General features: G+C 33.5%; 446 non-coding genes across 446 annotated transcripts; all 446 read left to right on the top strand.

The window, feature by feature from the left end:
- Nucleotides 1-644: 644 nt before the first annotated feature.
- TRNAI-AAU (transfer RNA isoleucine (anticodon AAU)) lies at nucleotides 645-718 on the top strand. The gene has a single exon. It is a non-coding gene; the product is annotated as a tRNA-Ile (tRNA).
- A 1586-nt stretch (nucleotides 719-2304) lies between these two features.
- Nucleotides 2305-2378, top strand: TRNAI-AAU (transfer RNA isoleucine (anticodon AAU)). Its single transcript has one exon. It is a non-coding gene; the product is annotated as a tRNA-Ile (tRNA).
- Nucleotides 2379-3965: 1587 nt separating this feature from the next.
- TRNAI-AAU (transfer RNA isoleucine (anticodon AAU)) lies at nucleotides 3966-4039 on the top strand. Its single transcript has one exon. It is a non-coding gene; the product is annotated as a tRNA-Ile (tRNA).
- Nucleotides 4040-5627: 1588 nt separating this feature from the next.
- On the top strand, nucleotides 5628-5701 carry TRNAI-AAU (transfer RNA isoleucine (anticodon AAU)). Its single transcript has one exon. It is a non-coding gene; the product is annotated as a tRNA-Ile (tRNA).
- A 1592-nt stretch (nucleotides 5702-7293) lies between these two features.
- TRNAI-AAU (transfer RNA isoleucine (anticodon AAU)) lies at nucleotides 7294-7367 on the top strand. Its single transcript has one exon. It is a non-coding gene; the product is annotated as a tRNA-Ile (tRNA).
- A 1588-nt stretch (nucleotides 7368-8955) lies between these two features.
- Nucleotides 8956-9029, top strand: TRNAI-AAU (transfer RNA isoleucine (anticodon AAU)). The gene has a single exon. It is a non-coding gene; the product is annotated as a tRNA-Ile (tRNA).
- A 1588-nt stretch (nucleotides 9030-10617) lies between these two features.
- On the top strand, nucleotides 10618-10691 carry TRNAI-AAU (transfer RNA isoleucine (anticodon AAU)). Its single transcript has one exon. It is a non-coding gene; the product is annotated as a tRNA-Ile (tRNA).
- A 1588-nt stretch (nucleotides 10692-12279) lies between these two features.
- On the top strand, nucleotides 12280-12353 carry TRNAI-AAU (transfer RNA isoleucine (anticodon AAU)). Its single transcript has one exon. It is a non-coding gene; the product is annotated as a tRNA-Ile (tRNA).
- Nucleotides 12354-13940: 1587 nt separating this feature from the next.
- TRNAI-AAU (transfer RNA isoleucine (anticodon AAU)) lies at nucleotides 13941-14014 on the top strand. Its single transcript has one exon. It is a non-coding gene; the product is annotated as a tRNA-Ile (tRNA).
- Nucleotides 14015-15599: 1585 nt separating this feature from the next.
- TRNAI-AAU (transfer RNA isoleucine (anticodon AAU)) lies at nucleotides 15600-15673 on the top strand. The gene has a single exon. It is a non-coding gene; the product is annotated as a tRNA-Ile (tRNA).
- A 1588-nt stretch (nucleotides 15674-17261) lies between these two features.
- Nucleotides 17262-17335, top strand: TRNAI-AAU (transfer RNA isoleucine (anticodon AAU)). The gene has a single exon. It is a non-coding gene; the product is annotated as a tRNA-Ile (tRNA).
- Nucleotides 17336-18922: 1587 nt separating this feature from the next.
- TRNAI-AAU (transfer RNA isoleucine (anticodon AAU)) lies at nucleotides 18923-18996 on the top strand. The gene has a single exon. It is a non-coding gene; the product is annotated as a tRNA-Ile (tRNA).
- Nucleotides 18997-20585: 1589 nt separating this feature from the next.
- Nucleotides 20586-20659, top strand: TRNAI-AAU (transfer RNA isoleucine (anticodon AAU)). The gene has a single exon. It is a non-coding gene; the product is annotated as a tRNA-Ile (tRNA).
- Nucleotides 20660-22246: 1587 nt separating this feature from the next.
- Nucleotides 22247-22320, top strand: TRNAI-AAU (transfer RNA isoleucine (anticodon AAU)). The gene has a single exon. It is a non-coding gene; the product is annotated as a tRNA-Ile (tRNA).
- A 1587-nt stretch (nucleotides 22321-23907) lies between these two features.
- On the top strand, nucleotides 23908-23981 carry TRNAI-AAU (transfer RNA isoleucine (anticodon AAU)). Its single transcript has one exon. It is a non-coding gene; the product is annotated as a tRNA-Ile (tRNA).
- A 1589-nt stretch (nucleotides 23982-25570) lies between these two features.
- TRNAI-AAU (transfer RNA isoleucine (anticodon AAU)) lies at nucleotides 25571-25644 on the top strand. Its single transcript has one exon. It is a non-coding gene; the product is annotated as a tRNA-Ile (tRNA).
- Nucleotides 25645-27232: 1588 nt separating this feature from the next.
- Nucleotides 27233-27306, top strand: TRNAI-AAU (transfer RNA isoleucine (anticodon AAU)). The gene has a single exon. It is a non-coding gene; the product is annotated as a tRNA-Ile (tRNA).
- A 1587-nt stretch (nucleotides 27307-28893) lies between these two features.
- TRNAI-AAU (transfer RNA isoleucine (anticodon AAU)) lies at nucleotides 28894-28967 on the top strand. Its single transcript has one exon. It is a non-coding gene; the product is annotated as a tRNA-Ile (tRNA).
- A 1587-nt stretch (nucleotides 28968-30554) lies between these two features.
- Nucleotides 30555-30628, top strand: TRNAI-AAU (transfer RNA isoleucine (anticodon AAU)). The gene has a single exon. It is a non-coding gene; the product is annotated as a tRNA-Ile (tRNA).
- Nucleotides 30629-32216: 1588 nt separating this feature from the next.
- On the top strand, nucleotides 32217-32290 carry TRNAI-AAU (transfer RNA isoleucine (anticodon AAU)). Its single transcript has one exon. It is a non-coding gene; the product is annotated as a tRNA-Ile (tRNA).
- A 1589-nt stretch (nucleotides 32291-33879) lies between these two features.
- TRNAI-AAU (transfer RNA isoleucine (anticodon AAU)) lies at nucleotides 33880-33953 on the top strand. Its single transcript has one exon. It is a non-coding gene; the product is annotated as a tRNA-Ile (tRNA).
- Nucleotides 33954-35541: 1588 nt separating this feature from the next.
- Nucleotides 35542-35615, top strand: TRNAI-AAU (transfer RNA isoleucine (anticodon AAU)). The gene has a single exon. It is a non-coding gene; the product is annotated as a tRNA-Ile (tRNA).
- Nucleotides 35616-37204: 1589 nt separating this feature from the next.
- On the top strand, nucleotides 37205-37278 carry TRNAI-AAU (transfer RNA isoleucine (anticodon AAU)). Its single transcript has one exon. It is a non-coding gene; the product is annotated as a tRNA-Ile (tRNA).
- Nucleotides 37279-38865: 1587 nt separating this feature from the next.
- Nucleotides 38866-38939, top strand: TRNAI-AAU (transfer RNA isoleucine (anticodon AAU)). The gene has a single exon. It is a non-coding gene; the product is annotated as a tRNA-Ile (tRNA).
- A 1588-nt stretch (nucleotides 38940-40527) lies between these two features.
- Nucleotides 40528-40601, top strand: TRNAI-AAU (transfer RNA isoleucine (anticodon AAU)). The gene has a single exon. It is a non-coding gene; the product is annotated as a tRNA-Ile (tRNA).
- Nucleotides 40602-42190: 1589 nt separating this feature from the next.
- Nucleotides 42191-42264, top strand: TRNAI-AAU (transfer RNA isoleucine (anticodon AAU)). The gene has a single exon. It is a non-coding gene; the product is annotated as a tRNA-Ile (tRNA).
- A 1586-nt stretch (nucleotides 42265-43850) lies between these two features.
- On the top strand, nucleotides 43851-43924 carry TRNAI-AAU (transfer RNA isoleucine (anticodon AAU)). The gene has a single exon. It is a non-coding gene; the product is annotated as a tRNA-Ile (tRNA).
- A 1586-nt stretch (nucleotides 43925-45510) lies between these two features.
- TRNAI-AAU (transfer RNA isoleucine (anticodon AAU)) lies at nucleotides 45511-45584 on the top strand. Its single transcript has one exon. It is a non-coding gene; the product is annotated as a tRNA-Ile (tRNA).
- Nucleotides 45585-47172: 1588 nt separating this feature from the next.
- Nucleotides 47173-47246, top strand: TRNAI-AAU (transfer RNA isoleucine (anticodon AAU)). Its single transcript has one exon. It is a non-coding gene; the product is annotated as a tRNA-Ile (tRNA).
- A 1591-nt stretch (nucleotides 47247-48837) lies between these two features.
- Nucleotides 48838-48911, top strand: TRNAI-AAU (transfer RNA isoleucine (anticodon AAU)). Its single transcript has one exon. It is a non-coding gene; the product is annotated as a tRNA-Ile (tRNA).
- Nucleotides 48912-50496: 1585 nt separating this feature from the next.
- Nucleotides 50497-50570, top strand: TRNAI-AAU (transfer RNA isoleucine (anticodon AAU)). Its single transcript has one exon. It is a non-coding gene; the product is annotated as a tRNA-Ile (tRNA).
- A 1588-nt stretch (nucleotides 50571-52158) lies between these two features.
- TRNAI-AAU (transfer RNA isoleucine (anticodon AAU)) lies at nucleotides 52159-52232 on the top strand. Its single transcript has one exon. It is a non-coding gene; the product is annotated as a tRNA-Ile (tRNA).
- A 7658-nt stretch (nucleotides 52233-59890) lies between these two features.
- Nucleotides 59891-59964, top strand: TRNAI-AAU (transfer RNA isoleucine (anticodon AAU)). Its single transcript has one exon. It is a non-coding gene; the product is annotated as a tRNA-Ile (tRNA).
- Nucleotides 59965-61552: 1588 nt separating this feature from the next.
- On the top strand, nucleotides 61553-61626 carry TRNAI-AAU (transfer RNA isoleucine (anticodon AAU)). Its single transcript has one exon. It is a non-coding gene; the product is annotated as a tRNA-Ile (tRNA).
- Nucleotides 61627-63213: 1587 nt separating this feature from the next.
- On the top strand, nucleotides 63214-63287 carry TRNAI-AAU (transfer RNA isoleucine (anticodon AAU)). The gene has a single exon. It is a non-coding gene; the product is annotated as a tRNA-Ile (tRNA).
- Nucleotides 63288-64875: 1588 nt separating this feature from the next.
- Nucleotides 64876-64949, top strand: TRNAI-AAU (transfer RNA isoleucine (anticodon AAU)). Its single transcript has one exon. It is a non-coding gene; the product is annotated as a tRNA-Ile (tRNA).
- A 3249-nt stretch (nucleotides 64950-68198) lies between these two features.
- Nucleotides 68199-68272, top strand: TRNAI-AAU (transfer RNA isoleucine (anticodon AAU)). Its single transcript has one exon. It is a non-coding gene; the product is annotated as a tRNA-Ile (tRNA).
- Nucleotides 68273-71521: 3249 nt separating this feature from the next.
- Nucleotides 71522-71595, top strand: TRNAI-AAU (transfer RNA isoleucine (anticodon AAU)). Its single transcript has one exon. It is a non-coding gene; the product is annotated as a tRNA-Ile (tRNA).
- A 1588-nt stretch (nucleotides 71596-73183) lies between these two features.
- TRNAI-AAU (transfer RNA isoleucine (anticodon AAU)) lies at nucleotides 73184-73257 on the top strand. Its single transcript has one exon. It is a non-coding gene; the product is annotated as a tRNA-Ile (tRNA).
- Nucleotides 73258-74845: 1588 nt separating this feature from the next.
- On the top strand, nucleotides 74846-74919 carry TRNAI-AAU (transfer RNA isoleucine (anticodon AAU)). The gene has a single exon. It is a non-coding gene; the product is annotated as a tRNA-Ile (tRNA).
- A 35175-nt stretch (nucleotides 74920-110094) lies between these two features.
- TRNAI-AAU (transfer RNA isoleucine (anticodon AAU)) lies at nucleotides 110095-110168 on the top strand. Its single transcript has one exon. It is a non-coding gene; the product is annotated as a tRNA-Ile (tRNA).
- A 1588-nt stretch (nucleotides 110169-111756) lies between these two features.
- On the top strand, nucleotides 111757-111830 carry TRNAI-AAU (transfer RNA isoleucine (anticodon AAU)). Its single transcript has one exon. It is a non-coding gene; the product is annotated as a tRNA-Ile (tRNA).
- Nucleotides 111831-113421: 1591 nt separating this feature from the next.
- On the top strand, nucleotides 113422-113495 carry TRNAI-AAU (transfer RNA isoleucine (anticodon AAU)). Its single transcript has one exon. It is a non-coding gene; the product is annotated as a tRNA-Ile (tRNA).
- Nucleotides 113496-115083: 1588 nt separating this feature from the next.
- Nucleotides 115084-115157, top strand: TRNAI-AAU (transfer RNA isoleucine (anticodon AAU)). Its single transcript has one exon. It is a non-coding gene; the product is annotated as a tRNA-Ile (tRNA).
- Nucleotides 115158-116745: 1588 nt separating this feature from the next.
- On the top strand, nucleotides 116746-116819 carry TRNAI-AAU (transfer RNA isoleucine (anticodon AAU)). Its single transcript has one exon. It is a non-coding gene; the product is annotated as a tRNA-Ile (tRNA).
- A 1586-nt stretch (nucleotides 116820-118405) lies between these two features.
- On the top strand, nucleotides 118406-118479 carry TRNAI-AAU (transfer RNA isoleucine (anticodon AAU)). The gene has a single exon. It is a non-coding gene; the product is annotated as a tRNA-Ile (tRNA).
- Nucleotides 118480-120075: 1596 nt separating this feature from the next.
- On the top strand, nucleotides 120076-120149 carry TRNAI-AAU (transfer RNA isoleucine (anticodon AAU)). The gene has a single exon. It is a non-coding gene; the product is annotated as a tRNA-Ile (tRNA).
- Nucleotides 120150-121737: 1588 nt separating this feature from the next.
- On the top strand, nucleotides 121738-121811 carry TRNAI-AAU (transfer RNA isoleucine (anticodon AAU)). The gene has a single exon. It is a non-coding gene; the product is annotated as a tRNA-Ile (tRNA).
- A 1584-nt stretch (nucleotides 121812-123395) lies between these two features.
- Nucleotides 123396-123469, top strand: TRNAI-AAU (transfer RNA isoleucine (anticodon AAU)). The gene has a single exon. It is a non-coding gene; the product is annotated as a tRNA-Ile (tRNA).
- A 1592-nt stretch (nucleotides 123470-125061) lies between these two features.
- Nucleotides 125062-125135, top strand: TRNAI-AAU (transfer RNA isoleucine (anticodon AAU)). Its single transcript has one exon. It is a non-coding gene; the product is annotated as a tRNA-Ile (tRNA).
- A 1588-nt stretch (nucleotides 125136-126723) lies between these two features.
- On the top strand, nucleotides 126724-126797 carry TRNAI-AAU (transfer RNA isoleucine (anticodon AAU)). The gene has a single exon. It is a non-coding gene; the product is annotated as a tRNA-Ile (tRNA).
- A 1587-nt stretch (nucleotides 126798-128384) lies between these two features.
- Nucleotides 128385-128458, top strand: TRNAI-AAU (transfer RNA isoleucine (anticodon AAU)). The gene has a single exon. It is a non-coding gene; the product is annotated as a tRNA-Ile (tRNA).
- A 1588-nt stretch (nucleotides 128459-130046) lies between these two features.
- On the top strand, nucleotides 130047-130120 carry TRNAI-AAU (transfer RNA isoleucine (anticodon AAU)). Its single transcript has one exon. It is a non-coding gene; the product is annotated as a tRNA-Ile (tRNA).
- Nucleotides 130121-131706: 1586 nt separating this feature from the next.
- On the top strand, nucleotides 131707-131780 carry TRNAI-AAU (transfer RNA isoleucine (anticodon AAU)). Its single transcript has one exon. It is a non-coding gene; the product is annotated as a tRNA-Ile (tRNA).
- A 1587-nt stretch (nucleotides 131781-133367) lies between these two features.
- TRNAI-AAU (transfer RNA isoleucine (anticodon AAU)) lies at nucleotides 133368-133441 on the top strand. Its single transcript has one exon. It is a non-coding gene; the product is annotated as a tRNA-Ile (tRNA).
- A 1585-nt stretch (nucleotides 133442-135026) lies between these two features.
- Nucleotides 135027-135100, top strand: TRNAI-AAU (transfer RNA isoleucine (anticodon AAU)). The gene has a single exon. It is a non-coding gene; the product is annotated as a tRNA-Ile (tRNA).
- Nucleotides 135101-136685: 1585 nt separating this feature from the next.
- On the top strand, nucleotides 136686-136759 carry TRNAI-AAU (transfer RNA isoleucine (anticodon AAU)). The gene has a single exon. It is a non-coding gene; the product is annotated as a tRNA-Ile (tRNA).
- A 1588-nt stretch (nucleotides 136760-138347) lies between these two features.
- On the top strand, nucleotides 138348-138421 carry TRNAI-AAU (transfer RNA isoleucine (anticodon AAU)). The gene has a single exon. It is a non-coding gene; the product is annotated as a tRNA-Ile (tRNA).
- A 1586-nt stretch (nucleotides 138422-140007) lies between these two features.
- On the top strand, nucleotides 140008-140081 carry TRNAI-AAU (transfer RNA isoleucine (anticodon AAU)). The gene has a single exon. It is a non-coding gene; the product is annotated as a tRNA-Ile (tRNA).
- A 1592-nt stretch (nucleotides 140082-141673) lies between these two features.
- Nucleotides 141674-141747, top strand: TRNAI-AAU (transfer RNA isoleucine (anticodon AAU)). The gene has a single exon. It is a non-coding gene; the product is annotated as a tRNA-Ile (tRNA).
- Nucleotides 141748-143335: 1588 nt separating this feature from the next.
- TRNAI-AAU (transfer RNA isoleucine (anticodon AAU)) lies at nucleotides 143336-143409 on the top strand. Its single transcript has one exon. It is a non-coding gene; the product is annotated as a tRNA-Ile (tRNA).
- A 1592-nt stretch (nucleotides 143410-145001) lies between these two features.
- Nucleotides 145002-145075, top strand: TRNAI-AAU (transfer RNA isoleucine (anticodon AAU)). Its single transcript has one exon. It is a non-coding gene; the product is annotated as a tRNA-Ile (tRNA).
- Nucleotides 145076-146662: 1587 nt separating this feature from the next.
- On the top strand, nucleotides 146663-146736 carry TRNAI-AAU (transfer RNA isoleucine (anticodon AAU)). The gene has a single exon. It is a non-coding gene; the product is annotated as a tRNA-Ile (tRNA).
- A 1591-nt stretch (nucleotides 146737-148327) lies between these two features.
- Nucleotides 148328-148401, top strand: TRNAI-AAU (transfer RNA isoleucine (anticodon AAU)). The gene has a single exon. It is a non-coding gene; the product is annotated as a tRNA-Ile (tRNA).
- A 1592-nt stretch (nucleotides 148402-149993) lies between these two features.
- Nucleotides 149994-150067, top strand: TRNAI-AAU (transfer RNA isoleucine (anticodon AAU)). Its single transcript has one exon. It is a non-coding gene; the product is annotated as a tRNA-Ile (tRNA).
- Nucleotides 150068-151655: 1588 nt separating this feature from the next.
- Nucleotides 151656-151729, top strand: TRNAI-AAU (transfer RNA isoleucine (anticodon AAU)). Its single transcript has one exon. It is a non-coding gene; the product is annotated as a tRNA-Ile (tRNA).
- A 1589-nt stretch (nucleotides 151730-153318) lies between these two features.
- Nucleotides 153319-153392, top strand: TRNAI-AAU (transfer RNA isoleucine (anticodon AAU)). Its single transcript has one exon. It is a non-coding gene; the product is annotated as a tRNA-Ile (tRNA).
- Nucleotides 153393-154979: 1587 nt separating this feature from the next.
- Nucleotides 154980-155053, top strand: TRNAI-AAU (transfer RNA isoleucine (anticodon AAU)). Its single transcript has one exon. It is a non-coding gene; the product is annotated as a tRNA-Ile (tRNA).
- Nucleotides 155054-156646: 1593 nt separating this feature from the next.
- TRNAI-AAU (transfer RNA isoleucine (anticodon AAU)) lies at nucleotides 156647-156720 on the top strand. The gene has a single exon. It is a non-coding gene; the product is annotated as a tRNA-Ile (tRNA).
- A 1587-nt stretch (nucleotides 156721-158307) lies between these two features.
- Nucleotides 158308-158381, top strand: TRNAI-AAU (transfer RNA isoleucine (anticodon AAU)). Its single transcript has one exon. It is a non-coding gene; the product is annotated as a tRNA-Ile (tRNA).
- Nucleotides 158382-159970: 1589 nt separating this feature from the next.
- TRNAI-AAU (transfer RNA isoleucine (anticodon AAU)) lies at nucleotides 159971-160044 on the top strand. The gene has a single exon. It is a non-coding gene; the product is annotated as a tRNA-Ile (tRNA).
- Nucleotides 160045-161633: 1589 nt separating this feature from the next.
- On the top strand, nucleotides 161634-161707 carry TRNAI-AAU (transfer RNA isoleucine (anticodon AAU)). Its single transcript has one exon. It is a non-coding gene; the product is annotated as a tRNA-Ile (tRNA).
- Nucleotides 161708-163295: 1588 nt separating this feature from the next.
- On the top strand, nucleotides 163296-163369 carry TRNAI-AAU (transfer RNA isoleucine (anticodon AAU)). The gene has a single exon. It is a non-coding gene; the product is annotated as a tRNA-Ile (tRNA).
- A 1589-nt stretch (nucleotides 163370-164958) lies between these two features.
- Nucleotides 164959-165032, top strand: TRNAI-AAU (transfer RNA isoleucine (anticodon AAU)). Its single transcript has one exon. It is a non-coding gene; the product is annotated as a tRNA-Ile (tRNA).
- A 1589-nt stretch (nucleotides 165033-166621) lies between these two features.
- On the top strand, nucleotides 166622-166695 carry TRNAI-AAU (transfer RNA isoleucine (anticodon AAU)). Its single transcript has one exon. It is a non-coding gene; the product is annotated as a tRNA-Ile (tRNA).
- A 1587-nt stretch (nucleotides 166696-168282) lies between these two features.
- Nucleotides 168283-168356, top strand: TRNAI-AAU (transfer RNA isoleucine (anticodon AAU)). The gene has a single exon. It is a non-coding gene; the product is annotated as a tRNA-Ile (tRNA).
- A 1588-nt stretch (nucleotides 168357-169944) lies between these two features.
- TRNAI-AAU (transfer RNA isoleucine (anticodon AAU)) lies at nucleotides 169945-170018 on the top strand. Its single transcript has one exon. It is a non-coding gene; the product is annotated as a tRNA-Ile (tRNA).
- A 1574-nt stretch (nucleotides 170019-171592) lies between these two features.
- Nucleotides 171593-171666, top strand: TRNAI-AAU (transfer RNA isoleucine (anticodon AAU)). The gene has a single exon. It is a non-coding gene; the product is annotated as a tRNA-Ile (tRNA).
- A 1588-nt stretch (nucleotides 171667-173254) lies between these two features.
- On the top strand, nucleotides 173255-173328 carry TRNAI-AAU (transfer RNA isoleucine (anticodon AAU)). The gene has a single exon. It is a non-coding gene; the product is annotated as a tRNA-Ile (tRNA).
- Nucleotides 173329-174901: 1573 nt separating this feature from the next.
- TRNAI-AAU (transfer RNA isoleucine (anticodon AAU)) lies at nucleotides 174902-174975 on the top strand. Its single transcript has one exon. It is a non-coding gene; the product is annotated as a tRNA-Ile (tRNA).
- A 1589-nt stretch (nucleotides 174976-176564) lies between these two features.
- TRNAI-AAU (transfer RNA isoleucine (anticodon AAU)) lies at nucleotides 176565-176638 on the top strand. Its single transcript has one exon. It is a non-coding gene; the product is annotated as a tRNA-Ile (tRNA).
- A 1588-nt stretch (nucleotides 176639-178226) lies between these two features.
- TRNAI-AAU (transfer RNA isoleucine (anticodon AAU)) lies at nucleotides 178227-178300 on the top strand. Its single transcript has one exon. It is a non-coding gene; the product is annotated as a tRNA-Ile (tRNA).
- A 1588-nt stretch (nucleotides 178301-179888) lies between these two features.
- On the top strand, nucleotides 179889-179962 carry TRNAI-AAU (transfer RNA isoleucine (anticodon AAU)). The gene has a single exon. It is a non-coding gene; the product is annotated as a tRNA-Ile (tRNA).
- Nucleotides 179963-181554: 1592 nt separating this feature from the next.
- TRNAI-AAU (transfer RNA isoleucine (anticodon AAU)) lies at nucleotides 181555-181628 on the top strand. Its single transcript has one exon. It is a non-coding gene; the product is annotated as a tRNA-Ile (tRNA).
- A 1588-nt stretch (nucleotides 181629-183216) lies between these two features.
- TRNAI-AAU (transfer RNA isoleucine (anticodon AAU)) lies at nucleotides 183217-183290 on the top strand. Its single transcript has one exon. It is a non-coding gene; the product is annotated as a tRNA-Ile (tRNA).
- A 1594-nt stretch (nucleotides 183291-184884) lies between these two features.
- TRNAI-AAU (transfer RNA isoleucine (anticodon AAU)) lies at nucleotides 184885-184958 on the top strand. The gene has a single exon. It is a non-coding gene; the product is annotated as a tRNA-Ile (tRNA).
- Nucleotides 184959-186545: 1587 nt separating this feature from the next.
- Nucleotides 186546-186619, top strand: TRNAI-AAU (transfer RNA isoleucine (anticodon AAU)). The gene has a single exon. It is a non-coding gene; the product is annotated as a tRNA-Ile (tRNA).
- Nucleotides 186620-188217: 1598 nt separating this feature from the next.
- TRNAI-AAU (transfer RNA isoleucine (anticodon AAU)) lies at nucleotides 188218-188291 on the top strand. The gene has a single exon. It is a non-coding gene; the product is annotated as a tRNA-Ile (tRNA).
- A 1587-nt stretch (nucleotides 188292-189878) lies between these two features.
- TRNAI-AAU (transfer RNA isoleucine (anticodon AAU)) lies at nucleotides 189879-189952 on the top strand. The gene has a single exon. It is a non-coding gene; the product is annotated as a tRNA-Ile (tRNA).
- A 1592-nt stretch (nucleotides 189953-191544) lies between these two features.
- TRNAI-AAU (transfer RNA isoleucine (anticodon AAU)) lies at nucleotides 191545-191618 on the top strand. Its single transcript has one exon. It is a non-coding gene; the product is annotated as a tRNA-Ile (tRNA).
- A 1602-nt stretch (nucleotides 191619-193220) lies between these two features.
- TRNAI-AAU (transfer RNA isoleucine (anticodon AAU)) lies at nucleotides 193221-193290 on the top strand. The gene has a single exon. It is a non-coding gene; the product is annotated as a tRNA-Ile (tRNA).
- A 1589-nt stretch (nucleotides 193291-194879) lies between these two features.
- TRNAI-AAU (transfer RNA isoleucine (anticodon AAU)) lies at nucleotides 194880-194953 on the top strand. Its single transcript has one exon. It is a non-coding gene; the product is annotated as a tRNA-Ile (tRNA).
- Nucleotides 194954-196545: 1592 nt separating this feature from the next.
- Nucleotides 196546-196619, top strand: TRNAI-AAU (transfer RNA isoleucine (anticodon AAU)). The gene has a single exon. It is a non-coding gene; the product is annotated as a tRNA-Ile (tRNA).
- A 1588-nt stretch (nucleotides 196620-198207) lies between these two features.
- On the top strand, nucleotides 198208-198281 carry TRNAI-AAU (transfer RNA isoleucine (anticodon AAU)). Its single transcript has one exon. It is a non-coding gene; the product is annotated as a tRNA-Ile (tRNA).
- A 1592-nt stretch (nucleotides 198282-199873) lies between these two features.
- On the top strand, nucleotides 199874-199947 carry TRNAI-AAU (transfer RNA isoleucine (anticodon AAU)). Its single transcript has one exon. It is a non-coding gene; the product is annotated as a tRNA-Ile (tRNA).
- Nucleotides 199948-201528: 1581 nt separating this feature from the next.
- TRNAI-AAU (transfer RNA isoleucine (anticodon AAU)) lies at nucleotides 201529-201602 on the top strand. Its single transcript has one exon. It is a non-coding gene; the product is annotated as a tRNA-Ile (tRNA).
- Nucleotides 201603-203189: 1587 nt separating this feature from the next.
- Nucleotides 203190-203263, top strand: TRNAI-AAU (transfer RNA isoleucine (anticodon AAU)). The gene has a single exon. It is a non-coding gene; the product is annotated as a tRNA-Ile (tRNA).
- Nucleotides 203264-204852: 1589 nt separating this feature from the next.
- Nucleotides 204853-204926, top strand: TRNAI-AAU (transfer RNA isoleucine (anticodon AAU)). Its single transcript has one exon. It is a non-coding gene; the product is annotated as a tRNA-Ile (tRNA).
- Nucleotides 204927-206529: 1603 nt separating this feature from the next.
- TRNAI-AAU (transfer RNA isoleucine (anticodon AAU)) lies at nucleotides 206530-206603 on the top strand. Its single transcript has one exon. It is a non-coding gene; the product is annotated as a tRNA-Ile (tRNA).
- Nucleotides 206604-208184: 1581 nt separating this feature from the next.
- Nucleotides 208185-208258, top strand: TRNAI-AAU (transfer RNA isoleucine (anticodon AAU)). The gene has a single exon. It is a non-coding gene; the product is annotated as a tRNA-Ile (tRNA).
- A 1586-nt stretch (nucleotides 208259-209844) lies between these two features.
- TRNAI-AAU (transfer RNA isoleucine (anticodon AAU)) lies at nucleotides 209845-209918 on the top strand. Its single transcript has one exon. It is a non-coding gene; the product is annotated as a tRNA-Ile (tRNA).
- Nucleotides 209919-211521: 1603 nt separating this feature from the next.
- TRNAI-AAU (transfer RNA isoleucine (anticodon AAU)) lies at nucleotides 211522-211595 on the top strand. The gene has a single exon. It is a non-coding gene; the product is annotated as a tRNA-Ile (tRNA).
- Nucleotides 211596-213176: 1581 nt separating this feature from the next.
- On the top strand, nucleotides 213177-213250 carry TRNAI-AAU (transfer RNA isoleucine (anticodon AAU)). Its single transcript has one exon. It is a non-coding gene; the product is annotated as a tRNA-Ile (tRNA).
- Nucleotides 213251-214837: 1587 nt separating this feature from the next.
- Nucleotides 214838-214911, top strand: TRNAI-AAU (transfer RNA isoleucine (anticodon AAU)). The gene has a single exon. It is a non-coding gene; the product is annotated as a tRNA-Ile (tRNA).
- A 1590-nt stretch (nucleotides 214912-216501) lies between these two features.
- On the top strand, nucleotides 216502-216575 carry TRNAI-AAU (transfer RNA isoleucine (anticodon AAU)). Its single transcript has one exon. It is a non-coding gene; the product is annotated as a tRNA-Ile (tRNA).
- Nucleotides 216576-218163: 1588 nt separating this feature from the next.
- Nucleotides 218164-218237, top strand: TRNAI-AAU (transfer RNA isoleucine (anticodon AAU)). The gene has a single exon. It is a non-coding gene; the product is annotated as a tRNA-Ile (tRNA).
- A 1590-nt stretch (nucleotides 218238-219827) lies between these two features.
- TRNAI-AAU (transfer RNA isoleucine (anticodon AAU)) lies at nucleotides 219828-219901 on the top strand. The gene has a single exon. It is a non-coding gene; the product is annotated as a tRNA-Ile (tRNA).
- Nucleotides 219902-221490: 1589 nt separating this feature from the next.
- Nucleotides 221491-221564, top strand: TRNAI-AAU (transfer RNA isoleucine (anticodon AAU)). Its single transcript has one exon. It is a non-coding gene; the product is annotated as a tRNA-Ile (tRNA).
- A 1590-nt stretch (nucleotides 221565-223154) lies between these two features.
- Nucleotides 223155-223228, top strand: TRNAI-AAU (transfer RNA isoleucine (anticodon AAU)). Its single transcript has one exon. It is a non-coding gene; the product is annotated as a tRNA-Ile (tRNA).
- A 1590-nt stretch (nucleotides 223229-224818) lies between these two features.
- On the top strand, nucleotides 224819-224892 carry TRNAI-AAU (transfer RNA isoleucine (anticodon AAU)). Its single transcript has one exon. It is a non-coding gene; the product is annotated as a tRNA-Ile (tRNA).
- A 1589-nt stretch (nucleotides 224893-226481) lies between these two features.
- TRNAI-AAU (transfer RNA isoleucine (anticodon AAU)) lies at nucleotides 226482-226555 on the top strand. Its single transcript has one exon. It is a non-coding gene; the product is annotated as a tRNA-Ile (tRNA).
- A 1591-nt stretch (nucleotides 226556-228146) lies between these two features.
- Nucleotides 228147-228220, top strand: TRNAI-AAU (transfer RNA isoleucine (anticodon AAU)). Its single transcript has one exon. It is a non-coding gene; the product is annotated as a tRNA-Ile (tRNA).
- Nucleotides 228221-229809: 1589 nt separating this feature from the next.
- TRNAI-AAU (transfer RNA isoleucine (anticodon AAU)) lies at nucleotides 229810-229883 on the top strand. The gene has a single exon. It is a non-coding gene; the product is annotated as a tRNA-Ile (tRNA).
- Nucleotides 229884-231472: 1589 nt separating this feature from the next.
- On the top strand, nucleotides 231473-231546 carry TRNAI-AAU (transfer RNA isoleucine (anticodon AAU)). Its single transcript has one exon. It is a non-coding gene; the product is annotated as a tRNA-Ile (tRNA).
- A 1581-nt stretch (nucleotides 231547-233127) lies between these two features.
- Nucleotides 233128-233201, top strand: TRNAI-AAU (transfer RNA isoleucine (anticodon AAU)). The gene has a single exon. It is a non-coding gene; the product is annotated as a tRNA-Ile (tRNA).
- A 1580-nt stretch (nucleotides 233202-234781) lies between these two features.
- Nucleotides 234782-234855, top strand: TRNAI-AAU (transfer RNA isoleucine (anticodon AAU)). Its single transcript has one exon. It is a non-coding gene; the product is annotated as a tRNA-Ile (tRNA).
- Nucleotides 234856-236434: 1579 nt separating this feature from the next.
- Nucleotides 236435-236508, top strand: TRNAI-AAU (transfer RNA isoleucine (anticodon AAU)). The gene has a single exon. It is a non-coding gene; the product is annotated as a tRNA-Ile (tRNA).
- A 1587-nt stretch (nucleotides 236509-238095) lies between these two features.
- TRNAI-AAU (transfer RNA isoleucine (anticodon AAU)) lies at nucleotides 238096-238169 on the top strand. The gene has a single exon. It is a non-coding gene; the product is annotated as a tRNA-Ile (tRNA).
- Nucleotides 238170-239736: 1567 nt separating this feature from the next.
- TRNAI-AAU (transfer RNA isoleucine (anticodon AAU)) lies at nucleotides 239737-239810 on the top strand. Its single transcript has one exon. It is a non-coding gene; the product is annotated as a tRNA-Ile (tRNA).
- Nucleotides 239811-241399: 1589 nt separating this feature from the next.
- On the top strand, nucleotides 241400-241473 carry TRNAI-AAU (transfer RNA isoleucine (anticodon AAU)). Its single transcript has one exon. It is a non-coding gene; the product is annotated as a tRNA-Ile (tRNA).
- Nucleotides 241474-243055: 1582 nt separating this feature from the next.
- Nucleotides 243056-243136, top strand: TRNAI-AAU (transfer RNA isoleucine (anticodon AAU)). Its single transcript has one exon. It is a non-coding gene; the product is annotated as a tRNA-Ile (tRNA).
- Nucleotides 243137-244713: 1577 nt separating this feature from the next.
- TRNAI-AAU (transfer RNA isoleucine (anticodon AAU)) lies at nucleotides 244714-244787 on the top strand. Its single transcript has one exon. It is a non-coding gene; the product is annotated as a tRNA-Ile (tRNA).
- Nucleotides 244788-246376: 1589 nt separating this feature from the next.
- On the top strand, nucleotides 246377-246450 carry TRNAI-AAU (transfer RNA isoleucine (anticodon AAU)). The gene has a single exon. It is a non-coding gene; the product is annotated as a tRNA-Ile (tRNA).
- A 1589-nt stretch (nucleotides 246451-248039) lies between these two features.
- Nucleotides 248040-248113, top strand: TRNAI-AAU (transfer RNA isoleucine (anticodon AAU)). Its single transcript has one exon. It is a non-coding gene; the product is annotated as a tRNA-Ile (tRNA).
- Nucleotides 248114-249694: 1581 nt separating this feature from the next.
- TRNAI-AAU (transfer RNA isoleucine (anticodon AAU)) lies at nucleotides 249695-249768 on the top strand. Its single transcript has one exon. It is a non-coding gene; the product is annotated as a tRNA-Ile (tRNA).
- Nucleotides 249769-251348: 1580 nt separating this feature from the next.
- Nucleotides 251349-251422, top strand: TRNAI-AAU (transfer RNA isoleucine (anticodon AAU)). Its single transcript has one exon. It is a non-coding gene; the product is annotated as a tRNA-Ile (tRNA).
- Nucleotides 251423-253001: 1579 nt separating this feature from the next.
- On the top strand, nucleotides 253002-253075 carry TRNAI-AAU (transfer RNA isoleucine (anticodon AAU)). The gene has a single exon. It is a non-coding gene; the product is annotated as a tRNA-Ile (tRNA).
- Nucleotides 253076-254662: 1587 nt separating this feature from the next.
- On the top strand, nucleotides 254663-254736 carry TRNAI-AAU (transfer RNA isoleucine (anticodon AAU)). Its single transcript has one exon. It is a non-coding gene; the product is annotated as a tRNA-Ile (tRNA).
- Nucleotides 254737-256316: 1580 nt separating this feature from the next.
- TRNAI-AAU (transfer RNA isoleucine (anticodon AAU)) lies at nucleotides 256317-256390 on the top strand. The gene has a single exon. It is a non-coding gene; the product is annotated as a tRNA-Ile (tRNA).
- A 1588-nt stretch (nucleotides 256391-257978) lies between these two features.
- Nucleotides 257979-258052, top strand: TRNAI-AAU (transfer RNA isoleucine (anticodon AAU)). The gene has a single exon. It is a non-coding gene; the product is annotated as a tRNA-Ile (tRNA).
- Nucleotides 258053-259633: 1581 nt separating this feature from the next.
- On the top strand, nucleotides 259634-259714 carry TRNAI-AAU (transfer RNA isoleucine (anticodon AAU)). The gene has a single exon. It is a non-coding gene; the product is annotated as a tRNA-Ile (tRNA).
- Nucleotides 259715-261289: 1575 nt separating this feature from the next.
- TRNAI-AAU (transfer RNA isoleucine (anticodon AAU)) lies at nucleotides 261290-261363 on the top strand. Its single transcript has one exon. It is a non-coding gene; the product is annotated as a tRNA-Ile (tRNA).
- Nucleotides 261364-262948: 1585 nt separating this feature from the next.
- TRNAI-AAU (transfer RNA isoleucine (anticodon AAU)) lies at nucleotides 262949-263022 on the top strand. Its single transcript has one exon. It is a non-coding gene; the product is annotated as a tRNA-Ile (tRNA).
- A 1589-nt stretch (nucleotides 263023-264611) lies between these two features.
- TRNAI-AAU (transfer RNA isoleucine (anticodon AAU)) lies at nucleotides 264612-264685 on the top strand. Its single transcript has one exon. It is a non-coding gene; the product is annotated as a tRNA-Ile (tRNA).
- A 1591-nt stretch (nucleotides 264686-266276) lies between these two features.
- TRNAI-AAU (transfer RNA isoleucine (anticodon AAU)) lies at nucleotides 266277-266350 on the top strand. Its single transcript has one exon. It is a non-coding gene; the product is annotated as a tRNA-Ile (tRNA).
- Nucleotides 266351-267932: 1582 nt separating this feature from the next.
- TRNAI-AAU (transfer RNA isoleucine (anticodon AAU)) lies at nucleotides 267933-268006 on the top strand. Its single transcript has one exon. It is a non-coding gene; the product is annotated as a tRNA-Ile (tRNA).
- Nucleotides 268007-269595: 1589 nt separating this feature from the next.
- TRNAI-AAU (transfer RNA isoleucine (anticodon AAU)) lies at nucleotides 269596-269669 on the top strand. The gene has a single exon. It is a non-coding gene; the product is annotated as a tRNA-Ile (tRNA).
- A 1587-nt stretch (nucleotides 269670-271256) lies between these two features.
- Nucleotides 271257-271330, top strand: TRNAI-AAU (transfer RNA isoleucine (anticodon AAU)). Its single transcript has one exon. It is a non-coding gene; the product is annotated as a tRNA-Ile (tRNA).
- Nucleotides 271331-272912: 1582 nt separating this feature from the next.
- TRNAI-AAU (transfer RNA isoleucine (anticodon AAU)) lies at nucleotides 272913-272986 on the top strand. Its single transcript has one exon. It is a non-coding gene; the product is annotated as a tRNA-Ile (tRNA).
- A 1589-nt stretch (nucleotides 272987-274575) lies between these two features.
- On the top strand, nucleotides 274576-274649 carry TRNAI-AAU (transfer RNA isoleucine (anticodon AAU)). Its single transcript has one exon. It is a non-coding gene; the product is annotated as a tRNA-Ile (tRNA).
- Nucleotides 274650-276233: 1584 nt separating this feature from the next.
- On the top strand, nucleotides 276234-276307 carry TRNAI-AAU (transfer RNA isoleucine (anticodon AAU)). Its single transcript has one exon. It is a non-coding gene; the product is annotated as a tRNA-Ile (tRNA).
- Nucleotides 276308-277892: 1585 nt separating this feature from the next.
- Nucleotides 277893-277966, top strand: TRNAI-AAU (transfer RNA isoleucine (anticodon AAU)). The gene has a single exon. It is a non-coding gene; the product is annotated as a tRNA-Ile (tRNA).
- Nucleotides 277967-279552: 1586 nt separating this feature from the next.
- On the top strand, nucleotides 279553-279626 carry TRNAI-AAU (transfer RNA isoleucine (anticodon AAU)). The gene has a single exon. It is a non-coding gene; the product is annotated as a tRNA-Ile (tRNA).
- A 1591-nt stretch (nucleotides 279627-281217) lies between these two features.
- TRNAI-AAU (transfer RNA isoleucine (anticodon AAU)) lies at nucleotides 281218-281291 on the top strand. Its single transcript has one exon. It is a non-coding gene; the product is annotated as a tRNA-Ile (tRNA).
- Nucleotides 281292-282877: 1586 nt separating this feature from the next.
- TRNAI-AAU (transfer RNA isoleucine (anticodon AAU)) lies at nucleotides 282878-282951 on the top strand. The gene has a single exon. It is a non-coding gene; the product is annotated as a tRNA-Ile (tRNA).
- A 1586-nt stretch (nucleotides 282952-284537) lies between these two features.
- On the top strand, nucleotides 284538-284611 carry TRNAI-AAU (transfer RNA isoleucine (anticodon AAU)). Its single transcript has one exon. It is a non-coding gene; the product is annotated as a tRNA-Ile (tRNA).
- Nucleotides 284612-286197: 1586 nt separating this feature from the next.
- Nucleotides 286198-286271, top strand: TRNAI-AAU (transfer RNA isoleucine (anticodon AAU)). Its single transcript has one exon. It is a non-coding gene; the product is annotated as a tRNA-Ile (tRNA).
- A 1589-nt stretch (nucleotides 286272-287860) lies between these two features.
- TRNAI-AAU (transfer RNA isoleucine (anticodon AAU)) lies at nucleotides 287861-287934 on the top strand. The gene has a single exon. It is a non-coding gene; the product is annotated as a tRNA-Ile (tRNA).
- A 1590-nt stretch (nucleotides 287935-289524) lies between these two features.
- On the top strand, nucleotides 289525-289598 carry TRNAI-AAU (transfer RNA isoleucine (anticodon AAU)). Its single transcript has one exon. It is a non-coding gene; the product is annotated as a tRNA-Ile (tRNA).
- Nucleotides 289599-291186: 1588 nt separating this feature from the next.
- TRNAI-AAU (transfer RNA isoleucine (anticodon AAU)) lies at nucleotides 291187-291260 on the top strand. The gene has a single exon. It is a non-coding gene; the product is annotated as a tRNA-Ile (tRNA).
- Nucleotides 291261-292848: 1588 nt separating this feature from the next.
- On the top strand, nucleotides 292849-292922 carry TRNAI-AAU (transfer RNA isoleucine (anticodon AAU)). Its single transcript has one exon. It is a non-coding gene; the product is annotated as a tRNA-Ile (tRNA).
- Nucleotides 292923-294509: 1587 nt separating this feature from the next.
- On the top strand, nucleotides 294510-294583 carry TRNAI-AAU (transfer RNA isoleucine (anticodon AAU)). Its single transcript has one exon. It is a non-coding gene; the product is annotated as a tRNA-Ile (tRNA).
- Nucleotides 294584-296169: 1586 nt separating this feature from the next.
- On the top strand, nucleotides 296170-296243 carry TRNAI-AAU (transfer RNA isoleucine (anticodon AAU)). Its single transcript has one exon. It is a non-coding gene; the product is annotated as a tRNA-Ile (tRNA).
- Nucleotides 296244-297831: 1588 nt separating this feature from the next.
- TRNAI-AAU (transfer RNA isoleucine (anticodon AAU)) lies at nucleotides 297832-297905 on the top strand. The gene has a single exon. It is a non-coding gene; the product is annotated as a tRNA-Ile (tRNA).
- Nucleotides 297906-299493: 1588 nt separating this feature from the next.
- Nucleotides 299494-299567, top strand: TRNAI-AAU (transfer RNA isoleucine (anticodon AAU)). The gene has a single exon. It is a non-coding gene; the product is annotated as a tRNA-Ile (tRNA).
- Nucleotides 299568-301158: 1591 nt separating this feature from the next.
- On the top strand, nucleotides 301159-301232 carry TRNAI-AAU (transfer RNA isoleucine (anticodon AAU)). Its single transcript has one exon. It is a non-coding gene; the product is annotated as a tRNA-Ile (tRNA).
- A 1588-nt stretch (nucleotides 301233-302820) lies between these two features.
- Nucleotides 302821-302894, top strand: TRNAI-AAU (transfer RNA isoleucine (anticodon AAU)). Its single transcript has one exon. It is a non-coding gene; the product is annotated as a tRNA-Ile (tRNA).
- Nucleotides 302895-304485: 1591 nt separating this feature from the next.
- On the top strand, nucleotides 304486-304559 carry TRNAI-AAU (transfer RNA isoleucine (anticodon AAU)). The gene has a single exon. It is a non-coding gene; the product is annotated as a tRNA-Ile (tRNA).
- A 4710-nt stretch (nucleotides 304560-309269) lies between these two features.
- TRNAI-AAU (transfer RNA isoleucine (anticodon AAU)) lies at nucleotides 309270-309343 on the top strand. Its single transcript has one exon. It is a non-coding gene; the product is annotated as a tRNA-Ile (tRNA).
- Nucleotides 309344-310929: 1586 nt separating this feature from the next.
- On the top strand, nucleotides 310930-311003 carry TRNAI-AAU (transfer RNA isoleucine (anticodon AAU)). Its single transcript has one exon. It is a non-coding gene; the product is annotated as a tRNA-Ile (tRNA).
- Nucleotides 311004-314052: 3049 nt separating this feature from the next.
- On the top strand, nucleotides 314053-314126 carry TRNAI-AAU (transfer RNA isoleucine (anticodon AAU)). The gene has a single exon. It is a non-coding gene; the product is annotated as a tRNA-Ile (tRNA).
- Nucleotides 314127-315716: 1590 nt separating this feature from the next.
- On the top strand, nucleotides 315717-315790 carry TRNAI-AAU (transfer RNA isoleucine (anticodon AAU)). Its single transcript has one exon. It is a non-coding gene; the product is annotated as a tRNA-Ile (tRNA).
- Nucleotides 315791-317378: 1588 nt separating this feature from the next.
- TRNAI-AAU (transfer RNA isoleucine (anticodon AAU)) lies at nucleotides 317379-317452 on the top strand. Its single transcript has one exon. It is a non-coding gene; the product is annotated as a tRNA-Ile (tRNA).
- Nucleotides 317453-319042: 1590 nt separating this feature from the next.
- On the top strand, nucleotides 319043-319116 carry TRNAI-AAU (transfer RNA isoleucine (anticodon AAU)). Its single transcript has one exon. It is a non-coding gene; the product is annotated as a tRNA-Ile (tRNA).
- A 1591-nt stretch (nucleotides 319117-320707) lies between these two features.
- Nucleotides 320708-320781, top strand: TRNAI-AAU (transfer RNA isoleucine (anticodon AAU)). Its single transcript has one exon. It is a non-coding gene; the product is annotated as a tRNA-Ile (tRNA).
- A 1581-nt stretch (nucleotides 320782-322362) lies between these two features.
- TRNAI-AAU (transfer RNA isoleucine (anticodon AAU)) lies at nucleotides 322363-322436 on the top strand. The gene has a single exon. It is a non-coding gene; the product is annotated as a tRNA-Ile (tRNA).
- A 1588-nt stretch (nucleotides 322437-324024) lies between these two features.
- TRNAI-AAU (transfer RNA isoleucine (anticodon AAU)) lies at nucleotides 324025-324098 on the top strand. Its single transcript has one exon. It is a non-coding gene; the product is annotated as a tRNA-Ile (tRNA).
- Nucleotides 324099-325689: 1591 nt separating this feature from the next.
- TRNAI-AAU (transfer RNA isoleucine (anticodon AAU)) lies at nucleotides 325690-325763 on the top strand. The gene has a single exon. It is a non-coding gene; the product is annotated as a tRNA-Ile (tRNA).
- Nucleotides 325764-330473: 4710 nt separating this feature from the next.
- Nucleotides 330474-330547, top strand: TRNAI-AAU (transfer RNA isoleucine (anticodon AAU)). The gene has a single exon. It is a non-coding gene; the product is annotated as a tRNA-Ile (tRNA).
- Nucleotides 330548-332133: 1586 nt separating this feature from the next.
- On the top strand, nucleotides 332134-332207 carry TRNAI-AAU (transfer RNA isoleucine (anticodon AAU)). The gene has a single exon. It is a non-coding gene; the product is annotated as a tRNA-Ile (tRNA).
- Nucleotides 332208-335256: 3049 nt separating this feature from the next.
- TRNAI-AAU (transfer RNA isoleucine (anticodon AAU)) lies at nucleotides 335257-335330 on the top strand. Its single transcript has one exon. It is a non-coding gene; the product is annotated as a tRNA-Ile (tRNA).
- Nucleotides 335331-336920: 1590 nt separating this feature from the next.
- TRNAI-AAU (transfer RNA isoleucine (anticodon AAU)) lies at nucleotides 336921-336994 on the top strand. The gene has a single exon. It is a non-coding gene; the product is annotated as a tRNA-Ile (tRNA).
- A 1590-nt stretch (nucleotides 336995-338584) lies between these two features.
- TRNAI-AAU (transfer RNA isoleucine (anticodon AAU)) lies at nucleotides 338585-338658 on the top strand. Its single transcript has one exon. It is a non-coding gene; the product is annotated as a tRNA-Ile (tRNA).
- A 1588-nt stretch (nucleotides 338659-340246) lies between these two features.
- On the top strand, nucleotides 340247-340320 carry TRNAI-AAU (transfer RNA isoleucine (anticodon AAU)). Its single transcript has one exon. It is a non-coding gene; the product is annotated as a tRNA-Ile (tRNA).
- Nucleotides 340321-341908: 1588 nt separating this feature from the next.
- On the top strand, nucleotides 341909-341982 carry TRNAI-AAU (transfer RNA isoleucine (anticodon AAU)). The gene has a single exon. It is a non-coding gene; the product is annotated as a tRNA-Ile (tRNA).
- A 1591-nt stretch (nucleotides 341983-343573) lies between these two features.
- On the top strand, nucleotides 343574-343647 carry TRNAI-AAU (transfer RNA isoleucine (anticodon AAU)). Its single transcript has one exon. It is a non-coding gene; the product is annotated as a tRNA-Ile (tRNA).
- A 1582-nt stretch (nucleotides 343648-345229) lies between these two features.
- On the top strand, nucleotides 345230-345303 carry TRNAI-AAU (transfer RNA isoleucine (anticodon AAU)). The gene has a single exon. It is a non-coding gene; the product is annotated as a tRNA-Ile (tRNA).
- A 1588-nt stretch (nucleotides 345304-346891) lies between these two features.
- On the top strand, nucleotides 346892-346965 carry TRNAI-AAU (transfer RNA isoleucine (anticodon AAU)). Its single transcript has one exon. It is a non-coding gene; the product is annotated as a tRNA-Ile (tRNA).
- Nucleotides 346966-348551: 1586 nt separating this feature from the next.
- On the top strand, nucleotides 348552-348625 carry TRNAI-AAU (transfer RNA isoleucine (anticodon AAU)). Its single transcript has one exon. It is a non-coding gene; the product is annotated as a tRNA-Ile (tRNA).
- Nucleotides 348626-354802: 6177 nt separating this feature from the next.
- On the top strand, nucleotides 354803-354876 carry TRNAI-AAU (transfer RNA isoleucine (anticodon AAU)). The gene has a single exon. It is a non-coding gene; the product is annotated as a tRNA-Ile (tRNA).
- Nucleotides 354877-361065: 6189 nt separating this feature from the next.
- TRNAI-AAU (transfer RNA isoleucine (anticodon AAU)) lies at nucleotides 361066-361139 on the top strand. The gene has a single exon. It is a non-coding gene; the product is annotated as a tRNA-Ile (tRNA).
- A 1591-nt stretch (nucleotides 361140-362730) lies between these two features.
- Nucleotides 362731-362804, top strand: TRNAI-AAU (transfer RNA isoleucine (anticodon AAU)). The gene has a single exon. It is a non-coding gene; the product is annotated as a tRNA-Ile (tRNA).
- A 1591-nt stretch (nucleotides 362805-364395) lies between these two features.
- Nucleotides 364396-364469, top strand: TRNAI-AAU (transfer RNA isoleucine (anticodon AAU)). Its single transcript has one exon. It is a non-coding gene; the product is annotated as a tRNA-Ile (tRNA).
- A 1588-nt stretch (nucleotides 364470-366057) lies between these two features.
- Nucleotides 366058-366131, top strand: TRNAI-AAU (transfer RNA isoleucine (anticodon AAU)). Its single transcript has one exon. It is a non-coding gene; the product is annotated as a tRNA-Ile (tRNA).
- Nucleotides 366132-367731: 1600 nt separating this feature from the next.
- TRNAI-AAU (transfer RNA isoleucine (anticodon AAU)) lies at nucleotides 367732-367805 on the top strand. Its single transcript has one exon. It is a non-coding gene; the product is annotated as a tRNA-Ile (tRNA).
- Nucleotides 367806-369391: 1586 nt separating this feature from the next.
- TRNAI-AAU (transfer RNA isoleucine (anticodon AAU)) lies at nucleotides 369392-369465 on the top strand. Its single transcript has one exon. It is a non-coding gene; the product is annotated as a tRNA-Ile (tRNA).
- A 1586-nt stretch (nucleotides 369466-371051) lies between these two features.
- TRNAI-AAU (transfer RNA isoleucine (anticodon AAU)) lies at nucleotides 371052-371124 on the top strand. Its single transcript has one exon. It is a non-coding gene; the product is annotated as a tRNA-Ile (tRNA).
- A 1586-nt stretch (nucleotides 371125-372710) lies between these two features.
- Nucleotides 372711-372783, top strand: TRNAI-AAU (transfer RNA isoleucine (anticodon AAU)). Its single transcript has one exon. It is a non-coding gene; the product is annotated as a tRNA-Ile (tRNA).
- Nucleotides 372784-383620: 10837 nt separating this feature from the next.
- Nucleotides 383621-383694, top strand: TRNAI-AAU (transfer RNA isoleucine (anticodon AAU)). The gene has a single exon. It is a non-coding gene; the product is annotated as a tRNA-Ile (tRNA).
- Nucleotides 383695-385279: 1585 nt separating this feature from the next.
- TRNAI-AAU (transfer RNA isoleucine (anticodon AAU)) lies at nucleotides 385280-385352 on the top strand. Its single transcript has one exon. It is a non-coding gene; the product is annotated as a tRNA-Ile (tRNA).
- Nucleotides 385353-386939: 1587 nt separating this feature from the next.
- Nucleotides 386940-387013, top strand: TRNAI-AAU (transfer RNA isoleucine (anticodon AAU)). Its single transcript has one exon. It is a non-coding gene; the product is annotated as a tRNA-Ile (tRNA).
- Nucleotides 387014-388604: 1591 nt separating this feature from the next.
- On the top strand, nucleotides 388605-388678 carry TRNAI-AAU (transfer RNA isoleucine (anticodon AAU)). Its single transcript has one exon. It is a non-coding gene; the product is annotated as a tRNA-Ile (tRNA).
- Nucleotides 388679-390269: 1591 nt separating this feature from the next.
- TRNAI-AAU (transfer RNA isoleucine (anticodon AAU)) lies at nucleotides 390270-390343 on the top strand. Its single transcript has one exon. It is a non-coding gene; the product is annotated as a tRNA-Ile (tRNA).
- A 1588-nt stretch (nucleotides 390344-391931) lies between these two features.
- On the top strand, nucleotides 391932-392005 carry TRNAI-AAU (transfer RNA isoleucine (anticodon AAU)). The gene has a single exon. It is a non-coding gene; the product is annotated as a tRNA-Ile (tRNA).
- Nucleotides 392006-393596: 1591 nt separating this feature from the next.
- Nucleotides 393597-393670, top strand: TRNAI-AAU (transfer RNA isoleucine (anticodon AAU)). The gene has a single exon. It is a non-coding gene; the product is annotated as a tRNA-Ile (tRNA).
- Nucleotides 393671-395256: 1586 nt separating this feature from the next.
- Nucleotides 395257-395330, top strand: TRNAI-AAU (transfer RNA isoleucine (anticodon AAU)). Its single transcript has one exon. It is a non-coding gene; the product is annotated as a tRNA-Ile (tRNA).
- Nucleotides 395331-396915: 1585 nt separating this feature from the next.
- Nucleotides 396916-396988, top strand: TRNAI-AAU (transfer RNA isoleucine (anticodon AAU)). The gene has a single exon. It is a non-coding gene; the product is annotated as a tRNA-Ile (tRNA).
- A 1587-nt stretch (nucleotides 396989-398575) lies between these two features.
- TRNAI-AAU (transfer RNA isoleucine (anticodon AAU)) lies at nucleotides 398576-398649 on the top strand. The gene has a single exon. It is a non-coding gene; the product is annotated as a tRNA-Ile (tRNA).
- A 1589-nt stretch (nucleotides 398650-400238) lies between these two features.
- Nucleotides 400239-400311, top strand: TRNAI-AAU (transfer RNA isoleucine (anticodon AAU)). The gene has a single exon. It is a non-coding gene; the product is annotated as a tRNA-Ile (tRNA).
- A 1587-nt stretch (nucleotides 400312-401898) lies between these two features.
- On the top strand, nucleotides 401899-401972 carry TRNAI-AAU (transfer RNA isoleucine (anticodon AAU)). The gene has a single exon. It is a non-coding gene; the product is annotated as a tRNA-Ile (tRNA).
- A 1591-nt stretch (nucleotides 401973-403563) lies between these two features.
- On the top strand, nucleotides 403564-403637 carry TRNAI-AAU (transfer RNA isoleucine (anticodon AAU)). Its single transcript has one exon. It is a non-coding gene; the product is annotated as a tRNA-Ile (tRNA).
- A 1591-nt stretch (nucleotides 403638-405228) lies between these two features.
- On the top strand, nucleotides 405229-405302 carry TRNAI-AAU (transfer RNA isoleucine (anticodon AAU)). The gene has a single exon. It is a non-coding gene; the product is annotated as a tRNA-Ile (tRNA).
- Nucleotides 405303-406890: 1588 nt separating this feature from the next.
- On the top strand, nucleotides 406891-406964 carry TRNAI-AAU (transfer RNA isoleucine (anticodon AAU)). The gene has a single exon. It is a non-coding gene; the product is annotated as a tRNA-Ile (tRNA).
- Nucleotides 406965-408552: 1588 nt separating this feature from the next.
- TRNAI-AAU (transfer RNA isoleucine (anticodon AAU)) lies at nucleotides 408553-408626 on the top strand. The gene has a single exon. It is a non-coding gene; the product is annotated as a tRNA-Ile (tRNA).
- Nucleotides 408627-410217: 1591 nt separating this feature from the next.
- On the top strand, nucleotides 410218-410291 carry TRNAI-AAU (transfer RNA isoleucine (anticodon AAU)). Its single transcript has one exon. It is a non-coding gene; the product is annotated as a tRNA-Ile (tRNA).
- A 1588-nt stretch (nucleotides 410292-411879) lies between these two features.
- Nucleotides 411880-411952, top strand: TRNAI-AAU (transfer RNA isoleucine (anticodon AAU)). Its single transcript has one exon. It is a non-coding gene; the product is annotated as a tRNA-Ile (tRNA).
- A 1588-nt stretch (nucleotides 411953-413540) lies between these two features.
- TRNAI-AAU (transfer RNA isoleucine (anticodon AAU)) lies at nucleotides 413541-413613 on the top strand. The gene has a single exon. It is a non-coding gene; the product is annotated as a tRNA-Ile (tRNA).
- Nucleotides 413614-415201: 1588 nt separating this feature from the next.
- On the top strand, nucleotides 415202-415275 carry TRNAI-AAU (transfer RNA isoleucine (anticodon AAU)). The gene has a single exon. It is a non-coding gene; the product is annotated as a tRNA-Ile (tRNA).
- Nucleotides 415276-416863: 1588 nt separating this feature from the next.
- On the top strand, nucleotides 416864-416937 carry TRNAI-AAU (transfer RNA isoleucine (anticodon AAU)). Its single transcript has one exon. It is a non-coding gene; the product is annotated as a tRNA-Ile (tRNA).
- Nucleotides 416938-418528: 1591 nt separating this feature from the next.
- TRNAI-AAU (transfer RNA isoleucine (anticodon AAU)) lies at nucleotides 418529-418602 on the top strand. Its single transcript has one exon. It is a non-coding gene; the product is annotated as a tRNA-Ile (tRNA).
- A 1591-nt stretch (nucleotides 418603-420193) lies between these two features.
- TRNAI-AAU (transfer RNA isoleucine (anticodon AAU)) lies at nucleotides 420194-420267 on the top strand. Its single transcript has one exon. It is a non-coding gene; the product is annotated as a tRNA-Ile (tRNA).
- Nucleotides 420268-421855: 1588 nt separating this feature from the next.
- On the top strand, nucleotides 421856-421929 carry TRNAI-AAU (transfer RNA isoleucine (anticodon AAU)). Its single transcript has one exon. It is a non-coding gene; the product is annotated as a tRNA-Ile (tRNA).
- A 1588-nt stretch (nucleotides 421930-423517) lies between these two features.
- Nucleotides 423518-423591, top strand: TRNAI-AAU (transfer RNA isoleucine (anticodon AAU)). Its single transcript has one exon. It is a non-coding gene; the product is annotated as a tRNA-Ile (tRNA).
- Nucleotides 423592-425182: 1591 nt separating this feature from the next.
- TRNAI-AAU (transfer RNA isoleucine (anticodon AAU)) lies at nucleotides 425183-425256 on the top strand. Its single transcript has one exon. It is a non-coding gene; the product is annotated as a tRNA-Ile (tRNA).
- Nucleotides 425257-426844: 1588 nt separating this feature from the next.
- TRNAI-AAU (transfer RNA isoleucine (anticodon AAU)) lies at nucleotides 426845-426917 on the top strand. Its single transcript has one exon. It is a non-coding gene; the product is annotated as a tRNA-Ile (tRNA).
- A 1588-nt stretch (nucleotides 426918-428505) lies between these two features.
- Nucleotides 428506-428578, top strand: TRNAI-AAU (transfer RNA isoleucine (anticodon AAU)). Its single transcript has one exon. It is a non-coding gene; the product is annotated as a tRNA-Ile (tRNA).
- A 1588-nt stretch (nucleotides 428579-430166) lies between these two features.
- On the top strand, nucleotides 430167-430240 carry TRNAI-AAU (transfer RNA isoleucine (anticodon AAU)). Its single transcript has one exon. It is a non-coding gene; the product is annotated as a tRNA-Ile (tRNA).
- Nucleotides 430241-431831: 1591 nt separating this feature from the next.
- TRNAI-AAU (transfer RNA isoleucine (anticodon AAU)) lies at nucleotides 431832-431905 on the top strand. Its single transcript has one exon. It is a non-coding gene; the product is annotated as a tRNA-Ile (tRNA).
- A 1588-nt stretch (nucleotides 431906-433493) lies between these two features.
- Nucleotides 433494-433567, top strand: TRNAI-AAU (transfer RNA isoleucine (anticodon AAU)). The gene has a single exon. It is a non-coding gene; the product is annotated as a tRNA-Ile (tRNA).
- A 1588-nt stretch (nucleotides 433568-435155) lies between these two features.
- On the top strand, nucleotides 435156-435229 carry TRNAI-AAU (transfer RNA isoleucine (anticodon AAU)). Its single transcript has one exon. It is a non-coding gene; the product is annotated as a tRNA-Ile (tRNA).
- Nucleotides 435230-436820: 1591 nt separating this feature from the next.
- Nucleotides 436821-436894, top strand: TRNAI-AAU (transfer RNA isoleucine (anticodon AAU)). Its single transcript has one exon. It is a non-coding gene; the product is annotated as a tRNA-Ile (tRNA).
- Nucleotides 436895-438482: 1588 nt separating this feature from the next.
- TRNAI-AAU (transfer RNA isoleucine (anticodon AAU)) lies at nucleotides 438483-438555 on the top strand. Its single transcript has one exon. It is a non-coding gene; the product is annotated as a tRNA-Ile (tRNA).
- Nucleotides 438556-440143: 1588 nt separating this feature from the next.
- Nucleotides 440144-440216, top strand: TRNAI-AAU (transfer RNA isoleucine (anticodon AAU)). Its single transcript has one exon. It is a non-coding gene; the product is annotated as a tRNA-Ile (tRNA).
- A 1587-nt stretch (nucleotides 440217-441803) lies between these two features.
- On the top strand, nucleotides 441804-441877 carry TRNAI-AAU (transfer RNA isoleucine (anticodon AAU)). Its single transcript has one exon. It is a non-coding gene; the product is annotated as a tRNA-Ile (tRNA).
- Nucleotides 441878-443468: 1591 nt separating this feature from the next.
- TRNAI-AAU (transfer RNA isoleucine (anticodon AAU)) lies at nucleotides 443469-443542 on the top strand. Its single transcript has one exon. It is a non-coding gene; the product is annotated as a tRNA-Ile (tRNA).
- Nucleotides 443543-445133: 1591 nt separating this feature from the next.
- TRNAI-AAU (transfer RNA isoleucine (anticodon AAU)) lies at nucleotides 445134-445207 on the top strand. The gene has a single exon. It is a non-coding gene; the product is annotated as a tRNA-Ile (tRNA).
- A 1588-nt stretch (nucleotides 445208-446795) lies between these two features.
- On the top strand, nucleotides 446796-446869 carry TRNAI-AAU (transfer RNA isoleucine (anticodon AAU)). The gene has a single exon. It is a non-coding gene; the product is annotated as a tRNA-Ile (tRNA).
- A 1585-nt stretch (nucleotides 446870-448454) lies between these two features.
- On the top strand, nucleotides 448455-448528 carry TRNAI-AAU (transfer RNA isoleucine (anticodon AAU)). Its single transcript has one exon. It is a non-coding gene; the product is annotated as a tRNA-Ile (tRNA).
- A 3257-nt stretch (nucleotides 448529-451785) lies between these two features.
- TRNAI-AAU (transfer RNA isoleucine (anticodon AAU)) lies at nucleotides 451786-451859 on the top strand. The gene has a single exon. It is a non-coding gene; the product is annotated as a tRNA-Ile (tRNA).
- A 1594-nt stretch (nucleotides 451860-453453) lies between these two features.
- On the top strand, nucleotides 453454-453527 carry TRNAI-AAU (transfer RNA isoleucine (anticodon AAU)). The gene has a single exon. It is a non-coding gene; the product is annotated as a tRNA-Ile (tRNA).
- Nucleotides 453528-455115: 1588 nt separating this feature from the next.
- Nucleotides 455116-455189, top strand: TRNAI-AAU (transfer RNA isoleucine (anticodon AAU)). The gene has a single exon. It is a non-coding gene; the product is annotated as a tRNA-Ile (tRNA).
- Nucleotides 455190-456783: 1594 nt separating this feature from the next.
- On the top strand, nucleotides 456784-456857 carry TRNAI-AAU (transfer RNA isoleucine (anticodon AAU)). The gene has a single exon. It is a non-coding gene; the product is annotated as a tRNA-Ile (tRNA).
- A 1588-nt stretch (nucleotides 456858-458445) lies between these two features.
- On the top strand, nucleotides 458446-458519 carry TRNAI-AAU (transfer RNA isoleucine (anticodon AAU)). Its single transcript has one exon. It is a non-coding gene; the product is annotated as a tRNA-Ile (tRNA).
- Nucleotides 458520-460106: 1587 nt separating this feature from the next.
- On the top strand, nucleotides 460107-460180 carry TRNAI-AAU (transfer RNA isoleucine (anticodon AAU)). Its single transcript has one exon. It is a non-coding gene; the product is annotated as a tRNA-Ile (tRNA).
- A 1588-nt stretch (nucleotides 460181-461768) lies between these two features.
- TRNAI-AAU (transfer RNA isoleucine (anticodon AAU)) lies at nucleotides 461769-461842 on the top strand. Its single transcript has one exon. It is a non-coding gene; the product is annotated as a tRNA-Ile (tRNA).
- Nucleotides 461843-463429: 1587 nt separating this feature from the next.
- On the top strand, nucleotides 463430-463503 carry TRNAI-AAU (transfer RNA isoleucine (anticodon AAU)). Its single transcript has one exon. It is a non-coding gene; the product is annotated as a tRNA-Ile (tRNA).
- A 1586-nt stretch (nucleotides 463504-465089) lies between these two features.
- On the top strand, nucleotides 465090-465163 carry TRNAI-AAU (transfer RNA isoleucine (anticodon AAU)). The gene has a single exon. It is a non-coding gene; the product is annotated as a tRNA-Ile (tRNA).
- Nucleotides 465164-466746: 1583 nt separating this feature from the next.
- TRNAI-AAU (transfer RNA isoleucine (anticodon AAU)) lies at nucleotides 466747-466820 on the top strand. The gene has a single exon. It is a non-coding gene; the product is annotated as a tRNA-Ile (tRNA).
- Nucleotides 466821-468405: 1585 nt separating this feature from the next.
- TRNAI-AAU (transfer RNA isoleucine (anticodon AAU)) lies at nucleotides 468406-468479 on the top strand. Its single transcript has one exon. It is a non-coding gene; the product is annotated as a tRNA-Ile (tRNA).
- Nucleotides 468480-470050: 1571 nt separating this feature from the next.
- Nucleotides 470051-470124, top strand: TRNAI-AAU (transfer RNA isoleucine (anticodon AAU)). The gene has a single exon. It is a non-coding gene; the product is annotated as a tRNA-Ile (tRNA).
- A 1590-nt stretch (nucleotides 470125-471714) lies between these two features.
- TRNAI-AAU (transfer RNA isoleucine (anticodon AAU)) lies at nucleotides 471715-471788 on the top strand. Its single transcript has one exon. It is a non-coding gene; the product is annotated as a tRNA-Ile (tRNA).
- Nucleotides 471789-473374: 1586 nt separating this feature from the next.
- TRNAI-AAU (transfer RNA isoleucine (anticodon AAU)) lies at nucleotides 473375-473448 on the top strand. The gene has a single exon. It is a non-coding gene; the product is annotated as a tRNA-Ile (tRNA).
- Nucleotides 473449-475039: 1591 nt separating this feature from the next.
- TRNAI-AAU (transfer RNA isoleucine (anticodon AAU)) lies at nucleotides 475040-475113 on the top strand. Its single transcript has one exon. It is a non-coding gene; the product is annotated as a tRNA-Ile (tRNA).
- A 1592-nt stretch (nucleotides 475114-476705) lies between these two features.
- Nucleotides 476706-476779, top strand: TRNAI-AAU (transfer RNA isoleucine (anticodon AAU)). The gene has a single exon. It is a non-coding gene; the product is annotated as a tRNA-Ile (tRNA).
- Nucleotides 476780-478364: 1585 nt separating this feature from the next.
- TRNAI-AAU (transfer RNA isoleucine (anticodon AAU)) lies at nucleotides 478365-478438 on the top strand. Its single transcript has one exon. It is a non-coding gene; the product is annotated as a tRNA-Ile (tRNA).
- Nucleotides 478439-480022: 1584 nt separating this feature from the next.
- On the top strand, nucleotides 480023-480096 carry TRNAI-AAU (transfer RNA isoleucine (anticodon AAU)). Its single transcript has one exon. It is a non-coding gene; the product is annotated as a tRNA-Ile (tRNA).
- A 1596-nt stretch (nucleotides 480097-481692) lies between these two features.
- Nucleotides 481693-481766, top strand: TRNAI-AAU (transfer RNA isoleucine (anticodon AAU)). Its single transcript has one exon. It is a non-coding gene; the product is annotated as a tRNA-Ile (tRNA).
- Nucleotides 481767-483355: 1589 nt separating this feature from the next.
- TRNAI-AAU (transfer RNA isoleucine (anticodon AAU)) lies at nucleotides 483356-483429 on the top strand. The gene has a single exon. It is a non-coding gene; the product is annotated as a tRNA-Ile (tRNA).
- A 1592-nt stretch (nucleotides 483430-485021) lies between these two features.
- Nucleotides 485022-485095, top strand: TRNAI-AAU (transfer RNA isoleucine (anticodon AAU)). Its single transcript has one exon. It is a non-coding gene; the product is annotated as a tRNA-Ile (tRNA).
- A 1588-nt stretch (nucleotides 485096-486683) lies between these two features.
- TRNAI-AAU (transfer RNA isoleucine (anticodon AAU)) lies at nucleotides 486684-486757 on the top strand. The gene has a single exon. It is a non-coding gene; the product is annotated as a tRNA-Ile (tRNA).
- A 1582-nt stretch (nucleotides 486758-488339) lies between these two features.
- Nucleotides 488340-488413, top strand: TRNAI-AAU (transfer RNA isoleucine (anticodon AAU)). The gene has a single exon. It is a non-coding gene; the product is annotated as a tRNA-Ile (tRNA).
- A 1589-nt stretch (nucleotides 488414-490002) lies between these two features.
- On the top strand, nucleotides 490003-490076 carry TRNAI-AAU (transfer RNA isoleucine (anticodon AAU)). Its single transcript has one exon. It is a non-coding gene; the product is annotated as a tRNA-Ile (tRNA).
- A 1754-nt stretch (nucleotides 490077-491830) lies between these two features.
- Nucleotides 491831-491904, top strand: TRNAI-AAU (transfer RNA isoleucine (anticodon AAU)). Its single transcript has one exon. It is a non-coding gene; the product is annotated as a tRNA-Ile (tRNA).
- Nucleotides 491905-493496: 1592 nt separating this feature from the next.
- Nucleotides 493497-493570, top strand: TRNAI-AAU (transfer RNA isoleucine (anticodon AAU)). The gene has a single exon. It is a non-coding gene; the product is annotated as a tRNA-Ile (tRNA).
- A 1755-nt stretch (nucleotides 493571-495325) lies between these two features.
- TRNAI-AAU (transfer RNA isoleucine (anticodon AAU)) lies at nucleotides 495326-495399 on the top strand. Its single transcript has one exon. It is a non-coding gene; the product is annotated as a tRNA-Ile (tRNA).
- A 1589-nt stretch (nucleotides 495400-496988) lies between these two features.
- On the top strand, nucleotides 496989-497062 carry TRNAI-AAU (transfer RNA isoleucine (anticodon AAU)). The gene has a single exon. It is a non-coding gene; the product is annotated as a tRNA-Ile (tRNA).
- A 1754-nt stretch (nucleotides 497063-498816) lies between these two features.
- TRNAI-AAU (transfer RNA isoleucine (anticodon AAU)) lies at nucleotides 498817-498890 on the top strand. Its single transcript has one exon. It is a non-coding gene; the product is annotated as a tRNA-Ile (tRNA).
- A 4665-nt stretch (nucleotides 498891-503555) lies between these two features.
- TRNAI-AAU (transfer RNA isoleucine (anticodon AAU)) lies at nucleotides 503556-503629 on the top strand. Its single transcript has one exon. It is a non-coding gene; the product is annotated as a tRNA-Ile (tRNA).
- A 1754-nt stretch (nucleotides 503630-505383) lies between these two features.
- Nucleotides 505384-505457, top strand: TRNAI-AAU (transfer RNA isoleucine (anticodon AAU)). Its single transcript has one exon. It is a non-coding gene; the product is annotated as a tRNA-Ile (tRNA).
- Nucleotides 505458-510122: 4665 nt separating this feature from the next.
- Nucleotides 510123-510196, top strand: TRNAI-AAU (transfer RNA isoleucine (anticodon AAU)). Its single transcript has one exon. It is a non-coding gene; the product is annotated as a tRNA-Ile (tRNA).
- Nucleotides 510197-511776: 1580 nt separating this feature from the next.
- On the top strand, nucleotides 511777-511850 carry TRNAI-AAU (transfer RNA isoleucine (anticodon AAU)). Its single transcript has one exon. It is a non-coding gene; the product is annotated as a tRNA-Ile (tRNA).
- A 1584-nt stretch (nucleotides 511851-513434) lies between these two features.
- TRNAI-AAU (transfer RNA isoleucine (anticodon AAU)) lies at nucleotides 513435-513508 on the top strand. The gene has a single exon. It is a non-coding gene; the product is annotated as a tRNA-Ile (tRNA).
- A 1585-nt stretch (nucleotides 513509-515093) lies between these two features.
- TRNAI-AAU (transfer RNA isoleucine (anticodon AAU)) lies at nucleotides 515094-515167 on the top strand. The gene has a single exon. It is a non-coding gene; the product is annotated as a tRNA-Ile (tRNA).
- Nucleotides 515168-516749: 1582 nt separating this feature from the next.
- TRNAI-AAU (transfer RNA isoleucine (anticodon AAU)) lies at nucleotides 516750-516823 on the top strand. Its single transcript has one exon. It is a non-coding gene; the product is annotated as a tRNA-Ile (tRNA).
- Nucleotides 516824-518405: 1582 nt separating this feature from the next.
- On the top strand, nucleotides 518406-518479 carry TRNAI-AAU (transfer RNA isoleucine (anticodon AAU)). The gene has a single exon. It is a non-coding gene; the product is annotated as a tRNA-Ile (tRNA).
- A 1584-nt stretch (nucleotides 518480-520063) lies between these two features.
- Nucleotides 520064-520137, top strand: TRNAI-AAU (transfer RNA isoleucine (anticodon AAU)). Its single transcript has one exon. It is a non-coding gene; the product is annotated as a tRNA-Ile (tRNA).
- Nucleotides 520138-521719: 1582 nt separating this feature from the next.
- On the top strand, nucleotides 521720-521793 carry TRNAI-AAU (transfer RNA isoleucine (anticodon AAU)). The gene has a single exon. It is a non-coding gene; the product is annotated as a tRNA-Ile (tRNA).
- A 1582-nt stretch (nucleotides 521794-523375) lies between these two features.
- TRNAI-AAU (transfer RNA isoleucine (anticodon AAU)) lies at nucleotides 523376-523449 on the top strand. The gene has a single exon. It is a non-coding gene; the product is annotated as a tRNA-Ile (tRNA).
- Nucleotides 523450-525034: 1585 nt separating this feature from the next.
- Nucleotides 525035-525108, top strand: TRNAI-AAU (transfer RNA isoleucine (anticodon AAU)). Its single transcript has one exon. It is a non-coding gene; the product is annotated as a tRNA-Ile (tRNA).
- Nucleotides 525109-526690: 1582 nt separating this feature from the next.
- TRNAI-AAU (transfer RNA isoleucine (anticodon AAU)) lies at nucleotides 526691-526764 on the top strand. Its single transcript has one exon. It is a non-coding gene; the product is annotated as a tRNA-Ile (tRNA).
- A 1585-nt stretch (nucleotides 526765-528349) lies between these two features.
- On the top strand, nucleotides 528350-528423 carry TRNAI-AAU (transfer RNA isoleucine (anticodon AAU)). Its single transcript has one exon. It is a non-coding gene; the product is annotated as a tRNA-Ile (tRNA).
- A 1582-nt stretch (nucleotides 528424-530005) lies between these two features.
- TRNAI-AAU (transfer RNA isoleucine (anticodon AAU)) lies at nucleotides 530006-530079 on the top strand. The gene has a single exon. It is a non-coding gene; the product is annotated as a tRNA-Ile (tRNA).
- Nucleotides 530080-531647: 1568 nt separating this feature from the next.
- TRNAI-AAU (transfer RNA isoleucine (anticodon AAU)) lies at nucleotides 531648-531721 on the top strand. Its single transcript has one exon. It is a non-coding gene; the product is annotated as a tRNA-Ile (tRNA).
- Nucleotides 531722-533306: 1585 nt separating this feature from the next.
- TRNAI-AAU (transfer RNA isoleucine (anticodon AAU)) lies at nucleotides 533307-533380 on the top strand. Its single transcript has one exon. It is a non-coding gene; the product is annotated as a tRNA-Ile (tRNA).
- A 1585-nt stretch (nucleotides 533381-534965) lies between these two features.
- Nucleotides 534966-535039, top strand: TRNAI-AAU (transfer RNA isoleucine (anticodon AAU)). Its single transcript has one exon. It is a non-coding gene; the product is annotated as a tRNA-Ile (tRNA).
- A 1579-nt stretch (nucleotides 535040-536618) lies between these two features.
- Nucleotides 536619-536692, top strand: TRNAI-AAU (transfer RNA isoleucine (anticodon AAU)). Its single transcript has one exon. It is a non-coding gene; the product is annotated as a tRNA-Ile (tRNA).
- Nucleotides 536693-538260: 1568 nt separating this feature from the next.
- On the top strand, nucleotides 538261-538334 carry TRNAI-AAU (transfer RNA isoleucine (anticodon AAU)). Its single transcript has one exon. It is a non-coding gene; the product is annotated as a tRNA-Ile (tRNA).
- A 1591-nt stretch (nucleotides 538335-539925) lies between these two features.
- On the top strand, nucleotides 539926-539999 carry TRNAI-AAU (transfer RNA isoleucine (anticodon AAU)). Its single transcript has one exon. It is a non-coding gene; the product is annotated as a tRNA-Ile (tRNA).
- A 1590-nt stretch (nucleotides 540000-541589) lies between these two features.
- TRNAI-AAU (transfer RNA isoleucine (anticodon AAU)) lies at nucleotides 541590-541663 on the top strand. Its single transcript has one exon. It is a non-coding gene; the product is annotated as a tRNA-Ile (tRNA).
- Nucleotides 541664-544901: 3238 nt separating this feature from the next.
- TRNAI-AAU (transfer RNA isoleucine (anticodon AAU)) lies at nucleotides 544902-544975 on the top strand. The gene has a single exon. It is a non-coding gene; the product is annotated as a tRNA-Ile (tRNA).
- Nucleotides 544976-546548: 1573 nt separating this feature from the next.
- Nucleotides 546549-546622, top strand: TRNAI-AAU (transfer RNA isoleucine (anticodon AAU)). The gene has a single exon. It is a non-coding gene; the product is annotated as a tRNA-Ile (tRNA).
- A 3246-nt stretch (nucleotides 546623-549868) lies between these two features.
- TRNAI-AAU (transfer RNA isoleucine (anticodon AAU)) lies at nucleotides 549869-549942 on the top strand. Its single transcript has one exon. It is a non-coding gene; the product is annotated as a tRNA-Ile (tRNA).
- Nucleotides 549943-553174: 3232 nt separating this feature from the next.
- Nucleotides 553175-553248, top strand: TRNAI-AAU (transfer RNA isoleucine (anticodon AAU)). The gene has a single exon. It is a non-coding gene; the product is annotated as a tRNA-Ile (tRNA).
- A 7237-nt stretch (nucleotides 553249-560485) lies between these two features.
- Nucleotides 560486-560559, top strand: TRNAI-AAU (transfer RNA isoleucine (anticodon AAU)). The gene has a single exon. It is a non-coding gene; the product is annotated as a tRNA-Ile (tRNA).
- Nucleotides 560560-563791: 3232 nt separating this feature from the next.
- Nucleotides 563792-563865, top strand: TRNAI-AAU (transfer RNA isoleucine (anticodon AAU)). The gene has a single exon. It is a non-coding gene; the product is annotated as a tRNA-Ile (tRNA).
- Nucleotides 563866-567108: 3243 nt separating this feature from the next.
- TRNAI-AAU (transfer RNA isoleucine (anticodon AAU)) lies at nucleotides 567109-567182 on the top strand. The gene has a single exon. It is a non-coding gene; the product is annotated as a tRNA-Ile (tRNA).
- Nucleotides 567183-568767: 1585 nt separating this feature from the next.
- TRNAI-AAU (transfer RNA isoleucine (anticodon AAU)) lies at nucleotides 568768-568841 on the top strand. The gene has a single exon. It is a non-coding gene; the product is annotated as a tRNA-Ile (tRNA).
- A 1566-nt stretch (nucleotides 568842-570407) lies between these two features.
- Nucleotides 570408-570481, top strand: TRNAI-AAU (transfer RNA isoleucine (anticodon AAU)). Its single transcript has one exon. It is a non-coding gene; the product is annotated as a tRNA-Ile (tRNA).
- Nucleotides 570482-572070: 1589 nt separating this feature from the next.
- On the top strand, nucleotides 572071-572144 carry TRNAI-AAU (transfer RNA isoleucine (anticodon AAU)). The gene has a single exon. It is a non-coding gene; the product is annotated as a tRNA-Ile (tRNA).
- Nucleotides 572145-573734: 1590 nt separating this feature from the next.
- TRNAI-AAU (transfer RNA isoleucine (anticodon AAU)) lies at nucleotides 573735-573808 on the top strand. Its single transcript has one exon. It is a non-coding gene; the product is annotated as a tRNA-Ile (tRNA).
- Nucleotides 573809-575392: 1584 nt separating this feature from the next.
- On the top strand, nucleotides 575393-575466 carry TRNAI-AAU (transfer RNA isoleucine (anticodon AAU)). Its single transcript has one exon. It is a non-coding gene; the product is annotated as a tRNA-Ile (tRNA).
- A 1589-nt stretch (nucleotides 575467-577055) lies between these two features.
- On the top strand, nucleotides 577056-577129 carry TRNAI-AAU (transfer RNA isoleucine (anticodon AAU)). Its single transcript has one exon. It is a non-coding gene; the product is annotated as a tRNA-Ile (tRNA).
- A 1586-nt stretch (nucleotides 577130-578715) lies between these two features.
- TRNAI-AAU (transfer RNA isoleucine (anticodon AAU)) lies at nucleotides 578716-578789 on the top strand. The gene has a single exon. It is a non-coding gene; the product is annotated as a tRNA-Ile (tRNA).
- A 1588-nt stretch (nucleotides 578790-580377) lies between these two features.
- TRNAI-AAU (transfer RNA isoleucine (anticodon AAU)) lies at nucleotides 580378-580451 on the top strand. The gene has a single exon. It is a non-coding gene; the product is annotated as a tRNA-Ile (tRNA).
- Nucleotides 580452-582040: 1589 nt separating this feature from the next.
- Nucleotides 582041-582114, top strand: TRNAI-AAU (transfer RNA isoleucine (anticodon AAU)). The gene has a single exon. It is a non-coding gene; the product is annotated as a tRNA-Ile (tRNA).
- Nucleotides 582115-583702: 1588 nt separating this feature from the next.
- TRNAI-AAU (transfer RNA isoleucine (anticodon AAU)) lies at nucleotides 583703-583776 on the top strand. The gene has a single exon. It is a non-coding gene; the product is annotated as a tRNA-Ile (tRNA).
- Nucleotides 583777-587025: 3249 nt separating this feature from the next.
- TRNAI-AAU (transfer RNA isoleucine (anticodon AAU)) lies at nucleotides 587026-587099 on the top strand. Its single transcript has one exon. It is a non-coding gene; the product is annotated as a tRNA-Ile (tRNA).
- A 1589-nt stretch (nucleotides 587100-588688) lies between these two features.
- Nucleotides 588689-588762, top strand: TRNAI-AAU (transfer RNA isoleucine (anticodon AAU)). Its single transcript has one exon. It is a non-coding gene; the product is annotated as a tRNA-Ile (tRNA).
- Nucleotides 588763-592011: 3249 nt separating this feature from the next.
- Nucleotides 592012-592085, top strand: TRNAI-AAU (transfer RNA isoleucine (anticodon AAU)). The gene has a single exon. It is a non-coding gene; the product is annotated as a tRNA-Ile (tRNA).
- A 1591-nt stretch (nucleotides 592086-593676) lies between these two features.
- Nucleotides 593677-593750, top strand: TRNAI-AAU (transfer RNA isoleucine (anticodon AAU)). The gene has a single exon. It is a non-coding gene; the product is annotated as a tRNA-Ile (tRNA).
- A 3249-nt stretch (nucleotides 593751-596999) lies between these two features.
- TRNAI-AAU (transfer RNA isoleucine (anticodon AAU)) lies at nucleotides 597000-597073 on the top strand. Its single transcript has one exon. It is a non-coding gene; the product is annotated as a tRNA-Ile (tRNA).
- Nucleotides 597074-598662: 1589 nt separating this feature from the next.
- On the top strand, nucleotides 598663-598736 carry TRNAI-AAU (transfer RNA isoleucine (anticodon AAU)). Its single transcript has one exon. It is a non-coding gene; the product is annotated as a tRNA-Ile (tRNA).
- A 1589-nt stretch (nucleotides 598737-600325) lies between these two features.
- On the top strand, nucleotides 600326-600399 carry TRNAI-GAU (transfer RNA isoleucine (anticodon GAU)). Its single transcript has one exon. It is a non-coding gene; the product is annotated as a tRNA-Ile (tRNA).
- Nucleotides 600400-601984: 1585 nt separating this feature from the next.
- On the top strand, nucleotides 601985-602058 carry TRNAI-AAU (transfer RNA isoleucine (anticodon AAU)). The gene has a single exon. It is a non-coding gene; the product is annotated as a tRNA-Ile (tRNA).
- A 1585-nt stretch (nucleotides 602059-603643) lies between these two features.
- On the top strand, nucleotides 603644-603717 carry TRNAI-AAU (transfer RNA isoleucine (anticodon AAU)). Its single transcript has one exon. It is a non-coding gene; the product is annotated as a tRNA-Ile (tRNA).
- A 1584-nt stretch (nucleotides 603718-605301) lies between these two features.
- TRNAI-AAU (transfer RNA isoleucine (anticodon AAU)) lies at nucleotides 605302-605375 on the top strand. Its single transcript has one exon. It is a non-coding gene; the product is annotated as a tRNA-Ile (tRNA).
- Nucleotides 605376-606964: 1589 nt separating this feature from the next.
- TRNAI-AAU (transfer RNA isoleucine (anticodon AAU)) lies at nucleotides 606965-607038 on the top strand. Its single transcript has one exon. It is a non-coding gene; the product is annotated as a tRNA-Ile (tRNA).
- A 1589-nt stretch (nucleotides 607039-608627) lies between these two features.
- On the top strand, nucleotides 608628-608701 carry TRNAI-AAU (transfer RNA isoleucine (anticodon AAU)). Its single transcript has one exon. It is a non-coding gene; the product is annotated as a tRNA-Ile (tRNA).
- Nucleotides 608702-610289: 1588 nt separating this feature from the next.
- On the top strand, nucleotides 610290-610363 carry TRNAI-AAU (transfer RNA isoleucine (anticodon AAU)). Its single transcript has one exon. It is a non-coding gene; the product is annotated as a tRNA-Ile (tRNA).
- A 1584-nt stretch (nucleotides 610364-611947) lies between these two features.
- TRNAI-AAU (transfer RNA isoleucine (anticodon AAU)) lies at nucleotides 611948-612021 on the top strand. The gene has a single exon. It is a non-coding gene; the product is annotated as a tRNA-Ile (tRNA).
- Nucleotides 612022-613610: 1589 nt separating this feature from the next.
- On the top strand, nucleotides 613611-613684 carry TRNAI-AAU (transfer RNA isoleucine (anticodon AAU)). Its single transcript has one exon. It is a non-coding gene; the product is annotated as a tRNA-Ile (tRNA).
- Nucleotides 613685-615273: 1589 nt separating this feature from the next.
- TRNAI-AAU (transfer RNA isoleucine (anticodon AAU)) lies at nucleotides 615274-615347 on the top strand. Its single transcript has one exon. It is a non-coding gene; the product is annotated as a tRNA-Ile (tRNA).
- A 1586-nt stretch (nucleotides 615348-616933) lies between these two features.
- Nucleotides 616934-617007, top strand: TRNAI-AAU (transfer RNA isoleucine (anticodon AAU)). Its single transcript has one exon. It is a non-coding gene; the product is annotated as a tRNA-Ile (tRNA).
- Nucleotides 617008-618596: 1589 nt separating this feature from the next.
- Nucleotides 618597-618670, top strand: TRNAI-AAU (transfer RNA isoleucine (anticodon AAU)). Its single transcript has one exon. It is a non-coding gene; the product is annotated as a tRNA-Ile (tRNA).
- Nucleotides 618671-620259: 1589 nt separating this feature from the next.
- Nucleotides 620260-620333, top strand: TRNAI-AAU (transfer RNA isoleucine (anticodon AAU)). The gene has a single exon. It is a non-coding gene; the product is annotated as a tRNA-Ile (tRNA).
- A 1591-nt stretch (nucleotides 620334-621924) lies between these two features.
- TRNAI-AAU (transfer RNA isoleucine (anticodon AAU)) lies at nucleotides 621925-621998 on the top strand. The gene has a single exon. It is a non-coding gene; the product is annotated as a tRNA-Ile (tRNA).
- Nucleotides 621999-623586: 1588 nt separating this feature from the next.
- On the top strand, nucleotides 623587-623660 carry TRNAI-AAU (transfer RNA isoleucine (anticodon AAU)). Its single transcript has one exon. It is a non-coding gene; the product is annotated as a tRNA-Ile (tRNA).
- Nucleotides 623661-625248: 1588 nt separating this feature from the next.
- Nucleotides 625249-625322, top strand: TRNAI-AAU (transfer RNA isoleucine (anticodon AAU)). Its single transcript has one exon. It is a non-coding gene; the product is annotated as a tRNA-Ile (tRNA).
- Nucleotides 625323-626917: 1595 nt separating this feature from the next.
- On the top strand, nucleotides 626918-626991 carry TRNAI-AAU (transfer RNA isoleucine (anticodon AAU)). Its single transcript has one exon. It is a non-coding gene; the product is annotated as a tRNA-Ile (tRNA).
- A 1589-nt stretch (nucleotides 626992-628580) lies between these two features.
- Nucleotides 628581-628654, top strand: TRNAI-AAU (transfer RNA isoleucine (anticodon AAU)). Its single transcript has one exon. It is a non-coding gene; the product is annotated as a tRNA-Ile (tRNA).
- A 1587-nt stretch (nucleotides 628655-630241) lies between these two features.
- On the top strand, nucleotides 630242-630315 carry TRNAI-AAU (transfer RNA isoleucine (anticodon AAU)). The gene has a single exon. It is a non-coding gene; the product is annotated as a tRNA-Ile (tRNA).
- A 1590-nt stretch (nucleotides 630316-631905) lies between these two features.
- Nucleotides 631906-631979, top strand: TRNAI-AAU (transfer RNA isoleucine (anticodon AAU)). Its single transcript has one exon. It is a non-coding gene; the product is annotated as a tRNA-Ile (tRNA).
- Nucleotides 631980-633568: 1589 nt separating this feature from the next.
- Nucleotides 633569-633642, top strand: TRNAI-AAU (transfer RNA isoleucine (anticodon AAU)). Its single transcript has one exon. It is a non-coding gene; the product is annotated as a tRNA-Ile (tRNA).
- Nucleotides 633643-635231: 1589 nt separating this feature from the next.
- On the top strand, nucleotides 635232-635305 carry TRNAI-AAU (transfer RNA isoleucine (anticodon AAU)). The gene has a single exon. It is a non-coding gene; the product is annotated as a tRNA-Ile (tRNA).
- A 1587-nt stretch (nucleotides 635306-636892) lies between these two features.
- TRNAI-AAU (transfer RNA isoleucine (anticodon AAU)) lies at nucleotides 636893-636966 on the top strand. The gene has a single exon. It is a non-coding gene; the product is annotated as a tRNA-Ile (tRNA).
- Nucleotides 636967-638555: 1589 nt separating this feature from the next.
- On the top strand, nucleotides 638556-638629 carry TRNAI-AAU (transfer RNA isoleucine (anticodon AAU)). The gene has a single exon. It is a non-coding gene; the product is annotated as a tRNA-Ile (tRNA).
- Nucleotides 638630-640218: 1589 nt separating this feature from the next.
- TRNAI-AAU (transfer RNA isoleucine (anticodon AAU)) lies at nucleotides 640219-640292 on the top strand. The gene has a single exon. It is a non-coding gene; the product is annotated as a tRNA-Ile (tRNA).
- A 1588-nt stretch (nucleotides 640293-641880) lies between these two features.
- On the top strand, nucleotides 641881-641954 carry TRNAI-AAU (transfer RNA isoleucine (anticodon AAU)). The gene has a single exon. It is a non-coding gene; the product is annotated as a tRNA-Ile (tRNA).
- Nucleotides 641955-643543: 1589 nt separating this feature from the next.
- TRNAI-AAU (transfer RNA isoleucine (anticodon AAU)) lies at nucleotides 643544-643617 on the top strand. Its single transcript has one exon. It is a non-coding gene; the product is annotated as a tRNA-Ile (tRNA).
- Nucleotides 643618-645206: 1589 nt separating this feature from the next.
- Nucleotides 645207-645280, top strand: TRNAI-AAU (transfer RNA isoleucine (anticodon AAU)). Its single transcript has one exon. It is a non-coding gene; the product is annotated as a tRNA-Ile (tRNA).
- Nucleotides 645281-646867: 1587 nt separating this feature from the next.
- Nucleotides 646868-646941, top strand: TRNAI-AAU (transfer RNA isoleucine (anticodon AAU)). The gene has a single exon. It is a non-coding gene; the product is annotated as a tRNA-Ile (tRNA).
- A 1589-nt stretch (nucleotides 646942-648530) lies between these two features.
- TRNAI-AAU (transfer RNA isoleucine (anticodon AAU)) lies at nucleotides 648531-648604 on the top strand. The gene has a single exon. It is a non-coding gene; the product is annotated as a tRNA-Ile (tRNA).
- Nucleotides 648605-650194: 1590 nt separating this feature from the next.
- Nucleotides 650195-650268, top strand: TRNAI-AAU (transfer RNA isoleucine (anticodon AAU)). The gene has a single exon. It is a non-coding gene; the product is annotated as a tRNA-Ile (tRNA).
- Nucleotides 650269-651856: 1588 nt separating this feature from the next.
- On the top strand, nucleotides 651857-651930 carry TRNAI-AAU (transfer RNA isoleucine (anticodon AAU)). The gene has a single exon. It is a non-coding gene; the product is annotated as a tRNA-Ile (tRNA).
- Nucleotides 651931-653519: 1589 nt separating this feature from the next.
- Nucleotides 653520-653593, top strand: TRNAI-AAU (transfer RNA isoleucine (anticodon AAU)). Its single transcript has one exon. It is a non-coding gene; the product is annotated as a tRNA-Ile (tRNA).
- A 1589-nt stretch (nucleotides 653594-655182) lies between these two features.
- TRNAI-AAU (transfer RNA isoleucine (anticodon AAU)) lies at nucleotides 655183-655256 on the top strand. The gene has a single exon. It is a non-coding gene; the product is annotated as a tRNA-Ile (tRNA).
- A 1587-nt stretch (nucleotides 655257-656843) lies between these two features.
- On the top strand, nucleotides 656844-656917 carry TRNAI-AAU (transfer RNA isoleucine (anticodon AAU)). Its single transcript has one exon. It is a non-coding gene; the product is annotated as a tRNA-Ile (tRNA).
- Nucleotides 656918-658506: 1589 nt separating this feature from the next.
- Nucleotides 658507-658580, top strand: TRNAI-AAU (transfer RNA isoleucine (anticodon AAU)). Its single transcript has one exon. It is a non-coding gene; the product is annotated as a tRNA-Ile (tRNA).
- Nucleotides 658581-660168: 1588 nt separating this feature from the next.
- On the top strand, nucleotides 660169-660242 carry TRNAI-AAU (transfer RNA isoleucine (anticodon AAU)). The gene has a single exon. It is a non-coding gene; the product is annotated as a tRNA-Ile (tRNA).
- Nucleotides 660243-661832: 1590 nt separating this feature from the next.
- Nucleotides 661833-661906, top strand: TRNAI-AAU (transfer RNA isoleucine (anticodon AAU)). Its single transcript has one exon. It is a non-coding gene; the product is annotated as a tRNA-Ile (tRNA).
- Nucleotides 661907-663493: 1587 nt separating this feature from the next.
- TRNAI-AAU (transfer RNA isoleucine (anticodon AAU)) lies at nucleotides 663494-663567 on the top strand. Its single transcript has one exon. It is a non-coding gene; the product is annotated as a tRNA-Ile (tRNA).
- A 1589-nt stretch (nucleotides 663568-665156) lies between these two features.
- On the top strand, nucleotides 665157-665230 carry TRNAI-AAU (transfer RNA isoleucine (anticodon AAU)). The gene has a single exon. It is a non-coding gene; the product is annotated as a tRNA-Ile (tRNA).
- Nucleotides 665231-666819: 1589 nt separating this feature from the next.
- On the top strand, nucleotides 666820-666893 carry TRNAI-AAU (transfer RNA isoleucine (anticodon AAU)). The gene has a single exon. It is a non-coding gene; the product is annotated as a tRNA-Ile (tRNA).
- A 1588-nt stretch (nucleotides 666894-668481) lies between these two features.
- Nucleotides 668482-668555, top strand: TRNAI-AAU (transfer RNA isoleucine (anticodon AAU)). The gene has a single exon. It is a non-coding gene; the product is annotated as a tRNA-Ile (tRNA).
- Nucleotides 668556-670144: 1589 nt separating this feature from the next.
- TRNAI-AAU (transfer RNA isoleucine (anticodon AAU)) lies at nucleotides 670145-670218 on the top strand. The gene has a single exon. It is a non-coding gene; the product is annotated as a tRNA-Ile (tRNA).
- Nucleotides 670219-671807: 1589 nt separating this feature from the next.
- Nucleotides 671808-671881, top strand: TRNAI-AAU (transfer RNA isoleucine (anticodon AAU)). The gene has a single exon. It is a non-coding gene; the product is annotated as a tRNA-Ile (tRNA).
- A 1587-nt stretch (nucleotides 671882-673468) lies between these two features.
- On the top strand, nucleotides 673469-673542 carry TRNAI-AAU (transfer RNA isoleucine (anticodon AAU)). The gene has a single exon. It is a non-coding gene; the product is annotated as a tRNA-Ile (tRNA).
- A 1590-nt stretch (nucleotides 673543-675132) lies between these two features.
- Nucleotides 675133-675206, top strand: TRNAI-AAU (transfer RNA isoleucine (anticodon AAU)). The gene has a single exon. It is a non-coding gene; the product is annotated as a tRNA-Ile (tRNA).
- A 1587-nt stretch (nucleotides 675207-676793) lies between these two features.
- Nucleotides 676794-676867, top strand: TRNAI-AAU (transfer RNA isoleucine (anticodon AAU)). Its single transcript has one exon. It is a non-coding gene; the product is annotated as a tRNA-Ile (tRNA).
- A 1590-nt stretch (nucleotides 676868-678457) lies between these two features.
- On the top strand, nucleotides 678458-678531 carry TRNAI-AAU (transfer RNA isoleucine (anticodon AAU)). Its single transcript has one exon. It is a non-coding gene; the product is annotated as a tRNA-Ile (tRNA).
- Nucleotides 678532-680118: 1587 nt separating this feature from the next.
- TRNAI-AAU (transfer RNA isoleucine (anticodon AAU)) lies at nucleotides 680119-680192 on the top strand. Its single transcript has one exon. It is a non-coding gene; the product is annotated as a tRNA-Ile (tRNA).
- Nucleotides 680193-681782: 1590 nt separating this feature from the next.
- On the top strand, nucleotides 681783-681856 carry TRNAI-AAU (transfer RNA isoleucine (anticodon AAU)). Its single transcript has one exon. It is a non-coding gene; the product is annotated as a tRNA-Ile (tRNA).
- A 1587-nt stretch (nucleotides 681857-683443) lies between these two features.
- TRNAI-AAU (transfer RNA isoleucine (anticodon AAU)) lies at nucleotides 683444-683517 on the top strand. Its single transcript has one exon. It is a non-coding gene; the product is annotated as a tRNA-Ile (tRNA).
- A 1589-nt stretch (nucleotides 683518-685106) lies between these two features.
- On the top strand, nucleotides 685107-685180 carry TRNAI-AAU (transfer RNA isoleucine (anticodon AAU)). Its single transcript has one exon. It is a non-coding gene; the product is annotated as a tRNA-Ile (tRNA).
- A 1588-nt stretch (nucleotides 685181-686768) lies between these two features.
- Nucleotides 686769-686842, top strand: TRNAI-AAU (transfer RNA isoleucine (anticodon AAU)). Its single transcript has one exon. It is a non-coding gene; the product is annotated as a tRNA-Ile (tRNA).
- A 1588-nt stretch (nucleotides 686843-688430) lies between these two features.
- On the top strand, nucleotides 688431-688504 carry TRNAI-AAU (transfer RNA isoleucine (anticodon AAU)). The gene has a single exon. It is a non-coding gene; the product is annotated as a tRNA-Ile (tRNA).
- Nucleotides 688505-690093: 1589 nt separating this feature from the next.
- Nucleotides 690094-690167, top strand: TRNAI-AAU (transfer RNA isoleucine (anticodon AAU)). The gene has a single exon. It is a non-coding gene; the product is annotated as a tRNA-Ile (tRNA).
- Nucleotides 690168-691754: 1587 nt separating this feature from the next.
- On the top strand, nucleotides 691755-691828 carry TRNAI-AAU (transfer RNA isoleucine (anticodon AAU)). Its single transcript has one exon. It is a non-coding gene; the product is annotated as a tRNA-Ile (tRNA).
- Nucleotides 691829-693413: 1585 nt separating this feature from the next.
- Nucleotides 693414-693487, top strand: TRNAI-AAU (transfer RNA isoleucine (anticodon AAU)). The gene has a single exon. It is a non-coding gene; the product is annotated as a tRNA-Ile (tRNA).
- A 1590-nt stretch (nucleotides 693488-695077) lies between these two features.
- On the top strand, nucleotides 695078-695151 carry TRNAI-AAU (transfer RNA isoleucine (anticodon AAU)). Its single transcript has one exon. It is a non-coding gene; the product is annotated as a tRNA-Ile (tRNA).
- Nucleotides 695152-696749: 1598 nt separating this feature from the next.
- TRNAI-AAU (transfer RNA isoleucine (anticodon AAU)) lies at nucleotides 696750-696819 on the top strand. Its single transcript has one exon. It is a non-coding gene; the product is annotated as a tRNA-Ile (tRNA).
- A 1586-nt stretch (nucleotides 696820-698405) lies between these two features.
- Nucleotides 698406-698479, top strand: TRNAI-AAU (transfer RNA isoleucine (anticodon AAU)). The gene has a single exon. It is a non-coding gene; the product is annotated as a tRNA-Ile (tRNA).
- Nucleotides 698480-700068: 1589 nt separating this feature from the next.
- On the top strand, nucleotides 700069-700142 carry TRNAI-AAU (transfer RNA isoleucine (anticodon AAU)). Its single transcript has one exon. It is a non-coding gene; the product is annotated as a tRNA-Ile (tRNA).
- A 1590-nt stretch (nucleotides 700143-701732) lies between these two features.
- Nucleotides 701733-701806, top strand: TRNAI-AAU (transfer RNA isoleucine (anticodon AAU)). The gene has a single exon. It is a non-coding gene; the product is annotated as a tRNA-Ile (tRNA).
- Nucleotides 701807-703391: 1585 nt separating this feature from the next.
- On the top strand, nucleotides 703392-703465 carry TRNAI-AAU (transfer RNA isoleucine (anticodon AAU)). Its single transcript has one exon. It is a non-coding gene; the product is annotated as a tRNA-Ile (tRNA).
- Nucleotides 703466-705052: 1587 nt separating this feature from the next.
- TRNAI-AAU (transfer RNA isoleucine (anticodon AAU)) lies at nucleotides 705053-705126 on the top strand. The gene has a single exon. It is a non-coding gene; the product is annotated as a tRNA-Ile (tRNA).
- Nucleotides 705127-706713: 1587 nt separating this feature from the next.
- On the top strand, nucleotides 706714-706787 carry TRNAI-AAU (transfer RNA isoleucine (anticodon AAU)). Its single transcript has one exon. It is a non-coding gene; the product is annotated as a tRNA-Ile (tRNA).
- A 1589-nt stretch (nucleotides 706788-708376) lies between these two features.
- On the top strand, nucleotides 708377-708450 carry TRNAI-AAU (transfer RNA isoleucine (anticodon AAU)). Its single transcript has one exon. It is a non-coding gene; the product is annotated as a tRNA-Ile (tRNA).
- A 1587-nt stretch (nucleotides 708451-710037) lies between these two features.
- Nucleotides 710038-710111, top strand: TRNAT-AGU (transfer RNA threonine (anticodon AGU)). Its single transcript has one exon. It is a non-coding gene; the product is annotated as a tRNA-Thr (tRNA).
- Nucleotides 710112-712733: 2622 nt separating this feature from the next.
- Nucleotides 712734-712807, top strand: TRNAI-AAU (transfer RNA isoleucine (anticodon AAU)). The gene has a single exon. It is a non-coding gene; the product is annotated as a tRNA-Ile (tRNA).
- Nucleotides 712808-716048: 3241 nt separating this feature from the next.
- TRNAI-AAU (transfer RNA isoleucine (anticodon AAU)) lies at nucleotides 716049-716122 on the top strand. The gene has a single exon. It is a non-coding gene; the product is annotated as a tRNA-Ile (tRNA).
- A 1587-nt stretch (nucleotides 716123-717709) lies between these two features.
- Nucleotides 717710-717783, top strand: TRNAI-AAU (transfer RNA isoleucine (anticodon AAU)). The gene has a single exon. It is a non-coding gene; the product is annotated as a tRNA-Ile (tRNA).
- A 3064-nt stretch (nucleotides 717784-720847) lies between these two features.
- TRNAI-AAU (transfer RNA isoleucine (anticodon AAU)) lies at nucleotides 720848-720921 on the top strand. The gene has a single exon. It is a non-coding gene; the product is annotated as a tRNA-Ile (tRNA).
- Nucleotides 720922-730246: 9325 nt separating this feature from the next.
- On the top strand, nucleotides 730247-730320 carry TRNAI-AAU (transfer RNA isoleucine (anticodon AAU)). Its single transcript has one exon. It is a non-coding gene; the product is annotated as a tRNA-Ile (tRNA).
- A 1588-nt stretch (nucleotides 730321-731908) lies between these two features.
- On the top strand, nucleotides 731909-731982 carry TRNAI-AAU (transfer RNA isoleucine (anticodon AAU)). Its single transcript has one exon. It is a non-coding gene; the product is annotated as a tRNA-Ile (tRNA).
- A 4719-nt stretch (nucleotides 731983-736701) lies between these two features.
- Nucleotides 736702-736775, top strand: TRNAI-AAU (transfer RNA isoleucine (anticodon AAU)). The gene has a single exon. It is a non-coding gene; the product is annotated as a tRNA-Ile (tRNA).
- Nucleotides 736776-740025: 3250 nt separating this feature from the next.
- Nucleotides 740026-740099, top strand: TRNAI-AAU (transfer RNA isoleucine (anticodon AAU)). Its single transcript has one exon. It is a non-coding gene; the product is annotated as a tRNA-Ile (tRNA).
- Nucleotides 740100-743152: 3053 nt separating this feature from the next.
- TRNAI-AAU (transfer RNA isoleucine (anticodon AAU)) lies at nucleotides 743153-743226 on the top strand. Its single transcript has one exon. It is a non-coding gene; the product is annotated as a tRNA-Ile (tRNA).
- A 3250-nt stretch (nucleotides 743227-746476) lies between these two features.
- On the top strand, nucleotides 746477-746550 carry TRNAI-AAU (transfer RNA isoleucine (anticodon AAU)). Its single transcript has one exon. It is a non-coding gene; the product is annotated as a tRNA-Ile (tRNA).
- A 1587-nt stretch (nucleotides 746551-748137) lies between these two features.
- TRNAI-AAU (transfer RNA isoleucine (anticodon AAU)) lies at nucleotides 748138-748211 on the top strand. Its single transcript has one exon. It is a non-coding gene; the product is annotated as a tRNA-Ile (tRNA).
- A 1601-nt stretch (nucleotides 748212-749812) lies between these two features.
- Nucleotides 749813-749886, top strand: TRNAI-AAU (transfer RNA isoleucine (anticodon AAU)). The gene has a single exon. It is a non-coding gene; the product is annotated as a tRNA-Ile (tRNA).
- A 3249-nt stretch (nucleotides 749887-753135) lies between these two features.
- Nucleotides 753136-753209, top strand: TRNAI-AAU (transfer RNA isoleucine (anticodon AAU)). Its single transcript has one exon. It is a non-coding gene; the product is annotated as a tRNA-Ile (tRNA).
- A 1583-nt stretch (nucleotides 753210-754792) lies between these two features.
- Nucleotides 754793-754866, top strand: TRNAI-AAU (transfer RNA isoleucine (anticodon AAU)). Its single transcript has one exon. It is a non-coding gene; the product is annotated as a tRNA-Ile (tRNA).
- A 1596-nt stretch (nucleotides 754867-756462) lies between these two features.
- Nucleotides 756463-756536, top strand: TRNAI-AAU (transfer RNA isoleucine (anticodon AAU)). The gene has a single exon. It is a non-coding gene; the product is annotated as a tRNA-Ile (tRNA).
- Nucleotides 756537-758126: 1590 nt separating this feature from the next.
- On the top strand, nucleotides 758127-758200 carry TRNAI-AAU (transfer RNA isoleucine (anticodon AAU)). The gene has a single exon. It is a non-coding gene; the product is annotated as a tRNA-Ile (tRNA).
- A 1594-nt stretch (nucleotides 758201-759794) lies between these two features.
- TRNAI-AAU (transfer RNA isoleucine (anticodon AAU)) lies at nucleotides 759795-759868 on the top strand. Its single transcript has one exon. It is a non-coding gene; the product is annotated as a tRNA-Ile (tRNA).
- Nucleotides 759869-761456: 1588 nt separating this feature from the next.
- Nucleotides 761457-761530, top strand: TRNAI-AAU (transfer RNA isoleucine (anticodon AAU)). Its single transcript has one exon. It is a non-coding gene; the product is annotated as a tRNA-Ile (tRNA).
- A 1753-nt stretch (nucleotides 761531-763283) lies between these two features.
- TRNAI-AAU (transfer RNA isoleucine (anticodon AAU)) lies at nucleotides 763284-763357 on the top strand. Its single transcript has one exon. It is a non-coding gene; the product is annotated as a tRNA-Ile (tRNA).
- A 1584-nt stretch (nucleotides 763358-764941) lies between these two features.
- TRNAI-AAU (transfer RNA isoleucine (anticodon AAU)) lies at nucleotides 764942-765015 on the top strand. The gene has a single exon. It is a non-coding gene; the product is annotated as a tRNA-Ile (tRNA).
- Nucleotides 765016-766605: 1590 nt separating this feature from the next.
- TRNAI-AAU (transfer RNA isoleucine (anticodon AAU)) lies at nucleotides 766606-766679 on the top strand. The gene has a single exon. It is a non-coding gene; the product is annotated as a tRNA-Ile (tRNA).
- A 1587-nt stretch (nucleotides 766680-768266) lies between these two features.
- TRNAI-AAU (transfer RNA isoleucine (anticodon AAU)) lies at nucleotides 768267-768340 on the top strand. The gene has a single exon. It is a non-coding gene; the product is annotated as a tRNA-Ile (tRNA).
- Nucleotides 768341-771588: 3248 nt separating this feature from the next.
- TRNAI-AAU (transfer RNA isoleucine (anticodon AAU)) lies at nucleotides 771589-771662 on the top strand. The gene has a single exon. It is a non-coding gene; the product is annotated as a tRNA-Ile (tRNA).
- Nucleotides 771663-773264: 1602 nt separating this feature from the next.
- TRNAI-AAU (transfer RNA isoleucine (anticodon AAU)) lies at nucleotides 773265-773338 on the top strand. Its single transcript has one exon. It is a non-coding gene; the product is annotated as a tRNA-Ile (tRNA).
- Nucleotides 773339-774927: 1589 nt separating this feature from the next.
- On the top strand, nucleotides 774928-775001 carry TRNAI-AAU (transfer RNA isoleucine (anticodon AAU)). The gene has a single exon. It is a non-coding gene; the product is annotated as a tRNA-Ile (tRNA).
- Nucleotides 775002-776587: 1586 nt separating this feature from the next.
- On the top strand, nucleotides 776588-776661 carry TRNAI-AAU (transfer RNA isoleucine (anticodon AAU)). The gene has a single exon. It is a non-coding gene; the product is annotated as a tRNA-Ile (tRNA).
- A 1593-nt stretch (nucleotides 776662-778254) lies between these two features.
- On the top strand, nucleotides 778255-778328 carry TRNAI-AAU (transfer RNA isoleucine (anticodon AAU)). Its single transcript has one exon. It is a non-coding gene; the product is annotated as a tRNA-Ile (tRNA).
- A 1585-nt stretch (nucleotides 778329-779913) lies between these two features.
- On the top strand, nucleotides 779914-779987 carry TRNAI-AAU (transfer RNA isoleucine (anticodon AAU)). The gene has a single exon. It is a non-coding gene; the product is annotated as a tRNA-Ile (tRNA).
- Nucleotides 779988-781575: 1588 nt separating this feature from the next.
- On the top strand, nucleotides 781576-781649 carry TRNAI-AAU (transfer RNA isoleucine (anticodon AAU)). The gene has a single exon. It is a non-coding gene; the product is annotated as a tRNA-Ile (tRNA).
- A 1596-nt stretch (nucleotides 781650-783245) lies between these two features.
- TRNAI-AAU (transfer RNA isoleucine (anticodon AAU)) lies at nucleotides 783246-783319 on the top strand. The gene has a single exon. It is a non-coding gene; the product is annotated as a tRNA-Ile (tRNA).
- Nucleotides 783320-784905: 1586 nt separating this feature from the next.
- Nucleotides 784906-784979, top strand: TRNAI-AAU (transfer RNA isoleucine (anticodon AAU)). Its single transcript has one exon. It is a non-coding gene; the product is annotated as a tRNA-Ile (tRNA).
- A 1587-nt stretch (nucleotides 784980-786566) lies between these two features.
- Nucleotides 786567-786640, top strand: TRNAI-AAU (transfer RNA isoleucine (anticodon AAU)). The gene has a single exon. It is a non-coding gene; the product is annotated as a tRNA-Ile (tRNA).
- Nucleotides 786641-788231: 1591 nt separating this feature from the next.
- Nucleotides 788232-788305, top strand: TRNAI-AAU (transfer RNA isoleucine (anticodon AAU)). Its single transcript has one exon. It is a non-coding gene; the product is annotated as a tRNA-Ile (tRNA).
- A 1587-nt stretch (nucleotides 788306-789892) lies between these two features.
- TRNAI-AAU (transfer RNA isoleucine (anticodon AAU)) lies at nucleotides 789893-789966 on the top strand. Its single transcript has one exon. It is a non-coding gene; the product is annotated as a tRNA-Ile (tRNA).
- A 1589-nt stretch (nucleotides 789967-791555) lies between these two features.
- On the top strand, nucleotides 791556-791629 carry TRNAI-AAU (transfer RNA isoleucine (anticodon AAU)). Its single transcript has one exon. It is a non-coding gene; the product is annotated as a tRNA-Ile (tRNA).
- A 1588-nt stretch (nucleotides 791630-793217) lies between these two features.
- TRNAI-AAU (transfer RNA isoleucine (anticodon AAU)) lies at nucleotides 793218-793291 on the top strand. The gene has a single exon. It is a non-coding gene; the product is annotated as a tRNA-Ile (tRNA).
- Nucleotides 793292-794876: 1585 nt separating this feature from the next.
- On the top strand, nucleotides 794877-794950 carry TRNAI-AAU (transfer RNA isoleucine (anticodon AAU)). The gene has a single exon. It is a non-coding gene; the product is annotated as a tRNA-Ile (tRNA).
- A 1589-nt stretch (nucleotides 794951-796539) lies between these two features.
- TRNAI-AAU (transfer RNA isoleucine (anticodon AAU)) lies at nucleotides 796540-796613 on the top strand. Its single transcript has one exon. It is a non-coding gene; the product is annotated as a tRNA-Ile (tRNA).
- Nucleotides 796614-798205: 1592 nt separating this feature from the next.
- On the top strand, nucleotides 798206-798279 carry TRNAI-AAU (transfer RNA isoleucine (anticodon AAU)). Its single transcript has one exon. It is a non-coding gene; the product is annotated as a tRNA-Ile (tRNA).
- Nucleotides 798280-799873: 1594 nt separating this feature from the next.
- TRNAI-AAU (transfer RNA isoleucine (anticodon AAU)) lies at nucleotides 799874-799947 on the top strand. The gene has a single exon. It is a non-coding gene; the product is annotated as a tRNA-Ile (tRNA).
- A 1588-nt stretch (nucleotides 799948-801535) lies between these two features.
- Nucleotides 801536-801609, top strand: TRNAI-AAU (transfer RNA isoleucine (anticodon AAU)). Its single transcript has one exon. It is a non-coding gene; the product is annotated as a tRNA-Ile (tRNA).
- A 1585-nt stretch (nucleotides 801610-803194) lies between these two features.
- Nucleotides 803195-803268, top strand: TRNAI-AAU (transfer RNA isoleucine (anticodon AAU)). The gene has a single exon. It is a non-coding gene; the product is annotated as a tRNA-Ile (tRNA).
- A 1585-nt stretch (nucleotides 803269-804853) lies between these two features.
- Nucleotides 804854-804927, top strand: TRNAI-AAU (transfer RNA isoleucine (anticodon AAU)). Its single transcript has one exon. It is a non-coding gene; the product is annotated as a tRNA-Ile (tRNA).
- A 1588-nt stretch (nucleotides 804928-806515) lies between these two features.
- On the top strand, nucleotides 806516-806589 carry TRNAI-AAU (transfer RNA isoleucine (anticodon AAU)). Its single transcript has one exon. It is a non-coding gene; the product is annotated as a tRNA-Ile (tRNA).
- A 1589-nt stretch (nucleotides 806590-808178) lies between these two features.
- Nucleotides 808179-808255, top strand: TRNAI-AAU (transfer RNA isoleucine (anticodon AAU)). The gene has a single exon. It is a non-coding gene; the product is annotated as a tRNA-Ile (tRNA).
- Nucleotides 808256-809843: 1588 nt separating this feature from the next.
- On the top strand, nucleotides 809844-809917 carry TRNAI-AAU (transfer RNA isoleucine (anticodon AAU)). The gene has a single exon. It is a non-coding gene; the product is annotated as a tRNA-Ile (tRNA).
- A 1588-nt stretch (nucleotides 809918-811505) lies between these two features.
- TRNAI-AAU (transfer RNA isoleucine (anticodon AAU)) lies at nucleotides 811506-811579 on the top strand. The gene has a single exon. It is a non-coding gene; the product is annotated as a tRNA-Ile (tRNA).
- Nucleotides 811580-813170: 1591 nt separating this feature from the next.
- On the top strand, nucleotides 813171-813244 carry TRNAI-AAU (transfer RNA isoleucine (anticodon AAU)). Its single transcript has one exon. It is a non-coding gene; the product is annotated as a tRNA-Ile (tRNA).
- Nucleotides 813245-814836: 1592 nt separating this feature from the next.
- Nucleotides 814837-814910, top strand: TRNAI-AAU (transfer RNA isoleucine (anticodon AAU)). The gene has a single exon. It is a non-coding gene; the product is annotated as a tRNA-Ile (tRNA).
- A 1594-nt stretch (nucleotides 814911-816504) lies between these two features.
- TRNAI-AAU (transfer RNA isoleucine (anticodon AAU)) lies at nucleotides 816505-816578 on the top strand. Its single transcript has one exon. It is a non-coding gene; the product is annotated as a tRNA-Ile (tRNA).
- Nucleotides 816579-818163: 1585 nt separating this feature from the next.
- On the top strand, nucleotides 818164-818237 carry TRNAI-AAU (transfer RNA isoleucine (anticodon AAU)). The gene has a single exon. It is a non-coding gene; the product is annotated as a tRNA-Ile (tRNA).
- Nucleotides 818238-819822: 1585 nt separating this feature from the next.
- TRNAI-AAU (transfer RNA isoleucine (anticodon AAU)) lies at nucleotides 819823-819896 on the top strand. Its single transcript has one exon. It is a non-coding gene; the product is annotated as a tRNA-Ile (tRNA).
- Nucleotides 819897-821484: 1588 nt separating this feature from the next.
- On the top strand, nucleotides 821485-821558 carry TRNAI-AAU (transfer RNA isoleucine (anticodon AAU)). Its single transcript has one exon. It is a non-coding gene; the product is annotated as a tRNA-Ile (tRNA).
- A 1589-nt stretch (nucleotides 821559-823147) lies between these two features.
- Nucleotides 823148-823224, top strand: TRNAI-AAU (transfer RNA isoleucine (anticodon AAU)). The gene has a single exon. It is a non-coding gene; the product is annotated as a tRNA-Ile (tRNA).
- Nucleotides 823225-824812: 1588 nt separating this feature from the next.
- TRNAI-AAU (transfer RNA isoleucine (anticodon AAU)) lies at nucleotides 824813-824886 on the top strand. The gene has a single exon. It is a non-coding gene; the product is annotated as a tRNA-Ile (tRNA).
- Nucleotides 824887-826474: 1588 nt separating this feature from the next.
- On the top strand, nucleotides 826475-826548 carry TRNAI-AAU (transfer RNA isoleucine (anticodon AAU)). The gene has a single exon. It is a non-coding gene; the product is annotated as a tRNA-Ile (tRNA).
- A 1591-nt stretch (nucleotides 826549-828139) lies between these two features.
- On the top strand, nucleotides 828140-828213 carry TRNAI-AAU (transfer RNA isoleucine (anticodon AAU)). Its single transcript has one exon. It is a non-coding gene; the product is annotated as a tRNA-Ile (tRNA).
- A 1593-nt stretch (nucleotides 828214-829806) lies between these two features.
- TRNAI-AAU (transfer RNA isoleucine (anticodon AAU)) lies at nucleotides 829807-829880 on the top strand. The gene has a single exon. It is a non-coding gene; the product is annotated as a tRNA-Ile (tRNA).
- Nucleotides 829881-831468: 1588 nt separating this feature from the next.
- Nucleotides 831469-831542, top strand: TRNAI-AAU (transfer RNA isoleucine (anticodon AAU)). Its single transcript has one exon. It is a non-coding gene; the product is annotated as a tRNA-Ile (tRNA).
- A 1591-nt stretch (nucleotides 831543-833133) lies between these two features.
- TRNAI-AAU (transfer RNA isoleucine (anticodon AAU)) lies at nucleotides 833134-833207 on the top strand. Its single transcript has one exon. It is a non-coding gene; the product is annotated as a tRNA-Ile (tRNA).
- Nucleotides 833208-834792: 1585 nt separating this feature from the next.
- On the top strand, nucleotides 834793-834866 carry TRNAI-AAU (transfer RNA isoleucine (anticodon AAU)). The gene has a single exon. It is a non-coding gene; the product is annotated as a tRNA-Ile (tRNA).
- A 1585-nt stretch (nucleotides 834867-836451) lies between these two features.
- On the top strand, nucleotides 836452-836525 carry TRNAI-AAU (transfer RNA isoleucine (anticodon AAU)). The gene has a single exon. It is a non-coding gene; the product is annotated as a tRNA-Ile (tRNA).
- A 1591-nt stretch (nucleotides 836526-838116) lies between these two features.
- Nucleotides 838117-838190, top strand: TRNAI-AAU (transfer RNA isoleucine (anticodon AAU)). Its single transcript has one exon. It is a non-coding gene; the product is annotated as a tRNA-Ile (tRNA).
- A 1585-nt stretch (nucleotides 838191-839775) lies between these two features.
- On the top strand, nucleotides 839776-839849 carry TRNAI-AAU (transfer RNA isoleucine (anticodon AAU)). The gene has a single exon. It is a non-coding gene; the product is annotated as a tRNA-Ile (tRNA).
- A 1587-nt stretch (nucleotides 839850-841436) lies between these two features.
- Nucleotides 841437-841510, top strand: TRNAI-AAU (transfer RNA isoleucine (anticodon AAU)). The gene has a single exon. It is a non-coding gene; the product is annotated as a tRNA-Ile (tRNA).
- Nucleotides 841511-843105: 1595 nt separating this feature from the next.
- Nucleotides 843106-843179, top strand: TRNAI-AAU (transfer RNA isoleucine (anticodon AAU)). Its single transcript has one exon. It is a non-coding gene; the product is annotated as a tRNA-Ile (tRNA).
- Nucleotides 843180-844767: 1588 nt separating this feature from the next.
- Nucleotides 844768-844841, top strand: TRNAI-AAU (transfer RNA isoleucine (anticodon AAU)). Its single transcript has one exon. It is a non-coding gene; the product is annotated as a tRNA-Ile (tRNA).
- Nucleotides 844842-846465: 1624 nt separating this feature from the next.
- Nucleotides 846466-846539, top strand: TRNAI-AAU (transfer RNA isoleucine (anticodon AAU)). Its single transcript has one exon. It is a non-coding gene; the product is annotated as a tRNA-Ile (tRNA).
- Nucleotides 846540-848123: 1584 nt separating this feature from the next.
- On the top strand, nucleotides 848124-848197 carry TRNAI-AAU (transfer RNA isoleucine (anticodon AAU)). The gene has a single exon. It is a non-coding gene; the product is annotated as a tRNA-Ile (tRNA).
- A 1584-nt stretch (nucleotides 848198-849781) lies between these two features.
- On the top strand, nucleotides 849782-849855 carry TRNAI-AAU (transfer RNA isoleucine (anticodon AAU)). Its single transcript has one exon. It is a non-coding gene; the product is annotated as a tRNA-Ile (tRNA).
- Nucleotides 849856-851439: 1584 nt separating this feature from the next.
- Nucleotides 851440-851513, top strand: TRNAI-AAU (transfer RNA isoleucine (anticodon AAU)). Its single transcript has one exon. It is a non-coding gene; the product is annotated as a tRNA-Ile (tRNA).
- Nucleotides 851514-853097: 1584 nt separating this feature from the next.
- TRNAI-AAU (transfer RNA isoleucine (anticodon AAU)) lies at nucleotides 853098-853171 on the top strand. The gene has a single exon. It is a non-coding gene; the product is annotated as a tRNA-Ile (tRNA).
- Nucleotides 853172-854765: 1594 nt separating this feature from the next.
- TRNAI-AAU (transfer RNA isoleucine (anticodon AAU)) lies at nucleotides 854766-854839 on the top strand. The gene has a single exon. It is a non-coding gene; the product is annotated as a tRNA-Ile (tRNA).
- Nucleotides 854840-856426: 1587 nt separating this feature from the next.
- On the top strand, nucleotides 856427-856500 carry TRNAI-AAU (transfer RNA isoleucine (anticodon AAU)). Its single transcript has one exon. It is a non-coding gene; the product is annotated as a tRNA-Ile (tRNA).
- Nucleotides 856501-858091: 1591 nt separating this feature from the next.
- Nucleotides 858092-858165, top strand: TRNAI-AAU (transfer RNA isoleucine (anticodon AAU)). Its single transcript has one exon. It is a non-coding gene; the product is annotated as a tRNA-Ile (tRNA).
- A 3251-nt stretch (nucleotides 858166-861416) lies between these two features.
- TRNAI-AAU (transfer RNA isoleucine (anticodon AAU)) lies at nucleotides 861417-861490 on the top strand. Its single transcript has one exon. It is a non-coding gene; the product is annotated as a tRNA-Ile (tRNA).
- Nucleotides 861491-863095: 1605 nt separating this feature from the next.
- On the top strand, nucleotides 863096-863169 carry TRNAI-AAU (transfer RNA isoleucine (anticodon AAU)). Its single transcript has one exon. It is a non-coding gene; the product is annotated as a tRNA-Ile (tRNA).
- Nucleotides 863170-878198: the final 15029 nt, after the last annotated feature.

The following is an 878198-nucleotide window of genomic DNA, read 5'->3' as shown; positions in this document are numbered from 1 at the left end:
CTTTATAACAGAGGACTGCCTTTTTTATAGACCAAGGATGAACGTCTCTTGTGAGTTAAGTCTGATAATGACATCACAATTTGTAAATTAAGCTATAGTATGATTACAGAGTGTAGACTGAATAAAAAGTGCTTTCCTATGGACTGAAGTTTGTATTTTCTTAAGCTTTGCATTCCAAAATGGGCTAGCATTCTTTATTTCCAATGGGCACATTAAGCTACTTCCCCAATATATATTTTTTTGTGTTAAAAGTTATTCATACACAACTTGGTAAAACATACTAAATTTAATACATAATGGATTACATCCTGGGATTATCTTTTTCAACAATCTGTAAATTTACAATTAAAAATTGTGTATTAGATTTTTTAGATTGATTTTGCTTAGATTTGCATTTACTCCTAGTCTAAATTGTCTATTTTTATACTATTACTAGATGCCTTAATCTTTGTTATTATCCTATCTAATATTTATTTTTATTTTGTAATGTGGAAAGAAACTGGAGCATTTTTATGATACCCATGCTTCAAGTGACTCTATGGCTTAAGCTTTTTTTTTGAAAAATGAAATGCTATAAAAACAAAATATGATCTGTGCTTTGAGGTACATTTGCCAGTTTTGTGTTTGCTGGCAGTAATATCTGTGGCCTGTTAGCTCAGTTGGTTAGAGCGTGGTGCTAATAACGCCAAGGTCGCGGGTTCGATCCCCGTATGGGCCATTTGCTTTTCTTGAAGGACAAGAATGGAATAAGCTCATCGTGGAGTGCATGAATACTTGAAAACATCATAGACACATATATCACAAAATCTTTTCAAATACATATCAGAAGCCAGTGGGAGTGTCATCCTTTGGCTGATGAAGATTTTTCTCTACATGGCTCAGTGACTTTTGTCTCAAATCAAGCAATATGACATAACTAAGATATGCAAGGGCAAATTAATCAGTTATTATATTGCTGCTCAAACATAGAGGGCACTAGGTGTTACTAGAAGAAGAAGAAGATATGTGCTCCCCTCTCATTAGTGCACACTGAAGTAAAAAAAAATGGAGAATTTCTAAAGACCAGAGCACAAGTAATGGATCTCTGCATTCTTATTGCATCTTTTCTTATTTCCAAATATTTGACATACTTCTGATTTGATAAGTTTAAAAATGAGTTTAAACAAAGGACACCACTGAAGATGATGGAATTTATATGAATTTTAAATGAAGATTTGCAATACTCATACATTGAATGAAAATGGAGCTTTGAACAAAAGGAAAATAAACAATGTTAGCTCCCACGAGATATGAACTCAGATTACTAGATTCAAAGTCCAGGGTGCTAACAATTACACCATGGAACCCTCACCTGAGCAATGGCATCTACTGAAGTGCGCTCATCTTTTAAATGCAAAGAAAAGAAATTCAATACTTTATATATATTATTTCATGTTTCTAATAAGCTCAGGGATGCAATAGGTATTATGTAGAATATTTGTCCAAACCCAATGATAATATATAAAAAGTAACCTATTTTTTAAAGGAGAAGATAGATACTAGAAACCTAAATGCCTAGGACCAATTTCAGTTGGAGCATCACCCCTTATTTTATCCTAGCATTGAATTGACAGTTTTTCTGTATTTCCATATTTGCATATCAGCCACTTACAATTGTTTCAAGCTTTATAACAGAGGACTGCCTTTTTTATAGACCAAGGATGAAAGTCTCTTGTGAGTTAAGTCTGATAATGACATCACAATTTGTAAATTAAGCTATAGTATGATTACAGAGTGTAGACTGAATAAAAATTGCTTTCCTATGGATTGAAGTTTGTATTTTCTTAAGCTTTGCATTCCAAAATGGGCTAGCATTCTTTATTTCCAATGGGCACATTAAGCTACTTCCCAATATATATTTTTTTGTGTTAAAAGTTATTCATACACAACTTGGTAAAACATACTAAATTTAATACATAATGGATTACATCCTGGGATTATCTTTTTCAACAATCTGTAAATTTACAATTAAAAATTGTGTATTAGATTTTTTAGATTGATTTTGCTTAGATTTGCATATACTCCTTGTCTAAATTGTCTATTTTTATACTATTAGTAGATGCCTTAATCTTTGTTATTATCCTATCTAATATTTATTTTTATTTTGTAATGTGGAAAGAAACTGGAGCATTTTTATGATACCCGTGCTTCAAGTGACTCTATGGCTTAAGCTTTATTTGAAAAATGAAATACTATAAAAACAAAATATGATCTGTGCTTTGAGGTACATTTGCCAGTTTTGTGTTTGCTTGCAGTAACATCTGTGGCCGGTTAGCTCAGTTGGTTAGAGCATGGTGCTAATAACGCCAAGGTCACGGGTTCGATCCCCGTATGGGCCATTTGCTTTTCTTGAAGGACAAGAATGGAATAAGCTCATCGTGGAGCGCATGAATACTTGAAAACATCATAGACACATATATCACAAAATCTTTTCAAATACATATCAGAAGCCAGTGGGAGTGTCATCCTTTGGCTGATGAAGATTTTTCTCTACATGGCTCAGTGACTTTTGTCTCAAATCAAGCAATATGACATAACTAAGATATGCAAGGGCAAATTAATCAGTTATTATATTGCTGCTCAAACATAGAGGGCACTAGGTGTTACTAGAAGAAGAAGAAGATATGTGCTCCCCTCTCATTAGTGCACACTGAAGTAAAAAAAATGGAGAATTTCTAAAGACCAGAGCACAAGTAATGGATCTCTGCATTCTTATTGCATCTTTTCTTATTTCCAAATATTTGACATACTTCTGATTTTATAAGTTTAAAAATGAGTTTAAACAAAGGACACCACTGAAGATGATGGAATTTATATGAATTTTAAATGAAGATTTGCAATACTCATACATTGAATGAAAATGGAGCTTTGAATAAAAGGAAAATAAACAATGTTAGCTCCCACGAGATATGAACTCAGATTACTAGATTCAAAGTCCAGGGTGCTAACAATTACACCATGGAACCCTCACCTGAGCAATGGCATCTACTGAAGTGCGCTCATCTTTTAAATGCAAAGAAAAGAAATTCAATACTTTATATATATTATTTCAAGTTTCTAATAAGCTCAGGGATGCAATAGGTATTATGTAGAATATTTGTCCAAACCCAATGATAATATATAAAAAGTAACCTATTTTTTAAAGGAGAAGATAGATACTAGAAACCTAAATGCCTAGGACCAATTTCAGTTGGAGCATCACCCCTTATGTTATCCTAGCATTGAATTGACAGTTTTTCTGTATTTCCATATTTGCATATCAGCCACTTATAATTGTTTCAAGCTTTATAACAGAGGACTGCCTTTTTTATAGACCAAGGATGAACGTCTCTTGTGAGTTAAGTCTGATAATGACATCACAATTTGTAAATTAAGCTATAGTATGATTACAGAGTGTAGACTGAATAAAAAGTGCTTTCCTATGGACTGAAGTTTGTATTTTCTTAAGCTTTGCATTCCAAAATGGGCTAGCATTCTTTATTTCCAATGGGCACATTAAGCTACTTCCCCAATATATATTTTTTTGTGTTAAAAGTTATTCATACACAACTTGGTAAAACATACTAAATTTAATACATAATGGATTACATCCTGGGATTATCTTTTTCAACAATCTGTAAATTTACAATTAAAAATTGTGTATTAGATTTTTTAGATTGATTTTGCTTAGATTTGCATTTACTCCTAGTCTAAATTGTCTATTTTTATACTATTAGTAGATGCCTTAATCTTTGTTATTATCCTATCTAATATTTATTTTTATTTTGTAATGTGGAAAGAAACTGGAGCATTTTTATGATACCCATGCTTCAAGTGACTCTATGGCTTAAGCTTTTTTTTGAAAAATGAAATGCTATAAAAACAAAATATGATCTGTGCTTTGAGGTACATTTGCCAGTTTTGTGTTTGCTGGCAGTAATATCTGTGGTCTGTTAGCTCAGTTGGTTAGAGCGTGGTGCTAATAACGCCAAGGTCACGGGTTCGATCCCCGTATGGGCCATTTGCTTTTCTTGAAGGACAAGAATGGAATAAGCTCATCGTGGAGTGCATGAATACTTGAAAACATCATAGACACATATATCACAAAATCTTTTCAAATACATATCAGAAGCCAGTGGGAGTGTCATCCTTTGGCTGATGAAGATTTTTCTCTACATGGCTCAGTGACTTTTGTCTCAAATCAAGCAATATGACATAACTAAGATATGCAAGGGCAAATTAATCAGTTATTATATTGCTGCTCAAACATAGAGGGCACTAGGTGTTACTAGAAGAAGAAGAAGATATGTGCTCCCCTCTCATTAGTGCACACTGAAGTAAAAAAAAATGGAGAATTTCTAAAGACCAGAGCACAAGTAATGGATCTCTGCATTCTTATTGCATCTTTTCTTATTTCCAAATATTTGACATACTTCTGATTTGATAAGTTTAAAAATGAGTTTAAACAAAGGACACCACTGAAGATGATGGAATTTATATGAATTTTAAATGAAGATTTGCAATACTCATACATTGAATGAAAATGGAGCTTTGAACAAAAGGAAAATAAACAATGTTAGCTCCCACGAGATATGAACTCAGATTACTAGATTCAAAGTCCAGGGTGCTAACAATTACACCATGGAACCCTCACCTGAGCAATGGCATCTACTGAAGTGCGCTCATCTTTTAAATGCAAAGAAAAGAAATTCAATACTTTATATATATTATTTCAAGTTTCTAATAAGCTCAGGGATGCAATAGGTATTATGTAGAATATTTGTCCAAACCCAATGATAATATATAAAAAGTAACCTATTTTTTAAAGGAGAAGATAGATACTAGAAACCTAAATGCCTAGGACCAATTTCAGTTGGAGCATCACCCCTTATGTTATCCTAGCATTGAATTGACAGTTTTTCTGTATTTCCATATTTGCATATCAGCCACTTATAATTGTTTCAAGCTTTATAACAGAGGACTGCCTTTTTTATAGACCAAGGATGAACGTCTCTTGTGAGTTAAGTCTGATAATGACATCACAATTTGTAAATTAAGCTATAGTATGATTACAGAGTGTAGACTGAATAAAAAGTGCTTTCCTATGGATTGAAGTTTGTATTTTCTTAAGCTTTGCATTCCAAAATGGGCTAGCATTCTTTATTTCCAATGGGCACATTAAGCTACTTCCCCAATATATATTTTTTTGTGTTAAAAGTTATTCATACACAACTTGGTAAAACATACTAAATTTAATACATAATGGATTACATCCTGGGATTATCTTTTTCAACAATCTGTAAATTTACAATTAAAAATTGTGTATTAGATTTTTTAGATTGATTTTGCTTAGATTTGCATTTACTCCTAGTCTAAATTGTCTATTTTTATACTATTACTAGATGCCTTAATCTTTGTTATTATCCTATCTAATATTTATTTTTATTTTGTAATGTGGAAAGAAACTGGAGCATTTTTATGATACCCATGCTTCAAGTGACTCTATGGCTTAAGCTTTTTTTTAAAAAATGAAATGCTATAAAAACAAAATATGATCTGTGCTTTGAGGTACATTTGCCAGTTTTGTGTTTGCTGGCAATGATATCTGTGGCTTGTTAGCTCAGTTGGTTAGAGCGTGGTGCTAATAATGCCAAGGTCACGGGTTCGATCCCCGTATGGGCCATTTGCTTTTCTTGAAGGACAAGAATGGAATAAGCTCATCGTGGAGTGCATGAATACTTGAAAACATCATAGACACATATATCACAAAATCTTTTCAAATACATATCAGAAGCCAGTGGGAGTGTCATCCTTTGGCTGATGAAGATTTTTCTCTACATGGCTCAGTGACTTTTGTCTCAAATCAAGCAATATGACATAACTAAGATATGCAAGGGCAAATTAATCAGTTATTATATTGCTGCTCAAACATAGAGGGCACTAGGTGTTACTAGAAGAAGAAGAAGATATGTGCTCCCCTCTCATTAGTGCACACTGAAGTAAAAAAAATGGAGAATTTCTAAAGACCAGAGCACAAGTAATGGATCTCTGCATTCTTATTGCATCTTTTCTTATTTCCAAATATTTGACATACTTCTGATTTTATAAGTGTAAAAATGAGTTTAAACAAAGGACACCACTGAAGATGATGGAATTTATATGAATTTTAAATGAAGATTTGCAATACTCATACATTGAATGAAAATGGAGCTTTGAACAAAAGGAAAATAAACAATGTTAGCTCCCACGAGATATGAACTCAGATTACTAGATTCAAAGTCCAGGGTGCTAGCAATTACACCATGGAACCCTCACCTGAGCAATGGCATCTACTGAAGTGCGCTCATCTTTTAAATGCAAAGAAAAGAAATTCAATACTTTATATATATTATTTCAAGTTTCTAATAAGCTCAGGGATGCAATACGTATTATGTAGAATATTTGTCCAAACCCAATGATAATATATAAAAAGTAACCTATTTTATTTTTTAAAGGAGAAGATAGATACTAGAAACCTAAATGCCTAGGACCAATTTCAGTTGGAGCATCACCCCTTATGTTATCCTAGCATTGAATTGACAGTTTTTCTGTATTTCCATATTTGCATATCAGCCACTTACAATTGTTTCAAGCTTTATAACAGAGGACTGCCTTTTTTATAGACCAAGGATGAAAGTCTCTTGTGAGTTAAGTCTGATAATGACATCACAATTTGTAAATTAAGCTATAGTATGATTACAGAGTGTAGACTGAATAAAAAGTGCTTTCCTATGGATTGAAGTTTGTATTTTCTTAAGCTTTGCATTCCAAAATGGGCTAGCATTCTTTATTTCCAATGGGCACATTAAGCTACTTCCCCAATATATATTTTTTTGTGTTAAAAGTTATTCATACACAACTTGGTAAAACATACTAAATTTAATACATAATGGATTACATCCTGGGATTATCTTTTTCAACAATCTGTAAATTTACAATTAAAAATTGTGTATTAGATTTTTTAGATTGATTTTGCTTAGATTTGCATATACTCCTTGTCTAAATTGTCTATTTTTATACTATTAGTAGATGCCTTAATCTTTGTTATTATCCTATCTAATATTTATTTTTATTTTGTAATGTGGAAAGAAACTGGAGCATTTTTATGATACCCATGCTTCAAGTGACTCTATGGCTTAAGCTTTTTTTTGAAAAATGAAATGCTATAAAAACAAAATATGATCTGTGCTTTGAGGTACATTTGCCAGTTTTGTGTTTGCTTGCAGTAACATCTGTGGCCGGTTAGCTCAGTTGGTTAGAGCATGGTGCTAATAACGCCAAGGTCACGGGTTCGATCCCCGTATGGGCCATTTGCTTTTCTTGAAGGACAAGAATGGAATAAGCTCATCGTGGAGTGCATGAATACTTGAAAACATCATAGACACATATATCACAAAATCTTTTCAAATACATATCAGAAGCCAGTGGGAGTGTCATCCTTTGGCTGATGAAGATTTTTCTCTACATGGCTCAGTGACTTTTGTCTCAAATCAAGCAATATGACATAACTAAGATATGCAAGGGCAAATTAATCAGTTATTATATTGCTGCTCAAACATAGAGGGCACTAGGTGTTACTAGAAGAAGAAGAAGATATGTGCTCCCCTCTCATTAGTGCACACTGAAGTAAAAAAAAATGGAGAATTTCTAAAGACCAGAGCACAAGTAATGGATCTCTGCATTCTTATTGCATCTTTTCTTATTTCCAAATATTTGACATACTTCTGATTTTATAAGTTTAAAAATGAGTTTAAACAAAGGACACCACTGAAGATGATGGAATTTATATGAATTTTAAATGAAGATTTGCAATACTCATACATTGAATGAAAATGGAGCTTTGAACAAAAGGAAAATAAACAATGTTAGCTCCCACGAGATATGAACTCAGATTACTAGATTCAAAGTCCAGGGTGCTAACAATTACACCATGGAACCCTCACCTGAGCAATGGCATCTACTGAAGTGCGCTCATCTTTTAAATGCAAAGAAAAGAAATTCAATACTTTATATATATTATTTCAAGTTTCTAATAAGCTCAGGGATGCAATAGGTATTATGTAGAATATTTGTCCAAACCCAATGATAATATATAAAAAGTAACCTATTTTTTAAAGGAGAAGATAGATACTAGAAACCTAAATGCCTAGGACCAATTTCAGTTGGAGCATCACCCCTTATGTTATCCTAGCATTGAATTGACAGTTTTTCTGTATTTCCATATTTGCATATCAGCCACTTATAATTGTTTCAAGCTTTATAACAGAGGACTGCCTTTTTTATAGACCAAGGATGAACGTCTTTTGTGAGTTAAGTCTGATAATGACATCACAATTTGTAAATTAAGCTATAGTATGATTACAGAGTGTAGACTGAATAAAAAGTGCTTTCCTATGGATTGAAGTTTGTATTTTCTTAAGCTTTGCATTCCAAAATGGGCTAGCATTCTTTATTTCCAATGGGCACATTAAGCTACTTCCCCAATATATATTTTTTTGTGTTAAAAGTTATTCATACACAACTTGGTAAAACATACTAAATTTAATACATAATGGATTACATCCTGGGATTATCTTTTTCAACAATCTGTAAATTTACAATTAAAAATTGTGTATTAGATTTTTTAGATTGATTTTGCTTAGATTTGCATTTACTCCTAGTCTAAATTGTCTATTTTTATACTATTACTAGATGCCTTAATCTTTGTTATTATCCTATCTAATATTTATTTTTATTTTGTAATGTGGAAAGAAACTGGAGCATTTTTATGATACCCATGCTTCAAGTGACTCTATGGCTTAAGCTTTTTTTTGAAAAATGAAATGCTATAAAAGCAAAATATGATCTGTGCTTTGAGGTACATTTGCCAGTTTTGTGTTTGCTGGCAGTAATATCTGTGGTCTGTTAGCTCAGTTGGTTAGAGCGTGGTGCTAATAACGCCAAGGTCACGGGTTCGATCCCCGTATGGGCCATTTGCTTTTCTTGAAGGACAAGAATGGAATAAGCTCATCGTGGAGTGCATGAATACTTGAAAACATCATAGACACATATATCACAAAATCTTTTCAAATACATATCAGAAGCCAGTGGGAGTGTCATCCTTTGGCTGATGAAGATTTTTCTCTACATGGCTCAGTGACTTTTGTCTCAAATCAAGCAATATGACATAACTAAGATATGCAAGGGCAAATTAATCAGTTATTATATTGCTGCTCAAACATAGAGGGCACTAGGTGTTACTAGAAGAAGAAGAAGATATGTGCTCCCCTCTCATTAGTGCACACTGAAGTAAAAAAAAATGGAGAATTTCTAAAGACCAGAGCACAAGTAATGGATCTCTGCATTCTTATTGCATCTTTTCTTATTTCCAAATATTTGACATACTTCTGATTTGATAAGTTTAAAAATGAGTTTAAACAAAGGACACCACTGAAGATGATGGAATTTATATGAATTTTAAATGAAGATTTGCAATACTCATACATTGAATGAAAATGGAGCTTTGAACAAAAGGAAAATAAACAATGTTAGCTCCCACGAGATATGAACTCAGATTACTAGATTCAAAGTCCAGGGTGCTAACAATTACACCATGGAACCCTCACCTGAGCAATGGCATCTACTGAAGTGCGCTCATCTTTTAAATGCAAAGAAAAGAAATTCAATACTTTATATATATTATTTCAAGTTTCTAATAAGCTCAGGGATGCAATAGGTATTATGTAGAATATTTGTCCAAACCCAATGATAATATATAAAAAGTAACCTATTTTTTAAAGGAGAAGATAGATACTAGAAACCTAAATGCCTAGGACCAATTTCAGTTGGAGCATCACCCCTTATGTTATCCTAGCATTGAATTGACAGTTTTTCTGTATTTCCATATTTGCATATCAGCCACTTATAATTGTTTCAAGCTTTATAACAGAGGACTGCCTTTTTTATAGACCAAGGATGAACGTCTCTTGTGAGTTAAGTCTGATAATGACATCACAATTTGTAAATTAAGCTATAGTATGATTACAGAGTGTAGACTGAATAAAAAGTGCTTTCCTATGGATTGAAGTTTGTATTTTCTTAAGCTTTGCATTCCAAAATGGGCTAGCATTCTTTATTTCCAATGGGCACATTAAGCTACTTCCCCAATATATATTTTTTTGTGTTAAAAGTTATTCATACACAACTTGGTAAAACATACTAAATTTAATACATAATGGATTACATCCTGGGATTATCTTTTTCAACAATCTGTAAATTTACAATTAAAAATTGTGTATTAGATTTTTTAGATTGATTTTGCTTAGATTTGCATATACTCCTTGTCTAAATTGTCTATTTTTATACTATTAGTAGATGCCTTAATCTTTGTTATTATCCTATCTAATATTTATTTTTATTTTGTAATGTGGAAAGAAACTGGAGCATTTTTATGATACCCATGCTTCAAGTGACTCTATGGCTTAAGCTTTTTTTTGAAAAATGAAATGCTATAAAAACAAAATATGATCTGTGCTTTGAGGTACATTTGCCAGTTTTGTGTTTGCTTGCAGTAACATCTGTGGCCGGTTAGCTCAGTTGGTTAGAGCATGGTGCTAATAACACCAAGGTCACGGGTTCGATCCCCGTATGGGCCATTTGCTTTTCTTGAAGGACAAGAATGGAATAAGCTCATCGTGGAGTGCATGAATACTTGAAAACATCATAGACACATATATCACAAAATCTTTTCAAATACATATCAGAAGCCAGTGGGAGTGTCATCCTTTGGCTGATGAAGATTTTTCTCTACATGGCTCAGTGACTTTTGTCTCAAATCAAGCAATATGACATAACTAAGATATGCAAGGGCAAATTAATCAGTTATTATATTGCTGCTCAAACATAGAGGGCACTAGGTGTTACTAGAAGAAGAAGAAGATATGTGCTCCCCTCGCATTAGTGCACACTGAAGTAAAAAAAAATGGAGAATTTCTAAAGACCAGAGCACAAGTAATGGATCTCTGCATTCTTATTGCATCTTTTCTTATTTCCAAATATTTGACATACTTCTGATTTGATAAGTTTAAAAATGAGTTTAAACAAAGGACACCACTGAAGATGATGGAATTTATATGAATTTTAAATGAAGATTTGCAATACTCATACATTGAATGAAAATGGAGCTTTGAACAAAAGGAAAATAAACAATGTTAGCTCCCACGAGATATGAACTCAGATTACTAGATTCAAAGTCCAGGGTGCTAACAATTACACCATGGAACCCTCACCTGAGCAATGGCATCTACTGAAGTGCGCTCATCTTTTAAATGCAAAGAAAAGAAATTCAATACTTTATATATATTATTTCAAGTTTCTAATAAGCTCAGGGATGCAATAGGTATTATGTAGAATATTTGTCCAAACCCAATGATAATATATAAAAAGTAACCTATTTTTTAAAGGAGAAGATAGATACTAGAAACCTAAATGCCTAGGACCAATTTCAGTTGGAGCATCACCCCTTATGTTATCCTAGCATTGAATTGACAGTTTTTCTGTATTTCCATATTTGCATATCAGCCACTTATAATTGTTTCAAGCTTTATAACAGAGGACTGCCTTTTTTATAGACCAAGGATAAACGTCTCTTGTGAGTTAAGTCTGATAATGACATCACAATTTGTAAATTAAGCTATAGTATGATTACAGAGTGTAGACTGAATAAAAAGTGCTTTCCTATGGATTGAAGTTTGTATTTTCTTAAGCTTTGCATTCCAAAATGGGCTAGCATTCTTTATTTCCAATGGGCACATTAAGCTACTTCCCCAATATATATTTTTTTGTGTTAAAAGTTATTCATACACAACTTGGTAAAACATACTAAATTTAATACATAATGGATTACATCCTGGGATTATCTTTTTCAACAATCTGTAAATTTACAATTAAAAATTGTGTATTAGATTTTTTAGATTGATTTTGCTTAGATTTGCATTTACTCCTAGTCTAAATTGTCTATTTTTATACTATTACTAGATGCCTTAATCTTTGTTATTATCCTATCTAATATTTATTTTTATTTTGTAATGTGGAAAGAAACTGGAGCATTTTTATGATACCCATGCTTCAAGTGACTCTATGGCTTAAGCTTTTTTTTGAAAAATGAAATGCTATAAAAACAAAATATGATCTGTGCTTTGAGGTACATTTGCCAGTTTTGTGTTTGCTGGCAGTAATATCTGTGGCCTGTTAGCTCAGTTGGTTAGAGCGTGGTGCTAATAACACCAAGGTCACGGGTTCGATCCCCGTATGGGCCATTTGCTTTTTTGAAGGACAAGAATGGAATAAGCTCATCGTGGAGTGCATGAATACTTGAAAACATCATAGACACATATATCACAAAATCTTTTCAAATACATATCAGAAGCCAGTGGGAGTGTCATCCTTTGGCTGATGAAGATTTTTCTCTACATGGCCCAGTGACTTTTGTCTCAAATCAAGCAATATGGCATAACTAAGATATGCAAGGGCAAATTAATCAGTTATTATATTGCTGCTCAAACATAGAGGGCACTAGGTGTTACTAGAAGAAGAAGAAGATATGAGCTCCCCTCTCATTAGTGCACACTGAAGTAAAAAAAATGGAGAATTTCTAAAGACCAGAGCACAAGTAATGGATCTCTGCATTCTTATTGCATCTTTTCTTATTTCCAAATATTTGACATACTTCTGATTTGATAAGTTTAAAAATGAGTTTAAACAAAGGACACCACTGAAGATGATGGAATTTATATGAATTTTAAATGAAGATTTGCAATACTCATACATTGAATGAAAATGGAGCTTTGAACAAAAGGAAAATAAACAATGTTAGCTCCCACGAGATATGAACTCAGATTACTAGATTCAAAGTCCAGGGTGCTAACAATTACACCATGGAACCCTCACCTGAGCAATGGCATCTACTGAAGTGCACTCATCTTTTAAATGCAAAGAAAAGAAATTCAATACTTTATATATATTATTTCAAGTTTCTAATAAGCTCAGGGATGCAATAGGTATTATGTAGAATATTTGTCCAAACCCAATGATAATATATAAAAAGTAACCTATTTTTTTAAAGGAGAAGATAGATACTAGAAACCTAAATGCCTAGGACCAATTTCAGTTGGAGCATCACCCCTTATGTTATCCTAGCATTGAATTGACAGTTTTTCTGTATTTCCATATTTGCATATCAGCCACTTACAATTGTTTCAAGCTTTATAACAGAGGACTGCCTTTTTTATAGACCAAGGATGAAAGTCTCTTGTGAGTTAAGTCTGATAATGACATCACAATTTGTAAATTAAGCTATAGTATGATTACAGAGTGTAGACTGAATAAAAAGTGCTTTCCTATGGATTGAAGTTTGTATTTTCTTAAGCTTTGCATTCCAAAATGGGCTAGCATTCTTTATTTCCAATGGGCACATTAAGCTACTTCCCCAATATATATTTTTTTGTGTTAAAAGTTATTCATACACAACTTGGTAAAACATACTAAATTTAATACATAATGGATTACATCCTGGGATTATCTTTTTCAACAATCTGTAAATTTACAATTAAAAATTGTGTATTAGATTTTTTAGATTGATTTTGCTTAGATTTGCATATACTCCTTGTCTAAATTGTCTATTTTTATACTATTAGTAGATGCCTTAATCTTTGTTATTATCCTATCTAATATTTATTTTTATTTTGTAATGTGGAAAGAAACTGGAGCATTTTTATGATACCCATGCTTCAAGTGACTCTATGGCTTAAGCTTTTTTTTGAAAAATGAAATGCTATAAAAACAAAATATGATCTGTGCTTTGAGGTACATTTGCCAGTTTTGTGTTTGCTGGCAGTAATATGTGTGGCCTGTTAGCTCAGTTGTTTAGAGCGTGGTGCTAATAACGCCAAGGTCATGGGTTCGATCCCCGTATGGGCCATTTGTTTTTCTTGAAGGACAAGAATGGAATAAGCTCATCGTGGAGTGCATGAATACTTGAAAACATCATAGACACATATATCACAAAATCTTTTCAAATACATATCAGAAGCCAGTGGGAGTGTCATCCTTTGGCTGATGAAGATTTTTCTCTACATGGCTCAGTGACTTTTGTCTCAAATCAAGCAATATGACATAACTAAGATATGCAAGGGCAAATTAATCAGTTATTATATTGCTGCTCAAACATAGAGGGCACTAGGTGTTACTAGAAGAAGAAGATATGTGCTCCCCTCTCATTAGTGCACACTGAAGTAAAAAAAAATGGAGAATTTCTAAAGACCAGAGCACAAGTAATGGATCTCTGCATTCTTATTGCATCTTTTCTTATTTCCAAATATTTGACATACTTCTGATTTGATAAGTTTAAAAATGAGTTTAAACAAAGGACACCACTGAAGATGATGGAATTTATATGAATTTTAAATGAAGATTTGCAATACTCATACATTGAATGAAAATGGAGCTTTGAACAAAAGGAAAATAAACAATGTTAGCTCCCACGAGATATGAACTCAGATTACTAGATTCAAAGTCCAGGGTGCTAGCAATTACACCATGGAACCCTCACCTGAGCAATGGCATCTACTGAAGTGCGCTCATCTTTTAAATGCAAAGAAAAGAAATTCAATACTTTATATATATTATTTCAAGTTTCTAATAAGCTCAGGGATGCAATAGGTATTATGTAGAATATTTGTCCAAACCCAATGATAATATATAAAAAGTAACCTATTTTTTAAAGGAGAAGATAGATACTAGAAACCTAAATGCCTAGGACCAATTTCAGTTGGAGCATCACCCCTTATGTTATCCTAGCATTGAATTGACAGTTTTTCTGTATTTCCATATTTGCATATCAGCCACTTACAATTGTTTCAAGCTTTATAACAGAGGACTGCCTTTTTTATAGACCAAGGATGAAAGTCTCTTGTGAGTTAAGTCTGATAATGACATCACAATTTGTAAATTAAGCTATAGTATGATTACAGAGTGTAGACTGAATAAAAAGTGCTTTCCTATGGATTGAAGTTTGTATTTTCTTAAGCTTTGCATTCCAAAATGGGCTAGCATTCTTTATTTCCAATGGGCACATTAAGCTACTTCCCCAATATATATTTTTTTGTGTTAAAAGTTATTCATACACAACTTGGTAAAACATACTAAATTTAATACATAATGGATTACATCCTGGGATTATCTTTTTCAACAATCTGTAAATTTACAATTAAAAATTGTGTATTAGATTTTTTAGATTGATTTTGCTTAGATTTGCATATACTCCTTGTCTAAATTGTCTATTTTTATACTATTACTAGATGCCTTAATCTTTGTTATTATCCTATCTAATATTTATTTTTATTTTGTAATGTGGAAAGAAACTGGAGCATTTTTATGATACCCATGCTTCAAGTGACTCTATGGCTTAAGCTTTTTTTTGAAAAATGAAATGCTATAAAAACAAAATATGATCTGTGCTTTGAGGTACATTTGCCAGTTTTGTGTTTGCTGGCAGTAATATCTGTGGCCTGTTAGCTCAGTTGGTTAGAGCGTGGTGCTAATAACGCCAAGGTCACGGGTTCGATCCCCGTATGGGCCATTTGCTTTTCTTGAAGGACAAGAATGGAATAAGCTCATCGTGGAGTGCATGAATACTTGAAAACATCATAGACACATATATCACAAAATCTTTTCAAATACATATCAGAAGCCAGTGGGAGTGTCATCCTTTGGCTGATGAAGATTTTTCTCTACATGGCCCAGTGACTTTTGTCTCAAATCAAGCAATATGGCATAACTAAGATATGCAAGGGCAAATTAATCAGTTATTATATTGCTGCTCAAACATAGAGGGCACTAGGTGTTACTAGAAGAAGAAGAAGATATGAGCTCCCCTCTCATTAGTGCACACTGAAGTAAAAAAAATGGAGAATTTCTAAAGACCAGAGCACAAGTAATGGATCTCTGCATTCTTATTGCATCTTTTCTTATTTCCAAATATTTGACATACTTCTGATTTGATAAGTTTAAAAATGAGTTTAAACAAAGGACACCACTGAAGATGATGGAATTTATATGAATTTTAAATGAAGATTTGCAATACTCATACATTGAATGAAAATGGAGCTTTGAACAAAAGGAAAATAAACAATGTTAGCTCCCACGAGATATGAACTCAGATTACTAGATTCAAAGTCCAGGGTGCTAACAATTACACCATGGAACCCTCACCTGAGCAATGGCATCTACTGAAGTGCGCTCATCTTTTAAATGCAAAGAAAAGAAATTCAATACTTTATATATATTATTTCAAGTTTCTAATAAGCTCAGGGATGCAATAGGTATTATGTAGAATATTTGTCCAAACCCAATGATAATATATAAAAAGTAACCTATTTTTTAAAGGAGAAGATAGATACTAGAAACCTAAATGCCTAGGACCAATTTCAGTTGGAGCATCACCCCTTATGTTATCCTAGCATTGAATTGACAGTTTTTCTGTATTTCCATATTTGCATATCAGCCACTTACAATTGTTTCAAGCTTTATAACAGAGGACTGCCTTTTTTATAGACCAAGGATGAAAGTCTCTTGTGAGTTAAGTCTGATAATGACATCACAATTTGTAAATTAAGCTATAGTATGATTACAGAGTGTAGACTGAATAAAAAGTGCTTTCCTATGGATTGAAGTTTGTATTTTCTTAAGCTTTGCATTCCAAAATGGGCTAGCATTCTTTATTTCCAATGGGCACATTAAGCTACTTCCCCAATATATATTTTTTTGTGTTAAAAGTTATTCATACACAACTTGGTAAAACATACTAAATTTAATACATAATGGATTACATCCTGGGATTATCTTTTTCAACAATCTGTAAATTTACAATTAAAAATTGTGTATTAGATTTTTTAGATTGATTTTGCTTAGATTTGCATATACTCCTTGTCTAAATTGTCTATTTTTATACTATTAGTAGATGCCTTAATCTTTGTTATTATCCTATCTAATATTTATTTTTATTTTGTAATGTGGAAAGAAACTGGAGCATTTTTATGATACCCATGCTTCAAGTGACTCTATGGCTTAAGCTTTTTTTTTGAAAAATGAAATGCTATAAAAACAAAATATGATCTGTGCTTTGAGGTACATTTGCCAGTTTTGTGTTTGCTAGCAGTAATATCTGTGGCCTGTTAGCTCAGTTGGTTAGAGCGTGGTGCTAATAACGCCAAGGTCACGGGTTCGATTCACGTATGGGCTATTTGCTTTTCTTGATGGACAAGAATGGAATAAGCTCATCGTGGAGTGCATGAATACTTGAAAACATCATAGACACATATATCACAAAATCTCTTCAAATACATATCAGAAGCCAGTGGGAGTGTCAACCTTTGGCTGATGAAGATTTTTCTCTACATGGCTCAGTGACTTTTGTTTCAAATCAAGTAATATGGCATAACTAAGATATGCAAGGGCAAATTAATCAGTTATTTTAATGCTGCTCAAACATAGAGGGCACTAGGTATTACTAGAAGAAGTAGAAGATATGTGCTCCCCTCTCATTAGTGCACACTGAAGTAAAAAAAATGGAGAATTTCTAAAGACCAGAGCACAAGTAATGGATCTCTGCATTCTTATTGCATCTTTTCTTATTTCCAAATATTTGACATACTTCTGATTTTATAAGTTTAAAAATGAGTTTAAACAAAGGACACCACTGAAGATGATGGAATTTATATGAATTTTAAATGAAGATTTGCAATACTCATACATTGAATGAAAATGGAGCTTTGAACAAAAGGAAAATAAACAATGTTAGCTCCCACGAGATATGAACTCAGATTACTAGATTCAAAGTCCAGGGTGCTAACAATTACACCATGGAACCCTCACCTGAGCAATGGCATCTACTGAAGTGCGCTCATCTTTTAAATGCAAAGAAAAGAAATTCAATACTTTATATATATTATTTCAAGTTTCTAATAAGCTCAGGGATGCAATAGGTATTATGTAGAATATTTGTCCAAACCCAATGATAATATATAAAAAGTAACCTATTTTTTAAAGGAGAAGATAGATACTAGAAACCTAAATGCCTAGGACCAATTTCAGTTGGAGCATCACCCCTTATGTTATCCTAGCATTGAATTGACAGTTTTTCTGTATTTCCATATTTGCATATCAGCCACTTACAATTGTTTCAAGCTTTATAACAGAGGACTGCCTTTTTTATAGACCAAGGATGAAAGTCTCTTGTGAGTTAAGTCTGATAATGACATCACAATTTGTAAATTAAGCTATACTATGATTACAGAGTGTAGACTGAATAAAAAGTGCTTTCCTATGGATTGAAGTTTGTATTTTCTTAAGCTTTGCATTCCAAAATGGGCTAGCATTCTTTATTTCCAATGGGCACATTAAGCTACTTCCCCAATATATATTTTTTTGTGTTAAAAGTTATTCATACACAACTTGGTAAAACATACTAAATTTAATACATAATGGATTACATCCTGGGATTATCTTTTTCAACAATCTGTAAATTTACAATTAAAAATTGTGTATTAGATTTTTTAGATTGATTTTGCTTAGATTTGCATATACTCCTTGTCTAAATTGTCTATTTTTATACTATTAGTAGATGCCTTAATCTTTGTTATTATCCTATCTAATATTTATTTTTATTTTGTAATGTGGAAAGAAACTGGAGCATTTTTATGATACCCATGCTTCAAGTGACTCTATGGCTTAAGCTTTTTTTTGAAAAATGAAATGCTATAAAAACAAAATATGATCTGTGCTTTGAGGTACATTTGCCAGTTTTGTGTATGCTTGCAGTAACATCTGTGGCCTGTTAGCTCAGTTGGTTAGAGCATGGTGCTAATAACGCCAAGGTCACGGGTTCGATCCCCGTATGGGCCATTTGCTTTTCTTGATGGACAAGAATGGAATAAGCTCATCGGTGGAGTGCATGAATACTTGAAAACATCATAGACACATATATCACAAAATCTCTTCAAATACATATCAGAAGCCAGTGGGAGTGTCATCCTTTGGCTGATGAAGATTTTTCTCTACATGGCTCAGTGACTTTTGTTTCAAATCAAGTAATATGGCATAACTAAGATATGCAAGGGCAAATTAATCAGTTATTTTAATGCTGCTCAAACATAGAGGGCACTAGGTGTTACTAGAAGAAGTAGAAGATATGTGCTCCCCTCTCATTAGTGCACACTGAAGTAAAAAAAATGGAGAATTTCTAAAGACCAGAGCACAAGTAATGGATCTCTGCATTCTTATTGCATCTTTTCTTATTTCCAAATATTTGACATACTTCTGATTTTATAAGTTTAAAAATGAGTTTAAACAAAGGACACCACTGAAGATGATGGAATTTATATGAATTTTAAATGAAGATTTGCAATACTCATACATTGAATGAAAATGGAGCTTTGAACAAAAGGAAAATAAACAATGTTAGCTCCCACGAAATATGAACTCAGATTACTAGATTCAAAGTCCAGGGTGCTAACAATTACACCATGGAACCCTCACCTGAGCAATGGCATCTACTGAAGTGCGCTCATCTTTTAAATGCAAAGAAAAGAAATTCAATACTTTATATATATTATTTCAAGTTTCTAATAAGCTCAGGGATGCAATAGGTATTATGTAGAGTATTTGTCCAAACCCAATGATAATATATAAAAAGTAACCTATTTTTTAAAGGAGAAGATAGATACTAGAAACCTAAATGCCTAGGACCAATTTCAGTTGGAGCATCACCCCTTATGTTATCCTAGCATTGAATTGACAGTTTTTCTGTATTTCCATATTTGCATATCAGCCACTTACAATTGTTTCAAGCTTTATAACAGAGGACTGCCTTTTTTATAGACCAAGGATGAAAGTCTCTTGTGAGTTAAGTCTGATAATGACATCACAATTTGTAAATTAAGCTATAGTATGATTACAGAGTGTAGACTGAATAAAAAGTGCTTTCCTATGGATTGAAGTTTGTATTTTCTTAAGCTTTGCATTCCAAAATGGGCTAGCATTCTTTATTTCCAATGGGCACATTAAGCTACTTCCCCAATATATATTTTTTTGTGTTAAAAGTTATTCATACACAACTTGGTAAAACATACTAAATTTAATACATAATGGATTACATCCTGGGATTATCTTTTTCAACAATCTGTAAATTTACAATTAAAAATTGTGTATTAGATTTTTTAGATTGATTTTGCTTAGATTTGCATATACTCCTTGTCTAAATTGTCTATTTTTATACTATTAGTAGATGCCTTAATCTTTGTTATTATCCTATCTAATATTTATTTTTATTTTGTAATGTGGAAAGAAACTGGAGCATTTTTATGATACCCATGCTTCAAGTGACTCTATGGCTTAAGCTTTTTTTTTGAAAAATGAAATGCTATAAAAACAAAATATGATCTGTGCTTTGAGGTACATTTGCCAGTTTTGTGTTTGCTAGCAGTAATATCTGTGGCCTGTTAGCTCAGTTGGTTAGAGCGTGGTGCTAATAACGCCAAGGTCACGGGTTCGATTCACGTATGGGCTATTTGCTTTTCTTGATGGACAAGAATGGAATAAGCTCATCGTGGAGTGCATGAATACTTGAAAACATCATAGACACATATATCACAAAATCTCTTCAAATACATATCAGAAGCCAGTGGGAGTGTCATCCTTTGGCTGATGAAGATTTTTCTCTACATGGCTCAGTGACTTTTGTTTCAAATCAAGTAATATGGCATAACTAAGATATGCAAGGGCAAATTAATCAGTTATTTTAATGCTGCTCAAACATAGAGGGCACTAGGTATTACTAGAAGAAGTAGAAGATATGTGCTCCCCTCTCATTAGTGCACACTGAAGTAAAAAAAATGGAGAATTTCTAAAGACCAGAGCACAAGTAATGGATCTCTGCATTCTTATTGCATCTTTTCTTATTTCCAAATATTTGACATACTTCTGATTTTATAAGTTTAAAAATGAGTTTAAACAAAGGACACCACTGAAGATGATGGAATTTATATGAATTTTAAATGAAGATTTGCAATACTCATACATTGAATGAAAATGGAGCTTTGAACAAAAGGAAAATAAACAATGTTAGCTCCCACGAGATATGAACTCAGATTACTAGATTCAAAGTCCAGGGTGCTAACAATTACACCATGGAACCCTCACCTGAGCAATGGCATCTACTGAAGTGCGCTCATCTTTTAAATGCAAAGAAAAGAAATTCAATACTTTATATATATTATTTCAAGTTTCTAATAAGCTCAGGGATGCAATAGGTATTATGTAGAATATTTGTCCAAACCCAATGATAATATATAAAAAGTAACCTATTTTTTAAAGGAGAAGATAGATACTAGAAACCTAAATGCCTAGGACCAATTTCAGTTGGAGCATCACCCCTTATGTTATCCTAGCATTGAATTGACAGTTTTTCTGTATTTCCATATTTGCATATCAGCCACTTACAATTGTTTCAAGCTTTATAACAGAGGACTGCCTTTTTTATAGACCAAGGATGAAAGTCTCTTGTGAGTTAAGTCTGATAATGACATCACAATTTGTAAATTAAGCTATACTATGATTACAGAGTGTAGACTGAATAAAAAGTGCTTTCCTATGGATTGAAGTTTGTATTTTCTTAAGCTTTGCATTCCAAAATGGGCTAGCATTCTTTATTTCCAATGGGCACATTAAGCTACTTCCCCAATATATATTTTTTTGTGTTAAAAGTTATTCATACACAACTTGGTAAAACATACTAAATTTAATACATAATGGATTACATCCTGGGATTATCTTTTACAACAATCTGTAAATTTACAATTAAAAATTGTGTATTAGATTTTTTAGATTGATTTTGCTTAGATTTGCATATACTCCTTGTCTAAATTGTCTATTTTTATACTATTAGTAGATGCCTTAATCTTTGTTATTATCCTATCTAATATTTATTTTTATTTTGTAATGTGGAAAGAAACTGGAGCATTTTTATGATACCCATGCTTCAAGTGACTCTATGGCTTAAGCTTTTTTTTGAAAAATGAAATGCTATAAAAACAAAATATGATCTGTGCTTTGAGGTACATTTGCCAGTTTTGTGTATGCTTGCAGTAACATCTGTGGCCTGTTAGCTCAGTTGGTTAGAGCATGGTGCTAATAACGCCAAGGTCACGGGTTCGATCCCCGTATGGGCCATTTGCTTTTCTTGATGGACAAGAATGGAATAAGCTCATCGGTGGAGTGCATGAATACTTGAAAACATCATAGACACATATATCACAAAATCTCTTCAAATACATATCAGAAGCCAGTGGGAGTGTCATCCTTTGGCTGATGAAGATTTTTCTCTACATGGCTCAGTGACTTTTGTTTCAAATCAAGTAATATGGCATAACTAAGATATGCAAGGGCAAATTAATCAGTTATTTTAATGCTGCTCAAACATAGAGGGCACTAGGTGTTACTAGAAGAAGTAGAAGATATGTGCTCCCCTCTCATTAGTGCACACTGAAGTAAAAAAAATGGAGAATTTCTAAAGACCAGAGCACAAGTAATGGATCTCTGCATTCTTATTGCATCTTTTCTTATTTCCAAATATTTGACATACTTCTGATTTTATAAGTTTAAAAATGAGTTTAAACAAAGGACACCACTGAAGATGATGGAATTTATATGAATTTTAAATGAAGATTTGCAATACTCATACATTGAATGAAAATGGAGCTTTGAACAAAAGGAAAATAAACAATGTTAGCTCCCACGAAATATGAACTCAGATTACTAGATTCAAAGTCCAGGGTGCTAACAATTACACCATGGAACCCTCACCTGAGCAATGGCATCTACTGAAGTGCGCTCATCTTTTAAATGCAAAGAAAAGAAATTCAATACTTTATATATATTATTTCAAGTTTCTAATAAGCTCAGGGATGCAATAGGTATTATGTAGAGTATTTGTCCAAACCCAATGATAATATATAAAAAGTAACCTATTTTTTAAAGGAGAAGATAGATACTAGAAACCTAAATGCCTAGGACCAATTTCAGTTGGAGCATCACCCCTTATGTTATCCTAGCATTGAATTGACAGTTTTTCTGTATTTCCATATTTGCATATCAGCCACTTACAATTGTTTCAAGCTTTATAACAGAGGACTGCCTTTTTTATAGACCAAGGATGAAAGTCTCTTGTGAGTTAAGTCTGATAATGACATCACAATTTGTAAATTAAGCTATAGTATGATTACAGAGTGTAGACTGAATAAAAAGTGCTTTCCTATGGATTGAAGTTTGTATTTTCTTAAGCTTTGCATTCCAAAATGGGCTAGCATTCTTTATTTCCAATGGGCACATTAAGCTACTTCCCCAATATATATTTTTTTGTGTTAAAAGTTATTCATACACAACTTGGTAAAACATACTAAATTTAATACATAATGGATTACATCCTGGGATTATCTTTTTCAACAATCTGTAAATTTACAATTAAAAATTGTGTATTAGATTTTTTAGATTGATTTTGCTTAGATTTGCATATACTCCTTGTCTAAATTGTCTATTTTTATACTATTAGTAGATGCCTTAATCTTTGTTATTATCCTATCTAATATTTATTTTTATTTTGTAATGTGGAAAGAAACTGGAGCATTTTTATGATACCCATGCTTCAAGTGACTCTATGGCTTAAGCTTTTTTTTGAAAAATGAAATGCTATAAAAACAAAATATGATCTGTGCTTTGAGGTACATTTGCCAGTTTGTGTTTGCTTGCAGTAACATCTGTGGCCTGTTAGCTCAGTTGGTTAGAGCATGGTGCTAATAACGCCAAGGTCACGGGTTCGATCCCCGTATGGGCCATTTGCTTTTCTTGATGGACAAGAATGGAATAAGCTCATCGGTGGAGTGCATGAATACTTGAAAACATCATAGACACATATATCACAAAATCTCTTCAAATACATATCAGAAGCCAGTGGGAGTGTCATCCTTTGGCTGATGAAGATTTTTCTCTACATGGCCCAGTGACTTTTGTCTCAAATCAAGCAATATGGCATAACTAAGATATGCAAGGGCAAATTAATCAGTTATTATATTGCTGCTCAAACATAGAGGGCACTAGGTGTTACTAGAAGAAGAAGAAGATATGAGCTCCCCTCTCATTAGTGCACACTGAAGTAAAAAAAATGGAGAATTTCTAAAGACCAGAGCACAAGTAATGGATCTCTGCATTCTTATTGCATCTTTTCTTATTTCCAAATATTTGACATACTTCTGATTTGATAAGTTTAAAAATGAGTTTAAACAAAGGACACCACTGAAGATGATGGAATTTATATGAATTTTAAATGAAGATTTGCAATACTCATACATTGAATGAAAATGGAGCTTTGAACAAAAGGAAAATAAACAATGTTAGCTCCCACGAGATATGAACTCAGATTACTAGATTCAAAGTCCAGGGTGCTAACAATTACACCATGGAACCCTCACCTGAGCAATGGCATCTACTGAAGTGCACTCATCTTTTAAATGCAAAGAAAAGAAATTCAATACTTTATATATATTATTTCAAGTTTCTAATAAGCTCAGGGATGCAATAGGTATTATGTAGAATATTTGTCCAAACCCAATGATAATATATTAAAAGTAACCTATTTTTTTAAAGGAGAAGATAGATACTAGAAACCTAAATGCCTAGGACCAATTTCAGTTGGAGCATCACCCCTTATGTTATCCTAGCATTGAATTGACAGTTTTTCTGTATTTCCATATTTGCATATCAGCCACTTACAATTGTTTCAAGCTTTATAACAGAGGACTGCCTTTTTTATAGACCAAGGATGAAAGTCTCTTGTGAGTTAAGTCTGATAATGACATCACAATTTGTAAATTAAGCTATAGTATGATTACAGAGTGTAGACTGAATAAAAAGTGCTTTCCTATGGATTGAAGTTTGTATTTTCTTAAGCTTTGCATTCCAAAATGGGCTAGCATTCTTTATTTCCAATGGGCACATTAAGCTACTTCCCCAATATATATTTTTTTGTGTTAAAAGTTATTCATACACAACTTGGTAAAACATACTAAATTTAATACATAATGGATTACATCCTGGGATTATCTTTTTCAACAATCTGTAAATTTACAATTAAAAATTGTGTATTAGATTTTTTAGATTGATTTTGCTTAGATTTGCATATACTCCTTGTCTAAATTGTCTATTTTTATACTATTAGTAGATGCCTTAATCTTTGTTATTATCCTATCTAATATTTATTTTTATTTTGTAATGTGGAAAGAAACTGGAGCATTTTTATGATACCCATGCTTCAAGTGACTCTATGGCTTAAGCTTTTATTTGAAAAATGAAATGCTATAAAAACAAAATATGATCTGTGCTTTGAGGTACATTTGCCAGTTTTGTGTTTGATGGCAGTAGTATCTGTGGCCTGTTAGCTCAGTTGGTTAGAGCGTGGTGCTAATAACGCCAAGGTCAAGGGTTCGATTCACGTATGGGCTATTTGCTTTTCTTGATGGACAAGAATGGAATAAGCTCATCGTGGAGTGCATGAATACTTGAAAACATCATAGACACATATATCACAAAATCTCTTCAAATACATATCAGAAGCCAGTGGGAGTGTCATCCTTTGGCTGATGAAGATTTTTCTCTACATGGCTCAGTGACTTTTGTTTCAAATCAAGTAATATGGCATAACTAAGATATGCAAGGGCAAATTAATCAGTTATTTTAATGCTGCTCAAACATAGAGGGCACTAGGTGTTACTAGAAGAAGTAGAAGATATGTGCTCCCCTCTCATTAGTGCACACTGAAGTAAAAAAAAATGGAGAATTTCTAAAGACCAGAGCACAAGTAATGGATCTCTGCATTCTTATTGCATCTTTTCTTATTTCCAAATATTTGACATACTTCTGATTTTATAAGTTTAAAAATGAGTTTAAACAAAGGACACCACTGAAGATGATGGAATTTATATGAATTTTAAATGAAGATTTGCAATACTCATACATTGAATGAAAATGGAGCTTTGAACAAAAGGAAAATAAACAATGTTAGCTCCCACGAGATATGAACTCAGATTACTAGATTCAAAGTCCAGGGTGCTAACAATTACACCATGGAACCCTCACCTGAGCAATGGCATCTACTGAAGTGCGCTCATCTTTTAAATGCAAAGAAAAGAAATTCAATACTTTATATATATTATTTCAAGTTTCTAATAAGCTCAGGGATGCAATAGGTATTATGTAGAATATTTGTCCAAACCCAATGATAATATATAAAAAGTAACCTATTTTTTAAAGGAGAAGATAGATACTAGAAACCTAAATGCCTAGGACCAATTTCAGTTGGAGCATCACCCCTTATGTTATCCTAGCATTGAATTGACAGTTTTTCTGTATTTCCATATTTGCATATCAGCCACTTACAATTGTTTCAAGCTTTATAACAGAGGACTGCCTTTTTTATAGACCAAGGATAAAAGTCTCTTGTGAGTTAAGTCTGATAATGACATCACAATTTGTAAATTAAGCTATAGTATGATTACAGAGTGTAGACTGAATAAAAAGTGCTTTCCTATGGATTGAAGTTTGTATTTTCTTAAGCTTTGCATTCCAAAATGGGCTAGCATTCTTTATTTCCAATGGGCACATTAAGCTACTTCCCCAATATATATTTTTTTGTGTTAAAAGTTATTCATACACAACTTGGTAAAACATACTAAATTTAATACATAATGGATTACATCCTGGGATTATCTTTTTCAACAATCTGTAAATTTACAATTAAAAATTGTGTATTAGATTTTTTAGATTGATTTTGCTTAGATTTGCATATACTCCTTGTCTAAATTGTCTATTTTTATACTATTAGTAGATGCCTTAATCTTTGTTATTATCCTATCTAATATTTATTTTTATTTTGTAATGTGGAAAGAAACTGGAGCATTTTTATGATACCCATGCTTCAAGTGACTCTATGGCTTAAGCTTTTTTTTGAAAAATGAAATGCTATAAAAACAAAATATGATCTGTGCTTTGAGGTACATTTGCCAGTTTTGTGTTTGCTTGCAGTAACATCTGTGGCCTGTTAGCTCAGTTGGTTAGAGCATGGTGCTAATAACGCCAAGGTCACGGGTTCGATCCCCGTATGGGCCATTTGCTTTTCTTGATGGACAAGAATGGAATAAGCTCATCGGTGGAGTGCATGAATACTTGAAAACATCATAGACACATATATCACAAAATCTCTTCAAATACATATCAGAAGCCAGTGGGAGTGTCATCCTTTGGCTGATGAAGATTTTTCTCTACATGGCTCAGTGACTTTTGTTTCAAATCAAGTAATATGGCATAACTAAGATATGCAAGGGCAAATTAATCAGTTATTTTAATGCTGCTCAAACATAGAGGGCACTAGGTGTTACTAGAAGAAGTAGAAGATATGTGCTCCCCTCTCATTAGTGCACACTGAAGTAAAAAAATGGAGAATTTCTAAAGACCAGAGCACAAGTAATGGATCTCTGCATTCTTATTGCATCTTTTCTTATTTCCAAATATTTGACATACTTCTGATTTTATAAGTTTAAAAATGAGTTTAAACAAAGGACACCACTGAAGATGATGGAATTTATATGAATTTTAAATGAAGATTTGCAATACTCATACATTGAATGAAAATGGAGCTTTGAACAAAAGGAAAATAAACAATGTTAGCTCCCACGAGATATGAACTCAGATTACTAGATTCAAAGTCCAGGGTGCTAACAATTACACCATGGAACCCTCACCTGAGCAATGGCATCTACTGAAGTGCGCTCATCTTTTAAATGCAAAGAAAAGAAATTCAATACTTTATATATATTATTTCAAGTTTCTAATAAGCTCAGGGATGCAATAGGTATTATGTAGAATATTTGTCCAAACCCAATGATAATATATAAAAAGTAACCTATTTTTTAAAGGAGAAGATAGATACTAGAAACCTAAATGCCTAGGACCAATTTCAGTTGGAGCATCACCCCTTATGTTATCCTAGCATTGAATTGACAGTTTTTCTGTATTTCCATATTTGCATATCAGCCACTTACAATTGTTTCAAGCTTTATAACAGAGGACTGCCTTTTTTATAGACCAAGGATGAAAGTCTCTTGTGAGTTAAGTCTGATAATGACATCACAATTTGTAAATTAAGCTATAGTATGATTACAGAGTGTAGACTGAATAAAAAGTGCTTTCCTATGGATTGAAGTTTGTATTTTCTTAAGCTTTGCATTCCAAAATGGGCTAGCATTCTTTATTTCCAATGGGCACATTAAGCTACTTCCCCAATATATATTTTTTTGTGTTAAAAGTTATTCATACACAACTTGGTAAAACATACTAAATTTAATACATAATGGATTACATCCTGGGATTATCTTTTTCAACAATCTGTAAATTTACAATTAAAAATTGTGTATTAGATTTTTTAGATTGATTTTGCTTAGATTTGCATATACTCCTTGTCTAAATTGTCTATTTTTATACTATTAGTAGATGCCTTAATCTTTGTTATTATCCTATCTAATATTTATTTTTATTTTGTAATGTGGAAAGAAACTGGAGCATTTTTATGATACCCATGCTTCAAGTGACTCTATGGCTTAAGCTTTTTTTTGAAAAATGAAATGCTATAAAAACAAAATATGATCTGTGCTTTGAGGTACATTTGCCAGTTTTGTGTTTGCTTGCAGTAACATCTGTGGCCTGTTAGCTCAGTTGGTTAGAGCATGGTGCTAATAACGCCAAGGTCACGGGTTCGATCCCCGTATGGGCCATTTGCTTTTCTTGATGGACAAGAATGGAATAAGCTCATCGGTGGAGTGCATGAATACTTGAAAACATCATAGACACATATATCACAAAATCTCTTCAAATACATATCAGAAGCCAGTGGGAGTGTCATCCTTTGGCTGATGAAGATTTTTCTCTACATGGCTCAGTGACTTTTGTTTCAAATCAAGTAATATGGCATAACTAAGATATGCAAGGGCAAATTAATCAGTTATTTTAATGCTGCTCAAACATAGAGGGCACTAGGTGTTACTAGAAGAAGTAGAAGATATGTGCTCCCCTCTCATTAGTGCACACTGAAGTAAAAAAATGGAGAATTTCTAAAGACCAGAGCACAAGTAATGGATCTCTGCATTCTTATTGCATCTTTTCTTATTTCCAAATATTTGACATACTTCTGATTTTATAAGTTTAAAAATGAGTTTAAACAAAGGACACCACTGAAGATGATGGAATTTATATGAATTTTAAATGAAGATTTGCAATACTCATACATTGAATGAAAATGGAGCTTTGAACAAAAGGAAAATAAACAATGTTAGCTCCCACGAGATATGAACTCAGATTACTAGATTCAAAGTCCAGGGTGCTAACAATTACACCATGGAACCCTCACCTGAGCAATGGCATCTACTGAAGTGCGCTCATCTTTTAAATGCAAAGAAAAGAAATTCAATACTTTATATATATTATTTCAAGTTTCTAATAAGCTCAGGGATGCAATAGGTATTATGTAGAGTATTTGTCAAAACCCAATGATAATATATAAAAAGTAACCTATTTTTTAAAGGAGAAGATAGATACTAGAAACCTAAATGCCTAGGACCAATTTCAGTTGGAGCATCACCCCTTATGTTATCCTAGCATTGAATTGACAGTTTTTCTGTATTTCCATATTTGCATATCAGCCACTTACAATTGTTTCAAGCTTTATAACAGAGGACTGCCTTTTTTATAGACCAAGGATGAAAGTCTCTTGTGAGTTAAGTCTGATAATGACATCACAATTTGTAAATTAAGCTATAGTATGATTACAGAGTGTAGACTGAATAAAAAGTGCTTTCCTATGGATTGAAGTTTGTATTTTCTTAAGCTTTGCATTCCAAAATGGGCTAGCATTCTTTATTTCCAATGGGCACATTAAGCTACTTCCCCAATATATATTTTTTTGTGTTAAAAGTTATTCATACACAACTTGGTAAAACATACTAAATTTAATACATAATGGATTACATCCTGGGATTATCTTTTTCAACAATCTGTAAATTTACAATTAAAAATTGTGTATTAGATTTTTTAGATTGATTTTGCTTAGATTTGCATATACTCCTTGTCTAAATTGTCTATTTTTATACTATTAGTAGATGCCTTAATCTTTGTTATTATCCTATCTAATATTTATTTTTATTTTGTAATGTGGAAAGAAACTGGAGCATTTTTATGATACCCATGCTTCAAGTGACTCTATGGCTTAAGCTTTTTTTTGAAAAATGAAATGCTATAAAAACAAAATATGATCTGTGCTTTGAGGTACATTTGCCAGTTTTGTGTTTGCTTGCAGTAACATCTGTGGCCTGTTAGCTCAGTTGGTTAGAGCATGGTGCTAATAACGCCAAGGTCACGGGTTCGATCCCCGTATGGGCCATTTGCTTTTCTTGATGGACAAGAATGGAATAAGCTCATCGTGGAGTGCATGAATACTTGAAAACATCATAGACACATATATCACAAAATCTCTTCAAATACATATCAGAAGCCAGTGGGAGTGTCATCCTTTGGCTGATGAAGATTTTTCTCTACATGGCTCAGTGACTTTTGTTTCAAATCAAGTAATATGGCATAACTAAGATATGCAAGGGCAAATTAATCAGTTATTTTAATGCTGCTCAAACATAGAGGGCACTAGGTGTTACTAGAAGAAGTAGAAGATATGTGCTCCCCTCTCATTAGTGCACACTGAAGTAAAAAAAAATGGAGAATTTCTAAAGACCAGAGCACAAGTAATGGATCTCTGCATTCTTATTGCATCTTTTCTTATTTCCAAATATTTGACATACTTCTGATTTTATAAGTTTAAAAATGAGTTTAAACAAAGGACACCACTGAAGATGATGGAATTTATATGAATTTTAAATGAAGATTTGCAATACTCATACATTGAATGAAAATGGAGCTTTGAACAAAAGGAAAATAAACAATGTTAGCTCCCACGAGATATGAACTCAGATTACTAGATTCAAAGTCCAGGGTGCTAACAATTACACCATGGAACCCTCACCTGAGCAATGGCATCTACTGAAGTGCGCTCATCTTTTAAATGCAAAGAAAAGAAATTCAATACTTTATATATATTATTTCAAGTTTCTAATAAGCTCAGGGATGCAATAGGTATTATGTAGAATATTTGTCCAAACCCAATGATAATATATAAAAAGTAACCTATTTTTTAAAGGAGAAGATAGATACTAGAAACCTAAATGCCTAGGACCAATTTCAGTTGGAGCATCACCCCTTATGTTATCCTAGCATTGAATTGACAGTTTTTCTGTATTTCCATATTTGCATATCAGCCACTTACAATTGTTTCAAGCTTTATAACAGAGGACTGCCTTTTTTATAGACCAAGGATGAAAGTCTCTTGTGAGTTAAGTCTGATAATGACATCACAATTTGTAAATTAAGCTATAGTATGATTACAGAGTGTAGACTGAATAAAAAGTGCTTTCCTATGGATTGAAGTTTGTATTTTCTTAAGCTTTGCATTCCAAAATGGGCTAGCATTCTTTATTTCCAATGGGCACATTAAGCTACTTCCCCAATATATATTTTTTTGTGTTAAAAGTTATTCATACACAACTTGGTAAAACATACTAAATTTAATACATAATGGATTACATCCTGGGATTATCTTTTTCAACAATCTGTAAATTTACAATTAAAAATTGTGTATTAGATTTTTTAGATTGATTTTGCTTAGATTTGCATATACTCCTTGTCTAAATTGTCTATTTTTATACTATTAGTAGATGCCTTAATCTTTGTTATTATCCTATCTAATATTTATTTTTATTTTGTAATGTGGAAAGAAACTGGAGCATTTTTATGATACCCATGCTTCAAGTGACTCTATGGCTTAAGCTTTTTTTTGAAAAATGAAATGCTATAAAAACAAAATATGATCTGTGCTTTGAGGTACATTTGCCAGTTTTGTGTTTGCTTGCAGTAACATCTGTGGCCTGTTAGCTCAGTTGGTTAGAGCATGGTGCTAATAACGCCAAGGTCACGGGTTCGATCCCCGTATGGGCCATTTGCTTTTCTTGATGGACAAGAATGGAATAAGCTCATCGGTGGAGTGCATGAATACTTGAAAACATCATAGACACATATATCACAAAATCTCTTCAAATACATATCAGAAGCCAGTGGGAGTGTCATCCTTTGGCTGATGAAGATTTTTCTCTACATGGCCCAGTGACTTTTGTCTCAAATCAAGCAATATGGCATAACTAAGATATGCAAGGGCAAATTAATCAGTTATTATATTGCTGCTCAAACATAGAGGGCACTAGGTGTTACTAGAAGAAGAAGAAGATATGAGCTCCCCTCTCATTAGTGCACACTGAAGTAAAAAAAATGGAGAATTTCTAAAGACCAGAGCACAAGTAATGGATCTCTGCATTCTTATTGCATCTTTTCTTATTTCCAAATATTTGACATACTTCTGATTTGATAAGTTTAAAAATGAGTTTAAACAAAGGACACCACTGAAGATGATGGAATTTATATGAATTTTAAATGAAGATTTGCAATACTCATACATTGAATGAAAATGGAGCTTTGAACAAAAGGAAAATAAACAATGTTAGCTCCCACGAGATATGAACTCAGATTACTAGATTCAAAGTCCAGGGTGCTAACAATTACACCATGGAACCCTCACCTGAGCAAAGGCATCTACTGAAGTGCACTCATCTTTTAAATGCAAAGAAAAGAAATTCAATACTTTATATATATTATTTCAAGTTTCTAATAAGCTGAGGGATGCAATAGGTATTATGTAGAATATTTGTCCAAACCCAATGATAATATATAAAAAGTAACCTATTTTTTTAAAGGAGAAGATAGATACTAGAAACCTAAATGCCTAGGACCAATTTCAGTTGGAGCATCACCCCTTATGTTATCCTAGCATTGAATTGACAGTTTTTCTGTATTTCCATATTTGCATATCAGCCACTTACAATTGTTTCAAGCTTTATAACAGAGGACTGCCTTTTTTATAGACCAAGGATGAAAGTCTCTTGTGAGTTAAGTCTGATAATGACATCACAATTTGTAAATTAAGCTATAGTATGATTACAGAGTGTAGACTGAATAAAAAGTGCTTTCCTATGGATTGAAGTTTGTATTTTCTTAAGCTTTGCATTCCAAAATGGGCTAGCATTCTTTATTTCCAATGGGCACATTAAGCTACTTCCCCAATATATATTTTTTTGTGTTAAAAGTTATTCATACACAACTTGGTAAAACATACTAAATTTAATACATAATGGATTACATCCTGGGATTATCTTTTTCAACAATCTGTAAATTTACAATTAAAAATTGTGTATTAGATTTTTTAGATTGATTTTGCTTAGATTTGCATATACTCCTTGTCTAAATTGTCTATTTTTATACTATTAGTAGATGCCTTAATCTTTGTTATTATCCTATCTAATATTTATTTTTATTTTGTAATGTGGAAAGAAACTGGAGCATTTTTATGATACCCATGCTTCAAGTGACTCTATGGCTTAAGCTTTTTTTTGAAAAATGAAATGCTATAAAAACAAAATATGATCTGTGCTTTGAGGTACATTTGCCAGTTTTGTGTTTGCTGGCAGTAATATCTGTGGCCTGTTAGCTCAGTTGGTTAGAGCGTGGTGCTAATAACGCCAAGGTCACGGGTTCGATTCACGTATGGGCTGTTTGCTTTTCTTGATGGACAAGAATGGAATAAGCTCATCGTGGAGTGCATGAATACTTGAAAACATCATAGACACATATATCACAAAATCTCTTCAAATACATATCAGAAGCCAGTGGGAGTGTCATCCTTTGGCTGATGAAGATTTTTCTCTACATGGCTCAGTGACTTTTGTTTCAAATCAAGTAATATGGCATAACTAAGATATGCAAGGGCAAATTAATCAGTTATTTTAATGCTGCTCAAACATAGAGGGCACTAGGTGTTACTAGAAGAAGTAGAAGATATGTGCTCCCCTCTCATTAGTGCACACTGAAGTAAAAAAAATGGAGAATTTCTAAAGACCAGAGCACAAGTAATGGATCTCTGCATTCTTATTGCATCTTTTCTAATTTCCAAATATTTGACATACTTCTGATTTTATAAGTTTAAAAATGAGTTTAAACAAAGGACACCACTGAAGATGATGGAATTTATATGAATTTTAAATGAAGATTTGCAATACTCATACATTGAATGAAAATGGAGCTTTGAACAAAAGGAAAATAAACAATGTTAGCTCCCACGAGATATGAACTCAGATTACTAGATTCAAAGTCCAGGGTGCTAACAATTACACCATGGAACCCTCACCTGAGCAATGGCATCTACTGAAGTGCGCTCATCTTTTAAATGCAAAGAAAAGAAATTCAATACTTTATATATATTATTTCAAGTTTCTAATAAGCTCAGGGATGCAATAGGTATTATGTAGAATATTTGTCCAAACCCAATGATAATATATAAAAAGTAACCTATTTTTTAAAGGAGAAGATAGATACTAGAAACCTAAATGCCTAGGACCAATTTCAGTTGGAGCATCACCCCTTATGTTATCCTAGCATTGAATTGACAGTTTTTCTGTATTTCCATATTTGCATATCAGCCACTTACAATTGTTTCAAGCTTTATAACAGAGGACTGCCTTTTTTATAGACCAAGGATGAAAGTCTCTTGTGAGTTAAGTCTGATAATGACATCACAATTTGTAAATTAAGCTATAGTATGATTACAGAGTGTAGACTGAATAAAAAGTGCTTTCCTATGGATTGAAGTTTGTATTTTCTTAAGCTTTGCATTCCAAAATGGGCTAGCATTCTTTATTTCCAATGGGCACATTAAGCTACTTCCCCAATATATATTTTTTTGTGTTAAAAGTTATTCATACACAACTTGGTAAAACATACTAAATTTAATACATAATGGATTACATCCTGGGATTATCTTTTTCCACAATCTGTAAATTTACAATTAAAAATTGTGTATTAGATTTTTTAGATTGATTTTGCTTAGATTTGCATATACTCCTTGTCTAAATTGTCTATTTTTATACTATTAGTAGATGCCTTAATCTTTGTTATTATCCTATCTAATATTTATTTTTATTTTGTAATGTGGAAAGAAACTGGAGCATTTTTATGATACCCATGCTTCAAGTGACTCTATGGCTTAAGCTTTTTTTTTGAAAAATGAAATGCTATAAAAACAAAATATGATCTGTGCTTTGAGGTACATTTGCCAGTTTTGTGTTTGCTTGCAGTAACATCTGTGGCCTGTTAGCTCAGTTGGTTAGAGCATGGTGCTAATAACGCCAAGGTCACGGGTTCGATCCCCGTATGGGCCATTTGCTTTTCTTGATGGACAAGAATGGAATAAGCTCATCGGTGGAGTGCATGAATACTTGAAAACATCATAGACACATATATCACAAAATCTCTTCAAATACATATCAGAAGCCAGTGGGAGTGTCATCCTTTGGCTGATGAAGATTTTTCTCTACATGGCCCAGTGACTTTTGTCTCAAATCAAGCAATATGGCATAACTAAGATATGCAAGGGCAAATTAATCAGTTATTATATTGCTGCTCAAACATAGAGGGCACTAGGTGTTACTAGAAGAAGAAGAAGATATGAGCTCCCCTCTCATTAGTGCACACTGAAGTAAAAAAAATGGAGAATTTCTAAAGACCAGAGCACAAGTAATGGATCTCTGCATTCTTATTGCATCTTTTCTTATTTCCAAATATTTGACATACTTCTGATTTGATAAGTTTAAAAATGAGTTTAAACAAAGGACACCACTGAAGATGATGGAATTTATATGAATTTTAAATGAAGATTTGCAATACTCATACATTGAATGAAAATGGAGCTTTGAACAAAAGGAAAATAAACAATGTTAGCTCCCACGAGATATGAACTCAGATTACTAGATTCAAAGTCCAGGGTGCTAACAATTACACCATGGAACCCTCACCAGAGCAATGGCATCTACTGAAGTGCACTCATCTTTTAAATGCAAAGAAAAGAAATTCAATACTTTATATATATTATTTCAAGTTTCTAATAAGCTCAGGGATGCAATAGGTATTATGTAGAATATTTGTCCAAATACAATGATAATATATAAAAAGTAACCTATTTTTTTAAAGGAGAAGATAGATACTAGAAACCTAAATGCCTAGGACCAATTTCAGTTGGAGCATCACCCCTTATGTTATCCTAGCATTGAATTGACAGTTTTTCTGTATTTCCATATTTGCATATCAGCCACTTACAATTGTTTCAAGCTTTATAACAGAGGACTGCCTTTTTTATAGACCAAGGATGAAAGTCTCTTGTGAGTTAAGTCTGATAATGACATCACAATTTGTAAATTAAGCTATAGTATGATTACAGAGTGTAGACTGAATAAAAAGTGCTTTCCTATGGATTGAAGTTTGTATTTTCTTAAGCTTTGCATTCCAAAATGGGCTAGCATTCTTTATTTCCAATGGGCACATTAAGCTACTTCCCCAATATATATTTTTTTGTGTTAAAAGTTATTCATACACAACTTGGTAAAACATACTAAATTTAATACATAATGGATTACATCCTGGGATTATCTTTTTCAACAATCTGTAAATTTACAATTAAAAATTGTGTATTAGATTTTTTAGATTGATTTTGCTTAGATTTGCATATACTCCTTGTCTAAATTGTCTATTTTTATACTATTAGTAGATGCCTTAATCTTTGTTATTATCCTATCTAATATTTATTTTTATTTTGTAATGTGGAAAGAAACTGGAGCATTTTTATGATACCCATGCTTCAAGTTACTCTATGGCTTAAGCTTTTTTTTGAAAAATGAAATGCTATAAAAACAAAATATGATCTGTGCTTTGAGGTACATTTGCCAGTTTTGTGTTTGCTGGCAGTAATATCTGTGGCCTGTTAGCTCAGTTGGTTAGAGCGTGGTGCTAATAACGCCAAGGTCACGGGTTCGATCCACGTATGGACTATTTGCTTTTCTTGATGGACAAGAATGGAATAAGCTCATCGTGGAGTGCATGAATACTTGAAAACATCATAGACACATATATCACAAAATCTCTTCAAATACATATCAGAAGCCAGTGGGAGTGTAATCCTTTGGCTGATGAAGATTTTACTCTACATGGCTCAGTGACTTTTGTTTCAAATCAAGTAATATGGCATAACTAAGATATGCAAGGGCAAATTAATCAGTTATTTTAATGCTGCTCAAACATAGAGGGCACTAGGTGTTACTAGAAGAAGTAGAAGATATGTGCTCCCCTCTCATTAGTGCACACTGAAGTAAAAAAAATGGAGAATTTCTAAAGACCAGAGCACAAGTAATGGATCTCTGCATTCTTATTGCATCTTTTCTTATTTCCAAATATTTGACATACTTCTGATTTTATAAGTTTAAAAATGAGTTTAAACAAAGGACACCACTGAAGATGATGGAATTTATATGAATTTTAAATGAAGATTTGCAATACTCATACATTGAATGAAAATGGAGCTTTGAACAAAAGGAAAATAAACAATGTTAGCTCCCACGAGATATGAACTCAGATTACTAGATTCAAAGTCCAGGGTGCTAACAATTACACCATGGAACCCTCACCTGAGCAATAGCATCTACTGAAGTGCGCTCATCTTTTAAATGCAAAGAAAAGAAATTCAATACTTTATATATATTATTTCAAGTTTCTAATAAGCTCAGGGATGCAATAGGTATTATGTAGAATATTTGTCCAAACCCAATGATAATATATAAAAAGTAACCTATTTTTTAAAGGAGAAGATAGATACTAGAAACCTAAATGCCTAGGACCAATTTCAGTTGGAGCATCACCCCTTATGTTATCCTAGCATTGAATTGACAGTTTTTCTGTATTTCCATATTTGCATATCAGCCACTTATAATTGTTTCAAGCTTTATAACAGAGGACTGCCTTTTTTATAGACCAAGGATGAACGTCTCTTGTGAGTTAAGTCTGATAATGACATCACAATTTGTAAATTAAGCTATAGTATGATTACAGAGTGTAGACTGAATAAAAAGTGCTTTCCTATGGATTGAAGTTTGTATTTTCTTAAGCTTTGCATTCCAAAATGGGCTAGCATTCTTTATTTCCAATGGGCACATTAAGCTACTTCCCCAATATATATTTTTTTGTGTTAAAAGTTATTCATACACAACTTGGTAAAACATACTAAATTTAATACATAATGGATTACATCCTGGGATTATCTTTTTCAACAATCTGTAAATTTACAATTAAAAATTGTGTATTAGATTTTTTAGATTGATTTTGCTTAGATTTGCATTTACTCCTAGTCTAAATTGTCTATTTTTATACTATTACTAGATGCCTTAATCTTTGTTATTATCCTATCTAATATTTATTTTTATTTTGTAATGTGGAAAGAAACTGGAGCATTTTTATGATACCCATGCTTCAAGTGACTCTATGGCTTAAGCTTTTTTTTGAAAAATGAAATGCTATAAAAACAAAATATGATCTGTGCTTTGAGGTACATTTGCCAGTTTTGTGTTTGCTGGCAGTAATATGTGTGCCCTGTTAGCTCAGTTGTTTAGAGCGTGGTGCTAATAACGCCAAGGTCACGGGTTCGATCCCCGTATGGGCCATTTGCTTTTCTTGAAGGACAAGAATGGAATAAGCTCATCGTGGAGTGCATGAATACTTGAAAACATCATAGACACATATATCACAAAATCTTTTCAAATACATATCAGAAGCCAGTGGGAGTGTCATCCTTTGGCTGATGAAGATTTTTCTCTACATGGCTCAGTGACTTTTGTCTCAAATCAAGCAATATGACATAACTAAGATATGCAAGGGCAAATTAATCAGTTATTATATTGCTGCTCAAACATAGAGGGCACTAGGTGTTACTAGAAGAAGAAGAAGATATGTGCTCCCCTCTCATTAGTGCACACTGAAGTAAAAAAAAATGGAGAATTTCTAAAGACCAGAGCACAAGTAATGGATCTCTGCATTCTTATTGCATCTTTTCTTATTTCCAAATATTTGACATACTTCTGATTTGATAAGTTTAAAAATGAGTTTAAACAAAGGACACCACTGAAGATGATGGAATTTATATGAATTTTAAATGAAGATTTGCAATACTCATACATTGAATGAAAATGGAGCTTTGAACAAAAGGAAAATAAACAAAGTTAGCTCCCACGAGATATGAACTCAGATTACTAGATTCAAAGTCCAGGGTGCTAGCAATTACACCATGGAACCCTCACCTGAGCAATGGCATCTACTGAAGTGCGCTCATCTTTTAAATGCAAAGAAAAGAAATTCAATACTTTATATATATTATTTCAAGTTTCTAATAAGCTCAGGGATGCAATAGGTATTATGTAGAATATTTGTCCAAACCCAATGATAATATATAAAAAGTAACCTATTTTTTAAAGGAGAAGATAGATACTAGAAACCTAAATGCCTAGGACCAATTTCAGTTGGAGCATCACCCCTTATGTTATCCTAGCATTGAATTGACAGTTTTTCTGTATTTCCATATTTGCATATCAGCCACTTACAATTGTTTCAAGCTTTATAACAGAGGACTGCCTTTTTTATAGACCAAGGATGAAAGTCTCTTGTGAGTTAAGTCTGATAATGACATCACAATTTGTAAATTAAGTTATAGTATGATTACAGAGTGTAGACTGAATAAAAAGTGCTTTCCTATGGATTGAAGTTTGTATTTTCTTAAGCTTTGCATTCCAAAATGGGCTAGCATTCTTTATTTCCAATGGGCACATTAAGCTACTTCCCCAATATATATTTTTTTGTGTTAAAAGTTATTCATACACAACTTGGTAAAACATACTAAATTTAATACATAATGGATTACATCCTGGGATTATCTTTTTCAACAATCTGTAAATTTACAATTAAAAATTGTGTATTAGATTTTTTAGATTGATTTTGCTTAGATTTGCATATACTCCTTGTCTAAATTGTCTATTTTTATACTATTACTAGATGCCTTAATCTTTGTTATTATCCTATCTAATATTTATTTTTATTTTGTAATGTGGAAAGAAACTGGAGCATTTTTATGATACCCATGCTTCAAGTGACTCTATGGCTTAAGCTTTTTTTTGAAAAATGAAATGCTATAAAAACAAAATATGATCTGTGCTTTGAGGTACATTTGCCAGTTTTGTGTTTGCTTGCAGTAACATCTGTGGCCGGTTAGCTCAGTTGGTTAGAGCATGGTGCTAATAACGCAAAGGTCACGGGTTCGATCCCCGTATGGGCCATTTGCTTTTCTTGATGGACAAGAATGGAATAAGCTCATCGGTGGAGTGCATGAATACTTGAAAACATCATAGACACATATATCACAAAATCTCTTCAAATACATATCAGAAGCCAGTGGGAGTGTCATCCTTTGGCTGATGAAGATTTTTCTCTACATGGCCCAGTGACTTTTGTCTCAAATCAAGCAATATGGCATAACTAAGATATGCAAGGGCAAATTAATCAGTTATTATATTGCTGCTCAAACATAGAGGGCACTAGGTGTTACTAGAAGAAGAAGAAGATATGAGCTCCCCTCTCATTAGTGCACACTGAAGTAAAAAAAAATGGAGAATTTCTAAAGACCAGAGCACAAGTAATGGATCTCTGCATTCTTATTGCATCTTTTCTTATTTCCAAATATTTGACATACTTCTGATTTTATAAGTTTAAAAATGAGTTTAAACAAAGGACACCACTGAAGATGATGGAATTTATATGAATTTTAAATGAAGATTTGCAATACTCATACATTGAATGAAAATGGAGCTTTGAACAAAAGGAAAATAAACAAAGTTAGCTCCCACGAGATATGAACTCAGATTACTAGATTCAAAGTCCAGGGTGCTAACAATTACACCATGGAACCCTCACCTGAGCAATGGCATCTACTGAAGTGCGCTCATCTTTTAAATGCAAAGAAAAGAAATTCAATACTTTATATATATTATTTCAAGTTTCTAATAAGCTCAGGGATGCAATAGGTATTATGTAGAATATTTGTCCAAACCCAATGATAATATATAAAAAGTAACCTATTTTTTAAAGGAGAAGATAGATACTAGAAACCTAAATGCCTAGGACCAATTTCAGTTGGAGCATCACCCCTTATGTTATCCTAGAATTGAATTGACAGTTTTTCTGTATTTCCATATTTGCATATCAGCCACTTATAATTGTTTCAAGCTTTATAACAGAGGACTGCCTTTTTTATAGACCAAGGATGAACGTCTCTTGTGAGTTAAGTCTGATAATGACATCACAATTTGTAAATTAAGCTATAGTATGATTACAGAGTGTAGACTGAATAAAAAGTGCTTTCCTATGGATTGAAGTTTGTATTTTCTTAAGCTTTGCATTCCAAAATGGGCTAGCATTCTTTATTTCCAATGGGCACATTAAGCTACTTCCCCAATATATATTTTTTTGTGTTAAAAGTTATTCATACACAACTTGGTAAAACATACTAAATTTAATACTTAATGGATTACGTCCTGGGATTATCTTTTTCAACAATCTGTAAATTTACAATTAAAAATTGTGTATTCGATTTTTTAGATTGATTTTGCTTAGATTTGCATTTACTCCTAGTCTAAATTGTCTATTTTTATACTATTAGTAGATGCCTTAATCTTTGTTATTATCCTATCTAATATTTATTTTTATTTTGTAATGTGGAAAGAAACTGGAGCATTTTTATGATACCCATGCTTCAAGTGACTCTATGGCTTAAGCTTTTTTTTGAAAAATGAAATGCTATAAAAACAAAATATGATCTGTGCTTTGAGGTACATTTGCCAGTTTTGTGTTTGCTGGCAGTAATATGTGTGGCTTGTTAGCTCAGTTGTTTAGAGCGTGGTGCTAATAACGCCAAGGTCACGGGTTCGATCCCCGTATGGGCCATTTGCTTTTCTTGAAGGACAAGAATGGAATAAGCTCATCGTGGAGTGCATGAATACTTGAAAACATCATAGACACATATATCACAAAATCTTTTCAAATACATATCAGAAGCCAGTGGGAGTGTCATCCTTTGGCTGATGAAGATTTTTCTCTACATGGCTCAGTGACTTTTGTCTCAAATCAAGCAATATGACATAACTAAGATATGCAAGGGCAAATTAATCAGTTATTATATTGCTGCTCAAACATAGAGGGCACTAGGTGTTACTAGAAGAAGAAGAAGATATGTGCTCCCCTCTCATTAGTGCACACTGAAGTAAAAAAATGGAGAATTTCTAAAGACCAGAGCACAAGTAATGGATCTCTGCATTCTTATTGCATCTTTTCTTATTTCCAAATATTTGACATACTTCTGATTTGATAAGTTTAAAAATGAGTTTAAACAAAGGACACCACTGAAGATGATGGAATTTATATGAATTTTAAATGAAGATTTGCAATACTCATACATTGAATGAAAATGGAGCTTTGAACAAAAGGAAAATAAACAAAGTTAGCTCCCACGAGATATGAACTCAGATTACTAGATTCAAAGTCCAGGGTGCTAACAATTACACCATGGAACCCTCACCTGAGCAATGGCATCTACTGAAGTGCGCTCATCTTTTAAATGCAAAGAAAAGAAATTCAATACTTTATATATATTATTTCAAGTTTCTAATAAGCTCAGGGATGCAATAGGTATTATGTAGAATATTTGTCCAAACCCAATGATAATATATAAAAAGTAACCTATTTTTTAAAGGAGAAGATAGATACTAGAAACCTAAATGCCTAGGACCAATTTCAGTTGGAGCATCACCCCTTATGTTATCCTAGCATTGAATTGACAGTTTTTCTGTATTTCCATATTTGCATATCAGCCACTTATAATTGTTTCAAGCTTTATAACAGAGGACTGCCTTTTTTATAGACCAAGGATGAACGTCTCTTGTGAGTTAAGTCTGATAATGACATCACAATTTGTAAATTAAGCTATAGTATGATTACAGAGTGTAGACTGAATAAAAAGTGCTTTCCTATGGATTGAAGTTTGTATTTTCTTAAGCTTTGCATTCCAAAATGGGCTAGCATTCTTTATTTCCAATGGGCACATTAAGCTACTTCCCCAATATATATTTTTTTGTGTTAAAAGTTATTCATACACAACTTGGTAAAACATACTAAATTTAATACATAATGGATTACATCCTGGGATTATCTTTTTCAACAATCTGTAAATTTACAATTAAAAATTGTGTATTAGATTTTTTAGATTGATTTTGCTTAGATTTGCATTTACTCCTAGTCTAAATTGTCTATTTTTATACTATTACTAGATGCCTTAATCTTTGTTATTATCCTATCTAATATTTATTTTTATTTTGTAATGTGGAAAGAAACTGGAGCATTTTTATGATACCCATGCTTCAAGTGACTCTATGGCTTAAGCTTTTTTTTGAAAAATGAAATGCTATAAAAACAAAATATGATCTGTGCTTTGAGGTACATTTGCCAGTTTTGTGTTTGCTGGCAGTAATATGTGTGCCCTGTTAGCTCAGTTGTTTAGAGCGTGGTGCTAATAACGCCAAGGTCACGGGTTCGATCCCCGTATGGGCCATTCGCTTTTCTTGAAGGACAAGAATGGAATAAGCTCATCGTGGAGTGCATGAATACTTGAAAACATCATAGACACATATATCACAAAATCTTTTCAAATACATATCAGAAGCCAGTGGGAGTGTCATCCTTTGGCTGATGAAGATTTTTCTCTACATGGCTCAGTGACTTTTGTCTCAAATCAAGCAATATGACATAACTAAGATATGCAAGGGCAAATTAATCAGTTATTATATTGCTGCTCAAACATAGAGGGCACTAGGTGTTACTAGAAGAAGAAGATATGTGCTCCCCTCTCATTAGTGCACACTGAAGTAAAAAAAAAATGGAGAATTTCTAAAGACCAGAGCACAAGTAATGGATCTCTGCATTCTTATTGCATCTTTTCTTATTTCCAAATATTTGACATACTTCTGATTTGATAAGTTTAAAAATGAGTTTAAACAAAGGACACCACTGAAGATGATGGAATTTATATGAATTTTAAATGAAGATTTGCAATACTCATACATTGAATGAAAATGGAGCTTTGAACAAAAGGAAAATAAACAATGTTAGCTCCCACGAGATATGAACTCAGATTACTAGATTCAAAGTCCAGGGTGCTAGCAATTACACCATGGAACCCTCACCTGAGCAATGGCATCTACTGAAGTGCGCTCATCTTTTAAATGCAAAGAAAAGAAATTCAATACTTTATATATATTATTTCAAGTTTCTAATAAGCTCAGGGATGCAATAGGTATTATGTAGAATATTTGTCCAAACCCAATGATAATATATAAAAAGTAACCTATTTTTTAAAGGAGAAGATAGATACTAGAAACCTAAATGCCTAGGACCAATTTCAGTTGGAGCATCACCCCTTATGTTATCCTAGCATTGAATTGACAGTTTTTCTGTATTTCCATATTTGCATATCAGCCACTTACAATTGTTTCAAGCTTTATAACAGAGGACTGCCTTTTTTATAGACCAAGGATGAAAGTCTCTTGTGAGTTAAGTCTGATAATGACATCACAATTTGTAAATTAAGCTATAGTATGATTACAGAGTGTAGACTGAATAAAAAGTGCTTTCCTATGGATTGAAGTTTGTATTTTCTTAAGCTTTGCATTCCAAAATGGGCTAGCATTCTTTATTTCCAATGGGCACATTAAGCTACTTCCCCAATATATATTTTTTTGTGTTAAAAGTTATTCATACACAACTTGGTAAAACATACTAAATTTAATACATAATGGATTACATCCTGGGATTATCTTTTTCAACAATCTGTAAATTTACAATTAAAAATTGTGTATTAGATTTTTTAGATTGATTTTGCTTAGATTTGCATATACTCCTTGTCTAAATTGTCTATTTTTATACTATTACTAGATGCCTTAATCTTTGTTATTATCCTATCTAATATTTATTTTTATTTTGTAATGTGGAAAGAAACTGGAGCATTTTTATGATACCCATGCTTCAAGTGACTCTATGGCTTAAGCTTTTTTTTGAAAAATGAAATGCTATAAAAACAAAATATGATCTGTGCTTTGAGGTACATTTGCCAGTTTTGTGTTTGCTTGCAGTAACATCTGTGGCCGGTTAGCTCAGTTGGTTAGAGCATGGTGCTAATAACGCAAAGGTCACGGGTTCGATCCCCGTATGGGCCATTTGCTTTTCTTGATGGACAAGAATGGAATAAGCTCATCGGTGGAGTGCATGAATACTTGAAAACATCATAGACACATATATCACAAAATCTCTTCAAATACATATCAGAAGCCAGTGGGAGTGTCATCCTTTGGATGATGAAGATTTTTCTCTACATGGCCCAGTGACTTTTGTCTCAAATCAAGCAATATGGCATAACTAAGATATGCAAGGGCAAATTAATCAGTTATTATATTGCTGCTCAAACATAGAGGGCACTAGGTGTTACTAGAAGAAGAAGAAGATATGAGCTCCCCTCTCATTAGTGCACACTGAAGTAAAAAAAATGGAGAATTTCTAAAGACCAGAGCACAAGTAATGGATCTCTGCATTCTTATTGCATCTTTTCTTATTTCCAAATATTTGACATACTTCTGATTTGATAAGTATAAAAATGAGTTTAAACAAAGGACACCACTGAAGATGATGGAATTTATATGAATTTTAAATGAAGATTTGCAATACTCATACATTGAATGAAAATGGAGCTTTGAACAAAAGGAAAATAAACAATGTTAGCTCCCACGAGATATGAACTCAGATTACTAGATTCAAAGTCCAGGGTGCTAACAATTACACCATGGAACCCTCACCTGAGCAATGGCATCTACTGAAGTGCACTCATCTTTTAAATGCAAAGAAAAGAAATTCAATACTTTATATATATTATTTCAAGTTTCTAATAAGCTCAGGGATGCAATAGGTATTATGTAGAATATTTGTCCAAACCCAATGATAATATATAAAAAGTAACCTATTTTTTAAAGGAGAAGATAGATACTAGAAACCTAAATGCCTAGGACCAATTTCAGTTGGAGCATCACCCCTTATGTTATCCTAGCATTGAATTGACAGTTTTTCTGTATTTCCATATTTGCATATCAGCCACTTACAATTGTTTCAAGCTTTATAACAGAGGACTGCCTTTTTTATAGACCAAGGATGAAAGTCTCTTGTGAGTTAAGTCTGATAATGACATCACAATTTGTAAATTAAGCTATAGTATGATTACAGAGTGTAGACTGAATAAAAAGTGCTTTCCTATGGATTGAAGTTTGTATTTTCTTAAGCTTTGCATTCCAAAATGGGCTAGCATTCTTTATTTCCAATGGGCACATTAAGCTACTTCCCCAATATATATTTTTTTGTGTTAAAAGTTATTCATACACAACTTGGTAAAACATACTAAATTTAATACATAATGGATTACATCCTGGGATTATCTTTTTCAACAATCTGTAAATTTACAATTAAAAATTGTGTATTAGATTTTTTAGATTGATTTTGCTTAGATTTGCATATACTCCTTGTCTAAATTGTCTATTTTTATACTATTACTAGATGCCTTAATCTTTGTTATTATCCTATCTAATATTTATTTTTATTTTGTAATGTGGAAAGAAACTGGAGCATTTTTATGATACCCATGCTTCAAGTGACTCTATGGCTTAAGCTTTTTTTTGAAAAATGAAATGCTATAAAAACAAAATATGATCTGTGCTTTGAGGTACATTTGCCAGTTTTGTGTTTGCTGGCAGTAATATGTGTGGCTTGTTAGCTCAGTTGTTTAGAACGTGGTGCTAATAACGCCAAGGTCACGGGTTCGATCCCCGTATGGGCCATTTGCTTTTCTTGAAGGACAAGAATGGAATAAGCTCATCGTGGAGTGCATGAATACTTGAAAACATCATAGACACATATATCACAAAATCTTTTCAAATACATATCAGAAGCCAGTGGGAGTGTCATCCTTTGGCTGATGAAGATTTTTCTCTACATGGCTCAGTGACTTTTGTCTCAAATCAAGCAATATGACATAACTAAGATATGCAAGGGCAAATTAATCAGTTATTATATTGCTGCTCAAACATAGAGGGCACTAGGTGTTACTAGAAGAAGAAGAAGAAGATATGTGCTCCCCTCTCATTAGTGCACACTGAAGTAAAAAAAAGTGGAGAATTTCTAAAGACCAGAGCACAAGTAATGGATCTCTGCATTCTTATTGCATCTTTTCTTATTTCCAAATATTTGACATACTTCTGATTTGATAAGTTTAAAAATGAGTTTAAACAAAGGACACCACTGAAGATGATGGAATTTATATGAATTTTAAATGAAGATTTGCAATACTCATACATTGAATGAAAATGGAGCTTTGAACAAAAGGAAAATAAACAAAGTTAGCTCCCACGAGATATGAACTCAGATTACTAGATTCAAAGTCCAGGGTGCTAACAATTACACCATGGAACCCTCACCTGAGCAATGGCATCTACTGAAGTGCGCTCATCTTTTAAATGCAAAGAAAAGAAATTCAATACTTTATATATATTATTTCAAGTTTCTAATAAGCTCAGGGATGCAATAGGTATTATGTAGAATATTTGTCCAAACCCAATGATAATATATAAAAAGTAACCTATTTTTTAAAGGAGAAGATAGATACTAGAAACCTAAATGCCTAGGACCAATTTCAGTTGGAGCATCACCCCTTATGTTATCCTAGCATTGAATTGACAGTTTTTCTGTATTTCCATATTTGCATATCAGCCACTTATAATTGTTTCAAGCTTTATAACAGAGGACTGCCTTTTTTATAGACCAAGGATGAACGTCTCTTGTGAGTTAAGTCTGATAATGACATCACAATTTGTAAATTAAGCTATAGTATGATTACAGAGTGTAGACTGAATAAAAAGTGCTTTCCTATGGATTGAAGTTTGTATTTTCTTAAGCTTTGCATTCCAAAATGGGCTAGCATTCTTTATTTCCAATGGGCACATTAAGCTACTTCCCCAATATATATTTTTTTGTGTTAAAAGTTATTCATACACAACTTGGTAAAACATACTAAATTTAATACATAATGGATTACATCCTGGGATTATCTTTTTCAACAATCTGTAAATTTACAATTAAAAATTGTGTATTATATTTTTTAGATTGATTTTGCTTAGATTTGCATTTACTCCTAGTCTAAATTGTCTATTTTTATACTATTACTAGATGCCTTAATCTTTGTTATTATCCTATCTAATATTTATTTTTATTTTGTAATGTGGAAAGAAACTGGAGCATTTTTATGATACCCATGCTTCAAGTGACTCTATGGCTTAAGCTTTTTTTTGAAAAATGAAATGCTATAAAAACAAAATATGATCTGTGCTTTGAGGTACATTTGCCAGTTTTGTGTTTGCTGGCAGTAATATGTGTGCCCTGTTAGCTCAGTTGTTTAGAGCGTGGTGCTAATAACACCAAGGTCACGGGTTCGATCCCCGTATGGGCCATTTGCTTTTCTTGAAGGACAAGAATGGAATAAGCTCATCGTGGAGTGCATGAATACTTGAAAACATCATAGACACATATATCACAAAATCTTTTCAAATACATATCAGAAGCCAGTGGGAGTGTCATCCTTTGGCTGATGAAGATTTTTCTCTACATGGCTCAGTGACTTTTGTCTCAAATCAAGCAATATGACATAACTAAGATATGCAAGGGCAAATTAATCAGTTATTATATTGCTGCTCAAACATAGAGGGCACTAGGTGTTACTAGAAGAAGAAGATATGTGCTCCCCTCTCATTAGTGCACACTGAAGTAAAAAAAAATGGAGAATTTCTAAAGACCAGAGCACAAGTAATGGATCTCTGCATTCTTATTGCATCTTTTCTTATTTCCAAATATTTGACATACTTCTGATTTGATAAGTTTAAAAATGAGTTTAAACAAAGGACACCACTGAAGATGATGGAATTTATATGAATTTTAAATGAAGATTTGCAATACTCATACATTGAATGAAAATGGAGCTTTGAACAAAAGGAAAATAAACAATGTTAGCTCCCACGAGATATGAACTCAGATTACTAGATTCAAAGTCCAGGGTGCTAGCAATTACACCATGGAACCCTCACCTGAGCAATGGCATCTACTGAAGTGCGCTCATCTTTTAAATGCAAAGAAAAGAAATTCAATACTTTATATATATTATTTCAAGTTTCTAATAAGCTCAGGGATGCAATAGGTATTATGTAGAATATTTGTCCAAACCCAATGATAATATATAAAAAGTAACCTATTTTTTAAAGGAGAAGATAGATACTAGAAACCTAAATGCCTAGGACCAATTTCAGTTGGAGCATCACCCCTTATGTTATCCTAGCATTGAATTGACAGTTTTTCTGTAATTCCATATTTGCATATCAGCCACTTACAATTGTTTCAAGCTTTATAACAGAGGACTGCCTTTTTTATAGACCAAGGATGAAAGTCTCTTGTGAGTTAAGTCTGATAATGACATCACAATTTGTAAATTAAGCTATAGTATGATTACAGAGTGTAGACTGAATAAAAAGTGCTTTCCTATGGATTGAAGTTTGTATTTTCTTAAGCTTTGCATTCCAAAATGGGCTAGCATTCTTTATTTCCAATGGGCACATTAAGCTACTTCCCCAATATATATTTTTTTGTGTTAAAAGTTATTCATACACAACTTGGTAAAACATACTAAATTTAATACATAATGGATTACATCCTGGGATTATCTTTTTCAACAATCTGTAAATTTACAATTAAAAATTGTGTATTAGATTTTTTAGATTGATTTTGCTTAGATTTGCATATACTCCTTGTCTAAATTGTCTATTTTTATACTATTACTAGATGCCTTAATCTTTGTTATTATCCTATCTAATATTTATTTTTATTTTGTAATGTGGAAAGAAACTGGAGCATTTTTATGATACCCATGCTTCAAGTGACTCTATGGCTTAAGCTTTTTTTTGAAAAATGAAATGCTATAAAAACAAAATATGATCTGTGCTTTGAGGTACATTTGCCAGTTTTGTGTTTGCTTGCAGTAACATCTGTGGCCGGTTAGCTCAGTTGGTTAGAGCATGGTGCTAATAACGCAAAGGTCACGGGTTCGATCCCCGTATGGGCCATTTGCTTTTCTTGATGGACAAGAATGGAATAAGCTCATCGGTGGAGTGCATGAATACTTGAAAACATCATAGACACATATATCACAAAATCTCTTCAAATACATATCAGAAGCCAGTGGGAGTGTCATCCTTTGGATGATGAAGATTTTTCTCTACATGGCCCAGTGACTTTTGTCTCAAATCAAGCAATATGGCATAACTAAGATATGCAAGGGCAAATTAATCAGTTATTATATTGCTGCTCAAACATAGAGGGCACTAGGTGTTACTAGAAGAAGAAGAAGATATGAGCTCCCCTCTCATTAGTGCACACTGAAGTAAAAAAAATGGAGAATTTCTAAAGACCAGAGCACAAGTAATGGATCTCTGCATTCTTATTGCATCTTTTCTTATTTCCAAATATTTGACATACTTCTGATTTGATAAGTATAAAAATGAGTTTAAACAAAGGACACCACTGAAGATGATGGAATTTATATGAATTTTAAATGAAGATTTGCAATACTCATACATTGAATGAAAATGGAGCTTTGAACAAAAGGAAAATAAACAATGTTAGCTCCCACGAGATATGAACTCAGATTACTAGATTCAAAGTCCAGGGTGCTAACAATTACACCATGGAACCCTCACCTGAGCAATGGCATCTACTGAAGTGCACTCATCTTTTAAATGCAAAGAAAAGAAATTCAATACTTTATATATATTATTTCAAGTTTCTAATAAGCTCAGGGATGCAATAGGTATTATGTAGAATATTTGTCCAAACCCAATGATAATATATAAAAAGTAACCTATTTTTTAAAGGAGAAGATAGATACTAGAAACCTAAATGCCTAGGACCAATTTCAGTTGGAGCATCACCCCTTATGTTATCCTAGCATTGAATTGACAGTTTTTCTGTATTTCCATATTTGCATATCAGCCACTTACAATTGTTTCAAGCTTTATAACAGAGGACTGCCTTTTTTATAGACCAAGGATGAAAGTCTCTTGTGAGTTAAGTCTGATAATGACATCACAATTTGTAAATTAAGCTATAGTATGATTACAGAGTGTAGACTGAATAAAAAGTGCTTTCCTATGGATTGAAGTTTGTATTTTCTTAAGCTTTGCATTCCAAAATGGGCTAGCATTCTTTATTTCCAATGGGCACATTAAGCTACTTCCCCAATATATATTTTTTTGTGTTAAAAGTTATTCATACACAACTTGGTAAAACATACTAAATTTAATACATAATGGATTACATCCTGGGATTATCTTTTTCAACAATCTGTAAATTTACAATTAAAAATTGTGTATTATATTTTTTAGATTGATTTTGCTTAGATTTGCATATACTCCTTGTCTAAATTGTCTATTTTTATACTATTAGTAGATGCCTTAATCTTTGTTATTATCCTATCTAATATTTATTTTTATTTTGTAATGTGGAAAGAAACTGGAGCATTTTTATGATACCCATGCTTCAAGTGACTCTATGGCTTAGGCTTTTTTTTGAAAAATGAAATGCTATAAAAACAAAATATGATCTGTGCTTTGAGGTACATTTGCCAGTTTTGTGTTTGCTGGCAGTAATATCTGTGGCCTGTTAGCTCAGTTGGTTAGAGCGTGGTGCTAATAACGCCAAGGTCACGGGTTTGATCCACGTATGGGCTTTTTGCTTTTCTTGATGGACAAGAATGGAATAAGCTCATCGTGGAGTGCATGAATACTTGAAAACATCATAGACACATATATCACAAAATCTCTTCAAATACATATCAGAAGCCAGTGGGAGTGTCATCCTTTGGCTGATGAAGATTTTTCTCTACATGGCTCAGTGACTTTTGTTTCAAATCAAGTAATATGGCATAACTAAGATATGCAAGGGCAAATTAATCAGTTATTTTAATGCTGCTCAAACATAGAGGGCACTAGGTGTTACTAGAAGAAGTAGAAGATATGTGCTCCCCTCTCATTAGTGCACACTGAAGTAAAAAAAAATGGAGAATTTCTAAAGACCAGAGCACAAGTAATGGATCTCTGCATTCTTATTGCATCTTTTCTTATTTCCAAATATTTGACATACTTCTGATTTTAGAAGTTTAAAAATGAGTTTAAACAAAGGACACCACTGAAGATGATGGAATTTATATGAATTTTAAATGAAGATTTGCAATACTCATACATTGAATGAAAATGGAGCTTTGAACAAAAGGAAAATAAACAATGTTAGCTCCCACGAGATATGAACTCAGATTACTAGATTCAAAGTCCAGGGTGCTAACAATTACACCATGGAACCCTCACCTAAACAATGGCATCTACTGAAGTGCGCTCATCTTTTAAATGCAAAGAAAAGAAATTCAATACTTTATATATATTATTTCAAGTTTCTAATAAGCTCAGGGATGCAATAGGTATTATGTAGAATATTTGTCCAAACCCAATGATAATATATAAAAAGTAACCTATTTTTTAAAGGAGAAGATAGATACTAGAAACCTAAATGCCTAGGACCAATTTCAGTTGGAGCATCACCCCTTATGTTATCCTAGCATTGAATTGACAGTTTTTCTGTATTTCCATATTTGCATATCAGCCACTTATAATTGTTTCAAGCTTTATAACTGTTAGGGTCTCCTGCCCTGTGCTGCCACGTCGTCATGGCAACCGGGAGACAAGTGCTAGTGGAGTAACCTGAGCGCAGCTGATACTCCGGTTCGGGTCTTTTGCTGTGCAGTGGTTATAGGCTCTGTGCACGGCAGGGGATCCGGTGCTGGTTTTTGTGCTCACAGTCTGTGAGGTCTGAGTGGGGTGTGGACAGCACCTGCTTTATAAGGCCTCTTTTCAGGGTAAGCAGATGCTGCTGAATCTCTGTTGGTTAGTCAGTTCATGAAAGTTAGCCAGTACTGTGTAGCTTTGTATTTGTTTGTTGCTTACTGCAAATAGGCCTGGGGATTTGGTATTACACTCTGCCAATCCAGACCTAGCAGTAAGACTGGAGTCAGTCGTTTAGCTTGCTGGGGTTCTGTTATTACTCTGTGAACTTAGCAAGTTTGCGGCTGTATTCTAACACTTGACTGTCTAATCCTGTCTCACTGTGCTAGGTGTCAGGGGTCAGTTTAGTGGCAGTAAGCTTAAACCTGTGCACTGCAAGTGAGAATCAGGATTGTGGAGGCTCTCCTTGTGTCTATCATTCCATCTCTGACCAAGGAGTTTACTGCCACACCCGTTGGTAACCCTTTAGGGTTTTGCTGTTGCCCTTAGCAACAGCATTTCGGGTTCTCTACGTATTAAAACACAACATCTTGCTTTTTACATCTGAGCAGTTCTAATACAAGGGAGATACCCAGTTCCTTAGCCTCTGGGCTTCTCTGTTCACTGTGTGTGTATTTTGTTACCCTATCACCTTCTGTGTACGTTATGTCATATTCCCCAGTTTGTCTGTGAGTCCATTTGTTTTGCATAACAGTTCAAACACCAGTACATTCCTGCAGACACTGGAGTGCATAACAGTTCTGACACTAGTACTTTCCTGCAGGCACTGGTGTGCATAACATATTCAGCAGCCTAATACTCCTGTTGAAATTTTGTGGGAATATGGAGCATACCCCTCAAAATACGTTGCAACAGGTGGTCGATCAGGTGCAGGTCCTGACTCGGCAATTTAATGATTTGTCCATTAAAATGCATACCTCCCAGGCTGCTGGCGGAGCTCCCGCAGCAGCAGCACCTGCAGGGGTTAAGGAGCCGAAAGTAAATCTCCCGGATCGTTTTTCTGGAGATCGCTCGCAGTTCTTTTGTTTCAAGGAGAGCTGCAAGCTATACTTCCGGCTTAGGCCTCAGTCTTCTGGGTCGGAGATTCAGCGGGTGGGCATAGTGATTTCCTTGCTACAAGGAGACCCACAGGTCTGGGCATAAGGGTTGCAGCCTGACTGTCCGTCGCTTAAAAGTGTTGATGCTTTTTTTACGGCACTGGGCATGTTGTATGATGACCCTGACAAGACGGCCTCAGCCGAGGCTCAGATTTCGATCCTTAAGCAAGGGCGAAGGCCAGTTGAGGTTTACTGTACGGAGTTTCGGAGGTTGGCCCATGATACCCAGTGGAATGACCCAGCCCTGAGACACCAGTACCGAAGAGGTCTTTCTAACCAGATAAAGGACCAACTGGTACAATATCCCTTGCCTGATAGCTTGGATCAGCTCATGCAGTTATCCATCCGGGTGGATAGACGGCTGAGAGAGCGTAGGCTTGAAAGGGAGACTGAGATTTCCTTCCTTCCCAAGGGAACCTCAGACTCTGAGGAATTTTCTGAGGAGCCTATGCAGATTGGGGCTACCCGCCTCTCCTCGCGTGAGAAGACGCGGAGGAGACAGCAGGGGTTGTGTTTGTACTGTGGGAATAAAGGTCATGTGGTAGTATCATGCCCAGAAAAGCCGGAAAACTTCAGGGCCTGAGGGTGATGGGAAATATCCTGTCAGGCCAGAAGTCAGAATTTCCCAAGAAGACTTTTATCATTCCGGTGACCTTGAAGATCCTCGGTCAAACTGTCAAGACTGAGGCCTTTGTGGACAGTGGGGCCGACGGGGTTTTTATGGACCGCCAATTCGCCCTAAAACACTCTGTTCCCTTAGTACCCTTGGCATCGGAAATTGAGATTTGTGGGTTAAACGGGGAACCATTATCCCAAGGTAAAATTACCTCTTGCACTAGCCAGATTTCTTTGTTTATTGGAGCCACACACTCTGAAAAATTGTCCTTTTATGTGACTGTCTGTACTTTTGCCCCATTGGTGTTGGGGTTACCCTGGTTAAGGGCCCACAATCCTCAATTTGACTGGGTCTCTGGGGAGATTCTTAGTTGGGGTACTGATTGTTTCAGGAGTTGCTTGAGCCTTCCAGTCAGGCTCTCGCAGCTAGGTTTGCCAGGATTGCCAGGGTGTTATGCAGATTTTGCGGACGTGTTCTCCAAAAAAGTTGCAGAGGTACTACCTCCCCATCGCCCCTATGACTGTGCCATTGATTTGTTGCCAAATGCTAAGCTTCCCAAGAGCAGGTTGTACTCCCTGTCACGTCCTGAGACTCAGGCTATGGCAGAGTACATTCAGGAGAACTTGGCTAAGGGATTTATCAGACCTTCACAGTCTCCAGTTGGGTCGGGGTTCTTCTTCGTGGGTAAAAAGGACGGTTCGTTGCGACCCTGCATCGACTTCAGGGAATTGAACCGTATCACGATTAAAAACTCATACCCACTGCCTCTCATTTCGGTCTTGTTTGACCAGCTTCGTACTGCCACCATTTTTTCTAAGATTGACCTACGCGGTGCGTACAATCTAATCCGAATAAGAGAGGGGGATGAATGGAAGACTGCCTTTAATACCCACTCAGGGCATTATGAATATTTGGTGATGCCTTTTGGGCTCTGTAATGCCCCGGCAGTCTTCCAGGATTTCATGAATGATGTGCTCAGGGAATATTTGGATAGATTCTTAGTTGTATACTTAGATGACATCCTAATCTTCTCCCATTCCCTGGAGGAACATCGGAAGCATGTACGCTTAGTCCTCCAGAAACTCAGAGACCACCGGCTTGGGGCGAAGCTGGAGAAGTGCGAATTTGAAGTTCAGCAAATCGCATTTCTAGGATATATTATCTCCCCAGAAGGTTTCCAAATGGAGGGTTCCAAGGTACAGGCAGTCCTGGATTGGGTGCAGCCCACTAGTTTGAAGGCGCTTCAGCGTTTCCTGGGCTTTGCGAATTTTTATAGACGATTTATCGCTGGATTTTCGTCTATAGTGGCGCCCTTGGTGGCACTCACTAAGAAAGGGGCGGATGTTGCTCACTGGTCTTGTGAGGCTAAAGCGGCTTTTGCCCGTCTCAAAAGGGCATTTGTTTCGGCCAAGGTGCTGCGACACCCAGATCCAGAGCGTCCTTTTGTGGTGGAGGTGGATGCCTCTGAGATGGGTATTGGGGCAGTGCTTTCTCAGATGGGAGTGTCTGATAATCGCCTTCATCCCTGTGCTTACTTTTCCCGTAAATTTTCGCCTGCCGAGATGAATTATGACGTGGGTAACCGGGAATTGTTGGCTATTAAGGATGCACTCGAGGAGTGGAGACACTGGCTTGAGGGGGCTAAGTTTGTGGTCTCAATTCTCACTGACCATAAGAATCTGGCATATTTAGAGTCAGCGAAGCGTCTCAATGCCAGGCAGGCACGATGGGCTTTGTTTTTTGCTCGCTTTAATTTTTTGATAACATATCGCCCTGGGTCAAAAAACATCAAGGCTGATGCGCTCTCGCGGAGTTTTGCTCCAATCCAGGAGACCACCGAGGAGCCGTTGCCCATTGTTTCCCCATCATGTATTAAAGTGGGCATTACCCAGGACCTCTTATCATTAGTCCTTAGAGCACAGGAGCAGGCTCCTCCAGACCTTCCGGTAGGTCTTTTGTTTGTGCCTCCTAAGTTAAGACAGCGAGTGTTCCTGGAATTCCATGCCAAGAAGTCGGCAGGTCACCCGGGTATTGCCAGAACTCGGGAGTTGCTATCTAGGGCGGTGTGGTGGCCCTCGGTGGCTAAGGATGTGGATCAGTGGGTTCGGGCATGTGACATCTGTGCCCGAAATAAGACTCCTAGAGGGGTTCCTGTTGGCCCATTACATCCACTCTCTATCCCATCTAAGCCATGGACCCACATTTCAATGGATTTTGTGGTGGACTTGCCCAAATCCTCGGGGATGACAGCCATCTGGGTTGTCGTTGACAGGTTTTCGAAGATGGCGCACTTCGTTCCACTGGTTGGGCTGCCATCAGCCAGACGCCTGTCTGAATTATTTATGCTGCATGTTGTGCGTCTCCACGGGTTGCCACTTGATGTGGTCTCTGACCGCGGATCCCAGTTTGTGGCCAAATTCTGGAGGGCATTTTGTTCCGATCTCCAGATTTCTGTCAGCTTGTCGTCAGGCTACCATCCGCAGTCTAATGGGCAGACTGAAAGGGTGAACCAGTCCTTGGAGCAGTTCCTCAGGTGTTATGTCTCCAAGTGTCAGACTGACTGGGTTGCTCATCTGTCCATGGCGGAGTTTGCCTATAACAACGCGGCTCACTCTGCTACAGGGATCTCTCCCTTCCTTTGTGTGTATGGGCATCATCCTAAGGCCAATTCTTTTGACCCCCTGGACTCCACGCCTGGTGGTTCCTCTGTGGTTTCGGTCCTTAGAGGTATTTGGCGGAAAGTGAAGAAAGCCCTTGTATCTGTGTCATTAGTGACCAAAAGGGTTTTTGACAAGCGGAAAAGACCCTGCAGCTTCAAATTAGGAGACTTCGTCTGGTTGTCTACCAAGAATTTGAAGTTGAGACAGCCATCTCATAAGTTAGGGCCCCGGTTCATCGGCCCTTATAAGATCACCAGGGTTATCAATCCGGTGGCATTTCAGTTAGATCTGCCCCGTTCTTTGGGTATCAATAAAACATTTCATTGTTCCCTTTTAAAACGGGCGATTAGTAATCCTTCTTCCAGTGGAAGACCTTCCCCTCTTCTGATACGTGGCCAGAGGGAGTTTGTTGTTGAAAGGATTCTTGACTCCAAGGTGGTTCGGGGTCGGCTGTCATTTTTGGTGCACTGGAAGGGGTATGGCCCGGAGGAGCGGTCGTGGGTGCGCAGTTGTGATCTTCATGCCCCCAGACTGATACGCTCTTTCTTCTCGCAGTTCCCCGATAAACCCGGTGGTAGGGGTTCTTTGACCCCTCGTCAGAGGGGGGGTACTGTTAGGGTCTCCTGCCCTGTGCTGCCACGTCGTCATGGCAACCGGGAGACAAGTGCTAGTGGAGTAACCTGAGCGCAGCTGATACTCCGGTTCGGGTCTTTTGCTGTGCAGTGGTTATAGGCTCTGTGCACGGCAGGGGATCCGGTGCTGGTTTTTGTGCTCACAGTCTGTGAGGTCTGAGTGGGGCGTGGACAGCACCTGCTTTATAAGGCCTCTATTCAGGGTAAGCAGATGCTGCTGAATCTCTGTTGGTTAGTCAGTTCATGAAAGTTAGCCAGTACTGTGTAGCTTTGTATTTGTTTGTTGCTTACTGCAAATAGGCCTGGGGATTTGGTATTACACTCTGCCAATCCAGACCTAGCAGTAAGACTGGAGTCAGTCGTTTAGCTTGCTGGGGTTCTGTTATTACTCTGTGAACTTAGCAAGTTTGCGGCTGTATTCTAACACTTGCCTGTCTAATCCTGTCTCACTGTGCTAGGTGTCAGGGGTCAGTTTAGTGGCAGTAAGCTTAAACCTGTGCACTGCAAGTGAGAATCAGGATTGTGGAGGCTCTCCTTGTGTCTATCATTCCATCTCTGACCAAGGAGTTTACTGCCACACCCGTTGGTAACCCTTTAGGGTTTTGCTGTTGCCCTTAGCAACAGCATTTCGGGTTCTCTACGTATTAAAACACAACATCTTGCTTTTTACATCTGAGCAGTTCTAATACAAGGGAGATACCCAGTTCCTTAGCCTCTGGGCTTCTCTGTTCACTGTGTGTGTATTTTGTTACCCTATCACCTTCTGTGTACGTTATGTCATATTCCCCAGTTTGTCTGTGAGTCCATTTGTTTTGCATAACAGTTCAAACACCAGTACATTCCTGCAGACACTGGAGTGCATAACAGTTCTGACACTAGTACTTTCCTGCAGGCACTGGTGTGCATAACAATAACAGAGGACTGCCTTTTTTATAGACCAAGGATGAACGTCTCTTGTGAGTTAAGTCTGATAATGACATCACAATTTGTAAATTAAGCTATAGTATGATTACAGAGTGTAGACTGAATAAAAAGTGCTTTCCTATGGATTGAAGTTTGTATTTTCTTAAGCTTTGCATTCCAAAATGGGCTAGCATTCTTTATTTCCAATGGGCACATTAAGCTACTTCCCCAATATATATTTTTTTGTGTTAAAAGTTATTCATACACAACTTGGTAAAACATACTAAATTTAATACATAATGGATTACATCCTGGGATTATCTTTTTCAACAATCTGTAAATTTACAATTAAAAATTGTGTATTAGATTTTTTAGATTGATTTTGCTTAGATTTGCATTTACTCCTAGTCTAAATTGTCTATTTTTATACTATTAGTAGATGCCTTAATCTTTGTTATTATCCTATCTAATATTTATTTTTATTTTGTAATGTGGAAAGAAACTGGAGCATTTTTATGATACCCATGCTTCAAGTGACTCTATGGCTTAAGCTTTTTTTTGAAAAATGAAATGCTATAAAAACAAAATATGATCTGTGCTTTAAGGTACATTTGCCAGTTTTGTGTTTGCTTGTAGTAATATCTGTGGCCTGTTAGCTCAGTTGGTTAGAGCGTGGTGCTAATAACGCCAAGGTCACGGGTTCGATCCACGTGTGGGCTATTTGCTTTTCTTGATGGACAAGAATGGAATAAGCTCATCGTGGAGTGCATGAATACTTGAAAACATCATAGACACATATATCACAAAATCTCTTCAAATACATATCAGAAGCCAGTGGGAGTGTCATCCTTTGGCTGATGAAGATTTTTCTCTACATGGCTCAGTGACTTTTGTTTCAAATCAAGTAATATGGCATAACTAAGATATGCAAGGGCAAATTAATCAGTTATTTTAATGCTGCTCAAACATAGAGGGTACTAGGTGTTACTAGAAGAAGTAGAAGATATGTGCTCCCCTCTCATTAGTGCACACTGAAGTAAAAAAAATGGAGAATTTCTAAAGACCAGAGCACAAGTAATGGATCTCTGCATTCTTATTGCATCTTTTCTTATTTCCAAATATTTGACATACTTCTGATTTGATAAGTTTAAAAATGAGTTTAAACAAAGGACACCACTGAAGATGATGGAATTTATATGAATTTTAAATGAAGATTTGCAATACTCATACATTGAATGAAAATGGAGCTTTGAACAAAAGGAAAATAAACAATGTTAGCTCCCACGAGATATGAACTCAGATTACTAGATTCAAAGTCCAGGGTGCTAACAATTACACCATGGAACCCTCACCTGAGCAATGGCATCTACTGAAGTGCACTCATCTTTTAAATGCAAAGAAAAGAAATTCAATACTTTATATATATTATTTCAAGTTTCTAATAAGCTCAGGGATGCAATAGGTATTATGTAGAATATTTGTCCAAACCCAATGATAATATATAAAAAGTAACCTATTTTTTTAAAGGAGAAGATAGATACTAGAAACCTAAATGCCTAGGACCAATTTCAGTTGGAGCATCACCCCTTATGTTATCCTAGCATTGAATTGACAGTTTTTCTGTATTTCCATATTTGCATATCAGCCACTTACAATTGTTTCAAGCTTTATAACAGAGGACTGCCTTTTTTATAGACCAAGGATGAAAGTCTCTTGTGAGTTAAGTCTGATAATGACATCACAATTTGTAAATTAAGCTATAGTATGATTACAGAGTGTAGACTGAATAAAAAGTGCTTTCCTATGGATTGAAGTTTGTATTTTCTTAAGCTTTGCATTCCAAAATGGGCTAGCATTCTTTATTTCCAATGGGCACATTAAGCTACTTCCCCAATATATATTTTTTTGTGTTAAAAGTTATTCATACACAACTTGGTAAAACATACTAAATTTAATACATAATGGATTACATCCTGGGATTATCTTTTTCAACAATCTGTAAATTTACAATTAAAAATTGTGTATTAGATTTTTTAGATTGATTTTGCTTAGATTTGCATATACTCCTTGTCTAAATTGTCTATTTTTATACTATTAGTAGATGCCTTAATCTTTGTTATTATCCTATCTAATATTTATTTTTATTTTGTAATGTGGAAAGAAACTGGAGCATTTTTATGATACCCATGCTTCAAGTGACTCTATGGCTTAAGCTTTTTTTTGAAAAATGAAATGCTATAAAAACAAAATATGATCTGTGCTTTGAGGTACATTTGCCAGTTTTGTGTTTGCTGGCAGTAATATCTGTGGCCTTTTAGCTCAGTTGGTTAGAGCGTGGTGCTAATAACGCCAAGGTCACGGGTTCGATCCACGTATGGGCTATTTGCTTTTCTTGATGGACAAGAATGGAATAAGCTCATCGTGGAGTGCATGAATACTTGAAAACATCATAGACACATATATCACAAAATCTCTTCAAATACATATCAGAAGCCAGTGGGAGTGTCATCCTTTGGCTGATGAAGATTTTTCTCTACATGGCTCAGTGACTTTTGTTTCAAATCAAGTAATATGGCATAACTAAGATATGCAAGGGCAAATTAATCAGTTATTTTAATGCTGCTCAAACATAGAGGGCACTAGGTGTTACTAGAAGAAGTAGAAGATATGTGCTCCCCTCTCATTAGTGCACACTGAAGTAAAAAAAATGGAGAATTTCTAAAGACCAGAGCACAAGTAATGGATCTCTGCATTCTTATTGCATCTTTTCTTATTTCCAAATATTTGACATACTTCTGATTTTATAAGTTTAAAAATGAGTTTAAACAAAGGACACCACTGAAGATGATGGAATTTATATGAATTTTAAATGAAGATTTGCAATACTCATACATTGAATGAAAATGGACCTTTGAACAAAAGGAAAATAAACAATGTTAGCTCCCACGAGATATGAACTCAGATTACTAGATTCAAAGTCCAGGGTGCTAACAATTACACCATGGAACCCTCACTTGAGCAATAGCATCTACTGAAGTGCGCTCATCTTTTAAATGCAAAGAAAAGAAATTCAATACTTTATATATATTATTTCAAGTTTCTAATAAGCTCAGGGATGCAATAGGTATTATGTAGAATATTTGTCCAAACCCAATGATAATATATAAAAAGTAACCTATTTTTTAAAGGAGAAGATAGATACTAGAAACCTAAATGCCTAGGACCAATTTCAGTTGGAGCATCACCCCTTATGTTATCCTTGCATTGAATTGACAGTTTTTCTGTATTTCCATATTTGCATATCAGCCACTTATAATTGTTTCAAGCTTTATAACAGAGGACTGCCTTTTTTATAGACCAAGGATGAACGTCTCTTGTGAGTTAAGTCTGATAATGACATCACAATTTGTAAATTAAGCTATAGTATGATTACAGAGTGTAGACTGAATAAAAAGTGCTTTCCTATGGATTGAAGTTTGTATTTTCTTAAGCTTTGCATTCCAAAATGGGCTAGCATTCTTTATTTCCAATGGGCACATTAAGCTACTTCCCCAATATATATTTTTTTGTGTTAAAAGTTATTCATACACAACTTGGTAAAACATACTAAATTTAATACATAATGGATTACATCCTGGGATTATCTTTTTCAACAATCTGTAAATTTACAATTAAAAATTGTGTATTAGATTTTTTAGATTGATTTTGCTTAGATTTGCATTTACTCCTTGTCTAAATTGTCTATTTTTATACTATTACTAGATGCCTTAATCTTTGTTATTATCCTATCTAATATTTATTTTTATTTTGTAATGTGGAAAGAAACTGGAGCATTTTTATGATACCCATGCTTCAAGTGACTCTATGGCTTAAGCTTTTTTTTGAAAAATTAAATGCTATAAAAACAAAATATGATCTGTGCTTTGAGGTACATTTGCCAGTTTTGTGTTTGCTGGCAGTAATATGTGTGCCCTGTTAGCTCAGTTGTTTAGAGCGTGGTGCTAATAACGCCAAGGTCACGGGTTCGATCCCCGTATGGGCCATTTGCTTTTCTTGAAGGACAAGAATGGAATAAGCTCATCGTGGAGTGCATGAATACTTGAAAACATCATAGACACATATATCACAAAATCTTTTCAAATACATATCAGAAGCCAGTGGGAGTGTCATCCTTTGGCTGATGAAGATTTTTCTCTACATGGCTCAGTGACTTTTGTCTCAAATCAAGCAATATGACATAACTAAGATATGCAAGGGCAAATTAATCAGTTATTATATTGCTGCTCAAACATAGAGGGCACTAGGTGTTACTAGAAGAAGAAGAAGATATGTGCTCCCCTCTCATTAGTGCACACTGAAGTAAAAAAAAATGGAGAATTTCTAAAGACCAGAGCACAAGTAATGGATCTCTGCATTCTTATTGCATCTTTTCTTATTTCCAAATATTTGACATACTTCTGATTTGATAAGTTTAAAAATGAGTTTAAACAAAGGACACCACTGAAGATGATGGAATTTATATGAATTTTAAATGAAGATTTGCAATACTCATACATTGAATGAAAATGGAGCTTTGAACAAAAGGAAAATAAACAATGTTAGCTCCCACGAGATATGAACTCAGATTACTAGATTCAAAGTCCAGGGTGCTAGCAATTACACCATGGAACCCTCACCTGAGCAATGGCATCTACTGAAGTGCGCTCATCTTTTAAATGCAAAGAAAAGAAATTCAATACTTTATATATATTATTTCAAGTTTCTAATAAGCTCAGGGATGCAATAGGTATTATGTAGAATATTTGTCCAAACCCAATGATAATATATAAAAAGTAACCTATTTTTTAAAGGAGAAGATAGATACTAGAAACCTAAATGCCTAGGACCAATTTCAGTTGGAGCATCACCCCTTATGTTATCCTAGCATTGAATTGACAGTTTTTCTGTATTTCCATATTTGCATATCAGCCACTTACAATTGTTTCAAGCTTTATAACAGAGGACTGCCTTTTTTATAGACCAAGGATGAAAGTCTCTTGTGAGTTAAGTCTGATAATGACATCACAATTTGTAAATTAAGCTATAGTATGATTACAGAGTGTAGACTGAATAAAAAGTGCTTTCCTATGGATTGAAGTTTGTATTTTCTTAAGCTTTGCATTCCAAAATGGGCTAGCATTCTTTATTTCCAATGGGCACATTAAGCTACTTCCCCAATATATATTTTTTTGTGTTAAAAGTTATTCATACACAACTTGGTAAAACATACTAAATTTAATACATAATGGATTACATCCTGGGATTATCTTTTTCAACAATCTGTAAATTTACAATTAAAAATTGTGTATTAGATTTTTTAGATTGATTTTGCTTAGATTTGCATATACTCCTTGTCTAAATTGTCTATTTTTATACTATTACTAGATGCCTTAATCTTTGTTATTATCCTATCTAATATTTATTTTTATTTTGTAATGTGGAAAGAAACTGGAGCATTTTTATGATACCCATGCTTCAAGTGACTCTATGGCTTAAGCTTTTTTTTGAAAAATGAAATGCTATAAAAACAAAATATGATCTGTGCTTTGAGGTACATTTGCCAGTTTTGTGTTTGCTTGCAGTAACATCTGTGGCCGGTTAGCTCAGTTGGTTAGAGCATGGTGCTAATAACGCAAAGGTCACGGGTTCGATCCCCGTATGGGCCATTTGCTTTTCTTGATGGACAAGAATGGAATAAGCTCATCGGTGGAGTGCATGAATACTTGAAAACATCATAGACACATATATCACAAAATCTCTTCAAATACATATCAGAAGCCAGTGGGAGTGTCATCCTTTGGATGATGAAGATTTTTCTCTACATGGCCCAGTGACTTTTGTCTCAAATCAAGCAATATGGCATAACTAAGATATGCAAGGGCAAATTAATCAGTTATTATATTGCTGCTCAAACATAGAGGACACTAGGTGTTACTAGAAGAAGAAGAAGATATGAGCTCCCCTCTCATTAGTGCACACTGAAGTAAAAAAAATGGAGAATTTCTAAAGACCAGAGCACAAGTAATGGATCTCTGCATTCTTATTGCATCTTTTCTTATTTCCAAATATTTGACATACTTCTGATTTGATAAGTTTAAAAATGAGTTTAAACAAAGGACACCACTGAAGATGATGGAATTTATATGAATTTTAAATGAAGATTTGCAATACTCATACATTGAATGAAAATGGAGCTTTGAACAAAAGGAAAATAAACAATGTTAGCTCCCACGAGATATGAACTCAGATTACTAGATTCAAAGTCCAGGGTGCTAACAATTACACCATGGAACCCTCACCTGAGCAATGGCATCTACTGAAGTGCACTCATCTTTTAAATGCAAAGAAAAGAAATTCAATACTTTATATATATTATTTCAAGTTTCTAATAAGCTCAGGGATGCAATAGGTATTATGTAGAATATTTGTCCAAACCCAATGATAATATATAAAAAGTAACCTATTTTTTAAAGGAGAAGATAGATACTAGAAACCTAAATGCCTAGGACCAATTTCAGTTGGAGCATCACCCCTTATGTTATCCTAGCATTGAATTGACAGTTTTTCTGTATTTCCATATTTGCATATCAGCCACTTACAATTGTTTCAAGCTTTATAACAGAGGACTGCCTTTTTTATAGACAAAGGATGAAAGTCTCTTGTGAGTTAAGCCTGATAATGACATCACAATTTGTAAATTAAGCTATAGTATGATTACAGAGTGTAGACTGAATAAAAAGTGCTTTCCTATGGATTGAAGTTTGTATTTTCTTAAGCTTTGCATTCCAAAATGGGCTAGCATTCTTTATTTCCAATGGGCACATTAAGCTACTTCCCCAATATATATTTTTTTGTGTTAAAAGTTATTCATACACAACTTGGTAAAACATACTAAATTTAATACATAATGGATTACATCCTGGGATTATCTTTTTCAACAATCTGTAAATTTACAATTAAAAATTGTGTATTAGATTTTTTAGATTGATTTTGCTTAGATTTGCATATACTCCTTGTCTAAATTGTCTATTTTTATACTATTAGTAGATGCCTTAATCTTTGTTATTATCCTATCTAATATTTATTTTTATTTTGTAATGTGGAAAGAAACTGGAGCATTTTTATGATACCCATGCTTCAAGTGACTCTATGGCTTAGGCTTTTTTTTGAAAAATGAAATGCTATAAAAACAAAATATGATCTGTGCTTTGAGGTACATTTGCCAGTTTTGTGTTTGCTGGCAGTAATATCTGTGGCCTGTCAGCTCAGTTGGTTAGAGCGTGGTGCTAATAACGCCAAGGTCACAGGTTTGATCCACGTATGGGCTATTTGCTTTTCTTGATGGACAAGAATGGAATAAGCTCATCGTGGAGTGCATGAATACTTGAAAACATCATAGACACATATATCACAAAATCTCTTCAAATACATATCAGAAGCCAGTGGGAGTGTCATCCTTTGGCTGATGAAGATTTTTCTCTACATGGCTCAGTGACTTTTGTTTCAAATCAAGTAATATGGCATAACTAAGATATGCAAGGGCAAATTAATCAGTTATTTTAATGCTGCTCAAACATAGAGGGAACTAGGTGTTACTAGAAGAAGTAGAAGATATGTGCTCCCCTCTCATTAGTGCACACTGAAGTAAAAAAAATGGAGAATTTCTAAAGACCAGAGCACAAGTAATGGATCTCTGCATTCTTATTGCATCTTTTCTTATTTCCAAATATTTGACATACTTCTGATTTGATAAGTTTAAAAATGAGTTTAAACAAAGGACACCACTGAAGATGATGGAATTTATATGAATTTTAAATGAAGATTTGCAAAACTCATACATTGAATGAAAATGGAGCTTTGAACAAAAGGAAAATAAACAATGTTAGCTCCCACGAGATATGAACTCAGATTACTAGATTCAAAGTCCAGGGTGCTAACAATTACACCATGGAACCCTCACCTAAACAATGGCATCTACTGAAGTGCGCTCATCTTTTAAATGCAAAGAAAAGAAATTCAATACTTTATATATATTTTTTCAAGTTTCTAATAAGCTCAGGGATGCAATAGGTATTATGTAGAATATTTGTCCAAACCCAATGATAATATATAAAAAGTAACCTATTTTTTAAAGGAGAAGATAGATACTAGAAACCTAAATGCCTAGGACCAATTTCAGTTGGAGCATCACCCCTTATGTTATCCTAGCATTGAATTGACAGTTTTTCTGTATTTCCATATTTGCATATCAGCCACTTACAATTGTTTCAAGCTTTATAACAGAGGACTGCCTTTTTTATAGACCAAGGATGAAAGTCTCTTGTGAGTTAAGTCTGATAATGACATCACAATTTGTAAATTAAGCTATAGTATGATTACAGAGTGTAGACTGAATAAAAAGTGCTTTCCTATGGATTGAAGTTTGTATTTTCTTAAGCTTTGCATTCCAAAATGGGCTAGCATTCTTTATTTCCAATGGGCACATTAAGCTACTTCCCCAATATATATTTTTTTGTGTTAAAAGTTATTCATACACAACTTGGTAAAACATACTAAATTTAATACATAATGGATTACATCCTGGGATTATCTTTTTCAACAATCTGTAAATTTACAATTAAAAATTGTGTATTAGATTTTTTAGATTGATTTTGCTTAGATTTGCATATACTCCTTGTCTAAATTGTCTATTTTTATACTATTACTAGATGCCTTAATCTTTGTTATTATCCTATCTAATATTTATTTTTATTTTGTAATGTGGAAAGAAACTGGAGCATTTTTATGATACCCATGCTTCAAGTGACTCTATGGCTTAAGCTTTTTTTTGAAAAATGAAATGCTATAAAAACAAAATATGATCTGTGCTTTGAGGTACATTTGCCAGTTTTGTGTTTGCTTGCAGTAACATCTGTGGCCAGTTAGCTCAGTTGGTTAGAGCATGGTGCTAATAACGCAAAGGTCACGGGTTCGATCCCCGTATGGGCCATTTGCTTTTCTTGATGGACAAGAATGGAATAAGCTCATCGGTGGAGTGCATGAATACTTGAAAACATCATAGACACATATATCACAAAATCTCTTCAAATACATATCAGAAGCCAGTGGGAGTGTCATCCTTTGGATGATGAAGATTTTTCTCTACATGGCCGAGTGACTTTTGTCTCAAATCAAGCAATATGGCATAACTAAGATATGCAAGGGCAAATTAATCAGTTATTATATTGCTGCTCAAACATAGAGGACACTAGGTGTTACTAGAAGAAGAAGAAGATATGAGCTCCCCTCTCATTAGTGCACACTGAAGTAAAAAAAATGGAGAATTTCTAAAGACCAGAGCACAAGTAATGGATCTCTGCATTCTTATTGCATCTTTTCTTATTTCCAAATATTTGACATACTTCTGATTTGATAAGTTTAAAAATGAGTTTAAACAAAGGACACCACTGAAGATGATGGAATTTATATGAATTTTAAATGAAGATTTGCAATACTCATACATTGAATGAAAATGGAGCTTTGAACAAAAGGAAAATAAACAATGTTAGCTCCCACGAGATATGAACTCAGATTACTAGATTCAAAGTCCAGGGTGCTAACAATTACACCATGGAACCCTCACCTGAGCAATGGCATCTACTGAAGTGCACTCATCTTTTAAATGCAAAGAAAAGAAATTCAATACTTTATATATATTATTTCAAGTTTCTAATAAGCTCAGGGATGCAATAGGTATTATGTAGAATATTTGTCCAAACCCAATGATAATATATAAAAAGTAACCTATTTTTTAAAGGAGAAGATAGATACTAGAAACCTAAATGCCTAGGACCAATTTCAGTTGGAGCATCACCCCTTATGTTATCCTAGCATTGAATTGACAGTTTTTCTGTATTTCCATATTTGCATATCAGCCACTTACAATTGTTTCAAGCTTTATAACAGAGGACTGCCTTTTTTATAGACAAAGGATGAAAGTCTCTTGTGAGTTAAGCCTGATAATGACATCACAATTTGTAAATTAAGCTATAGTATGATTACAGAGTGTAGACTGAATAAAAAGTGCTTTCCTATGGATTGAAGTTTGTATTTTCTTAAGCTTTGCATTCCAAAATGGGCTAGCATTCTTTATTTCCAATGGGCACATTAAGCTACTTCCCCAATATATATTTTTTTGTGTTAAAAGTTATTCATACACAACTTGGTAAAACATACTAAATTTAATACATAATGGATTACATCCTGGGATTATCTTTTTCAACAATCTGTAAATTTACAATTAAAAATTGTGTATTAGATTTTTTAGATTGATTTTGCTTAGATTTGCATATACTCCTTGTCTAAATTGTCTATTTTTATACTATTAGTAGATGCCTTAATCTTTGTTATTATCCTATCTAATATTTATTTTTATTTTGTAATATGGAAAGAAACTGGAGCATTTTTATGATACCCATGCTTCAAGTGACTCTATGGCTTAGGCTTTTTTTTGAAAAATGAAATGCTATAAAAACAAAATATGATCTGTGCTTTGAGGTACATTTGCCAGTTTTGTGTTTGCTGGCAGTAATATCTGTGGCCTGTCAGCTCAGTTGGTTAGAGCGTGGTGCTAATAACGCCAAGGTCACAGGTTTGATCCACGTATGGGCTATTTGCTTTTCTTGATGGACAAGAATGGAATAAGCTCATCGTGGAGTGCATGAATACTTGAAAACATCATAGACACATATATCACAAAATCTCTTCAAATACATATCAGAAGCCAGTGGGAGTGTCATCCTTTGGCTGATGAAGATTTTTCTCTACATGGCTCAGTGACTTTTGTTTCAAATCAAGTAATATGGCATAACTAAGATATGCAAGGGCAAATTAATCAGTTATTTTAATGCTGCTCAAACATAGAGGGCACTAGGTGTTACTAGAAGAAGTAGAAGATATGTGCTCCCCTCTCATTAGTGCACACTGAAGTAAAATAAATGGAGAATTTCTAAAGACCAGAGCACAAGTAATGGATCTCTGCATTCTTATTGCATCTTTTCTTATTTCCAAATATTTGACATACTTCTGATTTGATAAGTTTAAAAATGAGTTTAAACAAAGGACACCACTGAAGATGATGGAATTTATATGAATTTTAAATGAAGATTTGCAAAACTCATACATTGAATGAAAATGGAGCTTTGAACAAAAGGAAAATAAACAATGTTAGCTCCCACGAGATATGAACTCAGATTACTAGATTCAAAGTCCAGGGTGCTAACAATTACACCATGGAACCCTCACCTAAACAATGGCATCTACTGAAGTGCGCTCATCTTTTAAATGCAAAGAAAAGAAATTCAATACTTTATATATATTATTTCAAGTTTCTAATAAGCTCAGGGATGCAATAGGTATTATGTAGAATATTTGTCCAAACCCAATGATAATATATAAAAAGTAACCTATTTTTTAAAGGAGAAGATAGATACTAGAAACCTAAATGCCTAGGACCAATTTCAGTTGGAGCATCACCCCTTATGTTATCCTAGCATTGAATTGACAGTTTTTCTGTATTTCCATATTTGCATATCAGCCACTTATAATTGTTTCAAGCTTTATAACAGAGGACTGCCTTTTTTATAGACCAAGGATGAACGTCTCTTGTGAGTTAAGTCTGATAATGACATCACAATTTGTAAATTAAGCTATAGTATGATTACAGAGTGTAGACTGAATAAAAAGTGCTTTCCTATGGATTGAAGTTTGTATTTTCTTAAGCTTTGCATTCCAAAATGGGCTAGCATTCTTTATTTCCAATGGGCACATTAAGCTACTTCCCCAATATATATTTTTTTGTGTTAAAAGTTATTCATACACAACTTGGTAAAACATACTAAATTTAATACATAATGGATTACATCCTGGGATTATCTTTTTCAACAATCTGTAAATTTACAATTAAAAATTGTGTATTAGATTTTTTAGATTGATTTTGCTTAGATTTGCATTTACTCCTAGTCTAAATTGTCTATTTTTATACTATTAGTAGATGCCTTAATCTTTGTTATTATCCTATCTAATATTTATTTTTATTTTGTAATGTGGAAAGAAACTGGAGCATTTTTATGATACCCATGCTTCAAGTGACTCTATGGCTTAAGCTTTTTTTTGAAAAATGAAATGCTATAAAAACAAAATATGATCTGTGCTTTGAGGTACATTTGCCAGTTTTGTGTTTGCTGGCAGTAATATGTGTGGCCTGTTAGCTCAGTTGTTTAGAGCGTGGTGCTAATAACGCCAAGGTCACGGGTTCGATCCCCGTATGGGCCATTTGCTTTTCTTGAAGGACAAGCATGGAATAAGCTCATCGTGGAGTGCATGAATACTTGAAAACATCATAGACACATATATCACAAAATCTTTTCAAATACATATCAGAAGCCAGTGGGAGTGTCATCCTTTGGCTGATGAAGATTTTTCTCTACATGGCTCAGTGACTTTTGTCTCAAATCAAGCAATATGACATAACTAAGATATGCAAGGGCAAATTAATCAGTTATTATATTGCTGCTCAAACATAGAGGGCACTAGGTGTTACTAGAAGAAGAAGAAGATATGTGCTCCCCTCTCATTAGTGCACACTGAAGTAAAAAAAAATGGAGAATTTCTAAAGACCAGAGCACAAGTAATGGATCTCTGCATTCTTATTGCATCTTTTCTTATTTCCAAATATTTGACATACTTCTGATTTGATAAGTTTAAAAATGAGTTTAAACAAAGGACACCACTGAAGATGATGGAATTTATATGAATTTTAAATGAAGATTTGCAATACTCATACATTGAATGAAAATGGAGCTTTGAACAAAAGGAAAATAAACAATGTTAGCTCCCACGAGATATGAACTCAGATTACTAGATTCAAAGTCCAGGGTGCTAGCAATTACACCATGGAACCCTCACCTGAGCAATGGCATCTACTGAAGTGCGCTCATCTTTTAAATGCAAAGAAAAGAAATTCAATACTTTATATATATTATTTCAAGTTTCTAATAAGCTCAGGGATGCAATAGGTATTATGTAGAATATTTGTCCAAACCCAATGATAATATATAAAAAGTAACCTATTTTTTAAAGGAGAAGATAGATACTAGAAACCTAAATGCCTAGGACCAATTTCAGTTGGAGCATCACCCCTTATGTTATCCTAGCATTGAATTGACAGTTTTTCTGTATTTCCATATTTGCATATCAGCCACTTACAATTGTTTCAAGCTTTATAACAGAGGACTGCCTTTTTTATAGACCAAGGATGAAAGTCTCTTGTGAGTTAAGTCTGATAATGACATCACAATTTGTAAATTAAGCTATAGTATGATTACAGAGTGTAGACTGAATAAAAAGTGCTTTCCTATGGATCGAAGTTTGTATTTTCTTAAGCTTTGCATTCCAAAATGGGCTAGCATTCTTTATTTCCAATGGGCACATTAAGCTACTTCCCCAATATATATTTTTTTGTGTTAAAAGTTATTCATACACAACTTGGTAAAACATACTAAATTTAATACATAATGGATTACATCCTGGGATTATCTTTTTCAACAATCTGTAAATTTACAATTAAAAATTGTGTATTAGATTTTTTAGATTGATTTTGCTTAGATTTGCATATACTCCTTGTCTAAATTGTCTATTTTTATACTATTAGTAGATGCCTTAATCTTTGTTATTATCCTATCTAATATTTATTTTTATTTTGTAATGTGGAAAGAAACTGGAGCATTTTTATGATACCCATGCTTCAAGTGACTCTATGGCTTAAGCTTTTTTTTGAAAAATGAAATGCTATAAAAACAAAATATGATCTGTGCTTTGAGGTACATTTGCCAGTTTTGTGTTTGCTTGCAGTAACATCTGTGGCCGGTTAGCTCAGTTGGTTAGAGCGTGGTGCTAATAACGCCAAGGTCACGGGTTAGATCCCTGTATGGGCCATTTGCTTTTCTTGATGGACAAGAATGGAATAAGCTCATCGGTGGAGTGCATGAATACTTGAAAACATCATAGACACATATATCACAAAATCTCTTCAAATACATATCAGAAGCCAGTGGGAGTGTCATCCTTTGGCTGATGAAGATTTTTCTCTACATGGCCCAGTGATTTTTGTCTCAAATCAAGCAATATGGCATAACTAAGATATGCAAGGGCAAATTAATCAGTTATTATATTGCTGCTCAAACATAGAGGGCACTAGGTGTTACTAGAAGAAGAAGAAGATATGAGCTCCCCTCTCATTAGTGCACACTGAAGTAAAAAAAATGGAGAATTTCTAAAGACCAGAGCACAAGTAATGGATCTCTGCATTCTTATTGCATCTTTTCTTATTTCCAAATATTTGACATACTTCTGATTTGATAAGTTTAAAAATGAGTTTAAACAAAGGACACCACTGAAGATGATGGAATTTATATGAATTTTAAATGAAGATTTGCAATACTCATACATTGAATGAAAATGGAGCTTTGAACAAAAGGAAAATAAACAATGTTAGCTCCCACGACATATGAACTCAGATTACTAGATTCAAAGTCCAGGGTGCTAACAATTACACCATGGAACCCTCACCTGAGCAATGGCATCTACTGAAGTGCACTCATCTTTTAAATGCAAAGAAAAGAAATTCAATACTTTATATATATTATTTCAAGTTTCTAATAAGCTCAGGGATGCAATAGGTATTATGTAGAATATTTGTCCAAACCCAATGATAATATATAAAAAGTAACCTATTTTTTAAAGGAGAAGATAGATACTAGAAACCTAAATGCCTAGGACCAATTTCAGTTGGAGCATCACCCCTTATGTTATCCTAGCATTGAATTGACAGTTTTTCTGTATTTCCATATTTGCATATCAGCCACTTACAATTGTTTCAAGCTTTATAACAGAGGACTGCCTTTTTTATAGACCAAGGATGAAAGTCTCTTGTGAGTTAAGTCTGATAATGACATCACAATTTGTAAATTAAGCTATAGTATGATTACAGAGTGTAGACTGAATAAAAAGTGCTTTCCTATGGATTGAAGTTTGTATTTTCTTAAGCTTTGCATTCCAAAATGGGCTAGCATTCTTTATTTCCAATGGGCACATTAAGCTACTTCCCCAATATATATTTTTTTGTGTTAAAAGTTATTCATACACAACTTGGTAAAACATACTAAATTTAATACATAATGGATTACATCCTGGGATTATCTTTTTCAACAATCTGTAAATTTACAATTAAAAATTGTGTATTAGATTTTTTAGATTGATTTTGCTTAGATTTGCATATACTCCTTCTCTAAATTGTCTATTTTTATACTATTAGTAGATGCCTTAATCTTTGTTATTATCCTGTCTAATATTTATTTTTATTTTGTAATGTGGAAAGAAACTGGAGCATTTTTATGATACCCATGCTTCAAGTGACTCTATGGCTTAAGCTTTTTTTTGAAAAATGAAATGCTATAAAAACAAAATATGATCTGTGCTTTGAGGTACATTTGCCAGTTTTGTGTTTGCTTGCAGTAACATCTGTGGCCGGTTAGCTCAGTTGGTTAGAGCGTGGTGCTAATAACGCCAAGGTCACGGGTTCGATCCCCGTATGGGCCATTTGCTTTTGGACAAGAATGGAATAAGCTCATCGGTGGAGTGCATGAATACTTGAAAACATCATAGACGCATATATCACAAAATCTCTTCAAATACATATCAGAAGCCAGTGGGAGTGTCATCCTTTGGCTGATGAAGATTTTTCTCTACATGGCTCAGTGACTTTTGTCTCAAATCAAGCAATATGGCATAACTAAGATATGCAAGGGCAAATTAATCAGTTATTATATTGCTGCTCAAACATAGAGGGCACTAGGTGTTACTAGAAGAAGAAGAAGATATGAGCTCCCCTCTCATTAGTGCACACTGAAGTAAAAAAAAATGGAGAATTTCTAAAGACCAGAGCACAAGTAATGGATCTCTGCATTCTTATTGCATCTTTTCTTATTTCCAAATATTTGACATACTTCTGAATTGATAAGTTTAAAAATGAGTTTAAACAAAGGACACCACTGAAGATGATGGAATTTATATGAATTTTAAATGAAGATTTGCAATACTCATACATTGAATGAAAATGGAGCTTTGAACAAAAGGAAAATAAACAATGTTAGCTCCCACGAGATATGAACTCAGATTACTAGATTCAAAGTCCAGGGTGCTAACAATTACAAATGGGTTTAGTATCTGCACACTCAATACAATATCCAGATTTTATGGATGTGTGAGAATCACCACCATACATCCATTAAGAATGAGCCCCTCTTTCCAAATAATAAATAATATCCTATATTTGCAGGGGGTGCTGTCAACTACAGTATATGTTCATTAGGGTTTGGGGAGAAAAAGAAACAGAGGAATCTGTAATGTTGACGCACTAACTAGAAGTATAGTTAAAACATAACCTTTATTAGATATGTATTAAATTGTATTATGAATCATTGATCCAGACTACAGTGAAACATAGAGTTAAAAACTTGACAATACTAACATATATGTGAATTAAAGAGATGAAAAAATGTGAATAAAGATTTTTAAAAAAATGTGTCCACGTGTGTTTAAGTATTAGCTCTTATTTAATAACCGTATGGGCATACTGGTGCCAGAATCTATGATCTTTATTGTCCCAAATGGTCTATCCCCACTGAATCCGTATTCCTAGGTCATAAGTCACTGACCTACTATTAAGGAATATATTGGTTCTATTTTTACACACATATATATATCAATAGTAAGGATCCTGAAATTGGAATGGTGTTTCTTCACTCTGAGCTGTTGGGAATATGGCAATTCCCGTTTTCAAATTTCGCAGCCCACAATTATAACTGTGCTTGACTAGTATTCAATTATGCTGGGAATATCCGCATTATAGATTGCTTTCCTTAGAGGTATGCCAACCCCAATTATATTGGAAAGCCAGCTATCTATTAATACAAAACATTACTTACATAGCCCACACTGTTAAAGGGAGTAACCCTTATTTTTTACAGTGTAATTGGGCTGCCCCGTAGGGATATAGTGATCCAACTTCTAAAAATATGTGTGTATATATAGTGATATTGATCTTGGTTCAGTGGTTAATAGTATGGATAGAATCAATCATTGAATGGCAGCGTATGCCCTCCCACTTATATAGATGAGAAAGATTTAATTTAATTTATAATGCCAGGTAATTCAAATCTACACACATTAAATATAAAAGTGTGTGAAGAAATAGATCTAACCTATCAGAAAGGATTTGTTATTATGGATGGAAACAGAACACAACACAGGGTCTTCAATTTTAGACTTTGTTGTGACACATAGATTAAACTATGCTGTCTCACTGACAGTAAGTGTAAATTTTTCAGCTGCTAGCTGGCTTGTAAACGTTGCCAGTAAACTTGCTACAATGTGCTGAGTTAAGTATAGCTGTGGGATATGTTGCAATTCTCTTGTTCTCATATATTATCAGTCGTGTTTGTTACAAAGTATGGCATTCCACTTAGAACAGGAAACTGCTCACATCACACTGATTAAATGGTGCAGATATTATGGTTTGCACAGATACTTAAATGGCTGGTGCTGTTCCAGTGTGTTATACCATGTATAGTACTTAACATATATGGCACTTAGCAGCTGTCTATCCTGCCATTTGCATATAGCATATTATATCCAAAGCTGTCAGGACATACTTATACACTTATTTATTTATTAAATTAAACTATGCTGTCTCACTGGCAGTTAGTGTAATTTAACAGCTGCTAGCTGGCTTGTAAATGTTGCCAGTGAACTTGCTACAATGTGCTGAGTTAAGTATAGCTGTGGGATATGTTGCAATTCTCTTGTTCTCATATATTATCAGCCGTGTTTGTTACAAAGTATGGCATTCCACTTAGAACAGGAGACTGCTCACATCACACTGATTAAATGGTGCAGATATTATGGTTTGCACAAATACTTAAGTGGCTGGTGCTGTTCCAATGTGTTATACCGTGTCATACTCTGTTAGATCAATCCGGTCTGAGTAGACTCATATAGATATCTCTTCCTCCTGTGTCAGTGGGTATATGATGCTACTCTCTCCGCTATCCACTGGCACTATTGGCATGCACTGATCATTGTATGCCTACTCGTGCCTTCACTAATAAAGCCTGGTCTTTCTCATAAGCTTATGCTAAGTACTATACACGGTATAACACATTGGAACAGCACCAGCCACTTAAGTATTTGTGCAAACCATAATATCTGCACCATTTAATCAGTGTGATGTGAGCAGTCTCCTGTTCTAAGTGGAATGCCATACTTTGTAACAAACACGGCTGATAATATATGAGAACAAGAGAATTGCAACATATCCCACAGCTATACTTAACTCAGCACATTGTAGCAAGTTTACTGGCAACGTTTACAAGCCAGCTAGCAGCTGAAAAATTTACACTTACTGTCAGTGAGACAGCATAGTTTAATCTATGTGTCACAACAAAGTCTAAAATTGAAGACCCTGTGTTGTGTTCTGTTTCCATCCATAATAACAAATCCTTTCTGATAGGTTAGATCTATTTCTTCACACACTTTTATATTTAATGTGTGTAGATTTGAATTACCTGGCATTATAAATTAAATTAAATCTTTCTCATCTATATAAGTGGGAGGGCATACGCTGCCATTCAATGAATGATTCTATCCATACTATTAACCACTGAACCAAGATCAATATCACTATATATACACACATATTTTTAGAAGTTGGATCACTATATCCCTACGGGGCAGCCCAATTACACTGTAAAAAATAAGGGTTACTCCCTTTAACAGTGTGGGCTATGTAAGTAATGTTTTGTATTAATAGATAGCTGGCTTTCCAATATAATTGGGGTTGGCATACCTCTAAGGAAAGCAATCTATAATGCGGATATTCCCAGCATAATTGAATACTAGTCAAGCACAGTTATAATTGTGGGCTGCGAAATTTGAAAACGGGAATTGCCATATTCCCACCAGCTCAGAGTGAAGAAACACCATTCCAATTTCAGGATCCTTACTATTGATATATATATGTGTGTAAAAATAGAACCAATATATTCCTTAATAGTAGGTCAGTGACTTATGACCTAGGAATACGGATTCAGTGGGGATAGACCATTTGGGACAATAAAGATCATAGATTCTGGCACCAGTATGCCCATACGGTTATTAAATAAGAGCTAATACTTAAACACACGTGGACACATTTTTTTAAAAATCTTTATTCACATTTTTTCATCTCTTTAATTCACATATATGTTAGTATTGTCAAGTTTTTAACTCTATGTTTCACTGTAGTCTGGATCAATGATTCATAATACAATTTAATACATATCTAATAAAGGTTATGTTTTAACTATACTTCTAGTTAGTGCGTCAACATTACAGATTCCTCTGTTTCTTTTTCTCCCCAAACCCTGCTAACAATTACACCATGGAACCCTCACCTGAGCAATGGCATCTACTGAAGTGCACTCATATTTTAAATGCAAAGAAAAGAAATTCAATACTTTATATATATTATTTCAAGTTTCTAATAAGCTCAGGGATGCAATAGGTATTATGTAGAATATTTGTCCAAACCCAATGATAATATATAAAAAGTAACCTATTTTTTAAAGGTGTTATGATTCCAGTACTCCTGACCAGAGGAGATCCTATGACAATGGCCAGAGTACTGGAAGGAAATGCTGGTTATGGGAGCAGGAAGACTAGTTGCCCCTGGCGCCCTAACTCTATTGTCTCACCCGTGCTATCGGAAATCCCTTGCGAGACTATGGTTTCTTGAGCCCCTGGCAGCCACGTTTGAAAGGCGGATTATGTCTGCCCAACTCCGGTGCCCCCCGGTCTTAGTGAGAGACAAAGGGAAATCCGAGGCAGGATGATGACAAGAGGACCTCTGACTAACAACAGGCCAAGGGCAACAGAGGTGTGGTGAAGAAGAAGATGGCGCTATTGGGTCTGGGTGAGGAAATAGGTGAATAAGGGAAAATACTTATCCTATGGGTATGTCTCTATCATCCCACTTTAGGTCTTCTTTGGTAGATGCTCTCAAGTTGAGGTTGTATATGAAAAATAAACACAAGATGGAATCATGTGTAGAAACTACCTGATTCAATAGTTCTACAAATTTTGGTGTTCTGAATAATTCTGCAGATATTTGAAGAATCAGGTACTAATACATTCAACAGTAATGGTCTATTACAAGAGTACCTATATTAAACTTTTTGTCTGCATATTTATGACAAAAAAATGAAGAATCTCCTTACAAAGACAAAATGTAGGTTAAATGATAACCACTAGTCAGGTGATAGTGTGAAGCGCTCCTTAGCGTACCTCACTTACTCAGTGAGATGATGTTAAACACATATCATGGTATCTTTATCATATGGTGCAGAGGTATGGCATACCGTTACTCACGGTGTAAAAGCTTGTATCCCTCTCATCAAGGTTTCTTTTCATCAGCCAGACGAAAGTGATTAATTAAAAAATCACAGGAATTTATTGATACATAAAATAGTAGTAAAAACAAAGGCTGACTTCTATCAGCATTAATTCATGGAGGTGTGTGATCCTAGGGAAGGGGACCCCTCTGGGGAGCAAGGTTCCGGTTCAATGCTCCACAAACGAATTTGTAATAAAATTGATAAATAGAAAGCGGGGTCTTACCTTACCAGGATCACACAGCAAATCCAGAGCCAATGCCTCCTTAGAGCCAACGCGTTTCGAGCCTTCTAGGACTCTTTTTCAAGGCATAAGGGTACATGCTGCCTGGTCCCATTTTTATACCAAAACGGGTTCCAGGTAGTGACATCACTTCCGGTTCCGGTTACCGGAAACGGGAGCGTGTTTGGTGAATTCTGTTTTGTTTAGAGAAACATTCTGTGTTTTTAGACACAGATGTTTCAACTAAGGAGATAGGCAATATAGTCTCTGTTTTTAACAGTCTCCGAGATGGCCGAAAGTTGTTTTCACGGAAGCATTCGCGACCGGAAGTGATCTCAGTTCCGATTTGCATGATGGGAAATGTAGTTTTCTTTCCTATGGGGATCGCTGTACCGGAAATCCGTGACCGGAAGTAGTTCTTAGTTACTGTGTGTGACGGATGTTGTAGTTTTCGGCTTGATTTTTGCAATGCAGATGTCCACAAGTTATTTCCAAGTACTTATAATTGGAAAAATAACGTCCGTGACCGGAAGTGACATCTGTTTTGGTGTATAAGAGTTGCATAAAGATTCTAATAAAAAATAAATATTTTATTTGTCCATGAATGATGGTGTTATTCCTGAACTTGATTGTAAACTTGCCAAGTCCTGAAAATAAAAGTATATATAATTAACAACCCCTCTATTTTGATATAGTTACATATTCTGAAAATAGAAAGAGGTGAAGTGAGTGAACTGAGGGAGGTATTTTACTGCTAATGTGTCTATTAGAGGAACCATTTAAGTTCAAAGTCTTGATTCAAACCGGAAGGACTCAAAGTTTTCAATGAAAAATGATCTTCATCTCTGTTTTCGCCAGATTGAATTCCAGATTTTTGTCTCTCCATGTAGATTTTATATGTTTCAGACCTACAAATTTGCTGATGTCTTGGGTAGAGCAGTTATGTTGTTTTTTGAAATGATTTGATAAATGGTGTGTGTCCAATCCTTTTTTAATGTTCCTTAGATGTTCTGCAATTCTTACTTTGAGGGGTCTTGATGTCCGGCCTATATAGCAAAGACCACATTTACATTCAACCAGATATATGACGTTTGAAGTATGACATGTTATAAAATCTTTAATCTTGAAATTAATGCCATTAACTGTTACATTCACGTGTTTGCTGGTCATATCTTTTATGTTTCTACATCCTATGCAGAGACCACATCTGTGAAAACCTTTCGTGCGTACAAGATTTTTGGTAGGCATAGGTAGAGTACTTCGGACTAGATGATTTTTCAAGTTCTTTGATCTTCGGTAGATGAAGCTTGGTTCGGTTGGGATAATATCACGAAGTATAGGATCTCTAGTCAGTAGGTGCCAATTCTTCTTAAAGATTCTCTCAACCTGTCGGTATTGAGTATCGTATTGTGTAATCAGTGCCCATTTGGTTTTATCATTTTCCTTTCGATTATTCTTTGGTTTTGATTGAAGAAGATCTTTTCTATTTATTGATTCGGTCATGTGAATAGCTTCATTGAGGTTCTCTTCTTTGTAACCTTTTTCCAGAAAGTTCTCTTTCATTTGGTTCATTATTGTTTTGGAAACAAGTTCGTTACTGCAATTTCTTTTCACTCTTATAAATTGGCTTTTTGGTACTCCTTGTAGCCATAAAGAGTGGTGTTGGCTATCAACCAGAATATAGGTATTTGCATCGGTGGGTTTCTGATAGACTTTGGTATTGAGTTTTTGGTTTTCTGCATAGATGGTTAGGTCCAGAAATTGGATTTCTTCATAACTACTTGATAAAGTAAACTGAATGTTCATATCGTTGTTATTGAGTTTTGAAAAGAAGATGGCAAGTTCTTCTTTTGTTGATGTCCAGAATAGGAGGACGTCATCAATATACCTATACCAATTGATCAATTTACTTCCCCATGCTGCATCGTTGTATATTTCTTTTTCCTCCCAGTAGCTCATAAATAAGTTGGCATAGCTAGGGGCAAATTTTGTCCCCATAGCTGTGCCGGTTTTTTGCATGAAGAATTCTCCATTAAAGAAGAAGAAGTTGTTCTCTAGAATAAATTTGATAGCTTCTAGTATGAATGTTTTTCTTTCTGGTTCATGTGTTGTTCTGTTCAGGAACCAGGTTACTGCCTGAAGACCTTGTTCGTGTCGAATACATGTATACAGGGAGGTGACATCAGCCGAGGCCATGCACATCCCTTCTTTCCAATTGATGTCTTCTAATTTCAGGATCGCATCTCTTTTATCTTTTAAATAGGCCTTATTGGATATGACCAATGGTTGTAAAAACCAGTCAATCAGAGAGGATAGATTTGATGTTAAGCTATTGGTCCCTGCTATAATGGGTCTCCCTGGGGGATTGGTGACACTTTTATGAACTTTTGGAAGAACGTAAATGGTCGGAGTGATAGGGTATTCTATATTAATGTAATCGTATTCTTCCTTCGTCAATCCACCTGATGATAGATGTTTATCGATGAGTTTCATGAACTGTTCTTTTATTTTATCAGAGGGATCATTTTTCAATTTGTGTTAGGTGATAGTGTCTGAGAGTTGCTTATGAGTTTCCTTTACATAGTCATCCCTGTTTAAGATGGCTATTCCTCCCCCTTTGTCACAGGGTTTAATGACTATTTCTTGATCATTACTGAGATCCTGAATTATCTTTTGTTCTTTCTTGGTGAGATTGAATTTAACTTTAGGTTTTTTCAGATGATTAATTTCTTCTGTTACTACTTTGGTGAAGGATTCAATAAAGTTCCCTTTTACATGTGTTGGGTAAAATGTAGATTTCTTCTTTTTCTTTCTTTTTTCTTCTTGGTTTTCAAGCTGTTCTGTCGGTTGATTACTCTCCGTAGGGTTTCTTTCTTTTTCTTTGTCTTGGATGGCAAAAAATTTCCTCAGGGTAATTTTCCTGATGAACTTCTGGACATCCACAAATTTTCCAAATTCATCCATATGTGTAGTGGGAGCATATTTCAAACCTTTGTTGAGTATTAGCAGTTCTTGTTCATCCAATATTCGTTTACTGAGATTATAGATGTGTTTAAAATCTCTAATGGGTGGAGATGAAGGGATTTCTAGATTATTATTCTTTTTTACTTTTCTTTTTCTTCTTCTCCCCCCTCTACATCCTCTTCTTTTGAATGTTGTCTTATTTAGTCAGTGTTGTCTGGGTTTTTTGTTTCTTTCGTCTTTTGATCGAGATGTTATCTGAGAGGATCCTCTATCCAAATTTCCCTCTTTATTCTCTACGTGTCTGTTATGGTTACGATCTTTAGGGGTTAATGCTTCAAATCTCCTTCTTGTGGGAATTCTTCCTTCTTGTTCCAAAGGTGTTCTTCTTTTGGAGCGTCTTGCCGATTCTTGTCTGTGCCTCCTTTTTTCAGAATGCCATCTTGGTTTATTATTACGATATCCATTTCTCCTTGAGTTGGATTCCCATCTATGAGTATTGGCTTGATGTTCATTTTTTCTCCAATTTTCTCTGTATGGATAGGATTTATCCCGTCTTCCTCTTATTGGTGTTCTTTCTGTATATCTGTTTCTTATTTCATGGTGACACTGATAGTCTCTCCTCGGTTCATATCGGTTCCATTCTTTCCTACGATTGAAAAAATATTGATTCCTTCCTCTTTGTGTCTCTTGCGGGCCATATTGATGATAAGGTGTTTTTTCTCTATATCTCTCTTCTCTGTCCCTTTTGTGTTTCTCAGAGGTTTCTTCTTTCCTTTGTTGAAATTGATCTTTATTTTTAGGTTTTTTAATGATTCCAAATTTATAAAAGTCATAGTCCCTCTGCAGTTTCCCCTGTTTTTTCTTAATGAGGAACTCAGTGTTTTTGGCAATTTTGTCAGAGATCTCTTTCTCCAGGGACACAAAGGTGGGTAATGTGCTGTAAGGTTGTATCAACACTTTAAGGATATCTATCCTTTCATGTACTCCTTTAAGTTTTTCTTTTCTTTCTTTGATGATCAAAGACATCAGAGAGAAGGAGCAGGTTTCTAAGATGTTTTCCCATCTGGACATGAATTCTTCTGTGCCATCTTGAAATGTGGGTGGTTTATTCATTCTGAGACCTTTAGGAATAATATGCTCCTTGGAGTATTTTTCCAGGGTGGCGATCTCCCACCAAAGACGGTTCTCTTTCAAGAGCCATTCCCCCATGCGGTCCATGGCGGTTTCTAAGTTATCATCCATCATTTCTATTTCTTCTTCCGAAAAGTTGATCTTGAATACTTCTTCTGTTTTGGATGTTCTTTCCTCACGATGGTGAAACATGATGCTGCCTGTAAACTCCACCGGGATGAAAAAATACTGAAAAAAGGGTATGTTTGGGGTTTACTGGGCGCTTCAAAAGACTCTGTGGCAGCCTCGTTACTTCTAAAGGACTTATCCCAGACAGTCCAAATGCTTGTAAGAGAGGTGTGGTGAAGAAGAAGATGGCGCTATTGGGTCTGGGTGAGGAAATAGGTGAATAAGGGAAAATACTTATCCTATGGGTATGTCTCTATCATCCCACTTTAGGTCTTCTTTGGTAGATGCTCTCAAGTTGAGGTTGTATATGAAAAATAAACACAAGATGGAATCATGTGTAGAAACTACCTGATTCAATAGTTCTACAAATTTTGGTGTTCTGAATAATTCTGCAGATATTTGAAGAATCAGGTACTAATACATTCAACAGTAATGGTCTATTACAAGAGTACCTATATTAAACTTTTTGTCTGCATATTTATGACAAAAAAATGAAGAATCTCCTTACAAAGACAAAATGTAGGTTAAATGATAACCACTAGTCAGGTGATAGTGTGAAGCGCTCCTTAGCGTACCTCACTTACTCAGTGAGATGATGTTAAACACATATCATGGTATCTTTATCATATGGTGCAGAGGTATGGCATACCGTTACTCACGGTGTAAAAGCTTGTATCCCTCTCATCAAGGTTTCTTTTCATCAGCCAGACGAAAGTGATTAATTAAAAAATCACAGGAATTTATTGATACATAAAATAGTAGTAAAAACAAAGGCTGACTTCTATCAGCATTAATTCATGGAGGTGTGTGATCCTAGGGAAGGGGACCCCTCTGGGGAGCAAGGTTCCGGTTCAATGCTCCACAAACGAATTTGTAATAAAATTGATAAATAGAAAGCGGGGTCTTACCTTACCAGGATCACACAGCAAATCCAGAGCCAATGCCTCCTTAGAGCCAACGCGTTTCGAGCCTTCTAGGACTCTTTTTCAAGGCATAAGGGTACATGCTGCCTGGTCCCATTTTTATACCAAAACGGGTTCCAGGTAGTGACATCACTTCCGGTTCCGGTTACCGGAAACGGGAGCGTGTTTGGTGAATTCTGTTTTGTTTAGAGAAACATTCTGTGTTTTTAGACACAGATGTTTCAACTAAGGAGATAGGCAATATAGTCTCTGTTTTTAACAGTCTCCGAGATGGCCGAAAGTTGTTTTCACGGAAGCATTCGCGACCGGAAGTGATCTCAGTTCCGATTTGCATGATGGGAAATGTAGTTTTCTTTCCTATGGGGATCGCTGTACCGGAAATCCGTGACCGGAAGTAGTTCTTAGTTACTGTGTGTGACGGATGTTGTAGTTTTCGGCTTGATTTTTGCAATGCAGATGTCCACAAGTTATTTCCAAGTACTTATAATTGGAAAAATAACGTCCGTGACCGGAAGTGACATCTGTTTTGGTGTATAAGAGTTGCATAAAGATTCTAATAAAAAATAAATATTTTATTTGTCCATGAATGATGGTGTTATTCCTGAACTTGATTGTAAACTTGCCAAGTCCTGAAAATAAAAGTATATATAATTAACAACCCCTCTATTTTGATATAGTTACATATTCTGAAAATAGAAAGAGGTGAAGTGAGTGAACTGAGGGAGGTATTTTACTGCTAATGTGTCTATTAGAGGAACCATTTAAGTTCAAAGTCTTGATTCAAACCGGAAGGACTCAAAGTTTTCAATGAAAAAATGATCTTCATCTCTGTTTTCGCCAGATTGAATTCCAGATTTTTGTCTCTCCATGTAGATTTTATATGTTTCAGACCTACAAATTTGCTGATGTCTTGGGTAGAGCAGTTATGTTGTTTTTTGAAATGATTTGATAAATGGTGTGTGTCCAATCCTTTTTTAATGTTCCTTAGATGTTCTGCAATTCTTACTTTGAGGGGTCTTGATGTCCGGCCTATATAGCAAAGACCACATTTACATTCAACCAGATATATGACGTTTGAAGTATGACATGTTATAAAATCTTTAATCTTGAAATTAATGCCATTAACTGTTACATTCACGTGTTTGCTGGTCATATCTTTTATGTTTCTACATCCTATGCAGAGACCACATCTGTGAAAACCTTTCGTGCGTACAAGATTTTTGGTAGGCATAGTTAGAGTACTTCGGACTAGATGATTTTTCAAGTTCTTTGATCTTCGGTAGATGAAGCTTGGTTCGGTTGGGATAATATCACGAAGTATAGGATCTCTAGTCAGTAGGTGCCAATTCTTCTTAAAGATTCTCTCAACCTGTCGGTATTGAGTATCGTATTGTGTAATCAGTGCCCATTTGGTTTTATCATTTTCCTTTCGATTATTCTTTGGTTTTGATTGAAGAAGATCTTTTCTATTTATTGATTCGGTCATGTGAATAGCTTCATTGAGGTTCTCTTCTTTGTAACCTTTTTCCAGAAAGTTCTCTTTCATTTGGTTCATTATTGTTTTGGAAACAAGTTCGTTACTGCAATTTCTTTTCACTCTTATAAATTGGCTTTTTGGTACTCCTTGTAGCCATAAAGAGTGGTGTTGGCTATCAACCGGAATATAGGTATTTGCATCGGTGGGTTTCTGATAGACTTTGGTATTGAGTTTTTGGTTTTCTGCATAGATGGTTAGGTCCAGAAATTGGATTTCTTCATAACTACTTGATAAAGTAAACTGAATGTTCATATCGTTGTTATTGAGTTTTGAAAAGAAGATGGCAAGTTCTTCTTTTGTTGATGTCCAGAATAGGAGGACGTCATCAATATACCTATACCAATTGATCAATTTACTTCCCCATGCTGCATCGTTGTATATTTCTTTTTCCTCCCAGTAGCTCATAAATAAGTTGGCATAGCTAGGGGCAAATTTTGTCCCCATAGCTGTGCCGGTTTTTTGCATGAAGAATTCTCCATTAAAGAAGAAGTTGTTCTCTAGAATAAATTTGATAGCTTCTAGTATGAATGTTTTTCTTTCTGGTTCATGTGTTGTTCTGTTCAGGAACCAGGTTACTGCCTGAAGACCTTGTTCGTGTCGAATACATGTATACAGGGAGGTGACATCAGCCGAGGCCATGCACATCCCTTCTTTCCAATTGATGTCTTCTAATTTCAGGATCGCATCTCTTTTATCTTTTAAATAGGCCTTATTGGATATGACCAATGGTTGTAAAAACCAGTCAATCAGAGAGGATAGATTTGATGTTAAGCTATTGGTCCCTGCTATAATGGGTCTCCCTGGGGGATTGGTGACACTTTTATGAACTTTTGGAAGAACGTAAATGGTCGGAGTGATAGGGTATTCTATATTAATGTAATCGTATTCTTCCTTCGTCAATCCACCTGATGATAGATGTTTATCGATGAGTTTCATGAACTGTTCTTTTATTTTATCAGAGGGATCATTTTTCAATTTGTGTTAGGTGATAGTGTCTGAGAGTTGCTTATGAGTTTCCTTTACATAGTCATCCCTGTTTAAGATGGCTATTCCTCCCCCTTTGTCACAGGGTTTAATGACTATTTCTTGATCATTACTGAGATCCTGAATTATCTTTTGTTCTTTCTTGGTGAGATTGAATTTAACTTTAGGTTTTTTCAGATGATTAATTTCTTCTGTTACTACTTTGGTGAAGGATTCAATAAAGTTCCCTTTTACATGTGTTGGGTAAAATGTAGATTTCTTCTTTTTCTTTCTTTTTTCTTCTTGGTTTTCAAGCTGTTCTGTCGGTTGATTACTCTCCGTAGGGTTTCTTTCTTTTTCTTTGTCTTGGATGCAAAAAATTTCCTCAGGGTAATTTTCCTGATGAACTTCTGGACATCCACAAATTTTCCAAATTCATCCATATGTGTAGTGGGAGCATATTTCAAACCTTTGTTGAGTATTAGCAGTTCTTGTTCATCCAATATTCGTTTACTGAGATTATAGATGTGTTTAAAATCTCTAATGGGTGGAGATGAAGGGATTTCTAGATTATTATTCTTTTTTACTTTTCTTTTTCTTCTTCTCCCCCCTCTACATCCTCTTCTTTTGAATGTTGTCTTATTTAGTCAGTGTTGTCTGGGTTTTTTGTTTCTTTCGTCTTTTGATCGAGATGTTATCTGAGAGGATCCTCTATCCAAATTTCCCTCTTTATTCTCTACGTGTCTGTTATGGTTACGATCTTTAGGGGTTAATGCTTCAAATCTCCTTCTTGTGGGAATTCTTCCTTCTTGTTCCAAAGGTGTTCTTCTTTTGGAGCGTCTTGCCGATTCTTGTCTGTGCCTCCTTTTTTCAGAATGCCATCTTGGTTTATTATTACGATATCCATTTCTCCTTGAGTTGGATTCCCATCTATGAGTATTGGCTTGATGTTCATTTTTTCTCCAATTTTCTCTGTATGGATAGGATTTATCCCGTCTTCCTCTTATTGGTGTTCTTTCTGTATATCTGTTTCTTATTTCATGGTGACACTGATAGTCTCTCCTCGGTTCATATCGGTTCCATTCTTTCCTACGATTGAAAAAATATTGATTCCTTCCTCTTTGTGTCTCTTGCGGGCCATATTGATGATAAGGTGTTTTTTCTCTATATCTCTCTTCTCTGTCCCTTTTGTGTTTCTCAGAGGTTTCTTCTTTCCTTTGTTGAAATTGATCTTTATTTTTAGGTTTTTTAATGATTCCAAATTTATAAAAGTCATAGTCCCTCTGCAGTTTCCCCTGTTTTTTCTTAATGAGGAACTCAGTGTTTTTGGCAATTTTGTCAGAGATCTCTTTCTCCAGGGACACAAAGGTGGGTAATGTGCTGTAAGGTTGTATCAACACTTTAAGGATATCTATCCTTTCATTTACTCCTTTAAGTTTTTCTTTTCTTTCTTTGATGATCAAAGACATCAGAGAGAAGGAGCAGGTTTCTAAGATGTTTTCCCATCTGGACATGAATTCTTCTGTGCCATCTTGAAATGTGGGTGGTTTATTCATTCTGAGACCTTTAGGAATAATATGCTCCTTGGAGTATTTTTCCAGGGTGGCGATCTCCCACCAAAGACGGTTCTCTTTCAAGAGCCATTCCCCCATGCGGTCCATGGCGGTTTCTAAGTTATCATCCATCATTTCTATTTCTTCTTCCGAAAAGTTGATCTTGAATACTTCTTCTGTTTTGGATGTTCTTTCCTCACGATGGTAAAACATGATGCTGCCTGTAAACTCCACCGGGATGAAAAAATACTGAAAAAAGGGTATGTTTGGGGTTTACTGGGCGCTTCAAAAGACTCTGTGGCAGCCTCGTTACTTCTAAAGGACTTATCCCAGACAGTCCAAATGCTTGTAAGAGAGGTGTGGTGAAGAAGAAGATGGCGCTATTGGGTCTGGGTGAGGAAATAGGTGAATAAGGGAAAATACTTATCCTATGGGTATGTCTCTATCATCCCACTTTAGGTCTTCTTTGGTAGATGCTCTCAAGTTGAGGTTGTATATGAAAAATAAACACAAGATGGAATCATGTGTAGAAACTACCTGATTCAATAGTTCTACAAATTTTGGTGTTCTGAATAATTCTGCAGATATTTGAAGAATCAGGTACTAATACATTCAACAGTAATGGTCTATTACAAGAGTACCTATATTAAACTTTTTGTCTGCATATTTATGACAAAAAAATGAAGAATCTCCTTACAAAGACAAAATGTAGGTTAAATGATAACCACTAGTCAGGTGATAGTGTGAAGCGCTCCTTAGCGTACCTCACTTACTCAGTGAGATGATGTTAAACACATATCATGGTATCTTTATCATATGGTGCAGAGGTATGGCATACCGTTACTCACGGTGTAAAAGCTTGTATCCCTCTCATCAAGGTTTCTTTTCATCAGCCAGACGAAAGTGATTAATTAAAAAATCACAGGAATTTATTGATACATAAAATAGTAGTAAAAACAAAGGCTGACTTCTATCAGCATTAATTCATGGAGGTGTGTGATCCTAGGGAAGGGGACCCCTCTGGGGAGCAAGGTTCCGGTTCAATGCTCCACAAACGAATTTGTAATAAAATTGATAAATAGAAAGCGGGGTCTTACCTTACCAGGATCACACAGCAAATCCAGAGCCAATGCCTCCTTAGAGCCAACGCGTTTCGAGCCTTCTAGGACTCTTTTTCAAGGCATAAGGGTACATGCTGCCTGGTCCCATTTTTATACCAAAACGGGTTCCAGGTAGTGACATCACTTCCGGTTCCGGTTACCGGAAACGGGAGCATGTTTGGTGAATTCTGTTTTGTTTAGAGAAACATTCTGTGTTTTTAGACACAGATGTTTCAACTAAGGAGATAGGCAATATAGTCTCTGTTTTTAACAGTCTCCGAGATGGCCGAAAGTTGTTTTCACGGAAGCATTCGCGACCGGAAGTGATCTCAGTTCCGATTTGCATGATGGGAAATGTAGTTTTCTTTCCTATGGGGATCGCTGTACCGGAAATCCGTGACCGGAAGTAGTTCTTAGTTACTGTGTGTGACGGATGTTGTAGTTTTCGGCTTGATTTTTGCAATGCAGATGTCCACAAGTTATTTCCAAGTACTTATAATTGGAAAAATAACGTCCGTGACCGGAAGTGACATCTGTTTTGGTGTATAAGAGTTGCATAAAGATTCTAATAAAAAATAAATATTTTATTTGTCCATGAATGATGGTGTTATTCCTGAACTTGATTGTAAACTTGCCAAGTCCTGAAAATAAAAGTATATATAATTAACAACCCCTCTATTTTGATATAGTTACATATTCTGAAAATAGAAAGAGGTGAAGTGAGTGAACTGAGGGAGGTATTTTACTGCTAATGTGTCTATTAGAGGAACCATTTAAGTTCAAAGTCTTGATTCAAACCGGAAGGACTCAAAGTTTTCAATGAAAAAATGATCTTCATCTCTGTTTTCGCCAGATTGAATTCCAGATTTTTGTCTCTCCATGTAGATTTTATATGTTTCAGACCTACAAATTTGCTGATGTCTTGGGTAGAGCAGTTATGTTGTTTTTTGAAATGATTTGATAAATGGTGTGTGTCCAATCCTTTTTTAATGTTCCTTAGATGTTCTGCAATTCTTACTTTGAGGGGTCTTGATGTCCGGCCTATATAGCAAAGACCACATTTACATTCAACCAGATATATGACGTTTGAAGTATGACATGTTATAAAATCTTTAATCTTGAAATTAATGCCATTAACTGTTACATTCACATGTTTGCTGGTCATATCTTTTATGTTTCTACATCCTATGCAGAGACCACATCTGTGAAAACCTTTCGTGCGTACAAGATTTTTGGTAGGCATAGGTAGAGTACTTCGGACTAGATGATTTTTCAAGTTCTTTGATCTTCGGTAGATGAAGCTTGGTTCGGTTGGGATAATATCACGAAGTATAGGATCTCTAGTCAGTAGGTGCCAATTCTTCTTAAAGATTCTCTCAACCTGTCGGTATTGAGTATCGTATTGTGTAATCAGTGCCCATTTGGTTTTATCATTTTCCTTTCGATTATTCTTTGGTTTTGATTGAAGAAGATCTTTTCTATTTATTGATTCGGTCATGTGAATAGCTTCATTGAGGTTCTCTTCTTTGTAACCTTTTTCCAGAAAGTTCTCTTTCATTTGGTTCATTATTGTTTTGGAAACAAGTTCGTTACTGCAATTTCTTTTCACTCTTATAAATTGGCTTTTTGGTACTCCTTGTAGCCATAAAGAGTGGTGTTGGCTATCAACCGGAATATAGGTATTTGCATCGGTGGGTTTCTGATAGACTTTGGTATTGAGTTTTTGGTTTTCTGCATAGATGGTTAGGTCCAGAAATTGGATTTCTTCATAACTACTTGATAAAGTAAACTGAATGTTCATATCGTTGTTATTGAGTTTTGAAAAGAAGATGGCAAGTTCTTCTTTTGTTGATGTCCAGAATAGGAGGACGTCATCAATATACCTATACCAATTGATCAATTTACTTCCCCATGCTGCATCGTTGTATATTTCTTTTTCCTCCCAGTAGCTCATAAATAAGTTGGCATAGCTAGGGGCAAATTTTGTCCCCATAGCTGTGCCGGTTTTTTGCATGAAGAATTCTCCATTAAAGAAGAAGTTGTTCTCTAGAATAAATTTGATAGCTTCTAGTATGAATGTTTTTCTTTCTGGTTCATGTGTTGTTCTGTTCAGGAACCAGGTTACTGCCTGAAGACCTTGTTCGTGTCGAATACATGTATACAGGGAGGTGACATCAGCCGAGGCCATGCACATCCCTTCTTTCCAATTGATGTCTTCTAATTTCAGGATCGCATCTCTTGTATCTTTTAAATAGGCCTTATTGGATATGACCAATGGTTGTAAAAACCAGCCAATCAGAGAGGATAGATTTGATGTTAAGCTATTGGTCCCTGCTATAATGGGTCTCCCTGGGGGATTGGTGACACTTTTATGAACTTTTGGAAGAACGTAAATGGTCGGAGTGATAGGGTATTCTATATTAATGTAATCGTATTCTTCCTTCGTCAATCCACCTGATGATAGATGTTTATCGATGAGTTTCATGAACTGTTCTTTTATTTTATCAGAGGGATCATTTTTCAATTTGTGGTAGGTGATAGTGTCTGAGAGTTGCTTATGAATTTCCTTTACATAGTCATCCCTGTTTAAGATGGCTATTCCTCCCCCTTTGTCACAGGGTTTAATTACTATTTCTTGATCATTACTGAGATCCTGAATTATCTTTTGTTCTTTCTTGGTGAGATTGAATTTAACTTTAGGTTTTTTCAGATGATTAATTTCTTCTGTTACTACTTTGGTGAAGGATTCAATAAAGTTCCCTTTTACATGTGTTGGGTAAAATGTAGATTTCTTCTTTTTCTTTCTTTTTTCTTCTTGGTTTTCAAGCTGTTCTGTCGGTTGATTACTCTCCGTAGGGTTTCTTTCTTTTTCTTTGTCTTGGATGGCAAAAAATTTCCTCAGGGTAATTTTCCTGATGAACTTCTGGACATCCACAAATTTTCCAAATTCATCCATATGTGTAGTGGGAGCATATTTCAAACCTTTGTTGAGTATTAGCAGTTCTTGTTCATCCAATATTCGTTTACTGAGATTATAGATGTGTTTAAAATCTCTAGTGGGTGGAGATGAAGGGATTTCTAGATTATTATTCTTTTTTACTTTTCTTTTTCTTCTTCTCCCCCCTCTACATCCTCTTCTTTTGAATGTTGTCTTATTTAGTCAGTGTTGTCTGGGTTTTTTGTTTCTTTCGTCTTTTGATCGAGATGTTATCTGAGAGGATCCTCTATCCAAATTTCCCTCTTTATTCTCTACGTGTCTGTTATGGTTACGATCTTTAGGGGTTAATGCTTCAAATCTCCTTCTTGTGGGAATTCTTCCTTCTTGTTCCAAAGGTGTTCTTCTTTTGGAGCGTCTTGACGATTCTTGTCTGTGCCTCCTTTTTTCAGAATGCCATCTTGGTTTATTATTACGATATCCATTTCTCCTTGAGTTGGATTCCCATCTATGAGTATTGGCTTGATGTTCATTTTTTTCTCCAATTTTCTCTGTATGGATAGGATTTATCCCGTCTTCCTCTTATTGGTGTTCTTTCTGTATATCTGTTTCTTATTTCATGGTGACACTGATAGTCTCTCCTCGGTTCATATTGGTTCCATTCTTTCCTACGATTGAAAAAATATTGATTCCTTCCTCTTTGTGTCTCTTGCGGGCCATATTGATGATAAGGTGTTTTTTCTCTATATCTCTCTTCTCTGTCCCTTTTGTGTTTCTCAGAGGTTTCTTCTTTCCTTTGTTGAAATTGATCTTTATTTTTAGGTTTTTTAATGATTCCAAATTTATAAAAGTCATAGTCCCTCTGCAGTTTCCCCTGTTTTTTCTTAATGAGGAACTCAGTGTTTTTGGCAATTTTGTCAGAGATCTCTTTCTCCAGGGACACAAAGGTGGGTAATGTGCTGTAAGGTTGTATCAACACTTTAAGGATATCTATCCTTTCATTTACTCCTTTAAGTTTTTCTTTTCTTTCTTTGATGATCAAAGACATCAGAGAGAAGGAGCAGGTTTCTAAGATGTTTTCCCATCTGGACATGAATTCTTCTGTGCCATCTTGAAATGTGGGTGGTTTATTCATTCTGAGACCTTTAGGAATAATATGCTCCTTGGAGTATTTTTCCAGGGTGGCGATCTCCCACCAAAGACGGTTCTCTTTCAAGAGCCATTCCCCCATGCGGTCCATGGCGGTTTCTAAGTTATCATCCGTCATTTCTATTTCTTCTTCCGAAAAGTTGATCTTGAATACTTCTTCTGTTTTGGATGTTCTTTCCTCACGATGGTGAAACATGATGCTGCCTGTAAACTCCACCGGGATGAAAAAATACTGAAAAAAGGGTATGTTTGGGGTTTACTGGGCGCTTCAAAAGACTCTGTGGCAGCCTCGTTACTTCTAAAGGACTTATCCCAGACAGTCCAAATGCTTGTAAGAGAGGTGTGGTGAAGAAGAAGATGGCGCTATTGGGTCTGGGTGAGGAAATAGGTGAATAAGGGAAAATACTTATCCTATGGGTATGTCTCTATCATCCCACTTTAGGTCTTCTTTGGTAGATGCTCTCAAGTTGAGGTTGTATATGAAAAATAAACACAAGATGGAATCATGTGTAGAAACTACCTGATTAAATAGTTCTACAAATTTTGGTGTTCTGAATAATTCTGCAGATATTTGAAGAATCAGGTACTAATACATTCAACAGTAATGGTCTATTACAAGAGTACCTATATTAAACTTTTTGTCTGCATATTTATGACAAAAAAATGAAGAATCTCCTTACAAAGACAAAATGTAGGTTAAATGATAACCACTAGTCAGGTGATAGTGTGAAGCGCTCCTTAGCGTACCTCACTTACTCAGTGAGATGATGTTAAACACATATCATGGTATCTTTATCATATGGTGCAGAGGTATGGCATACCGTTACTCACGGTGTAAAAGCTTGTATCCCTCTCATCAAGGTTTCTTTTCATCAGCCAGACGAAAGTGATTAATTAAAAAATCACAGGAATTTATTGATACATAAAATAGTAGTAAAAACAAAGGCTGACTTCTATCAGCATTAATTCATGGAGGTGTGTGATCCTAGGGAAGGGGACCCCTCTGGGGAGCAAGGTTCCGGTTCAATGCTCCACAAACGAATTGGTAATAAAATTGATAAATAGAAAGCGGGGTCTTACCTTACCAGGATCACACAGCAAATCCAGAGCCAATGCCTCCTTAGAGCCAACGCGTTTCGAGCCTTCTAGGACTCTTTTTCAAGGCATAAGGGTACATGCTGCCTGGTCCCATTTTTATACCAAAACGGGTTCCAGGTAGTGACATCACTTCCGGTTCCGGTTACCGGAAACGGGAGCGTGTTTGGTGAATTCTGTTTTGTTTAGAGAAACATTCTGTGTTTTTAGACACAGATGTTTCAACTAAGGAGATAGGCAATAGAGTCTCTGTTTTTAACAGTCTCCGAGATGGCCGAAAGTTGTTTTCACGGAAGCATTCGCGACCGGAAGTGATCTCAGTTCCGATTTGCATGATGGGAAATGTAGTTTTCTTTCCTATGGGGATCGCTGTACCGGAAATCCGTGACCGGAAGTAGTTCTTAGTTACTGTGTGTGACGAATGTTGTTGTTTTCGGCTTGATTTTTGCAATGCAGATGTCCACAAGTTATTTCCAAGTACTTATAATTGGAAAAATAACGTCCGTGACCGGAAGTGACATCTGTTTTGGTGTATAAGAGTTGCATAAAGATTCTAATAAAAAATAAATATTTTATTTGTCCATGAATGATGGTGTTATTCCTGAACTTGATTGTAAACTTGCCAAGTCCTGAAAATAAAAGTATATATAATTAACAACCCCTCTATTTTGATATAGTTTGAAAAGATATGACCAGCAAACACGTGAATGTAACAGTTAATGGCATTAATTTCAAGATTAAAGATTTTATAACATGTCATACTTCAAACGTCATATATCTGGTTGAATGTAAATGTAGTCTTTGCTATATAGGCCGGACATCAAGACCCCTCAAAGTAAGAATTGCAGAACATCTAAGGAACATTAAAAAAGGATTGGACGCACACCATTTATCAAATCATTTCAAAAAACAACATAACTGCTCTACCCAAGACATCAGCAAATTTGTAGGTCTGAAACATATAAAATCTACATGGAGAGACAAAAATCTGGAATTCAATCTGGCGAAAACAGAGATGAAGATCATTTTTTCATTGAAAACTTTGAGTCCTTCCGGTTTGAATCAAGACTTTGAACTTAAATGGTTCCTCTAATAGACACATTAGCAGTAAAATACCTCCCTCAGTTCACTCACTTCACCTCTTTCTATTTTCAGAATATGTAACTATATCAAAATAGAGGGGTTGTTAATTATATATACTTTTATTTTCAGGACTTGGCAAGTTTACAATCAAGTTCAGGAATAACACCATCATTCATGGACAAATAAAATATTTATTTTTTATTAGAATCTTTATGCAACTCTTATACACCAAAACAGATGTCACTTCCGGTCACGGACGTTATTTTTCCAATTATAAGTACTTGGAAATAACTTGTGGACATCTGCATTGCAAAAATCAAGCCGAAAACTACAACATCCGTCACACACAGTAACTAAGAACTACTTCCGGTCACGGATTTCCGGTACAGCGATCCCCATAGGAAAGAAAACTACATTTCCCATCATGCAAATCGGAACTGAGATCACTTCCGGTCGCGAATGCTTCCGTGAAAACAACTTTCGGCCATCTCGGAGACTGTTAAAAACAGAGACTCTATTGCCTATCTCCTTAGTTGAAACATCTGTGTCTAAAAACACAGAATGTTTCTCTAAACAAAACAGAATTCACCAAACACGCTCCCGTTTCCGGTAACCGGAACCGGAAGTGATGTCACTACCTGGAACCCGTTTTGGTATAAAAATGGGACCAGGCAGCATGTACCCTTATGCCTTGAAAAAGAGTCCTAGAAGGCTCGAAACGCGTTGGTCTAAGGAGGCATTGGCTCTGGATTTGCTGTGCGATCCTGGTAAGGTAAGACCCCGCTTTCTATTTATCAATTTTATTACCAATTCGTTTGTGGAGCATTGAACCGGAACCTTGCTCCCCAGAGGGGTCCCCTTCCCTAGGATCACACACCTCCATGAATTAATGCTGATAGAAGTCAGCCTTTGTTTTTACTACTATTTTATGTATCAATAAATTCCTGTGATTTTTTAATTAATCACTTTCATCTGGCTGATGAAAAGAAACCTTGATGAGAGGGATACAAGCTTTTACACCATGAGTAACGGTATGCCATACCTCTGCACCATATGATAAAGATACCATGATATGTGTTTAACATCATCTCACTGAGTAAGTGAGGTACGCTAAGGAGCGCTTCACACTATCACCTGACTAGTGGTTATCATTTAACCTACATTTTGTCTTTGTAAGGAGATTCTTCATTTTTTTGTCATAAATATGCAGACAAAAAGTTTAATATAGGTACTCTTGTAATAGACCATTACTGTTGAATGTATTAGTACCTGATTCTTCAAATATCTGCAGAATTATTCAGAACACCAAAATTTGTAGAACTATTTAATCAGGTAGTTTCTACACATGATTCCATCTTGTGTTTATTTTTCATATACAACCTCAACTTGAGAGCATCTACCAAAGAAGACCTAAAGTGGGATGATAGAGACATACCCATAGGATAAGTATTTTCCCTTATTCACCTATTTCCTCACCCAGACCCAATAGCGCCATCTTCTTCTTCACCACACCTCTCTTACAAGCATTTGGACTGTCTGGGATAAGTCCTTTAGAAGTAACGAGGCTGCCACAGAGTCTTTTGAAGCGCCCAGTAAACCCCAAACATACCCTTTTTTCAGTATTTTTTCATCCCGGTGGAGTTTACAGGCAGCATCATGTTTCACCATCGTGAGGAAAGAACATCCAAAACAGAAGAAGTATTCAAGATCAACTTTTCGGAAGAAGAAATAGAAATGACGGATGATAACTTAGAAACCGCCATGGACCGCATGGGGGAATGGCTCTTGAAAGAGAACCGTCTTTGGTGGGAGATTGCCACCCTGGAAAAATACTCCAAGGAGCATATTATTCCTAAAGGTCTCAGAATGAATAAACCTCCCACATTTCAAGATGGCACAGAAGAATTCATGTCCAGATGGGAAAACATCTTAGAAACCTGCTCCTTCTCTCTGATGTCTTTGATCATCAAAGAAAAAAAAGAAAAACTTAAAGGAGTAAATGAAAGGATAGATATCCTTAAAGTGTTGATACAACCTTACAGCACATTACCCACCTTTGTGTCCCTGGAGAAAGAGATCTCTGACAAAATTGCCAAAAACACTGAGTTCCTCATTAAGAAAAAACAGGGGAAACTGCAGAGGGACTATGACTTTTATAAATTTGGAATCATTAAAAAACCTAAAAATAAAGATCAATTTCAACAAAGGAAAGAAGAAACCTCTGAGAAACACAAAAGGGACAGAGAAGAGAGATATAGAGAAAAAACACCTTATCATCAATATGGCCCGCAAGAGACACAAAGAGGAAGGAATCAATATTTTTTCAATCGTAGGAAAGAATGGAACCGATATGAACCGAGGAGAGACTATCAGTGTCACCATGAAATAAGAAACAGATATACAGAAAGAACACCAATAAGAGGAAGACGGGATAAATCCTATCCATACAGAGAAAATTGGAGAAAAAATGAACATCAAGCCAATACTCATAGATGGGAATCCAACTCAAGGAGAAATGGATATCGTAATAATAAACCAAGATGGCATTCTGAAAAAAGGAGGCACAGACAAGAATCGGCAAGACGCTCCAAAAGAAGAACACCTTTGGAACAAGAAGGAAGAATTCCCACAAGAAGGAGATTTGAAGCATTAACCCCTAAAGATCGTAACCATAACAGACACGTAGAGAATAAAGAGGGAAATTTGGATAGAGGATCCTCTCAGATAACATCTCGATCAAAAGACGAAAGAAACAAAAAACCCAGACAATACTGACTAAATAAGACAACATTCAAAAGAAGAGGATGTAGAGGGGGGAGAAGAAGAAAAAGAAAAGTAAAAAAGAATAATAATCTAGAAATCCCTTCATCTCCACCCATTAGAGATTTTAAACACATCTATAATCTCAGTAAATGAATATTGGATGAACAAGAACTGCTAATACTCAACAAAGGTTTGAAATATGCTCCCACTACACATATGGATGAATTTGGAAAATTTGTGGATGTCCAGAAGTTCATCAGGAAAATTACCCTGAGGAAATTTTTTGCCATCCAAGACAAAGAAAAAGAAAGAAACCCTACGGAGAGTAATCAACCGACAGAACAGCTTGAAAACCAAGAAGAAAAAAGAAAGAAAAAGAAGAAATCTACATTTTACCCAACACATGTAAAAGGGAACTTTATTGAATCCTTCACCAAAGTAGTAACAGAAGAAATTAATCATCTGAAAAAACCTAAAGTTAAATTCAATCTCACCAAGAAAGAACAAAAGATAATTCAGGATCTCAGTAATGATCAAGAAATAGTCATTAAACCCTGTGACAAAGGGGAGGAATAGCCATCTTAAACAGGGATGACTATGTAAAGGAAATTCATAAGCAACTCTCAGACACTATCACCTAACACAAATTGAAAAATGATCCCTCTGATAAAATAAAAGAACAGTTCATGAAACTCATCGATAAACATCTATCATCAGGTGGATTGACGAAGGAAGAATACGATTACATTAATATAGAATACCCTATCACTCCGACCATTTACATTCTTCCAAAAGTTCATAAAAGTGTCACCAATCCCCCAGGGAGACCCATTATAGCAGGGACCAATAGCTTAACATCAAATATATCCTCTCTGATTGACTTGTTTTTACAACCATTGGTCATATCCAATAAGGCCTATTTAAAAGATACAAGAGATGCGATCCTGAAATTAGAAGACATCAATTGGAAAGAAGGGATGTGCATGGCCTCGGCTGATGTCACCTCCCTGTATACATGTATTCGACACGAACAAGGTCTTCAGGCAGTAACCTGGTTCCTGAACAGAACAACACATGAACCAGAAAGAAAAACATTCATACTAGAAGCTATCAAATTTATTCTAGAAAACAACTTCTTCTTCTTTAATGGAGAATTCTTCATGCAAAAAACCGGCACAGCTATGGGGACAAAATTTGCCCCTAGCTATGCCAACTTATTTATGAGCTACTGGGAGGAAAAAGAAATATACAACGATGCAGCATGGGGAAGTAAATTGATCAATTGGTATAGGTATATTGATGACGTCCTCCTATTCTGGACATCAACAAAAGAAGAACTTGCCATCTTCTTTTCAAAACTCAATAACAACGATATGAACATTCAGTTTACTTTATCAAGTAGTTATGAAGAAATCCAATTTCTGGACCTAACCATCTATGCAGAAAACCAAAAACTCAATACCAAAGTCTATCAGAAACCCACCGATGCAAATACCTATATTCTGGTTGATAGCCAACACCACTCTTTATGGCTACAAGGAGTACCAAAAAGCCAATTTATAAGAGTGAAAAGAAATTGCAGTAACGAACTTGTTTCCAAAACAATAATGAACCAAATGAAAGAGAACTTTCTGGAAAAAGGTTACAAAGAAGAGAACCTCAATGAAGCTATTCACATGACCGAATCAATAAATAGAAAAGATCTTCTTCAATCAAAACCAAAGAATAATCGAAAGGAAAATGATAAAACCAAATGGGCACTGATTACACAATACGATACTCAATACCGACAGGTTGAGAGAATCTTTAAGAAGAATTGGCACCTACTGACTAGAGATCCTATACTTCGTGATATTATCCCAACCGAACCAAGCTTCATCTACCGAAGATCAAAGAACTTGAAAAATCATCTAGTCCGAAGTACTCTACCTATGCCTACCAAAAATCTTGTACGCACGAAAGGTTTTCACAGATGTGGTCTCTGCATAGGATGTAGAAACATAAAAGATATGACCAGCAAACACGTGAATGTAACAGTTAATGGCATTAATTTCAAGATTAAAGATTTTATAACATGTCATACTTCAAACGTCATATATCTGGTTGAATGTAAATGTGGTCTTTGCTATATAGGCCGGACATCAAGACCCCTCAAAGTAAGAATTGCAGAACATCTAAGGAACATTAAAAAAGGATTGGACACACACCATTTATCAAATCATTTCAAAAAACAACATAACTGCTCTACCCAAGACATCAGCAAATTTGTAGGTCTGAAACATATAAAATCTACATGGAGAGACAAAAATCTGGAATTCAATCTGGCGAAAACAGAGATGAAGATCATTTTTTCATTGAAAACTTTGAGTCCTTCCGGTTTGAATCAAGACTTTGAACTTAAATGGTTCCTCTAATAGACACATTAGCAGTAAAATACCTCCCTCAGTTCACTCACTTCACCTCTTTCTATTTTCAGAATATGTAACTATATCAAAATAGAGGGGTTGTTAATTATATATACTTTTATTTTCAGGACTTGGCAAGTTTACAATCAAGTTCAGGAATAACACCATCATTCATGGACAAATAAAATATTTATTTTTTATTAGAATCTTTATGCAACTCTTATACACCAAAACAGATGTCACTTCCGGTCACGGACGTTATTTTTCCAATTATAAGTACTTGGAAATAACTTGTGGACATCTGCATTGCAAAAATCAAGCCGAAAACTACAACATCCGTCACACACAGTAACTAAGAACTACTTCCGGTCACGGATTTCCAGGTACAGCGATCCCCATAGGAAAGAAAACTACATTTCCCATCATGCAAATCGGAACTGAGATCACTTCCGGTCGCGAATGCTTCCGTGAAAACACCTTTCGGCCATCTCGGAGACTGTTAAAAACAGAGACTCTATTGCCTATCTCCTTAGTTGAAACATCTGTGTCTAAAAACACAGAATGTTTCTCTAAACAAAACAGAATTCACCAAACACGCTCCCGTTTCCGGTAACCGGAACCGGAAGTGATGTCACTACCTGGAACCCGTTTTGGTATAAAAATGGGACCAGGCAGCATGTACCCTTATGCCTTGAAAAAGAGTCCTAGAAGGCTCGAAACGCGTTGGCTCTAAGGAGGCATTGGCTCTGGATTTGCTGTGTGATCCTGGTAAGGTAAGACCCCGCTTTCTATTTATCAATTTTATTACCAATTCGTTTGTGGAGCATTGAACCGGAACCTTGCTCCCCAGAGGGGTCCCCTTCCCTAGGATCACACACCTCCATGAATTAATGCTGATAGAAGTCAGCCTTTGTTTTTACTACTATTTTATGTATCAATAAATTCCTGTGATTTTTTAATTAATCACTTTCGTCTGGCTGATGAAAAGAAACCTTGATGAGAGGGATACAAGCTTTTACACCGTGAGTAACGGTATGCCATACCTCTGCACCATATGATAAAGATACCATGATATGTGTTTAACATCATCTCACTGAGTAAGTGAGGTACGCTAAGGAGCGCTTCACACTATCACCTGACTAGTGGTTATCATTTAACCTACATTTTGTCTTTGTAAGGAGATTCTTCATTTTTTTGTCATAAATATGCAGACAAAAAGTTTAATATAGGTACTCTTGTAATAGACCATTACTGTTGAATGTATTAGTACCTGATTCTTCAAATATCTGCAGAATTATTCAGAACACCAAAATTTGTAGAACTATTGAATCAGGTAGTTTCTACACATGATTCCATCTTGTGTTTATTTTTCATATACAACCTCAACTTGAGAGCATCTACCAAAGAAGACCTAAAGTGGGATGATAGAGACATACCCATAGGATAAGTATTTTCCCTTATTCACCTATTTCCTCACCCAGACCCAATAGCGCCATCTTCTTCTTCACCACACCTCTCTTACAAGCATTTGGACTGTCTGGGATAAGTCCTTTAGAAGTAACGAGGCTGCCACAGAGTCTTTTGAAGCGCCCAGTAAACCCCAAACATACCCTTTTTTCAGGCCAAGGGCAACAAGCTAACTAACCAAACTTGAAGTATGTGCGGAAAAACCGCCAGATAAAAGGACAACCAAAATCCACTAGTCCATTACTCCTACCCAGCACCGCTGGATACCAGAGTGGATCTGTGGGAGCGGAATCCTCCGCAAAAGCTCCGAAACACAAATAATAAATAATAATAAGTAATAAAGCAGCCAAGCCGTAACACACGGCTACGCCGCGACTCACGAACACCACTGATGTTTAACGGTGCTCAGTCAGGACTCCAGGAACAAGATGACGACTTCCGAGTGCAGGACAACTGAGGACAGGAATGACCGGATACAACAGGACTGGAAACACTCTCAGCAAACAGATACAGCATGCAGGAAGCTATTACCGGCGTCTGTGTGAGGCACTGCAAGAGCATATAAACTGAAGCCCTCCAATCAACTGCTGCCAGGGCTGATTGCATGAATTCCGTGCAGCTGCCTTGCTGCACGGCCAGGAAACAGGTGCCTTTACTAATTTAAATGGACCCAGCAACGGGGAACGCGGTCCGCCAGTGGCGTCCCCGTTGCTAGGGTCCGTGCGGCTCCGTGCGCCCGGCGTCTAGCGTTGCCAGGGAGCCGGCGGCTGTACGCGCACGGCGTCCCTGGTTGCTAGGCGCCGGGCCGCACCGACGAGCGGACCCCGGCGCCTAACAGTACCCCCCCCTTGAGGAGGGGTCAAGGAACCCCTAAAGCCAGGTTTCCGTGGAAATTCCCGAAAAAATGCCCTCTTGAGCCTCGGGGCGTGGAGATCCTTATCCAGGACCCAAGACCTTTCCTCTGGACCATAGCCTCTCCAGTGCACCAGAAAATAAAGCCGACCCCGGGACAATTTGGAATCGAGAACCTTCTCCACCAAGAACTCCTGTTGTCCCTGTACATCTACTGGTGATTTCCCCTGAGAGATCTTCCGAGGAAATCTACTGGAAGAAACGTATGGTTTCAACAGGGAGTATTTCCGATCCGGAGAGCTCTTGGTAAACGTAACCGGAAAGCAACTGGGTTGATTTTTTTAATAATATGCAATGGTCCAATAAATTTGGGGCCCAATCTAGCTGAGGTTTGTCGAGGTCTAATGTTACGAGTCGACAACCATACCCTGTCTCCCACCTTAAAAGTGCAAGGACGTCGGAGCCTGTCAGAAAATTTTTTCTCTCGAAAGGCCGCTTTTCTGAGAGCAAGGTGCACTTTTTTCCAAATGACTCTGAGATGAGAGGTTAAGGTTAGCGAGGAAACTGAAGAATGTTGAAAAAAAGAATTAGCTCTGGGGTGAAAACCAAAAACTGAAAAGAATGGAGACACATTAGTGGAGGAATGACAAGAATTATTGTAAGCAAACTCCGCCAAAGGAAGAAACTCGGACCAATCATTCAGGAGTTTGGCTGAGTACAAACGCAAATACTGTTTTAATGATTGATTAACTCGCTCGGTCTGCCCGTTGGATTGGGGATGGTAGCCGGATGTTAAAGACAATTTCATCTTAAATGAAGCACAAAAAGACTTCCAGAATTGTGCAATGAATTGTGGACCCCGATCAGAAACAATATCAGTGGGCAACCCATGAAGTCTGAAAACATGGCGGAGAAACAAAACAACCAATCCCTGGGCAGATGGCAGTCGGGGAAGAGCAATGAAATGAGCCATCTTGCTAAAACGGTCCACTACCACCCATATGACTCGGAATCCGGCTGACAGAGGGAGGTCTACCACAAAATCCATGGAAATATGAGACCATGGCCTGAGAGGAACATTTAAGGGCATAAGTTGCCCGATAGGCAAGGAACGGGGAACCTTATGCTGTGCACAGACCTGACAAGAAAAAACAAACTCCTTAATGTCTTTAGAAAGACCAGGCCACCATACTGAGCGGGAGACTAATTCCAAAGTCTTAGAGATCCCCGGATGCCCGGCAACTTTGCTATCATGAAACTCAGTCAAAACAGTAGCTCTCAGGAACTCAGGGTCGTAAAGACGACCAGCAGGAGTATTTCCAGGAGCTTGATGTTGAAGCTGTTTTAACTGGGTAAATAAATCTTGTGTGAGGCCTGCCCAAATGACTGAAGACGGAAGTATGGGAGTAACAGGACTGTTATTATGAACTGGAAGAAAACTGCGTGACAGGGCATCCGCCTTGGTATTCTTGGAACCTGGCCTAAAAGTGATAATAAACTTGAAACGAGTAAAAAATAAAGCCCAACGAGCCTGCCGGGCATTCAACCGCTTAGCTGATTCGATGTACTGGAGATTTTTGTGATCAGTCAATACTGAAATGGTATGTGTTGCTCCCTCAAGCCAATGCCTCCACTCCTCGAAAGCCCATTTAAAAGCCAGTAACTCCCGGTTACCAACATCGTAGTTGGATTCAGCGGATGAGAATTTCCTGGACATAAAGGCACAAGGATGTAGTTCCAGAGACTCCGGATCCTTTTGAGATAGGATAGCCCCCACTCCAACCTCCGAGGCATCAACCTCAACAATGAAGGGCAATTCTGGGTTGGGATGTCTGAGGACTGGAGCTGAGACAAAAGCTTGTTTCAAGGCCTGAAAGGATAACTCAGCTTCACGTGACCAGTTGGTAGGATCCGCTCCCTTCTTAGTTAGTGCCACAATGGGAGCAACCAGGTCGGAGAAAGAATGAATAAATCTTCTATAATAATTTGCAAACCCTAAAAAGCGCTGAATTGCTTTTAAATTGGTGGGTTGCGCCCAACTAAGGATGGCTTGGAGCTTCTTAGGTTCCATGCAGAATCCCTGAGGGGAAATAATGTACCCTAAAAAGGATACCTCCGTGACATGAAACTCACACTTCTCCAGCTTGGCATATAGATGATTTTCACGTAATTTTTGAAGAACCTGACGCACCTGGGTAACATGTTGTTCAATTGAGTCAGAATAGATCAGGATGTCGTCTAAGTAAACGACCACGAATCTACCTAGAAAGTCACGGAGCACATAGTTAATGAGATCCTGGAAAACTGCCGGAGCGTTAGACAAGCCGAACGGCATCACCAGATACTCGTAGTGACCCGACTGAGTACTGAAAGCCGTCTTCCACTCATCTCCAGACTTGATTCGGATGAGGTTATACGCTCCCCTCAGGTCAATTTTAGAAAAAATCACAGCCGAACGCAGCTGATCAAAGAGGACAGAAATCAGCGGCAGAGGATAAGTATTTTTAACTGAGATCTTATTCAGGGCTCTAAAGTCAATGCAAGGTCTGAGTGATCCATCTTTTTTCTCCACAAAGAAGAAGCCTGCACTTAAAGGGGATTTAGATGGCCTGATAAATCCTTTCCCTAGGCTCTCCTTAACATACTCATTCATGGCCGCAGTTTCTGGCCCGGATAAAGCATATAACCTTCCCTTTGGCAATGTGGCACCAGGAATTAGCTCAATAGCACAATCATAAGGCCGATGTGGAGGCAGAATGTCCGCATTGCCCTTGGAAAACACATCAACAAAGTCCTGGTATTCCACGGGAATGGGTTCGGGAATGGCAGCAGCTATTCTGACGGGAAACGTAATACATTCCTTATTACAGATGGTACCCCATTGTGAAATCTCCCCCGACCGCCAATCAATGGTGGGATTATGAAAGGCCAGCCAAGGGTGACCCAGAACCACTGGAACTGCTGGGCAATGGGTAAGGAAGAACTCGATCTTTTCGGAATGAAGAGCTCCTACCGTAAGTAGTACAGGGGGTGTACCGAGGGAAATAACCCCATTGGACAAGGGACTCCCATCTAAACCATGCATGGTGATACACCTACCCAAGGCTAACTGAGGAATGCCTAAGGCCTTGGCCCAAGTTAAGTCCATAAAGTTCCCTGCAGCTCCACTATCAACAAAAGCCAACACCGAAGAACTGAGGCTGCCAAAGGAAACTTTAGCTGGGACTAAAAGGGAGTTATTCGAGGAGATAAGCTGCAGACCAAAGTGAACCCCTCACAATTCACTTGGTCGAGGCGTTTCCCGACTTGTTCGGACAATTACGGGCAAAATGTCCCTTACCCCCACAGTACAAACAAAGACCAGGGTTTTGCCTTCTGGCTCTTTCTTCTGGAGACAGCCGGGAGAGACCCATCTGCATGGGCTCCTCTACGTCCTCAGGAATGGAAAATACACATGGAGTAGACCTGACAGGTGCTCCTTTTTCATCCCTCCGCTCTCTGAGACGACGATCAATCTTAATAGAAAGCTCCATGAGTTTATCGAGAGTCTCAGGAGCGGGATACTGAAGGAGACTGTCTTTTATAGACTCTGATAAGCCGAGGCGAAACTGACTGCGCAGGGCTGGGTCATTCCAGCCACAGTCGTTCGACCAACGGCGAAACTCTGTACAAAAAACCTCTGCAGGATTTCTACCCTGTCTGAGAGCGCGTAACTGACTCTCAGTGGATGCCTCTCTATCAGGGTCATCATACAAAAGCCCTAAAGACCCAAAAAAGGCGTCTACTGACAACAACGCCGGATCCTCTGCTTTTAAACCGAATGCCCAGGTCTGAGGATCCCCCTGGAGCAAAGAAATAATAATTCCGACCCGCTGAGATTCAGTACCTGAGGAGATCGGTCTTAAACGAAAATAAAGTTTACAGGATTCTTTAAAATTAAAAAAACTCCTTCCTATCACCAGAAAAACGGTCAGGCAAGTGCATTTTTGGTTCAGGGACTACCCTCGGGGAAGTTCGTAAAAGATCTTCCTGCGACTTCACCCGAAGGGAAAGATCCTGAACCATCTGAGTAAGTTCTTGAATCTGGCTGACTAGGAGCTGACCAGGATTTGGCCCTAAACCTGTGGGATTCATGAGGCCGATAACTCTTACAAAACTGAATAAGGAAAAAATTAAACCCTGTTTAATTTTAAGTTTTGGTTTGGCCGGTAATAATGTTATGATTCCAGTACTCCTGACCGGAGGAGATCTTATGACAATGGCCAGAGTACTGGAAGGAAATGCTGGTTATGGGAGCAGGAAGACTAGTTGCCCCTGGCGCCCTAACTCTATTGTCTCACCCGTGCTATCGGAAATCCCTTGCGAGACTATGGTTCCTTGAGCCCCTGACAGCCACGTTTGAAAGGCGGATTATGTCTGCCCAACTCCGGTGCCCCCCGGTCTTAGTGAGAGACAAAGGGAAATCCGAGGCAGGATGATGACAAGAGGACCTCTGACTAACAACAGGCCAAGGGCAACAAGCTAACTAACCAAACTTGAAGTATGTGCGGAAAAAACGCCAGATAAAAGGACAACCAAAATTCACTAGTCCATTACTCCTACCCAGCACCGCTGGATACCAGAGTGGATCTGTGGGAGCGGAATCCTCCGCAAAAGCTCCGAAACACAAATAATAAATAATAATAAGTAATAAAGCGGCCAAGCCGCAACACACGGCTACGCCGCGACTCACGAACACCACTGGATGTTTAACAGTGCTCAGTCAGGACTCCAGGAACAAGATGACGACTTCCGAGTGCAGGACAACTGAGGACAGGAATGACCGGATACAACAGGACTGGAAACACTCTCAGCAAACAGATACAGCATGCAGGAAGCTATTACCGGCGTCTGTGTGAGGCACTGCAAGAGCATATAAACTGAAGCCCTCCAATCAACTGCTGCCAGGGCTGATTGCATGAATGCCGTGCAGCTGCCTTGCTGCACGGCCAGGAAACAGGTGCCTTTACTAATTTAAATGGACCCAGCAACGGGGAACGCGGTCCGCCAGTGGCGTCCCCGTTGCTAGGGTCCGTGCGGCTCCGTGCGCCCGGCGTCTAGCGTTGCCAGGGAGCCGGCGGCTGTACGCGCACGGCGTCCCTGGTTGCTAGGCGCCGGGCTGCACCGACGAGCGGACCCCGGCGCCTAACAAAAGGAGAAGATAGATACTAGAAACCTAAATGCCTAGGACCAATTTCAGTTGGAGCATCACCCCTTATGTTATCCTAGCATTGAATTGACAGTTTTTCTGTATTTCAATATTTGCATATCAGCCACTTGCAATTGTTTCAAGCTTTATAACAGAGGACTGCCTTTTTTATAGACCAAGGATGAAAGTCTCTTGTGAGTTAAGTCTGATAATGACATCACAATTTGTAAATTAAGCTATAGTATGATTACAGAGTGTAGACTGAATAAAAAGTGCTTTCCTATGGATTGAAGTTTGTATTTTCTTAAGCTTTGCATTCCAAAATGGGCTAGCATTCTTTATTTCCAATGGGCACATTAAGTTACTTCCCCAATATATATTTTTTTGTGTTAAAAGTTATTCATACACAACTTGGTAAAACATACTAAATTTAATACATAATGGATTACATCCTGGGATTATCTTTTTCAACAATCTGTAAATTTACAATTAAAAATTGTGTATTAGATTTTTTAGATTGATTTTGCTTAGATTTGCATATACTCCTTGTCTAAATTGTCTATTTTTATACTATTAGTAGATGCCTTAATCTTTGTTATTATCCTATCTAATATTTATTTTTATTTTGTAATGTGGAAAGAAACTGGAGCATTTTTATGATACCCATGCTTCAAGTGACTCTATGGCTTAAGCTTTTTTTTGAAAAATGAAATGCTATAAAAACAAAATATGATCTGTGCTTTGAGGTACATTTGCCAGTTTTGTGTTTGCTAGCAGTAATATGTGTGGCCTGTTAGCTCAGTTGGTTAGAGCGTGGTGCCAATAACGCCAAGGTCACGGGTTCGATCCCCATATGGGCCATTTACTTTTCTTGAAGGACAAGAATGGAATAAGCTCATCGTGGAGTGCATGAATACTTGAAAACATCATAGACACATATATCACAAAATCTTTTCAAATACATATCAGAAGCCAGTGGGAGTGTCATCCTTTGGCTGATGAAGATTTTTCTCTACATGGCTCAGTGACTTTTGTCTCAAATCAAGCAATATTACATAACTAAGATATGCAAGGGCAAATTAATCAGTTATTATATTGCTGCTCAAACATAGAGGGCACTAGGTGTTACTAGAAGAAGAAGAAGATATGTGCTCCCCTCTCATTAGTGCACACTGAAGTAAAAAAAAATGGAGAATTTCTAAAGACCAGAGCACAAGTAATAGATCTCTGCATTCTTATTGCATCTTTTCTTATTTCCAAATATTTGACATGCTTCTGATTTGATAAGTTTAAAAATGAGTTTAAACAAAGGACACCACTGAAGATGATGGAATTTATACGAATTTTAAATGAAGATTTGCAATACTCATACATTGAATGAAAATGGAGCTTTGAACAAAAGGAAAATAAACAATGTTAGCTCCCACGAGATATGAACTCAGATTACTAGATTCAAAGTCCAGGGTGCTAACAATTACACCATGGAACCCTCACCTGAGCAATGGCATCTACTGAAGTGCGCTCATCTTTTAAATGCAAAGAAAAGAAATTCAATACTTTATATATATTATTTCAAGTTTCTAATAAGCTCAGGGATGCAATAGGTATTATGTAGAATATTTGTCCAAACCCAATGATAATATATAAAAAGTAACCTATTTTTTAAAGGAGAAGATAGATACTAGAAACCTAAATGCCTAGGACCAATTTCAGTTGGAGCATCACCCCTTATGTTATCCTAGCATTGAATTGACAGTTTTTCTGTATTTCCATATTTGCATATCAGCCACTTACAATTGTTTCAAGCTTTATAACAGAGGACTGCCTTTTTTATAGACCAAGGATGAAAGTCTCTTGTGAGTTAAGTCTGATAATGACATCACAATTTGTAAATTAAGCTATAGTATGATTACAGAGTGTAGACTGAATAAAAAGTGCTTTCCTATGGATTGAAGTTTGTATTTTCTTAAGCTTTGCATTCCAAAATGGGCTAGCATTCTTTATTTCCAATGGGCACATTAAGCTGCTTCCCCAATATATATTTTTTTGTGTTAAAAGTTATTCATACACAACTTGGTAAAACATACTAAATTTAATACATAATGGATTACATCCTGGGATTATCTTTTTCAACAATCTGTAAATTTACAATTAAAAATTGTGTATTAGATTGTTTAGATTGATTATGCTTAGATTTGCATATACTCCTTGTCTAAATTGTCTATTTTTATACTATTAGTAGATGCCTTAATCTTTGTTATTATCCTATCTAATATTTATTTTTATTTTGTAATGTGGAAAGAAACTGGAGCATTTTTATTATACCCATGCTTCAAGTGACTCTATGGCTTAAGCTTTTTTTTGAAAAATGAAATGCTATAAAAACAAAATATGATCTGTGCTTTGAGGTACATTTGCCAGTTTTGTGTTTGCTTGCAGTAACATCTGTGGCCGGTTAGCTCAGTTGGTTAGAGCGCGGTACTAATAAAGCCAAGGTCACGGGTTCGATCCCCGTATGGGCCATTTGCTTTTCTTGATGGACAAGAATGGAATAAGCTCATCGGTGGAGGGCATGAATACTTGAAAACATCATAGACACATGTATCACAAAATCTCTTCAAATAGATATCAGAAGCCAGTGGGAGTGTCATCCTTTGGCTGATGAAGATTTTTCTCTACATTGCTCAGTGACTTTTGTCTCAAATCAAGCAATATGGCATAACTAAGATATGCAAGGGCAAATTAATCAGTTATTATATTGCTGCTCAAACATAGAGGGCACTAGGTGTTACTAGAAGAAGAAGAAGAAGATATGAGCACCCCTCTCATTAGTGCACACTGAAGTAAAAAAAATGGAGAATTTCTAAAGACCAGAGCACAAGTAATAGATCTCTGCATTCTTATTGCATCTTTTCTTATTTCCAAATATTTGACATACTTCTGATTTGATAAGTTTAAAAATGAGTTTAAACAAAGGACACCACTGAAGATGATGGAATTTATACGAATTTTAAATGAAGATTTGCAATACTCATACATTGAATGAAAATGGAGCTTTGAACAAAAGGAAAATAAACAATGTTAGCTCCCACGAGATATGAACTCAGATTACTAGATTCAAAGTCAAGGGTGCTAACAATTACACCATGGAACCCTCACCTGAGCAATGGCATCTACTGAAGTGCGCTCATCTTTTAAATGCAAAGAAAAGAAATTCAGTACTTTATATATATTATTTCAAGTTTCTAATAAGCTCAGGGATGCAATAGGTATTATGTAGAATATTTGTCCAAACCCAATGATAATATATAAAAAGTAACCTATTTTTTAAAGGAGAAGATAGATACTAGAAACCTAAATGCCTAGGACCAATTTCAGTTGGAGCATCACCCCTTATGTTATCCTAGCATTGAATTGACAGTTTTTCTGTATTTCCATATTTGCATATCAGCCACTTACAATTGTTTCAAGCTTTATAACAGAGGACTGCCTTTTTTATAGACCAAGGATGAAAGTCTCTTGTGAGTTAAGTCTGATAATGACATCACAATTTGTAAATTAAGCTATAGTATGATTACAGAGTGTAGACTGAATAAAAAGTGCTTTCCTATGGATTGAAGTTTGTATTTTCTTAAGCTTTGCATTCCAAAATGGGCTAGCATTCTTTATTTCCAATGGGCACATTAAGTTACTTCCCCAGTATATATTTTTTTGTGTTAAAAGTTATTCATACACAACTTGGTAAAACATACTAAATTTAATACATAATGGATTACATCCTGGGATTATCTATTTCAACAATCTGTAAATTTACAATTAAAAATTGTGTATTAGATTTTTTAGATTGCTTTTGCTTAGATTTGCATATACTCCTTGTCTAAATTGTCTATTTTTATACTATTAGTAGATGCCTTAATCTTTGTTATTATCCTATCTAATATTTATTTTTATTTTGTAATGTGGAAAGAAACTGGAGCATTTTTATGATACCCATGCTTCAGATCACTCTATGGCTTAAGCTTTTTTTTTAAAAATGAAATGCTATAAAAACAAAATATGATCTGTGCTTTGAGGTACATTTGCCAGTTTTGTGTTTGCTTGCTGTAACATCTGTGGCCGGTTAGCTCAGTTGGTTAGAGCGTGGTGCTAATAACGCCAAGGTCACGGGTTTGATCCCAGTATGGGCCATTTGCTTTTCTTGATGGACAAGAATGGAATAAGCTCATCGGTGGAGTGCATGAATACTTGAAAACATCATAGACACATATATCACAAAATCTCTTCAAATACGTATCAGAAGCCAGTGGGAGTGTCATCCTTTGGCTGATGAAGATTTTTCTCTACATGGCTCAGTGACTTTTGTCTCAAATCAAGCAATATGGCATAACTAAGATATGCAAGGGCAAATTAATCAGTTATTATATTGCTGCTCAAACATAGAGGGCACTAGGTGTTACTAGAAGAAGAAGAAGATATGTGCTCCCCTCTCATTAGTGCACACTGAAGTAAAAAAAAATGGAGAATTTCTAAAGACCAGAGCACAAGTAATGGATCTCTGCATTCTTATTGCATCTTTTCTTATTTCCAAATATTTGACATACTTCTGATTTGATAAGTTTAAAAATGAGTTTAAACAAAGGACACCACTGAAGATGATGGAATTTATATGAATTTTAAATGAAGATTTGCAATACTCATACATTGAATGAAAATGGAGCTTTGAACAAAAGGAAAATAAACAATGTTAGCTCCCACGAGATATGAACTCAGATTACTAGATTCAAAGTCCAGGGTGCTAACAATTACACCATGGAACCCTCACCTGAGCAATGGCATCTACTGAAGTGCGCTCATCTTTTAAATGCAAAGAAAAGAAATTCAATACTTTATATATATTATTTCAAGTTTCTAATAAGCTCAGGGATGCAATAGGTATTATGTAGAATATTTGTCCAAACCCAATGATAATATATAAAAAGTAACCTATTTTTTAAAGGAGAAGATAGATACTAGAAACCTAAATGCCTAGGACCAATTTCAGTTGGAGCATCACCCCTTATGTTATCCTAGCATTGAATTGACAGTTTTTCTGTATTTCCATATTTGCATATCAGCCACTTACAATTGTTTCAAGCTTTATAACAGAGGACTGCCTTTTTTATAGACCAAGGATGAAAGTCTCTTGTGAGTTAAGTCTGATAATGACATCACAATTTGTAAATTAAGCTATAGTATGATTACAGAGTGTAGACTGAATAAAAAGTGCTTTCCTATGGATTGAAGTTTGTATTTTCTTAAGCTTTGCATTCCAAAATGGGCTAGCATTCTTTATTTCCAATGGGCACATTAAGCTACTTCCCCAATATATATTTTTTTGTGCTAAAAGTTATTCATACACAACTTGGTAAAACATACTAAATTTAATACATAATGGATTACATCCTGGATTATCTTTTTCAACAATCTGTAAATTTACAATTAAAAATTGTGTATTAGATTTTTTAGATTGATTTTGCTTAGATTTGCATATACTCCTTGTCTAAATTGTCTATTTTTATACTATTAGTAGATGCCTTAATCTTTGTTATTATCCTATCTAATATTTATTTTTATTTTGTAATGTGGAAAGAAACTGGAGCATTTTTATGATACCCATGCTTCAAGTGACTCTATGGCTTAAGCTTTTTTTTGAAAAATGAAATGCTATAAAAACAAAATATGATCTGTGCTTTGAGGTACATTTGCAAGTTCTGTGTTTGCTTGCAGTGATATCTGTGGGCGGTTAGCTCAGTTGGTTAGAGCGTGGTGCTAATAATGCCAAGGTCACGGGTTCCATCCCCGTATGGGCCATTTGCTTTTCTTGATGGACAAGAATGGAATAAGCTCATCGGTGGAGTGCATGAATACTTGAAAACATCATAGACACATATATCACAAAATCTCTTCAAATACATATCAGAAGCCAGTGGGAGTGTCATCCTTTGGCTGATGAAGATTTTTCTCTACATGGCTCAGTGACTTTTGTCTCAAATCAAGCAATATGGCATAACTAAGATATGCAAGGGCAAATTAATTAGTTATTATATTGCTGCTCAAACATAGAGGGCACTAGGTGTTAATAGGAGAAGAAGAAGATATGTGCTCCCCTCTCATTAGTGCACACTGAAGTAAAAACAATGGAGAATTTCTAAAGTCCAGAGCACAAGTAATGGATCTCTGCATTCTTATTGCATCTTTTCTTATTTCCAAATATTTGACATACTTCTGATTTGATAAGTTTAAAAATGAGTTTAAACAAAGGACACCACTGAAGATGATGGAATTTATATGAATTTTAAATGAAGATTTGCAATACTCATACATTGAATGAAAATGGAGCTTTGAACAAAAGGAAAATTAACAATGTTAGCTCCCACGAGATATGAACTCAGATTACTAGATTCAAAGTCCAGGGTGCTAACAATTACACCATGGAACCCTCACCTGAGCAATGGCATCTACTGAAGTGCGCTCATCTTTTAAATGCAAAGAAAAGAAATTCAATACTTTATATATATTATTTCAAGTTTCTAATAAGCTCAGGGATGCAATATGTATTATGTAGAATATTTGTAGAAACCCAATGATAATATATAAAAAGTAACCTATTTTTTAAAGGAGAAGATAGATACTAGAAACCTAAATGCCTAGGACCAATTTTAGTTGGAGCATCACCCCTTATGTTATCCTAGCATTGAATTGACAGTTTTTCTGTATTTCCATATTTGCATATCAGCCACTTACAATTGTTTCAAGATTTATAACAGAGGACTGCCTTTTTTATAGACCAAGGATGAAAGTCTCTTGTGAGTTAAGTCTGATAATGACATCACAATTTGTAAATTAAGCTATAGTATGATTACAGAGTGTAGACTGAATAAAAAGTGCTTTCCTATGGATTGAAGTTTGTATTTTCTTAAGCTTTGCATTCCAAAATGGGCTAGCATTCTTTATTTCCAATGGGCACATTAAGCTACTTCCTTAATATATATTTTTTTGTGTTAAAAGTTATTCATACACAACTTGGTAAAACATACTAAATTTAATACATAATGGATTACATCCTGGGATTATCTTTTTCAACAATCTGTAAATTTACAATTAAAAATTGTGTATTAGATTTTTTAGATTGATTTTGCTTAGATTTGCATATACTCCTAGTCTAAATTGTCTATTTTTATACTATTACTAGATGCCTTAATCTTTGTTATTATCCTATCTAATATTTATTTTTATTTTGTAATGTAGAAAGAAACTGGAGCATTTTTATGATACCCATGCTTCAAGTGACTCTATGGCTTAAGCTTTTTTTTGAAAAATGAAATGCTATAAAAACAAAATATGATCTGTGCTTTGAGGTACATTTGCCAGTTTTGTGTTTGCTAGCAGTAATATATGTGGCCTGTTAGCTCAGTTGGTTAGAGCGTGGTGCTAATAACGCCAAGGTCACGGGTTCGATCCCCGTATGGGCCATTTGTTTTTCTTGAAGGACAAGAATGGAATAAGCTCATCGTGGAGTGCATGAATACTTGAAAATATCATAGACACATATATCACAAAATCTTTTCAAATACATATCAGAAGCCAGTGGGAGTGTCATCCTTTGGCTGATGAAGATTTTTCTCTACATGGCTCAGTGACTTTTGTCTCAAATCAAGCAATATGACATAACTAAGATATGCAAGGGCAAATTAATCAGTTATTATATTGCTGCTCAAACATAGAGGGCACTAGGTGTTACTAGAAGAAGAAGAAGATATGTGCTCCCCTCTCATTAGTGCACACTGAAGTAAAAAAAATGGAGAATTTCTAAAGACCAGAGCACAAGTAATGGATCTCTGCATTCTTATTGCATCTTTTCTTATTTCCAAATATTTGACATACTTCTGATTTGATAAGTTTAAAAATGAGTTTAAACAAAGGACACCACTGAAGATGATGGAATTTATATGAATTTTAAATGAAGATTAGCAATACTCATACATTGAATGAAAATGGAGCTTTGAACAAAAGGAAAATAAACAATGTTAGCTCCCACGAGATATGAACTCAGATTACTAGATTCAAAGTCCAGGGTGCTAACAATTACACCATGGAACCCTCACCTGAGCAATGGCATCTACTGAAGTGCGCTCATCTTTTAAATGCAAAGAAAAGAATTTCAATACTTTATATATATTATTTCAAGTTTCTAATAAGCTCAGGGATGCAATAGGTATTATGTAGAATATTTGTCCAAACCCAATGATAATATATAAAAAGTAACCTATTTTTTAAAGGAGAAGATAGATACTAGAAACCTAAATGCCTAGGACCAATTTCAGTTGGAGTATCACCCCTTATGTTATCCTAGCATTGAATTGACAGTTTTTCTGTATTTCCATATTTGCATATCAGCCACTTACAATTGTTTCAAGCTTTATAACAGACGACTGCCTTTTTTATAGACCAAGGATGAAAGTCTCTTGTGAGTTAAGTCTGATAATGACATCACAATTTGTAAATTAAGCTATAGTATGATTACAGAGTGTAGACTGAATAAAAAGTGCTTTCCTATGGATTGAAGTTTGTATTTTCTTAAGCTTTGCATTCCAAAATGGGCTAGCATTCTTTATTTCCAATGGGCACATTAAGCTACTTCCCCAATATATATTTTTTTGTGTTAAAAGTTATTCATACACAACTTGGTAAAACATACTAAATTTAATACATAATGGATTACATCCTGGATTATCTTTTTCAACAATCTGTAAATTTACAATTAAAAATTGTGTATTAGATTTTTTAGATTGACTTTGCTTAGATTTGCATATACTCCTTGTCTAAATTGTCTATTTTTATACTATTAGTAGATGCCTTAATCTTTGTTATTACCCTATCTAATATTTATTTTTATTTTGTAATGTGGAAAGAAACTGGAGCATTTTTATGATACCCATGCTTCAAGTGACTCTATGGCTTAAGCTTTTTTTTGAAAAATGAAATGCTATAAAAACAAAATATGATCTGTGCTTTGAGGTACATTTGCCAGTTTTGTGTTTGCTTGCAGTGATATCTGTGGCCGGTTAGCTCAGTTGGTTAGAGCGTGGTGCTAATAACGCCAAGGTCACGGGTTTGATCCCCGTATGGGCCATTTGCTTTTCTTGATGGACAAGAATGGAATAAGCTCATCGGTGGAGTGCATAAATACTTGAAAACATCATAGACACATATATCACAAAATCTCTTCAAATACATATCAGAAGCCAGTGGGAGTGTCATCCTTTGGCTGATGAAGATTTTTCTCTACATGGCTCAGTGACTTTTGTCTCAAATCAAGCAATATGGCATAACTAAGATATGCAAGGGCAAATTAATCAGTTATTATATTGCTGCTCAAACATAGAGGGCACTAGGTGTTACTAGAAGAAGAAGAAGAAGAAGATATGTGCTCCCCTCTCATTAGTGCACACTGAAGTAAAAAAAAATGGAGAATTTCTAAAGACCAGAGCACAAGTAATGGATCTTTGCATTCTTATTGCATCTTTTCTTATTTCCAAATATTTGACATACTTCTGATTTGATAAGTTTAAAAATGAGTTTAAACAAAGGACACCACTGAAGATGATGGAATTTATATGAATTTTAAATGAAGATTTGCAATACTCATACATTGAATGAAAATGGAGCTTTGAACAAAAGGAAAATAAACAATGTAAGCTCCCACGAGATATGAATTCAAATTACTAGATTCAAAGTCCAGGGTGCTAACAATTACACCATGGAACCCTCACCTGAGCAATGGCATCTACTGAAGTGCGCTCATCTTTTAAATGCAAAGAAAAGAAATTCATTACTTTATATATATTATTTCAAGTTTCTAATAAGCTCAGGGATGCAATAGGTATTATGTAGAATATTTGTCCAAACCCAATGATAATATATAAAAAGTAACCTATTTTTTAAAGGAGAAGATAGATACTAGAAACCTAAATGCCTAGGACCAATTTCAGTTGGAGCATCACCCCTTATGTTATCCTAGCATTGAATTGACAGTTTTTCAGTATTTCCATATTTGCATATCAGCCACTTACAATTGTTTCATGCTTTATAACAGAGGACTGCCTTTTTTATAGACCAAGGATGAAAGTCTCTTGTGAGTTAAGTCTGATAATGACATCACAATTTGTAAATTAAGCTATAGTATGATTACAGAGTGTAGACTGAATAAAAAGTGCTTTCCTATGGATTGAAGTTTGTATTTTCTTAAGCTTTGCATTCCAAAATGGGCTAGCATTCTTTATTTCCAATGGGCACATTAAGTTACTTCCCCAATATATATTTTTTTGTGTTAAAAGTTATTCATACACAACTTGGTAAAACATACTAAATTTAATACATAATGGATTACATCCTGGGATTATCTTTTTCAACAATCTGTAAATTTACAATTAAAAATTGTGTATTAGATTTTTTAGATTGATTTTGCTTAGATTTGCATATACTCCTTGAATAAATTGTCTATTTTTATACTATTAGTAGATGCCTTAATCTTTGTTATTATCCTATCTAATATTTATTTTTATTTTGTAATGTGGAAAGAAACTGGAGCATTTTTATGATACCCATGCTTCAAGTGACTCTATGGCTTAAGCTTTTTTTTGAAAAATGAAATGCTATAAAAACAAAACATGATCTGTGAATTTGAGGTACATTTGCCAGTTTTGTGTTTGCTTGCAGTAACATCTGTGGCCGGTTAGCTCAGTTGGTTAGAGCGTGGTGCTAATAACGCCAAGGTCACGGGTTCGATCCCCGTATGGGCCATTTGCTTTTCTTGATGGACAAGAATGGAATAAGCTCATCGGTGGAGTGCATGAATACTTGAAAACATCATAGACACATATATCACAAAATCTCTTCAAATACATATCAGAAGCCAGTGGGAGTGTCATCCTTTGGCTGATAAAGATTTTTCTCTACATGGCTCAGTGACTTTTGTCTCAAATCAAGCAATATGGCATAACTAAGATATGCAAGGGCAAATTAATCAGTTATTATATTGCTGCTCAAACATAGAGGGCACTAGGTGTTACTAGAAGAAGAAGAAGATATGTGCTCCCCTCTCATTAGTGCACACTGAAGTAAAAAAAATGGAGAATTTCTAAAGACCAGAGCACAAATAATGGATCTCTGCATTCTTATTGCATCTTTTCTTATTTCCAAATATTTGACATACTTCTGATTTGATAAGTTTAAAAATGAGTTTAAACAAAGGACACCACTGAAGATGATGGAATTTATATGAATTTTAAATGAAGATTTGCAATACTCATACATTGAATGAAAATGGAGCTTTGAACAAAAGGAAAATAAACAATGTTAGCTCCCACGAGATATGAACTCAGATTACTAGATTCAAAGTCCAGGGTGCTAACAATTACACCATGGAACCCTCACCTGAGCAATGGCATCTACTGAAGTGCACTCATCTTTTAAATGCAAAGAAAAGAAATTCAATACTTTATATATATTATTTCAAGTTTCTAATAAGCTCAGGGATGCAATAGGTATTATGTAGAATATTTGTCCAAACCCAATGATAATATATAAAAAGTAACCTATTTTTTAAAGGAGAAGATAGATACTAGAAACCTAAATGCCTAGGACCAATTTCAGTTGGAGCATCACCCCTTATGTTATCCTAGCATTGAATTGACAGTTTTTCTGTATTTCCATATTTGCATATCAGCCACTTACAATTGTTTCAAGCTTTATAACAGAGGACTGCCTTTTTTATAGACCAAGGATGAAAGTCTCTTGTGAGTTAAGTCTGATAATGACATCACAATTTGTAAATTAAGCTATAGTATGATTACAGAGTGTAGACTGAATAAAAAGTGCTTTCCTATGGATTGAAGTTTGTATTTTCTTAAGCTTTGCATTCCAAAATGGGCTAGCATTCTTTATTTCCAATGGGCACATTAAGTTACTTTCCCAATATATATTTTTTTGTGTTAAAAGTTATTCATACACAACTTGGTAAAACATACTAAATTTAATACATAATGGAATACATCCTGGATTATCTTTTTCAACAATCTGTAAATTTACAATTAAAAATTGTGTATTAGATTTTTTAGATTGATTTTGCTTAGATTTGCATATACTCCTTGAATAAATTGTCTATTTTTATGCTATTAGTAGATGCCTTAATCTTTGTTATTATCCTATCTAATATTTATTTTTATTTTGTAATGTGGAAAGAAACTGGAGCATTTTTATGATACCCATGCTTCAAGTGACTCTATGGCTTAAGCTTTTTTTTGAAAAATGAAATGCTATAAAAACAAAATATGATCTGTGAATTTGAGGTACATTTGCCAGTTTTGTGTTTGCTTGCAATAACATCTGTGGCCGGTTAGCTCAGTTGGTTAGAGCGTGGTGCTAATAACGCCAAGGTCACGGGTTCGATCCCCGTATGGGCCATTTGCTTTTCTTGATGGACAAGAATGGAATAAACTCATCGGTGGAGTGTATGAATACTTGAAAACATCATAGACACATATATCACAAAATCTCTTCAAATACATATCAGAAGCCAATGGGAGTGTCATCCTTTGGCTGATAAAGATTTTTCTCTACATGGCTCAGTGACTTTTGTCTCAAATCAAGCAATATGGCATAACTAAGATATGCAAGGGCAAATTAATCAGTTATTATATTGCTGCTCAAACATAGAGGGCACTAGGTGTTACTAGAAGAAGAAGATATGTGCTCCCCTCTCATTAGTGCACACTGAAGTAAAAAAAATGGAGAATTTCTAAAGACCAGAGCACAAATAATGGATCTCTGCATTCTTATTGCATCTTTTCTTATTTCCAAATATTTGACATACTTCTGATTTGATAAGTTTAAAAATGAGTTTAAACAAAGGACACCACTGAAGATGATGGAATTTATATGAATTTTAAATGAAGATTTGCAATACTCATACATTGAATGAAAATGGAGCTTTGAACAAAAGGAAAATAAACAATGTTAGCTCCCACGAGATATGAACTCAGATTACTAGATTCAAAGTCCAGGGTGCTAACAATTACACCATGGAACCCTCACCTGAGCAATGGCATCTACTGAAGTGCACTCATCTTTTAAATGCAAAGAAAAGAAATTCAATACTTTATATATATTATTTCAAGTTTCTAATAAGCTCAGGGATGCAATAGGTATTATGTAGAATATTTGTCCAAACCCAATGATAATATATAAAAAGTAACCTATTTTTTAAAGGAGAAGATAGATACTAGAAACCTAAATGCCTAGGACCAATTTCAGTTGGAGCATCACCCCTTATGTTATCCTAGCATTGAATTGACAGTTTTTCTGTATTTCCATATTTGCATATCAGCCACTTACAATTGTTTCAAGCTTTATAACAGAGGACTGCCTTTTTTATAGACCAAGGATGAAAGTCTCTTGTGAGTTAAGTCTGATAATGACATCACAATTTGTAAATTAAGCTATAGTATGATTACAGAGTGTAGACTGAATAAAAAGTGCTTTCCTATGGATTGAAGTTTGTATTTTCTTAAGCTTTGCATTCCAAAATGGGCTAGCATTCTTTATTTCCAATGGGCACATTAAGTTACTTTCCCAATATATATTTTTTTGTGTTAAAAGTTATTCATACACAACTTGGTAAAACATACTAAATTTAATACATAATGGATTACATCCTGGATTATCTTTTTCAACAATCTGTAAATTTACAATTAAAAATTGTGTATTAGATTTTTTAGATTGATTTTGCTTAGATTTGCATATACTCCTTGTCTAAATTGTCTATTTTTATACTATTAGTAGATGCCTTAATCTTTGTTATTATCCTATCTAATATTTATTTTTATTTTGTAATGTGGAAAGAAACTGGAGCATTTTTATGATACCCATGCTTCAAGTGACTCTATGGCTTAAGCTTTTTTTTGAAAAATGAAATGCTATAAAAACAAAATATGATCTGTGCTTTGAGGTACATTTGCCAGTTTTGTGTTTGCTTGCAGTGATATCTGTGGCCGGTTAGCTCAGTTGGTTAGAGCGTGGTGCTAATAACGCCAAGGTCACGGGTTTGATCCCCGTATGGGCCATTTGCTTTTCTTGATGGACAAGAATGGAATAAGCTCATCGGTGGAGTGCATAAATACTTGAAAACATCATAGACACATATATCACAAAATTTCTTCAAATACATATCAGAAGCCAGTGGGAGTGTCATCCTTTGGCTGATGAAGATTTTTCTCTTCATGGCTCAGTGACTTTTGTCTCAAATCAAGCAATATGGCATAACTAAGATATGCAAGGGCAAATTAATCAGTTATTATATTGCTGCTCAAACATAGAGGGCACTAGGTGTTACTAGAAGAAGAAGAAGAAGATATGTGCTCCCCTCTCATTAGTGCACACTGAAGTAAAAAAAAATGGAGAATTTCTAAAGACCAGAGCACAAGTAATGGATCTTGGCATTCTTATTGCATCTTTTCTTATTTCCAAATATTTGACATACTTCTGATTTGATAAGTTTAAAAATGAGTTTAAACAAAGGACACCACTGAAGATGATGGAATTTATATGAATTTTAAATGAAGATTTGCAATACTCATACATTGAATGAAAATGGAGCTTTGAACAAAAGGAAAATAAACAATGTAAGCTCCCACGAGATATGAATTCAAATTACTAGATTCAAAGTCCAGGGTGCTAACAATTACACCATGGAACCCTCACCTGAGCAATGGCATCTACTGAAGTGCGCTCATCTTTTAAATGCAAAGAAAAGAAATTCAATACTTTATATATATTATTTCAAGTTTCTAATAAGCTCAGGGATGCAATAGGTATTATGTAGAATATTTGTCCAAACCCAATGATAATATATAAAAAGTAACCTATTTTTTAAAGGAGAAGATAGATACTAGAAACCTAAATGCCTAGGACCAATTTCAGTTGCAGCATCACCCCTTATGTTATCCTAGCATTGAATTGACAGTTTTTCTGTATTTCCATATTTGCATATCAGCCACTTACAATTGTTTCAAGCTTTATAACAGAGGACTGCCTTTTTTATAGACCAAGGATGAAAGTCTCTTGTGAGTTAAGTCTGATAATGACATCACAATTTGTAAATTAAGCTATAGTATGATTACAGAGTGTAGACTGAATAAAAAGTGCTTTCCTATGGATTGAAGTTTGTATTTTCTTAAGCTTTGCATTCCAAAATTGGCTAGCATTCTTTATTTCCAATGGGCACATTAAGTTACTTTCCCAATATATATTTTTTTGTGTTAAAAGTTATTCATACACAACTTGGTAAAACATACTAAATTTAATACATAATGGATTACATCCTGGATTATTTTTTTCAACAATCTGTAAATTTACAATTAAAAATTGTGTATTAGATTTTTTAGATTGATTTTGCTTAGATTTGCATATACTCCTTGAATAAATTGTCTATTTTTATGCTATTAGTAGATGCCTTAATCTTTGTTATTATCCTATCTAATATTTATTTTTATTTTGTAATGTGGAAAGAAACTGGAGCATTTTTATGATACCCATGCTTCAAGTGACTCTATGGCTTAAGCTTTTTTTTGAAAAATGAAATGCTATAAAAACAAAATATGATCTGTGAATTTGAGGTACATTTGCCAGTTTTGTGTTTGCTTGCAATAACATCTGTGGCCGGTTAGCTCAGTTGGTTAGAGCGTGGTGCTAATAACGCCAAGGTCACGGGTTCGATCCCCGTATGGGCCATTTGCTTTTCTTGATGGACAAGAATGGAATAAACTCATCGGTGGAGTGCATGAATACTTGAAAACATCATAGACACATATATCACAAAATCTCTTCAAATACATATCAGAAGCCAGTGGGAGTGTCATCCTTTGGCTGATAAAGATTTTTCTCTACATGGCTCAGTGACTTTTGTCTCAAATCAAGCAATATGGCATAACTAAGATATGCAAGGGCAAATTAATCAGTTATTATATTGCTGCTCAAACATAGAGGGCACTAGGTGTTACTAGAAGAAGAAGAAGATATGTGCTCCCCTCTCATTAGTGCACACTGAAGTAAAAAAAATGGAGAATTTCTAAAGACCAGAGCACAAATAATGGATCTCTGCATTCTTATTGCATCTTTTCTTATTTCCAAATATTTGACATACTTCTGATTTGATAAGTTTAAAAATGAGTTTAAACAAAGGACACCACTGAAGATGATGGAATTTATATGAATTTTAAATGAAGATTTGCAATACTCATACATTGAATGAAAATGGAGCTTTGAACAAAAGGAAAATAAACAATGTTAGCTCCCACGAGATATGAACTCAGATTACTAGTTTCAAAGTCCAGGGTGCTAACAATTACACCATGGAACCCTCACCTGAGCAATGGCATCTACTGAAGTGCACTCATCTTTTAAATGCAAAGAAAAGAAATTCAATACTTTATATATATTATTTCAAGTTTCTAATAAGCTCAGGGATGCAATAGGTATTATGTAGAATATTTGTCCAAACCCAATGATAATATATAAAAAGTAACCTATTTTTTAAAGGAGAAGATAGATACTAGAAACCTAAATGCCTAGGACCAATTTCAGTTGGAGCATCACCCCTTATGTTATCCTAGCATTGAATTGACAGTTTTTCTGTATTTCCATATTTGCATATCAGCCACTTACAATTGTTTCAAGCTTTATAACAGAGGACTGCCTTTTTTATAGACCAAGGATGAAAGTCTCTTGTGAGTTAAGTCTGATAATGACATCACAATTTGTAAATTAAGCTATAGTATGATTACAGAGTGTAGACTGAATAAAAAGTGCTTTCCTATGGATTGAAGTTTGTATTTTCTTAAGCTTTGCATTCCAAAATGGGCTAGCATTCTTTATTTCCAATGGGCACATTAAGCTACTTCCTTAATATATATTTTTTTGTGTTAAAAGTTATTCATACACAACTTGGTAAAACATACTAAATTTAATACATAATGGATTACATCCTGGGATTATCTTTTTCAACAATCTGTAAATTTACAATTAAAAATTGTGTATTAGATTTTTTAGATTGATTTTGCTTAGATTTGCATATACTCCTAGTCTAAATTGTCTATTTTTATACTATTACTAGATGCCTTAATCTTTGTTATTATCCTATCTAATATTTATTTTTATTTTGTAATGTAGAAAGAAACTGGAGCATTTTTATGATACCCATGCTTCAAGTGACTCTATGGCTTAAGCTTTTTTTTGAAAAATGAAATGCTATAAAAACAAAATATGATCTGTGCTTTGAGGTACATTTGCCACTTTTGTGTTTGCTAGCAGTAATATGTGTGGCCTGTTAGCTCAGTTGGTTAGAGCGTGGTGCTAATAACGCCAAGGTCACGGGTTTGATCCCCGTATGGGCCATTTGCTTTTCTTGATGGACAAGAATGGAATAAGCTCATCGGTGGAGAGCATGAATACTTGAAAACATCATAGACACATATATCACAAAATTTCTTCAAATACATATCAGAAGCCAGTGGGAGTGTCATCCTTTGGCTGATGAAGATTTTTCTCTACATGGCTCAGTGACTTTTGTCTCAAATCAAGCAATATGGCATAACTAAGATATGCAAGGGCAAATTAATCAGTTATTATATTGCTGCTCAAACATAGAGGGCACTAGGTGTTACTAGAAGAAGAAGATATGTGCTCCCCTCTCATTAGTGCACACTGAAGTAAAAAAAAATGGAGAATTTCTAAAGACCAGAGCACAAGTAATGGATCTTTGCATTCTTATTGCATCTTTTCTTATTTCCAAATATTTGACATACTTCTGATTTGATAAGTTTAAAAATGAGTTTAAACAAAGGACACCACTGAAGATGATGGAATTTATATGAATTTTAAATGAAGATTTGCAATACTCATACATTGAATGAAAATGGAGCTTTGAACAAAAGGAAAATAAACAATGTTAGCTCCCACGAGATATGAATTCAAATTACTAGATTCAAAGTCCAGGGTGCTAACAATTACACCATGGAACCCTCACCTGAGCAATGGCATCTACTGAAGTGCGCTCATCTTTTAAATGCAAAGAAAAGAAATTCAATACTTTATAGATATTATTTCAATTTTCTAATAAGCTCAGGGATGCAATAGGTATTATGTAGAATATTTGTCCAAACCCAATGATAATATATAAAAAGTAACCTATTTTTTAAAGGAGAAGATAGATACTAGAAACCTAAATGCCTAGGACCAATTTCAGTTGGAGCATCACCCCTTATGTTATCCTAGCATTGAATTGACAGTTTTTCAGTATTTCCATATTTGCATATCAGCCACTTACAATTGTTTCAAGCTTTATAACAGAGGACTGCCTTTTTTATAGACCAAGGATGAAAGTCTCTTGTGAGTTAAGTCTGATAATGACATCACAATTTGTAAATTAAGCTATAGTATGATTACAGAGTGTAGACTGAATAAAAAGTGCTTTCCTATGGATTGAAGTTTGTATTTTCTTAAGCTTTGCATTCCAAAATGGGCTAGCATTCTTTATTTCCAATGGGCACATTAAGCTACTTCCTTAATATATATTTTTTTGTGTTAAAAGTTATTCATACACAACTTGGTAAAACATACTAAATTTAATACATAATGGATTACATCCTGGGATTATCTTTTTCAACAATCTGTAAATTTACAATTAAAAATTGTGTATTAGATTTTTTAGATTGATTTTGCTTAGATTTGCATATACTCCTTGAATAAATTGTCTATTTTTATGCTATTAGTAGATGCCTTAATCTTTGTTATTATCCTATCTAATATTTATTTTTATTTTGTAATGTGGAAAGAAACTGGAGCATTTTTATGATACCCATGCTTCAAGTGACTCTATGGCTTAAGCTTTTTTTTGAAAAATGAAATGCTATAAAAACAAAATATGATCTGTGAATTTGAGGTACATTTGCCAGTTTTGTGTTTGCTTGCAATAACATCTGTGGCCGGTTAGCTCAGTTGGTTAGAGCGTGGTGCTAATAACGCCAAGGTCACGGGTTCGATCCCCGTATGGGCCATTTGCTTTTCTTGATGGACAAGAATGGAATAAACTCATCGGTGGAGTGCATGAATACTTGAAAACATCATAGACACATATATCACAAAATCTCTTCAAATACATATCAGAAGCCAGTGGGAGTGTCATCCTTTGGCTGATAAAGATTTTTCTCTACATGGCTCAGTGACTTTTGTCTCAAATCAAGCAATATGGCATAACTAAGATATGCAAGGGCAAATTAATCAGTTATTATATTGCTGCTCAAACATAGAGGGCACTAGGTGTTACTAGAAGAAGAAGAAGATATGTGCTCCCCTCTCATTAGTGCACACTGAAGTAAAAAAAATGGAGAATTTCTAAAGACCAGAGCACAAATAATGGATCTCTGCATTCTTATTGCATCTTTTCTTATTTCCAAATATTTGACATACTTCTGATTTGATAAGTTTAAAAATGAGTTTAAACAAAGGACACCACTGAAGATGATGGAATTTATATGAATTTTAAATGAAGATTTGCAATACTCATACATTGAATGAAAATGGAGCTTTGAACAAAAGGAAAATAAACAATGTTAGCTCCCACGAGATATGAACTCAGATTACTAGTTTCAAAGTCCAGGGTGCTAACAATTACACCATGGAACCCTCACCTGAGCAATGGCATCTACTGAAGTGCACTCATCTTTTAAATGCAAAGAAAAGAAATTCAATACTTTATATATATTATTTCAAGTTTCTAATAAGCTCAGGGATGCAATAGGTATTATGTAGAATATTTGTCCAAACCCAATGATAATATATAAAAAGTAACCTATTTTTTAAAGGAGAAGATAGATACTAGAAACCTAAATGCCTAGGACCAATTTCAGTTGGAGCATCACCCCTTATGTTATCCTAGCATTGAATTGACAGTTTTTCTGTATTTCCATATTTGCATATCAGCCACTTACAATTGTTTCAAGCTTTATAACAGAGGACTGCCTTTTTTATAGACCAAGGATGAAAGTCTCTTGTGAGTTAAGTCTGATAATGACATCACAATTTGTAAATTAAGCTATAGTATGATTACAGAGTGTAGACTGAATAAAAAGTGCTTTCCTATGGATTGAAGTTTGTATTTTCTTAAGCTTTGCATTCCAAAATGGGCTAGCATTCTTTATTTCCAATGGGCACATTAAGCTACTTCCTTAATATATATTTTTTTGTGTTAAAAGTTATTCATACACAACTTGGTAAAACATACTAAATTTAATACATAATGGATTACATCCTGGGATTATCTTTTTCAACAATCTGTAAATTTACAATTAAAAATTGTGTATTAGATTTTTTAGATTGATTTTGCTTAGATTTGCATATACTCCTAGTCTAAATTGTCTATTTTTATACTATTACTAGATGCCTTAATCTTTGTTATTATCCTATCTAATATTTATTTTTATTTTGTAATGTAGAAAGAAACTGGAGCATTTTTATGATACCCATGCTTCAAGTGACTCTATGGCTTAAGCTTTTTTTTGAAAAATGAAATGCTATAAAAACAAAATATGATCTGTGCTTTGAGGTACATTTGCCACTTTTGTGTTTGCTAGCAGTAATATGTGTGGCCTGTTAGCTCAGTTGGTTAGAGCGTGGTGCTAATAACGCCAAGGTCACGGGTTTGATCCCCGTATGGGCCATTTGCTTTTCTTGATGGACAAGAATGGAATAAGCTCATCGGTGGAGAGCATGAATACTTGAAAACATCATAGACACATATATCACAAAATTTCTTCAAATACATATCAGAAGCCAGTGGGAGTGTCATCCTTTGGCTGATGAAGATTTTTCTCTACATGGCTCAGTGACTTTTGTCTCAAATCAAGCAATATGGCATAACTAAGATATGCAAGGGCAAATTAATCAGTTATTATATTGCTGCTCAAACATAGAGGGCACTAGGTGTTACTAGAAGAAGAAGATATGTGCTCCCCTCTCATTAGTGCACACTGAAGTAAAAAAAAATGGAGAATTTCTAAAGACCAGAGCACAAGTAATGGATCTTTGCATTCTTATTGCATCTTTTCTTATTTCCAAATATTTGACATACTTCTGATTTGATAAGTTTAAAAATGAGTTTAAACAAAGGACACCACTGAAGATGATGGAATTTATATGAATTTTAAATGAAGATTTGCAATACTCATACATTGAATGAAAATGGAGCTTTGAACAAAAGGAAAATAAACAATGTTAGCTCCCACGAGATATGAATTCAAATTACTAGATTCAAAGTCCAGGGTGCTAACAATTACACCATGGAACCCTCACCTGAGCAATGGCATCTACTGAAGTGCGCTCATCTTTTAAATGCAAAGAAAAGAAATTCAATACTTTATAGATATTATTTCAATTTTCTAATAAGCTCAGGGATGCAATAGGTATTATGTAGAATATTTGTCCAAACCCAATGATAATATATAAAAAGTAACCTATTTTTTAAAGGAGAAGATAGATACTAGAAACCTAAATGCCTAGGACCAATTTCAGTTGGAGCATCACCCCTTATGTTATCCTAGCATTGAATTGACAGTTTTTCAGTATTTCCATATTTGCATATCAGCCACTTACAATTGTTTCAAGCTTTATAACAGAGGACTGCCTTTTTTATAGACCAAGGATGAAAGTCTCTTGTGAGTTAAGTCTGATAATGACATCACAATTTGTAAATTAAGCTATAGTATGATTACAGAGTGTAGACTGAATAAAAAGTGCTTTCCTATGGATTGAAGTTTGTATTTTCTTAAGCTTTGCATTCCAAAATGGGCTAGCATTCTTTATTTCCAATGGGCACATTAAGCTACTTCCTTAATATATATTTTTTTGTGTTAAAAGTTATTCATACACAACTTGGTAAAACATACTAAATTTAATACATAATGGATTACATCCTGGGATTATCTTTTTCAACAATCTGTAAATTTACAATTAAAAATTGTGTATTAGATTTTTTAGATTGATTTTGCTTAGATTTGCATATACTCCTAGTCTAAATTGTCTATTTTTATACTATTACTAGATGCCTTAATCTTTGTTATTATCCTATCTAATATTTATTTTTATTTTGTAATGTAGAAAGAAACTGGAGCATTTTTATGATACCCATGCTTCAAGTGACTCTATGGCTTAAGCTTTTTTTTGAAAAATGAAATGCTATAAAAACAAAATATGATCTGTGCTTTGAGGTACATTTGCCACTTTTGTGTTTGCAAGCAGTAATATGTGTGGCCTGTTAGCTCAGTTGGTTAGAGCGTGGTGCTAATAACGCCAAGGTCACGGGTTCGATCCCCGTATGGGCCATTTGTTTTTCTTGACGGACAAGAATGGAATAAGCTCATCGTGGAGTGCATGAATACTTGAAAACATCATAGACACATATATCACAAAATCTTTTCAAATACATATCAGAAGCCAGTGGGAGTGTCATCCTTTGGCTGATGAAGATTTTTCTCTACATGGCTCAGTGACTTTTGTCTCAAATCAAGCAATATGACATAACTAAGATATGCAAGGGCAAATTAATCAGTTATTATATTGCTGCTCAAACATAGAGGGCACTAGGTGTTACTAGAAGAAGAAGAAGATATGTGCTACCCTCTCATTAGTGCACACTGAAGTAAAAAAAAATGGAGAATTTCTAAAGACCAGAGCACAAGTAATGGATCTCTGCATTCTTATTGCATCTTTTCTTATTTCCAAATATTTGACATACTTCTGATTTGATAAGTTTAAAAATGAGTTTAAACAAAGGACACCACTGAAGATGATGGAATTTATATGAATTTTAAATGAAGATTTGCAATACTCATACATTGAATGAAAATGGAGCTTTGAACAAAAGGAAAATAAACAATGTTAGCTCCCACGAGATATGAACTCAGATTACTAGATTCAAAGTCCAGGGTGCTAGCAATTACACCATGGAACCCTCACCTGAGCAATGGCATCTACTGAAGTGCGCTCATCTTTTAAATGCAAAGAAAAGAAATTCAATACTTTATATATATTATTTCAAGTTTCTAATAAGCTCAGGGATGCAATAGGTATTATGTAGAATATTTGTCCAAACCCAATGATAATATATAAAAAGTAACCTATTTTTTAAAGGAGAAGATAGATACTAGAAACCTAAATGCCTAGGACCAATTTCAGTTGGAGCATCACCCCTTATGTTATCCTAGCATTGAATTGACAGTTTTTCTGTATTTCCATATTTGCATATCAGCCACTTACAATTGTTTCAAGCTTTATAACAGACGACTGCCTTTTTTATAGACCAAGGATGAAAGTCTCTTGTGAGTTAAGTCTGATAATGACATCACAATTTGTAAATTAAGCTATAGTATGATTACAGAGTGTAGACTGAATAAAAAGTGCTTTCCTATGGATTGAAGTTTGTATTTTCTTAAGCTTTGCATTCCAAAATGGGCTAGCATTCTTTATTTCCAATGGGCACATTAAGCTATTTCCCCAATATATATTTTTTTGTGTTAAAAGTTATTCATACACAACTTGGTAAAACATACTAAATTTAATACATAATGGATTACATCCTGGATTATCTTTTTCAACAATCTGTAAATTTACAATTAAAAATTGTGTATTAGATTTTTTAGATTGACTTTGCTTAGATTTGCATATACTCCTTGTCTAAATTGTCTATTTTTATACTATTAGTAGATGCCTTAATCTTTGTTATTATCCTATCTAATATTTATTTTTATTTTGTAATGTGGAAAGAAACTGGAGCATTTTTATGATACCCATGCTTCAAGTGACTCTATGGCTTAAGCTTTTTTTTGAAAAATGAAATGCTATAAAAACAAAATATGATCTGTGCTTTGAGGTACATTTGCCAGTTTTGTGTTTGCTTGCAGTGATATCTGTGGCCGGTTAGCTCAGTTGGTTAGAGCGTGGTGCTAATAATGCCAAGGTCACGGGTTTGATCCCCGTATGGGCCATTTGCTTTTCTTGATGGACAAGAATGGAATAAGCTCATCGGTGGAGTGCATGAATACTTGAAAACATCATAGACACATATATCACAAAATTTCTTCAAATACATATCAGAAGCCAGTGGGAGTGTCATCCTTTGGCTGATGAAGATTTTTCTCTACATGGCTCAGTGACTTTTGTCTCAAATCAAGCAATATGGCATAACTAAGATATGCAAGGGCAAATTAATCAGTTATTATATTGCTGCTCAAACATAGAGGGCACTAGGTGTTACTAGAAGAAGAAGATATGTGCTCCCCTCTCATTAGTGCACACTGAAGTAAAAAAAAATGGAGAATTTCTAAAGACCAGAGCACAAGTAATGGATCTTTGCATTCTTATTGCATCTTTTCTTATTTCCAAATATTTGACATACTTCTGATTTGATAAGTTTAAAAATGAGTTTAAACAAAGGACACCACTGAAGATGATGGAATTTATATGAATTTTAAATGAAGATTTGCAATACTCATACATTGAATGAAAATGGAGCTTTGAACAAAAGGAAAATAAACAATGTTAGCTCCCACGAGATATGAATTCAAATTACTAGATTCAAAGTCCAGGGTGCTAACAATTACACCATGGAACCCTCACCTGAGCAATGGCATCTACTGAAGTGCGCTCATCTTTTAAATGCAAAGAAAAGAAATTCAATACTTTATATATATTATTTCAATTTTCTAATAAGCTCAGGGATGCAATAGGTATTATGTAGAATATTTGTCCAAACCCAATGATAATATATAAAAAGTAACCTATTTTTTAAAGGAGAAGATAGATACTAGAAACCTAAATGCCTAGGACCAATTTCAGTTGGAGCATCACCCCTTATGTTATCCTAGCATTGAATTGACAGTTTTTCAGTATTTCCATATTTGCATATCAGCCACTTACAATTGTTTCAAGCTTTATAACAGAGGACTGCCTTTTTTATAGACCAAGGATGAAAGTCTCTTGTGAGTTAAGTCTGATAATGACATCACAATTTGTAAATTAAGCTATAGTATGATTACAGAGTGTAGACTGAATAAAAAGTGCTTTCCTATGGATTGAAGTTTGTATTTTCTTAAGCTTTGCATTCCAAAATGGGCTAGCATTCTTTATTTCCAATGGGCACATTAAGTTACTTTCCCAATATATATTTTTTTGTGTTAAAAGTTATTCATACACAACTTGGTAAAACTTACTAAATTTAATACATAATGGATTACATCCTGGATTATCTTTTTCAACAATCTGTAAATTTACAATTAAAAATTGTGTATTAGATTTTTTAGATTGATTTTGCTTAGATTTGCATATACTCCTTGAATAAATTGTCTATTTTTATACTATTAGTAGATGCCTTAATCTTTGTTATTATCCTATCTAATATTTATTTTTATTTTGTAATGTGGAAAGAAACTGGAGCATTTTTATGATACCCATGCTTCAAGTGACTCTATGGCTTAAGCTTTTTTTTGAAAAATGAAATGCTATAAAAACAAAATATGATCTGTGCTTTGAGGTACATTTGCCAGTTTTGTGTTTGCTTGCAGTGATATCTGTGGCCGGTTAGCTCAGTTGGTTAGAGCGTGGTGCTAATAATGCCAAGGTCACGGGTTTGATCCCCGTATGGGCCATTTGCTTTTCTTGATGGACAAGAATGGAATAAGCTCATCGGTGGAGTGCATGAATACTTGAAAACATCATAGACACATATATCACAAAATTTCTTCAAATACATATCAGAAGCCAGTGGGAGTGTCATCCTTTGGCTGATGAAGATTTTTCTCTACATGGCTCAGTGACTTTTGTCTCAAATCAAGCAATATGGCATAACTAAGATATGCAAGGGCAAATTAATCAGTTATTATATTGCTGCTCAAACATAGAGGGCACTAGGTGTTACTAGAAGAAGAAGATATGTGCTCCCCTCTCATTAGTGCACACTGAAGTAAAAAAAAATGGAGAATTTCTAAAGACCAGAGCACAAGTAATGGATCTTTGCATTCTTATTGCATCTTTTCTTATTTCCAAATATTTGACATACTTCTGATTTGATAAGTTTAAAAATGAGTTTAAACAAAGGACACCACTGAAGATGATGGAATTTATATGAATTTTAAATGAAGATTTGCAATACTCATACATTGAATGAAAATGGAGCTTTGAACAAAAGGAAAATAAACAATGTTAGCTCCCACGAGATATGAATTCAAATTACTAGATTCAAAGTCCAGGGTGCTAACAATTACACCATGGAACCCTCACCTGAGCAATGGCATCTACTGAAGTGCGCTCATCTTTTAAATGCAAAGAAAAGAAATTCAATACTTTATATATATTATTTCAATTTTCTAATAAGCTCAGGGATGCAATAGGTATTATGTAGAATATTTGTCCAAACCCAATGATAATATATAAAAAGTAACCTATTTTTTAAAGGAGAAGATAGATACTAGAAACCTAAATGCCTAGGACCAATTTCAGTTGGAGCATCACCCCTTATGTTATCCTAGCATTGAATTGACAGTTTTTCAGTATTTCCATATTTGCATATCAGCCACTTACAATTGTTTCAAGCTTTATAACAGAGGACTGCCTTTTTTATAGACCAAGGATGAAAGTCTCTTGTGAGTTAAGTCTGATAATGACATCACAATTTGTAAATTAAGCTATAGTATGATTACAGAGTGTAGACTGAATAAAAAGTGCTTTCCTATGGATTGAAGTTTGTATTTTCTTAAGCTTTGCATTCCAAAATGGGCTAGCATTCTTTATTTCCAATGGGCACATTAAGTTACTTTCCCAATATATATTTTTTTGTGTTAAAAGTTATTCATACACAACTTGGTAAAACTTACTAAATTTAATACATAATGGATTACATCCTGGATTATCTTTTTCAACAATCTGTAAATTTACAATTAAAAATTGTGTATTAGATTTTTTAGATTGATTTTGCTTAGATTTGCATATACTCCTTGTCTAAATTGTCTATTTTTATACTATTAGTAGATGCCTTAATCTTTGTTATTATCCTATCTAATATTTATTTTTATTTTGTAATGTGGAAAGAAACTGGAGCATTTTTATGATACCCATGCTTCAAGTGACTCTATGGCTTAAGCTTTTTTTTGAAAAATGAAATGCTATAAAAACAAAATATGATCTGTGCTTTGAGGTACATTTGCCAGTTCTGTGTTTGCTTGCAGTGATATCTGTGGGCGGTTAGCTCAGTTGGTTAGAGTGTGGTGCTAATAATGCCAAGGTCACGGGTTCGATCCCCATATGGGCCATTTGCTTTTCTTGATGGACAAGAATGGAATAAGCTCATCGGTGGAGTGCATGAATACTTGAAAACATCATAGACACATATATCACAAAATCTCTTCAAATACATATCAGAAGCCAGTGGGAGTGTCATCCTTTGGCTGATGAAGATTTTTCTCTACATGGCTCAGTGACTTTTGTCTCAAATCAAGCAATATGGCATAACTAAGATATGCAAGGGCAAATTAATTAGTTATTATATTGCTGCTCAAACATAGAGGGCACTAGGTGTTAATAGAAGAAGAAGAAGATATGTGCTCCCCTCTCATTAGTGCACACTGAAGTAAAAACAATGGAGAATTTCTAAAGACCAGAGCACAAGTAATGAATTTCTGCATTCTTATTGCATCTTTTCTTATTTCCAAATATTTGACATACTTCTGATTTGATAAGTTTAAAAATGAGTTTAAACAAAGGACACCACTGAAGACGATGGAATTTATATGAATTTTAAATGAAGATTTGCAATACTCATACATTGAATGAAAATGGAGCTTTGAACAAAAGGAAAATAAACAATGTTAGCTCCCACGAGATATGAACTCAGATTACTAGATTCAAAGTCCAGGGTGCTAACAATTACACCATGGAACCCTCACCTGAGCAATGGCATCTACTGAAGTGCGCTCATCTTTTAAATGCAAAGAAAAGAAATTCAATACTTTATATATATTATTTCAAGTTTCTAATAAGCTCAGGGATGCAATAGGTATTATGTAGAATATTTGTCCAAACCCAATGATAATATATAAAAAGTAACCTATTTTTTAAAGGAGAAGATAGATACTAGAAACCTAAATGCCTAGGACCAATTTCAGTTGGAGCATCACCCCTTATGTTATCCTAGCATTGAATTGACAGTTTTTCTGTATTTCCATATTTGCATATCAGCCACTTACAATTGTTTCAAGCTTTATAACAGAGGACTGCCTTTTTTATAGACCAAGGATGAAAGTCTCTTGTGAGTTAAGTCTGATAATGACATCACAATTTGTAAATTAAGCTATAGTATGATTACAGAGTGTAGACTGAATAAAAAGTGCTTTCCTATGGATTGAAGTTTGTATTTTCTTAAGCTTTGCATTCCAAAATGGGCTAGCATTCTTTATTTCCAATGGGCACATTAAGCTACTTCCTTAATATATATTTTTTTGTGTTAAAAGTTATTCATACACAACTTGGTAAAACATACTAAATTTAATACATAATGGATTACATCCTGGGATTATCTTTTTCAACAATCTGTAAATTTACAATTAAAAATTGTGTATTAGATTTTTTAGATTGATTTTGCTTAGATTTGCATATACTCCTAGTCTAAATTGTCTATTTTTATACTATTACTAGATGCCTTAATCTTTGTTTTTATCCTATCTAATATTTATTTTTATTTTGTAATGTAGAAAGAAACTGGAGCATTTTTATGATACCCATGCTTCAAGTGACTCTATGGCTTAAGCTTTTTTTTGAAAAATGAAATGCTATAAAAACAAAATATGATCTGTGCTTTGAGGTACATTTGCCAGTTTTGTGTTTGCTAGCAGTAATATGTGTGGCCTGTTAGCTCAGTTGGTTAGAGCGTGGTGCTAATAATGCCAAGGTCACGGGTTCGATCCCCGTATGGGCAATTTGTTTTTCTTGAAGGACAAGAATGGAATAAGCTCATCGTGGAGTGCATGAATACTTGAAAACATCATAGACACATATATCACAAAATCTTTTCAAATACATATCAGAAGCCAGTGGGAGTGTCATCCTTTGGCTGATGAAGATTTTTCTCTACATGGCTCAGTGACTTTTGTCTCAAATCAAGCAATATGACATAACTAAGATATGCAAGGGCAAATTAATCAGTTATTATATTGCTGCTCAAACATAGAGGGCACTAGGTGTTACTAGAAGAAGAAGAAGATATGTGCTCCCCTCTCATTAGTGCACACTGAAGTAAAAAAAATGGAGAATTTCTAAAGACCAGAGCACAAGTAATGGATCTCTGCATTCTTATTGCATCTTTTCTTATTTCCAAATATTTGACATACTTCTGATTTGATAAGTTTAAAAATGAGTTTAAACAAAGGACACCACTGAAGATGATGGAATTTATATGAATTTTAAATGAAGATTTGCAATACTCATACATTGAATGAAAATGGAGCTTTGAACAAAAGGAAAATAAACAATGTTAGCTCCCACGAGATATGAACTCAGATTACTAGATTCAAAGTCCAGGGTGCTAGCAATTACACCATGGAACCCTCACCTGAGCAATGGCATCTACTGAAGTGCGCTCATCTTTTAAATGCAAAGAAAAGAAATTCAATACTTTATATATATTATTTCAAGTTTCTAATAAGCTCAGGGATGCAATAGGTATTATGTAGAATATTTGTCCAAACCCAATGATAATATATAAAAAGTAACCTATTTTTTAAAGGAGAAGATAGATACTAGAAACCTAAATGCCTAGGACCAATTTCAGTTGGAGCATCACCCCTTATGTTATCCTAGCATTGAATTGACAGTTTTTCTGTATTTCCATATTTGCATATCAGCCACTTACAATTGTTTCAAGCTTTATAACAGACGACTGCCTTTTTTATAGACCAAGGATGAAAGTCTCTTGTGAGTTAAGTCTGATAATGACATCACAATTTGTAAATTAAGCTATAGTATGATTACAGAGTGTAGACTGAATAAAAAGTGCTTTCCTATGGATTGAAGTTTGTATTTTCTTAAGCTTTGCATTCCAAAATGGGCTAGCATTCTTTATTTCCAATGGGCACATTAAGCTACTTCCCCAATATATATTTTTTTGTGTTAAAAGTTATTCATACACAACTTGGTAAAACATACTAAATTTAATACATAATGGATTACATCCTGGATTATCTTTTTCAACAATCTGTAAATTTACAATTAAAAATTGTGTATTAGATTTTTTAGATTGACTTTGCTTAGATTTGCATATACTCCTTGTCTAAATTGTCTATTTTTATACTATTAGTAGATGCCTTAATCTTTGTTATTATCCTATCTAATATTTATTTTTATTTTGTAATGTGGAAAGAAACTGGAGCATTTTTATGATACCCATGCTTCAAGTGACTCTATGGCTTAAGCTTTTTTTTGAAAAATGAAATGCTATAAAAACAAAATATGATCTGTGCTTTGAGGTACATTTGCCAGTTTTGTGTTTGCTTGCAGTGATATCTGTGGCCGGTTAGCTCAGTTGGTTAGAGCGTGGTGCTAATAACGCCAAGGTCACGGGTTTGATCCCCGTATGGGCCATTTGCTTTTCTTGATGGACAAGAATGGAATAAGCTCATCGGTGGAGTGCATGAATACTTGAAAACATCATAGACACATATATCACAAAATCTCTTCAAATACATATCAGAAGCCAGTGGGAGTGTCATCCTTTGGCTGATGAAGATTTTTCTCTACATGGCTCAGTGACTTTTGTCTCAAATCAAGCAATATGGCATAACTAAGATATGCAAGGGCAAATTAATCAGTTATTATATTGCTGCTCAAACATAGAGGGCACTAGGTGTTACTAGAAGAAGAAGAAGAAGATATGTGCTCCCCTCTCATTAGTGCACACTGAAGTAAAAAAAATGGAGAATTTCTAAAGACCAGAGCACAAGTAATGGATCTTTGCATTCTTATTGCATCTTTTCTTATTTCCAAATATTTGACATACTTCTGATTTGATAAGTTTAAAAATGAGTTTAAACAAAGGACACCACTGAAGATGATGGAATTTATATGAATTTTAAATGAAGATTTGCAATACTCATACATTGAATGAAAATGGAGCTTTGAACAAAAGGAAAATAAACAATGTTAGCTCCCACGAGATATGAATTCAAATTACTAGATTCAAAGTCCATGGTGCTAACAATTACACCATGGAACCCTCACCTGAGCAATGGCATCTACTGAAGTGCGCTCATCTTTTAAATGCAAAGAAAAGAAATTCAATACTTTATATATATTATTTCAAGTTTCTAATAAGCTCAGGGATGCAATAGGTATTATGTAGAATATTTGTCCAAACCCAATGATAATATATAAAAAGTAACCTATTTTTTAAAGGAGAAGATAGATACTAGAAACCTAAATGCCTAGGACCAATTTCAGTTGGAGCATCACCCCTTATGTTATCCTAGCATTGAATTGACAGTTTTTCAGTATTTCCATATTTGCATATCAGCCACTTACAATTGTTTCAAGCTTTATGACAGAGGACTGCCTTTTTTATAGACCAAGGATGAAAGTCTCTTGTGTGTTAAGTCTGATAATGACATCACAATTTGTAAATTAAGCTATAGTATGATTACAGAGTGTAGACTGAATAAAAAGTGCTTTCCTATGGATTGAAGTTTGTATTTTCTTAAGCTTTGCATTCCAAAATGGGCTAGCATTCTTTATTTCCAATGGGCACATTAAGTTACTTCCCCAATATATATTTTTTTGTGTTAAAAGTTATTCATACACAACTTGGTAAAACATACTAAATTTAATACATAATGGATTACATCCTGGGATTATCTTTTTCAACAATCTGTAAATTTACAATTAAAAATTGTGTATTAGATTTTTTAGATTGATTTTGCTTAGATTTGCATATACTCCTTGAATAAATTGTCTATTTTTATGCTATTAGTAGATGCCTTAATCTTTGTTATTATCCTATCTAATATTTATTTTTATTTTGTAATGTGGAAAGAAACTGGAGCATTTTTATGATACCCATGCTTCAAGTGACTCTATGGCTTAAGCTTTTTTTTGAAAAATGAAATGCTATAAAAACAAAATATGATCTGTGAATTTGAGGTACATTTGCCAGTTTTGTGTTTGCTTGCAGTAACATCTGTGGCCGGTTAGCTCAGTTGGTTAGAGCGTGGTGCTAATAACGCCAAGGTCACGGGTTCGATCCCCGTATGGGCCATTTGCTTTTCTTGATGGACAAGAATGGAATAAGCTCATCGGTGGAGTGCATGAATACTTGAAAACATCATAGACACATATATCACAAAATCTCTTCAAATACATATCAGAAGCCAGTGGGAGTGTCATCCTTTGGCTGATAAAGATTTTTCTCTACATGGCTCAGTGACTTTTGTCTCAAATCAAGCAATATGGCATAACTAAGATATGCAAGGGCAAATTAATCAGTTATTATATTGCTGCTCAAACATAGAGGGCACTAGGTGTTACTAGAAGAAGAAGAAGATATGTGCTCCCCTCTCATTAGTGCACACTGAAGTAAAAAAAAATGGAGAATTTCTAAAGACCAGAGCACAAATAATGGATCTCTGCATTCTTATTGCATCTTTTCTTATTTCCAAATATTTGACATACTTCTGATTTGATAAGTTTAAAAATGAGTTTAAACAAAGGACACCACTGAAGATGATGGAATTTATATGAATTTTAAATGAAGATTTGCAATACTCATACATTGAATGAAAATGGAGCTTTGAACAAAAGGAAAATAAACAATGTTAGCTCCCACGAGATATGAACTCAGATTACTAGATTCAAAGTCCAGGGTGCTAACAATTACACCATGGAACCCTCACCTGAGCAATGGCATCTACTGAAGTGCACTCATCTTTTAAATGCAAAGAAAAGAAATTCAATACTTTATATATATTATTTCAAGTTTCTAATAAGCTCAGGGATGCAATAGGTATTATGTAGAATATTTGTCCAAACCCAATGATAATATATAAAAAGTAACCTATTTTTTAAAGGAGAAGATAGATACTAGAAACCTAAATGCCTAGGACCAATTTCAGTTGGAGCATCACCCCTTATGTTATCCTAGCATTGAATTGACAGTTTTTCTGTATTTCCATATTTGCATATCAGCCACTTACAATTGTTTCAAGCTTTATAACAGACGACTGCCTTTTTTATAGACCAAGGATGAAAGTCTCTTGTGAGTTAAGTCTGATAATGACATCACAATTTGTAAATTAAGCTATAGTATGATTACAGAGTGTAGACTGAATAAAAAGTGCTTTCCTATGGATTGAAGTTTGTATTTTCTTAAGCTTTGCATTCCAAAATGGGCTAGCATTCTTTATTTCCAATGGGCACATTAAGCTACTTCCCCAATATATATTTTTTTGTGTTAAAAGTTATTCATACACAACTTGGTAAAACATACTAAATTTAATACATAATGGATTACATCCTGGATTATCTTTTTCAACAATCTGTAAATTTACAATTAAAAATTGTGTATTAGATTTTTTAGATTGACTTTGCTTAGATTTGCATATACTCCTTGTCTAAATTGTCTATTTTTATACTATTAGTAGATGCCTTAATCTTTGTTATTATCCTATCTAATATTTATTTTTATTTTGTAATGTGGAAAGAAACTGGAGCATTTTTATGATACCCATGCTTCAAGTGACTCTATGGCTTAAGCTTTTTTTTGAAAAATGAAATGCTATAAAAACAAAATATGATCTGTGCTTTGAGGTACATTTGCCAGTTTTGTGTTTGCTTGCAGTGATATCTGTGGCCGGTTAGCTCAGTTGGTTAGAGCGTGGTGCTAATAACGCCAAGGTCACGGGTTTGATCCCCGTATGGGCCATTTGCTTTTCTTGATGGACAAGAATGGAATAAGCTCATCGGTGGAGTGCATGAATACTTGAAAACATCATAGACACATATATCACAAAATCTCTTCAAATAGATATCAGAAGCCAGTGGGAGTGTCATCCTTTGGCTGATGAAGATTTTTCTCTACATGGCTCAGTGACTTTTGTCTCAAATCAAGCAATATGGCATAACTAAGATATGCAAGGGCAAATTAATCAGTTATTATATTGCTGCTCAAACATAGAGGGCACTAGGTGTTACTAGAAGAAGAAGAAGAAGATATGTGCTCCCCTCTCATTAGTGCACACTGAAGTAAAAAAAATGGAGAATTTCTAAAGACCAGAGCACAAGTAATGGATCTTTGCATTCTTATTGCATCTTTTCTTATTTCCAAATATTTGACATACTTCTGATTTGATAAGTTTAAAAATGAGTTTAAACAAAGGACACCACTGAAGATGATGGAATTTATATGAATTTTAAATGAAGATTTGCAATACTCATACATTGAATGAAAATGGAGCTTTGAACAAAAGGAAAATAAACAATGTTAGCTCCCACGAGATATGAATTCAAATTACTAGATTCAAAGTCCATGGTGCTAACAATTACACCATGGAACCCTCACCTGAGCAATGGCATCTACTGAAGTGCGCTCATCTTTTAAATGCAAAGAAAAGAAATTCAATACTTTATATATATTATTTCAAGTTTCTAATAAGCTCAGGGATGCAATAGGTATTATGTAGAATATTTGTCCAAACCCAATGATAATATATAAAAAGTAACCTATTTTTTAAAGGAGAAGATAGATACTAGAAACCTAAATGCCTAGGACCAATTTCAGTTGGAGCATCACCCCTTTTGTTATCCTAGCATTGAATTGACAGTTTTTCAGTATTTCCATATTTGCATATCAGCCACTTACAATTGTTTCAAGCTTTATGACAGAGGACTGCCTTTTTTATAGACCAAGGATGAAAGTCTCTTGTGTGTTAAGTCTGATAATGACATCACAATTTGTAAATTAAGCTATAGTATGATTACAGAGTGTAGACTGAATAAAAAGTGCTTTCCTATGGATTGAAGTTTGTATTTTCTTAAGCTTTGCATTCCAAAATGGGCTAGCATTCTTTATTTCCAATGGGCACATTAAGTTACTTCCCCAATATATATTTTTTTGTGTTAAAAGTTATTCATACACAACTTGGTAAAACATACTAAATTTAATACATAATGGATTACATCCTGGGATTATCTTTTTCAACAATCTGTAAATTTACAATTAAAAATTGTGTATTAGATTTTTTAGATTGATTTTGCTTAGATTTGCATATACTCCTTGAATAAATTGTCTATTTTTATGCTATTAGTAGATGCCTTAATCTTTGTTATTATCCTATCTAATATTTATTTTTATTTTGTAATGTGGAAAGAAACTGGAGCATTTTTATGATACCCATGCTTCAAGTGACTCTATGGCTTAAGCTTTTTTTTGAAAAATGAAATGCTATAAAAACAAAATATGATCTGTGAATTTGAGGTACATTTGCCAGTTTTGTGTTTGCTTGCAGTAACATCTGTGGCCGGTTAGCTCAGTTGGTTAGAGCGTGGTGCTAATAACGCCAAGGTCACGGGTTCGATCCCCGTATGGGCCATTTGCTTTTCTTGATGGACAAGAATGGAATAAGCTCATCGGTGGAGTGCATGAATACTTGAAAACATCATAGACACATATATCACAAAATCTCTTCAAATACATATCAGAAGCCAGTGGGAGTGTCATCCTTTGGCTGATAAAGATTTTTCTCTACATGGCTCAGTGACTTTTGTCTCAAATCAAGCAATATGGCATAACTAAGATATGCAAGGGCAAATTAATCAGTTATTATATTGCTGCTCAAACATAGAGGGCACTAGGTGTTACTAGAAGAAGAAGATATGTGCTCCCCTCTCATTAGTGCACACTGAAGTAAAAAAAAATGGAGAATTTCTAAAGACCAGAGCACAAATAATGGATCTCTGCATTCTTATTGCATCTTTTCTTATTTCCAAATATTTGACATACTTCTGATTTGATAAGTTTAAAAATGAGTTTAAACAAAGGACACCACTGAAGATGATGGAATTTATATGAATTTTAAATGAAGATTTGCAATACTCATACATTGAATGAAAATGGAGCTTTGAACAAAAGGAAAATAAACAATGTTAGCTCCCACGAGATATGAACTCAGATTACTAGATTCAAAGTCCAGGGTGCTAACAATTACACCATGGAACCCTCACCTGAGCAATGGCATCTACTGAAGTGCACTCATCTTTTAAATGCAAAGAAAAGAAATTCAATACTTTATATATATTATTTCAAGTTTCTAATAAGCTCAGGGATGCAATAGGTATTATGTAGAATATTTGTCCAAACCCAATGATAATATATAAAAAGTAACCTATTTTTTAAAGGAGAAGATAGATACTAGAAACCTAAATGCCTAGGACCAATTTCAGTTGGAGCATCACCCCTTATGTTATCCTAGCATTGAATTGACAGTTTTTCTGTATTTCCATATTTGCATATCAGCCACTTACAATTGTTTCAAGCTTTATAACAGAGGACTGCCTTTTTTATAGACCAAGCATGAAAGTCTCTTGTGAGTTAAGTCTGATAATGACATCACAATTTGTAAATTAAGCTATAGTATGATTACAGAGTGTAGACTGAATAAAAAGTGCTTTCCTATGGATTGAAGTTTGTATTTTCTTAAGCTTTGCATTCCAAAATGGGCTAGCATTCTTTATTTCCAATGGGCACATTAAGTTACTTTCCCAATATATATTTTTTTGTGTTAAAAGTTATTCATACACAACTTGGTAAAACATACTAAATTTAATACATAATGGATTACATCCTGGGATTATCTTTTTCAACAATCTGTAAATTTACAATTAAAAATTGTGTATTAGATTTTTTAGATTGATTTTGCTTAGATTTGCATATACTCCTTGAATAAATTGTCTATTTTTATGCTATTAGTAGATGCCTTAATCTTTGTTATTATCCTATCTAATATTTATTTTTATTTTGTAATGTGGAAAGAAACTGGAGCATTTTTATGATACCCATGCTTCAAGTGACTCTATGGCTTAAGCTTTTTTTTGAAAAATTAAATGCTATAAAAACAAAATATGATCTGTGAATTTGAGGTACATTTGCCAGTTTTGTGTTTGCTTGCAGTAACATCTGTGGCCGGTTAGCTCAGTTGGTTAGAGCGTGGTGCTAATAACGCCAAGGTCACGGGTTCGATCCCCGTATGGGCCATTTGCTTTTCTTGATGGACAAGAATGGAATAAGCTCATCGGTGGAGTGCATGAATACTTGAAAACATCATAGACACATATATCACAAAATCTCTTCAAATACATATCAGAAGCCAGTGGGAGTGTCATCCTTTGGCTGATAAAGATTTTTCTCTACATGGCTCAGTGACTTTTGTCTCAAATCAAGCAATATGGCATAACTAAGATATGCAAGGGCAAATTAATCAGTTATTATATTGCTGCTCAAACATAGAGGGCACTAGGTGTTACTAGAAGAAGAAGAAGATATGTGCTCCCCTCTCATTAGTGCACACTGAAGTAAAAAAAAATGGAGAATTTCTAAAGACCAGAGCACAAATAATGGATCTCTGCATTCTTATTGCATCTTTTCTTATTTCCAAATATTTGACATACTTCTGATTTGATAAGTTTAAAAATGAGTTTAAACAAAGGACACCACTGAAGATGATGGAATTTATATGAATTTTAAATGAAGATTTGCAATACTCATACATTGAATGAAAATGGAGCTTTGAACAAAAGGAAAATAAACAATGTTAGCTCCCACGAGATATGAACTCAGATTACTAGATTCAAAGTCCAGGGTGCTAACAATTACACCATGGAACCCTCACCTGAGCAATGGCATCTACTGAAGTGCACTCATCTTTTAAATGCAAAGAAAAGAAATTCAATACTTTATATATATTATTTCAAGTTTCTAATAAGCTCAGGGATGCAATAGGTATTATGTAGAATATTTGTCCAAACCCAATGATAATATATAAAAAGTAACCTATTTTTTTAAAGGAGAAGATAGATACTAGAAACCTAAATGCCTAGGACCAATTTCAGTTGGAGCATCACCCCTTATGTTATCCTAGCATTGAATTGACAGTTTTTCTGTATTTCCATATTTGCATATCAGCCACTTACAATTGTTTCAAGCTTTATAACAGAGGACTGCCTTTTTTATAGACCAAGGATGAAAGTCTCTTGTGAGTTAAGTCTGATAATGACATCACAATTTGTAAATTAAGCTATAGTATGATTACAGAGTGTAGACTGAATAAAAAGTGCTTTCCTATGGATTGAAGTTTGTATTTTCTTAAGCTTTGCATTCCAAAATGGGCTAGCATTCTTTATTTCCAATGGGCACATTAAGTTACTTTCCCAATATATATTTTTTTGTGTTAAAAGTTATTCATACACAACTTGGTAAAACATACTAAATTTAATACATAATGGATTACATCCTTGATTATCTTTTTCAACAATCTGTAAATTTACAATTAAAAATTGTGTATTAGATTTTTTAGATTGATTTTGCTTAGATTTGCATATACTCCTTGAATAAATTGTCTATTTTTATGCTATTAGTAGATGCCTTAATCTTTGTTATTATCCTATCTAATATTTATTTTTATTTTGTAATGTGGAAAGAAACTGGAGCATTTTTATGATACCCATGCTTCAAGTGACTCTATGGCTTAAGCTTTTTTTTTGAAAAATGAAATGCTATAAAAACAAAATATGATCTGTGAATTTGAGGTACATTTGCCAGTTTTGTGTTTGCTTGGAGTAACATCTGTGGCCGGTTAGCTCAGTTGGTTAGAGCGTGGTGCTAATAACGCCAAGGTCACGGGTTCGATCCCCGTATGGGCCATTTGCTTTTCTTGATGGACAAGAATGGAATAAGCTCATCGGTGGAGTGCATGAATACTTGAAAACATCATAGACACATATATCACAAAATCTCTTCAAATACATATCAGAAGCCAGTGGGAGTGTCATCCTTTGGCTGATAAAGATTTTTCTCTACATGGCTCAGTGACTTTTGTCTCAAATCAAGCAATATGGCATAACTAAGATATGCAAGGGCAAATTAATCAGTTATTATATTGCTGCTCAAACATAGAGGGCACTAGGTGATACTAGAGGAAGAAGAAGATATGTGCTCCCCTCTCATTAGTGCACACTGAAGTAAAAAAAAATGGAGAATTTCTAAAGACCAGAGCACAAATAATGGATCTCTGCATTCTTATTGCATCTTTTCTTATTTCCAAATATTTGACATACTTCTGATTTGATAAGTTTAAAAATGAGTTTAAACAAAGGACACCACTGAAGATGATGGAATTTATATGAATTTTAAATGAAGATTTGCAATACTCATACATTGAATGAAAATGGAGCTTTGAACAAAAGGAAAATAAACAATGTTAGCTCCCACGAGATATGAACTCAGATTACTAGATTCAAAGTCCAGGGTGCTAACAATTACACCATGGAACCCTCACCTGAGCAATGGCATCTACTGAAGTGCACTCATCTTTTAAATGCAAAGAAAAGAAATTCAATACTTTATATATATTATTTCAAGTTTCTAATAAGCTCAGGGATGCAATAGGTATTATGTAGAATATTTGTCCAAACCCAATGATAATATATAAAAAGTAACCTATTTTTTAAAGGAGAAGATAGATACTAGAAACCTAAATGCCTAGGACCAATTTCAGTTGGAGCATCACCCCTTATGTTATCCTAGCATTGAATTGACAGTTTTTCTGTATTTCCATATTTGCATATCAGCCACTTACAATTGTTTCAAGCTTTATAACAGAGGACTGCCTTTTTTATAGACCAAGGATGAAAGTCTCTTGTGAGTTAAGTCTGATAATGACATCACAATTTGTAAATTAAGCTATAGTATGATTACAGAGTGTAGACTGAATAAAAAGTGCTTTCCTATGGATTGAAGTTTGTATTTTCTTAAGCTTTGCATTCCAAAATGGGCTAGCATTCTTTATTTCCAATGGGCACATTAAGTTACTTTCCCAATATATATTTTTTTTGTGTTAAAAGTTATTCATACACAACTTGGTAAAACATACTAAATTTAATACATAATGGATTACATCCTTGATTATCTTTTTCAACAATCTGTAAATTTACAATTAAAAATTGTGTATTAGATTTTTTAGATTGATTTTGCTTAGATTTGCATATACTCCTTGAATAAATTGTCTATTTTTATGCTATTAGTAGATGCCTTAATCTTTGTTATTATCCTATCTAATATTTATTTTTATTTTGTAATGTGGAAAGAAACTGGAGCATTTTTATGATACCCATGCTTCAAGTGACTCTATGGCTTAAGCTTTTTTTTTTGAAAAATGAAATGCTATAAAAACAAAATATGATCTGTGAATTTGAGGTACATTTGCCAGTTTTGTGTTTGCTTGGAGTAACATCTGTGGCCGGTTAGCTCAGTTGGTTAGAGCGTGGTGCTAATAACGCCAAGGTCATGGGTTCGATCCCCGTATGGGCCATTTGCTTTTCTTGATGGACAAGAATGGAATAAGCTCATCGGTGGAGTGCATGAATACTTGAAAACATCATAGACACATATATCACAAAATCTCTTCAAATACATATCAGAAGCCAGTGGGAGTGTCATCCTTTGGCTGATAAAGATTTTTCTCTACATGGCTCAGTGACTTTTGTCTCAAATCAAGCAATATGGCATAACTAAGATATGCAAGGGCAAATTAATCAGTTATTATATTGCTGCTCAAACATAGAGGGCACTAGGTGATACTAGAGGAAGAAGAAGATATGTGCTCCCCTCTCATTAGTGCACACTGAAGTAAAAAAAATGGAGAATTTCTAAAGACCAGAGCACAAATAATGGATCTCTGCATTCTTATTGCATCTTTTCTTATTTCCAAATATTTGACATACTTCTGATTTGATAAGTTTAAAAATGAGTTTAAACAAAGGACACCACTGAAGATGATGGAATTTATATGAATTTTAAATGAAGATTTGCAATACTCATACATTGAATGAAAATGGAGCTTTGAACAAAAGGAAAATAAACAATGTTAGCTCCCACGAGATATGAACTCAGATTACTAGATTCAAAGTCCAGGGTGCTAACAATTACACCATGGAACCCTCACCTGAGCAATGGCATCTACTGAAGTGCACTCATCTTTTAAATGCAAAGAAAAGAAATTCAATACTTTATATATATTATTTCAAGTTTCTAATAAGCTCAGGGATGCAATAGGTATTATGTAGAATATTTGTCCAAACCCAATGATAATATATAAAAAGTAACCTATTTTTTAAAGGAGAAGATAGATACTAGAAACCTAAATGCCTAGGACCAATTTCAGTTGGAGCATCACCCCTTATGTTATCCTAGCATTGAATTGACAGTTTTTCTGTATTTCCATATTTGCATATCAGCTACTTACAATTGTTTCAAGCTTTATAACAGAGGACTGCCTTTTTTATAGACCAAGGATGAAAGTCTCTTGTGAGTTAAGTCTGATAATGACATCACAATTTATAAATTAAGCTATAGTATGATTACAGAGTGTAGACTGAATAAAAAGTGCTTTCCTATGGATTGAAGTTTGTATTTTCTTAAGCTTTGCATTCCAAAATGGGCTAGCATTCTTTATTTCCAATGGGCACATTAAGTTACTTTCCCAATATATATTTTTTTGTGTTAAAAGTTATTCATACACAACTTGGTAAAACATACTAAATTTAATACATAATGGATTACATCCTGGATTATCTTTTTCAACAATCTGTAAATTTACAATTAAAAATTGTGTATTAGATTTTTTAGATTGATTTTGCTTAGATTTGCATATACTCCTTGTCTAAATTGTCTATTTTTATACTATTAGTAGATGCCTTAATCTTTGTTATTATCCTATCTAATATTTATTTTTATTTTGTAATGTGGAAAGAAACTGGAGCATTTTTATGATACCCATGCTTCAAGTGACTCTATGGCTTAAGCTTTTTTTTTGAAAAATGAAATGCTATAAAAACAAAATATGATCTGTGCTTTGAGGTACATTTGCCAGTTCTGTGTTTGCTTGCAGTGATATCTGTGGGCGGTTAGCTCAGTTGGTTAGAGTGTGGTGCTAATAATGCCAAGGTCACGGGTTCGATCCCCGTATGGGCCATTTGCTTTTCTTGATGGACAAGAATGGAATAAGCTCATCGGTGGAGTGCATGAATACTTGAAAACATCATAGACACATATATCACAAAATCTCTTCAAATACATATCAGAAGCCAGTGGGAGTGTCATCCTTTGGCTGATGAAGATTTTTCTCTACATGGCTCAGTGACTTTTGTCTCAAATCAAGCAATATGACATAACTAAGATATGCAAGGGCAAATTAATCAGTTATTATATTGCTGCTCAAACATAGAGGGCACTAGGTGTTACTAGAAGAAGAAGAAGATATGTGCTCCCCTCTCATTAGTGCACACTGAAGTAAAAAAAAATGGAGAATTTCTAAAGACCAGAGCACAAGTAATGGATCTCTGCATTCTTATTGCATATTTTCTTATTTCCAAATATTTGACATACTTCTGATTTGATAAGTTTAAAAATGAGTTTAAACAAAGGACACCACTGAAGATGATGGAATTTATATGAATTTTAAATGAAGATTTGCAATACTCAAACATTGAATGAAAATGGAGCTTTGAACAAAAGGAAAATAAACAATGTTAGCTCCCACGAGATATGAACTCAGATTACTAGATTCAAAGTCCAGGGTGCTAACAATTACACCATGGAACCCTCACCTGAGCAATGGCATCTACTGAAGTGCGCTCATCTTTTAAATGCAAAGAAAAGAAATTCAATACTTTATATATATTATTTCAAGTTTCTAATAAGCTCAGGGATGCAATAGGTATTATGTAGAATATTTGTCCAAACCCAATGATAATATATAAAAAGTAACCTATTTTTTAAAGGAGAAGATAGATACTAGAAACCTAAATGCCTAGGACCAATTTCAGTTGGAGCATCACCCCTTATGTTATCCTAGCATTGAATTGACAGTTTTTCTGTATTTCCATATTTGCATATCAGCCACTTACAATTGTTTCAAGCTTTATAACAGACGACTGCCTTTTTTATAGACCAAGGATGAAAGTCTCTTGTGAGTTAAGTCTGATAATGACATCACAATTTGTAAATTAAGCTATAGTATGATTACAGAGTGTAGACTGAATAAAAAGTGCTTTCCTATGGATTGAAGTTTGTATTTTCTTAAGCTTTGCATTCCAAAATGGGCTAGCATTCTTTATTTCCAATGGGCACATTAAGCTACTTCCTTAATATATATTTTTTTGTGTTAAAAGTTATTCATACACAACTTGGTAAAACATACTAAATTTAATACATAATGGATTACATCCTGGGATTATCTTTTTCAACAATCTGTAAATTTACAATTAAAAATTGTGTATTAGATTTTTTAGATTGATTTTGCTTAGATTTGCATATACTCCTAGTCTAAATTGTCTATTTTTATACTATTACTAGATGCCTTAATCTTTGTTTTTATCCTATCTAATATTTATTTTTATTTTGTAATGTAGAAAGAAACTGGAGCATTTTTATGATACCCATGCTTCAAGTGACTCTATGGCTTAAGCTTTTTTTTGAAAAATGAAATGCTATAAAAACAAAATATGATCTGTGCTTTGAGGTACATTTGCCAGTTTTGTGTTTGCTAGCAGTAATATGTGTGGCCTGTTAGCTCAGTTGGTTAGAGCGTGGTGCTAATAACGCCAAGGTCACGGGTTCGGTCCCCGTATGGGCCATTTGTTTTTCTTGAAGGACAAGAATGGAATAAGCTCATCGTGGAGTGCATGAATACTTGAAAACATCATAGACACATATATCACAAAATCTTTTCAAATACATATCAGAAGCCAGTGGGAGTGTCATCCTTTGGCTGATGAAGATTTTTCTCTACATGGCTCAGTGACTTTTGTCTCAAATCAAGCAATATGACATAACTAAGATATGCAAGGGCAAATTAATCAGTTATTATATTGCTGCTCAAACATAGAGGGCACTAGGTGTTACTAGAAGAAGAAGAAGATATGTGCTCCCCTCTCATTAGTGCACACTGAAGTAAAAAAAAATGGAGAATTTCTAAATACCAGAGCACAAGTAATGGATCTCTGCATTCTTATTGCATATTTTCTTATTTCCAAATATTTGACATACTTCTTATTTGATAAGTTTAAAAATGAGTTTAAACAAAGGACACCACTGAAGATGATGGAATTTATATGAATTTTAAATGAAGATTTGCAATACTCATACATTGAATGAAAATGGAGCTTTGAACAAAAGGAAAATAAACAATGTTAGCTCCCACGAGATATGAACTCAGATTACTAGATTCAAAGTCCAGGGTGCTAGCAATTACACCATGGAACCCTCACCTGAGCAATGGCATCTACTGAAGTGCACTCATCTTTTAAATGCAAAGAAAAGAAATTCAATACTTTATATATATTATTTCAAGTTTCTAATAAGCTCAGGGATGCAATAGGTATTATGTAGAATATTTGTCCAAACCCAATGATAATATATAAAAAGTAACCTATTTTTTAAAGGAGAAGATAGATACTAGAAACCTAAATGCCTAGGACCAATTTCAGTTGGAGCATCACCCCTTATGTTATCCTAGCATTGAATTGACAGTTTTTCTGTATTTCCATATTTGCATATCAGCCACTTACAATTGTTTCAAGCTTTATAACAGACGACTGCCTTTTTTATAGACCAAGGATGAAAGTCTCTTGTGAGTTAAGTTTGATAATGACATCACAATTTGTAAATTAAGCTATAGTATGATTACAGAGTGTAGACTGAATAAAAAGTGCTTTCCTATGGATTGAAGTTTGTATTTTCTTAAGCTTTGCATTCCAAAATGGGCTAGCATTCTTTATTTCCAATGGGCACATTAAGCTACTTCCCCAATATATATTTTTTTGTGTTAAAAGTTATTCATACACAACTTGGTAAAACATACTAAATTTAATACATAATGGATTACATCCTGGATTATCTTTTTCAACAATCTGTAAATTTACAATTAAAAATTGTGTATTAGATTTTTTAGATTGACTTTGCTTAGATTTGCATATACTCCTTGTCTAAATTGTCTATTTTTATACTATTAGTAGATGCCTTAATCTTTGTTATTATCCTATCTAATATTTATTTTTATTTTGTAATGTGGAATGAAACTGGAGCATTTTTATGATACCCATGCTTCAAGTGACTCTATGGCTTAAGCTTTTTTTTGAAAAATGAAATGCTATAAAAACAAAATATGATCTGTGCTTTGAGGTACATTTGCCAGTTTTGTGTTTGCTTGCAGTGATATCTGTGGCCGGTTAGCTCAGTTGGTTAGAGCGTGGTGCTAATAACGCCAAGGTCACGGGTTTGATCCCCGTATGGGCCATTTGCTTTTCTTGATGGACAAGAATGGAATAAGCTCATCGGTGGAGTGCATGAATACTTGAAAACATCATAGACACATATATCACAAAATCTCTTCAAATACATATCAGAAGCCAGTGGGAGTGTCATCCTTTGGCTGATGAAGATTTTTCTCTACATGGCTCAGTGACTTTTGTCTCAAATCAAGCAATATGGCATAACTAAGATATGCAAGGGCAAATTAATCAGTTATTATATTGCTGCTCAAACATAGAGGGCACTAGGTGTTACTAGAAGAAGAAGAAGAAGATATGTGCTCCCCTCTCATTAGTGCACACTGAAGTTAAAAAAAATGGAGAATTTCTAAAGACCAGAGCACAAGTAATGGATCTTTGCATTCTTATTGCATCTTTTCTTATTTCCAAATATTTGACATACTTCTGATTTGATAAGTTTAAAAATGAGTTTAAACAAAGGACACCACTGAAGATGATGGAATTTATATGAATTTTAAATGAAGATTTGCAATACTCATACATTGAATGAAAATGGAGCTTTGAACAAAAGGAAAATAAACAATGTTAGCTCCCACGAGATATGAATTCAAATTACTAGATTCAAAGTCCAGGGTGCTAACAATTACACCATGGAACCCTCACCTGAGCAATGGCATCTACTGAAGTGCACTCATCTTTTAAATGCAAAGAAAAGAAATTCAATACTTTATATATATTATTTCAAGTTTCTAATAAGCTCAGGGATGCAATAGGTATTATGTAGAATATTTGTCCAAACCCAATGATAATATATAAAAAGTAACCTATTTTTTAAAGGAGAAGATAGATACTAGAAACCTAAATGCCTAGGACCAATTTCAGTTGGAGCATCACCCCTTATGTTATCCTAGCATTGAATTGACAGTTTTTCTGTATTTCCATATTTGCATATCAGCCACTTACAATTGTTTCAAGCTTTATAACAGAGGACTGCCTTTTTTATAGACCAAGGATGAAAGTCTCTTGTGAGTTAAGTCTGATAATGACATCACAATTTGTAAATTAAGCTATAGTATGATTACAGAGTGTAGACTGAATAAAAAGTGCTTTCCTATGGATTGAAGTTTGTATTTTCTTAAGCTTTGCATTCCAAAATGGGCTAGCATTCTTTATTTCCAATGGGCACATTAAGTTACTTTCCCAATATATATTTTTTTGTGTTAAAAGTTATTCATACACAACTTGGTAAAACATACTAAATTTAATACATAATGGATTACATCCTTGATTATCTTTTTCAACAATCTGTAAATTTACAATTAAAAATTGTGTATTAGATTTTTTAGATTGATTTTGCTTAGATTTGCATATACTCCTTGAATAAATTGTCTATTTTTATGCTATTAGTAGATGCCTTAATCTTTGTTATTATCCTATCTAATATTTATTTTTATTTTGTAATGTGGAAAGAAACTGGAGCATTTTTATGATACCCATGCTTCAAGTGACTCTATGGCTTAAGCTTTTTTTTTGAAAAATGAAATGCTATAAAAACAAAATATGATCTGTGAATTTGAGGTACATTTGCCAGTTTTGTGTTTGCTTGGAGTAACATCTGTGGCGGGTTAGCTCAGTTGGTTCGAGCGTGGTGCTAATAACGCCAAGGTCACGGGTTCGATCCCCGTATGGGCCATTTGCTTTTCTTGATGGACAAGAATGGAATAAGCTCATCGGTGGAGTGCATGAATACTTGAAAACATCATAGACACATATATCACAAAATCTCTTCAAATACATATCAGAAGCCAGTGGGAGTGTCATCCTTTGGCTGATAAAGATTTTTCTCTACATGGCTCAGTGACTTTTGTCTCAAATCAAGCAATATGGCATAACTAAGATATGCAAGGGCAAATTAATCAGTTATTATATTGCTGCTCAAACATAGAGGGCACTAGGTGTTACTAGAAGAAGAAGAAGATATGTGCTCCCCTCTCATTAGTGCACACTGAAGTAAAAAAAATGGAGAATTTCTAAAGACCAGAGCACAAATAATGGATCTCTGCATTCTTATTGCATCTTTTCTTATTTCCAAATATTTGACATACTTCTGATTTGATAAGTTTAAAAATGAGTTTAAACAAAGGACACCACTGAAGATGATGGAATTTATATGAATTTTAAATGAAGATTTGCAATACTCATACATTGAATGAAAATGGAGCTTTGAACAAAAGGAAAATAAACAATGTTAGCTCCCACGAGATATGAACTCAGATTACTAGATTCAAAGTCCAGGGTGCTAACAATTACACCATGGAACCCTCACCTGAGCAATGGCATCTACTGAAGTGCACTCATCTTTTAAATGCAAAGAAAAGAAATTCAATACTTTATATATATTATTTCAAGTTTCTAATAAGCTCAGGGATGCAATAGGTATTATGTAGAATATTTGTCCAAACCCAATGATAATATATAAAAAGTAACCTATTTTTTAAAGGAGAAGATAGATACTAGAAACCTAAATGCCTAGGACCAATTTCAGTTGGAGCATCACCCCTTATGTTATCCTAGCATTGAATTGACAGTTTTTCTGTATTTCCATATTTGCATATCAGCCACTTACAATTGTTTCAAGCTTTATAACAGAGGACTGCCTTTTTTATAGACCAAGGATGAAAGTCTCTTGTGAGTTAAGTCTGATAATGACATCACAATTTGTAAATTAAGCTATAGTATGATTACAGAGTGTAGACTGAATAAAAAGTGCTTTCCTATGGATTGAAGTTTGTATTTTCTTAAGCTTTGCATTCCAAAATGGGCTAGCATTCTTTATTTCCAATGGGCACATTAAGTTACTTTCCCAATATATATTTTTTTGTGTTAAAAGTTATTCATACACAACTTGGTAAAACATACTAAATTTAATACATAATGGATTACATCCTGGATTATCTTTTTCAACAATCTGTAAATTTACAATTAAAAATTGTGTATTAGATTTTTTAGATTGATTTTGCTTAGATTTGCATATACTCCTTGTCTAAATTGTCTATTTTTATACTATTAGTAGATGCCTTAATCTTTGTTATTATCCTATCTAATATTTATTTTTATTTTGTAATGTGGAAAGAAACTGGAGCATTTTTATGATACCCATGCTTCAAGTGACTCTATGGCTTAAGCTTTTTTTTGAAAAATGAAATGCTATAAAAACAAAATATGATCTGTGCTTTGAGGTACATTTGCCAGTTCTGTGTTTGCTTGCAGTGATATCTGTGGGCGGTTAGCTCAGTTGGTTAGAGTGTGGTGCTAATAATGCCAAGGTCACGGGTTCGATCCCCGTATGGGCCATTTGCTTTTCTTGATGGACAAGAATGGAATAAGCTCATCGGTGGAGTGCATGAATACTTGAAAACATCATAGACACATATATCACAAAATCTCTTCAAATACATATCAGAAGCCAGTGGGAGTGTCATCCTTTGGCTGATGAAGATTTTTCTCTACATGGCTCAGTGACTTTTGTCTCAAATCAAGCAATATGGCATAACTAAGATATGCAAGGGCAAATTAATTAGTTATTATATTGCTGCTCAAACATAGAGGGCACTAGGTGTTAATAGAAGAAGAAGAAGATATGTGCTCCCCTCTCATTAGTGCACACTGAAGTAAAAACAATGGAGAATTTCTAAAGACCAGAGCACAAGTAATGAATTTCTGCATTCTTATTGCATCTTTTCTTATTTCCAAATATTTGACATACTTCTGATTTGATAAGTTTAAAAATGAGTTTAAACAAAGGACACCACTGAAGATGATGGAATTTATATGAATTTTAAATGAAGATTTGCAATACTCATACATTGAATGAAAATGGAGCTTTGAACAAAAGGAAAATAAACAATGTTAGCTCCCACGAGATATGAACTCAGATTACTAGATTCAAAGTCCAGGGTGCTAACAATTACACCATGGAACCCTCACCTGAGCAATGGCATCTACTGAAGTGCGCTCATCTTTTAAATGCAAAGAAAAGAAATTCAATACTTTATATATATTATTTCAAGTTTCTAATAAGCTCAGGGATGCAATAGGTATTATGTAGAATATTTGTCCAAACCTAATGATAATATATAAAAAGTAACCTATTTTTTAAAGGAGAAGATAGATACTAGAAACCTAAATGCCTAGGACCAATTTCAGTTGGAGCATCACCCCTTATGTTATCCTAGCATTGAATTGACAGTTTTTCTGTATTTCCATATTTGCATATCAGCCACTTACAATTGTTTCAAGCTTTATAACAGAGGACTGCCTTTTTTATAGACCAAGGATGAAAGTCTCTTGTGAGTTAAGTCTGATAATGACATCACAATTTGTAAATTAAGCTATAGTATGATTACAGAGTGTAGACTGAATAAAAAGTGCTTTCCTATGGATTGAAGTTTGTATTTTCTTAAGCTTTGCATTCCAAAATGGGCTAGCATTCTTTATTTCCAATGGGCACATTAAGTTACTTCCCCAATATATATTTTTTTGTGTTAAAAGTTATTCATACACAACTTGGTAAAACATACTAAATTTAATACATAATGGATTACATCCTGGATTATCTTTTTCAACAATCTGTAAATTTACAATTAAAAATTGTGTATTAGATTTTTTAGATTGATTTTGCTTAGATTTGCATATACTCCTTGTCTAAATTGTCTATTTTTATACTATTAGTAGATGCCTTAATCTTTGTTATTATCCTATCTAATATTTATTTTTATTTTGTAATGTGGAAAGAAACTGGAGCATTTTTATGATACCCATGCTTCAAGTGACTCTATGGCTTAAGCTTTTTTTTTTGAAAAATGAAATGCTATAAAAACAAAATATGATCTGTGCTTTGAGGTACATTTGCCAGTTCTGTGTTTGCTTGCAGTGATATCTGTGGGCGTTTAGCTCAGTTGGTTAGAGCGTGGTGCTAATAATGCCAAGGTCACGGGTTCGATCCCCGTATGGGCCATTTGCTTTTCTTGATGGACAAGAATGGAATAAGCTCATCGGTGGAGTGCATGAATACTTGAAAACATCATAGACACATATATCACAAAATCTCTTCAAATACATATCAGAAGCCAGTGGGAGTGTCATCCTTTGGCTGATGAAGATTTTTCTCTACATGGCTCAGTGACTTTTGTCTCAAATCAAGCAATATGACATAACTAAGATATGCAAGGGCAAATTAATCAGTTATTATATTGCTGCTCAAACATAGAGGGCACTAGGTGTTACTAGAAGAAGAAGAAGATATGTGCTCCCCTCTCATTAGTGCACACTGAAGTAAAAAAAAATGGAGAATTTCTAAAGACCAGAGCACAAGTAATGGATCTCTGCATTCTTATTGCATATTTTCTTATTTCCAAATATTTGACATACTTCTGATTTGATAAGTTTAAAAATGAGTTTAAACAAAGGACACCACTAAAGATGATGGAATTTATATGAATTTTAAATGAAGATTTGCAATACTCAAACATTGAATGAAAATGGAGCTTTGAACAAAAGGAAAATAAACAATGTTAGCTCCCACGAGATATGAACTCAGATTACTAGATTCAAAGTCCAGGGTGCTAACAATTACACCATGGAACCCTCACCTGAGCAATGGCATCTACTGAAGTGCGCTCATCTTTTAAATGCAAAGAAAAGAAATTCAATACTTTATATATATTATTTCAAGTTTCTAATAAGCTCAGGGATGCAATAGGTATTATGTAGAATATTTGTCCAAACCCAATGATAATATATAAAAAGTAACCTATTTTTTAATGGAGAAGATAGATACTAGAAACCTAAATGCCTAGGACCAATTTCAGTTGGAGCATCACCCCTTATGTTATCCTAGCATTGAATTGACAGTTTTTCTGTATTTCCATATTTGCATATCAGCCACTTACAATTGTTTCAAGCTTTATAACAGACGACTGCCTTTTTTATAGACCAAGGATGAAAGTCTCTTGTGAGTTAAGTCTGATAATGACATCACAATTTGTAAATTAAGCTATAGTATGATTACAGAGTGTAGACTGAATAAAAAGTGCTTTCCTATGGATTGAAGTTTGTATTTTCTTAAGCTTTGCATTCCAAAATGGGCTAGCATTCTTTATTTCCAATAGGCACATTAAGCTACTTCCTTAATATATATTTTTTTGTGTTAAAAGTTATTCATACACAACTTGGTAAAACATACTAAATTTAATACATAATGGATTACATCCTGGGATTATCTTTTTCAACAATCTGTAAATTTACAATTAAAAATTGTGTATTAGATTTTTTAGATTGATTTTGCTTAGATTTGCATATACTCCTAGTCTAAATTGTCTATTTTTATACTATTACTAGATGCCTTAATCTTTGTTTTTATCCTATCTAATATTTATTTTTATTTTGTAATGTAGAAAGAAACTGGAGCATTTTTATGATACCCATGCTTCAAGTGACTCTATGGCTTAAGCTTTTTTTTGAAAAATGAAATGCTATAAAAACAAAATATGATCTGTGCTTTGAGGTACATTTGCCAGTTTTGTGTTTGCTAGCAGTAATATGTGTGGCCTGTTAGCTCAGTTGGTTAGAGCGTGGTGCTAATAACGCCAAGGTCACGGGTTCGATCCCCGTATGGGCCATTTGTTTTTCTTGAAGGACAAGAATGGAATAAGCTCATCGTGGAGTGCATGAATACTTGAAAACATCATAGACACATATATCACAAAATCTTTTCAAATACATATCAGAAGCCAGTGGGAGTGTCATCCTTTGGCTGATGAAGATTTTTCTCTACATGGCTCAGTGACTTTTGTCTCAAATCAAGCAATATGACATAACTAAGATATGCAAGGGCAAATTAATCAGTTATTATATTGCTGCTCAAACATAGAGGGCACTAGGTGTTACTAGAAGAAGAAGAAGATATGTGCTCCCCTCTCATTAGTGCACACTGAAGTTAAAAAAAATGGAGAATTTCTAAAGACCAGAGCACAAGTAATGGATCTCTGCATTCTTATTGCATATTTTCTTATTTCCAAATATTTTACATACTTCTGATTTGATAAGTTTAAAAATGAGTTTAAACAAAGGACACCACTGAAGATGATGGAATTTATATGAATTTTAAATGAAGATTTGCAATACTCATACATTGAATGAAAATGGAGCTTTGAACAAAAGGAAAATAAACAATGTTAGCTCCCACTAGATATGAACTCAGATTACTAGATTCAATGTCCAGGGTGCTAACAATTACACCATGGAACCCTCACCTGAGCAATGGCATCTACTGAAGTGCGCTCATCTTTTAAATGCAAAGAAAAGAAATTCAATACTTTATATATATTATTTCAAGTTTCTAATAAGCTCAGGGATGCAATAGGTATTATGTAGAATATTTGTCCAAACCCAATGATAATATATAAAAAGTAACCTATTTTTTAAAGGAGAAGATAGATACTAGAAACCTAAATGCCTAGGACCAATTTCAGTTGGAGCATCACCCCTTATGTTATCCTAGCATTGAATTGACAGTTTTTCTGTATTTCCATATTTGCATATCAGCCACTTACAATTGTTTCAAGCTTTATAACAGAGGACTGCCTTTTTTTATAGACCAAGGATGAAAGTCTCTTGTGAGTTAAGTCTGATAATGACATCACAATTTGTAAATTAAGCTATAGTATGATTACAGAGTGTAGACTGAATAAAAAGTGCTTTCCTATGGATTGAAGTTTGTATTTTCTTAAGCTTTGCATTCCAAAATGGGCTAGCATTCTTTATTTCCAATGGGCACATTAAGCTACTTCCCCAATATATATTTTTTTGTGTTAAAAGTTATTCATACACAACTTGGTAAAACATACTAAATTTAATACATAATGGATTACATCCTGGATTATCTTTTTCAACAATCTGTAAATTTACAATTAAAAATTGTGTATTAGATTTTTTAGATTGACTTTGCTTAGATTTGCATATACTCCTTGTCTAAATTGTCTATTTTTATACTATTAGTAGATGCCTTAATCTTTGTTATTATCCTATCTAATATTTATTTTTATTTTGTAATGTGGAAAGAAACTGGAGCATTTTTATGATACCCATGCTTCAAGTGACTCTATGGCTTAAGCTTTTTTTTGAAAAATGAAATGCTATAAAAACAAAATATGATCTGTGCTTTGAGGTACATTTGCCAGTTTTGTGTTTGCTTGCACTGATATATGTGGCCGGTTAGCTCAGTTGGTTAGAGCGTGGTGCTAATAACGCCAAGGTCACGGGTTTGATCCCCGTATGGGCAATTTGCTTTTCTTGATGGACAAGAATGGAATAAGCTCATCGGTGGAGTGCATGAATACTTGAAAACATCATAGACACATATATCACAAAATCTCTTCAAATACATATCAGAAGCCAGTGGGAGTGTCATCCTTTGGCTGATGAAGATTTTTCTCTACATGGCTCAGTGACTTTTGTCTCAAATCAAGCAATATGGCATAACTAAGATATGCAAGGGCAAATTTATCAGTTATTATATTGCTGCTCAAACATAGAGGGCACTAGGTGTTACTAGAAGAAGAAGAAGATATGTGCTCCCCTCTCATTAGTGCACACTGAAGTAAAAAAAAATGGAGAATTTCTAAAGACCAGAGCACAAGTAATGGATCTTTGCATTCTTATTGCATCTTTTCTTATTTCCAAATATTTGACATACTTCTGATTTGATAAGTTTAAAAATGAGTTTAAACAAAGGACACCACTGAAGATGATGGAATTTATATGAATTTTAAATGAAGATTTGCAATACTCATACATTGAATGAAAATGGAGCTTTGAACAAAAGGAAAATAAACAATGTTAGCTTCCACGAGATATGAATTCAAATTACTAGATTCAAAGTCCAGGGTGCTAACAATTGCACCATGGAACCCTCACCTGAGCAATGGCATCTACTGAAGTGCGCTCATCTTTTAAATGCAAAGAAAAGAAATTCAATACTTTATATATATTATTTCAAGTTTCTAATAAGCTCAGGGATGCAATAGGTATTATGTAGAATATTTGTCCAAAACCAATGATAATATATAAAAAGTAACCTATTTTTTAAAGGAGAAGATAGATACTAGAAACCTAAATGCCTAGGACCAATTTCAGTTGGAGCATCACCCCTTATGTTATCCTAGCATTGAATTGACAGTTTTTCAGTATTTCCATATTTGCATATCAGCCACTTACAATTGTTTCAAGCTTTATAACAGAGGACTGCCTTTTTATAGACCAAGGATGAAAGTCTCTTGTGAGTTAAGTCTGATAATGACATCACAATTTGTAAATTAAGCTATAGTATGTTTACAGAGTGTAGACTGAATAAAAAGTGCTTTCCTATGGATTGAAGTTTGTATTTTCTTAAGCTTTGCATTCCAAAATGGGCTAGCATTCTTTATTTCCAATGGGCACATTAAGTTACTTCCCCAATATATATTTTTTTGTGTTAAAAGTTATTCATACACAACTTGGTAAAACATACTAAATTTAATACATAATGGATTACATCCTGGGATTATCTTTTTCAACAATCTGTAAATTTACAATTAAAAATTGTGTATTAGATTTTTTAGATTGATTTTGCTTAGATTTGCATATACTCCTTGAATAAATTGTCTATTTTTATACTATTAGTAGATGCCTTAATCTTTGTTATTATCCTATCTAATATTTATTTTTATTTTGTAATGTGGAAAGAAACTGGAGCATTTTTATGATACCCATGCTTCAAGTGACTCTATGGCTTAAGCTTTTTTTTGAAAAATGAAATGCTATAAAAACAAAATATGATCTGTGAATTTGAGGTACATTTGCCAGTTTTGTGTTTGCTTGCAGTAACATCTGTGGCCGGTTAGCTCAGTTGGTTAGAGCGTGGTGCTAATAACGCCAAGGTCACGGGTTCGATCCCCGTATGGGCCATTTGCTTTTCTTGATGGACAAGAATGGAATAAGCTCATCGGTGGAGTGCATGAATACTTGAAAACATCATAGACACATATATCACAAAATCTCTTCAAATACATATCAGAAGCCAGTGGGAGTGTCATCCTTTGGCTGATAAAGATTTTTCTCTACATGGCTCAGTGACTTTTGTCTCAAATCAAGCAATATGGCATAACTAAGATATGCAAGGGCAAATTAATCAGTTATTATATTGCTGCTCAAACATAGAGGGCACTAGGTGTTACTAGAAGAAGAAGAAGATATGTGCTCCCCTCTCATTAGTGCACACTGAAGTAAAAAAAATGGAGAATTTCTAAAGACCAGAGCACAAGTAATGGATCTCTGCATTCTTATTGCATCTTTTCTTATTTCCAAATATTTGACATACTTCTGATTTGATAAGTTTAAAAATGAGTTTAAACAAAGGACACCACTGAAGATGATGGAATTTATATGAATTTTAAATGAAGATTTGCAATACTCATACATTGAATGAAAATGGAGCTTTGAACAAAAGGAAAATAAACAATGTTAGCTCCCACGAGATATGAACTCAGATTACTAGATTCAAAGTCCAGGGTGCTAACAATTACACCATGGAACCCTCACCTGAGCAATGGCATCTACTGAAGTGCACTCATCTTTTAAATGCAAAGAAAAGAAATTCAATACTTTATATATATTATTTCAAGTTTCTAATAAGCTCAGGGATGCAATAGGTATTATGTAGAATATTTGTCCAAACCCAATGATAATATATAAAAAGTAACCTATTTTTTAAAGGAGAAGATAGATACTAGAAACCTAAATGCCTAGGACCAATTTCAGTTGGAGCATCACCCCTTATGTTATCCTAGCATTGAATTGACAGTTTTTCTGTATTTCCATATTTGCATATCAGCCACTTACAATTGTTTCAAGCTTTATAACAGAGGACTGCCTTTTTTATAGACCAAGGATGAAAGTCTCTTGTGAGTTAAGTCTGATAATGACATCACAATTTGTAAATTAAGCTATAGTATGATTACAGAGTGTAGACTGAATAAAAAGTGCTTTCCTATGGATTGAAGTTTGTATTTTCTTAAGCTTTGCATTCCAAAATGGGCTAGCATTCTTTATTTCCAATAGGCACATTAAGCTACTTCCCCAATATTTATTTTTTTGTGTTAAAAGTTATTCATACACAACTTGGTAAAACATACTAAATTTAATACATAATGGATTACATCCTGGGATTATCTTTTTCAACAATCTGTAAATTTACAATTAAAAATTGTGTATTAGATTTTTTAGATTGATTTTGCTTAGATTTGCATATACTCCTTGAATAAATTGTCTATTTTTATACTATTAGTAGATGCCTTAATCTTTGTTATTATCCTATCTAATATTTATTTTTATTTTGTAATGTGGAAAGAAACTGGAGCATTTTTATGATACCCATGCTTCAAGTGACTCTATGGCTTAAGCTTTTTTTTGAAAAATGAAATGCTATAAAAACAAAATATGATCTGTGAATTTGAGGTACATTTGCCAGTTTTGTGTTTGCTTGCAGTAACATCTGTGGCCGGTTAGCTCAGTTGGTTAGAGCGTGGTGCTAATAACGACAAGGTCACGGGTTCGATCCCCGTATGGGCCATTTGCTTTTCTTGATGGACAAGAATGGAATAAGCTCATCGGTGGAGTGCATGAATACTTGAAAACATCATAGACACATATATCACAAAATCTCTTCAAATACATATCAGAAGCCAGTGGGAGTGTCATCCTTTGGCTGATAAAGATTTTTCTCTACATGGCTCAGTGACTTTTGTCTCAAATCAAGCAATATGGCATAACTAAGATATGCAAGGGCAAATTAATCAGTTATTATATTGCTGCTCAAACATAGAGGGCACTAGGTGTTACTAGAAGAAGAAGAAGATATGTGCTCCCCTCTCATTAGTGCACACTGAAGTAAAAAAAATGGAGAATTTCTAAAGACCAGAGCACAAATAATGGATCTCTGCATTCTTATTGCATCTTTTCTTATTTCCAAATATTTGACATACTTCTGATTTGATAAGTTTAAAAATGAGTTTAAACAAAGGACACCACTGAAGATGATGGAATTTATATGAATTTTAAATGAAGATTTGCAATACTCATACATTGAATGAAAATGGAGCTTTGAACAAAAGGAAAATAAACAATGTTAGCTCCCACGAGATATGAACTCAGATTACTAGATTCAAAGTCCAGGGTGCTAACAATTACACCATGGAACCCTCACCTGAGCAATGGCATCTACTGAAGTGCACTCATCTTTTAAATGCAAAGAAAAGAAATTCAATACTTTATATATATTATTTCAAGTTTCTAATAAGCTCAGCGATGCAATAGGTATTATGTAGAATATTTGTCCAAACCCAATGATAATATATAAAAAGTAACCTATTTTTTAAAGGAGAAGATAGATACTAGAAACCTAAATGCCTAGGACCAATTTCAGTTGGAGCATCACCCCTTATGTTATCCTAGCATTGAATTGACAGTTTTTCTGTATTTCCATATTTGCATATCAGCCACTTACAATTGTTTCAAGCTTTATAACAGAGGACTGCCTTTTTTATAGACCAAGGATGAAAGTCTCTTGTGAGTTAAGTCTGATAATGACATCACAATTTGTAAATTAAGCTATAGTATGATTACAGAGTGTAGACGGAATAAAAAGTGCTTTCCTATGGATTGAAGTTTGTATTTTCTTAAGCTTTGCATTCCAAAATGGGCTAGCATTCTTTATTTCCAATAGGCACATTAAGCTACTTCCCCAATATTTATTTTTTTGTGTTAAAAGTTATTCATACACAACTTGGTAAAACATACTAAATTTAATACATAATGGATTACATCCTGGATTATCTTTTTCAACAATCTGTAAATTTACAATTAAAAATTGTGTATTAGATTTTTTAGATTGATTTTGCTTAGATTTGCATATACTCCTTGTCTAAATTGTCTATTTTTATACTATTAGTAGATGCCTTAATCTTTGTTATTATCCTATCTAATATTATTTTTTATTTTGTAATGTGGAAAGAAACTGGAGCATTTTTATGATACCCATGCTTCAAGTGACTCTATGGCTTAAGCTTTTTTTTGAAAAATGAAATGCTATAAAAACAAAATATGATCTGTGCTTTGAGGTACATTTGCCAGTTTTGTGTTTGCTTGCAGTGATATCTGTGGCCGGTTAGCGCAGTTGGTTAGAGCGTGGTGCTAATAACGCCAAGGTCAAGGGTTCGATCCCCGTATGGGCCATTTGCTTTTCTTGATGGACAAGAATGGAATAAGCTCATCGGTGGAGTGCATGAATACTTAAAAACATCATAGACACATATATCACAAAATCTCTTCAAATATATATCAGAAGCCAGTGGGAGTGTCATCCTTTGACTGATGAAGATTTTTCTCTACATGGCTCAGTGACTTTTGTCTCAAATCCAGCAATATGGCATAACTAAGATATGCAAGGGCAAATTAATTAGTTATTATATTGCTGCTCAAACATAGAGGGCACTAGGTGTTACTAGAAGAAGAAGAAGATATGTGCTCCCCTCTCATTAGTGCACACTGAAGTAAAAAAAAATGGAGAATTTCTAAAGACCAGAGCACAAGTAATGGATCTCTGCATTCTTATTGCATCTTTTCTTATTTCCAAATATTTGACATACTTCTGATTTGATAAGTTTAAAAATGAGTTTAAACAAAGGACACCACTGAAGATGATGGAATTTATATGAATTTTAAATGAAGATTTGCAATACTCATACATTGAATGAAAATGGAGCTTTGAACAATAGGAAAATAAACAATGTTAGCTCCCACGAGATATGAATTCAGATTACTAGATTCAAAGTCAAGGGTGCTAACAATTACACCATGGAACCCTCACCTGAGCAATGGCATCTACTGAAGTGCGCTCATCTTTTAAATGCAAAGAAAAGAAATTCAATACTTTATATATATTATTTCAAGTTTCTAATAAGCTCAGGGATGCAATAGGTATTATGTAGAATATTTGTCCAAACCCAATGATAATATATAAAAAGTAACCTATTTTTTAAAGGAGAAGATAGATACTAGAAACCTAAATGCCTAGGACCAATTTCAGTTGGAGCATCACCCCTTATGTTATCCTAGCATTGAATTGACAGTTTTTCTGTATTTCCATATTTGCATATCAGCCACTTACAATTGTTTCAAGCTTTATAACAGAGGACTGCCTTTTTTATAGTCCAAGGATGAAAGTCTCTTGTGAGTTAAGTCTGATAATGACATCACAATTTGTAAATTAAGCTATAGTATGATTACAGAGTGTAGACTGAATAAAAAGTGCTTTCCTATGGATTGAAGTTTGTATTTTCTTAAGCTTTGCATTCCAAAATGGGCTAGCATTCTTTATTTCCAATGGGCACATTAAGCTACTTCCCCAATATATATTTTTTTGTGTTAAAAGTTATTCATACACAACTTGGTAAAACATACTAAATTTAATACATAATGGATTACATCCTGGATTATCTTTTTCAACAATCTGTAAATTTACAATTAAAAATTGTGTATTAGATTTTTTAGATTGATTTTGCTTAGATTTGCATATACTCCTTGTCTAAATTGTCTATTTTTATACTATTAGTAGATGCCTTAATCTTTGTTATTATCCTATCTAATATTTATTTTTATTTTGTAATGTGGAAAGAAACTGGAGCATTTTTATGATACCCATGCTTCAAGTGACTCTATGGCTTAAGCTTTTTTTTGAAAAATGAAATGCTATAAAAACAAAATATGATCTGTGCTTTGAGGTACATTTGCCAGTTTTGTGTTTGCTTGCAGTGATATCTGTGGCCGGTTAGCTCAGTTGGTTAGAGCGTGGTGCTAATAACGCCAAGGTCACGGGTTCGATCCCCGTATGGGCCATTTGCTTTTCTTGATGGACAAGAATGGAATAAGCTCATCAGTGGAGTGCATGAATACTTGACACATATATCACAAAATCTCTTCAAATACATATCAGAAGCCAGTGGGAGTGTCATCCTTTGGCTGATGAAGATTTTTCTCTACATGGCTCAGTGACTTTTGTCTCAAATCAAGCAATATGGCATAACTAAGATATGCAAGGGCAAATTAATTAGTTATTATATTGCTGCTCAAACATAGAGGGCACTAGGTGTTACTAGAAGAAGAAGAAGATATGTGCTCCCCTCTCATTAGTGCACACTGAAGTAAAAAAAATTGAGAATTTCTAAAGACCAGAGCACAAGTAATGGATCTCTGCATTCTTATTGCATCTTTTCTTATTTCCAAATATTTGACATACTTCTGATTTGATAAGTTTAAAAATGAGTTTAAACAAAGGACACCACTGAAGATGATGGAATTTATATGAATTTTAAATGAAGATTTGCAATACTCATACATTGAATGAAAATGGAGCTTTGAACAAAAGGAAAATAAACAATGTTAGCTCCCACGAGATACGAACTCAGATTACTAGATTCAAAGTCCAGGGTGCTAACAATTACACCATGGAACCCTCACCTGAGCAATGGCATCTACTGAAGTGCGCTCATCTTTTAAATGCAAAGAAAAGAAATTCAATACTTTATATATATTATTTCAAGTTTCTAATAAGCTCAGGGATGCAATAGGTATTATGTAGAATATTTGTCCAAACCCAATGATAATATATAAAAAGTAACCTATTTTTTAAAGGAGAAGATAGATACTAGAAACCTAAATGCCTAGGACCAATTTCAGTTGGAGCATCACCCCTTATGTTATCCTAGCATTGAATTGACAGTTTTTCTGTATTTCCATATTTGCATATCAGCCACTTACAATTGTTTCAAGCTTTATAACAGAGGACTGCCTTTTTTATAGACCAAGGATGAAAGTCTCTTGTGAGTTAAGTCTGATAATGACATCACAATTTGTAAATTAAGCAATAGTATGATTACAGAGTGTAGACTGAATAAAAAGTGCTTTCCTATGGATTGAAGTTTGTATTTTCTTAAGCTTTGCATTCCAAAATGGGCTAGCATTCTTTATTTCCAATGGGCACATTAAGCTACTTCCCCAATATATATTTTTTTGTGTTAAAAGTTATTCATACACAACTTGGTAAAACATACTAAATTTAATACATAATGGATTACATCCTGGATTATCTTTTTCAACAATTTGTAAATTTACAATTAAAAATTGTGTATTAGATTTTTTAGATTGATTTTGCTTAGATTTGCATATACTCCTTGTCTAAATTGTCTATTTTTATACTATTGGTAGATGCCTTAATCTTTGTTATTATCCTATCTAATATTTATTTTTATTTTGTAATGTGGAAAGAAACTGGAGCATTTTTATGATACCCATGCTTCAGATCACTCTATGGCTTAATCTTTTTTTTAAAAATGAAATGCTATAAAAACAAAATATGATCTGTGCTTTGAGGTACATTTGCCAGTTTTGTGTTTGCTTGCAGTAACATCTGTGGCCGGTTAGCTCAGTTGGTTAGAGCGTGGTGCTAATAACGCCAAGGTCACGGGTTCGATCCCCGTATGGGCCATTTGCTTTTCTTGATGGACAAGAATGGAATAAGCTCATCGGTGGAGTGCATGAATACTTGAAAACATCATAGACACATATATAACAAAATCTCTTCAAATACATATCAGAAGCCAGTGGGAGTGTCATCCTTTGGCTGATGAAGATTTTTCTCTACATGGCTCAGTGACTTTTGTCTCAAATCAAGCAATATGGCATAACTAAGATATGCAACGGCAAATTAATCAGTTATTATATTGCTGCTCAAACATAGAGGGCACTAGGTGTTACTAGAAGAAGAAGAAGATATGTGCTCCCCTCTCATTAGTGCACACTGAAGTAAAAAAAAATGGAGAATTTCTAAAGACCAGAGCACAAGTAATGGATCTCTGCATTCTTATTGCATCTTTTCTTATTTCCAAATATTTGACATACTTCTGATTTGATAAGTTTAAAAATGAGTTTAAACAAAGGACACCACTGAAGATGATGGAATTTATATGAATTTTAAATGAAGATTTGCAATACTCATACATTGAATGAAAATGGAGCTTTGAACAAAAGGAAAATAAACAATGTTAGCTCCCACGAGATATAAATTCAAATTACTAGATTCAAAGTCCAGGGTGCTAACAATTACACCATGGAACCCTCACCTGAGCAATGGCATCTACTGAAGTGCGCTCATCTTTTAAATGCAAAGAAAAGAAATTCAATACTTTATATATATTATTTCAAGTTTCTAATAAGCTCAGGGATGCAATAGGTATTATGTAGAATATTTGTCCAAACCCAATGATAATATATAAAAAGTAACCTATTTTTTAAAGGAGAAGATAGATACTAGAAACCTAAATGCCTAGGACCAATTTCAGTTGGAGCATCACCCCTTATGTTATCCTAGCATTGAATTGACAGTTTTTCTGTATTTCCATATTTGCATATCAGCCACTTACAATTGTTTCAAGCTTTATAACAGAGGACTGCCTTTTTTATAGACCAAGGATGAAAGTCTCTTGTGAGTTAAGTCTGATAATGACATCACAATTTGTAAATTAAGCTATAGTATGATTACAGAGTGTAGACTAAATAAAAAGTGCTTTCCTATGGATTGAAGTTTGTATTTTCTTAAGCTTTGCATTCCAAAATGGGCTAGCATTCTTTATTTCCAATGGGCACATTAAGCTACTTCCCCAATATATCTTTTTTTGTGTTAAAAGTTATTCATACACAACTTGGTAAAACATACTAAATTTAATACATAATGGATTATATCCTGGATTATCTTTTTCAACAATCTGTAAATTTACAATTAAAAATTGTGTATTAGATTTTTTAGATTGATTTTGCTTAGATTTGCATATACTCCTTGTCTAAATTGTCTATTTTTATACTATTAGTAGATGCCTTAATCTTTGTTATTATCCTATCTAATATTTATTTTTATTTTGTAATGTGGAAAGAAACTGGAGCATTTTTATGATACCCATGCTTCAAGTGACTCTATGGCTTAAGCTTTTTTTTGAAAAATGAAATGCTATAAAAACAAAATATGATCTGTGCTTTGAGGTACATTTGCCAGTTTTGTGTTTGCTTGAAGTGATATCTGTGGCCGGTTAGCTCAGTTGGTTAGAGCGTGGTGCTAATAACGCCAAGGTCACGGGTTCGATCCCCGTATGGGCCATTTGCTTTTCTTGATGGACAAGAATGGAATAAGCTCATCAGTGGAGTGCATGAATACTTGACACATATATCACAAAATCTCTTCAAATACATATCAGAAGCCAGTGGGAGTGTCATCCTTTGGCTGATGAAGATTTTTCTCTACATGGCTCAGTGACTTTTGTCTCAAATCAAGCAATATGGCATAACTAAGATATGCAAGGGCAAATTAATTAGTTATTATATTGCTGCTCAAACATAGAGGGCACTAGGTGTTACTAGAAGAAGAAGAAGATATGTGCTCCCCTCTCATTAGTGCACACTGAAGTAAAAAAAATTGAGAATTTCTAAAGACCAGAGCACAAGTAATGGATCTCTGCATTCTTATTGCATCTTTTCTTATTTCCAAATATTTGACATACTTCTGATTTGATAAGTTTAAATATGAGTTTAAACAAAGGACACCACTGAAGATGATGGAATTTATATGAATTTTAAATGAAGATTTGCAATACTCATACATTGAATGAAAATGGAGCTTTGAACAAAAGGAAAATAAACAATGTTAGCTCCCACGAGATACGAACTCAGATTACTAGATTCAAAGTCCAGGGTGCTAACAATTACACCATGGAACCCTCACCTGAGCAATGGCATCTACTGAAGTGCGCTCATCTTTTAAATGCAAAGAAAAGAAATTCAATACTTTATATATATTATTTCAAGTTTCTAATAAGCTCAGGGATGCAATAGGTATTATGTAGAATATTTGTCCAAACCCAATGATAATATATAAAAAGTAACCTATTTTTTAAAGGAGAAGATAGATACTAGAAACCTAAATGCCTAGGACCAATTTCAGTTGGAGCATCACCCCTTATGTTATCCTAGCATTGAATTGACAGTTTTTCTGTATTTCCATATTTGCATATCAGCCACTTACAATTGTTTCAAGCTTTATAACAGAGGACTGCCTTTTTTATAGACCAAGGATGAAAGTCTCTTGTGAGTTAAGTCTGATAATGACATCACAATTTGTAAATTAAGCTATAGTATGATTACAGAGTGTAGACTGAATAAAAAGTGCTTTCCTATGGATTGAAGTTTGTATTTTCTTAAGCTTTGCATTCCAAAATGGGCTAGCATTCTTTATTTCCAATGGGCACATTAAGCTACTTCCCCAATATATATTTTTTTGTGTTAAAAGTTATTCATACACAACTTGGTAAAACATACTAAATTTAATACATAATGGATTACATCCTGGATTATCTTTTTCAACAATTTGTAAATTTACAATTAAAAATTGTGTATTAGATTTTTTAGATTGATTTTGCTTAGATTTGCATATACTCCTTGTCTAAATTGTCTATTTTTATACTATTAGTAGATGCCTTAATCTTTGTTATTATCCTATCTAATATTTATTTTTATTTTGTAATGTGGAAAGAAACTGGAGCATTTTATGATACCCATGCTTCAGATCACTCTATGGCTTAATCTTTTTTTTAAAAATGAAATGCTATAAAAACAAAATATGATCTGTGCTTTGAGGTACATTTGCCAGTTTTGTGTTTGCTTGCAGTAACATCTGTGGCCGGTTAGCTCAGTTGGTTAGAGCGTGGTGCTAATAACGCCAAGGTCACGGGTTCGATCCCCGTATGGGCCATTTGCTTTTCTTGATGGACAAGAATGGAATAAGATCATCGGTGGAGTGCATGAATACTTGAAAACATCATAGACACATATATAACAAAATCTCTTCAAATACATATCAGAAGCCAGTGGGAGTGTCATCCTTTGGCTGATGAAGATTTTTCTCTACATGGCTCAGTGACTTTTGTCTCAAATCAAGCAATATGGCATAACTAAGATATGCAACGGCAAATTAATCAGTTATTATATTGCTGCTCAAACATAGAGGGCACTAGGTGTTACTAGAAGAAGAAGAAGATATGTGCTCCCCTCTCATTAGTGCACACTGAAGTAAAAAAAAATGGAGAATTTCTAAAGACCAGAGCACAAGTAATGGATCTCTGCATTCTTATTGCATCTTTTCTTATTTCCAAATATTTGACATACTTCTGATTTGATAAGTTTAAAAATGAGTTTAAACAAAGGACACCACTGAAGATGATGGAATTTATATGAATTTTAAATGAAGATTTGCAATACTCATACATTGAATGAAAATGGAGCTTTGAACAAAAGGAAAATAAACAATGTTAGCTCCCACGAGATATAAATTCAAATTACTAGATTCAAAGTCCAGGGTGCTAACAATTACACCATGGAACCCTCACCTGAGCAATGGCATCTACTGAAGTGCGCTCATCTTTTAAATGCAAAGAAAAGAAATTCAATACTTTATATATATTATTTCAAGTTTCTAATAAGCTCAGGGATGCAATAGGTATTATGTAGAATATTTGTCCAAACCCAATGATAATATATAAAAAGTAACCTATTTTTTAAAGGAGAAGATAGATACTAGAAACCTAAATGCCTAGGACCAATTTCAGTTGGAGCATCACCCCCTATGTTATCCTAGCATTGAATTGACAGTTTTTCAGTATTTCCATATTTGCATATCAGCCACTTACAATTGTTTCAAGCTTTATAACAGAGGACTGCCTTTTTTATAGACCAAGGATGAAAGTCTCTTGTGAGTTAAGTCTGATAATGACATCACAATTTGTAAATTAAGCTATAGTATGATTACAGAGTGTAGACTGAATAAAAAGTGCTTTCCTATGGATTGAAGTTTGTATTTTCTTAAGCTTTGCATTCCAAAATGGGCTAGCATTCTTTATTTCCAATGGGCACATTAAGTTACTTCCCCAATATATATTTTTTTGTGTTAAAAGTTATTCATACACAACTTGGTAAAACATACTAAATTTAATACATAATGGATTACATCCTGGGATTATCTTTTTCAACAATCTGTAAATTTACAATTAAAAATTGTGTATTAGATTTTTTAGATTGATTTTGCTTAGATTTGCATATACTCCTTGAATAAATTGTCTATTTTTATACTATTAGTAGATGCCTTAATCTTTGTTATTATCCTATCTAATATTTATTTTTATTTTGTAATGTGGAAAGAAACTGGAGCATTTTTATGATACCCATGCTTCAAGTGACTCTATGGCTTAAGCTTTTTTTTTAAAAATGAAATGCTATAAAAACAAAATATGATCTGTGCTTTGAGGTACATTTGCCAGTTTTGTGTTTGCTTGCAGTAACATCTGTGGCCGGTTAGCTCAGTTGGTTAGAGCGTGGTGCTAATAACGCCAAGGTCACGGGTTTGATCCCCGTATGGGCCATTTGCTTTTCTTGATGGACAAGAATGGAATAAGATCATCGGTGGAGTGCATGAATACTTGAAAACATCATAGACACATATATCACAAAATCTCTTCAAATACATATCAGAAGCCAGTGGGAGTGTCATCCTTTGGCTGATGAAGATTTTTCTCTACATGGCTCAGTGACTTTTGTCTCAAATCAAGCAATATGGCATAACTAAGATATGCAAGGGCAAATTAATCAGTTATTATATTGCTGCTCAAACATAGAGGGCACTAGGTGTTACTAGAAGAAGAAGAAGATATGTGCTCCCCTCTCATTAGTGCACACTGAAGTAAAAAAAATGGAGAATTTCTAAAGACCAGAGCACAAGTAATGGATCTCTGCATTCTTATTGCATCTTTTCTTATTTCCAAATATTTGACATACTTCTGATTTGATAAGTTTAAAAATGAGTTTAAACAAAGGACACCACTGAAGATGATGGAATTTATATGAATTTTAAATGAAGATTTGCAATACTCATACATTGAATGAAAATGGAGCTTTGAACAAAAGGAAAATAAACAATGTTAGCTCCCACGAGATATGAACTCAGATTACTAGATTCAAAGTCCAGGGTGCTAACAATTACACCATGGAACCCTCACCTGAGCAATGGCATCTACTGAAGTGCACTCATCTTTTAAATGCAAAGAAAAGAAATTCAATACTTTATATATATTATTTCAAGTTTCTAATAAGCTCAGGGATGCAATAGGTATTATGTAGAATATTTGTCCAAACCCAATGATAATATATAAAAAGTAACCTATTTTTTAAAGGAGAAGATAGATACTAGAAACCTAAATGCCTAGGACCAATTTCAGTTGGAGCATCACCCCTTATGTTATCCTAGCATTGAATTGACAGTTTTTCTGTATTTCCATATTTGCATATCAGCCACTTACAATTGTTTCAAGCTTTATAACAGAGGACTGCCTTTTTTATAGACCAAGGATGAAAGTCTCTTGTGAGTTAAGTCTGATAATGACATCACAATTTGTAAATTAAGCTATAGTATGATTACAGAGTGTAGACTGAATAAAAAGTGCTTTCCTATGGATTGAAGTTTGTATTTTCTTAAGCTTTGCATTCCAAAATGGGCTAGCATTCTTTATTTCCAATAGGCACATTAAGCTACTTCCCCAATATTTATTTTTTTGTGTTAAAAGTTATTCATACACAACTTGGTAAAACATACTAAATTTAATACATAATGGATTACATCCTGGATTATCTTTTTCAACAATCTGTAAATTTACAATTAAAAATTGTGTATTAGATTTTTTAGATTGATTTTGCTTAGATTTGCATATACTCCTTGTCTAAATTGTCTATTTTTATACTATTAGTAGATGCCTTAATCTTTGTTATTATCCTATCTAATATTTATTTTTATTTTGTAATGTGGAAAGAAACTGGAGCATTTTTATGATACCCATGCTTCAAGTGACTCTATGGCTTAAGCTTTTTTTTTGAAAAATGAAATGCTATAAAAACAAAATATGATCTGTGCTTTGAGATATATTTGCCAGTTTTGTGTTTGCTTGCAGTAATATCTGTGGCCAGTTAGCGCAGTTGGTTAGAGCGTGGTGCTAATAATGCCAAGGTCACGGGTTCGATCCCCGTATGGGTCATTTGCTTTTCTTGATGGACAAGAATGGAATAAGCTCATCGGTGGAGTGCATGAATACTTGAAAACATCATAGACACATATATCACAAAATCTCTTCAAATACATATCAGAAGCCAGTGGGAGTGTCATCCTTTGGCTGATGAAGATTTTTCTCTACATGGCTCAGTGACTTTTGTCTCAAATCAAGCAATATGGCATAACTAAGATATGCAAGGGCAAATTAATCAGTTATTATATTGCTGCTCAAACATAGAGGGCACTAGGTGTTACTAGAAGAAGAAGAAGATATGTGCTCCCCTCTCCTTAGTGCACACTGAAGTAAAAAAAAATGGAGAATTTCTAAAGACCAGAGCACAAGTAATGGATCTCTGCATTCTTATTGCATCTTTTCTTATTTCCAAATATTTGACATACTTCTAATTTGATAAGTTTAAAAATGAGTTTAAACAAAGGACACCACTGAAGATGATGGAATTTATATGAATTTTAAATGAAGATTTGCAATACTCATACATTGAATGAAAATGGAGCTTTGAACAAAAGGAAAATAAACAATGTTAGCTCCCACGAGATATGAACTCAGATTACTAGATTCAAAGTCCAGGGTGCTAACAATTACACCATGGAACCCTCACCTGAGCAATGGCATCTACTGAAGTGCGCTCATCTTTTAAATGCAAAGAAAAGAAATTCAATACTTTATATATATTATTTCAAGTTTCTAATAAGCTCAGGGATGCAATAGGTATTATGTAGAATATTTGTCCAAACCCAATGATAATATATAAAAAGTAACCTATTTTTTAAAGGAGAAGATAGATACTAGAAACCTAAATGCCTAGGACCAATTTCAGTTGGAGCATCACCCCTTATGTTATCCTAGCATTGAATTGACAGTTTTTCTGTATTTCCATATTTGCATATCAGCCACTTACAATTGTTTCAAGCTTTATAACAGAGGACTGCCTTTTTTATAGACCAAGGATGAAAGTCTCTTGTGAGTTAAGTCTGATAATGACATCACAATTTGTAAATTAAGCTATAGTATGATTACAGAGTGTAGACTGAATAAAAAGTGCTTTCCTATGGATTGAAGTTTGTATTTTCTTAAGCTTTGCATTCCAAAATGGGCTAGCATTCTTTATTTCCAATGGGCACATTAAGCTACTTCCCCAATATATATTTTTTTGTGTTAAAAGTTATTCATACACAACTTGGTAAAACATACTAAATTTAATACATAATGGATTACATCCTGGATTATCTTTTTCAACAATTTGTAAATTTACAATTAAAAATTGTGTATTAGATTTTTTAGATTGATTTTGCTTAGATTTGCATATACTCCTTGAATAAATTGTCTATTTTTATACTATTAGTAGATGCCTTAATCTTTGTTATTATCCTATCTAATATTTATTTTTATTTTGTAATGTGGAAAGAAACTGGAGCATTTTTAGGATACCCATGCTTCAGATCACTCTATGGCTTAATCTTTTTTTTGAAAAATGAAATGCTATAAAAACAAAATATGATCTGTGCTTTGAGGTACATTTGCCAGTTTTGTGTTTGCTTGCAGTAACATCTGTGGCCGGTTAGCTCAGTTGGTTAGAGCGTGGTGCTAATAACGCCAAGGTCACGGGTTAGATCCCAGTATGGGCCATTTGCTTTTCTTGATGGACAAGAATGGAATAAGCTCATCGGTGGAGTGCATGAATACTTGAAAACATCATAGAGACATATATCACAAAATCTCTTCAAATACATATCAGAAGCCAGTGGGAGTGTCATCCTTTGGCTGATGAAGATTTTTCTCTACATGGCTCAGTGACTTTTGTCTCAAATCAAGCAATATGGCATAACTAAGATATGCAAGGGCAAATTAATCAGTTATTATATTGCTGCTCAAACATAGAGGGCACTAGGTGTTACTAGAAGAAGAAGAAGAAGATATGTGCTCCCCTCTCATTAGTGCACACTGAAGTAAAAAAAAATGGAGAATTTCTAAAGACCAGAGCACAAGTAATGGATCTCTGCATTCTTATTGCATCTTTTCTTATTTCCAAATATTTGACATACTTCTGATTTGATAAGTTTAAAAATGAGTTTAAACAAAGGACACCACTGAAGATGATGGAATTTATATGAATTTTAAATGAAGATTTGCAATACTCATACATTGAATGAAAATGGAGCTTTGAACAAAAGGAAAATAAACAATGTTAGCTCCCACGAGATATAAATTCAAATTACTAGATTCAAAGTCCAGGGTGCTAACAATTACACCATGGAACCCTCACCTGAGCAATGGCATCTACTGAAGTGCGCTCATCTTTTAAATGCAAAGAAAAGAAATTCAATACTTTATATATATTATTTCAAGTTTCTAATAAGCTCAGGGATGCAATAGGTATTATGTAGAATATTTGTCCAAACCCAATGATAATATATAAAAAGTAACCTATTTTTTAAAGGAGAAGATAGATACTAGAAACCTAAATGCCTAGGACCAATTTCAGTTGGAGCATCACCCCCTATGTTATCCTAGCATTGATATGACAGTTTTTCAGTATTTCCATATTTGCATATCAGCCACTTACAATTGTTTCAAGCTTTATAACAGAGGACTGCCTTTTTTATAGACCAAGGATGAAAGTCTCTTGTGAGTTAAGTCTGATAATGACATCACAATTTGTAAATTAAGCTATAGTATGATTACAGAGTGTAGACTGAATAAAAAGTGCTTTCCTATGGATTGAAGTTTGTATTTTCTTAAGCTTTGCATTCCAAAATGGGCTAGCATTCTTTATTTCCAATGGGCACATTAAGTTACTTCCCCAATATATATTTTTTTGTGTTAAAAGTTATTCATACACAACTTGGTAAAACATACTAAATTTAATACATAATGGATTACATCCTGGGATTATCTTTTTCAACAATCTGTAAATTTACAATTAAAAATTGTGTATTAGATTTTTTAGATTGATTTTGCTTAGATTTGCATATACTCCTTGAATAAATTGTCTATTTTTATACTATTAGTAGATGCCTTAATCTTTGTTATTATCCTATCTAATATTTATTTTTATTTTGTAATGTGGAAAGAAACTGGAGCATTTTTATGATACCCATGCTTCAAGTGACTCTATGGCTTAAGCTTTTTTTTGAAAAATGAAATGCTATAAAAACAAAATATGATCTGTGCTTTGAGGTACATTTGCCAGTTTTGTGTTTGCTTGCAGTAACATCTGTGGCCGGTTAGCTCAGTTGGTTAGAGCGTGGTGCTAATAACGCCAAGGTCACGGGTTTGATCCCCGTATGGGCCATTTGCTTTTCTTGATGGACAAGAATGGAATAAGATCATCGGTGGAGTGCATGAATACTTGAAAACATCATAGACACATATATCTCAAAATCTCTTCAAATACATATCAGAAGCCAGTGGGAGTGTCATCCTTTGGCTGATGAAGATTTTTCTCTACATGGCTCAGTGACTTTTGTCTCAAATCAAGCAATATGGCATAACTAAGATATGCAAGGGCAAATTAATCAGTTATTATATTGCTGCTCAAACATAGAGGGCACTAGGTGTTACTAGAAGAAGAAGAAGATATGTGCTCCCCTCTCATTAGTGCACACTGAAGTAAAAAAAATGGAGAATTTCTAAAGACCAGAGCACAAGTAATGGATCTCTGCATTCTTATTGCATCTTTTCTTATTTCCAAATATTTGACATACTTCTGATTTGATAAGTTTAAAAATGAGTTTAAACAAAGGACACCACTGAAGATGATGGAATTTATATGAATTTTAAATGAAGATTTGCAATACTCATACATTGAATGAAAATGGAGCTTTGAACAAAAGGAAAAAAAACAATGTTAGCTCCCACGAGATATGAACTCAGATTACTAGATTCAAAGTCCAGGGTGCTAACAATTACACCATGGAACCCTCACCTGAGCAATGGCATCTACTGAAGTGCACTAATCTTTTAAATGCAAAGAAAAGAAATTCAATACTTTATATATATTATTTCAAGTTTCTAATAAGCTCAGGGATGCAATAGGTATTATGTAGAATATTTGTCCAAACCCAATGATAATATATAAAAAGTAACCTATTTTTTAAAGGAGAAGATAGATACTAGAAACCTAAATGCCTAGGACTAATTTCAGTTGGAGCATCACCCCTTATGTTATCCTAGCATTGAATTGACAGTTTTTCTGTATTTCCATATTTGCATATCAGCCACTTACAATTGTTTCAAGCTTTATAACAGAGGACTGCCTTTTTTATAGACCAAGGATGAAAGTCTCTTGTGAGTTAAGTCTGATAATGACATCACAATTTGTAAATTAAGCTATAGTATGATTACAGAGTGTAGACTGAATAAAAAGTGCTTTCCTATGGATTGAAGTTTGTATTTTCTTAAGCTTTGCATTCCAAAATGGGCTAGCATTCTTTATTTCCAATAGGCACATTAAGCTACTTCCCCAATATTTATTTTTTTTGTGTTAAAAGTTATTCATACACAACTTGGTAAAACATACTAAATTTAATACATAATGGATTACATCCTGGATTATCTTTTTCAACAATCTGTAAATTTACAATTAAAAATTGTGTATTAGATTTTTTAGATTGATTTTGCTTAGATTTGCATATACTCCTTGTCTAAATTGTCTATTTTTATACTATTAGTAGATGCCTTAATCTTTGTTATTATCCTATCTAATATTATTTTTTATTTTGTAATGTGGAAAGAAACTGGAGCATTTTTATGATACCCATGCTTCAAGTGACTCTATGGCTTAAGCTTTTTTTTGAAAAATGAAATGCTATAAAAACAAAATATGATCTGTGCTTTGAGATATATTTGCCAGTTTTGTGTTTGTTTGCAGTAATATCTGTGGCCAGTTAGCGCAGTTGGTTAGAGCGTGGTGCTAATAATGCCAAGGTCACGGGTTCGATCCCCGTATGGGCCATTTGCTTTTCTTGATGGACAAGAATGGAATAAGCTCATCGGTGGAGTGCATGAATACTTGAAAACATCATAGACACATATATCACAAAATCTCTTCAAATACATATCAGAAGCCAGTGGGAGTGTCATCCTTTGGCTGATGAAGATTTTTCTCTACATGGCTCAGTGACTTTTGTCTCAAATCAAGCAATATGGCATAACTAAGATATGCAAGGGCAAATTAATCAGTTATTATATTGCTGCTCAAACATAGAGGGCACTAGGTGTTACTAGAAGAAGAAGAAGAAGAAGATATGTGCTCCCCTCTCATTAGTGCACACTGAAGTAAAAAAAATGGAGAATTTCTAAAGACCAGAGCACAAGTAATGGATCTCTGCATTCTTATTGCATCTTTTCTTATTTCCAAATATTTGACATACTTCTGATTTGATAAGTTTAAAAATGAGTTTAAACAAAGGACACCACTGAAGATGATGGAATTTATATGAATTTTAAATGAAGATTTGCAATACTCATACATTGAATGAAAATGGAGCTTTGAACAAAAGGAAAATAAACAATGTTAGCTCCCACGAGATATAAATTCAAATTACTAGATTCAAAGTCCAGGGTGCTAACAATTACACCATGGAACCCTCACCTGAGCAATGGCATCTACTGAAGTGCGCTCATCTTTTAAATGCAAAGAAAAGAAATTCAATACTTTATATATATTATTTCAAGTTTCTAATAAGCTCAGGGATGCAATAGGTATTATGTAGAATATTTGTCCAAACCCAATGATAATATATAAAAAGTAACCTATTTTTTAAAGGAGAAGATAGATACTAGAAACCTAAATGCCTAGGACCAATTTCAGTTGGAGCATCACCCCCTATGTTATCCTAGCATTGAATTGACAGTTTTTCAGTATTTCCATATTTGCATATCAGCCACTTACAATTGTTTCAAGCTTTATAACAGAGGACTGCCTTTTTTATAGACCAAGGATGAAAGTCTCTTGTGAGTTAAGTCTGATAATGACATCACAATTTGTAAATTAAGCTATAGTATGATTACAGAGTGTAGACTGAATAAAAAGTGCTTTCCTATGGATTGAAGTTTGTATTTTCTTAAGCTTTGCATTCCAAAATGGGCTAGCATTCTTTATTTCCAATGGGCACATTAAGTTACTTCCCCAATATATATTTTTTTGTGTTAAAAGTTATTCATACACAACTTGGTAAAACATACTAAATTTAATACATAATGGATTACATCCTGGGATTATCTTTTTCAACAATCTGTAAATTTACAATTAAAAATTGTGTATTAGATTTTTTAGATTGATTTTGCTTAGATTTGCATATACTCCTTGAATAAATTGTCTATTTTTATACTATTAGTAGATGCCTTAATCTTTGTTATTATCCTATCTAATATTTATTTTTATTTTGTAATGTGGAAAGAAACTGGAGCATTTTTATGATACCCATGCTTCAAGTGACTCTATGGCTTAAGCTTTTTTTTGAAAAATGAAATGCTATAAAAACAAAATATGATCTGTGCTTTGAGGTACATTTGCCAGTTTTGTGTTTGCTTGCAGTAACATCTGTGGCCGGTTAGCTCAGTTGGTTAGAGCGTGGTGCTAATAACGCCAAGGTCACGGGTTTGATCCCCGTATGGGCCATTTGCTTTTCTTGATGGACAAGAATGGAATAAGATCATCGGTGGAGTGCATGAATACTTGAAAACATCATAGACACATATATCTCAAAATCTCTTCAAATACATATCAGAAGCCAGTGGGAGTGTCATCCTTTGGCTGATGAAGATTTTTCTCTACATGGCTCAGTGACTTTTGTCTCAAATCAAGCAATATGGCATAACTAAGATATGCAAGGGCAAATTAATCAGTTATTATATTGCTGCTCAAACATAGAGGGCACTAGGTGTTACTAGAAGAAGAAGAAGATATGTGCTCCCCTCTCATTAGTGCACACTGAAGTAAAAAAAATGGAGAATTTCTAAAGACCAGAGCACAAGTAATGGATCTCTGCATTCTTATTGCATCTTTTCTTATTTCCAAATATTTGACATACTTCTGATTTGATAAGTTTAAAAATGAGTTTAAACAAAGGACACCACTGAAGATGATGGAATTTATATGAATTTTAAATGAAGATTTGCAATACTCATACATTGAATGAAAATGGAGCTTTGAACAAAAGGAAAAAAAACAATGTTAGCTCCCACGAGATATGAACTCAGATTACTAGATTCAAAGTCCAGGGTGCTAACAATTACACCATGGAACCCTCACCTGAGCAATGGCATCTACTGAAGTGCACTAATCTTTTAAATGCAAAGAAAAGAAATTCAATACTTTATATATATTATTTCAAGTTTCTAATAAGCTCAGGGATGCAATAGGTATTATGTAGAATATTTGTCCAAACCCAATGATAATATATAAAAAGTAACCTATTTTTTAAAGGAGAAGATAGATACTAGAAACCTAAATGCCTAGGACTAATTTCAGTTGGAGCATCACCCCTTATGTTATCCTAGCATTGAATTGACAGTTTTTCTGTATTTCCATATTTGCATATCAGCCACTTACAATTGTTTCAAGCTTTATAACAGAGGACTGCCTTTTTTATAGACCAAGGATGAAAGTCTCTTGTGAGTTAAGTCTGATAATGACATCACAATTTGTAAATTAAGCTATAGTATGATTACAGAGTGTAGACTGAATAAAAAGTGCTTTCCTATGGATTGAAGTTTGTATTTTCTTAAGCTTTGCATTCCAAAATGGGCTAGCATTCTTTATTTCCAATAGGCACATTAAGCTACTTCCCCAATATTTATTTTTTTGTGTTAAAAGTTATTCATACACAACTTGGTAAAACATACTAAATTTAATACATAATGGATTACATCCTGGATTATCTTTTTCAACAATCTGTAAATTTACAATAAAAAATTGTGTATTAGATTTTTTAGATTGATTTTGCTTAGATTTGCATATACTCCTTGTCTAAATTGTCTATTTTTATACTATTAGTAGATGCCTTAATCTTTGTTATTATCCTATCTAATATTATTTTTTATTTTGTAATGTGGAAAGAAACTGGAGCATTTTTATGATACCCATGCTTCAAGTGACTCTATGGCTTAAGCTTTTTTTTGAAAAATGAAATGCTATAAAAACAAAATATGATCTGTGCTTTGAGATATATTTGCCAGTTTTGTGTTTGCTTGCAGTAATATCTGTGGCCAGTTAGCGCAGTTGGTTAGAGCGTGGTGCTAATAATGCCAAGGTCACGGGTTCGATCCCCGTATGGGCCATTTGCTTTTCTTGATGGACAAGAATGGAATAAGCTCATCGGTGGAGTGCATGAATACTTGAAAACATCATAGACACATATATCACAAAATCTCTTCAAATACATATCAGAAGCCAGTGGGAGTGTCATCCTTTGGCTGATGAAGATTTTTCTCTACATGGCTCAGTGACTTTTGTCTCAAATCAAGCAATATGGCATAACTAAGATATGCAAGGGCAAATTAATCAGTTATTATATTGCTGCTCAAACATAGAGGGCACTAGGTGTTACTAGAAGAAGAAGAAGAAGAAGAAGATATGTGCTCCCCTCTCATTAGTGCACACTGAAGTAAAAAAAAATGGAGAATTTCTAAAGACCAGAGCACAAGTAATGGATCTCTGCATTCTTATTGCATCTTTTCTTATTTCCAAATATTTGACATACTTCTGATTTGATAAGTTTAAAAATGAGTTTAAACAAAGGACACCACTGAAGATGATGGAATTTATATGAATTTTAAATGAAGATTTGCAATACTCATACATTGAATGAAAATGGAGCTTTGAACAAAAGGAAAAAAAACAATGTTAGCTCCCACGAGATGTGAACTCAGATTACTAGATTCAAAGTCCAGGGTGCTAACAATTACACCATGGAACCTTCACCTGAGCAATGGCATCTACTGAAGTGCACTCATCTTTTAAATGCAAAGAAAAGAAATTCAATACTTTATATATATTATTTCAAGTTTCTAATAAGCTCAGGGATGCAATAGGTATTATGTAGAATATTTGTCCAAACCCAATGATAATATATAAAAAGTAACCTATTTTTTAAAGGAGAAGATAGATACTAGAAACCTAAATGCCTAGGACCAATTTCAGTTGGAGCATCACCCCTTATGTTATCCTAGCATTGAATTGACAGTTTTTCTGTATTTCCATATTTGCATATCAGCCACTTACAATTGTTTCAAGCTTTATAACAGAGGACTGCCTTTTTTATAGACCAAGGATGAAAGTCTCTTGTGAGTTAAGTCTGATAATGACATCACAATTTGTAAATTAAGCTATAGTATGATTACAGAGTGTAGACTGAATAAAAAGTGCTTTCCTATGGATTGAAGTTTGTATTTTCTTAAGCTTTGCATTCCAAAATGGGCTAGCATTCTTTATTTCCAATGGGCACATTAAGTTACTTCCCCAATATATATTTTTTTGTGTTAAAAGTTATTCATACACAACTTGGTAAAACATACTAAATTTAATACATAATGGATTACATCCTGGGATTATCTTTTTCAACAATCTGTAAATTTACAATTAAAAATTGTGTATTATATTTTTTAGATTGATTTTGCTTAGATTTGCATATACTCCTTGAATAAATTGTCTATTTTTATACTATTAGTAGATGCCTTAATCTTTGTTATTATCCTATCTAATATTTATTTTTATTTTGTAATGTGGAAAGAAACTGGAGCATTTTTATGATACCCATGCTTCAAGTGACTCTATGGCTTAAGCTTTTTTTTGAAAAATGAAATGCTATAAAAACAAAATATGATCTGTGCTTTGAGGTACATTTGCCAGTTTTGTGTTTGCTTGCAGTAACATCTGTGGCCGGTTAGCTCAGTTGGTTAGAGCGTGGTGCTAATAACGCCAAGGTCACGGGTTTGATCCCCGTATGGGCCATTTGCTTTTCTTGATGGACAAGAATGGAATAAGATCATCGGTGGAGTGCATGAATACTTGAAAACATCATAGACACATATATCACAAAATCTCTTCAAATACATATCAGAAGCCAGTGGGAGTGTCATCCTTTGGCTGATGAAGATTTTTCTCTACATGGCTCAGTGACTTTTGTCTCAAATCAAGCAATATGGCATAACTAAGATATGCAAGGGCAAATTAATCAGTTATTATATTGCTGCTCAAACATAGAGGGCACTAGGTGTTACTAGAAGAAGAAGAAGATATGTGCTCCCCTCTCATTAGTGCACACTGAAGTAAAAAAAATGGAGAATTTCTAAAGACCAGAGCACAAGTAATGGATCTCTGCATTCTTATTGCATCTTTTCTTATTTCCAAATATTTGACATACTTCTGATTTGATAAGTTTAAAAATGAGTTTAAACAAAGGACACCACTGAAGATGATGGAATTTATATGAATTTTAAATGAAGATTTGCAATACTCATACATTGAATGAAAATGGAGCTTTGAACAAAAGGAAAAAAAACAATGTTAGCTCCCACGAGATATGAACTCAGATTACTAGATTCAAAGTCCAGGGTGCTAACAATTACACCATGGAACCCTCACCTGAGCAATGGCATCTACTGAAGTGCACTCATCTTTTAAATGCAAAGAAAAGAAATTCAATACTTTATATATATTATTTCAAGTTTCTAATAAGCTCAGGGATGCAATAGGTATTATGTAGAATATTTGTCCAAACCCAATGATAATATATAAAAAGTAACCTATTTTTTAAAGGAGAAGATAGATACTAGAAACCTAAATGCCTAGGACCAATTTCAGTTGGAGCATCACCCCTTATGTTATCCTAGCATTGAATTGACAGTTTTTCTGTATTTCCATATTTGCATATCAGCCACTTACAATTGTTTCAAGCTTTATAACAGAGGACTGCCTTTTTTATAGACCAAGGATGAAAGTCTCTTGTGAGTTAAGTCTGATAATGACATCACAATTTGTAAATTAAGCTATAGTATGATTACAGAGTGTAGACTGAATAAAAAGTGCTTTCCTATGGATTGAAGTTTGTATTTTCTTAAGCTTTGCATTCCAAAATGGGCTAGCATTCTTTATTTCCAATAGGCACATTAAGCTACTTCCCCAATATTTATTTTTTTGTGTTAAAAGTTATTCATACACAACTTGGTAAAACATACTAAATTTAATACATAATGGATTACATCCTGGATTATCTTTTTCAACAATCTGTAAATTTACAATTAAAAATTGTGTATTAGATTTTTTAGATTGATTTTGCTTAGATTTGCATATACTCATTGTCTAAATTGTCTATTTTTATACTATTAGTAGATGCCTTAATCTTTGTTATTATCCTATCTAATATTATTTTTTATTTTGTAATGTGGAAAGAAACTGGAGCATTTTTATGATACCCATGCTTCAAGTGACTCTATGGCTTAAGCTTTTTTTTGAAAAATGAAATGCTATAAAAACAAAATATGATCTGTGCTTTGAGATATATTTGCCAGTTTTGTGTTTGCTTGCAGTAATATCTGTGGCCAGTTAGCGCAGTTGGTTAGAGCGTGGTGCTAATAATGCCAAGGTCACGGGTTCGATCCCCGTATGGGCCATTTGCTTTTCTTGATGGACAAGAATGGAATAAGCTCATCGGTGGAGTGCATGAATACTTGAAAACATCATAGACACATATATCACAAAATCTCTTCAAATACATATCAGAAGCCAGTGGGAGTGTCATCCTTTGGCTGATGAAGATTTTTCTCTACATGGCTCAGTGACTTTTGTCTCAAATCAAGCAATATGGCATAACTAAGATATGCAAGGGCAAATTAATCAGTTATTATATTGCTGCTCAAACATAGAGGGCACTAGGTGTTACTAGAAGAAGAAGAAGAAGATATGTGCTCCCCTCTCATTAGTGCACACTGAAGTAAAAAAAAATGGAGAATTTCTAAAGACCAGAGCACAAGTAATGGATCTCTGCATTCTTATTGCATCTTTTCTTATTTCCAAATATTTGACATACTTCTGATTTGATAAGTTTAAAAATGAGTTTAAACAAAGGACACCACTGAAGATGATGGAATTTATATGAATTTTAAATGAAGATTTGCAATACTCATACATTGAATGAAAATGGAGCTTTGAACAAAAGGAAAATAAACAATGTTAGCTCCCACGAGATATAAATTCAAATTACTAGATTCAAAGTCCAGGGTGCTAACAATTACACCATGGAACCCTCACCTGAGCAATGGCATCTACTGAAGTGCGCTCATCTTTTAAATGCAAAGAAAAGAAATTCAATACTTTATATATATTATTTCAAGTTTCTAATAAGCTCAGGGATGCAATAGGTATTATGTAGAATATTTGTCCAAACCCAATGATAATATATAAAAAGTAACCTATTTTTTAAAGGAGAAGATAGATACTAGAAACCTAAATGCCTAGGACCAATTTCAGTTGGAGCATCACCCCCTATGTTATCCTAGCATTGAATTGACAGTTTTTCAGTATTTCCATATTTGCATATCAGCCACTTACAATTGTTTCAAGCTTTATAACAGAGGACTGCCTTTTTTATAGACCAAGGATGAAAGTCTCTTGTGAGTTAAGTCTGATAATGACATCACAATTTGTAAATTAAGCTATAGTATGATTACAGAGTGTAGACTGAATAAAAAGTGCTTTCCTATGGATTGAAGTTTGTATTTTCTTAAGCTTTGCATTCCAAAATGGGCTAGCATTCTTTATTTCCAATGGGCACATTAAGTTACTTCCCCAATATATATTTTTTTGTGTTAAAAGTTATTCATACACAACTTGGTAAAACATACTAAATTTAATACATAATGGATTGCATCCTGGGATTATCTTTTTCAACAATCTGTAAATTTACAATTAAAAATTGAGTATTAGATTTTTTAGATTGATTTTGCTTAGATTTGCATATACTCCTTGAATAAATTGTCTATTTTTATACTATTAGTAGATGCCTTAATCTTTGTTATTATCCTATCTAATATTTATTTTTATTTTGTAATGTGGAAAGAAACTGGAGCATTTTTATGATACCCATGCTTCAAGTGACTCTATGGCTTAAGCTTTTTTTTGAAAAATGAAATGCTATAAAAACAAAATATGATCTGTGCTTTGAGGTACATTTGCCAGTTTTGTGTTTGCTTGCAGTAACATCTGTGGCCGGTTAGCTCAGTTGGTTAGAGCGTGGTGCTAATAACACCAAGGTCACGGGTTTGATCCCCGTATGGGCCATTTGCTTTTCTTGATGGACAAGAATGGAATAAGATCATCGGTGGAGTGCATGAATACTTGAAAACATCATAGACACATATATCACAAAATCTCTTCAAATACATATCAGAAGCCAGTGGGAGTGTCATCCTTTGGCTGATGAAGATTTTTCTCTACATGGCTCAGTGACTTTTGTCTCAAATCAAGCAATATGGCATAACTAAGATATGCAAGGGCAAATTAATCAGTTATTATATTGCTGCTCAAACATAGAGGGCACTAGGTGTTACTAGAAGAAGAAGAAGAAGAAGAAGATATGTGCTCCCCTCTCATTAGTGCACACTGAAGTAAAAAAAAATGGAGAATTTCCAAAGACCAGAGCACAAGTAATGGATCTCTGCATTCTTATTGCATCTTTTCTTATTTCCAAATATTTGACATACTTCTGATTTGATAAGTTTAAAAATGAGTTTAAACAAAGGACACCACTGAAGATGATGGAATTTATATGAATTTTAAATGAAGATTTGCAATACTCATACATTGAATGAAAATGGAGCTTTGAACAAAAGGAAAATAAACAATGTTAGCTCCCACGAGATATGAACTCAGATTACTAGATTCAAAGACCAGGGTGCTAACAATTACACCATGGAACCCTCACCTGAGCAATGGCATCTACTGAAGTGCACTCATCTTTTAAATGCAAAGAAAAGAAATTCAATACTTTATATATATTATTTCAAGTTTCTAATAAGCTCAGGGATGCAATAGGTATTATGTAGAATATTTGTCCAAACCCAATGATAATATATAAAAAGTAACCTATTTTTTAAAGGAGAAGATAGATACTAGAAACCTAAATGCCTAGGACCAATTTCAGTTGGAGCATCACCCCTTATATTATCCTAGCATTGAATTGACAGTTTTTCTGTATTTCCATATTTGCATATCAGCCACTTACAATTGTTTCAAGCTTTATAACAGAGGACTGCCTTTTTTATAGACCAAGGATGAAAGTCTCTTGTGAGTTAAGTCTGATAATGACATCACAATTTGTAAATTAAGCTATAGTATGATTACAGAGTGTAGACTGAATAAAAAGTGCTTTCCTATGGATTGAAGTTTGTATTTTCTTAAGCTTTGCATTCCAAAATGGGCTAGCATTCTTTATTTCCAATGGGCACATTAAGCTTCTTCCCCAATATATATTTTTTTGTGTTAAAAGTTATTCATACACAACTTGGTAAAACATACTAAATTTAATACATAATGGATTACATCCTGGGATTATCTTTTTCAACAATCTGTAAATTTACAATTAAAAACTGTGTATTAGATTTTTTAGATTGATTTTGCTTAGATTTGCATATACTCCTTGTCTAAATTGTATATTTTTATACTATTACTAGATGCCTTAATCTTTGTTATTATCCTATCTAATATTTATTTTTATTTTGTAATGTGGAAAGAAACTGGAGCATTTTTATGATACCCATGCTTCAAGTGACTCTATGGCTTAAGCTTTTTTTTGAAAAATGAAATGCTATAAAAACAAAATATGATCTGTGCTTTGAGGTACATTTGCCAGTTTTGTGTTTGCTTGCAGTAGTATCTGTAGACGGTTAGCTCAGTTGGTTAGAGCGTGGTGCTAATAACGCCAAGGTCACGGGTTTGATCCCCGTAAGGGCCATTTGCTTTTCTTGATGGACAAGAATGGAATAAGCTCATCGGTGGAGTGCATGAATACTTGAAAACATCATAGACACATATATCACAAAATCTCTTCAAATACATATCAGAAGCCAGTGGGAGTGTCATCCTTTGGCTGATGAAGATTTTTCTCTACATGGCTCAGTGACTTTTGTCTCAAATCAAGCAATATGGCATAACTAAGATATGCAAGGGCATATTAATCAGTTATTATATTGCTGCTCAAACATAGAGGGCACTAGGTGTTACTAGAAGAAGAAGAAGATATGTGCTCTCCTCTCATTAGTGCACACTGAAGTAAAAAAAATGGAGAATTTCTAAAGACCAGAGCACAAGTAATGGATCTCTGCATTCTTATTGCATCTTTTCTTATTTCCAAATATTTGACATACTTCTGATTTGATAAGTTTAAAAATGAGTTTAAACAAAGGACACCACTGAAGATGATGGAATTTATATGAATTTTAAATGAAGATTTGCAATACTCATAAATTGAATGAAAATGGAGCTTTGAACAAAAGGAAAATAAACAATGTTAGCTCCCACGAGATATGAACTCAGATTACTAGATTCAAAGTCCAGGGTGCTAACAATTACACCATGGAACCCTCACCTGAGCAATGGCATCTACTGAAGTGCGCTCATCTTTTAAATGCAAAGAAAAGAAATTCAATACTTTATATATATTATTTCAAGTTTCTAATAAGCTCAGGGATGCAATAGGTATTATGTAGAATATTTGTCCAAACCCAATGATAATATATAAAAAGTAACCTATTTTTTAAAGGAGAAGATAGATACTAGAAACCTAAATGCCTAGGACCAATTTCAGTTGGAGCATCACCCCTTATGTTATCCTAGCATTGAATTGACAGTTTTTCTGTATTTCCATATTTGCATATCAGCCACTTACAATTGTTTCAAGCTTTATAACAGAGGACTGCCTTTTTTATAGACAAAGGATGAAAGTCTCTTGTGAGTTAAGTCTGATAATGACATCACAATTTGTAAATTAAGCTATAGTATGATTACAGAGTGTAGACTGAATAAAAAGTGCTTTCCTATGGATTGAAGTTTGTATTTTCTTAAGCTTTGCATTCCAAAATGGGCTAGCATTCTTTATTTCCAATGGGCACATTAAGCTACTAGCCCCAATATATATTTTTTTGTGTTAAAAGTTATTCATACACAACTTGGTAAAACATACTAAATTTAATACATAATGGATTACATCCTGGGATTATCTTTTTCAACAATCTGTAAATTTACAATTAAAAATTGTGTATTAGATTTTTTAGATTGATTTTGCTTAGATTTGCATATACTCCTAGTCTAAATTGTCTATTTTTATACTATTACTAGATGCCTTAATCTTTGTTATTATCCTATCTAATATTATTTTTTATTTTGTAATGTGGAAAGAAACTGGAGCATTTTTATGATACCCATGCTTCAAGTGACTCTATGGCTTCAGCTTTTTTTTGAAAAATGAAATGCTATAAAAACAAAATATGATCTGTGCTTTGAGGTACATTTGCCAGTTTTGTGTTTGCTTGCAGTAATATCTGTGGCCGGTTAGCTCAGTTGGTTAGAGCGTGGCGCTAATAACGCCAAGGTCACGGGTTCAATCCCCGTATGGGCCATTTGCCTTTCTTGATGGACAAGAATGGAATAAGCTCATCGGTGGAGTGCATGAATACTTGAAAACATCATAGACACATATATCACAAAATCTCTTCAAATACATATAAGAAACCAGTGGTATTGTAATCCTTTGGCTGATGAAGATTTTTCTCTACATGGCTCAGTGACATTTGTCTCAAATCAAGCAATATGGCATAACTAAGATATTCAAGGGAAAAAATTAATTAGTTATTATACTGCTGCTCAAACATAGAGGGCACTAGGTGTTACTAGAAGAAGAAGAAGAATATATGTGCTCCCCTCTCATTAGTGCACACTGAAGTAAAAAAAATGGAGAATTTCTAAAGACCAGAGCACAAGTAATGGATCTCTGCATTCTTATTGCATCTTTTCTTATTTCCAAATATTTGACATACTTCTGATTTGATAAGTTTAAAAATGAGTTTAAACAAAGGACACCACTGAAGATGATGGAATTTATATGAATTTTAAATGAAGATTTGCAATACTCATACATTGAATGAAAATGGAGCTTTGAACAAAAGGAAAATAAACAATGTTAGCTCCCACGAGATATGAACTCAGATGACTAGATTGAAACTCCAGGGTGCTAACAATTACACCATGGAACCCTTACCTGAGCAATGGCATCTACTGAAGTGCGCTCATCTTTTAAATGCAAAGAAAAGAAATTCAATACTTTATATATATTATTTCAAGTTTCTAATAAACTCAGGGATGCAATAGGTATTATGTAGAATATTTGTCCAAACCCAATGATAATATATAAAAAGTAACCTATTTTTTAAAGGAGAAGATAGATACTAGAAACCTAAATGCCTAGGACCAATTTCAGTTGGAGCATCACCCCTTATGTTATCCTAGCATTGAATTGACAGTTTTTCTGTATTTCCATATTTGCATATCAGCCACTTATAATTGTTTCAAGCTTTATAACAGAGGACTGCCTTTTTTATAGACCAAGGATGAACGTCTCTTGTGAGTTAAGTCTGATAATGACATCACAATTTGTAAATTAAGCTATAGTATGATTACAGAGTGTAGACTGAATAAAAAGTGCTTTCCTATGGATTGAAGTTTGTATTTTCTTAAGCTTTGCATTCCAAAATGGGCTAGCATTCTTTATTTCCAATAGGCACATTAAGCTACTTCCCCAATATTTATTTTTTTGTGTTAAAAGTTATTCATACACAACTTGGTAAAACATACTAAATTTAATACATAATGGATTACATCCTGGATTATCTTTTTCAACAATCTGTAAATTTACAATTAAAAATTGTGTATTAGATTTTTTAGATTGATTTTGCTTAGATTTGCATATACTCCTTGTCTAAATTGTCTATTTTTATACTATTAGTAGATGCCTTAATCTTTGTTATTATCCTATCTAATATTATTTTTTATTTTGTAATGTGGAAAGAAACTGGAGCATTTTTATGATACCCATGCTTCAAGTGACTCTATGGCTTAAGCTTTTTTTTGAAAAATGAAATGCTATAAAAACAAAATATGATCTGTGCTTTGAGATATATTTGCCAGTTTTGTGTTTGCTTGCAGTAATATCTGTGGCCAGTTAGCGCAGTTGGTTAGAGCGTGGTGCTAATAATGCCAAGGTCACGGGTTCGATCCCCGTATGGGCCATTTGCTTTTCTTGATGGACAAGAATGGAATAAGCTCATCGGTGGAGTGCATGAATACTTGAAAACATCATAGACACATATATCACAAAATCTCTTCAAATACATATCAGAAGCCAGTGGGAGTGTCATCCTTTGGCTGATGAAGATTTTTCTCTACATGGCTCAGTGACTTTTGTCTCAAATCAAGCAATATGGCATAACTAAGATATGCAAGGGCAAATTAATCAGTTATTATATTGCTGCTCAAACATAGAGGGCACTAGGTGTTACTAGAAGAAGAAGAAGATATGTGCTCCCCTCTCATTAGTGCACACTGAAGTAAAAAAAATTGAGAATTTCTAAAGACCAGAGCACAAGTAATGGATCCTCTGCATTCTTATTGCATCTTTTCTTATTTCCAAATATTTGACATACTTCTGATTTGATAAGTTTAAAAATTAGTTTAAACAAAGGACACCACTGAAGATGATGGAATTTATATGAATTTTAAATGAAGATTTGCAATACTCATACATTGAATGAAAATGGAGCTTTGAACAAAAGGGAAAAAAACAATGTTAGCTCCCACGAGATATGAACTCAGATTACTAGATTAAAAGTCCAGGGTGCTAACAATTACACCATGGAACCCTCACCTGAGCAATGGCATCTACTGAAGTGCACTCATCTTTTAAATGCAAAGAAAAGAAATTCAATACTTTATATATATTATTTCAAGTTTCTAATAAGCTCAGGGATGCAATAGGTATTATGTAGAATATTTGTCCAAACCCAATGATAATATATAAAAAGTAACCTATTTTTTAAAGGAGAAGATAGATACTAGAAACCTAAATGCCTAGGACCAATTTCAGTTGGAGCATCACCCCTTATGTTATCCTAGCATTGAATTGACAGTTTTTCTGTATTTCCATATTTGCATATCAGCCACTTACAATTGTTTCAAGCTTTATAACAGAGGACTGCCTTTTTTATAGACCAAGGATGAAAGTCTCTTGTGAGTTAAGTCTGATAATGACATCACAATTTGTAAATTAAGCTATAGTATGATTACAGAGTGTAGACTGAATAAAAAGTGCTTTCCTATGGATTGAAGTTTGTATTTTCTTAAGCTTTGCATTCCAAAATGGGCTAGCATTCTTTATTTCCAATAGGCACATTAAGCTACTTCCCCAATATTTATTTTTTTGTGTTAAAAGTTATTCATACACAACTTGGTAAAACATACTAAATTTAATACATAATGGATTACATCCTGGATTATCTTTTTCAACAATCTGTAAATTTACAATTAAAAATTGTGTATTAGATTTTTTAGATTGATTTTGCTTAGATTTGCATATACTCCTTGTCTAAATTGTATATTTTTATACTATTAGTAGATGCCTTAATCTTTGTTATTATCCTATCTAATATTATTTTTTATTTTGTAATGTGGAAAGAAACTGGAGCATTTTTATGATACCCATGCTTCAAGTGACTCTATGGCTTAAGCTTTTTTTTGAAAAATGAAATGCTATAAAAACAAAATATGATCTGTGCTTTGAGATATATTTGCCAGTTTTGTGTTTGCTTGCAGTAATATCTGTGGCCAGTTAGCGCAGTTGGTTAGAGCGTGGTGCTAATAATGCCAAGGTCACGGGTTCGATCCCCGTATGGGCCATTTGCTTTTCTTGATGGACAAGAATGGAATAAGCTCATCGATGGAGTGCATGAATACTTGAAAACATCATAGACACATATATCACAAAATCTCTTCAAATACATATCAGAAGCCAGTGGGAGTGTCATCCTTTGGCTGATGAAGATTTTTCTCTACATGGCTCAGTGACTTTTGTCTCAAATCAAGCAATATGGCATAACTAAGATATGCAAGGGCAAATTAATCAGTTATTATATTGCTGCTCAAACATAGAGGGCACTAGGTGTTACTAGAAGAAGAAGAAGAAGATATGTGCTCCCCTCTCATTAGTGCACACTGAAGTAAAAAAAAATGGAGAATTTCTAAAGACCAGAGCACAAGTAATGGATCTCTGCATTCTTATTGCATCTTTTCTTATTTCCAAATATTTGACATACTTCTGATTTGATAAGTTTAAAAATGAGTTTAAACAAAGGACACCACTGAAGATGATGGAATTTATATGAATTTTAAATGAAGATTTGCAATACTCATACATTGAATGAAAATGGAGCTTTGAACAAAAGGAAAATAAACAATGTTAGCTCCCACGAGATATAAATTCAAATTACTAGATTCAAAGTCCAGGGTGCTAACAATTACACCATGGAACCCTCACCTGAGCAATGGCATCTACTGAAGTGCGCTCATCTTTTAAATGCAAAGAAAAGAAATTCAATACTTTATATATATTATTTCAAGTTTCTAATAAGCTCAGGGATGCAATAGGTATTATGTAGAATATTTGTCCAAACCCAATGATAATATATAAAAAGTAACCTATTTTTTAAAGGAGAAGATAGATACTAGAAACCTAAATGCCTAGGACCAATTTCAGTTGGAGCATCACCCCCTATGTTATCCTAGCATTGAATTGACAGTTTTTCAGTATTTCCATATTTGCATATCAGCCACTTACAATTGTTTCAAGCTTTATAACAGAGGACTGCCTTTTTTATAGACCAAGGATGAAAGTCTCTTGTGAGTTAAGTCTGATAATGACATCACAATTTGTAAATTAAGCTATAGTATGATTACAGAGTGTAGACTGAATAAAAAGTGCTTTCCTATGGATTGAAGTTTTTATTTTCTTAAGCTTTGCATTCCAAAATGGGCTAGCATTCTTTATTTCCAATGGGCACATTAAGTTACTTCCCCAATATATATTTTTTTGTGTTAAAAGTTATTCATACACAACTTGGTAAAACATACTAAATTTAATACATAATGGATTACATCCTGGGATTATCTTTTTCAACAATCTGTAAATTTACAATTAAAAATTGTGTATTAGATTTTTTAGATTGATTTTGCTTAGATTTGCATATACTCCTTGAATAAATTGTCTATTTTTATACTATTAGTAGATGCCTTAATCTTTGTTATTATCCTATCTAATATTTATTTTTATTTTGTAATGTGGAAAGAAACTGGAGCATTTTTATGATACCCATGCTTCAAGTGACTCTATGGCTTAAGCTTTTTTTTGAAAAATGAAATGCTATAAAAACAAAATATGATCTGTGCTTTGAGGTACATTTGCCAGTTTTGTGTTTGCTTGCAGTAATATCTGTGGCATGTTAGCTCAGTTGGTTAGAGCGAGGTGCTAATAACGCCAAGGTCACGGGTTCGATCCCCGTATAGGCCATTTGCTTTTCTTGATGGACAAGAATGGAATAAGCTCATCGTGGAGTGCAGGAATACTTGAAAACATCATAGACACATATATCACAAAATCTTTTCAAATACATATCAGAAGCCAGTGGGAGTGTCATCCTTTGGCTGATGAAGATTTTTCTCTACATGGCTCAGTGACTTTTGTCTCAAATCAAGCAATATGACATAACTAAGATATGCAAGGGCAAATTAATCAGTTATTATATTGCTGCTCAAACATAGAGGGCACTAGGTGTTACTAGAAGAAGATATGTGCTCCCCTCTCATTAGTGCACACTGAAGTAAAAAAAAATGGAGAATTTCTAAAGACCAGAGCACAAGTAATGGATCTCTGCATTCTTATTGCATCTTTTCTTATTTCCAAATATTTGACATACTTCTGATTTAATAAGTTTAAAAATGAGTTTAAACAAAGGACACCACTGAAGATGATGGAATTTATATGAATTTTAAATGAAGATTTGCAATACTCATACATTGAATGAAAATGGAGCTTTGAACAAAAGGAAAATAAACAATGTTAGCTCCCACGAGATATGAACTCAGATTACTAGATTCAAAGTCCAGGGTGCTAACAATTACACCATGGAACCCTCACCTGAGCAATGGCATCTACTGAAGTGCGCTCATCTTTTAAATGCAAAGAAAAGAAATTCAATACTTTATATATATTATTTCAAGTTTCTAATAAGCTCAGGGATGCAATAGGTATTATGTAGAATATTTGTCCAAACCCAATGATAATATATAAAAAGTAACCGATTTTTTAAAGGAGAAGATAGATACTAGAAACCTAAATGCCTAGGACCAATTTCAGTTGGAGCATCACCCCTTATGTTATCCTAGCATTGAATTGACAGTTTTTCTGTATTTCCATATTTGCATATCAGCCACTTACAATTGTTTCAAGCTTTATAACAGAGGACTGCCTTTTTTATAGACCAAGGATGAAAGTCTCTTGTGAGTTAAGTCTGATAATGACATCACAATTTGTAAATGAAGCTATAGTATGATTACAGAGTGTAGACTGAATAAAAAGTGCTTTCCTATGGATTGAAGTTTGTATTTTCTTAAGCTTTGCATTCCAAAATGGGCTAGCATTCTTTATTTCCAATGGGCACATTAAGCTACTTCCCCAATATGTATTTTTTTGTGTTAAAAGTTATTCATACACAACTTGGTAAAACATACTAACTTTAATACATAATGGATTACATCCTGGGATTATCTTTTTCAACAATCTGTAAATTTACAATTAAAAATTGTGTATTAGATTTTTTAGATTGATTTTGCTTAGATTTGCATATACTCCTTGTCTAAATTGTCTATTTTTATACTATTAGTAGATGCCTTAATCTTTGTTATTATCCTATCTAATATTTATTTTTATTTTGTAATGTGGAAAGAAACTGGAGCATTTTTATGATACCCATGCTTCAAGTGACTCTATGGCTTAAGCTTTTTTTGAAAAATGAAATGCTATAAAAACAAAATATGATCTGTGCTTTGAGGTACATTTGCCAGTTTTGTGTTTGCTTGCAGTAACATCTGTGGCCGGTTAGCTCAGTTGGTTAGAGCGTGGTGCTAATAACGCCAAGGTCACGGGTTCGATCCCCGTATGGGCCATTTGCTTTTCTTGATGGACAAGAATGGAATAAGATCATCGGTGGAGTGCATGAATACTTGAAAACATCATAGACACATATATCACAAAATCTCTTCAAATACATATCAGAAGCCAGTGGGAGTGTCATCCTTTGGCTGATGAAGATTTTTTCTCTACATGGCTCAGTGACTTTTGTCTCAAATCAAGCAATATGGCATAACTAAGATATGCAAGGGCAAATTAATCAGTTATTATATTGCTGCTCAAACATAGAGGGCACTAGGTGTTACTAGAAGAAGAAGATATGTGCTCCCCTCTTATTAGTGCACACTGAAGTAAAAAAAAATGGAGAATTTCTAAAGACCAGAGCACAAGTAATGGATCTCTGCATTCTTATTGCATCTTTTCTTATTTCCAAATATTTGACATACTTCTGATTTGCTAAATTTAAAAATGAGTTTAAACAAAGGACACCACTGAAGATGATGGAATTTATATGAATTTTAAATGAAGATTTGCAATACTCATACATTGAATGAAAATGGAGCTTTGAACAATAGGAAAATAAACAATGTTAGCTCCCACGAGATATGAATTCAGATTACTAGATTCAAAGTCAAGGGTGCTAACAATTACACCATGGAACCCTCACCTGAGCAATGGCATCTACTGAAGTGCGCTCATCTTTTAAATGCAAAGAAAAGAAATTCAATACTTTATATATATTATTTCAAGTTTCTAATAAGCTCAGGGATGCAATAGGTATTATGTAGAATATTTGTCCAAACCCAATGATAATATATAAAAAGTAACCTATTTTTTAAAGGAGAAGATAGATACTAGAAACCTAAATGCCTAGGACCAATTTCAGTTGGAGCATCACCCCTTATGTTATCCTAGCATTGAATTGACAGTTTTTCTGTATTTCCATATTTGCATATCAGCCACTTACAATTGTTTCAAGCTTTATAACAGAGGACTGCCTTTTTTATAGACCAAGGATGAAAGTCTCTTGTGAGTTAAGTCTGATAGTGACATCACAATTTGTAAATTAAGCTATAGTATGATTACAGAGTGTAGACTGAATAAAAAGTGCTTTCCTATGGATTGAAGTTTGTATTTTCTTAAGCTTTGCATTCCAAAATGGGCTAGCATTCTTTATTTCCAATGGGCACATTAAGTTACTTCCCCAATATATATTTTTTTGTGTTAAAAGTTATTCATACACAACTTGGTAAAACATACTAAATTTAATACATAATGGATTACATCCTGGGATTATCTTTTTCAACAATCTGTAAATTTACAATTAAAAATTGTGTATTAGATTTTTTAGATTGATTTTGCTTAGATTTGCATATACTCCTTGTCTAAATTGTCTATTTTTATACTATTAGTAGATGCCTTAATCTTTGTTATTATCCTATCTAATATTTATTTTTATTTTGTAATGTGGAAAGAAACTGGAGCATTTTTATGATACCCATGCTTCAAGTGACTCTATGGCTTAAGCTTTTTTTTGAAAAATGAAATGCTATAAAAACAAAATATGATCTGTGCTTTGAGGTACATTTGCCAGTTTTGTGTTTGCTTGCAGTAATATCTGTGGCCGGTTAGCTCAGTTGGTTAGAGCGTGGTGCTAATAACGCCAAGGTCACGGGTTCGATCCCCGTATGGGCCATTTGCTTTTCTTGATGGACAAGAATGGAATAAGCTCATCGGTGGAGTGCATGAATACTTGAAAACATCATAGACACATATATCACAAAATCTCTTCAAATACATATCAGAAGCCAGTGGAAGTGTCATCCTTTGGCTGATGAAGATTTTTCTCTACATGGCTCAGTGACTTTTGTCTCAAATCAAGCAATATGGCATAACTAAGATATGCAAGGGCATATTAATCAGTTATTATATTGCTGCTCAAACATAGAGGGCACTAGGTGTTACTAGAAGAAGAAGAAGATATGTGCTCCCCTCTCATTAGTGCACACTGAAGTAAAAAAAATTGAGAATTTCTAAAGACCAGAGCACAAGTAATGGATCTCTGCATTCTTATTGCATCTTTTCTTATTTCCAAATATTTGACATACTTCTGATTTGATAAGTTTAAAAATGAGTTTAAACAAAGGACACCACTGAAGATGATGGAATTTATATGAATTTTAAATGAAGATTTGCAATACTCATACATTGAATGAAAATGGAGCTTTGAACAAAAGGAAAATAAACAATGTTAGCTCCCACGAGATATGAACTCAGATTACTAGATTCAAAGTCCAGGGTGCTAACAATTACACCATGGAACCCTCACCTGAGCAATGGCATCTACTGAAGTGCGCTCATCTTTTAAATGCAAAGAAAAGAAATTCAATACTTTATATATATTATTTCAAGTTTCTAATAAGCTCAGGGATGCAATAGGTATTATGTAGAATATTTGTCCAAACCCAATGATAATATATAAAAAGTAACCTATTTTTTAAAGGAGAAGATAGATACTAGAAACCTAAATGCCTAGGACCAATTTCAGTTGGAGCATCACCCCTTATGTTATCCTAGCATTGAATTGACAGTTTTTCTGTATTTCCATATTTGCATATCAGCCATTTACAATTGTTTCAAGCTTTATAACAGAGGACTGCCTTTTTTATAGACCAAGGATGAAAGTCTCTTGTGAGTTAAGTCTGATAATGACATCACAATTTGTAAATTAAGCTATAGTATGATTACAGAGTGTAGACTGAATAAAAAGTGCTTTCCTATGGATTGAAGTTTGTATTTTCTTAAGCTTTGCATTCCAAAATGGGCTAGCATTCTTTATTTCCAATGGGCACATTAAGCTACTAGCCCCAATATATATTTTTTTGTGTTAAAAGTTATTCATACACAACTTGGTAAAACATACTAAATTTAATACATAATGGATTACATCCTGGGATTATCTTTTTCAACAATCTGTAAATTTACAATTAAAAATTGTGTATTAGATTTTTTAGATTGATTTTGCTTAGATTTGCATATACTCCTAGTCTAAATTGTCTATTTTTATACTATTACTAGATGCCTTAATCTTTGTTATTATCCTATCTAATATTTATTTTTATTTTGTAATGTGGAAAGAAACTGGAGCATTTTTATGATACCCATGCTTCAAGTGACTCTATGGCTTCAGCTTTTTTTTGAAAAATGAAATGCTATAAAAACAAAATATGATCTGTGCTTTGAGGTACATTTGCCAGTTTTGTGTTTGCTGGCAGTAATATCTGTGGCCTGTTAGCTCGGTTGGTTAGAGTGTGGTGCTAATAACGCCAAGGTCACGGGTTCGATCCCCGTATGGGCCATTTGCTTTTCTTGATGGACAAGAATGGAATAAGCTCATCGGTGGAGTGCATGAATACTTGAAAACATCATAGACACATATATCACAAAATCTCTTCAAATACATATAAGAAACCAGTGGGAGTGTCATCCTTTGGCTGATGAAGATTTTTCTCTACATGGCTCAGTGACATTTGTCTCAAATCAAGCAATATGGCATAACTAAGATATTCAAGGGAAAATTAATCAGTTATTATACTGCTGCTCAAACATAGAGGGCACTAGGTGTTACTAGAAGAAGAAGAAGAAGAAGAAGAAGAATATATGTGCTCCCCTCTCATTAGTGCACACTGAAGTAAAAAAAATGGAGAATTTCTAAAGACCAGAGCACAAGTAATGGATCTCTGCATTCTTATTGCATCTTTTCTTATTTCCAAATATTTGACATACTTCTGATTTGATAAGTTTAAAGATGAGTTTAAACAAAGGACACCACTGAAGATGATGGAATTTATATGAATTTTAAATGAAGATTTGCAATACTCATACATTGAATGAAAATGGAGCTTTGAACAAAAGGAAAATAAACAATGTTAGCTCCCACGAGATATGAACTCAGATGACTAGATTCAAAGTCCAGGGTGCTAACAATTACACCATGGAACCCTTACCTGAGCAATGGCATCTACTGAAGTGCGCTCATCTTTTAAATGCAAAGAAAAGAAATTCAATACTTTATATATATTATTTCAAGTTTCTAATAAACTCTGGGATGCAATAGGTATTATGTAGAATATTTGTCCTAAACCAATGATAATATATAAAAAGTAACCTATTTTTTAAAGGAGAAGATAGATACTAGAAACCTAAATGCCTAGGACCAATTTCAGTTGGAGCATCACCCCTTATGTTATCCTAGCATTGAATTGACAGTTTTTCTGTATTTCCATATTTGCATATCAGCCACTTACAATTGTTTCAAGCTTTATAACAGAGGACTGCCTTTTTTATAGACCAAGGATGAAAGTCTCTTGTGAGTTAAGTCTGATAATGACATCACAATTTGTAAATTAAGCTATAGTATGATTACAGAGTGTAGACTGAACAAAAAGTGCTTTCCTATGGATTGAAGTTTGTATTTTCTTAAGCTTTGCATTCCAAAATGGGCTAGCATTCTTTATTTCCAATGGGCACATTAAGCTACTTCCCCAATATATATTTTTTTGTGTTAAAAGTTATTCATACACAACTTGGTAAAACATACTAAATTTAATACATAATGGATTACATCCTGGGATTATCTTTTTCAACAATCTGTAAATTTACAATTAAAAATTGTGTATTAGATTTTTTAGATTGATTTTGCTTAGATTTGCATATACCTCTTGTCTAAATTGTCTATTTTTATACTATTAGTAGATGCCTTAATCTTTGTTATTATCCTATCTAATATTTATTTTTATTTTGTAATGTGGAAAGAAACTGGAGCATTTTTATGATACCCATGCTTCAAGTGACTCTATGGCTTAAGCTTTTTTTTGAAAAATGAAATGCTATAAAAACAAAATATGATCTGTGCTTTGAGGTACATTTGCCAGTTTTGTGTTTGCTTGCAGTAATATCTGTGGCATGTTAGCTCAGTTGGTTAGAGCGTGGTGCTAATAATGCCAAGGTCACGGGTTCGATCCCCGTAAGGGCCATTTGCTTTTCTTGATGGACAAGAATGGAATAAGCTCATCGTGGAGTGCAGGAATACTTGAAAACATCATAGACACATATATCACAAAATCTTTTCAAATACATATCAGAAGCCAGTGGGAGTGTCATCCTTTGGCTGATGAAGATTTTTCTCTACATGGCTCAGTGACTTTTGTCTCAAATCAAGCAATATGACATAACTAAGATATGCAAGGGCAAATTAATCAGTTATTATATTGCTGCTCAAACATAGAGGGCACTAGGTGTTACTAGAAGAAGATATGTGCTCCCCTCTCATTAGTGCACACTAAAGTAAAAAAAAATGGAGAATTTCTAAAGACCAGAGCACAAGTAATGGATCTCTGCATTCTTATTGCATCTTTTCTTATTTCCAAATATTTGACATACTTCTGATTTGATAAGTTTAAAAATGAGTTTAAACAAAGGACACCACTGAAGATGATGGAATTTATATGAATTTTAAATGAAGATTTGCAATACTCATACATTGAATGAAAATGGAGCTTTGAACAAAAGGAAAATAAACAATGTTAGCTCCCACGAGATATGAACTCAGATTACTAGATTCAAAGTCCAGGGTGCTAACAATTACACCATGGAACCCTCACCTGAGCAATGGCATCTACTGAAGTGCGCTCATCTTTTAAATGCAAAGAAAAGAAATTCAATACTTTATATATATTATTTCAAGTTTCTAATAAGCTCAGGGATGCAATAGGTATTATGTAGAATATTTGTCCAAACCCAATGATAATATATAAAAAGTAACCTATTTTTTAAAGGAGAAGATAGATACTAGAAACCTAAATGCCTAGGACCAATTTCAGTTGGAGCATCACCCCTTATGTTATCCTAGCATTGAATTGACAGTTTTTCTGTATTTCCATATTTGCATATCAGCCACTTACAATTGTTTCAAGCTTTATAACAGAGGACTGCCTTTTTTATAGACCAAGGATGAAAGTCTCTTGTGAGTTAAGTCTGATAATGACATCACAATTTGTAAATGAAGCTATAGTATGATTACAGAGTGTAGACTGAATAAAAAGTGCTTTCCTATGGATTGAAGTTTGTATTTTCTTAAGCTTTGCATTCCAAAATGGGCTAGCATTCTTTATTTCCAATGGGCACATTAAGCTACTTCCCCAATATATATTTTTTTGTGTTAAAAGTTATTCATACACAACTTAGTAAAACATACTAACTTTAATACATAATGGATTACATCCTGGGATTATCTTTTTCAACAATCTGTAAATTTACAATTAAAAATTGTGTATTAGATTTTTTAGATTGATTTTGCTTAGATTTGCATATACTCCTTGTCTAAATTGTCTATTTTTATACTATTAGTAGATGCCTTAATCTTTGTTATTATCCTATCTAATATTTATTTTTATTTTGTAATGTGGAAAGAAACTGGAGCATTTTTATGATACCCATGCTTCAAGTGACTCTATGGCTTAAGCTTTTTTTGAAAAATGAAATGCTATAAAAACAAAATATGATCTGTGCTTTGAGGTACATTTGCCAGTTTTGTGTTTGATTGCAGTAATATCTGTGGCCGGTTAGCTCAGTTGGTTAGAGCGTGGTGCTAATAACGCCAAGGTCACGGGTTCGATCCCCGTATGGGCCATTTGCTTTTCTTGATGGACAAGAATGGAATAAGATCATCGGTGGAGTGCATGAATACTTGAAAACATCATAGACACATATATCACAAAATCTCTTCAAATACATATCAGAAGCCAGTGGGAGTGTCATCCTTTGGCTGATGAAGATTTTTCTCTACATTGCTCAGTGACTTTTGTCTCAAATCAAGCAATATGGCATAACTAAGATATGCAAGGGCAAATTAATCAGTTATTATATTGCTGCTCAAACATAGAGGGCACTAGGTGTTACTAGAAGAAGAAGATATGTGCTCCCCTCTCATTAGTGCACACTGAAGTAAAAAAAATTGAGAATTTCTAAAGACCAGAGCACAAGTAATGGATCTCTGCATTCTTATTGCATCTTTTCTTATTTCCAAATATTTGACATACTTCTGATTTGATAAGTTTAAAAATGAGTTTAAACAAAGGACACCACTGAAGATGATGGAATTTATATGAATTTTAAATGAAGATTTGCAATACTCATACATTGAATGAAAATGGAGCTTTGAACAAAAGGAAAATAAACAATGTTAGCTCCCACGAGATATGAACTCAGATTACTAGATTCAAAGTCCAGGGTGCTAACAATTACACCATGGAACCCTCACCAGAGCAATGGCATCTACTGAAGTGCGCTCATCTTTTAAATGCAAAGAAAAGAAATTCAATACTTTATATATATTCTTTCAAGTTTCTAATAAGCTCAGGGATGCAATAGGTATTATGTAGAATATTTGTCCAAACCCAATGATAATATATAAAAAGTAACCTATTTTTTAAAGGAGAAGATAGATACTAGAAACCTAAATGCCTTGGACCAATTTCAGTTGGAGCATCACCCCTTATGTTATCCTAGCATTGAATTGACAGTTTTTCTGTATTTCCATATTTGCATATCAGCCACTTACAATTGTTTCAAGCTTTATAACAGAGGACTGCCTTTTTTATAGACCAAGGATGAAAGTCTCTTGTGAGTTAAGTCTGATAATGACATCACAATTTGTAAATTAAGCTATAGTATGATTACAGAGTGTAGACTGAATAAAAAGTGCTTTCCTATGGATTGAAGTTTGTATTTTCTTAAGCTTTGCATTCCAAAATGGGCTAGCATTCTTTATTTCCAATGGGCACATTAAGCTACTAGCCCCAATATATATTTTTTTGTGTTAAAAGTTATTCATACACAACTTGGTAAAACATACTAAATTTAATACATAATGGATTACATCCTGGGATTATCTTTTTCAACAATCTGTAAATTTACAATTAAAAATTGTGTATTAGATTTTTTAGATTGATTTTGCTTAGATTTGCATATACTCCTAGTCTAAATTGTCTATTTTTATACTATTACTAGATGCCTTAATCTTTGTTATTATCCTATCTAATATTTATTTTTATTTTGTAATGTGGAAAGAAACTGGAGCATTTTTATGATACCCATGCTTCAAGTGACTCTATGGCTTCAGCTTTTTTTTGAAAAATGAAATGCTATAAAAACAAAATATGATCTGTGCTTTGAGGTACATTTGCCAGTTTTGTGTTTGCTGGCAGTAATATCTGTGGCCTGTTAGCTCGGTTGGTTAGAGTGTGGTGCTAATAATGCCAAGGTCACGGGTTCGATCCCCGTATGGGCCATTTGCTTTTCTTGATGGACAAGAATGGAATAAGCTCATCGGTGGAGTGCATAAATACTTGAAAACATCATAGACACATATATCACAAAATCTCTTCAAATACATATAAGAAACCAGTGGGAGTGTCATCCTTTGGCTGATGAAGATTTTTCTCTACATGGCTCAGTGACATTTGTCTCAAATCAAGCAATATGGCATAACTAAGATATTCAAGGGAAAATTAATCAGTTATTATACTGCTGCTCAAACATAGAGGGCACTAGGTGTTACTAGAAGAAGAAGAAGAAGAAGAAGAAGAAGAAGAAGAAGAATATATGTGCTCCCCTCTCATTAGTGCACACTGAAGTAAAAAAAAATGGAGAATTTCTAAAGACCAGAGCACAAGTAATGGATCTCTGCATTCTTATTGCATCTTTTCTTATTTCCAAATATTTGACATACTTCTGATTTGATAAGTTTAAAAATGAGTTTAAACAAAGGACACCACTGAAGATGATGGAATTTATATGAATTTTAAATGAAGATTTGCAATACTCATACATTGAATGAAAATGGAGCTTTGAACAAAAGGAAAATAAACAATGTTAGCTCCCACGAGATATGAACTCAGATGACTAGATTCAAAGTCCAGGGTGCTAACAATTACACCATGGAACCCTTACCTGAGCAATGGCATCTACTGAAGTGCGCTCATCTTTTAAATGCAAAGAAAAGAAATTCAATACTTTATATATATTATTTCAAGTTTCTAATAAACTCTGGGATGCAATAGGTATTATGTAGAATATTTGTCCTAAACCAATGATAATATATAAAAAGTAACCTATTTTTTAAAGGAGAAGATAGATACTAGAAACCTAAATGCCTAGGACCAATTTCAGTTGGAGCATCACCCCTTATGTTATCCTAGCATTGAATTGACAGTTTTTCTGTATTTCCATATTTGCATATCAGCCACTTACAATTGTTTCAAGCATTATAACAGAGGGCTGCCTTTTTTATAGACCAAGGATGAAAGTCTCTTGTGAGTTAAGTCTGATAATGACATCACAATTTGTAAATTAAGCTATAGTATGATTACAGAGTGTAGTGCTTTCCTATGGATTGAAGTTTGTATTTTCTTAAGCTTTGCATTCCAAAATGGGCTAGCATTCTTTATTTCCAATGGGCACATTAAGCTACTTCCCCAATATATATTTTTTTGTGTTAAAAGTTATTCATACACAACTTGGTAAAACATACTAAATTTAATACATAATGGATTACATCCTGGGATTATCTTTTTCAACAATCTGTAAATTTACAATTAAAAATTGTGTATTAGATTTTTTAGATTGATTTTGCTTAGATTTGCATATACTCCTTGTCTAAATTGTCTATTTTTATACTATTAGTAGATGCCTTAATCTTTGTTATTATCCTATCTAATATTTATTTTTATTTTGTAATGTGGAAAGAAACTGGAGCATTTTTATGATACCCATGCTTCAAGTGACTCTATGGCTTAAGCTTTTTTTTGAAAAATGAAATGCTATAAAAGCAAAATATGATCTGTGCTTTGAGGTACATTTGCCAGTTTTGTGTTTGCTTGCAGTAATATTTGTGGCATGTTAGCTCAGTTGGTTAGAGCGTGGTGCTAATAATGCCAAGGTCACGGGTTCGATCCCCGTATGGGCCATTTGCTTTTCTTGATGGACAAGAATGGAATAAGCTCATCGTGGAGTGCAGGAATACTTGAAAACATCATAGACACATATATCACAAAATCTTTTCAAATACATATCAGAAGCCAGTGGGAGTGTCATCCTTTGGCTAATGAAGATTTTTCTCTACATGGCTCAGTGACTTTTGTCTCAAATCAAGCAATATGACATAACTAAGATATGCAAGGGCAAATTAATCAGTTATTATATTGCTGCTCAAACATAGAGGGCACTAGGTGTTACTAGAAGAAGATATGTGCTCCCCTCTCATTAGTGCACACTGAAGTAAAAAAAAATGGAGAATTTCTAAAGACCAGAGCACAAGTAATGGATCTCTGCATTCTTATTGCATCTTTTCTTATTTCCAAATATTTGACATACTTCTGATTTGATAAGTTTAAAAATGAGTTTAAACAAAGGACACCACTGAAGATGATGGAATTTATATGAATTTTAAATGAAGATTTGCAATACTCATACATTGAATGAAAATGGAGCTTTGAACAAAAGGAAAATAAACAATGTTAGCTCCCACGTGATATGAACTCAGATTACTAGATTCAAAGTCCAGGGTGCTAACAATTACACCATGGAACCCTCACCTGAGCAATGGCATCTACTGAAGTGCGCTCATCTTTTAAATGCAAAGAAAAGAAATTCAATACTTTATATATATTATTTCAAGTTTCTAATAAGCTCAGGGATGCAATAGGTATTATGTAGCATATTTGTCCAAACCCAATGATAATATATAAAAAGTAACCTATTTTTTAAAGGAGAAGATAGATACTAGAAACCTAAATGCCTAGGACCAATTTCAGTTGGAGCATCACCCCTTATGTTATCCTAGCATTGAATTGACAGTTTTTCTGTATTTCCATATTTGCATATCAGCCACTTACAATTGTTTCAAGCTTTATAACAGAGGACTGCCTTTTTTATAGACCAAGGATGAAAGTCTCTTGTGAGTTAAGTCTGATAATGACATCACAATTTGTAAATGAAGCTATAGTATGATTACAGAGTGTAGACTGAATAAAAAGTGCTTTCCTATGGATTGAAGTTTGTATTTTCTTAAGCTTTGCATTCCAAAATGGGCTAGCATTCTTTATTTCCAATGGGCACATTAAGCTACTTCCCCAATATATATTTTTTTGTGTTAAAAGTTATTCATACACAACTTGGTAAAACATACTAAATTTAATACATAATGGATTACATCCTGGGATTATCTTTTTCAACAATCTGTAAATTTACAATTAAAAATTGTGTATTAGATTTTTTAGATTGATTTTGCTTAGATTTGCATATACTCCTTGTCTAAATTGTCTATTTTTATACTATTAGTAGATGCCTTAATCTTTGTTATTATCCTATCTAATATTTATTTTTATTTTGTAATGTGGAAAGAAACTGGAGCATTTTTATGATACCCATGCTTCAAGTGACTCTATGGCTTAAGCTTATTTTGAAAAATGAAATGCTATAAAAACAAAATATGATCTGTGCTTTGAGGTACATTTGCCAGTTTTGTGTTTGCTTGCAGTAACATCTGTGGCCGGTTAGCTCAGTTGGTTAGAGCGTGGTGCTAATAACGCCAAGGTCACGGGTTCGATCCCCGTATGGGCCATTTGCTTTTCTTGATGGACAAGAATGGAATAAGATCATCGGTGGAGTGCATGAATACTTGAAAACATCATAGACACATATATCACAAAATCTCTTCAAATACATATCAGAAGCCAGTGGGAGTGTCATCCTTTGGCTGATGAAGATTTTTCTCTACATGGCTCAGTGACTTTTGTCTCAAATCAAGCAATATGGCATAACTAAGATATGCAAGGGCAAATTAATCAGTTATTATATTGCTGCTCAAACATAGAGGGCACTAGGTGTTACTAGAAGAAGAAGATATGTGCTCCCCTCTCATTAGTGCACACTGAAGTAAAAAAAAAATGGAGAATTTCTAAAGACCAGAGCACAAGTAATGGATCTCTGCATTCTTATTGCATCTTTTCTTATTTCCAAATATTTGACATACTTCTGATTTGCTAAGTTTAAAAATGAGTTTAAACAAAGGACACCACTGAAGATGATGGGATTTATATGAATTTTAAATGAAGATTTGCAATACTCATACATTGAATGAAAATGGAGCTTTGAACAATAGGAAAATAAACAATGTTAGCTCCCACGAGATATGAATTCAGATTACTAGATTCAAAGTCAAGGGTGCTAACAATTACACCATGGAACCCTCACCTGAGCAATGGCATCTACTGAAGTGCGCTCATCTTTTAAATGCAAAGAAAAGAAATTCAATACTTTATATATATTATTTCAAGTTTCTAATAAGCTCAGGGATGCAATAGGTATTATGTAGAATATTTGTCCAAACCCAATGATAATATATAAAAAGTAACCTATTTTTTAAAGGAGAAGATAGATACTAGAAACCTAAATGCCTAGGACCAATTTCAGTTGGAGCATCACCCCTTATGTTATCCTAGCATTGAATTGACAGTTTTTCTGTATTTCCATATTTGCATATCAGCCACTTACAATTGTTTCAAGCTTTATAACAGAGGACTGCCTTTTTTATAGACCAAGGATGAAAATCTCTTGTGAGTTAAGTCTGATAATGACATCACAATTTGGAAATTAAGCTATAGTATGATTACAGAGTGTAGACTGAATAAAAAGTGCTTTCCTATGGATTGAAGTTTGTATTTTCTTAAGCTTTGCATTCCAAAATGGGCTAGCATTCTTTATTTCCAATGGGCACATTAAGTTACTTCCCCAATATATATTTTTTTGTGTTAAAAGTTATTCATACACAACTTGGTAAAACATACTAAATTTAATACATAATGGATTACATCCTGGGATTATCTTTTTCAACAATCTGTAAATTTACAATTAAAAATTGTGTATTAGATTTTTTAGATTGCTTTTGCTTAGATTTGCATATACTCCTTGTCTAAATTGTCTATTTTTATACTATTAGTAGATGCCTTAATCTTTGTTATTATCCTATCTAATATTTATTTTTATTTTGTAATGTGGAAAGAAACTGGAGCATTTTTATGATACCCGTGCTTCAAGTGACTCTATGGCTTAAGCTTTTTTTTGAAAAATGAAATGCTATAAAAACAAAATATGATCTGTGCTTTGAGGTACATTTGCCAGTTTTGTGTTTGCTTGCAGTAATATCTGTGGCCGGTTAGCTCAGTTGGTTAGAGCGTGGTGCTAATAACGCCAAGGTCACGGGTTCGATCCCTGTATGGGCCATTTGCCTTTCTTGATGGACAAGAATGGAATAAGCTCATCGGTGGAGTGCATGAATACTTGAAAACATCATAGACACATATATCAAAAACTCTCTTCAAATACATATCAGAAGCCAGTGGGAGTGTCATCCTTTGGCTGATGAAGATTTTTCTCTACATGGCTCAGTGACTTTTGTCTCAAATCAAGCAATATGGCATAACTAAGATATGCAAGGGCAAATTAATCAGTTATTATATTGCTGCTCAAACATAGAGGGCACTAGGTGTTACTAGAAGAAGAAGAAGATATGTGCTCCCCTCTCATTAGTGCACACTGAAGTAAAAAAAATGGAGAATTTCTAAAGACCAGAGCACAAGTAATGGATCTCTGTATTCTTATTGCATCTTTTCTTATTTCCAAATATTTGACATACTTCTGATTTGATAAGTTTAAAAATGAGTTTAAACAAAGGACACCACTGAAGATGATGGAATTTATATGAATTTTAAATGAAGATTTGCAATACTCATACATTGAATGAAAATGGAGCTTTGAACAATAGGAAAATAAACAATGTTAGCTCCCACGAGATATGAATTCAGATTACTAGATTCAAAGTCAAGGGTGCTAACAATTACACCATGGAACCCTCACCTGAGCAATGGCATCTACTGAAGTGCGCTCATCTTTTAAATGCAAAGAAAAGAAATTCAATACTTTATATATATTATTTCAAGTTTCTAATAAGCTCAGGGATGCAATAGGTATTATGTAGAATATTTGTCCAAACCCAATGATAATATATAAAAAGTAACCTATTTTTTAAAGGAGAAGATAGATACTAGAAACCTAAATGCCTAGGACCAATTTCAGTTGGAGCATCACCCCTTATGTTATCCTAGCATTGAATTGACAGTTTTTCTGTATTTCCATATTTGCATATCAGCCACTTACAATTGTTTCAAGCTTTATAACAGAGGACTGCCTTTTTTATAGACCAAGGATGAAAGTCTCTTGTGAGTTAAGTCTGATAATGACATCACAATTTGTAAATTAAGCTATAGTATGATTACAGAGTGTAGACTGAATAAAAAGTGCTTTCCTATCGATTGAAGTTTGTATTTTCTTAAGCTTTGCATTCCAAAATGGGCTAGCATTCTTTATTTCCAATGGGCACATTAAGCTACTAGCCCCAATATATATTTTTTTGTGTTAAAAGTTATTCATACACAACTTGGTAAAACATACTAAATTTAATACATAATGGATTACATCCTGGGATTATCTTTTTCAACAATCTGTAAATTTACAATTAAAAATTGTGTCTTAGATTTTTAAGATTGATTTTGCTTAGATTTGCATATACTCCTAGTCTAAATTATCTATTTTTATACTATTACTAGACGCCTTAATCTTTGTTATTATCCTATCTAATATTTATTTTTATTTTGTAATGTGGAAAGAAACTGGAGCATTTTTATGATACCCATGCTTCAAGTGACTCTATGGCTTAAGCTTTTTTTTTGAAAAATGAAATGCTATAAAAACAAAATATGATCTGTGCTTTGAGGTACATTTGCCAGTTTTGTGTTTGCTTGCAGTAATATCTGTGGCCGGTTAGCTCAGTTGGTTAGAGCGTGGTGCTAATAACGCCAAGGTCACGGGTTCGATCCCTGTATGGGCCATTTGCCTTTCTTGATGGACAAGAATGGAATAAGCTCATCGGTGGAGTGCATGAATACTTGAAAACATCATAGACACATATATCAAAAACTCTCTTCAAATACATATCAGAAGCCAGTGGGAGTGTCATCCTTTGGCTGATGAAGATTTTTCTCTACATGGCTCAGTGACTTTTGTCTCAAATCAAGCAATATGGCATAACTAAGATATGCAAGGGCAAATTAATCAGTTATTATATTGCTGCTCAAACATAGAGGGCACTAGGTGTTACTAGAAGAAGAAGAAGATATGTGCTCCCCTCTCATTAGTGCACACTGAAGTAAAAAAAATGGAGAATTTCTAAAGACCAGAGCACAAGTAATGGATCTCTGTATTCTTATTGCATCTTTTCTTATTTCCAAATATTTGACATACTTCTGATTTGATAAGTTTAAAAATGAGTTTAAACAAAGGACACCACTGAAGATGATGGAATTTATATGAATTTTAAATGAAGATTTGCAATACTCATACATTGAATGAAAATGGAGCTTTGAACAATAGGAAAATAAACAATGTTAGCTCCCACGAGATATGAATTCAGATTACTAGATTCAAAGTCAAGGGTGCTAACAATTACACCATGGAACCCTCACCTGAGCAATGGCATCTACTGAAGTGCGCTCATCTTTTAAATGCAAAGAAAAGAAATTCAATACTTTATATATATTATTTCAAGTTTCTAATAAGCTCAGGGATGCAATAGGTATTATGTAGAATATTTGTCCAAACCCAATGATAATATATAAAAAGTAACCTATTTTTTAAAGGAGAAGATAGATACTAGAAACCTAAATGCCTAGGACCAATTTCAGTTGGAGCATCACCCCTTATGTTATCCTAGCATTGAATTGACAGTTTTTCTGTATTTCCATATTTGCATATCAGCCACTTACAATTGTTTCAAGCTTTATAACAGAGGACTGCCTTTTTTATAGACCAAGGATGAAAATCTCTTGTGAGTTAAGTCTGATAATGACATCACAATTTGGAAATTAAGCTATAGTATGATTACAGAGTGTAGACTGAATAAAAAGTGCTTTCCTATGGATTGAAGTTTGTATTTTCTTAAGCTTTGCATTCCAAAATGGGCTAGCATTCTTTATTTCCAATGGGCACATTAAGTTACTTCCCCAATATATATTTTTTTGTGTTAAAAGTTATTCATACACAACTTGGTAAAACATACTAAATTTAATACATAATGGATTACATCCTGGGATTATCTTTTTCAACAATCTGTAAATTTACAATTAAAAATTGTGTATTAGATTTTTTAGATTGCTTTTGCTTAGATTTGCATATACTCCTTGTCTAAATTGTCTATTTTTATACTATTAGTAGATGCCTTAATCTTTGTTATTATCCTATCTAATATTTATTTTTATTTTGTAATGTGGAAAGAAACTGGAGCATTTTTATGATACCCGTGCTTCAAGTGACTCTATGGCTTAAGCTTTTTTTTGAAAAATGAAATGCTATAAAAACAAAATATGATCTGTGCTTTGAGGTACATTTGCCAGTTTTGTGTTTGCTTGCAGTAATATCTGTGGCCGGTTAGCTCAGTTGGTTAGAGCGTAGTGCTAATAATGCCAAGGTCACGGGTTCGATCCCCGTATGGGCCATTTGCTTTTCTTGATGGACAAGAATGGAATAAGCTCATCGGTGGAGTGCATGAATACTTGAAAACATCATAGACACATATATCACAAAATCTCTTCAAATATATATCAGAAGCCAGTGGGAGTGTCATCCTTTGGCTGATGAAGATTTTTCTCTACATGGCTCAGTGACTTTTGTCTCAAATCAAGCAATATGGCATAACTAAGATATGCAAGGGCATATTAATCAGTTATTATATTGCTGCTCAAACATAGAGGGCACTAGGTGTTACTAGAAGAAGAAGAAGATATGTGCTCCCCTCTCATTAGTGCACACTGAAGTAAAAAAAATGGAGAATTTCTAAAGACCAGAGCACAAGTAATGGATCTCTGCATTCTTATTGCATCTTTTCTTATTTCCAAATATTTGACATACTTCTGATTTGATAAGTTTAAAAATGAGCTTAAACAAAGGACACCACTGAAGATGATGGAATTTATATGAATTTTAAATGAAGATTTGCAATACTCATACATTGAATGAAAATGGAGCTTTGAACAATAGGAAAATAAACAATGTTAGCTCCCACGAGATATGAATTCAGATTACTAGATTCAAAGTCAAGGGTGCTAACAATTACACCATGGAACCCTCACCTGAGCAATGGCATCTACTGAAGTGCGCTCATCTTTTAAATGCAAAGAAAAGAAATTCAATACTTTATATATATTATTTCAAGTTTCTAATAAGCTCAGGGATGCAATAGGTATTATGTAGAATATTTGTCCAAACCCAATGATAATATATAAAAAGTAACCTATTTTTTAAAGGAGAAGATAGATACTAGAAACCTAAATGCCTAGGACCAATTTCAGTTGGAGCATCACCCCTTATGTTATCCTAGCATTGAATTGACAGTTTTTCTGTATTTCCATATTTGCATATCAGCCACTTACAATTGTTTCAAGCTTTATAACAGAGGACTGCCTTTTTTATAGACCAAGGATGAAAGTCTCTTGTGAGTTAAGTCTGATAATGACATCACAATTTGTAAATTAAGCTATAGTATGATTACAGAGTGTAGACTGAATAAAAAGTGCTTTCCTATGGATTGAAGTTTGTATTTTCTTAAGCTTTGCATTCCAAAATGGGCTAGCATTCTTTATTTCCAATGGGCACATTAAGCTACTAGCCCCAATATATATTTTTTTGTGTTAAAAGTTATTCATACACAACTTGGTAAAACATACTAAATTTAATACATAATGGATTACATCCTGGGATTATCTTTTTCAACAATCTGTAAATTTACAATTAAAAATTGTGTCTTAGATTTTTAAGATTGATTTTGCTTAGATTTGCATATACTCCTAGTCTAAATTATCTATTTTTATACTATTACTAGACGCCTTAATCTTTGTTATTATCCTATCTAATATTTATTTTTATTTTGTAATGTGGAAAGAAACTGGAGCATTTTTATGATACCCATGCTTCAAGTGACTCTATGGCTTAAGCTTTTTTTTTGAAAAATGAAATGCTATAAAAACAAAATATGATCTGTGCTTTGAGGTACATTTGCCAGTTTTGTGTTTGCTTGCAGTAATATCTGTGGCCGGTTAGCTCAGTTGGTTAGAGCGTGGTGCTAATAACGCCAAGGTCACGGGTTCGATCCCTGTATGGGCCATTTGCCTTTCTTGATGGACAAGAATGGAATAAGCTCATCGGTGGAGTGCATGAATACTTGAAAACATCATAGACACATATATCAAAAACTCTCTTCAAATACATATCAGAAGCCAGTGGGAGTGTCATCCTTTGGCTGATGAAGATTTTTCTCTACATGGCTCAGTGACTTTTGTCTCAAATCAAGCAATATGGCATAACTAAGATATGCAAGGGCAAATTAATCAGTTATTATATTGCTGCTCAAACATAGAGGGCACTAGGTGTTACTAGAAGAAGAAGAAGATATGTGCTCCCCTCTCATTAGTGCACACTGAAGTAAAAAAAATGGAGAATTTCTAAAGACCAGAGCACAAGTAATGGATCTCTGTATTCTTATTGCATCTTTTCTTATTTCCAAATATTTGACATACTTCTGATTTGATAAGTTTAAAAATGAGTTTAAACAAAGGACACCACTGAAGATGATGGAATTTATATGAATTTTAAATGAAGATTTGCAATACTCATACATTGAATGAAAATGGAGCTTTGAACAAAAGGAAAATAAACAATGTTAGCTCCCACGAGATATGAACTCAGATTACTAGATTCAAAGTCCAGGGTGCTAACAATTACACCATGGAACCCTCACCTGAGCAATGGCATCTACTGAAGTGCGCTCATCTTTTAAATGCAAAGAAAAGAAATTCAATACTTTATATATATTATTTCAAGTTTCTAATAAGCTCAGGGATGCAATAGGTATTATGTAGAATATTTGTCCAAACCCAATGATAATATATAAAAAGTAACCTATTTTTTAAAGGAGAAGATAGATACTAGAAACCTAAATACCTAGGACCAATTTCAGTTGGAGCATCACCCCTTATGTTATCCTAGCATTGAATTGACAGTTTTTCTGTATTTCCATATTTGCATATCAGCCACTTACAATTGTTTCAAGCTTTATAACAGAGAACTGCCTTTTTTATAGACCAAGGATGAAAGTCTCTTGTGAGTTAAGTCTGATAATGACATCACAATTTGTAAATTAAGCTATAGTATGATTACAGAGTGTAGACTGAATAAAAAGTGCTTTCCTATGGATTGAAGTTTGTATTTTCTTAAGCTTTGCATTCCAAAATGGGCTAGCATTCTTTATTTCCAATGGACACATTAAGCTACTAGCCCCAATATATATTTTTTTGTGTTAAAAGTTATTCATACACAACTTGGTAAAACATACTAAATTTAATACATAATGGATTACATCCTGGGATTATCTTTTTCAACAATCTGTAAATTTACAATTAAAAATTGTGTCTTAGATTTTTAAGATTGATTTTGCTTAGATTTGCATATACTCCTAGTCTAAATTATCTATTTTTATACTATTACTAGACGCCTTAATCTTTGTTATTATCCTATCTAATATTTATTTTTATTTTGTAATGTTGAAAGAAACTGGAGCATTTTTATGATACCCATGGTTCAAGTGACTCTATGGCTTAAGCTTTTTTTTGAAAAATGAAATGCTATAAAAACAAAATATGATCTGTGCTTTGAGGTACATTTGCCAGTTTTGTGTTTGCTTGCAGTGATATCTGTGGCCGGTTAGCTCAGTTGGTTAGAGCGTGGTGCTAATAACGCCAAGGTCACGGGTTCGATCCCCGTATGGGCCATTTGCTTTTCTTGATGGACAAGAATGGAATAAGCTCATCGGTGGAGTGCATGAATACTTGAAAACATCATAGACACATATATCACAAAATCTCTTCAAATACATATCAGAAGCCAGTGGGAGTGTCATCCTTTGGCTGATGAAGATTTTTCTCTACATGGCTCAGTGACTTTTGTCTCAAATCAAGCAATATGGCATAACTAAGATATGCAAGGGCAAATTAATTAGTTATTATATTGCTGCTCAAACATAGAGGGCACTAGGTGTTACTAGTAGAAGAAGAAGATATGTGCTCCCCTCTCATTAGTGCACACTGAAGTTAAAAAAAATGGAGAATTTCTAAAGACCAGAGCACAAGTAATGGATCTCTGCATTCTTATTGCATCTTTTCTTATTTCCAAATATTTGACATACTTCTGATTTGATAAGTTTAAAAATGAGTTTAAACAAAGGACACCACTGAAGATGATGGAATTTATATGAATTTTAAATGAAGATTTGCAATACTCATACATTGAATGAAAATGGAGCTTTGAACAATAGGAAAATAAACAATGTTAGCTCCCACGAGATATGAATTCAGATTACTAGATTCAAAGTCAAGGGTGCTAACAATTACACCATGGAACCCTCACCTGAGCAATGGCATCTACTGAAGTGCGCTCATCTTTTAAATGCAAAGAAAAGAAATTCAATACTTTATATATATTATTTCAAGTTTCTAATAAGCTCAGGGATGCAATAGGTATTATGTAGAATATTTGTCCAAACCCAATGATAATATATAAAAAGTAACCTATTTTTTAAAGGAGAAGATAGATACTAGAAACCTAAATGCTTAGGACCAATTTCAGTTGGAGCATCACCCCTTATGTTATCCTAGCATTGAATTGACAGTTTTTCTGTATTTCCATATTTGCATATCAGCCACTTACAATTGTTTCAAGCTTTATAACAGAGGACTGCCTTTTTTATAGACCAAGGATGAAAGTCTCTTGTGAGTTAAGTCTGATAATGACATCACAATTTGTAAATTAAGCTATAGTATGATTACAGAGTGTAGACTGAATAAAAAGTGCTTTCCTATGGATTGAAGTTTGTATTTTCTTAAGCTTTGCATTCCTAAATGGGCTAGCATTCTTTATTTCCAATGGACACATTAAGCTACTAGCCCCAATATATATTTTTTTGTGTTAAAAGTTATTCATACACAACTTGGTAAAACATACTAAATTTAATACACAATGGATTACATCCTGGGATTATCTTTTTCAACAATCTGTAAATTTACAATTAAAAATTGTGTCTTAGATTTTTAAGATTGATTTTGCTTAGATTTGCATATACTCCTAGTCTAAATTATCTATTTTTATACTATTACTAGACGCCTTAATCTTTGTTATTATCCTATCTAATATTTATTTTTATTTTGTAATGTGGAAAGAAACTGGAGCATTTTTATGATACCCATGCTTCAAGTGACTCTATGGCTTAAGCTTTTTTTTGAAAAATGAAATGCTATAAAAACAAAATATGATCTGTGCTTTGAGGTACATTTGCCAGTTTTGTGTTTGCTTGCAGTGATATCTGTGGCCGGTTAGCTCAGTTGGTTAGAGCGTGGTGCTAATAACGCCAAGGTCACGGGTTCGATCCCCGTATGGGCCATTTGCTTTTCTTGATGGACAAGAATGGAATAAGCTCATCGGTGGAGTGCATGAATACTTGAAAACATCATAGACACATATATCACAAAATTTCTTCAAATACATATCAGAAGCCAGTGGGAGTGTCATCCTTTGGCTGATGAAGATTTTTCTCTACATGGCTCAGTGACTTTTGTCTCAAATCAAGCAATATGGCATAACTAAGATATGCAAGGGAAAATTAATTAGTTATTATATTGCTGCTCAAACATAGAGGGCACTAGGTGTTACTAGAAGAAGAAGAAGATATGTGCTCCCCTCTCATTAGTGCACACTGAAGTAAAAAAAAATGGAGAATTTCTAAAGACCAGAGCACAAGTAATGGATCTCTGCATTCTTATTGCATCTTTTTTTATTTCCAAATATTTGACATACTTCTGATTTGCTAAGTTTAAAAATGAGTTTAAACAAAGGACACCACTGAAGATGATGGAATTTATATGAATTTTAAATGAAGATTTGCAATACTCATACATTGAATGAAAATGGAGCTTTGAACAATAGGAAAATAAACAATGTTAGCTCCCACGAGATATGAATTCAGATTACTAGATTCAAAGTCAAGGGTGCTAACAATTACACCATGGAACCCTCACCTGAGCAATGGCATCTACTGAAGTGCGCTCATCTTTTAAATGCAAAGAAAAGAAATTCAATACTTTATATATATTATTTCAAGTTTCTAATAAGCTCAGGGATGCAATAGGTATTATGTAGAATATTTGTCCAAACCCAATGATAATATATAAAAAGTAACCTATTTTTTAAAGGAGAAGATAGATACTAGAAACCTAAATGCCTAGGACCAATTTCAGTTGGAGCATCACCCCTTATGTTATCCTAGCATTGAATTGACAGTTTTTCTGTATTTCCATATTTGCATATCAGCCACTTACAATTGTTTCAAGCTTTATAACAGAGGACTGCCTTTTTTATAGACCAAGGATGAAAGTCTCTTGTGAGTTAAGTCTGATAATGACATCACAATTTGTAAATTAAGCTATAGTATGATTACAGAGTGTAGACTGAATAAAAAGTGCTTTCCTATGGATTGAAGTTTGTATTTTCTTAAGCTTTGCATTCCAAAATGGGCTAGCATTCTTTATTTCCAATGGACACATTAAGCTACTAGCCCCAATATATATTTTTTTGTGTTAAAAGTTATTCATACACAACTTGGTAAAACATACTAAATTTAATACATAATGGATTACATCCTGGGATTATCTTTTTCAACAATCTGTAAATTTACAATTAAAAATTGTGTCTTAGATTTTTAAGATTGATTTTGCTTAGATTTGCATATACTCCTAGTCTAAATTATCTATTTTTATACTATTACTAGACGCCTTAATCTTTGTTATTATCCTATCTAATATTTATTTTTATTTTGTAATGTGGAAAGAAACTGGAGCATTTTTATGATACCCATGCTTCAAGTGACTCTATGGCTTAAGCTTTTTTTTGAAAAATGAAATGCTATAAAAACAAAATATGATCTGTGCTTTGAGGTACATTTGCCAGTTTTGTGTTTGCTTGCAGTGATATCTGTGGCCGGTTAGCTCAGTTGGTTAGAGCGTGGTGCTAATAACGCCAAGGTCACGGGTTCGATCCCCGTATGGGCCATTTGCTTTTCTTGATGGACAAGAATGGAATAAGCTCATCGGTGGAGTGCATGAATACTTGAAAACATCATAGACACATATATCACAAAATTTCTTCAAATACATATCAGAAGCCAGTGGGAGTGTCATCCTTTGGCTGATGAAGATTTTTCTCTACATGGCTCAGTGACTTTTGTCTCAAATCAAGCAATATGGCATAACTAAGATATGCAAGGGAAAATTAATTAGTTATTATATTGCTGCTCAAACATAGAGGGCACTAGGTGTTACTAGAAGAAGAAGAAGATATGTGCTCCCCTCTCATTAGTGCACACTGAAGTAAAAAAAATGGAGAATTTCTAAAGACCAGAGCACAAGTAATGGATCTCTGCATTCTTATTGCATCTTTTCTTATTTCCAAATATTTGACATACTTCTGATTTGCTAAGTTTAAAAATGAGTTTAAACAAAGGACACCACTGAAGATGATGGAATTTATATGAATTTTAAATGAAGATTTGCAATACTCATACATTGAATGAAAATGGAGCTTTGAACAATAGGAAAATAAACAATGTTAGCTCCCACGAGATATGAATTCAGATTACTAGATTCAAAGTCAAGGGTGCTAACAATTACACCATGGAACCCTCACCTGAGCAATGGCATCTACTGAAGTGCGCTCATCTTTTAAATGCAAAGAAAAGAAATTCAATACTTTATATATATTATTTCAAGTTTCTAATAAGCTCAGGGATGCAATAGGTATTATGTAGAATATTTGTCCAAACCCAATGATAATATATAAAAAGTAACCTATTTTTTAAAGGAGAAGATAGATACTAGAAACCTAAATGCCTAGGACCAATTTCAGTTGGAGCATCACCCCTTATGTTATCCTAGCATTGAATTGACAGTTTTTCTGTATTTCCATATTTGCATATCAGCCACTTACAATTGTTTCAAGCTTTATAACAGAGGACTGCCTTTTTTATAGACCAAGGATGAAAGTCTCTTGTGAGTTAAGTCTGATAATGACATCACAATTTGTAAATTAAGCTATAGTATGATTACAGAGTGTAGACTGAATAAAAAGTGCTTTCCTATGGATTGAAGTTTGTATTTTCTTAAGCTTTGCATTCCAAAATGGGCTAGCATTCTTTATTTCCAATGGACACATTAAGCTACTAGCCCCAATATATATTTTTTTGTGTTAAAAGTTATTCATACACAACTTGGTAAAACATACTAAATTTAATACATAATGGATTACATCCTGGGATTATCTTTTTCAACAATCTGTAAATTTACAATTAAAAATTGTGTCTTAGATTTTTAAGATTGATTTTGCTTAGATTTGCATATACTCCTAGTCTAAATTATCTATTTTTATACTATTACTAGACGCCTTAATCTTTGTTATTATCCTATCTAATATTTATTTTTATTTTGTAATGTGGAAAGAAACTGGAGCATTTTTATGATACCCATGCTTCAAGTGACTCTATGGCTTAAGCTTTTTTTTGAAAAATGAAATGCTATAAAAACAAAATATGATCTGTGCTTTGAGGTACATTTGCCAGTTTTGTGTTTGCTTGCAGTGATATCTGTGGCCGGTTAGCTCAGTTGGTTAGAGCGTGGTGCTAATAACGCCAAGGTCACGGGTTCGATCCCCGTATGGGCCATTTGCTTTTCTTGATGGACAAGAATGGAATAAGCTCATCGGTGGAGTGCATGAATACTTGAAAACATCATAGACACATATATCACAAAATTTCTTCAAATACATATCAGAAGCCAGTGGGAGTGTCATCCTTTGGCTGATGAAGATTTTTCTCTACATGGCTCAGTGACTTTTGTCTCAAATCAAGCAATATGGCATAACTAAGATATGCAAGGGAAAATTAATTAGTTATTATATTGCTGCTCAAACATAGAGGGCACTAGGTGTTACTAGAAGAAGAAGAAGATATGTGCTCCCCTCTCATTAGTGCACACTGAAGTAAAAAAAAATGGAGAATTTCTAAAGACCAGAGCACAAGTAATGGATCTCTGCATTCTTATTGCATCTTTTCTTATTTCCAAATATTTGACATACTTCTGATTTGCTAAGTTTAAAAATGAGTTTAAACAAAGGACACCACTGAAGATGATGGAATTTATATGAATTTTAAATGAAGATTTGCAATACTCATACATTGAATGAAAATGGAGCTTTGAACAATAGGAAAATAAACAATGTTAGCTCCCACGAGATATGAATTCAGATTACTAGATTCAAAGTCAAGGGTGCTAACAATTACACCATGGAACCCTCACCTGAGCAATGGCATCTACTGAAGTGCGCTCATCTTTTAAATGCAAAGAAAAGAAATTCAATACTTTATATATATTATTTCAAGTTTCTAATAAGCTCAGGGATGCAATAGGTATTATGTAGAATATTTGTCCAAACCCAATGATAATATATAAAAAGTAACCTATTTTTTAAAGGAGAAGATAGATACTAGAAACCTAAATGCCTAGGACCAATTTCAGTTGGAGCATCACCCCTTATGTTATCCTAGCATTGAATTGACAGTTTTTCTGTATTTCCATATTTGCATATCAGCCACTTACAATTGTTTCAAGCTTTATAACAGAGGACTGCCTTTTTTATAGACCAAGGATGAAAGTCTCTTGTGAGTTAAGTCTGATAATGACATCACAATTTGTAAATTAAGCTATAGTATGATTACAGAGTGTAGACTGAATAAAAAGTGCTTTCCTATGGATTGAAGTTTGTATTTTCTTAAGCTTTGCATTCCAAAATGGGCTAGCATTCTTTATTTCCAATGGGCACATTAAGCTACTAGCCCCAATATATATTTTTTTGTGTTAAAAGTTATTCATACACTACTTGGTAAAACATACTAAATTTAATACATAATGGATTACATCCTGGGATTATCTTTTTCAACAATCTGTAAATTTACAATTAAAAATTGTGTATTAGATTTTTTAGATTGCTTTTGCTTAGATTTGCATATACTCCTTGTCTAAATTGTCTATTTTTATACTATTAGTAGATGCCTTAATCTTTGTTATTATCCTATCTAATATTTATTTTTATTTTGTAATGTGGAAAGAAACTGGAGCATTTTTATGATACCCATGCTTCAAGTGACTCTATGGCTTAAGCTTTTTTTTTGAAAAATGAAATGCTATAAAAACAAAATATGATCTGTGCTTTGAGGTACATTTGCCAGTTTTGTTTTTGCTTGCAGTAATATCTGTGGCCGGTTAGCTCAGTTGGTTAGAGCATGGTGCTAATAACGCCAAGGTCATGGGTTCGATCCCCGTATGGGCCATTTGCTTTTCTTGATGGACAAGAATGGAATAAGCTCATCGGTGGAGTGCATGAATACTTGAAAACATCATAGACACATATATCACAAAATCTCTTCAAATACATATCAGAAGCCAGTGGGAGTGTCATCCTTTGGCTGATGAAGATTTTTCTCTACATGGCTCAGTGACTTTTGTCTCAAATCAAGCAATATGGCATAACTAAGATATGCAAGGGCATATTAATCAGTTATTATATTGCTGCTCAAACATAGAGGGCACTAGGTGTTACTAGAAGAAGAAGAAGATATGTGCTCCCCTCTCATTAGTGCACACTGAAGTAAAAAAAATGGAGAATTTCTAAAGACCAGAGCACAAGTAATGGATCTCTGCATTCTTATTGCATCTTTTCTTATTTCCAAATATTTGACATACTTCTGATTTGATAAGTTTAAAAATGAGTTTAAACAAAGGACACCACTGAAGATGATGGAATTTATATGAATTTTAAATGAAGATTTGCAATACTCATACATTGAATGAAAATGGAGCTTTGAACAAAAGGAAAATAAACAATGTTAGCTCCCACGAGATATGAACTCAGATTACTAGATTCAAAGTCCAGGGTGCTAACAATTACACCATGGAACCCTCACCTGAGCAATGGCATCTACTGAAGTGCGCTCATCTTTTAAATGCAAAGAAAAGAAATTCAATACTTTATATATATTATTTCAAGTTTCTAATAAGCTCAGGGATGCAATAGGTATTATGTAGAATATTTGTCCAAACCCAATGATAATATATAAAAAGTAACCTATTTTTTAAAGGAGAAGATAGATACTAGAAACCTAAATGCCTAGGACCAATTTCAGTTGGAGCATCACCCCTTATGTTATCCTAGCATTGAATTGACAGTTTTTCTGTATTTCCATATTTGCATATCAGCCACTTACAATTGTTTCAAGCTTTATAACAGAGGACTGCCTTTTTTATAGACCAAGGATGAAAGTCTCTTGTGAGTTAAGTCTGATAATGACATCACAATTTGTAAATGAAGCTATAGTATGATTACAGAGTGTAGACTGAATAAAAAGTGCTTTCCTATGGATTGAAGTTTGTATTTTCTTAAGCTTTGCATTCCAAAATGGGCTAGCATTCTTTATTTCCAATGGGCACATTAAGCTACTAGCCCCAATATATATTTTTTTGTGTTAAAAGTTATTCATACACAACTTGGTAAAACATACTAAATTTAATACATAATGGATTACATCCTGGGATTATCTTTTTCAACATTCTGTAAATTTACAATTAAAAATTGTGTCTTAGATTTTTAAGATTGATTTTGCTTAGATTTGCATATACTCCTAGTCTAAATTATCTATTTTTATACTATTACTAGACGCCTTAATCTTTGTTATTATCCTATCTAATATTTATTTTTATTTTGTAATGTGAAAAGAAACTGGAGCATTTTTATGATACCCATGCTTCAAGTGACTCTATGGCTTAAGCTTTTTTTTGAAAAATGAAATGCTATAAAAACAAAATATGATCTGTGCTTTGAGGTACATTTGCCAGTTTTGTGTTTGCCTGCAGTGATATCTGTGGCCGGTTAGCTCAGTTGGTTAGAGCGTGGTGCTAATAACGCCAAGGTCACGGGTTCGATCCCCGTATGGGCCATTTGCTTTTCTTGATGGACAAGAATGGAATAAGCTCATCGGTGGAGTGCATGAATACTTGAAAACATCATAGACACATATATCACAAAATCTCTTCAAATACATATCAGAAGCCAGTGGGAGTGTCATCCTTTGGCTGATGAAGATTTTTCTCTACATGGCTCAGTGACTTTTGTCTCAAATCAAGCAATATGGCATAACTAAGATATGCAAGGGCAAATTAATTAGTTATTATATTGCTGCTCAAACATAGAGGGCACTAGGTGTTACTAGAAGAAGAAGAAGATATGTGCTCCCCTCTCATTAGTGCACACTGAAGTAAAAAAAATGGAGAATTTCTAAAGACCAGAGCACAAGTAATGGATCTCTGCATTCTTATTGCATCTTTTCTTATTTCCAAATATTTGACATACTTCTGATTTGATAAGTTTAAAAATGAGTTTAAACAAAGGACACCACTGAAGATGATGGAATTTATATGAATTTTAAATGAAGATTTGCAATACTCATACATTGAATGAAAATGGAGCTTTGAACAATAGGAAAATAAACAATGTTAGCTCCCACGAGATATGAATTCAGATTACTAGATTCAAAGTCAAGGGTGCTAACAATTACACCATGGAACCCTCACCTGAGCAATGGCATCTACTGAAGTGCGCTCATCTTTTAAATGCAAAGAAAAGAAATTCAATACTTTATATATATTATTTCAAGTTTCTAATAAGCTCAGGGATGCAATAGGTATTATGTAGAATATTTGTCCAAACCCAATGATAATATATAAAAAGTAACCTATTTTTTAAAGGAGAAGATAGATACTAGAAACCTAAATGCCTAGGACCAATTTCAGTTGGAGCATCACCCCTTATGTTATCCTAGCATTGAATTGACAGTTTTTCTGTATTTCCATATTTGCATATCAGCCACTTACAATTGTTTCAAGCTTTATAACAGAGGACTGCCTTTTTTATAGACCAAGGATGAAAGTCTCTTGTGAGTTAAGTCTGATAATGACATCACAATTTGTAAATTAAGCTATAGTATGATTACAGAGTGTAGACTGAATAAAAAGTGCTTTCCTATGGATTGAAGTTTGTATTTTCTTAAGCTTTGCATTCCAAAATGGGCTAGCATTCTTTATTTCCAATGGGCACATTAAGCTACTAGCCCCAATATATATTTTTTTGTGTTAAAAGTTATTCATACACAACTTGGTAAAACATACTAAATTTAATACATAATGGATTACATCCTGGGATTATCTTTTTCAACAATCTGTAAATTTACAATTAAAAATTGTGTTTTAGATTTTTTAGATTGATTTTGCTTAGATTTGCATATACTCCTAGTCTAAATTGTCTATTTTTATACTATTACTAGATGCCTTAATCTTTGTTATTATCCTATCTAATATTTATTTTTATTTTGTAATGTGGAAAGAAACTGGAGCATTTTTATGATACCCATGCTTCAAGTGACTCTATGGCTTCATCTTTTTTTTGAAAAATGAAATGCTATAAAAACAAAATATGATCTGTGCTTTGAGGTACATTTGCCAGTTTTGTGTTTGCTGGCTGTAATATCTGTGGCCTGTTAGCTCGGTTGGTTAGAGTGTGGTGCTAATAACGCCAAGGTCACGGGTTCGAACCCCGTATGGGCCATTTGCTTTTCTTGATGGACAAGAATGGAATAAGCTCATCGGTGGAGTGCATGAATACTTGAAAACATCATAGACACATATATCACAAAATCTCTTCAAATACATATCAGAAGCCAGTGGGAGTGTCATCCTTTGGCTGATGAAGATTTTTCTCTACATGGCTCAGTGACTTTTGTCTCAAATCAAGCAATATGGCATAACTAAGATATGCAAGGGCAAATTAATTAGTTATTATATTGCTGCTCAAACATAGAGGGCACTAGGTGTTACTAGAAGAAGAAGAAGAAGAATATATGTGCTCCCCTCTCATTAGTGCACACTGAAGTAAAAAAAATGGAGAATTTCTAAAGACCAGAGCACAAGTAATGGATCTCTGCATTCTTATTGCATCTTTTCTTATTTCCAAATATTTGACATACTTCTGATTTGATAAGTTTAAAAATGAGTTTAAACAAAGGACACCACTGAAGATGATGGAATTTATATGAATTTTAAATGAAGATTTGCAATACTCATACATTGAATGAAAATGGAGCTTTGAACAAAAGGAAAATAAACAATGTTAGCTCCCACGAGATATGAACTCAAATGACTAGATTCAAAGTCCAGGGTGCTAACAATTACACCATGGAACCCTTACCTGAGCAATGGCATCTACTGAAGTGCGCTCATCTTTTAAATGCAAAGAAAAGAAATTCAATACTTTATATATATTATTTCAAGTTTCTAATAAACTCAGGGATGCAATAGGTATTATGTAGAATATTTGTCCAAAACCAATGATAATATATAAAAAGTAACCTATTTTTTAAAGGAGAAGATAGATACTAGAAACCTAAATGCCTAGGACCAATTTCAGTTGGAGCATCACCCCTTATGTTATCCTAGCATTGAATTGACAGTTTTTCTGTATTTCCATATTTGCATATCAGCCACTTACAATTGTTTCAAGCTTTATAACAGAGGGCTGCCTTTTTTATAGACCAAGGATGAAAGTCTCTTGTGAGTTAAGTCTGATAATGACATCACAATTTGTAAATTAAGCTATAGTATGATTACAGAGTGTAGTGCTTTCCTATGGATTGAAGTTTGTATTTTCTTAAGCTTTGCATTCCAAAATGGGCTAGCATTCTTTATTTCCAATGGGCACATTAAGCTACTTCCCCAATATATATTTTTTTGTGTTAAAAGTTATTCATACACAACTTGGTAAAACATACTAAATTTAATACATAATGGATTACATCCTGGGATTATCTTTTTCAACAATCTGTAAATTTACAATTAAAAATTGTGTATTAGATTTTTTAGATTGATTTTGCTTAGATTTGCATATACCTCTTGTCTAAATTGTCTATTTTTATACTATTAGTAGATGCCTTAATCTTTGTTATTATCCTATCTAATATTTATTTTTATTTTGTAATGTGGAAAGAAACTGGAGCATTTTTATGATACCCATGCTTCAAGTGACTCTATGGCTTAAGCTTTTTTTTGAAAAATGAAATGCTATAAAAACAAAATATGATCTGTGCTTTGAGGTACATTTGCCAGTTTTGTGTTTGCTTGCAGTAATATCTGTGGCATGTTAGCTCAGTTGGTTAGAGCGTGGTGCTAATAATGCCAAGGTCACGGGTTCGATCCCCGTATGGGCCATTTGCTTTTCTTGATGGACAAGAATGGAATAAGCTCATCGTGGAGTGCAGGAATACTTGAAAACATCATAGACACATATATCACAAAATCTTTTCAAATACATATCAGAAGCCAGTGGGAGTGTCATCCTTTGGCTGATGAAGATTTTTCTCTACATGGCTCAGTGACTTTTGTCTCAAATCAAGCAATATGACATAACTAAGATATGCAAGGGCAAATGAATCAGTTATTATATTGCTGCTCAAACATAGAGGGCACTAGGTGTTACTAGAAGAAGATATGTGCTCCCCTCTCATTAGTGCACACTGAAGTAAAAAAAATGGAGAATTTCTAAAGACCAGAGCACAAGTAATGGATCTCTGCATTCTTATTGCATCTTTTCTTATTTCCAAATATTTGACATACTTCTGATCTGATAAGTTTAAAAATGAGTTTAAACAAAGGACACCACTGAAGATGATGGAATTTATATGAATTTTAAATGAAGATTTGCAATACTCATACATTGAATGAAAATGGAGCTTTGAACAAAAGGAAAATAAACAATGTTAGCTCCCACGAGATATGAACTCAGATTACTAGATTCAAAGTCCAGGGTGCTAACAATTACACCATGGAACCCTCACCTGAGCAATGGCATCTACTGAAGTGCGCTCATCTTTTAAATGCAAAGAAAAGAAATTCAATACTTTATATATATTATTTCAAGTTTCTAATAAGCTCAGGGATGCAATAGGTATTATGTAGAATATTTGTCCAAACCCAATGATAATATATAAAAAGTAACCTATTTTTTAAAGGAGAAGATAGATACTAGAAACCTAAATGCCTAGGACCAATTTCAGTTGGAGCATCACCCCTTATGTTATCCTAGCATTGAATTGACAGTTTTTCTGTATTTCCATATTTGCATATCAGCCACTTACAATTGTTTCAAGCTTTATAACAGAGGACTGCCTTTTTTATAGACCAAGGATGAAAGTCTCTTGTGAGTTAAGTCTGATAATGACATCACAATTTGTAAATGAAGCTATAGTATGATTACAGAGTGTAGACTGAATAAAAAGTGCTTTCCTATGGATTGAAGTTTGTATTTTCTTAAGCTTTGCATTCCAAAATGGGCTAGCATTCTTTATTTCCAATGGGCACATTAAGCTACTTCCCCAATATATATTTTTTTGTGTTAAAAGTTATTCATACACAACTTGGTAAAACATACTAAATTTAATACATAATGGATTACATCCTGGGATTATCTTTTTCAACAATCTGTACATTTACAATTAAAAATTGTGTATTAGATTTTTTAGATTGATTTTGCTTAGATTTGCATATACTCCTTGTCTAAATTGTCTATTTTTATACTATTAGTAGATGCCTTAATCTTTGTTATTATCCTATCTAATATTTATTTTTATTTTGTAATGTGGAAAGAAACTGGAGCATTTTTATGATACCCATGCTTCAAGTGACTCTATGGCTTAAGCTTTTTTTGAAAAATGAAATGCTATAAAAACAAAATATGATCTGTGCTTTGAGGTACATTTGCCAGTTTTGTGTTTGCTTGCACTAACATCTGTGGCCGGTTAGCTCAGTTGGTTAGAGCGTGGTGCTAATAACGCCAAGGTCACGGGTTCGATCCCCGTATGGGCCATTTGCTTTTCTTGATGGACAAGAATGGAATAAGATCATCGGTGGAGTGCATGAATACTTGAAAACATCATAGACACATATATCACAAAATCTCTTCAAATACATATCAGAAGCCAGTGGGAGTGTCATCCTTTGGCTGATGAAGATTTTTCTCTACATGGCTCAGTGACTTTTGTCTCAAATCAAGCAATATGGCATAACTAAGATATGCAAGGGCAAATTAATCAGTTATTATATTGCTGCTCAAACATAGAGGGCACTAGGTGTTACTAGAAGAAGAAGATATGTGCTCCCCTCTCATTAGTGCACACTGAAGTAAAAAAAAATGGAGAATTTCTAAAGACCAGAGCACAAGTAATGGATCTCTGCATTCTTATTGCATCTTTTCTTATTTCCAAATATTTGACATACTTCTGATTTGATAAGTTTAAAAATGAGTTTAAACAAAGGACACCACTGAAGATGATGGAATTTATATGAATTTTAAATGAAGATTTGCAATACTCATACATTGAATGAAAATGGAGCTTTGAACAAAAGGAAAATAAACAATGTTAGCTCCCACGAGATATGAACTCAGATTACTAGATTCAAAGTCCAGGGTGCTAACAATTACACCATGGAACCCTCACCTGAGCAATGGCATCTACTGAAGTGCGCTCATCTTTTAAATGCAAAGAAAAGAAATTCAATACTTTATATATATTATTTCAAGTTTCTAATAAGCTCAGGGATGCAATAGGTATTATGTAGAATATTTGTCCAAACCCAATGATAATATATAAAAAGTAACCTATTTTTTAAAGGAGAAGATAGATACTAGAAACCTAAATGCCTAGGACCAATTTCAGTTGGAGCATCACCCCTTATGTTATCCTAGCATTGAATTGACAGTTTTTCTGTATTTCCATATTTGCATATCAGCCACTTACAATTGTTTCAAGCTTTATAACAGAGGACTGCCTTTTTTATAGACCAAGGATGAAAGTGAGTTAAGTCTGATAATGACATCACAATTTGTAAATTAAGCTATAGTATGATTACAGAGTGTAGACTGAATAAAAAGTGCTTTCCTATGGATTGAAGTTTGTATTTTCTTAAGCTTTGCATTCCAAAATGGGCTAGCATTCTTTATTTCCAATGGGCACATTAAGTTACTTCCCCAATATATATTTTTTTGTGTTAAAAGTTATTCATACACAACTTGGTAAAACATACTAAATTTAATACATAATGGATTACATCCTGGGATTATCTTTTTCCACAATCTGTAAATTTACAATTAAAAATTGTGTATTAGATTTTTTAGATTGCTTTTGCTTAGATTTGCATATACTCCTTGTCTAAATTGTCTATTTTTATACTATTAGTAGATGCCTTAATCTTTGTTATTATCCTATCTAATATTTATTTTTATTTTGTAATGTGGAAAGAAACTGGAGCATTTTTATGATACCCATGCTTCAAGTGACTCTATGGCTTAAGCTTTTTTTTGAAAAATGAAATGCTATAAAAACAAAATATGATCTGTGCTTTGAGGTACATTTGCCAGTTTTGTGTTTGCTTGCAGTAATATCTGTGGCCGGTTAGCTCAGTTGGTTAGAGTGTGGTGCTAATAACGCCAAGGTCACGGGTTCGATCCCCGTATGGGCCATTTGCTTTTCTTGATGGACAAGAATGGAATAAGCTCATCGGTGGAGTGCATGAATACTTGAAAACATCATAGACACATATATCACAAAATCTCTTCAAATACATATAAGAAACCAGTGGGAGTGTCATCCTTTGGCTGATGAAGATTTTTCTCTACATGGCTCAGTGACATTTGTCTCAAATCAAGCAATATGGCATAACTAAGATATTCAAGGGAAAATTAATCAGTTATTATACTGCTGCTCAAACATAGAGGGCACTAGGTGTTACTAGAAGAAGAAGAAGAAGAAGAAGAATATATGTGCTCCCCTCTCATTAGTTCTCACTGAAGTAAAAAAAATGGAGAATTTCTAAAGACCAGAGCACAAGTAGTGGATCTCTGCATTCTTATTGCATCTTTTCTTATTTCCAAATATTTGACATACTTCTGATTTGATAAGTTTAAAAATGAGTTTAAACAAAGGACACCACTGAAGATGATGGAATTTATATGAATTTTAAATGAAGATTTGCAATACTCATACATTGAATGAAAATGGAGCTTTGAACAAAAGGAAAATAAACAATGTTAGCTCCCACGAGATATGAACTCAGATGACTAGATTCAAAGTCCAGGGTGCTAACAATTACACCATGGAACCCTCACCTGAGCAATGGCATCTACTGAAGTGCGCTCATCTTTTAAATGCAAAGAAAAGAAATTCAATACTTTATATATATTATTTCAAGTTTCTAATAAACTCAGGGATGCAATAGGTATTATGTAGAATATTTGTCCTAAACCAATGATAATATATAAAAAGTAACCTATTTTTTAAAGGAGAAGATAGATACTAGAAACCTAAATGCCTAGGACCAATTTCAGTTGGAGCATCACCCCTTATGTTATCCTAGCATTGAATTGACAGTTTTTCTGTATTTCCATATTTGCATATCAGCCACTTACAATTGTTTCAAGCTTTATAACAGAGGGCTGCCTTTTTTATAGACCAAGGATGAAAGTCTCTTGTGAGTTAAGTCTGATAATGACATCACAATTTGTAAATTAAGCTATAGTATGATTACAGAGTGTAGTGCTTTCCTATGGATTGAAGTTTGTATTTTCTTAAGCTTTGCATTCCAAAATGGGCTAGCATTCTTTATTTCCAAAGGGCACATTAAGCTACTTCCCCAATATATATTTTTTTGTGTTAAAAGTTATTCATACACAACTTGGTAAAACATACTAAATTTAATACATAATTGATTACATCCTGGGATTATCTTTTTCAACAATCTGTAAATTTACAATTAAAAATTGTGTATTAGATTTTTTAGATTGATTTTGCTTAGATTTGCATATACCTCTTGTCTAAATTGTCTATTTTTATACTATTAGTAGATGCCTTAATCTTTGTTATTATCCTATCTAATATTTATTTTTATTTTGTAATGTGGAAAGAAACTGGAGCATTTTTATGATACCCATGCTTCAAGTGACTCTATGGCTTAAGCTTTTTTTTGAAAAATGAAATGCTATAAAAACAAAATATGATCTGTGCTTTGAGGTACATTTGCCAGTTTTGTGTTTGCTTGCAGTAATATCTGTGGCATGTTAGCTCAGTTGGTTAGAGCGTGGTGCTAATAACGCCAAGGTCACGGGTTCGATCCCCGTATGGGCCATTTGCTTTTCTTGATGGACAAGAATGGAATAAGCTCATCGTGGAGTGCAGGAATACTTGAAAACATCATAGACACATATATCACAAAATCTTTTCAAATACATATCAGAAGCCAGTGGGAGTGTCATCCTTTGGCTGATGAAGATTTTTCTCTACATGGCTCAGTGACTTTTGTCTCAAATCAAGCAATATGACATAACTAAGATATGCAAGGGCAAATTAATCAGTTATTATATTGCTGCTCAAACATAGAGGGCACTAGGTGTTACTAGAAGAAGATATGTGCTCCCCTCTCATTAGTGCACACTGAAGTAAAAAAAATGGAGAATTTCTAAAGACCAGAGCACAAGTAATGGATCTCTGCATTCTTATTGCATCTTTTCTTATTTCCAAATATTTGACATACTTCTGATTTGATAAGTTTAAAAATGAGTTTAAACAAAGGACACCACTGAAGATGATGGAATTTATATGAATTTTAAATGAAGATTTGCAATACTCATACATTGAATGAAAATGGAGCTTTGAACAAAAGGAAAATAAACAATGTTAGCTCCCACGAGATATGAACTCAGATTACTAGATTCAAAGTCCAGGGTGCTAACAATTACACCATGGAACCCTCACCTGAGCAATGGCATCTACTGAAGTGCGCTCATCTTTTAAATGCAAAGAAAAGAAATTCAATACTTTATATATATTATTTCAAGTTTCTAATAAGCTCAGGGATGCAATAGGTATTATGTAGAATATTTGTCCAAACCCAATGATAATATATAAAAAGTAACCTATTTTTTAAAGGAGAAGATAGATACTAGAAACCTAAATGCCTAGGACCAATTTCAGTTGGAGCATCACCCCTTATGTTATCCTAGCATTGAATTGACAGTTTTTCTGTATTTCCATATTTGCATATCAGCCACTTACAATTGTTTCAAGCTTTATAACAGAGGACTGCCTTTTTTATAGACAAAGGATGAAAGTCTCTTGTGAGTTAAGTCTGATAATGACATCACAATTTGTAAATGAAGCTATAGTATGATTACAGAGTGTAGACTGAATAAAAAGTGCTTTCCTATGGATTGAAGTTTGTATTTTCTTAAGCTTTGCATTCCAAAATGGGCTAGCATTCTTTATTTCCAATGGGCACATTAAGCTACTTCCCCAATATATATTTTTTTGTGTTAAAAGTTATTCATACACAACTTGGTAAAACATACTAATGGATTACATCCTGGGATTATCTTTTTCAACAATCTGTAAATTTACAATTAAAAATTGTGTATTAGATTTTTTAGATTGATTTTGCTTAGATTTGCATATACTCCTTGTCTAAATTGTCTATTTTTATACTATTAGTAGATGCCTTAATCTTTGTTATTATCCTATCTAATATTTATTTTTATTTTGTAATGTGGAAAGAAACTGGAGCATTTTTATGATACCCATGCTTCAAGTGACTCTATGGCTTAAGCTTTTTTTGAAAAATGAAATGCTATAAAAACAAAATATGATCTGTGCTTTGAGGTACATTTGCCAGTTTTGTGTTTGCTTGCACTAACATCTGTGGACGGTTAGCTCAGTTGGTTAGAGCGTGGTGCTAATAACGCCAAGGTCACGGGTTCGATCCCCGTATGGGCCATTTGCTTTTCTTGATGGACAAGAATGGAATAAGATCATCGGTGGAGTGCATGAATACTTGAAAACATCATAGACACATATATCACAAAATCTCTTCAAATACATATCAGAAGCCAGTGGGAGTGTCATCCTTTGGCTGATGAAGATTTTTCTCTACATGGCTCAGTGACTTTTGTCTCAAATCAAGCAATATGGCATAACTAAGATATGCAAGGGCAAATTAATCAGTTATTATATTGCTGCTCAAACATAGAGGGCACTAGGTGTTACTAGAAGAAGAAGAAGATATGAGCTCCCCTCTCATTAGTGCACACTGAAGTAAAAAAAAATGGAGAATTTCTAAAGACCAGAGCACAAGTAATGGATCTCTGCATTCTTATTGCATCTTTTCTTATTTCCAAATATTTGACATACTTCTGATTTGCTAAGTTTAAAAATGAGTTTAAACAAAGGACACCACTGAAGATGATGGAATTTATATGAATTTTAAATGAAGATTTGCAATACTCATACATTGAATGAAAATGGAGCTTTGAACAATAGGAAAATAAACAATGTTAGCTCCCACGAGATATGAATTCAGATTACTAGATTCAAAGTCAAGGGTGCTAACAATTACACCATGGAACCCTCACCTGAGCAATGGCATCTACTGAAGTGCGCTCATCTTTTAAATGCAAAGAAAAGAAATTCAATACTTTATATATATTATTTCAAGTTTCTAATAAGCTCAGGGATGCAATAGGTATTATGTAGAATATTTGTCCAAACCCAATGATAATATATAAAAAGTAACCTATTTTTTAAAGGAGAAGATAGATACTAGAAACCTAAATGCCTAGGACCAATTTCAGTTGGAGCATCACCCCTTATGTTATCCTAGCATTGAATTGACAGTTTTTCTGTATTTCCATATTTGCATATCAGCCACTTACAATTGTTTCAAGCTTTATAACAGAGGACTGCCTTTTTTATAGACCAAGGATGAAAGTCTCTTGTGAGTTAAGTCTGATAATGACATCACAATTTGTAAATTAAGCTATAGTATGATTACAGAGTGTAGACTGAATAAAAAGTGCTTTCCTATGGATTGAAGTTTGTATTTTCTTAAGCTTTGCATTCCAAAATGGGCTAGCATTCTTTATTTCCAATGGGCACATTAAGTTACTTCCCCAATATATATTTTTTTGTGTTAAAAGTTATTCATACACAACTTGGTAAAACATACTAAATTTAATACATAATGGATTACATCCTGGGATTATCTTTTTCAACAATCTGTAAATTTACAATTAAAAATTGTGTATTAGATTTTTTAGATTGCTTTTGCTTAGATTTGCATATACTCCTTGTCTAAATTGTCTATTTTTATACTATTAGTAGATGCCTTAATCTTTGTTATTATCCTATCTAATATTTATTTTTATTTTGTAATGTGGAAAGAAACTGGAGCATTTTTATGATACCCATGCTTCAAGTGACTCTATGGCTTAAGCTTTTTTTTGAAAAATGAAATGCTATAAAAACAAAATATGATCTGTGCTTTGAGGTACATTTGCCAGTTTTGTGTTTGCTTGCAGTAATATCTGTGGCATGTTAGCTCAGTTGGTTAGAGCGTGGTGTTAATAACGCCAAGGTCACGGGTTCGATCCCCGTATGGGCCATTTGCTTTTCTTGATGGACAAGAATGGAATAAGCTCATCGTGGAGTGCAGGAATTCTTGAAAACATCATAGACACATATATCACAAAATCTTTTCAAATACATATCAGAAGCCAGTGGGAGTGTCATCCTTTGGCTGATGAAGATTTTTCTCTACATGGCTCAGTGACTTTTGTCTCAAATCAAGCAATATGACATAACTAAGATATGCAAGGGCAAATTAATCAGTTATTATATTGCTGCTCAAACATAGAGGGCACTAGGTGTTACTAGAAGAAGATATGTGCTCCCCTCTCATTAGTGCACACTGAAGTAAAAAAAAATGGAGAATTTCTAAAGACCAGAGCACAAGTAATGGATCTCTGCATTCTTATTGCATCTTTTCTTATTTCCAAATATTTGACATACTTCTGATTTGATAAGTTTAAAAATGAGTTTAAACAAAGGACACCACTGAAGATGATGGAATTTATATGAATTTTAAATGAAGATTTGCAATACTCATACATTGAATGAAAATGGAGCTTTGAACAAAAGGAAAATAAACAATGTTAGCTCCCACGAGATATGAACTCAGATTACTAGATTCAAAGTCCAGGGTGCTAACAATTACACCATGGAACCCTCACCTGAGCAATGGCATCTACTGAAGTGCGCTCATCTTTTAAATGCAAAGAAAAGAAATTCAATACTTTATATATATTATTTCAAGTTTCTAATAAGCTCAGGGATGCAATAGGTATTATGTAGAATATTTGTCCAAACCCAATGATAATATATAAAAAGTAACCTATTTTTTAAAGGAGAAGATAGATACTAGAAACCTAAATGCCTAGGACCAATTTCAGTTGGAGCATCACCCCTTATGTTATCCTAGCATTGAATTGACAGTTTTTCTGTATTTCCATATTTGCATATCAGCCACTTACAATTGTTTCAAGCTTTATAACAGAGGACTGCCTTTTTTATAGACCAAGGATGAAAGTCTCTTGTGAGTTAAGTCTGATAATGACATCACAATTTGTAAATGAAGCTATAGTATGATTACAGAGTGTAGACTGAATAAAAAGTGCTTTCCTATGGATTGAAGTTTGTATTTTCTTAAGCTTTGCATTCCAAAATGGGCTAGCATTCTTTATTTCCAATGGGCACATTAAGCTACTTCCCCAATATATATTTTTTTGTGTTAAAAGTTATTCATACACAACTTGGTAAAACATACTAAATTTAATACATAATGGATTACATCCTGGGATTATCTTTTTCAACAATCTGTAAATTTACAATTAAAAATTGTGTATTAGATTTTTTAGATTGCTTTTGCTTAGATTTGCATATACTCCTTGTCTAAATTGTCTATTTTTATACTATTAGTAGATGCCTTAATCTTTGTTATTATCCTATCTAATATTTATTTTTATTTTGTAATGTGGAAAGAAACTGGAGCATTTTTATGATACCCATGCTTCAAGTGACTCTATGGCTTAAGCTTTTTTTTGAAAAATGAAATGCTATAAAAACAAAATATGATCTGTGCTTTGAGGTACATTTGCCAGTTTTGTGTTTGCTTGCAGTATTATCTGTGGCATGTTAGCTCAGTTGGTTAGAGCGTGGTGCTAATAACGCCAAGGTCACGGGTTCGATCCCCGTATGGGCAATTTGCTTTTCTTGATGGACAAGAATGGATTAAGCTCATCGTGGAGTGCAGGAATACTTGAAAACATCATAGACACATATATCACAAAATCTTTTCAAATACATATCAGAAGCAAGTGGGAGTGTCATCCTTTGGCTGATGAAGATTTTTCTCTACATAGCTCAGTGACTTTTGTCTCAAATCAAGCAATATGACATAACTAAGATATGCAAGGGCAAATTAATCAGTTATTATATTGCTGCTCAAACATAGAGGGCACTAGGTGTTACTAAAAGAAGATATGTGCTCCCCTCTCATTAGTGCACACTGAAGTAAAAAAAAATGGAGAATTTCTAAAGACCAGAGCACAAGTAATGGATCTCTGCATTCTTATTGCATCTTTTCTTATTTCCAAATATTTGACATACTTCTGATTTGATAAGTTTAAAAATGAGTTTAAACAAAGGACACCACTGAAGATGATGGAATTTATATGAATTTTAAATGAAGATTTGCAATACTCATACATTGAATGAAAATGGAGCTTTGAACAAAAGGAAAATAAACAATGTTAGCTCCCACGAGATATGAACTCAGATTACTAGATTCAAAGTCCAGGGTGCTAACAATTACACCATGGAACCCTCACCTGAGCAATGGCATCTACTGAAGTGCGCTCATCTTTTAAATGCAAAGAAAAGAAATTCAATACTTTATATATATTATTTCAAGTTTCTAATAAGCTCAGGGATGCAATAGGTATTATGTAGAATATTTGTCCAAACCCAATGATAATATATAAAAAGTAACCTATTTTTTAAAGGAGAAGATAGATACTAGAAACCTAAATGCCTAGGACCAATTTCAGTTGGAGCATCACCCCTTATGTTATCCTAGCATTGAATTGACAGTTTTTCTGTATTTCCATATTTGCATATCAGCCACTTACAATTGTTTCAAGCTTTATAACAGAGGACTGCCTTTTTTATAGACCAAGGATGAAAGTCTCTTGTGAGTTAAGTCTGATAATGACATCACAATTTGTAAATGAAGCTATAGTATGATTACAGAGTGTAGACTGAATAAAAAGTGCTTTCCTATGGATTGAAGTTTGTATTTTCTTAAGCTTTGCATTCCAAAATGGGCTAGCATTCTTTATTTCCAATGGGCACATTAAGCTACTAGCCCCAATATATATTTTTTTGTGTTAAAAGTTATTCATACACTACTTGGTAAAACATACTAAATTTAATACATAATGGATTACATCCTGGGATTATCTTTTTCAACAATCTGTAAATTTACAATTAAAAATTGTGTATTAGATTTTTTAGATTGCTTTTGCTTAGATTTGCATATACTCCTTGTCTAAATTGTCTATTTTTATACTATTAGTAGATGCCTTAATCTTTGTTATTATCCTATCTAATATTTATTTTTATTTTGTAATGTGGAAAGAAACTGGAGCATTTTTATGATACCCATGCTTCAAGTGACTCTATGGCTTAAGCTTTTTTTTTGAAAAATGAAATGCTATAAAAACAAAATATGATCTGTGCTTTGAGGTACATTTGCCAGTTTTGTTTTTGCTTGCAGTAATATCTGTGGCCGGTTAGCTCAGTTGGTTAGAGCATGGTGCTAATAACGCCAAGGTCATGGGTTCGATCCCCGTATGGGCCATTTGCTTTTCTTGATGGACAAGAATGGAATAAGCTCATCGGTGGAGTGCATGAATACTTGAAAACATCATAGACACATATATCACAAAATCTCTTCAAATACATATCAGAAGCCAGTGGGAGTGTCATCCTTTGGCTGATGAAGATTTTTCTCTACATGGCTCAGTGACTTTTGTCTCAAATCAAGCAATATGGCATAACTAAGATATGCAAGGGCATATTAATCAGTTATTATATTGCTGCTCAAACATAGAGGGCACTAGGTGTTACTAGAAGAAGAAGAAGATATGTGCTCCCCTCTCATTAGTGCACACTGAAGTAAAAAAAATGGAGAATTTCTAAAGACCAGAGCACAAGTAATGGATCTCTGCATTCTTATTGCATCTTTTCTTATTTCCAAATATTTGACATACTTCTGATTTGATAAGTTTAAAAATGAGTTTAAACAAAGGACACCACTGAAGATGATGGAATTTATATGAATTTTAAATGAAGATTTGCAATACTCATACATTGAATGAAAATGGAGCTTTGAACAAAAGGAAAATAAACAATGTTAGCTCCCACGAGATATGAACTCAGATTACTAGATTCAAAGTCCAGGGTGCTAACAATTACACCATGGAACCCTCACCTGAGCAATGGCATCTACTGAAGTGCGCTCATCTTTTAAATGCAAAGAAAAGAAATTCAATACTTTATATATATTATTTCAAGTTTCTAATAAGCTCAGGGATGCAATAGGTATTATGTAGAATATTTGTCCAAACCCAATGATAATATATAAAAAGTAACCTATTTTTTAAAGGAGAAGATAGATACTAGAAACCTAAATGCCTAGGACCAATTTCAGTTGGAGCATCACCCCTTATGTTATCCTAGCATTGAATTGACAGTTTTTCTGTATTTCCATATTTGCATATCAGCCACTTACAATTGTTTCAAGCTTTATAACAGAGGACTGCCTTTTTTATAGACCAAGGATGAAAGTCTCTTGTGAGTTAAGTCTGATAATGACATCACAATTTGTAAATGAAGCTATAGTATGATTACAGAGTGTAGACTGAATAAAAAGTGCTTTCCTATGGATTGAAGTTTGTATTTTCTTAAGCTTTGCATTCCAAAATGGGCTAGCATTCTTTATTTCCAATGGGCACATTAAGCTACTAGCCCCAATATATATTTTTTTGTGTTAAAAGTTATTCATACACAACTTGGTAAAACATACTAAATTTAATACATAATGGATTACATCCTGGGATTATCTTTTTCAACATTCTGTAAATTTACAATTAAAAATTGTGTCTTAGATTTTTAAGATTGATTTTGCTTAGATTTGCATATACTCCTAGTCTAAATTATCTATTTTTATACTATTACTAGACGCCTTAATCTTTGTTATTATCCTATCTAATATTTATTTTTATTTTGTAATGTGAAAAGAAACTGGAGCATTTTTATGATACCCATGCTTCAAGTGACTCTATGGCTTAAGCTTTTTTTTGAAAAATGAAATGCTATAAAAACAAAATATGATCTGTGCTTTGAGGTACATTTGCCAGTTTTGTGTTTGCCTGCAGTGATATCTGTGGCCGGTTAGCTCAGTTGGTTAGAGCGTGGTGCTAATAACGCCAAGGTCACGGGTTCGATCCCCGTATGGGCCATTTGCTTTTCTTGATGGACAAGAATGGAATAAGCTCATCGGTGGAGTGCATGAATACTTGAAAACATCATAGACACATATATCACAAAATCTCTTCAAATACATATCAGAAGCCAGTGGGAGTGTCATCCTTTGGCTGATGAAGATTTTTCTCTACATGGCTCAGTGACTTTTGTCTCAAATCAAGCAATATGGCATAACTAAGATATGCAAGGGCAAATTAATTAGTTATTATATTGCTGCTCAAACATAGAGGGCACTAGGTGTTACTAGAAGAAGAAGAAGATATGTGCTCCCCTCTCATTAGTGCACACTGAAGTAAAAAAAATGGAGAATTTCTAAAGACCAGAGCACAAGTAATGGATCTCTGCATTCTTATTGCATCTTTTCTTATTTCCAAATATTTGACATACTTCTGATTTGATAAGTTTAAAAATGAGTTTAAACAAAGGACACCACTGAAGATGATGGAATTTATATGAATTTTAAATGAAGATTTGCAATACTCATACATTGAATGAAAATGGAGCTTTGAACAATAGGAAAATAAACAATGTTAGCTCCCACGAGATATGAATTCAGATTACTAGATTCAAAGTCAAGGGTGCTAACAATTACACCATGGAACCCTCACCTGAGCAATGGCATCTACTGAAGTGCGCTCATCTTTTAAATGCAAAGAAAAGAAATTCAATACTTTATATATATTATTTCAAGTTTCTAATAAGCTCAGGGATGCAATAGGTATTATGTAGAATATTTGTCCAAACCCAATGATAATATATAAAAAGTAACCTATTTTTTAAAGGAGAAGATAGATACTAGAAACCTAAATGCCTAGGACCAATTTCAGTTGGAGCATCACCCCTTATGTTATCCTAGCATTGAATTGACAGTTTTTCTGTATTTCCATATTTGCATATCAGCCACTTACAATTGTTTCAAGCTTTATAACAGAGGACTGCCTTTTTTATAGACCAAGGATGAAAGTCTCTTGTGAGTTAAGTCTGATAATGACATCACAATTTGTAAATTAAGCTATAGTATGATTACAGAGTGTAGACTGAATAAAAAGTGCTTTCCTATGGATTGAAGTTTGTATTTTCTTAAGCTTTGCATTCCAAAATGGGCTAGCATTCTTTATTTCCAATGGGCACATTAAGCTACTAGCCCCAATATATATTTTTTTGTGTTAAAAGTTATTCATACACAACTTGGTAAAACATACTAAATTTAATACATAATGGATTACATCCTGGGATTATCTTTTTCAACAATCTGTAAATTTACAATTAAAAATTGTGTATTAGATTTTTTAGATTGATTTTGCTTAGATTTGCATATACTCCTAGTCTAAATTGTCTATTTTTATACTATTACTAGATGCCTTAATCTTTGTTATTATCCTATCTAATATTTATTTTTATTTTGTAATGTGGAAAGAAACTGGAGCATTTTTATGATACCCATGCTTCAAGTGACTCTATGGCTTCATCTTTTTTTTGAAAAATGAAATGCTATAAAAACAAAATATGATCTGTGCTTTGAGGTACATTTGCCAGTTTTGTGTTTGCTGGCAGTAATATCTGTGGCCTGTTAGCTCGGTTGGTTAGAGTGTGGTGCTAATAACGCCAAGGTCACGGGTTCGATCCCCGTATGGGCCATTTGCTTTTCTTGATGGACAAGAATGGAATAAGCTCATCGGTGGAGTGCATGAATACTTGAAAACATCATAGACACATATATCACAAAATCTCTTCAAATACATATCAGAAGCCAGTGGGAGTGTCATCCTTTGGCTGATGAAGATTTTTCTCTACATGGCTCAGTGACTTTTGTCTCAAATCAAGCAATATGGCATAACTAAGATATGCAAGGGCAAATTAATTAGTTATTATATTGCTGCTCAAACATAGAGGGCACTAGGTGTTACTAGAAGAAGAAGAAGAAGAATATATGTGCTCCCCTCTCATTAGTGCACACTGAAGTAAAAAAAATGGAGAATTTCTAAAGACCAGAGCACAAGTAATGGATCTCTGCATTCTTATTGCATCTTTTCTTATTTCCAAATATTTGACATACTTCTGATTTGATAAGTTTAAAAATGAGTTTAAACAAAGGACACCACTGAAGATGATGGAATTTATATGAATTTTAAATAAAGATTTGCAATACTCATACATTGAATGAAAATGGAGCTTTGAACAAAAGGAAAATAAACAATGTTAGCTCCCACGAGATATGAACTCAGATGACTAGATTCAAAGTCCAGGGTGCTAACAATTACACCATGGAACCCTTACCTGAGCAATGGCATCTACTGAAGTGCGCTCATCTTTTAAATGCAAAGAAAAGAAATTCAATACTTTATATATATTATTTCAAGTTTCTAATAAACTCAGGGATGCAATAGGTATTATGTAGAATATTTGTCCAAAACCAATGATAATATATAAAAAGTAACCTATTTTTTAAAGGAGAAGATAGATACTAGAAACCTAAATGCCTAGGACCAATTTCAGTTGGAGCATCACCCCTTATGTTATCCTAGCATTGAATTGACAGTTTTTCTGTATTTCCATATTTGCATATCAGCCACTTACAATTGTTTCAAGCTTTATAACAGAGGGCTGCCTTTTTTATAGACCAAGGATGAAAGTCTCTTGTGAGTTAAGTCTGATAATGACATCACAATTTGTAAATTAAGCTATAGTATGATTACAGAGTGTAGTGCTTTCCTATGGATTGAAGTTTGTATTTTCTTAAGCTTTGCATTCCAAAATGGGCTAGCATTCTTTATTTCCAATGGGCACATTAAGCTACTTCCCCAATATATATTTTTTTGTGTTAAAAGTTATTCATACACAACTTGGTAAAACATACTAAATTTAATACATAATGGATTACATCCTGGGATTATCTTTTTCAACAATCTGTAAATTTACAATTAAAAATTGTGTATTAGATTTTTTAGATTGATTTTGCTTAGATTTGCATATACCTCTTGTCTAAATTGTCTATTTTTATACTATTAGTAGATGCCTTAATCTTTGTTATTATCCTATCTAATATTTATTTTTATTTTGTAATGTGGAAAGAAACTGGAGCATTTTTATGATACCCATGCTTCAAGTGACTCTATGGCTTAAGCTTTTTTTTGAAAAATGAAATGCTATAAAAACAAAATATGATCTGTGCTTTGAGGTACATTTGCCAGTTTTGTGTTTGCTTGCAGTAATATCTGTGGCATGTTAGCTCAGTTGGTTAGAGCGTGGTGCTAATAATGCCAAGGTCACGGGTTCGATCCCCGTATGGGCCATTTGCTTTTCTTGATGGACAAGAATGGAATAAGCTCATCGTGGAGTGCAGGAATACTTGAAAACATCATAGACACATATATCACAAAATCTTTTCAAATACATATCAGAAGCCAGTGGGAGTGTCATCCTTTGGCTGATGAAGATTTTTCTCTACATGGCTCAGTGACTTTTGTCTCAAATCAAGCAATATGACATAACTAAGATATGCAAGGGCAAATTAATCAGTTATTATATTGCTGCTCAAACATAGAGGGCACTAGGTGTTACTAGAAGAAGATATGTGCTCCCCTCTCATTAGTGCACACTGAAGTAAAAAAAATGGAGAATTTCTAAAGACCAGAGCACAAGTAATGGATCTCTGCATTCTTATTGCATCTTTTCTTATTTCCAAATATTTGACATACTTCTGATCTGATAAGTTTAAAAATGAGTTTAAACAAAGGACACCACTGAAGATGATGGAATTTATATGAATTTTAAATGAAGATTTGCAATACTCATACATTGAATGAAAATGGAGCTTTGAACAAAAGGAAAATAAACAATGTTAGCTCCCACGAGATATGAACTCAGATTACTAGATTCAAAGTCCAGGGTGCTAACAATTACACCATGGAACCCTCACCTGAGCAATGGCATCTACTGAAGTGCGCTCATCTTTTAAATGCAAAGAAAAGAAATTCAATACTTTATATATATTATTTCAAGTTTCTAATAAGCTCAGGGATGCAATAGGTATTATGTAGAATATTTGTCCAAACCCAATGATAATATATAAAAAGTAACCTATTTTTTAAAGGAGAAGATAGATACTAGAAACCTAAATGCCTAGGACCAATTTCAGTTGGAGCATCACCCCTTATGTTATCCTAGCATTGAATTGACAGTTTTTCTGTATTTCCATATTTGCATATCAGCCACTTACAATTGTTTCAAGCTTTATAACAGAGGACTGCCTTTTTTATAGACCAAGGATGAAAGTCTCTTGTGAGTTAAGTCTGATAATGACATCACAATTTGTAAATGAAGCTATAGTATGATTACAGAGTGTAGACTGAATAAAAAGTGCTTTCCTATGGATTGAAGTTTGTATTTTCTTAAGCTTTGCATTCCAAAATGGGCTAGCATTCTTTATTTCCAATGGGCACATTAAGCTACTTCCCCAATATATATTTTTTTGTGTTAAAAGTTATTCATACACAACTTGGTAAAACATACTAAATTTAATACATAATGGATTACATCCTGGGATTATCTTTTTCAACAATCTGTACATTTACAATTAAAAATTGTGTATTAGATTTTTTAGATTGATTTTGCTTAGATTTGCATATACTCCTTGTCTAAATTGTCTATTTTTATACTATTAGTAGATGCCTTAATCTTTGTTATTATCCTATCTAATATTTATTTTTATTTTGTAATGTGGAAAGAAACTGGAGCATTTTTATGATACCCATGCTTCAAGTGACTCTATGGCTTAAGCTTTTTTTGAAAAATGAAATGCTATAAAAACAAAATATGATCTGTGCTTTGAGGTACATTTGCCAGTTTTGTGTTTGCTTGCACTAACATCTGTGGCCGGTTAGCTCAGTTGGTTAGAGCGTGGTGCTAATAACGCCAAGGTCACGGGTTCGATCCCCGTATGGGCCATTTGCTTTTCTTGATGGACAAGAATGGAATAAGATCATCGGTGGAGTGCATGAATACTTGAAAACATCATAGACACATATATCACAAAATCTCTTCAAATACATATCAGAAGCCAGTGGGAGTGTCATCCTTTGGCTGATGAAGATTTTTCTCTACATGGCTCAGTGACTTTTGTCTCAAATCAAGCAATATGGCATAACTAAGATATGCAAGGGCAAATTAATCAGTTATTATATTGCTGCTCAAACATAGAGGGCACTAGGTGTTACTAGAAGAAGAAGATATGTGCTCCCCTCTCATTAGTGCACACTGAAGTAAAAAAAAATGGAGAATTTCTAAAGACCAGAGCACAAGTAATGGATCTCTGCATTCTTATTGCATCTTTTCTTATTTCCAAATATTTGACATACTTCTGATTTGATAAGTTTAAAAATGAGTTTAAACAAAGGACACCACTGAAGATGATGGAATTTATATGAATTTTAAATGAAGATTTGCAATACTCATACATTGAATGAAAATGGAGCTTTGAACAAAAGGAAAATAAACAATGTTAGCTCCCACGAGATATGAACTCAGATTACTAGATTCAAAGTCCAGGGTGCTAACAATTACACCATGGAACCCTCACCTGAGCAATGGCATCTACTGAAGTGCGCTCATCTTTTAAATGCAAAGAAAAGAAATTCAATACTTTATATATATTATTTCAAGTTTCTAATAAGCTCAGGGATGCAATAGGTATTATGTAGAATATTTGTCCAAACCCAATGATAATATATAAAAAGTAACCTATTTTTTAAAGGAGAAGATAGATACTAGAAACCTAAATGCCTAGGACCAATTTCAGTTGGAGCATCACCCCTTATGTTATCCTAGCATTGAATTGACAGTTTTTCTGTATTTCCATATTTGCATATCAGCCACTTACAATTGTTTCAAGCTTTATAACAGAGGACTGCCTTTTTTATAGACCAAGGATGAAAGTGAGTTAAGTCTGATAATGACATCACAATTTGTAAATTAAGCTATAGTATGATTACAGAGTGTAGACTGAATAAAAAGTGCTTTCCTATGGATTGAAGTTTGTATTTTCTTAAGCTTTGCATTCCAAAATGGGCTAGCATTCTTTATTTCCAATGGGCACATTAAGTTACTTCCCCAATATATATTTTTTTGTGTTAAAAGTTATTCATACACAACTTGGTAAAACATACTAAATTTAATACATAATGGATTACATCCTGGGATTATCTTTTTCAACAATCTGTAAATTTACAATTAAAAATTGTGTATTAGATTTTTTAGATTGCTTTTGCTTAGATTTGCATATACTCCTTGTCTAAATTGTCTATTTTTATACTATTAGTAGATGCCTTAATCTTTGTTATTATCCTATCTAATATTTATTTTTATTTTGTAATGTGGAAAGAAACTGGAGCATTTTTATGATACCCATGCTTCAAGTGACTCTATGGCTTAAGCTTTTTTTTGAAAAATGAAATGCTATAAAAACAAAATATGATCTGTGCTTTGAGGTACATTTGCCAGTTTTGTGTTTGCTTGCAGTAATATCTGTGGCCGGTTAGCTCAGTTGGTTAGAGCGTGGTGCTAATAACGCCAAGGTCACGGGTTCGATCCCCGTATGGGCCATTTGCTTTTCTTGATGGACAAGAATGGAATAAGCTCATCGGTGGAGTGCATGAATACTTGAAAACATCATAGACACATATATCACAAAATCTCTTCAAATACATATAAGAAACCAGTGGGAGTGTCATCCTTTGGCTGATGAAGATTTTTCTCTACATGGCTCAGTGACATTTGTCTCAAATCAAGCAATATGGCATAACTAAGATATTCAAGGGAAAATTAATCAGTTATTATACTGCTGCTCAAACATAGAGGGCACTAGGTGTTACTAGAAGAAGAAGAAGAAGAAGAAGAATATATGTGCTCCCCTCTCATTAGTTCTCACTGAAGTAAAAAAAATGGAGAATTTCTAAAGACCAGAGCACAAGTAGTGGATCTCTGCATTCTTATTGCATCTTTTCTTATTTCCAAATATTTGACATACTTCTGATTTGATAAGTTTAAAAATGAGTTTAAACAAAGGACACCACTGAAGATGATGGAATTTATATGAATTTTAAATGAAGATTTGCAATACTCATACATTGAATGAAAATGGAGCTTTGAACAAAAGGAAAATAAACAATGTTAGCTCCCACGAGATATGAACTCAGATGACTAGATTCAAAGTCCAGGGTGCTAACAATTACACCATGGAACCCTCACCTGAGCAATGGCATCTACTGAAGTGCGCTCATCTTTTAAATGCAAAGAAAAGAAATTCAATACTTTATATATATTATTTCAAGTTTCTAATAAACTCAGGGATGCAATAGGTATTATGTAGAATATTTGTCCTAAACCAATGATAATATATAAAAAGTAACCTATTTTTTAAAGGAGAAGATAGATACTAGAAACCTAAATGCCTAGGACCAATTTCAGTTGGAGCATCACCCCTTATGTTATCCTAGCATTGAATTGACAGTTTTTCTGTATTTCCATATTTGCATATCAGCCACTTACAATTGTTTCAAGCTTTATAACAGAGGGCTGCCTTTTTTATAGACCAAGGATGAAAGTCTCTTGTGAGTTAAGTCTGATAATGACATCACAATTTGTAAATTAAGCTATAGTATGATTACAGAGTGTAGTGCTTTCCTATGGATTGAAGTTTGTATTTTCTTAAGCTTTGCATTCCAAAATGGGCTAGCATTCTTTATTTCCAAAGGGCACATTAAGCTACTTCCCCAATATATATTTTTTTGTGTTAAAAGTTATTCATACACAACTTGGTAAAACATACTAAATTTAATACATAATTGATTACATCCTGGGATTATCTTTTTCAACAATCTGTAAATTTACAATTAAAAATTGTGTATTAGATTTTTTAGATTGATTTTGCTTAGATTTGCATATACCTCTTGTCTAAATTGTCTATTTTTATACTATTAGTAGATGCCTTAATCTTTGTTATTATCCTATCTAATATTTATTTTTATTTTGTAATGTGGAAAGAAACTGGAGCATTTTTATGATACCCATGCTTCAAGTGACTCTATGGCTTAAGCTTTTTTTTGAAAAATGAAATGCTATAAAAACAAAATATGATCTGTGCTTTGAGGTACATTTGCCAGTTTTGTGTTTGCTTGCAGTAATATCTGTGGCATGTTAGCTCAGTTGGTTAGAGCGTGGTGCTAATAACGCCAAGGTCACGGGTTCGATCCCCGTATGGGCTATTTGCTTTTCTTGATGGACAAGAATGGAATAAGCTCATCGTGGAGTGCAGGAATACTTGAAAACATCATAGACACATATATCACAAAATCTTTTCAAATACATATCAGAAGCCAGTGGGAGTGTCATCCTTTGGCTGATGAAGATTTTTCTCTACATGGCTCAGTGACTTTTGTCTCAAATCAAGCAATATGACATAACTAAGATATGCAAGGGCAAATTAATCAGTTATTATATTGCTGCTCAAACATAGAGGGCACTAGGTGTTACTAGAAGAAGATATGTGCTCCCCTCTCATTAGTGCACACTGAAGTAAAAAAAATGGAGAATTTCTAAAGACCAGAGCACAAGTAATGGATCTCTGCATTCTTATTGCATCTTTTCTTATTTCCAAATATTTGACATACTTCTGATTTGATAAGTTTAAAAATGAGTTTAAACAAAGGACACCACTGAAGATGATGGAATTTATATGAATTTTAAATGAAGATTTGCAATACTCATACATTGAATGAAAATGGAGCTTTGAACAAAAGGAAAATAAACAATGTTAGCTCCCACGAGATATGAACTCAGATTACTAGATTCAAAGTCCAGGGTGCTAACAATTACACCATGGAACCCTCACCTGAGCAATGGCATCTACTGAAGTGCGCTCATCTTTTAAATGCAAAGAAAAGAAATTCAATACTTTATATATATTATTTCAAGTTTCTAATAAGCTCAGGGATGCAATAGGTATTATGTAGAATATTTGTCCAAACCCAATGATAATATATAAAAAGTAACCTATTTTTTAAAGGAGAAGATAGATACTAGAAACCTAAATGCCTAGGACCAATTTCAGTTGGAGCATCACCCCTTATGTTATCCTAGCATTGAATTGACAGTTTTTCTGTATTTCCATATTTGCATATCAGCCACTTACAATTGTTTCAAGCTTTATAACAGAGGACTGCCTTTTTTATAGACAAAGGATGAAAGTCTCTTGTGAGTTAAGTCTGATAATGACATCACAATTTGTAAATGAAGCTATAGTATGATTACAGAGTGTAGACTGAATAAAAAGTGCTTTCCTATGGATTGAAGTTTGTATTTTCTTAAGCTTTGCATTCCAAAATGGGCTAGCATTCTTTATTTCCAATGGGCACATTAAGCTACTTCCCCAATATATATTTTTTTGTGTTAAAAGTTATTCATACACAACTTGGTAAAACATACTAAATTTAATACATAATGGATTACATCCTGGGATTATCTTTTTCAACAATCTGTAAATTTACAATTAAAAATTGTGTATTAGATTTTTTAGATTGATTTTGCTTAGATTTGCATATACTCCTTGTCTAAATTGTCTATTTTTATACTATTAGTAGATGCCTTAATCTTTGTTATTATCCTATCTAATATTTATTTTTATTTTGTAATGTGGAAAGAAACTGGAGCATTTTTATGATACCCATGCTTCAAGTGACTCTATGGCTTAAGCTTTTTTTGAAAAATGAAATGCTATAAAAACAAAATATGATCTGTGCTTTGAGGTACATTTGCCAGTTTTGTGTTTGCTTGCACTAACATCTGTGGACGGTTAGCTCAGTTGGTTAGAGCGTGGTGCTAATAACGCCAACGTCACGGGTTCGATCCCCGTATGGGCCATTTGCTTTTCTTGATGGACAAGAATGGAATAAGATCATCGGTGGAGTGCATGAATACTTGAAAACATCATAGACACATATATCACAAAATCTCTTCAAATACATATCAGAAGCCAGTGGGAGTGTCATCCTTTGGCTGATGAAGATTTTTCTCTACATGGCTCAGTGACTTTTGTCTCAAATCAAGCAATATGGCATAACTAAGATATGCAAGGGCAAATTAATCAGTTATTATATTGCTGCTCAAACATAGAGGGCACTAGGTGTTACTAGAAGAAGAAGAAGATATGAGCTCCCCTCTCATTAGTGCACACTGAAGTAAAAAAAATGGAGAATTTCTAAAGACCAGAGCACAAGTAATGGATCTCTGCATTCTTATTGCATCTTTTCTTATTTCCAAATATTTGACATACTTCTGAATTGATAAGTTTAAAAATGAGTTTAAACAAAGGACACCACTGAAGATGATGGAATTTATATGAATTTTAAATGAAGATTTGCAATACTCATACATTGAATGAAAATGGAGCTTTGAACAATAGGAAAATAAACAATGTTAGCTCCCACGAGATATGAATTCAGATTACTAGATTCAAAGTCAAGGGTGCTAACAATTACACCATGGAACCCTCACCTGAGCAATGGCATCTACTGAAGTGCGCTCATCTTTTAAATGCAAAGAAAAGAAATTCAATACTTTATATATATTATTTCAAGTTTCTAATAAGCTCAGGGATGCAATAGGTATTATGTAGAATATTTGTCCAAACCCAATGATAATATATAAAAAGTAACCTATTTTTTAAAGGAGAAGATAGATACTAGAAACCTAAATGCCTAGGACCAATTTCAGTTGGAGCATCACCCCTTATGTTATCCTAGCATTGAATTGACAGTTTTTCTGTATTTCCATATTTGCATATCAGCCACTTACAATTGTTTCAAGCTTTATAACAGAGGACTGCCTTTTTTATAGACCAAGGATGAAAGTCTCTTGTGAGTTAAGTCTGATAATGACATCACAATTTGTAAATTAAGCTATAGTATGATTACAGAGTGTAGACTGAATAAAAAGTGCTTTCCTATGGATTGAAGTTTGTATTTTCTTAAGCTTTGCATTCCAAAATGGGCTAGCATTCTTTATTTCCAATGGGCACATTAAGTTACTTCCCCAATATATATTTTTTTGCGTTAAAAGTTATTCATACACAACTTGGTAAAACATACTAAATTTAATACATAATGGATTACATCCTGGGATTATCTTTTTCAACAATCTGTAAATTTACAATTAAAAATTGTGTATTAGATTTTTTAGATTGCTTTTGCTTAGATTTGCATATACTCCTTGTCTAAATTGTCTATTTTTATACTATTAGTAGATGCCTTAATCTTTGTTATTATCCTATCTAATATTTATTTTTATTTTGTAATGTGGAAAGAAACTGGAGCATTTTTATGATACCCATGCTTCAAGTGACTCTATGGCTTAAGCTTTTTTTTGAAAAATGAAATGCTATAAAAACAAAATATGATCTGTGCTTTGAGGTACATTTGCCAGTTTTGTGTTTGCTTGCAGTAATATCTGTGGCATGTTAGCTCAGTTGGTTAGAGCGTGGTGCTAATAACGCCAAGGTCACGGGTTCGATCCCCGTATGGGCCATTTGCTTTTCTTGATGGACAAGAATGGAATAAGCTCATCGTGGAGTGCAGGAATACTTGAAAACATCATAGACACATATATCACAAAATCTTTTCAAATACATATCAGAAGCCAGTGGGAGTGTCATCCTTTGGCTGATGAAGATTTTTCTCTACATGGCTCAGTGACTTTTGTCTCAAATCAAGCAATATGACATAACTAAGATATGCAAGGGCAAATTAATCAGTTATTATATTGCTGCTCAAACATAGAGGGCACTAGGTGTTACTAGAAGAAGATATGTGCTCCCCTCTCTTTAGTGCACACTGAAGTAAAAAAAATGGAGAATTTCTAAAGACCAGAGCACAAGTAATGGATCTCTGCATTCTTATTGCATCTTTTCTTATTTCCAAATATTTGACATACTTCTGATTTGATAAGTTTAAAAATGAGTTTAAACAAAGGACACCACTGAAGATGATGGAATTTATATGAATTTTAAATGAAGATTTGCAATACTCATACATTGAATGAAAATGGAGCTTTGAACAAAAGGAAAATAAACAATGTTAGCTCCCACGAGATATGAACTCAGATTACTAGATTCAAAGTCCAGGGTGCTAACAATTACACCATGGAACCCTCACCTGAGCAATGGCATCTACTGAAGTGCGCTCATCTTTTAAATGCAAAGAAAAGAAATTCAATACTTTATATATATTATTTCAAGTTTCTAATAAGCTCAGGGATGCAATAGGTATTATGTAGAATATTTGTCCAAACCCAATGATAATATATAAAAAGTAACCTATTTTTTAAAGGAGAAGATAGATACTAGAAACCTAAATGCCTAGGACCAATTTCAGTTGGAGCATCACCCCTTATGTTATCCTAGCATTGAATTGACAGTTTTTCTGTATTTCCATATTTGCATATCAGCCACTTACAATTGTTTCAAGCTTTATAACAGAGGACTGCCTTTTTTATAGACCAAGGATGAAAGTCTCTTGTGAGTTAAGTCTGATAATGACATCACAATTTGTAAATGAAGCTATAGTATGATTACAGAGTGTAGACTGAATAAAAAGTGCTTTCCTATGGATTGAAGTTTGTATTTTCTTAAGCTTTGCATTCCAAAATGGGCTAGCATTCTTTATTTCCAATGGGCACATTATGCTACTTCCCCAATATATATTTTTTTGTGTTAAAAGTTATTCATACACAACTTGGTAAAACATACTAAATTTAATACATAATGGATTACATCCTGGGATTATCTTTTTCAACAATCTGTAAATTTACAATTAAAAATTGTGTATTAGATTTTTTAGATTGCTTTTGCTTAGATTTGCATATACTCCTTGTCTAAATTGTCTATTTTTATACTATTAGTAGATGCCTTAATCTTTGTTATTATCCTATCTAATATTTATTTTTATTTTGTAATGTGGAAAGAAACTGGAGCATTTTTATGATACCCATGCTTCAAGTGACTCTATGGCTTAAGCTTTTTTTTGAAAAATGAAATGCTATAAAAACAAAATATGATCTGTGCTTTGAGGTACATTTGCCAGTTTTGTGTTTGCTTGCAGTATTATCTGTGGCATGTTAGCTCAGTTGGTTAGAGCGTGGTGCTAATAACGCCAAGGTCACGGGTTCGATCCCCGTATGGGCAATTTGCTTTTCTTGATGGACAAGAATGGATTAAGCTCATCGTGGAGTGCAGGAATACTTGAAAACATCATAGACACATATATCACAAAATCTTTTCAAATACATATCAGAAGCAAGTGGGAGTGTCATCCTTTGGCTGATGAAGATTTTTCTCTACATAGCTCAGTGACTTTTGTCTCAAATCAAGCAATATGACATAACTAAGATATGCAAGGGCAAATTAATCAGTTATTATATTGCTGCTCAAACATAGAGGGCACTAGGTGTTACTAAAAGAAGATATGTGCTCCCCTCTCATTAGTGCACACTGAAGTAAAAAAAAATGGAGAATTTCTAAAGACCAGAGCACAAGTAATGGATCTCTGCATTCTTATTGCATCTTTTCTTATTTCCAAATATTTGACATACTTCTGATTTGATAAGTTTAAAAATGAGTTTAAACAAAGGACACCACTGAAGATGATGGAATTTATATGAATTTTAAATGAAGATTTGCAATACTCATACATTGAATGAAAATGGAGCTTTGAACAAAAGGAAAATAAACAATGTTAGCTCCCACGAGATATGAACTCAGATTACTAGATTCAAAGTCCAGGGTGCTAACAATTACACCATGGAACCCTCACCTGAGCAATGGCATCTACTGAAGTGCGCTCATCTTTTAAATGCAAAGAAAAGAAATTCAATACTTTATATATATTATTTCAAGTTTCTAATAAGCTCAGGGATGCAATAGGTATTATGTAGAATATTTGTCCAAACCCAATGATAATATATAAAAAGTAACCTATTTTTTAAAGGAGAAGATAGATACTAGAAACCTAAATGCCTAGGACCAATTTCAGTTGGAGCATCACCCCTTATGTTATCCTAGCATTGAATTGACAGTTTTTCTGTATTTCCATATTTGCATATCAGCCACTTACAATTGTTTCAAGCTTTATAACAGAGGACTGCCTTTTTTATAGACCAAGGATGAAAGTCTCTTGTGAGTTAAGTCTGATAATGACATCACAATTTGTAAATGAAGCTATAGTATGATTACAGAGTGTAGACTGAATAAAAAGTGCTTTCCTATGGATTGAAGTTTGTATTTTCTTAAGCTTTGCATTCCAAAATGGGCTAGCATTCTTTATTTCCAATGGGCACATTAAGCTACTTCCCCAATATATATTTTTTTGTGTTAAAAGTTATTCATACACAACTTGGTAAAACATACTAAATTTAATACATAATGGATTACATCCTGGGATTATCTTTTTCAACAATCTGTAAATTTACAATTAAAAATTGTGTATTAGATTTTTTAGATTGCTTTTGCTTAGATTTGCATATACTCCTTGTCTAAATTGTCTATTTTTATACTATTAGTAGATGCCTTAATCTTTGTTATTATCCTATCTAATATTTATTTTTATTTTGTAATGTGGAAAGAAACTGGAGCATTTTTATGATACCCATGCTTCAAGTGACTCTATGGCTTAAGCTTTTTTTTGAAAAATGAAATGCTATAAAAACAAAATATGATCTGTGCTTTGAGGTACATTTGCCAGTTTTGTGTTTGCTTACAGTAATATCTGTGGCATGTTAGCTCAGTTGGTTAGAGCGTGGTGCTAATAACGCCAAGGTCACGGGTTCGATCCCCGTATGGGCCATTTGCTTTTCTTGATGGACAAGAATGGAATAAGCTCATCGTGGAGTGCAGGAATACTTGAAAACATCATAGACACATATATCACAAAATCTTTTCAAATACATATCAGAAGCCAGTGGGAGTGTCATCCTTTGGCTGATGAAGATTTTTCTCTACATGGCTCAGTGACTTTTGTCTCAAATCAAGCAATATGGCATAACTAAGATATGCAAGGGCAAATTAATCAGTTATTATATTGCTGCTCAAACATAGAGGGCACTAGGTGTTACTAGAAGAAGAAGATATGTGCTCCCCTCTCATTAGTGCACACTGAAGTAAAAAAAAATGGAGAATTTCTAAAGACCAGAGCACAAGTAATGGATCTCTGCATTCTTATTGCATCTTTTCTTATTTCCAAATATTTGACATACTTCTGATTTGCTAAGTTTAAAAGTGAGTTTAAACAAAGGACACCACTGAAGATGATGGAATTTATATGAATTTTAAATGAAGATTTGCAATACTCATACATTGAATGAAAATGGAGCTTTGAACAATAGGAAAATAAACAATGTTAGCTCCCACGAGATATGAATTCAGATTACTAGATTCAAAGTCAAGGGTGCTAACAATTACACCATGGAACCCTCACCTGAGCAATGGCATCTACTGAAGTGCGCTCATCTTTTAAATGCAAAGAAAAGAAATTCAATACTTTATATATATTATTTCAAGTTTCTAATAAGCTCAGGGATGCAATAGGTATTATGTAGAATATTTGTCCAAACCCAATGATAATATATAAAAAGTAACCTATTTTTTAAAGGAGAAGATAGATACTAGAAACCTAAATGCCTAGGACCAATTTCAGTTGGAGCATCACCCCTTATGTTATCCTAGCATTGAATTGACAGTTTTTCTGTATTTCCATATTTGCATATCAGCCACTTACAATTGTTTCAAGCTTTATAACAGAGGACTGCCTTTTTTATAGACCAAGGATGAAAGTCTCTTGTGAGTTAAGTCTGATAATGACATCACAATTTGTAAATTAAGCTATAGTATGATTACAGAGTGTAGACTGAATAAAAAGTGCTTTCCTATGGATTGAAGTTTGTATTTTCTTAAGCTTTGCATTCCAAAATGGGCTAGCATTCTTTATTTCCAATGGGCACATTAAGTTACTTCCCCAATATATATTTTTTTGTGTTAAAAGTTATTCATACACAACTTGGTAAAACATACTAAATTTAATACATAATGGATTACATCCTGGGATTATCTTTTTCAACAATCTGTAAATTTACAATTAAAAATTGTGTATTAGATTTTTTAGATTGCTTTTGCTTAGATTTGCATATACTCCTTGTCTAAATTGTCTATTTTTATACTATTAGTAGATGCCTTAATCTTTGTTATTATCCTATCTAATATTTATTTTTATTTTGTAATGTGGAAAGAAACTGGAGCATTTTTATGATACCCATGCTTCAAGTGACTCTATGGCTTAAGCTTTTTTTTGAAAAATGAAATGCTATAAAAACAAAATATGATCTGTGCTTTGAGGTACTTTTGCCAGTTTTGTGTTTGCTTGCAGTAATATCTGTGGCCGGTTAGCTCAGATGGTTAGAGCGTGGTGCTAATAACGCCAAGGTCACGGGTTCGATCCCCGTATGGGCCATTTGCTTTTCTTGATGGACAAGAATGGAATAAGCTCATCGGTGGAGTGCATGAATACTTGAAAACATCATAGACACATATATCACAAAATCTCTTCAAATACATATCAGAAGCCAGTGGGAGTGTCATCCTTTGGCTGATGAAGCTTTTTCTCTACATGGCTCAGTGACTTTTGTCTCAAATCAAGCAATATGGCATAACTAAGATATGCAAGGGCATATTAATCAGTTATTATATTGCTGCTCAAACATAGAGGGCACTAGGTGTTACTAGAAGAAGAAGAAGATATGTGCTCCCCTCTCATTAGTGCACACTGAAGTAAAAAAAATGGAGAATTTCTAAAGACCAGAGCACAAGTAATGGATCTCTGCATTCTTATTGCATCTTTTCTTATTTCCAAATATTTGACATACTTCTGATTTGATAAGTTTAAAAATGAGTTTAAACAAAGGACACCACTGAAGATGATGGAATTTATATGAATTTTAAATGAAGATTTGCAATACTCATACATTGAATGAAAATGGAGCTTTGAACAAAAGGAAAATAAACAATGTTAGCTCCCACGAGATATGAACTCAGATTACTAGATTCAAAGTCCAGGGTGCTAACAATTACACCATGGAACCCTCACCTGAGCAATGGCATCTACTGAAGTGCGCTCATCTTTTAAATGCAAAGAAAAGAAATTCAATACTTTATATATATTATTTCAAGTTTCTAATAAGCTCAGGGATGCAATAGGTATTATGTAGAATATTTGTCCAAACCCAATGATAATATATAAAAAGTAACCTATTTTTTAAAGGAGAAGATAGATACTAGAAACCTAAATGCCTAGGACCAATTTCAGTTGGAGCATCACCCCTTATGTTATCCTAGCATTGAATTGACAGTTTTTCTGTATTTCCATATTTGCATATCAGCCACTTACAATTGTTTCAAGCTTTATAACAGAGGACTGCCTTTTTTATAGACCAAGGATGAAAGTCTCTTGTGAGTTAAGTCTGATAATGACATCACAATTTGTAAATTAAGCTATAGTATGATTACAGAGTGTAGACTGAATAAAAAGTGCTTTCCTATGGATTGAAGTTTGTATTTTCTTAAGCTTTGCATTCCAAAATGGGCTAGCATTCTTTATTTCCAATGGGCACATTAAGCTACTAGCCCCAATATATATTTTTTTGTGTTAAAAGTTATTCATACACAACTTGGTAAAACATACTAAATTTAATACATAATGGATTACATCCTGGGATTATCTTTTTCAACAATCTGTAAATTTACAATTAAAAATTGTGTATTAGATTTTTTAGATTGATTTTGCTTAGATTTGCATATACTCCTAGTCTAAATTGTCTATTTTTATACTATTACTAGATGCCTTAATCTTTGTTATTATCCTATCTAATATTTATTTTTATTTTGTAATGTGGAAAGAAACTGGAGCATTTTTATGATACCCATGCTTCAAGTGACTCTATGGCTTCAGCTTTTTTTTTAAAAATGAAATGCTATAAAAACAAAATATGATCTGTGCTTTGAGGTGCATTTGCCAGTTTTGTGTTTGCTGGCAGTAATATCTGTGGCCTGTTAGCTCGGTTGGTTAGAGTGTGGTGCTAATAACGCCAAGGTCACGGGTTCGATCCCCGTATGGGCCATTTGCTTTTCTTGATGGACAAGAATGGAATAAGCTCATCGGTGGAGTGCATGAATACTTGAAAACATCATAGACACATATATCACAAAATCTCTTCAAATACATATAAGAAACCAGTGGGAGTGTCATCCTTTGGCTGATGAAGATTTTTCTCTACATGGCTCAGTGACATTTGTCTCAAATCAAGCAATATGGCATAACTAAGATATTCAAGGGAAAATTAATCAGTTATTATACTGCTGCTCAAACATAGAGGGCACTAGGTGTTACTAGAAGAAGAAGAAGAAGAAGAAGAAGAATATATGTGCTCCCCTCTCATTAGTGCACACTGAAGTAAAAAAAATGGAGAATTTCTAAAGACCAGAGCACAAGTAATGGATCTCTGCATTCTTATTGCATCTTTTCTTATTTCCAAATATTTGACATACTTCTGATTTGATAAGTTTAAAAATGAGTTTAAACAAAGGACACCACTGAAGATGATGGAATTTATATGAATTTTAAATGAAGATTTGCAATACTCATACATTGAATGAAAATGGAGCTTTGAACAAAAGGAAAATAAACAATGTTAGCTCCCACGAGATATGAACTCAGATGACTAGATTCAAAGTCCAGGGTGCTAACAATTACACCATGGAACCCTTACCTGAGCAATGGCATCTACTGAAGTGCGCTCATCTTTTAAATGCAAAGAAAAGAAATTCAATACTTTATATATATTATTTCAAGTTTCTAATAAACTCAGGGATGCAATAGGTATTATGTAGAATATTTGTCCTAAACCAATGATAATATATAAAAAGTAACCTATTTTTTAAAGGAGAAGATAGATACTAGAAACCTAAATGCCTAGGACCAATTTCAGTTGGAGCATCACCCCTTATGTTATCCTAGCATTGAATTGACAGTTTTTCTGTATTTCCATATTTGCATATCAGCCACTTACAATTGTTTCAAGCTTTATAACAGAGGGCTGCCTTTTTTATAGACCAAGGATGAAAGTCTCTTGTGAGTTAAGTCTATTAATGACATCACAATTTGTAAATTAAGCTATAGTATGATTACAGAGTGTAGTGCTTTCCTATGGATTGAAGTTTGTATTTTCTTAAGCTTTGCATTCCAAAATGGGCTAGCATTCTTTATTTCCAATGGGCACATTAAGCTACTTCCCCAATATATATTTTTTTGTGTTAAAAGTTATTCATACACAACTTGGTAAAACATACTAAATTTAATACATAATGGATTACATCCTGGGATTATCTTTTTCAACAATCTGTAAATTTACAATTAAAAATTGTGTATTAGATTTTTTAGATTGATTTTGCTTAGATTTGCATATACCTCTTGTCTAAATTGTCTATTTTTATACTATTAGTAGATGCCTTAATCTTTGTTATTATCCTATCTAATATTTATTTTTATTTTGTAATGTGGAAAGAAACTGGAGCATTTTTATGATACCCATGCTTCAAGTGACTCTATGGCTTAAGCTTTTTTTTTGAAAAATGAAATGCTATAAAAACAAAATATGATCGGTGCTTTGAGGTACATTTGCCAGTTTTGTGTTTGCTTGCAGTAATATCTGTGGCATGTTAGCTCAGTTGGTTAGAGCGTGGTGCTAATAACGCCAAGGTCACGGGTTCGATCCCCGTATGGGCCATTTGCTTTTCTTGATGGACAAGAATGGAATAAGCTCATCGTGGAGTGCAGAAATACTTGAAAACATCATAGACACATATATCACAAAATCTTTTCAAATACATATCAGAAGCCAGTGGGAGTGTCATCCTTTGGCTGATGAAGATTTTTCTCTACATGGCTCAGTGACTTTTGTCTCAAATCAAGCAATATGACATAACTAAGATATGCAAGGGCAAATTAATCAGTTATTATATTGCTGCTCAAACATAGAGGGCACTAGGTGTTACTAGAAGAAGATATGTGCTCCCCTCTCATTAGTGCACACTGAAGTAAAAAAAAATGGAGAATTTCTAAAGACCAGAGCACAAGTAATGGATCTCTGCATTCTTATTGCATCTTTTCTTATTTCCAAATATTTGACATACTTCTGATTTGATAAGTTTAAAAATTAGTTTAATCAAAGGACACCACTGAAGATGATGGAATTTATATGAATTTTAAATGAAGATTTGCAATACTCATGCATTGAATGAAAATGGAGCTTTGAACAAAAGGAAAATAAACAATGTTAGCTCCCACGAGATATGAACTCAGATTACTAGATTCAAAGTCCAGGGTGCTAACAATTACACCATGGAACCCTCACCTGAGCAATGGCATCTACTGAAGTGCGCTCATCTTTTAAATGCAAAGAAAAGAAATTCAATACTTTATATATATTATTTCAAGTTTCTAATAAGCTCAGGGATGCAATAGGTATTATGTAGAATATTTGTCCAAACCCAATGATAATATATAAAAAGTAACCTATTTTTTAAAGGAGAAGATAGATACTAGAAACCTAAATGCCAAGGACCAATTTCAGTTGGAGCATCACCCCTTATGTTATCCTAGCATTGAATTGACAGTTTTTCTGTATTTCCATATTTGCATATCAGCCACTTACAATTGTTTCAAGCTTTATAACAGAGGACTGCCTTTTTTATAGACCAAGGATGAAAGTCTCTTGTGAGTTAAGTCTGATAATGACATCACAATTTGTAAATGAAGCTATAGTATGATTACAGAGTGTAGACTGAATAAAAAGTGCTTTCCTATTGATTGAAGTTTGTATTTTCTTAAGCTTTGCATTCCAAAATGGGCTAGCATTCTTTATTTCCAATGGGCACATTAAGCTACTTCCCCAATATATATTTTTTTGTGTTAAAAGTTATTCATACACAACTTGGTAAAACATACTAAATTTAATACATAATGGATTACATCCTGGGATTATCTTTTTCAACAATCTGTAAATTTACAATTAAAAATTGTGTATTAGATTTTTTAGATTGCTTTTGCTTAGATTTGCATATACTCCTTGTCTAAATTGTCTATTTTTATACTATTAGTAGATGCCTTAATCTTTGTTATTATCCTATCTAATATTTATTTTTATTTTGTAATGTGGAAAGAAACTGGAGCATTTTTATGATACCCATGCTTCAAGTGACTCTATGGCTTAAGCTTTTTTTTGAAAAATGAAATGCTATAAAAACAAAATATGATCTGTGCTTTGAGGTACATTTGCCAGTTTTGTGTTTGCTTGCAGTAATATCTGTGGCCGGTTAGCTCAGTTGGTTAGAGCGTGGTGCTAATAACGCCAAGGTCACGGGTTTGATCCCCGTATGGGCCATTTGCTTTTCTTGATGGACAAGAATGGAATAAGTTCATCGGTGGAGTGCATGAATACTTGAAAACATCATAGACACATATATCACAAAATCTCTTCAAATACATATCAGAAGCCAGTGGGACTGTCATCCTTTGGCTGATGAAGATTTTTCTCTACATGGCTCAGTGACTTTTGTCTCAAATCAAGCAATATGGCATAACTAAGATATGCAAGGGCATATTAATCAGTTATTATATTGCTGCTCAAACATAGAGGGCACTAGGTGTTACTAGAAGAAGAAGAAGATATGTGCTCCCCTCTCATTAGTCCACACTGAAGTAAAAAAAATGGAGAATTTCTAAAAACCAGAGCACAAGTAATGGATCTCTGCATTCTTATTGCATCTTTTCTTATTTCCAAATATTTGACATACTTCTGATTTGATAAGTTTAAAAATGAGTTTAAACAAAGGACACCACTGAAGATGATGGAATTTATATGAATTTTAAATGAAGATTTGCAATACTCATACATTGAATGAAAATGGAGCTTTGAACAAAAGGAAAATAAACAATGTTAGCTCCCACGAGATATGAACTCAGATGACTAGATTCAAAGTCCAGGGTGCTAAAAATTACACCATGGAACCCTCACCTGAGCAATGGCATCTACTGAAGTGCGCTCATCTTTTAAATGCAAAGAAAAGAAATTCAATACTTTATATATATTATTTCAAGTTTCTAATAAGCTCAGGGATGCAATAGGTATTATGTAGAATATTTGTCCAAACCCAATGATAATATATAAAAAGTAACCTATTTTTTAAAGGAGAAGATAGATACTAGAAACCTAAATGCCTAGGACCAATTTCAGTTGGAGCATCACCCCTTATGTTATCCTAGCATTGAATTGACAGTTTTTCTGTATTTCCATATTTGCATATCAGCCACTTGCAATTGTTTCAAGCTTTATAACAGAGGACTGCCTTTTTTATAGACCAAGGATGAAAGTCTCTTGTGAGTTAAGTCTGATAATGACATCACAATTTGTAAATTAAGCTATAGTATGATTACAGAGTGTAGACTGAATAAAAAGTGCTTTCCTATGGATTGAAGTTTGTATTTTCTTAAGCTTTGCATTCCAAAATGGGCTAGCATTCTTTATTTCCAATGGGCACATTAAGCTACTAGCCCCAATATATATTTTTTTGTGTTAAAAGTTATTCATACACAACTTGGTAAAACATACTAAATTTAATACATAATGGATTACATCCTGGGATTATCTTTTTCAACAATCTGTAAATTTACAATTAAAAATTGTGTATTAGATTTTTTAGATTGATTTTGCTTAGATTTGCATATACTCCTAGTCTAAATTGTCTATTTTTATACTATTACTAGATGCCTTAATCTTTGTTATTATCCTATCTAATATTTATTTTTATTTTGTAATGTGGAAAGAAACTGGAGCATTTTTATGATACCCATGCTTCAAGTGACTCTATGGCTTCAGCTTTTTTTTGAAAAATGAAATGCTATAAAAACAAAATATGATCTGTGCTTTGAGGTACATTTGCCAGTTTTGTGTTTGCTGGCAGTAATATCTGTGGCCTGTTAGCTCGGTTGGTTAGAGTGTGGTGCTAATAACGCCAAGGTCACGGGTTCGATCCCCGTATGGGCCATTTGCTTTTCTTGATGGACAAGAATGGAATAAGCTCATCGGTGGAGTGCATGAATACTTGAAAACATCATAGACACATATATCACAAAATCTCTTCAAATACATATAAGAAACCAGTGGGAGTGTCATCCTTTGGCTGATGAAGATTTTTCTCTACATGGCTCAGTGACATTTGTCTCAAATCAAGCAATATGGCATAACTAAGATATTCAAGGGAAAATTAATCAGTTATTATACTGCTGCTCAAACATAGAGGGCACTAGGTGTTACTAGAAGAAGAAGAAGAAGAAGAAGAATATATGTGCTCCCCTCTCATTAGTGCACACTGAAGTAAAAAAAATGGAGAATTTCTAAAGACCAGAGCACAAGTAATGGATCTCTGCATTCTTATTGCATCTTTTCTTATTTCCAAATATTTGACATACTTCTGATTTGATAAGTTTAAAAATGAGTTTAAACAAAGGACACCACTGAAGATGATGGAATTTATATGAATTTTAAATGAAGATTTGCAATACTCATACATTGAATGAAAATGGAGCTTTGAACAAAAGGAAAATAAACAATGTTAGCTCCCACGAGATATGAACTCAGATGACTAGATTCAAAGTCCAGGGTGCTAACAATTACACCATGGAACCCTTACCTGAGCAATGGCATCTACTGAAGTGCGCTCATCTTTTAAATGCAAAGAAAAGAAATTCAATACTTTATATATATTATTTCAAGTTTCTAATAAACTCAGGGATGCAATAGGTATTATGTAGAATATTTGTCCTAAACCAATGATAATATATAAAAAGTAACCTATTTTTTAAAGGAGAAGATAGATACTAGAAACCTAAATGCCTAGGACCAATTTCAGTTGGAGCATCACCCCTTATGTTATCCTAGCATTGAATTGACAGTTTTTCTGTATTTCCATATTTGCATATCAGCCACTTACAATTGTTTCAAGCTTTATAACAGAGGGCTGCCTTTTTTATAGACCAAGGATGAAAGTCTCTTGTGAGTTAAGTCTGATAATGACATCACAATTTGTAAATTAAGCTATAGTATGATTACAGAGTGTAGTGCTTTCCTATGGATTGAAGTTTGTATTTTCTTAAGCTTTGCATTCCAAAATGGGCTAGCATTCTTTATTTCCAATGGGCACATTAAGCTACTTCCCCAATATATATTTTTTTGTGTTAAAAGTTATTCATACACAACTTGGTAAAACATACTAAATTTAATACATAATGGATTACATCCTGGGATTATCTTTTTCAACAATCTGTAAATTTACAATTAAAAATTGTGTATTAGATTTTTTAGATTGATTTTGCTTAGATTTGCATATACCTCTTGTCTAAATTGTCTATTTTTATACTATTAGTAGATGCCTTAATCTTTGTTATTATCCTATCTAATATTTATTTTTATTTTGTAATGTGGAAAGAAACTGGAGCATTTTTATGATACCCATGCTTCAAGTGACTCTATGGCTTAAGCTTTTTTTTGAAAAATGAAATGCTATAAAAACAAAATATGATCTGTGCTTTGAGGTACATTTGCCAGTTTTGTGTTTGCTTGCAGTAATATCTGTGGCATGTTAGCTCAGTTGGTTAGAGCGTGGTGCTAATAACGCCAAGGTCACGGGTTCGATCCCCGTATGGGCCATTTGCTTTTCTTGATGGACAAGAATGGAATAAGCTCATCGTGGAGTGCAGGAATACATGAAAACATCATAGACACATATATCACAAAATCTTTTCAAATACATGTCAGAAGCCAGTGGGAGTGTCATCCTTTGGCTGATGAAGATTTTTCTCTACATGGCTCAGTGACTTTTGTCTCAAATCAAGCAATATGACATAACTAAGATATGCAAGGGCAAATTAATCAGTTATTATATTGCTGCTCAAACATAGAGGGCACTAGGTGTTACTAGAAGAAGATATGTGCTCCCCTCTCATTAGTGCACACTGAAGTAAAAAAAAAATGGAGAATTTCTAAAGACCAGAGCACAAGTAATGGATCTCTGCATTCTTATTGCATCTTTTCTTATTTCCAAATATTTGACATACTTCTGATTTTATAAGTTTAAAAATGAGTTTAAACAAAGGACACCACTGAAGATGATGGAATTTATATGAATTTTAAATGAAGATTTGCAATACTCATACATTGAATGAAAATGGAGCTTTGAACAAAAGGAAAATAAACAATGTTAGCTCCCACGAGATATGAACTCAGATTACTAGATTCAAAGTCCAGGGTGCTAACAATTACACCATGGAACCCTCACCTGAGCAATGGCATCTACTGAAGTGCGCTCATCTTTTAAATGCAAAGAAAAGAAATTCAATACTTTATATATATTATTTCAAGTTTCTAATAAGCTCAGGGATGCAATAGGTATTATGTAGAATATTTGTCCAAACCCAATGATAATATATAAAAAGTAACCTATTTTTTAAAGGAGAAGATAGATACTAGAAACCTAAATGCCTAGGACCAATTTCAGTTGGAGCATCACCCCTTATGTTATCCTAGCATTGAATTGACAGTTTTTCTGTATTTCCATATTTGCATATCAGCCACTTACATTTGTTTCAAGCTTTATAACAGAGGACTGCCTTTTTTATAGACAAAGGATGAAAGTCTCTTGTGAGTTAAGTCTGATAATGACATCACAATTTGTAAATGAAGCTATAGTATGATTACAGAGTGTAGACTGAATAAAAAGTGCTTTCCTATGGATTGAAGTTTGTATTTTCTTAAGCTTTGCATTTCAAAATGGGCTAGCATTCTTTATTTCCAATGGGCACATTAAGCTACTTCCCCAATATATATTTTTTTGTGTTAAAAGTTATTCATACACAACTTGGTAAAACATACTAAATTTAATACATAATGGATTACATCCTGGGATTATCTTTTTCAACAATCTGTAAATTTACAATTAAAAATTGTGTATTAGATTTTTTAGATTGATTTTGCTTAGATTTGCATATACTCCTTGTCTAAATTGTCTATTTTTATACTATTAGTAGATGCCTTAATCTTTGTTAGTATCCTATCTAATATTTATTTTTATTTTGTAATGTGGAAAGAAACTGGAGCATTTTTATGATACCCATGCTTCAAGTGACTCTATGGCTTAAGCTTTTTTTGAAAAATGAAATGCTATAAAAACAAAATATGATCTGTGCTTTGAGGTACATTTGCCAGTTTTGTGTTTGCTTGCAGTAACATCTGTGGCCGGTTAGCTCAGTTGGTTAGAGCGTGGTGCTAATAACGCCAAGGTCACGGGTTCGATCCCCGTATGGGCCATTTGCTTTTCTTGATGGACAAGAATGGAATAAGATCATTGGTGGAGTGCATGAATACTTGAAAACATCAAAGACACATATATCACAAAATCTCTTCAAATACATATCAGAAGCCAGTGGGAGTGTCATCCTTTGGCTGATGAAGATTTTTCTCTACATGGCTCAGTGACTTTTGTCTCAAATCAAGCAATATGGCATAACTAAGATATGCAAGGGCAAATTAATCAGTTATTATATTGCTGCTCAAACATAGAGGGCACTAGGTGTTACTAGAAGAAGAAGATATGTGCTCCCCTCTCATTAGTGCACACTGAAGTAAAAAAAATGGAGAATTTCTAAAGACCAGAGCACAAGTAATGGATCTCTGCATTCTTATTGCATCTTTTCTTATTTCCAAATATTTGACATACTTCTGATTTGCTAAGTTTAAAAATGAGTTTAAACAAAGGACACCACTGAAGATGATGGAATTTATATGAATTTTAAATGAAGATTTGCAATACTCATACATTGAATGAAAATGGAGCTTTGAACAATAGGAAAATAAACAATGTTAGCTCCCACGAGATATGAATTCAGATTACTAGATTCAAAGTCAAGGGTGCTAACAATTACACCATGGAACCCTCACCTGAGCAATGGCATCTACTGAAGTGCGCTCATCTTTTAAATGCAAAGAAAAGAAATTCAATACTTTATATATATTATTTCAAGTTTCTAATAAGCTCAGGGATGCAATAGGTATTATGTAGAATATTTGTCCAAACCCAATGATAATATATAAAAAGTAACCTATTTTTTAAAGGAGAAGATAGATACTAGAAACCTAAATGCCTAGGACCAATTTCAGTTGGAGCATCACCCCTTATGTTATCCTAGCATTGAATTGACAGTTTTTCTGTATTTCCATATTTGCATATCAGCCACTTACAATTGTTTCAAGCTTTATAACAGAGGACTGCCTTTTTTATAGACCAAGGATGAAAGTCTCTTGTGAGTTAAGTCTGATAATGACATCACAATTTGTAAATTAAGCTATAGTATGATTACAGAGTGTAGACTGAATAAAAAGTGCTTTCCTATGGATTGAAGTTTGTATTTTCTTAAGCTTTGCATTCCAAAATGGGCTAGCATTCTTTATTTCCAATGGGCACATTAAGCTACTTCCCCAATATATATTTTTTTGTGTTAAAAGTTATTCATACACAACTTGGTAAAACATACTAAATTTAATACATAATGGATTACATCCTGGGATTATCTTTTTCAACAATCTGTAAATTTACAATTAAAAATTGTGTATTAGATTTTTTAGATTGATTTTGCTTAGATTTGCATATACTCCTAGTCTAAATTGTCTATTTTTATACTATTACTAGATGCCTTAATCTTTGTTAGTATCCTACTGTATCTAATATTTATTTTTATTTTGTAATGTGGAAAGAAACTGGAGCATTTTTATGATACCCATGCTTCAAGTGACTCTATGGCTTAAGCTTTTTTTGAAAAATGAAATGCTATAAAAACAAAATATGATCTGTGCTTTGAGGTACATTTGCCAGTTTTGTGTTTGCTTGCAGTAACATCTGTGGCCGGTTAGCTCAGTTGGTTAGAGCGTGGTGCTAATAACGCCAAGGTCACGGGTTCGATCCCCGTATGGGCCATTTGCTTTTCTTGATGGACAAGAATGGAATAAGATCATCGGTGGAGTGCATGAATACTTGAAAACATCATCGACACATATATCACAAAATCTCTTCAAATACATATCAGAAGCCAGTGGGAGTGTCATCCTTTGGATGATGAAGATTTTTCTCTACATGGCTCAGTGACTTTTGTCTCAAATCAAGCAATATGGCATAACTAAGATATGCAAGGGCAAATTAATCAGTTATTATATTGCTGCTCAAACATAGAGGGCACTAGGTGTTACTAGAAGAAGAAGATATGTGCTCCCCTCTCATTAGTGCACACTGAAGTAAAAAAAATGGAGAATTTCTAAAGACCAGAGCACAAGTAATGGATCTCTGCATTCTTATTGCATCTTTTCTTATTTCCAAATATTTGACATACTTCTGATTTGCTAAGTTTAAAAATGAGTTTAAACAAAGGACACCACTGAAGATGATGGAATTTATATGAATTTTAAATGAAGATTTGCAATACTCATACATTGAATGAAAATGGAGCTTTGAACAATAGGAAAATAAACAATGTTAGCTCCCACGAGATATGAATTCAGATTACTAGATTCAAAGTCAAGGGTGCTAACAATTACACCATGGAACCCTCACCTGAGCAATGGCATCTACTGAAGTGCGCTCATCTTTTAAATGCAAAGAAAAGAAATTCAATACTTTATATATATTATTTCAAGTTTCTAATAAGCTCAGGGATGCAATAGGTATTATGTAGAATATTTGTCCAAACCCAATGATAATATATAAAAAGTAACCTATTTTTTAAAGGAGAAGATAGATACTAGAAACCTAAATGCCTAGGACCAATTTCAGTTGGAGCATCACCCCTTATGTTATCCTAGCATTGAATTGACAGTTTTTCTGTATTTCCATATTTGCATATCAGCCACTTACAATTGTTTCAAGCTTTATAACAGAGGACTGCCTTTTTTATAGACCAAGGATGAAAGTCTCTTGTGAGTTAAGTCTGATAATGACATCACAATTTGTAAATTAAGCTATAGTATGATTACAGAGTGTAGACTGAATAAAAAGTGCTTTCCTATGGATTGAAGTTTGTATTTTCTTAAGCTTTGCATTCCAAAATGGGCTAGCATTCTTTATTTCCAATGGGCACATTAAGTTACTTCCCCAATATATATTTTTTTGTGTTAAAAGTTATTCATACACAACTTGGTAAAACATACTAAATTTAATACATAATGGATTACATCCTGGGATTATCTTTTTCAACAATCTGTAAATTTACAATTAAAAATTGTGTATTAGATTTTTTAGATTGCTTTTGCTTAGATTTGCATATACTCCTTGTCTAAATTGTCTATTTTTATACTATTAGTAGATGCCTTAATCTTTGTTATTATCCTATCTAATATTTATTTTTATTTTGTAATGTGGAAAGAAACTGGAGCATTTTTATGATACCCATGCTTCAAGTGACTCTATGGCTTAAGCTTTTTTTGAAAAATGAAATGCTATAAAAACAAAATATGATCTGTGCTTTGAGGTACATTTGCCAGTTTTGTGTTTGCTTGCAGTAACATCTGTGGCCGGTTAGCTCAGTTGGTTAGAGCATGGTGCTAATAACGCCAAGGTCACGGGTTCGATCCCCGTATGGGCCATTTGCTTTTCTTGATGGACAAGAATGGAATAAGATCATCGGTGGAGTGCATGAATACTTGAAAACATCATTGACACATATATCACAAAATCTCTTCAAATACATATCAGAAGCCAGTGGGAGTGTCATCCTTTGGATGATGAAGATTTTTCTCTACATGGCTCAGTGACTTTTGTCTCAAATCAAGCAATATGGCATAACTAAGATATGCAAGGGCAAATTAATCAGTTATTATATTGCTGCTCAAACATAGAGGGCACTAGGTGTTACTAGAAGAAGAAGATATGTGCTCCCCTCTCATTAGTGCACACTGAAGTAAAAAAAAATGGAGAATTTCTAAAGACCAGAGCACAAGTAATGGATCTCTGCATTCTTATTGCATCTTTTCTTATTTCCAAATATTTGACATACTTCTGATTTGATAAGTTTAAAAATGAGTTTAAACAAAGGACACCACTGAAGATGATGGAATTTATATGAATTTTAAATGAAGATTTGCAATACTCATACATTGAATGAAAATGGAGCTTTGAACAATAGGAAAATAAACAATGTTAGCTCCCACGAGATATGAATTCAGATTACTAGATTCAAAGTCAAGGGTGCTAACAATTACACCATGGAACCCTCACCTGAGCAATGGCATCTACTGAAGTGCGCTCATCTTTTAAATGCAAAGAAAAGAAATTCAATACTTTATATATATTATTTCAAGTTTCTAATAAGCTCAGGGATGCAATAGGTATTATGTAGAATATTTGTCCAAACCCAATGATAATATATAAAAAGTAACCTATTTTTTAAAGGAGAAGATAGATACTAGAAACCTAAATGCCTAGGACCAATTTCAGTTGGAGCATCACCCCTTATGTTATCCTAGCATTGAATTGACAGTTTTTCTGTATTTCCATATTTGCATATCAGCCACTTACAATTGTTTCAAGCTTTATAACAGAGGACTGCCTTTTTTATAGACCAAGGATGAAAGTCTCTTGTGAGTTAAGTCTGATAATGACATCACAATTTGTAAATTAAGCTATAGTATGATTACAGAGTGTAGACTGAATAAAAAGTGCTTTCCTATGGATTGAAGTTTGTATTTTCTTAAGCTTTGCATTCCAAAATGGGCTAGCATTCTTTATTTCCAATGGGCACATTAAGCTACTTCCCCAATATATATTTTTTTGTGTTAAAAGTTATTCATACACAACTTGGTAAAACATACTAAATTTAATACATAATGGATTACATCCTGGATTATCTTTTTCAACAATCTGTAAATTTACAATTAAAAATTGTGTATTAGATTTTTTAGATTGATTTTGCTTAGATTTGCATATAATCCTTGTCTAAATTGTCTATTTTTATACTATTAGTAGATGCCTTAATCTTTGTTATTATCCTATCTAATATTTATTTTTATTTTGTAATTTGGAAAGAAACTGGAGCATTTTTATGATACCCATGCTTCAAGTGACTCTATGGCTTAAGCTTTTTTTTGAAAAATGAAATGCTATAAAAACAAAATATGATCTGTGCTTTGAGGTACATTTGCCAGTTTTGTGTTTGCTTGCAGTAACATCTGTGGCCGGTTAGCTCAGTTGGTTAGAGCGTGGTGCTAATAACGCCAAGTTCACGGGTTCGATCCCCGTATGGGCCATTTGCTTTTCTTGATGGACAAGAATGGAATAAGCTCATCGGTGGAGTGCATGAATACTTGAAAACATCATAGACACATATATCACAAAATCTCTTCAAATACATATCAGAAGCCAGTGGGAGTGTCATCCTTTGGCTGATGTGATTTTTCTCTACATGGCTCAGTGACATTTGTCTCAAATCAAGCAATATGGCATAACTAAGATATGCAAGGGCAAATTAATCAGTTATTATATTGCAGCTCAAACATAGAGGGCACTAGGTGTTACTAGAAGAAGAAGAAGATATGTGCTCCCCTCTCATTAGTGCACACTGAAGTAAAAAAAATGGAGAATTTCTAAAGACCAGAGCACAAGTAATGGATCTCTGCATTCTTATTGCATCTTTTCTTATTTCCAAATATTTGACATACTTCTGATTTGATAAATTTAAAAATGAGTTTAAACAAAGGACACCACTGAAGATGATGGAATTTATATGAATTTTAAATGAAGATTTGCAATACTCATACATTGAATGAAAATGGAGCTTTGAACAAAAGGAAAATAAACAATGTTAGATCCCACGAGATATGAACTCAAATTACTAGATTCAAAGTCCAGGGTGCTAACAATTACACCATGGAACCCTCACCTGAGCAATGGCATCTACTGAAGTGCGCTCATCTTTTAAATGCAAAGAAAAGAAATTCAATACTTTATATATATTATTTCAAGTTTCTAATAAGCTCAGGGATGCAATAGGTATTATGTAGAATATTTGTCCAAACCCAATGATAATATATAAAAAGTAACCTATTTTTTAAAGGAGAAGATAGATACTAGAAACCTAAATGCCTAGGACCAATTTCAGTTGGAGCATCACCCCTTATGTTATCCTAGCATTGAATTGACAGTTTTTCTGTATTTCCATATTTGCATATCAGCCACTTACAATTGTTTCAAGCTTTATAACAGAGGACTGCCTTTTTTATAGACCAAGGATGAAAGTCTCTTGTGAGTTAAGTCTGATAATGACATCACAATTTGTAAATTAAGCTATAGTATGATTACAGAGTGTAGACTGAATAAAAAGTGCTTTCCTATGGATTGAAGTTTGTATTTTCTTAAGCTTTGCATTCCAAAATGGGCTAGCATTCTTTATTTCCAATGGGCACATTAAGCTACTTCCCCAATATATATTTTTTTGTGTTAAAAGTTATTCATACACAACTTGGTAAAACATACTAAATTTAATACATAATGGATTACATCCTGGATTATCTTTTTCAACAATCTGTAAATTTACAATTAAAAATTGTGTATTAGATTTTTTAGATTGATTTTGCTTAGATTTGCATATAATCCTTGTCTAAATTGTCTATTTTTATACTATTAGTAGATGCCTTAATCTTTGTTATTATCCTATCTAATATTTATTTTTATTTTGTAATTTGGAAAGAAACTGGAGCATTTTTATGATACCCATGCTTCAAGTGACTCTATGGCTTAAGCTTTTTTTTGAAAAATGAAATGCTATAAAAACAAAATATGATCTGTGCTTTGAGGTACATTTGCCAGTTTTGTGTTTGCTTGCAGTAACATCTGTGGCCGGTTAGCTCAGTTGGTTAGAGCGTGGTGCTAATAACGCCAAGTTCACGGGTTCGATCCCCGTATGGGCCATTTGCTTTTCTTGATGGACAAGAATGGAATAAGCTCATCGGTGGAGTGCATGAATACTTGAAAACATCATAGACACATATATCACAAAATCTCTTCAAATACATATCAGAAGCCAGTGGGAGTGTCATCCTTTGGCTGATGTGATTTTTCTCTACATGGCTCAGTGACATTTGTCTCAAATCAAGCAATATGGCATAACTAAGATATGCAAGGGCAAATTAATCAGTTATTATATTGCAGCTCAAACATAGAGGGCACTAGGTGTTACTAGAAGAAGAAGAAGATATGTGCTCCCCTCTCATTAGTGCACACTGAAGTAAAAAAAATGGAGAATTTCTAAAGACCAGAGCACAAGTAATGGATCTCTGCATTCTTATTGCATCTTTTCTTATTTCCAAATATTTGACATACTTCTGATTTGATAAATTTAAAAATGAGTTTAAACAAAGGACACCACTGAAGATGATGGAATTTATATGAATTTTAAATGAAGATTTGCAATACTCATACATTGAATGAAAATGGAGCTTTGAACAAAAGGAAAATAAACAATGTTAGATCCCACGAGATATGAACTCAAATTACTAGATTCAAAGTCCAGGGTGCTAACAATTACACCATGGAACCCTCACCTGAGCAATGGCATCTACTGAAGTGCGCTCATCTTTTAAATGCAAAGAAAAGAAATTCAATACTTTATATATATTATTTCAAGTTTCTAATAAGCTCAGGGATGCAATAGGTATTATGTAGAATATTTGTCCAAACCCAATGATAATATATAAAAAGTAACCTATTTTTTAAAGGAGAAGATAGATACTAGAAACCTAAATGCCTAGGACCAATTTCAGTTGGAGCATCACCCCTTATGTTATCCTAGCATTGAATTGACAGTTTTTCTGTATTTCCATATTTGCATATCAGCCACTTACAATTGTTTCAAGCTTTATAACAGAGGACTGCCTTTTTTATAGACCAAGGATGAAAGTCTCTTGTGAGTTAAGTCTGATAATGACATCACAATTTGTAAATTAAGCTATAGTATGATTACAGAGTGTAGACTGAATAAAAAGTGCTTTCCTATGGATTGAAGTTTGTATTTTCTTAAGCTTTGCATTCCAAAATGGGCTAGCATTCTTTATTTCCAATGGGCACATTAAGCTACTTCCCCAATATATATTTTTTTGTGTTAAAAGTTATTCATACACAACTTGGTAAAACATACTAAATTTAATACATAATGGATTACATCCTGGGATTATCTTTTTCAACAATCTGTAAATTTACAATTAAAAATTGTGTATTAGATTTTTTAGATTGATTTTGCTTAGATTTGCATATACTCCTAGTCTAAATTGTCTATTTTTATACTATTACTAGATGCCTTAATCTTTGTTAGTATCCTACTGTATCTAATATTTATTTTTATTTTGTAATGTGGAAAGAAACTGGAGCATTTTTATGATACCCATGCTTCAAGTGACTCTATGGCTTAAGCTTTTTTTGAAAAATGAAATGCTATAAAAACAAAATATGATCTGTGCTTTGAGGTACATTTGCCAGTTTTGTGTTTGCTTGCAGTAACATCTGTGGCCGGTTAGCTCAGTTGGTTAGAGCGTGGTGCTAATAACGCCAAGGTCACGGGTTCGATCCCCGTATGGGCCATTTGCTTTTCTTGATGGACAAGAATGGAATAAGATCATCGGTGGAGTGCATGAATACTTGAAAACATCATCGACACATATATCACAAAATCTCTTCAAATACATATCAGAAGCCAGTGGGAGTGTCATCCTTTGGATGATGAAGATTTTTCTCTACATGGCTCAGTGACTTTTGTCTCAAATCAAGCAATATGGCATAACTAAGATATGCAAGGGCAAATTAATCAGTTATTATATTGCTGCTCAAACATAGAGGGCACTAGGTGTTACTAGAAGAAGAAGATATGTGCTCCCCTCTCATTAGTGCACACTGAAGTAAAAAAAAATGGAGAATTTCTAAAGACCAGAGCACAAGTAATGGATCTCTGCATTCTTATTGCATCTTTTCTTATTTCCAAATATTTGACATACTTCTGATTTGCTAAGTTTAAAAATGAGTTTAAACAAAGGACACCACTGAAGATGATGGAATTTATATGAATTTTAAATGAAGATTTGCAATACTCATACATTGAATGAAAATGGAGCTTTGAACAATAGGAAAATAAACAATGTTAGCTCCCACGAGATATGAATTCAGATTACTAGATTCAAAGTCAAGGGTGCTAACAATTACACCATGGAACCCTCACCTGAGCAATGGCATCTACTGAAGTGCGCTCATCTTTTAAATGCAAAGAAAAGAAATTCAATACTTTATATATATTATTTCAAGTTTCTAATAAGCTCAGGGATGCAATAGGTATTATGTAGAATATTTGTCCAAACCCAATGATAATATATAAAAAGTAACCTATTTTTTAAAGGAGAAGATAGATACTAGAAACCTAAATGCCTAGGACCAATTTCAGTTGGAGCATCACCCCTTATGTTATCCTAGCATTGAATTGACAGTTTTTCTGTATTTCCATATTTGCATATCAGCCACTTACAATTGTTTCAAGCTTTATAACAGAGGACTGCCTTTTTTATAGACCAAGGATGAAAGTCTCTTGTGAGTTAAGTCTGATAATGACATCACAATTTGTAAATTAAGCTATAGTATGATTACGGAGTGTAGACTGAATAAAAAGTGCTTTCCTATGGATTGAAGTTTGTATTTTCTTAAGCTTTGCATTCCAAAATAGGCTAGCATTCTTTATTTCCAATGGGCACATTAAGTTACTTCCCCAATATATATTTTTTTGTGTTAAAAGTTATTCATACACAACTTGGTAAAACATACTAAATTTAATACATAATGGATTACATCCTGGGATTATCTTTTTCAACAATCTGTAAATTTACAATTAAAAATTGTGTATTAGATTTTTTAGATTGCTTTTGCTTAGATTTGCATATACTCCTTGTCTAAATTGTCTATTTTTATACTATTAGTAGATGCCTTAATCTTTGTTATTATCCTATCTAATATTTATTTTTATTTTGTAATGTGGAAAGAAACTGGAGCATTTTTATGATACCCATGCTTCAAGTGACTCTATGGCTTAAGCTTTTTTTTGAAAAATGAAATGCTATAAAAACAAAATATGATCTGTGCTTTGAAGTACATTTGCCAGTTTTGTGTTTGCTTGCAGTAATATCTGTGGCCGGTTAGCTCAGTTGGTTAGAGCGTGGTGCTAATAACACCAAGGTCACGGGTTCGATCCCCGTATGGGCCATTTGCTTTTCTTGATGGACAAGAATGGAATAAGCTCATCGGTGGAGTGCATGAATACTTGAAAACATCATAGACACATATATCACAAAATCTCTTCAAATACATATCAGAAGCCAGTGGGAGTGTCATCCTTTGGCTGATGAAGATTTTTCTCTACATGGCTCAGTGATTTTTGTCTCAAATCAAGCAATATGGCATAACTAAGATATGCAAGGGCAAATTAATCAGTTATTATATTGCTGCTCAAACATAGAGGGCACTAGGTGTTACTAGAAGAAGAAGAAGATATGTGCTCCCCTCTCATTAGTGCACACTGAAGTAAAAAAATGGAGAATTTCTAAAGACCAGAGCACAAGTAATGGATCTCTGCATTCTTATTGCATCTTTTCTTATTTCCAAATATTTGACATACTTCTGATTTGATAAGTTTAAAAATGAGTTTAAACAAAGGACACCACTGAAGATGATGGAATTTATATGAATTTTAAATGAAGATTTGCAATACTCATACATTGAATGAAAATGAAGCTTTGAACAAAAGGAAAATAAACAATGTTAGCTCCCACGAGATATGAACTCAGATTACTAGATTCAAAGTCCAGGGTGCTAACAATTACACCATGGAACCCTCACCTGAGCAATGGCATCTACTGAACTGCGCTCATCTTTTAAATGCAAAGAAAAGAAATTCAATACTTTATATATATTATTTCAAGTTTCTAATAAGCTCAGGGATGCAATAGGTATTATGTAGAATATTTGTCCAAACCCAATGATAATATATAAAAAGTAACCTATTTTTTAAAGGAGAAGATAGATACTAGAAACCTAAATGCCTAGGACCAATTTCAGTTGGAGCATCACCCCTTATGTTATCCTAGCATTGAATTGACAGTTTTTCTGTATTTCCATATTTGCATATCAGCCTCTTACAATTGTTTCAAGCTTTATAACAGAGGACTGCCTTTTTTATAGACCAAGGATGAAAGTCTCTTGTGAGTTAAGTCTGATAATGACATCACAATTTGTAAATTAAGCTATAGTATGATTACAGAGTGTAGACTGAATAAAAAGTGCTTTCCTATGGATTGAAGTTTGTATTTTCTTAAGCTTTGCATTCCAAAATGGGCTAGCATTCTTTATTTCCAATGGGCACATTAAGCTACTTCCCCAATATATATTTTTTTGTGTTAAAAGTTATTCATACACAACTTGGTAAAACATACTAAATTTAATACATAATGGATTACATCCTGGATTATCTTTTTCAACAATCTGTAAATTTACAATTAAAAATTGTGTATTAGATTTTTTAGATTGATTTTGCTTAGATTTGCATATAATCCTTGTCTAAATTGTCTATTTTTATACTATTAGTAGATGCCTTAATCTTTGTTATTATCCTATCTAATATTTATTTTTATTTTGTAATTTGGAAAGAAACTGGAGCATTTTTATGATACCCATGCTTCAAGTGACTCTATGGCTTAAGCTTTTTTTTGAAAAATGAAATGCTATAAAAACAAAATATGATCTGTGCTTTGAGGTACATTTGCCAGTTTTGTGTTTGCTTGCAGTAACATCTGTGGCCGGTTAGCTCAGTTGGTTAGAGCGTGGTGCTAATAACGCCAAGTTCATGGGTTCGATCCCCGTATGGGCCATTTGCTTTTCTTGATGGACAAGAATGGAATAAGCTCATCGGTGGAGTGCATGAATACTTGAAAACATCATAGACACATATATCACAAAATCTCTTCAAATACATATCAGAAGCCAGTGGGAGTGTCATCCTTTGGCTGATGTGATTTTTCTCTACATGGCTCAGTGACATTTGTCTCAAATCAAGCAATATGGCATAACTAAGATATGCAAGGGCAAATTAATCAGTTATTATATTGCAGCTCAAACATAGAGGGCACTAGGTGTTACTAGAAGAAGAAGAAGATATGTGCTCCCCTCTCATTAGTGCACACTGAAGTAAAAAAAATGGAGAATTTCTAAAGACCAGAGCACAAGTAATGGATCTCTGCATTCTTATTGCATCTTTTCTTATTTCCAAATATTTGACATACTTCTGATTTGATAAATTTAAAAATGAGTTTAAACAAAGGACACCACTGAAGATGATGGAATTTATATGAATTTTAAATGAAGATTTGCAATACTCATACATTGAATGAAAATGGAGCTTTGAACAAAAGGAAAATAAACAATGTTAGCTCCCATGAGATATGAACTCAGATGACTAGATTCAAAGTCCAGGGTGCTAACAATTACACCATGGAACCCTCACCTGAACAATGGCATCTACTGAAGTGCGCTCATCTTTTAAATGCAAAGAAAAGAAATTCAATACTTTATATATATTATTTCAAGTTTCTAATAAGCTCAGGGATGCAATAGGTATTATGTAGAATATTTGTCCAAACCCAATGATAATATATAAAAAGTAACCTATTTTTTAAAGGAGAAGATAGATACTAGAAACCTAAATGCCTAGGACCAATTTCAGTTGGAGCATCACCCCTTATGTTATCCTAGCATTGAATTGACAGTTTTTCTGTATTTCCATATTTGCATATCAGCCACTTACAATTGTTTCAAGCTTTATAACAGAGGACTGCCTTTTTTATAGACCAAGGATGAAAGTCTCTTGTGAGTTAAGTCTGATAATGACATCACAATTTGTAAATTAAGCTATAGTATGATTACAGAGTGTAGACTGAATAAAAAGTGCTTTCCTATGGATTAAAGTTTGTATTTTCTTAAGATTTGCATTCCAAAATGGGCTAGCATTCTTTATTTCCAATGGGCACATTAAGCTACTTCCCCAATATATATTTTTATGTGTTAAAAGTTATTCATACACAACTTGGTAAAACATACTAAATTTAATACATAATGGATTACATCCTGGATTATCTTTTTCAACAATCTGTAAATTTACAATTAAAAATTGTGTATTAGATTTTTTAGATTGATTTTGCTTAGATTTGCATATACTCCGTGTCTAAATTGTCTATTTTTATACTATTAGTAGATGCCTTAATCTTTGTTATTATCCTATCTAATATTATTTTTTATTTTGTAATGTGGAAAGAAACTGGAGCATTTTTATGATACCCATGCTTCAAGTGACTCTATGGCTTAAGCTTTTTTTTGAAAAATGAAATGCTATAAAAACAAAATATGATCTGTGCTTTGAGGTACATTTGCCAGTTTTGTGTTTGCTTGCAGTGATATCTGTGGCTGGTTAGCTCGGTTGGTTAGAGCGTGGTGCTAATAACGCCAAGGTCACGGGTTCGATCCCCGTATGGGCCATTTGCTTTTCTTGATGGACAAGAATGGAATAAGCTCATCGGTGGAGTGCATGAATACTTGAAAACATCATAGACACATATATCACAAAATCTCTTCAAATACATATCAGAAGCCAGTGGGAGTGTCATCCTTTGGCTGATGAAGATTTTTCTCTACATGGCTCAGTGACATTTGTCTCAAATCAAGCAATATGGCATAACTAAGATATGCAAGGGCAAATTAATTAGTTATTATATTGCTGCTCAAACATAGAGGGCACTAGGTGTTACTAGAAGAAGAAGAAGATATGTGCTCCCCTCTCATTAGTGCACACTGAAGTAAAAAAAAATAGAGAATTTCTAAAGACCAGAGCACAAGTAATGGATCTCTGCATTCTTATTGCATCTTTTCTTATTTCCAAATATTTGACATACTTCTGATTTGATAAGTTTAAAAATGAGTTTAAACAAAGGACACCACTGAAGATGATGGAATTTATATGAATTTTAAATGAAGATTTGCAATACTCATACATTGAATGAAAATGGAGCTTTGAACAAAAGGAAAATAAACAATGTTAGCTCCCACGAGATATGAACTCAGATTACTAGATTCAAAGTCCAGGGTGCTAACAATTACACCATGGAACCCTCACCTGAGCAATGGCATCTACTGAAGTGCACTTATCTTTTAAATGCAAAGAAAAGAAATTCAATACTTTATATATATTATTTCAAGTTTCTAATAAGCTCAGGGATGCAATAGGTATTATGTAGAATATTTGTCCAAACCCAATGATAATATATAAAAAGTAACCTATTTTTAAAAGGAGTAGATAGATACTAGAAACCTAAATGCCTAGGACCAATTTCAGTTGGAGCATCACCCCTTATGTTATCCTAGCATTGAATTGACAGTTTTTCTGTATTTCCATATTTGCATATCAGCCACTTACAATTGTTTCAAGCTTTATAACAGAGGACTGCCTTTTTTATAGACCAAGGATGAAAGTCTCTTGTGAGTTAAGTCTGATAATGACATCACAATTTGTAAATTAAGCTATAGTATGATTACAGAGTGTAGACTGAATAAAAAGTGCTTTCCTATGGATTGAAGTTTGTATTTTCTTAAGCTTTGCATTCCAAAATGGGCTAGCATTCTTTATTTCCAATGGGCACATTAAGCTACTTCCCCAATATATATTTTTTTGTGTTAAAAGTTATTCATACACAACTTGGTAAAACATACTAAATTTAATACATAATGGATTACATCCTGGGATTATCTTTTTCAACAATCTGTAAATTTACAATTAAAAATTGTGTATTAGATTTTTTAGATTGATTTTGCTTAGATTTGCATATACTCCTTGTCTAAATTGTCTATTTTTATACTATTACTAGATGCCTTAATCTTTGTTATTATCCTATCTAATATTTACTTTTATTTTGTAATGTGGAAAGAAACTGGAGCATTTTTATGATACCCATGCTTTAAGTGACTCTATGGCTTAAGCTTTTTTTTGAAAAATGAAATGCTATAAAAACAAAATATGATCTGTGCTTTGAGGTACATTTACCAGTTTTGTGTTTGCTTGCAGTAATATCTGTGGCCGGTTAGCTCAGTTGGTTAGAGCGTGGTGCTAATAACGCCAAGGTCACGGGTTTGATCCCCGTATGGGCCATTTGCTTTTCTTGATGGACAAGAATGGAATAAGCTCATCGGTGGAGTGCATGAATACTTGAAAACATCATAGACACATATATCACAAAATCTCTTCAAATACATATCAGAAGCCAGTGGGAGTGTCATCCTTTGGCTGATGAAGATTTTTCTCTACATGGCTCAGTGACTTTTGTCTCAAATCAAGCAATATGGCATAACTAAGATATGCAAGGGCAAATTAATCAGTTATTATATTGCTGCTCAAACATAGAGGGCACTTGGTGTTACTAGAAGAAGAAGAAGATATGTGCTCCCCTCTCATTAGTGCACACTGAAGTAAAAAAAAATGGAGAATTTCCAAAGACCAGAGCACAAGTAATGGATCTCTGCATTCTTATTGCATCTTTTCTTATTTCCAAATATTTGACATACTTCTGATTTGCTAAGTTTAAAAATGAGTTTAAACAAAGGACACCACTGAAGATGATGGAATTTATATGAATTTTAAATGAAGAATTGCAATACTCATACATTGAATGAAAATGGAGCTTTGAACAAAAGGAAAATAAACAATGTTAGCTCCCACGAGATATGAACTCAGATGACTAGATTCAAAGTCCAGGGTGCTAACAATTACACCATGGAACCCTCACCTGAGCAATGGCATCTACTGAAGTGCGCTCATCTTTTAAATGCAAAGAAAAGAAATTCAATACTTTATATATATTATTTCAAGTTTCTAATAAGCTCAGGGATGCAATAGGTATTATGTAGAATATTTGTCCAAACCCAATGATAATATATAAAAAGTAACCTATTTTTTAAAGGAGAAGATAGATACTAGAAACCTAAATGCCTAGGACCAATTTCAGTTGGAGCATCACCCCTTATGTTATCCTAGCATTGAATTGACAGTTTTTCTGTATTTCCATATATGCATATCAGCCACTTACAATTGTTTCAAGCTTTATAACAGAGGACTGCCTTTTTTATAGACCAAGGATGAAAGTCTCTTGTGAGTTAAGTCTGATAATGACATCATAATTTGTAAAAAAAGCTATAGTATGATTACAGAGTGTAGACTGAATAAAAAGTGCTTTCCTATGGATTGAAGTTTGTATTTTCTTAAGCTTTGCATTCCAAAATGGGCTAGCATTCTTTATTTCCAATGGGCACATTAAGCTACTTCCCCAATATATATTTTTTTGTGTTAAAAGTTATTCATACACAACTTGGTAAAACATAGTAAATTTAATACATAATGGATTACATCCTGGGATTATCTTTTTCTACAATCTGTAAATTTACAATTAAAAATTGTGTATTAGATTTTTTAGATTGATTTTGCTTAGATTTGCATATACTCCTTGTCTAAATTGTCTATTTTTATACTATTACTAGATGCCTTAATCTTTGTTATTATCCTATCTAATATTTATTTTTATTTTGTAATGTGGAAAGAAACTGGAGCATTTTTATGATACCCATGCTTCAAGTGACTCTATGGCTTAAGCTTTTTTTTTGAAAAATGAAATGCTATAAAAACAAAATATGATCTGTGCTTTGAGGTACATTTGCCAGTTTTGTGTTTGCTTGCAGTAACATCTGTGGCCGGTTAGCTCAGTTGGTTAGAGCGTGGTGCTAATAACGCCAAGGTCACGGGTTCGATCCCTGTATGGGCCATTTGCTTTTCTTGATGGACAAGAATGGAATAAGCTCATTGGTGGAGTGAATGAATACTTGAAAACATCATAGACACATATATCACAAAATCTCTTCAAATACATATCAGAAGCCAGTGGGAGTGTCATCCTTTGGCTGATGAAGATTTTTCTCTACATGGCTCAGTGACTTTTGTCTCAAATCAAGCAATATGGCATAACTAAGATATGCAAGGGCAAATTAATCAGTTATTATATTGCTGCTCAAACATAGAGGGCACTTGGTGTTACTAGAAGAAGAAGAAGATATGTGCTCCCCTCTCATTAGTGCACACTGAAGTAAAAAAAAATGGAGAATTTCCAAAGACCAGAGCACAAGTAATGGATCTCTGCATTCTTATTGCATCTTTTCTTATTTCCAAATATTTGACATACTTCTGATTTGCTAAGTTTAAAAATGAGTTGAAACAAAGGACACCACTGAAGATGATGGAATTTATATGAATTTTAAATGAAGAATTACAATACTCATACATTGAATGAAAATGGAGCTTTGAACAAAAGGAAAATAAACAATGTTAGCTCCCACGAGATATGAACTCAGATTACTAGATTCAAAGTCCAAGGTGCTAACAATTACACCATGGAACCCTCACCTGAGCAATGGCATCTACTGAAGTGCGCTCATCTTTTAAATGCAAAGAAAAGAAATTCAATACTTTATATATATTATTTCAAGTTTCTAATAAGCTCAGGGATGCAATAGGTATTATGTAGAATATTTGTCCAAACCCAATGATAATATATAAAAAGTAACCTATTTTTTAAAGGAGAAGATAGATACTAGAAACCTAAATGCCTAGGACCAATTTCAGTTGGAGCATCACCCCTTATGTTATCCTAGCATTGAATTGACAGTTTTTCTGTATTTCCATATTTGCATATCAGCCACTTACAATTGTTTCAAGCGTTATAACAGAGGACTGCCTTTTTTATAGACCAAGGATGAAAGTCTCTTGTGAGTTAAGTCTGATAATGACATCACAATTTGTAAATTAAGCTATAGTATGATTACAGAGTGTAGACTGAATAAAAAGTGCTTTCCTATGGATTGAAGTTTGTATTTTCTTAAGCTTTGCATTCCAAAATGGGCTAGCATTCTTTATTTCCAATAGGCACATTAAGCTACTTCCCCAATATTTAATTTTTTGTGTTAAAAGTTATTCATACACAACTTGGTAAAACATACTAAATTTAATACATAATGGATTACATCCTGGATTATCTTTTTCAACAATCTGTACATTTACAATTAAAAATTGTGTATTAGATTTTTTAGATTGATTTTGCTTAGATTTGCATATACTCCGTGTCTAAATTGTCTATTTTTATACTATTAGTAGATGCCTTAATCTTTGTTATTATCCTATCTAATATTATTTTTTATTTTGTAATGTGGAAAGAAACTGGAGCATTTTTATGATACCCATGCTTCAAGTGACTCTATGGCTTAAGCTTTTTTTTGAAAAATGAAATGCTATAAAAACAAAATATGATCTGTGCTTTGAGGTACATTTGCCAGTTTTGTGTTTGCTTGCAGTGATATCTGTGGCTGGTTAGCTCGGTTGGTTAGAGCGTGGTGCTAATAACGCCAAGGTCACGGGTTCGATCCCCGTATGGGCCATTTGCTTTTCTTGATGGACAAGAATGGAATAAGCTCATCGGTGGAGTGCATGAATACTTGAAAACATCATAGACACATATATCACAAAATCTCTTCAAATACATATCAGAAGCCAGTGGGAGTGTCATCCTTTGGCTGATGAAGATTTTTCTCTACATGGCTCAGTGACATTTGTCTCAAATCAAGCAATATGGCATAACTAAGATATGCAAGGGCAAATTAATTAGTTATTATATTGCTGCTCAAACATAGAGGGCACTAGGTGTTACTAGAAGAAGAAGAAGATATGTGCTCCCCTCTCATTAGTGCACACTGAAGTAAAAAAAAATAGAGAATTTCTAAAGACCAGAGCACAAGTAATGGATCTCTGCATTCTTATTGCATCTTTTCTTATTTCCAAATATTTGACATACTTCTGATTTGATAAGTTTAAAAATGAGTTTAAACAAAGGACACCACTGAAGATGATGGAATTTATATGAATTTTAAATGAAGATTTGCAATACTCATACATTGAATGAAAATGGAGCTTTGAACAAAAGGAAAATAAACAATGTTAGCTCCCACGAGATATGAACTCAGATTACTAGATTCAAAGTCCAGGGTGCTAACAATTACACCATGGAACCCTCACCTGAGCAATGGCATCTACTGAAGTGCACTCATCTTTTAAATGCAAAGAAAAGAAATTCAATACTTTATATATATTATTTCAAGTTTCTAATAAGCTCAGGGATGCAATAGGTATTATGTAGAATATTTGTCCAAACCCAATGATAATATATAAAAAGTAACCTATTTTTAAAAGGAGAAGATAGATACTAGAAACCTAAATGCCTAGGACCAATTTCAGTTGGAGCATCACCCCTTATGTTATCCTAGCATTGAATTGACAGTTTTTCTGTATTTCCATATTTGCATATCAGCCACTTACAATTGTTTCAAGCTTTATAACAGAGGACTGCCTTTTTTATAGACCAAGGATGAAAGTCTCTTGTGAGTTAAGTCTGATAATGACATCACAATTTGTAAATTAAGCTATAGTATGATTACAGAGTGTAGACTGAATAAAAAGTGCTTTCCTATGGATTGAAGTTTGTATTTTCTTAAGCTTTGCATTCCAAAATGGGCTAGCATTCTTTATTTCCAATGGGCACATTAAGCTACTTCCCCAATATATATGTTTTAGTGTTAAAAGTTATTCATACACAACTTGGTAAAACATACTAAATTTAATACATAATGGATTACATCCTGGATTATCTTTTTCAACAATCTGTAAATTTACAATTAAAAATTGTGTATTAAATTTTTTAGATTGATTTTGCTTAGATTTGCATATACTCCTTGTCTAAATTGTCTATTTTTATACTATTAGTAGATGCCTTAATCTTTGTTATTATCCTATCTAATATTTATTTTTATTTTGTAATGTGGAAAGAAACTGGAGCATTTTTATGATACCCATGCTTCAAGTGACTCTATGGCTTAAGCTTTTTTTTGAAAAATGAAATGCTATAAAAACAAAATATGATCTGTGCTTTGAGGTACATTTGCCAGTTTTGTGTTTGCTTGCAGTGATATCTGTGGCTGGTTAGCTCGGTTGGTTAGAGCGTGGTGCTAATAACGCCAAGGTCACGGGTTCGATCCCCGTATGGGCCATTTGCTTTTCTTGATGGACAAGAATGGAATAAGCTCATCGGTGGAGTGCATGAATACTTGAAAACATCATAGACACATATATCACAAAATCTCTACAAATACATATCAGAAGCCAGTGGGAGTGTCATCCTTTGGCTGATGAAGATTTTTCTCTACATGGCTCAGCGACTTTTGTCTCAAATCAAGCAATATGGCATAACTAAGATATGCAAGGGCAAATTAATTAGTTATTATATTGCTGCTCAAACATAGAGGGCACTAGGTGTTACTAGAAGAAGAAGAAGATATGTGCTCCCCTCTCATTAGTGCACACTGAAGTAAAAAAAAATGGAGAATTTCTAAAGACCAGAGCACAAGTAATGGATCTCTGCATTCTTATTGCATCTTTTCTTATTTCCAAATATTTGACATACTTCTGATTTGATAAGTTTAAAAATGAGTTTAAACAAAGGACACCACTGAAGATGATGGAATTTATATGAATTTTAAATGAAGATTTGCAATACTCATACATTGAATGAAAATGGAGCTTTGAACAATAGGAAAATAAACAATGTTAGCTCCGACGAGATATGAATTCAGATTACTAGATTCAAAGTCAAGGGTGCTAACAATTACACCATGGAACCCTCACCTCAGCAATGGCATCTACTGAAGTGCGCTCATCTTTTAAATGCAAAGAAAAGAAATTCAATACTTTATATATATTATTTCAAGTTTCTAATAAGCTCAGGGATGCAATAGGTATTATGTAGAATATTTGTCCAAACCCAATGATAATATATAAAAAGTAACCTATTTTTTAAAGGAGAAGATAGATACTAGAAACCTAAATGCCTAGGACCAATTTCAGTTGGAGCATCACCCCTTATGTTATCCTAGCATTGAATTGACAGTTTTTCTGTATTTCCATATTTGCATATCAGCCACTTACAATTGTTTCAAGCTTTATAACAGAGGACTGCCTTTTTTATAGACCAAGGATGAAAGTCTCTTGTGAGTTAAGTCTGATAATGACATCACAATTTGTAAATTAAGCTATAGTATGATTACAGAGTGTAGACTGAATAAAAAGTGCTTTCCTATGGATTGAAGTTTGTATTTTCTTAAGCTTTGCATTCCAAAATGGGCTAGCATTCTTTATTTCCAATGGGCACATTAAGCTACTTCCCCAATATATATTTTTTTGTGTTAAAAGTTATTCATACACAACTTGGTAAAACATACTAAATTTAATACATAATGGATTACATCCTGGATTATCTTTTTCAACAATCTGTAAATTTACAATTAAAAATTGTGTATTAGATTTTTTAGATTGATTTTGCTTAGATTTGCATATACTCCTTGTCTAAATTGTCTATTTTTATACTATTAGTAGATGCCTTAATCTTTGTTATTATCCTATCTAATATTTATTTTTATTTTGTAATGTGGAAAGAAACTGGAGCATTTTTATGATACCCATGCTTCAAGTGACTCTATGGCTTAAGCTTTTTTTGAAAAATGAAATGCTATAAAAACAAAATATGATCTGTGCTTTGAGGTACATTTGCCAGTTTTGTGTTTGCTTGCAGTGATATCTGTGGCTGGTTAGCTCGGTTGGTTAGAGCGTGGTGCTAATAACGCCAAGGTCACGGGTTCGATCCCCGTATGGGCCATTTGCTTTTCTTGATGGACAAGAATGGAATAAGCTCATCGGTGGAGTGCATGAATACTTGTAAACATCATAGACACATATATCACAAAATCTCTTCAAATACATATCAGAAGCCAGTGGGAGTGTCATCCTTTGGCTGATGAAGATTTTTCTCTACATGGCTCAGTGACTTTTGTCTCAAATCAAGCAATATGGCATAACTAAGATATGCAAGGGCAAATTAATTAGTTATTATATTGCTGCTCAAACATAGAGGGCACTAGGTGTTACTAGAAGAAGAAGAAGATATGTGCTCCCCTCTCATTAGTGCACACTGAAGTAAAAAAAATTGAGAATTTCTAAAGACCAGAGCACAAGTAATGGATCTCTGCATTCTTATTGCATCTTTTCTTATTTCCAAATATTTGACATACTTCTGATTTGATAAGTTTAAAAATTAGTTTAAACAAAAGACACCACTGAAAATGATGGACTTTATATGAATTTTAAATGAAGATTTGCAATACTCATACATTGAATGAAAATGGAGCTTTGAACAAAAGGAAAATAAACAATGTTAGCTCCCACGAGATATGAACTCAGATTACTAGATTCAAAGTCCAGGGTGCTAACAATTACACCATGGAACCCTCACCTGAGCAATGGCATCTACTGAAGTGCGCTCATCTTTTAAATGCAAAGAAAAGAAATTCAATACTTTATATATTATTTCAAGTTTCTAATAAGCTCAGGGATGCAATAGGTATTATGTAGAATATTTGTCCAAACCCAATGATAATATATAAAAAGTAACCTATTTTTTAAAGGAGAAGATAGATACTAGAAACCTAAATGCCTAGGACCAATTTCAGTTGGAGCATCACCCCTTATGTTATCCTAGCATTGAATTGACAGTTTTTCTGTATTTCCATATTTGCATATCAGCCACTTACAATTGTTTCAAGCTTTATAACAGAGGACTGCCTTTTTTATAGACCAAGGATGAAAGTCTCTTGTGAGTTAAGTCTGATAATGACATCACAATTTGTAAATTAAGATATAGTATGATTACAGAGTGTAGACTGAATAAAAAGTGCTTTCCTATGGATTGAAGTTTGTATTTTCTTAAGCTTTGCATTCCAAAATGGGCTAGCATTCTTTATTTCCAATGGGCACATTAAGCTACTTCCCCAATATATATTTTTTTGTGTTAAAAGTTATTCATACACAACTTGGTAAAACATACTAAATTTAATACATAATGGATTACATCCTGGGATTATCTTTTTCAACAATCTGTAAATTTACAATTAAAAATTGTGTATTAGATTTTTTAGATTGATTTTGCTTAGATTTGCATATACTCCTTGTCTAAATTGTCTATTTTTATACTATTAGTAGATGCCTTAATCTTTGTTATTATCCTATCTAATATTTATTTTTATTTTGTAATGTGGAAAGAAACTGGAGCATTTTTATGATACCCATGCTTCAAGTGACTCTATGGCTTAAGCTTTTTTTTGAAAAATGAAATGCTATAAAAACAAAATATGATCTGTGCTTTGAGGTACATTTGCCAGTTTTGTGTTTGCTTGCAGTAATATCTGTGGCCGGTTAGCTCAGTTGGTTAGAGCGTGGTGCTAATAACGCCAAGGTCACGGGTTTGATCCCCGTATGGGCCATTTGCTTTTCTTGATGGACAAGAATGGAATAAGCTCATCGGTGGAGTGCATGAATACTTGAAAACATCATAGACACATATATCACAAAATCTCTTCAAATACATATCAGAAGCCAGTGGGAGTGTCATCCTTTGGCTGATGAAGATTTTTCTCTACATGGCTCAGTGACTTTTGTCTCAAATCAAGCAATATGGCATAACTAAGACATGCAAGGGCAAATTAATCAGTTATTATATTGCTGCTCAAACATAGAGGGCACTAGGTGTTACTAGAAGAAGAAGAAGATATGTGCTCCCCTCTCATTAGTGCACACTGAAGTAAAAAAAAATGGAGAATTTCCAAAGACCAGAGCACAAGTAATGGATCTCTGCATTCTTATTGCATCTTTTCTTATTTCCAAATATTTGACATACTTCTGATTTGCTAAGTTTAAAAATGAGTTTAAACAAAGGACACCACTGAAGAAGATGGAATTTATATGAATTTTAAATGAAGATTTGCAATACTCATACATTGAATGAAAATGGAGCTTTGAACAAAAGGAAAATAAACAATGTTAGCTCCCACGAGATATGAACTCAAATTACTAGATTCAAAGTCCAGGGTGCTAACAATTACACCATGGAACCCTCACCTGAGCAATGGCATCTACTGAAGTGCGCTCATCTTTTAAATGCAAAGAAAAGAAATTCAATACTTTATATATATTATTTCAAGTTTCTAATAAGCTCAGGGATGCAATAGGTATTATGTAGAATATTTGTCCAAACCCAATGATAATATATAAAAAGTAACCTATTTTTTAAAGGAGAAGATAGATACTAGAAACCTAAATGCCTAGGACCAATTTCAGTTGGAGCATCACCCCTTATGTTATCCTAGCATTGAATTGACAGTTTTTCTGTATTTCCATATTTGCATATCAGCCACTTACAATTGTTTCAAGCTTTATAACAGAGGACTGCCTTTTTTATAGACCAAGGATGAAAGTCTCTTGTGAGTTAAGTCTGATAATGACATCACAATTTGTAAATTAAGCTATAGTATGATTACAGAGTGTAGACTGAATAAAAAGTGCTTTCCTATGGATTGAAGTTTGTATTTTCTTAAGCTTTGCATTCCAAAATGGGCTAGCATTCTTTATTTCCAATGGGCACATTAAGCTACTTCCCCAATATATATTTTTTTGTGTTAAAAGTTATTCATACACAACTTGGTAAAACATACTAAATTTAATACATAATGGATTACATCCTGGATTATCTTTTTCAACAATCTGTAAATTTACAATTAAAAATTGTGTATTAGATTTTTTAGATTGATTTTGCTTAGATTTGCATATACTCCTTGTCTAAATTGTCTATTTTTATACTATTAGTAGATGCCTTAATCTTTGTTATTATCCTATCTAATATTTATTTTTATTTTGTAATGTGGAAAGAAACTGGAGCATTTTTATGATACCCATGCTTCAAGTGACTCTATTGCTTAAGCTTTTTTTTAAAAAATGAAATGCTATAAAAACAAAATATGATCTGTGCTTTGAGGTACATTTGCCAGTTTTGTGTTTGCTTGCAGTGATATTTGTGGCCGGTTAGCTCAGTTGGTTAGAGCGTGGTGCTAATAATGCCAAGGTCACGGGTTCGATCCCCGTATGGGCCATTTGCTTTTCTTGATGGACAAGAATGGAATAAGCTCATCGGTGGAGTGCATGAATACTTGAAAACATCATAGACACATATATCAAAAAATCTCTTCAAATACATATAAGAAGCCAGTGGGAGTGTCATCCTTTGGCTGATGAAGATTTTTCTCTACATGGCTCAGTGACTTTTGTCTCAAATCAAGCAATATGGCATAACTAAGATATGCAAGGGCAAATTAATTAGTTATTATATTGCTGCTCAAACATAGAGGGCACTAGGTGTTACTAGAAGAAGAAGAAGATATGTGCTCCCCTCTCATTAGTGCACACTGAAGTAAAAAAAAATGGAGAATTTCTAAAGACCAGAGCACAAGTAATGGATCTCTGCATTCTTATTGCATCTTTTCTTATTTCCAAATATTTGACATACTTCTGATTTGATAAGTTTAAAAATGAGTTTAAACAAAGGACACCACTGAAGATGATGGAATTTATATGAATTTTAAATGAAGATTTGCAATACTCATACATTGAATGAAAATGGAGCTTTGAACAATAGGAAAATAAACAATGTTAGCTCCCACGAGATATGAATTCAGATTACTAGATTCAAAGTCAAGGGTGCTAACAATTACACCATGGAACCCTCACCTGAGCAATGGCATCTACTGAAGTGCGCTCATCTTTTAAATGCAAAGAAAAGAAATTCAATACTTTATATATATTATTTCAAGTTTCTAATAAGCTCAGGGATGCAATAGGTATTATGTAGAATATTTGTCCAAACCCAATGATAATATATAAAAAGTAACCTATTTTTTAAAGGAGAAGATAGATACTAGAAACCTAAATGCCTAGGACCAATTTCAGTTGGAGCATCACCCCTTATGTTATCCTAGCATTGAATTGACAGTTTTTCTGTATTTCCATATTTGCATATCAGCCACTTACAATTGTTTCAAGCTTTATAACAGAGGACTGCCTTTTTTATAGACCAAGGATGAAAGTCTCTTGTGAGTTAAGTCTGATAATGACATCACAATTTGTAAATTAAGCTATAGTATGATTACAGAGTGTAGACTGAATAAAAAGTGCTTTCCTATTGATTGAAGTTTGTATTTTCTTAAGCTTTGCATTCCAAAATGGGCTAGCATTCTTTATTTCCAATGGGCACATTAAGCTACTTCCCCAATATATATTTTTTTGTGTTAAAAGTTATTCATACACAACTTGGTAAAACATACTAAATTTAATACATAATGGATTACATCCTGGATTATCTTTTTCAACAATCTGTAAATTTACAATTAAAAATTGTGTATTAGATTTTTTAGATTGATTTTGCTTAGATTTGCATATACTCCTTGTCTAAATTGTCTATTTTTATACTATTAGTAGATGCCTTAATCTTTGTTATTATCCTATCTAATATTTATTTTTATTTTGTAATGTGGAAAGAAACTGGAGCATTTTTATGATACCCATGCTTCAAGTGACTCTATGGCTTAAGATTTTTTTTGAAAAATGAAATGCTATAAAAACAAAATATGATCTGTGCTTTGAGGTACATTTGCCAGTTTTGTGTTTGCTTGCAGTGATATCTGTGGCTGGTTAGCTCGGTTGATTAGAGCGTGGTGCTAATAACGCCAAGGTCACGGGTTCGATCCCCGTATGGGCCATTTGCTTTTCTTGATGGACAAGAATGGAATAAGCTCATCGGTGGAGTGCATGAATACTTGAAAACATCATAGACACATATATCACAAAATCTTTTCAAATACATATCAGAAGCCAGTGGGAGTGTCATGCTTTGGCTGATGAAGATTTTTCTCTACATGGCTCAGTGACTTTTGTCTCAAATCAAGCAATATGGCATAACTAAGATATGCAAGGGCAAATTAATTAGTTATTATATTGCTGCTCAAACATAGAGGGCACTAGGTGTTACTAGAAGAAGAAGAAGATATGTGCTCCCCTCTCATTAGTGCACACTGAAGTAAAAAAAAAAAATTGAGAATTTCTAAAGACCAGAGCACAAGTAATGGATCTCTGCATTCTTATTGCATCTTTTCTTATTTCCAAATATTTGACATACTTCTGATTTGATAAGTTTAAAAATGAGTTTAAACAAAGGACACCACTGAAGATGATGGAATTTATATGAATTTTAAATGAAGATTTGCAATACTCATACATTGAATGAAAATGGAGCTTTGAACAATAGGAAAATAAACAATGTTCGCTCCCACGAGATATGAATTCAGATTACTAGATTCAAAGTCCAGGGTGCTAACAATTACACCATGGAACCCTCACCTGAGCAATGGCATCTACTGAAGTGCGCTCATCTTTTAAATGCAAAGAAAAGAAATTCAATACTTTATATATATTATTTCAAGTTTCTAATAAGCTCAGGGATGCAATAGGTATTATGTAGAATATTTGTCCAAACCCAATGATAATATATAAAAAGTAACCTATTTTTTAAAGGAGAAGATAGATACTAGAAACCTAAATGCCTAGGACCAATTTCAGTTGGAGCATCACCCCTTATGTTATCCTAGCATTGAATTGACAGTTTTTCTGTATTTCCATATTTGCATATCAGCCACTTACAATTGTTTCAAGCTTTATAACAGAGGACTGCCTTTTTTATAGACCAAGGATGAAAGTCTCTTGTGAGTTAAGTCTGATAATGACATCACAATTTGTAAATTAAGCTATAGTATGATTACAGAGTGTAGACTGAATAAAAAGTGCTTTCCTATGGATTGAAGTTTGTATTTTCTTAAGCTTTGCATTCCAAAATGGGCTAGCATTCTTTATTTCCAATGGGCACATTAAGCTACTTCCCCAATATATATTTTTTTGTGTTAAAAGTTATTCATACACAACTTGGTAAAACATACTAAATTTAATACATAATGGATTACATCCTGGATTATCTTTTTCAACAATCTGTAAATTTACAATTAAAAATTGTGTATTAGATTTTTTAGATTGATTTTGCTTAGATTTGCATATACTCCTTGTCTAAATTGTCTATTTTTATACTATTAGTAGATGCCTTAATCTTTGTTATTATCCTATCTAATATTTATTTTTATTTTGTAATGTGGAAAGAAACTGGAGCATTTTTATGATACCCATGCTTCAAGTGACTCTATTGCTTAAGCTTTTTTTTAAAAAATGAAATGCTATAAAAACAAAATATGATCTGTGCTTTGAGGTACATTTGCCAGTTTTGTGTTTGCTTGCAGTGATATCTGTGGCCGGTTAGCTCAGTTGGTTAGAGCGTGGTGCTAATAACGCCAAGGTCACGGGTTCGATCCCCGTATGGGCCATTTGCTTTTCTTGATGGACAAGAATGGAATAAGCTCATCGGTGGAGTGCATGAATACTTGAAAACATCATAGACACATATATCACAAAATCTCTTCAAATACATATAAGAAGCCAGTGGGAGTGTCATCCTTTGGCTGATGAAGATTTTTTTCTACATGGCTCAGTGACTTTTGTCTCAAATCAAGCAATATGGCATAACTAAGATATGCAAGGGCAAATTAATTAGTTATTATATTGCTGCTCAAACATAGAGGGCACTAGGTGTTACTAGAAGAAGAAGAAGATATGTGCTCCCCTCTCATTAGTGCACACTGAAGTAAAAAAAAATGGAGAATTTCTAAAGACCAGAGCACAAGTAATGGATCTCTGCATTCTTATTGCATCTTTTCTTATTTCCAAATATTTGACATACTTCTGATTTGATAAGTTTAAAAATGAGTTTAAACAAAGGACACCACTGAAGATGATGGAATTTATATGAATTTTAAATGAAGATTTGCAATACTCATACATTGAATGAAAATGGAGCTTTGAACAATAGGAAAATAAACAATGTTAGCTCCCACGAGATATGAATTCAGATTACTAGATTCAAAGTCAAGGGTGCTAACAATTACACCATGGAACCCTCACCTGAGCAATGGCATCTACTGAAGTGCGCTCATCTTTTAAATGCAAAGAAAAGAAATTCAATACTTTATATATATTATTTCAAGTTTCTAATAAGCTCAGGGATGCAATAGGTATTATGTAGAATATTTGTCCAAACCCAATGATAATATATAAAAAGTAACCTATTTTTTAAAGGAGAAGATAGATACTAGAAACCTAAATGCCTAGGACCAATTTCAGTTGGAGCATCACCCCTTATGTTATCCTAGCATTGAATTGACAGTTTTTCTGTATTTCCATATTTGCATATCAGCCACTTACAATTGTTTCAAGCTTTATAACAGAGGACTGCCTTTTTTATAGACCAAGGATGAAAGTCTCTTGTGAGTTAAGTCTGATAATGACATCACAATTTGTAAATTAAGCTATAGTATGATTACAGAGTGTAGACTGAATAAAAAGTGCTTTCCTATGGATTGAAGTTTGTATTTTCTTAAGCTTTGCATTCCAAAATGGGCTAGCATTCTTTATTTCCAATGGGCACATTAAGCTACTTCCCCAATATATATTTTTTTGTGTTAAAAGTTATTCATACACAACTTGGTAAAACATACTAAATTTAATACATAATGGATTACATCCTGGATTATCTTTTTCAACAATCTGTAAATTTACAATTAAAAATTGTGTATTAGATTTTTTAGATTTATTTTGCTTAGATTTGCATATACTCCTTGTCTAAATTGTCTATTTTTATACTATTAGTAGATGCCTTAATCTTTGTTATTATCCTATCTAATATTTATTTTTATTTTGTAATGTGGAAAGAAACTGGAGCATTTTTATGATACCCATGCTTCAAGTGACTCTATGGCTTAAGATTTTTTTTGAAAAATGAAATGCTATAAAAACAAAATATGATCTGTGCTTTGAGGTACATTTGCCAGTTTTGTGTTTGCTTGCAGTGATATCTGTGGCTGGTTAGCTCGGTTGATTAGAGCGTGGTGCTAATAATGCCAAGGTCACGGGTTCGATCCCCGTATGGGCCATTTGCTTTTCTTGATGGACAAGAATGGAATAAGCTCATCGGTGGAGTGCATGAATACTTGAAAACATCATAGACACATATATCACAAAATCTTTTCAAATACATATTAGAAGCCAGTGGGAGTGTCATGCTTTGGCTGATGAAGATTTTTCTCTACATGGCTCAGTGACTTTTGTCTCAAATCAAGCAATATGGCATAACTAAGATATGCAAGGGCAAATTAATTAGTTATTATATTGCTGCTCAAACATAGAGGGCACTAGGTGTTACTAGAAGAAGAAGAAGATATGTGCTCCCCTCTCATTAGTGCACACTGAAGTAAAAAAAAAAATGGAGAATTTCTAAAGACCAGAGCACAAGTAATGGATCTCTGCATTCTTATTGCATCTTTTCTTATTTCCAAATATTTGACATACTTCTGATTTGATAAGTTTAAAAATGAGTTTAAACAAAGGACACCACTGAAGATGATGGAATTTATATGAATTTTAAATGAAGATTTGCAATACTCATACATTGAATGAAAATGGAGCTTTGAACAATAGGAAAATAAACAATGTTCGCTCCCACGAGATATGAATTCAGATTACTAGATTCAAAGTCAAGGGTGCTAACAATTACACCATGGAACCCTCACCTGAGCAATGGCATCTACTGAAGTGCGCTCATCTTTTAAATGCAAAGAAAAGAAATTCAATACTTTATATATATTATTTCAAGTTTCTAATAAGCTCAGGGATGCAATAGGTATTATGTAGAATATTTGTCCAAACCCAATGATAATATATAAAAAGTAACCTATTTTTTAAAGGAGAAGATAGATACTAGAAACCTAAATGCCTAGGACCAATTTCAGTTGGAGCATCACCCCTTATGTTATCCTAGCATTGAATTGACAGTTTTTCAGTATTTCCATATTTGCATATCAGCCACTTACAATTGTTTCAAGCTTTATAACAGAGGACTGCCTTTTTTATAGACAAAGGATGAAAGTCTCTTGTGAGTTAAGTCTGATAATGACATCACAATTTGTAAATTAAGCTATAGTATGATTACAGAGTGTAGACTGAATAAAAAGTGCTTTCCTATGGATTGAAGTTTGTATTTTCTTAAGCTTTGCATTCCAAAATGGGCTAGCATTCTTTATTTCCAATGGGCACATTAAGTTACTTCCCCAATATATATTTTTTTGTGTTAAAAGTTATTCAAACACAACTTGGTAAAACATACTAAATTTAATACATAATGGATTACATCCTGGGATTATCTTTTTCAACAATCTGTAAATTTACAATTAAAAATTGTGTATTAGATTTTTTAGATTGATTTTGCTTAGATTTGCATATACTCCTTGAATAAATTGTCTATTTTTATACTATTAGTAGATGCCTTAATCTTTGTTATTATCCTATCTAATATTTATTTTTATTTTGTAATGTGGAAAGAAACTGGAGCATTTTTATGATACCCATGCTTCAAGTGACTCTATGGCTTAAGCTTTTTTTTGAAAAATGAAATGCTATAAAAACAAAATCAGATCTGTGCTTTGAGGTACATTTGCCAGTTTTGTGTTTGCTTGCAGTAACATCTGTGGCTGGTTAGCTCAGTTGGTTAGAGCGTGGTGCTAATAACGCCAAGGTCACGGGTTCGATCCCCGTATGGGCCATTTGCTTTTCTTGATGGACAAGAATGGAATAAGCTCATCGGTGGAGTGCATGAATACTTGAAAACATCATAGACACATATATCACAAAATCTCTTCAAATACATATCAGAAGCCAGTGGGAGTGTCATCCTTTGGCTGATGAAGATTTTTCTCTACATTGCTCAGTGACTTTTGTCTCAAATCAAGCAATATGGCATAACTAAGATATGCAAGGGCAAATTAATCAGTTATTATATTGCTGCTCAAACATAGAGGGCACTAGGTGTTACTAGAAGAAGAAGAAGATATGTGCTCCCCTCTCATTAGTGCACACTGAAGTAAAAAAAATGGAGAATTTCTAAAGACCAGAGCACAAGTAATGGATTCTTATTGCATCTTTTCTTATTTCCAAATATTTGACATACTTCTGATTTGATAAGTTTAAAAATGAGTTTAAACAAAGGACACCACTGAAGATGATGGAATTTATATGAATTTTAAATGAAGATTTGCAATACTCATACATTGAATGAAAATGGAGCTTTGAACAAAAGGAAAATAAACAATGTTAGCTCCCACGAGATATGAACTCAGATTACTAGATTCAAAGTCCAGGTTGCTAACAATTACACCATGGAACCCTCACCTGAGCAATGGCATCTACTGAAGTGCGCTCATCTTTTAAATGCAAAGAAAAGAAATTCAATACTTTATATATATTATTTCAAGTTTCTAATAAGCTCAGGGATGCAATAGGTATTATGTAGAATATTTGTCCAAACCCAATGATAATATATAAAAAGTAACCTATTTTTTAAATGAGAAGATAGATACTAGAAACCTAAATGCCTAGGACCAATTTCAGTTGGAGCATCACCCTTTATGTTATCCTAGCATTGAATTGACAGTTTTTCTGTATTTCCATATTTGCATATCAGCCACTTACAATTGTTTCAAGCTTTATAACAGAGGATTGCCTTTTTTATAGAACAAGGATGAAAGTCTCTTGTGAGTTAAGTCTGATAATGACATCACAATTTGTAAATTAAGCTATAGTATGATTACAGAGTGTAGACTGAATAAAAAGTGCTTTCCTATGGATTGAAGTTTGTATTTTCTTAAGCTTTGCATTCCAAAATGGGCTAGCATTATTTATTTCCAATGGGCACATTAAGCTTCTTCCCCAATATATATTTTTTTGTGTTAAAAGTTATTCATACACAACTTGGTAAAACATACTAAATTTAATACATAATGGATTACATCCTGGGATTATCTTTTTCAACAATCTGTAAATTTACAATTAAAAATTGTGTATTAGATTTTTTTAGATTGATTTTGCTTAGATTTGCATATACTCCTAGTCTAAATTGTCTATTTTTATACTATTACTAGATGCCTTAATCTTTGTAATTATCCTATCTAATATTTATTTTTATTTTGTAATGTGGAAAGAAACTGGAGCATTTTTATGATACCCATGCTTCAAGTGACTCTATGGCTTAAGCTTTTTTTTGAAAAATGAAATGCTATAAAAACAAAATATGATCTGTGCTTTGAGATATATTTGCCAGTTTTGTGTTTGCTTGCAGTAATATCTGTGGTCGGTTAGCGCAGTTGGTTAGAGCATGGTGCTAATAACGCCAAGGTCACGGGTTCGATCCCAGTATGGGCCATTTGCTTTTCTTGATGGACAAGAATGGAATAAGCTCATCGGTGGAGTGCATGAATACTTGAAAACATCATAGACACATATATCACAAAATCTCTTCAAATACATATCAGAAGCCAGTGGGAGTGTCATCCTTTGGCTGATGAAGATTTTTCTCTACGTGGCTCAGTGACTTTTGTCTCAAATCAAGCAATATGGCATAACTAAGATATGCAAGCGCAAATTAATCAGTTATTATATTGCTGCTCAAACATAAAGGGCACTAGGTGTTACTAGAAGAAGAAGAAGATATGTGCTCCCCTCTCATTGGTGCACACTGAAGTAAAAAAAATGGAGAATTTCTAAAGACCAGAGCACAAGTAATGGATCTCTGCATTCTTATTGCATCTTTTCTTATTTCCAAATATTTGACATACTTCTGATTTGATAAGTTTAAAAATGAGTTTAAACAAAGAACACCACTGAAGATGATGGAATTTATATGAATTTTAAATGAAGATTTGCAATACTCATACATTGAATGAAAATGGAGCTTTGAACAAAAGGAAAATAAACAATGTTAGCTCCCATGAGATATGAACTCAGATTACTAGATTCAAAGTCCAGGGTGCTAACAATTACACCATGGAACCCTCACCTGAGCAATGACATCCACTGAAGTGCGCTCATCTTTTAAATGCAAAGAAAAGAAATTCAATACTTTATATATATTATTTCAAGTTTCTAATAAGCTCAGGGATGCAATAGGTATTATGTAGAATATTTGTCCAAAACCAATGATAATATATAAAAAGTAACCTATTTTTTAAAGGAGAAGATAGATACTAGAAGCCTAAATGCCTAGGACCAATTTCCGTTGGAGCATCACCCCTTATGTTATCCTAGCATTGAATTGACAGTTTTTCTGTATTTCCATTTTTGCATATCAGCCACTTACAATTGTTTCAAGCTTTATAACAGAGGACTGCCTTTTTATAGACCAAGGATGAAAGTCTCTTGTGAGTTAAGTCTGATAATGACATCACAATTTGTAAATTAAGCTATAGTATGATTACAGAGTGTAGACTGAATAAAAAGTGCTTTCCTATGGATTGAAGTTTGTATTTTCTTAAGCTTTGCATTCCAAAATGGGCTAGCATTCTTTATTTCCAATAGGCACATTAAGCTACTTCCCCAATATTTATTTTTTTGTGTTAAAAGTTATTCATACACAACTTGGTAAAACATACTAAATTTAATACATAATGGATTACATCCTGGATTATCTTTTTCAACAATCTGTAAATTTACAATTAAAAATTGTGTATTAGATTTTTTAGATTGATTTTGCTTAGATTTGCATATACTCCTTGTCTAAATTGTCTATTTTTATACTATTAGTAGATGCCTTAATCTTTGTTATTATCCTATCTAATATTATTTTTTATTTTGTAATGTGGAAAGAAACTGGAGCATTTTTATGATACCCATGCTTCAAGTGACTCTATGGCTTAAGCTTTTTTTTTGAAAAATGAAATGCTATAAAAACAAAATATGATCTGTGCTTTGAGGTACATTTGCCAGTTTTGTGTTTGCTTGCAGTGATATCTGTGGCCGGTTAGCTCAGTTGGTTAGAGCGATTTTTCTCTACATGGCTCAGTGACTTTTGTCTCAAATCAAGCAATATGGCATAAGTAAGATATGCAAGGGCAAATTAAACAGTTATATTGCTGCTCAAACATAGAGGGCACTAGGTGTTACTAGAAGAAGAAGAAGATATGTGCTCCCCTCTCATTAGTGCACACTGAAGTAAAAGAAAATGGAGAATTTCTAAAGAGCAGAGCACAAGTAATGGATCTCTGCATTCTTATTGCATCTTTTCTTATTTCCAAATATTTGACATACTTCTGATTTGATAAGTTTAAAAATGAGTTTAAACAAAGGACACCACTGAAGATGATGGAATTTATATGAATTTTAAATGAAGATTTGCAATACTCATACATTGAATGAAAATGGAGCTTTGAACAAAAGGAAAATAAACAATGTTAGCTCCCACGAGATATGAACTCAGATTACTAGATTCAAAGTCCAGGGTGCTAACAATTACACCATGGAACCCTCACCTGAGCAATGGCATCTACTGAAGTGCGCTCATCTTTTAAATGCAAAGAAAAGAAATTCAATACTTTATATATATTATTTCAAGTTTCTAATACGCTCAGGGATGCAATAGGTATTATGTAGAATATTTGTCCAAACCCAATGATAATATATAAAAAGTAACCTATTTTTTAAAGGAGAAGATAGATACTAGAAACCTAAATGCCTAGGACCAATTTCAGTTGGAGCATCACCCCTTATGTTATCCTAGCATTGAATTGACAGTTTTTCTGTATTTCCATATTTGCATATCAGCCACTTACAATTGTTTCAAGCTTTATAACAGAGGACTGCCTTTTTTATAGACCAAGGATGAAAGTCTCTTGTGAGTTAAGTCTGATAATGACATCACAATTTGTAAATTAAGCTATAGTATGATTACAGAGTGTAGACTGAATAAAAAGTGCTTCCCTATGGATTGAAGTTTGTATTTTCTTAAGCTTTGCATTCCAAAATGGGCTAGCATTCTTTATTTCCAATGGGCACATTAAGCTACTTCCCCAATATATATTTTTTTGTGTTAAAAGTTATTTATACACAACTTGGTAAAACATACTAAATTTAATACATAATGGATTACATCCTGGATTATCTTTTTCAACAATCTGTAAATTTACAATTAAAAATTGTGTATTAGATTTTTTAGATTGATTTTGCTTAGATTTGCATATACTCCTTGTCTAAATTGTCTATTTTTATACTATTAGTAGATGCCTTAATCTTTGTTATTATCCTATCTAATATTTATTTTTATTTTGTAATGTGGAAAGAAACTGGAGCATTTTTATGATACCCATGCTTCAAGTGACTCTATGGCTTAAGATTTTTTTTGAAAAATGAAATGCTATAAAAACAAAATATGATCTTTGCTTTGAGGTACATTTGCCAGTTTTGTGTTTGCTTGCAGTGATATCTGTGGCCGGTTAGCTCAGTTGGTTAGAGCGTGGTGCTAATAACGCCAAGGTCACGGGTTCGATCCCCGTATGGGCCATTTGCTTTTCTTGATGGACAAGAATGGAATAAGCTCATCGGTGGAGTGCATGAATACTTGAAAACATCATAGACACATATATCACAAAATCTCTTCAAATACATATCAGAAGCCAGTGGGAGTGTCATCCTTTGGCTGATGAAGATTTTTCTCTACATGGCTCAGTGACTTTTGTCTCAAATCAAGCAATATGGCATAACTAAGATATGCAAGGGCAAATTAATTAGTTATTATATTGCTGCTCAAACATAGAGGGCACTAGGTGTTACTAGAAGAAGAAGATATGTGCTCCCCTCTCATTAGTGCACACTGAAGTAAAAAAAAATGGAGAATTTCTAAAGACCAGAGCACAAGTAATGGATCTCTGCATTCTTATTGCATCTTTTCTTATTTCCAAATATTTGACATACTTCTGATTTGATAAGTTTAAAAATGAGTTTAAACAAAGGACACCACTGAACATGATGGAATTTGTATGAATTTTAAATGAAGATTTGCAATACTCATACATTGAATGAAAATGGAGCTTTGAACAATAGGAAAATAAACAATGTTAGCTCCCACGAGATATGAATTCAGATTACTAGATTCAAAGTCCAGGGTGCTAACAATTACACCATGGAACCCTCACCTGAGCAATGGCATCTACTGAAGTGCGCTCATCTTTTAAATGCAAAGAAAAGAAATTCAATACTTTATATATATTATTTCAAGTTTCTAATAAGCTCAGGGATGCAATAGGTATTATGTAGAATATTTGTCCAAACCCAATGATAATATATAAAAAGTAACCTATTTTTTAAAGGAGAAGATAGATACTAGAAACCTTAATGCCTAGGACCAATTTCAGTTGGAGCATCACCCCTTATGTTATCCTAGCATTGAATTGACAGTTTTTCAGTATTTCCATATTTGCATATCAGCCACTTACAATTGTTTCAAGCTTTATAACAGAGGACTGCCTTTTTTATAGACCAAGGATGAAAGTCTCTTGTGAGTTAAGTCTGATAATGACATCACAATTTGTAAATTAAGCTATAGTATGATTACAGAGTGTAGACTGAATAAAAAGTGCTTTCCTATGGATTGAAGTTTGTATTTTCTTAAGCTTTGTATTCCAAAATGGGCTAGCATTCTTTATTTCCAATGGGCACATTAAGTTACTTCCCCAATATATATTTTTTTGTGTTAAAAGTTATTCAAACACAACTTGGTAAAACATACTAAATTTAATACATAATGGATTACATCCTGGGATTATCTTTTTCAACAATCTGTAAATTTACAATTAAAAATTGTGTATTAGATTTTTTAGATTGATTTTGCTTAGATTTGCATGTACTCCTTGAATAAATTGTCTATTTTTATACTATTAGTAGATGCCTTAATCTTTGTTATTATCCTATCTAATATTTATTTTTATTTTGTAATGTGGAAAGAAACTGGAGCATTTTTATGATACCCATGCTTCAAGTGACTCTATGGCTTAAGCTTTTTTTTGAAAAATGAAATGCTATAAAAACAAAATATGATCTGTGCTTTGAGGTACATTTGCCAGTTTTGTGTTTGCTTGCAGTAACATCTGTGGCCGATTAGCTCAGTTGGTTGGAGCGTGGTGCTAATAACGCCAAGGTCACGGGTTCGATCCCTGTATGGGCCATTTACTTTTCTTGATGGACAAGAATGGAATAAGCTCATCGGTGGAGTGCATGAATACTTGAAAACATCATAGACACATATATCACAAAATCTCTTCAAATACATATCAGAAGCCAGTGGGAGTGTCATCCTTTGGCTGATGAAGATTTTTCTCTACATGGCTCAGTGACTTTTGTCTCAAATCAAGCAATATGGCATAACTACGATATGCAAGGGCAAATTAATCAGTTATTATATTGCTGCTCAAACATAGAGGGCACTAGGTGTTACTAGAAGAAGAAGAAGATATGTGCTCCCCTCTCATTAGTGCACACTGAAGTAAAAAAAATGGAGAATTTCTAAAGACCAGAGCACAAGTAATGGATTCTTATTGCATCTTTTCTTATTTCCAAATATTTGACATACTTCTGATTTGATAAGTTTAAAAATGAGTTTAAACAAAGGACACCACTGAAGATGATGGAATTTATATGAATTTTAAATGAAGATTTGCAATACTCATACATTGAATGAAAATGGAGCTTTGAACAAAAGGAAAATAAACAATGTTAGCTCCCACGAGATATGAACTCAGATTACTAGATTCAAAGTCCAGGGTGCTAACAATTACACCATGGAACCCTCACCTGAGCAATGGCATCTACTGAAGTGCGCTCATCTTTTAAATGCAAAAAAAAGAAATTCAATACTTTATATATATTATTTCAAGTTTCTAATAAGCTCAGGGATGCAATAGGTATTATGTAGAATATTTGTCCAAACCCAATGATAATATATAAAAAGTAACCTATTTTTTAAAGGAGAAGATAGATACTAGAAACCTAAATGCCTAGGACCAATTTCAGTTGGAGCATCACCCCTTATGTTATCCTAGCATTGAATTGACAGTTTTTCTGTATTTCCATATTTGCATATCAGCCACTTACAATTGTTTCAAGCTTTATAACAGAGGACTGCCTTTTTTATAGACCAAGGATGAAAGTTTCTTGTGAGTTAAGTCTGATAATGACATCACAATTTGTAAATTAAGCTATAGTATGATTACAGAGTGTAGACTGAATAAAAAGTGCTTTCCTATGGATTGAAGTTTGTATTTTCTTAAGCTTTGCATTCCAAAATGGGCTAGCATTCTTTATTTCCAATAGGCACATTAAGCTACTTCCCCAATATTTATTTTTTTGTGTTAAAAGTTATTCATACACAACTTGGTAAAACATACTAAATTTAATACATAATGGATTACATCCTGGATTATCTTTTTCAACAATCTGTAAATTTACAATTAAAAATTGTGTATTAGATTTTTTAGATTGATTTTGCTTAGATTTGCATATACTCCTTGTCTAAATTGTCTATTTTTATACTATTAGTAGATGCCTTAATCTTTGTTATTATCCTATCTAATATTATTTTTTATTTTGTAATGTGGAAAGAAACTGGAGCATTTTTATGATACCCATGCTTCAAGTGACTCTATGGCTTAAGCTTTGTTTTTGAAAAATGAAATGCTATAAAAACAAAATATGATCTGTGCTTTGAGGTACATTTGCCAGTTTTGTGTTTGCTTGCAGTGATATCTGTGGCCGGTTAGCTCAGTTGGTTAGAGCGATTTTTCTCTACATGGCTCAGTGACTTTTGTCTCAAATCAAGCAATATGGCATAAGTAAGATATGCAAGGGCAAATTAAACAGTTATATTGCTGCTCAAACATAGAGGGCACTAGGTGTTACTAGAAGAAGAAGAAGATATGTGCTCCCCTCTCATTAGTGCACACTGAAGTAAAAAAAAATGGAGAATTTCTAAAGACCAGAGCACAAGTAATGGATCTCTGCATTCTTATTGCATATTTTCTTATTTCCAAATATTTGACATACTTCTGATTTGATAAGTTTAAAAATGAGTTTAAACAAAGGACACCACTGAAGATGATGGAATTTATATGAATTTTAAATGAAGATTTGCAATACTCATACATTGAATGAAAATGGAGCTATGAACAAAAGGAAAATAAACAATGTTAGATCCCACGAGATATGAACTCAGATTACTAGATTCAAAGTCCAGGGTGCTAACAATTACACCATGGAACCCTCACCTGAGCAATGGCATCTACTGAAGTGCGCTCATCTTTTAAATGCAAAGAAAAGAAATTCAATACTTTATATATATTATTTCAAGTTTCTAATAAGCTCAGGGATGCAATAGGTATTATGTAGAATATTTGTCCAAACCCAATGATAATATATAAAAAGTAACCTATTTTTTAAAGGAGAAGATAGATACTAGAAACCTAAATGCCTAGGACCAATTTCAGTTGGAGCATCACCCCTTATGTTATCCTAGCATTGAATTGACAGTTTTTCTGTATTTCCATATTTGCATATCAGCCACTTACAATTGTTTCAAGCTTTATAACAGAGGACTGCCTTTTTTATAGACCAAGGATGAAAGTCTCTTGTGAGTTAAGTCTGATAATGACATCACAATTTGTAAATTAAGCTATAGTATGATTACAGAGTGTAGACTGAATAAAAAGTGCTTTCCTATGGATTGAAGTTTGTATTTTCTTAAGCTTTGCATTCCAAAATGGGCTAGCATTCTTTATTTCCAATGGGCACATTAAGCTACTTCCCCAATATATATTTTTTTGTGTTAAAAGTTATTCATACACAACTTGGTAAAACATACTAAATTTAATACATAATGGATTACATCCTGGGATTATCTTTTTCAACAATCTGTAAATTTACAATTAAAAATTGTGTATTAGATTTTTTAGATTGATTTTGCTTAGATTTGCATATACTCCTTGTCTAAATTGTCTATTTTTATACTATTACTAGATGCCTTAATCTTTGTTATTATCCTATCTAATATTTATTTTTATTTTGTAATGTGGAAAGAAACTGGAGCATTTTTATGATACCCATGCTTCAAGTGACTCTATGGCTTAAGCTTTTTTTTGAAAAATGAAATGCTATAAAAACAAAATATGATCTGTGCTTTGAGGTACATTTGCCAGTTTTGTGTTTGCTTGCAGTGATATCTGTGGCTGGTTAGCTCGGTTGGTTAGAGCGTGGTGCTAATAACGCCAAGGTCACGGGTTCGGTCCCCGTATGGGCCATTTGCTTTTCTTGATGGACAAGAATGGAATAAGCTCATCGGTGGAGTGCATGAATACTTGAAAACATCATAGACACATATACCACAAAATCTCTTCAAATACATATCAGAAGCCAGTGGGAGTGTCATCCTTTGGCTGATGAAGATTTTTCTCTACATGGCTCAGTGACTTTTGTCTCAAATCAAGCAATATGGCATAACTAAGATATGCAAGGGCAAATTAATTAGTTATTATATTGCTGCTCAAACATAGAGGGCACTAGGTGTTACTAGAAGAAGAAGAAGATATGTGCTCCCCTCTCATTAGTGCACACTGAAGTAAAAAAAATTGAGAATTTCTAAAGACCAGAGCACAAGTAATGGATCTCTGCATTCTTATTGCATCTTTTCTGATTTCCAAATATTTGACATACTTCTGATTTGATAAGTTTAAAAATTAGTTTAAACAAAAGACACCACTGAAAATGATGGACTTTATATGAATTTTAAATGAAGATTTGCAATACTCATACATTGAATGAAAATGGAGCTTTGAACAAAAGGAAAATAAACAATGTTAGCTCCCACGAGATATGAACTCAGATTACTAGATTCAAAGTCAAGGGTGCTAACAATTACACCATGGAACCCTCACCAGAGCAATGGCATCTACTGAAGTGCGCTCATCTTTTAAATGCAAAGAAAAGAAATTCAATACTTTATATATATATTATTTCAAGTTTCTAATAAGCTCAGGGATGCAATAGGTATTATGTAGAATATTTGTCCAAACCCAATGATAATATATAAAAAGTAACCTATTTTTTAAAGGAGAAGATAGATACTAGAAACCTAAATGCCTAGGACCAATTTCAGTTGGAGCATCACCCCTTATGTTATCCTAGCATTGAATTGACAGTTTTTCTGTATTTCCATATTTGCATATCAGCCACTTACAATTGTTTCAAGCTTTATAACAGAGGACTGCCTTTTTTATAGACCAAGGATGAAAGTCTCTTGTGAGTTAAGTCTGATAATGACATCACAATTTGTAAATTAAGATATAGTATGATTACAGAGTGTAGACTGAATAAAAAGTGCTTTCCTATGGATTGAAGTTTGTATTTTCTTAAGCTTTGCATTCCAAAATGGGCTAGCATTCTTTATTTCCAATGGGCACATTAAGCTACTTCCCCAATATATATTTTTTTGTGTTAAAAGTTATTCATACACAACTTGGTAAAACATACTAAATTTAATACATAATGGATTACATCCTGGGATTATCTTTTTCAACAATCTGTAAATTTACAATTAAAAATTGTGTATTAGATTTTTTAGATTGATTTTGCTTAGATTTGCATATACTCCTTGTCTAAATTGTCTATTTTTATACTATTAGTAGATGCCTTAATCTTTGTTATTATCCTATCTAATATTTATTTTTATTTTGTAATGTGGAAAGAAACTGGAGCATTTTTATGATACCCATGCTTCAAGTGACTCTATGGCTTAAGCTTTTTTTTGAAAAATGAAATGCTATAAAAACAAAATATGATCTGTGCTTTGAGGTACATTTGCCAGTTTTGTGTTTGCTTGCAGTGATATCTGTTGCCGGTTAGCTCAGCTGGTTAGAGCGTGGTGCTAATAACGCCAAGGTCACGGGTTTGATCCCCGTATGGGCCATTTGCTTTTCTTGATGGACAAGAATGGAATAAGCTCATCGGTGGAGTGCATGAATACTTGAAAACATCATAGACACATATATCACAAAATCTCTTCAAATACATATCAGAAGCCAGTGGGAGTGTCATCCTTTGGCTGATGAAGATTTTTCTCTACATGGCTCAGTGACTTTTGTCTCAAATCAAGCAATATGGCATAACTAAGACATGCAAGGGCAAATTAATCAGTTATTATATTGCTGCTCAAACATAGAGGGCACTAGGTGTTACTAGAAGAAGAAGAAGATATGTGCTCCCCTCTCATTAGTGCACACTGAAGTAAAAAAAAATGGAGAATTTCCAAAGACCAGAGCACAAGTAATGGATCTCTGCATTCTTATTGCATCTTTTCTTATTTCCAAATATTTGACATACTTCTGATTTGCTAAGTTTAAAAATGAGTTTAAACAAAGGACACCACTGAAGAAGATGGAATTTATATGAATTTTAAATGAAGATTTGCAATACTCATACATTGAATGAAAATGGAGCTTTGAACAAAAGGAAAATAAACAATGTTAGCTCCCACGAGATATGAACTCAGATTACTAGATTCAAAGTCCAGGGTGCTAACAATTACACCATGGAACCCTCACCTGAGCAATGGCATCTACTGAAGTGCGCTCATCTTTTAAATGCAAAGAAAAGAAATTCAATACTTTATATATATTATTTCAAGTTTCTAATAAGCTCAGGGATGCAATAGGTATTATGTAGAATATTTGTCCAAACCCAATGATAATATATAAAAAGTAACCTATTTTTTAAAGGAGAAGATAGATACTAGAAACCTAAATGCCTAGGACCAATTTCAGTTGGAGCATCACCCCTTATGTTATCCTAGCATTGAATTGACAGTTTTTCTGTATTTCCATATTTGCATATCAGCCACTTACAATTGTTTCAAGCTTTATAACAGAGGACTGCCTTTTTTATAGACCAAGGATGAAAGTCTCTTGTGAGTTAAGTCTGATAATGACATCACAATTTGTAAATTAAGCTATAGTATGATTACAGAGTGTAGACTGAATAAAAAGTGCTTTCCTATGGATTGAAGTTTGTATTTTCTTAAGCTTTGCATTCCAAAATGGGCTAGCATTCTTTATTTCCAATGGGCACATTAAGCTACTTCCCCAATATATATTTTTTTGTGTTAAAAGTTATTCATACACAACTTGGTAAAACATACTAAATTTAATACATAATGGATTACATCCTGGATTATCTTTTTCAACAATCTGTAAATTTACAATTAAAAATTGTGTATTAGATTTTTTAGATTGATTTTGCTTAGATTTGCATATACTCCTTGTCTAAATTGTCTATTTTTATACTATTAGTAGATGCCTTAATCTTTGTTATTATCCTATCTAATATTTATTTTTATTTTGTAATGTGGAAAGAAACTGGAGCATTTTTATGATACCCATGCTTCAAGTGACTCTATTGCTTAAGCTTTTTTTAAAAAAATGAAATGCTATAAAAACAAAATATGATCTGTGCTTTGAGGTACATTTGCCAGTTTTGTGTTTGCTTGCAGTGATATCTGTGGCCGGTTAGCTCAGTTGGTTAGAGCGTGGTGCTAATAACGCCAAGGACACGGGTTCGATCCCCGTATGGGCCATTTGCTTTTCTTGATGGACAAGAATGGAATAAGCTCATCGGTGGAGTTCATGAATACTTGCAAAACATCATAGACACATATATCACAAAATCTCTTCAAATACATATAAGAAGCCAGTGGGAGTGTCATCCTTTGGCTGATGAAGATTTTTCTCTACATGGCTCAGTGACTTTTGTCTCAAATCAAGCAATATGGCATAACTAAGATATGCAAGGGCAAATTAATTAGTTATTATATTGCTGCTCAAACATAGAGGGCACTAGGTGTTACTAGAAGAAGAAGAAGATATGTGCTCCCCTCTCATTAGTGCACACTGAAGTAAAAAAAAAATGGAGAATTTCTAAAGACCAGAGCACAAGTAATGGATCTCTGCATTCTTATTGCATCTTTTCTTATTTCCAAATATTTGACATACTTCTGATTTGATAAGTTTAAAAATGAGTTTAAACAAAGGACACCACTGAAGATGATGGAATTTCTATGAATTTTAAATGAAGATTTGCAATACTCATACATTGAATGAAAATGGAGCTTTGAACAATAGGAAAATAAACAATGTTAGCTCCCACGAGATATGAATTCAGATTACTAGATTCAAAGTCAAGGGTGCTAACAATTACACCATGGAACCCTCACCTGAGCAATGGCATCTACTGAAGTGCGCTCATCTTTTAAATGCAAAGAAAAGAAATTCAATACTTTATATATATTATTTCAAGTTTCTAATAAGCTCAGGGATGCAATAGGTATTATGTAGAATATTTGTCCAAACCCAATGATAATATATAAAAAGTAACCTATTTTTTAAAGGAGAAGATAGATACTAGAAACCTAAATGCCTAGGACCAATTTCAGTTGGAGCATCACCCCTTATGTTATCCTAGCATTGAATTGACAGTTTTTCTGTATTTCCATATTTGCATATCAGCCACTTACAATTGTTTCAAGCTTTATAACAGAGGACTGCCTTTTTTATAGACCAAGGATGAAAGTCTCTTGTGAGTTAAGTCTGATAATGACATCACAATTTGTAAATTAAGCTATAGTATGATTACAGAGTGTAGACTGAATAAAAAGTGCTTTCCTATGGATTGAAGTTTGTATTTTCTTAAGCTTTGCATTCCAAAATGGGCTAGCATTCTTTATTTCCAATGGGCACATTAAGCTACTTCCCCAATATATATTTTTTTGTGTTAAAAGTTATTCATACACAACTTGGTAAAACATACTAAATTTAATACATAATGGATTACATCCTGGATTATCTTTTTCAACAATCTGTAAATTTACAATTAAAAATTGTGTATTAGATTTTTTAGATTGATTTTGCTTAGATTTGCATATACTCCTTGTCTAAATTGTCTATTTTTATACTATTAGTAGATGCCTTAATCTTTGTTATTATCCTATCTAATATTTATTTTTATTTTGTAATGTGGAAAGAAACTGGAGCATTTTTATGATACCCATGCTTCAAGTGACTCTATGGCTTAAGATTTTTTTTGAAAAATGAAATGGTATAAAAACAAAATATGATCTGTGCTTTGAGGTACATTTGCCAGTTTTGTGTTTGCTTGCAGTGATATCTGTGGCTGGTTAGCTCGGTTGATTAGAGCGTGGTGCTAATAACGCCAAGGTCACGGGTTCGATCCCCGTATGGGCCATTTGCTTTTCTTGATGGACAAGAATGGAATAAGCTCATCGGTGGAGTGCATGAATACTTGAAAACATCATAGACACATATATCACAAAATCTTTTCAAATACATATCAGAAGCCAGTGGGAGTGTCATGCTTTGGCTGATGAAGATTTTTCTCTACATGGCTCAGTGACTTTTGTCTCAAATCAAGCAATATGGCATAGCTAAGATATGCAAGGGCAAATTAATTAGTTATTATATTGCTGCTCAAACATAGAGGGCACTAGGTGTTACTAGAAGAAGAAGAAGATATGTGCTCCCCTCTCATTAGTGCACACTGAAGTAAAAAAAAAAATGGAGAATTTCTAAAGACCAGAGCACAAGTAATGGATCTCGGCATTCTTATTGCATCTTTTCTTATTTCCAAATATTTGACATACTTCTGATTTGATAAGTTTAAAAATGAGTTTAAACAAAGGACACCACTGAAGATGATGGAATTTATATGAATTTTAAATGAAGATTTGCAATACTCATACATTGAATGAAAATGGAGCTTTGAACAATAGGAAAATAAACAATGTTCGCTCCCACGAGATATGAATTCAGATTACTAGATTCAAAGTCAAGGGTGCTAACAATTACACCATGGAACCCTCACCTGAGCAATGGCATCTACTGAAGTGCGCTCATCTTTTAAATGCAAAGAAAAGAAATTCAATACTTTATATATATTATTTCAAGTTTTTAATAAGCTCAGGGATGCAATAGGTATTATGTAGAATATTTGTCCAAACCCAATGATAATATATAAAAAGTAACCTATTTTTTAAAGGAGAAGATAGATACTAGAAACCTAAATGCCTAGGACCAATTTCAGTTGGAGCATCACCCCTTATGTTATCCTAGCATTGAATTGACAGTTTTTCAGTATTTCCATATTTGCATATCAGCCACTTACAATTGTTTCAAGCTTTATAACAGAGGACTGCCTTTTTTATAGACCAAGGATGAAAGTCTCTTGTGAGTTAAGTCTGATAATGACATCACAATTTGTAAATTAAGCTATAGTATGATTACAGAGTGTAGACTGAATAAAAAGTGCTTTCCTATGGATTGAAGTTTGTATTTTCTTAAGCTTTGCATTCCAAAATGGGCTAGCATTCTTTATTTCCAATGGGCACATTAAGTTACTTCCCCAATATATATTTTTTTGTGTTAAAAGTTATTCAAACACAACTTGGTAAAACATACTAAATTTAATACATAATGGATTACATCCTGGGATTATCTTTTTCAACAATCTGTAAATTTACAATTAAAAATTGTGTATTAGATTTTTTAGATTGATTTTGCTTAGATTTGCATATACTCCTTGAATAAATAGTCTATTTTTATACTATTAGTAGATGCCTTAATCTTTGTTATTATCCTATCTAATATTTATTTTTATTTTGTAATGTGGAAAGAAACTGGAGCATTTTTATGATACCCATGCTTCAAGTGACTCTATGGCTTAAGCTTTTTTTTGAAAAATGAAATGCTATAAAAACAAAATCAGATCTGTGCTTTGAGGTACATTTGCCAGTTTTGTGTTTGCTTGCAGTAACATCTGTGGCCGGTTAGCTCAGTTGGTTAGAGCGTGGTGCTAATAACGCCAAGGTCACGGGTTCGATCCCCGTATGGGCCATTTGCTTTTCTTGATGGACAAGAATGGAATAAGCTCATCGGTGGAGTGCATGAATACTTGAAAACATCATAGACACATATATCACAAAATCTCTTCAAATACATATCAGAAGCCAGTGGGAGTGTCATCCTTTGGCTGATGAAGATTTTTCTCTACATTGCTCAGTGACTTTTGTCTCAAATCAAGCAATATGGCATAACTAAGATATGCAAGGGCAAATTAATCAGTTATTATATTGCTGCTCAAACATAGAGGGCACTAGGTGTTACTAGAAGAAGAAGAAGATATGTGCTCCCCTCTCATTAGTGCACACTGAAGTAAAAAAAATGGAGAATTTCTAAAGACCAGAGCACAAGTAATGGATTCTTATTGCATCTTTTCTTATTTCCAAATATTTGACATACTTCTGATTTGATAAGTTTAAAAATGAGTTTAAACAAAGGACACCACTGAAGATGATGGAATTTATATGAATTTTAAATGAAGATTTGCAATACTCATACATTGAATGAAAATGGAGCTTTGAACAAAAGGATAATAAACAATGTTAGCTCCCACGAGATATGAACTCAGATTACTAGATTCAAAGTCCAGGTTGCTAACAATTACACCATGGAACCCTCACCTGAGCAATGGCATCTACTGAAGTGCGCTCATCTTTTAAATGCAAAGAAAAGAAATTCAATACTTTATATATATATTATTTCAAGTTTCTAATAAGCTCAGGGATGCAATAGGTATTATGTAGAATATTTGTCCAAACCCAATGATAATATATAAAAAGTAACCTATTTTTTAAAGGAGAAGATAGATACTAGAAACCTAAATGCCTAGGACCAATTTCAGTTGGAGCATCACCCCTTATGTTATCCTAGCATTGAATTGACAGTTTTTCTGTATTTCCATATTTGCATATCAGCCACTTACAATTGTTTCAAGCTTTATAACAGAGGACTGCCTTTTTTATAGACCAAGGATGAAAGTCTCTTGTGAGTTAAGTCTGATAATGACATCACAATTTGTAAATTAAGCTATAGTATGATTACAGAGTGTAGACTGAATAAAAAGTGCTTTCCTATGGATTGAAGTTTGTATTTTCTTAAGCTTTGCATTCCAAAATGGGCTAGCATTCTTTATTTCCAATGGGCACATTAAGCTACTTCCCCAATATATATTTTTTTGTGTTAAAAGTTATTCATACACAACTTGGTAAAACATACTAAATTTAATACATAATGGATTACATCCTGGATTATCTTTTTCAACAATCTGTAAATTTACAATTAAAAATTGTGTATTAGATTTTTTAGATTGATTTTGCTTAGATTTGCATATACTCCTTGTCTAAATTGTCTATTTTTATACTATTAGTAGATGCCTTAATCTTTGTTATTATCCTATCTAATATTTATTTTTATTTTGTAATGTGGAAAGAAACTGGAGCATTTTTATGATACCCATGCTTCAAGTGACTCTATTGCTTAAGCTTTTTTTTAAAAAATGAAATGCTATAAAAACAAAATATGATCTGTGCTTTGAGGTACATTTGCCAGTTTTGTGTTTGCTTGCAGTGATATCTGTGGCCGGTTAGCTCAGTTGGTTAGAGCGTGGTGCTAATAACGCCAAGGTCACGGGTTCGATCCCCGTATGGGCCATTTGCTTTTCTTGATGGACAAGAATGGAATAAGCTCATCGGTGGAGTGCATGAATACTTGAAAACATCATAGACACATATATCACAAAATCTCTTCAAATACATATAAGAAGCCAGTGGGAGTGTCATCCTTTGGCTGATGAAGATTTTTCTCTACATGGCTCAGTGACTTTTGTCTCAAATCAAGCAATATGGCATAACTAAGATATGCAAGGGCAAATTAATTAGTTATTATATTGCTGCTCAAACATAGAGGGCACTAGGTGTTACTAGAAGAAGAAGAAGATATGTGCTCCCCTCTCATTAGTGCACACTGAAGTAAAAAAAAATGGAGAATTTCTAAAGACCAGAGCACAAGTAATGGATCTCTGCATTCTTATTGCATCTTTTCTTATTTCCAAATATTTGACATACTTCTGATTTGATAAGTTTAAAAATGAGTTTAAACAAAGGACACCACTGAAGATGATGGAATTTATATGAATTTTAAATGAAGATTTGCAATACTCATACATTGAATGAAAATGGAGCTTTGAACAATAGGAAAATAAACAATGTTAGCTCCCACGAGATATGAATTCAGATTACTAGATTCAAAGTCAAGGGTGCTAACAATTACACCATGGAACCCTCACCTGAGCAATGGCATCTACTGAAGTGCGCTCATCTTTTAAATGCAAAGAAAAGAAATTCAATACTTTATATATATTATTTCAAGTTTCTAATAAGCTCAGGGATGCAATAGGTATTATGTAGAATATTTGTCCAAACCCAATGATAATATATAAAAAGTAACCTATTTTTTAAAGGAGAAGATAGATACTAGAAACCTAAATGCCTAGGACCAATTTCAGTTGGAGCATCACCCCTTATGTTATCCTAGCATTGAATTGACAGTTTTTCTGTATTTCCATATTTGCATATCAGCCACTTACAATTGTTTCAAGCTTTATAACAGAGGACTGCCTTTTTTATAGACCAAGGATGAAAGTCTCTTGTGAGTTAAGTCTGATAATGACATCACAATTTGTAAATTAAGCTATAGTATGATTACAGAGTGTAGACTGAATAAAAAGTGCTTTCCTATGGATTGAAGTTTGTATTTTCTTAAGCTTTGCATTCCAAAATGGGCTAGCATTCTTTATTTCCAATGGGCACATTAAGCTACTTCCCCAATATATATTTTTTTGTGTTAAAAGTTATTCATACACAACTTGGTAAAACATACTAAATTTAATACATAATGGATTACATCCTGGATTATCTTTTTCAACAATCTGTAAATTTACAATTAAAAATTGTGTATTAGATTTTTTAGATTTATTTTGCTTAGATTTGCATATACTCCTTGTCTAAATTGTCTATTTTTATACTATTAGTAGATGCCTTAATCTTTGTTATTATCCTATCTAATATTTATTTTTATTTTGTAATGTGGAAAGAAACTGGAGCATTTTTATGATACCCATGCTTCAAGTGACTCTATGGCTTAAGATTTTTTTTGAAAAATGAAATGCTATAAAAACAAAATATGATCTGTGCTTTGAGGTACATTTGCCAGTTTTGTGTTTGCTTGCAGTGATATCTGTGGCTGGTTAGCTCGGTTGATTAGAGCGTGGTGCTAATAATGCCAAGGTCACGGGTTCGATCCCCGTATGGGCCATTTGCTTTTCTTGATGGACAAGAATGGAATAAGCTCATCGGTGGAGTGCATGAATACTTGAAAACATCATAGACACATATATCACAAAATCTTTTCAAATACATATTAGAAGCCAGTGGGAGTGTCATGCTTTGGCTGATGAAGATTTTTCTCTACATGGCTCAGTGACTTTTGTCTCAAATCAAGCAATATGGCATAACTAAGATATGCAAGGGCAAATTAATTAGTTATTATATTGCTGCTCAAACATAGAGGGCACTAGGTGTTACTAGAAGAAGAAGAAGATATGTGCTCCCCTCTCATTAGTGCACACTGAAGTAAAAAAAAAAATGGAGAATTTCTAAAGACCAGAGCACAAGTAATGGATCTCTGCATTCTTATTGCATCTTTTCTTATTTCCAAATATTTGACATACTTCTGATTTGATAAGTTTAAAAATGAGTTTAAACAAAGGACACCACTGAAGATGATGGAATTTATATGAATTTTAAATGAAGATTTGCAATACTCATACATTGAATGAAAATGGAGCTTTGAACAATAGGAAAATAAACAATGTTCGCTCCCACGAGATATGAATTCAGATTACTAGATTCAAAGTCAAGGGTGCTAACAATTACACCATGGAACCCTCACCTGAGCAATGGCATCTACTGAAGTGCGCTCATCTTTTAAATGCAAAGAAAAGAAATTCAATACTTTATATATATTATTTCAAGTTTTTAATAAGCTCAGGGATGCAATAGGTATTATGTAGAATATTTGTCCAAACCCAATGATAATATATAAAAAGTAACCTATTTTTTAAAGGAGAAGATAGATACTAGAAACCTAAATGCCTAGGACCAATTTCAGTTGGAGCATCACCCCTTATGTTATCCTAGCATTGAATTGACAGTTTTTCAGTATTTCCATATTTGCATATCAGCCACTTACAATTGTTTCAAGCTTTATAACAGAGGACTGCCTTTTTTATAGACCAAGGATGAAAGTCTCTTGTGAGTTAAGTCTGATAATGACATCACAATTTGTAAATTAAGCTATAGTATGATTACAGAGTGTAGACTGAATAAAAAGTGCTTTCCTATGGATTGAAGTTTGTATTTTCTTAAGCTTTGCATTCCAAAATGGGCTAGCATTCTTTATTTCCAATGGGCACATTAAGTTACTTCCCCAATATATATTTTTTTGTGTTAAAAGTTATTCAAACACAACTTGGTAAAACATACTAAATTTAATACATAATGGATTACATCCTGGGATTATCTTTTTCAACAATCTGTAAATTTACAATTAAAAATTGTGTATTAGATTTTTTAGATTGATTTTGCTTAGATTTGCATATACTCCTTGAATAAATTGTCTATTTTTATACTATTAGTAGATGCCTTAATCTTTGTTATTATCCTATCTAATATTTATTTTTATTTTGTAATGTGGAAAGAAACTGGAGCATTTTTATGATACCCATGCTTCAAGTGACTCTATGGCTTAAGCTTTTTTTTGAAAAATGAAATGCTATAAAAACAAAATCAGATCTGTGCTTTGAGGTACATTTGCCAGTTTTGTGTTTGCTTGCAGTAACATCTGTGGCCGGTTAGCTCAGTTGGTTAGAGCGTGGTGCTAATAACGCCAAGGTCACGGGTTCGATCCCCGTATGGGCCATTTGCTTTTCTTGATGGACAAGAATGGAATAAGCTCATCGGTGGAGTGCATGAATACTTGAAAACATCATAGACACATATATCACAAAATCTCTTCAAATACATATCAGAAGCCAGTGGGAGTGTCATCCTTTGGCTGATGAAGATTTTTCTCTACATTGCTCAGTGACTTTTGTCTCAAATCAAGCAATATGGCATAACTAAGATATGCAAGGGCAAATTAATCAGTTATTATATTGCTGCTCAAACATAGAGGGCACTAGGTGTTACTAGAAGAAGAAGAAGATATGTGCTCCCCTCTCATTAGTGCACACTGAAGTAAAAAAAATGGAGAATTTCTAAAGACCAGAGCACAAGTAATGGATTCTTATTGCATCTTTTCTTATTTCCAAATATTTGACATACTTCTGATTTGATAAGTTTAAAAATGAGTTTAAACAAAGGACACCACTGAAGATGATGGAATTTATATGAATTTTAAATGAAGATTTGCAATACTCATACATTGAATGAAAATGGAGCTTTGAACAAAAGGAAAATAAACAATGTTAGCTCCCACGAGATATGAACTCAGATTACTAGATTCAAAGTCCAGGTTGCTAACAATTACACCATGGAACCCTCACCTGAGCAATGGCATCTACTGAAGTGCGCTCATCTTTTAAATGCAAAGAAAAGAAATTCAATACTTTATATATATTATTTCAAGTTTCTAATAAGCTCAGGGATGCAATAGGTATTATGTAGAATATTTGTCCAAACCCAATGATAATATATAAAAAGTAACCTATTTTTTAAATGAGAAGATAGATACTAGAAACCTAAATGCCTAGGACCAATTTCAGTTGGAGCATCACCCTTTATGTTATCCTAGCATTGAATTGACAGTTTTTCTGTATTTCCATATTTGCATATCAGCCACTTACAATTGTTTCAAGCTTTATAACAGAGGATTGCCTTTTTTATAGAACAAGGATGAAAGTCTCTTGTGAGTTAAGTCTGATAATGACATCACAATTTGTAAATTAAGCTATAGTATGATTACAGAGTGTAGACTGAATAAAAAGTGCTTTCCTATGGATTGAAGTTTGTATTTTCTTAAGCTTTGCATTCCAAAATGGGCTAGCATTATTTATTTCCAATGGGCACATTAAGCTTCTTCCCCAATATATATTTTTTTGTGTTAAAAGTTATTCATACACAACTTGGTAAAACATACTAAATTTAATACATAATGGATTACATCCTGGGATTATCTTTTTCAACAATCTGTAAATTTACAATTAAAAATTGTGTATTAGATTTTTTTAGATTGATTTTGCTTAGATTTGCATATACTCCTAGTCTAAATTGTCTATTTTTATACTATTACTAGATGCCTTAATCTTTGTAATTATCCTATCTAATATTTATTTTTATTTTGTAATGTGGAAAGAAACTGGAGCATTTTTATGATACCCATGCTTCAAGTGACTCTATGGCTTAAGCTTTTTTTTGAAAAATGAAATGCTATAAAAACAAAATATGATCTGTGCTTTGAGATATATTTGCCAGTTTTGTGTTTGCTTGCAGTAATATCTGTGGTCGGTTAGCGCAGTTGGTTAGAACATGGTGCTAATAATGCCAAGGTCACGGGTTCGATCCCAGTATGGGCCATTTGCTTTTCTTGATGGACAAGAATGGAATAAGCTCATCGGTGGAGTGCATGAATACTTGAAAACATCATAGACACATATATCACAAAATCTCTTCAAATACATATCAGAAGCCAGTGGGAGTGTCATCCTTTGGCTGATGAAGATTTTTCTCTACGTGGCTCAGTGACTTTTGTCTCAAATCAAGCAATATGGCATAACTAAGATATGCAAGCGCAAATTAATCAGTTATTATATTGCTGCTCAAACATAAAGGGCACTAGGTGTTACTAGAAGAAGAAGAAGATATGTGCTCCCCTCTCATTGGTGCACACTGAAGTAAAAAAAATGGAGAATTTCTAAAGACCAGAGCACAAGTAATGGATCTCTGCATTCTTATTGCATCTTTTCTTATTTCCAAATATTTGACATACTTCTGATTTGATAAGTTTAAAAATGAGTTTAAACAAAGAACACCACTGAAGATGATGGAATTTATATGAATTTTAAATGAAGATTTGCAATACTCATACATTGAATGAAAATGGAGCTTTGAACAAAAGGAAAATAAACAATGTTAGCTCCCATGAGATATGAACTCAGATTACTAGATTCAAAGTCCAGGGTGCTAACAATTACACCATGGAACCCTCACCTGAGCAATGACATCCACTGAAGTGCGCTCATCTTTTAAATGCAAAGAAAAGAAATTCAATACTTTATATATATTATTTCAAGTTTCTAATAAGCTCAGGGATGCAATAGGTATTATGTAGAATATTTGTCCAAAACCAATGATAATATATAAAAAGTAACCTATTTTTTAAAGGAGAAGATAGATACTAGAAGCCTAAATGCCTAGGACCAATTTCCGTTGGAGCATCACCCCTTATGTTATCCTAGCATTGAATTGACAGTTTTTCTGTATTTCCATTTTTGCATATCAGCCACTTACAATTGTTTCAAGCTTTATAACAGAGGACTGCCTTTTTATAGACCAAGGATGAAAGTCTCTTGTGAGTTAAGTCTGATAATGACATCACAATTTGTAAATTAAGCTATAGTATGATTACAGAGTGTAGACTGAATAAAAAGTGCTTTCCTATGGATTGAAGTTTGTATTTTCTTAAGCTTTGCATTCCAAAATGGGCTAGCATTCTTTATTTCCAATAGGCACATTAAGCTACTTCCCCAATATTTATTTTTTTGTGTTAAAAGTTATTCATACACAACTTGGTAAAACATACTAAATTTAATACATAATGGATTACATCCTGGATTATCTTTTTCAACAATCTGTAAATTTACAATTAAAAATTGTGTATTAGATTTTTTAGATTGATTTTGCTTAGATTTGCATATACTCCTTGTCTAAATTGTCTATTTTTATACTATTAGTAGATGCCTTAATCTTTGTTATTATCCTATCTAATATTATTTTTTATTTTGTAATGTGGAAAGAAACTGGAGCATTTTTATGATACCCATGCTTCAAGTGACTCTATGGCTTAAGCTTTTTTTTTGAAAAATGAAATGCTATAAAAACAAAATATGATCTGTGCTTTGAGGTACATTTGCCAGTTTTGTGTTTGCTTGCAGTGATATCTGTGGCCGGTTAGCTCAGTTGGTTAGAGCGATTTTTCTCTACATGGCTCAGTGACTTTTGTCTCAAATCAAGCAATATGGCATAAGTAAGATATGCAAGGGCAAATTAAACAGTTATATTGCTGCTCAAACATAGAGGGCACTAGGTGTTACTAGAAGAAGAAGAAGATATGTGCTCCCCTCTCATTAGTGCACACTGAAGTAAAAGAAAATGGAGAATTTCTAAAGAGCAGAGCACAAGTAATGGATCTCTGCATTCTTATTGCATCTTTTCTTATTTCCAAATATTTGACATACTTCTGATTTGATAAGTTTAAAAATGAGTTTAAACAAAGGACACCACTGAAGATGATGGAATTTATATGAATTTTAAATGAAGATTTGCAATACTCATACATTGAATGAAAATGGAGCTTTGAACAAAAGGAAAATAAACAATGTTAGCTCCCACGAGATATGAACTCAGATTACTAGATTCAAAGTCCAGGGTGCTAACAATTACACCATGGAACCCTCACCTGAGCAATGGCATCTACTGAAGTGCGCTCATCTTTTAAATGCAAAGAAAAGAAATTCAATACTTTATATATATTATTTCAAGTTTCTAATACGCTCAGGGATGCAATAGGTATTATGTAGAATATTTGTCCAAACCCAATGATAATATATAAAAAGTAACCTATTTTTTAAAGGAGAAGATAGATACTAGAAACCTAAATGCCTAGGACCAATTTCAGTTGGAGCATCACCCCTTATGTTATCCTAGCATTGAATTGACAGTTTTTCTGTATTTCCATATTTGCATATCAGCCACTTACAATTGTTTCAAGCTTTATAACAGAGGACTGCCTTTTTTATAGACCAAGGATGAAAGTCTCTTGTGAGTTAAGTCTGATAATGACATCACAATTTGTAAATTAAGCTATAGTATGATTACAGAGTGTAGACTGAATAAAAAGTGCTTCCCTATGGATTGAAGTTTGTATTTTCTTAAGCTTTGCATTCCAAAATGGGCTAGCATTCTTTATTTCCAATGGGCACATTAAGCTACTTCCCCAATATATATTTTTTTGTGTTAAAAGTTATTTATACACAACTTGGTAAAACATACTAAATTTAATACATAATGGATTACATCCTGGATTATCTTTTTCAACAATCTGTAAATTTACAATTAAAAATTGTGTATTAGATTTTTTAGATTGATTTTGCTTAGATTTGCATATACTCCTTGTCTAAATTGTCTATTTTTATACTATTAGTAGATGCCTTAATCTTTGTTATTATCCTATCTAATATTTATTTTTATTTTGTAATGTGGAAAGAAACTGGAGCATTTTTATGATACCCATGCTTCAAGTGACTCTATGGCTTAAGATTTTTTTTGAAAAATGAAATGCTATAAAAACAAAATATGATCTTTGCTTTGAGGTACATTTGCCAGTTTTGTGTTTGCTTGCAGTGATATCTGTGGCCGGTTAGCTCAGTTGGTTAGAGCGTGGTGCTAATAACGCCAAGGTCACGGGTTCGATCCCCGTATGAGCCATTTGCTTTTCTTGATGGACAAGAATGGAATAAGCTCATCGGTGGAGTGCATGAATACTTGAAAACATCATAGACACATATATCACAAAATCTCTTCAAATACATATCAGAAGCCAGTGGGAGTGTCATCCTTTGGCTGATGAAGATTTTTCTCTACATGGCTCAGTGACTTTTGTCTCAAATCAAGCAATATGGCATAACTAAGATATGCAAGGGCAAATTAATTAGTTATTATATTGCTGCTCAAACATAGAGGGCACTAGGTGTTACTAGAAGAAGAAGATATGTGCTCCCCTCTCATTAGTGCACACTGAAGTAAAAAAAAATGGAGAATTTCTAAAGACCAGAGCACAAGTAATGGATCTCTGCATTCTTATTGCATCTTTTCTTATTTCCAAATATTTGACATACTTCTGATTTGATAAGTTTAAAAATGAGTTTAAACAAAGGACACCACTGAACATGATGGAATTTGTATGAATTTTAAATGAAGATTTGCAATACTCATACATTGAATGAAAATGGAGCTTTGAACAATAGGAAAATAAACAATGTTAGCTCCCACGAGATATGAATTCAGATTACTAGATTCAAAGTCCAGGGTGCTAACAATTACACCATGGAACCCTCACCTGAGCAATGGCATCTACTGAAGTGCGCTCATCTTTTAAATGCAAAGAAAAGAAATTCAATACTTTATATATATTATTTCAAGTTTCTAATAAGCTCAGGGATGCAATAGGTATTATGTAGAATATTTGTCCAAACCCAATGATAATATATAAAAAGTAACCTATTTTTTAAAGGAGAAGATAGATACTAGAAACCTTAATGCCTAGGACCAATTTCAGTTGGAGCATCACCCCTTATGTTATCCTAGCATTGAATTGACAGTTTTTCAGTATTTCCATATTTGCATATCAGCCACTTACAATTGTTTCAAGCTTTATAACAGAGGACTGCCTTTTTTATAGACCAAGGATGAAAGTCTCTTGTGAGTTAAGTCTGATAATGACATCACAATTTGTAAATTAAGCTATAGTATGATTACAGAGTGTAGACTGAATAAAAAGTGCTTTCCTATGGATTGAAGTTTGTATTTTCTTAAGCTTTGCATTCCAAAATGGGCTAGCATTCTTTATTTCCAATGGGCACATTAAGCTACTTCCCCAATATATATTTTTTTGTGTTAAAAGTTATTCAAACACAACTTGGTAAAACATACTAAATTTAATACATAATGGATTACATCCTGGGATTATCTTTTTTAACAATCTGTAAATTTACAATTAAAAATTGTGTATTAGATTTTTTAGATTGATTTTGCTTAGATTTGCATGTACTCCTTGAATAAATTGTCTATTTTTATACTATTAGTAGATGCCTTAATCTTTGTTATTATCCTATCTAATATTTATTTTTATTTTGTAATGTGGAAAGAAACTGGAGCATTTTTATGATACCCATGCTTCAAGTGACTCTATGGCTTAAGCTTTTTTTTGAAAAATGAAATGCTATAAAAACAAAATATGATCTGTGCTTTGAGGTACATTTGCCAGTTTTGTGTTTGCTTGCAGTAACATCTGTGGCCGATTAGCTCAGTTGGTTGGAGCGTGGTGCTAATAACGCCAAGGTCACGGGTTCGATCCCTGTATGGGCCATTTACTTTTCTTGATGGACAAGAATGGAATAAGCTCATCGGTGGAGTGCATGAATACTTGAAAACATCATAGACACATATATCACAAAATCTCTTCAAATACATATCAGAAGCCAGTGGGAGTGTCATCCTTTGGCTGATGAAGATTTTTCTCTACATGGCTCAGTGACTTTTGTCTCAAATCAAGCAATATGGCATAACTACGATATGCAAGGGCAAATTAATCAGTTATTATATTGCTGCTCAAACATAGAGGGCACTAGGTGTTACTAGAAGAAGAAGAAGATATGTGCTCCCCTCTCATTAGTGCACACTGAAGTAAAAAAAATGGAGAATTTCTAAAGACCAGAGCACAAGTAATGGATTCTTATTGCATCTTTTCTTATTTCCAAATATTTGACATACTTCTGATTTGATAAGTTTAAAAATGAGTTTAAACAAAGGACACCACTGAAGATGATGGAATTTATATGAATTTTAAATGAAGATTTGCAATACTCATACATTGAATGAAAATGGAGCTTTGAACAAAAGGAAAATAAACAATGTTAGCTCCCACGAGATATGAACTCAGATTACTAGATTCAAAGTCCAGGGTGCTAACAATTACACCATGGAACCCTCACCTGAGCAATGGCATCTACTGAAGTGCGCTCATCTTTTAAATGCAAAAAAAAGAAATTCAATACTTTATATATATTATTTCAAGTTTCTAATAAGCTCAGGGATGCAATAGGTATTATGTAGAATATTTGTCCAAACCCAATGATAATATATAAAAAGTAACCTATTTTTTAAAGGAGAAGATAGATACTAGAAACCTAAATGCCTAGGACCAATTTCAGTTGGAGCATCACCCCTTATGTTATCCTAGCATTGAATTGACAGTTTTTCTGTATTTCCATATTTGCATATCAGCCACTTACAATTGTTTCAAGCTTTATAACAGAGGACTGCCTTTTTTATAGACCAAGGATGAAAGTTTCTTGTGAGTTAAGTCTGATAATGACATCACAATTTGTAAATTAAGCTATAGTATGATTACAGAGTGTAGACTGAATAAAAAGTGCTTTCCTATGGATTGAAGTTTGTATTTTCTTAAGCTTTGCATTCCAAAATGGGCTAGCATTCTTTATTTCCAATAGGCACATTAAGCTACTTCCCCAATATTTATTTTTTTGTGTTAAAAGTTATTCATACACAACTTGGTAAAACATACTAAATTTAATACATAATGGATTACATCCTGGATTATCTTTTTCAACAATCTGTAAATTTACAATTAAAAATTGTGTATTAGATTTTTTAGATTGATTTTGCTTAGATTTGCATATACTCCTTGTCTAAATTGTCTATTTTTATACTATTAGTAGATGCCTTAATCTTTGTTATTATCCTATCTAATATTATTTTTTATTTTGTAATGTGGAAAGAAACTGGAGCATTTTTATGATACCCATGCTTCAAGTGACTCTATGGCTTAAGCTTTGTTTTTGAAAAATGAAATGCTATAAAAACAAAATATGATCTGTGCTTTGAGGTACATTTGCCAGTTTTGTGTTTGCTTGCAGTGATATCTGTGGCCGGTTAGCTCAGTTGGTTAGAGCGATTTTTCTCTACATGGCTCAGTGACTTTTGTCTCAAATCAAGCAATATGGCATAAGTAAGATATGCAAGGGCAAATTAAACAGTTATATTGCTGCTCAAACATAGAGGGCACTAGGTGTTACTAGAAGAAGAAGAAGATATGTGCTCCCCTCTCATTAGTGCACACTGAAGTAAAAAAAAATGGAGAATTTCTAAAGACCAGAGCACAAGTAATGGATCTCTGCATTCTTATTGCATATTTTCTTATTTCCAAATATTTGACATACTTCTGATTTGATAAGTTTAAAAATGAGTTTAAACAAAGGACACCACTGAAGATGATGGAATTTATATGAATTTTAAATGAAGATTTGCAATACTCATACATTGAATGAAAATGGAGCTATGAACAAAAGGAAAATAAACAATGTTAGATCCCACGAGATATGAACTCAGATTACTAGATTCAAAGTCCAGGGTGCTAACAATTACACCATGGAACCCTCACCTGAGCAATGGCATCTACTGAAGTGCGCTCATCTTTTAAATGCAAAGAAAAGAAATTCAATACTTTATATATATTATTTCAAGTTTCTAATAAGCTCAGGGATGCAATAGGTATTATGTAGAATATTTGTCCAAACCCAATGATAATATATAAAAAGTAACCTATTTTTTAAAGGAGAAGATAGATACTAGAAACCTAAATGCCTAGGACCAATTTCAGTTGGAGCATCACCCCTTATGTTATCCTAGCATTGAATTGACAGTTTTTCTGTATTTCCATATTTGCATATCAGCCACTTACAATTGTTTCAAGCTTTATAACAGAGGACTGCCTTTTTTATAGACCAAGGATGAAAGTCTCTTGTGAGTTAAGTCTGATAATGACATCACAATTTGTAAATTAAGCTATAGTATGATTACAGAGTGTAGACTGAATAAAAAGTGCTTTCCTATGGATTGAAGTTTGTATTTTCTTAAGCTTTGCATTCCAAAATGGGCTAGCATTCTTTATTTCCAATGGGCACATTAAGCTACTTCCCCAATATATATTTTTTTGTGTTAAAAGTTATTCATACACAACTTGGTAAAACATACTAAATTTAATACATAATGGATTACATCCTGGGATTATCTTTTTCAACAATCTGTAAATTTACAATTAAAAATTGTGTATTAGATTTTTTAGATTGATTTTGCTTAGATTTGCATATACTCCTTGTCTAAATTGTCTATTTTTATACTATTACTAGATGCCTTAATCTTTGTTATTATCCTATCTAATATTTATTTTTATTTTGTAATGTGGAAAGAAACTGGAGCATTTTTATGATACCCATGCTTCAAGTGACTCTATGGCTTAAGCTTTTTTTTGAAAAATGAAATGCTATAAAAACAAAATATGATCTGTGCTTTGAGGTACATTTGCCAGTTTTGTGTTTGCTAGCAGTAATATCTGTGGCCGGTTAGCTCAGTTGGTTAGAGCGTGGTGATAATTACGCCAAGATCACGGGTTTGATCCCCGTATGGGCCATTTGCTTTTCTTGATGGACAAGAATGGAATAAGCTCATCGGTGGAGTGCATGAATACTTGAAAACATCATAGACACATATATCACAAAATCTCTTCAAATACATATCAGAAGCCAGTGGGAGTGTCATCCTTTGGCTGATGAAGATTTTTCTCTACATGGCTCAGTGACTTTTGTCTCAAATCAAGCAATATGGCATAACTAAGATATGCAAGGGCAAATTAATCAGTTATTATATTGCTGCTCAAACATAGAGGGCACTAGGTGTTACTAGAAGAAGAAGAAGATATGTGCTCCCCTCTCATTAGTGCACACTGAAGTAAAAAAAAATGGAGAATTTCCAAAGACCAGAGCACAAGTAATGGATCTCTGCATTCTTATTGCATCTTTTCTTATTTCCAAATATTTGACATACTTCTGATTTGCTAAGTTTAAAAATGAGTTTAAACAAAGGACACCACTGAAGATGATGGAATTTATATGAATTTTAAATGAAGATTTGCAATACTCATACATTGAATGAAAATGGAGCTTTGAACAATAGGAAAATAAACAATGTTAGCTCCCACAAGATATGAATTCAGATTACTAGATTCAAAGTCAAGGGTGCTAACAATTACACCATGGAACCCTCACCAGAGCAATGGCATCTACTGAAGTGCGCTCATCTTTTAAATGCAAAGAAAAGAAATTCAATACTTTATATATATATTATTTCAAGTTTCTAATAAGCTCAGGGATGCAATAGGTATTATGTAGAATATTTGTCCAAACCCAATGATAATATATAAAAAGTAACCTATTTTTTAAAGGAGAAGATAGATACTAGAAACCTAAATGCCTAGGACCAATTTCAGTTGGAGCATCACCCCTTATGTTATCCTAGCATTGAATTGACAGTTTTTCTGTATTTCCATATTTGCATATCAGCCACTTACAATTGTTTCAAGCTTTATAACAGAGGACTGCCTTTTTTATAGACCAAGGATGAAAGTCTCTTGTGAGTTAAGTCTGATAATGACATCACAATTTGTAAATTAAGCTATAGAATGATTACAGAGTGTAGACTGAATAAAAAGTGCTTTCCTATGGATTGAAGTTTGTATTTTCTTAAGCTTTGCATTCCAAAATGGGCTAGCATTCTTTATTTCCAATGGGCACATTAAGCTACTTCCCCAATATATATTTTTTTGTGTTAAAAGTTATTCATACACAACTTGGTAAAACATACTAAATTTAATACATAATGGATTACATCCTGGATTATCTTTTTCAACAATCTGTAAATTTACAATTAAAAATTGTGTATTAGATTTTTTAGATTGATTTTGCTTAGATTTGCATATACTCCTTGTCTAAATTGTCTATTTTTATACTATTAGTAGATGCCTTAATCTTTGTTATTATCCTATCTAATATTTATTTTTATTTTGTAATGTGGAAAGAAACTGGAGCATTTTTATGATACCCATGCTTCAAGTGACTCTATGGCTTAAGCTTTTTTTTGAAAAATGAAATGCTATAAAAACAAAATATGATCTGTGCTTTGAGGTACATTTGCCAGTTTTGTGTTTGCTTGCAGTGATATCTGTGGCTGGTTAGCTCGGTTGGTTAGAGCGTGGTGCTAATAACGCCAAGGTCACGGGTTCGATCCCCGTATGGGCCATTTGCTTTTCTTGATGGACAAGAATGGAATAAGCTCATCGGTGGAGTGCATGAATACTTGAAAACATCATAGACACATATACCACAAAATCTCTTCAAATACATATCAGAAGCCAGTGGGAGTGTCATCCTTTGGCTGATGAAGATTTTTCTCTACATGGCTCAGTGACTTTTGTCTCAAATCAAGCAATATGGCATAACTAAGATATGCAAGGGCAAATTAATTAGTTATTATATTGCTGCTCAAACATAGAGGGCACTAGGTGTTACTAGAAGAAGAAGAAGATATGTGCTCCCCTCTCATTAGTGCACACTGAAGTAAAAAAAATTGAGAATTTCTAAAGACCAGAGCACAAGTAATGGATCTCTGCATTCTTATTGCATCTTTTCTGATTTCCAAATATTTGACATACTTCTGATTTGATAAGTTTAAAAATTAGTTTAAACAAAAGACACCACTGAAAATGATGGACTTTATATGAATTTTAAATGAAGATTTGCAATACTCATACATTGAATGAAAATGGAGCTTTGAACAAAAGGAAAATAAACAATGTTAGCTCCCACGAGATATGAACTCAGATTACTAGATTCAAAGTCAAGGGTGCTAACAATTACACCATGGAACCCTCACCAGAGCAATGGCATCTACTGAAGTGCGCTCATCTTTTAAATGCAAAGAAAAGAAATTCAATACTTTATATATATATTATTTCAAGTTTCTAATAAGCTCAGGGATGCAATAGGTATTATGTAGAATATTTGTCCAAACCCAATGATAATATATAAAAAGTAACCTATTTTTTAAAGGAGAAGATAGATACTAGAAACCTAAATGCCTAGGACCAATTTCAGTTGGAGCATCACCCCTTATGTTATCCTAGCATTGAATTGACAGTTTTTCTGTATTTCCATATTTGCATATCAGCCACTTACAATTGTTTCAAGCTTTATAACAGAGGACTGCCTTTTTTATAGACCAAGGATGAAAGTCTCTTGTGAGTTAAGTCTGATAATGACATCACAATTTGTAAATTAAGATATAGTATGATTACAGAGTGTAGACTGAATAAAAAGTGCTTTCCTATGGATTGAAGTTTGTATTTTCTTAAGCTTTGCATTCCAAAATGGGCTAGCATTCTTTATTTCCAATGGGCACATTAAGCTACTTCCCCAATATATATTTTTTTGTGTTAAAAGTTATTCATACACAACTTGGTAAAACATACTAAATTTAATACATAATGGATTACATCCTGGGATTATCTTTTTCAACAATCTGTAAATTTACAATTAAAAATTGTGTATTAGATTTTTTAGATTGATTTTGCTTAGATTTGCATATACTCCTTGTCTAAATTGTCTATTTTTATACTATTAGTAGATGCCTTAATCTTTGTTATTATCCTATCTAATATTTATTTTTATTTTGTAATGTGGAAAGAAACTGGAGCATTTTTATGATACCCATGCTTCAAGTGACTCTATGGCTTAAGCTTTTTTTTGAAAAATGAAATGCTATAAAAACAAAATATGATCTGTGCTTTGAGGTACATTTGCCAGTTTTGTGTTTGCTTGCAGTAATATCTGTTGCCGGTTAGCTCAGCTGGTTAGAGCGTGGTGCTAATAACGCCAAGGTCACGGGTTTGATCCCCGTATGGGCCATTTGCTTTTCTTGATGGACAAGAATGGAATAAGCTCATCGGTGGAGTGCATGAATACTTGAAAACATCATAGACACATATATCACAAAATCTCTTCAAATACATATCAGAAGCCAGTGGGAGTGTCATCCTTTGGCTGATGAAGATTTTTCTCTACATGGCTCAGTGACTTTTGTCTCAAATCAAGCAATATGGCATAACTAAGACATGCAAGGGCAAATTAATCAGTTATTATATTGCTGCTCAAACATAGAGGGCACTAGGTGTTACTAGAAGAAGAAGAAGATATGTGCTCCCCTCTCATTAGTGCACACTGAAGTAAAAAAAAATGGAGAATTTCCAAAGACCAGAGCACAAGTAATGGATCTCTGCATTCTTATTGCATCTTTTCTTATTTCCAAATATTTGACATACTTCTGATTTGCTAAGTTTAAAAATGAGTTTAAACAAAGGACACCACTGAAGAAGATGGAATTTATATGAATTTTAAATGAAGATTTGCAATACTCATACATTGAATGAAAATGGAGCTTTGAACAAAAGGAAAATAAACAATGTTAGCTCCCACGAGATATGAACTCAGATTACTAGATTCAAAGTCCAGGGTGCTAACAATTACACCATGGAACCCTCACCTGAGCAATGGCATCTACTGAAGTGCGCTCATCTTTTAAATGCAAAGAAAAGAAATTCAATACTTTATATATATTATTTCAAGTTTCTAATAAGCTCAGGGATGCAATAGGTATTATGTAGAATATTTGTCCAAACCCAATGATAATATATAAAAAGTAACCTATTTTTTAAAGGAGAAGATAGATACTAGAAACCTAAATGCCTAGGACCAATTTCAGTTGGAGCATCACCCCTTATGTTATCCTAGCATTGAATTGACAGTTTTTCTGTATTTCCATATTTGCATATCAGCCACTTACAATTGTTTCAAGCTTTATAACAGAGGACTGCCTTTTTTATAGACCAAGGATGAAAGTCTCTTGTGAGTTAAGTCTGATAATGACATCACAATTTGTAAATTAAGCTATAGTATGATTACAGAGTGTAGACTGAATAAAAAGTGCTTTCCTATGGATTGAAGTTTGTATTTTCTTAAGCTTTGCATTCCAAAATGGGCTAGCATTCTTTATTTCCAATGGGCACATTAAGCTACTTCCCCAATATATATTTTTTTGTGTTAAAAGTTATTCATACACAACTTGGTAAAACATACTAAATTTAATACATAATGGATTACATCCTGGATTATCTTTTTCAACAATCTGTAAATTTACAATTAAAAATTGTGTATTAGATTTTTTAGATTGATTTTGCTTAGATTTGCATATACTCCTTGTCTAAATTGTCTATTTTTATACTATTAGTAGATGCCTTAATCTTTGTTATTATCCTATCTAATATTTATTTTTATTTTGTAATGTGGAAAGAAACTGGAGCATTTTTATGATACCCATGCTTCAAGTGACTCTATTGCTTAAGCTTTTTTTAAAAAAATGAAATGCTATAAAAACAAAATATGATCTGTGCTTTGAGGTACATTTGCCAGTTTTGTGTTTGCTTGCAGTGATATCTGTGGCCGGTTAGCTCAGTTGGTTAGAGCGTGGTGCTAATAACGCCAAGGTCACGGGTTCGATCCCCGTATGGGCCATTTGCTTTTCTTGATGGACAAGAATGGAATAAGCTCATCGGTGGAGTTCATGAATACTTGAAAACATCATAGACACATATATCACAAAATCTCTTCAAATACATATAAGAAGCCAGTGGGAGTGTCATCCTTTGGCTGATGAAGATTTTTCTCTACATGGCTCAGTGACTTTTGTCTCAAATCAAGCAATATGGCATAACTAAGATATGCAAGGGCAAATTAATTAGTTATTATATTGCTGCTCAAACATAGAGGGCACTAGGTGTTACTAGAAGAAGAAGAAGATATGTGCTCCCCTCTCATTAGTGCACACTGAAGTAAAAAAAAATGGAGAATTTCTAAAGACCAGAGCACAAGTAATGGATCTCTGCATTCTTATTGCATCTTTTCTTATTTCCAAATATTTGACATACTTCTGATTTGATAAGTTTAAAAATGAGTTTAAACAAAGGACACCACTGAAGATGATGGAATTTCTATGAATTTTAAATGAAGATTTGCAATACTCATACATTGAATGAAAATGGAGCTTTGAACAATAGGAAAATAAACAATGTTAGCTCCCACGAGATATGAATTCAGATTACTAGATTCAAAGTCAAGGGTGCTAACAATTACACCATGGAACCCTCACCTGAGCAATGGCATCTACTGAAGTGCGCTCATCTTTTAAATGCAAAGAAAAGAAATTCAATACTTTATATATATTATTTCAAGTTTCTAATAAGCTCAGGGATGCAATAGGTATTATGTAGAATATTTGTCCAAACCCAATGATAATATATAAAAAGTAACCTATTTTTTAAAGGAGAAGATAGATACTAGAAACCTAAATGCCTAGGACCAATTTCAGTTGGAGCATCACCCCTTATGTTATCCTAGCATTGAATTGACAGTTTTTCTGTATTTCCATATTTGCATATCAGCCACTTACAATTGTTTCAAGCTTTATAACAGAGGACTGCCTTTTTTATAGACCAAGGATGAAAGTCTCTTGTGAGTTAAGTCTGATAATGACATCACAATTTGTAAATTAAGCTATAGTATGATTACAGAGTGTAGACTGAATAAAAAGTGCTTTCCTATGGATTGAAGTTTGTATTTTCTTAAGCTTTGCATTCCAAAATGGGCTAGCATTCTTTATTTCCAATGGGCACATTAAGCTACTTCCCCAATATATATTTTTTTGTGTTAAAAGTTATTCATACACAACTTGGTAAAACATACTAAATTTAATACATAATGGATTACATCCTGGATTATCTTTTTCAACAATCTGTAAATTTACAATTAAAAATTGTGTATTAGATTTTTTAGATTGATTTTGCTTAGATTTGCATATACTCCTTGTCTAAATTGTCTATTTTTATACTATTAGTAGATGCCTTAATCTTTGTTATTATCCTATCTAATATTTATTTTTATTTTGTAATGTGGAAAGAAACTGGAGCATTTTTATGATACCCATGCTTCAAGTGACTCTATGGCTTAAGATTTTTTTTGAAAAATGAAATGGTATAAAAACAAAATATGATCTGTGCTTTGAGGTACATTTGCCAGTTTTGTGTTTGCTTGCAGTGATATCTGTGGCTGGTTAGCTCGGTTGATTAGAGCGTGGTGCTAATAACGCCAAGGTCACGGGTTCGATCCCCGTATGGGCCATTTGCTTTTCTTGATGGACAAGAATGGAATAAGCTCATCGGTGGAGTGCATGAATACTTGAAAACATCATAGACACATATATCACAAAATCTTTTCAAATACATATCAGAAGCCAGTGGGAGTGTCATGCTTTGGCTGATGAAGATTTTTCTCTACATGGCTCAGTGACTTTTGTCTCAAATCAAGCAATATGGCATAGCTAAGATATGCAAGGGCAAATTAATTAGTTATTATATTGCTGCTCAAACATAGAGGGCACTAGGTGTTACTAGAAGAAGAAGAAGATATGTGCTCCCCTCTCATTAGTGCACACTGAAGTAAAAAAAAAAATGGAGAATTTCTAAAGACCAGAGCACAAGTAATGGATCTCGGCATTCTTATTGCATCTTTTCTTATTTCCAAATATTTGACATACTTCTGATTTGATAAGTTTAAAAATGAGTTTAAACAAAGGACACCACTGAAGATGATGGAATTTATATGAATTTTAAATGAAGATTTGCAATACTCATACATTGAATGAAAATGGAGCTTTGAACAATAGGAAAATAAACAATGTTCGCTCCCACGAGATATGAATTCAGATTACTAGATTCAAAGTCAAGGGTGCTAACAATTACACCATGGAACCCTCACCTGAGCAATGGCATCTACTGAAGTGCGCTCATCTTTTAAATGCAAAGAAAAGAAATTCAATACTTTATATATATTATTTCAAGTTTTTAATAAGCTCAGGGATGCAATAGGTATTATGTAGAATATTTGTCCAAACCCAATGATAATATATAAAAAGTAACCTATTTTTTAAAGGAGAAGATAGATACTAGAAACCTAAATGCCTAGGACCAATTTCAGTTGGAGCATCACCCCTTATGTTATCCTAGCATTGAATTGACAGTTTTTCAGTATTTCCATATTTGCATATCAGCCACTTACAATTGTTTCAAGCTTTATAACAGAGGACTGCCTTTTTTATAGACCAAGGATGAAAGTCTCTTGTGAGTTAAGTCTGATAATGACATCACAATTTGTAAATTAAGCTATAGTATGATTACAGAGTGTAGACTGAATAAAAAGTGCTTTCCTATGGATTGAAGTTTGTATTTTCTTAAGCTTTGCATTCCAAAATGGGCTAGCATTCTTTATTTCCAATGGGCACATTAAGTTACTTCCCCAATATATATTTTTTTGTGTTAAAAGTTATTCAAACACAACTTGGTAAAACATACTAAATTTAATACATAATGGATTACATCCTGGGATTATCTTTTTCAACAATCTGTAAATTTACAATTAAAAATTGTGTATTAGATTTTTTAGATTGATTTTGCTTAGATTTGCATATACTCCTTGAATAAATAGTCTATTTTTATACTATTAGTAGATGCCTTAATCTTTGTTATTATCCTATCTAATATTTATTTTTATTTTGTAATGTGGAAAGAAACTGGAGCATTTTTATGATACCCATGCTTCAAGTGACTCTATGGCTTAAGCTTTTTTTTGAAAAATGAAATGCTATAAAAACAAAATCAGATCTGTGCTTTGAGGTACATTTGCCAGTTTTGTGTTTGCTTGCAGTAACATCTGTGGCCGGTTAGCTCAGTTGGTTAGAGCGTGGTGCTAATAACGCCAAGGTCACGGGTTCGATCCCCGTATGGGCAATTTGCTTTTCTTGATGGACAAGAATGGAATAAGCTCATCGGTGGAGTGCATGAATACTTGAAAACATCATAGACACATATATCACAAAATCTCTTCAAATACATATCAGAAGCCAGTGGGAGTGTCATCCTTTGGCTGATGAAGATTTTTCTCTACATTGCTCAGTGACTTTTGTCTCAAATCAAGCAATATGGCATAACTAAGATATGCAAGGGCAAATTAATCAGTTATTATATTGCTGCTCAAACATAGAGGGCACTAGGTGTTACTAGAAGAAGAAGAAGAAGATATGTGCTCCCCTCTCATTAGTGCACACTGAAGTAAAAAAAATGGAGAATTTCTAAAGACCAGAGCACAAGTAATGGATTCTTATTGCATCTTTTCTTATTTCCAAATATTTGACATACTTCTGATTTGATAAGTTTAAAAATGAGTTTAAACAAAGGACACCACTGAAGATGATGGAATTTATATGAATTTTAAATGAAGATTTGCAATACTCATACATTGAATGAAAATGGAGCTTTGAACAAAAGGATAATAAACAATGTTAGCTCCCACGAGATATGAACTCAGATTACTAGATTCAAAGTCCAGGTTGCTAACAATTACACCATGGAACCCTCACCTGAGCAATGGCATCTACTGAAGTGCGCTCATCTTTTAAATGCAAAGAAAAGAAATTCAATACTTTATATATATTATTTCAAGTTTCTAATAAGCTCAGGGATGCAATAGGTATTATGTAGAATATTTGTCCAAACCCAATGATAATATATAAAAAGTAACCTATTTTTTAAATGAGAAGATAGATACTAGAAACCTAAATGCCTAGGACCAATTTCAGTTGGAGCATCACCCTTTATGTTATCCTAGCATTGAATTGACAGTTTTTCTGTATTTCCATATTTGCATATCAGCCACTTACAATTGTTTCAAGCTTTATAACAGAGGATTGCCTTTTTTATAGAACAAGGATGAAAGTCTCTTGTGAGTTAAGTCTGATAATGACATCACAATTTGTAAATTAAGCTATAGTATGATTACAGAGTGTAGACTGAATAAAAAGTGCTTTCCTATGGATTGAAGTTTGTATTTTCTTAAGCTTTGCATTCCAAAATGGGCTAGCATTATTTATTTCCAATGGGCACATTAAGCTTCTTCCCCAATATATATTTTTTTGTGTTAAAAGTTATTCATAAACAACTTGGTAAAACATACTAAATTTAATACATAATGGATTACATCCTGGGATTATCTTTTTCAACAATCTGTAAATTTACAATTAAAAATTGTGTATTAGATTTTTTAGATTGATTTTGCTTAGATTTGCATATACTCCTAGTCTAAATTGTCTATTTTTATACTATTACTAGATGCCTTAATCTTTGTAATTATCCTATCTAATATTTATTTTTATTTTGTAATGTGGAAAGAAACTGGAGCATTTTTATGATACCCATGCTTCAAGTGACTCTATGGCTTAAGCTTTTTTTGAAAAATGAAATGCTATAAAAACAAAATATGATCTGTGCTTTGAGATATATTTGCCAGTTTTGTGTTTGCTTGCAGTAATATCTGTGGCCGGTTAGCGCAGTTGGTTAGAGCATGGTGCTAATAACGCCAAGGTCACGGGTTCGATCCCCGTATGGGCCATTTGCTTTTCTTGATGGACAAGAATGGAATAAGCTCATCGGTGGAGTGCATGAATACTTGAAAACATCATAGACACATATATCACAAAATCTCTTCAAATACATATCAGAAGCCAGTGGGAGTGTCATCCTTTGGCTGATGAAGATTTTTCTCTACGTGGCTCAGTGACTTTTGTCTCAAATCAAGCAATATGGCATAACTAAGATATGCAAGGGCAAATTAATCAGTTATTATATTGCTGCTCAAACATAGAGGGCACTAGGTGTTACTAGAAGAAGAAGAAGATATGTGCTCCCCTCTCATTGGTGCACACTGAAGTAAAAAAAAATGGAGAATTTCTAAAGACCAGAGCACAAGTAATGGATCTCTGCATTCTTATTGCATCTTTTCTTATTTCCAAATATTTGACATACTTCTGATTTGATAAGTTTAAAAATGAGTTTAAACAAAGAACACCACTGAAGATGATGGAATTTATATGAATTTTAAATGAAGATTTGCAATACTCATACATTGAATGAAAATGGAGCTTTGAACAAAAGGAAAATAAACAATGTTAGCTCCCACGAGATATGAACTCAGATTACTAGATTCAAAGTCCAGGGTGCTAACAATTACACCATGGAACCCTCACCTGAGCAATGGCATCTACTGAAGTGCGCTCATCTTTTAAATGCAAAGAAAAGAAATTCAATACTTTATATATATTATTTCAAGTTTCTAATACGCTCAGGGATGCAATAGGTATTATGTAGAATATTTGTCCAAACCCAATGATAATATATAAAAAGTAACCTATTTTTTAAAGGAGAAGATAGATACTAGAAACCTAAATGCCTAGGACCAATTTCAGTTGGAGCATCACCCCTTATGTTATCCTAGCATTGAATTGACAGTTTTTCTGTATTTCCATATTTGCATATCAGCCACTTACAATTGTTTCAAGCTTTATAACAGAGGACTGCCTTTTTTATAGACCAAGGATGAAAGTCTCTTGTGAGTTAAGTCTGATAATGACATCACAATTTGTAAATTAAGCTATAGTATGATTACAGAGTGTAGACTGAATAAAAAGTGCTTTCCTATGGATTGAAGTTTGTATTTTCTTAAGCTTTGCATTCCAAAATGGGCTAGCATTCTTTATTTCCAATGGGCACATTAAGCTATTTCCCCAATATATATTTTTTTGTGTTAAAAGTTATTTATACACAACTTGGTAAAACATACTAAATTTAATACATAATGGATTACATCCTGGATTATCTTTTTCAACAATCTGTAAATTTACAATTAAAAATTGTGTATTAGATTTTTTAGATTGATTTTGCTTAGATTTGCATATACTCCTTGTCTAAATTGTCTATTTTTATACTATTAGTAGATGCCTTAATCTTTGTTATTATCCTATCTAATATTTATTTTTATTTTGTAATGTGGAAAGAAACTGGAGCATTTTTATGATACCCATGCTTCAAGTGACTCTATGGCTTAAGATTTTTTTTGAAAAATGAAATGCTATAAAAACAAAATATGATCTGTGCTTTGAGGTACATTTGCCAGTTTTGTGTTTGCTTGCAGTGATATCTGTGGCCGGTTAGCTCAGTTGGTTAGAGCGTGGTGCTAATAACGCCAAGGTCACGGGTTCGATCCCCGTATGGGCCATTTGCTTTTCTTGATGGACAAGAATGGAATAAGCTCATCGGTGGAGTGCATGAATACTTGAAAACATCATAGACACATATATCACAAAATCTCTTCAAATACATATCAGAAGCCAGTGGGAGTGTCATCCTTTGGCTGATGAAGATTTTTCTCTACATGGCTCAGTGACTTTTGTCTCAAATCAAGCAATATGGCATAACTAAGATATGCAAGGGCAAATTAATTAGTTATTATATTGCTGCTCAAACATAGAGGGCACTAGGTGTTACTAGAAGAAGAAGATATGTGCTCCCCTCTCATTAGTGCACACTGAAGTAAAAAAAAATGGAGAATTTCTAAAGACCAGAGCACAAGTAATGGATCTCTGCATTCTTATTGCATCTTTTCTTATTTCCAAATATTTGACATACTTCTGATTTGATAAGTTTAAAAATGAGTTTAAACAAAGGACACCACTGAACATGATGGAATTTGTATGAATTTTAAATGAAGATTTGCAATACTCATACATTGAATGAAAATGGAGCTTTGAACAATAGGAAAATAAACAATGTTAGCTCCCACGAGATATGAATTCAGATTACTAGATTCAAAGTCAAGGGTGCTAACAATTACACCATGGAACCCTCACCTGAGCAATGGCATCTACTGAAGTGCGCTCATCTTTTAAATGCAAAGAAAAGAAATTCAATACTTTATATATATTATTTCAAGTTTCTAATAAGCTCAGGGATGCAATAGGTATTATGTAGAATATTTGTCCAAACCCAATGATAATATATAAAAAGTAACCTATTTTTTAAAGGAGAAGATAGATACTAGAAACCTTAATGCCTAGGACCAATTTCAGTTGGAGCATCACCCCTTATGTTATCCTAGCATTGAATTGACAGTTTTTTAGTATTTCCATATTTGCATATCAGCCACTTACAATTGTTTCAAGCTTTATAACAGAGGACTGCCTTTTTTATAGACCAAGGATGAAAGTCTCTTGTGAGTTAAGTCTGATAATGACATCACAATTTGTAAATTAAGCTATAGTATGATTACAGAGTGTAGACTGAATAAAAAGTGCTTTCCTATGGATTGAAGTTTGTATTTTCTTAAGCTTTGTATTCCAAAATGGGCTAGCATTCTTTATTTCCAATGGGCACATTAAGTTACTTCCCCAATATATATTTTTTTGTGTTAAAAGTTATTCAAACACAACTTGGTAAAACATACTAAATTTAATACATAATGGATTACATCCTGGGATTATCTTTTTCAACAATCTGTAAATTTACAATTAAAAATTGTGTATTAGATTTTTTAGATTGATTTTGCTTAGATTTGCATATACTCCTTGAATAAATTGTCTATTTTTATACTATTAGTAGATGCCTTAATCTTTGTTATTATCCTATCTAATATTTATTTTTATTTTGTAATGTGGAAAGAAACTGGAGCATTTTTATGATACCCATGCTTCAAGTGACTCTATGGCTTAAGCTTTTTTTTGAAAAATGAAATGCTATAAAAACAAAATATGATCTGTGCTTTGAGATATATTTGCCAGTTTTGTGTTTGTTTGCAGTAATATCTGTGGCCGGTTAGCGCAGTTGGTTAGAGCGTGGTGCTAATAACGCCAAGGTCACGGGTACGATCCCCGTATGGGCCATTTGCTTTTCTTGATGGACAAGAATGGAATAAGCTCATCGGTGGAGTGCATGAATACTTGAAAACATCATAGACACATATATCACAAAATCTCTTCAAATACATATCAGAAGCCAGTGGGAGTGTCATCCTTTGGCTGATGAAGATTTTTCTCTACGTGGCTCAGTGACTTTTGTCTCAAATCAAGCAATATGGCATAACTAAGATATGCAAGGGCAAATTAATCAGTTATTATATTGCTGCTCAAACATAGAGGGCACTAGGTGTTACTAGAAGAAGAAGAAGATATGTGCTCCCCTCTCATTAGTGCACACTGAAGTAAAAAAAATGGAGAATTTCTAAAGACCAGAGCACAAGTAATGGATTCTTATTGCATCTTTTCTTATTTCCAAATATTTGACATACTTCTGATTTGATAAGTTTAAAAATGAGTTTAAACAAAGGACACCACTGAAGATGATGGAATTTATATGAATTTTAAATGAAGATTTGCAATACTCATACATTGAATGAAAATGGAGCTTTGAACAAAAGGAAAATAAACAATGTTAGCTCCCACGAGATATGAACTCAGATTACTAGATTCAAAGTCCAGGGTGCTAACAATTACACCATGGAACCCTCACCTGAGCAATGGCATCTACTGAAGTGCGCTCATCTTTTAAATGCAAAAAAAAGAAATTCAATACTTTATATATATTATTTCAAGTTTCTAATAAGCTCAGGGATGCAATAGGTATTATGTAGAATATTTGTCCAAACCCAATGATAATATATAAAAAGTAACCTATTTTTTAAAGGAGAAGATAGATACTAGAAACCTAAATGCCTAGGACCAATTTCAGTTGGAGCATCACCCCTTATGTTATCCTAGCATTGAATTGACAGTTTTTCTGTATTTCCATATTTGCATATCAGCCACTTACAATTGTTTCAAGCTTTATAACAGAGTACTGCCTTTTTTATAGACCAAGGATGAAAGTCTCTTGTGAGTTAAGTCTGATAATGACATCACAATTTGTAAATTAAGCTATAGTATGATTACAGAGTGTAGACTGAATAAAAAGTGCTTTCCTATGGATTGAAGTTTGTATTTTCTTAAGCTTTGCATTCCAAAATGGGCTAGCATTCTTTATTTCCAATAGGCACATTAAGCTACTTCCCCAATATTTATTTTTTTGTGTTAAAAGTTATTCATACACAACTTGGTAAAACATACTAAATTTAATACATAATGGATTACATCCTGGATTATCTTTTTCAACAATCTGTAAATTTACAATTAAAAATTGTGTATTAGATTTTTTAGATTGATTTTGCTTAGATTTGCATATACTCCTTGTCTAAATTGTCTATTTTTATACTATTAGTAGATGCCTTAATCTTTGTTATTATCCTATCTAATATTATTTTTTATTTTGTAATGTGGAAAGAAACTGGAGCATTTTTATGATACCCATGCTTCAAGTGACTCTATGGCTTAAGCTTTTTTTTTGAAAAATGAAATGCTATAAAAACAAAATATGATCTGTGCTTTGAGGTACATTTGCCAGTTTTGTGTTTGCTTGCAGTGATATCTGTGGCCGGTTAGCTCAGTTGGTTAGAGCGATTTTTCTCTACATGGCTCAGTGACTTTTGTCTCAAATCAAGCAATATGGCATAAGTAAGATATGCAAGGGCAAATTAAACAGTTATATTGCTGCTCAAACATAGAGGGCACTAGGTGTTACTAGAAGAAGAAGAAGATATGTGCTCCCCTCTCATTAGTGCACACTGAAGTAAAAAAAATGGAGAATTTCTAAAGAGCAGAGCACAAGTAATGGATCTCTGCATTCTTATTGCATCTTTTCTTATTTCCAAATATTTGACATACTTCTGATTTGATAAGTTTAAAAATGAGTTTAAACAAAGGACACCACTGAAGATGATGGAATTTATATGAATTTTAAATGAAGATTTGCAATACTCATACATTGAATGAAAATGGAGCTTTGAACAAAAGGAAAATAAACAATGTTAGCTCCCACGAGATATGAACTCAGATTACTAGATTCAAAGTCCAGGTTGCTAACAATTACACCATGGAACCCTCACCTGAGCAATGGCATCTACTGAAGTGCGCTCATCTTTTAAATGCAAAGAAAAGAAATTCAATACTTTATATATATTATTTCAAGTTTCTAATAAGCTCAGGGATGCAATAGGTATTATGTAGAATATTTGTCCAAACCCAATGATAATATATAAAAAGTAACCTATTTTTTAAATGAGAAGATAGATACTAGAAACCTAAATGCCTAGGACCAATTTCAGTTGGAGCATCACCCCTTATGTTATCCTAGCATTGAATTGACAGTTTTTCTGTATTTCCATATTTGCATATCAGCCACTTACAATTGTTTCAAGCTTTATAACAGAGGATTGCCTTTTTTATAGACCAAGGATGAAAGTCTCTTGTGAGTTAAGTCTGATAATGACATCACAGTTTGTAAATTAAGCTATAGTATGATTACAGAGTGTAGACTGAATAAAAAGTGCTTTCCTATGGATTGAAGTTTGTATTTTCTTAAGCTTTGCATTCCAAAATGGGCTAGCATTATTTATTTCCAATGGGTACATTAAGCTTCTTCCCCAATATATATTTTTTGTGTTAAAAGTTATTCATACACAGCTTGGTTAAACATACTAAATTTAATACATAATGGATTACAACCTGGGATTATCTTTTTCAACAATCTGTAAATTTACAATTAAAAATTGTGTATTAGATTTTTTTGATTGATTTTGCTTAGATTTGCATATACTCCTAGTCTAAATTGTCTATTTTTATACTATTACTAGATGCCTTAATCTTTGTAATTATCCTATCTAATATTTATTTTTATTTTGTAATGTGGAAAGAAACTGGAGCATTTTTATGATACCCATGCTTCAAGTGACTCTATGGCTTAAGCTTTTTTTTGAAAAATGAAATGCTATAAAAACAAAATATGATCTGTGCTTTGAGATATATTTGCCAGTTTTGTGTTTGCGTGCAGTAATATCTGTGGCCGGTTAGCGCAGTTGGTTAGAGCGTGGTGCTATTAACGCCAAGGTCACAGGTTCGATCCCCGTATGGGCCATTTGCTTTTCTTGATGGACAAGAATGGAATAAGCTCATCGGTGGAGTGCATGAATACTTGAAAACATCATAGACACATATATCACAAAATCTCTTCAAATACATATCAGAAGCCAGTGGGAGTGTCATCCTTTGGCTGATGAAGATTTTTCTCTACGTGGCTCAGTGACTTTTGTCTCAAATCAAGCAATATGGCATAACTAAGATATGCAAGGGCAAATTAATCAGTTATTATATTGCTGCTCAAACATAGAGGGCACTAGGTGTTACTAGAAGAAGAAGAAGATATGTGCTCCCCTCTCATTAGTGCACACTGAAGTAAAAAAAATTGAGAATTTCTAAAGACCAGAGCACAAGTAATGGATCTCTGCATTCTTATTGCATCTTTTCTTATTTCCAAATATTTGACATACTTCTGATTTGATAAGTTTAAAAATGAGTTTAAACAAAGGACACCACTGAAGATGATGGAATTTATATGAATTTTAAATGAAGATTTGCAATACTCATACATTGAATGAAAATGGAGCTTTGAACAAAAGGAAAATAAACAATGTTAGCTCCCATGAGATATGAACTCAGATTACTAGATTCAAAGTCCAGGGTGCTAACAATTACACCATGGAACCCTCACCTGAGCAATGACATCCACTGAAGTGCGCTCATCTTTTAAATGCAAAGAAAAGAAATTCAATACTTTATATATATTATTTCAAGTTTCTAATAAGCTCAGGGATGCAATAGGTATTATGTAGAATATTTGTCCAAAACCAATGATAATATATAAAAAGTAACCTATTTTTTAAAGGAGAAGATAGATACTGGAAACCTAAATGCCTAGGACCAATTTCAGTTGGAGCATCACCCCTTATGTTATCCTAGCATTGAATTGACAGTTTTTCTGTATTTCCATATTTGCATATCAGCCACTTACAATTGTTTCAAGCTTTATAACAGAGGATTGCCTTTTTTATAGACCAAGGATGAAAGTCTCTTGTGAGTTAAGTCTGATAATGACATCACAATTTGTAAATTAAGCTATAGTATGATTACAGAGTGTAGACTGAATAAAAAGTGCTTTCCTATGGATTGAAGTTTGTATTTTCTTAAGCTTTGCATTCCAAAATGGACTAGCATTCTTTATTTCCAATAGGCACATTAAGCTACTTCCCCAATATTTATTTTTTTGTGTTAAAAGTTATTCATACACAACTTGGTAAAACATACTAAATTTAATACATAATGGATTACATCCTGGATTATCTTTTTCAACAATCTGTAAATTTACAATTAAAAATTGTGTATTAGATTTTTTAGATTGATTTTGCTTAGATTTGCATATACTCCTTGTCTAAATTGTCTATTTTTATACTATTAGTAGATGCCTTAATCTTTGTTATTATCCTACCTAATATTATTTTTTATTTTGTAATGTGGAAAGAAACTGGAGCATTTTTATGATACCCATGCTTCAAGTGACTCTATGGCTTAAGCTTTTTTTTGAAAAATGAAATGCTATAAAAACAAAATATGATCTGTGCTTTGAGGTACATTTGCCAGTTTTGTGTTTGCTTGCAGTGATATCTGTGGCCGGTTAGCTCAGTTGGTTAGAGCGATTTTTCTCTACATGGCTCAGTGACTTTTGTCTCAAATCAAGCAATATGGCATAAGTAAGATATGCAAGGGCAAATTAAACAGTTATATTGCTGCTCAAACATAGAGGGCACTAGGTGTTACTAGAAGAAGAAGAAGATATGTGCTCCCCTCTCATTAGTGCACACTGAAGTAAAAGAAAATGGAGAATTTCTAAAGAGCAGAGCACAAGTAATGGATCTCTGCATTCTTATTGCATCTTTTCTTATTTCCAAATATTTGACATACTTCTGATTTGATAAGTTTAAAAATGAGTTTAAACAAAGGACACCACTGAAGATGATGGAATTTATATGAATTTTAAATGAAGATTTGCAATACTCATACATTGAATGAAAATGGAGCTTTGAACAAAAGGAAAATAAACAATGTTAGCTCCCACGAGATATGAACTCAGATTACTAGATTCAAAGTCCAGGTTGCTAACAATTACACCATGGAACCCTCACCTGAGCAATGGCATCTACTGAAGTGCGCTCATCTTTTAAATGCAAAGAAAAGAAATTCAATACTTTATATATATTATTTCAAGTTTCTAATAAGCTCAGGGATGCAATAGGTATTATGTAGAATATTTGTCCAAACCCAATGATAATATATAAAAAGTAACCTATTTTTTAAAGGAGAAGATAGATACTAGAAACCTAAATGCCTAGGACCAATTTCAGTTGGAGCATCACCCCTTATGTTATCCTAGCATTGAATTGACAGTTTTTCTGTATTTCCATATTTGCATATCAGCCACTTACAATTGTTTCAAGCTTTATAACAGAGGATTGCCTTTTTTATAGACCAAGGATGAAAGTCTCTTGTGAGTTAAGTCTGATAATGACATCACAATTTGTAAATTAAGCTATAGTATGATTACAGAGTGTAGACTGAATAAAAAGTGCTTTCCTATGGATTGAAGTTTGTATTTTCTTAAGCTTTGCATTCCAAAATGGGCTAGCATTATTTATTTCCAATGGGCACATTAAGCTTCTTCCCCAATATATATTTTTTTGTGTTAAAAGTTATTCATACACAACTTGGTAAAACATACTAAATTTAATACATAATGGATTACATCCTGGGATTATCTTTTTCAACAATCTGTAAATTTACAATTAAAAATTGTGTATTAGATTTTTTAGATTGATTTTGCTTAGATTTGCATATACTCCTAGTCTAAATTGTCTATTTTTATACTATTACTAGATGCCTTAATCTTTGTAATTATCCTATCTAATATTTATTTTTATTTTGTAATGTGGAAAGAAACTGGAGCATTTTTATGATACCCATGCTTCAAGTGACTCTATGGCTTAAGCTTTTTTTTGAAAAATGAAATGCTATAAAAACAAAATATGATCTGTGCTTTGAGATATATTTGCCAGTTTTGTGTTTGCTTGCAGTAATATCTGTGGCCGGTTAGCGCAGTTGGTTAGAGTGTGGTGCTAATAACGCCAAGGTCACGGGTTCGATCCCCGTATGGGCCATTTGCCTTTCTTGATGGACAAGAATGGAATAAGCTCATCTGTGGAGTGCATGAATACTTGAAAACATCATAGACACATATATCACAAAATCTCTTCAAATACATATCAGAAGCCAGTGGGCGTGTCATCCTTTGGCTGATGAAGATTTTTCTCTACGTGGCTCAGTGACTTTTGTCTCAAATCAAGCAATATGGCATAACTAAGATATGCAAGGGCAAATTAATCAGTTATTATATTGCTGCTCAAACATAGAGGGCACTAGGTGTTACTAGAAGAAGAAGAAGAAGATATGTGCTCCCCTCTCATTAGTGCACACTGAAGTAAAAAAAATGGAGAATTTCTAAAGACCAGAGCACAAGTAATGGATCTCTGCATTCTTATTGCATCTTTTCTTATTTCCAAATATTTGACATACTTCTGATTTGATAAGTTTAAAAATGAGTTTAAACAAAGGACACCACTGAAGATGATGGAATTTGTATGAATTTTAAATGAAGATTTGCAATACTCATACATTGAATGAAAATTGAGCTTTGAACAAAAGGAAAATAAACAATGTTAGCTCCCATGAGATATGAACTCAGATTACTAGATTCAAAGTCCAGGGTGCTAACAATTACACCATGGAACCCTCACCTGAGCAATGACATCCACTGAAGTGCGCTCATCTTTTAAATGCAAAGAAAAGAAATTCAATACTTTATATATATTATTTCAAGTTTCTAATAAGCTCAGGGATGCAATAGGTATTATGTAGAATATTTGACCAAACCCAATGATAATATATAAAAAGTAACCTATTTTTTAAAGGAGAATATAGATACTAGAAACCTAAATGCCTAGGACCAATTTCAGTTGGAGCATCACCCCTTATATTATCCTAGCATTGAATTGACAGTTTTTCTGTATTTCCATATTTGCATATCAGCCACTTACAATTGTTTCAAGCTTTATAACAGAGGACTGCCTTTTTTATAGACCAAGGATGAAAGTCTCTTGTGAGTTAAGTCTGATAATGACATCACAATTTGTAAATTAAGCTATAGTATGATTACAGAGTGTAGACTGAATAAAAAGTGCTTTCCTATGGATTGAAGTTTGTATTTTCTTAAGCTTTGCATTCCAAAATGGGCTAGCATTCTTTATTTCCAATGGGCACATTAAGCTTCTTCCCCAATATATATTTTTTTGTGTTAAAAGTTATTCATACACAACTTGGTAAAACATACTAAATTTAATACATAATGGATTACATCCTGGGATTATCTTTTTCAACAATCTGTAAATTTACAATTAAAAATTGTGTATTAGATTTTTTTGATTGATTTTGCTTAGATTTGCATATACTCCTTGTCTAAATTGTCTATTTTTATACTATTACTAGATGCCTTAATCTTTGTTATTATCCTATCTAATATTTATTTTTATTTTGTAATGTGGAAAGAAACTGGAGCATTTTTATGATACCCATGCTTCAAGTGACTCTATGGCTTAAGCTTTTTTTTTGAAAAATGAAATGCTATAAAAACAAAATATGATCTGTGCTTTGAGGTACATTTGCCAGTTTTGTGTTTGCTTGCAGTGATATCTGTGGCCGGTTAGCTCAGTTGGTTAGAGCGATTTTTCTCTACATGGCTCAGTGACTTTTGTCTCAAATCAAGCAATATGGCATAAGTAAGATATGCAAGGGCAAATTAAACAGTTATATTGCTGCTCAAACATAGAGGGCACTAGGTGTTACTAGAAGAAGAAGAAGATATGTGCTCCCCTCTCATTAGTGCACACTGAAGTAAAAAAAATGGAGAATTTCTAAAGAGCAGAGCACAAGTAATGGATCTCTGCATTCTTATTGCATCTTTTCTTATTTCCAAATATTTGACATACTTCTGATTTGATAAGTTTAAAAATGAGTTTAAACAAAGGACACCACTGAAGATGATGGAATTTATATGAATTTTAAATGAAGATTTGCAATACTCATACATTGAATGAAAATGGAGCTTTGAACAAAAGGAAAATAAACAATGTTAGCTCCCACGAGATATGAACTCAGATTACTAGATTCAAAGTCCAGGTTGCTAACAATTACACCATGGAACCCTCACCTGAGCAATGGCATCTACTGAAGTGCGCTCATCTTTTAAATGCAAAGAAAAGAAATTCAATACTTTATATATATTATTTCAAGTTTCTAATAAGCTCAGGGATGCAATAGGTATTATGTAGAATATTTGTCCAAACCCAATGATAATATATAAAAAGTAACCTATTTTTTAAATGAGAAGATAGATACTAGAAACCTAAATGCCTAGGACCAATTTCAGTTGGAGCATCACCCCTTATGTTATCCTAGCATTGAATTGACAGTTTTTCTGTATTTCCATATTTGCATATCAGCCACTTACAATTGTTTCAAGCTTTATAACAGAGGATTGCCTTTTTTATAGACCAAGGATGAAAGTCTCTTGTGAGTTAAGTCTGATAATGACATCACAGTTTGTAAATTAAGCTATAGTATGATTACAGAGTGTAGACTGAATAAAAAGTGCTTTCCTATGGATTGAAGTTTGTATTTTCTTAAGCTTTGCATTCCAAAATGGGCTAGCATTATTTATTTCCAATGGGTACATTAAGCTTCTTCCCCAATATATATTTTTTGTGTTAAAAGTTATTCATACACAGCTTGGTTAAACATACTAAATTTAATACATAATGGATTACAACCTGGGATTATCTTTTTCAACAATCTGTAAATTTACAATTAAAAATTGTGTATTAGATTTTTTTGATTGATTTTGCTTAGATTTGCATATACTCCTAGTCTAAATTGTCTATTTTTATACTATTACTAGATGCCTTAATCTTTGTAATTATCCTATCTAATATTTATTTTTATTTTGTAATGTGGAAAGAAACTGGAGCATTTTTATGATACCCATGCTTCAAGTGACTCTATGGCTTAAGCTTTTTTTTGAAAAATGAAATGCTATAAAAACAAAATATGATCTGTGCTTTGAGATATATTTGCCAGTTTTGTGTTTGCGTGCAGTAATATCTGTGGCCGGTTAGCGCAGTTGGTTAGAGCGTGGTGCTATTAACGCCAAGGTCACAGGTTCGATCCCCGTATGGGCCATTTGCTTTTCTTGATGGACAAGAATGGAATAAGCTCATCGGTGGAGTGCATGAATACTTGAAAACATCATAGACACATATATCACAAAATCTCTTCAAATACATATCAGAAGCCAGTGGGAGTGTCATCCTTTGGCTGATGAAGATTTTTCTCTACGTGGCTCAGTGACTTTTGTCTCAAATCAAGCAATATGGCATAACTAAGATATGCAAGGGCAAATTAATCAGTTATTATATTGCTGCTCAAACATAGAGGGCACTAGGTGTTACTAGAAGAAGAAGAAGATATGTGCTCCCCTCTCATTAGTGCACACTGAAGTAAAAAAAATTGAGAATTTCTAAAGACCAGAGCACAAGTAATGGATCTCTGCATTCTTATTGCATCTTTTCTTATTTCCAAATATTTGACATACTTCTGATTTGATAAGTTTAAAAATGAGTTTAAACAAAGGACACCACTGAAGATGATGGAATTTATATGAATTTTAAATGAAGATTTGCAATACTCATACATTGAATGAAAATGGAGCTTTGAACAAAAGGAAAATAAACAATGTTAGCTCCCATGAGATATGAACTCAGATTACTAGATTCAAAGTCCAGGGTGCTAACAATTACACCATGGAACCCTCACCTGAGCAATGACATCCACTGAAGTGCGCTCATCTTTTAAATGCAAAGAAAAGAAATTCAATACTTTATATATATTATTTCAAGTTTCTAATAAGCTCAGGGATGCAATAGGTATTATGTAGAATATTTGTCCAAAACCAATGATAATATATAAAAAGTAACCTATTTTTTAAAGGAGAAGATAGATACTGGAAACCTAAATGCCTAGGACCAATTTCAGTTGGAGCATCACCCCTTATGTTATCCTAGCATTGAATTGACAGTTTTTCTGTATTTCCATATTTGCATATCAGCCACTTACAATTGTTTCAAGCTTTATAACAGAGGATTGCCTTTTTTATAGACCAAGGATGAAAGTCTCTTGTGAGTTAAGTCTGATAATGACATCACAATTTGTAAATTAAGCTATAGTATGATTACAGAGTGTAGACTGAATAAAAAGTGCTTTCCTATGGATTGAAGTTTGTATTTTCTTAAGCTTTGCATTCCAAAATGGACTAGCATTCTTTATTTCCAATAGGCACATTAAGCTACTTCCCCAATATTTATTTTTTTGTGTTAAAAGTTATTCATACACAACTTGGTAAAACATACTAAATTTAATACATAATGGATTACATCCTGGATTATCTTTTTCAACAATCTGTAAATTTACAATTAAAAATTGTGTATTAGATTTTTTAGATTGATTTTGCTTAGATTTGCATATACTCCTTGTCTAAATTGTCTATTTTTATACTATTAGTAGATGCCTTAATCTTTGTTATTATCCTACCTAATATTATTTTTTATTTTGTAATGTGGAAAGAAACTGGAGCATTTTTATGATACCCATGCTTCAAGTGACTCTATGGCTTAAGCTTTTTTTTGAAAAATGAAATGCTATAAAAACAAAATATGATCTGTGCTTTGAGGTACATTTGCCAGTTTTGTGTTTGCTTGCAGTGATATCTGTGGCCGGTTAGCTCAGTTGGTTAGAGCGATTTTTCTCTACATGGCTCAGTGACTTTTGTCTCAAATCAAGCAATATGGCATAAGTAAGATATGCAAGGGCAAATTAAACAGTTATATTGCTGCTCAAACATAGAGGGCACTAGGTGTTACTAGAAGAAGAAGAAGATATGTGCTCCCCTCTCATTAGTGCACACTGAAGTAAAAGAAAATGGAGAATTTCTAAAGAGCAGAGCACAAGTAATGGATCTCTGCATTCTTATTGCATCTTTTCTTATTTCCAAATATTTGACATACTTCTGATTTGATAAGTTTAAAAATGAGTTTAAACAAAGGACACCACTGAAGATGATGGAATTTATATGAATTTTAAATGAAGATTTGCAATACTCATACATTGAATGAAAATGGAGCTTTGAACAAAAGGAAAATAAACAATGTTAGCTCCCACGAGATATGAACTCAGATTACTAGATTCAAAGTCCAGGTTGCTAACAATTACACCATGGAACCCTCACCTGAGCAATGGCATCTACTGAAGTGCGCTCATCTTTTAAATGCAAAGAAAAGAAATTCAATACTTTATATATATTATTTCAAGTTTCTAATAAGCTCAGGGATGCAATAGGTATTATGTAGAATATTTGTCCAAACCCAATGATAATATATAAAAAGTAACCTATTTTTTAAAGGAGAAGATAGATACTAGAAACCTAAATGCCTAGGACCAATTTCAGTTGGAGCATCACCCCTTATGTTATCCTAGCATTGAATTGACAGTTTTTCTGTATTTCCATATTTGCATATCAGCCACTTACAATTGTTTCAAGCTTTATAACAGAGGATTGCCTTTTTTATAGACCAAGGATGAAAGTCTCTTGTGAGTTAAGTCTGATAATGACATCACAATTTGTAAATTAAGCTATAGTATGATTACAGAGTGTAGACTGAATAAAAAGTGCTTTCCTATGGATTGAAGTTTGTATTTTCTTAAGCTTTGCATTCCAAAATGGGCTAGCATTATTTATTTCCAATGGGCACATTAAGCTTCTTCCCCAATATATATTTTTTTGTGTTAAAAGTTATTCATACACAACTTGGTAAAACATACTAAATTTAATACATAATGGATTACATCCTGGGATTATCTTTTTCAACAATCTGTAAATTTACAATTAAAAATTGTGTATTAGATTTTTTAGATTGATTTTGCTTAGATTTGCATATACTCCTAGTCTAAATTGTCTATTTTTATACTATTACTAGATGCCTTAATCTTTGTAATTATCCTATCTAATATTTATTTTTATTTTGTAATGTGGAAAGAAACTGGAGCATTTTTATGATACCCATGCTTCAAGTGACTCTATGGCTTAAGCTTTTTTTTGAAAAATGAAATGCTATAAAAACAAAATATGATCTGTGCTTTGAGATATATTTGCCAGTTTTGTGTTTGCTTGCAGTAATATCTGTGGCCGGTTAGCGCAGTTGGTTAGAGTGTGGTGCTAATAACGCCAAGGTCACGGGTTCGATCCCCGTATGGGCCATTTGCCTTTCTTGATGGACAAGAATGGAATAAGCTCATCTGTGGAGTGCATGAATACTTGAAAACATCATAGACACATATATCACAAAATCTCTTCAAATACATATCAGAAGCCAGTGGGCGTGTCATCCTTTGGCTGATGAAGATTTTTCTCTACGTGGCTCAGTGACTTTTGTCTCAAATCAAGCAATATGGCATAACTAAGATATGCAAGGGCAAATTAATCAGTTATTATATTGCTGCTCAAACATAGAGGGCACTAGGTGTTACTAGAAGAAGAAGAAGAAGATATGTGCTCCCCTCTCATTAGTGCACACTGAAGTAAAAAAAATGGAGAATTTCTAAAGACCAGAGCACAAGTAATGGATCTCTGCATTCTTATTGCATCTTTTCTTATTTCCAAATATTTGACATACTTCTGATTTGATAAGTTTAAAAATGAGTTTAAACAAAGGACACCACTGAAGATGATGGAATTTGTATGAATTTTAAATGAAGATTTGCAATACTCATACATTGAATGAAAATTGAGCTTTGAACAAAAGGAAAATAAACAATGTTAGCTCCCATGAGATATGAACTCAGATTACTAGATTCAAAGTCCAGGGTGCTAACAATTACACCATGGAACCCTCACCTGAGCAATGACATCCACTGAAGTGCGCTCATCTTTTAAATGCAAAGAAAAGAAATTCAATACTTTATATATATTATTTCAAGTTTCTAATAAGCTCAGGGATGCAATAGGTATTATGTAGAATATTTGACCAAACCCAATGATAATATATAAAAAGTAACCTATTTTTTAAAGGAGAATATAGATACTAGAAACCTAAATGCCTAGGACCAATTTCAGTTGGAGCATCACCCCTTATATTATCCTAGCATTGAATTGACAGTTTTTCTGTATTTCCATATTTGCATATCAGCCACTTACAATTGTTTCAAGCTTTATAACAGAGGACTGCCTTTTTTATAGACCAAGGATGAAAGTCTCTTGTGAGTTAAGTCTGATAATGACATCACAATTTGTAAATTAAGCTATAGTATGATTACAGAGTGTAGACTGAATAAAAAGTGCTTTCCTATGGATTGAAGTTTGTATTTTCTTAAGCTTTGCATTCCAAAATGGGCTAGCATTCTTTATTTCCAATGGGCACATTAAGCTTCTTCCCCAATATATATTTTTTTGTGTTAAAAGTTATTCATACACAACTTGGTAAAACATACTAAATTTAATACATAATGGATTACATCCTGGGATTATCTTTTTCAACAATCTGTAAATTTACAATTAAAAATTGTGTATTAGATTTTTTTGATTGATTTTGCTTAGATTTGCATATACTCCTTGTCTAAATTGTCTATTTTTATACTATTACTAGATGCCTTAATCTTTGTTATTATCCTATCTAATATTTATTTTTATTTTGTAATGTGGAAAGAAACTGGAGCATTTTTATGATACCCATGCTTCAAGTGACTCTATGGCTTAAGCTTTTTTTTGAAAAATGAAATGCTATAAAAACAAAATATGATCTGTGCTTTGAGATATATTTGCCAGTTTTGTGTTTGCTTGCAGTAATATCTGTGGCTGGTTAGCTCAGTTGGTTAGAGCGTGGTGCTAATAACGCCAAGGTCATGGGTTTGATCCCCGTATGGGCCATTTGCTTTTCTTGATGGACAAGAATGGAATAAGCTCATCGGTGGAGTGCATGAATACTTGAAAACATCATAGACACATATATCACAAAATCTCTTCAAATACATATCAGAAGCCAGTGGGAGTGTCATCCTTTGGCTGATGAAGATTTTTCTCTACATGGCTCAGTGACTTTTGTCTCAAATCAAGCAATATGGCATAACTAAGATATGCAAGGGCAAATTAATCAGTTATTATATTGCTGCTCAAACATAGAGGGCACTAGGTGTTACTAGAAGAAGAAGAAGATATGTGCTCCCCTCTCATTAGTGCACACTGAAGTAAAAAAAAAATGGAGAATTTCCAAAGACCAGAGCACAAGTAATGGATCTCTGCATTCTTATTGCATCTTTTCTTATTTCCAAATATTTGACATACTTCTGATTTGATAAGTTTAAAAATGAGTTTAAACAAAGGACACCACTGAAGATGATGGAATTTATATGAATTTTAAATGAAGATTTGCAATACTCATACATTGAATGAAAATGGAGCTTTGAACAAAAGGAAAATAAACAATGTTAGCTCCCACGAGATATGAACTCAGATTACTAGATTCAAAGTCCAGGGTGCTAACAATTACACCATGGAACCCTCACCTGAGCAATGGCATCTACTGAAGTGCGCTCATCTTTTAAATGCAAAGAAAAGAAATTCAATACTTTATATATATTATTTCAAGTTTCTAATAAGCTCAGGGATGCAATAGGTATTATGTAGAATATTTGTCCAAACCCAATGATAATATATAAAAAGTAACCTATTTTTTTAAAGGAGAAGATAGATACTAGAAACCTAAATGCCTAGGACCAATTTCAGTTGGAGCATCACCCCTTATGTTATCCTCGCATTGAATTGACAGTTTTTCTGTATTTCCATATTTGTATATCAGCCACTTACAATTGTTTCAAGCTTTATAACAGAGGACTGCCTTTTTTATAGACCAAGGATGAAAGTCTCTTGTGAGTTAAGTCTGATAATGACATCATAATTTGTAAATTAAGCTATAGTATGATTACAGAGTGTAGACTGAATAAAAAGTGCTTTCCTATGGATTGAAATTTGTATTTTCTTAAGCTCTGCATTCCAAAATGGGCTAGCATTATTTATTTCCAATAGGCACATTAAGCTTCTTCCCCAATATATATTTTTTTGTGTTAAAAGTTATTCATACACAACTTGGTAAAACATACTAAATTTAATACATAATGGATTACATCCTGGGATTATCTTTTTCAACAATCTGTAAATTTACAATTAAAAATTGTGTATTAGATTTTTTAGATTGATTTTGCTTAGAATTGCATATACTCCTAGTCTAAATTGTCTATTTTTATACTATTACTAGATGCCTTAATCTTTGTAATTATCCTATCTAATATTTATTTTTATTTTGTAATGTGGAAAGAAACTGGAGCATTTTTATGATACCCATGCTTCAAGTGACTCTATGGCTTAAGCTTTTTTTTGAAAAATGAAATGCTATAAAAACAAAATATGATCTGTGCTTTGAGGTACATTTGCCAGTTTTGTGTTTGCTTGCAGTAATATCTGTGGCCGGTTAGCTCAGTTGGTTAGAGCGTGGTGCTAATAACGCCAAGGTCACGGGTTCGATCCCCATATGGGCCATTTGCTTTTCTTGATGGACAAGAATGGAATAAGCTCATCGGTGGAGTGCATGAATACTTGAAAATATCATAGACACATATATCACAAAATCTCTTCAAATACATATCAGAAGCCAGTGGGAGTGTCATCCTTTGGCTGATGAAGATTTTTCTCTACATGGCTCAGTGACTTTTGTCTCAAATCAAGCAATATGGCATAACTAAGATATGCAAGGGCAAATTAATCAGTTATTATATTGCTGCTCAAACATAGAGGGCACTAGGTGTTACTAGAAGAAGAAGAAGATATGTGCTCCCCTCTCATTAGTGCACACTGAAGTAAAAAAAATGGAGAATTTCTAAAGACCAGAGCACAAGTAATGGATCTCTGCATTCTTATTGCATCTTTTCTTATTTCCAAATATTTGACATACTTCTGATTTGATAAGTTCAAAAATTAGTTTAAACAAAGGACACCACTGAAGATGATGGAATTTATATGAATTTTAAATGAAGATTTGCAATACTCATACATTGAATGAAAATGGAGCTTTGAACAAAAGGAAAATAAACAATGTTAGCTCCCACGAGATATGAACTCAGATTACTAGATTCAAAGTCCAGGGTGCTAACAATTACACCATGGAACCCTCACCTGAGCAATGGCATCTACTGAAGTGCGCTCATCTTTTAAATGCAAAGAAAAGAAATCCAATACTTTATATATATTATTTCAAGTTTCTAATAAGCTCAGGGATGCAATAGGTATTATGTAGAATATTTGTCCAAACCCAATGATAATATATAAAAAGTAACCTATTTTTTAAAGGAGAAGATAGATACTAGAAACCTAAATGCCTAGGACCAATTTCAGTTGGAGCATCACCCCTTATGTTATCCTAGCATTGAATTGACAGTTTTTCTGTATTTCCATATTTGCATATCAGCCACTTACAATTGTTTCAAGCTTTATAACAAAGGACTGCCTTTTTATAGACCAAGGATGACAGTCTCTTGTGAGTTAAGTCTGATAATGACATCACAATTTGTAAATTAAGCTATAGTATGATTACAGAGTGTAGACTGAATAAAAAGTGCTTTCCTATGGATTGAAGTTTGTATTTTCTTAAGCTTTGCATTCCAAAATGGGCTAGCATTCTTTATTTCCAATGGGCACATTAAGCTTCTAGCCCCAATATATATTTTTTTGTGTTAAAAGTTATTCATACACAACTTGGTAAAACATACTAAATTTAATACATAATGAATTACATCCTGGGATTATCTTTTTCAACAATCTGTAAATTTACAATTAAAAATTGTGTATTAGATTTTTTAGATTGATTTTGCTTAGATTTGCATATACTCCTAGTCTAAATTGTCTATTTTTATACTATTACTAGATGCCTTAATCTTTGTTATTATCCTATCTAATATTTATTTTTATTTTGTAATGTGGAAAGAAACTGGAGCATTTTTATGATACCCATGCTTCAAGTGACTCTATGGCTTAAGCTTTTTTTTGAAAAATGAAATGCTATAAAAACAAAATATGATCTGTGCTTTGAGGTACATTTGCCAGTTTTGTGTATGCTGGCAGCAATATCTGTGGCCTGTTAGCTCGGTTGGTTAGAGTGTGGTGCTAATAACGCCAAGGTCACGGGTTCGATCCCCGTATGGGCTATTTGCTTTTCTTGATGGACAAGAATGGAATAAGCTCATCGGTGGAGTGCATGAATACTTGAAAACATCATAGACACATATATCACAAAATCTCTTCAAATACATATAAGAAACCAGTGGGAGTGTCATCCTTTGGCTGATGAAGATTTTTCTCTACATGGCTCAGTGACATTTGTCTCAAATCAAGCAATATGGCATAACTAAGATATTCAAGGGAAAATTAATCAGTTATTATACTGCTGCTCAAACATAGAGGGCACTAGGTGTTACTAGAAGAAGAAGAAGAAGAAGAAGAATATATGTGCTCCCCTCTCATTAGTGCACACTGAAGTAAAAAAAATGGAGAATTTCTAAAGACCAGAGCACAAGTAATGGATCTCTGCATTCTTATTGCATCTTTTCTTATTTCCAAATATTTGACATACTTCTGATTTGATAAGTTTAAAAATTAGTTTAAACAAAGGACACCACTGAAGATGATGGAATTTATATGAATTTTAAATGAAGATTTGCAATACTCATACATTGAATGAAAATGGAGCTTTGAACAAAAGGAAAATAAACAATGTTAGCTCCCACGAGATATGAACTCAGATGACTAGATTCAAAGTCCAGGGTGCTAACAATTACACCATGGAACCTTCACCTAAGCAATAGCATCTACTGAAGTGCACTCATCTTTTAAATGCAAAGAAAAGAAATTCAATACTTTATATATATTATTTCAAGTTTCTAATAAGCTCAGGGATGCAATAGGTATTATGTAGAATATTTGTCCAAAACCAATGATAATATATAAAAAGTAACCTATTTTTTAAAGGAGAAGATAGATACTAGAAACCTAAATGCCTAGGACTAATTTCACTTGGAGCATCACCCCTTATGTTATCCTAGCATTGAATTGACAGTTTTTCTGTATTTCCATATTTGCATATCAGCCACTTACAATTGTTTCAAGCTTTATAACAGAGGACTGCCTTTTTTATAGACCAATGATGAAAGTCTCTTGTGAGTTAAGTCTGATAATGACATCACAATTTGTAAATTAAGCTATAGTATGATTACAGAGTGTAGACTAAATAAAAAGTGCTTTCCTATGGATTGAAGTTTGTATTTTCTTAAGCTTTGCATTCCAAAATGGGCTAGCATTCTTTATTTCCAATGGGCACATTAAGCTACTTCCCCAATATATATTTTTTTGTGTTAAAAGTTATTCATACACAACTTGGTAAAACATACTAAATTTAATACATAATGGATTACATCCTGGGATTATCTTTTTCAACAATCTGTAAATTTACAATTAAAAATTGTGTATTAGATTTTTTAGATTGATTTTGCTTAGATTTGCAAATACTCCTTGTCTAAATTGTCTATTTTTATCCTATTAGTAGATGCCTTAATCTTTGTTATTATCCTATCTAATATTTATTTTTATTTTGTAATGTGGAAAGAAACTGGAGCGTTTTTATGATACCCATGCTTCAAGTGACTCTATGGCTTAAGCTTTTTTTTGAAAAATGAAATGCTATAAAAACAAAATATGATCTGTGCTTTGAGGTACATTTGCCAGTTTTGTGTTTGCAGGCAGTAATATTTGTGGCCTGTTAGCTCAGTTGGTTAGAGCGTGGTGCTAATAACGCCAAGGTCACGGGTTTGATCCCCGTATGGGCCATTTGCTTTTCTTGATGCACAAGAATGGAATAAGCTCCTCGTGGAGTGCATGAATACTTGAAAACATCATAGACACATATATCACAAAATCTCTTCAAATACATATCAGAAGCCAGTGGGAGTGTCATCCTTTGGCTGATGAAGATTTTTCTCTACATGGCTCAGTGACTTTTGTCTCAAATCAAGCAATATGGCATAAGTAAGATATGCAAGGGCAAATTAATCAGTTATTATAATGCTGCTCAAACATAGAGGGCACTAGGTGTTACTAGAAGAAGAAGAAGATATGTGCTCCCCTCTCATTAGTGCACACTGAAGTAAAAAAAATGGAGAATTTCTAAAGACCAGAGCACAAGTAATGGATCTCTGCATTCTTATTGCATCTTTTCTTATTTCCAAATATTTGACATACTTCTGATTTGATAAGTTTAAAAATGAGTTTAAACAAAGGACACCACTGAAGATGATGGAATTTATATGAATTTTAAATGAAGATTTGCAATACTCATACATTGAATGAAAATGGAGCTTTGAACAAAAGGAAAATAAACAATGTTAGCTCCCACGAGATATGAACTCAGATTACTAGATTCAAAGTCCAGGGTGCTAACAATTACACCATGGAACCCTCACCTGAGCAATGGCATCTACTGAAGTGCGCTCATCTTTTAAATGCAAAGAAAAGAAATTCAATACTTTATATATATTATTTCAAGTTTCTAATAAGCTCAGGGATGCAATAGGTATTATGTAGAATATTTGTCCAAACCCAATGATAATATATAAAAAGTAACCTATTTTTTAAAGGAGAAGATAGATACTAGAAACCTAAATGCCTAGGACCAATTTCAGTTGGAGCATCACCCCTTATGTTATCCTAGCATTGAATTGACAGTTTTTCTGTATTTCCATATTTGCATATCAGCCACTTACAATTGTTTCAAGCTTTATAACAGAGTACTGCCTTTTTTATAGACCAAGGATGAAAGTCTCTTGCGAGTTAAGTCTGATAATGACATCACAATTTGTAAATTAAGCTATAGTATGATTACAGAGTGTAGACTGAATAAAAAGTGCTTTCCTATGGATTGAAGTTTGTATTTTCTTAAGCTTTGCATTCCAAAATGGGCTAGCATTCTTTATTTCCAATGGGCACATTAAGCTACTTCCCCAATATATATTTTTTTGTGTTAAAAGTTATTCATACACAACTTGGTAAAACATACTAAATTTAATACATAATGGATTACATCCTGGGATTATCTTTTTCAACAATCTGTAAATTTACAATTAAAAATTGTGTATTAGATTTTTTAGATTGATTTTGCTTAGATTTGCATATACTCCTTGTCTAAATTGTCTATTTTTATACTATTAGTAGATGCCTTAATCTTTGTTATTATCCTATCTAATATTTATTTTTATTTTGTAATGTGGAAAGAAACTGGAGCATTTTTATGATACCCATGCTTCAAGTGACTCTATGGCTTAAGCTTTTTTTTGAAAAATGAAATGTTATAAAAAAAAATATGATCTGTGCTTTGAGGTACATTTGCCAGTTTTGTGTTTGCTTGCAGTGATATCTGTGGCCGGTTAGCTCAGTTGGTTAGAGCATGGTGCTAATAACGCCAAGGTCACGGGTTCGATCCCCGTATGGGCCATTTACTTTTCTTGATGGACAAGAATGGAATAAGCTCATCGGTGGAGTGCATGAATACTTGAAAACATCATAGACACAAATATCACAAAATCTCTTCAAATACATATCAGAAGCCAGTGGGAGTGTCATCCTTTGGCTGATGAAGATTTTTCTCTACATGGCTCAGTGACTTTTGTCTCAAATCAAGCAATATGGCATAACTAAGATATGCAAGGGCAAATTAATCAGTTATATTGCTGCTCAAACATAGAGGGCACTAGGTGTTACTAGAAGAAGAAGAAGATATGTGCTCCCCTCTCATTAGTGCACACTGAAGTAAAAAAAATGGAGAATTTCTAAAGACCAGAGCACAAGTAATGGATCTCTGCATTCTTATTGCATCTTTTCTTATTTCCAAATATTTGACATACTTCTGATTTGCTAAGTTTAAAAATGAGTTTAAACAAAGGACACCACTGAAGATGATGGAATTTATATGAATTTTAAATGAAGATTTGCAATACTCATACATTGAATGAAAATGGAGCTTTGAACAAAAGGAAAATAAACAATGTTAGCTCCCACGAGATATGAACTCAGTTTACTAGATTCAAAGTCCAGGGTGCTAACAATTACACCATGGAACCCTCACCTGAGCAATGGCATCTACTGAAGTGCGCTCATCTTTTTAATGCAAAGAAAAGAAATTCAATACTTTATATATATTATTTCAAGTTTCTAATAAGCTCAGGGATGCAATAGGTATTATGTAGAATATTTGTCCAAACCCAATGATAATATATAAAAAGTAACCTATTTTTTAAAGGAGAAGATAGATACTAGAAACCTAAATGCCTAGGACCAATTGCAGTTGGAGCATCGCCCCTTATGTTATCCTAGCATTGAATTGACAGTTTTTCTGTATTTCCATATTTGCATATCAGCCACTTACAATTGTTTCAAGCTTTATAACAGAGGAATGCCTTTTTTATAGACCAAGGATGAAAGTCTCTTGTGAGTTAAGTCTGATAATGACATCACAATTTGTAAATTAAGCTATAGTATGATTACAGAGTGTAGACTGAATAAAAAGTGCTTTCCTATGGATTGAAGTTTGTATTTTCTTAAGCTTTGCATTCCAAAATGGGCTAGCATTCTTTATTTCCAATGGGCACATTAAGCTACTAGCCCCAATATATTTTTTTTTGTGTTAAAAGTTATTCATACACAACTTGGTAAAACATACTAAATTTAATACATAATGGATTACATCCTGGGATTATCTTTTTCAACAATCTGTAAATTTACAATTAAAAATTGTGTATTAGATTTTTTAGATTGATTTTGCTTAGATTTGCATATACTCCTTGTCTAAATTGTCTATTTTTATACTATTAGTAGATGCCTTAATCTTTGTTATTATCCTATCTAATATTTATTTTTATTTTGTAATGTGGAAAGAAACTGGAGCATTTTTATGATACCCATGCTTCAAGTGACTCTATGGCTTAAGCTTTTTTTTGAAAAATGAAAAGCTATAAAAACAAAATATGATCTGTGCTTTGAGGTACATTTGCCAGTTTTGTGTTTGCTTGTAGTAACATCTGTGGCCGGTTAGCTCAGTTGGTTAGAGTGTGGTGCTAATAACGCCAAGGTCACGGGTTCGATCCCGTATGGGCCATTTGCTTTTCTTGATGGACAAGAATGGAATAAGCTCATCGGTGGAGTGCATGAATACTTGAAAACATCATAGACACATATATCACAAAATCTCTTCAAATACATATCAGAAGCCAGTGGGAGTGTCATCCTTTGGCTGATGAAGATTTTTCTCTACATGGCTCAGTGACTTTTGTCTCAAATCAAGCAATATGGCATAACTAAGATATGCAAGGGCAAATTAATCAGTTATATTGCTGCTCAAACATAGAGGGCACTAGGTGTTACTAGAAGAAGAAGAAGATATGTGCTCCCCTCTCATTAGTGCACACTGAAGTAAAAAAAATGGAGAATTTCTAAAGACCAGAGCACAAGTAATGGATCTCTGCATTCTTATTGCATCTTTTCTTATTTCCAAATATTTGACATACTTCTGATTTGATAAGTTTAAAAATGAGTTTAAACAAAGGACACCACTGAAGATGATGGAATTTATATGAATTTTAAATGAAGATTTGCAATACTCATACATTGAATGAAAATGGAGCTTTGAACAAAAGGAAAATAAACAATGTTAGCTCCCACGAGATATGAACTCAGTTTACTAGATTCAAAGTCCAGGGTGCTAACAATTACACCATGGAACCCTCACCTGAGCAATGGCATCTACTGAAGTGCGCTCATCTTTTAAATGCAAAGAAAAGAAATTCAATACTTTATATATATTATTTCAAGTTTCTAATAAGCTCAGGGATGCAATAGGTATTATGTAGAATATTTGTCCAAACCCAATGATAATATATAAAAAGTAACCTATTTTTTAAAGGAGAAGATAGATACTAGAAACCTAAATGCCTAGGACCAATTTCAGTTGGAGCATCGCCCCTTATGTTATCCTAGCATTGAATTGACAGTTTTTCTGTATTTCCATATTTGCATATCAGCCACTTACAATTGTTTCAAGCTTTATAACAGAGGACTGCCTTTTTTATAGACCAAGGATGAAAGTCTCTTGTGAGTTAAGTCTGATAATGACATCACAATTTGTAAATTAAGCTATAGTATGATTACAGAGTGTAGACTGAATAAAAAGTGCTTTCCTATGGATTGAAGTTTGTATTTTCTTAAGCTTTGCATTCCAAAATGGGCTAGCATTCTTTATTTCCAATGGGCACATTAAGCTACTAGCCCCAATATATATTTTTTTGTGTTAAAAGTTATTCATACACAACTTGGTAAAACATACTAAATTTAATACATAATGGATTACATCCTGGGAATATCTTTTTCAACAATCTGTAAATTTACAATTAAAAATTGTGTATTAGATTTTTTAGATTGATTTTGCTTAGATTTGCATATACTCCTTGTCTAAATTGTCTATTTTTATACTATTAGTAGATGCCTTAATCTTTGTTATTATCCTATCTAATATTTATTTTTATTTTGTAATGTGGAAAGAAACTGGAGCATTTTTATGATACCCATGCTTCAAGTGACTCTATGGCTTAAGCTTTTTTTTGAAAAATGAAAAGCTATAAAAACAAAATATGATCTGTGCTTTGAGGTACATTTGCCAGTTTTGTGTTTGCTTGTAGTAACATCTGTGGCTGGTTAGCTCAGTTGGTTAGAGTGTGGTGCTAATAACGCCAAGGTCACGGGTTCGATCCCGTATGGGCCATTTGCTTTTCTTGATGGACAAGAATGGAATAAGCTCATCGGTGGAGTGCATGAATACTTGAAAACATCATAGACACATATATCACAAAATCTCTTCAAATACATATCAGAAGCCAGTGGGAGTGTCATCCTTTGGCTGATGAAGATTTTTCTCTACATGGCTCAGTGACTTTTGTCTCAAATCAAGCAATATGGCATAACTAAGATATGCAAGGGCAAATTAATCAGTTATTATATTGCTGCTCAAACATAGAGGGCACTAGGTGTTACTAGAATAAGAAGAAGATATGAGCTCCCCTCTCATTAGTGCACACTGAAGTAAAAAAAATGGAGCATTTCTAAAGACCAGAGCACAAGTAATGGATCTCTGCATTCTTATTGCATCTTTTCTTATTTCCAAATATTTGACATACAGATGTAGCCAACTTTATCTTGACTGTTTCTCCGCCGAGACGGGCGTCTAGCCACGCTAATGCGATAGCTGAGTTTCATCACAGGCAGGCGCGTTGAGACGATCTAGATACTCATCATGCATTACACATCTCCACCACTGTGTCGCTAATGCTCCACTAATCCAGTACTTTCGATCGTACAGTATAGCGGCGGATTGATCTACAGCTCTGGCAATACTGTAGGCGTAACGGGAGGCGGTGGAAAAAGTATGGAGTATTGTACAGTACAGTATGTGTATGGAGACGCAACTACAGTAATTGTGTAAAAGGAAGAATGTACAGTACAATGCATAAACACCGTGCTTTTAAAATATATGAGCGTCTGAGTTCGCTAATGCATAATGGGAATGGAGGACTAGCAGGAGGCGGAGGAAACACCGTGCTTTACAAATGCGAGCGTCCGAGTCCTCTAAGGCATAAACCAACAGCAATGGGGCGGGGGCCGGGCGCTGTTTGCAGTACTTTCACACATGAAATTGGAAATCTCTCATGAGGCGTCGTGGGCTAGGGGTGAAGGCTCCCACCTCCCTCGCTGGGAGTCCAGGGTTCGAGACCTGATGTGCTTTCTTTCTTTTTTTTTTTTTTTTCTGTAATAATGCACTGTATTATTTTATTTACATTGTAAGACAGTCAATGGAAGGATGCACACAGGTTTCACATAAATCAAAGTACATCTGCAGGAGCGATTCTTTACGCTAAATGCACCTAAACAGCGGGAATGAAATGAGTGTATTCTGACGCTACCAACTGAGCAAAACAGTACTGTAGATCTTCAGCGTTTGTGTATTGCACAGGACCTGAATTTCCTCCCTGTGCAGGCCCCCAGGGGGGAAGGGCGATGGGGGTAGGGGGGAGACGATGGAAAATACTGTGCCTTTGAAATGCAATTACAGTACATGAGCGTCCGAGTACACTACGGCATACTGTAAACCAACACCAATGGGAAGGAAGTGCCAACCTTATTTTTAATGTGTTCCCGTGACATTCACTTTAAAAAAAAAAAAATTCTCTCCAATACAGTACATCCAATGGAAGGATGCACACAGGTTTCACATAAATCAAAGTACATCTGCAGGAGCGATTCTTTACGCTAAATGCAACCTACAGTACGGTACTGTAAGTGAGCAAAATAGTACTACAGTGGGCGTTTGTGTATTGCACATGACCTGCATTCCCTCCCTGTCTACTGCATGATCTGTGCAGGCTCCCATGGGGGAAGGGCAACAGGCTAGCAGGAGGCGGAGGAAAACACCGTGCTTTACAAATGCGAGCGTCCGAGTCCTCTAAGGCATAAACCAACAGCAATGGGGCGGGGGCCGGGCGCTGTTTGCAGTACTTTCACACATGAAATTGGAAATCTCTCATGAGGCGTCGTGGGCTAGGGGTGAAGGCTCCCACCTCCCTCGCTGGGAGTCCAGGGTTCGAGACCTGATGTGCTTTCTTTCTTTTTTTTTTTTTTTTCTGTAATAATGCACTGTATTATTTTATTTACATTGTAAGACAGTCAATGGAAGGATGCACACAGGTTTCACATAAATCAAAGTACATCTGCAGGAGCGATTCTTTACGCTAAATGCACCTAAACAGCGGGAATGAAATGAGTGTATTCTGACGCTACCAACTGAGCAAAACAGTACTGTAGATCTTCAGCGTTTGTGTATTGCACAGGACCTGAATTTCCTCCCTGTGCAGGCCCCCAGGGGGGAAGGGCGATGGGGGTAGGGGGGAGATGATGGAAAATACTGTGCCTTTGAAATGCAATTACAGTACATGAGCGTCCGAGTACACTACGGCATACTGTAAACCAACACCAATGGGAAGGAAGTGCCAACCTTATTTTTAATGTGTTCCCGTGACATTCACTTTAAAAAAAAAAAAATTCTCTCCAATACAGTACATCCAATGGAAGGATGCACACAGGTTTCACATAAATCAAAGTACATCTGCAGGAGCGATTCTTTACGCTAAATGCAACCTACAGTACGGTACTGTAAGTGAGCAAAATAGTACTACAGTGGGCGTTTGTGTATTGCACATGACCTGCATTCCCTCCCTGTCTACTGCATGATCTGTGCAGGCTCCCATGGGGGAAGGGCAACAGGCTAGCAGGAGGCGGAGGAAAACACCGTGCTTTACAAATGCGAGCGTCCGAGTCCTCTAAGGCATAAACCAACAGACCTTTCAGAAATCTCCTGATAATTTGCTCTCCGTTTCTGCCTTCGAAAACTTCTTCACAGGCCATACTGTTCCAGCTCATTGACACAGTTTCGTCATACAGTATTTGACCGGTAATTCTTTCATTTACGGTTTACAATTATTTATATACAGTACTGTACTGTACGTAAATGATGAATGTCCCTGTGCATTGCTCCATGGCCTGTACAACTTATCCCGGTGTATTTTAAAATGTATACCATCTCTCACTACATATCCGAGCGCTGCCACGTGCTGGGAGTTCACGGTCGGCGGCCATGTTGTCAGGTTGCTAAGCGATCCAGCTCGGTATACCGTAATGTGCATAGACCTCGCTTATCCCAATGTAATTGAGCTAGGGGATTGTGACGCTCCTTCAGCATTGCCCCCTGAACTGTGAAATGTATGCCATATTGTATCTCACTACATATCCGAGCGCTGCCACGTGCTGGGAGTTCACGGTCGGCGGCCATTTTGTCAGGTTGCTAAGCGATCCAGCTCGGTATACCGTAATGTGCATACAGTAGACCTCGCTTATCCCAATGTAATTGAGCTAGGGGATTGTGACGCTCCTTCAGCATTGCCCCCTGAACTGTGAAATGTATGCCATATTGTATCTCACTACATATCCGAGCGCTGCCACGTGCTGGGAGTTCACGGTCGGCGGCCATGTTGTCAGGTTGCTAAGCGATCCAGCTCGGTATACCGTAATGTGCATAGACCTCGCTTATCCCAATGTAATTGAGCTAGGGGATTGTGACGCTCCTTCAGCATTGCCCCCTGAACTGTGAAATGTATGCCATATTGTATCTCACTACATATCCGAGCGCTGCCACGTGCTGGGAGTTCACGGTCGGCGGCCATTTTGTCAGGTTGCTAAGCGATCCAGCTCGGTATACCGTAATGTGCATACAGTAGACCTCGCTTATCCCAATGTAATTGAGCTAGGGGATTGTGACGCTCCTTCAGCATTGCCCCCTGAACTGTGAAATGTATGCCATACTGTATCTCACTACATATCCGAGCGCTGCCACGTGCTGGGGGTTCACGGTCGGTGGCCATTTTTTGTGTGCATAGAACTCGCTTATCCACATAGGCCCCTGTGTTTTTAACTACTATATTGAGATGCACATTTCTAGGCCTACAGTATTTAATATACAGTAAGCAGCATTGTTGTTAGGCAATAATTGAAGAATTTACATACAGTACTGACATGTACTGTATGTAATGCTTGTACATCATGTCAGTCGACCCTTATGCTGTACACTACTGTAAGTCTCACAGGGCCCATGCACTTCCAAGGAGGGTTATTTACTGTACTGTATCTGTTTCATACAGGAAACTAATTGCAGTCCATAACACTGAAGTTGTATTTTCAGTACTGTACAGTATACAATACTTAAATTTGAACATCAGGTACTGGATAGTAAACATGTACAGTATTAACTTCTATCATAAAACTCTTATGCATTTTCAGATGTGTAAATTTTAGACTACAGTATTCACAAATGTTTTCTCTCCATACAGGAATTATAGTTGGACAACATGCCAGTAACTATCAACAAAACGATGAGCAAGATAATCGCCAACATGAAAAAAGAAAATAAAACCATCAAAGAGATCCATGCATGGCTCAAGGAAAGTGGCATTATAGTCACTTTAGAAACGGTGCGCTATCATGCATTCGAGAGAACAACGCCCAGATTTGTATTTCCTACAAAATGCACATGGTACGTACTGTACACTACTGTAATGTTTAAATGACTTGCTTTATACCATAAACAATTTTTTTGAAATAAAATTAAAACTTCATCAATTGTAACTGTGATTGTGCTGTTCATGAATTCATATTTTTCATACTGTATTGTACTGTAGGAGAGTGCAACAAATTGTGGAGGAACTAACTCGTGAGGATGATGAGCGTACTGCTCTGCAAATAAAACGAATTCTCCATTCCAAGTATGACCTGGACATATCGGCCACCAGCATCAGAAGGATGCGACGGAAAATGGGATGGACCTTTGGCGCAACAAGGTAAAATACTGAAAGCAGTATAAACCATACAGTAAATGCACTGTTAATAATCCCTTGATACGTGATATAATAATGCCATAAATCATTATACAGAGTGTGTACTTTATACTATATACAGTATGTGTGTGTGTATATACTGTATATACAGTATTCTATCCCAAAAGAGATACCTACTGTATAGGCACTCAGAGACAGCAATGAAGCATTGCCGGCTTATTGTGATGATTACATACTGTATACTCTGTGTGTGTGTTTGTGTGTATGTACAGTATGTATATATATATTACTCTGTATGTAACTTAATGTACTGTATGTACAGTTTAATGTATACAGTAGGTATATAATACAGTATACTGCACATACAGTCTACTGTATATACAGTAATCTGTAAATCTGTAATTTCATAACTGTATCTGATTTCATTATTTTTGGCTCTTCACAGGATATCTCCAATGATAAGAGATGTGAATAAAGAAAAGAGAGTGGAACAGGCACGGCGATGGATTGAGAGTGGTGAAACATTTGATGATGTCATTTTCACAGATGAATCGTCTGTTGCCCTTGAGCGGTTCTCCAGAATGTCATTCAGGAAACGTAACCATATCTCTTTAAAACCACGCCCAAAGCATCCATTGAAAATCCATGTATGGGGAGGCATATCACGATTAGGAGCTGGTCCCCTATTATTTTTCGAAGGTACAGTACAGTACTATACTTTATTCTGTGCCTGTGTTCTGTAAAAATACATGTTGTACTGTAGAGTACGTGTAACTGCACAATAAAAGGAGTTGCTTATTAATGAACAACATTTTTTGATTTCTGTAGGAATCATGGATAAGAAATATTTCCAAGAAACAATAGTAGAGAAATGTATGGTGCCATTTGTGAATAAATATTACCCAACTCACCATAGGATATTCCAAGACAATGATCCTAAACACTCCGCCTCAGCCAAATTTATGGAAGAGAAAGGTATGAATTGGGAACGCACACCACCAGAGTGAGTATTCTTTCAACAGTGTACAAGTAAAATTTTGGATAGCACTCTAGTACTGTAAAAAAAAATTTTGTTTAATAAACAGTACAATATTGTATGTTTAATTTTCTCTATTTACTGTAATGTACTGTAATTAATTTTTTCTATACGCTTTTTTTTTTTTTTTAATTAGATCACCAGACATGAACCCAATCGAATTAGTGTGGGCTCAATTGAAGAGGTACGTTAGGAGTGTTGCAAAGCCAACAACAAAACAGCAACTGGTGGATGGGATAAAGAAATTTTGGCTAGAAGTACTCACACCTGAACATTGTAATAATTATATAAATCACCTGTATAAAGTATTACCTGTTGTAGTTGAAAGAAATGGTCAAGCCACAAATATGTAGTTCTGTATTTTCTGTTTAAAATTTTAAATTGGTGCATTATTAAAAAAAATGATAAAATTGCCTTTGTCTGATTATTGCATAAACTAATGTAGAATATTATACAGTAGTAATGTTATTGATGTGTACTGTATGAACAGTTATTTTCAGTTTTATAAGTCCTGAATAAGAGTACTGTACATTTTGATCAGTGCAGTACATGGAATCGGATGTTGTAATACTTTATTTTTACATTAATATTGATGTTTTTCCAATAAATATTCAATTTTACAGTATGGTACGGTACAGTACATGAGGGTACCTGTACAGTATGATACGTCATTATGGGGGAGAAATACTGTATCCACTAAATGTACAGTAAAATGTTTTTTTCTTATTACAAACACACAAATGCATCTCAGATGGAAATATGCTATACACAGCAGACAGCTTATGGTGACAGAACTTCCCTACTGTATCCCCACCCATAGTCGTGGTATATTTTAGATTGCCTAATGAGACACTCCTGCAGCATTGCCAATGATTCATGTAAAACCTGTGTGCAAACAGTATCTGTATTGAATGCAAAGTACAGTAAGAGTACAGTATACAGTATTATCAGAGCCAAACCTGACCAACATGATGCCCTAGGCTAGATTTTGGCTGATGCCCTCTTGCACAGATGCTACGTAGTTCCGCCTCTAACCCTGCACCCCTTTCCCAGCACCATCACCCATTTTGGTGCTCCTACCCCCTATAATCTAAATAAGAACAATGTGCACATTTAGTGCCAGCCCAAAACAGTGTACAGTATGTTCTTGCTGGGAAGGGGCATGGTAACACAATAATACCCGAAGATGAAATGACACAACACAGTACTGCAACTTTATTCACATTATATCATGCAGTGGTGTCTCTTATTCTCATGACATCATATCATAGTACCACATTACTCCTAACAGTAATGCCCCTTATTCACATTACACCCCACCACATTCATCTTTATTTACATTAGACCACAGGTTCTCAAACTCAGTCCTCAGGACCCCACACAGTGCAGGTTTTGCAGGTCTCACAGAATCACAAGTGAAAAAATTAGCTCCACCTACTGTATGGACCTTCTAAAATGTGTCAGTTAGTAATGAATACATCTGTGCACTTGCTGGTTTACCTGCAAAACATGCACTGTGTGGGGTCCTGAGGACCAAGTTTGAGAACCACTGCATTAGACCATGCAGTAGTGCCCTTTCCTTATGTTACACCAGAAAATATTGTAGTACACCTTATACACATACAGTACAGTAATGCCACACATTAGTAATGCATTTCATATTTAAATTTTCTGATTTAATTTCATAGAGCCGCAGTCACTCACAGAATATAGGCATGTACTGTAGCATCTCATTTTATTCTGCAGAAGCTGATTATTCCCGTTTGGCTAGTTTGCCGCCTCTGTACAGTACAGTATATCACAATAGAAAAAAGTTATAGTGTCAGTGAAAAAAGCACCTCATGACAGATACTGTACACAAGCTCATGTCTAAATACTGTATACTGTAAGCAGTGACATTAAGGGGTACAGTACTGTATATGCAATTGCAGTCGAATTCCGGAAGGAATACGGAAAAAATGGACACGGGATCCCCCATCTTTTTAGAACCAGCACCGGGCTCTGCGCCTGGTCCTGGTGCAAAAAATAAGGGGGACAAAAAAAGCGTAGGGGTTCCCCATATTTTTTGAATCAGCACTGGGCTCCACTAGCTGGACAGATAATGCACAGCCGGGGGAGACTTTTATACAGGTCCCTGCGGCCATGGAATTAAATACCCAACTAGTCACACCTGGCCGGAGTACCCTGGAGGAGTGGGGGCCCCTTAAATCAAGGGGACCCCCCTCCAGCCACTCGATTATCTCTATCACCCCTGTGTATTGTAGCTAGGGGATTGTGACGCTCCTTCAGCATTGCCCCGTAGCCTGCAAAATCTGTGCTGTTATTTGCTCCATAGCTGAGTGCCTCCTAGGAGCTACTGTAGGAGTCACAGGCGGTAGCCATTTCAATTGAGTCTGCCCTGCTATAGAATTGTACAGGTATGTGTACATTACCGTACGGTGCATAGAACCTTTACAGTAGAAACTCTCCTGCAGCTTTGGCCTGCTTTACTGTATGTACTGTAAAACTTGTGTTTTGTCAGTTTGCTATGCGACCGAGCCCGGTGTAACGTACTGTACAGTACTGTAATGTGCATAGACCTCGCTTACAGTATCTCTGTGTATTTTGGCTAGGGGATTGTGACGCTCCTTCAGCATCGCCCCGTAGCCTGCACAGCTTATGCCATTTCTCATTCCATACCCAACTGCTGCCTGCCACGAGGTGGGGGTTCAGGAGGTGGGGGTTCATGGGTAGTGGTCGTTTTGACAGTGTGCTATGCGATTGAGTCCGGTGTACCGTAATACTGTATGCAATCCTACAGTAGCTTATCCCTCCCCTGTGTATTTTGGCTAGGGGATTGTGACGCTCCTTCAGCATAGCCCCATAACCTGCACAAGGGTTCAGGGGCGGCGGCCATTTTGCCAGTGTGCTACAGTATGTCATCGAGTCCGGTGTACCATAATATGCATACTGTGTATTTTAGCTAGGGGATTGTGACGCTCATTCAGCATTGCCCCATAGTCTGTACAATCTGGACTATTACTTGCTCCGTAGCCTAGGGCCTCTGTGGGGCAAGGAGTCATAGGTGGTAGCCATTTCTATTCAGTCTGCCCAGCTACAGAATTGTATGTGTACTGTGTACGGAGCATAGTACCTTAACCTGCATAGAACCTGCAGATTATGGTACACCGGACTCGATCGCATAGAACCGCTCATGCAGCTACTGTATGCCCTGGTTTGCAGTATGTGAATAAAAAAAATAATAAAGTGTCTGAAAAAAACTACAGTAACATGCATTCGTACAGTACTTAAGGAATCGAACCCTGGACTCTGAGTATAGGAAGCGAAACACTTCACCACTTCGCCGCAGACAAATGTATAAATCCGTTGGTTTTGATTATGCTGTAATGGCTACGGGATTAGGACGATAACACTGTAGAAAATTCCTAATCTTGAGAGGCAATAGTGAACTTGTAACACACATCCATTTGCGACAGTGTACACTACTGGTTTTACAGTACTGTGTTTTGTCTGCGGGACTTGCACGCTCACATACAGTATTCATAAAGTATTGTAGATGGATCATATACTGTATGCTGTACTACTGTATTTGCGTCGGTGTCGTACTGTATATACTGTACAGTACTGTATTAAATAATGCAGCGTAATGAGTACAGTATTTGCTGTATGCAGCGTAATGAGACGCCTTAGTAAAGTAGTCCTTATTATGTATGTCAGTATTGTATTTTACGGGAGACCACACGCATGCGCAGTGGTGATTGTAAAAAGCGACATCTGGTGGCTGATCGCAGGTATTACACGTAAAGGTAACGCCAAACGTCAAATGTCTGTCTCCGTGCGATTAGATAGCCTCTCTGTGGCTAGGCGCGCCTCGCTACGCCACAGTACGCTGCGTATGGTCGAACGGGCCAACCGCCGCGGCCACTCAAGATAAAGGTGGCTACATCTGTACTTCTGATTTGATAAGTTTAAAAATGAGTTTAAACAAAGGACACCACTGAAGATGATGGAATTTATATGAATTTTAAATGAAGATTTGCAATACTCATACATTGAATGAAAATGGAGCTTTGCACAAAAGGAAAATAAACAATGTTAGCTCCCACGAGATATGAACTCAGATTACTAGATTCAAAGTCCAGGGTGCTAACAATTACACCATGGAACCCTCACCTGAGCAATGGCATCTACTGAAGTGCGCTCATCTTTTAAATGCAAAGAAAAGAAATTCAATACTTTATATATATTATTTCAAGTTTCTAATAAGCTCAGGGATGCAATAGGTATTATGTAGAATATTTGTCCAAACCCAATGATAATATATAAAAAGTAACCTATTTTTTAAAGGAGAAGATAGATACTAGAAACCTAAATGCCTAGGACCAATTTCAGTTGGAGCATCACCCCTTATGTTATCCTAGCATTGAATTGACAGTTTTTCTGTATTTCCATATTTGCATATCAGCCACTTACAATTGTTTCAAGCTTTATAACAGAGGACTGCCTTTTTTATAGACCAAGGATGAAAGTCTCTTGTGAGTTAAGTCTGATAATGACATCACAATTTGTAAATTAAGCTATAGTATGATTACAGAGTGTAGACTGAATAAAAAGTGCTTTCCTATGGATTGAAGTTTGTATTTTCTTAAGCTTTGCATTCCAAAATGGGCTAGCATTCTTTATTTCCAATGGGCACATTAAGCTACTTCCCCAATATATATTTTTTGTGTTAAAAGTTATTCATACACAACTTGGTAAAACATACTAAATTTAATACATAATGGATTACATCCTGGGATTATCTTTTTCAACAATCTGTAAATTTACAATTAAAAATTGTGTATTAGATTTTTTAGATTGATTTTGCTTAGATTTGCATATACTCCTTGTCTAAATTGTCTATTTTTATACTATTAGTAGATGCCTTAATCTTTGTTATTATCCTATCTAATATTTATTTTTATTTTGTAATGTGGAAAGAAACTGGAGCATTTTTATGATACCCATGCTTCAAGTGACTCTATGGCTTAAGCTTTTTTTTGAAAAATGAAATGTTATAAAAAAAAATATGATCTGTGCTTTGAGGTACATTTGCCAGTTTTGTGTTTGCTTGCAGTGATATCTGTGGCCGGTTAGCTCAGTTGGTTAGAGCATGGTGCTAATAACGCCAAGGTCACGGGTTCGATCCCCGTATGGGCCATTTACTTTTCTTGATGGACAAGAATGGAATAAGCTCATCGGTGGAGTGCATGAATACTTGAAAACATCATAGACACATATATCACAAAATCTCTTCAAATACATATCAGAAGCCAGTGGGAGTGTCATCCTTTGGCTGATGAAGATTTTTCTCTACATGGCTCAGTGACTTTTGTCTCAAATCAAGCAATATGGCATAACTAAGATATGCAAGGGCAAATTAATCAGTTATATTGCTGCTCAAACATAGAGGGCACTAGGTGTTACTAGAAGAAGAAGAAGATATGTGCTCCCCTCTCATTAGTGCACACTGAAGTAAAAAAAATGGAGAATTTCTAAAGACCAGAGCACAAGTAATGGATCTCTGCATTCTTATTGCATCTTTTCTTATTTCCAAATATTTGACATACTTCTGATTTGCTAAGTTTAAAAATGAGTTTAAACAAAGGACACCACTGAAGATGATGGAATTTATATGAATTTTAAATGAAGATTTGCAATACTCATACATTGAATGAAAATGGAGCTTTGAACAAAAGGAAAATAAACAATGTTAGCTCCCACGAGATATGAACTCAGTTTACTAGATTCAAAGTCCAGGGTGCTAACAATTACACCATGGAACCCTCACCTGAGCAATGGCATCTACTGAAGTGCGCTCATCTTTTAAATGCAAAGAAAAGAAATTCAATACTTTATATATATTATTTCAAGTTTCTAATAAGCTCAGGGATGCAATAGGTATTATGTAGAATATTTGTCCAAACCCAATGATAATATATAAAAAGTAACCTATTTTTTAAAGGAGAAGATAGATACTAGAAACCTAAATGCCTAGGACCAATTTCAGTTGGAGCATCACCCCTTATGTTATCCTAGCATTGAATTGACAGTTTTTCTGTATTTCCATATTTGCATATCAGCCACTTACAATTGTTTCAAGCTTTATAACAGAGGACTGCCTTTTTTATAGACCAAGGATGAAAGTCTCTTGTGAGTTAAGTCTGATAATGACATCACAATTTGTAAATTAAGCTATAGTATGATTACAGAGTGTAGACTGAATAAAAAGTGCTTTCCTATGGATTGAAGTTTGTATTTTCTTAAGCTTTGCATTCCAAAATGGGCTAGCATTCTTTATTTCAAATGGGCACATTAAGCTACTTCCCCAATATATATTTTTTTGTGTTAAAAGTTATTCATACACAACTTGGTAAAACATACTAAATTTAATACATAATGGATTACATCCTGGGATTATCTTTTTCAACAATCTGTAAATTTACAATTAAAAATTGTGTATTAGATTTTTTAGATTGATTTTGCTTAGATTTGCATATACTCCTTGTCTAAATTGTCTATTTTTATACTATTAGTAGATGCCTTAATCTTTGTTATTATCCTATCTAATATTTATTTTTATTTTGTAATGGGGAAAGAAACTGGAGCATTTTTATGATACCCATGCTTCAAGTGACTCTATGGCTTAAGCTTTTTTTTGAAAAATGAAAAGCCATAAAAACAAAATATGATCTGTGCTTTGAGGTACATTTGCCAGTTTTGTGTTTGCTTGTAGTAACATCTGTGGCCGGTTAGCTCAGTTGGTTAGAGTGTGGTGCTAATAACGCCAAGGTCACGGGTTCGATCCCGTATGGGCCATTTGCTTTTCTTGATGGACAAGAATGGAATAAGCTCATCGGTGGAGTGCATGAATACTTGAAAACATCATAGACACATATATCACAAAATCTCTTCAAATACATATCAGAAGCCAGTGGGAGTGTCATCCTTTGGCTGATGAAGATTTTTCTCTACATGGCTCAGTGACTTTTGTCTCAAATCAAGCAATATGGCATAACTAAGATATGCAAGGGCAAATTAATCAGTTATTATATTGCTGCTCAAACATAGAGGGCACTAGGTGTTACTAGAATAAGAAGAAGATATGAGCTCCCCTCTCATTAGTGCACACTGAAGTAAAAAAAATGGAGAATTTCTAAAGACCAGAGCACAAGTAATGGATCTCTGCATTCTTATTGCATCTTTTCTTATTTCCAAATATTTGACATACTTCTGATTTGATAAGTTTAAAAATGAGTTTAAACAAAGGACACCACTGAAGTTGATGGAATTTATATGAATTTTAAATGAAGATTTGCAATACTCATACATTGAATGAAAATGGAGCTTTGCACAAAAGGAAAATAAACAATGTTAGCTCCCACGAGATATGAACTCAGATTACTAGATTCAAAGTCCAGGGTGCTAACAATTACACCATGGAACCCTCACCTGAGCAATGGCATCTACTGAAGTGCGCTCATCTTTTAAATGCAAAGAAAAGAAATTCAATACTTTATATATATTATTTCAAGTTTCTAATAAGCTCAGGGATGCAATAGGTATTATGTAGAATATTTGTCCAAACCCAATGATAATATATAAAAAGTAACCTATTTTTTAAAGGAGAAGATAGATACTAGAAACCTAAATGCCTAGGACCAATTTCAGTTGGAGCATCACCCCTTATGTTATCCTAGCATTGAATTGACAGTTTTTCTGTATTTCCATATTTGCATATCAGCCACTTACAATTGTTTCAAGCTTTATAACAGAGGACTGCCTTTTTTATAGACCAAGGATGAAAGTCTCTTGTGAGTTAAGTCTGATAATGACATCACAATTTGTAAATTAAGCTATAGTATGATTACAGAGTGTAGACTGAATAAAAAGTGCTTTCCTATGGATTGAAGTTTGTATTTTCTTAAGCTTTGCATTCCAAAATGGGCTAGCATTCTTTATTTCCAATGGGCACATTAAGCTTCTTCCCCAATATATATTTTTTTGTGTTAAAAGTTATTCATACACAACTTGGTAAAACATACTAAATTTAATACATAATGGATTACATCCTGGGATTATCTTTTTCAACAATCTGTAAATTTACAATTAAAAATTGTGTATTAGATTTTTTAGATTGATTTTGCTTAGATTTGCATATACTCCTTGTCTAAATTGTCTATTTTTATACTATTAGTAGATGCCTTAATCTTTGTTATTATCCTATCTAATATTTATTTTTATTTTGTAATGTGGAAAGAAACTGGAGCATTTTTATGATACCCATGCTTCAAGTGACTCTATGGCTTAAGCTTTTTTTTGAAAAATGAAATGTTATAAAAAAAAATATGATCTGTGCTTTGAGGTACATTTGCCAGTTTTGTGTTTGCTTGCAGTGATATCTGTGGCCGGTTAGCTCAGTTGGTTAGAGCATGGTGCTAATAACGCCAAGGTCACGGGTTCGATCCCCGTATGGGCCATTTGCTTTTCTTGATGGACAAGAATGGAATAAGCTCATCGGTGGAGTGCATGAATACTTGAAAACATCATAGACACATATATCACAAAATCTCTTCAAATACATATCAGAAGCCAGTGGGAGTGTCATCCTTTGGCTGATGAAGATTTTTCTCTACATGGCTCAGTGACTTTTGTCTCAAATCAAGCAATATGGCATAACTAAGATATGCAGGGGCAAATTAATTAGTTATTATATTGCTGCTCAAACATAGAGGGCACTAGGTGTTACTAGAAGAAGAAGAAGATATGTGCTCCCCTCTCATTAGTGCACACTGAAGTAAAAAAAAATGGAGAATTTCTAAAGACCAGAGCACAAGTAATGGATCTCTGCATTCTTATTGCATCTTTTCTTATTTCCAAATATTTGACATACTTCTGATTTGATAAGTTTAAAAATGAGTTTAAACAAAGGACACCACTGAAGATGATGGAATTTATATGAATTTTAAATGAAGATTTGCAATACTCATACATTGAATGAAAATGGAGCTTTGAACAATAGGAAAATAAACAATGTTAGCTCCCACGAGATATGAATTCAGATTACTAGATTCAAAGGCAAGGGTGCTAACAATTACACCATGGAACCCTCACCTGAGCAATGGCATCTACTGAAGTGCGCTCATCTTTTAAATGCAAAGAAAAGAAATTCAATACTTTATATATATTATTTCAAGTTTCTAATAAGCTCAGGGATGCAATAGGTATTATGTAGAATATTTGTCCAAACCCAATGATAATATATAAAAAGTAACCTATTTTTTAAAGGAGAAGATAGATACTAGAAACCTAAATGCCTAGGACCAATTTCAGTTGGAGCATCACCCCTTATGTTATCCTAGCATTGAATTGACAGTTTTTCTGTATTTCCATATTTGCATATCAGCCACTTACAATTGTTTCAAGCTTTATAACAGAGGACTGCCTTTTTTATAGACCAAGGATGAAAGTCTCTTGTGAGTTAAGTCTGATAATGACATCACAATTTGTAAATTAAGCTATAGTATGATTACAGAGTGTAGACTGAATAAAAAGTGCTTTCCTATGGATTGAAGTTTGTATTTTCTTAAGCTTTGCATTCCAAAATGGGCTAGCATTCTTTATTTCCAATGGGCACATTAAGTTACTTCCCCAATATATATTTTTTTGTGTTAAAAGTTATTCATACACAACTTGGTAAAACATACAAAATTTAATACATAATGGATTACATCCTGGGATTATCTTTTTTTTAACAATTTGTAAATTTACAATTAAAAATTGTGTATTAGATTTTTTAGATTGCTTTTGCTTAGATTTGCATATACTCCTTGTCTAAATTGTCTATTTTTATACTATTAGTAGATGCCTTAATCTTTGTTATTATCCTATCTAATATTTATTTTTATTTTGTAATGTGGAAAGAAACTGGAGCATTTTTATGATACCCATGCTTCAAGTGACTCTATGGCTTAAGCTTTTTTTTGAAAAATGAAATGTTATAAAAAAAAAATATGATCTGTGCTTTGAGGTACATTTGCCAGTTTTGTGTTTGCTTGCAGTGATATCTGTGGCCGGTTAGCTCAGTTGGTTAGAGCATGGTGCTAATAACGCCAAGGTCACGGGTTCGATCCCCGTATGGGCCATTTGCTTTTCTTGATGGACAAGAATGGAATAAGCTCATCGGTGGAGTGCATGAATACTTGAAAACATCATAGACACATATATCACAAAATCTCTTCAAATACATATCAGAAGCAAGTGGGAGTGTCATCCTTTGCCTGATGAAGATTTTTCTCTACATGGCTCAGTGACTTTTGTCTCAAATCAAGCAATATGGCATAACTAAGATATGCAGGGGCAAATTAATTAGTTATTATATTGCTGCTCAAACATAGAGGGCACTAGGTGTTACTAGAAGAAGAAGAAGATATGTGCTCCCCTCTCATTAGTGCACACTGAAGTAAAAAAAAATGGAGAATTTCTAAAGACCAGAGCACAAGTAATGGATCTCTGCATTCTTATTGCATCTTTTCTTATTTCCAAATATTTGACATACTTCTGATTTGATAAGTTTAAAAATGAGTTTAAACAAAGGACACCACTGAAGATGATGGAATTTATATGAATTTTAAATGAAGATTTGCAATACTCATACATTGAATGAAAATGGAGCTTTGAACAATAGGAAAATAAACAATGTTAGCTCCCACGAGATATGAATTCAGATTACTAGATTCAAAGGCAAGGGTGCTAACAATTACACCATGGAACCCTCACCTGAGCAATGGCATCTACTGAAGTGCGCTCATCTTTTAAATGCAAAGAAAAGAAATTCAATACTTTATATATATTATTTCAAGTTTCTAATAAGCTCAGGGATGCAATAGGTATTATGTAGAATATTTGTCCAAACCCAATGATAATATATAAAAAGTAACCTATTTTTTAAAGGAGAAGATAGATACTAGAAACCTAAATGCCTAGGACCAATTTCAGTTGGAGCATCACCCCTTATGTTATCCTAGCATTGAATTGACAGTTTTTCTGTATTTCCATATTTGCATATCAGCCACTTACAATTGTTTCAAGCTTTATAACAGAGGACTGCCTTTTTTATAGACCAAGGATGAAAGTCTCTTGTGAGTTAAGTCTGATAATGACATCAAAATTTGTAAATTAAGCTACAGTATGATTACAGAGTGTAGACTGAATAAAAAGTGCTTTCCTATGGATTGAAGTTTGTATTTTCTTAAGCTTTGCATTCCAAAATGGGCTAGCATTCTTTATTTCCAATGGGCACATTAAGTTACTTCCCCAATATATATTTTTTTGTGTTAAAAGTTATTCATACACAACTTGGTAAAACATACTAAATTTAATACATAATGGATTACATCCTGGGATTATCTTTTTTTTAACAATCTGTAAATTTACAATTAAAAATTGTGTATTAGATTTTTTAGATTGCTTTTGCTTAGATTTGCATATACTCCTTGTCTAAATTGTCTATTTTTCTACTATTAGTAGATGCCTTAATCTTTGTTATTATCCTATCTAATATTTATTTTTATTTTGTAATGTGGAAAGAAACTGGAGCATTTTTATGATACCCATGCTTCAGATCACTCTATGGCTTAAGCTTTTTTTTAAAAAATGAAATGCTATAAAAACAAAATATGATCTGTGCTTTGAGGTACATTTGCCAGTTTTGTGTTTGCTTGCAGTAACAACTGTGGCCGGTTAGCTCAGTTGGTTAGAGCGTGGTGCTAATAACGCCAAGGTCACGGGTTTGATCCCAGTATGGGCCATTTGCTTTTCTTGATGGACAAGAATGGAATAAGCTCATCGGTGGAGTGCATGAATACTTGAAAACATCATAGACACATATATCACAAAATCTCTTCAAATACATATCAGAATCCAGTGGGAGTGTCATCCTTTGGCTGATGAAGATTTTTCTCTACATGGCTCAGTGACTTTTGTCTCAAATCAAGCAATATGGCATAACTAAGATATGCAAGGGCAAATTAATCAGTTATTATATTGCTGCTCAAACATAGAGGGCACTAGGTGTTACTAGAAGAAGAAGAAGATATGTGCTCCCCTCTCATTAGTGCACACTGAAGTAAAAAAAATGGAGAATTTCTAAAGACCAGAGCACAAGTAATGGATCTCTGCATTCTTATTGCATCTTTTCTTATTTCCAAATATTTGACATACTTCTGATTTGATAAGTTTAAAAATGAGTTTAAACAAAGGACACCACTGAAGATGATGGAATTTATATGAATTTTAAATGAAGATTTGCAATACTCATACATTGAATGAAAATGGAGCTTTGAACAAAAGGAAAATAAACAATGTTAGCTCCCACGAGATATGAACTCAGATTACTAGATTCAAAGTCCAGGGTGCTAACAATTACACCATGGAACCCTCACCTGAGCAATGGCATCTACTGAAGTGCGCTCATCTTTTAAATGCAAAGAAAAGAAATTCAATACTTTATATATATTATTTCAAGTTTCTAATAAGCTCAGGGATGCAATAGGTATTATGTAGAATATTTGTCCAAACCCAATGATAATATATAAAAAGTAACCTATTTTTTAAAGGAGAAGATAGATACTAGAAACCTAAATGCCTAGGACCAATTTCAGTTGGAGCATCACCCCTTATGTTATCCTAGCATTGAATTGACAGTTTTTCTGTATTTCCATATTTGCATATCAGCCACTTACAATTGTTTCAAGCTTTATAACAGAGGACTGCCTTTTTTATAGACCAAGGATGAAAGTCTCTTGTGAGTTAAGTCTGATAATGACATCACAATTTGTAAATTAAGCTATAGTATGATTACAGAGTGTAGATTGAATAAAAAGTGCTTTCCTATGGATTGAAGTTTGTATTTTCTTAAGCTTTGCATTCCAAAATGGGCTAGCATTCTTTATTTCCAATGGGCACATTAAGCTTCTTCCCCAATATATATTTTTTTGTGTTAAAAGTTATTCATACACAACTTGGTAAAACATACTAAATTTAATACATAATGGATTACATCCTGGGATTATCTTTTTCAACAATCTGTAAATTTACAATTAAAAATTGTGTATTAGATTTTTTAGATTGATTTTGCTTAGATTTGCATATACTCCTTGTCTAAATTGTCTATTTTTATACTATTAGTAGATGCCTTAATCTTTGTTATTATCCTATCTAATATTTATTTTTATTTTGTAATGTGGAAAGAAACTGGAGCATTTTTATGATACCCATGCTTCAAGTGACTCTATGGCTTAAGCTTTTTTTTGAAAAATTAAATGTTATAAAAAAAAAATATGATCTGTGCTTTGAGGTACATTTGCCAGTTTTGTGTTTGCTTGCAGTGATATCTGTGGCCGGTTAGCTCAGTTGGTTAGAGCATGGTGCTAATAACGCCAAGGTCACGGGTTCGATCCCCGTATGGGCCATTTGCTTTTCTTGATGGACAAGAATGGAATAAGCTCATCGGTGGAGTGCATGAATTCTTGAAAACATCATAGACACATATATCACAAAATCTCTTCAAATACATATCAGAAGCCAGTGGGAGTGTCATCCTTTGGCTGATGAAGATTTTTCTCTACATGGCTCAGTGACTTTTGTCTCAAATCAAGCAATATGGCATAACTAAGATATGCAGGGTCAAATTAATCAGTTATTATATTGCTGCTCAAACATAGAGGGCACTAGGTGTTACTAGAAGAAGAAGAAGATATGTGCTCCCCTCTCATTAGTGCACACTGAAGTAAAAAAAAATGGAGAATTTCTAAAGACCAGAGCACAAGTAATGGATCTCTGCATTCTTATTGCATCTTTTCTTATTTCCAAATATTTGACATACTTCTGATTTGATAAGTTTAAAAATGAGTTTAAACAAAGGACACCACTGAAGATGATGGAATTTATATGAATTTTAAATGAAGATTTGCAATACTCATACATTGAATGAAAATGGAGCTTTGAACAATAGGAAAATAAACAATGTTAGCTCCCACGAGATATGAATTCAGATTACTAGATTCAAAGGCAAGGGTGCTAACAATTACACCATGGAACCCTCACCTGAGCAATGGCATCTACTGAAGTGCGCTCATCTTTTAAATGCAAAGAAAAGAAATTCAATACTTTATATATATTATTTCAAGTTTCTAATAAGCTCAGGGATGCAATAGGTATTATGTAGAATATTTGTCCAAACCCAATGATAATATATAAAAAGTAACCTATTTTTTAAAGGAGAAGATAGATACTAGAAACCTAAATGCCTAGGACCAATTTCAGTTGGAGCATCACCCCTTATGTTATCCTAGCATTGAATTGACAGTTTTTCTGTATTTCCATATTTGCATATCAGCCACTTACAATTGTTTCAAGCTTTATAACAGAGGACTGCCTTTTTTATAGACCAAGGATGAAAGTCTCTTGTGAGTTAAGTCTGATAATGACATCACAATTTGTAAATTAAGCTACAGTATGATTACAGAGTGTAAACTGAATAAAAAGTGCTTTCCTATGGATTGAAGTTTGTATTTTCTTAAGCTTTGCATTCCAAAATGGGCTAGCATTCTTTATTTCCAATGGGCACATTAAGTTACTTCCCCAATATATATTTTTTTGTGTTAAAAGTTATTCATACACAACTTGGTAAAACATACTAAATTTAATACATAATGGATTACATCCTGGGATTATCTTTTTTTTAACAATCTGTAAATTTACAATTAAAAATTGTGTATTAGATTTTTTAGATTGCTTTTGCTTAGATTTGCATATACTCCTTGTCTAAATTGTCTATTTTTCTACTATTAGTAGATGCCTTAATCTTTGTTATTATCCTATCTAATATTTATTTTTATTTTGTAATGTGGAAAGAAACTGGAGCATTTTTATGATACCCATGCTTCAGATCACTCTATGGCTTAAGCTTTTTTTTAAAAAATGAAATGCTATAAAAACAAAATATGATCTGTGCTTTGAGGTACATTTGCCAGTTTTGTGTTTGCTTGCAGTAACAACTGTGGCCGGTTAGCTCAGTTGGTTAGAGCGTGGTGCTAATAACGCCAAGGTCACGGGTTTGATCCCAGTATGGGCCATTTGCTTTTCTTGATGGACAAGAATGGAATAAGCTCATCGGTGGAGTGCATGAATACTTGAAAACATCATAGACACATATATCACAAAATCTCTTCAAATACATATCAGAATCCAGTGGGAGTGTCATCCTTTGGCTGATGAAGATTTTTCTCTACATGGCTCAGTGACTTTTGTCTCAAATCAAGCAATATGGCATAACTAAGATATGCAAGGGCAAATTAATCAGTTATTATATTGCTGCTCAAACATAGAGGGCACTAGGTGTTACTAGAAGAAGAAGAAGATATGTGCTCCCCTCTCATTAGTGCACACTGAAGTAAAAAAAATGGAGAATTTCTAAAGACCAGAGCACAAGTAATGGATCTCTGCATTCTTATTGCATCTTTTCTTATTTCCAAATATTTGACATACTTCTGATTTGATAAGTTTAAAAATGAGTTTAAACAAAGGACACCACTGAAGATGATGGAATTTATATGAATTTTAAATGAAGATTTGCAATACTCATACATTGAATGAAAATGGAGCTTTGAACAAAAGGAAAATAAACAATGTTAGCTCCCACGAGATATGAACTCAGATTACTAGATTCAAAGTCCAGGGTGCTAACAATTACACCATGGAACCCTCACCTGAGCAATGGCATCTACTGAAGTGCGCTCATCTTTTAAATGCAAAGAAAAGAAATTCAATACTTTATATATATTATTTCAAGTTTCTAATAAGCTCAGGGATGCAATAGGTATTATGTAGAATATTTGTCCAAACCCAATGATAATATATAAAAAGTAACCTATTTTTTAAAGGAGAAGATAGATACTAGAAACCTAAATGCCTAGGACCAATTTCAGTTGGAGCATCACCCCTTATGTTATCCTAGCATTGAATTGACAGTTTTTCTGTATTTCCATATTTGCATATCAGCCACTTACAATTGTTTCAAGCTTTATAACAGAGGACTGCCTTTTTTATAGACCAAGGATGAAAGTCTCTTGTGAGTTAAGTCTGATAATGACATCACAATTTGTAAATTAAGCTATAGTATGATTACAGAGTGTAGACTGAATAAAAAGTGCTTTCCTATGGATTGAAGTTTGTATTTTCTTAAGCTTTGCATTCCAAAATGGGCTAGCATTCTTTATTTCCAATGGGCACATTAAGCTACTTCCCCAATATATATTTTTTGTGTTAAAAGTTATTCATACACAACTTGGTAAAACATACTAAATTTAATACATAATGGATTACATCCTGGGATTATCTTTTTCAACAATCTGTAAATTTACAATTAAAAATTGTGTATTAGATTTTTTAGATTGATTTTGCTTAGATTTGCATATACTCCTTGTCTAAATTGTCTATTTTTATACTATTAGTAGATGCCTTAATCTTTGTTATTATCCTATCTAATATTTATTTTTATTTTGTAATGTGGAAAGAAACTGGAGCATTTTTATGATACCCATGCTTCAAGTGACTCTATGGCTTAAGCTTTTTTTTGAAAAATGAAATGTTATAAAAAAAAATATGATCTGTGCTTTGAGGTACATTTGCCAGTTTTGTGTTTGCTTGCAGTGATATCTGTGGCCGGTTAGCTCAGTTGGTTAGAGCATGGTGCTAATAACGCCAAGGTCACGGGTTCGATCCCCGTATGGGCCATTTACTTTTCTTGATGGACAAGAATGGAATAAGCTCATCGGTGGAGTGCATGAATACTTGAAAACATCATAGACACATATATCACAAAATCTCTTCAAATACATATCAGAAGCCAGTGGGAGTGTCATCCTTTGGCTGATGAAGATTTTTCTCTACATGGCTCAGTGACTTTTGTCTCAAATCAAGCAATATGGCATAACTAAGATATGCAAGGGCAAATTAATCAGTTATATTGCTGCTCAAACATAGAGGGCACTAGGTGTTACTAGAAGAAGAAGAAGATATGTGCTCCCCTCTCATTAGTGCACACTGAAGTAAAAAAAATGGAGAATTTCTAAAGACCAGAGCACAAGTAATGGATCTCTGCATTCTTATTGCATCTTTTCTTATTTCCAAATATTTGACATACTTCTGATTTGCTAAGTTTAAAAATGAGTTTAAACAAAGGACACCACTGAAGATGATGGAATTTATATGAATTTTAAATGAAGATTTGCAATACTCATACATTGAATGAAAATGGAGCTTTGAACAAAAGGAAAATAAACAATGTTAGCTCCCACGAGATATGAACTCAGTTTACTAGATTCAAAGTCCAGGGTGCTAACAATTACACCATGGAACCCTCACCTGAGCAATGGCATCTACTGAAGTGCGCTCATCTTTTAAATGCAAAGAAAAGAAATTCAATACTTTATATATATTATTTCAAGTTTCTAATAAGCTCAGGGATGCAATAGGTATTATGTAGAATATTTGTCCAAACCCAATGATAATATATAAAAAGTAACCTATTTTTTAAAGGAGAAGATAGATACTAGAAACCTAAATGCCTAGGACCAATTTCAGTTGGAGCATCACCCCTTATGTTATCCTAGCATTGAATTGACAGTTTTTCTGTATTTCCATATTTGCATATCAGCCACTTACAATTGTTTCAAGCTTTATAACAGAGGACTGCCTTTTTTATAGACCAAGGATGAAAGTCTCTTGTGAGTTAAGTCTGATAATGACATCACAATTTGTAAATTAAGCTATAGTATGATTACAGAGTGTAGACTGAATAAAAAGTGCTTTCCTATGGATTGAAGTTTGTATTTTCTTAAGCTTTGCATTCCAAAATGGGCTAGCATTCTTTATTTCAAATGGGCACATTAAGCTACTTCCCCAATATATATTTTTTTGTGTTAAAAGTTATTCATACACAACTTGGTAAAACATACTAAATTTAATACATAATGGATTACATCCTGGGATTATCTTTTTCAACAATCTGTAAATTTACAATTAAAAATTGTGTATTAGATTTTTTAGATTGATTTTGCTTAGATTTGCATATACTCCTTGTCTAAATTGTCTATTTTTATACTATTAGTAGATGCCTTAATCTTTGTTATTATCCTATCTAATATTTATTTTTATTTTGTAATGGGGAAAGAAACTGGAGCATTTTTATGATACCCATGCTTCAAGTGACTCTATGGCTTAAGCTTTTTTTTGAAAAATGAAAAGCCATAAAAACAAAATATGATCTGTGCTTTGAGGTACATTTGCCAGTTTTGTGTTTGCTTGTAGTAACATCTGTGGCCGGTTAGCTCAGTTGGTTAGAGTGTGGTGCTAATAACGCCAAGGTCACGGGTTCGATCCCGTATGGGCCATTTGCTTTTCTTGATGGACAAGAATGGAATAAGCTCATCGGTGGAGTGCATGAATACTTGAAAACATCATAGACACATATATCACAAAATCTCTTCAAATACATATCAGAAGCCAGTGGGAGTGTCATCCTTTGGCTGATGAAGATTTTTCTCTACATGGCTCAGTGACTTTTGTCTCAAATCAAGCAATATGGCATAACTAAGATATGCAAGGGCAAATTAATCAGTTATTATATTGCTGCTCAAACATAGAGGGCACTAGGTGTTACTAGAATAAGAAGAAGATATGAGCTCCCCTCTCATTAGTGCACACTGAAGTAAAAAAAATGGAGAATTTCTAAAGACCAGAGCACAAGTAATGGATCTCTGCATTCTTATTGCATCTTTTCTTATTTCCAAATATTTGACATACTTCTGATTTGATAAGTTTAAAAATGAGTTTAAACAAAGGACACCACTGAAGTTGATGGAATTTATATGAATTTTAAATGAAGATTTGCAATACTCATACATTGAATGAAAATGGAGCTTTGCACAAAAGGAAAATAAACAATGTTAGCTCCCACGAGATATGAACTCAGATTACTAGATTCAAAGTCCAGGGTGCTAACAATTACACCATGGAACCCTCACCTGAGCAATGGCATCTACTGAAGTGCGCTCATCTTTTAAATGCAAAGAAAAGAAATTCAATACTTTATATATATTATTTCAAGTTTCTAATAAGCTCAGGGATGCAATAGGTATTATGTAGAATATTTGTCCAAACCCAATGATAATATATAAAAAGTAACCTATTTTTTAAAGGAGAAGATAGATACTAGAAACCTAAATGCCTAGGACCAATTTCAGTTGGAGCATCACCCCTTATGTTATCCTAGCATTGAATTGACAGTTTTTCTGTATTTCCATATTTGCATATCAGCCACTTACAATTGTTTCAAGCTTTATAACAGAGGACTGCCTTTTTTATAGACCAAGGATGAAAGTCTCTTGTGAGTTAAGTCTGATAATGACATCACAATTTGTAAATTAAGCTATAGTATGATTACAGAGTGTAGACTGAATAAAAAGTGCTTTCCTATGGATTGAAGTTTGTATTTTCTTAAGCTTTGCATTCCAAAATGGGCTAGCATTCTTTATTTCCAATGGGCACATTAAGCTTCTTCCCCAATATATATTTTTTTGTGTTAAAAGTTATTCATACACAACTTGGTAAAACATACTAAATTTAATACATAATGGATTACATCCTGGGATTATCTTTTTCAACAATCTGTAAATTTACAATTAAAAATTGTGTATTAGATTTTTTAGATTGATTTTGCTTAGATTTGCATATACTCCTTGTCTAAATTGTCTATTTTTATACTATTAGTAGATGCCTTAATCTTTGTTATTATCCTATCTAATATTTATTTTTATTTTGTAATGTGGAAAGAAACTGGAGCATTTTTATGATACCCATGCTTCAAGTGACTCTATGGCTTAAGCTTTTTTTTGAAAAATGAAATGTTATAAAAAAAAATATGATCTGTGCTTTGAGGTACATTTGCCAGTTTTGTGTTTGCTTGCAGTGATATCTGTGGCCGGTTAGCTCAGTTGGTTAGAGCATGGTGCTAATAACGCCAAGGTCACGGGTTCGATCCCCGTATGGGCCATTTGCTTTTCTTGATGGACAAGAATGGAATAAGCTCATCGGTGGAGTGCATGAATACTTGAAAACATCATAGACACATATATCACAAAATCTCTTCAAATACATATCAGAAGCCAGTGGGAGTGTCATCCTTTGGCTGATGAAGATTTTTCTCTACATGGCTCAGTGACTTTTGTCTCAAATCAAGCAATATGGCATAACTAAGATATGCAGGGGCAAATTAATTAGTTATTATATTGCTGCTCAAACATAGAGGGCACTAGGTGTTACTAGAAGAAGAAGAAGATATGTGCTCCCCTCTCATTAGTGCACACTGAAGTAAAAAAAAATGGAGAATTTCTAAAGACCAGAGCACAAGTAATGGATCTCTGCATTCTTATTGCATCTTTTCTTATTTCCAAATATTTGACATACTTCTGATTTGATAAGTTTAAAAATGAGTTTAAACAAAGGACACCACTGAAGATGATGGAATTTATATGAATTTTAAATGAAGATTTGCAATACTCATACATTGAATGAAAATGGAGCTTTGAACAATAGGAAAATAAACAATGTTAGCTCCCACGAGATATGAATTCAGATTACTAGATTCAAAGGCAAGGGTGCTAACAATTACACCATGGAACCCTCACCTGAGCAATGGCATCTACTGAAGTGCGCTCATCTTTTAAATGCAAAGAAAAGAAATTCAATACTTTATATATATTATTTCAAGTTTCTAATAAGCTCAGGGATGCAATAGGTATTATGTAGAATATTTGTCCAAACCCAATGATAATATATAAAAAGTAACCTATTTTTTAAAGGAGAAGATAGATACTAGAAACCTAAATGCCTAGGACCAATTTCAGTTGGAGCATCACCCCTTATGTTATCCTAGCATTGAATTGACAGTTTTTCTGTATTTCCATATTTGCATATCAGCCACTTACAATTGTTTCAAGCTTTATAACAGAGGACTGCCTTTTTTATAGACCAAGGATGAAAGTCTCTTGTGAGTTAAGTCTGATAATGACATCACAATTTGTAAATTAAGCTATAGTATGATTACAGAGTGTAGACTGAATAAAAAGTGCTTTCCTATGGATTGAAGTTTGTATTTTCTTAAGCTTTGCATTCCAAAATGGGCTAGCATTCTTTATTTCAAATGGGCACATTAAGCTACTTCCCCAATATATATTTTTTTGTGTTAAAAGTTATTCATACACAACTTGGTAAAACATACTAAATTTAATACATAATGGATTACATCCTGGGATTATCTTTTTCAACAATCTGTAAATTTACAATTAAAAATTGTGTATTAGATTTTTTAGATTGATTTTGCTTAGATTTGCATATACTCCTTGTCTAAATTGTCTATTTTTATACTATTAGTAGATGCCTTAATCTTTGTTATTATCCTATCTAATATTTATTTTTATTTTGTAATGGGGAAAGAAACTGGAGCATTTTTATGATACCCATGCTTCAAGTGACTCTATGGCTTAAGCTTTTTTTTGAAAAATGAAAAGCCATAAAAACAAAATATGATCTGTGCTTTGAGGTACATTTGCCAGTTTTGTGTTTGCTTGTAGTAACATCTGTGGCCGGTTAGCTCAGTTGGTTAGAGTGTGGTGCTAATAATGCCAAGGTCACGGGTTCGATCCCGTATGGGCCATTTGCTTTTCTTGATGGACAAGAATGGAATAAGCTCATCGGTGGAGTGCATGAATACTTGAAAACATCATAGACACATATATCACAAAATCTCTTCAAATACATATCAGAAGCCAGTGGGAGTGTCATCCTTTGGCTGATGAAGATTTTTCTCTACATGGCTCAGTGACTTTTGTCTCAAATCAAGCAATATGGCATAACTAAGATATGCAAGGGCAAATTAATCAGTTATTATATTGCTGCTCAAACATAGAGGGCACTAGGTGTTACTAGAATAAGAAGAAGATATGAGCTCCCCTCTCATTAGTGCACACTGAAGTAAAAAAAATGGAGAATTTCTAAAGACCAGAGCACAAGTAATGGATCTCTGCATTCTTATTGCATCTTTTCTTATTTCCAAATATTTGACATACTTCTGATTTGATAAGTTTAAAAATGAGTTTAAACAAAGGACACCACTGAAGTTGATGGAATTTATATGAATTTTAAATGAAGATTTGCAATACTCATACATTGAATGAAAATGGAGCTTTGCACAAAAGGAAAATAAACAATGTTAGCTCCCACGAGATATGAACTCAGATTACTAGATTCAAAGTCCAGGGTGCTAACAATTACACCATGGAACCCTCACCTGAGCAATGGCATCTACTGAAGTGCGCTCATCTTTTAAATGCAAAGAAAAGAAATTCAATACTTTATATATATTATTTCAAGTTTCTAATAAGCTCAGGGATGCAATAGGTATTATGTAGAATATTTGTCCAAACCCAATGATAATATATAAAAAGTAACCTATTTTTTAAAGGAGAAGATAGATACTAGAAACCTAAATGCCTAGGACCAATTTCAGTTGGAGCATCACCCCTTATGTTATCCTAGCATTGAATTGACAGTTTTTCTGTATTTCCATATTTGCATATCAGCCACTTACAATTGTTTCAAGCTTTATAACAGAGGACTGCCTTTTTTATAGACCAAGGATGAAAGTCTCTTGTGAGTTAAGTCTGATAATGACATCACAATTTGTAAATTAAGCTATAGTATGATTACAGAGTGTAGACTGAATAAAAAGTGCTTTCCTATGGATTGAAGTTTGTATTTTCTTAAGCTTTGCATTCCAAAATGGGCTAGCATTCTTTATTTCCAATGGGCACATTAAGCTTCTTCCCCAATATATATTTTTTTGTGTTAAAAGTTATTCATACACAACTTGGTAAAACATACTAAATTTAATACATAATGGATTACATCCTGGGATTATCTTTTTCAACAATCTGTAAATTTACAATTAAAAATTGTGTATTAGATTTTTTAGATTGATTTTGCTTAGATTTGCATATACTCCTTGTCTAAATTGTCTATTTTTATACTATTAGTAGATGCCTTAATCTTTGTTATTATCCTATCTAATATTTATTTTTATTTTGTAATGTGGAAAGAAACTGGAGCATTTTTATGATACCCATGCTTCAAGTGACTCTATGGCTTAAGCTTTTTTTTGAAAAATGAAATGTTATAAAAAAAAATATGATCTGTGCTTTGAGGTACATTTGCCAGTTTTGTGTTTGCTTGCAGTGATATCTGTGGCCGGTTAGCTCAGTTGGTTAGAGCATGGTGCTAATAACGCCAAGGTCACGGGTTCGATCCCCGTATGGGCCATTTGCTTTTCTTGATGGACAAGAATGGAATAAGCTCATCGGTGGAGTGCATGAATACTTGAAAACATCATAGACACATATATCACAAAATCTCTTCAAATACATATCAGAAGCCAGTGGGAGTGTCATCCTTTGGCTGATGAAGATTTTTCTCTACATGGCTCAGTGACTTTTGTCTCAAATCAAGCAATATGGCATAACTAAGATATGCAGGGGCAAATTAATTAGTTATTATATTGCTGCTCAAACATAGAGGGCACTAGGTGTTACTAGAAGAAGAAGAAGATATGTGCTCCCCTCTCATTAGTGCACACTGAAGTAAAAAAAAATGGAGAATTTCTAAAGACCAGAGCACAAGTAATGGATCTCTGCATTCTTATTGCATCTTTTCTTATTTCCAAATATTTGACATACTTCTGATTTGATAAGTTTAAAAATGAGTTTAAACAAAGGACACCACTGAAGATGATGGAATTTATATGAATTTTAAATGAAGATTTGCAATACTCATACATTGAATGAAAATGGAGCTTTGAACAAAAGGAAAATAAACAATGTTAGCTCCCACGAGATATGAATTCAGATTACTAGATTCAAAGGCAAGGGTGCTAACAATTACACCATGGAACCCTCACCTGAGCAATGGCATCTACTGAAGTGCGCTCATCTTTTAAATGCAAAGAAAAGAAATTCAATACTTTATATATATTATTTCAAGTTTCTAATAAGCTCAGGGATGCAATAGGTATTATGTAGAATATTTGTCCAAACCCAATGATAATATATAAAAAGTAACCTATTTTTTAAAGGAGAAGATAGATACTAGAAACCTAAATGCCTAGGACCAATTTCAGTTGGAGCATCACCCCTTATGTTATCCTAGCATTGAATTGACAGTTTTTCTGTATTTCCATATTTGCATATCAGCCACTTACAATTGTTTCAAGCTTTATAACAGAGGACTGCCTTTTTTATAGACCAAGGATGAAAGTCTCTTGTGAGTTAAGTCTGATAATGACATCACAATTTGTAAATTAAGCTATAGTATGATTACAGAGTGTAGACTGAATAAAAAGTGCTTTCCTATGGATTGAAGTTTGTATTTTCTTAAGCTTTGCATTCCAAAATGGGCTAGCATTCTTTATTTCCAATGGGCACATTAAGTTACTTCCCCAATATATATTTTTTTGTGTTAAAAGTTATTCATACACAACTTGGTAAAACATACAAAATTTAATACATAATGGATTACATCCTGGGATTATCTTTTTTTTAACAATTTGTAAATTTACAATTAAAAATTGTGTATTAGATTTTTTAGATTGCTTTTGCTTAGATTTGCATATACTCCTTGTCTAAATTGTCTATTTTTATACTATTAGTAGATGCCTTAATCTTTGTTATTATCCTATCTAATATTTATTTTTATTTTGTAATGTGGAAAGAAACTGGAGCATTTTTATGATACCCATGCTTCAAGTGACTCTATGGCTTAAGCTTTTTTTTGAAAAATGAAATGTTATAAAAAAAAAATATGATCTGTGCTTTGAGGTACATTTGCCAGTTTTGTGTTTGCTTGCAGTGATATCTGTGGCCGGTTAGCTCAGTTGGTTAGAGCATGGTGCTAATAACGCCAAGGTCACGGGTTCGATCCCCGTATGGGCCATTTGCTTTTCTTGATGGACAAGAATGGAATAAGCTCATCGGTGGAGTGCATGAATACTTGAAAACATCATAGACACATATATCACAAAATCTCTTCAAATACATATCAGAAGCAAGTGGGAGTGTCATCCTTTGCCTGATGAAGATTTTTCTCTACATGGCTCAGTGACTTTTGTCTCAAATCAAGCAATATGGCATAACTAAGATATGCAGGGGCAAATTAATTAGTTATTATATTGCTGCTCAAACATAGAGGGCACTAGGTGTTACTAGAAGAAGAAGAAGATATGTGCTCCCCTCTCATTAGTGCACACTGAAGTAAAAAAAAATGGAGAATTTCTAAAGACCAGAGCACAAGTAATGGATCTCTGCATTCTTATTGCATCTTTTCTTATTTCCAAATATTTGACATACTTCTGATTTGATAAGTTTAAAAATGAGTTTAAACAAAGGACACCACTGAAGATGATGGAATTTATATGAATTTTAAATGAAGATTTGCAATACTCATACATTGAATGAAAATGGAGCTTTGAACAATAGGAAAATAAACAATGTTAGCTCCCACGAGATATGAATTCAGATTACTAGATTCAAAGGCAAGGGTGCTAACAATTACACCATGGAACCCTCACCTGAGCAATGGCATCTACTGAAGTGCGCTCATCTTTTAAATGCAAAGAAAAGAAATTCAATACTTTATATATATTATTTCAAGTTTCTAATAAGCTCAGGGATGCAATAGGTATTATGTAGAATATTTGTCCAAACCCAATGATAATATATAAAAAGTAACCTATTTTTTAAAGGAGAAGATAGATACTAGAAACCTAAATGCCTAGGACCAATTTCAGTTGGAGCATCACCCCTTATGTTATCCTAGCATTGAATTGACAGTTTTTCTGTATTTCCATATTTGCATATCAGCCACTTACAATTGTTTCAAGCTTTATAACAGAGGACTGCCTTTTTTATAGACCAAGGATGAAAGTCTCTTGTGAGTTAAGTCTGATAATGACATCAAAATTTGTAAATTAAGCTACAGTATGATTACAGAGTGTAGACTGAATAAAAAGTGCTTTCCTATGGATTGAAGTTTGTATTTTCTTAAGCTTTGCATTCCAAAATGGGCTAGCATTCTTTATTTCCAATGGGCACATTAAGTTACTTCCCCAATATATATTTTTTTGTGTTAAAAGTTATTCATACACAACTTGGTAAAACATACTAAATTTAATACATAATGGATTACATCCTGGGATTATCTTTTTTTTAACAATCTGTAAATTTACAATTAAAAATTGTGTATTAGATTTTTTAGATTGCTTTTGCTTAGATTTGCATATACTCCTTGTCTAAATTGTCTATTTTTCTACTATTAGTAGATGCCTTAATCTTTGTTATTATCCTATCTAATATTTATTTTTATTTTGTAATGTGGAAAGAAACTGGAGCATTTTTATGATACCCATGCTTCAGATCACTCTATGGCTTAAGCTTTTTTTTAAAAAATGAAATGCTATAAAAACAAAATATGATCTGTGCTTTGAGGTACATTTGCCAGTTTTGTGTTTGCTTGCAGTAACAACTGTGGCCGGTTAGCTCAGTTGGTTAGAGCGTGGTGCTAATAACGCCAAGGTCACGGGTTTGATCCCAGTATGGGCCATTTGCTTTTCTTGATGGACAAGAATGGAATAAGCTCATCGGTGGAGTGCATGAATACTTGAAAACATCATAGACACATATATCACAAAATCTCTTCAAATACATATCAGAATCCAGTGGGAGTGTCATCCTTTGGCTGATGAAGATTTTTCTCTACATGGCTCAGTGACTTTTGTCTCAAATCAAGCAATATGGCATAACTAAGATATGCAAGGGCAAATTAATCAGTTATTATATTGCTGCTCAAACATAGAGGGCACTAGGTGTTACTAGAAGAAGAAGAAGATATGTGCTCCCCTCTCATTAGTGCACACTGAAGTAAAAAAAATGGAGAATTTCTAAAGACCAGAGCACAAGTAATGGATCTCTGCATTCTTATTGCATCTTTTCTTATTTCCAAATATTTGACATACTTCTGATTTGATAAGTTTAAAAATGAGTTTAAACAAAGGACACCACTGAAGATGATGGAATTTATATGAATTTTAAATGAAGATTTGCAATACTCATACATTGAATGAAAATGGAGCTTTGAACAAAAGGAAAATAAACAATGTTAGCTCCCACGAGATATGAACTCAGATTACTAGATTCAAAGTCCAGGGTGCTAACAATTACACCATGGAACCCTCACCTGAGCAATGGCATCTACTGAAGTGCGCTCATCTTTTAAATGCAAAGAAAAGAAATTCAATACTTTATATATATTATTTCAAGTTTCTAATAAGCTCAGGGATGCAATAGGTATTATGTAGAATATTTGTCCAAACCCAATGATAATATATAAAAAGTAACCTATTTTTTAAAGGAGAAGATAGATACTAGAAACCTAAATGCCTAGGACCAATTTCAGTTGGAGCATCACCCCTTATGTTATCCTAGCATTGAATTGACAGTTTTTCTGTATTTCCATATTTGCATATCAGCCACTTACAATTGTTTCAAGCTTTATAACAGAGGACTGCCTTTTTTATAGACCAAGGATGAAAGTCTCTTGTGAGTTAAGTCTGATAATGACATCACAATTTGTAAATTAAGCTATAGTATGATTACAGAGTGTAGATTGAATAAAAAGTGCTTTCCTATGGATTGAAGTTTGTATTTTCTTAAGCTTTGCATTCCAAAATGGGCTAGCATTCTTTATTTCCAATGGGCACATTAAGCTTCTTCCCCAATATATTTTTTTTTGTGTTAAAAGTTATTCATACACAACTTGGTAAAACATACTAAATTTAATACATAATGGATTACATCCTGGGATTATCTTTTTCAACAATCTGTAAATTTACAATTAAAAATTGTGTATTAGATTTTTTAGATTGATTTTGCTTAGATTTGCATATACTCCTTGTCTAAATTGTCTATTTTTATACTATTAGTAGATGCCTTAATCTTTGTTATTATCCTATCTAATATTTATTTTTATTTTGTAATGTGGAAAGAAACTGGAGCATTTTTATGATACCCATGCTTCAAGTGACTCTATGGCTTAAGCTTTTTTTTGAAAAATTAAATGTTATAAAAAAAAAATATGATCTGTGCTTTGAGGTACATTTGCCAGTTTTGTGTTTGCTTGCAGTGATATCTGTGGCCGGTTAGCTCAGTTGGTTAGAGCATGGTGCTAATAACGCCAAGGTCACGGGTTCGATCCCCGTATGGGCCATTTGCTTTTCTTGATGGACAAGAATGGAATAAGCTCATCGGTGGAGTGCATGAATACTTGAAAACATCATAGACACATATATCACAAAATCTCTTCAAATACATATCAGAAGCCAGTGGGAGTGTCATCCTTTGGCTGATGAAGGTTTTTCTCTACATGGCTCAGTGACTTTTGTCTCAAATCAAGCAATATGGCATAACTAAGATATGCAAGGGCAAATTAATTAGTTATTATATTGCTGCTCAAACATAGAGGGCACTAGGTGTTACTAGAAGAAGAAGAAGATATGTGCTCCCCTCTCATTAGTGCACACTGAAGTAAAAAAAAATGGAGAATTTCTAAAGACCAGAGCACAAGTAATGGATCTCTGCATTCTTATTGCATCTTTTCTTATTTCAAAATATTTGACATACTTCTGATTTGATAAGTTTAAAAATGAGTTTAAACAAAGGACACCACTGAAGATGATGGAATTTATATGAATTTTAAATGAAGATTTGCAATACTCATACATTGAATGAAAATGGAGCTTTGAACAATAGGAAAATAAACAATGTTAGCTCCCACGAGATATGAATTCAGATTACTAGATTCAAAGTCAAGGGTGCTAACAATTACACCATGGAACCCTCACCTGAGCAATGGCATCTACTGAAGTGCGCTCATCTTTTAAATGCAAAGAAAAGAAATTCAATACTTTATATATATTATTTCAAGTTTCTAATAAGCTCAGGGATGCAATAGGTATTATGTAGAATATTTGTCCAAAACCAATGATAATATATAAAAAGTAACCTGTTTTTTAAAGGAGAAGATAGATACTAGAAACCTAAATGCCTAGGACCAATTTCAGTTGGAGCATCACCCCTTATGTTATCCTAGCATTGAATTGACAGTTTTTCTGTATTTCCATATTTGCATATCAGCCACTTACAATTGTTTCAAGCTTTATAACAGAGGACTGCCTTTTTTATAGACCAAGGATGAAAGTCTCTTGTGAGTTAAGTCTGATAATGACATCACAATTTGTAAATTAAGCTATAGTATGATTACAGAGTGTAGACTGAATAAAAAGTGCTTTCCTATGGATTGAAGTTTGTATTTTCTTAAGCTTTGCATTCCAAAATGGGCTAGCATTCTTTATTTCCAATGGGCACATTAAGCTTCTTCCCCAATATATATTTTTTTGTGTTAAAAGTTATTCATACACAACTTGGTAAAACATACTAAATTTAATACATAATGGATTACATCCTGGGATTATCTTTTTCAACAATCTGTAAATTTACAATTAAAAATTGTGTATTAGATTTTTTAGATTGATTTTGCTTAGATTTGCATATACTCCTTGTCTAAATTGTCTATTTTTATACTATTAGTAGATGCCTTAATCTTTGTTATTATCCTATCTAATATTTATTTTTATTTTGTAATGTGGAAAGAAACTGGAGCATTTTTATGATACCCATTCTTCAAGTGACTCTATGGCTTAAGCTTTTTTTTGAAAAATGAAATGTTATAAAAAAAAATATGATCTGTGCTTTGAGGTACATTTGCCAGTTTTGTGTTTGCTTGCAGTGATATCTGTGGCCGGTTAGCTCAGTTGGTTAGAGCATGGTGCTAATAACGCCAAGGTCACGGGTTCGATCCCCGTATGGGCCATTTGCTTTTCTTGATGGACAAGAATGGAATAAGCTCATCGGTGGAGTGCATGAATTCTTGAAAACATCATAGACACATATATCACAAAATCTCTTCAAATACATATCAGAAGCCAGTGGGAGTGTCATCCTTTGGCTGATGAAGATTTTTCTCTACATGGCTCAGTGACTTTTGTCTCAAATCAAGCAATATGGCATAACTAAGATATGCAGGGTCAAATTAATCAGTTATTATATTGCTGCTCAAACATAGAGGGCACTAGGTGTTACTAGAAGAAGAAGAAGATATGTGCTCCCCTCTCATTAGTGCACACTGAAGTAAAAAAAAATGGAGAATTTCTAAAGACCAGAGCACAAGTAATGGATCTCTGCATTCTTATTGCATCTTTTCTTATTTCCAAATATTTGACATACTTCTGATTTGATAAGTTTAAAAATGAGTTTAAACAAAGGACACCACTGAAGATGATGGAATTTATATGAATTTTAAATGAAGATTTGCAATACTCATACATTGAATGAAAATGGAGCTTTGAACAATAGGAAAATAAACAATGTTAGCTCCCACGAGATATGAATTCAGATTACTAGATTCAAAGGCAAGGGTGCTAACAATTACACCATGGAACCCTCACCTGAGCAATGGCATCTACTGAAGTGCGCTCATCTTTTAAATGCAAAGAAAAGAAATTCAATACTTTATATATATTATTTCAAGTTTCTAATAAGCTCAGGGATGCAATAGGTATTATGTAGAATATTTGTCCAAACCCAATGATAATATATAAAAAGTAACCTATTTTTTAAAGGAGAAGATAGATACTAGAAACCTAAATGCCTAGGACCAATTTCAGTTGGAGCATCACCCCTTATGTTATCCTAGCATTGAATTGACAGTTTTTCTGTATTTCCATATTTGCATATCAGCCACTTACAATTGTTTCAAGCTTTATAACAGAGGACTGCCTTTTTTATAGACCAAGGATGAAAGTCTCTTGTGAGTTAAGTCTGATAATGACATCACAATTTGTAAATTAAGCTACAGTATGATTACAGAGTGTAAACTGAATAAAAAGTGCTTTCCTATGGATTGAAGTTTGTATTTTCTTAAGCTTTGCATTCCAAAATGGGCTAGCATTCTTTATTTCCAATGGGCACATTAAGTTACTTCCCCAATATATATTTTTTTGTGTTAAAAGTTATTCATACACAACTTGGTAAAACATACTAAATTTAATACATAATGGATTACATCCTGGGATTATCTTTTTTTTAACAATCTGTAAATTTACAATTAAAAATTGTGTATTAGATTTTTTAGATTGCTTTTGCTTAGATTTGCATATACTCCTTGTCTAAATTGTCTATTTTTCTACTATTAGTAGATGCCTTAATCTTTGTTATTATCCTATCTAATATTTATTTTTATTTTGTAATGTGGAAAGAAACTGGAGCATTTTTATGATACCCATGCTTCAGATCACTCTATGGCTTAAGCTTTTTTTAAAAAAATGAAATGCTATAAAAACAAAATATGATCTGTGCTTTGAGGTACATTTGCCAGTTTTGTGTTTGCTTGCAGTAACAACTGTGGCCGGTTAGCTCAGTTGGTTAGAGCGTGGTGCTAATAACGCCAAGGTCACGGGTTTGATCCCAGTATGGGCCATTTGCTTTTCTTGATGGACAAGAATGGAATAAGCTCATCGGTGGAGTGCATGAATACTTGAAAACATCATAGACACATATATCACAAAATCTCTTCAAATACATATCAGAATCCAGTGGGAGTGTCATCCTTTGGCTGATGAAGATTTTTCTCTACATGGCTCAGTGACTTTTGTCTCAAATCAAGCAATATGGCATAACTAAGATATGCAAGGGCAAATTAATCAGTTATTATATTGCTGCTCAAACATAGAGGGCACTAGGTGTTACTAGAAGAAGAAGAAGATATGTGCTCCCCTCTCATTAGTGCACACTGAAGTAAAAAAAATGGAGAATTTCTAAAGACCAGAGCACAAGTAATGGATCTCTGCATTCTTATTGCATCTTTTCTTATTTCCAAATATTTGACATACTTCTGATTTGATAAGTTTAAAAATGAGTTTAAACAAAGGACACCACTGAAGATGATGGAATTTATATGAATTTTAAATGAAGATTTGCAATACTCATACATTGAATGAAAATGGAGCTTTGAACAAAAGGAAAATAAACAATGTTAGCTCCCACGAGATATGAACTCAGATTACTAGATTCAAAGTCCAGGGTGCTAACAATTACACCATGGAACCCTCACCTGAGCAATGGCATCTACTGAAGTGCGCTCATCTTTTAAATGCAAAGAAAAGAAATTCAATACTTTATATATATTATTTCAAGTTTCTAATAAGCTCAAGGATGCAATAGGTATTATGTAGAATATTTGTCCAAACCCAATGATAATATATAAAAAGTAACCTATTTTTTAAAGGAGAAGATAGATACTAGAAACCTAAATGCCTAGGACCAATTTCAGTTGGAGCATCACCCCTTATGTTATCCTAGCATTGAATTGACAGTTTTTCTGTATTTCCATATTTGCATATCAGCCACTTACAATTGTTTCAAGCTTTATAACAGAGGACTGCCTTTTTTATAGACCAAGGATGAAAGTCTCTTGTGAGTTAAGTCTGATAATGACATCACAATTTGTAAATTAAGCTATAGTATGATTACAGAGTGTAGATTGAATAAAAAGTGCTTTCCTATGGATTGAAGTTTGTATTTTCTTAAGCTTTGCATTCCAAAATGGGCTAGCATTCTTTATTTCCAATGGGCACATTAAGCTTCTTCCCCAATATATATTTTTTTGTGTTAAAAGTTATTCATACACAACTTGGTAAAACATACTAAATTTAATACATAATGGATTACATCCTGGGATTATCTTTTTCAACAATCTGTAAATTTACAATTAAAAATTGTGTATTAGATTTTTTAGATTGATTTTGCTTAGATTTGCATATACTCCTTGTCTAAATTGTCTATTTTTATACTATTAGTAGATGCCTTAATCTTTGTTATTATCCTATCTAATATTTATTTTTATTTTGTAATGTGGAAAGAAACTGGAGCATTTTTATGATACCCATGCTTCAAGTGACTCTATGGCTTAAGCTTTTTTTTGAAAAATGAAAAGCCATAAAAACAAAATATGATCTGTGCTTTGAGGTACATTTGCCAGTTTTGTGTTTGCTTGTAGTAACATCTGTGGCCGGTTAGCTCAGTTGGTTAGAGTGTGGTGCTAATAACGCCAAGGTCACGGGTTCGATCCCGTATGGGCCATTTGCTTTTCTTGATGGACAAGAATGGAATAAGCTCATCGGTGGAGTGCATGAATACTTGAAAACATCATAGACACATATATCACAAAATCTCTTCAAATACATATCAGAAGCCAGTGGGAGTGTCATCCTTTGGCTGATGAAGATTTTTCTCTACATGGCTCAGTGACTTTTGTCTCAAATCAAGCAATATGGCATAACTAAGATATGCAAGGGCAAATTAATCAGTTATTATATTGCTGCTCAAACATAGAGGGCACTAGGTGTTACTAGAATAAGAAGAAGATATGAGCTCCCCTCTCATTAGTGCACACTGAAGTAAAAAAAATGGAGAATTTCTAAAGACCAGAGCACAAGTAATGGATCTCTGCATTCTTATTGCATCTTTTCTTATTTCCAAATATTTGACATACTTCTGATTTGATAAGTTTAAAAATGAGTTTAAACAAAGGACACCACTGAAGATGATGGAATTTATATGAATTTTAAATGAAGATTTGCAATACTCATACATTGAATGAAAATGGAGCTTTGAACAAAAGGAAAATAAACAATGTTAGCTCCCACGAGATATGAACTCAGATTACTAGATTCAAAGTCCAGGGTGCTAACAATTACACCATGGAACCCTCACCTGAGCAATGGCATCTACTGAAGTGCGCTCATCTTTTAAATGCAAAGAAAAGAAATTCAATACTTTATATATATTATTTCAAGTTTCTAATAAGCTCAGGGATGCAATAGGTATTATGTAGAATATTTGTCCAAACCCAATGATAATATATAAAAAGTAACCTATTTTTTAAAGGAGAAGATAGATACTAGAAACCTAAATGCCTAGGACCAATTTCAGTTGGAGCATCACCCCTTATGTTATCCTAGCATTGAATTGACAGTTTTTCTGTATTTCCATATTTGCATATCAGCCACTTACAATTGTTTCAAGCTTTATAACTGAGTACTGCCTTTTTTATAGACCAAGGATGAAAGTCTCTTGTGAGTTAAGTCTGATAATGACATCACAATTTGTAAATTAAGCTATAGTATGATTACAGAGTGTAGACTGAATAAAAAGTGCTTTCCTATGGATTGAAGTTTGTATTTTCTTAAGCTTTGCATTCCAAAATGGGCTAGCATTCTTTATTTCCAATGGGCACATTAAGCTACTTCCCCAATATATATTTTTTTGTGTTAAAAGTTATTCATACACAACTTGGTAAAACATACTAAATTTAATACATAATGGATTACATCCTGGGATTATCTTTTTCAACAATCTGTAAATTTACAATTAAAAATTGTGTATTAGATTTTTTAGATTGATTTTGCTTAGATTTGCATATACTCCTTGTCTAAATTGTCTATTTTTATACTATTAGTAGATGCCTTAATCTTTGTTATTATCCTATCTAATATTTATTTTTATTTTGTAATGTGGAAAGAAACTGGAGCATTTTTATGATACCCATGCTTCAAGTGACTCTATGGCTTAAGCTTTTTTTTGAAAAATGAAATGCTATAAAAACAAAATATGATCTGTGCTTTGAGGTACATTTGCCAGTTTTGTGTTTGCTTGCAGTAACATCTGTGGCCGGTTAGCTCAGTTGGTTAGAGTGTGGTGCTAATAATGCCAAGGTCACGGGTTCGATCCCGTATGGGCCATTTGCTTTTCTTGATGGACAAGAATGGAATAAGCTCATCGGTGGAGTGCATGAATACTTGAAAACATCATAGACACATATATCACAAAATCTCTTCAAATACATATCAGAAGCCAGTGGGAGTGTCATCCTTTGGCTGATAAAGATTTTTCTCTACATGGCTCAGTGACTTTTGTCTCAAATCAAGCAATATGGTATAACTAAGATATGCAAGGGCAAATTAATCAGTTATTATATTGCTGCTCAAACATAGAGGGCACTAGGTGTTACTAGAATAAGAAGAAAATATGAGCTCCCCTCTCATTAGTGCACACTGAAGTAAAAAAAATGGAGAATTTCTAAAGACCAGAGCACAAGTAATGGATCTCTGCATTCTTATTGCATCTTTTCTTATTTCCAAATATTTGACATACTTCTGATTTGATAAGTTTAAAAATGAGTTTAAACAAAGGACACCACTGAAGATGATGGAATTTATATGAATTTTAAATGAAGATTTGCAATACTCATACATTGAATGAAAATGGAGCTTTGAACAAAAGGAAAATAAACAATGTTAGCTCCCATGAGATATGAACTCAGATTACTAGATTGAAAGTCCAGGGTGCTAACAATTACACCATGGAACCCTCACCTGAGCAATGGCATCTACTGAAGTGCGCTCATCTTTTAAATGCAAAGAAAAGAAATTCAATACTTTATATATATTATTTCAAGTTTCTAATAAGCTCAGGGATGCAATAGGTATTATGTAGAATATTTGTCCAAACCCAATGATAATATATAAAAAGTAACCTATTTTTTAAAGGAGAAGATAGATACTAGAAACCTAAATGCCTAGGACCAATTTCAGTTGGAGCATCACCCCTTATGTTATCCTAGCATTGAATTGACAGTTTTTCTGTATTTCCATATTTGCATATCAGCCACTTACAATTGTTTCAAGCTTTATAACAGAGGACTGCCTTTTTTATAGACCAAGGATGAAAGTCTCTTGTGAGTTAAGTCTGATAATGACATCACAATTTGTAAATTAAGCTATAGTATGATTACAGAGTGTAGACTGAATAAAAAGTGCTTTCCTATGGATTGAAGTTTGTATTTTCTTAAGCTTTGCATTCCAAAATGGGCTAGCATTCTTTATTTCCAATGGGCACATTAAGCTTCTTCCCCAATATATATTTTTTTGTGTTAAAAGTTATTCATACACAACTTGGTAAAACATACTAAATTTAATACATAATGGATTACATCCTGGGATTATCTTTTTCAACAATCTGTAAATTTACAATTAAAAATTGTGTATTAGATTTTTTAGATTGATTTTGCTTAGATTTGCATATACTCCTTGTCTAAATTGTCTATTTTTATACTATTAGTAGATGCCTTAATCTTTGTTATTATCCTATCTAATATTTATTTTTATTTTGTAATGTGGAAAGAAACTGGAGCATTTTTATGATACCCATGCTTCAAGTGACTCTATGGCTTAAGCTTTTTTTTGAAAAATGAAATGTTATAAAAAAAAAATATGATCTGTGCTTTGAGGTACATTTGCCAGTTTTGTGTTTGCTTGCAGTGATATCTGTGGCCGGTTAGCTCAGTTGGTTAGAGCATGGTGCTAATAACGCCAAGGTCACGGGTTCGATCCCCGTATGGGCCATTTGCTTTTCTTGATGGACAAGAATGGAATAAGCTCATCGGTGGAGTGCATGAATACTTGAAAACATCATAGACACATATATCACAAAATCTCTTCAAATACATATCAGAAGCAAGTGGGAGTGTCATCCTTTGGCTGATGAAGATTTTTCTCTACATGGCTCAGTGACTTTTGTCTCAAATCAAGCAATATGGCATAACTAAGATATGCAGGGGCAAATTAATTAGTTATTATATTGCTGCTCAAACATAGAGGGCACTAGGTGTTACTAGAAGAAGAAGAAGATATGTGCTCCCCTCTCATTAGTGCACACTGAAGTAAAAAAAAATGGAGAATTTCTAAAGACCAGAGCACAAGTAATGGATCTCTGCATTCTTATTGCATCTTTTCTTATTTCCAAATATTTGACATACTTCTGATTTGATAAGTTTAAAAATGAGTTTAAACAAAGGACACCACTGAAGATGATGGAATTTATATGAATTTTAAATGAAGATTTGCAATACTCATACATTGAATGAAAATGGAGCTTTGAACAATAGGAAAATAAACAATGTTAGCTCCCACGAGATATGAATTCAGATTACTAGATTCAAAGGCAAGGGTGCTAACAATTACACCATGGAACCCTCACCTGAGCAATGGCATCTACTGAAGTGCGCTCATCTTTTAAATGCAAAGAAAAGAAATTCAATACTTTATATATATTATTTCAAGTTTCTAATAAGCTCAGGGATGCAATAGGTATTATGTAGAATATTTGTCCAAACCCAATGATAATATATAAAAAGTAACCTATTTTTTAAAGGAGAAGATAGATACTAGAAACCTAAATGCCTAGGACCAATTTCAGTTGGAGCATCACCCCTTATGTTATCCTAGCATTGAATTGACAGTTTTTCTGTATTTCCATATTTGCATATCAGCCACTTACAATTGTTTCAAGCTTTATAACAGAGGACTGCCTTTTTTATAGACCAAGGATGAAAGTCTCTTGTGAGTTAAGTCTGATAATGACATCACAATTTGTAAATTAAGCTATAGTATGATTACAGAGTGTAGACTGAATAAAAAGTGCTTTCCTATGGATTGAAGTTTGTATTTTCTTAAGCTTTGCATTCCAAAATGGGCTAGCATTCTTTATTTCCAATGGGCACATTAAGCTTCTTCCCCAATATATATTTTTTTGTGTTAAAAGTTATTCATACACAACTTGGTAAAACATACTAAATTTAATACATAATGGATTACATCCTGGGATTATCTTTTTCAACAATCTGTAAATTTACAATTAAAAATTGTGTATTAGATTTTTTAGATTGATTTTGCTTAGATTTGCATATACTCCTTGTCTAAATTGTCTATTTTTATACTATTAGTAGATGCCTTAATCTTTGTTATTATCCTATCTAATATTTATTTTTATTTTGTAATGTGGAAAGAAACTGGAGCATTTTTATGATACCCATGCTTCAAGTGACTCTATGGCTTAAGCTTTTTTTTGAAAAATGAAATGTTATAAAAAAAAATATGATCTGTGCTTTGAGGTACATTTGCCAGTTTTGTGTTTGCTTGCAGTGATATCTGTGGCCGGTTAGCTCAGTTGGTTAGAGCATGGTGCTAATAACGCCAAGGTCACGGGTTCGATCCCCGTATGGGCCATTTGCTTTTCTTGATGGACAAGAATGGAATAAGCTCATCGGTGGAGTGCATGAATACTTGAAAACATCATAGACACATATATCACAAAATCTCTTCAAATACATATCAGAAGCCAGTGGGAGTGTCATCCTTTGGCTGATGAAGATTTTTCTCTACATGGCTCAGTGACTTTTGTCTCAAATCAAGCAATATGGCATAACTAAGATATGCAGGGGCAAATTAATTAGTTATTATATTGCTGCTCAAACATAGAGGGCACTAGGTGTTACTAGAAGAAGAAGAAGATATGTGCTCCCCTCTCATTAGTGCACACTGAAGTAAAAAAAAATGGAGAATTTCTAAAGACCAGAGCACAAGTAATGGATCTCTGCATTCTTATTGCATCTTTTCTTATTTCCAAATATTTGACATACTTCTGATTTGATAAGTTTAAAAATGAGTTTAAACAAAGGACACCACTGAAGATGATGGAATTTATATGAATTTTAAATGAAGATTTGCAATACTCATACATTGAATGAAAATGGAGCTTTGAACAATAGGAAAATAAACAATGTTAGCTCCCACGAGATATGAATTCAGATTACTAGATTCAAAGGCAAGGGTGCTAACAATTACACCATGGAACCCTCACCTGAGCAATGGCATCTACTGAAGTGCGCTCATCTTTTAAATGCAAAGAAAAGAAATTCAATACTTTATATATATTATTTCAAGTTTCTAATAAGCTCAGGGATGCAATAGGTATTATGTAGAATATTTGTCCAAACCCAATGATAATATATAAAAAGTAACCTATTTTTTAAAGGAGAAGATAGATACTAGAAACCTAAATGCCTAGGACCAATTTCAGTTGGAGCATCACCCCTTATGTTATCCTAGCATTGAATTGACAGTTTTTCTGTATTTCCATATTTGCATATCAGCCACTTACAATTGTTTCAAGCTTTATAACAGAGGACTGCCTTTTTTATAGACCAAGGATGAAAGTCTCTTGTGAGTTAAGTCTGATAATGACATCACAATTTGTAAATTAAGCTATAGTATGATTACAGAGTGTAGACTGAATAAAAAGTGCTTTCCTATGGATTGAAGTTTGTATTTTCTTAAGCTTTGCATTCCAAAATGGGCTAGCATTCTTTATTTCCAATGGGCACATTAAGTTACTTCCCCAATATATATTTTTTTGTGTTAAAAGTTATTCATACACAACTTGGTAAAACATACAAAATTTAATACATAATGGATTACATCCTGGGATTATCTTTTTTTTAACAATTTGTAAATTTACAATTAAAAATTGTGTATTAGATTTTTTAGATTGCTTTTGCTTAGATTTGCATATACTCCTTGTCTAAATTGTCTATTTTTATACTATTAGTAGATGCCTTAATCTTTGTTATTATCCTATCTAATATTTATTTTTATTTTGTAATGTGGAAAGAAACTGGAGCATTTTTATGATACCCATGCTTCAAGTGACTCTATGGCTTAAGCTTTTTTTTGAAAAATGAAATGTTATAAAAAAAAAATATGATCTGTGCTTTGAGGTACATTTGCCAGTTTTGTGTTTGCTTGCAGTGATATCTGTGGCCGGTTAGCTCAGTTGGTTAGAGCATGGTGCTAATAACGCCAAGGTCACGGGTTCGATCCCCGTATGGGCCATTTGCTTTTCTTGATGGACAAGAATGGAATAAGCTCATCGGTGGAGTGCATGAATACTTGAAAACATCATAGACACATATATCACAAAATCTCTTCAAATACATATCAGAAGCAAGTGGGAGTGTCATCCTTTGCCTGATGAAGATTTTTCTCTACATGGCTCAGTGACTTTTGTCTCAAATCAAGCAATATGGCATAACTAAGATATGCAGGGGCAAATTAATTAGTTATTATATTGCTGCTCAAACATAGAGGGCACTAGGTGTTACTAGAAGAAGAAGAAGATATGTGCTCCCCTCTCATTAGTGCACACTGAAGTAAAAAAAAATGGAGAATTTCTAAAGACCAGAGCACAAGTAATGGATCTCTGCATTCTTATTGCATCTTTTCTTATTTCCAAATATTTGACATACTTCTGATTTGATAAGTTTAAAAATGAGTTTAAACAAAGGACACCACTGAAGATGATGGAATTTATATGAATTTTAAATGAAGATTTGCAATACTCATACATTGAATGAAAATGGAGCTTTGAACAATAGGAAAATAAACAATGTTAGCTCCCACGAGATATGAATTCAGATTACTAGATTCAAAGGCAAGGGTGCTAACAATTACACCATGGAACCCTCACCTGAGCAATGGCATCTACTGAAGTGCGCTCATCTTTTAAATGCAAAGAAAAGAAATTCAATACTTTATATATATTATTTCAAGTTTCTAATAAGCTCAGGGATGCAATAGGTATTATGTAGAATATTTGTCCAAACCCAATGATAATATATAAAAAGTAACCTATTTTTTAAAGGAGAAGATAGATACTAGAAACCTAAATGCCTAGGACCAATTTCAGTTGGAGCATCACCCCTTATGTTATCCTAGCATTGAATTGACAGTTTTTCTGTATTTCCATATTTGCATATCAGCCACTTACAATTGTTTCAAGCTTTATAACAGAGGACTGCCTTTTTTATAGACCAAGGATGAAAGTCTCTTGTGAGTTAAGTCTGATAATGACATCAAAATTTGTAAATTAAGCTACAGTATGATTACAGAGTGTAGACTGAATAAAAAGTGCTTTCCTATGGATTGAAGTTTGTATTTTCTTAAGCTTTGCATTCCAAAATGGGCTAGCATTCTTTATTTCCAATGGGCACATTAAGTTACTTCCCCAATATATATTTTTTTGTGTTAAAAGTTATTCATACACAACTTGGTAAAACATACTAAATTTAATACATAATGGATTACATCCTGGGATTATCTTTTTTTTAACAATCTGTAAATTTACAATTAAAAATTGTGTATTAGATTTTTTAGATTGCTTTTGCTTAGATTTGCATATACTCCTTGTCTAAATTGTCTATTTTTCTACTATTAGTAGATGCCTTAATCTTTGTTATTATCCTATCTAATATTTATTTTTATTTTGTAATGTGGAAAGAAACTGGAGCATTTTTATGATACCCATGCTTCAGATCACTCTATGGCTTAAGCTTTTTTTTAAAAAATGAAATGCTATAAAAACAAAATATGATCTGTGCTTTGAGGTACATTTGCCAGTTTTGTGTTTGCTTGCAGTAACAACTGTGGCCGGTTAGCTCAGTTGGTTAGAGCGTGGTGCTAATAACGCCAAGGTCACGGGTTTGATCCCAGTATGGGCCATTTGCTTTTCTTGATGGACAAGAATGGAATAAGCTCATCGGTGGAGTGCATGAATACTTGAAAACATCATAGACACATATATCACAAAATCTCTTCAAATACATATCAGAATCCAGTGGGAGTGTCATCCTTTGGCTGATGAAGATTTTTCTCTACATGGCTCAGTGACTTTTGTCTCAAATCAAGCAATATGGCATAACTAAGATATGCAAGGGCAAATTAATCAGTTATTATATTGCTGCTCAAACATAGAGGGCACTAGGTGTTACTAGAAGAAGAAGAAGATATGTGCTCCCCTCTCATTAGTGCACACTGAAGTAAAAAAAATGGAGAATTTCTAAAGACCAGAGCACAAGTAATGGATCTCTGCATTCTTATTGCATCTTTTCTTATTTCCAAATATTTGACATACTTCTGATTTGATAAGTTTAAAAATGAGTTTAAACAAAGGACACCACTGAAGATGATGGAATTTATATGAATTTTAAATGAAGATTTGCAATACTCATACATTGAATGAAAATGGAGCTTTGAACAAAAGGAAAATAAACAATGTTAGCTCCCACGAGATATGAACTCAGATTACTAGATTCAAAGTCCAGGGTGCTAACAATTACACCATGGAACCCTCACCTGAGCAATGGCATCTACTGAAGTGCGCTCATCTTTTAAATGCAAAGAAAAGAAATTCAATACTTTATATATATTATTTCAAGTTTCTAATAAGCTCAGGGATGCAATAGGTATTATGTAGAATATTTGTCCAAACCCAATGATAATATATAAAAAGTAACCTATTTTTTAAAGGAGAAGATAGATACTAGAAACCTAAATGCCTAGGACCAATTTCAGTTGGAGCATCACCCCTTATGTTATCCTAGCATTGAATTGACAGTTTTTCTGTATTTCCATATTTGCATATCAGCCACTTACAATTGTTTCAAGCTTTATAACAGAGGACTGCCTTTTTTATAGACCAAGGATGAAAGTCTCTTGTGAGTTAAGTCTGATAATGACATCACAATTTGTAAATTAAGCTATAGTATGATTACAGAGTGTAGATTGAATAAAAAGTGCTTTCCTATGGATTGAAGTTTGTATTTTCTTAAGCTTTGCATTCCAAAATGGGCTAGCATTCTTTATTTCCAATGGGCACATTAAGCTTCTTCCCCAATATATTTTTTTTTGTGTTAAAAGTTATTCATACACAACTTGGTAAAACATACTAAATTTAATACATAATGGATTACATCCTGGGATTATCTTTTTCAACAATCTGTAAATTTACAATTAAAAATTGTGTATTAGATTTTTTAGATTGATTTTGCTTAGATTTGCATATACTCCTTGTCTAAATTGTCTATTTTTATACTATTAGTAGATGCCTTAATCTTTGTTATTATCCTATCTAATATTTATTTTTATTTTGTAATGTGGAAAGAAACTGGAGCATTTTTATGATACCCATGCTTCAAGTGACTCTATGGCTTAAGCTTTTTTTTGAAAAATTAAATGTTATAAAAAAAAAATATGATCTGTGCTTTGAGGTACATTTGCCAGTTTTGTGTTTGCTTGCAGTGATATCTGTGGCCGGTTAGCTCAGTTGGTTAGAGCATGGTGCTAATAACGCCAAGGTCACGGGTTCGATCCCCGTATGGGCCATTTGCTTTTCTTGATGGACAAGAATGGAATAAGCTCATCGGTGGAGTGCATGAATACTTGAAAACATCATAGACACATATATCACAAAATCTCTTCAAATACATATCAGAAGCCAGTGGGAGTGTCATCCTTTGGCTGATGAAGGTTTTTCTCTACATGGCTCAGTGACTTTTGTCTCAAATCAAGCAATATGGCATAACTAAGATATGCAAGGGCAAATTAATTAGTTATTATATTGCTGCTCAAACATAGAGGGCACTAGGTGTTACTAGAAGAAGAAGAAGATATGTGCTCCCCTCTCATTAGTGCACACTGAAGTAAAAAAAAATGGAGAATTTCTAAAGACCAGAGCACAAGTAATGGATCTCTGCATTCTTATTGCATCTTTTCTTATTTCAAAATATTTGACATACTTCTGATTTGATAAGTTTAAAAATGAGTTTAAACAAAGGACACCACTGAAGATGATGGAATTTATATGAATTTTAAATGAAGATTTGCAATACTCATACATTGAATGAAAATGGAGCTTTGAACAATAGGAAAATAAACAATGTTAGCTCCCACGAGATATGAATTCAGATTACTAGATTCAAAGTCAAGGGTGCTAACAATTACACCATGGAACCCTCACCTGAGCAATGGCATCTACTGAAGTGCGCTCATCTTTTAAATGCAAAGAAAAGAAATTCAATACTTTATATATATTATTTCAAGTTTCTAATAAGCTCAGGGATGCAATAGGTATTATGTAGAATATTTGTCCAAAACCAATGATAATATATAAAAAGTAACCTGTTTTTTAAAGGAGAAGATAGATACTAGAAACCTAAATGCCTAGGACCAATTTCAGTTGGAGCATCACCCCTTATGTTATCCTAGCATTGAATTGACAGTTTTTCTGTATTTCCATATTTGCATATCAGCCACTTACAATTGTTTCAAGCTTTATAACAGAGGACTGCCTTTTTTATAGACCAAGGATGAAAGTCTCTTGTGAGTTAAGTCTGATAATGACATCACAATTTGTAAATTAAGCTATAGTATGATTACAGAGTGTAGACTGAATAAAAAGTGCTTTCCTATGGATTGAAGTTTGTATTTTCTTAAGCTTTGCATTCCAAAATGGGCTAGCATTCTTTATTTCCAATGGGCACATTAAGCTTCTTCCCCAATATATATTTTTTTGTGTTAAAAGTTATTCATACACAACTTGGTAAAACATACTAAATTTAATACATAATGGATTACATCCTGGGATTATCTTTTTCAACAATCTGTAAATTTACAATTAAAAATTGTGTATTAGATTTTTTAGATTGATTTTGCTTAGATTTGCATATACTCCTTGTCTAAATTGTCTATTTTTATACTATTAGTAGATGCCTTAATCTTTGTTATTATCCTATCTAATATTTATTTTTATTTTGTAATGTGGAAAGAAACTGGAGCATTTTTATGATACCCATTCTTCAAGTGACTCTATGGCTTAAGCTTTTTTTTGAAAAATGAAATGTTATAAAAAAAAATATGATCTGTGCTTTGAGGTACATTTGCCAGTTTTGTGTTTGCTTGCAGTGATATCTGTGGCCGGTTAGCTCAGTTGGTTAGAGCATGGTGCTAATAACGCCAAGGTCACGGGTTCGATCCCCGTATGGGCCATTTGCTTTTCTTGATGGACAAGAATGGAATAAGCTCATCGGTGGAGTGCATGAATTCTTGAAAACATCATAGACACATATATCACAAAATCTCTTCAAATACATATCAGAAGCCAGTGGGAGTGTCATCCTTTGGCTGATGAAGATTTTTCTCTACATGGCTCAGTGACTTTTGTCTCAAATCAAGCAATATGGCATAACTAAGATATGCAGGGTCAAATTAATCAGTTATTATATTGCTGCTCAAACATAGAGGGCACTAGGTGTTACTAGAAGAAGAAGAAGATATGTGCTCCCCTCTCATTAGTGCACACTGAAGTAAAAAAAAATGGAGAATTTCTAAAGACCAGAGCACAAGTAATGGATCTCTGCATTCTTATTGCATCTTTTCTTATTTCCAAATATTTGACATACTTCTGATTTGATAAGTTTAAAAATGAGTTTAAACAAAGGACACCACTGAAGATGATGGAATTTATATGAATTTTAAATGAAGATTTGCAATACTCATACATTGAATGAAAATGGAGCTTTGAACAATAGGAAAATAAACAATGTTAGCTCCCACGAGATATGAATTCAGATTACTAGATTCAAAGGCAAGGGTGCTAACAATTACACCATGGAACCCTCACCTGAGCAATGGCATCTACTGAAGTGCGCTCATCTTTTAAATGCAAAGAAAAGAAATTCAATACTTTATATATATTATTTCAAGTTTCTAATAAGCTCAGGGATGCAATAGGTATTATGTAGAATATTTGTCCAAACCCAATGATAATATATAAAAAGTAACCTATTTTTTAAAGGAGAAGATAGATACTAGAAACCTAAATGCCTAGGACCAATTTCAGTTGGAGCATCACCCCTTATGTTATCCTAGCATTGAATTGACAGTTTTTCTGTATTTCCATATTTGCATATCAGCCACTTACAATTGTTTCAAGCTTTATAACAGAGGACTGCCTTTTTTATAGACCAAGGATGAAAGTCTCTTGTGAGTTAAGTCTGATAATGACATCACAATTTGTAAATTAAGCTACAGTATGATTACAGAGTGTAAACTGAATAAAAAGTGCTTTCCTATGGATTGAAGTTTGTATTTTCTTAAGCTTTGCATTCCAAAATGGGCTAGCATTCTTTATTTCCAATGGGCACATTAAGTTACTTCCCCAATATATATTTTTTTGTGTTAAAAGTTATTCATACACAACTTGGTAAAACATACTAAATTTAATACATAATGGATTACATCCTGGGATTATCTTTTTTTTAACAATCTGTAAATTTACAATTAAAAATTGTGTATTAGATTTTTTAGATTGCTTTTGCTTAGATTTGCATATACTCCTTGTCTAAATTGTCTATTTTTCTACTATTAGTAGATGCCTTAATCTTTGTTATTATCCTATCTAATATTTATTTTTATTTTGTAATGTGGAAAGAAACTGGAGCATTTTTATGATACCCATGCTTCAGATCACTCTATGGCTTAAGCTTTTTTTAAAAAAATGAAATGCTATAAAAACAAAATATGATCTGTGCTTTGAGGTACATTTGCCAGTTTTGTGTTTGCTTGCAGTAACAACTGTGGCCGGTTAGCTCAGTTGGTTAGAGCGTGGTGCTAATAACGCCAAGGTCACGGGTTTGATCCCAGTATGGGCCATTTGCTTTTCTTGATGGACAAGAATGGAATAAGCTCATCGGTGGAGTGCATGAATACTTGAAAACATCATAGACACATATATCACAAAATCTCTTCAAATACATATCAGAATCCAGTGGGAGTGTCATCCTTTGGCTGATGAAGATTTTTCTCTACATGGCTCAGTGACTTTTGTCTCAAATCAAGCAATATGGCATAACTAAGATATGCAAGGGCAAATTAATCAGTTATTATATTGCTGCTCAAACATAGAGGGCACTAGGTGTTACTAGAAGAAGAAGAAGATATGTGCTCCCCTCTCATTAGTGCACACTGAAGTAAAAAAAATGGAGAATTTCTAAAGACCAGAGCACAAGTAATGGATCTCTGCATTCTTATTGCATCTTTTCTTATTTCCAAATATTTGACATACTTCTGATTTGATAAGTTTAAAAATGAGTTTAAACAAAGGACACCACTGAAGATGATGGAATTTATATGAATTTTAAATGAAGATTTGCAATACTCATACATTGAATGAAAATGGAGCTTTGAACAAAAGGAAAATAAACAATGTTAGCTCCCACGAGATATGAACTCAGATTACTAGATTCAAAGTCCAGGGTGCTAACAATTACACCATGGAACCCTCACCTGAGCAATGGCATCTACTGAAGTGCGCTCATCTTTTAAATGCAAAGAAAAGAAATTCAATACTTTATATATATTATTTCAAGTTTCTAATAAGCTCAAGGATGCAATAGGTATTATGTAGAATATTTGTCCAAACCCAATGATAATATATAAAAAGTAACCTATTTTTTAAAGGAGAAGATAGATACTAGAAACCTAAATGCCTAGGACCAATTTCAGTTGGAGCATCACCCCTTATGTTATCCTAGCATTGAATTGACAGTTTTTCTGTATTTCCATATTTGCATATCAGCCACTTACAATTGTTTCAAGCTTTATAACAGAGGACTGCCTTTTTTATAGACCAAGGATGAAAGTCTCTTGTGAGTTAAGTCTGATAATGACATCACAATTTGTAAATTAAGCTATAGTATGATTACAGAGTGTAGATTGAATAAAAAGTGCTTTCCTATGGATTGAAGTTTGTATTTTCTTAAGCTTTGCATTCCAAAATGGGCTAGCATTCTTTATTTCCAATGGGCACATTAAGCTTCTTCCCCAATATATATTTTTTTGTGTTAAAAGTTATTCATACACAACTTGGTAAAACATACTAAATTTAATACATAATGGATTACATCCTGGGATTATCTTTTTCAACAATCTGTAAATTTACAATTAAAAATTGTGTATTAGATTTTTTAGATTGATTTTGCTTAGATTTGCATATACTCCTTGTCTAAATTGTCTATTTTTATACTATTAGTAGATGCCTTAATCTTTGTTATTATCCTATCTAATATTTATTTTTATTTTGTAATGTGGAAAGAAACTGGAGCATTTTTATGATACCCATGCTTCAAGTGACTCTATGGCTTAAGCTTTTTTTTGAAAAATGAAAAGCCATAAAAACAAAATATGATCTGTGCTTTGAGGTACATTTGCCAGTTTTGTGTTTGCTTGTAGTAACATCTGTGGCCGGTTAGCTCAGTTGGTTAGAGTGTGGTGCTAATAACGCCAAGGTCACGGGTTCGATCCCGTATGGGCCATTTGCTTTTCTTGATGGACAAGAATGGAATAAGCTCATCGGTGGAGTGCATGAATACTTGAAAACATCATAGACACATATATCACAAAATCTCTTCAAATACATATCAGAAGCCAGTGGGAGTGTCATCCTTTGGCTGATGAAGATTTTTCTCTACATGGCTCAGTGACTTTTGTCTCAAATCAAGCAATATGGCATAACTAAGATATGCAAGGGCAAATTAATCAGTTATTATATTGCTGCTCAAACATAGAGGGCACTAGGTGTTACTAGAATAAGAAGAAGATATGAGCTCCCCTCTCATTAGTGCACACTGAAGTAAAAAAAATGGAGAATTTCTAAAGACCAGAGCACAAGTAATGGATCTCTGCATTCTTATTGCATCTTTTCTTATTTCCAAATATTTGACATACTTCTGATTTGATAAGTTTAAAAATGAGTTTAAACAAAGGACACCACTGAAGATGATGGAATTTATATGAATTTTAAATGAAGATTTGCAATACTCATACATTGAATGAAAATGGAGCTTTGAACAAAAGGAAAATAAACAATGTTAGCTCCCACGAGATATGAACTCAGATTACTAGATTCAAAGTCCAGGGTGCTAACAATTACACCATGGAACCCTCACCTGAGCAATGGCATCTACTGAAGTGCGCTCATCTTTTAAATGCAAAGAAAAGAAATTCAATACTTTATATATATTATTTCAAGTTTCTAATAAGCTCAGGGATGCAATAGGTATTATGTAGAATATTTGTCCAAACCCAATGATAATATATAAAAAGTAACCTATTTTTTAAAGGAGAAGATAGATACTAGAAACCTAAATGCCTAGGACCAATTTCAGTTGGAGCATCACCCCTTATGTTATCCTAGCATTGAATTGACAGTTTTTCTGTATTTCCATATTTGCATATCAGCCACTTACAATTGTTTCAAGCTTTATAACTGAGTACTGCCTTTTTTATAGACCAAGGATGAAAGTCTCTTGTGAGTTAAGTCTGATAATGACATCACAATTTGTAAATTAAGCTATAGTATGATTACAGAGTGTAGACTGAATAAAAAGTGCTTTCCTATGGATTGAAGTTTGTATTTTCTTAAGCTTTGCATTCCAAAATGGGCTAGCATTCTTTATTTCCAATGGGCACATTAAGCTACTTCCCCAATATATATTTTTTTGTGTTAAAAGTTATTCATACACAACTTGGTAAAACATACTAAATTTAATACATAATGGATTACATCCTGGGATTATCTTTTTCAACAATCTGTAAATTTACAATTAAAAATTGTGTATTAGATTTTTTAGATTGATTTTGCTTAGATTTGCATATACTCCTTGTCTAAATTGTCTATTTTTATACTATTAGTAGATGCCTTAATCTTTGTTATTATCCTATCTAATATTTATTTTTATTTTGTAATGTGGAAAGAAACTGGAGCATTTTTATGATACCCATGCTTCAAGTGACTCTATGGCTTAAGCTTTTTTTTGAAAAATGAAATGCTATAAAAACAAAATATGATCTGTGCTTTGAGGTACATTTGCCAGTTTTGTGTTTGCTTGCAGTAACATCTGTGGCCGGTTAGCTCAGTTGGTTAGAGTGTGGTGCTAATAATGCCAAGGTCACGGGTTCGATCCCGTATGGGCCATTTGCTTTTCTTGATGGACAAGAATGGAATAAGCTCATCGGTGGAGTGCATGAATACTTGAAAACATCATAGACACATATATCACAAAATCTCTTCAAATACATATCAGAAGCCAGTGGGAGTGTCATCCTTTGGCTGATAAAGATTTTTCTCTACATGGCTCAGTGACTTTTGTCTCAAATCAAGCAATATGGTATAACTAAGATATGCAAGGGCAAATTAATCAGTTATTATATTGCTGCTCAAACATAGAGGGCACTAGGTGTTACTAGAATAAGAAGAAAATATGAGCTCCCCTCTCATTAGTGCACACTGAAGTAAAAAAAATGGAGAATTTCTAAAGACCAGAGCACAAGTAATGGATCTCTGCATTCTTATTGCATCTTTTCTTATTTCCAAATATTTGACATACTTCTGATTTGATAAGTTTAAAAATGAGTTTAAACAAAGGACACCACTGAAGATGATGGAATTTATATGAATTTTAAATGAAGATTTGCAATACTCATACATTGAATGAAAATGGAGCTTTGAACAAAAGGAAAATAAACAATGTTAGCTCCCATGAGATATGAACTCAGATTACTAGATTGAAAGTCCAGGGTGCTAACAATTACACCATGGAACCCTCACCTGAGCAATGGCATCTACTGAAGTGCGCTCATCTTTTAAATGCAAAGAAAAGAAATTCAATACTTTATATATATTATTTCAAGTTTCTAATAAGCTCAGGGATGCAATAGGTATTATGTAGAATATTTGTCCAAACCCAATGATAATATATAAAAAGTAACCTATTTTTTAAAGGAGAAGATAGATACTAGAAACCTAAATGCCTAGGACCAATTTCAGTTGGAGCATCACCCCTTATGTTATCCTAGCATTGAATTGACAGTTTTTCTGTATTTCCATATTTGCATATCAGCCACTTACAATTGTTTCAAGCTTTATAACAGAGGACTGCCTTTTTTATAGACCAAGGATGAAAGTCTCTTGTGAGTTAAGTCTGATAATGACATCACAATTTGTAAATTAAGCTATAGTATGATTACAGAGTGTAGACTGAATAAAAAGTGCTTTCCTATGGATTGAAGTTTGTATTTTCTTAAGCTTTGCATTCCAAAATGGGCTAGCATTCTTTATTTCCAATGGGCACATTAAGCTTCTTCCCCAATATATATTTTTTTGTGTTAAAAGTTATTCATACACAACTTGGTAAAACATACTAAATTTAATACATAATGGATTACATCCTGGGATTATCTTTTTCAACAATCTGTAAATTTACAATTAAAAATTGTGTATTAGATTTTTTAGATTGATTTTGCTTAGATTTGCATATACTCCTTGTCTAAATTGTCTATTTTTATACTATTAGTAGATGCCTTAATCTTTGTTATTATCCTATCTAATATTTATTTTTATTTTGTAATGTGGAAAGAAACTGGAGCATTTTTATGATACCCATGCTTCAAGTGACTCTATGGCTTAAGCTTTTTTTTGAAAAATGAAATGTTATAAAAAAAAAATATGATCTGTGCTTTGAGGTACATTTGCCAGTTTTGTGTTTGCTTGCAGTGATATCTGTGGCCGGTTAGCTCAGTTGGTTAGAGCATGGTGCTAATAACGCCAAGGTCACGGGTTCGATCCCCGTATGGGCCATTTGCTTTTCTTGATGGACAAGAATGGAATAAGCTCATCGGTGGAGTGCATGAATACTTGAAAACATCATAGACACATATATCACAAAATCTCTTCAAATACATATCAGAAGCAAGTGGGAGTGTCATCCTTTGGCTGATGAAGATTTTTCTCTACATGGCTCAGTGACTTTTGTCTCAAATCAAGCAATATGGCATAACTAAGATATGCAGGGGCAAATTAATTAGTTATTATATTGCTGCTCAAACATAGAGGGCACTAGGTGTTACTAGAAGAAGAAGAAGATATGTGCTCCCCTCTCATTAGTGCACACTGAAGTAAAAAAAAATGGAGAATTTCTAAAGACCAGAGCACAAGTAATGGATCTCTGCATTCTTATTGCATCTTTTCTTATTTCCAAATATTTGACATACTTCTGATTTGATAAGTTTAAAAATGAGTTTAAACAAAGGACACCACTGAAGATGATGGAATTTATATGAATTTTAAATGAAGATTTGCAATACTCATACATTGAATGAAAATGGAGCTTTGAACAATAGGAAAATAAACAATGTTAGCTCCCACGAGATATGAATTCAGATTACTAGATTCAAAGGCAAGGGTGCTAACAATTACACCATGGAACCCTCACCTGAGCAATGGCATCTACTGAAGTGCGCTCATCTTTTAAATGCAAAGAAAAGAAATTCAATACTTTATATATATTATTTCAAGTTTCTAATAAGCTCAGGGATGCAATAGGTATTATGTAGAATATTTGTCCAAACCCAATGATAATATATAAAAAGTAACCTATTTTTTAAAGGAGAAGATAGATACTAGAAACCTAAATGCCTAGGACCAATTTCAGTTGGAGCATCACCCCTTATGTTATCCTAGCATTGAATTGACAGTTTTTCTGTATTTCCATATTTGCATATCAGCCACTTACAATTGTTTCAAGCTTTATAACAGAGGACTGCCTTTTTTATAGACCAAGGATGAAAGTCTCTTGTGAGTTAAGTCTGATAATGACATCAAAATTTGTAAATTAAGCTACAGTATGATTACAGAGTGTAGACTGAATAAAAAGTGCTTTCCTATGGATTGAAGTTTGTATTTTCTTAAGCTTTGCATTCCAAAATGGGCTAGCATTCTTTATTTCCAATGGGCACATTAAGTTACTTCCCCAATATATATTTTTTTGTGTTAAAAGTTATTCATACACAACTTGGTAAAACATACTAAATTTAATACATAATGGATTACATCCTGGGATTATCTTTTTTTTAACAATCTGTAAATTTACAATTAAAAATTGTGTATTAGATTTTTTAGATTGCTTTTGCTTAGATTTGCATATACTCCTTGTCTAAATTGTCTATTTTTCTACTATTAGTAGATGCCTTAATCTTTGTTATTATCCTATCTAATATTTATTTTTATTTTGTAATGTGGAAAGAAACTGGAGCATTTTTATGATACCCATGCTTCAGATCACTCTATGGCTTAAGCTTTTTTTTAAAAAATGAAATGCTATAAAAACAAAATATGATCTGTGCTTTGAGGTACATTTGCCAGTTTTGTGTTTGCTTGCAGTAACAACTGTGGCCGGTTAGCTCAGTTGGTTAGAGCGTGGTGCTAATAACGCCAAGGTCACGGGTTTGATCCCAGTATGGGCCATTTGCTTTTCTTGATGGACAAGAATGGAATAAGCTCATCGGTGGAGTGCATGAATACTTGAAAACATCATAGACACATATATCACAAAATCTCTTCAAATACATATCAGAATCCAGTGGGAGTGTCATCCTTTGGCTGATGAAGATTTTTCTCTACATGGCTCAGTGACTTTTGTCTCAAATCAAGCAATATGGCATAACTAAGATATGCAAGGGCAAATTAATCAGTTATTATATTGCTGCTCAAACATAGAGGGCACTAGGTGTTACTAGAAGAAGAAGAAGATATGTGCTCCCCTCTCATTAGTGCACACTGAAGTAAAAAAAATGGAGAATTTCTAAAGACCAGAGCACAAGTAATGGATCTCTGCATTCTTATTGCATCTTTTCTTATTTCCAAATATTTGACATACTTCTGATTTGATAAGTTTAAAAATGAGTTTAAACAAAGGACACCACTGAAGATGATGGAATTTATATGAATTTTAAATGAAGATTTGCAATACTCATACATTGAATGAAAATGGAGCTTTGAACAAAAGGAAAATAAACAATGTTAGCTCCCACGAGATATGAACTCAGATTACTAGATTCAAAGTCCAGGGTGCTAACAATTACACCATGGAACCCTCACCTGAGCAATGGCATCTACTGAAGTGCGCTCATCTTTTAAATGCAAAGAAAAGAAATTCAATACTTTATATATATTATTTCAAGTTTCTAATAAGCTCAGGGATGCAATAGGTATTATGTAGAATATTTGTCCAAACCCAATGATAATATATAAAAAGTAACCTATTTTTTAAAGGAGAAGATAGATACTAGAAACCTAAATGCCTAGGACCAATTTCAGTTGGAGCATCACCCCTTATGTTATCCTAGCATTGAATTGACAGTTTTTCTGTATTTCCATATTTGCATATCAGCCACTTACAATTGTTTCAAGCTTTATAACAGAGGACTGCCTTTTTTATAGACCAAGGATGAAAGTCTCTTGTGAGTTAAGTCTGATAATGACATCACAATTTGTAAATTAAGCTATAGTATGATTACAGAGTGTAGATTGAATAAAAAGTGCTTTCCTATGGATTGAAGTTTGTATTTTCTTAAGCTTTGCATTCCAAAATGGGCTAGCATTCTTTATTTCCAATGGGCACATTAAGCTTCTTCCCCAATATATATTTTTTTGTGCTAAAAGTTATTCATACACAACTTGGTAAAACATACTAAATTTAATACATAATGGATTACATCCTGGGATTATCTTTTTCAACAATCTGTAAATTTACAATTAAAAATTGTGTATTAGATTTTTTAGATTGATTTTGCTTAGATTTGCATATACTCCTTGTCTAAATTGTCTATTTTTATACTATTAGTAGATGCCTTAATCTTTGTTATTATCCTATCTAATATTTATTTTTATTTTGTAATGTGGAAAGAAACTGGAGCATTTTTATGATACCCATGCTTCAAGTGACTCTATGGCTTAAGCTTTTTTTTGAAAAATTAAATGTTATAAAAAAAAAATATGATCTGTGCTTTGAGGTACATTTGCCAGTTTTGTGTTTGCTTGCAGTGATATCTGTGGCCGGTTAGCTCAGTTGGTTAGAGCATGGTGCTAATAACGCCAAGGTCACGGGTTCGATCCCCGTATGGGCCATTTGCTTTTCTTGATGGACAAGAATGGAATAAGCTCATCGGTGGAGTGCATGAATACTTGAAAACATCATAGACACATATATCACAAAATCTCTTCAAATACATATCAGAAGCCAGTGGGAGTGTCATCCTTTGGCTGATGAAGGTTTTTCTCTACATGGCTCAGTGACTTTTGTCTCAAATCAAGCAATATGGCATAACTAAGATATGCAAGGGCAAATTAATTAGTTATTATATTGCTGCTCAAACATAGAGGGCACTAGGTGTTACTAGAAGAAGAAGAAGATATGTGCTCCCCTCTCATTAGTGCACACTGAAGTAAAAAAAAATGGAGAATTTCTAAAGACCAGAGCACAAGTAATGGATCTCTGCATTCTTATTGCATCTTTTCTTATTTCAAAATATTTGACATACTTCTGATTTGATAAGTTTAAAAATGAGTTTAAACAAAGGACACCACTGAAGATGATGGAATTTATATGAATTTTAAATGAAGATTTGCAATACTCATACATTGAATGAAAATGGAGCTTTGAACAATAGGAAAATAAACAATGTTAGCTCCCACGAGATATGAATTCAGATTACTAGATTCAAAGTCAAGGGTGCTAACAATTACACCATGGAACCCTCACCTGAGCAATGGCATCTACTGAAGTGCGCTCATCTTTTAAATGCAAAGAAAAGAAATTCAATACTTTATATATATTATTTCAAGTTTCTAATAAGCTCAGGGATGCAATAGGTATTATGTAGAATATTTGTCCAAAACCAATGATAATATATAAAAAGTAACCTGTTTTTTAAAGGAGAAGATAGATACTAGAAACCTAAATGCCTAGGACCAATTTCAGTTGGAGCATCACCCCTTATGTTATCCTAGCATTGAATTGACAGTTTTTCTGTATTTCCATATTTGCATATCAGCCACTTACAATTGTTTCAAGCTTTATAACAGAGGACTGCCTTTTTTATAGACCAAGGATGAAAGTCTCTTGTGAGTTAAGTCTGATAATGACATCACAATTTGTAAATTAAGCTATAGTATGATTACAGAGTGTAGACTGAATAAAAAGTGCTTTCCTATGGATTGAAGTTTGTATTTTCTTAAGCTTTGCATTCCAAAATGGGCTAGCATTCTTTATTTCCAATGGGCACATTAAGCTTCTTCCCCAATATATATTTTTTTGTGTTAAAAGTTATTCATACACAACTTGGTAAAACATACTAAATTTAATACATAATGGATTACATCCTGGGATTATCTTTTTCAACAATCTGTAAATTTACAATTAAAAATTGTGTATTAGATTTTTTAGATTGATTTTGCTTAGATTTGCATATACTCCTTGTCTAAATTGTCTATTTTTATACTATTAGTAGATGCCTTAATCTTTGTTATTATCCTATCTAATATTTATTTTTATTTTGTAATGTGGAAAGAAACTGGAGCATTTTTATGATACCCATTCTTCAAGTGACTCTATGGCTTAAGCTTTTTTTTGAAAAATGAAATGTTATAAAAAAAAATATGATCTGTGCTTTGAGGTACATTTGCCAGTTTTGTGTTTGCTTGCAGTGATATCTGTGGCCGGTTAGCTCAGTTGGTTAGAGCATGGTGCTAATAACGCCAAGGTCACGGGTTCGATCCCCGTATGGGCCATTTGCTTTTCTTGATGGACAAGAATGGAATAAGCTCATCGGTGGAGTGCATGAATTCTTGAAAACATCATAGACACATATATCACAAAATCTCTTCAAATACATATCAGAAGCCAGTGGGAGTGTCATCCTTTGGCTGATGAAGATTTTTCTCTACATGGCTCAGTGACTTTTGTCTCAAATCAAGCAATATGGCATAACTAAGATATGCAGGGTCAAATTAATCAGTTATTATATTGCTGCTCAAACATAGAGGGCACTAGGTGTTGCTAGAAGAAGAAGAAGATATGTGCTCCCCTCTCATTAGTGCACACTGAAGTAAAAAAAAATGGAGAATTTCTAAAGACCAGAGCACAAGTAATGGATCTCTGCATTCTTATTGCATCTTTTCTTATTTCCAAATATTTGACATACTTCTGATTTGATAAGTTTAAAAATGAGTTTAAACAAAGGACACCACTGAAGATGATGGAATTTATATGAATTTTAAATGAAGATTTGCAATACTCATACATTGAATGAAAATGGAGCTTTGAACAATAGGAAAATAAACAATGTTAGCTCCCACGAGATATGAATTCAGATTACTAGATTCAAAGGCAAGGGTGCTAACAATTACACCATGGAACCCTCACCTGAGCAATGGCATCTACTGAAGTGCGCTCATCTTTTAAATGCAAAGAAAAGAAATTCAATACTTTATATATATTATTTCAAGTTTCTAATAAGCTCAGGGATGCAATAGGTATTATGTAGAATATTTGTCCAAACCCAATGATAATATATAAAAAGTAACCTATTTTTTAAAGGAGAAGATAGATACTAGAAACCTAAATGCCTAGGACCAATTTCAGTTGGAGCATCACCCCTTATGTTATCCTAGCATTGAATTGACAGTTTTTCTGTATTTCCATATTTGCATATCAGCCACTTACAATTGTTTCAAGCTTTATAACAGAGGACTGCCTTTTTTATAGACCAAGGATGAAAGTCTCTTGTGAGTTAAGTCTGATAATGACATCACAATTTGTAAATTAAGCTACAGTATGATTACAGAGTGTAAACTGAATAAAAAGTGCTTTCCTATGGATTGAAGTTTGTATTTTCTTAAGCTTTGCATTCCAAAATGGGCTAGCATTCTTTATTTCCAATGGGCACATTAAGTTACTTCCCCAATATATATTTTTTTGTGTTAAAAGTTATTCATACACAACTTGGTAAAACATACTAAATTTAATACATAATGGATTACATCCTGGGATTATCTTTTTTTTAACAATCTGTAAATTTACAATTAAAAATTGTGTATTAGATTTTTTAGATTGCTTTTGCTTAGATTTGCATATACTCCTTGTCTAAATTGTCTATTTTTCTACTATTAGTAGATGCCTTAATCTTTGTTATTATCCTATCTAATATTTATTTTTATTTTGTAATGTGGAAAGAAACTGGAGCATTTTTATGATACCCATGCTTCAGATCACTCTATGGCTTAAGCTTTTTTTTAAAAAATGAAATGCTATAAAAACAAAATATGATCTGTGCTTTGAGGTACATTTGCCAGTTTTGTGTTTGCTTGCAGTAACAACTGTGGCCGGTTAGCTCAGTTGGTTAGAGCGTGGTGCTAATAACGCCAAGGTCACGGGTTTGATCCCAGTATGGGCCATTTGCTTTTCTTGATGGACAAGAATGGAATAAGCTCATCGGTGGAGTGCATGAATACTTGAAAACATCATAGACACATATATCACAAAATCTCTTCAAATACATATCAGAATCCAGTGGGAGTGTCATCCTTTGGCTGATGAAGATTTTTCTCTACATGGCTCAGTGACTTTTGTCTCAAATCAAGCAATATGGCATAACTAAGATATGCAAGGGCAAATTAATCAGTTATTATATTGCTGCTCAAACATAGAGGGCACTAGGTGTTACTAGAAGAAGAAGAAGATATGTGCTCCCCTCTCATTAGTGCACACTGAAGTAAAAAAAATGGAGAATTTCTAAAGACCAGAGCACAAGTAATGGATCTCTGCATTCTTATTGCATCTTTTCTTATTTCCAAATATTTGACATACTTCTGATTTGATAAGTTTAAAAATGAGTTTAAACAAAGGACACCACTGAAGATGATGGAATTTATATGAATTTTAAATGAAGATTTGCAATACTCATACATTGAATGAAAATGGAGCTTTGAACAAAAGGAAAATAAACAATGTTAGCTCCCACGAGATATGAACTCAGATTACTAGATTCAAAGTCCAGGGTGCTAACAATTACACCATGGAACCCTCACCTGAGCAATGGCATCTACTGAAGTGCGCTCATCTTTTAAATGCAAAGAAAAGAAATTCAATACTTTATATATATTATTTCAAGTTTCTAATAAGCTCAAGGATGCAATAGGTATTATGTAGAATATTTGTCCAAACCCAATGATAATATATAAAAAGTAACCTATTTTTTAAAGGAGAAGATAGATACTAGAAACCTAAATGCCTAGGACCAATTTCAGTTGGAGCATCACCCCTTATGTTATCCTAGCATTGAATTGACAGTTTTTCTGTATTTCCATATTTGCATATCAGCCACTTACAATTGTTTCAAGCTTTATAACAGAGGACTGCCTTTTTTATAGACCAAGGATGAAAGTCTCTTGTGAGTTAAGTCTGATAATGACATCACAATTTGTAAATTAAGCTATAGTATGATTACAGAGTGTAGATTGAATAAAAAGTGCTTTCCTATGGATTGAAGTTTGTATTTTCTTAAGCTTTGCATTCCAAAATGGGCTAGCATTCTTTATTTCCAATGGGCACATTAAGCTTCTTCCCCAATATATATTTTTTTGTGTTAAAAGTTATTCATACACAACTTGGTAAAACATACTAAATTTAATACATAATGGATTACATCCTGGGATTATCTTTTTCAACAATCTGTAAATTTACAATTAAAAATTGTGTATTAGATTTTTTAGATTGATTTTGCTTAGATTTGCATATACTCCTTGTCTAAATTGTCTATTTTTATACTATTAGTAGATGCCTTAATCTTTGTTATTATCCTATCTAATATTTATTTTTATTTTGTAATGTGGAAAGAAACTGGAGCATTTTTATGATACCCATGCTTCAAGTGACTCTATGGCTTAAGCTTTTTTTTGAAAAATGAAAAGCCATAAAAACAAAATATGATCTGTGCTTTGAGGTACATTTGCCAGTTTTGTGTTTGCTTGTAGTAACATCTGTGGCCGGTTAGCTCAGTTGGTTAGAGTGTGGTGCTAATAACGCCAAGGTCACGGGTTCGATCCCGTATGGGCCATTTGCTTTTCTTGATGGACAAGAATGGAATAAGCTCATCGGTGGAGTGCATGAATACTTGAAAACATCATAGACACATATATCACAAAATCTCTTCAAATACATATCAGAAGCCAGTGGGAGTGTCATCCTTTGGCTGATGAAGATTTTTCTCTACATGGCTCAGTGACTTTTGTCTCAAATCAAGCAATATGGCATAACTAAGATATGCAAGGGCAAATTAATCAGTTATTATATTGCTGCTCAAACATAGAGGGCACTAGGTGTTACTAGAATAAGAAGAAGATATGAGCTCCCCTCTCATTAGTGCACACTGAAGTAAAAAAAATGGAGAATTTCTAAAGACCAGAGCACAAGTAATGGATCTCTGCATTCTTATTGCATCTTTTCTTATTTCCAAATATTTGACATACTTCTGATTTGATAAGTTTAAAAATGAGTTTAAACAAAGGACACCACTGAAGATGATGGAATTTATATGAATTTTAAATGAAGATTTGCAATACTCATACATTGAATGAAAATGGAGCTTTGAACAAAAGGAAAATAAACAATGTTAGCTCCCACGAGATATGAACTCAGATTACTAGATTCAAAGTCCAGGGTGCTAACAATTACACCATGGAACCCTCACCTGAGCAATGGCATCTACTGAAGTGCGCTCATCTTTTAAATGCAAAGAAAAGAAATTCAATACTTTATATATATTATTTCAAGTTTCTAATAAGCTCAGGGATGCAATAGGTATTATGTAGAATATTTGTCCAAACCCAATGATAATATATAAAAAGTAACCTATTTTTTAAAGGAGAAGATAGATACTAGAAACCTAAATGCCTAGGACCAATTTCAGTTGGAGCATCACCCCTTATGTTATCCTAGCATTGAATTGACAGTTTTTCTGTATTTCCATATTTGCATATCAGCCACTTACAATTGTTTCAAGCTTTATAACTGAGTACTGCCTTTTTTATAGACCAAGGATGAAAGTCTCTTGTGAGTTAAGTCTGATAATGACATCACAATTTGTAAATTAAGCTATAGTATGATTACAGAGTGTAGACTGAATAAAAAGTGCTTTCCTATGGATTGAAGTTTGTATTTTCTTAAGCTTTGCATTCCAAAATGGGCTAGCATTCTTTATTTCCAATGGGCACATTAAGCTACTTCCCCAATATATATTTTTTTGTGTTAAAAGTTATTCATACACAACTTGGTAAAACATACTAAATTTAATACATAATGGATTACATCCTGGGATTATCTTTTTCAACAATCTGTAAATTTACAATTAAAAATTGTGTATTAGATTTTTTAGATTGATTTTGCTTAGATTTGCATATACTCCTTGTCTAAATTGTCTATTTTTATACTATTAGTAGATGCCTTAATCTTTGTTATTATCCTATCTAATATTTATTTTTATTTTGTAATGTGGAAAGAAACTGGAGCATTTTTATGATACCCATGCTTCAAGTGACTCTATGGCTTAAGCTTTTTTTTGAAAAATGAAATGCTATAAAAACAAAATATGATCTGTGCTTTGAGGTACATTTGCCAGTTTTGTGTTTGCTTGCAGTAACATCTGTGGCCGGTTAGCTCAGTTGGTTAGAGTGTGGTGCTAATAATGCCAAGGTCACGGGTTCGATCCCGTATGGGCCATTTGCTTTTCTTGATGGACAAGAATGGAATAAGCTCATCGGTGGAGTGCATGAATACTTGAAAACATCATAGACACATATATCACAAAATCTCTTCAAATACATATCAGAAGCCAGTGGGAGTGTCATCCTTTGGCTGATAAAGATTTTTCTCTACATGGCTCAGTGACTTTTGTCTCAAATCAAGCAATATGGTATAACTAAGATATGCAAGGGCAAATTAATCAGTTATTATATTGCTGCTCAAACATAGAGGGCACTAGGTGTTACTAGAATAAGAAGAAAATATGAGCTCCCCTCTCATTAGTGCACACTGAAGTAAAAAAAATGGAGAATTTCTAAAGACCAGAGCACAAGTAATGGATCTCTGCATTCTTATTGCATCTTTTCTTATTTCCAAATATTTGACATACTTCTGATTTGATAAGTTTAAAAATGAGTTTAAACAAAGGACACCACTGAAGATGATGGAATTTATATGAATTTTAAATGAAGATTTGCAATACTCATACATTGAATGAAAATGGAGCTTTGAACAAAAGGAAAATAAACAATGTTAGCTCCCATGAGATATGAACTCAGATTACTAGATTGAAAGTCCAGGGTGCTAACAATTACACCATGGAACCCTCACCTGAGCAATGGCATCTACTGAAGTGCGCTCATCTTTTAAATGCAAAGAAAAGAAATTCAATACTTTATATATATTATTTCAAGTTTCTAATAAGCTCAGGGATGCAATAGGTATTATGTAGAATATTTGTCCAAACCCAATGATAATATATAAAAAGTAACCTATTTTTTAAAGGAGAAGATAGATACTAGAAACCTAAATGCCTAGGACCAATTTCAGTTGGAGCATCACCCCTTATGTTATCCTAGCATTGAATTGACAGTTTTTCTGTATTTCCATATTTGCATATCAGCCACTTACAATTGTTTCAAGCTTTATAACAGAGGACTGCCTTTTTTATAGACCAAGGATGAAAGTCTCTTGTGAGTTAAGTCTGATAATGACATCACAATTTGTAAATTAAGCTATAGTATGATTACAGAGTGTAGACTGAATAAAAAGTGCTTTCCTATGGATTGAAGTTTGTATTTTCTTAAGCTTTGCATTCCAAAATGGGCTAGCATTCTTTATTTCCAATGGGCACATTAAGCTTCTTCCCCAATATATATTTTTTTGTGTTAAAAGTTATTCATACACAACTTGGTAAAACATACTAAATTTAATACATAATGGATTACATCCTGGGATTATCTTTTTCAACAATCTGTAAATTTACAATTAAAAATTGTGTATTAGATTTTTTAGATTGATTTTGCTTAGATTTGCATATACTCCTTGTCTAAATTGTCTATTTTTATACTATTAGTAGATGCCTTAATCTTTGTTATTATCCTATCTAATATTTATTTTTATTTTGTAATGTGGAAAGAAACTGGAGCATTTTTATGATACCCATGCTTCAAGTGACTCTATGGCTTAAGCTTTTTTTTGAAAAATGAAATGTTATAAAAAAAAATATGATCTGTGCTTTGAGGTACATTTGCCAGTTTTGTGTTTGCTTGCAGTGATATCTGTGGCCGGTTAGCTCAGTTGGTTAGAGCATGGTGCTAATAACGCCAAGGTCACGGGTTCGATCCCCGTATGGGCCATTTGCTTTTCTTGATGGACAAGAATGGAATAAGCTCATCGGTGGAGTGCATGAATACTTGAAAACATCATAGACACATATATCACAAAATCTCTTCAAATACATATCAGAAGCCAGTGGGAGTGTCATCCTTTGGCTGATGAAGATTTTTCTCTACATGGCTCAGTGACTTTTGTCTCAAATCAAGCAATATGGCATAACTAAGATATGCAGGGGCAAATTAATTAGTTATTATATTGCTGCTCAAACATAGAGGGCACTAGGTGTTACTAGAAGAAGAAGAAGATATGTGCTCCCCTCTCATTAGTGCACACTGAAGTAAAAAAAAATGGAGAATTTCTAAAGACCAGTGCACAAGTAATGGATCTCTGCATTCTTATTGCATCTTTTCTTATTTCCAAATATTTGACATACTTCTGATTTGATAAGTTTAAAAATGAGTTTAAACAAAGGACACCACTGAAGATGATGGAATTTATATGAATTTTAAATGAAGATTTGCAATACTCATACATTGAATGAAAATGGAGCTTTGAACAATAGGAAAATAAACAATGTTAGCTCCCACGAGATATGAATTCAGATTACTAGATTCAAAGGCAAGGGTGCTAACAATTACACCATGGAACCCTCACCTGAGCAATGGCATCTACTGAAGTGCGCTCATCTTTTAAATGCAAAGAAAAGAAATTCAATACTTTATATATATTATTTCAAGTTTCTAATAAGCTCAGGGATGCAATAGGTATTATGTAGAATATTTGTCCAAACCCAATGATAATATATAAAAAGTAACCTATTTTTTAAAGGAGAAGATAGATACTAGAAACCTAAATGCCTAGGACCAATTTCAGTTGGAGCATCACCCCTTATGTTATCCTAGCATTGAATTGACAGTTTTTCTGTATTTCCATATTTGCATATCAGCCACTTACAATTGTTTCAAGCTTTATAACAGAGGACTGCCTTTTTTATAGACCAAGGATGAAAGTCTCTTGTGAGTTAAGTCTGATAATGACATCACAATTTGTAAATTAAGCTATAGTATGATTACAGAGTGTAGACTGAATAAAAAGTGCTTTCCTATGGATTGAAGTTTGTATTTTCTTAAGCTTTGCATTCCAAAATGGGCTAGCATTCTTTATTTCCAATGGGCACATTAAGTTACTTCCCCAATATATATTTTTTTGTGTTAAAAGTTATTCATACACAACTTGGTAAAACATACAAAATTTAATACATAATGGATTACATCCTGGGATTATCTTTTTTTTAACAATCTGTAAATTTACAATTAAAAATTGTGTATTAGATTTTTTAGATTGCTTTTGCTTAGATTTGCATATACTCCTTGTCTAAATTGTCTATTTTTATACTATTAGTAGATGCCTTAATCTTTGTTATTATCCTATCTAATATTTATTTTTATTTTGTAATGTGGAAAGAAACTGGAGCATTTTTATGATACCCATGCTTCAAGTGACTCTATGGCTTAAGCTTTTTTTTGAAAAATGAAATGTTATAAAAAAAAAATATGATCTGTGCTTTGAGGTACATTTGCCAGTTTTGTGTTTGCTTGCAGTGATATCTGTGGCCGGTTAGCTCAGTTGGTTAGAGCATGGTGCTAATAACGCCAAGGTCACGGGTTCGATCCCCGTATGGGCCATTTGCTTTTCTTGATGGACAAGAATGGAATAAGCTCATCGGTGGAGTGCATGAATACTTGAAAACATCATAGACACATATATCACAAAATCTCTTCAAATACATATCAGAAGCAAGTGGGAGTGTCATCCTTTGGCTGATGAAGATTTTTCTCTACATGGCTCAGTGACTTTTGTCTCAAATCAAGCAATATGGCATAACTAAGATATGCAGGGGCAAATTAATTAGTTATTATATTGCTGCTCAAACATAGAGGGCACTAGGTGTTACTAGAAGAAGAAGAAGATATGTGCTCCCCTCTCATTAGTGCACACTGAAGTAAAAAAAAATGGAGAATTTCTAAAGACCAGAGCACAAGTAATGGATCTCTGCATTCTTATTGCATCTTTTCTTATTTCCAAATATTTGACATACTTCTGATTTGATAAGTTTAAAAATGAGTTTAAACAAAGGACACCACTGAAGATGATGGAATTTATATGAATTTTAAATGAAGATTTGCAATACTCATACATTGAATGAAAATGGAGCTTTGAACAATAGGAAAATAAACAATGTTAGCTCCCACGAGATATGAATTCAGATTACTAGATTCAAAGGCAAGGGTGCTAACAATTACACCATGGAACCCTCACCTGAGCAATGGCATCTACTGAAGTGCGCTCATCTTTTAAATGCAAAGAAAAGAAATTCAATACTTTATATATATTATTTCAAGTTTCTAATAAGCTCAGGGATGCAATAGGTATTATGTAGAATATTTGTCCAAACCCAATGATAATATATAAAAAGTAACCTATTTTTTAAAGGAGAAGATAGATACTAGAAACCTAAATGCCTAGGACCAATTTCAGTTGGAGCATCACCCCTTATGTTATCCTAGCATTGAATTGACAGTTTTTCTGTATTTCCATATTTGCATATCAGCCACTTACAATTGTTTCAAGCTTTATAACAGAGGACTGCCTTTTTTATAGACCAAGGATGAAAGTCTCTTGTGAGTTAAGTCTGATAATGACATCAAAATTTGTAAATTAAGCTACAGTATGATTACAGAGTGTAGACTGAATAAAAAGTGCTTTCCTATGGATTGAAGTTTGTATTTTCTTAAGCTTTGCATTCCAAAATGGGCTAGCATTCTTTATTTCCAATGGGCACATTAAGTTACTTCCCCAATATATATTTTTTTGTGTTAAAAGTTATTCATACACAACTTGGTAAAACATACTAAATTTAATACATAATGGATTACATCCTGGGATTATCTTTTTTTTAACAATCTGTAAATTTACAATTAAAAATTGTGTATTAGATTTTTTAGATTGCTTTTGCTTAGATTTGCATATACTCCTTGTCTAAATTGTCTATTTTTCTACTAGTAGTAGATGCCTTAATCTTTGTTATTATCCTATCTAATATTTATTTTTATTTTGTAATGTGGAAAGAAACTGGAGCATTTTTATGATACCCATGCTTCAGATCACTCTATGGCTTAAGCTTTTTTTTAAAAAATGAAATGCTATAAAAACAAAATATGATCTGTGCTTTGAGGTACATTTGCCAGTTTTGTGTTTGCTTGCAGTAACAGCTGTGGCCGGTTAGCTCAGTTGGTTAGAGCGTGGTGCTAATAATGCCAAGGTCACGGGTTTGATCCCAGTATGGGCCATTTGCTTTTCTTGATGGACAAGAATGGAATAAGCTCATCGGTGGAGTGCATGAATACTTGAAAACATCATAGACACATATATCACAAAATCTCTTCAAATACATATCAGAATCCAGTGGGAGTGTCATCCTTTGGCTGATGAAGATTTTTCTCTACATGGCTCAGTGACTTTTGTCTCAAATCAAGCAATATGGCATAACTAAGATATGCAAGGGCAAATTAATCAGTTATTATATTGCTGCTCAAACATAGAGGGCACTAGGTGTTACTAGAAGAAGAAGAAGATATGTGCTCCCCTCTCATTAGTGCACACTGAAGTAAAAAAAATGGAGAATTTCTAAAGACCAGAGCACAAGTAATGGATCTCTGCATTCTTATTGCATCTTTTCTTATTTCCAAATATTTGACATACTTCTGATTTGATAAGTTTAAAAATGAGTTTAAACAAAGGACACCACTGAAGATGATGGAATTTATATGAATTTTAAATGAAGATTTGCAATACTCATACATTGAATGAAAATGGAGCTTTGAACAAAAGGAAAATAAACAATGTTAGCTCCCACGAGATATGAACTCAGATTACTAGATTCAAAGTCCAGGGTGCTAACAATTACACCATGGAACCCTCACCTGAGCAATGGCATCTACTGAAGTGCGCTCATCTTTTAAATGCAAAGAAAAGAAATTCAATACTTTATATATATTATTTCAAGTTTCTAATAAGCTCAGGGATGCAATAGGTATTATGTAGAATATTTGTCCAAACCCAATGATAATATATAAAAAGTAACCTATTTTTTAAAGGAGAAGATAGATACTAGAAACCTAAATGCCTAGGACCAATTTCAGTTGGAGCATCACCCCTTATGTTATCCTAGCATTGAATTGACAGTTTTTCTGTATTTCCATATTTGCATATCAGCCACTTACAATTGTTTCAAGCTTTATAACAGAGGACTGCCTTTTTTATAGACCAAGGATGAAAGTCTCTTGTGAGTTAAGTCTGATAATGACATCACAATTTGTAAATTAAGCTATAGTATGATTACAGAGTGTAGATTGAATAAAAAGTGCTTTCCTATGGATTGAAGTTTGTATTTTCTTAAGCTTTGCATTCCAAAATGGGCTAGCATTCTTTATTTCCAATGGGCACATTAAGCTTCTTCCCCAATATATATTTTTTTGTGTTAAAAGTTATTCATACACAACTTGGTAAAACATACTAAATTTAATACATAATGGATTACATCCTGGGATTATCTTTTTCAACAATCTGTAAATTTACAATTAAAAATTGTGTATTAGATTTTTTAGATTGATTTTGCTTAGATTTGCATATACTCCTTGTCTAAATTGTCTATTTTTATACTATTAGTAGATGCCTTAATCTTTGTTATTATCCTATCTAATATTTATTTTTATTTTGTAATGTGGAAAGAAACTGGAGCATTTTTATGATACCCATGCTTCAAGTGACTCTATGGCTTAAGCTTTTTTTTGAAAAATTAAATGTTATAAAAAAAAAATATGATCTGTGCTTTGAGGTACATTTGCCAGTTTTGTGTTTGCTTGCAGTGATATCTGTGGCCGGTTAGCTCAGTTGGTTAGAGCATGGTGCTAATAACGCCAAGGTCACGGGTTCGATCCCCGTATGGGCCATTTGCTTTTCTTGATGGACAAGAATGGAATAAGCTCATCGGTGGAGTGCATGAATACTTGAAAACATCATAGACACATATATCACAAAATCTCTTCAAATACATATCAGAAGCCAGTGGGAGTGTCATCCTTTGGCTGATGAAGGTTTTTCTCTACATGGCTCAGTGACTTTTGTCTCAAATCAAGCAATATGGCATAACTAAGATATGCAAGGGCAAATTAATTAGTTATTATATTGCTGCTCAAACATAGAGGGCACTAGGTGTTACTAGAAGAAGAAGAAGATATGTGCTCCCCTCTCATTAGTGCACACTGAAGTAAAAAAAATGGAGAATTTCTAAAGACCAGAGCACAAGTAATGGATCTCTGCATTCTTATTGCATCTTTTCTTATTTCAAAATATTTGACATACTTCTGATTTGATAAGTTTAAAAATGAGTTTAAACAAAGGACACCACTGAAGATGATGGAATTTATATGAATTTTAAATGAAGATTTGCAATACTCATACATTGAATGAAAATGGAGCTTTGAACAATAGGAAAATAAACAATGTTAGCTCCCACGAGATATGAATTCAGATTACTAGATTCAAAGTCAAGGGTGCTAACAATTACACCATGGAACCCTCACCTGAGCAATGGCATCTACTGAAGTGCGCTCATCTTTTAAATGCAAAGAAAAGAAATTCAATACTTTATATATATTATTTCAAGTTTCTAATAAGCTCAGGGATGCAATAGGTATTATGTAGAATATTTGTCCAAAACCAATGATAATATATAAAAAGTAACCTGTTTTTTAAAGGAGAAGATAGATACTAGAAACCTAAATGCCTAGGACCAATTTCAGTTGGAGCATCACCCCTTATGTTATCCTAGCATTGAATTGACAGTTTTTCTGTATTTCCATATTTGCATATCAGCCACTTACAATTGTTTCAAGCTTTATAACAGAGGACTGCCTTTTTTATAGACCAAGGATGAAAGTCTCTTGTGAGTTAAGTCTGATAATGACATCACAATTTGTAAATTAAGCTATAGTATGATTACAGAGTGTAGACTGAATAAAAAGTGCTTTCCTATGGATTGAAGTTTGTATTTTCTTAAGCTTTGCATTCCAAAATGGGCTAGCATTCTTTATTTCCAATGGGCACATTAAGCTTCTTCCCCAATATATATTTTTTTGTGTTAAAAGTTATTCATACACAACTTGGTAAAACATACTAAATTTAATACATAATGGATTACATCCTGGGATTATCTTTTTCAACAATCTGTAAATTTACAATTAAAAATTGTGTATTAGATTTTTTAGATTGATTTTGCTTAGATTTGCATATACTCCTTGTCTAAATTGTCTATTTTTATACTATTAGTAGATGCCTTAATCTTTGTTATTATCCTATCTAATATTTATTTTTATTTTGTAATGTGGAAAGAAACTGGAGCATTTTTATGATACCCATTCTTCAAGTGACTCTATGGCTTAAGCTTTTTTTTGAAAAATGAAATGTTATAAAAAAATATGATCTGTGCTTTGAGGTACATTTGCCAGTTTTGTGTTTGCTTGCAGTGATATCTGTGGCCGGTTAGCTCAGTTGGTTAGAGCATGGTGCTAATAACGCCAAGGTCACGGGTTCGATCCCCGTATGGGCCATTTGCTTTTCTTGATGGACAAGAATGGAATAAGCTCATCGGTGGAGTGCATGAATTCTTGAAAACATCATAGACACATATATCACAAAATCTCTTCAAATACATATCAGAAGCCAGTGGGAGTGTCATCCTTTGGCTGATGAAGATTTTTCTCTACATGGCTCAGTGACTTTTGTCTCAAATCAAGCAATATGGCATAACTAAGATATGCAGGGTCAAATTAATCAGTTATTATATTGCTGCTCAAACATAGAGGGCACTAGGTGTTACTAGAAGAAGAAGAAGATATGTGCTCCCCTCTCATTAGTGCACACTGAAGTAAAAAAAAATGGAGAATTTCTAAAGACCAGAGCACAAGTAATGGATCTCTGCATTCTTATTGCATCTTTTCTTATTTCCAAATATTTGACATACTTCTGATTTGATAAGTTTAAAAATGAGTTTAAACAAAGGACACCACTGAAGATGATGGAATTTATATGAATTTTAAATGAAGATTTGCAATACTCATACATTGAATGAAAATGGAGCTTTGAACAATAGGAAAATAAACAATGTTAGCTCCCACGAGATATGAATTCAGATTACTAGATTCAAAGGCAAGGGTGCTAACAATTACACCATGGAACCCTCACCTGAGCAATGGCATCTACTGAAGTGCGCTCATCTTTTAAATGCAAAGAAAAGAAATTCAATACTTTATATATATTATTTCAAGTTTCTAATAAGCTCAGGGATGCAATAGGTATTATGTAGAATATTTGTCCAAACCCAATGATAATATATAAAAAGTAACCTATTTTTTAAAGGAGAAGATAGATACTAGAAACCTAAATGCCTAGGACCAATTTCAGTTGGAGCATCACCCCTTATGTTATCCTAGCATTGAATTGACAGTTTTTCTGTATTTCCATATTTGCATATCAGCCACTTACAATTGTTTCAAGCTTTATAACAGAGGACTGCCTTTTTTATAGACCAAGGATGAAAGTCTCTTGTGAGTTAAGTCTGATAATGACATCACAATTTGTAAATTAAGCTACAGTATGATTACAGAGTGTAAACTGAATAAAAAGTGCTTTCCTATGGATTGAAGTTTGTATTTTCTTAAGCTTTGCATTCCAAAATGGGCTAGCATTCTTTATTTCCAATGGGCACATTAAGTTACTTCCCCAATATATATTTTTTTGTGTTAAAAGTTACACAACTTGGTAAAACATACTAAATTTAATACATAATGGATTACATCCTGGGATTATCTTTTTTTTAACAATCTGTAAATTTACAATTAAAAATTGTGTATTAGATTTTTTAGATTGCTTTTGCTTAGATTTGCATATACTCCTTGTCTAAATTGTCTATTTTTCTACTATTAGTAGATGCCTTAATCTTTGTTATTATCCTATCTAATATTTATTTTTATTTTGTAATGTGGAAAGAAACTGGAGCATTTTTATGATACCCATGCTTCAGATCACTCTATGGCTTAAGCTTTTTTTAAAAAAATGAAATGCTATAAAAACAAAATATGATCTGTGCTTTGAGGTACATTTGCCAGTTTTGTGTTTGCTTGCAGTAACAACTGTGGCCGGTTAGCTCAGTTGGGTTAGAGCGTGGGTGCTAATAACGCCAAGGTCACGGGTTTGATCCCCAGTATGGGCCATTTGCTTTTCTTGATGGACAAGAATGGAATAAGCTCATCGGTGGAGTGCATGAATACTTGAAAACATCATAGACACATATATCACAAAATCTCTTCAAATACATATCAGAATCCAGTGGGAGTGTCATCCTTTGGCTGATGAAGATTTTTCTCTACATGGCTCAGTGACTTTTGTCTCAAATCAAGCAATATGGCATAACTAAGATATGCAAGGGCAAATTAATCAGTTATTATATTGCTGCTCAAACATAGAGGGCACTAGGTGTTACTAGAAGAAGAAGAAGATATGTGCTCCCCTCTCATTAGTGCACACTGAAGTAAAAAAAAATGGAGAATTTCTAAAGACCAGAGCACAAGTAATGGATCTCTGCATTCTTATTGCATCTTTTCTTATTTCCAAATATTTGACATACTTCTGATTTGATAAGTTTAAAAATGAGTTTAAACAAAGGACACCACTGAAGATGATGGAATTTATATGAATTTTAAATGAAGATTTGCAATACTCATACATTGAATGAAAATGGAGCTTTGAACAAAAGGAAAATAAACAATGTTAGCTCCCACGAGATATGAACTCAGATTACTAGATTCAAAGTCCAGGGTGCTAACAATTACACCATGGAACCCTCACCTGAGCAATGGCATCTACTGAAGTGCGCTCATCTTTTAAATGCAAAGAAAAGAAATTCAATACTTTATATATATTATTTCAAGTTTCTAATAAGCTCAAGGATGCAATAGGTATTATGATGAAATATTTGTCCAAACCCAATGATAATATATAAAAAGTAACCTATTTTTTAAAGGAGAAGATAGATACTAGAAACCTAAATGCCTAGGACCAATTTCAGTTGGAGCATCACCCCTTATGTTATCCTAGCATTGAATTGACAGGTTTTTCTGTATTTCCATATTTGCATATCAGCCACTTACAATTGTTTCAAGCTTTATAACAGAGGACTGCCTTTTTTATAGACCAAGGATGAAAGTCTCTTGTGAGTTAAGTCTGATAATGACATCACAATTTGTAAATTAAGCTATAGTATGATTACAGAGTGTAGATTGAATAAAAAGTGCTTTCCTATGGATTGAAGTTTGTATTTTCTTAAGCTTTGCATTCCAAAATGGGCTAGCATTCTTTATTTCCAATGGGCACATTAAGCTTCTTCCCCCAATATATATTTTTTTGTGTTAAAAGTTATTCATACACAACTTGGTAAAACATACTATATTTAATACATAATGGATTACATCCTGGGATTATCTTTTTCAACAATCTGTAAATTTACAATTAAAAATTGTGTATTAGATTTTTTTAGATTGATTTTGCTTAGATTTGCATATACTCCTTGTCTAAATTGTCTATTTTATACTACTATTAGTAGATGCCTTAATCTTTGTTATTATCCTATCTAATATTTATTTTTATTTTGTAATGTGGAAAGAAACTGGAGCATTTTTATGATACCCATGCTTCAAGTGACTCTATGGCTTAAGCTTTTTTTTGAAAAATTAAATGTTATAAAAAAAAAATATGATCTGTGCTTTGAGGTACATTTGCCAGTTTTGTGTTTGCTTGCAGTGATATCTGTGGCCGGTTAGCTCAGTTGGTTAGAGCATGGTGCTAATAACGCCAAGGTCACGGGTTCGATCCCCGTATGGGCCATTTGCTTTTCTTGATGGACAAGAATGGAATAAGCTCATCGGTGGAGTGCATGAATACTTGAAAACATCATGACACATATATCACAAAATCTCTTCAAATACATATCAGAAGCCAGTGGGAGTGTCATCCTTTGGCTGATGAAGGTTTTTCTCTACATGGCTCAGTGACTTTTGTCTCAAATCAAAGCAATATGGCATAACTAAGATATGCAAGGGCAAATTAATTAGTTGTTATATTGCTGCTCAAACATAGAGGGGCACTAGGTGTTACTAGAAGAAGAAGAAGATATGTGCTCCCCTCTCATTAGTGCACACTGAAGTAAAAAAAAATGGAGAATTTCTAAAGACCAGAGCACAAGTAATGGATCTCTGCATTCTTATTGCATCTTTTCTTATTTCAAAATATTTGACATACTTCTGATTTGATAAGTTTAAAAATGAGTTTAAACAAAGGACACCACTGAAGATGATGGAATTTATATGAATTTTAAATGAAGATTTGCAATACTCATACATTGAATGAAAATGGAGCTTGAACAAAAGGGAAAATAAACAATGTTAGCTCCCACGAGATATGAATTCAGATTACTAGATTCAAAGTCAAGGGTGCTAACAATTAACACCATGGAACCCTCACCTGAGCAATGGCATCTACTGAAGTGCGCTCATCTTTTAAATGCAAAGAAAAGAAATTCAATACTTTATATATATTATTTCAAGTTTCTAATAAGCTCAGGGATGCAATAGGTATTATGTAGAATATTTGTCCAAAACCAATGATAATATATAAAAGTAACCTGTTTTTTAAAGGAGAAGATAGATACTAGAAACCTAAATGCCTAGGACCAATTTCAGTTGGGAGCATCACCCCTTATGTTATCCTAGCATTGAATTGACAGTTTTTTCTGTATTTCCATATTTGCATATCAGCCACTTACAATTGTTTCAAGCTTTATAACAAGAGGACTGCCTTTTTTTATAGACCAAGGATGAAAGTCTCTTGTGAGTTAAGTCTGATAATGACATCACAATTTGTAAATTAAGCTATAGTATGATTACAGAGTGTAGACTAAATAAAAAGTGCTTTCCTATGGATTGAAGTTTGTATTTTCTTAAGCTTTGCATTCCAAAATGGGCTAGCATTCTTTATTTCCAATGGGCACATTAAGCTACTTCCCCAATATATATTTTTTTGTGTTAAAAGTTATTCATACACAACTTGGTAAAACATACTAAATTTAATACATAATGGATTACATCCTGGGATTATCTTTTTCAACAATCTGTAAATTTACAATTAAAAATTGTGTATTAGATTTTTTAGATTTATTTTGCTTAGATTTGCATATACTCCTTGTCTAAATTGTCTATTTTTATACTATTAGTAGATGCCTTAATCTTTGTTATTATCCTATCTAATATTTATTTTTATTTTGTAATGTGGAAAGAAACTGGAGCATTTTTATGATACCCATGCTTCAAGTGACTCTATGGTTTAAGCTTTTTTTTGAAAAATGAAATGCTATAAAAACAAAATATGATCTGTGCTTTGAGGTACATTTGCCAGTTTTGTGTGTTCTGGCAGTAATATTTGTGGCCTGTTAGCTCAGTTGGTTAGAGCGTGGTGCTAATCACGCCAAGGTCACGGGTTCGATCCCCGTATGGGCCATTTGCTTTTCTTGATGGACAAGAATGGAATAAGCTCATCGTGGAGTGCATGAATACTTGAAAACATCATAGACACATATATCACAAAATCTCTTCAAATACATATCAGAAGCCAGTGGGAGTGTCATCCTTTGGCTGATGAAGATTTTTCTCTACATGGCTCAGTGACTTTTGTCTCAAATCAAGCAATATGGCATAACTAAGATATGCAAGGGCAAATTAATCAGTTATTATATTGCTGCTCAAACATAGAGGGCACTAGGTGTTACTAGAAGAAGTAGAAGATATGTGCTCCCCTCTCATTAGTGCACACTGAAGTAAAAAAAAATGGAGAATTTCTAAAGACCAGAGCACAAGTAATGGATCTCTGCATTCTTATTGTATCTTTTCTTATTTTCAAATATTTGACATACTTCTGATTTGATAAGTTTAAAAATGAGTTTAAACAAAGGACACCACTGAAGATGATGGAATTTATATGAATTTTAAATTAAGATTTGCAATACTCATACATTGAATGAAAATGGAGCTTTGAACAAAAGGAAAATAAACAATGTTAGCTCCCACGAGATATGAACTCAGATTACTAGATTCAAAGTCCAGGGTGCTAACAATTACACCATGGAACCCTCACCTGAGCAATGGCATCTACTGAAGTGCGCTCATCTTTTAAATGCAAAGAAAAGAAATTCAATACTTTATATATATTATTTCAAGTTTCTAATAAGCTCAGGGATGCAATAGGTATTATGTAGAATATTTGTCCAAACCCAATGATAATATATAAAAAGTAACCTATTTTTTAAAGGAGAAGATAGATACTAGAAACCTAAATGCCTAGGACCAATTTCAGTTGGAGCATCACCCCTTATGTTATCCTAGCATTGAATTGACAGTTTTTCTGTATTTCCATATTTGCATATCAGCCACTTACAATTGTTTCAAGCTTTATAACAGAGGACTGCCTTTTTTATAGACCAAGGATGAAAGTCTCTTGTGAGTTAAGTCTGATAATGACATCACAATTTGTAAATGAAGCTATAGTATGATTACAGAGTGTAGACTGAATAAAAAGTGCTTTCCTATGGATTGAAGTTTGTATTTTCTTAAGCTTTGCATTCCAAAATGGGCTAGCATTCTTTATTTCCAATGGGCACATTAAGCTACTTCCCCAATATATATTTTTTTGTGTTAAAAGTTATTCATACACAACTTGGTAAAACATACTAAATTTAATACATAATGGATTACATCCTGGGATTATCTTTTTCAACAATCTGTAAATTTACAATTAAAAATTGTGTATTAGATTTTTTAGATTGATTTTGCTTAGATTTGCATATACTCCTAGTCTAAATTGTCTATTTTTATACTATTAGTAGATGCCTTAATCTTTGTTATTATCCTATCTAATATTTATTTTTATTTTGTAATGTGGAAAGAAACTGGAGCATTTTTATGATACCCATGCTTCAGATCACTCTATGGCTTAAGCTTTTTTTTGAAAAATTAAATGCTATAAAAACAAAATATGATCTGTGCTTTGAGGTACATTTGCCAGTTTTGTGTTTGCTTGCAGTAACATCTGTGGCCGGTTAGCTCAGTTGGTTAGAGCGTGGTGCTAATAACGCCAAGGTCACGGGTTCGATCCCCGTATGGGCCATTTGCTTTTCTTGAAGGACAAGAATGGAATAAGCTCATCGGTGGAGTGCATGAATACTTGAAAACATCATAGACACATATATCACAAAATCTCTTCAAATACATATCAGAAGCCAGTGGGAGTGTCATCCTTTGGCTGATGAAGATTTTTCTCTGCATGGCTCAGTGACTTTTGTCTCAAATCAAGCAATATGGCATAACTAAGATATGCATGGGCAAATTAATCAGTTATTATATTGCTGCTCAAACATAGAGGGCACTAGGTGTTACTAGATGAAGAAGAAGAAGAAGATATGTGCTCCCCTCTCATTAGTGCACACTGAAGTAAAAAAAATGGAGAATTTCTAAAGACCAGAGCACAAGTAATGGATCTCTGCATTCTTATTGCATCTTTTCTTATTTCCAAATATTTGACATACTTCTGATTTGATAAGTTTAAAAATGAGTTTAAACAAAGGACACCACTGAAGATGATGGAATTTATATGAATTTTAAATGAAGATTTGCAATACTCATACATTGAATGAAAATGGAGCTTTGAACAAAAGGAAAATAAACAATGTTAGCTCCCACGAGATATGAATTCAAATTACTAGATTCAAAGTCCAGGGTGCTAACAATTACACCATGGAACCCTCACCTGAGCAATGGCATCTACTGTAGTGCGCTCATCTTTTAAATGCAAAGAAAATAAATTCAATACTTTATATATATTATTTCAAGTTTCTAATAAGCTCAGGGATGCAATAGGTATTATGTAGAATATTTGTCCAAACCCAATGATAATATATAAAAAGTAACCTATTTTTTAAAGGAGAAGATAGATACTAGAAACCTAAATGCCTAGGACCAATTTCAGTTGGAGCATCAGCCCTTATGTTATCCTAGCATTGAATTGACAGTTTTTCAGTATTTCCATATTTGCATATCAGCCACTTACAATTGTTTCAAGCTTTATAACAGAGGACTGCCTTTTTTATAGACCAAGTATGAAAGTCTCTTGTGAGTTAAGTCTGATAATGACATCACAATTTGTAAATTAAGCTATAGTATGATTACAGAGTGTAGACTGAATAAAAAGTGCTTTCCTATGGATTGAAGTTTGTATTTTCTTAAGCTTTGCATTCCAAAATGGGCTAGCATTCTTTATTTCCAATGGGCACATTAAGTTACTTCCCCAATATATATATTTTTGTGTTAAAAGTTATTCATACACAACTTGGTAAAACATACTAAATTTAATACATAATGGATTACATCCTGGGATTATCTTTTTCAACAATCTGTAAATTTACAATTAAAAATTGTGTATTAGATTTTTTAGATTGATTTTGCTTAGATTTGCATATACTCCTTGAATAAATTGTCTATTTTTATACTATTAGTAGATGCCTTAATCTTTGTTATTATCCTATCTAATATTTATTTTTATTTTGTAATGTGGAAAGAAACTGGAGCATTTTTATGATACCCATGCTTCAAGTGACTCTATGGCTTAAGCTTTTTTTTGAAAAATGAAATGCTATAAAAACAAAATATGATCTGTGCTTTGAGGTACATTTGCCAGTTTTGTGTGTTCTGGCAGTAATATTTGTGGCCTGTTAGCTCAGTTGGTTAGAGCGTGGTGCTAATCACGCCAAGGTCACGGGTTCGATCCCCGTATGGGCCATTTGCTTTTCTTGATGGACAAGAATGGAATAAGCTCATCGTGGAGTGCATGAATACTTGAAAACATCATAGACACATATATCACAAAATCTCTTCAAATACATATCAGAAGCCAGTGGGAGTGTCATCCTTTGGCTGATGAAGATTTTTCTCTACATGGCTCAGTGACTTTTGTCTCAAATCAAGCAATATGGCATAACTAAGATATGCAAGGGCAAATTAATCAGTTATTATAATGCTGCTCAAACATAGAGGGCACTAGGTGTTACTAGAAGAAGTAGAAGATATGTGCTCCCCTCTCATTAGTGCACACTGAAGTAAAAAAAAATGGAGAATTTCTAAAGACCAGAGCACAAGTAATGGATCTCTGCATTCTTATTGCATCTTTTCTTATTTCCAAATATTTGACATACTTCTGATTTGATAAGTTTAAAAATGAGTTTAAACAAAGGACACCACTGAAGATGATGGAATTTATATGAATTTTAAATGAAGATTTGCAATACTCATACATTGAATGAAAATGGAGCTTTGAACAAAAGGAAAATAAACAATGTTAGCTCCCACGAGATATGAACTCAGATTACTAGATTCAAAGTCCAGGGTGCTAACAATTACACCATGGAACCCTCACCTGAGCAATGGCATCTACTGAAGTGCGCTCATCTTTTAAATGCAAAGAAAAGAAATTCAATACTTTATATATATTATTTCAAGTTTCTAATAAGCTCAGGGATGCAATAGGTATTATGTAGAATATTTGTCCAAACCCAATGATAATATATAAAAAGTAACCTATTTTTTAAAGGAGAAGATAGATACTAGAAACCTAAATGCCTAGGACCAATTTCAGTTGGAGCATCACCCCTTATGTTATCCTAGCATTGAATTGACAGTTTTTCTGTATTTCCATATTTGCATATCAGCCACTTACAATTGTTTCAAGCTTTATAACAGAGGACTGCCTTTTTTATAGACCAAGGATGAAAGTCTCTTGTGAGTTAAGTCTGATAATGACATCACAATTTGTAAATTAAACTATAGTATGATTACAGAGTGTAGACTGAATAAAAAGTGCTTTCCTATGGATTGAAGTTTGTATTTTCTTAAGCTTTGCATTCCAAAATGGGCTAGCATTCTTTATTTCCAATGGGCACATTAAGCTACTTCCCCAATATATATTTTTTTGTGTTAAAAGTTATTCATACACAACTTGGTAAAACATACTAAATTTAATATATAATGGATTACATCCTGGGATTATCTTTTTCAACAATCTGTAAATTTACAATTAAAAATTGTGTATTAGATTTTTTAGATTGATTTTGCTTAGATTTGCATATACTCCTAGTCTAAATTGTCTATTTTTATACTATTACTAGATGCCTTAATCTTTGTTATTATCCTATCTAATATTTATTTTTATTTTGTAATGTGGAAAGAAACTGGAGCATTTTTATGATACCCATGCTTCAGATCACTCTATGGCTTAAGCTTTTTTTTGAAAAATGAAATGCTATAAAAACAAAATATGATCTGTGCTTTGAGGTACATTTGCCAGTTTTGTGTTTGCTTGCAGTAACATCTGTGGCCGGTTAGCTCAGTTGGTTAGAGCGTGGTGCTAATAACGCCAAGGTCATGGGTTCGATCCCCGTATGGGCCATTTGCTTTTCTTGATGGACAAGAATGGAATAAGCTCATCGGTGGAGTGCATGAATACTTGAAAACATCATAGACACATATATCACAAAATCTCTTCAAATACATATCAGAAGCCAGTGGGAGTGTCATCCTTTGGCTGATGAAGATTTTTCTCTACATGGCTCAGTGACTTTTGTCTCAAATCAAGCAATATGGCATAACTAAGATATGCATGGGCAAATTAATCAGTTATTATATTGCTGCTCAAACATAGAGGGCACTAGGTGTTACTAGAAGAAGAAGAAGATATGTGCTCCCCTCTCATTAGTGCACACTGAAGTAAAAAAAATGGAGAATTTCTAAAGACCAGAGCACAAGTAATGGATCTCTGCATTCTTATTGCATCTTTTCTTATTTCCAAATATTTGACATACTTCTGATTTGATAAGTTTAAAAATGAGTTTAAACAAAGGACACCACTGAAGATGATGGAATTTATATGAATTTTAAATGAAGATTTGCAATACTCATTCATTGAATGAAAATGGAGCTTTGAACAAAAGGAAAATAAACAATGTTAGCTCCCACGAGATATGAACTCAGATGACTAGATTCAAAGTCCAGGGTGCTAACAATTACACCATGGAACCCTCACCTGAGCAATGGCATCTACTGAAGTGCGCTCATCTTTTAAATGCAAAGAAAAGAAATTCAATACTTTATATATATTATTTCAAGTTTCTAATAAGCTCAGGGATGCAATAGGTATTATGTAGAATATTTGTCCAAACCCAATGATAATATATAAAAAGTAACCTATTTTTTGAAGGATAAGATAGATACTAGAAACCAAAATGCCTAGGACCAATTTCAGTTGGAGCATCACCCCTTATGTTATCCTAGCATTGAATTGACAGTTTTTCTGTATTTCCATATTTGCATATCAGCCACTTACAATTGTTTCAAGCTTTATAACACAGGACTGCCTTTTTTATAGACCAAGGATGAAAGTCTCTTGTGAGTTAAGTCTGATAATGACATCACAATTTGTAAATTAAGCTATAGTATGATTACAGAGTGTAGACTGAATAAAAAGTGCTTTCCTATGGATTGAAGTCTGTATTTTCTTAAGCTTTGCATTCCAAAATGGGCTAGCATTCTTTATTTCCAATGGGCACATTAAGCTACTTCCCCAATATATATATTTTTTTGTTAAAAGTTATTCATACACAACTTGGTAAAACATACTAAATTTAATACATAATGGATTACATCTTGGGATTATCTTTTTCAACAATCTGTAAATTTACAATTAAAAATTGTGTATTAGATTTTTAGATTGATTTTGCTTAGATTTGCATATACTCCTTGAATAAATTGTCTATTTTTATACTATTAGTAGATGCCTTAATCTTTGTTATTATCCTATCTAATATTTATTTTTATTTTGTAATGTGGAAAGAAACTGGAGCATTTTTATGATACCCATGCTTCAAGTGACTCTATGGCTTAAGCTTTTTTTTGAAAAATGAAATGCTATAAAAACAAAATATGATCTGTGCTTTGAGGTACATTTGCCAGATTTGTGTTTGCTTGCAGTAACATCTGTGGCTGGTTAGCTCAGTTGGTTAGAGCGTGGTGCTAATAACGCCAAGGTCACGGGTTCGATCCCCGTATGGGCCATTTGCTTTTCTTGATGGACAAGAATGGAATAAGCTCATCAGTGGAGTGCATGAATACTTGAAAACATCATAGACACATATCACAAAATCTCTTCAAATACATATCAGAAGCCAGTGGGAGTGTCATCCTTTGGCTGATGAAGATTTTTCTCTACATGGCTCAGTGACTTTTGTCTCAAATCAAGCAATATGGCATAACTAAGATATGCATGGGCAAATTAATCAGTTATTATATTGCTGCTCAAACATAGAGGGCACTAGGTGTTACTAGAAGAAGAACAAGATATGTGCTCCCCTCTCATTAGTGCACACTGAAGTAAAAAAAAATGGAGAATTTCTAAAGACCAGAGCACAAGTAATGGATCTCTGCATTCTTATTGCATCTTTTCTTATTTCCAAATATTTGACATACTTCTGATTTGATAAGTTTAAAAATGAGTTTAAACAAAGGACACCACTGAAGATGATGGAATTTATATGAATTTTAAATGAAGATTTGCAATACTCATTCATTGAATGAAAATGGAGCTTTGAACAAAAGGAAAAAAAAACAATGTTAGCTCCCACGAGATATGAACTCAGATTACTAGATTCAAAGTCCAGGGTGCTAACAATTACACCATGGAACCCTCACCTGAGCAATGGCATCTACTGAAGTGCGCTCATCTTTTAAATGCAAAGAAAAGAAATTCAATACTTTATATATATTATTTCAAGTTTCTAATAAGCTCAGGGATGCAATAGGTATTATGTAGAATATTTGTCCAAACCCAATGATAATATATAAAAAGTAACCTATTTTTTAAAGGAGAAGATAGATACTAGAAACCTAAATGCCTAGGACCAATTTCAGTTGGAGCATCACCCCTTATGTTATCCTAGCATTGAATTGACAGTTTTTCTGTATTTCCATATTTGCATATCAGCCACTTACAATTGTTTCAAGCTTTATAACAGAGGACTGCCTTTTTTATAGACCAAGGATGAAAGTCTCTTGTGAGTTAAGTCTGATAATGACATCACAATTTGTAAATTAAACTATAGTATGATTACAGAGTGTAGACTGAATAAAAAGTGCTTTCCTATGGATTGAAGTTTGTATTTTCTTAAGCTTTGCATTCCAAAATGGGCTAGCATTCTTTATTTCCAATGGGCACATTAAGCTACTTCCCCAATATATATTTTTTTGTGTTAAAAGTTATTCATACACAACTTGGTAAAACATACTAAATTTAATATATAATGGATTACATCCTGGGATTATCTTTTTCAACAATCTGTAAATTTACAATTAAAAATTGTGTATTAGATTTTTTAGATTGATTTTGCTTAGATTTGCATATACTCCTAGTCTAAATTGTCTATTTTTATACTATTACTAGATGCCTTAATCTTTGTTATTATCCTATCTAATATTTATTTTTATTTTGTAATGTGGAAAGAAACTGGAGCATTTTTATGATACCCATGCTTCAGATCACTCTATGGCTTAAGCTTTTTTTTGAAAAATGAAATGCTATAAAAACAAAATATGATCTGTGCTTTGAGGTACATTTGCCAGTTTTGTGTTTGCTTGCAGTAACATCTGTGGCCGGTTAGCTCAGTTGGTTAGAGCGTGGTGCTAATAACGCCAAGGTCATGGGTTCGATCCCCGTATGGGCCATTTGCTTTTCTTGATGGACAAGAATGGAATAAGCTCATCGGTGGAGTGCATGAATACTTGAAAACATCATAGACACATATATCACAAAATCTCTTCAAATACATATCAGAAGCCAGTGGGAGTGTCATCCTTTGGCTGATGAAGATTTTTCTCTACATGGCTCAGTGACTTTTGTCTCAAATCAAGCAATATGGCATAACTAAGATATGCATGGGCAAATTAATCAGTTATTATATTGCTGCTCAAACATAGAGGGCACTAGGTGTTACTAGAAGAAGAAGAAGATATGTGCTCCCCTCTCATTAGTGCACACTGAAGTAAAAAAAATGGAGAATTTCTAAAGACCAGAGCACAAGTAATGGATCTCTGCATTCTTATTGCATCTTTTCTTATTTCCAAATATTTGACATACTTCTGATTTGATAAGTTTAAAAATGAGTTTAAACAAAGGACACCACTGAAGATGATGGAATTTATATGAATTTTAAATGAAGATTTGCAATACTCATTCATTGAATGAAAATGGAGCTTTGAACAAAAGGAAAATAAACAATGTTAGCTCCCACGAGATATGAACTCAGATGACTAGATTCAAAGTCCAGGGTGCTAACAATTACACCATGGAACCCTCACCTGAGCAATGGCATCTACTGAAGTGCGCTCATCTTTTAAATGCAAAGAAAAGAAATTCAATACTTTATATATATTATTTCAAGTTTCTAATAAGCTCAGGGATGCAATAGGTATTATGTAGAATATTTGTCCAAACCCAATGATAATATATAAAAAGTAACCTATTTTTTGAAGGATAAGATAGATACTAGAAACCAAAATGCCTAGGACCAATTTCAGTTGGAGCATCACCCCTTATGTTATCCTAGCATTGAATTGACAGTTTTTCTGTATTTCCATATTTGCATATCAGCCACTTACAATTGTTTCAAGCTTTATAACACAGGACTGCCTTTTTTATAGACCAAGGATGAAAGTCTCTTGTGAGTTAAGTCTGATAATGACATCACAATTTGTAAATTAAGCTATAGTATGATTACAGAGTGTAGACTGAATAAAAAGTGCTTTCCTATGGATTGAAGTCTGTATTTTCTTAAGCTTTGCATTCCAAAATGGGCTAGCATTCTTTATTTCCAATGGGCACATTAAGCTACTTCCCCAATATATATATTTTTTTGTTAAAAGTTATTCATACACAACTTGGTAAAACATACTAAATTTAATACATAATGGATTACATCTTGGGATTATCTTTTTCAACAATCTGTAAATTTACAATTAAAAATTGTGTATTAGATTTTTAGATTGATTTTGCTTAGATTTGCATATACTCCTTGAATAAATTGTCTATTTTTATACTATTAGTAGATGCCTTAATCTTTGTTATTATCCTATCTAATATTTATTTTTATTTTGTAATGTGGAAAGAAACTGGAGCATTTTTATGATACCCATGCTTCAAGTGACTCTATGGCTTAAGCTTTTTTTTGAAAAATGAAATGCTATAAAAACAAAATATGATCTGTGCTTTGAGGTACATTTGCCAGATTTGTGTTTGCTTGCAGTAACATCTGTGGCTGGTTAGCTCAGTTGGTTAGAGCGTGGTGCTAATAACGCCAAGGTCACGGGTTCGATCCCCGTATGGGCCATTTGCTTTTCTTGATGGACAAGAATGGAATAAGCTCATCAGTGGAGTGCATGAATACTTGAAAACATCATAGACACATATCACAAAATCTCTTCAAATACATATCAGAAGCCAGTGGGAGTGTCATCCTTTGGCTGATGAAGATTTTTCTCTACATGGCTCAGTGACTTTTGTCTCAAATCAAGCAATATGGCATAACTAAGATATGCATGGGCAAATTAATCAGTTATTATATTGCTGCTCAAACATAGAGGGCACTAGGTGTTACTAGAAGAAGAACAAGATATGTGCTCCCCTCTCATTAGTGCACACTGAAGTAAAAAAAAATGGAGAATTTCTAAAGACCAGAGCACAAGTAATGGATCTCTGCATTCTTATTGCATCTTTTCTTATTTCCAAATATTTGACATACTTCTGATTTGATAAGTTTAAAAATGAGTTTAAACAAAGGACACCACTGAAGATGATGGAATTTATATGAATTTTAAATGAAGATTTGCAATACTCATTCATTGAATGAAAATGGAGCTTTGAACAAAAGGAAAATAAACAATGTTAGCTCCCACGAGATATGAACTCAGATGACTAGATTCAAAGTCCAGGGTGCTAACAATTACACCATGGAACCCTCACCTGAGCAATGGCATCTACTGAAGTGCGCTCATCTTTTAAATGCAAAGAAAAGAAATTCAATACTTTATATATATTATTTCAAGTTTCTAATAAACTCAGGGATGCAATAGGTATTATGTAGAATATTTGTCCAAACCCAATGATAATATATAAAAAGTAACCTATTTTTTGAAGGATAAGATAGATACTAGAAACCAAAATGCCTAGGACCAATTTCAGTTGGAGCATCACCCCTTATGTTATCCTAGCATTGAATTGACAGTTTTTCTGTATTTCCATATTTGCATATCAGCCACTTACAATTGTTTCAAGCTTTATAACAGAGGACTGCCTTTTTTATAGACCAAGGATGAAAGTCTCTTGTGAGTTAAGTCTGATAATGACATCACAATTTGTAAATTAAGCTATAGTATGATTACAGAGAGTAGACTGAATAAAAAGTGCTTTCCTATGGATTGAAGTCTGTATTTTCTTAAGCTTTGCATTCCAAAATGGGCTAGCATTCTTTATTTCCAATGGGCACATTAAGCTACTTCCCCAATATATATATTTTTTTGTTAAAAGTTATTCATACACAACTTGGTAAAACATACTAAATTTAATACATAATGGATTACATGTTGGGATTATCTTTTTCAACAATCTGTAAATTTACAATTAAAAATTGTGTATTAGATTTTTAGATTGATTTTGCTTAGATTTGCATATACTCCTTGAATAAATTGTCTATTTTTATACTATTAGTAGATGCCTTAATCTTTGTTATTATCCTATCTAATATTTATTTTTATTTTGTAATGTGGAAAGAAACTGGAGCATTTTTATGATACCCATGCTTCAAGTGACTCTATGGCTTAAGCTTTTTTTTGAAAAATGAAATGCTATAAAAACAAAATATGATCTGTGCTTTGAGGTACATTTGCCAGATTTGTGTTTGCTTGCAGTAACATCTGTGGCCGGTTAGCTCAGTTGGTTAGAGCGTGGTGCTAATAACGCCAAGGTCACGGGTTCGATCCCCGTATGGGCCATTTGCTTTTCTTGATGGACAAGAATGGAATAAGCTCATCAGTGGAGTGCATGAATACTTGAAAACATCATAGACACATATCACAAAATCTCTTCAAATACATATCAGAAGCCAGTGGGAGTGTCATCCTTTGGCTGATGAAGATTTTTCTCTACATGGCTCAGTGACTTTTGTCTCAAATCAAGCAATATGGCATAACTAAGATATGCAAGGGCAAATTAATCAGTTATTATATTGCTGCTCAAACATAGAGGGCACTAGGTGTTACTAGAAGAAGAAGATATGTGCTCCCCTCTCATTAGTGCACACTGAAGTAAAAAAAATGGAGAATTTCTAAAGACCAGAGCACAAGTAATGGATCTCTGCATTCTTATTGCATCTTTTCTTATTTCCAAATATTTGACATACTTCTGATTTGATAAGTTTAAAAATGAGTTTAAACAAAGGACACCACTGAAGATGATGGAATTTATATGAATTTTAAATGAAGATTTGCAATACTCATACATTGAATGAAAATGGAGCTTTGAACAAAAGGAAAATAAACAATGTTAGCTCCCACGAGATATGAACTCAGATTACTAGATTCAAAGTCCAGGGTGCTAACAATTACACCATGGAACCCTCACCTGAGCAATGGCATCTACTGAAGTGCACTCATCTTTTAAATGCAAAGAAAAGAAATTCAATACTTTATATATATTATTTCAAGTTTCTAATAAGCTCAGGGATGCAATAGGTATTATGTAGAATATTTGTCCAAACCCAATGATAATATATAAAAAGTAACCTATTTTTTAAAGGAGAAGATAGATACTAGAAACCTAAATGCCTAGGACCAATTTCAGTTGGAGCATCACCCCTTATGTTATCCTAGCATTGAATTGACAGTTTTTCTGTATTTCCATATTTGCATATCAGCCACTTACAATTGTTTCAAGCTTTATAACAGAGGACTGCCTTTTTTATAGACCAAGGATGAAAGTCTCTTGTGAGTTAAGTCTGATAATGACATCACAATTTGTAAATTAAGCTATAGTATGATTACAGAGTGTAGACTGAATAAAAAGTGCTTTCCTATGGATTGAAGTTTGTATTTTCTTAAGCTTTGCATTCCAAAATGGGCTAGCATTCTTTATTTCCAATGGGCACATTAAGCTACTTCCCCAATATATATTTTTTTGTGTTAAAAGTTATTCATACACAACTTGGTAAAACATACTAAATTTAATACATAATGGATTACATCCTGGGATTATCTTTTTCAACAATCTGTAAATTTACAATTAAAAATTGTGTATTAGATTTTTTAGATTGATTTTGCTTAGATTTGCATATACTCCTAGTCTAAATTGTCTATTTTTATACTATTACTAGATGCCTTAATCTTTGTTATTATCCTATCTAATATTTATTTTTATTTTGTAATGTGGAAAGAAACTGGAGCATTTTTATGATACCCATGCTTCAAGTGACTCTATGGCTTAAGCTTTTTTTTGAAAAATGAAATGCTATAAAAACAAAATATGATCTGTGCTTTGAGGTACATTTGCCAGATTTGTGTTTGCTTGCAGTAACATCTGTGGCCGGTTAGCTCAGTTGGTTAGAGCGTGGTGCTAATAACGCCAAGGTCACGGGTTCGATCCCCGTATGGGCTATTTGCTTTTCTTGATGGACAAGAATGGAATAAGCTCATCGGTGGAGTGCATGAATACTTGAAAACATCATAGACACATATATCACAAAATCTCTTCAAATACATATCAGAAGCCAGTGGGAGTGTCATCCTTTGGCTGATGAAGATTTTTCTCTACATGGCTCTGTGACTTTTGTCTCAAATCAAGCAATATGGCATAACTAAGATATGTAAGGGCAAATTAATCAGTTATATTGCTGCTCAAACATAGAGGGCACTAGGTGTTACTAGAAGAAGAAGAAGATATGTGCTCCCCTCTCATTAGTGCACACTGAAGTAAAAAAAATTGAGAATTTCTAAAGACCAGAGCACAAGTAATGGATCTCTGCATTCTTATTGCATCTTTTCTTATTTCCAAATATTTGACATACTTCTGATTTGATAAGTTTAAAAATGAGTTTAAACAAAGGACACCACTGAAGATGATGGAATTTATATGAATTTTAAATGAAGATTTGCAATACTCATACATTGAATGAAAATGGAGCTTTGAACAAAAGGAAAATAAACAATGTTAGCTCCCACGAGATATGAACTCAGATGACTAGATTCAAAGTCCAGGGTGCTAACAATTACACCATGGAACCCTCACCTGAGCAATGGCATCTACTGAAGTGCGCTCATCTTTTAAATGCAAAGAAAAGAAATTCAATACTTTATATATATTATTTCAAGTTTCTAATAAGCTCAGGGATGCAATAGGTATTATGTAGAATATTTGTCCAAAACCAATGATAATATATAAAAAGTAACCTATTTTTTAAAGGAGAAGATAGATACTAGAAACCTAAATGCCTAGGACCAATTTCAGTTGGAGCATCACCCCTTATGTTATCCTAGCATTGAATTGACAGTTTTTCTGTATTTCCATATTTGCATATCAGCCACTTACAATTGTTTCAAGCTTTATAACAGAGGACTGCCTTTTTTATAGACCAAGGATGAAAGTCTCTTGTGAGTTAAGTCTGATAATGACATCACAATTTGTAAATTAAGCTATAGTATGATTACAGAGTGTAGACTAAATAAAAAGTGCTTTCCTATGGATTGAAGTTTGTATTTTCTTAAGCTTTGCATTCCAAAATGGGCTAGCATTCTTTATTTCCAATGGGCACATTAAGCTACTTCCCCAATATATATTTTTTTGTGTTAAAAGTTATTCATACACAACTTGGTAAAACATACTAAATTTAATACATAATGGATTACATCCTGGGATTATCTTTTTCAACAATCTGTAAATTTACAATTAAAAATTGTGTATTAGATTTTTTAGATTGATTTTGCTTAGATTTGCATATACTCCTTGTCTAAATTGTCTATTTTTATACTATTAGTAGATGCCTTAATCTTTGTTATTATCCTATCTAATATTTATTTTTATTTTGTAATGTGGAAAGAAACTGGAGCATTTTTATGATACCCATGCTTCAAGTGACTCTATGGCTTAAGCTTTTTTTTGAAAAATGAAATGCTATAAAAACAAAATATGATCTGTGCTTTGAGGTACATTTGCCAGTTTTGTGTTTGCTGGCAGTAATATTTGTGGCCTGTTAGCTCAGTTGGTTAGAGCGTGGTGCTAATAACGCCAAGGTCACGGGTTCGATCTCCGTATGGGCCATTTGCTTTTCTTAATGGACAAGAATGGAATAAGCTCATCGTGGAGTGCATGAATACTTGAAAACATCATAGACACATATATCACAAAATCTCTTCAAATACATATCAGAAGCCAGTGGGAGTGTCATCCTTTGGCTGATGAAGATTTTTCTCTACATGGCTCAGTGACTTTTGTCTCAAATCAAGCAATATGGCATAACTAAGATATGCAAGGGCAAATTAATCAGTTATTATAATGCTGCTCAAACATAGAGGGCACTAGGTGTTACTAGAAGAAGTAGAAGATATGAGCTCCCCTCTCATTAGTGCACACTGAAGTCAAAAAAATGGAGAATTTCTAAAGACCAGAGCACAAGTAATGGATCTCTGCATTCTTATTGCATCTTTTCTTATTTCCAAATATTTGACATACTTCTGATTTGATAAGTTTAAAAATGAGTTTAAACAAAGGACACCACTGAAGATGATGGAATTTATATGAATTTTAAATTAAGATTTGCAATACTCATACATTGAATGAAAATGGAGCTTTGAACAAAAGGAAAATAAACAATGTATGAACTCAGATTACTAGATTCAAAGTCCAGGGTTCTAACAATTACACCATGGAGCCCTCACCTGGGCAATGGCATCTACTGAAGTGCGCTCATCTTTTAAATGCAAAGAAAAGAAATTCAATACTTTATATATATTATTTCAAGTTTCTAATAAGCTCATGGATGCAATAGGTATTATGTAGAATATTTGTCCAAACCCAATGATAATATATAAAAAGTAACCTATTTTTTAAAGGAGAAGATAGATACTAGAAACCTAAATGCCTAGGACCAATTTCAGTTGGAGCATCACCCCTTATGTTATCCTAGCATTGAATTGACAGTTTTTCTGTATTTCCATATTTGCATATCAGCCACTTACAATTGTTTCAAGCTTTATAACAGAGGACTGCCTTTTTTATAGACCAAGGATGAAAGTCTCTTGTGAGTTAAGTCTGATAATGACATCACAATTTGTAAATTAAGCTATAGTATGATTACAGAGTGAAGACTGAATAAAAAGTGCTTTCCTATGGATTGAAGTTTGTATTTTCTTAAGCTTTGCATTCCAAAATGGGCTAGCATTCTTTATTTCCAATGGGCACATTAAGCTACTTCCCCAATATATATTTTTTTGTGTTAAAAGTTATTCATACACAACTTGGTAAAACATACTAAATTTAATACATAATGGATTACATCCTGGATTATCTTTTTCAACAATCTGTAAATTTACAATTAAAAATTGTGTATTAGATTTTTTAGATTGATTTTGCTTAGATTTGCATATACTCCTTGTCTAAATTGTCTATTTTTATACTATTAGTAGATGCCTTAATCTTTGTTATTATCCTATCTAATATTTATTTTTATTTTGTAATGTGGAAAGAAACTGGAGCATTTTTATGATACCCATGCTTCAGATCACTCTATGGCTTAAGCTTTCTTTTGAAAAATGAAATGCTATAAAAACAAAATATGATCTGTGCTTTGAGGTACATTTGCCAGTTTTGTGTTTGCTTGCAGTAACATCTGTGTCCGGTTAGCTCAGTTGGTTAGAGCGTGGTGCCAATAATGCCAAGGTCACGGGTTTGATCCCCGTATGGGCCATTTGCTTTTCTTGATGGACAAGAATGGAATAAGCTCATCGGTGGAGTGCATGAATACTTGAAAACATCATAGACACATATATCACAAAATCTCTTCAAATACATATCAGAAGCCAGTGGGAGTGTCATCCTTTGGCTGATGAAGATTTTTCTCTACATGGCTCAGTGACTTTTGTCTCAAATCAAGCAATATGGCATAACTAAGATATGCAAGGGCAAATTAATCAGTTATTATATTGCTGCTCAAACATAGAGGGCACTAGGTGTTACTAGAAGAAGAAGAAGAAGATATGAGCTCCCCTCTCATTAGTGCACACTGAAGTAAAAAAAATTGAGAATTTCTAAAGACCAGAGCACAAGTAATGGATCTCTGCATTCTTATTGCATCTTTTCTTATTTCCAAATATTTGACATACTTCTGATTTGATAAGTTTAAAAATGAGTTTAAACAAAGGACACCACTGAAGATGATGGAATTTATATGAATTTTAAATGAAGATTTGCAATACTCATACATTGAATGAAAATGGAGCTTTGAACAAAAGGAAAATAAACAATGTTAGCTCCCACGAGATATGAACTCAGATTACTAGATTCAAAGTCCAGGGTGCTAACAATTACACCATGGAACCCTCACCTGAGCAATGGCATCTACTGAAGTGCACTCATCTTTTAAATGCAAAGAAAAGAAATTCAATACTTTATATATATAATTTCAAGTTTCTAATAAGCTCAGGGATGCAATAGGTATTATGTAGAATATTTGTCCAAACCCAATGATAATATATAAAAAGTAACCTATTTTTTAAAGGAGAAGATAGATACTAGAAACCTAAATGCCTAGGACCAATTTCAGTTGGAGCATCACCCCTTATGTTATCCTAGCATTGAATTGACAGTTTTTCTGTATTTCCATATTTGCATATCAGCCACTTACAATTGTTTCAAGCTTTATAACAGAGGACTGCCTTTTTTATAGACCAAGGATGAAAGTCTCTTGTGAGTTAAGTCTGATAATGACATCACAATTTGTAAATTAAGCTATAGTATGATTACAGAGTGTAGACTGAATAAAAAGTGCTTTCCTATGGATTGAAGTTTGTATTTTCTTAAGCTTTGCATTCCAAAATGGGCTAGCATTCTTTATTTCCAATGGGCACATTAAGCTACTTCCCCAATATATATTTTTTTGTGTTAAAAGTTATTCATACACAACTTGGTAAAACATACTAAATTTAATACATAATGGATTACATCCTGGATTATCTTTTTCAACAATCTGTAAATTTACAATTAAAAATTGTGTATTAGATTTTTTAGATTGATTTTGCTTAGATTTGCATATACTCCTTGTCTAAATTGTCTATTTTTATACTATTAGTAGATGCCTTAATCTTTGTTATTATCCTATCTAATATTTATTTTTATTTTGTAATGTGGAAAGAAACTGGAGCATTTTTATGATACCCATGCTTCAAGTGACTCTATGGCTTAAGCTTTTTTTTGAAAAATGAAATGCTATAAAAACAAAATATGATCTGTGCTTTGATGTACATTTGCCAGTTTTGTGTTTGCTTGCAGTATCATCTGTGGCCGGTTAGCTCAGTTGGTTAGAGCGTGGTGCTAATAACGCCAAGGTCACGGGTTCGATCCCCGTATGGGCCATTTGCTTTTCTTGATGGACAAGAATGGAATAAGCTCATCGGTGGAGTGCATGAATACTTGAAAACATCATAGACACATATATCACAAAATCTCTTCAAATACATATCAGAAGCCAGTGGGAGTGTCATCCTTTGGCTGATGAAGATTTTTCTCTACATGGCTCAGTGACTTTTGTCTCAAATCAAGCAATATGGCATAACTAAGATATGCAAGGGCAAATTAATCAGTTATTATATTGCAGCTCAAACATAGAGGGCACTAGGTGTTACTAGAAGAAGAAGAAGATATGAGCTCCCCTCTCATTAGTGCACACTGAAGTAAAAAAATGGAGAATTTCTAAAGACCAGAGCACAAGTAATGGATCTCTGCATTCTTATTGCATCTTTTCTTATTTCCAAATATTTGACATACTTCTGATTTGATAAGTTTAAAAATGAGTTTAAACAAAGGACACCACTAAAGATGATGGAATTTATATGAATTTTAAATGAAGATTTGCAATACTCATACATTGAATGAAAATGGAGCTTTGAACAAAAGGAAAATAAACAATGTTAGCTCCCACGAGATATGAACTCAGATTACTAGATTCAAAGTCCAGGGTGCTAACAATTACACCATGGAACCCTCACCTGAGCAATGGCATCTACTGAAGTGCGCTCATCTTTTAAATGCAAAGAAAATAAATTCAATACTTTATATATATTATTTCAAGTTTCTAATAAGCTCAGGGATGCAATAGGTATTATGTAGAATATTTGTCCAAACCCAATGATAATATATAAAAAGTAACCTATTTTTTAAAGGAGAAGATAGATACTAGAAACCTAAATGCCTAGGACCAATTTCAGTTGGAGCATCACCCCTTATGTTATCCTAGCATTGAATTGACAGTTTTTCTGTATTTCCATATTTGCATATCAGCCACTTACAATTGTTTCAAGCTTTATAACAGAGGACTGCCTTTTTTATAGACCAAGGATGAAAGTCTCTAGTGAGTTAAGTCTGATAATGACATCACAATTTGTAAATTAAGCTATAGTATGATTACAGAGTGTAGACTGAATAAAAAGTGCTTTCCTATGGATTGAAGTTTGTATTTTCTTAAGCTTTGCATTCCAAAATGGGCTAGCATTCTTTATTTCCAATGGGCACATTAAGCTACTTCCCCAATATATATTTTTTTGTGTTAAAAGTTATTCATACACAACTTGGTAAAACATACTAAATTTAATACATAATGGATTACATCCTGGATTATCTTTTTCAACAATCTGTAAATTTACAATTAAAAATTGTGTATTAGATTTTTTAGATTGATTTTGCTTAGATTTGCATATACTCCTTGTCTAAATTGTCTATTTTTATACTATTAGTAGATGCCTTAATCTTTGTTATTATCCTATCTAATATTTATTTTTATTTTGTAATGTGGAAAGAAACTGGAGCATTTTTATGATACCCATGCTTCAAGTGACTCTATGGCTTAAGCTTTTTTTTGAAAAATGAAATGCTATAAAAACAAAATATGATCTGTGCTTTGAGGTACATTTGCCAGTTTTGTGTTTGCTTGCAGTGATATATGTGGCCGGTTAGCTCAGTTGGTTAGAGCATGGTGCTAATAACGCCAAGGTCACGGGTTCGATCCCAGTATGGGCCATTTGCTTTTCTTGATGGACAAGAATGGAATAAGCTCATCGGTGGAGTGCATGAATACTTGAAAACATCATAGACACATATATCACAAAATCTCTTCAAATACATATCAGAAGCCAGTGGGAGTGTCATCCTTTGGCTGATGAAGATTTTTCTCTACATGGCTCAGTGACTTTTGTCTCAAATCAAGCAATATGGCATAACTAAGATGTGCAGGGGCAAATTAATTAGTTATTATATTGCTGCTCAAACATAGAGGGCACTAGGTGTTACTAGAAGAAGAAGAAGATATGTGCTCCCCTCTCATTAGTGCACACTGAAGTAAAAAAAAATGGAGAATTTCTAAAGACCAGAGCACAAGTAATGGATCTCTGCATTCTTATTGCATCTTTTCTTATTTCCAAATATTTGACATACTTCTGATTTGATAAGTTTAAAAATGAGTTTAAACAAAGGACACCACTGAAGATGATGGAATTTATATGAATTTTAAATGAAGATTTGCAATACTCATACATTGAATGAAAATGGAGCTTTGAACATTAGGAAAATAAACAATGTTAGCTCCCACGAGATATGAATTCAGATTACTAGATTCAAAGTCAAGGGTGCTAACAATTACACCATGGAACCCTCACCTGAGCAATGGCATCTACTGAAGTGCGCTCATCTTTTAAATGCAAAGAAAAGAAATTCAATACTTTATATATATTATTTCAAGTTTCTAATAAGCTCAGGGATGCAATAGGTATTATGTAGAATATTTGTCCAAACCCAATGATAATATATAAAAAGTAACCTATTTTTTAAAGGAGAAGATAGATACTAGAAGCCTAAATGCCTAGGACCAATTTCAGTTGGAGCATCACCCCTTATGTTATCCTAGCATTGAATTGACAGTTTTTCTGTATTTCCATATTTGCATATCAGCCACTTACAATTGTTTCAAGCTTTATAACAGAGGACTGCCTTTTTTATAGACCAAGGATGAAAGTCTCTTGTGAGTTAAGTCTGATAATGACATCACAATTTGTAAATTAAGCTATAGTATGATTACAGAGTGTAGACTGAATAAAAAGTGCTTTCCTATGGATTGAAGTTTGTATTTTCTTAAGCTTTGCATTCCAAAATGGGCTAGCATTCTTTATTTCCAATGGGCACATTAAGTTACTTCCCCAATATATATTTTTTTGTGTTAAAAGTTATTCATACACAACTTGGTAAAACATACTAAATTTAATACATAATGGATTACATCCTGGGATTATCTTTTTTTTAACAATCTGTAAATTTACAATTAAAAATTGTGTATTAGATTTTTTAGATTGCTTTTGCTTAGATTTGCATATACTCCTTGTCTAAATTGTCTATTTTTATACTATTAGTAGATGCCTTAATCTTTGTTATTATCCTATCTAATATTTATTTTTATTTTGTAATGTGGAAAGAAACTGGAGCATTTTTATGATACCCATGCTTCAGATCACTCTATGGCTTAAGCTTTTTTTTGAAAAATGAAATGCTATAAAAACAAAATATGATCTGTGCTTTGAGGTACATTTGCCAGTTTTGTGTTTGCTTCCAGTAACATCTGTGGCCGGTTAGCTCAGTTGGTTAGAGCGTGGTGCTAATAACGCCAAGGTCACGGGTTTGATCCCAGTATGGGCCATTTGCTTTTCTTGATGGACAAGAATGGAATAAGCTCATCGGTGGAGTGCATGAATACTTGAAAACATCATAGACACATATATCACAAAATCTCTTCAAATACATATCAGAAGCCAGTGGGAGTGTCATCCTTTGGCTGATGAAGATTTTTCTCTACATGGCTCAGTGACTTTTGTCTCAAATCAAGCAATATGGCATAACTAAGATATGCAAGGGCAAATTAATCAGTTATTATATTGCTGCTCAAACATAGAGGGCACTAGGTGTTACTAGAAGAAGAAGAAGATATGTGCTCCCCTCTCATTAGTGCACACTGAAGTAAAAAAAAATGGAGAATTTCTAAAGACCAGAGCACAAGTAATGGATCTCTGCATTCTTATTGCATCTTTTCTTATTTCCAAATATTTGACATACTTCTGATTTGATAAGTTTAAAAATGAGTTTAAACAAAGGACACCACTGAAGATGATGGAATTTATATGAATTTTAAATGAAGATTTGCAATACTCATACATTGAATGAAAATGGAGCTTTGAACAAAAGGAAAATAAACAATGTTAGCTCCCACGAGATATGAATTCAAATTACTAGATTCAAAGTCCAGGGTGCTAACAATTACACCATGGAACCCTCACCTGAGCAATGGCATCTACTATAGTGCGCTCATCTTTTAAATGCAAAGAAAATAAATTCAATACTTTATATATATATTATTTCAAGTTTCTAATAAGCTCAGGGATGCAATAGGTATTATGTAGAATATTTGTCCAAACCCAATGATAGTATATAAAAAGTAACCTATTTTTTAAAGGAGAAGATAGATACTAGAAACCTAAATGCCTAGGACCAATTTCAGTTGGAGCATCACCCCTTATGTTATCCTAGCATTGAAATTAACAGTTTTTCAGTATTTCCATATTTGCATATCAGCCACTTACAATTGTTTCAAGCTTTATAACAGAGGACTGCCTTTTTTATAGACCAAGGATGAAAGTCTCTTGTGAGTTAAGTCTGATAATGACATCACAATTTGTAAATTAAGCTATAGTATGATTACAGAGTGTAGACTGAATAAAAAGTGCTTTCCTATGGATTGAAGTTTGTATTTTCTTAAGCTTTGCATTCCAAAATGGGCTAGCATTCTTTATTTCCAATGGGCACATTAAGTTACTTCCCCAATATATATTTTTTTGTGTTAAAAGTTATTCATACACAACTTGGTAAAACATACTAAATTTAATACATAATGGATTACATCCTGGGATTATCTTTTTCAACAATCTGTAAATTTACAATTAAAAATTGTGTATTAGATTTTTTAGATTGATTTTGCTTAGATTTGCATATACTCCTTGTCTAAATTGTCTATTTTTATACTATTAGTAGATGCCTTAATCTTTGTTATTATCCTATCTAATATTTATTTTTATTTTGTAATGTGGAAAGAAACTGGAGCATTTTTATGATACCCATGCTTCAAGTGACTCTATGGCTTAAGCTTTTTTTTGAAAAATGAAATGCTATAAAAACAAAATATGATCTGTGCTTTGAGGTACATTTGCCAGTTTTGTGTTTGCTGGCAGTAATATTTGTGGCCTGTTAGCTCAGTTGGTTAGAGCGTGGTGCTAATAACGCCAAGGTCACGGGTTCGATCCCCGTATGGGCCATTTGCTTTTCTTGATGGACAACAATGGAATAAGCTCATCGTGGAGTGCATGAATACTTGAAAACATCATATACACATATATCACAAAATCTCTTCAAATACATATCAGAAGCCAGTGGGAGTGTCATCCTTTGGCTGATGAAGATTTTTCTCTACATGGCTCAGTGACTTTTGTCTCAAATCAAGCAATATGGCATAACTAAGATATGCAAGGGCAAATTAATCAGTTATATTGCTGCTCAAACATAGAGGGCACTAGGTGTTACTAGAAGAAGAAGAAGATATGTGCTCTCCTCTCATTAGTGCACACTGAAGTAAAAAAAATGGAGAATTTCTAAAGACCAGAGCACAAGTAATGGATCTCTGCATTCTTATTGCATTTTTTCTTATTTCCAAATATTTGACATACTTCTGATTTGATAAGTTTAAAAATGAGTTTAAACAAAGGACACTACTGAAGATGATGGAATTTATATGAATTTTAAATAAAGATTTGCAATACTCATACATTGAATGAAAATGGAGCTTTGAACAAAAGGAAAATAAACAATGTTAGCTCCCACAAGATATGAACTCAGATGACTAGATTCAAAGTCCAGGGTGCTAACAATTACACCATGGAACCCTCACCTGAGCAATGGCATCTACTGAAGTGCGCTCATCTTTTAAATGCAAAGAAAAGAAATTCAATACTTTATATATATTATTTCAAGTTTCTAATAAGCTCAGGGATGCAATAGGTATTATGTAGAATATTTGTCCAAACCCAATGATAATATATAAAAAGTAACCTATTTTTTAAAGGAGAAGATAGATACTAGAAACCTAAATGCCTAGGACCAATTTCAGTTGGAGCATCACCCCTTATGTTATCCTAGCATTGAATTGACAGTTTTTCTGTATTTCCATATTTGCATATCAGCCACTTACAATTGTTTCAAGCTTTATAACAGAGGACTGCCTTTTTTATAGACCAAGGATGAAAGTCTCTTGTGAGTTAAGTCTGATAATGACATCACAATTTGTAAATTAAGCTATAGTATGATTACAGAGTGTAGACTGAATAAAAAGTGCTTTCCTATGGATTGAAGTTTGTATTTTCTTAAGCTTTGCATTCCAAAATGGGCTAGCATTCTTTATTTCCAATGGGCACATTAAGCTACTAGCCCCAATATATATTTTTTTGTGTTAAAAGTTATTCATACACAACTTGGTAAAACATACTAAATTTAATACATAATGGATTACATCCTGGGATTATCTTTTTCAACAATCTGTAAATTTACAATTAAAAATTGTGTATTAGATTTTTTAGATTGATTTTGCTTAGATTTGCATATACTCCTAGTCTAAATTGTCTATTTTTATACTATTAGTAGATGCCTTAATCTTTGTTATTATCCTATCTAATATTTATTTTTATTTTGTAATGTGGAAAGAAACTGGAGCATTTTTATGATACCCATGCTTCAAGTGACTCTATGGCTTAAGCTTTTTTTTGAAAAATGAAATGCTATAAAAACAAAATATGATCTGTGCTTTGAGGTACATTTGCCAGTTTTGTGTTTGCTGGCAGTAATATTTGTGGCTTGTTAGCTCAGTTGGTTAGAGCGTGGTGCTAATAACGCCAATGTCATGGGTTCGATCCCCGTATGGGTCATTTGCTTTTCTTGATGGACAAGAATGGAATAAGCTCATCGTGGAGTGCATGAATACTTGAAAACATCATAGACACATATATCACAAAATCTCTTCAAATATATATCAGAAGCCAGTGGGAGTGTCATCCTTTGGCTGATGAAGATTTTTCTCTACATGGCTCAGTGACTTTTGTCTCAAATCAAGCAATATGGCATAACTAAGATATGCAAGGGCAAATTAATCAGTTATATTGCTGCTCAAACATAGAGGGCACTAGGTGTTACTAGAAGAAGAAGAAGATATGTGCTCCCCTCTCATTAGTGCACACTGAAGTAAAAAAAATGGAGAATTTCTAAAGACCAGAGCACAAGTAATGGATCTCTGCATTCTTATTGCATTTTTTCTTATTTCCAAATATTTGACATACTTCTGATTTGATAAGTTTAAAAATGAGTTTAAACAAAGGACACCACTGAAGATGATGGAATTTATATGAATTTTAAATGAAGATTTGCAATACTCATACATTGAATGAAAATGGAGCTTTGAACAAAAGGAAAATAAACAATGTTAGCTCCCACGAGATATGAACTCAGATTACTAGATTCAAAGTCCAGGGTGCTAACAATTACACCATGGAACCCTCACCTGAGCAATGGCATCTACTGAAGTGCGCTCATCTTTTAAATGCAACGAAAAGAAATTCAATACTTTATATATATTATTTCAAGTTTCTAATAAGCTCAGGGATGCGATAGGTATTATGTAGAATATTTGTCCAAACCCAATGATAATATATAAAAAGTAACCTATTTTTTAAAGGAGAAGATAGATACTAGAAACCAAAATGCCTAGGACCAATTTCAGTTGGAGCATCACCCCTTATGTTATCCTAGCATTGAATTGACAGTTTTTCTGTATTTCCATATTTGCATATCAGCCACTTACAATTGTTTCAAGCTTTATAACAGAGGACTGCCTTTTTTATAGACCAAGGATGAAAGTCTCTTGTGAGTTAAGTCTGATAATGACATCACAATTTGTAAATTAAGCTATAGTATGATTACAGAGTGTAGACTGAATAAAAAGTGCTTTCCTATGGATTGAAGTTTGTATTTTCTTAAGCTTTGCATTCCAAAATGGGCTAGCATTCTTTATTTCCAATGGGCACATTAAGCTACTTCCCCAATATATATTTTTTTGTGTTAAAAGTTATTCATACACAACTTGGTAAAACATACTAAATTTAATACATAATGGATTACATCCTGGGATTATCTTTTTCAACAATCTGTAAATTTACAATTAAAAATTGTGTATTAGATTTTTTAGATTGATTTTGCTTAGATTTGCATATACTCCTAGTCTAAATTGTCTATTTTTATACTATTACTAGATGCCTTAATCTTTGTTATTATCCTATCTAATATTTATTTTTATTTTGTAATGTGGAAAGAAACTGGAGCATTTTTATGATACCCATGCTTCAGATCACTCTATGGCTTAAGCTTTTTTTTGAAAAATGAAATGCTATAAAAACAAAATATGATCTGTGCTTTGAGGTACATTTGCCAGTTTTGTGTTTGCTTGCAGTAACATCTGTGGCCGGTTAGCTCAGTTGGTTAGAGCGTGGTGCTAATAACGCCAAGGTCACGGGTTCGATCCCCGTATGGGCCATTTGCTTTTCTTGATGGACAAGAATGGAATAAGCTCATCGGTGGAGTGCATGAATACTTGAAAACATCATAGACACATATATCACAAAATCTCTTCAAATACATATCAGAAGCCAGTGGGAGTGTCATCCTTTGGCTGATGAAGATTTTTCTCTACATGGCTCAGTGACTTTTGTCTCAAATCAAGCAATATGGCATAACTAAGATATGCAAGGGCAAATTAATCAGTTATTATATTGCTGCTCAAACATAGAGGGCACTAGGTGTTACTAGAAGAAGAAGAAGAAGAAGATATGTGCTCCCCTCTCATTAGTGCACACTGAAGTAAAAAAAAATGGAGAATTTCTAAAGACCAGAGCACAAGTAATGGATCTCTGCATTCTTATTGCATCTTTTCTTATTTCCAAATATTTGACATACTTCTGATTTGATAAGTTTAAAAATGAGTTTAAACAAAGGACACCACTGAAGATGATGGAATTTATATGAATTTTAAATGAAGATTTGCAATACTCATTCATTGAATGAAAATGGAGCTTTGAACAAAAGGAAAATAAACAATGTTAGCTCCCACGAGATATGAACTCAGATGACTAGATTCAAAAATCCAGGGTGCTAACAATTACACCATGGAACCCTCACCTGAGCAATGGCATCTACTGAAGTGCGCTCATCTTTTAAATGCAAAGAAAAGAAATTCAATACTTTATATATATTATTTCAAGTTTCTAATAAGCTCAGGGATGCAATAGGTATTATGTAGAATATTTGTCCAAACCCAATGATAATATATAAAAAGTAACCTATTTTTTAAAGGAGAAGATAGATACTAGAAACCAAAATGCCTAGGACCAATTTCAGTTGGAGCATCACCCCTTATGTTATCCTAGCATTGAATTGACAGTTTTTCTGTATTTCCATATTTGCATATCAGCCACTTACAATTGTTTAAAGCTTTATAACAGAGGACTGCCTTTTTTATAGACCAAGGATGAAAGTCTCTTGTGAGTTAAGTCTGATAATGACATCACAATTTGTAAATTAAGCTATAGTATGATTACAGAGTGTAGACTGAATAAAAAGTGCTTTCCTATGGATTGAAGTTTGTATTTTCTTAAGCTTTGCATTCCAAAATGGGCTAGCATTCTTTATTTCCAATGGGCACATTAAGCTACTTCCCCAATATATATTTTTTTGTGTTAAAAGTTATTCATACACAACTTGGTAAAACATACTAAATTTAATACATAATGGATTACATTCTGGGATTATCTTTTTCAACAATCTGTAAATTTACAATTAAAAATTGTGTATTAGATTTTTTAGATTGATTTTGCTTAGATTTGCATATACTCCTTGTCTAAATTGTCTATTTTTATACTATTACTAGATGCCTTAATCGGTGTTATTATCCTATCTAATATTTATTTTTATTTTGTAATGTGGAAAGAAACTGGAGTATTTTTATGATACCCATGCTTCAAGTGACTCTATGGCTTAAGCTTTTTTTTGAAAAATGAAATGCTATAAAAACAAAATATGATCTGTGCTTTGAGGTACATTTGCCAGTTTTGTGTTTGCTTGTAGCAATATCTGTGGCTGGTTAGCTCAGTTGGTTAGAGCGTGGTGCTAATAACGCTAAGGTCATGGGTTCGATCCCCGTATGGGCAATTTGCTTTTCTTGATGGACAAGAATGGAATAAGCTCATCGGTGGAGTGCATAAATACTTAAAAAAATCATAGACACATATATCACAAAATCTCTTCAAATACATATCAGAAGCCAGTGGGAGTGTCATCTTTTGGCTGATGAAGATTTTTCTCTACATGGCTCAGTGACTTTTGTCTCAAATCAAGCAATATGGCATAACTAAGATATGCAAGGGCAAATTAATCAGTTATTATATTGCTGCTCAAACATAGAGGGCACTAGGTGTTACTAGAAGAAGAAGAAGATATGTGCTCCCCTCTCATTAGTGCACACTGAAGTAAAAAAAAATGGAGAATTTCTAAAGACCAGAGCACAAGTAATGGATCTCTGCATTCTTATTGCATCTTTTCTTATTTCCAAATATTTGACATACTTCTGATTTGATAAGTTTAAAAATGAGTTTAAACAAAGGACACCACTGAAGATGATGGAATTTATATGAATTTTAAATGAAGATTTGCAATACTCATACATTGAATGAAAATGGAGCTATGAACAAAAGGAAAATAAACAATGTTAGATCCCACGAGATATGAACTCAGATTACTAGATTCAAAGTCCAGGGTGCTAACAATTACACCATGGAACCCTCACCTGAGCAATGGCATCTACTGAAGTGCGCTCATCTTTTAAATGCAAAGAAAAGAAATTCAATACTTTATATATATTATTTCAAGTTTCTAATAAGCTCAGGGATGCAATAGGTATTATGTAGAATATTTGTCCAAACCCAATGATAATATATAAAAAGTAACCTATTTTTTAAAGGAGAAGATAGATACTAGAAACCTAAATGCCTAGGACCAATTTCAGTTGGAGCATCACCCCTTATGTTATCCTAGCATTGAATTGACAGTTTTTCTGTATTTCCATATTTGCATATCAGCCACTTACAATTGTTTCAAGCTTTATAACAGAGGACTGCCTTTTTTATAGACCAAGGATGAAAGTCTCTTGTGAGTTAAGTCTGATAATGACATCACAATTTGTAAATTAATCTATAGTATGATTACAGAGTGTAGACTGAATAAAAAGTGCTTTCCTATGGATTGAAGTTTGTATTTTCTTAAGATTTGCATTCCAAAATGGGCTAGCATTCCTTATTTCCAATGGGCACATTAAGCTACTTCCCCAATATATATTTTTTTGTGTTAAAAGTTATTCATACACAACTTGGTAAAACATACTAAATTTAATACATAATGGATTACATCCTGGGATTATCTTTTTCAACAATCTGTAAATTTACAATTAAAAATTGTGTATTAGATTTTTTAGATTGATTTTGCTTAGATTTGCATATACTCCTAGTCTAAATTGTCTATTTTTATACTATTACTAGATGCCTTAATCTTTGTTATTATCCTTTCTAATATTTATTTTTATTTTGTAATGTGGAAAGAAACTGGAGCATTTTTATGATACCCATGCTTCAAGTGACTCTATGGCTTAAGCTTTTTTTTGAAAAATGAAATGCTATAAAAACAAAATATGATCTGTGCTTTGAGGTACATTTGCCAGTTTTGTGTTTGCTTGCAGTAATATCTGTGGCCTGTTAGCTCAGTTGGTTAGATTGTGGTGCTAATAACGCCAAGGTCACGGGTTCGATCCCCGTATGTGCCATTTGCTTTTCTTGATGGACAAGAATGGAATAAGCTCATCGGTGGAGTGCATGAATACTTGAAAACATCATAGACACATATATCACAAAATCTCTTCAAATACATATCAGAAGCCAGTGGGAGTGTCATCCTTTGGCTGATGAAGATTTTTCTCTACATGGCTCAGTGACTTTTGTCTCAAATCAAGCAATATGGCATAACTAAGATATGCAAGGGCAAATTAATCAGTTATTATATTGCTGCTCAAACATAGAGGGCACTAGGTGTTACTAGAAGAAGATATGTGCTCCCCTCTCATTAGTGCACACTGAAGTAAAAAAAATGGAGAATTTCTAAAGACCAGAGCACAAGTAATGGATCTCTGCATTCTTATTGCATCTTTTCTTATTTCCAAATATTTGACATACTTCTGATTTGATAAGTTTAAAAATGAGTTTAAACAAAGGACACCACTGAAGATGATGGAATTTATATGAATTTTAAATGAAGATTTGCAATACTCATACATTGAATGAAAATGGAGCTTTGAACAAAAGGAAAATAAACAATGTTAGATCCCACGAGATATGAACTCAGATTACTAGATTCAAAGTCCAGGGTGCTAACAATTACACCATGGAACCCTCACCTGAGCAATGGCATCTACTGAAGTGCGCTCATATTTTAAATGCAAAGAAAAGAAATTCAATACTTTATATATATTATTTCAAGTTTCTAATAAGCTCAGGGATGCAATAGGTATTATGTAGAATATTTGTCCAAAACCAATGATAATATATAAAAAGTAACCTATTTTTTAAAGGAGAAGATAGATACTAGAAACCTAAATGCCTAGGACCAATTTCAGTTGGAGCATCACCCCTTATGTTATCCTAGCATTGAATTGACAGTTTTTCTGTATTTCCATATTTGCATATCAGCCACTTACAATTGTTTCAAGCTTTATAACAGAGGACTGCCTTTTTTATAGACCAAGGATGAAAGTCTCTTGTGAGTTAAGTCTGATAATGACATCACAATTTGTAAATTAAGCTATAGTATGATTACAGAGTGTAGACTGATACAAAGTCTTAAAAAGTGCTTTCCTATGGATTGAAGTTTGTATTTTCTTAAGCTTTGCATTCCAAAATGGGCTAGCATTCTTTATTTCCAATGGGCACATTAAGCTACTTCCCCAATATATATTTTTTTTGTGTTAAAAGTTATTCATACACAACTTGGTAAAACATACTAAATTTAATACATAATGGATTACATCCTGGGATTATCTTTTTCAACAATCTGTAAATTTACAATTAAAAATTGTGTATTAGATTTTTTAGATTGATTTTGCTTAGATTTGCATATACTCCTTGTCTAAATTGTCTATTTTTATACTATTAGTTGATGCCTTAATCTTTGTTATTATCCTATCTAATATTTATTTTTATTTTGTAATGTGGAAAGAAACTGGAGCATTTTTATGATACCCATGCTTCAAGTGACTCTATGGCTTAAGCTTTTTTTTGAAAAATGAAATGCTATAAAAACAAAATATGATATGTGCTTTGAGGTACATTTGCCAGTTTTGTGTTTGCTGGCAGTAATATCTGAGGCCTGTTAGCTCAGTTGGTTAGAGTGTGATGCTAATAACGCCAAGGTCACGGGTTCGATCCCCGTATGGGCCATTTGCTTTTCTTGATGGACAAGAATGGAATAAGCTCATCGGTGGAGTGCATGAATACTTGAAAACATCATAGACACGTATATCACAAAATCTCTTCAAATACATATCAGAAGCCAGTGGGAGTGTCATCCTTTGGCTGATGAAGATTTTTCTCTACATGGCTCAGTGACTTTTGTCTCAAATCAAGCAATATGGCATAACTAAGATATGCAAGGGCAAATTAATCAGTTATTATATTGCTGCTCAAACATAGAGGGCACTAGGTGTTACTAGAAGAAGAAGAAGATATGTGCTCCCCTCTCATTAGTGCACACTGAAGTAAAAAAAATGGAGAATTTCTAAAGACCAGAGCACAAGTAATGGATCTCTGCATTCTTATTGCATCTTTTCTTATTTCCAAATATTTGACATACTTCTGATTTGATAAGTTTAAAAATGAGTTTAAACAAAGGACACCACTGAAGATGATGGAATTTATATGAATTTTAAATGAAGATTTGCAATACTCATACATTGAATGAAAATGGAGCTTTGAACAAAAGGAAAATAAACAATGTTAGCTCCCACGAGATATGAACTCAGATTATTAGATTCAAAGTCCAGGTTGCTAACAATTACACCATGGAACCCTCACCTGAGCAATGGCATCTACTGAAGTGCGCTCATCTTTTAAATGCAAAGAAAAGAAATTCAATACTTTATATATATTATTTCAAGTTTCTAATAAGCTCAGGGATGCAATAGGTATTATGTAGAATATTTGTCCAAAACCAATGATAATATATAAAAAGTAACCTATTTTTTAAAGGAGAAGATAGATACTAGAAACCTAAATGCCTAGGACCAATTTCAGTTGGAGCATCACCCCTTATGTTATCCTAGCATTGAATTGACAGTTTTTCTGTATTTCCATATTTGCATATCAGCCACTTACAATTGTTTCAAGCTTTATAACAGAGGACTGCCTTTTTTATAGACCAAGGATGAAAGTCTCTTGTGAGTTAAGTCTGATAATGACATCACAATTTGTAAATTAAGCTATAGTATGATTACAGAGTGTAGACTAAATAAAAAGTGCTTTCCTATGGATTGAAGTTTGTATTTTCTTAAGCTTTGCATTCCAAAATGGGCTAGCATTCTTTATTTCCAATGGGCACATTAAGCTACTTCCCCAATATATATTTTTTTGTGTTAAAAGTTATTCATACACAACTTGGTAAAACATACTAAATTTAATACATAATGGATTACATCCTGGGATTATCTTTTTCAACAATCTGTAAATTTACAATTAAAAATTGTGTATTAGATTTTTTAGATTGATTTTGCTTAGATTTGCATATACTCCTTGTCTAAATTGTCTATTTTTATACTATTACTAGATGCCTTAATCGGTGTTATTATCCTATCTAATATTTATTTTTATTTTGTAATGTGGAAAGAAACTGGAGCATTTTTATGATACCCATGCTTCAAGTGACTCTATGGCTTAAGCTTTTTTTTGAAAAATGAAATGCTATAAAAACAAAATATGATCTGTGCTTTGAGGTACATTTGCCAGTTTTGTGTTTGCTTGCAGCAATATCTGTGGCTGGTTAGCTCAGTTGGTTAGAGCGTGGTGCTAATAACGCCAAGGTCATGAGTTCGATCCCCGTATGGGCCATTTGCTTTTCTTGATGGACAAGAATGGAATAAGCTCATCGGTGGAGTGCATGAATACTTAAAAAAATCATAGACACATATATCACAAAATCTATTCAAATACATATCAGAAGCCAGTGGGAGTGTCATCTTTTGGCTGATGAAGATTTTTCTCTACATGGCTCAGTGACTTTTGTCTCAAATCAAGCAATATGGCATAACTAAGATATGCAAGGGCAAATTAATCAGTTATTATATTGCTGCTCAAACATAGAGGGCACTAGGTGTTACTAGAAGAAGAAGAAGATATGTGCTCCCCTCTCATTAGTGCACACTGAAGTAAAAAAAAAATGGAGAATTTCTAAAGACCAGAGCACAAGTAATGGATCTCTGCATTCTTATTGCATCTTTTCTTATTTCCAAATATTTGACATACTTCTGATTTGATAAGTTTAAAAATGAGTTTAAACAAAGGACACCACTGAAGATGATGGAATTTATATGAATTTTAAATGAAGATTTGCAATACTCATACATTGAATGAAAATGGAGCTTTGAACAAAAGGAAAATAAACAATGTTAGCTCCCACGAGATATGAACTCAGATTACTAGATTCAAAGTCCAGGGTGCTAACAATTACACCATGGAACCCTCACCTGAGCAATGGCATCTACTGAAGTGCACTCATCTTTTAAATGCAAAGAAAAAAAATTCAATACTTTATATATATTATTTCAAGTTTCTAATAAGCTCAGGGATGCAATAGGTATTATGTTGAATATTTGTCCAAAACCAATGATAATATATAAAAAGTAACCTATTTTTTAAAGGAGAAGATAGATACTAGAAACCTAAATGCCTAGGACCAATTTCAGTTGGAGCATCACCCCTTATGTTATCCTAGCATTGAATTGACAGTTTTTCTATATTTGCATATCAGCCACTTACAATTGTTTCAAGCTTTATAACAGAGGACTGCCTTTTTTATAGACCAAGGATGAAAGTCTCTTGTGAGTTAAGTCTGATAATGACATCACAATTTGTAAATTAAGCTATAGTATGATTACAGAGTGAAGACTGAATAAAAAGTGCTTTCCTATGGATTGAAGTTTGTATTTTCTTAAGCTTTGCATTCCAAAATGGGCTAGCATTCTTTATTTCCAATGGGCACATTAAGCTACTTCCCCAATATATATTTTTTTGTGTTAAAAGTTATTCATACACAACTTGGTAAAACATACTAAATTTAATACATAATGGATTACATCCTGGGATTATCTTTTTCAACAATCTGTAAATTTACAATTAAAAATTGTGTATTAGATTTTTTAGATTGGTTTTGCTTAGATTTGCATATACTCCTTGTCTAAATTGTCTATTTTTATACAATTAGTAGATGCCTTAATCTTTGTTATTATCCTATCTAATATTTATTTTTATTTTGTAATGTGGAAAGAAACTGCAGCATTTTTATGATACCCATGCTTCAAGTGACTCTATGGCTTAAGCTTTTTTTTGAAAAATGAAATGCTATAAAAACAAAATATGATCTGTGCTTTGAGGTACATTTGCCAGTTTTGTGTTTGCTTGCAGTAATATCTGTGGCCTGTTAGCTCAGTTGGTTAGAGCGTGGTGCTAATAACGCCAAGGTCACGGGTTCGATCCCCGTATGGGCCATTTGCTTTTCTTGATGGACAAGAACGGAATAAGCTCATTGGTGGAGTGCATGAATACTTGAAAACATCATAGACACATATATCACAAAATCTCTTTGAATACATTTTAGAAGCCAGTGGGAGTGTCATCCTTTGGCTGATGAAGATTTTTCTCTACCTGGCTCAGTGACTTTAGTCTCAAATCAAGCAATATGGCATAACTAAGATATGCAAGGGCAAATTAATCAGTTATTATATTGCTGCTCAAACATAGAGGGCACTAGGTGTTACTAGAAGAAGAAGAAGATATGTGCTCCCCTCTCATTAGTGCACACTGAAGTAAAAAAAAATGGAGAATTTCTAAAGACCAGAGCACAAGTAATGGAACTCTGCATTCTTATTGCATCTTTTCTAATTTCCTAATATTTGACATACTTCTGATTTGATAAGTTTAAAAATTAGTTTAAACAAAGGACACCACTGAAGATGATGGAATTTATATGAATTTTAAATGAAGATTTGCAATACTCATACATTGAATGAAAATGGAGCTTTGAACAAAAGGAAAATAAGCAATGTTAGCTCCCACGAGATATGAACTCAGCTTACTAGATTCAAAGTCCAGGGTGCTAACAATTACACCATGGAACCCTCACCTGAGCAATGGCATCTACTGAAGTGCGCTCATCTTTTAAATGCAAAGAAAAGAAATTCAATACTTTATATATATTATTTCAAGTTTCTAATAAGCTCAGGGATGCAATAGGTATTATGTAGAATATTTGTCCAAACCCAATGATAATATATAAAAAGTAACCTATTTTTTAAAGGAGAAGATAGATACTAGAAACCTAAATGCCTAGGACCAATTTCAGTTGGAGCATCACCCCTTATGTTATCCTAGCATTGAATTGACCGTTTTTCTGTATTTCCATATTTGCATATCAGCCACTTACAATTGTTTCAAGCTTTATAACAGAGGACTGCCTTTTTTATAGACCAAGGATGAAAGTCTCTTGTGAGTTAAGTCTGCTAATGACATCACAATTTGTAAATTAAGCTATAGTATGATTACAGAGTGTAGACTGAATAAAAAGTGCTTTCCTATGGATTGAAGTTTGTATTTTCTTAAGATTTGCATTCCAAAATGGGCTAGCATTCTTTATTTCCAATGGGCACATTAAGCTACTTCCCCAATATATATTTTTTTGTGTTAAAAGTTATTCATACACAACTTGGTAAAACATACTAAATTTAATACATAATGGATTACATCCTGGGATTATCTTTTTCAACAATCTGTAAATTTACAATTAAAAATTGTGTATTAGATTTTTTAGATTGATTTTGCTTAGATTTGCATATACTCCTAGTCTAAATTGTCTATTTTTATACTATTACTAGATGCCTTAATCTTAGTTATTATCCTTTCTAATATTTATTTTTATTTTGTAATGTGGAAAGAAACTGGAGCATTTTTATGATACCCATGCTTCAAGTGACTCTATGGCTTAAGCTTTTTTTTGAAAAATGAAATGCTATAAAAACAAAATATGATCTGTGCTTTGAGGTACATTTGCCAGTTTTGTGTTTGCTTGCAGTAATATCTGTGGCCTGTTAGCTCAGTTGGTTAGAGTGTGGTGCTAATAACGCCAAGGTCACGGGTTCGATCCCCGTATGTGCCATTTGCTTTTCTTGATGGACAAGAATGGAATAAGCTCATCGGTGGAGTGCGTGAATACTTGAAAACATCATAGACACATATATCACAAAATCTCTTCAAATACATATCAGAAGCCAGTGGGAGTGTCATCCTTTGGCTGATGAAGATTTTTCTCTACATGGCTCAGTGACTTTTGTCTCAAATCAAGCAATATGGCATAACTAAGATATGCAAGGGCAAATTAATCAGTTATTATATTGCTGCTCAAACATAGAGGGCACTAGGTGTTACTAGAAGAAGAAGAAGATATGTGCTCCCCTCTCATTAGTGCACACTGAAGTAAAAAAAATGGAGAATTTCTAAAGACCAGAGCACAAGTAATGGATCTCTGCATTCTTATTGCATCTTTTCTTATTTCCAAATATTTGACATACTTCTGATTTGATAAGTTTAAAAATGAGTTTAAACAAAGGACACCACTGAAGATGATGGAATTTATATCAATTTTAAATGAAGATTTGCAATACTCATACATTGAATGAAAATGGAGCTATGAACAAAAGGAAAATAAACAATGTTAGATCCCACGAGATATGAACTCAGATTACTAGATTCAAAGTCCAGGGTGCTAACAATTACACCATGGAACCCTCACCTGAGCAATGGCATCTACTGAAGTGCGCTCATCTTTTAAATGCAAAGAAAAGAAATTCAAATCTTTATATATATTATTTCAAGTTTCTAATAAGCTCAGGGATGCAATAGGTATTATGTAGAATATTTGTCCAAAACCAATGATAATATATAAAAAGTAACCTATTTTTTAAAGGAGAAGATAGATACTAGAAACCTAAATGCCTAGGACCAATTTCAGTTGGAGCATCACCCCTTATGTCAGGCATGTCCAAACTGCGGCCCTCCAGCTGTTGAGAAACTACACATCCCAGCATGCCCTGACACAGCTTTAGCATTCTCTCACAGCAAAACTGTGTCGGGGCATGCTGGGATATGTAGTTCCACAACAGCTGGAGGGCCGCAGTTTGGACATGCCTGCCTTATGTTATCCTAGCATTGAATTGACAGTTTTTTTGTATTTCCATATTTGCATATCAGCCACTTACAATTGTTTCAAACTTTATAACAGAGGACTGCCTTTTTTATAGACCAAGGATGAAAGTCTCTTGTGAGTTAAGTCTGATAATGACATCACAATTTGTAAATTAAGCTATAGTATGATTACAGAGTGAAGACTGAATAAAAACTGCTTTCCTATGGATTGAAGTTTGTATTTTCTTAAGCTTTGCATTCCAAAATGGGCTAGCATTCTTTATTTCCAATGGGCACATTAAGCTACTTCCCCAATATATATTTTTTTTGTGTTAAAAGTTATTCATACACAACTTGGTAAAACATACTAAATTTAATACATAATGGATTACATCCTGGGATTATCTTTTTCAACAATCTGTAAATTTACAATTAAAAATTGTGTATTAGATTTTTTAGATTGATTTTGCTTAGATTTGCATATACTCCTTGTTAATTGTCTATTTTTATACAATTAGTAGATGCCTTAATCTTTGTTATTATCCTACCTAATATTTATTTTTATTTTGTAATGTGGATAGAAACTGGAGCATTTTTATGATACCCATGCTTCAAGTGACTCTATGGCTTAAGCTTTTTTTTTGAAAAATGAAATGCTATAAAAACAAAATATGATCTGTGCTTTGAGGTACATTTGCCAGTTTTGTGTTTGCTTGCAGTAATATCTGTGGCCTGTTAGCTCAGTTGGTTAGAGCGTGGTGCTAATAACACCAAGGTCACGGGTTCGATCCCCGTATGGGCCATTTGCTTTTCTTGATGGACAAGAACGGAATAAGCTCATTGGTGGAGTGCATGAATACTTGAAAACATCATAGACACATATATCACAAAATCTCTTCGAATACATATCAGAAGCCAGTGGGAGTGTCATCCTTTGGCTGATGAAGATTTTTCTCTACCTGGCTCAGTGACTTTTGTCTCAAATCAAGCAATATGGCATAACTAAGATATACAAGGGCAAATTAATCAGTTATTATATTGCTGCTCAAACATAGAGGGCACTAGGTGTTACTAGAAGAAGAAGAAGAAGATATGTGCTCCCCTCTCATTAGTGCACACTGAAGTAAAAAAAAATGGAGAATTTCTAAAGACCAGAGCACAAGTAATGGAACTCTGCATTCTTATTGCATCTTTTCTAATTTCCTAATATTTGACATACTTCTGATTTGATAAGTTTAAAAATGAGTTTAAACAAAGGACACCACTGAAGATGATGGAATTTATATGAATTTTAAATGAAGATTTGCAATACTCATACATTGAATGAAAATGGAGCTTTGAACAAAAGGAAAATAAACAATGTTAGCTCCCACGAGATATGAACTCAGCTTACTAGATTCAAAGTCCAGGGTGCTAACAATTACACCATGGAACCCTCACCTGAGCAATGGCATCTACTGAAGTGCGCTCATCTTTTAAATGCAAAGAAAAGACATTCAATACTTTATATATATTATTTCAAGTTTCTAATAAGCTCAGGGATGCAATAGGTATTATGTAGAATATTTGTCCAAACCCAATGATAATATATAAAAAGTAACCTATTTTTTAAAGGAGAAGATAGATACTAGAAACCTAAATGCCTAGGACCAATTTCAGTTGGAGCATCACCCCTTATGTTATCCTAGCATTGAATTGACAGTTTTTCTGTATTTCCATATTTGCATATCAGCCACTTACAATTGTTTCAAGCTTTATAACAGAGGACTGCCTTTTTTATAGACCAAGGATGAAAGTCTCTTGTGAGTTAAGTCTGCTAATGACATCACAATTTGTAAATTAAGCTATAGTATGATTACAGAGTGTAGACTGAATAAAAAGTGCTTTCCTATGGATTGAAGTTTGTATTTTCTTAAGATTTGCATTCCAAAATGGGCTAGCATTCTTTATTTCCAATGGGCACATTAAGCTACTTCCCCAATATATATTTTTTTGTGTTAAAAGTTATTCATACACAACTTGGTAAAACATACTAAATTTAATACATAATGGATTACATCCTGGGATTATCTTTTTCAACAATCTGTAAATTTACAATTAAAAATTGTGTATTAGATTTTTTAGATTGATTTTGCTTAGATTTGCATATACTCCTAGTCTAAATTGTCTATTTTTATACTATTACTAGATGCCTTAATCTTTGTTATTATCCTTTCTAATATTTATTTTTATTTTGTAATGTGGAAAGAAACTGGAGCATTTTTATGATACCCATGCTTCAAGTGACTCTATGGCTTAAGCTTTTTTTTGAAAAATGAAATGCTATAAAAACAAAATATGATCTGTGCTTTGAGGTACATTTGCCAGTTTTGTGTTTGCTTGCAGTAATATCTGTGGCCTGTTAGCTCAGTTGGTTAGAGTGTGGTGCTAATAACGCCAAGGTCACGGGTTCGATCCCCGTATGTGCCATTTGCTTTTCTTGATGGACAAGAATGGAATAAGCTCATCGGTGGAGTGCGTGAATACTTGAAAACATCATAGACACATATATCACAAAATCTCTTCAAATACATATCAGAAGCCAGTGGGAGTGTCATCCTTTGGCTGATGAAGATTTTTCTCTACATGGCTCAGTGACTTTTGTCTCAAATCAAGCAATATGGCATAACTAAGATATGCAAGGGCAAATTAATCAGTTATTATATTGCTGCTCAAACATAGAGGGCACTAGGTGTTACTAGAAGAAGAAGAAGATATGTGCTCCCCTCTCATTAGTGCACACTGAAGTAAAAAAAAATGGAGAATTTCTAAAGACCAGAGCACAAGTAATGGATCTCTGCATTCTTATTGCATCTTTTCTTATTTCCAAATATTTGACATACTTCTGATTTGATAAGTTTAAAAATGAGTTTAAACAAAGGACACCACTGAAGATGATGGAATTTATATCAATTTTAAATGAAGATTTGCAATACTCATACATTGAATGAAAATGGAGCTATGAACAAAAGGAAAATAAACAATGTTAGATCCCACGAGATATGAACTCAGATTACTAGATTCAAAGTCCAGGGTGCTAACAATTACACCATGGAACCCTCACCTGAGCAATGGCATCTACTGAAGTGCGCTCATCTTTTAAATGCAAAGAAAAGAAATTCAAATCTTTATATATATTATTTCAAGTTTCTAATAAGCTCAGGGATGCAATAGGTATTATGTAGAATATTTGTCCAAAACCAATGATAATATATAAAAAGTAACCTATTTTTTAAAGGAGAAGATAGATACTAGAAACCTAAATGCCTAGGACCAATTTCAGTTGGAGCATCACCCCTTATGTCAGGCATGTCCAAACTGCGGCCCTCCAGCTGTTGAGAAACTACACATCCCAGCATGCCCTGACACAGCATTAGCATTCTCTCACAGCAAAACTGTGTCGGGGCATGCTGGGATATGTAGTTCCACAACAGCTGGAGGGCCGCAGTTTGGACATGCCTGCCTTATGTTATCCTAGCATTGAATTGACAGTTTTTTTGTATTTCCATATTTGCATATCAGCCACTTACAATTGTTTCAAGCTTTATAACAGAGGACTGCCTTTTTTATAGACCAAGGATGAAAGTCTCTTGTGAGTTAAGTCTGATAATGACATCACAATTTGTAAATTAAGCTATAGTATGATTACAGAGTGAAGACTGAATAAAAACTGCTTTCCTATGGATTGAAGTTTGTATTTTCTTAAGCTTTGCATTCCAAAATGGGCTAGCATTCTTTATTTCCAATGGGCACATTAAGCTACTTCCCCAATATATATATTTTTTGTGTTAAAAGTTATTCATACACAACTTGGTAAAACATACTAAATTTAATACATAATGGATTACATCCTGGGATTATCTTTTTCAACAATCTGTAAATTTACAATTAAAAATTGTGTATTAGATTTTTTAGATTGATTTTGCTTAGATTTGCATATACTCCTTGTTAATTGTCTATTTTTATACAATTAGTAGATGCCTTAATCTTTGTTATTATCCTACCTAATATTTATTTTTATTTTGTAATGTGGATAGAAACTGGAGCATTTTTATGATACCCATGCTTCAAGTGACTCTATGGCTTAAGCTTTTTTTTTGAAAAATGAAATGCTATAAAAACAAAATATGATCTGTGCTTTGAGGTACATTTGCCAGTTTTGTGTTTGCTTGCAGTAATATCTGTGGCCTGTTAGCTCAGTTGGTTAGAGCGTGGTGCTAATAACGCCAAGGTCACGGGTTCGATCCCCGTATGGGCCATTTGCTTTTCTTGATAGACAAGAACGGAATAAGCTCATTGGTGGAGTGCATGAATACTTGAAAACATCATAGACACATATATCACAAAATCTCTTCGAATACATATCAGAAGCCAGTGGGAGTGTCATCCTTTGGCTGATGAAGATTTTTCTCTACCTGGCTCAGTGACTTTTGTCTCAAATCAAGCAATATGGCATAACTAAGATATGCAAGGGCAAATTAATCAGTTATTATATTGCTGCTCAAACATAGAGGGCACTAGGTGTTACTAGAAGAAGAAGAAGATATGTGCTCCCCTCTCATTAGTGCACACTGAAGTAAAAAAAAATGGAGAATTTCTAAAGACCAGAGCACAAGTAATGGAACTCTGCATTCTTATTGCATCTTTTCTAATTTCCTAATATTTGACATACTTCTGATTTGATAAGTTTAAAAATGAGTTTAAACAAAGGACACCACTGAAGATGATGGAATTTATATGAATTTTAAATGAAGATTTGCAATAGTCATACATTGAATGAAAATGGAGCTTTGAACAAAAGGAAAATAAACAATGTTAGCTCCCACGAGATATGAACTCAGCTTACTAGATTCAAAGTCCAGGGTGCTAACAATTACACCATGGAACCCTCACCTGAGCAATGGCATCTACTGAAGTGCGCTCATCTTTTAAATGCAAAGAAAAGAAATTCAATACTTTATATATATTATTTCAAGTTTCTAATAAGCTCAGGGATGCAATAGGTATTATGTAGAATATTTGTCCAAACCCAATGATAATATATAAAAAGTAACCTATTTTTTAAAGGAGAAGATAGATACTAGAAACCTAAATGCCTAGGACCAATTTTAGTTGGAGCATCACCCCTTATGTTATCCTAGCATTGAATTGACAGTTTTTCTGTATTTCCATATTTGCATATCAGCCACTTACAATTGTTTCAAGCTTTATAACAGAGGACTGCCTTTTTTATAGACCAAGGATGAAAGTCTCTTGTGAGTTAAGTCTGATAATGACATCACAATTTGTAAATTAAGCTATAGTATGATTACAGAGTGTAGACTGAATAAAAAGTGCTTTCCTATGGATTGAAGTTTGTATTTTCTTAAGCTTTGCATTCCAAAATGGGCTAGCATTCTTTATTTCCAATGGGCACATTAAGCTACTTCCCCAATATATATTTTTTTGTGTTAAAAGTTATTCATACACAACTTGGTAAAACATACTAAATTTAATACATAATGGATTACATCCTGGGATTATCTTTTTCAACAATCTGTAAATTTACAATTAAAAATTGTGTATTAGATTTTTTAGATTGATTTTGCTTAGATTTGCATATACTCCTTGTCTAAATTGTCTATTTTTATACAATTAGCAGATGCCTTAATCTTTGTTATTATCCTATCTAATATTTATTTTTATTTTGTAATGTGGAAAGAAACTGGAGCATTTTTATGATACCCATGCTTCAAGTGACTCTATGGCTTAAGCTTTTTTTTGAAAAATGAAATGCTATAAAAACAAAATATGATCTGTGCTTTGAGGTACATTTGCCAGTTTTGTGTTTGCTTGCAGTAATATCTGTGGCCGGTTAGCTCAGTTTGTTAGAGCGTGGTGCTAATAACGCCAAGGTCACGGGTTCGATCCCCGTATGGGCCATTTGCTTTTCTTGATGGACAAGAATGGAATAAGCCAGACATGTCCAAACTGCGGCCCTCCAGCTGTTGTGAAACTACATATCCCAGCATGCCCAGACACAGCTTTGCTGTCAGGGAATGCTAAAGCTGTGTCAGGGCATGCTGGGATGTGTAGTTTCTCAACAGCTGGAGGGCCGCAGTTTGGACATGCCTGGAATAAGCTCATTGGTGGAGTGCATGAATACTTAAAAACATCATAGACACATATATCACAAAATCTCTTCAAATACATATCAGAAGCCAGTGGGAGTGTCATCCTTTGGCTGATGAAGACTTTTCTCTACCTGGCTCAGTGATTTTTGTCTCAAATCAAGCAATATGGCATAACTAAGATATGCAAGGGCAAATTAATCAGTTATTTTATTGCTGCTCAAACATAGAGGGCACTAGGTGTTACTAGAAGAAGAAGAAGATATGTGCTCCCCTCTCATTAGTGCACACTGAAGTAAAAAAAATGGAGAATTTCTAAAGACCAGAGCACAAGTAATGGATCTCTGCATTCTTATTGCATCTTTTCTTATTTCCAAATATTTGACATACTTCTGATTTGATAAGTTTAAAAATGAGTTTAAACAAAGGACACCACTGAAGATGATGGAATTTATATGAATTTTAAATGAAGATTTGCAATACTCATACATTGAATGAAAATGGAGCTTTGAACAATAGGAAAATAAACAATGTTAGCTCCCACAAGATATGAACTCAGATTACTAGATTCAAAGTCCAGGGTGCTAACAATTACACCATGGAACCCTCACCTGAGCAATGGCATCTACTGAAGTGCGCTCATCTTTTAAATGCAAAGAAAAGAAATTCAATACTTTATATATATTATTTCAAGTTTCTAATAAGCTCAGGGATGCAATAGGTATTATGTAGAATATTTGTCCAAACCCAATGATAATATATAAAAAGTAACCTATTTTTTAAAGGAGAAGATAGATACTAGAAACCTAAATGCCTAGGACCAATTTCAGTTGGAGCATCACCCCTTATGTTATCCTAGCATTGAATTGACAGTTTTTCTGTATTTCCATATTTGCATATCAGCCACTTACAATTGTTTCAAGCTTTATAACAGAGGACTGCCTTTTTTATAGACCAAGGATGAAAGTCTCTTGTGAGTTAAGTCTGATAATGACATCACAATTTGTAAATTAAGCTATAGTATGATTACAGAGTGTAGACTGAATAAAAAGTGCTTTCCTATGGATTGAAGTTTGTATTTTCTTAAGCTTTGCATTCCAAAATGGGCTAGCATTCTTTATTTCCAATGGGCACATTAAGCTACTTCCCCAATATATATTTTTTTGTGTTAAAAGTTATTCATACACAACTTGGTAAAACATACTAAATTTAATACATAATGGATTACAACCTGGGATTATCTTTTTCAACAATCTTTAAATTTACAATTAAAAATTGTGTATTAGATTTTTTAGATTGATTTTGCTTAGATTTGCATATACTCCTAGTCTAAATTGTCTATTTTTATACTATTACTAGATGCCTTAATCTTTGTTATTATCCTATCTAATATTTATTTTTATTTTGTAATGTGGAAAGAAACTGGAGCATTTTTATGATACCCATGCTTCAAGTGACTCTATGGCTTAAGCTTTTTTTTGAAAAATTAAATGCTATAAAAACAAAATATGATCTGTGCTTTGAGGTACATTTGCCAGTTTTGTGTTTGCTGGCAGTAATATCTGTGGCCTGTTAGCTCGGTTGGTTAGAGTGTGGTGCTAATAATGCCAAGGTCACGGGTTCGATCCCCATATGGGCCATTTGCTTTTCTTGATGGACAAGAATGGAATAAGCTCATTGGTGGAGTGCATGAATACTTGAAAACATCATAGACACATATATCACAAAATCTCTTCAAATACATATCAGAAGCCAGTGGGAGTGTCATCCTTTGGCTGATGAAGATTTTTCTCTACATGGCTCAGTGACTTTTGTCTCAAATCAAGCAATATGGCATAACTAAGATATGCAAGGGCAAATTAATCAGATATTATATTGCTGCTCAAACATAGAGGGCACTAGGTGTTACTAGAAGAAGAAGAAGATATGTGCTCCCCTCTCATTAGTGCACACTGAAGTAAAAAAAATGGAGAATTTCTAAAGACCATAGCACAAGTAATGGATCTCTGCATTCTTATTGCATCTTTTCTTATTTCCAAATATTTGACATACTTCTGATTTGATAAGTTTAAAAATGAGTTTAAACAAAGGACACCACTGAAGATGATGGAATTTATATGAATTTTAAATGGAGATTTGCAATCTGAAAATAGAGGAAGAAACAGCAGAGCGCCTATAGTGTAGTATCCTTGGGTTAGTTTTCGTCACACGCAAGAATAATATTGCGTACCGGATTACGGCTTGACTCAATGCCTATCAGTCCCCATGGTCTTCTAGTCCATACCTCCGTTGGAATCTATATAGAATTTAGGAGACAGGGAATCGCTATATAGCGTAGTAATTATTCAACAATTTGTGTCAGTTATTTGTACGTCTCACATAAAGTTACATGCGTACCGGATTAAAAAAGGTTGTAGGCATATCAGTGTAAACACTTAGGTATTTGTCCTCATCAGAGGGTGGTGGTCATCTGGATACCTTTTTGGATGATATAGTAACGATCTAATCAGTATCTCTTGTAGAAAAATATATATTTATTTGATATACAGAGAATTTAAAAAAGTAATAAATTGCTTAGCTTATAAAGGACATAGATGTCAGCAAAGGTAGGTCGGCAGGTCAGTAGTTCAGTGTCTCAACGCGTTTCGCCCAGCTCAGGGCTTCATCAGGAGATCAGAGTATGCTGTAATGAGGTCCTATTTATACCCACAACAATTAGAGGTTCATTATGCAAATCACTTCCGGTTTGCGTCAGCTACGAAACCGGAAGTAGAATTCTATTTGACAAAGTCAGTGCTGCACAGCTTAGGTTAGTGCATATAAGCCCATTGTCCATCTCAGCTTAGACAAACTTGAATTTAGTCTATTAATAACATTTAAACAAGACCCACAGGTCTGTTTACAAATCGCGCTGCTCGGCGCCTGACTTCCGGCGGTGACGTCACTTCCGCCGGAAGTGACGTATCGCCGAACAATGTGCTAGTGAATAGCCGCAGAGGTCTGTGCAGTGACGGTGCAGCCTCCAAACACATGGCTAATTAGCATAAGTAAACAGCACAGACAGAGGCTGAGCTTGTAATTAGCAGCATAAGTATGTGTAATGACGGTGCAGCCCTCAAGCACATGGCTAATTAGCATAGGTAAACGATACAGATACGGGCATGTGTTCAGACCTAGATTAACCAATAGTAATGCTCATATAGAAAATATATATAAATACATAAATATAAGTATAAATATATAACAGTAAAAATATTAAAAAATATATAAAAAGGTCATCAGTTTAAAAATGATGGAAAAAGCATATGTGTATAAAAAACAATTATTGGACAACAATTCATATAGAACAATAATAAACATATTTATATAAAAAAAGCAATCCATATAAAACTAGTATTGGAGGATGAGTAAAAAATTTAAATAACAGACAGGAGATGAAGGAGGGTTACATATATAGGCAATATCCGTGATTAAATAAATATAGTACCAAATCTGCACCCATTCAGATGCTGAAGTAGGAACATATAAAAATCATATAAGTAGATAAATAATATTAAAATTAATATTAAGAATAATGGGGAAATTTATATAGATAAGGATAAATAGGAGGTTCATATATTTATAAGTGGACAGAGGACATCAGGTAAATGAGCGGACCTAAAACCCCATTACTAGCGTGTTTCGGTCTGCCAGGGTTCGGCATATAATGAATTTTAGCATGAAAGGGAGAGTTCATACTTTGCAGGTGTGGGATGTTTATAAAAATGGAGCTATTTCATAGCCCTCGTTATGACCTTTGGGAGACATGGTGTTCAGGGTGAAGATCCAATACATCTCACGTTGAGAGAGTCTTTTCAAAAGGTCACCACCTCTTGGGCCCAGTTTGACATGTTCGATAGCTTTAAATGTTAGGGTGTCTGTGTTAGAATTGTGGATCGTAGCAAAGTGTCTGGAGAGTGGATGGCTCTCCACTTTGTTTTTGACGTTCCTCACGTGTTCTTGAATACGCAATTTTAGTGGTCTCTTCGTCTTTCCTATATATTTCAGATGGCAACCGCACTCGATCATATATATCACTGAGGTTGTGTTACAGTTGATAAAGTCTTTAATTTTATGTTCTTTCATGTTGTCGCTGCTGTGAAATATTCTCCTGGTTGGATGGACAAATTTGCATATGTTACAATGCCCGCATTTGTACATACCGGTGCATTTCGTGAGGCCTGTTGGCATGTTCCGAGGGCACCTTAACATGCTTGGTGCTAAAATCTCTTTCAGATTTTGTGCTTTCCTAAAAATAATCTCTGGTCGATCCGGAAGCAATTCTGTTAGGATTGGATCCATCTTTAAAATATGCCAATGTTTTGAGAGAACCTTTCTGATTTTAATTTCCTCACTATTGTATTGTGTGATGAAAGGAGCACACATTGTCTTCTTGTCTCCTTCCTTTTTATCTTTAGGTTTGATAATTTCTTCTCTGTTTAAATTTCCACCTCTTCTTACAGCTTCATCGACAATGTGATCAGGGTATCCTCTTTCTTTAAAGCGCTCTGCATAGATCCGGGATTGTTCCATGAATGTCTCTGGGGTGCTGCAATTTCGTCTAATCCTATGCATCTGTGAATAGGGAATATTCTTTTTCCAGTTCTGAGTATGACCACTTCTATAATGTAAATAACTATTAGTATCAACAGTTTTGATGAAGTTCTTCGTGATTATCTTGTCCCCATCATTTGATAATACCAAGTCCAGGAATTCCACTTCCGATTTGCTAGTAGTATAGGTAAATTTTAAGTTATAATCATTGTTTTGGATAGTCTTCATGAATTCAAAAAAATCCTCCTCATCCCCATTCCAGTTTTGTGTTTGCTGGCAGTAATATCTGTGGCCTGTTAGCTCAGTTGGCTAGAGTGGCATAACTAAGATATGCAAGGGCAAATTAATCAGATATTATATTGCTGCTCAAACATAGAGGGCACTAGGTGTTACTAGAAGAAGAAGAAGATATGTGCTCCCCTCTCATTAGTGCACACTGAAGTAAAAAAAATGGAGAATTTCTAAAGACCAGAGCACAAGTAATGGATCTCTGCATTCTTATTGCATCTTTTCTTATTTCCAAATATTTGACATACTTCTGATTTGATAAGTTTAAAAATGAGTTTAAACAAAGGATACCACTGAAGGTGATGGAATTTATATGAATTTTAAATGAAGATTTGCAATACTCATACATTGAATGAAAATGGAGCTTTGAACAAAAGGAAAATAAACAATGTTAGCTCCCACGAGATATGAACTCAGAATACTAGATTCAAAGTACAGGGTGCTAACAATTACACCATGGAACCCTCACCTGAGCAATGGCATCTACTGAAGTGCGCTCATCTTTTAAATGCAAAGAAAAGAATTTCAATACTTTATATATATTATTTCAAGTTTCTAATAAGCTCAGGGATGCAATAGGTATTATGTAGAATATTTGTCCAAACCCAATGATAATATATAAAAAGTAACCTATTTTTTAAAGGAGAAGATAGATACTAGAAACCTAAATGCCTAGGACCAATTTTAGTTGGAGCATCACCCCTTATGTTATCCTAGCATTGAATTGACAGTTTTTCTGTATTTCCATATTTGCATATCAGCCACTTACAATTGTTTCAAGCTTTATAACAGAGGACTGCCTTTTTTATAGACCAAGGATGAAAGTCTCTTGTGAGTTAAGTCTGATAATGACATCACAATTTGTAAATTAAGCTATAGTATGATTACAGAGTGTAGACTGAATAAAAAGTGCTTTCCTATGGATTGAAGTTTGTATTTTCTTAAGCTTTGCATTCCAAAATGGGCTAGCATTCTTTATTTCCAATGGGCACATTAAGCTACTTCCCCAATATATATTTTTTTGTGTTAAAAGTTATTCATACACAACTTGGTAAAACATACTAAATTTAATACATAATGGATTACATCCTGGGATTATCTTTTTCAACAATCTGTAAATTTACAATTAAAAATTGTGTATTAGATTTTTTAGATTGATTTTGCTTAGATTTGCATATACTCCTTGTCTAAATTGTCTATTTTTATACAATTAGCAGATGCCTTAATCTTTGTTATTATCCTATTAAATATTTATTTTTATTTTGTAATGTGGAAAGAAACTGGAGCATTTTTATGATACCCATGCTTCAAGTGACTCTATGGCTTAAGCTTTTTTTTGAAAAATGAAATGCTATAAAAACAAAATATGATCTGTGCTTTGAGGTACATTTGCCAGTTTTGTGTTTGCTTGCAGTAATATCTGTGGCCGGTTAGCTCAGTTGGTTAGAGCGTGGTGCTAATAACGCCAAGGTCACGGGTTCGATCCCCGTATGGGCCATTTGCTTTTCTTGATGGACAAGAATGGAATAAGCCAGACATGTCCAAACTGCGGCCCTCCAGCTGTTGTGAAACTACATATCCCAGCATGCCCAGACACAGCTTTGCTGTCAGGGAATGCTAAAGCTGTGTCAGGGCATGCTGGGATGTGTAGTTTCTCAACAGCTGGAGGGCCGCAGTTTGGACATGCCTGGAATAAGCTCATTGGTGGAGTGCATGAATACTTAAAAACATCATAGACACATATATCACAAAATCTCTTCAAATACATATCAGAAGCCAGTGGGAGTGTCATCCTTTGGCTGATGAAGACTTTTCTCTACCTGGCTCAGTGATTTTTGTCTCAAATCAAGCAATATGGCATAACTAAGATATGCAAGGGCAAATTAATCAGTTATTTTATTGCTGCTCAAACATAGAGGGCACTAGGTGTTACTAGAAGAAGAAGAAGATATGTGCTCCCCTCTCATTAGTGCACACTGAAGTAAAAAAAATGGAGAATTTCTAAAGACCAGAGCACAAGTAATGGATCTCTGCATTCTTATTGCATCTTTTCTTATTTCCAAATATTTGACATACTTCTGATTTGATAAGTTTAAAAATGAGTTTAAACAAAGGACACCACTGAAGATGATGGAATTTATATGAATTTTAAATGAAGATTTGCAATACTCATACATTGAATGAAAATGGAGCTTTGAACAATAGGAAAATAAACAATGTTAGCTCCCACAAGATATGAACTCAGATTACTAGATTCAAAGTCCAGGGTGCTAACAATTACACCATGGAACCCTCACCTGAGCAATGGCATCTACTGAAGTGCGCTCATCTTTTAAATGCAAAGAAAAGAAATTCAATACTTTATATATATTATTTCAAGTTTCTAATAAGCTCAGGGATGCAATAGGTATTATGTAGAATATTTGTCCAAACCCAATGATAATATATAAAAAGTAACCTATTTTTTAAAGGAGAAGATAGATACTAGAAACCTAAATGCCTAGGACCAATTTCAGTTGGAGCATCACCCCTTATGTTATCCTAGCATTGAATTGACAGTTTTTCTGTATTTCCATATTTGCATATCAGCCACTTACAATTGTTTCAAGCTTTATAACAGAGGACTGCCTTTTTTATAGACCAAGGATGAAAGTCTCTTGTGAGTTAAGTCTGATAATGACATCACAATTTGTAAATTAAGCTATAGTATGATTACAGAGTGTAGACTGAATAAAAAGTGCTTTCCTATGGATTGAAGTTTGTATTTTCTTAAGCTTTGCATTCCAAAATGGGCTAGCATTCTTTATTTCCAATGGGCACATTAAGCTACTTCCCCAATATATATTTTTTTGTGTTAAAAGTTATTCATACACAACTTGGTAAAACATACTAAATTTAATACATAATGGATTACAACCTGGGATTATCTTTTTCAACAATCTTTAAATTTACAATTAAAAATTGTGTATTAGATTTTTTAGATTGATTTTGCTTAGATTTGCATATACTCCTAGTCTAAATTGTCTATTTTTATACTATTACTAGATGCCTTAATCTTTGTTATTATCCTATCTAATATTTATTTTTATTTTGTAATGTGGAAAGAAACTGGAGCATTTTTATGATACCCATGCTTCAAGTGACTCTATGGCTTAAGCTTTTTTTTGAAAAATTAAATGCTATAAAAACAAAATATGATCTGTGCTTTGAGGTACATTTGCCAGTTTTGTGTTTGCTGGCAGTAATATCTGTGGCCTGTTAGCTCGGTTGGTTAGAGTGTGGTGCTAATAATGCCAAGGTCACGGGTTCGATCCCCATATGGGCCATTTGCTTTTCTTGATGGACAAGAATGGAATAAGCTCATTGGTGGAGTGCATGAATACTTGAAAACATCATAGACACATATATCACAAAATCTCTTCAAATACATATCAGAAGCCAGTGGGAGTGTCATCCTTTGGCTGATGAAGATTTTTCTCTACATGGCTCAGTGACTTTTGTCTCAAATCAAGCAATATGGCATAACTAAGATATGCAAGGGCAAATTAATCAGATATTATATTGCTGCTCAAACATAGAGGGCACTAGGTGTTACTAGAAGAAGAAGCAGATATGTGCTCCCCTCTCATTAGTGCACACTGAAGTAAAAAAAATGGAGAATTTCTAAAGACCATAGCACAAGTAATGGATCTCTGCATTCTTATTGCATCTTTTCTTATTTCCAAATATTTGACATACTTCTGATTTGATAAGTTTAAAAATGAGTTTAAACAAAGGACACCACTGAAGATGATGGAATTTATATGAATTTTAAATGGAGATTTGCAATCTGAAAATAGAGGAAGAAACAGCAGAGCGCCTATAGTGTAGTATCCTTGGGTTAGTTTTCGTCACACGCAAGAATAATATTGCGTACCGGATTACGGCTTGACTCAATGCCTATCAGTCCCCATGGTCTTCTAGTCCATACCTCCGTTGGAATCTATATAGAATTTAGGAGACAGGGAATCGCTATATAGCGTAGTAATTATTCAACAATTTGTGTCAGTTATTTGTACGTCTCACATAAAGTTACATGCGTACCGGATTAAAAAAGGTTGTAGGCATATCAGTGTAAACACTTAGGTATTTGTCCTCATCAGAGGGTGGTGGTCATCTGGATACCTTTTTGGATGATATAGTAACGATCTAATCAGTATCTCTTGTAGAAAAATATATATTTATTTGATATACAGAGAATTTAAAAAAGTAATAAATTGCTTAGCTTATAAAGGACATAGATGTCAGCAAAGGTAGGTCGGCAGGTCAGTAGTTCAGTGTCTCAACGCGTTTCGCCCAGCTCAGGGCTTCATCAGGAGATCAGAGTATGCTGTAATGAGGTCCTATTTATACCCACAACAATTAGAGGTTCATTATGCAAATCACTTCCGGTTTGCGTCAGCTACGAAACCGGAAGTAGAATTCTATTTGACAAAGTCAGTGCTGCACAGCTTAGGTTAGTGCATATAAGCCCATTGTCCATCTCAGCTTAGACAAACTTGAATTTAGTCTATTAATAACATTTAAACAAGACCCACAGGTCTGTTTACAAATCGCGCTGCTCGGCGCCTGACTTCCGGCGGTGACGTCACTTCCGCCGGAAGTGACGTATCGCCGAACAATGTGCTAGTGAATAGCCGCAGAGGTCTGTGCAGTGACGGTGCAGCCTCCAAACACATGGCTAATTAGCATAAGTAAACAGCACAGACAGAGGCTGAGCTTGTAATTAGCAGCATAAGTATGTGTAATGACGGTGCAGCCCTCAAGCACATGGCTAATTAGCATAGGTAAACGATACAGATACGGGCATGTGTTCAGACCTAGATTAACCAATAGTAATGCTCATATAGAAAATATATATAAATACATAAATATAAGTATAAATATATAACAGTAAAAATATTAAAAAATATATAAAAAGGTCATCAGTTTAAAAATGATGGAAAAAGCATATGTGTATAAAAAACAATTATTGGACAACAATTCATATAGAACAATAATAAACATATTTATATAAAAAAAGCAATCCATATAAAACTAGTATTGGAGGATGAGTAAAAAATTTAAATAACAGACAGGAGATGAAGGAGGGTTACATATATAGGCAATATCCGTGATTAAATAAATATAGTACCAAATCTGCACCCATTCAGATGCTGAAGTAGGAACATATAAAAATCATATAAGTAGATAAATAATATTAAAATTAATATTAAGAATAATGGGGAAATTTATATAGATAAGGATAAATAGGAGGTTCATATATTTATAAGTGGACAGAGGACATCAGGTAAATGAGCGGACCTAAAACCCCATTACTAGCGTGTTTCGGTCTGCCAGGGTTCGGCATATAATGAATTTTAGCATGAAAGGGAGAGTTCATACTTTGCAGGTGTGGGATGTTTATAAAAATGGAGCTATTTCATAGCCCTCGTTATGACCTTTGGGAGACATGGTGTTCAGGGTGAAGATCCAATACATCTCACGTTGAGAGAGTCTTTTCAAAAGGTCACCACCTCTTGGGCCCAGTTTGACATGTTCGATAGCTTTAAATGTTAGGGTGTCTGTGTTAGAATTGTGGATCGTAGCAAAGTGTCTGGAGAGTGGATGGCTCTCCACTTTGTTTTTGACGTTCCTCACGTGTTCTTGAATACGCAATTTTAGTGGTCTCTTCGTCTTTCCTATATATTTCAGATGGCAACCGCACTCGATCATATATATCACTGAGGTTGTGTTACAGTTGATAAAGTCTTTAATTTTATGTTCTTTCATGTTGTCGCTGCTGTGAAATATTCTCCTGGTTGGATGGACAAATTTGCATATGTTACAATGCCCGCATTTGTACATACCGGTGCATTTCGTGAGGCCTGTTGGCATGTTCCGAGGGCACCTTAACATGCTTGGTGCTTAAATCTCTTTCAGATTTTGTGCTTTCCTAAAAATAATCTCTGGTCGATCCGGAAGCAATTCTGTTAGGATTGGATCCATCTTTAAAATATGCCAATGTTTTGAGAGAACCTTTCTGATTTTAATTTCCTCACTATTGTATTGTGTGATGAAAGGAGCACACATTGTCTTCTTGTCTCCTTCCTTTTTATCTTTAGGTTTGATAATTTCTTCTCTGTTTAAATTTCCACCTCTTCTTACAGCTTCATCGACAATGTGATCAGGGTATCCTCTTTCTTTAAAGCGCTCTGCATAGATCCGGGATTGTTCCATGAATGTCTCTGGGGTGCTGCAATTTCGTCTAATCCTATGCATCTGTGAATAGGGAATATTCTTTTTCCAGTTCTGAGTATGACCACTTCTATAATGTAAATAACTATTAGTATCAACAGTTTTGATGAAGTTCTTCGTGATTATCTTGTCCCCATCATTTGATAATACCAAGTCCAGGAATTCCACTTCCGATTTGCTAGTAGTATAGGTAAATTTTAAGTTATAATCATTGTTTTGGATAGTCTTCATGAATTCAAAAAAATCCTCCTCATCCCCATTCCAGTTTTGTGTTTGCTGGCAGTAATATCTGTGGCCTGTTAGCTCAGTTGGCTAGAGTGGCATAACTAAGATATGCAAGGGCAAATTAATCAGATATTATATTGCTGCTCAAACATAGAGGGCACTAGGTGTTACTAGAAGAAGAAGAAGATATGTGCTCCCCTCTCATTAGTGCACACTGAAGTAAAAAAAATGGAGAATTTCTAAAGACCAGAGCACAAGTAATGGATCTCTGCATTCTTATTGCATCTTTTCTTATTTCCAAATATTTGACATACTTCTGATTTGATAAGTTTAAAAATGAGTTTAAACAAAGGATACCACTGAAGGTGATGGAATTTATATGAATTTTAAATGAAGATTTGCAATACTCATACATTGAATGAAAATGGAGCTTTGAACAAAAGGAAAATAAACAATGTTAGCTCCCACGAGATATGAACTCAGAATACTAGATTCAAAGTACAGGGTGCTAACAATTACACCATGGAACCCTCACCTGAGCAATGGCATCTACTGAAGTGCGCTCATCTTTTAAATGCAAAGAAAAGAATTTCAATACTTTATATATATTATTTCAAGTTTCTAATAAGCTCAGGGATGCAATAGGTATTATGTAGAATATTTGTCCAAACCCAATGATAATATATAAAAAGTAACCTATTTTTTAAAGGAGAAGATAGATACTAGAAACCTAAATGCCTAGGACCAATTTCAGTTGGAGCATCACCCCTTATGTTATCCTAGCATTGAATTGACAGTTTTTCTGTATTTCCATATTTGCATATCAGCCACTTACAATTGTTTCAAGCTTTATAACAGAGGACTGCCTTTTTTATAGACCAAGGATGAAAATCTCTTGTGAGTTAAGTCTGATAATGACATCACAATTTGTAAATTAAGATATAGTATGATTACAGAGTGTAGACTGAATAAAAAGTGCTTTCCTATGGATTGAAGTTTGTATTTTCTTAAGGTTTGCATTCCAAAATGGGCTAGCATTCTTTATTTCCAATGGGCACATTAAGCTACTTCCCCAATATATATTTTTTTGTGTTAAAAGTTATTCATACACAACTTGGTAAAACATACTAAATTTAATACATAATGGATTACATCCTGGGATTATCTTTTTCAACAATCTGTAAATTTACAATTAAAAATTGTGTATTAGATTTTTTAGATTGATTTTGCTTAGATTTGCATATACTCCTTGTCTAAATTGTCTATTTTTATACTATTAGTAGATGCCTTAATCTTTGTTATTATCCTATCTAATATTTATTTTTATTTTGTAATGTGGAAAGAAACTGGAGCGTTTTTATGATACCCATGCTTCAAGTGACTCTATGGCTTAAGCTTTTTTTTGAAAAATGAAATGCTATAAAAACAAAATATGATCTGTGCTTTGAGGTACATTTGCCAGTTTTGTGTTTGCTGGCAGTAATGTCTGTGGCCTGTTTGCTCAGTCGGTTAGAGCGTGGTGCTAATAACGCCAAGGTCACGGGTTCGATCCCCGTATGGGCCATTTGCTTTTCTTGATGGACAAGAATGGAATAAGCTCATCGGTGGAGTGCATGAATACTTGAAAACATCATAGACACATATATCACAAAATCTCTTCAAATACATATCAGAAGCCAGTGGGAGTGTCATCCTTTGGCTGATGAAGATTTTTCTCTACCTGGCTCAGTGACTTTTGTCTCAAATCAAGCAATATGGCATAACTAAGATATGCAAGGGCAAATTAATCAGATATTATATTGCTGCTCAAACATAGAGGGCACTAGGTGTTACTAGAAGAAGAAGAAGATATGTGCTCCCCTCTCATTAGTGCACACTGAAGTAAAAAAAATGGAGAATTTATAAAGACCATAGCACAAGTAATGGATCTCTGCATTCTTATTGCATCTTTTCTTATTTCCAATTATTTGACATACTTCTGATTTGATAAGTTTAAAAATGAGTTTAAACAAAGGACACCACTGAAGATGATGGAATTTATATGAATTCTAAATGGAGATTTGCAATACTCATACATTGAATGAAAATGGAGCTTTGAACAAAAGGAAAATAAACAATGTTAGTTCCCACGAGATATGAACTCAGATGACTAGATTCAAAGTCCAGGGTGCTAACAATTACACCATGGAACCCTCACCTGAGCAATGGCATCTACTGAAGTGCACTCATCTTTTAAATGCAAAGAAAAGAAATTCAATACTTTATATATATTATTTCAAGTTTCTAATAAGCTCAGGTATGCAATAGGTATTATGTTGAATATTTGTCCAAAACCAATGATAATATATAAAAAGTAACCTATTTTTTAAAGGAGAAGATAGATACTAGAAACCTAAATGCCTAGGACCAATTTCAGTTGGAGCATCACCCCTTATGTTATCCTAGCATTGAATTGACAGTTTTTCTATATTTGCATATCAGCCACTTACAATTGTTTCAAGCTTTATAACAGAGGACTGCCTTTTTTATAGACCAAGGATGAAAGTCTCTTGTGAGTTAAGTCTGATAATGACATCACAATTTGTAAATTAAGCTATAGTATGATTACAGAGTGTAGACTGAATAAAAAGTGCTTTCCTATGGATTGAAGTTTGTATTTTCTTAAGCTTTGCATTCCAAAATGGGCTAGCATTCTTTATTTCCAATGGGCACATTAAGCTACTTCCCCAATATATATTTTTTTGTGTTAAAAGTTATTCATACACAACTTGGTAAAACATACTAAATTTAATACATAATGGATTACATCTTGGGATTATCTTTTTCAACAATCTGTAAATTTACAATTAAAAATTGTGTATTAGATTTTTTAGATTGATTTTGCTTAGATTTGCATATACTCCTAGTCTAAATTGTCTATTTTTATACTATTACTAGATGCCTTAATCTTTGTTATTATCCTATCTAATATTTATTTTTATTTTGTAATGTGGAAAGAAACTGGAGCATTTTTATGATACCCATGCTTCAAGTGACTCTATGGCTTAAGCTTTTTTTTGAAAAATGAAATGCTATAAAAACAAAATATGATCTGTGCTTTGAGGTACATTTGCCTGTTTTGTGTTTGCTGGCAGTAATATCTGTGGCCTGTTTGCTCAGTTGGTTAGAGCGTGGCGCTAATAACGCCAAGGTCACGGGTTCGATCCCCGTATGGGCCATTTGCTTTTCTTGATGGACAAGAATGGAATAAGCTCATTGGTGGAGTGCATGAATACTTGAAAACATCATAGACACATATATCACAAAATCTCTTCAAATACATATCAGAAGCCAGTGGGAGTGTCATCCTTTGGCTGATGAAGATTTTTCTCTACCTGGCTCAGTGACTTTTGTCTCAAATCAAGCAATATGGCATAACTAAGATATGCAAGGGCAAATTAATCAGTTATTATATTGCTGCTCAAACATAGAGGGCACTAGGTGTTACTAGAAGAAGAAGAAGATATGTGCTCCCCTCTCATTAGTGCACACTGAAGTAAAAAAAAAAAATGGAGAATTTCTAAAGACCAGAGCACAAGTAATGGATCTCTGCATTCTTATTGCATGTTTTCTTATTTCCAAATATTTGACATACTTCTGATTTGATAAGTTTAAAAATGAGTTTAAACAAAGGACACTACTGAAGATGATGGAATTTATATGAATTTTAAATGGAGATTTGCAATACTCATACATTGAATGAAAATGGAGCTTTGAACAAAAGGAAAATAAACAATGTTAGCTCCCACGAGATATGAACTCAGATGACTAGATTCAAAGTACAGGGTGCTAACAATTACACCATGGAACCCTCACCTGAGCAATGGCATCTACTGAAGTGCACTCATCTTTTAAATGCAAAGAAAAAAAATTCAATACTTTATATATATTATTTCAAGTTTCTAATAAGCTCAGGGATGCAATAGGTATTATGTTGAATATTTGTCCAAAACCAATGATAATATATAAAAAGTAACCTATTTTTTAAAGGAGAAGATAGATACTAGAAACCTAAATGCCTAGGACCAATTTCAGTTGGAGCATCACCCCTTATGTTATCCTAGCATTGAATTGACAGTTTTTCTATATTTGCATATCAGCCACTTACAATTGTTTCAAGCTTTATAACAGAGGACTGCCTTTTTTATAGACCAAGGATGAAAGTCTCTTGTGAGTTAAGTCTGATAATGACATCACAATTTGTAAATTAAGCTATAGTATGATTACAGAGTGTAGACTGAATAAAAAGTGCTTTCCTATGGATTGAAGTTTGTATTTTCTTAAGCTTTGCATTCCAAAATGGGCTAGCATTCTTTATTTCCAATGGGCACATTAAGCTACTTCCCCAATATATATTTTTTTGTGTTAAAAGTTATTCATACACAACTTGGTAAAACATACTAAATTTAATACATAATGGATTACATCTTGGGATTATCTTTTTCAACAATCTGTAAATTTACAATTAAAAATTGTGTATTAGATTTTTTAGATTGATTTTGCTTAGATTTGCATATACTCCTAGTCTAAATTGTCTATTTTTATACTATTACTAGATGCCTTAATCTTTGTTATTATCCTATCTAATATTTATTTTTATTTTGTAATGTGGAAAGAAACTGGAGCATTTTTATGATACCCATGCTTCAAGTGACTCTATGGCTTAAGCTTTTTTTTGAAAAATGAAATGCTATAAAAACAAAATATGATCTGTGCTTTGAGGTACATTTGCCAGTTTTGTGTTTGCTGGCAGTAGTATCTGTGGCCTGTTAGCTCAGTTGGTTAGAGTGTGGTGCTAATAACGCCAAGGTCATGGGTTCCATCCCCGTATGGGCCATTTGCTTTTCTTGATGGACAAGAATGGAATAAGCTCATCGGTGGAGTGCATGAATTCTTGAAAACATTATAGACACATATATCACAAAATCTCTTCAAATACATATCAGAAGCCAGTGGGAGTGTCATCCTTTGGCTGATGAAGATTTTTCTCTACATGGCTCAGTGACTTTTGTCTCAAATCAAGCAATATGGCATAACTAAGATATGCAAGGGCAAATTAATAAGTTATTATATTGCTGCTCAAACATAGAGGGCATTAGGTGTTACTAGAAGAAGAAGATATGTGCTCCTCTCTCATTAGTGCACACTGAAGTAAAAAAAATGGAGAATTTCTAAAGACCAGAGCACAAGTAATGGATCTCTGCATTCTTATTGCATCTTTTCTTATTTCCAAATATTTGACATACTTCTGATTTGATAAGTTTAAAAATGAGTTTAAACAAAGGACACCACTGAAGATGATGGAATTTCTATGAATTTTAAATGAAGATTTGCAATACTCATACATTGAATGAAAATGGAGCTTTGAACAAAAGGAAAATAAACAATATTAGCTCCCACAAGATATGAACTCAGATTACTAGATTCAAAGTCCAGGGTGCTAACAATTACACCATGGAACCCTCACCTGAGCAATGGCATCTACTGAAGTGCGCTCATCTTTTAAATGCAAAGAAAAGAAATTCAATACTTTATATATATTATTTCAAGTTTCTAATAAGCTCAGGGATGCAATAGGTATTATGTAGAATATTTGTCCAAAACCAATGATAATATATAAAAAGTAACCTATTTTTTAAAGGAGAAGATAGATACTAGAAACCTAAATGCCTAGGACCAATTTCAGTTGGAGCATCACCCCTTATGTTATCCTAGCATTGAATTGACAGTTTTTCTGTATTTCCATATTTGCATATCAGCCACTTACAATTGTTTCAAGCTTTATAACAGAGGACTGCCTTTTTTATAGACCAAGGATGAAAGTCTCTTGTGAGTTAAGTCTGATAATGACATCACAATTTGTAAATTAAGCTATAGTATGATTACAGAGTGTAGACTGAATAAAAAGTGCTTTCCTATGGATTGAAGTTTGTATTTTCTTAAGCTTTGCATTCCAAAATGGGCTAGCATTCTTTATTTCCAATGGGCACATTAAGCTACTTCCCCAATATATATTTTTTTGTGTTAAAAATTATTCATACACAACTTGGTAAAACATACTAAATTTAATACATAATGGATTACATCTTGGGATTATCTTTTTCAACAATCTGTAAATTTACAATTAAAAATTGTGTATTAGATTTTTTAGATTGATTTTGCTTAGATTTGCATATACTCCTAGTCTAAATTGTCTATTTTTATACTATTACTAGATGCCTTAATCTTTGTTATTATCCTATCTAATATTTATTTTTATTTTGTAATGTGGAAAGAAACTGGAGCATTTTTATGATACCCATGCTTCAAGTGACTCTATGGCTTAAGCTTTTTTTTGAAAAATGAAATGCTATAAAAACAAAATATGATCTGTGCTTTGAGGTACATTTGCCAGTTTTGTGTTTGCTGGCAGTAATATCTGTGGCCTGTTTGCTCAGTTGGTTAGAGCGTGGCGCTAATAACGCGAAGGTCACGGGTTCGATCCCCGTATGGGCCATTTGCTTTTCTTGATGGACAAGAATGGAATAAGCTCATTGGTGGAGTGCATGAATACTTGAAAACATCATAGACACATATATCACAAAATCTCTTCAAATACATATCAGAAGCCAGTGGGAGTGTCATCCTTTGGCTGATGAAGATTTTTCTCTACCTGGCTCAGTGACTTTTGTCTCAAATCAAGCAATATGGCATAACTAAGATATGCAAGGGCAAATTAATCAGTTATTATATTGCTGCTCAAACATAGAGGGCACTAGGTGTTACTAGAAGAAGAAGAAGATATGTGCTCCCCTCTCATTAGTGCACACTGAAGTAAAAAAAAAATGGAGAATTTCTAAAGACCAGAGCACAAGTAATGGATCTCTGCATTCTTATTGCATGTTTTCTTATTTCCAAATATTTGACATACTTCTGATTTGATAAGTTTAAAAATGAGTTTAAACAAAGGACACTACTGAAGATGATGGAATTTATATGAATTTTAAATGGAGATTTGCAATACTCATACATTGAATGAAAATGGAGCTTTGAACAAAAGGAAAATAAACAATGTTAGCTCCCACGAGATATGAACTCAGATGACTAGATTCAAAGTACAGGGTGCTAACAATTACACCATGGAACCCTCACCTGAGCAATGGCATCTACTGAAGTGCACTCATCTTTTAAATGCAAAGAAAAAAAATTCAATACTTTATATATATTATTTCAAGTTTCTAATAAGCTCAGGGATGCAATAGGTATTATGTTGAATATTTGTCCAAAACCAATGATAATATATAAAAAGTAACCTATTTTTTAAAGGAGAAGATAGATACTAGAAACCTAAATGCCTAGGACCAATTTCAGTTGGAGCATCACCCCTTATGTTATCCTAGCATTGAATTGACAGTTTTTCTATATTTGCATATCAGCCACTTACAATTGTTTCAAGCTTTATAACAGAGGACTGCCTTTTTTATAGACCAAGGATGAAAGTCTCTTGTGAGTTAAGTCTGATAATGACATCACAATTTGTAAATTAAGCTATAGTATGATTACAGAGTGTAGACTGAATAAAAAGTGCTTTCCTATGGATTGAAGTTTGTATTTTCTTAAGCTTTGCATTCCAAAATGGGCTAGCATTCTTTATTTCCAATGGGCACATTAAGCTACTTCCCCAATATATATTTTTTTGTGTTAAATGTTATTCATACACAACTTGGTAAAACATACTAAATTTAATACATAATGGATTACATCTTGGGATTATCTTTTTCAACAATCTGTAAATTTACAATTAAAAATTGTGTATTAGATTTTTTAGATTGATTTTGCTTAGATTTGCATATACTCCTAGTCTAAATTGTCTATTTTTATACTATTACTAGATGCCTTAATCTTTGTTATTATCCTATCTAATATTTATTTTTATTTTGTAATGTGGAAAGAAACTGGAGCATTTTTATGATACCCATGCTTCAAGTGACTCTATGGCTTAAGCTTTTTTTTGAAAAATGAAATGCTATAAAAACAAAATATGATCTGTGCTTTGAGGTACATTTGCCAGTTTTGTGTTTGCTGGCAGTAATATCTGTGGCCTGTTTGCTCAGTTGGTTAGAGCGTGGCGCTAATAACGCCAAGGTCACGGGTTCGATCCCCGTATGGGCCATTTGCTTTTCTTGATGGACAAGAATGGAATAAGCTCATTGGTGGAGTGCATGAATACTTGAAAACATCATAGACACATATATCACAAAATCTCTTCAAATACATATCAGAAGCCAGTGGGAGTGTCATCCTTTCGCTGATGAAGATTTTTCTCTACCTGGCTCAGTGACTTTTGTCTCAAATCAAGCAATATGGCATAACTAAGATATGCAAGGGCAAATTAATCAGTTATTATATTGCTGCTCAAACATAGAGGGCACTAGGTGTTACTAGAAGAAGAAGAAGATATGTGCTCCCCTCTCATTAGTGCACACTGAAGTAAAAAAAAAATGGAGAATTTCTAAAGACCAGAGCACAAGTAATGGATCTCTGCATTCTTATTGCATGTTTTCTTATTTCCAAATATTTGACATACTTCTGATTTGATAAGTTTAAAAATGAGTTTAAACAAAGGACACTACTGAAGATGATGGAATTTATATGAATTTTAAATGGAGATTTGCAATACTCATACATTGAATGAAAATGGAGCTTTGAACAAAAGGAAAATAAACAATGTTAGCTCCCACGAGATATGAACTCAGATGACTAGATTCAAAGTACAGGGTGCTAACAATTACACCATGGAACCCTCACCTGAGCAATGGCATCTACTGAAGTGCACTCATCTTTTAAATGCAAAGAAAAAAAATTCAATACTTTATATATATTATTTCAAGTTTCTAATAAGCTCAGGGATGCAATAGGTATTATGTTGAATATTTGTCCAAAACCAATGATAATATATAAAAAGTAACCTATTTTTTAAAGGAGAAGATAGATACTAGAAACCTAAATGCCTAGGACCAATTTCAGTTGGAGCATCACCCCTTATGTTATCCTAGCATTGAATTGACAGTTTTTCTATATTTGCATATCAGCCACTTACAATTGTTTCAAGCTTTATAACAGAGGACTGCCTTTTTTATAGACCAAGGATGAAAGTCTCTTGTGAGTTAAGTCTGATAATGACATCACAATTTGTAAATTAAGCTATAGTATGATTACAGAGTGTAGACTGAATAAAAAGTGCTTTCCTATGGATTGAAGTTTGTATTTTCTTAAGCTTTGCATTCCAAAATGGGCTAGCATTCTTTATTTCCAATGGGCACATTAAGCTACTTCCCCAATATATATTTTTTTGTGTTAAAAGTTATTCATACACAACTTTGTAAAACATACTAAATTTAATACATAATGGATTACATCCTGGGATTATCTTTTTCAACAATCTGTAAATTTACAATTAAAAATTGTGTATTAGATTTTTTAGATTGATTTTGCTTAGATTTGCATATACTCCTAGTCTAAATTGTCTATTTTTATACTATTACTAGATGCCTTAATCTTTGTTATTATCCTATCTAATATTTATTTTTATTTTGTAATGTGGAAAGAAACTGGAGCATTTTTATGATACCCATGCTTCAAGTGACTCTATGGCTTAAGCTTTTTTTTGAAAAATGAAATGCTATAAAAACAAAATATGATCTGTGCTTTGAGGTACATTTGCCAGTTTTGTGTTTGCTGGCAGTAGTATCTGTGGCCTGTTAGCTCAGTTGGTTAGAGTGTGGTGCTAATAACGCCAAGGTCACGGGTTCGATCCCCGTATGGGCCATTTGCTTTTCTTGATGGACAAGAATGGAATAAGCTCATCGGTGGAGTGCATGAATTCTTGAAAACATTATAGACACATATATCACAAAATCTCTTCAAATACATATCAGAAGCCAGTGGGAGTGTCATCCTTTGGCTGATGAAGATTTTTCTCTACATGGCTCAGTGACTTTTGTCTCAAATCAAGCAATATGGCATAACTAAGATATGCAAGGGCAAATTAATAAGTTATTATATTGCTGCTCAAACATAGAGGGCATTAGGTGTTACTAGAAGAAGAAGATATGTGCTCCTCTCTCATTAGTGCACACTGAAGTAAAAAAAATGGAGAATTTCTAAAGACCAGAGCACAAGTAATGGATCTCTGCATTCTTATTGCATCTTTTCTTATTTCCAAATATTTGACATACTTCTGATTTGATAAGTTTAAAAATGAGTTTAAACAAAGGACACCACTGAAGATGATGGAATTTCTATGAATTTTAAATGAAGATTTGCAATACTCATACATTGAATGAAAATGGAGCTTTGAACAAAAGGAAAATAAACAATGTTAGCTCCCACAAGATATGAACTCAGATTACTAGATTCAAAGTCCAGGGTGCTAACAATTACACCATGGAACCCTCACCTGAGCAATGGCATCTACTGAAGTGCGCTCATCTTTTAAATGCAAAGAAAAGAAATTCAATACTTTATATATATTATTTCAAGTTTCTAATAAGCTCAGGGATGCAATAGGTATTATGTAGAATATTTGTCCAAACCCAATGATAATATATAAAAAGTAACCTATTTTTTAAAGGAGAAGATAGATACTAGAAACCTAAATGCCTAGGACCAATTTCAGTTGGAGCATCACCCCTTATGTTATCCTAGCATTGAATTGACAGTTTTTCTGTATTTCCATATTTGCATATCAGCCACTTACAATTGTTTCAAGCTTTATAACAGAGGACTGCCTTTTTTATAGACCAAGGATGAAAGTCTCTTGTGAGTTAAGTCTGATAATGACATCACAATTTGTAAATTAAGCTATAGTATGATTACAGAGTGTAGACTGAATAAAAAGTGCTTTCCTATGGATTGAAGTTTGTATTTTCTTAAGCTTTGCATTCCAAAATGGGCTAGCATTCTTTATTTCCAATGGGCACATTAAGCTACTTCCCCAATATATATTTTTTTGTGTTAAAAGTTATTCATACACAACTTGGTAAAACATACTAAATTTAATACATAATGGATTACATCTTGGGATTATCTTTTTCAACAATCTGTAAATTTACAATTAAAAATTGTGTATTAGATTTTTTAGATTGATTTTGCTTAGATTTGCGTATACTCCTAGTCTAAATTGTCTATTTTTATACTATTACTAGATGCCTTAATCTTTGTTATTATCCTATCTAATATTTATTTTTATTTTGTAATGTGGAAAGAAACTGGAGCATTTTTATGATACCCATGCTTCAAGTGACTCTATGGCTTAAGCTTTTTTTGAAAAATGAAATGCTATAAAAACAAAATATGATCTGTGCTTTGAGGTACATTTGCCAGTTTTGTGTTTGCTGGCAGTAATATCTGTGGCCTGTTTGCTCAGTTGGTTAGAGCGTGGCGCTAATAACGCCAAGGTCACGGGTTCGATCCCCGTATGGGCCATTTGCTTTTCTTGATGGACAAGAATGGAATAAGCTCATTGGTGGAGTGCATGAATACTTGCAAACATCATAGACACATATATCACAAAATCTCTTCAAATACATATCAGAAGCCAGTGGGAGTGTCATCCTTTGGCTGATGAAGATTTTTCTCTACCTGGCTCAGTGACTTTTGTCTCAAATCAAGCAATATGGCATAACTAAGATATGCAAGGGCAAATTAATCAGTTATTATATTGCTGCTCAAACATAGAGGGCACTAGGTGTTACTAGAAGAAGAAGAAGATATGTGCTCCCCTCTCATTAGTGCACACTGAAGTAAAAAAAAAATGGAGAATTTCTAAAGACCAGAGCACAAGTAATGGATCTCTGCATTCTTATTGCATGTTTTCTTATTTCCAAATATTTGACATACTTCTGATTTGATAAGTTTAAAAATGAGTTTAAACAAAGGACACTACTGAAGATGATGGAATTTATATGAATTTTAAATGGAGATTTGCAATACTCATACATTGAATGAAAATGGAGCTTTGAACAAAAGGAAAATAAACAATGTTAGCTCCCACGAGATATGAACTCAGATGACTAGATTCAAAGTACAGGGTGCTAACAATTACACCATGGAACCCTCACCTGAGCAATGGCATCTACTGAAGTGCACTCATCTTTTAAATGCAAAGAAAAAAAATTCAATACTTTATATATATTATTTCAAGTTTCTAATAAGCTCAGGGATGCAATAGGTATTATGTTGAATATTTGTCCAAAACCAATGATAATATATAAAAAGTAACCTATTTTTTAAAGGAGAAGATAGATACTAGAAACCTAAATGCCTAGGACCAATTTCAGTTGGAGCATCACCCCTTATGTTATCCTAGCATTGAATTGACAGTTTTTCTATATTTGCATATCAGCCACTTACAATTGTTTCAAGCTTTATAACAGAGGACTGCCTTTTTTATAGACCAAGGATGAAAGTCTCTTGTGAGTTAAGTCTGATAATGACATCACAATTTGTAAATTAAGCTATAGTATGATTACAGAGTGTAGACTGAATAAAAAGTGCTTTCCTATGGATTGAAGTTTGTATTTTCTTAAGCTTTGCATTCCAAAATGGGCTAGCATTCTTTATTTCCAATGGGCACATTAAGCTACTTCCCCAATATATATTTTTTTGTGTTAAAAGTTATTCATACACAACTTGGTAAAACATACTAAATTTAATACATAATGGATTACATCCTGGGATTATCTTTTTCAACAATCTGTAAATTTACAATTAAAAATTGTGTATTAGATTTTTTAGATTGATTTTGCTTAGATTTGCATATACTCCTAGTCTAAATTGTCTATTTTTATACTATTACTAGATGCCTTAATCTTTGTTATTATCCTATCTAATATTTATTTTTATTTTGTAATGTGGAAAGAAACTGGAGCATTTTTATGATACCCATGCTTCAAGTGACTCTATGGCTTAAGCTTTTTTTTGAAAAATGAAATGCTATAAAAACAAAATATGATCTGTGCTTTGAGGTACATTTGCCAGTTTTGTGTTTGCTGGCAGTAATATCTGTGGCCTGTTTGCTCAGTTGGTTAGAGCGTGGCGCTAATAACGCCAAGGTCACGGGTTCGATCCCCGTATGGGCCATTTGCTTTTCTTGATGGACAAGAATGGAATAAGCTCATTGGTGGAGTGCATGAATACTTGAAAACATCATAGACACATATATCACAAAATCTCTTCAAATACATATCAGAAGCCAGTGGGAGTGTCATCCTTTGGCTGATGAAGATTTTTCTCTACCTGGCTCAGTGACTTTTGTCTCAAATCAAGCAATATGGCATAACTAAGATATGCAAGGGCAAATTAATCAGTTATTATATTGCTGCTCAAACATAGAGGGCACTAGGTGTTACTAGAAGAAGAAGAAGATATGTGCTCCCCTCTCATTAGTGCACACTGAAGTAAAAAAAAAATGGAGAATTTCTAAAGACCAGAGCACAAGTAATGGATCTCTGCATTCTTATTGCATGTTTTCTTATTTCCAAATATTTGACATACTTCTGATTTGATAAGTTTAAAAATGAGTTTAAACAAAGGACACTACTGAAGATGATGGAATTTATATGAATTTTAAATGGAGATTTGCAATACTCATACATTGAATGAAAATGGAGCTTTGAACAAAAGGAAAATAAACAATGTTAGCTCCCACGAGATATGAACTCAGATGACTAGATTCAAAGTACAGGGTGCTAACAATTACACCATGGAACCCTCACCTGAGCAATGGCATCTACTGAAGTGCACTCATCTTTTAAATGCAAAGAAAAAAAATTCAATACTTTATATATATTATTTCAAGTTTCTAATAAGCTCAGGGATGCAATAGGTATTATGTTGAATATTTGTCCAAAACCAATGATAATATATAAAAAGTAACCTATTTTTTAAAGGAGAAGATAGATACTAGAAACCTAAATGCCTAGGACCAATTTCAGTTGGAGCATCACCCCTTATGTTATCCTAGCATTGAATTGACAGTTTTTCTATATTTGCATATCAGCCACTTACAATTGTTTCAAGCTTTATAACAGAGGACTGCCTTTTTTATAGACCAATGATGAAAGTCTCTTGTGAGTTAAGTCTGATAATGACATCACAATTTGTAAATTAAGCTATAGTATGATTACAGAGTGTAGACTGAATAAAAAGTGCTTTCCTATGGATTGAAGTTTGTATTTTCTTAAGCTTTGCATTCCAAAATGGGCTAGCATTCTTTATTTCCAATGGGCACATTAAGCTACTTCCCCAATATATATTTTTTTGTGTTAAAAGTTATTCATACACAACTTGGTAAAACATACTAAATTTAATACATAATGGATTACACCCTGGGATTATCTTTTTCAACAATCTGTAAATTTACAATTAAAAATTGTGTATTAGATTTTTTAGATTGATTTTGCTTAGATTTGCATATACTCCTAGTCTAAATTGTCTATTTTTATACTATTACTAGATGCCTTAATCTTTGTTATTATCCTATCTAATATTTATTTTTATTTTGTAATGTGGAAAGAAACTGGAGCATTTTTATGATACCCATGCTTCAAGTGACTCTATGGCTTAAGCTTTTTTTTGAAAAATGAAATGCTATAAAAACAAAATATGATCTGTGCTTTGAGGTACATTTGCCAGTTTTGTGTTTGCTGGCAGTAGTATTTGTGGCCTGTTAGCTCAGTTGGTTAGAGTGTGGTGCTAATAACGCCAAGGTCACGGGTTCGATCCCCGTATGGGCCATTTGCTTTTCTTGATGGACAAGAATGGAATAAGCTCATCGGTGGAGTGCATGAATTCTTGAAAACATTATAGACACATATATCACAAAATCTCTTCAAATACATATCAGAAGCCAGTGGGAGTGTCATCCTTTGGCTGATGAAGATTTTTCTCTACATGGCTCAGTGACTTTTGTCTCAAATCAAGCAATATGGCATAACTAAGATATGCAAGGGCAAATTAATAAGTTATTATATTGCTGCTCAAACATAGAGGGCATTAGGTGTTACTAGAAGAAGAAGATATGTGCTCCTCTCTCATTAGTGCACACTGAAGTAAAAAAAATGGAGAATTTCTAAAGACCAGAGCACAAGTAATGGATCTCTGCATTCTTATTGCATCTTTTCTTATTTCCAAATATTTGACATACTTCTGATTTGATAAGTTTAAAAATGAGTTTAAACAAAGGACACCACTGAAGATGATGGAATTTCTATGAATTTTAAATGAAGATTTGCAATACTCATACATTGAATGAAAATGGAGCTTTGAACAAAAGGAAAATAAACAATGTTAGCTCCCACAAGATATGAACTCAGATTACTAGATTCAAAGTCCAGGGTGCTAACAATTACACCATGGAACCCTCACCTGAGCAATGGCATCTACTGGAGTGCGCTCATCTTTTAAATGCAAAGAAAAGAAATTCAATACTTTATATATATTATTTCAAGTTTCTAATAAGCTCAGGGATGCAATAGGTATTATGTAGAATATTTGTCCAAAACCAATGATAATATATAAAAAGTAACCTATTTTTTAAAGGAGAAGATAGATACTAGAAACCTAAATGCCTAGGACCAATTTCAGTTGGAGCATCACCCCTTATGTTATCCTAGCATTGAATTGACAGTTTTTCTGTATTTCCATATTTGCATATCAGCCACTTACAATTGTTTCAAGCTTTATAACAGAGGACTGCCTTTTTTATAGACCAAGGATGAAAGTCTCTTGTGAGTTAAGTCTGATAATGACATCACAATTTGTAAATTAAGCTATAGTATGATTACAGAGTGTAGACTGAATAAAAAGTGCTTTCCTATGGATTGAAGTTTGTATTTTCTTAAGCTTTGCATTCCAAAATGGGCTAGCATTCTTTATTTCCAATGGGCACATTAAGCTACTTCCCCAATATATATTTTTTTGTGTTAAAAGTTATTCATACACAACTTGGTAAAACATACTAAATTTAATACATAATGGATTACATCTTGGGATTATCTTTTTCAACAATCTGTAAATTTACAATTAAAAATTGTGTATTAGATTTTTTAGATTGATTTTGCTTAGATTTGCATATACTCCTAGTCTAAATTGTCTATTTTTATACTATTACTAGATGCCTTAATCTTTGTTATTATCCTATCTAATATTTATTTTTATTTTGTAATGTGGAAAGAAACTGGAGCATTTTTATGATACCCATGCTTCAAGTGACTCTATGGCTTAAGCTTTTTTTTGAAAAATGAAATGCTATAAAAACAAAATATGATCTGTGCTTTGAGGTACATTTGCCAGTTTTGTGTTTGCTGGCAGTAATATCTGTGGCCTGTTTGCTCAGTTGGTTAGAGCGTGGCGCTAATAACGCCAAGGTCACGGGTTCGATCCCCGTATGGGCCATTTGCTTTTCTTGATGGACAAGAATGGAATAAGCTCATTGGTGGAGTGCATGAATACTTGAAAACATCATAGACACATATATCACAAAATCTCTTCAAATACATATCAGAAGCCAGTGGGAGTGTCATCCTTTGGCTGATGAAGATTTTTCTCTACCTGGCTCAGTGACTTTTGTCTCAAATCAAGCAATATGGCATAACTAAGATATGCAAGGGCAAATTAATCAGTTATTATATTGCTGCTCAAACATAGAGGGCACTAGGTGTTACTAGAAGAAGAAGAAGATATGTGCTCCCCTCTCATTAGTGCACACTGAAGTAAAAAAAAAATGGAGAATTTCTAAAGACCAGAGCACAAGTAATGGATCTCTGCATTCTTATTGCATGTTTTCTTATTTCCAAATATTTGACATACTTCTGATTTGATAAGTTTAAAAATGAGTTTAAACAAAGGACACTACTGAAGATGATGGAATTTATATGAATTTTAAATGGAGATTTGCAATACTCATACATTGAATGAAAATGGAGCTTTGAACAAAAGGAAAATAAACAATGTTAGCTCCCACGAGATATGAACTCAGATGACTAGATTCAAAGTACAGGGTGCTAACAATTACACCATGGAACCCTCACCTGAGCAATGGCATCTACTGAAGTGCACTCATCTTTTAAATGCAAAGAAAAAAAATTCAATACTTTATATATATTATTTCAAGTTTCTAATAAGCTCAGGGATGCAATAGGTATTATGTTGAATATTTGTCCAAAACCAATGATAATATATAAAAAGTAACCTATTTTTTAAAGGAGAAGATAGATACTAGAAACCTAAATGCCTAGGACCAATTTCAGTTGGAGCATCACCCCTTATGTTATCCTAGCATTGAATTGACAGTTTTTCTATATTTGCATATCAGCCACTTACAATTGTTTCAAGCTTTATAACAGAGGACTGCCTTTTTTATAGACCAAGGATGAAAGTCTCTTGTGAGTTAAGTCTGATAATGACATCACAATTTGTAAATTAAGCTATAGTATGATTACAGAGTGTAGACTGAATAAAAAGTGCTTTCCTATGGATTGAAGTTTGTATTTTCTTAAGCTTTGCATTCCAAAATGGGCTAGCATTCTTTATTTCCAATGGGCACATTAAGCTACTTCCCCAATATATATTTTTTTGTGTTAAAAGTTATTCATACACAACTTGGTAAAACATACTAAATTTAATACATAATGGATTACATCCTGGGATTATCTTTTTCAACAATCTGTAAATTTACAATTAAAAATTGTGTATTAGATTTTTTAGATTGATTTTGCTTAGATTTGCATATACTCCTAGTCTAAATTGTCTATTTTTATACTATTACTAGATGCCTTAATCTTTGTTATTATCCTATCTAATATTTATTTTTATTTTGTAATGTGGAAAGAAACTGGAGCATTTTTATGATACCCATGCTTCAAGTGACTCTATGGCTTAAGTTTTTTTTTGAAAAATGAAATGCTATAAAAACAAAATATGATCTGTGCTTTGAGGTACATTTGCCAGTTTTGTGTTTGCTGGCAGTAGTATCTGTGGCCTGTTAGCTCAGTTGGTTAGAGTGTGGTGCTAATAACGCCAAGGTCACGGGTTCCATCCCCGTATGGGCCATTTGCTTTTCTTGATGGACAAGAATGGAATAAGCTCATCGGTGGAGTGCATGAATTCTTGAAAACATTATAGACACATATATCACAAAATCTCTTCAAATACATATCAGAAGCCAGTGGGAGTGTCATCCTTTGGCTGATGAAGATTTTTCTCTACATGGCTCAGTGACTTTTGTCTCAAATCAAGCAATATGGCATAACTAAGATATGCAAGGGCAAATTAATAAGTTATTATATTGCTGCTCAAACATAGAGGGCATTAGGTGTTACTAGAAGAAGAAGATATGTGCTCCTCTCTCATTAGTGCACACTGAAGTAAAAAAAATGGAGAATTTCTAAAGACCAGAGCACAAGTAATGGATCTCTGCATTCTTATTGCATCTTTTCTTATTTCCAAATATTTGACATACTTCTGATTTGATAAGTTTAAAAATGAGTTTAAACAAAGGACACCACTGAAGATGATGGAATTTCTATGAATTTTAAATGAAGATTTGCAATACTCATACATTGAATGAAAATGGAGCTTTGAACAAAAGGAAAATAAACAATGTTAGCTCCCACAAGATATGAACTCAGATTACTAGATTCAAAGTCCAGGGTGCTAACAATTACACCATGGAACCCTCACCTGAGCAATGGCATCTACTGAAGTGCGCTCATCTTTTAAATGCAAAGAAAAGAAATTCAATACTTTATATATATTATTTCAAGTTTCTAATAAGCTCAGGGATGCAATAGGTATTATGTAGAATATTTGTCCAAAACCAATGATAATATATAAAAAGTAACCTATTTTTTAAAGGAGAAGATAGATACTAGAAACCTAAATGCCTAGGACCAATTTCCATTGGAGCATCACCCCTTATGTTATCCTAGCATTGAATTGACAGTTTTTCTGTATTTCCATATTTGCATATCAGCCACTTACAATTGTTTCAAGCTTTATAACAGAGGACTGCCTTTTTTATAGACCAAGGATGAAAGTCTCTTGTGAGTTAAGTCTGATAATGACATCACAATTTGTAAATTAAGCTATAGTATGATTACAGAGTGTAGACTGAATAAAAAGTGCTTTCCTATGGATTGAAGTTTGTATTTTCTTAAGCTTTGCATTCCAAAATGGGCTAGCATTCTTTATTTCCAATGGGCACATTAAGCTACTTCCCCAATATATATTTTTTTGTGTTAAAAGTTATTCATACACAACTTGGTAAAACATACTAAATTTAATACATAATGGATTACATCTTGGGATTATCTTTTTCAACAATCTGTAAATTTACAATTAAAAATTGTGTATTAGATTTTTTAGATTGATTTTGCTTAGATTTGCATATACTCCTAGTCTAAATTGTCTATTTTTATACTATTACTAGATGCCTTAATCTTTGTTATTATCCTATCTAATATTTATTTTTATTTTGTAATGTGGAAAGAAACTGGAGCATTTTTATGATACCCATGCTTCAAGAGACTCTATGGCTTAAGCTTTTTTTTGAAAAATGAAATGCTATAAAAACAAAATATGATCTGTGCTTTGAGGTACATTTGCCAGTTTTGTGTTTGCTGGCAGTAATATCTGTGGCCTGTTTGCTCAGTTGGTTAGAGCGTGGCGCTAATAACGCCAAGGTCACGGGTTCGATCCCCGTATGGGCCATTTGCTTTTCTTGATGGACAAGAATGGAATAAGCTCATTGGTGGAGTGCATGAATACTTGAAAACATCATAGACACATATTTCACAAAATCTCTTCAAATACATATCAGAAGCCAGTGGGAGTGTCATCCTTTGGCTGATGAAGATTTTTCTCTACCTGGCTCAGTGACTTTTGTCTCAAATCAAGCAATATGGCATAACTAAGATATGCAAGGGCAAATTAATCAGTTATTATATTGCTGCTCAAACATAGAGGGCACTAGGTGTTACTAGAAGAAGAAGAAGATATGTGCTCCCCTCTCATTAGTGCACACTGAAGTAAAAAAAAAATGGAGAATTTCTAAAGACCAGAGCACAAGTAATGGATCTCTGCATTCTTATTGCATGTTTTCTTATTTCCAAATATTTGACATACTTCTGATTTGATAAGTTTAAAAATGAGTTTAAACAAAGGACACTACTGAAGATGATGGAATTTATATGAATTTGAAATGAAGATTTGCAATACTCATACATTGAATGAAAATGGAGCTTTGAACAAAAGGAAAATAAACAATGTAAGCTCCCACGAGATATGAACTCAGATTACTAGATTCAAAGTCCAGGGTGCTAACAATTACATCATGGAACCCTCACCTGAGCAATGGCATCTACTGAAGTGCGCTCATCTTTTAAATGCAAAGAAAAGAAATTCAATACTTTATATATATTATTTTCAAGTTTCTAATAAGCTCAGGGATGCAATAGGTATTATGTAGAATATTTGTCCAAACCCAATGATAATATATAAAAAGTAACCTATTTTTTAAAGGAGAAGATAGATACTAGAAACCTAAATGCCTAGGACCAATTTCAGTTGGAGCATCACCCCTTATGTTATCCTAGCATTGAATTGACAGTTTTTCTATATTTGCATATCAGCCACTTACAATTGTTTCAAGCTTTATAACAGAGGACTGCCTTTTTTATAGACCAAGGATGAAAGTCTCTTGTGAGTTAAGTCTGATCATGACATCACAATTTGTAAATTAAGCTATAGTATGATTACAGAGTGTAGACTGAATAAAAAGTGCTTTCCTATGGATTGAAGTTTGTATTTTCTTAAGCTTTGCATTCCAAAATGGGCTAGCATTCTTTATTTCCAATGGGCACATTAAGCTACTTCCCCAATATATATTTTTTTGTGTTAAAAGTTATTCATACACAACTTGGTAAAACATACTAAATTTAATACATAATGGATTATATCCTGGGATTATCTTTTTCAACAATCTGTAAATTTACAATTAAAAATTGTGTATTAGATTTTTTAGATTGATTTTGCTTAGATTTGCATATACTCCTTGTCTAAATTGTCTATTTTTATACTATTAGTAGATGCCTTAATCTTTGTTATTATCCTATCTAATATTTATTTTTATTTTGTAATGTGGAAAGAAACTGGAGCATTTTTATGATACCCATGCTTCAAGTGACTCTATGGCTTAAGCTTTTTTTTTAAAATGAAATGCTATAAAAACAAAATATGATCTGTGCTTTGAGGTACATTTGCCAGTTTTGTGTTTGCTTGCAGTAATATCTGTGGCCGGTTAGCTCAGTTGGTTAGAGCGTGGTGCTAATAACACCAAGGTCACGGGTTCGATCCCCGTATGGGCCATTCGCTATTCTTGATGGAATAAGCTCATCGGTGGAGTGCATGAATTCTTGAAAACATTATAGACACATATATCACAAAATCTCTTCAAATACATATCAGAAGCCAGTGGGAGTGTCATCCTTTGGCTGATGAACATTTTTCTCTACATGGCTCAGTGACTTTTGTCTCAAATCAAGCAATATGGCATAACTAAGATATGCAAGGGCAAATTAATAAGTTATTATATTGCTGCTCAAACATAGAGGGCACTAGGTGTTACTAGAAGAAGAAGATATGTGCTCCTCTCTCATTAGTGCACACTGAAGTAAAAAAAAATGGAGAATTTCTAAAGACCAGAGCACAAGTAATGGATCTCTGCATTCTTATTGCATCTTTTCTTATTTCCAAATATTTGACATACTTCTGATTTGATAAGTTTAAAATTGAGTTTAAACAAAGGACACCACTGAAGATGATGGAATTTCTATGAATTTTAAATGAAGATTTGCAATACTCATACATTGAATGAAAATGGAGCTTTGAACAAAAGGAAAATAAACAATGTTAGCTCCCACAAGATATGAACTCAGATTACTAGATTCAAAGTCCAGGGTGCTAACAATTACACCATGGAACCCTCACCTGAGCAATGGCATCTACTGAAGTGTGCTCATCTTTTAAATGCAAAGAAAAGAAATTCAATACTTTATATATATTATTTCAAGTTTCTAATAAGCTCAGGGATGCAATAGGTATTATGTAGAATATTTGTCCAAACCCAATGATAATATATAAAAAGTAACCTATTTTTTAAAGGAGAAGATAGATACTAGAAACCTAAATGCCTAGGACCAATTTCAGTTGGAGCATCACCCCTTATGTTATCCTAGCATTGAATTGACAGTTTTTCTATATTTGCATATCAGCCACTTACAATTGTTTCAAGCTTTATAACAGAGGACTGCCTTTTTTATAGACCAAGGATGAAAGTCTCTTGTGAGTTAAGTCTGATAATGACATCACAATTTGTAAATTAAGCTATAGTATGATTACAGAGTGTAGACTGAATAAAAAGTGCTTTCCTATGGATTGAAGTTTGTATTTTCTTAAGCTTTGCATTCCAAAATGGGCTAGCATTCTTTATTTCCAATGGGCACATTAAGCTACTTCCCCAATATATATTTTTTTGTGTTAAAAGTTATTCATACACAACTTGGTAAAACATACTAAATTTAATACATAATGGATTACATCTTGGGATTATCTTTTTCAACAATCTGTAAATTTACAATTAAAAATTGTGTATTAGATTTTTTAGATTGATTTTGCTTAGATTTGCATATACTCCTAGTCTAAATTGTCTATTTTTATACTATTACTAGATGCCTTAATCTTTGTTATTATCCTATCTAATATTTATTTTTATTTTGTAATGTGGAAAGAAACTGGAGCATTTTTATGAGACCCATGCTTCAAGTGACTCTATGGCTTAAGCTTTTTTTTGAAAAATGAAATGCTATAAAAACAAAATATGATCTGTGCTTTGAGGTACATTTGCCAGTTTTGTGTTTGCTGGCAGTAATATCTATGGCCTGTTTGCTCAGTTGGTTAGAGCGTGGCGCTAATAACGCCAAGGTCACGGGTTCGATCCCCGTATGGGCCATTTGCTTTTCTTGATGGACAAGAATGGAATAAGCTCATTGGTGGAGTGCATGAATACTTGAAAACATCATAGACACATATATCACAAAATCTCTTCAAATACATATCAGAAGCCAGTGGGAGTGTCATCCTTTGGCTGATGAAGATTTTTCTCTACCTGGCTCAGTGACTTTTGTCTCAAATCAAGCAATATGGCATAACTAAGATATGCAAGGGCAAATTAATCAGTTATTATATTGCTGCTCAAACATAGAGGGCACTAGGTGTTACTAGAAGAAGAAGAAGAAGATATGTGCTCCCCTCTCATTAGTGCACACTGAAGTAAAAAAAAAATGGAGAATTTCTAAAGACCAGAGCACAAGTAATGGATCTCTGCATTCTTATTGCATGTTTTCTTATTTCCAAATATTTGACATACTTCTGATTTGATAAGTTTAAAAATGAGTTTAAACAAAGGACACTACTGAAGATGATGGAATTTATATGAATTTTAAATGGAGATTTGCAATACTCATACATTGAATGAAAATGGAGCTTTGAACAAAAGGAAAATAAACAATGTTAGCTCCCACGAGATATGAACTCAGATGACTAGATTCAAAGTACAGGGTGCTAACAATTACACCATGGAACCCTCACCTGAGCAATGGCATCTACTGAAGTGCACTCATCTTTTAAATGCAAAGAAAAAAAATTCAATACTTTATATATATTATTTCAAGTTTCTAATAAGCTCAGGGATGCAATAGGTATTATGTTGAATATTTGTCCAAAACCAATGATAATATATAAAAAGTAACCTATTTTTTAAAGGAGAAGATAGATACTAGAAACCTAAATGCCTAGGACCAATTTCAGTTGGAGCATCACCCCTTATGTTATCCTAGCATTGAATTGACAGTTTTTCTATATTTGCATATCAGCCACTTACAATTGTTTCAAGCTTTATAACAGAGGACTGCCTTTTTTATAGACCAAGGATGAAAGTCTCTTGTGAGTTAAGTCTGATAATGACATCACAATTTGTAAATTAAGCTATAGTATGATTACAGAGTGTAGACTGAATAAAAAGTGCTTTCCTATGGATTGAAGTTTGTATTTTCTTAAGCTTTGCATTCCAAAATGGGCTAGCATTCTTTATTTCCAATGGGCACATTAAGCTACTTCCCCAATATATATTTTTTTGTGTTAAAAGTTATTCATACACAACTTGGTAAAACATACTAAATTTAATACATAATGGATTACATCCTGGGATTATCTTTTTCAACAATCTGTAAATTTACAATTAAAAATTGTGTATTAGATTTTTTAGATTGATTTTGCTTAGATTTGCATATACTCCTAGTCTAAATTGTCTATTTTTATACTATTACTAGATGCCTTAATCTTTGTTATTATCCTATCTAATATTTATTTTTATTTTGTAATGTGGAAAGAAACTGGAGCATTTTTATGATACCCGTGCTTCAAGTGACTCTATGGCTTAAGCTTTTTTTTGAAAAATGAAATGCTATAAAAACAAAATATGATCTGTGCTTTGAGGTACATTTGCCAGTTTTGTGTTTGCTGGCAGTAGTATCTGTGGCCTGTTAGCTCAGTTGGTTAGAGTGTGGTGCTAATAATGCCAAGGTCACGGGTTCCATCCCCGTATGGGCCATTTGCTTTTCTTGATGGACAAGAATGGAATAAGCTCATCGGTGGAGTGCATGAATTCTTGAAAACATTATAGACACATATATCACAAAATCTCTTCAAATACATATCAGAAGCCAGTGGGAGTGTCATCCTTTGGCTGATGAAGATTTTTCTCTACATGGCTCAGTGACTTTTGTCTCAAATCAAGCAATATGGCATAACTAAGATATGCAAGGGCAAATTAATAAGTTATTATATTGCTGCTCAAACATAGAGGGCATTAGGTGTTACTAGAAGAAGAAGATATGTGCTCCTCTCTCATTAGTGCACACTGAAGTAAAAAAAATGGAGAATTTCTAAAGACCAGAGCACAAGTAATGGATCTCTGCATTCTTATTGCATCTTTTCTTATTTCCAAATATTTGACATACTTCTGATTTGATAAGTTTAAAAATGAGTTTAAACAAAGGACACCACTGAAGATGATGGAATTTCTATGAATTTTAAATGAAGATTTGCAATACTCATACATTGAATGAAAATGGAGCTTTGAACAAAAGGAAAATAAACAATGTTAGCTCCCACAAGATATGAACTCAGATTACTAGATTCAAAGTCCAGGGTGCTAACAATTACACCATGGAACCCTCACCTGAGCAATGGCATCTACTGAAGTGCGCTCATCTTTTAAATGCAAAGAAAAGAAATTCAATACTTTATATATATTATTTCAAGTTTCTAATAAGCTCAGGGATGCAATAGGTATTATGTAGAATATTTGTCCAAAACCAATGATAATATATAAAAAGTAACCTATTTTTTAAAGGAGAAGATAGATACTAGAAACCTAAATGCCTAGGACCAATTTCAGTTGGAGCATCACCCCTTATGTTATCCTAGCATTGAATTGACAGTTTTTCTGTATTTCCATATTTGCATATCAGCCACTTACAATTGTTTCAAGCTTTATAACAGAGGACTGCCTTTTTTATAGACCAAGGATGAAAGTCTCTTGTGAGTTAAGTCTGATAATGACATCACAATTTGTAAATTAAGCTATAGTATGATTACAGAGTGTAGACTGAATAAAAAGTGCTTTCCTATGGATTGAAGTTTGTATTTTCTTAAGCTTTGCATTCCAAAATGGGCTAGCATTCTTTATTTCCAATGGGCACATTAAGCTACTTCCCCAATATATATTTTTTTGTGTTAAAAGTTATTCATACACAACTTGGTAAAACATACTAAATTTAATACATAATGGATTACATCTTGGGATTATCTTTTTCAACAATCTGTAAATTTACAATTAAAAATTGTGTATTAGATTTTTTAGATTGATTTTGCTTAGATTTGCATATACTCCTAGTCTAAATTGTCTATTTTTATACTATTACTAGATGCCTTAATCTTTGTTATTATCCTATCTAATATTTATTTTTATTTTGTAATGTGGAAAGAAACTGGAGCATTTTTATGATACCCATGCTTCAAGAGACTCTATGGCTTAAGCTTTTTTTTGAAAAATGAAATGCTATAAAAACAAAATATGATCTGTGCTTTGAGGTACATTTGCCAGTTTTGTGTTTGCTGGCAGTAATATCTGTGGCCTGTTTGCTCAGTTGGTTAGAGCGTGGCGCTAATAACGCCAAGGTCACGGGTTCGATCCCCATATGGGCCATTTGCTTTTCTTGATGGACAAGAATGGAATAAGCTCATTGGTGGAGTGCATGAATACTTGAAAACATCATAGACACATATATCACAAAATCTCTTCAAATACATATCAGAAGCCAGTGGGAGTGTCATCCTTTGGCTGATGAAGATTTTTCTCTACCTGGCTCAGTGACTTTTGTCTCAAATCAAGCAATATGGCATAACTAAGATATGCAAGGGCAAATTAATCAGTTATTATATTGCTGCTCAAACATAGAGGGCACTAGGTGTTACTAGAATAAGAAGAAAATATGAGCTCCCCTCTCATTAGTGCACACTGAAGTAAAAAAAATGGAGAATTTCTAAAGACCAGAGCACAAGTAATGGATCTCTGCATTCTTATTGCATGTTTTCTTATTTCCAAATATTTGACATACTTCTGATTTGATAAGTTTAAAAATGAGTTTAAACAAAGGACACTACTGAAGATGATGGAATTTATATGAATTTGAAATGAAGATTTGCAATACTCATACATTGAATGAAAATGGAGCTTTGAACAAAAGGAAAATAAACAATGTAAGCTCCCACGAGATATGAACTCAGATTACTAGATTCAAAGTCCAGGGTGCTAACAATTACATCATGGAACCCTCACCTGAGCAATGGCATCTACTGAAGTGCGCTCATCTTTTAAATGCAAAGAAAAGAAATTCAATACTTTATATATATTATTTCAAGTTTCTAATAAGCTCAGGGATGCAATAGGTATTATGTAGAATATTTGTCCAAACCCAATGATAATATATAAAAAGTAACCTATTTTTTAAAGGAGAAGATAGATACTAGAAACCTAAATGCCTAGGACCAATTTCAGTTGGAGCATCACCCCTTATGTTATCCTAGCATTGAATTGACAGTTTTTCTATATTTGCATATCAGCCACTTACAATTGTTTCAAGCTTTATAACAGAGGACTGCCTTTTTTATAGACCAAGGATGAAAGTCTCTTGTGAGTTAAGTCTGATCATGACATCACAATTTGTAAATTAAGCTATAGTATGATTACAGAGTGTAGACTGAATAAAAAGTGCTTTCCTATGGATTGAAGTTTGTATTTTCTTAAGCTTTGCATTCCAAAATGGGCTAGCATTCTTTATTTCCAATGGGCACATTAAGCTACTTCCCCAATATATATTTTTTTGTGTTAAAAGTTATTCATACACAACTTGGTAAAACATACTAAATTTAATACATAATGGATTATATCCTGGGATTATCTTTTTCAACAATCTGTAAATTTACAATTAAAAATTGTGTATTAGATTTTTTAGATTGATTTTGCTTAGATTTGCATATACTCCTTGTCTAAATTGTCTATTTTTATACTATTAGTAGATGCCTTAATCTTTGTTATTATCCTATCTAATATTTATTTTTATTTTGTAATGTGGAAAGAAACTGGAGCATTTTTATGATACCCATGCTTCAAGTGACTCTATGGCTTAAGCTTTTTTTTTAAAATGAAATGCTATAAAAACAAAATATGATCTGTGCTTTGAGGTACATTTGCCAGTTTTGTGTTTGCTTGCAGTAATATCTGTGGCCGGTTAGCTCAGTTGGTTAGAGCGTGGTGCTAATAACACCAAGGTCACGGGTTCGATCCCCGTATGGGCCATTCGCTATTCTTGATGGAATAAGCTCATCGGTGGAGTGCATGAATTCTTGAAAACATTATAGACACATATATCACAAAATCTCTTCAAATACATATCAGAAGCCAGTGGGAGTGTCATCCTTTGGCTGATGAACATTTTTCTCTACATGGCTCAGTGACTTTTGTCTCAAATCAAGCAATATGGCATAACTAAGATATGCAAGGGCAAATTAATAAGTTATTATATTGCTGCTCAAACATAGAGGGCACTAGGTGTTACTAGAAGAAGAAGATATGTGCTCCTCTCTCATTAGTGCACACTGAAGGAAAAAAAAATGGAGAATTTCTAAAGACCAGAGCACAAGTAATGGATCTCTGCATTCTTATTGCATCTTTTCTTATTTCCAAATATTTGACATACTTCTGATTTGATAAGTTTAAAATTGAGTTTAAACAAAGGACACCACTGAAGATGATGGAATTTCTATGAATTTTAAATGAAGATTTGCAATACTCATACATTGAATGAAAATGGAGCTTTGAACAAAAGGAAAATAAACAATGTTAGCTCCCACAAGATATGAACTCAGATTACTAGATTCAAAGTCCAGGGTGCTAACAATTACACCATGGAACCCTCACCTGAGCAATGGCATCTACTGAAGTGCGCTCATCTTTTAAATGCAAAGAAAAGAAATTCAATACTTTATATATATTATTTCAAGTTTCTAATAAGCTCAGGGATGCAATAGGTATTATGTAGAATATTTGTCCAAACCCAATGATAATATATAAAAAGTAACCTATTTTTTAAAGGAGAAGATAGATACTAGAAACCTAAATGCCTAGGACCAATTTCAGTTGGAGCATCACCCCTTATGTTAGCCTAGCATTGAATTGACAGTTTTTCTATATTTGCATATCAGCCACTTACAATTGTTTCAAGCTTTATAACAGAGGACTGCCTTTTTTATAGACCAAGGATGAAAGTCTCTTGTGAGTTAAGTCTGATAATGACATCACAATTTGTAAATTAAGCTATAGTATGATTACAGAGTGTAGACTGAATAAAAAGTGCTTTCCTATGGATTGAAGTTTGTATTTTCTTAAGCTTTGCATTCCAAAATGGGCTAGCATTCTTTATTTCCAATGGGCACATTAAGCTACTTCCCCAATATATATTTTTTTGTGTTAAAAGTTATTCATACACAACTTGGTAAAACATACTAAATTTAATACATAATGGATTACATCTTGGGATTATCTTTTTCAACAATCTGTAAATTTACAATTAAAAATTGTGTATTAGATTTTTTAGATTGATTTTGCTTAGATTTGCATATACTCCTAGTCTAAATTGTCTATTTTTATACTATTACTAGATGCCTTAATCTTTGTTATTATCCTATCTAATATTTATTTTTATTTTGTAATGTGGAAAGAAACTGGAGCATTTTTATGAGACCCATGCTTCAAGTGACTCTATGGCTTAAGCTTTTTTTTTAAAAATGAAATGCTATAAAAACAAAATATGATCTGTGCTTTGAGGTACATTTGCCAGTTTTGTGTTTGCTGGCAGTAATATCTGTGGCCTGTTTGCTCAGTTGGTTAGAGCGTGGCGCTAATAACGCCAAGGTCACGGGTTCGATCCCCGTATGGGCCATTTGCTTTTCTTGATGGACAAGAATGGAATAAGCTCATTGGTGGAGTGCATGAATACTTGAAAACATCATAGACACATATATCACAAAATCTCTTCAAATACATATCAGAAGCCAGTGGGAGTGTCATCCTTTGGCTGATGAAGATTTTTCTCTACCTGGCTCAGTGACTTTTGTCTCAAATCAAGCAATATGGCATAACTAAGATATGCAAGGGCAAATTAATCAGTTATTATATTGCTGCTCAAACATAGAGGGCACTAGGTGTTACTAGAAGAAGAAGAAGAAGAAGAAGATATGTGCTCCCCTCTCATTAGTGCACACTGAAGTAAAAAAAAAATGGAGAATTTCTAAAGACCAGAGCACAAGTAATGGATCTCTGCATTCTTATTGCATGTTTTCTTATTTCCAAATATTTGACATACTTCTGATTTGATAAGTTTAAAAATGAGTTTAAACAAAGGACACTACTGAAGATGATGGAATTTATATGAATTTTAAATGGAGATTTGCAATACTCATACATTGAATGAAAATGGAGCTTTGAACAAAAGGAAAATAAACAATGTTAGCTCCCACGAGATATGAACTCAGATGACTAGATTCAAAGTACAGGGTGCTAACAATTACACCATGGAACCCTCACCTGAGCAATGGCATCTACTGAAGTGCACTCATCTTTTAAATGCAAAGAAAAAAAATTCAATACTTTATATATATTATTTCAAGTTTCTAATAAGCTCAGGGATGCAATAGGTATTATGTTGAATATTTGTCCAAAACCAATGATAATATATAAAAAGTAACCTATTTTTTAAAGGAGAAGATAGATACTAGAAACCTAAATGCCTAGGACCAATTTCAGTTGGAGCATCACCCCTTATGTTATCCTAGCATTGAATTGACAGTTTTTCTATATTTGCATATCAGCCACTTACAATTGTTTCAAGCTTTATAACAGAGGACTGCCTTTTTTATAGACCAAGGATGAAAGTCTCTTGTGAGATAAGTCTGATAATGACATCACAATTTGTAAATTAAGCTATAGTATGATTACAGAGTGTAGACTGAATAAAAAGTGCTTTCCTATGGATTGAAGTTTGTATTTTCTTAAGCATTGCATTCCAAAATGGGCTAGCATTCTTTATTTCCAATGGGCACATTAAGCTACTTCCCCAATATATATTTTTTTGTGTTAAAAGTTATTCATACACAACTTGGTAAAACATACTAAATTTAATACATAATGGATTACATCCTGGGATTATCTTTTTCAACAATCTGTAAATTTACAATTAAAAATTGTGTATTAGATTTTTTAGATTGATTTTGCTTAGATTTGCATATACTCCTAGTCTAAATTGTCTATTTTTATACTATTACTAGATGCCTTAATCTTTGTTATTATCCTATCTAATATTTATTTTTATTTTGTAATGTGGAAAAAAACTGGAGCATTTTTATGATACCCATGCTTCAAGTGACTCTATGGCTTAAGCTTTTTTTTGAAAAATGAAATGCTATAAAAGCAAAATATGATCTGTGCTTTGAGGTACATTTGCCAGTTTTGTGTTTGCTGGCAGTAGTATCTGTGGCCTGTTAGCTCAGTTGGTTAGAGTGTGGTGCTAATAACGCCAAGGTCACGGGTTCGATCCCCGTATGGGCCATTTGCTTTTCTTGATGGACAAGAATGGAATAAGCTCATCGGTGGAGTGCATGAATTCTTGAAAACATTATAGACACATATATCACAAAATCTCTTCAAATACATATCAGAAGCCAGTGGGAGTGTCATCCTTTGGCTGATGAAGATTTTTCTCTACATGGCTCAGTGACTTTTGTCTCAAATCAAGCAATATGGCATAACTAAGATATGCAAGGGCAAATTAATCAGTTATTATATTGCTGCTCAAACATAGAGGGCACTAGGTGTTACTAGAAGAAGAAGAAGAAGATATGTGCTCCCCTCTCATTAGTGCACACTGAAGTAAAAAAAAATGGAGAATTTCTAAAGACCAGAGCACAAGTAATGGATCTCTGCATTCTTATTGCATATTTTCTTATTTCCAAATATTTGACATACTTCTGATTTGATAAGTTTAAAAATGAGTTTAAACAAAGGACACCACTGAAGATGATGGAATTTATATGAATTTTAAATGAAGATTTGCAATACTCATACATTGAATGAAAATGGAGCTTTGAACAAAAGGAAAATAAACAATGTTAGCTCCCACGAGATATGAACTCAGATGACTAGATTCAAAGTCCAGGGTGCTAACAATTACACCATGGAACCCTCACCTGAGCAATGGCATCTACTGAAGTGCGCTCATCTTTTAAATGCAAAGAAAAGAAATTCAATACTTTATATATATTATTTCAAGTTTCTAATAAGCTCAGGAATGCAATAGGTATTATGTAGAATATTTGTCCAAACCCAATGATAATATATAAAAAGTAAACTATTTTTTAAAGGAGAAGATAGATACTAGAAACCTAAATGCCTAGGACCAATTTCAGTTGGAGCATCACCCCTTATGTTATCCTAGCATTGAATTGACAGTTTTTCTGTATTTCCATATTTGCATATCAGCCACTTACAATTGTTTCAAGCTTTATAACAGAGGACTGCCTTTTTTATAGACCAAGGATGAAAGTCTCTTGTGATTTAAGTCTGATAATGACATCACAATTTGTAAATTTTGCTATAGTATGATTAGAGTGTAGACTGAATAAAAAGTGCTTTCCTATGGATTGAAGTTTGTATTTTCTTAAGCTTTGCATTCCAAAATGGGCTAGCATTCTTTATTTCCAATGGCCACATTAAGCTACTTCCCCAATATATATTTTTTTGTGTTATAAGTTATTCATACACAACTTGGTAAAACATACTAAATTTAATACATAATGGATTACATCCTGGGATTATCTTTTTCAACAATCTGTAAATTTACAATTAAAAATTGTGTATTAGATTTTTTAGATTGATTTTGCTTAGATTTGCATATACTCCTTGTCTAAATTGTCTATTTTTATACTATTAGTAGATGCCTTAATCTTTGTTATTATCCTATCTAATATTTATTTTTATTTTGAAATGTGGAAAGAAACTGGAGCATTTTTATGATACCCATGCTTCAAGTGACTCTATGGCTTAAGCTTTTTTTTGAAAAATGAAATGCTATAAAAACAAAATATGATCTGTGCTTTGAGGTACATTTGCCAGTTTTGTGTTTGCTGGCAGTAATATCTGTGGCCTGTTTGCTCAGTTGGTTAGAGCGTGGCGCTAATAACACCAAGGTCACGGGTTCGATCCCCGTATGGGCCATTTGCTATTCTTGATGGAATAAGCTCATCGGTGGAGTGCATTAATTCTTGAAAACCTCATAGACACATATATCACAAAATCTCTTCAAATACATATCAGAAGCCAATGGGAGTGTCATCCTTTGGCTGATGAAGGTTTTTCTCTACATGGTTCAGTGACTTTTGTCTCAAATCAAGCAATATGGCATAACTAAGATATGCAAGGGCAAATTAATCAGTTATTATATTGCTGCTCAAACATAGAGGGCACTAGGTGTTACTAGAAGAAGAAATGTGCTCCTCTCTCATTAGTGCACACTGAAGTAAAAAAAATTGAGAATTTCTAAAGACCAGAGCACAAGTAATGGATCTCTGCATTCTTATTGCATCTTTTCTTATTTCCAAATATTTGACATACTTCTGATTTGATAAGTTTAAAAATGAGTTTAAACAAAGGACACCACTGAAGATGATGGAATTTATATGAATTTTAAATGAAGATTTGCAATACTCATACATTGAATGAAAATGGAGCTTTGAACAAAAGGAAAATAAACAATGTTAGCTCCCACGAGATATGAACTCAGATTACTAGATTCAAAGTCCAGGGTGCTAACAATTACACCATGGAACCCTCACCTGAGCAATGGCATCTACTGAAGTGCGCTCATCTTTTAAATGCAAAGAAAAGAAATTCAATACTTTATATATATTATTTCAAGTTTCTAATAAGCTCAGGGATGCAATAGGTATTATGTAGAATATTTGTCCAAACCCAATGATAATATATAAAAAATAACCTATTTTTTTAAGGAGAAGATAGATACTAGAAACCTAAATGCCTAGGACCAATTTCAGTTGGAGCATCACCCCTTATGTTATCCTAGCATTGAATTGACAGTTTTTCTGTATTTCCATATTTGCATATCAGCCACTTACAATTGTTTCAAGCTTTATAACAGAGGACTGCCTTTTTTATAGACCAAGGATGAAAGTCTCTTGTGAGTTAAGTCTGATCATGACATCACAGTTTGTAAATTAAGCTATAGTATGATTACAGAGTGTAGACTGAATAAAAAGTGCTTTCCTATGGATTGAAGTTTGTATTTTCTTAAGCTTTGCATTCCAAAATGGGCTAGCATTCTTTATTTCCAATGGGCACATTAAGCTACTTCCCCAATATATATTTTTTTGTGTTAAAAGTTATTCATACACAACTTGGTAAAACATACTAAATTTAATACATAATGGATTACATCCTGGGATTATCTTTTTCAACAATCTGTAAATTTACAATTAAAAATTGTGTATTAGATTTTTTAGATTGATTTTGCTTAGATTTGCAAATACTCCTAGTCTAAATTGTCTATTTTTATACTATTACTAGATGCCTTAATCTTTGTTATTATCCTATCTAATATTTATTTTTATTTTGAAATGTGGAAAGAAACTGGAGCATTTTTATGATACTCATGCTTCAAGTGACTCTATGGCTTAAGCTTTTTTTTGAAAAATGAAATGCTATAAAAACAAAATATGATCTGTGCTTTGAGGTACATTTGCCAGTTTTGTGTTTGCTTGCAGTAATATCTGTGGCCATTTAGCTCAGTTGGTTAGAGGGTGGTGCTAATAACGCAAAGCTCACGGGTTTGATCCCCGTATGGGCCATTTGCTTTTCTTGATGGACAAGAATGGAATAAGCTCATCGGTGGAGTGCATGAACACTTGAAAACATCATAGACACATATATCACAAAATCTCTTCAAATACATATCAGAAGCCAGTGGGAGTGTCATCCTTTGGCTGATGAAGATTTTTCTCTACATGGCTCAGTGACTTTTGTCTCAAATCAAGCAATATGGCATAACTAAGATATGCAAGGGCAAATTAATCAGTTATTATATTGCTGCTCAAACATAGAGGGCACTAGGTGTTACTAGAAGAAGAAGAAAATATGTGCTCCCCTCTCATTAGTGCACACTGAAGTAAAAAAAAAATGGAGAATTTCTAAAGACCATAGCACAATTAATGGATCTCTGCATTCTTATTGCATCTTTTCTTATTTCCAAATATTGGACATACTTCTGATTTGATAAGTTTAAAAATGAGTTTAAACAAAGGACACCACTGAAGATGATGGAATTTATATGAATTTTAAATGGAGATTTGCAACACTCATACATTGAATGAAAATGGAGCTTTGAACAAAAGGAAAATAAACAATGTTAGCTCCCACGAGATATGAACTCAGATGACTAGATTCAAAGTCCAGGGTGCTAACAATTACACCATGGAACCCTCACCTGAGCAATGGCATCTACTGAAGTGCACTCATCTTTTAAATGCAAAGAAAATAAATTCAATACTTTATATATATTATTTCAAGTTTCTAATAAGCTCAGGGATGCAATAGGTATTATGTAGAATATTTGTCCAAAACCAATGATAATATATAAAAAGTAACCTATTTTTTAAAGGAGAAGATAGATACTAGAAACCTAAATGCCTAGGACCAATTTCAGTTGGAGCATCACCCCTTATGTTATCCTAGCATTGAATTGACAGTTTTTCTGTATTTCCATATTTGCATATCAGCCACTTACAATTGTTTCAAGCTTTATAACAGAGGACTGCCTTTTTTAATAGACCAAGGATGAAAGTCTCTTGTGAGTTAAGTCTGATAATGACATCACAATTTGTAAATTAAGCTATAGTATGATTACAGAGTGTAGACTGAATAAAAAGTGCTTTCCTATGGATTGAAGTTTGTATTTTCTTAAGCTTTGCATTCCAAAATGGGCTAGCATTCTTTATTTCCAATGGGCACATTAAGCTACTTCCCCAATATATATTTTTTTGTGTTAAAAGTTATTCATACACAACTTGGTAAAACATACTAAATTTAATACATAATGGATTACATCCTGGGATTATCTTTTTCAACAATCTGTAAATTTACAATTAAAAATTGTGTATTAGATTTTTTAGATTGATTTTGCTTAGATTTTCATATACTCCTTGTCTAAATTGTCTATTTTTATACTATTAGTAGATGCCTTAATCTTTGTTATTATCCTATCTAATATTTATTTTTATTTTGTAATGTGGAAAGAAACTGGAGCATTTTTATGATACCCATGCTTCAAGTGACTCTATGGCTTAAGCTTTTTTTTTTAAAAATGAAATGCTATAAAAACTAAATATGATCTGTGCTTTGAGGTACATTTGCCAGTTTTGTGCTTGCTTGCAGTAATATCTGTGGCCGTTTAGCTCAGTTGGTTAGAGGGTGGTGCTAATAACGTAAAGGTCACGGGTTCGATCCCCGTATGGGCCATTTGCTATTCTTGATGGAATAAGCTCATCGGTGGAGTGCATGAATTCTTGAAAACATTATAGACACATATATCACAAAATCTCTTCAAATACATATCAGAAGCCAGTGGGAGTGTCATCCTTTGGCTGATGAAGATTTTTCTCTACATGGCTCAGTGACTTTTGTCTCAAATCAAGCAATATGGCATAACTAAGATATGCAAGGGCAAATTAATCAGTTATTATATTGCTGCTCAAACATAGAGGGCACTAGGTGTTACTAGAAGAAGAAGATATGTGCTCCTCTCTCATTAGTGCACACTGAAGTAAAAAAAATGGAGAATTTCTAAAGACCAGAGCACAAGTAATGGATCTCTGCATTCTTATTGCATCTTTTCTTATTTCCAAATATTTGACATACTTCTGATTTGATAAGTTTAAAAATGAGTTTAAACAAAGGACACCACTGAAGATGATGGAATTTATATGAATTTTAAATGAAGATTTGCAATACTCATACATTGAATGAAAATGGAGCTTTGAACAAAAGGAAAATAAACAATGTTAGCTCCCACGAGATATGAACTCAGATGACTAGATTCAAAGTCCAGGGTGCTAACAATTACACCATGGAACCCTCACCTGAGCAATGGCATCTACTGAAGTGCGCTCATCTTTTAAATGCAAAGAAAAGAAATTCAATACTTTATATATATTATTTCAAGTTTCTAATAAGCTCAGGGATGCAATAGGTATTATGTAGAATATTTGTCCAAACCCAATGATAATATATAAAAAGTAACCTATTTTTTAAAGGAGAAGATAGATACTAGAAACCTAAATGCCTAGGACCAATTTCAGTTGGAGCATCACCCCTTATGTTATCCTAGCATTGAATTGACAGTTTTTCTGTATTTCCATATTTGCATATCAGCCACTTACAATTGTTTCAAGCTTTATAACAGAGGACTGCCTTTTTTATAGACCAAGGATGAAAGTCTCTTGTGAGTTAAGTCTGATAATGACATCACAATTTGTAAATTAAGCTATAGTATGATTAGAGTGTAGACTGAATAAAAAGTGCTTTCCTATGGATTGAAGTTTGTATTTTCTTAAGCTTTGCATTCCAAAATGGGCTAGCATTCTTTATTTCCAAAGGCCACATTAAGCTACTTCCCCAATATATATTTTTTTGTGTTATAAGTTATTCATACACAACTTGGTAAAACATACTAAATTTAATACATAATGGATTACATCCTGGGATTATCTTTTTCAACAATTTGTAAATTTACAATTAAAAATTGTGTATTAGATTTTTTAGATTGATTTTGCTTAGATTTGCATATACTCCTTGTCTAAATTGTCTATTTTTATACTATTAGTAGATGCCTTAATCTTTGTTATTATCCTATCTAATATTTATTTTTATTTTGTAATGTGGAAAGAAACTGGAGCATTTTTATGATACCCATGCTTCAAGTGACTCTATGGCTTAAGCTTTTTTTTGAAAAATGAAATGCTGTAAAAACAAAATATGATCTGTGCTTTGAGGTACATTTGCCAGTTTTGTGTTTGCTTGCAGTAATATCTGTGGCCGTTTAGCTCAGTTGGTTAGAGGGTGGTGCTAATAACGTAAAGGTCACGGGTTCGATCCCCGTATGGGCCATTTGCTTTTCTTGATGGACAAGAATGGAATAAGCTCATCGGTGGAGTGCATGAACACTTGAAAACATCATAGACACATATATCACAAAATCTCTTCAAATACATATCAGAAGCCAGTGGGAGTGTCATCCTTTGGCTGATGAAGATTTTTCTCTACATGGCTCAGTGACTTTTGTCTCAAATCAAGCAATATGGCATAACTAAGATATGCAAGGGCAAATTAATCAGTTATTATATTGCTGCTCAAACATAGAGGGCACTAGGTGTTACTAGAAGAAGAAGAAGATATGTGCTCCCCTCTCATTAGTGCACACTGAAGTAAAAAAAATTGAGAATTTCTAAAGACCAGAGCACAAGTAATGGATCTCTGCATTCTTATTGCATCTTTTCTTATTTCCAAATATTTGACATACTACTGATTTGATAAGTTTAAAAATGAGTTTAAACAAAGGACACCACTGAAGATGATGGAATTTATATGAATTTTAAATGAAGATTTGCAATACTCATACATTGAATGAAAATGGAGCTTTGAACAAAAGGAAAATAAACAATGTTAGCTCCCACGAGATATGAACTCAGATGACTAGATTCAAAGTCCAGGGTGCTAACAATTACACCATGGAACCCTCACCTGAGCAATGGCATCTACTGAAGTGCGCTCATCTTTTAAATGCAAAGAAAAGAAATTCAATACTTTATATATATTATTTCAAGTTTCTAATAAGCTCAGGGATGCAATAGGTATTATGTAGAATATTTGTCCAAACCCAATGATAATATATAAAAAGTAACCTATTTTTTAAAGGAGAAGATAGATACTAGAAACCTAAATGCCTAGGACCAATTTCAGTTGGAGCATCACCCCTTATGTTATCCTAGCATTGAATTGACAGTTTTTCTGTATTTCCTTATTTGCATATCAGCCACTTACAATTGTTTCAAGCTTTATAACAGAGGACTGCCTTTTTTATAGACCAAGGATAAAAGTCTCTAGTGAGTTAAGTCTGATAATGACATCACAATTTGTAAATTAAGCTATAGTATGATTAGAGTGTAGACTGAATAAAAATTGCTTTCCTATGGATTGAAGTTTGTATTTTCTTAAGCTTTGCATTCCAAAATGGGCTAGCATTCTTTATTTCCAATGGGCACATTAAGCTACTTCCCCAATATATATTTTTTTGTGTTAAAAGTTATTCATACACAACTTGGTAAAACATACTAAATTTAATACATAATAGATTACATCCTGGGATTATCTTTTTCAACAATTTGTAAATTTACAATTAAAAATTGTGTATTAGATTTTTTAGATTGATTTTGCTTAGATTTGCATATACTCCTTGTCTAAATTGTCTATTTTTATACTATTAGTAGATGCCTTAATCTTTGTTATTATCCTATCTAATATTTATTTTTATTTTGTAATGTGAAAAGAAACTGGAGCATTTTTATGATACCCATGCTTCAAGTGACTCTATGGCTTAAGCTTTTTTTTGAAAAATGAAATGCTATAAAAACAAAATATGATCTGTGCTTTGAGGTACATTTGCCAGTTTTGTGTTTGCTTGCAGTAATATCTGTGGCCGTTTAGCTCAGTTGGTTAGAGGGTGGTGCTATTAACGCAAAGGTCACGGGTTCGATCCCCGTATGGGCCATTTGCTTTTCTTGATGGACAAGAATGGAATAAGCTCATCGGTGGAGTGCATGAACACTTGAAAACATCATAGACACATATATCACAAAATCTCTTCAAATACATATCAGAAGCCAGTGGGAGTGTCATCCTTTGGCTGATGAAGATTTTTCTCTACATGGCTCAGTGACTTTTGTCTCAAATCAAGCAATATGGCATAACTAAGATATGCAAGGGCAAATTAATCAGTTATTATATTGCTGCTCAAACATAGAGGGCACTAGGTGTTACTAGAAGAAGAAGAAGATATGTGCTCCCCTCTCATTAGTGCACACTGAAGTAAAAAAAATGGAGAATTTCTAAAGACCAGAGCACAAGTAATGGATCTCTGCATTCTTATTGCATATTTTCTTATTTCCAAATATTTGACATACTTCTGATTTGATAAGTTTAAAAATGAGTTTAAACAAAGGACACCACTGAAGATGATGGAATTTATATGAATTTTAAATGAAGATTTGCAATACTCATACATTGAATGAAAATGGAGCTTTGAACAAAAGGAAAATAAACAATGTTAGCTCCCACGAGATATGAACTCAGATGACTAGATTCAAAGTCCAGGGTGCTAACAATTACACCATGGAACCCTCACCTGAGCAATGGCATCTACTGAAGTGCGCTCATCTTTTAAATGCAAAGAAAAGAAATTCAATACTTTATATATATTATTTCAAGTTTCTAATAAGCTCAGGAATGCAATAGGTATTATGTAGAATATTTGTCCAAACCCAATGATAATATATAAAAAGTAAACTATTTTTTAAAGGAGAAGATAGATACTAGAAACCTAAATGCCTAGGACCAATTTCAGTTGGAGCATCACCCCTTATGTTATCCTAGCATTGAATTTACAGTTTTTCTGTATTTCCATATTTGCATATCAGCCACTTACAATTGTTTCAAGCTTTATAACAGAGGACTGCCTTTTTTATAGACCAAGGATGAAAGTCTCTTGTGATTTAAGTCTAATAATGACATCACAATTTGTAAATTTTGCTATAGTATGATTAGAGTGTAGACTGAATAAAAAGTGCTTTCCTATGGATTGAAGTTTGTATTTTCTTAAGCTTTGCATTCCAAAATGGGCTAGCATTCTTTATTTCCAATGGCCACATTAAGCTACTTCCCCAATATATATATTTTTGTGTTATAAGTTATTCATACACAACTTGGTAAAACATACTAAATTTAATACATAATGGATTACATCCTGGGATTATCTTTTTCAACAATCTGTAAATTTACAATTAAAAATTGTGTATTAGATTTTTTAGATTGATTTTGCTTAGATTTGCATATACTCCTTGTCTAAATTGTCTATTTTTATACTATTAGTAGATGCCTTAATCTTTGTTATTATCCTATCTAATATTTATTTTTATTTTGAAATGTGGAAAGAAACTGGAGCATTTTTATGATACCCATGCTTCAAGTGACTCTATGGCTTAAGCTTTTTTTTGAAAAATGAAATGCTATAAAAACAAAATATGATCTGTGCTTTGAGGTACATTTGCCAGTTTTGTGTTTGCTTGCAGTAATATCTGTGGCCGGTTAGCTCAGTTGGTTAGAGCGTGGTGCTAATAACACCAAGGTCACGGGTTCGATCCCCGTATGGGCCATTTGCTATTCTTGATGGAATAAGCTCATCGGTGGAGTGCATTAATTCTTGAAAACCTCATAGACACATATATCACAAAATCTCTTCAAATACATATCAGAAGCCAATGGGAGTGTCATCCTTTGGCTGATGAAGGTTTTTCTCTACATGGTTCAGTGACTTTTGTCTCAAATCAAGCAATATGGCATAACTAAGATATGCAAGGGCAAATTAATCAGTTATTATATTGCTGCTCAAACATAGAGGGCACTAGGTGTTACTAGAAGAAGAAATGTGCTCCTCTCTCATTAGTGCACACTGAAGTAAAAAAAATTGAGAATTTCTAAAGACCAGAGCACAAGTAATGGATCTCTGCATTCTTATTGCATCTTTTCTTATTTCCAAATATTTGACATACTTCTGATTTGATAAGTTTAAAAATGAGTTTAAACAAAGGACACCACTGAAGATGATGGAATTTATATGAATTTTAAATGAAGATTTGCAATACTCATACATTGAATGAAAATGGAGCTTTGAACAAAAGGAAAATAAACAATGTTAGCTCCCACGAGATATGAACTCAGATTACTAGATTCAAAGTCCAGGGTGCTAACAATTACACCATGGAACCCTCACCTGAGCAATGGCATCTACTGAAGTGCGCTCATCTTTTAAATGCAAAGAAAAGAAATTCAATACTTTATATATATTATTTCAAGTTTCTAATAAGCTCAGGGATGCAATAGGTATTATGTAGAATATTTGTCCAAACCCAATGATAATATATAAAAAATAACCTATTTTTTTAAGGAGAAGATAGATACTAGAAACCTAAATGCCTAGGACCAATTTCAGTTGGAGCATCACCCCTTATGTTATCCTAGCATTGAATTGACAGTTTTTCTGTATTTCCATATTTGCATATCAGCCACTTACAATTGTTTCAAGCTTTATAACAGAGGACTGCCTTTTTTATAGACCAAGGATGAAAGTCTCTTGTGAGTTAAGTCTGATCATGACATCACAGTTTGTAAATTAAGCTATAGTATGATTACAGAGTGTAGACTGAATAAAAAGTGCTTTCCTATGGATTGAAGTTTGTATTTTCTTAAGCTTTGCATTCCAAAATGGGCTAGCATTCTTTATTTCCAATGGGCACATTAAGCTACTTCCCCAATATATATTTTTTTGTGTTAAAAGTTATTCATACACAACTTGGTAAAACATACTAAATTTAATACATAATGGATTACATCCTGGGATTATCTTTTTCAACAATCTGTAAATTTACAATTAAAAATTGTGTATTAGATTTTTTAGATTGATTTTGCTTAGATTTGCAAATACTCCTAGTCTAAATTGTCTATTTTTATACTATTACTAGATGCCTTAATCTTTGTTATTATCCTATCTAATATTTATTTTTATTTTGAAATGTGGAAAGAAACTGGAGCATTTTTATGATACTCATGCTTCAAGTGACTCTATGGCTTAAGCTTTTTTTTGAAAAATGAAATGCTATAAAAACAAAATATGATCTGTGCTTTGAGGTACATTTGCCAGTTTTGTGTTTGCTTGCAGTAATATCTGTGGCCATTTAGCTCAGTTGGTTAGAGGGTGGTGCTAATAACGCAAAGCTCACGGGTTTGATCCCCGTATGGGCCATTTGCTTTTCTTGATGGACAAGAATGGAATAAGCTCATCGGTGGAGTGCATGAACACTTGAAAACATCATAGACACATATATCACAAAATCTCTTCAAATACATATCAGAAGCCAGTGGGAGTGTCATCCTTTGGCTGATGAAGATTTTTCTCTACATGGCTCAGTGACTTTTGTCTCAAATCAAGCAATATGGCATAACTAAGATATGCAAGGGCAAATTAATCAGTTATTATATTGCTGCTCAAACATAGAGGGCACTAGGTGTTACTAGAAGAAGAAGAAGATATGTGCTCCCCTCTCATTAGTGCACACTGAAGTAAAAAAAATGGAGAATTTCTAAAGACCAGAGCACAAGTAATGGATCTCTGCATTCTTATTGCATATTTTCTTATTTCCAAATATTTGACATACTTCTGATTTGATAAGTTTAAAAATAAGTTTAAACAAAGGACACCACTGAAGATGATGGAATTTATATGAATTTTAAATGAAGATTTGCAATACTCATACATTGAATGAAAATGGAGCTTTGAACAAAAGGAAAATAAACAATGTTAGCTCCCACGAGATATGAACTCAGATGACTAGATTCAAAGTCCAGGGTGCTAACAATTACACCATGGAACCCTCACCTGAGCAATGGCATCTACTGAAGTGCGCTCATCTTTTAAATGCAAAGAAAAGAAATTCAATACTTTATATATATTATTTCAAGTTTCTAATAAGCTCAGGGATGCAATAGGTATTATGTAGAATATTTGTCCAAACCCAATGATAATATATAAAAAGTAACCTATTTTTTAAAGGAGAAGATAGATACTAGAAACCTAAATGCCTAGGACCAATTTCAGTTGGAGCATCACCCCTTATGTTATCCTAGCATTGAATTGACAGTTTTTCTGTATTTCCATATTTGCATATCAGCCACTTACAATTGTTTCAAGCTTTATAACAGAGGACTGCCTTTTTTATAGACCAAGGATGAAAGTCTCTTGTGAGTTAAGTCTAATAATGACATCACAATTTGTAAATTAAGCTATAGTATGATTAGAGTGTAGACTGAATAAAAAGTGCTTTCCTATGGATTGAAGTTTGTATTTTCTTAAGCTTTGCATTCCAAAATGGGCTAGCATTCTTTATTTCCAATGGCCACATTAAGCTACTTCCCCAATATATATTTTTTTGTGTTATAAGTTACTCATACACAACTTGGTAAAACATACTAAATTTAATACATAATGGATTACATCCTGGGATTATCTTTTTCAACAATCTGTAAATTTACAATTAAAAATTGTGTATTAGATTTTTTAGATTGATTTTGCTTAGATTTGCATATACTCCTTGTCTAAATTGTCTATTTTTATACTATTAGTAGATGCCTTAATCTTTGTTATTATCCTATCTAATATTTATTTTTATTTTGTAATGTGGAAAGAAACTGGAGCATTTTTATGATACCCATGCTTCAAGTGACTCTATGGCTTAAGCTTTTTTTTGAAAAATGAAATGCTATAAAAACAAAATATGATTTGTGCTTTGAGGTACATTTGCCAGTTTTGTGTTTGCTTGCAGTAATATCTGTGGCTGGTTAGCTCAGTTGGTTAGAGCATGGTGCTAATAACACCAAGGTCACGGGTTCGATCCCCGTATGGGCCATTTGCTATTCTTGATGGAATAAGCTCATTGGTGGAGTGCATGAATTCTTGAAAACATTATAGACACATATATCACAAAATCTCTTCAAATACATATCAGAAGCCAGTGGGAGTGTCATCCTTTGGCTGATGAAGATTTTTCTCTACATGGCTCAGTGACTTTTGTCTCAAATCAAGCAATATGGCATAACTAAGATATGCAAGGGCAAATCAGTTATTATATTGCTGCTCAAACATAGAGGGCACTAGGTGTTACTAGAAGAAGAAGAAGATATGTGCTCCCCTCTCATTAGTGCACACTGAAGTAAAAAAAATTGGAGAATTTCTAAAGACCAGAGCACAAGTAATGGATCTCTGCATTCTTATTGCATCTTTTCTTATTTCCAAATATTTGACATACTTCTGATTTGATAAGTTTAAAAATGAGTTTAAACAAAGGACACCACTGAAGATGATGGAATTTATATGAATTTTAAATGAAGATTTGCAATACTCATACATTGAATGAAAATGGAGCTTTGAACAAAAGGAAAATAAACAATGTTAGCTCCCACGAGATATGAACTCAGATGACTAGATTCAAAGTACAGGGTGCTAACAATTACACCATGGAACCCTCACCTGAGCAATGGCATCTACTGAAGTGCGCTCATCTTTTAAATGCAAAGAAAAGAAATTCAATACTTTATATATATTATTTCAAGTTTCTAATAAGCTCAGGGATGCAATAGGTATTATGTAGAATATTTGTCCAAACCCAATGATAATATATAAAAAGTAACCTATTTTTTAAAGGAGAAGATAGATACTAGAAACCTAAATGCCTAGGACCAATTTCAGTTGGAGCATCACCCCTTATGTTATCCTAGCATTGAATTGACAGTTTTTCTGTATTTCCATATTTGCATATCAGCCACTTACAATTGTTTCAAGCTTTATAACAGAGGACTGCCTTTTTTATAGACCAAGGATGAAAGTCTCTTGTGAGTTAAGTCTGATCATGACATCACAATTTGTAAATTAAGCTATAGTATGATTACAGAGTGTAGACTGAATAAAAAGTGCTTTCCTACGGATTGAAGTTTGTATTTTCTTAAGCTTTGCATTCCAAAATGGGCTAGCATTCTTTATTTCCAATGGGCACATTAAGCTACTTCCCCAATATATATTTTTTGTGTTAAAAGTTATTCATACACAACTTGGTAAAACATACTAAATTTAATACATAATGGATTACATCCTGGGATTATCTTTTTCAACAATCTGTAAATTTACAATTAAAAATTGTGTATTAGATTTTTTAGATTGATTTTGCTTAGATTTGCATATACTCCTAGTCTAAATTGTCTATTTTTATACTATTACTAGATGCCTTAATCTTTGTTATTATCCTATCTAATATTTATTTTTATTTTGAAATGTGGAAAGAAACTGGAGCATTTTTATGATACCCATGCTTCAAGTGACTCTATGGCTTAAGCTTTTTTTTGAAAAATGAAATGCTATAAAAACAAAATATGATCTGTGCTTTGAGGTACATTTGCCAGTTTTGTGTTTGCTAGCATTAATATCTGTTGCCATTTAGCTCAGTTGGTTAGAGGGTGGTGCTAATAACGCAAAGCTCACGGGTTCGATCCCCGTATGGGCCATTTGCTTTTCTTGATGGACATGAATGGAATAAGCTCATCGGTGGAGTGCATGAACACTTGAAAACATCATAGACACATATATCACAACATCTCTTCAAATACATATCAGAAGCCAGTGGGAGTGTCATCCTTTGGTTGATGAAGATTTCTCTCTACATGGCTCAGTGACTTTTGTCTCAAATCAAGCAATATGGCATAACTAAGATATGCAAGGGCACATTAATCAGTTATTATATTGCTGCTCAAACATAGAGGGCACTAGGTGTTACTAGAAGAAGAAGAAGATATGTGCTCCCCTCTCATTAGTGCACACTGAAGTAAAAAAAATGGAGAATTTCTAAAGACCAGAGCACAAGTAATGGATCTCTGCATTCTTATTGCATATTTTCTTATTTCCAAATATTTGACATACTTCTGATTTGATAAGTTTAAAAATGAAAAAAGGATAATGTATACCCAAGGGTATTCGGGCGCTGTGAGGCGAGATGCTCGGCTAAGCGGCAGCCTGGTTTGAGAGGGAAGTCACTCCCAATATATTACGAAAACAGAAAAAGGATGGCTGCGCTGCAAGGGAGAAAGAGCAATGATCCACTAAATGTGTACAATTTGATACATTTATTAAAAACAAATTTATTAAAAGCGCTAACTGATTAAAAAACAGTCATATTCTGTACATTTAAATGTGCCATGTGCATACAAAAAATATATATGAAAAAATATTTTTTTTTTTTTTACCCAGAATAATGGTTCAGGACATGTATCATAGAGCTCTATAGGATCCGTTCCAAATATCGCCCTGGAGTGCTAAAGGTCCAGTTATATTCCACTGTGGAGAGTCCCTTTTATAAGGTGTTTAGAGAGTCCTTTTCAAATTCCATATGCCGCTAGAGGATTAAAGATGGAATACAGTGTCCCATGTGCAATGAGTACCTCATGCAGTGCGGTAATTGGATGGTGCCTCTCTGGGACTCCTCTGGAAAGCTGGAAAGATTGGTGAGGGCTGGTCCGGATCTAATTGAGAAGAAGTCCTGCTCCAATGGGTAAAAACCTGACGCGTTTCGCTGCGTATGCCTTGCAGCTTTTTCAAAGGTATGCTGTACTGTCTGGGTTTGGGCTTTATATACCCTAGACAAAATGGTGGCTTAATTGGCACCTGGATGCACATTTCCTGTTAATCACATATATATCTCTTTCTAATAATAAAAACAACTAAAATGTGTACAGGAGACAGACCTACCTATATGTAAGAAACATTAATAATAACAAATTTGTATTTCAAGTAACAGTAAGTGTTTTTTGTTTTTTATTTTGTACATTGAACTCTTGCTATGTAATATATTAATCCAATTGGAGCTTTTGTTTATTGCTCTGTAACCATGGAAACCGTTCTTAAAGGGATTTCATAGGTCGAATTGAGAGTCATGTGATCAGTAGTTATCATGTGCTTAATGTCACATGATCAATATGAAGAAACCCTTTGTTTTATTTCTGGGCTGTATAATTATAAACAAGCCCTATGTTTTAATATATAGAGGGAGCAGCTGCTAGTGGCTTGTTATAATTAGTGTGCTTCTATCTATATATTTATTTGATTGAAAAGGGGACCAGCGTTTACTCCCGGACCGTTGTTATAGCAACGGGAACCGGAAGTGATGTAGATCTTATGTGCGCCAATGGGTTCTCTCGGGCCGTTGCCATGGTGACGCGGCCCGGAGTAGACTCGTCCTTCAAAGCCGCGTCACACTTGATACGTCGGGAGGAGGGAAAATAACATCCTCCGACTGTTGTCACGTACATCCCCATGGTAACGTGGCTTGTTCTGGCCGTGTTCTCTTCGGCAAAGGACGTGATCACGTGGGCGGAAGCACACGCGTCGCTCCTAGCCGGTTTCCATGGTAACCCTGCAGCACCATGTATTAAACATAGCGTGCTGCAGGTGCATTTGCCACATAGTAGCACCACCTCTAGTGTCTTGATTCTATCAAGTTTGGCTGTTGGAACATGAAGGCAACAAACGGATATTTACATTATATTGATTATACGCTAAACCAATTATTATTCATGGGGATGCTAACTTGGTTAAACTAAATATCAGCATCTCTCTATTACTAAGAGTATCAAACCAAAGATTGCAAATAAACAGAAGGAAAATTAATACAATTAATATGACTTTTGATTTTATATTGTTTCTCCCCCTTATCAAACACTAGGTGTATCACGTGCAAATATATAGAAAAAACACAATATGTGAACACTGATAAGGGGGAGAAACAATATAAAATCAAAAGTCATATTAATTGTAATTCGATATATGTCATATATATACTTCAATGTGGGTGCGGCCTATATTATGTAGGCCGCACCACTAGAAAACTTAAGATCAGGTTTCTAGAACATCGTAGAAACATTCTGAATAGGGTTACTACACATAGTGTTTCTCAACACTTTAATAATCATCATAACGGGGACCCAAAAAGCCTCAAAATAATAGGAATTGAACACATTCCTATTACAAATAGGGGAGGGGACCGTTTCAAAAAACTGTGCCAACAGGAGGTCTACTGGATGTTTAGGATGGGGTCTATCTATCCGGATGGCCTCAATGAGGCAGTAGAACTAAACATGATCATTTAATATAATAAATTGATGGTTTTTTGGATTTAGTATATATTTTTCCTGTAATATTTAATTTAAACACCCACTCATTATTCTCCCTTTCATCTCTACCCAAAAAAATCTCCAATTGAGTGATCTTCATTTTTCATATTTAATTGTCCCATTGTCCCCCTCCCCCTCCCCCCCCCTTTTTTTTCATTTTCCTTCTGTTTATTTGCAATCTTTGGTTTGATACTCTTAGTAATAGAGAGATGCTGATATTTAGTTTAACCAAGTTAGCATCCCCATGAATAATAATTGGTTTAGCGTATAATCAATATAATGTAAATATCCGTTTGTTGCCTTCATGTTCCAACAGCCAAACTTGATAGAATCAAGACACTAGAGGTGGTGCTACTATGTGGCAAATGCACCTGCAGCACGCTATGTTTAATACATGGTGCTGCAGGGTTACCATGGAAACCGGCTAGGAGCGACGCGTGTGCTTCCGCCCACGTGATCACGTCCTTTGCCGAAGAGAACACGGCCAGAACAAGCCACGTTACCATGGGGATGTACGTGACAACAGTCGGAGGATGTTATTTTCCCTCCTCCCGACGTATCAAGTGTGACGCGGCTTTGAAGGACGAGTCTACTCCGGGCCGCGTCACCATGGCAACGGCCCGAGAGAACCCATTGGCGCACATAAGATCTACATCACTTCCGGTTCCCGTTGCTATAACAACGGTCCGGGAGTAAACGCTGGTCCCCTTTTCAATCAAATAAATATATAGATAGAAGCACACTAATTATAACAAGCCACTAGCAGCCGCTCCCTCTATATATTAAAACATAGGGCTTGTTTATAATTATACAGCCCAGAAATAAAACAAAGGGTTTCTTCATATTGATCATGTGACATTAAGCACATGATAACTACTGATCACATGACTCTCAATTCGACCTATGAAATCCCTTTAAGAACGGTTTCCATGGTTACAGAGCAATAAACAAAAGCTCCAATTGGATTAATATATTACATAGCAAGAGTTCAATGTACAAAATAAAAAACAAAAAACACTTACTGTTACTTGAAATACAAATTTGTTATTATTAATGTTTCTTACATATAGGTAGGTCTGTCTCCTGTACACATTTTAGTTGTTTTTATTATTAGAAAGAGATATATATGTGATTAACAGGAAATGTGCATCCAGGTGCCAATTAAGCCACCATTTTGTCTAGGGTATATAAAGCCCAAACCCAGACAGTACAGCATACCTTTGAAAAAGCTGCAAGGCATACGCAGCGAAACGCGTCAGGTTTTTACCCATTGGAGCAGGACTTCTTCTCAATTAGATCCGGACCAGCCCTCACCAATCTTTCCAGCTTTCCAGAGGAGTCCCAGAGAGGCACCATCCAATTACCGCACTGCATGAGGTACTCATTGCACATGGGACACTGTATTCCATCTTTAATCCTCTAGCGGCATATGGAATTTGAAAAGGACTCTCTAAACACCTTATAAAAGGGACTCTCCACAGTGGAATATAACTGGACCTTTAGCACTCCAGGGCGATATTTGGAACGGATCCTATAGAGCTCTATGATACATGTCCTGAACCATTATTCTGGGTAAAAAAAATAAAAAAAAAAAAAATTATTTTTTCATATATATTTTTTGTATGCACATGGCACATTTAAATGTACAGAATATTACTGTTTTTTAATCAGTTAGCGCTTTTAATAAATTTGTTTTTAATAAATGTATCAAATTGTACACATTTAGTGGATCATTGCTCTTTCTCCCTTGCAGCGCAGCCATCCTTTTTAAGTTTAAAAATGAGTTTAAACAAAGGACACCACTGGAGATGATGGAATTTATATGAATTTTAAATGAAGATTTGCAATACTCATACATTGAATGAAAATGGAGCTTTGAACAAAAGGAAAATAAACAATGTTAGCTCCCACGAGATATGAACTCAGATGACTAGATTCAAAGTCCAGGGTGCTAACAATTACACCATGGAACCCTCACCTGAGCAATGGCATCTACTGAAGTGCGCTCATCTTTTAAATGCAAAGAAAAGAAATTCAATACTTTATATATATTATTTCAAGTTTCTAATAAGCTCAGGGATGCAATAGGTATTATGTAGAATATTTGTCCAAACCCAATGATAATATATAAAAAGTAACCTATTTTTTAAAGGAGAAGATAGATACTAGAAACCTAAATGCCTAGGACCAATTTCAGTTGGAGCATCACCCCTTATGTTATCCTAGCATTGAATTGACAGTTTTTCTGTATTTCCATATTTGCATATCAGCCACTTACAATTGTTTCAAGCTTTATAACAGAGGACTGCCTTTTTTATAGACCAAGGATGAAAGTCTCTTGTGAGTTAAGTCTGATAATGACATCACAATTTGTAAATTAAGCTATAGTATGATTAGAGTGTAGACTGAATAAAAAGTGCTTTCCTATGGATTGAAGTTTGTATTTTCTTAAGCTTTGCATTCCAAAATGGGCTAGCATTCTTTATTTCCAATGGCCACATTAAGCTACTTCCCCAATATATATTTTTTTGTGTTATAAGTTATTCATACACAACTTGGTAAAACATACTAAATTTAATACATAATGGATTACATCCTGGGATTATCTTTTTCAACAATCTGTAAATTTTCAATTAAAAATTGTGTATTAGATTTTTTAGATTGATTTTGCTTAGATTTGCATATACTCCTTGTCTAAATTGTCTATTTTTATACTATTAGTAGATGCCTTAATCTTTGTTATTATCCTATCTAATATTTATTTTTATTTTGTAATGTGGAAAGAAACTGGAGCATTTTTATGATACCCATGCTTCAAGTGACTCTATGGCTTAAGCTTTTTTTTTAAAAATGAAATGCTATAAAAACAAAATATGATCTGTGCTTTGAGGTACATTTGCCAGTTTTGTGTTTGCTTGCAGTAATATCTGTGGCCGGTTAGCTCAGTTGGTTAGAGCGTGGTGCTAATAACACCAAGGTCACTGGTTCGATCCCCGTATGGGCCATTTGCTATTCTTGATGGAATAAGCTCATCGGTGGAGTGCATGAATTCTTGAAAACCTCATAGACACATATATCACAAATTCTCTTCAAATACATATCAGAAGCCAATGGGAGTGTCATCCTTTGGCTGATGAAGATTTTTCTCTACATGGTTCAGTGACTTTTGTCTCAAATCAAGCAATTAGGCATAACTAAGATATGCAAGGGCAAATTAATCAGTTATTATATTGCTGCTCAAACATAGAGGGCACTAGGTGTTACTAGAAGAAGATATGTGCTCCTCTCTCATTAGTGCACACTGAAGTAAAAAAAATTGAGAATTTCTAAAGACCAGAGCACAAGTAATGGATCTCTGCATTCTTATTGCATCTTTTCTTATTTCCAAATATTTGACATACTTCTGATTTGATAAGTTTAAAAATGAGTTTAAACAAAGGACACCACTGAAGATGATGGAATTTATATGAATTTTAAATGAAGATTTGCAATACTCATACATTGAATGAAAATGGAGCTTTGAACAAAAGGAAAATAAACAATGTTAGCTCCCACGAGATATGAACTCAGATTACTAGATTCAAAGTCCAGGGTGCTAACAATTACACCATGGAACCCTCACCTGAGCAATGGCATCTACTGAAGTGCGCTCATCTTTTAAATGCAAAGAAAAGAAATTCAATACTTTATATATATTATTTCAAGTTTCTAATAAGCTCAGGGATGCAATAGGTATTATGTAGAATATTTGTCCAAACCCAATGATAATATATAAAAAATAACCTATTTTTTTAAGGAGAAGATAGATACTAGAAACCTAAATGCCTAGGACCAATTTCAGTTGGAGCATCACCCCTTATGTTATCCTAGCATTGAATTGACAGTTTTTCTGTATTTCCATATTTGCATATCAGCCACTTACAATTGTTTCAAGCTTTATAACAGAGGACTGCCTTTTTTATAGACCAAGGATGAAAGTCTCTTGTGAGTTAAGTCTGATCATGACATCACAATTTGTAAATTAAGCTATAGTATGATTACAGAGTGTAGACTGAATAAAAAGTGCTTTCCTATGGATTGAAGTTTGTATTTTCTTAAGCTTTAGATTCCAAAATGGGCTAGCATTCTTTATTTCCAATGGGCACATTAAGCTACTTCCCAAATATATATTTTTTTGTGTTAAAAGTTATTCATACACAACTTGGTAAAACATACTAAATTTAATACATAATGGATTACATCCTGGGATTATCTTTTTCAACAATCTGTAAATTTACAATTAAAAATTGTGTATTAGATTTTTTAGATTGATTTTGCTTAGATTTGCATATACTCCTAGTCTAAATTGTCTATTTTTATACTATTAGCAGATGCCTTAATCTTTGTTATTATCCTATCTAATATTTATTTTTATTTTGAAATGTGGAAAGAAACTGGAGCATTTTTATGATACTCATGCTTCAAGTGACTCTATGGCTTAAGATTTTTTTTGAAAAATGAAATGCTATAAAAACAAAATATGATCTGTGCTTTGAGGTACATTTGCCAGTTTTGTGTTTGCTTGCAGTAATATCTGTGGCCATTTAGCTCAGTTGGTTAGAGGGTGGTGCTAATAACGCAAAGCTCACGGGTTTGATCCCCGTATGGGCCATTTGCTTTTCTTGATGGACAAGAATGGAATAAGCTCATCGGTGGAGTGCATGAACACTTGAAAACATCATAGACACATATATCACAAAATCTCTTCAAATACATATCAGAAGCCAGTGGGAGTGTCATCCTTTGGCTGATGAAGATTTTTCTCTACATGGCTCAGTGACTTTTGTCTCAAATCAAGCAATATGGCATAACTAAGATATGCAAGGGCAAATTAATCAGTTATTATATTGCTGCTCAAACATAGAGGGCACTAGGTGTTACTAGAAGAAGAAGAAGATATGTGCTCCCCTCTCATTAGTGCGCACTGAAGTAAAAAAAATGGAGAATTTCTAAAGACCAGAGCACAAGTAATGGATCTCTGCATTCTTATTGCATATTTTCTTATTTCCAAATATTTGACATACTTCTGATTTGATAAGTTTAAAAATAAGTTTAAACAAAGGACACCACTGAAGATGATGGAATTTATATGAATTTTAAATGAAGATTTGCAATACTCATACATTGAATGAAAATGGAGCTTTGAACAAAAGGAAAATAAACAATGTTAGCTCCCACGAGATATGAACTCAGATGACTAGATTCAAAGTCCAGGGTGCTAACAATTACACCATGGAACCCTCACCTGAGCAATGGCATCTACTGAAGTGCGCTCATCTTTTAAATGCAAAGAAAAGAAATTCAATACTTTATATATATTATTTCAAGTTTCTAATAAGCTCAGGGATGCAATAGGTATTATGTAGAATATTTGTCCAAACCCAATGATAATATATAAAAAGTAACCTATTTTTTAAAGGAGAAGATAGATACTAGAAACCTAAATGCCTAGGACCAATTTCAGTTGGAGCATCACCCCTTATGTTATCCTAGCATTGAATTGACAGTTTTTCTGTATTTCCATATTTGCATATCAGCCACTTACAATTGTTTCAAGCTTTATAACAGAGGACTGCCTTTTTTATAGACCAAGGATAAAAGTCTCTAGTGAGTTAAGTCTGATAATGACATCACAATTTGTAAATTAAGCTATAGTATGATTAGAGTGTAGACTGAATAAAAAGTGCTTTCCTATGGATTGAAGTTTGTATTTTCTTAAGCTTTGCATTCCAAAATGGGCTAGCATTCTTTATTTCCAATGGCCACATTAAGCTACTTCCCCAATATATATTTTTTTGTGTTATAAGTTACTCATACACAACTTGGTAAAACATACTAAATTTAATACATAATGGATTACATCCTGGGATTATCTTTTTCAACAATCTGTAAATTTACAATTAAAAATTGTGTATTAGATTTTTTAGATTGATTTTGCTTAGATTTGCATATACTCCTTGTCTAAATTGTCTATTTTTATACTATTAGTAGATGCCTTAATCTTTGTTATTATCCTATCTAATATTTATTTTTATTTTGTAATGTGGAAAGATACTGGAGCATTTTTATGATACCCATGCTTCAAGTGACTCTATGGCTTAAGCTTTTTTTTGAAAAATGAAATGCTATAAAAACAAAATATGATTTGTGCTTTGAGGTACATTTGCCAGTTTTGTGTTTGCTTGCAGTAATATCTGTGGCTGGTTAGCTCAGTTGGTTAGAGCGTGGTGCTAATAACTCCAAGGTCATGGGTTCGATCCCCGTATGGGCCGTTTGCTATTCTTGATGGAATAAGCTCATTGGTGGAGTGCATGAATTCTTGAAAACATTATAGACACATATATCACAAAATCTCTTCAAATACATATCGGAAGCCAGTGGGAGTGTCATCCTTTGGCTGATGAAGATTTTTCTCTACATGGCTCAGTGACTTTTGTCTCAAATCAAGCAATATGGCATAACTAAGATATGCAAGGGCAAATTAATCAGTTATTATATTGCTGCTCAAACATAGAGGGCACTAGGTGTTACTAGAAGAAGAAGAAGAAGATATGTGCACCCCTCTCATTAGTGCACACTGAAGTAAAAAAAAATTGGAGAATTTCTAAAGACCAGAGCACAAGTAATGGATCGCTGCATTCTTATTGCATCTTTTCTTATTTCCAAATATTTGACATACTTCTGATTTGATAAGTTTAAAAATGAGTTTAAACAAAGGACACCACTGAAGATGATGGAATTTATATGAATTTTAAATGAAGATTTGCAATACTCATACATTGAATGAAAATGGAGCTTTGAACAAAAGGAAAATAAACAATGTTAGCTCCCTCAAGATATGAACTCAGATGACTAGATTCAAAGTACAGGGTGCTAACAATTACACCATGGAACCCTCACCTGAGCAATGGCATCTACTGAAGTGCGCTCATCTTTTAAATGCAAAGAAAAGAAATTCAATACTTTATATATATTATTTCAAGTTTCTAATAAGCTCACGGATGCAATAGGTATTATGTAGAATATTTGTCCAAACCCAATGATAATATATAAAAAGTAACCTATTTTTTAAAGGAGAAGATAGATACTAGAAACCTAAATGCCTAGGACCAATTTCAGTTGGAGCATCACCCCTTATGTCATCCTAGCATTGAATTGACAGGTTTTCTGTATTTCCATATTTGCATATCAGCCACTTACAATTGTTTCAAGCTTTATAACAGAGGACTGCCTTTTTTATAGACCAAGGATGAAAGTCTCTTGTGAGTTAAGTCTGATCATGACATCACAATTTGTAAATTAAGCTATAGTATGATTACAGAGTGTAGACTGAATAAAAAGTGCTTTCCTATGGATTGAAGTTTGTATTTTCTTAAGCTTTGCATTCCAAAATGGGCTAGCAGTCTTTATTTCCAATGGGCACATTAAGCTACTTCCCCAATATATATTTTTTTGTGTTAAAAGTTATTCATACACAACTTGGTAAAACATACTAAATTTAATACATAATGGATTACATCCTGGGATTATCTTTTTCAACAATCTGTAAATTTACAATTAAAAATTGTGTATTAGATTTTTTAGATTGATTTTGCTTAGATTTGCATATACTCCTAGTCTAAATTGTCTATTTTTATACTATTACTAGATGCCTTAATCTTTGTTATTATCCTATCTAATATTTATTTTTATTTTGTAATGTGGAAAGAAACTGGAGCATTTTTATGATACCCATGCTTCAAGTGACTCTATGGCTTAAGCTTTTTTTTTGAAAAATGAAATGCTATAAAAACAAAATATGATCTGTGCTTTGAGGTACATTTGCCAGTTTTGTGTTTGCTTGCAGTAATATCTGTGGCCGGTTAGCTCAGTTGGTTAGAGTGTGGTGCTAATAACGCCAAAGTCATGGGTTTGATCCGCGTATGGGCCATTTGCTTTTCTTGATGGACAAGAATGGAATAAGCTCATTGGTGGAGTGCATGAATACTTGAAAACATCATAGACACATATATCACAAAATCTCTTCAAATACATATCAGAAGCCAGTGGGAGTGTCATCCTTTGGCTGATGAAGATTTTTCTCTACATGGCTCAGTGACTTTTGTCTCAAATCAAGCAATATGGCATAACTAAGATATGCAAGGGCAAATTAATCAGTTATTATATTGCTGCTCAAACATAGAGGGCACTAGGTGTTACTAGAAGTAGAAGATATGTGCTCCCCTCTCATTAGTGCACACTGAAGTAAAAAAATTGGAGAATTTCTAAAGACCAGAGCACAAGTAATGGATCTCTGCATTCTTATTGCATCTTTTCTTATTTCCAAATATTTGACATACTTCTGATTTGATAAGTTTAAAAATGAGTTTAAACAAAGGACACCACTGAAGATGATGGAATTTATATGAATTTTAAATGAAGATTTGCAATACTCATACATTGAATGAAAATGGAGCTTTAAACAAAAGGAAAATAAACAATGTTAGCTCCCATGAGATATGAACTCAGATTACTAGATTCAAAGTCCAGGGTGCTAACAATTACACCATGGAACCCTCACCTGAGCAATGGCATCTACTGAAGTGCGCTCATCTTTTAAATGCAAAGAAAAGAAATTCAATACTTTATATATATTATTTCAAGTTTCTAATAAGCTCAGGGATGCAATAGGTATTATGTAGAATATTTGTCAAAACCCAATGATAATATATAAAAAGTAACCTATTTTTTAAAGGAGAAGATAGATACTAGAAACCTAAATGCCTAGGACCAATTTCAGTTGGAGCATCACCCCTTATGTTATCCTAGCATTGAATTGACAGTTTTTCTGTATTTCCATATTTGCATATCAGCCACTTACAATTGTTTCAAGCTTTATAACAGAGGACTGCCTTTTTTTATAGACCAAGGATGAAAGTCTCTTGTGAGTTAAGTCTGATAATGACATCACAATTTGTAAATTAAGCTATAGTATGATTACAGAGTGTAGACTGAATAAAAAGTGCTTTCCTATGGATTGAAGTTTGTATTTTCTTAAGCTTTGCATTCCAAAATGGCCTAGCATTCTTTATTTCCAATGGGCACATTAAGCTACTTCCCCAATATATATTTTTTTGTGTTAAAAGTTATTCATACACAACTTGGTAAAACATACTAAATTTAATACATAATGGATTACATCCTGGGATTATCTTTTTCAACAATCTGTAAATTTACAATTAAAAATTGTGTATTAGATATTTAGATTGATTTTGCTTAGATTTGCATATACTCCTTGTCTAAATTGTCTATTTTTATACTATTAGTAGATGCCTTAATCTTTGTTATTATCCTATCTAATATTTATTTTTATTTTGTAATGTGGAAAGAAACTGGAGCATTTTTATGGTACCCATGCTTCAAGTGACTCTATGGCTTAAGCTTTTTTTAAAAAAATGAAATGCTATAAAAACAAAATATGATCTGTGCTTTGAGGTACATTTGCCAGTTTTGTGTTTGCTTGCAGTAATATCTGTGGCTGGTTAGCTCAGTTGGTTAGAGCGTGGTGCTAATAACGCCAAGGTCACGGGTTCGATCCCCGTATGGGCAATTTGCTTTTCTTGATGGACAAGAATGGAATAAGCTCATCGGTGGAGTGCATGAATACTTGAAAACATCATAGACACATATATCACAAAATCTCTTCAAATACATATCAGAAGCCAGTGGGAGTGTCATCCTTTGGCTGATGAAGATTTTTCTTTACATGGCTCAGTGACTTTTGTCTCAAATCAAGCAATATGGCATAACTAAGATATGCAAGGGCAAATTAATCAGTTATTATATTGCTGCTCAAACATAGAGGGCACTAGGTGTTACTAGAAGAAGAAGAAGATATGTGCTCCCCTCTCATTAGTGCACACTGAAGTAAAAAAAATGGAGAATTTCTAAAGACCAGAGCACAAGTAATGGATCTCTGCATTCTTTTTGCATCTTTTCTTATTTCCAAATATTTGACATACTTCTGATTTGATAAGTTTAAAAATGAGTTTAAACAAAGGACACCACTGAAGATGATGGAATTTATATGAATTTTAAATGAAGATTTGCAATACTCATACATTGAATGAAAATGGAGCTTTGAACAAAAGGAAAATAAACAATGTTAGCTCCCACGAGATATGAACTCAGATGACTAGATTCAAAGTCCATGGTGCTAACAATTACACCATGGAACCCTCACCTGAGCGATGGCATCTACTGAAGTGCGCTCATCTTTTAAATGCAAAGAAAAGAAATTCAATACTTTATATATATTATTTCAAGTTTCTAATAAGCTCAGGGATGCAATAGGTATTATGTAGAATATTTGTCCAAACCCAATGATAATATATAAAAAGTAACCTATTTTTTAAAGAAGATAGATACTAGAAACCTAAATGCCTAGGACCAATTTCAGTTGGAGCATCACCCCTTATGTTATCCTAGCATTGAATTGACAGTTTTTCTGTATTTCCATATTTGCATATCAGCCACTTACAATTGTTTCAAGCTTTATAACAGAGGACTGCCTTTTTTATAGACCAAGGATGAAAGTCTCTTGTGAGTTAAGTCTGATAATGACATCACAATTTGTAAATTAAGCTATAGTATGATTACAGAGTGTAGACTGAATAAAAAGTGCTTTCCTATGGATTGAAGTTTGTATTTTCTTAAGCTTTGCATTCCAAAATGGGCTAGCATTCTTTATTTCCAATGGGCACATTAAGTTACTTCCCCAATATATATTTTTTTGTGTTAAAAGTTATTCATACACAACTTGGTAAAACATACTAAATTTAATACATAATGGATTACATCCTGGGATTATCTTTTTCAACAATCTGTAAATTTACAATTAAAAATTGTGTATTAGATTTTTTAGATTGATTTTGCTTAGATTTGCATATACTCCTTGTCTAAATTGTCTATTTTTATACTATTAGTAGATGCCTTAATCTTTGTTATTATCCTATCTAATATTTATTTTTATTTTGTAATGTGGAAAGAAACTGGAGCATTTTTATGATACCCATGCTTCAAGTGACTCTATGGCTTAAGCTTTTTTTTGAAAAATGAAATGCTATAAAAACAAAATATGATCTGTGCTTTGAGGTACATTTGCCAGTTTTGTGTTTGCTTGCAGTAATATCTGTGGCCGGTTAGCTCAGTTGGTTAGAGCGTGGTGCTAATAAAGCCAAGGTCACGGGTTCGAACCCCGTATGGGCTATTTGCTTTTCTTGATGGAGTGGAGTGCATGAATACTTGAAAACATCATAGACACATATATCACAAAATCTCTTCAAATACATATCAGAAGCCAGTGGGAGTGTCATCCTTTGGCTGATGAAGATTTTTCTCTACATGGCTCAGTGACTTTTGTCTCAAATCAAGCAATATGGCATAACTAAGATATGCAAGGGCAAATTAATCAGTTATTATATTGCTGCTCAAACATAGAGGGCACTAGGTGTTACTAGAAGAAGAAGTAGATATGTGCTCCCCTCTCATTAGAGCACACTGAAGTAAAAAAAATGGAGAATTTCTAAAGACCAGAGCACAAGTAATGGATCTCTGCATTCTTATTGCATCTTTTCTTATTTCCAAATATTTGACATACTTCTGATTTGATAAGTTTAAAAATGAGTTTAAACAAAGGACACCACTGACGATGATGGAATTTATATGAATTTTAAATGAAGATTTGCAATACTCATACATTGAATGAAAATGGAGCTTTGATCAAAAGGAAAATAAACAATGTTAGCTCCCACGAGATATGAACTCAGATTACTAGATTCAAAGTCCAGGGTGCTAACAATTACACCATGGAACCCTCACCTGAGCAATGGCATCTACTGAAGTGCGCTCATCTTTTAAATGCAAAGAAAAGAAATTCAATACTTTATATATATTATTTCAAGTTTCTAATAAGCTCAGGGATGCAATAGGTATTATGTAGAATATTTGTCCAAACCCAATGATAATATATAAAAAGTAACCTATTTTTTAAAGGAGAAGATAGATACTAGAAACCTAAATGCCTAGGACCAATTTCAGTTGGAGCATCACCCCTTATGTTATCCTAGCATTGAATTGACAGTTTTTCTGTATTTCCATATTTGCATATCAGCCACTTACAATTGTTTCAAGCTTTATAACAGAGGACTGCCTTTTTTATAGACCAAGGATGAAAGTCTCTTGTGAGTTAAGTCTGATAATGACATCACAATTTGTAAATTAAGCTATAGTATGATTACAGAGTGAAGACTGAATAAAAAGTGCTTTACTATGGATTGAAGTTTGAATTTTCATAAGCTTTGCATTCCAAAATGGGCTAGCATTCTTTATTTCCAATGTGCACATTAAGCTACTTCCCCAATATATATTTTTTTGTGTTAAAAGTTATTCATACACAACTTGGTAAAACATACTAAATTTAATACATAATGGATTACATCCTGGGATTATCTTTTTCAACAATCTGTAAATTTACAATTAAAAATTGTGTATTAGATTTTTTAGATTGATTTTGCTTAGATTTGCATATACTCCTTGTCTAAATTGTCTATTTTTATACTATTAGTAGATGCCTTAATCTTTGTTATTATCCTATCTAATATTTATTTTTATTTTGTAATGTGGAAAGAAACAGGAGCATTTTTATGATACCCATGCTTCAAGTGACTCTATGGCTTAAGCTTTTTTTTGAAAAATGAAATGCTATAAAAACAAAATATGATCTGTGCTTTGAGGTACATTTGCCAGTTTTGTGTTTGCTTGCAGTAATATCTGTGGCCGGTTAGCTCAGTTGGTTAGAGCGTGGTGCTAATAACGCCAAGGTCACGGGTTCGATCCCCGTATGGGCCATTTGCTTTTCTTGATGGACAAGAATGGAATAAGCTCATCGGTGGAGTGCATGAATACTTGAAAACATCATAGACACATATATCACAAAATCTCTTCAAATCCATATCAGAAGCCAGTGGGAGTGTCATCCTTTGGCTGATGAAGATTTTTCTTTACATGGCTCAGTGACTTTTGTCTCAAATCAAGCAATATGGCATAACTAAGATATGCAAGGGCAAATTAATCAGTTATTATATTGCTGCTCAAACATAGAGGGCACTAGGTGTTACTAGAAGAAGAAGAAGATATGTGCTCCCCTCTCATTAGTGCACACTGAAGTAAAAAAAAATGGAGAATTTCTAAAGACCAGAGCACAAGTAATGGATCTCTGCATTCTTTTTGCATCTTTTCTTATTTCCAAATATTTGACATACTTCTGATTTGATAAGTTTAAAAATGAGTTTAAACAAAGGACACCACTGAAGATGATGGAATTTATATGAATTTTAAATGAAGATTTGCAATACTCATACATTGAATGAAAATGGAGCTTTGAACAAAAGGAAAATAAACAATGTTAGCTCCCACGAGATATGAACTCAGATGACTAGATTCAAAGTCCAGGGTGCTAACAATTACACCATGGAACCCTCACCTGAGCAATGGCATCTACTGAAGTGCGCTCATCTTTTAAATGCAAAGAAAATAAATTCAATACTTTATATATATTATTTCAAGTTTCTAATAAGCTCAGGGATGCAATAGGTATTATGTAGAATATTTGTCCAAACCCAATGATAATATATAAAAAGTAACCTATTTTTTAAAGGAGAAGATAGATACTAGAAACCTAAATGCCTAGGACCAATTTCAGTTGGAGCATCACCCCTTATGTTATCCTAGCATTGAATTGACAGTTTTTCTGTATTTCCATATTTGCATATCAGCCACTTACAATTGTTTCAAGCTTTATAACAGAGGACTGCCTTTTTTATAGACCAAGGATGAAAGTCTCTTGTGAGTTAAGTCTGATAATGACATCACAATTTGTAAATTAAGCTATAGTATGATTACAGAGTGTAGACTGAATAAAAAGTGCTTTCCTATGGATTGAAGTTTGAATTTTCATAAGCTTTGCATTCCAAAATGGGCTAGCATTCTTTATTTCCAATGGGCACATTAAGCTACTTCCCCAATATATATTTTTTTGTGTTAAAAGTTATTCATACACAACTTGGTAAAACATACTAAATTTAATACATAATGGATTACATCCTGGGATTATCTTTTTCAACAATCTGTAAATTTACAATTAAAAATTGTGTATTAGATTTTTTAGATTGATTTTGCTTAGATTTGCATATACTCCTAGTCTAAATTGTCTATTTTTATACTATTACTAAATGCCTTAATCTTTGTTATTATCCTATCTAATATTTATTTTTATTTTGTAATGTGGAAAGAAACTGGAGCATTTTTATGATACCCATGCTTCAAGTGACTCTATGGCTTAAGCTTTTTTTTAAAAAATGAAATGCTATAAAAACAAAATATGATCTGTGCTTTGAGGTACATTTGCCAGTTTTGTGTTTGCTTGCAGTAATATCTGTGGCCGGATAGCTCAGTTTGTTAGAGCGTGGTGCTAATAACGCCAAGGTCACGGGTTCGATCCCCTTATGGGCCATTTGCTTTTCTTGATGGACAAGAATGGAATAAGCTCATCGGTGGAGTGCATGAACACTTGAAAACATCATAGACACATATATCACAAAATCTCTTCAAATACATATCAGAAGCCAGTGGGAGTGTCATCCTTTGGCTGATGAAGATTTTTCTCTACATGGCTCAGTGACTTTTGTCTCAAATCAAGCAATATGGCATAACTAAGATATGCAAGGGCAAATTAATCAGTTATTATATTGCTGCTCAAACATAGAGGGCACTAGGTGTTACTAGAAGAAGAAGAAGATATGTGCTCCCCTCTCATTAGTGCACACTGAAGTAAAAAAAATGGAGAATTTCTAAAGACCAGAGCACAAGTAATGGATCTTTGCATTCTTATTGCATCTTTTCTTATTTCCAAATATTTGACATACTTCTGATTTGATAAGTTTAAAAATGAGTTTAAACAAAGGACACCACTGAAGATGATGGAATTTATATGAATTTTAAATGAAGATTTGCAATACTCATACATTGAATGAAAATGGAGCTTTGAACAAAAGGAAAATAAACAATGTTAGCTCCCACGAGATATGAACTCAGATTACTAGATTCAAAGTCCAGGGTGCTAACAATTACACCATGGAACCCTCACCTGAGCAATGGCATCAACTGAAGTGCGCTCGTCTTTTAAATGCAAAGAAAAGAAATTCAATACTTTATATATATTATTTCAAGTTTCTAATAAGCTCAGGGATGCAATAGGTATTATGTAGAATATTTGTCCAAACCCAATGATAATATATAAAAAGTAACCTATTTTTTAAAGGAGAAGATAGATACTAGAAACCTAAATGCCTAGGACCAATTTCAGTTGGAGCATCACCCCTTATGTTATCCTAGCATTGAATTGACAGTTTTTCTGTATTTCCATATTTGCATATCAGCCACTTACAATTGTTTCAAGCTTTATAACAGAGGACTGCCTTTTTTATAGACCAAGGATGAAAGTCTCTTGTGAGTTAAGTCTGATAATGACATCACAATTTGTAAATTAAGCTATAGTATGATTACAGAGTGAAGACTGAATAAAAAGTGCTTTCCTATGGATTGAAGTTTGTATTTTCTTAAGCTTTGCATTCCAAAATGGGCTAGCATTCTTTATTTCCAATGGGCACATTAAGCTACTTCCCCAATATATATTTTTTTGTGTTAAAAGTTATTCATACACAACTTGGTAAAACATACTAAATTTAATACATAATGGATTACATCCTGGGATTATTTTTTTCAACAATCTGTAAATTTACAATTATAAATTGTGTATTAGATTTTTTAGATTGATTTTGCTTTGATTTGCATATACTCCTTGTCTAAATTGTCTATTTTTATACTATTAGTAGATGCCTTAACCTTTGTTATTATCCTATCTAATATTTATTTTTATTTTGTAATGTGGAAAGAAACTGGAGCATTTTTATGATACCCATGCTTCAAGTGACTCTATGGCTTAAGCTTTTTTTTTTTAAAAATGAAATGCTATAAAAACAAAATATGATCTGTGCTTTGAGGTACATTTGCCAGTTTTGTGTTTGCTTGCAGTAATATCTGTGGCCGGTTAGCTCAGTTGGTTAGAGCGTGGTGCTAATAACGCCAAGGTCACGGGTTCGATCCCCGATTGGGCCATTTGCTTTTCTTGATGGACAAGAATGGAATAAGCTCATCGGTGGAGTGAATGAACACTTGAAAACATCATAGACACATATATCACAAAATCTCTTCAAATACATATCAGAAGCCAATGGGAGTGTCATCCTTTGGCTGATGAAGATTTTTCTCTACATGGCTCAGTGACTTTTGTCTCAAATCAAGCAATATGGCATAACTAAGATATGCAATGGCAAATTAATCAGTTATTATATTGCTGCTCAAACATAGAGGGCACTAGGTGTAACTAGAAGAAGAAGAAGATATGTGCTCCCCTCTCATTAGTGCACACTGAAGTAAAAAAATGGAGAATTTCTAAAGACCAGAGCACAAGTAATGGATCTCTGCATTCTTATTGCATCTTTTCTTATTTCTAAATATTTGACATACTTCTGATTTGATAAGTTTAAAAATGAGTTTAAATAAAGGACACCACTGAAGATGATGGAATTTATATGAATTTTAAATGAAGATTTGCAATACTCATACATTGAATGAAAATGGAGCTTTGAACAAAAGGAAAATAAACAATGTTAGCTCCCACGAGATATGAACTCAGATTACTAGATTCAAAGTCCAGGGTGCTAACAATTACACCATGGAATCCTCACCTGAGCAATGGCATCTACTGAAGTGCGCTCATCTTTTAAATGCAAAGAAAAGAATTTCAATACTTTATATATATTATTTCAAGTTTCTAATAAGCTCAGGGATGCAATAGGTATTATGTAGAATATTTGTCCAAACCCAATGATAATATATAAAAAGTAACCTATTTTTTAAAGAAGATAGATACTAGAAACCTAAATGCCTAGGACCAATTTCAGTTGGAGCATCACCCCTTATGTTATCCTAGCATTGAATTGACAGTTTTTCTGTATTTCCATATATGCATATCAGCCACTTACAATTGTTTCAAGCTTTATAACAGAGGACTGCCTTTTTTATAGACCAAGGATGAAAGTCTCTTGTGAGTTAAGTCTGATAATGACATCATAATTTGTAAAAAAAGCTATAGTATGATTACAGAGTGTAGACTGAATAAAAAGTGCTTTCCTATGGATTGAAGTTTGTATTTTCTTAAGCTTTGCATTCCAAAATGGGCTAGCATTCTTTTTTTCCAATGGGCACATTAAGCTACTTCCCCAATATATATTTTTTTGTGTTAAAAGTTATTCATACACAACTTGGTAAAACATACTAAATTTAATACATAATGGATTACATCCTAGGATTATCTTTTTCAACAATCTGTAAATTTACAATTAAAAATTGTGTATTAGATTTTTTAGATTGATTTTGCTTAAATTTGCATATACTCCTAGTCTAAATTGTCTATTTTTATACTATTACTAGATGCCTTAATCTTTGTTATTATCCTATCTAATATTTATTTTTATTTTGTAATGTGGAAAGAAACTGGAGCATTTTTATGATACCCATGCTTCAAGTGACTCTATGGCTTAAGCTTTTTTAAAAAAAATGAAATGCTATAAAAACAAATTATGATCTGTGCTTTGAGGTACATTTGCCAGTTTTGTGTTTGCTTGCAGTAATATCTGTGGCCGGTTAGCTCAGTTGTTTAGAGCCTGGTGCTAATAGCGCCAAGGTCACGGGTTCGATCCCCGTATGGGTCATTTGCTTTTCTTGATGGACAAGAATGGAATAAGCTCATCGGTGGAGTGCATGAACACTTGAAAACATCATAGACACATATATCACAAAATCTCTTCAAATACATATCAGAAGCCAGTGGGAGTGTCATCCTTTGGCTGATGAAGATTTTTCTCTACATGGCTCAGTGACTTTTGTCTCAAATCAAGCAATATGGCATAACTAAGATATGCAAGGGCAAATTAATCAGTTATTATATTGCTGCTCAAACATAGAGGGCACTAGGTGTTACTAGAAGAAGAAGAAGATATGTGCTCCCCTCTCATTAGTGCACACTGAAGTAAAAAAAATGGAGAATTTCTAAAGACCAGAGCACAAGTAATGGATCTCTGCATTCTTATTGCATCTTTTCTTATTTCCAAATATTTGACATACTTCTGATTTGATAAGTTTAAAAATGAGTTTAAACAAAGGACACCACTGAAGATGATGGAATTTATATGAATTTTAAATGAAGATTTGCAATACTCATACATTGAATGAAAATGGAGCTTTGAACAAAAGGAAAATAAACAATGTTAGCTCCCACGAGATATGAACTCAGATTACTAGATTCAAAGTCCAGGGTGCTAACAATTACACCATGGAACCCTCACCTGAGCAATGGCATCTACTGAAGTGCGCTCGTCTTTTAAATGCAAAGAAAAGAAATTCAATACTTTATATATATTATTTCAAGTTTCTAATAAGCTCAGGGATGCAATAGGTATTATGTAGAATATTTGTCCAAACCCAATGATAATATATAAAAAGTAACCTATTTTTTAAAGGAGAAGATAGATACTAGAAACCTAAATGCCTAGGACCAATTTCAGTTGGAGCATCACCCCTTATGTTATCCTAGCATTGAATTGACAGTTTTTCTGTATTTCCATATTTGCATATCAGCCACTTACAATTGTTTCAAGCTTTATAACAGAGGACTGCCTTTTTTATAGACCAAGGATGAAAGTCTCTTGTGAGTTAAGTCTGATAATGACATCACAATTTGTAAATTAAGCTATAGTATGATTACAGAGTGAAGACTGAATAAAAAGTGCTTTCCTATGGATTGAAGTTTGTATTTTCTTAAGCTTTGCATTCCAAAATGGGCTAGCATTCTTTATTTCCAATGGGCGCATTAAGCTACTTCCCCAATATATATTTTTTTGTGTTAAAAGTTATTCATACACAACTTGGTAAAACATACTAAATTTAATACATAATGGATTACATCCAGGGATTATCTTTTTCAACAATCTGTAAATTTACAATTAAAAATTGTGTATTAGATTTTTTAGATTGATTTTGCTTAGATTTGCATATACTCCTTGTCTAAATTGTCTATTTTTATACTATTACTAGATGCCTTAATCTTTGTTATTATCCTATCTAATATTTATTTTTATTTTGTAATGTGGAAAGAAACTGGAGCATTTTTATGATACCCATGCTTCAAGTGACTCTATGGCTTAAGCTTTTTTTTTGAAAAATGAAATGCTATAAAAACAAAATATGATCTGTGCTTTGAGGTACATTTGCCAGTTTTGTGTTTGCTTGCAGTAATATCTGTGGCCGGTTAGCTCAGTTGGTTAGAGCGTGGTGCTAATAACGCCAAGGTCACGGGTTCGATCCCCGTATGGGCCATTTGCTTTTCTTGATGGACAAGAATGGAATAAGCTCATCGGTGGAGTGCATGAACACTTGAAAACATCATAGACACATATATCACAAAATCTCTTCAAATACATATCAGAAGCCAGTGGGAGTGTCATCCTTTGGCTGATGAAGATTTTTCTCTACATGGCTCAGTGACTTTTGTCTCAAATCAAGCAATATGGCATAACTAAGATATGCAAGGGCAAATTAATCAGTTATTATATTGTTGTTCAAACATAGAGGGCACTAGGTGTTACTAGAAGAAGAAGAAGATATGTGCTCTCCTCTCATTAGTGCACACTGAAGTAAAAAAAATGGAGAATTTCTAAAGACCAGAGCACAAGTAATGGATCTCTGCATTCTTATTGCATCTTTTCTTATTTCCAAATATTTGACATACTTCTGATTTGATAAGTTTAAAAATGAGTTTAAACAAAGGACACCACTGAAGATGATGGAATTTATATGAATTTTAAATGAAGATTTGCAATACTCATACATTGAATGAAAATGGAGCTTTGAACAAAAGGAAAATAAACAATGTTAGCTCCCACGAGATATGAACTCAGATTACTAGATTCAAAGTCCAGGGTGCTAACAATTACACCATGGAACCCTCACCTGAGCAATGGCATCTACTGAAGTGCGCTCATCTTTTAAATGCAAGGAAAAGAATTTCAATACTTTATATATATTATTTCAAGTTTCTAATAAGCTCAGGGATGCAATAGGTATTATGTAGAATATTTGTCCAAACCCAATGATAATATATAAAAAGTAACCTATTTTTTAAAGAAGATAGATACTAGAAACCTAAATGCCTAGGACCAATTTCAGTTGGAGCATCACCCCTTATGTTATCCTAGCATTGAATTGACAGTTTTTCTGTATTTCCATATATGCATATCAGCCACTTACAATTGTTTCAAGCTTTATAACAGAGGACTGCCTTTTTTATAGACCAAGGATGAAAGTCTCTTGTGAGTTAAGTCTGATAATGACATCATAATTTGTAAAAAAAGCTATAGTATGAATACAGAGTGTAGACTGAATAAAAAGTGCTTTCCTATGGATTGAAGTTTGTATTTTCTTAAGCTTTGCATTCCAAAATGGGCTAGCATTCTTTATTTCCAATGGGCACATTAAGCTACTTCCCCAATATATATTTTTTTGTGTTAAAAGTTATTCATACACAACTTGGTAAAACATACTAAATTTAATACATAATGGATTACATCCTGGGATTATCTTTTTCAACAATCTGTAAATTTACAATTAAAAATTGTGTATTAGATTTTTTAGATTGATTTTGCTTAGATTTGCATATACTCCTTGTCTAAATTGTCTATTTTTATACTATTACTAGATGCCTTAATCTTTGTTATTATCCTATCTAATATTTATTTTTATTTTGTAATGTGGAAAGAAACTGGAGCATTTTTATGATACCCGTGCTTCAAGTGACTCTATGGCTTAAGCTTTTTTTTTGAAAAATGAAATGCTATAAAAACAAAATATGATCTGTGCTTTGAGGTACATTTGCCAGTTTTGTGTTTGCTTGCAGTAACATCTGTGGCCGGTTAGCTCAGTTGGTTAGAGCGTGGTGCTAATAACACCAAGGTCACGGGTTCGATCCCCGTATGGGCCATTTGCTTTTCTTGATGGACAAGAATGGAATAAGTTCATCGGTGGAGTGCATGAACACTTGAAAACATCATAGACACATATATCACAAAATCTCTTCAAATACATATCAGAAGCCAGTGGGAGTGTCATCCTTTGGCCGATGAAGATTTTTCTCTACATGGCACAGTGACTTTTGTCTCAAATCAAGCAATATGGCATAACTAAGATATGCAAGGGCAAATTAATCAGTTATTATATTGCTGTTCAAACATAGAGGGCACTAGGTGTTACTAGAAGAAGAAGAAGATATGTGCTCCCCTCTCATTAGTGCACACTGAAGTAAAAAAAATGAAGAATTTCTAAAGACCAGAGCACAAGTAATGGATCTCTGCATTCTTATTGCATCTTTTCTTATTTCCAAATATTTGACATACTTCTGATTTGATAAGTTTAAAAATGAGTTTAAACAAAGGACACCACTGAAGATGATGGAATTTATATGAATTTTAAATGAAGATTTGCAATACTCATACATTGAATGAAAATGGAGCTTTGAACAAAAGGAAAATAAACAATGTTAGCTCCCACGAGATATGAACTCAGATTACTAGATTCAAAGTCCAGGTTGCTAACAATTACACCATGGAACCCTCACCTGAGCAATGGCATCTACTGAAGTGCGCTCATCTTTTAAATGCAAAGAAAATAAATTCAATACTTTATATATATTATTTCAAGTTTCTAATAAGCTCAGGGATGCAATAGGTATTATGTAGAATATTTGTCCAAACCCAATGATAATATATAAAAAGTAACCTATTTTTTAAAGGAGAAGATAGATACTAGAAACCTAAATGCCTAGGACCAATTTCAGTTGGAGCATCACCCCTTATGTTATCCTAGCATTGAATTGACAGTTTTTCTGTATTTCCATATTTGCATATCAGCCACTTACAATTGTTTCAAGCTTTATAACAGAGTACTGCCTTTTTTATAGACCAAGGATGAAAGTCTCTTGTGAGTTAAGTCTAATAATGACATCACAATTTGTAAATTAAGATATAGTATGATTACAGAGTGAAGACTGAATAAAAAGTGCTTTCCTATGGATTGAAGTTTGTATTTTCTTAAGCTTTGCATTCCAAAATGGGCTAGCATTCTTTATTTCCAATGGGCGCATTAAGCTACTTCCCCAATATATATTTTTTTGTGTTAAAAGTTATTCATACACAACTTGGTAAAACATACTAAATTTAATACATAATGGATTACATCCTGGGATTATCTTTTTCAACAATCTGTAAATTTACAATTAAAAATTGTGTATTAGATTTTTTAGATTGATTTTGCTTAGATTTGCATATACTCCTTGTCTAAATTGTCTATTTTTATACTATTACTAGATGCCTTAATCTTTGTTATTATCCTATCTAATATTTATTTTTATTTTGTAATGTGGAAAGAAACTGGAGCATTTTTATGATACCCATGCTTCAAGTGACTCTATGGCTTAAGCTTTTTTTTGAAAAATGAAATGCTATACAAACAAAATATGATCTGTGCTTTGAGGTACATTTGCCAGTTTTGTGTTTGCTTGCAGTAATATCTGTGGCCGGTTAGCTCAGTTAGTCAGAGCTTGGTGCTAATAACGCCAAGGTCACAGGTTCAATCCCCGTATGGGCTATTTGCTTTTCTTGATGGACAAGAATGGAATAAGCTCATCGGTGGAGTGCATGAATACTTGAAAACATCATAGACACATATATCACAAAATCTCTTCAAATACTTATCAGAAGCCAGTGGGAGTGTCATCCTTTGGCTGATGAAGATTTTTCTCTACATGGCTCAGTGACTTTTGTCTCAAATCAAGCAATATGGCATAACTAAGATATGCAAGGGCAAATTAATCAGTTATTATATTGCTGCTCAAACATAGAGGGCACTAGGTGTTACTAGAAGAAGAAGAAGATATGTGCTCCCCTCTCATTAGTGCACACTGAAGTAAAAAAAATGGAGAATTTCTAAAGACCAGAGCACAAGTAATGGATCTCTGCATTCTTATTGCATCTTTTCTTATTTCCAAATATTTGACATACTTCTGATTTGATAAGTTTAAAAATGAGTTTAAACAAAGGACACCACTGAAGATGATGGAATTTATATGAATTTTAAATGAAGATTTGCAATACTCATACATTGAATGAAAATGGAGCTTTGAACAAAAGGAAAATAAACAATGTTAGCTCCCATGAGATATGAACTCAGATTACTAGATTCAAAGTCCAGGGTGCTAACAATTACACCATGGAACCCTCACCTGAGCAATGGCATCTACTGAAGTGCGCTCGTCTTTTAAATGCAAAGAAAAGAAATTCAATACTTTATATATATTATTTCAAGTTTCTAATAAGCTCAGGGATGCAATAGGTATTATGTAGAATATTTGTCCAAACCCAATGATAATATATAAAAAGTAACCTATTTTTTAAAGGAGAAGATAGATACTAGAAACCTAAATGCCTAGGACCAATTTCAGTTGGAGCATCACCCCTTATGTTATCCTAGCATTGAATTGACAGTTTTTCTGTATTTCCATATTTGCATATCAGCCACTTACAATTGTTTCAAGCTTTATAACAGAGGACTGCCTTTTTTATAGACCAAGGATGAAAGTCTCTTGTGAGTTAAGTCTGATAATGACATCACAATTTGTAAATTAAGCTATATTATGATTACAGAGTGAAGACTGAATAAAAAGTGCTTTCCTATGGATTGAAGTTTGTATTTTCTTAAGCTTTGCATTCCAAAATGGGCTAGCATTCTTTATTTGCAATGGGCACATTAAGCTACTTCCCCAATATATATTTTTTTGTGTTAAAAGTTATTCATACACAACTTGGTAAAACATACTAAATTTAATACATAATGGATTACATCCTGGGATTATCTTTTTCAACAATCTGTAAATTTACAATTAAAAATTGTGTATTAGATTTTTTAGATTGATTTTGCTTAGATTTGCATATACTCCTTGTCTAAATTGTCTATTTTTATACTATTACTAGATGCCTTAATCTTTGTTATTATCCTATCTAATATTTATTTTTATTTTGTAATGTGGAAAGAAACTGGAGCATTTTTATGATACCCATGCTTCAAGTGACTCTATGGCTTAAGCTTTTTTTTTGAAAAATGAAATGCTATAAAAACAAAATATGATCTGTGCTTTGAGGTACATTTGCCAGTTTTGTGTTTGCTTGCAGTAATATCTGTGGCCGGTTAGCTCAGTTGGTTAGAGCGTGGTGCTAATAACACCAAGGTCACGGGTTCGATCCCCGTATGGGCCATTTGCTTTTCTTGATGGACAAGAATGGAATAAGTTCATCGGTGGAGTGCATGAACACTTGAAAACATCATAGACACATATATCACAAAATCTCTTCAAATACATATCAGAAGCCAGTGGGAGTGTCATCCTTTGGCCGATGAAGATTTTTCTCTACATGGCACAGTGACTTTTGTCTCAAATCAAGCAATATGGCATAACTAAGATATGCAAGGGCAAATTAATCAGTTATTATATTGCTGTTCAAACATAGAGGGCACTAGGTGTTACTAGAAGAAGAAGAAGATATGTGCTCCCCTCTCATTAGTGCACACTGAAGTAAAAAAAATGAAGAATTTCTAAAGACCAGAGCACAAGTAATGGATCTCTGCATTCTTATTGCATCTTTTCTTATTTCCAAATATTTGACATACTTCTGATTTGATAAGTTTAAAAATGAGTTTAAACAAAGGACACCACTGAAGATGATGGAATTTATATGAATTTTAAATGAAGATTTGCAATACTCATACATTGAATGAAAATGGAGCTTTGAACAAAAGGAAAATAAACAATGTTAGCTCCCACGAGATATGAACTCAGATTACTAGATTCAAAGTCCAGGTTGCTAACAATTACACCATGGAACCCTCACCTGAGCAATGGCATCTACTGAAGTGCGCTCATCTTTTAAATGCAAAGAAAATAAATTCAATACTTTATATATATTATTTCAAGTTTCTAATAAGCTCAGGGATGCAATAGGTATTATGTAGAATATTTGTCCAAACCCAATGATAATATATAAAAAGTAACCTATTTTTTAAAGGAGAAGATAGATACTAGAAACCTAAATGCCTAGGACCAATTTCAGTTGGAGCATCACCCCTTATGTTATCCTAGCATTGAATTGACAGTTTTTCTGTATTTCCATATTTGCATATCAGCCACTTACAATTGTTTCAAGCTTTATAACAGAGTACTGCCTTTTTTATAGACCAAGGATGAAAGTCTCTTGTGAGTTAAGTCTAATAATGACATCACAATTTGTAAATTAAGATATAGTATGATTACAGAGTGAAGACTGAATAAAAAGTGCTTTCCTATGGATTGAAGTTTGTATTTTCTTAAGCTTTGCATTCCAAAATGGGCTAGCATTCTTTATTTCCAATGGGTGCATTAAGCTACTTCCCCAATATATATTTTTTTGTGTTAAAAGTTATTCATACACAACTTGGTAAAACATACTAAATTTAATACATAATGGATTACATCCTGGGATTATCTTTTTCAACAATCTGTAAATTTACAATTAAAAATTGTGTATTAGATTTTTTAGATTGATTTTGCTTAGATTTGCATATACTCCTTGTCTAAATTGTCTATTTTTATACTATTACTAGATGCCTTAATCTTTGTTATTATCCTATCTAATATTTATTTTTATTTTGTAATGTGGAAAGAAACTGGAGCATTTTTATGATACCCATGCTTCAAGTGACTCTATGGCTTAAGCTTTTTTTTGAAAAATGAAATGCTATACAAACAAAATATGATCTGTGCTTTGAGGTACATTTGCCAGTTTTGTGTTTGCTTGCAGTAATATCTGTGGCCGGTTAGCTCAGTTGGTCAGAGCTTGGTGCTAATAACGCCAAGGTCACAGGTTCAATCCCCGTATGGGCTATTTGCTTTTCTTGATGGACAAGAATGGAATAAGCTCATCGGTGGAGTGCAGGAATACTTGAAAACATCATAGACACATATATCACAAAATCTCTTCAAATACTTATCAGAAGCCAGTGGGAGTGTCATCCTTTGGCTGATGAAGATTTTTCTCTACATGGCTCAGTGACTTTTGTCTCAAATCAAGCAATATGGCATAACTAAGATATGCAAGGGCAAATTAATCAGTTATTATATTGCTGCTCAAACATAGAGGGCACTAGGTGTTACTAGAAGAAGAAGAAGATATGTGCTCCCCTCTCATTAGTGCACACTGAAGTAAAAAAAATGGAGAATTTCTAAAGACCAGAGCACAAGTAATGGATCTCTGCATTCTTATTGCATCTTTTCTTATTTCCAAATATTTGACATACTTCTGATTTGATAAGTTTAAAAATGAGTTTAAACAAAGGACACCACTGAAGATGATGGAATTTATATGAATTTTAAATGAAGATTTGCAATACTCATACATTGAATGAAAATGGAGCTTTGAACAAAAGGAAAATAAACAATGTTAGCTCCCACGAGATATGAACTCAGATTACTAGATTCAAAGTCCAGGGTGCTAACAATTACACCATGGAACCCTCACCTGAGCAATGGCATCTACTGAAGTGCGCTCGTCTTTTAAATGCAAAGAAAAGAATTTCAATACTTTATATATATTATTTCAAGTTTCTAATAAGCTCAGGGATGCAATAGGTATTATGTAGAATATTTGTCCAAACCCAATGATAATATATAAAAAGTAACCTATTTTTTAAAGAAGATAGATACTAGAAACCTAAATGCCTAGGACCAATTTCAGTTGGAGCATCACCCCTTATGTTATCCTAGCATTGAATTGACAGTTTTTCTGTATTTCCATATATGCATATCAGCCACTTACAATTGTTTCAAGCTTTATAACAGATGACTGCCTTTTTTATAGACCAAGGATGAAAGTCTCTTGTGAGTTAAGTCTGATAATGACATCATAATTTGTAAAAAAAGCTATAGTATGATTACAGAGTGTAGACTGAATAAAAAGTGCTTTCCTATGGATTGAAGTTTGTATTTTCTTAAGCTTTGCATTCCAAAATGGGCTAGCATTCTTTATTTCCAATGGGCACATTAAGCTACTTCCCCAATATATATTTTTTTGTGTTAAAAGTTATTCATACACAACTTGGTAAAACATACTAAATTTAATACATAATGGATTACATCCTGGGATTATCTTTTTCAACAATCTGTAAATTTACAATTAAAAATTGTGTATTAGATTTTTTAGATTGATTTTGCTTAGATTTGCATATACTCCTAGTCTAAATTGTCTATTTTTATACTATTACTAGATGCCTTAATCTTTGTTATTATCCTATCTAATATTTATTTTTATTTTGTAATGTGGAAAGAAACTGGAGCATTTTTATGATACCCATGCTTCAAGTGACTCTATGGCTTAAGCTTTTTTTTTTAAAATGAAATGCTATAAAAACAAAATATGATCTGTGCTTTGAGGTACATTTGCCAGTTTTGTGTTTGCTTGCAGTAACATCTGTGGCCGGTTAGCTCAGTTGGTTAGAGCATGGTTCTAATAACGCAAAGGTCATGGGTTCGATCCCTGTATGGGCCATTTGCTTTTCTTGATGGACAAGAATGGAATAAGCTCATCGGTGGAGTGCATGAATACTTGAAAACATCATAGACACATATATCACAAAATCTCTTCAAATACATATCAGAAGCCAATGGGAGTGTCATCCTTTGGCTGATGAAGATTTTTCTCTACATGGCTCAGTGACTTTTGTCTCAAATCAAGCAATATGGCATAACTAAGATATGCAATGGCAAATTAATCAGTTATTATATTGCTGCTCAAACATAGAGGGCACTAGGTGTAACTAGAAGAAGAAGAAGATATGTGCTCCCCTCTCATTAGTGCACACTGAAGTAAAAAAAAATGGAGAATTTCTAAAGACCAGAGCACAAGTAATGGATCTCTGCATTCTTATTGCATCTTTTCTTATTTCTAAATATTTGACATACTTCTGATTTGATAAGTTTAAAAATGAGTTTAAACAAAGGACACCACTGAAGATGATGGAATTTATATGAATTTTAAATGAAGATTTGCAATACTCATACATTGAATGAAAATGGAGCTTTGAACAAAAGGAAAATAAACAATGTTAGCTCCCACGAGATATGAACTCAGATTACTAGATTCAAAGTCCAGGGTGCTAACAATTACACCATGGAACCCTCACCTGAGCAATGGCATCTACTGAAGTGCGCTCGTCTTTTAAATGCAAAGAAAAGAAATTCAATACTTTATATATATTATTTCAAGTTTCTAATAAGCTCAGGGATGCAATAGGTATTATGTAGAATATTTGTCCAAACCCAATGATAATATATAAAAAGTAACCTATTTTTTAAAGGAGAAGATAGATACTAGAAACCTAAATGCCTAGGACCAATTTCAGTTGGAGCATCACCCCTTATGTTATCCTAGCATTGAATTGACAGTTTTTCTGTATTTCCATATTTGCATATCAGCCACTTACAATTGTTTCAAGCTTTATAACAGAGGACTGCCTTTTTTATAGACCAAGGATGAAAGTCTCTTGTGAGTTAAGTCTGATAATGACATCACAATTTGTAAATTAAGCTATAGTATGATTACAGAGTGAAGACTGAATAAAAAGTGCTTTCCTATGGATTGAAGTTTGTATTTTCTTAAGCTTTGCATTCCAAAATGGGCTAGCATTCTTTATTTGCAATGGGCACATTAAGCTACTTCCCCAATATATATTTTTTTGTGTTAAAAGTTATTCATACACAACTTGGTAAAACATACTAAATTTAATACATAATGGATTACATCCTGGGATTATCTTTTTCAACAATCTGTAAATTTACAATTAAAAATTGTGTATTAGATTTTTTAGATTGATTTTGCTTAGATTTGCATATACTCCTTGTCTAAATTGTCTATTTTTATACTATTACTAGATGCCTTAATCTTTGTTATTATCCTATCTAATATTTATTTTTATTTTGTAATGTGGAAAGAAACTGGAGCATTTTTATGATACCCATGCTTCAAGTGACTCTATGGCTTAAGCTTTTTTTTTGAAAAATGAAATGCTATAAAAACAAAATATGATCTGTGCTTTGAGGTACATTTGCCAGTTTTGTGTTTGCTTGCAGTAATATCTGTGGCCGGTTAGCTCAGTTGGTTAGAGCGTGGTGCTAATAACGCCAAGGTCACGGGTTCGATCCCCGTATGGGCCATTTGCTTTTCTTGATGGACAAGAATGGAATAAGTTCATCGGTGGAGTGCATGAACACTTGAAAACATCATAGACACATATATCACAAAATCTCTTCAAATACATATCAGAAGCCAGTGGGAGTGTCATCCTTTGGCCGATGAAGATTTTTCTCTACATGGCTCAGTGACTTTTGTCTCAAATCAAGCAATATGGCATAACTAAGATATGCAAGGGCAAATTAATCAGTTATTATATTGCTGTTCAAACATAGAGGGCACTAGGTGTTACTAGAAGAAGAAGAAGATATGTGCTCCCCTCTCATTAGTGCACACTGAAGTAAAAAAAATGAAGAATTTCTAAAGACCAGAGCACAAGTAATGGATCTCTGCATTCTTATTGCATCTTTTCTTATTTCCAAATATTTGACATACTTCTGATTTGATAAGTTTAAAAATGAGTTTAAACAAAGGACACCACTGAAGATGATGGAATTTATATGAATTTTAAATGAAGATTTGCAATACTCATACATTGAATGAAAATGGAGCTTTGAACAAAAGGAAAATAAACAATGTTAGCTCCCACGAGATATGAACTCAGATTACTAGATTCAAAGTCCAGGGTGCTAACAATTACACCATGGAACCCTCACCTGAGCAATGGCATCTACTGAAGTGCGCTCGTCTTTTAAATGCAAAGAAAAGAAATTCAATACTTTATATATATTATTTCAAGTTTCTAATAAGCTCAGGGATGCAATAGGTATTATGTAGAATATTTGTCCAAACCCAATGATAATATATAAAAAGTAACCTATTTTTTAAAGGAGAAGATAGATACTAGAAACCTAAATGCCTAGGACCAATTTCAGTTGGAGCATCACCCCTTATGTTATCCTAGCATTGAATTGACAGTTTTTCTGTATTTCCATATTTGCATATCAGCCACTTACAATTGTTTCAAGCTTTATAACAGAGGACTGCCTTTTTTATAGACCAAGGTTGAAAATCTCTTGTGAGTTAAGTCTGATAATGACATCACAATTTGTAAATTAAGCTATAGTATGATTACAGAGTGTAGACTGAATAAAAAGTGCTTTCCTATGGATTGAAGTTTGTATTTTCTTAAGCTTTGCATTCCAAAATGGGCTAGCATTCTTTATTTCCAATGGGCACATTAAGCTACTTCCCCAATATATATTTTTTTGTGTTAAAAGTTATTCATACACAACTTGGTAAAACATACTAAATTTAATACATAATTGATTACATCCTGGGATTATCTTTTTCAACAATCTGTAAATTTACAATTAAAAATTGTGTATTAGATTTTTTAGATTGATTTTGCTTAGATTTGCATATACTCCTTGTCTAAATTGTCTATTTTTATACTATTAGTAGATGCCTTAATCTTTGTTATTATCCTATCTAATATTTATTTTTATTTTGTAATGTGGAAAGAAACTGGAGCATTTTTATGATACCCATGCTTCAAGTGACTCTATGGCTTAAGCTTTTTTTTTGAAAAATGAAATGCTATACAAACAAAATATGATCTGTGCTTTGAGGTACATTTGCCAGTTTTGTGTTTGCTTGCAGTAATATCTGTGGCCGGTTAGCTCAGTTGGTTAGAGCTTGGTGCTAATAACGCCAAGGTCACGGGTTTGATCCCCGTATGGGCCATTTGCTTTTCTTGATGGACAAGAATGGAATAAGCTCATCGGTGGAGTGCATGAACACTTGAAAACATCATAGACACATATATCACAAAATCTCTTCAAATACATATCAGAAGCCAGTGGGAGTGTCATCCTTTGGCTGATGAAGATTTTTCTCTACATGGCTCAGTGACTTTTGTCTCAAATCAAGCAATATGGCATAACTAAGATATGCAAGGGCAAATTAATCAGTTATTATATTGCTGTTCAAACATAGAGGGCACTAGGTGTTACTAGAAGAAGAAGAAGATATGTGCTCCCCTCTCATCAGTGCACACTGAAGTAAAAAAAATGGAGAATTTCTAAAGACCAGAGCACAAGTAATGGATCTCTGCATTCTTATTGCATCTTTTCTTATTTCCAAATATTTGACATACTTCTGATTTGATAAGTTTAAAAATGAGTTTAAACAAAGGACACCACTGAAGATGATGGAATTTATATGAATTTTAAATGAAGATTTGCAATACTCATACATTGAATGAAAATGGAGCTTTGAACAAAAGGAAAATAAACAATGTTAGCTCCCACGAGATATGAACTCAGATTACTAGATTCAAAGTCCAGGGTGCTAACAATTACACCATGGAACCCTCACCTGAGCAATGGCATCTACTGAAGTGCGCTCATCTTTTAAATGCAAAGAAAAGAATTTCAATACTTTATATATATTATTTCAAGTTTCTAATAAGCTCAGGGATGCAATAGGTATTATGTAGAATATTTGTCCAAACCCAATGATAATATATAAAAAGTAACCTATTTTTTAAAGAAGATAGATACTAGAAACCTAAATGCCTAGGACCAATTTCAGTTGGAGCATCACCCCTTATGTTATCCTAGCATTGAATTGACAGTTTTTCTGTATTTACATATATGCATATCAGCCACTTACAATTGTTTCAAGCTTTATAACAGAGGACTGCCTTTTTTATAGACCAAGGATGAAAGTCTCTTGTGAGTTAAGTCTGATAATGACATCATAATTTGTAAAAAAAGCTATAGTATGATTACAGAGTGTAGACTGAATAAAAAGTGCTTTCCTATGGATTGAAGTTTGTATTTTCTTAAGCTTTGCATTCCAAAATGGGCTAGCATTCTTTATTTCCAATGGGCACATTAAGCTACTTCCCCAATATATATTTTTTTGTGTTAAAAGTTATTCATACACAACTTGGTAAAACATACTAAATTTAATACATAATGGATTACATCCTGGGATTATCTTTTTCAACAATCTGTAAATTTACAATTAAAAATTGTGTATTAGATTTTTTAGATTGATTTTGCTTAGATTTGCATATACTCCTAGTCTAAATTGTCTATTTTTATACTATTACTAGATGCCTTAATCTTTGTTATTATCCTATCTAATATTTATTTTTATTTTGTAATGTGGAAAGAAACTGGAGCATTTTTATGATACCCATGCTTCAAGTGACTCTATGGCTTAAGCTTTTTTTTTTTAAATGAAATGCTATAAAAACAAAATATGATCTGTGCTTTGAGGTACATTTGCCAGTTTTGTGTTTGCTTGCAGTAACATCTGTGGCCGGTTAGCTCAGTTGGTTTGAGCATGGTTCTAATAACGCAAAGGTCATGGGTTCGATCCCTGTATGGGCCATTTGCTTTTCTTGATGGACAAGAATGGAATAAGCTCATCGGTGGAGTGCATGAATACTTGAAAACATCATAGACACATATATCACAAAATCTCTTCAAATACATATCAGAAGCCAATGGGAGTGTCATCCTTTGGCTGATGAAGATTTTTCTCTACATGGCTCAGTGACTTTTGTCTCAAATCAAGCAATATGGCATAACTAAGATATGCAATGGCAAATTAATCAGTTATTATATTGCTGCTCAAACATAGAGGGCACTAGGTGTAACTAGAAGAAGAAGAAGATATGTGCTCCCCTCTCATTAGTGCACACTGAAGTAAAAAAAAATGGAGAATTTCTAAAGACCAGAGCACAAGTAATGGATCTCTGCATTCTTATTGCATCTTTTCTTATTTCTAAATATTTGACATACTTCTGATTTGATAAGTTTAAAAATGAGTTTAAACAAAGGACACCACTGAAGATGATGGAATTTATATGAATTTTAAATGAAGATTTGCAATACTCATACATTGAATGAAAATGGAGCTTTGAACAAAAGGAAAATAAACAATGTTAGCTCCCACGAGATATGAACTCAGATTACTAGATTCAAAGTCCAGGGTGCTAACAATTACACCATGGAACCCTCACCTGAGCAATGGCATCTACTGAAGTGCGCTCGTCTTTTAAATGCAAAGAAAAGAAATTCAATACTTTATATATATTATTTCAAGTTTCTAATAAGCTCAGGGATGCAATAGGTATTATGTAGAATATTTGTCCAAACCCAATGATAATATATAAAAAGTAACCTATTTTTTAAAGGAGAAGATAGATACTAGAAACCTAAATGCCTAGGACCAATTTCAGTTGGAGCATCACCCCTTATGTTATCCTAGCATTGAATTGACAGTTTTTCTGTATTTCCATATTTGCATATCAGCCACTTACAATTGTTTCAAGCTTTATAACAGAGGACTGCCTTTTTTATAGACCAAGGATGAAAGTCTCTTGTGAGTTAAGTCTGATAATGACATCACAATTTGTAAATTAAGCTATAGTATGATTACAGAGTGAAGACTGAATAAAAAGTGCTTTCCTATGGATTGAAGTTTGTATTTTCTTAAGCTTTGCATTCCAAAATGGGCTAGCATTCTTTATTTGCAATGGGCACATTAAGCTACTTCCCCAATATATATTTTTTTGTGTTAAAAGTTATTCATACACAACTTGGTAAAACATACTAAATTTAATACATAATGGATTACATCCTGGGATTATCTTTTTCAACAATCTGTAAATTTACAATTAAAAATTGTGTATTAGATTTTTTAGATTGATTTTGCTTAGATTTGCATATACTCCTTGTCTAAATTGTCTATTTTTATACTATTACTAGATGCCTTAATCTTTGTTATTATCCTATCTAATATTTATTTTTATTTTGTAATGTGGAAAGAAACTGGAGCATTTTTATGATACCCATGCTTCAAGTGACTCTATGGCTTAAGCTTTTTTTTTGAAAAATGAAATGCTATAAAAACAAAATATGATCTGTGCTTTGAGGTACATTTGCCAGTTTTGTGTTTGCTTGCAGTAATATCTGTGGCCGGTTAGCTCAGTTGGTTAGAGCGTGGTGCTAATAACGCCAAGGTCATGGGTTCGATCCCCGTATGGGCCATTTGCTTTTCTTGATGGACAAGAATGGAATAAGTTCATCGGTGGAGTGCATGAACACTTGAAAACATCATAGACACATATATCACAAAATCTCTTCAAATACATATCAGAAGCCAGTGGGAGTGTCATCCTTTGGCCGATGAAGATTTTTCTCTACATGGCTCAGTGACTTTTGTCTCAAATCAAGCAATATGGCATAACTAAGATATGCAAGGGCAAATTAATCAGTTATTATATTGCTGCTCAAACATAGAGGGCACTAGGTGTTACTAGAAGAAGAAGAAGATATGTGCTCCTCTCTCATTAGTGCACACTGAAGTAAAAAAAAATGGAGAATTTCTAAAGACCAGAGCACAAGTAATGGATCTCTGCATTCTTATTGCATCTTTTCTTATTTCCAAATATTTGACATACTTCTGATTTGATAAGTTTAAAAATGAGTTTAAACAAAGGACACCACTGAAGATGATGGAATTTATATGAATTTTAAATGAAGATTTGCAATACTCATACATTGAATGAAAATGGAGCTTTGAACAAAAGGAAAATAAACAATGTTAGCTCCCACGAGATATGAACTCAGATTACTAGATTCAAAGTCCAGGGTGCTAACAATTACACCATGGAACCCTCACCTGAGCAATGGCATCTACTGAAGTGCGCTCGTCTTTTAAATGCAAAGAAAAGAAATTCAATACTTTATATATATTATTTCAAGTTTCTAATAAGCTCAGGGATGCAATAGGTATTATGTAGAATATTTGTCCAAACCCAATGATAATATATAAAAAGTAACCTATTTTTTAAAGGAGAAGATAGATACTAGAAACCTAAATGCCTAGGACCAATTTCAGTTGGAGCATCACCCCTTATGTTATCCTAGCATTGAATTGACAGTTTTTCTGTATTTCCATATTTGCATATCAGCCACTTACAATTGTTTCAAGCTTTATAACAGAGGACTGCCTTTTTTATAGACCAAGGATGAAAGTCTCTTGTGAGTTAAGTCTGATAATGACATCACAATTTGTAAATTAAGCTATAGTATGATTACAGAGTGTAGACTGAATAAAAAGTGCTTTCCTATGGATTGAAGTTTGTATTTTCTTAAGCTTTGCATTTCAAAATGGGCTAGCATTCTTTATTTCCAATGTGCACATTAAGCTACTTCCCCAATATATATTTTTTTTGTGTTAAAAGTTATTCATACACAACTTGGTAAAACATACTAAATTTAATACATAATGGATTACATCCTGGGATTATCTTTTTCAACAATCTGTAAATTTACAATTAAAAATTGTGTATTAGATTTTTTAGATTGATTTTGCTTAGATTTGCATATACTCCTTGTCTAAATTGTCTATTTTTATACTATTACTAGATGCCTTAATCTTTGTTATTATCCTATCTAATATTTATTTTTATTTTGTAATGTGGAAAGAAACTGGAGCATTTTTATGATACCCATGCTTCAAGTGACTCTATGGCTTAAGCTTTTTTTTTGAAAAATGAAATGCTATAAAAACAAAATATGATCTGTGCTTTGAGGTACATTTGCCAGTTTTGTGTTTGCTTGCAGTAATATCTGTGGCCGGTTAGCTCAGTTGGTTAGAGCCTGGTGCTAATAACGCCAAGGTCACGGGTTCGATCCCCGTATGGGCCATTTGCTTTTCTTGATGGACAAGAATGGAATAAGCTCATCGGTGGAGTGCATGAACACTTGAAAACATCATAGACACATATATCACAAAATCTCTTCAAATACATATCAGAAGCCAGTGGGAGTGTCATCCTTTGGCTGATGAAGATTTTTCTCTACATGGCTCAGTGACTTTTGTCTCAAATCAAGCAATATGGCATAACTAAGATATGCAAGGGCAAATTAATCAGTTATTATATTGCTGTTCAAACATAGAGGGCACTAGGTGTTACTAGAAGAAGAAGAAGATATGTGCTCCCCTCTCATTAGTGCACACTGAAGTAAAAAAAATGGAGAATTTCTAAAGACCAGAGCACAAGTAATGGATCTCTGCATTCTTATTGCATCTTTTCTTATTTCCAAATATTTGACATACTTCTGATTAGATAAGTTTAAAAATGAGTTTAAACAAAGGACACCACTGAAGATGATGGAATTTATATGAATTTTAAATGAAGATTTGCAATACTCATACATTGAATGAAAATGGAGCTTTGAACAAAAGGAAAATAAACAATGTTAGCTCCCACGAGATATGAACTCAGATTACTAGATTCAAAGTCCAGGGTGCTAACAATTACACCATGGAACCCTCACCTGAGCAATGGCATCTACTGAAGTGCGCTCATCTTTTAAATGCAAAGAAAAGAATTTCAATACTTTATATATATTATTTCAAGTTTCTAATAAGCTCAGGGATGCAATAGGTATTATGTAGAATATTTGTCCAAACCCAATGATAATATATAAAAAGTAACCTATTTTTTAAAGAAGATAGATACTAGAAACCTAAATGCCTAGGACCAATTTCAGTTGGAGCATCACCCCTTATGTTATCCTAGCATTGAATTGACAGTTTTTCTGTATTTACATATATGCATATCAGCCACTTACAATTGTTTCAAGCTTTATAACAGAGGACTGCCTTTTTTATAGACCAAGGATGAAAGTCTCTTGTGAGTTAAGTCTGATAATGACATCATAATTTGTAAAAAAAGCTATAGTATGATTACAGAGTGTAGACTGAATAAAAAGTGCTTTCCTATGGATTGAAGTTTGTATTTTCTTAAGCTTTGCATTCCAAAATGGGCTAGCATTCTTTATTTCCAATGGGCACATTAAGCTACTTCCCCAATATATATTTTTTTGTGTTAAAAGTTATTCATACACAACTTGGTAAAACATACTAAATTTAATACATAATGGATTACATCCTGGGATTATCTTTTTCAACAATCTGTAAATTTACAATTAAAAATTGTGTATTAGATTTTTTAGATTGATTTTGCTTAGATTTGCATATACTCCTAGTCTAAATTGTCTATTTTTATACTATTACTAGATGCCTTAATCTTTGTTATTATCCTATCTAATATTTATTTTTATTTTGTAATGTGGAAAGAAACTGGAGCATTTTTATGATACCCATGCTTCAAGTGACTCTATGGCTTAAGCTTTTTTTTTTAAAATGAAATGCTATAAAAACAAAATATGATCTGTGCTTTGAGGTACATTTGCCAGTTTTGTGTTTGCTTGCAGTAACATCTGTGGCCGGTTAGCTCAGTTGGTTTGAGCATGGTTCTAATAACGCAAAGGTCATGGGTTCGATCCCTGTATGGGCCATTTGCTTTTCTTGATGGACAAGAATGGAATAAGCTCATCGGTGGAGTGCATGAATACTTGAAAACATCATAGACACATATATCACAAAATCTCTTCAAATACATATCAGAAGCCAATGGGAGTGTCATCCTTTGGCTGATGAAGATTTTTCTCTACATGGCTCAGTGACTTTTGTCTCAAATCAAGCAATATGGCATAACTAAGATATGCAATGGCAAATTAATCAGTTATTATATTGCTGCTCAAACATAGAGGGCACTAGGTGTAACTAGAAGAAGAAGAAGATATGTGCTCCCCTCTCATTAGTGCACACTGAAGTAAAAAAAAATGGAGAATTTCTAAAGACCAGAGCACAAGTAATGGATCTCTGCATTCTTATTGCATCTTTTCTTATTTCTAAATATTTGACATACTTCTGATTTGATAAGTTTAAAAATGAGTTTAAACAAAGGACACCACTGAAGATGATGGAATTTATATGAATTTTAAATGAAGATTTGCAATACTCATACATTGAATGAAAATGGAGCTTTGAACAAAAGGAAAATAAACAATGTTAGCTCCCACGAGATATGAACTCAGATTACTAGATTCAAAGTCCAGGGTGCTAACAATTACACCATGGAACCCTCACCTGAGCAATGGCATCTACTGAAGTGCGCTCGTCTTTTAAATGCAAAGAAAAGAAATTCAATACTTTATATATATTATTTCAAGTTTCTAATAAGCTCAGGGATGCAATAGGTATTATGTAGAATATTTGTCCAAACCCAATGATAATATATAAAAAGTAACCTATTTTTTAAAGGAGAAGATAGATACTAGAAACCTAAATGCCTAGGACCAATTTCAGTTGGAGCATCACCCCTTATGTTATCCTAGCATTGAATTGACAGTTTTTCTGTATTTCCATATTTGCATATCAGCCACTTACAATTGTTTCAAGCTTTATAACAGAGGACTGCCTTTTTTATAGACCAAGGATGAAAGTCTCTTGTGAGTTAAGTCTGATAATGACATCACAATTTGTAAATTAAGCTATAGTATGATTACAGAGTGAAGACTGAATAAAAAGTGCTTTCCTATGGATTGAAGTTTGTATTTTCTTAAGCTTTGCATTCCAAAATGGGCTAGCATTCTTTATTTGCAATGGGCACATTAAGCTACTTCCCCAATATATATTTTTTTGTGTTAAAAGTTATTCATACACAACTTGGTAAAACATACTAAATTTAATACATAATGGATTACATCCTGGGATTATCTTTTTCAACAATCTGTAAATTTACAATTAAAAATTGTGTATTAGATTTTTTAGATTGATTTTGCTTAGATTTGCATATACTCCTTGTCTAAATTGTCTATTTTTATACTATTACTAGATGCCTTAATCTTTGTTATTATCCTATCTAATATTTATTTTTATTTTGTAATGTGGAAAGAAACTGGAGCATTTTTATGATACCCATGCTTCATGTGACTCTATGGCTTAAGCTTTTTTTTTGAAAAATGAAATGCTATAAAAACAAAATATGATCTGTGCTTTGAGGTACATTTGCCAGTTTTGTGTTTGCTTGCAGTAATATCTGTGGCCGGTTAGCTCAGTTGGTTAGAGCGTGGTGCTAATAACGCCAAGGTCATGGGTTCGATCCCCGTATGGGCCATTTGCTTTTCTTGATGGACAAGAATGGAATAAGTTCATCGGTGGAGTGCATGAACACTTGAAAACATCATAGACACATATATCACAAAATCTCTTCAAATACATATCAGAAGCCAGTGGGAGTGTCATCCTTTGGCCGATGAAGATTTTTCTCTACATGGCTCAGTGACTTTTGTCTCAAATCAAGCAATATGGCATAACTAAGATATGCAAGGGCAAATTAATCAGTTATTATATTGCTGCTCAAACATAGAGGGCACTAGGTGTTACTAGAAGAAGAAGAAGATATGTGCTCCTCTCTCATTAGTGCACACTGAAGTAAAAAAAATGGAGAATTTCTAAAGACCAGAGCACAAGTAATGGATCTCTGCATTCTTATTGCATCTTTTCTTATTTCCAAATATTTGACATACTTCTGATTTGATAAGTTTAAAAATGAGTTTAAACAAAGGACACCACTGAAGATGATGGAATTTATATGAATTTTAAATGAAGATTTGCAATACTCATACATTGAATGAAAATGGAGCTTTGAACAAAAGGAAAATAAACAATGTTAGCTCCCACGAGATATGAACTCAGATTACTAGATTCAAAGTCCAGGGTGCTAACAATTACACCATGGAACCCTCACCTGAGCAATGGCATCTACTGAAGTGCGCTCGTCTTTTAAATGCAAAGAAAAGAAATTCAATACTTTATATATATTATTTCAAGTTTCTAATAAGCTCAGGGATGCAATAGGTATTATGTAGAATATTTGTCCAAACCCAATGATAATATATAAAAAGTAACCTATTTTTTAAAGGAGAAGATAGATACTAGAAACCTAAATGCCTAGGACCAATTTCAGTTGGAGCATCACCCCTTATGTTATCCTAGCATTGAATTGACAGTTTTTCTGTATTTCCATATTTGCATATCAGCCACTTACAATTGTTTCAAGCTTTATAACAGAGGACTGCCTTTTTTATAGACCAAGGTTGAAAATCTCTTGTGAGTTAAGTCTGATAATGACATCACAATTTGTAAATTAAGCTATAGTATGATTACAGAGTGTAGACTGAATAAAAAGTGCTTTCCTATGGATTGAAGTTTGTATTTTCTTAAGCTTTGCATTCCAAAATGGGCTAGCATTCTTTATTTCCAATGGGCACATTAAGCTACTTCCCCAATATATATTTTTTTGTGTTAAAAGTTATTCATACACAACTTGGTAAAACATACTAAATTTAAAACATAATTGATTACATCCTGGGATTATCTTTTTCAACAATCTGTAAATTTACAATTAAAAATTGTGTATTAGATTTTTTAGATTGATTTTGCTTAGATTTGCATATACTCCTTGTCTAAATTGTCTATTTTTATACTATTACTAGATGCCTTAATCTTTGTTATTATCCTATCTAATATTTATTTTTATTTTGTAATGTGGAAAGAAACTGGAGCATTTTTATGATACCAATGCTTCAAGTGACTCTATGGCTTAAGCTTTTTTTTTGAAAAATGAAATGCTATAAAAACAAAATATGATCTGTGCTTTGAGGTACATTTGCCAGTTTTGTGTTTGCTTGCAGTAATATCTGTGGCCGGTTAGCTCAGTTGGTTAGAGCCTGGTGCTAATAACGCCAAGGTCACGGGTTCGATCCCCGTATGGGCCATTTGCTTTTCTTGATGGACAAGAATGGAATAAGCTCATCGGTGGAGTGCATGAACACTTGAAAACATCATAGACACATATATCACAAAATCTCTTCAAATACATATCAGAAGCCAGTGGGAGTGCCATCCTTTGGCTGATGAAGATTTTTCTCTACATGGCTCAGTGACTTTTGTCTCAAATCAAGCAATATGGCATAACTAAGATATGCAAGGGCAAATTAATCAGTTATTATATTGCTGTTCAAACATAGAGGGCACTAGGTGTTACTAGAAGAAGAAGAAGATATGTGCTCCCCTCTCATTAGTGCACACTGAAGTAAAAAAAATGGAGAATTTCTAAAGACCAGAGCACAAGTAATGGATCTCTGCATTCTTATTGCATCTTTTCTTATTTCCAAATATTTGACATACTTCTGATTAGATAAGTTTAAAAATGAGTTTAAACAAAGGACACCACTGAAGATGATGGAATTTATATGAATTTTAAATGAAGATTTGCAATACTCATACATTAAATGAAATTGGAGCTTTGAACAAAAGGAAAATAAACAATGTTAGCTCCCACGAGATATGAACTCAGATTACAAGATTCAAAGTCCAGGGTGCTAACAATTACACCATGGAACCCTCACCTGAGCAATGGCATCTACTGAAGTGCGCTCGTCTTTTAAATGCAAAGAAAAGAAATTCAATACTTTATATATATTATTTCAAGTTTCTAATAAGCTCAGGGATGCAATAGGTATTATGTAGAATATTTGTCCAAACCCAATGATAATATATAAAAAGTAACCTATTTTTTAAAGGAGAAGATAGATACTAGAAACCTAAATGCCTAGGACCAATTTCAGTTGGAGCATCACCCCTTATGTTATCCTAGCATTGAATTGACAGTTTTTCTGTATTTCCATATTTGCATATCAGCCACTTACAATTGTTTCAAGCTTTATAACAGAGGACTGCCTTTTTTATAGACCAAGGATGAAAGTCTCTTGTGAGTTAAGTCTGATAATGACATCACAATTTGTAAATTAAGCTATAGTATGATTACAGAGTGAAGACTGAATAAAAAGTGCTTTCCTATGGATTGAAGTTTGTATTTTCTTAAGCTTTGCATTCCAATATGGGCTAGCATTCTTTATTTCCAATGGGCACATTAAGCTACTTCCCCAATATATATTTTTTTGTGTTAACAGTTATTCATACACAACTTGGTAAAACATACTAAATGTAATACATAATGGATTACATCCTGGGATTATCTTTTTCAACAATCTGTAAATTTACAATTAAAAATTGTGTATTAGATTTTTTAGATTGATTTTGCTTAGATTTGCATATACTCCTTGTCTAAATTGTCTATTTTTATACTATTACTAGATGCCTTAATCTTTGTTATTATCCTATCTAATATTTATTTTTATTTTGTAATGTGGAAAGAAACTGGAGCATTTTTATGATACCCATGCTTCAAGTGACTCTATGGCTTAAGCTTTTTTTAAAAAAAATGAAATGCTATAAAAACAAAATATGATCTGTGCTTTGAGGTACATTTGCCAGTTTTGTGTTTGCTTGCAGGAATATCTGTGGCCGGTTAGCTCAGTTGGTTAGAGCGTGGTGCTGATAACGCCAAGGTCACGGGTTCGATCCCCGTATGGGCCATTTGCTTTTCTTGATGGACAAGAATGGAATAAGCTCATCGGTGGAGTGCATGAACACTTGAAAACATCATAGACACATATATCACAAAATCTCTTCAAATACATATCAGAAGCCAGTGGGAGTGTCATCCTTTGGCTGATGAAGATTTTTCTCTACATGGCTCAGTGACTTTTGTCTCAAATCAAGCAATATGGCATAACTAAGATATGCAAGGGCAAATTAATCAGTTATTATATTGCTGTTCAAACATAGAGGGCACTAGGTGTTACTAGAAGAAGAAGAAGATATGTGCTCCCCTCTCATTAGTGCACACTGAAGTAAAAAAAATGGAGAATTTCTAAAGACCAGAGCACAAGTAATGGATCTCTGCATTCTTATTGCATCTTTTCTTATTTCCAAATATTTGACATACTTCTGATTTGATAAGTTTAAAAATGAGTTTAAACAAAGGACACCACTGAAGATGATGGAATTTATATGAATTTTAAATGAAGATTTGCAATACTCATACATTGAATGAAAATGGAGCTTTGAACAAAAGGAAAATAAACAATGTTAGCTCCCACGAGATATGAACTCAGATTACTAGATTCAAAGTCCAGGGTGCTAACAATTACACCATGGAACCCTCACCTGAGCAATGGCATCTACTGAAGTGCGCTCATCTTTTAAATGCAAAGAAAAGAATTTCAATACTTTATATATATTATTTCAAGTTTCTAATAAGCTCAGGGATGCAATAGGTATTATGTAGAATATTTGTCCAAACCCAATGATAATATATAAAAAGTAACCTATTTTTTAAAGAAGATAGATACTAGAAACCTAAATGCCTAGGACCAATTTCAGTTGGAGCATCACCCCTTATGTTATCCTAGCATTGAATTGACAGTTTTTCTGTATTTCCATATATGCATATCAGCCACTTACAATTGTTTCAAGCTTTATAACAGAGGACTGCCTTTTTTATAGACCAAGGATGAAAGTCTCTTGTGAGTTAAGTCTGATAATGACATCATAATTTGTAAAAAAAGCTATAGTATGATTACAGAGTGTAGACTGAATAAAAAGTGCTTTCCTATGGATTGAAGTTTGTATTTTCTTAAGCTTTGCATTCCAAAATGGGCTAGCATTCTTTATTTCCAATGGGCACATTAAGCTACTTCCCCAATATATATTTTTTTGTGTTAAAAGTTATTCACACACAAATTGGTAAAACATACTAAATTTAATACATAATGGATTACATCCTGGGATTATCTTTTTCAACAATCTGTAAATTTACAATTAAAAATTGTGTATTAGATTTTTTAGATTGATTTTGCTTAGATTTGCATATACTCCTAGTCTAAATTGTCTATTTTTATACTATTACTAGATGCCATAATCTTTGTTATTATCCTATCTAATATTTATTTTTATTTTGTAATGTGGAAAGAAACTGGAGCATTTTTATGATACCCATGCTTCAAGTGACTCTATGGCTTAAGCTTTTTTTAAAAAAATGAAATGCTATAAAAACAAAATATGATCTGTGCTTTGAGGTACATTTGCCAGTTTTGTGTTTGCTTGCAGTAATATCTGTGGCCGGTTAGCTCAGTTGGTTAGAGCGTGGTGCTAATAACGCAAAGGTCATGGGTTCGATCCCTGTATGGGCCGTTTGCTTTTCTTGATGGACAAGAATGGAATAAGCTCATCGGTGGAGTGCATGAATACTTGAAAACATCATAGACACATATATCACAAAATCTCTTCAAATACATATCAGAAGCCAATGGGAGTGTCATCCTTTGGCTGATGAAGATTTTTCTCTACATGGCTCAGTGACTTTTGTCTCAAATCAAGCAATATGGCATAACTAAGATATGCAATGGGAAATTAATCAGTTATTATATTGCTGCTCAAACATAGAGGGCACTAGGTGTAACTAGAATAAGAAGAAGATATGTGCTCCCCTCTCATTAGTGCACACTGAAGTAAAAAAAATGGGGAATTTCTAAAGACCAGAGCACAAGTAATGGATCTCTGCATTCTTATTGCATCTTTTCTTATTTCTAAATATTTGACATACTTCTGATTTGATAAGTTTAAAAATGAGTTTAAACAAAGGACACCACTGAAGATGATGGAATTTATATGAATTTTAAATGAAGATTTGCAATACTCATACATTGAATGAAAATGGAGCTTTGAACAAAAGGAAAATAAACAATGTTAGCTCCCATGAGATATGAACTCAGATTACTAGATTCAAAGTCCAGGGTGCTAACAATTACACCATGGAACCCTCACCTGAGCAATGGCATCTACTGAAGTGCGCTCATCTTTTAAATGCAAAGAAAAGAATTTCAATACTTTATATATATTATTTCAAGTTTCTAATAAGCTCAGGGATGCAATAGGTATTATGTAGAATATTTGTCCAAACCCAATGATAATATATAAAAAGTAACCTATTTTTTAAAGAAGATAGATACTAGAAACCTAAATGCCTAGGACCAATTTCAGTTGGAGCATCACCCCTTATGTTATCCTAGCATTGAATTGACAGTTTTTCTGTATTTCCATATATGCATATCAGCCACTTACAATTGTTTCAAGCTTTATAACAGAGGACTGCCTTTTTTATAGACCAAGGATGAAAGTCTCTTGTGAGTTAAGTCTGATAATGACATCATAATTTGTAAAAAAAGCTATAGTATGATTACAGAGTGTAGACTGAATAAAAAGTGCTTTCCTATGGATTGAAGTTTGTATTTTCTTAAGCTTTGCATTCCAAAATGGGCTAGCATTCTTTATTTCCAATGGGCACATTAAGCTACTTCCCCAATATATATTTTTTTGTGTTAAAAGTTATTCACACACAAATTGGTAAAACATACTAAATTTAATACATAATGGATTACATCCTGGGATTATCTTTTTCAACAATCTGTAAATTTACAATTAAAAATTGTGTATTAGATTTTTTAGATTGATTTTGCTTAGATTTGCATATACTCCTAGTCTAAATTGTCTATTTTTATACTATTACTAGATGCCATAATCTTTGTTATTATCCTATCTAATATTTATTTTTATTTTGTAATGTGGAAAGAAACTGGAGCATTTTTATGATACCCATGCTTCAAGTGACTCTATGGCTTAAGCTTTTTTTAAAAAAATGAAATGCTATAAAAACAAAATATGATCTGTGCTTTGAGGTACATTTGCCAGTTTTGTGTTTGCTTGCAGTAATATCTGTGGCCGGTTAGCTCAGTTGGTTAGAGCGTGGTGCTAATAACGCAAAGGTCATGGGTTCGATCCCTGTATGGGCCGTTTGCTTTTCTTGATGGACAAGAATGGAATAAGCTCATCGGTGGAGTGCATGAATACTTGAAAACATCATAGACACATATATCACAAAATCTCTTCAAATACATATCAGAAGCCAATGGGAGTGTCATCCTTTGGCTGATGAAGATTTTTCTCTACATGGCTCAGTGACTTTTGTCTCAAATCAAGCAATATGGCATAACTAAGATATGCAATGGGAAATTAATCAGTTATTATATTGCTGCTCAAACATAGAGGGCACTAGGTGTAACTAGAATAAGAAGAAGATATGTGCTCCCCTCTCATTAGTGCACACTGAAGTAAAAAAAATGGGGAATTTCTAAAGACCAGAGCACAAGTAATGGATCTCTGCATTCTTATTGCATCTTTTCTTATTTCTAAATATTTGACATACTTCTGATTTGATAAGTTTAAAAATGAGTTTAAACAAAGGACACCACTGAAGATGATGGAATTTATATGAATTTTAAATGAAGATTTGCAATACTCATACATTGAATGAAAATGGAGCTTTGAACAAAAGGAAAATAAACAATGTTAGCTCCCATGAGATATGAACTCAGATTACTAGATTCAAAGTCCAGGGTGCTAACAATTACACCATGGAACCCTCACCTGAGCAATGGCATCTACTGAAGTGCGCTCATCTTTTAAATGCAAAGAAAAGAATTTCAATACTTTATATATATTATTTCAAGTTTCTAATAAGCTCAGGGATGCAATAGGTATTATGTAGAATATTTGTCCAAACCCAATGATAATATATAAAAAGTAACCTATTTTTTAAAGAAGATAGATACTAGAAACCTAAATGCCTAGGACCAATTTCAGTTGGAGCATCACCCCTTATGTTATCCTAGCATTGAATTGACAGTTTTTCTGTATTTCCATATATGCATATCAGCCACTTACAATTGTTTCAAGCTTTATAACAGAGGACTGCCTTTTTTATAGACCAAGGATGAAAGTCTCTTGTGAGTTAAGTCTGATAATGACATCATAATTTGTAAAAAAAGCTATAGTATGATTACAGAGTGTAGACTGAATAAAAAGTGCTTTCCTATGGATTGAAGTTTGTATTTTCTTAAGCTTTGCATTCCAAAATGGGCTAGCATTCTTTTTTTCCAATGGGCACATTAAGCTACTTCCCCAATATATATTTTTTTGTGTTAAAAGTTATTCATACACAACTTGGTAAAACATACTAAATTTAATACATAATGGATTACATCCTGGGATTATCTTTTTCAACAATCTGTAAATTTACAATTAAAAATTGTGTATTAGATTTTTTAGATTGATTTTGCTTAAATTTGCATATACTCCTAGTAAAATTGTCTATTTTTATACTATTACTAGATGCCTTAATCTTTGTTATTATCCTATCTAATATTTATTTTTATTTTGTAATGTGGAAAGAAACTGGAGCATTTTTATGATACCCATGCTTCAAGTGACTCTATGGCTTAAGCTTTTTAAAAAAAAATGAAATGCCATAAAAACAAAATATGATCTGTGCTTTGAGGTACATTTGCCAGTTTTGTGTTTGCTTGCAGTAATATCTGTGGCCGGTTAGCTCAGTTGTTTAGAGCGTGGTGCTAATAACGCCATGGTCACGGGTTCGATCCCCGTATGGGCCATTTGCTTTTCTTGATGGACAAGAATGGAATAAGCTCATCGGTGGAGTGCATGAACACTTGAAAACATCATAGACACATATATCACAAAATCTCTTCAAATACATATCAGAAGCCAGTGGGAGTGTCATCCTTTGGCTGATGAAGATTTTTCTCTACATGGCTCAGTGACTTTTGTCTCAAATCAAGCAATATGGCATAACTAAGATATGCAAGGGCAAATTAATCAGTTATTATATTGCTGCTCAAACATAGAGGGCACTAGGTGTTACTAGAAGAAGAAGAAGATATGTGCTCCCCTCTCATTAGTGCACACTGAAGTAAAAAAAAATGGAGAATTTCTAAAGACCAGAGCACAAGTAATGGATCTCTGCATTCTTATTGCATCTTTTCTTATTTCCAAATATTTGACATACTTCTGATTTGATAAGTTTAAAAATGAGTTTAAACAAAGGACACCACTGAAGATGATGGAATTTATATGAATTTTAAATGAAGATTTGCAATACTCATACATTGAATGAAAATGGAGCTTTGAACAAAAGGAAAATAAACAATGTTAGCTCCCACGAGATATGAACTCAGATTACTAGATTCAAAGTCCAGGGTGCTAACAATTACACCATGGAACCCTCACCTGAGCAATGGCATCTACTGAAGTGCGCTCGTCTTTTAAATGCAAAGAAAAGAAATTCAATACTTTATATATATTATTTCAAGTTTCTAATAAGCTCAGGGATGCAATAGGTATTATGTAGAATATTTGTCCAAACCCAATGATAATATATAAAAAGTAACCTATTTTTTAAAGGAGAAGATAGATACTAGAAACCTAAATGCCTAGGACCAATTTCAGTTGGAGCATCACCCCTTATGTTATCCTAGCATTGAATTGACAGTTTTTCTGTATTTCCATATTTGCATATCAGCCACTTACAATTGTTTCAAGCTTTATAACAGAGGACTGCCTTTTTTATAGACCAAGGATGAAAGTCTCTTGTGAGTTAAGTCTGATAATGACATCACAATTTGTAAATTAAGCTATAGTATGATTACAGAGTGAAGACTGAATAAAAAGTGCTTTCCTATGGATTGAAGTTTGTATTTTCTTAAGCTTTGCATTCCAAAATGGGCTAGCATTCTTTATTTCCAATGGGCACATTAAGCTACTTCCCCAATATATATTTTTTTGTGTTAAAAGTTATTCATACACAACTTGGTAAAACATACTAAATTTAATACATAATGGATTACATCCTGGGATTATCTTTTTCAACAATCTGTACATTTACAATTAAAAATTGTGTATTAGATTTTTTAGATTGATTTTGCTTAGCTTTGCATATACTCCTTGTCTAAATTGTCTATTTTTATACTATTACTAGATGCCTTAATCTTTGTTATTATCCTATCTAATATTTATTTTTATTTTGTAATGTGGAAAGAAACTGGAGCATTTTTATGATACCCATGCTTCAAGTGACTCTATGGCTTAAGCTTTTTTTTGAAAAAGTAAATGCTATAAAAACAAAATATGATCTGTGCTTTGAGGTACATTTGCCAGTTTTGTGTTTGCTTGCAGTAATATCTGTGGCCGGTTAGCTCAGTTGGTTAGAGCGTGGTGCTAATAACGCCAAGGTCACGGGTTCAATCCCCGTGTGGGCCATTTGCTTTTCTTGATGGACAAGAATGGAATAAGCTCATCGGTGGAGTGTATGAACACTTGAAAACATCATAGACACATATATCACAAAATCTCTTCAAATACATATCAGAAGCCAGTGGGAGTGTCATCCTTTGGCTGATGAAGATTTTTCTCTACATGGCTCAGTGACTTTTGTCTCAAATCAAGCAATATGGCATAACTAAGATATGCAAGGGCAAATTAATCAGTTATTATATTGCTGTTCAAACATAGAGGGCACTAGGTGTTACTAGAAGAAGAAGAAGATATGTGCTCCCCTCTCATTAGTGCACACTGAAGTAAAAAAAATGGAGAATTTCTAAAGACCAGAGCACAAGTAATGGATCTCTGCATTCTTATTGCATCTTTTCTTATTTCCAAATATTTGACATACTTCTGATTAGATAAGTTTAAAAATGAGTTTAAACAAAGGACACCACTGAAGATGATGGAATTTATATGAATTTTAAATGAAGATTTGCAATACTCATACATTGAATGAAAATGGAGCTTTGAACAAAAGGAAAATAAACAATGTTAGCTCCCACGAGATATGAACTCAGATTACAAGATTCAAAGTCCAGGGTGCTAACAATTACACCATGGAACCCTCACCTGAGCAATGGCATCTACTGAAGTGCGCTCGTCTTTTAAATGCAAAGAAAAGAAATTCAATACTTTATATATATTATTTCAAGTTTCTAATAAGCTCAGGGATGCAATAGGTATTATGTAGAATATTTGTCCAAACCCAATGATAATATATAAAAAGTAACCTATTTTTTAAAGGAGAAGATAGATACTAGAAACCTAAATGCCTAGGACCAATTTCAGTTGGAGCATCACCCCTTATGTTATCCTAGCATTGAATTGACAGTTTTTCTGTATTTCCATATTTGCATATCAGCCACTTACAATTGTTTCAAGCTTTATAACAGAGGACTGCCTTTTTTATAGACCAAGGATGAAAGTCTCTTGTGAGTTAAGTCTGATAATGACATCACAATTTGTAAATTAAGCTATAGTATGATTACAGAGTGAAGACTGAATAAAAAGTGCTTTCCTATGGATTGAAGTTTGTATTTTCTTAAGCTTTGCATTCCAAAATGGGCTAGCATTCTTTATTTCCAATGGGCACATTAAGCTACTTCCCCAATATATATTTTTTTGTGTTAAAAGTTATTCATACACAACTTGGTAAAACATACTAAATTTAATACATAATGGATTACATCCTGGGATTATCTTTTTCAACAATCTGTACATTTACAATTAAAAATTGTGTATTAGATTTTTTAGATTGATTTTGCTTAGCTTTGCATATACTCCTTGTCTAAATTGTCTATTTTTATACTATTACTAGATGCCTTAATCTTTGTTATTATCCTATCTAATATTTATTTTTATTTTGTAATGTGGAAAGAAACTGGAGCATTTTTATGATACCCATGCTTCAAGTGACTCTATGGCTTAAGCTTTTTTTTTGAAAAATTAAATGCTATAAAAACAAAATATGATCTGTGCTTTGAGGTACATTTGCCAGTTTTGTGTTTGCTTGCAGTAATATCTGTGGCCGGTTAGCTCAGTTGGTTAGAGCGTGGTGCTAATAACGCCAAGGTCACGGGTTCGATCCCCGTGTGGGCCATTTGCTTTTCTTGATGGACAAGAATGGAATAAGCTCATCGGTGGAGTGTATGAACACTTGAAAACATCATAGACACATATATCACAAAATCTCTTCAAATACATATCAGAAGCCAGTGGGAGTGTCATCCTTTGGCTGATGAAGATTTTTCTCTACATGGCTCAGTGACTTTTGTCTCAAATCAAGCAATATGGCATAACTAAGATATGCAAGGGCAAATTAATTAGTTATTATATTGCTGCTCAAACATAGAGGGCACTAGGTGTTACTAGAAGATGAAGAAGATATGTGCTCCCCTCTCATTAGTGCACACTGAAGTAAAAAAAATGGAGAATTTCTAAAGACCAGAGCACAAGTAATGGATCTCTGCATTCTTATTGCATCTTTTCTTATTTCCAAATATTTGACATACTTCTGATTAGATAAGTTTAAAAATGAGTTTAAACAAAGGACACCACTGAAGATGATGGAATTTATATGAATTTTAAATGAAGATTTGCAATACTCATACATTGAATGAAAATGGAGCTTTGAACAAAAGGAAAATAAACAATGTTAGCTCCCACGAGATATGAACTCAGATTACAAGATTCAAAGTCCAGGGTGCTAACAATTACACCATGGAACCCTCACCTGAGCAATGGCATCTACTGAAGTGCGCTCGTCTTTTAAATGCAAAGAAAAGAAATTCAATACTTTATATATATTATTTCAAGTTTCTAATAAGCTCAGGGATGCAATAGGTATTATGTAGAATATTTGTCCAAACCCAATGATAATATATAAAAAGTAACCTATTTTTTAAAGGAGAAGATAGATACTAGAAACCTAAATGCCTAGGACCAATTTCAGTTGGAGCATCACCCCTTATGTTATCCTAGCATTGAATTGACAGTTTTTCTGTATTTCCATATTTGCATATCAGCCACTTACAATTGTTTCAAGCTTTATAACAGAGGACTGCCTTTTTTATAGACCAAGGATGAAAGTCTCTTGTGAGTTAAGTCTGATAATGACATCACAATTTGTAAATTAAGCTATAGTATGATTACAGAGTGAAGACTGAATAAAAAGTGCTTTCCTATGGATTGAAGTTTGTATTTTCTTAAGCTTTGCATTCCAAAATGGGCTAGCATTCTTTATTTCCAATGGGCACATTAAGCTACTTCCCCAATATATATTTTTTTGTGTTAACAGTTATTCATACACAACTTGGTAAAACATACTAAATTTAATACATAATGGATTACATCCTGGGATTATCTTTTTCAACAATCTGTAAATTTACAATTAAAAATTGTGTATTAGATTTTTTAGATTGATTTTGCTTAGATTTGCATATACTCCTAGTCTAAATTGTCTATTTTTATACTATTACTAGATGCCTTAATCTTTGTTATTATCCTATCTAATATTTATTTTTATTTTGTAATGTGGAAAGAAACTGGAGCATTTTTATGATACCCATGCTTCAAGTGACTCTATGGCTTAAGCTTTTTTTAAAAAAATGAAATGCTATAAAAACAAAATATGATCTGTGCTTTGAGGTACATTTGCCAGTTTTGTGTTTGCTTGCAGTAATATCTGTGGCCGGTTAGCTCAGTTGGTTAGAGCGTGGTGCTAATAACGCAAAGGTCATGGGTTCGATCCCTGTATGGGCCATTTGCTTTTCTTGATGGACAAGAATGGAATAAGCTCATCGGTGGAGTGCATGAATACTTGAAAACATCATAGACACATATATCACAAAATCTCTTCAAATACATATCAGAAGCCAATGGGAGTGTCATCCTTTGGCTGATGAAGATTTTTCTCTACATGGCTCAGTGACTTTTGTCTCAAATCAAGCAATATGGCATAACTAAGATATGCAATGGCAAATTAATCAGTTATTATATTGCTGCTCAAACATAGAGGGCACTAGGTGTAACTAGAATAAGAAGAAGATATGTGCTCCCCTCTCATTAGTGCACACTGAAGTAAAAAAAATGGGGAATTTCTAAAGACCAGAGCACAAGTAATGGATCTCTGCATTCTTATTGCATCTTTTCTTATTTCTAAATATTTGACATACTTCTGATTTGATAAGTTTAAAAATGAGTTTAAACAAAGGACACCACTGAAGATGATGGAATTTATATGAATTTTAAATGAAGATTTGCAATACTCATACATTGAATGAAAATGGAGCTTTGAACAAAAGGAAAATAAACAATGTTAGCTCCCACGAGATATGAACTCAGATTACTAGATTCAAAGTCCAGGGTGCTAACAATTACACCATGGAACCCTCACCTGAGCAATGGCATCTACTGAAGTGCGCTCATCTTTTAAATGCAAAGAAAAGAATTTCAATACTTTATATATATTATTTCAAGTTTCTAATAAGCTCAGGGATGCAATAGGTATTATGTAGAATATTTGTCCAAACCCAATGATAATATATAAAAAGTAACCTATTTTTTAAAGAAGATAGATACTAGAAACCTAAATGCCTAGGACCAATTTCAGTTGGAGCATCACCCCTTATGTTATCCTAGCATTGAATTGACAGTTTTTCTGTATTTCCATATATGCATATCAGCCACTTACAATTGTTTCAAGCTTTATAACAGAGGACTGCCTTTTTTATAGACCAAGGATGAAAGTCTCTTGTGAGTTAAGTCTGATAATGACATCATAATTTGTAAAAAAAGCTATAGTATGATTACAGAGTGTAGACTGAATAAAAAGTGCTTTCCTATGGATTGAAGTTTGTATTTTCTTAAGCTTTGCATTCCAAAATGGGCTAGCATTCTTTTTTTCCAATGGGCACATTAAGCTACTTCCCCAATATATATTTTTTTGTGTTAAAAGTTATTCATACACAACTTGGTAAAACATACTAAATTTAATACATAATGGATTACATCCTGGGATTATCTTTTTCAACAATCTGTAAATTTACAATTAAAAATTGTGTATTAGATTTTTTAGATTGATTTTGCTTAAATTTGCATATACTCCTAGTAAAATTGTCTATTTTTATAATATTACTAGATGCCTTAATCTTTGTTATTATAATATCTAATATTTATTTTTATTTTGTAATGTGGAAAGAAACTGGAGCATTTTTATGATACCCATGCTTCAAGTGACTCTATGGCTTAAGCTTTTTTAAAAAAAATGAAATGCCATAAAAACAAAATATGATCTGTGCTTTGAGGTACATTTGCCAGTTTTGTGTTTGCTTGCAGTAATATCTGTGGCTGGTTAGCTCAGTTGTTTAGAGCGTGGTGCTAATAACGCCATGGTCACGGGTTCGATCCCCGTATGGGCTGTTTGCTTTTCTTGATGGACAAGAATGGAATAAGCTCATCGGTGGAGTGCATGAACACTTGAAAACATCATAGACACATATATCACAAAATCTCTTCAAATACATATCAGAAGCCAGTGGGAGTGTCATCCTTTGGCTGATGAAGATTTTTCTCTACATGGCTCAGTGACTTTTGTCTCAAATCAAGCAATATGGCATAACTAAGATATGCAAGGGCAAATTAATCAGTTATTATATTGCTGCTCAAACATAGAGGGCACTAGGTGCTACTAGAAGAAGAAGAAGATATGTGCTCCCCTCTCATTAGTGCACACTGAAATAAAAAAAATGGAGAATTTCTAAAGACCAGAGCACAAGTAATGGATCTCTGCATTCTTATTGCATCTTTTCTTATTTCCATATATTTGACATACTTCTGATTTGATAAGTTTAAAAATCAGTTTAAACAAAGGACACCACTGAAGATGATGGGATTTATATGAATTTTAAATGAAGATTTGCAATACTCATACATTGAATGAAAATGGAGCTTTGAACAAAAGGAAAATAAACAATGTTAGCTCCCACGAGATATGAACTCAGATTACTAGATTCAAAGTCCAGGGTGCTAACAATTACACCATGGAACCCTCACTTGAGCAATGGCATCTACTGAAGTGCGCTCGTCTTTTAAATGCAAAGAAAAGAAATTCAATACTTTATATATATTATTTCAAGTTTCTAATAAGCTCAGGGATGCAATAGGTATTATGTAGAATATTTGTCCAAACCCAATGATAATATATAAAAAGTAACCTATTTTTTAAAGGAGAAGATAGATACTAGAAACCTAAATGCCTAGGACCAATTTCAGTTGGAGCATCACCCCTTATGTTATCCTAGCATTGAATTGACAGTTTTTCTGTATTTCCATATTTGCGTATCAGCCACTTACAATTGTTTCAAGCTTTATAACAGAGGACTGCCTTTTTTATAGACCAAGGATGAAAGTCTATTGTGAGTTAAGTCTGATAATGACATCACAATTTGTAAATTAAGCTATAGTATGATTACAGAGTGAAGACTGAATAAAAAGTGCTTTCCTATGGATTGAAGTTTGTATTTTCTTAAGCTTTGCATTCCAAAATGGGCTAGCATTCTTTATTTCCAATGGGCACATTAAGCTACTTCCCCAATATATATTTTTTTGTGTTAAAAGTTATTCATACACAACTTGGTAAAACATACTAAATTTAATACATAATGGATTACATCCTGGGATTATCTTTTTCAACAATCTGTAAATTTACAATTAAAAATTGTGTATTAGATTTTTTAGATTGATTTTGCTTAGCTTTGCATATACTCCTTGTCTAAATTGTCTATTTTCATACTATTACTAGATGCCTTAATCTTTGTTATTATCCTATCTAATATTTATTTTTATTTTGTAATGTGGAAAGAAACTGGAGCATTTTTATGATACCCATGCTTCAAGTGACTCTATGGCTTAAGCTTTTTTTTTGAAAAATGAAATGCTATAAAAACAAAATATGATCTGTGCTTTGAGGTACATTTGCCAGTTTTGTGTTTGGTTGCAGTAATATCTGTGGCCGGTTAGCTCAGTTGGTTAGAGCGTGGTGCTAATAACGCCAAGGTCACGGGTTCGATCCCCGTATGGGCCATTTGCTTTTCTTGATGGACAAGAATGGAATAAGCTCATCGGTGGAGTGCATGAACACTTGAAAACATCATAGACACATATATCACAAAATCTCTTCAAATACATATCAGAAGCCAGTGGGAGTGTCATCCTTTGGCTGATGAAGATTTTTCTCTACATGGCTCAGTGACTTTTGTCTCAAATCAAGCAATATGGCATAACTAAGATATGCAAGGGCAAATGAATCAGTTATTATATTGCTGTTCAAACATAGAGGGCACTAGGTGTTACTAGAAGAAGAAGAAGATATGTGCTCCCCTCTCATTAGTGCACACTGAAGTAAAAAAAATGGAGAATTTCTAAAGACCAGAGCACAAGTAATGGATCTCTGCATTCTTATTGCATCTTTTCTTATTTCCAAATATTTGACATACTTCTGATTTGATAAGTTTAAAAATGAGTTTAAACAAAGGACACCACTGAAGATGATGGAATTTATATGAATTTTAAATGAAGATTTGCAATACTCATACATTGAATGAAAATGGAGCTTTGAACAAAAGGAAAATAAACAATGTTAGCTCCCACGAGATATGAACTCAGATTACTAGATTCAAAGTCCAGGGTGCTAACAATTACACCATGGAACCCTCACCTGAGCAATGGCATCTACTGAAGTGCGCTCGTCTTTTAAATGCAAAGAAAAGAAATTCAATACTTTATATATATTATTTCAAGTTTCTAATAAGCTCAGGGATGCAATAGGTATTATGTAGAATATTTGTCCAAACCCAATGATAATATATAAAAAGTAACCTATTTTTTAAAGGAGAAGATAGATACTAGAAACCTAAATGCCTAGGACCAATTTCAGTTGGAGCATCACCCCTTATGTTATCCTAGCATTGAATTGACAGTTTTTCTGTATTTCCATATTTGCATATCAGCCACTTACAATTGTTTCAAGCTTTATAACAGAGGACTGCCTTTTTTATAGACCAAGGATGAAAGTCTCTTGTGAGTTAAGTCTGATAATGACATCACAATTTGTAAATTAAGCTATAGTATGATTACAGAGTGAAGACTGAATAAAAAGTGCTTTCCTATGGATTGAAGTTTGTATTTTCTTAAGCTTTGCATTCCAAAATGGGCTAGCATTCTTTATTTCCAATGGGCACATTAAGCTACTTCCCCAATATATATTTTTTTGTGTTAAAAGTTATTCATACACAACTTGGTAAAACATACTAAATTTAATACATAATGGATTACATCCTGGGATTATCTTTTTCAACAATCTGTAAATTTACAATTAAAAATTGTGTATTAGATTTTTTAGATTGATTTTGCTTAGCTTTGCATATACTCCTTGTCTAAATTGTCTATTTTTATACTATTACTAGATGCCTTAATCTTTGTTATTATCCTATCTAATATTTATTTTTATTTTGTAATGTGGAAAGAAACTGGAGCATTTTTATGATACCCATGCTTCAAGTGACTCTATGGCTTAAGCTTTTTTTTTGAAAAATGAAATGCTATAAAAACAAAATATGATCTGTGCTTTGAGGTACATTTGCCAGTTTTGTGTTTGCTTGCAGTAATATCTGTGGCCGGTTAGCTCAGTTGGTTAGAGCGTGGTGCTAATAACGCCAAGGTCACGGGTTCGATCCCCGTATGGGCCATTTGCTTTTCTTGATGGACAAGAATGGAATAAGCTCATCGGTGGAGTGCATGAATACTTGAAAACATCATAGACACATATATCACAAAATCTCTTCAAATACATATCAGAAGCCAGTGGGAGTGTCATCCTTTGGCTGATGAAGATTTTTCTCTACATGGCTCAGTGACTTTTGTCTCAAATCAAGCAATATGGCATAACTAAGATATGCAATGGCAAATTAATCAGTTATTATATTGCTGCTCAAACATAGAGGGCACTAGGTGTAACTAGAATAAGAAGAAGATATGTGCTCCCCTCTCATTAGTGCACACTGAAGTAAAAAAAATGGGGAATTTCTAAAGACCAGAGCACAAGTAATGGATCTCTGCATTCTTATTGCATCTTTTCTTATTTCTAAATATTTGACATACTTCTGATTTGATAAGTTTAAAAATGAGTTTAAACAAAGGACACCACTGAAGATGATGGAATTTATATGAATTTTAAATGAAGATTTGCAATACTCATACATTGAATGAAAATGGAGCTTTGAACAAAAGGAAAATAAACAATGTTAGCTCCCACGAGATATGAACTCAGATTACTAGATTCAAAGTCCAGGGTGCTAACAATTACACCATGGAACCCTCACCTGAGCAATGGCATCTACTGAAGTGCGCTCATCTTTTAAATGCAAAGAAAAGAATTTCAATACTTTATATATATTATTTCAAGTTTCTAATAAGCTCAGGGATGCAATAGGTATTATGTAGAATATTTGTCCAAACCCAATGATAATATATAAAAAGTAACCTATTTTTTAAAGAAGATAGATACTAGAAACCTAAATGCCTAGGACCAATTTCAGTTGGAGCATCACCCCTTATGTTATCCTAGCATTGAATTGACAGTTTTTCTGTATTTCCATATATGCATATCAGCCACTTACAATTGTTTCAAGCTTTATAACAGAGGACTGCCTTTTTTATAGACCAAGGATGAAAGTCTCTTGTGAGTTAAGTCTGATAATGACATCATAATTTGTAAAAAAAGCTATAGTATGATTACAGAGTGTAGACTGAATAAAAAGTGCTTTCCTATGGATTGAAGTTTGTATTTTCTTAAGCTTTGCATTCCAAAATGGGCTAGCATTCTTTTTTTCCAATGGGCACATTAAGCTACTTCCCCAATATATATTTTTTTGTGTTAAAAGTTATTCATACACAACTTGGTAAAACATACTAAATTTAATACATAATGGATTACATCCTGGGATTATCTTTTTCAACAATCTGTAAATTTACAATTAAAAATTGTGTATTAGATTTTTTAGATTGATTTTGCTTAGCTTTGCATATACTCCTTGTCTAAATTGTCTATTTTTATACTATTACTAGATGCCTTAATCTTTGTTATTATCCTATCTAATATTTATTTTTATTTTGTAATGTGGAAAGAAACTGGAGCATTTTTATGATACCCATGCTTCAAGTGACTCTATGGCTTAAGCTTTTTTTTTGAAAAATGAAATGCTATAAAAACAAAATATGATCTGTGCTTTGAGGTACATTTGCCAGTTTTGTGTTTGGTTGCAGTAATATCTGTGGCCGGTTAGCTCAGTTGGTTAGAGCGTGGTGCTAATAACGCCAAGGTCACGGGTTCGATCCCCGTATGGGCCATTTGCTTTTCTTGATGGACAAGAATGGAATAAGCTCATCGGTGGAGTGCATGAACACTTGAAAACATCATAGACACATATATCACAAAATCTCTTCAAATACATATCAGAAGCCAGTGGGAGTGTCATCCTTTGGCTGATGAAGATTTTTCTCTACATGGCTCAGTGACTTTTGTCTCAAATCAAGCAATATGGCATAACTAAGATATGCAAGGGCAAATGAATCAGTTATTATATTGCTGTTCAAACATAGAGGGCACTAGGTGTTACTAGAAGAAGAAGAAGATATGTGCTCCCCTCTCATTAGTGCACACTGAAGTAAAAAAAATGGAGAATTTCTAAAGACCAGAGCACAAGTAATGGATCTCTGCATTCTTATTGCATCTTTTCTTATTTCCAAATATTTGACATACTTCTGATTTGATAAGTTTAAAAATGAGTTTAAACAAAGGACACCACTGAAGATGATGGAATTTATATGAATTTTAAATGAAGATTTGCAATACTCATACATTGAATGAAAATGGAGCTTTGAACAAAAGGAAAATAAACAATGTTAGCTCCCACGAGATATGAACTCAGATTACTAGATTCAAAGTCCAGGGTGCTAACAATTACACCATGGAACCCTCACCTGAGCAATGGCATCTACTGAAGTGCGCTCGTCTTTTAAATGCAAAGAAAAGAAATTCAATACTTTATATATATTATTTCAAGTTTCTAATAAGCTCAGGGATGCAATAGGTATTATGTAGAATATTTGTCCAAACCCAATGATAATATATAAAAAGTAACCTATTTTTTAAAGGAGAAGATAGATACTAGAAACCTAAATGCCTAGGACCAATTTCAGTTGGAGCATCACCCCTTATGTTATCCTAGCATTGAATTGACAGTTTTTCTGTATTTCCATATTTGCATATCAGCCACTTACAATTGTTTCAAGCTTTATAACAGAGGACTGCCTTTTTTATAGACCAAGGATGAAAGTCTCTTGTGAGTTAAGTCTGATAATGACATCACAATTTGTAAATTAAGCTATAGTATGATTACAGAGTGAAGACTGAATAAAAAGTGCTTTCCTATGGATTGAAGTTTGTATTTTCTTAAGCTTTGCATTCCAAAATGGGCTAGCATTCTTTATTTCCAATGGGCACATTAAGCTACTTCCCCAATATATATTTTTTTGTGTTAAAAGTTATTCATACACAACTTGGTAAAACATACTAAATTTAATACATAATGGATTACATCCTGGGATTATCTTTTTCAACAATCTGTAAATTTACAATTAAAAATTGTGTATTAGATTTTTTAGATTGATTTTGCTTAGCTTTGCATATACTCCTTGTCTAAATTGTCTATTTTTATACTATTACTAGATGCCTTAATCTTTGTTATTATCCTATCTAATATTTATTTTTATTTTGTAATGTGGAAAGAAACTGGAGCATTTTTATGATACCCATGCTTCAAGTGACTCTATGGCTTAAGCTTTTTTTTTGAAAAATGAAATGCTATAAAAACAAAATATGATCTGTGCTTTGAGGTACATTTGCCAGTTTTGTGTTTGCTTGCAGTAATATCTGTGGCCGGTTAGCTCAGTTGGTTAGAGCGTGGTGCTAATAACGCCAAGGTCACGGGTTCGATCCCCGTATGGGCCATTTGCTTTTCTTGATGGACAAGAATGGAATAAGCTCATCGGTGGAGTGCATGAATACTTGAAAACATCATAGACACATATATCACAAAATCTCTTCAAATACATATCAGAAGCCAGTGGGAGTGTCATCCTTTGGCTGATGAAGATTTTTCTCTACATGGCTCAGTGACTTTTGTCTCAAATCAAGCAATATGGCATAACTAAGATATGCAAGGGCAAATTAATCAGTTATTATATTGCTGTTCAAACATAGAGGGCACTAGGTGTTACTAGAAGAAGAAGAAGATATGTGCTCCCCTCTCATTAGTGCACACTGAAGTAAAAAAAATGGAGAATTTCTAAAGACCAGAGCACAAGTAATGGATCTCTGCATTCTTATTGCATCTTTTCTTATTTCCAAATATTTGACATACTTCTGATTTGATAAGTTTAAAAATGAGTTTAAACAAAGGACACCACTGAAGATGATGGAATTTATATGAATTTTAAATGAAGATTTGCAATACTCATACATTGAATGAAAATGGAGCTTTGAACAAAAGGAAAATAAACAATGTTAGCTCCCACGAGATATGAACTCAGATTACTAGATTCAAAGTCAAGGGTGCTAACAATTACACCATGGAACCCTCACCTGAGCAATGGCATCTACTGAAGTGCGCTCGTCTTTTAAATGCAAAGAAAAGAAATTCAATACTTTATATATATTATTTCAAGTTTCTAATAAGCTCAGGGATGCAATAGGTATTATGTAGAATATTTGTCCAAACCCAATGATAATATATAAAAAGTAACCTATTTTTTAAAGGAGAAGATAGATACTAGAAACCTAAATGCCTAGGACCAATTTCAGTTGGAGCATCACCCCTTATGTTATCCTAGCATTGAATTGACAGTTTTTCTGTATTTCCATATTTGCATATCAGCCACTTACAATTGTTTCAAGCTTTATAACAGAGGACTGCCTTTTTTATAGACCAAGGATGAAAGTCTCTTGTGAGTTAAGTCTGATAATGACATCACAATTTGTAAATTAAGCTATAGTATGATTACAGAGTGAAGACTGAATAAAAAGTGCTTTCCTATGGATTGAAGTTTGTATTTTCTTAAGCTTTGCATTCCAAAATGGGCTAGCATTCTTTATTTCCAATGGGCACATTAAGCTACTTCCCCAATATATATTTTTTTGTGTTAAAAGTTATTCATACACAACTTGGTAAAACATACTAAATTTAATACATAATGGATTACATCCTGGGATTATCTTTTTCAACAATCTGTAAATTTACAATTAAAAATTGTGTATTAGATTTTTTAGATTGATTTTGCTTAGATTTGCATATTCTCCTTGTCTAAATTGTCTATTTTTATACTATTACTAGATGCCTTAATCTTTGTTATTATCCTATCTAATATTTATTTTTATTTTGTAATGTGGAAAGAAACTGGAGCATTTTTATGATACCCATGCTTCAAGTGACTCTATGGCTTAAGCTTTTTTTTTTAAAAATGAAATGCTATAAAAACAAAATATGATCTGTGCTTTGAGGTACATTTGCCAGTTTTGTGTTTGCTTGCAGTAATATCTGTGGCCGGTTAGCTCAGTTGGTTAGAGCGTGGTGCTAATAACGCCAAAGTCACGGGTTCGATCCCCGTATGGGCAATTTGCTTTTCTTGATGGACAAGAATGGAATAAGCTCATCGGTGGAGTGCATGAACACTTGAAAACATCATAGACACATATATCACAAAATCTCTTCAAATACATATCAGAAGCCAGTGGGAGTGTCATCCTTTGGCTGATGAAGATTTTTCTCTACATGGCTCAGTGACTTTTGTCTCAAATCAAGCAATATGGCATAACTAAGATATGCAAGGGCAAATTAATCAGTTATTATATTGCTGCTCAAACATAGAGGGCACTAGGTGTTACTAGAAGAAGAAGAAGAAGATATGTGCTCCTCTCTCATTAGTGCACACTGAAGTAAAAAAAAAAATGGAGAATTTCTAAAGACCAGAGCACAAGTAATGGATCTCTGCATTCTTATTGCATCTTTTCTTATTTCCAAATATTTGACATACTTCTGATTTGATAAGTTTAAAAATGAGTTTAAACAAAGGACACCACTGAAGATGATGGAATTTATATGAATTTTAAATGAAGATTTGCAATACTCATACATTGAATGAAAATGGAGCTTTGAACAAAAGGAAAATAAACAATGTTAGCTCCCACGAGATATGAACTCAGATTACTAGATTCAAAGTCCAGGGTGCTAACAATTACACCATGGAACCCTCACCTGAGCAATGGCATCTACTGAAGTGCGCTCGTCTTTTAAATGCAAAGAAAAGAAATTCAATACTTTATATATATTATTTCAAGTTTCTAATAAGCTCAGGGATGCAATAGGTATTATGTAGAATATTTGTCCAAACCCAATAATAATATATAAAAAGTAACCTATTTTTTAAAGAAGATAGATACTAGAAACCTAAATGCCTAGGACCAATTCCAGTTGGAGCATCACCCCTTATGTTATCCTAGCATTGAATTGACAGTTTTTCTGTATTTCCATATATGCATATCAGCCACTTACAATTGTTTCAAGCTTTATAACAGAGGACTGCCTTTTTTATAGACCAAGGATGAAAGTCTCTTGTGAGTTAAGTCTGATAATGACATCATAATTTGTAAAAAAAGCTATAGTATGATTACAGAGTGTAGACTGAATAAAAAGTGCTTTCCTATGGATTGAAGTTTGTATTTTCTTAAGCTTTGCATTCCAAAATGGGCTAGCATTCTTTTTTTCCAATGGGCACATTAAGCTACTTCCCCAATATATATTTTTTTGTGTTAAAAGTTATTCATACACAACTTGGTAAAACATACTAAATTTAATACATAATGGATTACATCCTGGGATTATCTTTTTCAACAATCTGTAAATTTACAATTAAAAATTGTGTATTAGATTTTTTAGATTGATTTTGCTTAAATTTGCATATACTCCTAGTCTAAATTGTCTATTTTTATACTATTACTAGATGCCTTAATCTTTGTTATTATCCTATCTAATATTTATTTTTATTTTGTAATGTGGAAAGAAACTGGAGCATTTTTATGATACCCATGCTTCAAGTGACTCTATGGCTTAAGCTTTTTTTTGAAAAATGAAATGCTATAAAAACAAAATATGATCTGTGCTTTGAGGTACATTTGCCAGTTTTGTGTTTGCTTGCAGGAATATCTGTGGCCGGTTAGCTCAGTTGGTTAGAGCGTGGTGCTAATAACGCCAAGGTCACGGGTTCGATCCCCGTATGGGCCATTTGCTTTTCTTGATGGACAAGAATGGAATAAGCTCATCGGTGGAGTGCATGAACACTTGAAAACATCATAGACACATATATCACAAAATCTCTTCAAATACATATCAGAAGCCAGTGGGAGTGTCATCCTTTGGCTGATGAAGATTTTTCTCTACATGGCTCAGTGACTTTTGTCTCAAATCAAGCAATATGGCATAACTAAGATATGCAAGGGCAAATTAATCAGTTATTATATTGCTGTTCAAACATAGAGGGCACTAGGTGTTAATAGAAGAAGAAGAAGATATGTGCTCCCCTCTCATTAGTGCACACTGAAGTAAAAAAAATGGAGAATTTCTAAAGACCAGAGCACAAGTAATGGATCTCTGCATTCTTATTGCATCTTTTTTTATTTCCAAATATTTGACATACTTCTGATTTGATAAGTTTAAAAATGAGTTTAAACAAAGGACACCACTGAAGATGATGGAATTTACATGAATTTTAAATGAAGATTTGCAATACTCATACATTGAATGAAAATGGAGCTTTGAACAAAAGGAAAATAAACAATGTTAGCTCCCACGAGATATGAACTCAGATTACTAGATTCAAAGTCCAGGGTGCTAACAATTACACCATGGAACCCTCACCTGAGCAATGGCATCTACTGAAGTGCGCCCGTCTTTTAAATGCAAAGAAAAGAAATTCAATACTTTATATATATTATTTCAAGTTTCTAATAAGCTCAGGGATGCAATAGGTATTATGTAGAATATTTGTCCAAACCCAATGATAATATATAAAAAGTAACCTATTTTTTAAAGGAGAAGATAGATACTAGAAACCTAAATGCCTAGGACCAATTTCAGTTGGAGCATCACCCCTTATGTTATCCTAGCATTGAATTGACAGTTTTTCTGTATTTCCATATTTGCATATCAGCCACTTACAATTGTTTCAAGCTTTATAACAGAGGACTGCCTTTTTTATAGACCAAGGATGAAAGTCTCTTGTGAGTTAAGTCTGATAATGACATCACAATTTGTAAATTAAGCTATAGTATGATTACAGAGTGTAGACTGAATAAAAAGTGCTTTCCTATGGATTGAAGTTTGTATTTTCTTAAGCTTTGCATTTCAAAATGGGCTAGCATTCTTTATTTCCAATGTGCACATTAAGCTACTTCCCCAATATATATTTTTTTGTGTTAAAAGTTATTCATACACAACTTGGTAAAACATACTAAATTTAATACATAATGGATTACATCCTGGGATTATCTTTTTCAACAATCTGTAAATTTACAATTAAAAATTGTGTATTAGATTTTTTAGATTTATTTTGCTTAGCTTTGCATATACTCCTTGTCTAAATTGTCTATTTTTATACTATTAGTAGATGCCTTAATCTTTGTTATTATCCTATCTAATATTTATTTTTATTTTGTAATGTGGAAAGAAACTGGAGCATTTTTATGATACCCATGCTTCAAGTGACTCTATGGCTTAAGCTTTTTTTAAAAAAATGAAATGCTATAAAAACAAAATATGATCTGTGCTTTGAGGTACATTTGCCAGTTTTGTGTCTGCTGGCCGTAATATCTGTGGCCTGTTAGCTCAGTTGGTTAGAGCATGGTGCTAATAACGCCAAGGTCACGGGTTCGATCCCCGTATGGGCCTTTTGCTTTTCTTGATGGACAAGAATGGAATAAGCTCATCGGTGGAGTGCATGAATACTTGAAAACATCATAGACACATATATCACAAAATCTCTTCAAATACATATCAGAAGCCAGTGGGAGTGTCATCCTTTGGCTGATGAAGATTTTTCTCTACATGGCTCAGTGACTTTTGTCTCAAATCAAGCATTATGGCATAACTAAGATATGCAAGGGCAAATTAATCAGTTATTAATTTGCTGCTCAAACATAGAGGGCACTAGGTGTTACTAGAAGAAGAAGAAGATATGTGCTCCCCTCTCATTAGTGCACACTGAAATAAAAAAAATGGAGAATTTCTAAAGACCAGAGCACAAGTAATGGATCTCTGCATTCTTATTGCATCTTTTCTTATTTCCAAATATTTGACATACTTCTGATTTGATAAGTTTAAAAATGAGTTTAAACAAAGGACACCACTGAAGATGATGGAATTTATATGAATTTTAAATGAAGATTTGCAATACTCATACATTGAATGAAAATGGAGCTTTGAACAAAAGGAAAATAAACAATGTTAGCTCTCACGAGATATGAACTCAGATTACTAGATTCAAAGTCCAGGGTGCTAACAATTACACCATGGAACCCTCACCTGAGCAATGGCATCCACTGAAGTGCGCTCATCTTTTAAATGCAAAGAAAAGAAATTCAATTCTTTATATATATTATTTCAAGTTTCTAATAAGCTCAGGGATGCAATAGGTATTATGTAGAATATTTGTCCAAACCCAATGATAATATATAAAAAGTAACCTATTTTTTAACGGAGAAGATAGATACTAGAAACCTAAATGCCTAGGACCAATTTCAGTTGGAGCATCTCCCCTTATGTTATCCTAGCATTGAATTGACAGTTTTTCTGTATTTCCATATTTGCATATCAGCCACTTACAATTGTTTCAAGCTTTATAACAGAGGACTGCCTTTTTTATAGACCAAGGATGAAAGTCTCTTGTGAGTTAAGTCTGATAATGACATCACAATTTGTAAATTAAGCTATAGTATGATTACAGAGTGTAGACTGAAGAAAAAGTGCTTTCCTATGGATTGAAGTTTGTATTTTCTTAAGCTTTGCATTCCAAAATGGGCTAGCATTCTTTATTTCCAATGGGCACATTAAGCTACTTCCCCAATATATATTTTTTTGTGTTAAAAGTTATTCATACACAACTTGGTAAAACATACTAAATTTAATATATAATGGATTACATCCTGGGATTATCTTTTTCAACAATCTGTAAATTTACAATTAAAAATTGTGTATTAGATTTTTTAGATTGATTTTGCTTAGATTTGCATATACTCCTTGTCTAAATTGTCTATTTTTATACTATTAGTAGATGCCTTAATCTTTGTTATTATCCTATCTAATATTTATTTTTATTTTGTAATGTGGAAAGAAACTGGAGCATTTTTATGATACCCATGCTTCAAGTGACTCTATGGCTTAAGCTTTTTTTTGAAAAATGAAATGCTATAAAAACAAAATATGATCTGTGCTTTGAGGTACATTTGCCAGTTTTGTGTTTGCTTGCAGTAATATCTGTGGCCGGTTAGCTCAGTTGGTTAGAGCGTGGTGCTAATAATGCCAAGGTCACGGGTTCGATCCCCGTATGGGCCATTTGCTTTTCTTGATGGACAAGAATGGAATAAGCTCATCGGTGGAGTGCATGAACACTTGAAAACATCATAGACACATATATCACAAAATCTCTTCAAATACATATCAGAAGCCAGTGGGAGTGTCATCCTTTGGCTGATGAAGATTTTTCTCTACATGGCTCAGTGACTTTTGTCTCAAATCAAGCAATATGGCATAACTAAGATATGCAAGGGCAAATTAATCAGTTATTATATTGCTGCTCAAACATAGAGGGCACTAGGTGTTACTAGAAGAAGAAGAAGAAGATATGTGCTCCCCTCTCATTAGTGCACACTGAAGTAAAAAAAATGGAGAATTTCTAAAGACCAGAGCACAAGTAATGGATCTCTGCATTCTTATTGCATCTTTTCTTATTTCCAAATATTTGACATACTTCTGATTTGATAAGTTTAAAAATGAGTTTAAACAAAGGAAACCACTGAAGATGATGGAATTTATATGAATTTTAAATGAAGATTTGCAATACTCATACATTGAATGAAAATGGAGCTTTGAACAAAAGGAAAATAAACAATGTTAGCTCCCACGAGATATGAACTCAGATTACTAGATTCAAAGTCCAGGGTGCTAACAATTACACCATGGAACCCTCACCTGAGCAATGGCATCTACTGAAGTGCGCTCATATTTTAAATGCAAAGAAAAGAAATTCAATACTTTATATATATATATTATTTCAAGTTTCTAATAAGCTCAGGGATGCAATAGGTATTATGTAGAATATTTGTCCAAACCCAATGATAATATATAAAAAGTAACCTATTTTTTAAAGGAGAAGATAGATACTAGAAACCTAAATGCCTAGGACCAATTTCAGTTGGAGCATCACCCCTTATGTTATCCTAGCATTGAATTGACAGTTTTTCTGTATTTCCATATTTGCATATCAGCCACTTACAATTGTTTCAAGCTTTATAACAGAGGACTGCCTTTTTTATAGACCAAGGATGAAAGTCTCTTGTGAGTTAAGTCTGATAATGACATCACAATTTGTAAATTAAGCTATAGTATGATTACAGAGTGTAGACTGAATAAAAAGTGCTTTCCTATGGATTGAAGTTTGTATTTTCTTAAGCTTTGCATTTCAAAATGGGCTAGCATTCTTTATTTCCAATGTGCACATTAAGCTACTTCCCCAATATATATTTTTTTGTGTTAAAAGTTATTCATACACAACTTGGTAAAACATACTAAATTTAATACATAATGGATTACATCCTGGGATTATCTTTTTCAACAATCTGTAAATTTACAATTAAAAATTGTGTATTAGATTTTTTAGATTTATTTTGCTTAGATTTGCATATACTCCTTGTCTAAATTGTCTATTTTTATACTATTAGTAGATGCCTTAATCTTTGTTATTATCCTATCTAATATTTATTTTTATTTTGTAATGTGGAAAGAAACTGGAGCATTTTTATGATACCCATGCTTCAAGTGACTCTATGGCTTAAGCTTTTTTAAAAAAAATGAAATGCTATAAAAACAAAATATGATCTGTGCTTTGAGGTACATTTGCCAGTTTTGTGTCTGCTGGCCGTAATATCTGTGGCCTGTTAGCTCAGTTGGTTAGAGCATGGTGCTAATAACGCCAAGGTCACGGGTTCGATCCCCGTATGGGCCTTTTGCTTTTCTTGATGGACAAGAATGGAATAAGCTCATCGGTGGAGTGCATGAATACTTGAAAACATCATAGACACATATATCACAAAATCTCTTCAAATACATATCAGAAGCCAGTGGGAGTGTCATCCTTTGGCTGATGAAGATTTTTCTCTACATGGCTCAGTGACTTTTGTCTCAAATCAAGCAATATGGCATAACTAAGATTTGCAAGGGCAAATTAATCAGTTATTAATTTGCTGCTCAAACATAGAGGGCACTAGGTGTTACTAGAAGAAGAAGAAGATATGTGCTCCCCTCTCATTAGTGCACACTGAAATAAAAAAAATGGAGAATTTCTAAAGACCAGAGCACAAGTAATGGATCTCTGCATTCTTATTGCATCTTTTCTTATTTCCAAATATTTGACATACTTCTGATTTGATAAGTTTAAAAATGAGTTTAAACAAAGGACACCACTGAAGATGATGGAATTTATATGAATTTTAAATGAAGATTTGCAATACTCATTCATTGAATGAAAATGGAGCTTTGAACAAAAGGAAAATAAACAATGTTAGCTCCCACGAGATATGAACTCAGATGACTAGATTCAAAGTCCAGGGTGCTAACAATTACACCATGGAACCCTCACCTGAGCAATGGCATCTACTGAAGTGCGCTCATCTTTTAAATGCAAAGAAAAGAAATTCAATACTTTATATATATTATTTCAAGTTTCTAATAAGCTCAGGGATGCAATAGGTATTATGTAGAATATTTGTCCAAACCCAATGATAATATATAAAAAGTAACCTATTTTTTAAAGGAGAAGATAGATACTAGAAACCTAAATGCCTAGGACCAATTTCAGTTGGAGCATCACCCCTTATGTTATCCTAGCATTGAATTGACAGTTTTTCTGTATTTCCATATTTGCATATCAGCCACTTAAAATTGTTTCAAGCTTTATAACAGAGGACTGCCTTTTTTATAGACCAAGGATGAAAGTCTCTTGTGAGTTAAGTCTGATAATGACATCACAATTTGTAAATTAAGCTATAGTATGATTACAGAGTGTAGACTGAATAAAAAGTGCTTTCCTATGGATTGAAGTTTGTATTTTCTTAAGCTTTGCATTCCAAAATGGGCTAGCATTCTTTATTTCCAATGGGCACATTAAGCTACTTCCCCAATATATATTTTTTTGTGTTAAAAGTTATTCATACACAACTTGGTAAAACATACTAAATTTAATACATAATGGATTACATCCTGGGATTATCTTTTTCAACAATCTGTAAATTTACAATTAAAAATTGTGTATTAGATTTTTTAGATTGATTTTGCTTAGATTTGCATATACTCCTTGTCGAAATTGTCTATTTTTATACTATTACTAGATGCCTTAATCTTTGTTATTATCCTATCTAATATTTATTTTTATTTTGTAATGTGGAAAGAAACTGGAGCATTTTTATGATACCCATGCTTCAAGTGACTCTATGGCTTAAGCTTTTTTTTTTGAAAATGAAATGCTATAAAAACAAAATATGATCTGTGCTTTGAGGTACATTTGCCAGTTTTGTGTTTGCTTGCAGTAATTTCTGTGGCCGGTTAGCTCAGTTGGTTAGAGCGTGGTGCTAATAACGCCAAGGTCACGGGTTCGATCCCCGTATGGGCCATTTGCTTTTCTTGATGGACAAGAATGGAATAAGCTCATCGGTGGAGTGCATGAACACTTGAAAACATCATAGACACATATATCACAAAATCTCTTCAAATACATATCAGAAGCCAGTGGGAGTGTCATCCTTTGGCTGATGAAGATTTTTCTCTACATGGCTCAATGACTTTTGTCTCAAATCAAGCAATATGGCATAACTAAGATATGCAAGGGCAAATTAATCAGTTATTATATTGCTGCTCAAACATAGAGGGCACTAGGTGTTACTAGAAGAAGAAGATATGTGCTCCTCTCTCATTAGTGCACACTGAAGTAAAAAAAAAATGGAGAATTTCTAAAGACCAGAGCACAAGTAATGGATCTCTGCATTCTTATTGCATCTTTTCTTATTTCCAAATATTTGACATACTTCTGATTTGATAAGTTTAAAAATGAGTTTAAACAAAGGACACCACTGAAGATGATGGAATTTATATGAATTTTAAATGAAGATTTGCAATACTCATACATTGAATGAAAATGGAGCTTTGAACAAAAGGAAAATAAACAATGTTAGCTCTCACGAGATATGAACTCAGATTACTAGATTCAAAGTCCAGGGTGCTAACAATTACACCATGGAACCCTCAACTGAGCAATGGCATCCACTGAAGTGCGCTCATCTTTTAAATGCAAAGAAAAGAAATTCAATACTTTATATATATTATTTCAAGTTTCTAATAAGCTCAGGGATGCAATAGGTATTATGTAGAATATTTGTCCAAACCCAATGATAATATATAAAAAGTAACCTATTTTTTAAAGGAGAAGATAGATACTAGAAACCTAAATGCCTAGGACCAATTTCAGTTGGAGCATCTCCCCTTATGTTATCCTAGCATTGAATTGACAGTTTTTCTGTATTTCCATATTTGCATATCAGCCACTTACAATTGTTTCAAGCTTTATAACAGAGGACTGCCTTTTTTATAGACCAAGGATGAAAGTCTCTTGTGAGTTAAGTCTGATAATGACATCACAATTTGTAAATTAAGCTATAGTATGATTACAGAGTGTAGACTGAATAAAAAGTGCTTTCCTATGGATTGAAGTTTGTATTTTCTTAAGCTTTGCATTCCAAAATGGGCTAGCATTCTTTATTTCCAATGGGCACATTAAGCTACTTCCCCAATATATATTTTTTTGTGTTAAAAGTTATTCATACACAACTTTGTAAAACATACTAAATTTAATACATAATGGATTACATCCTGGGATTATCTTTTTCAACAATCTGTAAATTTACAATTAAAAATTGTGTATTAGATTTTTTAGATTGATTTTGCTTAGATTTGCATATACTCCTTGTCTAAATTGTCTATTTTTATACTATTAGTAGATGCCTTAATCTTTGTTATTATCCTATCTAATATTTATTTTTATTTTGTAATGTGGAAAGAAACTGGAGCATTTTTATGATACCCATGCTTCAAGTGACTCTATGGCTTAAGCTTTTTTTTTAAAAATGAAATGCTATAAAAACAAAATATGATCTGTGCTTTGAGGTACATTTGCCAGTTTTGTGTCTGCTGGCCGTAATATCTGTGGCCTGTTAGCTCAGTTGGTTAGAGCGTGGTGCTAATAACGCCAAGGTCACGGGTTCGATCCCCGTATGGGCCTTTTGCTTTTCTTGATGGACAAGAATGGAATAAGCTCATCGGTGGAGTGCATGAATACTTGAAAACATCATAGACACATATATCACAAAATCTCTTCAAATACATATCAGAAGCCAGTGGGAGTGTCATCCTTTGGCTGATGAAGATTTTTCTCTACATGGCTCAGTGACTTTTGTCTCAAATCAAGCAATATGGCATAACTAAGATATGCAAGGGCAAATTAATCAGTTATTATATTGCTGCTCAAACATAGAGGGCACTAGGTGTTACTAGAAGAAGAAGAAGATATGTGCTCCCCTCTCATTAGTGCACACTGAAGTAAAAAAAAATGGAGAATTTCTAAAGACCAGAGCACAAGTAATGGATCTCTGCATTCTTATTGCATCTTTTCTTATTTCCAAATATTTGACATACTTCTGATTTGATAAGTTTAAAAATGAGTTTAAACAAAGGACACCACTGAAGATGATGGAATTTAAATGAATTTTAAATGAAGATTTGCAATACTCATACATTGAATGAAAATGGAGCTTTGAACAAAAGGAAAATAAACAATGTTAGCTCCCACGAGATATGAACTCAGATTACTAGATTCAAAGTCCAGGGTGCTAACAATTACACCATGGAACCCTCACCTGAGCAATGGCATCTACTGAAGTGCGCTCATCTTTTAAATGCAAAGAAAAGAAATTCAATACTTTATATATATTATTTCAAGTTTCTAATAAGCTCAGGGATGCAATAGGTATTATGTAGTATATTTGTCCAAACCCAATGATAATATATAAAAAGTAACCTATTTTTTAAAGGAGAAGATAGATACTAGAAACCTAAATGCCTAGGACCAATTTCAGTTGGAGCATCACCCCTTATGTTATCCTAGCATTGAATTGACAGTTTTTCTGTATTTCCATATTTGCATATCAGCCACTTACAATTGTTTCAAGCTTTATAACAGAGGACTGCCTTTTTTATAGACCAAGGATGAAAGTCTCTTGTGAGTTAAGTCTGATAATGACATCACAATTTGTAAATTAAGCTATAGTATGATTACAGAGTGTAGACTGAACAAAAAGTGCTTTCCTATGGATTGAAGTTTGTATTTTCTTAAGCTTTGCATTCCAAAATGGGCTAGCATTCTTTATTTCCAATGGGCACATTAAGCTACTTCCCCAATATATATTTTTTTGTGTTAAAAGTTATTCATACACAACTTGGTAAAACATACTAAATTTAATACATAATGGATTACATCCTGGGATTATCTTTTTCAACAATCTGTAAATTTACAATTAAAAATTGTGTATTAGATTTTTTAGATTGATTTTGCTTAGATTTGCATATACTCCTTGTCTAAATTGTCTATTTTTATACTATTACTAGATGCCTTAATCTTTGTTATTATCCTATCTAATATTTATTTTTATTTTGTAATGTGGAAAGAAACTGGAGCATTTTTATGATACCCATGCTTCAAGTGACTCTATGGCTTAAGCTTTTTTTTTTGAAAATGAAATGCTATAAAAACAAAATATGATCTGTGCTTTGAGGTACATTTGCCAGTTTTGTGTTTGCTTGCAGTAATTTCTGTGGCCGGTTAGCTCAGTTGGTTAGAGCGTGGTGCTAATAACGCTAAGGTCACGGGTTCGATCCCCGTATGGGCCTTTTGCTTTTCTTGATGGACAAGAATGGAATAAGCTCATCGGTGGAGTGCATGAATACTTGAAAACATCATAGACACATATATCACAAAATCTCTTCAAATACATATCAGAAGCCAGTGGGAGTGTCATCCTTTGGCTGATGAAGATTTTTCTCTACATGGCTCAGTGACTTTTGTCTCAAATCAAGCAATATGGCATAACTAAGATATGCAAGGGCAAATTAATCAGTTATTATATTGCTGCTCAAACATAGAGGGCACTAGGTGTTACTAGAAGAAGAAGAAGATATGTGCTCCCCTCTCATTAGTGCACACTGAAGTAAAAAAAAATGGAGAATTTCTAAAGACCAGAGCACAAGTAATGGATCTCTGCATTCTTATTGCATCTTTTCTTATTTCCAAATATTTGACATACTTCTGATTTGATAAGTTTAAAAATGAGTTTAAACAAAGGACACCACTGAAGATGATGGAATTTAAATGAATTTTAAATGAAGATTTGCAATACTCATACATTGAATGAAAATGGAGCTTTGAACAAAAGGAAAATAAACAATGTTAGCTCCCACGAGATATGAACTCAGATTACTAGATTCAAAGTCCAGGGTGCTAACAATTACACCATGGAACCCTCACCTGAGCAATGGCATCTACTGAAGTGCGCTCATCTTTTAAATGCAAAGAAAAGAAATTCAATACTTTATATATATTATTTCAAGTTTCTAATAAGCTCAGGGATGCAATAGGTATTATGTAGTATATTTGTCCAAACCCAATGATAATATATAAAAAGTAACCTATTTTTTAAAGGAGAAGATAGATACTAGAAACCTAAATGCCTAGGACCAATTTCAGTTGGAGCATCACCCCTTATGTTATCCTAGCATTGAATTGACAGTTTTTCTGTATTTCCATATTTGCATATCAGCCACTTACAATTGTTTCAAGCTTTATAACAGAGGACTGCCTTTTTTATAGACCAAGGATGAAAGTCTCTTGTGAGTTAAGTCTGATAATGACATCACAATTTGTAAATTAAGCTATAGTATGATTACAGAGTGTAGACTGAACAAAAAGTGCTTTCCTATGGATTGAAGTTTGTATTTTCTTAAGCTTTGCATTCCAAAATGGGCTAGCATTCTTTATTTCCAATGGGCACATTAAGCTACTTCCCCAATATATATTTTTTTGTGTTAAAAGTTATTCATACACAACTTGGTAAAACATACTAAATTTAATACATAATGGATTACATCCTGGGATTATCTTTTTCAACAATCTGTAAATTTACAATTAAAAATTGTGTATTAGATTTTTTAGATTGATTTTGCTTAGATTTGCATATACTCCTTGTCTAAATTGTCTATTTTTATACTATTAGTAGATGCCTTAATCTTTGTTATTATCCTATCTAATATTTATTTTTATTTTGTAATGTGGAAAGAAACTGGAGCATTTTTATGATACCCATGCTTCGAGTGACTCTATGGCTTAAGCTTTTTTTTGAAAAATGAAATGCTATAAAAACAAAATATGATCTGTGCTTTGAGGTACATTTGCCAGTTTTGTGTTTGCTTGCAATAGTATCTGTGGCCAGTTAGCTCAGTTGGTTAGAGCGTGGTGCTAATAACGCCAAGGTCACGGGTTCGATCCCCGTATGGGCCATTTGCTTTTCTTGATGGACAAGAATGGAATAAGCTCATCGGTGGAGTGCATGAATACTTGAAAACATCATAGACACATATATCACAAAATCTCTTCAAATACATATCAGAAGCCAGTGGGAGTGTCATCCTTTGGCTGATGAAGATTTTTCTCTACATGGCTCAGTGACTTTTGTCTCAAATCAAGCAATATGGCATAACTAAGATATGCAAGGGCAAATTAATCAGTTATTATATTGCTGTTCAAACATAGAGGGCACTAGGTGTTAATAGAAGAAGAAGAAGATATGTGCTCCCCTCTCATTAGTGCACACTGAAGTAAAAAAAATGGAGAATTTCTAAAGACCAGAGCACAAGTAATGAATCTCTGCATTCTTATTGCATATTTTCTTATTTCCAAATATTTGACATACTTCTGATTTGATAAGTTTAAAAATGAGTTTAAACAAAGGACACCACTGAAGATGATGGAATTTATATGAATTTTAAATGAAGATTTGCAATACTCATTCATTGAATGAAAATGGAGCTTTGAACAAAAGGAAAATAAACAATGTTAGCTCCCACGAGATATGAACTCAGATGACTAGATTCAAAGTCCAGGGTGCTAACAATTACACCATGGAACCCTCACCTGAGCAATGGCATCTACTGAAGTGCGCTCATCTTTTAAATGCAAAGAAAAGAAATTCAATACTTTATATATATTATTTCAAGTTTCTAATAAGCTCAGGGATGCAATAGGTATTATGTAGAATATTTGTCCAAACCCAATGATAATATATAAAAAGTAACCTATTTTTTAAAGGAGAAGATAGATACTAGAAACCTAAATGCCTAGGACCAATTTCAGTTGGAGCATCACCCCTTATGTTATCCTAGCATTGAATTGACAGTTTTTCTGTATTTCCATATTTGCATATCAGCCACTTAAAATTGTTTCAAGCTTTATAACAGAGGACTGCCTTTTTTATAGACCAAGGATGAAAGTCTCTTGTGAGTTAAGTCTGATAATGACATCACAATTTGTAAATTAAGCTATAGTATGATTACAGAGTGTAGACTGAATAAAAAGTGCTTTCCTATGGATTGAAGTTTGTATTTTCTTAAGCTTTGCATTCCAAAATGGGCTAGCATTCTTTATTTCCAATGGGCACATTAAGCTACTTCCCCAATATATATTTTTTTGTGTTAAAAGTTATTCATACACAACTTGGTAAAACATACTAAATTTAATACATAATGGATTACATCCTGGGATTATCTTTTTCAACAATCTGTAAATTTACAATTAAAAATTGTGTATTAGATTTTTTAGATTGATTTTGCTTAGATTTGCATATACTCCTTGTCGAAATTGTCTATTTTTATACTATTACTAGATGCCTTAATCTTTGTTATTATCCTATCTAATATTTATTTTTATTTTGTAATGTGGAAAGAAACTGGAGCATTTTTATGATACCCATGCTTCAAGTGACTCTATGGCTTAAGCTTTTTTTTTGAAAAATGAAATGCTATAAAAACAAAATATGATCTGTGCTTTGAGGTACATTTGCCAGTTTTGTGTTTGCTTGCAGTAATTTCTGTGGCCGGTTAGCTCAGTTGGTTAGAGCGTGGTGCTAATAACGCCAAGGTCACGGGTTCGATCCCCGTATGGGCCATTTGCTTTTCTTGATGGACAAGAATGGAATAAGCTCATCGGTGGAGTGCATGAACACTTGAAAACATCATAGACACATATATCACAAAATCTCTTCAAATACATATCAGAAGCCAGTGGGAGTGTCATCCTTTGGCTGATGAAGATTTTTCTCTACATGGCTCAATGACTTTTGTCTCAAATCAAGCAATATGGCATAACTAAGATATGCAAGGGCAAATTAATCAGTTATTATATTGCTGCTCAAACATAGAGGGCACTAGGTGTTACTAGAAGAAGAAGATATGTGCTCCTCTCTCATTAGTGCACACTGAAGTAAAAAAAAAATGGAGAATTTCTAAAGACCAGAGCACAAGTAATGGATCTCTGCATTCTTATTGCATCTTTTCTTATTTCCAAATATTTGACATACTTCTGATTTGATAAGTTTAAAAATGAGTTTAAACAAAGGACACCACTGAAGATGATAGAATTTATATGAATTTTAAATGAAGATTTGCAATACTCATACATTGAATGAAAATGGAGCTTTGAACAAAAGGAAAATAAACAATGTTAGCTCTCACGAGATATGAACTCAGATTACTAGATTCAAAGTCCAGGGTGCTAACAATTACACCATGGAACCCTCAACTGAGCAATGGCATCCACTGAAGTGCGCTCATCTTTTAAATGCAAAGAAAAGAAATTCAATACTTTATATATATTATTTCAAGTTTCTAATAAGCTCAGGGATGCAATAGGTATTATGTAGAATATTTGTCCAAACCCAATGATAATATATAAAAAGTAACCTATTTTTTAAAGGAGAAGATAGATACTAGAAACCTAAATGCCTAGGACCAATTTCAGTTGGAGCATCTCCCCTTATGTTATCCTAGCATTGAATTGACAGTTTTTCTGTATTTCCATATTTGCATATCAGCCACTTACAATTGTTTCAAGCTTTATAACAGAGGACTGCCTTTTTTATAGACCAAGGATGAAAGTCTCTTGTGAGTTAAGTCTGATAATGACATCACAATTTGTAAATTAAGCTATAGTATGATTACAGAGTGTAGACTGAATAAAAAGTGCTTTCCTATGGATTGAAGTTTGTATTTTCTTAAGCTTTGCATTCCAAAATGGGCTAGCATTCTTTATTTCCAATGGGCACATTAAGCTACTTCCCCAATATATATTTTTTTGTGTTAAAAGTTATCCATACACAACTTTGTAAAACATACTAAATTTAATACATAATGGATTACATCCTGGGATTATCTTTTTCAACAATCTGTAAATTTACAATTAAAAATTGTGTATTAGATTTTTTAGATTGATTTTGCTTAGATTTGCATATACTCCTTGTCTAAATTGTCTATTTTTATACTATTAGTAGATGCCTTAATCTTTGTTATTATCCTATCTAATATTTATTTTTATTTTGTAATGTGGAAAGAAACTGGAGCATTTTTATGATACCCATGCTTCAAGTGACTCTATGGCTTAAGCTTTTTTTTTAAAAATGAAATGCTATAAAAACAAAATATGATCTGTGCTTTGAGGTACATTTGCCAGTTTTGTGTCTGCTGGCCGTAATATCTGTGGCCTGTTAGCTCAGTTGGTTAGAGCGTGGTGCTAATAACGCTAAGGTCACGGGTTCGATCCCCGTATGGGCCTTTTGCTTTTCTTGATGGACAAGAATGGAATAAGCTCATCGGTGGAGTGCATGAATACTTGAAAACATCATAGACACATATATCACAAAATCTCTTCAAATACATATCAGAAGCCAGTGGGAGTGTCATCCTTTGGCTGATGAAGATTTTTCTCTACATGGCTCAGTGACTTTTGTCTCAAATCAAGCAATATGGCATAACTAAGATATGCAAGGGCAAATTAATCAGTTATTATATTGCTGCTCAAACATAGAGGGCACTAGGTGTTACTAGAAGAAGAAGAAGATATGTGCTCCCCTCTCATTAGTGCACACTGAAGTAAAAAAAAATGGAGAATTTCTAAAGACCAGAGCACAAGTAATGGATCTCTGCATTCTTATTGCATCTTTTCTTATTTCCAAATATTTGACATACTTCTGATTTGATAAGTTTAAAAATGAGTTTAAACAAAGGACACCACTGAAGATGATGGAATTTAAATGAATTTTAAATGAAGATTTGCAATACTCATACATTGAATGAAAATGGAGCTTTGAACAAAAGGAAAATAAACAATGTTAGCTCCCACGAGATATGAACTCAGATTACTAGATTCAAAGTCCAGGGTGCTAACAATTACACCATGGAACCCTCACCTGAGCAATGGCATCTACTGAAGTGCGCTCATCTTTTAAATGCAAAGAAAAGAAATTCAATACTTTATATATATTATTTCAAGTTTCTAATAAGCTCAGGGATGCAATAGGTATTATGTAGTATATTTGTCCAAACCCAATGATAATATATAAAAAGTAACCTATTTTTTAAAGGAGAAGATAGATACTAGAAACCTAAATGCCTAGGACCAATTTCAGTTGGAGCATCACCCCTTATGTTATCCTAGCATTGAATTGACAGTTTTTCTGTATTTCCATATTTGCATATCAGCCACTTACAATTGTTTCAAGCTTTATAACAGAGGACTGCCTTTTTTATAGACCAAGGATGAAAGTCTCTTGTGAGTTAAGTCTGATAATGACATCACAATTTGTAAATTAAGCTATAGTATGATTACAGAGTGTAGACTGAACAAAAAGTGCTTTCCTATGGATTGAAGTTTGTATTTTCTTAAGCTTTGCATTCCAAAATGGGCTAGCATTCTTTATTTCCAATGGGCACATTAAGCTACTTCCCCAATATATATTTTTTTGTGTTAAAAGTTATTCATACACAACTTGGTAAAACATACTAAATTTAATACATAATGGATTACATCCTGGGATTATCTTTTTCAACAATCTGTAAATTTACAATTAAAAATTGTGTATTAGATTTTTTAGATTGATTTTGCTTAGATTTGCATATACTCCTTGTCTAAATTGTCTATTTTTATACTATTAGTAGATGCCTTAATCTTTGTTATTATCCTATCTAATATTTATTTTTATTTTGTAATGTGGAAAGAAACTGGAGCATTTTTATGATACCCATGCTTCGAGTGACTCTATGGCTTAAGCTTTTTTTTGAAAAATGAAATGCTATAAAAACAAAATATGATCTGTGCTTTGAGGTACATTTGCCAGTTTTGTGTTTGCTTGCAATAGTATCTGTGGCCAGTTAGCTCAGTTGGTTAGAGCGTGGTGCTAATAACGCCAAGGTCACGGGTTCGATCCCCGTATGGGCCATTTGCTTTTCTTGATGGACAAGAATGGAATAAGCTCATCGGTGGAGTGCATGAATACTTGAAAACATCATAGACACATATATCACAAAATCTCTTCAAATACATATCAGAAGCCAGTGGGAGTGTCATCCTTTGGCTGATGAAGATTTTTCTCTACATGGCTCAGTGACTTTTGTCTCAAATCAAGCAATATGGCATAACTAAGATATGCAAGGGCAAATTAATCAGTTATTATATTGCTGTTCAAACATAGAGGGCACTAGGTGTTAATAGAAGAAGAAGAAGATATGTGCTCCCCTCTCATTAGTGCACACTGAAGTAAAAAAAATGGAGAATTTCTAAAGACCAGAGCACAAGTAATGAATCTCTGCATTCTTATTGCATATTTTCTTATTTCCAAATATTTGACATACTTCTGATTTGATAAGTTTAAAAATGAGTTTAAACAAAGGACACCACTGAAGATGATGGAATTTATATGAATTTTAAATGAAGATTTGCAATACTCATTCATTGAATGAAAATGGAGCTTTGAACAAAAGGAAAATAAACAATGTTAGCTCCCACGAGATATGAACTCAGATGACTAGATTCAAAGTCCAGGGTGCTAACAATTACACCATGGAACCCTCACCTGAGCAATGGCATCTACTGAAGTGCGCTCATCTTTTAAATGCAAAGAAAAGAAATTCAATACTTTATATATATTATTTCAAGTTTCTAATAAGCTCAGGGATGCAATAGGTATTATGTAGAATATTTGTCCAAACCCAATGATAATATATAAAAAGTAACCTATTTTTTAAAGGAGAAGATAGATACTAGAAACCTAAATGCCTAGGACCAATTTCAGTTGGAGCATCACCCCTTATGTTATCCAAGCATTGAATTGACAGTTTTTCTGTATTTCCATATTTGCATATCAGCCACTTAAAATTGTTTCAAGCTTTATAACAGAGGACTGCCTTTTTTATAGACCAAGGATGAAAGTCTCTTGTGAGTTAAGTCTGATAATGACATCACAATTTGTAAATTAAGCTATAGTATGATTACAGAGTGTAGACTGAATAAAAAGTGCTTTCCTATGGATTGAAGTTTGTATTTTCTTAAGCTTTGCATTCCAAAATGGGCTAGCATTCTTTATTTCCAATGGGCACATTAAGCTACTTCCCCAATATATATTTTTTTGTGTTAAAAGTTATTCATACACAACTTGGTAAAACATACTAAATTTAATACATAATGGATTACATCCTGGGATTATCTTTTTCAACAATCTGTAAATTTACAATTAAAAATTGTGTATTAGATTTTTTAGATTGATTTTGCTTAGATTTGCATATACTCCTTGTCGAAATTGTCTATTTTTATACTATTACTAGATGCCTTAATCTTTGTTATTATCCTATCTAATATTTATTTTTATTTTGTAATGTGGAAAGAAACTGGAGCATTTTTATGATACCCATGCTTCAAGTGACTCTATGGCTTAAGCTTTTTTTTTGAAAAATGAAATGCTATAAAAACAAAATATGATCTGTGCTTTGAGGTACATTTGCCAGTTTTGTGTTTGCTTGCAGTAATTTCTGTGGCCGGTTAGCTCAGTTGGTTAGAGCGTGGTGCTAATAACGCCAAGGTCACGGGTTCGATCCCCGTATGGGCCATTTGCTTTTCTTGATGGACAAGAATGGAATAAGCTCATCGGTGGAGTGCATGAACACTTGAAAACATCATAGACACATATATCACAAAATCTCTTCAAATACATATCAGAAGCCAGTGGGAGTGTCATCCTTTGGCTGATGAAGATTTTTCTCTACATGGCTCAATGACTTTTGTCTCAAATCAAGCAATATGGCATAACTAAGATATGCAAGGGCAAATTAATCAGTTATTATATTGCTGCTCAAACATAGAGGGCACTAGGTGTTACTAGAAGAAGAAGATATGTGCTCCTCTCTCATTAGTGCACACTGAAGTAAAAAAAAAAATGGAGAATTTCTAAAGACCAGAGCACAAGTAATGGATCTCTGCATTCTTATTGCATCTTTTCTTATTTCCAAATATTTGACATACTTCTGATTTGATAAGTTTAAAAATGAGTTTAAACAAAGGACACCACTGAAGATGATAGAATTTATATGAATTTTAAATGAAGATTTGCAATACTCATACATTGAATGAAAATGGAGCTTTGAACAAAAGGAAAATAAACAATGTTAGCTCTCACGAGATATGAACTCAGATTACTAGATTCAAAGTCCAGGGTGCTAACAATTACACCATGGAACCCTCAACTGAGCAATGGCATCCACTGAAGTGCGCTCATCTTTTAAATGCAAAGAAAAGAAATTCAATACTTTATATATATTATTTCAAGTTTCTAATAAGCTCAGGGATGCAATAGGTATTATGTAGAATATTTGTCCAAACCCAATGATAATATATAAAAAGTAACCTATTTTTTAAAGGAGAAGATAGATACTAGAAACCTAAATGCCTAGGACCAATTTCAGTTGGAGCATCTCCCCTTATGTTATCCTAGCATTGAATTGACAGTTTTTCTGTATTTCCATATTTGCATATCAGCCACTTACAATTGTTTCAAGCTTTATAACAGAGGACTGCCTTTTTTATAGACCAAGGATGAAAGTCTCTTGTGAGTTAAGTCTGATAATGACATCACAATTTGTAAATTAAGCTATAGTATGATTACAGAGTGTAGACTGAATAAAAAGTGCTTTCCTATGGATTGAAGTTTGTATTTTCTTAAGCTTTGCATTCCAAAATGGGCTAGCATTCTTTATTTCCAATGGGCACATTAAGCTACTTCCCCAATATATATTTTTTTGTGTTAAAAGTTATCCATACACAACTTTGTAAAACATACTAAATTTAATACATAATGGATTACATCCTGGGATTATCTTTTTCAACAATCTGTAAATTTACAATTAAAAATTGTGTATTAGATTTTTTAGATTGATTTTGCTTAGATTTGCATATACTCCTTGTCTAAATTGTCTATTTTTATACTATTAGTAGATGCCTTAATCTTTGTTATTATCCTATCTAATATTTATTTTTATTTTGTAATGTGGAAAGAAACTGGAGCATTTTTATGATACCCATGCTTCAAGTGACTCTATGGCTTAAGCTTTTTTTTTAAAAATGAAATGCTATAAAAACAAAATATGATCTGTGCTTTGAGGTACATTTGCCAGTTTTGTGTCTGCTGGCCGTAATATCTGTGGCCTGTTAGCTCAGTTGGTTAGAGCGTGGTGCTAATAACGCTAAGGTCACGGGTTCGATCCCCGTATGGGCCTTTTGCTTTTCTTGATGGACAAGAATGGAATAAGCTCATCGGTGGAGTGCATGAATACTTGAAAACATCATAGACACATATATCACAAAATCTCTTCAAATACATATCAGAAGCCAGTGGGAGTGTCATCCTTTGGCTGATGAAGATTTTTCTCTACATGGCTCAGTGACTTTTGTCTCAAATCAAGCAATATGGCATAACTAAGATATGCAAGGGCAAATTAATCAGTTATTATATTGCTGCTCAAACATAGAGGGCACTAGGTGTTACTAGAAGAAGAAGAAGATATGTGCTCCCCTCTCATTAGTGCACACTGAAGTAAAAAAAAATGGAGAATTTCTAAAGACCAGAGCACAAGTAATGGATCTCTGCATTCTTATTGCATCTTTTCTTATTTCCAAATATTTGACATACTTCTGATTTGATAAGTTTAAAAATGAGTTTAAACAAAGGACACCACTGAAGATGATGGAATTTAAATGAATTTTAAATGAAGATTTGCAATACTCATACATTGAATGAAAATGGAGCTTTGAACAAAAGGAAAATAAACAATGTTAGCTCCCACGAGATATGAACTCAGATTACTAGATTCAAAGTCCAGGGTGCTAACAATTACACCATGGAACCCTCACCTGAGCAATGGCATCTACTGAAGTGCGCTCATCTTTTAAATGCAAAGAAAAGAAATTCAATACTTTATATATATTATTTCAAGTTTCTAATAAGCTCAGGGATGCAATAGGTATTATGTAGTATATTTGTCCAAACCCAATGATAATATATAAAAAGTAACCTATTTTTTAAAGGAGAAGATAGATACTAGAAACCTAAATGCCTAGGACCAATTTCAGTTGGAGCATCACCCCTTATGTTATCCTAGCATTGAATTGACAGTTTTTCTGTATTTCCATATTTGCATATCAGCCACTTACAATTGTTTCAAGCTTTATAACAGAGGACTGCCTTTTTTATAGACCAAGGATGAAAGTCTCTTGTGAGTTAAGTCTGATAATGACATCACAATTTGTAAATTAAGCTATAGTATGATTACAGAGTGTAGACTGAACAAAAAGTGCTTTCCTATGGATTGAAGTTTGTATTTTCTTAAGCTTTGCATTCCAAAATGGGCTAGCATTCTTTATTTCCAATGGGCACATTAAGCTACTTCCCCAATATATATTTTTTTGTGTTAAAAGTTATTCATACACAACTTGGTAAAACATACTAAATTTAATACATAATGGATTACATCCTGGGATTATCTTTTTCAACAATCTGTAAATTTACAATTAAAAATTGTGTATTAGATTTTTTAGATTGATTTTGCTTAGATTTGCATATACTCCTTGTCTAAATTGTCTATTTTTATACTATTAGTAGATGCCTTAATCTTTGTTATTATCCTATCTAATATTTATTTTTATTTTGTAATGTGGAAAGAAACTGGAGCATTTTTATGATACCCATGCTTCGAGTGACTCTATGGCTTAAGCTTTTTTTTGAAAAATGAAATGCTATAAAAACAAAATATGATCTGTGCTTTGAGGTACATTTGCCAGTTTTGTGTTTGCTTGCTATAGTATCTGTGGCCAGTTAGCTCAGTTGGTTAGAGCGTGGTGCTAATAACGCCAAGGTCACGGGTTCGATCCCCGTATGGGCCATTTGCTTTTCTTGATGGACAAGAATGGAATAAGCTCATCGGTGGAGTGCATGAATACTTGAAAACATCATAGACACATATATCACAAAATCTCTTCAAATACATATCAGAAGCCAGTGGGAGTGTCATCCTTTGGCTGATGAAGATTTTTCTCTACATGGCTCAGTGACTTTTGTCTCAAATCAAGCAATATGGCATAACTAAGATATGCAAGGGCAAATTAATCAGTTATTATATTGCTGTTCAAACATAGAGGGCACTAGGTGTTAATAGAAGAAGAAGAAGATATGTGCTCCCCTCTCATTAGTGCACACTGAAGTAAAAAAAATGGAGAATTTCTAAAGACCAGAGCACAAGTAATGAATCTCTGCATTCTTATTGCATATTTTCTTATTTCCAAATATTTGACATACTTCTGATTTGATAAGTTTAAAAATGAGTTTAAACAAAGGACACCACTGAAGATGATGGAATTTATATGAATTTTAAATGAAGATTTGCAATACTCATTCATTGAATGAAAATGGAGCTTTGAACAAAAGGAAAATAAACAATGTTAGCTCCCACGAGATATGAACTCAGATGACTAGATTCAAAGTCCAGGGTGCTAACAATTACACCATGGAACCCTCACCTGAGCAATGGCATCTACTGAAGTGCGCTCATCTTTTAAATGCAAAGAAAAGAAATTCAATACTTTATATATATTATTTCAAGTTTCTAATAAGCTCAGGGATGCAATAGGTATTATGTAGAATATTTGTCCAAACCCAATGATAATATATAAAAAGTAACCTATTTTTTAAAGGAGAAGATAGATACTAGAAACCTAAATGCCTAGGACCAATTTCAGTTGGAGCATCACCCCTTATGTTATCCTAGCATTGAATTGACAGTTTTTCTGTATTTCCATATTTGCATATCAGCCACTTAAAATTGTTTCAAGCTTTATAACAGAGGACTGCCTTTTTTATAGACCAAGGATGAAAGTCTCTTGTGAGTTAAGTCTGATAATGACATCACAATTTGTAAATTAAGCTATAGTATGATTACAGAGTGTAGACTGAATAAAAAGTGCTTTCCTATGGATTGAAGTTTGTATTTTCTTAAGCTTTGCATTCCAAAATGGGCTAGCATTCTTTATTTCCAATGGGCACATTAAGCTACTTCCCCAATATATATTTTTTTGTGTTAAAAGTTATTCATACACAACTTGGTAAAACATACTAAATTTAATACATAATGGATTACATCCTGGGATTATCTTTTTCAACAATCTGTAAATTTACAATTAAAAATTGTGTATTAGATTTTTTAGATTGATTTTGCATAGATTTGCATATACTCCTTGTCGAAATTGTCTATTTTTATACTATTACTAGATGCCTTAATCTTTGTTATTATCCTATCTAATATTTATTTTTATTTTGTAATGTGGAAAGAAACTGGAGCATTTTTATGATACCCATGCTTCAAGTGACTCTATGGCTTAAGCTTTTTTTTTGAAAAATGAAATGCTATAAAAACAAAATATGATCTGTGCTTTGAGGTACATTTGCCAGTTTTGTGTTTGCTTGCAGTAATTTCTGTGGCCGGTTAGCTCAGTTGGTTAGAGCGTGGTGCTAATAACGCCAAGGTCACGGGTTCGATCCCCGTATGGGCCATTTGCTTTTCTTGATGGACAAGAATGGAATAAGCTCATCGGTGGAGTGCATGAACACTTGAAAACATCATAGACACATATATCACAAAATCTCTTCAAATACATATCAGAAGCCAGTGGGAGTGTCATCCTTTGGCTGATGAAGATTTTTCTCTACATGGCTCAATGACTTTTGTCTCAAATCAAGCAATATGGCATAACTAAGATATGCAAGGGCAAATTAATCAGTTATTATATTGCTGCTCAAACATAGAGGGCACTAGGTGTTACTAGAAGAAGAAGATATGTGCTCCTCTCTCATTAGTGCACACTGAAGTAAAAAAAAAATGGAGAATTTCTAAAGACCAGAGCACAAGTAATGGATCTCTGCATTCTTATTGCATCTTTTCTTATTTCCAAATATTTGACATACTTCTGATTTGATAAGTTTAAAAATGAGTTTAAACAAAGGACACCACTGAAGATGATGGAATTTATATGAATTTTAAATGAAGATTTGCAATACTCATACATTGAATGAAAATGGAGCTTTGAACAAAAGGAAAATAAACAATGTTAGCTCTCACGAGATATGAACTCAGATTACTAGATTCAAAGTCCAGGGTGCTAACAATTACACCATGGAACCCTCAACTGAGCAATGGCATCCACTGAAGTGCGCTCATCTTTTAAATGCAAAGAAAAGAAATTCAATACTTTATATATATTATTTCAAGTTTCTAATAAGCTCAGGGATGCAATAGGTATTATGTAGAATATTTGTCCAAACCCAATGATAATATATAAAAAGTAACCTATTTTTTAAAGGAGAAGATAGATACTAGAAACCTAAATGCCTAGGACCAATTTCAGTTGGAGCATCTCCCCTTATGTTATCCTAGCATTGAATTGACAGTTTTTCTGTATTTCCATATTTGCATATCAGCCACTTACAATTGTTTCAAGCTTTATAACAGAGGACTGCCTTTTTTATAGACCAAGGATGAAAGTCTCTTGTGAGTTAAGTCTGATAATGACATCACAATTTGTAAATTAAGCTATAGTATGATTACAGAGTGTAGACTGAATAAAAAGTGCTTTCCTATGGATTGAAGTTTGTATTTTCTTAAGCTTTGCATTCCAAAATGGGCTAGCATTCTTTATTTCCAATGGGCACATTAAGCTACTTCCCCAATATATATTTTTTTGTGTTAAAAGTTATCCATACACAACTTTGTAAAACATACTAAATTTAATACATAATGGATTACATCCTGGGATTATCTTTTTCAACAATCTGTAAATTTACAATTAAAAATTGTGTATTAGATTTTTTAGATTGATTTTGCTTAGATTTGCATATACTCCTTGTCTAAATTGTCTATTTTTATACTATTAGTAGATGCCTTAATCTTTGTTATTATCCTATCTAATATTTATTTTTATTTTGTAATGTGGAAAGAAACTGGAGCATTTTTATGATACCCATGCTTCGAGTGACTCTATGGCTTAAGCTTTTTTTTGAAAAATGAAATGCTATAAAAACAAAATATGATCTGTGCTTTGAGGTACATTTGCCAGTTTTGTGTTTGCTTGCAATAGTATCTGTGGCCAGTTAGCTCAGTTGGTTAGAGCGTGGTGCTAATAACGCCAAGGTCACGGGTTCGATCCCCGTATGGGCTATTTGCTTTTCTTGATGGACAAGAATGGAATAAGCTCATCGGTGGAGTGCATGAACACTTGAAAACATCATAGACACATATATCACAAAATCTCTTCAAATACATATCAGAAGCCAGTGGGAGTGTCATCCTTTGGCTGATGAAGATTTTTCTCTACATGGCTCAGTGACTTTTGTCTCAAATCAAGCAATATGGCATAACTAAGATATGCAAGGGCAAATTAATCAGTTATTATATTGCTGTTCAAACATAGAGGGCACTAGGTGTTAATAGAAGAAGAAGAAGATATGTGCTCCCCTCTCATTAGTGCACACTGAAATAAAAAAAATGGAGAATTTCTAAAGACCAGAGCACAAGTAATGAATCTCTGCATTCTTATTGCATATTTTCTTATTTCCAAATATTTGACATACTTCTGATTTGATAAGTTTAAAAATGAGTTTAAACAAAGGACACCACTGAAGATGATGGAATTTATATGAATTTTAAATGAAGATTTGCAATACTCATTCATTGAATGAAAATGGAGCTTTGAACAAAAGGAAAATAAACAATGTTAGCTCCCACGAGATATGAACTCAGATGACTAGATTCAAAGTCCAGGGTGCTAACAATTACACCATGGAACCCTCACCTGAGCAATGGCATCTACTGAAGTGCGCTCATCTTTTAAATGCAAAGAAAAGAAATTCAATACTTTATATATATTATTTCAAGTTTCTAATAAGCTCAGGGATGCAATAGGTATTATGTAGAATATTTGTCCAAACCCAATGATAATATATAAAAAGTAACCTATTTTTTAAAGGAGAAGATAGATACTAGAAACCTAAATGCCTAGGACCAATTTCAGTTGGAGCATCACCCCTTATGTTATCCTAGCATTGAATTGACAGTTTTTCTGTATTTCCATATTTGCATATCAGCCACTTAAAATTGTTTCAAGCTTTATAACAGAGGACTGCCTTTTTTATAGACCAAGGATGAAAGTCTCTTGTGAGTTAAGTCTGATAATGACATCACAATTTGTAAATTAAGCTATAGTATGATTACAGAGTGTAGACTGAATAAAAAGTGCTTTCCTATGGATTGAAGTTTGTATTTTCTTAAGCTTTGCATTCCAAAATGGGCTAGCATTCTTTATTTCCAATGGGCACATTAAGCTACTTCCCCAATATATATTTTTTTGTGTTAAAAGTTATTCATACACAACTTGGTAAAACATACTAAATTTAATACATAATGGATTACATCCTGGGATTATCTTTTTCAACAATCTGTAAATTTACAATTAAAAATTGTGTATTAGATTTTTTAGATTGATTTTGCTTAGATTTGCATATACTCCTTGTCGAAATTGTCTATTTTTATACTATTACTAGATGCCTTAATCTTTGTTATTATCCTATCTAATATTTATTTTTATTTTGTAATGTGGAAAGAAACTGGAGCATTTTTATGATACCCATGCTTCAAGTGACTCTATGGCTTAAGCTTTTTTTTTGAAAAATGAAATGCTATAAAAACAAAATATGATCTGTGCTTTGAGGTACATTTGCCAGTTTTGTGTTTGCTTGCAGTAATTTCTGTGGCCGGTTAGCTCAGTTGGTTAGAGCGTGGTGCTAATAACGCCAAGGTCACAGGTTCGATCCCCGTATGGGCCATTTGCTTTTCTTGATGGACAAGAATGGAATAAGCTCATCGGTGGAGTGCATGAACACTTGAAAACATCATAGACACATATATCACAAAATCTCTTCAAATACATATCAGAAGCCAGTGGGAGTGTCATCCTTTGGCTGATGAAGATTTTTCTCTACATGGCTCAGTGACTTTTGTCTCAAATCAAGCAATATGGCATAACTAAGATATGCAAGGGCAAATTAATCAGTTATTATATTGCTGCTCAAACATAGAGGGCACTAGGTGTTACTAGAAGAAGAAGAAGATATGTGCTCCCCTCTCATTAGTGCACACTGAAGTAAAAAAAAAATGGAGAATTTCTAAAGACCAGAGCACAAGTAATGGATCTCTGCATTCTTATTGCATATTTTCTTATTTCCAAATATTTGACATACTTCTGATTTGATAAGTTTAAAAATGAGTTTAAACAAAGGACACCACTGAAGATGATGGAATTTATAAGAATTTTAAATGAAGATTTGCAATACTCATACATTGAATGAAAATGGAGCTTTGAACAAAAGGAAAATAAACAATGTTAGCTCCCACGAGATATGAACTCAGATTACTAGATTCAAAGTCCAGGGTGCTAACAATTACACCATGGAACCCTCACCTGAGCAATGGCATCTACTGAAGTGCGCTCATCTTTTAAATGCAAAGAAAAGAAATTCAATACTTTATATATATTATTTCAAGTTTCTAATAAGCTCAGGGATGCAATAGGTATTATGTAGTATATTTGTCCAAACCCAATGATAATATATAAAAAGTAACCTATTTTTTAAAGGAGAAGATAGATACTAGAAACCTAAATGCCTAGGACCAATTTCAGTTGGAGCATCACCCCTTATGTTATCCTAGCATTGAATTGACAGTTTTTCTGTATTTCCATATTTGCATATCAGCCACTTACAATTGTTTCAAGCTTTATAACAGAGGACTGCCTTTTTTATAGACCAAGGATGAAAGTCTCTTGTGAGTTAAGTCTGATAATGACATCACAATTTGTAAATTAAGCTATAGTATGATTACAGAGTGTAGACTGAACAAAAAGTGCTTTCCTATGGATTGAAGTTTGTATTTTCTTAAGCTTTGCATTCCAAAATGGGCTAGCATTCTTTATTTCCAATGGGCACATTAAGCTACTTCCCCAATATATATTTTTTTGTGTTAAAAGTTATTCATACACAACTTGGTAAAACATACTAAATTTAATACATAATGGATTACATCCTGGGATTATCTTTTTCAACAATCTGTAAATTTACAATTAAAAATTGTGTATTAGATTTTTTAGATTGATTTTGCTTAGATTTGCATATACTCCTTGTCTAAATTGTCTATTTTTATACTATTAGTAGATGCCTTAATCTTTGTTATTATCCTATCTAATATTTATTTTTATTTTGTAATGTGGAAAGAAACTGGAGCATTTTTATGATACCCATGCTTCAAGTGACTCTATGGCTTAAGCTTTTTTTTTTAAAATGAAATGCTATAAAAACAAAATATGATCTGTGCTTTGAGGTACATTTGCCAGTTTTGTGTCTGCTGGCCGTAATATCTGTGGCCTGTTAGCTCAGTTGGTTAGAGCGTGGTGCTAATAACGCCAAGGTCACGGGTTCGATCCCCGTATGGGCCTTTTGCTTTTCTTGATGGACAAGAATGGAATAAGCTCATAGGTGGAGTGCATGAATACTTGAAAACATCATAGACACATATATCACAAAATCTCTTCAAATACATATCAGAAGCCAGTGGGAGTGTCATCCTTTGGCTGATGAAGATTTTTCTCTACATGGCTCAGTGACTTTTGTCTCAAATCAAGCAATATGGCATAACTAAGATATGCAAGGGCAAATTAATCAGTTATTATATTGCTGCTCAAACATAGAGGGCACTAGGTGTTACTAGAAGAAGAAGAAGATATGTGCTCCCCTCTCATTAGTGCACACTGAAATAAAAAAAATGGAGAATTTCTAAAGACCAGAGCACAAGTAATGGATCTCTGCATTCTTATTGCATCTTTTCTTATTTCCAAATATTTGACATACTTCAGATTTGATAAGTTTAAAAATGAGTTTAAACAAAGGACACCACTGAAGATGATGGAATTTATATGAATTTTAAATGAAGATTTGCAATACTCATACATTGAATGAAAATGGAGCTTTGAACAAAAGGAAAATAAACAATGTTAGCTCTCACGAGATATGAACTCAGATTACTAGATTCAAAGTCCAGGGTGCTAACAATTACACCATGGAACCCTCACCTGAGCAATGGCATCCACTGAAGTGCGCTCATCTTTTAAATGCAAAGAAAAGAAATTCAATACTTTATATATATTATTTCAAGTTTCTAATAAGCTCAGGGATGCAATAGGTATTATGTAGAATATTTGTCCAAACCCAATGATAATATATAAAAAGTAACCTATTTTTTAACGGAGAAGATAGATACTAGAAACCTAAATGCCTAGGACCAATTTCAGTTGGAGCATCTCCCCTTATGTTATCCTAGCATTGAATTGACAGTTTTTCTGTATTTCCATATTTGCATATCAGCCACTTACAATTGTTTCAAGCTTTATAACAGAGGACTGCCTTTTTTATAGACCAAGGATGAAAGTCTCTTGTGAGTTAAGTCTGATAATGACATCACAATTTGTAAATTAAGCTACAGTATGATTACAGAGTGTAGACTGAATAAAAAGTGCTTTCCTATGGATTGAAGTTTGTATTTTCTTAAGCTTTGCATTCCAAAATGGGCTAGCATTCTTTATTTCCAATGGGCACATTAAGCTACTTCCCCAATATATATTTTTTTGTGTTAAAAGTTATTCATACACAACTTGGTAAAACATACTAAATTTAATATATAATGGATTACATCCTGGGATTATCTTTTTCAACAATCTGTAAATTTACAATTAAAAATTGTGTATTAGATTTTTTAGATTGATTTTGCTTAGATTTGCATATACTCCTTGTCTAAATTGTCTATTTTTATACTATTAGTAGATGCCTTAATCTTTGTTATTATCCTATCTAATATTTATTTTTATTTTGTAATGTGGAAAGAAACTGGAGCATTTTTATGATACCCATGCTTCAAGTGACTCTATGGCTTAAGCTTTTTTTTGAAAAATGAAATGCTATAAAAACAAAATATGATCTGTGCTTTGAGGTACATTTGCCAGTTTTGTGTTTGCTTGCAGTAATATCTGTGGCCGGTTAGCTCAGTTGGTTAGAGCGTGGTACTAATAACGCCAAGGTCATGGGTTTGATCCCCGTATGGGCCATTTGCTTTTCTTGATGGACAAGAATGGAATAAGCTCATCGGTGGAGTGCATGAATACTTGAAAACATCATAGACACATATATCACAAAATCTCTTCAAATACATATCAGAAGCCAGTGGGAGTGTCATCCTTTGGCTGATGAAGATTTTTCTCTACATGGCTCAGTGACTTTTGTCTCAAATCAAGCAATATGGCATAACTAAGATATGCAAGGGCAAATTAATCAGTTATTATATTGCTGCTCAAACATAGAGGGCACTAGGTGTTACTAGAAGAAGAAGAAGATATGTGCTCCCCTCTCATTAGTGCACACTGAAGTAAAAAAAAATGGAGAATTTCTAAAGACCAGAGCACAAGTAATGGATCTCTGCATTCTTATTGCATCTTTTCTTATTTCCAAATATTTGACATACTTCTGATTTGATAAGTTTAAAAATGAGTTTAAACAAAGGACACCACTGAAGATGATGGAATTTAAATGAATTTTAAATGAAGATTTGCAATACTCATACATTGAATGAAAATGGAGCTTTGAACAAAAGGAAAATAAACAATGTTAGCTCCCACGAGATATGAACTCAGATTACTAGATTCAAAGTCCAGGGTGCTAACAATTACACCATGGAACCCTCACCTGAGCAATGGCATCTACTGAAGTGCGCTCATCTTTTAAATGCAAAGAAAAGAAATTCAATACTTTATATATATTATTTCAAGTTTCTAATAAGCTCAGGGATGCAATAGGTATTATGTAGTATATTTGTCCAAACCCAATGATAATATATAAAAAGTAACCTATTTTTTAAAGGAGAAGATAGATACTAGAAACCTAAATGCCTAGGACCAATTTCAGTTGGAGCATCACCCCTTATGTTATCCTAGCATTGAATTGACAGTTTTTCTGTATTTCCATATTTGCATATCAGCCACTTACAATTGTTTCAAGCTTTATAACAGAGGACTGCCTTTTTTATAGACCAAGGATGAAAGTCTCTTGTGAGTTAAGTCTGATAATGACATCACAATTTGTATATTAAGCTATAGTATGATTACAGAGTGTAGACTGAACAAAAAGTGCTTTCCTATGGATTGAAGTTTGTATTTTCTTAAGCTTTGCATTCCAAAATGGGCTAGCATTCTTTATTTCCAATGGGCACATTAAGCTACTTCCCCAATATATATTTTTTTGTGTTAAAAGTTATTCATACACAACTTGGTAAAACATACTAAATTTAATACATAATGGATTACATCCTGGGATTATCTTTTTCAACAATCTGTAAATTTACAATTAAAAATTGTGTATTAGATTTTTTAGATTGATTTTGCTTAGATTTGCATATACTCCTTGTCTAAATTGTCTATTTTTATACTATTAGTAGATGCCTTAATCTTTGTTATTATCCTATCTAATATTTATTTTTATTTTGTAATGTGGAAAGAAACTGGAGCATTTTTATGATACCCATGCTTCGAGTGACTCTATGGCTTAAGCTTTTTTTTGAAAAATGAAATGCTATAAAAACAAAATATGATCTGTGCTTTGAGGTACATTTGCCAGTTTTGTGTTTGCTTGCAATAGTATCTGTGGCCAGTTAGCTCAGTTGGTTAGAGCGTGGTGCTAATAACGCCAAGGTCATGGGTTCGATCCCCGTATGGGCCATTTGCTTTTCTTGATGGACAAGAATGGAATAAGCTCATCGGTGGAGTGCATGAATACTTGAAAACATCATAGACACATATATCACAAAATCTCTTCAAATACATATCAGAAGCCAGTGGGAGTGTCATCCTTTGGCTGATGAAGATTTTTCTCTACATGGCTCAGTGACTTTTGTCTCAAATCAAGCAATATGGCATAACTAAGATATGCAAGGGCAAATTAATCAGTTATTATATTGCTGTTCAAACATAGAGGGCACTAGGTGTTAATAGAAGAAGAAGAAGATATGTGCTCCCCTCTCATTAGTGCACACTGAAGTAAAAAAAATGGAGAATTTCTAAAGACCAGAGCACAAGTAATGAATCTCTGCATTCTTATTGCATATTTTCTTATTTCCAAATATTTGACATACTTCTGATTTGATAAGTTTAAAAATGAGTTTAAACAAAGGACACCACTGAAGATGATGGAATTTATATGAATTTTAAATGAAGATTTGCAATACTCATTCATTGAATGAAAATGGAGCTTTGAACAAAAGGAAAATAAACAATGTTAGCTCCCACGAGATATGAACTCAGATGACTAGATTCAAAGTCCAGGGTGCTAACAATTACACCATGGAACCCTCACCTGAGCAATGGCATCTACTGAAGTGCGCTCATCTTTTAAATGCAAAGAAAAGAAATTCAATACTTTATATATATTATTTCAAGTTTCTAATAAGCTCAGGGATGCAATAGGTATTATGTAGAATATTTGTCCAAACCCAATGATAATATATAAAAAGTAACCTATTTTTTAAAGGAGAAGATAGATACTAGAAACCTAAATGCCTAGGACCAATTTCAGTTGGAGCATCACCCCTTATGTTATCCTAGCATTGAATTGACAGTTTTTCTGTATTTCCATATTTGCATATCAGCCACTTAAAATTGTTTCAAGCTTTATAACAGAGGACTGCCTTTTTTATAGACCAAGGATGAAAGTCTCTTGTGAGTTAAGTCTGATAATGACATCACAATTTGTAAATTAAGCTATAGTATGATTACAGAGTGTAGACTGAATAAAAAGTGCTTTCCTATGGATTGAAGTTTGTATTTTCTTAAGCTTTGCATTCCAAAATGGGCTAGCATTCTTTATTTCCAATGGGCACATTAAGCTACTTCCCCAATATATATTTTTTTGTGTTAAAAGTTATTCATACACAACTTGGTAAAACATACTAAATTTAATACATAATGGATTACATCCTGGGATTATCTTTTTCAACAATCTGTAAATTTACAATTAAAAATTGTGTATTAGATTTTTTAGATTGATTTTGCTTAGATTTGCATATACTCCTTGTCGAAATTGTCTATTTTTATACTATTACTAGATGCCTTAATCTTTGTTATTATCCTATCTAATATTTATTTTTATTTTGTAATGTGGAAAGAAACTGGAGCATTTTTATGATACCCATGCTTCAAGTGACTCTATGGCTTAAGCTTTTTTTTTTGAAAATGAAATGCTATAAAAACAAAATATGATCTGTGCTTTGAGGTACATTTGCCAGTTTTGTGTTTGCTTGCAGTAATTTCTGTGGCCGGTTAGCTCAGTTGGTTAGAGCGTGGTGCTAATACCGCCAAGGTCACGGGTTCGATCCCCGTATGGGCCATTTGCTTTTCTTGATGGACAAGAATGGAATAAGCTCATCGGTGGAGTGCATGAACACTTGAAAACATCATAGACACATATATCACAAAATCTCTTCAAATACATATCAGAAGCCAGTGGGAGTGTCATCCTTTGGCTGATGAAGATTTTTCTCTACATGGCTCAATGACTTTTGTCTCAAATCAAGCAATATGGCATAACTAAGATATGCAAGGGCAAATTAATCAGTTATTATATTGCTGCTCAAACATAGAGGGCACTAGGTGTTACTAGAAGAAGAAGATATGTGCTCCTCTCTCATTAGTGCACACTGAAGTAAAAAAAAAATGGAGAATTTCTAAAGACCAGAGCACAAGTAATGGATCTCTGCATTCTTATTGCATCTTTTCTTATTTCCAAATATTTGACATACTTCTGATTTGATAAGTTTAAAAATGAGTTTAAACAAAGGACACCACTGAAGATGATGGAATTTATATGAATTTTAAATGAAGATTTGCAATACTCATACATTGAATGAAAATGGAGCTTTGAACAAAAGGAAAATAAACAATGTTAGCTCTCACGAGATATGAACTCAGATTACTAGATTCAAAGTCCAGGGTGCTAACAATTACACCATGGAACCCTCAACTGAGCAATGGCATCCACTGAAGTGCGCTCATCTTTTAAATGCAAAGAAAAGAAATTCAATACTTTATATATATTATTTCAAGTTTCTAATAAGCTCAGGGATGCAATAGGTATTATGTAGAATATTTGTCCAAACCCAATGATAATATATAAAAAGTAACCTATTTTTTAAAGGAGAAGATAGATACTAGAAACCTAAATGCCTAGGACCAATTTCAGTTGGAGCATCTCCCCTTATGTTATCCTAGCATTGAATTGACAGTTTTTCTGTATTTCCATATTTGCATATCAGCCACTTACAATTGTTTCAAGCTTTATAACAGAGGACTGCCTTTTTTATAGACCAAGGATGAAAGTCTCTTGTGAGTTAAGTCTGATAATGACATCACAATTTGTAAATTAAGCTATAGTATGATTACAGAGTGTAGACTGAATAAAAAGTGCTTTCCTATGGATTGAAGTTTGTATTTTCTTAAGCTTTGCATTCCAAAATGGGCTAGCATTCTTTATTTCCAATGGGCACATTAAGCTACTTCCCCAATATATATTTTTTTGTGTTAAAAGTTATTCATACACAACTTTGTAAAACATACTAAATTTAATACATAATGGATTACATCCTGGGATTATCTTTTTCAACAATCTGTAAATTTACAATTAAAAATTGTGTATTAGATTTTTTAGATTGATTTTGCTTAGATTTGCATATACTCCTTGTCTAAATTGTCTATTTTTATACTATTAGTAGATGCCTTAATCTTTGTTATTATCCTATCTAATATTTATTTTTATTTTGTAATGTGGAAAGAAACTGGAGCATTTTTATGATACCCATGCTTCAAGTGACTCTATGGCTTAAGCTTTTTTTTTAAAAATGAAATGCTATAAAAACAAAATATGATCTGTGCTTTGAGGTACATTTGCCAGTTTTGTGTCTGCTGGCCGTAATATCTGTGGCCTGTTAGCTCAGTTGGTTAGAGCGTGGTGCTAATAACGCTAAGGTCACGGGTTCGATCCCCGTATGGGCCTTTTGCTTTTCTTGATGGACAAGAATGGAATAAGCTCATCGGTGGAGTGCATGAATACTTGAAAACATCATAGACACATATATCACAAAATCTCTTCAAATACATATCAGAAGCCAGTGGGAGTGTCATCCTTTGGCTGATGAAGATTTTTCTCTACATGGCTCAGTGACTTTTGTCTCAAATCAAGCAATATGGCATAACTAAGATATGCAAGGGCAAATTAATCAGTTATTATATTGCTGCTCAAACATAGAGGGCACTAGGTGTTACTAGAAGAAGAAGAAGATATGTGCTCCCCTCTCATTAGTGCACACTGAAGTAAAAAAAAATGGAGAATTTCTAAAGACCAGAGCACAAGTAATGGATCTCTGCATTCTTATTGCATCTTTTCTTATTTCCAAATATTTGACATACTTCTGATTTGATAAGTTTAAAAATGAGTTTAAACAAAGGACACCACTGAAGATGATGGAATTTAAATGAATTTTAAATGAAGATTTGCAATACTCATACATTGAATGAAAATGGAGCTTTGAACAAAAGGAAAATAAACAATGTTAGCTCCCACGAGATATGAACTCAGATTACTAGATTCAAAGTCCAGGGTGCTAACAATTACACCATGGAACCCTCACCTGAGCAATGGCATCTACTGAAGTGCGCTCATCTTTTAAATGCAAAGAAAAGAAATTCAATACTTTATATATATTATTTCAAGTTTCTAATAAGCTCAGGGATGCAATAGGTATTATGTAGTATATTTGTCCAAACCCAATGATAATATATAAAAAGTAACCTATTTTTTAAAGGAGAAGATAGATACTAGAAACCTAAATGCCTAGGACCAATTTCAGTTGGAGCATCACCCCTTATGTTATCCTAGCATTGAATTGACAGTTTTTCTGTATTTCCATATTTGCATATCAGCCACTTACAATTGTTTCAAGCTTTATAACAGAGGACTGCCTTTTTTATAGACCAAGGATGAAAGTCTCTTGTGAGTTAAGTCTGATAATGACATCACAATTTGTAAATTAAGCTATAGTATGATTACAGAGTGTAGACTGAACAAAAAGTGCTTTCCTATGGATTGAAGTTTGTATTTTCTTAAGCTTTGCATTCCAAAATGGGCTAGCATTCTTTATTTCCAATGGGCACATTAAGCTACTTCCCCAATATATATTTTTTTGTGTTAAAAGTTATTCATACACAACTTGGTAAAACATACTAAATTTAATACATAATGGATTACATCCTGGGATTATCTTTTTCAACAATCTGTAAATTTACAATTAAAAATTGTGTATTAGATTTTTTAGATTGATTTTGCTTAGATTTGCATATACTCCTTGTCTAAATTGTCTATTTTTATACTATTAGTAGATGCCTTAATCTTTGTTATTATCCTATCTAATATTTATTTTTATTTTGTAATGTGGAAAGAAACTGGAGCATTTTTATGATACCCATGCTTCGAGTGACTCTATGGCTTAAGCTTTTTTTTGAAAAATGAAATGCTATAAAAACAAAATATGATCTGTGCTTTGAGGTACATTTGCCAGTTTTGTGTTTGCTTGCAATAGTATCTGTGGCCAGTTAGCTCAGTTGGTTAGAGCGTGGTGCTAATAACGCCAAGGTCACGGGTTCGATCCCCGTATGGGCCATTTGCTTTTCTTGATGGACAAGAATGGAATAAGCTCATCGGTGGAGTGCATGAATACTTGAAAACATCATAGACACATATATCACAAAATCTCTTCAAATACATATCAGAAGCCAGTGGGAGTGTCATCCTTTGGCTGATGAAGATTTTTCTCTACATGGCTCAGTGACTTTTGTCTCAAATCAAGCAATATGGCATAACTAAGATATGCAAGGGCAAATTAATCAGTTATTATATTGCTGTTCAAACATAGAGGGCACTAGGTGTTAATAGAAGAAGAAGAAGATATGTGCTCCCCTCTCATTAGTGCACACTGAAGTAAAAAAAATGGAGAATTTCTAAAGACCAGAGCACAAGTAATGAATCTCTGCATTCTTATTGCATATTTTCTTATTTCCAAATATTTGACATACTTCTGATTTGATAAGTTTAAAAATGAGTTTAAACAAAGGACACCACTGAAGATGATGGAATTTATATGAATTTTAAATGAAGATTTGCAATACTCATTCATTGAATGAAAATGGAGCTTTGAACAAAAGGAAAATAAACAATGTTAGCTCCCACGAGATATGAACTCAGATGACTAGATTCAAAGTCCAGGGTGCTAACAATTACACCATGGAACCCTCACCTGAGCAATGGCATCTACTGAAGTGCGCTCATCTTTTAAATGCAAAGAAAAGAAATTCAATACTTTATATATATTATTTCAAGTTTCTAATAAGCTCAGGGATGCAATAGGTATTATGTAGAATATTTGTCCAAACCCAATGATAATATATAAAAAGTAACCTATTTTTTAAAGGAGAAGATAGATACTAGAAACCTAAATGCCTAGGACCAATTTCAGTTGGAGCATCACCCCTTATGTTATCCTAGCATTGAATTGACAGTTTTTCTGTATTTCCATATTTGCATATCAGCCACTTAAAATTGTTTCAAGCTTTATAACAGAGGACTGCCTTTTTTATAGACCAAGGATGAAAGTCTCTTGTGAGTTAAGTCTGATAATGACATCACAATTTGTAAATTAAGCTATAGTATGATTACAGAGTGTAGACTGAATAAAAAGTGCTTTCCTATGGATTGAAGTTTGTATTTTCTTAAGCTTTGCATTCCAAAATGGGCTAGCATTCTTTATTTCCAATGGGCACATTAAGCTACTTCCCCAATATATATTTTTTTGTGTTAAAAGTTATTCATACACAACTTGGTAAAACATACTAAATTTAATACATAATGGATTACATCCTGGGATTATCTTTTTCAACAATCTGTAAATTTACAATTAAAAATTGTGTATTAGATTTTTTAGATTGATTTTGCTTAGATTTGCATATACTCCTTGTCGAAATTGTCTATTTTTATACTATTACTAGATGCCTTAATCTTTGTTATTATCCTATCTAATATTTATTTTTATTTTGTAATGTGGAAAGAAACTGGAGCATTTTTATGATACCCATGCTTCAAGTGACTCTATGGCTTAAGCTTTTTTTTTAAAAATGAAATGCTATAAAAACAAAATATGATCTGTGCTTTGAGGTACATTTGCCAGTTTTGTGTCTGCTGGCCGTAATATCTGTGGCCTGTTAGCTCAGTTGGTTAGAGCGTGGTGCTAATAACGCCAAGGTCACGGGTTCGATCCCCGTATGGGCCTTTTGCTTTTCTTGATGGACAAGAATGGAATAAGCTCATCGGTGGAGTGCATGAATACTTGAAAACATCATAGACACATATATCACAAAATCTCTTCAAATACATATCAGAAGCCAGTGGGAGTGTCATCCTTTGGCTGATGAAGATTTTTCTCTACATGGCTCAGTGACTTTTGTCTCAAATCAAGCAATATGGCATAACTAAGATATGCAAGGGCAAATTAATCAGTTATTATATTGCTGCTCAAACATAGAGGGCACTAGGTGTTACTAGAAGAAGAAGAAGATATGTGCTCCCCTCTCATTAGTGCACACTGAAGTAAAAAAAAATGGAGAATTTCTAAAGACCAGAGCACAAGTAATGGATCTCTGCATTCTTATTGCATCTTTTCTTATTTCCAAATATTTGACATACTTCTGATTTGATAAGTTTAAAAATGAGTTTAAACAAAGGACACCACTGAAGATGATGGAATTTAAATGAATTTTAAATGAAGATTTGCAATACTCATACATTGAATGAAAATGGAGCTTTGAACAAAAGGAAAATAAACAATGTTAGCTCTCACGAGATATGAACTCAGATTACTAGATTCAAAGTCCAGGGTGCTAACAATTACACCATGGAACCCTCACCTGAGCAATGGCATCTACTGAAGTGCGCTCATCTTTTAAATGCAAAGAAAAGAAATTCAATACTTTATATATATTATTTCAAGTTTCTAATAAGCTCAGGGATGCAATAGGTATTATGTAGTATATTTGTCCAAACCCAATGATAATATATAAAAAGTAACCTATTTTTTAAAGGAGAAGATAGATACTAGAAACCTAAATGCCTAGGACCAATTTCAGTTGGAGCATCACCCCTTATGTTATCCTAGCATTGAATTGACAGTTTTTCTGTATTTCCATATTTGCATATCAGCCACTTACAATTGTTTCAAGCTTTATAACAGAGGACTGCCTTTTTTATAGACCAAGGATGAAAGTCTCTTGTGAGTTAAGTCTGATAATGACATCACAATTTGTAAATTAAGCTATAGTATGATTACAGAGTGTAGACTGAACAAAAAGTGCTTTCCTATGGATTGAAGTTTGTATTTTCTTAAGCTTTGCATTCCAAAATGGGCTAGCATTCTTTATTTCCAATGGGCACATTAAGCTACTTCCCCAATATATATTTTTTTGTGTTAAAAGTTATTCATACACAACTTGGTAAAACATACTAAATTTAATACATAATGGATTACATCCTGGGATTATCTTTTTCAACAATCTGTAAATTTACAATTAAAAATTGTGTATTAGATTTTTTAGATTGATTTTGCTTAGATTTGCATATACTCCTTGTCTAAATTGTCTATTTTTATACTATTACTAGATGCCTTAATCTTTGTTATTATCCTATCTAATATTTATTTTTATTTTGTAATGTGGAAAGAAACTGGAGCATTTTTATGATACCCATGCTTCAAGTGACTCTATGGCTTAAGCTTTTTTTTTTGAAAATGAAATGCTATAAAAACAAAATATGATCTGTGCTTTGAGGTACATTTGCCAGTTTTGTGTTTGCTTGCAGTAATTTCTGTGGCCGGTTAGCTCAGTTGGTTAGAGCGTGGTGCTAATAACGCCAAGGTCACGGGTTCGATCCCCGTATGGGCCATTTGCTTTTCTTGATGGACAAGAATGGAATAAGCTCATCGGTGGAGTGCATGAACACTTGAAAACATCATAGACACATATATCACAAAATCTCTTCAAATACATATCAGAAGCCAGTGGGAGTGTCATCCTTTGGCTGATGAAGATTTTTCTCTACATGGCTCAATGACTTTTGTCTCAAATCAAGCAATATGGCATAACTAAGATATGCAAGGGCAAATTAATCAGTTATTATATTGCTGCTCAAACATAGAGGGCACTAGGTGTTACTAGAAGAAGAAGATATGTGCTCCTCTCTCATTAGTGCACACTGAAGTAAAAAAAAAATGGAGAATTTCTAAAGACCAGAGCACAAGTAATGGATCTCTGCATTCTTATTGCATCTTTTCTTATTTCCAAATATTTGACATACTTCTGATTTGATAAGTTTAAAAATGAGTTTAAACAAAGGACACCACTGAAGATGATGGAATTTATATGAATTTTAAATGAAGATTTGCAATACTCATACATTGAATGAAAATGGAGCTTTGAACAAAAGGAAAATAAACAATGTTAGCTCTCACGAGATATGAACTCAGATTACTAGATTCAAAGTCCAGGGTGCTAACAATTACACCATGGAACCCTCAACTGAGCAATGGCATCCACTGAAGTGCGCTCATCTTTTAAATGCAAAGAAAAGAAATTCAATACTTTATATATATTATTTCAAGTTTCTAATAAGCTCAGGGATGCAATAGGTATTATGTAGAATATTTGTCCAAACCCAATGATAATATATAAAAAGTAACCTATTTTTTAAAGGAGAAGATAGATACTAGAAACCTAAATGCCTAGGACCAATTTCAGTTGGAGCATCTCCCCTTATGTTATCCTAGCATTGAATTGACAGTTTTTCTGTATTTCCATATTTGCATATCAGCCACTTACAATTGTTTCAAGCTTTATAACAGAGGACTGCCTTTTTTATAGACCAAGGATGAAAGTCTCTTGTGAGTTAAGTCTGATAATGACATCACAATTTGTAAATTAAGCTATAGTATGATTACAGAGTGTAGACTGAATAAAAAGTGCTTTCCTATGGATTGAAGTTTGTATTTTCTTAAGCTTTGCATTCCAAAATGGGCTAGCATTCTTTATTTCCAATGGGCACATTAAGCTACTTCCCCAATATATATTTTTTTGTGTTAAAAGTTATTCATACACAACTTTGTAAAACATACTAAATTTAATACATAATGGATTACATCCTGGGATTATCTTTTTCAACAATCTGTAAATTTACAATTAAAAATTGTGTATTAGATTTTTTAGATTGATTTTGCTTAGATTTGCATATACTCCTTGTCTAAATTGTCTATTTTTATACTATTAGTAGATGCCTTAATCTTTGTTATTATCCTATCTAATATTTATTTTTATTTTGTAATGTGGAAAGAAACTGGAGCATTTTTATGATACCCATGCTTCAAGTGACTCTATGGCTTAAGCTTTTTTTTTAAAAATGAAATGCTATAAAAACAAAATATGATCTGTGCTTTGAGGTACATTTGCCAGTTTTGTGTCTGCTGGCCGTAATATCTGTGGCCTGTTAGCTCAGTTGGTTAGAGCGTGGTGCTAATAACGCTAAGGTCACGGGTTCGATCCCCGTATGGGCCTTTTGCTTTTCTTGATGGACAAGAATGGAATAAGCTCATCGGTGGAGTGCATGAATACTTGAAAACATCATAGACACATATATCACAAAATCTCTTCAAATACATATCAGAAGCCAGTGGGAGTGTCATCCTTTGGCTGATGAAGATTTTTCTCTACATGGCTCAGTGACTTTTGTCTCAAATCAAGCAATATGGCATAACTAAGATATGCAAGGGCAAATTAATCAGTTATTATATTGCTGCTCAAACATAGAGGGCACTAGGTGTTACTAGAAGAAGAAGAAGATATGTGCTCCCCTCTCATTAGTGCACACTGAAGTAAAAAAAAATGGAGAATTTCTAAAGACCAGAGCACAAGTAATGGATCTCTGCATTCTTATTGCATCTTTTCTTATTTCCAAATATTTGACATACTTCTGATTTGATAAGTTTAAAAATGAGTTTAAACAAAGGACACCACTGAAGATGATGGAATTTAAATGAATTTTAAATGAAGATTTGCAATACTCATACATTGAATGAAAATGGAGCTTTGAACAAAAGGAAAATAAACAATGTTAGCTCCCACGAGATATGAACTCAGATTACTAGATTCAAAGTCCAGGGTGCTAACAATTACACCATGGAACCCTCACCTGAGCAATGGCATCTACTGAAGTGCGCTCATCTTTTAAATGCAAAGAAAAGAAATTCAATACTTTATATATATTATTTCAAGTTTCTAATAAGCTCAGGGATGCAATAGGTATTATGTAGTATATTTGTCCAAACCCAATGATAATATATAAAAAGTAACCTATTTTTTAAAGGAGAAGATAGATACTAGAAACCTAAATGCCTAGGACCAATTTCAGTTGGAGCATCACCCCTTATGTTATCCTAGCATTGAATTGACAGTTTTTCTGTATTTCCATATTTGCATATCAGCCACTTACAATTGTTTCAAGCTTTATAACAGAGGACTGCCTTTTTTATAGACCAAGGATGAAAGTCTCTTGTGAGTTAAGTCTGATAATGACATCACAATTTGTAAATTAAGCTATAGTATGATTACAGAGTGTAGACTGAACAAAAAGTGCTTTCCTATGGATTGAAGTTTGTATTTTCTTAAGCTTTGCATTCCAAAATGGGCTAGCATTCTTTATTTCCAATGGGCACATTAAGCTACTTCCCCAATATATATTTTTTTGTGTTAAAAGTTATTCATACACAACTTGGTAAAACATACTAAATTTAATACATAATGGATTACATCCTGGGATTATCTTTTTCAACAATCTGTAAATTTACAATTAAAAATTGTGTATTAGATTTTTTAGATTGATTTTGCTTAGATTTGCATATACTCCTTGTCTAAATTGTCTATTTTTATACTATTAGTAGATGCCTTAATCTTTGTTATTATCCTATCTAATATTTATTTTTATTTTGTAATGTGGAAAGAAACTGGAGCATTTTTATGATACCCATGCTTCGAGTGACTCTATGGCTTAAGCTTTTTTTTGAAAAATGAAATGCTATAAAAACAAAATATGATCTGTGCTTTGAGGTACATTTGCCAGTTTTGTGTTTGCTTGCAATAGTATCTGTGGCCAGTTAGCTCAGTTGGTTAGAGCGTGGTGCTAATAACGCCAAGGTCACGGGTTCGATCCCCGTATGGGCCATTTGCTTTTCTTGATGGACAAGAATGGAATAAGCTCATCGGTGGAGTGCATGAATACTTGAAAACATCATAGACACATATATCACAAAATCTCTTCAAATACATATCAGAAGCCAGTGGGAGTGTCATCCTTTGGCTGATGAAGATTTTTCTCTACATGGCTCAGTGACTTTTGTCTCAAATCAAGCAATATGGCATAACTAAGATATGCAAGGGCAAATTAATCAGTTATTATATTGCTGTTCAAACATAGAGGGCACTAGGTGTTAATAGAAGAAGAAGAAGATATGTGCTCCCCTCTCATTAGTGCACACTGAAGTAAAAAAAATGGAGAATTTCTAAAGACCAGAGCACAAGTAATGAATCTCTGCATTCTTATTGCATATTTTCTTATTTCCAAATATTTGACATACTTCTGATTTGATAAGTTTAAAAATGAGTTTAAACAAAGGACACCACTGAAGATGATGGAATTTATATGAATTTTAAATGAAGATTTGCAATACTCATTCATTGAATGAAAATGGAGCTTTGAACAAAAGGAAAATAAACAATGTTAGCTCCCACGAGATATGAACTCAGATGACTAGATTCAAAGTCCAGGGTGCTAACAATTACACCATGGAACCCTCACCTGAGCAATGGCATCTACTGAAGTGCGCTCATCTTTTAAATGCAAAGAAAAGAAATTCAATACTTTATATATATTATTTCAAGTTTCTAATAAGCTCAGGGATGCAATAGGTATTATGTAGAATATTTGTCCAAACCCAATGATAATATATAAAAAGTAACCTATTTTTTAAAGGAGAAGATAGATACTAGAAACCTAAATGCCTAGGACCAATTTCAGTTGGAGCATCACCCCTTATGTTATCCTAGCATTGAATTGACAGTTTTTCTGTATTTCCATATTTGCATATCAGCCACTTAAAATTGTTTCAAGCTTTATAACAGAGGACTGCCTTTTTTATAGACCAAGGATGAAAGTCTCTTGTGAGTTAAGTCTGATAATGACATCACAATTTGTAAATTAAGCTATAGTATGATTACAGAGTGTAGACTGAATAAAAAGTGCTTTCCTATGGATTGAAGTTTGTATTTTCTTAAGCTTTGCATTCCAAAATGGGCTAGCATTCTTTATTTCCAATGGGCACATTAAGCTACTTCCCCAATATATATTTTTTTGTGTTAAAAGTTATTCATACACAACTTGGTAAAACATACTAAATTTAATACATAATGGATTACATCCTGGGATTATCTTTTTCAACAATCTGTAAATTTACAATTAAAAATTGTGTATTAGATTTTTTAGATTGATTTTGCTTAGATTTGCATATACTCCTTGTCGAAATTGTCTATTTTTATACTATTACTAGATGCCTTAATCTTTGTTATTATCCTATCTAATATTTATTTTTATTTTGTAATGTGGAAAGAAACTGGAGCATTTTTATGATACCCATGCTTCAAGTGACTCTATGGCTTAAGCTTTTTTTTTGAAAAATGAAATGCTATAAAAACAAAATATGATCTGTGCTTTGAGGTACATTTGCCAGTTTTGTGTTTGCTTGCAGTAATTTCTGTGGCCGGTTAGCTCAGTTGGTTAGAGCGTGGTGCTAATAACGCCAAGGTCACGGGTTCGATCCCCGTATGGGCCATTTGCTTTTCTTGATGGACAAGAATGGAATAAGCTCATCGGTGGAGTGCATGAACACTTGAAAACATCATAGACACATATATCACAAAATCTCTTCAAATACATATCAGAAGCCAGTGGGAGTGTCATCCTTTGGCTGATGAAGATTTTTCTCTACATGGCTCAATGACTTTTGTCTCAAATCAAGCAATATGGCATAACTAAGATATGCAAGGGCAAATTAATCAGTTATTATATTGCTGCTCAAACATAGAGGGCACTAGGTGTTACTAGAAGAAGAAGATATGTGCTCCTCTCTCATTAGTGCACACTGAAGTAAAAAAAAAAATGGAGAATTTCTAAAGACCAGAGCACAAGTAATGGATCTCTGCATTCTTATTGCATCTTTTCTTATTTCCAAATATTTGACATACTTCTGATTTGATAAGTTTAAAAATGAGTTTAAACAAAGGACACCACTGAAGATGATAGAATTTATATGAATTTTAAATGAAGATTTGCAATACTCATACATTGAATGAAAATGGAGCTTTGAACAAAAGGAAAATAAACAATGTTAGCTCTCACGAGATATGAACTCAGATTACTAGATTCAAAGTCCAGGGTGCTAACAATTACACCATGGAACCCTCAACTGAGCAATGGCATCCACTGAAGTGCGCTCATCTTTTAAATGCAAAGAAAAGAAATTCAATACTTTATATATATTATTTCAAGTTTCTAATAAGCTCAGGGATGCAATAGGTATTATGTAGAATATTTGTCCAAACCCAATGATAATATATAAAAAGTAACCTATTTTTTAAAGGAGAAGATAGATACTAGAAACCTAAATGCCTAGGACCAATTTCAGTTGGAGCATCTCCCCTTATGTTATCCTAGCATTGAATTGACAGTTTTTCTGTATTTCCATATTTGCATATCAGCCACTTACAATTGTTTCAAGCTTTATAACAGAGGACTGCCTTTTTTATAGACCAAGGATGAAAGTCTCTTGTGAGTTAAGTCTGATAATGACATCACAATTTGTAAATTAAGCTATAGTATGATTACAGAGTGTAGACTGAATAAAAAGTGCTTTCCTATGGATTGAAGTTTGTATTTTCTTAAGCTTTGCATTCCAAAATGGGCTAGCATTCTTTATTTCCAATGGGCACATTAAGCTACTTCCCCAATATATATTTTTTTGTGTTAAAAGTTATCCATACACAACTTTGTAAAACATACTAAATTTAATACATAATGGATTACATCCTGGGATTATCTTTTTCAACAATCTGTAAATTTACAATTAAAAATTGTGTATTAGATTTTTTAGATTGATTTTGCTTAGATTTGCATATACTCCTTGTCTAAATTGTCTATTTTTATACTATTAGTAGATGCCTTAATCTTTGTTATTATCCTATCTAATATTTATTTTTATTTTGTAATGTGGAAAGAAACTGGAGCATTTTTATGATACCCATGCTTCAAGTGACTCTATGGCTTAAGCTTTTTTTTTAAAAATGAAATGCTATAAAAACAAAATATGATCTGTGCTTTGAGGTACATTTGCCAGTTTTGTGTCTGCTGGCCGTAATATCTGTGGCCTGTTAGCTCAGTTGGTTAGAGCGTGGTGCTAATAACGCTAAGGTCACGGGTTCGATCCCCGTATGGGCCTTTTGCTTTTCTTGATGGACAAGAATGGAATAAGCTCATCGGTGGAGTGCATGAATACTTGAAAACATCATAGACACATATATCACAAAATCTCTTCAAATACATATCAGAAGCCAGTGGGAGTGTCATCCTTTGGCTGATGAAGATTTTTCTCTACATGGCTCAGTGACTTTTGTCTCAAATCAAGCAATATGGCATAACTAAGATATGCAAGGGCAAATTAATCAGTTATTATATTGCTGCTCAAACATAGAGGGCACTAGGTGTTACTAGAAGAAGAAGAAGATATGTGCTCCCCTCTCATTAGTGCACACTGAAGTAAAAAAAAATGGAGAATTTCTAAAGACCAGAGCACAAGTAATGGATCTCTGCATTCTTATTGCATCTTTTCTTATTTCCAAATATTTGACATACTTCTGATTTGATAAGTTTAAAAATGAGTTTAAACAAAGGACACCACTGAAGATGATGGAATTTAAATGAATTTTAAATGAAGATTTGCAATACTCATACATTGAATGAAAATGGAGCTTTGAACAAAAGGAAAATAAACAATGTTAGCTCCCACGAGATATGAACTCAGATTACTAGATTCAAAGTCCAGGGTGCTAACAATTACACCATGGAACCCTCACCTGAGCAATGGCATCTACTGAAGTGCGCTCATCTTTTAAATGCAAAGAAAAGAAATTCAATACTTTATATATATTATTTCAAGTTTCTAATAAGCTCAGGGATGCAATAGGTATTATGTAGTATATTTGTCCAAACCCAATGATAATATATAAAAAGTAACCTATTTTTTAAAGGAGAAGATAGATACTAGAAACCTAAATGCCTAGGACCAATTTCAGTTGGAGCATCACCCCTTATGTTATCCTAGCATTGAATTGACAGTTTTTCTGTATTTCCATATTTGCATATCAGCCACTTAAAATTGTTTCAAGCTTTATAACAGAGGACTGCCTTTTTTATAGACCAAGGATGAAAGTCTCTTGTGAGTTAAGTCTGATAATGACATCACAATTTGTAAATTAAGCTATAGTATGATTACAGAGTGTAGACTGAACAAAAAGTGCTTTCCTATGGATTGAAGTTTGTATTTTCTTAAGCTTTGCATTCCAAAATGGGCTAGCATTCTTTATTTCCAATGGGCACATTAAGCTACTTCCCCAATATATATTTTTTTGTGTTAAAAGTTATTCATACACAACTTGGTAAAACATACTAAATTTAATACATAATGGATTACATCCTGGGATTATCTTTTTCAACAATCTGTAAATTTACAATTAAAAATTGTGTATTAGATTTTTTAGATTGATTTTGCTTAGATTTGCATATACTCCTTGTCTAAATTGTCTATTTTTATACTATTAGTAGATGCCTTAATCTTTGTTATTATCCTATCTAATATTTATTTTTATTTTGTAATGTGGAAAGAAACTGGAGCATTTTTATGATACCCATGCTTCGAGTGACTCTATGGCTTAAGCTTTTTTTTGAAAAATGAAATGCTATAAAAACAAAATATGATCTGTGCTTTGAGGTACATTTGCCAGTTTTGTGTTTGCTTGCAATAGTATCTGTGGCCAGTTAGCTCAGTTGGTTAGAGCGTGGTGCTAATAACGCCAAGGTCATGGGTTCGATCCCCGTATGGGCCATTTGCTTTTCTTGATGGACAAGAATGGAATAAGCTCATCGGTGGAGTGCATGAATACTTGAAAACATCATAGACACATATATCACAAAATCTCTTCAAATACATATCAGAAGCCAGTGGGAGTGTCATCCTTTGGCTGATGAAGATTTTTCTCTACATGGCTCAGTGACTTTTGTCTCAAATCAAGCAATATGGCATAACTAAGATATGCAAGGGCAAATTAATCAGTTATTATATTGCTGTTCAAACATAGAGGGCACTAGGTGTTAATAGAAGAAGAAGAAGATATGTGCTCCCCTCTCATTAGTGCACACTGAAGTAAAAAAAATGGAGAATTTCTAAAGACCAGAGCACAAGTAATGAATCTCTGCATTCTTATTGCATATTTTCTTATTTCCAAATATTTGACATACTTCTGATTTGATAAGTTTAAAAATGAGTTTAAACAAAGGACACCACTGAAGATGATGGAATTTATATGAATTTTAAATGAAGATTTGCAATACTCATTCATTGAATGAAAATGGAGCTTTGAACAAAAGGAAAATAAACAATGTTAGCTCCCACGAGATATGAACTCAGATGACTAGATTCAAAGTCCAGGGTGCTAACAATTACACCATGGAACCCTCACCTGAGCAATGGCATCTACTGAAGTGCGCTCATCTTTTAAATGCAAAGAAAAGAAATTCAATACTTTATATATATTATTTCAAGTTTCTAATAAGCTCAGGGATGCAATAGGTATTATGTAGAATATTTGTCCAAACCCAATGATAATATATAAAAAGTAACCTATTTTTTAAAGGAGAAGATAGATACTAGAAACCTAAATGCCTAGGACCAATTTCAGTTGGAGCATCACCCCTTATGTTATCCTAGCATTGAATTGACAGTTTTTCTGTATTTCCATATTTGCATATCAGCCACTTAAAATTGTTTCAAGCTTTATAACAGAGGACTGCCTTTTTTATAGACCAAGGATGAAAGTCTCTTGTGAGTTAAGTCTGATAATGACATCACAATTTGTAAATTAAGCTATAGTATGATTACAGAGTGTAGACTGAATAAAAAGTGCTTTCCTATGGATTGAAGTTTGTATTTTCTTAAGCTTTGCATTCCAAAATGGGCTAGCATTCTTTATTTCCAATGGGCACATTAAGCTACTTCCCCAATATATATTTTTTTGTGTTAAAAGTTATTCATACACAACTTGGTAAAACATACTAAATTTAATACATAATGGATTACATCCTGGGATTATCTTTTTCAACAATCTGTAAATTTACAATTAAAAATTGTGTATTAGATTTTTTAGATTGATTTTGCTTAGATTTGCATATACTCCTTGTCGAAATTGTCTATTTTTATACTATTACTAGATGCCTTAATCTTTGTTATTATCCTATCTAATATTTATTTTTATTTTGTAATGTGGAAAGAAACTGGAGCATTTTTATGATACCCATGCTTCAAGTGACTCTATGGCTTAAGCTTTTTTTTTTGAAAATGAAATGCTATAAAAACAAAATATGATCTGTGCTTTGAGGTACATTTGCCAGTTTTGTGTTTGCTTGCAGTAATTTCTGTGGCCGGTTAGCTCAGTTGGTTAGAGCGTGGTGCTAATACCGCCAAGGTCACGGGTTCGATCCCCGTATGGGCCATTTGCTTTTCTTGATGGACAAGAATGGAATAAGCTCATCGGTGGAGTGCATGAACACTTGAAAACATCATAGACACATATATCACAAAATCTCTTCAAATACATATCAGAAGCCAGTGGGAGTGTCATCCTTTGGCTGATGAAGATTTTTCTCTACATGGCTCAATGACTTTTGTCTCAAATCAAGCAATATGGCATAACTAAGATATGCAAGGGCAAATTAATCAGTTATTATATTGCTGCTCAAACATAGAGGGCACTAGGTGTTACTAGAAGAAGAAGATATGTGCTCCTCTCTCATTAGTGCACACTGAAGTAAAAAAAAAATGGAGAATTTCTAAAGACCAGAGCACAAGTAATGGATCTCTGCATTCTTATTGCATCTTTTCTTATTTCCAAATATTTGACATACTTCTGATTTGATAAGTTTAAAAATGAGTTTAAACAAAGGACACCACTGAAGATGATGGAATTTATATGAATTTTAAATGAAGATTTGCAATACTCATACATTGAATGAAAATGGAGCTTTGAACAAAAGGAAAATAAACAATGTTAGCTCTCACGAGATATGAACTCAGATTACTAGATTCAAAGTCCAGGGTGCTAACAATTACACCATGGAACCCTCAACTGAGCAATGGCATCCACTGAAGTGCGCTCATCTTTTAAATGCAAAGAAAAGAAATTCAATACTTTATATATATTATTTCAAGTTTCTAATAAGCTCAGGGATGCAATAGGTATTATGTAGAATATTTGTCCAAACCCAATGATAATATATAAAAAGTAACCTATTTTTTAAAGGAGAAGATAGATACTAGAAACCTAAATGCCTAGGACCAATTTCAGTTGGAGCATCTCCCCTTATGTTATCCTAGCATTGAATTGACAGTTTTTCTGTATTTCCATATTTGCATATCAGCCACTTACAATTGTTTCAAGCTTTATAACAGAGGACTGCCTTTTTTATAGACCAAGGATGAAAGTCTCTTGTGAGTTAAGTCTGATAATGACATCACAATTTGTAAATTAAGCTATAGTATGATTACAGAGTGTAGACTGAATAAAAAGTGCTTTCCTATGGATTGAAGTTTGTATTTTCTTAAGCTTTGCATTCCAAAATGGGCTAGCATTCTTTATTTCCAATGGGCACATTAAGCTACTTCCCCAATATATATTTTTTTGTGTTAAAAGTTATTCATACACAACTTTGTAAAACATACTAAATTTAATACATAATGGATTACATCCTGGGATTATCTTTTTCAACAATCTGTAAATTTACAATTAAAAATTGTGTATTAGATTTTTTAGATTGATTTTGCTTAGATTTGCATATACTCCTTGTCTAAATTGTCTATTTTTATACTATTAGTAGATGCCTTAATCTTTGTTATTATCCTATCTAATATTTATTTTTATTTTGTAATGTGGAAAGAAACTGGAGCATTTTTATGATACCCATGCTTCAAGTGACTCTATGGCTTAAGCTTTTTTTTTAAAAATGAAATGCTATAAAAACAAAATATGATCTGTGCTTTGAGGTACATTTGCCAGTTTTGTGTCTGCTGGCCGTAATATCTGTGGCCTGTTAGCTCAGTTGGTTAGAGCGTGGTGCTAATAACGCCAAGGTCACGGGTTCGATCCCCGTATGGGCCTTTTGCTTTTCTTGATGGACAAGAATGGAATAAGCTCATCGGTGGAGTGCATGAATACTTGAAAACATCATAGACACATATATCACAAAATCTCTTCAAATACATATCAGAAGCCAGTGGGAGTGTCATCCTTTGGCTGATGAAGATTTTTCTCTACATGGCTCAGTGACTTTTGTCTCAAATCAAGCAATATGGCATAACTAAGATATGCAAGGGCAAATTAATCAGTTATTATATTGCTGCTCAAACATAGAGGGCACTAGGTGTTACTAGAAGAAGAAGAAGATATGTGCTCCCCTCTCATTAGTGCACACTGAAGTAAAAAAAAATGGAGAATTTCTAAAGACCAGAGCACAAGTAATGGATCTCTGCATTCTTATTGCATCTTTTCTTATTTCCAAATATTTGACATACTTCTGATTTGATAAGTTTAAAAATGAGTTTAAACAAAGGACACCACTGAAGATGATGGAATTTATATGAATTTTAAATGAAGATTTGCAATACTCATTCATTGAATGAAAATGGAGCTTTGAACAAAAGGAAAATAAACAATGTTAGCTCCCACGAGATATGAACTCAGATGACTAGATTCAAAGTCCAGGGTGCTAACAATTACACCATGGAACCCTCACCTGAGCAATGGCATCTACTGAAGTGCGCTCATCTTTTAAATGCAAAGAAAAGAAATTCAATACTTTATATATATTATTTCAAGTTTCTAATAAGCTCAGGGATGCAATAGGTATTATGTAGAATATTTGTCCAAACCCAATGATAATATATAAAAAGTAACCTATTTTTTAAAGGAGAAGATAGATACTAGAAACCTAAATGCCTAGGACCAATTTCAGTTGGAGCATCACCCCTTATGTTATCCTAGCATTGAATTGACAGTTTTTCTGTATTTCCATATTTGCATATCAGCCACTTAAAATTGTTTCAAGCTTTATAACAGAGGACTGCCTTTTTTATAGACCAAGGATGAAAGTCTCTTGTGAGTTAAGTCTGATAATGACATCACAATTTGTAAATTAAGCTATAGTATGATTACAGAGTGTAGACTGAATAAAAAGTGCTTTCCTATGGATTGAAGTTTGTATTTTCTTAAGCTTTGCATTCCAAAATGGGCTAGCATTCTTTATTTCCAATGGGCACATTAAGCTACTTCCCCAATATATATTTTTTTGTGTTAAAAGTTATTCATACACAACTTGGTAAAACATACTAAATTTAATACATAATGGATTACATCCTGGGATTATCTTTTTCAACAATCTGTAAATTTACAATTACAAATTGTGTATTAGATTTTTTAGATTGATTTTGCTTAGATTTGCATATACTCCTTGTCGAAATTGTCTATTTTTATACTATTACTAGATGCCTTAATCTTTGTTATTATCCTATCTAATATTTATTTTTATTTTGTAATGTGGAAAGAAACTGGAGCATTTTTATGATACCCATGCTTCAAGTGACTCTATGGCTTAAGCTTTTTTTTTTGAAAATGAAATGCTATAAAAACAAAATATGATCTGTGCTTTGAGGTACATTTGCCAGTTTTGTGTTTGCTTGCAGTAATTTCTGTGGCCGGTTAGCTCAGTTGGTTAGAGCGTGGTGCTAATACCGCCAAGGTCACGGGTTCGATCCCCGTATGGGCCATTTGCTTTTCTTGATGGACAAGAATGGAATAAGCTCATCGGTGGAGTGCATGAACACTTGAAAACATCATAGACACATATATCACAAAATCTCTTCAAATACATATCAGAAGCCAGTGGGAGTGTCATCCTTTGGCTGATGAAGATTTTTCTCTACATGGCTCAATGACTTTTGTCTCAAATCAAGCAATATGGCATAACTAAGATATGCAAGGGCAAATTAATCAGTTATTATATTGCTGCTCAAACATAGAGGGCACTAGGTGTTACTAGAAGAAGAAGATATGTGCTCCTCTCTCATTAGTGCACACTGAAGTAAAAAAAAAATGGAGAATTTCTAAAGACCAGAGCACAAGTAATGGATCTCTGCATTCTTATTGCATCTTTTCTTATTTCCAAATATTTGACATACTTCTGATTTGATAAGTTTAAAAATGAGTTTAAACAAAGGACACCACTGAAGATGATGGAATTTATATGAATTTTAAATGAAGATTTGCAATACTCATACATTGAATGAAAATGGAGCTTTGAACAAAAGGAAAATAAACAATGTTAGCTCTCACGAGATATGAACTCAGATTACTAGATTCAAAGTCCAGGGTGCTAACAATTACACCATGGAACCCTCAACTGAGCAATGGCATCCACTGAAGTGCGCTCATCTTTTAAATGCAAAGAAAAGAAATTCAATACTTTATATATATTATTTCAAGTTTCTAATAAGCTCAGGGATGCAATAGGTATTATGTAGAATATTTGTCCAAACCCAATGATAATATATAAAAAGTAACCTATTTTTTAAAGGAGAAGATAGATACTAGAAACCTAAATGCCTAGGACCAATTTCAGTTGGAGCATCTCCCCTTATGTTATCCTAGCATTGAATTGACAGTTTTTCTGTATTTCCATATTTGCATATCAGCCACTTACAATTGTTTCAAGCTTTATAACAGAGGACTGCCTTTTTTATAGACCAAGGATGAAAGTCTCTTGTGAGTTAAGTCTGATAATGACATCACAATTTGTAAATTAAGCTATAGTATGATTACAGAGTGTAGACTGAATAAAAAGTGCTTTCCTATGGATTGAAGTTTGTATTTTCTTAAGCTTTGCATTCCAAAATGGGCTAGCATTCTTTATTTCCAATGGGCACATTAAGCTACTTCCCCAATATATATTTTTTTGTGTTAAAAGTTATTCATACACAACTTTGTAAAACATACTAAATTTAATACATAATGGATTACATCCTGGGATTATCTTTTTCAACAATCTGTAAATTTACAATTAAAAATTGTGTATTAGATTTTTTAGATTGATTTTGCTTAGATTTGCATATACTCCTTGTCTAAATTGTCTATTTTTATACTATTAGTAGATGCCTTAATCTTTGTTATTATCCTATCTAATATTTATTTTTATTTTGTAATGTGGAAAGAAACTGGAGCATTTTTATGATACCCATGCTTCAAGTGACTCTATGGCTTAAGCTTTTTTTTTAAAAATGAAATGCTATAAAAACAAAATATGATCTGTGCTTTGAGGTACATTTGCCAGTTTTGTGTCTGCTGGCCGTAATATCTGTGGCCTGTTAGCTCAGTTGGTTAGAGCGTGGTGCTAATAACGCCAAGGTCACGGGTTCGATCCCCGTATGGGCCTTTTGCTTTTCTTGATGGACAAGAATGGAATAAGCTCATCGGTGGAGTGCATGAATACTTGAAAACATCATAGACACATATATCACAAAATCTCTTCAAATACATATCAGAAGCCAGTGGGAGTGTCATCCTTTGGCTGATGAAGATTTTTCTCTACATGGCTCAGTGACTTTTGTCTCAAATCAAGCAATATGGCATAACTAAGATATGCAAGGGCAAATTAATCAGTTATTATATTGCTGCTCAAACATAGAGGGCACTAGGTGTTACTAGAAGAAGAAGAAGATATGTGCTCCCCTCTCATTAGTGCACACTGAAGTAAAAAAAAATGGAGAATTTCTAAAGACCAGAGCACAAGTAATGGATCTCTGCATTCTTATTGCATCTTTTCTTATTTCCAAATATTTGACATACTTCTGATTTGATAAGTTTAAAAATGAGTTTAAACAAAGGACACCACTGAAGATGATGGAATTTATATGAATTTTAAATGAAGATTTGCAATACTCATTCATTGAATGAAAATGGAGCTTTGAACAAAAGGAAAATAAACAATGTTAGCTCCCACGAGATATGAACTCAGATGACTAGATTCAAAGTCCAGGGTGCTAACAATTACACCATGGAACCCTCACCTGAGCAATGGCATCTACTGAAGTGCGCTCATCTTTTAAATGCAAAGAAAAGAAATTCAATACTTTATATATATTATTTCAAGTTTCTAATAAGCTCAGGGATGCAATAGGTATTATGTAGAATATTTGTCCAAACCCAATGATAATATATAAAAAGTAACCTATTTTTTAAAGGAGAAGATAGATACTAGAAACCTAAATGCCTAGGACCAATTTCAGTTGGAGCATCACCCCTTATGTTATCCTAGCATTGAATTGACAGTTTTTCTGTATTTCCATATTTGCATATCAGCCACTTAAAATTGTTTCAAGCTTTATAACAGAGGACTGCCTTTTTTATAGACCAAGGATGAAAGTCTCTTGTGAGTTAAGTCTGATAATGACATCACAATTTGTAAATTAAGCTATAGTATGATTACAGAGTGTAGACTGAATAAAAAGTGCTTTCCTATGGATTGAAGTTTGTATTTTCTTAAGCTTTGCATTCCAAAATGGGCTAGCATTCTTTATTTCCAATGGGCACATTAAGCTACTTCCCCAATATATATTTTTTTGTGTTAAAAGTTATTCATACACAACTTGGTAAAACATACTAAATTTAATACATAATGGATTACATCCTGGGATTATCTTTTTCAACAATCTGTAAATTTACAATTAAAAATTGTGTATTAGATTTTTTAGATTGATTTTGCTTAGATTTGCATATACTCCTTGTCGAAATTGTCTATTTTTATACTATTACTAGATGCCTTAATCTTTGTTATTATCCTATCTAATATTTATTTTTATTTTGTAATGTGGAAAGAAACTGGAGCATTTTTATGATACCCATGCTTCAAGTGACTCTATGGCTTAAGCTTTTTTTTTTGAAAATGAAATGCTATAAAAACAAAATATGATCTGTGCTTTGAGGTACATTTGCCAGTTTTGTGTTTGCTTGCAGTAATTTCTGTGGCCGGTTAGCTCAGTTGGTTAGAGCGTGGTGCTAATACCGCCAAGGTCACGGGTTCGATCCCCGTATGGGCCATTTGCTTTTCTTGATGGACAAGAATGGAATAAGCTCATCGGTGGAGTGCATGAACACTTGAAAACATCATAGACACATATATCACAAAATCTCTTCAAATACATATCAGAAGCCAGTGGGAGTGTCATCCTTTGGCTGATGAAGATTTTTCTCTACATGGCTCAATGACTTTTGTCTCAAATCAAGCAATATGGCATAACTAAGATATGCAAGGGCAAATTAATCAGTTATTATATTGCTGCTCAAACATAGAGGGCACTAGGTGTTACTAGAAGAAGAAGATATGTGCTCCTCTCTCATTAGTGCACACTGAAGTAAAAAAAAAATGGAGAATTTCTAAAGACCAGAGCACAAGTAATGGATCTCTGCATTCTTATTGCATCTTTTCTTATTTCCAAATATTTGACATACTTCTGATTTGATAAGTTTAAAAATGAGTTTAAACAAAGGACACCACTGAAGATGATGGAATTTATATGAATTTTAAATGAAGATTTGCAATACTCATACATTGAATGAAAATGGAGCTTTGAACAAAAGGAAAATAAACAATGTTAGCTCTCACGAGATATGAACTCAGATTACTAGATTCAAAGTCCAGGGTGCTAACAATTACACCATGGAACCCTCAACTGAGCAATGGCATCCACTGAAGTGCGCTCATCTTTTAAATGCAAAGAAAAGAAATTCAATACTTTATATATATTATTTCAAGTTTCTAATAAGCTCAGGGATGCAATAGGTATTATGTAGAATATTTGTCCAAACCCAATGATAATATATAAAAAGTAACCTATTTTTTAAAGGAGAAGATAGATACTAGAAACCTAAATGCCTAGGACCAATTTCAGTTGGAGCATCTCCCCTTATGTTATCCTAGCATTGAATTGACAGTTTTTCTGTATTTCCATATTTGCATATCAGCCACTTACAATTGTTTCAAGCTTTATAACAGAGGACTGCCTTTTTTATAGACCAAGGATGAAAGTCTCTTGTGAGTTAAGTCTGATAATGACATCACAATTTGTAAATTAAGCTATAGTATGATTACAGAGTGTAGACTGAATAAAAAGTGCTTTCCTATGGATTGAAGTTTGTATTTTCTTAAGCTTTGCATTCCAAAATGGGCTAGCATTCTTTATTTCCAATGGGCACATTAAGCTACTTCCCCAATATATATTTTTTTGTGTTAAAAGTTATTCATACACAACTTTGTAAAACATACTAAATTTAATACATAATGGATTACATCCTGGGATTATCTTTTTCAACAATCTGTAAATTTACAATTAAAAATTGTGTATTAGATTTTTTAGATTGATTTTGCTTAGATTTGCATATACTCCTTGTCTAAATTGTCTATTTTTATACTATTAGTAGATGCCTTAATCTTTGTTATTATCCTATCTAATATTTATTTTTATTTTGTAATGTGGAAAGAAACTGGAGCATTTTTATGATACCCATGCTTCAAGTGACTCTATGGCTTAAGCTTTTTTTTTAAAAATGAAATGCTATAAAAACAAAATATGATCTGTGCTTTGAGGTACATTTGCCAGTTTTGTGTCTGCTGGCCGTAATATCTGTGGCCTGTTAGCTCAGTTGGTTAGAGCGTGGTGCTAATAACGCCAAGGTCACGGGTTCGATCCCCGTATGGGCCTTTTGCTTTTCTTGATGGACAAGAATGGAATAAGCTCATCGGTGGAGTGCATGAATACTTGAAAACATCATAGACACATATATCACAAAATCTCTTCAAATACATATCAGAAGCCAGTGGGAGTGTCATCCTTTGGCTGATGAAGATTTTTCTCTACATGGCTCAGTGACTTTTGTCTCAAATCAAGCAATATGGCATAACTAAGATATGCAAGGGCAAATTAATCAGTTATTATATTGCTGCTCAAACATAGAGGGCACTAGGTGTTACTAGAAGAAGAAGAAGATATGTGCTCCCCTCTCATTAGTGCACACTGAAGTAAAAAAAAATGGAGAATTTCTAAAGACCAGAGCACAAGTAATGGATCTCTGCATTCTTACTGCATCTTTTCTTATTTCCAAATATTTGACATACTTCTGATTTGATAAGTTTAAAAATGAGTTTAAACAAAGGACACCACTGAAGATGATGGAATTTAAATGAATTTTAAATGAAGATTTGCAATACTCATACATTGAATGAAAATGGAGCTTTGAACAAAAGGAAAATAAACAATGTTAGCTCCCACGAGATATGAACTCAGATTACTAGATTCAAAGTCCAGGGTGCTAACAATTACACCATGGAACCCTCACCTGAGCAATGGCATCTACTGAAGTGCGCTCATCTTTTAAATGCAAAGAAAAGAAATTCAATACTTTATATATATTATTTCAAGTTTCTAATAAGCTCAGGGATGCAATAGGTATTATGTAGTATATTTGTCCAAACCCAATGATAATATATAAAAAGTAACCTATTTTTTAAAGGAGAAGATAGATACTAGAAACCTAAATGCCTAGGACCAATTTCAGTTGGAGCATCACCCCTTATGTTATCCTAGCATTGAATTGACAGTTTTTCTGTATTTCCATATTTGCATATCAGCCACTTACAATTGTTTCAAGCTTTATAACAGAGGACTGCCTTTTTTATAGACCAAGGATGAAAGTCTCTTGTGAGTTAAGTCTGATAATGACATCACAATTTGTAAATTAAGCTATAGTATGATTACAGAGTGTAGACTGAACAAAAAGTGCTTTCCTATGGATTGAAGTTTGTATTTTCTTAAGCTTTGCATTCCAAAATGGGCTAGCATTCTTTATTTCCAATGGGCACATTAAGCTACTTCCCCAATATATATTTTTTTGTGTTAAAAGTTATTCATACACAACTTGGTAAAACATACTAAATTTAATACATAATGGATTACATCCTGGGATTATCTTTTTCAACAATCTGTAAATTTACAATTAAAAATTGTGTATTAGATTTTTTAGATTGATTTTGCTTAGATTTGCATATACTCCTTGTCTAAATTGTCTATTTTTATACTATTACTAGATGCCTTAATCTTTGTTATTATCCTATCTAATATTTATTTTTATTTTGTAATGTGGAAAGAAACTGGAGCATTTTTATGATACCCATGCTTCAAGTGACTCTATGGCTTAAGCTTTTTTTTTTGAAAATGAAATGCTATAAAAACAAAATATGATCTGTGCTTTGAGGTACATTTGCCAGTTTTGTGTTTGCTTGCAGTAATTTCTGTGGCCGGTTAGCTCAGTTGGTTAGAGCGTGGTGCTAATAACGCCAAGGTCACGGGTTCGATCCCCGTATGGGCCATTTGCTTTTCTTGATGGACAAGAATGGAATAAGCTCATCGGTGGAGTGCATGAACACTTGAAAACATCATAGACACATATATCACAAAATCTCTTCAAATACATATCAGAAGCCAGTGGGAGTGTCATCCTTTGGCTGATGAAGATTTTTCTCTACATGGCTCAATGACTTTTGTCTCAAATCAAGCAATATGGCATAACTAAGATATGCAAGGGCAAATTAATCAGTTATTATATTGCTGCTCAAACATAGAGGGCACTAGGTGTTACTAGAAGAAGAAGATATGTGCTCCTCTCTCATTAGTGCACACTGAAGTAAAAAAAAAATGGAGAATTTCTAAAGACCAGAGCACAAGTAATGGATCTCTGCATTCTTATTGCATCTTTTCTTATTTCCAAATATTTGACATACTTCTGATTTGATAAGTTTAAAAATGAGTTTAAACAAAGGACACCACTGAAGATGATGGAATTTATATGAATTTTAAATGAAGATTTGCAATACTCATACATTGAATGAAAATGGAGCTTTGAACAAAAGGAAAATAAACAATGTTAGCTCTCACGAGATATGAACTCAGATTACTAGATTCAAAGTCCAGGGTGCTAACAATTACACCATGGAACCCTCAACTGAGCAATGGCATCCACTGAAGTGCGCTCATCTTTTAAATGCAAAGAAAAGAAATTCAATACTTTATATATATTATTTCAAGTTTCTAATAAGCTCAGGGATGCAATAGGTATTATGTAGAATATTTGTCCAAACCCAATGATAATATATGAAAAGTAACCTATTTTTTAAAGGAGAAGATAGATACTAGAAACCTAAATGCCTAGGACCAATTTCAGTTGGAGCATCTCCCCTTATGTTATCCTAGCATTGAATTGACAGTTTTTCTGTATTTCCATATTTGCATATCAGCCACTTACAATTGTTTCAAGCTTTATAACAGAGGACTGCCTTTTTTATAGACCAAGGATGAAAGTCTCTTGTGAGTTAAGTCTGATAATGACATCACAATTTGTAAATTAAGCTATAGTATGATTACAGAGTGTAGACTGAATAAAAAGTGCTTTCCTATGGATTGAAGTTTGTATTTTCTTAAGCTTTGCATTCCAAAATGGGCTAGCATTCTTTATTTCCAATGGGCACATTAAGCTACTTCCCCAATATATATTTTTTTGTGTTAAAAGTTATTCATACACAACTTTGTAAAACATACTAAATTTAATACATAATGGATTACATCCTGGGATTATCTTTTTCAACAATCTGTAAATTTACAATTAAAAATTGTGTATTAGATTTTTTAGATTGATTTTGCTTAGATTTGCATATACTCCTTGTCTAAATTGTCTATTTTTATACTATTAGTAGATGCCTTAATCTTTGTTATTATCCTATCTAATATTTATTTTTATTTTGTAATGTGGAAAGAAACTGGAGCATTTTTATGATACCCATGCTTCAAGTGACTCTATGGCTTAAGCTTTTTTTTTTAAAATGAAATGCTATAAAAACAAAATATGATCTGTGCTTTGAGGTACATTTGCCAGTTTTGTGTCTGCTGGCCGTAATATCTGTGGCCTGTTAGCTCAGTTGGTTAGAGCGTGGTGCTAATAACGCCAAGGTCACGGGTTCGATCCCCGTATGGGCCTTTTGCTTTTCTTGATGGACAAGAATGGAATAAGCTCATCGGTGGAGTGCATGAATACTTGAAAACATCATAGACACATATATCACAAAATCTCTTCAAATACATATCAGAAGCCAGTGGGAGTGTCATCCTTTGGCTGATGAAGATTTTTCTCTACATGGCTCAGTGACTTTTGTCTCAAATCAAGCAATATGGCATAACTAAGATATGCAAGGGCAAATTAATCAGTTATTATATTGCTGCTCAAACATAGAGGGCACTAGGTGTTACTAGAAGAAGAAGAAGATATGTGCTCCCCTCTCATTAGTGCACACTGAAGTAAAAAAAAATGGAGAATTTCTAAAGACCAGAGCACAAGTAATGGATCTCTGCATTCTTATTGCATCTTTTCTTATTTCCAAATATTTGACATACTTCTGATTTGATAAGTTTAAAAATGAGTTTAAACAAAGGACACCACTGAAGATGATGGAATTTAAATGAATTTTAAATGAAGATTTGCAATACTCATACATTGAATGAAAATGGAGCTTTGAACAAAAGGAAAATAAACAATGTTAGCTCCCACGAGATATGAACTCAGATTACTAGATTCAAAGTCCAGGGTGCTAACAATTACACCATGGAACCCTCACCTGAGCAATGGCATCTACTGAAGTGCGCTCATCTTTTAAATGCAAAGAAAAGAAATTCAATACTTTATATATATTATTTCAAGTTTCTAATAAGCTCAGGGATGCAATAGGTATTATGTAGTATATTTGTCCAAACCCAATGATAATATATAAAAAGTAACCTATTTTTTAAAGGAGAAGATAGATACTAGAAACCTAAATGCCTAGGACCAATTTCAGTTGGAGCATCACCCCTTATGTTATCCTAGCATTGAATTGACAGTTTTTCTGTATTTCCATATTTGCATATCAGCCACTTACAATTGTTTCAAGCTTTATAACAGAGGACTGCCTTTTTTATAGACCAAGGATGAAAGTCTCTTGTGAGTTAAGTCTGATAATGACATCACAATTTGTAAATTAAGCTATAGTATGATTACAGAGTGTAGACTGAACAAAAAGTGCTTTCCTATGGATTGAAGTTTGTATTTTCTTAAGCTTTGCATTCCAAAATGGGCTAGCATTCTTTATTTCCAATGGGCACATTAAGCTACTTCCCCAATATATATTTTTTTGTGTTAAAAGTTATTCATACACAACTTGGTAAAACATACTAAATTTAATACATAATGGATTACATCCTGGGATTATCTTTTTCAACAATCTGTAAATTTACAATTAAAAATTGTGTATTAGATTTTTTAGATTGATTTTGCTTAGATTTGCATATACTCCTTGTCTAAATTGTCTATTTTTATACTATTAGTAGATGCCTTAATCTTTGTTATTATCCTATCTAATATTTATTTTTATTTTGTAATGTGGAAAGAAACTGGAGCATTTTTATGATACCCATGCTTCGAGTGACTCTATGGCTTAAGCTTTTTTTTGAAAAATGAAATGCTATAAAAACAAAATATGATCTGTGCTTTGAGGTACATTTGCCAGTTTTGTGTTTGCTTGCAATAGTATCTGTGGCCAGTTAGCTCAGTTGGTTAGAGCGTGGTGCTAATAACGCCAAGGTCACGGGTTCGATCCCCGTATGGGCCATTTGCTTTTCTTGATGGACAAGAATGGAATAAGCTCATCGGTGGAGTGCATGAATACTTGAAAACATCATAGACACATATATCACAAAATCTCTTCAAATACATATCAGAAGCCAGTGGGAGTGTCATCCTTTGGCTGATGAAGATTTTTCTCTACATGGCTCAGTGACTTTTGTCTCAAATCAAGCAATATGGCATAACTAAGATATGCAAGGGCAAATTAATCAGTTATTATATTGCTGTTCAAACATAGAGGGCACTAGGTGTTAATAGAAGAAGAAGAAGATATGTGCTCCCCTCTCATTAGTGCACACTGAAGTAAAAAAAATGGAGAATTTCTAAAGACCAGAGCACAAGTAATGAATCTCTGCATTCTTATTGCATATTTTCTTATTTCCAAATATTTGACATACTTCTGATTTGATAAGTTTAAAAATGAGTTTAAACAAAGGACACCACTGAAGATGATGGAATTTATATGAATTTTAAATGAAGATTTGCAATACTCATTCATTGAATGAAAATGGAGCTTTGAACAAAAGGAAAATAAACAATGTTAGCTCCCACGAGATATGAACTCAGATGACTAGATTCAAAGTCCAGGGTGCTAACAATTACACCATGGAACCCTCACCTGAGCAATGGCATCTACTGAAGTGCGCTCATCTTTTAAATGCAAAGAAAAGAAATTCAATACTTTATATATATTATTTCAAGTTTCTAATAAGCTCAGGGATGCAATAGGTATTATGTAGAATATTTGTCCAAACCCAATGATAATATATAAAAAGTAACCTATTTTTTAAAGGAGAAGATAGATACTAGAAACCTAAATGCCTAGGACCAATTTCAGTTGGAGCATCACCCCTTATGTTATCCTAGCATTGAATTGACAGTTTTTCTGTATTTCCATATTTGCATATCAGCCACTTACAATTGTTTCAAGCTTTATAACAGAGGACTGCCTTTTTTATAGACCAAGGATGAAAGTCTCTTGTGAGTTAAGTCTGATAATGACATCACAATTTGTAAATTAAGCTATAGTATGATTACAGAGTGTAGACTGAACAAAAAGTGCTTTCCTATGGATTGAAGTTTGTATTTTCTTAAGCTTTGCATTCCAAAATGGGCTAGCATTCTTTATTTCCAATGGGCACATTAAGCTACTTCCCCAATATATATTTTTTTGTGTTAAAAGTTATTCATACACAACTTGGTAAAACATACTAAATTTAATACATAATGGATTACATCCTGGGATTATCTTTTTCAACAATCTGTAAATTTACAATTAAAAATTGTGTATTAGATTTTTTAGATTGATTTTGCTTAGATTTGCATATACTCCTTGTCTAAATTGTCTATTTTTATACTATTAGTAGATGCCTTAATCTTTGTTATTATCCTATCTAATATTTATTTTTATTTTGTAATGTGGAAAGAAACTGGAGCATTTTTATGATACCCATGCTTCAAGTGACTCTATGGCTTAAGCTTTTTTTTTTAAAATGAAATGCTATAAAAACAAAATATGATCTGTGCTTTGAGGTACATTTGCCAGTTTTGTGTCTGCTGGCCGTAATATCTGTGGCCTGTTAGCTCAGTTGGTTAGAGCGTGGTGCTAATAACGCCAAGGTCACGGGTTCGATCCCCGTATGGGCCTTTTGCTTTTCTTGATGGACAAGAATGGAATAAGCTCATAGGTGGAGTGCATGAATACTTGAAAACATCATAGACACATATATCACAAAATCTCTTCAAATACATATCAGAAGCCAGTGGGAGTGTCATCCTTTGGCTGATGAAGATTTTTCTCTACATGGCTCAGTGACTTTTGTCTCAAATCAAGCAATATGGCATAACTAAGATATGCAAGGGCAAATTAATCAGTTATTATATTGCTGCTCAAACATAGAGGGCACTAGGTGTTACTAGAAGAAGAAGAAGATATGTGCTCCCCTCTCATTAGTGCACACTGAAATAAAAAAAATGGAGAATTTCTAAAGACCAGAGCACAAGTAATGGATCTCTGCATTCTTATTGCATCTTTTCTTATTTCCAAATATTTGACATACTTCAGATTTGATAAGTTTAAAAATGAGTTTAAACAAAGGACACCACTGAAGATGATGGAATTTATATGAATTTTAAATGAAGATTTGCAATACTCATACATTGAATGAAAATGGAGCTTTGAACAAAAGGAAAATAAACAATGTTAGCTCTCACGAGATATGAACTCAGATTACTAGATTCAAAGTCCAGGGTGCTAACAATTACACCATGGAACCCTCACCTGAGCAATGGCATCCACTGAAGTGCGCTCATCTTTTAAATGCAAAGAAAAGAAATTCAATACTTTATATATATTATTTCAAGTTTCTAATAAGCTCAGGGATGCAATAGGTATTATGTAGAATATTTGTCCAAACCCAATGATAATATATAAAAAGTAACCTATTTTTTAACGGAGAAGATAGATACTAGAAACCTAAATGCCTAGGACCAATTTCAGTTGGAGCATCTCCCCTTATGTTATCCTAGCATTGAATTGACAGTTTTTCTGTATTTCCATATTTGCATATCAGCCACTTACAATTGTTTCAAGCTTTATAACAGAGGACTGCCTTTTTTATAGACCAAGGATGAAAGTCTCTTGTGAGTTAAGTCTGATAATGACATCACAATTTGTAAATTAAGCTACAGTATGATTACAGAGTGTAGACTGAATAAAAAGTGCTTTCCTATGGATTGAAGTTTGTATTTTCTTAAGCTTTGCATTCCAAAATGGGCTAGCATTCTTTATTTCCAATGGGCACATTAAGCTACTTCCCCAATATATATTTTTTTGTGTTAAAAGTTATTCATACACAACTTGGTAAAACATACTAAATTTAATATATAATGGATTACATCCTGGGATTATCTTTTTCAACAATCTGTAAATTTACAATTAAAAATTGTGTATTAGATTTTTTAGATTGATTTTGCTTAGATTTGCATATACTCCTTGTCTAAATTGTCTATTTTTATACTATTAGTAGATGCCTTAATCTTTGTTATTATCCTATCTAATATTTATTTTTATTTTGTAATGTGGAAAGAAACTGGAGCATTTTTATGATACCCATGCTTCAAGTGACTCTATGGCTTAAGCTTTTTTTTGAAAAATGAAATGCTATAAAAACAAAATATGATCTGTGCTTTGAGGTACATTTGCCAGTTTTGTGTTTGCTTGCAGTAATATCTGTGGCCGGTTAGCTCAGTTGGTTAGAGCGTGGTACTAATAACGCCAAGGTCATGGGTTTGATCCCCGTATGGGCCATTTGCTTTTCTTGATGGACAAGAATGGAATAAGCTCATCGGTGGAGTGCATGAATACTTGAAAACATCATAGACACATATATCACAAAATCTCTTCAAATACATATCAGAAGCCAGTGGGAGTGTCATCCTTTGGCTGATGAAGATTTTTCTCTACATGGCTCAGTGACTTTTGTCTCAAATCAAGCAATATGGCATAACTAAGATATGCAAGGGCAAATTAATCAGTTATTATATTGCTGCTCAAACATAGAGGGCACTAGGTGTTACTAGAAGAAGAAGAAGATATGTGCTCCCCTCTCATTAGTGCACACTGAAGTAAAAAAAAATGGAGAATTTCTAAAGACCAGAGCACAAGTAATGGATCTCTGCATTCTTATTGCATCTTTTCTTATTTCCAAATATTTGACATACTTCTGATTTGATAAGTTTAAAAATGAGTTTAAACAAAGGACACCACTGAAGATGATGGAATTTAAATGAATTTTAAATGAAGATTTGCAATACTCATACATTGAATGAAAATGGAGCTTTGAACAAAAGGAAAATAAACAATGTTAGCTCCCACGAGATATGAACTCAGATTACTAGATTCAAAGTCCAGGGTGCTAACAATTACACCATGGAACCCTCACCTGAGCAATGGCATCTACTGAAGTGCGCTCATCTTTTAAATGCAAAGAAAAGAAATTCAATACTTTATATATATTATTTCAAGTTTCTAATAAGCTCAGGGATGCAATAGGTATTATGTAGTATATTTGTCCAAACCCAATGATAATATATAAAAAGTAACCTATTTTTTAAAGGAGAAGATAGATACTAGAAACCTAAATGCCTAGGACCAATTTCAGTTGGAGCATCACCCCTTATGTTATCCTAGCATTGAATTGACAGTTTTTCTGTATTTCCATATTTGCATATCAGCCACTTACAATTGTTTCAAGCTTTATAACAGAGGACTGCCTTTTTTATAGACCAAGGATGAAAGTCTCTTGTGAGTTAAGTCTGATAATGACATCACAATTTGTAAATTAAGCTATAGTATGATTACAGAGTGTAGACTGAACAAAAAGTGCTTTCCTATGGATTGAAGTTTGTATTTTCTTAAGCTTTGCATTCCAAAATGGGCTAGCATTCTTTATTTCCAATGGGCACATTAAGCTACTTCCCCAATATATATTTTTTTGTGTTAAAAGTTATTCATACACAACTTGGTAAAACATACTAAATTTAATACATAATGGATTACATCCTGGGATTATCTTTTTCAACAATCTGTAAATTTACAATTAAAAATTGTGTATTAGATTTTTTAGATTGATTTTGCTTAGATTTGCATATACTCCTTGTCTAAATTGTCTATTTTTATACTATTAGTAGATGCCTTAATCTTTGTTATTATCCTATCTAATATTTATTTTTATTTTGTAATGTGGAAAGAAACTGGAGCATTTTTATGATACCCATGCTTCGAGTGACTCTATGGCTTAAGCTTTTTTTTGAAAAATGAAATGCTATAAAAACAAAATATGATCTGTGCTTTGAGGTACATTTGCCAGTTTTGTGTTTGCTTGCAATAATATCTGTGGCCAGTTAGCTCAGTTGGTTAGAGCGTGGTGCTAATAACGCCAAGGTCACGGGTTCGATCACCGTATGGGCCATTTGCTTTTCTTGATGGACAAGAATGGAATAAGCTCATCGGTGGAGTGCATGAATACTTGAAAACATCATAGACACATATATCACAAAATCTCTTCAAATACATATCAGAAGCCAATGGGAGTGTCATCCTTTGGCTGATGAAGATTTTTCTCTACATGGCTCAGTGACTTTTGTCTCAAATCAAGCAATATGGCATAACTAAGATATGCAATGGCAAATTAATCAGTTATTATATTGCTGCTCAAACATAGAGGGCACTAGGTGTTACTAGAAGAAGAAGAAGATATGTGCTCCCCTCTCATTAGTGCACACTGAAGTAAAAAAAATGGAGAATTTCTAAAGACCAGAGCACAAGTAATGGATCTCTGCATTCTTATTGCATCTTTTCTTATTTCCAAATATTTGACATACTTCTGATTTGATAAGTTTAAAAATAAGTTTAAACAAAGGACACCACTGAAGATGATGGAATTTAAATGAATTTTAAATGAAGATTTGCAATACTCATACATTGAATGAAAATGGAGCTTTGAACAAAAGGAAAATAAACAATGTTAGCTCCCACGAGATATGAACTCAGATTACTAGATTCAAAGTCCAGGGTGCTAACAATTACACCATGGAACCCTCACCTGAGCAATGGCATCTACTGAAGTGCGCTCATCTTTAAATGCAAAGAAAAGAAATTCAATACTTTATATATATTATTTCAAGTTTCTAATAAGCTCAGGGATGCAATAGGTATTATGTAGTATATTTGTCCAAACCCAATGATAATATATAAAAAGTAACCTATTTTTTAAAGGAGAACATAAATACTAGAAACCTAAATGCCTAGGACCAATTTCAGTTGGAGCATCACCCCTTATGTTATCCTAGAATTGAATTGACAGTTTTTCTGTATTTCCATATTTGCATATCAGCCACTTACAATTGTTTCAAGCTTTATAACAGAGGACTGCCCTTTTTATAGACCAAGGATGAAAGTCTCTTGTGAGTTAAGTCTGATAATGACATCACAATTTGTAAATTAAGCTATAGTATGATTACAGAGTGTAGACTGAACAAAAAGTGCTTTCCTATGGATTGAAGTTTGTATTTTCTTAAGCTTTGCATTCCAAAATGGGCTAGCATTCTTTATTTCCAATGGGCACATTAAGCTACTTCCCCAATATATATTTTTTTGTGTTAAAAGTTATTCATACACAACTTGGTAAAACATACTAAATTTAATACATAATGGATTACATCCTGGGATTATCTTTTTCAACAATCTGTAAATTTACAATTAAAAATTGTGTATTAGATTTTTTAGATTGATTTTGCTTAGATTTGCATATACTCCTTGTCTAAATTGTCTATTTTTATACTATTAGTAGATGCCTTAATCTTTGTTATTATCCTATCTAATATTTATTTTTATTTTGTAATGTGGAAAGAAACTGGAGCATTTTTATGATACCCATGCTTCAAGTGACTCTATGGCTTAAGCTTTTTTTTGAAAAATGAAATGCTATAAAAACAAAATATGATCTGTGCTTTGAGGTACATTTGCCAGTTTTGTGTTTGCTGGCAGTAATATCTGTGGCCGGAGAGCTCAGTTGGTTAAAGCGTGGTGCTAATAACGCCAAGGTCACGGGTTCGATCCCCGTATGGGCTATTTGCTTTTCTTGATGGACAAGAATGGAATAAGCTCATCGGTGGAGTTCATGAACACTTGAAAATATCATAGACACATATATCACAAAATCTCTTCAAATACGTATCAGAAGCCAATGGGAGTGTAATCCTTTGGCTGATGAAGATTTTTCTCTACATGGCTCAGTGACTTTTGTCTCAAATCAAGCAATATGGCATAACTAAGATATGCAAGGGCAAATTAATTAGTTATTATATTGCTGCTCAAACATAGAGGGCACTAGGTGTTACTAGAAGAAGAAGAAGATATGTGCTCCCCTCTCATTAGTGCACACTGAAGTAAAAAAAAATGGAGAATTTCTAAAGACCAGAGCACAAGTAATGGATCTCTGCATTCTTATTGCATCTTTTCTTATTTCCAAATATTTGACATACTTCTGATTTGATAAGTTTAAAAATGAGTTTAAACAAAGGACACCACTGAAGATGATGGAATTTATATGAATTTTAAATGAAGATTTGCAATACTCATACATTGAATGAAAATGGAGCTTTGAACAAAAGGAAAATAAACAATGTTAGCTCCCACGAGATATGAACTCAGATTACTAGATTCAAAGTCCAGGGTGCTAACAATTACACCATGGAACCCTCACCTGAGCAATGGCATCTACTGAAGTGCGCTCATCTTTTAAATGCAAAGAAAAGAATTTCAATACTTTATATATATTATTTCAAGTTTCTAATAAGCTCAGGGATGCAATAGGTATTATGTAGAATATTTGTCCAAACCCAATGATAATATATAAAAAGTAACCTATTTTTTAAAGAACATAGATACTAGAAACCTAAATGCCTAGGACCAATTTCAGTTGGAGCATCACCCCTTATGTTATCCTAGCATTGAATTGACAGTTTTTCTGTATTTCCATATTTGCATATCAGCCACTTACAATTGTTTCAAGCTTTATAACAGAGGACTGCCTTTTTTATAGACAAAGGATGAAAGTCTCTTGTGAGTTAAGTCTGATAATGACATCATAATTTGTAAATTAAGCTATAGTATGATTACAGAGTGTAGACTGAATAAAAATTGCTTTCCTATGGACTGAAGTTTGTATTTTCTTAAGCTTTGCATTCCAAAATGGGCTAGCATTCATTATTTCCAATGGGCACATTAAGCTACTTCCCCAATATATATTTTTTTGTGTTAAAAGTTATTCATACACAACTTGGTAAAACATACTAAATTTAATACATAATGGATTACATCCTGGGATTATCTTTTTCAACAATCTGTAAATTTACAATTAAAAATTGTGTATTAGATTTTTTAGATTGATTTTGCTTAGATTTGCATATACTCCTTGTCTAAATTGTCTATTTTTATACTATTAGTAGATGCCTTAATCTTTGTTATTATCCTATCTAATATTTATTTTTATTTTGTAATGTGGAAAGAAACTGGAGCATTTTTATGATACCCATGCTTCAAGTTACTCTATGGCTTAAGCTTTTTTTTAAAAATGAAATGCTATAAAAACAAAATATGATCTGTGCTTTGAGGTACATTTGCCGGTTTTGTGTTTGCTTGCAGTAATATCTGTGACCGGTTAGCTCAGTTGGTTAGAGCGTGGTGCTAATAATGCCAAGGTCACGGGTTCGATCCCTGTATGGGCCATTTGCTTTTCTTGATGGACAAGAATGGAATAAGCTCATCGGTGGAGTGCATGAATACTTGAAAACATCATAGACACATATATCATAAAATCTCTTCAAATACATATCAGAAGCCAAAGGGAGTGTCATCCTTTGGCTGATGAAGATTTTTCTCTACATGGCTCAGTGACTTTTGTCTCAAATCAAGCAATATGGCATAACTAAGATATGCAATGGCAAATTAATCAGTTATTATATTGCTGCTCAAACATAGAGGGCACTAGGTGTTACTAGAAGAAGAAGAAGATATGTGCTCCCCTCTCATTAGTGCACACTGAAGTAAAAAAAAAATGGAGAATTTCTAAAGACCAGAGCACAAGTAATGGATCTCTGCATTCTTATTGCATCTTTTCTTATTTCCATTTATTTGACATACTTCTGATTTGATAAGTTTAAAAATGAGTTTAAACAAAGGATACCACTGAAGGTGATGGAATTTATATGAATTTTAAATGAAGATTTGCAATACTCATACATTGAATGAAAATGGAGCTTTGAACAAAAGGAAAATAAACAATGTTAGCTCCCACGAGATATGAACTCAGATTACTAGATTCAAAGTACAGGGTGCTAACAATTACACCATGGAACCCTCACCTGAGCAATGGCATCTACTGAAGTGCGCTCATCTTTTAAATGCAAAGAAAAGAATTTCAATACTTTATATATATTATTTCAAGTTTCTAATAAGCTCAGGGATGCAATAGGTATTATGTAGAATATTTGTCCAAACCCAATGATAATATATAAAAAGTAACCTATTTTTTAAAGGAGAAGATAGATACTAGAAACCTAAATGCCTAGGACCAATTTCAGTTGGAGCATCACCCCTTATGTTATCCTAGCATTGAATTGACAGTTTTTCTGTATTTCCATATTTGCATATCAGCCACTTACAATTGTTTCAAGCTTTATAACAGAGGACTGCCTTTTTTATAGACCAAGGATGAAAATCTCTTGTGAGTTAAGTCTGATAATGACATCACAATTTGTAAATTAAGATATAGTATGATTACAGAGTGTAGACTGAATAAAAAGTGCTTTCCTATGGATTAAAGTTTGTATTTTCTTAAGGTTTGCATTCCAAAATGGGCTAGCATTCTTTATTTCCAATGGGCACATTAAGCTACTTCCCCAATATATATTTTTTTGTGTTAAAAGTTATTCATACACAACTTGGTAAAACATACTAAATTTAATACATAATGGATTACATCCTGGGATTATCTTTTTCAACAATCTGTAAATTTACAATTAAAAATTGTGTATTAGATTTTTTAGATTGATTTTGCTTAGATTTGCATATACTCCTTGTCTAAATTGTCTATTTTTATACTATTAGTAGATGCCTTAATCTTTGTTATTATCCTATCTAATATTTATTTTTATTTTGTAATGTGGAAAGAAACTGGAGCGTTTTTATGATACCCATGCTTCAAGTGACTCTATGGCTTAAGCTTTTCTTTGAAAAATGAAATGCTATAAAAACAAAATATGATCTGTGCTTTGAGGTACATTTGCCAGTTTTGTGTTTGCTTGCAGTAATATCTGTGGCCGGTTAGCTCAGTTGGTTAGAGCGTGGTGCTAATAACGCCAAGGTCACGGGTTCGATCCCCGTATGGGCCATTTGCTTTTCTTGATGGACAAGAATGGAATAAGCTCATCGGTGGAGTGCATGAATACTTGAAAACATCATAGACACATATATCACAAAATCTCTTCAAATACATATCAGAAGCCAATGGGAGTGTCATCCTTTGGCTGATGAAGATTTTTCTCTACATGGCTCAGTGACTTTTGTCTCAAATCAAGCAATATGGCATAACTAAGATATGCAAGGGCAAATTAATCAGTTATTATATTGCTGCTCAAACATAGAGGGCACTAGGTGTTACTAGAAGAAGAAGAAGAAGATATGTGCTCCCCTCTCATTAGTGCACACTGAAGTAAAAAAAAAAATGGAGAATTTCTAAAGACCAGAGCACAAGTAATGGATCTCTGCATTCTTATTGCATCTTTTCTTATTTCCAAATATTTGACATACTTCTGATTTGATAAGTTTAAAAATGAGTTTAAACAAAGGACACCACTGAAGATGATGGAATTTATATGAATTTTAAATGAAGATTTGCAATACTCATACATTGAATGAAAATGGAGCTTTGAACAAAAGGAAAATAAACAATGTTAGCTCCCACGAGATATGAACTCAGATTACTAGATTCAAAGTCCAGGGTGCTAACAATTACACCATGGAACCCTCACCTGAGCAATGGCATCTACTGAAGTGCGCTCGTCTTTTAAATGCAAAGAAAAGAAATTCAATACTTTATATATATTATTTCAAGTTTCTAATAAGCTCAGGGATGCAATAGGTATTATGTAGAATATTTATCCAAACCCAATGATAATATATAAAAAGTAACCTATTTTTTAAAGGAGAAGATAGATACTAGAAACCTAAATGCCTAGGACCAATTTCAGTTGGAGCATCACCCCTTATGTTATCCTAGCATTGAATTGACAGTTTTTCTGTATTTCCATATTTGCATATCAGCCACTTACAATTGTTTCAAGCTTTATAACAGAGGACTGCCTTTTTTATAGACCAAGGATGAAAGTCTCTTGTGAGTTAAGTCTGATAATGACATCACAATTTGTAAATTAAGCTATAGTATGATTACAGAGTGAAGACTGAATAAAAAGTGCTTTCCTATGGATTGAAGTTTGTATTTTCTTAAGCTTTGCATTCCAAAGTGGGCTAGCATTCTTTATTTCCAATGGGCACATTAAGCTACTTCCCCAATATATATTTTTTTGTGTTAAAAGTTATTCATACACAACTTGGTAAAACATACTAAATTTAATACATAATGGATTACATCCTGGGATTATCTTTTTCAACAATCTGTAAATTTACAATTAAAAATTGTGTACTAGATTTTTTAGATTGATTTTGCTTAGATTTGCATATACTCCTAGTCTAAATTGTCTATTTTTATACTATTACTAGATGCCTTAATCTTTGTTATTATCCTATCTAATATTTATTTTTATTTTGTAATGTGGAAAGAAACTGGAGCATTTTTATGATACCCATGCTTCAAGTGACTCTATGGCTTAAGCTTTTTTTTTTTAAATGAAATGCTATAAAAACAAAATATGATCTGTGCTTTGAGGTACATTTGCCAGTTTTGTGTTTGCTTGCAGTAATTTCTGTGGCAGGTTAGCTCAGTTGGTTAGAGCGTGGTGCTAATAACGCCAAGGTCACGGGTTTGATCCCCGTATGGACCATTTGCTTTTCTTGATGGACAAGAATGGAATAAGCTCATCGGTGGAGTGCATGAACACTTGAAAACATCATAGACACATATATCACAAAATCTCTTCAAATACATATCAGAAGCCAGTGGGAGTGTCATCCTTTGGCTGACGAAGATTTTTCTCTACATGGCTCAGTGACTTTTGTCTCAAATCAAGCAATATGGCATAACTAAGATATGCAAGGGCAAATTAATCAGTTATTATATTGCTGCTCAAACATAGAGGGCACTAGGTGTTACTAGAAGAAGAAGAAGATATGTGCTCCCCTCTCATTAGTGCACACTGAAGTAAAAAAAAATGGAGAATTTCTAAAGACCAGAGCACAAGTAATGGATCTCTGCATTCTTATTGCATCTTTTCTTATTTCCAAATATTTGACATACTTCTGATTTGATAAGTTTAAAAATGAGTTTAAACAAAGGACACCACTGAAGATGATGGAATTTATATGAATTTTAAATGAAGATTTGCAATACTCATACATTGAATGAAAATGGAGCTTTGAACAAAAGGAAAATAAACAATGTTAGCTCCCACGAGATATGAACTCAGATTACTAGATTCAAAGTCCAGGGTGCTAACAATTACACCATGGAACCCTCACCTGAGCAATGGCATCTACTGAAGTGCGCTCATCTTTTAAATGCAAAGAAAAGAATTTCAATACTTTATATATATTATTTCAAGTTTCTAATAAGCTCAGGGATGCAATAGGTATTATGTAGAATATTTGTCCAAACCCAATGATAATATATAAAAAGTAACCTATTTTTTAAAGAAGATAGATACTAGAAACCTAAATGCCTAGGACCAATTTCAGTTGGAGCATCAACCCTTATGTTATCCTAGCATTGAATTGACAGTTTTTCTGTATTTCCATATTTGCATATCAGCCACTTAAAATTGTTTCAAGCTTTATAACAGAGGACTGCCTTTTTTATAGACCAAGGATGAAAGTCTCTTGTGAGTTAAGTCTGATAATGACATCAACATTTGTAAATTAAGCTATAGTATGATTACAGAGTGTAGACTGAATAAAAAGTGCTTTCCTATGGATTGAAGTTTGTATTTTCTTAAGCTTTGCATTCCAAAATGGGCTAGCATTCTTTATTTCCAATGGGCACATAAAGCTACTTCCCCAATATATATTTTTTTGTGTTAAAAGTTATTCATACACAACTTGGTAAAACATACTTAATTTAATACATAATGGATTACATCCTGGGATTATCTTTTTCAACAATCTGTAAAATTACAATTAAAAATTGTGTATTAGATTTTTTAGATTGATTTTGCTTAGATTTGCATATACTCCTTGTCTAAATTGTCTATTTTTATACTATTAGTAGATGCCTTAACCTTTGTTATTATCCTATCTAATATTTATTTTTATTTTGTAATGTGGAAAGAAACTGGAGCATTTTTATGATACCCATGCTTCAAGTGACTCTATGGCTTAAGCTTTTTTTTAAAAAATGAAATGCTATAAAAACAAAATATGATCTGTGCTTTGAGGTACATTTGCCAGTTTTGTGTTTGCTTGCAGTAATATCTGTGGCCGGTTAGCTCAGTTGGTTAGAGCGTGGTGCTAATAACGCAAAGGTCACGGGTTCGATCCCTGTATGGGCCATTTGCTTTTCTTGATGGACAAGAATGGAATAAGCTCATCGGTTGAGTGCATGAATACTTGAAAACATCATAGACACATATATCACAAAATCTCTTCAAATACATATCAGAAGCCAATGGGAGTGTCATCCTTTGGCTGATGAAGATTTTTCTCTACATGGCTCAGTGACTTTTGTCTCAAATCAAGCAATATGGCATAACTAAGATATGCAATGGCAAATTAATCAGTTATTATATTGCTGCTCAAACATAGAGGGCACTAGGTGTAACTAGAAGAAGAAGAAGATATGTGCTCCCCTCTCATTAGTGCACACTGAAGTAAAAAAAATGGAGAATTTCTAAAGACCAGAGCACAAGTAATGGATCTCTGCATTCTTATTGCATCTTTTCTTATTTCTAAATATTTGACATACTTCTGATTTGATAAGTTTAAAAATGAGTTTAAACAAAAGACACCACTGAAGATGATGGAATTTATATGAATTTTAAATGAAGATTTGCAATACTCATACATTGAATGAAAATAGAGCTTTGAACAAAAGGAAAATAAACAATGTTAGCTCCCACGAGATATGAACTCAGATTACTAGATTCAAAGTCCAGGGTGCTAACAATTACACCATGGAACCCTCACCTGAGCAATGGCATCTACTGAAGTGCGCTCATCTTTTAAATGCAAAGAAAAGAATTTCAATACTTTATATATATTATTTCAAGTTTCTAATAAGCTCAGGGATGCAATAGGTATTATGTAGAATATTTGTCCAAACCCAATGATAATATATAAAAAGTAACCTATTTTTTAAAGGAGAAGATAGATACTAGAAACCTAAATGCCTAGGACCAATTTCAGTTGGAGCATCACCCCTTATGTTATCCTAGCATTGAATTGACAGTTTTTCTGTATTTCCATATTTGCATATCAGCCACTTACAATTGTTTCAAGCTTTATAACAGAGGACTGCCTTTTTTATAGACCAAGGATGAAAGTCTCTTGTGAGTTAAGTCTGATAATGACATCACAATTTGTAAATTAAGCTATAGTATGATTACAGAGTGTAGACTGAATAAAAAGTGCTTTCCTATGGATTGAAGTTTGTATTTTCTTAAGCTTTGCATTCCAAAATGGGCTAGCATTCTTTATTTCCAATGGGCACATTAAGCTACTTCCCCAATATATTTTTTTTTGTGTTAAAAGTTATTCATACACTACTTGGTAAAACATACTAAATTTAATACATAATTGATTACATCCTGGGATTATCTTTTTCAACAATCTGTAAATTTACAATTAAAAATTGTGTATTAGATTTTTTAGATTGATTTTGCTTAGATTTGCATATACTCCTTGTCTAAATTGTCTATTTTTATACTATTAGTAGATGCCTTAATCTTTGTTATTATCCTATCTAATATTTATTTTTATTTTGTAATGTGGAAAGAAACTGGAGCATTTTTATGATACCCATGCTTCAAGTGACTCTATGGCTTAAGCTTTTTTTTTGAAAAATGAAATGCTATAAAAACAAAATATGATCTGTGCTTTGAGGTACATTTGCCAGTTTTGTGTTTGCTTGCAGTAACATCTGTGGCCGGTTAGCTCAGTTGGTTAGAGCGTGGTGCTAATAACGCCAAGGTCACGGGTTTGATCCCCGTATGGGCCATTTGCTTTTCTTGATGGACAAGAATGGAATAAGCTCATCGGTGGAGTGCATGAATACTTGAAAACATCATAGACACATATATCACAAAATCTCTTCAAATACATATCAGAAGCCAGTGTGAGTGTCATCCTTTGGCTGATGAAGATTTTTCTCTACATGGCTCAGTGACTTTTGTCTCAAATCAAGCAATATGGCATAACTAAGATATGCAAGGGCAAATTAATCAGTTATTATATTGCTGCTCAAACATAGAGGGCACTAGGTGTTACTAGAAGAAGAAGAAGATATGTGCTCCTCTCTCATTAGTGCACACTGAAGTAAAAAAAAAATGGAGAATTTCTAAAGACCAGAGCACAAGTAATGGATCTCTGCATTCTTATTGCATCTTTTCTTATTTCCAAATATTTGACATACTTCTGATTTGATAAGTTTAAAAATGAGTTTAAACAAAGGACACCACTGAAGATGATGGAATTTATATGAATTTTAAATGAAGATTTGCAATACTCATACATTGAATGAAAATGGAGCTTTGAACAAAAGGAAAATAAACAATGTTAGCTCTCATGAGATATGAACTCAGATTACTAGATTCAAAGTCCAGGGTGCTAACAATTACACCAAGGAACCCTCACCTGAGCAATGGCATCCACTGAAGTGCGCTCATCTTTTAAATGCAAAGAAAATAAATTCAATACTTTATATATATTATTTCAAGTTTCTAATAAGCTCAGGGATGCAATAGGTATTATGTAGAATATTTGTCCAAACCCAATGATAATATATAAAAAGTAACCTATTTTTTAAAGGAGAAGATAGATACTAGAAACCTAAATGCCTAGGACCAATTTCAGTTGGAGCATCTCCCCTTATGTTATCCTAGCATTGAATTGACAGTTTTTCTGTATTTCCATATTTGCATATCAGCCACTTACAATTGTTTCAAGCTTTATAACAGAGGACTGCCTTTTTTATAGACCAAGGATGAAAGTCTCTTGTGAGTTAAGTCTGATAATGACATCACAATTTGTAAATTAAACTATAGTATGATTACAGAGTGTAGACTGAATAAAAAGTGCTTTCCTATGGATTGAAGTTTGTATTTTCTTAAGCTTTGCATTCCAAAATGGGCTAGCATTCTTTATTTCCAATGGGCACATTAAGCTACTTCCCCAATATATATTTTTTTGTGTTAAAAGTTATTCATACACAACTTGGTAAAACATACTAAATTTAATACATAATGGATTACATCCTGGGATTATCTTTTTCAACAATCTGTAAATTTACAATTAAAAATTGTGTATTAGATTTTTTAGATTGATTTTGCTTAGATTTGCATATACTCCTTGTCTAAATTGTCTATTTTTATACTATTAGTAGATGCCTTAATCTTTGTTATTATCCTATCTAATATTTATTTTTATTTTGTAATGTGGAAAGAAACTGGAGCATTTTTATGATACCCATGCTTCAAGTGACTCTATGGCTTAAGCTTTTTTTTGAAAAATGAAATGCTATAAAAACAAAATAAGATCTGTGCTTTGAGGTACATTTGCCAGTTTTGTGTTTGCTTGCAGTAATATCTGTGGCCAGTTAGCTCAGTTGGTTAGAGCGTGGTGCTAATAACGCCAAGGTCACGGGTTCGATCCCCGTATGGGCCATTTGCTTTTCTTGATGGACAAGAATGGAATAAGCTCATCGGTGGAGTGCATGAATACTTGAAAACATCATAGACACATATATCACAAAATCTCTTCAAATACATATCAGAAGCCAATGGGAGTGTCATCCTTTGGCTGATGAAGATTTTTCTCTACATGGCTCAGTGACTTTTGTCTCAAATCAAGCAATATGGCATAACTAAGATATGCAATGGCAAATTAATCAGTTATTATATTGCTGCTCAAACATAGAGGGCACTAGGTGTTACTAGAAGAAGAAGATATGTGCTCCCCTCTCATTAGTGCACACTGAAGTAAAAAAAATGGAGAATTTCTAAAGACCAGAGCACAAGTAATGGATCTCTGCATTCTTATTGCATCTTTTCTTATTTCCAAATATTTGACATACTTCTGATTTGATAAGTTTAAAAATGAGTTTAAACAAAGGACACCACTGAAGATGATGGAATTTAAATGAATTTTAAATGAAGATTTGCAATACTCATACATTGAATGAAAATGGAGCTTTGAACAAAAGGAAAATAAACAATGTTAGCTCCCACGAGATATGAACTCAGATTACTAGATTCAAAGTCCAGGGTGCTAACAATTACACCATGGAACCCTCACCTGAGCAATGGCATCTACTGAAGTGCGCTCATCTTTAAATGCAAAGAAAAGAAATTCAATACTTTATATATATTATTTCAAGTTTCTAATAAGCTCAGGGATGCAATAGGTATTATGTAGTATATTTGTCCAAACCCAATGATAATATATAAAAAGTAACCTATTTTTTAAAGGAGAAGATAGATACTAGAAACCTAAATGCCTAGGACCAATTTCAGTTGGAGCATCACCCCTTATGTTATCCTAGCATTGAATTGACAGTTTTTCTGTATTTCCATATTTGCATATCAGCCACTTACAATTGTTTCAAGCTTTATAACAGAGGACTGCCTTTTTTATAGACCAAGGATGAAAGTCTCTTGTGAGTTAAGTCTGATAATGACATCACCATTTGTAAATTAAGCTATAGTATGATTACAGAGTGTAGACTGAACAAATAGTGCTTTCCTATGGATTGAAGTTTGTATTTTCTTAAGCTTTGCATTCCAAAATGGGCTAGCATTCTTTATTTCCAATGGGCACATTAAGCTACTTCCCCAATATATATTTTTTTGTGTTAAAAGTTATTCATACACAACTTGGTAAAACATACTAAATTTAATACATAATGGATTACATCCTGGGATTATCTTTTTCAACAATCTGTAAATTTACAATTAAAAATTGTGTATTAGATTTTTTAGATTGATTTTGCTTAGATTTGCATATACTCCTTGTCTAAATTGTCTATTTTTATACTATTAGTAGATGCCTTAATCTTTGCTATTATCCTATCTAATATTTATTTTTATTTTGTAATGTGGAAAGAAACTGGAGCATTTTTATGATACCCATGCTTCAAGTGACTCTATGGCTTAAGCTTTTTTTTTGAAAAATGAAATGCTATAAAAACAAAATATGATCTGTGCTTTGAGGTACATTTGCCAGTTTTGTGTTTGCTTGCAGTAATATCTGTGGCCGGTTAGCTCAGTTGGTTAGAGCGTGGTGCTAATAACGCCAAGGTCGTGGGTTCGATCCCCGTATGGGCCATTTGCTTTTCTTGATGGACAAGAATGGAATAAGCTCATCGGTGGAGTGCATGAATACTTGAAAACATCATAGACACATATATCACAAAATCTCTTCAAATACATATCAGAAGCCAATGGGAGTGTCATCCTTTGGCTGATGAAGATTTTTCTCTACATGGCTCAGTGACTTTTGTCTCAAATCAAGCAATATGGCATAACTAAGATATGCAATGGCAAATTAATCAGTTATTATATTGCTGCTCAAACATAGAGGGCACTAGGTGTTACTAGAAGAAGAAGAAGATATGTGCTCCCCTCTCATTAGTGCACACTGAAGTAAAAAAAATGGAGAATTTCTAAAGACCAGAGCACAAGTAATGGATCTCTGCATTCTTATTGCATCTTTTCTTATTTCCAAATATTTGACATACTTCTGATTTGATAAGTTTAAAAATGAGTTTAAACAAAGGACACCACTGAAGATGATGGAATTTAAATGAATTTTAAATGAAGATTTGCAATACTCATACATTGAATGAAAATGGAGCTTTGAACAAAAGGAAAATAAACAATGTTAGCTCCCACGAGATATGAACTCAGATTACTAGATTCAAAGTCCAGGGTGCTAACAATTACACCATGGAACCCTCACCTGAGCAATGGCATCTACTGAAGTGCGCTCATCTTTAAATGCAAAGAAAAGAAATTCAATACTTTATATATATTATTTCAAGTTTCTAATAAGCTCAGGGATGCAATAGGTATTATGTAGTATATTTGTCCAAACCCAATGATAATATATAAAAAGTAACCTATTTTTTAAAGGAGAAGATAGATACTAGAAACCTAAATGCCTAGGACCAATTTCAGTTGGAGCATCACCCCTTATGTTATCCTAGCATTGAATTGACAGTTTTTCTGTATTTCCATATTTGCATATCAGCCACTTACAATTGTTTCAAGCTTTATAACAGAGGACTGCCTTTTTTATAGACCAAGGATGAAAGTCTCTTGTGAGTTAAGTCTGATAATGACATCACAATTTGTAAATTAAGCTATAGTATGATTACAGAGTGTAGACTGAACAAAAAGTGCTTTCCTATGGATTGAAGTTTGTATTTTCTTAAGCTTTGCATTCCAAAATGGGCTAGCATTCTTTATTTCCAATGGGCACATTAAGCTACTTCCCCAATATATATTTTTTTGTGTTAAAAGTTATTCATACACAACTTGGTAAAACATACTAAATTTAATACATAATGGATTACATCCTGGGATTATCTTTTTCAACAATCTGTAAATTTACAATTAAAAATTGTGTATTAGATTTTTTAGATTGATTTTGCTTAGATTTGCATATACTCCTTGTCTAAATTGTCTATTTTTATACTATTAGTAGATGCCTTAATCTTTGCTATTATCCTATCTAATATTTATTTTTATTTTGTAATGTGGAAAGAAACTGGAGCATTTTTATGATACCCATGCTTCAAGTGACTCTATGGCTTAAGCTTTTTTTTGAAAAATGAAATGCTATAAAAACAAAATATGATCTGTGCTTTGAGGTACATTTGCCAGTTTTGTGTTTGCTTGCAGTAATATCTGTGGCCGGTTAGCTCAGTTGGTTAGAGCGTGGTGCTAATAACGCCAAGGTCATGGGTTCGATCCCCGTATGGGCCATTTGCTTTTCTTGATGGACAAGAATGGAATAAGCTCATCGGTGGAGTGCATGAATACTTGAAAACATCATAGACACATATATCACAAAATCTCTTCAAATACATATCAGAAGCCAATGGGAGTGTCATCCTTTGGCTGATGAAGATTTTTCTCTACATGGCTCAGTGACTTTTGTCTCAAATCAAGCAATATGGCATAACTAAGATATGCAATGGCAAATTAATCAGTTATTATATTGCTGCTCAAACATAGAGGGCACTAGGTGTTACTAGAAGAAGAAGAAGATATGTGCTCCCCTCTCATTAGTGCTCACTGAAGTAAAAAAAATTGAGAATTTCTAAAGACCAGAGCACAAGTAATGGATCTCTGCATTCTTATTGCATCTTTTCTTATTTCCAAATATTTGACATACTTCTGATTTGATAAGTTTAAAAATGAGTTTAAACAAAGGACACCACTGAAGATGATGGAATTTATATGAATTTTAAATGAAGATTTGCAATACTCATACATTGAATGAAAATGGAGCTTTGAACAAAAGGAAAATAAACAATGTTAGCTCCCACGAGATATGAACTCAGATTACTAGATTCAAAGTCCAGGGTGCTAACAATTACACCATGGAACCCTCACCTGAGCAATGGCATCTACTGAAGTGCGCTCATCTTTAAATGCAAAGAAAAGAAATTCAATACTTTATATATATTATTTCAAGTTTCTAATAAGCTCAGGGATGCAATAGGTATTATGTAGAATATTTGTCCAAACCCAATGATAATATATAAAAAGTAACCTATTTTTTAAAGGAGAAGATAGATACTAGAAACCTAAATGCCTAGGACCAATTTCAGTTGGAGCATCACCCCTTATGTTATCCTAGCATTGAATTGACAGTTTTTCTGTATTTCCATATTTGCATATCAGCCACTTACAATTGTTTCAAGCTTTATAACAGAGGACTGCCTTTTTTATAGACCAAGGATGAAAGTCTCTTGTGAGTTAAGTCTGATAATGACATCACAATTTGTAAATTAAGCTATAGTATGATTACAGAGTGAAGACTGAATAAAAAGTGCTTTCCTATGGATTGAAGTTTGTATTTTCTTAAGCTTTGCATTCCAAAATGGGCTAGCATTCTTTATTTCCAATGGGCACATTAAGCTACTTCCCCAATATATATTTTTTTGTGTTAAAAGTTATTCATACACAACTTGGTAAAACATACTAAATTTAATACATAATGGATTACATCCTGGGATTATCTTTTTCAACAATCTTTAAATTTACAATTAAAAATTGTGTATTAGATTTTTTAGATTGATTTTGCTTAGATTTGCATATACTCCTAGTCTAAATTGTCTATTTTTATACTATTAGTAGATGCCTTAATCTTAGTTATTAACCTATCTAATGTTTATTTTTATTTTGTAATGTGGAAAGAAACTGGAGCATTTTTATGATACCCATGCTTCAAGTGACTCTTTGGCTTAAGCTTTTTTTTGAAAAATGAAATGCTATAAAAACAAAATATGATCTGTGCTTTGAGGTACATTTGCCAGTTTTGTGTTAGCTTGCAGTAATATCTGTGGCCGGAGAGCTCAGTTGGTTAAAGCGTGGTGCTAATAACGCCAAGGTCACGGGTTCGATCCCCGTATGGGCCATTTGCTTTTCTTGATGGACAAGAATGGAATAAGCTCATCGGTGGAGTTCATGAACACTTGAAAATATCATAGACACATATATCACAAAATCTCTTCAAATACATATCAGAAGCCAGTGGGAGTGTCATCCTTTGGCTGATGAAGATTTTTCTCTACATGGCTCAGTGACTTTTGTCTCAAATCAAGCAATATGGCATAACTAAGATATGCAAGGGCAAATTAATTAGTTATTATATTGCTGCTCAAACATAGAGGGCACTAGGTGTTACTAGAAGAAGAAGAAGATATGTGCTCCCCTCTCATTAGTGCACACTGAAGTAAAAAAAAATTGAGAATTTCTAAAGACCAGAGCACAAGTAATGGATCTCTGCATTCTTATTGCATCTTTTCTTATTTCCAAATATTTGACATACTTCTGATTTGATAAGTTTAAAAATGAGTTTAAACAAAGGACACCACTAAAGATGATGGAATTTATATGAATTTTAAATGAAGATTTGCAATACTCATACATTGAATGAAAATGGAGCTTTGAACAAAAGGAAAATAAACAATGTTAGCTCCCACGAGATATGAACTCAGATTACTAGATTCAAAGTCCAGGGTGCTAACAATTACACCATGGAACCCTCACCTGAGCAATGGCATCTACTGAAGTGCGCTCATCTTTTAAATGCAAAGAAAAGAATTTCAATACTTTATATATATTATTTCAAGTTTCTAATAAGCTCAGGGATGCAATAGGTATTATGTAGAATATTTGTCCAAACCCAATGATAATATATAAAAAGTAACCTATTTTTTAAAGGAGAAGATAGATACTAGAAACCTAAATGCCTAGGACCAATTTCAGTTGGAGCATCACCCCTTATGTTATCCTAGCATTGAATTGACAGTTTTTCTGTATTTCCATATTTGCATATCAGCCACTTACAATTGTTTCAAGCTTTATAACAGAGGACTGCCTTTTTTATAGACAAAGGATGAAAGTCTCTTGTGAGTTAAGTCTGATAATGACATCATAATTTGTAAATTAAGCTATAGTATGATTACAGAGTGTAGACTGAATAAAAAGTGCTTTCCTATGGATTGAAGTTTGTATTTTCTTAAGCTTTGCATTCCAAAATGGGCTAGCATTCATTATTTCCAATGGGCACATTAAGCTACTTCCCTAATATATATTTTTTTGTGTTAAAAGTTATTCATACACAACTTGGTAAAACATACTAAATTTAATACATAATGGATTACATCCTGGGATTATCTTTTTCAACAATCTGTAAATTTACAATTAAAAATTGTGTATTAGATTTTTTAGATTGATTTTGCTTAGATTTGCATATACTCCTTGTCTAAATTGTCTATTTTTATACTATTAGTAGATGCCTTAATCTTTGTTATTATCCTATCTAATATTTATTTTTATTTTGTAACGTGTAAAGAAACTGGAGCATTTTTATGATACCCATGCTTCAAGTGACTCTATGGCTTAAGCTTTTTTAAAAAAAATGAAATGCTATAAAAACAAAATATGATCTGTGCTTTGAGGTACATTTGCCAGTTTTGTGTTTGCTTGCAGTAATATCTGTGGCCGGTTAGCTCAGTTGGTTAGAGCGTGGTGCTAATAACGCAAAGGTCACGGGTTCGATCCCTGTATGAGCCATTTGCTTTTCTTGATGGACAAGAATGGAATAAGCTCATCGGTGGAGTGCATGAATACTTGAAAACATCATAGACACATATATCACAAAATCTCTTCAAATACATATCAGAAGCCAATGGGAGTGTTATCCTTTGGCTGATGAAGATTTTTCTCTACATGGCTCAGTGACTTTTGTCTCAAATCAAGCAATATGGCATAACTAAGATATGCAATGGCAAATTAATCAGTTATTATATTGCTGCTCAAACATAGAGGGCACTAGGTGTAACTAGAAGAAGAAGAAGATATGTGCTCCCCTCTCATTAGTGCACACTGAAGTAAAAAAATGGAGAATTTCTGAAGACCAGAGCACAAGTAATGGATTTCTGCATTCTTATTGCATCTTTTCTTATTTCTAAATATTTGACATACTTCTGATTTGATAAGTTTAAAAATGAGTTTAAACAAAGGACACCACTGAAGATGATGGAATTTATATGAATTTTAAATGAAGATTTGCAATACTCATACATTGAATGAAAATGGAGCTTTGAACAAAAGGAAAATAAACAATGTTAGCTCCCACGAGATATGAACTCAGATTACTAGATTCAAAGTCCAGGGTGCTAACAATTACACCATGGAACCCTCACCTGAGCAATGGCATCTACTGAAGTGCGCTCATCTTTTAAATGCAAAGAAAAGAATTTCAATACTTTATATATATTATTTCAAGTTTCTAATAAGCTCAGGGATGCAATAGGTATTATGTAGAATATTTGTCCAAACCCAATGATAATATATAAAAAGTAACCTATTTTTTAAAGGAGAAGATAGATACTAGAAACCTAAATGCCTAGGACCAATTTCAGTTGGAGCATCACCCCTTATGTTATCCTAGCATTGAATTGACAGTTTTTCTGTATTTCCATATTTGCATATCAGCCACTTACAATTGTTTCAAGCTTTATAACAGAGGACTGCCTTTTTTATAGACCAAGGATGAAAGTCTCTTGTGAGTTAAGTCTGATAATGACATCATAATTTGTAAATTAAGCTATAGTATGATTACAGAGTGTAGACTGAATAAAAAGTGCTTTCCTATGGATTGAAGTTTGTATTTTCTTAAACTTTACATTCCAAAATGGGCTAGCATTCTTTATTTCCAATGGGCACATTAAGCTACTTCCCCAATATATATTTTTTTGTGTTAAAAGTTATTCATACACAACTTGGTAAAACATACTAAATTTAATACATAATGGATTACATCCTGGGATTATCTTTTTCAACAATCTGTAAATTTACAATAAAAAATTGTGTATTAGATTTTTTAGATTGATTTTGCTTAGATTTGCATATACTCCTTGTCTAAATTGTCTATTTTTATACTATTACTAGATGCCTTAATCTTTGATATTATCCTATCTAATATTTATTTTTATTTTGTAATGTGGAAAGAAACTGGAGCATTTTTATGATACCCATGCTTCAAGTGACTCTATGGCTTAAGCTTTTTTTTTAAAAATGAAATGCTATAAAAACAAAATATGATCTGTGCTTTGAGGTACATTTGCCAGTTTTGTGTTTGCTTGAAGTAATATCTGTGGCCGGTTAGCTCAGTTGGTTAGAGCGTGGTGCTAGTAACGCCAAGGTCACGGGTTCGATCCACGTATGGGCCATTTGCTTTTCTTGATGGACAAGAATGGAATAAGCTCATCGGTGGAGTGCATGAATACTTGAAAACATCATAGACACATATATCACAAAATCTCTTCAAATACATATCAGAAGCCAATGGGAGTGTCATCCTTTGGCTGATGAAGATTTTTCTCTACATGGCTCAGTGACTTTTGTCTCAAATCAAGCAATATGGCATAACTAAGATATGCAATGGCAAATTAATCAGTTATTATATTGCTGCTCAAACATAGAGGGCACTAGGTGTTACTAGAAGAAGAAGAAGAAGATATGTGCTCCCCTCTCATTAGTGCACACTGAAGTAAAAAAATGGAGAATTTCTAAAGACCAGAGCACAAGTAATGGATCTCTGCATTCTTATTGCATCTTTTCTTATTTCCAAATATTTGACATACTTCTGATTTGATAAGTTTAAAAATGAGTTTAAACAAAGGACACCACTGAAGATGATGGAATTTAAATGAATTTTAAATGAAGATTTGCAATACTCATACATTGAATGAAAATGGAGCTTTGAACAAAAGGAAAATAAACAATGTTAGCTCCCACGAGATATGAACTCAGATTACTAGATTCAAAGTCCAGGGTGCTAACAATTACACCATGGAACCCTCACCTGAGCAATGGCATCTACTGAAGTGCGCTCATCTTTAAATGCAAAGAAAAGAAATTCAATACTTTATATATATTATTTCAAGTTTCTAATAAGCTCAGGGATGCAATAGGTATTATGTAGTATATTTGTCCAAACCCAATGATAATATATAAAAAGTAACCTATTTTTTAAAGGAGAAGATAGATACTAGAAACCTAAATGCCTAGGACCAATTTCAGTAGGAGCATCACCCCTTATGTTATCCTAGCATTGAATTGACAGTTTTTCTGTATTTCCATATTTGCATATCAGCCACTTACAATTGTTTCAAGCTTTATAACAGAGGACTTCCTTTTTTATAGACCAAGGATGAAAGTCTCTTGTGAGTTAAGTCTGATAATGACATCACAATTTGTAAATTAAGCTATAGTATGATTACAGAGTGTAGACTGAACAAAAAGTGCTTTCCTATGGATTGAAGTTTGTATTTTCTTAAGCTTTGCATTCCAAAATGGGCTAGCATTCTTTATTTCCAATGGGCACATTAAGCTACTTCCCCAATATATATTTTTTTGTGTTAAAAGTTATTCATACACAACTTGGTAAAACATACTAAATTTAATACATAATGGATTACATCCTGGGATTATCTTTTTCAACAATCTGTAAATTTACAATTAAAAATTGTGTATTAGATTTTTTAGATTGATTTTGCTTAGATTTGCATATACTCCTTGTCTAAATTGTCTATTTTTATACTATTAGTAGATGCCTTAATCTTTGTTATTATCCTTGAGATTAGGCCTGTATATCTCAGAGAGTTCTTTGTGGCTGTTCCCCACCTGGAAAACCTTTACTCATGGGGAATCCCAGCAGCACCAAGTGGATTATCAGCTATTAGCTATATCCCAGCATTAATTTGTGCCGATTCAAGGATTAAGCACTTGGCAGCGAGTAATCTCCATTGTCTGTAGTCATAACAAAGAGCAGCATTTCTTTGGCCTGTCTGGCTGTGTTCACTTCCCTTGGGAGCATCACCATTTTCTCAGAAAAGCAGTGTTCAGGACCTCTGGCTTCCTCCACTGAGTGTTGTAATGAGGTGCAATTTTCTTAAGTTCCAATTGTCTAAAAGTCAAAATTCTGGGTTGATGCGTGTTCACATGCATAAACAGATATATTAACCTGGAAAAGCCTTTTCCAGGTTAATATATCTGTTTATGCATGTGAACAACACTCAGTGGAGGAAGCCAGAGGTCCTGAACACTGCTTTTCTGAGAAAATGGTGATGCTCCCAAGGGAAGTGAACACAGCCAGACAGGCCAAAGAAATGCTGCTCTTTGTTATGACTACAGACAATGGAGATTACTCGCTGCCAAGTGCTTAATCCTTGAATCGGCACAAATTAATGCTGGGATATAGCTAATAGCTGATAATCCACTTGGTGCTGCTGGGATTCCCCATGAGTAAAGGTTTTCCAGGTGGGGAACAGCCACAAAGAACTCTCTGAGATATACAGGCCTAATCTCAAGAACCTATCCGGTACTTATATTTTATACACATATATCACTCCATTTATTCTTAAATACTACACCATATGGCGCCTGTTCTTTTCCCCTGCCTTCACAGAATTGCATGACTGAACATACCCAAGTCATTTATTGAAGAACGGTGCAGCCACCAAAGAAGCTTGGGAGGTGTCCATCAACGGAGTATCTACGACTGACTAAACCAAAAACAGCAGAAATTTCTGACGACCCATTGCTTTAAAGTAACATTTGGACGTGTGACTAAGCGCACCGACCTAAACAAACTTTTGTTATTATCCTATCTAATATTTATTTTTATTTTGTAATGTGGAAAGAAACTGGAGCATTTTTATGATACCCATGCTTCAAGTGACTCTATGGCTTAAGCTTTTTTTTGAAAAATGAAATGCTATAAAAACAAAATATGATCTGTGCTTTGAGGTACATTTGCCAGTTTTGTGTTTGCTTGCAGTAATATCTGTGGCCGGTTAGCTCAGTTGGTTAGAGCGTGGTGCTAATAACGCCAAGGTCATGGGTTCGATCCCCGTATGGGCCATTTGCTTTTCTTGATGGACAAGAATGGAATAAGCTCATCGGTGGAGTGCATGAATACTTGAAAACATCATAGACACATATATCACAAAATCTCTTCAAATACATATCAGAAGAAGTGTCATCCTTTGGCTGATGAAGATTTTTCTCTACATGGCTCAGTGACTTTTGTCTCAAATCAAGCAATATGGCATAACTAAGATATGCAATGGCAAATTAATCAGTTATTATATTGCTGCTCAAACATAGAGGGCACTAGGTGTTACTAGAAGAAGAAGAAGATATGTGCTCCCCTCTCATTAGTGCTCACTGAAGTAAAAAAAATTGAGAATTTCTAAAGACCAGAGCACAAGTAATGGATCTCTGCATTCTTATTGCATCTTTTCTTATTTCCAAATATTTGACATACTTCTGATTTGATAAGTTTAAAAATGAGTTTAAACAAAGGACACCACTGAAGATGATGGAATTTATATGAATTTTAAATGAAGATTTGCAATACTCATACATTGAATGAAAATGGAGCTTTGAACAAAAGGAAAATCAACAATGTTAGCTCCCACGAGATATGAACTCAGATTACTAGATTCAAAGTCAAGGGTGCTAACAATTACACCATGGAACCCTCACCTGAGCAATGGCATCTACTGAAGTGCGCTCATCTTTTAAATGCAAAGAAAAGAAATTCAATACTTTATATATATTATTTCAAGTTTCTAATAAGCTCAGGGATGCAATAGGTATTATGTAGAATATTTGTCCAAACCCAATGATAATATATAAAAAGTAACCTATTTTTTAAAGGAGAAGATAGATACTAGAAACCTAAATGCCTAGGACCAATTTCAGTTGGAGCATCACCCCTTATGTTATCCTAGCATTGAATTGACAGTTTTTCTGTATTTCCATATTTGCATATCAGCCACTTACAATTGTTTCAAGCTTTATAACAGAGGACTGCCTTTTTTATAGACCAAGGATGAAAGTCTCTTGTGAGTTAAGTCTGATAATGACATCACAATTTGTAAATTAAGCTATAGTATGATTACAGAGTGAAGACTGAATAAAAAGTGCTTTCCTATGGATTGAAGTTTGTATTTTCTTAAGCTTTGCATTCCAAAATGGGCTAGCATTCTTTATTTCCAATGGGCACATTAAGCTACTTCCCCAATATATATTTTTTTGTGTTAAAAGTTATTCATACACAACTTGGTAAAACATACTAAATTTAATACATAATGGATTACATCCTGGGATTATCTTTTTCAACAATCTTTAAATTTACAATTAAAAATTGTGTATTAGATTTTTTAGATTGATTTTGCTTAGATTTGCATATACTCCTAGTCTAAATTGTCTATTTTTATACTATTAGTAGATGCCTTAATCTTAGTTATTATCCTATCTAATGTTTATTTTTATTTTGTAATGTGGAAAGAAACTGGAGCATTTTTATGATACCCATGCTTCAAGTGACTCTTTGGCTTAAGCTTTTTTTTGAAAAATGAAATGCTATAAAAACAAAATATGATCTGTGCTTTGAGGTACATTTGCCAGTTTTGTGTTAGCTTGCAGTAATATCTGTGGCCGGAGAGCTCAGTTGGTTAAAGCGTGGTGCTAATAACGCCAAGGTCACGGGTTCGATCCCCGTATGGGCAATTTGCTTTTCTTGATGGACAAGAATGGAATAAGCTCATTGGTGGAGTTCATGAACACTTGAAAATATCATAGACACATATATCACAAAATCTCTTCAAATACATATCAGAAGCCAGTGGGAGTGTCATCCTTTGGCTGATGAAGATTTTTCTCTACATGGCTCAGTGACTTTTGTCTCAAATCAAGCAATATGGCATAACTAAGATATGCAAGGGCAAATTAATTAGTTATTATATTGCTGCTCAAACATAGAGGGCACTAGGTGTTACTAGAAGAAGAAGAAGATATGTGCTCCCCTCTCATTAGTGCACACTGAAGTAAAAAAAAATTGAGAATTTCTAAAGACCAGAGCACAAGTAATGGATCTCTGCATTCTTATTGCATCTTTTCTTATTTCCAAATATTTGACATACTTCTGATTTGATAAGTTTAAAAATGAGTTTAAACAAAGGACACCACTGAAGATGATGGAATTTATATGAATTTTAAATGAAGATTTGCAATACTCATACATTGAATGAAAATGGAGCTTTGAACAAAAGGAAAATAAACAATGTTAGCTCCCATGAGATATGAACTCAGATTACTAGATTCAAAGTCCAGGGTGCTAACAATTACACCATGGAACCCTCACCTGAGCAATGGCATCTACTGAAGTGCGCTCATCTTTTAAATGCAAAGAAAAGAATTTCAATACTTTATATATATTATTTCAAGTTTCTAACAAGCTCAGGTATGCAATAGGTATTATGTAGAATATTTGTCCAAACCCAATGATAATATATAAAAAGTAACCTATTTTTTAAAGAACATAGATACTAGAAACCTAAATGCCTAGGACCAATTTCAGTTGGAGCATCACCCCTTATGTTATCCTAGCATTGAATTGACAGTTTTTCTGTATTTCCATATTTGCATATCAGCCACTTACAATTGTTTCAAGCTTTATAACAGAGGACTGCCTTTTTTATAGACAAAGGATGAAAGTCTCTTGTGAGTTAAGTCTGATAATGACATCATAATTTGTAAATTAAGCTATAGTATGATTACAGAGTGTAGACTGAATAAAAAGTGCTTTCCTATGGATTGAAGTTTGTATTTTCTTAAGCTTTGCATTCCAAAATGGGCTAGCATTCATTATTTCCAATGGGCACATTAAGCTACTTCCCTAATATATATTTTTTTGTGTTAAAAGTTATTCATACACAACTTGGTAAAACATACTAAATTTAACACATAATGGATTACATCCTGGGATTATCTTTTTCAACAATCTGTAAATTTACAATTAAAAATTGTGTATTAGATTTTTTAGATTGATTTTGCTTAGATTTGCATATACTCCTTGTCTAAATTGTCTATTTTTATACTATTAGTAGATGCCTTAATCTTTGTTATTATCCTATCTAATATTTATTTTTATTTTGTAACGTGGAAAGAAACTGGAGCATTTTTATGATACCCATGCTTCAAGTGACTCTATGGCTTAAGCTTTTTTAAAAAAAATGAAATGCTATAAAAACAAAATATGATCTGTGCTTTGAGGTACATTTGCCAGTTTTGTGTTTGCTTGCAGTAAAATCTGTGGCCGGTTAGCTCAGTTGGTTAGAGCGTGGTGCTAATAACGCAAAGGTCACGGGTTCGATCCCTGTATGGGCCATTTGCTTTTCTTGATGGACAAGAATGGAATAAGCTCATCGGTGGAGTGCATGAATACTTGAAATCATCATAGACACATATATCACAAAATCTCTTCAAATACATATCAGAAGCCAATGGGAGTGTCATCCTTTGGCTGATGAAGATTTTTCTCTACATGGCTCAGTGATTTTTATCTCAAATCAAGCAATATGGCATAACTAAGATATGCAATGGCAAATTAATCAGATATTATATTGCTGCTCAAACATAGAGGGCACTAGGTGTTACTAGAAGAAGAAGAAGATATGTGCTCCCCTCTCATTAGTGCACACTGAAGTAAAAAAATGGAGAATTTCTGAAGACCAGAGCACAAGTAATGGATCTCTGCATTCTTATTGCATCTTTTCTTATTTCTAAATATTTGACATACTTCTGATTTGATAAGTTTAAAAATGAGTTTAAACAAAGGACACCACTGAAGATGATGGAATTTATATGAATTTTAAATGAAGATTTGCAATACTCATACATTGAATGAAAATGGAGCTTTGAACAAAAGGAAAATAAACAATGTTAGCTCCCACGAGATATGAACTCAGATTACTAGATTCAAAGTCCAGGGTGCTAACAATTACACCATGGAACCCTCACCTGAGCAATGGCATCTACTGAAGTGCGCTCATCTTTTAAATGCAAAGAAAAGAATTTCAATACTTTATATATATTATTTCAAGTTTCTAATAAGCTCAGGGATGCAATAGGTATTATGTAGAATATTTGTCCAAACCCAATGATAATATATAAAAAGTAACCTATTTTTTAAAGGAGAAGATAGATACTAGAAACCTAAATGCCTATGACCAATTTCAGTTGGAGCATCACCCCTTATGTTATCCTAGCATTGAATTGACAGTTTTTCTGTATTTCCATATTTGCATATCAGCCACTTACAATTGTTTCAAGCTTTATAACAGAGGACTGCCTTTTTTATAGACCAAGGATGAAAGTCTCTTGTGAGTTAAGTCTGATAATGACATCATAATTTGTAAATTAAGCTATAGTATGATTACAGAGTGTAGACTGAATAAAAAGTGCTTTCCTATGGATTGAAGTTTGTATTTTCTTAAACTTTACATTCCAAAATGGGCTAGCATTCTTTATTTCCAATGGGCACATTAAGCTACTTCCCCAATATATATTTTTTTGTGTTAAAAGTTATTCATACACAACTTGGTAAAACATACTAAATTTAATACATAATGGATTACATCCTGGGATTATCTTTTTCAACAATCTGTAAATTTACAATTAAAAATTGTGTATTAGATTTTTTAGATTGCTTTTGCTTAGATTTGCATATACTCCTTGTCTAAATTGTCTATTTTTATACTATTAGTAGATGCCTTAATCTTTTTTATTATCCTATCTAATATTTATTTTTATTTTGTAATGTGGAAAGAAACTGGAGCATTTTTATGATACCCATGCTTCAGATCACTCTATGGCTTAAGCTTTTTTTTGAAAAATGAAATGCTATAAAAACAAAATATGATCTGTGCTTTGAGGTACATTTGCCAGTTTTGTGTTTGCTTGCAGTAACATCTGTGGCCGGTTAGCTCAGTTGGTTAGAGCGTGGTGCTAATAACGCCAAGGTCACGGGTTTGATCCCAGTATGGGCCATTTGCTTTTCTTGATGGACAAGAATGGAATAAGCTCATCGGTGGAGTGCATGAATACTTGAAAACATCATAGACACATATATCACAAAATCTCTTCAAATACATATCAGAAGCCAGTGGGAGTGTCATCCTTTGGCTGATGAAGATTTTTCTCTACATGGCTCAGTGACTTTTGTCTCAAATCAAGCAATATGGCATAACTAAGACATGCAAGGGCAAATTAATCAGTTATTATATTGCTGCTCAAACATAGAGGGCACTAGGTGTTACTAGAGGAAGAAGAAGAAGATATGTGCTCCCCTCTCATTAGTGCACACTGAAGTAAAAAAAAAATGGAGAATTTCTAAAGACCAGAGCACAAGTAATGGATCTCTGCATTCTTATTGCATCTTTTCTTATTTCCAAATATTTGACATACTTCTGATTTGATAAGTTTAAAAATGAGTTTAAACAAAGGACACCACTGAAGATGATGGAATTTATATGAATTTTAAATGAAGATTTGCAATACTCATACATTGAATGAAAATGGAGCTTTGAACAAAAGGAAAATAAACAATGTTAGCTCCCACGAGATATAAACTCAAATTACTAGATTCAAAGTCCAGGGTGCTAACAATTACACCATGGAACCCTCACCTGAGCAATGGCATCTACTGAAGTGCGCTCATCTTTTAAATGCAAAGAAAAGAAATTCAATACTTTATATATATTATTTCAAGTTTCTAATAAGCTCAGGGATGCAATAGGTATTATGTAGAATATTTGTCCAAACCCAATGATAATATATAAAAAGTAACCTATTTTTTAAAGGAGAAGATAGATACTAGAAACCTAAATGCCTAGGACCAATTTCAGTTGGAGCATCACCCCTTATGTTATCCTAGCATTGAATTGACAGTTTTTCAGTATTTCCATATTTGCATATCAGCCACTTACAATTGTTTCAAGCTTTATAACAGAGGACTGCCTTTTTTATAGACCAAGGATGAAAGTCTCTTGTGAGTTAAGTCTGATAATGACATCACAATTTGTAAATTAAGCTATAGTATGATTACAGAGTGTAGACTGAATAAAAAGTGCTTTCCTATGGATTGAAGTTTGTATTTTCTTAAGCTTTGCATTCCAAAATGGGCTAGCATTCTTTATTTCCAATAGGCACATTAAGCTACTTCCCCAATATTTATTTTTTTGTGTTAAAAGTTATTCATACACAACTTGGTAAAACATACTAAATTTAATACATAATGGATTACATCCTGGATTATCTTTTTCAACAATCTGTAAATTTACAATTAAAAATTGTGTATTAGATTTTTTAGATTGATTTTGCTTAGATTTGCATATACTCCTTGTCTAAATTGTCTATTTTTATACTATTAGTAGATGCCTTAATCTTTGTTATTATCCTATCTAATATTATTTTTTATTTTGTAATGTGGAAAGAAACTGGAGCATTTTTATGATACCCATGCTTCAAGTGACTCTATGGCTTAAGCTTTTTTTTGAAAAATGAAATGCTATAAAAACAAAATATGATCTGTGCTTGGAGGTACATTTGCCAGTTTTGTGTTTGCTTGCAGTGATATCTGTGGCCGGTTAGCTCAGTTGGTTAGAGCGATTTTTCTCTACGTGGCTCAGTGACTTTTGTCTCAAATCAAGCAATATGGCATAACTAAGATATGCAAGGGCAAATTAATTAGTTATTATATTGCTGCTCAAACATAGAGGGCACTAGGTGTTACTAGAAGAAGAAGAAGATATGTGCTCCCCTCTCATTAGTGCACACTGAAGTAAAAGAAAATGGAGAATTTCTAAAGAGCAGAGCACAAGTAATGGATCTCTGCATTCTTATTGCATCTTTTCTTATTTCCAAATATTTGACATACTTCTGATTTGATAAGTTTAAAAATGAGTTTAAACAAAGGACACCACTGAAGATGATGGAATTTATATGAATTTTAAATGAAGATTTGCAATACTCATTCATTGAATGAAAATGGAGCTTTGAACAAAAGGAAAATAAACAATGTTAGCTCCCACGAGATATGAACTCAGATGACTAGATTCAAAGTCAAGGGTGCTAACAATTACACCATGGAACCCTCACCTGAGCAATGGCATCTACTGAAGTGCGCTTATCTTTTAAATGCAAAGAAAAGAAATTCAATACTTTATATATATTATTTCAAGTTTCTAATAAGCTCAGGGATGCAATAGTTATTATGTAGAATATTTGTCCAAACCCAATGATAATATATAAAAAGTAACCTATTTTTTAAAGGAGAAGATAGATACTAGAAACCTAAATGCCTAGGACCAATTTCAGTTGGAGCATCACCCCTTATGTTATCCTAGCATTGAATTGACAGTTTTTCTGCATTTCCATATTTGCATATCAGCCACTTACAATTGTTTCAAGCTTTATAACAGAGGACTGCCTTTTTTATAGACCAAGGATGAAAGTCTCTTGTGAGTTAAGTCTGATAATGACATCACAATTTGTAAATTAAGCTATAGTATGATTACAGAGTGTAGACTGAATAAAAAGTGCTTTCCTATGGATTGAAGTTTGTATTTTCTTAAGCTTTGCATTCCAAAATGGGCTAGCATTCTTTATTTCCAATGGGCACATTAAGCTACTTCCCCAATATATATTTTTTTGTGTTAAAAGTTATTCATACACAACTTGGTAAAACATACTAAATTTAATACATAATGGATTACATCCTGGGATTATCTTTTTCAACAATCTGTAAATTTACAATTAAAAATTGTGTATTAGATTTTTTAGATTGCTTTTGCTTAGATTTGCATATACTCCTTGTCTAAATTGTCTATTTTTATACTATTAGTAGATGCCTTAATCTTTGTTATTATCCTATCTAATATTTATTTTTATTTTGTAATGTGGAAAGAAACTGGAGCATTTTTATGATACCCATGCTTCAAGTGACTCTATGGCTTAAGCTTTTTTTTGAAAAATGAAATGCTATAAAAACAAAATATGATCTGTGCTTTGAGGTACATTTGCCAGTTTTGTGTTTGCTTGCAGTAACATCTGTGGCCGGTTAGCTCAGTTGGTTAGAGCGTGGTGCTAATAACGCCAAGGTCACGGGTTTGATCCCAGTATGGGCCGTTTGCTTTTCTTGATGGACAAGAATGGAATAAGCTCATCGGTGGAGTGCATGAATACTTGAAAACATCATAGACACATATATCACAAAATCTCTTCAAATACATATCAGAAGCCAGTGGGAGTGTCATCCTTTGGCTGATGAAGATTTTTCTCTACATGGCTCAGTGACTTTTGTCTCAAATCAAGCAATATGGCATAACTAAGACATGCAAGGGCAAATTAATCAGTTATTATATTGCTGCTCAAACATAGAGGGCACTAGGTGTTACTAGAGGAAGAAGAAGAAGATATGTGCTCCCCTCTCATTAGTGCACACTGAAGTAAAAAAAAAATGGAGAATTTCTAAAGACCAGAGCACAAGTAATGGATCTCTGCATTCTTATTGCATCTTTTCTTATTTCCAAATATTTGACATACTTCTGATTTGATAAGTTTAAAAATGAGTTTAAACAAAGGACACCACTGAAGATGATGGAATTTATATGAATTTTAAATGAAGATTTGCAATACTCATACATTGAATGAAAATGGAGCTTTGAACAAAAGGAAAATAAACAATGTTAGCTCCCACGAGATATAAACTCAAATTACTAGATTCAAAGTCCAGGGTGCTAACAATTACACCATGGAACCCTCACCTGAGCAATGGCATCTACTGAAGTGCGCTCATCTTTTAAATGCAAAGAAAAGAAATTCAATACTTTATATATATTATTTCAAGTTTCTAATAAGCTCAGGGATGCAATAGGTATTATGTAGAATATTTGTCCAAACCCAATGATAATATATAAAAAGTAACCTATTTTTTAAAGGAGAAGATAGATACTAGAAACCTAAATGCCTAGGACCAATTTCAGTTGGAGCATCACCCCTTATGTTATCCTAGCATTGAATTGACAGTTTTTCAGTATTTCCATATTTGCATATCAGCCACTTACAATTGTTTCAAGCTTTATAACAGAGGACTGCCTTTTTTATAGACCAAGGATGAAAGTCTCTTGTGAGTTAAGTCTGATAATGACATCACAATTTGTAAATTAAGCTATAGTATGATTACAGAGTGTAGACTGAATAAAAAGTGCTTTCCTATGGATTGAAGTTTGTATTTTCTTAAGCTTTGCATTCCAAAATGGGCTAGCATTCTTTATTTCCAATAGGCACATTAAGCTATTTCCCCAATATTTATTTTTTTGTGTTAAAAGTTATTCATACACAACTTGGTAAAACATACTAAATTTAATACATAATGGATTACATCCTGGATTATCTTTTTCAACAATCTGTAAATTTACAATTAAAAATTGTGTATTAGATTTTTTAGATTGATTTTGCTTAGATTTGCATATACTCCTTGTCTAAATTGTCTATTTTTATACTATTAGTAGATGCCTTAATCTTTGTTATTATCCTATCTAATATTATTTTTTATTTTGTAATGTGGAAAGAAACTGGAGCATTTTTATGATACCCATGCTTCAAGTGACTCTATGGCTTAAGCTTTTTTTTGAAAAATGAAATGCTATAAAAACAAAATATGATCTGTGCTTGGAGGTACATTTGCCAGTTTTGTGTTTGCTTGCAGTGATATCTGTGGCCGGTTAGCTCAGTTGGTTAGAGCGATTTTTCTCTACGTGGCTCAGTGACTTTTGTCTCAAATCAAGCAATATGGCATAACTAAGATATGCAAGGGCAAATTAATTAGTTATTATATTGCTGCTCAAACATAGAGGGCACTAGGTGTTACTAGAAGAAGAAGAAGATATGTGCTCCCCTCTCATTAGTGCACACTGAAGTAAAAGAAAATGGAGAATTTCTAAAGAGCAGAGCACAAGTAATGGATCTCTGCATTCTTATTGCATCTTTTCTTATTTCCAAATATTTGACATACTTCTGATTTGATAAGTTTAAAAATGAGTTTAAACAAAGGACACCACTGAAGATGATGGAATTTATATGAATTTTAAATGAAGATTTGCAATACTCATTCATTGAATGAAAATGGAGCTTTGAACAAAAGGAAAATAAACAATGTTAGCTCCCACGAGATATGAACTCAGATGACTAGATTCAAAGTCAAGGGTGCTAACAATTACACCATGGAACCCTCACCTGAGCAATGGCATCTACTGAAGTGCGCTTATCTTTTAAATGCAAAGAAAAGAAATTCAATACTTTATATATATTATTTCAAGTTTCTAATAAGCTCAGGGATGCAATAGTTATTATGTAGAATATTTGTCCAAACCCAATGATAATATATAAAAAGTAACCTATTTTTTAAAGGAGAAGATAGATACTAGAAACCTAAATGCCTAGGACCAATTTCAGTTGGAGCATCACCCCTTATGTTATCCTAGCATTGAATTGACAGTTTTTCTGCATTTCCATATTTGCATATCAGCCACTTACAATTGTTTCAAGCTTTATAACAGAGGACTGCCTTTTTTATAGACCAAGGATGAAAGTCTCTTGTGAGTTAAGTCTGATAATGACATCACAATTTGTAAATTAAGCTATAGTATGATTACAGAGTGTAGACTGAATAAAAAGTGCTTTCCTATGGATTGAAGTTTGTATTTTCTTAAGCTTTGCATTCCAAAATGGGCTAGCATTCTTTATTTCCAATGGGCACATTAAGCTACTTCCCCAATATATATTTTTTTGTGTTAAAAGTTATTCATACACAACTTGGTAAAACATACTAAATTTAATACATAATGGATTACATCCTGGGATTATCTTTTTCAACAATCTGTAAATTTACAATTAAAAATTGTGTATTAGATTTTTTAGATTGCTTTTGCTTAGATTTGCATATACTCCTTGTCTAAATTGTCTATTTTTATACTATTAGTAGATGCCTTAATCTTTGTTATTATCCTATCTAATATTTATTTTTATTTTGTAATGTGGAAAGAAACTGGAGCATTTTTATGATACCCATGCTTCAAGTGACTCTATGGCTTAAGCTTTTTTTTGAAAAATGAAATGCTATAAAAACAAAATATGATCTGTGCTTTGAGGTACATTTGCCAGTTTTGTGTTTGCTTGCAGTAACATCTGTGACCGGTTAGCTCAGTTGGTTAGAGCGTGGTGCTAATAACGCAAAGGTCAGGGGTTTGATCCCCGTATGGGCCATTTGCTTTTCTTGATGGACAAGAATGGAATAAGATCATCGGCGGAGTGCATGAATACTTGAAAACATCATAGACACATATATCACAAAATCTCTTCAAATACATATCAGAAGCCAGTGGGAGTGTCATCCTTTGGCTGATGAAGATTTTTCTCTACATGGCTCAGTGACTTTTGTCTCAAATCAAGCAATATGGCATAACTAAGATATGCAAGGGCAAATTAATCAGTTATTATATTGCTGCTCAAACATAGAGGGCACTAGGTGTTACTAGAAGAAGAAGAAGATATGTGCTCCCCTCTCATTAGTGCACACTGAAGTAAAAAAAATGGAGAATTTCTAAAGACCAGAGCACAAGTAATGGATCTCTGCATTCTTATTGCATCTTTTCTTATTTCCAAATATTTGACATACTTCTGATTTGATAAGTTTAAAAATGAGTTTAAACAAAGGACACCACTGAAGATGATGGAATTTATATGAATTTTAAATGAAGATTTGCAATACTCATACATTGAATGAAAATGGAGCTTTGAACAAAAGGAAAATAAACAATGTTAGCTCCCACGAGATATGAACTCAGATTACTAGATTCAAAGTCCAGGGTGCTAACAATTACACCATGGAACCCTCACCTGAGCAATGGCATCTACTGAAGTGCGCTCATCTTTTAAATGCAAAGAAAAGAAATTCAATACTTTATATATATTATTTCAAGTTTCTAATAAGCTCAGGGATGCAATAGGTATTATGTAGAATATTTGTCCAAACCCAATGATAATATATAAAAAGTAACCTATTTTTTAAAGGAGAAGATAGATACTAGAAACCTAAATGCCTAGGACCAATTTCAGTTGGAGCATCACCCCTTATGTTATCCTAGCATTGAATTGACAGTTTTTCTGTATTTCCATATTTGCATATCAGCCACTTACAATTGTTTCAAGCTTTATAACAGAGGACTGCCTTTTTTATAGACCAAGGATGAAAGTCTCTTGTGAGTTAAGTCTGATAATGACATCACAATTTGTAAATTAAGCTATAGTATGATTACAGAGTGTAGACTGAATAAAAAGTGCTTTCCTATGGATTGAAGTTTGTATTTTCTTAAGCTTTGCATTCCAAAATGGGCTAGCATTCTTTATTTCCAATAGGCACATTAAGCTACTTCCCCAATATTTATTTTTTTGTGTTAAAAGTTATTCATACACAACTTGGTAAAACATACTAAATTTAATACATAATGGATTACATCCTGGATTATCTTTTTCAACAATCTGTAAATTTACAATTAAAAATTGTGTATTAGATTTTTTAGATTGATTTTGCTTAGATTTGCATATACTCCTTGTCTAAATTGTCTATTTTTATACTATTAGTAGATGCCTTAATCTTTGTTATTATCCTATCTAATATTATTTTTTATTTTGTAATGTGGAAAGAAACTGGAGCATTTTTATGATACCCATGCTTCAAGTGACTCTATGGCTTAAGCTTTTTTTTGAAAAATGAAATGCTATAAAAACAAAATATGATCTGTGCTTTGAGGTACATTTGCCAGTTTTGTGTTTGCTTGCAGTGATATCTGTGGCCGGTTAGCTCAGTTGGTTAGAGCGATTTTTCTCTACGTGGCTCAGTGACTTTTGTCTCAAATCAAGCAATATGGCCTAAGTAAGATATGCAAGGGCAAATTAAACAGTTATATTGCTGCTCAAACATAGAGGGCACTAGGTGTTACTAGAAGAAGAAGAAGATATGTGCTCCCCTCTCATTAGTGCACACTGAAGTAAAAGAAAATGGAGAATTTCTAAAGAGCAGAGCACAAGTAATGGATCTCTGCATTCTTATTGCATCTTTTCTTATTTCCAAATATTTGACATACTTCTGATTTGATAAGTTTAAAAATGAGTTTAAACAAAGGACACCACTGAAGATGATGGAATTTATATGAATTTTAAATGAAGATTTGCAATACTCATACATTGAATGAAAATGGAGCTTTGAACAATAGGAAAATAAACAATGTTAGCTCCCAAGAGATATGAATTCAGATTACTAGATTCAAAGTCAAGGGTGCTAACAATTACACCATGGAACCCTCACCTGAGCAATGGCATCTACTGAAGTGCGCTTATCTTTTAAATGCAAAGAAAAGAAATTCAATACTTTATATATATTATTTCAAGTTTCTAATAAGCTCAGGGATGCAATAGTTATTATGTAGAATATTTGTCCAAACCCAATGATAATATATAAAAAGTAACCTATTTTTTAAAGGAGAAGATAGATACTAGAAACCTAAATGCCTAGGACCAATTTCAGTTGGAGCATCACCCCTTATGTTATCCTAGCATTGAATTGACAGTTTTTCTGCATTTCCATATTTGCATATCAGCCACTTACAATTGTTTCAAGCTTTATAACAGAGGACTGCCTTTTTTATAGACCAAGGATGAAAGTCTCTTGTGAGTTAAGTCTGATAATGACATCACAATTTGTAAATTAAGCTATAGTATGATTACAGAGTGTAGACTGAATAAAAAGTGCTTTCCTATGGATTGAAGTTTGTATTTTCTTAAGCTTTGCATTCCAAAATGGGCTAGCATTCTTTATTTCCAATGGGCACATTAAGCTACTTCCCCAATATATATTTTTTTGTGTTAAAAGTTATTCATACACAACTTGGTAAAACATACTAAATTTAATACATAATGGATTACATCCTGGGATTATCTTTTTCAACAATCTGTAAATTTACAATTAAAAATTGTGTATTAGATTTTTTAGATTGCTTTTGCTTAGATTTGCATATACTCCTTGTCTAAATTGTATATTTTTATACTATTACTAGATGCCTTAATCTTTGTTATTATCCTATCTAATATTTATTTTTATTTTGTAATGTGGAAAGAAACTGGAGCATTTTTATGATACCCATGCTTCAAGTGACTCTATGGCTTAAGCTTTTTTTTTGAAAAATGAAATGCTATAAAAACAAAATATGATCTGTGCTTTGAGGTACATTTGCCAGTTTTGTGTTTGCTTGCAGTAACATCTGTGACCGGTTAGCTCAGTTGGTTAGAGCGTGGTGCTAATAACGCAAAGGTCAGGGGTTTGATCCCCGTATGGGCCATTTGCTTTTCTTGATGGACAAGAATGGAATAAGATCATCAGCGGAGTGCATGAATACTTGAAAACATCATAGACACATATATCACAAAATCTCTTCAAATACATATCAGAAGCCAGTGGGAGTGTCATCCTTTGGCTGATGAAGATTTTTCTCTACATGGCTCAGTGACTTTTGTCTCAAATCAAGCAATATGGCATAACTAAGATATGCAAGGGCAAATTAATCAGTTATTATATTGCTGCTCAAACATAGAGGGCACTAGGTGTTACTAGAAGAAGAAGAAGATATGTGCTCCCCTCTCATTAGTGCACACTGAAGTAAAAAAAATGGAGAATTTCTAAAGACCAGAGCACAAGTAATGGATCTCTGCATTCTTATTGCATCTTTTCTTATTTCCAAATATTTGACATACTTCTGATTTGATAAGTTTAAAAATGAGTTTAAACAAAGGACACCACTGAAGATGATGGAATTTATATGAATTTTAAATGAAGATTTGCAATACTCATACATTGAATGAAAATGGAGCTTTGAACAAAAGGAAAATAAACAATGTTAGCTCCCACGAGATATGAACTCAGATTACTAGATTCAAAGTCCAGGGTGCTAACAATTACACCATGGAACCCTCACCTGAGCAATGGCATCTACTGAAGTGCGCTCATCTTTTAAATGCAAAGAAAAGAAATTCAATACTTTATATATATTATTTCAAGTTTCTAATAAGCTCAGGGATGCAATAGGTATTATGTAGAATATTTGTCCAAACCCAATGATAATATATAAAAAGTAACCTATTTTTTAAAGGAGAAGATAGATACTAGAAACCTAAATGCCTAGGACCAATTTCAGTTGGAGCATCACCCCTTATGTTATCCTAGCATTGAATTGACAGTTTTTCTGTATTTCCATATTTGCATATCAGCCACTTACAATTGTTTCAAGCTTTATAACAGAGGACTGCCTTTTTTATAGACCAAGGATGAAAGTCTCTTGTGAGTTAAGTCTGATAATGACATTACAATTTGTAAATTAAGCTATAGTATGATTACAGAGTGTAGACTGAATAAAAAGTGCTTTCCTATGGATTGAAGTTTGTATTTTCTTAAGCTTTGCATTCCAAAATGGGCTAGCATTCTTTATTTCCAATAGGCACATTAAGCTACTTCCCCAATATTTATTTTTTTGTGTTAAAAGTTATTCATACACAACTTGGTAAAACATACTAAATTTAATACATAATGGATTACATCCTGGATTATCTTTTTCAACAATCTGTAAATTTACAATTAAAAATTGTGTATTAGATTTTTTAGATTGATTTTGCTTAGATTTGCATATACTCCTTGTCTAAATTGTCTATTTTTATACTATTAGTAGATGCCTTAATCTTTGTTATTATCCTATCTAATATTATTTTTTATTTTGTAATGTGGAAAGAAACTGGAGCATTTTTATGATACCCATGCTTCAAGTGATTCTATGGCTTAAGCTTTTTTTTGAAAAATGAAATGCTATAAAAACAAAATATGATCTGTGCTTTGAGGTACATTTGCCAGTTTTGTGTTTGCTTGCAGTGATATCTGTGGCCGGTTAGCTCAGTTGGTTAGAGCGATTTTTCTCTACGTGGCTCAGTGACTTTTGTCTCAAATCAAGCAATATGGCATAAGTAAGATATGCAAGGGCAAATTAAACAGTTATATTGCTGCTCAAACATAGAGGGCACTAGGTGTTACTAGAAGAAGAAGAAGATATGTGCTCCCCTCTCATTAGTGCACACTGAAGTAAAAGAAAATGGAGAATTTCTAAAGAGCAGAGCACAAGTAATGGATCTCTGCATTCTTATTGCATCTTTTCTTATTTCCAAATATTTGACATACTTCTGATTTGATAAGTTTAAAAATGAGTTTAAACAAAGGACACCACTGAAGATGATGGAATTTATATGAATTTTAAATGAAGATTTGCAATACTCATACATTGAATGAAAATGGAGCTTTGAACAAAAGGAAAATAAACAATGTTAGCTCCCACGAGATATGAACTCAGATTACTAGATTCAAAGTCCAGGTTGCTAACAATTACACCATGGAACCCTCACCTGAGCAATGGCATCTACTGAAGTGCGCTCATCTTTTAAATGCAAAGAAAAGAAATTCAATACTTTATATATATTATTTCAAGTTTCTAATAAGCTCAGGGATGCAATAGGTATTATCTAGAATATTTGTCCAAACCCAATGATAATATATAAAAAGTAACCTATTTTTTAAAGGAGAAGATAGACACTAGAAACCTAAATGCCTAGGACCAATTTCAGTTGGAGCATAACCCCTTATGTTATCCTAGCATTGAATTGACAGTTTTTCTGTATTTCCATATTTGCATATCAGCCACTTACAATTGTTTCAAGCTTTATAACAGAGGACTGCCTTTTTTATAGACCAAGGATGAAAGTCTCTTGTGAGTTAAGTCTGATAATGACATCACAATTTGTAAATTAAGCTATAGTATGATTACAGAGTGTAGACTGAATAAAAAGTGCTTTCCTATGGATTGAAGTTTGTATTTTCTTAAGCTTTGCATTTCAAAATGGGCTAGCATTATTTATTTCCAATGGGCACATTAAGCTTCTTCCCCAATATATATTTTTTTGTGTTAAAAGTTATTCATACACAACTTGGTAAAACATACTAAATTTAATACATAATGGATTACATCCTGGGATTATCTTTTTCAACAATCTGTAAATTTACAATTAAAAACTGTGTATTAGATTTTTTAGATTGATTTTGCTTAGATTTGCATATACTCCTAGTCTAAATTGTCTATTTTTATACTATTACTAGATGCCTTAATCTTTGTAATTATCCTATCTAATATTTATTTTTATTTTGTAATGTGGAAAGAAACTGGAGCATTTTTATGATACCCATGCTTCAAGTGACTCTATGGCTTAAGCTTTTTTTTGAAAAATGAAATGCTATAAAAACAAAATATGATCTGTGCTTTGAGATATATTTGCCAGTTATGTGTTTGCTTGCAGTAATATCTGTGGCCAGTTAGCGCAGTTGGTTAGAGCGTGGTGCTAATAACGCCAAGGTCACGGGTTCGATCGCCGTATGGGCCATTTGCTTTTCTTGATGGACAAGAATGGAATAAGCTCATCGGTGGAGTGCATGAATACTTGAAAACATCATAGACACATATATCACAAAATCTCTTCAAATACATATCAGAAGCCAGTGGGAGTGTCATCCTTTGGCTGATGAACATTTTTCTCAACGTGGCTCAGTGACTTTTGTCTCAAATCAAGCAATATGGCATAACTAAGATATGCAAGGGCAAATTAATCAGTTATTATATTGCTGCTCAAACATAGAGGGCACTAGGTGTTACTAGAAGAAGAAGAAGATATGTGCTCCCCTCTCATTAGTGCACACTGAAGTAAAAAAAATGGAGAATTTCTAAAGACCAGAGCACAAGTAATGGATCTCTGCATTCTTATTGCATCTTTTCTTATTTCCAAATATTTGACATACTTCTGATTTGATAAGTTTAAAAATGAGTTTAAACAAAGGACACCACTGAAGATGATGGAATTTATATGAATTTTAAATGAAGATTTGCAAAACTCATACATTGAATGAAAATGGAGCTTTGAACAAAAGGAAAATAAACAATGTTAGCTCCCACGAGATATGAACTCAGATTACTAGATTCAAAGTCCAGGGTGCTAACAATTACACCATGGAACCCTCACCTGAGCAATGGCATCTACTGAAGTGCGCTCATCTTTTAAATGCAAAGAAAAGAAATTCAATACTTTATATATATTATTTCAAGTTTCTAATAAGCTCAGGGATGCAATAGGTATTATGTAGAATATTTGTCCAAACCCAATGATAATATATAAAAAGTAACCTATTTTTTAAAGGAGAAGATAGATACTAGAAACCTAAATGCCTATGACCAATTTCAGTTGGAGCATCACCCCTTATGTTATCCTAGCATTGAATTGACAGTTTTTCTGTATTTCCATATTTGCATATCAGCCACTTACAATTGTTTCAAGCTTTATAACAGAGGACTGCCTTTTTTATAGACCAAGGATGAAAGTCTCTTGTGAGTTAAGTCTGATAATGACATCACAATTTGTAAATTAAGTTATAGTATGATTACAGAGTGTAGACTGAATAAAAAGTGCTTTCCTATGGATTGAAGTTTGTATTTTCTTAAGCTTTGCATTCCAAAATGGGCTTGCATTCTTTATTTCCAATGGGCACATTAAGCTACTTCCCCAATATATATTTTTTTGTGTTAAAAGTTATTCATACACAACTTGGTAAAACATACTAAATTTAATACATAATGGATTACATCCTGGGATTATCTTTTTCAACAATCTGTAAATTTACAATTAAAAATTGTGTATTAGATTTTTTAGATTGCTTTTGCTTAGATTTGCATACACTCCTTGTCTAAATTGTCTATTTTTATACTATTAGTAGATGCCTTAATCTTTGTTATTATCCTATCTAATATTTATTTTTATTTTGTAATGTGGAAAGAAACTGGAGCATTTTTATGATACCCATGCTTCAGATCACTCTATGGCTTAAGCTTTTTTTTGAAAAATGAAATGCTATAAAAACAAAATATGATCTGTGCTTTGAGGTACATTTGCCAGTTTTGTGTTTGCTTGCAGTAACATCTGTGGCCGGTTAGCTCAGTTGGTTAGAGCGTGGTGCTAATAACGCCAAGGTCACGGGTTTGATCCCAGTATGGGCCATTTGCTTTTCTTGATGGACAAGAATGGAATAAGCTCATCGGTGGAGTGCATGAATACTTGAAAACATCATAGACACATATATCACAAAATCTCTTCAAATACATATCAGAAGCCAGTGGGAGTGTCATCCTTTGGCTGATGAAGATTTTTCTCTACATGGCTCAGTGACTTTTGTCTCAAATCAAGCAATATGGCATAACTAAGATATGCAAGGGCAAATTAATCAGTTATTATATTGCTGCTCAAACATAGAGGGCACTAGGTGTTACTAGAGGAAGAAGAAGAAGATATGTGCTCCCCTCTCATTAGTGCACACTGAAGTAAAAAAAAATGGAGAATTTCTAAAGACCAGAGCACAAGTAATGGATCTCTGCATTCTTATTGCATCTTTTCTTATTTCCAAATATTTGACATACTTCTGATTTGATAAGTTTAAAAATGAGTTTAAACAAAGGACACCACTGAAGATGATGGAATTTATATGAATTTTAAATGAAGATTTGCAATACTCATACATTGAATGAAAATGGAGCTTTGAACAAAAGGAAAATAAACAATGTTAGCTCCCACGAGATATAAACTCAAATTACTAGATTCAAAGTCCAGGGTGCTAACAATTACACCATGGAACCCTCACCTGAGCAATGGCATCTACTGAAGTGCGCTCATCTTTTAAATGCAAAGAAAAGAAATTCAATACTTTATATATATTATTTCAAGTTTCTAATAAGCTCAGGGATGCAATAGGTATTATGTAGAATATTTGTCCAAACCCAATGATAATATATAAAAAGTAACCTATTTTTTAAAGGAGAAGATAGATACTAGAAACCTAAATGCCTAGGACCAATTTCAGTTGGAGCATCACCCCTTATGGTATCCTAGCATTGAATTGACAGTTTTTCAGTATTTCCATATTTGCATATCAGCCACTTACAATTGTTTCAAGCTTTATAACAGAGGACTGCCTTTTTTATAGACCAAGGATGAAAGTCTCTTGTGAGTTAAGTCTGATAATGACATCACAATTTGTAAATTAAGCTATAGTATGATTACAGAGTGTAGACTGAATAAAAAGTGCTTTCCTATGGATTGAAGTTTGTATTTTCTTAAGCTTTGCATTCCAAAATGGGCTAGCATTCTTTATTTCCAATGGGCACATTAAGTTACTTCCCCAATATATATTTTTTTGTGTTAAAAGTTATTCATACACAACTTGGTAAAACATACTAAATTTAATACATAATGGATTACATCCTGGGATTATCTTTTTCAACAATCTGTAAATTTACAATTAAAAATTGTGTATTAGATTTTATAGATTGATTTTGCTTAGATTTGCATATACTCCTTGAATAAATTGTCTATTTTTATACTATTAGTAGATGCCTTAATCTTTGTTATTATCCTATCTAATATTTATTTTTATTTTGTAATGTGGAAAGAAACTGGAGCATTTTTATGATACCCATGCTTCAAGTGACTCTATGGCTTAAGCTTTTTTTTTAAAAATGAAATGCTATAAAAACAAAATATGATCTGTGCTTTGAGGTACATTTGCCAGTTTTGTGTTTGCTTGCAGTAACATCTGTGGCCGGTTAGCTCAGTTGATTAGAGCGTGGTGCTAATAACGCAAAGGTCACGGGTTTGATCCCCGTATGGACCATTAGCTTTTCTTGATGGACAAGAATGGAATAAGATCATCGGTGGAGTGCATGAATACTTGAAAACATCATAGACACATATATCACAAAATCTCTTCAAATACATATCAGAAGCCAGTGGGAGTGTCATCCTTTGGCTGATGAAGATTTTTCTCTACATGGCTCAGTGACTTTTGTCTCAAATCAAGCAATATGGCATAACTAAGATATGCAAGGGCAAATTAATCAGTTATTATATTGCTGCTCAAACATAGAGGGCACCAGGTGTTACTAGAAGAAGAAGAAGATATGTGCTCCCCTCTCATTAGTGCACACTGAAGTAAAAAAAATGGAGAATTTCTAAAGACCAGAGCACAAGTAATGGATCTCTGCATTCTTATTGCATCTTTTCTTATTTCCAAATATTTGACATACTTCTGATTTGATAAGTTTAAAAATGAGTTTAAACAAAGGACACCACTGAAGATGATGGAATTTATATGAATTTTAAATGAAGATTTGCAATACTCATACATTGAATGAAAATGGAGCTTTGAACAAAAGGAAAATAAACAATGTTAGCTCCCACGAGATATGAACTCAGATTACTAGATTCAAAGTCCAGGGTGCTAACAATTACACCATGGAACCCTCACCTGAGCAATGGCATCTACTGAAGTGCGCTAATCTTTTAAATGCAAAGAAAAGAAATTCAATACTTTATATATATTATTTCAAGTTTCTAATAAGCTCAGGGATGCAATAGGTATTATGTAGAATATTTGTCCAAACCCAATGATAATATATAAAAAGTAACCTATTTTTTAAAGGAGAAGATAGATACTAGAAACCTAAATGCCTAGGACCAATTTCAGTTGGAGCATCACCCCTTATGTTATCCTAGCATTGAATTGACAGTTTTTCTGTATTTCCATATTTGCATATCAGCCACTTACAATTGTTTCAAGCTTTATAACAGAGGACTGCCTTTTTTATAGACCAAGGATGAAAGTCTCTTGTGAGTTAAGTCTGATAATGACATCACAATTTGTAAATTAAGCTATAGTATGATTACAGAGTGTAGACTGAATAAAAAGTGCTTTCCTATGGATTGAAGTTTGTATTTTCTTAAGCTTTGCATTCCAAAATGGGCTAGCATTCTTTATTTCCAATAGGCACATTAAGCTACTTCCCCAATATATATTTTTTTGTGTTAAAAGTTATTCATACACAACTTGGTAAAACATACTAAATTTAATACATAATGGATTACATCCTGGATTATCTTTTTCAACAATCTGTAAATTTACAATTAAAAATTGTGTATTAGATTTTTTAGATTGATTTTGCTTAGATTTGCATATACTCCTTGTCTAAATTGTCTATTTTTATACTATTAGTAGATGCCTTAATCTTTGTTATTATCCTATCTAATATTATTTTTTATTTTGTAATGTGGAAAGAAACTGGAGCATTTTTATGATACCCATGCTTCAAGTGACTCTATGGCTTAAGCTTTTTTTTGAAAAATGAAATGCTATAAAAACAAAATATGATCTGTGCTTTGAGGTACATTTGCCAGTTTTGTGTTTGCTTGCAGTGATATCTGTGGCCGGTTAGCTCAGTTGGTTAGAGCGATTTTTCTCTACGTGGCTCAGTGACTTTTGTCTCAAATCAAGTAATATGGCATAAGTAAGATATGCAAGGGCAAATTAAACAGTTATATTGCTGCTCAAACATAGAGGGCACTAGGTGTTACTAGAAGAAGAAGAAGATATGTGCTCCCCTCTCATTAGTGCACACTGAAGTAAAAGAAAATGGAGAATTTCTAAAGAGCAGAGCACAAGTAATGGATCTCTGCATTCTTATTGCATCTTTTCTTATTTCCAAATATTTGACATACTTCTGATTTGATAAGTTTAAAAATGAGTTTAAACAAAGGACACCACTGAAGATGATGGAATTTATATGAATTTTAAATGAAGATTTGCAATACTCATACATTGAATGAAAATGGAGCTTTGAACAATAGGAAAATAAACAATGTTAGCTCCCAAGAGATATGAATTCAGATTACTAGATTCAAAGTCAAGGGTGCTAACAATTACACCATGGAACCCTCACCTGAGCAATGGCATCTACTGAAGTGCGCTTATCTTTTAAATGCAAAGAAAAGAAATTCAATACTTTATATATATTATTTCAAGTTTCTAATAAGCTCAGGGATGCAATAGTTATTATGTAGAATATTTGTCCAAACCCAATGATAATATATAAAAAGTAACCTATTTTTTAAAGAAGATAGATACTAGAAACCTAAATGCCTAGGACCAATTTCAGTTGGAGCATCACCCCTTATGTTATCCTAGCATTGAATTGACAGTTTTTCTGCATTTCCATATTTGCATATCAGCCACTTACAATTGTTTCAAGCTTTATAACAGAGGACTGCCTTTTTTATAGACCAAGGATGAAAGTCTCTTGTGAGTTAAGTCTGATAATGACATCACAATTTGTAAATTAAGCTATAGTATGATTACAGAGTGTAGACTGAATAAAAAGTGCTTTCCTATGGATTGAAGTTTGTATTTTCTTAAGCTTTGCATTCCAAAATGGGCTAGCATTCTTTATTTCCAATGGGCACATTAAGCTATTTCCCCAATATATATTTTTTTGTGTTAAAAGTTATTCATACACAACTTGGTAAAACATACTAAATTTAATACATAATGGATTACATCCTGGGATTATCTTTTTCAACAATCTGTAAATTTACAATTAAAAATTGTGTATTAGATTTTTTAGATTGCTTTTGCTTAGATTTGCATATACTCCTTGTCTAAATTGTCTATTTTTATACTATTAGTAGATGCCTTAATCTTTGTTATTATCCTATCTAATATTTATTTTTATTTTGTAATGTGGAAAGAAACTGGAGCATTTTTATGATACCCATGCTTCAAGTGACTCTATGGCTTAAGCTTTTTTTTGAAAAATGAAATGCTATAAAAACAAAATATGATCTGTGCTTTGAGGTACATTTGCCAGTTTTGTGTTTGCTTGCAGTAACATCTGTGACCGGTTAGCTCAGTTGGTTAGAGCGTGGTGCTAATAACGCAAAGGTCACGGGTTTGATCCCCGTATGGGCCATTTGCTTTTCTTGATGGACAAGAATGGAATAAGATCATCGGCGGAGTGCATGAATACTTGAAAACATCATAGACACATATATCACAAAATCTCTTCAAATACATATCAGAAGCCAGTGGGAGTGTCATCCTTTGGCTGATGAAGATTTTTCTCTACATGGCTCAGTGACTTTTGTCTCAAATCAAGCAATATGGCATAAGTAAGATATGCAAGGGCAAATTAAACAGTTATATTGCTGCTCAAACATAGAGGGCACTAGGTGTTACTAGAAGAAGAAGAAGATATGTGCTCCCCTCTCATTAGTGCACACTGAAGTAAAAGAAAATGGAGAATTTCTAAAGAGCAGAGCACAAGTAATGGATCTCTGCATTCTTATTGCATCTTTTCTTATTTCCAAATATTTGACATACTTCTGATTTGATAAGTTTAAAAATGAGTTTAAACAAAGGACACCACTGAAGATGATGGAATTTATATGAATTTTAAATGAAGATTTGCAATACTCATACATTGAATGAAAATGGAGCTTTGAACAAAAGGAAAATAAACAATGTTAGCTCCCACGAGATATGAACTCAGATTACTAGATTCAAAGTCCAGGTTGCTAACAATTACACCATGGAACCCTCACCTGAGCAATGGCATCTACTGAAGTGCGCTCATCTTTTAAATGCAAAGAAAAGAAATTCAATACTTTATATATATTATTTCAAGTTTCTAATAAGCTCAGGGATGCAATAGGTATTATGTAGAATATTTGTCCAAACCCAATGATAATATATAAAAAGTAACCTATTTTTTAAAGGAGAAGATAGATACTAGAAACCTAAATGCCTAGGACCAATTTCAGTTGGAGCATCACCCCTTATGTTATCCTAGCATTGAATTGACAGTTTTTCTGTATTTCCATATTTGCATATCAGCCACTTACAATTGTTTCAAGCTTTATAACAGAGGACTGCCTTTTTTATAGACCAAGGATGAAAGTCTCTTGTGAGTTAAGTCTGATAATGACATCACAATTTGTAAATTAAGCTATAGTATGATTACAGAGTGTAGACTGAATAAAAAGTGCTTTCCTATGGATTGAAGTTTGTATTTTCTTAAGCTTTGCATTTCAAAATGGGCTAGCATTATTTATTTCCAATGGGCACATTAAGCTTCTTCCCCAATATATATTTTTTTGTGTTAAAAGTTATTCATACACAACTTGGTAAAACATACTAAATTTAATACATAATGGATTACATCCTGGGATTATCTTTTTCAACAATCTGTAAATTTACAATTAAAAACTGTGTATTAGATTTTTTAGATTGATTTTGCTTAGATTTGCATATACTCCTAGTCTAAATTGTCTATTTTTATACTATTACTAGATGCCTTAATCTTTGTAATTATCCTATCTAATATTTATTTTTATTTTGTAATGTGGAAAGAAACTGGAGCATTTTTATGATACCCATGCTTCAAGTGACTCTATGGCTTAAGCTTTTTTTTGAAAAATGAAATGCTATAAAAACAAAATATGATCTGTGCTTTGAGATATATTTGCCAGTTATGTGTTTGCTTGCAGTAATATCTGTGGCCAGTTAGAGCAGTTGGTTAGAGCGTGGTGCTAATAATGCCAAGGTCACGGGTTCGATCGCCGTATGGGCCATTTGCTTTTCTTGATGGACAAGAATGGAATAAGCTCATCGGTGGAGTGCATGAATACTTGAAAACATCATAGACACATATATCACAAAATCTCTTCAAATACATATCAGAAGCCAGTGGGAGTGTCATCCTTTGGCTGATGAACATTTTTCTCTACGTGGCTCAGTGACTTTTGTCTCAAATCAAGCAATATGGCATAACTAAGATATGCAAGGGCAAATTAATCAGTTATTATATTGCTGCTCAAACATAGAGGGCACTAGGTGCTACTAGAAGAAGAAGATATGTGCTCCCCTCTCATTAGTGCACACTGAAGTAAAAAAAATGGAGAATTTCTAAAGACCAGAGCACAAGTAATGGATCTCTGCATTCTTATTGCATCTTTTCTTATTTCTAAATATTTGACATACTGTACTTCTGATTTGATAAGTTTAAAAATGAGTTTAAACAAAGGACACCACTGAAGATGATGGAATTTATATGAATTTTAAATGAAGATTTGCAATACTCATACATTGAATGAAAATGGAGCTTTGAACAAAAGGAAAATAAACAATGTTAGCTCCCACGAGATATGAACTCAGATTACTAGATTCAAAGTCCAGGTTGCTAACAATTACACCATGGAACCCTCACCTGAGCAATGGCATCTACTGAAGTGCGCTCATCTTTTAAATGCAAAGAAAAGAAATTCAATACTTTATATATATTATTTCAAGTTTCTAATAAGCTCAGGGATGCAATAGGTATTATGTAGAATATTTGTCCAAACCCAATGATAATATATAAAAAGTAAACTATTTTTTAAAGGAGAAGATAGATACTAGAAACCTAAATGCCTAGGACCAATTTCAGTTGGAGCATCACCCCTTATGTTATCCTAGCATTGAATTGACAGTTTTTCTGTATTTCCATATTTGCATATCAGCCACTTACAATTGTTTCAAGCTTTATAACAGAGGACTGCCTTTTTTATAGACCAAGGATGAAAGTCTCTTGTGAGTTAAGTCTGATAATGACATCACAATTTGTAAATTAAGCTATAGTATGATTACAGAGTGTAGACTGAATAAAAAGTGCTTTCCTATGGATTGAAGTTTGTATTTTCTTAAGCTTTGCATTTCAAAATGGGCTAGCATTATTTATTTCCAATGGGCACATTAAGCTTCTTCCCCAATATATATTTTTTTGTGTTAAAAGTTATTCATACACAACTTGGTAAAACATACTAAATTTAATACATAATGGATTACATCCTGGGATTATCTTTTTCAACAATCTGTAAATTTACAATTAAAAACTGTGTATTAGATTTTTTAGATTGATTTTGCTTAGATTTGCATATACTCCTAGTCTAAATTGTCTATTTTTATACTATTACTAGATGCCTTAATCTTTGTAATTATCCTATCTAATATTTATTTTTATTTTGTAATGTGGAAAGAAACTGGAGCATTTTTATGATACCCATGCTTCAAGTGACTCTATGGCTTAAGCTTTTTTTTGAAAAATGAAATGCTATAAAAACAAAATATGATCTGTGCTTTGAGATATATTTGCCAGTTATGTGTTTGCTTGCAGTAATATCTGTGGCCAATTAGCGCAGTTGGTTAGAGCGTGGTGCTAATAACGCCAAGGTCACGGGTTCGATCGCCGTATGGGCCATTTGCTTTTCTTGATGGACAAGAATGGAATAAGCTCATCGGTGGAGTGCATGAATACTTGAAAACATCATAGACACATATATCACAAAATCTCTTCAAATACATATCAGAAGCCAGTGGGAGTGTCATCCTTTGGCTGATGAACATTTTTCTCTACGTGGCTCAGTGACTTTTGTCTCAAATCAAGCAATATGGCATAACTAAGATATGCAAGGGCAAATTAATCAGTTATTATATTGCTGCTCAAACATAGAGGGCACTAGGTGTTACTAGAAGAAGAAGAAGATATGTGCTCCCCTCTCATTAGTGCACACTGAAGTAAAAAAAATGGAGAATTTCTAAAGACCAGAGCACAAGTAATGGATCTCTGCATTCTTATTGCATCTTTTCTTATTTCCAAATATTTGACATACTTCTGATTTGATAAGTTTAAAAATGAGTTTAAACAAAGGACACCACTGAAGATGATGGAATTTATATGAATTTTAAATGAAGATTTGCAATACTCATACATTGAATGAAAATGGAGCTTTGAACAAAAGGAAAATAAACAATGTTAGCTCCCACGAGATATGAACTCAGATTACTAGATTCAAAGTCCAGGTTGCTAACAATTACACCATGGAACCCTCACCTGAGCAATGGCATCTACTGAAGTGCGCTCATCTTTTAAATGCAAAGAAAAGAAATTCAATACTTTATATATATTATTTCAAGTTTCTAATAAGCTCAGGGATGCAATAGGTATTATGTAGAATATTTGTCCAAACCCAATGATAATATATAAAAAGTAACCTATTTTTTAAAGGAGAAGATAGATACTAGAAACCTAAATGCCTAGGACCAATTTCAGTTGGAGCATCACCCCTTATGTTATCCTAGCATTGAATTGACAGTTTTTCTGTATTTCCATATTTGCATATCAGCCACTTACAATTGTTTCAAGCTTTATAACAGAGGACTGCCTTTTTTATAGACCAAGGATGAAAGTCTCTTGTGAGTTAAGTCTGATAATGACATCACAATTTGTAAATTAAGCTATAGTATGATTACAGAGTGTAGACTGAATAAAAAGTGCTTTCCTATGGATTGAAGTTTGTATTTTCTTAAGCTTTGCATTCCAAAATGGGCTAGCATTCTTTATTTCCAATAGGCACATTAAGCTACTTCCCCAATATATATTTTTTTGTGTTAAAAGTTATTCATACACAACTTGGTAAAACATACTAAATTTAATACATAATGGATTACATCCTGGATTATCTTTTTCAACAATCTGTAAATTTACAATTAAAAATTGTGTATTAGATTTTTTAGATTGATTTTGCTTAGATTTGCATATACTCCTTGTCTAAATTGTCTATTTTTATACTATTAGTAGATGCCTTAATCTTTGTTATTATCCTATCTAATATTATTTTTTATTTTGTAATGTGGAAAGAAACTGGAGCATTTTTATGATACCCATGCTTCAAGTGACTCTATGGCTTAAGCTTTTTTTTGAAAAATGAAATGCTATAAAAACAAAATATGATCTGTGCTTTGAGGTACATTTGCCAGTTTTGTGTTTGCTTGCAGTGATATCTGTGGCCGGTTAGCTCAGTTGGTTAGAGCGATTTTTCTCTACGTGGCTCAGTGACTTTTGTCTCAAATCAAGTAATATGGCATAAGTAAGATATGCAAGGGCAAATTAAACAGTTATATTGCTGCTCAAACATAGAGGGCACTAGGTGTTACTAGAAGAAGAAGAAGATATGTGCTCCCCTCTCATTAGTGCACACTGAAGTAAAAGAAAATGGAGAATTTCTAAAGAGCAGAGCACAAGTAATGGATCTCTGCATTCTTATTGCATCTTTTCTTATTTCCAAATATTTGACATACTTCTGATTTGATAAGTTTAAAAATGAGTTTAAACAAAGGACACCACTGAAGATGATGGAATTTATATGAATTTTAAATGAAGATTTGCAATACTCATACATTGAATGAAAATGGAGCTTTGAACAATAGGAAAATAAACAATGTTAGCTCCCAAGAGATATGAATTCAGATTACTAGATTCAAAGTCAAGGGTGCTAACAATTACACCATGGAACCCTCACCTGAGCAATGGCATCTACTGAAGTGCGCTTATCTTTTAAATGCAAAGAAAAGAAATTCAATACTTTATATATATTATTTCAAGTTTCTAATAAGCTCAGGGATGCAATAGTTATTATGTAGAATATTTGTCCAAACCCAATGATAATATATAAAAAGTAACCTATTTTTTAAAGAAGATAGATACTAGAAACCTAAATGCCTAGGACCAATTTCAGTTGGAGCATCACCCCTTATGTTATCCTAGCATTGAATTGACAGTTTTTCTGCATTTCCATATTTGCATATCAGCCACTTACAATTGTTTCAAGCTTTATAACAGAGGACTGCCTTTTTTATAGACCAAGGATGAAAGTCTCTTGTGAGTTAAGTCTGATAATGACATCACAATTTGTAAATTAAGCTATAGTATGATTACAGAGTGTAGACTGAATAAAAAGTGCTTTCCTATGGATTGAAGTTTGTATTTTCTTAAGCTTTGCATTCCAAAATGGGCTAGCATTCTTTATTTCCAATGGGCACATTAAGCTATTTCCCCAATATATATTTTTTTGTGTTAAAAGTTATTCATACACAACTTGGTAAAACATACTAAATTTAATACATAATGGATTACATCCTGGGATTATCTTTTTCAACAATCTGTAAATTTACAATTAAAAATTGTGTATTAGATTTTTTAGATTGCTTTTGCTTAGATTTGCATATACTCCTTGTCTAAATTGTCTATTTTTATACTATTAGTAGATGCCTTAATCTTTGTTATTATCCTATCTAATATTTATTTTTATTTTGTAATGTGGAAAGAAACTGGAGCATTTTTATGATACCCATGCTTCAAGTGACTCTATGGCTTAAGCTTTTTTTTGAAAAATGAAATGCTATAAAAACAAAATATGATCTGTGCTTTGAGGTACATTTGCCAGTTTTGTGTTTGCTTGCAGTAACATCTGTGACCGGTTAGCTCAGTTGGTTAGAGCGTGGTGCTAATAACGCAAAGGTCACGGGTTTGATCCCCGTATGGGCCATTTGCTTTTCTTGATGGACAAGAATGGAATAAGATCATCGGCGGAGTGCATGAATACTTGAAAACATCATAGACACATATATCACAAAATCTCTTCAAATACATATCAGAAGCCAGTGGGAGTGTCATCCTTTGGCTGATGAAGATTTTTCTCTACATGGCTCAGTGACTTTTGTCTCAAATCAAGCAATATGGCATAAGTAAGATATGCAAGGGCAAATTAAACAGTTATATTGCTGCTCAAACATAGAGGGCACTAGGTGTTACTAGAAGAAGAAGAAGATATGTGCTCCCCTCTCATTAGTGCACACTGAAGTAAAAGAAAATGGAGAATTTCTAAAGAGCAGAGCACAAGTAATGGATCTCTGCATTCTTATTGCATCTTTTCTTATTTCCAAATATTTGACATACTTCTGATTTGATAAGTTTAAAAATGAGTTTAAACAAAGGACACCACTGAAGATGATGGAATTTATATGAATTTTAAATGAAGATTTGCAATACTCATACATTGAATGAAAATGGAGCTTTGAACAAAAGGAAAATAAACAATGTTAGCTCCCACGAGATATGAACTCAGATTACTAGATTCAAAGTCCAGGTTGCTAACAATTACACCATGGAACCCTCACCTGAGCAATGGCATCTACTGAAGTGCGCTCATCTTTTAAATGCAAAGAAAAGAAATTCAATACTTTATATATATTATTTCAAGTTTCTAATAAGCTCAGGGATGCAATAGGTATTATGTAGAATATTTGTCCAAACCCAATGATAATATATAAAAAGTAACCTATTTTTTAAAGGAGAAGATAGATACTAGAAACCTAAATGCCTAGGACCAATTTCAGTTGGAGCATCACCCCTTATGTTATCCTAGCATTGAATTGACAGTTTTTCTGTATTTCCATATTTGCATATCAGCCACTTACAATTGTTTCAAGCTTTATAACAGAGGACTGCCTTTTTTATAGACCAAGGATGAAAGTCTCTTGTGAGTTAAGTCTGATAATGACATCACAATTTGTAAATTAAGCTATAGTATGATTACAGAGTGTAGACTGAATAAAAAGTGCTTTCCTATGGATTGAAGTTTGTATTTTCTTAAGCTTTGCATTTCAAAATGGGCTAGCATTATTTATTTCCAATGGGCACATTAAGCTTCTTCCCCAATATATATTTTTTTGTGTTAAAAGTTATTCATACACAACTTGGTAAAACATACTAAATTTAATACATAATGGATTACATCCTGGGATTATCTTTTTCAACAATCTGTAAATTTACAATTAAAAACTGTGTATTAGATTTTTTAGATTGATTTTGCTTAGATTTGCATATACTCCTAGTCTAAATTGTCTATTTTTATACTATTACTAGATGCCTTAATCTTTGTAATTATCCTATCTAATATTTATTTTTATTTTGTAATGTGGAAAGAAACTGGAGCATTTTTATGATACCCATGCTTCAAGTGACTCTATGGCTTAAGCTTTTTTTTGAAAAATGAAATGCTATAAAAACAAAATATGATCTGTGCTTTGAGATATATTTGCCAGTTATGTGTTTGCTTGCAGTAATATCTGTGGCCAGTTAGAGCAGTTGGTTAGAGCGTGGTGCTAATAATGCCAAGGTCACGGGTTCGATCGCCGTATGGGCCATTTGCTTTTCTTGATGGACAAGAATGGAATAAGCTCATCGGTGGAGTGCATGAATACTTGAAAACATCATAGACACATATATCACAAAATCTCTTCAAATACATATCAGAAGCCAGTGGGAGTGTCATCCTTTGGCTGATGAACATTTTTCTCTACGTGGCTCAGTGACTTTTGTCTCAAATCAAGCAATATGGCATAACTAAGATATGCAAGGGCAAATTAATCAGTTATTATATTGCTGCTCAAACATAGAGGGCACTAGGTGCTACTAGAAGAAGAAGATATGTGCTCCCCTCTCATTAGTGCACACTGAAGTAAAAAAAATGGAGAATTTCTAAAGACCAGAGCACAAGTAATGGATCTCTGCATTCTTATTGCATCTTTTCTTATTTCTAAATATTTGACATACTGTACTTCTGATTTGATAAGTTTAAAAATGAGTTTAAACAAAGGACACCACTGAAGATGATGGAATTTATATGAATTTTAAATGAAGATTTGCAATACTCATACATTGAATGAAAATGGAGCTTTGAACAAAAGGAAAATAAACAATGTTAGCTCCCACGAGATATGAACTCAGATTACTAGATTCAAAGTCCAGGTTGCTAACAATTACACCATGGAACCCCCACCTGAGCAATGGCATCTACTGAAGTGCGCTCATCTTTTAAATGCAAAGAAAAGAAATTCAATACTTTATATATATTATTTCAAGTTTCTAATAAGCTCAGGGATGCAATAGGTATTATGTAGAATATTTGTCCAAACCCAATGATAATATATAAAAAGTAAACTATTTTTTAAAGGAGAAGATAGATACTAGAAACCTAAATGCCTAGGACCAATTTCAGTTGGAGCATCACCCCTTATGTTATCCTAGCATTGAATTGACAGTTTTTCTGTATTTCCATATTTGCATATCAGCCACTTACAATTGTTTCAAGCTTTATAACAGAGGACTGCCTTTTTTATAGACCAAGGATGAAAGTCTCTTGTGAGTTAAGTCTGATAATGACATCACAATTTGTAAATTAAGCTATAGTATGATTACAGAGTGTAGACTGAATAAAAAGTGCTTTCCTATGGATTGAAGTTTGTATTTTCTTAAGCTTTGCATTTCAAAATGGGCTAGCATTATTTATTTCCAATGGGCACATTAAGCTTCTTCCCCAATATATATTTTTTTGTGTTAAAAGTTATTCATACACAACTTGGTAAAACATACTAAATTTAATACATAATGGATTACATCCTGGGATTATCTTTTTCAACAATCTGTAAATTTACAATTAAAAACTGTGTATTAGATTTTTTAGATTGATTTTGCTTAGATTTGCATATACTCCTAGTCTAAATTGTCTATTTTTATACTATTACTAGATGCCTTAATCTTTGTAATTATCCTATCTAATATTTATTTTTATTTTGTAATGTGGAAAGAAACTGGAGCATTTTTATGATACCCATGCTTCAAGTGACTCTATGGCTTAAGCTTTTTTTTGAAAAATGAAATGCTATAAAAACAAAATATGATCTGTGCTTTGAGATATATTTGCCAGTTATGTGTTTGCTTGCAGTAATATCTGTGGCCAATTAGCGCAGTTGGTTAGAGCGTGGTGCTAATAACGCCAAGGTCACGGGTTCGATCGCCGTATAGGCCATTTGCTTTTCTTGATGGACAAGAATGGAATAAGCTCATCGGTGGAGTGCATGAATACTTGAAAACATCATAGACACATATATCACAAAATCTCTTCAAATACATATCAGAAGCCAGTGGGAGTGTCATCCTTTGGCTGATGAACATTTTTCTCTACGTGGCTCAGTGACTTTTGTCTCAAATCAAGCAATATGGCATAACTAAGATATGCAAGGGCAAATTAATCAGTTATTATATTGCTGCTCAAACATAGAGGGCACTAGGTGTTACTAGAAGAAGAAGAAGATATGTGCTCCCCTCTCATTAGTGCACACTGAAGTAAAAAAAATGGAGAATTTCTAAAGACCAGAGCACAAGTAATGGATCTCTGCATTCTTATTGCATCTTTTCTTATTTCCAAATATTTGACATACTTCTGATTTGATAAGTTTAAAAATGAGTTTAAACAAAGGACACCACTGAAGATGATGGAATTTATATGAATTTTAAATGAAGATTTGCAATACTCATACATTGAATGAAAATGGAGCTTTGAACAAAAGGAAAATAAACAATGTTAGCTCCCACGAGATATGAACTCAGATTACTAGATTCAAAGTCCAGGTTGCTAACAATTACACCATGGAACCCTCACCTGAGCAATGGCATCTACTGAAGTGCGCTCATCTTTTAAATGCAAAGAAAAGAAATTCAATACTTTATATATATTATTTCAAGTTTCTAATAAGCTCAGGGATGCAATAGGTATTATGTAGAATATTTGTCCAAACCCAATGATAATATATAAAAAGTAACCTATTTTTTAAAGGAGAAGATAGATACTAGAAACCTAAATGCCTAGGACCAATTTCAGTTGGAGCATCAAACCTTATGTTATCCTAGCATTGAATTGACAGTTTTTCTGTATTTCCATATTTGCATATCAGCCACTTACAATTGTTTCAAGCTTTATAACAGAGGACTGCCTTTTTTATAGACCAAGGATGAAAGTCTCTTGTGAGTTAAGTCTGATAATGACATCATAATTTGTAAATTAAGATATAGTATGATTACAGAGTGTAGACTGAATAGAAAGTGCTTTCCTATGGATTGAAGTTTGTATTTTCTTAAGCTTTGCATTCCAAAATGGGCTAGCATTCTTTATTTCCAATGGGCACATTAAGCTACTTCCTTAATATATATTTTTTTGTGTTAAAAGTTATTCATACACAACTTGGTAAAACATACTAAATTTAATACATAATGGATTACATCCTGGGATTATCTTTTTCAACAATCTGTAAATTTACAATTAAAAATTGTGTCTTAGATTTTTAAGATTGATTTGCTTAGATTTGCATATACTCCTAGTCTAAATTATCTATTTTTATACTATTACTAGACGCCTTAATCTTTGTTATTATCCTATCTAATATTTATTTTTATTTTGTAATGTGGAAAGAAACTGGAGCATTTTTATGATACCCATGCTTCAAGTTACTCTATGGCTTAAGCTTTTTTTTGAAAAATGAAATGCTATAAAAACAAAATATGATCTGTGCTTTGAGGTACATTTGCCAGTTTTGTGTTTGCTTGCAGTAATATCTGTGGCCGGTTAGCTCAGTTGGTTAGAGCGTGGTGCTAATAACGCCAAGGGCACGGGTTCGATCCCTGTATGGGCCATTTGCTTTTCTTGATGGACAAGAATGGAATAAGCTCATCAGTGGAGTGCATGAATACTTGAAAACATCATAGACACATATATCACAAAATCTCTTCAAATACATATCAGAAGCCAGTGGGAGCGTCATACTTTGGCTGATGAAGATTTTTCTCTACATGGCTCAGTGACTTTTGTCTCAAATCAAGCAATATGGCATAACTAAGATATGCAAGGGCAAATTAATCAGTTATTATATTGCTGCTCAAACATAGAGGGCACTAGGTGTTACTAGAAGAAGAAGAAGAAGAAGAAGAATATATGTGCTCCCCTCTCATTAGTGCACACTGAAGTAAAAAAAATGGAGAATTTCTAAAGACCAGAGCACAAGTAATGGATCTCTGCATTCTTATTGCATCTTTTCTTATTTCCAAATATTTGACATACTTCTGATTTGATAAGTTTAAAAATGAGTTTAAACAAAGGACACCACTGAAGATGATGGAATTTATATGAATTTTAAATGAAGATTTGCAATACTCATACATTGAATGAAAATGGAGCTTTGAACAAAAGGAAAATAAACAATGTTAGCTCCCACGAGATATGAACTCAGATGACTAGATTCAAAGTCCAGGGTGCTAACAATTACACCATGGAACCCTCACCTGAGCAATGGCATCTACTGAAGTGCGCTCATCTTTTAAATGCAAAGAAAAGAAATTCAATACTTTATATATATTATTTCAAGTTTCTAATAAACTCAGGGATGCAATAGGTATTATGTAGAATATTTGTCCTAAACCAATGATAATATATAAAAAGTAACCTATTTTTTTAAAGGAGAAGATAGATACTAGAAACCTAAATGCCTAGGACCAATTTCAGTTGGAGCATCACCCCTTATGTTATCCTAGCATTGAATTGACAGTTTTTCTGTATTTCCATATTTGCATATCAGCCACTTACAATTGTTTCAAGCTTTATAACAGAGGACTGCCTTTTTTATAGACCAAGGATGAAAGTCTCTTGTGAGTTAAGTCTGATAATGACATCACAATTTGTAAATTAAGCTATAGTATGATTACAGAGTGTAGACTGAATAAAAAGTGCTTTCCTATGGATTGAAGTTTGTATTTTCTTAAGCTTTGCATTCCAAAATGGGCTAGCATTCTTTATTTCCAATGGGCACATTAAGCTACTTCCCCAATATATATTTTTTTGTGTTAAAAGTTATTCATACACAACTTGGTAAAACATACTAAATTTAATACATAATGGATTACATCCTGGGATTATCTTTTTCAACAATCTGTAAATTTACAATTAAAAATTGTGTATTAGATTTTTTAGATTGATTTTGCTTAGATTTGCATATACTCCTTGTCTAAATTGTCTATTTTTATACTATTAGTAGATGCCTTAATCTTTGTTATTATCCTATCTAATATTTATTTTTATTTTGTAATGTGGAAAGAAACTGGAGCATTTTTATGATACCCATGCTTCAAGTGACTCTATGGCTTAAGCTTTTTTTTGAAAAATGAAATGCTATAAAAACAAAATATGATCTGTGCTTTGAGGTACATTTGCCAGTTTTGTGTTTGCTTGCCGTAACATCTGTGGCCGGTTAGCTCAGTTGGTTAGAGCGTGGTGCTAATAACGCAAAGGTCATGGGTTTGATCCCCGTATGGGCCATTTGCTTTTCTTGATGGACAAGAATGGAATAAGATCATCGGTGGAGTGCATGAATACTTGAAAACATCATAGACACATATATCACAAAATCTCTTCAAATACATATCAGAAGCCAGTGGGAGTGTCATCCTTTGGCTGATGAAGATTTTTCTCTACATGGCTCAGTGACTTTTGTCTCAAATCAAGCAATATGGCATAACTAAGATATGCAAGGGCAAATTAATCAGTTATTATATTGCTGCTCAAACATAGAGGGCACTATGTGTTACTAGAAGAAGAAGAAGATATGTGCTCCCCTCTCATTAGTGCACACTGAAGTAAAAAAATGGAGAATTTCTAAAAACCAGAGCACAAGTAATGGATCTCTGCATTCTTATTGCATCTTTTCTTATTTCCAAATATTTGACATACTTCTGATTTGATAAGTTTAAAAATGAGTTTAAACAAAGGACACCACTGAAGATGATGGAATTTATATGAATTTTAAATGAAGATTTGCAATACTCATACATTGAATGAAAATGGAGCTTTGAACAAAAGGAAAATAAACAATGTTAGCTCCCACGAGATATGAACTCAGATTACTAGATTCAAAGTCCAGGTTGCTAACAATTACACCATGGAACCCTCACCTGAGCAATGGCATCTACTGAAGTGCGCTCATCTTTTAAATGCAAAGAAAAGAAATTCAATACTTTATATATATTATTTCAAGTTTCTAATAAGCTCAGGGATGCAATAGGTATTATGTAGAATATTTGTCCAAACCCAATGATAATATATAAAAAGTAACCTATTTTTTAAAGGAGAAGATAGATACTAGAAACCTAAATGCCTAGGACCAATTTCAGTTGGAGCATCACCCCTTATGTTATCCTAGCATTGAATTGACAGTTTTTCTGTATTTCCATATTTGCATATCAGCCACTTACAATTGTTTCAAGCTTTATAACAGAGGACTGCCTTTTTTATAGACCAAGGATGAAAGTCTCTTGTGAGTTAAGTCTGATAATGACATCACAATTTGTAAATTAAGCTATAGTATGATTACAGAGTGTAGACTGAATAAAAAGTGCTTTCCTATGGATTGAAGTTTGTATTTTCTTAAGCTTTGCATTCCAAAATGGGCTAGCATTATTTATTTCCAATGGGCACATTAAGCTTCTTCCCCAATATATATTTTTTTGTGTTAAAAGTTATTCATACACAACTTGGTAAAACATACTAAATTTAATACATAATGGATTACATCCTTGGATTATCTTTTTCAACAATCTGTAAATTTACAATTAAAAATTGTGTATTAGATTTTTTAGATTGATTTTGCTTAGATTTGCATATACTCCTAGTCTAAATTGTCTATTTTTATACTATTACTAGATGCCTTAATCTTTGTTATTATCCTATCTAATATTTATTTTTATTTTGTAATGTGGAAAGAAACTGGAGCATTTTTATGATACCCATGCTTCAAGTGACTCTATGGCTTAAGTTTTTTTTTGAAAAATTAAATGCTATAAAAACAAAATATGATCTATGCTTTGAGGTACATTTGCCAGTTTTGTGTTTGCTTGCAGTAATATCTGTGGCCAGTTAGCTCAGTTGTTTAGAGTGTGGTGCTAATAACACCAAGGTCACAGGTTCAATCCCCGTATGGGCTATTTGCTTTTCTTGATGGACAAGAATGGAATAAGCTCATCGGTGGAGTGCATGAATACTTGAAAACATCATAGACACATATATCACAAAATCTCTTCAAATACTTATCAGAAGCCAGTGGGAGTGTCATCCTTTGGCTGATGAAGATTTTTCTCTACATGGCTCAGTGACTTTTGTCTCAAATCAAGCAATATGGCATAACTAAGATATGCAAGGGCAAATTAATCAGTTATTATATTGCTGCTCAAACATAGAGGGCACTAGGTGTTACTAGAAGAAGAAGAAGATATGTGCTCCCCTCTCATTAGTGCACACTGAAGTAAAAAAAATGGAGAATTTCTAAAGACCAGAGCACAAGTAATGGATCTCTGCATTCTTATTGCATCTTTTCTTATTTCCAAATATTTGACATACTTCTGATTTGATAAGTTTAAAAATGAGTTTAAACAAAGGACACCACTGAAGATGATGGAATTTATATGAATTTTAAATGAAGATTTGCAATACTCATACATTGAATGAAAATGGAGCTTTGAACAAAAGGAAAATAAACAATGTTAGCTCCCACGAGATATGAACTCAGATTACTAGATTCAAAGTCCAGGGTGCTAACAATTACACCATGGAACCCTTACCTGAGCAATGGCATCTACTGAAGTGCGCTCATCTTTTAAATGCAAAGAAAAGAAATTCAATACTTTATATATATTATTTCAAGTTTCTAATAAACTCAGGGATGCAATAGGTATTATGTAGAATATTTGTCCTAAACCAATGATAATATATAAAAAGTAACCTATTTTTTAAAGGAGAAGATAGATACTAGAAACCTAAATGCCTAGGTCCAATTTCAGTTGGAGCATCACCCCTTATGTTATCCTAGCATTGAATTGACAGTTTTTCTGTATTTCCATATTTGCATATCAGCCACTTACAATTGTTTCAAGCTTTATAACAGAGGACTGCCTTTTTTATAGACCAAGGATGAAAGTCTCTTGTGAGTTAAATCTGATAATGACATCACAATTTGTAAATTAAGCTATAGTATGATTACAGAGTGTAGACTGAATAAAAAGTGCTTTCCTATGGATTGAAGTTTGTATTTTCTTAAGCTTTGCATTCCAAAATGGGCTAGCATTCTTTATTTCCAATGGGCACATTAAGCTACTTCCCCAATATATATTTTTTTGTGTTAAAAGTTATTCATACACAACTTGGTAAAACATACTAAATTTAATACATAATGGATTACATCCTGGGATTATCTTTTTCAACAATCTGTAAATTTACAATTAAAAATTGTGTATTAGATTTTTTAGATTGATTTTGCTTAGATTTGCATATACTCCTTGTCTAAATTGTCTATTTTTATACTATTAGTAGATGCCTTAATCTTTGTTATTATCCTATCTTATATTTATTTTTATTTTGTAATGTGGAAAGAAACTGGAGCATTTTTATGATACCCATGCTTCAAGTGACTCTATGGCTTAAGCTTTTTTTAAAAAAATGAAATGCTATAAAAACAAAATATGATCTGTGCTTTGAGGTACATTTGCCAGTTTTGTGTTTTATTGCAGGAATATCTGTGGTCGGTTAGCTCAGTTGGTTAGAGTGTGGTGCTAATAACACCAAGGTCACGGGTTCGATTCCCGTATTGGCCATTTGCTTTTCTTGATGGACAAGAATGGAATAAGCTCATCGGTGGAGTGCATGAATACTTGAAAACATCATAGACACATATATCACAAAATCTCTTCAAATACATATCAGAAGCCAGTGGGAGTGTCATCCTTTGGCTGATGAAGATTTTTCTCTACATGGCTCAGTGACTTTTGTCTCAAATCAAGCAATATGGCATAACTAAGATATGCAAGGGCAAATTAATCAGTTATATTGCTGCTCAAACATAGAGGGCACTAGGTGTTACTAGAAGAAGAAGATATGTGCTCCCCTCTCATTAGTGCACACTGAAGTAAAAAAAATGGAGAATTTCTAAAGACCAGAGCACAAGTAATGGATCTCTGCATTCTTATTGCATCTTTTCTTATTTCCAAATATTTGACATACTTCTGATTTGATAAGTTTAAAAATGAGTTTAAACAAAGGACACCACTGAAGATGATGGAATTTATATGAATTTTAAATGAAGATTTGCAATACTCATACATTGAATGAAAATGGAGCTTTGAACAAAAGGAAAATAAACAATGTTAGCTCCCACGAGATATGAACTCAGATTACTAGATTCAAAGTCCAGGGTGCTAACAATTACACCATGGAACCCTCACCTGAGCAATGGCATCTACTGAAGTGCGCTCATCTTTTAAATGCAAAGAAAAGAAATTCAATACTTTATATATATTATTTCAAGTTTCTAATAAGCTCAGGGATGCAATAGGTATTATGTAGAATATTTGTCCAAACCCAATGATAATATATAAAAAGTAACCTATTTTTTTAAGGAGAAGATAGATACTAGAAACCTAAATGCCTAGGACCAATTTCAGTTGGAGCATCACCCCTTATGTTATCCTAGCATTGAATTGACAGTTTTTCTGTATTTCCATATTTGCATATCAGCCACTTACAATTGTTTCAAGCTTTATAACAGAGGACTGCCTTTTTTATAGACCAAGGATGAAAGTCTCTTGTGAGTTAAGTCTGATAATGACATCACAATTTGTAAATTAAGCTATAGTATGATTACAGAGTGTAGACTGAATAAAAAGTGCTTTCCTATGGATTGAAGTTTGTATTTACTTAAGCTTTGCATTCCAAAATGGGCTAGCATTCTTTATTTCCAATGGGCACATTGAGCTACTAGCCCCAATATATATTTTTTTGTGTTAAAAGTTATTCATACACAACTTGGTAAAACATACTAAATTTAATACATAATGGATTACATCCTGGGATTATCTTTTTCAACAATCTGTAAATTTACAATTAAAAATTGTGTATTAGATTTTTTAGATTGATTTTGCTTAGATTTGCATATACTCCTAGTCTAAATTGTCTATTTTTATACTATTAGTAGATGCCTTAATCTTTGTTATTATCCTATCTAATATTTATTTTTATTTTGTAATGTGGAAAGAAACTGGAGCATTTTTATGATACCCATGCTTCAAGTGACTCTATGGCTTAAGCTTTTTTTTGAAAAATGAAATGCTATAAAAGCAAAATATGATCTGTGCTTTGAGATATATTTGCCAGTTTTGTGTTTGCTTGCAGTAATATCTGTGGCCAGTTAGCGCAGTTGGTTAGAGCATGGTGCTAATAACGCCAAGGTCACGGGTTCGATCGCCGTATGGGCCATTTGCTTTTCTTGATGGACAAGAATGGAATAAGCTCATCGGTGGAGTGCATGAATACTTGAAAAACATCATAGACACATATATCACAAAATCTCTTCAAATACATATAAGAAACCAGTGGGAGCGTCATCCTTTGGCTGATGAAGATTTTTCTCTACATGGCTCAGTGACATTTGTCTCAAATCAAGCAATATGGCATAACTAAGATATTCAAGGGAAAATTAATCAGTTATTATACTGCTGCTCAAACATAGAGGGCACTAGGTGTTACTAGAAGAAGAAGAAGAAGAATATATGTGCTCCCCTCTCATTAGTGCACACTGGAGTAAAAAAAATGGAGAATTTCTAAAGACCAGAGCACAAGTAATGGATCTCTGCATTCTTATTGCATCTTTTCTTATTTCCAAATATTTGACATACTTCTGATTTGATAAGTTTAAAAATGAGTTTAAACAAAGGACACCACTGAAGATGATGGAATTTATATGAATTTTAAATGAAGATTTGCAATACTCATACATTGAATGAAAATGGAGCTTTGAACAAAAGGAAAATAAACAATGTTAGCTCCCACGAGATATGAACTCAGATTACTAGATTCAAAGTCCAGGGTGCTAACAATTACACCATGGAACCCTCACCTGAGCAATGGCATCTACTGAAGTGCGCTCATCTTTTAAATGCAAAGAAAAGAAATTCAATACTTTATATATATTATTTCAAGTTTCTAATAAACTCAGGGATGCAATAGGTATTATGTAGAATATTTGTCCTAAACCAATGATAATATATAAAAAGTAACCTATTTTTTAAAGGAGAAGATAGATACTAGAAACCTAAATGCCTAGGTCCAATTTCAGTTGGAGCATCACCCCTTATGTTATCCTAGCATTGAATTGACAGTTTTTCTGTATTTCCATATTTGCATATCAGCCACTTACAATTGTTTCAAGCTTTATAACAGAGGACTGCCTTTTTTATAGACCAAGGATGAAAGTCTCTTGTGAGTTAAATCTGATAATGACATCACAATTTGTAAATTAAGCTATAGTATGATTACAGAGTGTAGACTGAATAAAAAGTGCTTTCCTATGGATTGAAGTTTGTATTTTCTTAAGCTTTGCATTCCAAAATGGGCTAGCATTCTTTATTTCCAATGGGCACATTAAGCTACTTCCCCAATATATATTTTTTTGTGTTAAAAGTTATTCATACACAACTTGGTAAAACATACTAAATTTAATACATAATGGATTACATCCTGGGATTATCTTTTTCAACAATCTGTAAATTTACAATTAAAAATTGTGTATTAGATTTTTTAGATTGATTTTGCTTAGATTTGCATATACTCCTTGTCTAAATTGTCTATTTTTATACTATTAGTAGATGCCTTAATCTTTGTTATTATCCTATCTTATATTTATTTTTATTTTGTAATGTGGAAAGAAACTGGAGCATTTTTATGATACCCATGCTTCAAGTGACTCTATGGCTTAAGCTTTTTTTTAAAAAAATGAAATGCTATAAAAACAAAATATGATCTGTGCTTTGAGGTACATTTGCCAGTTTTGTGTTTTCTTGCAGGAATATCTGAGGCCGGTTAGCTCAGTTGGTTAGAGTGTGGTGCTAATAACACCAAGGTCACGGGTTCGATCCCCGTATGGGCCATTTGCTTTTCTTGATGGACAAGAATGGAATTAGCTCATCGTGGAGTGCATGAATACTTGAAAACATCATAGACACATATATCACAAAATCTCTTCAAATACATATCAGAAGCCAGTGGGAGTGTCATCCTTTGGCTGATGAAGATTTTTCTCTACATGGCTCAGTGACTTTTGTCTCAAATCAAGCAATATGGCATAACTAAGATATGCAAGGGCAAATTAATCAGTTATTATAATGCTGCTCAAACATAGAGGGCACTAGGTGTTACTAGAAGAAGTAGAAGATATGTGCTCCCCTCTTATTAGTGCACAATGAAGTAAAAAAAAATGGAGAATTTCTAAAGACCAGAGCACAAGTAATGGATCTCTGCATTCTTATTGCATCTTTTCTTATTTCCAAATATTTGACATACTTCTGGTTTGATAAGTTTAAAAATGAGTTTAAACAAAGGACACCACTGAAGATGATGGAATTTATATGAATTTTAAATGAAGATTTGCAATACTCATACATTGAATGAAAATGGAGCTTTGAACAAAAGGAAAATAAACAATGTTAGCTCCCACGAGATATGAACTCAGATTACTAGATTCAAAGTCCAGGGTGCTAACAATTACACCATGGAACCCTCACCTGAGCAATGGCATCTACTGAAGTGCACTCATCTTTTAAATGCAAAGAAAAGAAATTCAATACTTTATATATATTATTTCAAGTTTCTAATAAGCTCAGGGATGCAATAGGTATTATGTAGAATATTTGTCCAAACCCAATGATAATATATAAAAAGTAACCTATTTTTTAAAGGAGAAGATAGATACTAGAAACCTAAATGCCTAGGACCAATTTCAGTTGGAGCATCACCCCTTATGTTATCCTAGCATTGAATTGACAGTTTTTCTGTATTTCCATATTTGCATATCAGCCACTAACAATTGTTTCAAGCTTTATAACAGAGGACTGCCTTTTTTATAGACCAAGGATGAAAGTCTCTTGTGAGTTAAGTCTGATAATGACATCACAATTTGTAAATTAAGCTATAGTATGATTACAGAGTGTAGACTGAATAAAAACTGCTTTCCTATGGATTGAAGTTTGTATTTTCTTAAGCTTTGCATTCCAAAATGGACTAGCATTCTTTATTTCCAATGGGCACATTAAGCTACTAGCCCCAATATATATTTTTTTGTGTTAAAAGTTATTCATACACAACTTGGTAAAACATACTAAATTTAATACATAATGGATTACATCCTGGGATTATCTTTTTCAACAATCTGTAAATTTACAATTAAAAATTGTGTATTAGATTTTTTAGATTGATTTTGCTTAGATTTGCATATACTCCTAGTCTAAATTGTCTATTTTTATACTATTACTAGATGCCTTAATCTTTGTTATTATCCTATCTAATATTTATTTTTATTTTGTAATGTGGAAAGAAACTGGAGCATTTTTATGATACCCATGCTTCAAGTGACTCTATGGCTTCAGCTTTTTTTTTGAAAAATGAAATGCTATAAAAACAAAATATGAACTGTGCTTTGAGGTACATTTGCCAGTTTTGTGTTTGCTGGCAGTAATATCTGTGGCCTGTTAGCTCGGTTGGTTAGAGTGTGGTGCTAATAATGCCAAGGTCACGAGTTCGATCCCCGTATGGGCCATTTGCTTTTCTTGATGGACAAGAATGGAATAAGCTCATCGGTGGAGTGCATGAATACTTGAAAACATCATAGACACATATATCACAAAATCTCTTCAAATACATATAAGAAACCAGTGGGAGTGTCATCCTTTGGCTGATGAAGATTTTTCTCTACATGGCTCAGTGACATTTGTCTCAAATCAAGCAATATGGCATAACTAAGATATTCAAGGGAAAATTAATCAGTTATTATACTGCTGCTCAAACATAGAGGGCACTAGGTGTTACTAGAAGAAGAAGAAGAAGAATATATGTGCTCCCCTCTCATTAGTGCACACTGAAGTAAAAAAAATGGAGAACTTCTAAAGACCAGAGCACAAGTAATGGATCTCTGCATTCTTATTGCATCTTTTCTTATTTCCAAATATTTGACATACTTCTGATTTGATAAGTTTAAAAATGAGTTTAAACAAAGGACACCACTGAAGATTATGGAATTTATATGAATTTTAAATGAAGATTTGCAATACTCATACATTGAATGAAAATGGAGCTTTGAACAAAAGGAAAATAAACAATGTTAGCTCCCACGAGATATGAACTCAGATGACTAGATTCAAAGTCCAGGGTGCTAACAATTACACCATGGAACCCTCACCTGAGCAATGGCATCTACTGAAGTGCGCTCATCTTTTAAAAGCAAAGAAAAGAAATTCAATACTTTATATATATTATTTCAAGTTTCTAATAAGCTCAGGGATGCAATAGGTATTATGTAGAATATTTGTCCAAAACCAATGATAATATATAAAAAGTAACCTATTTTTTAAAGGAGAAGATAGATACTAGAAACCTAAATGCCTAGGACCAATTTCAGTTGGAGCATCACCCCTTATGTTATCCTAGCATTGAATTGACAGTTTTTCTGTATTTCCATATTTGCATATCAGCCACTTACAATTGTTTCAAGCTTTATAACAGAGGGCTGCCTTTTTTTATAGACCAAGGATGAAAGTCTCTTGTGAGTTAAGTCTGATAATGACATCACAATTTGTAAATTAAGCTATAGTATGATTACAGAGTGTAGACTAAATAAAAAGTGCTTTCCTATGGATTGAAGTTTGTATTTTCTTAAGCTTTGCATTCCAAAATGGGCTAGCATTCTTTATTTCCAATGGGCACATTAAGCTACTTCCCCAATATATATTTTTTTGTGTTAAAAGTTATTCATACACAACTTGGTAAAACATACTAAATTTAATACATAATGGATTACATCCTGGGATTATCTTTTTCAACAATCTGTAAATTTACAATTAAAAATTGTGTATTAGATTTTTTAGATTGATTTTGCTTGGATTTGCATATACCTCTTGTCTAAATTGTCTATTTTTATACTATTAGTAGATGCCTTAATCTTTGTTATTATCCTATCTAATATTTATTTTATTTTGTAATGTGGAAAGAAACTGGAGCATTTTTATGATACCCATGCTTCAAGTGACTCTATGGCTTAAGCTTTTTTTTGAAAAATGAAATGCTATAAAAACAAAATATGATCTGTGCTTTGAGGTACATTTGCCAGTTTTGTGTTTGCTGGCAGTAATATCTGTGGCCTGTTAGCTCAGTTGGTTAGAGCGTGGTGCTAATAACGCCAAGGTCGCGGGTTCGATCCCCGTATGGGCCATTTGCTTTTCTTGATGGACAAGAATGGAATAAGCTCATCGTGGAGTGCATGAATACTTGAAAACATCATAGACACATATATCACAAAATCTCTTCAAATACATATCAGAAGCCAGTGGGAGTGTCATCCTTTGGCTGATGAAGATTTTTCTCTACATGGCTCAGTGACTTTTGTCTCAAATCAAGCAATATGGCATAACTAAGATATGCAAGGGCAAATTAATCAGTTATTATAATGCTGCTCAAACATAGAGGGCATTAGGTGTTACTAGAAGAAGTAGAAGATATGTGCTCCCCTCTCATTAGTGCACAATGAAGTAAAAAAAAATGGAGAATTTCTAAAGACCAGAGCACAAGTAATGGATCTCTGCATTCTTATTGCATCTTTTCTTATTTCCAAATATTTGACATACTTCTGATTTGATAAGTTTAAAAATGAGTTTAAACAAAGGACACCACTGAAGATGATGGAATTTATATGAATTTTAAATGAAGATTTGCAATACTCATACATTGAATGAAAATGGAGCTTTGAACAAAAGGAAAATAAACAATGTTAGCTCCCACGAGATATGAACTCAGATTACTAGATTCAAAGTCCAGGGTGCTAACAATTACACCATGGAACCCTCACCTGAGCAATGGCATCTACTGAAGTGCACTCATCTTTTAAATGCAAAGAAAAGAAATTCAATACTTTATATATATTATTTCAAGTTTCTAATAAGCTCAGGGATGCAATAGGTATTATGTAGAATATTTGTCCAAACCCAATGATAATATATAAAAGTAACCTATTTTTTAAAGGAGAAGATAGATACTAGAAACCTAAATGCCTAGGACCAATTTCAGTTGGAGCATCACCCCTTATGTTATCCTAGCATTGAATTGACAGTTTTTCTGTATTTCCATATTTGCATATCAGCCACTTACAATTGTTTCAAGCTTTATAACAGAGGACTGCCTTTTTTATAGACCAAGGATGAAAGTCTCTTGTGAGTTAAGTCTGATAATGACATCACAATTTGTAAATTAAGCTATGGTATGATTACAGAGTGTAGACTGAATAAAAAGTGCTTTCCTATGGATTGAAGTTTGTATTTTCTTAAGCTTTGCATTCCAAAATGGACTAGCATTCTTTATTTCCAATGGGCACATTAAGCTACTAGCCCCAATATATATTTTTTTGTGTTAAAAGTTATTCATACACAACTTGGTAAAACATACTAAATTTAATACATAATGGATTACATCCTGGGATTATCTTTTTCAACAATCTGTAAATTTACAATTAAAAATTGTGTATTAGATTTTTTAGATTGATTTTGCTTAGATTTGCATATACTCCTTGTCTAAATTGTCTATTTTTATACTATTAGTAGATGCCTTAATCTTTGTTATTATCCTATCTAATATTTATTTTTATTTTGTAATGTGGAAAGAAACTGGAGCATTTTTATGATACCCATGCTTCAAGTGACTCTATGGCTTCAGCTTTTTTTTGAAAAATGAAATGCTATAAATACAAAATATGATCTGTGCTTTGAGGTACATTTGCCAGTTTTGTGTTTGCTGGCAGTAATATCTGTGGCCTGTTAGCTCGGTTGGTTAGAGTGTGGTGCTAATAATGCCAAGGTCACGGGTTCGATCCCCGTATGGGCCATTGGCTTTTCTTGATGGACAAGAATGGAATAAGCTCATCGGTGGAGTGCATGAATACTTGAAAACATCATAGACACATATATCACAAAATCTCTTCAAATACATATAAGAAACCAGTGGGAGTGTCATCCTTTGGCTGATGAAGATTTTTCTCTACATGGCTCAGTGACATTTGTCTCAAATCAAGCAATATGGCATAACTAAGATATTCAAGGGAAAATTAATCAGTTATTATACTGCTGCTCAAACATAGAGGGCACTAGGTGTTACTAGAAGAAGAAGAAGAAGAAGAAGAAGAAGAAGAAGAAGAAGAAGAAGAAGAAGAAGAAGAAGAAGAAGAAGAAGAAGAAGAAGAAGAAGAAGAAGAAGAAGAAGAAGAAGAAGAAGAAGAAGAAGAAGAAGAAGAAGAAGAAGAAGAAGAAGAAGAAGAAGAAGAAGAAGAAGAAGAATATATGTGCTCCCCTCTCATTAGTGCACACTGAAGTAAAAAAAATGGAGAATTTCTAAAGACCAGAGCACAAGTAATGGATCTCTGCATTCTTATTGCATCTTTTCTTATTTCCAAATATTTGACATACTTCTGATTTGATAAGTTTAAAAATGAGTTTAAACAAAGGACACCACTGAAGATGATGGAATTTATATGAATTTTAAATGAAGATTTGCAATACTCATACATTGAATGAAAATGGAGCTTTGAACAAAAGGAAAATAAACAATGTTAGCTCCCACGAGATATGAACTCAGATGACTAGATTCAAAGTCCAGGGTGCTAACAATTACACCATGGAACCCTCACCTGAGCAATGGCATCTACTGAAGTGCGCTCATCTTTTAAATGCAAAGAAAAGAAATTCAATACTTAATATATATTATTTCAAGTTTCTAATAAACTCAGGGATGCAATAGGTATTATGTAGAATATTTGTCCTAAACCAATGATAATATATAAAAAGTAACCTATTTTTTAAAGGAGAAGATAGATACTAGAAACCTAAATGCCTAGGTCCAATTTCAGTTGGAGCATCACCCCTTATGTTATCCTAGCATTGAATTGACAGTTTTTCTGTATTTCCATATTTGCATATCAGCCACTTACAATTGTTTCAAGCTTTATAACAGATGACTGCCTTTTTTATAGACCAAGGATGAAAGTCTCTTGTGAGTTAAATCTGATAATGACATCACAATTTGTAAATTAAGCTATAGTATGATTACAGAGTGTAGACTGAATAAAAAGTGCTTTCCTATGGATTGAAGTTTGTATTTTCTTAAGCTTTGCATTCCAAAATGGGCTAGCATTCTTTATTTCTAATGGGCACATTAAGCTACTTCCCCAATATATATTTTTTTGTGTTAAAAGTTATTCATACACAACTTGGTAAAACATACTAAATTTAATACATAATGGATTACATCCTGGGATTATCTTTTTCAACAATCTGTAAATTTACAATTAAAAATTGTGTATTAGATTTTTTAGATTGATTTTGCTTAGATTTGCATATACTCCTTGTCTAAATTGTCTATTTTTATACTATTAGTAGATGCCTTAATCTTTGTTATTATCCTATCTAATATTTATTTTTATTTTGTAATGTGGAAAGAAACTGGAGCATTTTTATGATACCCATGCTTCAAGTGACTCTATGGCTTAAGCTTTTTTTTGAAAAATGAAATGCTATAAAAACAAAATATGATCTGTGCTTTGAGGTACATTTGCCAGTTTTGTGTTTGCTGGCAGTAATATCTGTGGCCTGTTAGCTCAGTTGGTTAGAGCGTGGTGCTAATAACGCCAAGGTCGCGGGTTCGATCCCCGTATGGGCCGTTTGCTTTTCTTGATGGACAAGAATGGAATAAGCTCATCGTGGAGTGCATGAATACTTGAAAACATCATAGACACATATATCACAAAATCTCTTCAAATACATATCAGAAGCCAGTGGGAGTGTCATCCTTTGGCTGATGAAGATTTTTCTCTACATGGCTCAGTGACTTTTGTCTCAAATCAAGCAATATGGCATAACTAAGATATGCAAGGGCAAATTAATCAGTTATATTGCTGCTCAAACATAGAGGGCACTAGGTGTTACTAGAAGAAGAAGAAGATATGTGCTCCCCTCTCATTAGTGCACACTGAAGTAAAAAAAATGGAGAATTTCTAAAGACCAGAGCACAAGTAATGGATCTCTGCATTCTTATTGCATCTTTTCTTATTTCCAAATATTTGACATACTTCTGATTTGATAAGTTTAAAAATGAGTTTAAACAAAGGACACCACTGAAGATGATGGAATTTATATGAATTTTAAATGAAGATTTGCAATACTCATACATTGAATGAAAATGGAGCTTTGAACAAAAGGAAAATAAACAATGTTAGCTCCCACGAGATATGAACTCAGATGACTAGATTCAAAGTCCAGGGTGCTAACAATTACACCATGGAACCCTCACCTGAGCAATGGCATCTACTGAAGTGCGCTCATCTTTTAAATGCAAAGAAAAGAAATTCAATACTTTATATATATTATTTCAAGTTTCTAATAAGCTCAGGGATGCAATAGGTATTATGTAGAATATTTGTCCAAAACCAATGATAATATATAAAAAGTAACCTATTTTTTAAAGGAGAAGATAGATACTAGAAACCTAAATGCCTAGGACCAATTTCAGTTGGAGCATCACCCCTTATGTTATCCTAGCATTGAATTGACAGTTTTTCTGTATTTCCATATTTGCATATCAGCCACTTACAATTGTTTCAAGCTTTATAACAGAGGGCTGCCTTTTTTATAGACCAAGGATGAAAGTCTCTTGTGAGTTGAGTCTCATAATGACATCACAATTTGTAAATTAAGCTATAGTATGATTACAGAGTGTAGACTAAATAAAAAGTGCTTTCCTATGGATTGAAGTTTGTATTTTCTTAAGCTTTGCATTCCAAAATGGGCTAGCATTCTTTATTTCCAATGGGCACATTAAGCTACTTCCCCAATATATATTTTTTTGTGTTAAAAGTTATTCATACACAACTTGGTAAAACATACTAAATTTAATACATAATGGATTACATCCTGGGATTATCTTTTTCAACAATCTGTAAATTTACAATTAAAAATTGTGTATTAGATTTTTTAGATTGATTTTGCTTAGATTTGCATATACCTCTTGTCTAAATTGTCTATTTTTATACTATTAGTAGATGCCTTAATCTTTGTTATTATCCTATCTAATATTTATTTTTATTTTGTAATGTGGAAAGAAACTGGAGCATTTTTATGATACCCATGCTTCAAGTGACTCTATGGCTTAAGCTTTTTTTTGAAAAATGAAATGCTATAAAAACAAAATATGATCTGTGCTTTGAGGTACATTTTCCAGTTTTGTGTTTGCTGGCAGTAATATCTGTGGCCTGTTAGCTCAGTTGGTTAGAGCGTGGTGCTAATAATGCCAAGGTCACGGGTTCGATCCCCGTATGGGCCATTTGCTTTTCTTGATGGACAAGAATGGAATAAGCTCATCGTGGAGTGCATGAATACTTGAAAACATCATAGACACATATATCACAAAATCTCTTCAAATACATATCAGAAGCCAGTGGGAGTGTCATCCTTTGGCTGATGAAGATTTTTCTCTACATGGCTCAGTGACTTTTGTCTCAAATCAAGCAATATGGCATAACTAAGATATGCAAGGGCAAATTAATCAGTTATTATAATGCTGCTCAAACATAGAGGGCACTAGGTGTTACTAGAAGAAGTAGAATATATGTGCTCCCCTCTCATTAGTGCACACTGAAGTAAAAAAAAAATGGAGAATTTCTAAAGACCAGAGCACAAGTAATGGATCTCTGCATTCTTATTGCATCTTTTCTTATTTCCAAATATTTGACATACTTCTGATTTGATAAGTTTAAAAATGAGTTTAAACAAAGGATACCACTGAAGATGATGGAATTTATATGAATTTTAAATGAAGATTTGCAATACTCATACATTGAATGAAAATGGAGCTTTGAACAAAAGGAAAATAAACAATGTTAGCTCCCACGAGATATGAACTCAGATTACTAGATTCAAAGTCCAGGGTGCTAACAATTACACCATGGAACCCTCACCTGAGCAATGGCATCTACTGAAGTGCGCTCATCTTTTAAATGCAAAGAAAAGAAATTCAATACTTTATATATATTATTTCAAGTTTCTAATAAGCTCAGGGATGCAATAGGTATTATGTAGAATATTTGTCCAAACCCAATAATAATATATAAAAAGTAACCTATTTTTTAAAGGAGAAGATAGATACTAGAAACCTAAATGCCTAGGACCAATTTCAGTTGGAGCATCACCCCTTATGTTATCCTAGCATTGAATTGACAGTTTTTCTGTATTTCCATATTTGCATATCAGCCACTTACAATTGTTTCAAGCTTTATAACAGAGGACTGCCTTTTTTATAGACCAAGGATGAAAGTCTCTTGTGAGTTAAGTCTGATAATGACATCACAATTTGTAAATTAAGCTATAGTATGATTACAGAGTGTAGACTAAATAAAAAGTGCTTTCCTATGGATTGAAGTTTGTATTTTCTTAAGCTTTGCATTCCAAAATGGGCTAGCATTCTTTATTTCCAATGGGCACATTAAGCTACTTCCCCAATATATATTTTTTTGTGTTAAAAGTTATTCATACACAACTTGGTAAAACATACTAAATTTAATACATAATGGATTACATCCTGGGATTATCTTTTTCAACAATCTGTAAATTTACAATTAAAAATTGTGTATTAGATTTTTTAGATTGCTTTTGCTTAGATTTGCATATACTCCTAGTCTAAATTGTCTATTTTTATACTATTACTAGATGCCTTAATCTTTGTTATTATCCTATCTAATATTTATTTTTATTTTGTAATGTGGAAAGAAACTGGAGCATTTTTATGATACCCATGCTTCAAGTGACTCTATGGCTTAAGCTTTTTTTTTGAAAAATGAAATGCTATAAAAACAAAATATGATCTGTGCTTTGAGGTACATTTGCCAGTTTTGTGTTTGCTAGAAGTAATATGTGTGGCCTGTTAGCTCAGTTGGTTAGAGCGTGGTGCTAATAACGCTAAGGTCACGGGTTCGATCCCCGTATGGGCCATTTGCTTTTCTTGAAGGACAAGAATGGAATAAGCTCATCGTGGAGTGCATGAATACTTGAAAACATCATAGACACATATATCACAAAATCTTTTCAAATACATATCAGAAGCCAGTGGGAGTGTCATCCTTTGGCTGATGAAGATTTTTCTCTACATAGCTCAGTGACTTTTGTCTCAAATCAAGCAATATGACATAACTAAGATATGCAAGGGCAAATTAATCAGTTATTATATTGCTACTCAAACATAGAGGGCACTAGGTGTTACTGGAAGAAGAAGAAGATATGTGCTCCCCTCTCATTAGTGCACACTGATGTTAAAAAAAATTGAGAATTTCTAAAGACCAGAGCACAAGTAATGGATCTCTGCATTCTTATTGCATCTTTTCTTATTTCCAAATATTTGACATACTTCTGATTTGATAAGTTTAAAAATGAGTTTAAACAAAGGACACCACTGAAGATGATGGAATTTATAAGAATTTTAAATGAAGATTTGCAATACTCATACATTGAATGAAAATGGAGCTTTGAACAATAGGAAAATAAACAATGTTAGCTCCCACGAGATATGAATTCAGATTACTAGATTCAAAGTCCAGGGTGCTAACAATTACACCACGGAACCCTCACCTGAGCAATGGCATCTACTGAAGTGCGCTCATCTTTTAAATGCAAAGAAAAGAAATTCAATACTTTATATATATTATTTCAAGTTTCTAATAAGCTCAGGGATGCAATAGGTATTATGTAGATTATTTGTCCAAACCCAATGATAATATATAAAAAGTAACCTATTTTTTAAAGGAGAAGATAGATACTAGAAACCTAAATGCCTAGGACCAATTTCAGTTGGAGCATCACCCCTTATGTTATCCTAGCATTGAATTGACAGTTTTTCTGTATTTCCATATTTGCATATCAGCCACTTAGAATTGTTTCAAGCTTTAAAACAGAGGACTGCCTTTTTTATAGACCAAGGATGAAAGTCTCTTGTGAGTTAAGTCTGATAATGACATCACAATTTGTAAATTAAGCTATAGTATGATTACAGAGTGTAGACTGATTAAAAAGTGCTTTCCTATGGATTGAAGTTTGTATTTTCTTAAGCTTTGCATTCCAAAATGGGCTAGCATTCTTTATTTCCAATAGGCACATTAAGCTACTTCCCCAATATTTATTTTTTTGTGTTAAAAGTTATTCATACACAACTTGGTAAAACATACTAAATTTAATACATAATGGATTACATCCTGGATTATCTTTTTCAACAATCTGTAAATTTACAATTAAAAATTGTGTATTAGATTTTTTAGATTGATTTTGCTTAGATTTGCATATACTCCTTGTCTAAATTGTCTATTTTTATACTATTAGTAGATGCCTTAATCTTTGTTATTATCCTATCTAATATTATTTTTTATTTTGTAATGTGGAAAGAAACTGGAGCATTTTTATGATACCCATGCTTCAAGTGACTCTATGGCTTAAGCTTTTTTTTGAAAAATGAAATGCTATAAAAACAAAATATGATCTGTGCTTTGAGGTACATTTGCCAGTTTTGTGTTTGCTTGCAGTAACATCTGTGGCCGGTTAGCTCAGTTGGTTAGAGCGTGGTGCTAATAACGCCAAGGTCACGGGTTTGATCCCAGTATGGGCCATTTGCCTTTGTGATGGACAAGAATGGAATAAGCTCATCGTGGAGTGCATGAATACTTGAAAACATCATAGACACATATATCACAAAATCTTTTCAAATACATATCAGAAGCCAGTGGGAGTGTCATCCTTTGGCTGATGAAGATTTTTCTCTACATAGCTCAGTGACTTTTGTCTCAAATCAAGCAATATGACATAACTAAGATATGCAAGGGCAAATTAATCAGTTATTATATTGCTGCTCAAACATAGAGGGCACTAGCTGTTACTGGAAGAAGAAGAAGATATGTGCTCCCCTCTCATTAGTGCACACTGAAGTTAAAAAAAATTGAGAATTTCTAAAGACCAGAGCACAAGTAATGGATCTCTGCATTCTTATTGCATCTTTTCTTATTTCCAAATATTTGACATACTTCTGATTTGATAAGTTTAAAAATGAGTTTAAACAAAGGACACCACTGAAGATGATGGAATTTATAAGAATTTTAAATGAAGATTTGCAATACTCATACATTGAATGAAAATGGAGCTTTGAACAATAGGAAAATAAACAATGTTAGCTCCCACGAGATATGAATTCAGATTACTAGATTCAAAGTCCAGGGTGCTAACAATTACACCACGGAACCCTCACCTGAGCAATGGCATCTACTGAAGTGCGCTCATCTTTTAAATGCAAAGAAAAGAAATTCAATACTTTATATATATTATTTCAAGTTTCTAATAAGCTCAGGGATGCAATAGGTATTATGTAGATTATTTGTCCAAACCCAATGATAATATATAAAAAGTAACCTATTTTTTAAAGGAGAAGATAGATACTAGAAACCTAAATGCCTAGGACCAATTTCAGTTGGAGCATCACCCCTTATGTTATCCTAGCATTGAATTGACAGTTTTTCTGTATTTCCATATTTGCATATCAGCCACTTACAATTGTTTCAAGCTTTATAACAGAGGACTGCCTTTTTTATAGACCAAGGGTGAAAGTCTCTTGTGAGTTAAGTCTGATAATGACATCACAATTTGTAAATTAAGCTATAGTATGATTACAGAGTGTAGACTGAATAAAAAGTGCTTTCCTATGGATTGAAGTTTGTATTTTCTTAAGCTTTGCATTCCAAAATGGGCTAGCATTCTTTATTTCCAATGGGCACATTAAGTTACTTCCCCAATATATATTTTTTTGTGTTAAAAGTTATTCATACACAACTTGGTAAAACATACTAAATTTAATACATAATGGATTACATCCTGGGATTATCTTTTTCAACAATCTGTAAATTTACAATTAAAAATTGTGTATTAGATTTTTTAGATTGATTTTGCTTAGATTTGCATATACTCCTTGAATAAATTGTCTATTTTTATACTATTAGTAGATGCCTTAATCTTTGTTATTATCCTATCTAATATTTATTTTTATTTTGTAATGTGGAAAGAAACTGGAGCATTTTTATGATACCCATGCTTCAAGTGACTCTATGGCTTAAGCTTTTTTTTGAAAAATGAAATGCTATAAAAACAAAATATGATCTGTGCTTTGAGGTACATTTGCCAGTTTTGTGTTTGCTTGCAGTAATATCTGTGGCCGGTTAGCTCAGTTGGTTATAGCGTGGTGCTAATAACGCCAGGGTCATGGGTTCGATCCGCGTATGAGCCATTTGCTTTTCTTGATGGACAAGAATGGAATAAGCTCATCGGTGGAGTGCATGAATACTTGAAAACATCATAGACACATATATCACAAAATCTCTTCAAATACATATCAGAAGCCAGTGGGAGTGTCATCCTTTGGCTGATGAAGATTTTTCTCTACATGGCTCAGTGACTTTTGTCTCAAATCAAGCAATATGGCATAACTAAGATATGCAAGGGCAAATTAATCAGTTATTATATTACTGCTCAAACATAGAGGGCACTAGGTGTTACTAGAAGAAGAAGAAGATATGTGCTCCCCTCTCATTAGTGCACACTGAAGTAAAAAAAAATGGAGAATTTCCAAAGACCAGAGCACAAGTAATGGATCTCTGCATTCTTATTGCATCTTTTCTTATTTCCAAATATTTGACATACTTCTGATTTGATAAGTTTAAAAATGAGTTTAAACAAAGGACACCACTGAAGATGATGGAATTTATATGAATTTTAAATGAAGATTTGCAATACTCATACATTGAATGAAAATGGAGCTTTGAACAAAAGGAAAATAAACAATGTTAGCTCCCACGAGATATGAACTCAGATGACTAGATTCAAAGTCCAGGGTGCTAACAATTACACCATGGAACCCTCACCTGAGCAATGGCATCTACTGAAGTGCGCTCATCTTTTAAATGCAAAGAAAAGAAATTCAATACTTTATATATATTATTTCAAGATTCTAATAAGCTCAGGGATGCAATAGGTATTATGTAGAATATTTGTCCAAACCCAATGATAATATATAAAAAGTAACCTATTTTTTAAAGGAGAAGATAGATACTAGAAACCTAAATGCCTAGGACCAATTTCATTTGGAGCATCACCCCTTATGTTATCCTAGCATTGAATTGACAGTTTTTCTGTATTTCCATATTTGCATATCAGCCACTTACAATTGTTTCAAGCTTTATAACAGAGGACTGCCTTTTTTATAGACCAAGGATGAAAGTCTCTTGTGAGTTAAGTCTGATAATGACATCATAATTTGTAAATTAAGCTATAGTATGATTACAGAGTGTAGACTGAATAAAAAGTGCTTTCCTATGGATTGAAGTTTGTATTTTCTTAAGCTTTGCATTCCAAAATGGGCTAGCATTCTTTATTTCCAATGGGCACATTAAGCTACTTCCTTAATATATATTTTTTTGTGTTAAAAGTTATTCATACACAACTTGGTAAAACATACTAAATTTAATACATAATGGATTACATCCTGGGATTATCTTTTTCAACAATCTGTAAATTTACAATTAAAAATTGTCTTAGATTTTTAAGATTGATTTTGCTTAGATTTGCATATACTCCTAGTCAAAATTATCTATTTTTATACTATTACTAGACGCCTTAATCTTTGTTATTATCCTATCTAATATTTATTTTTATTTTGTAATGTGGAAAGAAACTGGAGCATTTTTATGATACCCATGCTTCAAGTGACTCTATGGCTTAAGCTTTTTTTTGAAAAATGAAATGCTATAAAAACAAAATATGATCTGTGCTTTGAGGTACATTTGCCAGTTTTGTGTTTGCTTGCAGTAATATCTGTGGCAGGTTAGCTCAGTTGGTTTGAGCGTGGTGCTAATAACGCCAAGGTCACGGGTTCGATCCCCGTATGGGCCATTTGCTTTTCTTGATGGACAAGAATGGAATAAGCTCATCGGTGGAGTGCATGAATACTTGAAAACATCATAGACACATATATCACAAAATCTCTTCAAATACATATCAGAAGCCAGTGGGAGTGTCATCCTTTGGCTGATGAAGATTTTTCTCTACATGGCTCAGTGACTTTTGTCTCAAATCAAGCAATATGGCATAACTAAGATATGCAAGGGCAAATTAATCAGTTATTATATTGCTGCTCAAACATAGAGGGCACTAGGTGTTACTAGAAGAAGAAGAAGAAGAAGAAGAAGATATGTGCTCCCCTCTCATTAGTGCACACTGAAGTAAAAAAAATGGAGAATTTCTAAAGACCAGAGCACAAGTAATGAATCTCTGCATTCTTATTGCATATTTTCTTATTTCCAAATATTTGACATACTTCTGATTTGATAAGTTTAAAAATGAGTTTAAACAAAGGACACCACTGAAGATGATGGAATTTATATGAATTTTAAATGAAGATTTGCAATACTCATTCATTGAATGAAAATGGAGCTTTGAACAAAAGGAAAATAAACAATGTTAGCTCCCACGAGATATGAACTCAGATGACTAGATTCAAAGTCCAGGGTGCTAACAATTACACCATGGAACCCTCACCTGAGCAATGGCATCTACTGAAGTGCGCTCATCTTTTAAATGCAAAGAAAAGAAATTCAATACTTTATATATATTATTTCAAGTTTCTAATAAGCTCAGGGATGCAATAGGTATTATGTAGAATATTTGTCCAAACCCAATGATAATATATAAAAAGTAACCTATTTTTTAAAGGAGAAGATAGATACTAGAAACCAAAATGCCTAGGACCAATTTCAGTTGGAGCATCACCCCTTATGTTATCCTAGCATTGAATTGACAGTTTTTCTGTATTTCCATATTTGCATATCAGCCACTTACAATTGTTTCAAGCTTTATAACAGAGGACTGCCTTTTTTATAGACCAAGGATGAAAGTCTCTTGTGAGTTAAGTCTGATAATGACATCACAATTTGTAAATTAAGCTATAGTATGATTACAGAGTGTAGACTGAATAAAAAGTGCTTTCCTATGGATTGAAGTTTGTATTTTCTTAAGCTTTGCATTCCAAAATGGGCTAGCATTCTTTATTTCCAATGGGCACATTAAGCTACTTCCCCAATATATATTTTTTTGTGTTAAAAGTTATTCATACACAACTTGGTAAAACATACTAAATTTAATACATAATGGATTACATCCTGGGATTATCTTTTTCAACAATCTGTAAATTTACAATTAAAAATTGTGTATTAGATTTTTTAGATTGATTTTGCTTAGATTTGCATATACTCCTTGTCTAAATTGTCTATTTTTATACTATTACTAGATGCCTTAATCGGTGTTATTATCCTATCTAATATTTATTTTTTTATTTTGTAATGTGGAAAGAAACTGGAGCATTTTTATGATACCCATGCTTCAAGTGACTCTATGGCTTAAGCTTTTTTTTGAAAAATGAAATGCTATAAAAACAAAATATGATCTGTGCTTTGAGGTACATTTGCCAGTTTTGTGTTTGCTTGCAGCAATATCTGTGGCTGGTTAGCTCAGTTGGTTAGAGCGTGGTGCTAATAATGCCAAGGTCATGGGTTTGATCCCTGTATGGGCCATTTGCTTTTCTTGATGGACAAGAATGGAATGAGCTCATCGGTGGAGTGCATGAATACTTAAAAAAATCATAGACACATATATCACAAAATCTCTTCAAATACATATCAGAAGCCAGTGGGAGTGTCATCTTTTGGCTGATGAAGATTTTTCTCTACATGGCTCAGTGACTTTTGTCTCAAATCAAGCAATATGGCATAACTAAGATATGCAAGGGCAAATTAATCAGTTATTATATTGCTGCTCAAACATAGAGGGCACTAGGTGTTACTAGAAGAAGAAGAAGATATGTGCTCCCCTCTCATTAGTGCACACTGAAGTAAAAAAAAATGGAGAATTTCTAAAGACCAGAGCACAAGTAAAGGATCTCTGCATTCTTATTGCATCTTTTCTTATTTCCAAATATTTGACATACTTCTGATTTGATAAGTTTAAAAATGAGTTTAAACAAAGGACACCACTGAAGATGATGGAATTTATATGAATTTTAAATGAAGATTTGCAATACTCATACATTGAATGAAAATGGAGCTATGAACAAAAGGAAAATAAACAATGTTAGATCCCACGAGATATGAACTCAGATTACTAGATTCAAAGTCCAGGGTGCTAACAATTACACCATGGAACCCTCACCTGAGCAAAGGCATCTACTGAAGTGCGCTCATCTTTTAAATGCAAAGAAAAGAAATTCAATACTTTATATATATTATTTCAAGTTTCTAATAAGCTCAGGGATGCAATAGTTATTATGTAGAATATGTGTCCAAAACCAATGATAATATATAAAAAGTAACCTATTTTTTAAAGGAGAAGATAGATACTAGAAACCTAAATGCCTAGGACCAATTTCAGTTGGAGCATCACCCCTTATGTTATCCTAGCATTGAATTGACAGTTTTTCTGTATTTCCATATTTGCATATCAGCCACTTACAATTGTTTCAAGCTTTATAACAGAGGACTGCCTTTTTTATAGACCAAGGATGAAAGTCTCTTGTGAGTTAAGTCTGATAATGACATCACAATTTGTAAATTAAGCTATAGTATGATTACAGAGTGAAGACTGAATAAAAAGTGCTTTCCTATGGATTGAAGTTTGTATTTTCTTAAGCTTTGCATTCCAAAATGGGCTAGCATTCTTTATTTCCAATGGGCACATTAAGCTACTTCCCCAATATATATTTTTTTGTGTTAAAAGTTATTCATACACAACTTGGTAAAACATACTAAATTTAATACATAATGGATTACATCCTGGGATTATCTTTTTCAACAATCTGCAAATTTACAATTAAAAATTGTGTATTAGATTTTTTAGATTGGTTTTGCTTAGATTTGCATATACTCCTTGTCTAAATTGTCTATTTTTATACAATTAGTAGATGCCTTAATCTTTGTTATTATCCTATCTAATATTTATTTTTAATTTGTAATGTGGAAAGAAACTGGAGCATTTTTATGATACCCATGCTTCAAGTGACTCTATGGCTTAAGCTTTTTTTTGAAAAATGAAATGCTATAAAAAAAAAATATGATCTGTGCTTTGAGGTACATTTGCCAGTTTTGTGTTTGCTTGCAGTAATATATGTGGCCGGTTAGCTCAGTTGGTTAGAGCGTGGTGCTAATAACGCCAAGGTCACGGGTTCGATCCCCGTATGGGCCATTTTCTTTTCTTGATGGACAAGAATGGAATAAGCTCATTGGTGGAGTGCATGAATACTTAAAAACATCATAGACACATATCACAAAATCTCTTCAAAAACATATCAGAAGCCAGTGGGAGTGTCATCCTTTGGCTGATGAAGATTTTTCTCTACCTGGCTCAGTGACTTTTGTCTCAAATCAAGCAATATGGCATAACTAAGATATGCAAGGGCAAATTAATCAGTTATTATATTGCTGCTCAAACATAGAGGGCACTAGGTGTTACTAGAAGAAGAAGAAGGTATGTGCTCCCCTCTCATTAGTGCACACTGAAGTAAAAAAAATGGAGAATTTCTAAAGACCAGAGCACAAGTAATGGATCTCTGCATTCTTATTGCATCTTTTCTTATTCCTAAATATTTGACATACTTCTGATTTGATAAGTTTAAAAATGAGTTTAAACAAAGGACACCACTGAAGATGATGGAATTTATATGAATTTTAAATGAAGATTTGCAATACTCATACATTGAATGAAAATGGAGCTTTGAACAAAAGGAAAATAAACAATGTTAGATCCCACGAGATATGAACTCAGATTACAAGATTCAAAGTCCAGGGTGCTAACAATTACACCATGGAACCCTCACCTGAGCAATGGCATCTACTGAAGTGCGCTCATCTTTTAAATGCAAAGAAAAGAAATTCAATACTTTATATATATTATTTCAAGTTTCTAATAAGCTCAGGGATGCAATAGGTATTATGTAGAATATTTGTCCAAACCCAATGATAATATATAAAAAGTAACCTATTTTTTAAAGGAGAAGATAGATACTAGAAACCTAAATGCCTAGGACCAATTTCAGTTGGAGCATCACCCCTTATGTTATTCTAGCATTGAATTGACAGTTTTTCTGTATTTGCATATTTGCATATCAGCCACTTACAATTGTTTCAAGCTTTATAACAGAGGACTGCCTTTTTTATAGACCAAGGATGAAAGTCTCTTGTGAGTTAAGTCTGATAATGACATCACAATTTGTAAATTAAGCTATAGTATGATTACAGAGTGTAGACTGAATAAAAAGTGCTTTCCTATGGATTGAAGTTTGTATTTTCTTAAGCTTTGCATTCCAAAATGGGCTAGCATTCTTTATTTCCAATGGGCACATTAAGCTACTTCCCCAATATATATTTTTTTGTGTTAAAAGTTATTCATACACAACTTGGTAAAACATACTAAATTTAATACATAATGGATTACATCCTGGGATTATCTTTTTCAACAATCTGTAAATTTACAATTAAAAATTGTGTATTAGATTTTTTAGATTGATTTTGCTTAGATTTGCATATACTCCTAGTCTAAATTGTCTATTTTTATACTATTACTAGATGCCTTAATCTTTGTTATTATCCTATCTAATATTTATTTTTATTTTGTAATGTGGAAAGAAACTGGAGCATTTTTATGATACCCATGCTTCAAGTGACTCTATGGCTTCAGCTTTTTTTTGAAAAATGAAATGCTATAAAAACAAAATATGATCTGTGCTTTGAGGTACATTTGCCAGTTTTGTGTATGCTGGCAGTAATATGTGTGGCCTGTTAGCTCGGTTGGTTAGAGTGTGGTGCTAATAACGCCAAGGTCACGGGTTCGATCTCCGAATGGGCCATTTGTTTTTCTTGATGGACAAGAATGGAATAAGCTCATCGGTGAAATGCATGAATACTTGAAAACATCATAGACACATATATCACAAAATCTCTTCAAATACATATCAGAAGCCAGTGGGAGTGTCATCCTTTGGCTGATGAAGATTTTTCTCTACATGGCTCAGTGACTTTTGTCTCAAATCAAGCAATATGGCATAACTAAGATATGCAAGGGCAAATTAATCAGTTATTATATTGCTGCTCAAACATAGAGGGCACTAGGTGTTACTAGAAGAAGAAGAAGAAGAAGATATGTGCTCCCCTCTCATTAGTGCACACTGAAGTAAAAAAAATGGAGAATTTCTAAAGACCAGAGCACAAGTAATTAATCTCTGCATTCTTATTGCATCTTTTCTTATTTCCAAATATTTGACATACTTCTGATTTGATAAGTTTAAAAATGAGTTTAAACAAAGGACACCACTGAAGATGATGGAATTTATATGAATTTTAAATGAAGATTTGCAATACTCATTCATTGAATGAAAATGGAGCTTTGAACAAAAGGAAAATAAACAATGTTAGCTCCCACGAGATATGAACTCAGATGACTTGATTCAAAGTCCAGGGTGCTAACAATTACACCATGGAACCCTCACCTGAGCAATGGCATCTACTGAAGTGCGCTCATCTTTTAAATGCAAAGAAAAGAAATTCAATACTTTATATATATTATTTCAAGTTTCTAATAAGCTCAGGGATGCAATAGGTATTATGTAGAATATTTGTCCAAACCCAATGATAATATATAAAAAGTAACCTATTTTTTAAAGGAGAAGATAGATACTAGAAACCAAAATGCCTAGGACCAATTTCAGTTGGAGCATCACCCCTTATGTTATCCTAGCATTGAATTGACAGTTTTTCTGTATTTCCATATTTGCATATCAGCCACTTACAATTGTTTCAAGCTTTATAACAGAGGACTGCCTTTTTTATAGACCAAGGATGAAAGTCTCTTGTGAGTTAAGTCTGATAATGACATCACAATTTGTAAATTAAGCTATAGTATGATTACAGAGTGTAGACTGAATAAAAAGTGCTTTCCTATGGATTGAAGTTTGTATTTTCTTAAGCTTTGCATTCCAAAATGGGCTAGCATTCTTTATTTCCAATGGGCACATTAAGCTACTTCCCCAATATATATTTTTTTGTGTTAAAAGTTATTCATACACAACTTGGTAAAACATACTAAATTTAATACATAATGGATTACATCCTGGATTATCTTTTTCAACAATTTGTAAATTTACAATTAAAAATTGTGTATTAAATTTTTTAGATTGATTTTGCTTAGATTTGCATATACTCCTTGTCTAAATTGTCTATTTTTATACAATTAGTAGATGCCTTAATCTTTGTTATTATCCTATCTAATATTTATTTTTATTTTGTAATGTGGAAAGAAACTGGAGCATTTTTATGATACCCATGCTTCAAGTGACTCTATGGCTTAAGCTTTTTTTTGAAAAATGAAATGCTATAAAAACAAAATATGATCTGTGCTTTGAGGTACATTTGCCAGTTTTGTGTTTGCTTGCAGTAATATATGCGGCCGGTTAGCTCAGTTGGTTAGAGCGTGGTGCTAATAACGCCAAGGTCACGGGTTCGATCCCCGTATGGGCCATTTTCTTTTCTTGATGGACAAGAATGGAATAAGCTCATTGGTGGAGTGCATGAATACTTGAAAACATCATAGACACATATATCACAAAATCTCTTCAAATACATATCAGAAGCCAGTGGGAGTTTCACCCTTTGGCTGATGAAGATTTTTCTCTACATGGCTCAGTGACTTTTGTCTCAAATCAAGCAATATGGCATAAATAAGATATGCAAGGGCAAATTAATCAGTTATTATATTGCTGCTCAAACATAGAGGGCACTAGGTGTTACTAGAAGAAGAAGAAGATATGAGCTCCCCTCTCATTAGTGCACACTGAAGTAAAAAAAATTGAGAATTTCTAAAGACCAGAGCACAAGTAATGGATCTCTGCATTCTTATTGCATCTTTTCTTATTTCCAAATATTTGACATACTTCTGATTTGCTAAGTTTAAAAATGAGTTTAAACAAAGGACACCACTGAAGACGATGGAATTTATATGAATTTTAAATGAAGATTTGCAATACTCATACATTGAATGAAAATGGAGCTTTGAACAAAAGGAAAATAAACAATGTTAGCTCCCACGAGATATGAACTCAGATTACTAGATTCAAAGTCCAGGGTGCTAACAATTACACCATGGAACCCTCACCTGAGCAATGGCATCTACTGAAGTGCGCTCATCTTTTAAATGCAAAGAAAAGAAATTCAATACTTTATATATATTATTTCAAGTTTCTAATAAGCTCAGGGATGCAATAGGTATTATGTAGAATATTTGTCCAAACCCAATGATAATATATAAAAAGTAACCTATTTTTTAAAGGAGAAGATAGATACTAGAAACCTAAATGCCTAGGACCAATTTCAGTTGGAGCATCACCCCTTATGTTATCCTAGCATTGAATTGACAGTTTTCTGTGTTTCCATATTTGCATATCAGCCACTTACAATTGTTTCAAGCTTTATAACAGAGGACTGCCTTTTTTTATAGACCAAGGATGAAAGTCTCTTGTGAGTTAAGTCTGATAATGACATCACAATTTGTAAATTAAGCTATAGTATGATTACAGAGTGTAGACTGAATAAAAAGTGCTTTCCTATGGATTGAAGTTTGTATTTTCTTAAGCTTTGCATTCCAAAATGGGCTAGCATTATTTATTTCCAATGGGCACATTAAGCTACTTCCCCAATATATATTTTTTGTGTTAAAAGTTATTCATACACAACTTGGTAAAACATACTAAATTTAATACATAATGGATTACATCCTGATTATCTTTTTCAACAATCTGTAAATTTACAATTAAAAATTGTGTATTAGATTTTTTAGATTGATTTTGCTTAGATTTGCATATACTCCTTGTCTAAATTGTCTATTTTTATACTATTAGTAGATGCCTTAATCTTTGTTATTATCCTATCTAATATTTATTTTTATTTTGTAATGTGGAAAGAAACTGGAGCATTTTTATGATACCCATGCTTCAAGTGACTTTATGGCTTAAGCTTTTTTTTGAAAAATGAAATGCTATAAAAACAAAATATGATCTGTGCTTTGAGGTACATTTGCCAGTTTTGTGTTTGCTTGCAGTGATATCTGTGGCTGGTTAGCTCAGTTGGTTAGAGCGTGGTGCTAATAACGCCAAGGTCACGGGTTCGATCCCCGTATGGGCCATTTGCTTTTCTTGATGGACAAGAATGGAATAAGCTCATCGGTGGAGTGCATGAATACTTGAAAACATCATAGACACATATATCACAAAATCTCTTCAAATACATATCAGAAGCCAGTGGGAGTGTCATCCTTTGGCTGATGAAGATTTTTCTCTACATGGCTCAGTGACTTTTGTCTCAAATCAAGCAATATGGCATAACTAAGATATGCAAGGGCAAATTAATTAGTTATTATATTGCTGCTCAAACATAGAGGGCACTAGGTGTTACTAGAAGAAGAAGAAGATATGTGCTCCCCTCTCATTAGTGCACACTGAAGTAAAAAAAATGGAGAATTTCTAAAGACCAGAGCACAAGTAATGGATCTCTGCATTCTTATTGCATCTTTTCTTATTTCCAAATATTTGACATACTTCTGATTTGATAAGTTTAAAAATGAGTTTAAACAAAGGACACCACTGAAGATGATGGAATTAATATGAATTTTAAATGAAGATTTGCAATACTCATACATTGAATGAAAATGGAGCTTTGAACAAAAGGAAAATAAACAATGTTAGCTCCCACGAGATATGAACTCAGATTACTAGATTCAAAGTCCAGGGTGCTAACAATTACACCATGGAACCCTCACCTGAGCAATGACATCTACTGAAGTGCGCTCATCTTTTAAATGCAAAGAAAAGAAATTCAATACTTTATATATATTATTTCAAGTTTCTAATAAGCTCAGGGATGCAATAGGTATTATGTAGAATATTTGTCCAAACCCAATGATAATATATAAAAAGTAACCTATTTTTTAAAGGAGAAGATAGATACTAGAAACCTAAATGCCTAGGACCAATTTCAGTTGGAGCATCACCCCTTATGTTATTCTAGCATTGAATTGACAGTTTTTCTGTATTTGCATATTTGCATATCAGCCACTTACAATTGTTTCAAGCTTTATAACAGAGGACTGCCTTTTTTATAGACCAAGGATGAAAGTCTCTTGTGAGTTAAGTCTGATAATGACATCACAATTTGTAAATTAAGCTATAGTATGATTACAGAGTGTAGACTGAATAAAAAGTGCTTTCCTATGGATTGAAGTTTGTATTTTCTTAAGCTTTGCATTCCAAAATGGGCTAGCATTCTTTATTTCCAATGGGCACATTAAGCTACTTCCCCAATATATATTTTTTTGTGTTAAAAGTTATTCATACACAACTTGGTAAAACATACTAAATTTAATACATAATGGATTACATCCTGGGATTATCTTTTTCAACAATCTGTAAATTTACAATTAAAAATTGTGTATTAGATTTTTTAGATTGATTTTGCTTAGATTTGCATATACTCCTAGTCTAAATTGTCTATTTTTATACTATTACTAGATGCCTTAATCTTTGTTATTATCCTATCTAATATTTATTTTTATTTTGTAATGTGGAAAGAAACTGGAGCATTTTTATGATACCCATGCTTCAAGTGACTCTATGGCTTCAGCTTTTTTTTGAAAAATGAAATGCTATAAAAACAAAATATGATCTGTGCTTTGAGGTACATTTGCCAGTTTTGTGTATGCTGGCAGTAATATGTGTGGCCTGTTAGCTCGGTTGGTTAGAGCGTGGTGCTAATAACGCCAAGGTCACGGGTTCGATCTCCGTATGGGCCATTTGTTTTTCTTGATGGACAAGAATGGAATAAGCTCATCGGTGAAATGCATGAATACTTGAAAACATCATAGACACATATATCACAAAATCTCTTCAAATACATATCAGAAGCCAGTGGGAGTGTCATCCTTTGGCTGATGAAGATTTTTCTCTACATGGCTCAGTGACTTTTGTCTCAAATCAAGCAATATGGCATAACTAAGATATGCAAGGGCAAATTAATCAGTTATTATATTGCTGCTCAAACATAGAGGGCACTAGGTGTTACTAGAAGAAGAAGAAGAAGAAGAAGATATGTGCTCCCCTCTCATTAGTGCACACTGAAGTAAAAAAAATGGAGAATTTCTAAAGACCAGAGCACAAGTAATGGATCTCTGCATTCTTATTGCATCTTTTCTTATTTCCAAATATTTGACATACTTCTGATTTGATAAGTTTAAAAATGAGTTTAAACAAAGGACACCACTGAAGATGATGGAATTTATATGAATTTTAAATGAAGATTTGCAATACTCATACATTGAATGAAAATGGAGCTTTGAACAAAAGGAAAATAAACAATGCTAGCTCCCACGAGATATGAACTCAGATTACTAGATTCAAAGTCCAGGGTGCTAACAATTACACCATGGAACCCTCACCTGAGCAATGACATCTACTGAAGTGCGCTCATCTTTTAAATGCAAAGAAAAGAAATTCAATACTTTATATATATTATTTCAAGTTTCTAATAAGCTCAGGGATGCAATAGGTATTATGTAGAATATTTGTCCAAACCCAATGATAATATATAAAAAGTAACCTATTTTTTAAAGGAGAAGATAGATACTAGAAACCTAAATGCCTAGGACCAATTTCAGTTGGAGCATCACCCCTTATGTTATCCTAGCATTGAATTGACAGTTTTTCTGTATTTCCATATTTGCATATCAGCCACTTACAATTGTTTCAAGCTTTATAACAGAGGACTGCCTTTTTTATAGACCAAGGATGAAAGTCTCTTGTGAGTTAAGTCTGATAATGACATCACAATTTGTAAATTAAGCTATAGTATGATTACAGAGTGTAGACTGAATAAAAAGTGCTTTCCTATGGATTGAAGTTTGTATTTTCTTAAGCTTTGCATTCCAAAATGGGCTAGCATTCTTTATTTCCAATGGGCACATTAAGCTACTTCCCCAATATATATTTTTTTGTGTTAAAAGTTATTCATACACAACTTGGTAAAACATACTAAATTTAATACATAATGGATTACATCCTGGATTATCTTTTTCAACAATTTGTAAATTTACAATTAAAAATTGTGTATTACATTTTTTAGATTGATTTTGCTTAGATTTGCATATACTCCTTGTCTAAATTGTCTATTTTTATACAATTAGTAGATGCCTTAATCTTTGTTATTATCCTATCTAATATTTATTTTTATTTTGTAATGTGGAAAGAAACTGGAGCATTTTTATGATACCCATGCTTCAAGTGACTCTATGGCTTAAGCTTTTTTTTGAAAAATGAAATGCTATAAAAACAAAATATGATCTGTGCTTTGAGGTACATTTGCCAGTTTTGTGTTTGCTTGCAGTGATATCTGTGGCTGGTTAGCTCAGTTGGTTAGAGCGTGGTGCTAATAACGCCAAGGTCACGGGTTCGATCCCCGTATGGGCCATTTGCTTTTCTTGATGGACAAGAATGGAATAAGCTCATCGGTGGAGTGCATGAATACTTGAAAACATCATAGACACATATATCACAAAATCTCTTCAAATACATATCAGAAGCCAGTGGGAGTGTCATCCTTTGGCTGATGAAGATTTTTCTCTACATGGCTCAGTGACTTTTGTCTCAAATCAAGCAATATGGCATAACTAAGATATGCAAGGGCAAATTAATTAGTTATTATATTGCTGCTCAAACATAGAGGGCACTAGGTGTTACTAGAAGAAGAAGAAGATATGTGCTCCCCTCTCATTAGTGCACACTGAAGTAAAAAAATGGAGAATTTCTAAAGACCAGAGCACAAGTAATGGATCTCTGCATTCTTATTGCATCTTTTCTTATTTCCAAATATTTGACATACTTCTGATTTGATAAGTTTAAAAATGAGTTTAAACAAAGGACACCACTGAAGATGATGGAATTTATATGAATTTTAAATGAAGATTTGCAATACTCATACATTGAATGAAAATGGAGCTTTGAACAAAAGGAAAATAAACAATGCTAGCTCCCACGAGATATGAACTCAGATTACTAGATTCAAAGTCCAGGGTGCTAACAATTACACCATGGAACCCTCACCTGAGCAATGACATCTACTGAAGTGCGCTCATCTTTTAAATGCAAAGAAAAGAAATTCAATACTTTATATATATTATTTCAAGTTTCTAATAAGCTCAGGGATGCAATAGGTATTATGTAGAATATTTGTCCAAACCCAATGATAATATATAAAAAGTAACCTATTTTTTAAAGGAGAAGATAGATACTAGAAACCTAAATGCCTAGGACCAATTTCAGTTGGAGCATCACCCCTTATGTTATCCTAGCATTGAATTGACAGTTTTTCTGTATTTCCATATTTGCATATCAGCCACTTACAATTGTTTCAAGCTTTATAACAGAGGACTGCCTTTTTTATAGACCAAGGATGAAAGTCTCTTGTGAGTTAAGTCTGATAATGACATCACAATTTGTAAATTAAGCTATAGTATGATTACAGAGTGTAGACTGAATAAAAAGTGCTTTCCTATGGATTGAAGTTTGTATTTTCTTAAGCTTTGCATTCCAAAATGGGCTAGCATTCTTTATTTCCAATGGGCACATTAAGCTACTTCCCCAATATATATTTTTTTGTGTTAAAAGTTATTCATACACAACTTGGTAAAACATACTAAATTTAATACATAATGGATTACATCCTGGATTATCTTTTTCAACAATTTGTAAATTTACAATTAAAAATTGTGTATTAAATTTTTTAGATTGATTTTGCTTAGATTTGCATATACTCCTTGTCTAAATTGTCTATTTTTATACAATTAGTAGATGCCTTAATCTTTGTTATTATCCTATCTAATATTTATTTTTATTTTGTAATGTGGAAAGAAACTGGAGCATTTTTATGATACCCATGCTTCAAGTGACTCTATGGCTTAAGCTTTTTTTTGAAAAATGAAATGCTATAAAAACAAAATATGATCTGTGCTTTGCGGTACATTTGCCAGTTTTGTGTTTGCTTGCAGTGATATCTGTGGCTGGTTAGCTCAGTTGGTTAGAGCGTGGTGCTAATAACGCCAAGGTCACGGGTTCGATCCCCGTATGGGCCATTTGCTTTTCTTGATGGACAAGAATGGAATAAGCTCATCGGTGGAGTGCATGAATACTTGAAAACATCATAGACACATATATCACAAAATCTCTTCAAATACATATCAGAAGCCAGTGGGAGTGTCATCCTTTGGCTGATGAAGATTTTTCTCTACATGGCTCAGTGACTTTTGTCTCAAATCAAGCAATATGGCATAACTAAGATATGCAAGGGCAAATTAATTAGTTATTATATTGCTGCTCAAACATAGAGGGCACTAGGTGTTACTAGAAGAAGAAGAAGATATGTGCTCCCCTCTCATTAGTGCACACTGAAGTAAAAAAAATGGAGAATTTCTAAAGACCAGAGCACAAGTAATGGATCTCTGCATTCTTATTGCATCTTTTCTTATTTCCAAATATTTGACATACTTCTGATTTGATAAGTTTAAAAATGAGTTTAAACAAAGGACACCACTGAAGATGATGGAATTTATATGAATTTTAAATGAAGATTTGCAATACTCATACATTGAATGAAAATGGAGCTTTGAACAAAAGGAAAATAAACAATGCTAGCTCCCACGAGATATGAACTCAGATTACTAGATTCAAAGTCCAGGGTGCTAACAATTACACCATGGAACCCTCACCTGAGCAATGACATCTACTGAAGTGCGCTCATCTTTTAAATGCAAAGAAAAGAAATTCAATACTTTATATATATTATTTCAAGTTTCTAATAAGCTCAGGGATGCAATAGGTATTATGTAGAATATTTGTCCAAACCCAATGATAATATATAAAAAGTAACCTATTTTTTAAAGGAGAAGATAGATACTAGAAACCTAAATGCCTAGGACCAATTTCAGTTGGAGCATCACCCCTTATGTTATCCTAGCATTGAATTGACAGTTTTTCTGTATTTCCATATTTGCATATCAGCCACTTACAATTGTTTCAAGCTTTATAACAGAGGACTGCCTTTTTTATAGACCAAGGATGAAAGTCTCTTGTGAGTTAAGTCTGATAATGACATCACAATTTGTAAATTAAGCTATAGTATGATTACAGAGTGTAGACTGAATAAAAAGTGCTTTCCTATGGATTGAAGTTTGTATTTTCTTAAGCTTTGCATTCCAAAATGGGCTAGCATTCTTTATTTCCAATGGGCACATTAAGCTACTTCCCCAATATATATTTTTTTGTGTTAAAAGTTATTCATACACAACTTGGTAAAACATACTAAATTTAATACATAATGGATTACATCCTGGATTATCTTTTTCAACAATTTGTAAATTTACAATTAAAAATTGTGTATTAAATTTTTTAGATTGATTTTGCTTAGATTTGCATATACTCCTTGTCTAAATTGTCTATTTTTATACTATTAGTTGATGCCTTAATCTTTGTTATTATCCTATCTAATATTTATTTTTATTATGTAATGTGGAAAGAAACTGGAGCATTTTTATGATACCCATGCTTCAAGTGACTCTATGGCTTAAGCTTTTTTTTGAAAAATGAAATGCTATAAAAAGAAAATATGATCTGTGCTTTGAGGTACATTTGCCAGTTTTGTGTTTGCTTGCAGTAATATCTGTGGCCTGTTAGCTCAGTTGGTTAGAGCGTGGTGCTAATAACGCCAAGGTCACGGGTTCGATCCCCGTATGGGCCTTTTGCTTTTCTTGATGGACAAGAACGGAATAAGCTCATTGGTGGAGTGCATGAATACTTGAAAACATCATAGACACATATATCACAAAATCTCTTCAAATACATATCAGAAGCCAGTGGGAGTGTCATCCTTTGGCTGATGAAGATTTTTCTCTACATGGCTCAGTGACTTTTGTCTCAAATCAAGCAATATGGCATAACTAAGATATGCAAGGGCAAATTAATCAGTTATTATATTGCTGCTCAAACATAGAGGGCACTAGGTGTTACTAGAAGAAGAAGAAGATATGTGCTCCCCTCTCTTTAGTGCACACTGAAGTAAAAAAAAATGGAGAATTTCTAAAGACCAGAGCACAAGTAATGGATCTCTGCATTCTTATTGCATCTTTTCTTATTTCCAAATATTTGACATACTTCTGATTTGATAAGTTTAAAAATGAGTTTAAACAAAGGACACCACTGAAGATGATGGAATTTATATGAATTTTAAATGAAGATTTGCAATACTCATACATTGAATGAAAATGGAGCTTTGAACAAAAGGAAAAAAAAACAATGTTAGCTCCCACGAGATATGAACTCAGATTACTAGATTCAAAGTCCAGGTTGCTAACAATTACACCATGGAACCCTCACCTGAGCAATGGCATCTACTGAAGTGCGCTCATCTTTTAAATGCAAAGAAAAGAAATTCAATACTTTATATATATTATTTCAAGTTTCTAATAAGCTCAGGGATGCAATAGGTATTATGTAGAATATTTGTCCAAACCCAATGATAATATATAAAAAGTAACCTATTTTTTAAAGGAGAAGATAGATACTAGAAACCTAAATGCCTAGGACCAATTTCAGTTGGAGCATCACCCCTTATGTTATCCTAGCATTGAATTGACAGTTTTTCTGTATTTCCATATTTGCATATCAGCCACTTACAATTGTTTCAAGCTTTATAACAGAGGACTGCCTTTTTTATAGACCAAGGATGAAAGTCTCTTGTGAGTTAAGTCTGATAATGACATCACAATTTGTAAATTAAGCTATAGTATGATTACAGAGTGTAGACTGAATAAAAAGTGCTTTCCTATGGATTGAAGTTTGTATTTTCTTAAGCTTTGCATTCCAAAATGGGCTAGCATTCTTTATTTCCAATGGGCACATTAAGCTACTAGCCCCAATATATATTTTTTTGTGTTAAAAGTTATTCATACACAACTTGGTAAAACATACTAAATTTAATACATGATGGATTACATCCTGGGATTATCTTTTTCAACAATCTGTAAATTTACAATTAAAAATTGTGTATTAGATTTTTTAGATTGATTTTGCTTAGATTTGCATATACTCCTAGTCTAAATTGTCTATTTTTATACTATTACTAGATGCCTTAATATTTGTTATTATCCTATCTAATATTTATTTTTATTTTGTAATGTGGAAAGAAACTGGAGCATTTTTATGATACCCATGCTTCAAGTGACTCTATGGCTTCAGCTTTTTTTTGAAAAATGAAATGCTATAAAAACAAAATATGATCTGTGCTTTGAGGTACATTTGCCAGTTTTGTGTATGCTGGCAGTAATATCTGTGGCCTGTTAGCTCGGTTGGTTAGAGTGTGGTGCTAATAACGCCAAGGTCACGGGTTCGATCCCCGTATGGGCCATTTGCTTTTCTTGATGGACAAGAATGGAATAAGCTCATCGGTGAAGTGCATGAATACTTGAAAACATCATAGACACATATATCACAAAATCTCTTCAAATACATATCAGAAGCCAGTGGGAGTGTCATCCTTTGGCTGATGAAGATTTTTCTCTACATGGCTCAGTGACTTTTGTCTCAAATCAAGCAATATGGCATAACTAAGATATGCAAGGGCAAATTAATCAGTTATTATATTGCTGCTCAAACATAGAGGGCACTAGGTGTTACTAGAAGAAGAAGAAGATATGTGCTCCCCTCTCATTAGTGCACACTGAAGTAAAAAAAATGGAGAATTTCTAAAGACCAGAGCACAAGTAATGGATCTCTGCATTCTTATTGCATCTTTTCTTATTTCCAAATATTTGACATACTTCTGATTTGATAAGTTTAAAAATGAGTTTAAACAAAGGACACCACTGAAGATGATGGAATTTATATGAATTTTAAATGAAGATTTGCAATACTCATACATTGAATGAAAATGGAGCTTTGAACAAAAGGAAAATAAACAATGTTAGCTCCCACGAGATATGAACTCAGATGACTAGATTCAAAGTCCAGGGTGCTAACAATTACACCATGGAACCCTCACCTGAGCAATGGCATCTACTGAAGTGCGCTCATCTTTTAAATGCAAAGAAAAGAAATTCAATACTTTATATATATTATTTCAAGTTTCTAATAAGCTCAGGGATGCAATAGGTACATGTAGAATATTTGTCCAAAACCAATGATAATATATAAAAAGTAACCTATTTTTTAAAGGAGAAGATAGATACTAGAAACCTAAATGCCTAGGACCAATTTCAGTTGGAGCATCACCCCTTATGTTATCCTAGCATTGAATTGACAGTTTTTTTGTATTTCCATATTTGCATATCAGCCACTTACAAATGTTTCAAGCTTTATAACAGAGGACTGCCTTTTTTATAGACCAAGGATGAAAGTCTCTTGTGAGTTAAATCTGATAATGACATCACAATTTGTAAATTAAGCTATAGTATGATTACAGAGTGTAGACTGAATAAAAAGTGCTTTCCTATGGATTGAAGTTTGTATTTTCTTAAGCTTTGCATTCCAAAATGGGCTAGCATTCTTTATTTCCAATGGGCACATTAAGCTACTTCCCCAATATATATTTTTTTGTGTTAAAAGTTATTCATACACAACTTGGTAAAACATACTAAATTTAATACATAATGGATTACATCCTGGGATTATCTTTTTCAACAATCTGTAAATTTACAATTAAAAATTGTGTATTAGATTTTTAAGATTGATTTTGCTTAGATTTGCATATACTCCTTGTCTAAATTGTCTATTTTTATACTATTAGTTGATGCCTTAATCTTTGTTATTATCCTATCTAATATTTATTTTTATTTTGTAATGTGGATAGAAACTGGAGCATTTTTATGATACCCATGCTTCAAGTGACTCTATGGCTTAAGCTTTTTTTTGAAAAATGAAATGCTATAAAAACAAAATATGATCTGTGCTTTGAGGTACATTTGCCAGTTTTGTGTTTGCTTGCAGTAATATATGTGGCTGGTTAGCTCAGTTGGTTAGAGCGTGGTGCTAATAACGCCAAGGTCATGGGTTCGATCCCCGTATGGGCCATTTGCTTTTCTTGATGGACAAGAATGGAATAAGCTCATCGGTGGAGTGCATGAATACTTAAAAAAATCATAGACACATATATCACAAAATCTCTTCAAATACATATCAGAAGCCAGTGGGAGTGTCATCTTTTGGCTGATGAAGATTTTGCTCTACATGGCTCAGAGACTTTTGTCTCAAATCAAGCAATATGGCATAACTAAGATATGCAAGGGCAAATTAATCAGTTATTATATTGCTGCTCAAACATAGAGGGCACTAGGTGTTACTAGAAGAAGAAGAAGATATGTGCTCCCCTCTCATTAGTGCACACTGAAGTAAAAAAAAATGGAGAATTTCTAAAGACCAGAGCACAAGTAATGGATCTCTGCATTCTTATTGCATCTTTTCTTATTTCCAAATATTTGACATACTTCTGATTTGATAAGTTTAAAAATGAGTTTAAACAAAGGACACCACTGAAGATGATGGAATTTATATGAATTTTAAATGAAGATTTGCAATATTCATACATTGAATGAAAATGGAGCTATGAACAAAAGGAAAATAAACAATGTTAGATCCCACGAGATATGAACTCAGATTACTAGATTCAAAGTCCAGGGTGCTAACAATTACACCATGGAACCCTCACCTGAGCAATGGCATCTACTGAAGTGCGCTCATCTTTTAAATGCAAAGAAAAGAAATTCAATACTTTATATATATTATTTCAAGTTTCTAATAAGCTCAGGGATGCAATAGGTATTATGTAGAATATTTGTCCAAAACCAATGATAATATATAAAAAGTAACCTATTTTTTAAAGGAGAAGATAGATACTAGAAACCTAAATGCCTAGGACAAATTTCAGTTGGAGCATCACCCCTTATGTTATCCTAGCATTGAATTGACAGTTTTTCTGTATTTCCATATTTGCATATCAGCCACTTACAATTGTTTCAAGCTTTATAACAGAGGACTGCCTTTTTTATAGACCAAGGATGAAAGTCTCTTGTGAGTTAAGTCTGATAATGACATCACAATTTGTAAATTAAGCTATAGTATGGTTACAGAGTGAAGACTGAATAAAAAGTGCTTTCCTATGGATTGAAGTTTGTATTTTCTTAAGCTGTGCATTCCAAAATGGGCTAGCATTCTTTATTTCCAATGGGCACATTAAGCTACTTCCCCAATATATATTTTTTTGTGTTAAAAGTTATTCATACACAACTTGGTAAAACATACTAAATTTAATACATAATGGATTACATCCTGGGATTATCTTTTTCAACAATCTGTAAATTTACAATTAAAAATTGTGTATTAGATTTTTTAGATTGATTTTGCTTAGATTTGCATATACTCCTAGTCTAAATTGTCTATTTTTATACTATTACTAGATGCCTTAATCTTTGTTATTATCCTATCTAATATTTATTTTTATTTTGTAATGTGGAAAGAAACTGGAGCATTTTTATGATACCCATGCTTCAAGTGACTCTATGGCTTAAGCTTTTTTTTGAAAAATGAAATGCTATAAAAACAAAATATGATCTGTGCTTTGAGGTACATTTGCCAGTTTTGTGTTTGCTGGCAGTAATATCTGTGGCCTGTTAGCTCGGTTGGTTAGAGTGTGGTGCTAATAATGCCAAGGTCACGTGTTCGATCCCCGTATGGGCCATTTGCTTTTCTTGATGGACAAGAATGGAATAAGCTCATCGGTGGAGTGCATGAATACTTGAAAACATCATAGACACATATATCACAAAATCTCTTCAAATACATATAAGAAGCCAGTGGGAGTGTCATCCTTTGGCTGATGAAGATTTTTCTCTACATGGCTCAGTGACTTTTGTCTCAAATCAAGCAATATGGCATAACTAAGATATGCAAGGGCAAATTAATCAGTTATTATATTGCTGCTCAAACATAGAGGGCACTAGGTGTTACTAGAAGAAGAAGAAGATATGTGCTCCCCTCTCATTAGTGCACACTGAAGTAAAAAAAATGGAGAATTTCTAAAGACCAGAGCACAAGTAATGGATCTCTGCATTCTTATTGCATCTTTTCTTATTTCCAAATATTTGACATACTTCTGATTTGATAAGTTTAAAAATGAGTTTAAACAAAGGACACCACTGAAGATGATGGAATTTATATGAATTTTAAATGAAGATTTGCAATACTCATACATTGAATGAAAATGGAGCTTTGAACAAAAGGAAAATAAACAATGTTAGCTCCCACGAGATATGAACTCAGATGACTAGATTCAAAGTCCAGGGTGCTAACAATTACACCATGGAACCCTCACCTGAGCAATGGCATCTACTGAAGTGCGCTCATCTTTTAAATGCAAAGAAAAGAAATTCAATACTTTATATATATTATTTCAAGTTTCTAATAAGCTCAGGGATGCAATAGGTATTATGTAGAATATTTGTCCAAAACCAATGATAATATATAAAAAGTAACCTATTTTTTAAAGGAGAAGATAGATACTAGAAACCTAAATGCCTAGGACCAATTTCAGTTGGAGCATCACCCCTTATGTTATCCTAGCATTGAATTGACAGTTTTTCTGTATTTCCATATTTGCATATCAGCCACTTACAAATGTTTCAAGCTTTATAACAGAGGACTGCCTTTTTTATAGACCAAGGATGAAAGTCTCTTGTGAGTTAAATCTGATAATGACATCACAATTTGTAAATTAAGCTATAGTATGATTACAGAGTGTAGACTGAATAAAAAGTGCTTTCCTATGGATTGAAGTTTGTATTTTCTTAAGCTTTGCATTCCAAAATGGGCTAGCATTCTTTATTTCCAATGGGCACATTAAGCTACTTCCCCAATATATATTTTTTTGTGTTAAAAGTTATTCATACACAACTTGGTAAAACATACTAAATTTAATACATAATGGATTACATCCTGGGATTATCTTTTTCAACAATCTGTAAATTTACAATTAAAAATTGTGTATTAGATTTTTTAGATTGATTTTGCTTAGATTTGCATATACTCCTTGTCTAAATTGTCTATTTTTATACTATTAGTTGATGCCTTAATCTTTGTTATTATCCTATCTAATATTTATTTTTATTTTGTAATGTGGATAGAAACTGGAGCATTTTTATGATACCCATGCTTCAAGTGACTCTATGGCTTAAGCTTTTTTTTGAAAAATGAAATGCTATAAAAACAAAATATGATCTGTGCTTTGAGGTACATTTGCCAGTTTTGTGTTTGCTTGCAGTAATATCTGTGGCCTGTTAGCTCAGTTGGTTAGAGCGTGGTGCTAATAACGCCAAGGTCACGGGTTCGATCCCCGTATGGGCCATTTGCTTTTCTTGATGGACAAGAACGGAATAAGCTCATTGGTGGAGTGCATGAATACTTGAAAACATCATAGACACATATATCACAAAATCTCTTCAAATACATATCAGAAGCCAGTGGGAGTGTCATCCTTTGGCTGATGAAGATTTTTCTCTACATGGCTCAGTGACTTTTGTCTCAAATCAAGCAATATGGCATAACTAAGATATGCAAGGGCAAATTAATCAGTTATTATATTGCTGCTCAAACATAGAGGGCACTAGGTGTTACTAGAAGAAGAAGATATGTGCTCCCCTCTCATTAGTGCACACTGAAGTAAAAAAAATGGAGAATTTCTAAAGACCAGAGCACAAGTAATGGATCTCTGCATTCTTATTGCATCTTTTCTTATTTCCAAATATTTGACATACTTCTGATTTGATAAGTTTAAAAATGAGTTTAAACAAAGGACACCACTGAAGATGATGGAATTTATATGAATTTTAAATGAAGATTTGCAATACTCATACATTGAATGAAAATGGAGCTTTGAACAAAAGGAAAATAAACAATGTTAGCTCCCACGAGATATGAACTCAGATGACTAGATTCAAAGTCCAGGGTGCTAACAATTACACCATGGAACCCTCACCTGAGCAATGGCATCTACTGAAGTGCGCTCATCTTTTAAATGCAAAGAAAAGAAATTCAATACTTTATATATATTATTTCAAGTTTCTAATAAGCTCAGGGATGCAATAGGTATTATGTAGAATATTTGTCCAAAACCAATGATAATATATAAAAAGTAACCTATTTTTTAAAGGAGAAGATAGATACTAGAAACCTAAATGCCTAGGACCAATTTCAGTTGGAGCATCACCCCTTATGTTATCCTAGCATTGAATTGACAGTTTTTCTGTATTTCCATATTTGCATATCAGCCACTTACAATTGTTTCAAGCTTTATAACAGAGGACTGCCTTTTTTATAGACCAAGGATGAAAGTCTCTTGTGAGTTAAATCTGATAATGACATCACAATTTGAAAATTAAGCTATAGTATGATTACAGAGTGTAGACTGAATAAAAAGTGCTTTCCTATGGATTGAAGTTTGTATTTTCTTAAGCTTTGCATTCCAAAATGGGCTAGCATTCTTTATTTCCAATGGGCACATTAAGCTACTTCACCAATATATATTTTTTTGTGTTAAAAGTTATTCATACACAACTTGGTAAAACATACTAAATTTAATACATAATGGATTACATCCTGGGATTATCTTTTTCAACAATCTGTAAATTTACAATTAAAAATTGTGTATTAGATTTTTTAGATTGATTTTGCTTAGATTTGCATATACTCCTAGTCTAAATTGTCTATTTTTATACTATTACTAGATGCCTTAATCTTTGTTATTATCCTATCTAATATTTATTTTTATTTTGTAATGTGGAAAGAAACTGGAGCATTTTTATGATACCCATGCTTCAAGTGACTCTATGGCTTAAGCTTTTTTTTGAAAAATGAAATGCTATAAAAACAAAATATGATCTGTGCTTTGAGGTACATTTGCCAGTTTTGTGTTTGCTTGCAGTAATATCTGTGGCCTTTTAGCTCAGTTGGTTAGAGCGTGGTGCTAATAACGCCAAGGTCATGGGTTCGATCCCCGTATGGGCCATATGCTATTCTTGATGGACAAGAACGGAATAAGCTCATTGGTGGAGTGCATGAATACTTGAAAACATCATAGACACATATATCACAAAATCTCTTTAAATACATATCAGAAGCCAGTGGGAGTGTCATCCTTTGGCTGATGAAGATTTTTCTCTACATGGCTCAGTGACTTTTGTCTCAAATCAAGCAATATGGCATTACTAAGATATGCAAGGGCAAATTAATCAGTTATTATATTGCTGCTCAAACATAGAGGGCACTAGGTGTTACTAGAAGAAGAAGAAGAAATTTGCTCCCCTCTCATTAGTGCACACTGAAGTAAAAAAAATGGAGAATTTCTAAAGACCAGAGCACAAGTAATGGATCTCTACATTCTTATTGCATCTTTTCTTATTTCCAAATATTTGACATACTTCTGATTTGATAAGTTTAAAAATGAGTTTAAACAAAGGACACCACTGAAGATGATGGAATTTATATGAATTTTAAATGAAGATTTGCAATACTCATACATTGAATGAAAATGGAGCTTTGAACAAAAGGAAAAAAAACAATGTTAGCTCCCACGAGATATGAACTCAGATTACTAGATTCAAAGTCCAGGTTGCTAACAATAACACCATGGAACCCTCACCTGAGCAATGGCATCTACTGAAGTGCGCTCATCTTTTAAATGCAAAGAAAAGAAATTCAATACTTTATATATATTATTTCAAGTTTCTAATAAGCTCAGGGATGCAATAGGTATTATGTAGAATATTTGTCCAAACCCAATGATAATATATAAAAAGTAACCTATTTTTTAAAGGAGAAGATAGATACTAGAAACCTAAATGCCTAGGACCAATTTCAGTTGGAGCATCACCCCTTATGTTATCCTAGCATTGAATTGACAGTTTTTCTGTATTTCCATATTTGCATATCAGCCACTTACAATTGTTTCAAGCTTTATAACAGAGGACTGCCTTTTTTATAGACCAAGGATGAAAGTCTCTTGTGAGTTAAGTCTGATAATGACATCACAATTTGTAAATTAAGCTATAGTATGATTACAGAGTGTAGACTGAATAAAAAGGGCTTTCCTATGGATTGAAGTTTGTATTTTCTTAAGATTTGCATTCCAAAATGGGCTAGCATTCTTTATTTCCAATGGGCACATTAAGCTACTTCCCCAATATATATATTTTTTGTGTTAAAAGTTATTCATACACAACTTGGTAAAACATACTAAATTTAATACATAATGGATTACATCCTGGGATTATCTTTTTCAACAATCTGTAGATTTACAATTAAAAATTGTGTATTAGATTTTTTAGATTGATTTTGCTTAGATTTGCATATACTCCTAGTCTAAATTGTCTATTTTTATACTATTACTAGATGCCTTAATCTTTGTTATTATCCTATCTAATATTTATTTTTATTTTGTAATGTGGAAAGAAACTGGAGCATTTTTATGATACCCATGCTTCAAGTGACTCTATAGCTTAAGCTTTTTTTTGAAAAATGAAATGCTATAAAAACAAAATATGATCTGTGCTTTGAGGTACATTTGCCAGTTTTGTGTTTGCTTGCAGTAACATCTGTGGCCGGTTAGCTCAGTTGGTTAGAGCGTGGTGCTAATAACGCCAAGGTCACGGGTTCGATCCCCGTATGGGCCATTTGCTTTTCTTGATGGACAAGAATGGAATAAGCTCATCGGTGGAGTGCATGAATACTTGAAAACATCATAGACACATATATATCAAAATCTCTTCAAATACATATCAGAAGCTAGTGGGAGTGTCATCCTTTGGCTGATGAAGATTTTTCTCTACATGGCTCAGTGACTTTTGTCTCAAATCAAGCAATATGGCATAACTAAGATATGCAAGGGCAAATTAATCAGTTATTATATTGCTGCTCAAACATAGAGGGCACTAGGTGTTACTAGAAGAAGAAGAAGAAGATATGTGCTCCCCTCTCATTAGTGCACACTGAAGTAAAAAAAATGGAGAATTTCTAAAGACCAGAGCACAAGTAATGGATCTCTGCATTCTTATTGCATCTTTTCTTATTTCCAAATATTTGACATACTTCTGATTTGATAAGTTTAAAAATGAGTTTAAACAAAGGACACCACTGAAGATGATGGAATTTATATGAATTTTAAATGAAGATTTGCAATACTCATACATTGAATGAAAATGGAGCTTTGAACAAAAGGAAAATAAACAATGTTAGCTCCCACGAGATATGAACTCAGATGACTAGATTCAAAGTCCAGGGTGCTAACAATTACACCATTCAACCCTCACCTGAGCAATGGCATCTACTGAAGTGCGCTCATCTTTTAAATGCAAAGAAAAGAAATTCAATACTTTATATATATTATTTCAAGTTTCTAATAAGCTCAGGGATGCAATAGGTATTATGTAGAATATTTGTCCAAACCCAATGATAATATATAAAAAGTAACCTATTTTTTAAAGGAGAAGATAGATACTAGAAACCTAAATGCCTAGGACCAATTTCAGTTGGAGCATCACCCCTTATGTTATCCTAGCATTGAATTGACAGTTTTTCTGTATTTCCATATTTGCATATCAGCCACTTACAATTGTTTCAAGCTTTATAACAGAGGACTGCCTTTTTTATAGACCAATGATGAAAGTCTCTTGTGAGTTAAGTCTGATAATGACATCACAATTTGTAAATTAAGCTATAGTATGATTACAGAGTGTAGACTGAATAAAAAGGGCTTTCCTATGGATTGAAGTTTGTATTTTCTTAAGATTTGCATTCCAAAATGGGCTAGCATTCTTTATTTCCAATGGGCACATTAAGCTACTTCCCCAATATATATTTTTTTTGTGTTAAAAGTTATTCATACACAACTTGGTAAAACATACTAAATTTAATACATAATGGATTACATCCTGGGATTATCTTTTTCAACAATCTGTAGATTTACAATTAAAAATTGTGTATTAGATTTTTTAGATTGATTTTGCTTAGATTTGCATATACTCCTAGTCTAAATTGTCTATTTTTATACTATTACTAGATGCCTTAATCTTTGTTATTATCCTATCTAATATTTATTTTTATTTTGTAATGTGGAAAGAAACTGGAGCATTTTTATGATACCCATGCTTCAAGTGACTCTATAGCTTAAGCTTTTTTTTGAAAAATGAAATGCTATAAAAACAAAATATGATCTGTGCTTTGAGGTACATTTGCCAGTTTTGTGTTTGCTTGCAGTAATATCTGTGGCCTGTTAGCTCAGTTGGTTAGAGCGTGGTGCTAATAACGCCAAGGTCACGGGTTCGATCCCCGTATGGGCCATTTGCTTTTCTTGATGGACAAGAACGGAATAAGCTCATTGGTGGAGTGCATGAATACTTAAAAACATCATAGACACATATATCACAAAATCTCTTCAAATACATATCAGAAGCCAGTGGGAGTGTCATCCTTTGGCTGATGAAGATTTTTCTCTACATGGCTCAGTGACTTTTGTCTCAAATCAAGCAATATGGCATAACTAAGATATGCAAGGGCAAATTAATCAGTTATTATATTGCTGCTCAAACATAGAGGGCACTAGGTGTTACTAGAAGAAGAAGAAGAAGAAGATATGTGCTCTCCTCTCATTAGTGCACACTGAAGTAAAAAAAATGGAGAATTTCTAAAGACCAGAGCACAAGTAATGGATCTCTGCATTCTTATTGCATCTTTTCTTATTTCCAAATATTTGACATACTTCTGATTTGATAAGTTTAAAAATGAGTTTAAACAAAAGACACCACTGAAGATGATGGAATTTATATGAATTTTAAATGAAGATTTGCAATACTCATACATTGAATGAAAATGGAGCTTTGAACAAAAGGAAAATAAACAATGTTAGCTCCCACGAGATATGAACTCAGATTACTAGATTCAAAGTCCAGGTTGCTAACAATTACATCATGGAACCCTCACCTGAGCAATGGCATCTACTGAAGTGCGCTCATCTTTTAAATGCAAAGAAAAGAAATTCAATACTTTATATATATTATTTCAAGTTTCTAATAAGCTCAGGGATGCAATAGGTATTATGTAGAATATTTGTCCAAACCCAATGATAATATATAAAAAGTAACCTATTTTTTTAAGGAGAAGATAGATACTAGAAACCTAAATGCCTAGGACCAATTTCAGTTGGAGCATCACCCCTTATGTTATCCTAGCATTGAATTGACAGTTTTTCTGTATTTCCATATTTGCATATCAGCCACTTACAATTGTTTCAAGCTTTATAACAGAGGACTGCCTTTTTTATAGACCAAGGATGAAAGTCTCTTGTGAGTTAAGTCTGATAATGACATCACAATTTGTAAATTAAGCTATAGTATGATTACAGAGTGTAGACTGAATAAAAAGTGCTTTCCTATGGATTGAAGTTTGTATTTTCTTAAGATTTGCATTCCAAAATGGGCTAGCATTCTTTATTTCCAATGGGCACATTGAGCTACTTCCCCAATATATATTTTTTTGTGTTAAAAGTTATTCATACACAACTTGGTAAAACATACTAAATTTAATACATAATGGTTTACATCCTGGGATTATCTTTTTCAACAATCTGTAAATTTACAATTAAAAATTGTGTATTAGATTTTTTAGATTGATTTTGCTTAGATTTGCATATACTCCTAGTCTAAATTGTCTATTTTTATACTATTACTAGATGCCTTAATCTTTGTTATTATCCTATCTAATATTTATTTTTATTTTGTAATGTGGAAAGAAACTGGAGCATTTTTATGATACCCATGCTTCAAGTGACTCTATGGCTTAAGCTTTTTTTTGAAAAATGAAACGCTATAAAAACAAAATATGATCTGTGCTTTGAGGTACATTTGCCAGTTTTGTGTTTGCTTGCAGTAACATCTGTGGCCGGTTAGCTCAGTTGGTTAGAGCGTGGTGCTAATAACGCCAAGGTCACGGGTTCGATCCCCGTATGGGCCATTTGCTTTTCTTGATGGACAAGAATGGAATAAGCTCATCGGTGGAGTGCATGAATACTTGAAAACATCATAGACACATATATCACAAAATCTCTTCAAATACATATCAGAAGCCAGTGGGAGTGTCATCCTTTGGCTGATGAAGATTTTTCTCTACTTGGCTCAGTGACTTTTGTCTCAAATCAAGCAATATGGCATAACTAAGATATGCAAGGGCAAATTAATCAGTTATTATATTGCTGCTCAAACATAGAGGGCACTAGGTGTTACTAGAAGAAGAAGAAGATATGTGCTCCCCTCTCATTAGTGCACACTGAAGTAAAAAAAATGGAGAATTTCTAAAGACCAGAGCACAAGTAATGGATCTCTGCATTCTTATTGCATCTTTTCTTATTTCCAAATATTTGACATACTTCTGATTTGCTAAGTTTAAAAATGAGTTTAAACAAAGGATACCACTGAAGACGATGGAATTTATATGAATTTTAAATGAAGATTTGCAATACTCATACATTGAATGAAAATGGAGCTTTGAACAAAAGGAAAATAAACAATGTTAGCTCCCACGAGATATGAACTCAGATTACTAGATTCAAAGTCCAGGGTGCTAACAATTACACCATGGAACCCTCACCTGAGCAATGGCATCTACTGAAGTGCGCTCATCTTTTAAATGCAAAGAAAAGAAATTCAATACTTTATATATATTATTTCAAGTTTCTAATAAGCTCAGGGATGCAATAGGTATTATGTAGAATATTTGTCCAAACCCAATGATAATATATAAAAAGTAACCTATTTTTTAAAGGAGAAGATAGATACTAGAAACCTAAATGCCTAGGACCAATTTCAGTTGGAGCATCACCCCTTATGTTATCCTAGCATTGAATTGACAGTTTTTCTGTGTTTCCATATTTGCATATCAGCCACTTACAATTGTTTCAAGCTTTATAACAGAGGACTGCCTTTTTTATAGACCAAGGATGAAAGTCTCTTGTGAGTTAAGTCTGATAATGACATCACAATTTGTAAATTAAGCTATAGTATGATTACAGAGTGTAGACTGAATAAAAAGTGCTTTCCTATGGATTGAAGTTTGTATTTTCTTAAGATTTGCATTCCAAAATGGGCTAGCATTCTTTATTTCCAATGGGCACATTGAGCTACTTCCCCAATATATATTTTTTTGTGTTAAAAGTTATTCATACACAACTTGGTAAAACATACTAAATTTAATACATAATGGATTACATCCTGGGATTATCTTTTTCAACAATCTGTAAATTTACAATTAAAAATTGTGTATTAGATTTTTTAGATTGATTTTGCTTAGATTTGCATATACTCCTAGTCTAAATTGTCTATTTTTATACTATTACTAGATGCCTTAATCTTTGTTATTATCCTATCTAATATTTATTTTTATTTTGTAATGTGGAAAGAAACTGGAGCATTTTTATGATACCCATGCTTCAAGTGACTCTATGGCTTAAGCTTTTTTTTGAAAAATGAAATGCTATAAAAACAAAATATGATCTGTGCTTTGAGGTACATTTGCCAGTTTTGTGTTTGTTTGCAGTAACATCTCTGGCCGGTTAGCTCAGTTGGTTAGAGCGTGGTGCTAATAACGCCAAGGTCACGGGTTCGATCCCCGTGTGGGCCATTTGCATTTCTTGATGGACAAGAATGGAATAAGCTCATCGGTGGAGTGCATGAATACTTGATAACATCATAGACACATATATCACAAAATCTCTTCAAATACATATCAGAAGCCAGTGGGAGTGTCACCCTTTGGCTGATGAAGATTTTTCTCTACATGGCTCAGTGACTTTTGTCTCAAATCAAGCAATATGGCATAAATAAGATATGCAAGGGCAAATTAATCAGTTATTATATTGCTGCTCAAACATAGAGGGCACTAGGTGTTACTAGAAGAAGAAGAAGATATGAGCTCCCCTCTCATTAGTGCACACTGAAGTAAAAAAAATTGAGAATTTCTAAAGACCAGAGCACAAGTAATGGATCTCTGCATTCTTATTGCATCTTTTCTTATTTCCAAATATTTGACATACTTCTGATTTGCTAAGTTTAAAAATGAGTTTAAACAAAGGATACCACTGAAGACGATGGAATTTATATGAATTTTAAATGAAGATTTGCAATACTCATACATTGAATGAAAATGGAGCTTTGAACAAAAGGAAAATAAACAATGTTAGCTCCCACGAGATATGAACTCAGATTACTAGATTCAAAGTCCAGGGTGCTAACAATTACACCATGGAACCCTCACCTGAGCAATGGCATCTACTGAAGTGCGCTCATCTTTTAAATGCAAAGAAAAGAAATTCAATACTTTATATATATTATTTCAAGTTTCTAATAAGCTCAGGGATGCAATAGGTATTATGTAGAATATTTGTCCAAACCCAATGATAATATATAAAAAGTAACCTATTTTTTAAAGGAGAAGATAGATACTAGAAACCTAAATGCCTAGGACCAATTTCAGTTGGAGCATCACCCCTTATGTTATCCTAGCATTGAATTGACAGTTTTTCTGTGTTTCCATATTTGCATATCAGACACTTACAATTGTTTCAAGCTTTATAACAGAGGACTGCCTTTTTTATAGACCAAGGATGAAAGTCTCTTGTGAGTTAAGTCTGATAATGACATCACAATTTGTAAATTAAGCTATAGTATGATTACAGAGTGTAGACTGAATAAAAAGTGCTTTCCTATGGATTGAAGTTTGTATTTTCTTAAGCTTTGCATTCCAAAATGGGCTAGCATTCTTTATTTCCAATGGGCACATTAAGCTACTTCCCCAATATATATTTTTTGTGTTAAAAGTTATTCATACACAACTTGGTAAAACATACTAAATTTAATACATAATGGATTACATCCTGATTATCTTTTTCAACAATCTGTAAATTTACAATTAAAAATTGTGTATTAGATTTTTTAGATTGATTTTGCTTAGATTTGCATATACTCCTTGTCTAAATTGTCTATTTTTATACTATTAGTAGATGCCTTAATCTTTGTTATTATCCTATCTAATATTTATTTTTATTTTGTAATGTGGAAAGAAACTGGAGCATTTTTATGATACCCATGCTTCAAGTGACTCTATGGCTTAAGCTTTTTTTTGAAAAATGAAATGCTATAAAAACAAAATATGATCTGTGCTTTGAGGTACATTTGCCAGTTTTGTGTTTGCTTGCAGTGACATCCGTGGCTGGTTAGCTCAGTTGGTTAGAGCGTGGTGCTAATAACGCCAAGGTCACGGGTTCGATCCCCGTATGGGCCATTTGCTTTTCTTGATGGACAAGAATGGAATAAGCTCATCGGTGGAGTGCATGAATACTTGAAAACATCATAGACACATATATCACAAAATCTCTTCAAATACATATCAGAAGCCAGTGGGAGTGTCATCCTTTGGCTGATGAAGATTTTTCTCTACTTGGCTCAGTGACTTTTGTCTCAAATCAAGCAATATGGCATAACTAAGATATGCAAGGGCAAATTAATCAGTTATTATATTGCTGCTCAAACATAGAGGGCACTAGGTGTTACTAGAAGAAGAAGAAGATATGTGCTCCCCTCTCATTAGTGCACACTGAAGTAAAAAAAATGGAGAATTTCTAAAGACCAGAGCACAAGTAATGGATCTCTGCATTCTTATTGCATCTTTTCTTATTTCCAAATATTTGACATACTTCTGATTTGCTAAGTTTAAAAATGAGTTTAAACAAAGGATACCACTGAAGACGATGGAATTTATATGAATTTTAAATGAAGATTTGCAATACTCATACATTGAATGAAAATGGAGCTTTGAACAAAAGGAAAATAAACAATGTTAGCTCCCACGAGATATGAACTCAGATTACTAGATTCAAAGTCCAGGGTGCTAACAATTACACCATGGAACCCTCACCTGAGCAATGGCATCTACTGAAGTGCGCTCATCTTTTAAATGCAAAGAAAAGAAATTCAATACTTTATATATATTATTTCAAGTTTCTAATAAGCTCAGGGATGCAATAGGTATTATGTAGAATATTTGTCCAAACCCAATGATAATATATAAAAAGTAACCTATTTTTTAAAGGAGAAGATAGATACTAGAAACCTAAATGCCTAGGACCAATTTCAGTTGGAGCATCACCCCTTATGTTATCCTAGCATTGAATTGACAGTTTTTCTGTGTTTCCATATTTGCATAACAGCCACTTACAATTGTTTCAAGCTTTATAACAGAGGACTGCCTTTTTTATAGACCAAGGATGAAAGTCTCTTGTGAGTTAAGTCTGATAATGACATCACAATTTGTAAATTAAGCTATAGTATGATTACAGAGTGTAGACTGAATAAAAAGTGCTTTCCTATGGATTGAAGTTTGTATTTTCTTAAGCTTTGCATTCCAAAATGGGCTAGCATTATTTATTTCCAATGGGCACATTAAGCTACTTCCCCAATATATATTTTTTGTGTTAAAAGTTATTCATACACAACTTGGTAAAACATACTAAATTTAATACATAATGGATTACATCCTGATTATCTTTTTCAACAATCTGTAAATTTACAATTAAAAATTGTGTATTAGATTTTTTAGATTGATTTTGCTTAGATTTGCATATACTCCTTGTCTAAATTGTCTATTTTTATACTATTAGTAGATGCCTTAATCTTTGTTATTATCCTATCTAATATTTATTTTTATTTTGTAATGTGGAAAGAAACTGGAGCATTTTTATGATACCCATGCTTCAAGTGACTCTATGGCTTAAGCTTTTTTTTGAAAAATGAAATGCTATAAAAACAAAATATGATCTGTGCTTTGAGGTACATTTGCCAGTTTTGTGTTTGCTTGCAGTGATATCTGTGGCTGGTTAGCTCAGTTGGTTAGAGCGTGGTGCTAATAACGCCAAGGTCACGGGTTCGATCCCCGTATGGGCCATTTGCTTTTCTTGATGGACAAGAATGGAATAAGCTCATCGGTGGAGTGCATGAATACTTGAAAACATCATAGACACATATATCACAAAATCTCTTCAAATACATATCAGAAGCCAGTGGGAGTGTCATCCTTTGGCTGATGAAGATTTTTCTCTACTTGGCTCAGTGACTTTTGTCTCAAATCAAGCAATATGGCATAACTAAGATATGCAAGGGCAAATTAATCAGTTATTATATTGCTGCTCAAACATAGAGGGCACTAGGTGTTACTAGAAGAAGAAGAAGATATGTGCTCCCCTCTCATTAGTGCACACTGAAGTAAAAAAAATGGAGAATTTCTAAAGACCAGAGCACAAGTAATGGATCTCTGCATTCTTATTGCATCTTTTCTTATTTCCAAATATTTGACATACTTCTGATTTGATAAGTTTAAAAATGAGTTTAAACAAAGGACACCACTGAAGATGATGGAATTTATATGAATTTTAAATGAAGATTTGCAATACTCATACATTGAATGAAAATGGAGCTTTGAACAAAAGGAAAATAAACAATGTTAGCTCCCACGAGATATGAACTCAGATGACTAGATTCAAAGTCCAGGGTGCTAACAATTACACCATGGAACCCTCACCTGAGCAATGGCATCTACTGAAGTGCGCTCATCTTTTAAATGCAAAGAAAAGAAATTCAATACTTTATATATATTATTTCAAGTTTCTAATAAGCTCAGGGATGCAATAGGTATTATGTAGAATATTTGTCCAAAACCAATGATAATATATAAAAAGTAACCTATTTTTTAAAGGAGAAGATAGATACTAGAAACCTAAATGCCTAGGACCAATTTCAGTTGGAGCATCACCCCTTATGTAATCCTAGCATTGAATTGACAGTTTTTCTGTATTTCCATATTTGCATATCAGCCACTTACAATTGTTTCAAGCTTTATAACAGAGGACTGCCTTTTTTATAGACCAAGGATGAAAGTCTCTCGTGAGTTAAATCTGATAATGACATCACAATTTGTAAATTAAGCTATAGTATGATTACAGAGTGTAGACTGAATAAAAAGTGCTTTCCTATGGATTGAAGTTTGTATTTTCTTAAGCTTTGCATTCCAAAATGGGCTAGCATTCTTTATTTCCAATGGGCACATTGAGCTACTTCCCCAAAATATATTTTTTTGTGTTAAAAGTTATTCATACACAACTTGGTAAAACATACTAAATTTAATACATAATGGATTACATCCTGGGATTATCTTTTTCAACAATCTGTAAATTTACAATTAAAAATTGTGTATTAGATTTTTTAGATTGATTTTGCTTAGATTTGCATATACTCCTTGTCTAAATTGTCTATTTTTATACTATTAGTTGATGCCTTAATCTTTGTTATTATCCTATCTAATATTTATTTTTATTTTGTAATGTGGATAGAAACTGGAGCATTTTTATGATACCCATGCTTCAAGTGACTCTATGGCTTAAGCTTTTTTTTGAAAAATGAAATGCTATAAAAACAAAATATGATCTGTGCTTTGAGGTATATTTGCCAGTTTTGTGTTTGCTTGCAGTAATATCTGTGGCCTATTAGCTCAGTTGGTTAGAGCGTGGTGCTAATAATGCCAAGGTCACGGGTTCGATCCCCGTATGGGCCATTTGCTTTTCTTGATGGACAAGAACGGAATAAGCTCATTGGTGGAGTGCATGAATACTTAAAAACATCATAGACACATATATCACAAAATCTCTTCAAATACATATCAGAAGCCAGTGGGAGTGTCATCCTTTGGCTGATGAAGATTTTTCTCTACATGGCTCAGTGACTTTTGTCTCAAATCAAGCAATATGGCATAACTAAGATATGCAAGGGCAAATTAATCAGTTATTATATTGCTGCTCAAACATAGAGGGCACTAGGTGTTACTAGAAGAAGAAGAAGAAGATATGTGCTCCCCTCTCATTAGTGCACACTGAAGTAAAAAAAATGGAGAATTTCTAAAGACCAGAGCACAAGTAATGGATCTCTGCATTCTTATTGCATCTTTTCTTATTTCCAAATATTTGACATACTTCTGATTTGATAAGTTTAAAAATGAGTTTAAACAAAGGACACCACTGAAGATGATGGAATTTATATGAATTTTAAATGAAGATTTGCAATACTCATTCATTGAATGAAAATGGAGCTTTGAACAAAAGGAAAATAAACAATGTTAGCTCCCACGAGATATGAACTCAGATGACTAGATTCAAAGTCCAGGGTGCTAACAATTACACCATGGAACCCTCACCTGAGCAATGGCATCTACTGAAGTGCGCTCATCTTTTAAATGCAAAGAAAAGAAATTCAATACTTTATATATATTATTTCAAGTTTCTAATAAGCTCAGGGATGCAATAGGTATTATGTAGAATATTTGTCCAAACCCAATGATAATATATAAAAAGTAACCTATTTTTTAAAGGAGAAGATAGATACTAGAAACCAAAATGCCTAGGACCAATTTCAGTTGGAGCATCACCCCTTATGTTATCCTAGCATTGAATTGACAGTTTTTCTGTATTTCCATATTTGCATATCAGCCACTTACAATTGTTTCAAGCTTTATAACAGAGGACTGCCTTTTTTATAGACCAAGGATGAAAGTCTCTTGTGAGTTAAGTCTGATAATGACATCACAATTTGTAAATTAAGCTATAGTATGATTACAGAGTGTAGACTGAATAAAAAGTGCTTTCCTATGGATTGAAGTTTGTATTTTCTTAAGCTTTGCATTCCAAAATGGGCTAGCATTCTTTATTTCCAATGGGCACATTAAGCTACTTCCCCCAATATATATTTTTTTGTGTTAAAAGTTATTCATACACAACTTGGTAAAACATACTAAATTTAATACATAATGGATTACATCCTGTGATTATCTTTTTCAACAATCTGTAAATTTACAATTAAAAATTGTGTATTAGATTTTTTAGATTGATTTTGCTTAGATTTGCATATACTCCTTGTCTAAATTGTCTATTTTTATACAATTAGTAGATGCCTTAATCTTTGTTATTATCCTATCTAATATTTATTTTTATTTTGTAATGTGGAAAGAAACTGGAGCATTTTTATGATACCCATGCTTCAAGTGACTCTATGGCTTAAGCTTTTTTTTGAAAAATGAAATGCTATAAAAACAAAATATGATCTGTGCTTTGAGGTACATTTGCCAGTTTTGTGTTTGCTTGCAGTAATATATGCGGCTGGTTAGCTCAGTTGGTTAGAGCGTGGTGCTAATAACGCCAAGGTCACGGGTTCGATCCCCGTTTGGGTAATTTTCTTTTCTTGATGGACAAGAATGGAATAAGCTCATTGGTGGAGTGCATGAATACTTAAAAACATCATAGACACATATATCACAAAATCTCTTCAAAAACATATCAGAAGCCAGTGGGAGTGTCATCCTTTGGCTGATGAAGATTTTTCTCTACCTGGCTCAGTGACTTTTGTCTCAAATCAAGCAATATGGCATAACTAAGATATGCAAGGGCAAATTAATCAGTTATTATATTGCTGCTCAAACATAGAGGGCACTAGGTGTTACTAGAAGAAGAAGAAGATATGTGCTCCCCTCTCATTAGTGCACACTGAAGTAAAAAAAAATGGAGAATTTCTAAAGATCAGAGCACAAGTAATGTATCTCTGCATTCTTATTGCATCTTTTCTTATTTCCAAATATTTGACATACTTCAGATTTGATAAGTTTAAAAATGAGTTTAAACAAAGGACACCACTGAAGATGATGGAATTTATATGAATTTTAAATGAAGATTTGCAATATTCATACATTGAATGAAAATGGAGCTATGAACAAAAGGAAAATAAACAATGTTAGATCCCACGAGATATGAACTCAGATTACTAGATTCAAAGTCCAGGGTGCTAACAATTACACCATGGAACCCTCACCTGAGCAATGGCATCTACTGAAGTGCGCTCATCTTTTAAATGCAAGAAAAGAAATTCAATACTTTATATATATTATTTCAAGTTTCTAATAAGCTCAGGGATGCAATAGGTATTATGTAGAATATTTGTCCAAAACCAATGATAATATATAAAAAGTAACCTATTTTTTAAAGGAGAAGATAGATACTAGAAACCTAAATGCCTAGGACCAATTTCAGTTGGAGCATCACCCCTTATGTTATCCTAGCATTGAATTGACAGTTTTTCTGTATTTCCATATTTGCATATCAGCCACTTACAATTGTTTCAAGCTTTATAACAGAGGACTGCCTTTTTTATAGACCAAGGATGAAAGTCTCTTGTGAGTTAAGTCTGATAATGACATCACAATTTGTAAATTAAGCTATAGTATGGTTACAGAGTGAAGACTGAATAAAAAGTGCTTTCCTATGGATTGAAGTTTGTATTTTCTTAAGCTGTGCATTCCAAAATGGGCTAGCATTCTTTATTTCCAATGGGCACATTAAGCTACTTCCCCAATATATATTTTTTTGTGTTAAAAGTTATTCATACACAACTTGGTAAAACATACTAAATTTAATACATAATGGATTACATCCTGGGATTATCTTTTTCAACAATCTGTAAATTTACAATTAAAAATTGTGTATTAGATTTTTTAGATTGATTTTGCTTAGATTTGCATATACTCCTAGTCTAAATTGTCTATTTGTATACTATTACTAGATGCCTTAATCTTTGTTATTATCCTATCTAATATTTATTTTTATTTTGTAATGTGGAAAGAAACTGGAGCATTTTTATGATACCCATGCTTCAAGTGACTCTATGGCTTAAGCTTTTTTTTGAAAAATGAAATGCTATAAAAACAAAATATGATCTGTGCTTTGAGGTACATTTGCCAGTTTTGTGTTTGCTGGCAGTAATATCTGTGGCCTGTTAGCTCAGTTGGTTAGAGTGTGGTGCTAATAATGCCAAGGTCACGTGTTCGATCCCCGTATGGGCCATTTGCTTTTCTTGATGGACAAGAATGGAATAAGCTCATCGGTGGAGTGCATGAATACTTGAAAACATCATAGACACATATATCACAAAATCTCTTCAAATACATATCAGAAGCCAGTGGGAGTGTCATCCTTTGGCTGATGAAGATTTTTCTCTACATGGCTCAGTGACTTTTGTCTCAAATCAAGCAATATGGCATAACTAAGATATGCAAGGGCAAATTAATCAGTTATTATATTGCTGCTCGAACATAGAGGGCACTAGGTGTTACTAGAAGAAGAAGAAGATATGTGCTCCCCTCTCATTAGTGCACACTGAAGTAAAAAAAATGGAGAATTTCTAAAGACCAGAGCACAAGTAATGGATCTCTGCATTCTTATTGCATCTTTTCTTATTTCCAAATATTTGACATACTTCTGATTTGATAAGTTTAAAAATGAGTTTAAACAAAGGACACCACTGAAGATGATGGAATTTATATGAATTTTAAATGAAGATTTGCAATACTCATACATTGAATGAAAATGGAGCTTTGAACAAAAGGAAAATAAACAATGTTAGCTCCCACGAGATATGAACTCAGATGACTAGATTCAAAGTCCAGGGTGCTAACAATTACACCATGGAACCCTCACCTGAGCAATGGCATCTACTGAAGTGCGCTCATCTTTTAAATGCAAAGAAAAGAAATTCAATACTTTATATATATTATTTCAAGTTTCTAATAAGCTCAGGGATGCAATAGGTATTATGTAGAATATTTGTCCAAAACCAATGATAATATATAAAAAGTAACCTATTTTTTAAAGGAGAAGATAGATACTAGAAACCTAAATGCCTAGGACCAATTTCAGTTGGAGCATCACCCCTTATGTTATCCTAGCATTGAATTGACAGTTTTTCTGTATTTCCATATTTGCATATCAGCCACTTACAAATGTTTCAAGCTTTATAACAGAGGACTGCCTTTTTTATAGACCAAGGATGAAAGTCTCTTGTGAGTTAAATCTGATAATGACATCACAATTTGTAAATTAAGCTATAGTATGATTACAGAGTGTAGACTGAATAAAAAGCGCTTTCCTATGGATTGAAGTTTGTATTTTCTTAAGCTTTGCATTCCAAAATGGGCTAGCATTCTTTATTTCCAATGGGCACATTAAGCTACTTCCCCAATATATATTTTTTTGTGTTAAAAGTTATTCATACACAACTTGGTAAAACATACTAAATTTAATACATAATGGATTACATCCTGGGATTATCTTTTTCAACAATCTGTAAATTTACAATTAAAAATTGTGTATTAGATTTTTTAGATTGATTTTGCTTCGATTTGCATATACTCCTTGTCTAAATTGTCTATTTTTATACTATTAGTTGATTCCTTAATCTTTGTTATTATCCTATCTAATATTTATTTTTATTTTGTAATGTGGATAGAAACTGGAGCATTTTTATGATACCCATGCTTCAAGTGACTCTATGGCTTAAGCTTTTTTTTGAAAAATGAAATGCTATAAAAACAAAATATGATCTGTGCTTTGAGGTACATTTGCCAGTTTTGTGTTTGCTTGCAGTAATATCTGTGGCCTGTTAGCTCAGTTGGTTAGAGCGTGGTGCTAATAACGCCAAGGTCACGGGTTCGATCCCCGTATGGGCCATTTGCTTTTCTTGATGGACAAGAACGGAATAAGCTCATTGGTGGAGTGCATGAATACTTGAAAACATCATAGACACATATATCACAAAATCTCTTCAAATACATATCAGAAGCCAGTGGGAGTGTCATCCTTTGGCTGATGAAGATTTTTCTCTACATGGCTCAGTGACTTTTGTCTCAAATCAAGCAATATGGCATAACTAAGATATGCAAGGGCAAATTAATCAGTTATTATATTGCTGCTCAAACATAGAGGGCACTAGGTGTTACTAGAAGAAGAAGAAGAAATGTGCTCCCCTCTCATTAGTGCACACTGAAGTAAAAAAAAATGGAGAATTTCTAAAGACCAGAGCACAAGTAATGGATCTCTGCATTCTTATTGCATCTTTTCTTATTTCCAAATATTTGACATACTTCTGATTTGATAAGTTTAAAAATGAGTTTAAACAAAGGACACCACTGAAGATGATGGAATTTATATGAATTTTAAATGAAGATTTGCAATACTCATACATTGAATGAAAATGGAGCTTTGAACAAAAGGAAAAAAAAACAATGTTAGCTCCCACGAGATATGAACTCAGATTACTAGATTCAAAGTCCAGGTTGCTAACAATTACACCATGGAACCCTCACCTGAGCAATGGCATCTACTGAAGTGCGCTCATCTTTTAAATGCAAAGAAAAGAAATTCAATACTTTATATATATTATTTCAAGTTTCTAATAAGCTCAGGGATGCAATAGGTATTATGTAGAATATTTGTCCAAACCCAATGATAATATATAAAAAGTAACCTATTTTTTAAAGGAGAAGATAGATACTAGAAACCTAAATGCCTAGGACCAATTTCAGTTGGAGCATCACCCCTTATGTTATCCTAGCATTGAATTGACAGTTTTTCTGTATTTCCATATTTGCATATCAGCCACTTACAATTGTTTCAAGCTTTATAACAGAGGACTGCCTTTTTTATAGACCAAGGATGAAAGTCTCTTGTGAGTTAAGTCTGATAATGACATCACAATTTGTAAATTAAGCTATAGTATGATTACAGAGTGTAGACTGAATAAAAAGTGCTTTCCTATGGATTGAAGTTTGTATTTTCTTAAGCTTTGCATTCCAAAATGGGCTAGCATTCTTTATTTCCAATGGGCACATTAAGCTACTAGCCCCAATATATATTTTTTTGTGTTAAAAGTTATTCATACACAACTTGGTAAAACATACTAAATTTAATACATAATGGATTACATCCTGGGATTATCTTTTTCAACAATCTGTAAATTTACAATTAAAAATTGTGTATTAGATTTTTTAGATTGATTTTGCTTAGATTTGCATATACTCCTAGTCTAAATTGTCTATTTTTATACTATTACTAGATGCCTTAATATTTGTTATTATCCTATCTAATATTTATTTTTATTTTGTAATGTGGAAAGAAACTGGAGCATTTTTATGATACCCATGCTTCAAGTGACTCTATAGCTTAAGCTTTTTTTTGAAAAATGAAATGCTATAAAAACAAAATATGATCTGTGCTTTGAGGTACATTTGCCAGTTTTGTGTTTGCTTGCAGTAACATCTGTGGCCGGTTAGCTCAGTTGGTTAGAGCGTGGTGCTAATAACGCCAAGGTCACGGGTTCGATCCCCGTATGGGCCATTTGCTTTTCTTGATGGACAAGAATGGAATAAGCTCATCGGTGGAGTGCATGAATACTTGAAAACATCATAGACACATATATATCAAAATCTCTTCAAATACATATCAGAAGCTAGTGGGAGTGTCATCCTTTGGCTGATGAAGATTTTTCTCTACATGGCTCAGTGACTTTTGTCTCAAATCAAGCAATATGGCATAACTAAGATATGCAAGGGCAAATTAATCAGTTATTATATTGCTGCTCAAACATAGAGGGCACTAGGTGTTACTAGAAGAAGAAGAAGAAGATATGTGCTCCCCTCTCATTAGTGCACACTGAAGTAAAAAAAATGGAGAATTTCTAAAGACCAGAGCACAAGTAATGGATCTCTGCATTCTTATTGCATCTTTTCTTATTTCCAAATATTTGACATACTTCTGATTTGATAAGTTTAAAAATGAGTTTAAACAAAGGACACCACTGAAGATGATGGAATTTATATGAATTTTAAATGAAGATTTGCAATACTCATACATTGAATGAAAATGGAGCTTTGAACAAAAGGAAAATAAACAATGTTAGCTCCCACGAGATATGAACTCAGATGACTAGATTCAAAGTCCAGGGTGCTAACAATTACACCATTCAACCCTCACCTGAGCAATGGCATCTACTGAAGTGCGCTCATCTTTTAAATGCAAAGAAAAGAAATTCAATACTTTATATATATTATTTCAAGTTTCTAATAAGCTCAGGGATGCAATAGGTATTATGTAGAATATTTGTCCAAACCCAATGATAATATATAAAAAGTAACCTATTTTTTAAAGGAGAAGATAGATACTAGAAACCTAAATGCCTAGGACCAATTTCAGTTGGAGCATCACCCCTTATGTTATCCTAGCATTGAATTGACAGTTTTTCTGTATTTCCATATTTGCATATCAGCCACTTACAATTGTTTCAAGCTTTATAACAGAGGACTGCCTTTTTTATAGACCAATGATGAAAGTCTCTTGTGAGTTAAGTCTGATAATGACATCACAATTTGTAAATTAAGCTATAGTATGATTACAGAGTGTAGACTGAATAAAAAGGGCTTTCCTATGGATTGAAGTTTGTATTTTCTTAAGATTTGCATTCCAAAATGGGCTAGCATTCTTTATTTCCAATGGGCACATTAAGCTACTTCCCCAATATATATTTTTTTTGTGTTAAAAGTTATTCATACACAACTTGGTAAAACATACTAAATTTAATACATAATGGATTACATCCTGGGATTATCTTTTTCAACAATCTGTAGATTTACAATTAAAAATTGTGTATTAGATTTTTTAGATTGATTTTGCTTAGATTTGCATATACTCCTAGTCTAAATTGTCTATTTTTATACTATTACTAGATGCCTTAATCTTTGTTATTATCCTATCTAATATTTATTTTTATTTTGTAATGTGGAAAGAAACTGGAGCATTTTTATGATACCCATGCTTCAAGTGACTCTATAGCTTAAGCTTTTTTTTGAAAAATGAAATGCTATAAAAACAAAATATGATCTGTGCTTTGAGGTACATTTGCCAGTTTTGTGTTTGCTTGCAGTAATATCTGTGGCCTGTTAGCTCAGTTGGTTAGAGCGTGGTGCTAATAACGCCAAGGTCACGGGTTCGATCCCCGTATGGGCCATTTGCTTTTCTTGATGGACAAGAACGGAATAAGCTCATTGGTGGAGTGCATGAATACTTAAAAACATCATAGACACATATATCACAAAATCTCTTCAAATACATATCAGAAGCCAGTGGGAGTGTCATCCTTTGGCTGATGAAGATTTTTCTCTACATGGCTCAGTGACTTTTGTCTCAAATCAAGCAATATGGCATAACTAAGATATGCAAGGGCAAATTAATCAGTTATTATATTGCTGCTCAAACATAGAGGGCACTAGGTGTTACTAGAAGAAGAAGAAGAAGAAGATATGTGCTCTCCTCTCATTAGTGCACACTGAAGTAAAAAAAATGGAGAATTTCTAAAGACCAGAGCACAAGTAATGGATCTCTGCATTCTTATTGCATCTTTTCTTATTTCCAAATATTTGACATACTTCTGATTTGATAAGTTTAAAAATGAGTTTAAACAAAAGACACCACTGAAGATGATGGAATTTATATGAATTTTAAATGAAGATTTGCAATACTCATACATTGAATGAAAATGGAGCTTTGAACAAAAGGAAAATAAACAATGTTAGCTCCCACGAGATATGAACTCAGATTACTAGATTCAAAGTCCAGGTTGCTAACAATTACATCATGGAACCCTCACCTGAGCAATGGCATCTACTGAAGTGCGCTCATCTTTTAAATGCAAAGAAAAGAAATTCAATACTTTATATATATTATTTCAAGTTTCTAATAAGCTCAGGGATGCAATAGGTATTATGTAGAATATTTGTCCAAACCCAATGATAATATATAAAAAGTAACCTATTTTTTTAAGGAGAAGATAGATACTAGAAACCTAAATGCCTAGGACCAATTTCAGTTGGAGCATCACCCCTTATGTTATCCTAGCATTGAATTGACAGTTTTTCTGTATTTCCATATTTGCATATCAGCCACTTACAATTGTTTCAAGCTTTATAACAGAGGACTGCCTTTTTTATAGACCAAGGATGAAAGTCTCTTGTGAGTTAAGTCTGATAATGACATCACAATTTGTAAATTAAGCTATAGTATGATTACAGAGTGTAGACTGAATAAAAAGTGCTTTCCTATGGATTGAAGTTTGTATTTTCTTAAGATTTGCATTCCAAAATGGGCTAGCATTCTTTATTTCCAATGGGCACATTGAGCTACTTCCCCAATATATATTTTTTTGTGTTAAAAGTTATTCATACACAACTTGGTAAAACATACTAAATTTAATACATAATGGTTTACATCCTGGGATTATCTTTTTCAACAATCTGTAAATTTACAATTAAAAATTGTGTATTAGATTTTTTAGATTGATTTTGCTTAGATTTGCATATACTCCTAGTCTAAATTGTCTATTTTTATACTATTACTAGATGCCTTAATCTTTGTTATTATCCTATCTAATATTTATTTTTATTTTGTAATGTGGAAAGAAACTGGAGCATTTTTATGATACCCATGCTTCAAGTGACTCTATGGCTTAAGCTTTTTTTTGAAAAATGAAACGCTATAAAAACAAAATATGATCTGTGCTTTGAGGTACATTTGCCAGTTTTGTGTTTGCTTGCAGTAACATCTGTGGCCGGTTAGCTCAGTTGGTTAGAGCGTGGTGCTAATAACGCCAAGGTCACGGGTTCGATCCCCGTATGGGCCATTTGCTTTTCTTGATGGACAAGAATGGAATAAGCTCATCGGTGGAGTGCATGAATACTTGAAAACATCATAGACACATATATCACAAAATCTCTTCAAATACATATCAGAAGCCAGTGGGAGTGTCATCCTTTGGCTGATGAAGATTTTTCTCTACTTGGCTCAGTGACTTTTGTCTCAAATCAAGCAATATGGCATAACTAAGATATGCAAGGGCAAATTAATCAGTTATTATATTGCTGCTCAAACATAGAGGGCACTAGGTGTTACTAGAAGAAGAAGAAGATATGTGCTCCCCTCTCATTAGTGCACACTGAAGTAAAAAAAATGGAGAATTTCTAAAGACCAGAGCACAAGTAATGGATCTCTGCATTCTTATTGCATCTTTTCTTATTTCCAAATATTTGACATACTTCTGATTTGCTAAGTTTAAAAATGAGTTTAAACAAAGGATACCACTGAAGACGATGGAATTTATATGAATTTTAAATGAAGATTTGCAATACTCATACATTGAATGAAAATGGAGCTTTGAACAAAAGGAAAATAAACAATGTTAGCTCCCACGAGATATGAACTCAGATTACTAGATTCAAAGTCCAGGGTGCTAACAATTACACCATGGAACCCTCACCTGAGCAATGGCATCTACTGAAGTGCGCTCATCTTTTAAATGCAAAGAAAAGAAATTCAATACTTTATATATATTATTTCAAGTTTCTAATAAGCTCAGGGATGCAATAGGTATTATGTAGAATATTTGTCCAAACCCAATGATAATATATAAAAAGTAACCTATTTTTTAAAGGAGAAGATAGATACTAGAAACCTAAATGCCTAGGACCAATTTCAGTTGGAGCATCACCCCTTATGTTATCCTAGCATTGAATTGACAGTTTTTCTGTGTTTCCATATTTGCATATCAGACACTTACAATTGTTTCAAGCTTTATAACAGAGGACTGCCTTTTTTATAGACCAAGGATGAAAGTCTCTTGTGAGTTAAGTCTGATAATGACATCACAATTTGTAAATTAAGCTATAGTATGATTACAGAGTGTAGACTGAATAAAAAGTGCTTTCCTATGGATTGAAGTTTGTATTTTCTTAAGCTTTGCATTCCAAAATGGGCTAGCATTCTTTATTTCCAATGGGCACATTAAGCTACTTCCCCAATATATATTTTTTGTGTTAAAAGTTATTCATACACAACTTGGTAAAACATACTAAATTTAATACATAATGGATTACATCCTGATTATCTTTTTCAACAATCTGTAAATTTACAATTAAAAATTGTGTATTAGATTTTTTAGATTGATTTTGCTTAGATTTGCATATACTCCTTGTCTAAATTGTCTATTTTTATACTATTAGTAGATGCCTTAATCTTTGTTATTATCCTATCTAATATTTATTTTTATTTTGTAATGTGGAAAGAAACTGGAGCATTTTTATGATACCCATGCTTCAAGTGACTCTATGGCTTAAGCTTTTTTTTGAAAAATGAAATGCTATAAAAACAAAATATGATCTGTGCTTTGAGGTACATTTGCCAGTTTTGTGTTTGCTTGCAGTGACATCCGTGGCTGGTTAGCTCAGTTGGTTAGAGCGTGGTGCTAATAACGCCAAGGTCACGGGTTCGATCCCCGTATGGGCCATTTGCTTTTCTTGATGGACAAGAATGGAATAAGCTCATCGGTGGAGTGCATGAATACTTGAAAACATCATAGACACATATATCACAAAATCTCTTCAAATACATATCAGAAGCCAGTGGGAGTGTCATCCTTTGGCTGATGAAGATTTTTCTCTACTTGGCTCAGTGACTTTTGTCTCAAATCAAGCAATATGGCATAACTAAGATATGCAAGGGCAAATTAATCAGTTATTATATTGCTGCTCAAACATAGAGGGCACTAGGTGTTACTAGAAGAAGAAGAAGATATGTGCTCCCCTCTCATTAGTGCACACTGAAGTAAAAAAAATGGAGAATTTCTAAAGACCAGAGCACAAGTAATGGATCTCTGCATTCTTATTGCATCTTTTCTTATTTCCAAATATTTGACATACTTCTGATTTGCTAAGTTTAAAAATGAGTTTAAACAAAGGATACCACTGAAGACGATGGAATTTATATGAATTTTAAATGAAGATTTGCAATACTCATACATTGAATGAAAATGGAGCTTTGAACAAAAGGAAAATAAACAATGTTAGCTCCCACGAGATATGAACTCAGATTACTAGATTCAAAGTCCAGGGTGCTAACAATTACACCATGGAACCCTCACCTGAGCAATGGCATCTACTGAAGTGCGCTCATCTTTTAAATGCAAAGAAAAGAAATTCAATACTTTATATATATTATTTCAAGTTTCTAATAAGCTCAGGGATGCAATAGGTATTATGTAGAATATTTGTCCAAACCCAATGATAATATATAAAAAGTAACCTATTTTTTAAAGGAGAAGATAGATACTAGAAACCTAAATGCCTAGGACCAATTTCAGTTGGAGCATCACCCCTTATGTTATCCTAGCATTGAATTGACAGTTTTTCTGTGTTTCCATATTTGCATAACAGCCACTTACAATTGTTTCAAGCTTTATAACAGAGGACTGCCTTTTTTATAGACCAAGGATGAAAGTCTCTTGTGAGTTAAGTCTGATAATGACATCACAATTTGTAAATTAAGCTATAGTATGATTACAGAGTGTAGACTGAATAAAAAGTGCTTTCCTATGGATTGAAGTTTGTATTTTCTTAAGCTTTGCATTCCAAAATGGGCTAGCATTATTTATTTCCAATGGGCACATTAAGCTACTTCCCCAATATATATTTTTTGTGTTAAAAGTTATTCATACACAACTTGGTAAAACATACTAAATTTAATACATAATGGATTACATCCTGATTATCTTTTTCAACAATCTGTAAATTTACAATTAAAAATTGTGTATTAGATTTTTTAGATTGATTTTGCTTAGATTTGCATATACTCCTTGTCTAAATTGTCTATTTTTATACTATTAGTAGATGCCTTAATCTTTGTTATTATCCTATCTAATATTTATTTTTATTTTGTAATGTGGAAAGAAACTGGAGCATTTTTATGATACCCATGCTTCAAGTGACTCTATGGCTTAAGCTTTTTTTTGAAAAATGAAATGCTATAAAAACAAAATATGATCTGTGCTTTGAGGTACATTTGCCAGTTTTGTGTTTGCTTGCAGTGATATTTGTGGCTGGTTAGCTCAGTTGGTTAGAGCGTGGTGCTAATAACGCCAAGGTCACGGGTTCGATCCCCGTATGGGCCATTTGCTTTTCTTGATGGACAAGAATGGAATAAGCTCATCGGTGGAGTGCATGAATACTTGAAAACATCATAGACACATATATCACAAAATCTCTTCAAATACATATCAGAAGCCAGTGGGAGTGTCATCCTTTGGCTGATGAAGATTTTTCTCTACTTGGCTCAGTGACTTTTGTCTCAAATCAAGCAATATGGCATAACTAAGATATGCAAGGGCAAATTAATCAGTTATTATATTGCTGCTCAAACATAGAGGGCACTAGGTGTTACTAGAAGAAGAAGAAGATATGTGCTCCCCTCTCATTAGTGCACACTGAAGTAAAAAAAATGGAGAATTTCTAAAGACCAGAGCACAAGTAATGGATCTCTGCATTCTTATTGCATCTTTTCTTATTTCCAAATATTTGACATACTTCTGATTTGATAAGTTTAAAAATGAGTTTAAACAAAGGACACCACTGAAGATGATGGAATTTATATGAATTTTAAATGAAGATTTGCAATACTCATACATTGAATGAAAATGGAGCTTTGAACAAAAGGAAAATAAACAATGTTAGCTCCCACGAGATATGAACTCAGATGACTAGATTCAAAGTCCAGGGTGCTAACAATTACACCATGGAACCCTCACCTGAGCAATGGCATCTACTGAAGTGCGCTCATCTTTTAAATGCAAAGAAAAGAAATTCAATACTTTATATATATTATTTCAAGTTTCTAATAAGCTCAGGGATGCAATAGGTATTATGTAGAATATTTGTCCAAAACCAATGATAATATATAAAAAGTAACCTATTTTTTAAAGGAGAAGATAGATACTAGAAACCTAAATGCCTAGGACCAATTTCAGTTGGAGCATCACCCCTTATGTAATCCTAGCATTGAATTGACAGTTTTTCTGTATTTCCATATTTGCATATCAGCCACTTACAATTGTTTCAAGCTTTATAACAGAGGACTGCCTTTTTTATAGACCAAGGATGAAAGTCTCTCGTGAGTTAAATCTGATAATGACATCACAATTTGTAAATTAAGCTATAGTATGATTACAGAGTGTAGACTGAATAAAAAGTGCTTTCCTATGGATTGAAGTTTGTATTTTCTTAAGCTTTGCATTCCAAAATGGGCTAGCATTCTTTATTTCCAATGGGCACATTGAGCTACTTCCCCAAAATATATTTTTTTGTGTTAAAAGTTATTCATACACAACTTGGTAAAACATACTAAATTTAATACATAATGGATTACATCCTGGGATTATCTTTTTCAACAATCTGTAAATTTACAATTAAAAATTGTGTATTAGATTTTTTAGATTGATTTTGCTTAGATTTGCATATACTCCTTGTCTAAATTGTCTATTTTTATACTATTAGTTGATGCCTTAATCTTTGTTATTATCCTATCTAATATTTATTTTTATTTTGTAATGTGGATAGAAACTGGAGCATTTTTATGATACCCATGCTTCAAGTGACTCTATGGCTTAAGCTTTTTTTTGAAAAATGAAATGCTATAAAAACAAAATATGATCTGTGCTTTGAGGTATATTTGCCAGTTTTGTGTTTGCTTGCAGTAATATCTGTGGCCTATTAGCTCAGTTGGTTAGAGCGTGGTGCTAATAATGCCAAGGTCACGGGTTCGATCCCCGTATGGGCCATTTGCTTTTCTTGATGGACAAGAACGGAATAAGCTCATTGGTGGAGTGCATGAATACTTAAAAACATCATAGACACATATATCACAAAATCTCTTCAAATACATATCAGAAGCCAGTGGGAGTGTCATCCTTTGGCTGATGAAGATTTTTCTCTACATGGCTCAGTGACTTTTGTCTCAAATCAAGCAATATGGCATAACTAAGATATGCAAGGGCAAATTAATCAGTTATTATATTGCTGCTCAAACATAGAGGGCACTAGGTGTTACTAGAAGAAGAAGAAGAAGATATGTGCTCCCCTCTCATTAGTGCACACTGAAGTAAAAAAAATGGAGAATTTCTAAAGACCAGAGCACAAGTAATGGATCTCTGCATTCTTATTGCATCTTTTCTTATTTCCAAATATTTGACATACTTCTGATTTGATAAGTTTAAAAATGAGTTTAAACAAAGGACACCACTGAAGATGATGGAATTTATATGAATTTTAAATGAAGATTTGCAATACTCATTCATTGAATGAAAATGGAGCTTTGAACAAAAGGAAAATAAACAATGTTAGCTCCCACGAGATATGAACTCAGATGACTAGATTCAAAGTCCAGGGTGCTAACAATTACACCATGGAACCCTCACCTGAGCAATGGCATCTACTGAAGTGCGCTCATCTTTTAAATGCAAAGAAAAGAAATTCAATACTTTATATATATTATTTCAAGTTTCTAATAAGCTCAGGGATGCAATAGGTATTATGTAGAATATTTGTCCAAACCCAATGATAATATATAAAAAGTAACCTATTTTTTAAAGGAGAAGATAGATACTAGAAACCAAAATGCCTAGGACCAATTTCAGTTGGAGCATCACCCCTTATGTTATCCTAGCATTGAATTGACAGTTTTTCTGTATTTCCATATTTGCATATCAGCCACTTACAATTGTTTCAAGCTTTATAACAGAGGACTGCCTTTTTTATAGACCAAGGATGAAAGTCTCTTGTGAGTTAAGTCTGATAATGACATCACAATTTGTAAATTAAGCTATAGTATGATTACAGAGTGTAGACTGAATAAAAAGTGCTTTCCTATGGATTGAAGTTTGTATTTTCTTAAGCTTTGCATTCCAAAATGGGCTAGCATTCTTTATTTCCAATGGGCACATTAAGCTACTTCCCCCAATATATATTTTTTTGTGTTAAAAGTTATTCATACACAACTTGGTAAAACATACTAAATTTAATACATAATGGATTACATCCTGTGATTATCTTTTTCAACAATCTGTAAATTTACAATTAAAAATTGTGTATTAGATTTTTTAGATTGATTTTGCTTAGATTTGCATATACTCCTTGTCTAAATTGTCTATTTTTATACAATTAGTAGATGCCTTAATCTTTGTTATTATCCTATCTAATATTTATTTTTATTTTGTAATGTGGAAAGAAACTGGAGCATTTTTATGATACCCATGCTTCAAGTGACTCTATGGCTTAAGCTTTTTTTTGAAAAATGAAATGCTATAAAAACAAAATATGATCTGTGCTTTGAGGTACATTTGCCAGTTTTGTGTTTGCTTGCAGTAATATATGCGGCTGGTTAGCTCAGTTGGTTAGAGCGTGGTGCTAATAACGCCAAGGTCACGGGTTCGATCCCCGTTTGGGTAATTTTCTTTTCTTGATGGACAAGAATGGAATAAGCTCATTGGTGGAGTGCATGAATACTTAAAAACATCATAGACACATATATCACAAAATCTCTTCAAAAACATATCAGAAGCCAGTGGGAGTGTCATCCTTTGGCTGATGAAGATTTTTCTCTACCTGGCTCAGTGACTTTTGTCTCAAATCAAGCAATATGGCATAACTAAGATATGCAAGGGCAAATTAATCAGTTATTATATTGCTGCTCAAACATAGAGGGCACTAGGTGTTACTAGAAGAAGAAGAAGATATGTGCTCCCCTCTCATTAGTGCACACTGAAGTAAAAAAAAATGGAGAATTTCTAAAGATCAGAGCACAAGTAATGTATCTCTGCATTCTTATTGCATCTTTTCTTATTTCCAAATATTTGACATACTTCAGATTTGATAAGTTTAAAAATGAGTTTAAACAAAGGACACCACTGAAGATGATGGAATTTATATGAATTTTAAATGAAGATTTGCAATATTCATACATTGAATGAAAATGGAGCTATGAACAAAAGGAAAATAAACAATGTTAGATCCCACGAGATATGAACTCAGATTACTAGATTCAAAGTCCAGGGTGCTAACAATTACACCATGGAACCCTCACCTGAGCAATGGCATCTACTGAAGTGCGCTCATCTTTTAAATGCAAGAAAAGAAATTCAATACTTTATATATATTATTTCAAGTTTCTAATAAGCTCAGGGATGCAATAGGTATTATGTAGAATATTTGTCCAAAACCAATGATAATATATAAAAAGTAACCTATTTTTTAAAGGAGAAGATAGATACTAGAAACCTAAATGCCTAGGACCAATTTCAGTTGGAGCATCACCCCTTATGTTATCCTAGCATTGAATTGACAGTTTTTCTGTATTTCCATATTTGCATATCAGCCACTTACAATTGTTTCAAGCTTTATAACAGAGGACTGCCTTTTTTATAGACCAAGGATGAAAGTCTCTTGTGAGTTAAGTCTGATAATGACATCACAATTTGTAAATTAAGCTATAGTATGGTTACAGAGTGAAGACTGAATAAAAAGTGCTTTCCTATGGATTGAAGTTTGTATTTTCTTAAGCTGTGCATTCCAAAATGGGCTAGCATTCTTTATTTCCAATGGGCACATTAAGCTACTTCCCCAATATATATTTTTTTGTGTTAAAAGTTATTCATACACAACTTGGTAAAACATACTAAATTTAATACATAATGGATTACATCCTGGGATTATCTTTTTCAACAATCTGTAAATTTACAATTAAAAATTGTGTATTAGATTTTTTAGATTGATTTTGCTTAGATTTGCATATACTCCTAGTCTAAATTGTCTATTTGTATACTATTACTAGATGCCTTAATCTTTGTTATTATCCTATCTAATATTTATTTTTATTTTGTAATGTGGAAAGAAACTGGAGCATTTTTATGATACCCATGCTTCAAGTGACTCTATGGCTTAAGCTTTTTTTTGAAAAATGAAATGCTATAAAAACAAAATATGATCTGTGCTTTGAGGTACATTTGCCAGTTTTGTGTTTGCTGGCAGTAATATCTGTGGCCTGTTAGCTCAGTTGGTTAGAGTGTGGTGCTAATAATGCCAAGGTCACGTGTTCGATCCCCGTATGGGCCATTTGCTTTTCTTGATGGACAAGAATGGAATAAGCTCATCGGTGGAGTGCATGAATACTTGAAAACATCATAGACACATATATCACAAAATCTCTTCAAATACATATCAGAAGCCAGTGGGAGTGTCATCCTTTGGCTGATGAAGATTTTTCTCTACATGGCTCAGTGACTTTTGTCTCAAATCAAGCAATATGGCATAACTAAGATATGCAAGGGCAAATTAATCAGTTATTATATTGCTGCTCGAACATAGAGGGCACTAGGTGTTACTAGAAGAAGAAGAAGATATGTGCTCCCCTCTCATTAGTGCACACTGAAGTAAAAAAAATGGAGAATTTCTAAAGACCAGAGCACAAGTAATGGATCTCTGCATTCTTATTGCATCTTTTCTTATTTCCAAATATTTGACATACTTCTGATTTGATAAGTTTAAAAATGAGTTTAAACAAAGGACACCACTGAAGATGATGGAATTTATATGAATTTTAAATGAAGATTTGCAATACTCATACATTGAATGAAAATGGAGCTTTGAACAAAAGGAAAATAAACAATGTTAGCTCCCACGAGATATGAACTCAGATGACTAGATTCAAAGTCCAGGGTGCTAACAATTACACCATGGAACCCTCACCTGAGCAATGGCATCTACTGAAGTGCGCTCATCTTTTAAATGCAAAGAAAAGAAATTCAATACTTTATATATATTATTTCAAGTTTCTAATAAGCTCAGGGATGCAATAGGTATTATGTAGAATATTTGTCCAAAACCAATGATAATATATAAAAAGTAACCTATTTTTTAAAGGAGAAGATAGATACTAGAAACCTAAATGCCTAGGACCAATTTCAGTTGGAGCATCACCCCTTATGTTATCCTAGCATTGAATTGACAGTTTTTCTGTATTTCCATATTTGCATATCAGCCACTTACAAATGTTTCAAGCTTTATAACAGAGGACTGCCTTTTTTATAGACCAAGGATGAAAGTCTCTTGTGAGTTAAATCTGATAATGACATCACAATTTGTAAATTAAGCTATAGTATGATTACAGAGTGTAGACTGAATAAAAAGCGCTTTCCTATGGATTGAAGTTTGTATTTTCTTAAGCTTTGCATTCCAAAATGGGCTAGCATTCTTTATTTCCAATGGGCACATTAAGCTACTTCCCCAATATATATTTTTTTGTGTTAAAAGTTATTCATACACAACTTGGTAAAACATACTAAATTTAATACATAATGGATTACATCCTGGGATTATCTTTTTCAACAATCTGTAAATTTACAATTAAAAATTGTGTATTAGATTTTTTAGATTGATTTTGCTTCGATTTGCATATACTCCTTGTCTAAATTGTCTATTTTTATACTATTAGTTGATTCCTTAATCTTTGTTATTATCCTATCTAATATTTATTTTTATTTTGTAATGTGGATAGAAACTGGAGCATTTTTATGATACCCATGCTTCAAGTGACTCTATGGCTTAAGCTTTTTTTTGAAAAATGAAATGCTATAAAAACAAAATATGATCTGTGCTTTGAGGTACATTTGCCAGTTTTGTGTTTGCTTGCAGTAATATCTGTGGCCTGTTAGCTCAGTTGGTTAGAGCGTGGTGCTAATAACGCCAAGGTCACGGGTTCGATCCCCGTATGGGCCATTTGCTTTTCTTGATGGACAAGAACGGAATAAGCTCATTGGTGGAGTGCATGAATACTTGAAAACATCATAGACACATATATCACAAAATCTCTTCAAATACATATCAGAAGCCAGTGGGAGTGTCATCCTTTGGCTGATGAAGATTTTTCTCTACATGGCTCAGTGACTTTTGTCTCAAATCAAGCAATATGGCATAACTAAGATATGCAAGGGCAAATTAATCAGTTATTATATTGCTGCTCAAACATAGAGGGCACTAGGTGTTACTAGAAGAAGAAGAAGAAATGTGCTCCCCTCTCATTAGTGCACACTGAAGTAAAAAAAAATGGAGAATTTCTAAAGACCAGAGCACAAGTAATGGATCTCTGCATTCTTATTGCATCTTTTCTTATTTCCAAATATTTGACATACTTCTGATTTGATAAGTTTAAAAATGAGTTTAAACAAAGGACACCACTGAAGATGATGGAATTTATATGAATTTTAAATGAAGATTTGCAATACTCATACATTGAATGAAAATGGAGCTTTGAACAAAAGGAAAAAAAAACAATGTTAGCTCCCACGAGATATGAACTCAGATTACTAGATTCAAAGTCCAGGTTGCTAACAATTACACCATGGAACCCTCACCTGAGCAATGGCATCTACTGAAGTGCGCTCATCTTTTAAATGCAAAGAAAAGAAATTCAATACTTTATATATATTATTTCAAGTTTCTAATAAGCTCAGGGATGCAATAGGTATTATGTAGAATATTTGTCCAAACCCAATGATAATATATAAAAAGTAACCTATTTTTTAAAGGAGAAGATAGATACTAGAAACCTAAATGCCTAGGACCAATTTCAGTTGGAGCATCACCCCTTATGTTATCCTAGCATTGAATTGACAGTTTTTCTGTATTTCCATATTTGCATATCAGCCACTTACAATTGTTTCAAGCTTTATAACAGAGGACTGCCTTTTTTATAGACCAAGGATGAAAGTCTCTTGTGAGTTAAGTCTGATAATGACATCACAATTTGTAAATTAAGCTATAGTATGATTACAGAGTGTAGACTGAATAAAAAGTGCTTTCCTATGGATTGAAGTTTGTATTTTCTTAAGCTTTGCATTCCAAAATGGGCTAGCATTCTTTATTTCCAATGGGCACATTAAGCTACTAGCCCCAATATATATTTTTTTGTGTTAAAAGTTATTCATACACAACTTGGTAAAACATACTAAATTTAATACATAATGGATTACATCCTGGGATTATCTTTTTCAACAATCTGTAAATTTACAATTAAAAATTGTGTATTAGATTTTTTAGATTGATTTTGCTTAGATTTGCATATACTCCTAGTCTAAATTGTCTATTTTTATACTATTACTAGATGCCTTAATATTTGTTATTATCCTATCTAATATTTATTTTTATTTTGTAATGTGGAAAGAAACTGGAGCATTTTTATGATACCCATGCTTCAAGTGACTCTATGGCTTCAGCTTTTTTTTGAAAAATGAAATGCTGTAAAAACAAAATATGATCTGTGCTTTGAGGTACATTTGCCAGTTTTGTGTATGCTGGCAGTAATATCTGTGGCCTGTTAGCTCGGTTGGTTAGAGTGTGGTGCTAATAACGCCAAGGTCACGGGTTCGATCCCCGTATGGGCCATTTGCTTTTCTTGATGGACAAGAATGGAATAAGCTCATCGGTGAAGTGCATGAATACTTGAAAACATCATAGACACATATATCACAAAATCTCTTCAAATACATATCAGAAGCCAGTGGGAGTGTCATCCTTTGGCTGATGAAGATTTTTCTCTACATGGCTCAGTGACTTTTGTCTCAAATCAAGCAATATGGCATAACTAAGATATGCAAGGGCAAATTAATCAGTTATTATATTGCTGCTCAAACATAGAGGGCACTAGGTGTTACTAGAAGAAGAAGAAGAAGAAGATATGTGCTCCCCTCTCATTAGTGCACACTGAAGTAAAAAAAATGGAGAATTTCTAAAGACCAGAGCACAAGTAATGGATCTCTGCATTCTTATTGCATCTTTTCTTATTTCCAAATATTTGACATACTTCTGATTTGATAAGTTTAAAAATGAGTTTAAACAAAGGACACCACTGAAGATGATGGAATTTATATGAATTTTAAATGAAGATTTGCAATACTCATTCATTGAATGAAAATGGAGCTTTGAACAAAAGGAAAATAAACAATGTTAGCTCCCACGAGATATGAACTCAGATGACTAGATTCAAAGTCCAGGGTGCTAACAATTACACCATGGAACCCTCACCTGAGCAATGGCATCTACTGAAGTGCGCTCATCTTTTAAATGCAAAGAAAAGAAATTCAATACTTTATATATATTATTTCAAGTTTCTAATAAGCTCAGGGATGCAATAGGTATTATGTAGAATATTTGTCCAAACCCAATGATAATATATAAAAAGTAACCTATTTTTTAAAGGAGAAGATAGATACTAGAAACCTAAATGCCTAGGACCAATTTCAGTTGGAGCATCACCCCTTATGTTATCCTAGCATTGAATTGACAGTTTTTCTGTATTTCCATATTTGCATATCAGCCACTTACAATTGTTTCAAGCTTTATAACAGAGGACTGCCTTTTTTATAGACCAAGGATGAAAGTCTCTTGTGAGTTAAGTCTGATAATGACATCACAATTTGTAAATTAAGCTATAGTATGATTACAGAGTGTAGACTGAATAAAAAGTGCTTTCCTATGGATTGAATTTGTATTTTCTTAAGCTTTGCATTCCAAAATGGGCTAGCATTCTTTATTTCCAATGGGCACATTAAGCTAATTCCCCAATATATATTTTTTTGTGTTAAAAGTTATTCATACACAACTTGGTAAAACATACTAAATTTAATACATAATGGATTACATCCTGGGATTATCTTTTTCAACAATCTGTAAATTTACAATTAAAAATTGTGTATTAAATTTTTTAGATTGATTTTGCTTAGATTTGCATATACTCCTTGTCTAAATTGTCTATTTTTATACTATTACTAGATGCCTTAATCGGTGTTATTATCCTATCTAATATTTATTTTTATTTTGTAATGTGGAAAAAAACTGGAGCATTTTTATGATACCCATGCTTCAAGTGACTCTATGGCTTAAGCTTTTTTTTGAAAAATGAAATGCTATAAAAACAAAATATGATCTGTGCTTTGAGGTACATTTGCCAGTTTTGTGTTTGCTGGCAGTAATATCTGTGGCCTGTTAGCTCAGTTGGTTAGAGTGTGGTGCTAATAATGCCAAGGTCACGTGTTCGATCCCCGTATGGGCCATTTGCTTTTCTTGATGGACAAGAATGGAATAAGCTCATCGGTGGAGTGCATGAATACTTGAAAACATCATAGACACATATATCACAAAATCTCTTCAAATACATATCAGAAGCCAGTGGGAGTGTCATCCTTTGGCTGATGAAGATTTTTCTCTACATGGCTCAGTGACTTTTGTCTCAAATCAAGCAATATGGCATAACTAAGATATGCAAGGGCAAATTAATCAGTTATTATATTGCTGCTCAAACATAGAGGGCACTAGGTGTTACTAGAAGAAGAAGAAGATATGTGCTCCCCTCTCATTAGTGCACACTGAAGTAAAAAAAATGGAGAATTTCTAAAGACCAGAGCACAAGTAATGGATCTCTGCATTCTTATTGCATCTTTTCTTATTTCCAAATATTTGACATACTTCTGATTTGATAAGTTTAAAAATGAGTTTAAACAAAGGACACCACTGAAGATGATGGAATTTATATGAATTTTAAATGAAGATTTGCAATACTCATACATTGAATGAAAATGGAGCTTTGAACAAAAGGAAAATAAACAATGTTAGCTCCCACGAGATATGAACTCAGATGACTAGATTCAAAGTCCAGGGTGCTAACAATTACACCATGGAACCCTCACCTGAGCAATGGCATCTACTGAAGTGCGCTCATCTTTTAAATGCAAAGAAAAGAAATTCAATACTTTATATATATTATTTCAAGTTTCTAATAAGCTCAGGGATGCAATAGGTATTATGTAGAATATTTGTCCAAAACCAATGATAATATATAAAAAGTAACCTATTTTTTAAAGGAGAAGATAGATACTAGAAACCTAAATGCCTAGGACCAATTTCAGTTGGAGCATCACCCCTTATGTTATCCTAGCATTGAATTGACAGTTTTTCTGTATTTCCATATTTGCATATCAGCCACTTACAAATGTTTCAAGCTTTATAACAGAGGACTGCCTTTTTTATAGACCAAGGATGAAAGTCTCTTGTGAGTTAAATCTGATAATGACATCACAATTTGTAAATTAAGCTATAGTATGATTACAGAGTGTAGACTGAATAAAAAGTGCTTTCCTATGGATTGAAGTTTGTATTTTCTTAAGCTTTGCATTCCAAAATGGGCTAGCATTCTTTATTTCCAATGGGCACATTAAGCTACTTCCCCAATATATATTTTTTTGTGTTAAAAGTTATTCATACACAACTTGGTAAAACATACTAAATTTAATACATAATGGATTACATCCTGGGATTATCTTTTTCAACAATCTGTAAATTTACAATTAAAAATTGTGTATTAGATTTTTTAGATTGATTTTGCTTAGATTTGCATATACTCCTTGTCTAAATTGTCTATTTTTATACTATTAGTTGATGCCTTAATCTTTGTTATTATCCTATCTAATATTTATTTTTATTTTGTAATGTGGATAGAAACTGGAGCATTTTTATGATACCCATGCTTCAAGTGACTCTATGGCTTAAGCTTTTTTTTGAAAAATGAAATGCTATAAAAACAAAATATGATCTGTGCTTTGAGGTACATTTGCCAGTTTTGTGTTTGCTTGCAGTAATATCTGTGGCCTGTTAGCTCAGTTGGTTAGAGCGTGGTGCTAATAACGCCAAGGTCACGGGTTCGATCCCCGTATGGGCCATTTGCTTTTCTTGATGGACAAGAACGGAATAAGCTCATTGGTGGAGTGCATGAATACTTGAAAACATCATAGACACATATATCACAAAATCTCTTCAAATACATATCAGAAGCCAGTGGGAGTGTCATCCTTTGGCTGATGAAGATTTTTCTCTACATGGCTCAGTGACTTTTGTCTCAAATCAAGCAATATGGCATAACTAAGATATGCAAGGGCAAATTAATCAGTTATTATATTGCTGCTCAAACATAGAGGGCACTAGGTGTTACTAGAAGAAGAAGAAGATATGTGCTCCCCTCTCATTAGTGCACACTGAAGTAAAAAAAAATGGAGAATTTCTAAAGACCAGAGCACAAGTAATGGATCTCTGCATTCTTATTGCATCTTTTCTTATTTCCAAATATTTGACATACTTCTGATTTGATAAGTTTAAAAATGAGTTTAAACAAAGGACACCACTGAAGATGATGGAATTTATATGAATTTTAAATGAAGATTTGCAATACTCATACATTGAATGAAAATGGAGCTTTGAACAAAAGGAAAAAAAAACAATGTTAGCTCCCACGAGATATGAACTCAGATTACTAGATTCAAAGTCCAGGTTGCTAACAATTACACCATGGAACCCTCACCTGAGCAATGGCATCTACTGAAGTGCACTCATCTTTTAAATGCAAAGAAAAGAAATTCAATACTTTATATATATTATTTCAAGTTTCTAATAAGCTCAGGGATGCAATAGGTATTATGTAGAATATTTGTCCAAACCCAATGATAATATATAAAAAGTAACCTATTTTTTAAAGGAGAAGATAGATACTAGAAACCTAAATGCCTAGGACCAATTTCAGTTGGAGCATCACCCCTTATGTTATCCTAGCATTGAATTGACTGTTTTTCTGTATTTCCATATTTGCATATCAGCCACTTACAATTGTTTCAAGCTTTATAACAGAGGACTGCCTTTTTTATAGACCAATGATGAAAGTCTCTTGTGAGTTAAGTCTGATAATGACATCACAATTTGTAAATTAAGCTATAGTATGATTACAGAGTGTAGACTGAATAAAAAGTGCTTTCCTATGGATTGAAGTTTGTATTTTCTTAAGATTTGCATTCCAAAATGGGCTAGCATTCTTTATTTCCAATGGGCACATTAAGCTACTTCCCCAATATATATTTTTTTGTGTTAAAAGTTATTCATACACAACTTGGTAAAACATACTAAATTTAATACATAATGGATTACATCCTGGGATTATCTTTTTCAACAATCTGTAAATTTACAATTAAAAATTGTGTATTAGATTTTTTTAGATTGATTTTGCTTAGATTTGCATATACTCCTAGTCTAAATTGTCTATTTTTATACTATTACGAGATGCCTTAATCTTTGTTATTATCCTATCTAATATTTATTTTTATTTTGTAATGTGGAAAGAAACTGGAGCATTTTTATGATACCCATGCTTCAAGTGACTCTATGGCTTAAGATTTTTTTTGAAAAATGAAATGCTATAAAAACAAAATATGATCTGTGCTTTGAGGTACATTTGCCAGTTTTGTGTTTGCTGGCAGTAATATCTGTGGCCTGTTAGCTCAGTTGGTTAGAGTGTGGTGCTAATAATGCCAAGGTCACGTGTTCGATCCCCGTATGGGCCATTTGCTTTTCTTGATGGACAAGAATGGAATAAGCTCATCGGTGGAGTGCATGAATACTTGAAAACATCATAGACACATATATCACAAAATCTCTTCAAATACATATCAGAAGCCAGTGGGAGTGTCATCCTTTGGCTGATGAAGATTTTTCTCTACATGGCTCAGTGACTTTTGTCTCAAATCAAGCAATATGGCATAACTAAGATATGCAAGGGCAAATTAATCAGTTATTATATTGCTGCTCAAACATAGAGGGCACTAGGTGTTACTAGAAGAAGAAGATATGTGCTCCCCTCTCATTAGTACACACTGAAGTAAAAAAAATGGAGAATTTCTAAAGACCAGAGCACAAGTAATGGATCTCTGCATTCTTATTGCATCTTTTCTTATTTCCAAATATTTGACATACTTCTGATTTGATAAGTTTAAAAATGAGTTTAAACAAAGGACACCACTGATGATGATGGAATTTATATGAATTTTAAATGAAGATTTGCAATACTCATACATTGAATGAAAATGGAGCTTTGAACAAAAGGAAAATAAACAATGTTAGCTCCCACGAGATATGAACTCAGATGACTAGATTCAAAGTCCAGGGTGCTAACAATTACACCATTCAACCCTCACCTGAGCAATGGCATCTACTGAAGTGCGCTCATCTTTTAAATGCAAAGAAAAGAAATTCAATACTTTATATATATTATTTCAAGTTTCTAATAAGCTCAGGGATGCAATAGGTATTATGTAGAATATTTGTCCAAAACCAATGATAATATATAAAAAGTAACCTATTTTTTAAAGGAGAAGATAGATACTAGAAACCTAAATGCCTAGGACCAATTTCAGTTGGAGCATCACCCCTTATGTTATCCTAGCATTGAATTGACAGTTTTTCTGTATTTCCATATTTGCATATCAGCCACTTACAATTGTTTCAAGCTTTATAACAGAGGACTGCCTTTTTTATAGACCAAGGATGAAAGTCTCTTGTGAGTTAAATCTGATAATGACATCACAATTTGTAAATTAAGCTATAGTATGATTACAGAGTGTAGACTGAATAAAAAGTGCTTTCCTATGGATTGAAGTTTGTATTTTCTTAAGCTTTGCATTCCAAAATGGGCTAGCATTCTTTATTTCCAATGGGCACATTAAGCTACTTCCCCAATATATATTTTTTTGTGTTAAAAGTTATTCATACACAACTTGGTAAAACATACTAAATTTAATACATAATGGATTACATCCTGGGATTATCTTTTTCAACAATCTGTAAATTTACAATTAAAAATTGTGTATTAGATTTTTTAGATTGATTTTGCTTAGATTTGCATATACTCCTTGTCTAAATTGTCTATTTTTATACTATTAGTTGATGCCTTAATCTTTGTTATTATCCTATCTAATATTTATTTTTATTTTGTAATGTGGATAGAAACTGGAGCATTTTTATGATACCCATGCTTCAAGTGACTCTATGGCTTAAGCTTTTTTTTGAAAAATGAAATGCTATAAAAACAAAATATGATCTGTGCTTTGAGGTACATTTGCCAGTTTTGTGTTTGCGTGCAGTAATATCTGTGGCCTGTTAGCTCAGTTGGTTAGAGCGTGGTGCTAATAACGCCAAGGTCACGGGTTCGATCCCCGTATGGGCCATTTGCTTTTCTTGATGGACAAGAACGGAATAAGCTCATTGGTGGAGTGCATGAATACTTAAAAACATCATAGACACATATATCACAAAATCTCTTCAAATACATATCAGAAGCAAGTGGGAGTGTCATCCTTTGGCTGATGAAGATTTTTCTCTACATGGCTCAGTGACTTTTGTCTCAAATCAAGCAATATGGCATAACTAAGATATGCAAGGGCAAATTAATCAGTTATTATATTGCTGCTCAAACATAGAGGGCACTAGGTGTTACTAGAAGAAGAAGATATGTGCTCCCCTCTCATTAGTGCACACTGAAGTAAAAAAAATGGAGAATTTCTAAAGACCAGAGCACAAGTAATGGATCTCTGCATTCTTATTGCATCTTTTCTTATTTCCAAATATTTGACATACTTCTGATTTGATAAGTTTAAAAATGAGTTTAAACAAAGGACACCACTGAAGATTATGAAAATTATATGAATTTTAAATGAAGATTTGCAATACTCATACATTGAATGAAAATGGAGCTTTGAACAAAAGGAAAATAAACAATGTTAGCTCCCACGAGATATGAACTCAGATGACTAGATTCAAAGTCCAGGGTGCTAACAATTACACCATGGAACCCTCACCTGAGCAATGGCATCTACTGAAGTGCGCTCATCTTTTAAATGCAAAGAAAAGAAATTCAATACTTTATATATATTATTTCAAGTTTCTAATAAGCTCAGGGATGCAATAGGTATTATGTAGAATATTTGTCCAAAACCAATGATAATATATAAAAAGTAACCTATTTTTTAAAGGAGAAGATAGATACTAGAAACCTAAATGCCTAGGACCAATTTCAGTTGGAGCATCACCCCTTATGTTATCCTAGCATTGAATTGACAGTTTTTCTGTATTTCCATATTTGCATATCAGCCACTTACAATTGTTTCAAGCTTTATAACAGAGGACTGCCTTTTTTATAGACCAAGGATGAAAGTCTCTTGTGAGTTAAATCTGATAATGACATCACAATTTGAAAATTAAGCTATTGTATGATTACAGAGTGTAGACTGAATAAAAAGTGCTTTCCTATGGATTGAAGTTTGTATTTTCTTAAGCTTTGCATTCCAAAATGGGCTAGCATTCTTTATTTCCAATGGGCACATTAAGCTACTTCCCCAATATATATTTTTTTGTGTTAAAAGTTATTCATACACAACTTGGTAAAACATACTAAATTTAATACATAATGGATTACATCCTGGGATTATCTTTTTCAACAATCTGTAAATTTACAATTAAAAATTGTGTATTAGATTTTTTAGATTGATTTTGCTTAGATTTGCATATACTCCTAGTCTAAATTGTCTATTTTTATACTATTACTAGATGCCTTAATCTTTGTTATTATCCTATCTAATATTTATTTTTATTTTGTAATGTGGAAAGAAACTGGAGCATTTTTATGATACCCATGCTTCAAGTGACTCTATAGCTTTAGCTTTTTTTTGAAAAATGAAATGCTATAAAAACAAAATATGATCTGTGCTTTGAGGTACATTTGCCAGTTTTGTGTTTGCATGCAGTAACATCTGTGGCCGGTTAGCTCAGTTGGTTAGAGCGTGGTGCTAATAACGCCAAGGTCACGGGTTCGATCCCCGTATGGGCCATATGCTTTTCTTGATGGACAAGAATGGAATAAGCTCATCGGTGGAGTGCATGAATACTTGAAAACATCATAGACACATATATATCAAAATCTCTTCAAATACATATCAGAAGCTAGTGGGAGTGTCATCCTTTGGCTGATGAAGATTTTTCTCTACATGGCTCAGTGACTTTTGTCTCAAATCAAGCAATATGGCATAACTAAGATATGCAAGGGCAAATTAATCAGTTATTATATTGCTGCTCAAACATAGAGGGCACTAGGTGTTACTAGAAGAAGAAGAAGAAGATATGTGCTCCCCTCTCATTAGTGCACACTGAAGTAAAAAAAATGGAGAATTTCTAAAGACCAGAGCACAAGTAATGGATCTCTGCATTCTTATTGCATCTTTTATTATTTCCAAATATTTGACATACTTCTGATTTGATAAGTTTAAAAATGAGTTTAAACAAAGGACACCACTGATGATGATGGAATTTATATGAATTTTAAATGAAGATTTGCAATACTCATACATTGAATGAAAATGGAGCTTTGAACAAAAGGAAAATAAACAATGTTAGCTCCCACGAGATATGAACTCAGATGACTAGATTCAAAGTCCAGGGTGCTAACAATTACACCATTCAACCCTCACCTGAGCAATGGCATCTACTGAAGTGCGCTCATCTTTTAAATGCAAAGAAAAGAAATTCAATACTTTATATATATTATTTCAAGTTTCTAATAAGCTCAGGGATGCAATAGGTATTATGTAGAATATTTGTCCAAAACCAATGATAATATATAAAAAGTAACCTATTTTTTAAAGGAGAAGATAGATACTAGAAACCTAAATGCCTAGGACCAATTTCAGTTGGAGCATCACCCCTTATGTTATCCTAGCATTGAATTGACAGTTTTTCTGTATTTCCATATTTGCATATCAGCCACTTACAATTGTTTCAAGCTTTATAACAGAGGACTGCCTTTTTTATAGACCAAGGATGAAAGTCTCTTGTGAGTTAAATCTGATAATGACATCACAATTTGTAAATTAAGCTATAGTATGATTACAGAGTGTAGACTGAATAAAAAGTGCTTTCCTATGGATTGAAGTTTGTATTTTCTTAAGCTTTGCATTCCAAAATGGGCTAGCATTCTTTATTTCCAATGGGCACATTAAGCTACTTCCCCAATATATATTTTTTTGTGTTAAAAGTTATTCATACACAACTTGGTAAAACATACTAAATTTAATACATAATGGATTACATCCTGGGATTATCTTTTTCAACAATCTGTAAATTTACAATTAAAAATTGTGTATTAGATTTTTTAGATTGATTTTGCTTAGATTTGCATATACTCCTTGTCTAAATTGTCTATTTTTATACTATTAGTTGATGCCTTAATCTTTGTTATTATCCTATCTAATATTTATTTTTATTTTGTAATGTGGATAGAAACTGGAGCATTTTTATGATACCCATGCTTCAAGTGACTCTATGGCTTAAGCTTTTTTTTGAAAAATGAAATGCTATAAAAACAAAATATGATCTGTGCTTTGAGGTACATTTGCCAGTTTTGTGTTTGCGTGCAGTAATATCTGTGGCCTGTTAGCTCAGTTGGTTAGAGCGTGGTGCTAATAACGCCAAGGTCACGGGTTCGATCCCCGTATGGGCCATTTGCTTTTCTTGATGGACAAGAACGGAATAAGCTCATTGGTGGAGTGCATGAATACTTAAAAACATCATAGACACATATATCACAAAATCTCTTCAAATACATATCAGAAGCAAGTGGGAGTGTCATCCTTTGGCTGATGAAGATTTTTCTCTACATGGCTCAGTGACTTTTGTCTCAAATCAAGCAATATGGCATAACTAAGATATGCAAGGGCAAATTAATCAGTTATTATATTGCTGCTCAAACATAGAGGGCACTAGGTGTTACTAGAAGAAGAAGATATGTGCTCCCCTCTCATTAGTGCACACTGAAGTAAAAAAAATGGAGAATTTCTAAAGACCAGAGCACAAGTAATGGATCTCTGCATTCTTATTGCATCTTTTCTTATTTCCAAATATTTGACATACTTCTGATTTGATAAGTTTAAAAATGAGTTTAAACAAAGGACACCACTGAAGATTATGGAAATTATATGAATTTTAAATGAAGATTTGCAATACTCATACATTGAATGAAAATGGAGCTTTGAACAAAAGGAAAATAAACAATGTTAGCTCCCACGAGATATGAACTCAGATGACTAGATTCAAAGTCCAGGGTGCTAACAATTACACCATGGAACCCTCACCTGAGCAATGGCATCTACTGAAGTGCGCTCATCTTTTAAATGCAAAGAAAAGAAATTCAATACTTTATATATATTATTTCAAGTTTCTAATAAGCTCAGGGATGCAATAGGTATTATGTAGAATATTTGTCCAAAACCAATGATAATATATAAAAAGTAACCTATTTTTTAAAGGAGAAGATAGATACTAGAAACCTAAATGCCTAGGACCAATTTCAGTTGGAGCATCACCCCTTATGTTATCCTAGCATTGAATTGACAGTTTTTCTGTATTTCCATATTTACATATCAGCCACTTACAATTGTTTCAAGCTTTATAACAGAGGACTGCCTTTTTTATAGACCAAGGATGAAAGTCTCTTGTGAGTTAAGTCTGATAATGACATCACAATTTGTAAATTAAGCTATAGTATGATTACAGAGTGTAGACTGAATAAAAAGTGCTTTCCTATGGATTGAAGTTTGTATTTTCTTAAGCTTTGCATTCCAAAATGGGCTAGCATTCTTTATTTCCAATGGGCACATTAAGCTACTTCCCCAATATATATTTTTTTGTGTTAAAAGTTATTCATACACAACTTGGTAATACATACTAAATTTAATACATAATGGATTACATCCTGGGATTATCTTTTTCAACAATCTGTAAATTTACAATTAAAAATTGTGTATTAGATTTTTTAGATTGATTTTGCTTAGATTTGCATATACCTCTTGTCTAAATTGTCTATTTTTATACTATTAGTAGATGCCTTAATCTTTGTTATTATCCTATCTAATATTTATTTTTATTTTGTAATGTGGAAAGAAACTGGAGCATTTTTATGATACCCATGCTTCAAGTGACTCTATGGCTTAAGCTTTTTTTTGAAAAATGAAATGCTATAAAAACAAAATATGATCTGTGTTTTGAGGTACATTTGCTAGTTTTGTGTTTGCTGGCAGTAATATCTGTGGCCTGTTAGCTCAGTTGGTTAGAGCGTGGTGCTAATAACGCCAAGGTCACGGGTTCGATCCCCGTATGGGCCATTTGCTTTTTTTGATGGACAAGAATGGAATTAGCTCATCGTGGAGTGCATGAATACTTGAAAACATCATAGACACATATATCACAAAATCTCTTCAAATACATATCAGAAGCCAGTGGGAGTGTCATCCTTTGGCTGATGAAGATTTTTCTCTACATGGCTCAGTGACTTTTGTCTCAAATCAAGCAATATGGCATAACTAAGATATGCAAGGGCAAATTATTCAGTTATTATAATGCTGCTCAAACATAGAGGGCACTAGGTGTTACTAGAAGAAGTAGAAGATATGTGCTCCCCTCTCATTAGTGCACAATGAAGTAAAAAAAATGGAGAATTTCTAAAGACCAGAGCACAAGTAATGGATCTCTGCATTCTTATTGCATCTTTTCTTATTTCCAAATATTTGACATACTTCTGGTTTGATAAGTTTAAAAATGAGTTTAAACAAAGGACACCACTGAAGATGATGGAATTTATATGAATTTTAAATGAAGATTTGCAATACTCATACATTGAATGAAAATGGAGCTTTGAACAAAAGGAAAATAAACAATGTTAGCTCCCACGAGATATGAACTCAGATTACTAGATTCAAAGTCCAGGGTGCTAACAATTACACCATGGAACCCTCACCTGAGCAATGGCATCTACTGAAGTGCACTCATCTTTTAAATGCAAAGAAAAGAAATTCAATACTTTATATATATTATTTCAAGTTTCTAATAAGCTCAGGGATGCAATAGGTATTATGTAGAATATTTGTCCTAAACCAATGATAATATATAAAAAGTAACCTATTTTTAAAGGAGAAGATATATACTAGAAACCTAAATGCCTAGGTCCAATTTCAGTTGGAGCATCACCCCTTATGTTATCCTAGCATTGAATTGACAGTTTTTCTGTATTTCCATATTTGCATATCAGCCACTTACAATTGTTTCAAGCTTTATAACAGAGGACTGCCTTTTTTATAGACCAAGGATGAAAGTCTCTTGTGAGTTAAGTCTGATAATGACATCACAATTTGTAAATTAAGCTATAGTATGATTACAGAGTGTAGACTGAATAAAAAGTGCTTTCCTATGGATTGAAGTTTGTATTTTCTTAAGCTTTGCATTCCAAAATGGCTAGCATTCTTTATTTCCAATGGGCACATTAAGCTACTAGCCCCAATATATATATTTTTGTGTTAAAAGTTATTCATACACAACTTGGTAAAACATACTAAATTTAATACATAATGGATTACATCCTGGGATTATCTTTTTCAACAATCTGTAAATTTACAATTAAAAATTGTGTATTAGATTTTTTAGATTGATTTTGCTTAGATTTGCATATACTCCTAGTCTAAATTGTCTATTTTTATACTATTACTAGATGCCTTAATCTTTGTTATTATCCTATCTAATATTTATTTTTATTTTGTAATGTGGAAAGAAACTGGAGCATTTTTATGATACCCATGCTTCAAGTGACTCTATGGCTTCAGCTTTTTTTTTGAAAAATGAAATGCTATAAAAACAAAATATGATCTGTGCTTTGAGGTACATTTGCCAGTTTTGTGTTTGCTGGCAGTAATATCTGTGGCCTGTTAGCTCAGTTGGTTAGAGTGTGGTGCTAATAATGCCAAGGTCATGAGTTCGATCCCCGTATGGGCCATTTGCTTTTCTTGATGGACAAGAATGGAATAAGCTCATCGGTGGAGTGCATGAATACTTGAAAACATCATAGACACATATATCACAAAATCTCTTCAAATACATATAAGAAACCAGTGGGAGTGTCATCCTTTGGCTGATGAAGATTTTTCTCTACATGGCTCAGTGACATTTGTCTCAAATCAAGCAATATGGCATAACTAAGATATTCAAGGGAAAATTAATCAGTTATTATACTGCTGCTCAAACATAGAGGGCACTAGGTGTTACTAGAAGAAGAAGAAGAAGAATATATGTGCTCCCCTCTCATTAGTGCACACTGAAGTAAAAAAAATGGAGAACTTCTAAAGACCAGAGCACAAGTAATGGATCTCTGCATTCTTATTGCATCTTTTCTTATTTCCAAATATTTGACATACTTCTGATTTGATAAGTTTAAAAATGAGTTTAAACAAAGGACACCACTGAAGATTATGGAATTTATATGAATTTTAAATGAAGATTTGCAATACTCATACATTGAATGAAAATGGAGCTTTGAACAAAAGGAAAATAAACAATGTTAGCTCCCACGAGATATGAACTCAGATGACTAGATTCAAAGTCCAGGGTGCTAACAATTACACCATGGAACCCTCACCTGAGCAATGGCATCTACTGAAGTGCGCTCATCTTTTAAATGCAAAGAAAAGAAATTCAATACTTTATATATATTATTTCAAGTTTCTAATAAGCTCAGGGATGCAATAGGTATTATGTAGAATATTTGTCCAAAACCAATGATAATATATAAAAAGTAACCTATTTTTTAAAGGAGAAGATAGATACTAGAAACCTAAATGCCTAGGACCAATTTCAGTTGGAGCATCACCCCTTATGTTATCCTAGCATTGAATTGACAGTTTTTATGTATTTCCATATTTGCATATCAGCCACTTACAATTGTTTCAAGCTTTATAACAGAGGGCTGCCTTTTTTTATAGACCAAGGATGAAAGTCTCTTGTGAGTTAAGTCTGATAATGACATCACAATTTGTAAATTAAGCTATAGTATGATTACAGAGTGTAGACTAAATAAAAAGTGCTTTCCTATGGATTGAAGTTTGTATTTTCTTAAGCTTTGCATTCCAAAATGGGCTAGCATTCTTTATTTCCAATGGGCACATTAAGCTACTTCCCCAATATATATTTTTTTGTGTTAAAAGTTATTCATACACAACTTGGTAAAACATACTAAATTTAATACATAATGGATTACATCCTGGGATTATCTTTTTCAACAATCTGTAAATTTACAATTAAAAATTGTGTATTAGATTTTTTAGATTGATTTTGCTTGGATTTGCATATACCTCTTGTCTAAATTGTCTATTTTTATACTATTAGTAGATGCCTTAATCTTTGTTATTATCCTATCTAATATTTATTTTTATTTTGTAATGTGGAAAGAAACTGGAGCATTTTTATGATACCCATGCTTCAAGTGACTCTATGGCTTAAGCTTTTTTTTGAAAAATGAAATGCTATAAAAACAAAATATGATCTGTGCTTTGAGGTACATTTGCCAGTTTTGTGTTTGCTGGCAGTAATATCCGTGGCCTGTTAGCTCAGTTGGTTAGAGCGTGGTGTTAATAACGCCAAGGTCGCGGGTTCGATCCCCGTATGGGCCATTTGGTTTTCTTGATGGACAAGAATGGAATAAGCTCATCGTGGAGTGCATGAATACTTGAAAACATCATAGACACATATATCACAAAATCTCTTCAAATACATATCAGAAGCCAGTGGGAGTGTCATCCTTTGGCTGATGAAGATTTTTCTCTACATGGCTCAGTGACTTTTGTCTCAAATCAAGCAATATGGCATAACTAAGATATGCAAGGGCAAATTAATCAGTTATTATAATGCTGCTCAAACATAGAGGGCATTAGGTGTTACTAGAAGAAGTAGAAGATATGTGCTCCCCTCTCATTAGTGCACAATGAAGTAAAAAAAAATGGAGAATTTCTAAAGACCAGAGCACAAGTAATGGATCTCTGCATTCTTATTGCATCTTTTCTTATTTCCAAATATTTGACATACTTCTGATTTGATAAGTTTAAAAATGAGTTTAAACAAAGGACACCACTGAAGATGATGGAATTTATATAAATTTTAAATGAAGATTTGCAATACTCATACATTGAATGAAAATGGAGCTTTGAACAAAAGGAAAATAAACAATGTTAGCTCCCACGAGATATGAACTCAGATTACTAGATTCAAAGTCCAGGGTGCTAACAATTACACCATGGAACCCTCACCTGAGCAATGGCATCTACTGAAGTGCACTCATCTTTTAAATGCAAAGAAAAGAAATTCAATACTTTATATATATTATTTCAAGTTTCTAATAAGCTCAGGGATGCAATAGGTATTATGTAGAATATTTGTCCAAACCCAATGATAATATATAAAAGTAACCTATTTTTTAAAGGAGAAGATAGATACTAGAAACCTAAATGCCTAGGACCAATTTCAGTTGGAGCATCACCCCTTATGTTATCCTAGCATTGAATTGACAGTTTTTCTGTATTTCCATATTTGCATATCAGCCACTTACAATTGTTTCAAGCTTTATAACAGAGGACTGCCTTTTTTATAGACCAAGGATGAAAGTCTCTTGTGAGTTAAGTCTGATAATGACATCACAATTTGTAAATTAAGCTATAGTATGATTACAGAGTGTAGACTGAATAAAAAGTGCTTTCCTATGGATTGAAGTTTGTATTTTCTTAAGCTTTGCATTCCAAAATGGACTAGCATTCTTTATTTCCAATGGGCACATTAAGCTACTAGCCCCAATATATATTTTTTTGTGTTAAAAGTTATTCATACACAACTTGGTAAAACATACTAAATTTAATACATAATGGATTACATCCTGGGATTATCTTTTTCAACAATCTGTAAATTTACAATTAAAAATTGTGTATTAGATTTTTTAGATTGATTTTGCTTAGATTTGCATATACTCCTTGTCTAAATTGTTTATTTTTATACTATTAGTAGATGCCTTAATCTTTGTTATTATCCTATCTAATATTTATTTTTATTTTGTAATGTGGAAAGAAACTGGAGCATTTTTATGATACCCATGCTTCAAGTGACTCTATGGCTTCAGCTTTTTTTTGAAAAATGAAATGCTATAAATACAAAATATGATCTGTGCTTTGAGGTACATTTGCCAGTTTTGTGTTTGCTGGCAGTAATATCTGTGGCCTGTTAGCTTGGTTGGTTAGAGTGTGGTGCTAATAATGCCAAGGTCACGGGTTCGATCCCCGTATGGGCCATTGGCTTTTCTTGATGGACAAGAATGGAATAAGCTCATCGGTGGAGTGCATGAATACTTGAAAACATCATAGACACATATATCACAAAATCTCTTCAAATACATATAAGAAACCAGTGGGAGTGTCATTCTTTGGCTGATGAAGATTTTTCTCTACATGGCTCAGTGACATTTGTCTCAAATCAAGCAATATGGCATAACTAAGATATTCAAGGGAAAATTAATCAGTTATTATACTGCTGCTCAAACATAGAGGGCACTAGGTGTTACTAGAAGAAGAAGAAGAAGAAGAAGAAGAAGAAGAAGAAGAAGAAGAAGAATATATGTGCTCCCCTCTCATTAGTGCACACTGAAGTAAAAAAAATTGAGAATTTCTAAAGACCAGAGCACAAGTAATGGATCTCTGCATTCTTATTGCATCTTTTCTTATTTCCAAATATTTGACATACTTCTGATTTGATAAGTTTAAAAATGAGTTTAAACAAAGGACACCACTGAAGATGATGGAATTTATATGAATTTTAAATGAAGATTTGCAATACTCATACATTGAATGAAAATGGAGCTTTGAACAAAAGGAAAATAAACAATGTTAGCTCCCACGAGATATGAACTCAGATGACTAGATTCAAAGTCCAGGGTGCTAACAATTACACCATGGAACCCTCACCTGAGCAATGGCATCTACTGAAGTGCGCTCATCTTTTAAATGCAAAGAAAAGAAATTCAATACTTAATATATATTATTTCAAGTTTCTAATAAACTCAGGGATGCAATAGGTATTATGTAGAATATTTGTCCTAAACCAATGATAATATATAAAAAGTAACCTATTTTTTAAAGGAGAAGATAGATACTAGAAACCTAAATGCCTAGGTCCAATTTCAGTTGGAGCATCACCCCTTATGTTATCCTAGCATTGAATTGACAGTTTTTCTGTATTTCCATATTTGCATATCAGCCACTTACAATTGTTTCAAGCTTTATAACAGATGACTGCCTTTTTTATAGACCAAGGATGAAAGTCTCTTGTGAGTTAAATCTGATAATGACATCACAATTTGTAAATTAAGCTATAGTATGATTACAGAGTGTAGACTGAATAAAAAGTGCTTTCCTATGGATTGAAGTTTGTATTTTCTTAAGCTTTGCATTCCAAAATGGGCTAGCATTCTTTATTTCTAATGGGCACATTAAGCTACTTCCCCAATATATATTTTTTTGTGTTAAAAGTTATTCATACACAACTTGGTAAAACATACTAAATTTAATACATAATGGATTACATCCTGGGATTATCTTTTTCAACAATCTGTAAATTTACAATTAAAAATTGTGTATTAGATTTTTTAGATTGATTTTGCTTAGATTTGCATATACTCCTTGTCTAAATTGTCTATTTTTATACTATTAGTAGATGCCTTAATCTTTGTTATTATCCTATCTAATATTTATTTTTATTTTGTAATGTGGAAAGAAACTGGAGCATTTTTATGATACCCATGCTTCAAGTGACTCTATGGCTTAAGCTTTTTTTTTAAAAATGAAATGCTATAAAAACAAAATATGATCTGTGCTTTGAGGTACATTTGCCAGTTTTGTGTTTTCTTGCAAGAATATCTGTGGCCGGTTAGCTCAGTTGGTTAGAGTGTGGTGCTAATAACACCAAGGTCACGGGTTCGATCCCCGTATGGGCCATTTGCTTTTCTTGATGGACAAGAATGGAATAAGCTCATCGTGGAGTGCATGAATACTTGAAAACATCATAGACACATATATCACAAAATCTCTTCAAATACATATCAGAAGCCAGTGGGAGTGTCATCCTTTGGCTGATGAAGATTTTTCTCTACATGGCTCAGTGACTTTTGTCTCAAATCAAGCAATATGGCATAACTAAGATATGCAAGGGCAAATTAATCAGTTATATTGCTGCTCAAACATAGAGGGCACTAGGTGTTACTAGAAGAAGAAGAAGATATGTGCTCCCCTCTCATTAGTGCACACTGAAGTAAAAAAAATTGAGAATTTCTAAGGACCAGAGCACAAGTAATGGATCTCTGCATTCTTATTGCATCTTTTCTTATTTCCAAATATTTGACATACTTCTGATTTGATAAGTTTAAAAATTAGTTTAAACAAAGGACACCACTGAAGATGATGGAATTTATATGAATTTTAAATGAAGATTTGCAATACTCATACATTGAATGAAAATGGAGCTTTGAACAAAAGGAAAATAAACAATGTTAGCTCCCACGAGATATGAACTCAGATGACTAGATTCAAAGTCCAGGGTGCTAACAATTACACCATGGAACCCTCACCTGAGCAATGGCATCTACTGAAGTGCGCTCATCTTTTAAATGCAAAGAAAAGAAATTCAATACTTTATATATATTATTTCAAGTTTCTAATAAGCTCAGGGATGCAATAGGTATTATGTAGAATATTTGTCCAAAACCAATGATAATATATAAAAAGTAACCTATTTTTTAAAGGAGAAGATAGATACTAGAAACCTAAATGCCTAGGACCAATTTCAGTTGGAGCATCACCCCTTATGTTATCCTAGCATTGAATTGACAGTTTTTCTGTATTTCCATATTTGCATATCAGCCACTTACAATTGTTTCAAGCTTTATAACAGATGACTGCCTTTTTTATAGACCAAGGATGAAAGTCTCTTGTGAGTTAAATCTGATAATGACATCACAATTTGTAAATTAAGCTATAGTATGATTACAGAGTGTAGACTGAATAAAAAGTGCTTTCCTATGGATTGAAGTTTGTATTTTCTTAAGCTTTGCATTCCAAAATGGGCTAGCATTCTTTATTTCTAATGGGCACATTAAGCTACTTCCCCAATATATATTTTTTTGTGTTAAAAGTTATTCATACACAACTTGGTAAAACATACTAAATTTAATACATAATGGATTACATCCTGGGATTATCTTTTTCAACAATCTGTAAATTTACAATTAAAAATTGTGTATTAGATTTTTTAGATTGATTTTGCTTAGATTTGCATATACTCCTTGTCTAAATTGTCTATTTTTATACTATTAGTAGATGCCTTAATCTTTGTTATTATCCTATCTAATATTTATTTTTATTTTGTAATGTGGAAAGAAACTGGAGCATTTTTATGATACCCATGCTTCAAGTGACTCTATGGCTTAAGCTTTTTTTTTAAAAATGAAATGCTATAAAAACAAAATATGATCTGTGCTTTGAGGTACATTTGCCAGTTTTGTGTTTTCTTGCAGGAATATCTGTGGCCGGTTAGCTCAGTTGGTTAGAGTGTGGTGCTAATAACACCAAGGTCACGGGTTCGATCCCCGTATGGGCCATTTGCTTTTCTTGATGGACAAGAATGGAATAAGCTCATCGTGGAGTGCATGAATACTTGAAAACATCATAGACACATATATCACAAAATCTCTTCAAATACATATCAGAAGCCAGTGGGAGTGTCATCCTTTGGCTGATGAAGATTTTTCTCTACATGGCTCAGTGACTTTTGTCTCAAATCAAGCAATATGGCATAACTAAGATATGCAAGGGCAAATTAATCAGTTATATTGCTGCTCAAACATAGAGGGCACTAGGTGTTACTAGAAGAAGAAGAAGATATGTGCTCCCCTCTCATTAGTGCACACTGAAGTAAAAAAAATGGAGAATTTCTAAGGACCAGAGCACAAGTAATGGATCTCTGCATTCTTATTGCATCTTTTCTTATTTCCAAATATTTGACATACTTCTGATTTGATAAGTTTAAAAATTAGTTTAAACAAAGGACACCACTGAAGATGATGGAATTTATATGAATTTTAAATGAAGATTTGCAATACTCATACATTGAATGAAAATGGAGCTTTGAACAAAAGGAAAATAAACAATGTTAGCTCCCACGAGATATGAACTCAGATGACTAGATTCAAAGTCCAGGGTGCTAACAATTACACCATGGAACCCTCACCTGAGCAATGGCATCTACTGAAGTGCGCTCATCTTTTAAATGCAAAGAAAAGAAATTCAATACTTTATATATATTATTTCAAGTTTCTAATAAGCTCAGGGATGCAATAGGTATTATGTAGAATATTTGTCCAAAACCAATGATAATATATAAAAAGTAACCTATTTTTTAAAGGAGAAGATAGATACTAGAAACCTAAATGCCTAGGACCAATTTCAGTTGGAGCATCACCCCTTATGTTATCCTAGCATTGAATTGACAGTTTTTCTGTATTTCCATATTTGCATATCAGCCACTTACAATTGTTTCAAGCTTTATAACAGATGACTGCCTTTTTTATAGACCAAGGATGAAAGTCTCTTGTGAGTTAAATCTGATAATGACATCACAATTTGTAAATTAAGCTATAGTATGATTACAGAGTGTAGACTGAATAAAAAGTGCTTTCCTATGGATTGAAGTTTGTATTTTCTTAAGCTTTGCATTCCAAAATGGGCTAGCATTCTTTATTTCTAATGGGCACATTAAGCTACTTCCCCAATATATATTTTTTTGTGTTAAAAGTTATTCATACACAACTTGGTAAAACATACTAAATTTAATACATAATGGATTACATCCTGGGATTATCTTTTTCAACAATCTGTAAATTTACAATTAAAAATTGTGTATTAGATTTTTTAGATTGATTTTGCTTAGATTTGCATATACTCCTTGTCTAAATTGTCTATTTTTATACTATTAGTAGATGCCTTAATCTTTGTTATTATCCTATCTAATATTTATTTTTATTTTGTAATGTGGAAAGAAACTGGAGCATTTTTATGATACCCATGCTTCAAGTGACTCTATGGCTTAAGCTTTTTTTTGAAAAATGAAATGCTATAAAAACAAAATATGATCTGTGCTTTGAGGTACATTTGCCAGTTTTGTGTTTTCTTGCAGGAATATCTGTGGCCGGTTAGCTCAGTTGGTTAGAGTGTGGTGCTAATAACACCAAGGTCACGGGTTCGATCCCCGTATGGGCCATTTGCTTTTCTTGATGGACAAGAATGGAATAAGCTCATCGTGGAGTGCATGAATACTTGAAAACATCATAGACACATATATCACAAAATCTCTTCAAATACATATCAGAAGCCAGTGGGAGTGTCATCCTTTGGCTGATGAAGATTTTTCTCTACATGGCTCAGTGACTTTTGTCTCAAATCAAGCAATATGGCATAACTAAGATATGCAAGGGCAAATTAATCAGTTATATTGCTGCTCAAACATAGAGGGCACTAGGTGTTACTAGAAGAAGAAGAAGATATGTGCTCCCCTCTCATTAGTGCACACTGAAGTAAAAAAAATGGAGAATTTCTAAGGACCAGAGCACAAGTAATGGATCTCTGCATTCTTATTGCATCTTTTCTTATTTCCAAATATTTGACATACTTCTGATTTGATAAGTTTAAAAATTAGTTTAAACAAAGGACACCACTGAAGATGATGGAATTTATATGAATTTTAAATGAAGATTTGCAATACTCATACATTGAATGAAAATGGAGCTTTGAACAAAAGGAAAATAAACAATGTTAGCTCCCACGAGATATGAACTCAGATGACTAGATTCAAAGTCCAGGGTGCTAACAATTACACCATGGAACCCTCACCTGAGCAATGGCATCTACTGAAGTGCGCTCATCTTTTAAATGCAAAGAAAAGAAATTCAATACTTTATATATATTATTTCAAGTTTCTAATAAGCTCAGGGATGCAATAGGTATTATGTAGAATATTTGTCCAAAACCAATGATAATATATAAAAAGTAACCTATTTTTTAAAGGAGAAGATAGATACTAGAAACCTAAATGCCTAGGACCAATTTCAGTTGGAGCATCACCCCTTATGTTATCCTAGCATTGAATTGACAGTTTTTCTGTATTTCCATATTTGCATATCAGCCACTTACAATTGTTTCAAGCTTTATAACAGATGACTGCCTTTTTTATAGACCAAGGATGAAAGTCTCTTGTGAGTTAAATCTGATAATGACATCACAATTTGTAAATTAAGCTATAGTATGATTACAGAGTGTAGACTGAATAAAAAGTGCTTTCCTATGGATTGAAGTTTGTATTTTCTTAAGCTTTGCATTCCAAAATGGGCTAGCATTCTTTATTTCTAATGGGCACATTAAGCTACTTCCCCAATATATATTTTTTTGTGTTAAAAGTTATTCATACACAACTTGGTAAAACATACTAAATTTAATACATAATGGATTACATCCTGGGATTATCTTTTTCAACAATCTGTAAATTTACAATTAAAAATTGTGTATTAGATTTTTTAGATTGATTTTGCTTAGATTTGCATATACTCCTTGTCTAAATTGTCTATTTTTATACTATTAGTAGATGCCTTAATCTTTGTTATTATCCTATCTAATATTTATTTTTATTTTGTAATGTGGAAAGAAACTGGAGCATTTTTATGATACCCATGCTTCAAGTGACTCTATGGCTTAAGCTTTTTTTTGAAAAATGAAATGCTATAAAAACAAAATATGATCTGTGCTTTGAGGTACATTTGCCAGTTTTGTGTTTTCTTGCAGGAATATCTGTGGCTGGTTAGCTCAGTTGGTTAGAGTGTGGTGCTAATAACACCAAGGTCACGGGTTCGATCCCCGTATGGGCCATTTGCTTTTCTTGATGGACAAGAATGGAATAAGCTCATCGTGGAGTGCATGAATACTTGAAAACATCATAGACACATATATCACAAAATCTCTTCAAATACATATCAGAAGCCAGTGGGAGTGTCATCCTTTGGCTGATGAAGATTTTTCTCTACATGGCTCAGTGACTTTTGTCTCAAATCAAGCAATATGGCATAACTAAGATATGCAAGGGCAAATTAATCAGTTATATTGCTGCTCAAACATAGAGGGCACTAGGTGTTACTAGAAGAAGAAGAAGATATGTGCTCCCCTCTCATTAGTGCACACTGAAGTAAAAAAAATGGAGAATTTCTAAGGACCAGAGCACAAGTAATGGATCTCTGCATTCTTATTGCATCTTTTCTTATTTCCAAATATTTGACATACTTCTGATTTGATAAGTTTAAAAATTAGTTTAAACAAAGGACACCACTGAAGATGATGGAATTTATATGAATTTTAAATGAAGATTTGCAATACTCATACATTGAATGAAAATGGAGCTTTGAACAAAAGGAAAATAAACAATGTTAGCTCCCACGAGATATGAACTCAGATGACTAGATTCAAAGTCCAGGGTGCTAACAATTACACCATGGAACCCTCACCTGAGCAATGGCATCTACTGAAGTGCGCTCATCTTTTAAATGCAAAGAAAAGAAATTCAATACTTTATATATATTATTTCAAGTTTCTAATAAGCTCAGGGATGCAATAGGTATTATGTAGAATATTTGTCCAAAACCAATGATAATATATAAAAAGTAACCTATTTTTTAAAGGAGAAGATAGATACTAGAAACCTAAATGCCTAGGACCAATTTCAGTTGGAGCATCACCCCTTATGTTATCCTAGCGTTGAATTGACAGTTTTTCTGTATTTCCATATTTGCATATCAGCCACTTACAATTGTTTCAAGCTTTATAACAGAGGGCTGCCTTTTTTATAGACCAAGGATGAAAGTCTCTTGTGAGTTGAGTCTCATAATGACATCACAATTTGTAAATTAAGCTATAGTATGATTACAGAGTGTAGACTAAATAAAAAGTGCTTTCCTATGGATTGAAGTTTGTATTTTCTTAAGCTTTGCATTCCAAAATGGGCTAGCATTCTTTATTTCCAATGGGCACATTAAGCTACTTCCCCAATATATATTTTTTTGTGTTAAAAGTTATTCATACACAACTTGGTAAAACATACTAAATTTAATACATAATGGATTACATCCTGGGATTATCTTTTTCAACAATCTGTAAATTTACAATTAAAAATTGTGTATTAGATTTTTTAGATTGATTTTGCTTAGATTTGCATATACCTCTTGTCTAAATTGTCTATTTTTATACTATTAGTAGATGCCTTAATCTTTGTTATTATCCTATCTAATATTTATTTTTATTTTGTAATGTGGAAAGAAACTGGAGCATTTTTATGATACCCATGCTTCAAGTGACTCTATGGCTTAAGCTTTTTTTTGAAAAATGAAATGCTATAAAAACAAAATATGATCTGTGCTTTGAGGTACATTTTCCAGTTTTGTGTTTGCTGGCAGTAATATCTGTGGCCTGTTAGCTCAGTTGGTTAGAGCGTGGTGCTAATAACGCCAAGGTCACGGGTTCGATCCCCGTATGGGCCATTTGCTTTTCTTGATGGACAAGAATGGAATAAGCTCATCGTGGAGTGCATGAATACTTGAAAACATCATAGACACATATATCACAAAATCTCTTCAAATACATATCAGAAGCCAGTGGGAGTGTCATCCTTTGGCTGATGAAGATTTTTCTCTACATGGCTCAGTGACTTTTGTCTCAAATCAAGCAATATGGCATAACTAAGATATGCAAGGGCAAATTAATCAGTTATTATAATGCTGCTCAAACATAGAGGGCACTAGGTGTTACTAGAAGAAGTAGAATATATGTGCTCCCCTCTCATTAGTGCACACTGAAGTAAAAAAAAATGGAGAATTTCTAAAGACCAGAGCACAAGTAATGGATCTCTGCATTCTTATTGCATCTTTTCTTATTTCCAAATATTTGACATACTTCTGATTTGATAAGTTTAAAAATGAGTTTAAACAAAGGATACCACTGAAGATGATGGAATTTATATGAATTTTAAATGAAGATTTGCAATACTCATACATTGAATGAAAATGGAGCTTTGAACAAAAGGAAAATAAACAATGTTAGCTCCCACGAGATATGAACTCAGATTACTAGATTCAAAGTCCAGGGTGCTAACAATTACACCATGGAACCCTCACCTGAGCAATGGCATCTACTGAAGTGCACTCATCTTTTAAATGCAAAGAAAAGAAATTCAATACTTTATATATATTATTTCAAGTTTCTAATAAGCTCAGGGATGCAATAGGTATTATGTAGAATATTTGTCCAAACCCAATGATAATATATAAAAAGTAACCTATTTTTTAAAGGAGAAGATAGATACTAGAAACCTAAATGCCTAGGACCAATTTCAGTTGGAGCGTGATATCACCCCTTATGTTATCCTAGCATTGAATTGACAGTTTTTCTGTATTTCCATATTTGCATATCAGCCACTTACAATTGTTTCAAGCTTTATAACAGAGGACTGCCTTTTTTATAGACCAAGGATGAAAGTCTCTTGTGAGTTAAGTCTGATAATGACATCACAATTTGTAAATTAAGCTATAGTATGATTACAGAGTGTAGACTAAATAAAAAGTGCTTTCCTATGGATTGAAGTTTGTATTTTCTTAAGCTTTGCATTCCAAAATGGGCTAGCATTCTTTATTTCCAATGGGCACATTAAGCTACTTCCCCAATATATATTTTTTTGTGTTAAAAGTTATTCATACACAACTTGGTAAAACATACTAAATTTAATACATAATGGATTACATCCTGGGATTATCTTTTTCAACAATCTGTAAATTTACAATTAAAAATTGTGTATTAGATTTTTTAGATTGCTTTTGCTTAGATTTGCATATACTCCTAGTCTAAATTGTCTATTTTTATACTATTACTAGATGCCTTAATCTTTGTTATTATCCTATCTAATATTTATTTTTATTTTGTAATGTGGAAAGAAACTGGAGCATTTTTATGATACCCATGCTTCAAGTGACTCTATGGCTTAAGCTATTTTTTTGAAAAATGAAATGCTATAAAAACAAAATATGATCTGTGCTTTGAGGTACATTTGCCAGTTTTGTGTTTGCTAGAAGTAATACGTGTGGCCTGTTAGCTCAGTTGGTTAGAGCGTGGTGCTAATAACGCTAAGGTCACGGGTTCGATCCCCGTATGGGCCATTTGCTTTTCTTGAAGGACAAGAATGGAATAAGCTCATCGTGGAGTGCATGAATACTTGAAAACATCATAGACACATATATCACAAAATCTTTTCAAATACATATCAGAAGCCAGAGGGAGTGTCATCCTTTGGCTGATGAAGATTTTTCTCTACATAGCTCAGTGACTTTTGTCTCAAATCAAGCAATATGACATAACTAAGATATGCAAGGGCAAATTAATCAGTTATTATATTGCTGCTCAAACATAGAGGGCACTAGGTGTTACTGGAAGAAGAAGAAGATATGTGCTCCCCTCTCATTAGTGCACACTGAAGTTAAAAAAAATTGAGAATTTCTAAAGACCAGAGCACAAGTAATGGATCTCTGCATTCTTATTGCATCTTTTCTTATTTCCAAATATTTGACATACTTCTGATTTGATAAGTTTAAAAATGAGTTTAAACAAAGGACACCACTGAAGATGATGGAATTTATAAGAATTTTAAATGAAGATTTGCAATACTCATACATTGAATGAAAATGGAGCTTTGAACAATAGGAAAATAAACAATGTTAGCTCCCACGAGATATGAATTCAGATTACTAGATTCAAAGTCCAGGGTGCTAACAATTACACCACGGAACCCTCACCTGAGCAATGGCATCTACTGAAGTGCGCTCATCTTTTAAATGCAAAGAAAAGAAATTCAATACTTTATATATATTATTTCAAGTTTCTAATAAGCTCAGGGATGCAATAGGTATTATGTAGATTATTTGTCCAAACCCAATGATAATATATAAAAAGTAACCTATTTTTTAAAGGAGAAGATAGATACTAGAAACCTAAATGCCTAGGACCAATTTCAGTTGGAGCATCACCCCTTATGTTATCCTAGCATTGAATTGACAGTTTTTCTGTATTTCCATATTTGCATATCAGCCACTTACAATTGTTTCAAGCTTTAAAACAGAGGACTGCCTTTTTTATAGACCAAGGATGAAAGTCTCTTGTGAGTTAAGTCTGATAATGACATCACAATTTGTAAATTAAGCTATAGTATGATTACAGAGTGTAGACTGATTAAAAAGTGCTTTCCTATGGATTGAAGTTTGTATTTTCTTAAGCTTTGCATTCCAAAATGGGCTAGCATTCTTTATTTCCAATAGGCACATTAAGCTACTTCCCCAATATTTATTTTTTTGTGTTAAAAGTTATTCATACACAACTTGGTAAAACATACTAAATTTAATACATAATGGATTACATCCTGGATTATCTTTTTCAACAATCTGTAAATTTACAATTAAAAATTGTGTATTAGATTTTTTAGATTGATTTTGCTTAGATTTGCATATACTCCTTGTCTAAATTGTCTATTTTTATACTATTAGTAGATGCCTTAATCTTTGTTATTATCCTATCTAATATTATTTTTTATTTTGTAATGTGGAAAGAAACTGGAGCATTTTTATGATACCCATGCTTCAAGTGACTCTATGGCTTAAGCTTTTTTTTTAAAAATGAAATGCTATAAAAACAAAATATGATCTGTGCTTTGAGGTACATTTGCCAGTTTTGTGTTTGCTTGCAGTAACATCTGTGGCCGGTTAGCTCAGTTGGTTAGAGCGTGGTGCTAATAACGCCAAGGTCACGGGTTTGATCCCAGTATGGGCCATTTGCTTTTGTGATGGACAAGAATGGAATAAGCTCATCGGTGGAGTGCATGAATACTTGAAAACATCATAGACACATATATCACAAAATCTCTTCAAATACATATCAGAAGCCAGTGGGAGTGTCATCCTTTGGCTGATGAAGATTTTTCTCTACATGGCTCAGTGACTTTTGTCTCAAATCAAGCAATATGGCATAACTAAGATATGCAAGGGCAAATTAATCAGTTATTATATTGCTGCTCAAACATAGAGGGCACTAGGTGTTACTAGAAGAAGAATAAGAAGATATGTGCTCCCCTCTCATTAGTGCACACTGAAGTAAAAAAAAATGGAGAATTTCTAAAGACCAGAGCACAAGTAATGGATCTCTGCATTCTTATTGCATCTTTTCTTGTTTCCAAATATTTGACATACTTCTGATTTGATAAGTTTAATAATGAGTTTAAACAAAGGACACCACTGAAGATGATGGAATTTATATGAATTTTAAATGAAGATTTGCAATACTCATACATTGAATGAAAATGGAGCTTTGAACAAAAGGAAAATAAACAATGTTAGCTCCCACGAGATATGAATTCAAATTACTAGATTCAAAGTCCAGGGTGCTTTCAATTACACCATGGAACCCTCACCTGAGCAATGGCATCTACTGTAGTGCGCTCATCTTTTAAATGCAAAGAAAATAAATTCAATACTTTATATATATTATTTCAAGTTTCTAATAAGCTCAGGGATGCAATAGGTATTATGTAGAATATTTGTCCAAACCCAATGATAATATATAAAAAGTAACCTATTTTTTAAAGGAGAAGATAGATACTAGAAACCTAAATACCTAGAACCAATTTCAGTTGGAGCATCACCCCTTATGTTATCCTAGCATTGAATTGACAGTTTTTCAGTATTTCCATATTTGCATATCAGCCACTTACAATTGTTTCAAGCTTTATAACAGAGGACTGCCTTTTTTATAGACCAAGGGTGAAAGTCTCTTGTGAGTTAAGTCTGATAATGACATCACAATTTGTAAATTAAGCTATAGTATGATTACAGAGTGTAGACTGAATAAAAAGTGCTTTCCTATGGATTGAAGTTTGTATTTTCTTAAGCTTTGCATTCCAAAATGGGCTAGCATTCTTTATTTCCAATGGGCACATTAAGTTACTTCCCCAATATATATTTTTTTGTGTTAAAAGTTATTCATACACAACTTGGTAAAACATACTAAATTTAATACATAATGGATTACATCCTGGGATTATCTTTTTCAACAATCTGTAAATTTACAATTAAAAATTGTGTATTAGATTTTTTAGATTGATTTTGCTTAGATTTGCATATACTCCTTGAATAAATTGTCTATTTTTATACTATTAGTAGATGCCTTAATCTTTGTTATTATCCTATCTAATATTTATTTTTATTTTGTAATGTGGAAAGAAACTGGAGCATTTTTATGATACCCATGCTTCAAGTGACTCTATGGCTTAAGCTTTTTTTTGAAAAATGAAATGCTATAAAAACAAAATATGATCTGTGCTTTGAGGTACATTTGCCAGTTTTGTGTTTGCTTGCAGTAATATCTGTGGCCGGTTAGCTCAGTTGGTTATAGCGTGGTGCTAATAACGCCAAGGTCATGGGTTCGATCCCCGTATGAGCCGTTTGCTTTTCTTGATGGACAAGAATGGAATAAGCTCATCGGTGGAGTGCATGAATACTTGAAAACATCATAGACACATATATCACAAAATCTCTTCAAATACATATCAGAAGCCAGTGGGAGTGTCATCCTTTGGCTGATGAAGATTTTTCTCTACATGGCTCAGTGACTTTTGTCTCAAATCAAGCAATATGGCATAACTAAGATATGCAAGGGCAAATTAATCAGTTATTATATTGCTGCTCAAACATAGAGGGCACTAGGTGTTACTAGAAGAAGAAGAAGATATGTGCTCCCCTCTCATTAGTGCACACTGAAGTAAAAAAAATTGAGAATTTCTAAAGACCAGAGCACAAGTAATGGATCTCTGCATTCTTATTGTATCTTTTCTTATTTCCAAATATTTGACATACTTCTGATTTGATAAGTTTATAAAAGAGTTTAAACAAAGGACACCACTGAAGATGATGGAATTTATATGAATTTTAAATGAAGATTTACAATACTCATACATTGAATGAAAATGGAGCTTTGAACAAAAGGAAAATAAACAATGTTACCTCCCATGAGATATGAACTCAGATGACTAGATTCAAAGTCCAGGGTGCTAACAATTATACCATTGAACCCTCACCTGAGCAATGGCATCTACTGAAGTGCGCTCATCTTTTAAATGCAAAGAAAAGAAATTCAATACATTATATATATTATTTCAAGTTTCTAATAAGCTCAGGGATGCAATAGGTATTATGTAGAATATTTGTCCAAACCCAATGATAATATATAAAAAGTAACCTTTTTTTTAAAGGAGAAGATAGATACTAGAAACCTAAATGCCTAGGACCAATTTCAGTTGGAGCATCACCCCTTATATTATCCTAGCATTGAATTGACAGTTTTTCTGTATTTCCATATTTGCATATCAGCCACTTACAATTGTTTCAAGCTTTATAACAGAGGACTGCCTTTTTTATAGACCAAGGATGAAAGTCTCTTGTGAGTTAAGTCTGATAATGACATCACAATTTGTAAATTAAGCTATAGTATGATTACAGAGTGTAGACTGAATAAAAAGTGCTTTCCTATGGATTGAAGTTTGTATTTTCTTAAGCTTTGCATTCCAAAATGGGCTAGCATTCTTTATTTCCAATGGGCACATTAAGCTTCTTCCCCAATATATATTTTTTTGTGTTAAATGTTATTCATACACAACTTGGTAAAACATACTAAATTTAATACATAATGGATTACATCCTGGATTATCTTTTTCAACAATCTGTAAATTTACAATTAAAAATTGTGTATTAGATTTTTTAGATTGATTTTGCTTAGATTTGCATATACTCCTAGTCTAAATTGTCTATTTTTATACTATTACTAGATGCCTTAATCTTTGTAATTATCCTATCTAATATTTATTTTTATTTTGCAATGTGGAAAGAAACTGGAGCATTTTTATGATACCCATGCTTCAAGTGACTCTATGGCTTAAGCTTTTTTTTGAAAAATGAAATGCTATAAAAACAAAATATGATCTGTGCTTTGAGATATATTTGCCAGTTTTGTGTTTGCTTGCAGTAATATCTGTGGCCGGTTAGCGCAGTTGGTTAGAGCGTGGTGCTAATAATGCTAAGGTCACGGGTTCGATCCCCGTATGGGCAATTTGCTGTTCTTGATGGACAAGAATGGAATAAGCTCATCGGTGGAGTGCATGAATACTTGGAAACATCATAGACACATATATCACAAAATCTCTTCAAATACATTTCAGAAGCCAGTGGGAGTGTCATCCTTTGGCTGATGAAGATTTTTCTCTACATGGCTCAGTGACTTTTGTCTCAAATCAAGCAATATGGCATAACTAAGATATGCAAGGGCAAATTAATCAGTTATTATATTGCTGCTCAAACATAGAGGGCACTAGGTGTTACTAGAAGAAGAAGAAGATATGTGCTCCCCTCTCATTAGTGCACACTGAAGTAAAAAAAAATGGAGAATTTCCAAAGACCAGAGCACAAGTAATGGATCTCTGCATTCTTATTGCATCTTTTCTTATTTCCAAATATTTGACATACTTCTGATTTGATAAGTTTAAAAATGAGTTTAAACAAAGGACACCACTGAAGATGATGGAATTTATATGAATTTTAAATGAAGATTTGCAATACTCATACATTGAATGAAAATGGAGCTTTGAACAAAAGGAAAATAAACAATGTTAGCTCCCACGAGATATGAACTCAGATTACTAGATTCAAAGTCCAGGGTGCTAACAATTACACCATGGAACCCTCACCTGAGCAATGGCATCTACTGAAGTGCGCTCATCTTTTAAATGCAAAGAAAAGAAATTCAATACTTTATATATATTATTTCAAGATTCTAATAAGCTCAGGGATGCAATAGGTATTATGTAGAATATTTGTCCAAACCCAATGATAATATATAAAAAGTAACCTATTTTTTAAAGGAGAAGATAGATACTAGAAACCTAAATGCCTAGGACCAATTTCATTTGGAGCATCACCCCTTATGTTATCCTAGCATTGAATTGACAGTTTTTCTGTATTTCCATATTTGCATATCAGCCACTTACAATTGTTTCAAGCTTTATAACAGAGGACTGCCTTTTTTATAGACCAAGGATGAAAGTCTCTTGTGAGTTAAGTCTGATAATGACATCATAATTTGTAAATTAAGCTATAGTATGATTACAGAGTGTAGACTGAATAAAAAGTGCTTTCCTATGGATTGAAGTTTGTATTTTCTTAAGCTTTGCATTCCAAAATGGGCTAGCATTCTTTATTTCCAATGGGCACATTAAGCTACTTCCTTAATATATATTTTTTTTGTGTTAAAAGTTATTCATACACAACTTGGTAAAACATACTAAATTTAATACATAATGGATTACATCCTGGGATTATCTTTTTCAACAATCTGTAAATTTACAATTAAAAATTGTGTCTTAGATTTTTAAGATTGATTTTGCTTAGATTTGCATATACTCCTAGTCAAAATTATCTATTTTTATACTATTACTAGACGCCTTAATCTTTGTTATTATCCTATCTAATATTTATTTTTATTTTGTAATGTGGAAAGAAACTGGAGCATTTTTATGATACCCATGCTTCAAGTGACTCTATGGCTTAAGCTTTTTTTTGAAAAATGAAATGCTATAAAAACAAAATATGATCTGTGCTTTGAGGTACATTTGCCAGTTTTGTGTTTGCTTGCAGTAATATCTGTGGCCGGTTAGCTCAGTTGGTTTGAGCGTGGTGCTAATAACGCCAAGGTCACGGGTTCGATCCCCGTATGGGCCATTTGCTTTTCTTGATGGACAAGAATGGAATAAGCTCATCGGTGGAGTGCATGAATACTTGAAAACATCATAGACACATATATCACAAAATCTCTTCAAATACATATCAGAAGCCAGTGGGAGTGTCATCCTTTGGCTGATGAAGATTTTTCTCTACATGGCTCAGTGACTTTTGTCTCAAATCAAGCAATATGGCATAACTAAGATATGCAAGGGCAAATTAATCAGTTATTATATTGCTGCTCAAACATAGAGGGCACTAGGTGTTACTAGAAGAAGAAGAAGAAGAAGAAGAAGAAGATATGTGCTCCCCTCTCATTAGTGCACACTGAAGTAAAAAAAATGGAGAATTTCTAAAGACCAGAGCACAAGTAATGAATCTCTGCATTCTTATTGCATATTTTCTTATTTCCAAATATTTGACATACTTCTGATTTGATAAGTTTAAAAATGAGTTTAAACAAAGGACACCACTGAAGATGATGGAATTTATATGAATTTTAAATGAAGATTTGCAATACTCATTCATTGAATGAAAATGGAGCTTTGAACAAAAGGAAAATAAACAATGTTAGCTCCCACGAGATATGAACTCAGATGACTAGATTCAAAGTCCAGGGTGCTAACAATTACACCATGGAACCCTCACCTGAGCAATGGCATCTACTGAAGTGCGCTCATCTTTTAAATGCAAAGAAAAGAAATTCAATACTTTATATATATTATTTCAAGTTTCTAATAAGCTCAGGGATGCAATAGGTATTATGTAGAATATTTGTCCAAACCCAATGATAATATATAAAAAGTAACCTATTTTTTAAAGGAGAAGATAGATACTAGAAACCAAAATGCCTAGGACCAATTTCAGTTGGAGCATCACCCCTTATGTTATCCTAGCATTGAATTGACAGTTTTTCTGTATTTCCATATTTGCATATCAGCCACTTACAATTGTTTCAAGCTTTATAACAGAGGACTGCCTTTTTTATAGACCAAGGATGAAAGTCTCTTGTGAGTTAAGTCTGATAATGACATCACAATTTGTAAATTAAGCTATAGTATGATTACAGAGTGTAGACTGAATAAAAAGTGCTTTCCTATGGATTGAAGTTTGTATTTTCTTAAGCTTTGCATTCCAAAATGGGCTAGCATTCTTTATTTCCAATGGGCACATTAAGCTACTTCCCCAATATATATTTTTTTGTGTTAAAAGTTATTCATACACAACTTGGTAAAACATACTAAATTTAATACATAATGGATTACATCCTGGGATTATCTTTTTCAACAATCTGTAAATTTACAATTAAAAATTGTGTATTAGATTTTTTAGATTGATTTTGCTTAGATTTGCATATACTCCTTGTCTAAATTGTCTATTTTTATACTATTACTAGATGCCTTAATCGGTGTTATTATCCTATCTAATATTTATTTTTTTATTTTGTAATGTGGAAAGAAACTGGAGCATTTTTATGATACCCATGCTTCAAGTGACTCTATGGCTTAAGCTTTTTTTTGAAAAATGAAATGCTATAAAAACAAAATATGATCTGTGCTTTGAGGTACATTTGCCAGTTTTGTGTTTGCTTGCAGCAATATCTGTGGCTGGTTAGCTCAGTTGGTTAGAGCGTGGTGCTAATAATGCCAAGGTCATGGGTTTGATCCCTGTATGGGCCATTTGCTTTTCTTGATGGACAAGAATGGAATGAGCTCATCGGTGGAGTGCATGAATACTTAAAAAAATCATAGACACATATATCACAAAATCTCTTCAAATACATATCAGAAGCCAGTGGGAGTGTCATCTTTTGGCTGATGAAGATTTTTCTCTACATGGCTCAGTGACTTTTGTCTCAAATCAAGCAATATGGCATAACTAAGATATGCAAGGGCAAATTAATCAGTTATTATATTGCTGCTCAAACATAGAGGGCACTAGGTGTTACTAGAAGAAGAAGAAGAAGATATGTGCTCCCCTCTCATTAGTGCACACTGAAGTAAAAAAAAAATGGAGAATTTCTAAAGACCAGAGCACAAGTAATGGATCTCTGCATTCTTATTGCATCTTTTCTTATTTCCAAATATTTGACATACAGATGTAGCCACCTTTATCTTGAGTGGCCGCGGCGGTTGTCCCGTTCGACCATACGCAGCGTACTGTGGCGTAGCGAGGCGCGCCTAGCCACAGAGAGGCTATCTAATCGCACGGAGACAGACATTTGACGTTTGGCGTTACCTTTACGTGTAATACCTGCGATCAGCCACCAGATGTCGCTTTTTACAATCACCACTGCGCATGCGTGTGGTCTCCCGTAAAATACAATACTGACATACATAATAAGGACTACTTTACTAAGGCGTCTCATTACGCTGCATACAGCAAATACTGTACTCATTACGCTGCATTATTTAATACAGTACTGTATATACAGTACGACACCGACGCAAATACAGTAGTACAGCATACAGTATATGATCCATCTACAATACTTTATGAATACTGTATGTGAGCGTCCAAGTCCCGCAGACAAAACACAGTACTGTAAAACCAGTAGTGTACACTGTCGCAAATGGATGTGTGTTACAAGTTCACTATTGCCTCTCAAGATTAGGAATTTTCTACAGTATGTTATCGTCCTAATCCCGTAGCCATTACAGCATAATCAAAACCAACGGATTTATACATTTGTCTGCGGCGAAGTGGTGAAGTGTTTCGCTTCCTATACTCAGAGTCCAGGGTTCGATTCCTTAAGTACGAATGCATGTTACTGTAGTTTTTTTCAGACACTTTATTATTTTTTTTATTCACATACTGTAAACCAGGGAATACAGTAGCTGCATGAGCGGTTCTATGCGATCGAGTCCGGTGTACCATAATGTGCAGGTTCTATGCAGGTTAAGGTACTATGCTCCGTACACAGTACACATACAATTCTGTAGCTGGGCAGACTGAATAGAAATGGCTACCACCTATGACTCCTTGCCCCACAGAGGCCCTAGGCTACGGAGCAAGTAATAGTCCAGATTGTACAGACTATGGGGCAATGCTGAAGGAGCGTCACAATCCCCTAGCTAAAATACACAGTATGCATATTATGGTACACCGGACTCGATGACATACTGTAGCACACTGGCAAAATGGCCGCCGCCCCTGAACCCTTGTGCAGGTTATGGGGCAATGCTGAAGGAGCGTCACAATCCCCTAGCCAAAATACACAGGGGAGGGATAAGCCACTGTAGGATTGCATACAGTATTACGGTACACCGGACTCAATCGCATAGCACACTGTCAAAACGACCACTACCCATGAACCCCCACCTCCTGAACCCCCACCTCGTGGCATGCAGCAGTTGGGTATGGAATGAGAAATGGCATAAGCTGTGCAGGCTACGGGGCGATGCTGAAGGAGCGTCACAATCCCCTAGCCAAAATACACAGAGATACTGTAAGCGAGGTCTATGCACATTACAGTACTGTACGTTACACCGGGCTCGGTCGCATAGCAAACTGACAAAACACAAGTTTTACAGTACATACAGTAAAGCAGGCCAAAGCTGCAGGAGAGTTTCTACTGTAAAGGTTCTATGCACCGTACGGTAATGTACACATACCTGTACAATTCTATAGCAGGGCAGACTCAATTGAAATGGCTACCGCCTGTGACTCCTACAGTAGCTCCTAGGAGGCACTCAGCTATGGAGCAAATAACAGCACAGATTTTGCAGGCTACGGGGCAATGCTGAAGGAGCGTCACAATCCCCTAGCTACAATACACAGGGGTGATAGAGATAATCGAGTGGCTGGAGGGGGGTCCCCTTGATTTAAGTGGCCCCCACTCCTCCAGGGTACTCCGGCCAGGTGTGACTAGTTGGGTATTTAATTCCATGGCCGCAGGGACCGGTATAAAAGTCTCCCCCGGCTGTGCATTATCTGTCCAGCTAGTGGAGCCCAGTGCTGATTCAAAAAATATGGGGAACCCCTACGCTTTTTTTGTCCCCCTTATTTTTTGCACCAGGACCAGGCGCAGAGCCCGGTGCTGGTTCTAAAAAGATGGGGGATCCCGTGTCCATTTTTTCCGTATTCCTTCCGGAATTCGACTGCAATTGCATATACAGTACTGTACCCCTTAATGTCACTGCTTACAGTATACAGTATTTAGACATGAGCTTGTGTACAGTATCTGTCATGAGGTGCTTTTTTCACTGACACTATAACTTTTTTCTATTGTGATATACTGTACAGAGGCGGCAAACTAGCCAAACGGGAATAATCAGCTTCTGCAGAATAAAATGAGATGCTACAGTACATGCCTATATTCTGTGAGTGACTGCGGCTCTATGAAATTAAATCAGAAAATTTAAATATGAAATGCATTACTAATGTGTGGCATTACTGTACTGTATGTGTATAAGGTGTACTACAATATTTTCTGGTGTAACATAAGGAAAGGGCACTACTGCATGGTCTAATGCAGTGGTTCTCAAACTTGGTCCTCAGGACCCCACACAGTGCATGTTTTGCAGGTAAACCAGCAAGTGCACAGATGTATTCATTACTAACTGACACATTTTAGAAGGTCCATACAGTAGGTGGAGCTAATTTTTTCACTTGTGATTCTGTGAGACCTGCAAAACCTGCACTGTGTGGGGTCCTGAGGACTGAGTTTGAGAACCTGTGGTCTAATGTAAATAAAGATGAATGTGGTGGGGTGTAATGTGAATAAGGGGCATTACTGTTAGGAGTAATGTGGTACTATGATATGATGTCATGAGAATAAGAGACACCACTGCATGATATAATGTGAATAAAGTTGCAGTACTGTGTTGTGTCATTTCATCTTCGGGTATTATTGTGTTACCATGCCCCTTCCCAGCAAGAACATACTGTACACTGTTTTGGGCTGGCACTAAATGTGCACATTGTTCTTATTTAGATTATAGGGGGTAGGAGCGCCAAAATGGGTGATGGTGCTGGGAAAGGGGTGCAGGGTTAGAGGCGGAACTACGTAGCATCTGTGCAAGAGGGCATCAGCCAAAATCTAGCCTAGGGCATCATGTTGGTCAGGTTTGGCTCTGATAATACTGTATACTGTACTCTTACTGTACTTTGCATTCAATACAGATACTGTTTGCACACAGGTTTTACATGAATCATTGGCAATGCTGCAGGAGTGTCTCATTAGGCAATCTAAAATATACCACGACTATAGGTGGGGATACAGTAGGGAAGTTCTGTCACCATAAGCTGTCTGCTGTGTATAGCATATTTCCATCTGAGATGCATTTGTGTGTTTGTAATAAGAAAAAAACATTTTACTGTACATTTAGTGGATACAGTATTTCTCCCCCATAATGACGTATCATACTGTACAGGTACCCTCATGTACTGTACCGTACCATACTGTAAAATTGAATATTTATTGGAAAAACATCAATATTAATGTAAAAATAAAGTATTACAACATCCGATTCCATGTACTGCACTGATCAAAATGTACAGTACTCTTATTCAGGACTTATAAAACTGAAAATAACTGTTCATACAGTACACATCAATAACATTACTACTGTATAATATTCTACATTAGTTTATGCAATAATCAGACAAAGGCAATTTTATCATTTTTTTTAATAATGCACCAATTTAAAATTTTAAACAGAAAATACAGAACTACATATTTGTGGCTTGACCATTTCTTTCAACTACAACAGGTAATACTTTATACAGGTGATTTATATAATTATTACAATGTTCAGGTGTGAGTACTTCTAGCCAAAATTTCTTTATCCCATCCACCAGTTGCTGTTTTGTTGTTGGCTTTGCAACACTCCTAACGTACCTCTTCAATTGAGCCCACACTAATTCGATTGGGTTCATGTCTGGTGATCTATATAAAAATAAAAAAAAAGCGTATAGAAAAAATTAATTACATTACAGTAAATAGAGAAAATTAAACATACAATATTGTACTGTTTATTAAACAAAATTTTTTTTTACAGTACTAGAGTGCTATCCAAAATTTTACTTGTACACTGTTGAAAGAATACTCACTCTGGTGGTGTGCGTTCCCAATTCATACCTTTCTCTTCCATAAATTTGGCTGAGGCGGAGTGTTTAGGATCATTGTCTTGGAATATCCTATGGTGAGTTGGGTAATATTTATTCACAAATGGCACCATACATTTCTCTACTATTGTTTCTTGGAAATATTTCTTATCCATGATTCCTACAGAAATCAAAAAATGTTGTTCATTAATAAGCAACTCCTTTTATTGTGCAGTTACACGTACTCTACAGTACAACATGTATTTTTACAGAACACAGGCACAGAATAAAGTATAGTACTGTACCTTCGAAAAATAATAGGGGACCAGCTCCTAATCGTGATATGCCTCCCCATACATGGACTTTCAATGGATGCTTTGGGCGTGGTTTTAAAGAGATATGGTTACGTTTCCTGAATGACATTCTGGAGAACCGCTCAAGGGCAACAGACGATTCATCTGTGAAAATGACATCATCAAATGTTTCACCACTCTCAATCCATTGCCGTGCCTGTTCCACTCTCTTTTCTTTATTCACATCTCTTATCATTGGAGATATCCTGTGAAGAGCCAAAAATAATGAAATCAGATACAGTTATGAAATTACAGATTTACAGATTACTGTATATACAGTAGACTGTATGTGCAGTATACTGTATTATATACCTACTGTATACATTAAACTGTACATACAGTACATTAAGTTACATACAGAGTAATATATATATACATACTGTACATACACACAAACACACACACACAGTATACAGTATGTAATCATCACAATAAGCCGGCAATGCTTCATTGCTGTCTCTGAGTGCCTATACAGTAGGTATCTCTTTTGGGATAGAATATATACAGTATATACACACACACATACTGTATATAGTATAAAGTACACACTCTGTATAATGATTTATGGCATTATTATATCACGTATCAAGGGATTATTAACAGTGCATTTACTGTATGGTTTATACTGCTTTCAGTATTTTACCTTGTTGCGCCAAAGGTCCATCCCATTTTCCGTCGCATCCTTCTGATGCTGGTGGCCGATATGTCCAGGTCATACTTGGAATGGAGAATTCGTTTTATTTGCAGAGCAGTACGCTCATCATCCTCACGAGTTAGTTCCTCCACAATTTGTTGCACTCTCCTACAGTACAATACAGTATGAAAAAAATGAATTCATGAACAGCACAATCACAGTTACAATTGATGAAGTTTTTATTTTATTTCAAAAAAATTGTTTATGGTATAAAGCAAGTCATTTAAACATTACAGTAGTGTACAGTACGTACCATGTGCATTTTGTAGGAAATACAAATCTGGGCGTTGTTCTCTCGAATGCATGATAGCGCACCGTTTCTAAAGTGACTATAATGCCACTTTCCTTGAGCCATGCATGGATCTCTTTGATGGTTTTATTTTCTTTTTTCATGTTGGCGATTATCTTGCTCATCGTTTTGTTGATAGTTACTGGCATGTTGTCCAACTATAATTCCTGTATGGAGAGAAAACATTTGTGAATACTGTAGTCTAAAATTTACACATCTGAAAATGCATAAGAGTTTTATGATAGAAGTTAATACTGTACATGTTTACTATCCAGTACCTGATGTTCAAATTTAAGTATTGTATACTGTACAGTACTGAAAATACAACTTCAGTGTTATGGACTGCAATTAGTTTCCTGTATGAAACAGATACAGTACAGTAAATAACCCTCCTTGGAAGTGCATGGGCCCTGTGAGACTTACAGTAGTGTACAGCATAAGGGTCGACTGACATGATGTACAAGCATTACATACAGTACATGTCAGTACTGTATGTAAATTCTTCAATTATTGCCTAACAACAATGCTGCTTACTGTATATTAAATACTGTAGGCCTAGAAATGTGCATCTCAATATAGTAGTTAAAAACACAGGGGCCTATGTGGATAAGCGAGTTCTATGCACACTAAAAATGGCCACCGACCGTGAACCCCCAGCACGTGGCAGCGCTCGTATATGTAGTGAGATACAGTATGGCATACATTTCACAGTTCAGGGGGCAATGCTGAAGGAGCGTCACAATCCCCTAGCTCAATTACATTGGGATAAGCGAGGTCTATGCACATTACGGTATACCGAGCTGGATCGCTTAGCAACCTGACAAAATGGCCGCCGACCGTGAACTCCCAGCACGTGGCAGCGCTCGGATATGTAGTGAGATACAATATGGCATACATTTCACAGTTCAGGGGGCAATGCTGAAGGAGCGTCACAATCCCCTAGCTCAATTACATTGGGATAAGCGAGGTCTATGCACATTACGGTATACCGAGCTGGATCGCTTAGCAACCTGACAACATGGCCACCGACCGTGAACTCCCAGCACGTGGCAGCGCTCGGATATGTAGTGAGATACAATATGGCATACATTTCACAGTTCAGGGGGCAATGCTGAAGGAGCGTCACAATCCCCTAGCTCAATTACATTGGGATAAGCGAGGTCTATGCACATTACGGTATACCGAGCTGGATCGCTTAGCAACCTGACAACATGGCCGCCGACCGTGAACTCCCAGCACGTGGCAGCGCTCGGATATGTAGTGAGATACAATATGGCATACATTTCACAGTTCAGGGGGCAATGCTGAAGGAGCGTCACAATCCCCTAGCTCAATTACATTGGGATAAGCGAGGTCTATGCACATTACGGTATACCGAGCTGGATCGCTTAGCAACCTGACAACATGGCCGCCGACCGTGAACTCCCAGCACGTGGCAGCGCTCGGATATGTAGTGAGATACAATATGGCATACTGTACATTTCACAGTTCAGGGGGCAATGCTGAAGGAGCGTCACAATCCCCTAGCTCAATTACATTGGGATAAGCGAGGTCTATGCACATTACGGTATACCGAGCTGGATCGCTTAGCAACCTGACAAAATGGCCGCCGACCGTGAACTCCCAGCACGTGGCAGCGCTCGGATATGGAGTGAGAGATGGTATACATTTTAAAATACACCGGGATAAGTTGTATAGGCCATGGAGCAATGCACAGGGACATTCATCATTTACGTACAGTATATAAATAATTGTAAACCGTAAATGAAAGAATTACCGGTCAAATACTGTATGACGAAACTGTGTCAATGAGCTGGAACAGTATGGCCTGTGAAGAAGTTTTCGAAGGCAGAAACGGAGAGCAAATTATCAGGAGATTTCTGAAAGGTCGGAGAAGATCCACACAGCAAGTCTGCTTACGAGGAAACAGCTTTGCAAAGTGGGTAGCGGGGCGGTGACTGAGACGCTCTTTTATTCACATTCACACAAAAGGAATTCTTACCGCTGTGATTGGTGCCAATATAGGCGCATTCATCCTTACACCAATCACAGAGCATACTGTACTTTTGAATGTGAATAAAAGAGCGTCTCAGTCACCGCCCGCTACCCACTTTGCAAATCTGTTTCCTCGTAGGCAGACTTGCTGTGTGGATCTTCTCCGACCTTTCAGAAATCTCCTGATAATTTGCTCTCCGTTTCTGCCTTCGAAAACTTCTTCACAGGCCATACTGTTCCAGCTCATTGACACAGTTTCGTCATACAGTATTTGACCGGTAATTCTTTCATTTACGGTTTACAATTATTTATATACTGTACGTAAATGATGAATGTCCCTGTGCATTGCTCCATGGCCTGTACAACTTATCCCGGTGTATTTTAAAATGTATACCATCTCTCACTCCATATCCGAGCGCTGCCACGTGCTGGGAGTTCACGGTCGGCGGCCATTTTGTCAGGTTGCTAAGCGATCCAGCTCGGTATACCGTAATGTGCATAGACCTCGCTTATCCCAATGTAATTGAGCTAGGGGATTGTGACGCTCCTTCAGCATTGCCCCCTGAACTGTGAAATGTATGCCATATTGTATCTCACTACATATCCGAGCGCTGCCACGTGCTGGGAGTTCACGGTCGGCGGCCATTTTGTCAGGTTGCTAAGCGATCCAGCTCGGTATACCGTAATGTGCATAGACCTCGCTTATCCCAATGTAATTGAGCTAGGGGATTGTGACGCTCCTTCAGCATTGCCCCCTGAACTGTGAAATGTATGCCATATTGTATCTCACTACATATCCGAGCGCTGCCACGTGCTGGGAGTTCACGGTCGGCGGCCATGTTGTCAGGTTGCTAAGCGATCCAGCTCGGTATACCGTAATGTGCATAGACCTCGCTTATCCCAATGTAATTGAGCTAGGGGATTGTGACGCTCCTTCAGCATTGCCCCCTGAACTGTGAAATGTATGCCATATTGTATCTCACTACATATCCGAGCGCTGCCACGTGCTGGGAGTTCACGGTCGGCGGCCATGTTGTCAGGTTGCTAAGCGATCCAGCTCGGTATACCGTAATGTGCATAGACCTCGCTTATCCCAATGTAATTGAGCTAGGGGATTGTGACGCTCCTTCAGCATTGCCCCCTGAACTGTGAAATGTATGCCATATTGTATCTCACTACATATCCGAGCGCTGCCACGTGCTGGGAGTTCACGGTCGGCGGCCATTTTGTCAGGTTGCTAAGCGATCCAGCTCGGTATACCGTAATGTGCATAGACCTCGCTTATCCCAATGTAATTGAGCTAGGGGATTGTGACGCTCCTTCAGCATTGCCCCCTGAACTGTGAAATGTATGCCATATTGTATCTCACTACATATCCGAGCGCTGCCACGTGCTGGGAGTTCACGGTCGGCGGCCATGTTGTCAGGTTGCTAAGCGATCCAGCTCGGTATACCGTAATGTGCATAGACCTCGCTTATCCCAATGTAATTGAGCTAGGGGATTGTGACGCTCCTTCAGCATTGCCCCCTGAACTGTGAAATGTATGCCATATTGTATCTCACTACATATCCGAGCGCTGCCACGTGCTGGGAGTTCACGGTCGGCGGCCATTTTGTCAGGTTGCTAAGCGATCCAGCTCGGTATACCGTAATGTGCATAGACCTCGCTTATCCCAATGTAATTGAGCTAGGGGATTGTGACGCTCCTTCAGCATTGCCCCCTGAACTGTGAAATGTATGCCATATTGTATCTCACTACATATCCGAGCGCTGCCACGTGCTGGGAGTTCACGGTCGGCGGCCATGTTGTCAGGTTGCTAAGCGATCCAGCTCGGTATACCGTAATGTGCATAGACCTCGCTTATCCCAATGTAATTGAGCTAGGGGATTGTGACGCTCCTTCAGCATTGCCCCCTGAACTGTGAAATGTATGCCATATTGTATCTCACTACATATCCGAGCGCTGCCACGTGCTGGGAGTTCACGGTCGGCGGCCATGTTGTCAGGTTGCTAAGCGATCCAGCTCGGTATACCGTAATGTGCATAGACCTCGCTTATCCCAATGTAATTGAGCTAGGGGATTGTGACGCTCCTTCAGCATTGCCCCCTGAACTGTGAAATGTATGCCATACTGTATCTCACTACATATACGAGCGCTGCCACGTGCTGGGGGTTCACGGTCGGTGGCCATTTTTAGTGTGCATAGAACTCGCTTATCCACATAGGCCCCTGTGTTTTTAACTACTATATTGAGATGCACATTTCTAGGCCTACAGTATTTAATATACAGTAAGCAGCATTGTTGTTAGGCAATAATTGAAGAATTTACATACAGTACTGACATGTACTGTATGTAATGCTTGTACATCATGTCAGTCGACCCTTATGCTGTACACTACTGTAAGTCTCACAGGGCCCATGCACTTCCAAGGAGGGTTATTTACTGTACTGTATCTGTTTCATACAGGAAACTAATTGCAGTCCATAACACTAATATTAAGCCCACTCCATTATCCACTCCTCCCCTGTGTATTAAACACCCCCTACCACCCTGGAAGTCATGTACCAGGGCCCCTTCATTCAGCACAATGCCCCCTTCTACAGTTTAGTGTTCTCCTTCCTGCCCCATCTGTGCAGTAAAGGAATAATTAGCAGAAATTATTTCTCCAGGTCCTACTGTACATACTGAGCGAAAGATAGAACCCCCCCTATCCCCCGCGGAGCATCAAAGCTGCCGCTGATAGCTCCCCCCACCCCTTCCGCTGGTGAGTGGGTAGGGGCCCCAGTGCATTGCTGTGTCCAGGGGCCCACACTGCTGTTAAGATGGCTCTAGTAATTGAGCTAGGGGATTCTGACGCTCCTTCAGCATTGCCCCTGGACTGTACCATACTGTATCTCACTCCATATCCAAGCGCTGCCACGTGCTGGGAGTTCACGGTCGGTGGCCATTTTGTCAGGTTGCTAAGCGATCCAGCTCGGTATAACGTAATGTACATAGACCTTGCTTATCCCGGTGTACTACAGGTATGTGCAGTAGTACTGAATGATTGCTATCACTTGTGGTGAAACACCTATCTTATCAAATACAGTAACTACTGTACAGTATAGTTGTTCGCACAGGTGATGGTAATCATACTGTATATTTAAACTGAAGTCCGTAACAGAGCATTCTGTCCCTCCTGCAGAGGTTCTTGTTGGGAGGCACAGGGAAAAAAGGCAAATACTGTACAGTATTTGCACTTTACTGTTGTGCACTTTATTTGAAAATGTACAGTTGTTTGCTATTTTTAGCATGCTGTGCTTTACATGTTTTCTTATTGTGGTTTTTATATTTTTAGACAAAAGACAAAGAATGCAGACTACCAGATTTTACGGGAGTGCCAAAACCCACCCATCAGTGGCACAGAAACTTGCTGCATTAGTCCCACAAAAGAAGAAGAAAACTGCCAAGGCGGCTCAGAAAGAAAATGTGGTGAAACCACGAAAAAATGCCAAGGCAAAGAATAATACGTTGGAGATGATATGTGGTGTGGCAAATGATGTAATTGTTCCATCTCCTGCAGATCACAGTGTTCAGCCAATGAATCTGGAAATACCGGTGCTAGAGGACGTGACAAACACGCTGCATCAGGAAGCTTCTTTTTTGGACCATGTAGCCACCCCTGGACAAGAAGACATGACACATTCACCACGAAGAAGGTTGCATTTCACAGATGTGAACACCAAAGTGCAGGACTGCCAGTGTACCTGTCCTGTTTTACTAAAGGAGCTACTCAGTAAGGTGACCAATATGGAGTCAGAAGTTGGTGGACAGGTCAATCAGCTGCAGACCGATGTGGCTGGCCTTAAAGAAGGCATAAAGGAACAGATGGTAGAAGCCATGAAGAAAGTCATTGAACAAACGAGGGAAGAATGGCAAGTTGGAGTTTGCCGCACCATCATTGCAACACACCACCAAGCGGTTCAAGTCAGCGGCCTGGACGACCGAGGCCTGGAGGACCGCAGAGGAGGCCTGGAGGACCGCAGAGGAGGCCTGGAGGACCGCAGAGGAGGCCTGGAGGACCGCAGCGGACTGGACGAAGTCAGCGGCATGGACGACCACAGAGGAGGCCTGGAGGACCGCAGAGGAGGCCTGGACGACCGCAGAGGAGGCCTGGACGACCGCAGAGGAGGCCTGGACGACCGCAGAGGAGGCCTGGACGACCGTAGAGGAGGCCTGGGGGACCGCAGCAGCGGACTGGACGAAGTCAGCGACTTGGACGACCGCAGAGGAGGCCTGGAGGACCGCAGAAGAGACCTGGAGGACCGCAGAGGAGGCCTGGACGACCGCAGAGGAGGCCTGGACGACCGCAGAGGAGGCCTGGACGACTGCAGAGGAGGCCTGGGGGACCGCAGCAGCGGACTGGACGAAGTCAGCGACTTGGACGACCGCAGAGGAGGCCTGGAGGACCGCAGAAGAGACCTGGAGGACCGCAGAGGAGGCCTGGACGACCGCAGAGGAGGCCTGGACGACCGCAGAGGAGGCCTGGACGACCGCAGAGGAGGCCTGGACGACCGTAGAGGAGGCCTGGGGGACCGCAGCAGCGGACTGGACGAAGTCAGCGACTTGGACGACCGCAGAGGAGGCCTGGAGGACCGCAGAGGAGGCCTGGAGGACCGCAGAGGAGGCCTGGAGGACCGCAGAGGAGGCCTGGACGACCGCAGAGGAGGCCTGGGGGACCGTAGAGGAGGCCTGGGGGACCGCAGCAGCGGACTGGACGAAGTCAGCGACTTGGACGACCGCAGAGGAGGCCTGGAGGACCGCAGAGGCCTGGACCACAGCAGCGGACTGGGCGAAGTCAGCGACTTGGGCGACCGCAGAGGAGGCCTGGACGACTGCAGAGGAGGCCTGGACGACCGCAGAGGAGGCCTGGACGACCGCAGAGGAGGCCTGGACGACCGTAGAGGAGGCCTGGGGGACCGCAGCAGCGGACTGGACGAAGTCAGCGACTTGGACGACCGCAGAGGAGGCCTGGAGGACCGCAGAAGAGACCTGGAGGACCGCAGAGGCCTGGACCACAGCAGCGGACTGGACGAAGTCAGCGACTTGGGCGACCGCAGAGGAGGCCTGGACGACCACAGAGGCCTGGAGGACCGCAGAGGAAACCTGGAGGACCGCAGAGGAGGCCTGGAGGACCGCAGAGGAGGCCTGGAGGACCGCAGAAGAGACCTGGAGGACCGCAGAGGAGGCCTGGAGGACCGCAGAGGAGGCCTGGAGGACCGCAGAGGAGGCCTGGAGGACCGCAGAGGAGGCCTGGAGGACCGCAGAAGAGACCTGGAGGACCGCAGAGGAGGCCTGGAGGACCGCAGAGGAGGCCTGGAGGACCGCAGAGGAGGCCTGGAGGACCGCAGAGGAGGCCTGGACCACAGCAGCGGACTGGACGAAGTCAGCGACTTGGACGACCGCAGAGGAGGCCTGGAGGACCGCAGAAGAGACCTGGAGGACCGCAGAAGAGACCTGGAGGACCGCAGAAGAGACCTGGAGGACCGCAGAGGAGGCCTGGAGGACCGCAGAGGAGGCCTGGAGGACCGCAGAGGAGGCCTGGACGACCGCAGAGGGCTGGACGACCGCAGAGGCCTGGATTCAAGTGTGCTGTTGCCAGGAACACCAATGATGACCAGCACACCTGCTCACAGGCCACTTCGCAATACATTCGGAGGCTCTCTGAACAATATTGCCCTGGCTGTCATCTCAACTTCCCTGGACGACCATCTGTACAGAGCTTCAAATGGACATATTCAGAAATATGCATATTCTCTGTTCCAGCACCATGTACGGTACGACAAATACTTGACGTGGGCCAATCGTGTGAACTTTGATGGTTCCAAGGGCAAACTTCCGCTGCCCAAAAATCTGGTACATGACATCATGGCTAGGTGTGAACGCCGCGTGAGGATTGGTGATCCAGAAAAGAGGAAGATAAGGGATACCATAAACTCTGTGCTGAGAACGAAGAGGAAAATGACTTGGAAGCTCGACTATGATGAAACCAGATCATTACCTACCTCCTAGCTTCAGCACATCAGCTTCACACAGCTGAAGCTAAAAAATTGTGTCAATGTACCTGTATGACCTGTACATTTTCTGGGGCTGCATGCACTGTGCTGAATCCACTTGGAGCAGCTTGGTTACTCAAAGGGGAGTGCATGAACTTGGCTCACCACATTCCTGGTAATGTAAGGGCCTGTTACAAGTTGCCCCTTTTATTCCTGTTGATTTTTTGGGCGCTGCTGTATCTATCCAGTAGCAGCCGAGTCCATTGTGCTGTGTCCATCTGGGGCCTTGGGCTGCGTTTCCATCCAGGGGCTGCTGTTGTCAGTCCTCTATTCTGGTGTCCGTATGCGACAGTGTTAAAAAGCAAAAGACAAAAACGAAAAATAATTCAAAAAAGCAAAACCTAAAAATAAAGTACAAAAACCATTACCCCGCACCACCACCACAAAAAAATAAATTATAAAAATGTTAAAGTTGATATTGTTACTGTATTTGTGCTGTTACCTTTTGATTAAAGTACCGTACAGTATGTGTGATGTTGGCTTTATTACAATACAGTACAGTATGTGTGATGTTACATGTTCCAAATGATTTTGTCCGTAAATAAAGTGTTTCTTAAAATAAACATGACGTGGTTTCCAATGTTTGTATTCCCAACTTCCTGTACTGTATAAATTAGTACTACTGTATGATGAGAATTCAATTAAGAGTGGTATACTGTATGTAAAACAACTTGGTTAGGCATCTTGCATTTCATATTTTAATAAAAACCACAGGAAACTTCTATTTTTAAAAGTTTATTGAAGAAAAAAAAGGTGTTTTTTTTTAAATAAAGTTTGAAAGTTAATTAAAACAAAAAAGTAGTTTGTTCTTCGTTACATTCTTTTCTTGTGTATATAGATATCTGTGGGGAAAAAAAAAAAAAAGTATTAAAGTAAAGACACTCATGTTCATTTGTTTTCCAAGAAAATTTGTGGAACCACACAGCCCAGCAATAAGTCATGCTGGGCTGTGTGGTTCCACAAAAGGCATGCGGTCCAAAGTGAAATAGTGGTGTCAGTGGTCAGCACTTTGACACGCTAACATTTGTGGAACCACACAGCCCAGCAATAAGTCATGCTGGGCTGTGTGGTTCCACAAAAGGCATGCGGTCCAAAGTGAAATAGTGGTGTCAGTGGTCAGCACTTTGACACGCTAACATTTGTGGAACCACACAGCCCAGCAATAAGTCATGCTGGGCTGTGTGGTTCCACAAAAGGCATGCGGTCCAAAGTGAAATAGTGGTGTCAGTGGTCA

Source organism: Pseudophryne corroboree, chromosome 11 (genome assembly GCF_028390025.1).
Source record: "Pseudophryne corroboree isolate aPseCor3 chromosome 11, aPseCor3.hap2, whole genome shotgun sequence".
Lineage (NCBI taxonomy): Eukaryota > Metazoa > Chordata > Amphibia > Anura > Myobatrachidae > Pseudophryne > Pseudophryne corroboree.
This window is presented reverse-complemented; position numbering and strand designations above follow the sequence as displayed.